The 992,328-nt window shown below is 43.7% G+C and overlaps 3 protein-coding genes, 1 long non-coding RNA gene and 1 pseudogene across 4 annotated transcripts in view; 4 read left to right on the forward strand and 1 right to left on the reverse strand.

The window, feature by feature from the left end:
* Positions 1-117,423: 117,423 nt before the first annotated feature.
* Positions 117,424-185,827, forward strand: LOC150000978 (teneurin-2-like). The gene is made up of 2 exons (XM_090288550.1): positions 117,424-117,701; positions 185,495-185,827. Exons 1-2 carry the CDS (start codon positions 117,476-117,478, stop codon positions 185,785-185,787), a joined length of 519 nt encoding a protein of 172 aa, XP_090144676.1. The 5' UTR covers positions 117,424-117,475; the 3' UTR covers positions 185,788-185,827.
* Positions 167,304-168,050, reverse strand: LOC150000979 (TATA box-binding protein-associated factor RNA polymerase I subunit D pseudogene; annotated as a pseudogene).
* Positions 185,828-354,658: 168,831 nt separating the features above from the next.
* LOC150000980 (teneurin-2) lies at positions 354,659-967,041 on the forward strand. Its single transcript, XM_090288551.1, has 27 exons — positions 354,659-354,735; positions 632,539-632,748; positions 704,255-704,486; positions 734,966-735,204; positions 785,644-785,766; positions 799,157-799,362; positions 819,118-819,313; positions 824,401-824,502; positions 841,103-841,297; positions 847,505-847,705; positions 849,373-849,558; positions 879,113-879,259; positions 901,554-901,764; positions 904,190-904,309; positions 907,278-907,539; positions 908,282-908,549; positions 915,450-915,593; positions 916,222-916,471; positions 926,662-926,894; positions 928,290-928,444; positions 929,663-930,537; positions 936,787-936,962; positions 938,557-938,792; positions 952,672-952,968; positions 954,383-955,997; positions 963,115-963,245; positions 964,879-967,041. Exons 1-27 carry the CDS (start codon positions 354,690-354,692, stop codon positions 965,638-965,640), a joined length of 7,818 nt encoding a protein of 2,605 aa, XP_090144677.1. The 5' UTR covers positions 354,659-354,689; the 3' UTR covers positions 965,641-967,041.
* LOC150000981 (uncharacterized) lies at positions 582,571-601,678 on the forward strand. Its single transcript, XR_016513337.1, has 3 exons — positions 582,571-582,771; positions 583,309-583,389; positions 601,336-601,678. It is a non-coding gene; the product is annotated as an uncharacterized LOC150000981 (long non-coding RNA).
* A 21,056-nt stretch (positions 967,042-988,097) lies between the features above and the next one.
* Positions 988,098-992,328, forward strand: part of WWC1 (WW and C2 domain containing 1) — a 117,712-nt gene continuing 113,481 nt past the window's right edge. The window contains exon 1 of the mRNA XM_090288555.1: positions 988,098-988,701. Coding sequence (XP_090144681.1) covers positions 988,583-988,701 — 119 coding nt within the window. The 5' untranslated portion in view covers positions 988,098-988,582. The remainder of the gene's footprint in view (positions 988,702-992,328) is intronic.

Below are 992,328 nucleotides of genomic sequence, written 5' to 3' on the forward strand. Positions count from 1 at the left end.
GACAGGTAACAAAGTAGCTTCCAAGTTCAGACCCACCCTACTCATTAATATAGTATACAAATGTGTACAACCTTGAAGCTCCCCATTTATGAGAGAGGGTGATTCACCTTTACATGCATTTACTACTTACATTTTATGCTTAAAAAGCTTGCCATTAAATCAATATTTTCTAAGTTCAGTCCTTGTGTATCTCTTAAATATTTTTCTTGTCTTCATATCAACCCAATGGGGCTATTATTTTTTGGCTTGTGCTGCTAGCTCAGCCCTCCTGCTGGGGGTCTGAACCTTACTGGCTGAATCAATCAGCCCATTGCTGCCACTACTCTGGTCCTCCGGACAGCGAGTCCCACCACTTCCCAGCCAGGGGTCACTTCCCAACACTGATACTAACAGAATGGATTAGAAGTAATGGAAGTATTACGAGGTTGGTTGATTGGTACTAGTTGTGAATGAACCCTGTGGAAAAAGTAACAAGGGAAGACAATGTTCAGAAACTCTCAGGACTGTCGCCTTGTTAAATCCTTTCATTCATTCTTGCTTATTATTTCCAAATTTCTCTCCAGACCTGCCCTTGGGATGGAGCTACTTAGATCACATGTTGTTCCACCTCGATTTCTTCATTTTCATGTTGCTTGTTTCCCCCTGGAATGATACTATGATAATGCCACCAGGTTGGCTCCGGAAGGGCCCGTGCTCCGTGCAGCCACCACGGGTTCTTCCGTTGGATCACATTCCAGTTGAATCCTCCGCTCAACCTGATCTCATGGTGGACAGAAGTTCTCTTCTTCCTTTTGTGTCTTTCATCCCAGGGTGTTGAATATTTTGTGTTTCTCTAAATTCTCTGACTGTGTGAGTCTTCTCAGGTGCTGTAACAAAATATCAGAGACTAAGCTAACACACGTTTTTTTTTTTTTTTCCTCACAGTTTTAGAGGCAGGGAAATCCAGGTGCTAGCTGATTGGGTTCTTGGTGAGGGCTCTCTCCCTGGCTTGCAGAAGGCTGCCTTCTGTGTCCTTACGTGGCAGACAAAACCCAACCTCTCATCCTTGTCTTATAAAGCTACCAATCCCATCATGAGGACCTCATCCTCATGATCTCATATTCTCCTCATTACCTCCCAAAGGTCTGTCTTCAAATACTATCACATTGAGGGGCAGGACTTTCACGTGTGAATTCAGGGAGGGGGAGGAGCACAGTGTTTCTCTATCTTGTGTGTGTGTGTGTGTGTGTGTGTGTATTAACAAAATTTGATCTCTCCTCCCCCGCTTTTTCAAAATTTCTTAGTATTTTTACTAAAACTAGAGGCACCTTTAAATTTTTTTATTTACTTAAAATACTTCTCAATGGCAGTTTTATATTAGCACTGTAAGTAGAAGACTAATATCATTTGCTATAAATATAAATTTATAAATATATAAATTTATAAATATAAAAATGTAAATATAAATATAAAAATATGGTGAAAGAAAGATGTGAGCCCTTTTTTGGGCTCTCGCATACCACACTTGGGGATCACTAGGGAAGAAATAAAACATGGGACCCTTCTAAATTCAGGAATCTCCCCAGATTTTCCAGATGTTCCATCACTGACAGAGCTAGAGAGTTGATTCAAACCAGCAGTTTTCTGTATAACTATACTAATGACCTTAATCTGTTTTAGAACGTATCTAGAGTAGGGGAAATGAGGAAAAAAATGTGGCTTATATTAATTCCATTACTTCTCCTTTCTGAGCCTGGATTTAGAATTGTGAATAATATATATTTGTTTCTTGATGTGAGCTGTACTGGCTTATTGGCTTGTTAACTTTAATTGGTGGAACTGTGATCATTTAGACTATTAACAGAAACTAGTGATGTGTTTTCAAAGAAACTGGTATAAATTAGAATCTTTCATTAAAGACCAATCAGCCATTTTCACATTTCAAAATTTGACACCATTGCTTTCCTGATGGGGTAGCAAACTGACCAGAAAATTCATCTAATCCATTTTCTAAGGCTAAGAGTCAAGAAAATAAAAATCTATATTAGTGGCTTAAAGTATTTATACAATCAATTCTGGCATAACTAGTTCCAGAGTCAGATTATAAAGTGATTTAGCCAATGCTGCTTGAAAGTTAGGCGCAGAGAAGGAGCCTTAGAGTCAGCCTCATTACTGGCTGTTCGGGTCTCTAATGTTTGCTTTCAGAGATTTAGAAAAGAATCAAAGATGTGTTTAGCTAAAAAGGAATCAAAGAGGCATCTAGCTGTAGGTAAAATGGAATATCTCACTTTTCTAAGAGAAATTCATGAATTTCTTAAAAGTCCACTCAAAACAAGTTTCTTAAGGAAGCCCAGGAGTGACCCAGGACTGGAGTGATTGACAGGGAATTCAATGGCCTCCTGAAATGACTCGATGCATAAGTGTGCAAAACAATGTGGTGGCTTGCCAGAACCTTGAAGCAGTAGTAGACCAATGTCACGAATTGGTCTGCCACTCAGAACCTCTGATCTTGACCAAGGCATTGACCTTGACTGGGCCTCAGTTTTTCCATCTGTATAATGGGTACAATAGTAACACTTGTTTCACCGATCTTACGTGAGTACTGGGAAGGTGAAATGAGATACTCGGTGTGATTGTGTTTTGAATACTGAAAGCTGCTCATTTACATACTAACATAAAGCCTGGTTACTTTTACTCCTTTCTTGTTCTTGTCCCTGAGGGAGATCTGAGTAGGTGCTGGCAAGATCCAGCCAATGAAAAAGAGCTGGGTACTGTTCTCTTGGCCACTGTAACTGTAGCAAAAAGTGTTATCAGGGAAGCAGGAGTCCATGAACAGGTTCAGTCCAAGAATTGTAGGTGTGTGGCCAAATTTCAGTGATGCATTCACATTATTTTATTACTTCTCCTTTAGGCAGTCTGCCTTTGTCAGCATTTTCTCAACTGATACACAGGGAAAGTCAATGAGCATTAAAATGGATAATTTTTCTATATCATAGTTATTCTGAAAGAAGAGTTTTTGGACTCTGTTATATATCTGTGAAAATACCTTGTTTTATGACATATATACTCTCAAATTGTGTGATATGTAGATTCATATGTTGAGCATATAATCAAATGTCAAAAGGAATTTAGGGCATAAAACTCTGAACTTTAAACAAATTCATGAACTTTTGGACGTAGACATCTTCCTTATTTATTTGTAATAATCTTGATATAATAAATTCTAGGAGGGTTTTATATATTTTTTTCTATGAGAAACACTTTTCCCTGAGTAAAGTCAGTCAATAACTAATTGTTGTGTATTATTTTGTCATACAGAAAATTTTATTGCTATGCTCTATGTAATTCATATATGTGTATGGCATATGTATCTCATATAGTTTTTCTATCCACTTCATATCCACAAAAGATTTAATGTAACTGACAAAATGAACATGCAAAACAGAAGATATAAATAGGAAAAGAAAAGTTTCAGGACAAGGGAAATGTAAATAAAACCAAAAGTCAAAACCAGGGATTATAAAGACTTCAAATATGCCATTTCTTGGTTTTATAACAGTTGGTTCTATATTCCTATTATTGGTTGAGAAAGATGCTAGTCATTTTCACATATATTTTTATATTTTATTCTAACAGTAGCATAATGAAAAGGATTTCACTCTTTTCCACAGTCGATGAGACTTATTTTTATAGAGGTCAAGAGACTTGTCTCAAATTTCTCAGCTAAAAAGTGGCAAGATTCTAAATTGAATATAATGCTAACTTTGATGCTGATTTGACACACCCAACACTACACAATATCTGATGGCTATTTCCTTAAAGAGAAAGCATATTTTTGAAATATTTTATTTAGTTTTAGAGAGTGGGAAAGGGAGGGAGAAGGGGAGAGAAACATTGAGAGGATGGGTTGCCTCTCACATGCTCCCAACCAGGGACCTGGCCCATGACCCAGGCATGTGTCCTGACCAGATACTGAGCTGGTGACCTTCCCGTTTGCAGGACAATGCCCAACCCACTGAACCACACCTGTCAGGGCATCTGATTACTATGAACTGATTCTTGATTTGCCTTCTTCACTCCTCAGCTAATACTTGCCCTGGAAACACAGGTAACTGCATGTTTTCAGAAGCTGGGACTAAACAGTTCATATTAATAAATTCTTAGATTTTGCCAGAGACATATAATGCTGAATAGTATTATTGGGTTGGCCAAAAAGTCTTTTTGGTTTCTTCTGTAAAATAAGATGTATTTTTCATTTTCACCAATAACTTTTTTGATTTGGATATTTTAAGTATGTCGGCTCTCTCCCATGTGGCATCACATTGATTGTTCTCAATTCACGTCTCGATTTGATCACTCTCAACTTCAGCTGGTCTAGATGACTGTGCAGCGTCCTCCACCAAGAAATCTCCAGCACGAAACTTCGCAAACCACTTTTGTCATGTTTGATCAGTGACAGCACCTTCTCTATACACTTCACAGATCTTTCTTTGTATTTCAGTTGTGTTTTTACCTTTCTTTAAATAATAGGGCATAATATGCCAAAAATGTTGCATATTTTCTTCCATCTTCAATATTTAAATAGCTACACAAACATTTACCAATTGTGATGTTTTATTTTAAATGCACGATGATCTGACAGCTGTCACAATACCATCTTAACAAAATTATTTCAAATGAAATTAAAGGCAACTAAGTGCTACTAGAGCCATGTTAAAGAAAAACATCAACAAATGAACTTTCGGGCCAACCCAATAGTTGGACGGTGATTTATGAGTCTTCCAATTAAAAAAAACAAAACAAACTTTGTATAGATAGGGTGGGGGACGCTGCTTGCATGGTGGCAGAATGGCATTAAGGCTGTTGTGATTCATCATAGGAGTCCCAGGCACTGTCTGCTGGTACTTCAGGAAACAAGGGGCTGAAGGGCAGAGTGACACCAGCAGAAAGAAAGCCATAGGACTGTGGAGGGCATTGGGGCAGGCGTAGGGTACAGAACTCGGCAGCAGTATCCTTTTGTGCCTCTACAGCAGCATGCATTTTGTCTGTTTTTCTCCTCCTTCCGTTTCTCTGCAGAGCCATTTGTAGATTTTTTCATTCAGTGGATTCAGACTGCCTTTGGAATTCGTATCAACCAGATTTCACCCACGTGGATATGTGTTCGGGAAGGAAGGGAGACCGCACGCTGAGATTTGCTTCATGCACATGCAGCTCTATTTTTATTGTTTATCAGTCAGTGGAAATTAATTGCTAATGATCCAAACATTTCTATGATAATATTTCAAGCTCTCTTGTAGCAGATGTGGCCAAAACTATATTTGGGAGAGAGTAAATGGTATTATCTTTCTTGATGGGAGTGATTGCCTAGGGCTTTAAGTTTTTTTGTTTGCCGTTTTTTATTTTAGAAAAACAAAAAATGGACCTCACTCGTTTGCAACATTGGTTAAATATCCGTGCTAACCAAAGTAATTATGCACTGACTGTATTATCAAACATATAACTCTGCCAACTTTAAGAATTTGAAAAGTGAAATTAAAAAGGTTGTGGATAATATATTTGGTGATATGTTCAGACAGACAAATAGACTGTTTGAATAACCATCACACACCGCATTTGTTGTCATTGGCAGTAACAGATTTCTCTTATTTTCGAGTCTCTTGTGCTAAATTATTCTTTTTTATTGTACTAGATGTCTGTCCTTCAGTGTCTCAACGTTGCGTTTTCATTTCCTCTTTACGAATGCTAATAATATATTGTATAGAGCACTGGCTATTTTTAGTAATTCAGCATTTTTTTATATTTATACTATGAACAAACTTGAGAGATGTTAGCTTTGATTAAAACAGATAATTTCCTCTTTTTAAAAAAGAATAATGTGAGACTGACGCATTGCGAGGACAAAAGGAATTTGATGGGCACGGTGTCAAAGCTAATTGTGTCAATAATTATTTGCGTAGTGGTGCCAAGTTTTTAATGAGGAGCAGTCATGATCAATGACAAGCAGTGAAAATATCTTCATGGAGTGCAAACTGGAGGGGAAAAAATGAAGCAGGATAACATTGCCTACAGTTCCTTACCTGCTAGTGCATCCAAGATCCATGAGTAGAGCGTGTATGGAAAAATTGAAAACACTTTAAGGATGTTGGGGGGGTGTGTGTGGAGGTACATGTGTTTATATAAGACTTTCCCGTGCATTCTGAGCTTGCCAGGACCTTTATGGGGACAGGACTCTTGTGCCTTGCTGACACGTCCTCACTCCTGCGAGAGACTTGTCCGCGTCTACCCTCGTTGCTACATTAGGAGAATGCTCTTCTCCCCTTTCCACATCTGCCCTTGCCAGGTCATTACAACTTGTTACCCACCACCCTGAGGACTGTTGCTCTACTGTATTTAATATCCTGCCACCTTCTAAATGGCTGGCTCTTAACGTTGACCCATATTTTTAAGCTGGCCAAGCTGCGTGAAGCCCCGTAGAGAAGTACTGAAATGAAGTGTCGGGAGCCTTGACCGCCAGGAGGGCTGGTTCCCACGGTGGCTCGGATGCCTGCTGTAGGCCCTGCAGTGTGGGACGTCAAGGGGGAGCATTGGCAGTCATGTGGCAGAGGCCCAGAAACTACCTTCCTTAAGTACCGTCCCCGCTGTTGGTTTGCTCGCTGTCATTGTCAACTGTGGTTATTTGCATCAGCTACCCTCGAATGTGACCAGGGTGATCCAAATCCGTGCCGTTCTCTGGTGCTTCCGGGCATGGGAGACGAACATTTATTTACTGATGAGCGTGGTGAGGCTCAGCTAGGACTGTGGATATGTGTAACCGAGGCAAGAGTTACAGAAACCCATCTGCTTGGCAACCACGTGCGAACAGCAGCCCCGTTTCTGGGTTCTCTTACCTGTGTTTGCTTTACCTGGCATTCAAAGTCAGCAGTAGTGGGGCATCCTGAATAGGTTTTCTGCGCTTTATGGCTGTTTGTTAAAATGCTCGTATTTTACCTCCTTTATCATAATTTCATTCAGTCTGATTTTTCCTTTGTGAATGATGTTTTCTGGAACTGGAAATCAGTGTCTCAAATATGGCGGGGTTAGAGGGAAGAAAAACCCTTTTTTCTACTTCTTTTGGTGTCTGAACAGTGAAGCCTTTCTTGTATGAATATTCACTGCGTGGCTGCTGGTAGCAGATTTTGAGGAGGCCTTATCCACTGAGCTGAAGTCTGGAGACTTGCTGACATTTGGAAAATAGTTTTTAGAACAAAATGTCAGATGATGAGAGCTTCACATCATGCTAGAGTAACTTGTGCAGCTGATGCTAAGAAGCCTATTCTCACAGAGCCATGCGACAATGGGTGACCACTGTGCTTTAAAAAGAGCTAAATATACCCACATGTATATGCAGCACTTCACATTTCGCACATGCTGTACTCCGCCCGCCTTACATAGCAGCCCCAGCTGACCGATACCTTTGCGGAACAGGGCAGAGCTGGCAGACCGGTGTTATTTCTGTAAAAGAGCCATCGATGGCGAGGACGTCATTCCAGCTTCCAACTTGGGACCCATGGCCCCGCCACCCTTCTGTGATGGCTCATCAAGGCAGCTGTGCCGCATTCACATTGAAATGAAGAGATTTAAAAAAAAAAACCCGAGCAGCTGTATTATTCATACTGAAAATAAAAAGCTTAGTTCCCCCAAATGGGGGTGACGTACACATCTCATTAAATATTTTTAATTTTGAAAAAAACGTTTAAATGGCGGTGACTACGGTGGAGGTGGCAGGAGGCTGCCTCTTTACGCTTTCGCTGCGTTGGAGAGTACGTTTCCCAGGAGCGCGCGTCAATCTCGGCGGTAAAGCCCCACGCTCCGGGTGGCAAGGGATTTGGGAACACGGTGTGCCCATTCCAGCTGTTTGATACCTTTTGATGAGGTGAGCTGTTGTTCTGGCCCCTCTCCATTTTCTAGAGTTACAATTTCCAATCAGCTAAACCCGAAAAGGGTAGAAAGTTCGTTTTCTGTAATATCTACTTTTTGGCCTTTCTCCTCAGTTTACTTTATGCGCTGACCGTCTGTTTCTACACAGTTAACTTTCCCAGGATGGGTGGCTCACATTCCGTACACAAATTGTTGATGAGGATCCATGGGGACCTTAATGTCTTTCCCTCTATCTTTGTGATGAAATTGGCTTATTAGTCCCCAACCAGCCAGCTCACTGCTGTTAATTAAATAAAGATGGCAGAGATGACCTTTGCCTCACTAGTCAGTCATTAGTTAGGGAAGCATTGCCACTCAGGGTACGAGTAGTTTCCTAGCGCTGCTGTAACAAATGATCCCAAGCTGAGTGGATTTCAGCAACACAGATCTGTTCTCTTACAGTTGTGGAGGTCAGGCGTCCAAAGTGGAGATACGGGGCCAAATCAAGTGCAAGCAGGGCTGTTTTCTTCTGGAGGCTCCAGGGGAGGATCTGTTCCTCGCTTCTTTGATTTCTAGGTGCCGTACGGCTTGGCTACCTCTCCCCCGTCTCTGTTTCGGCCACACGAACATCGTCTCTCCTCTAAAACCTCCCTCTGCCTTTCTCTTACAAAGACCCTTGTGATACTGAGCACACCTCGGTCATCTACGATAATCTTTCCATCTCGAGATCCTTAATCACATCCATGAAGTCCCTCTCCTCATGGAAGGTAGCAAATACAGAGTCCAGGTGGGCATTCTTGGAAGGCCATTATGCAGCCCACCTCAGGTTATGAACTTAGGAGGGAGCTGGATCCTGGCAGGAATTCTAACTTTGTTGATTGCTAAGCACGCACCTTTGAGAAAGTTATTAACTCTCTCAGTCTCTCACCCATAAATGGGGGTAATACTGACAACTCTACAGAGAATGTATGAAAAACAGCAGGTATTACATGGTAGGTGTTCCACAAATTCTTACTCAAACTCTAAGAAGTAAATGTAGAAGGAGTGGGCATTTCAAAGGTCCAATCCAGGCAAGTTATTGGTCAATAGAAATGGCTCATCTTTTATTTTTTTTTTTCATTCCAACAGTGGAGTTTCTAGTTACAGAAATGTTAAGCATGGAAGGCGGGGTTTAACACATTCTCATTTTATTAGTATTATTACAAAGCAAGGCATTTTCTTACTGCGACTCCCAATATTGGGTCAAGTACACTAATGATTTTTGACAGATTCTTTCTGTCACCCAGCTGCCGTGGGTCACAGGATGCCAGTAGGACTGGAAATCTTGACTGATTCTGCCCCTGTTGAGAACAATAGCCATTTGAATTTGATTTGCTCATCTTCTGGGAAGACAAAGTTCTTGTTCAGTGCAGCTGAGTTGACAATGAACACCCCCTGTACTCTTTACAGCACATTCACATATTATGATGATGATGTTATTATTCACATTATTGCTCTCATTATTATTATTATCAGGTGACCTCTGTCCTGGGGTGGAACTCCCTGTGACAGATGGAAGCTTCATTTATTGGACTGTTTTATGCTGCACAATCCCCCTGCCATTCTGAGTTTTTATTGAGACGGTCTGCTTTTTGAACAAAGGCAGCCTGATCACAATTTGTCCGAGTACTTGGTAGCTGCATATGACCAAAGCTCTCTGCCAGTCCTTCTGGGACCCAATTATTTATGGAGCTGACTATTTGGGCTATCTTGTCTTGTTATGAAGGATGCTATTACAATAAAAGCTTGGCTATCTTGGATGGTAAGGTCACAGAAGTTCTGGTTGGTCAGAAATGTCATGAACTATGAGTTAATTTGTGTCACCCCAGGTGATCTCTTGATACTCTTAAGAGAGTTGATGAAATCCATGGAGAAAGTTCTATTTCAATATGACTTAACTGTCCTGATGTGGAGAACCATTGATAACTTTAGTTCTGTGGCTTCTGCATAATACAGGTTTGGTTTTTGACAGTTGGGGCACAGCCTTCATCCTGAGTCCATGTGGATATAGTTTACCAAGTACTATGGGGAATAGAAAGGAAATGAAAGATTTGGGCTCTCTGTGTAAAGTGTTTATAATTGGATGAGGGGAACAATCCAGTTAAAATCTATATTTACCAAGGCAGATGATGGAGAAATAAATATCAGCCAAGTCCAGCTTGACCGCCTTGAGCCTGAAAATGAACCGGAATGCTATTCTAGTGAAGTGACTTCTTCCTTCCCCGATATCCTTCACTAACTCTTGAGTCACACAAATTTTAAGTCCAATCCCTCATCACTGCTTTTAACATATCTCAGAAGGGCACTGAAAAAAAAAGGAAAACAAATTAAACCTGAGAGAAATTAAACTTTTCTAAAATATAAAGAAATGAGACCAACACAAGGAACAGATGAACAGAAAAAATGGAATAGTCACGATCTGACATAAAGTATAGGGTATTATTTTTAGGAAAGAAGATGGTACATTTGTGGCAACCTAAGGACTGGAGGAACCAACACATTTTCAGTGACAGATGATTTGACATTGAATTTTTTGACTTAGTATTGGCTTGAAAGGTTCTAAGTCTAACATCTGCATTCCAAATATAAAAGTGTAATTTACAACTCCCCTTTTCCTAAGACGTGTGCTTACCCAGCTTTAGTTATACACCAAATTCTTTTTATCCCTTTCTCCTTTATTAAAATAGTCTTTGAACTGGGCATTCGGCTCAAAAGATTAGATCTTATAGGGAAGCATAACCTATTGTATTTAAGTATGCTAATCTCTTAGAGGAAATTAAGGATCTGAGCCTGCTCATTAAGAAATAAATTAATTCATCATCAACGCATTCACCATCAATCATCATCCTGTTGTGTCCAGTTTCCAATTAAGGTTTTCCAAACTGCTTTGTGTCTTTACCAAAAGGACTGATTATCTCTGATGATGATTTTTTGTGGGTATTCGGATGTTGATGGTGACTGAATTGGCATAAACATGCTGAATGGCTTTTTTATTCAAGTAGTTAAGCCGTAGTTTTCAGTGCATACAAATACATTATGATGACAAGTAAAAATTCGTATTTGTTTAAGATGTAACATTTTAGTGGCAAAATATCCAGATTGACAGGAAATATTGTAGATGAGCAAAGCTAACTCAACTCGCATTTGATTGTTTATAACATATACGTCGTTCGTTCATTCTTTGCTGCATCATTCATTGAAACAGTATTTATTAATCACTGTAAATTTCTAACACTGTGCCAGGCACTGTACATATAAATCAGTCAAAGCAAATTGACATTATTCCTGCCCTAGTGGCGCTTCCAGTTCGTGGTATTGAAGCTCCTCATTCTGTCTTTTTACTAGATAACACACTCTCAATTATAGTGGCTAGCCACAGCCTCCCTTTGGTGGTTCTATAAAGTGAACACCAAAAGCCATCTATTGCTTCACCGATGACCCTCCAGGTACGTACCAGCCTCCTTACTCTTGGAGTTAATGAGCATCCCATGCCAGAGGAGAACAATTTCGGACTATCTCTTTAAGGCTTCGGTGCAGAACGCGGCCGTATGAAAATGACTCACCATGCCTGCCACTTATCTCTAGATTCCTATAACATGAAGATGATCGCAATCTGCCAGCATGCTGTTAAAATGATGCATATCCCTACCAGTCCTCTGAAATGATCGAGTATTATTGCCGCCTCTTACAAGTTGGGCACTGAGATAATTTGGCGAGTGTTGGAGAAAGGATGCTCCACAACCCCTGTGGCTCACCCTTCATTGAATAAATATGGCGTGCTGCTGCTTTTGTTCTCCTTGTGTGGAGAAGAGCAATTAAATGTGTCAAAAAAAGAAAAATCACGAAAATGTGCAGACTTTTCCGTTCCTCATGAAAATTGCAAGGCTCCATTCAATCTGCCTTCAGATTATTGTTCAACATTACCGGATGTTGTTATCTCTGAAATATTAGATAAGTTGTGTTTGGCGTTACATTTCTTATTGTGGTTTCAGGTGTCTGTGAAGGATCCCACTGTGGGTTTATATCGTTCTTTAAAAATGCCATCAGGCTACCAAGGTTTGCATAGACACATTGATGTATTTTTTTTATTATTATTTAGATCACTTTAAAACTGCAAGATGGAATTGTGAATATGCCCAGGCTGCTGAAAATTTTGTTTTTTAGTCAATTATTGTCCTGATATTCAAATAAATCCTTAGAGAGATTCATAAAAATTTTGATATGAGAAAGAAACCAAGGATTTTTTTTTTTCTACTGTGAGCTGTCAGAAGAATGAGAGGGTAAAAAAGGAAATCAAAGGTTTTCTTTGTCCATTTTGTTTCTGGTTGTATTTATTCCAAGCAGCTCCCTTAATTCAGTATTCTATACCATAGTAAGTGCTCAATAAATGTGTGAATTGAATGAATAAATGAACTAAATCTCTTAACAGTAAAACTTATTACTAAGCCTAGGAAGGAACTTAGTCCCTGAAAAATATTGTTAGTTCACTAATTTTCCAGTATGATTTCAATTAGAACTAGTTTATTACTTTAATACAAAAAATGAATATTTTTATTTTAGGCAGTAGCATTGCATCTATTTATTTTTCCTATCCACTGACAGATTATAAGCATTATGAGGCCTGTCTTCTTACTCCTGTGTGTAATGTCCAGAAGAGCCCGGCACAAATTAGATCTTCAATTATTATTTATTTAGTGACTTTTCCAACCAGAAAAATGATCTTGTGCATTTCTGAAAAAATGTACACATTCTAAAGCAAGATATCGATTCTGCTTTTACATTGTATTATGTGAAATATTTTCCAGAAGAATGAATGTTGCCTAAAATCTTAAATACATACGCAGAGCGTAGATAGCGCTGTTGAACAAGCGACTTCCCAGCTGAAAGCTTTTCTGGAAGACGGGGTTGATTGAGCCGCACACTAGACAGGAAAAGGAGCAGGTCCCGGGGTGTGGGGTCTAGACCGCCAGCACAGGGCTGGCTGGGGAAGACAGCCAGGTGCTCCTTCATAAATTAAATTTAGGGAAGACAGAAGGAACCTGTTTTGAAAGATATTACGTTAGCTGTAGATTGGGGAGGTAGGAAAAGGTAAAGAGGGGCTGGTTCTGGGACCATTGTGTTGTAGGTAAGGAAGAAGTGTTCGCCCCTTTGGATTGTAAGGTTCTGCGCAACAACCCGGAAAGATCATGCATAAGCAAGATGCAGCGGAACCCGACGGTTGGTTCTTCGGCCCTTCTCTCTAGAAAAATCCCTGAAAATAGTCATCTGGACGTTAATTCAAAGTTTCAACACACATTCAAGAATGCTATCAGTCTTTGGTTGCTTTAGACCTGCAGCTGTTAACCAAGTAACCTCCCTCTCCCTTCCTCCTACCCTCCAGCTTGCTGTAATTTAACTTAGGACACCTCAGAATTTTCTCCTTGCTAGTCCACGAACACAGACCTGATCCTCAGGCCCCTACACAGACCCCATGGCTTCTCAACGTGCTGCCGTGGCCCGGCTTCCCCTGTGCGGTTAGCCTGCGCTGCTCACTCTGTTCCTTTCCTCCTGTTCCCACAAGCTAATTTCTAACAATTCCTGAAGACTCAGCCCAGTCAAACCCTCTTTCAACAACCTTCCTTACCCCTTCTTCCACCCCTCCTCAGGCTGCCCATCCATGCTCTTGTTTCCGTCACTGTGTGGACGATGATGATCGGCTGTGTGTCTCTTCCCCGAGGCTTGTGAAGCTCTTGAAGGCCACAGTAATGTTTTGTTCCCTGCAATGGCGCCGGGGCCTAATGGAGTGTTTGGCACAAGGGCTATTCTTGTCAGTGCTGGCTGGGGCGGAGGAAAGAAGGGAGCGAGGGAAGAGAGGGGGATGGAAGGGAAAAGGAAAACACTCCAAGAAAACTTTAGGGACAGCTAAAGAGAAGTCACCTTCAAGGCAGAACAGCCATGAGTTAGAAAAGCAAGGGGGGAAATAAAGGATTTAAAGGGATTACTATAGGTATTAGGAATGTTTCTCCATTTACAAGACACTGTCCATTTTCTTCTAGCATCCCTGCTCCTTTGAGGGTGTCCAGTTTGCCTCTGTCCTTCACATCGCAATGCATTGTATCGGTCACCTCTGTTGATGAACTTGTAGTGAAACGCTAGTTTCTGTTGGTCGTTAAGATGGTTATAATCTTGCTTCTGAGAGTTCAGGGAAAAAAATCATCATCATAGGATAAGAAAAGGATTCTTGCTGTGTAGCAAGCTTAAAAACTTTTAGCTTGGGGTCAGTGACATTTAATTAACTTATCATCTTGTTTCTACAACACTTCGTAGGGACCAGAACAGTGTTCTGGTACCAGAACTGAAAGTCTTTTTGAACTGACTTCTTCAAACTCTCGTAATAATAGCTAACACTTCCCCAGTGCTTTCCCTGCCAGCAACTCTTCCAAGTACTTTCCGTGATCAACTCCTTTCATTCTCGCAGCAACCCGATTATCTATGGTTTCTCTCTTTTGTAGATGAGGAAACTGAGATATAGGGAAGTGAAATCATCAGCCTCGGGTCCTTCATCTGATAGGAAGTTTAGCTGATGTTCTAAGGCAGGCAGTTTGGATTCCAGGCTGATCTGGGGAAATCTCAGAGGGTTATAGAAATTCTCCACCCCCTGCTGTTTAGGGTTTTTATGGAGATTCTGTTATGATGATTAAATCACTAGCCACCGGTGCTTGAACTCAGTCCCCAGCCCCTCTCCTGACCTGAGGTCTGGGAGGAGGCCTGAAAGTTCAAAGACTTTAATCCCATGGTTGATACTACTGCCAGCCAGCCCAGCCCCCGCCCCGCCCCCATCGCAGTCCCCATCCCCATCCCTGAGGACTTTCCACAACTCACCTCATTAACATAAACCGAAAGGTAAATGAAAGGGGCTTGTTCCAGCACCGGAAGCTAATCCTCTTGCCCCGCTCTTGTCATTTGGGAAATTCCAAGGAATTGAAACTCTGTGCCAGGAACCAAAGAATAAAACCAAATATAGACTTCTTACATCACAATAGCGCCCCTACGTTTAGCGTTCAGGACTTCTGAGGATGATTTGGACGCATGTGGAGGAGGACTCCTTCTGCCACCTCAGGACTCTTTCCCAGGGCAGTAGCACCGGTTCGGAACCCTACTTGTCTACAGCTAAAAATAACAACAATGATACCAGCTCCTTTCTTCTTTAAAAATGCCCCTAAAACCCTTTGGCACTATGGGGTTTTCCACTCTGTGGGAGATCAGTAAATCTCTGCTGGCTCTCTTTACATTCAGAGGCTCCAAGTGGAAGGGAAAGCCACCACGTCCTCCCGGGCATTGCATCGCCAGGGTTTTCCTCGTGCTCCATTTAGTTAAGCCAGTGCAGTGCGCAGGGCTCAGTTCTGAGCGCCTGGCAGACACCCTTGTGTTCAGCACTTGCTGCTTTTTGTCAGGGAAATAATCACACTGGAGAAGCAAGGCACTATACTACATGCTTTCAAGCGGTTGTGGTTCCTTCTAGTTATTTATGTACCAGGCCCCCTATTTTCTTTTTCCCCACCAGGAAACTTACATGGAATGAGGCAGGAATAGTATTATAAACTTTATTCACTTTTAGAAACAGAAGAGTATAAACTTGGCCGACCCATAACTGGACTTTTATACCATCATCATCATCATTTTCTGTGCACGAACACACACAGTTCAGATCTGCTTGCGAATTTGTCCTGAGGTTTGTTGCGTGGAAGCTTTTATGTAACACAATGTGAAGGCTAGCAGGAGGGAGGCTTTTTTGCCTGTCAGATTGGGAATTACATTAACAGTCTGATGGGTCCAAAACAGGGGCACAGTTTTAATGTAGACCAACAGTTTTGCAGCTCTTCTATAGTGTTTAACTGAAGGGAAACCTCCCAGACATAGTCCATGGCAAGGATATGTGTGTTAGGCATTTCTGAAAAAGTACTGACACAGATAATGTGTCCTAGTTACTTGAGATTAGTTTGCCTTCTCTTGGGAATGTTTAGTGACTTGCATACATTCAGATTGTAATTATTTTGAATGATCAGCATATCACTATATATATATATATATATATATATCACTTTTAGTTGTGATAGTTTTTTTTTTAATTTATCAAAGCTTGTATTCATTTGACTTTAAGAATAAAGATGAAAGGGTTTTTATTTTTGCTGCTTGTTAGATGTTTATTAGATAATTAAACAAAAGTTTAATCCTCTTACCCAGCCTGTAAAAATTCCAAAAAAAAAAAAAAAAAAATGTCTGTAACAATTAATGCAATTATCAGACATGCCCAGAGTTCATAGCATTTTCTAGTATTTATGTTTCTCTGTTTTTAAATCTATGTTTTCAACTTGAAGGTACTAACAGTGTTTAGACCTCTGTTGTAGAAACTGTAACAAATTCAGTTCAACATGAGATTAATAAAAGCTGCTTTCAGCTTGGCGACACACAAGGGCAAGGTCTCTGTGCACAGTATGAGACCGAACGCTGATTTTCTTCTGGAGATTAATATTTCTGTTGATATTGTCCACACCAGACATAGCCTGCCAGTAATCCATTGATCTAAAGCTAAATGATAAAGATGGCAAATGGGTCCGCTCTTGTGTATAGATGTTGAAGAACAAGGGCCTTTGTTTTGTATATGAAAATTATACCTATTGAAGTGATTGAACCAATGACAAATCCAGTTTGGAATGTGTATATAAAATCTTGTGAGCGTTTTCCAAAAATATTCATGTTTTTGCAGTGTACAGGCAGGTCATGAAGCACACAGGTGATTATAAAATTGACAGTACCTCTCCACTGCCTTGTTAAGGTATGCGGATTTGACACGAACCTGACAGGAGAATGAAAAAAATATCAAATAGAAAGAATCGCCATATTTCTTTAATCAAAACCATATTTTTAAAAAATTAAAATAAAACACAGGCAGGTTAGAACGTGATTATAGACTTGAATCTGCAGGGTTTTAATGTTAAGGGAAATTTCATATTTTAGTTTAAGAGTATCTTATTCTTTATGGAAGACATCTGATTCTGTCATCACGGTATCAGAATGCAGTGTTCTAAATCACTGTCATTTGCTCTATAATCATTTTCGAACTAGTCCACTATTTTTTCATTGTGTCATTTAATAGATGTGTGATCTTTTGCAAGTCACCTAACTTCTCAGTTCCTCAATTGCTTTATTTGGAAAATGGGGAAAACGTAGAACTTAATCTGTGTATTTTCCCTAAGATACTAATATATTACTACATCTAAAGTAATTAGAACAGTGTTGGCCATGTTGAAAGTACTGGATAGATATGTTACTTTTATTAAGAATTCCAATCCCTTTTGCCTTAGAAAAGCATAAAAATCATGGATATTCCCTTGTAATCTTGCATGGTTTCTTATTAGATGAACCTAGTTATATCATAACCATCTCGATAGTAAGCTCTTGCCCTACTCTTATTTGATACTGCTTGTGAGGTGGTAAAAACATAATGGGTGTCATGGTGTCCATTTTGTGAGTCTAGGATTAAGAATTCACGAAAATGTACCTAGATATTGCTTTGTCAAGAGGACCAAGGTGAGAGATGATGGAGTGTTCGCTAACTCAGGACCATGCCCTGTTGTGACAAGTTAAAAGATCATTATGCATTCAGGAGCAAAACTTTCCGAACTATGTCCTGTGGGCTACTGGGTCCACAATGATGCTAATAAGTCCTCCCGCCAGTTGCATGGTCAAATAATATTGAGGAAGTTGATGAAACCATCAGCCCCTGTAATTGGAGATTTCTCAGAACCTTGGAGGCCTTGAAGTGCACCGGGTAAGCCAAGAAGGGGTGCCAGCAGTTTTTAAACATGCCCTCACCCCTTTTATGAAGTGGAACCTGGACATCTTGGTCTCCATATAGTGAACAGCAGGATTCGGAAAGTGTCGCTCTAAATCCCGGACCACGGCCAGAAAGACGATAGTGTGCCTCTCTGGGGACTGCACAGCGCCCTGACAGTACAAGCTTCCTTTCCCCAATGAAGTACTGAAATCTGAGAACAATTTACAAAAACCCAAATCAAGCCAACCCAAGGAGATCCCTGTAACCGTGACCCTGTCATTCACTTGTATTTTGCTGCATGCATTCCTCAATGACAAGCAGGAAGCCCTGGGCCTTGCGGCACATGTGTGGTCACCCAGCAGGCGTGGAAAAGGACAGGGTGTCTGAGCGGCCCTGGACGTCTCAGGCTCTTTCCTTTCCTCTAAGTGATTCCATGGGCCCTGCCTTCGACTCCCTGCTCCCCTTGTCGCCCCTGAGTTGTCTGGGGGTGGCTATAACAAAGCACTTTAATTTTGTGACTTTCAGATGTCTCGTTAGTGGGCAAATGAAGTGATGGGACAAGTGGGTTTTGTCTAGTTGCTAAGGAATAAAAGTAACAAGTGCCTTTATTAGTTTGCTGACAATCTATTTATAAATATCCGAAGGTGGTGGCTGCAGAGGAGAAATGCATGTTTTGGACACACCTGATATTTTTCCAGTCAAGTTTATCGGTGGCCCTTGCTGTCACGTCTCTGGTCGTGGGGACAATATTGTTCCCACACCCAAGGGAAGCTTCAGGCTCGGTTCTTCGATGGCTATTGGAGAAATGACATCTGGCAAAGGCTGGCCCCCTCACCAATCTTTTCCCCTTTGGCCCTTACAAATGCTGACCTGCAAATCTGGATTTTAAAGTATTGCACTGTTATCACCTTCACCACACAGGATGGAAAAGAAAACAAAAGGAAAGGAGCAAACCTTTTGTTTTCTTTCTTCAATATTTGCTCACAAGTGGTTAAAGTAACCCATGACGTCTTCCTGTGAAAGCTGTGAACATTTTTTCTTTTTTTTTGGTTTTCATTTGTCACTGCTCTTCGTAACATCAAACTTTCCTTGATCTTCAAACCAGAGCGCATCTCTTCAGGGACCTTGCACTGCGTTGCCACAGGTGGGGACCCTGCACTATTGGAAAGTTGGGGAGACCTAGTAGAGCATTGTGGGTACTGGCATACAAATGAGCGGTTCCAGCCAGGTGGCCCTCACAGGCTGAGAAAGTCAAAGAGAGCAAAATATGCTTTTTTTTTTTTTTTCGTTACACACTTGGTCCCTTCAAGCCTTTATCCAGAATAAAAATTGCCTGGACTATGAAAATTTTAAGTCCAAATGTATATACTTGGCACCTCTTGGTGTCTTTGAAGTATTTAAGTTGTATATTTATGGTTATATTTTAAGGGGGGGGGTTGAAAGCTGAAGAGAAGGAAGAGGAAATTGTAAACTATGGTCACCTGTTGTTTAGAGATGAATACCGTGGCATTTTCCATTTCTGAAAACGCACATATTTTTTTATGATCTAAGCATTTGTTTTCATGCAGGTGTGATTCATAATATCCCAGCCTTCTGAGCTAATAAAGAAGTTTTGTAGGCTCAAACGTTGTTGATGCTGTGATAATTTGGCAATCTGTTACAGTAGGAAAAGCATCTCATACAGTGGCCCCAGTGGTCCCATCTGCGTTGTGCAAAGAATGCCTCCCATCCTACTACTGTTCTCCAGTGTTTAGACTTCAAAAGGCCTTTCCTTGATGAATACAAAAAGATACCCCATGGTACCAGACAGAGTAAAGCAGAGTGAAATGAGGGTGGTCTGTTTATTGATAAGCCCCTCCTTTAGAGTGAGCTCATCTCCTGCATACCAGGTAATGGTTAACATTTTTCATGATCAAAGACCATGGAAGTTTTCCACAGGTGGTGGGTCTTTTACAGTCACTAAGGACTTTCTGACTTGCCTATTATTCCCTCTGGATGTCTGGGACGGAAAAACGCAGCTTAGGATGGAATATATTATAGGCATGTCAAGGTGAATGCCTATAGCTGTAATAGTTTATTGTCATAGCAAAGGCCATTAACTATATTGTAAAATTACTACTTAGGAATTAAAATAAAGAATTATAAAATTAATTGCCCAGTTTATTTTGGAGATAAGAGTTTTTATAATCTATCTGAAAAGTGTTATCACTAGGACTGTCTTCTCGTTGCTCATTTAATTTATACCTTTGTCCTACGGTATCAAGATGTGGGGGCAGCTAAGTGACATAAATTAATTGAATTCTGTAATGAAATAACAATTTAATTAGTCATTTATGATGTACCACCAGAAAGGCAGAAAAAATTAGCAGAAAAGGTGACACTATCATGGCTCCTCTTTTGTGATGTTTTTCCTGCAGCAGCACAGAACGAGCTGTCTTTGTGAACTCCAAGCCATGCCTTTGACTGACGTACCTGACATGTAAAATGTATTCTGTTTCCTCTTCAGTTCTTCTCCACTTGTTGATCATTTTATTTGGGAAACACGGATAACCGAAAACTGAGTAAAACAAATATATAGCTTTAATCAGTTCCTATAAAAGCAGCACCCTGTGAGGGTCGCTCAGGTCAAGAAAACGACTGCGGGCAGCCCGCACCCCTCCTACCCAGGGGTCCTCTACCTGTCATGTCCCGCAGCAAACGCTTCAAAAGTCATCACTAATCTGATTTTCCATGACTACTTTCTGGCTTTTCTTTATTGTGCAGGGATGCATTTCTAGATAGCATTTGTCTAGAACGATAATTTGTCCGTTTGGGATTTGTCTGTTTGGGGGCTATTTTTGAGTCTCTTTGCAATGCACAATTTCCCCCTGTGTCTTTTATTTTCCATACCATTTATTTCTCGAAGAAGTTAGGTGGGTTTTTTTTTTTTTTTTTTTTCTATTTGTTTCTAAAGCAATGATTTTTACCTTAAAAAAAGGCACCGCGTCCCAATAGCTAGGTATTTTTTTTCCGGGAGGAGCTTAGTCATTGTTCAGCTGGTTTCTCTTGTCCCGCCCACCCCCACTGCCCACCCCGTGCCTTTCAGATCTGCCTGGATAGGCGGGCACATCTGAACTCACACTTTGGCACAGCGACACCCCAGGATGGGATCCTGAATTCATAAGCACAAGCGGGCGATGCCCTCTTCCACCTGCCCCCGGAGCGGGAAGGTGGAGCGGGAGAGGCATCCTCTCTTAGGTTACTCACTGTGGCCCGCTTGAAATGCAAAGTCTCCAGAGAGCTAATTCAGAAAGCAGGGTGGAGTGGGCCAGGTTGGGGGTGGGGAGGTCAGTGCAGGGGAAGGAAGTTTCTACGTGTGTTGAGTTGCATCCCTGTCTCAGGAGAGACCTGGGGGCCGTAAGTTCTATTTTAGCATCTTTTCTGTGCCAAGATCTTAAACAGGTTTTAATACTTTCCTACAATGATGCGAGTTAAGAGCTAATACCCTAGGGTTGCAGATGAATAAAGTGAAGTTCTTTCTTACCAACAGATCACCTGCTAACTAGTCTTCTTGTTTCCATGTACTTATATGAGGCAATACGATTCTAGTATTTTTTTTTTTTTTTTTTTTTTTTTTTTTTTGCGCTTAGAGTAAAACCCGATTCTTTCACCTGAGCATGGGTCAACACGATCGAGGTCTGACCTCTGCGTGTTTAGTTCATCGATCTCTCCTGTCCCCACGGCGCACTCCAGGGCTGCCGTGCTCCAGGCTCACTGGCCTCCTTGCTGCTCCTCAGATACAAGCTCATTTAACAAGACAGGGAGGCTGTAGCTTCATAGTTTTTAAGTTTCCTGTTTTTCTCTCTTAAGGAAAGTCAGCATGCAAGACTGCACTTGGGACCTTTTCATTAGTTCTTTTCTCTCTCCAGATTGTTCCCTGTCACTGCCACAGTTGGCTTAGCTGGATCTTCCATCTCTCTCAAGATGGAGCTGCATTGTCACGTCCTTCGAGAAGTTCCCTGCCCACCCAATCCGTGTTATCTTTGCCCTGTAATTACACCACCCCACTTACTCTTTTTCCTTTCTGGTTCTTATCAGTGCTCAAAAGATACCTGGAATTGTTTAATGTTTGTATCGTCTACCTGGCCCTGAATCACCTAAGGGTGGGCTCTGTCTGCTTTGTTTACAGCAGTTCTCTGAGCCTACTTAGCCCGGGGTCTGGAACACCAGTGGCTCAGTGAATATTGGTTGGAATGCAAAATTGAAATGAGGCTCAGAGAGGTTAAGTAACTTGCCCAAAGCCACACAGCTAGTAAGTATCAAAACTATAGATTTGAAAACACACCCTAAAGCCCATGTGTTTCCAACTACAACTGGATTTTTAAAGCTCTGTTCCTTGAACACGGGTGTCCAATAAAATTGTAATAGGTGTTCCAAGCATAAAAAAGGATATATGTGCAAATAAATGTGGATATGATACACTTCCTTAAAGAAAATTCAATGTATTTCATTTCCACAGGACATCCAAGAGGCTTTAACATGCAAATATGCATGTGGCTCTCCAAGAAACTGATACGGTAGGCAGCGTTTGCCACCAGTGTTTGGCCATGATTTACTTCTTTCAATTAAACTAATAACTTATGGGACACTAGTGTTCAGCAGAGCCAGGGTGGAACTCATTCCCTGATATAATTAGGCCCTGCTCTTTCTTAGAAAGTGGGTAAATAGAAGTTTCTATCAGCAAATTAAGACTAAATATTCCAGGTTTGTTTGTTTTTTAAGCATTGTGCTTTCTTCCCTCCCCCTCACTATAAATGTTGGGGAGACTTAAGAAAACAAGATTAGAAAGTAGAATTTAAAGACATTAAAATGGCTATTAACTTGAGTTATTGTGAAGAAACCACGGGGCAGGTATAGTTTAAGAAATGACTGAGAAGAAAATACAAGCTAAAGAAAGTTAAGTGGCCGGAAACTTGAAGTGGTAAGCATTGTTTTTCCACCTCAGCATGCTATTAAAAATGACTGAGAGTGGTCCTAAATATTGACCTCCTTTAACGGAGAAAGTATGAAATTACAAAATAACCAATGTAATGGCACCTTAATCTTGTTAAATTGAAACACTGTGATCTACATTCAAATTTCACATATGGTCAGTCTTGCAAGAGCGGGGTGAGGGAGCCAAAGCACAATTTGGAATTTTAAATAGAGAGTTTTTTGTAACTCTCCAAAGCACATTGGCTTCTTCATCAGAAATGTCTCCCTAGGACTGAGGGAGGGAACCCCAAGCCAAATAACAAAGCAAGCATTTTTTTTTTTTGTAACTGAAAGAAAAAAGTTTATTTCCAGAAGCCTGACACTCATGACCAATTCCGTCATAAAGAAAGCAGAATGCCTTTCAGAGAAAAGGTGGAACACTGCGAGGAGAAAATAGGTTTCAGCTATATTTTGCCAAGGCAGGATCACAATCTGTTGACAAACATGGTTTTTAAAAATAATAGCTAAGGTGAAGCATTTTCGGCTAATTCTGGCTGAATGGGCTTCTCAAAATAAACGGGTATGATGTGCAATGAATGAAGCTCTCGTCTAGCTATGAACACACATGTGGGGCGAGTTTCAAGAGAAGAGGTGCTCACATCTGATTTGGAAAAAAAGTAGCCCATTAGTCGATGGAACCACCTGGGAAAGGCATGTTGACTTTAGGGTGGCCCTTCTAAAACTGAATATGCACACCCCTCAGATACAATGAAACCATATGGAAAATACACATGAATTTTAAAAAATTCCTCTGGAAAAGAGAACGCTGGTGAATCATAATTGAAGAAGAAATGGTAATTCGTTTGTGAATTATCTGGACTTTTCTGTTCCATCTGTTATATTTCAGTGTACTGGGTTTCAACACTTACACCAGTGACTGGGTGAGTGTCACGGCGCATGTTCATGATATAGTCTTTCCGATAAGGTGAGCTGCTCAGTTCGCTGCCTGCTGAGCAGCTCAGCACCAAGGAATAGACAGGAGTCACAGTAACTGTGCTGTTCACTCAGCTTTTATTGATGCAGGTCCACTCAGAGTGAACATGCATTAATGTCCTACTCACACTGTAACAGTCTAAGAGAATTATCACACACACACACACACACACACACACACACACCACTGCCGCCGCCACCCCCCCCCCCCCCCATCAAAGAGGAACAAACCCGTGTCCCAGAGTCTCAGCCAGCAGGTCTGGGAGGCAGCACAGTGGGCAAGGGAGTTGTCAGCATCTTGCAAGGAAGAACCTCTGGAGCCAGGTGGGCATCAGGGCAGAGGAAGTCCTCAGTCCAGCAGGGCAGAGCCTCCGACAGCCGATGCCAAGGAAGGTCAGCAGGGCGTGGAGCAGCACTCCGGTGTGCGGAGCTTGGCTGTCTCAAAGATGGTCTGAAGCCTGCCTCAGTTATACCTGAGAAGTGGTGAACTCCACCCTTCTGGGTCTTTTGTTAAGTGTCTTGACACCACCGCTGGCAAGAGTGGAATTTCTCCAGGAACCTATCTATGGGTGGTCCCACTCTGCAGACATGGCCATTCTGATCACATGGGCACACACAGATAGCTGTGTCTCCTTGCCAGATGTGTCTATTCTGACCACATGAGTAGATATCGTATGTCCCTTTGCCACATGTGTCTTAGGGTAACTTAAGCAGTTTTCCTCTTGAACCAATGTGCCATGGCTGACTGAAAGGCATTTTACTTGACATGAGTGACTCCACTTTGTTTTATATACTTGATGCTGTCTTGATCAGACCAATGCCATTTTATTGGTCCCGCTCTCCACAGTGACTTACCTTCAATCTGCTCTTCCGTGGGGACTTCTGATTATGGTAACCACAGGGTATGCTACTGATGCTCCTGACTCCATCACAGGGAAGATTGGGCCATTTCATTTGTTCCAGCCAGCTGCTGCTTCTCAGCAAGTCACTTGTTTCTGGAGTAATTTACTGTATCTATAATAAGACAAAACAAAGCTATTTTGAAGTTTTCACTAGACACTGCCTCCAAGGCCAAGTCCTTCCTTCCTTCCTTCCCTCTTGTTTCTAAATCAGGAAACTGTGTGTCCCAGTGTGGTGAAATTCCAGGTCACCGTAAGAAGCCCTCTCACCTCAGTTGTGAATGGGCCAGGGTGGGACTAGAAAGGCATCAGGACAAGCCACCACCAACATGAGATTCGGAAGATCTCCTCATCGGTCCAGGAGGAGGTTCTTGTGTGGCTTTTGGTGAGCAGCTTTGCCTCTCAGACCCTTAGTTTTCTCTTCTATCAGATGGAATTATTGGGTGCCAAATTTTAGTATAAAAGGGCATTAGAGATTATCTGTGTTCCTGTGATATACCTGCACGAGAGATGTCACTGTGGAAGGCATGTCGCCAAGTCCGGAACATTAGACTTAGTGTTTGAATTGAATGAATATGCTCTAATATTCTGGCCCTTGTGCTCTGAGGCTAAAACACCCTATTGCTTTTGAGCTTACATAAGCTGACCTCATTTACTATTGGAACATTTTAAGTATTGTGGACCATGAAAGTAAGCACCATAGAAAGAATAATTCAATCTAGATGTAAGAGACTCTTTTTTGAAAAGCTTCATTAACTGATAATTATTTGAGTGCAAAACAATGCCCTCACTGTTTGATAAATGACTGTTAGCCACATGTCATGCTGATAAAAGTCACAAGCAGAACTAAACCTGCCTGCATTTGGGGAACTTTGTTATTTTGATGCTAATGGTTATGTTCTTTTGGGGCAGATAGATATCTCGAATGACTCAGCAGGACCAACTTAAATTAGATTTGTCCATCCACGCTTTGATTATTAGTATGTCTGCATATCTGATACCAGTCTTATCTTACAGTGTGTGCTTCATAGAATTTATCTCTCATGACCTAAATAATTCTATAATAGGAAAATTTGATTGATCATAAAAATCATGATTATGTTTTTATTTGAAAGGGTAGCATTGTGATTCCACCAAAGATGTATTCTCAGAATCAACAGTATGAAATAGCTTATTAAAATCTCTTTATAATGTATGCTCTTTTGGAGTCTGTTATTGGATATTAGTTCTTTGTAGATATTAGCTTCGTATAATGAAGAGTTGTATTATTCTGGGTTGACTAACAGCTCTAATAAATTACCTTCAAGTCTCAGCGCTTTGCCATCCCAAGGGTTTGTGTGTTGCCCGTATCACACGGCCCAACACGAGTCAGTAGGAGTGGAGAATGAAGGGGGGGATGCAAGGCCGATGGGCTCTACCCCTCACAGTTATTCGGGGACCCACAGCCCTCCTGTTTGTGGCTTCAACCCACTCTAGCTTCTTGAGGTCTGTATTCTGTGGGTGGCTGAGAAAAAGGAGGGGGGATTATAAGTGGAAAGTTTTCCTTAATTTGTTCAGCTTGGAAATGGTGGGCCTCATTTCCAAGGTTCTGCTGGGCAGATCGCTGACATGAACGTCAAGGGAGGCAGGGCCTGTGGTCTGGCTGAGTGACCACAAAGAAGGGAGAGCTCAGACACTAAGGGGCATTAACTGTCCCTTCCTCAGGACCTGGATACCCAGTTGAAGTCAATGAAAGATAGGTTTGGTGAACCCAAAGCGTGAAAGTCTTAGACTGGGCATAACAGTGGTTACTTTTCCTGTGGTGTTAGTGAAGATGAGAAAATGTGCAAATAACCATATTGTTAATAAAAAAATGGAACATGGTCATGTAGTGGTTAGACCTGTGTGAATACTGTTGGAGGGAGGGATACATCCTAACAATTTCAGAGAATTGGGACATTTTCTTGATGTGATGGTATCGACCTTGGGCTACAAAGTCACCCACCAAAATCCCAGAATGTCTCTGCCATTTGCTTACTACAAAATTAGGAATAAAATGTCTGAACCTCCCTTTTCTCATCTGTAAGGTGAATAGCATAGTGACTGCCTATTTTGTGATACGAAAGTGAAGTCCAAATTAGGTAGTGATGGGGAAACATTTTCTAATCAGTCGTTCAAATATCAGATTAAAGCTGTTGCTCTTATTGTTATTCTTTTTTCCACAAATAAAGGTTATGTTTATGAAGTATTGTCCTACCCATGCATACACACATGTGCACACACCAGAAACACATACCAAACATACATACCCACACAACTTCCAGGTAAAAGGAAAGAATCTGATACTCTGATTTTTGGTCTTCAGAATACAGCTTCTAGGAAATACTGAGCTACTTGATTTCCTGGCCACTGATATGTTTTACGCACATATCAGCTTTCTAAGCTGTCCTTGGAAAGTACCATCGGTTATCTGTGTCTGTTAAGTTAGGCTGAACCTGAAAGTCCTTTTCCTTCCTGTCTGATGATAGTATTAAGAGCTTTGGGCAAGATTACTTCTTTGTGCTTGTATTCTTTAAGCTGTAAAGAAATGTATTTATAGAAGTGAGGTTTATTGTTGTTTTAACTGTTTTAAGTTCCAAATATTAATCTAGTTGATTTGGATCATCTGTAAGAAAAGTTATTCAAATCACACCTTCATATAAATAGTTTGCCAAAATCTAATGTGCTTTAAATAACACAGTAAAGGAGCAAGTATACAGGAGGCATTCATATTCGATGTATGATATTTTTGTTAGCTTTCTTAATAACAATTATTTTAAAAGTTGCTTGTTTTTAATATTACAACATTCCTCTCTGATAATTTCACATTCTTCTGGAGGTACAGGGATTTGGCATCAGTGAGTAGATGTTTCTCAGAATCTGAAACCTATCTTGGCTAGTCCTCAAAGCCTAGGATCAGTATAGACAATCTTTAAGAATGTGTCCCAGGGTCTAGATTAATCAAAGCCAGGCCATGGATTTGGCCTAAAATTCCTATAATTGGCAAGACCAAACCTTCCTCATCATTTCCTTAATGTCAAGCGTTGGCCTCCTGGGTGAGTGTCTCAGAAACACGCTTGGCCAACAAGTTTGTCAGAGTGAACATCTAGGGACGTTAACTCGTTAGGTGATATAATTGACTTAGAGCTGGAAACATACAAAGACAGTTTTTGTTTGTTTGTTTGTTTGTTTGTTTGTTTTTGATTGGCAAGTTCCACCTCCAAAGTCTGACAAACCATGGTGTCATCAATTACTTAGGACTGTAGAGAAATTCATGAGATAACATTAGATTGCCTTTTTAATGCTCACTTTAAGATGGACTTGGATTTTATTCTGGTCAGTTCTTATCCATTCACTCCTTAGGTCTTCCTCTGTGGTTATTTCTAAAGTATAAATGAAGTAGCTGAGTCAAGTTAAAACACTGTGCTGTGGCTCCTTTTGGTCCCTCCCCAATCGTAAATTCAGCTCTGGGTCACTCTTTCTAATAGTGACACACATTCCCAAGCATTTGGACATCCTTTACTTCTGTTAGGAGTGTCTTTTTGCTCCTCACCCACCTGGAGAGTGGCTACTTATTCTTCCCACCTCAGCTGAAATGTTTCCCTGTAAGGCGTGCGTGTTTGCGCCAGGCAGAATTAAGGCCTTCTGATGTGTGATCGCCAAGCGCCCCGTCCGTAGGAGAGTTACAGCACTTCAGCCAACAGATTATGATGACTCACACCTTTGTCTTCCTCAGGCAGAGTATCTCCAAAAGCCTATCCCCTGGCCTGGCACTCTGTGGGTATTCACTCAGCAGGTACTGACTGAATGAGTGAATGTCCCTCTTACAAGGAGAATTACAAGATCAAGTGACTGACCTGTGTACCCACTCTGAAAAATTAAGAATAACAAATTCAGAGCCACACCCTGAGTAGAGTGGGAAAAAAGAATAGGTCACCATTGCAGAGGGAGGGCAGCTCAGCTGGTGGCTGCCTTGGGCATTTATCATGGGCGCAGACTGATGCAGCCTTGATCAGGGCTGTTTTTCAGTGTAAGCCTACACGCGCTGGCAGGGAGTGCCGTCTAGGTGTTCCGGAAAATCTACGTCAGCCCTCAAGTTAGTTGTAGCTTCATTTGCTTTCCGGGCATAAGTTGAGTTTGTTTATATTTACCTACCACAGAAATTTATCTTCTCCGAGCAGTGTTTTTTATCATATCATGCCTGACGTCAAACATCTCTTCACGTACAGAATACTGTAGGTCTCCACTTTTCACTAACTATTCTCCGAAATCACCAGCCACCTTTGCGAAAATTGTCCACATGTCTTTCCCGTCTTCTGCTCACATCATTTTTCTTTTTTTGAAATTTCACCTCTTTTCTTTAAGACCAATTGAAGCTTCATTCCTGAAACTGGTGGAGTTCAGCAAGTCCCCAGTGGTGTCTTGAACCGGTGAACTGTCCTCTCCATTCAAATAATCACATGCTTGGCTCTGACATGCACAAAATATTTTTTCAAAGTACGTTTAACAGAATCAACCTGAAATGGTTCATGAGCTTTTGAGCTGTTTCCCCAGCTTTATTTTAAGATTACTGATAGAAGGAACATCATGTCCTTGCATGCCGTAGGAGCAGCTGGCCCAAGGCCGTGACCTTAGTAAGTGTGCTCTGCACATTTGTTCATTTTTGAAAATGATGGCTGTGTTTGATAATAACATTAAAGTCAGACTTTGGACTGGAAGGGTGTGCAGAGTGGCACAGAGAATGGGGTCTAAGTGCAGTTCTGTCCCCTTGTTGGCAGTGTGAGCCAGGGAGGTCTACGTCAGCCCTTCACGCTTTGGCGCTCTCATCTATAAAACAGGATAATGGTAGTTTGGGGACAGAAAACATGAAAATAAATCCACCTCAAGGTTATGCTTCGTCATAAGTATCATTCAACGTGAGCTAGTATTATCGTGATATTATATTTTGTAGACACCAGGGCCAGGCTTCCTGAGTTCATATCCCAGCCCTGCCACTTGTCTGTGGTCTCTTACCCCGGGAAAGTCACCGTCACTCCTTGATTCTCCGCTTCTCTCCCCGCAAAGCAAAAAGGGTAGCCATCCTCTCCCACCAGTGCCATTTAGAGACATGAATGAGACCGCCTGTGACACTCTGAGCACAGTGCAGAGGCCGGATTAAGCACTCCATCGGTATCAGCTGCTGTTCACAGGAGCAGCTATGCTGATGGAACATTTCGCTCGCCTGTGCTGACAGTGTCACGGAGGAAATGTTATCCTTCTCCAACACAGAACGTTATCTTCCCACACCCCTCCCCTCTTTGGCCCTTCCTCTTGGTTCTGTGGAGTGAAAGGCGATTGAGCCGGGGTTAAAGTTAATATGAAAAGTGTTTGAAGCTTCGTGTGTCTGTCTGGAGCGTGTGTGCTTTGGTAGGAATGCACTCTCATGAAAGAGGAGCCTTGCCTGTGTGATTTGTGGACAGATCTGAGGCTTAGCACAGCTCTCGGTGGAGAAGGGCATCTATCCCCATGGAAAGTATGTGTACACGCAGCAGGACGCCACTGTTCCACCCTCATTAGGGACAGTCAATCCCAATGCTTCCTCCAGCACCCGTGCCACCTACTTGCCCAGGGCTCACACACCCTGGCTCCCATCAAGAGAGGAAGGACACCTATTGGATGGAGCACTGACGTGGAGTCTGATTTCCTCTACCTAGAGAATGGCCCATGTATGCTGTTTTTAAGAAGGGATAAAGACACCATAGAAGTCCTGGGAGGAGGGTTCGCAAATAGGATTCTTTTCAGTTCCTTCTCAGGGGAAACATGTACAATCAAGTTATTGCTACTGTTCCAACCTGCTGAAGCCTCATTGGTTTGCAAGTCAGTCTCAGAACAGGGTTTGGTTTGAATCTCATGTGCAGTGTGGCAGCCTATTGCATAGATGCTGTCTGGTGATGCGTATGTGTGCATGTGTGTGTGTGTGAAGTTTTCTTATAAGACGGCAAGTTGTTTAGGCCTAATTGAATGTATAAACTTTCTGGGATAATGACATGCCTCTTATAATGTTTAAGTTCTCTACTAAAGTCACTGTTTGTACCTAACAGTTGTTCATGGCACACCCCTCACCAGCTCAGTTGTTGGAGGCGCACAGTGTTTAAGGTTTTATATGATCCTCTCACAGGAGATTTTATACCAAGACACAAAAATCCATGGAGATAATATTAGGTCAGCTTTTTGCGTTTTGTTCTTATTTAATTTGTTCTCAAATGCATCGACCTATAATCTCTCCTTAATTTTCTGTTGAACCCACTTCAGTTAGGCTTTGCTTCTAACCCCTTTACCACAGCTGCCTTTCTCAAGGTCAACCATGAACCGAATGGCTAGATCCAATGGTATATTTTTTTTTCTTTTTTCTTTTTTTTTTTTTCACTGTGTGGTTGCCTCTCACTCGCGCCCCCAACTGGGGACCTGACGTGCAACCTAATCATGTGCCCTGACTGGGAATCGAACCGGCGACACTTGGCTCGCAGGCCGACGCTCAATCCATTGAGCCACAGCAGCCAGGGCTCCCAATGGTATATTTTTATTTTACTGACCTACCTTATGTTCCTGAAGACTTTTTTTTCAATTGACTTTTCAGGAATAATTGTTCCTTGTTCTGTACCACCCCGGCTTCTCCTTTGCCACGCCCTGTGCTGGTTGCAGGTCCATCCTCTGGCCCCGTAGACCTCTTTCCCGGGTGCTCCGACCTTCACTCCGGAGCGTGCACTACCTGGGGGGCTGGCCCTGGCTCACGGCTTCATGCCATCTCAGGGCCGAGGGCTTTCGCCCCTTTGTTCCAGCAACACTAGCCTCTTTTCCCGCCCCGTACATTTCAGATAGGCCTCTACTTTTGAACTTGCTAGTCAATGTAACGATGAACTCGTCCTCCCTGGTAGCTGCGTGGCTCACTCTATCCGTTTCTACAAGCCTTGACTGTTCTTGTCTCAGCAAAACCGTCTCTGACCTGCCTCTGCGTGTGATCTGCCCAACACAACCGCTCCCTCTGACGCTTGTGAAAGTAGTTCTGGCAGGCTGGGGTCCAGCGGGAGCCGATGGCGCCCTCCAAAGGCTTTCACTGGAGAGGTTAATAAAGGAACTATGCGTGAAGGTTTAGGCCGTGTTAAGGGATTCAGTAAGGAATGCGGCTGGGGCACCGTCATTGCCACCCCTGGCCTGAAGGGACCGTGTCTGTTTGTAAACTGGGGCTGTGAGGGGGCAGTTGCTCAGGAGACTGTGGCAGAAGGACAGGTACTTCAAGGCCACAAGCACTCCAAGGGAGCACAGGACGCAGGGGAGGATAAATGGGAAGAAGAGCCTTCTCTCACCCTCTGAACTCTTGCCACGTCTCCCATTGGCTGAATCTACCAGGACTCCCCAGGGAAGGTGAGGCAGCTCTGGGGGTCAGTGGGTTAGCAGCCAGGCCCCGCAGCGAAGGGGAGAGAATGGATCCAGGGGAGTGAGCAAAGGCAGACTAGCAGAGGAGCCTTAAAACGACTTTTTTTCACTGGGTACTTGGAACTGTGATGTCACGACCACAGGGATCACTACAAAACCAGCGTTAAATGCCGCTGCCTCCTTTTTGGTCAGTTAACTTCTACGGCAGCCAAACTAGCGTTGACTGAAGTCGCACCAAGCCCACGTGTCTTCTCCAAACAGCAGGGGTGGTACTCACAGTCCTTAACAATAGTGTAAAACAGGCGCTCAAAAAATGAGAATAGCCCAGCACATGGGAATCACATACCCTACTCGGAGATACAGTGCAGCGTTCAACACGGAGCATTACCAATAGATACTAGAATTTAAATATTGAAAGGGAAGATCTTTTCTAAGGGCAACGCTCGCCTTGTATCCGGGAATTCTCGGGGCATGGTCCTAAGCTTCATGGAAAGAGTATCTCATTTAAACCACGAGCAACCATACTCAGCGGGGTCTTGTCATTTTCTCCGTTTATTGGTTTAGATCTTGAGGCTCAGTGAAGGATGATTGTGCCTGAGACCACTCATCTATCTAGCTGTGGCGGTGCTGGTATTCACTCAATTCCGATGGGGACTTTTGATCCAAAGCTCTAGCACTTGACTGGTCTTAATATGAGGACCGCCTCCCAGATGCAGAAGTGGTATTTTCAGAGCAGAACTATTCATATTTTGAGCTTTCATTTTTAATCTTTGATATTTTAAAGAGAAATCCCTAGGAAAAACTCTCTTTATTTCCTGCATGATTTTATCTCTCAAAAAGTAATTTGGATTCTTTCCTGGATTTGACAAAAATCTAGAGCAGGATCAAAGGATACTTATTTCTCCCCCTGACCACATCCTTACCCCAATCTCTGTATACAAAAGGCACTTAAATACACACGTTGAATATTGAGATAGATTACCTTCTGGCTTATTGCCTACAATGCGGGCCCCAGAATTCTGAAGTGTGAATATTTATAGCAGGTGCCACGTAACACTGCTTTGACAGAGGAGCCTGTGAAGTGTAATTGTTAGAGTTTACCCTGGAAAGTCCTCTCTAGAATCTGTGTACCTCTCACATAAACCAATCAACAAACCTGAATTTTATTACTCACTGAGGTACTGATACCTTTTTAAACGCCAAATGCGTTCCCTTTCTCTTGCTTTCCCACATCAGTGAATAGAATATCAAAGAGAAATTACTTGTTCAAGCACTTTCTTTGCAATAATCATTTTGCGTCCTTAAATCCTGACCCATGCCTGGTGGTGGTCCCAGATGAGCAAGGCTACCTGTGTGGAGAATTGGACGGGCCTCAAGATACTGGTTTTTCTATCACAGCTTATAATGTCCTCCTAAAAAATGAACAAACTGTGTGGAATGCAGGAAGCAAAGATGATTATTATAACCAGGTGCACGTTGGAACGGTGATTTTGGGGTGCGTGTACATCACACTTGTCTGCCTCAGTTAATGAAGGAAGAGGGAAGATTTCCTACTTATCATTTTAATACAGTTTTGAGTTTCCCAAGAGAGAACTTCTCGTTTCAAGGTGATGATTTGTGTGTATGTGTGTACATGTGTATGTGTGTGTGGTGTACTTAACTTGTCCAAATGATAAATAGAGCCCGAAGTAAGTCGCAGGCTGTATATGTAAGAAAAAGTAATATTGCGTTGACAGTTTTTAGGTGAGGTAGAATTGTGTTTTATTTTGCAAGGCTCGGATGAATGTTAACCACTCTCTTGCTGAAATTCTTTCCAGACCTATCTTAATCATCTTTAATGATGCACAGGTGATTTTTTAAAAACAGAAAATGTATAATAAGGTAGAAAAATGTCATTAATAACATTTGAGGGAATAGCTTGTTCTTTCTTTCCTTTGCCCACCAGCTTGAAATACAGAGAGGCCTGAGCATGCGTGCTGGGGTTTTTTTTCTCTGCTACTAGAGTTCTACAACTGAGAAAATTGTTTCCCTGGTTTCCTTACAGTGAAATGCTGTGTGTTTCATTCAGAACAACAATAATGGAAACATACCCTGCATGTAATAGGCCTACACACCCACCAGTGAACGGTGATTGAGCTCGGTGCTGACTTCACTTTGAGCTTGTCCTCATGTACTTATGGAGGCAGGAAGAGTTAATTTTCCCCGTCACGTGGAGTGAATGCCCCCTCCGGATGGGCCACGTTGTCTGGGACTCTCCCCAGTGTCCTCACTTCCCACACTGCTGTTTTGACATATTATGAGTCCTGTTAATGACAGACCCCGTTTCATGAAATACTGCACGACAATGGTTAGTGAGTAGAATTACCGCATGACAAAGTTTCGGTTGTTACAAGTGTAAATATGTATTATAGATGCCATGGTACTGAGTTTTAAGACGTTGTACTAAAATATTTTTGTCCTTTAAAAATTATTTTAAAAACTTCTGTTCGGGTTTGGAGAAATGAAAGCCCGTTGTCCTAGATTCTGAATATGCTCTGGCACGTGTTAAGCGTCAGGGATTTCCTTTTCAGATGATCAGCAGTGGGAAAGTTTGCGCGTCAAGTTGTAAATAGTATAACAAATTTAACTAGAACCAGGAACGCTTACGTGATTCAAAAGCTAATATCATCTCCAACACCGGTTACTCTTTTCTGTTTAACATTTTGTCACATTTTTAGACATCTAGACTTGAAATGTGTCTTTTTATTGTTTTCCTTTCCTCTCTTCCACCCCACAGCCTTTTCTTTGCATTCTGGGGGTTATTATTCTGATAAAAAGGCCCTTGCTTCCTGAACCCCAACCCCTTTTTATGCACTGAAACTCCCCCCCCCACCCCCCCATTCTGTGTACCCAGTTCACTCTGTGTGGCTCAACACAGCTGCTTGATGACTTGCCGGGTCATCCTCGAGCCACCAGCCCCGTGGGGTCACCCCTTCTCCCTCCTCCAAACTCACTGAGCTTTCTCTGTCATTTTATTTTTCCACCCGACGGGGCTGTGCATTACAGCGACTTTAACTGTTGAAAGTGATGCCATTTGTTGGATGTGGAATATTTGGGACCTCTGGACCGGAGGGCTCACACTTGCAATCTCATTTACTCCTCTCTCGGTTTGAAAAGGTAGCTACAAATACATCTACCAGGATCCAAATTAGCCCTCTGCTTCCCAAGTGACCGGAGCGCCTGCTGGAGGCCCAGCTTATCTGACTTCAGAACCCAAGTGCTTTGAAGTGACCTCGCTGACAACCATTTCTACATGTGACTTCTCTTCCCTGTCAGATTTTATGTCCCCTGAGGCCAGACCTTACTCTCGCAAGTGTATCTTCTCTAAAAGGTGCCTTACACATAGTTTTATATTTTCTGAAAACTATAAAAAATATGTCAATTTAATAAATTGGGGAAACAGAACTCTACCAGCGCACTCTGTGTGATTCCTGTGGGTTGATCTGGACGGGGAACCTCGATAGAGGGTATATTTTTAATACGGTCCCCTCCCACTTTTACAGGCTGTAGGTCACCCTATGTAAGGATTTTATCTGGGACATGGTAAAGAGAAATTGCAATGTCAAAGCTTTTTCAAGTTCTTAGTGTTGCTGAGGGTGTTGAACCAGGGCAGCTGGCTCTTCAGTTAATCACATTAATGATGCTTTTAGTTATAAAAGTAACAACTAGATGTACTCCCGCCAGGGGAAGTGGAGACAAAAAGGAAAATCTTCCCCATCACAGAGTGAGAGGGCTCCTTTCTTAGGTTTTTTACCCAGCCACCTATAAGATTTAATGGATGGTATTAGTGTTGAGTGGATAGTAATTCTGTGTTATAGTAGCGTTTGAGAGATGAGTAAATGTAAGTCCCAAAATATTAGGATATAGGAGAGTCACTACTAGTAAGGAAAAGAGCTAATTATACCAAAACCCCAAACCTGCCTCTTTTAGCCTCTCCTTCTCCAATGGAGAAGGGGTTCCCCCAGTTGTGTGAATCCAAAAATGTCGTATCCCACCTGGATTTCTCTCCAGGTAGTTGACTTCTTTAGAGGCAGGAAATACAGTTCTTTGCAGAACTGCCCTTGTTTGTCTGTGTGTATTCCACTGTAGCTCCTCTGTCAATGTTTGTCAGCTCATGACAGGTGTTGGAACAGGTCTGAGAAGGGACAATAGATTCCAGAGCAGTGAGTTGGTCTTACCCTAGGGACTAGGAGGGTGTCAGGACTCCGAGGAAAGTTGAGGTGTGCTGAGGGGACTATTGGATGTGAGAGAGGAGGAGGGACAGGCGGCTCCCAGTATTGCATCGAGAGACGTCGCCGAAATGTGCCCTGAAAGAGAATAGGGACAGAGAAAAGGACTGAAGTCAGTGTCATAAGGCCCTACTAATGCATTTGTGTTACTTTGCAATTCAGTTTGCGTGACCTGCGAAGTGAGGTCTATTTCATTAAACGGAAGTCTCAGTGTGCTTATTGGAAAAAAACGGTCGCAGCAGATACACGTTGTCCCCATTGTAGAGCGTGCGAAGCCCAGTCTGAGGCCCGCATCGCATCAGCTCCTGCCAGTGAACACGGCTGGGGAACGGGAACAGCAGTCGTATCCTTACACCCAAGAGCATTCATACCCCAGAGTTGTAATTTTGCCCTTACAGCGACCAATGGAAAATGACACACATTTAATTTGGAGGCAAAATGAACGTATGATTCCCGAAGTCCACTAGGCAAGTGAAGGAGGCAGTTAATGCAAGTTCATCGCCCTGCAGCGTCGCTTCCCTGGAACCACCGTCGGTGGCTTTTTAAAATCACAGGTGACAGGTTGCGGCTGAGGCATCGTTGGCGTTTGCAGGCTTCCTGCCAGAGTGAAACTCCCTGAATGACGCATACACCTGTCTGAATGTCGAGGCCTGTGCCCTCGGACTTCAGGCTGGGCGCACATTTGTCTTTCAAATCTAAACTCTAGACTTTATCCAGCTTTATGAAGGCAGCTCCAGAGCGGGGGGGGGGGGGGGGGGGGGGGGATGTCTCATCCTCACCGGGGCGCTCGGTCCGTCTCTGCGCTGTAGTGCACTTCCCCGGGGGGCCAGCAGAGGGCGCGAGCACAGACAGCGGAGTGGAGCCTGAAGGTCCTGCGGAGACTCCTCATCAAAGAGTGTAATACTGCGCTATCGATCCCTTCCAAACTGCCTCCCACCCCTGTGTTAAGCCTGTGGCGAGTACAACCTTTACAAAACGCGATCTGGAGATATGACTTACTTTCTAACTTGAATGTGGACTTGAAAAAAAATGGATAAAAGCGTGTTTTGTAGGAATGGTGTGGTGTTGGCATTTCGGAGCGTAAATGATAAAAATAAAATCAAAGTCAAGAATCTCAACAGAGGGAAAAAGTCACATTGAGACTTGTACACAAGCGTATAAAATGGGTGCCCAGTCTTCTATTTAGAACAGAAATAACTTAGCTTGACCATGTTTTATTGAATAATCCAACTGTTTCTTGTTACTTAAAAAAAAAAAAAAAAAAGCGTTCTTAGCATCCCCTTTTAGAGCTTAGATGTTCATTTTAGTCTCAGACTTTATGAACATGGAGTGTTATTTAGGAGAGTTTCCATACATTTACATTGAGACCAGTACATTGACTTTCCCTAGAAATATTGACGATTCATAAGCCATTGTACTTTGTGATTCTTTTCCGCTGAACAAGGAGTTAAAGAAAAAAAGCATTTGCTGAGAGCTGCCCGGAATATGTTTTTAATTGGCACCTCGCCCTTCTAAGGATAATGGGGAAAAGCTTATACTTCGCTTGCATGATTTTTGATTTTACCTTTGTTTGTTACAATGTAGAATTAAGGGGGAGAAGAATTGACCATGAGGTACCTTTTAAAAAGGCTTTCCCTTTTTATTGTGCATACTAATGGAATGAGAGAAAAGTAAAAGACAGATTTATTTTTATGTTTAATCAAGTCCAATAATTATTGCATTGTGGTTACTGCTTTGAGCATTACATTTTCAGTAAGTAATTTATCAGCTGCATTCTTTTTATTTTATTTTTTTTTTTCTGGAGGGGATTAACAGTGACTATAGGATTTATACACTGCGGGCATTTCTTTTTTTTTTTTTTTTTCTTCTTTAGTAAATAAGGCTCCTTGACTGCAGAGGCTTCCGAGGCCTCCCGGCACTTCCGGTTTCATGCTTTGAACTTTAGTTTTGACTTCTTCTGTTTCTTGCCCTGACTTAGTTAAGAATGTCTGTGTGACCACTGTGACAAGTGGACAAGACAAGACATTCATGGTTACACTTACCCCGGTTTGTTCATGACATTTCCAGCTTGAGCATTGAACGCCTCCAGGGCAGACCAGGACAGCTGGTCCTGGGGACAGTGTTCGAGCTGGAATACCCTGGGAGCCGCTTTGAAAGTTTTAAAATAATAAAGATGAAGTTGTTGTTGTTGTTTTCCCCAGATGGGAAAACAGGAGTGAAGAACGGGACAGTGGAGCAGGCAGGAAGGGCACTCACTTAAGACAGGACCTGGGGACAGCTGGGCAGGGGGCTGACTCAGGCCCAGGCTCAGTGGCCTTGGGACTACTGACTGAGGTTCTTTCCCTGTCTCCTCCTCAGATGTCCCTCTGCCCCAGCCCTTTTCAGATTAAGCGCTTATATACAAACCCTTCTCCTTCCTCTCTTTGGCTATTCTTCATTCTCTCTGGAGACATAAATCGCCTAAGCCTGACATGCCCACTTAGCTGCAGGCTGTTTGAGGTTTGCTGTCTGCAGGGTTTTTTGATTCCTCAGCCCTCATGTTTCCTAGATGCATATATGGAGAGTGTTTAAGCAGATTGGCACAGGCGCCCCTACACATAACCATGGCCTGTATGGGAGCAAGGGGTTTCCTAAAGGCTTTGGCAGGAAGTTTGAGTACAGTGGCCATGGTATTTTAGAACCATGATAGCAAACATGCTGAACTGGCTGGCTTGATTTTCTCTGAAACAAGACCGTTAATGTTGTTACAGAAACTACTCTAGTGGCAGCCCTTTGCTCCTTTCTTCCTTATCATAACTGATTTTCCTTCCTTCTTCCCAGCTTCTCTTTCTCCCTAATTTCTTCCTTTGCTTTGTTCATTTTTTTAAACAATAGAAGCATTTGCTTTTGTAAACGTTTCTTATTGGTTCTCTTTTATTTCGTAGGAAGCAGCTGGTGTGTGTGTGTGTATGTGTGTGTGTGTGTGTGTGTGTGTGGGTACACACGCACGGTGTCCACATAGCCTACCTTTAGGTCAACATGGGGAACAGAAAGATTGTGCAAAGCAGAGAAGATCTAAATGAGCCTTCAGCTCAACATGGATAAAATAAATATTATTGCAGAAAGTGAGAAGCAGTGAAGATACCTCAAAAAATTAAAAATGGATCTGCCTTTGGACCCAGCAGCCCCACGTCTGGAAGTATATCTGAAGGCACCCAAAACTCTAATTTGAAAGAACATGAGCACCCCTCTGTTCATTGCAGCATTATTAAAAATTTCCAGGATATGGAAGCAGCCCAAGTGCCCATCAGTAGATGAGTGGATAAAGTAACCATGGGGCATTTGCACAATGGAATACTACTCGGCCGTAAAAAAGAAGAAAATTTTACCCTCTGCAGCAGCATGGGTGGACCGGGAGAGCATTATGTTAAATGAAATAAGCCTGTCAGAGAAAAACAAACACTATACAATTTCACTCGTATGTGGAATCTAATGAACAAACTGGACTAACAAGAAAAACAGACAGACTCCTAGATGGAGAGCAGATGACAGGTAGCAGGGGGAGGGTGTTTGGGGGAGGAGGAGTGGAGCAAAAAGGAAAAAGGACCCATGGACCTGGACGACAGTGTGGTGACTGCTGGGAGGAGGGGGGACAAGGGGACAAAATGGTATGGAAAAATGGGCAATAAAGATTTAAAAAATTCTTCCCAAACTTAAAAAATAAGAAAGTACAGTATTTAAATGAATTCTTACCCTTGCATATAATTATAGTAAAGGAAGTATTTAAATTCTATGTAATTTTCTTTACATAATATAATGGTGAGGTATGTTGATTTCAATGGAGTGATGGTCCAACATGTTAACACATTGCATACGGGTGGCGAGAATTCTCGTCGTTTCTAAAAGGCATTTAACTACCCCGGTACACAACGTGTTAAAGTAATTTTTATTTTTAAAAAGTATACACAACAATATGCAGCTCTTACGTTTTTGTTTTGCTATGGACTTAAGAAATCAACATACTGCATTTTATCTTAAATTTTAGATTTCTTTAGAAGGAATTTAGAATTAAACACTTTACTCCTCATGTCCAGGTACTATGTGTGTGTAGTCCCTGTTTATTTCTATTAAAAAAAAACAAAAACCCACAAAGTCATTTGTAAGTAGCAGATCTTTTCTGAGATTTCATCCAAATGCAAGTTAAATTAAAGAAGATTTTGCAGTTTTCCTTAACTAATAATTCATATCAAATTCAGTACGCAGATACAATTTGATTTCCCATCAAAATTTAGGTACAGTTCCAAAGCATTTCAGTAAACACTATTTTAGCATTTGTTATTTGGATGCTTGGATCGAAAACAATATTGCTAATAATATTTAAATTTTTTAAGAATCTGCATGTGGGGAAGTTCTGCTAATATTTACATATTTATAATGATTTTTTCTAAATTTAATTATTTTTCAAATAGGTTGATACAGAAGTTTCATTCATCTACTAAATAGTACACAAATATTTCTTGTTTTTTGAAAGATTTTTATTGCTTTATAAAATACTCTTTGAATTCTGTTGGATTTTAATTTGGAGCTTCACTCTGATATTTTTTTTCATTTCCTAATATTGATACATAGTTTGTATTTTATTCACTAACAGTAAATAGAAAAAATATATTTTTAAATGACTTGAGAAATACTTCTAAAATATTTCCTGAACTTTTTATGTCTTTTATTGTTTTTACAACTTCAGAAAATTTGTAAATTAAGATGAATCCATAACGCCTAATTTTTCATTTGCCTTTTTACTCTATCCCTAAATAAATTGTCAGAGAAGTAACTTCTTATTTTTTAAGGGGAGGTGTGGAAATAGAGGAAGTTTTCGTACAAGTCTACGAAGTTCCTATATCTATAACATCTAGACATATAGTAATCCATGATTCCACTCCTCCTCTGTTGCTTTTACAAGAAAATCTTCTCCAAATTAAAAATAATAATAACCTTATGCTATTTTGATATCAAGATTATTTGGGGAGAGCTTATGAAATGTGTGCATTTCCCATTCACAAGAATACACTGAAAAATATTTACACCTTATATAAAATTTTTAACATTGTGTTTAAATTCAAGATTCTGATAGTAAAGTGTCCCCATGTTTAAAAAAAAAAATTTACCTCCCATCAGGTCTTCGTTTCTGTCCTTCAGCTTCTACCATAAATTAAAGCAAAGAGAACCAACATTATTCATACAGTTTAGGCCAGGTCACATTTAAAGGCCCGTTATGTTATTCTTTACTGCAGTTTGCTATAAATCATTCCTTATTGTTGTCTGTTTTATACGTCACATTCACACACACGACTGGAAGTGATAGTAGGGAGGTCAAGCAGGAAAATGATGCTGTTTTGATGATGCATTCAACTTGGTGAACCGATATTGCATTGGTCCTGACTCCATCACTTACTTGATATAGATAGAGTTTTTAGGAAATCACCTCTTCTCAGTTTCCTGATATGAAAATCTGATAAGTATAATACTTAAGAGTAAAACAGGTGTTTAAATTAATGTTTCCATCAGAGAAGGAAAACTCTGACTCCAAAAAACCTCCGCTGCCTTGCGGCATACCTCTTCAGGGGAAAGGCTAAGGGAGTAAACCCCGACAGAAAATCCGGAGCCGGAGTCCCTAAGGCGGTTTGACGTTGTAGTCAACACCGGCAACTCCTGCGGCGCACCTGAAGCCAAGCTGTATCGACTCCGTCTTTCCCTTGGACCCTTCAGCTGCGAAGAGAGGGGGGGTCTGCTGCATGGGCAACAGCAGACCCTCCATATCACCCTGCCCAGGCTCTGTAGCTTCAGCTTCACTGGAGAGGACACTCCAGCGTCATCGCAAGATGTCGATTCAACACGGGAGGAGACAGATACCGTGTCACTCCCAAGTCGGACTGCACAGCCATTCTCGGCGGTACAGATAGACTCTTAAGAAGCTACACCATCGTCTCTCGAGACGGACGGCTGCCGACGACGACGACGACGACGACGACGACAACCCTATTAGTAACAAGTTTACTTACTAACATCTTAAACATCTTCCTTGTCAGCTAAATGACACATCCAGTGTCTTCCTCAATGTTGATCATTTGCGTGGCTCTGTCATAGTCTTTGAATACTGCAATGATGTACCCATAGTCAGGCCAGTGCTCCACACTCAGCACCTATTTGTGTGTTTCTTGTTATTCACAGACACAGCTGTCTGTTTTTCCATTTTGGAAACACTCTTTCTTCCTCTCAAAAACAGGGTATCAACTACCTTATTCTAAAGATTTTTGCCAGCCCTCAGAGTCTGTGATTCCATAACATATGTATTTTATATGTATGTGGTTCATATCCGAACAAGCCAACTTGCGAAATCAGTAATATGAGCCACTGGAACCAGAAAGAAAGAAAAATAGCCGTTTACTGAATTTTTAAGATATGTACCAGATATGGATTTTAGAAATGAACATGTACTAATACTATTAATTTACTACAACTCGTCTAGTACACTAATTGTGAAACACCCATCTCATTTTCCATATTAAAGGTAATTTTACAATTTTCTTTTTGACTTATAAGAGGACAAAGCTTTCTCATATTTATTTATTTTTGCCCAGAAGCACACATGCCTTTGAAATCTCTGTCTTCAGGAAAATAGGTTATTTTTAGAGCCATCTCTGGCCACTCAACCTGTGTATACAAAATTCACTCAAATTACTTGGTGTTTTCAAGAATTATACTAATCCCCGTTGTTAAAAACCTGTCCTTTGAAGATATCTGAGAAAATGCATTTTGGCTCTGAACATAGTTTTGTGTCTGGTTCTGCCAGATAAGATGAGGCAGAAATCACTTTTCCCAGGCTTGGTTTCTTTAACTCTATAATGGGAATAATGTGGTAATACAGCTAGGAGGATCCAATAATGCCGTACATATAAAGGGACCTATATATTTTAATTTTTTTGAGCATGCATACGTACCTGGAAAACATTTAAACACACTCTAGAACAGACATATTTATATATAAATTAAATGTGTGTAACTGTACTAATATGTCATGCCTATTGTTAAGGAAATATCACTTTTCTCAAAAACAAGATAAAGAAATAAAAATGAATAATTCTCATAGTTTCTTTTCTCCACTCCTGTGAAATTCTGGCCCCTGAACCAGAGGCATACAACCCATTTGAAATCATTTGGAAGATACAAGGTATCATTTACATAGTCATTACTAGTTTAGCATGGCTGCAGAGTGAACTCCAGATTTCGGGTGCTTTACTAAATCTGTTGGGGTAACACTGTATGTGTAACACGTCAGTACCCTAAACAGAGCTCAGAGCACATACATATTCTGCTGAGGGATCAGTAGGCTAATGTAGGAGCAAGCAAAAGGAACTGCAGCACCTTCTGAGATTTTTATCCAATCTGAATATTATTGAAACTCAGCAGCCCTTTGTAAAAATAACAGCTGACATTTGTATGGTACTCAACAGTCTGCGAATCTTTATCAGACATAATTACCTCATGTACTGCTCTCGTCTGCCTCTAAGTTAGGTATATTCAACACGCTGATCTTATGCGTAAGGACCTGAACCTTCCTCATTCTATGAAAGCGCATCTGACTCCAGTGCCCACAAGAAAAGTACTCACTATGGCATCCTGTGGTCTTAACTTTTTCCCTTCATTGATTGTTGAAACTTCAAGATCATTATCAGAAATTATTCCTTTGATTTTCATTCTACGGTAGCAAATTTTGTAAAGCAATAAGCTACCCTTGATTCCTCCGTTTCCCTCCCTCTGCTCCTTTGTGTTACATGAATGAAGCTTTAGGGAGAAAGGCAGTTTCCCCCCTACATCTTGACCCTGAGAACCTAGTTAGCTCGGGGATTTTAGTGTGCTGGTGTGATATTGTAATGACCAAAATAAATTATATTTATATCTTCCTCGGTGATTCTCATCCTTACCTAAAACCCTGAAATGAGGCGCACATCGTTATGTGTATGTGAATACTTGCACTAAAGTTCTGTGACCTACAGGGTCACTGTCTTTGGCTTTGAGCTCTTCCACGAGATCCCTGTCTCCTCAGTGTAACATCCACTCTGTGATGTGGTGGGGGGACCCCGTGGAGGGCCTGGGGTCCACTTCAATATCATTTGGTTCCATTTCTGGGAGACCGTTGGTTGGCTGCTGTTGCTTAGAAGATGACATGTTTTCAGATTAACCATTGACCTCTGTGCTGCTTCCACGCCCCCCAGAAACCTTCAGAGTGTCTTTGAGGGGCAGGAGGCAAGGCCCGTCTCACTCCGATTGAAAGGTTTGTTATGGGAACACGTATGTTCTCAGCTGCGCTTCGTGGACACAGAACTGCTCCCCTCTGTTCCCACTGAAGCTGCATGGGCCACAGTGAATCCCCGCAGGTCCCTTTGGAGGTGGCAGGGGTAGTTTCTCAGCCCAGATGATGTCTGGCTCTTTTGTCCTTTACAGTTTAGGGACATTTATAATTTGGGGTAAAAAGATAAAACATTTAACAGAGTGGAATGCAGCAAATGTCCTAGAGTGTGGCTTTTATGATTACAAGTTCAATCAACCCTTTTAAAGACTGACTTTTTTCCCCCTGACTTTCCCTTTGAAAGTTTATTTCAAGAGGAATCTTTACTTCATTTGACAATAGCTACTGAAATATTTCAAGGGGGTGGAAAACAAAACAATAAAAAGAGAATATTGGCTCTGAATTTATGTAGGATTTATGTAGGTTTATTGTCTGTCATCCACTGCATTTGAAAGAGGTCTCTCATCTCTGACATTAGGCTTAAATTTGGGTTTGGGGGTCAAAGGCTGGAAAAAGGGTGAAGGAAGCGATTTCTAGTGTAACACAGATAACAGCGGCTCTTCAGGCTGCCGTCCTCCCTTCCTTCCGTGAGGTTTGCCGAGGCAAAGGAGGAGTCAGGTGTTAGAACGAACGAAGCTGTGAAAACGTGAAAATGGGTTGGAATGAAAGCGGGCCTGCAGGAGTGGGGCGAGCTCCCTCTGGGAGACCAAATTTGGAAACAGCCCTTGGGACACTGTGTAGCTGGCTTCTCTGTCAGTCACCGCAGAGAGCGTGGGTCTTCACAGGCTGACACGCCGAATGTGGGGCAGAGAGACGTGTCCTGTGTGGGGAAGTCACCGGAATAAAAAAAGAAATGGGAAATCAAAATCGATGCTCTGACCACCGGCTAGAGAGGAAGTCACATGATTCAGCAGATTGTGAGTGGGAAGTGCAGTTGTGTGAACAGACATTAGAGTCGTAAACAGAAGCTCCAGAGACGGGCCAACCTGCCTTACCGAAAAGGTGTTGTTCCTTCGGAAGGTTGAGTTTTCGGTCTCCTTCTCATGTACCAAGTCCTGTTTGAAAAATCACAGGAGACTTAGCCACGTGTCTTCTGCCAAACAAACCCTTTTTATTTTCTGAAATGTGAATAACCCCTCACCACCGCCTGTGGCTTCAAACACTCAGTTGTCATGAAGTTGGGTTTTCTTAGTTTCTTAGATTTGTCAGCGAGGTTAGCACAGCGATGCACTTAAAAAGAAAAGAAATTAGGCAACCATGAGAAGATCATTCCAACGCTTTAATACCTCCGTTCTGCTAGATGTCGGGATGCTGTTCCCACACCCACCTCCGAGGTTCTGTGCGGATTAACTGTTCTCAGTCAAGGGCTTTCTGATTTAATAAAACATGTCATGATTAGTGACGTGCCTTTCAAAAAGTGAACGGCAAAGGTACAGAGACGGTGGATCATTCTGGTCTTCGGGCTGATAAACGACACCGGCCCGGAAGGCTGGCCTGCCCTCACTGGCCCAGTGAGAGGCGGAAACATTAGGTATACTTGGGGATCTCAGCTTGTTTTGGGGTGAACCATTCGGTTGTGTCTGGACTCTCAGCTTTCCGTGACAGATGTTAGCAGCCTGGCATTTTCCCCAGATTAACCAAAGTCGTTTGCCGAGGACTTTTGCGTGTGGGCAGCCTGCACCTAAAGGCAAGAGGCCAGACCTGAGAATGTATTACCTGGGGTCTGTCTCTCTCCACCTCGGGATGGGACTCCTCCCCCACCTTCTCCCACCGCCTCTCCGCTTTAGCTGGTGAAGAGGCACTGAGGTCAGCAGCAGCAAGTTTCCCATCGAGTCTGCCCTCCCAGGAACACAGTTGTTTGGAATTCACCGTCACCCCGCTCTCCCTGCTGTGATAGAGGGCCGCGGGGTGGGCGCTGTGTTCACCTTCCTTTCCCATGAACAGGGCCATGCATTCTGCTTTGAATAAAACACCCCAAGCCCTAACTTCGGAGGCTCCGTTACATCCCCCCACCCCTGGCAGAGGCTGTTGTGTTTTGTTAGAGCAGCGCACGGAGTTGTTATTAGAATGTTATGGAAACCAGGTGTTAGAGCTGATTAGTCACTAATCTTCCATCTCTGGGAGCTTGGCTCCAATCTTCTGTTCATCAGAATCATTCTGTCGCGTTAATTTATTCATGCCAGCTCTAAGAACCTTGCCGAATCAACACGGTGGTCTCTGCTGGGTCCCCAGTGCCCTATAGCCCCGATCACACACCTACTCTGTGACACCTAATTCAGCGTAATTGGCAGGCAGGGCTCCGACAGCCCGTGATTACATGCGGATGCAGATGGAAAGAGCCTCTCACCTGTGCGAAGGTGGTCTTGCCAGGCCCGCGGTGTTCTTCCGCGGAGGCTGGAGACGCTGCGCCACTTCCCCGGCTTTTATGTGGTTGTGGCTGGCGGGGTAGTGCTGCTTTTTTCCCCTGAATATTTTACCTCTCAAAACCCGAAATGAGCCACTTAACTTTGTATTTCTTCCTTTAAACGCCATTTCAAGTCTCCATTAGTAAATCTTAATGACTTCTGAAATTATAGGAAACCCTTCCCTGAGTATAAAAGGGAAATAGACCATTTTTCCCCTTGTTATGCTGATTTGCAAATAGCTCACTTTTGACAGCGAACTGTAAAGCCACAAAGGGGAAGACTTTGACAAGGTTTGTAATTTTTGACAAGGAATGTGACCAATGCTATGTGCCTTGAAGCAATTGTTTCTAAAGAAAATAATTTAGCACAGCCAGAAGGCATCTTTAGGTTCAGAAAGGCAAGTTTGTACTCACCATGAACACGTTTATGTCTCTGAGGTTTTAAAAATCTTAGAAATAATATATTTTTGGAAATTTGGAATCTAGTGGCAGATGATAAAAATTCATGTATCTCCCTGGGCAGGGAGAAATTATTTGGCACGTCTTCTTCTGGTCCTTTTGTACATGAAGTAAACACTTAGGATTTGTGGGTTGGATCAATTGCAAATAACCTAGAGACCCATGATGTCTTGGTTCTGCTGAGGTTTATGCATTTGCTTTTTAATGGCAACACTTATTTGTGTTACTCTCTACTAATCTCCATCCGTGAAGTAATTCACATGTATAATAACTTTGGGTGAGTCATCCTTTGCCTCTGGGAAAATGACCACAAGAAGAAAGCGTAGCTCGCCAGCCTCCCAGGGAACTTTCAGGGAGTGACGTGAAACCAGACGCACCCGGAGAAGGGCAGGCAGGCTCCAGAGAAAAGGGCAGCCATTCCTGATCCCTCAGTTTGTGGGTGACAGGTTGACTAAGCCAAGGAACACACTTACAAGGCTTGTCTTGGGCAGCTGCAAGACAGCTAATTTTTCACACCCACTCACCAAATATTAAAAGTTTTCCATCAGTCACGACATACATAGCCCAGAGGGTCTCATTACGCATCCCTGTCCCAAGGCTGTGCCTTCAGGCAGCTTCTGTTGCAGGGAAGGCAAACGCAGAGGAAGCAGCAGCCTCCAGGTGCCCAGGTGCAGCTGGTCAGACCAGCAGTCAAGTCTTCCTGGTGACCTTCCTCACCAGAAAGCCACTTGTACAGCTTGAGACGGAAGTGGCGATCCAATCCACTGGTTTATAAATACTAAACAAACAAACAAATAAGCAAGCAAGCAAGCAAGCAATGGTCTTTTGCCAGAAGACTACTTTATAAATTACTGTAGGTTATACAACTGCTCACGTTCTGAAGGAGACTTTAGGGTTACCCATTTATATTTACTGCAAAGTGAGGAAGGAAAGTTTCTGCACTTGTAATTGTGCGAATTTAGTTTCCTAAAGCCACAGGATGCAATTAAGGGCTCAATCTGTGCGTCTAGTGTTTGTAGAATTTCTTTTTAACTCCATGCTCTAATGTTCACACTCCCAAATCACAGCAACATTAGATAGTAGGGTTCTTAATGGGTATATAGTTATCTACCACATGTAAATACCAAAATTTAAATACCCAGCTCCCCTATTTGGAGATATAAGTATATTTCTTTTTCTTTCACTGTTAAAAATAATACCTTGCTAGGTACCCTGGGATATAACTTTTCATTCATGCTTTAGGTTATTTGCTTAGCACACATTTTTAAAATTAGAAGCAGGTGAGACATAATAGCCCACAAAAGTCTGAAATTATAAGAAGGTTATTGGAAATGAACCAAAAAAACTTCCCAAAAAGCACCCTTAAATCAAACTTTATCCCAACGCTTCAGGGCAGGCCGGCTTTGCATAGCTTGCATTTGCATAATTGTAACAATTTTACATTGGCCTGTCTTCCTTTTGTTCTTTTTTGAACTGGAATGTCTTTTCTAACCATGCCCCAGGTCTTGGGGTCAGGAGATTACATACAGCCTTGGGGTGAGGGGTGACCTTGGATGCTCACATCCCTCCATCAACAAAAGCATACATGGCAAATGAGGATAAGGATGGTCTCCCCAATGTGATGTGCCAATGGCCTAATTTAGGACTTTTAAGGTGTGGCACCCAGGTATCAACGGTGAGAAAATACTTCTCAGCATAGGACCAGGGTTGTTCCTGAAAGCTGTCACTCTGGCTGCTTCACGCTCTCTCTACCTTTCAACAAAAGTCCCCATGCCCTCTGTACCCATTCAGCTGTGGGTGGGGGCACAGGTGCCGCAAGAGAGGTAGGAGATTTCTAGAGGGGAAATCTTTTAAGTCATTGTACATTTGGAGCTGTTTTATTTTTCTTTTGAAAGTCTGTATCGTTGAGCCACGATGGAGTCTCTATTTTGCTTGATTCTCAAGGTGTGATGATAAGCCGTGTGACCAATAAAATCTCTAGGGACTTATCCAGGTAATTTGCTTCCCTTTAGTGCTTTGTCCCAGGTTTCTAAGAATCATGGCATCCGGGGAAAAAGAAGCTAGTAACTCAAGTCAAACTATATAAGTATTTTTAAGGTGCATTGGCTTCCTCTTTTCCACACTCAGCATCAGGCTGAAGAGCGCCCATTCACACTCATGCCACCCTGGGTATGTTTCTTGTCTGAACATTGCTGCTTAGGCAGGTGGGCACCACCGTCCCTTTTGTATTGCTGTTTGAAGTTGAATAGTTTTGTGTGAACTGACTAACTTCTGTTTTACTTCAGTTTTTTAAACCTACTTATCTTTTATTGTGTTGCTGGCACGTATTTTTCTGTTTTTCTTTATTTCCTATTTTGACTGTAGTTGTACATTAATAAATGGTGCTGGGAACACACACACACACACACACGTGCATATATATAATTTTGTGAATAAGATTGATTCATTGATTAAAAACTTTGTTTCTGGTTTTTCCTGGGATGCTTTGTTTGGTTTTCCATCCCTTCCTGTGGGCAGCCGTCCATGTACCTCCACGTATACCTGGAGTAGGTCGATTTCTAAGAGTCTCCAAGAATCCCACCTCCTTGTATGCATCCTACATAATCCCCTCCCCTTGGGTTTGGGTGGGGTCTGTAAATATGATAGGATTTCATTCCCATGTTACAGTTACCTCCTCTGACAAATGTGAGAGATGTGTCATATGTTACTCAAGTCCCTAGTGTATTGACTTTAACGTAAGAGAGGCTATCCTGGGGGTGGGGGTGACCTACTCATGTGCAATGTTTAGGAAAAGATCTGGAGAGCAGAGCGATTCTCCTGTGGCCTTGAAGGAACGGAGTGCCATGTGTCAGAGCCACAGAGCAGGAAACTGGGTTTTAGCTTCCAGGAGCCAACGACCTCAGTTCTTAACTGCAAGGAACTGAATTCTACCAAGAATTGGCAAAGGTGGAGAGGACCCCGAGCCTCAGATGGGATTTCAGGTCCAACCATCACCACTCTAACCCTGTGAGAGATCCTGAGCAGAGAACCCAGCTGAGCAGTGTCCAGATGCTTGACCCGTAAAAACTGTAATCGTGAAGGTTTTGTTTTAAGCTGCTAGGTTTGTGGTGACTTGTTACCTAGTCATAGAAAACTAACACATGTCATCTGCAATTGTCCCTTAGGCAATCCCTTAGTAAAAAATTAAATTCCAATACCTGAAACTAACTCATAGTAGTTCCTCATTAATTTTTTGTCTCTTTTTTACCTCTCCTCACCCCCCTTTCCCTCTGGTAATCACCATACTGTTGTCTGTGTCTATGAGTTGCTTATTTTTATTGTTTAGAGTTCCTTGCTAAATGTAAGGGTAGCGGCGGTCCCGTGTGGGTGTGTGCCTGAACTCAGAAACAGAAGGCTCAAAGAACAACCACCGGAAGGTGGAAGTTCCGTGAAAGAAAAGCCTTTTTACTCAAATAGCGCTCTTGTGTCAGTATTTTTTTTTAATCAGCTACTATGTTAAGATACGTTTCGGTAAGCTTTAGGAGCACCCTCATGTTAACTTGACTGTCGTCTTTCCTTAAAACGAAAGCATGCGTATTAGTAGCAGAAGAAAATGATCGTTTTGATCGGGGGGCAACAGTTCAGCTGAAGTCAACACAGGGCAGGCAAGGGGGCAGAGAACACGCTACGGCGCGTTTGTACGTGACTGCTGGCCACTGAGAAAGAAAGGCCGCAGCAGCACTGAGCTGTGTATGTCAAGGACTTGGAAGCGCGCTCCCGATGGAACGGAAAGGCAGCTGGTTTAGGTGTGCTTATAAAGAGAAGTGAGTGAGACTCGACACACATGGGGAATTCTTCTACCCCTTATTACTTGAATTCTTACTTTCTCATACAGCTGTAACCGGACAGGGTAGCAGGGACAGGGAAAGCGATCTCTTGCTGGCACCCTGAATGTCACCAGATTCGTTAGCAGCATCCCTACATGGCTTCCCGGGAATAATTTTAGTCTCAAGACGAATTCCTGAGTAACTCACAACGTTAAAGCTGGATACTGCGTTTGGGTGTACATCATCCAGGTCCAGCCTACGTATAGCAAAGCTGGTCCTCACTGCTCCTGCTCCCTCCTCTCATCTCGGTGTGCCCCGCACCCACCAGCCATGATGGCTTTTCTGCTGAGACCAGACTGACACACAGGAGCCCATTCAACACAGCGATCCACACATCTATGACCTGGGGACTGGCGTTGGCAAAGGACACGGAAACCTTTCTTGCCTCATGTCTCTGCTTCTTCTGTGTGAAGAAACTGAGGTCTAGATAGGATAAGGAGATGCCCCATGTACTTGCCACTAACCAAGAGTGGAGCAAGGGGTGAAAACTGATTCTTCAAACTTCCGATACAGTATACATTTAGCAGAACCAACAACATGGAAGTCATGGTTGTCCATCATGGCACTGAGATAGGGTAGTGGCAGTTTCCACAGTGACAGGGAAATCTCCATGTATTAAGCCCTTGCTGAAATGTAACGAAGACAGATTACTGGTGACTGTCTAGGTTATATGAATATGGAATTTTTTTAATGAAGATGATGGATGATGATGCTCTTTGTACCAGCATTTTGGGAGGTTGAAGAAAAAATATATAGGAGCCCTAGCCTGTGTGGCTATGTTGGTTGGAGTGTCTTGTCATAAACCAAAAGGTTGAGTTTGATTCTTGGTCCTGGTACATGCCTGGGCTGCAGGTTCAGTCCCTGGTCAGGGTGCATACGAGAGGGAACCGATCAACATTTCTCTCTTTCATCAATGTTTCTCTCCTTCCCTTTTTCCCTCCCTTCCCCTTTCTCTAAAGTCAATAAGTATGTCCTTGGGTGAGGATAAAAAAGTATACATTACAGGACATAAACACCTGCAAAGGATGTAAAGGGGAAGGTGGCTAAAGAGTTTCATGGTGTACATAGGATCTAGTTCCCCTCTTGGGCAATGTGCCTGCATTTGAACCTGTACGGCCACCACAGTATAGCAGCAGAGCCTGAGCACTTTGCTCTCAAAGGGGACCATCCTGTTGATGATGGCAGGAGTGTGGGACACATCTAATACATCTTGTTCCCCAAAACTGTCACCTGAGGGTCGGTGACTATTGCTTTCAAATCCATTAAGACTTATACATACATGCAGCTGTAGTCAGGAAAGACAGACATCATTATACACTTTGCTCCTGACACCTTGGGGTACATTTCCAGTGTGGTGCCCCTGGGAAATCATTGTAGGTGTGCAATTCCTGTGGCTGTTAAGTGGAGGTGTGAAACTGATTCCCCATGTCCACGTGGAAAACCCAGGCAGAAGTTACCTTTGTTTTCTCAAGCATTTCAACTCAGCTGAAGCAGAGCCTGTGAATTCTTTCTTTTGTACACAGCCTAGATGGAAACCAAAAACATTTCTTTTCAAGATGTAAGTACAGCTCTGTGTTTTCATATACAAATTCCTCTAACATTAGTCAGACTCAGGCCAGGAGATGTATAGCTATCGGTAGGGGTGGGTTTAACATTTGAAGTTTATACCGACGTTTGAATGTACTGCTGTTTCTATTTGAGGTGTTATAGACTACAAGGACTATAATGATAATTTTGATCTTCCTGGTCAGCTTTTGATGACCGTGGTGACAATAAAGATGGCGACAATAATGATAGTAACTCTAGTTTGCTGAGTGCTTACTGTATGAAAATGCTCTTTTAGGAGCTTCACAAATAATATGTTTACTTAGAACTTATGTAATGGTAGTTGGTGTAATGTGCTTAGCAGTTATTGTTTCTTCTTTTTTCCCTGGGTTGGGGAGTGAGGAAACAGAGCCTCTTAGAGTTAAGGCACTTTTCCCAATTTTACTGGCGAAGCCAGGAGCCAGCCACGGTTCTGTCTCATTTTAAGCCCAACTTCTTTGCATGACATCTCCAGGCAGGAGCAAATCCCTGCTGAGGCTGCCTGGCCACTATTGTGCCAAGAGAGAAGGTTATCCCAGGTGCCACCTCAGTGGCGATGAAGCCATCACAGCCTCCAACACTCTTTGCTGAAGGTGGGCACAGGATGCCAACATCATGGAACAAGTCTTTTCCCTGGTGATTTCTCAAACCATCGTGGACCGGAGACGCATTAGAAAACACATCAGGCTCGTTTGATTCGCAACCATTCCACTCGTCATAAATAATAAATGCCACATGAAGCAAAATATCTCTTTCTTCCCAAAGTCTCTGAATTTCCTCTAGTTCGACATGACCCACTTTAGGCAAGACTTCCACTAATGAACACATAAGCTACTTTCTGATTTCTAAATGTACGTTAAAGCTCATCTAATGCAAAATTAACCTGTCTTTATTACTAGAACTGTCAGCTATTAAGGCGGCATGCAGAGTTACCAAATTATGAATTTGGAAGAGATTTCCATGTGAGGCACCTGTGACTTTAATGAAGGCTGTTCTCCTTCTTCTGAAATTGGGTTTCGAGTCAAGGATTAGTGAAGGTGAGAAGGAAGAGGGGGATGGGACAGGAAGCAGCTCTTGAAGGTCACACACTCTAACTTTGGGTCCCTGGACAAGCCCAGTTGAGCAGGGATGGTCTTCCCTGGGAGACAGTGACATTTGCAATACAAGGTGTAAAAATAGTATTGTTCCATAAATGTTAGCTGCGATAAGCACTTCCTTTGCAATTTCTCATGAATCCACACAAAACCCCGGAAGATGGATGTTGTTCGTACCTCCGTTGTACGAAAGAGGACACTGAGCTTAAGTCTTTGGTTTTAGAGTATGCAAATGTTTACTAATAGAGCAAGGAATGGGGCCTCTTGGCTGCTGAATGCCAGGATCTTCACTACTATTACTCTATTCCCATTGCTTAGTTCCCAGAAGGGGTTAACTATTGTAGAGAATGCCAGCTCGCTTGTGTGAGCTTATGATATATTTATGCTGATCCTGAAATTACAAAAATAGAATAAATGCCAAGAGCAGCTGGTGGGATGGATGGAGGACGTCAGTCCAATGATCTCAGGGGGAAAATGACTCCCCACCGCAAGAGAGCTCCGGAGTCTCAGGTCCTGGAGTTGATTTATGAGCTGAGTCCTTGTGGTAACATTTGCATTTTAAGGGGGCTCTTAGTGTCTTATCTGGGAGTGGTGACATATTAAGCCATTATCAGCTGTTAATAGCTTAAATTAATGTGTCCAATTAGTTCTCAGTCACCTACAAGAGACCTGAGGGAACTGGTCCTTGCAGACACACAAGGTGGAAGCATTTATTGAGCATATATTAAGAGGCAGGAGTAAGGTAGGTCAGGAGTCTGCAAGTAATTTCTGTGAAGACTCAAATATCTTAGGATTTGTGGGCAAGATGACGACTATCACAACTATCTGTCTCAGCATTTGGAGTATGAAAGTAGCTATAAACAATATGTAAAAGAATAATGTGTTCTCGTAAACCTTCAGTTACAAAATTAGGCTGTTTTTGATCAGTCTTAGTTGTTACTAGCAATATGTTATTATTCTTTTATGAAAGAATGGGTATTTTAATATAAAAAAATAAGATTACTTGAGACAGGAAAAATGATCTTTTAAATTGTGTAAAGAATAAAAGTACTTCATAAAGTACTCTATATTTTCTTATTTTTCTTTGGTTTCTACAGTTTAATCAGCACACCTGTAGTTGCATACTGAATTCTTTTAATCATTGACAGTTTTTATTATAAAAACTTTAAATATAAAATGATAATCTAGTGAACCCCCACAATATGCATTGCCCACCTTCAACAATTATTAACATTCTACCATATCATCTGCACCTCTACTCCTCATTCTTCCCCCACAATTATTATTTATGTGTTTAATATTTTATGTGTATATAATATGTAAATGTACAAATGTCACTGTGAAACTCTGAATAATGTATTAATATGTCACGGACTGTGTGACTCACACCCCTCCCAGGTCTGTAGCATACTTTACTATGTCCTTCATCAAATTGTGAGTAGTTCATGGTTCTGGATGCCAAATGCCAAGATCACCAGTCAGTTCAGTGAGATCCCACCTGGAGTCACTGAGGAGTAGGGCGGTAGCTTCTTTGTCTACTGTTCTACTAGACATGGATGTTAACATGACTGTTTTATGTAAACTCAGAGAGGGTAAGTAACTGACAGGGGCATGCAGTTAATCGTCGTCGGCAGCCGTCCGTCTCGAGAGACGATGGTGTAGCTTCTTAAGAGTCTATCTGCACCGCCGAGAATGGTTGTGCAGTCCGACTCGGGAGTGACACGGTATCTGTCTCCTCCCGTGTTGAATCAACATCATGCGATGACGCTGAAGCTACAGAGCCTGGGCAGGGTGATATGGAGGGTCTGCTGTTGCCCATGCAGCAGACCCCCCCTCTCTTCGCAGCTGAAGGGTCCAAGGGAAAGACGGAGTCAATACAGCTTGGCTTCAGGTGCGCCGCAGGAGTTGCCGGTGTTGACTACAACGTCAAACCGCCTTAGGGACTCCGGCTCCGGATTTTCTGTCGGGGTTTACTCCCTTAGCCTTTCCCCTGAAGAGGTATGCCGCAAGGCAGCGGAGGTTTTTTGGAGTCAGAGTTTTCCTTCTCTGATGTGCCCTGACTGGAAGATCGAACCAGCAACACTTAGCTCGCAGGCCGACGCTCAATCCACTGAGCTAAACCAGCCAGGGCCAAATGCAGTTAATAATAGGTGGCAAAACCAGGTCTCAAACCCGCTCGTGTCTCATTCTGAACTGTGGGCTGCTTCTGTGGTGTGGTTTGCTAGAAGTCACAAGGCAGCAGCTCTGATGGAGGTAGGCCAGGTGAGGGAACTCTAATCCATATGACTTGTTTCTGGAACAGAACCTAACATGTAATATTTGTTCAGTTAACATTTGTTCAAAGAATGGGGGAAGGAACCAGTCTTTGGAGGAGACAGAAATTGAATTACAAGGGTCGCTGACCTTCTTAAAATTTCACTTGGTGCTGCAGAACTCAGTATATTGTTGATTTGTAAGCAAAACATGCTCGCCGTTGTAAAATTTACTTCAGCTCTCTCATAAGGCGGTACAGAACATCAGAAAATCGAGGCGAATATGGAATAGACTAGTTCAATACTATGCACATATAGGAACAGAAGAACATCTGTTCATTTAGTCATGAACCAGGCAACCTTACCCCCATCTTCTGGACACCTTTACAACAGAGACGTTAGCTTGGACATACTCTTTCTATACCTTCTGTTATACAGTGGACTTTTGTTAAGCACTTCTCTCTCCCTCGAGTAAGAGAGAGAGGGGTAGAGATTGAGATGATAAATAGAGAAGCAAGAAGGGGGAGAGGAGAGAGGGGGAGGGGGAGGAAAGACTGAGGGAAGATGGAGACTTGAATTAGTCTGAGGAGAGAGTTACTTGTATTGGGATAGTCTCGGGTGCTTTAAATTTATTACTGTGGAAATGATCACCGCCGGCGATGGTAGACTGACCTGAGCAGAGGCCGCGCAGGTGACAGTAGCCCGTGGTGTGAGCTCAGTGTGGATGTGGGAAACCATGAAGCGCGTGCATCCTCCAAAAGACACACTCACCTCTGAGCGCCAGTCCAGTGCACGATGTGCCGCAGAGGTCCGGGGTGGCGCGTGCCTCTCGTGGGGTCACTGAGAAAATAGATAGCCCCGTGTTTATGTGGAATAGCCTGCTTTCTGAAAGTCGCCCCCCCCCCCCAAAAAAAAAAGTCTTCAAAAAGTGCATAACTGTGTATGCAGTTTACAGGATCCACAGCGCGCTCCCTGGCCAGAGGCGATGCCTTTGGAAAGGCGAGGATAGCCCGGGAGCAGCCTGCTGAAACTTCCCATCTAGTTCAGCCGAGGGATGCAGGGCAGAGAGGACAAGAACCTCGAGGACTTCTCTCTCCGCATATTTCCTTTAAAAAAACATACGAACCAACAAGCAAATATTTGGTAGCCAGAGTTCGCTAAAGGAGTGCAGAAAGGAGCTCAGAAACCCTGTCTCATTCGTTTTGCAAGGAAGAGCACCCCACATTTCCAGTAGGCGGGGCCGAGGTGGGAGTCCCTGTCCCGTGTCCCAGCTGTGTCATCGATCACCCGCCACCAGCCTTGTAGCACGCACAGTTGAATTGCTTTTCCCCGAGGGAGGCAATGCCTCCAGGTGTGCTAATAATAAAATTAATAGCTTAGAGAAACTGCTTGCTCCAGCATCCGCGGCAGGGGAAAGGGAGGATCGATTTCCGTGTTTAACTGCCCTAATTCCATAGCGTATACCCCACCTCAACCCCTGGTGAGCTGCGCTGGGTCTCACGGTTAATCAATAGATGCCTGATTTAAAACAAAGAACCAGTTTCAAGATCAGAAGTCTTTGTGAATAAAAAAGGCATATGGTAAAGCTGTCAAACTCCTTTCAATTCCCGTCTTAGCGCTGCGACTTGAAGGGCAGTCACTGGCTGATAATGAAAGAAAAATCAAGCGCATTGTCTCCTCTTCTGCCTACAAACAAAAGAAGGAGACTCTCCAGGCGCTGCTGCTGGGGATGGCATCACATAAATAAGAATTTATTGAGTCGCTCTGTGTTTAAAGAACTGTGAACATAAAGAGGTGTGAATTCTTTCCGTTGCACGGAGAGTAACATGTTTCTGCTCTAACCAGCCTGCTATCTGGTGGTTCAATTGATACCTCCTTGTAGCCGGCTTTGTCATCTTTTCCCTGGAGGAAGGATCAAATTCACCATCCACTTCTTGTTGGAGTTACCCCTGTCCGCTGAGTTTTCCAGACCCAGCACCTGCATAGGTGTTTAATTCCATATTCCTCAGTCTCCTCGCCTGCACCCAGCCTGCCTTCCACTTATGTGACAATGACCAGGGGGACCCTGCCTTCCTCTCTGAGGAGAGCAGTGAGCTTCCTCCTCCACGGGCTCTTTCTCTGCACCTGCTGCTGTTTGCATTGGCTCATAGACTCTTCCAAGCTGTGCCTTTCCCTTTACTTCACATTTTCTCTCTCTTTTGAAATAAGCTCATTGAAGGTGGTGAGGAGCTCCTTACTTCCTTTTACACATTTTCCAACTGGCCTTCAGTAAGTCCTGAAATTAGAATATGAGTTCCTAGACAACTGAGACTGCATTTTTTTTCTTGACTATGAATTGCTTTAAATGCCAGGTGTTTTATTATTATTATTATTATTATTATTATTATTATTATTATTATTATTATTATTAGGCAGCCCTAAAATTAGCCCCATCTCAGCTTTGATATGCTGCGCAGGTTGCCCTTGGGTTGATGTATACATTTCTCTCCCGCGCACCGTCACCAAGTAGAAAGTGGGAGAGACTCCTGGCTGCTTGGGGCTGGAGCTTTGAGGCGCTTCTTTGCAGGGCTGGTTTATATCAAGTTCCATTTTCCTTACCTCTCACTGCCTCCTGTGATGATGAGCCAACCAAAGGAAAGGGTAGAATCTTTTTCACTCACTCAAAGAGTAAAGCAGACCCTGGCTGGGTCGCTCAGTTGGTCAGAACATGGTCCCTATAAGCTAGAGTTTGCAGTGGATCCCAGGTCAGGGCACATAAAGAATTAACCAATGAAAGCATAAAGAAGTGGTACAGCAAACCGATGGTCTCTCTCTCTCTCTCTCTCTCTCTCTCTCTCTCTCTCTCTCTCTGTCTGTCTCTCTCTCTCCAATTAAAAAAATAAAATAGAGTAAAGCAGAAATGCATTCTCACTCTCTTCCCTTTTATTCTTTCGTGTGACATCTCTAAAGGCAAATTATTTAATTTGAAACTAAAACTAACATTAAGTTTAGTTGTGTTTTTTCATATTTATTTCTTACAGTGATGGTGGGAGTTGATTCCTATTATGAGCTTTTTTTCCCCAACTCATTTTCTCAGCAGGAAAGACCATTCTAAATTATTTCAACCTGAATAAAGCCTTTCACTTCTCAGATAGACCTTATTTCTGCCACCACTTTATTGCATTAAGTTCCACTTCTCTGTCTGTGTGTGCGTGTGTTTCTCTCTCTCTCTCCCTCTCTCTCTCCCCCTCTCTACCCCCTTTCTCTTTCTCCTTCTGTAGGCACAAGATGTCCAAAGCCGATAGTGGGGTAACTTGCCTGAAAGTATTTCCCAAGTTTGAATAAGGAGTAAGAGAGGGGAAGCATTACGCAAATCCTAGTTCTGAGAATAAGTGTGCCATCAAAATATAGGATATTGTGGAGATATAAATCTCCATTTTTGTTTCATGTATTTAATTAAAATTTGTATCTCCAGTAATGCCAAGCAATGGGAAGCAGCGTGCAAATGAACACGTGGGGGCAATTGAAGTGTAGCAGCCCCTATTGAACGTAGACTAAAATTTAGAGATTTTCCATGAAGGCAATTCTGTCCTAGGGCATACCACTCCTCTTCAGAATACAGAGAGTTATAAAATTAAAGAATATTTCATCTGTTGGGTTATAGAACCCATTGGCATCCACACCACTTTATTCTCACACTCTTTCATCCCCAGAAAATGTGGGACAACACTCGGTTTCAAGATCTATGAACATTATATCCCAAAGGGTTCCTGAGACAGAAGAGAAATTTAGAGAAAGAAGAAAGAATGAGGAAGGAGAACACAGGACATTGTACCCAGCATGCCATAAGCCTGCCTGCTAACTTCCATTTCTTTTTTGCCAGTGGTTTTCAATTTCTTTTGAGTTTTTTTTTTTTTTTTTTTTTTTTGCCCATTGTATGATAGAAGTCAGAGTGAAATCGGGATTTCCCTAACAAAAGTACTCCCTTTCTAGCCAGATTTGTTGGAATGTAAGTATTGCTTAAAGTGAGAAATGCTTGTATAGAGCAGGTCAAGTTAATGAGACCTGAATTTTTGTTTCCAATAGTATAATGTTCAAGTGAAGGTAACACTGTTACTGTATGCCAAGCATTTGATTGGAATCATATTGCCCTTTAAAGATGTAATGCTAGGTAAATGAAAAAGAAAAGGAAAAGTCCAACTTTAAATAACCTTCATTTTACATCCTGAAAACGAATGGTAATGGCCAGAAAATAGAGACGTCCCAGTGAGTTAAGATTCATAACTATTAAATGTCGTAGAGGAAAATCACAGATTTTTAAGACATTAACGTGAACAAATGGTGATTTTCGTTTCGATGCCATTTTGAGGAATGGTCATTAGCACAATGGATGGTGATGGGCGCGGGCTTACTGTATAGAGAGAATGCCTTCTGATTAACTTGGGATTTTTCCTGATGCTTCAGCCCGTTCACAACTGTACTGTTCAAGTCTTCACTTTCAGCTCGAAATTGGCTCTAAGGGCTCTTTGTTTAGATGCGTGTGCTCTATTTTCATGATTAGGCTTTTTTATGATTAGTCCCCATTTTCTTGTTTGTTTTAACTTTTACTCTGAATAATGCGCGGTGCCTTGGAGAACTGATTGGCTGGATGCCGTAATTGAGTTCAGATGCGGTTTTCTCCCCTCCCCACCGCTGCCGGTCCCTGCGCAGTTCTGCCTTGTTTCTAGCCGCTTGGAGACCAGGCTTCCAGAGTTGCTGTTTAGCATTTCCTTACAGTGAACTGTTTCTTGACTTGGTGTTTTTGTTTTTGTTTTTATACAACCCGAAGATCATGAACTTCAAGGCAGGCAGGCAATCGGAAGCACAGAGAGGAGCCCTCTGGTCTTCCTCCACTACACACTGATGCATGCTCCTGAAGAAAGCAGTTAGGGACTTTTCGTGGGAAGAAATATCACATAACAAAGCTCCCTGAGCAATACTGGTAGAGAGATCTTGGGTTCCCCAATTTCTCTCCCTTTTACAGCAGCCAAACCCCCTTAAACTCTCTCAGATCCTTTTGAGTTCTCCCCCTCTTTCTACAGCATCACCTGCTGCATCTCATAGTCTTATTCCCTACATTCCCCCCCGGATCTGCCCTTCCTTACCTCTTCCTCTGACCTCTCCCTTCTGACCTCTTTCCAGGCATACCCAGTTTGCATCCTCACCCCGTCATCTTGCCCACAATTCATTCTCCTTTGCTAGGGAAGTGAAGGGGTGTAAGACTAACAATGGCCAATTGTATTTTTCATTACCCTAAAACTACTTGGCATCTGTGTTTAGGTATCCTATGGAAGAAAGCAGTGCCCCTTATTAATTGCTGGTTTGGATAATCATCTTCACAATGGAGTCAATCCTCCAGCTCCCCTGCTCAAAAGCCTACCCTTTGTCAAGCGTTTTCCAATGAATGACTCCATTATCCTCCCAGCCACCCACACACGGTCCTAGGAGCACAGACTCCCCAGCTCCCGGGCTTGGGACCCGGATATGGGTGGGGTGTAACTTGGACTTCAGAATCACCTGGGAGGATGAGGTTGACGCTACTCTCTGTGGCCCTCGTGCCCTTACTGGACTAGCCCCCTTTCCCTCTCCCCTGGGTTGGGACAGGACAGCTCTCTTCCTTCATCGCTTGTCCATGAATTCTCCCCCCAGCCTCTGCTTCCAGGTTATGTTTGTATCTCCTGGAGGAAGAATCTGACATACAGGGATGATAGGTAATGTGCTAATTAACACACACATCTTGGAAAGGGAGAATTTGGAATGCGAATCAGCACCATTCCAGTTGAACACTCATATTCTTTTCATCCCACATGATCCAGTGCTGCCGGAGTAACTTTCCCAAGTGTGGTCATGACGTGCCAGTTCTCTGCTTAAAATCTTGAGGGACCCCCTGTTCCCTGCATTTCTAGTCTTGCCATTCAACACCCTCTCCATCCACAAGACTAACATAATTCCCATTGCATCACTCCTGTTACCCTTTCCACCCAGGTCCGTGGGACTACTCAGTGTTCTTCAGATGCGGCTACTGCTGATCGAAACCTGGGCCTCTTTTTCTCACAACACAGATTCTCTCTGAAATACCCTTCTCTCTCCCTCCCTGCCTTGGAACTTCAAGAAGAGACTTCAGCCCTGGTTGGTGTAGCTCCGTGGGTTGGGCATCATCCCACAAACTAAAAGATTGCTGATTTGATTTCCAGTCTGGGCACACACTTGCGTTGCAGGTTCGGTCCCCAGTTGGGGCACATTTCTGCACAGATGAAAAGGCACCTGATCGATATTGCTCTCTCACGTCAATGTTTCTCTCCCTTTCTTTCTCCCTCCTTTGTCCTCTCTAAGTCCTCTCTCCTTTCTCTTCTCTCTGAAAAGCAATGAAAAAACAAAAATTTCCTCAGGTGAGGATAAAAAAAAGGAGACTCCACACTGTCCCTTGACAGAGGAGCTTAGCTGTCACCGCTCTCACGAATCAGGTTCTCATCTCTGCAGAATGAAGCCATCCATTTCTTCCCTTGAACTTTTGTAGAATTTCATAACTTTTGTATCAGCTAGGACAGGAAGGAGGCAAAGTCCTCTGCATTTGAAAGAAGAGGACAGTAGAGGTGTGCCTGAAGGAAAAAAGCCCATTGATTGTGACAGAGCCCTCAGTGGATTAGACTGTTGTGTTAGGATAATAGGACGGCAACAAAATTATGGGTAGTTTGGTGATTTTTATGATTATAGATTTTTTTCAAATTTCCTTTTTATACTTTCTCATATTTTCTAAAATACATGAAAGAAAAAATGTTGCTTCTGTATACCAATGAAAACAGTAAATCGTATATAAAGAGGGAAAGAAAAAAAGAAAGACAAAAAGTAATAAAGGCAAAGAGAGAAAGAAGAAAAAGAATAAAGGAAAGTTGAAAAGGAGGGAAGAAGTATGGACAAAAAAAGAGAGAAATACAACTGAATTACAAAAATGTGAAGAGTTATCAAATCCAGGGAAAGAGAAATTGTCATTCTTGGATACTAACGGGGAGAGGTTCATATCCGCAAAGGAAGGAGTGAGTGGATGTCAAGTTTTTGCATCTCACTGTCTTTGCTGTGGGCGCTGGTACTCTGTAAATACTTGCTTCTGTTAGGGATTATTATAAGGCCTGAGAAAGAAAAAAAGTGGTGATTGACTGGAACAGAATGACATAAGAAGCAATGGCCTGAAACTGGGAAGGGAAAAAAAGAGGAGGGTGTAGTAAATTAGATATTAGAAAATGAAGTTAAGAGTCGGGTCCATTAGACACAGAATAATTTCCTGAGGAACGTACAGTAATTCAAGCAACAGCATTCAAGCTGTTGGGAATGAGAGGCGATAAATCAGAGAGAAGATTTCATGTGGGGCAACCACCGTGAAACGAGATGAACCAGAGGTGAGAAGTTTTGGTAGGCTCTCCAGAGGAAGTGCAGGAGTCCGTTTCCTGGAGAAGATCCAGAAGGTTCTCGCCCCTCCCTGCAGACGCTAGAAATGCACAGACATCCCCAGTGGGACTCTGTGCAGGGTTGCCAGCCTTAATTCTGGGACTCAGAGAGGCTGCGTGTCCAGCGTGGGCTGCTGTGGGCTGTGATGGTACGATTTGCTCTGTAGCCAGGGCTGGGGAGGCTGGTGTCCTGGTCTGAGGACAGCAGTTCAGGGACGATACGCTAGAACTCTGGGAGAACTCCGTCTGCTGCAGATGAGAGTCCTGGTAGACCATGGGTGGGACCTCTCCGTGGAGGGGGCTCTTCGCTGTCTTACACACGAGTGGAGCAGAGTTGAAGTTCAGATGCCTCCGGGAGGCAGCACAGGCAAATAGGGCAAAGCCAAAGCAGCACAGACCACACATGCGCACAGCCACCGAGCTCCCGCCAGTTGTTCCCTTGAGATACACAGGCCGGTACTATCAGACCTTCGACATTAATGTGAGCTGGAGATCTAGATTTCATCCGTGTTCCAAAGAGTTGTGTTTAAATGTTGACAAGGGGTTCCATTTTTGTAAATCCTTCTGTAGACCGTGTAAAACTCACCTGCAAGCCAAAATGAGGCCCACGGGCTGCTGGTTTGCAGCCAGACGCGGGGGAGGCCAATTGGGGGCACATAGGGGCTGGGCTCGCAGTTATTTGGAGTTTTCTCTGTACCCAGGTATTCTTTTCCAGCACCGGCCACACAACTTCCGCATGCTTTCGTGTCCTGACAGTGAAATGGGTGCATGCGTGAGGGTGCTTTATGGCAGGTGGAGGGCTACATAAGGAGCCATGGATGGATATTCTTGGTCTTCCTTTGTATTTAAGAAGAAAGTCATGTCACTTTTAAATTTGAAATCAACTTATGAGACAGATGTGCATTCTAAAAAGAAGGTGTGTGTGTGTGTGTGTGTGTGTGTGTGTGTGTGTGTGTGTGTGTAGGGGGACACAGAAACAGAGGAGGAGGAAAGATCTGATATACAAATTCTTGGTTAATTTTTGCTGGCCATTTTCTATCGCCTTCGATAGTCATGACAAGGAGATGTTTATTCTTTGCAATGATACGATTATCTAAGATAAACTGGCATAGCTTAATGTCTGCTTTAGTCGTTCTCCCTTAAGAGTCGGTGGCGGAGTCCTTAGAAGCTGAGAGTAAAACACTCTGAGATACCACATCCTGGGGAGAAAGCAGTTGAATGGTCTCGTAAATCTGAACTGCTACCTTAGAGGTGAGAAGCGCTGTACCATAAATAAGGCACGCACCAAAGAACACTAGAACCGCATGGACATAATTAATGTTTTCTTAAGGCATCGAGAATGCAGATATCACCTTAGGGTTTAAGTTACAAGTCAGCTTATTTTGTTATACATTGGCATGAATTAGAGCTCTTTTAACGGTTTTCATTTACGCAGATGTAAAGTTACAGGGTTTTTCTTAGCCTCACTTCACGGCTCTTCTTCTTAACAATACGAGTGTCGTTTAAGCTAAGTTAATGAGGATTTTTATCTTTGGCTGTGTCTGGTTTGTCTACATTCCTGAGAGCTCTCTCAGCCCCTAAGAGTGGCTCCTGATAGCCAAGGGTACTGTCACATCATGACAACAGTCACTGGAATGTGTTGCCTCTTCCTTAAGCCATTTCACTTTCCTTGTTCACGCTCCTCAAGGTGTGGTCAAAAGGAGAACAAAGTTGTTCTGTGGAGATTTCCTTCACCCTTGGGTGGGAGGGAACCGTGACCATAGTGGTGGGCCAAAGTAGGTTAATAGTAATAAAGAATGTAATAAATAACAAATAATAACACAAGAATGGACTCCGTTTGGCGTCCTCCCAGCCGTAAACCTACTCCTGCCCACCTCTGTAGAGTAGCTTCTGATTTCCTAGGTGAGTCAGCTCGAAGAATCAGGCAGCTGCACCCCTTCCCTGCAACTTTCTCCAGTACTTTTCAGGTTTCTTCTGGCTCTGTTCTTAGGAGCCAGTAACACTGCCCTGGCGACTTGGGCAAATTGCTTTAGTTCTTCAAGTTTCCTTTTCCTTATGCATAAAATAAGAACAATAATAGTACCTACTTCATCGCACTGCTGTGAGGAATAAATGAGGGATCACACGTGGGAAGTTCTTAGCTCTCCTGGCACATGGGAAGCCCTCAAACGTCGGCTCGTCTCAGTAATATTGTTGTTCCTCCACTTACATTGACAGAGTGATTAAAGTTGCTAATTTAAGGCAGCTAATGATGTATTTTTATGCTATTTCTTGCTCTTTGTAAAACTGCTTTTTTCCACCTCACATAATTTACGCAGTTCTGTTGAAGTGCCAGAATTCGAAATCTCATATTCCTTCTCAGTCCGGGGGTAAAGTCATCCCAGGTGTGAGAGAGACAGAAACAGAGAGGAGGAGAGAGCTGGAAAGGGACACAAAGGGGAAAAGTCTGGTTTTCTGGGTGGTGCCTTGTACTGCTATGCTAAGGTTCACTAAAAATATTCTTCTCTTATTCTACTGTGTGGACTCTCAGTGGACACTGAATTAATAGGACACTTAGTGATAAGCATTTAAATGTTGTCTTTCTGTCTTGCTTACCAGGTATATTGTAGACTTCTAGGAGTAGGAAACCATGCCTCAATGTCTTAAACTCCAGGCAGTGAGTAACAACACAGTACTACAAATATTGACTCAAAGAAAATTGGTAGCTGAATTTATGTAGCACACTGCATGGATGATTTCGTTTCTCTTACATGACAACTCCACACAGTAGGTATTGTAGTTACCGTTATTCCTCTCGTGTGCCTTTGGGAAACCGAGGTTTAAAGATGTAACTTGGTAAGAGGTCACTTGGCCAACAGTGAAACAGTTGGGACCAGAGTCCATTTCTAACCCCACCTCTGTGCTTCTTCGTGATGGTTGAGATGAACGAACACATGCATGAAAGAATGCAGTCGTGTCCTACGACGCGGTTCTAGGTATTAGGGTATTTGAACTATCTAAAAAGAAATACATTCCTCTTTCTTAAATTAATATCCATCCTTGAATTGACAAATCTATTTACACTTTTGTTACCTTTTTAAATGCCTGTCTCTGCGCACCTTTTCTATGACATTTAAGCAATGTTATTCACACTTCAATTAAATTTTCCAACAGCATATTGAGATAATAAATACCGTGAATAAAATTATATGCTAGGCACAATGGCAGAAAAAAATATAAATGAGAATGCATTGCCTTCCCTTCAGGAGATTGCCATTTAATATACCCACGGAGTAACTAACGGTAAGGCAGAGAGGACCGTGGTGAGTAATGGGCATACAAACACCTCTGATGACTTTGCGGACACCCAGGGGAGGGCCCTGGGATGCCTGTTGCTCTTGCAAGTACTTTCAGATTCTATTTCTGATTTCTCATTTGAAATCATCTCTTGTCACCTGATTTATTTCTTCTTGGAAAAAGTATAATTTCTCCCAATTCTGCTTTTGTTAAACCAGTTTCATAGGCCTTTCTGGGGAAAAATGAAAACAGTGACTGTTGAGTCTAACTTGAAACTACAATCAACCTACTAAGGTTTTATGAACATTACAAAATTACACCATTTCAACCAATGGGATATAATATGTGATGGTAAACTCTACATTGAATTAACTCTGAGGATAAGATTCTATAAAATATTATAAACATTTTTATAAGAGTTGATAAAATTAGATAGTTTGATCATCATCTATCATTGAGATATCCATGTGGATTCAGAAAAATTATTTATAATGCATTTGGGCATCACAGATGCCATAGCCCATAATAGAATATGAGTTTCCTTAGAAATATATTTATCATTCACAGTGCTGTGCTGATGTGTACGCACCTCAGGAATGTGTTTTCCTCGCTCTTGCACCAGGAAGATAACATAACAAGCACTATTTTTTTGCACCGAGTGCTATGTTAATATGTTACTCATATCACAAAGATTATAATCCCAGGGGACAAGGTGTGTTTCTCTATATTTCATACCTTACAAGAAAATGATTTGTTATTAGAAGCCCTGTGGATGGACTAACTGGTCAGGATGATTATAAGACTATAGGGTTTTTTCCTTTGTCTTAGTAATACTAATGAGAACTGACATTAGATTGATTATGTGTTATGTTATAAATAATATGTCATATGTGTTATATTGACTGATTATATGGTTATCATTTGCCATCTCTTTGTTCAGAACTTTATCTGCTTTATTTCATGTTCCCCTGCTGCTATGCTCAGGACAATTTTATTATTAATTCAATTTTACAGATGATAAAACAGAGTTATGGACGTGATGTCTCCAAAGCCCAAGTTCTTAATCTCTAAACTTTTAGGGCCTCCACACTGGAGCCGTTCTTTCTATTAGTTCCAGATATTTATGTCTCATTGGAACCCCTTTTTCTGAGACTTCAACACGGGAAAGAAGATTGCTTTTAGCTTTTTGGCTTTATAGCCCAGAAGAACATAGAAATTGCTCTTCAAGTGGAGTGTGTGAGAGAGAAGAGAAACAGCTCAACTCTAAGGCTGTCATTGAAAAACTTCCACAGATCAATAAATCTGTAGCTGTGGCCTCAGGTGAAAAGACTCTTCTCTCACTAAGAGCAGCCTCAGCCATCGCCACACCCACACCCTCACCCATACCCGCAGCCTCGCCTTTCTCTGGTCCCTTTTCGTTAGTAGTCAAGGTTTCATTGTGCTCAGCAAAACAGTCTCAGGAAATAAATGTGCCTCACAGATGGGCCTATAGAAAATCTCCTTGATGTATTCTAGAAAATTCACAGCTAAACGACTTTGAAGAGATGAGGGTTATCAAGTCCATGATTAAAATGAGGTGTGGCATGCGTTTTTCAGACATGACGCTTCCCCTGTAGAGCTTTTCTCAGATGGATATGGTCGCTGGCCTGTGGCTCATGGATGCACCGTGACTCCGGGATGTAGCCCGGCTCACGGATGAGCCGTGGCTCACTGAACCGTTCCCCAGTGAAGTACAATCCAAGTGTGTTTGCTAATTTATACTGAGTCAAACTTGAAGAGCTGTATAAAAAAATCTGCTTCCTTGTATAGAAGCAGAAGCCTTTCATTTAAGGATTTTTCAGCTTGGATGTTCAAATAATAGAGAAATTAGATCAGTATTTCATCAGACCACCTACACTACCCACACCAGAATTTTTTGATGTGATTTGGGTTGGTTGTCAGAAATGCCCTCTACCTCATATACACACAGGAGAAGAAACCAGGAATCTTCACTTTTAACAAGTATCCCAGATTATTATTGTGACTACTACATCACATTTTATCTGAAATAGTACAATTTAACTATGATGAAACAAAATGTATAGCATATACAAAATTAGAACCAGTATAATTTCTTCAACTTACAAACATTACAGTTGAGATTTGCAGTTTTAAAGCTGGCAGACCAGATGAATTATAAATTTTACTTTCAGCAATGCTAATTTAGTCGATAATTTCAACTATCTGTTTTTTTGGTATCATTGAACCATATTATTTTTTACTTACAAATAATGTATTATTATTTTTTACTTACAAATAATGTTGGCAATTATTGTTATTCATTTCTATGCTCACTCTTGCTATGCACTTTGTAGATTATAACCATGACATACAAGTATTCATAAAGTAGTAACAATGTCACTCGTGTTGAAAAATACTTCTTAAAATCGATAATATTGAAAAGGAAGTTCCATATGATGATAATTTTTTGAAGATGTAGCAATCACCAATGTACCCGATATTGTTCATTTGGGATAGTAGCCTCTATAAAATATTAGAAATGGTATCAAGAAAACTAAAAGTGGTAATAAAACAAACATGCTACTAATGGGGACAGATCTATATTGCTAAGGGAAACCTGACCTGGAATTGTATGAGTTTTGAATTACGTGAGGTCTTCAAGAATTGCAGTGTGCCTAAAAATGACCTATTAGTGGATTCGATTCAAGCCTCAAAACCACTGCAAATGCAGTGACCACTGAAGGCCATTATCAACAAGGATTATTTGGACAGAAGTGGAATAATAGTCTTACTGTTCTAGAAAATCAACATGAGAAAAACGGGATGCAGGCCGTAATGGCGACGAAGAGGCGGGAGGAAAGGTCACGTGGTATCTCAGGGGGAGCCATTCACCCTGTAGTCTGTGTGGAAGGCATGTCTTAGAGTTAGGCAAACCTGTGGCCCTGAAGCAGTCGAGTGCCAAGGCTGGAATTGAGGGAGTCTTGATTTGTAGCATTTGCCAGTTTTTATGGAGCAAATACTCCCACCACGACCAACTTCAAACTACCAAGCTGATGTCAATCAGATAACCCCATCCCTAAAAAAGTAACAGCAGATCTGTGCTGGGGCTGGCTGGCTGCCTGCAATGTACCACTGCCGAAGAGATACAGAGGCATGAGAAAACTCTACAGTCCGTCCTCAATTACCCAGACGGAGTTCCATTTTGTGTTCTATTAAATATTATATTTTGAAATTAAAATGTATAATCCAATTAAATTAAAATTATCATCAGGTCATAACTACAATCAAAATTATAAAATGAAAATCAAAATGATAATTTGAGTTAAAATCTGAGTTCTAATTCAGAACCTTTCCCCATTTCATATATTTAAGGGCGCAAAATACACGACTCTCCTTTTTCTTTTTCATTTTCATTCCTTGTCTATAGGTCAGTGTAATTGTCAGTGTGTTCTATTTGGATATGTAACTGTTATTCTCCAACCCTCTTTATTCCTCTTAAGAGCAGAAGAAAAATGTGCACAGAGCTTCCAATTAAGTAGACTTGGCATACTGATTTGATTAGCAGTGATGAACCCTGAGGTTGGATTGGAGGTCGGCATTAGGTGCAGCCGCAGAAGGAAGACTCACAGGCCCGTTGATTGCATAAGACAGGTGCACTCGAGTTGACTTAGCAGCCCACACTTTCACCTTATCTGCAGACATGGGTCTTAGCCAGGGGGCTTTCTCCATGTCGCCCTGTCCTGTAACCACAGCGCTGCACTTCCTTGTTCTCCTTTCGTTCCTCATCCCTTCCCTGGCCAGTCTCCTGGCCTCGCTTTTGACTGCCTACCATCCCTTCAGAATATATATTTCTTTCTGCTTATTTCTTGGATTATTTATACACTTCTCTCCAGGAACGCTTCATCTTCTGGAGTAAGATGGAGCAGAGAAAGGTGCCGCTGTGCTCAGAAATTCCTCTTTTTAATTTCATTCAATCTCCTCATGCCGTCAATACACCGTTGCAATAGGACCTCCTCCTTCCTAATCACTCTGGGTTCAAATGGTTTTCCCTCGCTCAAAAATTAGCAGCAGCTCCGACCCTCGTTTTGCAGGGAAATCGCTGGAAAGGCTTCTGAACAACAATGAGTTTCTAAGGAAGAGCCATGAGTTCCTAATGTGTTTTACTCATAATTATACCTCCTGATTGTGTTTAGAAAAGTAGGTGACCTGAAGTCACAAATTCTAGCAGAATCCTTTGGAGTTTTAATTACACAGTACTGCCACCTAGCATCGGCAGCACGGGTTTTTTTTTTTTTTTTTTTTTTAATTAAAAAAAGAATTGAGGTTTCTCTGTATTTAAAATATTATTAAGGGGACCCGTCTGCAATTTTTTAAAGAAGCATGGACCGAGGTTCCTTCATGAAGTCTTTGCAGCGGCGTCCGGCCGATGTTGTTTACTCGAAAACCCTTGTGATTGGGAGGGAATGGGTGTCAGGGAGGAAAGGGGCTGTGAAAATCTGCTGAGGAGTTTCAAATGTCAGAGCTGCATATTCATGAGCTGCGGGCACCTGTGGCTGAGCTGTCTTCCCACAGCTTCCTCCTGCTGCCGCCTTCCGAGGGCACTGGAGGTGCCTTCCAAGCTGCGGGGTGGGTACCTGCATAGAAATAAATATAGGAAGGAAGAGTGGGGGGTGGGCATGAAGGCATGCGGGATTATTTAAGGGAGAAAACAACTGCATCGTCCCTTAGGGAAAGGCAGGCTCCAGCCCTCACTGCCCTGGGGCTTTGGATGCCCACTAATAAGCTGAGTCCCTGCGGTTGATGGTGGGGCAAGCAGGTTTCTGCTGCCAGCCTGGGAAGTCACAGGAGCCGGCTTCGGAGAGCAATAGGCATGAGTCCTCTCTGCCATTTGTACCGAGTGGACCACGCTGCGACAGACACTGTGATTGCAGGACCCTGTCCCCAATCCTCTCTGTTCCCAAACTGTGCTTAAAAAACACATCAAAACAAATCAATAGTATTTAAAAGGGTGGAGGGGTCACACTTAGATTGATGCTTTACATAATGGGCCCTTTATGAGCTGTAATGCCAACTGTTCATCAATAGACGTGCCAGAACTGTCTCTAATACAACCTTGTAGAGCTCTTTTTTTTTAAATTAATCATTATTAAAAATATTGACTTGTTGTGACTTGCTGGGGCTGCTCCTGACTCTGTTTTTTATCCTAATTAGGAGGTTGTGCTACACTGCTTAGGTTGCAGATAATAATGTAATGATGATTGTCTTAAAACCTGAGAATCAATGTAGGATACTATCCAACAGTGCTCAGTGTCACGGTTATGAAAAGTACTGGCAATTTTAAAAGGCTTACGAGAGCAAGATTTTTTTTCTGTCTCAGACATTTTTTCCCCATTTGCTTATTTCTATAGTTTTCTCAGGATTGGGTAGGTTCAAAAGTTTAGTTTCCAAATGGGTTTTCTCATATGGTGGTTTTTTAACATGCCATGTTCCAAGGGAGCTTTCGTTTAAAAGGAATTCCTCTCCTCCAAGCCTGACACCCCCATAAGGCATCTATCTGTGCCTTAAACTTGGCAAAAGTTCTAAAGTAAAAGGAAGCATAAAGCATCTGAAGGTTTCACCAAAGTGTGTCACTCGTTGAATGACACACAAGAAGAACAATAAATGAATAAAAGCAAGAGAACAGGTTGTTGCTTTTCCAAAAGGCTTGAAATGTGAGTTGGGAAGAATGCAATCCTAAGAACAGTAGCACTTAAGATGCGTTCCGCACCTTCTTGCACAAACTGGACATTATTCTAAGTCTTGATGTGCATGAACTCATTCATTACTCACTGGAGCCCTAGGAGGCTCATCCTGTGATTGTCCATGGTTTGCAGGTGAGGCAGGTGAGGCAGGGAAAGTTCCCTTTGCTTGTCTGAAGTCACACGGGAAATGGCCAAGCAAGGATTACGAGGCCCAGCCTCTGGCCTTCCTGTCTGCAGGTGCCGTTAGGCAGCCCCCTGTGGCCCCTGAGCCATCTGTCAAGCCCGGCCTCCTCCTTTTGCCATTGAGAGAGTTGGGTGGAGCTCGGCAACTTGAAATGTCTCAGTACCAGGCATCACCCAAGAGTGAACAGGTGGATACCCCACGCTGATACAGATTACAAATCTGAACCCCTTCAAGCCTCCAGTTTGAAGTCTTGATTCCTGAGGGTGTTCCTCCCAGGGGTGGCAGGCATCACCAAGGCACCTGTGTTTCCAGTCTCCTCATGGCCGGCTCTTTGTGGCGCCATTGTACCTACAAAAATTAGGGGAGGGTGGTAATGGCAGGGAGCCCCACTGTTTAGCTCTGTGTTTGTGAATAAGGAAAACATTTTCCTTCTATAGCCTCTTTAGAGACAATTAAGCATTAGCTTTTGTTGGATTCTAAATTATGAGTGAATTTAGTTTAAAGCATGTGAACCATGCACTCTTTAAAATTTGCCTGAAAAGGCTCATTATAAAACTAATGCTGTGAAAAAGCAGTCCCTTTCAGATTAGGGAAAGTGCCTGAATGGTGCTCATAAGTGGCTGTGCATAGTTTGAAAGCATTCTGGTGTTGCCTGAAACGCTTTCAGCACACCTTTTACCTAGGAAATTTCACATTCAGCATATCTGTAGTTCTACAAGACTTTCAATAATATTTAAATTAGTTAACTGTATTTCTTTTATATCTGTTTTAATGCTTTTATTGATTTGGGGTAGATAAACTTGATTGTGCATGAAATCTTTATTTTTCCACACAAACGAGATATGATTTGAGTGTATACTAGGAGAACTATATCTCGAAATCAGGCCAGAACTTGGAAGTGCAAGGGTTTGGGTCAAAGAGATGTTTGCTGAGGTCTCTAACCTGTACTGGCACTAATTCCATTGTGTGAATCCCAAATAATCAGTGCTGCAGAAGAGGACCTGGATGACTTTTTTTTACTAAAGCTCATGGAGGAAAGAAAAAACTCTCAATATGAGGAAAATAAATGCTTCTCTTAAAAACCCAGGACACACTTTCTCTCTCTCTCTCTCTCTCTCTCTCTCTCTCTCTCTCTGCTCATTTATACACACAATGATTCTTACAGCCAATAGTGTTAGGCTCTTTCTTTTAATCACAAGGCAGCTAAGAGCCAAATTTGTAGACATTTCAGCTTCTGTGGACAAGAATTTAATAGGAAGTATAAAATATAAAATTTTTTTTAAATGTACATTTTTAAAGTCAAACCAAGGACAAAGCTCATTTTACTTAATTGACACATACTTAAAGCCAAGTAGAGTATTGCATCACAAGTAAGAACCCACGTGAGGCACATGGAGTCCTGAGCCGCACGGAGGGCTCCTGAGTTCTCAGAGCGTCTGTCTCAGCTGTGGAGCAGGTAATACACAGCAGGGTCCAGAGAGCACCACAGAACTGGTTCAGACCTGTCACCTAGGTGACTTGTTAGCCTTGTCCCCTAGCCTCAATTTCTTCCCCCCAAAAATGGGGATGTGAATGAGAAACCTGCCACAGCTCTTTATTAAACACCTGCTCCCCGGGACACGCTTTACAAGGGCTTGGGGGTACAGCCATTGTCCAGATGGCACAATTCCTGAGCTTACAGTCTCATTGTGGGAAAGAACTGGAAGGGCACGTGAAGGCTAGTAGCACCTGCGACAAATACCGTGTTAAATAATGAACACACGTCAGTGACCGGGGTCAGCCACTGAAAAGAAAAGCAATAAGAAGGATGTTTGGAGTTAGGATACTGAAGGGATGTATACTGTACTTGTGCCGAAGGCTGAGCGAGTCAGGTGAGGACTGTGAAAATAGAGCCGCCATTGTATCCGTTCGTAGGCAGAAGCAGAGAGAGAAGAGGGGATGACAGGGTCCCCAGTGTAAGTAAGTGTGAGCCCGTGGGTGGCTGCCATCTATTGATTTATAAAAGATCAAGTTTTCCTCTTCCATCTCTGGGCTAGTGCTCCTAAAGAATCCAAGGAAAAACAAATACCTGCAATTAGCAAGTGTTTTAAACATTATAAAAAAATGTTCACTGACATTCACACATTTAATTGTAGCAACAATACTAAGCAACACGGGGAAACAGTAAAACGGTAATTTTGTGTGGGAGGCGGGAGGGGTTTGGTCAAGGCCAGGCCCCCAGAGCATGATGGGACGCGGAAAGGCAGGTCTCCAGGAGACCTGTGCTCTCCGGCTTATTTCTCCTCTCCATCTAAGTTCTGCGCTTTGGGCTTCCTCTCTCACATTAATTGTACTCATTAAAGAAAGACACGCGTAATGTGGCCAGGTATTGTAGGTAAGTTCAGGGGAGCATCGCCTCTAGACGTCCATCTGGAAGCCTGAAGTAAGGGCCATGAACACGGTGGCACAGTGACTGAGGTTCGTATTTAAGGAAAATGAGGTGCATGGCTCAATGCTAGAGTGTTTCGGGTTACACCGTAAACACAATGTATTTCAACATAAAGTCTAAGAACCCTTTTCTGAGGAAAAGTTTGGCCCAGTGTAAAGAAACCTTCTTTTCCCAATTGCCATCAGAGATGGGGTTTGACCACCTCAAGCACATATCTTAATATTGATTTTTATTTTGAATAAAAAGGCCAGAGCTATCTCTCTACACAGATGATGATCAAACAAATGATTCTGCCCTAAATTGGCAATGGCGCCTATCGACGCAGCAGGCTCTCCTGTGCGCAGGAGGTCTTCTGCTTCTGCAAATTGTTATCAGAAACACAATCACAGGAAAAACATGCTTAAGGAAGACTATCTGAAGGGCACTTATGCTCTAAAATTTGCTTTCTGAATAATTGTACAATTTAGGCTCTTTGAAGAATCACTTTTGCAAATTCGTGTTGTGTCGTGACGCTAGCAGACTACACGGGTGGAAACTAAGAAACAGTGGGAGAAGATGCATTGTTGCACGTAACAATGGCTCAGTGGGAGATGTCGGTCACAGCTGAAAGGGTTCCTCTTTATGAGGATCCATCGCGGTGCGGAGAAATGAACTGCTTTATTCCTCACGAAGACCATGGATCTGTCCTCGCATTGGCTGCTGGTGAATGTAGTCTTACATAAACCCATGGTCTGCCTCAAACCCTTACACAGGACCCTGTACATCCCCTTTGCAAACGTTACCCTCATGCTTCTCTTCTGCTCTTTATTTTCTACCCTTCAGTGTGTTTAGTTTTAATCCCCTCAACATTTATTTTATTCTGAAGTTATTTTGAAAGCTGCCTCAAGTGTTCTGTAAAAGAATGCGGGAGATGAGCCGTGTGGATACATGTACACACGCAAGTTGTAGACATTTGATTTCTCCTTCGTTTGCATGTTCTGTTGTTTCACGTGTACTTTACACAATATATAAAGCCTGAGGAAAGTTTGGAAAAGGGAAAAGGAAGGCTGGGCATTAGCAAGAAAATAATCTTTGAGTAGGATTTTCAGTGGTTGCACAACAGAATCATCTGTATCGTAAAACTGCAAATTATCGGGTGCTATCTCCAAATATTCTGATATTTTAGATTTGGGGTGTTCATTTTATAAAGCTCTTCAGCTAATTTCCAAAAGAAAAAAAAAAAAGGTCAGAATGGCAAACCACTGACAAAAGTGTTTAATGAGTAAGAACCCTGTTCGAAGAACAAAGTGTATACAGAAGTGCAATGTCAGTGACTTCAACAGCTGAATACCACCAGTTTACTTGGACTGGAAAAAACTGCTCAAATTTTACAGAACATGCTAAGTTTCTACAACGTACAAAGCTCCGCAGTAAGCGACAGCAGAAAATGTTGACGGTGCCTTGTGTCCCAGGGCAAAGAGCATAATACCTCTCCCTTATTGCACTACTGCCTTGCTCATCCGAAAACATGCGTTGAAAACCTACTCTAGCAAAGAGCAGTGTGCAGGGGATGCGGAGATGCCAAGTACTCCAAGACATTGTCCTTACGGTCAAGGAGAATCCACTACTGGGACAGACAGGACGTGCACGGAAGAAGGAAAATGAACATGCTGAGTGCCAGGTCAGTGGCGGCCACACACATGCTCTGTGAGTTTGAGGAGGGAGTGTGGTCCATGAGGTTGTACGCCTGGTAGAGAAGGTGGACCGTAAAAGTCTGACTTCCTGATTGCGTGGCAATTAGAGGGGTATTTTTCTAAAAGTCAGTCTAACTACAGTTATCAGCCTGCTCGCGCAGGTTTACTCAAACGTTATTTTAAAATCGAAGGCCATATAATTGCCTGTGTAACTATGGGTGTTAGCGAAATACTGTTCCCCTGTCTCTTTTTTTTTTACATTTATTTACAGCAGTGTATGAAACTATCAAGCGGGAAGCCAATTAGATATATGTACATATTTCAGGAAGGACGTAAAGTTGGGACCTGTCTATAAAATTACATCCATTTTTGAAGAGGGTCAGCATTTTTGCTGGGATTGCTACCCCACCTTGGGTAGACTGCTGTTTCTCAGAATTTATTATAGTTTGATCTGAAAGCAAATCTGCTTTATTACAATTAGTTGAGACTGAAACTGTGCTTAACAGTTTTTTCCGTAATAAGAATTTTAAAATGCTTGTTAACATATGAGGGAGTCACTTACTATGAGTAGAAAGCTCTTGATTTCATTTTTCTCCTAAGTATAAAAAGCATTTAGAAGGAGCTGGTTTTAGGGTGGCCCAACAGAAAATATCTCAGCCAAAACTGAAAGCTGGCATCAGTGAATTTAAAGCATGATTTCAAAAAAGAAAAATAAAGAAAAAAATTTCACCGCAGGACCCTCAGTGTCTGTATACAGCAGTCTGATATGGAAGACATGCTTTAGAGAGTGATCTGGAAATTAATAAACAACTATATCAGAAAGTGAAACAGTGTTTTTTTTTTTTAAAAAAAGGACCTTATAGTTTTTTACGAGCATGGGTAGAAGATCCATGCAAACATCAAGAATTCCCAGATGCTTTCTATCAAGCGAGTAAAGGACACCTTAAAATGTCCCTGAGAGAACCCAGGACAGAGACAAGAGCACGGGTCTAACTTTCCTCCGTGGATAGATAGGAATTACACAAGAGATGGGTTCCCATGAGTTACAGTCTCGAGCTCTGTCTCTGGTTACCCACGTGAAACCTGAAGAATTTAGTTCCTTATGCATCTTCACGCCCAGGTTATAGGCAAACAAATCCAATTTTTAAAATCATTTTTAAATAGAAGTTTCTTCTTTCTTTTCCTCTGGCTTCTGAATCGTCCTTCATTTTTCTTCTTCTTCAGCTCCCAGAGCTAAGGGACTTCATTATGATGACAGTGAGGGACATGTCCTTGAGGTTGGGAGGTTTTGAGGGGTTCCACACCTGAGGTTTTGTCTCATCATTGCTGAAAGGCCAGGCTATACTTTGTTCATCAAGACTCCGCTGTGTACAGACACAATAGAGCCACATGCCATTTTGAAGCAGAAATTAATAATAACCCATTTCTTGGAAGCCAGTCAACTTGATGAGACCAATTTGAAAATGCCAGACTTTTAAAAATTAAATTTATTGGTGGGACAGTGGTTAATAAAACTACATAGGTTTCAAGTGTACAGTGGTGTAACATCTGTATGTTGCATTGTGTATTTACCACCCAGCGTCAAGTCTCCTTCTGTCACCACGTACTCGACCTTCTTTATTCTTTATTGCCTCACCTCAGCCCCTCGCTGGTAACCATCATATTGTCATTTTGTCTACAAGCTTGTTTCTTTTTCTTGTTTGTTCATTTGTTGCTTTCCATTTTGTACCTCACATAAGAGTGAAATTTATGGTTCTTGATTTTTTCTGTCTGACTTATTTCACTTAGCATGATAGTCTCAAGATTTGTCCATGCCGTCGCAAATGGTAACATTTCATCTTTTTTATGGCTCGGTTATATGCCATTGTATACATGTACCAGCCTTTTATCCAATACGGCACAGCACAATCATGGGCCTCTTGTGAAAAGGTTTATTTCAGAAACTTAGCAGGAAAGATTGATTATATTTGGCAGAATTAGGTCCCTGATGTATTTCAAAACAAATAGGTATTTGAAGATTTGAGTCACAATGTCTAAAATCTAAGAGCTAGGGCTTTCCCTTCAAAAAAAAAAAAAAAAAAAAAAAAGAAAGAAAGAGAGAGAGAGAGAGAGATTACATATTAAGGCAGAGAGAATGACATATAATTAAATTGTGATGAAAGTGACATATGCCCCTTCTACCTTTTTTGATCATACTACCCACTATTCCCTGTCTCCCTCTTAGTACCTGCAATATGTTATCACTTCTAATTGTACACATTATGACAACTTTATCCATGACCATCTTTCTTCCTAGAAGCCACCCCTATTGGTTTGCTAGGGCTGCTGTGACAAAATGCCAAACGCTAACAGCAGAAAATTATTTCCTCAGAGTTCCGGAGGCTGGAAGTCTAAGATCAAGGAATCAGCAGGGCTGGTTTCTTCCAAGGGTCTCTTTATTTGCCTTGTAGATGTCATTGTCTCTCTGTATCTTCACGTGGTTCTTCTCTGTGTGTGTGACTATGTCCCTATCGCCTCTGTTATAAGGAATTGGATTAGGACCCTCTCCAATGACCTTATGTAACCTGCATTACCTCTTTATAGATCATGTCTCCAAATAGAGTCACATTCTAAAGTATTGGAGGCTAAGACTTCAACATAATGGATTTTTAGGCAACACAGTTCAGCCCATAACACTCCACTTGCTGACTGCCCCCCACCAATTCATCTCTTTTTCCCATGCACTCCACACACACTTACACCATTAGGAGTTTTTTAAATGTGGAAAAGAGAATACACCTCAATCTGTCTTTAGTAAAAACAGAAAATTCTTGACTCACACTGCTGGGATGTTTACGGTAGATGTATCACAGCTGCAGGCATAGTTGGATCCAGATATTCTAATGGTTTTATCAGATTTTGATCACACTCCCTATTGGTCAGTTCTGCTTCTCCCTCCTGGGTACAGGGTAGCTGCAAAGTACTCCAGATCACAATCTGGCAGCTCCAGCAGAAATTGTAATGGAAGTCCCAGATGCAAGGCGCACTAGTCTGACTATAGTCTTTTACACATCACTAAACCAGTCTGTGGTCAGGTCAGTGGGATGCTCAGATCAGTTAAGTCCTGGATCACATAGGGGGCCCTTAGTCCAGGGGAGGGAAAAACATGGAATCAAAGGGCAGGAGAGGTGAGGCTCCTCGGGAAACTGAAGTTTCCGTTATCAGAGACAGGAGGGAGGGCGCTAAAAGGTGGCCCCTCCTCCAACCCCACCTCACAGACTTCCAATTATCTCTCATATCTCTACTCAGCCATTTCCTCCTCCTCCCTGAGTTTCTTTGAATCTCTTTAACAAAGGAGTCACCACGTGCTCCTTGCCCGCCTCTTAATTATTACATGAACCTCTGTCATGCCTTCTTTTCTCTCTGGGCCATGGGATCTCTCAGGGGAAGAGAATCGCCATTGCATTTTTCACACACCTAATGCTGAGGCAATGCTTGATGTACAGGAATCATGTATGTGTCTACGCCTGTATGCGTGTGTACATGTGTGTATTTTAAGTTTCTCAACTCAGTGAACCACACGCTGCGCAAGGTATTTCTTCCATGGGAAGCTACCGTCATTTCTAGTATCAACAACAAAAACCTGTGCGGGAGGATCCGCGAGGGAAATACCTGTTATTGAATAAGCAGCTGGAAGACACAGGAGGTATAATAATCAAATGGCTCCATTGCCAGAGAGGAATATTTGACAGGACGGAGGCCGAGTGTTCTTGGGCAATTTACATTCTGTCTGTAGGCAGGCACTTGTTTCTCTATTTCTAAAACAATCTGAGATTTGGAATGGATTTTCGAAGGCTCCCAAGATCCTTTGAAGAGTTCTGTTTGATGATTCTGAGTGGAAAGTTGTGATGCAGCAGAAAGCAGGCAGGAGGGCAGAGTCCAGGGATGTGTGTGGAGTAGGAATTAAGGCATCTAGATCCTGCATTTAGGCAACTAAGTTCTAGAATTCAGGAAGCTTGCGGGAGTTATAAAAACATCTCCTCGGTGGATCCACAGGTGTCAAAGGGAAGTCAAGATTCATTAAAAGCAGCCCCTTTCCTGTCAGTGCTGGCTGGGATCATGTCTCCCCTGCTCACCTGCCTCTCCTGTGCACTCTGTTTCTCAATCCTATGCCTTGGTCCACTCAGTGTGGTTCTGCTCTGTTCTTTCTCTGCCATTATCTAAGTAAACTTTATCTAAGGTCAACATCCGAGTAGTGGATTGGAAAATAAAACAAATGTTTTATTTACGCCTTGAATGCTAAGTCAAGTTTGGACTCAGCAGAGCGTGAAAGGGAAAGTAAGGTTTCTTTCTTTCCACTCTCTTGGAAGGATGTTCTTCCTTCTCCTGCTCATCGGTCACCTGTGTTCTCACGTGAGCTTCTTATTTCTTCTCCTTATACACTTTTCCTGGATGATTATACCAATTCCCAGGAGTTCATGGACAGTGTTGCCTGGACTCAGTACTAGCACAGTGCCTGGAATAAGACAGGTCTCAGTAAATAGTGGAACAATTTTGAAATGCATGTGAAGTTTTATCATATTTATTTGTGAACAAACTAATGGACTTGTCCTTGATATTCTTTAGTAGAACTTTATTGAAATGTCTCCCTAGAAGTACTATTTCACATGTTCTTTCCTTACATACTGTTGTAGTGTCATGATTGAATAATATCGCTCCTCTAAACGATAGGGTAGATAACTAAGAGACTTTGGTGGGTCTGTTTGCCCTGTTTTTCCATATTCATATTTATGTTTGCTGTTAACTATTCATTCAGATATAATACTTGGCCACCTGTTGCTGTAGCTTGCTTCCTCCCATTGCTTTGGGAATCATGTTACTCCTTCAATGAGCTTGTCTGTTTTCTTGGTTTTACTTGTAGTCATTCTATTAAGGCCTTGGTCATGTGTATCAGTTGAGAAAGCTAAAAAAAAAGAAAAAAAAAAAAAGAAAAGAAAAGGAAGAAAAAGAAAATAGACGACCCAACTCTAAATATTCCATTATTAAGTAATGGCAAGGAAAGCAGCTACTTGGCTTCAGGCATTGTTGACTTGGCCATTCATGACATGCTCTTTCTGTCTTTCGGTTTTGCTAGCCACACGTTGGCTTCTTCCCAAGCATGGCTCTGCTTTGGCTGTGCATGGGAAAAATCAACAAGGGCGATTAGGATGATGCTCTCCTTCCTTCATGGTTAGCAGAAAAGAGGATACATCTTCTTTTATTGTTCTTACAACAGAAAACATTTACCATATGTCTTAAGAAATCTCCTCATGTCTCCTATCATTGGGTTGGGCCTCATGCTCATCCTGAGACAATCCCTGTTTTTACTGAGTGTTGTGTACCAATTGACTTAGACCTCAGGTCACAAACAAATCCCTGACATGGGGGAATGAGAGTAACTTAGTAGGTGACAACTTGAGGGGAGGTCAAGCCATTAAGTAATATGGCTTCCCCACAATGGGAAATAAGCAAGTGGATAATAATAATAAGAAGAAGCCTAAAACATGTCTGCATCAGTGTGCTATATCTTTCCTTTAAATTTCCTGGTGACACATCAAATCATACCATGTCCCCAGATGGATCACACAGTCTTTTCTCCTAGAGCAAGTCCACTTCCACATTTTCTTATGCTGTGAATTTAATTGAAGTTTTTCTTATTCTCCACTCCAAAAGACAGGGAATTACTTTTCAGTCTGTCTCATCAACCTCAAAGAAGGAGAGAAAAATACCTACTTCATTCGTTCAACTACTATTTACTGTATAGCAGCTACTAGGTATATAAGTGAATATAGTGTCACTACTAGCCAGATTAGTAATATAAAAGTGGTATGTAATGGTAGGAAGAAGTCTTGTTTCTTACAAACATTATGCAAATTTGCATACACACACACACACACACACAAATTTGCAACAGAGGCTTTGGAGGCAATGAATAGGGTGGGTACCATGAAAGAAAAATTGGAATTCACATTGCATCAAGTAGACAAGTAGACAGGAAAGAATTCTTGGGTCTCAAAGAGCAGAAGGAAGTGGGAAGGCAGGCAGACAAAAAGAAAGCAGGAGCACTGCACACAGAGAAAATCACAGATATTACGTATATAAGGAAGAGAAAGAATTCCAGCAAGAGTGTCCTATGAAAGTCAAGAGAAGCGTGCTTCGAGAAGAAAGGGTTGATGGCACTTGTTATATGCTGCTGAAGGGCCAGCTGGGCAGGGGGCTGAAGAGCCATTGTTGGATTTGGCAACAGGGATATCCTTTGAGACCTGATCCGGAGCCATTTCAGTAGAGTGATGGGAACAGGAGCAAGGTGGGAGTGGTTTTGAAAAATGATTTCAGGGTGACAAAGCAGTGGCATTATCCATACACAGCTCATTGAAGAAGTTCTTCTGTGAAGTAGGACAGAGTAAGGGTTGATAACTGAAGAAGAGTATTTAGGAATGGAAGTGGAGGGTTTTACTTTATTTTTTGCTTGTTTTCAGAATAGACGGGATTTCCTATCAGCAGAGTCATGTTATTTTTTGTATTGTCTGTTTTGTGTGTGTGTGATGTATCCCTAAGCCATAGAACACCTGATACAAAGTACATACTCATTAAACCTTTGATGATGAAATGAGTGAGATTCTAAATCATGTTTTCTGTGTGGATGGGAAATAACAGTTATCGAACATGAGGCAAAACAAAAACTGCAAAAGAGAACATTTTAAGAAGGGGCACGTATAAAAGTTTTGGCATTTAATGGAAGGAAGAAAATTTTTTCTAATAAGAGAGCAGGAAAAAAATAGATGCAGATATAGTGGGTTGCTAGGTTGGGGCAAAGTTCTCATATCACAGTTTCTAGAGATTCTTAAAGAGAGTGAAGCAGGATTATCAGATGAGAGGACGGAGGGGCATATGAAAATGTTTGTCATAGTTGCTGAAAGGGAACTTGAGGCCGTGTCTTAGGGATTTATGCCTTCTGTCTGGTTGGCTAACCCCTGTCGTTATTGATCTGCCTGGACCCAGTAGGGGTGAGCAAAACCTGATGGACGGTTGAGGTTCATCCAGGGTTTTGCCAAATAAATTGAGGGGAAGGGACTGGCCGCTATTTCTAAGGATATTTTTCTGGTGGAGCAGGAAAAGGGATGAAGACTGTAGGGGACTCCAGAAGAAGAAAAATGAGTCCTTGGCGATCAGCTCAGAGTTATTGTAGAGAGCCGAAAGGATCGGAGATTGTGTTCAGATGCCAGGATAGCGGAAGCTGTGAGTTTGAAGGCTGAATTGCGAGTTTCACTTCGTCACCTGCTCCGGACAGTCCATATTTCTCCCAGGATCGCTCTAACCTGCAGATTTTTCTCCATTTCCCCTCGCATCTGAGCCAGTGTTACATTCATCAGCTGCAGTGGCCTCCTAACACATCCCATGCCTTCCGTCTCCTCTCTGCCTCTAACTTTGTCCCTGACCAATCTCTCTGCACTGATACCCGAGCATCTCAAACCAGGGTCACCATCACACAGCAGCCCTGTCTAAGGCCTCCATTCTGTGTCTGGGGCCCCCCCGAAAACGTCGGCAGCTGGGCACTCAATGCTTTCTATAATTTTGTCACACTATACATGTTGAATTATCTTCTGGCAATTCACGTTATAACCATGGGGTCTTCTTATCATCCACCCCCATTCCTTTGCCTGGGGATGCCTTCCTCTTTCTTTCCATCAGTGAAAATCATTGTGATTTCAATCTAATTTTTTTTTTACTATTATTAATTGGTTCTTTTGGTTTGTTCTTTTATTTTTATTTTTTTAAGTATATTTTATTGATTATGTTGTTACAGTAGTTCCAATTTTTCCCCTTTTGCTCCCCTTTGCCCAGCACCCCCTTTCCTCCATATCAATTGTTTACTAAAGATTTATCGATAGTTAAGCGCCCATTGTCTGCTGAAGACATACATCATCCTTTATATCTTCTTTTAATGTTTTTATGGTGGCATCAGTGGTCGTAACATTTAAAGCTTAAAGCCCTGGCCAGTGGGACTCCATTGGTTGGAGCAATGTCCCAAAGATCAAGGTATCACAGGTATGATACCCGGTCAGGACACATGCCCGGGTTGTGGAATTGATCCTCGGTCGGGGTGCCTATGAGAGGGCAGCCAATGGATGTTTCTCTCTCTCTCTCTCTCTCTCTCTCTCTCTCTCTCTCTCTCTCTCTCTCTCTCTCTCTCTCTCTCTCTCTCTCTCTCTCTCTCTCTCTCTCTCTCTCCCCCCGAACTCCCTCACCCCCTGCCCTCCCCTTCCTCTCTAAAAGCAATGAGAAAAAAAATGTCCTCGGTTCAGGGTGAAATAAATAAGCGAATAAATAAAGCTTAAAGATGCTTTTCTTTTTACACTACATTTTAAAGAGTAACAATAATAATGACAATAACTGTAATAAAAAAGACAACTTCAGTTGTCCAAATAATGGAAAAATGTTTCCACATGGGTTACCCGCAACTGCTTTAGTACATAACCTCATTCCCACACAGTGAAATCTTAATTATATTTAAAGGAAGACAACACTGCTATTTTGGGCACTTGACACTATTCAGGATAGAGAAGTGCGTTTTCACTCTGTGACCCACAAGCAGTTACGTGTTTACATTTCCCGGTGGGTTCGGCTCAGGAACAGATCTGCTCTCCACGGTGTAACCTTCATGGAAGTGAGAAGAAGGCGGAGGGGAGGTCAGGTGTTCTAGGGAGTCACACGTCAGCACTTGGCCTTGAAGACAAAGACCCGAGAGAAGCTCCAGGTATTCTGAATGGAGAAAGCATCATCCCCTTGTCCCTTACTATAAACTGCTCCAGTGGGTCGGTGCTGGCCTTTCAGTGGGACTCTGAGTTGGAGCGGTGAGTGGTGCCTCTCAGAGCCTCCGGGGGACAGAGAGCCTTTTCCAGGGGGCGTGCGTTGCTCCTTCACTTGTGTGCACCCAGAGTGCCATCCTGTGGCCTAAACTGAGCTGTGCTTGCATGACATCGGCATGGCCAGTGGTGATTGTAAGGAGTTTTGTGAGAAGAAACATAGAGTAGGGTAAACTTTTTCTAGGGTCCCTAAAAGTGTGACCCCAAAGGGAAAAAACTGAAAGCTGCACTGGAACACCTTCTATATTCTTGTCAAACTGGTTCCACTTACAACCCTCATCTGTCCCATTGCTGCTGCTTTTCTGGTGACGAATTCGTAGTTGCCATTTTCATTCCTTTGCTGGTTTCCCCAGTTTCCTGATTTCTGCCCCTCATCCTCCCTCAAAGGTACATTAGCAACGGTGTTTTCCTTTTTCTTAATTTCAGAACAGGTGTTTAAATGCTAATATTTGTAATGGCAAGAGATTAGGTAACTTGATTTACGGAAATATGGCATTTCACACTCAGGCAAACCACAGAGAAACAGCACCTTCCAGATCAAGGATGCACCCTGGCTCTTTGCCAAAACCTGGAGCCAGTCAGACAGCAGGAAGCGAACCAGGGCATATCATTTTAACCCCATTCTCTAATTCTAGTTCAGGGGCAAGGAAACAGGCATTCATTTACTCCTGGGGAAGCGGAGAGTGACCCAGTCTCTTCTGGATGCCAGCTTTGCATTGCGTGTGTGTGTGAATGTATCCGTATACAAAACCAATTAAAAACAGGCATTTCGAATGTTGATATATGTTGAACCGGGCCAGCCTTCTCTTAGGAATTCATCTTTAGGAAGTGAACAGCATGGTGTCAGAAGAATACTGTATGTTTATGTTATTTATATTAACTTATTTAAAAAAAAACAAGTATTTATTAATAGGAGACTGGTTCAATAGGGATGGGGCATCGTACAAGGGAAATGCCGACCAGCCATTAAAGATAATGTTTTTGGAGAAGGAATATTTAACGACAAAGAAAAATATCCTCACTATGTTGAGGGTCCACAAGCAAGTTACAGAACAGTACTTTGGGTCTCTTGCCAAGGACGTACGAAGGACCAAAGAATAACCCAGCTTATCCCCAACCTGAGGTAGAAACCAGCAGAAGGAGGTCAGATAATGGAGCTCAAAGCAGCAGCTTCCTAATTCACTTTGCCACTTCCCGAGATGACCGTCGCCCTGCAGTGAAACTGGGGCTCTCAGTCCCAGGGAGGACCCCCAGAAGGCCCAGGCTTCCTAGCATGGCCCAGGAGAGGCCTCTCTGTGTTCGGGTCCTTTTCCCATTTTCACTACGCAGGTGAGTTACTTCTCTGGGGACAAGGGAGCAAGGCATTGAAAGAGGTTGGGAGTCGATGCCTTTCCGTCTAAGACATGCAAGTTTCTTTTTCCGGCAGGAGAGGAATAGCCACCTTGGCCTTCCCATTTAATGCTCAGCAGCTCTGACTGCTTCTGAGTTAGTTTAGGGCTGCAGAGGAGAAGAGCAGATTGCTACTACTGCTATCTCTATAAACCCTAATAAATATGTGTCGTGGGTTATGGATCCCCGGTTTTCGTATTAGTGTATCACTATAAATGTAATGTTCAAGTGTCCATATATCCATGCAAAATATTTTCTACAATGAACATCCACCGCTTTTATGAATCTTATACATATATATATGTAAAATATAAAGAAATATTTAAATATACATTTATGATATAAATATAAAGGAATATAGTATAAAAGTATATATAAATATTTCTAATATAAATTTATATTTTTATATTATGCTATTAAACATATCTGAATATCTATACATTTACAAAGAAAAAGAAAATGTGTAATGACTAAGTTAACCTGATGTATAGCATGTCCTAAAATTCTTCCTGGGTTCTTTAAAGCAAGAAAAGGCAAGCATTTCCCATGGGGTCATAAGGCGCCCTCCCTCCACGAGGTGGGAAAAGTGGTCAGGTGGGAACCGTGTGCTGCCCACATACGCATGAACAGCGGGGGCCCTCCTGCTCACTCTCATGCAGGCAAGTGGGGAGGGGCCTTCCCGTGGTGTCGGCATGGGGTGTGGCAGGAGGTGGAGGCACCTGTGGGTAGGAATGGCTGAGTGCCAGGAATGTGGCGATTCCTATTTCCAGCGTCTCAAGTAAGCTTCCCGCTCGCACCTTATTGGACCCACCCACTCTTTGTCCAGTCATGCGTCCATCATTTATTTTGACAAGTTTATGGAACTCGTTCACTGAAAGAAATTCTTATCAAGGCATCATTTCAGAGATGAACAAATTATTGAAATATTATGAGTAAATAATATCAGTAACTATTTCATATTATATATTAGGAATCACACCCTGACCATCTAAGGGATAAATAAATTATGCACATTTTATAGATGCAAAAGCCCCGACACAGAGATTAAGGAATTGCTCAAGATCACTCAGTAAGTGACCGAGCTAAATGCATTCCTTTGTCATCTGACTTCCAGGTTCATGCCCTTTGCTAGCATCCCAGACTGCCTTCACAGCCTGATCCTCCCCAGTGTGACCTTAACCTTCTCAAGTCAGTTTGAGGATGAAAGGATACTTCGGTTTAATACATTGAACCTTTTGGGGGAAACACTATCAAAGTGTAAGGGTGCCTAATGATTTTTATTAAAAGTCATTAAAATGATATCCGAGCCATCTAGAACACATTTGGTAGTGGAGAAAAAGAATAAATGACTAGCACTTGAAATCGAAGCCCCAAAGCAATGTGTAATCACATCAGAAAATAAGACGAGAAGGCCAGCCTGACTCAGGTGATCCCTGCCCCCCGCCCCTTGTGATTCTCAGTTTATCTTGTGGTTAAAAGGAACAAACCCCTAGGATAAATCACTTCATTTCATAGCATTCCTTTCTACTTTCTTGAATTTAAATTTGAAAATGTGAAGCCTGAGAAATCCTAGAATATAATCTTTTTAATAGGAAATTTAATTTAGGAGATGGCATGGAAGAAGAGCTGTTGAACCTCTAATGGATTTTTTTTTCTGAAGGAACATGAAATTAAATATTGATAATTATTTGCTATGCTTTTAAATGCAAATTCCAAATCCATTCTATCATAAGAACTTCCAGATGTAGCAAGCAATAATGTGACAATTGAAATGGTGACATGCTTAAAAAATGATGAGAAACCTCATTTTCAAAACCAGACGACAGATACAAAAAGTTGGCAGTGTGTCTGGAAGAAAACATAGCATGCAGAAGGACATCTAAAAATACTGTAAACAAAAACTGAAAGACAACTTGGAATTTCATTCCAGAAATGGTGTCGATTTCAAAATAACACCCCTGACTTCTTTTCCCCTTTACAGTGAAATTGGATGGATTTTCACTTTAAGAGTTTTTCATTTTTTTAATGCTATGTAAATTTTATTTGTTTTATAGTGTTTTTTTTTTCTTTAATCATACTAAGATGTAAATGTGCCGTGTAAATAAGTTTCTCTGTCATGGTATCACATTGGGCTTTCAAAAGTAAGCACACACTGGGCTAATTTACTTTTGTCTCTTTGATAATATCCCACACAAACACAGGGTAAGGGGTGGGCTGAGAGGCGTGGATTTCAACCTGTGCGTCCACCTGTGCGTCAGCATCCCCTGGAAGGCTCCACAAAACACAGATTCCTGGGTCCCATCCCCATGGTCTCCCCTTTAGCAGGTGTGGGGAGACACCTGAGGATTTGCCTTTCTAACGAGTTCCCTGGTGATATCCCTGCTGCCGGAAACTGGACCACCCTTGGAAAACGCATGCCCTTCCTGGAGGGAGACGAAGCCACCATCTGCCTGTCACTTCCATGCCTGGTCATGAGCTTGAGCGTCAGCCAAATCTGAGCGGACGCCGTGTGTGCGTTGGTGGCGGGGTGGGAACAGAGGGCTGCAGACAGTTTCAGCATGACTTCTTCGACAGACTGAGCTGGATCATCTATAGGTTGATGAAACAAATGAAACAAAATATGGATTTGGAGGAAAGAGATTCAAAAGCCCAATGTATATCATGAAACATTACAAAGCTCTGGGCGGAAAGATAAATTTAAAAATGCCTGATATGCCTATGTATGTACGAGCAGAAATAAAACAACAGAAACAAAAGGGTTGACTCAAAAAAAGATATTCTGGGGATCCACTACTTAAATCAGTAAAGAGTGCATAGGGGCCTAGAATGGAAATACTTGCGTACCTCTGTAATTATAGCCCCTCTCTTAATCCTTGGCTAATGAGGGAGGTGAAGCCCAGCCATTTTCTTACGAATGCATACAATATAAACTGGGTAGAACAGTTTTCAAAATGTGCTGGAGTGACTGTAAAATATATAGTCCCTTCATCCATAGCTTTAGGTCATATCCAGAATTGAAACATTATTGAAATAAATCCAGTGAAAGAGCAAGTCAAATTCAATATATGAAGGCCCAGTTCTATGGAGCTTGGAAGAAATCAGAGAGCGCTGCATATAAATAAAGAAGAGGGTGGTAAGTTATGGCAGCTGGCTCTGCCACTTAGCTAATGAACATTGCTGATATTTAGAGAGCATTGTCTCATTTACCAATACATATCTCCTCCCTCCCTCCTTCCTTATGCTCAACAGGTATTTCTATCCATCTACTCTGTACCAGGCACTAACTCTGCCTGGGTAGCAGTGAATAAGACAGATGTTGTCTACTTTCATGGATCTTTGCAATCTATTAAAGAAAAGAGATACTGAGGAAATAATGCAAACTAGAAAACATACTAGGAAGTAGGATTGTACTCTGTGAAAGCCTATGACGGTGGGGCAGGTTCTATCAAGGAGTCAGGACAGGTTTCTCTGGGTAACTGATGCTTGGATTGACTGTGCTTTGAAAGGCAGAGGCTTTGCCTTGTCTGTTTTTTCTCCCCTGCTCTCAGAACGCTGCCTGGAGCAAGGTGTGTGCTCAGTAAGCATGTGTTGAATAAATAGTTCCAAGCTCTGAATGTGAACAGGACTAGCTAAGTGAAGGCTTAAGTGGTAATGGAGAGCATTTCGTAAACGTCACTTAGTGTATGGAGCCCAGCTGTACAATATGGTCGCCACTGACCACTTGTGGCTATTAAGCACTTGAAATATGGCTTGTCCAAATTGAGATGCACTGGAACCATAAAGTACATAGCAGGTTTGGAGGACTTTGTATAAACAAGAATGTAAAATTCCTCAATAGTAAATTTTTAAATATTGATTACATGTTGAAATCATTTTATTTTGGAGATGTTGGGTTAAATCAAATATACTATTAATTTGACCTGTTGCTTTAAAATGTTTCATGTGGCTACCAGAAAATATAACATCACAGAGGTGCTTTGTGTATGTGGCTCCCATTATGTTTCTGTTGCATGGCACTGATATGTACATAAAATACCACACATGTGGTTTTATTTGATGGAGGTCTCATGCAAGGCAGGTAGACATGAATTGCAAACTTTTTCTCTGATCTGAAATACAAACCATTCCAGCACTTGTTCCTACATGGTGATGTGTCCCTATATAGAGAGAGACCTGCTTCTCACTGAAACACTTCTGTGTTGTAAAAGCTTACTGTTCTGACCCATGATTTGATTGTTATATTGTGCATGTCAGCACAAACTTTAGTATCTAAGAATGCTGCTGAAGTGAATAGATGTAGTGAGCAGCTTCTAAGAAGTGTGTGTGGTGATGGATGTAAATGCCAACCATATTTTTTTCATGAGTCCCATTCCTCGTCTGTTTGCTTGAGGGATTATGTTGATTGGATGGTTTGGTTTTATTTGGCCAAGTGGTGATATTATAGAGGCAAACTGGTTCTCTCTTTTGAGAAAATAAACTATAAGAAATGGAAGTAGAGTCGCACCATTCTCTGTAGATAAAACTTCAGCTTTGTGGGTGTTTAAAATTCCTGAATAGGAAACAGCGCTAATGATTAGAGTCTTTATATTATGAATACATTCAGGGGGATTGTGGTGTCTGGAAAGAATAGGGACGTGCTGTCAGAGTTGATTCTGAGGTTCAGCTTTGTGTGCATATTAAGCAATAGAAGCAGGAGACTGACTGTCTACTAGCAATTGGTTTCAGCTGAGGGCAGAGGGGCTCTTGGGTTCAAATAAATAACTAAATTGATGTGAAGTGATAGCACACAAAGCTGTGAAGACACACAACAAAACTACACTCCCCCACCAGGAAATCTATAAACCTAAACATTAAGAGTGATTACGTAGGGTCAAAACAGTTAAAACACATGCTGATGTCTAATGCTATATATCCATTCTAGTATTGGATGACATTTTTATTGTCTCATTCTGTCCTTTACTTACTTGGAATTAGAAGGGACCAAGAAGTAATGTTTCATTTAATTTTCTTGATGAAGAGTGGACAAGCTAAGATAAATGGTTTTCAGATAAACCAGTTTGGGCAAGTTTATGATATTCAGCCTGTCTCCCGCACAGATGTCAAAAATCGCCAAGTATCTGGGCCCATGTCATCTTAATAAAAGGTGAAGGACAGCTCACTGACTCTATGAATTTCACCTTCGCTGACCCTATGAATTTCACCTATGGGACTTTTTTAGTCTAAGAGAATCACAATGACTTCGGACTACATTTGAGTAAGGCAGTGATATTTCTTTGCCCTCTGTGTACATTTTTGAGATTTTGTGTTAGCTTTACGTTGACTATGATGTTGTTTTGATACATAAAGTTATAGCTTTAGAATTTAACTCTGTTCTTATAAAGGACAAACAGTATTTGAAAAACATTTATTGAATGCCTGCTATGTGCCAAGGCAAGTCTCTGTTTAGCATCTTTAAAAGAGGAAGCATCATCCACACTTGAAACATAGAAAAACCCTTAGCAAAGATTGCTCAGGAAGACTAAGCAAAGTAGAGAACCATACTCAGGGCCAAGGTCAGGCCTTCGTGGGGCACCTAGTGTGATGGAGTTCCCCTGGCATCTGCTCAAGAAAGAGTTCACAAGGTTAATTTGCTCTCTGCTTCTGAAACCCAAAAGAGAACCTTTCAGAGGACTATGAAATATCCTCTCTGAGGTTAAGGAAAACTTTTCAGCAAAACTCAGAAAGCTGCACAATGAAAATGCCAAAGGTGGTAAAGAAAGGTATTGAGGAGGAGGAGATGCTGGACCCAGAGCTTGGGGAAGTATTAGCCTTCCATAGAGTTCAACAGGTACAGGTACGATGGAATCTAGCTGAATTTGTTAATGCAGGCCAACCGCTGTTGTAAAAGAGCTAAAGAAAGTATTTACTCCTCGGGAACAGTGGTAGGCAGGTGAAAAGCAATGGATAGTTCCCTTGCACACTGTCCTGGGGGGGCGGAGGGGCCCCAGGCTGATAGAGACTCTGCTATCGTCAACATAGATTTTCCAAGGTCGGCGTCATTTTGGCCAGCTGTGTAGGGAAAGGACCATGGAGAAACATCTAAGAGATTTTTACGGGTTGTGCCTGGAAATGGTTTGCACAACTTCTCTTCTTCTCCTGGTAGATAGATCGGTTACACAGCCACAGCAAACTACAGCAGAGGCTGTGAGTGATAAAGCCGATGTCCACCGGGAGTTAGGTCAGCAGCTAGTGATCACCGCTAGGTAGGGTCAGTGGAGCACTGACCCCGGGCACTCTAAACGCAGTGATTTTTCTCTTCGGGTAGCTTTTGAGTAGAGTTTACACAATACCCCATGCCAAGTCAATACTTGAAACATTTCAATTTGTTTAGTGTATCTTACATATGTTCAGCTGGATGTTGGACTCTGACCTCACATGCTGTAGCTCTCTGGGTAGAAGTTTAATTAAATATAGTATTATATTGTCTTGTTCATATTGTGACCGGCAGGCAATATAATGAGTCAAAAGACTATGCTTCTGGAGTCACATAGACCTGGGTTTGGGTTTTTGTTCTTGACTTCATAGCTTTGTATATTTGGGTAAGTGTCTTAAGTCTCTGAGTCTTAGATTTAACATTTTAATGAGAAAAAAAAAGCCAAAATTGTCCAAGGAGTTAAACAATTTTTAAAATGTACAAATAATTTAAAAAATTAAAATCTTAGCACCAAGTATTTTTTTTTTTTCCATGTTAAAATAGCTGTCAGTACCTATTTCTCAAGTAAGTTAGTTTCAAAAACCAAGAGTGGAGGCTGAATTTTCTTAAATAGTGTGTTAGCATCACTGAAGACTATGATATTTTCTCCTTTATTCATTAAAATTATTAAGATATCAATAATTAGGTATACCCCCAAATTCTGCTTATTAGGCAGTATCTAGGGTCATGTTTAGTGCATAGTTGATGCTCTATGAATACTTATTAGATGCCCGACTGTCCTCCAGTTGATACCCTAGAATTGATGACAAACTGAATTTGTCACAAGCTAAAACTCTGAAGGTGCTGCTATGACAGTGACATCCACTTTTTGTACCTCAGATGGGATTACATACAAGGGAAAAGAACTTGGAAAGGCACGTTGAAAGCTTGCCTGACGAATCATTCAAAATAAAATTGGTAGATTCTTTCATGTCTGGGTTTCGCTTCCTCTGAGACATTTAGTAAAAATTGCTTGAGTTCCATGAGGAAGAGACATTTTCCACAAAAGCAGTGATGGCTTCCACTTCTAAAGATCAGCTGACGCGGTGACCGTGGACTTCTGAGCTTCCAAGGATCACAGCAGAAAGGTGCAGAAACAAGGAGAGAAAGGGCGAAAAGAGAGAAGGGCGGTTTCAGGAAGAGCTGCCTTCTTCAGACCTTCCCCACCTAAGGTTTGCCTCATTCCAAGTCTTCAAACAACGCTCGGGAAGAAAGCCTTTGGTGTCAGACCTGTGTTTAGTGCCGAATGCTCAGAGAGCGTCTCTTGCCCGCTGTGCTCGGCGTGGAGATGAAATGGAAACTCTCTCTGGTCCCTTTGTGCCACCTTCATCTGGCCAGCCTAATTCCCAGGTAGAGTAGATGGTATGTGGGTCAGCCAATTAGCCAGCCCTTGTGTGAGATTTCTCCATTTTTCTCTTATGCAGTCCGCAAGGATTTACTGGACTGGGAAAATATAAGTCTCTTCCTCTAATGAAGGTTAAGTTACAAGAACAAAACAAAACAAAAACAACTAAAATAAGAAGGGAAAGCCCAACCATGAGTAGGAAAAAGTTAACTAGATTATTAGGGAGCATAATAACTGTCGATGGGGAAGTAATAAAAATAGGAAACCTGACAGGAAGTAAGGAGCGTGTGTTGAATTTAGGTAAGGTGATCCTGGGAGGTCCTTCTGTGTAGGGGGCATGTGAGCTAAGATCTGAATGGTGGGAAGGAGTCAAGGAGGCAGCCATCCATGGCTTTGAGGACAGACCTTTCTGAGAAGAGGAGACAGGAAATGCTAAGGTGCTATGTAGGCATGTTCTTGACTAGTTGAAGGACCAAAAGAAGATCCCTGTGTGGAGCGTGGAATGAATACGGCTGAAGTTGTGAGAACAGAAGCTGCCAGATCGATTAGTTCCCCATAGGTCATGGGGACTAGTGGAAGTGTGTTGAGAAACTCTTTGTACCTACTAAGAATTCATTTATTTTTGTTCCATGTGGTTAAATATTCTGTACTACTGGAGGTTCTTTTTCTAGTGTCTCGAGCTCTGCAGTCAAACCCTTGAGTCAAATTGCAAGAGAAATGGAGAATCAAAAAGAATTTTAATAAGATTTATTGACACTTGCAAATTGTAAGCTCCTGAATGGCAAACTTTATTTCTTCGTAATGTTCTCTACATTTAGGATAGAGTAAAGAGTAAAATCTTTTTATTTTCCTAGATGACTGTAATGAGGACTTTTATTTAATGTATCAGAAATTACACCATTATGAAGTTCCTATTTCCAAAGGGTGATTGCTAAAAGCCATGTTCTTTCTTCAAGGCATGTTTCTCATTTAAAAGCACTTATCTTTGCAAGAAGGAATGAAATGGTTAAGGGAATTTGTGCTAATTAGGAAAGACAAGCTAATTATATACTCCGGTTTCCTTTTACTTCTTGGTATGTTTTCTATGGGTTTTACGCACACTAATGGTACTTATTATACATTCTTTCTTGTTTTTTAAAACATAGATTTCAATTATATGTTGCTTTGATTTTTACAGCTACATTTGTTTGATGTTTGTCTGTTGAGTAGAAGGAAAAGTTTTGAAGGAACAAGAGACATTCAGCTATTTCAGTTAAGGCGTAAAGTCTCCAACTAGAAAATCTTTTAAAAAGAAAGGACGTCAGTGTTGATTTAAGTGAAACAGTAGCTCTGAGGTGCATGTGTTTGAAAGTTGAGATTTGGTGTGATATCAGTTTTATTTTTACTTCGTATCATGTCTTCTTCATTAGCTATACAGCGATGCCATTGGGATACGCACGCTACCTCCATTTCTTTTCTCCCCAGAACTGTTTGGAACTCAGGATTATTAAAGAGATGTTTGGAAACAATGAGTTTTTGATGGTGTTTCCTAAAGTGTCTTGGGGAACTCGACAAGGCTGTGATTGCTGTTTTGTGCAATGTGCTCCATTCCCATCCATTATGCATTCTTTGGGCTTGAGCTCTGGCGTGGGTTTTCGGCTTTTGGGTGTGATCGTACATTAAGTGGTGCCCACCCTGTAAGTGACCATGTGCCTTTGGTGATGGTCTCTGGGCCAGCCCCCTTGCCTTGCACGAGATGCAGGTGGATGAGGCAGATACTGTCTGTCTGGTTTTGTTATTCCCATAATCCCTGGCTACAAACAAAAACAGGTGTGCAAGGTTTGAAACTCTTGATGAAGGGAGACATTGAAAGTTTGAGGAATAATGGAAACTCTCCAGTTGTTACCCCCATGAGAAATAAAGTTTATTAGTCAAGCCATGTTTCATCATGAATAAGTTGATTGGAAACAAAGAAACAAAGGTAGAAGTGATAGGCACCCCTCCTAATTGTGCCTTGGAAATAGTGGAAACTGTAGGGGAATTTCTGCTGGCATACACCTTTTGGCTTTTACTGATTATAAAGGTAATAGATGCTTATAGAAGACGTAATTGGTACTAAAATTAAAGTATTGTATTAACCTCAAAATATAATGTCATGCAATGACCATTACTGAAATAAATGGTGAAGAATTAATACAATTTATCCTTATTCCTCCTGCCACCTTCCTGCCACACTATTAAGGAGTGTCATTTGTCTGCTTCTCCATCATCCAAATCTCTGGAGATATAAGTGAACAGAAAGAGGGTAATATACTTAGATTGATTTATTTAGTGAAAACGTAACTAGGAAGGGAAGAAGATATCAGGAAAAGAGAAGAACTAGAAATAGAGATGTTTTGAGGACTTTGAGAGAAAGCAGAAAGAACATGGAGTAATTGCTATGCATTGCGAGGTTTGGGGGAGGTCAGGTTGCATTCTTAGCCTTTTATCTCTTAGCTTTTAATAAGTTAAAACGTGTTACGGTCTGGTCACCTACAGCTTCAGGAATAAACCAAACGACACCAAGAAATCTTTTAAATACTTTATATAAGAGAATAAAGTGAAGTTTTGGTCAGTTTAATCATATTCATTAATGATTCCTACGATAGTTCTCTCTCTCTCTCTCTCTCTTTTTTTTTTTTTTTGCTATGACTAACAAGTATCATCTAGTTATGAGAAGCCATTATACAAAATCATTAAAACATGCTTAACTGTACTGTGTTAATTATGCAATGATAAATTATTCTTTTTTTAAAAGTTCTTCATTAACAGTATTATAGCAGTAGAATTAGCATTGTTTGTTCCTTTTTGAAGAAAAAATTATTAATATTAAAAAATGAAAATTCTGGAAGCTTAATGTTGTGGAATGACAGTTTTAATTTGATTTTTAAAATCCTATTTGCTGCTCCCCTCAGCTATAAAAGTTTAACCATTATGTCTCTGTAATTACCTCGGCTGTTTATCTCTCTCTCCACGGCCGTAGCTAGCTCTGCGCAGCACACTGAGGGCTGGCGTCAGACTCTGAATCGGGACACCTAAGGGATCTTACTAAATCTTCTGCTAAATTGAATCTAATAATATAATTTAAATTTCTTCTCGTTTCACCCTCTGCTTTTGAATCATTCCATTATGAAGCCACAAACAAGTCAGTAAATGTTTACGGAGCCCTGCGGAAGAAGGCGCCGCGGAAGACAGGGAGGCGATCCAAAGTCCCGTACGTGGACTGCCTTGTAGAGCTGGCAGTTTATCCTGAAAGTCAGGCACCCATATAATCCATGGAGCGTAAAATGCAGTCATGGATGTGGGGTCCTGCACAGGCGTGTTAGAATGTGGAAAGGAAAAGGATTCTGGCTAGGCGGGTTAGTGGAATCTGAGCCTGGCCTCAGGCAATAAAGACAATAATGACTGAGGTCGCTGTCATGTGCTGAACACTTCCTCTGCCTGGGATGCTGGCGGTCAGCTTTCCAACCATGAGGCTTTTGGGTCCTCGCAAGAGCTCTCTGCCTGCGGTCCTGGTGTTGGCCCACTTCACAGGTGCGAAAACAAGGAAGATTCGATGAGGCCAGGGCTTCTTAAGGGATGGTCCCAGCACCAGAAATACCAGAGTCACTTGGGAACTTCCTGTACCCTCCCCACCCCAGACTTACTAAGTAAAACATTCTCAGTGTGGGACAGCAGGCTGTGCTTTGATGACTACCCAGGTGATGCTGTGGTTAGTGGAAGTTCAGGAACCACAGCCTGAGTGAAGAGAATAAAGGAGGTGGGAAACATGACATATGAGTGGAGCCTGTGATTCTTGGCCATTGGTCCCTTCTTTGCTGCTTCATTCATGTGTGACCTTGAATAGGTTACTAACTTCTTTAAAGCTGTAAACACAATTATGCGGCTTCATTATTTTATCTGCTGATGGAGTATCCTCTGCTGTGACTCCGAATGATCCAGAACATGGTTATAATATGGAGGTCTTCAATATATGTTTGTTAAATTCAGGTGTCTGACTCTACGTATGTTTCTTTAAGAGTAGCTGAAAGCTGATAATCAGGAATGTGTTTCTGGAGGAAATTAATAAATAAAAACCTACTCTGGCTACCTGAAAGAAAAACGTGTTGACCTCTCTATCATCTGTAAAATGGGGAGGACATTTGTAGTCATCCCTTATCACTGTTTTGAGCACTCAGGTCCTGATACAATGTAAGCTTTCAATAAATGTAAATCACGGTCGCCGTCATCATCATCATCATCATCATGGGCCTTGTCATCCCCATCCAGGTGAAGAGAGGAGCATGGATTAAGGCAGCGAGGAGGGTGGCATAAGCAAGTCACAAATAATGAGTTGAGATATTAAGGCCTCAGTGTTTATATCCCTCAAAACACTACTTTGATTAATATTCCCCTGCAGGGATGTGTGTATGTGTGTGTGTGTGTGCACCTGTTTACGCACTCCTGGAACATGCACAGATATAGTCTATCCTGTATCAGTTCTCTCTCCTTTTCTGTGTTGTTACCCCTCAGTTTCTCTCATTTGAAAGGCACACTGTCTCTCCCTGGAACAGACAGCCAGGTCCTCAGGGAGAGTCAGGCACTTTGTCTACTGAGGTCACACGTAAGCTTCTGACTTTGGGTCCATGACCCAAGGTTTCTCATATTTAAAATGGGGGTGATATTTAATTTTTTTTAAATAGGCTTTTTGAGATATTTCACTTAATTTTAAAATTTAAGATAGTGTTACCTTTGGGTGGGAAGTAGAATTAATGCAAGGAAAGTTATTTCACTGCCTGAAGGATAAGAAGCGCTCACTAACAATCACCTTTTTCTTTTTCTTTTTTTCTTTTACTTTTTGTTCTTTCTCTTTCTTGTTGCTCTCTCCCCCTCTCCTCTTTTTTCCCTCATTCTTTTGGTGCCTAATGAGTTGAAGAAGGCCCCCACTCGTGGTTTTGTGAAATCCCAGCATGGTGTGACGTGGCAGCACCAGGCAAGAAGGCACCAGTGTGTAATTGTCTGTTCTTTCTATTGTTTTTCCTAGATACTACAGTTTGCGTGAACTGATGTTGGTTGGTTGTAGGCATGGGTAGTATGAGAGAGATAATAGGGGGGTGGGGAGGGGCAGGGGACAGGATTGCATCAGACCCAACAACCATTTGGCGAACTTTGGGGAACTAACAGGATTAAAGAAGATGCATTTTCTGGTCTCAAATACCCACCGTGGAAGATAATACCAAGAGCTTTTCAAGTACAATGCAAGGCTGTAGGTTCTCTTGAGTATTAAGATGTCTAAACACACTTCTGTTCTAGTCCAATTATATTAATTTGGGCAAGTCATGCTCACTTCCCTCTTGCATTTAGTTAAGTAAATGAATGACTGAGTGGCTGTGGACTGGCTAGCACGTGTGAGTGCTGCCTCCGTGTTAGGCACTGTCTTAATATTGTATATCGTAGAAATAGTCATTCTAATTCCTTCCAATACTAGTCTAGTCAAGTGACGATTATTATTCTCATTTTGCAGAGGAGTAAAGAAAGACTAAGGGTAAGAATTTTGCTCAAAGGTAAATGAATAGCAAAAAGAGTGCAAGCTGGAATTCAAAACCATGTGTGTGGACTCAGAGACTGAACACTTGAGTATTACCCAAGGAGGAAAAAAGGTAGATTGAAGCAAAGAATTAAAAGTGTCTTCACCTCAGACTAGAATCTATGGATTTGACCCACCCCGTGGATTTTTACACTTCCTATTTGGACTTTAACCTACTTTCCAACAATTCCCCATATGCTAAAATAATGATTTTTTTCACAATCCTATCTTTCTAATTTGAAAATATTTCTATAATGCCCTTTTATGTGTCGGCCTCTGCCATTTCGGTGTCTGCTGTCTTCATTTAGAAAACATTTAGGAATGCTAGGCAATTCTGCTCATCCTAACAAAGGGTAAAAATGTATTTGCCTAGTGTGTGCTGCATCTCCAGCGGCCGGGACTACATCAAACACAGAATTCCTAGTAGCCAGGGAGCTTATTTTAGATGCAAAATTGAAAGTCCCATGTTCTCCCAAGGGTTGATTTTGATGAAGGATTGGTTTGAAAAAGAAGAGGCTGTGTTTTTATATGCTGCCTGGTGTTTATTTTGCAGAAGGAATAGAGAGATTGGTATTTGGCTATAGGACCAGCGTGGAAATGTTAACCTTGTGAGCGCATGCTACTGGCCCAGGGGCCGGCCCGTTCCCTCCCACCTGTACTGACCCACTCAGCTTCTCTGGTTTTATAAATCCTGATGCGGTCAACAAGACAAGACACACTTGGAATAATGTGTCTGTTTCTGCATATGGAAATATATCCATGAGTGATTTAGGAAGCGTGACAGTTGAGTAGTGTATGTTTTGTTCCCTAACTCCGTGGAGTGTGTGTCACCTCCTCCTGTCCCCGCTGGCAGCTGCAGAGGAACACACGCCCTCACTGGGGTCCTGGATGGAACCAGTGCTCTGCAGCACCTTCCCCCTAATTGACCCAAGGAAGCACTGAGTCAGGACGTTTCTATCTGGATACCTTCCCCGCTCCGAGTGAGATCCACACTTCCGTCTCCAGACCATGCCTCTTTTTCCCTCTGAACAGTATTATTCCTTCAGCAGTTTACACATCGTGGGCATTTCGTGTTGCCGACATTTGCTTACCAAGTCAAACTGGCAAACTTGTTAGCATCATCAAATTGTACCTAAGCATCTGGATGCTCAGGATATGGGCAAGGTCAGACGGAAAATGCATTAAATAGCTTTTGCAGCCTAAGATTTTATTATCTGAAATAGTTAACTCTTATGTGAGCCAAGTACAAAGGGAAATAATGAGAAGTCGAAGCCACCATGTGGAGAAACAAAAGGGAGGGGGGAGAGGATCCCATTTTGACAGGGTTTGCTGGCAGGTGCTTGACTGTCAAGGCTGTAGTGTGGGTTATGGTATTATGAAATAATTTTACTCTATATAAGTTGAGGTGATAGCTTCTTCAGCTGAGCTCTCTGGGTTCCAAATATGTACAACGAACTCAAGTTGATTTAAACTGAAATGGCAAATTTATTCTAAGGGTATAGGACCGACTCTGTGAATCCAGCTGCAGAATTGCACCCAGGCCTGGAAGGTACTAGAACGAGGAATTGGAAAATTGCACAGACTCTCTACCTATCATCTCCGCTCCGCTGCTTTCTTCTTCTCTCACTCTGCAAACTGGCTCCTGCCCCTGCTTATCTGTTCATGAGCAGGGTTTCCGACCTCGCATTTTGTCACTATGTACAATATGTTACAGATACACCCACTGGAGGACAATGCATTTCAATTCGTCTCTTCTTCCTCTCCAAGTATTCCCGTATTCCCCGAGAAGATTGTTTTTTAACCAAAATGATGATTTAGAATGGAAACCAGAGATAGGGTTACAGTTACGTAGTCCGACACAAAAACTCACTGGGTGATCCACAGCTGGAAGGTTACAAAATAATGAGGGTAACACTGGGTACAGAAGAAAAGCTGTTCTAAAACCTCGGGAGGCAGGCTAATATGGCCTCTCCCTGTGGTCATGTCTGTGGTCAGCCCTGGAGTCCACCTGGCCAGGGCCAAAGCCATCTCTGCCCCCACCTCCCTGGCTCCCGCGGAAGCCCCCGTGGTCCCCACCTTGGCTTCGGTAGCTGCCCCGACAACAATCATCCCCATAGCTACCCCCCACATAAGAGCCTCCTGGCCCCGCCTCCTGTGCCTTCTGGCTTAGGGGCCATACACTGGTGGCATTCACTCCTCTGGGGAAAGTTCATGTTCCTCCATGTAGGATTTTACCTTTACAGTGTGGTCACTATGTGATCTCAGTCATGGTACTGACATTGCAGTGAACGTAATCTGTGCTTGGGGCTGGCTCCTGAGGAGTGGCAAGATCCTTGGGGCAGAGGTCATGGCAGTTCCTGCCTCTCTGGAGATGCACAGTCAGTGCTTGCTACGTGACTGAACGAAGTCAAGTCCCATTAAGGGACTGCTCTCTTCCTACCCCAACCAATGGAGCCTCTCCTTTCAGCACCTCATTACAATCATCATTATCATGATTGTGAAATTGCAAATTGTCACTAATCATCTCAAGGAGACGTGCAAAATTCCCCTGGAATTAATTTTAATTCACAGTTATTTATTTATTTATTTATTTATTTATAACAAATAACATAAAAACACTTGGGTACAAGGGCAAATGGGTTAACACAGAAAGAGAGGTCATGGAATTTACCTTGATTAAGAGTTGGAAAATTATTCATTTGTTTTTGAAGGGACTTCTTACTGGAGATAAAACTTAACTTTCCAAGATTTAGATAATAATGAGAGGTAGTTGAACGTAGAGTACTTTGTACGTTCTTGGAATTTGAGGTCATCTTGTACGTGTGGTTGGAGAATAGCATACGTGGAAGGGGAATAAAAGAACATGGCTTTTCTTGATGAAGTCTGGATTTAAAACCAGATATCTGCATTCACAACCAACTTCTGCTGCTTTTATGTAATTTTAAGCCATGTTTCTTTATTTTATTACTCATTTGTAAAATGGAGGTACAGGTACCTGAATTAAATGGTGGTGGTTTTGTTTACAAAGATAATAAGTATGAAGTCTGTGAAGTCATTAACATGCTACAGGAATTGGCTAATTTTCATTCATTTAAGTAAAAGGTTTCAGATGCCCAGGTTCATAGATAATTCATGTTTTGGGATAAAACTCATGCCAGATCAGAAAATGGGAAAGTCTAGTGGTGCGTGAATCACCTTTTCTCTGTGGGGACCATCTAACTCCATCTGCAATCTCTCCAATTGTGGTTTATAAGAAACATGTTCCTTTATTTGTTTATCTCTCAATATATTTTGAGTGTCGCCTCTGCTCTGTATCATCAGCCAGTCCTCCTGGTCAAATTAACCTGTACTATCAAAATCCTGCTTTTTCCTTCAAATGTTATAAAGTTGTATTGGCGTCTCCCATGGAACATTGCCTGTTATCATCCTGGTGAACCTGGCAAGATACTTGATGGATTTTGAGTGACATTGGGGTTTTTTGGGTGCCCTTCTTTGGTTGGCAAGTCCATTTACGCTTTGGTTATTGGCCATCATTCCCAGCAATCCTGACTCTTTAACATTTCTAGCAACTTCTTTTGAGGGCCAATATGAATGTATCATGCCCGGATTTATTTTTCCATTTCTGGGACTTAAAGAATGCATGTCTTTTGAAAGCAAGGTTTTGATGACTTCTTGGAGCCTTTATTCTTTCTCCCACATGAATGACCCTCCATTTCTATAATCAAAGGCAAGGAAGAAGCCGGATTCACTTTCCAGGCAGTGGTACCAGTACGCAAACATTTCATAGCATGAGGGATGTTGGTGATTGCTTTGGGAGGGAACATTCCCCTCTCAAAACTCAGAAGCCACTCCTATGTTCTAGGCAGTTCGTCATAAGCTGTCTCCTGCAGAGGCTGTTCTCCGCGTGTATGGAAGAGTTTACACTGTGGTAACATTGGACACTATATTGGACAACAGAGGGTAGTAGGCCAACGTGAGAGACTTGCATTTCCTCGAACCTCTGCGTGATTACAGCATTATGTTTCTGGTGAATGGCAGTGCTAATGGCTGTAAAAATATAATGATATACCTGAGGGATCATTAGGAAATGTAGGAATGCAAGTGCATAATTTTGAGATTGATGTTATTGAGTTACTTTTAAATTCACATGAAAATGTTGTGTGAGCTTCTTGCATTTTTTAATCTTCTCCTTCATATCACCGATTGATTTACCCCAAAAACAGATTAGTAGTAAGCACAGGCTACAAAGGATCCTTTTAATAAAGGTTCATATAAATGAACTCTTAAGGTGTTACCCAAGTTCTTGCTCCTTTGTTGTTTTTCTTGTTAATTTTTAAGAAACTTTTCTATTTAGACTTATTGAGGTGTAATTGACCAATGGAATTGTAACCTATTTAAGGTATACATCCTGATGAATTAGATATATGTATACATTGTGAAAGGATTCCTTCCCTTCATTAATGAATGCGTCCATCTAAATACCATCTTTAGCCAGAATTAATAGGAGGTGCTCTCTGTAGGTTTGTGTTCTTCTGGATATTGAAACTTGAACTATCAGCATTTTGGTCATTTGGTCCATGAATTATTGTCTTCTCTCTCATCCATGCAAAATAAGATAGAAATAGCGAAACAAGAAGTGATATTAAAAAAGTAAATAATTTGATGTCATAATTGGTGCTTCTCATATTTACAGACAAACCTTCATGCCAGAAAGTAATAAGCAACCTTTTGGTGCACAGAACAACACTCCAACCAATGGAGCTGCCCAGCCAGGGCTACTGCCTAGATCTTTACAGACATGTTTGTTGACCCTTTTTTAAAAACTTATTTTTATATTATTTATTTACCTTACAATTTTTTATTTTCAGTTACAGTTGACATACATTATTCTATTAATTTCAGATGTACACCCCAGTGATTAGACATTATATAACTTAATAAGTGATCAGCCCGACAAATCTTGCACCCATCTAACACCAAACATGACGACTAGACTATTACAGACTATTACAGCCGTGTTTGTAGACTCCTGACATACCACCATGCTGGGTCTCAGCACACACTTCCCCAAACAGAAAGGTGTTTGAAAAGTAGGCCATTGATTCTAACTTCATGCCCTATCAGTGGCCTGCTCCTGTTCTTTGAGTATTCCTTTAAAATAATTTTCTAAGCAGTAAGCAATATTTTATTTCTGCGTTAAGGAAGCAGAGGCTGTCTTGAAACAGAACACTTACATTGTATTTATTTGACAAATTGGGAGCAAATTTGTATGAAAATTCTCATGTAAACCCTGGAAATTAACAACAGACATGAAAAATATGTTCAGGACAGTTAAACACTAAGAAAGACAAAAATGACCTAAGGGGCTTTTAAAACAGTGCTTTCTCTCGCTCTCTCTCTCTCTCTCCCTCCTCCTTTCTCCCTCCCTCCCTCCTTCCCTCCCCTTCAAACACATCTGTGTAAATACATAGCTATTTTTAACAAAGCTTTATTGGGTGCTCTTTAAGGCAGATTCTCTGCCAGCTGCTGAAATAGATTTCTGGCAGGAGAAAAGGTCCCTGCCTTCAAGGAGCATCTCAGATACCGAGCAAAATGCTCTTTTCTTCTTTTATCACCCCTTTCTGAAGTTTGCACCTCGGTTCTTGCACCATTTCATCATTGAATTAAATCTTCAATGAGTGTTACTTGCTTTCTCATAAGAGTAAAATAATAGATAGGAAACACTGAGTCCATCCGCCCATACACACTCAAGAAAATTCCTAACTGGAGTGATGAGTCTAGCTTGCGCTGTAAGTGTTTTTAGGTGAGTGCAGGGAGCATGTGCTGTTGACTTCACCCAGTTAGCATTCTACTCAGAAAGTCTCCAGTTGACCCCCCATTCATTCTCTCTCTCTCCCTCTCTGAATATGCCTCTTACACCCTTCCCACACGTGTCCCAGTTTCACCGGTTCCAGCCCACCACGTACCTACTCTCTTAAGACCTTTCTAGGTCTCTCTCTATTGTGTGGAGTAATTTAAATCCGTCCCAGTTCCTCAAATACTATATTGTCTCTCCCAACATTTAGTTCTTGCAAACAACAGAGTTTCCCATTACCAGCATCCACCTTTCTGGACAGATAGTGAGTTAATTAGAGACAACTATTCCTCTTCATGGCATTTTTTCCTTATCACATATGTTGTTTCTCTGATGCACTTATTATTTTCTATTTAAAACACAGAGAAAAATGCATCTGATTTGCAAAAGGATGGGTGATATTGGAGCATCTCACGTTCAGATTTTCAGCACCCGTGAAACGGTGTCCTGCAGCAAAGATGGAACGCAGAATGGGGATATTGGTATCTGTGTGTCCGTCCCAAGAAAGCGCTTCCATACTAACCCTTTAGAGCTCAGAAATGTAGCACCCTAGCAGATATTATTTGGAATAGTGGCACTTAACCTGTACTTTGGGAATCACTTAATTCACAGCTACCGTGATTTTTCATGGCTAGATGCTATTCACGATTGACGGTAGTGGTGTGGTTGATGACCGTGGTGCTGAAGTCTGTCACAGTTTGAGATGATCTATTATTAGGAGACTCACATACCCCGTTTTGACATTCTCACATCAGCCCTTCAAAATAAGCATCTTATCCTCCTTTTCCAGATGTGGCGACTGAGGCCTATCCCTCTCGACCTTCGTGGGGTGTCTCATAATGACTCTCGCCTCTGTTTCCATTGCCCATGATATATAAGAGGCCCTTGCATATGCTGGTCAGTGGACTGGAAGTTTTCCCTTACTGACTCTATTGGGAGTGTGATGTGGTTAGTGACTCAGGAGGCAACTGCCTTGGACTGGTGGACCCAGTTCTTAGAAAATTACAAATTCAGTGACCCAAAGGGACATGATGAAACATTCTAAGACTTTTTCCTCTGAGTTACTATTTTTGTCACAGAAGCAGGCCTCGGAGTCAGACCCCTCAGTCCCAATCTTGACATAAACACTTATGAATTGTGTGGGGTTAGCAAGTCTCCTAGTCTCCTGGAGTCTCCATTTCCCCATCGCTAGAACACACACACAGATACTCGTGTTGCAGGATTGTGCAGTGAGCGATATCACACACAAAGAGCCTAACTCAAGGCCTGCCACGCTGTAGGCATTCATACTTGGGAGCTTGCCTTGACAGGGATTCTGACTTTGATGTTTTCCCTAGAAGCCTGTGGTCCAACACCTTCTGCTCCTTCTGATGACCTGGTGTACTTTCTGTGTCATGTACGAGAAGGCCACACTCAAGGGGATGGGAAGAAGGTGTTCAGTTCTCTCCTTCTCTGGGCTCAAAGGCTGCAGGCTCACGCGTCTGCTCTGCTGCCTCTCTGAGCTCTGCGTGGTGGGGAGGAAGCGAGGGGAGGGACTGTCTTTCCGGTTGTGGTAACTTAGCCAGTGCCTAAGGTACATCCATCTGTTCGGCTCCTGGTCTCAGGAGGCACCTAGGAAAAGGGGAGCTGAGCCGAGGGGCCTGCGTGTGGGGAGGGTGGAGCAGAGACGCCAAGGCTTCAGGAAACTTCCACGTGTCATACGGAAATTTTAGCAGGAGGTGTAACCGCGCTGGCTTCCTTGAATGTTAAACAGTTTAGACTGGAAAGGCGGGGAAAGAAAAGGCATGGAAGTAGACTAAATACCAAGCCAATACAGACATTGGACTTTTCATCGCTATTGAAATAATAATATACACAAGCACACAAGCTCACACCATGGTGACCTGTGGGGAGCATTGTGTCCCTTCGTGGCTTTTGTTCATCGGAGCTGCTACTACATAGACATGTCCTCACATTTCACAATTCATAAACTCTCCGCCAGCCTATCCTGGCTCCACTCTCATCATTTCCTGTGCAGATGGCTCCGGGGACCCTCACAGATGCGAAAGGGCTTTGAAGCTGGAGAACAGAATACAGTTGTGAATTTGCTTATTCTTTTTTGCTCTGGACATTAACCAGAGTTGGCTTTTTATCCCCAGACATATCAATGTAACCTCACAGGGAAACAGAAAGCAAATTGCCTTTGACCTCTTATTACTAGTGCATGAAATGACAAGGGCACTGCCTTCCACTTTCGGGGATTTTAAACCTGATTTTCCTCGCTCCACCCAGAGGCCACAGGGATAGTCTGTCAGTAGATATTTTGGAGTGTACCGTGTTCAGACTTATTCTTAAACGTTTCTGAGAGAAGAAACTGGAAATCTTTGAGGACACCCTCTGGTTGTCATCCCATGTCCATCCAAGCCTGACTTGAGGTGGGGGAAGCCAAGTGACTGAGATTCCAACTCCCCCGTCCCCTTCTCCGCTTCTCTCTTTTATGTGTGGAGTTCTGTAGTATGTTTTATTTGGTGCTCCAAGATTTTAAAGTGAGCCACGTTTATACAAGAGTTCTAATACACGGGACAGAAATCTGAATGTGCTGATTTTAGGTTGACTCAGCATTTCTGCTTTTGGTTACAGGCAGAATTAGCAGAGGAGTGGCCGATTAAGGGGCCATGTATTATTCACTACATCTTTTTCAACATGGAAATATGACACCTGCAATATTGAAGAAACAAGTAGGCAATCCAATCAACATGTTGTCAGAAGGAAGAAAGATATATTCTACAGGAGCTTTCTGATTGATCTTTTCAAAAATATATTTGCTAACTATAAACATGCTCATATAATGATACTCTTTATTGGATTTCTAAAATATGTGACATCAGCTCAAATTAGGAAACCAGGACATTTGATTCACATGACTGACTCCCTCCCAACTCCTTTCTAGACAAACTTCTTCAGTGATTTCTCATAATTTGAAATGGGGAAAAGAGGTGGTCACATTGATCTGTATCCAGAACTGACAGAGTCCCAGTCCATGTGGGTATCTGGAAATGGCTGGCTTTCCTGGTACCAACCCTCCCAAAGGCTACAGCCCCTTTATACGACACATATTCATGCCCAATGAAACAGTGCCTAGGGAGGTGATCAAAGATCAAGCCTAAGAGTGAGGCAAGTTTAAACAACTAACTGGCGGCAGTATCAGTGGTAACGGAAATAGCCGTCCATTTGGATTGCTCGCAGTTTATCTCTGTGTCATTCATGCGCATATTTACACACACAAACAGGTCCACTCACATATACAGTAACACACACACACACACACACACACACTCTCTCTCTCCCTCCATCCCTCCCTCCCTCCCTCCCTCAAATGGGCTGTCAGTGATTAACAAGTCAACCCCCTTAAGTAGTAGGATAATCTGAAAAGTTAATAGTGAACAGTGTTACAGCTCATAGGATTAGTTAATTAGACAAAGGCTTGCAGGCAAGATCTCTGTAACTGTTCTGCTGAAGTGATGCAACCCACTAAGGCAACTGATGAAGAAAGCAGTGGGAACCCTCTTCAAGAGGGGAGATGTGGAACGTAACAGAATAAAGCCAAGAATGTAACAGAATAGAGCCACCGCGTCGCAGTAACGGGCTGGCAGGGGCTTTGCCATCCAGTTGCCGCTTGTCGGTGCTACAAAAGGCAGAGGCTTGGGGAGCAGATTTATCATTTTGGTTACCATCTTTCCTACTGCTTCCAGGCAATTTTAATTACTTTGTAAAATCAGTCTCTAAACTAGCATTTCCCCACATGCATTGTTGACCTTCACTTTCAAGGACAACTGTGCAGAGGGCTTTGTCCGTAGTAGGTAATACATGCATTTTATTAGCTGAATTATGAATATTTAACCATGATAGGATTAAGACCAACATCTTATTATTTGGGAATTGTCAAGAAAAAAATGTTGGCAAGTGCGGCTTCTTATATTGTGACTGGCCTGCTGTGATCTTTTCCAGGGCCTTATTTTTTTTTTCTTCACACCAAAAGTGACAAATACAATGACCTATAGTGGCCAAGCAGGGGGTTCAAATAAGTGAAGCTGACTGGCTATAAAATCAAATGGAGTAGTAAAATAATAATAATAATGATGATAATAACAGCAATAATAAAAGTAGAGCACATGGGCCCTACTTAAAATTGCAAATGACCCCCCAGGTCAGGCATTTGTCCCACAGCGCCCTTCAGGCGGCTTCTACCGACGACAGCACCTTGCAGAACTGGATGGAGTACAACATCACAACCAGGGTTTGACATCGGTGCAGCCAAGATACCGGAAGTTCCCATCCCTGCAGGGTCCCTGGTGTTGTCCATTTATAGCCACACTCGCTTCCCTTACACCCGCGCACCCTGGCAACCATTGACCGGCGGTCATTTCTACACCAGTCTCATTTCCCAAATGTGACAGGAAAGGCGCCAACAATATGTAACCCCCGGGTTTGGCTTTTCCCTGAGCATTCTTCTCTGGATAGTCATCCTGATTGTTATGTGTATCAATAGTTCATCCTTTAGACTGCAGGGCGGTATTTCATGTCATGGGTGTACCAGAGTATTGTTAACCAGTCTCCCATTGAAGGATATCTGGGTCATTTCCAGTTGGGGGCTGTTACGAATAAACATTCCGCTACAAACATTTGTGAGCGGATTTTTGTTTTTATTTCTCTGGGATAAATGCCCAGGAGGGCAATTATTGAATTGTAAGGCAGTTGCACTTTTAGCATTTTTTTTTTTTTTTTTTTTAATCTGCTAAACTGTTTTCCAAAGTGGCCATGCCATTTTACATCTGGGCCAGCCATGTATGAGTGATCTACTTTTATCCCGTTCTTGCCAGTACTTAGTGTTGTTTTTATTATTGATTATTATTATTAGCATTATCATTTTAGCCATTCTGACAAGGCCAAAGTAATATCTCATTGTGGTTTTAATTTGCATTTACCTAATGGCTAATAGTGTTGAATATCTTTTTATGTGTTATTTGACATTTGTGTGTTCTATTTGGTGACAGGTCATTTCATGACTTTTGCCTATTTTTAAATTATGTTACGTGCTTTTGTACAGTTGAGTTTTGAAAATATTTACATATTCTCAATGTTTGTCCTTTACCCAATAAATAGGTTCTCACCATCTGTAGATTGTCTTTTTATCCTCTTAACGGGATCTTCTGCAGAGCAGTTCCTCACACATTTTTCTGTTATATTTTCACTTTCCTTCACTTCAATGTATATTTTGATTTTGCTTAGACCTACTTCTTTTACTAATGAATTATTTAGAGAAGTATTGTTTGGTTTTCAAGTTTTAGGGATTTTCTTCTCTTTCTGCCATTGATTCAGACTTGATTCCATTTTGTTAAAAGAACATAACTCCATATGGTTTCAGTTCTTTCAAAATTATTCATGTTTGTTTTATGTTCCAGACTATAGTATGTCTTGATATATACTCTCCAGCCAGTCTGCTGTGGTTGGGAGGAATAGTCTATACATGTTGAATAGGCCCTGTTGGTTGATGGCATTTGGGGACTCTACTATATCTTTCTTGATTCCCTGTCTAGTTATTTATTAATTTGGGGGAATTTTATGTTGAAATCACCAAATATTGAATATAATTGTGGATTTGTTTATTTTTCATCTCAGTCTATTCTATTATTTTTTGCTTCACACATGCTACAGTTCTGTTTTTTGTTACATAAATATTTAAAATTGCTATTTCTTCTTGGTGGAGGGATCCTTTCATTATTGTATAATGCCCCTCTGTTTCTGATAGTTTTCCTTCCCTTGAAATCCACTTAATCTAATGTTACTATAGTCACTCCTGCTTTCTTTTGATTAATATTTGCATTATATAACCTTTTCATCTGTTTTACTCCCAACATGCCTACCTTATCCTATTTAAAGTCACTTTCTTGTTGACAGCGTGAAGTTGGACCATGGTTTTAAATCAACTCCACAGATCTCTTTTTTAGTTTTTATACAACTTAGACTCTTACACTTAATCTCATTATTGCTATTTTAGGGCTTAAATCTGATATTTTACTTTTTGTTTTCTGTTCGTTCTCTTGTTCTTTCTGTTTTTCATTCCATTATTTTCATCTTTCTACTTTCCTGTCAGGAACATTTTTTGGACTCCATTTTGATTTATTCTGTAGTGTTTCTGAGCACATCTCTTAGGGTAGCCTTTTTAGTTATTACATTGTACATACCCATCTTATCTTGGCTCACTGGTTTCATCATTTTACCACTTCAAAGGACACGAGGAAGCTTTCTCCTCTATGACCCTTGACCTTTCCTCATTTTATAGTACAATTTCTTAAATATGTCGTCTTCGTGCATTTAGAACCTCATGGGACAGTGTGATAATTTTTACCTTCAACTATCAAAAATAATTTGGAAAATGCATAAGGAGAAAGTGTCTTATATAAACTTATTTTTTTGCTTGCTATCCTATTTTTTTTTTCCTTCCTGATGTTTCAAGATTTCTTCTTTGTTTCCTTTCAGTTTCAGACAGCTCCTTTTGGACCCATTCTTTTAGACAGCTAATTTTTGAGCTACTCTTCTTTCATCAGAGAATTTCTTGTTTTTTCCTTCATTCCAGAAGGACATTTTTGCTGAATATAGCATTCTGGGTTGAAAGATCTTTTCTTTCAGCAATTGAAAAATATTTTGCCATTTCTTTCTGGTCTCCATGCTTTCTGATGAGATATCTCCTTTCATAATATACTGCCTTCTCCTATAGATAAAGGGTTGGTGCTCTCACTCTTGTCAAGATTTCTTGTAAGCGTTCAGGAGTTAGACTGATATATCTTGAAATGGAGGTATGAGGTTTACTTAGCCTCTTGAATGTGTTGCTTTCTATCTGTGGCAAATTTGGATGCATTTAGTAGGTCATTTAGCTCTTTCTCAGCCCCCTCTCTTTCTACTTTCCTTCTGGAACTCTGATGATATAAGCATTAGGTCTTTTGTTATCATCCCATGGGGTCCCAAGGCTCTGTTCATTTTTTCTCTTTGGTCTGTTTATAAATGTCTTGTGTAGATTGGGTAATGTCCATTGTTCGGTTTTGTAAGTCCCCTGCTTCTTCTGTCCCTCCGTTCTGTTCTTTAGCCCATTATTAAGCTTCTTATTTATTTATTTGTTATTTTGTCTTTTAGTTCTAAAATTTCCATTGGCGTCTTCTTTATGTCTTTTATTTGTTCGCTGAAACTTTCCCTTTTTGGTATTGTCTATTGTTTCATTTGTTTCAATTTCATCCATAATTGCTCATTGAAGTATTTTACAGCTGCTTTTAAATCTGTTTCAAATAAGTCCAACATCTTTATCATCTCAGCACTGGCATCTATTAATTGTATTTTTTCACTCAGTTTGAGGGCTTCCTAGTTGTTGGTATGCCAGGTGACTTTTTTTATTATTATTATTGAAAACTCGATGTTTGAGTATTATGAGATTCTGAATCTTTTTAAAAATCCTTCATTCTAGCTGGCTTCTTCTGCCACTGCTCTGTCAGGAGAAGAGACATTCATTTCATTATTCCTGGGTTAGGAAAGAAGTCCAGGTTCCCCACTCAGTCTTTGTCAACACCCAAGTGCAGCATGCTCTTTGTTAGAAGCTAGGAGGGCAGGGAGTGGGAGTTGCTCCCCTTACTAGGCCCCCACAGGTACCTCTCTGGGTGGAAGAGATAGGTGCACCTCAATATTCCTCCCTACCTACAACCTGTACCAACAACCACAAACAACGAGCAAAAGGACTCATTACCAGAGTGGGAGAGTGAAAGTCTTGACTCTTCCCTAGGTGTCCTCCTGTGCTACCCCCCGCAGAGAAACAGAGTGGTACCTTGTTCTTAGCCAGCAGGGCGGAAGGCCACCTTCCCTATGGGAGAGGGGATGGTCTCCTCACTTCCCGGAAGCGATGAAAGTCCTGGCTCCCTTCTTAGCCTTCCCCAAAATCACTGTGGTGGGGGTGGGGGGTAGGAGTGCCTTCCTGCTTCCTGGGCAGCATGGACATTTAGGGTCCCCGCCTGGCTTTTACTGTTGAAGATGGAAGTGGGGCTACAGTTTTTTCCACGTTGTTTGGCTAGAGTGAGGTGAGTGCTATCTAGGTGTTTCTTTCTTGTTAGGCTGCCCCTTGCATGGCTTTTCGTAGAGGGAACCAGCTTTTGTGGGAGCTTTTCTTGCCTATGTTAGTTGGCATTTCTGGGTTGCCAGTGTCCTTAGGGATGAATCTGGGAGATACAGGGCAAAAATAAATCCCAGGCACTCACCACAGTACTGTTCCTTGGGTCCCCAGGGCCCTGGTTTATCTGCCTCTTCTTTCCATCTCTCAGATACTTCTTACGTTTGTTTTACATATAATGTCCAGGGTTTTCAGCTGAACTTACTGGGAGGAATAAGTAAAAGTATATTTATTCCATCTTTCTGGGAGCAGAAATGTCTACACAGCCCAATTTTTAATGATTAGCTATAGATCCAAATTTTAATATTTCCTGGCTTATCTTCTTTTAAACATTGAAAAGTTGAAACAACAAGCAGGCTAAATACAAAATGTCTGTAGGCTAACAGTTTTTGTATGCTGTTCGGTTTCCTAGGAAATTAGCTTTTCTTGATTAAGATTTGTCATTTTTACCTCATTATATAAACATTTCTATCATTGGTCTGGCAGTGACATTGCTGACAAACTTAACTGTCAAGGGCATAGCCAAGAAAGAGGAATTTAGCAGGAAAAGATCACTAGGCAAACAAAGTAGACATCAAAACGTCCAAACACAAATATCTTACTTTACAACTAGGTAATAAGCCTTCAGGCTTTTTAAATAAGCTTATAAATCAGAGCATGATTTTTAAAATAAAATAAAATCATATACCCACATATAGAAAATCAGCCCGCTGCCCAAGGCATGATGCAAATTAGAGGAGTTAGAATCGCATGAGTCAGAAACACTGAGAACATTAAAACGTAAAACCCTACAGTGCAACAGGAGAGAGGAAATTTATTGAATCAACTTAAAACACCCAGTTTCCCCCAAAACTACTTGGGGCTCTTACTGTTGGTGCCCAGTCTTATTACCTTCAGTAGTGCTGAAGGTCTCCCTGTATTGGTGTGAGGTTCAAGTATGGAGGTTTGTATTAGAACTGTTACCATCTTCACCCTGTGTCTAATGCAAGTGTGTAAACTAGCTAAGAGAAAAAAATTTTTTTTTTCATCTCTCAGAGAAGAAAGCAAAAAACTACTTCCCATAGGCCACTACCATGTGCTAGCTTATTGGGAGCTTTATCACTGTATGTTTTAATATTGACTAAAACTCTATGAAATAGATGCTGTTATTTCCTATTTTCACTGATTAGAAAACTGAGTTGGAAGGGGCAGGAGCAATTTTACAAGGACTCTGGCTGGTCAGTGGCCATGATAAGATTGGCGTCCAGTCAAGACTTCAGTGATCATGGTCTTAGCCAGCCTATAATATGGCTTCCAGAATGTTGAGACCACATGTTGGAAGTTTGGGGAGATGATCTTTGGCACTAAGAAATTGCATTACTCTTAAGACCCTTGAACTGACTACGCAGAAGAAACAACCATGCCAACATTCACTATTTGTGTCCTCTAAGCGGATACTGAGATCTTGACTGGGGACCCTCAGAGATGCTTCCAACATGCTGAGTCAGGAACTGCATCCTCCAGGACACTGTTAGCTATTTTATATAAGTGATTGTGGCAGCGGCATGATGTTCTTGGTGGTGCTTCCATTGTCAAACAAAACTGCCCATGATCACAGGCAGGATTTGGTCAAGCGTGCAAACGTGCAGGACCTCTCGGTGTGAAAAGACAGGCGCATTAACTTGGCTTCTGCTGCCTTGAGTCAGATGCCATCCACAGTGTGTTCACACAGGCTAGTCTTTGGGTAGACGGAGGCATACCACTGTGGTGTGGTAACTAACCAAAGAAGGGCAGGGGCCTCAAAACCACAGATCTGCTCCCCAATAGTTCCTGACACGTGTAAGAGTGAGAGGACAATAGTAGCCTAGAGAAAAAGCAGCGCCCAGGCTCTGGGTTGTATTTTCCGTTTTAATTAACATCTTTACTTGTCCATTCTGTCCAGTCCTTGGCCCTGTAGCCAATGCTATTTTGCATGGCCCATGAAATCAGTATGAGCCTATCACTTGGAACTTGGAGGCATCTAAGCATTTCTGTTGTGTTTGCTCGGCAGATGTTGGGCATGCACAGCCAGGCCCAGGGTATCAATCAACAGACTGTGGGGTCCCCAGATGTCCAGTAATGTGTCAGAGAGGCTTCTTTCCATCAGCTTTCCTATTTTAGAAAGTGCGCATCCCTGTTCTTCTTTTCTGCAGTGGGTACCCGGCAATGACCAGGACACGCTGGTGACAAGGCCGATGTGCCAGTTAGACCCCTTGTCAGCAAGCTCTCCAGGTAGTAGATTACTAGGAAGAAGAAGTGGCCAGGTGTGTCTAAGACCCCTGTTTGGAAAGGAGAGAACACTGACTAGGAGTTGCTGAAGGCTCATTAAAGAAATTGGAGGAAGATTGTTTGCATGTCAAGAATGCCTTATATTATCATTCGCCAGACCCAGCTAGGCAATTTTATGTTAGTCAAACTGACTTGGTATCATTACAAAACATCCACAGCATATATTTCTGCCTCATATACTTTTACTTTTATTTATTCTTTGTATTTGTTTTCCCCAACTCTTCTGTAGCAAAAAGAGAATACAATTTAAGGAGGATAAAATCAGTTTTGCTTTCAACTGCTTCATAGTAAGGTCTTGCATTCACGTGACAGACTTATCATGTACTCTGTGCACATATAGAAAATCAAAAGATGGCTTATTTTGCTATTACTTTTTCCCCTAAATCTATTAAATTAAACAGCAAGAAAATTAATTTACTGCATCGAGTCCTTCTACTTAGGCTGATTGTTTAAGTATACATTGAGCATTTGCAAAACAGATTATGTGGCACTGACCAAATTTGCCTTTTTATGCTGTTATCTGAGTCAGAGAGTGAGTCAGACCTGAAGGCAGCATTTTCTTAAAGTGTTGGTTGTTTCCCTCTGACGTGTTTAGGTGGCAACGTGACGCACGCCGACCCTGAGGCCTGTCTTCTCTGAAATCATCCGCGTTCTGCCCGGTCGACAATCATGGATGTAAAGGACCGGCGACACCGGTCTCTGACCCGGGGGCGGTGTGGCAAAGAATGCCGCTACACCAGCTCCTCCCTGGACAGCGAAGACTGCCGTGTGCCCACGCAGAAGTCCTACAGCTCCAGCGAGACCCTGAAGGCCTATGACCACGACAGCAGGATGCACTACGGAAACCGGGTCACAGACCTCGTTCACCGGGAGTCCGATGAGTTTCCGAGACAAGGTAGGTGGAGCGGCCCCGCTGACTTGCCATCTTGACATTCTCGACTTTCGTTGTTCCATGTGGTTGATGACCAAGGTTGGCGGAAACGGGGGGAGCAAAGCATGGCGCCGTCCAGGGTCCCGTCACAGTTTAGTTGAAGAGAACAGTCCCTTTATACACCCACACCCAACACCCGTGGGTCACAGAACTGCTTCTTTGGTCTTGTACACCACAATCTTTGACAATTTGGTGGTTGCTTTTGGAGACACGCCGTGGTCGGTTTGGACAGATGTAGCATCACAGCAGACCCTTGGCTCCATAGAAGGTAGACAGCTCTTGAATCATAGTATTTTGATTTCTTTGGGGAAGAAACTGTTTTTCTCCCACGTACCAACAGTTGACATTCTCTTCATGTTCAATATCCACAAGGAATTTGTTATCACCTGTCGAGGGTGGCTGTCAATGTATGCACATGGAGGCAAAGGCGGTACAGCTAGGTTGATTCCCTAGCTCGACATCTTGCATTTTGTATTCCTGCCTTGCTGTGTGTTTGATTTACATGAGTGGCTCAGCAAAGTTACAGGTAAATGCACGAAAATACAGTCGATGCACTGGGAAGGGTCGCTGTGGCAGTGCCAAGGGTCAGGGTTCTGCCTGCCCGGTTATTACATTACTGATGCTCTGTTTCTTGTTCCAGCAAGTATTGCAACTAATATGATTCCTCATGAGATACTTTAGCTTTTGTCCTCGTCTGTTTGGACTGTTATAACAAAATACCATATACTGGTGGCTTATAAACAACAGAAATCTATTTTGCACATTCCTGGAGGTTGGGAAGTCCAAGATGAAGGCGTGGGCAGACCTGGCATCTGACGAAGGTCCTCTTTCTGGCTCATGGACAGCTGTCTTTTCCTGGGTCCTCACATAGCTGAAACAGGTGAGGGAGCTCTCTGGGGCCTTTTTTATTAGGTCACTAAACCCATTTGTGAGGGCTCCACCTTCATGGCCTCATCACCTCCCAAAGACCCTGTCTCTAAATACTAAAGGGATTCGGTTTTAATCTAAGAATCTGGAGGGTCACCAACATTCAGTCTATAGCAGCTTGGAATTCCAGTCCTGATTTCTTAGCCTACTTAAATTATTTTATTTTTCTTTATTTCTTAGAAAACACCACCTCTACATATATTACATATAAAATCTATAGTCCAACAGTTTTTCTAAAAAATGTATTTTCATATGCTCCCAGTTTAGCCTAGCCCCATCTTTTATAGTTAACAAACTATTCCAAAAATTCAGCCAAGAAACTATTAAAATTGTGTTTCCATTGCAATTGTAGACCCTTGCAAGATATAGCTTTTATTTAATTTACACTCTTATATTCAGAGTTATTTTCACGTAAATGAAACACATTTCAAACACGGGGAGGGTTGCTTGAAAATGTCTTTGATTCCATGCGTGACTTCGACATGTGTTTTCTTTCAAGTTCTCACCCAATGCCAAAGTGCATGCAGTGGGAATTGGAAATAAACACACAGCGAATTACAGCTTAATTAATTAAGGGAGTGCTGAAGTTCCCACTATGAAAAATTAGGACATGTTTCTCTTTATTTCCAAGAGCATCACTAGTACAAGACTCAGATACTTTGAAGGGTGACACACATTCACCGTGGTTGAAAGCCTTTCGCTCTCTGCTGTATTTTTGGTTTCATTGATGGTGTTGCTGCATACATTTTGTTTCTCAAGGTCTGTGCTGAAATGCACACTCTTCTTCCTAAGTCTCATTAAAGGTGCATGCTGGCTTCGGGATCATTGTGCACTGAACTGTAGACCGCAGATTATTGTCAAGTTGTGAATTGGCCTGTCACCTTTTTCCTTATTAATATGTACATAAAATGAAACCAAGTGCTTGGGATTTTATTTTCAAATATACTTGTATTCCTCCTGTTTCATCTTGTTCCTCTCCACTGATACTAATGGAAGTTGCTTGGCCGTATCAAACTCTTAGCTTTGCAATTAACAATTCACACATGCCGTGTGTTGTTATTGGGCCCATATTTGTTTGTGTAATGTGTTTGCATGAATTAAAAACTGTGCAGGCCAGAAGTAAAAATGAAAAGGCATTGGAAAGTATTTGCATATGCAAGTACAACTCCTTCTGAAGACATCTATGAATTTATGCATGAAAATGTAGTCAGAGTCTGAGTGGATCTACTTTGATGGGTTCTAAAATTGAACTCTGCAGGAAGTAAATAATCACATATTTAAGGAGAGGGGGAACAGGAGATACAATCTGGCAAGGAGCACATTCAACATGAAGCTTAGCCACTACAGAGAGGGTTAAAATAAATTTTACACTCAGTAATAACAATAATTTTTTAAATGTCATGCATTTCCCATTTTATTTCCTTATTCATGAAATCAAAGAGCAAGATCATCTCAGTACTTATTAGCCTAGGGGTACATTAGCGAGGGTCATAGTGTGATCATCTCCTGTGGCATTCTTATTTAAAACCCAAGACACTGATTATAAAACAAATACACTTCCCACATACCAGCAAGTTTGGCAAACACAGTTGGATGGCTCTCCAGATGCTCAGAGTGGAAAAGAATTGCCGACCAGTGAAGTGATGTGGGGCCAGGGTCAGACCTTGTCCAGCTTCCCCAGCTGGCCAGCTGCAAGTTATCAAATGTGAGAGGCTGCCAGGGCCCAGCAGGAGAGATGAGAAGCTTCTAGAAGCTCCTGTCAAATTAGGCCTCCTTTGCTTGCTTTCCACACAGAATCCTCCACTGCCTTCTTCTTTTGTAGGCCTCTTAAGCAGAGACGATGCAAATTGCCTGTCTAACCTCTATTATGCCGCGTCCTCCTGGTGTGAAGGGAGAAAATGGCTGACCTTACGTCTGTGGCCATTGGAGTAATTAGTAATTAGTTAATGACTAATCCTGCAATAAATGGCATGCCAGTGGTCGGAGTGTTAATGCACCTGACAAAAGGGACCAGCGGTCTGAGTTATGATCAGACCCAGACCCAATCCAACCTGTGAAATAGATGCCACTTTAAGTAATGTAGGTCGGCCAAGTTCCCAGGCAAGTTATGTAAGCTTGTTCTTTTGGACTCGGAAGTTAGGGTGTAGAGCAGTGGAATATACAAATGTGCTGCTGTGATTTGGGGGCCTAAAGTTAGACTTGAACTCTGTGTATATTTGGGTGCATTATGTGCATCACCAAGATTACTACACAGTGTTCAGGTCTGTTGAACAGCAGTAATAGGAGCAAAAGAAAGATAGCTGATACTGGTATGTACTTTGTACACGTCATGGCCAGTCCATAAATAAAGAAACGAAAACAAGTCATTAAAGCTCAAAGGCTAGGGAGGGTCTATGCAGTTCAATTTATAAACTAATTAGGGGTCAACCCCTTTAAACCTTTCTTAATAACATAGGAATGATAGTCAGTAATACTGACTGAACAGATAATGAGAACTACCACCAGTCCCACTGATCACATTCCTGTTCTCACCCCGTTTCCTCCATTCCCATAACTACCCAGACTTCCTGGAATTGCTTCTAGCCACAATCCCTCCACACTAACCACCACAGTAGGAGCAAATTCCCACTGTCCAGTTGTGTGCCAGGCTATCAGCACAGATTCTCTGCCCTCCCCGACAGTCATTGCCTTTCTGCACAACCTCTCACCCTGGAACGCTCACCAAGAAAGGTGTCGCTATCTAAATGATATTGCTCAGGTAAGCAGAACTGACTGGTTTCTGTGCCAGCCGGGGCCCACTGGGCCAGAGAGTTCAGCCAGGCTTCTCATTCCTCAAAAAGCCCTTCTTCCCAGTTAGCAGTGCAAGTCTCTTGAGAGGGGGCCAAGATTGAATTCTTTCTCCAGCCCTCAGGCTGGCTGTTTGGGTCAAGGTTAAAGAAAGAACTGGGGGAAGATTGGATTTTTGAACGGATACCTCCATCAGTTCTCTCAATCGGTTCTTGCAGAGAAATAACTTCCACCAGCCCTCTCATGTGCTTTAAAAATACATAAACACATGCACACATGTACATATTAGGCCAGGTTTGATTTTGGTATTTCATAAACTATTTCTCATTCGTGAGATCTGTAAAATAATTTGAGCAGTATTTTTTGCTCTGTGTAATTTGCCAAAGCATTAAATTTAACCTGTGAAAATGAGCTGAAAACTCATGAACGACTAGTAAGCTACAGTGTTACTTGTTTTGATTTAATTAATGTACATAATAATTGTTGACATGCTCTGAAAACTTGTGAGCATTTCTGTCTACACTGTTGTTGTAAAATAGTTTAGGGTTTTTTTTTTTTTTTTTTGGTTTTGGCTTTGTTTTTTGTTTTTTTGTTTCTTTTTTTTGTTTTTTGTTTTGTTTTGTTTTTACGGCACCCAAAGCAACAGTTAGAAAGGTTTTATGTTGAAAAATGCCAGTCCTTTAATTTAGCTACAAAGAACAACTTTTAGATTTTAATAAAGTTCAAGAGTTTGTTTGGTCAATACTTGGAAGGCTGAAAAGTACCTTGAGAAGATTGCTTTCAACTTATTCTCCTGCCTCTAGGCAGGACGTCTGTTCATAACTCAACTGAGAATACATGGCATTTCTTAGCCTTTGGGTGTGTTGTTGCTTTAAAAAAAAATCTTTGGATAAAAAAAAAAAAAAAAAGACTGCAATCTTTCAGTGTAGTACGGTTTGTGGTCTTCTTGCTGGCTAACTTAAATCTGTGTTGCTTCATATGAATGGCATCTTGGGGAGCAGTTAAGAAGCAGCCCCGGAGTTAAATTGTGCCGGGACCTTGATCAAATTCTAGAGCATGTTCTTCATCTGTAAAAGTTACCGCCGCCATAGTTCTTGGAATGATTTCTAAATATTGCGTCTTTGTCACTCTCTGGACATCGTCTTTCTTTTAACAAGTACTAAGTAAAGGCTGATGGGTATAATTATTGCCATTTTAATCCCATGGCCAGCAAAACCGGGGCTCGTCAGTTCTCCTTCCCTCCTAGTATTGTATGCACGGAGTTGTTTTCTCCTTTGGATTTGTTTCCTATGACTTGCAAAATTCTGACATCTTCAAGCCCTGAATTTCTCCTCCAGCTGTTGATGGAGCGTGTCAGCTCCCCACACACCGTACCTTTTGCTCCCAAGACGAACAGAACTCACACAGCATTTCCCTATTTTTAGAAAGGAATGAAAGGTGCCGTCTCACGGCTGTCAGCAGGCGCCGACCCGCTGTAACGGAGCTGCTAGTCAGACAATTTTACAAGTTAAAAAGATTGGAAAAATGCTCTAAGATAGTGCCACTGGATGCAGTTTTTTAAGAGATGTGCCCTTAATAGCATATAATTGAATGTAAGTTTTTAGGAGTGGGTTTAAATAAGAGAAGTCTAGCCATATAATCTCTGAATGAAAATTAATCCATTCTTATCACTTTATACATAATAAGTGTTACTTAGTCAGTTTTACCTGGATTTTCCTTGTTGATATTCAGCGCCCTTCTAGGATTATATCTGTGGTTTTCAGTAACTGTGGCCATTGGGTAACAGTCTTGCTCTTTGCCCAGTCATTGTCCTTCACGTGCTGGGAATTCTGCATGCGGCTTTGGGTCTAACTTTCTTTGAATCGTCTTCCTTTTTCCTGCTCTTCTCTGGTAGTAATTCTCCAATTTTACCCATGAGCCTCTACTCTTTCTTCTCCATGGCATTGTCTTTGAAACCATCTTGTCCCCATAACTTCAGCACTCACTCTTTCTACTTCTCAAGATTGTTTCAGTGACAAGTGAGAGGAAGATACTAATATCCCAAGTGAGCTTAGCTAATGTGAAAATAGGAGGCTTTGTCATGCCACTGGGAAACCTAGCAGTACATCTGGCCTCACACTCAACGTCTCTTATTTCTCATTCTCTTTATTGGCTTTACTCTTTAAAAAGATCTGTCTGAAGATGTCTTTTGATAGCATCACTCTCATATTTTCTTCCCTTAGTCACATCATTGCGAAGAGTTTTGTGTCTTTCTTTGTTGTCCCAATCTTGAGCAGAACCTTCCCAAGGAATATTCAAATAGGCCTGGCATGGATGTATGACAATGTCTCTGGCACTCTGACTTAAGTTAGCCATGTCTTAGACTTAGTTAGGCTTATCCTGTGCCTGGAGATAGCTTTTGGTGAGCACCTGCTACATCCAGTAGAATGAATTCCATGCAGGAAAGAAAGGTTCTTTTATCAGAAGTAGGGAAGGAATACTGACTGATTTGATAACAGATGCTCCAATCTCAAGTGATGCTGAAGTCTAAGACAAGTGTGGTCCTTCCAAGCTCCATTTCTACTTTCCTAACTGCCCTGGGAATATTTCTTCTTAGATAACCAAGTAGCCAACGTAATTTTCTTTTCCTCAAAATATATTTCCATGTATTATTTCCCAGCTTCTAGGATTGGTATGCCCACTCTTGCTTTTTAAGGACAGTTTGCCAGACTCTCTTTTTTCTTGATTCTTGATATTGCTATTCACCAAAGCACAACCATTATTCTTTCTTAATTTATCTTATTTCCAATTTTCATATTCCATGAGAAGCTGCCAACATTTTTCAGCATTTAATTTGCCTCCTTTCCTTAGTCTTCCTCAGCATATTTTGCATATAATGAAGTCTTGGGTTTTTAAAGAATTGCCTTGTTCTTGCATCTTTACTCAAATTAATTTAAAAATATTTGGGGAGTATTCGTGGGAAAACTGTGTTATGGGACATAGCAGAAAATAAGGCAAAGGTGGTCTCTGGCCTCACAAAGCTTGGCAATCCTAGACAAGACAGATATAGTAGACATGTGACATGTGACTAGGTATAGTGTGAGAAATACCAAGAAAGGGAAAATATTGGGTAGTTATTGAGAGACATCTAACTTAGAATTGCACATTAAAGAAGTCAGAATTGTGACATCTTTTCATACATGTGCAGAATGAGGAGGAGTTGGGAGATCAAACAGGCAAGGAAGAGTGTTCAAGCCAAAGATATAGTATGCAGGGTGAGCAAAGTAGCTTTGCATCTGTGAATACAAAAGAAACAGCTTATTCTTGTATTATTATTTATTAATTATTGTATTATTTTCCGTTTGAACAACTGTTTGCCTACTTTTGCCCACACCTGTATGCAAAGGTCCAGAGGTTACACAGCTCAGTTGTTTCAAGGATCTCCAAGAAGTTCAGAGTAGTCGAAGGTGGAGTGGGGACAGATGAGCTAGAGTGGTAGGGGGAGGACCTGGGTCATGAAAGAATTTCTGGGAGATACGGTTGCCTTTGGTCTCTGGACTGTGTTCCAGGCAGATAAGATGGTCACTGAGATAAGTTAGAAGGTTGAACTTCATCCAGGCAAGGGTGCATGCTAACCTGAGCTGGGATCATGGAGGTGGTTGGAGACAGGTCAGACACCAAAGATTGTTGACTTTTTAGGACCCTGGAAAAGGGAAGGTAGACAGATTGTTCAGGGATTTGTCTGCATTGACGTCTTTCCTTTCCTGCAAGAAGATCATTGCCTTTCTAATGCTGAATTTTCTTAGAGAGCCAGGGGAGGTCAGTGCTTGTAAATAACCCTGTGAGTGGGATTGCATAGGTTATCAGGTCACGTCCTCCTGGAAGGGTGACGTAAACCTGAGTATAAAAATGTGTTGTGACAAGAATTTGTGTTTTTTGTTTTTTTTTCCTTAATCTCACTAGGTTCTGGCCTTGCCAGGGCAAGGAAAATATAGGAAAAAACTGTGTCTCATCCACCATTTCTCTATGTGACCATAATACCTAGTTCATTTTCTATCCATGGATAAATAAATTAGGGACTCATAGCAGGTTTGAAAGTGTGTGTGTGTGTGTGAGAGAGAGAGAGAGAGAGAGAGAGAGAGAACACAAGTGAGTAGGTACTGTATTCCTGCCAATTGATGTGATGACTTCTAAAGCTGAGGTTGTTTAGAAGGTGGAATTCGTACTTTTTGGCAACTGATGGAACAAGGAAAGTGAGGGAGAGAAGAGGTGTCCAGGGTACTGCCGAAATGTGTGGTTAGGAAAACTTATTAAATGTTAGCGATAATCATAAGGCTTGGAAATGAAGGTTGAGCTGCTTTGCGAGGCAAGATAGTATGTGTGACTATAGACCTCCTGAATTTGAGGTGCCTTTATGCCACGCAAGTCTCGATCTCTAATAGACACCTGGGTGTTCAATTCTGAAACTCTGAAGAGAGGCCTGAGCTGAATAGAGATATAGGAATTGACAGCTAATAAGTTCATAGGAATTAGTGTGATCATCCAGGAAAAATGGATAAGGAAAAGAAATAAGGCGCTCACGTGAGAATGCAGGTAATCAATAACCAGGAAAAGGAAGAAGGTATTTCCATGAGTGGATAGAAGGAACCCTTACTTTCTATCCATGATCTACTCAATCAGCCCAGACTTGACTTGGCATTCAAAGCATAAATAAATAAAATGCTAGTTTTATTTTCAAATTCACTACTCAATTGGCTTCCGTTTTATTCCTAAATCAGTGGTCACAGAGTTAATGCACACAGATGATGCTTGGCTCCGAAGTATGTTTTGTTTGGCTTACAGATTGCTATAGAAAATGTGAATAGTGTGCCCGTAGCCAGTCTGTTCACATTTCAGTTTGCCTCAGACGCCATGTCTGGCTTTGGTCTGATACCAGTCCTCCTGTTCAGTCGTTTATTGTATATGTCAGGCCCCTGCAGGCTATTGCAACTGCAGAAATAGCGCAGACCTTCCTGTGTGCAATCCTTCCTTGTAAAATACCTATCTACCTATTCCAAATCCATTTCTCCCACAAGGCTTAACCCGTAGGCCACGTCTTGGGTGAAATCTCTGTCCCCTGAATTCCGCTGGCCCTTAATGCGTTGTTATTGTCATGAATACCTTCTTTGGGAGTGACTCGGCATACATAGTACACGATGACATGGCTCCTGCGAACAGGGAGATGAACAAAGTGCTCAGCAGTTTTGTGCTCTGACTCCCGGCTGCTGCTACAAGTGTTTTCTTATTACTGGTTTGTATCCAGTTCTAATGAGAATCATTTGAACAGCACAGCACAGCACCTAGAATGTGTGGGTGATGTGCCCAGCCTGACAGTATCAAATCCCACATTGTGAAATGCCAACTTGTAAGAGGTTTTTTTGTCTTTTGGGTTTTTTGTTTGTTGTTTGGTTTTTGCAATAGACTCTGACACTCACATATTGGCTTGCACTAACATTTGTTTTTTCTGAGGATTGGCGATGCCAGGCTGGTGCTACATATTGTAATGGTGCCTCTGTAGGGACCCACTATGTCTTGTCATATGGGTGCAATGCGATAGATCATGGGCTCCAATTTGGACTGGAAACTTTAAAAAACTGTACTGTTAGCAATGAAAAAATTTGCCAATTTCTGTCACCCCGTGGCTTTGGGTGTGAGTCTGGGAGGGTTGTTGCCCCACTTACTGAAGGGTCATCACGCTGATCTTATCAAAGGAGACGTTACATTTTCCGTGCCACGTTTTCAGTTTATAATTTAATTTTCAGCTCTGGCAATTCCAGAAGCCTCCCTAGGGACACATGCAGAAGAGCGGGCTGGTGTGCACCCTAAATGAATTCACGTGGATTCCTTGCGCCCCTTAATTGGCATGCATATCCCAGGAGCCCTCTCTCTGCTGCAGCCCAACTCCATTGCACCACCGAGTTACTCAGTATTCCTCCTGCACTGACTGCCTTCCTTCCCACTCAACCTCAAGTCAGATCTGCTCTGGTAATAAATCTCCGCTGGGAGCTATCGGAACAAATACTGAGTGTGCGCAAAGGTATTAAAAATAAGCGCAACATAGACTTATTTAATAACGTCCAACAGCCTTTCGTAATATTTGGGATATTTTCCCGAAGTTACCTTGAACATTACGTGTAATGCATTTTCTCCGAGATAGAAAGATCTTTCCGGGAGTGCAGAAACAAAACAGAAATGTCAGAGGGGCTTCCTTGTCTTCTCCGCTGAGCCTGTCATTCCTCTTCCTTTGCCAGGGCTTTTTCTTCGGCCAGCGCCACAAAACGTGAAGCTTCTCTGTGTTCACCTTGATTTATGAAGAGCAGGCATTGGGCAGTTGCTCTCCCAGTGGGACACACGTTATTTTAAAAATAGTTCAAAGCACTACCTTTGAAATTCCCTCGTGCCCACTGCCACCTTGGCCACATAATACAGGCTTCTCAGGCCGTCCTCGGAGAGTGACGCTTCACCTCATGTGTGGGGAATGGAAATCCTGAATTTATTTGTAGCAGTTGGAACCAAAATGTTGAAATTATTCAGAGAGTAATTTCAGGAGATTAAATTTGTTTCTGTGGAACTGTTTGCTGCAGCTGGAACAGTGATAGAAGGGAGGAATATTACTTTAATGTCCTCAAAAAAAAAAAATCAGTTAACTGCAGGATTCATATCCATAGCCCAAACAAGTTCCCCTGAAAATGCCTGCAAATTCAGGGGGCCCCCATCAACTTTGTAAAGACCCCTGTCTGCCTGGCAGCCTTGGGTTCAAATGCTCCTTAGTTCACAGTGACAATTCATTGAATGCATGTGCTCTGAGCCCCGTGTACGTATGTTGCAAAAGCCCTGCCTGGAGAGGACCCACTTAACACTTCCTGTTTCACAAAACAGGGACTGCACAGCAGGGGGGCTCAGCCAGGTGCTGACCTGTCCTCGCTGAGCAATGCGGGGACAGCGAGCGTGGCCACACCCCACATCTGTCTCCAGACCAGTGATCACACATTAGCCTCTTCTGTGGAGTGTTGAAAAGTCCCCATGCCCAGGCCTCACCTGAGACTGATTAAATAAGAATTTCTGGGGAGTGAGATTTTAAACGTAGCTGAAATGACCACAACAGATACAGGATTTTTATAACTGTGCTTTCATAGAAATAAAACACCTCACAGGACTGGGTGTAATAGTATACACTCTACAGAATATAACCGTCTCTTTGGTAACTGGTAGTATTTCAAGCTTATAGTCTTGTGTTTAGCTTAGTGACTTCGAATCTCGCTTGTGATTCACTCGGAAGCCCATAATTCTAGTTTTAATAGAGCTTCCTAATTCTTAGAGGGTTTTGTTTAATAAATGCCATGTAGCCAAGAGCTCATTACAGTGTTTCCAAACCAATAACAAGCAGCCGTTTGCCTGTGTATATGGCGCCGCGGGTCCTCGGTGGCCAGCGCCCACCCTTTGTTGTTCTGAGTCAGAAGAAAAAAGAGCACTGATTCTTGGAGCCCTGCTGCGTCTCGTCTTACATTTTGTTAGACATCAGGAGTGAGGATTTCATGTGAGCACCTGACTTGATGTCGCACGTTGTCAATTAATTACATCAGTTGATCCAACATCTTCAACGCGAAGCCTAGCGTCGGGAGAAACACCATCACGTTTGTTTATGTTGAAAAGTGAACCCAGTGAGAATAGTGGAGTAGGCCCCTACCTGCTTTTCAGTGTGAATATTTATTCAGCATAGAAATGGTCTAAGTCAGCGTGCCAAGTCCAGCACACGCAGCGGAGGGAAGGGAAAAGAAAGGAATGAAGCAGGCTGGGTTTCCAGTGTGTGTCATGGTGGCAACTGTTTTGATTTGGATCATGTACGTCCAGGCAGTGTCTCTGACCTCTGGTGATTTGGTGTCCTTGGGGAATTCAGATCTAGTGTCGCTAACTCTCCCAGCTTCTCGAGAAAATTTTAAGAACCTGACTTCTTTTTCACAAATGCTCAGATTTTAAACGTAGCTGAAATGACCACAACAGAGCAGAGCAAGAAGGCTGTGCACGGGATCCTGGCCTCGTTTCATGCCCCAGAATTTGCTGCTGATGAGGTGCTTGAGGAGGACCTCGGTCAGGCATGAGCAAGCCCAGGGTCAGCAGCCAAGGGGCTCTTTTGACCAAGGGGTTCAGAAGCCAAAGGGTAGGAAGCTGATCATAAATGCCCTTCCCCTTGTCCTGAGAAGCACCGCCTAAGGCTCCTTGGAAGGGTCTAGCACCACCCTGACTAGCCGCTACCCACAGCGGTGTTCACCTCGTGGCTCATCCTAATTGGCATTGCCCCCCTCCTGTTTTTGCCCTGTCCTTCCCTATGTGCCTAGTGACCTTAGAAGCTATCCTGCCAGGTCTTGGAAAGGACAGACTAGCTAGCTGCAAGTATTCCCTGTGAGTTTCTTGAGGACGAAGACAATGCCTCCATTCATCGTTCCATCCCCTTTAGTCCCTGCCCTGTGCAGGGACATTTAATAAATGTTTGCTGAACTTGGGGATTCCCATCACACATGAGAATCTGAAGGGGGCACATCCAGTCCCAGATCCCTCCCACCAGCCTGCCTTCCTGAAGGGCAGCTTTTCACACCATATTATGTCGGTCTGGCCACACTGGATTGGGAAGGATCACAGTGTTTTTCCCAGGGCTGGCTTTACCAGAATCCCCTTACTCTCATGCATGATCCATGATCTTTGTTGCCAAACAAAACCAGACCTGTGGCTTGACCATGCCTGGTACCATGAGAGCTTTCTAGGACATGCATGTCACGATGAATTTCTAGCCAAACCCTAAGCAAAAGCCTACATACATTTTATTTCTTTTCTAGATCCTCTAATTATAACATCTTGCTTGTTTACTGGACAGCTAACAAAATCAGGAATAATAACACATGCTGTAATTTCAGCCTCAGATCTCTGATCACCTTTACAAGGTATTTTTATTAATCCTTTTCAGGAAACTCACATGGCTTTATCATAAAGCTATAAAAGATGGGATTAATATCTGAGTGAATGATTTACTTTTCTTCAACCTCAGTTTACCTCCCAGAACTGTTAGTATGTACTGTTCAGTTATGTCCCAGTTCAATACTGTAAGCTACTTGCTTTCAGTCTTGAACAGAATGAGAAGAACTCAGCACATTTGTACAGGGACTGGGTCAGTGATGAAATGAACAGAAGGTGTCCTCTTTGACAGTTTTGTTTTTCAATTATAACTAATAATTTTTAATGAGTGCTTATGAAGTATCAGGTATCCTGCAATGCACTTTAAATGTATGCATTTTTAAAATTCACCCCATTTTAAAAATGGAAAAACTGAGGTCCCAAGACCATAGATCATCAGAGCCAAGGGAATAGTGGAAGTTCACCAGAGGATTTTCAGCTGGAGAGCTGGAGATCATTGGGATTATAAAGAAGCTCCTGGCTTCTCAGAGGGAAACAAATCCCAAGGTAGTCAGAGTGTCAGCAGGGAGAACTCTGTCTTTTTGTAGCTTTCTGTCCCCATTATCGGTCTCCCCAGTTCTGCGGCCCCTTCGTACTCTCCTTGTCTTGTCTAACAGAGAGACAAAAGAGTTGGAGCACTAATGTTAATAGCCTACATTTGCGGAACAATGACCATGTGCCTCATTATGCCTCTGAGGTTAATACATGACAATCATCGCTGCGCTTTAAAGTCAACCAAGGTTTCGAGGATTTAGTTACCCTACCAAGGGCAGGCGACTCATGTGTAAGAATGGAAAGAGAATCAAAAATACGTAATCTGACTTTGGGGGCCATTGTTAGTGTGAGGAAATGTTTGTCGATCGACTGCGTAACAACCGTACTTCCCTCAACGTTCGCTGGGGGGAAGCAGTCAAGTTCCCGTGTTGGGATGGATGGTCTGGACAGGCCGGGTGCTGGGAAGCCGGGTATCGTTATAGCTATTGAGACAATGCAGGGGGTTATTTTGGTGCTCGGATCTGTGCAGCCGGATGGAAAGCATAGTTCAGGCTTAGTGTTGTCAGCCAGCAGAGGCTGTGGGCAAAGGGGAGGGCACGGATGAGTGCTTTTTGACTGTTTCTCTCTAATGTGTGTGGCCAGTGTGACTCGCCTCTCTGATGGCTGTGATTTATTCTATTAGACTGTCGGGATTCAAACACCTTAGCAGGGAAGAAATAAAGGGAGGGACACAAATACTGTGTCATCGATGTGACAGATGCTCCTTCTCTGGAAACCATAGACACCAGGGCCATAGAATGTCAGAACCAGACATTCTTCAGGGGCCCATCTGTTTCAAACCGTTCATTTGACAGGTAAGGGAACTTAGACTTCAACTCCGAGAGCTGCTGTGGTGGTCAAGGTCACACCGCTCCTGACATTAGAGCTAGAACCGTGGTTCCCACTGCCCAGTTCAGTATTCATCCAGCTACAGCACCTGGTGCTCCAGTTCATTGCTCCTCCCCCTAAATTCAGAGTTGAGTTTCACATTAAGTAAAGACTCTGCCTATATTTTTAAAAAGAGCAAAGCAAAGTAGGAAGCATGAGCTGGAAATGATTCCTTTTACCCTTCAGTATCCATGCAAGTACGATTTTAATCCGAGAACTGTGGCCCTGAGCTCTCCTTGCTGTTGTTACATTCTTTGGTGAGCTCCCTTCCCTGTCGGAGCCAAAGGAGACCCTTCCAACCTCCTCACCCTTGTTAAGTGATGGGCTGGGCCATCCTCTGCCTGCTTCTTGCTGCGTCTTCACCCATCCTTACCTCAGCTTCTTCATCTTCTGTCTCCCTCCCGCCGTTGCCTTTGTGAAAAGAGAGGGTGGATCAGAGCAAGTGAGAGTTCCAACCTGCTGAGAATCCCAGACTCCCAGAGCCTCCCTCCTCGCTCGTTCCCCTGTGGGGGTTTTCTTGCAACTCAGATATTCCAGACTCCTTGAAATCAGTAAGAGGACGCAGAATTTGTAGTAGGGAGACGTGGCTGTAAGGCATAGCCAGACCACAGTGAGTCATGTGATGTTGGGTGAGCCTTAGACACGTCTCTCTGGGGCTAACTGTGTCCCTCTGGACAACACGTGGCCAGTGCCTACTCCTCAGTGTTATTTGGGGACTGACGTTTATTGATGATGAAATACTTTGTAAGCAGCGTTTAATGAAATGCCCATGACAAATGACTGTAAACGTCACAACTCCATTTGGAAATCCCCATGTGCTCAAACGTGTTCACATGTGGACACAGACCTCCTGTGGGTCGGTCTGTCCCAGCCAAGAAGACTGAGCCCAGGAGCCCTTGAAGCCACCGGAGTTCTCAGGTGGCTTCTTTTTCCCTAGCCTCCCTGCCCACCAGAGCCGCTCTGAGTCCACCCACGAGGAGAACCAATGATCTCCCACCCCTGAGCTTCACCTGTCACTTGGCGGTGAAGTACCATTTCTTAGGGTACAAATCTCACCGAGGTTCTTGGGTAAGTGTGCCAGCAGGCTCTGCCTATAGTATTCACTCTCTGCCATGGGGTAGCCTTGAAGTCGAGGCAAGAGTGTTCACTTTCCACTTCTCTAGGCAGGAAAACGGATGCGCACACTCAGAGGTACCATCTGAAAGACACACCGAGGGAGACCACTGTGGAGAGGAGGGTGGGGGTGGGCAGGTGGGGTGTTCCTGCTTGATCAGGGCTCAGGCTCATTTAAAACCAGCCTCACCACTGAATAAATCTATCTTTAGAATTTCCTAGGGTTCTAAGTGATCGAGTTTGGTAGGGCCTTAAAATTGTACCTGTCTGGGGGGTGATTTCAAATGTAAAAAATCACTTTTCTAAGAGAATGTTCCCGTCTCCCCTAATAAGTCTCGTACCTCGTGTGCCTGGGCCGAGGCAGGTGAGCTGGCTATGGATGCAGTGCCACAGAGAATCACGGGAAGAACCAAGAGCTCTGTTCTCTGATCCCGGTGGGTCGGTACCAGGATAGATGCAATCTCTTCCAAAGCTCAAACCAGGATGGACCCCTCAGAAAAGCCAGTGTCTGTAAACAGCTTGAAAGCCTCATTCGCTGTTTGCTTTATCCTCACCGCCATTCAGACCTGAGGGCTGTGGAGAGGATTCAGAACCCCAAATCCAGACAAGTGACTTTAAACCACAGGAGATCAACAAGCCCTTACCCACGGCTGGCTTTGTCCCTGGTTTCGTTGTAGAGCTGCGGATACAGACATGAAAAAAGGTAGAGCACTTGTTCTCAGGAAACGTACTAGTGCAGACAAGATGAAAGGGCTGCGTAGGGCTGACGCTGTCTAGAAACTACCATGGCAGACAGAAGCCCAGTGTATTGTGGGAGCAGAAGGAGAGACCTCCCAGAGGCCATTGTAGGTCAACGTTCTGTGTTGGGAGTCTGGGCTGCGTTCACTGAAGGTTTCCTAAGATGCATTTAGGTTTGCTGTAGTGTGAACGAGGTTACTAAAGTAGACAGAGAAAATAGCATCTCGATATTTAAATATATGATCACCCGTTCTTTAGAAGTACTTAGCTGGAAGTGTCTTAGGATGCACGCGAAAGCGCAGATCTGTGAATGTACACCATATTGGAAACAGATTTACTGTCCCGAAGTGTAATGCTTACTCAGCCATCTGATGGGATCTGAGCGCCGAACAGTTTGAGAGGGATGCATAGAGCTGTTTTATTACAAGATGCTGTTATGAGTTATAGCAGCTTTCCTTATGCTAGATGGCTGTCGCCAAACAAGTTGCATGAATATAAGCGGTTTTATTTGCAATTTTTTGCTTACATTTCCTTAGCATATTCAGATTATGGCTTCTCACAGCCCTGCTCCTGCTCCTCTGCCCCCCCCGCCCCCCGCTACACTGCTTTATTCTGGGCTGACAGGAGCCTTTAAAAATATCTGTAGAAAGCCCTCCTTAGAGGATGCAGAGGTGGTGGTTATGGTTGCTATCACCTGGCACTTGTTTAAAAAAAAAAGAAAAAGAAAAAGAAGCATCTCCACTCTTGCATATATGCATGTATTTCAGAGGAAACTTAATAAAACATACTCATTAGCCTCTCATTTTAAGCAGCGGCAGTGATTCCTAAGTAGGAAGTGTTGTGTTTTAGGGGAAAAAAATAAATAGCATTTTAAATTTCATTTGATCAGGACTGAACCCAAAACAACTAAAATAAGAAAATTAATTTTACATGAGAGATGTACATCAGGCTTGGTTGTTACATACAAATTCTAGGCTGTAAAATTAGTGTTGCTGACTCCCCTTGAACGTGGGACAGCGAATCAGAGAAATTGATGACGTTAATACAAATAATAATAACAGTAAATTAGTTTATTCTAAGTGTAAATAATTGTTAAGCTGGGACCTGAATGAACCTTAGACAACTGGGGACTTAATTTAAAGCCTACTTATTCTTATATTATGAAGAGTCCTTGTAATCGAATCAATTGTGTTATTAATAATTACAATAAATATTTAACTTACAGTGCTCAGTACTCAGAGTCTCTCTTTGTTTTGCTATTTATTTGGGGGGAATGGTGTGTTCATTAGTGCTTGGCCTGGCCCAGAGTTTGGGGGATCCTGGACATTTGACCTGACCACCACGTACCAAGCTTCATTGTCCAGGAGACTAAAAGGCAGGCTACTGTGTGGGGTTTCAGATAATTGAAGAGATCAGTCTTTAGAGATTTTTAAAATTACTTGCATTAACGTTTTTTCTGGCTATAAAACAATATATATCCACTGTAATCTATTTGAAAATAACAAATACATAAAGAAGAAAATTATAGCAACCTATTATTTTACCTCCCAACAGCGGTGGTTATTATCATTTTGGTGTATTTATTTTACAGCCTTTTAGCTGTTTGTGTATATGTGTAACGCATTTTTAAAATTGGAATTATTCTGTTTTTTTAATACTTTTTGGTCATGAATATTTTCTTCTTCTTAAAATATTCTTCTGAAATAAGATTTCTTAGACAGCTTTGTGGTATTATCATATGGATCTACCCACAATATCCCTTCCATTTAGTCTGTTTTGCCAATCAAGTGTTAGTTTTGTACATTTTTTGTTCTAATAATCCAGTGAACATAATTCTACATAAATCTCTGTGCATGTCGCTACTTCCTTCAGAATACATGTTTTAGTATTTTAAATTATCCTAATGCAGAGGGGGCAAAAGGAACAAGGAGGCTAACCAGGCTTTAATGTAGATCTAAATGTTTAGGACACTCATCTAAACTGAAAATACCATCAAGAACAAAATTAAAACTCTACTCACAAAGTATATCCCAGCATCATATTCTATCATTATATTTTATTTGTATCACTTACCATTTTGTCATTTTATTGTGATGCTAGGTTGTTGACTCAATTTTAAGTTCTGTGAATGCAGGGATTCTGTGCCATATTTCTCTAGAGCCCAGTTAAGAGGGTGGCGGTGATGTACACACAGGTGACAACCCCTCAAACCTCGGGTTTTTGGCAATGACATTTTAATGGTTAAATGCTATGAAATTTTGGATTGGAGCATGAATATAGTTTTAATTTTTCACATGACCATAGATATATATAGTTATATTTATATATATGTGTGTGTGTGTGTGTATAAATATACACATTTTAAATATGTATGTTAGATAAACCACATAGAACATATTACATATATTAAACATGAAAAATATATTTATAGTCATACATGAAAATCATATGTATTAAATATATGTTATGTTATTTAAGGAATTTGTGCATAGAGATGGTTTGGTTGTGATGTGTTTTAATCAGATGACCATCAGAAAAATGAATAATAAATCCTGTAAGCCCTATAGGAATCTGGTCTACTATTAATCTCCATTTGCCCTCACTGTAAAGTATTGCTTAGAGTTTATCTCAAAAGAACTCCTGTATCGTGGTCTGAAACACACAGAAAAGATGGAGTCAAGAGACAAAGGCAGGGCTTGCTGGATTTTTCTGTCTTGTTTTGTATCTGTCTGTGGGAAGCTTTCCACCTACACAACAAATCATCCCCAGGGAGCGCAGCATCATGATATGAGAAAGGAACAAAAAATGGAGCAATGTCTGACTCCCATGGGAAAAATAGGTCTTATGTGAAAATTAATCTCAGTGTGTTATAACATTTGCTACATAAACCTGAACAAAAGAAGAAGAAGAAAAAAAAAAAACACCCTTGTGAAAAGATGCTTTTCCCTCTGAAGCTCTCTCTCGTGACCCTCTCTTGAGTTCTGTAGGATGCTGGTGAGGCCGTGTGGCATCAAACATGAGGTTATCAGGGGCTTCAGCAGGTGACCAGCCAGCACGTGCCACCAGGTGGGACTCTGGCAAGAGAGGGGCACTGTCCTTATAAAGCCTCGGCCCTTTCCTGGATCTGACCCCGATGTACTTCATTACCTCGGCAAGTCACTTCTTCTTCACGCCCAAGTTCCCTTTCCTAAGATGAGGCCAAGGAACGCAGGAGTGATCGCTAAGACCCCACTGTCTCTGCTTCCATGTAGACTCAACCCACCTCTTCAGCTGACTTGCTAGATCTTGGAATATACCTAATTTCCCATTACTGATACCATGGTAGGTGGAGCCTGGTGAGCGGCAAGAACTGCCGCTAATTTAAATGTGCAGATGCAGGTGAATGCCCCTTGAAGTAAGGAAGCTCCAGATGCCCCTCAAAAGGAGTGTCTCTTCTACTCCCCCAAGTTCCTGCCCTGAGCATCCTTCCGCTCTCACCGGGTTCTGTACCCGATTACATCCCCCTCTCCTTGCTCAAGTGGGTCATGTTTATAAACACAAAGCAGCTGGAAGCCTCACCGCATCGCCTTATGGTGGCAAATGGTGTTGTGAAGAGGTTGGCCTTTTTGGAAAAATTCCTATGGATATTAATTGTGCCTCTACAGACTCAAACATCTCTTTAGATTTTTACTTCTTGCACTGCTGAGAAATTGAATGTTTGTTCTCCTATTATGCTTATCTGTAAATTCTTGATTTTGCTTAAAAAAAAAAAAATCCAGGGCAAGTGCTTACATTATCACCATCATCTGCTCCAAGCCTGGATTTCATTAAGTAGATTGTTAATAAAATGAGGAATGATATATCACAACTGCAATGCTGTGTCTCCCAAAGTTAATGAAGAGTTATAATTTTCTAGACGGCAAATTAAAAGGCTGTTAAAATGGTTGGTAAGACTGTCAACGGATTTAGCAACATTCCAATTAAAATAGGGCATTAAGGAGAATTAAAATCTTGGATTTGGAGAAATGAGAAAATATGTTTAATATGTGATTTAATAAAGTGAGGAGCCCTGGAATCTTTGCATAAGATGAGACAGATATCATCTTAAAGATGACAGTACACACTTAACAAAAATGGGGACATCACCATCTAATACAGTTTCACAGACTTGGTCAATAATTTGCTTGCCTCAAACATTAAAATTATATTTTTAATTGTAGAAATAACATTGAGGCAGTATTAGTATTTTAATAAAGAAGGTGTATGCTTATCATATGTATAATATTAATATACACTAATAATATATACATTTATATGTTCCCATTTCTAACAAAACAACAGTTTTACTTTTTCTGTTTTCATTTTACATACATTTTTACATAGACTGGTTATGCTTTTGTATGCTTTTTGTCCAGTTGTACTACAGACTTAAATATCATCAATGATTTCCTTTTAGATCACTGAATGCCACATACTGGACTGATGCACTACATTTTACTTAGCCACTCCCTGGATATTCAGTAATTAGGTCCCTTCAGTTTTTTACTGTAATAAATGAAATTCAATAAACAATTATATAATGATATATACATTTATAGTAAGTCGCTAGAAAAAGGATTAGAGGGTGGAAAACAATGGACTTCTTCATCACGTGACTTTTATCATTTATACTACCACCAGTAATTTGACTTCGTTTTTAATTCTACTGCAAGCTGGGCAGCATTAGCTCACATTATTATTTTATAATTTTTGCAAAATTAATAGGTAAGATGATACCATGTGGTTACCTTATTTTTTAAAACTAATCTACCCCCAAAATTTCACAGGTAATTAGGTAAAATGACCACTTTTCTCTGTTAATTTGGCTTTCTGTGTCTTATTCTTTGACAAGTAGCAATATATACAGGAGCCAAATAGGATTTCATAATTTTCTTCTAGCAGACTTTTGAGATGTTCATAGAACTTCAATTAAGCTTAGCGCAGACAAAGGTACCCGTGGAATGAATAGGCTTCTTTGCCAAGAGGCATCCTGGAGGAAGAGAGGAAGGGCTGAGAGGAGTGTTGTGAAGTCAATAACAGGCGTAGTGAGGATAATTTTTTCACGTGGTACTAAACCTAAAAGTTGGCTTTTCCTATTAGTATTTCAGAAGCTGTAAAAGCCCCTCCCGTTTCCAAGCAGAAAGGAGGGAGAAGCAGGACGGGGAGCGCTGACAAAGTGCGTGGCGAGAGCGCACAGACCACGCCCAGCACATTCCTGTCCACGCTACAAAATCTAAAAACTACACACACCCCTCGCCACTTACCCCCTGTTCCCTTTTATCTGGTTTCATGCTGCAGAATCGGACACTCGCTTTTTAACGTGGCTTCATACCATAAGAGCATATGCTCCGTAACGATACAGTTTTTGTTTCGTTTGTGTGTTTTTTGTTTGTTTGTTTTTGGCCTCTTTGATCACTACTGTATCCTTGGGGCCTGATAGAACAATGCCTGGCACATAATGGGTGCTTCGTAAATATCAGCTGGGTGAAGGAATGAATGCACGAACTGGAGAAAATCACAGTTGGAAAAAGTGCCCAAACTCTGGTTGGTAGGTCAAACCTTATGCAAATAAATGACCGTTTGGGTATAGAGCTATATATGAGGAGATGTCGTATTGGAACCAAGAAATCAGGCAGCAAAACGAAGACAACCATTGAAATGGAAGATTAAGATTGGGTTTGGGATAAAACCTTTCCTGTAGCCACATCGGTCTGGGTGTTTCATTTCTTACTATGGAGGGGTTGGAGGCAGTCTCCTGAAGCTCACTGTGTGTTATTTTCAGTTAGGTCTGGATATACATGCATAGTCACATATACGTGTGTATATCTATGAACATACGTAGCTATAACTCATATATCCACATTTATACCCCCACACGTATGTTTATATGAGTGTAGTGTTTAAGGTAGTTTTAGCATACTCTATAGGGGGTATCCCATTTAGTCTCAATAAATATTTTCCTATCTCTTAAATGTCTTTTAGGAGTTTCTTGAGGCTGGTGTGGCTCAGTGGATTGAGCACTGGCCTGCGAACCAAAGGGTCGCTGGTTCGATTCCCAGTCAGGGCACATGCCTGGGTTGCAGGTCAGGTCCCCAGTTGGGGGCACAAGAGTGGCAACCACACATTGATGTTTCTCTCCCTCTCTTTCTCCCTCCCTTCCCCTCTCTCTAAAAATAAATAAATAAAATCTCTTTAAGAAAAAGAATTTCTTGAGATACTGCAATAAAGTGAAGCCTGGAACAAATGAATTTCAATTGATAATTGCAGTTCAAGTTCAGGTGCTCATACTGTATAGATCAGAGGTAAAGCATCCTGTCATGTCTGGTGATATTTTCTGGTGATCATGTTCGAAAACATTAGAAGGATGGGTGCAGTCTGGTGATGCGACAGCCTTCCTCTGCCCCCCCCCCCATCACCAGTGTCTCCTCAGGCCTCAGTCTTCTCGTCACCCATCGGTCCCTTTTTAGTCTAGTTTTTTCATCGCACTGATGACTTACAATGTCATGAAACCCTGACTGTCCTCTCATCTGTAATTCCTCCAACCCAGTAGATTTCTCTGACTTAGAATGGCCATGTCGTCAAAGTCAGAAAATCCCATTCTCTGCAGCCAGTTACGCAGCTGGGAAGGACCCTTGCAGTAGGCTTATGATTCCTTTTAGTCGGAGAATGGCCCTGGGTATCTTGTCTTGGAAACCAACTGACTTTATGTTTGTATTTGGTTTTTATTTATTTTTTAAAATTTTCTTTTCTTCATACTGAGTCAGGTCATCACTGGGTCTCTCTGGTGGTTCTATATCTGGGCTCTTCTTTTACCCCAGAATTGAGCAGAATACCAGAAGGGTCCAGTCAAAAGCCCACCCAAAAGCCCACCCACCAACCCTACAGCTAATCACGGTGACTTCCACTTGCTCTCCATCTACTCTTCCACCAGGAACTGGAGCCTTGAGCATCTCTCTCTGTTCTTCCTTTTGGGTGTTACCGTCCATGAAAAATTTTCATATTTCCAATTCTGTGACTCCGCTGTCAAGGTTAATCTCTTAGGTGCTGCCTGTCATTGTGATTACTGCCAATATCACTGAATTAAGGAAATCAGGCTGCATTCATTCCATGCACTTGGAGCAGAAGCCGAAACCACAGGTAAAAGTGAAATGCCCCATAATGGCCATTCCGGTGTCAGTTTCCTGTTCTCTTTCTGAAGTGCATTTGCTTTTGCTTTTTCTCCTTGCCTGCTGAGATCATTGTGTGGGTGTGAGTGTCTAAGGGCTCCGGTTGGTAAGTTGCAAAGGGAAAGGGCGGGGAGGGAAGGCCATACAGCTTGAATAAACAAATAACATAAAAATATGCAGTGCTCTAGCAGGCCCTACTGCCACGTCTCCATCACTACACAAAGATGTCCTCCTGTATTAACTTCAGCACCAGGATTCTAAAGACAGGGAAGCCAAAGCAGCAGCTGTGGGAGCTCCCTGAAGGGGAGCTGGGCATGACATTCTGAATTCGGAAATTGCAAGCCCACAGTTCAGTAGGTTGCAGCAACACAGAACGCAGATGGCGTGTTCCTTTGGATTGTCAGTGTAGTTCTACAGTATATATAACTGGCTTCGGTTCACTCCTGCTGGCTCTGTCACCGCCTTTTAACACCAATGTGTCAGTAAAGCCATGTTTCAGTGACAATCATGTGTTGGTAACGGGACTCAGAGAAGAGAGTACCTAGGGATGTTTTGAAATTAACCATTTCAGAAGTGAGGAGTCTTTTAAGTAGGTTATATGTTAAGAGGCATGACAAATGCTCTCCTACATAAGAATATATTAGGTGCCTATGATACCTTGGATTCACTTAATGCCTGTTAGGGTATTGAAGAATAGAGGAAACCAGTCATTCTTTTTGCTGTTTTAAAATCACAAATATTGGGGGATTTTTCAGCAGTATGAATAAGATAAGGGTACATTTAAACCACCTCAGTGATTAAACCATCTTCTTTTCTTCTGTAAATATCAGATAATAGAGGAAATGCAAAGCTGAATTCTTGTGAAGGCCTCTGCCACTGCCATGGAAGAATAGGACCTAACTACTTTTCTAATGGCAGCTGACTCAAGAAATAATCATTTCCACTTAGAAGCCATGTGTGGAGACTCCTTGTTTCCAGGAATACCCACCTTCATTCCCCACTCAGCCTCATTGACTGTTTGAGAGAATTAGGTCCCCGACACTCTGAGAAGCCCATGTTCTCCTGGGTTTCCCCAACTTACCTGCTTCATGACAGAGCCAACAAGCTGGCTCTGTATGTGTGAGACTTATTTAGCAGGTAAATTATTTTTTAATTTTTCATATTACATTTTTGAGACTGTCAGCTTAGGGTTGTCCATCATTGAATTTAGGGAGAGAAGAGCAATGATAGAAGGGATAAATGATATTTTCTCAGTAGAATGGTTAGCTATGCCTTGCAAAGTCATTTCTCATTTGAGGTATTCTTGTATGGGCAACTGGAAGGTCAGTGCGTCCACATGTGTGGCAACCACATGAATACTCACATACAAATGTGCCATGCCTGGACTCATTTAGAGATCTAAAATCATCTGTCTCTCCAGATACAGTGGAGTTATCTACAGAGAATGAGAACTCTACTTCTCTAAGGACGAATCAGGGAAAATACTTAAGAACAAATGTGTTTTTGTGGGGACAGGCAGAATTCTCTTTGTTTCACTGTTGTAGACAACCTTGTCCTTAAGGATTTACCATGAGGCCAGATGTCCTAATTCTACTGCTTTTGTTATATGACCACAGGCTAGTTAGTACATTTCTCTAAATCTGAGTTCGCTTTTGTTTTTATAGCTGTATAGAGATACTTCATTTTGGCTTCTTGTGAGTGTTAAATGAGAACATCCATGTAAAGGCGCTTAACATGTTGCCTGGCATGTAGAAGTCCTCATACAGTGTTGGCAATGATCATTATTCTGTGAATTCCATTTAGCGTACAACCTTAGAAAGTCGTGGAGGAAAAACCAGAGGCAAACTTACCCACCTGCTTTATTTAAAGAAAAGGCCTTTCCGAATCTCACTGTGAGAATGTCTTAGAACCACAGACAGTTAATGCCAGAAGGAAATATCAAGATTTAGTCTAACCCTCCTCATTTTGTAGTTGAAACATGGATCTCATAGATATCAACTTAAAAATTATCTGGACTTTTTAAGTCTTTGAAAATAAAAGAAGTTCAGTGTCAACCTCATTTTCTATGAAAGCCTATCTAAAACCTATTAAATAGCTGGAACTAAGGAACCAGTTAGTACCAATGACAAAACTAATTGTATTTAATAAGTAAGGTCACTACCATTTTAAACACTATATGCAACCAATCTTTGACCATTCATCCTGCAAATGCTTATTAAATCCCTGGTGTGTGCCAGGCGCTCTGCTAGGAATAATGATAGTTAATATGTGTTGAAGACTTTTGACACTTCCGGCCATAGACTAAGAACTTTGCTTGTATAATAATTTTGACACAGAAGCCCTAAGAAACGAATACTACTATTATTCCCATTTTACAATTCAAAGAAAAATCAAAATCAAGTATGATGCAAGTCCCCAGTCTATCTTACAGTGTTTGTTCTTCTGGCACATAGTTGATGCTCAATAAAATAGTTGTTGAATGAATAGGCTTATAGTCTAATGGGGATGAGATAGGTATGAAAAAGGATGCACTGAAACTGCTGTGGGCAGTACAATCACCGACACACCATGTGTAGCTGGGTCTGAAAAGCAGAAATAGACTTCATTCAGGAAACACCTGAGTAGATCAGTTCTCAAATATGCAGATGAATCCTGTCTTAAAGCTCATCTTAGATTCTTGTCTTCCTTTCTGGTGGGTGATTAAACAGATCATTCAGGGCCTAGCCATGTAGAAACAATATCCATTACAGGGATGTTCAGAGCTTCATTTTTGAGTATACATTTTAGTGTTAGAGGGGACCTCTTCCTATAATGATCAAAACACACCTGTAATACACCTGCAATGCTGATACCCTGTTTTGTGTTTTAACTCACTTCCTTAGGAGAGAGAGCATTTACTCTCTTTAATATTTAGGGGCCCTGAAATAATACACTTTCCTATGAACTCTCTTGTAAACAAGAACAGACTACAAAAATTGTCAGGTCAGTCAAAAAGATTTTTAGTTTAAACAATTGACCGTCCTCGCTGGACATTATATTAAAGTTCTACATATGATCCATATTCACAAAATGAAGAACTTTTAATCCAGGAGTCAGATGCAAACGGATTTATTTGGCCGATGAATCAAAATAGACAAAAAAGGAAGAGGACATTTGGGGGCATTCAGGCCACGATGGGGAAGGGAATGGGTATCATTCTTGAGGTTTCTCTCTCTGGAGTCTGCTTTTCCCATTTCCTATCTGAAGGCTGATAGGTAGAGAGTCCCCAGAAGTGATATTGAAGCTAATCTTGTGTTTAGCAGAGACCCTTTTCCCCCACCTACAGAATTTGTCACCAGCTCCTGGGGTGAGCAACTTCTCTGCAGGGAATTGGTCTGCTCTAACTTTCCTTGACTTAGGTTCATGGGCCAACTTGTTTCTAGGCCAGTGATTAGGTCATTTGCTGTGGTGGAAGGGAATAAAGGCAGCTAAAACTAGGCTGGCCAAGTGACTCTTCTTCACACCAACTTTGTGTTATTCTGTCCTGTATTTCAGCTGTAAGTAGCTTCCCCTGCTCAAATTTTTCTTTCTTTGTTTCTCCTTAATGTCTGCCTGCACCTTGAATTTCTTGCATTAGTTTTTTACATTTTCTTGACTCCCTTTGATTTGCATGGCGATCATTTATGTAAGTGCCAAAACGTAGTTGTGAAAAACAAAACCCAAATATCATCTCCGAAGGGACCACTGTGTGTCCTGTCTCAGCCTCAGTGGACCTAGGGTCTCGTCTTGACCTTTGAACCACCTTTGTCATGGAGACATAATCTCAGAATTTCTCCCCCTGGGAAACATCATGGAAGCAGCCGCTAGATTCAGATAGATCACATTCAGGTCACGCTGTGTGACTCGTGGGCTCTGTGACCTCAGTTACACAACTTCTGTGGGCTCTTTCCTCATTTGCAAAATGGGGATAATAGTTCCTTCCTCTGTAGTGCTGTGAAGATCAAACACGATGGTTAATATCAAATGTTGAGCCCAGTGCTCAAAATGTTTTAATTCCCATATCCTTCCCTTTTTTTTACTCGCCCCGTTCCTCCTTGACGGCTGAAATTAAACACCATTGTCTGAAAGAAGCACAAGAGCAAATGAAGGATTAAATGGTTAAAGCTGGGATTTTCCTTTTATGTACTTAACCAGTGGGTCATTCAAGGTACTTCACAATGTGTTGAGAGAACCATTAAACACCATTAGTAGGTCATCTTCCATTGACTTCAGAACTATAGTCTGTAAAACTCAGCTAAACAGGGAAATCATCTTAATAGCTCCGATCACTTTGATTTGGGCCAGAGGCCATGGTGACAGATGCACTAAGCATTTCATAAATTCTAGGGTGTTTCCTTGCACCGGCATAATTTTCAGAACACAGACGGCCATGCGCTATCATTATGTAACATGATATCACTTAAAAATGCAGAAGTGCAGCAGAGGGATCCCGGTCAGGTGGCCCTGCACCTTTCACCTCCTGGCTGAGCACCCTTCTGTCATTCTGGTCTCATCTCAAAAGACCCTCAGATCACAAGGCGCCTGATGTTTGCTCTTCTTCTCCTTCAAATCCTGCAAGGGCAATTTCTATTAGTGAAGTGTACACCCCTGGTTTGAGCATTCGAGACCATCTAGCCTTTTAAAAGTCTTTTAACTGTGAGATGTGATGGTCCCAGCCCCGTGCTCTGAATGCACAGCCAGAGCCACTGAGAGGGGAAACAGTGGATTGACAGGACATGGCTGAGTCACGTAAGCCACTGGTGCAGAATTGGGACTTGAATCTTTCCAACTTAGGGTTAGCTAAAAAAAAAAAAAAAAAAAAAATGAAGCTTTTATTTTTTATATTTTTTAAGATTTTATTTATTGTTAGAAAGAGGGAAGGGAGAAAGAGAGGGAGAGATACACTGATGTGTGAGAGAAACATTGATTAGCATGCCCCCAACAAGGGCCTGGCCAGCAACCCAGACAAGTGCCCTGATGAGGAATTGAACCGGTGACCCTTCTGTTTGTAGGACAATACCCAACTCACTCAGCACACCAATTAGGGCAAGCTTTTACTTTTGTATCGTACTTAAGGATATGTTTGTGTGGTGATTATGTATGTATATAATATTTGAGTCTTCTCCTTAGAAAAAGTGTTGAGATGCTGCGACCTCTGAAATGTCATATTTCTGAGAAATATCTGTGGTTTTATTTTTTTCTGAAGTGCAATCAGCCTTTGATTCACTAAAAATAAAAATTATGTGTTCATCTTTTAAAAGTCAAACAATTCAGAAGAGCCTAAAGAAAATTTTAATTGCCTGATATCCAGAAATAACATCTATAAATATTTTGATAAATGTTATGTTGATTTATTTTAAATTTCATAAAAAGTATACATAAACCTTCTGGAATAAGACTAATATTCAGTTGGCTTTACTAGCAGGGTTTACATTCTAACAGAGAGCAGGATGCTAGACAGTAGATCTCAGCATGTGGTCTGGGACCGGCAAGGTTATCACCTGTGAACTTAAGAGAAATGTACATTAGGCCCCACCCAAGACCTGCTGAATCAGAAACTCAGTGATCTGGCTCTTGACAAGCCCACGTGACTATTCTGATGTAAGATGGACTTAGAGAACCTTGGGTGGAGGAAGGGTATGAGATCAGAGCTTGGACTCCTCTTCACTGTGACCTTCGTGGCATTGTGACCTTGAACAAGTCAGTCACCCAACAGTGAACCCTGGGTTCCTCATTGTGAAGAGAATGTGTACCCTGAAGTGTTGTGGTGGAGATTAGAGAGAGAGCATGTGAAGTCCTGAATACAGTGACTAGCCCATTGTAGGAGCTCAATCAGTGATTGTCATTATACGAGGCCCTCATAGCTTTCATCAGCAATTCAGTCACACAACTCATTTTGAAGAGAGACAGTATTATGCACTCTAGGAGGGAAATACCCTGTCGTTAATATTTAAAATTTGCAAATAGCATTGCAGCCAGAGAAATATGATCACAGTCTACTTTAGAATTTGTGCTCCTCAGAAACATGTGATCCTTCTTCAACAATTAAGTCTCCTTTTAAAGGAGGGTGGTTAATTTTTTTTCCAAAATGGTCTGTTCTACATATTTTGAGCTAATAATTCTTGTCATGAGATTTCCCCAAGGAAAGGCCCATTTGATCATAAAATTTTGAACTGCAAATGTGGGAGTATATACGATTCCATCTTTCTCTTGCCCCATATAGAAACACTAAATAGTCCCAGGTGGTTAAACCCCTCTTTCTAGAAAGATTGTTCCTTGGGCTACAATGCATTTGGGTACAACCAAAGAAAAGGCTACAGAAATAGAAATAAATATGACTGTAAGTGTTTTTAGTTTTATGTGTGATGCCTTAAGATATTCATCATACAGGTATTCTCTGACCCTGTAAGTTGATCTTAAGAAAGATGACTGAATTAAAGAAAACAGGGTGAACTTAGTAAGATGCCAAATGACTTCCCTCGAACTCTATGGAAAGGTCCAGATGGACTGAATTTGGCCTAACCTGGCTGCAAGTGGCAAATGCCACAAACTGTGCCTTTTGGTCTCGTTCAAGTGTAAGCTTGGGTCCAGTAGACTCTACTGGCAACGAGGTGACTTTTCAGTAAGTCTGCAGAGCATTTTCTTTCCCGCTTCTGCCTCGGGTATTTTAATCACCTGAAACTGAGAACAAATTGCTAAAAACTTTCAATGATTTCAGAAAGATTTTTTTTTTAAATAAACCAATAAAATGAAATAACGCAATGACAATATTTAAGTAGGAATATTATGGCAGATAAATTCTTGAAGGTTTACTGCTAATGGCCACTTGACATTTTTAAATACAGCATTTCAGTAAATCACTGGAAATTAGCCGACAAGAATTTATATTCATCTATTTAAATGATACTTATAAATAAGTAAATATGGTTTAAAAATAGTTTGAGTGATGCTGAGTTTATGGCAGTAAATGTCCTAGTGTCAGTTTTTGTTCTAATTTCAATCAATTCAACAGGCATCTATTGTAGATTTTTCCATGAGCCAGGAAGTATATTAGCTCCTGGAGACCCAGAGAGAATGAAAGTCCAATTCTGGAAAATGAGTAAGTAATTGCTCAGATTAGAGTCCAGCACCCTTAACCCCAGAAAATTTCCTTTCTTCCTTGAATGAAATCTGATACATGGAGGCTGACATGGCTTCCAGGTTCGAACAGGGAGCTGTTCCACTTTTGATCTTAATTACATCTGGTAGATTTTAGCTTACACGTCATTCAAGAGCTATGCACTGGGCAACTGTTCCTAATAAATGCCAGGGGAGTATTTTAATTGTGTAAACATTAGTTCATTCATTCTACAGGTATTTATTAGGCACCTTCAATGATGTACCAGTGTTCTGGGCATAGAAGGTAGCAGTTACAAACCGAAATTTGTGCTATACTGGACTTGTATTTTATAGTGCGGAGATCAGCCGTGGACTTGTAAATAAATAAATGCGATAATTTCTGTGAGTGGCAAGTGTAAAATAAGAAAGTTATAAGGATCACTTACAGAACGCCTGAGAGGCGCGTGGGGAGAGGACTCTTCACGCAGAGCTTTTTGCAAAAGCGTCTCTGAAAAGGTGACATTGAACTGGAAGCTGAAGGAGGAACAGAAGCCTGTGGGGTTCAGGTGACAGGAGGGATAGTTAGTGCACAGGCCTGAGAGGGAACGCGGCCCGTGAAGCTCCGAGTTAGAGGAAGGCCAGCGTGGCTGGACCTTTATGGGTAGAGAAGGGACTTGTTCTAGCAGTCTGGTGACGGAGGCCGCACAGAGCTTGTTGGCTTCGCGGCATGAGTTTGTTGGCATTTTGGGTGTTCTAATGAAGCCATTTGGTTTGAGTATGAACAGTGCCCCCACTTGGCTGTTAAACTGACCGAGAATCTTAGTAACTTTCTACATCCCCTTTTAAAATGAAGTCAAGTCTCCTAAGATACATTCATGTGAGATGCTGGGGAAAACTCCAAATTTCTACCCAGTCATCAACTCAAAACTAATTACAGTCACAGAACTCCTAGCTAGGCCTTCTGAAAGGTACAATGGTAAAGAAATAATTTCTGTCTCAAGTAAGCTGTGTGCTATCGAGAAAAGAACTATTTATAATCGCCTATGCTATAAAATGTTAATAACATAACTTCTATAGTGGAAGCCTAAAGGGAAAACCAGCAAGTTCTGAATAACATTATTTATTTATTCTGCAAATATTTTTGGTCACCTGCCACATATCAGAAAGAATATAGTGTTGAACAGAACACGTATGGCTCTTGCTCATCTGCAGTTTGGAATCTAGTTGGGAGGGCAGGGGTTAAATATGAAATACAGTCACAAATTGGAACAAATGCAGTGGGGACCAAAAATGGCCCTTGAGACAGTATCTAGTACAAAGGCACTTAATAAATATCATTTGAATGAATGAATGAGTGAGTGAATGATTGAATGAATGAACACTGAATAATAGAAGAACAGGGAGCGACGCACGTTACACAGAACTGTCAGAAAAAGCCTCCCCGAGACACTTCCATTAAAGCTGAGATCAGAAGGAAGCGAAGGCATTATCATTTCCAAAGAACAAGGAAAGGGCTGGCTTCTTGGTCAAGGGAAGTGTGTATGAAGGTCCAGAGATGAGGAGAGTTCTAGAATATGTTAGAAGACCAGAGAAATGATATTGGAGAGAAAGCGGCAAGACAGAGTAAGAGATGGCAGGTCATAAGGACTCAAGTAAGGCATTGTAGGGCTTCCTATGATTAAACAATCATCTTAATTTCTGCAAAACAGATGGATTGAATGGAGACCAGAGTCGATGCTGGAATACCAGTTATGATGGTATTGTGTTAAATGAGGTTTTGAAATGATGGTGGTTTGGGCTAAGACAGTGAGAGTACAGAAGGCAAAAAAGGGGATGGATTTTAAAAGCTTTCCACATACAGTCACTGGAGGCAGTGGGGTGATGTATTTCCCTTCTTCCAACTGGTCATGCCAAAACCTTGGACTTATCCTGATGCAGCATCAAGTGTGAACCTCTTAGGGAAATCGGCTTCATTCCTCTGCTCAAGACCCTTCCATGCCCCCTTCCACCCCATATCATTGAAAGAAAAAGGAGAAATCCTCCATATGACCTATACGCCCTTGACTGCCATGATGCCACATTAAATCTGACTCATTTTCCTGCTAGCATCCTCCTTACTTACTCTGATTAGACTCCGCCACCCGACTTCCTTACAGAATTCATGCAGGACAATCACACTCTACCTCCTGCTCTTTGTCTTTGTTGGTCCTTCTAGATGGAATTTCCTATGTATGAAGCAGTCCTTCGCTTTATGTAATTATTGGCTCAAATGTCTTCTTCACGGTGAGGTCTTCTCTGGTCACCTGTCTAAATGTCCAAGCAGTCCTTTGCAATGCACGTTATCCTCTCTCTCTGCTTTACTTTTCTTCTTATAACTTATCAATATGTAATAAAATACGTGTTTTATTTTGTTTTACTTTTTCTCATCTCCCCACTAAAATGTAAACTACATGAGAAATGTTGTTTTTTTGCCATCATACCCCTGTGCCTAGAATAATGATCTAATACATACTGGTTGAATGAATAATCAAATGACAATAGCTGCCGAAGGAGGCAGGGCCTTCCAGGATAAATGCTGCTATATGATGGCTCAAGTGTCTTAACCACTTGGAATATATCAGGCGTTGAGTTTATTGTTGCCTTGCGAAAACAGCCCTCTCAGTATGCACTGAGGCTGGGTAGGGGTCGGTAGATTTGGGGCTAATCAGAAGAACCTTGAAGCTTACCACCATGTTTGGACATGGTTCTATAGATATTTGGGGTTCATTAGAAAGTCCTTATGTTAAAAATTTTGGGAAAGGTGGGAAGAAGGCAGTATGAGTCGGTAGATGGTGAAACTAGGAAAAATATGTCAGGAAATTACGGAGTCACTCCAGCTCTAAGGTGTGTGTCACATGTCCAAACTTCAGTTTTGAAAATGGAAATGGAAGAAAGAGAAGAAGATATGGGGGATGGAAATCATGGGCTCTTGTAGCAGTGACCACTATTGGCTTCAGTAAGCTTCTTTCTCCTAAAGATTATTTATTTAGTTTTTCATATCCTTAATTTCTCACAAAGCATTGGAGTCCATTGATTGTTTGGAATATCAATCTATGATATTTATTCAGTGCTATTTATTCTAAAAGAAACCCTATCATTGTCCTGGCTAAAACTTTTGAAACTTTTTCAGACTATTTACGCTAATCTGTTTTTATGTTACTATCAGTTACCTACCAGACATGTGACCTTGATCACGTCGCTTAATCTTTCTCAACATGGTTACCTTACAGTACAAAAGAGCACCATGGGAAGAGGACACCAGAGAGTTGTCCATATTTGGACCCCGACTGATGCCAGATTCCATGCTCTTAACCACATAATCATGAACTGCATTATCTCCGAGGAGGAGACAGGATATACACATGATTCCAATTCAATACAGGGAACAGCTTTCAAAGTGTGGTAGGGATGAATTTTAACAGGAAGTGATCTCCCTGTCATAGGAGAGCTTCAAGCAGCGTCTGGGTGCCCATGGACGTCTAGGGCTGCCACTCACCAGGTGGTTCCCAAGAAGACCCACAACTAAAAGAGTGGCTGAGTTAGATGGCTTTGAATCTGAGAGCCTGGGAGTTTGCAGCAGAGTGCAGTTTCTACCACCCACCATCATTTCTAGTTGCTCTTAATTCTGTAGCACTTGGGATCCACAGCAGCTTTGAAATTTAACGTTTATGTATTTATATCTTATGTCTCCCCCTTAATTGTGAGGGCAGGGATTATGTATGTCATTCTTCTTTAAGTCTTTTGTAATGTGTAGACACTTAAGCCATACATTATATTTATTATCTATTAACTTATCTATTTTGCAAAAATAACTTGTTTAATTCTACTTCAATGCCATTTAAAATAAGAAATTATTATTTTTTAAATCTGTGTCCTACAGCTGAAAAGTCCGATAAATTAGCGACCCTTTGCAGATCTAAATGTAGGCAGATGGTGCCTTGGGAAATAAGACCAAGCCCTTGGCCTTTTCTCAAAGGATACACATGCCTACGGAAGTCACGACGTGAGCGCTCAACCTCCTTAGTCATGCCCGAGAAAGGTTTCTTTTCAAAGCAGGAAGCTCTGTCATCTTAAAGTAATCAAAAGCTATCTTTTTCTTTTGGGGGAGCAAAAGAGAAAATATTTTATTGAGAGTTGATGAGGAGAACCTCTTCCATTTAAAAAATAAGGCATATCTATGAAAACGTATATATAAATATAAAAGACATATTTTAAAATAAAACAGTGATGGCCAACGTGTCTATATAAGGGAACCGCAATTGAAATAAATGTGATGAAAGTGAGGCCCGTTAAGTGGGAGCCCCTGAGTCAAGCTGCAGATAATTATCGCAGAAGACAATGCCCAGGCAGAGAATGTTGTGAATGATTTGTCAGAGCCTGAGTAGCGAGGAAAACAGCTCCCAGTGCATTTACTCCTCCTTTTATGTAGCCCATTACAATGTAAAATTGAGGGGGCACCTGGCATTAAATACAGTATTTGCAGAAATGCAGTAAAAAAAAAAATCAAGATAGCATTTAGTGTATTGTTCTTCTACAAAGGAAAAAGAAGGAAAAAAATTGCGTTTATCGACCAACATATTACAATTATGATGTTTTATTTAAATAATCACAAATGGGCAATTTGTTCAAACTTACTTCTCTAGTCCCAGCATGAAGCCATGAAACCACCCCCCATCCAGTCAAGCTTTCTGTGCATCGGAGATGGATAAGTAGAATCATAATTACAGGAAAAGATCGGGGTGTTGCAATTGTCATTGTCCCCGGAGCTGGGGCCTTCGCTTTCATGGCCTCGGCATTTCCCTGTCTTTGTTGAGACTCTTATTTCCCCCCTCAATTTAGCAACGGTCTCCTTACGGCATTTTCAATTAATTATCAATACCTTTTATGCTTTTTTATGTTTTTGTTCTATATTTGTATGGGTAGCTCCTGCTATTCTTGGTCACAATTGCTTCCTTTGCCATACGTGTGTCTGAGCTGGGGTTGAATCCTGGTGAGTGTTTCTAAACTGGTAGCTGCTCCCGCCTGGGCAGAAACAGGCTTTGTTCCCTGGAGAGCAGCTTTGTGACAGCCGAGCCAGAGGCTTCCGTGTCACGGGGGACGGGGCAGGAGACGGGAGTTCATTTTATCTGGCCCCAGACACTTGGCTTTGCCCTGTTTTGTTCCCACGAGGAGCATGCATTCATTCCCTGGGATTCTTAACGTGACCGATCACTTCAGGAATATCCTGGGCAGTATTTTATTTGCTTGCACTGGATTGAGTTCATAAACTCTAATCACAAGGAAAAAAAAAAAAACTAATTAACTCAGCAATGAAAATAGAAACACTGAACATTTGAGTACTTAGGAATAGTCTTTGAGGATCGTTGGTTCAGTCTGTTATCTTGTATATTTTATGTCCTACATACTATAGTAAAATAATAGTATTCTATAGAGATACTCCACGTGGAATGGAAGACACTGCATTGTAGGCGTTATGGCTGAGTTCCAAAATGAGGAGGCTAAGCGATCTTCTGAATTATATTCATATACAAGGGCAAAACCAGGTAAGGAGCAGGAGATGAGGAAGAAATGGTTGTGAATTTAAGCCCCAGAGACAACGGGACTTGTAATAGAAATTCCAACAGGTTTCCATAAGTCATTAATGAAGATCAGAGAAATATTGTATCAGCGATACGGGCTGTAACTAAAATAGACGAAGAGAGGAAAAATAATTGGAGGAAGCCTTTCCTGAGGAAGAGGAGAACTAGACTGAACTCCAATTATTAGGAATCCCAAGAACTACTTATGCTCTTCTTCGCATCAACTTGCTCATGTATGAAGTGGGAATGATGGTCTTATCACCTGGTAATATTGTTTGTTGAGATAGCAGTTACATAAACTTCTTAAAGCAATACCTAGTATATATTAAGTAGTAGCTGCTATTATCACTGCAAATATTTTTGTCATTATTATTAAATAGTAGCTGTTATTATTACTGTAAATATTTTATCCTTTTTATTATTAGAAACTATTTTCGACAACTTGATCAGAAAGCCTCCCTCCTAACTTTTTTAAGTCTTACAACTCAAAAATAATTTCAAAGAATATTGTAATTTTTGCTGTTTCCTGTGGCCTTGGGTAACATAATATGGGGCATATTCTTTTGGGACTGGGGAAAATGGTAGCACTGGAACTGGGCTCAGGACTTCCAGTGGGAAAGAAGAGATTAGAGTCGCTGTTTCCTAGTTTGTGGTTGGTGTGAATATGGTCGGTGTTCTTGCCCCCTTTACTCTAAAGTGAGCGATGTGAATCCACCTTCAGGGAGAGAGAAGCATATCTTTAAAAGTAGGTCTCTAAACAGCACATCTGGAATAAATTGGGCCTCTTAGGAAATCAAGAAGATTTAGAAAATCTGTGTCAACCTCTCAAGATATACCTTCTAGGCTCATAAATCCAGTGGTTAGCTTGGCTTCACTCTGTACAGCCACAGTGTTAGAGAAATTACTTCAATGCAGTTATAACGAAGTCATTAAGTCAGTGATATATTGACTAGGTTACCTTGTCTATGTCTGATTGTGAGTTGATATGTGTGCCTATTTTATAACCAAATAATAGCATATAAAAATACTAAAATATGATTCCTACTGATATTTATAGCTTATATTGAGTGTTTACTCTCTACCAGATACTGTGTTAATGGTTTCTATAAATTGTTTCATTGATTACCTCATCAAAACTGTATGTTGTAGAATACTTTTATTATCCCCATTTTGGCAATGGGAAAACTGAGTTGAAGAAATGGTAGGGAGCTTGCTGAAGTCCACAGGCAATAGTGCAGTTGGGTTCTAGCCCAGGAAGTCCGATCCTGGCCCCCACCTCATAACCAAACTTAGAACAAAACTGACCTTGAATAGATCGGTGGTTGCCATCTGGATACCACAGGGCAATGAAACTTGCTTAAAATTCCTTAACAGTACCGGAGGAATTTTAAAATATGCCTTCCATGTTAATATTAAAATAGTTCCTCTTTTTAAAAAAAAGAAATTCATTTTTGGACTTAATGGTATTGAATTATTAAGTAATATCTGCATGAGCCCACCTCTTTCTTTGAAAAGCAGAGTTAAGTGGTACCTTTTAGACTTGGCCCAGCAGACAGTGTGCATTTGCTATTCTAGGAATTCCCCGTTAGTAACTCGCTCTTCTTTCTTTTGCTTCCCTCCTTTCCCTTTTCTTCCTCCCTTCCTTTTTTCTTCCTTTCTTTTACTGTTCTTGTCATTTCACTCAAAGCTGTCAACGTGGTGTCAGCATGCTATAAGTACATCATCGCATTTTGGCAGTAACCGCCCCCTTATGACACATTCCTGGTTTTGCCGGTCTTGTTTTTTGAAGCAGCAAATTCTCCTGGTATAGTAAAGGGCTACTGAATTCAGGTTCTGATATGCAAGCATTTTACAATCGTCGCCAAAGCCATATTCATCTTTTGAAACCAGAATTTTTGGATGGTTCGGAGGTTTAAAGTCTAACAGGAGGGGAAAGTGACAAAGCCATTGTTGAATCGAAATTCAATTCAAGTTTCATTGCAAAAAAAAAACTCATGCGTGTTGCCAAACTGGAGCCTCTGAGGTTATTGTGCAGCAGGCCTGACTGTGTTAACGGGACTGGCTAGCAACCTGCTGCTGTGATTTGCTTAGGACAGTTGTGTGCGAACACACCTTCTCACTTCCACGCCCATCGCCGTCCTCACGGCATTTTGTGTACAGCATGATGAAGTCTGGTTCATCCTAGAGATTCAAATATTATTGCTACAGAGGAGAGCAGTTGTTTTAGCCCCTTTGTTTTATTTGAGTTTTTAAATATCTATTTTTTAAAGATTTTATTAATTTTTAGAGAGAGGGGAAGGAAGGGAAAAAGTGAGAGGAACATCAACGTATGGTTGCTTCTCATGCGGCCCCAACTGGGGACCTGGCCTGCAACCCGGGCATGTGCCCTGACTGGGAATCGAACTGGTGACCATCTGGTTCACATGCCAAATCTCAATCCACTGAGCCACACTAGCCAGGGCTAGCCTCTCCATTTTAAAAATGTAGAAACTAAAGCTGAAAGTTTGACTTGTGAAAGGTAATTCAACTACTGAGAGGTTTAACCAAGCCTCGAGTTTTACTCTCTAAATCCGATCCCCTAATAGCACAACAAATCAAACTATTATAAGAAGCTAGCTTATTGCCAATGATTATTATTAATAAAAAAGACTTTGATCCCGTGTATTACTCTGAGGAGCCTAATAACATGTGAGCTCTGATGGGAGTGAGAGATGAATTATGGGCCACTAGCTATGTTCAACATTTCTCACTAAATCCCCTCAGCAACCCTGTCGGGGATCTAATGAGAGTCCCCCCGACACTTAGAAATGAAGAAACGAAGGCTTGTCAGATTAAGTAACTTACTGAAATGCACAGCCAGTAAGGGACAGAGTCTAGTTCAAAGCCCCTGTCTTCCCAAGGCTAGCCTCTGTATAGTGCTGCCTCCTGAAGTGTCTCGGGTCCTCCCTCCCCTCTCCCCAACTCAGACGTGTAAATACCTACTCACGCCCACAACAATCTCTCCCCAGTCTTATCTGATGTTGGTCTTTCTGGTGTCTGCTCTCTTTGTCAGAGTGGGGGGTCCCGAATAGGGGGTGTGTGCAGTAATCTGTAGTTTCTCTGTGTCTGCTGGCCTCACGCTGTCGCCAGCAGATCTGGCCCATCCCTGCTATAGGAGAGCTGCATGCAGTGTGCACCACGCTCAGGCAGCCACGGCCTTTGATGCAAGGCTTGAAAAGGCCATCTGGGCCCTGGCTTTTGCTTTTGTTCCTGCTCACAGGGGTAGTGGTGATGGAGACCGGAGAAGATGTCTGGTAGCCTGGCTGTGAAGAAAGTTGAAGGAAGCTCCTTTATTACCTAAGGAATATAAATCAGATGTCAGAGTTTGCAAAGAGAAATTGAGACAGAACTATAAAGACTTCCAAGGCTCCTTATAGTCTTTCTAATCAGCTGTTACCAAGCATAGTCCAGCAAACTTAAATGCCGGTGTACCTACACTTCCTGTAATGGTAGCCTTTATAACCATGAAGCAGAAACAGGAAAATCGAAGGCAAAAATGTTTATAATCTGTTTCCCTTTGATGACTGAGAAAAATAGTCAAGCATTATAAACATAATTGTTCACCTTTTTAAAGCATTGAACATTTTTAGGCAGAAATAGTTTCTAATTTGACACTTCTGCCCAATCATTCAGCAGGTATATTATAGTTACATAATACAATACGTGAGGTATTTTAGCCCACTTAGAATTCATAATACAATGAACAGACACATTAACAGTTAAATTGTAATTAAGGGGAATAAGGGCTACAATAAAGATCTCCATAAAGCGATTTGGGACTCTGAAAGAAGTAATAATTGTTCCTGGAGATTTTGACCAAGATTTTGCACAGAAATTGACATTTGAGGTGATTGTCATGGAGCAAGCAGTGATCACCCAGATGGTGATGGAGGGAGTGAGAGCCCCACAGCAGAGGAGGCCCGCTGGGTGAACACTCGATGTCATTTGTTGTGGTCAAGAGAAAGTTGGATTGTTCACAGTGCTGGGGTGACATCAGGGAGTGGCGGTGAAGAATGAGACCAATGCCAGCCTTAGGAATAGAGCTCACCTTATGAAGGGTTCACCACCAAAATATGACCAGTCGCAAGTGCCAATCTCAATATGTGTTGGGATGTTTTAACACAAATCAAGTACAGACTTTGCACATTATGTTAAACAATGTTCGATGAAACCTAAATGTTGTTCCAAAATCATCTTGGATCTGAACAGATGTTTTTAATAAAATGTTAAAGCATCTAATTAAATTTTGTGCTTTCTCAGCAGACTGCCAAATCAGTGGGACAATCTTGTAATCACATTGGTATAAAAGTTAACACGTTTTTCCTTATTATTGTACCTGTAACACTTGCCCACCATGGTTGCTCAGTGGGCGTTAGCAGAGCGTTACAACGATTGTTCTTATTACTGTTTTCTGCTTCTCCTTTTTCCCCCGCATTAGAACTGAAGGTTTTTTAATTTGTTTGCTCGCTTGCTTTACTTTTTCTCCTGCTGCAGCACTAAGGTGGCTGTATCAACTTGAACAATGGAAAGTCCCAACGACTTAACTCATGTTTATTTCTCACTCACACTACAAGCGCGTTGTGGGCTGATAGGGACTTTGCTCCCCACTCAGACACTCAGATGATGAAGACTTGACCACCTAAAACGCTACAGGTTACAGAGAAAGGGAAAAAAGATATGGAGCGTCAAGCCCTCTCTCTTACTAAAAACTCAATGAAATTGACAGATGTCACCCTTGCTGACATTTTATTGACTAAGATATACCATGTGGCTTTCCCACTTCTAAAGGAGGTTAAGAAAGCACCTTGTAGGAAGAGAGCCCAATTATTTGGGGGCCACACTAAGTTGCCTGCGTTATGTATTAGCTTGGGCTGCCACAGCCCAACACCATACACTGGGTGGCTTAAACAATAGAAATTTATTTTCTCGCTATCTGGAAGCTAGGAGCCTGAGATCATCATGTCAGCATGGCTGGGGTCCGGTTAAGACATTTTTCCTGGTTTTCAGACATCCACCTTCTCTCTGTGTCTTCACATGGCAGAGTGAGAGTTCCGGTGTCCCATCCCCGTTAAAAAGTACCAGCCAGGTCGTCAACACCTTAACACCCTCATTCTGTCCTAATCATCTCCTTAAAGGCCTGCTTCCAATATAATCACACAGAGGGTTAAGGCTTCAACATGTGCATTTGAGGAGGACACAATTCAGTCCATAGCACATAATATCCATTTTTAAAAACTTGTTGAATATAAACATTGGGGATGGCGCTCAAAATTATTTGGTGCCTAGAAAAGTTTGGATTGATGCCACAATAGCATAAACCATATTATTTATATTAACAAATCATTAAACTTAATGCTCTAAAAATTGTTAGTAATTGTCATCAAGATTAATACCCTAAAGTTTTCTTGCATAGGCTTTAAATTTTTTTTTTTACTTAAGGTTCTAAAAGAGACAAGTCAGAAGGGAGTAAAAATGGGAGCTTGCTCAGCTGTCACTTCCCATCTCTGCTCCTTCCCACTCCCTCTGCTGACGCGCCACTGATTCTTATTCGATGTGAGCCCATCCCTGAAGATACTGTCAGCGTGCTTCCCAGGGCCCTGCTGCTGCTGTGTGGGTCTAGCTTTAGATAAAGAATCGGTGTGCAGCTGTTTCTCCGCGAACAAGCCATGGCAGGCGCACCTGTGACTTGTTCTAGTTTCACTGTGGAGTTTAGGTTTTCTTTCCACGTTATGTTATAAAGTCAGAGAAGGGGAGTGTAAAATGTTATTTCAACTCAGTGTCTGTTAGTCATTGGTTTTTCCTAAGGATACATGATCTTTCTCTTCCTTCTGCTGCTGAATGCTCTTTTAGGGTGTTTTGTGGGGATTTTTGTTTGTTTTTTTCCTCCAAAATGCCAGGATATTTGGTGAGATAGTATATTAAAGTTAACTACTAGATTTATTTATTTGTCACGTTTAAACTGAATCATCTACCTGTTTTAACAAGGAACAAATTTGACTGCTTCCTTAAAAAAAAAAAGAAAAAAAACACTTTTATGTTTGTTCCTTGATTTTCTGAGGGCATTTCATTCATCTGGTTTCTACTTTGCCATTAAGTGATTAATGCGGAGACAGGGCACCATCTTTTATGAAGTACTTCCCATTAGAGATGATTGAAGAAACCTTTTGCCTTAAATTCCATAGAAGACTAATTGTGTGTCTGAGGGTTATTGTTGAAATTGAGGCTGTAGATTTTTTTTTTTTAATCTCAATCCAAGAATGGTTTTTGTGCTTGGGGCAAAGTAACAGTTGGGACATTATTTGGTTAATTTAACTGTGGTTTAAAAAAAAAAAAAAACAATAAAATTCACATTTTGCCATATAGTTTCCCCAGATCATTGCCCTAAATTCTGATAATTTCCCCCTTTCTATCACTTTTTTCTCTTTTATTTCTGGATGGAATTAGGTTATAGAACACATCTGGACAAAATTTTTAAAATAAACACTTTATTTTAGAACAATTTTAAATTTTAAAAAGTGTTAGATTTACAGAATTATTGCAAAGATAATACAGAGTTCCTGTATACCCACATAGCCATTCTTACCTATTATTAACATCTTCCAATAGTACGTGACATTTGTCATAGCTAATGAACCAATATTGATACGTTATCATTAACTGAAGTTCATACTTTATTTTATTTCCCTCCATTTTTTCCACATGTTCTTTTCGGTCCCAGGACTCCAGCCAGAATAGCACATTACACTTAGTAGACATGTCTCTTTCGATGTTTCTTGGTTGTGACAGTTACTCAGAGTTCTTTTTGCTTTGGATGACCTTGGCAGTGCTGGAGAGTTCTGGTCAGGTCCTTTGTAGATTGTGCCTCTGTTGGGATTTGTCTGATATTTTTTCTCCTGATTAGGGTGGGGAGATGTTTTTAGGGGGAGGGCGATAGAGGTAAAAGTACTTTTCTCATGGTATCATATTATACCAAAGGTGTGTTCTGTCAACATGACTTACCCCTGTTGATATTAACCCTAATCTTCACCTAACTGAGGGAGTGTTTCTCCAGTTTCTCCACTGTGAAGTTAATTCTTTTTTGTCTCCTTTCCATCATGTATTTCTTAAAAGAAAATAATTATGCACAAATTTCTTTCAAAACTTTTAAAAGAAAGCCACTCACACTTAGAGAGTGAGGAGTTAGGTTTCACGTCATTGAGTTTAGATTTGCAGAAATGATTGGGAATTCTTCTGCATGTGAGATTTACCATTCTTCACGTTTATTTATTAATTATTAATTTCTACTAGCGGGGACTCGTGGATATTTATTTTATACTTTGGGTTATATGCCAGTACAACTTTATTTATTTTGTTGCTCAAATTTATACAAATTGGCCACTGGGAATTCTTTCAGTTGGCTCTTGGGTTCCTTGGGTGTACACCCATTGCGGTGGCCTATTGTTTTTTGCTTTGAGTACTGTTTTACTTTCTGACATGCACATGTCCCAGGCTCTCGTATACAATCACCTCTCAGTAGCCATAGGCAGGCTGGTTCTAGGAGCCTCTAGGCCATTTTTGCATGTAGGCTTCAGCAGAGCCTGCCCACACATCAGTTCATTCTCATGGATTCAGCATAGTGCTGGGTGTGTGGCAAAATCTAGCTTTGCTTTTTGGAACTTTCTCTGATTTTTTTTTTTCAAATCTTTTCAGTCTCTGGTGTGTTGAATCTGTGGGTGTGTGACACCCGTGGCTACAGAGGACTGACGATAATATTTTCTGCCCCAGCCTCTGCCCTAAAATCAGTCATTTCTCCATGGGACCTGTTTTGTTTTGTTTTTTCCCTCCTTTTCTTTTCTTTTCTTTTCTTTTTCCCCTCTGTCTTTCCTTTATTTATTGGTTTGTTTGTTTGTGTTTGGAGAATAGTATATAGCAATGAAAATTGGGTGTGATTCACCATCGCCCCTTCTCTGTCTTGGTTTGGCTGTCACACCTGTTGGCCCCAGAGAGCTTGCTGTCTGCGCCACACAGTGTGGAGGCAGTATGTGACCTGTCATAAAGGGCTTCCCTTCATCTTTTGTTCCCTTCCCATTTATGTAGTATATGAACTTTACATTCGGCTTCCAGCTGGTTCGCTTTATCTCCTAGGACCTCTAGAATCAGACTGATCTGACTGCCTAAAAAAGGCTGTTCTTTTATAATTCAAGAGAACATAGCTTTTCTCAGTCTACTCAGGTGTGAGGAAAATATCAGAAAACCAACGAGAACTGGGAGCTCAATGCATCTCCAGAATCTTTAAAAATAAATTAATGAAAGGAGTTTGTATCTTGACATAAAATGCTCACTAATTAGTCATTTGAGACTATATTTTGGTTTCATTTTTCTTAAGCTCCATGATACAATGTTACATCTTTGACTGATGTCTCAGAAATGTCCTGTTGCAGTGGAAGTCACGGGGCATGGGGTGACAATTCCACTGAAGCAAACAATACTTATTGTACTGTGACATTACTTTCATCATAAAATATATTCATTTTAGACCTGGAAGGAATCTTAAAAAAACTATCCTTGAACTGAATCATCTTCATATTGAGTAAAATGACTTATCTAAGCTGATTTATTTATGCAGCTGCCTAATTACAACTGGAATTAAAATGTGGGATGCAGATTCCATCCAGAAAAAAAAAGTTTAACTACTTCAAGAACTTATAAATATGTACGTATATTATGCATATAATTGCGGAGAGATGAAACCTTGATGCAGCAGAGCATTTTGGTGGTTGAGGGCATGACCATCTAAATTTCATTTTCTATTTTTACCTAAAACTCATTGTACAGAACTGAAAAGAACGTCATCTCTGCTTGGAACCCAAATGCACAAGAAGACATTAACTTAGGTAAAGGAAAATAGAATGCACGGCTAAGTAGGCTTCTTTGGATGGTTCACTAAGAACGTATCCCTTGGAGCGATCTTAAAAACGAAAGCAAAGTTTCCCAAAGAAAGCCACTAATGTGAGTGCATCGCCTTTCTAGCCATCGGCCAGGAGCTTCCTAGCTCGTAACTCCATTTCTCATTCCTCCCTCTCCCCTCTTTCTGATTCTCGGGGTTGGTGACAACGTGGGACATCATGGAAGACGGGACACACCAGACGTGAAGGGAATAGAGATGTCACGTCTGCTTTTTAATTTTGGGGAGCAGGCTTTCTCAACCCCTAGGCTACCAGAAAGAGAAGGAGCATTGCGGCCATGACATAAAGATGAATAGCAGGCCCATGTGCCCATATTGAGCTTCCAAAATCAGCCCATCGCAAGTCTCCTGTGTCTTCCTGGTGTCCCAGCCCCTGACAGACAGGACAGGAAATGCAGCCTCACTTGAGTGTAAAGAGAGAAGTTCAGCTGTCTTAGGCATCTTCCTGCTGTATTGTGGATCAGCATTTTACCGAAGACATAAGAACCGGTTCCTACGAGCTGTTTCTCTTGGCTTTGGCGTCAGTGACTCAAAAGCAGGAATCACTGAGAGCTCCAGGAGGTGAGCAAAGGGTTGGCCTGCAGGGGACCGAGGGCCGCCATCCCTGCTGTGTGACAACCTGTGTTCACAAGCCTGCCCTCCATCGGTGGTGGCCGTGGTGGCATCAGCCCATGTATGAGTGCTGGGGAGCCCATAGCTTCATTTTTAGGGGACAAAAGTGTCATCAGAAATATCAAAAACTCACATTCAATCATTTGTCATTTATGCATCCATTGTGTTTTGAGACCATGAGCACATGCAGCTAATAGAAAAGAAATTGGCATTAAAGAAAGAGGATGTATTTATATTTTCTTTCCATTGTTTCTTTTTATTTGCTGAGTATTTGAAGCTGCTTCTTTAGTAGGAGAATAATAGTTGCCATTGGTAGAAATGAGGATATAAAGAAAAAACATTGTTAATCATTTTTGACCAATAGACATTATAGTGCACTACATAGAGCTTTAGAATATACTCTGTTTTTCAATGTACCATTCAACATATACTATAGTCTAAAGTACAAAGTAAGTGTCAAAAATTTCAAGAAGAAATCCTGAAAGAGTTTTTCAATGGCCTTTAAATTTTTTATTAATATTATTTTAAGTAATTGGCCTAAACCCCAGTACTGGAAAGGAGCTAATATTCCTGAATTTCTTTAAAAACTATATTTGGACAAATCAAAAAAGGATGAATCATAGATTCTCAACGTAGGAGCGAGTGTTATTTGGCAACCTGATGGCCCTATAGTGTTGTTTTTTGTTTTTAGTTTAGTTTTTTTTTTTTTTTTTTTGAGAAGAAACTTATTTTCTCATCTCTGAATATAATCTGATTAGCTCTAATCATTTAATTCAGCTGAAGAACGCAGAGCAAAAAACAAATAATCAGTAAAAGAAAAGCGTAACATGAGTTTTAGCAAATATCTGATTCTTAAGTAAATTATTCCAAAATAATGCAACAGTAAATGTAGCCCCAGGACACGTTTTATGAAATTTTGGCAGAAGAGGAACTGAAGGACTTGGCCTAGTTCTCAAGGACTTCTATCCAAGCCTGCATTCCTTCCTTCCCTTCCTCCCTCCCTTCCTTCCTTCCTTCCACCCTTCTTCCCTCCCTCCCTTTCTTCCTTCCTCCCTTCCTCCCTCCCTCCCTCTCTTCCTTCCTTCCATTCAGCCATTCGCATTTATTTATGCCAAACCTTCTATTTATATACCCAGCATGGCCATGGGTGCTGAAGAGACCCAGTTCATAGACAAAATACCCCCTCGTGGAGCATAAATTGCGGTACCTAGCTCTCATGCCTGCGATGCTGCGGGGAGGGCCGGCTGAACCACAGAACCCTACCCAGCAGACTCCATCCCAGCACCATTCAGCACTCCTTAATGTCCTCCGCTCACTCTGAGAAGAGGGGAAAGGGTCTTCCATTGCAAACTCTGAGAGCAGGCCCAGAGATTTTCCCATCTGCCTGTTAAACTGGACCAGGGTCGCCTCGTTATTCAGGAATAACTCCATTACCTTGTCCTGCTTAGAATCTGGAAAAAAAACTGTTCAACTCATATGGAAGGCTGTTCTTTGAAAGCCCCAGCTAACATGTAAAGAAAAAAAAAAAAAAGAGAGATTTACAATCCGAAGCCAGACTTAATAATACATAACAAATTGCAGCGCTGTTTGGGAATCTCCCTAGGTACCGTTCCTGAGGATTCCAAGTGTTTAATTGAAATATCTTTGGGGACAGCAGTCCTCATTTACTTAAGCGTTATATTTATATTTCAGTGCAAAGGGAGGAAGTCAAAGGGCTAATAGACCGAGTGAGTGAAATGACTGCCACCGAGCCGCAGGCCGGGAAGAGCCGGCGATTCTCAGGGGAGTGCTTGTCCTGGAGACAGCTTGCTTCCCCCGTCCTCCCGGGACTGTGGGCGGAGGGCAGAGATGTGACAGACAGCTGTCCCTCCCTAGACTGAGGCGGAAGGAATGCACAATTCTGTGCTGCCTGTTTAATCAAACTGTTCTCAGTCTAGAGGATTAAAACACCTCGAGACAGACAAGTATTGTGATACAGAATTATTCTTAGAAAGGCTATTCGTTTCACCCTGGTGGGTAGCGTAGAATGTGTTAATCCCAGGGTGCTTGTGCCTTCATGATGTTCAGACAAAGGTTAATGAATACCTATTATTCTAGGCATACTTTAGCCATTAAATTTGTGATGGAATCAAAATAGAAGTCACAATGTTACCATAATTCTCCTTGCAACTTACAATACAATAATTGTAGATTAGCTTTAAATAGTCTATTCCATGTTCTGTAACTCTTAAGAGTTAATGCTGGTTTTTGTTGTTTTTTTTTTCCAGTGTAGATGCAGAGAAATGCTTGCATATAACCAGCTTAATTTTTTAAACAGCTTTATTGAGTTATATTTTACAAATTATAAAATTCTCATTCAAAGTGTAAAGGTGCATTAATTTTAGTAAATTATCAGAGTGGTACACTTACAGCCACAGTACAATTTTAGAACATTTCTATCATCCCCAAAGAATTTCTCAAGTGCATTTGCTCTCCGCTGCTGTCCCAGACAACAACTGGTTAATGGTTATAATTAATATTATGATGGTTTATGCTCATCTCTTAAAGAGCATAGATTTAGTTTCCTTGGATGTGGAGTTTAGTCTATATTTTGAATATGGTAGATATTATTTTCCTTATTTTTTAAGTGAGGAAATTGAAATTTAGAGAAGCCAGGCAATTTACACAAGATCCTAAAGTTAAGAAGCTGGAGAATTTGAACTTTGTTTTGTCTGATTCCAAAGCCCCTTTGCCGTGTGTTACACAGTTACCCCCAGTTTGAATCTGAGCCGAATCTTAACAGAAGTTGGAAACTGATCAAAGATTCATCTTGCTATTCTTGTGTGTGTATATAGCATTTCACTTCTCTAATTTCTCAAATCTCTGGTTATTATCATGTACATAATATGTGCACATATACATGATGGGCAAAAGTAGGTCTATACTTCTGAGTATGCAAAACAGTTCATTATCCGATTATCCATTTATCAATTATTATAACTCATATAATTATTCTATTGTATTAACTGTAAACCTACTTTTGTCCACCCCTGTATATTTATATATACATATATGCATAGCATGTCTCTCTTTATTTAGGGTTGTACTAGTGTTTGATGCCTTACTGTTTACTGATGCTAACTTATGTAATAGTTATTTTCTTTCATAGTAAACAATTTATGTTATCCTCTCTTTTCTCATATGTATGAAAACATCTCAAAAATACTCTATTATTAAATGATAAGATTGTTGGTATTGAAATACAAATTATAATATTACACATTGACCAGTTGCTTCTTTATGTTAAAATTTTTATTTGGAGTTATTTGTGTCACTCAATTTTTTAAAAAATTCATTGTGCCAATAATTAGAGATTAACAGCTGACATATCAGAATGGTGCTAAATTTTATCAATTTGGAGAGGTAAGGGTTTTATTAAAATCTCAGACTCCACCTTGTGACATTGCAAGAGAAATTAGTGCATGATGGTGAGAACTTCTTTGGAGCTGCCAAATTCTGAGTTTGAGTTTCTGCTTTTTTTCTTTTTTGTTTCTGACTTTCCACAAAAAAATGTAAAGAATTTTTTATTGTGTGTGGCAGACATAATTACTTAAAGTTAATAAATTTTTATTTAAGGAATTTTGCATGTTCTGATCCTTCCTCCTTCAACATGGGAGGAGACAGATACCGTGTCACTCCCGAGTCGGACTGCATAGCCATTCTCGGCGGTGCAGATAGACTCTTAAGAAGCTACACCATCGTCTCTCGAGACGGACGGCTGCCGACGACGACGACGACGACGATCCTTCCACTGCCTTGGTTCCTCCTCAATTTTTGAGTTGTCATCCCTATTTAAAATAATTTTCACTCAATCCAGTTGTCACGTCAGTCAGTTCTGTAATCATTGGACCCAGTGTCTTCAAGCAATTTACTTTTGGGCCACTGTTAGGATCAGAACAGATGGACCTGCCTGGTTTCTCAGGGTCAGATACCCTCTAAACATGGGTAAGTTCAAATCATATTCACTCCGAAACTGTCAGTCCCTAGACTAGTATAGATCTTCAGGATATGCAAATACCTTTAAGTCCAGACATTCTGTTCTCAAGAAGAAAACCCTTGGCTTTCATATTCCTATCTCCTTTTCAGGCCCTTCTATCTTCTGGCCAATGTTTTTGGACTTTGATACTCTCTTTCTAGATAAAACAGCTTCTTCAGTATATTCTTGTTCTAAGTATACATGCATCCTCTTTGATAATTCAGAACTTAGTATAACATACTTGTTCTCCACCAATTCGATATCACATTCATCAGGTTCAAGATCTGTTGCAACCTCTTCCTCTACCATTGACTCTTCGGTTGGAAAGATAGATCCATCATCAAGTATTTGTATCTACAACTATCAAGGTTGTCTCTTTCTGAATCTTCACTAGCATTCACCTGTTTCAAAGATTCCTTGAGGTGGTATTCATACTTCAGTTTTTTTAAGGTAGTTGAACATTTCTCTTGCCACTGCTTGCTCAAAGATTAAACTTTTTCCCAAGGTAATGGTTTCCTTCCATTCCCCAATTCTAAAAATGGGAACTGAGGTCTTTAATCTTTAAATTATTTTCTATTTATTTGTGACCTAGTGTTTTTCCTCCCTTCTGGTCTTTTCCTTGGTCTTCCTATTGGCTTATATTTCCTCTTTGTACGTTTCTTTTCCTTGAATCTTTCACAAATAGCCTTTAAGGTCATTGATTTTGGTTCTAAAGATGGGTCACTGGATGACTGTTGCTTGAACAATTTCAAGTGAATGAATAAATTTTCTGATAGGCCGACCAATCTGAGCCTTCCAACAGGTGACACCACCCACTTCTGCACCTGTGCGCATGAGAAGTCCAAGTTCAGGCTTCCCTTGTGAACACTTTGATGTCTTTCAGTGGGTCCTGTAATTTCCTCTTCCTCTCGGTCACTTAATACACAATAGGTCCGACTAAATGGCAGTTACTGGCTTATACAAGTTCTCAACAGGAAGTCAGTTTTGTCTTTTGGATCCCGTAGTTTTGTAGGTTTCCTATAAAACACAGTTGCCAAAAATTCAATATCAGCTGTGTTATCTTGGGTAAATCTAACTGGTAGGACAAGGAAATCCAAATACACATAAAAGATGAACCACAGCCAAAATTAACCTCTCATTCCTGTGAAGTCAGAAACCAGTAATGCTGATGACCAGGTCCATAACCTCCAGGTGGGGACTCTGACATTCAGGTTTCTTTCACCTGCTGGTGCCGCCTCTTGAATTTGTCATTGTCACTCTCTCCCGTGTCGCCAGGGAAAGAGAACATGGAGTAGCATCATTTGTGGGCTCTCTGGTGCTTTAATGACACACTTCACTGTTGCTGCACTCGGTGGAGAAGAACTAGACACACAAGCTGATCTAGATGCACTGGGGAGGGGGAATGGTAGGCAGCCACTTTCTAGGCGCGCTTCCATACCATGGAAAGAGGAACACTAATTTTGGTGGACAGGAAATTCTCAAGCTGAATCTCTAGATAGAAGTTAGACAACAATGTGACGCTGAAACTTGGCGACATCTTGAGCCTTGGGTCAGTCGCTGTTGGGAGAATTGGTGGTGAACAGCTTGCTTTCTCCACTTTGAAATGTGGTCCTCTGTACCTGTTTTCAGAAGTTTTCTGGCCCACAATCATTATTTAAATAAAAAGCAGAACAGCTTTGGGAAGGGACAGCTCTAGGCAGGTGCTTTTCACTCCCTGCAGGCTCTCAACAGAATCCCCAGGGATTAATGATGGAGGCTGGAGGAGATTAATTTGGGATTCCTTCCTCAGTCAGCATGTTCTGATTTAAGCTTTTTATGCTCTCCATTCTTTTATTAATGAATGCTTATTTAAATGATCACTATAGAAAGTCTAGAGCAGAGACTAAAGACTCACCGCCCAGAGACCTTTTCTTATTTGGACTGCACTTTTTTTTGAATTACATTTTTTTGGCCATGATTTATATATTGGCTTTAAAAAAAATCTAGATTTCAGGTTTTTCTAGAAAAATTGCAAGATCTGGCACTGTGAGTTTCACCTCCTTGAGGCAGAAATCTACTGGCTCTGAATACTAGCTGCCTTAGCAGACTCTCGTCCCTTTTTCTGCAGGCCCCACTACTCCTTAATGCCCTCTACGCTGGCTGGCATAGCTCATTTGTGTTGACTGCTTAGCCTATGTAAGTCATTTAAATTTACAAAATATGATCTCGTGGAAAACTATGTGACCTTTTTTGAAATTTTTATCTTTTTCAGGAAAGCAGATAATTATTAAAAACTTATATGCAAGAATAAATTGAATCTTCATCTTCATTTGTTCTTCAACCTATTTTTGTTTTATTTTGATAGAAAGTTCTGCTGCATGGTCCTCTTTTTTTGGAAGACATTTATTTATTAAATGCATTTTCCATAATAATCATTCCCCATTGCCTGTGTTACTCCCTATAGCCTTTTGGCTTATAGGATTTTAGGCTTCTGTTCTGAATTAATTTAAGGAGTGATTTTCTCTTGCCAGACAAAGGGTCTGCATAGCAACAATATATATGACAAAAGATATAATGGCGCTTTTTAAAAAATTGCAATCTTTTTCTTAGACTTGTAGCTAATAATGGATTTCTGAGGATGTGTAGTGAAACTCTGACATATGTCATGGTTGTCAAAGTCAGCATTAACACAAAACAATAAGTTATTTAATATAGGATTCAGCTTTATTATTTTTTCAAGTAAGCTGTCTATCACCAGGCTCTGAAGTGGATTTCTTTAAAGTCTCCCTGTCTCCAGAGAAAAGGGGGGAGAGGCGGCTTGTCCCTGGACAGGATCTATGACTCATTACGTCAATCAAACCCCACTTCAGAAGGGAATAAAGAGATTTGTATCTCAAAGCTGTGCATAACAACTCCTCGGCTTTTCATTTCATATTTATGAGGTGGTTTACTTTGAAGTGTTTATCAGCCAAGGCGCAGAAACGTGAGGGAGCCTTGCCTGAAACCATACGCACGGGTCTAATCTGAAATGCTTGCGGAGGAGCCCAGCTCATTGGCACATGCCACGCAAAAGTAAACACATAAATAAACCTTTTGTTAGTTGAGGTCTTGGAGCCATGTCTTTATATGAACTGTAAAAAAAAGAATAAATGGTGCTGAACATTTTGAAATCAATGTAACACAGGAAACCCGGCTCTGTGATGTGCAAAAGTAAGGGAGGGGCAGAAAATTTCTTACTTGAAATAAAACCACGTAAAATGCAGAGAAATAAAAACACAAGTATTTACATTTGCTTCTCATATGGTCTAAGTCTTTGGGTCTGAGTGTCCATACACGATGGCAGTGAGTAGTACTAGGTGTGTTTTGTTTTATTTTATTTTATTGTACTGTATTGTATTTTTTGAATATGTCATTCCCAGAATGACTTGGGAGATGTTGAAACCATTAAATAAAGAGCTGTTTTGCATTTTCTTTATCAGGATTTTTAGAAATATTAAAGCAGGTAGAAGGAAAAGTCAGGGAAGGTGAGGAAGGGGAATATATAAAGTAAAATAAAATATACATTCTTTATGAATGCAGTGGGTATATTTTTTTCATTTTTAGCCTACCTGTGTATCTTTGTTTAATTAAACAAATGTTTATTGAGCAGCTACTACACTAGATCCTGGCTTTACAAGGGTAAAGATCAGCCAGAGTTGTTGAGGAGGATCTAGTTTGTCAGTGTCAAGTTTGCATATTGTTATTTGCTTGACCAGGGGATGCTGAATTCTCCACTTCTTTATGTTGGAGCCCATTGTTTGTGCTCATTTATTTATTTATAGCAGAAGGGTGTTTAAAGAAATAAGCCTAATTCACACCCCTTTATTACAGATTATTTCAAAGAGCGCCCCACCACCCAGCCCACGTTCCAGCCTGCTAGTTGGGAAAAGTGGCTCTGATGCCCTGCCTCTCACGAGAAATACTGTATAATCAGAGGAGTTTAAAACTGAAAGTCTTTCCACTCAACTAGAAAGCATGGCATGTGGGAGACCACACAGACATGAATCGAGGCTCTTCCACCCACTCTTCTTGTGACCTTAGGGATGTCATTTCTTCCTTTTGAGCCTAATGCCCTCTCCCTAGTTTTGTTCTTTCTGAGGATTATGAGTTTCATATGTAAAGTGTTTGTAACCTAGTCTTGACACATACTATACAAACAATAAATATTAGGCCATAAATGTTTGGTCAGTGAGTGAATGATGGAGGCCAACTCTTCTTGACCCCGTGTTTTAATTTTAAAAAGAACCTGAGGACTCAGGGAACTGAGGGGCTTACCCAACATCATGTTTACCGCCCATTATTGTGTTTTCTAGGGAACAAAGAAATATATTACCTTCCCCCTGTATCTGCCTTCTCATCCCCACCAATGTAAGTGCAGTGGAAAATAAATTTTTAAGAAATAAGATATGATATCGTAATTGTATACTTATATATTAATTTCACTCGCATTCCCCAATAGCAGAGACGTAGCTTTTCCATCTTTGGTTCTTAGCACACCTTTGTGTCTTTTTGTAGAACTGAATTGAATTAAACAGTTTGAGACATGGCGGGTGAGTGTCTTGGCTCTGTGTGAGCCATATAATGGCAATGATTCTTGGGGAGACTTAGGTACAAAGCATAAAACCTGCCAGACATGCAGGAACGTCACCCAAAGCCTCTTGGGCATGTGTTGCTGATAATGCTGATGGATAGGTGTTCTGAAAGGACTCTTTGGATTTTCTTATCCGAACGGAGATTGAGCACGCAGCACACAAGAGAAAGTGATTTGGAGCCAATTCTAAGAGAGAGGAAATTGAAGCGTGAAATAAATGTTTGAAATAATAATCTGTTGCTGATCTCTAAACAACTCGAATTCATGAGGCTCCCAACCCCTTGTGATAGGGGCCCACTGAACTTAAGGCAGAGAAGCTGCCGTTTCCCTGGTGGTCCTTTCGCAGGCTCAGAGGGATCGAACCAAATCAGTGTCCCTCTCGAAAGCAAAGCTTCCCGAGTAAGGGCAAGGTGGTCTCAGATGAAGGCTCAGCAAGTGCCAGCTAGTGCATCGGCTTTTCATACAGCCCCTGGAAAAACCTCAGCAAGAGGTGTCTCAACCAAGGACAACGAAGGGTCACATTGGATCCCATTGCCCTGTCATTCCAGACAAGTAGCAGTTTTACTAGGGAAAGTTGGCTTTTTAAGAAGGAGGAAATCTAGTAGGAGTGACGCCTGATTTAAAAAAACAAAATCAAAAACAATGGACCTCACTTGTCAGCTCTGTCAGGGGCATACTTGGTGACTTTGGAAAGCCCAGTAACCGCACTATTTCTGTTATTTGGGGAAGTAATTCTTGGAATCTGTAAGGACCATGTTGACTCCTAAGGCAGTTTGCTTTGGAAATCTTCTATAAGTGTGCTCTCTGAACACCAGATAGGAGAGATTGATAACAGAGTCGCTCGATTCCAAGAGATATTTTGGGAAAATGAGGAAGGGCCAAGGAATTTGTCTGTGATGACTAAACAGTTGTTCTGCTAATTAGATGAGGCAGGATGACATTAGCACGGGGCAGCCCTTGCCAGAACACCTGAAAACAGAAGCCAGGTGCCTTTCCTGAGCCTCTAAAACAACCAGGTGGCCAGAGCATTTGGGGATGTCCTTTCTGCATTCCAGGTGATCACACTATCAGAACACAATACAAATTTCTCGTTCAAATTGCTGGCGGGGGCTGGGGGGTTGATTCCTTGTGACTGCGGCCTTCCGTCCAGGGAAGGATTTCATGGAGGAAGTGGAGCTGCACCATGACCTTCATGGGCCCCAAGCACTTTTGCCTTTGCCTGCCCCCTCCTCCCTAAAAACTATTTCAAATTATATTTTACAACTGTCTTGTACAAAGACGAATATATTACTATTAATAGAGTAAGCATTTTCTACAGACTAAAGGTCTACTTTTTTCTGATTTTAAGAGGAAATTAAACCCATTTTTGTGGATCCCTAACAGTCTTATGGGCCCTACTGTCTCTAAGCACACGTATCTCTATTATGATGACTGGATAAGGTGGCCCTGGTCCCGCTGAAACTGACAGAGTTCTTTGTTGCATTTACTCATGAATCTGAAAATGTGAATTTCAGTGGTTTGAGATAAAGACCTCCTGTCTTAAAGATGATACCGCCCTCTGATGAAAAGTAGAAGCCTGTGCCATGCTACTTCCGTGGATTCAGAATTCATAGTTACAAATTACACTTAAGGAATCCTTGGGTCCACATAGATAGCCCATAGCCCTAATTGCCCTATTCCGCCCCTGACATCAGAACTATTCGTTTTAAGAACAGTGTTTTTCCATTGCATTTAATATTGCCTCATTTTTGAAAACCGAATCTAGTCACCATAATTTAATTTTTTTCCCACGTGAATCAAGGCAGCCCTGGTGAATGATGAATGAGTTCAGTGTTAATGTGTACATTGTAATAAATTTGTTCCCAGAAGTTTTTGAAGTTTATTAAATTTCAAGTGGTTCCTTAATTCTTCCTGTTGTACTCGCCCGCCTGATCTCTGCGTTTTCTCCCTCTTCTAATTGCCAGCTTCATTTCCTCTCCTCTCCCCTCAACCTGCACAGCACCTCCGCCCCCTCCTCAATTGGAGGCAAAACCGCAAATCAACTCCCACCATCTGCACCCACATGCTCTGCCTTCCTGCCTATCACGGGAGTGGACAGCTCCATCCCTACAGCCCTACGGACAAATGTGCCATTATTTTATAGATGAGGAGACTGAAGTTTGGGGGCAGGGGACGGAGTCAATTAACTTGCATGAGATCAAACCGTCAGTGACAGAGTAGGACTGCAAACTCTGGGGTACCTGCTTCCAAAGTATCCCTCACCACAGGGACAGAGTCTTTCTCCCCTCAAGAAAAGTGCATGGGCTTCCTGGCAGTATATTCATCATGCAGTGATTGGGTTGCATTTACCTTTTTAAAAAAGTCAGATTGGTTTTTTGGAGCAGTTTTAAGTTCATGGCAACAGTGAGTGGAAGGTACAGAGATTTCCTGTACAGCTCCTTCCTCCCATCTGCACAGCCTCAGCACTGCCCACTCCCAGTGATAAGTTCTTTGTTACAACTGATGAGCTTCCATTGATGCATTATAATCATCCAAAGTACATAATGGGCACTAGGACTCATTCTTGGTGCTGTACATTCTGCAGGTCTGGAGAAGTGTATATGTAATGACATATATACATCATTGTAATTTCAGACAAAGTATCTTTACTGCCCTAAAAATTCTCTGTCCTCCACCTGATCTTCTCCCCTGCCCACCCCTGTCAACCACTGACCATTTTTTGTGTCTCCATAGTTTTGTCTTTTCCAGAACGTCATATGGTTGGAATCGTACAGTATGTAGCCTTGTCAGGTTGGCGTCTTTCACTTAGTCACATGCATTTAAGGTTCCTACAGATCTTTTTATGGTTTCATAGCTCATTTCTTTTTAATGCTAAATAATATTCCATTGTCTAGACGAGCCACAGTTCACTTATTCATTGGTTGCAATTACTTTTGCTTACTAACGTTATTCCTGATTGACTAGAACTTAAAGAGACATGCAATTAAAGGCATTTATCTGTGGTCTAACTGTAGAAACATGAAACTTTTGAATATTATGACTTAATCAAAAAGTTATGATATTGTAACTGTTTTAAGGTATGAAATAGAGATAGCCTGGTCCAAGGCTTCAATTTTAAGTTATTTTAAATTTAAGAAAAAAATTAAGTCACAGAAAATACACAAAATAAAGTACATAATACTCATCACTTGTAATTAACATGTTAATATTTTGTTACATTTATTTCAGATCTCCCCAATAGCATTTCTTTCCCATGTATCTCAGAATGAATTGCTATTAGAATTTGGTGTATATCTTTCCAGTTCAAATTTATCCCATTAATATGTGTCTTTATAAACAACATACAGCACTCATTATATTTTTCTTATTGTGTTTTTTGTAACTTGGCATTTGGATTTTGAGATCTATGTTAGGACTAAGATTTATTTTTGATAATTCTCTACTCATAAAATTGTCATTCTGTGGCAAAATGTCGTCAGTGTGAAAGGTTTATAGATCTTGATGGTTTCTCAGGAGACTTCTTTCAAAATAAGCAGTGTATGAACTAAATTACTTAACACACATGTATAACGTTGGTGACAGTTTTGAGAGGATAGCATGAAGATCTTGGTTTTAAAAAGTCATCAGTTAATGCCCCTAGATAGGCTGAAATCCTCGTAAAGCTGTTATCTCCATTACAGGTGAACACATCCATCAGGTGTTGGAAGTAACGCTTGTGAGGCGCTTGGTTGATGGCTGTAACTACATTGGGGGTGATGTATTTTAGTGACAAGCTAGTCTCTGGTGTTGCTGAAACTGATCAGTTAGAGCATCGCTCACACCGTGAACATAATACTGCTGATGGTGGCGTATTATTTCAGCTGTGATGAGAGAGGATTCTTTTACCCCACTGAGCAAGCGTCTGTATTCTATTCCTGAATTTCTTTTTGACATTGAGTTTATGTGACTCAACAACTCTCTGTAAGTCAACAGCTGCCAGATGCTAAATGTAATTAAGGCTTTACAAGCATTTGTAACCTACGACACGTGTTTAGAACCCAGGAAGCAAGGTGGGAGAGGAAGGAAAGGCAAACTTTCCACTCATTTTCAATGATTCTCTCCCTGTTTAACAGATACAGGCACTAGGAGACTATGGTCTTGTCATTTTCTGCAAACTCAATAGCTGGGTGTTTAACATGGTTTTAGACAAGTATCGGAACCCTAATAGGAACTGGTGATAAAGCAGCTGATTTAAGGAATTGATTTACAAACAAAAGTATATCATTAATATTTTTGGTTGCAGTGTAGACTCTGATTAGTTACTGAAACAAAATATCTGCTATACATACATTTACCTAGTGATGGACTGTGATTTATCCATCTCACTGGTTGTCAGACTGTAGATGAGCTTTAATTAACTGCTGAGATCTAGAATAATCCTTCAGTGATGGCAAAGGCAAAATATTTTCAAAATATCAAGGGCATCATGGAGACAGGGACCTTGATGAGTGCTGAGAATACCAATGGCATGTGCCTTTGTCACAATTTCAGGTAATGTTGGTAGCTTCTCTAGTGACATATCAAATATTCACTGTATTACTTTAAGAAAGTAGGATATTACATCGCTTAGTGGAATAAACATGAATATATCTAAATATATGCAGCTTAACTGAAAAAAGAATTTCATTTGCATAGTGATAGAAAAAAATTGGAAATGTAATCATGCCCATCATTTTGTAGTTTTGCACCTACTGGTAACATGATAATAGTACTAATAGCTGATATTTGCTGTCATTCTACTTTACTCTGGAATGTTCCAAATATATAAACAATTACCATATGAGGCAAGTAGTTCTCACAGTAAGTCTCCAAGCAGCTAAGACAGAACAAAATAAGAACTAAAAATGAGCTAAAGACAAAATCTAAGGACTGACCTGCAAGACCACAGAGGGTCTTCATTGGGAGTAAAGGCTGCTATCAGAGATGCAGCTGGGCAATTGGACCTTAGGCTTTGAGCAAGAAAGAGGACATAATACTTTTATTCCTACATTAAGCAAGAGACATGAAAAGTGGTAAGTGGTTAATAGCAGCCTGGGGCTGATCCAGAAGCAAATACAGAACTTCTAGGAGACCAGGATCCTATTTAGGGTCCTGTGATTTTTGAAAATTAAAATAAACCAATCTCAATTAAATTCAACATAATTAAGTGCATAAGAAAACACACGAGAATTAAGCATAAGCAAATCAACAAACAACTGATTTTCATCTTTAAAGTCCTAAAACATTAGATTTTGTCAGATACATACTTTCAACTATGAATAATACACAAATTAGCAAGCAATACTATAATGGAAACACTGAACAGAAATATTTAAAAGGCTCTAATAGTTTTATAAAGGGACTACATAATTGTTAATTTTTTTTTAAGTTTAGAACATAGAGTAAATATAAGATCAGGCACAATTAAAGAGAGAACTAGTCAACTGAAAAAGTAACTAAAAGAAATGAGCAAGAGAAATATAGAGAAAAAAGAGATTTAAAATATAATAGGGACATTTAGAAAAAAAGGACAGTATTTGTTTTAATTCGAAAATAAAGACTACAGAAATATTTAAGAAGCAATAGCTGAGAAATATTTAGAATAAAGATATTATGAATTCACAGAAATTGGAGGCAAATATATATCAAGCATGACATCAAGAGACATATTTTAAATACAAATAAACAGAAAAGTGTAAAGGAAAGGAAAGGGAGAGATGTATTATGTGTTTAATGTTTACAGTAAACTCAAGGAAACTGACTTGATAGTTTTATATGAGCAAAGTAGACTTCAAGACCAGGAGTATTGCCAGAGAAAAAAGATGGATATTTGCAGTTGCTAAAAGGTCGATTTGCCCCGGAGATATAAAAGCCTTTGTGTCAGATAACATAGTTTCAAAAAGGAGATGGAGAAAGAAGAGGGGAAAAAACTGATGAAAGTAAAGAGAGATAGAAAAATACTAGTTACAAATTTAACTGTTCTTCAGTAACTTCAAGAACTAGACCCGAGATACCAGTAAGGATAAAAAGAAAAAACATTGTTAATCGTCTTGACTAATAGACATTATAGAGCACTACATACGACTTTAGAATATACTCTGTTTTTTAATGTAACATTCATCAACATATACTATGTTCTAAAGTGTCAAAAATTTTAAGAGGAAATCCTGGAAGAGTTTCTTCTTTGTCCTCTGGTACTTGAGTAAAAAAATCAGTAACAATAACAATAAGACATGGAAATAAAATTACACCTTTCTGAGTAACTCATGCATCAGAGGAGTAAGAGAGAAATTAGAAAATGTGTGGAATTGAATAGTAATCAGTGTACAACACACCCAAATGCCTGCCACACTAGGAAGTCCTCAGTAATCTAACCTAGTAGCTGTTCTCAAATATAGGACAGACAGCTGGACTCTTGTCCTTTTTCTTTTTCTGATTAAAAATACTGTTTGGAGAGGCCGAGTCTCACATGATCAGGTGTATACTACTGTAATACTCTAATATCGGATAAGTGATTAGTATAGTTTTTAATACTGGAATTGGGTTTAAATATTGCTGGAACTCTTATCAGCAGAAAAGAGTCTCCAGCGAGCCAGGGGACTGGGCACCTCCTTTCTTTTTATGATCGGGCAGCTGTTCAGCAGAACCTTTCGTTCGTTGTTCCTGCTTGCGGTTTCCCAAACCGGGCTTTGTTAGGCCTGGGACGTGAAAATGCCACCGCCTCCTGGAAAAGGGCCACATTCACCTTTCTCTCTGAAGTTATAAAGCTTGCAGAGAGACCTAGGGCATTGGAAATGCTCCCATCTTCACTAGCGGGATTTGGGTGTTTCCTTGACTTGGAAATGTGTTTATTTGCATTAGAATGATGTTGGTTACAAAGTGTAAAAAGTTGTGACATATCTGACATTCAGATCGAGATTAATATAATTACTCTAAAAGTTTAGAAGTACCAGAATATTAACATTTTAGGTGCTACATAGAAAAGAACATTGCAATTCTTAAAGTGCATTTTTGAAATATAAATATTTGACTTAAATTTTTATTAATGATAATGAATGTACACCTACTCTGTAGTTTTAAGCCACAGGATTTTTTCTTTGTGAACAGTTTGTCAACATTTGGAAAAATATCTGAATATGTAAAATCAAATGAACTTTAAAAGAGCATTAAGAGAGAATTTATGTGAATAATTTTAGTATACTCAGCATAAAACATTAGAATTCATAAGTAGTTCCTTCTGGCTTTCAAAATTGTTATCATTGCATATACAAATACAAATATGTCAATTTTAGACTTTATGAAAATAATGTTTTAGATAATATTGATCATTGTTTTGGACTGATTATTTTGTGTAGCTCATATATATATATGCATATATATATATATAAATGCTCAAAATTTAAATATAAGTATTGATATTAAATATAAGGAAATAATTTGGTGAATGCTTTGATTAATCAAACAAAAATAAAAATTATATTTATTATAATTACCACATTTTTCTTGATAACTTTCAATTTTGAAAAACTTTAAGGCATGTGGTCAAATTACTCACTGGGATGAAAAGAACTATAACATTATAGTTTATATCCTTTTCTTAAATGCCTGTTAGAAAAATTTGGGTATTTGATATTCATTGCTGACTTTAAAATGTAGACTGTAACATTTGCTAAAGAAAAGTGACCCGTGTTTATTTACAAGAGATTATTTTTCTTAGGGCAAATGATCCTGGAAAAAGGCCACTTAAAAAAAAGGATCGGTGTTCAAAAAGAACCAACATTTCATATCAAATAGTAAAAATAATTCATTGCAATTTTATTTTGAAAAAATAAAATTTATTATCAAGAGTGTAATTTCTTTTATGTTCAGTACAGTTTATTCTAACCTATATTATTTAAAAGAAAAGAATATCAATTTAGGGAGGGCATAATATACATTTTATAGCAAAATTGTATGACTTCATTATTCCATCCTTTAGATTTACATTTTGGAGAAAAATAGGTAATGAATTCATTAATTTTCCTAAGGACCTTTCACTAACCTTTTATTTTAAAAATTATCATCGCTCATTCACATTGAGAATTTTCTGGTTCTTGGTATGAGTGGTTTTTTATTGTATTCTGGCTATTTGAAGTATTGGATCTTACTTAAAACTGTTTCGGCAGGCCTCCTCTGACACCAAGCCAGTAAGACAAGTGGGACCCTGAGGCTTGACTGCAGGGTGGAGGTGAAGTTCAGGTCCCTCACTTGGCCGGCTGACAAGGCAGGGGATGGGGGAGGGGTGCTTTCTGGCTGCTGGGCGGACTTGTCTTTTCAGACTCCCCAGCAAGACTCCGCAGATACCAACCCGGTTGCTCCTCCTTATTGTGCCCCAGTCGCCTTTCTTTTGTGGCAAATTAGATGCGACAGGCAGCCTCCTCAGACACCTACAGAATGGGGCTGGGCAGGTGCTGCACCACCATGTGGGGATGGAGTCCAGGGTCCTCCCAGGGCCTCCAGTGAGGAGTCAGGGGAGGCTCATTCCCGCTGGAGGAGGATGAGACTCTGGCTCACCACGTGGTCTTCTTCGATTCCACCCAGGTGTGTCTGTGGAGTGAGGAGGATGGAGCTGTTATTACAGAAGACTTGACTTTGGGCTTATTTTGTCTGCTCCCGCTGGCATTTCCAATTTGCATATTTCTCCAGCACCAGGTCTGGGATTTAAAAGGGAAAAAGAAAATCCAAGGAACTCACCACTAGGTCCTTCTTCAGGTCCCGGGACCCTGATAGGTCCCAACTCCTTTTAGACTGTTTTTAGGTGGTTTTTATATGTACTGTCAAGGGTTTTTGGCTATAAGTAAAGGAGGGGCAGACAGAAGGGGAAAATTCCATCCTGGCCTAGAGCCAGAAATCCATCAAATTATCTTTTGAAGGATTTGTCATTGTGCCAACATCCATTTCTATTTTCTCTTAATAGCTTAATTCTGTTAGGTTTTGGTTATGCTGTGGCCTTGCTTATGATCCTTGCATATTTTAGCAGCACTTGTACTGATATCCTAGAAACCCAAATCTTCACAAGCTTTATATTTTAATCTCACATTAACACCATATTACTTTCTATTAGCAACAAGTAACTGATGACATGCACATTGATATGCGGTTGATAGGAAAACAGATTAGTAGTAATTGGGTGAGGATGGGTGGAGAAGAATTTTATAAGTGACTGTTAGCAACTATTTTCATGTTAAGGCAACTTTCACTTCCCTGTGTAAAATTTCTTTCCTTAAATTCAGAGGGCTTACATTGTGAGCATTTAGATAATACAAGTATTGTATATTGTACTCCACCATTACTACAGAAAACTATCTTCCCGGCCTCGTAGTACAGACTCTGTTCAAATGCTGACATTTTCAGTGCTATTTGTATTCCCTGGTATTACCATGACATGATAATTCTGACTTAGCAACATATGTGCTTCTCCTAGTTAAAGGTTATTTGAAAGTGTGAGAAGTTGGTAAAAACTTAGAAAATAAAGCCATGATCACAATGTGCTGACAAATCCTTCCTTAGAACTGCATCCCCAGATATTACAATAAGTTGGCTAATGAATGACACTTGATAGCTATTGCAAAATCTCTCCCTAAAAATTTTTTGGATTACATACAGGTAATGGTTAAAAAAAAAAAAAAAGAAAGACAACTTAAAGCAAAAGTGACTTATCAAGAGTTATTTTTCAAGGTTGTATTTCACTCTCCTGACAACCTAATACATTTTAGGTGTTAACATTGGATCCCATCACCTGAAATTATACTAGAATTCCATGATGTAAATATCATGGATTTTGTGTAATCACTCATCTGTAAAAATATGGACTCGCCTTGATAACATAATATGGGATCCTACTGGGCAATGTATTGGCAATAGCCATAAAACACATACCTGAGGTGAAATGAGTCTGCCACACCGTCCAAATCTACTTTACATGTGATATCAAGGACATGGGAGGCAGATAGAGGGTGAACTTGTGTTTCGTGAACGCTAAAATATTGTGCCTCTTTTTACTGTTCTGCAAGATGGCAAACAAGGAATGCAGTGTTGACTACTTTCCACTAGAAACCTTAGCTTGGAGAATTATACAATGACTAGGATCTTTCTTTCATTCAAGGCTGCCCTGGAGCTTAATAAAGACATAATTATAGGAGATGAGTCAAAGCAAAATCAGTCTTCCATCACTGAGCAAAGTAAGGGCAAACAGTAAGCTGACACAGTATTACAATCCCCCCACACTATTTACATGCTGAGCATGGAGCTTCATGCGTAAGACAGACTATATGAAAAATATTTGTCTGAAATAAACTCACATAGAGGAACGTTTGGGAAACTGGGTATGGTAAGGGCCAGCTGAAGGGAACGTGATCACTTCTCCATGCAGTAGATGTCCAGTCCCTGAAGGCAGTGAGCCGCTGCTGGATGGATATCGGCTGGACCACGAGTGACCTTCCGTGGCTCCCGGCCCTTTCCTGTATAGTATCTATGACTGCATAGACTGTACTTTGCTTATGTGATTCTGTGATGAATGTCTCTTTCCTGATTACACTGTAAATATCATGGATTGTATTTTTATAATGCTCACCGCTATATCTCCAATGCCTAGCAGAGCGCCAGGAACAATAAATACTTGTTGAATGATTTAATAAATAATAGACTAGTTTTTTCTTTTCACTGTGTATACGGCTCACCTGTTTCATGTGTTAAGCCAGCAAACTTGGGAAAGGCTTGGTCCAGAATCTGCCCCAGGTATTTAGAATGAGATTTCTATTCTTGCAGTTAAGGACAAAAAGGTAGCAAACTAGGAATTGTGGGGAATGGGTGGCATTGGGGAAGTGTGGTCCTATTGGAAGATAAAGATGAGCAGTTTAGAAGATAAAATTTTTGAGGAAACGTGCCTTTCTATAAGCCGATGTGAACTTACTTACCTTTTCCTGGCGGATTCAGTGCAGTGCCTCCGATTTTCTTTACCATGTTGCTTGTTTGTGACTTCAGGGCTCTAAGCTTCAAGGTAAAACTCATGACGTACAACTTTTTCTTTTGTAACATTTGTGGTTACTTGTAAATTTTATGTAAATTTCAACTGATTCATGACGATCTCAAGTTTGTTTCAACAGAAAAACTACTATTCTAATTCCTGATTAAGTGGATTGGATCAGCAGAGAAAGGACACTAGATTTATGCCAGGCTTCCCCAGCCCCGGGCTTGCTGCCTGTTATTTCTTGTCCCCAGATTGAAAAGCACATGGAATGCTCTGAAAAGAGGATGCGGCCTTTCCTCGCACAGATGTTTCTCTTTTCCTGAGGAGGTCTTTCAAGCCAGTTCCAAATAATGAGATGGGAGAAAACCATCAGGAAAGTCACCTTAACGTATATACGCCCCATTTCAAATGGAATCCTGTAGCTAAAAATTCCCGCGTGTGAAATAAAACCATATACATTTAATTGGGCTTGTTTTCATTTATTGTAGGAAAAGGAAGCAATACATTTCATGACTGTGCCAAAAACACATGAGCTCCAAAGACAAGATGGGAAAATGTTAGTCTTCAACCACTTTTTTTCATTTAGTTAAGAATGAGAGAAGCCACAATAAAGAGAAAAGTATTGTCGTATTAGCCACACATTAACTCAATAACTTCAGTTTTATAGACAACTGAAACTGAAATATACATGTTAGTGTACAATTATGAGGCAATACCTCATCACCAAAAAAGTAAACTGGAACAACGTACACGGGAAGAGAGTTTCAGGCAGGATGATCAAAGGGGCCCAGGGAAGAACCCAGATATCAGATCAGAGCTGCGGGCGGGCGGTGAGGACTGCCCTCCTCTCTGCGCAGGTGGTTGGAAACCATCCCATGCCCACAGGGATGTTTGCCTGGGTGAGCTTCCCAATGAGTAGGTTCACCCTGCAAGGACAATTATGTATTTAGCTTTGGGTTTGATTCCATTTACACAGCCAAGTAAGGCTGTGGACGATCAGGGTACAGTGAATAAAGAAAAATAAAACCTCAGAATAAAAATGTGTGTCTGTTACAGTTTGGTGCTTTTTAAAACTAAAAGCTGAGCACTGATATCCTGTATGTGGACTGTCACAGGGTGTGAAGTTTATCCTGAGTTTGTGGACGTGAGTGGTAGGGAATGACTCTCCTGAACGCAGCACACAGAGAGCAAGGAGACCCATTGCTGCCGTGTGTCTTCTTACAAGCTCTTCTTCATTCGTGGCATACAAGCGCATTTCTTCACTGTATTTATTTTCATTGACCATGCACTGGTTACAGATTTTTAAAAATCAGCTTTATATGTCAATAAATGGAGTGTACCACATGATTCCATGTAATTCGCACTGAAAGCTTTAAACGTCTTGGAAGAAGCTGAATATTAAAACACACCAACAGAGCACTCACTATGCAAAAGAATGTTGCCAAGTTGGTTTTCGATTGAGACCGTTTGACATTGTAGAAGGAGCACAGGGTGGGGTCTGCAGCTTAGTGGTGAATCCCGGACCTGCCGCTCGCCCACCTGTGACCTTGGACTCAGTATTTAACATCTCTGTAAGGGGTCCAACCCCTAAACTGCTGGCTTATGATGAGATTTAACTGAGATAAAGCTGTAAGTTGCCTGGCCCCATGCCTGGCACATGGGAACATATAAGTGTTCAATAAATGCCTCTTCCTTTGTGTTTCCCAGATACTCCCCCCTGCACACCCCACGGGGGTACAGATTCACTTTCCATAGGCAAAGCCTGCTTGTGGTTTGAACTTGTGTTAGCAAAGAGAAATTGTGTGCTATTATTTAAAAGCAAAAGGCCTGACCCTTTATCCCTAGGCTGCTGATTTAATGAACAAATTATATAACAATAAAAAAAGAACAGTTTGGTATAGATTATCCCATAAAGAACACAGTTACCCTGAGAGGAATTTAAGAGATTAATACCCAGATTTTACAGATAAGAACATTGAGGCTCAAGGAGTCAGAGGCTTGCCACAGTGGGACCTCCCAGTGGGAAGCTGGGACTCTGTTACCCAGGCCCCTGGCCACCACTAACATTTATTGGAAGATTAAGGTTCTTTGACACGAAGACAGACTGCTCAAGATCAGATCCAGGTTTTGCTACAATCTAGATGTTTGACTTTGGGTAAGTCACTTAAATTCTCTGTTCCTCTGTTCCTCAGTTTTCTTATTCACAGAATGACTACAATATGATCATCAATATAAGTTTTGATAAAATTTTAAAATGTAAAAAAAAAAAAAAGAAGTTGCCAAATAAAAGATACCCGGAGCAAAGTCAGCGCTCGGTATATATTAGCTATTAATATAAATGTAGTGTTTTTATCAGCTACATGGCGCTCCCTAGACAACAGTAAATGCTTAGATGTTTCTGAAATAAAACCCGAGCATTCTATCCTAGGGTTAAAATTAATCTTAGATGTTTACATTTTTTGTTCTGCAATTTACCCCACTATCCTAAATACTCTTGCCCAAGACCTAGTCCTGTGTACCGTGGCAAATCTTGTCTGCTTGTTGGGCGGGGAAAGCGTCTGCCTGCTTTTTTCGGAAGAGCGCGTGTTGACTTTGTCAGGCATGTCACCCACCTGAACGGTCTCTCTGTTGCTGTCACCGCAGGCACCAACTTCACGCTGGCGGAACTGGGCATCTGTGAGCCCTCCCCGCACCGAAGCGGCTACTGCTCCGACATGGGCATCCTGCACCAGGGCTACTCTGTGAGCACCGGCTCCGACGCCGACTCGGACACCGAGGGCGGGCTGTCCCCCGAGCACGCCGTCCGCCTGTGGGGGAGAGGGATAAAATCCAGGCGCAGCTCCGGTCTGTCCAGTCGCGAGAACTCGGCCCTGACCTTGACTGATTCTGACAACGAAAATCAGTCGGGCGATGAGAACGGTAGGCCCGCTTCTTAAATACCTTTTCCCGTTCTGGGCGCTCGCTGCGCATTGTGGGGCTGGGGGTGTTTTTATGTTTTAATAAAGAGGCATCTGAAACCGTTCATTTTCTTTTAAATGGACTTTGTCTACCCACTCTGAGCTGGGGGGAAATAAACCAGCCAACCTCGAACACACAAGAAATGAAGAGAGAATTGTAAAATCGCCTTTTGATGATAACAGAGTCTCCAGGTAGAGTCAGTTGGTCTTATTAGCAAGTAAATTATATTGCAAAAGAGGAAAGGTGATAAACTGTGATCTGTACCTAGAAAACGTCCTCTCTCTACAAGGTACTAGGTCTTTGTCTTGGTTTCCCCTTCCCAGTAAATGGCGACCTGGCTTACTTCATTTTATTTTATTTTATTTTATTTTTTCCTGAAGATCTCTTAAGAATCCTACCTTATCTTAGACTTTTCATTTCCAGGCGGCAATGCCTCATATCTGTATGAAAGAACAAACTTGGAACAGATGTTCTTGAGTTTAATCATGGTAAATAGGAAGGGGCTTGTCTTCAAGAAAGTATTCTTTTGTTGGTTTGCTGTTCTGCTTGGTTCCTATGTAGGTTAACGGCTTCCCACCTCCTCTATCACAAATCATTACTGCTTATCCATCAGCTTGGTAGATGGGTTTTAATGAAACTTTGAAAATTAAATGCTTCCGATCATTAAGCAGTAAATACAGAGAAGCCTTAAAAAGTCATTAAAGAGATAAGGTGCTTATTTGTGGATTTCTCAGCGACTCACAACTGTGTTTAGTCAAAAACATTTTTTTTTAAAAGAGGCATTGCATTAGGTACAGTTGATTTATGAAGAAAACATCACATGCTGCGTGGGTTGTTATGGATATATTGTGTGTTTGCGAAAAGAATTGCCATTAAAATGTTTACAAGTAGATCAGTTAAGGGTGTTTATATAAAATATTATAAATTTCTAGTAGAGCAGCTTTAAGTATTTTCTTGCATTTAAAAAAAAAAAGAAAGAAATTTGCAGGCAGACAGCTTGTTGTGAATGCAAAAGCATAGCGAAATTTCACTTAATCTCAAAACTGTTGAAAATATATCATTTCCTGGGTAAATTGCATATATTCTGAAAGATGTCACTTTGTTGCATTTAAATTTATGTTTAATTCTGAAATAATTTATTCTTTGGTGGGGGCAAGGGGATGTGCCTTAATTATGCCTTCTTTCGTGTAGCTAATCAAGGTGTCCTCTCAAGGAAAAATCTACACTTGACTCCTTTTGAATTTTAACAAAATTCTGACACTTGGCACATTCAACACTCCAAGGTGCTTAGTTGATAGGAAATTACTTTTGGAAGTTTTCAGAAAGGCATACATTGAATTCATTTACTGATACACTTTTCCAACTGTGTGTCAAATACAATTTAAATAGAGGCAGTTTGATTGCCTAATAAATAAAATCACTTGTAATCCCAGAACTTAAGGAACATTTTAAACAAGGAATTTTAGCGAATCTTCCATGGTGAGTATTCTCGCTGCTCTCATGGAAACCATCTACACAGAATTATGTATATATATTTGTAGAGTCTTCATCCTCTCTTGGTAAGCTATCTATATCCTTAAAAACTGAACTAATAAAGGGAGGCTTCTATGAAGCAAAGGGAGCAAAAAAATGCTTGCCTTGAATTTACCCAGAACTGTTACGGGTGGAAGAACTTTACAATTAATGATGTAGTTGGTAGACTAATAGTAGTGTCTTTTTCTCAGCGTTATTTGAAACATCATAGTTGAGCCATCTTCACCTTAGGAGAGTCTTTATAAATCCCTGTGTACACAGCAGTGTCTCTCTCTCTCTCTCTCTCTCTCTCTCTCTCTCTCTCTCTCTCTCTCTCTCTCTCTCTCTTATGTTTTTTTCCTGTAATGCTGGTTATAATGCAGTCAGAATTGCATAAAGAAAAATGTACTTAGGAGTACTAAGTGATGCTTTTGTGCCTGCATCCGGCAGAGTTCAAGCTTGGGTGATAGATAGGTGTTTTAAGATGTACAGATAGAATGTGTTTTCTCTTTAATTCTTCAGTGTTTCACATATTCAAAGGATGTACATAATACATGTTCTGTTCTCATTCGAGGCCAGAAATAAAAATAAGAAATTGTGCACGTCATCTCATAAACTCTTTAAGCAAATAAAAAATGAGATAGAAGAAACTCTGCAGGCTGAGGTGTTAACTTCAGTAAACTTCTTGCTCTTTCTCTTTGACAAATTCTGGTGAGCTCCCAGAGAAATCAATGCTTTTTCACATCACTGATTTTATGAAGTTTGGGAATGTATTATCATATAGATTGACAGTTGCCCCACTGGTTCCACACCGCCGCTTGGACACTTACAAAGCCATCATTAATTTCCTCACACTTGTACCTGCAATGGCTTCCTCCATAATAAACACACTGTCCTTCAGAACCAAATCAATAACCTTTTAGGTATGCCTGTCTTGAACAGGAAGTAACAGAATCTATACTTTGAAAAAGAAGCTCTCCAATTCCATTTTAGATTTTAAGAATATGTGGTCATGACAAGAATCTGTTCTTTGGATCCCATACAGTTTTATTTCATGTTTAAGGTGGAATCTTGGGGTGCATAGACTTGCACAGGGCTTGCTTAAAATCACCCTTAAAAAATTCCTTCTGTAGTTTTATTAAGCATAGGTAGAAAGTGAAGACAGATCTCAAAAACCAGCTTCTCTTTCTATAATATAAAATACGTATCCAGCCTTCAAACTCATGTAATAAAATTCCCGACGGCCAACAGTTCTTCCTGAATGCTGCCGGGACAGAAATGACCTACGAGTAACTTGAAAGTCCTGTTGCGGTGAACAGATAGATGAATCTGTCTTTCTTTTTTCCCAGAGTAGAGATTTCAAAATAATCACCACTCTCAGCCCTCTGTCGTACGCTCACTGTATGATCACCAAGTCAACACTGTGCTGGCTTGGGTTTCTTTAAATAGATTAAACTCTCAGGTTCAGGCTATTTTATCTGGCCCTTTAACTCTGTAAGTTAACGACAGCTTGCTTAGAAATGGCAATGAGAGTTGAGACCAGCTCAGCCCAGTTCCTGCGGCGGTGAAATTTGTCTGCATCTATAGAAAGGGCTTGCCCAGTGACTTTAAATTAGAAATGCTCCTTTTTGAGTAATAAATTTCTCACTTAAAATATATCCCCTCTGAGGTCCTTTGTATCACTCGAGTTATGGAGAAAATGCTGCCGTGTCTAATATACGAGAATAACTAATTGCCTTCTAAAAATTGTGGAAAAGCACACAGTGTAAAAAACCTGGTCTATGCACTCTTGACTCCCTTAGGCAGTTTCTTCACCTTGGAGACTTAAAAATATTCTTGAGTTTTTTGTGTTTTTTTTTTAACATAATTCTAGTTTCAATTATTTTATTGGAAATCCAGAAAGAAAAAAAAAGACAAAGAAAATAAGCTTGACCATGGAATAGGGAGCTAGACATTACAGAAAACTAAATCTGGCCTTGGTTAAAGCTCTAAAAAATTATCCTTCCTCCCTCCGCTCCATTTTGACCCAAAGTAAATAAGGACAATGTTCATTTTCATCTGCTGTCGATTGGGAAGTTGATAATTCTCATAATGTACTTGGAGGTTGAAACTATAAATGTTGGGTTAATTCCATTGCATTTCACAAAATGCATTTCTAAAACAAGCTGGCTCTAGGCGCATCACGGATTTGTGTAAGTGTGTTTGTGGAACACGGATTCTATCAGATTGTGAGTTCTCCCGGAGGGTCTGCACTGATCCTGTCTCCTCCAAGGTTTTGAGTGCAACCTGGTCCTGCCTGCATGTTCATTAAGACCCGAGGCGTGAACTCTGAGGGGAAGAAGGATTTTCTTTAGTAGCGGGGACAATGTCTGTAGGTTGTTCCCGCTAACCACGCTGCGTTCATTTTGTCATATGAGGTGAGTTTCTGCCTCTCTTCATAATGTGGCTTCTCAATACATTTCACATCCGAGTGCCCTGTGAGTAAACATGTCTAAGACCCGCTGTGGGTTTCTGTTCCTGCCGATGTTGCTCTGCCATACTCTTCAGCTTCCGTTGTATTTTATGAGCCACGTTACTCCTTTCTCCTCCCCGGTTCCACATGTATCAGCTACAGGAAATGCCTAGAACAGATATAAAGACTCATTCTAAGCACCAGATAATGACAGCCTAGGGCTCATCATTTTGCCCTTACATTTGAGGAGTAAGAAGAGTAAACGAGGTGGCTACAAAAATCACACAGCGATATTTGACTGTACTCATGATGTTGATATGCAGGTGATTTCTTTCTTTTTTATGGAAAAACCTTACATGGAATGTAAAGAAAATACTGTCTTAATTTGTTAAATACAGAAGAAAGAAAAGAAAAAGAAAGAAAGAAAGAAAGAAAGAAAGAAAGAAAGAAAGAAAGAAAGAAAGAAAACAAAATGAACTTTAAATCCATTTTAATGACAGTCATTTCACATTTCGTTTGGAAGCTTTATTTTTTATACCTGAACATTTGAGAGGGTAACATTTATAAAGCAGAATGTAAAATGAGCCATTGTGGAATGAAAACAGGGCAGGAAAACAAAATGCCCACAGGTCCTCAGGCTTGTCTGTTCCTAAACAAAAGGATAGTTTGATTTTGATAACTCTGATGTGATTCCTTAAATGTGTAGATATTAGAGGCTATAGATGTACCTTTTTTACAAAAAGTTTATTACCACTTATTTATAAAATCAATAGGAGTCTTAAATATAGAATTATCGCGGTGTTCAAATACAGCTGATAGTAATAGCGAACCAGAGACAAAATTTAGGAATGCCACATGGCTTCCTGCATGAGCAGAAATGAAGGGCTGGATGTGTTGCAAGTGAACTTGAATGAGACTTCAGCAATTGAGGTTTTGGGCTAATTAAGCAGGGCTTACATGACTTTAAAGTAGGGAGCTCCAAGGAGTGTGAGAACGGGTACCTGAGTCCATTGCTCCACGTTCCGGGTTGTAAACTTCAGTTGCGCAGTTCTTAGCTATTTATATATTTCTTTCTTTCCTTTGGTGGTTTCTTTCCTGTTGGTTAATGCTCCCAGGGGCTATCAAGCAAAGGCTCCTTGCAATAAATGCCATAAATAAAATGAAGCGCTCAGCCTTCCTTTTGGCAGGACCAGGTTGATCATTACATGTGTAATCTCCAGGCCTTTGGGGAGACGTTGGGTTTCCTGGATAATCGTTTGGTTTTAAGCTGCTGATTCCCCACTCTATCGGTGCCTGCACTGCAGTCGCATGGCAAAGGCAGTAAGTGGAGGAGAGGCCGCCTGTTTTCGTCAGTCCATAATTGGAAGCCTCTTCACTCGGAAAGCTCTGCACTTTTTTTGCTCCTCGTTCAGTCGGTTTTTAGTTGGGTTGCTGTTTGTGAAGGATCAAATTAAACTTTAACTTTGGGGAGAGGTGGAATCAGTTATTAAGGCCATGAATAAATGAGTTGAAGCTAAGGTGGTTGATAGTATACATTTTCTAAAGGCAACTGAATCAGGATGAATTTGTGCAGAAACTAATAGCAAACTAAAAAGGGTTTGAGGTGCCTCTGAGAAGCAATGAGACATTTCAGTGACCCATTCGGGAACTGGTACATGGTGAGTGGAAGGGGAAAATTTTAAGTGACAGATTTGTAAATAGGATAGAAATTGCATTTATGTAGGTGTTATGTATACACGCTTATACATAAGGGCAAAAACATTACTTGTTATTTAATGTGGAGTATTGTTTGGTGCTAGCTGAAAGAACTGCTTAGAAAATTATCCTTCCCACTCTCCCTAAACTCAGTTTTAGGACTGTTAAAGGGATCAAAGGTGGAAATAAAAGATTCATGGAATAGTCATTAACAACAGAGGTTGTGAACTGTAGTCCATGGTTTGTGTTATATGCTTAGTTGTTTGGCAGTGTCTAAAAATTTCACATTGCTGAGCAACATTTTATTTATTTATTTATTTCAAGAACAGGATTGTATTTGGTTTCTTATGTATTTCAAGCACCTAGCATGGTGTCCAGTACATAGCAGGCATTTATTTAATTATTTATTGCCTTTATTTTTCACCCCCCCTACATAAATATGTGATTTAATATGGGTTTATTGTTTTGTTTTGTAAGGAATTTGTTTTATTTCTTATTTGATTATATTTTCAGTTTGCTTTTCTTTTTTAATTAATCTGTTTTGGGGGGGAGACCCCCACTCTGTAACAATTCCTCCCTATCAGACTTAAGACCCTTTATAATCTTATAAAGGACAATGGATGAAGGTCTTGTGCTCCTCTAGCTGCTTTAAGCCAGACATGGTCGTCATCCTACCTACCCTTGGGTCCAGAGATCCCTAATCAGAGTTGGGGTGTGGAGGAGGATCTTGGAGACTCCAGGTCAGTTGGCTGTCCCCAGACAATGGCATGCTTGGTTTAACAGGCTGGCATCCTTGTTGTATTCAGTCTCGTTGTGATGAAGCGGCCTTTTCTGTCTCTCCGTGGTTATAAGACTTCTCTCCAGCTAGTGTTTAGTTGGTTGTTCCAAATGATTTCTCCTCAATTAAGTTGTAAATCCAGATTGGTCCTGGGAGGAGGTTAATGTAGCTTCCACTTACTCCTCCACCATCTTGGATCCCCCCTCGCTTTTTTTTCTTTTCTTTTTTTATTCTTCTACATCCCCGTTCCCTACCCCATTGCTCTTCCTTGTCCTGCCCACACCCCCATCCCAGAGTCAATCCCCACCCTATTGTCTGTGTCCATGGGTCATTCATAGGTGTTCCCTGGCTAAGCAACATTTTTAAAAAGTGGGATCTTTTATATTAGAAATTTGTATCTTTGGCTTATCTGGAAACACACATGACCCAGTAATACTTGTTGAGGTTTCACTCAGAAACAAAGTGGGATAGAAGCAGTAACCATGGCCGTTGTATGGCCAGGTCCCCTGGCCCACCTGAGCTCCCTGAGAGCTACTCCTCTCATTTAAGGTTTGCTGTGGCCTTTGCAGGCACTTGCGACACCAACATCAACCTACATACAAACTTTGGGAGAATCAGAGATACTAGAGATGGTAGAGAGAAAGCTACCGATCAGCAATTTTAGCTTAATTTAGCGTGCTTGGAAGAGTTATATGACACCTTTTTTTTTTTTTGTAAATTTGACTCATCTATAAAATGAGTTTAATTTTTCTATACCAAATATCTTCAACAGTTTTAAAGATACACTAAAATTTAAGGGTAAACAAAAGTGAAATCATATGAAAGTCAATTTAATTTAGAAATGAAGTAATTGTGTGTGTGTCAGAGGGGATGGTAAGTGGGTGATACACCATCCCCAACTTCTAAGTGGAGGCCCTGAAGTTCCAAAAAAGTGAAGTGAGAACCTTTTATTGTTAACACATGCACTTAGAGCTGTTTTAAATGTTATAGTATCTAAGTGGACTTTCAGAAAATAGGTGGAGGAAAAACATACTTTAAAAACTTGAGCTCTTTGAACCGACTGAGGACAACCCTAGGGCTTTTCAGGAGGAATCCATTTAAAGGAGAGGAAAATGACTTTGTACTCATTATGTTCAGTTTTGATCGGGCAAGAGACTTGCGGAGTCTGTCACAGAGAAGTAGAAGACAGTAAAGCAAAAGGCAGAGCTACTGGAAGAGCTCCAGCACCCCCGGAGGAAAGACGAGGAGCAGTGTAGGGTAGCGCTGAGTTGGAAACAGTGTTTCACACACTAAGAAATGTCCCTCTATGAGTGGATAAACAGGGTACCCACGTATTACTCAGGAATGACTCTTATGCACTGTGCAGAATATTCCCAGTTCTCTGAGCATCCCAAGGATGCTTGTGAAGGAGAAAAGGTAATTGAAATACAAGTCTGTTTCCTAATGGAAGGAACCGAAATATTTGAGTTAGCATTCATTGGAACCTCTCCATCCATGGAGAGTTGTACTGGCCTGCGGGGAATAGAAAAGCTCAGCACTACACTAGTAGTTCTGCTTGTGTTAAACATAGAGTGAGACATGGATTTACATGGAGAGAGCTGGGCACATGAGGAGGTGTGGGAGGTATTTCTCTGTAGTGTACCTTATGCAAGAAATACACTAGTTTACATTTGCTGGTTGAAAAGGATCTTTGAAATGAATTAAAACCAGAAAATTACTATTCAGAAACTAATGCACATTGGTTAAATATGCATATTTTAATACATACATATGTGATGCTGATAAAACTATGTTCTGTTTTATTTAGCTTTGAGAAAAAGTAGCTAAGTCATCTCCGATGAGGAGGTGCTCTAATTTGGAGGATTCTTATTTAACTTCTGGAAAGGTTTAGAAAGTGACTACTGGACGTTCAGCATTGTATAAAACCATTGTGTGTTTCTTTGTATGTATGTGTCTGTTATATGTATATGGGGGGGCTGTGTTATCTGTATATGTATATGAGCTGTTGGCAGGTTGTTGAGAGGGATAGACCTCAAGTCTAAGCAATGAGTCTGTTCAGAATGCTTGGATAATCCATTACCTGATGTCAGCCTGTTAGTTTGTCTCATTGGTTGTTCGTGGCTATCTTTATTGATAATACCTGACTACTTTTTCTGATACAATTCCTTTTTTTTTCTCTCAATTCCCTGTGCCAGCTTTTACTTCTTATGTGAATAGATGGAAGTATTTACTTTGGCGTTTATTGAAGAAAGCAAGCGCCCCTATACATTCCCAGAAAATTTCCTGTCTATTCTCAAAAGAGAAATAAGGAAATAACATTGTATATGTCAGCATACTGGCATAGTAAGGGCCGCTTTGAAGAGATAGAGTTTTAATTAGGTTGTAAATGAGGGTTCAAGTTTATATGAGCGGGACTGAGAAGACGGATATTCCAAATGAAGAAAAACCATTGAATATGATGGTTGGTGTGTGAGGAGGGAGTGCAAAGATTATGATGATTTTTTAGGAACCTACTCTTCCAAAAATTCCTACTGTAGTCAGACCAGTGGGGACATAGTGACTTCCCTGAACAGCAGTAGATGAATAACGATAGCGGTGTAGGAACCAGATGACCAAGAGCTTTGGGTTTTCTGCTAAGAAATTATGGTCTAAGCAAGAAGAATTGGGGAACTCCTGAAGGTTAATTTAAACAGGAACTGTTTTATTTTTTTAGGAAGCTTCTGATTAAAGCCTGTGCATGCACACACACTTCTGTAGACAGGAAAGTAAGGAAATTAGGAGCAGTGATATCAAGGAGGGAAGCAATAACCCAGATCAGAGAACCCAAGAAATCTCTGGGCTCCAGAGAGTTCTGTTTCTTGAATTTTCAGTGGGAGAAATAGCCACTGACTGGCATATGAATGCTGTATACGTGTAATTAAGAGGATAGCATTTGAAACGCAACTCCTTTGAAGCTCATGGAGTACAAGGGCTGTTCCTGACAGGGCACTTTATTATGTCTACACATGCAACACAGTATTCCAACAGCTGGGCTCAGTGTTTATACTAATCAATGATTAGGTAATAAAATAGCATCAAACATTGCTATGTATAATGAAACATGGGTCATAACGTTATTTTTTACAAAAACAGTGTGTTATAGGTGAACACACATTGGCTAGAACTATTTCAGGTTGATCAACAGTTTCTTGAAGACCGTTCCTCTTCTTATATCCATCTTGCTCTCTCAGAGACCTATTCTCATGCCATTCGTTTAAGTTCCCCTATAAAGGTAGTATCTCTCTCTCTCCTCATTGCTACTCTTTTCTATCTTTACCCCTTGTGGCTTTTTTCAATCGGACTTCAAAGGAGGATATTTATTTCTCTTTCAAGCTTTCTATTGGTTTTTGTTATTTGCTCTCTTTTTCAATCTTCTTCTGTTCATCTTTTATAAATCTCTCATTTTAATTTCCACAGTGTATTTTGTTATAGATTTTCTAACATTTTAAGATCAGTATTAGGTTTTGGAACCTCCTGTCTTCCTTATTTAATGAGAGTCAATATATTTGTAGCTTCCGTAGGATTCCATTTCTTTCTAAAGAGTCGTAGCTATGTGGGCTCTCAAAGGAGAAGAGAACTTCAATGCTATCAGGTCTTCGCCTCAGTACTAGTTATTGTTAATTCCTTATGGTATCAAAACTAAGAGATATATGTGATATTAACATATAGCAATATGTATATGTAAATATACATAGGTGTAAACTATATAAATATAGAAAGTATGTCTAAAATATATGAAAATATGAATGTGTGTGTACTACACACAAATGCGCAGAGAAGAGATTACAGAAGAATAGGTCACCTGTAATTTGTCATCGGAAACAACCACGGTTAATATCTTGGTGTACCCTTTTTTTCGGTCTGTGTGTTTGTGTATATGTGTGCATGATATAAATGTTTTTATAGAGTTGCATCATGGTGTACAATTCTTACGTAGCTTTGTTTTTCAGTAAATATATTACGAACATGCCACATGGCATTAAATGTTTTCTGCAATAGTTAAGGGGTTTATAGCATTCCTTTAGTGTGCCACTTCCTCAATTTCCTTTCATTAGACATTTAAAACTTATTTTAGAAGCAGTAAAGAACAGTGTGATGAATGGAATCTTTGTAACTAAGTTGCTATGCATAGCTCTATTCTTAAACTAAATCCCAAGAAGATTCAGAACATAAATGGGTAGGCAAAATTGTGGTTCTTTTCAATCGCATTTCTGAGGGCAGGTTCACCTTTGCCCCGCCCTGTGTGGGAAGGAACGGGCTTCCACACCCCTGCGCGCTCGGGAGGAGCTGGAGCTGTCAGCATCGTCCTGTCCATTGATGAAAACGCTCACTTATCTGAATGGGGGTGAGGCTGGCGACTCTCCACGAGTTTGCTGCCCGTTTGCCTTTCTTATTTTAAAAGATACTGGAACGATTCTATTCAGTTTTGAGTTTGTATTTAGCTTTTACAATGCCTGCATGATCCCGGAGTAAGTCCTGTTATACTTTATCTGTACAGATGGCTTAAATGTCCATTTACAGGTGTGAAAAATCACTCCACTACATTCTCAAACTCATGTGACTTATGTTTGTGGAACAGAATACCATATGTAAGTACATGTGTGTGTACATATGTGTATGGTGTACATATGTACATTAATATCTAGATAGATAGATAGATAGATATATGAAGAGAGAGAGTATGGATTGACCCGGATTGACCTGAAGATCTCATAAATACATTTAACCCATCAGGCTCAAAAGCTGGAAAAGCATTTAAAATGATTGTATCACCCAAAGAATAACGGAGTAGGGTAGGGACTATTTTCCGTATTAAATATTTCAGCTGTTGTTCAGAATGCAGTACTTGACTTCAGGTTCTTAATTTATAACAAACCAAGGATAGAACTGCGTTCCACATGATGAAAGAAAACACACATCTGCTGAGGAAATCTGCAAGGCACCTTGAGGAGATAAAATCACATAAATGATGTATTAAATATTCTTAAAACTCCCTCCACCTATGGTGCCTTTGATTCAATGAGGATAGTAATAATAAACACAGTGGTGTCCCAGCCATTGATACGCTTACAAAATAAGTAGTACTGCCTGCGCAATAAATGTCTCCGTACATAAAGAAATGCTCTGAAAATAATTATGGGGAGGCAGTTTCTATTATAATAAGCATATGGTTCTGTTAACATAGACTGTCGCTTAATAACTGACGTTACAGAAAAAAAAGGGAAGAAAAAGTTCCGTATTCTGGGCACCCCCTTTTACGTTCAGAATGGAAAAGACCCTAGTGAAATGCAGAACAATTAAGAGAACACAGGCTGTCTTCCGCTTCCGCGGAGGCACATTTATGGCTACAGACAGCAAGGCGCGTTGGGAAGGCAGGAAGTGCACAAATCGTCTTAATCTGTCCCTCTGTGGTATTTCAGGCCCTCCACAATATAGTCCAATTGTATGTTCTTAGCCCTTGCTCCCGCTTCTCCTCTAAATATATTTTCATCTCCGACCCAACTAAGCTAGTTACTTTTTCCAGAGCACGCCCTTCCCGCTCGATGCCTTTGTCCACGCTGTTCCCTGTGGTTGTATTGCTGTCCTCCAAACTACACATCCATCACATTCCCATCATCATCAAGGAAGTACCTAAGATGCCAAGGCCTCTATGACACCATTCCATAGACCTAAGTTTTTTGTCCCTAGCTCTACCACTAACGAGCTATATGGCTGGGGACAGTAGAACTAATCTTACTGGATGTCAATACCATTATTTGTGACTGGAATGCATTGGAGGCAAGATAGCATAGCTATTACGTACAGAAACCTTAGATTCAGATAGAAAAGAATTTGAGTCCCAGCTCGGCCCTTTACCAACACCATGACCTTACCGAGTGACCACTAAGTTCTTAAAACCCTTGTTTCTTCTGTAAAATGGGGTAATAGTTGTACCTCTCCCTTATTCTTGGGATTATGAAATGAGGTGAGGTCTATCAGGCGGTTAGCAATGTGCCTGGCCCAGAGTAAACACTTCAGACATAGTACTGATTCTTTTTGTATTGCTGTTTGCAAAATAATTTTCTTTGTTGCCATATTTTATCAGTTTAGACTGCTTTTAGAGTGCAGAGATTTTTTCACATGCAAGTGATTCAGCGTAATTTCTGGTGTCGCCTTCATAGCCCTTGGCTATCAGGTTCTTGGCAAAAATGTAAATCCCTGTTCTTGCATTGATCCTGCAGTAACAGCAATGGGGATTATATCATTTTTAACTTATATTGGTCATCCTCTTTTTCTGGGAACCTGTCAAAAGTAGAAGTGCTGCCTTGTATATCAAAAAGGGATTTGAAAAGGTGATTTCATTTGTGCTTTCAATTTGTTCTTCAAGGAAAGGGGGTTAAATATTAAATAAGAAGTCTAATCCAGGAAATAGGGTGACGCAACCATCCCAGACTCACAGAGTTTGTGATAAAAGGAGCAGCAAGAGGGATCAAAGCCAACAATGAGCCAGGATGAGCAGAGCGAGGCATTGAGCGAGAAATGGGGGGTGAGATCAAAACCTACAGGCAGCCCGATCCACAGCAGAGACCCGCAGGGTCACACGTTTGGGATGCAGGTCATCACAATGACTGAGTATATACCACGTGCTAGAACATGTCACAGAATCCCCACCCTCAAATAACTCACACCCGAGCAGGAAGGAAAAAACCTACCTGGGGACAGAAGGTAGACTAGCAAGGAGGAAGAGCAAGGCCAGCAGTGCCCTAAACGGCAAAGTGTTTCATTAGGATCAAGAGTTAGGAGAGACCTTTGGATCTGACATTGGTGATATTGACAGGCCATCCTGGAGTGAGGCAGTTGCACGTGCCTGGTTAGATTGGTGACGGAGGACAGGGTGTGAAGAAATGCAAGCAGAGAGCAGGCACTACGGCCTGTGTGTGTGTGAAGACCTCGCATTTTCTGTACTAAAGCTTCATATCAGTGGGTGATATTTTTGTGTATATTTTTCAGTTTTCAACTTAAAGGAGTGATGCTAAATCACAATTTCATTATATTCTTTCCAGGAGGACCTTGATCTAGAGCAAGGATCCTTAAGGAAAAGGGCAGGTGCTTAGAATTACTCCAATTAGAACTCTTAAGATTGGATTTTTTGAGAATCATGGGCAGTCAGTAAGAGTCTCATAATTTATACAGCGTTTGGGGCATTATTGTAAAACAGGAAGCCTCTACTTTTTTTTAAAGGAAAGGCTATGAAATGTTCTGAATAAAAAGCTACAGTGCTTGGCTTAGAAATGTAGCTCCTCTGCTGGTTTAAACCGTGAATTTTAATCAAACCTCTGCCCTCCATTATGGAGTTATGGAGTTACTCAGAAGCTGCACCAGATTTTGGGTGATAGCTAGGCTTTTGGGGTCCCCTTAGATATAAATCACATTTATTAGAAGACCCTGACTCTCCAGGTTTAGGTGTAGGAGTAAATTTTCCTTTCAGAACACTGGTATTTCAAATCTTGATAAATGGCATAAAGCTCACTAACAAATTGGTTTTTATTATAGTTAGTTAGTACTGTTGACTGTTTTCGGTGCTAACTTCAGCTTGTCTTCGTCATTTCCCTAGAAGTAGAAGAGAAACAGAGGCTAACAGAACTCTGGAAAGGCTACATTTTCATTCCTCACGCCAGCAAATGCAGAAGCAATGGCCTCCCTCCTTCCTTTTTCCTCTCATAGAACATGTCATATATTTCTATAGCTTTTTAGTAATCCCTTTAAAATATGACAAGATTGGCAGTACTACTTTTTTGTTTTAAATAAGAGAAGCAGTTAAAGCTTAGGTTTTGGATTCAGGTAGACCTGGATTTGAATTCCACCCCTTCCATTTGAAAGCTGACAGTGAGCCAATTTCTCAAAGTTTCTGACATTTTCTTCTGCCATTTGTAAAATAACAAAAGAGAATATAAATACCCATCCTAAAAGGTCATTCCGGGGATTATATGAACTAGTGCCTTATTAGAGCATTGGCTTTTCCTTAGTTCTATATTCAAACTAGAGGTAAAATAATCATCTATAGAAACACACCCCTGAAAAACCTCTCAAACTGGCTCTAAAGTAGAGAATGCAGGGTTGTGGGCATGCCACCCCATACAGGGGCAAGTACGTATAAAAGTTTAATGCATACAGTAATGCACAGACCATAATGTGAACATGTATAAGCATGAATACCTTTAGTGTATTGAGATGCATTATGAGCATAGGGGGAAATGACCTGCCTGGCATATGAGCAGGTCCATGTGTCCCATCTATGCGCTCGCTGAAGCATAGACACACTCTCTCCTCCCTCCATCCCCCACCCTAGGGACATTCTCTGATATGCAGAATGGTATACAGTAGTCCCTCGCTATATCACGGTTCACTTATCACGGCCTCGCTGTATTGCGGGATTTTTAAAAATATTATATTTAATAATTTATCGCGGATGTTTCACTATATCGCGGGATTTTGCAGTACTGTATACGTATGTTGTTAAAGTGACGTAGGTTTAAGAGTGCAGAATACATGTAAGGTTCCTACTTCGCGGGAGGGGGGTCTGGAACATAATACCCGCGATAAGTGAGGGACTACTGTACCACCATGAGCCTAAGGCACACCGCAGTCCCTCGTATATCATAAACACGCAGTAAGGCGCCATTACTATTTTTGATGCCTTTTGTTCTCCTAATAAAAGAGATTTTCGAACAGATCTTGTCTCTGTCTTAGCAAGGCTCTACACAGACTTCTTCAGAACCGCCAGTACTGGAGCTCTGAGACACGCAGCCTTGTTCCCTAATCCACCCTTGCGTGACCCCGCTCAGATGAGGCAATGAGGCAGTGTGAACAGATGTAGGTGTTTCTCTTAACTTTGGACTCTCTGTAGTCTTCTCAGAGCCTCATAAAAGGAGCACTGCCTTAAAGCTACTACATCGGAAGGCCTAAACGCTCCAAATTGTGCAGCTTCCCGTGGATTTGTGTTAAACCCTTTACAAGGATGCAGGGAGAATGGATTTGGTTATAGTTCTGGTTCCTTTCTTCAAAGAAGCTTCATCTAGTCCCCGTGTGTGTGTGTGTGTGTGTGTGTGTGTGTGTGTGTGTGTGTGTGTGTGTGCACATGATGGTTTGTAGTTTTGGCTAATTAACGAAATTGCCTGAGAACAACGCATTCCTGAGATTGGCAGGCTAATGCTCCAATGTGTGTGTGGTTTGCGTGCTTGCGCAAAGATGCTTTTGGTGTGCTGGACCACGCCGAAATGTCTGCCACCCTTGATTTTTGGTTGTAAAAAAAGAAGTTTGAAGTCACCTGAACAGAGGTACGCAAATCATTGTGGTCCGCGGCTTACCTATGCTGTGCTAAGGTATTTGCCGTAGTCAAGAAGCACTTCTGAATGTTAAACTAATTTAAACCCTTCATTTCAATGCCTGGATATTTTTTTCAAAGAAGTCCAACCCCGGTTTCATCTTAACGTTTCCCAGGACTTCACAGTTTGCACCTGCAAGTATGTGCCATGGTCGACAGACACAGAAGAGAAAAAAAACTCATACATTTTTTATACATGGATTTGGAAGACCCCAAAACCTTGCTTGGTGCTCTGCTCTTGATTTCTCCAAGAGGTAAAACCTGTGTAGCAACCTCTTCAGAAAGGACATGTTAAAGCTGACGTGTAAGGATTTTTAGATCAAAGAATAATGATTTTTTTAAATCTTCACGATGTGATAAATTATTCTGAAGGCATTATAACAATGTACAAACTCGCACTAGGGCATAACACAGAAAGCTGGTGATGCCTTGGAAATTATCAGACATGGCACTAACCTCCCTCCGTCCTTGGCTGTGGTTGTTTAGAGAATAACACCGCTACTGTCTCTCTCTTTTTTTTTTTTAAGGTCATTTTCTTACCATCAAATGGTTCCCCTTTTTATTTTGAAGGGAAGTGCATGAGAAGAGCTGCATGTTTTAAAACACGATGCCCTCACCCGGAGCTTCCCTCTACTTAAAAATAATGGTCTCATGGAAAACTGTGAAGTGTTTCCATCCTTTGCTCACCTTTGATGAGGAAAATGACACCTAAATTCTAAAGCAATTTAACTCTCAAAATGTACCATCTGTGCCTCTCTTCTCGTCTCTAGGCCAAGAGAAAGTCATTAAACCTGAAGATGGGTGAAGAGAGGAATCCCAGAGAGAGGCACTGTAGTGTCTGAGAGGCGTGAGGGGAGATGAAAGGCCTGGGAAATTGGAGAATTGCCTGGTCCATTTCCCTCAGAAAGAACTAATAATGGTGATTTGGGGTTAGAAAAAATGACTGACTGTCTATCCATCAGCAGAGGGGAAGATCAGAAAGATCCTGTCATTACCGTGAATGCAGGATTCCTGCAGGCAAATATTATGATTGACTATCACTTGGGCCTCAAGTGAGGTGAGTTCAAGCTAGCGAAAAGGATAGCGCTCTGGTGTAGCCCCTTCAAGAGAGAGAAACCTTTGAAGGCAGCCCTTTTAACCACATTTGTCTGCAAGGCCACTAGAGAGTCCCTCAGAAGTTTGTCCCAACCGCTCTTGCATGACACTGTATTCTTCCCCACACTCTCCAGCAACGGTAAGCCCCGGGCCGCTGACCGTTGACCTTTATGATGACTGGGGGTGGGGGGCTGGCTGTCTCCATATGCTCCTTCGTGCCCCCCCAGGGATTGTTCACGCATTAATTTCGATAGCATACAATTCACCTCCCTTCAAGTATAAAATCCCAGTGGTTTCAAGGCGATTCACAGAGTTGTACAATAGTCAGTACAATCAGGCTGAGACTGTGTTTAATCTCTCCCCGAAGAAACCCAGTAGCCTGTGGCAGTCACTCCCCACTCTTCTCTCCACTGAACACGGGTCCCCAGCACCAGGCAACCATCCAGCTACTAAATGCCGGGAGACTTTCTATTCTGGACATTGCATGGGACTGAAATCATGCAATTGGTGGTCTTTGTGACCAGCTTCTTTCACTTAGCAAAATGTTGTCAAGTTTCATGTTACAGTATGCGTAAGCATTTCATTCCTTGCTGTTGAAACATAATAGTCTATTGCATGGATATACCACAAGTATTTACTTATCCGTTTGTCAACATTTGGGGTGTTCCCCGCTTTTGTCTGCACCTGTGTTTGATCCCTGGCATCGTGCATGATATTTGGATGGTGTGGCATAGAGACTACAGGCTTCGGGGTCACCTGCCTTTGGCCCCAAACCCCAGCTTTGCTGCTGATTAGCTACGGGATAAATTTACAGTCTTTATAATCCTTTATTTCCTTGTTTTGTACAAATAAACATCCTACACCGCCGCTTCGGCTTGATGTGTGGATTAAGTAAGATAACCATTGAGCATTTTTCCATTTCCTGAATAGGCAGTCTTCCTCTTCAAGACTCATAAGATGAGTGTTCCCGTGGAGACCTTGTGTATTTTATATAAAAGTAATCTGGATAATGCCAGGCTATTACACTCTATTTTAAATCAAGCAAATGAAGACTTCAAAGACATATCCTGGTATTGACAGTGTGCTCTGCAAGAGACTTGGCAAATCTCAATGAGAATTGTTTCTGTTCGTCTTTTCCTAACGCAGCTTTACCCTGTAATACCAGGAAGTAAACCCCATGAACCCTGCCTTAGATATAGTGCAGTTCAATGGACAGATAGGTAGGTAGACAGATAGATAAATAAATAAATGCCAACAACCATCCCAAAAGGGAACTAGTATGGGTCTTCCCATTTTAGAGCAATACCTACAGAGGCAAAGATAAAGTAATGGATTCACCAGCTAATCCAGGATTTCTAAAAACCAGGAACAAAGCCTTTTCACATCTTTGGCCTAAAGTGACGTTCTTCATGTGCTATTGAAACGTTCTCATTTTAATTTCAACCAGAGAATACACAGGCTACAGATGGGACCCTTTAAACAAGTCTGGGCACATGCTGAGAGTTTCTTTAGTTATTGAGTGACAGAGAGTAGCTCGCCAAGTCTCTAGGTAGACGTGCACCTAAATAAATGCTTCTAAATCAGCTTCCAGAAAACGAATAGACTTTTGTTTAATTAAACTTACTGGTAAAGTTTGCTTAGAGTGTGTAGTAATTCACCTTGTCAGTTCTCATCCAGGCTGTTTAATGATGGGTTTGCAATAGTTTCCAAATCAAAATCAGCTCCTCCCTCTCCACAGGCTGACATTAAACAGCCTGTGGAAATTGCAATATTCTCTACATGAATATTCATAGAATTCCGTATTATCGATGGACTTAAAGAGCTCAATTATTGTCTGCAATCGCACGCTTAGTTGCATACGCTGAAGTAGAGCAGATTGAATATTTCAGGGTTTGGTTAAATTCTTGAGAAATAACCTGTGAATGAGTCTATTATCAGGAAATCACCACCCTCGCTTGCTCAGTTGGGTTTTTAGAACAATTACTATCAATATTATCTTTCGAGTTGTAGTTCATATAATGTCTTAGATTATAATGAACACAGTATTTTTCTTCACAAAACTCTGTGAGCCAAATGTATCTTACAGATGTGGAAACTCACTGTCACACAAGGAAAATGTCCTAAGATCACACAGGTAGTAAGTACTGAAACAAGATTAGACTCTAGACACTGCTGACTTCGTATTTATTACATTTACTGCACACTGTTGCCTTCCTAGAGAATGTCTTGTTCTTGTTGGTTTCAACTACATACCTACTTCTGGTTTTTATTTTAGCTTGTGTGTAAGTCATAGTATTCTCAGTTTAATTCCTGGGCCACTGAGCCACATGGACACTTGGGAATAGACAGTGTACAGCACTTCTTGATGCCAGGATAAATGTAATTCTTGATTAATAATTTAATAAAAAATAAGGCGTGTGTTTACAATATTAATTAAACATTCAAGGAAAACACATACCAGCAATTCATTTGAGAAAACATTGAATGCAGATAAGCAAACAAAAGAAACAAGGATAGGTTAATTCTATAGGCATTTGAAAAATACCACCTGCCTTCTTCCCTTGTTTCCAGGACATTCGAGTTCATCTTCTTTCCTAGGATTATTGTCATTGTGTTGAAGGATTACCATTGTAGTGAGCGTTGTTGGTGACTGGTTTGTAGAGATACAGGGCACTGGAAAACTGTGCTCCCAAATCCAAATGTCTGTCGGAGCCAGATAGGTCAAACAAAGACTGGGTAGATGGTGCTCGTAGATACACTTGCAGGTGTTCCGCCAGTGGTGGGGACTGCAAAGGACTGGAGCTCGGGACCTAGTTAAAGGAGATGCACCTTATTCTGGTTGGTTGCTGCCACCTTCACATTAGCATCTGATTTCTCTAGATCTTCCGGTTTTCAAATTAGGACAAAAATCAATACATATTTTAAAAGTTATTAAGTCTCTTAATATTTGACTTTAATTAAAAATAATGAAAGCATATGTTTCATAGGACAAACATAAAGCACAAGCTGGCAGGAATTGGCTCAAAGGCTATTTATTTTCAACTTTCAGTTAAAGGAACCTCCCTCTTGGAAGGAAAATTTATCCCTATTTAATATTGCGATCTCCCATGTGAAAACAGTTGTGTTTCCATTCTGGTCACTTCAGAATTTGGAAAGTCATACACAGAAACAGAGTTTATCAATCCCTCCCCATTTTTTCTGGGGAAACACCAAAACTGCATTGCATCCCCTCCATTTCATTGCGGCCCCTTGTGATTTCCTGTTACACTTAAAGACATCGAATCAAACACGTTTCCTAGGGAATCCACACATACAGAAGAATAACTGGGGAACCATGATAGAGAAAATAAATTAGTCTTCACCAAAGTGTAGCCTCTCAAATCATTTCATCTCCAAATCACCTGGCATCTTGAAACTGGAAGTATTAAGGAGTTCTCTTGGAAAAAGAAATGCAATAAATATTGCTCTTTCTCAAGAATGTATCTCTGTGTGTGTGACATACTCCAGTGTGTGAGTCTGAGAACTGAGTGAACTCGGGGTCTTTTGGCAAGAAGCTTCAGTAGGTGCATAATCCTTACTTTCATTGTATTTCTCAAGGAATGCCCCCACTTCCGGGTAAAATGTCTCAGGTGCTAAAAATTCAGGTGACAAACGACATTTTTATTCCTGAAATGCTACGTTTTATTATATCATTGAGAATAAAGTTCAATAAGTGACTTCTGATAATACTTTATTGCAGTCTTTATGAAAGATCGATTCCATTAAGTAGGTACATTTCAGCTGCTATTACTTCAAGTAATGCCATAATGTACTTGAAATGTAGTCTTCAGTTCATAATAGCACACTCACCGAGTGTCTTAGAGAGGTGCCACAGTACTTAGTTTTGGGCCAGGGATCGGCCAAGAAATAGTATTTTAGATCTATATCCTTTTGGTGTATTTTCCCAAAATTCTAATATAGACATAATTTTTAAACAATGAACATGTATTGTGTATATATGTTTATATTAAGTGTTATCACTTAATATAATAAAATAATGGGATAGAATGGAATATTCCAGTTCATTGAATAGAACTTGAAAGACAGCTTTACTCAGTGTCGTTGGGTCATGCTATTCGCAAAAATGAACTCAGGTCTGCCCACCTAGGAAGCACTTGTGGGCTGTCATTTGGAAAGAAATGGGTAGTAAGAATAAGTAACTAAACCAATTCTATTTTTAATTATTTATTCTTATTACAAGGAGTAACCAGCAATTGTGTGTGGTGAAGAGATGTATATTGCCTCAAGGCAGGAATTTGTTTTCTCTCAGCTTTCCGTGTCAAGGAAATGAGATGAGAATATTTAGGCAGAACAAAGTGGACAAACTTATAGGAAAGTTGCAAAAACAGTACAGAAAATTTCCATATCCTGAAGGGGTAATTTTAAAGGTAATTGTGAAATTTTAATAACATAGGGAAGTGCTCACCCATCTATTGTGAAGTTAATAAGCAGTCTAAAAATTGGCATGCACATTCTAGACCCAATTAAGCTACTCACATAGAAAGCAGCCCAGATGCATGTGCTCAAAATATTAACAGTGGCATGCTTACATTATGGGATTAGGCATGATTCTGTATGTGTTGTTCTAGTTTTCTGATTTGTTACATAATGAACATGGAATTCCTTTATACAGAGAAAACATGTTTAAGTAAAATTGTATGTATAGCAGTGATATTAAATATACTTATGTCATTTTCATTCAAGATTTTTTTTAAAGCACTTGGATAATTAGGGAAATACCAATTGTTTGAGTGATCCCTCATGAAATCTCTGACACTGATGATGATATTTTAGAGTTGGATTTTTTTGTACTTTTGAAATTCCTCTTCTTTTTTGCAGTCATAGGAAAATATCGAAATATCATTTAAAGAGGTAGAACTTTATAATTAATACAAATTTCATATACCAGCTAAACAAAGTATAAATTTTATAATTTCATTATGATGTAACTATGTTGCTCTAACATGATTTCTCTCTACCAACCAAAAATCAAAGTCCTACATTTTCAGCCTGGAGTGTATTAGAAATATTTGTGGGCAGCATGAAATTATTTCAGTTATGATACCAGCAAGTATCTCTAAGACATCATGTTAGATCTGGTTAATCAGTACTGTAAAATATATTAGAATTAGTCTTGATTAGGAAAATAGCAATCAAAGCCTTCAACTCTGTTCACTTGTTGGGACAGATGGTCCATCTTTATGACGGCAAATATCCCAAAACAACAACCCACTACCTTATCTTTCAAAATATGGCACTCCGAGTCATCTTGGAAAAGGGCTATTGAAGCCTAATCTGCCATATGCTCAATGAATTGATTTATTCCATTCTGCGGTATAGACATAAATCTCTCCTTTGCAACGTCTTTATGGTATATACATTCCCTGCAACTCAATTATGAAAATTAGCATAGCTTCCCAATAAGAAGAAGTAAATTGTCATCAGGCTGCAGCTTTTGCATTGAAAAGGGCAGGGCGGGGGGAATTAAGCAATCAGCCTTGGACTTGCCAGACACGCTCCCCGTGGAGTTCACAGTATGTTTGAAGATCAGATAAACTGACAGCTGCCTTGATACACACAAGGCAGGTTTAAAACTTCCAGAAGGAGCCCCGAGAGGAAAGCAACTCCCCTGTCATTCTTATTTGTTTAAGTTAGAGGTTGACCATGGACTCAGAAGGAATTTACATTGTTTCTGGGTCCTCAAACAAGAAAGTTCATTTAATGCTAAATTTTATGTATTTTAAGGTACACTTCAGGGCATCGTATTTGATATTGTACAGAACGTTCTATCACAACAGGCAGCTCCATGTGTGTATGACTGAATTGAGACCGGAATCCTTTCTAACTATGTTTGTCCCTGGAATCAGAAATCGAAGAAATGCTATACCAGGCAATTTGCACTGCCCGGTGGTTTGAAAAAGCCAGCGCCTGTTACATATCTACTAAATGCTGGTAAATCAAAATTGATCAAGCTTTTGGCCCAGCCTAGTATAATTCCCTTTGAAATGTTCTAGCACATCTGTCATTTAGTTAGTCATGGTTTAAGATGTTGCATGTTTAACTTAGATGAGTGCAGAGTCTGAAAATATGTCATTGAAAGAAAAAGTGACTTCAATTTATGACAAAAATATAGTAAAGGGACTAAATAGGCATGTTCAAGGATATGAGTATTTGAGCCACTGCCAAGTGTTTGCCATTTGTAATAGATCTAAGGAAGAAACCTACCCTGGACTGCTTTCTGTACTTTAACTGAGGAATACCACTTATACCAAAGAAGTTTTTATGATTGTCCTCTAATTTTATGTTATTTTGGCATCGTCTTTTCAAAAAATGCTTTACACTGGCTTTTTAAAAATTGTCCTGCCTTTGATGACCATTAGTAATCCTTTGCTGTCAGTTTTCTACATAAATGAGAAGTTGTTCTAGTAGCGCATTAATCTATCCCAGTGTTACAACCCAGTCTATTGTTTCAAGGAAGTGAGGCTGGCACCTATTCTTATTATTTTTAATCTCTGCAATAATGTATCGGTCTCAGATTAACGGTGCCATACAGCTCTCTCTGTCTCTCTTCCTGAAGTCACTCCTTTTACCGTTGGCCCAGATGGAGCCATGTTTGCCCACGTCGCTCTCCACAGAGGGAGCCTGTGAACGGGTAGAGGTCAAGACCCAGGCCAGCGACAGTACTAATATAAAAGATTGCCAGTGTGTGACCCCTTGCTGTTGCATTATTATCCGTGCCCACGTGTCTGGTTGCAATGAGTTGTCTAATTTGAATTTTCTGAACCGTGCCTCTCATGCCCACATACCTCAGGTATTTATCCAAACACGTTGTAGGTTTACCTCCCACAAATACTCAGCCAGCCATCCGTTACCTTCTGAGAAAAAAAAAAAAAAAAAATCAAGCCAGGCCCTATGCCTTACATATGGAACCAGTATGATTTACAGCCAGGCTGAGTATAAAATCATAAAACTTTCAGTATGTGGTTAATATATAACCATCAAAATAACAGAGTGCAATTCTAAATTTATGAGGCTGAACTTAACACTGAATATCAAATAAGAATCACATTGATCTCTGTAGCGGATGACTTAAAAACACATTAGGTGGCATAACTGCAAGACAGTACATTGATTTAAGCATAAAATGCATAGCACTCAATACTCTACCACCTAACATTTCTCAATAATGAACAAAGCTGTTGTATATTGATGAGAGGAAAATTATTTGTTTTGTTATATTACAGTGCTCATGGAGATATCTTGCATTTGGGTAAGGCAAACATGATTGGAATCATATTTAGCAAAGGATGACATTGGATGGACATTTTACTGAATTTACACTTGTTTCTCAAAATAGGTATACAGAAGCATTATCCCGATAATAGTCTTCTCACTTTTTTTCTTTTTATTTAACAAAGAGGAAAGATTCACAGAAAGCAGATGCCGACTTTTAGTAGAAATGCGTTTTGCTGTAAATTTTCAGATACTGATAAAAGTAATTCCACATGGACTTTTAAGGTCGCTATCTCTAAATGCATGAGTCTATCTTATAAAAATATCATCACATTTAGAAAATCTAAAAGCATCTTTTAAAAGAAAAATAATTATGATAAGCACAGGATTTACAAAAATCTTTGCATTTGAAGGATCTTGAAGCTTAAACATCTTTTGATTGGCTTGAGGAGAATTTAGAAATTCTAATAGCTGCAGATGTCCAGGGAGTGTAGGTAACAGGAATGGATAAAGCTTGTTCTGTATGAGATGAGAAAGGGAAGCTAACCCTCAGCCTGTGATTCAGGGAACTATTCAGAAGTGCTAGGGACCCTGGCCAACTGGGAAGTGAGCTCTGTACTTCTCAGCTCCATCCAGCTGTTGCCTCTACATGGATGACAATACCAGATGCCATGGTATGTCATAACAGGCAGAAAGACAGATTTTATATGCATCCTCTAGATTTTAAATTATTAAAAATAACTTTAAATACAAAGTAAAGGGTACAGACAGCTTTGAAACTACCCTAGATGAGTTCACACATGTCCTCTGCTGGATCGTGATGGCTCATCTCAGGGAACACAGCTCCATTAGAGGAGCAGGCGCTCTTTTCCTCCGGTAGAAAAATCAGTGTAAGGAGCAGATATATCCCAGGGTTCGTACCTGACACAGATAACCTCCCCTTGATACAGCATCAGTTAATATTTTACTAAAGGGACCTGTGGTAAGTTTCCACCAGATGGGCGGTGGCTTGCAGGCTGGTGAGCGCAGCTCCTTTGCAAGCTGGTTCTTTTCCCACATGAGTCAGGACAGGTAAAGAACGTCACCAAGACAACTGAGGAGCATTTTATTAATCTACGTGTTAATTGCACAGTCAATGAACATGCAGAGTTGGCTGACACTTCCGCCACACTTGAACTTTTCTATTACTGCTCCACTGATAGGATAGAGACAACTCCTCTTCATAGAAAGGTATTAATAGTAAATTATATGATTGTATAATGTAAATGACTCCTACAAAAATAGTACAGCTTTGACTATGTACATTTGGATAAATTACATGTACATATTTGCGATATGTTTTTACCTGTGTATATTTTCTAACATTTTTCAGGCTATATTTTTTTCATAATAAATTAGCTTATTACTCTTCATGGCATGCAAGATGGACTGTGATGTTCAAGAATAATGTTTTCTAATTATCATGGACATTTTTAGAGAAGATTAAAATTTAATAAAATTAATTGTCCATCCTTGAATGGCTCACTTTGCAGTTAATCATGGAACTCTGGTTTTTCCTACTTGTATGAAAACTTCTGAGTTTCACATATCTTATTAATATTCAGAATGAACCCTCTGCTTAGAAAGAGTTCGTTTTTGTCCTTTTGACATAGTCGATATATTTTAAGGATGTATTGATTTCAAAATAAAATTCTGTGGTTGTAATTTTTCAACTAAAACTTGCAAAGGTAACTTCACCTACCTTATTAGGCCAAACTAACTTCTAGAGGTTAGGTTGAATGGCAAGGAATTCACCCTCCTCACAGAGATACCTCTCGAGTAATAGAATTTGAAGTGCTGGGGCCCCTTGCATCCATTTCTGAATCTATTATTAGTTGATTAAATTAACGGGCTGGATCAGTACAGTGAGAAGAGACGCTGTAATGACATTATAGAATTAGCATGCTATGATGAATCGTCAGGAAAAGTAACTGTGACAGCCTGTGGCCATATGCACTTAGCCAGGCAATTTATAGCCATTTGGAGAACCAAGGACTTTTTAGTCTGGGTTACGAAATTTGTTCCTGCTTTTATTTGGTTGGCCAAAAAGTCCGTTGTGTTTTTTTGTTTGTTTGTTTTGATCCATAAAATAAAAGACACATTTTTCATTTTCACCAATCATTTTATCGATTTGGACATTTTGAGTATGCCGGCTATCTCCCGCTATTGGCTTCTAGTGGGCAGGGGCCAGGGGTGCTGCTAAATATCTCCCAATGCATAAGACAGCCCCACAGCAAAGGATTAGTTGGCCAAAATGTCAGTAGTACAAGAAACTTTGCAAACCACTTTTGACACATTTGATCAGCCACAGCACCTTCTCCATACACTGCACAAATCTTTTTTTGTGTGTTTCAGTTGCCTCTTTACCTTTCTTGAAATAATAATGCATAATACATCAGAAGTGTTGCATATCTTCTTCCATCTTCAATCTTAAAATGGTTGCACAGAAACTTACCAAATTAGATGTGGTATTTTTTTAATGCCCACTGATATGACAGCTGTCACAATACAATCTAACAAAATTGTTTTAAATGAAGTTTAAGACAACTCAGCACGACAAGAGCCATCGTCCGGGAAAAACGTAATGGACTTTTTGGACAACCCAATACATAGTTTGAGGGGTATGTGTGTAAGAGTGGGGACGGGGTGGGTGGGGATACTTAGTGGCGATTCAGGCAGAAATCAAAGTCTCTGTTCTTAGACATTGACATTTGGGTGCTTTTCAGAGAATAAACCACAGCGTACGGATGTCTTTGTTATAACGGTGCCAATTCCTTTCAAGACATTTTTATGATAGTGCCGTTTCTTTTTGGTTGCAGCAGATAGTGTGACTTCGGGTAAGATGAAAGTAAATGCAATGTGCTCCCGCAGTTGCCCTGCTTATGGCACACTGTAAATTCTCATCGATGGATCGCATTGACAACAATCTTGAAAACATTTTCGGGGGTTGTTTTGATTTAGATACATTTGAGGCTCCTAATTGCACGTAGTTTTAAAGCTACTTAAAAATAACTTTTTTTTGTAAGCTAAACAGACTGTCAGATGCCTCTACCAGGCTTGTGACAGTGGTGGGCAGTACCAATGCTGACATCACCCCACATTAAGCCAAGTTTAGCGCACGATGACATGCGTGACTGTGAAGTCACCTTGATACTGCTGTTGTATGAGAGCTGTTTCCTTGCTGTGTTTGTTTTGGCTTTATTTGTGTTTGTGTTTTAAGGATTATGGAGATCCTATTTAGTAGTACAATAAAAATGGGTGCTGACATCCTTATTCTAACCCACATGCATGCAGAAAACTCTTTTCCTTTTAGCGTGTCATAGAAAGTTGACTTGTATAATTGATCCTTTTCATTTCTCAAGCAGGGTTGTCATTTGATGACAAAGCAAACTATAGAGGGTTTTTATTTGCTTCTTATTATCATCACTGTTTTCATCCATTGCTACATTGATTTCAAAATTTCAAAGCAAATCTGTAAGAATATGTTGTCCTCCTATCTTATTTTAGGCCTTAGCCCCTTCACCTTGCCCCTGATTTTAATTACCTGGAAATATAATTTCGAAGAACTTGGAAACTCTCATCAGCTGGGTCTCTCACCCTGGAGGAAATAGGAGCACATCTGTCAGTTCTTCCCTGGGTGTCTTTGGTGTTTGTCACATGTGTTCACCTCGTTCCCCAAAGTGCTCATCTAGGAGTATTTTCAAGTCTTCTTCACCTGCCATGTCCAGTCTGTCGCCAGCACCTGCGGACTCCCATCACCCCTCCTTTTCCATTTCTATAACCACCATCCTTGCTTCCTTTCATCCTTCGGTGCCTGGGGTACGGTGCCCTTCCCCAGGTCCCCTTCCTGCTACCTCTTTCCCCATTCCAGTAGAAGCTGTATATACCATGCAACCAGATGGCTTTCTTATGTCTTGGTTCTCTCCATTCATACAGCCTTCCTGTGGCACTGGGCCTTTTGCTTCTTATTTCAGCCTATGGAACTAACACATTTTTTTCTTTCCTTTCTCTTCCCCTTTTCTTAGTGCACATAACTGGCTAATTATATTTGCCACTTATAATTTTTGAGCCAGGCACTATTCTAAGTGCATTTCATACACTATCTAGTGTAAGCCTCATGGTGTCCCTACAGGAGAAGTGGAACGGATTCCCCTTTTATATAGTCAGGGAAGCAGAGGCTCAGAGACATGAACCACTTGGCCATCAGTAGGCCGCTTTGAGAGAGAAAGCCAGGGCCCAACGTAGGCCTGTCTGATTTTGCAATGATGCAATCTGCCAGCCTGCCACCAGGCACCCTTGCTGGTGTGGCTGTTCTGCCATGAACTTCCTTTTACATTGGATACCCAATTTGCATTGGATAATATCTCATGTAACATGTGTGCTTGTCTGTATGATCCTAACCCCCGCCCCGACCAAATTAAACTGCTTTGTAGAAACGTGGGATCAAAACAGTTTTATTCTTTAATGCAACACTTTGTATTCATCGTGGTTAATGAAGGTGAACATCCAACTCACTGTTTGTGTCCCTTTGTAAGGGTAGCTTTGTTACTATATTTTATTTTAATGTTTCCATTCGGTAAACCGCAGACTAATTCTGTTTTCTTCCATTGTGAAAGTTGGAAAGGGCAAAGTTTTACAAACAAAGCCCTGACCATCTAGCAATATCCAGAAAGAATGTAACATACATATGTACATATATACATATGTATTCATAAAGATGTTAAGAATGTGTTTACTGGAAGGAGAAAAAAAGTTATTTATTCTATGGTTTGTTTTGTTTTGAAAGGTCAAGAATGGGAAAATCAAAACTGGTAAAAGCAATTGGTGATGAGGGTGAGGAATAAATCATATACTGTTGAATACAAATCATTATCATATATATATGAATAAATGCATGTCATTGAAAGTTATAACTACTTCAGGGTAGTTTAAATTTTATCATTTAATAAAACAAAACATTTTGAGGAACCTAACTAACTTGAGTAATATAGATAACCATGTTCAGCAATTCAAACTTAAAATTACATATATATTATAAAATATAAAATAGTTCATCTGTAGTGTGAAAGATTGTATACATTAGAAATATATGTATATATACGATTATATATACATAAATGTAAAATAATCTTTTAAATATGTTGATGGCTATGTATCTGCAATGAAAAGATTTCATCGGCAACATTTTCTATTTCATTTAGTGGAAACCCCTGCCTATTCAGAATGCCTAAAACGAAAAGACTGCTTTTCTTGTTACGTTATGTATTTTCAACACATCCCCTGCCTAACATTATGGAAAGCGAATCCATTCAAAAGCTAGACAGGTCTAAGTTATAATCCTGAATTTTCACATCATTTTCTGTTTTGCTTGGTTTGTTTTGTTTATGAGTTGTGCAACTTATCTTCAATAAACTATGAATAAAAGTCCCCATGTTATAAGGCTAAGAAACTCCACACAGGGAAAAGCCAGCTCTCATTGGAAGTAAACTCGGGTTCAAAGACATGTTTCAAATAACAAGAGGAAACTCAGCCTAAGTTCTACCAACACTAAACATTCCAGGACTTTGCAGCAAATTTTCTTTTTTATAGAGGAGAGTTGGCATTAAGTTGTGATTTGAAGGCGAAATAGTAGTTAAGATGATAAAGGAAAAGAAAATAAAAGTTAAGGGTGTAAGCAGGTACAGAGTATTACACTCTGCAAAGGGTGGCCAGCTGCCTAACAAATAAGGACGTCAGAAGCAAAAGTATTTTCCAACCTGAAAAGCATATGTCCGCGAAAAGCGGACCACTGATTGCTGCCCTGTGCAAATAAAATTATGGCATGTCAGCAGACGCCACTGATTCTCCTAGACAGTCCTAAAATCCAGTTTTTGAAAAGCCCTCTGAGTTTTTTTATACTGTTAATTAAATTATTAGAGTATTTGAGGACCAAGTCAATCATATGGATTACTGGATGCTTACCTGTGCTATAGCGTGCTACACTGTGGGGACCCTGTCTACCTTTCATAAGTGGGATGCAAGTGTAGGGTAGCTGCCTTTCCATTCTTTTCATCACGGGAAACTTACCAGTTCCATAACCTCACCTCCTACTCCCTGCCTCCCTCCTTTCCAGGCACATTATCTTTGAACAAGCCAGACCCACTCCAACTTAAGAAATTTTGCCCTAGCTCTTCTCCCAGCCTGGAAAGGTCTTCCCCCAGATATCTTCATGTCTAAGACTGTCTCCTTCAGGTTCAAGCGACACCTTCTCTGTAAGGCTATTATGTACCATTATAACTGCCTTTCCACCTCAGCTTTACCATGATATAGGACTATTTCCCTCTAATTTATATAATTTACACATTTATTACTACTTTTGCTTATTACATATCTCCCCACTGACATGTTCTGCAATGGCAGGAATCTTTGTTTTGTTTGTTAATATATCTAGAGCTAAACGTGATAGATTATACACACTCAAAATATTTGTTGCATAAAGAAATGAGTGACTAAATGAATGATTTCACTATAGTTTAAAGACCATCATGGAAAAAGATAAACATGTGTATGTGAAGTTCAAGACTATAGTAAATTAACCAGAGCAGAGAGGACCTTGGAATTTAGAATTAATGGGGTCAGAGTAGTAATAATTGGAATAGGCTTATAAAATTGTAAAAGTATTTTGAGGTCATAGTTAAACCATAATAATAGCGATGCTAAGACTTAGAATATTCCCTAATTAACTGAACTCATATTAAAAATAAAAGCAAAACATGGCTGACATCTTAGAAGAAACAGGCTGATTTAGGCCAGCGTTGTTTTTCTGGCAACAGCAATGAAGATAATTATATTTGACTGCTAATGGTTGTTCTGCAAAACATTGTTCTGACAGAGTAGACACATATGCCAAAATTAACATTTCACTGTACACACATTAACCTTGCTCTTGGCCAATCGGCTAACTTAAGTGCCTAAGATAGCCCTATTTAACTAGCAAACAGGCAGGTCTTCTAGTGGCCTCTTACAGGGTGCCACCCTTCAGGTGTTTAAAGGGAGTCAGTCAAGTCCACCCAACAGGTAGCACCTACCTGACCCTCTAGAGAGAGCTTCAGTGAGTATAGAGAGAGAGTTGGTTTAATGTGCTGATCTGGAGCACAGCCTTTGGAGATCAACAGTCTGGGTCCAAGTGGTTCCTCTTTCACTTTCACTAGCTCTGCAAACACTCAGGCAGCTCATTGTGAGATCTTCCTAGAGATCCTCAGAAAATCTACCCCATAAGACTAATGCATATGCAATTTTTATCACACTGTTCTAAAGTGCCACTCTGTACTTTGGGGAGGGCCTCTACGAATGTTATGGTTGTCCTCTTCATGGGTAGAGCATACTCGTGGCTTTAACGCATAATCGTCATATTTGTTTGGATAGTTTATGATTACAGCAGTTAGTATTCTGTTCCAGTTGGAGGGAACCTAATCTCCTAGTCAAAAAAAAAAAAAAACTATCTGTTTCACAATATCGAAAACACTTTAGAAGCCACAACATGTAGTTCAACACAATAATTTCTCATCAGCATCCCAGGACATGCATCTATTCAAACAAATCGACATATCCATAACTCGAGTTGTGCATTTTTAGGAACTTCAGAAAGTCCCAGAGCTAATAGGTGGAAAGGTACGTCCCTACTCTTTCAGGGATTTTCAGCTTTCTCCTGATATCTTAGGTTGCAAAAGGGCTTAGAAGCTGTAATTGGTCAGGCTGCCTCTGTTTATACTGGGTGTTCTCTAGGATGACTCAGTTTCTTTCACATTTTCCCGTCCTGTGAGAAGACAGCTTGGGATGAGGAGAACAGGGAGTTACGAGGATGCATGCTGCTGATCACAGTAGTCCGTGGATGTCCATTTTCAGAAGACAGATGTAAAGGGGAGAGGCTGAAAGCCTTAGTGTGAGATGCCCCCGTGATTTTTAATGCATCTGAGTGAATCCTGGTACCAGCGCTGCCAGGAGAGACCTCTGGGCTTTAAAGTTTAAATGCCCTGCTCAGCAGGGAGTCCGGAGAGATCCGTTTAACTGAAACGAGCTTGTAATCAGGCTTTCATCCAAAGATGAGGAATAACACCAACAGTTTTATGAAGCACTCTTACTAGGAAAATACAAATAGGTTTCTCAGGGTAGCGCAGCGCTCAGTCCTGGACAGCATACTGCAAACAGCAATCATGAAAATTTCCATTTTAGACCATGAAGAAGAAAAAGCGCACATGAAACTAGATTTTTTTTTTTTTTTTTTTTTTTTTAGCCACCAAGAAGAAATAAAAAGTGTCCGTGCCTGCCTTTCACTTTTATATTTTTTAAATTTCTTATGATTTGGGTGATATTCCTAACCCTTACGCTTATTTAAATAAAATAATTTTATCATTTTTAGGGGCCATGGATATATTTATTCCGCAAAGGTAACTAGCATGAAAGGCATACATCAACTTTTTTTTTTAATAATTTATTTATTGATTTGTTTGTTTACTTATTTATTTTTAGAGAGAGGGGAAAGGAGGAAGAGAGGGAGAGAAACATCACTGTGTGGTTGCCTCTCACATGCGCCCCCAACTGGGGACCTGATGTGCAACCTAGTCATGTGCCCTGACTGGGAATCGAACCAGCGACACTTGGCTCGCAGGCTGACTCTCAATCCACTGAGCCACAGCAGCCAGGGCTGGTATTCATCAGCTTCTAATGACAACTTAATGAGAGCTTGATGGCCTGATGTTTGAGTGCTTGTATGTATGAACATATTGATTAGCCAAGCCACCTTTTGGACTTTCTGCTGGTAAAGTGGGTTGATTCCTGAGGTGGGTAAAATGCATGGCTAGGTACTCTTCCCTCCATGCCATTGGCAGGCTGTTGTTTATCACAAGGTTTTAGTGTTCTTAATGAACTGTTAACAAGCTGTCAATTATGGTATTTATGCAAATTAGGGAAAAAGACATTGAAAGATTGATGTGCCTGGAGTTAAAAATGCCTCCTTGAAATATTACGAAGTTAATCATTTCTCTTAATAGCTGATCTGAAACGCATCCTCTCCTTTACTGCTGACCATTCCTATGATCTTTGCAGTGGAAATGGACCACCACCCCTTCTTGAGCCACGTGCAGGGAGAATGTGACCCACCTGTCTCCAGGGAGGGTGTTGCTGTAGGTTAGCCCTTCTGGAATCATTTTCACTCAGCCTTGGCCACAAGTGAAGTTCAATTTAAATGTTCTGAAATTACGGGTAACTAGGATTTTCATGTGGGACGCGCATTTTCCCCCTTCTTCCCATTGGAGACCATCTCCTGTGGTGAAAACATCGCTTTCCCCTCTCCCAGTCCTTAAATGTCCAGAACTGACATTAGCAGTCCCAAATCCCACGTCTCTCCATAGTACTCCAGATGATCTCTTTAGTACACATCCCTTTTGTGGTTAGAAATTGTCAAACTGGAAATGTGTCTTTCAAAAGTCTGCTTCTATGCCTAGTGCAGAAAAAAGACCCTGTTCGGGGCCAGTGGCCAGCACATCCGCTAATTTTCTATCTTGCTTGATTTTTTTTTTTTTTTTTCATTTTTATGTTCTTGAATTTGTTGACCTCATAGACTCCCCGGCATCCTCCAAGGGCCTATCCAACTGTTTGCTCTGCAGTTCTTCCTGCCCACTTCCCCAGGCGTAATAAATCCCTCTCTTCAGCGTCTCCAGAGGACATGAAACAACTGGAGTGTCTACCACTGTCCCTTCCTCGTGCCCCCCACCCGTGAACTCCCCGAATCCACTGTGCCTCCTAGCCATCTTCATGAGTCACGTGTCTCAGGGTTCGAAGATAGCCGCCTCATGACACCTCTGTGGAAATTCTGCTCACACTTATGTTTTATAATAAAACTAAGGTTATTAAATGGTTCCCAGTATTTATAAGTATAATAATTTTCTGTCAGTCTCATCAATTTTATTTTTAATTGTTGCGATCAGAATTCTATCCGCATCGTAACAAGGAGAGAGCAATCCTTGAAGAATGCCTCTCCTCATAGTACAATTAAAGTAGACATCTTTGAAAGGCTCTTAATATTCCCCCCAGAAATGTGAAATTACATCTTGTTTTGTTTTGTGAAAGTCATGTTTTCATGATATGAAATTGGTATTTTATGCAAAAAAAAATTTTCCTGTTCAGCTTTGAGCATGGAGACTTGTGTGCTTGTTAGCATATTACTGATTCCAAAATTATTGAAAATATTATTCTTGCAGGGTTTTTTTTTTTAACCTCATACTCTCAGCTCTGGGAGTTATAATGTTTCATAAAGGAGGTACCATAATCTACAGAAAAATCATACATTCATATCTAGTTGAAGTGATGGATTAAGCTGTGTTATTATAAGTATATCAAAAATGCAATAAATATTTGCCAATAAAATATAGTTATCATAAGGTTTTGCACAGTGCAATTTCGTGTTAATGTCCAAGAGAAATATAGATAGCTTTATATGTTTGGTTACAGTACCTGCTCTGCGGTGTGAAAAATTTATTTGTAAGTGTTGAAAATGTAAATTTGAGAGTTCCCAGTATCAGTGAGTTATTCCTAAATACCACTTAACTCCTCCCAGGGCAGAGGAGGGCAGCATAAAACTATAATTCTGGTGACTGATAACGCAAGCTGGGCCATCAAAGGAAATAATCCAATAAACTAAAAGAAAAAGGGAATTGGTCTTTTGAGAAGCAGGACGGCTTGAAGAAATAAGCTGGGCTCTGGGGTCACCAAGTGTCTTGAGCTCTCGCGGTTTTCACCCCTTCGTCTGTAAATGGCGGTGACGATGCCCAGCCCTGAGAATGTCCCTGCGAATTAAATTGGTCAATGACACTAAACAGGTAACACACTTGAGTGCTCACCGTGTACCAGACAGGAGCCTAATGCCTATTTCAACTTCCGTATTTTAATCTCCACATAGCATATAGCTTGCGGTGCTTGACACGTGGTCTTGGTTTTTATTTTCCTTTTAGATCCTTTTTAGATGACCTGCCCAAGCATTTGTGCATTTTAGGAAGGAATAAGTAAAGTACCAGATATTATATCCTTTTAGCTTTTAATTCTACAAATTGTATGAACCTGGGAACATGATTTCATCTACGTCCTGGTCTTCTCAGCTGTCTAATGCAGTGCTGCTGCTAGTGGTGGCACCTACTTCAAAGGACTGAGTGGAGATCTGGGGACATTGTCCTTGTGGGGGACTCGGCACCACGCCTTGCATGGGGCAAGTGTTCAGTCTTGCATTGTCATGGTTAGTTTCCTGATCCGTAGCATTATTATTACCATCCTTAAGGAAAGTGTGATCTTTAGAAACGCTGCTGTGTCTCAGAGGTCAGTAGACGGAACTGGGAATATTTTGTGACGAATCATATATGCAAGTATCACATTTCTCTTCTCTTCCTTATTATGAGACTTCTAATATTAGCTCTCTTACTTCTATAACGTGAAAAACACAAAAGGCCTGAGGAACAGAGCTGAGCCATCCTGTCTCCCCCTGCCCCGCTATTGAAAAACCTTGAAAAGGCTACTTTATCTGGGGAACAGTAGCTTTGTCTTGGCTTCCTCCGCCCTCACCAGCGCTCTTAGGAAGAGAAGGGACTTCCAAATAAAACCTTTGCTCTGACCCTAATCACTAAGTTACAGAGGAGTACGGTGCTGCCGACTGCTCTTTGAAACCCTAATTCACCTATACTTTTAAAAGTGTTATGTCATCCACATCCCTCAGACTTTCATGATGTCATATTGCCAACCACGTGCTGGTCACGGCTCTGGACTGTGGCCCAGATTCCCAAATCCCCCGGAATCTCATGGGCCCCAAATGTATCCTTTCCTTCTTCCAGAAGCACCATATTCTCTCTTCTGTGAGCGGTCCCCACACGTCATACAAGGGAGTCGTTTTTTTCTTTTCCGCTTTCCTCTCTGACTTGTAAACACACGTGTAATGGACAACATATTGTTCTCATGGTGGTTTTATGTGGCTGCAGGATTGTAAGTCTTTCTCTGTGATGGGGAGAGGAGCCCAAAGCCAACACTGTTCTAGGAGTTTCTTTTAAACATTATTAAAGGTTTAGAAGTTTACAGAATGACCAGGATGCAAAGGCCGTAACCGTCTTGTGGGGGAAGTAATCCAAATGCCCACATTGGGAAAATGTTTACAAAACAAAGTGACCCACCATTCTGCACCTCCTGAGAGCCCCAGTTATCACCCACTTTCTTCTCTGCTTGGTCGAGCGTGTGTTTGACTACTCAGTCCACCCAGGTTTGAGGTCTTCTTGTTACTAACGTAATTCAGTGCCGTTCTCTGCTGCTTCTGCATCATCTCCCACGCCCGTGTTCTCTGTCTTCACAGATGGGAGTGAGCCTCTCTGTCCTCCCACTGAGAGAAGAGGGTATTGCTTACAACTCTATTGCGCTTTATCTGCTCCTCGTCTCTCTGGCTGGCATAGCTTTTTGGCCATGCAGTACTTTTGTCTGAAGACGAATATATTGCATAAAAAATAGAACATCATCCATGAGGCTTTTGATTTATGTTCTAGCCAAAGTGTGCCTATCTCTAGAATCAGGATAACTTGGTTGCAAATTCACACTGGTCACTATCTTACTTTATGTTCTTGGGGAAGTTATTTAAACTTCATTTGAATTGCTCATTTTTCATAAGTACTATAGTATTTTACTTCTTTATACACTACCTGATTTGTAGTAAATGCTTGATAAATGTACTTATTACTGCTATCGTTAATGTTTAACATGATATTTTCCAAGAATTATAAAGCTCTTTGGGTACTTCAGAGACGTATGTGGGTAGTCGCTGTAAGTATTAAGTGCTCAAGTCTCTCAGGAAAATATATTTTTCTAGAATCTTAATATTAGCCATGCCATAAATAAAATGGTACTGTGACATCACTTCAAATGTGTGCCTTTCTATTCAAAATAATATGTTAAAATAATCTTGCTGATGTTTCATTATATATGTAGATTTAAGACTATTGCTAGTGTTTTCATTTCATAGCTACTGTTTTAGCTCCTTTGGCGTGATTGAGATCATGTTGTATTTTATTAACTTAGTATTTAACGGAACTGATTTGTGAACTAGATTAAAGCAGAGGCAGTTGTCTGCACACCCGAAACTGTCTGTTTGCTCCTCATACCAACAAGTGTTTACTTTTAGAGTTTGTCAGCAAATGTTCCTTGAGAATTTGGAGACCTAACAGCGAGCTGAATTCTAGAAAAAAAATAGACTGTGGATCTATTTTGATCCATAAATAATTATCTCAAAGATAATTTCCACTACAAAAAGCTTCCCAGTTACATAAATAGCTTGTCCTTTCAAGCTCCTAGAATAAAACCACAAGGACAGATGTGTGGTGGTTGTAGGTCCCCAGCCTGAGCCCATGGGACACATGAGAGTGGTGAGAGGACCTCATTCAGGTGGGACGGGTTCGTGTGCTCAATTTTAACTTCAAAAAAGAAAATCAAAAGAAGGGAAGAGTGAGGGAAGGAGGGAGGCAAGAGGGTGAGGGAGTTAACAATCACCATTTCTGGTTTTAGAATCTAGTGTTCCACTGTGTTTTTCTATCCACACTCATGAATTCAGAATTTTCTCTGTGGTCTTTGGTTTTGTCTGTTGTTATTAATTTTTGGAAGTATGTTAATGGTTCAATTTTGAGTAAATCCTCTCTTCTTGCAGAAGACAAAATGCTATAGAAAGAGAGACAATGCTGTCTCCCCGAAGATTATGGGCTTTTCAGAAAAGCAATCACTCTTGCTATTATGGCCACATTGAAGTGATTAGTAGGAAATGGATCTCAACTGCCTCTAAAGCAACAAGACCCAAGTGCTTCAGCCAGGTGCTTTGGACAGGTGCTTTGGGCAGGTGTAACCAAATCTCAGCTCAATAAATGTTTTTATTTACAGATTACTGAAGTGCCTATAAAAATCTTATCACCTCTATGTAAATAAATAACATTTTGTTCTTTAAATACATTCATTCTCAGTAGCAGCCATTTGTTGGGTACCTAAAATGTGCTAGGAGGACTATGAGCCAGCGTAGCAGTTAAGCTTCCTGTTTTTATCTTATACAGGTTCATCCACATTCATTCCTTAAAGAAGTTTTGAAATTGAGAAGAAAATTAAAATTTTGCATGTGCCTTTGCAAAAATAAAAAATGATTAATTTGCCTGGGATGCTTTACAGTGCCATCATATTGCAGGCTTGGATGATCTATTTGATTTTACCTGAAAATGGTGTAGCCTTGTTTTAGTATAAAACCCTGAACAGTGAAACATACACACACACACAAACACACATCTTCTTTATCCCCGGCTGCCCTTATAAATGATATTCTCCTTGAATAATTGTGCAAGCAAAGATATGCTCAGTATATAGACAAGAATCTCCTTCCTCCCTTTCTTCCTAGTGGCCGGGGCCCCAAACAGGGCTGTTTCATGTTTTATTCCTGGGGACTCCCTAATGTCCATGATAGTTCACTGATAGCATGTTCCATTGCTAGTAAAAAAAAAAAAAAAAAAAAGAATACTATGCGCCAGTAAGAAGGAACTCCTCCCTTCTGTGACATCATGGATGGAACTGGAGAGGATTATGCTGAGTGAAATAAGCCAGTCAGTGAAAGCCAAATACCATATGATCTCACCTGTAAGAGGACTCTAGTGAACAAAATAAATTAGTGAACAAAATAGAACCACAGGCATGGAAACATGGAACAGACTGATAGTAGCCAGATGGGAGAGGGAGAGGGATAATCGTGGAAAGAAGGGGAAGGGACCAGACAAGGAACACGTATGAATGACCCAAGGACATGGACAACTGGGTGGGAAGTGACTGTGGGAGGGAAGGATGGGAGGGGCAGAAGAGGGCGAAGGGGGAAAAAAACTGGGACAACTGCAATAGAATAACAATACAAAAAAATGAAAAAAAAAAAAGAGTCAGTAAAGAATAGAAGACTTGAACAGTGAAAAAAATAATGAAATAAAGCCCTTCTTTGTCCGTCGTGTCCTCTGGGCGTCACACCTATCACTTTGCACATTTCCACAAAGTATTTATAGACACATACATATTTTTCTCTCTCCTGGCAAATCTATAAATGGAATTTTGAATGGAAATCCTATGATATAAATATCTTTGAAAGCTTTCTCATAGTTTTACCTGCTTTGCAATCAGCCATTTTCTCCTTCAGAAAATCAATGCCTCTCATTAAGACTACTTCTGGCAGGGATGAGTGGCTAGCATCAGTTTGTAGAAAAGTGGTCCTGATTTTGCCTCCGGGTTTGTTTTAATTGTTCCTTCTCCATGCAGCAAGCTTTGTGGTTTGAATAGAAGAGAATTCATTTGTAAGCTTGCCTCCTGTGTTAATCAAAAGATGGTCGTGAGGACTAAATTAACCCATCCCAAATTACTGCACGCTGACCTGGTGCCCGGCCCCCTTCCAGGTGCTGCAGACGCAGCTGTAAACAAGACAGTCCCCGTGTTCCCGGAATTTAATTCTAGTGAGGGAAGTCTGAAAGCGAGCCAGGCTGAAGTCACAAGTGAGCCCCACAGATCAGAAACTACAGTACAGCTACGAGTGAGCGGCGCAGAGGGGCCATTCTTCGGGAGGGGCAGAGAAGGCCTCTCTGAAGATGCATCCTTTGAGCCAACGGGACAGGCAAACATGGGAGAAAACCCCAGGCCCAAATGTCCTGAGAAGAATGGGTGTGGAGTATGGGAGGCAGGAAAGGAAAACTCTATAAACCCTCAGATGCCCAAGCTGGAGGCCATAAGAGAAGAGGCTAATGAGTGGATGGGGCAAAAATCACATACGGCCACGAAGTGTAAGGACATTATATTTGATTTTACATTAAATCGAAACCATTGGAAGGCTTTTGGGGTGGGAGTGGCATGGTATAATTTACATTTAAAATGATAATACTGGATGTAAATATCTACCAAGATTGTATCCTGACTCTGCCCCTTACCGCCGTCACAAGGCTGTTCTCTGTAAAATGGGCATCGTCATGGTCATCGTAACACCACGGCAAAGGGGATGTAAGACAATCAAGCTAATCCACTCTGTCCACAGGGTGCATTCTACAGACAGGAGTATTCGAGGAAAACGCGTGGGTCTCTCTAAGGGTCCTTTGGTTCTCTAGCCTGGGCCAGCCATGAATTTACTTCGTTCTCTCTTCCCCTCCTTTACTATTGGAAAATTGGGACAGTTTTCCCTCAGACTCTTGGCATTGGGGCCTCGGGAGATGGCAGGGGCTCTGATGGACTGGTAATTTTAGCTGTTCTCCGTGGGAAGTGCCATCACGCAGAGATAACCGCAGAGAACAGGGGAGTGGGCGGTGTAGCCCGGAACGTGGACCTGTGGGGCAGCCCTAGCACCAAAATCAAACAGCGTCCAAACAGGTTTGAGCTTTAGGGGGCTTAAAACTGAACATTTTTCCCTATTGATAGTGCATCAGTTAAACTCTAATGTGGCAGCTCTCAAAAAGTTTCTTCTAACAAAGCCATTTCGAGTCAAAATGGTTCTTTCAGAGCCAAACGACATCAAGCAGATAAATCTGTTCCACGGTTTTCAAGGGTCCAGGTAGGAGCAGAAAGAAGTGAGTGATCTGCTGTTCTTTCATATTTCCAGTGTTTCCGGAACCAGAGCAAGTCAAGATTTTTTAACGATGTAAATGTTCAAGTTGAGTGTCTTCTATAGAAACAGTATTCAAATACTTAAGAGATGCATTTTGCTTTCTGTTTTATTTGAGGAATCCCAAACCTAAAGCCTTCCCTAAAGAAAGGAACTGAACATCGAAGCATACATAAAACAAATGAACTACAAATCTGTATTGTTAGACTAGACTTAATATTGCTATGAAATTTTTATAGAGTGGGCATAGTATTTAGATTGCAGGTCATTAAGACAATTACCGATTTCTTTTTATCTGAACCATTACATACAGAGGCAAGTGATATACTTATTTCATTTCTTGGTTAATAGTAGCAGGTGGAAAAAGAAGACTATTTTAAAGAGAATTATAAAGCAGGTAACATTGGTTTCCCCTGTATTTAACTTGAGATCAAAGAAGGCAGGGAAATCTCTGTGGAATGTTAGGCCTGGGACAAAATTGTGTTCTAGCTATTAGAAAAAAATGGGTAAAACCATTAAGCATCTTAGAGATAAAGTGAAGAAAGCTACTCGAAAAAAATGGATTATAGCTACACAAATCCAAGACTTGGAAAAAGTTTAAAAGAAAGGAAATACATGGTTTGCATTACATTATATTTCTTCTCCTTTCCTGCCTAGCTACTGTTTTCTATAAAAGAGATTGTATTTGATCTTGAAGTATGTATGCATACTTACCTATACACTTTTATTCTCGTACACAGCTGCACATCAATTTATATATTTATGTAAATATTTATCATAACTTAGAAAGTATAAGATAAACTTGTTTTTCCTTTCACCTACTCTCTCTCAAAGGCTATTCTCATTTAGAATGCCTACAAGTAATATTTTAACTACTACATTACAAAAATAAAATGTTTAATAATTTGTGTGTTTATAGTGAGAATCATCACCATTTTACAGTTATGTTTTAATTCTGAGATATTTTTTTCTTTATGTTTCAATGATTTCTGTACAATGAAACTAACTAAGTCTATGTCTATACTTGAGGAAAATAAAGGCCAAGATAAAAGAAAATATATACACATGAAATGCTAATGCAATAAAACCCCTCCTGAAAATAAACTTTTACCCCTGTTCACTTGCCACCATAAATTGCTTGTAAGACAGTCCCAATTTGGAAAAGCTCAGTGAATAATTATATCCAAAAAACAGCTTACCATGCACGCAAGTTCCCCATATTTAAATCTGAATTACAAACATTTGAGTTCTGCGGCGTGAAAGAGCAAAAGATTGAAAAGCAACAGTTTCTAATATCACTGTAAATAATCATTTCCGTAGGATAGCCTTTATCGTGTCTTTGCTCTGCTTAAAAAATAAAAAGCGGTTAATGTAACACCACTGCATATTTTTCTTCTGCTTGTTGTACACTTCACAGTCCCTGAATCAGCTTTGCTAAATGTACTCATTAGTGCCCGATTTGTTTCTCCTCGTCCCTTTGAAGAAACCGTGCAAGCAATTGGAACACTTCTTTTATTTTGATTCCATGAAGGAAAATTGTATTCACATAAGTAAGCATATACCAAGCAGCAATAAATCATTATTTCTCAGATGACCAGTAGCAGCAGGAATCTCGTACACTTCTCTGTTGGAGATGATTTCCAGATTCATTGAATAATTATTGGTGTTGCTTTTCATAAGTGAAAAACATTTTTCCTTTCTATTCCAGTTAATTTTTAAATGCTACCTTTCCCCCTCATTTCCTCAACACTTCTGAAAATTACTTGGAATGGAAGGGAAAAAAATAAAACTATATCCACCAAATGTCGAAGTGGTTAAATAGAGCATAATCTCAGACAACAATTACCCTGCCCCGAAATTTAAACTTTTATATCACGAACCTTGGGACAAGGATTTAATCTTGTGTTAGATTGTTAGTAAATGAAATCAATACAAAATTTTGCCTTGGTGTTTTTAGGGAAATCTGAGAATTTATTAGACAGTTTTAAAATACAACAGTTGGACTATTTCTCTTCCTTTTCTGCTACCAAGAGAAAAAAATAGATTGTTTTGTCATTTCCAAAGGAATAATTGAATTTTGATAATAAGTTGAATTTTGAATAATAGGCATATACATTTCTCTATTCTCTCCCCTCTTCAGCAAAATTTACTAACAGCAGGTCACTCATATTCTCTGCCTCTAATGAATGTATAAGACATTGTTCAGTTTCAAGTCAGTTTTTCTACAGAGTAGATGTTATGGCCACATTCCAGGGCCCGTGACAGTTCTCTGTTTGGTTTAGAACTTCAATATTTCTAAGTGGCTGCCGTGCAATGTATTCTGTTGGGCACTACTGTAGGGAAAACAACCAAATAAGGCTTTAAAATTAGTTTCAGAACTTACTTAGGAAGGAGAGCTGTGGCAGGTTGAGATTCTGATTAATATTTAGATGCTTTCTGTGTATGCTATTGGCTCCTTTGAGGAATTTTTCTCCTTTAATGTAAGTTGAAGCAATTTAGGGAATGCTTTTTACTAAATTATTTTTTTTCTTGAGTTAAAGCCTGAACATTTTAACTACCTGAACATAGAACAATGTGACATTTGTACCTTTCCAGAAAATATATAGTCTTTATATTTATTTCCACATTTATCTTTAGCTTCCAAAGTGAAAATATAATGTGAATATTAAACTAATTCAAAATAGATTAAGATAAAGTCTAAGAAACATTTTGGTATAAAACATCATAATACACATTATGATAGTGCATTTTTTATTGAAAGAATTACTAATTTTAAATCAATATATTAAAACAATCCAAAAGAAACTCACATATTTCTTCTTTAAAATTAACAATAAACCTATGTAACTACAGATAATATCAATGTGATACAATGCCTTTGAATTACTTTGCCTTGGAATCCCTTTATGTCTTTATCAAGAAAAAAATTTAATATGCATATGAGTTTTAATTAACATGATGAACAAGGTACCTTTCAGATATTCTAAAATATCTTAATGTAGACTATTATTAAATAAAAACATCTGAAATTATAATAATGCATAAGATAATCAAATAATATAGTAATACATGAAAAATTTAAATACAAGATATAATTTTTCAATAATATTTTATTCTTAAAATACCCAAGCCAAATGGCTTCTTAATAAGTAATTACTTAGTATTTCAGATGAAATCTCAAAATAATTTTTTATTCAATTATTGAACATCTGAGTCTTATACAACAATTATAAAAGTCATTAATAATTAAGAAATCTGCAACACGAAATGTTTTACCCCTGAATTTTTACAAGGTTTAGTATAATGAAGTCTCTGGAAGTACTGCAAGACGTTGAATTTATAACCCCATATTAATAAAGTAGCTAAAATTTAGACTACATTATTTATTGGAAATGTCTGCTCACACATATAGAGGATGTTATGAGGTCAAGTTCTCTGAGCCTCTTTGACCTTATGGGACAAAACGATAGAAAATCATAGACATGATTTAGATTAATTTGAAGGTTGAATTTGAATCTGCTACATGACCCAACTACCAAAAATATCCCAATTTGTCTAAAAATGAGCAAAAAAGCAGAGAGAACTGACTAAAGAGAACTGACCTAGTAGTTGCATGCCAGCACAGTGGCTCTATACACACGCACTCCCGTCTAGATGCATCTCACTTACTGCATCGCCTATTATTTCAGACAGTTTTCCATTAGGTAGGGCAGTATGTCAATGCGTGAGTTGTTTTATGGGGAGAAGAAAAAGGACAGTATGATCAGAGAGATTTGGGGAATGCTGCATGTGTGATACCTTCAATACACCGAAATCCTCATTGTTCTAACACAAGACATCTCCTTAAAACAGTGTCTCCCAAAATACGTACCCTCTACCAATCCCTACTTAGTCATATTCTACAGGAGAATTTAGTGGGTGAAATTCCTCCATGTAAAATATACTCTACTAATAACAAGCTGATAATCCAGGCTTTTTTATAATCTCTCTTCCCAACTTTAATTTTATCAGGAAATCTATACTTTTGCCTCCGTGAATCCCCAAAATTTTCCCCTGATGTGCCTTGGCTCATGTTCTTTTCTCTGTATGGAATGCCCATTGCTTCTCCCTCCCTCTCAGCATGTTCTAAACTAAGTGCATAGTATGTGCCTCACATGTAGGCACACATAAACGATTTGCTGTATGAGGGTCTAGATGTGCATCTATGAGATTGGTGTGTCAAATGCATGGAGGCTTGGACAAGTATATTTTAATGGTTTCCAAGCAAAGTATGTTACGTCAGGCATTATCGTGACGAGAACAGCTAAGGTTTTATCTATGTCCCACAGGAAAGGGGCAGCCCTGAGTTTTTCACAGGATACAAAGATGATCGAGCTAGCTGTCCTGGGGAGGATAGGGCATAAGCTACATCCTGACAAAACAAAATAAATGTAATGAGAAGCTCTAAAACCATACGATACCTGTCTGCAGCATGGGGGAGACTAGAAGAGGAGATAGATGATAGCTTTGCAGAGATGCTCTAATTGCTTTTGTGACTAAGAAATATAAACGTCTGTGGGTTGCTTTCTGAGCTGTGATTGGATGATTCAACAGTTGTTTCAGGAGCACTCAATCCCAGATGAAAATACTTTGAATTGAATCTGTCTCTGCTTATTATGATACAGGAAACTTACTTAACCTTTCTAGGCCTCTGAAAACAGGAATAATAATGCCAATTTCCTAGAGTCCATGAATGAATGAATAATAAAGCATATATAAATACACAAAAGATTGGCATGTAGTAAGTTCTATGTGGAAATATAAATAATATTATCCCTCTTCATTCTTTCACTACTCTTTCCCTTAGACGAAGTCTCAAAGAATAGCATTTCATGAATACTCACCGCTTTGAGAATCATGAAGCATTCTTAACTACCTATGTTTTTTTGGAAAAGAGTAAAATTCTAAATCATTACCAAGGCTACATTTTAGAAGATAGAGCATTTTATGTATAATGCGTTATTGCCAATTCAAATTCAGTTACAGTATGCAGGCATTGTCTCATTTAATTTATACCTTTGACCATCTCTTGTGGAGAGAAAAACGTCCTATTTTACAAAGCAACTTTAACCCATTCCCAATTACTGTTGTCTGGTGTTTTCAGACATAATTTATTTTCAGCAAATAAATTTAATTCTTTTAAATGTCTACCCAGCTCTTTCTATGTTATAACCAGATCCTGTTTTAATGAGATAACACTACATAACATGGTCATATTTTCCTGTTTCTTAAATAATATAGTGAGATCATTTTACTTATAACAGTTTAATGAAAATAAATGTGTTCTTCTTGTTATTGAATAGAATTTCTATAACCCAATGAGTTTCCTGAGATAAAAGCTTGCACGCTACATGAATTGCAGAACTAGGACACTGATCCTAATGGAGACATCTAAACAGTGTTCATCCGGTGTGCCAACCACAGCTCATTGGAAATGCTTTCCGGGATCCCTGCCTTGGATAGGATTATGCAGCTGCAGTCAGGCTTAGGAACAGAGTACGGAGCTGGTTCTGAGTTTAGGAGCAGGATATGGTGGGTCTCAAACACATATTCCTTTTTCTTGTCCATGTGAGACATGTAATATCTATAATTACTAGAGAAATGTGACAAAAGGAAATACCTACAATCTTTTCTCTTCAATGTTGTCGTGGCTTTTCAACTCTTTGAGAAGGAAAAGGCACAGGTTTTAATTAAGAGCAGACGTTTATCCTTCTTCTAACTTGTCTTCTTAGAGCTCCTATCCTGATTTCTGACATTCCTCCCCTTTCCTCATCTCCTACTCTGCTTCCAGATTCCCTTAACTCTCTTTTCTTTATGATGTTCCTTCCTTTTTCAAGCGTTTTGAGCATCTGCCGTGTACTTACCTATTAAGCCAGGTGTCCGGGTAAGTCAACAGTCTGTGCAGAATTCGAATGGTAGCACTGTTAGGGGGTATCTAATTGGTCTTTTGTAATTACTCCTGATCACACAGAGGATCCCAGCTGGCTTTCCCTGACCAGCATATGGATGTTTCCAATGGCTATTTGCTAACCCCCTCCTCAACTGCCCAGCAAGCTAATGACCCCGGGGGGCATGCGTTTCCCGCCCCACTCCTAACGGTAATGGAGAGCTGGCTGCTCTGGAAATGCCCGCATGCTCACCCATGCGTGCAGTCTGCCCACGACTGCGCTCCTTGGTGGGGAACTAATTGCTCTTTGCGTTTCCTAGGTATTCATCTAACAGGTACCTAAATATTAACTCTTTTGCAAGCCCAGCCAAAAGGTAATTTTTGCCATTATGCTGACCATATGCTAAGAACTAATGTTTCTAGCAGAGGTTATTTGTTTGTTTAGGGGGGAGAGGGGGTAAAAGTAATAGAAGGAAATGTAGCATTCGCCAGTGGACGGCAGCTTGTCTCCACGTTAGACGAAGCTAATAATAATTGAACAGCCTTTGCATTCTTTTAACTCTTCTGTTTCAAGTAAAATTGCTGTAACACTCTCTCTGTGGATGTTTTTGGAACTCATCAAAATAAGCATAAAATATTTTATTGCACATTTTTGTACACAATATCAGTACAAGCTTCCTTACATGTAATTTGGATGTATTCAGCTCTTTTTCTACTTCCCTGTCAATGGAATCCCATAAATCCCCCTTTTCCTCTATTCTTATGAGGGAAATCCATTGCACGGTCATTTTGTTCCCTATTTCGTCAGCAGCTAAGTTGCTTCTGTTGGTAAAGAGTCCTATGATATGGTCTCAACTGTCCCTGTTAGGTAGGAAGGGGGGGAGGGGAACTCTCTGGACCCTGCGTATGCTCTGTTGGTAAAAGGTATGGGGAGAATTTTGCTAATAACCAGTTTATTTTGCTCTATGTTATAACTTTATTTGCCCCTTTCTGCAAATGAGTTTCAGTGCTTCTCTTGCAAATGAGTGAGGCCGTGGCGGGGAGGCAGGGGGTTAGTCTGTTTTCTCTTGGAAAGATGTAGCGATTGCAGAGAAGAGCTGCAGCGGGAGCACCACGTGGTGAGTTTGCCTAGAAGCTGTGCCTTCTCTGCCACTGGCTTGGCACATGTCCTTGGGTCAATTTCTTAAGCTTTCTGGGCCTCATGATTTTGTTTAAAAAATCAGTTGTAACAAAGAAGAAAAATCATTTTTCTTTAAAAAATAGTTGACTGAACAGTTTCTTCCATTCTGAAAACTGGACATAAATGAACCCAAACCCTTTCTTCATTTACCTACAAGTAAACATTTTTATAAATCCCTATCATTCTTTGACTTTTTTTTTTTTTTTTTTTTTTCTTCTAATAATGTTTTCTGAGATGAGGACATGCTGACGCATCACTATGTTTATATTCTTTTTATTGTTTATAGCATTGCATTAGATAAATGAATCGTGTTTTGTTTAACCATTTGCTAATGATGACTATTTATATAATTTGCATTTTTTTTATTACACAAAATGTGATGAACATCTTTGCACACACATGCGAGTGATGCTCTAAGACTGATAACTAGAAATGGATTAGCTAAATTATAGGAATGACAAGCTTCTAATTGTAATAAATATTGCCTTGTTGCCCTTGAAGTGGCTATATTGCTAAAGCTTCCACCAATGGTATGAGATGTCCTTCTTCCTAAAATCTTACCAACACTTGTATTATTGATCTTAGGAAAATCTGAACTTTTTTGCTGAATTTATAAAAAAGTATATTTTATTAGCATTTTTGCTTCTATTTTTATTTGTCTATAAAATGATCATGTTAACCTTCCTAACAGAAATAATACAAATGAATTTTTAAAAAATTGAAATGTATTTGAGGTTTAAGAGAGCTCTGAAGCATTTTTTTCAAAAACAGCTTTATTCCCCTGTACCTTGGAATTACTAGGTGAGTACAAAGGTAAACTGCATAATGTGATCAGATTTTCAATGGACACTCTCACCTCCAACCCTCTTAGTACAAAAGGCCTGTTATCTATGCGATCACCCCTGTAGAACTTATCATAGGTCAGTTATGGAGACATAGGAATCTTGCTTCAGTTTTCACGTAGCTTGACTTGGAGTTGTTCACATTGCTTATGTGTACAGGCACAGGGCATTAAACATCCTTTATGGAATAAAAATGAAGTTGTTGTATATACAGAAGTTTGCGCAGGCACAAAAAAAATCACACTGCTTGATAAGCTTTGAAAATTGGCTGTGTAGGTCAAGGAGGAGATGATGATAAAGTGTGTTATTCTGCAAACGTCTTCCAAGTGATCAGGAGATTCCAACAGCACATTTTCTCTGTCTGTCTACACTCCGACATGATGGGTCATGAAGCCTAGGCTAGTAGGTGTCTGTGCAGTGATCGCTGGCTTCCCTTGAGTTTGACGGTGCTGGTCTAGCAGAGGTCAGGACATTCCTGCCTGGGTGTCCAATCCAGTCTGAAGCTTGTTTGGTAAATAAGTTTTATTAGAACAACTAAGGAAAGCCCGCTTAATTTATGTTTTGTGGGTGGCTGCTTGCCCTACAGAGGCAGAGTTGCGAAGTCATAACTGTGAAGCCGGGTGTTGCAAAGCTTAAAATATTTGCTGCCTGACCCTTTATAGAAAAGGTTTCCTGACCCCTGGTCCACTGTATACATAACCTGAAGTGTATTTGTTCTATATTTCCACACATCCAGTGTCTGGTAGGATGTCAGAAAGTCATATACATGCACACACACACACACACACACACACACATTCTGAAAGTTTGATAACTGGTTTGTGAATAGATACATGGATCTTTGGTTTTTATTATTATGAAACATCTAAGGAAACCTTAATGATTCTCTTGTAAGATGAATTATAATAGTTGAAAACTTATAATGAATTTTGTTTAGAAAATATATTTGTCCTGAGAGAAGTGAGGATTATAGTGCAAGTATATCTGAAAAAAACCTTAATTGGTAGAAAATACAATGTCTTTTGTTTGCTATATTTTCTAGTATTTTACCTCAAAACACAAGCTTATTATACATAGTAACTCTTCAACTTTTAAAAGTAAAAAAAAAAAAAAAAGACTTAAGTTATGGGTTTTTGTAGTGTTTAATTTAATGGTTAAAAATCTGTCTTGCTATTACTCAAAACATCTGTCTTCTTATCCCAGTAAGTTAATTTATTAAGTTCAAAAAGACTTACTTAAAATATCATTAAAATATTAGCATATTCATTGGCAAATAAATGTTTAATAATTATATTTTATATTTCCTCAATTCATAGTGACTGGTATCATGGTGGTGGATAAGTAAAATAGTCTCAAGAGATTTTACTAATTCAGGAAGATACTGTCAGCCTCATTATTTTAGCAGGATATCTTAGTCATAAAAAGGAACCATAATCAAATCTCAAGAAACATATTACAATATTCATTTTGTTCTATATTTCCACACATCCAGTGTCCAGTAGACATGTCAGAAAGTTGTACACATGCACACATGCACACACACACATACTTTCCTTAACTCTGTAATGCTATGTGGAAAAAAAGTATTTTGGTGACTTTCATATAAAACAAATGAATAAGTTCTCAATCAAGAAAAGTCAGGCATTTGGGGACAATCAAGTTTTAATATAAAACTAATGAAACATCTGGAGACAAATCAGAGAATACTATTAGCAAATAACTAAAATATCATAAAACCAGAAGTAATCACACCTGAAATAAATGCAAGTTAAAGGAAGCCTCCCAGCTTATACCTCATGTACAAAAGGAACTTGTCCAGAAGAAGGTTACTGGCCCTAAATAAAGAAAACTAGATTTCTCTTCCAAAAGTAGTCATTCTCCCACTTTTTACCAGTCCCTCTCATACAGTTGGCAGTGATTCTATTTAGAGAACATACTGGTAAGAGTTTATGCTGACCAGTATATAAGAGGGGAAGCCTGTCTTTTCTAATCTATATAGCCAAATACCTGACATTAAGTAAAAGTTCAGTAAAGTTTTGCAATTAATGAGCATGTAGGCAAATATTAAAACAACTCATTGTACTGAAAATGTGTTCCTAGAAAAATGCCACAAAAATTATTATGATCACACTCAATGTGAACGTTGAATGGTACACATTCTTCCTTTTGATTTTTGTGATTAGAGGCTCAACCTGTTTGTGCCTCATTTTCCCCAACTGGAAAAAAATGTGTATAATAATGACAGCTACCTTATAGGGTAAGGTTGAAAGTTAAGAGTCGTTCTATGAAAGATGCTTAGTAAGTCCTGATGTATTGTGTTCCATCAATACCACCTGCTCATAGTACTAACAGTGGTTAAAGGAGTAATAGTGATGGTAGTACTGGTAGTAATAAACAAGTAATGGTAGCCAAAAGCGTCTTGAGAAGACTCCACATATCCTAACTTAGAGTGTAAATAAATAATGCTAACAATAACAAATGCATTGTCTAGAATTTTCATCGTACGAGAAATGTAAGCCACTCACTTTTTCATTCAGGAAACACAAGGCAGGTTTTGTCCTACTTCTGCGCAGATATATTGGCGATGAGTAAAGTTGTCTCTGCTCTTGATGAGTGTACATCCCCAAAGGGAAACACATTATAAGCAAGTAATTTCAAAGCAATTCTATTTAAGGCAGATATAAGAACTATGAATCACTCGGTAGCAAATAACTAAGAACTGTGGTAAAGGAGACTTCACACATACATCTTCTCCTCCCAGAAGCCCCGCGAGGTCAGCCTTACTACCCCCAGTTTCCACGTGAAAATATCTGAGGGGCAGAATCACTAACCTGTAACTGTACAAAGGTAGAATTGAACCTCACTCTTCAGAGATCCGAGTCCAGGGTGTTCCAACCAACCATTCAGCCAACATTCCCTCGCCTGGGCACCACAAATGGAGCATAAAGAAGCATGGAGAGGAGCCATTTCATTTTAGGGCTCTTGACTGCAGTCTGTTCTGTCTGGCCTGGTTTCTTCTCTGGGCTCATGTACATGCTCATCGCTGTGGCTAAATGGCGTCATTGTAAATAATAATGCCGTGCTGAAACGTTCCATGTTCCCTGAGGCCTGGTGGACATCTTCCGCTGCTGGTCTAGCAATGAGCTGAGCAAGGGGAGTATTGCTACTGCTGCTGTGGCTTCCAATAGGACCGCTTGTTGACAATATTAATTAATGACTGATATTTAAATAGAAATGATGTGAGTTGGAATGAAAAGAAGATGTGCGCATTCTCATCTACTGGCTGGATCCACGCAGACCAGATTGAGCAAATGGAGGGCAGTTTCTGCCACGCAGCCTGGAAGAGAGCTACAAAGATATGAAACAGGGGTGCTTTGCCCCATTTTCCCTGTTTGTTTGGTGTCAGCCAAACCACTCCCCCTTTCATTTGGGAAAGTGTATAATTTAGGACGCTGTGCACACATCTCCTGGGCCAATGGGCGTGAATTTCTGATGCTATTCTCAAGACATGACTTGAAACTGACACACCACTGTCCACTGACAGCCTTTCCTGAAGTCCAGAAACCCCCTTCCCTTCCTGTAATCACATGTTGCCTGAACTGTGGCCCCTGACCATTTCTCAGCTTTCCTTATGACTGTTTTCAAACATACAGTAGCGTTGTAAAAACTATGCAGTGAACACCTGAACTGTTTAGAGAGTTGATCCCATTTAATGCGTAAATTCGGTAACACAGGTATTATCCTAATTTTTCTTACCTCGCCTCGGTCTGTAAAGCACCCATACACACATAGAAAGGCAAAAGGATTAACAAACAGACAAGAGAACGGGTTTTAAAACCCAGTAGGCCTGGTTGTCAAGCCTGCGTGGTGTAGCCCGAGGGACGCTCCGGAACGTCTCTGATTTCCAACCCTATGAAATAAGGAGAGCAAATCCCACTCCAAAGATTGTTCTGCAGATTAAGGTGACATGTGTTAAGACTTCGGCACATCCCTAGCCCACATAAGTACTTAATAAATGGTAGCTTCTTTAAATTATTACTACATGACATGTACTTACGTATATAAGTAAGATAAAATTGCACTTAAATTATTCTGCACTGAAATGTGTTGAAATAGGTTGGACCTGCGTCATTTTTGGTAGGTTTTGTTTTGTTTTGCTTGACATTTTCTTCTTTTTCTAGTTGATTTAACAAGCATTTCCCTTGGTCCTCACTGAGCTACTGAGGTGTTACAACCCAGAGTCGAGTGAGCATCTCTGACCGGAGGCTCGGCCAATCGAGTTTTATTTCCAGTACAGAGGACCAGGAATGCTTTGCAAACGTGAGCAGTAGCACCTGACCCCACTGGGATCGCACAGAACTGCTTCCCCTGGAAATTCTGGGCTTCCTCCCAAATGCTTTATCTGAAGGTGAATACCTTGTGCAAAATGCCACATATGTGACTCTCTCTACTAAGCAGTTAATGTAGGACACGGAAAAGATCCCCTGCCCATGCTGCCTCTCTTAATGAAATGTGACAATGCACTAATTTCAGCACAACTGGCCCAGCGTCTCTCCTTGTGACAGAGGCGTCTCCACCAAGGAAAGAGGCAAGGGTGCCCTGAGACTGTGCTTGTCCAGGGCTGAGTTTGATTTATGAAATGAGACCTTGGAGCCTGGATGGAACAGATTGGCTTGCAAGAGACAGCTGTACTGAAGGAGTCTCTGCCAGGTATGGGTAGTGGAAATAGAGAAAAATGAACAGTGGGATGAAAATTTCTTTCCCAGGCCCTACTTATCAACATGAAACATCTGTTTCAGCCACGGTGGTTCCCAGTGGCAGTCGGAATTATTGATCTGGTGAAATCGCTGCTTATACGGAGGACAATGGCAGGCCCACCCCACCCCCCACCGGCTGCATTGTGAGAATTCATTACGGGACTAGTGCTACCAACACCACCGTGCATGTGAGAAAGGACGAGCTGGTTCCAGGGCCATTGTGCAAATGGGGAGGGTGGGGAAGAACATTTTCCCCAGAAGCAATAAATTTCCGCCTGCTGTTTTAGTTTATTGTGGATGAACACAGTGATTATACGGGTTGGAAAGTAAGCAATACGCTTCTGTCTGTCTCCAATTGTTTTTAATATTCTTGTTTAATGGGAGAACATAGCTTTTATTTAAACTAAACATAATGGATGCATTTTAAGATCTGGATCAGTTTTTTAAAAAATATCTTGCTATCTCATATGTTATGTAAGCACATGCTGCTATAAATAGGAAAACAAATATGCTTAGTTCAGCTTTTTGTTAGACAAAATTTGATTAGGGATGTGCAAAAGCTGATGCTGTCAGCCAGCACATCGCACCAGGGAGCAATACATACCATGTTAGAATGAAAATTAAATGCATTTATTATCAAAGACACTGCTTTTGCAGAAACATACCAAGAAAGTTTGCAGGCTCAAATAAATAGGAGCTACAATTCCTTAATTTCCGTAATATGACTTGATAATGGGAAGTGGTAAACTTGCGTGTGAGTTCCCATGGCAGCTGAAGGATGATTGGGAGATTTACTAGCCAAGGTCTTGTGGCCCTGAGCTTATCCTAAGCAGCAGCAGAACAATGCAAAAAGGAAATAGAAAAAACAAGAGTCCACCACTTATAAAGATGCTTTACTTTTAAAGGTATCCTAATTGTCTTTAACTCGTAAAGGAATTGGCACTTTCTTAACTGATAAGGCATTTTATGTTCTTTTAAAGATGTACTGTAAAAAATTTGGCATGGGAAGATAAAAAAATTTTAAGTTAATTTCTCAACTAAAATTGCGGTAGGGCCAATTTAGATGTAAAAGCGAAGGGATGTGGGCAATGTGATAGTGTTTGCTCCCTGCTTTTCCTGGGGTGCTTAGCCCCGGTCCTTGGGATGAGAAAACAAAAAGAGTTTGGTGTTTCAGGTAACAGTGAGATGAAGCATTGGCAAATTAATCAGCAGATCCTGCCTGTCCGCTGGGCAGGGAAGAGGTTAACAGACTCTGGTGCTGACAACATGGTAATGAGGATTGATGGTGAGCAGCAGGTGGAGGTGGGTGGGCTGCTCCCTTGGGTGGTGGCTGCAGGCCCTCTGCAGACACAACACCTCCAGGGGCGTGAAGGTTACCTTCTGAATCGTAACAGCAGCTGAGGTTGACTAGTTTGTGGCTGAGAGCGCACTCACTGAAGATTTGGGAGTGTGTGTGTGTGTGTGTGTGTGTGTGTGTGTGGTTATGTATACATAACTGTATTTTCATATTTTGGTACTTTATAATTTCAGATGTGCACTGGATTGTACCACATTTTCATTAAGAAAAGAAACAAAACAATCCTTAGAGTAATATAGTTGAATGGGTGGGTGAGTGGATGGATAGGAAAAGCTGTTCACATAGCTTTCTAATAGCTTCATGTTATGGCCCCTACCTATTCCCCTCATTTTAAATACTATATCTCTTCCTTTTGCTCATTCTCTAATATATTATATATATATATATATATATATATATATATATATATATGTGTGTGTGTGTGTGTGTGTGTGTGTGTCTGTGTGTGTCTGTGTGTGTCTGTGTGTGTATATCTGTGTGTATACACACATATATATACATAGCTCATTTTTAGCTTGGGTCCTTTGTCCTGGCTTTGCACAAGGCATACTTTTTAAAAAAGATTTTATGAGTTTATTTTTAGAGAGAAGGGAAGGGAGCGAGAAAGAGAGGGAGAGAAACATCAATGCAAGAGATGAACATCAATCGTTTGCCTCCTGGACCCGCCCCGACCGGGGACCAAACAGGCAACGCAGGTGTGTGCCCTGACCGGAATCGAACCGGTGACCTTTAGCTTTGCGGAATGGTGCCCAGCCCACTGAGCCACACCCGTCGGGGCATTCACAGGGCTTGTTCTGATGGCCATTGAGCAAACAACCCAAATGCCTCTCGCATTCCTCATCCCTAACACGTGCAGCTGTACAGTCCTGCTTTACTTTCCTTAGCGTCCATTATTTTCAAAATGTGTCCTGTTTGTTTTCCTGTTAGTGCCCTCTCTCCGGCTAAAACATAATTCCCACGAGCACAAGGACCGTGTTCAATTTCTCGTATTTCCCTTGCTCCGCAAAAGTGTGTCTTTTCTTTGGTGTGCATTGTGTATTTCTTGAAATTAAGAGGGATGAGTGTAGAAAGGAAGGCTTTCAGAGCCATGAACTGTTCTCTGACTTTTTCTCAAGCGTGTGTTTACACTCTGAGGTCTGTGGATTCTCCGAAATTGGTGATTCTTAAGAAAGAGAGAAGGGTGGGAGTGGGAGGAGAGAGAGGAGGTAGGCCCGTGCCGTCGATGATCTCAGCTCACGAGGGGCTTCAGGTTCAAAGGAGAATGTGGGTCCCCCACGTTCCCCTCACTCTCAGCTGGCATGAGCTCGGATTAGCTCTCACGACTTTCACTCAGGGCTAAATTAGGTACCTTACTGGGTGGTATGACTTATTAGTCAAAAACTGAGGATGCTTCTCTGTGGGATATTACTATTAATACCCCATCGTATATCACTATTCTGACTCTTTAATGTGTTTATATCCGTTGTTAACGTAGCCTTCTGCAAGAATATATGGCTTCCTGTTTTTTATCTTGAAGATCACTATTTTTAAAATTATTATAACGGCTGCCTTTTATATTAAAAAATGAATCACTGAACTATTTCATAAAACATGTTTCCTCTTCTGTGGAGGATGTCAATAAAATTATAAACATGTCCTTGAGGACACATGTATTTATCTGCACACACTAAATTCAGACAAGGAGGCCAATGCACGTGTTATGTGTCAGATTTGAGCAACACTACCTTGACTCCAAGATTGTCAGACTGGGCCCTCAGATTACCCTGGAGGAAGCTGTACTGACCGCTGCACTTGGCGCCGCATGGGTTCACCTACAGCTTCGCACGACAAGAAAATGAGGTGCCAGAAAGGAGCACCTAAAAATCCCACAAAGGGTCTTTGTCTTCCCGGCTCAGATACCCTGGACCTCCACTTTCAGGGTCGTCTTGTGCTCATGATGATTCATATTTGTTTTCTCAGTGTGAACTTCAGGATTCTGGATTGAAATGAAAGAAAGTAAAAAGAACAGCCCAGGCCACGACCCCTTTGGTGGTCCCACTGACCTGAGGCCCCCAGGAGGACTCTGCCTTTCTCAGGGGGGGCTTTGGGAGCAGGCAGCCTAGGGCAAGTATTTCTCCCGCAGGCTGCAGTCAGTGAAGGGCTCCCCCAAACTCCGGGAGGGGAGGTGATGGCTTTTTCTCTGCTTTAAAAAGAATTAAATCAGAGCATAAAACATTACCTGCATAGTGCTTTAGCAGGGGTCTAATAGCGACTTATGGAAAAAAAAAAAAGCTTGGATTTAATAAACTATCTAATAGAATTGAAAACATTAGCTCGAGTCAGTTAAGTGCTTGCTCTGGCTCCCAAGTAGGGTAATGGACAACTTTTGTTCAAAATTTTCTGAAAAGTTGATTCTTTGTAAATACACATGCATGGAAAGTGAATGATGTTCCTGGTCCTAGACTGGAAGATTCCATGATGTGTGGGTGCGCTCTATGGCCCTCTCTTCTTTTGCTGGTGAATTACACATGTCCAGGACGTAGTAGGAATTCACTAAGTACTTTGCAGATTTGTGAGTAAATAAATGCCCAACTAAACCACTTCTCTTATGCTTGGGAACAAAAACCCAGAGGAAAAACATGAATAGTTCAGAGTGACAGAGCCAGTTTGGGGCAAAAACAAGAGTAGAACCCAGTTAACCATGTTAGTATCCAGGAAAACTGGGGTTTTCCACTGTATCAGTAACAAATGATGTGGGGTGAATGTGCCGTGTTTGGGGAATTGGAAAAGAGAGTTCGTTAGGCACACACCTTATCTGAAATGGCCTCCCCATGTCACTTGGAACCCTGATTTGTAGATCAGTTTAGCTTAAAACATCTGAACTGCTATTAAATCAGATTCACAGAGAATGAGGTCAGAGACCAGTATGGCAGCTGTGCAAATGTAAATGAATTTCTGCAGGTGGATGGGGCAGAATGAGAGGATGAGCTTTCTGAGAGCGTGTCAGATTTCCATGGATGGAGGAAGAGACAGAGCTCAGGAACAGTCAGGTGAGGCTTTGAAACAACTCAGAGAGAATTTGACAGCCGCTCTTAGAAACTTCCGTTCCTTATATAGCTGAGTAGAATAGAAGCTGGGGGCACCAAGTTAAATGATTGTTTAAGTAGAGTTTTAAAAGCTTTTCAGTTCATAATGAGGCCCCAAATTCCTCTTTCTAATAATGCACTTGTTTTCCTGGTCTCAGAAAACCCATCTTGCACCTCTCTGTCATCTTCTCTAAGTGATGAAAAAAGAAAAAGGAAAGGTTAATCAGGCCCAGTCACTATTGTTGGAGTAAAAAAAAAAAAAAAAATGAAATATCTATCATTTTCTCTTGATAATGAAACATAGCATTCTGCACATCTCTGAATCTCATTATAAAAATAAAAGGAAACTTCTGGATGATCCTCTCATTAACTGCTTGTGTGACTTTGGACAAATCACATTGAACTGTCTGTACCTCAGTTTCTTCACTTCTAAGGGAAGTCATTAAATTATAGGCTCGCCAAGGTTCCTTTCATCTCTTTTATCTCATGCAGTTCATAGGCCAGGGAGAGAACGGACCCTACAGTCCAAATTTGCCCTTAATTCAGGATCAAAAGCCTGGATATTTAGGGACTAGAGTCGTGAACTATAAATTAAGCCAATGCAAAAACATCAAACTCAGTTCAGCCAAGAAATCATCTAAGCATTCCATTTTCTTCTGTGTGAATTTCAAAGGGGAAATGGATCTTTCAGGAGGTAGGATCTCTGATCCATGTCACATATGCACTAAGTGAATCGTGCTCCCACCAATTACTAACATGTATTAAAGTCTTTCTCCGTCCCTGTCTGTAATGGTTTTCAGCTTCATAATTTTCCATCTGCTTAGGGACATAGGTAATCGATGAAAATGTGTATGTCAAGAGTACGCATGTTCCCCCAGATTGTAGTTTATCACAGTCACTTTGAATCATTCCAATTGAATTTTCACTTCTTGTAAATCATCAAATGTCTATAATCGCATTATGGGAACACAGGGGGTCACCGAGAAAGGTATATTAAAGGAATGGCCGAGGAGCAGGTGCAATGCCCTAGAGACATTCCTTAGCAGTACAAGAGCAGAATTTGTTCTTGGAAAGCTGGTCGGGGAGGGGAACTCTTTTTCTTTTCCAATGGGCATACTACTCACTCTGCAGCCTGAAGAGCTATACTAGTCAAAATGTTTACTTTTTCAAAGGAGAGGAACTGCAGTCCCAACCAACATAAACATGAAAGGGAATTTGCCAGCTCATGTAATTACGAAGATCAAGGAGTGAGCATCAGTGACCCCAGGCATGGCTGAGCACCAGGGTTCAAAGAGCGTCGCTAAGAATTTCTCTCTCTTTTCCCCCCTTTCTTCTCTCCTCTTTCCTCTGTGTTACCTCTGCTCTTAGAATGGTTTACCAGGAAAATTTGGCTAACAGTCACATCAGACCCATACTCTGCCATAGTTTCAGCAAAAGCCCTATCCCTCTGATTGGCCTGGTTTTAAGCACTGATCAGCCCTGAATCTCTGTGATTATTACCATCCAGGTCTGGGTTACATGGCCATGATGGGAGCCAGAGATGGGGTCATCTCTTCCCTGAAGATGTTGGCTGAAGTTGGAGAAGGGACACCTCTTCACCGAGAATTGGAAGGCTGTTGCCAGAGATAAGGGAAGGGGTAGGAGATGTATGCGTATGTCAGATGTCCTAGCTTCCTTCCGTAAAAGAGAATTTGGCCCACAGGAGTGTGAGGTAGCACTATGCATGATCATAAACTTGCCCATAGGGTACCTTCTGATCTTTCTAACTCTCAAATTTATCAATTCTTCCTATATCCATGCCATCCTCCTAAGTGTTACATGGACCCGTTAATGTTGAATTTTTCTTTTGAGGAGCCAAAGAAATTCCCTATTATATAGAGTTTCCTGTTCACTGAGTAAATATTGGAACAAAGATATTTCTAAGTAGTGAACCTCATAATATATGGTTCATCATTTGGGTTCTCTTCTGACCTTTGAAATGAAAATTTAGCCCTTCTTTGAAATAGGCATCTTGTCTCAAGCCTACCAAAATACCAAATTGCTTGATAAAGACTGTATGTTGAAATAATTCATTTCTAAGTATCATAGGCATGGCTTGTCCCCTTATTGCTGATTTATGTGTATATTTTTTAAATGTATGTCCTGGGAACAGTAAAATAAAACATTTCATTATCTATCTTTTTTTTTTTTTTCCAAGTGATGTCTCTGCCAGATATGGAATGCATGTAATTCACTGTTGCTTTTAATTTGTCAGTACATTAATTTTAGTTGATAAAGAAGTTAACTGAATCTTCTGTCCCAGTTATCTTTGATAATTCAAGTTCATTTGGCTTGTGCTTTTAAAGGCTGTCTGTGTCTCCCAAATCTCCTTGGGTTTACATAGCTTTTAAGTTGTCATTGACCCAAGAGATCGTTCAAGGGTGATTATAGTTTTCAAGCTTGTTTGTATGCAGCAGCCATGACCTTTTTTCTGAAGACACCCAGCTGCTGTGAGTTGCTCCTTGACCTCCAACAGACATTTATTACAAATCAATTTCATAGATTCACTATAAAATAATGTAGAGTGTCTCTGGTAGCAAAATGATGGGAGGGTACCAATTTATTGTCCTTAAGAGGTTAGAAAGAACAACCGGATCATGAATTTAGAGTATATTTTGAGTAGTCTTATTAATTTTTTTCCTCATTGGTTATCCTTAAGCGGAACCACTGTGCCCTAACTTTTGAAGACAACATCTCTAGTATCTACCACCCCGATCCCCTTGGCAGACTGGGGAGGTGATGTTTATCTTTGGTTGACAACCCCGAAATCTCAGAGTCCCCGGTATGGAGCAGGACGTGTCCTTGGAAGACAGGCTCCACGGTGTCTGGTTGTTTATTTATGCTTGAGTCACCTGGGGCCACAGCACCCTGGGGAAAAAAAAGAGAAAGGCTTAATTCTTTCAATTCCCTAACCTGATCCCACAAGGTAGATAATGCTTTTTATGGTTTATTCTATGGCAGGAATGTACACATACTAGACACCTAATAAGTACAGATGAATCAAGCTGAACTAAATCCAGCCTGTTACTTCTTTCTAACTGTATTCTTTTTACTAAGTACATTTTTATCTCTTATGAAAACAAACACGCACAAACACACACACACACACACAAACACACACACACATCTGTGTTTCTCTAATGTGTTATGCCTTTGTTTCAGAGGTTTTACTGTGTGGTTTTAGTAAAACATTGTTTTTCAGACAAAATTTAGATGTGATTGAGATAACCGGGCTTGGAAGTGTTTGAGCACTAAGATATTAATTCCCATTTCGGAGTATTTCTTTTTACACAAGGTGAATGTTCTGCTTTCAGTTTATTAGTTGCATAAATGAGCTTACCCATTTCTAATTTTGACTTAATATAAAAAGCATCACATTTTAGGTTTCATCCATCTAATTTTCATTTGGTGTAATTATTTGTGGTAAGCTGGCTTTAGTTGGTACCATCTGTTCCTAAGGTTCAGGCAGATCATATTAAAGGTATGTATTTTCCAATATCTGGATATCCACATTCCTAAGTCATGCTGCCTCTCAGGGAAAGGCTGCAGTTCGCTCCTACGCGGCTCCCCGGGAGAACATTGTTACCAGAGCTAAATGTAAGGGTGGGCTTTCCTTTGTCCCCTCTGCTGTTTTTAAGCCTATGAATTCCTCTCATGGGCCTTTCTTACCTTTGGTCAGCAATTTTCATCCTTTGTACCGCAAGACTTTTAAAACATATGACACCTGACTTCATTTAGTCAGGGGCACTTTTAGATTGTCAATTTTTTTTTTAATGACAAGAACGAACAGAACAAGAGCCGCCTGGTATAAATGAATCAAAATTATTCCGATTTTTCGTTGTTGTTGTCAGATGGGCAAAAAATATATTTTTTTGGTGAGTCACAGAATTTTAGTAAATAGTTTAAGTGTGCCATGAAATGAAAAGGATTAAAAATAGCTGCCTTCGGCAAAAATGTAGAAATTATTCTGATAGCTTTTTTTCCTCCTCAACCTCCGAGTTGGCTTGGAAGCTGTCTTCTCTCTTCTTTGAAACCTCTATTGGGTAGAGAAGCAGAAAGTCTCAGTTACATTAACATGTGAGTCAGGAGCATAATAATCACTTTTTTTAAAAGTATGGAATCATATTGCAGAAGTGAAAGCTTACAAGATAATTCAAGTTTATTTGCCTTCTGCTTTTCAAAGCTGTTCTCTGCCTCCCTGAACATTATGCAAAATGGTTAGTTTCTTGTGGAAAGAACTTTCTCTTCAGCTAGTTTGAAAGCAGCCTAGTTTATACTGAAAAAAAAAAATGAAGATCTGTTTAGAGACTTTTCCTTGAGTTAGTCTAACACCCCTCCTTAACTCATAGCAAAATTTCCTATTTTCCAAGCAACTTTCAGGTAAAATATTTGTTAAACATACATAAGCCAACAATAGCAAGATTTTCAAGTGCCATCATTAAAAAAAAAAAAAAAGACAAAAAGCTAAGGCAATGTAAATATTTTGTTTTTATGATGTCATTTTGCTGATTGTCTAAGACGCTGATAATGCTAATGCTTCAGTTCTTTGGGCCACGGAGGTCAAAGTATAAGTCATCTACAAAGACCCTTTACTTCCCAACCTTTTTAGGTCATTTCTCATATTTTTAAAATTACATTTAATTAAAATATGTAAAATAATTTTAAAGTAGTTTATTACAATAATAAAGGAAGTGAGAGAGTATTTTATTTTTTATTAATTTAAGAGCCATAACCATTTTGATTATAATTGTGAACAATTTCAAGATGTCAGACAAGTTAAAAGGATTTCATTGCTGTCTCTAGAAGATAAAGCTGACATCACATATAAAGGAAGGCATCACAGAAGAATTTTATTAGTAAAAACAGTGATAAGAATAGCAAGAGGCAACACTTAACATCATACTTAATATTTACCAGATATCTTTCTAAATACTATGCTGTATGAACACATGTTAATGTTACAACAGTTCTATGAAGAGAGTACCATAACTACGCACCATTTACAGAAGAGAAAAAGGAGTCACGAAGAGTTTACAAAACTGGCCCAGGGTTGCACACTGTCAGGGGGAGGGGAGAGGGGTGAAATCAAACTTCAGAGTCAGGCAATCTAGTTCCAGAATCTTCCCTCTTCCCAAGCACTAAAACAATGAATGCATTTAGATTTATTTTTAACTGTGGTAAGATATCTGTAACAACATTTACCATCTTAACTGCTTCTAAGTGAGCAGTTCAGTAGCATCCCCACATTCATTCTTTGTGCACCTGTCCCTCTTCCGAAATTCCTCATCTGTACCCGCTGGGAAACTGTACCCATTAAACAATAACTCCTAATCCCAGTCTCCCCACAGCCCCTGGCAACTATTGCTCGACTTCCTGTCTCTCTGGCTTTGACTGTTCTAGGCTCCTCCTACAAATGGGATCATATAATATCTGTCCTTTGTGGCTGGCTTATTTCACTTGGCATAATGACCTCAAGGTTCATTATGTTGTAGCATGTGTCAGATTTTCCTTCTTTTTAAGTCTGAATAATATTCTGCTGTAGGCATACACCACATCCTGTTCACCTGTGCATCCTTCGTAGACACTTGGATTGCTTCTACCTTTTGACTATTGGCAATCATACTTCTATGAACATGCATGTACAAATATGTCTGGAATTGCTGGATCATATGAAAAATCTATTTTTAATTTTGGGAGGAACCATCATACCATTTTCCATAGGGGGGTTGCACTGTTTTTACATTCCCACCAACAGTGCATAACTGTTTTAATTTGTTCACATCGTTGTCAACAATTGTTTTTTTCTGTTGTTGCTTTATACACTCATTCTAATGGGTATGAGGTGGCAGACCTTTTTATTATCAGTCACATAAACTAGTACACACACATTAAGAACATAGCTAATGTTATTCAAAAGTAAATTTCTTAAATATTTCCTTCCTGTCTGCAGTTGCAAACCAGGTAGGTCCCCAAATCGCTCTGCATATTCCCATCTGTATGTAGCAACAAACATGTCTCTGTAAAAACATTTTAGACATATGTATCATTTCTAAATATAAATATATATTATATTAATTTATATTAATATAATAATATATATTATATTAGTATAAAGCATATACTAATATTAGGCTTTGGTGTGTCTTGTGAAAAAAAAAGGACAGATTTATTTAACCATATAAGTTCTCTCCCATTTCTGAAGTATGGAATTTTGGATTGGGAAAGAGCCATAGAGAAACACCCTTTTCTGTTAAAGATGAGGACACTGATGTCCAGCCAGGTTAAGTGATTGATCCCAACTTGCAAATTGTTAGAGCCTGATCCAGCCTGGAATTCCTACCTTGCAGCTCTCTGAACCCAGCACCCAGCCAACCTCTCCAAGATATTACCCAGTATCTGTAAGAATAGTCTACAGATCATCTTAGAATATAATCTATAATATATAGAATTATGTAGTATATTACAAACATTAACAAGACATCAGTTTACAATCATTTCCACCCCCCTATACGGACCCCATACAGAATCCACCTCCCCATGTGAGCCATCCCCCACCACGTTTCCAGCTATCCCATGTCTTATAGGTACGCTTGCTTTTAGAGTCTGAAGTGAAATGCATAATTTTGCTTGAAAACTGTGAGAGGTTCTTTTAAAATTTCATTTGCACTGAAGATGCTGAGTGTGAAAGACGTAAGTTCATCTCTATCTAATCCACTGTAGTTCTTAGCATAGAGATGATGACCCTGGCATGTCATCGATATTTTTAGAACTGATGGCAGAATGTCTATTTTTTTTTCCTTCTGCTGAATACACCACACACAGCCACAGCTCACTGGGCTGGAGAGTTTCAGCTGTATAACTAAAAATAAACGCCTCTGTAAAACACCAACAGAGATAATGTCAGTTTTCTTAAAACACCAAAAAGAAGTGCTAGGCTTTCAATACCTTGTATTTATTAATATCTTTTTTTTTATTTATCACTTCAGGATTGTGTGTTATATGCATCTCACACTATTGAAATACACCTTTGTTGCTTATCCACATGCAAACAAATGAAATTGTAAATTCCACTGTAGTTTCAACCCACAAATAAGCAATAAGTTAGCACAACGCACCTGTTGGTGGGAGGAAGCCTAGACTAGGTGTAATGTTTTGTTACTATAACCTGTAAATCCCCACAGACCCAAGGTGCTGTCTTAAACACCCTGGGTCACTACTCGCTTTTTGTTGTTTTATTTTTGGTGGGGAGGGTATGCATTTTTTTAGTTCATATTTAGATATGTCGTTGTGCTTTAAAAGAACTTACAGAAGTCCAGAAAGACTTCTTTCTTTTTAAGTTTCTTCTTTGGAATACCGTTGTTCTTTTCACGTGTTTGGAAAAGAAGAGAAAGTCACAGACTATTTTCTTTATAGAAGTCGCGTTGTAATTTTTTTCCTTGACGTCCATGTTCTAGAGGTCCTCAAGAAACAGCTTCCTTCTAGAAGGTTCTTCAGATACTTAACTGTGCACTTTTAGCACACTCTGAAGACTCACAGAAATACCTAATCTAGTGCACTATCATTAGAATACAGTGTGCTGTGGTAATGCCAATATGTTGGGGTTTTTTTATAGCAAACTCAGTTTTTACTAGATACTTTATTTAATGTTTACAAGAGACAGCATACTGCCTTAAACTCTAGTTATTCAAATAGCACTATATCTATATAGATTTGCACTTGATAAATATTTTATTTTAAAAACAGCACATGTATTGCATGGACCTTACATACACACACACACACACACACATATATACATATATTTATATATATATCAACTCCAGTATACCAAAATACCAAAATCCAAGCAGCCAAGGTTTTATGAGAGAGAAATATACAATAAAAAGCACAAGCAAACACATTAGTTTTGTAAGGTATAAATTAAGTTCTTTTTAGTAGTCTGTTTCTAATTTATGAGGTTTTGTTTGTTTCAGCTATAAGTTAATATTCTTGCTAATTTCAGATACTTATTGCCTGTTGATCTTATAGTGTTTTACAGTAGACTTGAGATGAATTTAAGTTTAACAGATTTGAGTGATTAATGGCCCAAGGAAAGCATAATAGTTACAAGTTAGAGAGAGAAATAAGCTACAAGCCCAAGAGTGGTGGACCCTCAAGAGAAAGCTATGACAATCAAGTTTCAAATCCAATTGGTTGATCAATTTCGCACACACAGAGACACACACATGCAACCCTTCCTTGGATTTCTTCATGTTAATACAGTCCGTAGGATATTAAAGTAAATAATAAAGGCACTGACCCCCATAGCCCTCATAGAGCCTGAAGTATAAACAATAAGGTACTACTCTTTCATGGAAATCCAAAATGGAAAAAGAGCGAAGGTATATAAGCAAACCATATTTTTTAGTTCAGTACCTGTGACTCATGGATATTGCAGCTCAAAACAATGAATGATAATTCTCTCTTCCTCAGTAGTATCATCACCTATTGCAGATATAACCATGCATGCATGCCTGCTGGTAATAACGGTAGCTAACGTAGATTGATCATGCACTGCATATGAGGCACCTTGCTAAGCCCTTCACGTGGATAATCTTATTTAAGCATCTCATCAGTCATGTAAGATGCCTCTGTTGCTTTTATTCTCATTTCATGCATAAGAAGACACCAACCCAATGTGATAAAGATGGCAAATGGCAGAATGAGAATTTCAACCCAACATCATTATTTCAATCTGGACCACCATCGCCCATCATTAACTAGCTAGTCATCACCCAGAGGACAGTGTTTACTCTATGGTCATTATCTTCAACTCAAATGAATATCTTTTCAATAATAGAAGTGTATATGAGTATTTTTGAATCTTAAAAGACATTTAATTTTATGCATAGTATGTTAATTTCATTTTAACTTCTGAAAATGTATGTTGTTTGGCTTCTTAATGATTATAAGGTCAGAGAGCTTGTATTTCATAGGTGAAAACCATTTAAGGTGTGAATCTAGAATCCTGAGTGCAGATATAAGGAAGTAGGCAGGCGCATGGGAGCTCTGGGTTGGGGTCTCATTGAAATTACAAGGAGGAAAGATGAAGATGGCTGTGTATAGAGTCCCAGGGAGATGGCCCAACTCACTGTCGGATAAATTGGACTGGAACTGCTCCAGGGGACTTAATGACCATTTTCATCTTCATTGTCTGTGATTTCATTACTGACTTAGAGTAGAATTTTTGCCCCTTGGGAGTCACACTGCTTATCAGGAATAAGTGGTGAGTTCAAGACGTGAGGAAAAAGTATAATCATCTGAAGAACTGACTTAGAGAACATGCATTCTGTTTTCTCTGTTTTTTTTTCTTTTCTTTTCTTTCCTCTTCTTTTCTTTCAATTCCTTTCCTTTCCTTTCTTCCCTCCCAAGAAGGAAACAGTTGAGCAGGTTAACCTTAATGCCACCTACAGCCTCAGATTACTGAAGAGCAGATCTTTGACAAGTATGTATCCTCTTTGTATAAATGAGTAACAAAAAAAAGTTAACATCTGTTGCAATTTAGTCATCTCTCTGGCTGTACTGTTTTTATAGCAGTTAGAGGGAGATATAAAGTAAAAATTTTAAATTATGAGTTGCTGATGGGAGCCTGTATTATGAATACCATATTAGGTATTTTTTTTTATTTTATGTTTCCTGTTATCTGGTATTACTGATATAAGACTTTGAATGGAATCCATTTTTATTATAACATGAGGGTACAGAGCCATAAATGTGCTCACCTTACTGTAGGAGAGCAAATCATTGGTAAACCTGTTTTGTGCAAATGGAAGACAGACCTGGCCCTTCAGAACATGACTGACTATATTAACTCGCAGGAGATTATGGTCAATCACCCTTGTAGAAAAAGATTGGATACTGTTTCAGCTTTCAAATCCCTTTTATTAGTATTAGCAAGAGACACATTTCACTCCAAGGAAATTCTCCTAAGGGGGAAAAAAAAAAGCACATAACTATGCATTTACTGGAACTATAATGAACTATTCAAATTTATTTTAGATAATTAGCATCTGTCATACAGTTGAATCTAACTTATAATCCACACCTTTCCCAATAAAGTGTCTCATAGTTGCCATGTGACAGTGATGTGGTTATCATGGGAAGTATTTTAAAACCCAGATTCCCCCCAATATTCCCACATCTCTCCAGTTAGAATAATCACACATTATTAGATGTGCTTCAGTGGCAGGTGATGTTGAGGACCATTTCACTCCGATATCAGTTGTAAGCAGAGATTTTTCCATACATTCCATGTTAGGTGCTAACACATAGCCAGCCAGCGCTCTGGGTTGCTTAATGTTTACATGTAGACTTACTTAAACATTATAACATGACTTTTTTCCTGTAGTGGAGTTGTGGAAATAGCATGAGAAGTTATTGAAGGTGAAGGTATCTAGTTTTGTTCAATTAAAAAAAAAAAAAAAAAAAAAAAAAAAAAACAGCTCGAGTGTTCTCTTCAAGCTGAGGAGAAGGGGTGGGGGAAGCGAGAAGCGTGAGCTGAGCTCCTGCTTTGCACCAAGCTCTTGTTTTGTGATCTGCACGATCTCACTGAGACTTCACAACCACCCTGTGAAAGTATTACTATTCTGATTGACACATGAGGGTCAAAAAGGATACGGAACATGCCCAAGGTCACTGAGCTACTGAACGACAAAACTGGAGTTTATCAGTAGGTGCCTTAATCAAAAGTCACCGAATGCCCTTCACGCATGACTAAATAAAGATTCTGGTTCTTAATGACATTGATCTAAATGTGATCTAACTTAACGAAGAAAAAATCTAATGGTGACTTTTCACATCTAGACCCTCAAGTTTGGATATATTGTCTACTCTTTAAGTAAGAGTGCAGTTGACCCTTGAACAGTGGAGGGGTTATGGGTGCCTGACCCCATTCAGTCAAAAATTCATATATAACTTTTCACTCCAAAAGCTTAAGTGCTAATAGCCATACCCATAGCATAAACAGTCAATTAACACATATTATATATGTTATAGTTATTGTATACTGTATTCTTACAATATGTGGGGTATTAAGCTAGAGAATAGAAAATGTTAAGAAACTCATAAGGGAGAAAAAATGGATTTACAGAATGTATTGAAAAATATCTACATAAGTGGACCTGCACAGTTTAAACTCGTGTTAAAGGCAAACTGTACTAAATATTCACGAAGATAGTTAATGATCATAAATATCCTTGAGGAGGCGGTAAAGCTGGAGCTTACCAATATGGATCCCTTTTCATGGTGCACTGAACCCTAAAATGTCTCTAAGGATAGTGTGATATTCCAACATTTAGAGACAGCTGTGCAACTCCTTCTTCACCTCTTCTTCCTCCGCTCCTGTCTCCCCTACAGGAGGCCTCTCCTGGGGGGCTGGGAACCCTCCTCTCTACCTCTGCCCTCGTAGTGAAGCCCCACTGCTTTTGAAGGGACAGGAAAACTTCATCATGCTCACATCCTGTCTTAGAGCTCTATGGTGTCTGGCATCTGTAACAGGAAAGAGTATGTTGAATGAATGGCGTAGAGAAACCTACATGTGTCTCAACACATGCAAGGTGACGAACTTTTCACGTGCTATTGTTTCCAAGGTTTCTTATTTGTTGTAATTATCATAGTCATTGACAGTTGGCCTGGCAATAACGGCTTCATGGGATTGTATTTACAAGCGATAACAAAAGATGCTTTTACTCTTCCTGCTCAGTAAAAATAAAGAAACATAAATGAAAGCTTTCATTTAGGAGTGTGTAGAGTTTCAGTTTTCAAAAAAATACTGTTCTTAACCAAAAAGGATTTTGAGAAAGCGTATCTTTAACTTTCCTCTTGCAGGATCATGAAAACTACATATTTATGTTTCGGCAAAATTCTGAATTGGTTTGTAAATTGTTACGGGTGCTTTTATCATTGAGTGGAGTCTCTCCCAGCCCCCTGAACTGTGCAGAGGAGGCCTCAGCTGCCTGGATTCACGTCAAGTGTGTGAGACTAAGGCATGGCTGATTTTATCCATGTGATTTATACTGTGATCAGCACGCATTGACACAGAGGCTGCCCAGCCAGTATTGAGGAAATGTATCCTAATTTCCGATGCAACAGTACGTTCAATAACCAGATCTGTAAAACTTAAGCTTTGACCAGAGATAAAGAGAAATTTATGAAAAGAAACAAAGGTAAAATAGGTCATTCTGAATCTCATTATGGGGAAATAAAAGTGACCCTGTGCCTTTTCAGAGAAGTTTTCAAAGATGCCCTTTAAAATAGTCCCCTATAGAACCCTTCCAAACATCATGAACCTGGAGAAGCTAGTTGCTTCCATTTATATTTGTAACAGCAAAAGTAAGGCCAGAATTGTGATGAAGATAAGAACATTTTATAGAGAGCCCTGCTCCTGAATCAGCTGATATAAAATTTTATGTGCTGGCTCCTCTGCTGGCCCTGCTTGATTTATCTATATGGTGGGAGTTTTCATACAAGATAGCATCCAGGTGTCTGCTTTACAGTTGGTCACATATTTGGTTAAGTCTTATATTTATGGGTATTTCTTGGGTAATGCAATTCACTCGAACTTTGATCAGAAATATAAACCCATAAACTGGCATCTATTCCTTTCATGTTTCATTACAGGAATTTTTTGGGAAGGAATGTGCACCCTGAGTGAAAACAGGGCTTCTAGGAGTCCTTGAATTTTCAGAAATAATAATATTCAGCCTTGTAACACTAGGAGGATGTCTGTGCATGCTATTCTCAGAGGTTAGGCATAAGATGAACTTTCAACATTAGAAATGGGAGCAAGGGAGCAAAAGAAAATTCCATGTGTTCAGAAACTGTCTGCTTTGCATGGAAAATCATAATGAAATAACGAGGCTCTCCATAATATATTTATACATTTGTTTGATAGCTAGAGTAGTTTGCTTACGAGGGTATTATCACTTTTTCATAATCTTTTTCATAAATCTACAACATAAATCTATCAGGCAAAGTGATAATTAACCTTATTCTTCTAACATGCGTAGCAATTCTCTCTCTGTGAGGAACCAACCATCAAATACAGGTGTGTGCTGCTCTGACAGTACTGTCTCACTTAGGCAACTTATAGGATCCTCCATATTCAGTCATTACTCCTTCAATAAAATGCGTCCCATATGCATTTCTATTTCTCTTTGTAGTACCAAATAAGTCAGCAGTTTTCACATGTGATATACACAGGAGGAACAAGCAAATAGCCTTTAAGAACTGTGACATGTCCGTGGTAGAAAACAGTTCTATCATCCTCAGTTGAATGGTCTACCTTTGCCATGTTCCAGTGATGCCACTTGTGAACCTCTCCGTCCTTCTATATGATGCATAATTAATTATACTTTAATTCTGACTTCCTGTTTTTCTGTATTAAAAATGAGAAGCACCCTTAAGACCTGCATAGAAACTTTAAACACTTACCTAATCAAATTATTTTGTCAGACACTCTATCAGGGGTGTTTAATCAAGACACAGATAAAAAAGTAAATGTTTGTTGTATGTGTGTGTTCAATCTAAAGGTAGGATGATAGGAAAATCATCAAACTAGGGATTAGCACTAGTACTGCATCAAAATGCACATTTTATGTCTGTGTAATTAGGTTTTAATAAATATGTTTGATGGTTACTTAAAAAAACATATTTTTAATACAGAAATGACATCTTGTAAACTACAATACAAAGAGACTCTTGTAAGACTATTTGTTTTTTAATTACAGTCTGATTATGATAAGCATTTGTTATTTTCCTAAGTAAAGCTTATTATAAAAAGAGTTTCAAAAATTTAAGGCTTCAATGAAACATGTTACAAACAACTGTGATTGTCTGTTATAGTAAAGTATGGCTTTTCTGACATTTTTTAGAATATTGATTATTGTGTTTTAACCTTATATTGGGGCCACCATTTTTTACAGTGCTAACAGGTCTTATGATGCGTGTGTTAGGTTTAATGAGTCATTAGCCATTAACGAATTATTAGTTACAATTCGTTTTTATTGGCAATTGAAAATCTAAACTATTTTAGCAAAAATATGACATCAGGATTATTTTGTTGTATGTGTTTATTATCAAAAGAAACTGCGCTGAATAGTTTGGTATGGGAGCCGTCCCAACTGGAGCTTCATGGTTATTCTCCTGAACAAGGAAGTCCTTACTTCTATTTCAGAAAAACTGCAAATGTGTTTTGATTTATCATCATCTTATAGATTTACTTATGGTGATTGTTATTTTCCATTACACTTCCCTCCACGCACAGGCAATATTTTTCAAAAATGACTCAGTTTAAATAAATGATCTTTACAAGCTTAATAGTTCAAGTCCTGTTTACCCACAATAAACTGTTGCAATGATCAGTGAGCCCCCAGTCTACTGCGAAAGAGTATTTGTGTCAATTATTTGCAAATACAAAACTTTTTGCATGAACTGGAACCAAATAGGCATTCAAATTTACTACCAGAATGAGCTTTAATAAGCCAGGGAGAGAAAGTTTTGCAGGAACAGATGATGACCAATACATAAATCAAGTTAGCAGATCTTAAGCACAGAAATTATATTTATCTGTATTGACAAATATAATCGCTTCTTTTATGTGGCAGTGAGGCAATTATAGATCAACACTGTCTTTCCAAATATGTCAGTTAGAGACTTTGAAATCCCTATATGGTTCTGAAATACCACGTTATGGTGCCTTCACAACTTAGGAGCAATATCCACAGTACTTGTCTTTGTTGTTACTGTTGCTTTTTTTAAAATCTTTTTTATTTTTTATTTATTTATTTATTTATTTATTTATTTATTTATTTATTTATTTTGGTAGCAAGGAGGGCTTCTTTCCTCAAAGTCTATTTGCGATTAATTTGGTTTGGTTTTATTTTTGTCTTTCAGTTTAGAGGAAAAGGTTCTCTACTCCCAAATCGTAGGATAAAAGCACCTACTGCGGTCTTACCTAGCGAATCTGAGCAAGATACATCCCTAAGAATGGTGGTGTGTCCCGTGACTTAGAGGAGTTACCTTTACTCAGTGTTTGAAAGGAACCCGATTGGTGCCGTGGTGGACTATCATTAAATATTATATGGCCCGTAACAGAGGTGCATGGGAGCAACGCCAGGTGGTTAGCCATTTTCAATGAAGAAGAAAGCGATCCTGTGATAAAATTCAGAAACGATTAATTCTTTTAAAATTATTCATAGCGATCCGCTGAAGGAGGTCTATCTTCTGGAAAGGGTTTGGCGATTTAGCTGTGGATATTGGATGAGAAGAGCAACTGACTGACGGTCAAGGAAACCTTGATCTTTTTCTGTTCCATCATTAGGAGTCATTCGTAGTTGTCTGAATCGATGCGGCCCTGGCTTCTTGGCGGGAGTTTCCCAACTCAGAACGCACACAGTCTGTGTGACGAAGCCACTGCTACTTAACAGCATGGCTTTTTTCTAACTCTGTACATTGGTGATTTGTTCTTCCCTGCTGTGTTGTACAGATTAAGGGAGACTTGGGGTATCTGTGAGCTAGACTTACAAGTACAATCATAGTTGTCCCTTTGGGAATAAGAGTGCATCCTTTCCCATTAGGTCGGGTTTTCTGAATGCTCGTGAAAAAGGAATTGACCTTTTAGCACTTCTCTAAAGAGGAAAATAAACAAACAAGTAAGTAAATAAATAAAACCATGTTCACAGGAAAGAAGGAGTTAATCCAGTAACAAAACTCTAAAAATGAGAGTAACAAAATGTACATTACTATAAGGAAATTAGTTCAATCAGCTACACTGAGGTAGCAATTTCTGATTTTAAAAAAATCAGTTCTGAGGTACACAGCATATTAAATTTGATACAATAATTGCAATTTCATAATTTCAGGATGATTGTCACCTCTTAGAAGTGTCAAAGCATTACCCTACACATTCAACAGAAACACGTGGCGCAGCGTATAGCACGAAGACATCCTGTGACATCTCCATAGTCTTTGTTAGACAGGTAGGTGCGTGGTGATAGACACACGACTACGGTGCCCGTGACAGTGAGAATGTCAAGGGAGGTTTTATGTTGAGAATCTAGAGGAGGAAAAGCAGTCATCTGCGATTCACAGCGTTGCGACAGAGTGGGAAAGGAGCTGGATTGAGTGTCAAGAGGCCGTGGATGGGGTCCTCGCAATGTGATACCAGGAAAACCCTTTTCTTTCCCTGAGCCTCCGTCTCCGAGAATCTCTTTCTCAATCTGCAGCTCCATTCCTTCAGGAAAGCAGGCTGGAGCCTCCAGTTGCTCACCCATCTTTTGCTCTTTATAGACAGTTTATGGTTTCTAGAAGCTGATGGTAACTCAGACAAATTGAGAGCTGAGGTTTCCTTTTTCCCTCTTCCCCCTTTCACTGGCAGAGGAGATGCTTCATGCATTTTCCTGTCCGCTGAAGACATCCAACATGGAGATTCCAGCTCCAGCTCTCTGTGGTCCTCATTGGACATGTTGCTCTTTAATGGAAGGGTTGTCAAAGAAAGGCTTAAAGAAGATATCTCAAAAGTAGTAGACCGTTGTAGGGTTTTCAGCAAGTCTTCCTTTTATACCTCTGGTTGGAAGGAAAATACTGTTCTGGGGCCTCCTTTACAAGCCTGCCATTTTTCTTGCTGCAATTAATCTTGTTTTGACATTGGGAAAACAATAAAATTTGTTGGGCTTTTATTTCAAATTAACAACTGTCTTGAATAAAAAATTCTCACTACTCTCCATCATGCCCAAAGTGACCTGGTTTGCCCGACCGATGACGTTACACTATCAGTTCAGGAAGAGAAAGATCTCTCCTGGAATGTCTTATCATGATGGTGAAAGGAGGCGGTCCGTGATGGGAACAGGGAAGTGAGGACCTGCGCTTCCCCCTCATGTCTGTAACGTTCCATTTAGCTTTCTATCAAGGCTTTATCTGAAGAAAAATTAAAAGTTAAAAAAAAAACAACTTAGTGCTAAACAGACAGTTTAATTGGTTCTATTTTTGGAAACTGGAAGATAAATGCTACATGCGAAGTTAATAAACCATAATTGGAATTTGCTTAAGAGCCTTCTTTCATTCCACATGGACCCGTTCACCACAGGAAGCTGTAGGATCTAGCCGGGATTCAGGAACACAAAGCCCCTTTCCCAAGGACAGCCATGACTTCTGTGTGACCTTGAGGAATTTCAAACTTCTCTGTGTCCTATCTGGATAATAAAAAAAAAAAAAAAAATTGAGGTGGGAAATGAAAGACTAAAAACAAACACACTAACAAAAAACTCATTCAGTTCTTGGATGATGACACCATCATATGTACATTTACAATTGCTATTTTTCAACTCTGCATAGCATTCGCTCCAAAAAAAGTCCTTAATATGTTTCTGATTAATGTTGAGCCACATTCCTACATAGACTTATCACAGTGAGCAAAAAATGCCTTATTTATGTTTTACATATTATGAAGATATGGCTGTCTACCCTTCCCAAATTATCTTTCAAATATGTATAATCATTCTCACTATTTTATTGTTCTTAATGAGAAAGAGAGAGAGAAAAGAAAGAAAGAAAGAAAGAAAGAAAGAAAGAAAGAAAGAAAGAAAGAAAGAAAGAAAGAAAGAAAGAGAAAACACATAACATGTATAGAATTTCTGGGATTAAGAGTCTCTTCACATATATAACTAAGTAAAAAATAAAAAAGAATATGTGTGTCTATAGATGTTTACTAGTTATGTATGTGAAAAGGAGTGCATGTCCTGTAGTTCACATAATCTTTGGACCATAGGAAATACTTCATGAACATCAGTATATGGAAATGCTGTGGGCTTTCCGATGGACCTGGGTTCCAATCCCAACTCTCATGTGTACTAACTATGAAATGTCAGCAGATTCTCATACTCTCTGATCCTCAGATTCCTGGCACTAAAATTATTTTCTTAAAGCAGGATTTGTAAGGGATTAGAAATCTTATCTATACTAAATAGAAGGCGATGTCAAGAAAAGGCTAAAACATTTGCCAAATGATGAAAAATTAAAAAAGAAAAAACCTTTTGGCCCAGTCAATTATGAAAATTTTAGAGATGTAGATGAAATAATCATGTTCACTTAGAGTCTCTAATTTCTTAATTTAGAGACACAAAATTTTAACTGTATCTCTGTTGTAACTTAACACACTATTCTTGAGATACTTCTATTTAATTTTGCATTCATATTCAAAATCCACATATTTGATAACTAATGCAGGTTTTTGGAGCTAAAGCTTTCATCTCTACTTCAGTACAGTGGGTTCTGGGTTACAGCAGTTCCTTAAGTTGTGCGTGGGGTCAGTTTTTTTCCACATCATAAAAACCCATTACAACTCTTAGTTATTTCATTCATTCAATAGGCAAATACTTATCTCCACAGTAAGTGGTTATCATATTGTATTTTAAAGGTGATATTTAAAAGATTAATTCACATGCTTATATGTAACCTATATAAGTTCTGGAAAATTATAAAATCTACATTATTTTAAATCTTTCCTTTTTTTTTTTTTTTTTACTGATTTCAGTGTAATCACTGAAACTCCAGAAGTTTGCACACCTAGCATTGTTTGAGGTATTTCAGGCTAATGTATCTTCCCCACGCATAATATGTTGTGAAAATAATGTAATTGAGCATACCGTAAAAATGGTGAACACCTGTTTTTTGAAGGATATTTCTTTTGAAGGGACTTACCCTATACTTAGGGGTGAGTGTGTGTGTGTGTATAATGCAGGTAATATAACTTACACTTAAAATTATTAGATAATATGTAGACTGCTAAAGAATTATATACATAAGAGAATATTGCTTATAATTAGAATAGCATTTCTCAAAATTTTAGCTGCAATATCCCCATATACTCTTAAAATTTTTTGACCCAAAGAGATTTTGTTTATGCATATTATACCCACTAATATTTACTTATAAAAATTAAAACTAAGAAATATTTTAAATGTATTTATTTGTTCATTTATTAGTTTTAAAATAGCAATAATAAACTCATTACATGTTCACATAAAGAACATACTCTGTGAAAAACAAGTACATTTCCAAAATTTTAGTAAGAATAATGACATTATTTTATGTCCCCTAAATATCTTAAGTAAGTTTTATCCAATGCTAACTTTTTCTTGAAAGCTTGAATTTTATCATTGACAACAAATACTATTATAATTGATCCCTTAAAGTGACTTAGTCACTTTATTTGTTTTCCAGAAAATATCCGTTAAATACAGGATGGAGCAAAAGTAGATTTGCAGTTGTGAGTACACAAAACACAACGTTTATTCTTGTATTGCTTTTTATTAATTACTATATTACTTTTCATACAGACAGCTGTAAACCTACTTTTGCTCCTACCTCGTATTTAAGTCTGAATAATCAAAGGTTGTCTCTCAGTAGTTATTTTAAGTAAAAACAATGTCCTATAACGAAGTGAATAGTCAGCTCGTTACTCAAATCATCACACAAATACTTTTTCTCACGACAAGCTATTATGTATGGGTTGGCAGCAGAAAATCCCTCATGTGTACTTGCTATTTCGTCATCTGAATTATTTTAAAATGGACTCAAGAGTCAAGATTTAATAAAATTAACAAGTTTTAGAATGACATCAAGGCGTGTTTGAGCTACACTCGCCCCTTTTTCTTTTCTACGAGTGAATGGTAATGAAAACCCAGGGACGGGCTGCGCACAGTTTGGGGCCACTGTCTTGACTGATGTGGAGTCACCAGCAGCTTCACCCTCCATTGCTCTTGCACCATCAGTGAAAAGGACAAATGACAACATTGACTAGGAAAACAGTTTGGACCTCAGGGAGCCCCAGGGGTCTCAGACCACATTTGGAAAATCACTGACAGAGGGGACTGAAGAGATGGCATATCTATGTAATAATATTAATAGCTGCCATGTTATGTTACATTATTGCATGTTGACAGCCACAAAATAAGTGTAGTCGCCTAGGCGTCTCATTATTATCATTCTTTTTTTGCCCTGCGCCCTCACATCCAAAGTTTTCATCTGCGAGGTTTTATTAGGCCTGTTTGTGAATTAATCTTTAATACCACCTTGGATAGAAAGAAAGAAGGGAGATTAAGAAAGTCGGAAGAAAGAGGCAGTAAGGCAGCAACCGAGGGAGGGAGGAAAGAACCAGGGCATGAAGTCTTTCATGAAGAAATGAAAAAAGGAAGCTGTGGATGAGGTAGGGAATTCAGATGAGCCCTAGAATTTTTTTTTTTCAGGTTGAAACGGACGTTTGGTTAGGACGGTCTTTAATATCATTGTTTGTTTAATTCGGTAGCTACTCTGGATCCTTTTTGCTAAATGAAATCTTCATATCATGTGTGTGCACACCCAAAACTGCAAAACCAAAAGTTCAGGAAGGGACGAAGTTGCAATACGAGGTGCCTGTATGGCGTTAGAAAACCAAAACAAACAAGCATCAGTGGTCATTTTTTTTAAAGGACAGGCTCATACTTTGGGGAAAAGGAAAACAACCCAAGTGGGAACATGGCTTGCAAAAGCTGCTTCTGCCTCTGCGTCTCCTTTTTTGTTTGTTTTCACGAAGAAGAAGAATACGAGTATAGCTGTGGTGCAGCTGATTGTACTAACAACGGCCGACGTGTGCCTGTAACGGCGCGAGCAGAAGGCTCTGCCAGGGAAGGGTCTCCTAATGATACGATCTGCATATTTTAATGAGGCTGGCAATGCAGGAAACGGCGTAGACTCTGCACTCTGCTCATTTGGGGTTTTCCCAGCCCTTGTGGATTGCCCTTGTTTCCCTTTATTAAGATATGATAACTGGAAATGGGTTTCCTATCACCACCCAACGGCCCTGCGTGACTTGACATTTTCAGAGTTCAGATGAAATACTAATAACCTTTCTGTGGCCACTCTATTTTGTGCTTATTCTAATGATGGCCATTCAATCAAGAAGATGATGATGTGGCTACCACATTAAATAGCACAGAAGCAAGCTTGGATCTAATTACAAACAAAGCAAAACTATTCAAGATATTAAGAGTAAACCCCCATTTTTTTTTTTACATTTTTAACTTCCTCTCATTTATGACAGGAGTTCTCATATTTATTTCTTGTTTCTCTCTCACCTCAGCTCCGTCACTCTCTTGCTCTGTTCTCTTTCTCTTCTACCATGAGTGTTTGTTGAACCCCTGCCATGAGTCCAGCTAATCTTACAAACATCATTTTGTTTACTCTTTACAATAGAAGCATGATCATGTATGACTACTTTTATGTGTTATATATTTATGCATCAATTATGCATGCTATTGACATTACCTATATGTTATTAAATCTAGTGTAGTAGATGTAAGCAGAGACAAACCTGATGAAGCTAAATCAGTTTTCCAAGGGCAAACAGCTAGTAAGTTAGACCTTGGGCCAAAACCAGGTTTATATAAACCTCTGAGATATTATGGCTTCCCTCTTGCAACAGAACATTTGGAAATAAGAACTTTTGCTGGGTTTCCTTTACTCAACTCCCCAATCACTTAATTAAGTTGTATACAAAATACAGGAAATGTCTTCCCGTGTTATTGTTCTAAACATAATTAAATATAAAAGTAAAAAATTTAGGGTTCCCCTAACACAAACTAACAATAAAATTTCATGAGGAACAGTCTAGAATAGATTAAGCCCTCGAACTAAGTCATAGGACAGACCCATTTGCATCCAGATAATTTTTATGTATGTAATTTACAGATCACTTTATAGAAATAGCATCAAAAATATGGTGTGACACACATGTCACCTCGCTATGTAAAAAGCCACTTTCAAAGACAAAATACATAAAAACTCATTATAGATCTGCATTAACTGGTGAACAACTGTAATACATTTAGATGACAGGGAACACTAACTTTGAAGCCCAATTAAGCACAATGTTAGCACACACAAAAAGAATTTCAGCCTTTTCATTAGACATTTGTTACCAGAAAATTATGCTTGATCATTAGTATTGTATTTTTAATTTTGTTTGTTTTCTTGTTGTATATCAGCATGATATCCTCAGTGTTGCTGTTTGGTCTCCAGGTCTAAGACATTTACTGTCCTGCTTTACAGAAGTTTGCTGACCCATTAGTGCTGAGTGCACATAAATGATGAGACAGGTCAGTTATGGAAAATGTTTCATTGTGAGAGAATTATCTTTCAAAAATATAATTTTCCATTACCGTATAATCAAGATGTGCTACTGATAACAGTATCGGAAAAGGCTGTAAGGTGTAAGCGAAACCCCCCCTTAATTTTTACCACTTGAATATGAATAAATGTGGCTAATACATATTTTCCTGTAGACCTTTTTCCTTTTTTCTTTTTTTAATTAATTAATTATTTATTTATTTATTTTTATTTTTTGAGAGAGGTGAAAGGAGGAAGAGAGGGAGAGAAACATCACTGTGTGGTTTCCTCTCACTCGCGCCCCCAACTGGGGACCTGACGGGCAACCTAGTCATGTGCCCTGACTGGGAATCGAACTAGCGACGCTTGGCTCGCAGGCCGACACTCAATCCACTGAGCCACAGCAGTCAGGGCTTCCTTTTTTTTCAAATACTTTTATATATTTGAAAACTTGCTATAAAACGATTCTGTGTCGCTTAAAATTTTATAAGGAGTAGTTTCCCATGCTATTTGCAAATCTTTGTGAATGTTAATTTTATGAGTTAATATTATACATTCATATGGATGCCATCTTAGTAGGATCATTAAGATTTTTTGATTTTTTTACATCTTTTGTCCTTTTTTAATACTATGGTAACCTCGTGATGAATAATTTAGTTGTTTAAACTTCAGAATTTCTCAGAATTCTTTAAATAATATACTGCTTTTATTTTTTTAACATATAATTTAATTCATGTGTTTGGATTAAAGACCCTGATTTTTATTAGCACACCCTCCGTGGACGTCAATTTAACCATCCGTTGCTGATAAAACAAAGTTTGCTTTATCCCATTGTAGCCTAATCATAAAACGGTAGTTAAGACACAGGATCTACAGCAAGCGAGTGGCCTTTAAATCCCAATGGTGTGACCGAAGTACAGTTATTAAGCTCTGGAAATTGAAAATAGCAGTAGAATCTATCACATAGGTAACTGTCTTCACAGTTCACTCTGAAGTAATATACATAAAGTGCTTAGATCAGAGTCTGGCAATCAGTAGGAGCTCAATAAACGTTAGCTACAATATAATAAAATAGAAATATGCAGCCCTTTCTCTCCCTTAAATTTAGGAATACACATTCATTAGGAAATATCTATCTGACTTTGAAAAGGAAGTCTTTCTTCTACTACATTAAATTCAGTTTCTTTCTTTTTCACTGTCAAATTTCCAAACACTGCAGCAGTGCCACTTAGCGATATTTGTGGCCGTGACCCCGTCTCTTAATTTCTACTGAATTCTCCTTGGCCTCACCTTTATTGAGTTGCCGTGAGGATTAAATTAGCTGATACATGTCAAATGCTTAGCCCAGCCCCCACAGGGAGGCAGCCCAGCAGCACCTCCTCGCATACGCCAATAATAACACACATTTTTAAAGTCTATGGTTAAACAAAAGATGCATCCTTGCCCCTGGTGGTCTTCTGGAAACTTCTCTCTTATCTCTCCTGGTAGATAGAAGCCTTAGCTGCATAGTCAGAGGGGTGGGCTTTGAAGACAAGCTGATTAAATTAGGGTGTGTGTGTGTGTGTGTGTGTGTGTGTGTGTGTGTGTGTGTGTGTGTGTGTGTGTGTGTGTGTGTGTGTAAGAAAGTGAAAAAGAAATATAAATGGGTCAAATGAAAGACATTTAAATCTGAGGCCTACAGCTGTTCTGTGGCACCTCTCGGCTTCTGACATCAGTTCTTCCTAATTAAATATTAAACGCTAATAAAAGAAATGTTAAACACAGCCACTATTAGTTTTTAGTCAACTTCCTTTTATCCTCTTATTTAATTCCAACAAGCTAGTGGGCACATTCTTTTTCTCCTGCTCCACTTGAAATGGTTTGCAAACAAATAACCTCTCTCAAATCTTTAATCTTACAATAACTTATTCTTCAGGAATATTAGCTCACCTTATTTTTTAAACAGAGAAAAAGTTCATTATAATTTGTTAATCTAGCTTGGCTTCCAAATTGGCTGTTTTATTTAACAATAAATTGAATACAAGAGCTCCCCAAGGCAGGAAGATCGAGTAGCAAACTCCAAAAGTTTGTCAGTTTAATTGACATTTCAGAGTAGCCTCAGGCAGAAGCTAATTTGAATGCTGGTTATATATACACGCTTTGGCTGCCGTATAGGTTGGCGCACATGTATACACACACACACATATATCTGTCTCGAGGGTTACAAGTAAACTAGGAGTGATTTTCTTTGTTTGCTTTATATATACTCCTGCCCGTATCATATAAAAATTCATTTGAGAATTGTAAAAGAAGTTCATCTTACGTGGCGTGCAGAATGCTAGTCTCCGGAAGGCTGTTTTTCACCTGAATGAACATCACTCCAAAACAGAAAAGAAGGTTTATGTAGTGCGATGGTGGGGACTGGGTGCCCCCCAAACTCCTCTGTTGGACGTCTTGCCCTCATCCTCTCAAAAATGTGACCTTATGTGGAGATGGGGTTCTTAAGCAGTAATCAACTTACAATGAGTTCACTCTAATGGGCCTCAATCCAAATATGCCCGGTGTCCTTATAAAAAGGGGAATCTTGGGCACAGACGTATGTCAGAGGGGGGACGAAGTGAAGAGTTAGAGAGAGAAGATGACAAGCTGCAGCCAGAAAGAGAGGCTTGGAACAGACCCTTCCCTCCCCTCACCTCCCCAACCACCCAACCCCCACCCCAGTCCTGGAGCCCTCAAAACAAACAATCCTATCACACCTTAATCTCGCCCGCCTGCCCGTCTAACCTATTTATAAAACAATGAATTTCTGTGGTTAGTCTCCAGTACTTCGCTACAACAGCCCTAGCAAAGGAGCACACATTCCCTCCAAGGAAGCAGATGCCTTACAGCAATAATTTACATTAAAATACATTTTTAAGAAAAGTAAAACAAAAGAGAGACTTTGATTGTTTATATGTGTGGAGGGATGTTTGAAAAAAAATGTAACAAGTATGAAATTAGTTTTGAATCAACTCATAACACAGAGCTCCACTCAAGGGTTCCCATCCATCATTGACGTCCATTTAAGTCTCAACACTCGCGCGGTGTTTAAAATGGGAGATAGGAAAGATATGTTGTGTTTTCATGGACCAACTTTTCCTTAAAGAAAAACATCTCTCCAACATGCTGAATTGTGCTTCATATATTCCACTGCCTGTATTCGAGTAAAAAATAAAAGGAGTATATCTATCACCAGTATTCTGCGTGAGGACAGTGATTTTCTATAGCGTACGATCCTAAGTCTTACTTCAGGTAGTGTGGGTCTCTTTAAAATTTCTCCCCCGGGGCTGAGACCTTCATCCAGCTGGTGGCTGTATTGGGTCGTAGACTAAAGGCTTTTGAGACTTGATAAGTCCTAATGTTGTAGGGGCCGGTAATTCACGAGGAGGAGAGGCAGAAACCACAGGGAAAAGCTCGGAGCTCTGGGAGAGCTCAAGACAGGAAGGCGAGAGTCTCTCTGAGCCTCCAGATTAATCTTCCCAGGAAGGAGCAGAGACACTAATGCTCGGGGAACATAAAAACAGACTACAAAAAGCAGCAAGGAGAAAACCACATTACAGCTTTTACTTATTTTGTTGGACTTTTATTTCCAAATCACACAATTGTCTGAGATGATTTAATGCACAATTACCTAAAAAAATGAAATTAACATGTTTTTAAAAGCATAAAAAGCAACTGCTAAATAAAGCCATAACATTTTTCTCTGCACTACCAAGATAATGAAGCGTATTTTTCATCTCTAACTGTGCTTCTGTGCCATGAGTGTGGCACGTGGGGCAGGAGGGGGACATGGAAAGGGACCTCGGGTACTGAGAGGCTGTCTCGCAGTTCCCTGGGAAGTGGCTTTTGTCACCTCCAAAGTGCAGTGGGTTGAAGAACAAAACAGCAGTGCCTGTGAAGAAGGTGTCACCATGACACCTAACACCTAAGTACTCTAACCAGCCACCTGGGGAAGAGAAGAGCAAATTGAGGGGGGCACAGGGTACACATTTTGCGTCTTGGTGCCAATTGGCTATACAATGCTGTTCAGTCAAGATCCTGCTTTGCTTCTGACATAGGAGATACCCACCTGAGGAATGATATATCCCTATATATTCAATACGTATGTACACACCTATGAGAAGCTCGACAGAATTCCGTGCCTTTGTGGATAGACACTCACAAGTTTTATACACAATGCACATTTGCGACCCACACTCGTTAACACTTTTCCCAACGTCTCCTTGAAATGCCTCTCACTCTCATTGGTATCTGTAAAGTCTCCTTCAAGTTTCTGAGACAGGGAAGTCACGTCTTTCTTTCAAAATGACTTTTATAGAGAGCCTGATAGAGTGGGGCGTTAAGTGAAAAGCAATGATTCTACTCAAAGGTTGAAGAAACATGAACATGCAATAATTTTTTTTTCTTAAAGAAAAGTTGGTCCATTCAATACAATGTATCCGTTCTGTCTCCTTTTTTTAAGCATTGTACTAGCATTCTTTAAAGTGAGAAAGACATACTTTCTAACTCATATTTCTTCAGCAGTTTAAGAAAACCTGCCGTGCCTGGTGAATCATATTATATGTAGACAATCTGATAATATGTAGAAATAGATAAAAACGTATGCCACAGTTCACTAGCTTTGAAACGTAAATTGGATCATGGGTTCGACTGTTCTCAGAGTAAACCCCACGCCCTTCCCGCGGCTCACGAGCTCTGCCCTTCCTATGCAGCCACATCTGCGCTGCCCTCACCCCAGCTCACTGAGCTTTGGCTGCCCTGAGCCTGGCGGTTTCCTCAGGCCGGAACACTCTTCCTCCAGCGCTTTACGGATCTGACTGTATTAAGGGAAAGCCCCCCCTGAGAATGACACCAGCCCAGAGGGAAGCAAGCAGAGGCAACAGGTCAGGAGAGGTGGTCCCTGCTGATGTCATAGAGCACCCAGGCTGTCAGCTGCCTGACAGCAGAGACCTCTGCCTGCTTCAGCCCCTGCTGTGCCCTGGTGTCTGGACCTGCCCAGCACGCCCAGCCCCCCCGGCCCATGCTGACCCACGGGCCTTTCCCCTGTAAAACCACATTCCTAACCTTGGGGAGTTCCCCTAGTTAAGCCCAAGTATGTGCTACATCAGTACACGCTTCTCAAACTACAGTGTGCTCAGCCCCAGTTCTGGGCAGCGAGGATGAGAAACGAAGTATCCAAAACCTTTTTCTGGATCAAATCATCAAGTTTATTAGAAAATTTGGAAAAACCAAGTACTTTATTAAGAAGTCCCACAAATGTGGGAGCAAAGGAGAGCAAGGGAGGGAGAAGGGCCCCAGGAGAAGAGTCCATGGAGATGCGGGATCCCCTCCGGGTGGGAACCCCGCGCGGAGAAACGCTGCGGCAGCGCGCACACGCCCGTCGTCCACCGGACCGGGTCCTGCCACCTGCACGCGCGGCGTGTACTTTCGGCCCCGCTGGCACCCGCGGCCGTCTGTGTCCACCTCTGGTGCCGTAGGCCGTCCACAACTTCAAAAGTTACGTTGGCGCGACTCTGGTCCTTTTGTGACGCCGCTTGCTAGTGGACGGCCCACAGCACATGCATTTTAAGAAGAAACTCAGGGTTCGGCGAGCCACACCCCGCCAGCCCCGGCTGGGGCCAGAGGGAGAGCCTGGCGTCCCACCTTCAGGCTCTGCAGCCTGGACGCGGTTGTCCTCGGGGGGTCCTTCTGGGGCTCTTCCAGCGTTGGCGGTGCTGTCGTGGCTGGGGGTGGTGGGGGAGCCACCGGGGTCACACTGGAAGGCGGGGCTGGGTGTGGCCGTCCTGGCCTGGGGGCCGGGTACGGAAGTGCTGGTCCTGGACGCCAAGCTGGATTCCGGTGGGGGAGCGGTCGTGCACGACCCCCGACTGCTGGAGGGAGGGGCAGGCTCTTCTGGACTCTCCTCGATGTTGGAGACAGCGGTGGGGCAGGGTCTCACCCGGATGATGCGATACTTCATCTTGCTTGTTTCGGATTTGAGGATAAGGTACGTTCCCATGACCCTATCATATTTCTTCTGTATCAACGACTTTTGAATCTCCTCCTTTGTAAACCCCAAGTCATTCATTGTGTCAGCCACCTGGGGGTCAAGGTCGCCCCAGGGTGGCTCGCTGTAGGGCCTCAGTTCCTCCCCCTGGCCCATGGTGACCCATGGGTCTTGTAGTATCTCTTCCAAGGTTGGCCTTCTCCAGGGGTTGAGGGTAAGTAACTTTCGTAAAAGATCTTGACCTTCTTTGGATAGGGAGCACGGCACCTGGAACTTCCCACTTAGGATCTTCTTCTTCACCTTCACAAATAGGTTCCCCTTAAATGGCAAATCCCCCACCAGAATCCTATACAGAACTACCCCCAGGCTCCAGACATCAACCTTCCGGCTGTCATAGATGCGCTCCTGCATGACCTCTGGGGCCATATAGCCTGGGGTGCCACACTCAGTTGTCAGCGAATAGTTTGAATAGTACCTGGCGATGCCAAAATCTGCTATTTTGAGGTTTCTCTCACCGTCTAGCAGTATGTTTTTTGGCTTCAGGTCGCGGTGGACGATCTTCTTCTGGTGGCAGTACTGGACCGCCGATAGGAGCTGCCGGAACATGGGTCGGGCTGCTGCCTCGGTCCTGGGGCCGCAATTTTCTAGGTAGTCTTGTAAGCTCCCGCCGCTCACGTGCTCCATGAACAGATAACATTTCTTTTTGGTGGCAATCACCTCAAATAGCTGCGTGATGTTTGAGTGATTTAACTGCTTATGACAAAAAACTTCTTGAAAATATTCAGTTACCTTGCACTGACTAACAACTTTGACAGCCACCTCTGTCCCCGTTGGCATGTGCAGGGCCAACCACACCTTGGCATAGGAGCCCTTGCCAATGGTGCGGAGGAGCCTGTAATCACCAATCAAGTGCTCCCGAAGGCCAGCGGCGGCTGCAAGGTAATTAGCCATGCTAACTTCAATATAAGAACAAAAACTAAAAAGAAACAAATGAAAAAGATGAAATAAGTAAATAAAAAAATGAAACAAAAAGAAAAAAATAAGAACAATTAAAAAAAAGGAAAATAATAAAGGGAAAGAAACAAAATGGAAAAAATGGGGAAATAAATACAGTAAGAAAGAGAAAACACTCTCAAAGTAACGGCAAGAACAAAGCTCGCAAGTCCAAGTCCAACAGGTCACCACAATAGCTTCCTGGGCTCTAACGGACAAAATCTCAGCACCACCAGGGCCGTGTATATGTAGTGTGGGCTGCAGTTGCATCACAATGGCTGGCGCCTATGAGGTCAGAGCAGGGCGTGGACCAGGCGTGGATGGGGATAAATTACAGTGGTTTTCTCCCTCTTTGTTCTCACAGACCTTAGGCTGTGGAATTTTAAAAAGGGATCCCCTCCTACCCAATGAGCTTCCTGTTTATGTGGGATATTAAAGATTGACATTGACTTTATTAAAAATAAAAATCTGTATGTTGCAAAAAGAAAAAAAAAGTAAAGAAAAGAAAATGAAAAGTCTCAGCCTCATGCTCCAGGTCACAGTTCAAATATCAACTGCTAAGAGAAAAACTTGCCTGACCCACCCATTCCTACCCGCCTCACCCAGCCCACCACGTTTGTCATCCTCACAGCACTGACTACAGGCAGCTGAGTCTCGTTCACTGTCTGTGAAGGCAGGAGCATGCCTGTAGTCTTCCCTGTGTCTAGCACAGTGAGTGGCAACAAGATAAGTGTTCAATAAATAGAAGAGTTCGGGGTAACAAAAGACTATATGGCCAACTACTTATTTAATTAAAGTGATTCATTAAAAAAAAAAATGTTTTCAAAAGTCATGCTCTGTCTTCACTCAGCTTTAGGAACAGATAGGATAGGAAAGAGGAGAGCTGAAGTCTGGGTTTCAGGTATGTGCGTGCCTGGTGAGCCTGAGGAGAGGCCACCTGGAAGGAGCCTTGCTCTAAAGATTCAAGAGAATGATCCATTCCTCCCTCCAGTGCTACTTGCTAAGGGTGCACTGAGTTTGAATCTGCAGTGAGGCTGCAACATAGCTTTACACTTGGAACATCCGTTTCCGGATTACACAAAGGACACCTCAGGTGACCCTGAGTAGGCCATTGAGGTAAATTTCTACGTTACTGAAATGAACCATCTCTGTGGAGAGATGTGATGATGAGGCTGGTTCATTGACCTTTGTCAACACACTCAGAAACCTCTGGATGGGAGGACTTCTCCAGAGGTACAGAGGGTGAGGTGGCACGTTGGCTCCAATTCTACCCTTTTATGGTGGCACGGAGGGAGCAGGGAGGCTTGGGGACACATAGGGGGAGCCTTTGGGTTGTTACATTCAGACTGATCCTGAAAGAACCTCCCTACTTTCAGTATAGGGAGTGTTTTAATCACATATATAACTTATTCAAGGAATTATTTTCCTTTAATACTTCTCTGTGAAAGTCTCAGCTTTGTGGGAAAGGGACTCTTTAGAGGGATTTGCCTGTGAGCTTTTCCCTCCCCAGCACTTCAGTTTGTGACTTCTTACCTTATATCAGTGCTACTTGGCTCCTAATCTCCCTGGCTGGTTTGGCTCAGTGGATTGAGCGTCGGCCTGCGAGCTAAGTGTCACTGGTTCGATCTTCCAGTCAGGGCACATCAGAGAAGGAAAACTCTGACTCCAAAAAACCTCCGCTGCCTTGCGGCATACCTCTTCAGGGGAAAGGCTAAGGGAGGAAACCCCGACAGAAAATCCGGAGCCGGAGTCCCTAAGGCGGTTTGACGTTGTAGTCAACACCGGCAACTCCTGCGGCGCACCTGAAGCCAAGCTGTATTGACTCCGTCTTTCCCTTGGACCCTTCAGCTGCGAAGAGAGGGGGGGTCTGCTGCATGGGCAACAGCAGACCCTCCATATCACCCTGCCCAGGCTCTGTAGCTTCAGCTTCACTGGAGAGGACACTCCAGCGTCATCGCAAGATGTCGATTCAACACGGGAGGAGACAGATACCGTGTCACTCCCGAGTCGGACTGCACAGCCATTCTCGGCGGTGCAGATAGACTCTTAAGAAGCTACACCATCGTCTCTGGAGACGGACGGCTGCCGACGACTAGCATTAAGGTTTTCTAATGGATGTCACTGATGGGTTGGGGCCCTTGAGTGGGGCCTCTGTGTTATGAGTTGATCCAAAACCAGTATCCTACATGTTAGAGTATCTACTGTACTTCAGTGCTATTCTTGAGTTTGGGGCAGAAATAAATGCATAGGACTTTGCTCTTGCCCTCACAAAGCTCACAGTTTGACATTTTTGTTTTTGTAACATTCCTTAAATAGTATCTAATACAGTTTCCCGGTGTGTGGATATATACCAAGAGAATACATCATTAGAAGAAATAATATAATTTAATTCATCTTTTCCCCATCCCTTAACTACTGGATTGCATTTGGTTGAGGTGTCTGTACAAATTGGAGGGGACGACCCCATCACATATCTGTTTTGCCCAAGCAAGGTGAGCATCAGTTGAAGGACCAAATTAGCACTGATGGGCACTTTTTACATATTTTCCATGATTTAAATGGATAGAGCTGAAAACATCAAAAGAGCAATTATACTTCACATCTATGAATACATTAATGAAAAGTTTTATGTAAAAATTCAAATTAATATACATACATACATGCATAAATAGCAAGAGATTGTTGCATTATCTCAGTGGGGGCAAAATCAGGGTGGACTTCCGACAGAGTAATCTGAAGCCATTTCCTTTTAAACACAGTGTTCGGAAGATATTGTCTTTGAGGAGAGGATTCAGGCCGTAATTTAGTCTAATTCCAGTTATGTTTGGGTAGAGACCTGGGTATTTGTATTGCTTTAAGAAGTTCTCTAAGAATGTTAGGTATTCAGGGGGGTAGCAGTGAGGGGAAAAGTGGGACAATTATAATTTTTAAAAAGCCATAAAAATGAAATTTAGAACAAAGAAGAATGTTAGGTATTCAGGATAATATTAGAATGTGCACAAACATGTGGGAAATGATCTGGGAGGGGAAACCAAAGGCACTCAACCTAAACCAGAACTGAGCAGACTTTTATGTGTCTGTGTGTATCAGCGGGTATGTACATATATGTTTCTGTGCTCCTAGGTATGGGGTGCATGTGTTGGCATATATTATTTGTATGTGTTTGTATGTATGCACGTGGCTGTGTGTTTATGCATTTATTTTTTATGTGTGGTATGTATATGTGATTATGTTCATGAGCTCTGCGTGTATGAGTCTAGTTTGATGCCTTTTCAACTCTCCTAAAGTTTTCTTGGTTGTTTGTTTGCTTTTCTTTTAATTAATTTAGTCTTTTTGCACTGCCATAAAAAAATTACCAAAGGCTGGTTTATAAACAGCAGAAATTTATTGCTCACAGTTCTGGATCCTGGAAGATGAGACCAGGTACCAGCATAATGAGGTCAGGGCCCTCTTCTAGGTTGCAGGCTTCCCCTTGAACCTCAGGTGGCCAGAGAGGCTAGTGGACCTCTCCGGAGCCACTTGCATAGGCGCTAATCCCATTCCTGAGAGTCCCACCCTCGGGATTTCAGCACTGTCAGAGGCCTCAGAGGCAACTCCCATCACCTTCATCACCTTCAAGGGCGAGGATTTTAACATATGAATTTGGGGAAGAGGGGGTATAAACATTCAGACCATAGCATTACCTGGATGGGATTTCTACTTTCAAAACTCAAATCTGTTCAATCTTTTGGCCACCTGAATACTAAATGAAGAATTATATTATATCTAAAAGGGTAGACAGAAGTGTAGGATGGCTCCTTAGTTGTGTTACTCTTGAAAACAGTGTAGTGACAGCCAGAGGAAAAGGGGGGGGGGGCGGGTAGGTGGAGGTGGGCAAAGGGGGAACATGGGGACAGAAAGAGACTTTGCTTGGGGTGATGGGTGCACAACGCAGTGTGCAGATGATGCTTTATTGAGTTGTACACTTGAAACCTCTATGGTTTTGTGAACCAGTGACACCCCAATACATTCAATTAAAAAAGTATTTGATCCTATATTTAAAAAGAAAATTTTTGGTGGAATACAATACCCAAGTCTTCGTTGTCTGTTGAGTATTCAGCCATTTTCTTCTGTCTATTGCAAGAGTATATAATGCAACATTTAAAGAAACATTCAATGCTTCCTTACAAATTATTGGCATAACATTTACCGGTCATAAATGTATAATTTATAAAATCTTTGTGAAAATATTTTGAAAAGTAGAGAAAATGGATAAGACCTCATTTCAGAAGTTTTCCTCTTGCTCTCTTTTATCATGTTCTATAAGCATAAAATATGCTGTTATATTGCATGTTATCTTCAAAACGTCTATTCTTGATCCCTCTTCCCTGCTAGCAATAGCCCTAAATATCTCTTTCTCTTGATAGGAGAATGTGTTGAAATCACTCTCTACACTCCCTGTCCCCTCTCTTACGCTCTTAAAATACATTCTATGAAAGTCGTTAATGATCTCCACATGTCTAAGTCCAATTGTCTATTCTCTGCCTCATCTTATTGGACCTATACATAGCATTTGACCCCAGAGATCACTCGGTCCCCCATGAAATACTCCATTCTTGGCTTCCAGGATGGCTTTGCTTCTAACTCATTAGCTGCTTCTACCTCATTAGCTGCTCTTTCTGAGCCTCCTTTGCTATTTCCTTGTCTTCTTCCTGACCTCTTAGTGTTAGAGACTACTAGGACTCACTCCCTGGTGCCTTCTCTTCACTATTTAATATCTCCCTGCTTTGGTGACTTTACCTATCTTGTGTGCCTATTTTTAAGACGTCCAACTTGACCTGAGATTTCCCCTCAACCTCATACTTTAATACTCAACTGCTTACTTAATATTTGCACTTAGAAGTCTAACAAATATCCCAAGCTTGGCATGTTCAAAGCTGAATTCCTGGTCTTATTTCCCAACTAACCCTAGCGATAGCCTTCCTCATCTTAGTTAATGGTAACTCCATCCTATTTTCTCCAGTCAAAATCTTTAAAGTAAACTTTGATTTATTCCACCTCTCATTGCATATCCAATTCTGTCAGTTATCATAATAATTTAGAAATATTTCAAAACCCTGAGCACTGCCAACCACTCCCATGGCCATTGCTCCGGTCTAAGCCCCCATCCTTGCTCCCTGGGTCACTGGATTGGCCTTAACAGGTCCTCCTGCTTTCATGCTTTCCTTCTTCAATCTCTGTTCTCAAAAATGGCAGCCAGGATGATACTTTTAAGAGATAAATCAAACCACATCCCCTTCACTTCAATTCCTTCCATGGCTCTTTGTTTCACTCAAAGGAAAGGCCAAGTTCTCACAATGACTTCTGCAGTCTGCCCTCGGCTCAACTTGCGTTACTCTTCCCTCTCCCTCTACACTCCGGTACACTGGCCTTTGTGCAGGTCCTAGAAATCTTCAGGCATGCCCTCACCTCCAGGCCTGGGCACTTTCCGGTCTATCTTTTGGATCACCCTTCCCCTAGAAATCCACACGGTTTATACCCTCGCTAACAGCAGGCCTTGGCTCAAATATCACTTCCTCAGAGCAATTAGTTTAAAATTGCCACTCTTCCCTCCAGCATCCCCACACTCCTTAACTCCCACCCGGCTTTGTTTCTCTATAAAATGTACCACCTTCTAGCATACTGGGTAGCATTCTTGTTTAGTGCTCTGTCATACTCTTAAGGCAGGGATGTTGTCCATTTTGTTCACTGCTGTCTACATTCCTAGTGCCAAATGAAGTAGGTGCTCAATATACATCCTTTTCAGAAATGAATAATAATATGATTGGGATTTGCTCGGCATTTTTACCAACTGCAGTATGATTATTTTCTGGTAGAATAGAATTCCATTTATTAACATTCCTTTATTAGATCCCCATTCCTAGATATATACATAGCTTAATTTTTTAACTAGTATAAAGAATACTACCTACATAACTTACTCATCTACATAAATACACATATATCCTTCTCATTTCCTGGGAATTATTTTTCTGAAGGAGGTAATTTTGGACCAAAAGTGTATGCTGAATTTATGGATTTAGTTATAAGTATTACAAATTAACTTCCAGAAAGTTGGCATTAATTTACTCTATCATTGCAAGTTATAAAGATACATTTCCCAGCACTCTGAGTCACATTTTATATAGCTGTTTAAAAAATCTTGCCAACTTGATACACAAAATATATATAAAATAAAATCTTAGTTAACTTTTTTATTTTGAAATAACTATTTTTATAAAGGTTGTAAAGCTAGTAGAAAGAGTCTTTATTTTTTCAACTTTTATCACATTTCTTGGGGTGTCATTGGTTAATAAAATTACATAGAATTCAAGTGTACAATTCTATGATACAGCGTCTGTATATTGCATTGCGTGCTCACCGCCCAAAGTCACATTCCCTTTGGTCACCTGTATTTGACCCCCTTTCCTCTTCACTAACCCCCCACCCCACCCCTTTTCGCCCTAGTAAGCACCATACTGTTGTCTGTGTCTATGGGTTTTTGTTTGCTGTGTATCTTCATTTGTTGCTTTCAGTTTTGTACCCCACATAGGAGTGACATCATTCGGTCTTGACTTAGCATGATTTTATCGAGATCCATTCATGTCACAAATGGCAGTATTTCATCAGTTCTTATGGCTCAGTAGTAGTAGTCCATTCTATGCTTGTCCCACAACCTCTATACATTTGTCAAAACCAAGAAATTAGCATCAGTGTAACATGCTTGACTAGCTCCATCTACAAATGTTCTGATTTACTTTTTTTCCAGATTTGATCCCATGTTCCCCATGTCATTTTTGTTTTTTATTCATAAAGTATAATTGTATGTCATTTGCCAGTTTTTAATTGTATAATGTATTTTTGATGAACAAATATTGTCTGTTTTAATAACAGTAGGCTAAGCTCTATCTTAAGCAGTGATAACTTATACCCACATGTCTCAAAGTATCTATAATATTATCACATTCCTCCAAAATCGGTAGAGGTTTTGGGACAACGAATGGGTTGCATCATCATAAATATTTGGGAAACATTAATATATAATATAGTATAAACATGACTTTTTCAGTGAAAACTAGTTAGATTCAAGTTATTTCTTGATGTATTGGGTAATAATTTATTAGTTAAATCTCTCTGTGACAAGCGGCAGAAAGTCTGACTCAACTTGCTTCAACACAGAAGGTGACGAATGAATGGCATGACGTAATGAAGAGACTGACAGACAGTACCTGGCCTCAGGAATCCAGGGGTGTCATGAGGAGCTGGCATCTCTGTATTTCTCCAGCCTTCACACTGGCCTCATCCATCACAATATGCAGGATGAAAGAGGACTTCCAGCAGAAATCTCATGTATCACTCCTTTGTTTCCGAACTTATCACAGTGACATGAGAAACAGCTATGCTGAATGGCATTTTCCGGGGCAAGTGTCTACTCCTAGATATAATTGGAAGCTCATGTACTGAATATCCCTAAATTAAAATTGTGAACTGACTGCTGGAGTGAGTAGGAATGCCATGGATTTAAACAATAAATGCCCACTATTGTTAGATTTCACACACGAACGATCATTAAGAAACCCACTTTAATTCAGATGAGATCTTACAAGACCCCACAACTGTCATGAGTATTGTTTTCAATTACCTGTGAGATAATTTAGACACATATTTTTTTATCCCATTTTAACGACAGGGGAACTCAGCTCCATGGTACACAGTTAACTGGCGATAAAAGCCAGTTCTTATTCCTATTTGCTGATCATTCTCTCCATTCATCACTGCATTAGGTATAACCATTCTTGTGACCACACAGAAAATTTAACACTCAACATCAGTTTTTGCAGTGATCCATCAGCCACTGTGCCAATTATTAATGCTGTCTGATCAAATGTTCTAATGACCCACTATCCAAGGTGCATTTCACGCATGCATCTGACATTTTTTGAGCTTTTACCAGAAGGCTGTCAGCTGTACCCCACTGATCTACTGCTCAGATCTCCTACTGTGAATCCCCTGGTCTTTCTCTCTGTTTGTTTTTTTATACACCTACTTGTCGTCAAGGATACCCAGCTCTCTACTCTCTTGTCTGAACAGTCCACAAGGCATTCTATTAAAAGCCCCAATTAAATGTGTATAACCACTCACCTGTGCATTCATGCCTTTCGGCTCTTTCCCACCCACACTCAACTAGCTACCTGATCTGAAAAATACCAAGAGGTCAGAAGTCATCAAGAGAATGAACAAAGTACGGGAGATCTTTGGGTATCTCATAATAGCTATGGCAATGTTACCTCAAGTAATTGCTGCCCTAACAAAGCAGAATAAAACCAGATTGAAACGATGTAAATAAAAAGAATGAGAGAGCAAGGGGGTGATGGAAAGTTTCTTCAGTTTTATGGCTATTGCATTATTGGTATTTTAAAGGCGAAAAGGGTACTTTCAAAGTAAAACATATTGCTTTAGTTAGGGCAAGAGAGAAGTTGACATAGCAGAGAAGCCTTTATATAATTATAAATTATAGAAATCCATGAAATTAAAGTTGTATTACATACTTAGTAACTGTCTATTTTTACATAATTTTCAGTTTATGAGGCAATATAGTGTAGTCGTTAAGCACACAGTTTCTGGAATCAGAGAGAGATATTATCTTTCTAATCACTTTGTTTTGTATTGAAGTAACATTAGTTAATATTATATAAATTTAAGGTTATTACATTATCAGTCAATATCTGTATACTCTATTTCATGCTCAATACCAGAAGTCTATTATTATTATTGTTATTATTATTATTATTCCTGCTTAATACTGGAATGTCCTTGAATAGTGCATAGCCCTATGTAGGACTGAGTTTCATGATATAAAAAATTAAATTACTAAAATTAATAATAGCACCTACATCGTGGCATCTTGTAAGAAGACAATAAGATAATGCCTATAATGGGCTGAGTAATGGCCTTTGCGTGAAGAAAGAATCAACATACATTAGCTCCCATTAATTATTTGTAAGCAAATAATTTATTTTATTTTATATTTAGGCTTTTGTAATTTTATAAAATTTATGTAGCTATTTTAAATAACTTGTACAGCATACTTTCCAATAAGCTATCTCTGATGTTATCCAAAGGTAAAAAGCAGTAAAAAAGAACAAACCAAAAGCCTAGGTACACTTAGCCTCTGGGTGAGAAGGCTCAGCAGGCACACGGTGCTGGCCATCTGAGCAGGAGGTCACACTCGTCCTAGCTGGTCCCAGGGAATAGAGAGAGATGCGCGCATGGAATGTTCAGGAAAGCATATTTTGGTTCATTGTAAAATGAATTTGGTGCAGTGTAAAATTCAAAACTCGCCTACGGTAGAGCTCGGGGTCTACTGCTGGAGAAGTCAGCTCCTTTCCTCCAGAGGTTTCCAAGCAGAGGCTGAGCAAAACCTTTGCTCCAAAATCAGAAGAGACGGATATTCAGGGTGGGGATTGAGCGTGGGCCATGTAAGGTTGCCCTTTCAGTCCTTGTGTGTGCCCTTCTGTGTGATGTCCCGCTCTCCCAGTCGCCCATTCATGCATGCATGCATTCATTCAGTAAGTGCTGACCACCTGTGTCCGGTCCAGAGCAAGAGGGTTAGCAGGGAATTCTCCACCGAAAGAGAGAGAGAGTTACAAATACGAACAGGGATAAAACAGATGTATTTGAAGCTACTATATGAAGAGGACTCTGATTTCAAAGGAAGCGAAGGTTGAAAGAAATAACTATAAATGTGTTTTCTCTATTCTTTGTTAGAAAAATAGGAGATTTTTTAAAAAATCCAATTATGCCATTTTACTGTCGACCATAGTCTGTTATGAGCAAGGCTTAAAGTGGGAATAAACAGATGACCCTAGATAAAAACACGAGGATAAGAAAAACCTAATATATTCAACCAAATGCAATAATTCATATTTTTAAGATTTCATTTAGACTATTATGAATAATTTTAATATACAGGGTCTAAAATTTATGAACAATAGTTAGATGACATTTTCAGTCCACAAAGCCAACTGAATTTATTTAGATGATATATAATCTTTATAATGGTGGGGCTTTTTAATATAAAGCTTTTATTTTAATAATTTAAAATGAACACTGCACACATTTGTTGAGAAGCCCTCAAGGTCAATATTTTCAAATACCACTGTCAGCGTTGTCGGCTAATGCAAAGTCAGAGTTAAAAAAGACTAGAAAGTCATCCTGCTGCTTTCGTTGTTAAGACCGCAGAGTAACGTAAAGCTCCCTCTATAAAGTTAAATGTTTGCATAATCGAGAGTGTAAACAACCAGAGTTGACAACAAATATGGAGACAGAGCCGGCAATAACAAAAGAAGACCGTGTCTGAAAATCGAGGGGGCGGTGGGGGGGGGGGGGGACGTTCCCTCAGCCTCCAACAGCAGCACCCTCTTTTAAGTTTCCTCTCCCAGGATCACAAGGGTGGGACAGGAGTGGCCACGGATGTTTTGTGCCCCAATGGACTTCTGCATATATTTTGTCCATTTGGATAATGGGAGCTGGGAAGTAATGCGTGGTAAGGAAGCTTCCAGAATAACTCTGACGAAACTCTGCGGAGGTGCCTTGGTTTCTGCCCGTTCCGAGGTCTGGAGTGTTCCTCATTTATGTGAATCCTTTCAGGTGTCCAGATTCCTTGCAATAAAAGTCTTCTCTGATTTAGGGGAACCTAAATCAGTTTCTTCGTTTGCAACCTAAAAACCAAACCAAACCAAAGGAACTTGATTTTTAAAGTTCTTTTACAAATGCAGTCCATAACAATTTGAATTTTTAAAATTAGCCTAACATTCAGTAGTCAGGATAAAGTGTTGTTCATCTCAGGAAATAATAAGTCATTGACTGGCTGAAAATTAATTCTGGTGCCCTGAAAGCCAAGTTTCATTTTTCAGCAATTTTAAGATTTTGCAGAATATTATATAGGTTCTCTCATACCTCGCTCCACCGTGTACTAACCCAGGGTCAAGGGAATGCCTAGTGCAAACCAAGGAATTACAGCCACGCCACAAATATAGCTGCTCTTGAACTCTGCATCAATTGGAATGGATTTTAAAACAGAACTATAGGGCAAGTCCTTTTGGAAATGAAGTGAGGGCAGAAAATGGTACTTCCAGGGTCACTTTGTGATCCTGATGTTGTTCATTGAGGCCTATTGCCCCAAGTATTCATGAAATTCTCCTTCCTCGTTTATTGCTTTGAACTGTCCAAGGATATGTTTATCAGCAGTGAGAAGAGATGCCTGGCAGCTTTAGAAGATTGCCCTGTCTCTTCCTATTACTTCTCTCGACTCTGATGTTTACTTCGATTTTTAAAAATGACGTTGAAGGGATGTGTAGGTTCAGATGGATTTTGGTAAGCTGAAACTTAATGTCAGAGAGCACAACTCTTCCCAAACAACAACTATCAGTTTTTAATTACTTGCTCTTTATCCATTGTACGTCTTCCTTTTTGTTGTTGATATTATTTTCCTTTAGTGCTACATATTAAAAATTAATGGCTGTGACTTGATTTTATAGGAGTATCCACTTTCCTTTTGTTAGCAGGTGTAATTCAAGAACAGTACACACCAGAAATGTGCACTGCAATGCCTCTTCCTGATGGAATTCAATTGAGAGATGCTATTACTATTATTAATTGCTTGGGCTGCACTCTCACGGTTTATGATGTTAGTACAGACCCGCAATTGAGTTACATTCTTGTATTCAATTAGACACTGTGTGTTATTGTACATGTTAACACTGCAGAACCACAGATGCTAGCCATCTGTAGATTTGATTCTTTTTCCCCCTCATAGTCCTCAGAAATGGAGCAATTTAAATCAGTACTCCTAGAGAGTTGTACAAAATAAGACAAGCCCATAAGTGCAGCAGTTGCAGATTTAAAAACAAGGGCAGTGTAAAATTTAAATCTGAAAGGCTCTATCAAAAGTATTTGCATAATTAGAATCACAGGCATTTTAATCATTCTAGGTGGTCACTTAACAGCCAAAGAGGAGTTAGTGCTGGTTTCTCACGTCAAACATTATTCTCTGGTGAAATGGGGAACTCTCTGACACAAACGAGACCAGAGTGACAATGGAGGGTGAGGATTTCAAAGAGGATATGACTTCTCTGGAGGAAGAGAGACTGAGAGACCCATGAGTGGCAAACTAGTCCTCCTAGGACACGGAGGAGAGAAAGAACCTCCTCTCACTTCCTTCTCTCCTGGCACCTGATGAAGGATTGATACTGGCCAACTTAGGCAACTTGTACTGAAGGACAGAACAGGAAAGATACCTGGCTTGCACCAGCGTCTAATTCCTCAGACTCTTTCACGAATCATCCCAAATAGATGTTCTACAGAATAGATGTTTGCTCTGGTACTTCAATAATGCATTGTCTTGGCAGAGCCATCACTTATTTTTTGACAACCGCACATTCACCATGGCCAGTCTGGGCACTTCCTGTCAATTTGGATTGAAGGTCTCCAGCTTTTGCACAATCGTGACCGCCTCTTAGAAAACATGAGGCATACACCCCATTGTCCTGGCCAATTCCGGGTTAGGTAATTACATTCTCTTACCTAAAGATCCCCTGTAGTTTCAATTAGAAAAATCATTTTACCTCTCTCTTCTACCTGTGGAGTAGTATCTGGGTAGGTGCTACATTGCTGAACAGCAAATTTGTCTCACCCCAGAATGAGCTGCTCTCTTCCTCATCATCTGTAATTAATATTTATCAGGTACCCACCAGATGAGTGTTTTGGGATAGGATGACTGGGTAATTAAGTGCTCCAGAGTACCAGTTGTCTTCTTGGAGAATGAATGAGGAGGACTCCATACCATATAGTGACTACGCTTGTGATGTGGCTCTCCTTTGCTCTTTTCTGATACCTGTCCATCTGATCCAACTTTTGTCAAACGTATTTTTTTTTTTCAGATCATTGGCTCTTAATAGCCACAGAATTAGGTCAAGAAGCTCTTGATGGGGGGCTGACCAGAGAGTGTGAGTTGGCCTGTCAGTTAGGACCAATTACAGATTACAAATCTCTGATCTTATAAGGTGGGAAGGGGATGGGTTTGTGTCCTGATGAGCAGCATGCTTTTAACCTTGAAATGTGCCCTCTGCAGTTCTAGGATTTTGTTGGTGACTGTACCATCTGCTCTTCTTCTCTTTTGCTATCTAGCTCTGTTCACAGGATGCAGAGGCACTTGGAATGCTTAGAAAGAATCGGGTTTGGTGCCGCTTGTCCCTTTTTCCAGACACTGTCTTGATGTGTAGCCTGACTTTCGGTCTGTCTATTAATGATGTACTTTAGTGACCATACTTCCTTTTCGCCGTGTCCTAGCACAGGGCTCCCATTTTCAAGACTTCAAGTTTTTTGGCATAACTTCTATGGGGTGGAACATTGCTGTCAAAAGAATTTCAGTGATTATCGTTTTCAACCAGAAGGGGTTTATTTCTCTACTGGAGACACTAACCCTCTGGTCTAAATGTTTCATCCGGCACAGCTGCCCACGGGTGCCTTCTGACCCAGGTGCTGAGCAGTGCTGGGAGTCAGCCCAGCAGGTGGTCTCTGCATGCTCACCCTCCGGCACTCAGCAGACCACGCTCCACAGAGGGCACCGCGGAGAGCCACTGGGCTTTCTCAAGGATGACAGCAGAATATGAATTAAGAAACACAACACTTTGGTGTTATGTTTTCAAGTTTTATTCCATATTTTAAAGGGTCTCACCAAATTCTCTCTCTGCTTTTAAGAGATGATGACCCACATGGTCATCATCTGTATCAGGGAGTTGTAAAAAATGTATAACTGTTTGTGTTGTGTTACAGAGTGGAGTTTCATGTCCCACGGGTTAACACGGTTTTAGCTTTTAAGAGGTAAAACTGGGTCTAATGCAGAAACAATTCCTGAAGTAACCAACATGTACCATAGCTGCCCAGATTCAGTGACTTCCCTCTAGGGGCTTCCTCCCCGAGTCCAGGCTGTCCCCTTGCCTTCCTATCATCATCCCGACACCACTCTCTCAGTCCCTTCCTTTGTGTCTCCTAGAACCTCTGTCTATAGCTAAGACATGTCCCTGTATCATTAACATTTTCCTAGAAGGCGCCCTTCAGTGCCCCTCCATGAGATGATGTCTACCACAGGTACTGCATCAGGTATAATACAGACAACTTGGAGAAACTGAGCCCCACAGGACTCTAGTGGAAGGAATGTGGGAGCTTAGAGAATTACTCAGCAGACTGCAGAACCAGTGGGCACAGGCAACATGTCCCCCAAATTTCTGTTTTACAGACACATGCCAAAATAGTTATGTGGAACATGATGCTCTTTCTAGAAATCACTTCCAAATTTTCCATCCAGGGATGAGGGTAGATGGAGAGATAAAGGAAACAAGAATCATCATGAATTGATGAATTTTATAGCTGGATGATGGATGTATGAAAGTTCATTTACTGCTCTCTCGACTTTGGGGCATGTTTGAAATTTCCATTAAAAAGAAAAAATCAGAATGAGAAGATGTATTCAAGGCTGTTGCTTCTGGGAGCTTCCCAAATACTTTGAATTAGAGATGAGTGTGTGACTATTCACTAGATCTCAGATGCACTAGAAGGAGGGCATACTAGCTCATAGGTATTTGCTCTATCTTGATGGAGCCAAGGAGTATGTGTTTGAGGGTGTATGTGTGTGCATGTACATGAGTGTGTGCTGTGAAATGGGTGTGTGTGTAGGTATATGAGTGTGTGTTTGTAGATACATACGTGTCTGTATTCTACCAAATGTGTGGAGTGGGAAGCAGGACATATGAGTGTGTGTGTTCTATGAGATGTGTGCATGTATGTGTGTGTGTTTGTGTAAGTGGGTGTGTTAGATCTGGTGATGTGTGAGGCCTGAAAACTGAGAAGACAAAGTGGAAGTGCCTTTGTCCTTCACGGCAGGCCTGTCCCTTATTTAGTTGGCAGCTGTCCTGTTTGATAATTACTTCAGCCTTTGAGGTTTGCATCCCGTGAATATTAAACCCAAAATATGAATGTCCTTTACCCCCAATTAAATATGTTTTATTATTGTGAAGGTATGATTTGTATGCTCTCAATCAATATAGTATAATATTTAAAAAAAAACCTCATGTGCGATGTTGCCTGTTGTCAATAAATTTTCCATAGTCTGTCTCAAAAAATTTTTAAAGCAAAAAAAATGGACAGGCACCAAGGTGACCTAGATGGCTAAGTGGGAAATAGAGAAAATGGTGTGCAGCTGAAGAATTTCCTGGTAAGGGAACTGCAGGTAAAACAAGCGCTTACCTTATTTACTGGGCGCTGAAGGCCAAATCCCAGGCAGGTGGGATCTAGTGGAACTGGCTTGGTTTTCATGCCTCGTCTTTAGCTGTAGGTAGAAGACGAGTGGAAGATTCTGGGAGAAAATGGGCTCTCCAGGGCTGTGGTAAGATGCAGTGAGTATTTGAATAACCAGCACCAACCAACAACACCCGGTCCAGGGGAAACTGGGAGTTCTTTAAAAGGAAGAGAGCAGGCTGGGTAGCCCCAAACACTAAATGCCCCCTCACTTTTTCTCCCTAACTCACGACTGCGCGTTTGATCCTTCACCTTTATCTCTAGTCATTTCCTGTTCCTCTCTACCCTCTCCCTGTTTTCACATGACCTACTCATCAGCCGGGACCGATAGTGGGAGCTCTTTGGTTTCCTTGACCTGGGTTGAGATGAAGTATTAACTCAATAGCTTCCTTCTTCCTTACTTAGTAACATTTGAGTGTGGGAGTAGCTGGACTTTGCCACACCTTACCCCTTATTTTGGTTTCGGATGGCAGATTTTATAAACATTGATCCAATCAATTGGTTAATTATTTTAGCAGAAGTGCTGGGGAAAGAAAAAACGGCGAAATAGAAATCTGTGAAAGAGAAAGCTTGGTGTTTGCTATGACTTGTGTAGCTGTCACACCCCTGAAAAGGAACTATTTTTCAAACTTGACATTTGACAAAGATAGTAAAGAACTTAGAGGCAAAAATGAAAAATAAAAAATAAAAACGTACTAGGTCATGTAGCTTGCTCTAGATATTTTTGGCATGGCTAATATGTGCTAGGAATATTTCATATTTGACATGAACTCTGACCACTCTTCACTTGTAAATGGTCAGGATGCATATATTTACCCAAGACAGGGTAGGGTTTATGATAAAAATATTGTGATGCACTGTGGCCATATTAAGGATTCGACTGACTCATTTGAGCCGAGTGCTTATGCAAGCTGCTGGTAAAGGAATCTGAATGACCTATTTCTTCTTTTTGGTTTAAGAATCGGGACCATAAGCAGTCAAATATGAATCAGGAGTTAATAGGATAAATAGATGCAAGAAAAGAGCATGCAAAAATTTAATGAAAGAAAAATGTATTATATGCTCAAGACCCAAATAAAAGGCCACTTTCACATTACAGCTTTTACAATCTATTTATTTGCTTCATTTTCTTTAACTGCTATTTCACTCAACTACAACTTTTAATATTCATTGGACAAACAATAGAGAAAAGCTTGGTTATTTTAAGATCTTTATTGAGCTCCTTTCATCATATTTTTATATTCACTGTCTGTAATGGAGTATTTAGCTATAATAGGACATTACATTTTGCATGGTTAAGTTATTTCCTTTCTTTTTAAGATGTTTAAGAATATCAGCTTAGAACAACATGCTGGTTAAATGGTTGATTTTAGTCAAAAAGTCATGGAATCCTGGTTGGGATCTACTGTTTTACAAAGTATTGGTTTCAGGTGGGGATTCATGCTAAAAAGGCATATTTCTGAGTCAATTCTAAGACCAAATGCATCAAAATATCTACTAGAGAACTGAAATCTGGATTGTAAACAATATATCATCGAGGACTCTATTCATATCATATGTTGAAGACTGCTGGTTTAAGCATTGAAGTTAATATTAGCATATAATATACGTAACCCTGGCTGGTTTGGCTCAGTGGATTGAGCGTCGGCCTGTGAGCTAAGTGTCGCCGGTTTGATCTTCCAGTCAGGGCACATCAGAGAAGGAAAACTCTGACTCCAAAAAACCTCCGCTGCCTTGCGGCATACCTCTTCAGGGGAAAGGCTAAGGGAGTAAACCCCGACAGAAAATCCGGAGCCGGAGTCCCTAAGGCGGTTCGACGTTGTAGTCAACACCGGCAACTCCTGCGGCGCACCTGAAGCCAAGCTGTATTGACTCCGTCTTTCCCTTGGACCCTTCAGCTGCGAAGAGAGGGGGGGGGTCTGCTGCATGGGCAACAGCAGACCCTCCATATCACCCTGCCCAGGCTCTGTAGCTTCAGCTTCACTGGAGAGGACACTCCAGCGTCATCGCAAGATGTCGATTCAACACGGGAGGAGACAGATACCGTGTCACTCCCGAGTTGGACTGCACAGCCATTCTCGGCGGTGCAGATAGACTCTTAAGAAGCTACACCATCGTCTCTCGAGACGGACGACTGCCGATGACGGAATATACGTAAATTAGAAGTGGGTTTTAAAAATCACCAGTATAACTTCAAACTCCTAATATTTCTAAATAACTTACATCATACATATTCAGTTAATTGTACTGCTTTGCAAGTTAAACTTTATCTTTTTTAATTATAATAAAATGATGCAACCTTTCTTCAGTTTTGGAGGCTCTCTTCAGACTCATAGTCAAGCTCAGCTCTACGGAGCTGGTACCTCAACCTGTTACTCTCCTTCTGTGCTGCACTATTTTGCTCTTCTAAGCCATCCTGTGTCTTCTCTTTCCCTTTCTGATCAAATGTCCACTGTCTGACTAGGACTGAGCAGTGACCAGCCCACCCACTCAACATTTATCCTTTCCAATCCCCAAACCAATACACGTTACTCTGTTACATACATTTTTACATAAGCCATTTAAGACTCTGATCTTCATCAATTTTCCCAGACAGAAACCGCAGCTCATTTAAACTTAAAAATAACATTTGGGGGATTATATATTATTATTACTTCCCAATGAGAACATTTTCCTGTGGAAAAGTTGGAACTTCAGTAACAAATGTAAGAATTTAACTCAATACCACACTAGGAAGAATCTGTAGCACTATTATAATTTTAAAAACTTGAAAGCACTTCATTGAAAACCCATGAAGAACATACTGTCTCTGTAGTTTTATACCCACCTGTTTGTCTCTCAGCCAATCAAATGCTTAACCTAGACAGAGCCGTTGTGGCCATGCGTAAGGAGAAATATGAGCACAGAAGGAAGGGAGGGAAGAGGAAAAGTTGAGTAGGAGGACGGCAATTGAAAGTCAATCCAAATGCGTTTGTCTGTATAGCAATAGACTATAACACTGACCTTTCTCTTTTTATTTTTTAGTTTTTGGTGTTCAGAAATAACACCATAAACTCTCCACAAAATTATCTGAGGCACCAGAATCTCACTGTCAAAAGCCAGGTATCTCTGAGTTCTGACAACTGCTTCCCCTTAGAGTTCAGAACAGATCGTTGGAAAAGTAAGGCAGGGGAAGTCGGGCACTTAGTGTTTAGTGTTTGGGTTTATTTTGCTTTTTCTTTGCAAAGTTAATCTGGGAACTTCTTCCCAGAACTTATCTTTTGCATGCCCAGTATGGAACAGATGCGGTTTCTGTCAAATGGAAACAATACTTGAGCTCTTCTAATAAAAATTGTTAAAAGAGAAGAGTATCACTATTCTGTTATTAGGGTTAAATCAGGCAACTAGCATTATTCATTATTTCTAAATAAAGTGAAGTGTGGACCCCCATGCATGAAGATATTTATTACTTATTGATATTTAAAGGTTGTTAAATTAATCTTATTTAAATTACTCCTACTGCCAACCACTGTTACAATAATTTATTATATAATATTACTTGAGGGTTTTTGTTTTACTTTATTATAAAACTTGCAAAAGCAATATATTGCCTGTAGATTTTTCCTACAGTTCATTGTAACTGTGACTAATTCATCACAGCTGTTTAGACATGCAAAATCTATAATACTTCACAATGTTGATTTTCTGTTTCTATTTTCTAAGGCTGGAGCTTGATTTGAAACCATATAATGAAAAATTACATGCATATCCCTAGAAGTAATATTGCTTTAACCACTGGGAGGTAGGAGACCAAGAAGAGCCAGGAGACTGTAGACAAAGCTATTCATGAAAGTCTGATAACTTCACTGAGCTCGGTTACACCTCTCCGTTGTGCTACCGAGCAAAAGGGGGCTCATTCACAGGCACCCCGGTGTAAGACCCAACAATTAGTGTTGAGGAAAATGGATTTTTAATTACAATATTCCAACCTGGGCAGTGTGTTGGGGGGAAGGGGCGCTGGGAACACTTTAGCTCAGAGCCCTGTTCTCCCACGAGACCCAGCACCTCCCTTGTTCCTCAGAAGGCTGTAAGCCAGAAACATGCCTAGAAGTTCCCCATTTCTTATCTGTCAGCTCTCTTCTTCGGGATCTGGGATACGATGTCATCAGCCTCCGTATAATAGTCCAGGAAAGCATGTGCCATATTGCACTGGGTCGTGGTGAAGTCCAGTAGAGGCACAAGTTCCAAGAGAGTGTCCTCTCCACATGAAGAGTCCAGAAAGACCAGGTCTACAAAGTGGATGGAGTCCTTGGCCGCTTTGGGGTCAGCCAAAATCAGTACAATGATAACAGCAGCATGCCTGCTTTTTACTAGCCCAGACCACTTGGCCGAGTTATCCCTATGAACTACATAGCTGCTCCTTCCTTCTCTCAGACCACATGGCTCTCTTCCTGCAAATGGCTGCCACCTTATTTATAAATCCCTGGCCATGGCCTATGACATAGTGGGTGTGGTAACCGGTTCTGGCCATCAGCAGAACTTGCAGATCCCGTAAGCTCTTTCATCACCACTCTATGCTCAAAACCCCTCCCAGCTCCTTGGCACTGAAACTAGCTACGCGCCGTAGATATGCAGAGGCATATCTCAGGAAAAATGACTGTGCTCCACTGAGTCCCATCCGCCACTTCCCAAACCACAGGCTGTGGGGAACTAGGGGATGGCCTTTGTCCACCCTGTAACAATAGTATTGAGATTAGACTTGCCTTTCGTTGTTTAGTTTTGATCCAAAATTAATGCCTAACCTCATTGTGTTATCTTTCCTCTTACTGAAAAGCCTCTGATACATGGCTCAAAATTTCTTCCAAAATAAAATTCTTAAATATCTAGGGACCTATTATTCTCTTTGTGAGTTACCACGCTGCTTCTCTCTTCTTCATTCATTCTCTCCCCACCTTTTCTTATTTCCTGAAGGACAATATGTGACTTGTAGTTAAAGAACTATGCTACTTACCAAGAAGTGTGGTTCCCTTCTTTCCACCTCTTTGCAGATCTTATAATGTGTTAAAGAGGAAAACAAATCAAGGATAAAGTGAGGCTTTGCATTTATTGGTGGAAATGGATCGTATCTATTCTATTAACATGGATGATTGAACACTGCTTCGGTATCATTGCGTTTGAGATTCAAACTGATGCTATTATTTTCTTAGTGATGATTGAAAGCTGCCTCAGTATCATTATGTTTGATATTCAAACTGATGTTATCATTTTCTTGGTTTGCATGGCAAAAAGACTGATGAATTATTAGTTACATCAAATCTTTAACATATGCAAATTAGTCAAATGCAAAATATGTTTATAAGATTCATGGTTATTATTCTACCATTACTGTTGCTTTTGAGGCTTCACACAGAGCAGAATATATGATAGTCTTAACTGATAATTAGTTAGATAGATAGAAGATAGATAGATGGAGAGAGAACCTAGAAAAACAAGGGATGTATATAGATTCAAGGAAAAAGATTTGTCAACCAAACAGTTGTTATTACACAAATACTAATGGAAATAAGAAGGGAGTTGAAAAACGCCGGTAAACATATCCTTTGCCAAAGGTCAATGAGAATGGAGTCTAGATATTTTATAAAGTGTTTAGGAAATAGAAGTGGTACAAACTGGGTATCCATTCATTCATTTCTTCAAACAATGCTTATTTTCTAAGAGAATATAGCAGAGCACGAAACAGAAACAGACTCTGTCTTCACGGCGTCAGGAGAGGCACGCATGAATTAAAGAATCACTACTTGTGATAGAGTCCACGAATGGAAATTAAGAGGGTAATAAGAAGGTATGAAAGGGGGAAGGCTACTTTTAACCCCGGACAAGGAAACTCTGTTTTGAGGAATTGATATTTAAGCTCAGAGTTAAAGCATGGTTATGAATTGACCAAAGGACCAGTGAAAAGAGCATTCCAGACACAAGTATCAGCATGGCAGTGATTTGCTATGATATGAGTACCTTAAGAGCTTGTTCACTTTTTATTTATTACATGCTTCATTATGTTTTGAGAGACGCATATACTATTCCATGGGGACTGTCTAAAGTGTTTTAGAATCAACCTTATATGGAACTGACTACTATATAGTAAGAACAATGCTATACGTGCAAATAGTTTCATCCGATTGTATTACTCTTTCTACCTATATGAACACCTTCATGATTCTTCTAAGAAGGGTCTGCTTTGAATTACGCAGAGACAACCACTTTAACTACAGCTAACTTTGGGAAAGTTGGTTTTCAGTCCAGATTGGAGTAAAGAATCAGAAACCGCATGTCAACACTTCTCAGAAAAGGAAAATAATTTGTATCTTACGGTTACAAATATGCTGACGTCTGATGTTACATTTAAAGCTATTTTTAGTAAATGAGATTTGGCAATCCAATCAGATGCGCTGGCATGGAGTTCATTTTGTCTAATGACACTTAAGGTTTGCTTGACTCCTAGTCTATTTTTTGAAGCTCAATCCCATTAGTAAGGTAAAGGAGTGTGAAAATAAAAAGGGTAACTGTTTAAAACTGTCAGCTTAACAGTTTCACTTCATTGGCTCCTTGCTTAATTTCCTGTCCCAAAACATGAGTGGCTGCTTTTCGGATCACTCATAAATGGCACACGGCAGTATTTGCTGTCTATTATTTGAAGACATTTCTAGACATAAGTTTCTGGGCTTGAAAATTATCTATCATCTTGAGTCTACGCTTTAAAGGTATCTAAATCCAAATTAATTTGTTTGTAAATGTTGTGTCTTCACTTACATAATTAGCCATCAGACTTAACTTTCCGAGTGTAAAATGTCAGTTAATTATTAATACATATTTTTAAAGCAAAACAAGTTGTTGGAAGCATTTTTTAAATTTGTAATTGGATTTCTGTATGTTGTTCTTAACTATAAGAAGTCAACTATCAACTTTCTTAATGGTAGACTAATTCTAATTTTGTTAAATATGCCATGCTTTCAGATAAATAGGATAGTATCTACCTCTCAAGAAATCAAAAGAAGAAAATTAATTCAGCTGTCTTTTTAAATTATATTACTCCTAAGTGATTTTAATTATTTACTTCTTAAAAAGTAAGCATCTCGTTGGCCATAGTATATAGTATTAACTCACCCTGTCGCTCCTCATTAAAAACAGGATTGCTCATTTTTTGATAGTACTTTGTCAGTATGAAGTTATAGTGTGTTAAATAAAATATTAAAAATGTGGTATAATCCAGGAAAGATATCTAAGAGATATATGGCAGAGTACACCTCTTTTATATAAAGTTCCCCATCTCTATAAAAATTACGACATAGATTACTGCAGTTCCTCAGAAATGCCTGTCACCTCCACATACTTTCAATTCAGGATGAATGTAAACATCCCATGCCTGGCCTGGGCCAAGTGACATCATGCAAACGGTGGCATTAGTGTCATGAGTAATAACGGCTTTGCCTTCAACTCTGTCCAACAGTATTAGGTTGCTAAGTTCTAATTTCTGCTGCAGAGCTCAATGAAAACTAAAAGAAAAAATAAAACAGGGACCAAGTTGCTGCGATGGATTAGTACAGAGATTCAGCAATAAATAGCAACCACTCTAGGATTACAGAATGGGAAACTTACAAAGGTTCTTTCTCTGCAGGTTTTATTCTTCTTTCTACTGTAAAATGAGGACTTGTCGCTCCGCTGTAGGTACCTGACGGTTAAATAACAGTTTGCAAACAATGAGTGGAATGAGAGAATCACTGCCCGTAGAAAGAGCTCTGTGACTCAGCAGATAACGATTTGCATCTCAAGTTTACCGAGGAAACACCACTGAAAATTCCAGAAAGGAAACCGGAAGCAATGCTTCCTGTTGATGCGCTCATGCCAGTTTATTAAACGTCCCTTAATTATCAGAATAATTTTCCCTTCGAACTTAAAACCAATTGGCCCAAACATATATCACTTGAAGTACTTCAGCTCTGAAAGGGGTGGGGGAATTACATTAAAATAGCTCTCTCCACACCCCTGTCCTCTCCTCTGGCTCCCCTCAATGGGTCAGGGCTGCTGGTAATACCCAGCCATCTTGCTAGTACAGCTCCAAGTACAAAGAAAGGACAGTAGGGCTGGTGATTTTAATTATCTATGTAAATTAAACTTTGTGCTTCAGTCCTGTGATTGAAACTCATTAACTTTATTGTTTAGTTATGAGTGTAAACCTCAAACTCAATTATATTATAAACCGGAGCTCCTGATGGTTCTACATATTTACGGAATTTGAAGGGAAAAACAATACAGTAAGGACAAAAGAGGACTTCAGCTGCCTTTTACGTTTATCCCACAAAAAAACCCCACCGTGACGCACAAACAGGACGGACAGTTTATAGTCCCTGTTTTGTAACCTGTCACTATACGATAGAAATATGCTAGTGGCAGGAGCTGTTTATTACAAATTAAAAAACAAAATTATGGTAGACACTCCCTTTTATGTTGTCAATTTTACTAACCAAATGGTGGTCACATAACGCTTTCTCTCAAAATTATGTATAAATTAGAACCTTACGCTCATTTTCCCCCTTAATATCTGACATACCTTTTAACGTTTTAGGGTATAATCTTTCTCGGTGTCACAAATAAAGGTCATTCTTCTTGTCTATATTTTTGCTACCCCAGGGTATTATTCATAACTGTCAGACTGTGTAAGCTCCTTTGACTGGAGACTAATTGTCCTCAAATTAAATATATTAAAATTTCTAATTGCGTTGAGAAGCAACCTGCTACTTCCCCTTAAGTCATTGTTGAATCGGTTTCCTCACATGGAAGATTTGTTTAGAGATAGTTTTACTTCTCTTAAAATAATTGAGGACATCCGAAATGCCAAAGCTATTGGAGTAACTTAAAAAGTAGGATCTACTCTGCCGATTTATTTCAAGTACAATCTTTAAGGTAGATGTCTATAACTGACCATTAACACATTTACTTTTGGTCGATTCTTTCTTGACATTTTATTTCTTATCCCTGTCGTGATATTTTGATTTACAACCATTACTCTAAAATCTGATAACTTGGAATTTAATGGATAATTAAAGCTATTCTATTTTTTCTAGCAGAGGTCATTACTATTAGTGATAATAGCAATAAGAGTGAATGTTTATTAAGCACTTATTATGGGCCAGAAACCATGCCAAGCACTTCACAGGCATCGTCTGACATAATTTTAAAACGACACTATTGAATAAAGTTATTTTTGTTATTTATTATCCCAGTCTAGGCCTAAGGATGATGAGTAAGCTAATGCAGTTTAAAAGCTATTAAGTGGCAGAACCAGGACTCGAACCATATCTGGCTCCCATGCCATATAATGGGGATAAATAGAATCATGGGTCTGCTGCATGGGCAACAGCAGACCCTCCATATTACCCTGCCCAGGCTCTGTAGCTTCAGCGTCATCATAAGATGTCAATTCAACACGGGAGGAGACAGATACCGTGTCACTCCCGAGTCGGACTGCACAGCCATTCTCGGCGGTGCAGATAGACCCTTAAGAAGCTACACCATCGTCTCTCGAGACGGACGGCTGCCGACGAAATAGAATCATAGAATAATAAATCACATTTAGGCCTAAAATGCAGTCGAGGGTAACTAAAGAATGTTTATCATCTTATCTGACTGCCTTTCTACTATTAACATATTTTTTGCTAAATTCTTTGAAGTTCTTTTTTTTTTTTGCTTCATTGAGATACAATTGACATATAATAATGTGCAAGTTTAAGGCATGCACCGTGTTTATTTAATATGCTTCTATATTGCAAAATGATTACCACCGTAGCATTAGCTAACACCTGCATCACATCACCTAGTTACTATTTCTTTTTGTGTTGAGAACATTTAATATCTGCTCCCGTAGCAACTTTCAAGTATATAGTACAGCATTGTTAACTATAATACCATGGTGTGCATTATATCCCCTGGCTCCATTGTCTCCACCACCAACCCCTGGTAACCATCATTCCATCCTCTCTTTCTATGAATTCAGCTTTTTTAAAAATTTCACATATGAGTAGTATCATATAGTAGTTTTCTTTCTCTGACTGACTTCATTTAGCTTAATGATCTCGAGTTCCATCCATGCTGTAGCAGATAGTAAGATATCCTCCCTGATGGTCAAATACTATTGTGTTGTGTATATGTATTTATCTATACCACGTCTTCTTTATCCACTCGAAAGCAGGTCGGTGTATGATGTGAATTTGCGTCCAGAACCTAGCACAGCACTTGGCACAAACAGTCTCTCCATAGGTATTTGTTCCGTTTAATTTAGTTGATGTTTATTTTTTAAATGTCGTGAAACATGAAATGTATTTGCTCAGTTTGAAATGTCGCTGTATTAATACCTGAGCAATTTGGCCTACAAAGCTTTCAAGGTAATGATGACTTTCTTTTTCCTTTGTCTTCTAAATGCAACACTGTGTTTGCTAACATCTTTCCTAGGTCAATTTGCCATGTGCCCATTGATAGAAATGCCCATGAAATAACGCCCATGACCTGGCCTGTGGCACCTGATAGTGCAACTGTTGAATTTCCAACTGACATTGAAACAAGCTCTCCTTATTCTCTTTGAAAACGCCATTGCTCCTGCAAGGATACTTCAAAGGAAAAGGGAAATAGATGTAGAGGATCGACATTTTATGTCTCACATTGTAAATATTTCTCAATAATTTTTTTCCCAAACTGTTATTATATTTAAAAAGTCAATGCTCACCAGAAGAAAAGAAAAGATGTTGACAATTTTATATAGTTTAGTTTTTGTTGTTGGTGGTGGTGATGTTTTGCTCTTGGACTGAGGAACTCCACCTGTAATTATATCTACATCTCTTAAGCTAATTGCAATACATTTGATATATTGTCATATATGTGTACATATATATGTATATGTGTGTGCATGTGTGTGTGCGTGTGTGTGTGTGTGTGTGCTCTTCAGTCCCATTATGTTTCCAGATATAAATAATAAGTCACGGCCTTCCTTAATGTCTCATTTTAAGATAAAATGGATGCAGATTATTCTGTAGCATGGGGGGAAAGAAAGAGAGAGAGAAGTGGCATTGAGGAAGCAGGTCCCGTTAGAACATGGCATCACCTCATTCCTGCTGTCCTCCCTGCTTTCTTCTGCACTTGGTCTGGGCTATCCATTTCCAGAATGCATTCTTTGAATAAGGCGCTGTGATAAGAGATTAGCATAAATTCCACGATAAATAAGAATAGCCCCATATCCTTAACTGATCCACAATCTAGTAGGGAAGAGATAAAACATACCCAAAGGTGATGCTAATTGTCTTCCGGGGAGCAGAGATCAAAGAAAGTGGAAAGTTGAAACTAAAAAGATCATCTTTGATTTCAGAGAGACCCATAGGGTAAGAAGGACTCCACTGAGAAAATACACTGTGAGCTGGGCCCTTGAGGAGACGGTGGGCTTCGGCTGCTCCCAGCCTCATCTAGACAAAGATGCCGGGAGAAGTTGCGCTCCGTCTCTTTCCCGCTTCTCTGCTGGGGAATGGACCCAGCTTCTTTCTAACCGCCACCAAGCTCTGATCAACCTTAATGCTTCTTTGCAACCTGTGCCTACAGTAGGTATGCAATTTGTATGACTTTGTGACAAAGGCCTTGCCATGAAAACAATCTTAAGGATGCTGCCATTAACTAGCTTTGTGGCAGAGGATTCATTCTTCTTGGTGAATCTCACTTTTCTCCTCTATGGATAAGGGAAATGGACAGGAAATGGGATTTCCAGTCCCACCTCCAATCCATTTGTTGTGACTGCTTTTTATGCCTAGTAGGCTGTGGTATTAATTTAACATTAAGAAAGCCAAACCTAAACAAAGTAGAAAGAGATTAATGAGCTATTAATTATGTCTGTCAGTGGTACATATTTCCAACCCCACATTTAATTGGTTCAGCTAAGGTGAGATTCCACATTCTGGGTCATGAAATACCAAGGAAAACTTTTATTACCAACTTTTTCCATGAGGAATGGGCTTTGAGGTAGAATTTCTTAGTTTAAGCCATTTGTAGAAGCAACCTGAGAAAGTCATTATCAGCCTTTATAGGCAACACACCTAGATTTTGACGCAAAGCTGAAATACTGAGCATATGAGTCTAGTGATATTTTATTTCAGAGAGAGTTTAAGCAGACAGGCAACCTCAAAATCGGATTGGAAAGCTCTAGACCGGAAAGCCCTTGAATATTAATTGGATTTGGTTATAAATAAATGCAAAAGGTATCTTGAATTGATCGTTGGCTTACCTAAACATCACAAGGAATGTGACTTCAGGATCCATGGAAAGCACTGCCAAGCGCACATACTAGTGTGTTTGGATGGTTGGGTGTCCCTAATGGGTCTCTGATAGAAACTGAGGTATGTGTGGTGGTCGCTAATAGAATTTGGAATGGCAACTCTAAATCTGGCTTAAATGATGAGTGTCATCGGCACTATTTCAAAATAGTCCCTTTAAAGTGAATACCCTCACACTGGATGTGAAGGTGTATGGTAGTGCTCCATAAGCATAAACTTTATTTTCTTTTGTACAGATTACAATCCTTACACTTCCAGGGACACATTTGAGTCAAAGCAGGAACACTTGCCATTGCTCCAAGTAACCAGAAAGGAATAGCATCTTTTGTATACGTGTGTTTTCCTTTTACTGATGTTTCTTTGGCAGTATATCCGGTCTCCTAACTATACCTCTTAGGTGTAGACCAGGGCTGAGGTTTACTACAAAATTATTTTTAAAATATAGTTTATCCATTGCCCTCTTGTGACACAAATGTCAGAATTACCCATGGAACTCCAGAAAAAAGCAATTTAATTCTTCCTGGGTCTGAGCCTTTGTGGTGTCTACTTTTATGAGAGCGCTTTCTTGTGTTTTCTCCCCTTTTATAATTTTTAAGTGGATCAGTTGCAATGTTGTACCTTACGGTGAAGCAAGAATGATACACACAGTCACAGAGCACTTCTAGTTGCCAGTACCCTTAAATTATAATTGATTAGGACATGAATAAAGAAGTGATGGGGGACTGGATCGAGAAAGAAAATGGGACTGGGTTAACGGGTTTGAAAATACGTTTTTTGTGTGGAAGAGTTGAAATACAAAGGTCTCACCAAAGTCTCATTTTTCATAGCCATGAGATAAAATCTGTAACTCTCATTCCACTGGGGTTGAGGCCATTTGCTGGCCTTAATTTAATTGGCCAGAAAGCAAGGAATAATGGTTCACTTTGAGCTCTCCTTTGTCTTCCTTAGTAATATGTCAGCTACATGACCCACGGACGGTGTGAGGGTTTTCAAAACTATGTCTTTTAAGTACACCTGCACGTATTGGGATGCTTGAATATGTTTTACTGTGAGATGTTCAGGGGCAATAATATGCAGAGTATCATTTTAATGATAGAACAAAATTCAGTGAAGGGAAAGTAAACAGAAAATATCAGCTGAAAACCGGGGTAATGAAAGTGAAGCCTGCTTCCCAGAGTGAAGGAGCCTCTTTGGTAGGAAACACTTCACTGGGTCGATCCTCCGTGAGACCTCGTGATTTGCATGTCGAAATTTTTGTTTAGGCACGTTGCACTCTCTCTGGCCCCATGTCCTTCGTGGGACCCGCCAGGATGGCCGCTGAAGAGCAGGTGTGACCGGTGAGCTGCACACATGTTTGTTTCTCTGCTCTGAGGAAGGGCAGGCCTTCTTAGCCCGGGGTACTCAGTGATGCTCTGTGATTCTCCCGTAACCATTCAGCACGGGCTTTCCTGCTTCTCAAAATATCCCACCCTAGACATTCAGGAGCCATTTCTATGGGAGGTAAAGCCACTCAGCCTTCACTGACATCCTGTTGTTAGCTTTGCTGTGGACTTGGCCACGGTCCTCGACCTGCCGGCTAAGGCTCTGTTCTCCCGGGTCTCATCACGGCCACATCAATGCCGTAGTTCTCAGGGAAGGAAGAATGATAAGGTGTCTATGTACTGTCTCCTCCTCGGTCCCCTGTCCTTTTAGCTGTGTCTTCAAATGCCTGGATTACCTGTTCTTTAGGCTGCAATGTCCTTCTTGCTCTTCCCAATGCCCTGGCCCCAGGCCCTTGCCTAGGACATTGCAGCTTATGGAATCTTAATATCTCCTTTTATTCATTCTAAAAAGCTATCATTCAATATCAACCCACGTTTAGTTGGTATTATTCAAAGTACTGGAGATACAAACACACCATCCCTCTCATAGAGAAGACTTGAGAGTAAACAGTCAGTTAGCACCAGTTAGGACCTTCCTGAAGGAATTGTCAGGCAAATCAAACCATACGTGAGTCAGTAGCTCTTTTTCATTCTTCTAGTTTTATTGAGAAATAACTGGCACGCATCGTCGGCAGCCGTCCGTCTCGAGAGACGATGGTGTAACTTCTTAAGAGTCTATCTGCACCGCCGAGAATGGCTGTGCAGTCCGACTCGGGAGTGACACGGTATCTGTCTCCTCCCGTGTTGAATCGACATCTTGCGATGACGCTGGAGTGTCCTCTCCAGTGAAGCTGAAGCTACAGAGCCTGGGCAGGGTGATATGGAGGGTCTGCTGTTGCCCATGCAGCAGACCCCCCCTCTCTTCGCAGCTGAAGGGTCCAAGGGAAAGACGGAGTCGATACTGCTTGGCTTCAGGTGCGCCGCAGGAGTTGCCGGTGTTGACTACAACGTCAAACCGCCTTAGGGACTCCGGCTCCGGATTTTCTGTCGGGGTTTACTCCCTTAGCCTTTCCCCTGAAGAGGTATGCCGCAAGGCAGCGGAGGTTTTTTGGAGTCAGAGTTATACAGCATGATGGTTTGATTTGTGTATATCGTGGAGTGATTGCCACAGTGGGTTTAGTTAGTATTCATCACCTTGTATAGATACAATAAAAAGAAAACAAAAGTCATTTCTGGTGATGAAATCTCTTAGCATCTACTCCCTTCACAACTTTCCTCTGGACCAGACAGCAGTGCTCACTACAGTCGGTGTGTGTTAAGTTCTCTACTGTTGTGAATTTCAGGAAGTAGCTCTTCTCAGGAATGACTGTCATCACAGAGGAACACGAAAATGTCTTACAGGTTTAAAATTTAGTTAGACATGCCAGAGTTCCAATGGCAATAGTCACTAAATAAGAAGTGACAAGCGATGATTAGAAAAGAAGTGCTCTTAAAAGTATCAAGAGGAATTTGAGATCCCGCAGGGAGTGACTTAAGGGACAGCTTCTTAGAGGAACCACAGGGCCTGTGTGACTGACAGGTGGAACTTACCTAGGGAACAGGCCAGGGGAGGGGCACTCCCTCCAAAAGGGGCAAGATGCACGGAGGTGGGAAGGCATACACCTTGTATGGGTGGTAAGAAAACCGGGGCCAGCCAGTTCTTGACAGTGAATATTGAAAATGAAAACTATAAAGTTATTTTGCTCCTTTTCACGTAGGATGTGGTTCCCTTTTAATCTGATACATAACATGTCAATTGGCAGAGTGCATTTAAGCGTGAAATTTGAATGCTTAAACAACAGCCCTATTCAGTCCAGACTACATGCGCATAAACACAGTTGGCAAAGTTACAATTTTTTCTCTACAAAATGTAGCTAGAAGTAAAGTACATGTGTATGCATCTCTAGAACATAAATAATAGGAACGTAGCATTATTTATATCACAGCAAATCTTATAGCTTAAATATAGTGTTGTTTTATCCAGATTTTATATGGTTTTTAAATCAAGACATACAGTTTAGAAAACATTTTGTGGATTGCCTCATCATGCATAGATATTTAGCTCTTTTATTCATGCAAACAAATCTTGATGGTGTATTTTTGAAAGCACTATGCTAAGTGTTGGTTATACCAAGGTAGAAGTCCTCAGAGCCTTGCCCTCAAAGAGCCCGAAGTCAATTGAAGAAGATAGGTAAGCAAATCAGGGGATAATATTTACTTTACCCTCTAAATATGTGGGGCAAGTTCATTCCCAATTTTCCTGTTAATTATGTTTATTTGGCCAAAGGAAATTTCATTCATGTGAATATTCTGCCCTTGTGATGAACTCTGTAGTAATCTGTGCTCTGAAGTAACTGAAATATTAGCCTAAGAGCATAGACTTTTTTTTCTAGAAATTTATTTTGGGAGTGATTGTATGTAAGTACCAGAAAACATATCAAAATGCTAGTAGTTGTATATAAACTGTTGATATGATATATATAATCATCTCAAAAAGCAATGGAAAATAAATGTAGAGGGAATAATTTCAAGAAAGCATATGTTCTAGATTTCTGTAAAGGAAACTAAATTCATAGTTGTTAGTGAAAGATATTACCTCACTTAATGCATAGTCTTTACTTCCCTACCTTTTAAGAGCCTGTGGATTTGTAGCCCAGATCTTCTTTTGAAATTTTATCACACACCTAAAACTCCATTTTCATTTACATTAGACATTTTAATGAAAAAACAAAATGTAGGAACATGAGGTTTTACAGAGCTCTAAATAGAAACCTAATTAAAGAAATTGATAATTGTTCCTGACGCCATGTTCGCGAGCCTTTTCTAGTCTCTGATGGCTTCTCTGCATCTAGAAGAATCTTGGCTTTTGCTTGTGATCTTGACTAGTAACTTCATGTGGTGATTAAGACACATTCTTCATATATTTGCATATATACAAAGACATGGAAGTCCTTTCAAATTATATCCACCTTCTCCTTAGGCTAATGCTATATTAAATTGCCTTGAAATGCTAAGGCACCTCAGAATAATGATTTTCCACATCTCATTTATTTGTTGATTATTAATGAGTGTTTCCTAAGTTGCGTTCCTGCTATTTTGTCTTTAAAACTGCTTTCAGGGTTTCAGCATCATATTCAAGAGGCCAGTCAGAGTTCTGTGCTGGCAGCTTCATTAAAATTCTGTCCTGCACATCATCTGACTCACACTTTATAATCTATCAGAACACCTGTTTTCTTTACAATGGCCACGAGGCAGCTCAAAACACTGTGGTATTTAACATTTAATAATGAGCACAAGATATGTATTTTTGACACTTTAAATTTTCTTTAGAAAAGTGCATGGAAAAAAGCCAAGTTTGAATGAATTATCTAAACTTTTGCAATTTCATAACATGAATTTTAACTAACTTTCCAAAAAAATGTGCATCAGAAAGCGCCTTCTCTCTTTGTCAGTGGGCATCACGCCGGCTAACTAGGAAAGGCTGGAGAGGGAAATAAGTTTAAAATGTCTCTGCATAAACTAATAGTGATATAGAAAGTATTTTAAAGAGAGTCTGTGCATTATTGCTTTTGCTATTTACATACCCGTCTTACAGACATGTCATTGTAATTCTTGCTCTGAGAGGAAGCTGAGAAGCTTAATGGCACTGTTAATAGCTAGATACGTTAATAATTTGGTGACTTAAGTAAGTGATGGAATATATACATCACATATATATCACTGTTGTATATATACACATACACAAAAGAAAAAATCATATATATATATATATATATATATATATATATATATATATATATATATATATTTAAGTTCAGGCTTTTAGAAAGTGATTATTAAATGGTCCTCACTATAATTGTATCTATTTGAAATACGTCAAGGGACGGAGAGGGAGATAATGGATGGTCTCAGAAGGCTGGAATTCTGTCACTATATTATGTAAATGAAGAAACGTCTAGTGCTTATGAACTGCTGTAGTTCTAAACACTAATGGAGGACATATTGCAAGTTGATTATTGTAATCCTACAGCGTTATCTCATCAGTGAGCGGATTAAGGGAGCTCTCTCTGCTGAGGGGTCTGAAAAAGCGTTTTCATTTACTCCCTGCTGGGTCATTGACAAATGGAGGTTTTTATCTGGGAACATTTAAAAGCATATACAGTAAACAAACCTATGGTTTCTTGCGTAGCTTAGGCCCCTTACTGGATTTGTGCTGTTTTGGGAAGGCTGATGCCATCTGATTTTGTAGTCCACTGATTTCTGTTGTGCCCTCCCAAGAGAGTATTTTGTACAGGTTGCGTAGAGGAAAGGTTGAGAGGTGAGTGTGCAAAAATATTTCCTAATCTAAACTCATTCCCCCTCTCTATCTCTTGTTCAAATCTACACTCAGAAATGACATTCTTTTTCTGTCTAATAATCCCATTATAGGTGCTAATAAAGCTAACTCCCAAACTTGGATTTTTGTCTACCTCAGTCCAAATCAAAACTTGCCTCTTATGTCTTTCCCTCAGGGTCCCAAGAGATCACAGGCTCTATTCAATTTGATTATAATATTAGAGGAAAAACGTTAATAATGGAAAATAGATTCATGTGCTGACATTAGTAGGTTGAATCATATGCAATTATCATTTTTGTAGGACAAAATAGTTGCATGTTTATAGTTTCAAGAAACTTCATCTGAAATTTCTAGATACTTATATAGGTTAATGAGGTTTTAATGAGAAGGATGAGGTAAAGAACATGTGATGATCGTGCGAGTGTTGGTGCATGCTCCACAATGCTGCATCTGTGTGACAGGTACGTGTCATATACGCTATCATTCAATCCTCTGGCAATCTAATTTACCAACATGGAAAGTGAGACTGAGTAATCATCCCAGGGTCACATAGCGACCGCAGAGAAGCCAGGTCAGAATTAGGCTAAAATTTTTGTGACTTGAAAGACCACATTCATTTTATGTTGCTTCCAACATGGTCCAAGTGATTCAATGGTGAGCCCAATGTTGATGGAGCCAGCAGTGGGAACCATGGAGATGGTGAAGGGAGAGGGGCCTTGGGGCCTTGGGGATCATGCATGTCGGCAGCGCTCAGGCCACTAGGGTTTAGAGTCAGCCTTAGGGAAGAAAAGTCATATGACATACTATGGTGGCTTTTTCTTGCAAATTGTGTGCAGCGGTGGGTGTTCCAATCCAGGACACCTTTTTTCCACTGTTGGACCCCGCCATTTCCTTGCTTTGACATCTAGCTGTTTGTACAAAACAATTATGCATTTAATTGTATTTTGTCTTATGTGGTTTTCTCATGGATTCTTGGGCTTAAGTATATCTCATCCAAGTTAGAACCTCTGTCCATTCAGAAACAATGTCTTATCTTTATTTTACATTCTCTACAGGGTTTGTCCCATTATTGGGCATATAACAAATCACTAAATACTTGTAGACTGATTGATCAATTAAGGTCTTTGATTCTAAATTTTCCTGCCAATTCTACCATTATTCCTTTTATATAGTTAGGAATGTCAGGGGCACTAAATATTACTTCAGACATTCTTTCTAAGACATCAAATTAGTCAACCAGAAATATCTTCATCTATGCCAAGATAATACATTTTCTTGAAGTAGGAGTCTGCATTTGTAATACACATTTATAACATGTTGGAGCCAATAGCTCAACAACTAAAATTATTATATTAGTTGCAAAAGAAGGAAAAAATTCAAGCTGTTCAAAAATCACTTCTCATAAACCTCAAAGTAAACATGGAATTATAGTTCACTAAGACAATGCAGATTCTAAAGAATACAACCAATTCAGTTAAATGTCAAAATTGTTTGAATTAGTTATTTCTTAGGAATTGTTTTCATCTATAATTCTTAATCAAATGGTGATTGTTTTTTGAAACACACACACATCTATACAAACATAATCAGTTTGAATTTAGATAGGCACTCCGAGAAACATATCTTATTAAATTTTAAATTAATGTTAGTTTTAAGTTTAATATGCTATTTACAAAATGGATTATTTAAGATATAGTAAATGAGTACTTTTAGATGTCTAAAACCACATAGAAAACATTCTAAAACTGAAGAATCATGTTACAAAATGTTGGAAATTAGAACCTTGATTCACCATTTTCGTAAGCGTAGACTAAATGGAGCCTAAACATTTAATTGAAGTTAAAATTAGAGTTAATGGTACCAAATATTTAATCAACCAATGCCTGAAAAAGACCCAGCAAGAGGCAGTTGGGGAAACGCACATTTGAGCTGTAAAGTATTTTGGCTTTCTCTGTAGCCATTGTATGTCTGTGTTAGATTAGATCTTACGGAGCAATGCATATCAAGATGCCTACACTTTAGCTGCCCGTATAACATCAAACAAAGTGGTTATGAAACAGCAGGATCTCTGCAGGAAGCAAAGAGATATCTCAAATAGTGCATAATCAAACCTGGAAATGATGTAACATCATCAGATGAATGGTTACGTTTATGTAACATTCTCAGTTAATCTCTCTCTTGCTTTGCCGGAAACAGACTCACTGATGTTCCTTCGGTGAGGAGTGGGCAAGTGGGGTTTTGTGAAAGCATAATAGTAGGGAACGTCATCCCATGATGTCTAACAAAGATAAAGAAAGAGAGCCTGTTCTGGACAGAGGGAGACTCTGCCAGAGACAGAGTGTTCCAAGTCCAAAATGGTCCAGTGACATCTGCAGAGTCGAGTTTATGGTTCATCACTCTAGCGCTCTGACTGTGATGTAGGTCGCTTGGCTTCTCTACATGGGTGTCTTTCTCTCTATTCTTTCCATGACCTACTATCTATTGTTTCATTACTTTATAGCCTTTCTTACTCATTGTCTCTGCTTCCTCATAACTCGGCTTCCACGTGGCCTATTACGGCCCATCTGCCTTGTCTCTCATGTTGGCCTCTCATCTTCAGCATTACTCCTTAGCTACTTAATTCTTCCCTGGTATTAATTCAAATACCTGAAATAATAGCTTCGAATTTTACTTTACTTGATTTCTGTGGCTGTGCTGTGTTTGCTGCCAACATTCTGTAGGTCGGAGCTCACCTCTCCAAGATTTGGAGAGATGGAGGTGACATAAGGGTCAAATGACCGATGACATGGTCCTGTCGACGTCAACATTCTGGCAGAGGTATGGATGTGGCTTTTTCTGCAGAGGATGATACAGGCAATCACATGCCAGGATAGACAGGTCTCAAAACTGAACAACATCCAGGCTCTCCACAGCCAGAGACAAGGTTTCAAAATTAACTTTCAGCAAGTGAATTAAATCAGATTCATTGCTTGGGCCAGTAAAAAGTGAATCACTACGGAAATATTTGAATTTTTAAATTTGAGACGGTCAGTTGGTTTTATTTCTAGCACCACCACTTACTTAAAGAAAGATTCATAAATGAGACGACAAATTTGAACAAATGGGCTATGCCTGACATGACTAGAGCTAGATGTGGTGGAACCACTAAGTTTATTCCAGGAACCTAAAGAAACAGTTATCATGTATATGTTTGTATTGGGCATTAGTGTGCCAAGCTTATCGCTGTGTATGGTGAGTTCTTGGCACAGCCTAATATTGACATGGCATTTTGATATGCCTTCTGAATGGTTGTAGGCATTCTATTTTTTAAATTTAATCTCCATTGTATTTTTTCCCATTACCATTTAGTCCCCTTCTACCCCCCTAGCCCCAGCAATCACCACACTGTTGTCCAGGTCCATGGGTCCTTTTTCCGTTTTGCTCCATCCTTCCACCCCCTAACCTTCCCCAGCTGTCATCCTGCTCTCCATCTACGTGTCTGTCCCCATTTTCTTTGTTAGTTCAGTTTGTTCAGTAGATTCCACATATGAGTGAATCTATATAGTATTTGTCTTTCTCTGACAGGCTTATTTCACTCAGCATAATGTTCTCCAGGTCCATCCGTGCTGTCGCAAAGGGTAAAATTTTCTTCTTTTTTTATGGCTGAGTAGTATGTATTCCATTGTGTAAATGTCCCAGAGTTGTTTTATCCGCTCATCTACCAATGGACACTTGGGCTGCTTCCATATCTTGCAGAAATTATTTCATGAATTAGTTCAGGAATGCAGACTCCATGTGTTTTTTAGGGAGTTCTGGGATCAGCACTAAAGAAGAAATTGCTGTTTTATTGGGGTGTGAAATTTATGCAGAAGAGAGTCCAAATGTGACTTGGCCACCTGAGGCTTAGGAAGATGCATGAGTTAGTTAATGCAACACTGCATCAGTCAGCTCCTGCCTTATTGAAGCATCTATGATTGCTCAAAAAAATTATCTTTAGGAAAAAATTAATTAGAAGTTTCTGAGATATATATGTATACACACACACACACACATATATATATATTCCCAAAGAACATCAATGAGCAATATTAATTTATAGCATACTTTTTGTTCACCCTCCATTTGTATAGCACAATCATGTTTTCTTAAGACCTCTCAAATATCTGTACTAAGTGGGTTAGGATATATTCTCTTGCATTTCTCCCTTCCTTCTGGAAAGCTACCTGTTGAGTTGGTCCTGTCCAATTTCTTTTTTAATATCCCTACTCTTTAGTTGTCAGGGTCCCCCTGGGAAAGTATTGAGACTTGGAGCTCTGCTCAGGCCAGATGAAGGAAACAAAGCCTGTAAGACCTGACTGGAAAACCGGGAAAGCCAGGTGCATACATGCCTCGATGCTATAGCCAGTGGACTCTGCTGGGAATTGGGCCATGAGAAAATGCTTTATGTCCTTTGAAGCTTGCCCTGTTCTTTTACTTCACTTGATCGCTTTATTGTACCAGCAGCAGAGGTTTTAACTTTTAACTCAAAATGAACTCACCCTCCCTATTTTATGGCCATCTGAAGTCTTTGTGTCCAACACACCCTGACCTGAGGGAGATCTCAACTGTTTCTTCAATTGTTATTCATGAACAATATCTGTTTTCTGTAATCAGCACTGTTTAACATTGATTGATGAGCTTTACCTGCATGCTCTATGCCCTGAAGCTGACTGCACTCAATAAAAGACCTTGGAGGAAGGCAATCGGGGCATTTGTCTCTTAGACATTTGCCAGTGATCTCTCCCCTAGTGCAAGCTCCCTGGGAAGTCTTCATTTCATCCACAACACCAGGAGATCTCTGCGGGTTGGGGGTCCCCAATATTTAGCGTATTAAACACTATTTATATCATAATAAGACCTTTTTATAGTTAAACATGAAGTGACTTAAATGTTTTGGATAAATTAATTTGCTTAGGAAAAACATCTCATTTGAAGCTAGACTTGAAGCCTTTCCTTTGGTAGACTTGAGGGCATGGCTTCACTTATTTTTGAACAAAATTAGCATTTATTAAATTAAATAATTTCATAGTCAACCTTATTTCAGTGATCAAAAGGTAAAAGTTATGACTCAGATAATTATGAAAGGGGGCTGGGCAATGAACCAAGAGTGAAAAGGTATATGCTGACCTCTTCCCTAATTATCTGTATGACCTTGGACCCCTCATTTTCTCTCGGGGTCTAGTTTTCCCATTCGTAAAATGAGGGCTATGAAATAATTCTCTAGTGATCATTTTCTTACATTATTTATTTCCTACCTGATGGGAAATACATTCCTCCTGGCATTTTATAGTTAGAATATAAAGATATAAATCTCTCTAAAAGCTATAACTTTTATATTAAAATAACAAGGGTCCTGGCAGAGAACAAAAATTAGTGAATCTCCACTAGATTAATAAGTGATAATGCCTGGATTTGGACAGTACTAAGTGCGGACATCTCTGTGCAAGTTGAAATATATTTGTTTTCTGAGGCTACCATAGCAAAATACTGCAAATTGGGTGGTACTTTAAACTTTAAAATGCAGAAATGTATTCTCTCACAGTTCTGAAGGCCAGAAGTGCCAAGTCAAGGTGCCTACAAGGCTGCACTTCCTCTAGAGCAGCGGTTCTCAACCTGTGGGTTGCAACCCTTTTGGGGGTCAAACAGCCCTTTCACAGGGGTCGCCTAAGACCATCAGAAAACACATATATAATTACATATTGTTTTTGTGATTAATCACTATGCTTTAATTATGTTCAATTCGTAACAATGAAAATACATCCTGCATATCAGATATTTACATTACGATTCATAACAGCAGCAAAATTATAGTTATGAAGTAGCAACGAAAATAATTTTATGGTTGGGGTTCACCAAAACATGAGGGACTGTATTAAAGGGTCGCAGCGTTAGGGAGGTTGAGAACCACTGTTCTAGAGGCTCGAGAGGAGAACATGCTCCTTGCCTCTTCCAGGTTCTGGATGCTGTTGGCATTCCTTGGCTTGCTGCCTCTTCTCCCTCTGCTTCATCTCACACCATCTTCTCTGTGTGTCTCTCTCTCTGCTTATCTCACATATGGGCACACATGAGAGGACCGGGGGCTCATCCAAATAACCCAGGGTAAGTTCCTCCTCGCAAGACTGCACAAAACTCTCACTATATAAGGTAATATTTACAGGTTCTGGGAACTAGGACGCATCTATGTCTGGGGGCCACCATTCAACCCGCTACAGAAGCGACAGCAGGTAACTAGTGAGCATGACTCACTCTACGATGGGTACACCCATGTGGCAGTGGTGGCCAACTGTTGCACACAGGAACAGAGGTTAAGTGTTGCCTGAGTTTCCAATTAAAAAAGAAAAAGCTATGGGTCTGTGTGTTGGTGAGTGAAATTTCCTGATATTTGATGTTGGCTCAATGAAAAAAAAGTCTGCATGTATGAACTAAAACCCATGTATGGGCTACAGTCGCTGCAAGGGCTACCAATAAGCAGTGTCAGAAAAGCAGAATAGTATTTCCTTCATAAGAGCACTTGGTATACATACTCATTAATCCAACAAATATTTCTTTAGCACCTCAGAGAATAATATTTATTTTAGATTGACCAGGGGAGACCTTGCTGCTTTGAGAACATAACTCCCAAAATACAACTCTCATAAGTTCTTCTTAAGAATTAAAAAAAAGAAAGAAAAAAAAAACGCATTAGCCCTGCATTTTCTTTCTGGAGGCGTTACTTGTGACTCTGTGTCCTTCACTGAGATCCATCAGGTTTCTTGATCCTGGAAGGAAGCTGAGATTCGAATTCAAAATCTTAAGTCTGGTGTGATCCTTGAGTACCTCGGAGGTAATGGCACCCCTACATTGCCTAATATCTTACATTTTTTTCTTGGCTGTCTTGAGTATAATTTATTATAGGTGACGGTGGCAAAGCCATTCACACTTCATATAGCCCTTCATCCATACTGAGGCAGCCTCTCTGAATTAAGCCGGCATGGTAGAATGCCACACCCTTCAATTCATTCATCATTGGCTATTTATCTGTGTATTTCTTTAATACAAAGCACAAAATTCTTGCAGGTGCCCAATCTGTCCTCAGTAGTTGGGAGACCTTGCCTAAGTTCATTTACCTCTGTTTTCTCATTTAGAAAGTAGAGATAGAGCAAATCTTTAAAGTTCTTACAAGGTAACAACTATGTTAGGTGAGAGATGTTAACTAAATTTACTGTGGTAATCATTTCGCAAGATATGCATATATCAAATAACATTGTACACCTTAAACTTACATGATGTTTTATATCAGCTATCTCTCAATAAAACTAGGGGGTGGGGGAAGAATAACGATAATAAAAATATCTTCCTCCCTAGAATGTTTTGAGAATTAAAGAGGTCAATGCATGTGAAATGTTTAGAGGATTGTCTGGCCCAGGAACACCTAATAAACATTAGCTATGATGATTATTTTAATCAGCATTATCTTAATAATTACCAAATATTAGTCAATATATTTATTAATGATCTGTTTTCTCTATGGCGGTACTTCTCTAAATATGTGTGTTTGCTTAGCACGGTGATCATTTTAAAGTGCAGAGTCTGATTCAGTGGGTCTGGGTGGGTCTTAGTTCTTGTAACAAGTTTCCGGGCGAGTCTGGTGCTGCCTCTGAAGGCTGCACCGTGAGGACTCTGTGAAACTGGCTGCACCTTATAATCATCTGGAAAGTGTTCCAAAAAATACCAATGCATAGTGCCCTCCCCACCCACTGGCCAATGAAATCAAAATCACTGGTGGTGGGAACCCAGACCATTGACATTTTGGTAACAGCTCCCCAAAGTGTAAAATACAGGGTGGCTTATAAACACCTGAAATTTGTTTCTTCAGTTCCGGAGGCCTGAAGTCCACAAACAGGTTTCCAGCATGTTGGGTTCTGGTGGGGACCTCCTACTAGGTTGCTGACTGCTGACTTCTTATATCCAGATGGGGAATAAGAGTGAACTGGCTCTCTGGCTTTGTCTTATAAGGCTACTAATCTCATTTATAAAGGTTCCACCCTCATTGCCTAGTTACCTCCCAAATTCTCCACCTCTCAATATCATCCTGTTAGGATGAGGGATTTGACATATGAATCTGGGAAGGGAAATGAACATTTAGTTTATAACGCCAAGGGAATCTGAAATGCAACCAGAGTTAAAAACTATGTTCTTACTATATGAAAATTTTACATCCTTCCAAATAATGGGGTAAAAAGAAATGCCAGGCATCTCAATTATAAATTAATCCTCACCCCACCTGGAAGAAGCTAGCCACACAAACAGTAACACACCTGAAATAGTACCCATGGCTAGACTTGCAAGTATCTTACTGGAAACTCGATATTTTAGTATTTCCCAACCTGGTGCTGTTAACAAGAATCATCCCTTGTTTGTGTTTGTAATCAGCTTGATGAGCAGTTTCTGTGCTGACGATCTTCCCAAACTGTGTTGGCCAGTTTCCAAATGAAGTGCATAAATTACACACTGCCCTCTCTTCAAGCTGCTCACCACGCTTTAGAACATCAGACAGGATTTCCTTTGAATGTGCAAATCTGTGGAAGTAGATTGCGGACACTGGTACTGTGTGGGGGTTGCTCTGATGTGGCACCATAATGTGTCACAATATTATGAGACTGTGATGACATACTTTAGCATCAAGGGTAATATTTTGACCAATATCCAAATGTCAGTCTTTTTCAGATTAGAGTCTCCTTATTTAAGGGAGTTTCCTTGAGGAGTTATTTATAGGTCTTGAGCCTCCAAAGTACCAACCTAAGCACTCTATTCCGAGAACCAAGGGGTAACATATGGCTTAGCTCTACTGGGGTTTATTATTGAAAAGAATGCATGAGTGTGCTGGCAATTCCTTAGCAAAAGATCAAGTAAAATAAGATTTCAAGAACATGGAAATTTCCATAGGGTCAACTCCTCTTTGTAAAAGAGACCCAGGGTGTTTGTTACTAAAGTTCCATCGACCTGGGACCCAGAGGACCAATTCGAACCTTCCTTCCATTTCTGGATGCACCCATGGCCATTTTTCAATGGGTGTCTCTTTTTAGACTGAGATTCTTCTATATTCTTGGATCAGGAACACTTTTATAGAAATGACCCTAGCTATGAGATCTGTAGTAGGTTGTAGTCCTCTTTGAAATGTGGGAGGGGAAAATAGAGAAATAAAAGTGACATGTGCTTAAGTTCCTTGTGACTGTTTGCAGTAGTGATGTGATTTGGTTGACACTATTAGAAGAGTATAACTTGTATTATTTTTATTACTAGTCTTATTATTATTACATATTTCCCGGGGTGCCTATGTATTATCTCCCGGTTACAAGGGAATGGAATTGGGGAGTGAATGCATCTTTCGGCACATTCAGAAATTGATTTACTTGTAAATGACCAACCCACCTAACAAAGGAAGAAAGACCTGCCCTAGGAAGGAAGAAACGTATTCATGACCTCAAAAACAAGAAGAAAACCTTAATAGTATTCAGTAGTTGCATAGCAGCTTCTTGGGCCTCCATGGACAACAAGAAGAGATGTGCAGATCTGCAGACACGCGAGTAAATGTAGAAGAGTGGAATAGCAGAGAGTCATCTCTGAAGAATTATGCAAGATGTGAATGCATACAGTCAGCTACCACTGTAAAAACTATGTATTGTCTCCTGTCTATGCAAGAAAAAAACCTCACACACACACGACAAGTTGCTCTGTCACAGTTCGCTAACAGTGGGGGAGTGGAAATCCATGCTTCTGTATTTTTAAAGTGTTCTATAACAAGTCCATATTGCTACTTATATAACCAGAAATGACAACTATTGAATGCTTTGGAAGTGCAGTTTACATTTTTCTTCTTCTGGCTTGTTGGCACTTTGGGATTACTTCTGTGGTGATATGAGAACACACAGTGACAGAGGTGACGGCATCCACGGGACAGCATTGGCGGGTCCTCTGGAGACTGCACTCCACCGCGTTTGGAGCGGATGAGTAGCCTAAAGCAGAAATGAATGGCTGCTCTTCCAAAAGGAGATTAATTGGGGTGCAATATTCTAATCAACTTGTTATCTAGTTTATCACCCAAAAAATGTATGTTCCTTGACCTTATTTGGGAAACTAGTTCTTTGTATTAAGCAATACAGCATGTACGCCAAAGCAGCGTTACTTGGTATGTGATCTGCCGAGCAAACGGCCACCAGGTCACCGTGAGAGTCAGAGGACAACTCAGACGATTAGAAGACACTCCTGGAACACTCTGCCGTTCCCAGGATAGTCATTTTCCTAGCAATTCTTTTTTTTTCTATTTTATGTCCGTGACCGACTGCAAATCTTTTTGAAAATCAGTTTTTTCACTCGGCTAATTTGAGCAACACTGTTCTGCAAGGAATCAAATTAAAAACATAAGGACGAAGAGGCTCAGGAGTGAAACCGAGACCAGGCCGCTGCGGGTCTGCACGCGGAGGAAGCGCTGCGGATGTGCGGGTCTGTGTGCGGGTCTGTGTGCCCGCAGCCCAGGCGCCCTGTGTGAAATGGCGACGCTGTGCCAGACCCTACACTTCACACGTGACTTCCGTTCTAGTGCTTAATCCTCGAGGAGCTCCGTGGGGTGGGTGCTTTTTAGGCCCACGTTTCTTGGTCCAAGGTGCATTTTCTCCCAAAATGGCAGTTACCTGAAACCCTGATATAAGTTTTCACCCTCATTGCATGGATTCCCTGGCGTCTCCATGGGCTCGCCATCCCTGAACAACGTTGCCTCTGCATCCCGAGAGCGTGAAGCCGGCCTGCGCCTTGCTCCCGAGTCCCCTGCAGATGGAGGCCAGGACGCCGCTGAGGAAACTGACAAATCCACAGCCCTGTCGCTGCCTGCTCTTCCGTGGGGACGTGTGGCTTGTCTCCCGGCGAGCAGACCTAGATGTCTGTCTGCTGTTTCCCTCCAATGCAAGCGCTGCTGGCGATGCACGTCGCAAATGGAAGTAATATCATTTGAAGTCGTCCCGCTAGAAGCCCAGGAGCAATCTCACCACATTAACTCCTCCGTCGGAGGGAGGGAGGCCGGGGAGGATGCCTGGCGCGGCTGAGCTCCAGAGCAGAGAACAGAGCAGCGACCCACATGTCCGTGACCCCAAGGAGCACGGAGCCGGAAGAGGTTTCACTTAACTGCCTTCAAATAAATGACGCCGGAGGTCACAGGGCATCTAATATTCTGTTTACAGACCTTGTTAAACATTGGAAGGAGCTGCAACAGCGGCTTCCCTTGTGTGGGAGGGATTTCTGATGTTTGGTTCCCCACGCCCACCGCTGAGACCGGCGGATGGCCGCTGCTTTGTGTGCCTGGGGGCCCCGCGTGTGTTTCCAAAGCGCTGACTGGGCAGGAACTACCTATAGGCTTCCTTTACGCTGTTTTCAAAGTCTGCAGTCTGTTTTTTGGTTTTTTCTTAGAAAATAAACAGAGGGTTAAAGCCACCGGGCTTTATTTACTTTATTATAATAAATAATGGCCCAACAAGTTATCGTGAGATGGGCATTAGAACTTACGCACGTCTGTCCTTATACTTGAACTCCAGCGAGCCTCGTTTCCCAGCGCTCGGTCTTCTCCCGGCCACCTCTCCGCCGTTAGTTAGGCGGCGTTTCCTAGGTGCGGTGGGGAAGCCAGTACCCCTCTCCCGACATCGCTCGTTTCTTCAGCACGTCTCTCCTTAGAATGTTCTTTAAACACAGCTGATAAGCTGAGAGCTCCGTGGGGCCTCATTCAATCTCGTGGCCATGCCATGAGGGGGAACCTAATATTTTCCCCATTTGCAGGTGAGGAAAATGAATATTTTAAAAAGCAAGTGACTTGCCCAAGATCTTACAGCCATGAAAGTTGTGCTTTGCCTTATAAGACATTTAAGTTTTGCTAGTTTGATAAGACATATAAAAAGTTTAATTACAATTAAGTGCAATTGAAGTGTGTGTATATGGATATGTGTATACATACAACATACATATAACATGCATACATCCTATTAGATATGGTAGATAATCTAGTCTAAATATGCCATGAATGTAAGACATGGGGACCACAATCCCCAACTTTCACAAAATACATATCCAGTAGGAAGATAAAATATGTATCTAATAAATGAATATGCAAACTAGAATATATGGGAGGAACTCAGAGGTCTTCCTTCTAAACCTACAGTTCTATAACTTCTGATTATGGATAATCAAGGAAAGCTTCCTGAAGGAGGTGGGACATGAGTAGAAATTTGAAGGACCTTGATTGTTGGACATGGGAATGTAGAAGCTTCTAGGAGACAGAACAGGGAAGCAGAAAAATGGAAATATTCAGAGAAGATATTGGGTTTAAAATGTCCATGAAAGGGATCAGTATAAGTAAAACAAAACAGGAGATGAGGGTCAGGAAATGAACAACCTGGAGAAAGAAGCCAATACGCTTGATGGGAACAAAGGTCCCTGAATTTGCAAGGATCATGTTTGTAGTGGTTTTCGGAAGAATTTTGACAGGTTTGAGTACGGTGCATCATGGTGGAAGCTTGGGAGAGATCCCACAGGCAGAGAAGCTAGGTAGGTACCCCTCACTCTTGCACAGCATGTAGCTGAAACTACATGGGGTGGGAAGCACAGGAGTGGAAAGGAAGACCCAGATGTGTGATACCCACAGGCTGACATCAACAGACATTGACAGTGGTTTAGGAGTCGCACACCCTGGTTCTTAACTAGGTTCAAAACCTGCCCTGTCACTTGCCAGACTTGTGGTCGAATACAGGCTACTGAATCTGTCAGAGATTCTAAGGAGCTACTGGTGTGAGGTTTAAGCCGTGTCGAGTCCCTGGGTATGTCCAGAAGGAAGGACATATCTGGAGCATGACAGGATAGTCAGACTATGATACCAATTCAGCGCTTCAATAACCAATGATGCCATCCTGCTAACAGTGTCAAAACGTTGAGAAAAGTAATGCATTTATTTGTCAAGTGTCAAATGAGGGCTGCGTGGTTACCACATAGATGTAATTTCTCAGGCGCTCTGTAAGGATTCTCACGGGGGACCAAGATGTAGCGCTTTGCTGGGTGGAGAGAAAGTGAAATAGACATTCCAGGTGAGGGTGCTGCTGTGAGCAAAGCTTGGGACAAAAATATTCCTTGTGCCTTTCCAAGAGCAAGACAAGAACTGTAAGGAGATAGAAGAAGATAGAGCTCCAAAGGTAGGCTGGGTCCAGATTAGAAATGCCTTTGAATCGGCAGATCTAGCAAATAAAAATACACATAATAAATTTGAATTTCACATAAACAAGTAATTTTTTAGCATAGTGTGATCCAAATAAAAGTACTGTTTATGTGAAATTCCAATTTAATTGGGTATTCCCTAGTTTATCTGGCAGCCCTATGTCAAATGCTCTTGGAAGGCGATTGGACTTAATTTTCAGTGAGAAGCATTTAAGGGGCACTTGAGCAATGGAGCAACACAATGAAGCCGTTTTTAGGATGGTGATCGTGGTGCGCAGGATAGAAGAGGAAGGTCTGAGAATGAGGATGGTCTAGGATTAATACAGGTAAGAGCTGATGAGATTACCCCTTCCTCCCACCTTCTCTCAAACCACGTTTTTACACTCCCCCTCAGTCCCATTGCTCCTTGTTCCCGATGTCATATATACCCTGCAGAACACCTGATGCCCTGAACAGTGATTACTTGACAGTGTCATACCAGTCACGTCATGATGACAGTCGCATCATCATTATGTTCCCGTGTCACCTTTGTGAATGTGTGCTTTGCTCTCATTTCAAATTAGTGTATCAGTAGTCAGGTTTGATATGAAATTTAAAAATTAAAAGCTCTAAGGATGAACTGACAATAAGCAGAGAAACTCTAGCCTCATCTGTCAGGATGAGTATGATTTTCTCAGAATGATGATCATTTCTTCTCTTTGAAAAACAAACCAAGGCCTGTGGGAAGGACAGTGCTTTCTACCCTGACACTGCATGTGGACACGTGTAAGTCTTTCCTGGCTCTCATGACCTTTGTCCTCTTTCATCCTTCTAGGCATGTTGCAAAGATCAAAATCATAGGTCATCTTTGGGTAAGGTGCTGTTACAACCCAGGTGGGTATCATTAGCATGGAATGTACAAGGATGAAGCTCACAAATGACATAGAGATTTAATGGGATACATTTGGACGTCAGGGAATTCAGGCTATAGCAACCTCTTCGTTGTACTTGCAGAAGAATTGGCGGTGGTAACCAAGCCATGGCATCTGAGCTATAAAACAAGCAGTCAGCTGACCCTTTAGGAGGAAGGAGACTTTTCAAGTGCTGCAGAATGTAGGATACTGTAGGGTAATGGACAGTTTCCCCTTAGGAGGTTGTACGTATAGTCTAGACCTATCAGTCTACTTCCCAGATGCTTCATCAGCAAAATGGGACAATTAGACCTAATCTAGCTAGCTGGTGGCAGAGTTGTTTTTTTTTTTTTTTTGTTTGTTTGTTTGTTTGTTTGTTTTGTTTTGTTTGCAAATTGCTTTCAGGTGAATATCCATGACTCTATGATGATCCTTTAAGACACCAAATACCATAGGTAAATGAAAACCAAATTTGAGAACACATGTATAGTTGGGAAGGTGATTTTAAATAATTGAGACACATTTATCCTCTATTTTTTGAAATGAGGTTCAGAATTCAGCTGGAACTATAAGTCACATCAAATACTTTGAACTTGAAACAACTTAAATAGGCTCATTTGAGCAAGTACAGAATGTCATTCATTCCCCAGGATCAGCCAGTCTGCCTGCTGGATTGACTGGTGATGTCTTGATTGGTTATGATTCCCCTTGACTCATTTCTCTGTTTTTGATAATCAAAAGCTGTCTGGTTTTATTCTCACTTAATGATAAGTGAAAGGGTAATGTCTGCCAGACTCTTCTCATTTGCTTGGCATTTGCAACAGGGCAGAGTCTTGAGATCACCATGAATTTTACACTGAAGATCCTAGTAACTGAGTATCAGTACAGATGCTGTGTTGGTGGTTTGTATCTGTGAGCGAATCATCTCAAAGCCAGTTGGAAAACAATCCTCAGGGTAGATGGATAAATTGGCATAGATGACCTTATCCTCTCATTCCAGCTTTTAAAAGCAGAAACTTTCGTAAGTAGGTAGAAAACACCATCTATCAGTTGCAGTCCCCACAGGTTTGAGGTACACCTGGTGCAGGTTCCTAAGTTTTGACTTAGGAAGAAATCGTATTGAAGAAACAGGAGTCAAAATGATAGTTAGCTTCTCTCTGGCCACGGTATGTTTTGGGCTGGTGCTCAGAGCTTTCCCTTCATTATGGTTTTAATCATCCCAATCAGCATTATTATAATCAGAAAATGTCAGCCTGAGAAAACGAGAATCTCACTGTCATTATTTTCCAATGTCACCTTTGTTAACTTGTACTTAACTATCATTTCACATTACTGTATACTGTATCAATGCAGTAATTAGATAGAATTTGTGATATGACCAGCATTCATAGGTGAGTGATTTAAAAAAAAAGAATCCCACACCAACTGAAATAGTTTACTATTATAGGGCTTTTCTTTTCAGAACCAAATATGTTTAATGTGAGCTTTCGCTTGAGAAGTAGTTCAGATCAAAATGTTGCATTTAGTGCATACCACATGACTTGATATTTATGACTTGAATATTACAGCCTGTGTGTGAGTCTGAATCCCCACAACAAACGCATATCCCATCCTTTAGAGCTTTTTGCTTTTTACCAAGATGGCATATGGGGGATTTTAGGATTGTCCTCATGCATGTAATTAATGAAACTCACATATGTCTCTTTTATTAGTCAGCTTCCTTATTGAAATTGACTGTTCTAGCATGATTTATATTATTTCCTTGCACAGAATCATAGGTTTCAGGTATTTGTCATTCTAATAAGTTTTCTTTTAAACCAAAAATAAAGATTAAGGTGTACGAGAGGGAGAAAAGCGATGCTTTAGAAAGAGGTTTTCTACCTTCCCTATGAAAAGAAGTCAAGGTGAAAAAGTGGGAGTGGTTGATGGGGCATAAAAGTGATTCGTGAAATACAGCATCTCTCTAACATTGAGGTAAAGAGGCCTCTCTTTCATGGAGTGCTTTCTCCCATGTGCAAAATATTGACACATCGCTATTATATCAAACAAAAGCCTTCTTTCAGAGAGATAATTTTATAGAACCGCTGGTATCATGTGATCTTATTAATATTTATGGGATATGATAATAATATGGAAAAGGGGAAACTGGAATACAGCCCTATCTTTCTAGACCCCATTCATTTCAGCTTCAAAATGTTTTTTCATTTCACACATCAGACGCTAATTAGCAAATATCTAATTAGTGTTAGAAGATTAATCGCTCATGGGAGTTGTTGAGGCTTTGAGCTTTCATGCATGCAAAAACAGTGCCACTTAGGTGCATTTGTTAAGGTACAGTAACTTTAAATGATACAACTTTTTTGGAAAAAGATTTTGAGTTGCAGCAATAGAGTAAATTTAGGCTCAACTAAAAAGAGAGCAAGAAGTACAGACTTGAAAAGATAATAATGACAGCATTGAGAGCCACACATCCAATCCATCACAAATGTTAGCGAGGAGCCTGCTCAGTTCCAGGCAACGTGGGAGGCCCTCAGAAAAAGCAGAGAATCATTAAGGGCAGCCCCTGATCCCCAGATGCTTAGCGAAAAGGCAGGGAGAGGTCAGTAAACAAGGGTGCCCAGACCAAACTCGGCTAGCCTTGTATTTTGGGGGGGCTGTAAGGATGGCTGTTTTATTTTTAAATGTTGAAGGGGAAAAAAAAAGCAAAACATTTTTTATGACACATAAAAATTAAATTTAAATTAAACTTTCAAATTTTAGTGTTCATTTTTTAAAAAGGTTTTATTGAAACACAGGCATCCTTACTCCTTTCTGCACTATGGACGCTTCTGCCTACAACAGCAAAGTTTAGTAGTTCCAACCAAGATCATCTCTCTCAAGGCCTACAGTATTTGTTTTAGGCGCCTTGACAGAAAGGAATTGCCCACCCCTAGATTAAAAGCTGAATATTTTTATATAGTAGATCAATTTGAGGCATCCAGTAGACCAATATCAGCTTTCTAATTTGTTAGCAGCGTGACTTTGGGTGAGCAATTGAACATCTCTTAGCCTCGGTGTATAACATAAGGAGTTATGTTTCTTCGTAGGTATATGACAGGTGAGGCTTTGAGAAGTTAAATAGGATTAAAGAACAAACCTCAACTGGTACCTGACTCATGGTAGACTCTGTGACAGTTACCCCCAACCCCTGCTAGATACAAAATAAAGTGAGGTTTGTTCATTAGTTCTCTCTCTCACCCTCCTTAAAGATTTCTAAAAAGGGTGAATGGATCAGAAGTAGAAGCGGTGCTATCTTACTCACTCCATAAAAAAGACGGAAAAAGAAATAGATACTAAACTAAATAATCTCGTTGGAGACTTTCTGCTTCTAGTATTACGGTACTTTGTTCCCATGTTGTCCCCAAATGCCCTTAAGCATCCATTCCTTCTTCTAATTAAACCTTTAAGTAGTCAGGAAAAATTTATTGTTGATATAAGTTCCAATAATATTGTTCTTATTTTTTACACATAAAAATCTGTCTATATCAAATTCCTATTTACAACTCATACCTGTCACAGCTTTTGTTTAAGCACACACATATTAAATTTATTTACTATATCCTGCAGAGTTAATGATGAATAACTCATTAACTGCCACAGAGAAACTCTCTTTTCTAAGTTACGTGTATTCTTTTCAGAGGGTGAGGTGCTTTTTGGGACAGGGGTTTGGGGTAAACTGAAAATTCTTAAAATTATCCTCTAAGGTGAAAATCCTCCATTTCACAGCAGCAAGATTTTAATCAACACACACACAAACATACAAAGGCACCAAAGTTCATCGATATAAAATGTAAGATTGGCTTCTAAAATCAATAGACCTACATTGAAATCTGGCCATAATTCATATCATTTTATATGTTCTTGAGAAATAAAATGGCAAACCAATAAAGGTGTTTAAAGTAAAATTTGAGGATAGAATGGACTCAGTTTCTTCTCTCTGTAGGTTTTCAGCAGCATGAATGCATTTCGTCTAAAACAATATGCATTAGGGAAGTCATTTGACATTATATTCATTTTAGTTGACTGACACAGAAGTCAATGATTTGAGGAATGGGATCACAGTCACATACAGCATGCAGTCACATGCCGTGAAATGTAAATAGGAATCACTTCCGATGGTTGCCACAACTGGGGAAGAACAGGAAAAGCTGGTGTCCTGGAATTGGCCATTTTGCTCACTGGTCACTCTGTGTATCAGTGTGTCCACTGCATCTGGAAGTGCTCTGGACCATGGACAGGTTGTATTTAGGGGGAGTGGCAGGGAGGGTTATCAGCTGGGGTAGCCCAGCAGCAGACACAAGGGTAGGCGGCCAATGCGTGAGGTGAGCCAGAAGCCCCTGAACTCTCTCACCAGGAGATACTTTTTCTACCATGTTTTAAAAGCTACATAGAGAAGATAGAAGGAAAGTGTTTATAACTGCAAACAGAGAAGACTCATCCCGAAGAATGTTCTACATATTTAAGAGATGCCCCCAGTCAGGCAGATGGTTTAACACATCTTTCAAGAGCCCCCTCTGTATTTGAACTCTGTGGAGATGTATAAACCTTGTCCAGTGCCCAGGAGCTTAGAAGTCCAAAGTGAAGTTGTCAATAGGACCAAGCTCCATCTGGACCCTGTAGGCATGACTCTTTCCTTGCCTCTTCCTAGGCTGTGGTTTGCTGACAATTTTTGGAGCTGGTTGGCTTGCTCTTGCCCTACCCCAGCCTCTGCCTCTGGGTTCTTGCTGCTTCATGTCATTTCATTTGGACACCCATCATAGGAAGTTAAGGGTCCACCCTACTAATCTAGTATGCCTTATCTTAAACAAATTACATCTGCAATGACCCTATTTTCAAAAACAATCATATTCTGAGGTATTGGGGTCAGGACTTCAACACGTATTTTGGGGGAACACAATTCAATCTGTAACACCCACCTGGGTTTCAATCTGATGGTTAATTACATTTACAATATTTAGAATCAAGGAGTAACTCTATACTGGGGGGGAAGGGTGGCTTCCAGAGAACTTAATTGACTTCCTAATTCACCTCATGGTTGTGTGCACTTGACCTTCTAGTGTGAGTAGATACATAAATGTTTTATGGTTTAGCGATCTTCTGGACGTGGAGCTCAGGACACAATGTCAGCAGAGAATGTGATACTTAAATATGTTATGATGGAAAAGCCACAGAAGATGGTATCTTCCTGAGCTGTGTATTTTAAAGTATCCTATTACATAGCGTGGAAATCGATGATACCATTTAGCATAACAATACCAGAGGCACATTTAAAATATCATGTTAAAGGTTGAAAATATTGATGTCTGCAATAGGATATGTGCAGTTTCGGTGGCGTAAAGGGACGATTTTACATCATGTGCTCTGGAACTCATCAGGCGTTCTTGTATTCTGTTAAATTTTCTATGCAGCAATGCTCTGGGTTTTAGACTACGTAGACCTGTCAACGTTTGTGTGTGTTTATGTCTAGCTGCATCTACATAGTCACTCATCCATTCTTTCTTTCATTTAACAAGTGTGGACTGAGTGCCTACTGAGAGAGTAAGGAATTAGAAATAATGAAAAAATAATGAAATAATTTGCTGACCTCACAAAGATGATCTAGTGGGCTGGCCAAAAAATGCACTTGGTTTTTTTCCATAAGATGGCTCTAGTAATGCTTAACTGTCTTTAGCTTCATTCAAAACAATTTTGTTAAATTGTATGGTGACAGCTGTCATATCAGCGTATATTTTTTGAAAAATCTTATCAAAACTGGTAAATTTTAGTATAGCCATTACAATATTGAAGATGGAAGAAAATATGCAACATTTTCAGCATTTTACGCTTTCTTATTTCAGGAAAGGTAAAAATTCAACTGAAACGCAAAAAAATAATAATAATAAAGATTAGTGCCGTGTATGGAGAAGGTGCTGTGACCGATCAAACATGTCAAAAGTGGTTTGCGAAGTTTCATGGTGGAAATTTCTTGTTGGACGGTGCTCCATGGTCAGGTAGACCAGTTGAAGTTGATAGCAATCAAATTGAGGCATTAATTGAGAACAATCAATGTTATACCACATGGGAGGTAACCACCATACTCAAAATATCCAAATCAATGAAGTTATTGGTGAAAATGAAAACTGTGTTTTTCCTTTTATGGAAGAAAAAAAACACTCAAAATTTTTGGCCAACCCTATACAAGAGGGAAACATAACATTTTTTTAAAGTAATAAATGTACTGCAAAAAATGCAATGTCAGACAGTAAAACGTTCTAAGGTGGCATAAACATGTAAGTGGGGGGATAGAATTTGTATTTGTTCAAGTAACTCTGGACATCACGTGGAAGCATATTTTATAAAGTTTGTTCTTTTCTTATGGTAATATCGAAATATCTATTCTACCACCACCAATAATAATATAGTCATTGTTCAGTGCCCATTTTCAAATTATTGGGAGTATTTTCTAATTGGCACTGATCGATTTCAGTAGGGCGTGTTGTGATTGTCGTTGAGCTATGTAAAGATCATGGATTTTGGATTCTGAAAAAGCCAGGATTGAACTGAGGCTCGGCAGTATAATTATTTGCTCTCTCAGAGTTTAGTAAATGTCCTCATTAAGTTGAGATAAGATTGCTTCATTCTCAGGAAGCTTACATGAAATGACACACATGACGTTGTCAACCATGACCTTTGGCAAGTAAGCACTTAATACATATTTTTACATATTTTTTTCTATAATTTGGTTGAGGCAATTTGGTCTTTCTGGTTGGTTTTCAAAATGGCCACTTAAAAAAAGTCTTATGGGGACAGATCAGTCAAAGACCCTCTTCTCTAAAATGATGTCACTCAAGCACCTGTACACAATGGAAGTCCACCTTTGAGAACACAGTCTAACTGAATAAACACATCCTCACACAGATTTCATCGTTATTCTTCCCAGATAAAGAAAACAGCCATAGTTGATTTTCCATCCTCAAAAATGTGTGACTTTTCCATGGTGCTTTATGTATCAAATACGATAAAAGGGCATTAATAAAAACCACTTACACTAAACTCTGATTCATGTTTTCACATAACATTTATAGTTTTCTATTTTTATAGGTCCATCCAAAGTTTGTGAATCTCTAAAAAGCCCTCTTTGAATATCCTGCTTTCAGGCTATATTTCATCATCCTAATTCAGGCATAATAATCTTAATTATATCTGCTGCACAGACTGCTGGACAAAGCTCCTGTTTGCACCCTCCATGAGTAAATTTTGACCATGCTTAGGGACTTGACAGGTCATGCATACTAATGATAACAATGATATTGGTAAGGAACAAGCTTGCTACTCTCATATAGGATGCATCTCCAAGGGTAATAATAATTATTTACAAATAGTGACATTACTATTAAAAAGTTATTGGATACTTTCCATATATGAAACAGCTCATTCAGTGTTCAAAACAATCCTATGAATTAGGAAATACTATCAGCATTTTGAAGATGAGGGATATGAGACCCAAAGAAATTAAATAACATGTAAATACACAGGCTAGAAAGTGGGGAAGCAGAGACATGAACCCCATTATTCTTCCTCCGATGCTTCTATGCAACATCACCATGCTGTGTAGTTCACCGGATAGAGAACACATCACAAAGTGATGTGTGTCACTTGCTGTAGAGCTGGACATGGAATATTCTCTGGGTTTTTTGTTTTTTGTTTGTTTTTTTTAATACCAGAAATTAGTGCATGCCTTTAAAAATATTTCTGTATTAAGTGAGTCATTGTCTTCTGGAGTTATCATCTCTAAATGGCATGATCTGCCCAGGAACCTTGTAATGTGAACTCTTTACTGCTGAGGTTTCAATCTCTGACCTAAAAGGAAATTTTAATTCCGGAAATGGTGCCTCGTGCTTCTCTGAGCTCAGACCACCCCAGATGACTAACGCTAAATCTTTGCTAACTGCTGAACTGAACATTTCAGTGACAGAAGGTTGCACAGAAGGTAAACATTCTTTGAGATGGAAGTCTAAATTAGGAAGGAATGGGTGGGATCGATCGTGAATGAGTGCCTACGTTTGACAGTCTCCCGATTTCCTTGTCCTACAGAGAGATGTTGGCAGGGACTCCAGTTACAAAAAGGTGGGGAACACTCTTAAAGACAGAAATCATGACAGCTAAGCACCAGATACTCCATGACCCCTTGGCTTTCTTCCACACTCAAAGAATGAATGAGTCCCTCTGTCAACTTCAACATGCTAATGGCGACTTATTTCTCCCCCACGTCCCCATACGTGACACCTCAGTCACTACACCAGCCTCTGCTCCCGGGTAATCTGGGTACGGTCTCCTATATCTCACAGTCAAAGGGGCCATCAGATTGACCGCGCTATAATTTATAGAACCCTGACATGTCAGTCCAAAGCAGAGAGTCATTCTAATGGGCTTAAACTTGGGGTCACTTATTTCGGTAGACTTGAGTCTACTTGGCCAAGGACTCTACTCTTCAGGATCCTTTAGGAACAGTGGCATACAAAGAACAAAGAAGGGTTTTGACATTATAAATGTTTCTCAATCACATTTGGTTTTTGTAAATATTTACCTTAGGTTTTTATCCCCTTGTTCTCATACTAAAATACAGAGGTTATGTTGGTTATAAATGGGGAACTATACAATAAATAGTAGAGCTGTCAGGGACTTCAGTTTACATATTTTAATCTTCTCTTTACAGATGTGCAAACTGGGGCTTGGAGAGGTCATATGCCTAGTCCAAGGTCACCTGTCTAACTTATTGTAGTCTCTTAAAATATTTTCTAAGACCTAAAATGTGGAAATATTCACTAAGTTCATTTTTTCTCTGCATTTTTAATTACTTCAGTATCTCTATATGAAAAATATTATTCAGTCCTTCCAATTAAATGAATGAAGAAAAAGGTGGGAACAAGGATAGGACCAAGAATACATTGAAATATATGAAGATAATTCATATCAAATAAGAAACATACGTTCAGTTCATCAGGGCACTTTCCCAGAGCAAATCACAGAATTTTTCCCTAAGTAATTATAAAACAAGTTAAAGAAATAAGGACTCTGGTCATTCATCGATTCCTAATTTTTTATTCCCAGACTTATCACTCCCCAGGATGAAAGGTTTGAGAGAATAGATTCATTTGTGAAATGCCTGGAATAATTTGACCCACCTCAGGGAATCAGTGAGTGTTTAATGCCTTAGAGAACCCAGAGAGTCGGATGAAAGGTGCTTTAGAAGACAGACATGACGACTGAATTAGAATTTCAGAGAGTGAGAAAGGAATCTTTTGTGTTGACAGGTATTTTTTTTCTTATCCTTTTTTGCAGTCCTATAGTGGGTTTTAATATTTTTTTCTTACCAGTGTCTTCCATTTCAGATCATGTCCTTGACTTGGTTCCGCTCTCATGAGAAGGAGCGTGTGTTGGTGTAAACTGTCTAGCTTCATTTTGGATTTTTTTTTTTTTTCAAATATGCATTTTAGCCTCTTTGAATTCACAGGGCTAATTTTACTCATTCCCTGTGGTTGTAATGCTTATAGTAAAATGAAACCACCTGGGACAGTGTTCTGTAACTTGGTATTTATTACATGTCACAGAAGCGGGCACACACACACACACACACACACTCACATTCCCATATCCCTGTATTGAATTGTTTGGAAACCCGACCAATTTTGTTTCATTCCCCAAAGGTTGCCATCATATCATTAATCTTTCTCAGTCCTTAAATACGGCCTTTTGCCATATTCTGTCAGAAAACAAGATATAGACCATCTACTTTAAACACCTAAAAATAAAAATGCTGAATCAAGTGGCTACACACATACACACACACTCACATACATACACACAAGCTGTCTATTGTATTTTGCAGTTCTTGGAAATCTCTGTGCATTGGGGGGTGGGGAGCAATAGAATCTGCAGTTTCTTGAGTGTGAAATGTTTTACTACATTAGTTGTAAAATGTTTTTGCTATTAAAATAAATAGTGCTAATTAATAATTCTGCAGAATTAGGGAGCAGCCTTTGAACTACAAGAGTGGGTTTTTAATCCTTTGTAGTGGAATTGTCCTTTTTAATTCTCTCTCCCTCCCTCCTTGCCTGCCTGCCTTTCTCCTCCTCCCCCTTCTCCTCCTCCTCTTCTTCTTCTTCTTCTTTTTTTCTTAGAGACAGAGAGAAAAACATTGGTGTAAGAGAGAAACATCTATCAATTGCATCCCATATGTACCCCCATCAGGGATCAAATCTGCCACCTAGGTATGTGCCCTGACTGGGAATTGAACCAGCAACCTTCTGGTGTATGGGGCCATGTTCTAACCAATTGAGCCCCCGGTCAGGGCCCTTCCTTTCTTATTTCCAGAAAATATATATCACATTAGGAACTGTGCTAGGGCTCGCATTAGTAGTGATACTTCATTTCAGCCAATCATAATCTTATGGGCGCCACCCAGAAATGAGTGACAACATATCTTTGAGGATAACTTTAATCCAAATCTACAAACTTTGCTTTAACTTGATGTAGGACATTTTCCATAGGTGTCCTATAAGCATCATCTCTAGTACACTTGAACTTCATAAGGCTTATGTAAATACGTGTGGTCTAAAAAGAAAGTGTATTGTCTCCAAAATGAGCATAAAATTACAAAAGCCCTATTAATTAGTTTAATTAAATGTCCTCCAAAGACCAAACCTAACATTGTGTCAAGTGGTGAAATGCTACCCACGTCAGCTTTTCTCAGTTGTATATAAATTAGATATTTATAGAACTGTATTAGATTTATAGGTAGGCCTACTATGGGATCTTTTTGCAAAGAAGCTGTCTAGGAGCAATGAGGTCCTAAAGTGTCCCTTTCCAAATGACATTCATTTTCAGACATCTTCACAGTCATGCCATTTTAGGTTTGATGTATTTGTATGCTATAGTTACAAAAAGAACTCGCGTATTGTGGTAAGGGTTCTTTTATCAAACGGCGGCTTTGCGATATGTTAGCGATTTCTGCCATGTGAATACATTTCCTCCTGCTTTCTCCCTCGACAAAAAAACTGGCTGTGAGCTGACTTTGTTCCATTATACCTGGGTGCGTTCAGGGACTCCTCCTTCCACACCACGGCCAGGTGTTAGCACCTTCCCTGAGTAATTTCAGGCATTCTCCTTTGAATGAAAATGGCTCACTTGGAAGGTTGTGAAAGGCACATCCATGTGGAATGGAGAGGATCTTGGGCTGCGATGTGGTCGAAAGGTTTGCCAGATATTACATTGCATTTCAGGCTGGTGATGCAGAGCTAGACATCTGTTAAATTAACATCTACTTAACATCTTGCCTTCAGTCAAATGCATTTTTTTTCAATTAAATCTCCCTCACTCTCTCCCATTTTCTTTTTTCTTTTTTTTCACTGTCAAAACAATCTGTCACAAGATATTTAATTTCTGTGTAATGGGTTGCTTAAAGAAAACAGCCTTCGGGGCAGTGAAAGCCCCTAGCTACAAGCCCAGGCAACAGTATAGGCTGCTGGTTTGCATTTTCCCTGAAGCATCTTGCTCCCAGTAGAGATTTCAGTGTGGTGTGGGATTCCCTCAGTTTTGATTTACTTCATGCCAGGGTCTCTCACAACCCTTGCCTTTTAGGATCAAAATACTCGTATAAATATTCTTGTTCCACCAAGGAGTCAGAGACCACCTTCTATTTCAGTTAAGTGGCAGTCAATTTATGGTTCTCACAGTTTCCGTGCGGGAGAAAGAGTAACCTCATTATGCACAAAGCTTTGCACATCCCTGCTTGTGACTAAGTACTTGTTAATAGCACTGAGCTGATCTGTGGCCCAGCGGTTGGCTCTAGACAGGCTGAGCTTTGACACAGTGTCAACACTTGGGACACCATCCCAAACTGGCGCATCCCTGGCAGTCTGAGTTTTTTCTACATGATAAATAACCTCCTGATACAGTGGAGCTGACCTCTTGTTGGGGGAGAAGAGTCCAAAGTCCATGTCCCCATTGAGGTCAAAGATTAAACATGATCAGAATGGCCTGTGAAAAATCCCTTGAGCCAGCCATGAAGCACAGTGGAACATTGTGTGGGCACCTCCTTCTAAAGTAATGTGTGGGTCTTTATGGTAAAATGGGAAGTGCTTATTAAGTCAGCAAATAGTGTTTGCTATGTGCCAGGCACTTTTCAGGGTCCTGGGAATGAGGTAGTGAGCAAGAAATACGTGAGTTTTGCTCCCAGTGTGCTCACATGGCCATGAGAAAATCCTAGTCAATGCGTAAGCAAAAAGCAACGTATAAGCAAAACATAATTATGGATTATTTTATCTACCTATCAGGAAAAAACAAATATCTGTATAAATATATATCATTACAGTAAACTAATGAATCAGTAACCAGAATATAAGTGTGCAGATGGTTTTACTAGCTGTGGCCATTAAATATCTCTGTGTGGAGGTATAGATATAAATGATATCTAAGTAAACACATAAAAAAAAGTAAGTTCTGGCCCTGGCTGCTGTGGCTCAGTGGATTGAGCGTCGGCCTGTGAGCCGAGTGTCGCTGGTTCGATTCCCAGTCAGGGCACATGACCAGGTTGCACGTCAGGTCCCCAGTTGGAGGCACGAGTGAGAGGCAACCACACAGTGATGTTTCTCTCCCTCTCTTTCTCCTTTCCCCTCTCTCTAAAAATAAACAAACAAACAAATAAATAAAAATTATTTTTTAAAAAAATGTAAGTTCTGAGATTATTTTATTTATCTAAATGGTTGTACAAACCAAACCCACTCTATTGTGTACCTGCTATGAGGAGTGAGATTTCATTTCTATGAAATTTGAAAGGTCCCTAGCTTATTTCTTATTGGGACTGCAATTAGCAACCTCTGGGGCGGTGGGGGGCTGGTGTGAAAATCAGAGCTCCCAAGTAGGGGCTGATCTCTAGGCCAATGGTGAGGGAACAGGAGGATAGGGGGTTCCTTCTAGCAAGGCACAGAAGGCACCAGCTCCCTGGTGACTGCTTTCTAATTGCTCATTCACTGAGCAGCTATGTTGGGCGTTTTCTGGGGAGAAAAAGCATGATATAATACCTACAATAAATCACTTTAGTCTATTACTTATTAAGCAAGTTCTCAAGTGCCCTAGAAAGTATCTCTAGGCCACTGTCAGTGCAAAGCTATCATAAAGGAATGTGCTAGGCAAAATCCTTGGTCCACTTCTACCAAATAGGTTGGGAGAGCTATGCTATTAATCAGAACACAATGCAGTTTTAACAGTCAAACAGAAGGTATATATGCTGATGTATAATTTAGGCAGAGTTGAGAGGCTTCAGTATTTCTTTTCCATCCATCAGGAATTTTCATTTGTCACATTTAGCATTATTTCTGAGAATTATAATCCTTTCACATGATTTTTATTTGGATTCTATAGAGCCTCCAATAATTGGTCTCCAATTTTCAAAGCACTGGTGAGGGAGCTGTCATATTTAGCTAAAGTCCAATGCCACTGAGATTAAGAACCAAAGATGGACTCTTGTCCTTTCTCCCCCATAAGGGAAGGTGCCACGTTATCCTTCTGTGCTGTGCATGGGGCAGAGCTCGTTGTAGCCTTGGGGTGCCCGTTATCAATGGAGGTGACTGCTGCTTTGGACATACCAGGTGTCTGGCACATTCCACATATTTGTAGCACGTAAGCCTGAGAGTCCTTTGCTTGCTGTCTTTAGGGAGATCAAAAGAAATAGATAGATAGGAGAATTACATTCTTAAACATCCTAACAACTTAGCCCCTTCTGGTGTCATAATATTCATTCATTTGACAAATACTGAGTAGTCACCTACAAAGCACCAAGCATTGTGATGGGTACACTGGTGCACACTGGTGAGTTAGTAAGGATGGGTGGATGAGATATGGTTCCTGTTCCATGGAACAGATTTACTGTCTAGTAGAGAAACAAGGCGTTAATCAAATAAGCAACAGATAAAAAATGATCAGGAGCTGAGGAACAGTACTTTGGAAGACAGAACCATGCTTTCAGAGAGCATGTATCCGAGGAAGCTGCCCAACGTTGATGGGAGCAGAGATTTCTCTGAGGAAGTGAGTCATGAGCTAAAAACTGAAGGACAGAGAATGATCTATGGAAAGAGCAGGGAAGGCTGTTTCAGACTCACAAAACAGCATGAGCACTGGCCAAGGGGTGGCAGGGAGCAAAGGGGCCCCAGGAGCTGACAGCAGGCTGCTGTGGCCGGAAAGCAGGGGTGGGGAGCGAGTGGTATGAACCAGGCTGGAGGGATACGCAGGAACCCAAAGATCGGAGCTGGGCAACGAGAGAGGGAGACAGGAACTGGGAGCTCCGTGTTCATGAGACGTGGCGTGGTGGATAATAAAACCTCTAAGAAATGTTAAAGGAGTCGCGGACATCGTGTGTGATTAAGGAAAGATTGGGGGCAGGGGCAGAATAGGCTTTCAGGATCGGCATGCCTTCTGCACAGCTGAACAGGGCCTGGCTAATTTCCCTTTCTAATGAGACCAGCACAAAACCCAGCCATTTAGGCTATTCAGCTTTTAGGTAAATGTACCAAGCTGTTGGGGTAGCGGGGAAAGAGGGGCTGACATTGATGGATGGAGTTAAATACCACAGTTCTCCCCTTCACACAGATTTTTCTAAAGCAGTATTGTGACAGAAAGGCCTGGAAGATTCCAGGTGGGCAGGGCAGGCGGGACAGGGTCCAAGTGTCTCCCTCAGAGGGGGAAGGGAGGGCTAGATGGATCTCCTGTCAGAATGGGGGTCCCTCTTTAGGTCTGGCAGCAGCGTGGCCCACGGGGGGATGAGTTCCTCAAACAGGGCTTAATTCCCCTCAGATGGTTCCTGGGGACCCTTTTGTGGGACACACGGGCCTTCCCTGACACCATTTAATTTTTGCCCAGAATTACCCCAGAGCGGCAGCTGTTCCCTCACTTACCTCTGCGGCAATGCCCTCCAACTTTTTAGACAATAAATTGTTATTCTTCTTGCTTCTAAGGAATGACATTGCTCCAAACGTGCCTTGGAAATGGTAACATTTAAGTACGAAATGTTACCATTCCTTGACTCAAAAGATGGACGTATCATACACTAAATATCAAAGGGGTTAACCAAGCCAAACTCCTGGGAAAGACTAGAGCATGTGTGTTTTTCAAGGAAGTGATAATGACCTTCCATTCGTTGTCTGAAAGTCGTTTGGATCCAGTGTTTGGACTCAATGAGCTCACGTTACAGTTTTCATTATTTAAACGAATGCAATGACGAGGAGATTTGGGGGTGCAGTACTGTCACCAGGGTGGTTGTAGCAGTGACAGGTATCGCCAGAGCTGTAAATACTTAGCTGTGGATAAACAGGACTTAGAACGGTCACCATTCTAAGAGCCTTTTATACTTAACTAACTCTCATCACAACCCTAGGCAATGTATACTGTTATTTTTTTTTTTTTTTCACTTTCGTTGTCGTCGGCAGCCGTCCGTCTCGAGAGACGATGGTGTAGCCTCTTAAGAGTCTATCTGCACCGCCGAGAATGGCTGTGCAGTCCGACTCGGGAGTGACACGGTATCTGTCTCCTCCCGTGTTGAATCGACATCTTGCGATGACGCTGGAGTGTCCTCTCCTGTGAAGCTGAAGCTACAGAGCCTGGGCGGGGTGATATGGAGGGTCTGCTGTTGCCCATGCAGCAGACCCCCCCTCTCTTCGCAGCTGAAGGGTCCAAGGGAAAGACGGAGTCAATACAGCTTGGCTTCAGGTGCGCCGCAGGAGTTGCCGGTGTTGACTACAACGTCAAACCGCCTTAGGGACTCCGGCTCCGGATTTTCTGTCGGGGTTTACTCCCTTAGCCTTTCCTCTGAAGAGGTATGCCGCAAGGCAGCGGAGGTTTTTTGGAGTCAGAGTTTTCCTTCTCTGATGTGCCCTGACTGGAAGATCGAACCAGCGACACTTAGCTCGCAGGCCGACGCTCAATCCACTGAGCCAAACCAGCCAGGGTAGATAATGTGTCCAAGGTCACTAAGCTGGTAAGCCGGGGAGCCGGGGTTCAGACCCAGGCAGTCTAGTTCCGGGGCCTGCACCCCTGCCCACTGTCTGTATCACCAGGCAATGGATGTGGCTGAGTGAGTGGCAGGGAGAAGGATTCCAGGAGCAGTTGTTTATTTTCAAAGGAACTTTTATCTTTCTTTGTTCCTTGGCCGCCTCCTCCTCCGACCTGTTCCCACTGTTCAGAGAAGACAGATGCTTCAGGGGGAGTGTGAGTAGCAAAGCAAAGAAAATTCTTATAAATTAATTCTTTTTAATGTAAGGATTAAAAACCCCAATTTCCCGTTACTCATCTTTCTGGAAACTGACAGGCAGCCATTGCCCTGCACGCCTCCCCTCCTCCCTCGGCACGTGGACTTTTCCAGTGGCGCCTGGCGAAGGCTCGATGGCTGTCTGTCTCCGCTCTGAGACTCACGTAATTTGGGGCTGCCTAGGCCAGTCAGGTCGCCGAACAGCTCTGTTCAAGACTCCCAGCCATTCAGGCCTTAAAAATAGCTTTGACAATTACGTTTTTGAAAAGCCATCTCAGAACTACTGACCAACAGCAGCTTTGCGTCTAAAATTCGCAGCCTGCGATAGTCCCTGAGTGTTATCTTTCTCTTGTCTTTTTGCCTATTTACATATTATATTTTAAAAATGAAGTCCATTTAAATCCGGTCTCAGTTGGGCATCCTAGCACTTGTCAACCCTTGGAAAAGCATCTTACTGAGACATTATTGTCTTCTTTTCACTGACTTGCTTTTTGGGGTAACATGTGGAGTTATTTTCCACTTCATTCTCGGAGACGCAGCCTTGCTTCCACAGGGGATAGATGGGATGGGAGAAGCTAGCTCCTGTCGCCTCTAGGGGGGAGAGGGGAAGAGAACATGTAGGTCAGCTGGCATGTTCTTCCCCAACATCTGCAGGAGGCAACTCCTCTGTTTTGCTTCCAAGAGGAATACATCCCTCCTTGACATGTTGGGTCTTAGGAACTCCTCACATCAGCAGACACAGCCAGTCCCAATCTGACTGGCGGCGGTAGCAACTAAATTTCAGGCCTGCTGAGTACACACAGACACACACAGCACCTTCTGACTACGCGTGTGGACCAGCCTTTTCAAATCCCTGAAGGGGAAAAAGAAATTTCAAGGGCATGTTTGAAAAAAAGAAGACAGAGGAGAAAGGAATCTTGCTATTCACATTTCAATCTGCTGAGTGAGTTCTGAAATCCTATGTTTGGGGAACCCCTAATGGCTAAACTTACACAAGCAGAAGGAAAATAAGACGCTCTTATTCAATTTTCTGTGAACATGTCTGAAATCTTCCCTTTCTCCTGTCTCCATGGCTCAGACGTCAAGTCCTTTTTGCCTCTCCCATTTGTTTCTAACTCAGTTGAGTTACAGCCAATCAGATACGAGGAAAATTAGATTTTAATGAAATATTTGATTTTCATTCCTTAATTGATTTAATTGCAAGTTTCTATAGAAATGAAAAGATTTTTCAGTCCAATGTAGACAAGCTCCCATTTTTCTCTGTTCAACAGTGACAAAATTAATAATTCAGTGTTAGCCTGGACTCTAAAACTTTAGAGCAAGGAAATACTGGCATCTTTCTGAATTGTTATTATTATTATTTTTATTTTTGTCTATATTGCAGGTTCTCTCATGTATACATATTTTATAGCACAGTCCTGTGTTTATATTTGCTTCTTCTGTTTGTATTGATTTCGAGCTTTGTGTATGAGTTTTTGCTTGTCAGGGGGAACAGTATATGTGTGCCTGTATACACCTGCTCATTGTTTCACGGACATTTAGTGCCACAAACTATTTCTTTGTGTGACTGGTGAGCAGGACAGTCAAGAGTGTGAACTGGTTTCCAAGTTGCCACAGTAGGTCAATGGGCCCTTCTGAGTTCTCTTAGACCCACCTTGACAAATGGATTCTAGTCTGCGTCAGTGCCTGTAACGTATCCTGGCTGCCTAGGACGCTGGGTGGGACGCTGTGTGCTAAAGCACCCAGGTTCAGTGCCAATAGGAGGTGTCTCATGTGCCCCCATGTCTTGGTTACCATCCCTATTTTCGGCCACCATATTAACCACAGCCTGATCATCCAGGTGCTTGTACATCATACTCCTGGAATGATGCTACATCTTTTGACAAGTCCTGGTTTCCCTTAGACCTCTAATGGTACCAATCCCAGCAGAAGGCACATTTCTTTATTAGACATAGTGAGTTGTTGGTTTTTTTTTTTTTAACTCTCCATCATTTTGGGAAAAGTTAATTAATGTGAACATTCAATTGATGATGCTTGAGTTTCCTATCAGGTACCTATACATCTGTCAGCTTCTTTATTCAGAATGTAATTTTTCATATGACAATCTTAGCCTGTCATGTGCTGTATAGTTTTTTCATCTCCATCATTACCATGATTGTCATCAACCGAGGTTGATGCTGCTCTTGTCATCACGGTACCCATTTTGGAGAAGACTTCCTCCTCTCCATAGGTGGGAAAGGATACGGACCAAGGGCGTGGACTTCAGAGAGAGATAACTGTGTCAGAATCCGGGCTTTGCTGCTCACTGATTTAGGAACTTCAGGCAAGATACTTTTCCTCTCTGACATTTCTTCTCTCTGTCTGTGAAATGGGGATAATAATAGAGCCTAACTCACAAGGTGATGTGTAGGTTCAATGAGGCAACAGATTTAAAGTGCTTAGAAATGTGCCAAGCACATAGTAAGTGCTTCATTAAGTGCTATGAATTCTCCTGAAGTCATGCTATGTGCCAGGTACTAGGCCAGTAAGTTTACATGGTACATGTACTTACTCCAGTCACACTCAGCTGGGGGTGGCTTTGTCCCCCAGAAGACGTAAGGCAATGTCAAGAGACATTCTTGGTTGCCAAGACTTGGTGAGGAGATGCTACTGGCATCTAGTGGGTAGAGGCCAGGGATGCTGCTCAACATCCTATGATACAGAAGACAGTAGCCCGCAACAAAGATGCTAATAGAGCTGAGGTTGAAAACCACTGATTTAGTCCATGGAGTGAGGATGCTTTATGTTATGCTCATTTCACGGAAGAGAGACTCTGAATTTTGGAGAAAATGTTATTTCTCATACCACCGACTCAGTATGCCTGACCACTGTGCAACCATGACAGCAGCCTTTTGGAGCAGAAGGGTTTATTCTGTTTTCAAAAGGAATTTCTACAGGCCCTCTGTGAACCCCTGAATCAGGAATTCTGGAGCACTTGGTGGCAGTGGAACAGCTAAGGAATGAGCTCAGGACGCTCAGAGCAGACAAACACTGTCCAGAGGGCAGTTTGAGTTCTAGAAACTTCCTCCTGAGCCAGGCCTGGCCCCGATGATGTTGCTGACTATGAGGAAGTCCCGGGGGCTATGCCAGGGGGGCTGGGTGGTAGTGGCCACCCCCAAAGCTTGGGTATGCTTTGACTGCCAAAAGTCCCAGAAGTATATTTTCATATTTTAACAACTGATCTGGTCAGCTCCTAGAAGCTCGTCGAACATACCATTTCACAGCTATCGTTGCTTACAACATGACCAAATTAAAACTGTGCCAAGTGAGATTTTCTCAAGAAAAAATATTGAGTAAATATCACTACAGTCAATGGTAGATATGACAGAAAGCATAAAGGTTTGACACAGATGACTCACGAATGGGAAACGCTTTGTCCCAGGTGACCCTTGAAGACAGGGGTGACAGAGGGTTCCTTTATCTGCCCTGGGGTCTGGCTGATGGCCAGGGCTGAGGAAATCCATGCTTAATGAATAAAGCTAAGCTCTCAATCTCGTGCATCAGGGCAGTGCAGTTTGGTACCCGGGCAGTGGTACCCGTAACCCCAAAATACACAGTCCCTTCCCATTTACATCTGAGTAGCATATTAGCAGTAATTGGGTGGTTCCAGTTCTCAGCCTCTCAGCCTTTCCTTGAAATGGTCCTTCACACCAGTGAGTCATTTACCCACTGTGTCCCCCTACAGGAAAACTAACTGAATGTGTTCAGAGTGAAGAAACCCAAGAATCATCCCCTTAATCATGACCCGTGGTTAAACTCAGATGTCACCAGCCTGGGACTGGCAACTGTCATGGAGTTCTGCATGAAAGAGCCACAACACTAGTGCAGATGGGCATCCCAAACCATCTCCTTGTAATGTTTCTTACGGGATCCCATTCCGACTCTCTGAATGGTTAAATGAATGGCAATCTAGTTCATAGTCCTCATGCCATAATGCTAACTGTGCCCTTTACTAGATTAAGAGATATTTTTGATTTTGACCTCCAGCATATATTTTTTTTCACTTGTTATGTAAATTCTTGGCCACTTGTGGTTCACTCGTCATTCAAGTCACAATGCCTGGAAGGTGGGTGGTGAAAACATTTTTTATGTAGCCAACAGCATAATATGTTGAAGAGAGAGAAGTATTATCTTCCAAAAGTACAAAATCAGGCACGAGAATGTAATCTGTTTGCAGAAGCAAGTTATGTTCAATAGGTAGGTGTTTTTGTGCTTCAAATTAATATTTGTCCTTTACAACAGCAGATGTTTAGCTGCATACGTGGGCAGCCAATGTGAGTAGGCATACGGTTGCCGTTCCAAGTGAGGGGCTGGGAGACAAGTGTGGCTTTCACGGCCAAGGCCTCGCCTACCCCTTCCACTCTGCGTTGATGATTTCTTGGCATCTCAGATACACACTGATGGGTCTCACTTCTCAAAGGCATCGAAGCTACATTTCCTAGCACAATGGAGCCTCCCTGCTCATAGGCCGCCCCTCAGACCAGCAGCATCATCACCCGGGAGCTGGTTAGCTGCAGAATCCGGTGCCCCAATCCACACCTCCTGGATGTGAACCCTAGGGGATCCTTGTGCGCATTGAGGTCTGCGGACCTCTCATCCGGAGACTCTGAGATATGATCTCTTCAGGGCACTTCTGACGTCGTTCTTAGTTATTTCTGTATCATACTTTTGCATGTGATTTTTAAGGGCAAGAATTGTCTTTTCTTTAGACCTATCTAGCTTGTAGGTGAATTTTCTAAACATAGTAGTGCTTAGTCAACTTCTGAATTGAATCTAGGTACTCAGATCATAACCACCAGGAGAGAAAGCAAGCCAGAAAGAGTGGAGGGGCTAATTCAGCGACGTTCTGGGTTTTGGCATACTTACTTGTCCCACAAACTATATAACTCCTGTAAGCCTCGGTGTTCTTTACAGTAAAATGCAGATCATACTAACTACCTCATAGGTTCATTTTAAGGATCAAATGAGATCAAACATATAAAGCACACAGCATAGTGGTAATTGGTTCATAATGAGTTCTCAGTGCATGTTACATCCTATTATATTACCATTTAGGCCAGGAAATTCTATACATATCAGAATCCCCAAAAGAATCTCCCCACCACCACTTGGTCATTTAACCTTGTGGTTCCCAACCGAGGTTGATGCTGCTCTTGGTGAAGGGGGGAGGGGTGCTATGGCAACATCTGGAGACATTTGATCGTCATGTATTGGGGAGAGCATGCCATTGGCATCGAGCCCAGAGAGGATGATGCTACATGTATCTCCCACAGTGCATAGGGCAGCCCCCGCCGACAAAGCATGATCCGGCCCCAAGTGTCAATAGTGCCAAGATTGAGAAACCCTCTGTTAACACGCAGAGGGACTGAAGTCCTCAAAGTAACCCATTTTTCTTGAGGGCTTAGCAACCTCAGTGTGTTTACCCTTTCAGACATTAATGCGGATGCCCCCCCGTCAGAACTCATCAACTAGGAGCCATTTTGTTTGGGACAGAACCACACTCTGTAAAACCTGACACTGACTGATAAACCTATCGGAGGTCATAAAACAACAGCCATTACAGCGTGTATGTCATTCTTTAATATCAAGGAGAGCTAGGTTCTTTGAAATGTAAAACATCCTAAGTGGGAGAAGAGAGGCCCGCAATTCCGCCAGGAGCACAAGGTCATTGTACAAATCACGCTGGCGCCCCGGTTCGTTTTACCCCATCGTGGGACACGCAGGAGGCCACGCCTCGGAGGGGAGAGAGGGACATGCAGGAGGCCACGCCTCGGAGGGGAGAGAAGAGGCACGCAAGGCTGGACTGCGCTGCCTAAGTCTGAGGTCTGCCTGGGACACTGGTCCACAATTCAAATAAATGCTGGGAATGGGGCAAAGGAAGTGTCATTCCAGCTGGTAGAAGGATCAGGCATGAAATTCCTGTCTCTCGTTTCCTTGAGAAAAGCGAGACGCTTCAAGAGCATGCATTAATTTCCCAGGTACAGCTGCAAACCCACAGGTGGGAAGGCAAGTGGCAGACTTTATTCCTACTGCGAACAGATAACGAAAACACCAATACAGCTCATGGGTAAGAGTAAGTTTTTTTCCAAGAGTGAGACCACATTTGTAGCTCCTGTAATTAAGTTAAAGGAACTTTAAAAATGGCATTCCCCCACCGCAACTTATGAAATCAATATTTTATGTTAAGGGGGTTCTAATACTGAAATACATATAATGCACGAGAACCAAGGAAAGATATTGCCCAGTCCCAAGACCGCTGGGATCCACTGGGCTGCAGTCATAGCTCTGTCTGCTGGTGTGTTGGTTTGAGAAAAGACCAGGAATGACTAACAGGAGCCGTTAAAGAGAAGGTAGGTGGGGGGCTTGCTTTGACCAGGGCTGCAGGTTGCCAGCAGCTCTGAAAGTGGGAGCCACAGCAGTGAGCTAGCGAGGGCTTCCAGGCATTCGGGGACACAGCTCAGTGGGGACGCCCCACTGTGCCACCATGTCCAGCCATCTCTCTCCTGCTTACTTTGCTTTTCTGGCCATTTTCATTTTTAGGAAAATTGAACATGGAGAGCTTTATATTAAGAGCTCTAAGAAATCAACAGCTTTTATTCCCCAGTCAGGAGAACCTAGTTTGGCAAAGAGGCATTATTCCCTTTCACAAGAGAGTTTGCATGGCCGCTATAAACAATGCAGTCACCGAGCCGGATAATAAATAATTGCAGAACAACAGGGAAAAGGACTGTGGGCAAGGAGGAAAATGGGTGGTTTTGGATGAGATTTGCCCAGTGGTTGAGTTAGCGAGGTGGAGTTGTTATCCCAGGTCACATCTGCTTGGCCCTAAGGTCACTTACTGGCCACACACCTGTGCTGCACGCTGGGGGCAGTGCCTTTGTGAGACAGACTTTGTCACGAAGGGAAGTATTCACATAGAAACCTGTGACTGGTGCTTGGCCAACTTTGTCATAAGTCTAGTCAGGTGCTGGCCTTTTAAAAAATGGTGGCAAGCCTTGGAAAATACGTATTTATGGCACATGCATGCAGATGCATCACGTCCCTGGGTGCCCGCCTGGGTCCCTGAACAGTGTTCTTCCGTGTGTATCCTCAACCCTGATACTGAAGTAGAAAGACAAAGCCGCAGATCTTGTCCTCTTTATTCTTAGGCTTTTCTTGCAAAAGGCACAACCACATCACAAACTTTCTCTTCCAAAAAAAGACCAGTTATACTCTTTGTCTGCATCTACCTCCTTGTACCACTTGCCTTTCCAATGCAAGCAGGCTTGGAGAGTCTCCTTCTCCTCCCTTGGGCTCCTCCTTAGCCTTTTCAGGGTGGCAGTTCTGACTCAGTCACCTGTCTTTGCCTTTGATGACACTTCTCACTGCCTGCTGAAGAGACTCCCTGGTGAAATACTTTCCAAAGAACCTTCTTGACCTTCTCTTTTCTTTGACCACAAGGCAACTTCTGTGCTCTGTCAAGTGACGTCCCATAACTCTTTGTAAGTTGCATTGACAGTGTGCCCTTATAGACTCTCCTCACACTCAGTGTTGTCACTAAATGTGGAAAACAATCTATAGCTCCGTCCCCTTAACCCAGCAGAATTCATTTTGTAACTTAGCAAATGCTTATTAAGTCTGCCCTGTGTGCCAGGCATTATTCTACGTGCCGGAAATCGAACGGTAAACCACCTTGGAGCTTACTTTCCAGTAAAAGGATCGCAGGGTGTCACAATTGGCAAACTATATAGCGATTTATTAGTATTATGTGCCCTGGAGAAAGAACAGAAAGAGGGATGGGGAGTTTCCAGTGAGGGGCTGATGTGGTTTTAAAGAGGGTGATCAGAGTTGGTATCACTAAAAAAAAATGATGTTGAGAGAGTAACCCATGTTCACAAGAAGGACCATTTTAGGCAGAGGCATGTGTAGCTGAAGGCAAGGGAATCAAGGAGAAATTAGTGGGATTTGAGATCTGATAAACTAGGGAGAGGACAAAGCATGTGAAATCCTTAGAACATTAGAAAGAATTTAGCTTTAACTCTGGGTTAGAGAAGGAGCTCTTGGAGAGTTTTGAGCCAAGGAAGGAGATTGTCTGGCTTATATTACAAAAAGAATCGAGAATAATCAGTATGTGTGTGTGTGTGTGGGGGGGGGGGTAACAGTTATCAATTGCTCAATAATAAACTACACCAAAATGTAATGTCTTGAAATAAGAGTAGTGTACTATTTCTCAGATTTCAGAATGTACGCTGGGCAGTTCTGCTGGGCTTGCCTGTACTTGCTTGTACAGTTACATTCAGCTCCTGGGTCAGTGGGGGCTGGAAACCAGAAACAGTTGGGACACTCTGTCTGTGTGTGTGGTCTTTCATCCTCCAGGAGGCCAAACAAGGCTTCCTTTTGTGGAGGAGGGACCCTTCCAACAGGGCAAGACCCAGTTCCCAAATGCTTATGATGCCTTCACTTGTATAATGTTTGCTTATGCCCCAAAGACCCAAGCGCATCCCAAGAGCAATCCCAGAGTCATTGTGGGAAAGGGCTCCATGGGAATATGGGACCCATGAAGGGGGGTTGCTCTGGGAGTCCTCAGTGTAGCAACCAGCCACGGGGGCCAAAAGTGGAAATCATGGAGAGCAATTAGGAGGTTCTCCAATAGTCCGGAAAAGAAATGATGATGGATTGAACCAGCGTGATGACAATACAAATGTTCAGAAGTGCCTATATTATGAATATAGTTTGAAGGATGGCCTGATGTTTATTCTCCTAAGTCACTAGGACCAGGCTCTTCAGTTTCCAGGAACCGGTGATATTCATATTATGCATGAGATGATATCACCAGAGAAGTAAATGAGGTCAGGGATATGTTTCCTTTATTGCCAATAATTACTCAATGAGTTTTCTGAACAATTGGAAACTTAGTAAGTCACTTAGCGATGTGACTGTACACAGCACCCTGTCAATATCATCATCAGCTAATATTTATTGAGCATCCTCTGAGTACCTGGCATCGCACTCACAGCAACAGAGGTGAGCTGCATTAATTCTTCCAACCAATGCAGGATTATTGAGTGGTTTATTGGCTCACTCTATTAACTGGTGCCCCAACAACCTCAGGAAAAGCATTCGGCTTCCAGAATACAATCCCTTATTTCCCTGGAGTAGAGCTCGGTTTGGTAGACTCTGCGTAGGGCAAGGATACGGTGCTCTGTGTTTATGAGTATGCTAATTACCCATAATTCTTATTAGCGTTAACTCCCAATTCTTATTACACTTGGTATCAGAGCCTGGAAGATACTAGTCCCATTCAGTGGACGGAGAAGTGAAGGCAGATAGTGGGTCAGTGGTGTGACGGATGGCCCACCTTGAGGTGGTGGCCGATGAGGAACTGAAATACAGTAACGTTTTCTACTGCACCACACTGCCTGTCGGTGGTGTGTGTTATTCCCATCTCTCCCTCATATTAATACACAGTCATGAAAACTCCACCAGCAAAAAATAACCGACATCTATGCTCTTGAAGGAAGTCCATGACACACTCTTCTTCAATATCCGCACGGCCTAATCATTGGAGAAGTGGTTTGTTTGTGTTGGGTTGCTTCTGAAGTCCCTTATGACAGGGGATTTGTCAGCTGTTAAAATCACCACTTTTTGTGTGTTAAATTCTCATCAGAAAGATGTTGCTGCTTTTTGAGCGCATCTTAAGATTTGGAAGCCAACACCCTTGAACTAGAATTCCTATGTTCATTTCGTGCTGGAAACAGCTATTCTATGGGGATTGTTTTGACTGATCATTCTTTTTGAGAGAGTTCTCCCCCCACCCCTCTTTTTTTCCCCTTCTAATGAAAGAGTTAAATTAGGAGCTAAGAAAGACTGTGAGCGGCGGGCGCAGTTTAAATGCAGAATTTACTTGCAAATCTTGAAAGCAGCACTGTTAAATGTCCTGCACGCTGAGTTGCACCTGAGTGTACACCCTCCAGAATGTCTGTTTGTTGTATGTAATTTCATCACATTATATGTGTTAGTGCCTATCCCTTCCTAGCAGCTTCCAGAGCTCCTCAGATACTCCGCATCAGAAATTGCACTGTTTTATCCTGGATTTTACAAATAGCAACCAGATTATTGCAAAGCAGAACTATCTGATGGGTAAGGCGGTGAATTGCTTTGGGGATGGTCATGGCTAAGAGTATTGAAGAAACTGGCAAACAGCGCGGTACGCGGGTTACTGTAAAAATAAGACCTGTAGCCATGAATGTGTTTTTCTGATGACTACGTTCAAGGCTGTGATCATTGTGCAGCTTCTGGCTGGATGGTTTCAAATGTTCCGTTTTGAAAAACATCAGTAACGAGACCCGAACGCTCCACCAAAGCCTGTACTCAACTCAGTGGAGAGAAATTTAAATTCTTAAGAGTTTCGCAGAGCCCAACCCTATTTGGACCACCATGGAAAGCAGAGATGGAAGGCTCTTTTCTTCATTTGCTTTCAATTTCTACCTCATGGTTAGGGGGCTGTTACTTTGGTTTTCACTTAAGGGGGTGTTCAAATTACAATGCAAAAACAGAAACACAAAACAGACCAGACCAACTTCTGTTCAGCAGGCAAAAACCAAAATGCCAGAACGTGGTGATCAATGTAAGTAATTTTATATGCAAAATAATCTGTTTTAATTGGCTAAATAAGATCTGATGTAATTAAAATATTCAATAAACTAATTACACAAAACTATTTATGTCCCCAGCCTTTAATCATATTATATGTTCATTGCAATTTTGGAAACCGATAGGAACATGGACCTGAATTATCTCATCTTTACAAGTAAGAAGGATACATTAAGAGTTTTATTGCAACTTCAGAGGCTATGTCCTTTTTCTTTAATTTTAGAGAATTTTTCTTTCTTTTTGAAAACCAGCAATTTATAGACAATTCGAACAGCTTGACTCTGCAGTGAATCCAGACAGAACCACTGTGAGTGAGAAAAATCTTCCCTAGGAAAGCTCCTTTTGTCCACGGAGTAAGACATATGCAGAGTGAGGCATCTTCCCCAACGTTCTCTCCCATCAGATGCCCTAAGGAAAAACAAACCTCCCAGAATAGCTGAGTGTATAATTGGGCCTGAAATGACCCCACAGACAAGACCCCAAAGACTAGAGAAACCCTCTCTCTGAGGATTAGTTGCCCACAGGTCAGCATAAGCAGACTTCCAGCCGATGTGTAAATAATTAGGGGGAAATGGTATTCTTCCAGAGGACAGTTGTTAATTCTTCCCACTGTGAGAATCTCAGTTTGTTGGAATGAGTTAATTTTGACACTAACTTGAACAGTGGTTGACTCTGAGTTTGTGTTCAAACATATCTATATACTGCAGTAAATAAATGAATGGCCTATCATGCTACCTACGGCCTTATTCTAAAGGCTAGGGACTGTATTATCACATAGTTTCTGAATGATAGAATTTTATATTTGTTAGTACTTTAAGACTAAACACCAAGTATGTATATATATAGTGTATATATATTATATATATATATATATATATTTCATATATATATGAAATACACACAAAAAAGTAAAGATACTTAGTTCCTACCAACTTCAGAAAACTTAAAATCTATGTGATAAAGTTAAGAGTGATCTAGAGATACTGCAAGAATAACAGGCCATGAACAGTATGAGATATCCAAAGGCAAGATAAGATTAATTTGAAAAATTATATGTAATAAAACATTTCAGGTGATGGGTGCTTTGAAATTGGAGAACTAGCATTTACCATGAGCTCATATAACCTAGAAAGAATTCCTCAAGGATGAGAAAATTTTATATCAAACAAGGGTAGCATACATTTAACAAACATGGGAAATAACATTCAGAGGTAGCAGAGTACAAAATGTTTGTGGATATTATATATAAACCAATTGGATGGGAATTTTAAATATCGCTAGAAATAGATGGGTTTAGGCAAAATTGGGAGTGACTTCATTCATTCATTCTTTTACCAAACACACAAATTGCACATCTACTGTATGTTAGGCCCTGCACCACATACAAGGAATGTAGCAGTGAAAACAACATATCCTGACTTCATGATGTTTATGCAAATATCAGAAGACTGGTTAAGTGTTTGATACCATCGGTCACCCTGCATTGGGTGCACAGGGCATGTCTCTTGTTAGTTGTATCGCTTTCACCTGTGCACAGACAGGCAGATAGACAGAGAGAGAGAGAGAGAGAAAGAGAGAGATCAATATAAGGCAAATCGATTTGTTGAAAATCCAATAGCATTATTACCACATACACAAAAATAAAAAAACCCAACATGATACTGGCTGACTGAATATTTTATGGTATTTCAGGTTGTTTTAGTATTGCACAGACTTGGCCAAAAAGAAAATAAATGAGAATATAATTATTTCATTTATTTTAGAAGAAAAATGTAAAGGTGATTGGCCATGGTGGGTATTTACATGGTTATTTCTACCTTTCTCTGCAACCTCAGATGGGTGACTTTCAGCTAATTACCTTCACTGCCCCATGCCTGCTGTGGGTAGCCAAAGGGGCCCACCTTTAAGCAGAATAAAAATGCCAAGTGTGAGGAGCCTAAGCAAATTGATGAGTATCACTTTTGTACAGCTTTGTTCTTTTTGCAGAGAATGCCATTCATTTATATCCACATGCTTCATTCATGTGTTTGTCTTTTATATTATTTTGTATCATAATGGCAGTTTTTATAGATAGGATGGTGAAAGAATTTCCTTAAAGAATAGTATAGCTAAATTTAAATATGATTAAAAACTTTAATCCCCATGAGCATAGATAGGCAGGGAGTCAACAAATATTTACTGAGTTGGCAAGCTACTTTGTTTAAAGATTTATAGAAAATACTAAAGGTGCAGAGATGTTTAAACATGAATATTGCTCTCATTTAGTCTACAAGGTAACTGGAAGAATAGGGTACCAACCTGAAAACCCAAATAATAGTCAACCAATATGATATAGGCTAAGTTAGAAATGATCGGTGTGGATAAAAATAACTGGAAGGTAGAAAGAAAAGAGTTCATATCCTGGCATTGACATTTGCCCCTGTGACATTGGGTGACTCAATTTTGCTAAACATCAGTTTCATCTTCTGTAAAACGGTTCTAATAACAGCCATTTAGTGGGTTGTTGCAAGGTTTAGAAATCAGGGGCAATGGTGAGACCCTGTCATATAGTAAACATTTATATTATGACTGACTCTTCTATATCGTGTAGACGCTAGATGTAGCCTAGCTATTGTGCTAATCACTTTACATCTATTAGCTAATTAAATTGTCATGACAATATTTGACAGATGAGGGGCGTGAGTTTGAAAGAGGAATGGGATTTGACCAATGTCCCACAATTAGGAAGCAATTATCAGGGTCAGAAGTTGGATCCAGGAAGAATTCCAAAGCTAAGTACTTGAGTAGACACTATGATTAAAATAATTTTATCACTGTAAAGGTAGGAAGGTCAAGAAAGTCTTTGTGGAGGACATGCAACTTGTCCTGGTCTTAGATAATGGGAAACAAGTCAACTTTTTTGTGATGAAGGAGAAGAGAACATTCTAGAGAGAATAAGGAATGTGCGTAAGGCTTTGGAATGGATGTGTAGGAGCCATGCTAGGGGAGGTAACAGAATAAGTATTTACATGAGGAGGCTGGTGTCAAAGCACAGAGGTGATTCAATATGTGGCAAAGAAATCTGCATTTTGTTCTCTAAAGAACTGTGAACCTTTGAGGATTTTTTCTCATAAAAACTAATATTTATTTAGAATAAGAAATCACTAATTACAGATTTTAAAAGGCTGACAATAACCATAAATATAATTGCCAGAAAAGTAACATGATCTTTTTATTATCAGCCTGACATACCTTTATAAATTTTTTCCTGTATTTTTTCTACAGGCTCTTTGTTTCTTCAGATGATGATAATTTTTACTATCACTTTTGAACCTTTGAGGATTTTTAAGCTTATTTATAAGACAAGGAAATAGAATAGACTTTCAATTGACCAATCAATAACTATTGGGAATAGATGCCATTCAGAGTGGCATTTTAAGAAGGCTATTCTGGCTTGTGAAAGATGAATTGCAGAAGAAAAGAAGACCTCTTAAAATGGCTATTTTCAATCGCTGTGTCGTGACAGTTGGGAGAAGGGTCACAGCTAACAAGGTACTAATAGTAAAGTATTGGTTTGCCAAAGACTAGCTGCTTTATCCATTAGAACAGACTCAAAGCCATTCCTAAAATAATGTCACTCTCCTGCACTTAAATTCCAAGTGCTGTCTCGTGGGTGGGAAGGCAGTGGTGTTACGCTCCGGTTCAGTCTTTGGCAGGACCCGAGGGACATCCCCAGAGGAGTGGGCACCTCATTTCATTACTCTTCATGTATTTGGGGACAGAAAAGAAAAGCATGGAGAAGTGCTACATTAAAGGATTATTGCAATAGTCCAGGCAAACGTGCCCCCAATTGAGAAGGTATTGGGAGTCTAGAAATGAAACAATAGCTTTAAGAGTCTTGGGGGAGTGGTATTTGATAGTTATTGATAATTGAATGAGAGCAAAAGGAAAGAAGGCAGCCCTGAATGACTCAATGTTTGTATACTTAACATAGGTGAGGGAACTGGGAGAAACGGCTTGCTTTGAAGGTGACAAAATATTGTCTATCTGGGCTGAAATCAAAATCTGGTGGGAAGATTTCATAATAATGGAAGTTGACATTTATAAAACACTTGCTGTGTGCTAAGAAAGGAATTCCCAATAGCACAGGCATTATTTTTACCTACTGGCAGCTCCCACCGCGCCCCATGAGAAAGGTAATGTTGTTACATCCATTTTAAGATGAAACAGCCACAGAGAGGCAAAGTAACTAGGCCAAGGTCACACAGCAAGCTAGCGGTGGAGCTAGGATTCAATCCCAGGCAGCGTGGTTCCCAAAACAGAGTGCTTGACCCCTACGTGCGCCACAGTATTGGCCTACAAACGTAAAGCTCTCCCCCAGAGAAATGAGTCTTGGAAAAGTCGTATTCTAGTAAGAAATATTAATGTCATTTGGGCCACTATTGGCATTCCCGTAGAACCAGATAGCTCCCCTATTGGATATCTTAAAAATAAATCATATATATCAACCTGTAAATGATGCCCACCCAGGATGCTTACCTCCTCACGAAGGAAGTGATAAAAATAAGCAACAACTCTGATAGCCATTTATAGCTTCTTTAACATCTTCTTGTCGACGTGGTCGCCTTTTATCTTGCCCTGATGATGTTTTGCTGACCTTGGTCAATGAGCCCCAGGCCCCTCCCCCACTTCCATCGCACTGCCATAGTTGTATTCTTGAAACAGAGCCTCTGTTTTTATTGGCAGAACATTTTCAATCTACTGACTCCCTTGTATAGAGTTCATTTTAACTATAGAACCTGTATCACTAACGTCGTTTAGAGGAGGCTGTTTCCAATAGAAGCTGAGAAATGTTGTCGAGAATTCCAGATTTCCCAGGGGCACCTCTTCCCTAGCTCCTCTGGAGCGTCTGCAGCCTCTTTCCCTCGGCCTCTGAGCACTCTCTGTTCCATTCCGGTTTCTTTTCAGTCCTTGTGTGTTCTCCATTCTCTGCTCTGCCTTCATGATAAGCAGGGTTTCATCTTGATCGCACTGCGGGGAGGGAGGGGAGATGCTACCTCTTTATTTGGGTCCAAGCTAAAAACATACCCTCCTTTTGCCAAATCACACAAATTATGACACATTGAGTTGAACAAGAATAAGCAAGCTCTCTTTGGATACAGCAGTGTGACCAGGGTGGAGGGGGAAATTCTTATTCCCGGACCGCTTCTCATCCTGTATCTGGCGGCTCACATAGGAACTCCAGAATACCAGATGCCCAGGGTCCACGGTATATTGTTGAGACATGCCATGTCTGAAATGAAATAAGTGGGTGGTATGTTTTGTTTTTTGTTTATTTTCAAAATAATGTCTATTATCAGTAGGACACGTGGATTTACCTTCAGTTATCAAAATCGCTTCATTCTGGAAAAAGTGGTCAATGAAAAGCCGGGGTGTCTCCCCTTCCCACTTGCTTACTCCTGCGTTGGCTCAGGTTACCAGGGAAAGCCCACAGTTATTGTCACCAGTCTCTTAACTTATACCAGACACTTAACCTTGAGATCAGCAATTTACATCCTTATAAAAGACGTCACCGAGGAAATTTAACGGTCACACCCTAGCCCCCACGAGGCAGGAGGCGAGCAGAAACGGAACAGAGCTGGTGAAACACCATTGGAAACCATCTGAATTAAGAACTCATTTCTTTTCGACTCTGTTTTAAATATGGAACCGACTATAAAATGGGAAGGCAGAAGGATGCAGAAAAGTCTGCAGAAATAGAGACTCAAAAACTCCGTTCCCGGGCTCCAGAAAGCAAGCCTGTGGTCCCATTTGGAGGGAAACCAGGGAGAATGTAGGTCTGCGCGTCCCTAGCAGCCTCTGCTCCAGCATCGTCCCTGCAAACACCTTGCCCTCCCTTTTATTTTGCCTTTGTTAGTAAAACTAATGGAGAGAACGCAGCACTCAAACTTTAACCGGGAAACACGGGGTTTGCAAGTGCTAATATTTTGGCGTAGGCTCTTTCTTTTTAAGTCCCTTCTTGAGGCAAAGCACTTGTTTCTTCTTTTGTTTACCCATGGCAGTTTGTCAGCAGTTATGATAAGTAGAGTTCCATCTGCCAGTTAAACGACGTCACAAATTGCTGTCGAAATTAGCAGCTTTCATTTTTGCCTACATAAATAAATACGCAGAATAAATTGCCCTTAAACACATCCCCGAAAAAAAAAAAAAAATCACAGGTACACCGCACAGTTCGATGCCAATCAGACAAAACCGGGGACACGCTGTGATTATCTCCGTTTTCAAACCTGGAAGATGCACGAACGTGTCTCTAAATGAGCGAGGCAGGGAGGGGACCAGGCTGGCCGAATGAAAACAGACGCTGCCAGACACTCGCTGCTCGGTGGCTTTATTCTGAGAAGCCTTTGCCTGAAACCCGCTCTGTCTTTTGCCTTTTGCCAGTGTTCATTCTCTCTCTCTCTCTCTCTCTCTCTCTCTCTCTCTCTCTCTCTCTCTCTCTCTCTCTCTCTCTCTCTCTCTCTCTCTGTCTCTGTTTCTCTCTCGTCTCTCTCTCGTCTCTGTCTCTGTCTCTGTCTCTCTCTGTCTCTCTCTCTCTCTCTCTCTCTCGTCTCTGTCTCTCTCCCCCCCCCTCCCTCTTTCCCTCTCTCCCTGTCGTTCCCTCGCTCATTGTTCTCTCTCTCCTCCTGCTTTTTAATGCACACACATTGTGACATTCCATTGACTCTCCCCTCTTCTCTGTTCTTACACTCAAGCCTGGCGGTGCTTTCGCCAGGCAGCGGCAGCCTCTCCTGCGAGTTTGAGTCATGTGTGCAGCTCAGTTTGATCGAGCGTTCCTTTTCTGCCTTTTCACTCTTACAAAAGATTAAAAGGTGGCGTCACATTGCTCCCCTGTTCCTTCCAGCAGGAGGGACTTAAAAGGGACAACAAAAACTAATCACTTTCAGTAAGCATTTTCTTGCAGGGGAAAAGAGAGAGAGGAAAAAAAAAAAAGGAATAAGGGAAGAAAAAAAAAAAAAAAAGCGGGGGGTGGGGGTGGATTTAGTGGTGTAATTTGAGACCGGTGGTGAGGATTGGGGCGAGCTAGAGATGCTGCACGCTGCTAACAAGGGAAGGAAGCCTTCAGCTGAGACAGGTAAGAGCGCCCATCGAAGGGTTTGACCGAGTGGCTTAGTTAAATCTCTGTTTTCGCCCGTTTTGTAATTGAGAAAGGCATCCGCAGCAGAAGCCGATTTTTCAGTCGGCTTCCTTTTGTTTAACATAGGAAAGTACCTGTATTAATTTTGACGAATTAGAGCATGCAGCAAATTCAATTGAGAATAGATTTGTATAGTAAATGCATTTATACTGAATGATTTCACCTCCGTTTTATTTAAGGAGAGGGAAGAGAAAGATGCTTTTGATCAGACGAGCACTTTGCATTACATTAAATTCTAAACAGCTAACGGGGAAAATAAAATAATCCAATTGATCCTGTTTTTTGAACTCTGGGACTTTAAACCCTGGGAGAGAGCTGGCATTTGAAATTTTTCTTCCAACCCAACTTTGATGCATTGTAATAATTTTTCACTGGAGGTTTAAGCAAGGGTAGAGTTTATTTAAGTCTAGCTGCTGGGGTGTGTTTGGTTTGGATCTTCTGGGTGAAGTACTGCTTCTATCTCCTTAACCTGTGTCGAGTTGATGTTGTAGAGATGGGGATTTAAGTGTTGACCCAAATGAAAGATCAAGTTAAAACCTCAGGTGAGGGCATGTTTCAGAAAAGGACCCAGGAAATAATTAGAAATAGCTAAATGATGACCGTTTGAAATGGGAGTTAACTCTGGAGGTGCTGTTTTATGAGCTTTTTTTGGATTTTAAGTGGTTCAGGGATGAAGGGGAATAATTATCAATCTCAGGTCGGAACTTTGCATTAGGACCCTAAATACAGAATACGAATACCGGTGGACTTGCACTGTAGGTGGCTTTTAGGAAGCTGTCCCTTTTATGCGCTATGAATGAGAGTCGTGGGTTATATTTGATGGCATTTCTCCTTTAAAGAGCATTGGGATGAAGCTTAAAAGGCTCACATCTATTTTAACGTTGAACAAACACCACATGCAATATACTGTCGTCTCCCGGCATCCTTTTGTGGCTGCTGCTGTTCTTTAAAGTTTTGATAGATTTGTTTTTAGCCTGAGTCTTTGCTGATTTTGTGTTCATTTCCTCTGCTGCTAAAATTTATTGCTGGCATGAATGAACTGAGATTTGAGAATTCAAAAAAAATAAAAATCTAATTAGCCAGAGGTTTTATTTAAGGGTAACAGAAATCCAAATTTTATCCATATTTTTATCAAGGATGCCCCCTGAAATGTTTGAGTTCATTTTTAGATGATTATTTTGGAGATGTGGAAAGCTGAACACTAAAAGTACACAATTCCGTGAAAAGATTGCTTCTCCGGAATGAGATACAAAAAGGTATCTTTAATGCCTCCACAAGGTTAGGTCCCAGGAAGAATTGCTGTCCTTTGGATTGTTGAGCTCAGCAACCATAAAGAAGAGGATGCTTTATATATGTATCTGGAGATAAGATTTGTCTTTCCCCGAGTTTCCAAACAGGACTTGCTCCTTCATACCATCCTCCGGCACGCCTCGTGTTAACTAGCCAGACCATTCCTCTAAGGGCATGTTGTAGGTGCAGCCCATGAATCCAATTTTATAATGCCATTTAGGAGCTGCTGAATTTGGGGGGAGTGGAGACCAAACAGAATATGGGTCTCATCATGTATCATCGAGAGAGACTCTCCAGTGGAAGTTCTGTGGGGACACTTAATTTTTCCATCCTGGGTAAAAAAGCAGAGGAAGATGTGGACAGGGACAGGGAACTGCTGTAGACTGTGGTGACCATGCTGCTGATCGCCTAGTGAGTCTTAAAAATCCCAGCACACAGTTTTCTTTTTATCAACTTATGAAACTTGGCAGAATCTTGAAGTAGCAATTCTCCAATTCAACCCGTGTTTTCACACAGCTTTCTTGCATAAAATCTTTTATTTGACTCTCGTCATGCAAAACCACTGAGTGTTCTTATGTTGCCGCCGATAATGATAATGATTTCTTAAATCAGTGGCCAGTGTTGAGAAGATGGGCCAGGAGAAATAGGTTAACTGCATCCTGGATGCGTTTTGCTTATGAAAGCGACTTCTTCAAGGTGAGGAGATGATAAATTTGAAATTGTAGTTTGGCTATTTGTTTCACTGAATCACTGGCCTCCTACAGATGTCACTAGAACTAAAGTAGGCAGAAATCATTCAGCTGACAGCTGGATGGTCGTTCCACATGCACTTTTTAAGCTGATGGTATCCCAAACTATCCACACTCAAACTATCAGATTCAGATAAATAGCATTTTTCTGACTTTTCCAGTAGATGTTGCTGGAGAGCAAAGAAAAGATTATTTTTACAGGAAATAAAGAAAGACAGTAGACTTATACAAGCCAATGAGAAAGATCCTTCTCCCTAAACTATGCTGGTAACATTGTGCATAATTTGCTAATTAATGAATTGTATTGAATCATTACCTTTTATGATGTTCTATACAAGAAAGCTATAAACTTGAGGGAGATTTCTTAAATTACGAAATTGTTCTCTTTAGTCCCTATATAAAATGTCTGTTTGCTGTTTTCCATTTACAAAAAAAAAAAAAAAAAAAAAATTCAAGTTAACTGCACATTGCTATTGAGAACATTTCATCCCTGAATGCTAAAACCCTTTAACATGCAAATATGATGTCAGAGGAAGAATTGAAATAGAATACCCTGAGAAGAGTAATGATCAAACGCATTATAAAAATATGCACCAGTTGCCAACACGTAATGAAATATTAAGAAATTAAAAGCATGCAACCTCTAAAGTAATAGAATTTCATTGCTCTGAGACTGTTTTCCCACTGAATATTAAGTGCTTAATAGGTCTATCCGTAAAAAAACAATCAAAACCCTACATGGTTTGTCAGTAAAGTTCTTTCATTATATGATTTTGAAAAATTAGCCCAATAGGATTTTCCTCAGACTAGAAATGTAATTAACATTGGGTATTAAGAGCCAGGTTTCCAAAGCAAAAGCCACCAAGCTTGATGGAGAAAAGAGGAATTCAGAGCTAGAAGCCGAGGGGACCACGCTGAAACTACCCTGCTGGTAATCACTCTGATAAAATGACAAAGACGTCCCAGAGGAGCCCAGGATTCTGGTACCCGGGCACAAACTGATGCAATTTCAGGCAACCAATGACCTCTATCTATGGGAGTATTTATTTTTGGAAATGATCCGTTAACCAGCTTCAGTTATGAAAGAGAAGGGTATATATATATTTTTCCAATGCAAAGAGGCCCTGGGTGTGACAGAGGCACCTACAGACGGCATAAGGGTACAACCTAGAGCCTTCAGGTTTTGCCATGAACGGTCCAAGCTCTTTCTGATGGATTTTTCTTTTGCACGGAAGCTCTTCTTTGTCACTTTTTGTTCGTGAGGTGTGAAGTGCTCCATGGGATGTTTTGATTTAACACCCATTCATTTTTCTGGCCAAAGGGGAAAAAAAAAAACACTTATATTTAGAAAGCATGAGCGCTAGCTACTCCTGTTTTGTAATTAGCACTAGAAATCCACGGGGCAGGGGGAGGGGTTGTTTTGTTTGTTTTTTTTGCTTTGATTCAAATATATTTTTTATGCTTGACCCATAGTGGCGATTTTTTTTTTTTTTCTTTTCGCCTTGAAGTTAGAAAAGCTTTATAATTTGGGGAGAGATTCTGGGTCCTTTTTCTGGTTTGTTTGCTGGGGCTCTCTTTTTCATTGTAACTGTCAAGCACTCACTATACCCAAAAGACTCTGAGTTAAGGGGTACAAACACCACCCCTAACAGCGACAACGACAAAGAAGTCTGCCTCTCACTGAGACCCTTAGGAAGACTGAAGATATGACCCCAGCCCAGAAAATTGCCTAGGAGGTTAAAATATGCCAGGCCCCAAACCCATTCCTAGGAGAGCTTAAGAGGGAAGGTCACTGCAGGTCAAGGGGATCCCGAGGGTGGCAGCCTTTGAATTGGGAGTTAAATGTGAAAACATGATTTAATCCTGATGAGCAAAATCAGAGGAATCCTGGGGAGGTTATACACCAAGGATGATGGGAGGCCTTGAATGTCAGGTCAAGATATTTAACAGTCAGTGGAAGGCTGCGCTCTTGCAGCTTCTAGAGGGGTTCCCTTGGTATGGGAATGGGGAAGGAGTAGAGTAGCGGATCTTTATTATGCCCAAGAGATGCTGAAATGCCTGTGTAGGGGCTATCTGCTCTCTTATTAAATTGTGGCCTTAAGGAGCTAGTGTTGTTAATGGAACATTGCGTTTCCTTTTAGGGATGTTGTTAAAAACGAACAGGGAGAACCCCTAGCGTAGAGGCTGGGAGCCAGTGGATAATCCATTGCACTAGCCTACACATTCACGGGTGGAAAGGTTGAGAAACACTGTAGAGGGAAGGGAGCGCGACTGCAAGAAACACCTTCCTATTATAATTATTGCCATTTCTTGTATGTGCTGTAGATGTCATGGCCTCATTAGGCAAGGATTTTGTGTATATGCATTTGTTTTCATGAGAAACACCTTCACCATTCATCAGAGGCAAGACTTGTAGTTCAGAAGATGTGGTAATCCTTTCCACTATTTGGGTATAATCACTGAGGGTTACAGTCATCTCCCGTTTTCTGACGTTGATTGGGGTAGATTTGTATGATCTTTAAGGGTTTTCATGTCTCTGAAAAGGTATGTACTTTATTTATTAGAATTAGTTGCCTCCCTGAACTGCCTGTGTGTTCGTTACTTTCAAAAACCTTGACTAACTTACCTTGAACTCGCAGGCGCCTGGTGTATTTGATGGATGAGCTCAGCTGCGGAGACTTCCCTAACTATATAATGGGAGTTTATGTTAACATATACAGTATTTTCTTGCATCCAGTAGGCTTCATAGAGAGAAGGAGCAAACATATTAGCACAATTAAGGAAGCGGAGTGACACTCTCTTCCTCAGAATCTGACTTAACCAGCCTATTCATGCGGAGGGCTACCAAGAGCACCTGGAAGCCAGGCTATAAATGAGTGTCTTGCCTTCTCCTCCAACCACTTTAATCTAATTTTCCATTTACCTTTTCCAAGCTTTTCATCTTCCCACCACTTTAATACCATCAGAGATGGGGGGCTGCCCATGACATTCACACTTGACATTATCAAACACAAAAGGCATCACTCACACACTTGACTGCATCACAATGCAAGGGAAAAAAATAGATCCCAAAGGCATAGAAATTATTGTTTCATACCTTGAATGTAGGTGGATATTTTTTTTTTCCTGTTTCCCCCCGCCTGCCTTATTTGACTGATTCGCATCTGTGTGTCTGCAGCAGGTTCTGAAAACCCTGGAAAAATCAGCACTCGCAAATCCATAATGTACACGTCCTTATGTTCACTGGAGGTATGTGTATAAATACAATGGAAATTTACAACTCTATTCTTATTGGTTATTTGCTAAGTGCCAACCGCATATTGGTGCAGCACCCATGTTGAGCCTTGCCCTGGAGCTGTCTTTGCACCCCTGACTCCAGTTCTTATGTCTTATGTCTTATGTCAGACAGCTATGGCCAAACCTTTTCCTGATTCATACTTCTGTGGTCATTGCAGGGACTCCATTGGTGCCGGGTAGACCAGAAGTCTATTCAATTCATAGCAGTCCTACCAGTCCTGTGTTTGTTTACCCATAAAGTGTGTGTGTGTGCGTGTTATTGTTGTTGTTGAGATGCAAGATTCTTAAAGTTAGTAAAAATCTATGTGTACCTTTCTTTGCTTACTATTCGGAACAATTGTCTTCTGTTCAAAGACAATTTACCTGCCATATGTAAGACAACATTTGTGAGCTGAACAAATAGTGTTATCAGGTTGCGGTGAATTGCTTCAGTAGTATTACATCATGCATCAAGGCCACGTGTGCTGTAAAGCTCGGTAAAACAGCCAGCTACAGGCTATCCTACAGGTTTAATATACTTCTACAGCATTGTACTTGGGAAGGATTTCAGTAATTGGAGACAATCTAGCAAGAAGAACTTCTTAAGCCATTGGAGGCTGAAATACAAGTTTTTGAGAAATGTGACTTTACAGGCTCGAAACTGAATGGATTACAAATTTCTCTTAAGTGGGCAGAGTCATAATTGCATATATAGTACAGTCCTGATTATGTAGGGTTTGAAATTCCAGCATGGGGATTATCCAGATTTCTTCTCTGATGCCCTGTCTTCTGTCTAACTACCTGACATGATTCGTTTCCCTAATCACTGGCACCTCTGCTAATGGTAGGGAAGGATGTATTTGAACAGTGAACTATCCAAACCAGTGAACTATCATCCTTTAGAAGAGCTAATTATGTGAAAAGTCTGTGTGACTAGTTTGTTGAAATTGTTCACTAAAATTAACTGACTGAATTTCATTTTGGGGTATGGGGGTGTCTTTCTACTTACAAATGATGTTTTATTGTAGCTGTTTTTATGCCAAAATTTTACCCATATATTTAAGAGGCAAAAAGTAAATCAACCAGTGTGAATAATGCTGATTAATTGGTTTCATTGTTCTACATCATATTGTCTCTCTCTTCTACACCCAGACCAACTACCCTTTTGAATTAACCGGTTGGAGAGTGAGCCTAATTGGAATTTTATAAGGCCACTTGGGTCAAGCCATTGTACCTTGTGCAGGTAGTCAGGTTTCTGATTGGCATATTTCCCTAGCATTGAGTACAAAAGTGGATTCTTGGTGCCCAAACCCCACTTAGTTAATCTCCGATGCCAGTACTAACCCATTCTCATCACCAACCAACTCCTGTCAAACCTTGAAAAATTATTTGTATGTAGAACTTGACCCCCTAGAGGTCTTCAGAGTCCCAGAGGACTTTAAAGACTTTAAAGCCTCTTAGATACCAGAATTTGGGTGAGATGGTGGAAGGATTTTGTACACGATATTTCTGTTTCATGTACTATGTTACTGTTTAAGTTCTCATTTAAAACATGGATTGAAAGCTGTTGGTCATCATACGACATCATCAGCTCATGTCAACGCTAAAAAACCTCAACACATTTCTTTCTAATAAGCTCTGTTTTACTCTAGTGAGTAAGTGTGGGATCATGTGGCTGGCTTTGCAGGGAGGCAGTGATCACAGAATAGGCCGAGGCATTCCCAGTCACCTTTGAATTTTGCAGAACAGGGAAGGCACTGAATTCCATCTAATAGACATCGGGTCAGAAGCATGACTTGATTTCCTCTCTTTTTCCTATACATCAGTTGTGGCTTGGACACTTTCCAGATCTTGTGGTTACATCTGCCACTTTGTAACAATGTCTTATCAAACAATGCACTGTCCCCTTATACTGTCCTGTGTGACAAACATGTCTATAAACAACCGGTTGTGCTTTGAGGTGCCTAATCGGACTTTACAAAATGTGCCTGTTTCTAAATCTATTATGTAATATAAGTGATAAAATACATACTATGTAATATAGTTGACAAAAATATACTAAAAGACAGAAAAACATTATCACTCTTTTGATACCAAAATATTCGTTCATCACTGGATTAAAATGGAGTTCATTAGAAAGACATTTACTTGAAGGTTTTAAGTATTGAGATGTAGTTGAGGACATAGTAATGACCAATAGTTTTAAATCTATATTTTAAATGAGAATATAAACAGTAAGATAGAACACAAAACTAAAAATAGAACACCTTGGCAACTATTAGAAAAATCACTGACAAATCTAGTCATGAGTTCTGTGTATGTAGAAAGCACCTCTTTGCAGTTATATGTGTGTGGACGTTTATATGCACATATGCATACACACACACATACACATATGTGGTTACTATAAATATTTATGTATATTTCTGCCTATACCTCTGTATATAAATTAATATCTGTACCCATGTCTACATCTAGAGGGGGGAAAGAGAGAGAATGGTAGAGTCTTAGTAAGATACAGTGTGGCTATGTTCCTGGGAAATCATCGGCAGCCGTCCGTCTCGAGAGACGATGGTGTAGCTTCTTAAGAGTCTATCTGCACCGCCGAGAATGGCTGTGCAGTCCGACTCGGGAGTGACATGGTAGTATCTGTCTCCTCCCGTGTTGAATCGACATCTTGCGATGACGCTGAAGCTACAGAGCCTGGGCAGGGTAATATGGAGGGTCTGCTGTTGCCCATGCAGCAGACCCCCCCTCTCTTCGCAGCTGAAGGATCCAAGGGAAAGACGGAGTCAATACAGCTTGGGTTCAGGTGCGCCGCAGGAGTTGCCGGTGTTGACTACAACGTCAAACCGCCTTAGGGACTCCGGCTCCGGATTTTCTGTCGGGGTTTACTCCCTTAGCCTTTCCCCTGAAGAGGTATGCCGCAAGGCAGCGGAGGTTTTTTGGAGTCAGAGTTTTCCTTCTCTGATGTACCCTGACTGGAAGATCGAACCAGCGACACTTAGCTCGCAGGCTGACGCTCAATCCACTGAGCTAAACCAGCCAGGGCAGTCCTGGGAAATACTGTGTTTTTTTCCTGATGACATTGCTTTCCCACAACCTGACATTCAGTGTCCTAGGTACTAGGCATGCAAAGATACACTATACATAATTCTTAATGAGTTCATGAGCTAATCCTGCATTAGAAATTATTTTAATGTTGAATATGTTATTCATGGATATATTTAACAATCGAAATCACTGAGAGAAATAATGGTGAGGAGTAGAAAGCCATCTGAGCCCTTACTAGGTACCTCTACACTGGGCATGCTTTACTTGTTTGGGAGGAGGATTGAAAAAGAAATAGATCAACTACGGTTTGGGGAGGAAAGATCATCCTATAAAGTGATGTAGTCTCAACCAAAGCTAAATCTGGCTTTATGGGAAAGCCAGGCCAGTGTGTCTGAATTCTCTGTTACCCCTGATGGCTGGTAAGTCAGAAGCCAGAGACAGAATCAGTTTGATATTTTCTAGAGTTTTATACACATGAGAACACAGGGTGGATGCTATCTGCATGATGAATATTAGAAGTGTGCACATAAGGTATTCTTTGAAAATGTATATAAACAATTTGTTCTTATTTTTCTAAAATGAAATGGGCTTATATAGTTAAGATTTTTTTCTCAATCTGTATGTTTCATGTGCTTACAAGCACACATTGTCGGTGATTTATATACATGCACATATAGTCTCTAGAGGTCAGTAGAATATAAGAAATGGGCATTCACATTGAGATGGGACTTAAGGATTCTGGAGACCATTTTTCAAGTGGCAACATGAAGATAGTCAACTTGCGACATTAGGAACTAAAATTATTCATCAGTGTTAACAACAAAAGTCATGTCATTCTTGTTCCTGGAATGAATCTAATCTATTTGTCTTAAGCAAATTTCAGATGAATGAACATTTGCGTGGCAAGAACCTTGACAGAAACCCAAGCTGTAATTACTTTATTATGGTTTATTATAAGACTGTGATTTCCAGAACCTTTGCTGAAGATATTTCTAATGTTACTAGAGCAAAACAATAAATTGTTATTAAACACCTGACTATTACATCCAAAACACTGTTTCTATTTTAGCTGCCAATTTGGTCTTCCCAACTCTTAGAAATAAATAATCTCATGAGTTATATGTTGCAGTTCTATCTGTTCTTATGAACTAAGTGTCTGATGTTGGGAACTACATTAGGAAATTGTGATTTATTTTATATATAAAGCTAGAATTGTTGACAGTTTAGCAAATTGCCTTACGGTTGAGCATGTTTATCAAGTTTTTCTCTAGAAAAGTCAGGTACAAAAAGTGCAGAAAGTGATAGCATGTGTTTATGAACTATTTGATCACAGAATGGTTGGTGCCTTTTGCACACCACCCCTTGGAGGAGAAAGCAGGGGAGCAGGACTTCAGGTTCCATCTGAGGCTGAGAAGGAATGATTGTCACTTCATGTGAGGTTGCGTGCCGTGGCTTGGAAGTTAAAATGTCTTGCACATGTTAATGTCACTCACACTTGGAACCAATCTATCCGTAACCTGTTCCCATATTTGTCTTATCAGACCATAGTGGGTTGCATTTTAGCTCAGTTTCCTCCATGATAAATCCTAATCCAGGGGTTGCAAACACAAATGCCTAGGGGATTAGTCATGAATAAGACACTAGGAGGTGAGGTGGGTAATGAAGAAGGCAGTCGTCGTCGGCAGCCGTCCGTCTCGAGAGACGATGGTGTAGCTTCTTAAGAGTCCATCTGCACCGCCGAGAATGGCTGTGCAGTCCGACTCGGGAGTGACACGGTATCTGTCTCCTCCCGTGTTGAATCGACATCTTGTGATGACGCTGGAGTGTCCTCTCCAGTGAAGCTGAAGCTACAGAGCCTGGGCAGGGTGATATGGAGGGTCTGCTGTTGCCCATGCAGCAGACCCCCCCTCTCTTCGCAGCTGAGGGATCCAAGGGAAAGACGGAGTCAATACAGCTTGGCTTCAGGTGCGCCGCAGGAGTTGCCGGTGTTGACTACAACGTCAAACCGCCTTAGGGACTCCGGCTCCGGATTTTCTGTCGGGGTTTACTCCCTTAGCCTTTCCCCTGAAGAGGTATGCCGCAAGGCAGCGGAGGTTTTTTGGAGTCAGAGTTTTCCTTCTCTGATGTGCCCTGACTGGAAGATCGAACCAGCGACACTTAGCTCGCAGGCCGACGCTCAATCCACTGAGCCAAACCAGCCAGGGTTGAAGAAGGCAGTACCATTTTAAAAACACACACACACACACACACACACACACACACACAATCTTTGTACCAACCAACCCACAAAACACCTCCTAAGCATGTTTAGAGATTGAGAACATGGAATATTTAAAAAAAAAAAAAAAAAAAACACTTTAGGCTTAAAGTGGCTTCAGTCATCACCAAGAGATACCCAATAGATATTTAATAAATATTGATGGAGCACTTCTGATGAACAATCTACTTACTTTGCTGCCAAATGATTAAATGAGGAAGATCCAATATATTTCCTGTCCTCAGAGAGTTTATGGTGTGAGTGGAGACCTGTGTATTATCTCCCTGCATCCATGCCCCCCACCACTGTCTCAAGTTTCTTCATTCTGCGTTCCACCCCTACATAATCCCTTCCAGTTCTTGCAACTTTGATAACTGTGTCTTTGAAAATGCTCATTCCTTTTTTTTTTTTTAATCCTCACCTGATGATATGCTTATTGAATTTTGAGAGAGAGGGTGAGAGAGAGAAACATCCATGTGAGAGAAATGTGGATCAGTTGCCTCCCGTACATGCCTTGATCAAGAATTGAACCCGCAACATTTTAGTGTACAGGACACCACTCCAACCAACTGAACCACCCAGCCACCATGTGGTCTAGCTTGTTCATTGCTGTATCATGATGCCTACTAACATATCTGGCAGCATAAAATGTATTTAACCAGTTCGGTAACTCTTGAAAGAACGTTGAAATACATAAATAATCCCAGTGTGTTGATAAATTTAAAAGGATATATCACATCTCCAAGAAACTGGGAAGGGTTAAAATCTTGTGTGGAATCAAGTCTTACTTAAGACGGTTCAAAGTAGCTGAGGGGTTACCTTTCTCTACTCCTTCTTATCCTTTATCAACCTTGAAATAGACCCAGGTCCCTAAGCAGCAGAACAGAACCAACCTCTTAGTTAAAAGGGATTGTACAATTTTGGGTTGTGGCTTTCTCCTCTGTCTCTGATCATGTTATTCATTATGGATGGTAGACTTGTTTTCTTAGTGGAGGCCTGAAAGGGGCATCTCCTTGTCTTCTCGGTAGTGGTTGGCCTCCAGATGAGCAGCCTTGGCTCTGAGGACTGCTTACCAAGACCATGGGTTCTGAACATTGCTACCATGAATGTAAATTGAGTGGTTACACAATAAGGGGCATTTTGCTAGGAGCTGGAGATCCAGAAATGATGATGCAGAAAAATATATATTGACTTACTTTTAGTTGGGTCAAGGGGACCAAGACCATTTTACATGAGAATCTTCTCCCCCAGCCCCCCAAATCATTCTTTTCTGCCATCTTTTCTAGCTTTTCTCCTTAAATGTTTCAATAAAGGTCTTTGAGGTCTCTGATCTGATACGATGGAGCTAGCCCCAGTTGCTTGTAGTTGAAAGACCCTAATGGGTGCCAGTCTTTGTTGTAACACGCTGAGACTTACGTTTGCATTTCTAACACCAGATTGCTGAGATTGCTGCCCCGTCCTTCTCTACAGATGAACACGTTAGATGACTGAGTAGCTTCCGGGACAGACAGTGGGCAGAGCACCATTCCCTTCTGTTTCTTTTCAGTTGGCTCTTTTGGTGCAGCCATACTCTCAAAGCAGAGAATTATTCTCAGAGTACCCTGAGATATGGTGCAGAAGGGGTTTGCAATTAAGGAGGGGACAACTTTAATCTTTTATGATTTTGATTCAGCGGCATTGCAGGTCTTACTACCTTTCAATTTGCCAAAGTGTGATGAGTTTGGTGAGACATATCAGGAATACAGCAGAGAGAACATTTGGATATGGTATCTTCCTCTTATGATGGCTTTAAATGACCTTCTTCATTTATCATTTAATCCTGCGCTACTGTCATTTATTTCTGTGGCTGTCAAATGGAGGGAATAAATATTTTAGGGGGGGCTAAAAAATTGAATTTATTTATTAAAAAATCTGTATTTATTCTTATATGTTTAAACTTCAGTCACCTTCAAAGTACTCTCCATGTGATGCAATACACCTATCGAGATTTTTTCCACTGCTCAACACAGTTTTTGAACTTATCACACAAAAACATAAACAACCTTATAGCCGTTCCAGAAGTTCTTTAGGTCGCAGTTTAATACATGTGTTAATCAAATTCACAGCAGAAAGAAAGAAGGAACTCCTCCCTTTAGTGACAGTGGGGTGGAACTGGAGAACATTATGCTAAGTGAAACAAGCCAGTCAGTGAGAGACAGATAACATTTGATCTCACCTACGACAGGAATCTAATGAACACAATAAACTAACAAACAAGAGGAAACATGGATCAGACTGAAAGTGACCAGAGGGGAGGGAGGAGGGGGATAATGGGGGACAGAAGGGAAAGGGACTAGACCAAGACCATGTATGAATGACCCACGGACATGGTCAACAGTGTGGGGATTGACCGTGGGGCTGGGGCATGGGATCGATGGAGGAGGGCAATGGGGGGGGGGGGGTAACTGTAATAGCATAACAGTAGAAAAATGATTAAAAATAATAAAATTAGTTCAAGTTATACTAATAAACATTAAAAGGCTGGTCAGTTTGCTCTTCTCCTGACAATATGCATATTAAATGATTTGAGTTCACAACCGTCATTTCTACCTGTTCTGATTTTTTTACGTGTGTCCTTTGCCCCATTTTATGATTCCGTGAGGCTGCTGTGAGGGTGTCCACTTCTGCCTCCCTCCACTATGCTCCTCCAAAGGGCGCCCCATCTCATCCCCTATACGCCTTTTATAGGAACTCTGAATACCTCAGTTCATATTTCTTCTTGACTAAGAAGATACTTCTATAAAAAAGGAATTCTTTGAAGAAATGGGATGTACTTGCCGTGAGAGACTAGATTCCATCTGCAAAAAAATTATAACCCCCTCCTAAGCAGCACAGTATCCCTCATTTCCAGAGTGTTCTGAACTGAGAAAAGAGAATCAATATCAGAGTAAAAAAATGTATTCCAATCTGGTGAGATGATTTTACTTCAAAAAATATACACAGTTATAAAAAAAATAGACCTTTGACTTTCAAGTTGGGTTTATTTTGCTATTTGGAAAGTGCTTGTGGATTTGTTAATGTGGAATTGGTAACTGTTGATCTCTGCCGGGACGGGGGGGGCAGGGTGTAGCATCTTCAGTCTGAGCTTATTACAGCGTAAAATATGGATTGCTTTTACCCTAATGGCCTCTGAATCCTATTACCATCCCATTAGAGAGTGTGGGATTTTGGTAATTCTGTTGTTGTTTCCAGTGGGCAGCGAATATAATGGGGAAGGGCAGGGGTTAATGCAATTCATCTCTTTTAATACTTGTAACGCTGAGCCCCTTATCACTCTCTCTGGTTTCGCTGAGGTCCCCCCCTTCTTTCTGTTATCTTTATGACCCAATATATGTGTCTATGCCTTTCCTAACCCGAACAGTTTGGAGAGGGCAGTCATTTGGTGCTTCTTAGGTTTAAATAGAATTTTAGCGACGAGCTTTTCATAAAATGAAGATAAACAAATAAGGTGGTGTGTCCGCTTGTTGTGAAACGGGCTGCAACTCAGAGAGATTTTCTGTGATGGTCATCGTGCCAAGAATGGTATTGAAATAGCTCTTCAATCAACATCATTTATAAGGCCTTTGGACGGAGCAGCATGAGAAAAGCGGGCCAGATCAATGCCCGCTAGTGTTCTGGGTATAATGTTTCCATGTGCTCATGGAGACAGCTGGGTCCTGGGCCTGGTAGTGCTAGAGAGAGGCGCTGGGAAAGATTTCCAAGTGATAGGAATTAGCTTTCTTTACAGAGAAGTTTCTGAGCAATAGTTAATTCCCTACATATCAGGCATCCTCGGTAGATGTTACATGTCTGATTATGTAGCCCTGGTTTTCTTCATGAAATTTGTTTTTAGCTAATACAGCTTTTCTTCAGGATAAATACGAACATCAGATGACTTCTCAGTATGTCAAAACAAATTAGTTTCCCACAGCGCCACAGTGGAAGGTGTAACTATTTTCCCTTTTTCTATGTCAGAAAGCATTACCGGGACTGGGAAATTCCCACTTTTGCCCCTTAGCCCAAGAGCCTGGCAGTGTGCAGAAGCCTGGTTTAGCATGCAGACATGGTCACCCGGAGCCACGGCTCTGCTCCATTAATGAGAGGCACACGCCGAGATCCAAAGAAGCACATACGCTCAGAAAAAGGCAGAGGATGGCAGGAGGTGGTCAATCTGTTGAAAGTGAGTGATATTCCCAAGGCTTATTGTTCACCTTCTCTGAGAATTAAGTTTCCATATGTTTCATCATAAATGGGATAACCGCGCAACATAATTGCAACATGAAAATGCATGCTGGATGACATAGTGGAAAACTGGTGTTTAGGGGGACATTTCTTCTTGTCTTTATGTTCTATCTCGATTGTCCACCTGCTATCAGCTAATAGTCTTAAGCCTGGTGGTAGTGTTTAGTTAGATACGGTGTCTTGGTATAAAACGGTTTGCCTATTTGCCTGGAATGTTCATGCATTGAGTTTCTCCTTAATTTGAGATATCACTTATCTTATTTCTAAACAGATTGTGATCATGTTCTTTCTTTCCATCAGTTGGGTGTGTTTGAGTGAAATTCATTTTTAGGAGATCATTGTGTAGCTACAGATACAATTAGTTTTCATCCCAGTGAATTGATATGAATAAGCATTGTTGTGGGTTGCCTTTTTAAACTACTTTTTCTCCACAATCACTCAGGGAGCTCAAACAAACAGAAGAATTAAATACGATTAAATAAACATTTAATGAAAAATTAATTCAAAAATTAAACAGGCACCTACTGATATCATAGTTGCTCTTTTATATATATATGCGTGTGTGCGTGTGTGTGTGTGTATATATATATATTATATATATGTTTTGCTGAGAATTACTGAACTTACAGAGTAGACATAGAACTGATGTAGAATTTCTTTCTGTTTTGTAAAGGGCACTGCAGGTTATGGTGCCTGGGTATTCAACAGGTAGAGGGTGGACTTCTGATTTTCATTTGTGTTTCAGTCCCGTTTAATTCATCTTGTCTCTTTGTTCCTGAAACTCGCTTTCAGTTCTGCCAAGAAACATAAAAATCAGACGACACTAATGCTTCTCCCAATGAGACAATGATGTATCACCTTTACTTTCATTATAAAGCCACAAGTTTGTCATTTGTATCTCTCTTTGTGTTCCTTTAATGCACAATATATACATTATTTAATGTTTGTTGAATATCAGCAAATCAGCAATGAAATTCAACTCTTTATTTTTTATTTTTATTTTTTAATTTTATTTTTGGTTATTCAGTTACAGTTGTCCCACTTTTCCCCCATTGCTCCCCCCTCCCAGCCCATCACTTCTCCCACAATCATATCCCTCCCCGTGGTCCATGTCCATGAGTCATTCATACATGTTCCTTGACTAGACCCTTCCCTTACTTATCGAAATTTGACTCTTTAAAGACATAGGTAAATGAAAACACAGAATCAGAATTCAAAAATAAATGTGCAGTGCTGCATGGAAGGCACAGGAACCTGAATGCCATATTTTATACCATTTTCCATTCTTCTCTTGCTTTCTTGAAAGTGTAATCTCTGGTTAAGCTTAGGGTAGCAATAGAAATCAACAGACTTTATTTAAACATACATTTTCTAATTATAAAAGTAGTATGATCTTTACAGGAAATCTGGAAAAATTCAGAAAACAATTAAACATATCACCCATGAGTTCACCCAGATCTGCTTGTTTATCTCTTTTACACAAATAAATATTTCAAAAATTAGGATGTTCTTATATTCATTTATCATTTCGCTGTTGAAATTCTCTCATGCATTAAATAACACTCAAATATGTCATATTAATGTTCTACCAAAGTCTGTGCCTTAAAATATGTATCATGACTTTTAAAAAGTAACTATTCTTAATTGTATAATTATAAAACTCTAACTATATCTTATTACAAAATAATTTGGAAAAATATACAAGTAAAAGTAAAACCATTTTGAAATGCCACTTTATAAAAAGAGAAATACTGCTAATAGTTTAGTGTCATTTTTAGCACTTTACCTATATAATAACAAATAACAGTGTTTTTTAACTTATATTTTATTTCTTTTGAAGTTAAACACTTGACCTCTTGATCTGTTTACTTTCCACTAAATGTTCTGCTTTATTATATTTTTTTCTGAAACAATATAAGAGTTTTTTCTTTATAAGTATCCTTAATGTTTTTAAGATATTGCACACCAATGGTGGTCATATTCATTGTTAATATTTTACCCCAGTATTTTTATTTTGTTGTCTTCACATGAAGATATTTAAAAGTTTTATGTCATAGAATCTTCTAAAATTTTAAATATTTTGAATTGGTTCTCAACTTTAAAAGATATATATGTACTATTTTCTCCTAGTAATTAGAAAAATGTTACAATAACAATAAACTGTTTAATTCGTTTAAAAATACATGTGTCAGATGAGGATCTATTTTCCCTAAAAGTTAACCTATTATTAGAACTTCTGCCTGATTTTATATTAAATCTCTTGTGCAGTAGAGTCTATTTTAGGGAATTCTGCTCCATATGATATGTTCGTGTGTGTGTGTGTGTATATTCATTGTTAACTCTACTGTTTTGGCATACTAAATCCATAGTGAGTTTAATGTAAGAGAGGAAGGCTCTCCTCCTTGTTTTCTTTCTCTTTAGAACTTCCTTAATTTTACTTGTTTATTTTTCCAAATAATAAATCATAGAATCATATTAAATTTTTTAACATTCATTTATAAACATTAAATTCAATTTTATTAAATTTTCATTTTGATTATTCAACGGTGTATGTTTATAGAAAGTGAAGAAATATTACCATCTCTAGCAACATTTTTCTCTTTAACTTGAGGATCCGTAATTGGATAGTTTTTTTCCTCTAATAAAACATTTCTTCCTTTTTGAATATGTTGATTTTGTGTTTTGGCCCATTTCTCTTAATCAGGCAATTTCTCCTACAATTTTATAAAAATCCCTTATGCATTTGCATAGCATAATGCAGGAAATTTCTCCTACATTACTCTCTTTTCTTCTTGAGAAATAATGTATGTCTGTTAAAACATGCTCATATATTAGTCTTCCAAGGGCCAAATTACATTTCCTGAATCATAGCTGCACACAAGCAAAGTGCTGATCTCACAGAGCTGGTCCTCCCGCATTTGCGTGTCAGCAATAAACGCGCTAAGCAGCCTGAAGAGTCCGGGTGCTTCTCGGTTCCCCAGGGTAGAATGTTCTAAGATATAATCCACGTAGAATCAGTCCAGAGTGAAACTCTGCAAACAAAATGTTCCTTGGCGGAATAACTTTGAGAAGCAATTCACAAAAGAATCCCTTTATTGGAGGAGGGGGGAGATTATTTGGTTTGATGGTTCGTGTTTTCTTGTGGGGGTAAATGTAATACCTACCACTCAACCAACGAGCTTATATTGAGTGTTCAAATGATCTAGGCATTATGACAATTAACGTTCGTTCCCAGTGAGTATTTTTTTTTAATATATGGAATGAAAGATAGTTCTGCTCGTATCTTTAGAGGCAGGTCTCAAAGCATGTCACTCATTCATCATTTATTTAATGATTTATGGTAGTTGTGGCTGCAATAGGCAGTATTATACAATCATCATATGTAACAGCTCTGTGACACTTCGCAGAAAAAATTTTGAGGATCTATTTTTGTCTGTAAAATGGGGGCTGGACCTTGCAAAAAATGATGAGCAGTGGCCAGGATGAGTACAATGCCCTTAACACAATCTTTATGTAGAGTAGCCGCTAACAGAAATACCGTTGGCATTACACTTATTAATCATTTACAAGAAAAATGAAGAACACATATTCCCTGCTCTCAAACACCCTAACAGTGGTGCAATAAGGAGTAACAATTTCATAATGTTTTGCAATTTATACATATCTTAATGTACACTGTGGAGAAGGTAAGCCTTCAGATAAGCACACCGGAAGAACAGGAAAATTGAAGTAAGGGAGCTAAAATGAACTAGACAGGGGTTCTCAGGGAGGGGTTACTCCAACCTATAGTAGATGCCAGCCCTGAATGAGGAGAGGCACCCACCCCTTCTCCATGAGGATTTTGCCCAGGTTGTACATTGAAGGCTGTCACACAGTTTAGTGGCACTGAATCAAAATGTCATCGAAGTTCAGTTCCTCAGCTCCACGCGCTTGCTGAGTTTGGCTTCTTCTCCAGTAACCCTTCGATGGGCTGAGATGTTAAAAACCTCCCGAAGCTGGAAGTGCCTTTGTGTCCTGTTGACATCAATGAGTAACCGTCCTGCCACTGTTACGGGGGCATCGTTTTATCCTCCTGGAAGGGAAGGCCTGGCTCAGCAAGAGCAATGTGGAAATGTTGGTAAACTTGCTTATTCCATTAAGTCTAGACTACTGTGATTCTCCACCTGCGGGTCTTCTAAGCTATGTTATTTACAGGATGCAACTTAAGGGGATAAGATGGCCCCGATCCTTCCTGGCATTTAGTCAGTTCAGCATGTTTAAAACCATCAATTTAATCCTCGTATAGGTTACACATAAAATTTTGCATTGATTGTATTGTTTTACTCATACAAATTGTGCCTCCGGGATGTGGTCTCATTCTGCCTGTCTTATGGATCCTTTCTTCCTCTGAACCCTGCTCACTTCTAAAGACTTGAATTTGAAAGCTTTTGATACGTCCCATGAGCTTGGGGTAAGTATATTAAAAGTTACATTGGCAAGTTTTAGCTTTTATTATATTTTTAAAGATAAATTCTTTATTACTTCACCAAAACATATGTTGTTTATAGATGGGAAAAACATGAATTCTCTTTTTTTCCTGTCTCAATCATAATGTTTCGATATTTTGAAGAAAATATGGGCTCAAATATTTTTCTATGCGTATACTATAGATTGTTTAATAAAATGAGATTTACATCACATTATTAATTAGTAATCTACTTTTTAAATTGGTTATTGTGGCCTTTTTCTACACTTTAAAAACTTTTTTTTAATAATTACATAATTTTTAATCTTATGAAATGGATAATGCATTTCATCTAGCAATTATTCCTTAACAAAATATTGATCAAGTGCTCACTGTTTACATGGTTCTACCCTAGTTTCTGAAGATACAATGACAGATGAAGCAGGCAAAATGTCCCTGTGTCCTTGTGGCATTAGCCTCCTACTGTTAGAGACTGAACATCCTTTCATTTGGAACAATTACTAAAAAGATATTTTTTTTTGTCTTAATTGAATCATTCAGGAATATTTGAACTGGCCCGCTCTGTCATGCTAAGAATACAAGCTTTCTGCCAATTTTGGGGGCAGAAATTATGTGTCATGCGCCCTTGACTTGATCATCTTCTTATGGACATACATTCTGCCTTTCTGTTTAGACCCTGTGAAATAAGACTATATTTGAACTGTGTTTAGGGGTTCTAAACCCTATGCTCTTTGCTAAAACCCATTTAGCCATGAGCCTAGCCCAAGCCCGTGGGACTCTGAACAGTGTCCACTGCTCTATCTGGGAAGAGGAGTTGATGATTAGGAGTTAAATCAAAGCTATAAGTGTTCATTCTTTATCTTCATGCAAAGATTTATGGATTTGCCTTTAGCTGATAGCATATACACTACATTCTCTGGGTCTGTCCACTCTGTTCATAGAAACACTGCTGAAATTGGAAAGAATGCCCTGGTCACAGCTATTTCTTTTAGGGGTTTAAGATAAACCACCATTGTAGGTCTTTGCGTTACATTTCACAAGCATTTCAGGAATGGATGCTTGCAACTTTCTTCTCTCTCGCTTTAAAAAACACTCATATTTTTGACACACGGTGTTAATCACAACATGCAGATGTCATGGACAACAGCCACATGTAAATTTAGAGAAGACTGGGATAACTTTCTGTGCTGAAATGTGACTTTCCTCATGCATATGTGAACTTCATTACATTCTTTCAGTCACATATTCCCTGATGAATAAAAAGGCATATTGTATAAAATTGAAACAATTTAAAAATATGCAATATTTAAAAAGAGCTTAAATTCGTTAACCATGCTAGTAGATTAAAAATCTGGCTTGATGTGCTCACCGCTAAAATTAAACTGTATTAAGATCTTATCACACCAGGTGCCAGTCTTCTGTTTCTTTCTTTGGCCAGGCAATGCAGAAGTTGTATTTCTCATTGATAGATAACATAAGACTCTCCACCCAAATGCAATATGTGACATGCAAATTTGAGGAAGCACATGGTATTTTATTTTAATGTTTAAAATATATACTCTATAAAAATATAATGCTTAGTCTGACCCACATGGAGCGTATTCAGTAGTAACTGAATATGGTTCTAGAAACTTGTCAGGACAAGTGTCCCTCTTTTAGATGTCAGAAATCAGGTTCTATTGAGATAATAATCAATTTAGAAATAGGGTTTGCATCCAGCTCTCCTTTGATACAGATATGTAATTCCCACGTGTTTTGTTTCATATAAAAGATGACATTTCCACTAACTAAAAAGAATATTTTAAAGCCTAGCATCAGAATTGAGTGCTCTTAAGCTAATTATGATTTTGTGGCAAGTGTCAGCATTCTTTCTGATAGAGTCAAAGATGCAGATGATGCAGGGAGGGAACTGTGTGCTTCAGCCTCTTTTCATGTGGAAAACCTAATACCAAGGAGTGACTAGCTCAGAAGAAGATCTCGCCAGTTCACCTATGCACACAATTTCTGATACACCAAAGTTCTTGCGTTTTGCTTACCCACACAGAATAGGGGGAGAAAGACGGACCAGCTCTGGCAGTGTGAAATGCATTATGCTTGTTCTGACCCCAGATGAAGTAAAAAGAAAATACTTCCCCACCTTGCCGTGGTCCCGGGGCTGAAATTACTCATTTGAAATTGCCGGGACCCATCAGTGCAAAATCAAGGGGCTCTTTTTGAGTCCTTCATTTGCAGAACATTAATTTCAAGGAGTTAAGATCATCATCTTACCTTATTATCAGATAAATCTTCCTTAACATGGCAGCTCCTCTCAAGACAGGCTCCTCACTTATTAAAAAAGGGAAAGAAAAGACAAGTTACCAGGAGACTAAGTGAGCAGCAGAGAAATTAGTAAAACTGAATCAAAAGCCTATACACAATAAAGTTATGTTTTTAGTAATCACTTAGAATCGCAGAAACTCCAAGGTACCCATAGATATCTAGCCAAAGCTGACTTTTGAAATATGAGGAAACTGAGACCCAGAGAATGGAAATTACTTACGCAGCACGCATGTTAGGACTAGGGCGTTGATGAGATCTGACTCTGATTTCTGTCTCTGATCAAGATTTATGGCGTGAAACCTAACATCACCAACATTCACAGTAAATAGACTCATTCTGAAATGAAAGGTTAATTTTCAAGCCAATTACTGTCTCAAAAAAAGACTAGCCCCCAAGCATTCTTGGAATATTTCTTATATTGCTGCTCTCATTAAGGAGAATAAATAGAGAGCCATTTGGATTTCAATCATGGCTCAATATTCCTCTAGCAATTTTAGAGGAAAGAAGCCTCTTATACGGAAACATAACATATCAACTAACCACTGGTTTTGACATTACACTTCAGATCGTGGGTTGGTAGGAGTGTTTGCACTTAATGTTTAATGTACAAATGGATCCTCGTTTAAATCCTTAGCAAGAACGCAGCCTTGTGTAAATCCTTATCCGCCGTCTCTCCCCTCACCACCTTCTCCCCCAAAAGAAAAAAAAAGATAAACTTCATTGCAATCACAAAGCATTAAAATTCTTGGAAAATCAGAATGACTGGCTGAAATGAAGACACACCTCCCTACCCTTCTTCAGGTTTCCCCTTTTGATTTGAATTGTTCCTTCCATGCTACCTTACCCAGTGTCCTCTAAGTCTCTTCTAGTGATGGCAAGTTTTATACTAGATGACTCAGCGACTATTGGGAGTGACAGAGGAGTAGCAACCACTGATTTAGTGCTAATTATGTGCCTGACAGCTTACTGTCACTATCCCAGGTAAACCCAGACAACAAAGGTAAACGTCATTCCTGTTTTCTGGATAAGGAAACTGAGGCCCAAAGCCTCAGTGGTTTCCATGGTGCCCCATAGCCAGGAAGCAGGAGGCCTGCCTGTGAGGCTGCCACATCCCTGTCTTCCCCACTCTGCTACGGGACCACCTCTTCCCGGGAAACCCCTATGGTTGTTCTGTTCCAAGACTCTCTCGGGCCCATTCCCATTGATTTCAATAATCCACTTCCTTGCTTTTCCAAATGCAGCTTTTTAAGGGAAAACTCCCTGGACTTAGCCTTCCATTATTCAGCCTCTAACCTCTTGGAGTTGTTAGGGTTTCTTCTGGCTGAAGTGGTGAGACTGGGGCCCACCTAAGAGGGGTGGGGGGAGTACAAGGTAAAGAGGGTCAAATATATGGAGACCACGTTGGGTGGTGGACACACAAAGCAATATAGAGACCGTGTATCATAGAAGTTACACTTGAGACCTATATAATCTTATTAACTAATGTCACCCCAATACATTTAATTAAAAGAAAAAAGTAAAATAAAATGTCTTCTAAGATGTCCCACGATTGATTCACTTAGAGCAGATAAAATAGCCATTTGACACTATCGGTAAGCAAACAGTGGAAATAGTGAGAAATAAGAGTATTATATTACTATTAATATCTATGTACTAGTATTTATTATAGTATAATTTATTTTGTTACATTTACATTAATATTATAATACTTCAGTATTATTTTTAAGGTTATCCATGGTACTAGGTTTCAGCATCTTTGTAATAGTCTGCACAAATCCCTCCCAGCATATGCACCAGACCCTTTCATAATTACACACACGTGCATGCACACGTCCATACTGTTCCCACTCTGCTCTGCACTTCCTGCTCTGTGCTATTCACTTCTGGTTCTCCACTGCCTGACAGAGTCTAAAGAGGTAGGAAGTGTTGACTGAAAGAATGAATGAACCAACAGGGTGTAACAAAATGGCACCCGCGTTCCGCAAGTTCAAGTGCATTAGCCCCCTTGCGGTCAGAGAGCTTGTTTCATGTGAGATCAGTGCAGCAAGGGGAGGGAATTAAAACTGGCACATGGGCATGGTACGTGGGCTCTTGTCCGTTAACTTCTATTCGTCCTTTATGTACCAGGAGAGCACGCTGATGTTGCATTTTAATTGTGTATATTAGAGGAAGGCATCTGGTTACAACATTTTCTTATTTACCTTCTGGAACATAAAATTGGTCATTTTCCTCCCAAAATAAAAGACTGAGGGACGAGTGCCTGCTTTGTACACAAGTCCAATTTTCTCCCATGGGAAAGTCTCCTGAGATGTGTAATGAGTACGTGCCAAGATGATGCTGGCACCGTTTTCTTATTGCCATGGTAATCGCCAGCTCTCCTGAAACCTCAAGGGAGATTAGACTATTTTAAAAGCAACTTGAATTTTGGTAATTAAAAGGGCTGGAAGGAATAATCTTTCTACTTTTTGCCAGCTTGGGTAAATGTGGATAGCAAATGATGTCTAGAGAGGAAGGATATTATTGCCCTTCATTAGGTGGCAATCCCAAGGTAGAAGATGGAAAGCATCGTGAAAATTATGTATGGGGTATTTATGGCAAATCAGAACCCTGCTGTGAATCTCAAAGTAAGTCACAACCTTCCTACAAACCCTTCTCTCTTGCCTGAATTACTAGCATTTATGTAACCTAGAGCTGAGGGTATGATTGTTAGAATATTTTTAATGATGGAAGCACTGTGTACTATATGTGAGTGTTGGCAGTTATCAAAGCGAAGGGGAGAACACGTGACTCTCTTACACTGGAAATTAGTTAGACAAGCATAATTCAGGCTCTAGGTTAGTCACACCCTCTCCCCATCAGGAAAAGTTCTTACATTAAGAGTTCTTTTGCACTTCATTCCAGTTAACTGTACTCTCCCAGAAAAGCCTCAGTGATTAAATGGTAGTGTTTCACTCCAGAAGACAGTTGACATTTTTTAGGCTTTTTTTTTTTTTTTTTTTTTTTTTGAGCTATAGTATAACGCTTGGAATAAATGAACTCGGAGAGAAACCGGGGCTAGCGAAAGGGGGTAACTTCCGGTATCTTTGTGCATGACTTTGTGTTTAGCATTTCGAGTTGGAAGAGATCACGCAGCTAAAGGTTGGACTTGAGCTGTTTTGCGTGAGTGCGTGTCCTATTAGGGCAGCGAGTTGTCAAGAGAAAGAAAAAGTGGAACAATACTCTTTCATTAGGAACTTCATACAAATGCAGGTTCTGCATTGGCAGATGGGCAATTTCCGTCGATTCTTACAAAATCACCTACATCTAATGTTTCACAATTAAAAATAAACCATATAATGCTCAAATGCTACCTCCACCAGCAGGAATAGTTTGGTGGCCCCATTGCAAAACTTAGAGACGTGTTTTCTTGTTTTAAACCCCAATGGGTAAGAGCAACTACCATGTTGCTCCTAATCTTCTTTAATGCCATTTTTAGCTGTTATGGCCCAAAATAGAAACAGACAGATGGTTTTATTGGAATTTATTTTATTTGTTTGATTGATTCTTGTTCTCTGTTTAGCATAGTGACTTTAAAAAGTTGTTCGCTTTTTGGATTAGTGAAATGTCCTTATGATAGCTGATAGACGACCTGCTGAGTAGAAAAGCTCTGTTCCATCGATCCTTGGTTTCAGTTACCCACGGTCAACTTTGTTCTGACAATATTAAATAGAAATTTCCAGAAATAAACAGTCCGTAAGTTTTAAGTTGTATGGCATCCTGAGTAGTGTAATGGAATTTCACACGAACAGCCTGTCCCGCCCAAGATGTGAATCATTCCTTTGTCGAGCATATCAATGCTGTATGTATGGTATGATAAGGTAGAGAGAGAGAACATTCACATAAATTTTATTACAGTGCATTGTTATGGTTGTTTGGTTTTATTATTAGTTACTGGTGTTGATCTTTTACTGTACCTAATTTATAAATTTAACTTTGTCATGGGTTGTATGTATAGGAAAATCACGTATACGTAGAGGGTCCACTACTATCTGTGGTTTTAGGCACCCACTGGGGGCCTCGGAATGTATCCCTTGCACATAAGGGGGGACTACTGTACATGAAATCCAGAAAAAAGTCTTTCCAATATTATTTTAATGCACAAGTATGTTAATGTTCAGTCTATGCTAATAACTTTTATATGTTCTCACTAATGGTAGCTTCCTATATTTAGTGTTTTAATCTATACATTTAACCAGATAATTGGATTTTTACTTTCTTCTATTAATATGTTTTTGAAATTAAAGAAGAAGATTGATTTGGGCAGAGAAGTAGAAAGTTTGTTGTTAATATAAACAAGTGTCTAGTGTTCTGTGTTTACTGTTTTTGGTATAGGGACTATTTCCTTTTTAAAAATTTTAAGCACAGTTCTTAAATAAATCTACACCATTTTAAAGTAAATGTTAATATTCCCCACTGTGTAGTTTTTCTTTTCCTGAAAATAGATCTGCAAATGTCATAAATTAGTCTGCAGATTTTATCTTATTATGCTCCCTCCTTCACAAATACGCAGGCGAGTGATTATGTGTGGTGTCCCACTCAAGGCTGATGAGTTGGTTAGAATTACCAAGGCAGTCGTAATGAGATGAAAACAACTCTTTCTCAAGGGCCTCCAGAGGAGTTTTCTGTCACTATCATCACCCTGTCACACTGGGTTAACTGTTTGCTGCCCATGTAGATGTCAACACAGTTAATCTCACAGTTTCTTCAGCTGCTCTGGTTAGGGTTCATCTGCTCGTTTAGGCAAGAAGATGTTAAGAGTGGAATTGATTCCTGGGTTCTGTATAGGCAGATAAGACAATGAGGAAAATAGATGGTTGTTTATATTTTATATGTGACTAAGTGGCATTTCCTCTCTTTTTTCTGTGTCTGTGGATAGACATGTGCTGTGAGCATTTGGCCTTGCCATTTGACATTCATTCCGTCATTCAGTCACTCAGCAAAGATCTTTCGAGTGCCAGCTGTGTGCAGTGCCTTTGCTGGGCTCCGAGGTGACAGGGAGAGCAAAGCAGAAATGCCCTTGTGAAGTTAGCAATCTGGTGAGAAAGGCGTTGTTAAATAATTGTACCGATACAGCTAATTAACAAGGAAAATGTGAAGAACGACTAGATGATTTGCATGGTGCTTCTAACTCGTTCTTACCCTCTTACATCATAAGTGTTTGCCATGGAAGAGTGCTAAGTAGAACTTTCCATAACCACAGAAATATTTTATATTTGCAGTTTTCCATATGTAGGCAATAGCCACATGGAACTCTTGAAAACTTGCAATATGGTTAGTGTGACTGAGGAATTGTACTTTTCTAATTTTCTTAAGTTTTAATGAATTTATACATGCCTACTGACTTCTGTATTGGGCAATGCTGGTCTAAATATATTATGTTATTATTTCTATCTATTTTAAGACTTGAAAATGGCATAAAAACAGGACAAGGTATATGAAAGTTTAATTTGTCATTTACTCCATGAGCTACGGGAATCATTTTCAAAGGCCAAGAGAATCCGTAAGAGAATAACTTTTTGCATTTTTGACCAGAAATGATGAACCAATGCCCTTGACCTTAGCGTCTGAGTAGATTACAAATTAATCTTTATTTATGGCTTGAAACCCACATCTGGTGAAAGATATTTTCCTAAGTCTAATGTTTTATTTGTTATCATTGCTCTGTGAATCACTGAGATTGTATATTAATTTTGTTGATTAACATGATTTATTACCATAAATCTTTTTCTTTAGTTTATGGTGCTGCTTAGTAAGACTTGAAAGCATGTTTTCATCCAAGGATGTGTTCAATAACACTCCACCGTAATTGATTTCTCATTCTCATTTCCTACTGTGTGTGTATGTATGTATGTATGTGTGTATATATGTATTAATCATGGGAACTGAAAGGGAGCAAGGGAGCTGTGGGTTGGAGAACGATACAAAGAGGAAGAAGAAGGGTAAGGCAAGGAAAGGGAGAGAGGGGGGAGGGAAGAGAAAGGGGACACTTACAGAATTAAACCAACCCAGAGAAGGAAGCCTTTGTTTCCAGGGAACATGGGAATCCTGTGGCCATGAATACAGCTATAGCATTAAAGTTGCCATCGGCTCTATTTCCTTTGGTGACTTTATTAGTCTCCAGATTCCTGCCCCTGCAGATTTGTGGTATGAAGAATAATCAAGTGTTTGGGGGAAGTCTACATTCCTCGGCAGCTTCTTGTTTGTCTCTCATTTTATTTTTCACTAAAGGAGGAACAATGAGCCAGATAGTTGTCTGCTCCTTCTCCTTTCCAATTGACATCCAGGACCTTTGAACTCACTGCCTCAGACGAAACCCAGCGCCGCCATATGTAAGACGCATGGGCGCCCCCTCTCCACTTGAGGTGGGTGCCTTCATGTGGTCTCACCATCTGTAGTTGCTCATGATCAATGAGAGCAGAGTGAAGAAAAATATTTCTCTATCAATTTCTGCTGAAAATGAAGTGATCTGGGTCATGGTTGGGGTCACATACGCTTGGGGGAGGGGTGGGGAGAGTATATGTCGTAGAGACTATTTGCTTGAGTCAATTGAAGAAGAAACCGCCTCTTCATGAATGCATTTAAATTCATATGAACTCATATATTCTTTCAGCTGATGCAAATAGCGTGCGCACTTTCCTAGATTCTGAGGATGCCAAAAGAGAGAGCTAGAGAATGTGACGGACAAAGGCACTCCCATAAATGGACCTTACATTCTGTCAGGAGGCGGGGCCTGAAAGGAGCCAGAAAATAAATACACAAACAAGGAATGAAAGAAACTTCGCAGCGATGAAGGCTATAAAATAAATAAATATGGAGTGATATGATAGTAACTGGTCATGAGGAAAGCCCCCTTAGAAGTGATAGTCATGGAAGGAAGGCCTCTTAAAAACAGGGACATTAGCCCTGAAACTCCGGTGACAGAGGGAGGCTGTCCTGGGAATAACTATGGTAGGATTTTCCAAGGGACATTAAGGTCAAGGATCCTAAGAAGGATACATATCTGATGTTTCAGACTCTCAGATGTAGAAGACCACAACAAGGTCCATGAGACTAAATTGACATGAAGAAGAGGAAGCATGGAATGAGAGAAGGTTGTAGAAACTTCAATATCACTAGAAGCTCAAAGCCCTAGAATGTCATTTTCCCCATGTTATGGATTAGTAATGAATTAATAGACCATCTGGCTTCTTAAATTCCTTTAGATACTGTGAGGCGATAATGTAATTTCAGGTTTTATCTGTGAAACAGACCAGCAGTGTTCCCTTGAATTGTTTAATATCACCTGTATCGGGAAGGAAGTCCATGTTGGCTTTCAGATGTAACAGCTCATTTCTGGGCAATAAAAAACAAAAAGTTTAGGTTAGGTAATACTTGCAGGATACTTAAAGTATTCTCTAAGCCCATAGAATCAGTTTTATAAATAACAATGAGGAAGTTGAACTTATACTGTTGTCTCTTCCACATCAGTGAGGACCAGGAAGCAGGAAAGATCTGAACGCCAAGCCTTGCTAAAGACAGAGCCCTTGCAAGTAGGAGCTAGCAGAGGGGTTGGGAACATCACAGTGTGAAATGAAAGATAAGTTATATAGACCTACTTCATTCTTCATTAAGTAGCTCCTTTAATTAATCCGGAGTTTCCTATAACATATGACATGTGTTTTGTTGTTGTTGATTTGTTTTTTAAAGATTTTATTTATTTATTTTTAGAGAGAGGGGAAGGGAGGGAGAAAGGAAGAGAAGCATCAACGTGTGGTTGCCTCTCAGGCACCCCTACCTGAGAACCTGGCGGGCAACCCAAGCATGTGCCCTGACTAGGAATCGAACCCATGACCCTTTGGTTCGCAGGCTGATGCTCAATCCATTGATCCACACCAGCCAGGGCTGAAATGTATTTTTGAAGTGTGTCTCTGGGTGGAGATATGAATTCCCCCATTTTCATAACTCAGAGGCCAGATTAGGGTGAAATGAAATAATACTAGGCTGTTTTGAAATTTTCCTAAAGCACAGAATTTAAAAAGACTAAAACTGGTAAGGTGATAGTAAAAGAAAAAGACAAACATAAAACATGACAGGTGGACCTGTCAATCCTGGTTGCTACTAAAATATTTCTGGCACATAGTAGGAGCTCGAGAAATATTTGTCAAAAATGATGGAAGGTGGAATGAGTTCCCTCTACAGTTAAAACTACAGCAGGTAAAATAAGTCAATAATTAAGCCTTAACTTTGAACCTTGAAGCTCGAATTTAATAAGTAGTGAATTACCATTTCATTGATGAAATGGGGCAGCTGGGCATTTTTTTTTTTTTTTTGCAGTCTTGTCCTTTGTATTATAAATGATGCTGAAGATCAATATTATTTTGGGTTGTCATCAGGGGGTTTTGTTTCAAGAGGTTTAGTCACTGTTATTCTTTGGGGGGTAGCTTTCTTGTGATCTATGTATCTATCTAGTAGGCCTGCATGTCTATAAATAAACTGTTGTGTTAGATTTGAACTTCTATAAGGCTTCTTCTAAAATTCCCTACTATTTGCTCTATCTGTGAAGAATAAATCCTCTTGAGTATGTTCCTAATACGTGGGGCACCAGGACGGAAATAAAATGTATCAGTGTATTTAATCCAACTGTTTTTGGTGGGTGCTTGCAGTGACCCAGGTCTTTTGGCCAATACCAGAGTTATAAGCAAACCTAAGACCAAGCTTCTAGTGGTTTTTTTTCTATTGGGGAAGCAAGAAGCGCAACTATTAAGTGTCATAAAGTAATGAAGGCACCATGAGTGAACCTTGTGGCTGATGCAGAGAAAGGGGATGATTCAATCTACTTGTACAGATAGAGGAAGATTTCATGGAGCCGATTTCATGGGGAAGTGAACAGGAAGATAATATGCCAGGCAGAGGGAGGCGCTTGGCTCAAAGACTTGGAGGCATGCAATAAGGTGTGTTCTTTGAACTGCCGTTAATGACAAGGTCATCCCTTGTCAGTGCAGTGAGGATGAAATCAAAGATGTGGTCCAGGCCAGATCATACATATGCTCCTCAAGTGCACTGAGTGCTTTCCACTTTATGCTGCAAGTCATGGAGAATCTAAGGGATCTCCAAAAGGAGAGTGTAATGAATGATTTTATGTTCATTTCTATTTTTCAAAGACCACTTTGGTAAACTGAAGTGTGAAAACAGCGGTAGTCAAATTTTCAATTCTTTGTTTAAATTTTTAAAAGATTTTACTTATTTATTTCTAGCGAGAAGGGAAAGGAGGGAGAAAGAAAGAGATAAACATCAATCCATTGACTCTTGCACACCCCCAACTGTGGACCTGGCCCACCACCCGGGCATGATGTGCCCTGGCTGGGAACCAAACCGGCGACCTTTCATTCTACAGGCTGGCGCTCAATCCACTGAGCCACACCAGCCAGGGCTTTTTGTTTTTTTACTATTCATTTATTACTCCCTATTAAGAACCTACTATGAATCAGCTTTTGTCTATACACTGGATATAAGGATATGAACACCAAATACATAGTCAATGCAAAGCACCCTGTGGCTTCGGAGACCATAGTTAAAATAAGTCCCATTACCCAAAAAGGGCCAGTGAATAACTATTCATCCCAAAGTACTCCCTTTAAATATAGCCTTATGTCCCCACTGCCCAGGGTTCCCCTGGGGTTACTGCCACTGAGCATAATTAGGCCACCTGCAGGTGCACTTGAGGATTGTGTGCTGAGTAACTCCTTTTCTTCTATGAGTAGAATAGATATCACATGGTGATCAATTTGTACATCAAATCCAATGTAACTCTAATGAGAACTCATTTTGAACTACAGATGTATATATAGTTGGTATACCCACACCCTCTTATTGTAATTGGCATGTGTTCATGCATGGGGTACATGGGGCTTTTTTTTTTCCTCATTGTTTCTAACAGATTGTGAGTGCTGGAGGGTCTTTGTCTTCTCATACAGTTGGTTCTCAGCTGGAAGAGTATATCAGAATCGTGGGAGGGGACTTCCGGCCAAGATGGAGGCTTAGACGGACACGCTAGGTCTTCCTCTACAACTATAGAGGAATACAACTACTTCAAAACAAAGGATAACTAGAAATTCCAGAAAATAAAACTACACGGAAGCCCAACATATGAAGTTATAAACCAGCGGTGCCATTTGGGCAGGTAAGAGTTAAAGAAGGCAAAGCTGTTTGCGGAGCGGCGGCGGGGCGGCGAAAAATCCCGGAGGCAATCAAGCCCCTGGCGTGCGCGACTCCAATCAAGCCCCTGGCGTGGGCGACTCCGGCGCTGGGGAAAGCAGCCGCAGCATCACCTTGAACAGTGAGGCCCAGGGGGGCGGGAGGACGGATCCCGGTCTCCTAGCCGAATAACTGTGTGAATCCATCTTGGAACCCCGCCCCCACAGAAAGCACCACAGGGCTGCGAAATAGGTCGCGGACAGGCAGGCGCCGGCCGGTCGCTGATTTGTGACGCGTACACAGGCACTGCCCCCGACAGCCAGCCCAGGAAAACAAAACGCATCTGTCAAAATGTGGCAGACAAATATAGAGATCCCGGTGGCACAACTCACCAGACAGCAGATAGAGAACCTGACAGATGAACAGATAAGAAACCTGTCAGAGGCTCAGTTCTGGGCCATTGTTATCAGGTGGCTTACAGAATTCACAAAAGAGCAGGAAAAAGATATGAAAGAAGCGAAAAACTTTCATAACGAAAGGAACAAAACCACATACGAGACAGATGGTGAGGAATCCAGAGTTTATTTCAACAAACTGGAATATGGAGAAGGAACAAGCAGTCAACCAATGCAGTGAGAGGAAATAGGAAGCAACAATGAGAGGATCAGAAACCTCTGGGACAGCTATAAAAGGCCCAACATAAGAATCATTGGTTTGCCAGAGAATGAGGAAGACGAACTAGAACTTGAAAAATTGAGTGAAAATATAATAAAGGAGAACTTCCCAGACTTGGGGAAGGGAATAGACATGCAGGTCCAGGAAGCAAGGAGAGTTCCCAAGAGACTGGACCCAGGGAGAACCACTCCAAGACACATTATAATCAAAATGTCAAAAATTAAGGATAAAGAGAGAATCTTAAAAGCAGCAAGAGAGAAGAAAAGAATCATGTACAAAGGGGTCCCAATTAGACTATCAGCTGACTTCTCAAGGGAAACACTACAGGCAAGAAGGGACTGGCAAGAAATATTCAAAGTAATGAAAATCCAAAACCTACAACCACGAATACTCTATCCAGCGAAATTGTCATTCAGAATAGAAGGACAGAGAAAGTGTTTCCAGGACAAAATAAAACTGAAAGAGTTCATTAGATCCAAACCACTGTTATATGAGATGTTAAAGGGACTGGTTTAAAAAACAGAAGCTAGGGAGATGAAACAAAGGCAAACGAAACAGGCAACGAGAGTGGAAAAGGAACTGTGGGTAAGGGAAGCATAGTGGGGGGAGGTCAACAGGGAGGGGGAGTGGGGAGAGGGAGGGAGATGATATAGGAATTGGGGATCATGGTAGGAGGGAATGGAATAGACGGAGAGAGATTGGGAGGAACTGTATGCACAACTAATGGACATAATCTAAAAGGGGGGGACAAATGGAGGGAGGGGGGCCACCGGGTGGAGGGGAGCAGAGGGAAGGGAAATTGGCACAAATGTAATATTTTAATCAATAAAACACATTAAATCTGAAAAAAAAAAAAAAAAAAAGAATCGTGGGAGGAACTTTTTCAAAATGTGTATGTTTGGTTGCCACCCAAGAGATCAGAATCTGTAATCCCAAATTAGGGGTAACACCAAGGGAAATGTGTAGTGTTAAAAGCTCCCCCTGGGGATTTTCATATGTTGACCCACTTAGAATACCACTCATTCTAATCAGATATCCCGTATAACAACCCGAGACCTAGATTGCTAGATCCAGGACCAGAAGTCCAACCCCCTGAGGCCTAGCCCAGGGCAATTCCTGGGTCTATTCAGCCTGCCCTGGACCTTGAGTCAACACATCTGTGTTTGCATGGCTTTCATCTGGAAGGTGGTGGCAGCAAGAATTTTCAATCTAAGTGTATGGGTCAGCTAGTGCTGCTATAACAAAATACCACAGAGTGGGTGGTTTAAACAAGAGGCATTTATTTCTCATAGTTCCAGAGGCTGGAAGTCTGAGACCAGAGGGTCATCATGGTGGGTTCTTGGTGAGGGCCTTCTTCCTTGGCTTGCAGACTGCTACCACCTTGCTTTGTCCTCACATGGTGATGAGAGGGCAAAGGGAGACAGAAAGGGAGAGGAAGCACTTGGCTTTCTTGGTATGAGGGCACCAATCCCATGAGGAGGACCATACTTGCATGACCTCATCTAACCCTGTTACCTCTCCAAAGCTGCACCTCCTCCTGAGTTAGGGCTTTAGCATATGAATTTTGGATGAGCACAAACACTGAGTCCACAAGACTGAAAGGCTGGATCTCAGCCCTGGCTGCATGTTAGAATCATGTAAGGACCTTTAAGAAAGGTCTCAGCCTGTGAGATTCAGATTTAATATGTTGGTCAGGCCTATTGGTGACGCAGCTTGAAGCCTTGGTGTCGTCATCTGAAAAATGGGAATGGTATTACTAGCTACGCTGAAGATTACCTGAGATGATAGTGATCAGAGGATTGGGTATTTCTAAAATGTTATAAAAATAGAACTTGCAGTCTTAATTAACTGTCATTCTTTGATGAGCTGCTTCAGATAAAACTGGTATCTTGAATTGTTGACCTGCAATTTCATACAAAAGCTACCTCATATCCACTGGCTGTCTTTTCGTAATTGAATATGAAAATGAAACAATCTTAACAAACTTCAATATACTTTATATGACTCTCAGTTTTAAGAATTATATAAGCTAATGCAAGTGCAAACGTGAGTTAACTCATTACCGGTCACCAATGTTTAGGCTTGAAGACACGAGTGTTTTCGTGACCAGTCAACAGTGCGTCAAGGGTTGTAGATCAAATCTTTCAACGAGCAGTGATCTGGTTGCCCCGGATTGGAGCCACTGGTGCTGAGTCTGTCAGGAAGGCAAACCCACCAGAAGGCATAGCTCTGGTGCCACCAGTTCCTGTACCCACTGGGAGGACACATCGTGTTAATGAGGGAAGAGGGAGCGAGCGGCTGTGAGAAAAATCCCTCAGGGTTCTGAGCCACTTTGGGTGGAGACATCGTAGCGAGAAATGCCTTCCTACTTACTATTAGAAAAGCAGTAGGGCCAACATGGTGACAAATGGCAGGTGGCATTAGACCCTCGGGACTTGCAGAGCTAGAGGGTGAATGTCATCTAAAGGGGCCAGCTGTTTGTACTCAGCTCAGGGTTGTCAGATCATCCACAGGGAGTCCAAAGTGCAAGCTTTTAACGAAAAGCTCCCAGTATTTAAATGTTAGTAACTAATTTAAACACACACACACACACACAGATGAAGCAATTCACAGGCTAACATTGCCTGGTGTAAACAACATATTTGTAGTCCGAATTTCACCTGAGTGCCCCATTTGGCCCGCACGTTGCCCGGTGCTGACCATCCCTTTGGGTCTCATACTTCGTCTCCTCCACCCACAAAGCCATTGCTTTTTGTTCATCCACAAACAAAAGGCATTGCTGTGCTGGCACCCGGTTGGCAATCCCTGGCACAGATCCTTGGTTCCTTTCACTCAGGATTTCTGGCATTTGTTTCTATGGCTTATAGTCATTCATGCTCTCAATATTTACTGAGCAGATACTGCACTAGATGCTAGTGATGCAAAATTCAATAAGTCATAGTCCCTGTTCTATGTTGCTTCTAGTCTAGACTAGGGGATGTGTGCCCAGTTCAGTGATGGAGGCCAGAGGAATAGGACTGGACAGGCAACAAAGACATGTAGCCCAACCTCCTCTAGAAAGTCTGTTGCTTCTGGGTTTTTTTTTTTTTTATTAATAACAGAAAATGCCCTCCCTTTTCTTTGCCTACCTTCTCCCCCCTCCTCTATTTTTATAGCGATTGGGGAAGGCATTGTGTGACCACCACATCTAACCTGGTTCTTTTGTTGCTTAGGAGCTCTTTGGTGCTCAGAAGGTCATGGTATAAAACTGGAAGTCATACCACCCAATGCAGTGCTAATAACAAATACCCTAATACTGCCCACATTTTAGATGACAGGAAATTGTGAAAGTTGTATTCAGCAAGGAACAAAGACACCTGGATCAATTTGGTTCACATGGGCTCCCGGCTTTTGTGTTCGTCACCCGCATTTTGGCACTCGGTGTTGCCAAGTGGCTTGGCCTGGGGACTGGGCCTTGTAACAGGCGTCTCTCCAGGGGAGTGTCTCCCAACGCTGAGATGGTTATCTGTTCATAGAAGGAAAAACAAGTTGTGAAAGTAGGCCATGTGCATCACCGATAAACATGAAAATTTCATTGGCGAGAGCCCTCCTCTCCCTGCCAAAGTGACCTTGGTTGGCGCAACGATGACAGAGTGCTTCCCTTCCCGGGTCTGACAGCATTGCTATCACAGCACGTTTGACAAATCGTTCACATTAAATCGGGGGGCACTTTCGGCAGCGCCGATGTCCCCTCTCCATCACTCCTGATTACCACACAAACGTCAACCGTGGCACCAAGCACATTTGTCAGAGGGAGTAAAAAGCAGTTGTTAGTAAGAACGCTACCTGTCATACTAATGGACTGGCGCTTGTTGCTTTGTGTCTCTCAGGAGCCTACAGATTTGCAAAAAAGCAAAACACAATGTTTTTTGGAGGGTTGTCCTGTGTTTTTTGAAAATACTTTTGTGCTTTGGTAAAGAGCAGTATTGAAAGCTGGTCAGATGGGACACCCAAATGACTTCTCTTGGAAGGAGGAACAGATTCAAATTTGTTGAGTGGCTTTGCTGGTTAGTGACTGCTGTCATGTATTTGTGGTCAAAGAGGCAATTGCAAGGTTTTCGGATGAGCTAATCCATACCCTATAAACTTTAAATTTGTAAAAAGAAAAAAATAAGTAAGTGGACAAGTCTTTGTTACTCATGAGGGGACATCCTACCCTTGACTTTACTTACTTCTTCCTTTCTTTTCTTCTTTTATTGAATTTATTGGGATGACATTGATTGATACAATTGTGTAGGTTTCAGGTGTACAGTTCTATAATCCCTCATCTGTTTATTGTATTGTGTGTTCACCATCCCAAGTCAAGTCTCCTTCCATCACCATTTATGCCCCCATTTCCCTCTTCTATCTGCCCTCTGGTAGTCATACCGTTTTCCATGCTTATGAGGTTTTCTTTCCCTTAATTCCTTCATCTTTTTTCTCCCAGCCCCCATCCCTCCTTCCCTATCGGTCTGTTCACTGTGTCTATGAGTCCATCTCTATTTTGTGTTTTAGTTTATGTTGTTCATTAGGTTCCACATATAAGTGACATCATATGGTATTTGTCTTTCTCTGATGGGCTTTTTGCACTTAGCGTAATGTTCTCCAGGTCCATCCATGCTGTTGCAAAAGGTAAGATCCCCTTCTCTTTTAGAGCCGACTAGTATTTCATTGTGTAGATGTACGCCAGCTTTTTTATCTGCTCATCTACTGATTGGTACTTGGGCTGCTTTCAAATCCTGGCTACTTTAAATAATGTTGCGATGAACCTAAGGGTGCATAAGGAAACCGTGTGAAGGAAGTGGACTAGGAATGTTTCTTTCCATCATCTCATCCTTCACGGGTGCCATGCTTTGCATATAGTCTCATGTGTTATTCATATACTTTGCTTTCTAGCCCAACCAGAATGACCCTTTGAGGCAGGCTGGCCTTGCACTATTACTTCCATTTTAGAGATGACAACACTGAGAAGCAGAAAGGTCATTGCCCGGGATGATACAGTAGAGTCACATTTCTAGTCCACGCCTATGGATCAGGTCCTCAGTGTCATCACTACTTAGATGCTCCGATACAGTATATGCTGCTTGCTCAGCAACTCTCTGTTGGCTGCACACGGCAGCCTCATAACTTTATTTCCAAGTCATTTTCCCCTTCTCCCAGTTTGACTTCACCCTTTCTTCTTTGTTCACAGATGAAAAAAAAAAAAACCTTTATTTATATATATTATTTAGATAATTGGCGAAACAAAAGAAAAGGAACAGACTGGGTAGGAAACTTTGACCTGACTGTACTTACACAATAGCATGAACTACTGAAATAATGGTTTGAGAGAGCGAACTTCCGGCACTACAGAGCAGTGGGTTTGCAATGGGGACGCTGAGAACCTTGCTGTGCTCTGCTCTTCTCTCTGTGATAGGCCCCTGAGAGGCCCCCCTGGGCTTCTAGTGAATTCACTCCTCCCCGTGATGGAACAGGCAGGTGTGATGAGGTTGAGACGGGTGAAGTGAAACAAAGCAGCACTCGTTATGAGTTTGATTTCTTTCTTATTTTATTCCGAAAGTCTTAGATTAATGTTTCTGGGTTTTTGGTGTCGGTTCATTTCTTTTGACTGTTTTAGTTACTATTGGCATCCTTTTTCATAGGAAAATAGGTGATCTATAATTAGCTCTTCTTTGCAACCTACTCAGATCCCTGAACCAGTAAACTTCAGCGTATTAATCCCTCTCAAATTCATAAAAAGACAATCCCGCATAAATTCATGCATTCGTCAGATTTTATCATATTATATACACCTGCTATGGGCCCAGACCAGGACTAATCCTTAAGAATACCAAGGGGAATCTGGGCCTCCCACAAGTTTAATATAGATTATTTTATAAGGAAATAAAAAGGTCTTCTGCACTGCACATGCCCACCAATAACTGTAGGCCTTCCCAAAACATCGACCTTCACAGTAACTATTCCCCAGAGCTTTGCATTTGCTGGATCCCATTCACTCTCTCAGTCTTATTCTCTGTAACTACTATTTATCCTGTAACTCTTTCTAGACCTCCGAGGCATTGAACATATCAATATCAGTCTTTCTAATCTTTGATTTCTTTAGTAGCAGATTCTTTTCACACTGGAATATATAAAGCCAGTCAAAGAGGAGCATTCATGGTTGAAATAAGGGTGTGGGGTCCCTACTTGGTCTGTCCCCTGGGATACATTCCTAGAGTGGACAGTCCTGCTGGGAGAAGATGGGGAAAGAAAGCCCTGGGCTAGGGTTGCATGCAGGGGGTGCCAGAGAAGAAGGCTGCCTCTGCGTCAGAGACCCTCCCCCTCACTGCAGCACTGTCGCCGTGGGACGCCCATGCTGGGAGCAAGGAGGAGCTGTGTTGAGAAAGTCTAGATGAGTGGGTCATTGGAGGCTATTTGCCATGTCGATTGAATAATAACAATGTACATTTTGTACCATGTTCCAGATACTCTGAAGTCATTTCATACACGGTTGACTCACTTGAGCAATATTTACCCCCATGAGTGTGTCCCAGAGTTTAATTTATTTTACGAGTGAAAAATGAAGTCATGATGCCCTGTCCAGAGGCATAATGAGGGAGTTGTTACCGGGACCAGGACTGAAACCCAGGTTCTCCGAGTCCAGCTCTGCTCCCTTCTCTTGCGTTGCTCACTCATGATGCCTTCCTAGCCAGAGCCTCCTCCGTCCCACTGGCTCCCAGCTCCTGCTTCCTCCACCATGAAGCTGACGCAGGCCCCTGTCTGCCTGGATCAGTTTCCGCTGAGACACACATTTCCATGGAAATGAACACCTGCCTCCAAAAAGAGATAGGTAGAAGGTGGCGTGTATTTCATTTTCATAAGACACCTTGCCTTATTTCCTTTACGTGCAGACATACGGCACGATTTTCTTTTAAAGCTAGAGAATGTGGCCCTGTGTTAATTTCCATCGCGGCACATCCAATCATCCATCAGGGCCTCGGTGGCATATGATATATTCAATACATTTTAAACACTGCTACTTTTAAAAATAACTTTAAAAGGTTGTAAATGTCAAATTGAGATTTGAAATATGTCAGATAACTGTCATTTTTACACCCTTCATTAATTTCAATTGGACTCGGTGAATTGTATTTGACAAACTGTTATCCTACAATGACGACAAGCATGCTACATTTGGGTAGCACAGCCCTGACGTGCGGAATGTTTTGAGGGGAACTTTAATATATGACTTGTCTTTGACCTCGTAGATGACATGAGACCATCAAATGACAAATGTGGCAGCATTCAACTCTAAGGTTTTCCAAATGGTGGCATTTGGAAAATCTTCAAGAGGCTTATTCAGAAATGGAAATATCTACTGGATCTATTTGTACTTGTTGTAAAATTCCAAAATTTGGACTCCAGTTAAGGCAACAAGGTCATGAATAAAGATTTCCCTTTGGCAGATAGGAGCAGGAAGAGTCGGGTCTGGTTATAAAAATGATTTCATTGTTAAAATTAATAGCAACTATCAAATTTTAAGTGCTCTACAGAGATCATGATCCAAAGATCATAATGTTTAAAACCCCAGGCTCTCATGTCAGGCTGTGCAAGTTCAAATGCTGGCTCCACCCCTTGCTCTGTGGCTTTGGGCAAGTCACCTGACATCAAGGTACCTCAATTTTGTAGCTTATAAAGTCAGACTAATGATATCACTGACTTCCTAGAGTTACTATGAGTACAGTGAATGTTAGCTATTATTATTGTAAAGCAGGACTCTGCAAGGTCCTCTGCACATACGGTAGTACCTCTCTATATCGCGGTTCAATTATCGTGGCCTCATTGTATCATAAGATTTTTAAAAATATTATATTTAATTACTTATCGCGGATTTTTCACTATATCGCAGGATTTTGTGGTACTGTGTATGTATGTTGTTAAAGTTGCGTAGGTTTAAGAGTATAGAATATGTTTAAGAACATAAGTAGTGTTTATAAAAGTGTGGAAAAGGTTAATAATGGAGTGGGAAATGTTAATAAGGGACTGGGAACAGTTTATAAGTGTGTGGGAAGTGTTTATAAAGCCTTAAAATATATATAAATACTAAAATAAATGTAAGGTTCCTATTTCGCAGATTCTCACCTATCGCGGCAGGAGGGGGGATGGTCTAGAACGCAATACCCAGGATAAGTGAGGGAATCCCATATTCATTTAATTCCCCAACTGCCTGTGAGTTGGATGTTACTAACATTGCTAATTTACAAATTTTGAAAATGGAAACTTTAAGGGATGCTTACTTTGTCCAGAGTTGCCTACAGAGGCGGGGCAGGGAGAGGGAGTCAGGTAACAGACACTAACCTTTTAAGCCAGCTTGTTCCTCTGTAGAAGGTGGTAATTGAACTTCAAGGTCCCACCTCTATCAGCCATTATTGCATACAGCGATACCAGAGCCAGCCCACCGACAAAAATGAGCTTCATGAACCCAAGCCCCAGGACACAGAAGCCAGGTTTACGCCGTGCCAGGACCATGCCAGCTGGTTTAAAAACATATACATCCTCATTTTTGCTCCCTTTTCCCTTGTAAGAAGAAAATTAGCCAAACTTCGTGTGTGTATATAAGAGTTAGTGTCATCTTTTTAACACAGCTTTAAAGCAGTATCAATAAGTAAATAGCCTAAGTATATTTTTAGGACACAGCTGTGGAAAGAATTTTATTTAGAAATTATTGCTCTGAATAAAGAAAATTGTTAATTTTTTTAAAAAATAATTTATTTGTTTGCTTATTTATTTTTGGAGAGAGGGCAAAGGAGAAAGAGAGGGAGAGAAACATCACTATGTGGTTGCCTCTCACTCGCGCCCCCAACTGGGGACCTGACGTGCAACCTAGTCATGTGCCCTGACTGGGAATCGAACCAGCGACACTTGGCTAGAAGGCTGATGCTCAATCCACTGAGCCACAGCAGCCAGGGTAGAAAATTATTAATTTTTATTGTTTGTTTTCTTCTTCTTCACCTTGGCTTCAGCATAAAAAAATTGAAAAATCAATCAATAATAAATTAGATTTTTACAATTTTTGGAATCCTTAGAGACTGTTGAGTTCAGTATTTTCAGAGGCCCAGTTTATCCGGATGTACTTGATCGTGTCTGAATATAAATGACATGACCAAAGTGAACAGGGGAACATGTAGATGCTACATGTCGATGCTGCTCAGGTCTGACTGATATGACGAAGGATATCCCAGCTTTAAAAAAAAGAAAAAGAAAAAAGGAAAACAAAAGCCCTGACTGGTGTAGCTCAGCTGGTTGGGCATTGTACCTGCAAAGTGAAAGGTCACCAGTTCGCTGATTCGATTCTCAGTCAGGGCACATGTGTGGGTTGCAGGTTTCGTCCCAGATCGATGCTCTTCTCTCACATAGATGTTTCTCTTCCTCTCCTTCTCCCTCCTTTCCCCTCTCTCTCGCAAACAAAAATAGACACCACCACCAAGAACATAATATCTGACTTTTATGAGAAAGTTCATAGTGATTAAATATCACTAATCAATTTTTAAAAGTGTATAAACACTGTTATGAGATGTACGATACTTGTCTGCAGGCCATTTTTTGGCCTGCAGTGGGTCGTTTTGTTATTTGCTATTTAATCTGATCCCTACATTTTGCATACGTGCAAACCTTCACGCAGAGAGAAGGTCAGGGTCCCCTTTTGAGTTCCTCAAGATCAGGCAGTGAGGTGGTAGTGATACAAGGGAGTCATTGCTCTGTGCCTTGGTGAGTTTCTCTACATTATTCTGTCACTTGTACTTGTTATAAGACGACGGTAAAGTTGTGGACCTGATTACGCACGTATTTAGTGTTTATATTTGGAAAACCGAGAACACTTTTCAGGTTGGAGCCATAGGATGGGGTTTAAGGGTAGTGGCGGAAAGAAATTCCCAGCCTATCGTTTTCCAATGGCATGAGAAAGAAACACATCCAAATCAACAAGGCTATGATGTCCACCCTAAGGGCTGAGATCTGTGTGAATGAACAAGGAGCATGGGCATTCTGGGCGAACTGAGCAAGTCACGTCCAGGTTCATACATACCCGACCCATAGAGCTCAGTTCTTTAAAGCTTAATGGCCCCTCATCCCCTTTTCTCCTTCATTTTCCCACAGAAAAAGCACACAGACCTCATCGAGCATGGGAGAGGGTGATCCCTCCCATGTATCTGTGCACTTTATAGTCATCGATGACTCCTGCTGGAAGCAAATGCTGCCTTACCTCTCTGTGGGGATTTAGCATCCTTCATATTAGTTATTTTATGTAAATGAGGGATCTAAGAGTGAAATTATAATTTATGAGCGATGCATGGAGCCTCTGACAATGCTCATAAACATTCTGAACGACTTTATCTTGTTTCAGAACAAAACATACATTTTGCCTCCTAATAAGGATTTTTATTATAGCAATATTTCTGTCCTGGACTGCTCTGTTACTGTGAATAATGTGGGGTGGGGTGATTTTTTTCTGTTCTATACGTTTAGATATCTGTCATTCTTTCTTAAGGATTAGTGGCCGTAACTATTATCACACCCTCATGGTCTCATCAATTGGAAAATTGACTTCTGGTGTCTTTTGGAATCCAGATGTTACTCTTGGTTGGTTGTTTTGCTTGTTGGTTTTTAACAAAGTAATTAACAAGTTGTAGGTCCTTGGTCTTAAGACGGAGGCATCATGGCTCATGTGGTCTCTATGGTCACCCATTGTAATTTTCCCTCTGCAAAAGCAGACACCAGGTGACAGTGCTTTAGTTGCCTCATGATTTCAGAAGATGACAGATCTCCCAGTTGGCATTCCCTGGATTCAGGCAGCGGAGGGAGGGGGACGTCATACTTATGACATGGCAGGTTGTTTTTAATGTTTCATGTCACCGTTGGATAAACAATCACCATCTTAATTATAATGAGGAAAACAGCAAAGAGTCCATTTTCCCCCAAAGTTGCTCATCACTTTAGATCAAAAACAAAGGCAAGCAAAACACTCCAATTAGACTGACCCTTCATCCCTTTAATATTTCTTATTCCGGTGGTAAGAATAGAGACCAAAACCATTCTTTGCTTTTTCTCCAGTACTCCATTTCTACTTTGATTTTTTTTAATACACCTTTTTTTTTTTTTTCACTAGGAAATAATTGAACAAATGATCATTAGCTAGAATCTTAGCTTCCAGATTTAAATGTTCATCTAAGGATAGCCAATGTAATCAGCTGAGCTTGCAAAGAATACACAATCATAAAAATCATTTAATTAAATTACATCAATGCTGTTTGTTTTGGTGCCTGTTTGGGTATTAATAACACTGTTACTATTTGCACTGCCAAAGGTTTACTACTTAATTATTATATTTGCCTATTGGAGATGTTAGCATCAATTTGTAGGGTTCCATAATCACACCCTGGGTGTTGCTTCACCAGACATGACACGCTTCCCAGAACTAGAAGTCCCACAGCCTGTGCTTGATCTGAAGAAGAAGCTGTGGAAATCAAATGAAAACATTTGTTAACTTGTAAAAATGAAACAAAATAAGAACAGTTATTCAGGCTGTGCATAAATTTGATGGGGTGTGAACTGATCACTCTATTAGACTCTGTTTATGGCATCCTTGCCATTTTCTGAGATGGCATCCCTATGCTTTTCAATGTCTTAATTAGATTAAGAATGGGTTTAGAGGAGCGAAATCTATTATTAAAAAAGAAATTCTGCTGTGTTCCTGAAAACCCCCTTTTGGTTTTTAATTTAAATTCCACTGATGCACATAGCAAATGCCTTACTTGTAATTATAAGCATGTATACTTTCATTTAAAAGACTATACAAGTATAGGAAAATCAGATCTTTAACATTTTTTCAATATTATTCCTGAAGAAATAAGGAAAGGAAAGAAGGAGGAAACAGAGGGAGAGCAGGCACGGAGGGCTGCCTTTCTTTTTGCTATTGTTTAAAAAAAATATGTAGCCACCGTTTAATTGTCTCCTGTTTCTTTTGGGTTACTCGGACGTAAAAAGGCCAGTGCATGCGCATATGACCTGATAAGCGCTCCAAGCCCATTGGATTTTTGTTTTTTCGTTTACTTCCACACCTGCAGTATTTGAGCATGTAGGTTTCTCATCCCTCTTACTTGGGTTGAGCGTTCATTCCGTGGGAAGCCGTGCAGAATGGTTATCTGATTTTCTGCTTTGCATATCTATCTACCTCTCCTGGGCCTGTACAAATGCAACTTCCAGTTTAAAACTTTGTTATATAATCAGCTATAAATATTACGCAAGTATGGCTTTGAATTTCAGTTGGAGCCAAGCTGCTGTATCGGAAATGATAGAGTTTTGTTTTTTCCCAATAGGTGCCCTGTTGGGTTCCCTACCCTCTTCAACTGTGTGGCCTTGAGAGGCTATTTCTTACACATTTTCTCTGCATTTTAAAATTCCCGTATAGTCATAATGAAATTTCATAATAACACGCATGCACACGCACACACGCGTGCATGTAAAAACTAATGAAAGTTGAATAAGGTCTGTGGTTTACTTAATCATATTAGACTCCTGACTTTGATAATGCACTATGGTTATGTAAGATATCATTGGAGGAAGCTGGGGAAGGCTACATAAGAACCCTCTGTTCTATTTTTGCAACTCTGTGGGTCTTAAATTATTTCAAATTAATATGCGTTAAAAATGTATGTCTAATTTTAGTCCATTAACTCCTAGACGGCTACTGGCAGATATCGATCCCTCCTTGATCTGTATCAAGTTAATTTTGTTTTCATAACCAACACTCAGCCATCACCAGCCTTTTGAGCGCTCATAATGCTCTCCTACCTCTGAGCACATTGCATCCGTTGTCTGTTCATTCAGTTCTGGTATCTCAGCAAAAGGCTCATCACTGAGTGGCCTTTTCAGTCCCGAAGCCTACCACTGCTCTGGATAGCGTGTATCTTGGGTGTTTGATTATTGGCTATTCCAGTGAGAATTGAGATCAGATGGGATGGGTAAGTGGATAAAGAACTGGTAAGCTACCACAGCGCCGGCCACACCATGCGCACTCTGCGTGATTCCGAATGAGGGAGTTAGTTAATTCATTAATTTTGCTCACATGTGAATCTTGTAGCTTAGCAAGACAGGGCCCGAGTTCCTGCTGAGCCATCTGTTCTTCTGGGTACTTGGTGACGGACTTGGAATCGGAGATCGCTCATTAACTGTCATTGCTTCACTGAGGCGCTGTGTTTGGGATTGGAGGTCTTGAAGTGATACCTAATTTAGGGAGACGGTGACAAAATTTATTACTAATCACCTGTCTCTCAAATGGGAATCAATGCCATCAGCAGCATACGATGGTGATAATGTTGTCATTTATCAAATGATTAGTATTCTAAGCACTTTATATGTATTCTCTCACTTTAATTTTACTCTATTACTAGCTTAGAGTTTAGTGAAATAATGGGTCCAGGGTCACACATAATTGGCTCGTGAGTGGCAGAGCTGGGACTTGAACCCAGGAAGCCTGAGTGCCAGGGACCTTATATGGTCTCCCTTTCATACTATGCCCTGTGCCCTTATATAGTGAGTGTTTATCAACCCTTGAGATTCATTAGAATCCCCTGAGGACCTCTCCCTGGACCCGGTCCCAGATACACTTATTTCATTTATCTGAGTAGGCATTTTGTTGAACTTTCAAAAGGGTTCCCACCCATTTGCCATAGTGAGCATCTTAGCTGCACATGAGAACTCGCTCTCTGTGAAAAGTGGAAGCTACTTATTCTACTTATAAGTTCATTAAGTCTAGGCATAACTGTAGCACAACAGAGCAGCTATCCCCACCACCTACCTTAGGAGAAATGAAGGTGGGAGTCTATCTTTACTGCAATGAATTCCCCACCTTTTCGTATTCTCAACTAGAGGCTTTCCACCTCCACCCTCACCGTCTGTCACTGATGTTCATTTTAATAGCATTTTAGCCCTGGCTGGTGTGACTCAGTGGACTGAGTGCCAGCCTCCAAACCAAAAGGTCGCCAGTTCGATTCCCAGTCAGGGCACATGCCTGGGCTGTGGGCCAGATCCCTGGTTGGGGGAGTACAAGAGGCAATGATTGATGTCTCTCTCATACATTGATGTTTCTCTCCCTTTCTCCCTCCCTTTTCCTTTCTCTAAGAATAAATAAATAATTTTTTTTTAAATAGCACTTTACCTGTATAAAGGTGTCTATTGGCCAAAGGGAAAAAAAAAAAAAAAAAGAAAGAAAGTTCAATAGCACAAAACCTGAAAATGCACCTGTTCAAAGGAGTCAGGTGCATCAGGTAAATGTATAAAGAAGACAGGTCTTTGAGTGGTGAGTGGTTATCCGTGGGGAAAACTGAGACGATGTGTTTCATTTCTAGGGATACCCCCTCCTTGAATTTCACAAGTAGCCACACAGAAATCCTGCCCACTCCTTCTGCATCTTCCACATTTTCAGGAGACTCCAGAAATCTAATTTTTTATTTATTTTGTTTTTCTGTTGCAAAATCACGTGACAGCAAGGTCTATTTTTTTCCCCAACCCTGCACACATCAATATTGTGTCACCAGGGACCAAAGGACTTGTGTGCGCTCAAAGCAAGTACATACCTGCTTTATCCGGCTACCTCTTTGCATTTTAAAAATAAATAATTTATCTTCCTTCACTCACCACCAAGGGCACGGAGCTCTCAACTTTTCCAGAAATGGACGTTCTGTCTTTAGACAAGGTGCCAAGTTTTGTGGACCCTGTTTCCTCATCTGTGACATTAAACCCAGACAAGGGAATTAGGGAAATGAAGCAAGGCCGCTGTAGGTGGGATTCTCTCGCTTTTACTTAGCAGCTCCATGATCGTAACTGAGTTGTTCGGCGTTCAGAGCCTATGATTTTCATCAGGAAAATGGATATATAAGATATTGACTTGCACGGTGATCCTGAGGATTAGATTAAGTTATATGTATAATGCGCTTAGCAGGAAAACACTGGCCATGGTGGTAATAAAAGATATGCTTAATGAGTGTCATGTTTTTAATAGACTAAAATCAGCCAAACCATTGCCAGGGCTTGGTCTCATTGTGTCATTGGCCTCAAAGCGTTGGGCAAAGCTGCTTGCTCCTCCTTCCATTGGCACGTCAAAGTTCTCCCCTATTCTTCTTATTGTTCAGAAATTAGTGGGACTCCAGCTTCATGATGATGGACAGAAATCCCAGTCACATAGCTCTTTCCTTTCCCTCTAATGTGGACCCTACTGGGGTTACGCCTGGAGAACCGGGGGAAATCTGTTGGGGATGATTAGGAGCAAAGGGTGATTAATAATGAATATATGTCTGTATTTTAAGAGGAGGGTTACGTTCAATGTGAAGAACCAATAAATGCCTGTTAACCTTCTCGGAGGTCACCAGTAGGCCGGACGGCAGGTTGTGCAAGGCGGCCTGGGCAGTGCAGCCTATTTCAGGCCTGCTCTCAGATCTGATGGTATCACGAGCAATTAAGGAAGCGAATCTGTAAAAACCATCATCAGTTTAGACCAGGGAGACAGGGCGCAGCGCGGTGAGGAGCACTTGGCGCGAGAAATCAGGATCATGAGTAAATTCCTAAGAAGAAAGCCTCAAGTCTCTGGTAGCTTGCAATTCCCTCTCGGTCGTAATTCACTGAAAAATATTTTTAAAATAAGTGCACTCCTTTTGGGCCAAAGATAGTTCACAGACCTTCGTTTTCAACTTTTTGTGAACAGGTCGGGATTATGCATCTTTTTTATTAATAATGCTATGGTGGATTTACCACCGTATTTGGCATAGAGTTTGTGTTTTGGCTTTTTTACGTTTTTTTCTCAAGAACTGAGCTCAAACAGCGCTATCACAACGCTATGCCTTTTGAGGACATACATCAGTTCAGTTTTGCCACATTTGAAAGGCTCCTGTTTGTAAATGAGAGAGCTGCCACTCTAGACTTCAGTCCTCTCTTTTCATTTCTTAAACAATCTTGAGAGAAGAAATGTTTTGACTCCTCATTGACATGGAAAGAAATTTGGAGCTCTAGTCTACCTCAATGCCCCACGCGATTTTTTGTCTTCCCCGCCTCCACTTTCCCTGACCCTTAAGATAACAGAAAAGAGTTTCTTGGCTTTTTTCCATTAAAAAAAAAATGTCTCAATTCACAACTGGCTATGAGTAATTAATAATAATAATGGTGTGAGAATATTTTGCATTTATGACTGCTTTCAAATTTTTTCTCTGATTCTCATATCAATATTAAAAAGTAAGATGAGGAAGAAAAAGACTGGGAGCATTCATTCAGTCTTTCATTTGCTCATCCTTTTGGAAAATATTTAATAAGTCAAATGGAAGATATGGTGTGCTAGATACTGTTCTAGGAGCAGTCAACAGTGTAAAAAAGAAAGACAAGTTCTCAATGCATTTTATTGGGAGGGCCAGGCAATAATTACCTAAATAAATGAATGAGATCATTTCTGATAGTGAAACGGGATGATGCTTTTGATCGGGCTGTCAGAGAAAGTTATGCAGGGGTGGTGACCTTTAAGCTCAGACCTCAATGACAAAGATAGCAGGGTGAGGTCTGGGGAAGACCCGTGAAGGGGAGAGAATGGCAGGAGATGTGGGGAAAGGTCAGCGGAGGCCAGGGCATTGTGGGCCTTCTATGCCATGAGAAGCATATTAATTCAGAACCATTGCTTCACTGTCTGTGGTATGTCTAAGGGGATAAGAGCCTCCCCAGTGCCCTTTCTCCCGACTGGGAGTAGAATTGAAACAAGCTCATACAAGCGCAAAGAGACTCATGCCATTGGCACCACTGCACTGGGAACCTGTCGGGGTGAAGGCTCTGCCTCATTCATTTCCTGCCTCCCTGGATGCCCAGCCCAGGACCTGGCATGTCATGAGCAAGTACGTTTAATAAACTGAGCTGCAGTGTTGTCCAAGGGTGGTCATGTCCCACCAGCATCCAGGTCATGGGGGGGGGGGGGTCTTATTTCAAATGAGGATTCCAGGACCTTCCTCCAGGCTAATGAATTCAGACTTTCTGGGAGTGGAACTTTTGTTCTGCTTTTCCAACCAGCTCCTCGAGCAATTCTTATGCATAGGAAATTGGAGAACTGACCTCCTTTCCATTTCTCCCAAGAAGTTGCTACTGTATTATAAAAATCTCAAAGGCAAAAACAGTTAGGATAATACGTTGTATATTCATGAGAGAGTCCTGCTGGCAGCTGCGTGTGTGTACGCTGTTTTCTGTACTGGATTTTTTTTAATAAGATGACAACGGGTATCCATTTTTAATGGATTTACAATGTAGCTGTATTAATTCAAGCAAAATGAGTGGAATTGGAAAGTTCATTCTATTTCTACGTTCGTTCTATTACATTTACTCGATATTATTGTCAAAAAGTAAGCTGGAGCTTGGCTGAGGAAGATGTGACAGGGACCAGTGTCTTTGTGCAGCCCGTGACCATAAACCCTTGTCATCCAAGAGCTCAGGACTGAAAACCGCACAGAAGCAGAAGGATGCAAAGTCGCCACGCATTAACAGGATGGATTCCTTAATGAACGATGTTTAAAGGGAAAAGAATTGGCTAAGACAGTGAGGTGAGGTTCAGGATAAACTTCCACCTTTGGCAAGTGCTATCCAAATATTGGTGAAGGCTTAGGTTTTTCTTTACTCTCCCCGTTTCAGTTATTAGAAAGATATGGGAGGGAAAGCTTGAGCGTTAAGATGAAGCCATACCACAGAGTTCATGTGCGAGCATTGTTCCTGCTCCACGCACAATGTGTTTTTGGAAATCCCTCCAACACTGTAGATGTGGCAGCCACTTAAGGGAGAGTTGCCAAGGATGAAAATGACAGCCCCTCAGTCCAGGGAGGGACGTGGCTTCCGGCTATTTTTGCTGCCTGTATCTTTCAATCCAAAAGCCAGAGAGGAGGTCAGGGGCATGGAAATCCCTTCGTTTCACCTTTAGGGGTTTTGTTTTGTTGGCTCTTTTGCGACATCCCGCTCCTTCGCTGGCTTGTCAAAGCTGCCTGGGTTCTCCTCCACTTCGCCCTGCAGCTCTGTGTTTCCTAACAAAATACAGCATTGCGTGTCTCCGTGGCAGGGAAAACCAAACAGGCAGGCCTTTGCAAAACAAAGTTCTCTTCCCATATTGTCCAATAAACAATGATATTAAATAAAAGGACACTCTAAGATGCTGCGTGAGGTGACAGAGGGTGAGATTTGATTTGGGGATCCCTGCCCGAGAAATAGGCCTGCCATCACTTGTTCAGAGCCGACTGTTTTGAACGTGGATCATTTAATCAGGTCCCCAAACCCTCCCCTGATAAAAAAAAAAAAAAAAAGGACTGTATTTGCTTCACTTGTTCACACCGAGTTCTACCTCTTATTATTTCTGTTGTCCTGTTTTATTCAATGACATGATTTCTCTAGAAAGCTACCAGGCATAACGGAATCCCCTTTTCCCAACTTATCTGGTTTCTCTGTGTCATTTCAAACAACACATGAGAATTTCACTTTCTGACCTTTCTTCGGCTTCATTTCCAGCACCTCTAGTCAGCTTAGCCAGCGCAGGTTTCATTTCCTCCTCACCCCTGCGTTCGCCAGCAAACGTGACTGGGTTACTGTCGGGCAGTCTGCAGGTGACTCACGGCCAGCAGGACTTGGTTAGCCAGCATGGTGACGTTTTAAACTTGAGTTTGAATGTCTTTATATGAGTCTGCTCCCCACTAGCCAACATTACCTCACACCTGCCTGTTTTACCCACTGGCCTCTGGAGGAATCCTGGCAATACCAACGCTGCTTTTTTCTGCTTGTGCAGCTGATAAGTTTTGGGGCGTGAGTTTCGGGGTGTTTGTGTGTGCATGAGTTAGGTAGGGGAGTTGTAAGTCAGTTGTGCATACTTTAGTTGTATGTGTTAGCTGTGTGTGTGTGTGTGTGTGTGTGTGTGTGTGTGTGGTGGTGGTTTCCTGGTGGTGGAGTTGGGGATGTTAGAGAAACAGCTAATTGAGTTTTTTTCCTTTCTTTTTTCCCCCCAATTATAGCCAGATAAAGTCTGTCTCCTTTTGGAGATTTCAACAATTATTTAAACTTTTAGGTGTTTTTGATGTTTCATTTTGCCAATATTTACCACATTATTTACCTGTTACTTCTTATCCTCCCCAAAGACAAAAGCCCTGATAGAGCAAGTTACTTGTCCAGTTAAAAAGAGTGTTCTGGGCTTCATCTGTTCAACTCTGTCCATTAAGACTTAAGTGTTCAAGAACTCCCCTTTAACAGATGATGGTATTTTTTTTTTTAACTTAGGACTTCATAAGCAGAAAATACGTTGGGAATGACCGAATATATTTTACAACCTCGTTACCAAGCACTTAGCGGAAGTGTTTATCTGCAGATACATAACATAGTTCTAGCAAGCTATAGACAAGGTGCTTCTTGCATTAACACCCGTCCTGTTTTACTAAGGAACGGCAGACCCTCTTCACTATTGGCTGATTTGCAGTGGTCCATTCCTTGCGGCATCACGGAGCCCATCGCTCCCTGAATCATGGCTGTTTACCCACAAACGGAGAGCTCTCACGTCACCTTTTGCCCAGTGCGGGGTCAGATGGCCAGCTCCCATTCTCGCCACCTGCGTGCTGGTCGTAGTCACTGTCCTTCCTATCTGCTCTTTGAAAACAGTTTGCAAAGCTAGGACTCCAAATGGCTTTTCACCCTGTCTGCTGCAGCTGCCTATTACAACCAGTAATACTAATTCCTTTGCTGTGATGTGGTGTTGTAACATGCGGGAACCATTTCCTGATTAACGTCTCCTGCACTATTCAGGTTTATCTTTTAGTCCACATCTACCTTAGCTGATCTATCATCATGTAGCACCTCACTGAAGCCACCCAACGTTTTATCAGTTAACCATTACTTATTTAGTTTTTTAGGGGCTACATTTACAACAATGTTTATGAATTTTGAAACATTCACTGATGTGTGGGCGGGTAATAATTTTTGTGTCTCTATGTATCTCAGATAAGAAAGTAAATAAAAGTAGCGGTAAGACAAAGATGAGTTAGATAAAGCAAGTTTTCTTGGATGTATCAGTTACTTATCGCCATGCCCATGGCCCCCAAATTTAGGGATGTAAAGCAATAATAAACATTTGATAATGCTCCCAGATTTTGTGGGTCATAAATCTGAGAATGGATTGGCTGGGCGCTTCTGGCTCAAGACTTCCTGTGAGGCTGCAGGCAAGACGTGTGCCTTACCTGTGGCATCTGAAGGCTTCCTGGGGACACAGGGTCAGTTTCTCAGGGAGCTGACTCACGTCGCTGTCAAGGGGTGCTGGCTGTCCGTGGTAGGCTCAAATCTCCTCCCCCTTCCCCCAGTGGTGTTCTTACATGAGTTACTTGAATGTCCTCATGGCGGTTTGCTTCCCCTAAAGCAGGAGATTCAAAAGAGAGGAAGGAGGAATCTCTCTTCTGACCCAGCCTTGGAATCCCCTGTTATTTCTGCCACGTACTGTTCATTGGATGGGAGTCATTGAGTTCAGCAGAGATTCAAGGGATGAGGGATTAGGCTCTGCCTTTGGAAGCATCAGAGAATTTGTAAACATTTTAAAACTACCACATCACATTCCTATAACTTTTGACCTGTATAATATCCCTATCGGCCACAGATTGTCAGGATTTTTCTTTTCTTCATCAGTCTAGAAATGGGATCAGAAAACCACTGTTGTGGGCAGCATTCTCCCAGGCACACAGAATGGCCTCGGGCTGGGTAGCGTTATGTGGTTTTCATGCTGTGTGTTTCGGTCCTGGCTCCCCAGCTTGGCTGATCTGTTTAATAAAATTGAAACCATTCGTTGGTGCTGTATGTAGAACAACTCCAGTCTTCCCTACTCATCTGGCTAAGTGGCTGTTTTTTAATGGAAAACAGAAGCATGACTAGGCCAGTGGTTTATAAACCACAGGTTTGACATATGACTCACCTGAAGTTTTTTAAAAATAAAGATCTCTGGCCGGCATCCCAGATCTACTCCATTGTAAGTTCTAGGGAACAGAGCTCTGAGAATTGTTATAGTTTTTAAATCTCTAGGTGGTGCTGACAGTAGGACAGTGTTTGGGAACCATGGCCCTACTTAACCAAATCTATTCACCCACTCAAATCACTTGCAAAGAAACAAGGAAATCATTGCCACTCTTGTGAAATCAACCTCATTTTGCTTTCAGAGAAGTCTCGAACTGGGTTTCCAGGCACTTTCCCCAAACCCGGCCCTGACTGACAGTGACTACAGGTTCTGTCACTGCATCCCCTGAGGCAGTAACAGAGGGGCCACCACTGTGGTAAGGGCACCAGCCCAGAAACGCACTCATTGTTCCTGCTTCCTGAAGACAATGACTCTCTTTCCGATTAGAGTTGTCCTCCTTTTACCCAGAGGCTTTCCATGCAACCAAGGGAGCATAACAATGACATGAGGTTCTGGGAGGGAAATGTCTTCATTGACTTTTATTTCGTGGATTGAAGCCTCCATACAAATGGCACAGGCTTGGTGAACAGTGCCGATTCGTGGAACTAAGGGGAGGGTGGGGAATACCGTCCAATTTTCCCAAAGTTTTAACCACTCTAATGAATTAATCCATAGATAATGGATTGAATTCAGGGCAATTACGCTAGTAAAGAGGGCTTGTTAGAAAGAGATAAGGCAACACACTAAAGAAAACAGTGATTTCAGCTATTAACTGAATTTCATCTGGGCTCTGATAATTTAGTGTATGTTTTCTTTGATTGTGGGGTCTCATTGTTAATGTAGAGAACAGAGGCTGGAGCTCACCTGTTGACATTACACTGGGGAAAACTCTGACAGCCGTTTTCCCAGCCCCCTCAGGATTCCCAGGATGTATATTTGATATACCCCAGTAAGTCTCTATAAATATAAGGCTTGATTCCTCAGGACAGGAAGTTCATCCTTGCTTCACCACTCCCAGCTTACCAATTATTACCTTAAATTACCCTAGTCCCATTGAGACATCTGTACTGTTTTTAATAAACTGATAAAGAGAAAGTATCTATGGATATTACACAAAATGAGGGTGGTCACAAGAATGCCTTATTTTTCTAAAGAACTTTGCAGTCATAAAACAGTGTTATAGAGACCCCTCTCTCCATGTCAGATTTTCATGCTCAGGCATGAGACGTTTAATACACAACACAAGCCTTCATAAGGCTGCCCCGTACGATTTGGAACCTGATTTTTAGTAGCTCATCTGCATTTATCTTTCAATTCTTACTCGTACCACTGTGTTCAGGTCTTCATTTCTCATTTTTCTTTCCTTCAGAAAGCTCCTGAGTGATTTCTCCTTCTCAATCTTGTATGTTCCTGCCATAGGGATTGTTTCCAAAAACATTGTTATCATCTTCTTACTGCCCTACTCAAAAATCTCTGCAGTTTCCGTGACTCACGGTGTGATCCAAAAGAGGCAGTTTAACATGTCAGGCCTGGTCTGGTTTCATTTTCCTTAGATCTCTAATAGCGGATTCCATTCTCTTTCCTCCTGGTGCTATGCTTTGTATGTTCTTTTTTCTTTTCTCATGATCTGGAATTTCTCCTACTACAATGGTGTTCTACCTCCTGAAAATATGCTATAGGTCCCAGTCAACAGCTTCTCCTTTCTAAAACATTCTTCGCCTCCTCGTACATGTGGATTCTGCTCTACCTTTTAATTTTTAATGGCAGTGGGAGGCAGTCTGACAGAGTGTGAAGTGTTATAGAGAACGCAGATTTCTTTTAAGTGAGCTGACCTGGACTTAAATTCTAATTATACGACCTTAAGCAAATAACCTCTCTGGCCTGAGTTTCACTGGTAAGCGAAATGTAATAATACCTACCTTTTAGGAACATGGTGGGAGTTAAGAAAGGATAGTGTTATTGTTGCTAATATTCTTCAGTTGACGATCTATTCTCTTGCTCTTGACTTACTGACTTTTTAGCTATGAATTGCTTGTGCTGTGTTTCCGATACACTGGCAACCATCTAAAAGAAGCTTGTGCCATTGAATCTTTCCAGTTGAATCTGGCATAGAACTTTCCATAAATGGATAATTATCATAATTTATTAAGCACTTACTATAAGTCAAGTCTCTGCTATAGTAACACTCAAAACAATGAAGGAAGTAAACCCTATATTCATTAGAATCATAAGTCCTATCTTCTGCATTGGAAAAGGTGGTCTACGAGTTCCCAAGTCACAGAGCATAAAAATGATAGAACAAGAGGTTGAAAATTTCACTTCTAGGAAAATGAAAAGAAGAGAGAAGGAAAGAGAGACCTAGGTATAAATCCTGATGACCACTTTCTAGATGAATACCCTTGGGTGAATTTCCTAATATCTATAAGCTTCGGTCTCTTCATCTATAAGTGAGGATATTAATAATATTTACCTTGTAGGGTTCTTGTGAGAATTAAGTGAGATAACCCATATTAAGTACCTGGCAAGTACTAAAAGCTCTATAAATGTTAACTATTAATATTTAATCATTTTGCCCATACAATCTGTGCACTTAAATCTTATACTCATTTTTCGATTAGTTGGTATCACATCACATTCTCTGTGGACCAAAATAGATGAAATAAATCATAGAAAATCCATGACTGAGCAGGTGCATGAATTGGCTTTATATTAGAATATAAACCAGGATGGTGTTTTCCAGACTCTAAATACTTTCAAGGCCTACTAATGGGGTGATAATATCACTCCATGCTCACCTTTGTAGTGTCCAATGAATACACATGTCTAGTTTTCTCATTGTCATATAGAAAGTCAACTACATTAAGACAATAAAACTCTCTGGGATTTGGGGAAATTATTGCACTTCTTGTGCCTTATGATACCACCCAGAGTGTGTTATAATTACCCGGAAATGCACTGCTTGTTATATCTTGTTGTGATTCAGTCTCTATGTAAAAATAAAAAAGAAGAAGAAATGGGACAGTAATGTGGGAAATTCAAGTTTTCTCCTTTGGGTGACTTAGAAAGTCCAGGCAGTATTTGGTGATTTCAGTGATCATTCAATCTCAAAAAAAAGAAAAAAAAACAATCTCAGATTTAAACCCTCACCCTTCCCAAAATGTCAAATATTTAACATATAATCACCATTTCTAGCATATCTAAAGGCAAATTGGAACAGTATTCTAGGAATGTACTAAGAGCATCACTACTCAGCAGGGAAGTTAGCAAGCCAGAAGAAATACCCAGACCTCTGTCCCTGAGTAGATGTTCTTTACTGGGGAAACTCCAGAGTGGGAAATCATCTCCTCGGGCAAAATGATAAAAGAAGACGGATTTTTTTTGCAATCCACCTGGGAAAGAGCTCCCTGGTGTCCTCATATAACCCCAACAGGGTTTTGGATCACTGGCAGAGGTAGCTCCTCTTTCACTGTTCTACTTGGGGTTGTTATTCATTCAGTTACTCACTCAACAGCTGCTCACTGAGTGCCTGCCACTACTACTGTAGCGATCTAGGATACAAAATCAATGAGACCTCTACCCTCTTGATGCCTGCATTGTAGTTGCGAAAGACCGTATGTTTGGAAGGAAATAAACATAATAACTTCAGCTAGTCATCTGGACTGTGAAGAAAATACAGTGAAACAGTGGAATGAAGGATGACAAGAAACGGGACTGTTTTGTAGAGGATGGTCAGGTCAGGCTTCATTCAGAGTGTGACATCTGAGCTGAGGCCTGAACAGGTATCACCTATGGAAATACCTGGAGGCTTGCAGGCAGAGGAAACAGCAATAGCAAAGGACCTAAAATAGGACCCAGCCGGGTATGGGCAGACATTGAAAGGAGCTGGACATAGCTGAAGTGTAGGGAGAGAAGAGGAAGGGACATAGCAGATGATGTAGTGACCTGCAATTCCCTATGGTTTTCTAAGCCCTCACAGGGAGCGTGACAGCATTTGTTATGGGCCCTCCAGGGGGCAGTCTTTGAAGGCAGAAATGAGCTAACTTTTATTGAGCATTTACTATATTTGTCCTACTATTCCAGACACTTTACACCATTTATTTTACTCTAACCACTAACCTGGGAAGCATGGATTATAATACCCATTTTACAGATGGGACCCGTACAATTCAGAGGTGAAATGATTGTCTGTGGCTAGTAATTAAGACCTAGAAATTGAACCCGAGTCTGTCTAACTCTTTAGCCCATATATTTTCACCATGTAGACTTAGCTGACTACAAAATCAATGCTACGTATATTCATTCCAAAGAAGTGGAGACCAACGAGGTTACAAACTCATGAGTATTTGCGTTTTAAAACAGGAAAAAAGCCAGTGTTGAGGGCAAAGAGATAAATGACTCATAGCAAAGTGTAAAATAAAGATGAGGAGAACTTTTTTCTTCTTATTCGACAAGCAGCCAAGTGGCTTCTCTCTCATTCCCATGCCCCAACCCCCCATCCAGTTCTGATCAGTTGACCTTCTGAATACCTGTCCCCTCTACTCTCTCTGTTCACAGCCGCTACACCATCCAAGGTTCCATCAGCGGTCATCTCCCCATAGCCCTGCCAATCACTTCTGTGCCCTGCAGCCAGACCCATCATTCTAAAGGAGAAGTGGGATCACCGTACCTGTGCTGTGCCTTTCTAAATCACTCAGGAGGGGCTTGCATTGTCATCAGAATAGAGACCGAATTGCTTAATGCGGTCTAGAAGGTCTGGCCCCTCACTTCCCAAAAGACTCACCTTGGTCTCTGAGTACCTACCCAGGGACCTTCTTTCTCGTCTCCAGGGTGTCTTTGCTGCTTCCCACTTTAGGCTCATGTCACCTTCCTAAGAACTCTCTCCCTGCCTCCACCCCTCTCTGCCTTTGCCCATTGGCTTCTACTCCTCCCTTAGATTTGGCTTCAAACTCTGCTTCCTCAGAAAGGCCATCCCTGACCCCTCCATTCTCCACCACCCCAGACTAGGTCAGAATTCCTATCACACATGCTCATAAACACTTTGGCCTTCTTTTTCATAACCCAGATTTTGTATTGCTATTATGATGTATTTTTTTTTATCTGGTTGGTTACCTGCTCCTTTTTCTTGATTATGAGTCAGGAAATAGGTCAGTTTGGCTCACATTGGACGCTCAGCACCTACCATGAGTCCTGCTATATAGAACATGTTCAGCAAATACTTCCTCGTCCTGGTACTACGTTCACTGTGAGAGAAATGACTATGAATGCATCCAATTCTGCCATGTCTCATGCGCAGTGATGAAGTGAGGATTTTAAACAGCACTTAGGAGGTCGGTTTCCCCAGCCTTTCAGCCCCCTCAAAAGAGCTCTAGAAACTCCCTGTTCAGGAGTGTGAAGCGGAGAGTTTTGCCCAACACCCAATACTAGTCCTACTGATCCTGACAGCATCTGAGGGGCAGAGCATCCTGACCCCAATATACCAGGTAACCCCACAGGGAAGGGGAAGCTCTTAGAGAAATCGTTCCATGATCTTGCCGAATAAATCGGCCCGTTACGAAATACGTGAACACATATCAACGTAATAAAATGCCAGAGTGACGCTGGAGGAGAGAATCAATAAATCTACTCAGCACTACATGTTGAATCGGCTTTGTAACGCATATTTGTCAGGCAGCCACCCACCAGAGCCATATTTAAATCTACTCAGTGGAGAGAAATAAATCAATGATGGGCCCTGAAGTGATTAAACTTTCCCCTTTGACTTTGTTTGGACCCAGTACAAGTGACTGGTATGTGCTGGCACACATACACACACATACACCCACACAGGTATGTGTGGAAAGTATAGTACCCAGCACAAAAGAGGCACTATACAAATCTGGCTGCTTTTATTCAACAAATATTTTTTAAAATACTCCCTGAAGGGAAATGCTCTACTCTTGATCATATTGACAAAAGAACAAACAGAAGTTGATACGGCTCGACAAACATTTCATTGCTTTGAAGTGTGATTTCTCAGCCATTATCCTGTAGCATTTTCTGAGGTAAAATTGACAGAGTTTAAACATTACAAATAGGGAGCTAGTAGAGGGAGAAATTGAGGATCCTTCAAAGGCTTCTAGGTTGTATAATAAAGAAGTCAGTGAAAGAGCAAGTCTAGGAGGAAGTAGAAGTTTCACTTTGGATTATTGAGTTTGTGGCGTTGGTGATAAACATGTGAAGACATCTGAAAGGCAATAGTTCAAGTTAGAAGTTCGGGCAGGAGTGAAATATTTGGAGTCCAGCAGCATTTAGTAAATACTCAGAAATAGAAATAGAAAGAGAAAATATGAGAATGTGGAACCTGAGTAGGCTCTCTAAGTAATCTGGGTGCATAGATTCATCAGACATGGCCTCTCCACTCAAAGCGTTTACATTGCTGTCAGGTTGACAAGACATACTTGGCAACACTTACAACAAAAAGTTTTGAGAAGAAATACTTAGGGTTAGAATTCTTAGGAAAAGGTTTCATTTTTTAAAAAGTTAAGACTTGAATTGGCGCTTGAAATATGAGTGGAATTTGGAGAGGAAACCTTTAGAAGACATTCATGGATCACTGGAACAAATCAGTCAAAATATTCTTGAAAACACATAGCAAATGCTGGATTTTATCCAAGCAGATTTTCTTCATAACATCAGGTAGAGTTTCGGTTGAAGCTCTCCAGGTATAAGCTTACAGGATCATTTCTACAAAAATGAATTGGTGGTGCCAATTAACCTAACCATTAGGGTGGTTTAGCTTGTGTGGAGAGCAGGACCAATAGAATGGCACAGGTCCAGTTAAGATAGCATAAAGGATATAAAACAAAATGGAGTTACTCATGTCAACCAAGATGGCTGTCAGACAGCCATGACACTTTGGCTCAAGAAGAAAGCTACCTAAGTCACACTAGACATATCTGATGAGGAGACACACCCAAGATATCTGCACACGTGGTCAAAACAGCCATGTCTGCAGAGTGGGACAACCCACAGATAGGCTCCTGAGAAAATTCCCCACTTGGCATCAGGGGTGCCAAGACATTTATCAAAAGATCCCTTCTTTCAAGGTATAACTGAGGTAAGTTCCAGACCACTGCCGAGACAGCCAAGCTCCACACACCAGAGTGCTGCTCCATGCCATGTTAATCTCCCTTGGCATTGACCACTGAAAGCTCTGCCCTTTTAGACAGAAGACCTCACCTGCCCTGTTGCCCACCTGACTCTGGAGATCCTTCCTTACAAGATGCTAGCAACTCCCTTGCCCATCATGCTATCTCCCAGACCTGCAGACTGAGACTTTGTGACTCAGGTTCATTATCCTCCATTGATTGCTGTGTGTGTATGTATGTGTATGTTATAATTCTCTTAGATTGTTAAAGTGTGAGTAGGATATTAATGCATGTTGACGTTCTACTCTGAGTGAACCTACATGCAATAAAAGCTGAGCGAATAGCGTAGTTACTGTGTGTGATTCTTGTCTATTCCTTGGTGACGGGCTGCTCAGCAGGCAGCTTGAGCAATTGCCCAGCTGACTTATAGGAAAGACTATATCATAAACATACGCTCATGACAGCTTGGCTCCTGGAAATGTTATTTTAGCAAATTAATTATACCCTTCTGTCCATTCCTCCTCTATTCTTTCTTTTCTTCCATCCTTACACAAATATTAATTAATAACCTTGTATGGTTTAGGTACTATACCTTCCCTTAGGTTCAGTCCTTCAAAAGAGACTTCATGTGTCAATAGAAAGTCCTGCCTGGAAAGATATCTCAGGGGACATAATAGATCATTTTGTAGTCCTGATGTGAAAGGCATTATGTTTTATTACCAACAGCGGTTTTGCTTTGGTTCATTGGTCCAGTCCTGAGAAATTTCCTCCGTGTTGTGTAAGGAAGAGCTGGGCTTTTTCTCACTAACTGGTCCGTTTCCGTATTGTGGACACCATGGGTGTTGTAACTGCATGCACTTCCTCTTCAAGTTGTTTGCTAGAAAACTCGGGCCTCGGAAACAGCATTGTGGCTCCGATGTATGGGTCGTAAGTACCAAGGCTGTGCCATGGGGTTCAGAAGGGCTCAACAAAGTGAGTGTGATGATCCAAAAACTCTGAAAACCTGGGCTTTTGTTTCTGTTTGTAAGACACTTACAGCTTATAATAACTGTTTGGCCGATGATTGCATGCCCATCCAGCCCAAGAAAGCATATCCAGGTTACTGCTACAAGCAAGGATACAGCAAGACTTTCCAAATAACTTAAATGTTAAAATCCTGCCAAGTTGGAGAAACTCTAGAAAGTTAGAAATTCTCTTTTTGGAGTCCTATCGGTGCTTAAAAGTATTAGAGTTCATGTGATCGGTTCTTATTATACCAACCACCTAGAAGGGGCCCTATAAATATATGGGAGTTTGGTTAAAGTTTTTTTTTTTTTTTTTTTTTTTTTTTTTTTAAGAGCGGCACAGACAATTGAAATGACTTGATCAAGGTCATCCAACGATTTGGTTGTAGAATCACCTCTCACGCTAGCACCCACATCTTTTGATTAATTGTCCCATGTTCTCTCTGTAGTCCCAGCTTCATAAAGAAAATTGATGGCTCTGTAAATAAAGTTCTTTTAACATGTACTTAAGTTTAAGCAATCCCACCTGAATCCCCTAAATTCTCCAACTTACTCAGCCAGGGAGGAGCTATTAAACTAATCTTCAGTGCATCAAAAGCCTCCCCAAAGCATTCATTTGTCCTTGAAAAAAAAAATTTCTTTTTACTACAAAGAGGGGAGCACCAAAAGGGATTTTTTTAATGAAATAAACTAAAATATGTAAGCCTTGATTTTAGTTGATGGGTCCAATTTTTTTTTTTTTTGAGAAATCAGTATGTTACAGGATACTGACATGTTGAAGTTCCAACTGGAAAACCCCATATTTTAGAGTATTGCCATTGCCATTGTCTAGAGCAATGTTTCTCCAGTGTGATGTAGGAATGGGCTACTGAAATTCCTTTCACTGACTTTGTCAAATGGTTGTTAATGTGTACCTTTAGTAACGTGTAATATAGCAGATGTAGTACAACAGTATATGATCTACAAATAGGTCTCATCTACTGTGGATCTGTGCCTTTAAAAAAAAAACTGATAAAAACACCTGAGTAAGAATAGATTTCAGACCCCTGACAAGAGTTCAGAAAATTAGTTCTTTCATTGTTTCTACCCAAGGACACTGAGAAAAACAAGCCACCATGTCTTCTTTCCCCTCTCTCCCTCCTTCTTTTTTCCTTTGTTTCTTCCTTCCTGCCTTTTCTATTTTTTTTTTTCTGAGAATGCTCTCTAAATGCTTCTCTGTGTTCTCAGTAGACCAGATTTAAAGAAGCAGCCTTTTGGAAGCTGAACCAACCACCAGTATGCGGATGATAAAAGAATTTTAGCCATTCTCCAAACGCAATAGTTCTATCGGCAGCTTATCTCCAAATATTCTGTAAAACATCAGAGAACTATTCTAACATAAGAATTCTGACTGTTATTGACTTGTTGATACAACCTTTTTTTTTTTGAATCATACACTCAACCTTAAATATTTGGCAAGAAATATATGTGGAAGGGTTTATCTTTTTAAATAATTAACCAGTTATTTTAATGTATGTCTCAGCCTACTATTTTAAAAAAAGAAAGCCTAATTAATTATTTTAAATGTTTAATTCATCTTCTCACAAGAGAATTTCCTCATATTTTAAAGATTTTTTTTCTTTAAATAAATAAATAAATCTTTGAGCTGACTATGGAAAATTCTAAGTATACAATAATTAGATTTGAGAGGATTCTCTTGGAGATGCAATTTAAAAATTCTAAATGCATGATACACACTTCTGTGAAAAGCATAATAATCACCTATACAATTAGCTAAATGATTCTCTTGAGTTCAAGAATATAAATTGGTGAGTGGCTATCTGCATTAATCAGATAATTTCCATGTTTTACTTCAGGATGTAGACTTTTAAAAATATTGCTCTGTGGGTTTTATTTTAACTCAAAACTCATTGAAATGGAAGGGGAAAGTTGACTTAATCCATGCTTCAGTTGCTTAATATTTGTCTGATTTTTGAGGGGTTTAGCACCATGCCTCAGGGAAGCATGGAGGAGAGGGAAGAGCCCATCCAGAAGTTTCTTGGATTAGTTTGTTCATTCATTTCATTCACTCATTCTCTTCCTCAGTGTTTATTGAATGCCTTCCTGCACCCCAGCTGCACATGAGTTGTGGGCTCATGCATAGAGTTCTAATTGCTGATGTATAAATCATCATCCTAAAATGATAGGTTGATATTGGTCATAAAAAAGAACAATAAACGTATCAGATTTATTCATTATGAAAACTTACTTTCATAATTATTTTATTTTATATAACTCTAAGATAACCATCAATTATGTTAAATTATATTTGAGATGCTATGGCAGGCATTTTAGATGTCTTTCAATGCTTACAACTCCCCTGCAAGGTTGGTATTGTCACACAGCATAGGAGTAAGAGGCTGGACTTGGAAGCCACATTGGCTGCGTCCAAAATCTGGCCCATGCTTCTTAATTCCTGAGTGCTCTGGAAGGGCTTGTTTGCTCTCTCATTGCCTCTGTTGCTCATGTGCAAAAGGAGAAAAATGAAATCACCTATGCCATAAAGCAATTGTAGGGATTCAATGAGATAATAATAAACCAAGAACTTTAAATGGTGAACTTAGAAAAAAGGATTTACAACAATGTGTGTTCGCTATCATCACTCCAGTTGTTGCTGTTGCTCTTTAATCGATGAGAAATAAAATGTTAGTGTTAAAAGCAATGTTAATTTACATATTGGTTTTGCTGGGGATAGAGTGAGGTGAGCCTTTGTATCAGGAGAGATGTTGATTTGGTCCTTGAAGGTTGGTGGGGTTTCAACGCAAGTAAGGAAGGGAATTCCAGGAAGAAGGAATGAAAAGGATGTAGGCATGGATGTATGATACTCCAACATAAGCTGAAAAAGTTAGTAATTTGGTATTCTGAAATGCAAGGTATATGGCAACAGGAATAAAAAGGCCAGATCATAAAATATCTTTAATGCCATGATTTGGTATAGATCAGCAGTGTGTGTGTGTGTGTGTGTGCGCGCGCGCACACGCACTGAAATATTCATTGACTGTGATAATACTTGGCTCTTAAGTTATTATTTTCTTTTTTAAATTGTCCTCATTAGATAATCTTAGCATTCATCCAAAGGTGATCTGAAAGGGAGCCTTAGAAACAAAGGAAATCACTTAGGTACAAATGATCACTTCATTTACTCTCAATAGCACTATAAGTCAGGGTAGCAGCCATCAGTAAAATAGACCAAAAATTAGACCGAGATAAAAATTGCTAGCTCGGGCACAGTATTAATTTTCTGATTGATGATGAGGAAGAAGAAGCTATAGGGCATAACCTCAGCTGTATTTCAGGGACCCTGTATGTTTCATCTAATTTATAAAACATAATAAATGAATTGCCAAGAAAGAAGAATTAGTTGTCAGCTGTTAAGACAGAATGTGAAGGATAAAGCACTCCTGTCTTCTCCTGATGTCAGTTGATCTATTAAATTAACAAGCGTATAGATAGATTATTTAAAGATCAATTTAACCAAGAATTGCTTTCAAATGAGTACATCAGGCATCAAGCCTGTTTTCTCAGATGGTTTTGTAATTGGAATACATATTACATGCAACTTCTCATCACAAGGCTCAAGCAGTTTCAATCAGAAGGCTTTGCTCTTTCTGCAAAGTGTGTGAAAACCAAAAATGAGCAAGTCCACTTCATTATGTATAATGAGGAGATCTCTAGTTACTCTGGAAGTAATCGCTGAAAAGGATTACTAGAAAAATTCACCCTGCGTACATTACTGGCACTGGACGAACGCTCCTCTCTTTAGAAATCTTTTCAGCATGAAAGTTTTGGAATTAAGTTTCTAATAAACTTTGAAAGTCCAACAGCTGTGAGTAATTATGATACAAGCATATCAATCCATGTGCAAACAGATTTTTCCCGAAAGCTCCAATCCTCTTGCTAACCCTTCGCTGCAATAATTAAACACACTCTAATGAGTTTGTTAGCAATTTCCATATGATATCTTCCTAATTATTATTTGAGTTGCCCATGTTTATAATACTTAGTAATATCCTTAAAGTATCAATGGTGAAGGCACAATTTTGACTGGTGAATTAATTTGTATGTCCTCATTCATATGTTAAATAAACTAGGGGAAAACATGTATTTAATAGTCAATATTTTTGAAATTGGCTTTTACATGTGTATATGCTCACTTTTATATACTTATAAAATGCCCATAGAACCAGTGAGTGATCTTAGCCTGCATCGGGTTATGCCTTTCTCTGCTTAAAGACCTCTAGCTCTCTTTCTTTCTTTTTTTCTTTCTTTCTTTCTTAAGATTTTATTTATTTCTTTTTAGAGAGAGGGGAAGGGAGGGAGAAAGAGAAGGAGAGAAACACCAATTGGTTGCCACCCGTTTACATGACCAGGGACTGAGGCCACAACTGCCTGGGAATCAAACCGGCGACCTTTCGCTTTGTGGGACAGCACCCATCCAACTGAACCACATGGGTCAGGGCAAGGCCTTGAGTTTATTTATTTTTAGACAGAGGGGAAAGGAGAAAGGGAGGGAGAGAAACGTCACTGTGTGGTTGCCTCTTACTCGCACCCCCAACTGGGGACCTGACGTGCAACCTAGTCATGTGCCCTGACTGGGAATCGAACCAGCGACACTTGGCTTGCAGGCCGACACTTAATCCACTGAGCCACAGCAGCCAGGGCAAGACTTTGAGTTCTTAACATGCCCTTTAAGACTAAGGATCTGGCTCTGCCTACTGTTCTGAACTTTGTGTCATCATTTGCTGACTCACCCAGCTCCAAAATACTGACGTCCTTCCGATTTCTCACAAAAGTTCAGCTGCTTTTCACCTCAGAATCTGTGCATTTAGTACCGCTGGCCTTGTGTATGCTTTCCCCGTCACTGAGACGGCTGCTCCCTTTTGTGATCCAAGGGACCAGGAGGTTATCGCTTCTTCAGGGAGAGCCTTAACGCTGCTGCAGTAGGGCTTTAGCCAGTCATCCTCTGTCATCTTACCCTATTTTATTCTATTTTTAAATATCATCACTATCATAAATGCACTAGTTTGTTAATTTAATCATCTATCTTGCACTTAAATGTAAGCTTCATGACATATGTGAATGTCATGTCAGGTATCTCGCTATCTCTTTGCCTTCATAGGGCCTCCAACAGAGCCTAGTAAGTCCTTAATGAACACTCTGTCAGAGAACAATTAGGTGAACGAATACAACGGAGCATGAAGACATATCACCGATGGGGTCTGCACCTCATTTTATAGATGACTGAACTGAAGTCTATTTACATCCAGTATTTGTCACCAAAGGATAGAGCCTATTAGAGCAGACTGTGGAAATGAGGCCCCGAGCTGCCTAATTTCTGGCCCAGTGCCCTGTCATTATGGTATTTGCTTTCATTTGCATCTGCCTGGTTGTTCCCATAGAAACCTGTATTTACACAAATGGTGTGCATACTGGTAAAACGTAAAGTTTGAGATACGGCATGAGAGTCACACCAGCTTCAGTCCTTTCTAGCTTTATGGACAAGTCACTTAACTGCCCTGAGCTTTGGCGATCTCACCTGTAATATAGGAATAGTAGTGATATACTAGCCATGGCTAATCATTCAAGCGGCTGTGAAAATCGGTAACATTTGCAAAAATACTTGCTAATCAGGAGAAATATAGTTTGAAATTATAATCATGAAGATCTAGATGCCCCTTAGTAATGGTAGTTTAAAGCAAAATTGAATCCTTGGTATGTCTACTTTTCAATGGGTTCAGATAATGAAGTTTCATGGAAATGGTAAAATATATTCTTACCTATAGAAGAAATATATACATACATGCACATATATCTATTCTAGTTATATGGAATATCTAGACATATGTTTCTTCTTTCAAGTTACTAGTTCTCAAAAACTGGACCTCTAAATCAGCATGTCAGCATCATTTGAAAACTTATTTGAAAGACAAAGTCTTTGGTAGACAGACCTCAGACCTTCTGCAGGGGATACCAGGGAAGTCAGCCAACAATGTCTTGTCAAGCCCCCCTGGAAATTCCGATGCACACTCAAGTTTGAGAACTTTTGCTTTAAATGACTTAATAAGGTAAACGTGATGATAACCCTCAGAATTACGAGGCCTCACTGTGTTAGGACATCCGCTCATTGAACCTCATTGTAAAACCTACAAGCCACATTTGCATTAAAGGTTGTCACTTATTTCCATAAGAGCAAGCTCACAGAATGACCCCAACCTTGGAGAGTAGTTACCCACAATGACATAGGAGACTGGTAATTTATCACCTACGTATCATGGCTGATTGCAGAAGGAGGTCATTATACTTGGCAAGACACCCCTTCCAATTATGCAGTTCATTGAAGAAGTAAGAGATTTGTCAGAGTGGTTCAGACAACAAACAAACAGTCAAGCATCTGGTTTCCTTAGGAAGATGGTTACTCTCTTTTCCTTGTAGCATTCCCACTGTTTCAGTTCTCAGACAATCCTTTTGGAGTTGACAAGGCTGCAGAGCGCACAGCTGTAACGGCTGGCTAACCTTACATTACTGGGCGTCAGTCTCAGCTTTAGTCAGGAAGCAAATAGGTTGCAGAGTCAAATCTGTCTGCTTCACTTACTAGCTTGGTGCACCTGGACTAGTTAGTTAACTTTCTCGAAGCTTCCTCAACCGTGAAAAGGGGATGACAAAATCTGCTTCAGAGCATTGTCGCAAGGATTCAACACTATAGGGCGAGAACCCACCGGCGTCTTGCCTGGCATCAAAATGACGCTACTTCCCTGGTGGCATCCTCTGGCCCTGGACCCTTAGGTGAAAAGCCGTCCATCAGTCTTCCCAGGATCCACACCTTTCCCTCTCTGGCCACACCTCCAGATTTGTAAAATACCAGGTATTGAGGAAATGAGACAATGAACAGGAGAAGAGAAACATAATCTCAAAATACTGCAGCTTGTCACATAGATGATATTTATAAAGGGAGCTCTTTCAGTTGAGATGAGTGCACACAGTTTACAGAAGGACTCAAGGAGCTATCCCAGAGAAGGAGTAGACACGCAAGCAGGTTCTCCTCTCACTTCCGCTCCCCCTGTTGTCTACACAACACTGTTTCAATATATGTTTCTGTGCGCACACTCATTCTTACACACTGAACTGTGTCTATCGTAAGCTTGTATTACCTCTGTGATATAAAGATACTGTCTATTATCATTGCCATGAACTACACGGTATGAGTGTCCCAGTAGGGTTTAAAATCAAAAGATGTAAGACACAAAGGAAAAAGGATGCTGGAACCATGAAAAGGTGGACACACAGCATTGTTGGGTGGAGGAAAGGCTGTGATTTGGCTCGATGTCATTTGTTTGCACGTGGAGTTGGTAGGTGCTAAGCCCTCCACAGGATGTACCATTGGGGTGTATATAGTGGGAGGGACAGTCTCCTGTGCAGAGGCTTGGAAACTGCTCTAAAAGGAAATCACGTGGCCTTGCATGTGCCTGGGAGAGGCCATGGTTCCCAAAGGGCACGCATAGGCCATCAGGTGATATTCCCATGCACCACTCCACAGTGGGATGTGGCTTTGGGATGACACCAGGGCACAAAATTCCTCTTTCAAACAGCCTGCCCCGCAATTAGTTTTAAGCCCTCTATGTGTTAATAACAGCTTCCAGGGTGGTTTCTTCAATAGCTTTATTGAGGTCTGTGTTATGTATCCTAAAATTGTTTCGTATGAGTATATAATTCGATGATTTTTAGCTTTATTGAGCTATCAACACCATAAATAAGCTTTAGAACACCACTGTCCCCCAAATAAGATCCTTTGCATTCATTTACAGTGACTCCCCACCCCCAAGTGACCTGGATCTGCTTTCTGTCTTTACAAATCTGTCTTTTCTGGACATTTCCTGTCATGCAATCATACAACACATGGTCTGTTGTGTCTGACTGGCTTCACTTGGCATAATCTTTCTGAAGTTCATCCATGATGTATCCTGTGTCAGTCGCATATTCCTTTTTATTGCTGAACACTATCCCAACAGGTTCTATTAAACATTTTTGAGAACCTTTATTTATTTACTCATATGTATACAAAAACCCATTTCCAAGGAAGAGCAAGACAGATCCATTTCAGAAGTTTTATTTTCTATATCTCGGGTAACACAACTAATTATACCCTCTTATTTGTTCCTCTTGTAAAGGAAACACCATGTCAACTGTTGGCTGTCCTGGTGCTCTTTTAAAAAATAGTTGTACAATAGACTATTCAAACCCAGAGTGGTGAAAATGTAAAAGCAATTTCTGGCAAACTGTGCTTGAGAAAAAGTGCTAGGCATTCGTTTAGAGAGTGCGGTGAGGCAAATATGTGTTAAGAAATATAATGGAGTTAAAAATTATCACAGTATTAACATGAGTCATAGGAATCTGAAAATAAGTAGAAGATTCATTGCTTTTAATATTTGAAAGTAAATTAATTCAGTGTCTCATAGTTTTGTTGATTTCATTTTCTTTCATATTCTAATACCATGTCAGAGAGATTGCTGCAATATTTACATATTGCCTTTGCTGCCTGCAATATACTTACCCTCTCAAATTACCCACCTGGATCCATTTAATTTCATAATGGGTTTCTTTGGAAGTTGATTGTAGAACATCATCAATGTTGAGGGAGAGCTTGCCACCTCGGACTCAGAAATTACATGAAAGAGCTTCCAGGACATGTGCTAAATAAAATCGGGTCATATAAAGTTTATTAACTAAACAAATTAAACCAGCTTACTAATAGGGGTTTCACACAAAATTCCTGGAGCCGTGTAAATGTCCCTTGCAGCAACCCAAGGCTCCAGCTCATGTTTTTCACATAACAGTTGCCTTTTTCTGTTTTCCCGGTTTGTCTTCTAAGCAGGGCACACACTGTCTTGCTTTCCTTGAGGTAGAAGAGGTTCTTCCAAGTAGAGGGTGGGTTTCAAGCCTCCGGCAATTGCAGGGGCCTGTGAAAAAAGAGTCAGCAGGTGGCCATGTGGTGAACCATGACAGGAAGGGCAGAATGATGCGCTCAACAAGTGGAAGCTGCTGTTACGTATCAGACCCCGTGTTGTCGCTGTCGGGAGTGTCTGGGGAGATAAATGTCTTGCGATGTAGTTTCTATTACTGTTTCATTAGGCATACGAAGAGACTAGACTCAAAAGAGTCCAGTGACTTCTCCAAAATCACTGAGCGAGTACCCATCAGAGCCAGAACTTGACTCTAAACTCTGTCCAATCTTAAAGCCCGTGTTCTTAACAATTATGCTAACCTGTCTCTCCAAAGAGGGAGCCGGAGACCTGCCCCCACTCCCCACCCCACCCCACGCCCCGCTGGCTGCAGGACTAACTGCATCAACAAATCACCTCTTAGGTCTCAGTTTATTAACCTATAGGATGAAAAGTTGGTTGTCCACCCGGCGCCTTTTCTTGAACGGAGTCTATTTTTCACTTTCCTAACCTCTTAGAACAACTGATTCACGGCTGGGAGGAGGGAAGAATCGGTGGAAATTGGTTGTCGGGATGGAGGGAGATGCTAGCGGTGAGGACCAAGCAGTGTGTAAGCATGGCCATGGCGGAGATGCGCGGGGAGAAGGAAGGCGGTCTGAACGCCGACACCCAGGCTGGACGGGCGCAGTGGCCACAGGAATCATAACAAGCACCGAACAAGTCAAGCCTGACAATCAGCCACACAGTCCCGCTCCGTCTCTGAGGCTTTTCTGATGCTCTACAAGAAAAAAAAAAAAAAAAACTTATGTGTTCTTTTCATTTTGTCAGGGACATGTAATTGAGAGAGCAAAGTAGTTGTTTTTATGCAAACGTGCAGGATGAAAAGGAACTAGATACTGGAGCTTTTGAAGAATGCTTTCATAACCCGTTCAATGGTTGTTCTCCAGTAAATAAGGTCTCACAGTATGTTATCAATGTTAGTTTAGAGAAAGAAAGGTCAAAAAGTTAAACTTGGATATCTTTATCTTCCCACAAAGGTTATCCCTGAAGGAGCTATATGTAAAAAGAAAGACAAAGACCTAGAAGAATATGGATTACAGCAACAATAGAAAATCTTTTCCTGTATCCATTCCAAGTAATGGGTTTCACCTTGTCCTCGTTCTTTTCTGCAGAAGGGTATTATTTTCTGATGCTATCAGCGTGGCGGGTCATTATTGAAGAGCTGGCTTATTTCTGGAAGGTATTAGTAAATGTTGTGGAGGTATGGTTATTTCCATGAAAATGCCAAAAAAAAAAAAAATTAAAAAGTAGCAATGTAAAAACGAAAGAGGCGGACCCGAGGAAGCCATGCTGAACTGTGGAAAATGAAACAATTTGGTGCTAAGACTGAGTTGTGGCGAACCTTTTAGAAGCTAGCCTCTTCCGCTTCAGTGGAGGTAGCTGTCCCACTACACAAAGGCTACAGGGCAAGAGACACGCTCAGCTGTGTCCTGAAGCCAAGCAAGTGATATAAATGAGTGAACGGGGCCAACTGGTCATAGAGACACGGGAGCAGAAAGTACATTCCACGTTCCCCCTCACCCTGTGGTATGAAAAATAATAGCACGAGAGCAAAGTGAAAAAGTAATGGGCATCCAACTCCAGTGTCAGATGTATCATCGGGAGTACAAAGGCTCTGGCGAGCCAGATGGCTCATGCAAAGGACGCAGCTGTAATGCAACTCAAGCCAACTGCTCCTCCATCTTTCTGAAGTCTCAGTCACAATCCAGAGGCAGGTAAAGGTTGCATGTCGCTGAAGGGAGTGAACGCAGCCGTTGGGAAACCTGTTAATACCTGGAGAGGATTTGAGGCTACTGGCTAATGTCCATATTGATCTCCTGTAGGCCATGTAGAACTGTTCAGGAGTTCCAAGGCTTCGGGTTGGTGGTAGGAAAATCCGATGTTTGCAAATTAATCTGTCAGTGCTATGTTCGGCGGTTTCAAATAAGAAAAGCAGTCCTGAGGCACTACAGTCTAGAGAAGAGTCATGAAGACAAGAATTAGCCAAGGAGCATAGGAAACTCCCACACAGATGAGAAGTTAGTGGAGTTCATGGGCTCAGGATGGGAGTAAAGACCCAAGAAGGTTCACTGTTGACAGAGACGCTCAAGAAAGATGTTAGTTAGCTCCACCGACAACATTGGGCCATAAGAAAGGGAGCAGGTTTCCAAGGGAAGATGCTGAGTTTATTCAGTATATAATGAATTATTTCACATGGCCAGACATTCCCAAGGTCAGGACCAGGGAAATGAGGAATGAACACCTGCCCAGGAGACGCCCAATGGTCTGAGCCCCTCCTGTAGAAGGTACTTGTAGGTTCGATTTTAGATCTCTTTAGCTCAACATGCTGGCAGAACCTTCCCCACTTTCGAAACTTGAGCTCTATTCTGACTTTTCTTCCCATTTGCCTCCTGTATTCAAGCCTTAGGTACATTGTGACAAGTCACCCTGAAGTTTTGTTTCAAGGAATTCTGTAAAGGCTTTGGCTAGCGATTTTCTCTCACTGAAAGGCAATCCCCAGGCTCTGCTTGGGTGCATCTCTATGTGCATATACCTTTGTGAAAAACCACAGAAACTAACCAGTGCTGTGAGGAAAATCAAAGGAACCAGACCAATCAAGTACATTTCAGAATGGCCTTATAAAAATGCCTCAATAAGTGTATTATTAGTGAAAACAGCCGTTTCTGCAGAGACTTGTACCCAGGATTAGCCAGCAATACTCTTTCCTTTTATGTTAGCAAAATACACACACATATACACAAACATCAAATAATTAAACAATACAATAATGAGCTCTTCTACTATTTGGTGATATGCAAAAGAAAGGAATTAACATTTGCTTATTGTATATTGTGTGCTCGGATCCGCCCAGTGCTTCTTTGCCATGGTGACCCTGTTTGGGGGATTTGCCCCAGTGATGGGGACAACAGAACTGAATATTATAAACCTAGACCATCCTAGGAAATCCGGACCATATGGTAACGTATCTCTACCTTCCTCATTTTCTTGTAACAGAGCTTGAAAACTCCAGCAAGTTATTTGGAAGTCTGTTTGATGCTGGTCTCTGGTGAGAAGAGATGTGATGGTTCACTAGCTGCAATCTGATGGATGTCTGTCTGGGAAGGAGGGCGGGGGAGTCAGGGGGTGCATGGGGACCCCTCACCACATTCTTTGATCTGCCTTGACTCCTCTTGGAATATCTCACCTTTTGATGTTGGGAATCAGTTAATTATTAGTCAAAATTGGTTTGAGGGACTCGGAAACATTTGAAGGCTCTGTTCTCAAACTGCCTGTGCTTTGATCTGAGGGACTTCAGGGCAATTTTCCAGGGCATCTTGGGTGTGTGAGAAAGGCTTAGGCTATGACCCCTCCCTAGAAGTAGCCCTGATTTTGATCCTCTCGTTCTAATCATGATATCACACCAATTTAGCACGCTTCTCCTCCTTCAAAGCCTTTGTGGTTTCATCAATAGTAAATGACAACTTTTCGAATCAGATTGTTCAGTAGCTTTCCCACTGCAGAGAGCCAACAACTTGATCATTTCCCTCCTCGGATCCTAATTTGAAACTCCCATCCCTCTTTTGTGTGTAGCCCCTAGTGAAACCTACCTGAGTATATCCTGTAACACAATCTCGATTTGTAAGGCTGTATATTACATTCAGGGCTTCAGAATCAAATCTCCTGCGCTTTGCTTTGTTGATGCAAGTTAACATCCTCAAGTTGACCTGAAAGGCTGAGGAATGCTGAGTGGTTTCATGGGCGGGTGGTGCAGGAGAACTCAGCTCTCCTCCCTCTTCCAAGCCAGGCAACACAACCTGGCATCTTCCCTAGTTATCAAATTCTCCTAATGAACACGTTTCCCAAGTCTGAGGCCCTTGCATTGTGACCGTGCCACACGGCTGACAAAGAGATAATTTTCAATGCTCAGAAAAACACACACACACACAGAAATCTTCTGAGAGTGTGTTTTGTTCTCATGTCCTGATCCATTACAGCATTTTCATTTTAATTGTATGTGAAACCCATTTAAAGAGGTGGTTTAAAATGACTGTTCCCTTTAAAAAACACAGACAGGAACGCTGTGGATGTGGTTCAGAGGGGCCATTACTTACCCTGGCTGTCATCATAGTGCCTTAAGTATGCTAACACCGAATTAAGTATCTAAGCAAATGGACTATATTTGATCCTCTTGTCTATGGATCCCTTGTCTTCATAGAAGTGGTAGATTCATATCAAAGTATCTCAGGCAACAGAGTGCTGTTAGTATTGCAAAAATAAAATATGCATTCCTACTCATGGGCTTTTTCTAGGTTTTCCGATGGAAATTAAGCCATGGAGATAAAGCATGCATACATTGAGACTCTGGAATTACTCTTTTAAAAGATGGTTTATAAGGATTTTTGTTTGTTTGTTTCTTTATTCTCACCTCCACCATGAGAGGTAGCATTGTTTTCAAAGTGTTTTAAGACTTTCTGACCTTCTCTAAGTAATAGTGAAAATCCCCCAGGCCGGTTAGGGAAGCCATGGGGCCTTTCTCCATAAAACAGTGTCTCCTGGGTCTCAATATCTTTACCTGCCTTAGGAAGCAGGTTTCCCAACTGAAAGAATTTCCACTTTGCTTTGACTTTCCCCTGCTGTGGTCCCTTCCCATTTAGCAGACTTCATTCTATATGCATAATTGGAAATTAATTTTCTAATTAGGTTCTTCACATTTATGAAGTTGTTTGATGGGGTGTCTGTTCTTATAACATGCCCTCCAGGCTAAAGTAGAGGTAATAATTCCTTTTTCTGGCTTTGCCCCTGATTTGGCTAAGGATCCTAGGAAATATATTTAACTTTCATGTGGTCCCGGTAATACATCTTTAATGCTGATCTATCTTTGAAAGGTTGTTAGGGCCGTGCTAACTAAGGCTGTAAGGCTTATTACAGTACACTTGGTTTTATTTATAATAGTTGCTCAAACAAAATAAAACCATTTCTTTTGCAGCGTGAAGGGTACTTAGAAAAACAAGAGCAGCAACAATTGCAGAAAGTAAAACTAGACGGTGCTAGGAGGCAAAATAACATCGAATTGACACTTAAGAAACGGAGGTGACACGGAAGATTAATGACTGATATTTGTACTGTGAATGTATAAGTAGGGCTTGGAACTTGGTCAGGTAAGGGTCTGTCAACTGGGTTCTCTGTGACTGCCCACAGTGAAGCCACGGGTAGCGAAATGGACTGTCTAATCCATGAAGGCAAGCGAGAATCAACAAAGCCACCTAAATTGTCTTTTTTTTGCTAATCGTTAGACTTGGAAGTAAAGACGAAATCTTAGTGTCACAGTTATTTTCATATAGTGAGGGTCATGTTAATTATTATCATGGGTACAAAATTGTATTTGAGGCCAAGGGCTCTCGACATTGTACATTGACAAAAGAATGTCCTTAGCCCATAGGAAATCAATGTCATTAATCCTATTCGAAATTTGGCTTTAAAAAATACATTTCAGCAGACTTTAAATAAGAGCCGCCGCTCACAGTAATTTCCTTTGCACCTCAATATCTTCATTTGAGTTTGCACATTCACATATGTGAGAATCAGGCAAAAACTACAAAAACAAAGTATATGGCTGGATACATGACGCTTAATGATAAGTCATAGTCAGCCTCGAAAACCTATTTTTCTTCCCCCTGACTTGTTTTACTCTTTTATGATGAACTTACCTTCTCGGTTACTGCAGCTTCTGAATCCGTGACCTCCTACTATAAAAAGAGGCCCCAATTGATAGCCACAACCTGTAACTCTCAAGATCTAGTTACCGTATTAGCAGAGAAAGAAGCCACGTGACAGAAAGGGAACATCAGTCTACCCCGTGGGACTCAGCAAGAAAGCTGGGTCACGGCCTATGTGATATTGGACAAATTATGTGAGCTCTTTGTTCCAACATAGGTCGAAGAAGCCCTTCTGTTTTCAATGCACGTAGCTTCCAAATTTTTACCCGCTACATGCATTACCCAAAGAAATGCTGGTCGTTCATATCTTGAAAAATGAGCCCGAGTCTACTAGAAGCGTGCATAGCGCAGTGGTCCAGAGCACAGCGTGTGGGCATGGCCTTTGATGCCCTCCCCACTCTCTCCCTGGCTACTTAATTATCCCAGCCTCTATTCGGCCCCTGTAATGGGGACTCAAGAGCCTATTCCACTAATCCTTTTCTCTGTCCCTGCTGTCTCCTCCTCCTGTCAGTTCTTAATGGCGGAGTTTTGTTCCGTTTTGTTTAAAGGTTTAGAAAGAGGACTTTGATCGACTAGCCTAGGTTTAGAGTGAGAAATCAAGGATTATGGCTCTATCTCTGGGACTGGCAATTACACTTTAATTTCACTATATCCATAGTTACCTTTTTAAAATGTAAATAAAATCCTATCGTTCCTTTAGAAACTACCTATGGCTTCTCATTGTTACTGTATTTAAAATAAAATTCAAACTCTTCAGCGTACTTAACATCGATTTTTAACTTAGATCTCCTTCTGTCTATGTTCTCCCTCCTCTTCCACAAATTCAGCCTCCTTCTTCTCCTCATCCTCCTCCTTCGGGAGGAGAGGTCTCTAGCCCCAAAGTAGTTCTCAGTCCCTACTTGCATTTCTAACAGCTAGTGGAACGTTTTCCCCTTGAATTCCAGCCAGCACGTCCAAGTCATAATATATCATATTCTTCCTTAAATCACTGATACTGGACTAAAGAGGTCCGTTTGCGTACATGCATCAAAGCACAAGGAAACGTGAACAGGAGTTTGCAGCTAAGAAAGTAAGAGTTTATTCATTGAGGAAATGGTGCCAAGCCCAGTCACGGGTAAGCAAGCACTCGAAGACTTGGCCCCCCAGGGGCTTCCAGGGGAAGGGTTATGTAGAGGAAAATATCATCAATCATGGAGGCTAAAGGAGTTGGGGTCGTGGGCTCTACTGATTGGTTAGGACCAGAGCAGGGAGTAGGTGGTCATTGTATCAGGTCTTGATGTCAGCCATGGCATCGTTCTGTCTGGTTTTGTGGGAATACAGTGCATAGGATCATTCCGCTTTCATGGGCCTGGGGCTGAAACACAACTGAAGTCAAGATGCTATCTTTGGCTTGACTGAAACTCTGTTTCTGGGGACAACAGATCTGAGGTTTTGTTCTTAAGACAGTCTGATGCTGACCAGAATATGATGTTCTAAGGGCTGACTGATTAAAGAAGGGAGTGGACAGAGAGAAGGGCTGTGTGAAAGAAATGGAGTTTCTGCAAATGGAATTTCAGCAAGCATCGTGGCTTCTGACCTCTGTTAATGTCACCTCTGTCATCACAGGCGACCTGATTCACACTCGTTCCTTTTGACTCCTCCCCTTTCCTTTCTCCCTTTAAATGCCTACCCAAACTTCTGTTTAGACCTTTATATGTACTTTCCCTGTCACTCAAATCAGGTCCTCAAATGACCTCTCAGTGGCCACCCAACTTCTCCCTCATTTCTCTCTCTTTCGTTGTAAGATCTATTTATTTCTGGAGTTCTAATCATTTAATGTTCATGTATGAACTACATAATAAAGTCTGAATTCTTTAGCCCATCTTTCAAAGGCCTTTAGAATATGACCCTTACTACTTGTTTAGGCTAGTTTTCTACTTTTCATTTATTCGTCTATTCAGTAGCCATCCTTTTTTTTTTTTTTTTTTTTTAACAAGTTCGGATTGAGAACCAGCAACATGCAAGACCCCAAAGTCATAAATGGACAATACAAATGTGGAACTTTCAGTCTAATGGAGAGAAAGGACACACACACAGAATAATAGAAACAAATAATATGATGGGAAATAGAATAACAGAGAAGCAACTCTATGTATTTAAATAACATGTAAATACATCTTCCATTTAACCTAAGTTGGATAACTTACTAATTCAGAATGCTGCCTAATACTTTCTGCCTTTTCTTTTTTTCTTTTTCTTTTTTTGCTTTGTATTTCCTCTTCTCAGAATGTCTTTGTCTCTATTAGTCAATATCTAATCCATATTTAAAGGCACACTTATTGAACCTTTATTTTTTGCCTTCTCAGTGTCTACGCCTCCTCTTTCAAGATCTCAAACCTGTCCTTGTGCCTGGGTGGGTCATATGACCTAGGGCTGAGCCAATCAGCGCTCCACATTTCCCTGCTCTAAGAGATTGGTTCTAGGATGTCATGCGACAAGCCAAACCAGCTATTGTGAGGAATTTAGGAAAAAAACCACTGGAAAGCAGTCTTTCTTTATTCCTATGGAGTTTGAACTTGAGATGATGGAAAGTCTGGAGTTACCATAATCACCTTATCTGTTGGAGAATAGAGCCTACCCAGAAGAAGATAGGGGAAAAGAAACCAATTCTTGGTAAAAATTATGTGAGATCCCCAAATCAAGTCACACTGTACCCCTAGAATTTTTAATTCTATAAACCAATAATTTTTCTTTTTGCTTAAGTCCGTTGAAGTTGGATTTTCTAAAAGAGAAAAAACAATACTCACCTAATTTCAGATGTTACTGCTTTCACTAAAGCTTTATTAATGTTAGCAAGTTCAATGCAGTTTCATTCTACCATCAACCGTTTTGCATGTTATGACACATGTGTTCCTCGGCCTTATTTTAGAGTTCTTTGTGACATGTCTTGTCCCCTGCCAAATAAGATTGGATGAGTATTCCTCTTCCGAGCTCTTGATTGGCCTGGCAAATAGACCTGGACTAAGGTATGGCCTGTGACGTGGGGGGTCTAGGATGCAACATTTAAGGAAGCCCTCATTCTCAGGTGCCAACTCTGGACTCGCATGACTTGAGGAGTTAGGGCCTCCTTAAACCTTGCTCTCCATGAAGCTCACTCATCTCTCATTCTGCTGGCAAATAAATGTTTGGTACATTCAAGAGAATGCCACACTTTCTAGGAGAGAGGGGATGACCCAGCACTGCATTTTCTTTAGCATTATATTCATCCTACATGCATCGTCTACTTTTATTTTTTAACATTTACCTCTTCATCTTGAAGGGATCCATCAATATATAATGTTTACAGGGAGGGTTTGCTGATGATATGACTGCAAAAACCCTGCTAAGCAATGCGTTCAGAAATAACATAGAATAGGGAGTAGAGGACTGAATGTTCCCTCATTTACTTATATTTTCATGGTTCAGTATCTGTTGTGGAGCCAGAATTATACATCTCATTATCTAGGTCAGCCTGGTGAGCCGTCTTTTCAGCACAGATGTGCTACTTGTGCACGAGAATTCTCAGTGGTAACGTCGCTTCCAAACTGGCACCTATTATTAATAAAAGTTTTAAGTAAATAAACTAGAGAAACAATTAAATCATCAAAACCTACACAATAAGCACAATGGGCTATATACACGGTATCTTCATTTTATATGAAATTTTGTTGGTTATTTAAAATTATGGGAGATCAGACGCCACTTTGTGTTTATGATGGTGTTGGTCCATCGATGGTAAGCAATACATAAGAAACTGAATCCAAATAAAATGTTTTAGAAAGAAACAGCAGAGCAAATGGATAGTTTCAAAAGGAAAACACTGGAACAGGCTGGAAGCGAGACAGCTCTGAAGAACTGGATAATGAGAACATGATTCTGCACATATAAAATGAACCTCTACCAGCATTTTCCTCACAGCGTTCCGTCCAAGTTTTTTGCTTTATTCTACTCAAAACTAATTCCTAGGACAGTAGGTTCATTTCCCTGTTGTGATCATCTATCTTGACCAAGAGAAAGCAAGACATTCTCTTAAGAAGTCCTACCAACTGCACGCAAACAACAGATGTCCATTACTCTGGTGCGGTTAGAATCGGAAAGCCTTCCCTGTCCTACTTTACCCGTGTTCTGGGCCGATTGCCAGCTGGGATTGAACAGGAGCAAAATCACTCTATCATGATGCTTTGCTGTAGCAGTCACATCCCATTTCCTCAAATTTTGGAAGCACAAATCTGGGTCTCTTGGCATGTGGATGAATTTGGGAGGAAAAAATAAAAAGATTTGATATTGCTGTATTTTAGTTTTAACTATTTGGCTACTTGAAGCATATGGTGCCATCTATTAGGAATCAGACTAATCTATCTGAGAGTTGTGCTGAAGTGGTTTCACCAATAGATGTGGGAAGTGAGAATGACTTAAGATACACATTTTGAACCCCAACTTCTATCGTAGACTAGTCCTCTTCCCCCTGGAGGACCCTTGGAAAACATGTGCACAACCTAGACAAGCTGGGCACAGGGACATTTTAATATTAACTTGGGCATTGACCCCAGTTACTGATGTAGACTCCCAACTAAGTGGGCTGGGGCATATAGAAGATGATTTTGTTTGGTTTTGTTAGGGCTACATAGTCTGGAATGAATGCATGCTCCAAGTGCTATTTTTCTACTTTTCTGCAGTTATAATCCTGATCTTACTCTCAAACTCCAGGTAAGTCAAATGCAGGCTCTCTCCTTCACCTTCAGAGGAAGGCAAAGCAAAAAGAGTGTGAAATTTGGCCTCGTTGCCTAGAGGTTAGCTGCCTGATGTAGGCCTTTGCAGTGATTCAGAACTGCTCCCAAGAGAGCTGCACCTCAGCCCCTCTTAAAGACCCACCTGTAAAGAGAGGCACCAGAGCCAGCTTCATAGCTCAGTTACCCTGTGCTCAGAAGGGCCTCACACTTAGTTTAACATACCACTGCCCTTTCTAGAAGTTGTTAATAACTTCGACAAAAGGCCCCTGTTTTTATTTTGGACCGAGTGTTGCATATTACGTAGCCAATCCTGAGGAAGTAAGAAACAAAGGAAACCAGGACAGTTTGCAAGTGGGGCCACCTAGACCACAAGGTGCTGGTGCCAGCTGTACTCAATGCCCTTTCTTCTTAGGGAGGGCAGCAAAGGTAGGGGACAGGCAAAAATGATGGAGAAACACCACAAAATCCCACCAGCAGAATTCAGTGCTCAGCTCACAGTTTTTATGACTAGAACTCAGACATGTCGGCTTATCCAAGGCAAATCATTTTTCTGAAACATATGATATATTTGAAATTGGTGAGTATTAATTAACTCCTTGGAGCATTTGGCTTTCTTACTTGTATTAAATAAGTTTCGTTCTTAATTTATTCAATCATTGGTGGCAGGAGGCCTGCACAGCACTTTACTAGGCTCGAGAAAAAAATATCAGTCATTGAAGATTGTATTGGAATATGGATAAGAACAGAATGCTGAACCTTATAGTAAACCAGTGCCCTGTCGATGCCAGATTATTAGAACTATTCATCTGTTAAAATCCTTCAATAGATTGCCACTTGAGAAAGTTGAATAAAAATAAAATAAAATTTCTGCATAGCTCCTACTTATATTCAGATGTTGGTATAAATGTCACTTGCTAAGGGCAGCCTTCCTTGTCTTTCCAAACCAAATCTTCTGTCTAACATTATAACATTTTTGTGACTTTTATAATAGATTTTTCTGTATTTATATTTGATGTTTCTCTCCTGTGTTAGATGGTAAGTGTCTCAAGGGAAGAAACCAAATTTCTCTTACTCTCCAGTGTATTCCAAGTACTTACTGTTGTTCCCAAGCATATAGTAAATGCGCCATAATTATACACTGAATTAAAAAATAAGGAAGCATGAGCATGTATATTTTCAAAGTGGCAACAAATATGGAATATTTGAGGATTTGTATGCCTGTGACAGAGTGAGCAAAGGTTCAGAAGAAAGAAGAAAGAAATGAGATTTGTGAGGGATCCAGGAGCCACGTCAAGGAGAGACCTTGTATGCCAGGATAAGAAATTAAGTCTTAGAAAACCACCGGGAGGTTTTAAGTTCCTGAGGGATATATTGAGAATGATATCCATATTATAACACTGTAATATTTTGCTACATTATTTGGTCTGAAGTGTATAAAACTTAATACAATTGCATTTAGAGCAGAAAGGGGGGCAATCATTTTTGGAAAGCGCCAGGTAGTAAATATTATCAGATTTGTAGACTATATGGCCTCTATCACAACTACTCACCTCTCTCCTTGTAGTACAAAAGTAGCATAAGAACAATTCTTAAATAGATGTCACTGTGTTCCAACAAACCTTTGTATAGAATAACAGGCAGCCGGCAAGACTTGGCCCATCAGCCTTCGTCTGCCAGTCCCTGATCCAGTGGAACATGGGGCCATGTGAACCACAGGGGACACAGATTGAAAGTGCAGATTCCTTTGCCTCCTCCAGGAACACTGAACAGAAATCTCTGGGTTTAGTGTCTGTCAGTCTCTGTTTAACTTGCCCTGGAGAAGTTTGTATGCAAGAAGGCCAAGAACCACTGGTCTAGAAACCCAGTCCATTCCCCTTGGGTCATTTCTAAAATACTGAAAAATATAGCTGATTGGTGTAGGGTAGCCCACGGAGTAGAAGGCCTTTGGGATGGTCTGTATAGAGTTAAGGGCACGAGACAAGTCGTAAGAGCTGGCCAATAAATTGGAATTGATTACGGTAGCAAGGGAGAAAGCTCAGCTCAGATAAGGCTGAGATCGGCCCTCCCTTTGAGTTCCCTGGTTTTAATTATTGAATGCTAAAAATGCGCTTCTCTTAATTGTTTGGTGAAAATACATTAAATAAAGAATAAAACTGTTTCATACATGCCCAGGCAAACATTACACTCTTTTCACATAAACACTGGGATGATTCCTCAGAGTGTTCCTTTTCAAATGTGGTTGCAAAAAACACCCACCGAATGTATTTCCAGCCACAAAATACTGTGACAGCAAGCAGACAGCACGAGGGAGCCTGTTATGCTTTATAGATTGCAGTGATTATATTGCGGGAGCCGTTGATGCATTTGTTGGTGTTCGTTCTAGTTCACATTTGCATTTCAATTCCTGGGGAACAGAGATAAGATAAAGAGGGAAACAGATGATGCTTTTTGTTTTTGTATTGAACTCCTATTATAAGTATCTCTTTAAAAGAGGTGAAGCTTTGCAAGGAAGCATTCCACGTGTTCTTTAGAAAAACATCAAATACACATTCAATCACCAACTAGAAACATAGAAAAACGTATCCCTAGGGCTTTAATAAAATCATAAATCAATAAGGAATAACCCAAAATGTGATAGACTACAAGGGCGCAAATGGAATACTCAGTACACTCTTTGACACGTTTATCCCAGTTTTGTTGATACCTAAGAAATGTAGAACTGCTTCTGAGTTTTGAAACACTATCTTTTATATTTTAGGCATTTTTCAAAGCTAGTCCCCATTCTTCTTTCAAATAATCTGTGCATCCACAGCATGATCCTTTGATGAATTTATGCAGATCGGTTCTACATCCTAGGTAATTCTTTCTGCTCCTCTAAACCCTCTATTCTTGTTGGGATCCAAGGAAACATTATTTTGGTAAAATTCAGTTGTCTATCCCAGAAAGTGGACGTTGGATTCTTCTGTCTACACAAGAAACACACCCATCTCCCCATGTGATGTGTTTGCTGCCATGAAACCCAGAAGGAAGAGACAACACCTCCTCTCTCTTCCAAGTTACTGAGCGGCCCCTCAGTGCGCTGATTATTTAAACCATTATCGTAAACATCACACTCATTTCTGTACGCCTGAAAGATTAAACATCAATAATCCAATAATAGCGGTTAATTATATGATGTATCTGAACTCATAAAATTTTCTTTGACTTTGCTTTGCTTTACAGTGCGTTTTTCAAAGGAAACAAAATTAGTTGAGCCTTTTTCTGAATGTTGGCTGTGAGAGTCAGCGAGTGGTCCTCAACAGTGGGGTCTGAAGATGGCTCTTAAGAATAGTCCTCAAAAATTAAATGTGGTTTTCACATTAGAACAATTATGTCTAAGAGATTCACTTTTCTTCCTTCTTGGATATTTAAAGGTGTACTAGCATAGTAAGTGTCTGAGAAGTCCTTCAGGAGAGATATGTATGAAGCTTTGTTTTTCTAAATGTTTGCTCAAAGCGATGTTTTTTTTAATTTAAATCTAATACCTGGTGTTCCAAAACCCTGGTCTAAGGTAGTAATCAGTAACTACCTTACATTCTCCTGTCTTTGTTATACTTTTTATATCTCCTAATACTTGTTTTAATATATTTTTAGACCTATTGATTCATATGTCGATCATTTAGGAAATATTTGAGGGTCTTCTCTGTCCCAGGGACTGTGGGGTGCTGGGCCACATTACCTCAATCATATATTTCAATTTTGTTTTCAAAATATATAACTTAGTTGCTAATGTAAGTAACCCATCATATTTCAAAGTCTAAGTATTGAAATACATCAATTGCAGACTATTTTATAATCTGATGTAAGGTGTTTAGAAAAAATGCAAAATAATGGATATTTTTCACTATATGTTATCTGGGTACTTTGAACTGAGCAGGTACCTTATTTATTGCTGTGACTTTCCCAGGAATACTGACAATGATGCATTTAAGTAACTACAGTTATGAGTTTTTCAATCAGAAACAAAGAAATTCAAAACATTAATTCTACCCACTTGCTTTGGCCAAATATCCATGATCTAAACCAGTTCCTTCAATTGTTCTGAAAAGCAGTCATGAACAAAATTGTATAAGCTGAGTGTAAATTTAGAATTGCACACACCTGGCCCATTTTTCCAATTCTAAAGTGTGTTGGTTTAGGAAAATCTATTTTTTGAAGCAGTAGGCATTTAAAAAGTTCACAGCAGATTTTGAGCCATAGGTTTGAATAAGAGCATATGGCGGTGGGGGAGGGGAGGAAGCAGTCATTCTAATTCTCATTCTTATGTAGTTGGTGCACTATGGTGTTGCCGCTAACGCTGGAAGAGTCTGCCATGTTAATCTGGTCAGTGGGTTTTCACAAACCATACATTTTATTAATTATTTCTGCTGGTCGGGACACCCAGTTCATAGCGACTTAAGTAAATAAGAGTAACAACAGTAATAAAATTAAAAAGTGAGTCACGAAAAAATGGTTTAAGAGATATTGCCTCGCTTCATGTGTATGATTTGCCTTCGACTAGTACTAAAACCATGTCATTAGGACCCCGCGTGTGTCTTTCTCTCTCTCTCTGGGTTGGCATGGGTCTCAGGCACACCCCTCCACCTGTTGGTTCCCAGCACCTGCAGGCTCACAACCAGGAAATCCAACTGGAGGAGTGCTCTCTTTCCCAATGAGTCTCTAGCTTGATTCTCATTGAATATCTTGGTTCATATACATATGCTGCAGCCAATCACAGTGGCCAAGAGAATAGAATGGCTTTATTAGCCAGGCTTGGGAGATGTTTCTGCTCCTGGAGTTGGCATAGACTGATGGTGAATGATAGGGCGTGTGGGAGGTGTAGTTTCCCCAAAAGGAAATTGAGGCACGGCTACCAAAGGAAGGGGGCAGGCAAAATCAACAGGTGCCCATTATAGTTTTTCAAGTGAATATTTTCATGGAACTGTGATGTATTACATAAACAAAAAGAGCAAGTTTCTCATTAGATGGGTCTAGCGATGGTAGGAGGGGAAGGGCCCAGAGATCAGCTCATTCAATGACCCATCAGTTCTGGAGGGAAGCTGACCAACTCTCCTGATTTTCCTGCGATGATTCTGGTAAGCATCCATGGTCCAGGATAATCATTAATAGCAATGCTTTTACTCTCAAAAGTATTCTGGTTTGCTTCATAAAGCTTTTGGGAAATCTCTGAGATCTATTATTATGCTTCAAAAATGATTGTAAAACCTTTGGCCTACACCAAGGGTTTTCATTTTAATATGTAACTCTGTTTCACCTAAATAATAAAGATCTTAGAACAGTGTAACTAATCATTTTCTCTCATTTTTACTTGTTTCCCATACAATATGAAGCTTTATTATTATTTTATACAATTAATATTTGTGTAGAGTTATCCACATTTAACAAATTTTGTATTCCTCATTGCTTCTTCATTTCCCTGAGATGTTTTCATATTTTTGAACTTTTCCTTGGAACTTTGCTGCTTGGAGTGTGCTCATTCCATGACCAACATTATCAGCATTACCTGAGAGATTATTAGAAATGCAGAATCTGGGGTCCACTAAGAATATATTTTAATATAAATCTATATATCTATTATATATATATATATATATATATATATACATACATACATACACACACACACACACACACACACACACACAGATATCTAAATATGGAAATACATAAACACCAGGGTCCTTCCTCAGACCAACTAAATTAGAACCTCTGGGCATGGAAACACTACTCTAGGAGTTCCTTTAATCAGGATCAATTGGTGACAAATTCTTACATTTTTGTTTGTTTTAAAAATATTTACTATTGAATAATAGTTTAGCCAGTTATAAAATTCTAGCTTGACATTTATTTTCCCCTCAGTCACTTAAAGATTTAAAATATTTTTAGTCTTTTCTGTCTTTGGTTGTGGTAGCCTGGAAATCTGTTGAGAATAATTTTTTTCTTTTGTAGATAATCTGAGTTTTCAGTTGCTGGTTTCTATTAGGATCTTTTCATTGTCTTTGAATTGGGAAGTTTCACTCCATTGTGGCTAGATATATATTTCTTACTTATTATTACATTTAGGATTTGTTATATTTTCTTAATTTGAAGATTTGGATTCTTCATCACCTTTGAAAACTTCTTAACTATATTATTTCCCACATTCTATTCATTCTTTATTTTTTCTTGGAAAGTAACTTAGACTTACATGGGGCATTTTTATCTTATCTTATCTGTTTCTCTTATTCTCTCATATTTTAATTTTCTTTTCTGTCTTTTCAGCATTCAGGATAAATTCTATCTTCTAATTCTAATATGCTACTGAATATGTACATTGAATTTTTATCTCAGGGATTTTATTTTTCACTTCTTGAATTTCTATTTAGAATAATTCATTTCTATAAGTTCTTTTTATAAATCTGACCAGTATTTCTTCAATAGCATATTACTCCTTGCTCATTATTTCAACTTTTTAAAACCATATACTTAAACATAGTTATGTTACCATCTAAATCTTGTATTTTTATTATCTAAAGCTTTTCCCTGTTGTTTCTGCTGATGACTGCTCATGGATACTTGCTTTCTTGGTTTTTTTGTTTGTTTGTTTGTTTGTTTGCAATTTTGGAGACCCAGGTTGTGTTATGTGAAATTAATCTGTGAATATTTTGTGAAGCCTTAATTGAGGGTGCATTCCAGCCTTGTAAAGGAATTTGGGTTGGCTTCTGCCAGGTTCTATAAAACATAACCAAGTCAGTACCACTTTGATTTCTTGTCTTGGAGTTTCCTGATGTATGCTGGTTATGTGGATTTTGAGTCCCGAATTTGCTGGAGGGCAGGCCGACGGTGATAAATTTTTAAGAAGTTCCTTTTTTTCTATCTAGAATTCAGCATTAGATAAACAAATTGCCTTGGCTGTCTCTTTGCTGACTGGTGAATTTGTGTGTGTGTGTGCTTTAATTCCACCATTTCCCTCAGGGGAAGTGCCCCAGCTCCAAGTTGTTCATGCTGTTAATGAGTAAAATGGGGCTCCAAGTTTGACTTGCTCAGGGTCTCACAGCACCTGGGAGGCAGAGATGACAAAAGGATCCAGATCTTCTCATAGACCAATTATTTCCTCTTCAACAAAACAAGCTGCAAAAATAGTAATGCTTTCTTCTAAGAAGAATGGCTTCACCTTTGCCTTCGGTTGGACAAGTAACAGCAAGATTCAGTTATTCCTTATGGTTAAGTTCGATGAATTGTAGAAATAGGTTACTTAGCTATATTTTAAGAATCATAAGAGCATAAAAAAGAAATGCGGGGTAAGACTTATAGCTCACACTATTCAGTATTTTGTCTTTTATAGTAGCATCAAGGGACAATGCTGTGACATGATGATAGCTGCCCTTCGTGATATTGTCCTCAAAGGGGCATCCCTAACTGGGAAAGATCTATCATCCAAGAATTTCTCTAAACCCTTCTTGAACTCTCATTATATTTTTGGTCTGTACACCTTAGGGCATGGCTTTATGTGAAACTGAGCTTATACTAGTCAGGACGGGGGCTAAATAACCCTGAGGTCCTTTTAAAATATGATTTTAAGTATCATAAATCTTATTGCATCAGTAGTCTCTGCAAGCAGAAGGCATATGTTAGAGTAAGGTAAAGCGTGGACTCTGAACTAAAACAGGATGTGTTCAAATACACCTGTGACCTTGGGCAAAGTCTTTTACTCTTCTGACCTCTGTTGTCTCTCCTAGAAATGGGCTATGATTTTCAAGGTTATCATGAATAAAATAATGCATATAAAATCACATAGCACAAGGCTTAAACAATCAAACTATGTATTCAACTATTCTGTATAGTACCATTATTGATGTTTTTATTACTGTTATTGGGTGAGTATCTTCATCATCACAAAAAAGTGCACATACTTCATGTCATAGTTTTTTTTTATCCCCACCCCAAGACATACCCATTGATTTTTAGACAGAGGGGAAGGGATGAAGAGAGAGAGAGAGAGAGATGATGTGAGGGAGAAACATCGATTGGTTGCCTTCTCTTACATGCTCCAGCCTGGACTGAACCCATGACCCAGGCATGTGCCCTGACCAGAAATCGAACCCACGACCCTTTGGTTTATAGAACAATGCTCCAACCAACCAAGCCACACCTGCCAGGGCCATGTCATGGTTTTTAAAACATCTGGATGGAGAGGGGCCGAACAGGATATGAAAGGGATGAAGTTAACACTTAAGATCTTTAAACTATTTAGATTTTTATGGTACCAGAGTGACCAAATCAATAACCAATGCTTCAGGAAACAACCACTAAAATATCTTCGGCTATGCCGTCGTGGGAGTCCTGCATTTTGAAAAAGAGATATAAATTGACTGAGCAAATGAAGTCACTTGGGGTTCCATCCTGGATTTTACCCTTATATAAATTGACTCTGATATTTGGTCATTGGGTTTTTTCAATTATTTTATTTTTGCAAAAAGAAAAAAATAATAAAAGCATGTGCCGTGGAATAGCTCTAATGTTAATAAAATTGAATGTTTTTCCCTGGAAAATGGCCTCTCTACTCTCTCTTAAATGTCTCAGTCTGCCCCGACATTTACTTTGCACTGGTAACAACACTCAATTTTCATTGACATTATCTTCCAAATACAATCAGATCCAAAATCGTCAACCTCATTCTTATTCCTCCCCTGCATGCAGATAATACGGGACAGGGCCTCGCTGATACCTTCTGCCTCAGTAACCTCTGACTCCACTGCTTGAAACGCTCCATGTGGTTTCCTATTGGACCAGGGTCAGAGGGCTTTTCATGTAAACTAGGTGATTCCCATCAGCAAAGGTACAAGAGGTGGCATCTGCCTTTAACTGGACTGCCCTCCCGATGTGTGTGGAGACTGTGAATTGGTGGGTCCCTGAGGGTGACATGTACCAACTGGAGCCTGCATCATCGTCCCAAGTACATGGTTTTCATTTGCCACAGGAGCTTGTGCTGAAATCTGTAGATCGGAAGGAATGAACGTGAAACTTCTAAGAAATGGTAGTGAGCATTTAGGATGTTCTAACTCACTTCCACGTAAGTTTTGTGACGCTTTCAACTCCAGACTAAATCTACGTAGATTTGCTGACAACTATCAGGATTTGTTCTTCAAACACTTACCATATGAATGACCATCAGCAAATATAGCTCAAGTTCTCTAAGCCTCAGTTGTCTTGTCTGCAAAATGGGAATACATGTGAAACTTGTTTTAGGATTACCTGTACGAGGTGTTTTTCACAAGTGGTCTGAGATCTCCGTTCCTTAACTTATATCTGGAAAGCAAAGTGGGCAAGTGAAGACATTACTTTAAATGCAGTCCAGATTTTACTTGTGCTTGAGATATCCAGATACTTACGGGGAAAAAGAACATGCAATTTCTGGATAATTTCTCCATATGGGGGCAGAATAAAATCCACATGTTGGATGGTCTTTGGCACATTTAGGGTGCCCAACCACGCAGGTTTGCCTGAGACCGAAGGAGTTTCTGGTATGTACATTTTTACTGCAAAAACGAGGAGAGTCCCAGCAAACTGGATGAGTTAGTCACCTCCCATGGGCAGCTGCAAATAAATACTGTAAGGCACCCAGACCTGATGCACTTCTGAGCTATACATAGGTCTTGTGTAAACTTTAAAAATCCCCCAGTGAAGAAAGTGTTGAGGGAGGGGAAGAGGAAGGAGAAATCTGTCCTAACTGCCTTCAGCTTCAAAAATAACTCATTACCACCCTATACCCGGATTAAAGTGAAAGGCCTTTCAGTCTGGAGGGAGCTGGTGTCTGGGCTGGTTCAGCAGCTCAGCAGTGTGTTTGAGGACTGGGGGTCTCTGTGTGTTCGTGTTGGCCATGGTTCCCCTTGGACCACAAGCATCTTCTCCTGAAGCATCTCCCTCTCTCAGGACCGCATCCAAACCAGTAAGGGCGCGCATGGGCACCTCAAGCATCTCTTTTTTCATCAGGGCGTAAAATCATTTCCAGACTCTAACCCACCTGTTTGCCCTTATGTGTCCTTGGATGCCTCTGCCCACCTATCAATCAATCAATCAATCAATCAATCAAACAAGTGCAAGGAATCACTAGGTAATCAGGCAAAACATAGGTCCATCCTCTGGGCTAAGGGAGGGGCCCGCCTTCTAGCATGAACAAAAATGGGATTTGGTCAGAAAGGAGGGATATTGGAAAAATAACTGATGGCTATTGAGTAGGGCAACAACATTATCTGCCCTGGGCAAGGAAGAGGGGCCAGTCCTTCTCTGATGCCCACTTTTGTCAGACATTTACCTCACTGATGTGAGTACCTCTTGCCCTTGGTTTCCCAGATACCTGAGTATATAGAACTATGACAGACGCACTGCCATAAGGCCCAGGGAATTCATATGAAACTTTCCATGTCTCTGTTTCTCTGTCACTTAAGATATGGCCAGCAGCCTTCTATAGGGAAAGCGAATCGTCAGGAAAACACAATAAACAATTCTCCATTCTGAAGTTTATTTTTTACCTTCAAATCAAATTAGGTATTGATCTTTCAACTCAGGAGAAAGTCTTTTATTGGAACCTCAATGTCCCAATAATTATAACAAAGTCCCCAACAAAGAAATTATGATCTGACTGTCTCACCTTTGAAAATCTTCTTCATCTTCCCGAGCCACTGCCTGAATGTTTGCACTCCTTTCTCCTTCCTGGGCTGCTTTGTTTATTTAAGGATGAGAGTTCAAGGTCACGGAGGCACATCTTTCTCAGCTCCACAAAGACCGTCTGGTGAAAAATACAGCTCTTGTGTAAAGGATCAGATTCTTGTTTATCAGAGACTTGCCTTGTGCTGTCAGGCTTATTGTCTCATTTTTTATCCCTTATGTCTCTTATGAGGGTGTTAGGAGGTTTCATTAACTAATGATTATGCTGTTTAATACCCTTAGGAATGTTCCACACATGTTAAGTGCTGTTCCTCGTTGGGTCACTCCTCATTTGCATTAACACAACTTCTAGAATGCTCCCTGCACTCTAATGGGGGTTGGGGGGCGGGGGGGAGGTCCCTGGAGCCTTTCCTGCCTTCTTAGAAAGAAAAAGATGCCTCTGCAGTGTCCAGTGTCATTTTTCTTTCTGCTTTTAGATGATTGTGAAAACCTTTTTGAGAGACCTTGAGCGAGAATGATCTGGAAAACAGTGACTTCTGATAATAAAGGCCTAATGTATTAAAATATTTGATCAGGAGTTAAAGAATAAATTAGCCCTCATATGGTCCTGCATTTTCAACAAGCATGCATTTAACATAGCTGTAGGCTGTTCTCTCCGATTGGAAGTTCCAAACAGAACTTAAAAAATAAATGAAGGAATAGTGGGAGTATTTCCAAGGAAACCAGATGATTTGGGTGAGAGTCTACCTGCCGTGGTTCTCAATGTTTTCCTGAATAGTATGGTATATTTCTCTCTGTATTTCTATGGCTCTTTGTGGCTTCTATCTGTGTTCAAATACACAGTGAATGATTTGTTTAGATACGGGAAAACAAGTTCTCTGGTTTAGAAGTATACTGTCTGTAGGTTGTGGAGAAAGGTCTTTAATAAGAAGCTAGAAAATCTTCAGTTTAATTGGTTTGGTGAATATAGCTTTCAGTCAAAAGAAATATGGGAACATCTCTTGCCCAAGAAGAACACATAAAGCAGCAATGCATCAGACTCATTTGTTCCATCCCATGCAGACAGCGACAGGGAGGAAGCATTCAGGAAGTAAAAGACAAATTCACAGTAGATGGCTCGAAGGATTGCTTTAGACCAGCAGTTCTCAACCTGTAGGTCATGACCCCTTTGGGGGTCGAACGACCCTTTCATTGGGGTCGCCTAAGACCATCGGAAAACACATATATAATTACATACTGTTTTTGTGATTAATCACTATGCTTTAATTATGTTCAATTTGTAACAACGAAAATACATCCTGCATATCAGGTATTTACATTACGATTCATAACAGTAGCAAAATTACAGTTATGAAGTAGCAACGAAAATAATGTTATGGTTGGGGGTCACCACAACACGAGGAACTATATTAAAGGGTCGTGGCATGAGGAAGGTTGAGAACCACTGGTCTAGACAAAGCTTGGAGCGTCCTACTCACAGATAGTCTAGGGTGTGCTGGTTCTTTTTTTCTGACATGCCATCCTCTGCTGCTGCATGTCACTTCTTGAAACTGCAATCACGCATCACACCTGCTGCGTCTTTCACCCCGAGTCCAAATTGGAGGGAAGGCATCTTCCTACTGGAGGTACTTTGCTGGGGGTAGAAGGCAGGGGGCCCGACGGGGGAGTGAGTGCCTGTAATTAAGCACAATGATTTAAAATGTAACTTTCAAGAGAGGCACATTCGTCGTCAAACCCGTGGTTGTAGGTCATAGGCCCCGCTTTCCTTGCTAATAATTGCAAAATCCATTGCTGTCCCCTTTGAGTTTTTTTTTTAATAAAAGACTATTAAAACTGAATAAAAGCTTAATAAGTAGATTAGTTAGAACAATAGTCCTCATGAGAATGTTTTGATTCTGAGTATAGCTGCTAAAGATAACCCTAAATGCAATCAGGTTTAGCTCCCTGCCTCTGTGAAAGGGAGGTAATACCCTCAGAGATTTTGCCAACAGATGACATTATTTTTTTAAGTGTCTCTTTCTACATTTAAATTAGTCTTTCCTCTGGGTGCCAGCAACAAAACCTTTGTGAAGAGTCACCAGAGGATCAGAGCTATGAATAAATGCTCGGTGGAAAATTATTTTTGAGAATCTGGTTTTAGATGTTTCACATCAAAAAGATGGATAGCAGTGCATCCAAGAGGGAGTGCTTTGTGATCCTCCCCTGTCCTCTTTGTAATTTTAAAGATCAAAACTCCCAAGGTGGCCAGAGATAAGGACAAAGGGAGCGGCGCAATTTTACTAAACATATAGACGTTATAAAGGCAATGTGATCCAATGTCAAGGATGCCAGGTGCACAGTCTCGCTTGGTTTTATTTTACTAATTTCGTTCCCTTTGGCCAGATATACTCTACACTCATTCATATTCTCTCTCTCTCTCTGTTTCCTTCTATTTCTCTACTTCTTCATACCCCAACCTTTCCTGTATATTAAAAGACCTGTATGACACTCAGGAAAAACTCATTTGTAGACTTGATCATTGATATTACATGGCTGTTACTGCTCAGGCAAGTTCTTCAGACGAGATAATACAGTCAGCACTGACCCTCTTTATTCCCTCCTATGATGTGCTGCCTTCCAGTTTCCATCCCCACCCTCCCATGTCTTCCTGAAAGATATCTCATTTCATGGCATCCTTTGTCAGTCACCTCTAGGGTATACATGCTGTTCTCAGCAGCCTGTTGGACAACTCTACCAAGTTCCACAGGAGCCCTTGGGTGGTCCATTTTGCCATCCTTCTTTGGCGAGTTTCCTTTTCTATTCATCACTGCTCACTTTTGGTTCCCAGACCATTTCCTTCACTCGGAAACGTCATCTCTGTTTGGTAGGAGAGACGGTAAAAGCTAGCACCGTCTGAGCATGTAAGCTATAAAGCCCTCTGACAACAAATTAAGTAACGGGACTCTTTCATTGTCTGTCTACACGCAACCAAATTTGACAATAAATGTGAAATCGCGTATCAGTCTCGTTCATCGACTTTTTGAACTAAGTCCTCATAGTTATTAAAGGGTAAAGAGTGTAGACACAAGACATCACTGATATGATTTGGTCTCACACACGTAAATCCTGCCCCGCAACTCTGCCGAGGTGCCTGGTAGACATTTGCTTTGTAAAGATAATGTGAATTAAAATGAAATTTATAGTAAAACTATTGTATTATTTCATAATAGCTTTGAAATAATTGGAAAAACATTTGAGAGTCCATCATATATATTTAACACACTCATGAAACTGGTTAGGAATCAGTCACTCACTATTATTTTACAATCATGTCTGTTTGGACATATAGCAGTGTTATCAATCTGTACATACCATTTGTCATCTATACTTCTAGATAGGATGCAATAAAAGAATTTAAATTATACTTTATCACTTAATATCTTACATACTTTGGGTGATGGGAAATGTCTGCTTTTTATTTTTCAGTATTGTTTCAGTTTTTGTAGTGTGTGTGTGTACTACTTTAAAAATGAGAAAAGAAATGAAGTCACTCTAAATTTACAATAAAATATGGTTCCCATTAACACTTTTATTCAGCCCCCATGCCAAAACAAGTTTGCTCGTTACTGACTGAGGGGGATGTTGGTCCTCATGGTTGCCCACTGGGGAAGCTCCATGAAACAGGGATTGTCTCTACCAAGCCTTGACATCTGTTCCTTCACCTAAGGTGAATTGAGCATCTACTATGTACACTGAATTTCAAGTACTTGAAATGTCTGGCAAGATTGTGACTGGCCAGATTCAGTGTTTAGCATAAAGAATGTTTGTGAGGCATTAGAAGATATTACCCAATCACTGAAAAGAAAAAATCAAATCATCATTCCAATACTGACTTCCAGGTTGGTGGTCTCAGAAAAAGGAGTAAGATTGAGAAACCCCAATTGAATCGCAGCTTCTATTAAATTTGAACCCTAGAGACACATTCCTACAAACACCTTTTTTTTTTTTTTTTTGAGTGTAGAACAATTCATATTATACACGCCCTTCTACTGACCTATCTCTTTGAACCCTGCAGGCACTTGACAACTGATGAATAAAATAATATTGTGTGCTCTTGGGGCTATTGCAAACCCTTTTGTGTCTATAAAAGCTCTCATTTTTTCCAACATATGGGGAAGGATACAACATGGGGCGAGGCTGTGTAGAATAACTGAGATAGCATGGTCTAAACCCCAGGGGCACTAATGACATTGTATCACAGAGCAAAGTTAGAGTGTTCTGTAATGATGTCATTAGACTCCTGAGAAGGCTAACTTATTGCGGGCTAGAATCTCTCTATTACATTATCTAAAAGAGGAATAAACTCCAGGGTGTCTGGCTGTGTGTGGGTATTGACAATGAATATCTGTGCCTCCAGTCACTCTGCTGAAGCCACCTGACCTTCCCGCGTGCAGTTTAGTCAACTCAGGTGCCCTTTCGAGGGAGACAAATGCATCGCCAGGATTATGCAGGTCAGGTCACCTGGGGTCAAACACTGATTATTCAGGCAGGCCATCACCTTTGTCCTCCTTTGGCATCTTCAAACATTTACTCTGTAGGTCCTCACCTTTGATTTGGTGTCCCAAAACGCTTTTTCCTCTGGAACAACATATGCAACTCAAATACAGAGACCCACAACTGATGCCCTTAACGCATTCAAAACCTCTCCTGAGAAGGCAGATACCCAAACCGACAGTCTAAAACATGTATTCGAAAGGCATAATTAATCGTAGTAGGGAAAACGTCATAAGAAAAGAAAAAAGGCATTAAAATTTTGAGACCAAGGCCCTGCGGCTCATTAGCCGTGTGACTAACGGCAAGTTATGTCACCCCCGTAGGTCTCCATTGCCTCCTTGCCTATAAGGGGGGGGGGGGGGGCAATAATAGGGCCTCAGTCTTGGGGTGGATCAGTGGGATAAATATGTAAAGCATTTAGTCAGTGCTCAGGAATGGTAGAGGCTTCGGTGAATGCCATGGCAGGAGTAACTGAAGCTGGGCTTTTATCAGAGGAGCGTCAGTTACCAGATATGTAATCCTCCTCACCCAGAATTGAGATTGTATTGACGTACTAGCCAGTCACGTTGTCAACACTGAAGCTTTTGTGCCTATCAAAGCGCAGCCAAGCTCTAGCTCCCGACAGCTCCAGATTTGCATTCCCCGCATCTGCATTCTTCTGTCTCACAAAACAAATGCGAGGAAGTACATCTTCAACTCAAAACACCCGAGCTGTCGAAGAATGTGCTGTCCAGTGACCAGTCGGGGAAAAAGAAACCCACTAATATGTAAGCACCCTGAAAGTATCAAGTAAGCCCGTGGCCAATATGATATGATGAGATTTTTTTAAAGTGATGCTGTAGTCTAACGAGATGAGGATGGCTTATGAATGGCCTGTGTTTCTTTCGAATTGGGATGATAGAGTAACTTGTTTCTAGTTGCTTGGTGTGACACAAAAAGGCTTTGCATACCTGCTGATACTTAAACTAACCTAAGGATGTGGAATTCGACAGTGAATCGCCACATGAGCTTGCAATAAGAGAAAAAGGAATCTGTGTTCAGACAGCAGTGGTCCTGCCTTCTCATTAACAATATGTGCCTTTCTAAAATCATATATAGTCCACAGCACATCTTTGTACCATGTGGTTGAACTGCACCTCGGAAGGTCAGGCCTAAATGTTCAACTACATGCCATTGCTGTGTCTAAGTGTCACCAGCACTGGCCACCTTGCTTGTGGTATCCCTGGGGCTCATTTGAAGGTGACTCATGTTTACAGAATCTTAGGATGTTTCCTTGAGCACACAGTTTAAGGTATTTATGTGAGAGACCTGTCTAGCCTCCCATGTACACTTGTTAAGGGAATAAAAATCCCACCTCTGCTGCTTAGAATTTGGTGATTTTGTTTCAGAGACTGTATACTTCTGTCCGTATAATGGGAACAATATGGTAGTACCTAGCTAAAAGGGAATGATTGAGATCTAGCACATGTTCAATAGTCAATAAATAGCAAACATTGCTGTAAGTCAGAGAGTCACATTCTCTTATAAAGAGGACAGGACAAATATTATTATATCCAGATAAATACTTGAACTGAAAATTTTTCTTCCCTCTGTGTTTTCCCATCATTCCAGTCACTGAACATGTCTTGGGTAACCTGGATAATAAAACAAATGTCAGAGATCAGTCTGACTTTCAAAACCTTTGGAGTGTTTACTGACCCCATGATATTTGACAATAACCTAGAATAGGCAATGTGATGTCTCAAGCATATATAAGGAGCCAGTTTTGAAAGAAAGGGGAAAAGAAAGATAAGTCCCATATCACTGCAACAACTCACTATATCTATTACATGGCACTTTTATTGTATACATGGTCAATTTTTCCAGAATGTGGATGTTACAAGTATTACCATTTTAGCAACACATCCATGCTATGAATCTTTGAGTATATTTTTCTACTTCTGCTATGTTCAGTGCAAACTTCAGCTGTTTTCTTTTTAATTCAGATATTTTTTGAAATTAAACATCTTTATCTTACTAACACCCTTCTTTTTTTTTCTTCTCTGCCTAGTCCTAAACAATTACCCCATAAATCAACACTCAAAACAAATAAACAAACAAACAAACAAAAATAGCAGACATGATTCCTGGTTTATTTAAGAATATGAAGTCTAGGTGAAAAAAAAAAAGAAAGAAAAAAGAAAACTCAGCACTCCAGCACTTTATACTTATTTCTAACGCCTGGTTCTCCAGATTACCTGGTCAGATTAGTAAGTGAACTTGAGAATGTGTACAAAGCAATATGGCAAGTATAACCCTATTCTGTTACACATAGAGTATGCAATTTCATTTCTGCCCAGGGGGAGAGTGATTTTAGTTTCGGGGTAGGGAAGGCTTCTAGACAAATAGCAAATGATTCCATTTCAGAAGCTAAAAAGGGAGTTTGAGATGTCAACTTTTATGCAAAGTAACTACTACCTGCAGCTTTATTCTGCACTCAAAAGCCATAAATAACATGTTTCCAATAATCCATTGTGTCCTTTGCTGGAACAATGCTTTATGGAATTAAACATACATTTTCTTCATGCCTAAAATGCCCTTGAAAAGTTGAGATTATACTCGGCCTTTTTTGTAAATCAAATGCTTTTTGTCATGAAGAAAAAGTCAAACTAATTAAACTATGTAAGAACAGCACACCTGAAAGTGACCTCTTAGAGTTAGCTGATGTCTGTAGTTAATTCTCTCAACTAAATATATGCATGTTGTACAATCAGGGCACTGGGAGGTCGGTGGCCTCTCCCTCTATGCCCTATGCACACTCTTCCACCTGCCTTTCAGCACATGGAGGACAAAGGAATGTCATCAAATCTCTTACTCAGCTCCTAGTACAAGAATGTTCAATGCTTATTTAACAATATGTACCAGGGTATTTCCAGTTATCTCAAGAGTACAACATAACCTGAAATGATTCCCTAAACATCATTTATTTTAATTGTTCTTGATGATAAGTAAAATTTTATAAAATAATTAAATAAAAGGAATAATTGTATTTACTTTGACTGTTATTTGAGGATATCGCTCATTACATCACTCAAGTCTTTATAAAGATTTGCAAGCAAACATGTCTTAGGACTTAGTACGCAGATAGAGGATTAAAGACCAACTGCTTTTTGTTTTTTCTTTTTCAGATATTATTGTGTACTGATAGTATTTCTCTGTTTCTATTGGTTGACAAGCAAATCAGAGCTAATCTTTTACTCCCCTCTACCAAAATCTATATATGTTATATATTTTGTGTATTAACCTTATCTCATGTTTTTCTAACTCTTACCACCCCAAAAGGATGATTATTTTTTAAATTTTATCTTCTAACCTAAAGCTCTATCAGAAGGTTCAAATGTTACTTTTACCATATACAATAGTAACAAAAATGGTTTAAAATACAATAATTAAAGAAAATACTATAAACTTACTTGTTGATGATTTCAGAGATAGATTTTAAGATAAGTTTGAATAGAGTATAATAAATTATTGATCTCTCCTCAAATTAAAAGATCAAAATTATACATTATTTATGATGTAAAAGAATTGAAAATAATCTAAACATTTATCAATAAGCAATTGGTTAAATAAATTGATGCATTAATGCAATAAAATAATATGTGATATTAAAATCATGATGTACGTAAAACAATATTTTTAAATATGGCATAGTACTTACAATATATTATAAAATTTGCAATGACAGGTTCACAGTAGCCTAACGCTGTTCTTGTTATCTACAAGAATAGATTTTAATTCATACACACTGAAGATTAGAAATATCTGAAATAAAATTATGACTCTCTCCAAAAGTGACATACAGATGAGTCATCTATTTCTTTCATTTTTATAATTTTTTCTGAATTTTTGAAATTGTCTACAATGAACATACACTCTATTTCTAATCATAGGAAACTATTTATTTTAAAAAGCCAGACATTGAACATTTATTTTTACCACATCTGGTCGATTAAGTCCAGCCTCTCAAAATAAGCCATAAAAAGGGGTCCCTATATACCTAAGGCAGGACCTTTTCCACCTCGATTGCAGTAGTAATAGTGTCTGGAGGCTGGTAAAATAGCTAGTAGGCAAATTCTATATGCAGAGTGATTCCCTTTCTCTTCTGTCATCCATGTTTGTTATTGCATTCATAGCCTTGAAATCCACTTATTTGTTTGTTAGTCGTGGTTCCAACCCCGATAACCCATTAGCCTGGACCCCATTTGAGGGGAGAGGTGCATCACGTTTTTAGGCACTCAGTGACTGTTTGCAGAGTGAGTGTGTGAGTGACTGAGTATAAGTTAAAAAGAAGATAGCCGGGCTGCCAGTCAGACCAAAAGAAGAACAGACAAGACACCATCTCGTATAGTGAATTTCCATGGCTGACTTTGTCTGTATAATTGCTTCAAATCTGTATTTCCTTTGCCTATCTAGCTTCAGCCTAAATGTTGAATTTTGTATTCTCCCTCAAAGAATGTCAATAAAGATTTTTTTTTTTCAATTACCAACTCAGGGAATGTTGCCCTTTAGAAAAACTAAAATTTAATAACTTTTTTTTGGCAAAGTTGACGATCTCTTTATTGTCACTGTGATGACTGCAGTCAATCGGTAGTCAGTTGGAAGTCGAGCTGAACAGAAAGTGATTAAAAGAAAACCAAAACACGAACGCAGCCTCTTGGAAACCTAATCACATTATGAAGCTCTAAGCGTGAGTTATGCGGTAGCCGGGGCTGTCTGGGTTTTGATGAAGTGCCTATAATTTCATATCAGCTGCCACAGGACTATTTCCTGTAGCTCTTCTGATTTCTCTCTAACTTTCAAATGTGATTTACCCTGTTATCATCTACCTATACAGTCTTCAAAATCTACCTAGGGGAAAAAAAATAGTATTAATAACGTGTTAAACTGTATTTCTATAAGATATTTATTTCTCCACATTCACATGTGATAAGAATAAAATAGATAATTTATTAGATTCCAAAGCTCTGGCTGTTAAAATAAAAGCATTTTCTCAATTCAAGAACACTGGCACGAATTCATGTGTTATCAGCAAGTACTATAGATATACTTCTTTTATTCATTTTAGATTAGGAATAATTAGACTTTTTTAAGGTTAAGGGGGTCTGTGATCATGATGAATTTCAATGTTTTATATTCATAATTCAACATTTAACCCATTTTCTTTGTTGGTGCTGCATGCAGGTTTTTATTTTAGAAAGGATATTTTGACAGGGAAATCTTAAAAACTAATTTCTTAGGCTGTTTTCCTGAAATGTGTTATTAGACATTGCTACTCTCTGACTTCAGAAGCAGTTTAGATTTGTATTCCAGATCGACATTCTGCAGAAGAGTTTTCTCATGCTGATGAAGTCTCTGTCTCCACAGTAGAAAGAAAAGAAAGCTGTGCCTTTTTGCAGTGGTCACCTGGGATAGGGTGGCATCTTTTCTAGAATGCAGAGCAATTATGGCCCAGGCTTCACTGTGGGAGCCGCTCTTTTGCCTTGGCCAAGATATTCTTTATTGTTAAGTGAGCACAGATTTTATTGAATATAATCACCTGGTCAAATAGCAGAGTCTGTCTCTGCATCGCCTTTGTCTTTTCCTTGTTCTTCAGGATATAGGCTTTGGAGGACGTATCCTCAGGCTGTGACAGACTTTCTTTTTCATGCTCCCCATAGGCTTTACAGCCTAATTATTTAATTAATCACTCCTTTTCTTTCAAACAATGTTGAACCTATTTAATGCTGGGTACAGTACTTTGGCACTGGGGATGATGATAAAGAAAGAAATGATCCCTACCTTTATGCTACTTATAGATTTATAGAGAAAACACAGATGAATAGAGGCTGTAAGAATAAAATACATGGGGGAATCCTGCAAGTTTAAAAAACTCAGTGAGAAAATAATAATAAGGGTAAAGCTGAAAGATAAGCAAGAATTCATCAAAAGATTGAGGCAGGGGAGAGTTTTTCAGACAGAGGTGAATTATAATCAGATTTGGGGCAAATGAGGAAGTGGTGGATTAAAGAACCAAGGAAAGTCACGGGCCAGAGGGAGACGGACAGACATGACGTTCAGGGACCAAGTGCGAGAGACATCAGAATGGTCTGTCAGTTTCAGTTAGGATGTTATGTTAAAGACAGAGAAATATATTAGCATGTATTTATACATAGTGACCCGGGAAGAATCCACAGGTTAGAAAGCCCCAGGTATGGAAAACAAGAGGACAGACAGGTAGGAAGTGGTTAAGAAGCTGTAGGTGCCTGTAATGCCATGAGGATGGTGGCCCAGACTAGCAGGAGCACATGGGGACACAGAGCACTGGACAGATGCCAATCATGCTTAAAAGACAGAAATGGCAAGACACTGAGACCAAAGCAGCTGTCTAACATACACCTGTGTCGCTGTGAATTATAATGACTTATTTTGCTTTAATCCCCATAAAACGATGAGCCATTTACAGGCTTTTGTTTTCTTCAATAAATGTGGAACCTGACTCACTGCTTGATACATGTTAAGTGTTTAGTACATGTTAAGAAATAAACCTTAATTGATTCTATGATATAAACTGTCTTTAAATAATGTTGTGATTTCATTTGTGCCTCTAGAAACAGTTAAAGTAACAAAAGAAGTTGTAATTTAAGTTGCTAGCTAAGTAATGGTTTATTTTCAAATTTATTTATATTTTTGCATTTTGAAGCAGTAATGAAGTTAAACTTCAGAACAAGAGTTTTTACTCTATAATCAGAAATACTTACAAATTGTTGGGTAAACTCCCTAAACACATGGTCCAAATCACATTTTCAATTCTATTGTTGAATTATTTTATAACTTTTCTAGCATTCACATGCACACACACAGCTTCTTATTCTTCTTTTTAAATAAAAAGTGATTATGCCCTACATATAGTTCTGCAACTTTCTTTTTTCTAATAGCATGTCATGGGTCGCTTCCTATTTAGGAAATATATCCTAGCTCATTTTCTTTCACAGCTGCAGCTCTTGCCAGAGATAAGAGCCCAATATTATTATCATTCTACCACTAAAGAACATTAAAGTTATTTTTATCTTATTCATTGTTATAAATTATGCTGAAATGGACGTCTTTGTGCATACACTTAATTTCTATAGGACATATGTGTAAAATTAGACTTACTATATGAAGGGTATATATTTATAGTCTAAATATGTATTACATACATATATTCATATTCATTTGTGAGTGTACATATATACACATATATGTGTGTATATGCATGCACCCATATATAATACATATAAACATACATAAACATATATATTTTCCCTCCAAAAAGGTTCTGCCAAATGTTTTAAGATTTTGTTCAGTTTATTTACTTATTTATCTTTATTGTGTTTTTTATATTACCTTTTAGTTTTCCTCTCCCCCCTCCCCCCAGTAATCACCACACTGTTGTCCACGTCTATGAGTCCTTTTTCCTTTTTGCTCAATCCCTCCACCCCCAATTTCACCCTGCTAGCTGTCATTCTATTCTCCATCTTTTAGTCTGTCCCCATTTTCCTTATTAATTCAGTTTGTTCATTAGAGACTATATATGAGTGAAGTCATATGGTATTTGTGTTTCTCTGACGGGCTTAGTTCACTTAGCATAATGTTCTCCAGGTCTATGCATACTGTCCAAAGGATAAAATTTTCTTCTTTTTTATGGCTGAGTAGTATTCCATTGTGTAAATGTCCCATAGTTGTTTTATCCACTCACCTACTGACGGGCACCTGGGCTGCTTCCATATCTTGGTGATTGTAAATAACGCTGTAATGAACACAGGGGTGACTAGGTCCTTTTGAATTAATGTTTTAGGTTCCTTTGGATATGTTCCCAGAAGTGGGATCACTGGGCCAAAAGACAAATCCATTTCTAATTTTTAAGGTATCTCCATACTGCTTTCCACAGCGGCTGCACCAGTCTGCATTCCCACCAACAGTGCAAAAAGGTTCCCCTTTCTCCACATCCTCACCAGCACTTGTTGTTTATTGATTTATTGATGATAGCCATTTTCAGAGAGAGAAACGTTGATAGGTTGCCTTTTGCATGCCTCCAACCAAAGACCTGGCCCAGGCATGTGCCCTAACCAGGAATCAAACCAGCAACCTTTCACTTTGCAGGACAACACCCAACCCACTGGGTCACACCAGTCAAGGCAAGGTTGTGCCAATTTATTCTACTATCAGAAGTATGGGAGAACCCAGTGGCCTATATCCTTGTCAAAAATGGTCAAGATAAAAGAGAAGCATTTTCGACTTTTTCAGTTTTGTCCTATATCTAGGTGACTGATTTCCTAGATATTAATTTCAAATCACTTATTCACTGTTTAACTAACTCCTTTCTGCCATTCTGGAATTCACACCTTCTCTTAGGGCTGTTTGTGTGTGTGTGTGTGTGTGTGTGTGTGTGCGCGCGCGCGCGCACATGCTGATTGTGCTGAGAGGCCAAGAGCACACACACAAGGAGAGAACGCGCTTCCATAGAAATGTGTTGTTACTGATACAATATTCCCTTCCACTGCTCTGTGCTTAACAACTGTAGACAACTTTGAAAAATTGTTCTTGTTGGATTCTTGTGTATCTATCAAGACTCTGCTGCTATTGAAACACATGACATCTTTTTAATGCATTGATGCTTGTTAGCATAGTTCCCTGTATTAACGAAAAATAACGGCAACTACACTTATTTTTTTTTCAAGGCAGTTGTCATAATCTCTATTAATGATATGTATTTGTTTGGCTGAATATTTATCACCGGTCTCCTCTAAGAGCTTTGTGACAGGCAGGACCATGTCTCTCTTACTCACTGAACATCCGAGGTAGGAAAGTCAAGAAAATTGAAGTGACCTCAGCTCTTCATGTTAATTTGTTCTAGTTGCTCAAAAAAAAAAAAAAAAAAAAAGGTGGTCCCATAATGTCATCTACCTTTCTGATTGCACAAATATCATTAACCTCTTAGGAGAGGATCATTGTTCATGTGAAATAGAATAACGGCCATTATGTCCCTCATTAAAAGCTAGAGTGTGCTGTTGTTATGTAAACATCTGGCTGACTATAATGGAGTCCCCAAAGCTGCTGATAATTTGGTTTATGGGAAGGAATAAACACAGCAGCATTAGAAAAAACATTGTCATTGTCTCCGTGCACCAAATAGAATGGCTTCCTGAGACAGTGAAAACCATATTTGTCAGACATGAAATTAATGTTCCCGTGAAAGGGACACCTGACATTATAATGAAACTCACAAAAGCATGTGAAGAGGTTTGGAAGAAAAAAGAATGTTCCCGAGTATAGCAATAATTGATGGAATCATAGTAATGTTAATTTCAATAACAATCAATCTGTGGATGGCCTGCCAGCTTCACTTTCTACCATGTCGCACTCTTATTTGTGATGATCCTAATGTATTTGAAAGTATTTTAAAATTAGAAATGCATGTAGTACTTGGATAAAAGAAATGGCTCTTGGGTGGCCCAGTGGCCATCCTGCTTGCCTGTGGCTTCTGGAGCTTAGGCAAATGACAAATCACACATTCTGTGTGGCCGTGGCCATGGAACGAGCCAGAGGGTCTGGCCCTGCAGCTGGCAAAAGGACCACCTGCTCCCGCTCCTCTTCCAGAGTCAGAATTCAGTAATAGGACCCTGACCAACACTTGGATTTATTTTGATGAGGAGAAGCATAACGTGCACACCCAAGCCCCTCTGATGAGGTCTTCAACATCCACTGGATTGTCCTCCGTGAGACAGATGGCCTTCGTCTTGGCTACCTGTCCCAACTGGTTGATGGTCTTTCCAAACGATGCTGCCTGGCTCTCGGTTGTCTTGTGGGTGAGCATCGGAATGGCCTTTCTCGAGGCGCTGACGCAGAGCAGAAGGCTTTTGCATTCTGGAAGCTCCCAGTTCATTCGCGGTGCCTTCAGCCTCAAAAATGTGCTATTCGGTGTCTGCTTGATCGGGAACGAGGTCACACACTGAAATTTTATTTGTGATGCAAATGACTAAATAAGCCGGAGACTGCATCTGGGGCAAATGAAGAAATCATGTACCCTCAGAGAGAGCTTGGGAGGTACTTCAGGAAAGGTTCCTCAGTACATCACTCGTTGTGCATTTGCAAAATGAGAAACAATGAAATAATTTAGTAAAATATTTCATTGTAAGAATAAAGCATGTTCGACACCAGCGATTTTCGACCTTTTTCATCTCTTGGCTCACAAACTAATTACTAAAATTCTGCAGCACACCAAAAAATATATTTTTACCCATCTGACAAAAGATATAGGTATTATTTTGATTGATTTACAAAAAATTAATACTAATAGTAATTACTTACCCTTTTTTGCTCCAAAGTGACTTTTTAAAAAATCAAGTGCCTATACTTGTATATAAGGGTTTCTGGTACCAAGAATTAACCAATCAGTTTCAACCTTATTATGAGACAGACATGATCAATAAGATGCAACTTTACTATATGACTTATATATTTATGGTTCAAGACAGAACATTCACATGGAATGGCTATTGTTATATTGGCTGTTGCCATTTTTTAACTCGATACTTTAAGGGAGAGGAGGTCTATTCCCCTGACTAAATAATCAGGTATTGCATGTTTTAAACATTCTTGCAGCACACCAGTGGAAAATTGCTGCTGTGCACTATTGTAAGGACATTAAATTATTTTCTTCCATCACCAAAAGTCCTTTCCCTTCCAATAATAAAATTCAGAGTAGTTGTTGTAACTGTCACAACAAGATTACCCACCTTTATTGAGCATCTACTGTACTGAACCATCCTCTTCTACATTATCTCAGTTAATTCCTGAAAGGCCCCTTAATGAATATACAGGTTCTGTTAGTATCACCATAGTATAAAGGAGAAAAACTGTGACATGCAGACCTAAAGCCATTAGCCTAAGGATAACGTGGCTTTTAAGTAGAGAGGGCATACTGAAACCCAAATGAGATCTTAGGAAGTCTAGCTCATCAGCTCTCGGCTTATACCCAGTGCTGTCTTGGTGGTTGCCTTCGTAGGTTCACATTTTAGAAACAGACTCTCTCACCTCGTGTGGAATTGCTAGTCATCAATAGTTAAGCCTTCCTCCTCATTACTGTCAAAATTTGCAGCTTCAGAAACCAACTTGAAAAGAGGATCGTGGAATGTTTGTACTGTTGAGTATAAATTATATTTTTGAAAAGTGAACTCAAATGTACTTTCATGAAAAAAGACATGAAGCCATCTTTGAAGATTAAAAGTTATCTCTTCTTTTTATTTCCACATGCCCCATATCCTCCATGCCAGAATAAACCCTATCCTCCTATTTTTGTACCCCAAGTACCTGTCATTCTGGGGTGTTATATTCCAACTTGAATCAATCAAGCGATGTTCTCTCTCCCTCCCTCTCGCTCCTTTGCCCCTCTCTCTTTAATTTACTTTCTCCTGGGGAATGCCTGAGATGATCTTTTAAATACTGTTGGGAAGAAATGCATTTTCAATATCTCACTGGTTGGTATGGCTGGCCCATTACTCGAGCAGTCATTCTTTTTCAGAGAATTTTCACTTCTACTCCACACTTAGAAGCTTCTCCCTGGTCTCAGAATATGCAAAAGTACTCTGAAGACATGAAAACACGTTTGAGTCAAAAATCTTCTCAATAGTTTAATTCTAAGCATCATTAAGTGAACTTTGTAGTTGAGGCAATTCGTGAGAGAGAGGTAATCCATAATGAGACACCCTGCTCTGTGGTTTTTAAAACTCAGCTTGTCCCTATGGCTAACTACAGGATACACTTACCTTTCCACAAATGATTCAAGGCCAGAGAGGTGATGGACCACAAAGGCCGGATCACAGCGCCCGTGAGGTTTTTCAGTAAGTGCAGCAGTTGGTTACCAGCTGGTAGATGTCAGTTTGTGGGATGAGGTAACGTGAATTCAAGTCTAGCATGGCCACCCAGAGTAGCTGTCACCTTGAGCAAAGTCATCCCATCGTTCAGCTTCCATTTCCTCACCTGGAACATGGGAATCATAAGTGCACGTTTCTTGTACGGTTGATGTAAAAATTAAATAAAGCAGTGCGTTACGACTCTGAGGACAGTGCCTGGCACGTAAGATGACTGAAGTTTGTTGATCACGTACTATCGTTTGCTGAGATCACTTCCCCATCCGGTGGCAAAGGACAGCTTTGTAAGGATGCATTGAATACCTGCATGTGAGGAGTGTAGGCCAGCTCCTTTTTAATGCTTAACTAATGCAAATTCATGCTTTCATGACCGAAAAGACAGTTTTATGTAGAGTCTATGACTTTTCTTAGCCTGAATGTTTTAGATTACAGATGGGAAAGTCGCTGTCCTGGGTGAATGATGATGCGTGTCTTTATGACTTCAGAGTGGAAAGGAGCTGTGGCACATTTGTTAAGATTTATTTCCTCTCCAGCAGCTATTCCACATCTTCCACAGCCCAAAGGTTGCCGAGTATCATGCAGGGGGCCTGTTTTCTCCAGGTATTGGCTGCACAGCGTCACTTTGATTGAGCGAGGGCTTTAAAAATGGAAACATGTTTACAGAGCAGAAAAGCAGGTAGGTCTCCGCATAAGTGGGGCCTGATGAGTTTCTATGGCAACCTCGTTCAGCACCACAAGGGCCATTCTCATGGAAAGGGATGACGGTCAGAGATGTGTTCTGGAATTTTCTTGATGGTCAGCCTAACTATGGGGATTACGAAAAAGAAATAAGTCTAGTATCCCGCTGTGCCACAGTGGCTTGGCTGGGATAGGGGAGCCATTAACGGCACTGGTTTCTCAGATATTAAAGAATATAGAACCTCAAGACGTGGAGGTTGTGACTTCTTGGTACATGGGAGATCCCTCGACTTAAGAGTCCCACTTCTCATTTGCCAAGTTCTTGCTGAAATTCTGGGGTGAGAGAAACTGCCAGTCTCTTCAAGCTGTTTCCTTCTTCTTGAAAAATCTGTCAAATTTCTTGAAACAATTTCTGGACATGTATAGTTAACAAAATGGATATTCAGAATATGGAGAGGTTAGAGCTCTAATTTAATTTTATCATTTGACATTTGACCTCTGAGCTTTAGGGATATATTCCCTGGTAACCTCAGAAAATTGATGCAGGCTGTTCCTCAAGGTTAAAAGAAATGAAGTTTGAATAAAATGAAATTCATGTAACATTTGACTCATTTACATACTTAGAATATATATACACATATAACCTGTATTTTTATCCAATAGAATTGTCTGCACTTTTTTTAAAAAGTATGAATCTGCTAGAACATGAAAGAGAACACTATTTCCTAAAGAAAAGCAAAAAAAAGGTTTAATTTTTATTGCCTACTTATTTATCATGGAAAAACTCTCTCCCCATGGACCTAGAGTTTTCACTTTGTTCCGTCATCACAGTGATTGGTACGTGATTTTGTTCGCTTACCTTGCTAACATTTAGGTGGAGAGTTCACAGACGTTTTAGTTAAGATATTTTTTTAAAATTTCTAAATGATCAAGGTTCTTTGAGTGTAAGACCAAAAAAAAAAAAGAAAAAAGAAAAAAAATTAAGCGACTTTATCCGCCCAGCTATACACTATTTCTAATAGCAGGATTTGGTACACAAAAACATGCAAAAATTATCCTTCTTCCCCTTCCTTTCCCTCCCCTTCTTCTTTCCAAATGGTACTTTTTGCATCTGTGAGAAAACATTGGAATAAGCAAATAAGCCAAGGGAAAAAAAAAAAAAAAAAACCTTGGAAATATTTTGCATTCTTTTCATTTAGCAAGAACCACTATCAACAGTGTGAAAAATATGCTTCCGGGCTTTCTCTACAATTATATGAAATAAAAAAAATTAAAACAGTAATAACAATATTTATGTAACACTTGCTCTTTGCCAGGCACTCTTTAAAATGTTTTGCATTTAACCCTTCCGAGAGCCCCATGAATGAGGTTCACGGGTACAGTCACCCCCGGTGTTCGGTGGGGCCCAGCCGGCAAGGCTGGGAGGCCGAGTTATCGGAGCCAGGCTTTGCCCTCGGACAGCCGGGCCGATCCCCTCTGCTCCTAAGCACGCTGCCCTACAGCCTCTCAGTGTGTCCGTTTTGCAAGAAAAATGGCATCGTCTCTCACTTACAGTTTTATAATTCTTTTACGTAATGTATTGTGAACTTTTCCCAAGATTGCTATGTCGTATTCTTCAGTGGAGTCATTTTTTCAGGATTCTCCTTGTGACTCCATTGCAAAGGGTACGCGATATGGTATTGACATGAGTCCCTGGGGCTGGGCGAGTCCCCTGTTATCACATTGCAGAAGGCTGTTTAATTGGGGAATTTCCATCTTGGCCCTCAAAACACTAGCAACTCCGGCTAATTCATGTACCAACTTTGTTTGGAAAAAAAAAAAAAACATATTGCATGTTGCAAGGCAGAGCTGCTGGCAAAATACTCCATCGTGTCAGATTTATACAAATCCATCTCCCGTGTATTGCAGCGTGTCCTAGAAAACCGAAAGCCATGAAAACAAGTGCTCATATTTTAAGGAACTCAACGATAGCTGATAAACTATTGCATTTTCTCTGTAGCAGTTTTTACATAAAGCTCCCACCTAAAAGGAGTGGGTTTGATGGTACTAGGTGGTAATTTTTTAACACAAGAGGTGACAAAATAAACACCAGCTGTTGGTACTGACTTATTCTGCAGCCTCCTAATGCTGGGTGGTTTTATTTCACTTCTTCCAGAAATGGTTAATGACGCATCTGGTAGCCAGCGGAGGTGCACTTTGGGCGATTAAGTGTGGTCGTAAGTTTCCGCAAAATGCTAACAGAACGTTCTTTTTTTCCCTTTCTACAATAACCGGGGGACATGTCTGAGTCCTAGCTAGTTACTCATCTTAAACCTTGTGCCAACCTGCGTTTGGTAGTAGCTGAACTTTGGGAACCGTGTTGTGTTGTTTGGGGTCCTCTGAGAAGCAGATTCCAAGACAGGATTAAAAGTGCAAGAGATTTCTGGGGAGGGGGCACACCTGGGAACAAAAAGCAGACGTGCAGGAGGTGGGGAGAGCCTTCAGATGACGATGTGACCAGCGTGACAGGAGAGTGGGAAGGAAGGAGGACTGGGTAAAATGGTCCCAGACTGGGCCATATTCTTTAAAAAATGTCAGCCAGCGCAATGGCGGGGAGCCAAGGCTGCCCATCGGAGTTTTCCGGCATGAATTAGTTAATCCACCGCACTGACAGCAGCTGGGAAGCCCAGCCTCACCACAGATCCATCCAGTGGGAGATCCATAGGAGACATAGCCATGGGGTCTCCTCGGTCCTCACTGCGGGAGAGCTCAGGGGTGCGTGTGCCAATGGATGCAGCCAATGACAGAGAGAGAGATGTGCTGACCTCTGCATGTATTTATCTCTGGGTGTCGCTTTAAAAAAGAAAATGCAGTATTTTAAATGCTCTCTCCTCCCCCGGTTTCTCCATTGGGCTTTAGCAGAGGGTCGCATAGTTGGAGAGGTGGGTCTTGTTTTGAGTAAATTCTACTAGCCTAGGGAAAGGGAAGAGTGCTTACCTCAGTCCTGACCTCTTCATCTGCTCTTTAAAAAATTCTCTCTAGGCATCTCTCTCTCTCTCTCTCTCTCTCTCTCTCTCTCTCTCTCTCTCTCTCTCTCTCTCTCTCTCTTTCAGCACACCCACACCTTTCCCGACCCCATTCCCCAGGTGTGTTTTCCTGGTCTCCCTCTTTCCCCCAAGTTCCAAGGGCCCTTCTTCCTCTATGGCTTGTCTCTCCTAAGCCCATTTCTTCCACAGCTCACTTCTTCCAACCTCTGTGACTTTCTAAATAAACTTTCTCTAAAAAAAAAAAAAAAAAATCTCAGTGGCCCTCCTGTGGCTACAAAGTTTGCTCTCCATGCCAAGTGCTGCGTAGGTGTGCCATCATTCCTGGCTCATGGGCCAGAGAGCCCCGCCTCCTGTTTGAATAGAACAATCATCTGGGAGTGGGAGAGGTGGCAGTTAGGGAAGAACACGGGCTTTCCAGGCTTTCAAAACCCAAAACATATTTTGAGGGGCGGAAGGGAAAGAAATGAATGTTGTGTTATGTAATTCCGTCCTCCATGCCAGGCCTTTCTGTGGGCACGTGCCTTAATTTTTCCAACCTTCTGAGATGAGTAGGGTTATGATTTTATTTGGGTTGTTGGCTTGTTTGTTTGTTTACAATAGAAGAGGGAGGTGAAGTCCAGGAAGATTGGTGACTTTTCACTGACACGCTGCTAGAACGAACAGAGTAGGGGTTAGAACCTATTCTTTCTCTGTTCTTCCATTTTTTTCTTTTTCTGAATTTGTATGCAGACATTTGCCATAGGGTTTCTCAATTCCACTGGTTATTTTGCTTTACTTATTTGGGGACAATTTCTAATATTTGTACAGATATCTTTCTTTATATCCTGAAAAGGACACTGGATGGAGAGACCTCCATACTAAGTAGTTTTGCTACTAAATAGTTCCGTGGCTGTGAATTAGTTAACTTCTCTGAGCCTCAGTATTTTTTGTCTATAGAGAGAGTGGGTAATATAGTATTTACCAGACTTGAGTCACTTCCCATCACTGATTTTTGCCACATCTATAACACCACCTATAATTCATTTGCTTTATATTTTATGAAAAACAATTATTCCCTTTTAACTTGGTCATATTTTAAATGAAAACATTATACTGCTGTTTAGAATGAAATGACAGTATAACAGTACAATTTTATATATATATTATATATAATTTATATATATGTTATTTAGGTATTTTTTCATATATTTATCATATACATATCATATATACAAATATCTTTGCTATGTATATGTATGTAATGTAAGGTGTATGAAAGGAATGCAAGGAACACACAGCATTTTAAAAATGCAAGCAACAAAATGAGACTTTCTCCTTCATTAATGTAACCGGGGAGTTGGATGGAAAATTGAAAACAAGGTATTTCTGGTGAAAACGTTCTGGATACCTGATGCTGTTTGACTCTTTGCCCCACTTCTCGTCATTTTGTGGGTGGCCGACACCTCAGGATACACTGGACTATGACGTGTCATCTCCACTGGGTCTCGTGCCCTGGTGATCCCCCTTCGCCCGCACCTTCAGCACTCTGGGCCTCGTCTCCCGCTCATCTTCTCAGCCCCCACGTTTATAAGAACTGTTAGTCCTCTGACTGCATAAATCCTCTCCGTGCACCTGGGCTCACGTGCAGAAGACTGAGCGCTAAAACAAGCGATATAAGAACAGTCCCCTCTCGTTCTCCTGAGAGAGTTCAGGAGACGGGAATAGACAGAAGCACATAGGCAGATTCAGGCCTAAGGCGGGCCCCACGTGCCTTCCACCGGCAGGGTTTCACCCAGTGAAGGTCAGGTTCAAGGGAAGAGTGCATGCAGGACCATGCAGCCGAATGTATGGCCGGGGAGTTTCCCGCGATACCTCATATCACCAATCCCATGGTGCTGCCCCAGTCCCCAGCCACCCCCACCAAAAATTAGTCCTTTGCCACATTGTCTCCTGTGGTATTTTCGAGAGAGCATGGGCATTCAAGTGAGCAGAACTTGGTTCACATCCCACCTGCCCCCCACGTCAGGGCAGAGATGCAGAAGCTCCTGGTCTGGGTGTGGGAAAGATCTTAGAGCTGGCCAGGGGGATCCCTGGGGAGGGACTTGGGGGTAGGACATCCACAGGCCGAGGAAAGAGAGTTCAGGGGAAGAGAGGCGGAGGACATCCCCGCCCTGGTGTGTCAGCAGCTGTCTCTGAGGGTGTCCTGCAGCAGCTATGTGTGTCCTCGCTTCTGATTACTATGGATCTGAAATCTGCAACCACGTGGTTGATGTCTCAGCTGTTTTTCTAGCACCTTTTGAAAGCATGGGGTTAGCTCGTTGGCCACCCTCTGCTCCCCGGTTCAGCGCTAAGTGGTGCTCCCCATCTTCCTTCCCCCTTCATTCCTCTGATGCCTTGACCTCAAATTCTTTCATGCGTGCATAGGTCTACTTGGCACGGCTGTCCTACCCTCACGGGGTTGTAAACTCCATCTGCCAGACCCTATGTGTCCTGTCCACGGCTCGTTCTCAGAGTCTACCACAGTGCTTGGCACATAGTATTAGGTCAATAAATATTTATTGAAGAGTCGAATGAACTGGCCCGAGGCGATTGCCCCCATTCACTCTAACTTACTGAATTAGTTCCTAATTCTGGCTGTCACCTGGGGCTGTTGTAAACACAGTTTCCAGATCATCACCCCTGCATAGGCTGATTCAGTTGGTCTTGGATGAAGCGTGGGAACCTGTGTTTTTCATTAGCAGCTCAGGTGACTGACAGAGCCAGTGCCCAGACTGATGCATGGGAATGACTCCCATGGGGGATATTACTGAAGACAGAATGTCGTCGTCAGCGTCACCTCAACCACGTTTCATATATTGCTCGCAATTAATTAATTCTGTATTCGTGATTTTTAAAATATATACCTTAAAGGTCTCTCCAGTTTGGGTATGTGCTTCCAGCAGAAACAGGCATATTTATCTATACCCTGTTTGCAATTAGGTAGCGACATCAGCTGTCTGGGCAGGTGCCTCCTCTCCAAGAGAAAGACAGATTGATTAGATTAACAAATGAAATGGTGAACTGCTGACAGGCTGCCCAAATGGCCTTCGGGCTTTCTTCTGGAATGTCATCAATACACTGGAGCATTGTGGCAGATGGACAGCAGTGCGGGAAATGAGTCCATTGTGAGTTCTTGCGCTGGTCCTCTGAAGGGCTGCCTGCTTGGCTTGCACACACCCGGCTGGCAGAATGAAGTTGAAATTGAGAGCCCCAGCTTTGGAGTCAGAGAACCCTGGGCCTGAGCTACAGAATGACCACTGATTAAACTGTGATATGCGGCTTTTTACACAGCCTCTCTGAGCCTTGGATCTTTCATCTGCAATTAGGGGTATTGTCTAACTCCTGGGTGTGTGGTGAGCTATCAGTACAGTGTATCTGGCATTTGTAGATATGGTGCTCAATAAATGCAAATATCATGACCTCTAGGAAGATTAATTCGTAGCATTTCATTGCCAGAAATTGCCCAACGAAGTCTTCAAAATCTAGTAACTCTTGCTCCTATTGGCCAGAAGAGAGACCAAACAAAGATGTTTGGTTGGGTGTGGGAAAAGTGAGAATACTGGAAATTTGTTTTAAAAAAAAAATTCACCCTGATCAGTGTAGCTCACTTAGTTGGGGTGTCATCCGGTAGAGTGAAAGATCACTGGTTCAATTCCCCATCAGGGTACATGCCTGGGTTTGGTTCCAGGTTGGATCACATACAGAAGACAGTCAGTGAATGTTTCTCCCTCTCAATAAACGTGTCCTAAGGTGAGGATAAAAAAATATTCCTCCTCCAAATTTCATTTGACTTTCCACTTTATGAAGTTAGGATTTTAGTAAATGAATTTTTAAATAGTTACATAATTTTCCTGAAAGGTGAACAGGGCTGCCAGAAAGAAGTTGGGCTTGATTCAAACAATGCAGAAATTAATCTCCTAAGGTACAGTCTCCTTGAGTGAACTGAGGACTGCTACTGGAGGTCTGGGTAACTGCCACATGCCAATGACCTATGCCCCTCCCCCTCACTGTCATCGACTTTTTAAGAAATGTATCGGGAAAAACTGTTGACTAATGGAGGGGTGAGGAAGCACAAGTCAGAGTGAAGGGACCTGGGATTGATGCTGGAAAAAAGAAAGCTCTGCTGATTTTACAGCCAGCAGCAGAACTAATAGACAGATAGATTTAATGCTGAGTTTGAATTGTGTCCCGAAGTGTATCAGCCAAGATTCTGTAGTGTCGCTGCCACCACCATGTATGAAGGCTGGCTACCTGCAGGACTGTCCCTTCGTGGGCACCGCAGTTCCTCACAGATTTAGCTTCAGGATGGAACTCCTGCAACACAGCACAATCCTTCCTTTTACCTTTTAAAAATAACTTAATTCGTGGGAGTGGAAAAGACTCATTGGTTGAATGAACTTTTTACAATTTCATTGATTGATTTAAGGTATTTTGACAGGCAACAAAAATCTCGGGTGGAGGTGTAGTATTATCAGAGATTTTCAAAAATCATCAGCCTTCTAAAGGGGCGTCTGCCTAGACTTCCCGCTATTCACGCCGCCTCCCCTGCGCTAGCCCAGCTCAAGCTCCCGTGGCCAATGAGCCCATCAGCATCTTCTGGTCCGTGGGGCACGGGGTAGCTGGAGAGCACTAGTTAGAGCTCAGCTGTGGCTACACTTGGAATCACCAAGGCTTCTTGACCGAGCTCGGGCTGGGTAATGGGCTAGGGGCGTGGCCTGGGACTCGGGCTGGTGAAGTTCACCCGCTGATTTCCTGCGCAGCCCAGTATGAAACCAGCGCCGGAGAGAGGAGCGTCCCTTTCCGCAGGACTAGAGAGGTACAGCGCTCTATTTTTGTGCCTACCTTTGACAAATCAGTAGCAACTCATGCCCGTTCCTGCTTTTACCTAACGACACAGTGCTGTTTTCATGGAAGATGCCTTTGGGATGAGCCTACTCCTGCCGTTGTTTTCCTTTCTTCATGTGTTGTTTTACATGAGCCTAGCGGTCCGAGTCTTGTTGGTGCTGACGGAGCTCGCGACTTCTTTCTTTCCTTCCCTCTGCTTTTGAGAATTGGGTCCCTTCTTAATCTCTGGGTGTGCATGAGTAGCTCTCATTAGTCATGATACGTGAGTTAAGTGAAACTAAATAGAGAAGCTCGCTGAAACTGGACCATGTAATCTCATTGTTCATCAGAATGGATTTTAATGTTTACATGGAGGGAAAAAAACATCATCCTCTTAGGTAACTAGCCTATTCTTACCCAAGGAGTAGCACACAGCCTACCAAACTGACTTCTGTTAATTGGCCCGTTAGGCTACATCGCAGAGCCAGATATTTGGCAATATCCTATAAATTACAGCACAGTATTCGTCTACTCTTGCTTCTGGTGTTGTCAGGTCCAAAGAGGGTGCCCACTTCTTTGAGGTTTTATTGTGTTTCTGAGGAACCCAAACCCCAGTCTTCAGCAATGCTCATTCACAGAGCAGAACTTTCCAGTGTGGGAGTCAGATTCCACAGGAGGCGCACAGGTGATTGCAGGTACAGCACCTGATGTGGTATTAAATAGTTTTGGATCGCTTAGGAGAGGGGGACAAACTTTTTCTATTAAAACTTAAAAAAAAAAAATCAGATAGTAAATATCTTCGGCTTTCCAGGCCATCTGCCTCTGTTGCTAGTACTCAGCTCAGCCAGTTTTTAGCAAGAAACCAGCTGTAGATAATACATAAGTGATAGGCGTGGCTCCAAATAAACCTTTTTGTATGAACTACAAGATTTGAGTTTCATATAATTTTTACTCATCACGAAATGTTATTTTTCTTATTTTTTCCAGCCATTTAAAAAATGTAAAGTTATTTTTAGCCCGCCATTTGTACAGAACTAATTCCTGGGCCTGACTGCTGACTCCTGCTGTGAGCGAGGCCTCTGTGTGATAAAAGATGTTAATGCTTCTCTAAAACCTATGAATTTCATTTGCTAAAGGCGTTAGAGGTTTCCAGCTTGTCTCTCTATTAGACAGCAGTATTTGGCTAGAATTGAACCCAACTGTGTTGAATCTCTTAAATTTTATTTTTAATACTACCTTCTGTTTATTGTAGTTAAATGGAATTTCTCCTTAGAACAATGATTAAAAATGAGTTGATTTGCAGAAAAATATTAAAAACATGCCAGGTGACACATGCATCGGTAATGATCATGGGATCTGTCTTTGGGAAATTGCTTTCTAGGTTTGATAACCTGTGACTGTTCTTGGGAGGAATATGGAGTTTTTTATGGTAGGGGGCAGGGGGAGCTTACAGTTTCACACAGCTCGTGATATTTTTTTTTTAATCCTGCCCGGGCTGGTGTGGCCCAGTGGATTGAGCGCTGGCCTGTGAACTGAAGGGTCTCTGGTTTGATTCCCAGTCAGGGCACACACCTGGGTTGCGGGCCAGGTCCCCAGTTTGGGGCGCGTGAGAGGCAACCACCTATTGATGTTTCTCTCCCTGACTTTCTCTCTCCCTTCCCCTCTCTCCAAAAATAAACAAATTATTTTTTTTTAAATCCTGCTCCAATTAACCACACAAATACCCCCCACCCACTTGTTCACGTTAGAACAAGCCGAGATATTAAAAAGAAACTAAAATATAGTAAAAACTTGAGATGTCTCGTGAAATACAAGCACACCTCAGAGATATTACAGGTTTGATTCCAGACCACGGCAATAAAGCGAGTATCTCCAGCCTATAATATTTTGCTGGTGGAGGGTCTTGCCTTCAATCTGTAAAAATACACAGCATCTGTGAAGCGCAGTATAGCCTGGGGCAATGAAAGGAGGCGTGCCTGTAAACCAGCCCCTGCTGTCCTGCTTAAAAACCTGGAGGCTCCTCTCTGCTGTTAGGGGAAACCACCATCCCACTCTGAGGCAGCCAGCCCAGCTGCCCCCACCCATGCAGTTTGGTCCATGCCTTTCCTGGGTCCCACTCATGCTCCCTCCATCCAGCCTCTGACCTTGACTCTCCCACCCTTGCCTGTCCTGCCTGCCTTGGGGCCTCAGGCAGAGTTGCTGTTCCTTCTAGCTGGATTTCTCAACCTCAGCACTAGTGTCATTGGGACCACATGATTCTCAGGTTTGGGAGGCTGGGGTCTGCCTACTTAGATGCCAGGAACACCCCCCCCCCCCGCCACCCCTTCAAATGACAGCAAACAGCAGTGCTTCCAGTTGCTGCCACGTGTCCCGCCACCTGAAAGACACTGCCCTACTGGGGACACTGTCCCCTTATGTTATCACTTCATCTTTTAGGGCTCAGGAAGCATTTCACTTCTGCAGCCTCCTCCCCCCACTTTTAGACGTGGTTCCTCTGGTTTGAACCTGCCATTGTGCCCTCTTCTTACAGGTGCTATCTTGATTCGTAACCGTGCCTTTCTCTGCGTATTACTTCAATGTCTGTCTGTTCACTAGACTACAGACTCCCTTCCCGCATCTATCAGAGGCCCTGGCAGGCAGCAGTGTGTCAGCAAATGTATTTTGATGAGCAAAGTCGAGATTTTCATCCCATCACCCTCTGTGCCTTGTGTTGTGTGTGCATAAGCACCGTCCCTGGCTGCTACGGTTTGGGTTACGTAACAGAAAAATCAATCTCCAGAAGTTCTAAATACAAGAGCCCAGCAAATTAGCCCTCTGAGTGATTAAATTGCTGTCATATTTAGGATACAAAGAAGTGCTCTGGTATTTGCCTTTATTGTTGACAAAATAAACCTAACTCTAAATGTCATAGAGGGAAATTTCTCCTCCTCTCTTTTCTCATTAGAAGAGCTGATTGTGTGTCCAGATCTGATTAAGTTGTACAGGCAGCCGCTGTGGGCAGTAATTTCAGCAACATAGAAGGGCCCTCTTCTCCTTAATATTCTGTTTACTATTATCCCCCTCCCAGTCTGGGGAGCAGGGTTGGTGCTTCTTTGTTTGTTTGTCTTTATTGTACCTCCCACGCGCCCCGCCTACCATACATGGTGCTTTACTGTTCTGAGTGACTTGAGATTTTCCAACCAGGCCATCATACGTGTCTCTCCAACAGGCTTTGGCCACATTATTCCCTGGGTTAGAACATTTTCACTCATGGCCTTTTCCTAGAAATGATCCCTTCATTTCCAAGGTTAATTGACGTCCCTCCTACCCACCCACCCAGGCCCTGGTCTTCCCCACGACATTGCACTTAATAAATTAGACTGCGGCTGCCTGTTCACTTGCCTGCCTCCCCCAACCCCCGCCATTGCTTGAAAATACAGAGCGGGAGGAGCAGAGCAAAGCTTCTGTAAATATATTTTAAAGGGATGAAGTCCCTTTAAAATGTAAACTCGATGACACTGAATCAGTTCTATTGTTAGCTGGTTATGAAAGTCCATCTTTGGGGAGGGGTGGGAAAAGAACACATATGGGCCATTATAGAGGATAGTCCTAAGTGCTTAAAAAAGGTGTTTCAAAGCAGAGAGGTCAAATAGGCCAAGTCCTTCCAATCAAAACAGAACGATGGATGTCGGCTCAACACATTTGAACACTGTGTTAGGTAGGATTCTGTGGTCATGTCCAAGCTCAGTGCACAGAACGATTTGATCCATCAGCAAAATGTGCCATGAACATTGAGCGGGGATGGCCCCACGTGTGTAACATCCAAAGTTAAGGAGGTAGCTCTCAGGCCTGAGGAAAATCCAAGCAGCAATTCTGCTTATGTGACATCGTGTTTAAATCCAAAGAGCCTGGGCTTCAAGAGATCTCTTTCGACATCCCCGAATCTAATCACCTTAATTTACGGATGAAGCAGCTCCAGTCTATGGAATCAGTATGCTGAGCAAGTCTCCACAACAGCAGAGATGAAACCCGAACGGTGCCCCGCTGATTAGCTTTCTAGGAATTCTGCACCCTGCTGAGTTCATGGGGCAACATTGCCGGGGCATGACTTGCAATCTAAGAGGCCTCGGGATCTCATCTCCCTCGGCCTGTGGCTGAGCAGTGCGCACAGGCAGCCGGTGCTAGGGCAGCGGGGATTCGTTTGGTACCAGGTACGAGCCAGGCTTCTGCTGAACGCATTGCTGGGCTGTCTCCAACTGTGCTGTGTGGTACAAATCATCACCCCCGATACGCAAATGAGGAGACAGAGGCCTGAAAGATGAACTCACTTGGGAAAACCACACAGCTGAATGGAGGGGGCTGAAATTTGGCCCGTCTGGTGCCAAACTCACTCCTGTAGATATGGTAACACATTTTAGAGTTCAGGGGGAGATTTTTATGTAGCCCCTGTGGAGAAATCTTGAGTTCTTCAGACCTCTTCGCAGGCATGATCGATCATAGAAACAGAATGAAATATGCAAAGGCAGTTTCTCTGAAAAGATAGTACTGGAGTCAGAAAACTTACAAAGTCCCATTGCTCCCATGATAGGGAAATCAGGAGTCCCCTACGTTCATAAGTCATAGAAAATGGGAATGTGAAACTAGAAGCCACCGATGAGACATGTTTGGATAAAAAGCATGCAAACAGGTGGCATTCCCTGGGACTTCATCCATGCTGGGGGCTGGGCAGCGTGGAGTAGCCTCCGCATGTTCCGGTGGCACACTGCGCAGCCCCAAGACCACCATTCATATAAACTGTGATGCACGTGGGGGCTTCAGGGCTAGGTCCTGCCTATGGAATCATTCATAACACCCCACGTGTTGAGTATGCAGAGGCTCATTGGTTAGTTCAGGCTTCATGTAGCCAGGAAGGGGCTGAGCTGGGATTTGAACCCAGAGCACCCTGCATCAGGGCCTTTGCTCCTCACCGCTCTTGGTGCACCAGTCCACCATAAGAATCCTCTCTCAGGGCCGAGAAGCAGCCTGATTAAATCAGCAAGGCCACGCTTGCCCGGGTTATAGGAAATCAGTCTTCATAGGAAGCTCAAAGCCAGCCATTAAGGACGTGATGCTATTAGCAGTCGATGGTAGATATCACAGTTCAGCCCATCTTGAGGGGATATGTTTTAAAAGCAAAATGAACAGATTCCATTTGAATATGTATTGATTCCACATTCAGCACCATTATCCTGCTTCTTCATACAGCGTGTGCTGGAAAAACAAAATCAGTGTTAGAAGTAATACTTGGTTCAGCCCCGGTACACACAATTGCCCCTACCTTAAAAAAAAAAAAAAAAAAGAAAAAGAAAAAGAAAAGAAAAAATTAAGTTTTCTGGAAACTTCAGGGAAAACAATATGGGGATTAATTTCAGTTTCAAATGAGCATCAGGAATTGTTCAGGTAAAAACATTTATGTTAATACAGTGGAACTGCCACATTTTATCAGCGTGACCAGTAGCATGTTCTAAACAACAGCTGCTAGAAAAATGTACACAACACAAAAATGAGGCAGTTCTAAGGGAAATGGAATTTTTGTATTCTAGCTGTTATGTTTTCCCCCGATCCTTATGGCTTTCTCCCACTCTTGCATGACACCGGCATTTTTTTTTTGCATAAGTTGTAAATTCAGGTTTAAATGAGGCACCTTTTTTTTTTTTACCTTGGCTAACGCTGTCTAAACATGATGTGATGAATACTCCAAACTGACTCGAAAGGTAGAACCGTGAAATATCAACATTTTCATGGTGATTTTTTTTTATCAGTTTTCAATTAGTCTGCATGCAATTAGCATATGGTAGCAATCACTCGTTCTTTCGGTAGCTTCTGAAGTTTCAATGAGAAGGAAAAATAACATAGATTCCTGACGTGGACCATTTGAGCCCATTGGCTTTGGAATCCGGCCACTTGGGGCTTGGCTCCTCGCCAACTGCCTGTGAGACCTTAGGCAAGTCACTTAGCCCTGCCTGGTTCTGTGTCCTCCTTTGGAGAAGAGGAATGAACAGTGTCTCCGCCTCATCGCTTGTTCTAAGCGTTCACTGAATCGATACATATATCAAGTGTTTGGCACAGTGAATGATTCCTGGTCAGTAAGGGCACTAAATTGTAGCTTTCATTGTACTATACTATGTTATTCTCTGCTTGGCACTGGGAAAGAATCTGCCTTCATCACTGTATATTTTCTTCTTTTAATAATAGTTGCTTACTTTTCATGGGACCTTCCTTTACTCTTATGAATAGGTGCTTTGTCATCAACTTGAACTTTACGAAAAAGTAAATATGTCTCTTTAAATGTTACTGTCTACCAGTTTCTTTAGAGAGCATTTGCTTTGGTAAGGTAGAGGTATATCCTGCTTTCATCAAACCACTGGGCTTATTCAGTTTAAGGGGTTTTCGCACCATTTTGAACATAGCACTAGTCACAGAAAACAAAAAGTGTGTTCCCTGCCTTTGAAAAGATCTGCGGGACGATCAATGGCATCTTTTTAGGTAGAAGGGAAATCACCGGGGAAGACCAAAGGACGGCTTCATACGCATATAAGAACTGATATGGCATGCAGATTTAACCGTTTAATGAGCAAATTCTGCAAACTCTGCCCATCCATCATTCAGTTACACCAATAAAATAACATCTGGACATCCATGCCTGCATGACCGAATCCCTGCCACAAGGTGGGCAAGGGGAGCCCGCGCAGGTTCCAATCCCTGTCTTCCCTTGGGAATGTCCTGCCTCTCCGTTCCCTTCATGTCATCTCCCGGGTGTCTAAGCCCATCTCCACGTTGCCGGCATCTGTTTGTACACTGATGTCCTGGCGTGGGTCTCATTTCTCTCCATGGGGCCACGTCCCTCACTGAATTCACTCTGTTTTCACGAAAAAGGGCTGGCTTTACCACAATGTGAATCCTTTTCATTGTAAATGTTTCTCCAAGAACTCCTCCTTGTATTTTCTCCAGAAGCCTTTATTTGGGCTCACTCTCTCCTCTCAGGCTCTTACTCTGTCCTGGTCTTGCTCACTCTCTTGCGCATATGCACACACGTACACACACACACACGCACACACACACACACACACACACACATTTACACAGACCTTTTAGCCTTTCCCTCACATCCTGTGCCCCAGAATCACCTATACCACAGTGAATCCAGACACTTCCAGTCCAAAGCCATGTGTAATATATGCTGGGTGGTACCTACAGAAAGTCAAACACAGCCAAAATAGGGACACCTTAAATCCTAATTCAAGCAACAAATCAATTGAGTGTGATTCTGGTTTGTTTAGCAAAGAAGAGTCAGCATACGATTACTTTATATCTCCTAGAAAAAAGTAGTTTTCTTTTTACCCCCAGGAACATACAGTAGAATCCAACAAGGATGACACCGAGCTGGTACCTGCCCTCAAGGTCAGTGTCATTGATGTATTCATTTTAGGAAAGTCGTGCCAACAACTTAGGCCTCTGCGTGGGACGCAGTCAGTAGTTCTCTCCTGGACTAATCTGAGAGAGTAATAACAGGTAAGGACTGGCTCCTCACCAGGAAAGTCTTGTATTTTGGGTTTCATTACTTTTGTTACTGTTCATGCCCTCTCAGCAGCCCCTTCCTCTGGGCCAGAGCCCCAGATGAAAGGCATGGAGGGAGAAAAGGCAGGAATAACCTGTTTGGCTGAGTAAAAGAAGGAATTCCTGGCCGGTGGAAAATTTACCTCCAGGCAATTCTGCACTTGGTGCCGTCGGAGAACTGTGTGGTGCGATGGGGCTGTGGACCAGCCTCTCTTGGTTACTTCGCTTGACGCTTTCCTCCCTCGGTTGAATATAGCCAGGGTGCCGCCCATTGGGAGCTGGGCAGCGGGAGGGAGGGCACACCTTCCCCGCCCGCCTACAGGGGTCCCTCTCTCAGTCTCTTCTGCACTCCGGGCCCCTTTCTTGACAAATACTATTTATTCCTGCAGATAATTTCTCTGGGTACCATCTGAGCCTCAACTTCTACTAAAACGATTTTATTTTTCTTTGTGCTACGACCCAAGCACCCTTTACCCCACAGGAGCCATCCTTGCTAACAAATTCATGTCAGACAGAGCCCATAATCCAAAAATTAGCACTTTAGGCAAAGTCATTCCTGGGAAGAGGGGAGGGGGGAAATCAGTGCTTCTGATAAAAGAATGTTCCACCCTCACCCCTCCCTGCAATTAGGAAGATAAAATATATTCAAGCAGAAGCGTTAGATTCCAGTATGATAGGACGGGTGACTGAGAACAGGAACAGCAGCGATAGGAAGACAGGGTAGAATAGGCCAGAAAAATCAAGTTAAAAGAAGGAGGCTTTGAACAAAAATGGCATCGAGTGACTTTGAAGTGCAGTAACTCTGTGAGCTGACTGATTTTGCTTCTTGCCGTTGTGTGGTTAGCGTTGAGAGAATCAGCCCTTTTCGCTGGAGTGGTTTATATTTTCGTGCGTTGTCTCCGGGCTATATTTCTTGATGCTGAAAACTATATGATGTCCTCTACGCTCTTCCTAGGATGCCAAGAAGTGGCACCTCAGGAGTAAGGCAGGGCACGTGTTAGGCCTGACAGAGTACAATGAAGGCGGGTGGAACTGGGGGGTATTCATACTTCCCTTCGAGTCAGTTCTGTGGCGTGAGTTATGGCCAGTAGCGTTTGAATAGTTTGACGTTGTAAAAGTCATGTTCAGAAACCATGTGTCACTTTGAATTGGCAGCAACCTCTGAGGAGGACCACCGCCTGCTGTGCTGATGGTCCCTATGCTTCTTGTGCCTTTGAATGTGAAAAGTGATAGAAGATTCGAACTTAATTTCTGAAGAGTAAATATTTGGAGAGGAAGAGTAGCCCTTGTACCAACTCTCCCTCCACGGGGACGGTGCCGGTGTTCCTGCCGCACAAGAGTGGAGCCCTGCTGAGCTCACACTAGGTGGTCGTCTAATGCCACAGAAAGCAAACAGACGCGCAAAGGTTTCAATGCAACAGAATAATTAATAAGATCTGGACTTCTTGTAACTGTAATTATCAAAAATGTAGAATAATTGGTGAAAATCTGGGTGTTCCTATTTTATCCCCCACCCCCGCCCGTGGCTATTCTGGATGGGACTTGGAACTCCCAGTCCAGTCCACTCCAGTCCTCCCTGAGGATTACACTGTCAACCCCAGAGCTGCACCAGGGTTCTGGGGGAATCCCAGGGCTGAGCAGAAAAGGGACACCTTCGCTCCCACCTCCAGGGCACGTGCATCCCTGACTGACTCAGTTTCCCGCTGTGTGATTCGGTCTCTTCCAACTTGGGTTCACCACGTGGCCTTCTCTAGTTCCCAGGTCATGTGATCTTCTCCTCGCATTTTTTCACCAGCACCTTCCTCGTTAGGTTTTGCAGAATTTACGTTTCCCTTCCTAAGTGGGTTTTTGGGTGTGTTTTTTTTTTTTTTTTTTGCATTTATTTTATTTGAATTTAATGTCGCGTCATCCTTCCTGTGCATCTGGGCCATTTTGGAGCCTAAACATGTTGTCCCTTCCCTGGCGGCAGGGCATTCGCTGCAGAGCACAAATACACCCTTAACTCCAGGATCCACACACTTGTCAGCAGAACAGTAAGGCTAGAGGACATGCAAGCCAGAAGGCATGGTCACTGTCCCTGAGGTTAGTCCAACTGATGCCAACTCGTCCTTGCCACAGGGCGGTAAGAGCAAATGGAAAACCTACGTCTATAATAACTCAGTCTCTGCCTGTCTTCCCTATTCTCTGCTCTCTACAGACACACTTTCCTTGCTCCGTGCTTCACAAGGCAGACCATGACTGCTGACACCCCAAACCTTCATGTCTCTCTGTTTGAGAGATTGGCTCCTTTAGAAATAGTTGTAAATAGTAGAGCGGAAACAAGAGTGAGAGAGAGACTCCTCTCGGTCCAGCTGGTGAAATGTCCACATCTGGTCCAATAAGGCTGAGCAAGGAGAACAATACATGGACTGAAAATGAGGCTGTCGGGTCCCGAACTCGTGAGTAAGTTAGGGGAATCACTGCGAATCAGGCACACCCCCAAAATGTCAGGTACGCTGGAAGCGGAGGGTAAAAGTCAGTGGTGGAGGGAGGCAAAGACGTAGACGAGAGAAGGAAGAGAAGGAAGTTAGAGAAACTCATTGTTAATTAACTTTCTTTGAACCTGAGAGTCAAAAGAACTTGGGTATGTATGTACGTCTGTGTGTATGTGTGTGCACGCGCGCGCGCACACACAAACACGCTTAGTGAATACCTACTATTTACTGTGCCAGGTTCAGGAGTTGCCCTTGTTTTCGGGTATCTGTCAGTCTCATGGGAAACACAGACACATAAACAGAGAAAAATTACGTTACTGGGCACGGTGGCCATGGAGCCAAGGGTACATGTGCCAGCCCGGGAACGAAGTGTGACAGAAGTCTTCCCAGGGGAACAAACGCCTGAGATGACTCTGAAATGCAGAGCCAGAGGAAGGACAGTGGGCAGCCCACTCACAGCTGAAGGGATAACACATGTGAAGTCCTGACAATGAGAAGCAGTGCTGTGTGTTCCAGGCAGGTTCCCCCAGACGTGCTAAAGCATCCAGAGGTAAGGAGAGGAACGCAGTAGGAAGGGATCAGAGGGCAGATCTCTGGGTTTTGTTTGTTTTTATCCTCATCCAAGCATATGTCTCCATTGATTTTGTGGGGGTGGTGAGTGAGAGAGAGAGAGACACATCCATGCAAGAGAGAAACGTCAGTCGGTTGCCTTCCATACGCACCCAGACCAGGGATCGAACCTGCAACCCTTTAGTTCATGGAATGATGCACCAATCAATTGAGCCACACAGTTGGGGCTAAAGGACCGCCTTTAAAAAGTGTTACTGGCCAGGTTAATAAATCCAGGCATTAACCTAAGGACACTTAGAAACCATTGAAAGGTTTTAAGCAGAGGAGTGACACCATCAAACTTGTGTTGTATATAGATCACCTGGCAGACACACTAACCATGGATTTGAGAGGGAAACTAGGTTAGTAGCCACTGCAGTAATCTAGAAGAAAGATTACAAAGATCTAAACTTAATGCAGAAATAATAACAACATAGCTACCAATCGTGAATTCAACAAATAGCTATTAACATTTCTTTTTTTTTTTTTTTTTTTTTTTGGGTTTTTCAATTACAGTTGTCCCCTTTTCCCCTAATTTCTCTCCCCCACCCAACCCACCCCCTCTCCCGCAATCATATCCCTCCCCGTGGTCCATGTCCATGAGTCTTTTATACACGTTCCTTGACTAAACCCTTCCCTTACTTATCCCCCTTCTCTCCCTCCCCTCCCCCCTATTGACTGCTATTCTGCTCTTTGTTCTATTTAGTTCCTTTGTTTGTGTTGTTCTTTAGTTTCCTGTATTAGGTGATATCATATGGTATTTTTCTTTCTTTGCCTGGCTTATTTCACTAAGCATAATTGTCTCTGGTTCCATCCATGTTGTGGCAAATGGCAGGAGTTCCTTCTTTCTTTCTGCTGCATAGTATTCCATTGTGTAAATGTACCACAGTTTTTTGATCCACTCACCTACAGATGGGCACTTAGGCTGTTTCCAGCACTTAGCTATTGTAAACAGTGCTGCAATGAACATAGGGGTGCATAAGTTCTTTTGAATTGGTGTTTCAAGATTCTTCGGGTATAATCCTAGTAGTGGAGTCGCTGGTTCAAAAGGCAGTTCCATTTTGAATCTTTTGAGGTAATTCCATAGTGTTCTCCGTAGTGGCTGCACCAGTCTGCATTCCCACCAACAGTGCAGTAGGGTTCCCGTTTCTCCACACCCTCGCCAGCTATTAACATTTCTTATGTGCCCGGTACTGTGCCAAGTATTGTACATGGACCGTCTTATTCAGTCCCCAGAAGACGGCTGTGATGCAGGTTGCTGTTATTACAGATGAGGAAGCTGAGGTTTAGAGAGATAAATGACCTGGTCAGGGATCTCTTGGCCAATAAGTGGTAAACTCGATATTTAAACCTAAGTCACCCTGACAACTAACTTCAGTAATGAACCCCCATCCCAGTGAAGAGGAGGGAAGCAGGTTAGAAGTATTTCAGAGGCAGGACCATCCAGACTAGGTGACTGGCTGGGTACAGGGAATAAGGAGGAAGAATGCAGCAAGGATAATGACCATGAGGTAAGCCTGGGTGCCCGGGATAGTGGATGCAGAAGGACTGAGCTTTATCCACACTTGAAAAGGGTCTTTGACCTTCGTTCCAATATGAATACAACACCTGGAGACCAATCTTCTGGTGGCAGCTGTCTCTCGAGACTTCAGTCCTTTCACAGTCTATGGCTAGACAGTGTCTGCATCCCTGTTGCCCTGGGTCCCTTGGCCAGTATTGCCAGCTATCTACTTTACAGTTCCTCAGTGCCTTTGTCCCCTGACTTCACTATACCTACCTTGCCGATGTCATTCCTTGGATCCACCCGTCCATTTACTCTGTGCCGACTCCCAGGAAGCCAGGTACTGATACCTATAAAAACTGGCTGGGCTTGGTGCTTTCACTCGCCCTTGACCTTTGTCTCCCTTCAGCCTCCCCATCCCGTTCTGTACTGAACCCACCTCCTTAGACCGTAGCCGGCCACCTGCTGTTTGCAGGGTGACTTTGCCATTGGCTTTGGATATCAAGGTCATTCACGTTGAGGTCTCTGTAACTTAGTGACCTCCACTTCCACATGCCTGTCTACCCTTACCTCCCTCCACTCTTACGTCAGAAACGGAGGTGGTTTCTCTTCTTGCCACCAACTGAGTCTTCCTCTATCCACTGCATGCAAATAATTTTTCATATAGTGTTTAAAAATTGTGCTTGGGTGCAAATTCAGTTGAAGTTATTTTCAAATTCTTATCCTCTCTCTCTAATAAATAAATAAATAAATAGCACTTCCTTTGTTAGTGAGGCTTTCCCCCTCACCTCAGGTCAAGAGGAAGCAGGTTAAGCTCCAACCCACTAAATTTTAATCAGCCCCCAAATGCTACTTCACTGCTGTTTTGAAGCCTCATTTGGTGAATGACTGGGTTAAGAAAACACGTTTAAAGAGAAAAGAAATCTGAAAGTCATTAATATTTCAGAAACTCGGTCTTTGACTGCATATTATGTTAACATGTTTTAAGATGCCACAATTGTCAGAGATTTTCTCAATTAAAAAAACTGGGGGGAAATCAAATACATAAATGCAAATCGAATCCCAAATTCAGAGATATGAATAGGAAAACGTGAAGAAAACAAATTGAATCGTATAAATCTGACAACGCAGTTAGGTCTTCTTCCTAGAATTAGGCTTCTCTGTATCTAGAACCTGTACCTGAGTCTAACCTGGCCAGTTTATTAAATTCCTACTCAGGCCACAGTGCCCTCAGTTAAAAGTTTTGCTTTATTTTTTGTTTTAGGAAAGAACTCTCTTAGCCCCACGATGCTGGTTTCTCTCTTAGGCCAGGAACTGGTTTTTGGATGCCTTTGCTGAATGGTCTTATTCAGAAATATAAACATAGCTTCAGTCCATGGAAACCCCACACGGAAACCCCACCGTGAAGAGGCTTTTCTGAATATGGAATAAAACATGAGCCTGCACACAAGCAAATTCAGACACATTTTTCAGTGTTCTACCCAGTAGGAGTTTAGTGGAGAAAACAATTTACTGGCTTTAAAATGACAGGAGAGTTCTTTCGGCAACCCCCCGTGTGTGTTGCGTGTTCGTGTGTGCACGTTTTCCTTATTAAATGATAAAATCGCCCCGGCCCTGGGTTTCCGGGTCTGGTGGCAGGAATCAGACCCAACACAGTCTGGACAAAAGTCTCCTCCTGCCACACAGGCTCGCGTTTTGCGTTGTCATTGGGATGCGTGTACATGAATGTGTATCTATTTGATGGCATTTTGAAAAGAATACAACAGCGTGGGTATCTTTCGGTGAATGTGCCAGCTCCTAATCTATGTTTATTAGCATGTACTGAATTCTCTGATCCTCTGCCGTGTTTTCTCGCCTCCCGTGAAGGTTCTGTTTTTTCTCTTTTAAAATATAACACTGGTGAGAGGTGCCAAATCAACAGCCTAGAAGTCAGGAAAAGACTTTTTGCTCTTGTTCGTGGTGTATTCCCTTGGGTTTGTGTGCCAAAGCTGGCTGAGAGCGCCACAGTTTGTTTCCTGTTTAATTTTGTTTGTACTGTCTCCCTGGTGACTCCTTTTACTTGTCTGAACGTAGGTACTGATCTCATGTTCTAAAACACATGCGTGCGCACCTGCAACATACCCACATGGAAATATGCATGCATAGGCACACATGCACATGCATGTACACACCTGCATGCACACCCACATGCAAACCCATGCGTGTTTGTGCACATATGACTATGTATGTGCCCGTACGCATACAAGCAGACATTACCTGTGCATATGCGCACACACGGGTGCACACAGAGATCTAATGCTCTTTTCCTCTTTTCTACCTCAACCTCTTTCTTCGCTCCATTTTTCCACTTCCCATCACACATGCATGCATACCTGCAACATACCCGCATGCAAATATTCATGCATAGGCACACACATACACATGCATGTACACACCTGCATGCAAACCCACACATTTGTGCACGTATGACTATGCGTGTGCCCGTACGCATACAGGCAGACATTACCTGTGCATATGCACACACACGGGTGCACACAGAGATCTAATGCTCTTTTCCTCTTTTCTACCTCAACCTCTTTCTTCGCTCCATTTTTCCACTTCCCATCACACATGCATGCATACCTGCAACATACCCGCATGCAAATATTCATGCATAGGCACACACATACACATGCACGTACACACCTGCATGCAAACCCACACATTTGTGCACGTATGACTATGCGTGTGCCCATATGCATACAAGCAGACATTACCTGTGCATATGCGCACACACGGGTGCACACAGAGATCTAATGCTCTTTTCCTCTTTTCCACCTCAACCTCTTCCTTCGCTCCATTTTTCCATTTCCCATCTTCCCCTCCATATTTCCCATATTGAGACTCCTTTGAGGTTATTATACCATTGGTCATTGTTCCGTCGGCAGCCGTCCGTCTCGAGAGACGATGGTGTAGCTTCTTAAGAGTCTATCTGCACTGCCGAGAATGGCTGTGCAGTCCGACTCGGGAGTGACACGGTATCTGTCTCCTCCCGTGTTGAATCGACATCTTGCGATGACGCTGGAGTGTCCTCTCCAGTGAAGCTGAAGCTACAGAGCCTGGGCGGGGTGATATGGAGGGTCTGCTGTTGCCCATGCAGCAGACCCCCCCTCTCTTCGCAGCTGAAGGGTCCAAGGGAAAGACGGAGTCAATACAGCTTGGCTTCAGGTGCGCCGCAGGAGTTGCCGGTGTTGACTACAACGTCAAACCACCTTAGGGACTCCGGCTCCGGATTTTCTGTCGGGGTTTACTCCCTTAGCCTTTCCCCTGAAGAGGTATGCCGCAAGGCAGCGGAGGTTTTTTGGAGTCAGAGTTTTCCTTGTTAAGACTATGATATTTCTACTGACAAGCCCCGAGTTTATCTTTTACAAGCTCATTGAGCAGCCCTATGCACTGGGTATGGGAGTTTTCATAACCTGAAGCTTACCCCTAAGTCAGGGAGGGTCACTTTGGCCTTGCCTTCTCCCTTGGGCTGTAATAAGTGAGAAACATGGAACTGAGAACCTCACGCCACCTTCTTCCCAATCACCAGGGCGCTATCACCTGTCAGGACTTTCATGTGTCCTAATCCTCTCCTATTACTACTTTGGGAGGGATCTTGGTTCTCTTAGTCCAGCACACCCCCAGAGCTCTAGTTTTATTTGCATGGAACAGAGGAAAGAGAATTTTGAGGTTGTGTCTCCTGCCGGGGCCAGAAGTCACACAAGTCGGGGACTGGCCCTGTCACTCTCTGTAGGTCTCATCTCGTGTGTGTTCTTCTGCGTTTGTCTCACGCGTTGAGGAAGCTCATTGCTGGGCCTGATCTCTGCTGAGTCTCTGCAGAAAAAATCAGACACCAGAATGACGAGTGTCTTATGTCTCCCAGTTGAATTACCCATGTCTGTTGAAGCCTAGGTTTCTTGCTCTGGGTAGACACAGCCTCTGTAGACCTCTGAGCTGAGCATTCTATGACTTGACAGCATGTAGCCCAAGCAACCACTCTCGGGGAGGCCTCCGAACAGCAGTAGACAAGTGAGAGGAACTGGCTTTCATAACAAAATCAGACCAAGTGAATAAACTTATTAGGAGGGTTTACTAGCCAAATGAGGGAAACATCTCTCAGTTCAAATCCCAGTTTCTTTCCTACCACCCTCAACCCAGACTCTGTCCCAAAATTCATGTCACTGGGGCTGGGTCCACAGCCCGACACTGTGACTTTGGCCCCCAAAAGGCCTGGAAACAGAGCATAGGCCAGGCTTCCAAATATTAGCTCAAGAACGTATGAAGTGCTGATGCATTTACTGATGTAATGGCTTAAAACCTCCTCCTCTGCTTGATGATCTCTAAACATCATACTCACCCTTTATTGCTAACAGAACTCGGAGTACCCACTTCATACTAATTGTAGTGATCAGCTCTAAACCTGACAAGGAGAACAGGACGTATCCTTGACCGTAAAGATCTCATGACCCAGGAAGTAAGAAACAGGAAAGAAATGGTGGAGGCTAGAGGAAGGATGCTGGCTTGACAGGATAAGCCCAAGGAGATACATTTTAAACTGTATCTTAGGAGAAAAGTGTAGTGATTGCTGAGGAGGAGAGGGTGTAGGGGGGGCTAAATGTTCATGGAAAAAAATACAATAAAGATAACATGAAAATAAATAAATGAAAGACTAGGGTTAGTCATAGTCATTTAGCTGGGATGACAGCCCCAAGCACAGGGGATAAAACAAAAAATAACAGATAGGGTCACCCGTTTCACTGGAGGCTTTTCAAGAAGTCTGCATCTGGGGGTAGATCGCATGCAGCAGCCCAGATGGAGAAGGGCAGGGAGGCCATGCTAACCCGTCTGATTCAAATGAGCCATCGCAAGATGTAAAGCAGCCGAGTTAAAATATCATTGCCACGTTCTGACCTGGGGATGTTCCGGCTATGGTCTTGAACCCAGATATTTCCAAAAGATTTGTACCGAGACTGATGAATTTTTACCGAGAACATTTTTGCTAGAAACAATAAGATAAAGCCAATTTGATTTCTCAATCAATTTCATAGACCTTCCCACACAAAACCCATTTATCCAGAGTCGGTGATGGGATTCCATCTTCTTTAGAATCACAATGACTGCGGGGAAAACTTGAAGTAGCAGAAGAACAACGGCAGCGGGTTCAAATCTTCCTTCTCCGCGTTCTTGTTTGATACAGGACGTGCCAGCCGCTGAATACAAAATACGTTCCGCGACGTTTCATTTAGCGTTTGTGTCACGTGAGAGGTTCGCTTCCGTTTGGGGCTTCAGTTATTTTAGAATACTTCTGTTCTTGGGGGGGTTTAAATTGTCTAATTCTCTCTAAAGCAACTATTTCAAATGGGACTCTTCAGAAGCGGGCATTACAGCTCGCTTTGTTTGCTGCTGCAATGCCCAAAGATGTGGAGCTTGAAGGGAAGGGAACATCTTCCCAGCACTGCACACACGCCCAGTGGCTGCCGTCATGTGCTCTGGAGCCCCAGGGCTTCCAGGCCACCGAGGAACATGGTCCCCTATTCATCCCAAATCAGCCCAGAACACAGGGGCACGGAGGGGTCCCAGGCAGCAAGAAGCAGGGACTCCTGTCATGAAGGCTTGGAAACAAGTCACCGGAGGGTTGGTGATGGCTGGGAAAGTGTGTTTTGAAGGATCCCAAGGTGTCTCTTTAGCATTCATGCCTTCTCGAGCAATCTGCTAGTCTGTCAACCTCAGCTTTCATCTCCTGGAATGCCACCCGGTTCCGCTGCTGTGGCCTGTCTGTGGACTGCGTCTCACTCCCGGTGCCTTTCATCTGAGAGTTTATTACCAAGATTCAAGTGATCGTGGGCAATGGGCTCATGTCAGCTGGAATTAAGAGCGGGTTCACTCATTGGCTTTCCGTGTTAATATTTACATAACTTCCAGATTGTGGCCTTTGGGTAGAGAGACCGACGGAATGCGGAATGAGCCACCGTCTAGATGCTCAAAAGTTGCTGCTCCTTCTAAAAAAAAAAAAGAGAAGAAAAAGAAAAAAGACTGCATTGTATTGTATTTATGTTTTTAATACGTGAAATGAGTTGAATGGCCTCCAATAAAACTTCCAAAATAAAATATAAGGCTTTCTTTCTGCACATCCTAGACTTCTAAATGCTTCCTAAACAAGCAATATTTGGAGCTGGGTGTAAGCTCGATTTTCTGAGCAAGCGATCCAGTGTCTATAATAGGAAAATCGGGAGGAAAAAAAAATCAATTTTAAATGGTATTGTTTTGTTGTTGTTACCTTTATTTTCAAGTATGTAAAAATTTACATAAAGCCCTCTTTAGTCAGCTTCTGTATACTTTCTAGCACTACCCAAACCACACCAATCAGCTTTCTTTAACTTGACCTTCAACTCAGTATTTTAAGTGCTTGCTTCACCCTTAGCTATGAACTGACCCCTCTTAGCTTCTCAGTGTTAAAGTCTCAAAGCTAGAAGGCTTTAAAAGAGAGTTTGAACATGTTCTCAGATATCCCAAAGGAACCCAAGAGTTGCATTTAAATGGTTTTGCTGGCGCACACTTCATCCTCTGAATTATCGCCTCTTTGGACGCTTATTAATTGTTGCTATAATGCTATAAACAGTTTTAGATCACCCATCCCTTTGGAGATTTTATTAACGCTTAAAATATAAAGTTCTTTTTTTCTAGCTTCTCAAAGAAGAAGTAATTATTTTTTTTCAGTTGTGGGAACTTGGAGCAAAGGATGAAATCAGCTCCGTTATGATCAAAACAGTATCATTGATGGATTTGTGACCTTGGCTTCACCTCTCTGAGCCTCAGTTTTTAAATCTGTAAAATGGGGATTAAAATAAACAAGGACTGTAAACTCTGTGGGGTAGAAACTGGATCTGTGTGCCCACAGGTCCTGCCCCAAAGCAGAACTTGGCTTTGAGAGCCTAGTGCTCCTTCCGGGTTGGGGCACGTACGGGAGGCAACCGATCAATGTTTCTCCCTCACATTGATGTTTCTCTCTCTCTGTCCCTCCCTTCCTATCTCTCTAAAATCAGTAAACACACCCTGAGGCTGGGGATTACAAAAATAAAATAAAAGACCAGTGTCCTTTGAGTTGGAGTTTTCTAGGTTGGTCAAATACCCTGACTTCTCCTCTTCTGAGACATTTTAGCCCTGCTAGTTTGCAAAGAAGTTTTAAGATTATATAGGTGACTTCCAAAGGGTTTGTTATTCTGAAGCTCTGAATATCTATCATCCGTATATGAAAATAGGTTTGAGAAGTAATGACCGTCACGGTCATTTTCTGAATCAAAGGGACACAGCTTCCGGCCATGTAACCTGGGTGACCTCAGCGCTCTCTGCGGCGTCAAGCCCAGGGAAGGCCCCCTGCGGTTAGTTGGTTCGGTAGACACAGCTTTATGTGTCCTCATCACTGCTTCCATCCCTGTCTCTGCTGCTGTGCAACCAGCCCTTCTCCCAGGACCTCCGCTGAAGCTCTGTGCTGTGGACAGAAGGTGGCTGGGCTTATTGTCCGGCAAACTGGGTCCTGTCCCCAGGCCACTCACAGAAGAGCTGATGACCAGGACAAGTCACAGCTGCTCTGTGGCTCAGCGGATGCATGTCCTTAGCAACATAATCACCCCTGTCCTCTCTGCCTTTCCAGACCCCATTATGTTAAAGTGCTTTGAAAAATCTCCTGGGATGAGCCATTGGTCATATTGAAAAGCACAGAGCCTGTATAACCCTCTGGGACTAAAAGGGGATAGAATCGAATATATAACTCAAAGATAGGTTGAGTGAGGTTTGATATGTGAATCATTTTATTCATTTTATGGTGGAAAGAAAATGGGTTTTGAGGTCATATCATAGTTCAGGATTCATACAAATGGGAGGAAAAAAATAATAATTTCTAAGTACAGCAAAGAGGGCTCTAGTTAAGAAAGCCTAGTTTGAATCAATAGTTTGATTTTTCTTCTTCTTTCCTTCAACATATACCAATTTTGTGACTTAACCTTTCTGAGCTTCAGTCTCTTCCTCTGGTGCTGCTAATGGTGGAACTAATACCAGCTTTTGGGCTTTTTTGTGTGAATTAGAGACAGATTACGTAAAGCATCGAGCACAGTCCTAGAGACATAGATGCCACAGAGAAGTATTGGTTATTATTTCTAGCTTTTGAAAGCATCAAGTATACAGCTCAGCCAGAGAGTGAACACATTTATGTGTTGTTATAAATGCTGTTTTAGATATTTAAGGATATATAAATCAAACAAGGGTGAAAAGAATTCTGGCCCCAAAAGCAAGGACAGGTTGGGCATTTCGTTTAAACAGAAGACACAAAAATTGTGTGTGAGCTGGGAGGTGCCATTCCTAATACAACATGCATCACCTGTCAAGGTAAATTTTAGAATGGAAATACGTCTTGAAATGGATTGCCCTCCATGCTTGTAAGTTTCCACTAGACCAAGTTCTCTTTGGGTGGGGCTCAATACCCTCTTGGTCTCAATGTCTTACCACGGAGCTAGCTAGAGAAGACAAGCTCCTTGGTGACAAGTACTGAGACTTTTAGATAATACTGGGCTGTAAGAAGGTCCTAAGGTGTTGAGCTCAGAGGGTCCTTTGGAGCAGATGGATGCCTTGAACAGCTAAAACCAGGTTTCCATGGAGAAAGTGTTTCTGAGCAGGTCAAAGGTAAAGTGCATGTCTGAGGAATGAGAAAGAGTGCGGAATGGCAGATAATAAATAGCCAAAGTGTGGATGATGTTTGGGCAAAAAGAAGCAAAACCTAAATACCAGAATATTTGCAATAAAGTACGCAAGTGATAGTCTTTCTGGTCACCTAGCAGACCCTCCGGAACAGCGATTCCCCACCGGGGGAAATTTTGCTCCCACAAAGAACTTTGCAATGTCTGCAGACATTTTTGTTTCATAGAACTGGGAAGGGCTATACCATCGAGGGGATAGAAATCCAGGGATGATGCACAGGACTGCCGCTGCCCCAACAAAGAATTACCTGGCCCATGACATCAGGAGTGCCTAGTCTGTGAAGTCCTCCTCCAGAACAGTGTTCTTCACACTGCGTTTCACGAGCCAGCCACACCATACTAACGCATTTGGAGGAGGATATACAATACTTGGAAATGGGAGGTTTTGTGTCCTGATAAATCTGCAGAGTTGTGCAGGTTTCTTTACAATGTTTTCAGGTATTTGATATAAAAAAAGAAAGCACTGCCAAAGCCAATTTTCTAAGAAATAATTTTGTAAATTACAAATGTTCCGCAGAGCGCAGTATGGGAAACAGTAATCTAGTGTTTCATATTAATGACTTTTTGGTGGACTGTGCTATGGTATCTACTTGAAAAAAAAGTAGACTTAGTCAACATTAAATTGTTTGTTTATGTTTTTAAAAAATCACAGAATCAAACAAAGCCTAACTAGGCTTTTTTTTTTTTTTTTTTAATGGGGAGGCACATAAGGTTGCAGGCTGATAGCATTTCACCTCGAGGGTTGGGGCCCAGTGAAACTGAAGGATGGTCCCTTCCTAGCACCTCTAGCAGCAGGGATGACAAAAGCCTAATGTTTCATCAATATGTCAGGATGCTAATGCAGCCTCGTCCCTGGTACACACTCAAGATGTTTGTTGAACTGAATTTATTGTGGATTCTTAAGTGATTCTGCCCACCCCCACTTATCAGTGAGTAGTGATCGCAAATGCTCACGTCTGATTGCTTTGTGTGTGAAAGGATTCTCTTCCCTTGCATTTATTCCTGTGAAATTCTGCATTTATTTATTTCGGGGCTTCTTAGAAGATGTATTCCACAGAGAGAGAGAATAATGTATACTCCGGTTGGAATGCGAGCCATCATTTAAACAGAGGTGCTGGGCTGACATCGGAGCTTTTGAGTGTAAATGGAAGCCCAGAGGAAGGAAGGAGACAATTTATTATTGTTTACATATTCTACTGAAGCTTTAAGTTCCCTGATTCCCTTGCATGTAATATGCCTCATGCAGAAAAGGACCCAGAAGGAGTTCTGTGCAGGAGAGGAAGCTGGGTGTGTGCTGGGCTGGAATACCCAGCAATCTGTGACAAATGGTGATTTATTAGGAAATAGGCCTGTGTACTTAGTGTAATAAATCCCTGCATTCCAGTAGCCCAATTATTTAATTTTCTAGGAGAAAATGTACATCTCGTCTCTTTTTTGATCCAACTTACTATAGTATTAAGGGATTAAAAGCCTTGGGACCTTTTGCCCTTCAGTCACTCATTAGCTTGATATTATACCAAATCCCCACTTCCATTTGCAGAGAAGTCAGTTAATATAATCAGCTAGCATTATTTAGTGGGTTTTAAAAATTGTAGTACGTCACTTGAAAAGAAGGATGAAAAATAATTTGAGTGGTTTAATTTTGCGTTAAAGCCAACTAAAAGCCTTATGTATAGTTTTGCTGTTGCTGCCATAACAGATTACCACAAATAGTGACTTCAAACAACACAAATTTATTCTCGTACAGTTCTGTAGGTCAGAAGTCCGACCTGAGTTTCCCTGGGCTAAGATTTAAAGTGTCGGCAAAAGTTCCCTTCTGGAGGCTCTAGGGGAGAATCTGTTTCTTGTCTTTGCAGCTTCTAGAGGAACCCACACCCCTTACTTCACGGGCCCATCCTCCATCCTCCAAGCCAGCAATGCAGCTTTTCTCTGACCCTATTCTCATTTCCCTCTTACCATAGCCAGGAAAGCTTATTTATAAGGATTCATGGATTAGAGGGAGACCACCTAGCTAATCCAGGATCATCTCCCATCTCAAGGTCCCTTAGTCTTAGCCACATCTGCAAAATGTCCTTTGCCATGTAAGGTCCCACGTTCACAAATTCTAGGGATTAAGACGGACATCTTTGGGAGTTTGTTATTCTGCCCATCATGCTTTATTTCCCCATTTCCAGTGTGATTGGAGAGAAATGCCAAATGATTCCCCAAAATCAGAGAAGTGTATTTTAAAGTGTTTTGAAACCATGCGCTGGTACTTCTTCAGTTTTCAAGTTAAATTAACCCAGACTCCCTGTTTTCCCCTCTGCACTGTAGAAATACAACTCCCAAAGACACTGAGTGGGATTTGTCCCGGGACTAGCAATAAGTGTGGACGTTGGTGGGGTGTCTCCCCCAGCAGCTTCCAGCTGTGAACACCCCAGTGTCCCCCACAGCCTGCGTGTCTCACTCAGGGAAGCTCAGCTGTGTCGCTTCTGCATTCCCTCCGGCTCTGATTCCTACAGGCAGACAATTACTGGTGTCAGCAAGCATGTAGCTCTTGCTGGCTGCATGATTAGCTGCTAATATCTGGTAAAAGGAACCATTTGAACTCCCTCGGTACACCCATCAGAAATAAACTGCTCTCTGAGCAAATCAAACCAGGCTTTCCAACGTGAAGGGGGCCGTGGTCAGAATAAAGAGTTGCTCATTTTTCCAGGTAATGTATGGAAAATAGACCCTTGTTCCTTCGTGGGTCCTTGTAGATTTAAAAGGAGGGGAAAGGAGAATGTTTGGAAGAGTTGAAAAATCCTCAACTTTTTATCTTAATTTTAAGTAACGTTTCTACTTTGGCCTTATATCTCTTTGTCCTGAGTTTTGGAAAAATGTACATTTCCAAAATGGCTGGTGGCAGGTAAATGAGGAGTTATGGTAGTGAGAGTGTGATGAGCATGTATCAGGTTTCTTTGTCCCCAACTGGCTTGGACACTGATCACTGTATCTGTCATTAAATACACACGCGGTTGTGTTCAGTAATTACAACTCTACTGGCACGCTTTTAAAAAATTACGGCATGTTTTTTGTTACCGCTTAGAGATTGCACTCTTCTGTGCACCTGTTGGCTGAAGCCAACTAAGCAGAGCAAAGCTTCTGAAGCTGGACCTCTGCCTAAGGTTCTCTCATCTGTGGCTTTCCTTAGCTGCCAGGTGAGATCCAGGTGCCGCGCCTGATGTGGTCCCCGCGTTGTCATCTCATGCCTTTGTCCTTTGATCACCGTTGGATGGTCACGCTGGGCTTCTTTCTGTTTCTGAGACGTGCCAAACTCTCCTGTCTCTAAACACTGGCGCCGGCTACTCCTACTCCCTGCCTGTGGTTTTCCTTCAGCTTCGCCTTGGTTCATTTTTGTGTTCTCAGCACAGCCGCCAGAGGGCGGGTGTTTACAGTCTGATCCGCAATGGCTCTGCTGCCACCGGGCCTTCCAGTGGCCTCCCGATCTACCGGGGGGGGGGGGGGGGGGGGGGGGGGGGGGACAAGCCAGGACCCTTAAAGTGACCTGCACGGCCCTGCACAATCTGGCCTCAGTTACTTCTCTTAGGTCTCCTTCTGCCCACTCTCCCTCAGTCACACTCACATTGCTCATGTCCCTCAAATGTTCAGGACATCCTCTCACCTCTAGACCTCTGTCTTTGCCATCCCCCTTCTTAATGGTCTCCCCCTAGATGCAAGCAAGGCTCCCTCCCTCCCTTTATTGCTACTGTATTTGCGGGTCCTAGAACAAGCATTTCATAGATGCTCAATAAACACCCCTTGAAAGAATGAATGAACAAAGCAAACGTTGCTTGTTCATGATGCCCTTTGCTGACAGCTTTCTTTATAGGAAGAACTCCCTGAATTCTGCCAGTCACACACTGTTCATTTCTTCTTTGCACATATTGTACATATGTTTTTTGGTTTTTTTGTTTTTGTTTTGTTTTTTTGTTTTGTTTTGTTTTCTGTCACCCTTACTAAGACGTTGCCTCCTAAGAGCAGGGACTGTGACTAAGTGCTTCATTGCAGTGTCCCTAGCACTTGGAGCAATACTGCCACGCAACTGGGGCTCAGCAAATTTCTGATAAATAAGTCTAAGGGAAGACAAGCCTTCATTTGCTAAAATTGGATATACTGCCCACTAGGCCAGGACTTGAATATAATGTCAAAGGTGGTGTCCAGGCAGGCTGTAAATTTCAGTGTTCACACTCGCTGAAGTATAAATAAAATATATGAATTCCACTGCCCTCCTGACTCTTGAGTGGCGGGCAGCACCAGCTGGATCAGAACCAAGTTTTCTGAACACTTTGTAATTTACCCAAGACAGTCACAGTGAGATGAGAGATGGATTCCTTTACTTTTGCCCTTTCTTGCTTTATATATCTCACTGTATTCTCTATCAGCAAATATCAATACAAACATCAAGTTTTTTACGTAGCACACTTATTAAACTTAAGCGTGGCTTGCCTTCCTCTTCGCCAGCGGCCTTGTCAATGGCTTTGGGAAGGACACTCTGTGGGCAAAATACTAGCTTTCCCATGTACCTGCTGTGTGACTTTGGGCAAGCTACTTAACCTCTCTGAATCTCCTCCTGTATAAAGCAGGATTTAAACAAAAAGCAGAAAACTTACTATGATCCAGGCATATCTAGGTGCTAAGGCGGGAGCAATATACAAGATACTGTGCCTGTCTTCATGTAGCTTTCAGACTATTACGGGGTAATATAAAGTAGGAAGGAGATACATTTAATAAGATACTTTCCGTGAGCAATATGTGCTTCCAGTGAAATAAATTCAGGGTGATGGCATAGATAGAAGGTACATTTGGTAGAAAAAAAGGACACCCCTGAAGGTGCAGTTGTCAGGAAAAACTCGTCTTTGTGCTAAGATCTAAATGCTGAGAAAAATCAAACACACAAAATTCTAGGGAGTAATGTTGCAGGCAGGGCTGGCTGCAAGTTCAAAGCCCCCAAGATGGCCAGGATTGATGGTTCAGGGAAGAGAGAGACGACAGCTGTGGCTCACGTAACAGTGAGCATGGTACTGAATGAACTCAGAAACTGTAAGCCAAGGTCATACAAGATACTCATGGTAAAAAGCTCCTGGACCACCCTCTTACCGTTGTTCCTGCCGCCTAGTAATTGTCCAGTAAATTTACATTTCCTCTTTCAAATTTAAATTTTCCAAGTTGAAGGACTATATTTATTCTCCAGGAAGAAAAAAGGCGTGAACAATGGTACATTCACGGAGTTTGTTGTGTCCATGCTAACTTACATTTCTCATCAATCACTTTTAACTAAAGGCACAGAAAATTTGTTTTTACGAAAATTCAATAATTTTTTTTCTAATCCAAAACGTGGTTAAGTGTTTTCCCTTGAATTAACACACACATGGCTCCTATGATGTGATATAAAATGAAGCATGCTATTTTAAGAGAGATGTTTTGGTTTGGTCTCGAAGAAAAACATGCATATTTCCTGAAAGCCTATGTGAATTAAAAGAGCATCCGAAGGTCTTCCTTGGAAATCCTTAATAAGTCTGTCTGCATTTATCCGGCATATTTGTTTGTTCTCCCAGTGAGTCCTTACTGAATGCTGGTGGCCATGTGTTATACCTCATGCCAAATGCTGATTAATTAGGCACCAAGTTTTGTGTATTTTACGGGCTAAATACCTCTAATGTACATACATTTGTTTTTACCCCCACAAATACTGTTGTCTGTCAGAATCCCTTCCTCCCTCGGTGTATTTCTGCAGCAGCCTCTCGGTGAGGTCTTCTCAGATGCAAATCTGAATCACTGCTTTCTGCCTTCAAGTCTCTGCTGGGCTTCCCAGTGCCCTGAGAGGTCCAGGGGCTTCTTTACTTATCACCTAAGTACATCTCTCGCGACTCCTTACAGTCACCCTGAAAACCTTCCCTTTCCTCAGAGAAGCCTTGCTTGCTTTCTCTCGTGATTGCTTTTGCCAGAAATGTCCTTCCTCTACCCAGCTTCATTCTCTCTGCTTTTATCAGACTGACTTTAAGTCATTTTTTAAGTCCCAGCTCCTGTCCTCTCCCAGGGGCTGCATTCTATGTCCACCCCAGCGCCGTGTCTAGTCATGTGCCCTCTCCGGTGCCCGGCCACCTCTGTTTGTCCAAAGTGGTCACACTGTCTTGTCACGGTTGCCTGCCTAGCCGCCCAGCCTGGTTCGTTCGCTGACGGGGCAGCATCATGATGGCTATGAGGTTCCTAAGATCCCCAAGGCCAGGCGCCCTGCATGGCATGGAGCGAGCCCTCAGAAAGCATTTCTGGAATTTCAAAGCTTCCTTCCAATCAAATGCTTCCGACAAAGTAGTACAGGCCTTACTACCTGAACTTTATAGTTTTATGATCTACAATCAAAAAAGTCTGGTTTGATCATCTCAGGAATCATAAATAAGAGCAAAGGAATTTTTTTTTCTTCCTCTTCCTTTCTTTCCTTTTTACTTCCTTTTCTTAAATAGAACCATCCCAAACTCTGGAATTCTGTGTCCATGTTCTGCCTTTCATTCTGTGGGCTTGCTAACCACCACAGATGCCACTACCCATCCTGAGCTCCCCGGGCTTTCATGTTTATCCTGCAGAATTGATTGCTTTGAATTTCTGTTGTTAGTACTTAATTGAAAGAATTAAGTTTCTGTGCTAGGTTAGTAAATACATTTTTAATAAATAAATTTATTTTAAAATAAATAAAAATAAATTTTTATTGAAAAAAAAAAAATCCCAGCCGTGCAGATGCAAAACTGGTATGTTTTAAATTTTAATTAGTTACCAGAATGAAGCCGCCCAATCTACCCAAAGTCAAGTTTGCAGACTCAGTAACGAATGCATTCATTTCTTGATATCACGTTTTATATATCATGTTGGGGCTCCCACAAGTGTTGGTGAGTCCCTCCTAAAACAGATTACTGCATAGATCTGAGATTTATTACCTGGGGTGGAGAAATGGGGAGGTCACAGCTGATAGTATGGATATCAATGCATGCTTGTTTACACCCAGCCAACATCTCAGACTTCCAGGGATGCTGGACTAGGTTTAAATTTAGATTCGGCTCACATCGCATGAAAACATTTTGTGCTAAGAATGATGCCGAATACTCAGGTCTCACTGGGAACTTGCTGTCAGACCCTGGGCATGGCACTTAGTTTACGTGGGCTTGACTCAGAGGTTATGTCGACATTCTGGCCCCAGGTAGCATATCAGGTAGCAGTTTCAAACCTGGATGACTTGAAAAGGAAGCTGAGGAGCTAGGGTCCATGCTGGGATGGAGGCCCTTTGCACGTGCTGTTCCTATTGCTAAACTTCTTTCCCCCCACCTCACTTCATCTCCCGCTCCTTATTTACGGTAACATTTATCTTACGGAGGCCAAGGAAGATTAAGTGGAGCTTCCTCCCCTTCCCCAGAAGCCTGGAACCCCACCGAACCGTACACCACCCAGTGCCCCCACCTCCCAGCAAACGGGAGCCGCAGCTCAGCCCCTGGGACAATGAAGGCGGAACCACAAGGGCTCCTGGGGACAGCCAGCCCAGGCACCAAGGAAGAGAACCACACAAAATCTAGGCAGCCGAGTCCAGATCGGCCATGTGAGACGGCCGGACAGGTGTCAGGGAGAGACACTTGCCATGTTCGCATGTGGACATGCTCATCAACAAGGCATGTCAACAAATACCCAAATGTGGCGGCATCTTTTCGGCGATGACCCCTCTTGGTTTTGTTGACTTTTGTTACTTTTCCGTTAGGCTCTAACTGAACATCCTTCTCGATGCCCTGCATTCACCAAACTATTCAATACAAAAGCACCATTAAAAACATAGGAACCTCTTGGGAGTCCTAAGAGGGGCCTCCCTCCTTCCCTTCCTCTCCCACGTTGGCTCCTTGTCTGGACATTAATGTTGAAGTGTAGTGAATGCCGACCTCCACACCTTTACTCTCGCAGTTCACTTATTTCTAAACTATAATAACTACCATTATTAACTCCTCATCGGGGAGCTAAAGTTTAGCTTTTGCATGAGAATAGGTGACTCTTCTCCTTCCTTCATTAGAAACTGCTGTTTAAAGCTCTCGTGTTCTATTAAAATAACAATATCAAATTATGTAAATGTGCTAATTGCTTTATTGAAATTAATACCCTTACTTAGCAAGTTAAATCTTGCAAAATGGCCATTTTTATTAAAAATCATGGAAGTGTGCTGGCTGTTGAAAGGCTAATGTAATTGGGTGAACCCAACAACTGGGAAATGTCAATTAATGGGAGATCATTAAATAACATTGTTTAAACAATCAATTTCCCCCTGTAGTTTGGGAAGTAGTCCTGGTCACCAAGGCTGTGTCAGGCCTGAGGCCAGGGTTAGGTGTATTTTGGTTCTTCCCTGTTTTTCAATCCGTTGGATTTTTTTTTTTTTGGTCAAAACTGGGTTTTGTTTAGTAGTAGAAAATTAAATGTAACAACTTATAGAAAATTATCCTCAGGATATTTCTCCTCTATGAAGGTCATTTCTGGGCTGGCAATAAATGGCCACAGGGCACATCTGCCACCATGCTGTAGTTACTTGTTCGAAGAGTTGGAGATAGTCTATTCCTTTCTTTCTGAGATACCTTTTTTTTTTTTTTTTTTAAGAAAATGATTCTAAGATTGTAAAGATATCTCCATGCTCCTGAAGCAAAAAGCATTGCATTCCACTTGTAGGATACTGAGTATTCTTCTTACAGGTCTTCATTTCTTAGCTTCTCTACCGTCGGAAATAACACTCGCCACACGCCACCTCAGCATCCATCGTCTTCTGGATAGCCTTCACGGCGTTTGCTGGTAACTGTGTTGCTTGCTGAGCCAATGTTCTCATTGGTGCATCGTGCAGAAACCTATTTATGAAAATATCTTGTGGTTTCCAAATAGTTGTAGGGAAGGGAATTTTTGGTCACTTATGCAATTTGCAGAATTGAGGTCAGCTGAGGGTGCTGGGATAGTTCCGACTCGGGCTGTGGAGGCAAAGACATGAGTAATACTCTAGATCTCCAAGCTCATTTCTTGTCATTTATTATTTGTGAGTCATTGGCTTCGAAAACCGGAGCAGAACCCTCACATTTCAGAGTTTCTCTGTAAACACCTGTTCTCAGTATCATCCGACGTTTGAAAGTAATCATTGTGGGTGGTGGATCACGTATAATTCCTAGGGCTTTTGGTGATGACTAGATAATAAAGTGTTCCTTTATGATATGATACAATACAGCTCTCCACTTCCCTTCCCACCCCAACATCCTGGAACCAAACCATCAGCGAGTGTAACCTAGTTAAATTGTCTTTGTTCACATGGAAGGTGTTTTGGAGTTGTTCCATAGACTTCTATGACTAATACTATCAATTGTATTAATCCAAACGCCGTGTGAACCAAAACTGACTTTTGTTTTGTTTTGTTTTCTTAATAGCTAGAACTAAAAATTAGTAAAATGAACTCTCTCTTAACATACTGAACTCATATTTTCCCACAAAGGAATTTACCAAACTGGCCGTTACCTTTGTCTCCTTCCCTACTAAATTTCTGCAGCATGGACTGTAGAATAGTAAGCAAACCAAGATACTTACATTTCTAATGGTTCCAACATGGAACGTATCACAGCACAATGGTCTGCTTACTTAGGGGACACTCCATGCGCTGTGGAAATACAGGCCAGTAGCCCTTTACCTGTACTCTTGACTTCTGTATGGATGCTGGGATGCTTTTGATAGCCACATTCTTAGTTCCAAGGCACAAGGCTGGTGCGCAGAGGACTGTTTTATCACTGCAAGATGCAAATCCCCTTTCACTTTTGATATCAGCACACCCGATAAAAACCCCATTCCAGTTGACTAAAATGAGTTTATCCTCTAGACAATTTTTTTCGCCAGTGCCAAGGGGAAGAGTTCAATTTTTAGCCATATCAATAGAGTTTGTGCAAGATGGAAGATGTTTGCCTCTGTTAAGAGTTTTATGCACTCCATGGAGCTGAAATTTATGTGCATCCACTGCGTGAGATTTTTTTCTGGTCTGTGCTCTGAGAACATCTTTTATCAAGTGCATGATCATTTATCCAGCTTTCTGATATCTAAAGCAGGGTAGTCTTTGATCTTTATCTTACTCTGGACTTCTTAATGGTCAAACCAGGTCAAAATAGGGTCAATCTCTGCCCTCCAAGCCTTCAGGAAGAATGTCATACTGCTCATTGCTTAGTTTTCTTCCTAACAAAAACATTCTTTTTATTTAACCTATTTTATCATTTGAAAGCATATTATTTTCCTTTTGCCTTCCTAGAACGTGTTCAGCATAATTGAGTTTCTCTTCATGGACTATCGATAGTTTCCGAAGCATTGATTTCTGAGAGCTTTCTTGGGATAGTTCAAGCAACTTGCTTGTCTTATAAATGGTCCCAGACTACAGCATGTGATGGCTTTCATGTCTTTTTTGTATATGGTTGTTTTGTCATTTGTTGGTTTTAAGGTGTTACCTTGTCTCAATATCTGGCAAATAGTAGGTGCTCATTAAATATTTGTTAGGTGAGTAAATCATCATCACTTTTCACTTCTATGGGTGCATATCTGGTTACAGGATTTCCTCGTCTTTTCTAATCTACTTCTAATTTGTTCGGGTGTTGGAAATGATAAGACTATGTGGAAATCAAGGTTAAAGAGTATGTGAATGAGGAACAAAACACCCCAGCAAGGGCTTGGATTTCATAACGTTTATTTCGATTGCTAAGAGGTGGCTTTGAAAACTTGTTTTCTGCTTTGAAACAGAGCTCTGAATCCACAAAACTGAGAGCTCGTTGAGGTCCAGACAGGTGAGGGATTTTTGTAGTCAGTTTTCCTTCACATGGTCCTTTCCAGCACCTAGGAGGAATGCCAGAAGTAGGACCTATAAAAGCCACAGGGCCATTAATGTGTGCTTATTTTAATTAGATTTCTTTTAGATTTTTTTTTTTTTTTTTTTTAGCTATCCAGGGATAAATGTGTCCTTTGTGAATGTAACATCCATTATGTAAAACTTAAGTGCATCCAAGACTTTGTAAAGTGTAAAATTTACACTCAGGGCTCTGTTTAGTCAACGTGATGAGATTTAAGATCTATTGGGGGAGAGGAAAAAAAGAACTGAATACATTATTCTTTTCAAGAAAAGTTAAAAGATGGTAAGGAAGTACTGTTTTTCTCATTGCCAAATGGCTGAAAGTTCGCTTTCCTGAATTTCAGTTGAGCCTTTAGAGTGGCCTGGTCGGATCCCTGTCTGCCTCTCTTGTGGTATCCTGGCTGGAAGTGTGAGGAGGAAGAGAAAATTTCTCATTAGTGACATGTAGTGACACTCCACTTCATTGTACACGGACGATTTTCTGACAGAGATGGATGGCATGGTTCGAGTTTCCAAGAAACTGTTATTCCATCGTTGAATGGGGAAGCTCTGAACCAATCTTTCCGATTTACAAACAGTCTGTAGATCTGCCAAATGTGACAAACCCATACTGAAACGCGACGCCTTGAAATTGAAGATGCTTCCTTGTTCGTTTCTGGGTGGATAAGGTTACAGATAACAAAACACGTTGACAATGTCATGTTTTCACTTTTCATTAAGGGGTAACGTGGAGGGTGCTTGGTCCGGAGTGAAAACTCTCCATTAGTTTGAGTTTTTTTGACACTGGATTCTTATTTTCCCATCGGAAAATAGATGTCTGGAGTGGAAAGGTCACAATCATTTTCTCCACTTTCTTTAACCCCAAGCACTCCTCAATTTATTTCTTCAAACTGGCTTGCTGGTGTCAAAAAGAAAATCATACCCCTGTGCCATGGTGGCAGTCATATCTCACCGCTGCCTTGCCAAGAGTGCCCAGTTTCTGCTCAGGGAGACAGGAGGGGAAACCAGGATTCAGCCTAAGTCTATCTGATTATTCTAGCCTTCAAGCCACATGGTCATGTGACCTAAGCTGGACCAACCAGAAAGCCCCTCAGGACTCTGATGTAGGACTCTGAGAGAAAGCAGCTCAGAATGTGAGCCAATGGGGCACAAAGATGTAAGGCCAGAAATCGCCAGTGTTCGCTGCCACGAGAAGCCAGCCTAGAGATAAAATGGGTCCTCCAAGAAGGGCAGAGCTGAAAGACTCTCCAAGAAATGGAAGCAGGGTTCTGAACCTTTGAATTAAACCATCCCGGGAGCGTGCCCTATTTCTAGGTTTTCCAGTATTATCACCCAATACTTTTCCTTTATTATTCCAGATCACTGAGTTGAGGTTTCCATGCGTTGCAGGCAGAAGACACTAACTGGTGAAGCTACTCAGTCCGCCATTTTTCTCATCACCTGGTACTACAGTACTCCCTCACTTACCGTGGGTATTATGTTCTAGACACCCCACCCCACCCCACAAAGTAGGAACCTTACATTTATTCTACAGTCTTAAACCTACATAACTTTAACAACATACGTATACAGTACCACAAAATCCCGCGATATAGCAAAAAATCCATGATAAATAATTAAATATAATATTTTTTTAAAATCCCACGATACCGTGAGGCTGCGATAAGTGAACCGCAATATAGTGAGGGACTCCTGTACTATGAAACTGTAAGCCATACAGATGTAGTATCAGATCAAGGAACTAACTACTTGCGTTAGAATCTATGATCAATGCTGTGCTGGTAAAGTGGTTAGCAACAAGTTCTGAGGGCCTGAGTAGGGACTGTTAGGAGCATTTGACAGTTTGATTTCCATTGTGTAAACAGCCTCTCTATGGTCAATTTCAAGCTACCAATGTGCTACTGAATGTGGAATAAGAAGAAATGCTAACAGCTGGATCTCAGAAGCCCATAATAGTCATCACCATCATAGCACAGCCTGTATTCCAAAGCTGCTATTGTACGTATGAGAAAATGATTCAAAAAAGTCAAGAGCCTTTCCTGAAATCACACAAATAGAGGAAAGGCTTGAGTTGGAATGCCCATCCCAGCTTCTGAAGTCTGGTTTTTAATAGGCTGATGGTCTGGTTTATAAGTGTTTACACATGTAGCTGCTCATGCAAGCACATTTGTTTCTTTTCAACAGAAGGGTCTATGATTCTCTATTTAAGACCAAAAAACTATCCAGCTTTTCACAAAGTTAATATTTCAGATTTTGCAGCCCAGCTGACGAACAGAAGTAGCTACCATGTGTTGACTCTGTGTATATCAGCCACTCCATGTGCATGATCTCTACAGAACCTGCAGGGAAGGACTCACCTTTTCATTTTATATGCGAGGAAGCTCGGCTTCAGGGAGGTAGAGACTTGCCCAAGGTCGCATCTCATATGCAGTGGAGGGAGGAGTGAGAACTTGCCTCTGGCTTTGTCTGATTTCCAACCACACTGAGACCGCCTCACACATGTGTGTTATTCTGGAGAGAGCCTGTTTCCATGATGTGCTAATGGGCTTTGGGGATTTTCTTTAACTTCGGAAACATTTGTGAGAACAAATTACAATACCTACCCAACAAAAAAACGCAGACGGAAGCAAGCTTTGCTGAACAGGACATGAACGGTGTTTGTGCTCCCTTGGGGTTCTGGTTCTACTTCTTATTTTCCCTATTCCCAAATCCATCATAGCATCTTTGAGATTTGGTAGAGCTAACCTGTGATGATGTACACGAGAGACCCAAGTCCGACCTTGAAGGCCCTTGTATGAAATGGCATGAGGAATAACCCCCTTCTAGTAATGAATGTGAGCCATCAGTAGTTAAAATCTAAAAAGCAAGCAAAAGAATCACACATTTTAAATAAATATCAATAACTATAGTTAATTAAAGCGAGGGGAAAATGTTCTATTTTTATCATTTCATCTTTCTTGTGCCAAACAGATACCAATCATAAGCTTGCCACAGTTTCTCGGTGCATTATTTGGGGTCACCCTGCAGCATTCAGTAATGTGATCTGAGCTATTTCAGTGGGATGATTAGCATAACCTGTACTGCACCCTTAAGAATACGGGGGCAATTAAACACTGAGCTTGACCTACTGCCCTCTTTTGTGGGGCAGAGAGGATCCCGTCAGCACAAGCGATTGCAAAATTCAAGTCTGTTCCTTTGCCTTCCCTCTCCCTCACTCCCTTCACCTTCTTTTCTCCACACCTCACATGCCCAGTTTTTATCCTTCAAAGCTGGTTTCCGTCTAAGTGGCTATGGCTATTCTGATGAGAATCAAAAATGCCCATCAAAGAGCCTCTCCAAGTACCCAAGTATCCGGATGTTTACTGTGGTGTAGACAAATTACGCGGGTACCTTCGTTGTGCGCCTGGCCCTTTTTGGAGTGATGTAGAGACACAAATGTCCATCTATAAAGAAAACGACAAGCCGACAATTGCTTCGAAGTTCCATTGCAATCATGCCGTAGGATGTCAGCAGCCGCATCTGACGTGTCTGAAAATTGCTGTCCAAATTGCTACAATATTTATCATAATAAATGTTACCCACGGATTCCCATGTCACATTCTCCAATTTGCAGATGAACAAAATGACGGGGGTCGGGAGTGCGGGACTCAAGGTCATTTCAGCATCTCAAAGAGCCAAGTGGAAGTGGTACAGGCTAACTAAAATGTCAGGTTTCTTTTGGTTAGGAAACTGATACTAAATAAATACAACTTGGTAAACAAAACTTTTTATAACTAGAAATACTTAGATTCTTTAGCAGGAGGATGAGGCTTGATGAGACCGACTAATCAAGGAAGTTCCATGTGCAGGCCCTGTCGGTTGGTTCATCAGCTATTCGCTGAGTAGCTAATTATTTAGGTGTCATGCAGGGTTAAGGCCTAGACTGCACCCCCACAGTGCTTCTAATCTCGTGAGGAAGGAGAGGAAAAATAATGATTTTACAAATTTGATGAATGTTACCAAGGGAATCTAGAAATATCCATTTCTACTTCTAACCAAAAGGCATTTGAACATGGAAGAGCCACCTGCCTCTACAGTCCTGGATTTTGTAGGAGCCAAAAAGGCAACATACTCAAAAATATCTATTTTACAAGTTCTATCATACTCATTTCTTTGAATTAAGATATTTAAAGTGCTATCTGCTCAGAGAAAATGTAAAGCCATTATGAACCCTTAAGAATTCTGTTCTAATAAGGGCATTGGAATGGCAGCCAGTCACCCAGGTTGTCTGCAGAAGCAGGACCCAGAACAGAACCTCCAGAGGTGAGGGAGGAGGGTGCTGGGAGGAAGGAAGGTATCGTTGAAATGCACACCTCCAGCGAGGCTGCCCCAGAGGACACTTGAGGAGTCTTGCTGACATCTGAAGGCTTTGAGGTGGCTGCGGCCCAGCGCAGAATTCCAATGAGGAAGCCCGCCCTCCCCAGCCCCAGTGAACTCGGCTGGTTGGACCCCCTCCCTCCTCGGACCTTGCTGCGGAGAAGCACCGGTCTCCAGACGGTGTGCTCGGAAATGCAGCCACGATCGCAAGATTCGCCCAAGGCCACAGAAGCAGCCCGTATCACACCTGGGATTAAAATTCAGACCTTTCTGTCCTCCGGAAAGGTAATGGCTGTCACTCCCCATCATGTCCTATTTTTAAGTTCATTAGTTAACCTCTGGGTGCTTAGCGAGTTTCCAGAGCCAGCACATCAAAGCGTTTTAAATGAACCAGTGGAAGGGGATTGTTCTCTGGTTGCCTGGCTGAGCCCCTGAAACATTTCTGTGGTTCCCACAGAGGCAGGCTGCTCACCAACAAGTCTTCCTGGGAGGGGGGAAGCATCTCTCCTCTGATCAGGGCACACCTGTCACAGAGCGCCAGAGGCGACTGAGTGGTGCCCACTTGAACAAGCCGCTTCCCCAGCCCAGGAGTCCCAGATGCATCTTCGGGCACAGGCTTAACGGTTCGGCTGCTGTTGCGGAAGGTCCATGCTGGTACCTACCCAGCTGGGCACCGGCCAAGTGCCGGCAACCTTCTCCTTCATTTCAACTCAACCGGTATTTCATGCGCTCCTTCTGGGGGTCCAGTCCCGCAGGGTGTGCAGCCCTAGGGGGGTCTGACGTCATGCCAGGGAGCCCAGACCCGCCAGCAGGAGGCAGCCGGAGTAAGGGAGCCGCCTCACAATTAAGCTGGGAGGTCAGGGCTGCAGAATCCAGGGAGCGTTAGGGCTCTCGGGGTAGCTCCACACCTGCAAAAGGGCCATGCCAGCTTTGCATAGAGACCCAAAGAAATCGTCCCCACTCTGCGACGGCTCTTTCTATTCCTTTAGGAGTAAAAAATAAGACCAAATGAAACCTCCATGTATGAGACCCCTGTAGGAATGAAGGGGGCCGCTTGGGGGCCATGAGATTCTTTTCCGCGCAGCCCCCCGGCGGTACCACGCAGCCCCGTATGCTTGGGGGGCTGAAGGGGAGCCAAGCTCCTCCCCGGCAGTCTTGGCCACTGTTGTTCTTCAAGCCTTTCCTCTCAATGCCTGCCTCCTCGTTTTTATTCTGTTACGTGCATGGTTCTGTTCTCGTTTTTCAGAATTTGCTCCCAGGGGTTCAGGTTTTCCAGCAGGTTCTCCAGGGGTGGCCGTGAAGTCAGAACTTAGAGACAGGTTGCTGTGCGTAACCACTTAAGACTGAAGGAGGGAAACAGCAGGGTGGAAGCCTCTGGCTGTGTGAAATTCCAGTCATTCATATTGGTTGGGGCAAAAGTAGAGTTTACGGTTCTTCGTATGGAAAATAATACAATAACTAATAAATAATCATACAAAAATAAACTCTGTTTCACGTACTCACAACTGTAAATCTACTTCTGCCCAACCCTGTATAATTAGAGTAGCCTTGCGGGCTGGTAGGACGCAGTGATATGTGGGGTTCAAGTTTACATTGTTCACACTTTTGATACCCTCTCACCTCCTAGAAGAGTGACTTCTGGAGCTAGGGTGATTTGTGTGTAGAAGACTTATCACAGCCCTAATGAAATAATTATTAGTAAAATAATTTATCAGCTGTCTTTGCGCCTTGCAAGACTGTCATTCCCATGAAGGCAATGACAAAATGTGAATTCTTCATGTCTGAAATCAGTGTCTTGAACAGATTTGGCATGAAATCAATGTTCAATAAGTATCTGTTAAAGGCATTGCATTAGTTTGGTAGGTTTGCTATAACAAAGAACATAGGCTCAGTGGCTTAATCAACAGAAATTTAATGTTTTTTTTTCCCCCCTCACAGTTCTAGAGGCTAGAAGTCCAAGATCAAGGTAGCAGCAGGTTGGGTTTCTCCAGAGGCCTCTCTCTTTGGCTTGCAGACAACCACCTTCTCTCTGTGTGCTCATGTGGCCTTTTCCTCTGTGTGTGCACCCCTAGTGTCTTTCTGTGAGTGAAAATGCCCTCTTCTTATAAGGACACCCCTAAGGTTGGATTAGGGCCCACAGGAATGGCTTCAATTGAGTCCCCCCTTTAAGGACCCTATTCCCAGTTACAGTCACATTCTGTCCAAGCTTCAACATGTGGATCTGGGGAGAACACAATTCAGAGAACAGAGATGAGAGCCTTAGACAGGATGAGGTATCTCATAGGAAATCGGTTCATGTTCAAGAAGAGAGATTGGAGAATAGTGTATATAAATATTCCGTTAAGAGTTATTCTTACTCCTTGTGTCAATACCACTCACCCCACCCCCTTACGTTCCCTTGAGTAACAAAGAAATGGCCACAGCCAGCAGGCCAGGAATAGTGCTCCAGCCAGGGTGAGGTCATAGGTTAGCTCTGTCATTTGGGGCTAGTCTACCTATTTCTGCACCTCAGTTTTTTAACCTATAAAATGAAGGAGTTGGAGTCACTGAGTCACTCTGTGATTCTGTGCAAAGCAGCCCAGAATGGAAATATCCCTTCTGGCTGTTTTGCTTGACTAAAAGCAATAACCTTCAGTAATTCTCCTTCTCAGAGGCTTGGGGAGAGAGCACAGGGACCCGAGTCTACCCTCTTTTCCTTAGTGGGGTTCCTGTCACAGGCAAGTCAGCATCCTGAGGAAGCAAGTCTCTACCCCCAGATGCTTCCTAAATACCAACTTTTATGCGATTTCCTAAATAAGAAACAACTGACAAACTCTTTGAGTTTCCATCCTGTTGAAAGGGAGCAACTCTTCACTGCCTTCTCCACCTTAGAGATGATTGGTTTGGGGCCATACAGTGGCTGAGGGGACAGGAAAGCCCACACTTCCACAAGCATAGTTGTCAACCCTTAGGTCGCCTTCCCAACGCTTCCCCAAGAGCTCAGTAAAGAAAACTGGTGACTTGCCACAAAGGACCAGTCTCCACCTTCTCCCACTGATGTTTCCTGTTCTTTCCTCTTCCCTGTGCTTATGGAGACGTTATGTTGGGCAGTGGAATGACATTAGAAATGAGAGATTTTCTCCTTCCTCCTCTGTAGTCCTCCAGGAAAGTGCAGTAAGTACTGTCTAGCAGGTCTCTCCTGCCCTTGTTTTCTCCTGGAAACAGTCATTCCTCTGGGTAGGAACTTGCTGCTGCTAGAAGGAAACCCCTAGGGTGATCCCCGGTGCAGGGTTTTCTGAAATGTTTCGTTAGTGAGCTGCACTGGTCTAGGGGAGCACCCACTTGCTCACTGGACTCCACGAGTGGGCTCGTCGCTGCCTCCGTTGCGATGTGCTTATGTTCTTCCCATTCTCATTTGCCAGGCCGTTTCCCAAGAAGTCGCCTTTCTGAATCCACAGTGCCTTGGCACATCTCTGTCTCTGCCTTTCCAGTTCGTGCCTTCCTTCTCTTCATTTGCTCGGTCCTGGGGGTGCACAGCAACGTGAATGCAGCGGCGTGGCCAAATCATCGTGGTCTCGGAAACTCAGGGCTGTTTGCGTTTCAGCCTACAGCAGCTTCTGAAATACACCAAATGGAAGCTGGGGAGCCTTGCACGCCCACACCTGAGAGAACGCTTCTCCAGTCTGCTCCTGGCTGGTGCTTTCTTTCAGCTGATGTTTTGTTGACTCTCCTTCCCGCCAATCTCTTTTTGTGTATAAGCATTCCATTCTCCTCCTGCTGCGATTTCCTACTTCTGCTCCCCGTGGCTTTACGCCTCAGCTCAGCCGGTCTTTGAGAAACAATGCTGTCCATCTCTCTTATTTCTTCTCTATCCCTCGTCCTACTTAATCCCTAGCTTACCTGTAGCAACACAGCTGGGATGCTGCCAAGATAACAGTCACCCTTTGACCTCTGTCACTGGGCCATGGGACTCATGAAAGGTACCTGACAGAGGTTAACCAGAACTTGGCTCACTGTGCTTTATTCCACAAGATTCAGGATCGGGACAGTCTTTGATTTTCTCTTAGTGAGAAAAAGCATCCTTAACCTGTCCCTTAATGCCCTGGCAGTGATCTCTCCATCCGCCCCCACTCTCGAACCTCATCAGCCTCCACGGCCTGCTCACCGGTGGGGCTGCAGCCACACAGGCCTTCTTTAGACCCTGCATGTATGCCACACATGTCCCCATCTCAGTACCGGGCCCGTGTTTTCTCTCGTTGGCTCCTTCCTACACACAGCCCCATCTCCTCCTTCTCATCGGCCTGAGAAGCTCAGGATGAGCGTCATGTTCCCTCCTTACAGGGACCTGCTCTGACCGCCCTAGTAAAGTTGCTTCACCATCTCCACCCAGTCCCTGGGATGTTACACCTTCTTCTGAACCTCATTGCTGTTGCTACAGAGCAAACGGGGGCCCATTCTCGTGGCTCCTCGGTGTGTGACCCAGCAATTCATGTTGAAAAAAACAGGCTTTTATTTACAGTATTCCATCCCCGGGTGCGGTGGGCAGCTGGGAGCACTTCAGCTCCGGCCCTGTTCACCCCTGACATGCAGCACTTCCCTTGCTCCCCCAAAGGCTATAAAACCAAGCCCAAGCCCAGGATTCCCCCATCCCTTATCTGTCAGCTCTCTCCTTCAGAGTCTGGGGTACGTTGTCCTCAGCCTCCGTATAATGGTCCGGGAAAGCATGTGCCGTGTTACACCAGGTCATGTGAAGTCCTCTCCACGTGTCCGGAGTTCCGAGAGTCCAGATAGAGTTTGAGTCTGCAAGGCAGAGTCCTTGGTGGCTTCAGAGTCAGCTGGGGTGGGCAAGATCAAAGTAGCAACATGCCTGCTTTGTTACCAGCCCAGGCCGCAGGGCCGGATCCTGACTGCAGACTACACGGCTGCTTGCTCCTCCTCACGTGGCCGCTGCAACCTGCTCCTCCATGGTGGCACACTTCATCATGTTCCATCTGTCATGGCTACACATTCTTCCTTTTAAATCCTGAGAGTCACCTTTTGCCCAGGGGCAGTAGCACAGCTGTTCTGTAGCTATCAGCTTGCCATAGACATGCAAAGTGCCTTAAAAGCTGTATTATCTCCTTCCCCCACCCCCCAGACCAGGGGCTGTAGGGAGTATCTGTACCCTGTTTCACTATTGAAGCTTCAGGAGGGCTGGGACTTGGTGTCATGACCCCTGTCCCTCCAGCATCTTTGACTGTGTTGGTCACAGATTACATACTCAACTTGTTGAATGAATGGGTTGAGAAGACTGGGAGTAAGAAAGGATGAATTAGAGAGGAGAGCATAATTTACGACCTCCACGAGGCAACTGGTGGAGGAGTCGCCTCGTTGGTTCAGGTTTTAGCGTTTAGGTTTTGTGGTTCTTCAGGAGTTTCCAGTCACAGGCCGTCTCTGAACTGTGGCAGTGGGGAAGCCGACCTGCATCAGCGGTCACCTCCACAAAAATTGCTTGCAGGGCGCTGGCCGGTGTGGCTCATTTGGAGCATCATCCTGTACACCGAAAAGTTGCAGGTTTGATTCTTGGTCAGGGTGCACGCCTGGGTTGCAGGTTCGGTCCCCAGTTGGGGCAGCCTATTGCTGTTTCTCTCTCACATTGACATTGCTCTTCCTCCTTTCCCCTCTCTCTAAAATCAATAAGCATGTCCACGGGTGAGGATAACAACAATAAAATTGCTCTCCGGGATGTATACTCCCTGATCGTAACTTCTTCTCTCGTCTCTAGTTGATCCTATCACCTCAGATTTAATGTACTGAAGATATGATTATAGGTCCTGGCTCAGCCACTCTGTCTTCTCACCGACGCAGTCAGTGTCGCCGCCTGTCTTCTCTCGTCTTAAGAAAAACAACAAAAAACAAAACAAACAAACACAAAACAGCCCTCACTGACTCATCACTGTCTTTGTAGACCCTTATTCTCAATAGATCCAAAAAGAGTTTTGTTACTTCCTATAACATTAAATAATCATGCATCCATTCATCACCTGTTGTTTATTCCTAGAAACTGAGTTAAATCTATAAACAAACAGGTCCCTGACCCCCTTTTTTGTTTTCATTGGATGGAAGGACAATGAATGGGCACCACTCCCAGGGGCCTGAGCCCCGTCTCATCAAGCCCTCCAGCACCCCATTCTTCAACAACAGCCTCCTAACCCTAGTGTTCCCCAGCTAGTCATCCTAAGCAGCAAGCGTCATTCTATGGCTTTTTCAGGAACGACACTAACTCCATGTGGGGACGCGAGTTTTCTTAGGCTGAGCTTTTGAAATCTTTATGATCAGCCCATCACTCTAATTTATCCCCTCGTTTCTCCAATAATTCTCTTCTTCTGGGCTAAGTCCTTTGCTTCGCTGTCCCTTTAACCTTCATTTTTATTCCTATAGCACCTAGCATAGAATTTAGATTGAATGGAACCTTAAGAGTTATTCAGGTCAACCCCGTCATGGTATCATAAAGAAAACTGAAGTTCATAGGCTCAAAGTCAGAAAGCTAGTTCTAAAACTTTCACTCCCTGACTTTGAAGGCTCTTTACCTGAGACGTTTTCACTTGTCCCTGCTAGGTCTGTCTCCACCTGTCTAGTGTGTTAGCAGCTACTATCGGAGCCCAGCGAAAGTTCTCAAATCAAGTGGAGAATTAGGAGTGGAGTTTTTTTGTATGAACTGGGGAAGAAGAACCAGGTAAGAAAAGGAGGAGGAGAAATGGTCCAAAGGGAACCATGTTGGCACATTTGCATGTCTGTGTCTGCTGCTCCTCAGATTCGTCATCTAAGTCGTTAGAATACAAGACACCGGTTCTGAGCCACCATGTTTTTATCAATCCAGATCTTTGAACTGCTCTCAACACCAAAGGAAAAATCCTGTCCATGTATACATGTTGCTTTTTCTCTTTTAGTGTAAGATCTGCAGGTATACTAGAGTGTTACTGAGGCGAGAGTTTAAGTCCGATAATTGTTGACTGACGGAGCCTTGGTGGTCTTTCCAATAGTCCAGTCAATGCAGAATGTCACCCTGCATGAAATTTGATCGAAAAGCTTGAAAGCTGCCAGGTCCCTATGGTTTGTAGAGGAAAACATGGGGGCCCAGAGCTTCAGAAGGTGGGGTGGTGCGGGCACACTGACCGGCTGAGCAAGACCACGTTTGTACAAAGAGAAAAAAAAAGAGGCACCCTCCTCAAAATGCGCTGCTCTGCAAAGAGCCCCTGATCCTCAAACGATGTATCCGAAAACTATTTAGACTGACAAAAGGGTAGCAAAAATAAATAAGTCAGTGAAAGAAAGCAGGCTTTTCTTTTTCTTCTTTCTATTTGAAAACCTTCCCATTAAGAGAATACAATAATGGATCAGCCTCATTAGGAAGACAGAAAATTGTTTGAAATCAACCTCAAAGAGGAAGAGAAAAAGCTGTCATTCTCTTTAAGGACACTATTGGGTTCTTATCGACAAGACAAAAAAGAAATAAACTTAAATTAGAGCAACTGTAAGTTGATAGTTTGGTTCGCGGGAAACAGAACAACCTTTGCAATTTAAAAAAAAAGAGAGAAAGAGGAAAGAGTTGCTCTTTTAATCAACCTCCCCTGAAGCAGTGTTGACCTACCTTACGCCTTGTTGAAAGCATTCTTGAGTCCGTTCCAGTGGCGAAATTCTTTCTTCATTGGTACAATCCAAGAATTTTAAAACTGCAGAGGAGCTTGAATAACCATTACGATGGAATAGCTGCTTTTATCATTGGAAGAACTGATGTCTAAAGTGGTTAAGTGACTTGCCCATGCTTCCCCAGCTTTTGAATGTCAAGGTCAAATTCTGCCAATCAGCAGGAACTGAAGCTTCTTTTCTCCAGGTAGAGAACCCGTCGGTCCGGTCCGATGAGGAAAGCATCACACTAAAAAGAAATTCATGGAGCTGATTCTGAAATCAATGCAGAGGCTTATTTGGGAATGCTGAGTTTATCCGATAAGTTCTCACAAGTCAACGGTCCCCAGCGTCCCTTCCCTAAGTGGACTGGGCTTCCCGCAGTAGAAGAAGAAGTGTCAGGAGATCCCCATCTTTCCGCGCCGCTGCACTGTGGTGACAGTCAGCACCATTTACCTTCAAACTCCCCTCGTCAGGACACAAGTGATACCCCTTTGCCGCCTACTATAATAAGACTGAAGCAAGAAGGCCCCGCTAGCCAGGAGTGAGTTATGAGACTCTCCAGTGAGAGAGGCCAGACACCTTGGAAGTGACAAGCTCTCCCGTGGAATATATAGTCAGAGTTCAGAAAGAGGAAAACTGCAGTAATTTCTTAAGTACTTTGGGCCATTTTCCTCTGTTGCTCCCTTCTCACAGAAGTCTGGCTGCGTTTTTATTTGGAAAGGTGCATTGTGACATTTCATGTCATCCCCTCTACCTGTTAACAGCTCTGGCTGCCCCAGGTGCTCATTTTCAAGACCCCCGGAGAGCAGGGGAGCTGTGGCAGCCACAGAGGCTGACGGCGTCGAGAGACGCAGGGCTTTAATTGATGTCTTGTGGACACTGAGCTTTCTCTATCTCTCTCTCAAAAATGCGGTGAGTTTAGTATCCTCCTAGGAGCTATAGATTTTGATATGGCAGTTAGCCCCCCCCCCGTTTACTGGAACTTGCATGTTTGTGACAGACAGACAGTCTTCCAGGTGCCTTTTTGTCTCCGTGTGTCACTGTGCTACCCTGTCGGCCTCACCCGTCTTCCTTTGAATAATCCTCCCGACAGGAAGCAGCCCACGGATGCTGTATAGATTCTCAGCAGAAAAGCGAGTCAGACACACACTTCTTTCCAATTGGCTGCTTATTACAAGATGAAAAGTGAGGCTAGAAAGGGGGAACGTGGGGTACCAACGTTTCTTATTTCAGAATCATCCCGGGGCAGCTGTCTGGCCACCTGTGAGGGAGGCAGCACTCCCCGGGGGCCAGGGGTTTCGTAGGCACTGGGAGCCACCCCATAGGGCTGGGGCGTATTGCCAGCACTGTGCAGGTGGCAGGGTATTTCCCAAGTCTCTGAGCGTGCCAGCTCTGCCATCGCGGTGCCTGGCAGAGCCCCTGCCTCCATGTCAGAGAGCCATCTGTCACCCTTCTCCTAATGTGAAGTACAGGGAGATTTCTCACTGCCTCAATTTCCCCAGGCCTTGGTTTCCTAATTTTTGAGTTATCATTCATATACCGTAAAACCACCCATGACAAGGGTATGATTCTATGATTTTTAAAATCGAACTCATGGAGTGTTGGACAACAGCATCCCCTTCTTTTTAAAAATTTCCATCGTTCCAAAATTCCCTGCAGTCCATTTGCTCTTAATCTCCACTTACACTCCTGAGCCACCCCTAATGTACTCGTCGCCTCTCTGAGGGTGGCTTTTCTGAGAATCTCTTAGCAACGACACTGTGAAATACATACTGTGATGTTTTTGAGGATCGTCCACATATCAAGAGTCCAGTCTTTTTCACTGCTAAACGGTATTTCATTGATACACTCTACCACATTTACCTCATCCGTCCAGTTGACAGACGGTTGGGTTGTTTCCGGTTTGCGGCCCCTTTAGGCAGAATGATGGAAAGATAAGACATGCCCACGTCTCAAGTGCATAGAACCAAGTACAAATGTGCAAGAACTTGGATGATTTAAAAACTTGGGCTAATACCCTGGCCACCTCCAACTCCTATGACACTTGTCTCTTTTCTTTCCGAGTTATGTGGACACTGTGGGGCTAAGTTACCAACAAAGAAAGCTGGATGCGACCCAATTAGCTACTCAGAAGATATTCTTTGGGAACATGAACATGTGAACATCATTTACGGCAGTTTATTTTTGCATGTCTCCCAAGTAGTAGTAATTGGGTAATCTACAGCTTCTTCTAGAGAAGAAAAAATTATTTTAGAATATATATATATATATTCTCTAGAAGATATATATGACGAGAGAGGATTATGCATATTTTTTATTTACATATCATAAATCTTTATAAAATGCCTACAGCATTCCAGGTACTGTGCAAGGCAAAATAGAGTCCCCTGTCCGCCCGAGCTTGTAATCTTATAGGAAAGATGGGTGCTGTGGGCTGAAAGTTTGTGCCCCACCCCCAACACCCATCTGTTGAATCCCTAATCCCCAATTGGATGGTAATTGGAGGTGGGGCCTTTGGGAGGTCATTAGGTTTGGCTGAGGTTATCAGAGTGGAGGATGAAGCCCCCATGATGGCATGTATGCCCTTACCAGGGGACGAAGAGGCCAGAGCTAGCTCTCTCTCCACCTCGTGAGGGCGCGATGAAAAGCTGACCCCCCACAGAGCAGGGAGAGGAACTTAACCGGCACCCGGCCATGCTAGGGTGCAGATCTCAGACTTCCGTCCCTCCAGAACTGTGAGAAATAAATATTTGTCGTGCAAGCCACCCAGTCTCCGGTATTTGTTTAAGCAGTCCGAGCCGGCGAAGATAAGTATAGATAAGTCATTGAAATGGTGAAAAGAGCGATGAAGGAGTCTGTCAATAGGACATTTACGTGTCTGTCAGGGGCCGAAAGCCGTGGGCTTATGCTCAGATGCATTGAAACAAAGCAAAAATAACCAAGCGAAACAAACAAACAAACAAACTGAAGCCAAATGTGTGGAGGAAGAAGTAGGGAGGGACAAGCAACATACCCCAGAGGCTTAGAATACAGGGCCTGCCAGGAAATGGAGAGGAATAGTCACCTTTAAAATAATAAAGCCCTTCCTTCTGTGTCTTTTAAAAATATTCTGCAAATCTTTCATAAAGATGGACAATTTCTGTATCGAGCCTGGGTAACCTAATGTATCAATTCTCCCTTTCCCCTGCCCACATTAGTGATAACAGATCTTCCATTAACCTATGCTGAAAGGGCCATTTCTATGCTAAGAATCTATTTATGTTCCCCTATAACTTTCTTAAAGATATGCCTCTGGGCTATAATACCTCAAGCTTTTGCCAAATTTCAGTAACATTGATGGGGCCTTTTCTGAGTCATTTGATTGGGGGTGGGGGGGTGGGATGCCCTTTCATTTGAAGAGACTAAAAATTGAATTTGCTTTTTGGTTTCCTACCACAGATTTGGTCTTCATTGTCAACACTACCCTCTGACTTTTATTTTCAAGTGTTTCATGAATTAGCAAAACAGCAGCTAATCCTCATTCTGAAATTTCCTTTAATGAATAAGTGGATGTTCCTGTTCTTGTCTCTTTTTTGTGATCTTAAATGACACTCTGTGTCTTAGCACATCTCCTTCTCTCTACATAATCTCAGTTTCTGCGCAGTTCCTTATAAAACTTCTTTGGCTCATCCTTGTTACTTTCCAGTTGTCAGAAACCTTTAGTTCTGTGATCATTTTTCCTTAATGATATCTAGGGTAAAAGTCTAGTCTTACCTTTTGTAATCTCCATCCACACCCCATCAAATTTGCTCTTGGAAAATGTACTATCCTGTAACTACTTCCTCCTGAAGAATTTGTTGTCCATTTTCTTTCCATTGCTTGTCACCATTAACAAGTTTTCCCAGTGGTTTTTGTCTCACTTTTTTTTTTTTTTTTTTTTTTAATTCTCTTCACTGGTTAGAAGAGTATATAAAATTACCCTCACCCTGACTGGCTTCATTGGTTGGAGCGTCATCTCGTAAATGAAAAAGTTGCGAGTTCGATCCCAGGTCAGGACATGTAGGGGGGATAGCCAATTGATATTTCAGTCTTCCTCTCTCTCTCTCTCCCTCCATCCCCTCCCTCTCTCCCTCCATCCCCTCCCTCTCTCTCCCTCCCTTCCTCTAAGCAGATCCTTGGGTGAAGATAAAATAAATTAATTAAATTAAATCCCCCTAATTTCACACTGAGGTTAAACTATTTTATGGTATGAATTGAAAAGCTTTTATAATTCCACTAAGTTTTACTGGCCCATATTAAAGGTGTTAAAATGTAAAGAAATTTCACTCTGTAAAAGCTTCTGGTTTTTCATGCAAGTAAGAATAATTCAGTTGTTTGCAGGCGCATCTTAATTTTTTAAGGACTAAAATTTGTTGATTTCATTACATAGCTCTTAGAATAATTGAATAAAAAAAAAAGTTCAAGGGTAAGGTTCAGTAGTTCTATAAATTCAGTATAGACACCTTTGACCTACATCTTCCAGGTCAGTATGAGTATCTTTGGTTTTTTTTACCCCACATATTTTAGTCTGTGTATATTATATCAATAAGGGGAGCATAATCACTAAGGGGAGCCCTTCTTTTTGAGGGGGTAATTTGGGAAGGAATTTTGGATCTGTAACTGCCTTGATCTCTGGCTATGTTGCCCTTTGTGATAAAAACAGCATCAACATAATAATCTGCGTTTTTTCTTTTGATCGAGTGTATTCGATTTTGTCAAAAGTAATGGAGATCAGTTCTTAAGGTGAAAAGGCATAAGGGGGTTAATTGCAGGATTGGATCATTACTGAGAGAGGAGAAGTTATCAGCCTCCCTGGAGAACCCTAACCGAGGGGAAAATGAGCAAAGCCACAAGTAGAATTAAACAATGATCTTGTTGTAAAGCCCCTACCAGAATGGGTGCTCAGTGAACAGAGTTTCTCCATCCCTCTTCTTTTGCCCCAACTCCAGGATGATTTAGTCCGATGCCCTCATGTGGTTCAGTTGATGTTCATGTGAATGTTTAGAGAGAGCTCCAGCAGCCCATAGGTTAGGGGGGGACTGACTCTCAGAGTTGACATCTTTCTCCCCAGCTTCCGATATACTTGAGGAATTCCTGATGAGACCGTTGCCCTTGTCATCTGGCAATGGTCCTCCTCTTTGGACGCCAGCATTTTCTGGAGCTGTGAGCCTGAGGACACAGGGGATGAGTCCAGGCACAGTACATCTGTGGTGACTTAACATTTTCTGCTGAGATGATGGATATACCATAGAGTCAGTTATCGGAGGGTAGCCAGCTGGGACTTTGAAAACACTCTTATTGCAATAATACACCTACACTTTGATCCTCTCTTTAGACTCCTGGGAACCTTGTTGAATATTAAGCTCATTAACCAGCCTGGGGCTTTTTTTTTTTTTTTAAGTAAAAATGATGTGGGTGGCTGATTCAGCATTATGGTATATTTTAGCTGTCTCCTCCCTGAAATATGTCTGGATTGGTAGTTCAGTCCCAGGAGGCGGATAGAATTCCTCTTTAGAAGGTTTCTGAGAACTTAGGACTGAACACTTTCTGATGTGATTATATCATACGCTACAGTGTACATATCAGGAAATGTGGTTTGGGGAGGTCTTAGAGAAAATTCATAAGATAGGACGGCAGTATCAACCTCAGGACCACCTGACTTGAATGTGATTTCAGGAAAGACTTCGCTAAAGAAATGAACCGATTCGTAGGAGGTAACCAGAGGAAGGGGTTAGAGGAGAGAGAGAGAAGGATTATGTGTGGCTGGGAAGGGAAAGTAGTGTGTTCCAGGGACTGAGCGGGTTCCCAGGGCAGAGGGAGGGAGCAGGGGGCAGGAATGAAGCTGATGGTAAGCAGTCAGCAAGGACCAGCTCCTATGGGGTTCCCGGACCTTCTTAAAAGGGGTATGGACTCTTATTTTCAGAAAAATGGGAAGGCACCAAAGGATGTTTAAGGAAGGGAGGTAATGGCCAGATTTGTTCTTAAAAGATTATTTTGTCTGCCTTATGGATAAAGGATTAGAAAGAGGATTCAAAAGTGATATTGAGAGAACCAATAGGAGGTTGTCACACTGTGCAAGGTGCCATGATGGCAGACAACAGCATGACAATTTGTCCTTGTCCCTAGGACATTTACAGTCCAGTGAGGAAGTGAACACATGTATGCAGCGTTATTAGTGGCCTATGTGGTATGCCGGAGGAATCAAGCAAGACCAAGTGTGAAAAGGGAAAGATCACTTTTAGCAGAGAAAATTGGGGAAATAGCTTCTTACATGCTGAGCAGGACCCAAGGATTTCAGTGCCCTGAGGTTTGTTTGGTTGTTTTTTCTTTGCTTCTTTGTTGTTATTTCGGTTTTAGTTACAACTGCTTCCAGGATAAGAAATCACTTCAGAAGTAGCATTTCCACTATATATATATATATATATATATATATATATATATATATATTTTTTTTTTTTTTTTTTTTTTAAGTAACAAGTACACACATACTTTTTATATTCACTTTCTCATTATCTTTGCCAGGCGAGTAGAAAGCAGGTTTGTGATCATTTTCTTTCAGAGCGGAGTGAGTGAAATCCCCATTCCTGGCCTCCAGGTCATGCGTCAGTAGAGTCAGGAAGCGGGTAGAGATAAATATCGTCTTAGACAGCAGACTGCTGTTGGGTCAACAGCACAGACACACAAGCACACACATGACTACACACAAAGGGAGCTAGAAAGACCTTCCCAAACCATTTTTCTTGACCCTGAGAAATCTGGCATGGGTTGCAATTAGAAAGGCTTCTGGAAAGTTCTCTGCAGGTCTTGGGGCCCCTTCTGGAAAACAGCCTTCTGAAGCCCCACCTTACTGGCCATTTCAAGCTCCCACACCTACATGCAGCTGTTGCAGTGGGTGTAGCCAATCAAGCGCACAGGTAGGCTGTCATGGAAAAGCTACCATGCGCCACTGAAAAGAAATAGGCTGGATTATACTGAGATCATGAGAAAGAAAAATTTTAATTGGTCATGGAGAAGGGTGTTGGGAAAGTTCATGACTTCATGTTGGCTCCGCTGCTGGCACCATCCATACGGGGGCCTTGGGTAAGTCGTTAAAGCTCCCTGGGTTTCCTGGGAAAAATAAGGTGACTTAGGCTCACTGATCACCCAGATGTTTTGCAAACTTCATTCCAGTTATAGATGTTTATCCAAGAGAGCTGTGAACTGATTTTTTTTTTCAGGAGCTCCTTTAGCCACAGACTAATTGCAAGGATGGGTGGCTATTGGAATATGAATTTTGACGGTACTGGGTGGTGTCTGAGACAGAAGTAGTGGCATGTCTGAGCTAAGCAAGATCATAGTCTCCCCTAGTTTGCATTCTTAGGCCACACCCAGAAAATTCTGTCATATTTGATGTGATGAAATTTAAGGATGCTGACACATCTGAATCAAAGAAAGGAGATAAAGGGGAGGAAAAATCTGGGAAAACTGCCATATAAGGAAAAGTTGTTAAGAACGGGGAAGGCTCCATCTTAAGAAGACTGTGGGATACATTAGAGCTGTATCAAATACTCGTATTGTGAAGAATTGTCAGGGGAAGAGAAATGAGACTCACCCTGGCTCTGCCTTTCCTAATAGACCTGGAGTAAAATCGATTGAAATTGCAGGGAGCTTAATTTGTGCTCAGTGTGGAGAAGAAATTTCTGACAACAGTATCTAACCAAGAATGGAATAGGACCTAGTTTTGCTGGTGTGGGGAGTAATAAGGAAGAGACTGAGTATTAATAATACAGATTATAAAAGGCAACGATGCAAGTGTTTTGCATGTATTAGCTCTATTCTCATAACCACTCTTGGGGGTAGCTACTGTGTTCATTCCCATAGTAAAGGTAGGGAAACTGAGGCACAGTATGGTTAAGCCACCTGCCGGAGATCACACAATTAGTGGGTGACAAAGCTGGGATTTGAACCTGCGTGGTCTGATGGTGGCATCCACAGGCTTAACTCTTGCCTCTAGATGGGCATCACGTAGAGAATCTGTGGATGGGATTTCTTCCCTGTGTTTCTAAGGCGGTCCACCAGTGTTCACACGTTCTGTGGTGCCTAACGTGTGCAGACACTGTCCCGGTGCGGAACACCCACTGTGGCACTTTCCTGCACATAAGACCCATCAGTCATCCTGCTGCGGCTCTGCACAGCCATCTGCAGTCGGAATCATTGTTTCTTGGTAGACTTGTCTTTGCCTGCTCTACTGATGTCTTTCATGTCATCCGCTTCCGCCTTGCCATGACATTCCTTTAACAAAAACTCACAAAAATACCCAAAAACATTGCAAGAAGGAAAACACCAGCCCCGCTTTCTGGGGCATGGGCTACAATTAGACCTTTCTTCCAGACGTGATGGATAACTGTTTGCCCTGTTCTCCATCAGAGACTGCGCCTTTGCCTCTTAGGAAACACAAGTGCTTTCTGGTCCAGGGAGACAGAGAGAAGCGCTTTCAGACTTGCCAAGATCTATCTAAAAGTAACTGACCAAGAAGGGGAACTGACCCCATTCCATAGACAGGTGCTTTAAAATAATTTGACAACAGGTCATTAAAATGTAAGTATGCCGGGCCATCAATCACACTTCTGGGTTTTACCACTTATTTTACTAGGAGGGAAGATGATAGGGAACGTTTTATGGCACCCATCAACAGAAATGTGCATATGGTTTGCAATAAGGGTTTCAGCTTTCTGAAGCCAATTACTTCTGCCTAAGTGGAAATGCCAAGCAGAGATAGGTCAGCAACTAAGAGAATAATTTTTAAAAATAATAATAAATACACCCAATGATGCCATGACACTACAGAAATGGTGCGCACACACACACACACATACACACACACACACACACACACACACACACCTTTTTAAGAGATATTTCTAAAAGTCTGTGTCAAACAGCGTTAACCCAGAGAGATGCAGAAATGTCAGACGCATTACATGGGCCGGGCGCGCGGCTGGCATTTGGCTGCCAGTGGGGAAGGCATCCTCCCGCAACCAATTCCTCAGGAACCTCACGCTGAGTCTGTCTACAGGGAAGAGAGAAAAGAGGGAGGAGGGGGGAGCAGATACTGCCTGTTAAGTTTTTCCTTCGCTGCTGGAGGAGGCCTCAGCTGCACAGGGCTGAGGCTGCTGCTGGTGGTCAGTGGTTAGGGGCGCACGGAAAGAAGAGCATTTCTTCCCAGCTTGTGCCAATGTTGAGCCAGCTTCTCCTGAGCATCCGTGTGGCTGGCATGATTGAACGCAAGCCACGCCGCCTTGTAGGGAGGCTCGGCTCTGCCTCCCTGCAGCCCGTGAGTTTTCCCCATGGGGAGGTGATGGGGTCTCTGGGCGAGGGCTTTGAAAGGACCCTCACTAATGGGCTGAGTCGCTGGAGCATTTGCTTTTACCCATCGGTGGGCATCTAGGGGAATATGGCGACTGGGCAGTGTAGTCGTGAGTTCTTGTCCCTTGGTGTAATTTCTGATTCCTGTCAGGCGGCAGATCAGCCATTTTTTTCTGCTCCCTACATGACGTCTGCCAGGTACATCACCAGAAAAAGATTCCATGAAAGTAGATCTAAAATGGGATTTATGAACTGTGAACATCTGTTACGTCAAGTGTCTTGCATTACGCTTGCCACCTGTCACATTTTTTCACCCTCCAGAGACCTGTCAGGGGTTGCTCTCTGTGCACTGATGGCTTTAACCTGGGTTGTAGCTTCGGTGTTGAGACTTTTTTTTAATAGGCAAAAAGGAAGAGAAGGGAAATGATTCATTCCATTAACAGAAATTTTTTTCAAAGTGTGCATTATTCTTGCAATTTGTACCTGGTATTTACTACACTGAGACTTTTAAGGAGCTCCCGGAGTCTCCTGCTGCAGGTGACTGCGTTTGTGGACAAGCCTTCAGGTGTGTCGTGTACCTCCAAAGGGCACACTGCTGTCACATTAATTTACATGGAGCTATAATGATCCCTTGCATTTTAGGGCCACTTATATTTTCAACATCGTTTTACTGATAGAACAAGTTGATCTCATTTTATTATTGCATCATCCCTATGTAATGCTTATTACTATTTTTATTAGCTCTGTTTTGTAAGTGAGGAAACTAAAGGCAGAGACTCATCCAGGGTCATGTAGCCGGCAAGTGGACATGCTGGTATTCCAACCCACCTCCTGTTTCAAGCTTTCTTTTCCTTATGTATCACCTGTACTTGAGACGGACACAACCACACAAGCATAGTTCCTGCTTCCATATTGTCTATGAAACATGTATGTGTGCATATACATGTATGCGTATATGTGCATGTTGTTTTTCCTTTTATATCTAAATTTTTGCTCTTCAGACAACAGTAGATACAGTTGTGAAGCAGAACAAGTTCAACATGAGCATGCGCTCTTCTCTCTTCTACACCCCCTTATAGAGGTGCACATAACTCTCACATGCATACACATACACATGATCTCACACTGCACATGCACACATATATACGCATGCTCTCAGGCATGCATGGATGTGTGTGTGCTCTCACATATGTATACCCCATGTGTGTACGCAATGTTCTCATGTGTGTACATGTTCACTGTGTGTGCATGCTTGCATGCACACATGCTCTTGTGTGTGTGTGCGTTCTCACACATACACATATGTACTTGTGCTCTCACATATGCATGCACATACACATCTCACCATCCCTTCTGGTTTCCCTATCTTCTGACCAAAGGTTGTCACGTGCACATACTCTCACACATGCATGTGTACATGCAATACATATGCTCTCAAATGCGCGGACATGTATACATGCTCTTGCACGTGTGCATACTCCCACACATGCATGCATGCTCTCATGTATGTACATGTTCACAAGTACGCATATGTGTGCATGCTATCGTGCATGCGCGCCTTTTCTCATAGACATACATGCCTGCTCTCACACATGTGCAGTGCTCTCACAGTGCGCACACATGTGTTCTCACACATGCACACACATGTATACACACTTTGTTCCCTAGGTTTAGGAGCCCTGACATGCTATGAGCTTCCTCTTGTTTAAGAAAGAAACCACCAATAAATCTAACAAAGTGTTAATATTACCTCTCATGAGTGTAGAAAAAACAAAAGGATGCTTCTCTAATGGCACAATTTCATTTCTGTTTATTTGAGCAGAAGGGATGGGGACAGCGAGAGGAAAAATTCCAGCATCCTTTGATTCATCACACTCCAGTTGCCTCAGCCATTGAGAATGAGCACATGTGTCCCCAGAAGCGAGGGAGAGCAGTGCCCTCATCAAGAGCCTGTCCTGTGTTTTCTTCTGTCTATTCAGACAAGCTTAGTGTCTCTCAGTAATTGTTGAGAACTAAAAACAGTTCATCAGGGACCTAGAAGCACACGTAAAGGCTATTTAGATATACCACACACAGCTTTAGGGGGATATGGTTGCCTTCTCCCAATCCCAGCCCCTCCTTTTCTCCAACCAAGGCCCTTCCTCCAGGAGCAGGTGACCACTGATTCTTTGTGAGCACAGGAAAGGACTTGAACTGTCACAACACAGATTCCCATAGAAGCATGTGACACTGCTCTTAGCAGGTTTACCAGCTGTGCTTGACAGTACGTTCTCTTATAGCTTTCCTTCTGCTTCACAGAGAGAGCAAGGGATTTTGTGTTACATTAATTTCTTTTTGGGGACAATTTTTATATTTTCAAGTAGTCTTCTTAGATCCTTCCACAATGCCCTGGTTACTTTCAAGAGCACCAGATGCCCTCCCACCTCAGCCAGGTCTACTGTGTGCTTTCGTCCACACACTGTGCAGAAGAGATGCAGAACAGTACTACAGTTTGCACTGTGAGGGCGGGCTTTTATACTTAATTTTTTGAAGTTATTCTAAAAACCTCTTGAGAAAAAGGTGGAGGGTAAATCCATAAAACCTTAAAATGTCAGAGCTGGGAGGTGGTATAGATTACACATGGTCCAATTCTCTTGTTATAAATGATGAAGAAACTGAGTGCCAGGGAGACTGAGGTTTGTCCGAGTTTGTCATGAGCATGAGAATGCTTTCTGTTTGTCACTCGCCTGCCCCTCCACCTTTCGTGACCTTGCTGTCTGTCCTGCAAGCTGCCCATATAGGCTGTAGCAATGGGTGCCCTTATCCTCTAGCTGCCTACTGGGTGTAGTCAATAGAAGGAGATCAGAAGGTGAGAACGGGACACAGGGTACTTATTGCCAGCTTCCTCTTTGTCATGGTGTCCTGGCTGGCTATTTCCCTGTACTTGAGGCAGAGCCCCTTTCAGGTGGCCCTCAACATACAGTTATTTTTTTCTTCCTGCTTTCCTCTGATCACTCCCTGCCCTTGCCCCTTGGTGGCTTGCCATGGTAACAAGGTCCCTATTTTGCTTACCCTAAAACATCTCACCATCCCTTCTGGTTTCCCTAACCTCTGATCACAAGTTTCTAGATAGTTCCCTTAGTAAACTCTGCTCACATGACCCAGGTGCGTACCATCTGCTTTCATGCTATGACCTTGACTGATACAGGAACAGCTGGAGCTAACACTACAGCCCAGCTAGTTCTCTATCTTCTCTATTATACTTTACATAAATACATAGTATGTTATAAATACATAATACTTTCATGATGAGAGCAAAAGCATGTAGTGGTTAAAATAAGGGTTCAAAGTCTTGAGTCCAAATTCTGGTTCTGCTTCTTACTAGCTGGTACTTAACTAACAAATTGCTTAACCTCTCTATGCCAGTTTTCTCTTCCATAACTAAAAGGCTATGGTGAAGATTAAATGATATCAGTGCATTCAGAGATGTCGGTACATTGAAGTGTTCAATATTAAATGTTCATAAGTACCTAGTGCACACTAAGTTCCCATTACTAAGTGTTAGCTCCCGTCAGTGTTTGCTCTCTGTTAGCACTCGCATATTGGACAGGGCAACACTTCTCTGGACTCTGATTCTGTAAGTGGGAAAGTTAGCACGTTTTCCTGAGCCCCGAGGAACACTAAAGCGGGATGGGGCCGTGGGGCAGTGATGCGCCATGGGGATGTGAGCACAGAAGGAACGGGAAAGCAGACGGGCTAGCCAGGCCTTGCCTGGAAGCTGTGCTCCACTTGGGAAGGACATGGGTCGGCTCCCTGTAGGCAGAGGGGTGGCCGGGTCCTGACTGGCTGATCTGAAAGGAGACCATGGGATCTGTTGCTTAGAGAAACAGCCATGAACCCGGATGTTCCTGTGACAGTAATGACACAGGGCTAGTTTCCAACGGTATGGATGAGCCCCGAGCTGGAGACAAGACTTCTTTAGTGCAAAATGAAGCGCTGTGCTTTTTGTTTTCTTTTTAAACAAGTTTTGTTTTTCAGGTATTTATTTCACCTTTTTACTGTTGGGTGGCTATTTAGAAAGGTGAAATCTGTCGGGCTGGGGCATGCTTGTTGTAGAGATTAGCTGTGGGTATTTGGAGAGAGAAGCTGGACCATCCTCAACCACTTTTCCGGGTACAGGAGAATGTGATGCCCCACTCGTGGCTGGTTAAAACCGTGCAGGGAGCACTTTATCCTCAGTGGCTTTACTCCTTGCTCCCCAAGGCCGTGGTCAGTTACGGCTCTCCTTCCCGGGTTCAGTGGCCTCTCTGCTACCATGAAACAGGAGAGTGTGGCATTCCTCTGAAGAAAAATAAATAAAGTCATCCCATCTTTTGTTGTTCAGGACAGCGACAACTCTCTGTTATTGCTTTATGTCAGACAAGGAATGAAGTGAATACACAGTCAGAAGCCATGGAAACCTAGGAGGAAGTCCACGGTGCTGCGAAGTCTCTGTGAGTTAGACGCGGCTCCTAACACCCAATCGCAGGCAGCTGTGGCTTCTCCCAAGTGTTCTCTCTCTCCCTGTTTTCTCTCTTACTTTTACTGGAGTTTTGATTTCTGGACTGGAAGCTAATTACCCTCCAGCTGACGATCAGTTTGAGTTTAGGTTGCCCTAAATGTCATCGATGGAAGACACTTGTGAATGCATGAGGGGCAGTACCAGAGTGCACCGCACCTGCAGCTGGCTGCTTGTCGCTGCCCAGCCAGGGACCCAACGAACGCCCTTGGCTCCTAAGTCCAGGACTCTCTGTGACTAAGGCAGTGGGGGAATCCATTCTTGCCCCTAAACTCACTGCTTTACCTCTTCTGGTCATGCTTAAAATGAACCTTCTTAATGCGTCCTACCCTGAACATGCTGCTCAAAAGATTTGAATGTTATGTGTCATTATCTGCTTGGTCAAAAAGATATCCCATGGACCCAGAACAGGGCCTGGTACATGGTCGGCTCTCGGCCAGTATTCTGCAGAAAGAATGAACAAGTGTCTCAAGGGGCCACTCCAAGAAACAGCCCAATGCTGTGTTTCTCTAGCTTGAGAGTCATGGGCTGCTATTAAGAAAAAAAAAAAATTCATAAAATCATATTCTATGAAAATATCAGCATCAATGCAAAAGAAAAGTTTGTCTACATAACTGATAAGTGTTTTAACTTTAGATTATTAACAAATTGAAAACGGAAGATTAAAATTAAGTAGCACAAATTCCTCTGCAGATGGTAGAGGACCAGAGAGCTAATGTGAAGAATCAGAACCCATCGCGGGGCTCTTCACGGAAACTGGAGGTCCCTATTTAGCTTCCCCACAGCTGTTCAGAACTTGTGACCTTGGCATCCCCCTTTCCCCATCAGAGGCATCCAACCAGTCTCATCCGTCTGCTGGGCCAGAGCTAGAAGCACAGAGAGAGTGCCAGAAGGGTCACATTCAGCAACACGGCTGATTGGGAAAGTTTCATCAACTTCGAATCATCAGTATCTTTGCACCAGTGAGCTGCCAGTTACATCGGAACCGCTCCTCAGCTGCAAAGGCCGAAGCAATGCAGAATGACTCGGGGTTAGCCTGAGGAAGGTGTTCTTCTTGAGTCTCAGATGGCTTTTGGGAAGGGAAACAAAGTGACTCGTTCCCAGTCTCTCTCACACACACATGCACTTGCATGCATGTATCAATTGAAGGTACATATTCTACAAATGAGCTAAGAATCTGACCAGCTCTTCAGGAGGAAAAACACTTTATTCTACTGTTAGGTGAGAGAAAACTTAGCTCCATCTGTAGTATTCCCCCACTTACTGCAGGGATTACGTCCCAGACCCCCCAACGAAGTAGGAACCTTACATTTATTCTACACTCTTAAACCTACGTAAATTTAACAACATACATATATAGTACCACAAAATCCCACGATATAGCAAAAAATCCGAGATAAATAATTAAATATAATATTTTTTAAGATCCCACGATACAGTGAGGCCGTGATAAGTGAGCTGCGATATAGCGAGGGACTACTGTATTCATCTGCCTAAAGCATTAGAGCTTCTCTGTCAGGCAGAATGTACATGAAAGACCAAAATTTGCGACGGACAATCGTTTTCCCAGAGAGTTGCTTGCCTCCCTTCTCTCTCATCTTCATCCGTTTATTTGGCCTGGGTGGGACCGTGTGGGACTTCAGTGGATGGGATGCCCTGATACGCGGAGTCATGCTGGTCAGCAGGCCGGGGGGAGGTTAGGGGTGAACAGCCTGTTTTAGATACTCTCCTGGTACTGATCTCTGTTTCTCAGAGAGGCTTGGCTGGTTCACTTGAGTGCTGAGGTATTTACAGATTCATTGCCACAATGTCTTCCGTCCGTTCTCAAGGAGCATCAGCATCCTCCCCGTTCTTTCCCTTTCTTTGACCCAGTTCTAAACACATCCAACAGAAGATGTTTCATGAAGCTTACACAGAGGCTGCAAAGCAATCAGAATTCCTCGTGCCCTGTTACCTGAAGAATTACCCTCAGGCCTCTGCAGCTTACCCCGACAGACTGCTGTCTTTATGTCTAAAGAATGTCAGCCATGCATGAAGCACTTGACCAAAATCCAGTTGATCAGAGTTTTTGGTTATTTTTTTCTTCCTCCCTGTATTCTTCTTCCACGATCACTGACTATCTAGTTTATAAATCACGTATTCACACTTTTCAGCCTGCCTTCTCGCTGCCAAGCAATTCCAGAAACCAGGACTGTAGCCTCTTAAACATTGGCACTCCAAGTCACAGAAGAGTGTAATCCAAGTCTCTCATGAAGGCAGCCCATGCAAGGCTCATTGCTTAGAGAAAAACATGCTCCCAGCCAGTGAATGCTTCAAAAGATCTTTTAGAAAGTCCTTCTTGAGGTAGATTGGTTTGTACTCTACCCTGTCTGGTGTAGTCTTTTTCTGACCTGCATGGCTCATAAAAAGCACAGATTTTACCAGCAAGCTTCCCCAGCTCTCCAGTCTGCGTCACTTTGTTCTTCACATCGGTTTCTTTATGCTGAGAGTTTGAAATTGCAGCCTCTGGCTCCCTAGTGGTCAGCAAATGTCAAGTGTCCCCAAGCACAACAACCAGCTGAGATACTGAGTCACTGCATGCTGAATGGGGACTGTATTATTATTATTATTATTATTATTATTATTATTATTATTATTATTATTATTGTGGGATGGGGAATAGAAGAAATGAGAAAGTAGAAAGATGCCAGGCACAGACACAAACACATTATCTTCAATTGCTCAGTGTTTTTTAGTGAACAAAGTCATGCTAATGGCAAATTTGGGGACAGTATGCTAACTCCATTACTAACCGCCATGCCTTGAATAAGCATTAAATGGCAGTGGGTACTTCTAACTCTTCATGAACTTGTTTTAATACCTAGAATGTTTCTCCCATGTAGGCTGAACTTCCCCTCACTTTAAATTGTCTGTTTAATCAAGCCTTCCCCACAGTGCTTCAACTTGAACTTGATAAGCGTTAATATACAGAGAGCATTTTTTTCCTTTTTTCTTTCTTCCTTTCTTTCGGTTTATTTTTTTTTTTTTCATTTTTATTTTTTGTTATATGTAGCCCTCTTATCCTTGCCTGGCACAGAAGCCAGTGAACAATGGACAAGGTCCTCCGGGCTTTCCCAGGGAAAGATGTCTTAAGCAACGAACGTCAGAATTCCCACGTTCCTCCTGCTTATGGCCTATGTTGTGTCTGTTTATTTTGGCTTCTTACCATAGGCATCTTCAGATAGGGTCTGGTCGACAGGGAGCTGCCGGAAAATTCTCAACTTAACAGTGCTGCTATGGCAAAAAGAAAAATGTATTCTGGGGAATGAAATTGAGAGGCTGCCAAGTTTTCCTTCCACTTCTTATATCCTGATTTTAAGCCACAAGCTGATGTCTGTGTGTGTGTGTGTGTGTGTGTGTGTGTGTGTGTGTTTTGTGTCTCCATCCAGATTTTACTTCCCCTGGGAAATTTTAAGTGACCTCCCTCTTCCCACGCCACCCACAGTCAAGTAAGGTTCCTCTCCCCTGCCCTCCCAGGACCATCTGTCCTTCCCATCATAGTGCTTCTTGTACCCTATTTAAATTAATTTAGCGATTTAATTTCCATGGTCTAGGTTGTCAGCTCTCCAAGGAGTGAGCTGCCGGCTTACTCCTTGTTGGACCCCACCTGGCAAATAGTCGCTCCGCTGAATGTGGTTGGTGCGCTTCGTGGTCTGGAAGCTGGAGAGAGCGTTCTCACTTGCCTTTGCGCTTCCGACGGTCCGTTGAGTCACATGTGTGGCAAGTTCGCCTGCCTTTTTAGATCTAAATAGAGCACTCCATTAGGCGGAACAGAGGCATTTGGAGACTGGGCCATGAGGATTTCCTCTTCGCCGGCTCCAGTCTATCGCCCTCATGCAGAGAAGGCAGATCAGGGCCAAGATGCTTATTTATGATTTCTGGATGCCTGCGCCTTCCCCACCTGCCCACGGGGAGCTCTCCCTCGAGTCTCCTCTGCGCCAGCCACAGGGCTCTGCTCTGATGGATGGAGCTGACCAGGCAAATTGCTATGCTGATGAACGGCTCAGCTACCTGAGCACACGTTCCAGAGAGACCTCCAGGGATAAGCCACATTTCAGAGCAGGACTCATCCGCAGCCTGGGGTGAGCCTTTTAGCCCTTAGCCAGTCGAGGGTGACAGGTAAGGAAGATGAAAGGACTGCGGTCTCTGTGTTCGCTTTTCAGCAGCCTGAGGGCCTGTCCTTGGGCTGGTGAGAAGCCTGCCTGCATTTTTCACTCCTCCCAGAAAGTTATTCAAATGCGAACCCAGAGGTCTGGGTGTCACTGAGCTCATTGAAAGAGAGAAACCAAGAAGCTGAACCAAAAGCACTTAAAGGAAGGATGCATTACCTTAAAATATGCAGATGGGAAACTGACATTATTGTCAATGTCAGAAGTCACCTTTCTGAGTAAACAGTCACCTCTGGGCAAACGAGAGGCTGTGTTTCTTCCCGTTTACAAATGACTGAGTATGCAAATGCAGGGGGGTCAGAGTTGTGCCTCGGAATGTGGAGTTGTCTCCTTTCATCTATTCGTAACGAGGAACATGCAGCAAGCTGTCAGGAAAGGCACCACGGCCCGTTTCGTGTCTGCTGAATAAAGGGGATTTCAGTGTTAATCTGCCAGCTGGTTTTGTGCCTAAGTATTACATCAGTCTCTTGTATGATCTTGCATCCTGTGTGAAATGTAATGTTTTGGCCTAATGGGCAGGATTAGCAAGAGCTGGGAAGCCATAAAGGAAAGTTTCTCGTTTCTAGAGAGCAGGTTAGAGCTTTTATATTATCTGCCGTGGAGCTTGGTGAATTTCAATGTATCTCTTGGGCTTTGGTAATATTCGTGTTAATATCAAAATTGATCCCATTGTTATTGAGATGTGTGGTTTTTTTTTCAGGCCCGAGTCACACGGTGCCGTTGCCAGGGTTGATGAATATCTGCATGGGATATGGTCCTTCCATCCTATTTTCAGAACTGAGGGAGGTTATCCTTGGTGCCTGCTGCCAAGTTCTGGGTGTAGGTCCACATTTTGCCATAATTCCCTCATAGACTTAATCAACATATCCTGAGTACCTACTATGTGCCAGGTACTTTGCTGGCTCTGGGGGTGTGAACAGCAAGATCTGGGCTCCTCTTCCATAAGACTCCTACCTAGACATGAAGAGAAGCAAAAAACACATAAGCAAAGGGATTATAATTGCACATTGATATTTGTGCTGTGTGGGAAGAGGGCTGGAAGAGAAGAGAAGGCATGGTGGAGAGGGCAGCCTTACATCTCCTGGTGATGAAACAATATTTAGGCAGAGACAGAAAGGATAATGCCAACCTCACTTGAAAATAGAGGGAGAAGGAGCTTTCAAGGCAAGGAATTAGTATGTGCAAAGATCCTACTCTGGGGAAGAATCATATTTGGAGAATTAAATGGAGATGAGCATGTCTTACACAAAGCAAGGAGGTAGAGTGGGATGAGTTGGAATTAAAGAGGCAGCTACAGAGAACAGACCACAGGGGACCCTTCAGCCATGAGAAGGAGCTTTTCATTTCCTCCTGTTTGGTTAGAAGACATGGAAGGATGATTCTGAGTTCAGGCTCTATCTTTCAAAACTATATTTTTATATCTATTTAGGTGGCTATTATAGATTTTAAAAAACAATTAATGACATGTGTTGACAAGGATGTGGAGGAACCGGAACCATTGTGCATTGCTGATGAGAATGTGAAATGGTGTAGCTGATATGGAAGACAGTATGGCAGTTCCTCAAAAAATTAAACATAGAATTAACACATGATCCAGTGATTCACTTCTGAGCTTATTTCCAAAATAATTGAAAGCAGGGACTCCAACACCTCTTTGAAGACCCATGTTCATGGCAGCATTATCCACAGTAGCATAAAGGTAGACGTCAATCAATCATCCATCAACAGATGACTGGATAAGTAAAATGTGATAGATACAAAGGAATATTATTCAGTCTCAAAAAGAAAGGATTCTGGTCCATGTCTCAACATGACAAACCTTGAAGACATTACGCTAAGTGAAATAAGCCAGTCACAAGAAATAAATATTGTGTGGTTCTATTTAATAAGGTACCTAGAACATTCAAAATCATAGAGACAGACAGTGGAATGGTGGTTGCCAGGGGCTGGAAGGAAGGGGCAATGGGGAGTTATTATTTAACAAGTATGGAGTTTTCCATTTGGAAAGATGAGAAAGTTCTGGAAATGGTAGTGGTGATGGTTGCACAACAGTGGGAATGTGCTTAAGGCCACCGAACAGTACAGTTAAAATGATTAAGATGGTACATTTTATGTTTTATATATTTCACCACAATTTAAAAAAGCTAAAAGAAGAAACACACCGTATTTTACACTACATAGAAAGGAGGAGAGAAAATAGTTGGAAAGACAGACAGCAGGAGATCATTGCTCCAAGGCCAGTATTATAAGACAGTGGTGGTCCAGGCCAATAGAGACACTGAGAATCTGTGGGTTGGAGACATATATTCAAGGACCAAAACTACAGGACTTACTGCAGATGGATAAAATCACTGTTCTTAATAGGTTGTACTCTGATACCCTTGAAGCCTTCAGAGAGGAGTGGTAAGGACTGGCAAGGTGCCTTTGACTGGCAGATATGTTTCAGCTTGCCACCGTGGTGCATGACAAGGCGGGCTTTATTTTTACTCTTCAGTCATCTTGGGTGGAGTATGGGAGCGATAGCTGCTGACATGTGAATATTTGCCTGCACTGGCATGCAGCAGTCACATGCTCTGTGTGAATGTGGCTTGTCTCGTGATTTGCAGTGGTAAGTAGCAAGTGGCTGGAGTTGCTCATTCTCTTCCTTATTAGCAATGCATGTCTTCCATTAGCATATGCAACTAACGACTCCCTTTCCCCTGTGCGGTGTTGACATTCATCGTAATGATTTATTATCCCAGCTAAATAACCCTCAATATGAAACAACAAACATGCCTATGTTTGTGTTTTTCATTTGTTTTGTTTTCTCTTTCTTGCTTCTGTATAAGTAGATAGTTCTTTATGTGATAATTACATGGCACGGAAACAAGCAACTGGAAAACCCACTGGAAAGGTTAGGGATGTCAGTAAGGTGTACTTCTTCGAAAAAATGAAAAAGCCACCCAGTGTTACTGGCATCTTGCATTCGTGCTTTGGAATTTTTTAAAAAATAATTGGATTATGAAGAACATGTTTGTTATGAGCAATCACTCCATATAAGATTTAATGAGCCATGGAAGGGCCACATCTGGGCTTCCCTCAAGCCTCTGATGTCCCTAGGAGTCCTGTTTTATTTGTTTGAGATGTTTCCAGAATGGTCTGAACCACAAGGTTACAAAGTGGTAGAGTCGTGGCTGGATCTGGAGCTCTCCAGTTAGACTGCCTGAGGTATAGCCCAACGAAGCCACTGACTGGGTGTGTGACTTTAGATGATTTACTTACACTCTCTGAACCTCAGTGTCCTCGTTCATAAAATGGGAACAATGGTCACACATATTTCATGAGGTCCCTGTGACGATTAAGATAATAAATGTGAATCCCTTAGAATAAGTGCTTAATAAATGTTAGCTGTTACTGTTATCAGTAAGCTGCAAAAAAATATTTTCATGAAGATGTTATATATGAAAATAAATATATGTAAAGACATAATATATAAGGATAAAGAGAAATATATATATAGCAAAGTCATTATTTGTGTGACCATGTATGTATAACAGTGATTTAATGTGGAGAGTGCCTTACAGTTTGCGAAGTTCTTGGTGTCCATGACAAAGATCTGGCAGTATTTTACCCTGTGCAACAGAGATTAGAAATCTTGAGTCATTAACTGGTTTGATGTTGTTTCGAAGGTACATCCTTGCCCACTCTGGTCATTCTGCTTCTTATTAATTTTGTTTCCCATCTTCATCACTATGACCCCTTGCTCTTAACATCATTTAGACGTTGGAGCCTTTCCGTTGGCTAATGATAATTTCCAGATCTTCACGTCATAGAAAATTAATTGAATTGTATTTCATCTAGTTAAAGCTACCTTATCTGGCTTACTGTGGCAGTTTTGTTTCCCAAGGAAAAAGAAACACTAATTTTTTTGTTGAGCTTCAGCTTAAAAACCTAAGCAGGTTATTCTTGCCACAGGCTTTCCCCCAGTAGAAAATGGTTATTGATGCTTTGTATCATATTCCATTCAAAGGTAAAAGGCTGCTTCCACTTGCCATTTTTCTAGTGATTTTTTTTCTACACTGTGTCTGCAAGTCAACACTCCTGGGCTCAATTAAAATATGTATTTAGCCAGTGGATTTGCAGGGAGAAGACCAAACTTGAATACTAAAACCTAAGCAATTGTCTATGAATACAAGGATGGTACATGTTGAGGGGTGATTTTCAAGACAATGGCCAGTGAACCCAGGAAGCCTGGCAAGGAGTACACCTCACTGCACATGTACAGCTGGATGGTGTTGAGTTTTCCAGCATGCACCGGTATAGCTCATGAAAATCACAATTTGACTGAGACCATGTCCAGAGAGAGAATTCAAAGCCACCCAAACGGTGTCATGTCCCGTCTTTCCTGTGTCTAGCAATCCCATGGGACAGAGGCTAGTTTTTCCCCACCTCTGCTCCGAAGACCTAACACAGATCATCATGGATGCAGCTAATACTCGGGGAGTTTTCACTGTGCCAAGCCCTCCGCCCCGAGCTGCTGCGGAGGGAACGATGCCTGAAGGCAGGCACGGCCTCTGCCCGTTGGGGCTTCCCTCCTAGCGGTTTGGGAGGAGGTGATGAAGTCATGAAAATCAGAGAAGGTTTCCCTGAGGAGGTGCCAGCTGAGCAGAGCAATGAAGGCTTAGTGCTAGGAATGAGTATCATGGACAAGAAGGGCAAGGTATGGCTTTGCAGCAAGTGGGGGCGTGGCCAGGTAAGGTGCTCAGTGGCTACAGCCAGAGACTGCAAAGTCCAAAATAATTCTGGGGAAGTTATAAAGACCAATCCACCTAGGTCTTATTAGAAACGTTGTCCTGTCTTTTTAGACCAACTTAAGTCAGTAACAAATTGAAGCTTCAAGGAGGAGGCAGGGGTAGAATTTAAACCACGCCTAAGTCTATAACCATCACATTGTACATCCTCTGTATGTCCTCTGTAGTGGATTTTTGAGTCACAATTTCATCATCCAGTGTCACTGTGGTCTTCCTCTAGAGTCTGTTACTTACATCAGTCCTTGGTTTGAGTTTCCGGCAAAAGGAAACCAAGTTAACTGCTGGCAGACTAACCAAGGCACACAGATAAACTTGCACACGGCCATTGCTGTCTTCACGCCAAATCTTAGGTCTCTGAGCCTCCAAGGGTGACTTGGAAATTAGGACTTGAATGCTGTTGGTCCCCACTGGGCAACGCCATGGCTGAGACTCATCCGGCTGTCTTAGCGGCTACCAAGTGGTGAAGTCCAGAAATGAGTTTAAAGCGAAGAAAAAACTAGTATTATATTTTCACATGAGGACAGTGTGTTTAAGGAATGCAGGTAATCCTCTGAGGTTCAATACAACTAGAAGGAAGGGAAGGGGGAGGGGGAGGGGAGGAGAGGGAAGAAGGGAAGCATTGCCCCAGCATCAGCCCACGTCGGTCATTCTTCCTTCTCAGTCTCTTCCCTTTCCCTTCTTCCCTCTCGACTTCTTTTGCTTTGAAGCTAAGCCATTGAAAGATTAGCCCAGCACTAAAGAAAATGCCCTCTTTTATGTACAGAAAGCTTGGTAATTGCTGCAGAAAGATACTTAGTCGCTCATAATATTCGTATAATCAGATTAGTCTCGAAGCCTGCCTCAGCGGAGGAGGCTGGAGTAATCCAATTCGTGCCTGTTTACCTTATGGATGTGAGCGCTTCTTCCCCATCACTTCATCCTTCCTGTTGACCCCCCATGGGTGCCAGCAGCAAAGCTACCCCGGCATCGCTGAGGACAAGTCGATTCCTGTGTGAGAAAGAAAGAACACGGGAGTAGAGTTAGGTGTTGAAAGAGGGGTGGGTTTCGTGTTTGCTTTTGCTTGGTGCTTTATTGGTAACAGTTGAAATTATCTCGTGGCTCCCAACCTCTGCTCCTAAAATGTTGTGGGACAGTTAACATCTCAATTCATAGACAACTGTCTCATGACCAACCCATCCGCTCTGAGCTTTGAACATATGGCGGTGTCTGATGGCTTCACTGATTTCGCGGGGGAGAGTTTTATAAAAATCCCTGTGTGCGGGAGCAGCTACCACGCAGATGAGTGATACACTCCTGGAATTAATTATTGCTCGCCAAGTTGGAGGATTGATTCATTTTAAGCCCAGAGCCAACAACTTCATGCGGAAATGTTTTTCATTATCTGGGTGCAGCAACCCTTTACAGACCTTCTAACCCAATGCCGTTTGCACTTTGCTCCTAATGGTGTACTTTGTATTTGCACGCCTTCGTTTGAAATTCACTTTGCAGTCGTAAACATATAACTCCAGTGAGGGCCATACATTCCCTGGGACTGATTATTAAGAACAATCTTATCTTGCAACTCCAGGCTTCCTCTCCTCCGTGAAGGCTTCCTTTCTCTCTGAAATGAAAGCTGGCATTTCCACCACCTGGCGTAGACCCCTGTCAATACATGAGTCCAATCACGTGTGACCCACGATTTTCTGCATGAATAATGAGCCCTTGATAAATATGTGCTCCCTGGAATATCGGAGTAGTCTGCAATGTTTCTGATCTTTCCTGAAATGAATGCTGCTTGCACAAATAATATTTTTAAAATCCTAATCATTGCTGGCATCTAATGGGAGAAACTAACATGATCATTGTGATAGCTGCCCAATCTCGGAAATCTACCTAAAGGCATGTCGGCTGTGTGAGGGCCTCTGTTGACCAATGTCACATCTCACTTATGGCTTGATTGGCTTTTTTTGTTTGTTTTTGTTTTTGTTTTTGTAAAGCATCACAGCTCAGCTGTCCAGTCTTTTGGAATTTATCCCAGTGGGTGTTCTTTTGGTTTCCCTGGGGAAAGGGAATGGGCCAACTTCTGTCATTTTGTGTTGGAACTGTGAAGTGTGACATTTTCAGTTACCTGTCAGTCCCACCATTATTATTATTTTTTTTAATAAAACACTAAGTATCAGACCTACTTTTCTGCAAAAGTGCCCTATTAATAATTTTTCTTCATAGAGAGCACCACCACCCCAAATGTAAGCACCTCCAACAACCAGGCTTGCATGTTAAATAGAATCAGTATCCTATTAACCAGAACAATGAATAAAACTCTTCTCCATTCTCTATATGTTTAACCTCTTTGAAACTAGTAACAGATCTTTTCTTTGGGAAGTATATTTTACAGGGAAGAAGACTTCCTAAGTATAATTTAATTCTTTTTTTTTCCCTCCTCCAGAGAAATAGGATTTAAAACTTTGTGCTTATCCCCTCCAGAAATGGCCCAACCAAACAGAGTCCAAATATCATATCACAGCAGTGAAAAGAGATGCTGCGTTGTTTCAGAGTCCAGATCTGTCCGTGATAAAAGAGATTTAAATCCTCACTATTCACTGAGTGTGAGCTAATCTGAGCCATGGGATATACTGAAATGATGGAAAGCTTTCAAGTTGAGCATTTTTTGTGTGCTCCATGGTTGGAAACTCTATTGGAAAAATATGGTTAGACTACTTTGACAATGTTTAACCTGCTTAAATTGGATTTTTTAAAGTGCACAAATTGATGTTCTGCCTACTTGGAGAATGTTTTAAAGATACCAAGACTTCAAAGAGAAACAGTACGAATAAATCAGATGCAAACATCCCTGTATCCATCCTAGCAAAATTAGTTTAGGATTTCCTAAGGCAAAGCTAAATTAGAATGATGCTCAGGCATCAGGACAAGTACCAGTGGTAATCATCTTTTTTGGGGGGGGGGGGGGGGGTGCGGATGGCCGAGAAAAGATATTCTCACATCTTATGGTAATCACTAAATGACATCAACACCATAGACACATTTTAAGGATACCGTTGAGAATTCTTAGTGTCCTTGCTACTGTCCTGGAGAATTGTGTCAAGCCTCTGGTCCATTGGAATTTGGGGTGTCAGGTGAACTTTCCGGTCTTCACTGTCCTTCCCTGCCCACTCACCTGATCATTTGATTTCTTTCTCTTTCTTACTGCAGGCTAAATTAGGTCTCAAAAAACAGCAACATGTATTAGCCATGATAACAGCTCCAGAAGCTAAGAGCTTTTTTTTTTTAAATGAAGCCAGAGAGATGGAGTGATCTGCTTGATAATAAAGCTTAGCTTTAATGCCAGCTCCATGCTGTTACAGCATATTACTAAACAGCAAGAAATGTGGCACAGATGTTGTGGCACCCATATTTTACACCATCCAAAAGGTCATGTCGCGTGTTATTACATTCAGAATCAATATTAAGTGAGCGTTCCAAATTTCAGCTGTCAGTTGAATTTATTGCTGCAAACCAAAGCTGAAGGGTTCTCGACTGTGATTCAAGCAAGCTAACAAATTAACTCATATGAGGGCATGCCTAGAAGACGCAGGTGACCCCCCAGGCCAGCAGCAAAGGCTGAGGTGTTATATAGCTGTGAGAAAGGGCTGCCCAGTTGCCAGTCAGAAACAATCGTCATCTCTATTCAGGAAGGGAGGGAGGGAGGAAGGGAGGGTGAGAGGGAGGGAGAGAGGGAGGGAGGAAGGCTCACTCTCAGGTGGCTAAAACATGCAGAAGGCAGCTTCTTTAGAAAAAGTGTGATGTATACATACCTGTCTGACAATGCTCAGAATAATTAGCACACCTTGAAGATAACTTGCATTGCCAAATTCGCCCAAAGGTCTGGTCACCTAACCTTACTTGAAAATCTTTTTCAGATCTCGACAGGAAACACCAAACTGGCTGCTAATTGAGCTATATTATCCATCTTGCCATTTATCATCTCAACAGCTATGTTAGGGAGAGTCTTCCTGAGCTGTAGGCGGTTCTAGAAAAAATGCAAAAATATCTGATAGTTGGACACTCATTTAGTTAGCACATGGACACACTTGCAGTTGCCTTATATGGTTTATTAAAATGAATTGGGGGGTTCCTAGTTAAAGAGAAGAGACTATAGGTCATATCCAATCATCAGATCACAAAGTTTCAGGAATGTCATACCAATGTATTCTGCACAGACTGGCTGGTAAGAAAATAATGTAGAGGGGTGTTGGCCACAGTCAACAAGCCTGTGAATCCATATACCCATGACTTTCTTTGAAATTATTTTTAAAACCTATCCTTAGCACTCTCTTTGGCTGCGATAGTCTCTCCAGCACACCTGTTGAGAGAATGAATGTTCCGCAATTAGTTAGTGGTCCAGAGGATGTCCTGGGGCTTCTGCAGGATCTAAGGTCTCACAAGACCACCTCATCAGGAGAAGGGAGCAGGAGGAAACCAGGTCATGTGGTCCCTTGGCACACACAACTCCTCTCCTGAGAATTTCCAGCTCTTGTTGAAAGATCTCCCGAGATTTTGGATGCATTAGTAAATCTCCAAACTGCTGGTAGCTCAAAACTAAGTTTAACTGAGGTTCTCAGATGCTCCTTTAACAGAAGTCATACTCCCTTTTGGATATTTTCTCTTATTCTGTTACAAATGCAAGCAGTGGTTTTTAATTGACTTTACTAGAAGTGTTTAGGGGGAAAAAAATCTGTAATTCTAGTAAATAAATACTTCAGTCAAGGACTATTCATTATTCAAGATTCAATAAACATTTTTTGAGTATGTACTCTGGGCACATCCTACCTTCAGTACTCTGGGATAAAAAGATAAGACAGGGTCTGTGTTCTCAGGGATGGATAGAGGGAAAAACCAGTGTATTCAAGTAAGTATAACAGTGTAGCAATGAGTAGTTTAAAATTCTCTTACCTTTTGACCCAGCGTGTTTATTTCTATAAATTTATCCAAGGTGCAAAATTATGTTTAAGTGGATATTAGTTGTATCATGGTGACTGACAGCTAAGTTGATGCTCAGGGAATATTTCTTGAATAAATAAATATTATTAGGAGCTATTTATAAAAGTAGAAGTGGGAAATTCTAAATATGCATAAAAGACAACTAGTTAAATATAACATCTACACATTAAAAGATTTTAGAGGAGTTTAAATGTTGTGAGAATATTTAGTGTGATAGGAAAAATTATCTAAATATTTAAATGAAAGCAGCTTACAAAGAAATATGTGTAGTATAATTTTGACTTGGTGAAAAGAAAAATATATACCAGGTCTGTCCAGAAATTATTCACCCATGTAGCATGAAAAATAGAGACATTTACTGAAGAAGACACAAGATACAAGAAACATTGTACCCAGGACAATGACACCTCAGTCCGCTTCAAAGTAGGCACCTTGGGACTTCACACAGTTCTCCCAATCGCCATCAGCGGCCCCGTTGTATTTTCCCGAATCTCATCAATGGTCTGAAATCTCTTCCCTTTCAAAGGTTTTGGGAAAAGCCAGATGTCACAGGGCGCCAAATCTGGGCTTTAATAGGGACTGAGACACCTGGGTGATTTGATGTTTTGCCAAAAAACTCTGCACAAGATGTTATATATTAGCATGCACACTGTCATGATAAAGCTACCAATCACCAGTTGCCTGTAGCTGCAGCCTTCTGAATCATCTGAATAGTTTCCATGAAGGAATGTTCAAGCTTCATGCAAAATTTGACGCAGATTCATTGCTCAGCTCACTCAGTCATTTTGAATGCAATGGCCACACAGTACACATGCTGACTCAATAGCATCTACCGCCCCCAGTGAGTAGTACAGGGAAGTTGTCATTGTTCATACAGGTGCATTCCGGTCCATTCCCTTTGGTTGTCAGATTATATCAATGTGGTGTGAACCATTTTCATTATAGTAACAATGGCTGGACTTATTTTGAGCAGACCTAATATGTACACACAGAGAAGCATTCATATTCTATATGACCAAACCAAGGATTGATGGGTTAGCCAAACAGTGTTGCAAAGAGTCGTAAAAATCCATCCAAATGTATCTAAATACTTTGTTTCTACTTAAAACATAAAAAACTATTACTTTTTCCACTGATCTTAAACTGCATTGATCTTAAGAGGCAAGACCAAGCTTTCTCTTTGTGCGTGAAATTGTTTCTTGCAGAAACTACTCCCATTACACAGCCTGTATGATTTCTTCTTTCTATTCTTCACAATAAGGCAAGAAATTTAAAGGCTTGCCAAGAAGTCTGAAGCTTGAATCCTGCTAGATGTTTACATGTTCCCCATCCATTTTTTCCGGTTGTATCCATACCTAATTTGACAGTATGTTTGTAGCAATTTGCATGCATTGAGTTTTTTCAAAGCACTGAACTTAAGGAGATGCTTTGTGTTTATACTATTTTATTGCTTTGTGTTATATTTAACTGAATTGTGAAATTAGATTAAAATACAAGTGGCCTAAATAGGTTTGGGAACGAACGCAATTTGCCGGAGCAGAAGGGAGAAGGTTATTAAAGAGGCCCCTCCAAGCTGTATGCCGTGGCTATGTGTGCGTCTTTTACAAAGAGGACAAGGCGTAGCAGCTAATACAGCCCATCAGTCAAGTGAAGGACAATTAGAGGAGCGTTGGGTGTGTACCTGACCCAGGACCGATGAGGCAGTGACTGAAAGAATGGATACCACGTGCTTGTCTCTGGAAAGGGAAATGATTAGAGATGGGCATTCTTTTTCTCCTTTTCGGCATTCTTCAAACTCCTTACCGTGAATAAGTATAATTTTATAAGCAGACAAATTATTCATTGAATCAATTTTTAAATGTGTTTTCAACATAAAAGATGCAGCGCAGCTAGCAGTGCGCTGTATGATGGGATCAGTGTTTGAGAGGTGGTGTGACAAATTCATTAGCAGCACTGTCTTTGCACTGGGGCGCTCTGGCTTTCAACCTCAGGTCCGTCACTGTTTGCGTGTGAAACTTCGGGAAAGTTTACTCTAAACCCTCTGTAGCGCCCCCAAGGTCATGGTATTAGCATCCAACAACCGAGTGCTTTTCAAGGCAGGATCAGGCATAGAGAGACCTTAGAAGACTTCCCCAGGCAGGGTAAGTGCTTCAATATTAACTAGGCTCCTGTTTTACTCTTATTTCTCTTAGGACATCAATGAGCTTAATTTCTAAATCGTGAGCCAAAGCTGAGCTTTCCATGTCATTCACAGGAAAATGCAAAGAAATAAAGGGTTAAGTAGGAGCACATGTGTATTTGTCTTGCGGTTGTAGGGTAGGGGTTGGCAAGCTATGGTCTACGGGCCAAATCTAAGCCAGTGCCTAATTCTGTAAGGCAAGTGTTCTTAGAACACAGCCAGGCCATTTGTTTCTTTACCGTGTGGCTGGTTCCAGGCTGCAACAGACAAGAGTTGAGTATTTGCAGCAGAGACTGCATGGACTGAGAGAGCTAAGATATTTACTCTCTGGCTTTTTATGAAAGTTTGCCCAGTCCTGCTGTAGGGAATCCATCGAGGGATGACCCTTGTAGCCTGGAGTCAAAGGGAGGGTTTGTGAGCTAGAAAGAGGTCGCTGCAGTAGAATACTCTTATGTGCAAGGAATCCACCGAAATCAATAAGAAGTGCTCAGGTGCAAGAATAGTGTTCAAAAAAAAAAAAAAAGGTAGGGTAAGACCAATGTGAAATTCTTTGTCCACAGCAACAAAGGTGCTTCGGTCTCGTGTGCCGGGCAATAGGGAGTCATTACAGGCTGTTGGGCAGGACAATCACAAGCCTGGCACAGCTTACAGGAGATTATCTGCCAGTGGGGTGTGTGCAGGACTGTGGACAATAAACCTACAATCCAGCACACGCTGGCGAGGACATAGGTGCCTGTTAGAGAAGTGTGGTGATGAGGAAAGAGCGTCTCAGCAAGAATAGTGGCTGGGAGGGAATAGAAAATAAAGTCTCACATAGTCCTTTAATCTTTATAAGAACTATTTCCCATGTTCTGACAAAGAGAATGCCATGGGTGTTTTCCCTTGGAAACAAGCTGAGTGGTACATCATCAACAGCAGACTTCATCAACGTTAGCAGAAAGCACAGACTTTTCGGCAAAAGAAATGAAAATAATTTAAAAATGGGATACTTAATCTGGATAAGACCCCAATGAGGCTCCCAATGCCTTTCTTTGACAGTCACTTGTACACATATGTGTAGGCTGACACATAGAGGAAACAACATTAAAAGCATTTATTTTATCCGAATTCCTTTCACAATGGCAAGACCTAGGTGGGTACTTACCTGACAGTTATCAACCTCTAATCTGCCTGGCGCTCAACATGGACCTTGGCTAATGGTGTCAAAAGCCTTACCACATATCAGACTGTCACCCAGAGCCCAGGGTATCTTCAGAACCCTTTATAAGGTACAGAACAGATAGCAGTGATGAGGTGGAAGGAAGAGAGTTTCCAACCTCAATGTAAAGTGACAAGAAAAGGATGCCACATGCAACCACCTACACACCTTGTAGACCAGCAGCAGTGGTCACCAATACCACCTGCTGGCTGGAGGGGTTTTTGTACTGAATCTTCCAGGTCCTCTGTTGATTATTATTAAAGCCTCCATTGACAAGAGGTCTTTAGTGGCTCAAAATCAAGAATCAGCCCAGCAACGGACCTGCTATTAGAGGAAATAGTCACTGTTGTAACAACCAAGAATCTCTCTAGAATCCAATGGCAGGACAAGGTGGGAAGTGGACATGATTCACAGTAGCCTCCACCCTAGATTGTGAGATCCCAACATGCACTTCCACTGTGCCCCAAATTAACAAGATTGGGTGAGCACTGACATTTTGGACTCTTTTGAAAAAAAATAAAACCTGTAACTTCCTTTTGTCCTGTACACAGTGACTTTACTAAGTCCCGCTCTTCCTTTGTAATCCTGTCACCAGTAGACTTAGACCATCATAAACTACAGCAGAGTTATCTAAATAACTGATTTTTAAGAGATGCTCTAGTCAATAGCCTTTCCTTTGATGTTGGAATCAGGGAACACAGTAGAATAAAGGTGGCTGAGAAAGCCAGGTATTCAGAAATGGTTGATAAGCCTTGGAATTACTGAGATATCCTACAAATTTTGTTTCCAGAACAACCCTGTAGAAGACCTCTTCCAGAAGGAGCTAGGCGACAGGGGAGAAAGAAGGAAAACATAGTCACACTTATACATTGCCATGAAGGGTTGCGAGCCATCCTTCAATGTTCCAGAGAGGTCAGAGCCAAGCTCCAGGAAGCTCCATGACAGATCTCGACTATCCCACATTTATAGAGATAAGGGAGAATTCCCCAAAGCATTGCATGGGCCGCGCTGCAGGGGAGTGTAGCTGGTTCCCGCACCCGGTATTAAGTACACTGAATCACACAGCACAAACAGTGTTTGCTCTTTTTACTCTTTCGGTCCTTTTTATTATGTCAAGGGGAAAGTCTCTATTTGACACGAGCATGTCTTACTTCATAGCATAGCCAGTCCTCATTATATGTGAGTCCTGTATTTGTCAACTTGCATACCCACTAACATTTCTTTCTATCCCACAACATCAATGCTGTGGCACTTGGACAGTCATCTGTAGATACGAGCAGAGCAGTGAAAAATGTGAGTCATTCGTCCAATGTGCCCGGTCCCAGATGAGGCCAAACAAGGAGATGCTGTGCCTTCTTGTCTCAGCTCTCATAATGTTAAAAAGTGTCCTTTCCCAGTCTATTTAGTTTTCACATTTTTCACATTCCTGTGCTTTTCGTTGGTAATTCTGCTGCGTAAGGTGGCCCCTGAGCATGGTGCTGTCTGGTAATTCTAAGCTCAGCAAGGTTGTGATAGGCCTTAAGGAGAAAACATGTAAATGCGTGTGTTAGAAAAGTTTTGTACAGACGTGTTATAGTGCTGTTGGCCATGCCATGAGTTCAATGTTAAGGAATCAACAGTGTCGATAAATTAAGGTGTCTTTAAACAGAAACACACCTAAAACGTAGCTGTATATTGACCAGCTGATGAAAATGTTTGACCTGAGACTCATAGGAATCTAACCTTTTATTTCCCCTGGGAGCAAAGGCTCAGCATTGCCTAATTCAGCATTCATGACAATTTTATAGAGCGTAACTACTACAAATAATGAGAACTGTACTTAGAATGAGCTGGCAATAGCATTTTGTAAGAATTTGTAAATACTTTGTTTCCGTGTACTTATTTTACATGCTTTATAGTCATATTAATATTTTTGTTGTTACACGCTATTTATGGCATAAATAGTATTGTAAAGTTTCCTTGTGTTATAAAGCGGTGACACAAAGGTTTTTTTCTCTGATATATTGATTGAAGTAAAATAACTGACTTAAAGGAAAATAATAAATAAGAGATATTTATAGGGAATATGGTAGTCAATATACACACACAATAATAAGTGAAGGAGGTAGACAAAAAGTAAGTTGATGGAACCCTACAATTGAAGAAAGGATTTATTCGTCACCTTTCTTACTGACTGCTTTCTTAGAGACTAATTCTGTCGCTGACAGGAAATGTAACAGAGGCACTGTGGCTTAGTTCACTGGGAATGCAAAGATTAAATGAAAGTGATTGGGTCAGCGCACGGCCATTCTACAGTCAAGTGTAGGCCTTGACAATCCAGACACAATTTAAGAAGAGCATCCATTCAAACTTTTCTATAGTGGAGATAAGTTTCCTTATTAACAGCAGGCTTCTGAATTACTGTTAATCCTGTCGTAATAGCTCACCAGACTTGGCTTTTAAAACACGAACTAGCCAATGGCCCGAGCAAGCTGGTTCTGCCTCCTCTGATCAAGACGGGCCACCTACGTGCCACCCTGAGAACCAAAGGTGCTCACCCCAGGAGTTGAGATTGTGTCCAAGGTCAGCTCTCTGCAACACACCTTTCTTTAACCTGCTTCATCGCAAAGAGAAAGAGAAAGAAGGGAGGTGTTTGGCACTTGGGGCAAAAGATGTTAAAAACAAAAAAGTACAAGGGAACAGCCAAATTGAAACGAAAGCAATTAAAGAGACAAAAAAAAGTCCCCTTAGCTGCCTTTTGGGTACTTTTTTGATCTTTTCACCAAGGAATTAGTAGCTTAAAATACTGCTGGCAGAAAAGAAACGAACATTATGGGAAGGCTGCTTTGGATTAAAAAGCAAGTGTTAGGTGAATCAATCAAGCAGCTGTCGGATCCCATGCACACGAGGTCTGCTCGTTTAGCGTCGTGGCCAGGGTTACTCTGGACAACAAAGGCCCCAGTATATATGCCGTGGCTTGTATTTGCCATATTTCTAATCATCAGACTCCTGTCTCCGCTGGGCTTGACATTTTTTTAGAGTCATCTAACCAGCTGGCAGCTTGGGCCACTTATAAAGGGGAGGGTGGTCGCTTAAATATAAACCCCAGAGAGAGGACGGTGCTTTTGAAATTGGGTGTAAGCTCAGGCTCTGTTCCCACCACGGAAGATGAGACATTGATGAGCTCCAACTAAAAATGGGAATTTTGTTTGTGTTTTCCTCGTTCCGCCAGGATGGTGTTGTTCTTCAGCACCAACCTGGTAGAGCTCACCCAGGCAGTCCAAGAGGAAGGGTCACGCTGGTGTGGGAGGCGGTGAGCACCAGGCCTGGGGCTGTGCAGGGCAAGAGAGCAGCGTGTTTGTCGCTGATCAGTGGACGCCGCGGGGCAGACCCACGCAGCCCCTGGCAGTACCTTTCACCGCTGGGAACCGGAGCGCAGCGTTTCAGAAGGCAGGGTTCCTGAACCCCAGTTTAACAAGCGCTCCGCCGCTGCCGCTCCGATCCCCAGGAAACTCATTAATGCAGTTAGATGCCAGGGCAGTGCACTCTTTAAGACAGATGGGAAGTGAAGCCACTCTTCAGTCCCGCTGATGCCAGGCAGCATCCCCAGTCATTAGCCCAGCCTCTTCTTCCAGCCTGACCTCGCGGAGATGCTCCTGACCTTCTCGAGAACTAGCCCAGGCACGATGCCACATCATCGCATTGTTTGTAGTGTTACAATCATGTCAGGCCGGGTTCGTCGCTGACCAACAAATCACCTGGTCCTGGTGGGAAATCACACAAACTAAGCACGGCCATCGTCAAGCTTCCGGGGTGGCACACAGGGTGACGCAAGGGTGCGTTTGCAGTTGCTCGTATGGAAAATAATACAATAATTAATAAGCGAGAATATGAGAATAAGCTCGGTGCTTCGCAGGCTCACAACCGTAAGCCTACTTTCCCCCCAGCCTGTAAAGTGAGTATCAATGTTTGTGACTGAATGAGAGGAGGAGGGAGGGATTCTGGAAGTAACCGAGTAAACTACACGGCAAAGCTAACCGTCCCAGGGATTCCTAACATGATGGAGGTTTTGTTCGTTTGTTTGTTTTTGCAACCAAATCCAGAGCTAATTCCAATAGAAAGCAGTGGACCAGGAGCCCCCAACAACATCACAGCCAAGATAGCAGTTATAAGATGGGGTGCTGGAGTCATGGTCGGACTCAAATTCTATCTCCAGCCCTTCCGAGGCTTTTAGACTTTGGACAAAACTGCTTAATCTCTAAAGCTTCAGCTTCCTATTCTGTAAAATGGGGGGAAATAGTGATGACCCTGAAAGGTCTGATTCGGGGTTTTCGGGCTTTTGTTAAGAAATAAGGAAAACATTGTGTGTGACCACGGCGCGCCCAGCCCGGCCAGCCACTGACCTGCCCTGAGAGCTCAGCGTTTGCCGCTTCCTCTCCTCCGCCACCTCCCCCACATCCCCCTCCCCCACATCCCCCTCCCCCTCCCCCACATCCCCCTCCCCCTCCCCCTCCTCCTTCTCTCGTGCACTTAGATCCCTGGAAGCAGAGAGAGTGATTTTTACAGAACTTCTTTATCCTTCCATTTCGGGCTAAGTCGTGTACGAAAGTAACGTGAACCTCCATTGTGACCACATGTAGAATCCTCGGCCGACAGGTAGGCTGGTTCCTGCCTTCCGGGGGTTTCGGCCGCGTCCAGCTCCAGGAGCTGCCTGACTTGTGGGCGCCAGAGAAAGGGGAAGCCACGTCTTCCTCTCAGCCAGCCCCCGAATCTAAGATTTCACACGTTTGCATTTGTCGTGGTAATCCTTTTGTTCCAAAACGGGGTGAAAAGAAGATTAACAGGGATGTCATGCATTGGAAGGAAACATCGAAGTGTGTACCAGTCTGTCTTCCAAACATCATACAACAGTGAGAGTGTGTGTTATTTGGGTTTTAATTCAAGGTAGAGGATCTGAAATACCGGCGACAAATGATTTGTGACTCCTGCTCAATTTATTCAACTCCAAACTATTTCAATAAATCTTGGAATTCATCTATATCCTGTTAAATTAAGGTTTCTCCATTTTGAAGGAAATCATGCCAAATTGATAAAGTCTTTTGAATTATTCTCTCTAAATATACTTAATCTTCATTAATGCAGCCCTGCATGGTATTTTGAGCCAATCTGAACTAACAGGAAATTTTTTTCACATATCTAATTCTTAAAATAGACAGGATTTCTTTTTTTTTCTTCTTCTTCTTTTTTTTCTTTTTTCATATGGTCTGCCAAGGCATGTGTGCCTAGAGATTTTATGTACATATAGAGTTTTTTCTCTCCTGGTCTCTTATCGCAGACCTCCCTCATTTCTAGATACCATATGATTTGATTTAATGTGGTCTTTGAATTTCCTTTTTTTTTTTTTCCTGTTTTTTTTCCTCAATGCAATAGGAAGATAAATCAACTCTGTATTAATATACACTTCGTTTGGGGAAGTCGTTTAGGGGAGTTTTTCCTTTTTTCCCCCTTTTTTTCCTTTTTTCCCCCTTTTTTTCCTTTTTTCCCCCTTTTTTTCCTTTTTTCCATAATGAAACCATGTGCACTTCAATTTTCAGGCTCCCTGGGTTCAGACCTAGAGAGTAGCTAACACACAATTGATTTCCAGCCCTGCAGGAAAAGGGGAAGCGGCAGAGAGGTCAGATGCATCGATCGCTGCAGTGCCGACCCTGTGGGATGCTTCGATATCATCCACATCTTGAATGTGTGAACAATCCTCCCGTCAATAGGAAAATCCTCAGGATAGAAACTTCATAGGGTCCAGACGGGAGTGTAAGTAGGCAGGTGTGCTAGCCCAGCTTCATCCCCTTTCAGGCCTGTCCTACCCTAGTAAGCTGCCGAATTTACAAATTCAGACTTTAAAAACCGGCAAACCTGAGGTAGAAACACCGAGGGATAGTGCCGATGCATCCTAAGGAATTTCAAACTCAAACATCTGCAGGTACCGGGTATCAGGCAGTAAGTAGTAAATTACTTTTCTACATACCTGAGCATCATACCTGCCTAATTACCTTGTGTTATAAAGCGTGCTAGGGGTTAGTGAAATAAAGTGGCCATGGGTCATCTGTCCTACAGCATGCCTCTTGTGGCCCCTGAATTAGTCTCCCTCATTGTTTACAGAAAACTGATAACGTGAGATGTGAAACCCCTTACCCAATAACGTTCCATACTCAGAATCTCCCAAGCTTCTTACCGTTTTTTTTTGTTTTTTTTTTGTTTTTTTTTTTTTTTGGCCCCCTGATGTCATTACCCAATGTCATGCTTGAAGTTCAATTTCTAGTTTGGAACACCAAGCACTAACACCTCAGGTACCATGCTCTGCGGGATGCTATTGCTTATAGTACTAGACAGGATTCTCTCCTTGAAAAATGACTGAACTTCAACCTGCTTCAAAAAATGAAAAGGGATTCACTGCCATGCACAAGAACAAAGAAATTCTAGCTAAAGGCGTGGCTGGTTCTGGATGTTCAAATCATCTCTATCTCTTCGCTTTTTTTTTTCTGTTGGCCTCATTTTCAGGAAGACTCCCCTTTCTCATGACAAGATAAATGTCAGTAGGTCTAAGCTTCCATATCTATCTGTCTAGCAACCCAGCCAAATTCTACTCAAGCCTCTCCTTCTTAATAGACATAAACAACAAAATCCTAACACTGAGTTTCCTTGGGATCGTTTGGGTGCTGTACCCTTCCCTGGACCAGCCGCGATGGCCACAAGAAAGTGATAGCCATGAGATTGGCCAGGAGGTGCTGTCTCCCTGGTGAACTTCCTGGCCTGGGAATAAGGAGAAAAGGTTCAGACACCGTCCCCAAAGAAGGTGCTGGGAACTAAGCAGGCAAAGACAATAGATAGCGATCATGTTCCCCCCTTCTTTCTCCTTTAAGAGCTGTCTCTCCCACCCAGGAGCTTTAGCATGGGACTTAGGGACTAGGAATGTGTAGGACGGTGTCTTCAGAGTCCCCTGAACCTATCACAAGGCATATACTAGGGAGCAGTGAACTTCCAGTAACCTCAGCACTAAAGCTTAACCCCTTCCTATTCTCTGCTTTGTCCGCTCTTTTCTTTAATATACACTATGAAGCCCTTACTAAATATCGGGCACTTTGTTGGGTGTTTTCTCTCATGTTGCTTTATTTTATGCATCCAGCAATCTTACGGAGCAGAGGGGACATCTGCAGTGCAAGGTTCAAATTGCGTTCTAGGGAGGGGTGAGGTTCCACGCACAGGAGTAGGGCCTGGGGGATCGAAGTGGGGGCTCACCAGGCCAAGGTCTGGCTCGGCCAGACTAGTTCTTCTGTCGGTCTTACATTTTTAACTTTTACATACTAATTTTTTTAAAGACGTTGGTTCTTAACTTTTTCTTTTCCTGAAAATCACTTAGCAAGTAATTAAGTGATTTCACTGCTCAGTAGTCATACAATTACAAATGGCAGAACTCAAATTCAACCTCAAAAAAAAAAGGAAGTATATTGACTGAAAAGGCCAGGAATTGCTGATTCCAGGGGTTCACACCCTGAACTCCCTTCTGTTCTCCATCATTCCATCCTTTGACTCCACAGAGAAGCTGGAAGGGTATCTATTATTCCCCATTTCTCCCTTTGTTTAGAGCCTGCCTCTCCCCCGAGACAGCTCCAGGCTTTCATCTTTATCTTTTCTTACCCATCTCAACCGAGAACAGCTTTCCTTTTCCAATAATTCCAAGAAACGCCCTGTTACTTAGTCATAGTAGCTGGGATAGGTACAGATTACATTGCATGCCCGTCCCTGACCTCTGGCCAGAGGAACGCATTGCTTGCTTTGGTTATGAGGGAGTCAGGTGCATAGCTGTGCACCTGGGGATAGAGAAGACCCTTGCAAATGGTAGGGGTTGGGAATGTGGGAGTGGGGGGCCCCTGAAAGGCAACCGGACGTGGATGGTAGAAGGCGAAAGGTGGCAGATGAGACGGTTCACCAGCACTGTGATTGAGCCAGAATCACAGCGTAGACCTTTCACTGTAATCGAATACCCTTTTCAATAGAGCATGTTGCCTTTGATATACGTTTAAAAATAGTAGCTTATGTAGTAACTTTCTGATAAATTCTTATGTTCCCCTGGCAGTTCCCTGGCTCCCTTTGTTTAGAACCTGCCTCTCCCCCAAGCAGCTCCAGACATTCATTCTTATCTTCTACCCATCTCAGCAGAGAACAGCTTTCCTTTTGCAGTGGTTCCAAGAAACGCCCTGTTGTTCAGTCCCATTGCACTGCATGGGAATATAAATAACTGGGGTGGATGATGGTCCATGGAGACTTCTGTTTGGCCAAAAGTGGGTGGCAATGTTCTTCTGTACCTCACTGGTTGAGAAGACACAGATATGGTAGACATCAGGTAATGGATTCGGATCCTGGCCAGTATTAATATCTTCATGTGACCTTGAGCCAGTGCTTTGCTGCAGGTTTGTCCTCCTCAGGATTTTCGTGAGGTTGCATTGAAATGATATGATATGTGAAAAGGTCTTAGCATAGTGCTTAGTCATGAGAAGTATCCCTTTTCTTTTTTTCAAGTGATTTACCCCCAAGGATCTTTTAAATTAGAAATTCCTTACTACACGTGAACCATAGATTAATTGACAGTAAAGGAATCTGCAAAGATATTTTCTAAATTAAATCTCTTTCATCAAGAGAAAGACACCTGACTTGCAACTCATTAATATGATGGGAGCGTTACTAGCAACTGTGGGCAGCATCTCTAAGCAACAGTGAAGTGCTGAACAAGATCTTGAAAATAAGGGAAAATTCCAGTCTTTGAAAGTCAAAAAGGTTCATCACAGAATGGATCTTCCACACTTTGCTTATAGATCATGTATTAAGGTGATGCTAGCTGGGGTCATAGAAAAAGCCTGGAGATTCCCTCCTAGCCTCTTAACTTAGAAGAACATGTGTAACTCACCCCCATGACCGTCCAGTGGCCGAAGGTCCAGCCTCCGCCATGATTATTCAGAAACGAGAACCTTCCCCTGTGCGTTGCTCAGCCTTCCCTTTGCTCAGCAGCATCTTCTTTATCTACCCAACTCGGAAAGCACTGTGGTTTCTTCCTCACTGGCCCGTCACTTCCTTTCCCTTCCCATTAATGGTTACCTGGGCCTCCCTAAAGGCAGGCCAAGCTGGGAAATGGAGTGCTGACAGCAACTATCACAGTGAAAAAAGGAGGCAAAGTGGCTCTCCCACCCTGCGCCCTGCGGCACCTCCTGTGGCCCAAGCTCCTTTGGGTGCCTCGGGGGGGGGGGGGGGGGGACAGCTGTGTCTCCCGTAGCCTTGAATCCTCTTTGCCCGGCACCACCTGGTTCATAAATGTTTCCTGACTGAATTCAGGAATTAATAAGACAAACTGGCAAATTATCAAGACAGACTTCAAAAATAATTCCTAGGCAAATATTTGCCACCCTTTGAAATCTGTATTTTCCTTTTCCTAGTCTCTGGTGTACTTGAATGTTGGATGGAAAAGGAGGGTACCGATAACCTCAGTCGCATCTGGCTGGAGGATCCCTGAGCAAAAGCTACCGGTGCAGGATGCAGGGATGAGTTGTAGGTCAAAGGCTGTTTCACGTTCTCCCCGAGTCCTGGCCCCCACAGAGCTAAGCCGTCCTCGCTCCTTGGTCTGTAAGGGGGGGCCAGAGGTAGCCTGAAGAGCACCAAAGGAGTACCCATGGGCTGTGGGTCCGCCATCCTCCAGGTCGCTTGGACATTTCGAATGTCCTGTTATTAATGATGATTTTTGCATCCACATAAACTAATTCGGGTTGCCTTTGGTCCGTCTCAGTTATGTTGTTTCGCTTCCAACCAGTTACCTTTAATAACCTAGCTCAGGGTGTGCTTTCATTTGCTTGGGTCCAGGGCCAGTGATATTCTTGGTTACTTCTTCCTCCAGGGCAGTTTAGAGCCGTGGTTAGGAATATGCTATATCTGCCGCCATACTGTCTCCGTTCAAATCTTGGCTCAGCTACTACCAACAGGGTAAAACGGGACTTTAATAATACTTCCTACCCCGGAAAGCTATTATATTTTTTAATCTTTTATTTAATCCTCATTTGAGGATATGTTTATTGATTTGAGAGAGAGAGGAGGTGGGGAAAGAGAGAGTGAGAGATGTGAGAGAGAAACATCAACCAGTTGTCTTCTGTATAAGCCCCCAGCAGCCCCACCAGAGGTCAAACCTGCAACCTAGGTATGTGCCCTGACTGGGGATCGAACCCACAACATCGTGTTGTACAGGATGACACTCCAACCCACTGAGCCACCCAGCGGGCACTATTTTTTTTTTTTAATGTACTTAGCACAGTGCCTGAGACATAATACATAGTTAATAAATGTTAATCAGCATTATTTCTATTAGGATTATCTAGGTATTGAGGGTTGAAAAAATTTTAAAGGGACTAGATCCTATTATAGTTTACAGATAAAAGAAATGGCTTCATGAAAGTTGAGTTTCTCATTGCCTGGTTTCTGGACTTCACCTCTGTCTCAGCCCTCTGAGTGTGTTTTTTGTTATTAACAGACAAAATAAAAAGCAGACTTTTTTTTTTAAGATATGACGAAGCCATGCCCTGGCTTTCATTCCTGCACAGAGCCTCCATTCACGTCGGGGCAATTTCTCGCCTGGGTTGATAGCAGCATACGGTCTGCTTCTAAGACTGTTTACAGCAGGGCAGAAAAGAAAACTCACTGGCAGGGCCCACAGCTGGCAAAATGGGAGACAGAAAGCCAGTGAAAGAAGCTGTTGATACGGACCAGAAAATTTTTCAGCTAAAAAAAGGAACTTGCCCACTGCGTGTTGGAGAGCCAACAGTTTTATTCGGGTAAAGCAGTGTTCGCCTCTGCATGATTCCTAGTTAGAAAATGCACACGCTTGCCGCCTTCAAGTGCCAGAGCATCATTTTTTAACAGAGCGACACCAAAATAGAGATAATGGGCTGGCAGAGAGTCCATGCCCAAAGCAAACCTGGAAACATCAATGCTGAAGTGCCTGGGACCCATCAGAGTAGAAAACAGGGGTTTCCTGGAGCCCCGCTGTCACAGAAATGCCTCTCTGCCCTCGTCACCGTCCCTGTGGGAATCAGTGTTAACGGGACCTATTCCAATGGAGAGAAGATGATTGTGAAGAGGCAGGACTTGGTTTCCATGTCACTTCTCAGCACGTCTTCCTCTCTCTGTGTCCTTATCAGATCCCTGCAAGGACCTTTGCCCATGGCTCCCAGGTGGCAATCCATTCATCAGGCAAAACTGTCTGAAAACACAGCTTCTCCGTCAAATGCTTTCCTTACAGAACATGTTTTTCTGTCACGGGCAGGGCTCACATTCAGTGACCACACGGATTCACCTTTTTTTGAAATCCAGTGAAAATTAGAAAATCACACTTTTGCTTTTTGCATTTTTCACACCAACCCCTAGAATAAGACTCCAAATTTCACGACCAGTCGCATGTCTGTTAAAGGATTTTATTTCCCTGTGTCTATATCTTATCAATGACTGCCCACAAGGATGCATTTGACTTGGATTGTAAACCCAAAGTGTGTAAGCATAGCATCTCGGTAATATTCTGAGATTTTATCTAGCACAGCACACGTTCATAAAATCTCTCCAGTGATGTTTTCAAAATCATATTTCAGTTTCTGCATACTTTTTATTTCTTTAGTAAACTGTATATTCCTAAAAACTTGGACTGTATCTGTATATGTGAGCATGCATGTATTTGTATATTGCTGAATTTACATATAATGTAATACATATACATTCCACATGTAAAAATATGTAAATATTCCACAGAATACAGTGCAATGCTTTACATAAAGTAAGTTCTCCGTAAACATGTAGTGAATGAATGGAGGAGGGTAGTGCTTGTATAGCACACAAGGACAACAATTAAAACCCTGAGCATCATGGGCAATTCCCAAATTCTGCAGTTAGAATCAGGAAGTGAGTTCTAGTCTTGATTTCATCCCTCGCTCATTGTTCAATGGGGCAAACCTGTTTTATGGGACCTACAGTGCACTTAAGGAAATTTGGAATTAGTGGGCTAGGATTAACCATAAAACAAACGTCTAGGTTTTCAGTTGCTTTTTGAAGTATCAGACACTCTGACCTCTGAGCTGCATCCCCAGGTGACATCAGTCATGTGGCGTGCGAGGGCAGTTGACCCTTCAGAAGGAACAAATACTTTTCAGGGAGCCGTAGTTCTCAGTTCTCCATATTGTCTCCCCAACAGCGGGGATGACTATCATGGGCCCTTATCATCAAGCATGAAATATTGTGTTTTTTTCATGGTAAAGAGGAGGTTGTCTTTATCAAATGGCAGATTCATGAATAACGGGACAGGAGGCTGCAATTCTCATACTAGCCTCTCTCATTTGTGGGCTCTTCCAAGATCCTCCAGGCACACAGACATTTGCAGACACTCTCTTAAGCAAATCATAGCAGCCCTGAGCCTTTATGGAAGTCCTAGTGCTCACACACAACTTTCCTTTGAGGCTAAAACAGGGGAACTGCCAATAACAATGTCATTAGAACCCATACAAACCATTCCTAGGAATCAAAGGTCAGCCGTTGACCTGCGGCTTAGGAGTCATTAGGTGTATCTGGGGCCAACTTGGGGATGAAGGCAGAACACGGGACACAGGTTGGGAGGATATTCTCTCTGCTCCACCAATTTCCCCGGCGTTGTTTGTGACAGAGGGATGTTTGGAACGCATCCCAACCAGGAGCACACGTCAGAAGATGAGTTGGTCCCTGTGTGGCTCCAGAGGGTTGCTGGCTACTTGAAGACATCCTGTTCTGTCTACCTCACTGACCATAATAGTTCCTCAGGAGCCACAAAGAGCAGTTGACTATATCCAGAGTTTAGGGGCTTCCTCCAGAGCTAGCGTTTCACTCAGTAGAACACAGTGACTTCCTGGGAACACTTGCCGGAGGCCACACACATCTATCTGCATGGAGGTCTGCGCTGCTTTTTCTCCCTTTAAGGTGACACACTTTTATCCCCACGAGGTATTGTTTTGTTAACAAGCATTTACATGGTAATATCACTGTCAGTATGTGCGGTGTTATGAAAAGACTTTAGCTCTACGTCAAATTAACATGTTCACGGTCTCTGCAGGGGCCTTCTCCTCGGAGGTTTCTGTCCCTAACTGTGTTTTCCGATTTGTCTCATTCTTCCTTCTGCACAGAAAGGATGCAGGGGAAAGAAATCTTTAATTTTTGAACAGCCACACTTCCTGGGTTCTCCAGGATGGGCAGCAAATATATGCTCCCACAGGCTTTGGGGAATAGTCTGGGTGCAAGTGTATCTCCTTGCCGATGAAGCTTCCATGCGGCTTGGCTCTTCGTAGGCAGAGTTCAGCTGTGGTTGAAATTAAAAAGCCTCGCCTTCCCTTCTAAATTGGGGTGGCCAACCTGGGCTTTGAGATCAAGAGAAGGCCAGGTTCTGCTGCTTCCTACTGTGTAATCTTGGGTAAATGACTTAAAGTCTCTGAGAGAGACACTGTTTTCATCTGTAAAATGAGGGTCATAATCGTAACAGCTTCGTGGAATGGTTTTGAGGATTAAAGGACCAAGGGACTACAAACCGTAGTAATAGATTTTGTTAAGTGCTTAATAAACAGTAATATTTTTCAACTTCTACCTCTTCTTAGCCGTTCTTTTTCTTTCTTTTTTTTCTCTTCGGTAAAAGCATGTGTAAATAATCTTTTATCTCTCAAATTGCAGTTTATTTTTAAGAAACATCAAGAAATGAGCAAAGTATTATAACACTACAGTGTTATACAGTGTTACTCTTCGGTTTCACTTCTATATCTGCCTTTCTGCTTGCTTGGAGAGAAATATTAGAAAAATGTTAATAAGCCCTAAATTTGAGGAGTAAGAATAGAAAATGATCGACAGTGAGGAATATTGCTTAGGGCTCCTCTCCCCAATAATTATCACTCCTGAATATTTAAATTCTATTTCTATCCACCTATTTAATTGAAGAATATATTCTAGTAGATGGCACCCATCAGTCCACTCAGGACCCAGATAAACTCTAAAGCTACTTCTACAAACACCCATCATAAGATGCTACACGTGGCACGTGTTTGCCAAATAAAACACTTGTTTGAGAAAAGCAAACATTTTCTTTGGGCATGCCAACTTGCATGTGTTACTTTCAAAGCTGCTGCTTCTGCTGGTGACTCTCAAAGGGAAATCGGTTGTTTTTGTTCTGGCCACTTAGTGGGGAAAGGTTGGCTCAGAACGTGGGAAACAATTGCATTTGAAATGGGTCCTGTACAGCATGAACTGGCTACGTTCTTGCTTAGAAAGGAATCCGCCGGTATTTGTTCATCCCTTCCATGTTCTGGGTACTGAGGTTGATGCGGGTGCACACAACAAGGGTCGGATCAGTGGGATGAAGGGTATGCTCTGGAAGAGTTGGAATAAAGGAGAGAAAAAAGGTAGGCAAATATCCTGCAGAGAGAGTTCACATGAAAGATGAGTTCGGGGTTAGATCCGTGGTAGAAAGCTGGGAACAGCACGGGAAAGCAAAAAGCTAGAAGGTACACAGGGAGAAAATTGAAGGGGAGAGGAGACTGATGTTAAGGCAAAGCCACGGTAGTGGGAACGTCAGGAGCAAAGGTGGTGTCCTGGGCCAGGAAAACAGACGGAGTAATGTACCAATGGTAATGACTTTGTTCCGAGAAATGCACCGTGGTGATGGAAGATTTTGACATTGGGGGGGGGTGGGGGATTGGGTGAAGATATATGAGAACTCTCCCTGGATTATCTTTACTACTTTTCTGTAAATCTAGAATTATCCCCAAATAAAAGTTTATTGTGAAAGAGAAGAGAAAGGAGTCGGAGAGGCTGCTGGAGAAGGGAATGGAAAGGAATCAGTGTCCATTAGGAGCGAGAAGAAAAATAGAAACAGTGGCATCTGTAGAGGGCTCGGCTCTGTCTCAACCAAGACCACCACCATCGTCATTCACACCATTCCAGACTCTCATGTACTCCCCACCGTTCAACTAGAATCTTATCCTGTGGTACCCACCCACCTCTGCTTGCTCTTTCTCGCCCTTTTCTTCTTACTTATCCTGCAGCTCTTAGCTCTGTTGCCAATACTTAAATGAGGCCTTCTGCAATTTCCCTAAGTTAATTCTCCCATATATACACTCTCACAGCACCCCCTTTTCATGAAAAGCATTTATCCTAGTTCATTTGGCCTCTGTGTGTGCACATGCTTGTGGGATTATTTGATACACGTTTGTCTCCCCATAGAGCTGGAAGGAACTCAAGGCTACGGGAATGCCATACCTTTTCTATACATATTCCACAGCCCAGAAACAGCAACCAAAACATAGAAGTTGCCCATCTATTGGAAGTTGCTACGAAGATGGGCAGCCCACGTTCAAGTGTTTCTGTGGCATCTCGGAAATTCCCCTTTCTAGCCACCTTCCAAGGTCCCCGTGCAGCTTGAGTCAGGCATGTCCTCCCCAAGAGTAAACTTTTTCTCTCATTCGTACCCTCAACTACAGTATTTGCCAACAGGAGACATACACTCTATTCCCTACAGGAGCCAAACGGGAGACCACTCTCCAGTTTGTCACAACCCCTATTAAATGCCACACAGAGAAGTTCTCAGCGGTAATAAGGAATGTCTACTTGTTAATCTTAGTCTGACGTTGACAGTGGTGGGGACTTGGCTGACTTTGGCCCAAGTGTCAGTAGATCTGAAAACACTGAATACACATTTCTGCATGTCAACAATTGCTAAGTCCGCACCGCTGTCAAGGCAGTCTGACACTTGGGTATGTGGGAGGTGTCACTTTGATCCCTGGAATCTTGACCTCCTTTTCTTACCGCATCCTAGTTAAAGCATCCTTGCATTCGCTGGGGCCCATTCTCAATGGCATCCCCTTTCATGAGCAGAAAATATCTGTCCCTTTCAACTGAAGAGCTCTTAGAAACAATTAGCATTTAGGGAATGTCTTGTTCAGAAATAATGTCTGCATCAAAGTACCCATTCTGGACTAATTTGAAACGAGAAGATAGATGCTCACGTGTCCCTGGGATAGCACCTGCAAGCGTTTGTGGCAGTGCGGCTGGTGGCGGTGTTGTGGCGAGTTGTTCTGTGTGAGGGAATGGTGAGTCAGTAGAAACCACTGCACCACCTAAGTGTTTTGCGAGGAAGGGGACGCCGTTGCTTTCAAATTGTGCTGTGTACCTGTCATTTCAGACATGAAGGTGGAGTGCGTTTCCCACACTAAAATTAATTCTCTCATTGCCTTGGAGATCACTGCCTTTTGGCCGCTGTCTGGGAAATGAGAAGTGATCCTATGGGTCAGAAATGAGTTCCGTGTCAGAAGAGGGATGGAGAGGAAACTTACTGCTGACTGACAGCTGCCGGGGGAAGAAATCTTCTTTATTAGTTTAAGAGGGAAAATGAATCTGACGCGATATCTTTCTGACCCGACCGAAGTCCCATGTGTCTGAATGGAGTTGTTCTGACCAATGGATGATTCTGACACCATTTTGGTAACATGGGTAATATTTGATAATATTATAATAATGACAATAAATGTTAGTGAGTGATTATTAAATTCCACAGGCTCTACAATGTGTTTTCCATATTGTATTCCATTTATTCATCCTGACAGCCCTATTTACTAATGAGCAAATTGATGTTTAGGAAGATTCAGTTACATGCTTACATTTATTCAGCAAAGAAATTGGGAGAGCTAGGATTTGGACCCAGGCTAGGCTAACTCCAAGTGCCGTCGAGTGACAATGGGGACCGGACCTGTGAGGAATTGGCGGGGGCCAGGGGGAGGGGTATAGTAGTATTTTGGTAGATCACAGATTCTGCATTTTTGCCTAGGGTCAGCCCTGCTTCAAAGTGAAACCCCCACAGCAAAACTAAATAAAGGAAAGAAAAGCCAAACAGAACAAATTTCCATTTAGTCAGCTTTTACTGTCCTCGGAGGCTCTGTGTTTATGCTAGATCTTAATTATGCTGCTTGTCAAAGATACTCCAAACTCCTCTGTGGCTGAGGGAGCTATTTTATCTTTTCATCTTTACAGTCAGAAAAGGACTTAGTATGCTGAACCCTACCGTTGATGAGCCTCAACCCAGGAATGAAAAGACATGTCTCTCTCTCCTTCCCAGCGTCCCCATCCCTGCGCTGCCAGCCATGAACGGCTAACGAGGACGCCCTGGGCGTGTTAGGAGTAGGCAGAGCCTGGGTGGCCTTGGATAAGGCTGTGAACCCACAAGGGCTGTGTAGGCCTCTCACGTCCAACCCCTGTGCATGACTCCCAGACCCCCAGCCTCATGCGTCTGTCCTCTAGACTCCCTCTTCGGTGCTCACAGCCCAGGCTGACAGCACCCTCCCAGCGGGGTAAGCGTGGGGAGACTCCCTCTGGGCATACTTGGCTACCATTGGGGGCTTACTTGAGATTTTCGATGCACAGCAATGTGTGGATTCACACAATAAGGACGTTGGTCCCTGTTCAATGCTTTTTCAGTCCTTCAGATCAAGTCCAGGAGAACATCTTTGGTTTTGGTGTTTTTATAAATCTGCTTTCTTTTCATTGCACCTATTTTTACCTTTATCTTCCATTCATGGCAGGTAATGCGTGTTTTACATGTCTTGTGGTGATAGAAAGTTTTCTTTTTCATTGAATGCATGTAGGTAGGAAAAAATGTAGAGTCACTTAAAGAAAATTTGTTAGGTAAATAACAGTGCACCCTGGAGCAAAGGCTGGGAGGGGAACAAGCAGGACTTGAGCTTCTTTGACAAAAGTTTCCATCAGGAGGCCCTGCATTGTGTTCACCTGACTCAGCCTGAGATCCGGTATCTGCTGTTCACGGGAATCACTCCTCAGGCCTCTTTTCAGAGAGTCATAAAAATTGGGGCAGATTCTCAACACTGAGTGATGAGTGAGTCTAACAGTCATTTCAGGCTCCTGAAGGCAGGGTCACAAGGAAGATATTTGGGGGGCGGGGGAACGTCTCCATCCCCAGTCCATGACTTACCGTGATCTGCGGTAACAGTGGATATGACGGGTATCAGACTAATGGGAGATTTTGGCTTTGTTTTTTGTTTGTTTGGTTTTTTTTACCAAAATTCACATACCAGGGCCCCACTCTCAGGGATTCTGTTCTAGTGGGTTAGTATGGGGCCGAGTTATGTGCATTTTAATAACATCCCAGTCAAAAGAACACTCCCAAGTGTGAATCGTCACTGATAGAATTCGGTCAGTGTTGTGTGCGGACCGAAATGAGGACAGGAATGCGACTGCTCTGTGCGGACAGAAAGCCTGCCAGTGCAGAGAGCCCGTACTAACGCAAGAGAAATGCCAGTGCTGTTGCCTGTAATAATGAACTTTAAAAATCAGTTTTCATTTCCTGCAGCCCCCTGTTCACCCTAAAGCTGGGTGGCTTGTCGAACCCTTTGGCCTCTCTTGATCTCAGGAAACTCTTCTGGAAAATTGGGATGATAATCTTCCCCTGCATAAGGTAACCCTGTCTGGCAGGACAATCCATGAAGGTCCCTTTTATCTTCATAATGTGTGTGTGTGTTTCTGTGCCCCAAGTAATCCCTTCAAAACTTGCTCATAGGGAGTGCCACCGATGCCACTGATGTCATATAAAAATTTTCTCCATGCAAGGCAGATCTTGGGTCGGGTTTTATTTCATAGATCAGAAGAACACCTTGCTTTCCTCTGGTTGGATCTTGACAGCTATTCCCTGGGCTGAGCCTGGCAACGCTGTTTACCTTCTGGCTTCTGGGAAACCCAACGGGCTATGTCATGGAACACCCAAGTCCAGAATGTGCTATGATTCATTTCTAATCACTGACGTTATCCAGGGGACTTGCTCAAGCCTGGCTGACACAGAGTCCCCTTTCAGCACGGGCGTTTCATAACCAGCGTTATGCTGCCATGCCCAAAGCCTTGTGAAAATATTTTCAACCGTTAACAAGCAGAGCCTGCAGTTATAATATGCTCATGAGGACGCATGTTAGATTTCAAGTCTTGCAGTACGCATAAGCTGCTCCTTGATTCCCACTGAATTTCAGTTCTGTGGGGCATCCATAGAGGAACACGGGCAGCCCCAGGGGCTTCACCAAGGGCGGCTGTCTTTCTGTGCGTTTGCCGGGAGGCAGTGCTCATGTAAAATAACACACCTACCCTATCTGCATCTCCCGTCTCTCTCTGGATGGAGTGGGGGGCTGGGGAGGGGGGTGACAGGGTCCTTTCCATCATTTGCAGAGTCTTTCTTGATTCCCTGGTGAACAAATTCCTTCAGGAACCAAATTAATTTTAAAAGACAGTGAAAGTTATACCCAGTAGTCCCATGGGGTGAATAGGCTGATTTCTTGAGTTTATTAGATCTTCCTTTGTTCTAGACCTTACTTCTGTGTGTCTCAAAGTCACTGTCTTGAAAAACAGTGCTCTAATTCCAAATGATAAGTTTTCACGTATTTTTGAATATAGGCCTTTCACCAATTAAATATAGCACTCCAGGGGATTTTATTCTTTTCCCACATTTTGGAAGCCCTGCAATGGGGAGAAAATACTTTCTGTCCCCAAGGTCAAAGGCCCGAGAATATTTTGGCAATTTCATTCTTTTTAAAGAAATGATTGTGGCTGCTGAAGGAATAATTTATTTTTATTATTATTTTTTAAATTCCTGGTGGCTGGTTATGAAAGAAAGTGTTTATTCATTTCTTAGTCAATAAGTCAGTGCCTGGAATGTGCCTGGTAGGGTGTTAGGCCTTGAAAGTACAGCAATAAATAATACCTATTTCATTTTCTAATTGAACGAATAGTCGGTGAACAATGCCAATCTTCTAAGCAGGTAGATACAATGGAGCAAGACAAGTAGCATTCACAGCGCTATGAACAGAAGTCAACAGGATGCAGAGAAGGGAACTAAGACAGATAAATGAGATCCTGTGTTGGGAGACACCCAAGAAGAGTCAGGACTAAAATTGAGGAACAGAGAACCAGAGATCTAGGGAAGCAATCATGAAGTGAGACAGGGTGGAATCAAAGGTTGGCAGGGTCGGCTCTTGAGAGGTGATGATGGATCTGGGTCATGGATGGATAAGGGCATGAGGCTGGGGCTCATGGACCTAGCTTAGAGAGCTGGGCGGGGCTGGCAGGTAGGGAAAGGGTGGGGATAATTAAGTTGGAGAGGAAAAAACCACAGTAAGTGTGGGGCTGTTCACTGTTGACAACCTTTGAGACATCAATGAGGAGTGCTGGGTGATACCTTCACACTTAACATTTCTTCCACTACGTTTATTGAGCTTTCCATGACTCATCCACGCTAAGACCTTTCTCTGTGGACTACTATGAGGACAACATGAGGTGATGATGTTGAATAACCACCTGAGAGCTTAGGATGGGAAAGAATTTACTTTTACTACATTCGCTGAGCCTGCCCCCCAAGTTTCTTAAAATGTATAGTCTTATTAGATAGGAATGAGTTGAGCTTTAGACTGGAGGGGTATATTTTCCTTCTTTAGACATCTCAGGCTATTTGTTGAGGGGTATCCAAGATGCTCCTTACACCCTGAGGTCGTTGAACCAATAACATACCAAGTACTGTACCCATTGTTTGAAGCATCTAATGGGGACTTTCGGTATTGCATCTTCTGGTTATGTAAGTGGGGTCCTCCTGATCTCCATCAGAGCAATCGAGCACTCATGCTGGTTTGAATTAGCACAGATGCCTTGTAGTGCAACTAACGATGTCCGAGCAAGGTCCATACCTGTCAACCTTCATCCTTTCCCTGTGAGACTAACAGTTCTTTCCAAGGATGCAAATATTCACTTGCGTGAGTCCTAGAAATAATGGCATGTTGACCCTGTATATTTAAAGAAAATCAAACGAGTGCTTACAGAAACAGTTGCCAACTGCAGGCGTGTACCGGCGGAGACTTGAGTGCAGGCAAAGCTAAATACCTGATGTGAGAGACGTTAGGGAGAGCCTCAGGCATGGACAAGAAAAGTGGCAAATCAATAATTGCTTTAAAAAATCACTACATTGATTTTATCAGCTTCTTAGATCTGCCTGCCTGGGACAGATTTCTCTTACGTGGTGGTCATCTGCATAGGAAGAAAGGACCAGAGAATGCCCCATTGCTCCCAGCCCCTGTGGCCTAGCATCTAAAACCCCACCAAGCAAGGGTCCTCCAAGGAGGAATGGCATCTTAGCACATCCAGCTCTGTCGACCTTTGCTCTTCTTGCTTTCTCCGCTCCTTTGAACGCACAAAGATTCGAAAGTATAGACTGGGATCAATGGACATTTTAAAGAGGACGTGAGGGCACCTTAGAGACAGAAATGAACCAGGGGCAGGTTTCCCACTCTCCCCTTTTACCTCAGGGCACAGCTCTGCTTTCTGGGTTGATTATCACATCATAAGTCAGGAGGCCCTAAACCTAGAGAGGGCTTCTGTGGATCGCCAGACTTTCCATGACCGGGACACGCATCTGATGGTTTAGGGTTGGTGGACGTAATCTTCCTTCTTGCCTTCCTTCCTCTCTTTCTCTGTTTATTTTTCTCTTATTTTCAGCTGCATCTCTTTACGGAGATGTAATTTACATACCCCCAAATTCGCCCCTTGCGAGTATACAGTTTAATAACTTCTAGTTAATGTGCGCAGCTGTGCGGTCATCTCCCAGGCCCGGTTTTAAAGAACCGCCACCACATCCGAAAGTTCCTTCATGCCTGCCCCATTTATTTTCAATTAGCCAAGTAAACCCCCTCCAAACTGGGCTGATAATTTTGTTTTTATTTGAAAAAGCCAAGGAAGCATGTTTCATAATATTGTATTGCAACGATGTATTTAAATTTCTGTCTCTAGCTTCTGTTATACTCTTGTAATATAACTTCTATGGCATAAGAAGAAGCCGAGAGAGGGGAAAAGAGGGTCTGTTGTAGCTTTGAAGGCCAGCATGATGTTCCACTCTGAGATCTGAAGATATAGAAGTTGTGGGTGGCAGGAGGGAAAAGAACCCACTTCTTGGGTAATATGTCCTCTACCGAAGTTATTAAGCCTTTAGTTACCAGTAAATTGGAAAACATGTCATAATCTCTGCTACTTGTTGACTGTATGTTTTGTTTTATTCTCTTCGCATGCATTACCTCATTAAAGCCTCATCCGGGGCTCCCTTTATAAAGATCAGGGAACTGAGGTTCAGAGACATGAACTACATTTTTCAGAGTCATGCCGTGGTTGATGGCAAAGCCAGGAATCAAACCCAGGTGTGTCTCACTGCCCCGCCCCCCACCTTAAAGATTGCATTTCATCCCGTCTCTGAACAAACGAATCAAGGCACAGCAATGGAGCGCCGCTGTCATTGTCAGAGGTTTGCTTCAATGCCTAGGAAAGGAAAACTGAAAACATGGGGCCCCAGGGAAAAAGGTAAGCCAGCATTACACTTCACCGCCACCCAAAACATGTTAGGAATAAAGTAATAATTTAAGGGGAGAAGGCTCATGGTTGCGGACGTTCCGAGACTTTGTCCTTTGAACTGAGAGTGCTTGAGGATGAGTGACAGGGTGAGACCATGTATGGACAGGCTTCTGCTTGATTCATCTTGGGTGACTCTCTTCCTAGGAATGAACTTCACAGACCAGTGGTACTGCTTGGGGATGCATCGTGATTTGGTGGCTAGAATAACCTCGGGATAAGTCATTATACAGCAACGCTGAGTGCATAAGAGGGGCTTTGTCTGAAGTGGTCGCTCCCTCAGCTAACTCCCCCCTAGACTTCTCATTTGCCACTTGGCACGTAAACGCTGCCTTGTATTAGATTGTCTTCCTGTTTGTTCTATCATCTATCCCCCTGGTTCTCAAATTTGGTTAAGCACAACAGTCGTGGGAGCCACTTATTTAAAGAGTATGTTTATGGTCCCCTGAGAAATTCTGGGGACAGTTGTCTTGAGTAAAGGCTTACATACCTGTATTTTTATAAAGATTTTCTGTGATTCTTGGAATAAACCCTATCTGGGACCTGCTGTTCTTTAAAACCGTAAGTCCATAAGGGAGTTTTGTTTCCTAGAATCTAGCAGAGGGCTTGGCACAGAGGAAAGTTCAGTAGATATTCATAAACTAAAGGAGGGAATCAATGAATATTGATATTCCTTGGGGACAGTGATGATATAACAAACCTCCCACCATGTTAGTAAATAGTGATCAATAATCATTTACTGATTAATTAGTTTTAAATCTAGATCTTATTTCTACCCATACCTTTGCCCAGCTCTGGGCAGATGACCGTGAATTTGTGTCCAGTCTTGTGTTCTGAAACACCCTATGATCCCTCTTTAGTGAGGTGAGGGGGTGGGCCCAGCATCCGGAGCTGATTTGAATTAGTTACAGGAGCTCACTTTATCCTAAAAACCCCACAAGAAAACCCAGTCCCACATTTTGCAAATTTACTTTGCTGTAGCACGGTGAATAATTGTCCTGGGGGGAACTGGATGGCATCAGAGAATATTAATCTTAGATTTTCATTTCCTGTAAAATAACTTTCCACTTATTACATTCAGTGAGAATACTATGGGTTTCAGGAAATATGCATATTTTATCACCGACAGTCCTAAGTGTCCTCCCGAATGTACCTGAAACTCAGGCGTTAAGGGGGGCAGGGGCAGGCAATATGAGTAAGCCAGGGGATGCCACACTGGCTGAGAGAGGACAGGAGAAGGGGGACCGAGTCAGCACAGCCGGCACCTCATTGTCTTAATTTTAGGCTCATTGAGCTTTAATTTTTTTTTTTCAATAGGAAAATATTAAAAATCAAAGTGACAGTGATAATAATAATGGGCTAGCATTTATCAAGCCCCTGTGTTCCAAGCATTTTGCTAAGCTCTTTCGTGGATCATGGTATATAATTGATCCTTTACAGGAACCCGATGAAGTACTATAGTATATTACAAACGAGAGCATCGCAGCTAAGATTTGGCTTCAGAGACGGTGTTTGCTCGTAACACTGAACAGAAGTCCCGGGGAACTTCCAGGCAGGTTAGATTTCAGGGACTCACCAGTATCATCGGCCCCTTCTCTTCCCTCTTCGCCTTTTCTATAGTGAAAAAGATGGCCACCAGCAACTCCAGCTTCCATCCTATAAAGATCAGTTCCCATGGAAAGGAAGACTCTTTTAATGCAGAGTCAGGGAAGTCCAAAGGATCATCCTCACTTCTGACATTGGCTGCAAAGTTTAGGAGTCCGCAAGGTCGACTTCAGTTTTGATAATTTGCTAGAAGAACTCACATAATTCACTATACTCATAGTTACGGTTTTTACAAGGAAAGGACCCAGATTAAATCAAGTCAAGGCAGAAGGCTCAGGGAATAGCATCCAGAAAAGTTCCACAAGCAAAGCTTCCAATCGTGTTCCTCAGGCACACTCAGGGACAGTGGTAACTTCTCCCAGTAACAGTGCACTATTGCCAACCAGGGAAGTTCTCTTGAGCCCCAGAGTCCAGTGTTTTTACTGGGGCTCAGTCACAGAGACATGGTTCACCACCCACATGGCTCTGACCTTCGGTCTCTGGTTCCTCCCAAGGTCCAGTTGATACAATGTGGTCCAAAACCCCAACATAAATCACATTGTTCGACTATGCAGTGTGGCCCCAAGGCCTTCAGGTAAACAAAGACTTACCCATCAGACATTCCAAGGGCTTTGAGAAGTTAAGGGCAAAGGCCAGACCTCTCCTCGGGGAAGGTTAATTCTTTACTATGCAATTCCATACCATTCCAATAAGAGCCCTCACCTCCTCTGGGTCCTGGCATGGACATGGAATTTGCTAGCTGATGAGGCCTAGGGATGAAGCTGTTCAGTTTGCCTCCCACCTAAACCAAGAGCAAGGAGGGCTAGTGCTCCAAGGAAACTGGACATTGATCAAGCCAGCTCTTTTCAGTAGTAAATAAAATAGGAGGACAAGTCTCTGTTAACTCATAAAAAGACTACACAGAGTAAATCAAACACCAAACCCCTTTTATTTGGATTCCTTGGGATTTCATTAGCAAGTCCATGGGAACGTGATCTATAGGTGATTTCATAAATATACCTTCTTAAAAAAGAGACGGAGCCTCTTAAAATAGGACACGTGTGACTTAAGAAGCAGAATTACAGAAAGTTGGTAAAGAGGTACTCCGTGGGATGGCTGCTCATGCCAGTTTCCCACCAGGAATGAGCTGCTGTCTCATTTTGCTGGAGCAACATGAAAACCGCCTAGAGCAGGGGTCCCCAAACTTGCGGCGCATTAGAATCACGGGTGGAGCTTTCCCAACTGAATACCCAGGTCATACCCCAAACCAGTGAATCAGGGTGGCTAGGGAAGGGCTCCAGGCATCCGTGTTTTTTAAAGATCCCTAGGAGACGCTCCTATGCACCAGTTTGGGATTTTAAAACAACACAGATACCACTGCCCTGAACACTGGTTCCCAGCATGGCCAAGTTCACCTGACTACACGAACACTGCCAGTCATTAGTCAGCACCACTCTTGAGGACCATCAGGATGGAGTGTGAAACCCGGGTCGGAGATATCTGGGTTTACACTCAGCTTCGTCATTTACTTGGTGATGGACCCTGAGCTACTTAAGTGTCTCAGCTTCCGTAAGGTTCAGGTCCCTCGTCTATAGAACCACTAGGAGTTTCTGAAAGAAGATGTGGAGTAAGTGCCTGGCAGTGCAGACGTCAGTGCCCTTCCTTATATTATTACATGAATTGTACGAGAGATGGAAACCCCTAGTCTTTTTTCCCCTGCCTTTCAGATCATGTTATGTTGTTTCATTTGTCACATGTCTGTGTAGGATGAAAAAAAAATGTATCTCAGTCAAGGATGCAAAAGTGTGAACTCTTCTTTGTCATTAAATATATTTGTTCCCTTACATGTCGGAAGTCCCCCGTGAAGAGGTGGCTCATTCAGTCAGTCATGTGTCCATGCAAAAGTATTAGGTATCCCTGACAATAGCTCATCAATGCTAAAATGCACTGACTTACAAAATAACTCACTGTTATTTTATGTATGAATAAAGAGGGAAAACCTTTGCCAATTAACACGTGGCACGCCATCAGTAGAAAGAGGAATTCTGTCTCATAAATGTTAAAATGAATGACGGAATACACGTCACAGAGCCAGTGGAGCGTGGCCTCATCCAGGACATGAGGCGTTAGAATACAAAACTACACAAGTCACTGACTCAGTCACTGGAGGCTGAGAAAGAAAACCCACGCCGGGCCTGAAGCCTCTGCCTCCTGAGACGAGAGTTGACTCCAGTTTTGTTGGGAGAAAACTCTTTTCATGTCTCTCTTAGATTATTCAATGTGATCCACTCACCGTGGTTTCACCTTTGAGGAACACAGTGAACTGTTTAAATGGTCCTTGTTTTTAAATCACTGTCCTTCCAACAGGGCCCGTTTTAAACGGTTGAATGTCATTCCACCCAAAGAGGGGAGAGCTGACATGGCTCATGATACATAACTCAGCACAGCGATACAGAAACCACGATATAGACACAGGTGCGAAGGTAGAAGGAATCCAATTTGGTGATGGCCTGATCTTCTTTTTCCAAACCCTCCCATTCAACCGACAGTTTTGTGTTGTGATCCCAAACGGATCACAATATACACTTGGAAAACGTTTTCTGAATAGAGCCCTTTGCATTATTCTGTATATATATTAATAGAGATATGTCCTCATTTCTCTCTTCTTATATTAAAGCCTGCTTGCCCAGAAATGTGCCTACATTTACTAATTTATTTTTATGTAATTGGCAAAATAGGTCCTCAGGTGGCAGCAAGGAGTTTGGAGAGGTTTTTGGAACAGGGGAAACCTACGTGATTCAGACCCATCCCCTTAAAATGAAACCTTTGCCTTTCGTTTGGGAAATTGCTGTTTTGGTGACTGAAAACAAATCCCAAAAGAAAGAGAGAGAGACAAAAATAAGAGCCACCTCAAATCCAAACGAGAACCTTACTAATAGCTCTTAGGTGCGCCACGCTGGAGCCCAGCTCCAGGAACGGCTCTCCCTTGGGTGGTAAGCGATTTAGAGAACGAATCTGCTCTGCTGTTTGGTCAGAGGACAGGTGCCCAAGTTAGATCGTTAAGGAGATCACCCCATTGGTCCCTCTCATTAAGGAAGCTTCTGCAGTATATAGACTTGGAACCTGTCTGATTAAAGGTAGATCTTGTCAAATAGCTCCCAGCACCTCGTGAAAAGTTGGACTTTGTTGGTTTAGATCATCCAATCCAAATGCAAACACGGTTCTAAGCTTCTGTTTGCACACTCTAGAAGAAGAAAAAAAGACTTTCTCATTCTCCCTGACTCCTGACACAAATAGCATTCCAAGGGGCAGGCAGCTCCCGTGGAAATGTCTAAGTCACTGTGTTGATGACGCACGCAGAAAGGCAAAAGTTTCCCGCGTCACCTGAAATTGAAAGCTTCTCATTGTCATCGTGTGGATCCTTTGACTTATTTAGCTCCCCATCTTTTTTCTCTTAACGGATCCCGGTCTTTCAGTTTCTCTGCCACACCATGTCTGAGCTGACCCCGTCTGGAAGTTGTAAGGCTGAAATTTTGACAGCTTTGTCATTTCCAGAGCCGTGAGGGGTGATGTCGAGCCTACGGGATTACCGCTTTCCAGGAATACTTCACAGCATAATCAAGCAGAAGGTCAAGAGAGATAAAGAGAGGAAAAAGACTCTAATTAAGTCAGAAAAGGCTGCCTTGGACCATAAAACACATGCGTGACTTCAGAGAGGGCCTCCTGCTGGTGTCCATGTGCAACAACTGGCCCCAGCCAGGGGCCACGCTTGTCGCAAATGGACAACAAAAAATTGCCATGAAAGGGAGCAGCTCCTTAAGATCTGGCTTCATTCTTTGTTTCGACACTGGTATTAAGTTCCCTCTTGAACCCACAAAGAGCAGGGGGCTCTGACACATAGCTTGATGAGAGCAATGGAAAGCGAGTGAGCTCTAGTTTTCACGGGATGCCTTGGCTCCCAAGATGTGTGACCTCTGGGTGCCAGCCTGGTGTGTAAGGTCACCAGACAGTGGTGCCCGAATTGAATTAAAGAGAAATGTGGGACATTCTACTGGGAATGGAACTAAGAAGAGCTTGATTCCAGATTTGTATGGTGGGTCCCCACTCTTAGGAACCAGGCACCACGTACAAGTCCCAGATACTCAAACTGCTTTAGTCCATTTTGGTTCGGCAAGTCCTATCTGAGACCTACTATGTGCCAAACACTGGGCAAGACCTTCGTGGTTCAGTGAAGTCACAGGCGGGAGGAGCTTCGTGTCTAATGAGGCTTGAGGCAGGTAAGCAAATACTGTCAATATAAGGTGATAAATGCAATGACAGGGAAATAATAACCTTTTAAAATTGTTGAGTACCTACTCGGTGCTACACTCTGTTCTAAATGCTTTACAGGGAATAAGTCTCTTAATGTAAATGTTAGACTGTCATGCCAGCAACATGAAGAATATGGAAAGTACCCTGAAAGGAGGTGCTTGAATGGGTATTGAAGAATATAAGGAATTATTTTCTACGTCTAAGAAATAGCAGAAAGGAAGTAAAACCTTGCTAAATAGAGAAAAACTATATATAACGGCTCAAAGTGTGGCATAAGATGAGCTCATCTAAGAGCTGTGGCATTCCTACAGCATGAAGCAAGAGTCAGATGGTGGCGAGGAAGCTGACGACAATGGGATGGAAGGAAAGCTTTATCCTATAGGTGATGAAGCCCTTGGAGAATGTTTCTGTGAGCGTGGCAGTCAAACCCTCTTTCTAAGCAGTGTCTATCTTTGATGGCCCAGTGACAGGACTAAGGGACAAGGCAAATGAGAAAGGCAGTGTCAAGAGACAGGGACAGAGAGAAGCAGTAATGTGTTTGAGAGCCATAATGAGATGCCCAGGACGGTGCTCAGACTGGGGACAGTGTCCCCAAGACTTACCATTGCAGAACAGGCCGGACGCAGGGGATGAGGTTATGAGATAAGCTGTCAGGCCAGGAAGTCTTTTCTTCCGTAACCATCTTGCTGCAGATGGCACTCTCTGTGCTTCTGTGAGGCAGCTCCTGGAAACGCAAAGGTTTGCAAAGGTTTGCATCCAGCCCTGGAAAGTGCCCGAGTTTCCTGGGGACCCTCGCTGTGGTTAGTGGCTCCCTTTTCCTTGTGCGCAGGGTCTGACACCTGCATTCCGAGGAAAGCTACACGCATCCCAGTAACTGGGACAGGGCATGGTGTTGTTGTAAGATTTTAAAAGTTTCTGAAATGAGTCTAATAGTGAAAGAAAAAGAGTCCAGCCAACCCAGACCGATGACTTGGAAGGCCTTCAGGTGGAGGAAAATATAACATGACAGGCCAGGTTTTTAAGAGGGTCTCTTTGCTGGAAAGCGTACCGATTCTATATACGTACACACACGTGCACACATCCATGCGCACACACATGGAACTGAGCTAAGGTCTGCTTCTGCAAAACCCCAGTGCTCATTTCCATCGTGCTAGCGTGGAAAGAACATTGGAGTTTTGGAGGAGCATGGAGAATCCGCACCTGTTGAAAACTTGAAATCTGCCTCCTGAGCTTATAGCTGGGGCGGCACGCTCTCTCTTCCCATGATCAGCGCCATGATACAAAGCGAACCTTTCATTAACAGTCGGCTGGACAACGGAGGCCGGCACCCACCGGCTGAGCTGCAGCCCGAGCAGCCCCATTCCGACCACCCCCTCCTCTGCCCGCCTCCCTCACGCACAGAATTCTCGGGAGCCTCCTTGGTCGCTGCAGGTTTGTAGAGCCTTCGCAAGCCCTGACCACGTATCAGCTTTCTAAATTGAGAAGGTGATGAATTTTTAACTTCTTGAACCAGTTTTGTAATAATCTTTCCGCCGCCCTCCACATTATGATGCAGGAAGGCAACAGATGTGTTTTCTTAGGACTCTGAGAATATGAAATATTGATGGGGGAAGGGAGCGTGGACGGACCTGGCATTGAGGTTCTCCTAAACGTGAAGGTAGCGGCTCTCATCCCAGCCCCTCATTTTCCATCTTTTGCTTCTGTCACTGAGGACGTGAAGAAAGCCCCAAACCCGTGACCCCCCAAGGCTAGTTCAAGGGAAGCTCTCAAAAAGCAGTGCAATAAAATCTGTCTAAAAATGTCTTTATCAGTCTCCAGGGACCCATTGCTGCTGCAGCTAATATATATTTGATCTATACGGATGATTTTTCCTTTGTCCCCAAGGGAACCTCTGCAAACACTTTGGATTTACATGGTGCCAGGCCCAAGTAGCGTGTGGAAAATAAATAGCATTTTAACACATTCAGGTTTCAGTCCCCGGGATGAAAAGTAGTGTGTGGGCTCTTCTCTTGAGTTTTCTATCTGGGCCATAGGACATAATCAAAACTTCATTTTTAAAGCATTTCTTTTCTTGGTGACATTTCACTCTGAGGCACTGCATTCTGAAAAGGCACAAAGCAGAGATTCTGCCAGTTCAAAGAAAAAGAAAAAGAAAGAATACATTTCATCTAGGACAGTATTTCCAAACACATGTTTGAGGGCTAGGTGGGTGCCAACATGTATGGGAAAAATAGGCGAGGTTTCCTTAAGAGGCACAGAGTTGAACTTTTAAATTATAATATTTATTTCATTCGAATGCATATCAGAAACATGTGTATATGTATATGTATATAGATATGTATAGATGGAGTGGGTAAAAGTTTTACAGTTGTGAGTACACAAAATAGTTTATTCTTATTATTATTTATGATACACATAACAGAGTCTATTCTTGTTTTATTTATGAATGATTGTATTTTCCATACGAACAACTGTAAACCTACTTGTGTATCATCTAGCACTTCTAAACTGTGATTTCATGGATGTTATTGGCTAGGATGAAACGAAAGATGGAAACAAGTCAATTTGAAAAGTATCCTAAGTGCCAGCACCAAGGACTGGGTGGAATAGCAGGTGTGGGGAAGGACTGGGGAGAGCAAACACCCAGAGGGTGGCGGGAAATGACTACCATTTGGAAAATGCTGGTCCAGGGAGGGCCCCCTCCTATCTAGGCCGGGGAGCCAGGGCCGGCTCCGCTCTTTCCTGGCCAGCGGCAGGAAGGGCGACTCCCTGAGCCTCCTCCCCCCGAGAACCACAGGCCACGAGTGATTTCCCGTGGCTCAGCGGGCACGGAGCCATAGTCCCCTGTCGTCTCAAATCCTGTTTTCTTTGTGTAGAGACAGGCACGTTCACGGTGGCTCGATCCCACATGTCCTGTCAATCCTCCTCACAATGAAATGCTGTAAGACAGGTTATGGCCAGCCTCTTCCGCAGACACGCCTTTCGAAGAGGGTGTCCTCCAGACGCATGGGCTCTGCACTGAATTCTCAAGTGCAAGGGGAAAATTCACACGCCCCTCGGATAGAGCTGAGTCGGGATGAAAAGATGATGATAACAGTGCCTCGCTGCGGAGGCTTTAGGACATGCCTGACGTGGAGCATTAAGTGTGTGTGTGTGTACAGATACACAGATACAGGAAAAACCATAGTATATGTAGGGGTCAGTACTATCGTGGTTTCAGACATCTCCTGAGGAGCCTGGGAACATGTCCTCCTGGATAAGAGGGGACTGTTTTATACCGTGCATGCATCTCTGCCGCTTTAACATCTTATGCTACCAATGTAAAGATAGCCTTAAACATCATTCGCCTCAATGGAAACAGGAAGCCGGTGCTGCAGGCGGTCTCTTGTGTTGTTCTGGAAGCAATGGTGCTTTTTCAATTCTGCTGCCAAGGAGACACACCTATGCCTTGTGAGTAGTCTCGGCAGGGTATATTTAAGGATATTCATCATTAGGAATTGAGTCTGAGCTTCCTCGTGGTTGGGGCGGGGGATGGGGAATCCTAAAATTTAAAGGCCACCAGGAGTGCCTCCGTATTATTTACAGATGCAAAGAAACAGGAGCAGATTGACAGTGACCAGAGGAGAGGGGGAAGGGGGAGAAGGGAAGAGAGAAGGGGAAGGGTCTAGTCAAGGAACATGTATAAATGACCCGTGGACGTGGACAACTGGATGGGGATTGACTGTGAGACATGGTGGGGGGCCGGGGGAGGAGGGGCAATGGAGAGCAACCAGGGAAAAATTGGGACAACTGTAACAGAACAACAATAAAAAATTTAAGTATTAAACAAAGGCATAAGAAACAAAAACTAGGAAAGACTCACTTTCTAACCCCCCCACGTTGTAAAAGTACAAATAGCCCCACAAAGCCAGAGTTACCCTCAGATCCGGTGTACCTGGTAGCAGAAGAAATTTTCACACGTGCTGGCTAGTTTCGTGTGTACCAAGGAGGGAAACAGGGGAAATGGGAACGGCATGAAGCACCGGCATGACCTGCATTAGACGGCGATTAGCTAGGATCTGGGCAGGGAGCATCGCGGGGCCGTGTTCCAACTTGATTCGGCTGCTGTGTTTCAGAAGCCCTCGTAATTCATGTTCCGACTGGAGAAACAGCTCTCGCGCGGGGTGCATCGGACGGCGTTGCTGTTCAGGGGGTTCGACAAGAGGCCGAAAAGGAAGGTGTTCGAAACTCTGAAGTGAGCAAATGGTCTCCGGGATCTCCACAGAGTCCAGCGAGTCACAGGGCTGTGGTCACAGTGTGGGGGGGCATTTCTGGGCAGTGAAATGTGGTAGGACCTACTAGTTTGGGAAATTTATGATTTTGATAGTCCTTGTTTATGGAAGCCAGAAGTGCGGCTGGGACTTCAAAAGGAGAAGTGCACATTCAAGACCTCTTGTGTTTATACAGAGGACGTAATTCTCTACAAACTGTATCATTAGGGAAGACATATATGGTCAGGCTTGCGTATTTTTCAAAGGTCTTAGTGATAACGAATGTATACTATCATTCGGTGACAATACAGCCTTTAGAATATATGAAGAGTCTGAATGATTGCTGTTCTCATTCAAAAGGTTTAGGAACTTCTAGATAATAAAATGGCTTAACAAAATCAGTGGCATCTCATTGACAGGGAATATTAAAATCAAACTTTAAAGCAATCACTCTGTGAAGACAACGTTTGCGTTCTTCATGAAATACTGCTGCCGTTCTCAGTATTAACAGGCAGGGACGGGATGGAGTCAAAACCAATGGTCAGACAGTGAAGTGAAAGGCCGGGTGTGAGTTCTGCTGGTCTTGCATTTTTCCTTGGAGGGCGGGGGGAGGAGCATTGGAAAGGAAGTCAGAGTTGTAGGTCCCCGCCTCTTTGTGTGGGGCAACATAAAATCGAGTGAGTCCTTTAGTCTTTCTAACCGTGTCCTTTTTCATAAAATACTGGTTTTCTATTAGATTCGAGTTTCTCAGCCTGCGTTCCTTATAGCTCAGGGCAGGGAGGGCATAATTAAGAGGGTGGAGAGTTCTAGAGGATAGGCCTTCGGGCCATTTTTTTCTTTCTCTCCAGCACAGCAGCCCTGCTTTAAATATCGAGGTTCTGAAATAGTTTTAGTTTATAGTTCAATCGCCAGAAAGGCGTTCAGTTGATTTTTAAAATGTTGGGATCCCCTTTTCAAAAAATGTTTCATGATCTTCCCTTTAATACTCTTCGTTTTTGTGCTCTTTTTAATTTCTGCTGACATCTCTGGCATGAGGCAACTCATCTGAACACGTTTGTTGAAGGCAAAGGATCGTGATGAGCACAGCACTTGGCACACAGATTGTCAATAACAATCTGATCGTTCGGGAAGCACTTAGAGAGGGGCTTGGTCTCTGCAAACCAATCAGTGTACGTTTTGTGGCATTTAACTAAAAACCTTTTGGAAATTCACAATAGCCCAGGTTTATCACGACTCACAAAGTACTGTGTTAAATACTTTTATATTTCTCACTGGATCCTCGAAATCTTTAAAGTGGATCTCATTCTGCATAGTTTACAGACGAGAAAACCAGGACTCCCGGAGGCTGAACAGCACATACAATGCCACAAGCTGGCAAATGACTGGCAGTCAGTCCCCTGGGCCTTTTCCACACTGCAGCTCTGGAGAACAGCAAGAGGGTCCCTGGGGATCCTGGCCAAGACTTTTAGCCCGAGGACAACCTCTAAGCTGATTATTGCTTAGTTATTAGAGGAATAAATTATTTTCTTGAGTAAGCTTCCTCCCAAAGCTTCCTCTGTTCTCTTCGCTCTCATTTGTTGCTTCTAAGTTCTTTCAAAGAGGAATTACATGTGGGTTAGATTCTTTAGTGGAGAGGATGGGAAATACTGCTTCTAGCTGGGAGCACAGTTGTGCCCACATGCAGTCACGGTCTCCTTCAAGTTCAGTGGACTAGACGACCCAGTGTTCTGGACGACCCAGTGTCCTGGGTCTAGGAAGCCAATAGTCAAATCATCCCAAAGGTCAACTTCTATCTGCTTTTCCATTCTTCAGATCTTTGGGTGCCTGGTTGTTATATGGTAGTGTGGCGTGTATTTGTGTGTGTGTGTGTGTGTGTGTGTGTGTGTGTGTTCATTCTATCATACCTTTCATCCGTGTATTGTTAGAGAAATCTTTGCTGCTAATCCCCCACCGCTTTGCTGTTGTGTGTATTACAGAGAAGGTTTGCCTGCTCTGGGCTCTCTGCTCCACTGAGCTACGTACGCTGTGTTCTCTACCATTGTTCCCACGTCAGACTCCACTTTTCCATCCAAGGCGTCTTAGTTGAGATGGGCTAAGTCATTAGAAGTGACAGTCACTCAAAGAAAAAATAAAGCTGGCAAAACACAGGTATGCACATTCAAAGGAAGCTCAGAGAGCTCCTTCTCATGTCCTTGGATGAGACAACTGTCCCCAAGCCAACTCCATGCCTAGCTGAACTGACTTCACCGTCAGGTCCTGCCAATGGCTGTCGCACTGTGCGGTACCTGCGGCTTTCACGGAATGAAGTCACCTCCGCCTGGGGGAGTTCATGGCCTCACTACTCCTACAGAGGAGGAAGTGTCTGTCATTGTTCTCCCTCCATCATGCAGGTTTGCAGTTCCCTCTGCCTGAGGCTAACCTGCCCAGCTCATCCTGTGCTGTTGAGCTGTCAATGGGAAGGGAAATGGTGGACCACAACTTGGTGACCTGTTCGTTTTGCTAAAGAGACCTAAGGACTGAATCATGGCTCTCCTTGGCGAAATCAGTGGTCTTTCCACCTAGGGCTGTGACTTGGTTGGGGCACCGAGGAGCATCTGATGGGCAAGCGTGAATGCTCTTCGTCCAGCTTGGAAGGTCAGCCCTGTTGCCAAAAGCTTCCTCCTTCCCTGAGCAGCCCATTCTAAATCAATCTCCCATGAAGTCATGAAAGTGGGTTTTGTCACGCCTCAACTTTGCTGCCTCTGCGTGAATGCCCCCAACCCAAGGAGGCCGCCGACAGGGCATTTTCCAAACCATCGTCTGAATTTCCCTCCCTGGCACGTCTTCTGCCCGCTCCAGGGAACTTGTCCTCCCTCCGCTTCCTTTGCCGTGGGGGCCACATTGCAACGCTCTCTTGGCTCTTAGTGGATGCGTTAGGACATGCCTCGAAGTGCCTTTGTTGCCTCTGAAAGACGTTGAATTTGGAAAGAGCAGGAGGGGGGAAGGGGTGTATGTGGGAACAGTTTAATTGTCTCCATGAGGATTCTTAGTAATCAGGATGCCAATGTGTTTTCCAGGACCTAGAGCGGACATAAATAATGTAGCGTAGCCCGCTTTGTGCGGGCTTGCTGAGGAATGCTGATGGAGAGAGCCAAACTGGGATCTGAAGCTCCCGGCTCCCGGCACAGCCTTTAAAATCTTTTTATTGAGGAGTAAGTAGTGTTGAAACGGCAGCAGCACAGTGGCCGGCTGTGAGCGCCAGGAGAAGCCGACAGAGGCGGGACTTAGGGGGAAGCTGCCTCGCTGGGTGTTTGGAGGATGAGAACGTGGTGCAGCCCGGATGGCTCTGGCTAACGATTGGGTCATTTCAGTTTGTGTCCCTGATCCCAGAAGGAACAGGGCAGTTCTGTCAAGGCCCTGAGAGCCCGGTAAGTGTGCAGCTGTTGCTAACAAGCTAGGACCGGCCCCTCCAACATAGTTAAAAGCATCTTGCTAGCCTTTTAGAGCCTCTTGCCTTAATGGTAAGATCCAAATGAGCTTTGCGGGACAGCTAACCCCAAATGAAGTCCTGCCGTTTAAGCTCATTTCAAGGCGAAGTGTGCACCAGGGAGAGCGGGAGGGACCGCACCGCCACAGTTCATTTGCAGGAAGGACACTAATGGGTCGCTACATGGGACTTATACAGGAGGTCTGCCAAGCCCAATAATCCCCTGGAAGCGCCTTCCAGGTTTTGCTTTAAAGTGTAACTTAAACCTTATCTCGGCCACAAACCGTCTAAGTGAAGGAAAAGATGGGGAGGGGAGGGGGACAGAGAAGAGGCTATCAGAAATCATTGTCATTGTTAATGTGACGGGACAGGTTCTGGGCATTCCTTTACAAAGACAGCTATTCCTTGCTTGTACGCTGGTGGTTTAGAGAAGGACCTCAGGAAATATTCGTGTGTTTGTTTCCCCCTTTTGATTAAGGCATTTGGGGTCTAGAAAAGAAGATTAAAGCAGGATCCGTTTAATGTATTTAGTTTGCCTCCGACATGAATCTTCAGAATGGTAAGTATCAATTATATTCTTACTGTTTGGGATAACTAGCTGGGAAATGGGTTCTCGAGCAGAAGTTCTGAGCAAGAATGTGGTGCAAGATCCAGGCTGTTTTTACAGTTTTTGGCCAGTGATAGGAGCTGGTGGGTCAGCACAGAAAAAGAGTAGAGACGAGATTTGGTTGGACTGGAAGGGCCTGTGCAATTCGCCCCTTTAAGCCAGGGTTCTTCTGCGGTTGCCGGTTTGATAGTTAATTACGGGACCTCGTTTGGAAGCCGGCTGTCATTCCCTGCAAATCACAAGAAAAATGTCAAGCTACTTCAGGTTTTACTTTTACTGTAGGACACGTGTACTTTTTCCTCTCTTTAGTTGCTATGTAGATACTTTGGGGATTTTTTATTTCTTCGTTTAAAAAGTATCATGTTTTCTTAAATAGTGTTTAGGAATTTTGTTCGTGGGCCATTAAGAACTCTAGAAGTTGCTTTTAACCATCTGATCGAACTGATTGAGAAGGGGAGCTTTTATTTTATTTTATTATTATTATTATTTTTTTTTTTTTTTTTTTTTTTTTGGTCTCGGCCTCATTTTCTCCTCTCCTCATAGCGCTATTCCCTGTTTTTCTGCTACTTTAAATGGCTCCATCACAACTTTTCTTCAGCGGTCATAAGCGTCTGCATACCCCTCTCTGCTTATGCAAATGCTTTCCCAGCTCAGAGTTGTTTTGTCTTGTTTGGTTTTTTCTGTCATCAGGGATAAGGACCCACAGGGGGCTTTATTGAGGTCGCTTTAATCTAGGACCTGTTTCAACAGTTCGCTGGCAAACCGCCCATTCTTTAGGCAAGGGCATTCCCCTCTGTGAAATGGGCTGGAGATCTAATTAGCAATGTACAGCTTCCACCCTTTGGAAGCTTTTGGGTCATGTCTATGAATGTTCGAAAGAAAAAATAAAATTGTAATAGAGAATTAGCTAACGGGTTGTCTGTAAGCTGTTCTCCGTAGGCCTGAGTTCGGAAATGTTTTCAACACCCCAAAACTGTGCTGCTTGTTGGTTTTTATTTATAAGAGCGTTAACAGAAGGTGCATTTTAACTGCCGAGAGAACTATAATAGTTCTAACAAACAGAACTCCATTTTTATAACCTAAGAAGTGACCTGAAGGAATGTGAAGAATTGATAGAAGGCTGTGGCACTCGGGTGCAAAGTCACAGCTTCATGTTTAATTTAACAAAACATTAAACATTTCATGTTTAATTTAATGAAACATTAGAGCACTAAGATTTGTCACCTTCATGACAGAATGTCAGAACTAAGGGGTAGTCTCAGAATATATGTCCTTTCTGCAGAATTCACATATGACGCTGGATATGACTCACATGCAAAGACCTGTACTTTTTCCTAAGGGTCTTTTTGCTGTTGTTGTTCTGATAAAAAGAAGCAGCAAAAAAAAAAAAAGTAAAACAGTGCCACCACATTAGGCATGCGCTACTAGTCTGGCAAATTTTAGGGGGGCTATTAGCAGGCATTTAGGCAAATCTATTAACATTTAGCATCAGCACAAAAGCAATTGCTTGTCTACTTTTGGTGCTTCTGAGAACCTAAGCACAGGGATCTTCAGGAGGAGACAAGAACAAAGGTCGGCACCACGTGTTAGGCGGTAAACTTTTATTCAACCGTTCCAGATTTTTTAATGAACTCTTTCAGAAGGTGGGGTGCGATATTTGGAAAAAAGGTAGTAAACGTATCCGTTTGACAAAGATGATCACCAATGAGAGCGGAAACCCTTTGTCCTGCGTGGTGTGCCAGATTTTTTTTTTTTTTTCTTAGTCTAGAATATGTGGTCAGGGCTTGAGAGCGCTACTCTGCCTTCTGCTTGCGGTAGAAAATTTCCCTTTTTGTATTTCAAAACACCGAACTGTGGTTCTACCCTACCTCTGTGTCTGTATTGCTGATGGGTAAGGCTATTCTCACCTGATGCTTCAAACCTTTAGCTTCTTTCAATGGAAAACAACTTATGTTTGAGCCATGAAGGCAATTACCAATTCATAAAATGTGCGTGTGTGTGTGTGTACATGTATGCATCTATACACACATAATATATGGGCATACAACCACACACACACACAAATTCTGCTTCCACTTACTTGAATTATCTCCTGCCCCATTTCGGGATGCCACGTAACACACGGCGCAGAATTATGCAAGTGTCGGTTTCCGTGAAGGCAGGAGCGTGAAAGCCTCTCCGTGCTACTGTATACTCAGCCCGGGTGCGCAGCTTCCTTGTGTGCCTTGAAGTGGCTGAAGCCAGGTGCTTCAGAGAAAGAGATGTCACATTAATGCAATTCAGAGGAGCACATGGCAAGAGAAAATCGTTATGACAGTTACCTGAAGAGGAAGTAGCTTTTTCAACCTTTTAAGAAAAATTGTTTGAACCCCATTCTGAGGAGCAGCGGATACTTTGTTTATTTGGATAACTTTTTTAACTCTTCTGTAGGTTGCATTCTGGAATGGGGGTGCAAAAGAGTGGTCTGGACTGCTAGGGAGCCCCGTTTTCCTTTGGTGGGGGAGAGGAGTGGGGAGCCGCATCCCCCAGCCCCACTGTGGCGGGAAGGATGGCTGGATGCATGGTCTCCTGCTCCCTCCCCGGACCTGATCTCTTGGCCTCTGGGTCTGAGTCAAACCCAGCAGGGTGGGATGTGGCTTACCTTCAACAGGCTTCTCCCCCTCCCGCAAGGAGGCCCCAGCAAAGCTCCCCCCAGCGTGCTCCCCCCGCCCTCAGAGGTGACCCCAGCTGTACTGTCCCATGGCCTCTAGCCTTCGTGACCCCTCTAGGACCTCTGTCCTGAGCCGCAGGTGGCTCAGAGGTGGCAGAAGCTGATGGCAGTTCTCATCACTTCAGAAGTCCTCTCTTGCGTCCCGCCTCTGTGCCTGGCACTCAGACTGGCACTGGAAGGGCACGCCAACGAGGCGTGGTCCCCACCTCGAAGGGGCTCCTGCCTGACGAGAAAGACCTGCTAACAAAAATGCATAAAGCACAGGCTTCGGCGCCAGGGCTCAGGGGCTACGGGAGGACATCCTCGCATGGCCGCAGGTACCGGGTGGGTGCAGAGGAGGGGTCAGCCCGTCCTCAAAGAAGGGAGGGGGTCAGGATAGGCTTCTGTATAGAGGTCAGTGGTCAAAAGAAGTAGCCCGGAGGGCTCCCTGGAGGCCACGGGCAGGCCTTGTGGGCCCAGGAAACGGCAAACGCTGGCAGATCAGGGACCTTCAGGTGCTGAGTCCAATGAGGCCAGCCCACGGGGCACGAGGAAGGCAAGGGACTGTGCTGGAAAGATGAGCAAGGTCCCCTAGTGAGCGGCTTTCCATACTGTCCCATCCGCACTACCAGGCAGCTCATGCAGGAAGCAAGGCGAGGCCGGGCATATTGAAAACGCAGCGCGGGGTTCTGGGAGAGCTTCTGAGCTTTACAATGTGCACGGTTAATTCGACTTAAAAAAATGAACAGTGCCTGGCTGCCCTTGTGGGGCCCAAACAATGAAATGCGGATGCAAGGTCCCAGATGAGCCTGGGGGGTGCTACCTCACATCCTCTGGGAGCGGCAGCGGGGCTCCTCTGAGGTCATTTCACCTGCTGGTTCAATTGCTTTTCGTCTGAGGGGGTTTGCGAGAGGAGCCTCTCTGGGTGTGTCAACAGTGTGGTTGGAGACAAACTTTCTCCAAAATTCTGCGGTTTTCAAGGGTCCCCACTTGAAAATCCATTTGGAGAGGGAGACAAATAAGTATGTTTACGTTGACACCTTGGAGTATAGCTGTGTGTGTGCATACGTCGGAGAGGGGGGGGTGTGTAACAGAGGAGGCGCTGGGGTCCTTCATCTAGTCGAAGCTTCTGGAGGTGGGGTCAGAAATGCGGGTTCCGGGGCCAGCGCTGAAGGGAAAGACCCAGACCGTCGCCGGTCATGGTTAATGAGTGTCTTTTTGCTTAGTGCATGTAGTACGTGATTTGCAGGGGGGTGGGGGGGGTTGTTACTTTGTTTTCAAAAGTTTCATTCTCTCACCAGTAATTTAACTTTTTGCCCCACGGCAACGGCAGAAATGCTTCCACTTCTGCTGGAAAGCCCTAGCTGTTCCCCCAGCCTGTGTCTACTTGGGATGGTGGGGGGCGGGGGAGGTGCAGGCAGGGCAGTCTGTGGGCAGCACCTCCCTGGAGAGATGGATGGGAAGGATCCCACGCATCTTCCCACGGACTCTGTCCTGGGAGTTATGTCCCAGGCTGGCGACGGGAAACCTAGGATGGGGCCCTGGCTGCTTTCTGTGCCATAATTTATAATATCTGCCTGGAGAGTAGATGGTAGTACTTATCAACTCTGTGGGGATAATGTTAAGGATGATAAATATATATCGTGGCCACTATAGGAGTTCAGACCTCAGGTCCACAGACATTCCAGGATGCCTGTAATCTGCGGGGCTCCTGGCTCACGCTCCCATTTACTTCCCAGTGCCAGCTCCCGCCGGCCCGGGGCTAATGGTCTAACTGTTGAGCCCTATGCCTGTTCTTTCTTGCCGCACTGATCCTCCTGTGTGTGTCGGCCCTTTTCCTTGGTGTGTGCAATAAACAAATCACACAGGCAAACAAAGTCATCCACCAAGACCTCTATGGGGAGCATGCTTTGCTGAAAGTTTGGGGAAAGGAAAAGTTTTATATGCCAGCGATAAAGAATTGTAGATAGAGTATTGACATCTATCTTCTTCAACAGTTCCTATGACTCAAGGAAGTAAAGTCATTAAAGGTCTGTCCACTTAGGGCTCTCGCTCTCTCTCTCCCTCCCTCTCTCTCTCCTTCTCTCTCTCTTTCTCTCTCTGTGTCTACGTCTGTGTCTACCAGAAATTCAGATGTTTCTCCCATTGTATTTACACACAGCAGCTCAGCACTCTCTGCTTCTGACCCCAAAGCCTCATCAGTACCCTGAGGGGCAGAAGCTAGACTATGTAGGGCTTAGCCTTTCTCTCTTTCCAGACAGACTCCACAAGAAAAAGATAATAGTTTACAGCTTTATTTCCTCCGCAGATCTGAGTCATAACATTTCCCATCACCAAATTCCAACTGCCCCCCAAAAAAGGGAAAAGTTATGATTTTGTTTTAAAAGGTTTTCTGACATGTAATAGTATATTGTGTACCTCATTGTGCTTTTCAATGTCCTTCCCACATGGATGATTGATTGATTGATTGATTGATTATAGAGTATTGTCAAAGAGCACAGTTGCTGGTGCTTTGCCAGTTACTAGCTGTGTCACTTTAAGTTACAACAGACCCTCCTTATCTGTGGGGTACATGTTCCAAGACCCCCAGTGGATGCCTGAAACCATGTATAATACTGAACCCAACATAAACTATTTCTTACTGTGATAAAGTTGAACTTACAAATCAGGCACAGTAAGAGGTTAACAACAGTAGCAATAATGAGATAGAAGAGTTATAACAATATATTGCGATGAGTCCTGTGCGTGTGGTCTCTCTCGCTCTCCATGCCTTGATGTACTGCACTCACCTTCCTCATGCTGACGTGCGACGATGGGCTGGTGCGAGGTGAATGACGTCCACATCATGACGTAGTATTGGGCCATATAAGGGGGACCTGAACACTGGCACAGTTCATCTGGTAACCAAGATGGCAGCTAAGTGACCTGCGGGCAGGGAGCATAGGCAAAGTGTGGCTCCGATGGACAGACCAAGGGAGGATTCACGTTCCAGGCAGGATGGTGCTAGAGCTCATCACAGTGCTTGGAACAGCACACAATTTACAGCTCAGGAATTGTTTACTTCTGGGATTTTCCGTTTACTGTTGAGGACTGCCTTGACTGTGGGTAACCAGCGGTGGAAAGCGAAAATGCAGATACGTGACTCCTGCCCTGGAGTCCTCTGTGCTCCCAGTAAACGAGGGATCCTCACAGCACCTGCCGCGTCAGCTCACTGTGTGACTGAGTGACATGAGGCATGTGAAGGAAGGAAGGCACTGGTCTTGGAACTTGGCTCATGCAGTTGATTTTTTTGTCTAGACTCAGTTTCATCGTTTCATTGTGATCCGGCTTTCATGATAGCCTGTTTTCTTCTTCTTCCAAAACAATTTCAACAGAAGCTGGTAGGGTGCTGGGATCCTGGCATAGACGGGGTCACACCTCGCACCCCTGCATGGAAATTGGCACAGGGGTGGCTGACTCTCCTCCACCTTCAAGATAGAAGGGGATAGACTCGCCACCTTCCTCCAAGCAGGCATGGGGGTCAGCGTGCATGTCTGTCTCCAGTGACCTTCCTCCCTGTGGCCATTTTTGCCAGGCGGCTGGCCAGCCAGCAGTGGCTCCAAATACCTGGCGTTCACGTAACTCTTCTTCCATGCAGAGTGTTACTGGTAACACACACACAGAGAATCATCCCGTTCATCTTCAGTGGCAGAGAACCCAGTTGTTCGCTCTTGGTTTGAATTCTCTGGGAGCGGGGCTGGTGGGGGCACAAGGGACGATTATTACAACTAAATTTTAATCAACAGTCTCGGCAACTATATTGAATTACAAAGTTACTAGCTACTAGTTAGATCATGGCTTAGCTCATAACGGGCAAATCAGTCATTCTGTGCTGATTAACATCTATTCAGAACAGAGCATGTATTATGGGTACTAAATTATCCCAGGAATTAATGCAGTCTTTTTAAAGGGCTTAAAACATGTTAATAAATGCAGCATTTCAGCACCTGAAGAATAAGGAACTAAAGTCATTAAAGATAGATATAATTATATTTATTATTGCAGAGATCTGGGTGGAGGGAAAAACAGTTTAATGAGCATGAATGAAACAGTGGTTCTTTATTTAAAACTTCTTACCTAAAGAAACTCTTCCCTTTGAGGGGTTACTTCATAGAATCGTGGAATGAGAGAACTACACAAGAATTAATGCAGAGACAATAGTTTTCTAACCTCTGGGCAATGAACTTCAGTGGCCCTTATGAAACTGTCCACTCTCCTTCCATGGAACTCAGCATGGGATTCAGCTCTGCCCCCATTCCTTTGCCCTTCTCCCCACTCTACCTGCCACTTCGGGAGCTTCCGTTCCCTCCACCTTTCTGCTCATGCCTCCCCCTAGTGCCATCCTCTCCTTCCAGTCTCTCAAACACAGCCAGTTCTTTCCCACCCCAGGGCCTTAGCACATGCTTTTCCGCTGCGTGACACTGATTTTGCAACAATTCAGTAGTCTATTGCCAGGCTTTGTCCTAACCACATTTTGATTATTAGCTCATTGAATCTTAAGTCCATCATCATTCCCATTTTACAGGCAGAGAAATCAGTCAGAGAGAGGTTAAGTGCTTTTCCCTCGGTCCAGCTGGCTTAAGGTCTTCTGTTCACCAGAGCTCTGATGCCCCTTTGTAGGTTCAGGAGCTACCACCTCCCAGACCTCAGCTGAGATGCTGTCCCTGCCCCCTTTATCTGAAGTCGTCCACCCCCCCCCTCCACCCGACCACCATTTCTCTCTCAGGATCCAGCTTATCCTTTGCAGCGCACATTAGCACAATTTAAAACGACTGTATGTATTCATACGTGTGTTTTTAGTTGATATTTCCCTTCCCTACTGCTATCATGTCTGCAAAGGCAGCAACTATTTTTATGGGATGCTGTATCCCGAGCCCTATTAAAATAACTGACATTTCATAAATGCTGAATGAATATTTGTTTAATGGATCCTTGAACTCATGTTCACCGTTTGCTGTCTGTAGCCAGAATCAAATGATATTGTTCATCTATCCGTCTTCAGTAGATGAAAAAAAAAAAAGTATGTCCATACACTATATCTTTTTCCAAATTTTCATAAAGAGAGAGTAACTTCCTTTTTGTGATTAAATACTTTCTTAGTCGATTGATGTAAAAATGACAGCCTAGTATAACCACTTCTATATTAAATCAGGGTCCTTATACGTAGCAGGTTGGGGATCACGTAGGGTAGAACTGACAAGGAATCAGAGAAACTGTGAGAGGAAGAGGACAAGCCACTTGCTCAGGGCAGGGAGCCCAAGAGGACAGAGTTCAAGAGCAAACCCTGTGCTCTTGGCCGGTGGCCTAGTGCCATTGCAGAGCTTTCCCAGGAGTGTTACCACTCCTAAGAATGTTGTGCTGGGCGCGGCAGATGGAAGCGCTCTAGTGTTCTGAAATCTTGGGGATGTTCGAGGTGAAAATTAACTGTCTGCCTATCTTCCTGGTGGCATGCATTTGAAATGCTATTTCCTGTTACGAGGTGGAAGAAAAATAAACACACATGGTGTGTTATAACATGGTGGGGTTAAAACAAAGATCCCAGAGGTCCACATCAGGCCTCGAGGGAGACACCAGCCTTAGAGGAGCCACCCGGCTTGCTGGTTGGCTTCTGCTTTGTGAAGACACAGTCTGGCTACTCAAAGCTCAATGCCATGATTATCTACAATTTAGGGGCCAGGGCCCACATTAAAGGTTGGGGCTGTGCACCAGAGGAAAAGAATATGTTCTCATGTGAAACATATTCCAGATTACTCAGGGGCTTTATGGATACTCTTTTGACCATTTTGGGATTTCTAGGGGGCCATGGAGTCCAGTTTAAGAAACCCTGGTAGCACATAGTCCATAGCAATAGTAATTATAATAGCTAATATTTATTAAGCTCGTATTATGTGTTAGACACCTGGCTGATTTTATATATATAACACACACACATATACAGTGGACCCTTGAACAACATGGGTTTGAACTGCTTGGGTTCACTTATATGTGGGTTTTTAAAAATAAGTATGATAAATGTATTTTCCTTATGATTTTCTTTCTCCAGCTTATTTTTTTTTGTAGGAATACAGTATTTAATATAGATAACATAGAAAATGTGTGTTACTCAACTGTGTTATTGGTGAGGGTTCTGGCCAACAGTAGGTTAATAGCAATTAAGTGTTTGGGGAGTCAAAAGTTATATGCCCATTTTCAGTTGCATGAGGGTCGGCACCCCTAACCCTAATGTTGTTCAAAGGTCCACTGTGTGGGTGTTGATATATATTTTGACTTAATCCTCAAGTGTCAGAGTTGTTTCCATTCTACAGATGAGGAAACCAAGGCTCAGAAAGCTAAAGAAGCCAGAAAGTAGTGGAGGCTGGATCAGAACCCAGGGGATCTGATGCCACAGCCGCAGAGAGACAAACATAAAGTGTTTGCATAAAGTAGGTCTTCCCCAGCTTAGGTAATGCCTTGGTAAACCCCAGAAAGGAAGTCTCAGCAGGACACCTTCCGCAGGTCTGAGAGGACTACAAAGGGCTAGGGACGCCACACTCCAGGCCTTTTCCGTCCTCATGGAGAGACAACAGGATTGTTTTCAGGATATGTCCTCTCTCCAAGAACTGCCGCCCTCTGACAAAGGCACGGTAGGGGACTGAAGCTGTCCATTCTTGTAGTTTTATTATAGCCCCTATTCAGATGACCTTCCGTTGGAGGAGGTCTGTGGTCAAATGGGCAGATGGGTCCTGTCCAAATGTGAACCCGTCTTGGACTATTCAGAACCAAGTGGATTGTCAGCACACTTTATAAAAGGCTATTAATGTGAGGTGTGTTCAATTTTTTTTTTTTTTTGCTTTCCTCAAGAAAATAAATAGTGTATCTATTCAAAGTTGTTTGAGAACGATCCCTTGGCCATTTTTTCTTCTTTCGTTTTTAAAGGAAGCCAAAGTTATTTTTACTTTTGCATAGATTATATGTATCAACTTAGAACTAACAACTTAAATGGCTCTGTATACTTCTATATGTTTCTGTTTTATTCATTGGTCTTCATTTAGCCATTTTATCTTGTAACTAATTTCCTAAGCACCTGCTTTGGTCTAGGCCCCTGGCTGGGCACTGAGGATGCAAAAGGGAATCAGATGCAGCCTCTGGCTTCCAGAAGCTTCCAGTCTAGAAGGAGAGCAGGGCGTGTCTTGGTGTGTGGTGTAGTGAGCAAAGGAGCAAGTGGTCAGCTCACATTCAAACATTGGAGATTGGCTCGAGGATGGACTTAGAAAAGCAGTTTCAAAAACTCTACTCCCAGAACCAGGATTCCTAAACTTGAGTGGACATCGGAATCCCTCCAAAGGATTTGTTAAGATGGGTGGATAGGCCCCAGCCCAAGTTCTAATTCACTGTATTTGGAGTGGGTCCCCAAATTTTCATGTCCCACAAGTTCTCAGACAGTGGTGGTACTGCTGGTTCAGGAAACACATGGTGAGACCCACTGCTGAAGCCTCTCCAGAGGCAAAATAACACCGAAAACACTCATTTGGGGGGTTTCATCACCTTCCCTTTAAATTACTTCATATTACCCTCTCTCCATCTTGCCCCAGGTTGCGAGTTTCCTTACAAATGCACATGCTTCTGTTCTCGCCTTTGAAAGTGTGGCTCTGTAGTGTTCTGTAAGCTTACTTTATTATTTTTTAACTACCCTGACTTTGAGCTTTCATAGGAAGAACGGCAGGACACTCATAAGAATGACAGGCTGCAAATGTGAATTATGGGTTGTGTAAATTCTTCTGAATGTGAGTCGGTGGGTATGAGTTTACTCTGGCGTTACTGAGGTTAGCGGTTTTCTCCCACAAACGCTCTGCGCCTGCCGGTAGACAGTGACACGAACAAGGCCATCAGATTTCAGCTCCACCCCTCCGTGTGCTCAGGTCATCCCAGGTCCTGTGGGGCCGACAGCACCCTCCTAGAGGGACTGAAGCGAGGGTCAGGAGAGAACAGGGCACACAAGACAGCTGGGAATGACAGCGCTGCTGCCTTTTCATAAACAGTCACGCTTTTGACTAAAGGCAACAGAAAATGGGACCTCAGGTCACAAAACAAGACCAAGTTCGTTCGTTGACAATTCTCTTTACATTTGGTCCATTTTGCATGGGAAATCAGATCCTTGTGGACAGAAAGATCATCATTTTGCAATCCTTTTGCAGCCATTTTCCTAACAGTCCTTTCAGCTCCAAATGCTTTTATGCATCTGCTGGTGTCACAGAACAGCCTTAATGGGCAGCAAGAACAACAGGAGCAACTGTTCGCTGCATAATAATGAACGGAGAGGCTCCCCCCTTCCTGGACGAGCGTGAGAACGACGGCGTGGTCCCTGTGCGGATCGCCACGTGCAGCTGTGGCGCTACCGCTGCCACGTAGACCTTCAGTTGCCCACAATTTTTATGTGTGTAGGAATGATGCCGATTGAGGGAGAGAATGGACCCAAAATATATATGTATTTAGCATCACAGAGATAAGACAAGTCAATGAGGAACCAAACTAATGGCTTCCGAAACCGAAACGACCAACTCCGATAACTAACTGTTCGTCAGGGCAGTAATAATGGTGTTTGTATCGCTTTTAATTGGCTTTAACCTTTCCCTTTATGTGTGCGGTATTAAAAAATTAAAGAGGAAAGTCTTTAGAGGCATAGATTTACAGCACGGTGTGGATTACAGGCCTTTAATGAGGTCAGGGCAATAAACCACCTGAGCAGAGCTCGCTGCCCGGTGATGGATTGCTCCCCTCGACAGCGGCGCGACGGCGGCCAGGGTGTGGGTCCAGGCATGTCTCTGAGGACCATGTGATTCTCAGTGTTGCTGCTGAGCGGCCACAGGGTGTTTCCAGTTACAAGGAGCGTCGAGAAATCTTCAGAAGACAGCGCTGCAATATACCGTGTGAAAAACAGAAAGCTGCAGACCCAAATGCTGAGTGTCTGTGTGAGAGTCTGGCTTGTGTATGGCCGTTTACGTGTGAGTGGCTACGCAAGGCTGGAAGGAGGGAAGGGAGGAGAGGAGGGAAGGGGGAAAGCCGGGAGGGAAGGAAGCAAAAGGAAATACAGGTAACTTGGACGGAGCACGCATGGCAGGCTAGAGCCGTTTGCTCCGTGCCGTAAGCTGATCGGGCAATACCCTTCCCAATCCCCTCCTGTCCTTAGCTTAAAATTGCTTACGATTATGGAAGGTGAGGGTGTATACTCCACAGACATCAGAAAATGCTACAAATCTGAGTTTTTCGTTTCCCCAGAGAGCCAAAGGGCAAGCTTTTCTCCCCATACTACTGAACACACGGCAGATCATTCCGAGGGGTTATATCTGGAAAGGGGGTTTGCCAGCAGAAGAAGGGTAGATGCAGCAGTGGGTTCATAATGAGAAGTGCAGGCTTTTTCCTGTCTGCGTTACCTATCTCTTTATTACTTGAATTTTTCACTAGGCACTTTTACTTTTGTAATATCATTACCAGTGTTACTGCTGTTAATAACTATTAATGTTAAACATTTGATTTTTAAATTAGTCCACAAATATTATTAAAACGTTTTTAAAATATAACAACAGAATGAATCACATTTACCTTGTAAGTCAGGTGCAAAGCAGTTATACAAGGAGAGGAGAAACAGTTCCAATAATGATAGCATCACATGATCAGAGGGCTTAAGACCAGCCAGAAGGAGTGTCGTTTGGTGTTGAGAACTTGCCCAAGTCTTCCAAAGCAGAAGGAAAACACACACATGCCTCAAGTATTCACGTAGCTCAGTCTAGAGCGTGGAGTGTTTGCGGTCAGACCCCATCCCACAGTACATGCTAGTGGTGAATGTCACGTGGTACCTCCAAAGCTCATCCCATGGTGATTGATTGACCCAAACCTTATCACAGTCTTTACCTAATCAGCAGCCTTGAACTGGCAGTGTGAAAGAAATATTGCTAATGAAAAGAAGAACACTCCACTCCAGGCAATAGAGCTGCAGTCCCACAGAAACTGTATTGTCCACGTGGGCCAGCCTTTCTGTCACCAACGGAAGAAATGCTGACCCTTCTCTTTTGCCACTTGGAGATTCTGAGATCTCTAGTCAGCCTAGAATAAGGGGCAGCATAAAGAAGGCTCATTGTTCCCCGCTCCCGTCCAGATCCTTGTCATTTGTTGCAGCTGTTCTGTCTCCATGACAACCACCTCCAGGTGCTACCCTACTTATGACCTAACTGGTATTATTTTCTGGGACTCGTCCAAATGACAGTGCTCTTCCTAGAAGTTCTTACCTGATTGTGAAAAAAGATGCTTCAGTTTATAAACATGTATTCATTCATCAACAAATATTTCTATGGGGGCAGGCACTGGGTTAAGTAAGGACATACGGGGGTAAACACATCAGAGAGGACCTGGTTTTCATGGAGTTGAAGTTCCGATATGCAGAGACAGGCAGAAATAGGTAAACCAATTTGAGAGAGAGAGACAGAGACAGAGTGTAACATTTGGAAAATGTGAAATGATGTTGGGTTGATAAAAAGTAAGAGGTATTGATCCTTTATATCCTCTCCTTAGAGGGGCTGGAAATGATATTACTGAGAAGGTAAACTTTGAACTGAGATGTGAATGGCAAGAAGAAGCCAGTAATGTGTCGATCTTAATACAAAATGTATGTTCTAAATGCTCTCTTTCAATGGAAATTTTCCTGCCCCTCCCCCAGAGGTGCACCCACTTTTAACACAAGAGTCCGGTAAAGGGCAGACGGTAGGTGCTTTCTTTCTTTCCTGGTAAGCTTTTCAAGTCAAGCTCAAGCGATCTTCACTGCTCCAAGTACTTCGGGAAAATGTTCCAAATCGGAATCATTTGTGTATGCGGAGCTCATTTCGTGTCCTTAAATATCCCTAAGATGGCTTGCTGGTCAGTGGAGCAGATAGCCTTGTTTCCATGAAAGAAAATAAAAAACAGGCGGCCAAAAGTTGGGGTGTCAGAACTGTGACCTCTCACATTTGTGAGAGTCTGTACAATTGTAACAAAGAGACCCTGCCTCAGAGGAGAATGTGTGTAGACTTTGGAGGGGAAAATATCTGGGTTCCGTTAGCTGAAACTTGGGGATACAATGATGCCCACTCCTAGGCAGATGGTGAACATTGAAGGTCATATGTTGTCTATAAAGTGCCTGGCTCTGAGTAGCCTAGAGATTCCTTTTAGAGAAGTTCCCCAAAATACTGCTGACCTGTCACTCCCCGGAATGAGGCTACTGTTGCCCAGGGTCGGGGAGCAAGCCTTCTTGTTCCTCCCTCGGTCTCTCTGTTGGATGCAGAGGCGCAGTTTGGATCTTCAGATTTGTAGCCAAGTTTTCCCTGATTGAATAAGCAAGTTGAGAACACAGCTGTCATTCTTCTAGCAGGATCTGTAACAGGAGACAAAAGGCTTTGTCACTTGGGGGCTCAGCAAGAGAAAAACCCATTTCTCCATCTTTTACTTACTTAACAGTTACCCTCTGTCCTTCCCCTGCTCCCTTCTCCTCCTTTCTGGCTTCTTTTAGTCCTTTGTGGGTCTCCCTAAAGCACCAGAAATAAAGCTGGGAACCAAGTGGTCAGAGTTCTCGAATCACTTCCCATTTGCCAGGCAATTGATACAGCAAACTGCATTGCCTGAGAATAGAATTGCAAGAACACGCCTGAATGCTGCCTATTTTCCTAGGGGTAATGGTAGCTGCATATGAACATAAACAAATCAAAACCTTGGGAGAAAAATAAACATGACAGAAACCACAAGATAATATTTCCATGTTTTCACCTTTAATTGACTAAAGTTATCAACACAACATATTCCTTGTACCGTCTCCCCAAGCCCCTCCCCTCTTTTGCCTGGGAGCAGGGAGGTGGTTGGGATACTTACTGAATTGATCAAGCAGGGGTTACCCCTGGGAAGTTCAAGGTAGAGGGCTGGAAATAGCTTTATTTTTTTATTTTAAGCACTTTCACGTTGTTTGATTTTGTTTGGAAACAGCGTGCGTGCACTACATATAAAAATTAAGAACATAGCGTTTAAAAAACTGATAAGGGAGAGAGGAGAGTGACTTTCTACACAAGATAGTTACTTTGCTTCGAAGTAACTTTTATTAACAAGTGACAATTACTTTTTTATGATACATTTAAGATAGTGAATTATGAATGACTGAAAATCCCCTCCAGCCTAATTGAGAACCATTATGTCTGGTAATTGCCACTGATTTCTGCAAACAGTCATTTTTCTCTGGCCTATTAACATAATTTGAATTTTTAATTGCCCATCATAATTGTCTATTGGAGTTAACAAACAGTCCTATTCACAGAAGGGTTTCAGGCCAGGACCCCTCCCCAGAGAAGTCCCACTGGAAACCTGGTCCTTGAGGACACTAACAGGACTCTGTGGAGGGCCACAGTGAGGCAGCAGCCACGGTAACAAGTGCGGCCTCTTTTCAAGGACCCACTCAGCCGTGGGATGTTACACCCTCAGACTTGTGCATCACGGGGTTGCCCTCTTGGTTTTGAAGCCACCTCACCAGAAATAAATAGGAAGAGTGTCACACTTGTCACAATTTTAACCGGGACTTTCATCACAGTGCCTTTTCCCTGATGAGGGTGAATATTCTGAAAGAAAGGAAGAGCATGTCTTCCTGTGTCCCCTTCCTGTGGGGTTTGTGATATCGGTAACTTGGTGACATCAGAAAATGACATGATTCTCAGTAAAGATACACATATATCTTAATATATGTATAATAACATATATCGTTTACAAAGGCATTTTATGCTTATTTTTTTAAGTTCAATTTAGGAAAGTACAAAGGGAAAAATACAAAGGAAGTTAACTATAATCCGACTGATAGTGAGTAGTATATTTTTAGGTACATGCACACAGTGTTTATATTTTCTCACATGATTTAATATTGTTCTAAATATCATTTTTAAAGACCACAAATGGTTCAAAGTATTGGTCATTTAAGTATTTCACACCTGTTGGACGTTTAGTTTCTCAGTGTTCACTGTAATAAGAGTGAGCTTTGTTGCGTATTTTGTGTGCATTGGTGGTAATTATCTCAAGAAAATGTCCTAGAAGATGCGTTATTCAGGGGTGTGAACATACCATTGAATCACCCCCAAAAAGGTTGTATTTCAATATACACTCTCTCACCAGTGTATGAGAGTGATGAATTTTTCATACTTTCCCAGCATTCAATATTAACATTTATTAAAATATTGGTCCAGTAGCTAACTTCAAAAAATAGCATCTGTCATTCTGTGAAGTTGAACTTCTTCAATCAATAGTGAAGTGTTTTCTTTTTTTTTTTCATCTAATTATTAATGGGTGTGTGGATGTGTATTTGTAAATTCCATGTTTACGCTGACCCTGGCCATTTTTCTTACTGACACAAGACAAGATTTTTAATTCCTTATGCTTTTTTTTTTTTTAAATCTCTGGAGATAACTCTGCCTCAAAGCCACAAGCTAGTTGGTGCCAAAAACCACAGGCTATAGAGAGGAACCCACACCTAGTCATGGTGCTGCCTGAGGGGAGGCTTGGGGTTTTCGGCCAGCACCCTGTCATGCTCTCACACACGTGCTGTGGGTGGGAGGGGACACCTCATCTATCAGAGCAACATGTGAAGCCATAAACATATCTGCCCCGGGGACCCCTATGACTGTCTTCTGCCTTCCAGGGCCCTTGATCCCTTGGTTCCCCCCAAAAAGTCCCTGTGGGAGCCTTTGGGGACCCGGACCTGGTTTTGTATGGAGGTCAATTGGAAATGCCCATAAGAAATACACACTTGAGCTACTAGTCTGAAATACTAAATCACAAGCAAGTCTCTTAGTACAAGCTTGTAGCATCTGACAGAAAGCAATGGCTGATCAATATGTTGATGAGCGATCTGAAGCTTAATGATACAAGAGGAACCACGGCAATGGCCCGCAATTCCAATGTGAACATCTGATTATTGGGCTTTAAATCTGTTTTCAGAGTTGGGAGCTCCAGGGTTCGTTTAAGTACCCTCAGACAAAGCTTCCAGCTGAGATATTTATGGGATTCACCACAGGCAGCCAATTTGCTGGTGTGGGAGGCAGTCCAAGGCTGAGACGTTCGTCCTAACTTGAAAATGATTGGTACGATTTGTATGGATATGCTCAAAGTGGCCATGATTCTTCGTAACATTTCGGACAAGTTCAACAGGGCCATCAAGGAAGGGCACTAATCTAACTCCTACATGGAAGCTTCTAGCACTCAGCCTGCAACTCGGAGGGAGACATTTATTACAAATATAACAGCCGTTAGTTACCATTCCTGACACATTCCATGCTTTCAAGATGAAACTAACAATCTTATTTCTCACTTCTCCCAAGAAACTCCAGTGATAGCACCTTTTTCTGTGATTCCTATCTCAGCCTGTTCTTGGCATACTTTGTTTTAAAGTTGGTTTTCTCAGGGGATGACACTGGAAAGTCTGCTTTCTTTTTTTTTTTTTTCTCTTTCTTTCTTTTTTTTTATTTTTTATCCTCACCCGAGGTCACGCTTATTGATTTTAGAGAAAGGGGAAGAAAGGGAGAGAGAAAGGGACAGAAACATCAATGAGAGAGAGAAACATCGATCAGTTGCCTCTCATATGCCCGCCAACTGGGGACTGAACCCACTCCTAGGCGTGTGTCCTGACCAGGAATCGAACCTGCAACCTTTGGGTTTGCAGGATGACCCTCAACACACTGAGCCACATTGGCCAGGGCGAACGTCTGCTTTCTTCATCACCTAGGCAGAGAGAAAGAGCACTATACAGATTTAAGGCGACATTCTGAACCAGGTTTATAGCCACTGTCTTGGGCTCTTTCTTTTCAAAGCTTCAATAATGCATGAGAACTTCTTTGAGAAATCATGGTTTCCTTGGAGGAGATGTACAGAGACCTGATGGCTGAGACCTCAAGATCTGGGATCAGAAACTGGTTTGAATTCTGGGTTTGCCACTTGCTAGCATACAGATACTTTTGTTCGTGTTGTGGGTGTAGGAAAAGGGGGTTGCTGTTAGAATTAAATAAAATGAGGTACAGTACATACTCAATAAACATTTCTGAGTATTGTCATTATTATTTACAACATAATGATAATATGTAGTATTGATATTTTAATGTCTCTTAGCAAAGCTGACAGACATTATTTTATTCTACACTCAGGACATCTGTGGGTCAGGTGCTTCTCGGTTCCCCCACTTCTCAGCCACATCTGCAGTCCCAGCTGATTCTCCCAGGCCCAGACCTGCTTTTGTGTGGAAATAGAAAGAAAAAATATGGGACGACTTAAAACATGCCAGATGAATCTTTGCCCTGAAGCCAACTGTTTATTCAGCTCATTCAACTAACAAATAATTTCACTGGTGATTTATTGTTTTCCTCAGTGAAATTTTCCTTCATACATCCATAATTAAAAAGGGTGCAGAACAGTAAATCGGTGAACCTGTCATATACCATTTGTTAGCGTCGGAAACCAAGGTGTCGTAACTTTTAGGAAAGAAAAATGATGCGGTTAAATAGAACCTGAGGTATGGATTTCTTTTTTTTTTTACCAGACTTTTATGTTAGAAATGAAAGACAGCAGCATGGGTATATGCATGTGAGCACATGTGTGTTTAAATAGTTGAGACCAAAATATAAAGAAAACGCTGTGTCCTGATAATGGCCTAATTTCCATTGATATTGAAAATATTCTCTGTATTAGCGATGAGCACAGGCAAGGTTTGCAGTTCGTTTGTTTGTTTTTTTATAGAAAGAATGCTTTAAAAGAATGACAGGGAAGTTTTCCAAGGTTGGAAAAAATTGAATTACTTAGCTCACAAGATGTCCTTATTGAAGGCAAGTCCAACAGATATCTTGCCCACAAGGAAGTGCTCAAAGGAACAGTCATAGGTAAGCACTTGAATCTCAGAGGCTGATGGCAGAGAAAGAAGAGTGGAACTGCCACAGAGAGCTCAGAGAAGAAAAGGCACAGTTTGGACTCTGACTTCTATGCCAAGCTAACCAACAGCTTTGGAGTCCCATGCATAACATGACGTGTGGACCTAATAATGCCACTCTTTAAAAGATTACAAGAAGTCTGGGTATGGACTTGGGGGGGAATTGCTGGGGGAGGGAGATGCTGGGTGGAGGGGAGTAAAGGGGAGAAAATTGGAACTATTGTAACAATATAATCAATAAAGAAAAGCTGGGAGAAAAATAAAATAAAATAAAATAAATTAAAAAAAAGATTACAAGAAGTGATGGGAGGAATTGGAGCAGGAGGTGTATCTTTTCTTCTAGAGCTGAGCGTTGCTCTTTGACAAGTTCTGCACGGGCAAAGATGGACTGGATACAAAACTATGTTCAGTTCGTCCTAGGGCACCCTCTCCCCTCCTCCTTCCTCTCCCCTCCGCATGTTAACCTGATAAATCGGGAAACAATCTCACAGCCTCATTAAGCCTCCAAGCAGCGCCTGGTCTCATAAGAGAACAGCATTTGGAAGGAGACCGAGAGTGACCACAGATATAATCATGAGGAAGAAAGACACCAGAGTAAAAGAAACAGCAATAAAATATACCATGCACCATCAAGGACCACCTTGAGATAAGACGCTCAGTGTCGCAGTAAAGATCACAAATGAGTTACTGTTAAAAAATTTTTTAAAAAGACGTTTGTTCTGTCACACTGTGTCAGACTGGGGTGAAAATCACATCTGCCCAGGGAACTGTCAAGCTTCCCCGATGTCCGTCTGTGGAGCGATTGTGCCAGGGACTCTGAACACCGGGGGAGACCTTGCAACGTCACTTTTCTTTGTGGAAAACACCCAGTCTGTTGACGTGACCACATGCCACCTAGTAAGGCCTGTCGTTCATTTGAAGAACAGTTAACTTTTATAACTGTGATCTTCATTTTTATAACTTTTATATTTTGCTGCAATTTGAAAATTACAGAAATAGTGGACCCATCACCCGTTACCAGATGTATCAGTTGTGCATATTTGCCCCATTTGTCATTTGCTAGGTAGCTCTCCCCTACCCCCCCCCCCCACACACCCATTGTTCATTCTAAGAGGCCCCCACATCAAGCCTTCCTATGCCTGAGCACTTCAGTGTATATTTCCGAAGAACAAAGACATCCCTTTTGCATAGCCATGTACAGTTACCAAATATATATATATATTTAGCAGTGATAGTATATATTCTCTAGTCCTCAGACCGTCTTTAAATATCAGTTGCCCCCATAATGCCCTTTCTAATCCAGGGTTTATTTCACGCATTGCATTTGGTTTTCCTATCTTCTCAGCCTCCTTTCATCTGAAGGGTTCTTTGCCTTTGTCTTTTTTGATTATGACATTTCTAAGAACATTTTTGTGGAAGTGTCTTTATATCCAGCCTACATATATCAAGCTGTCCATATCGTAAGCGTACAGTCCAGTGAATTTTCCACAGACGGAACACACCCATGGTACCAGTTCCAGAACAAGAAACGGACCATAAATACAGACCTCAGGAGCCTTCCTTGGCAGTTAATGCTTATTGTACATATGCTGTGTGACCAAAGAGACGTGAATTCATTTTGACCGAATTCCACTTTTCATCCTAGAGTTTCTCATGAGTATGGCTTGAAGTCATACGGCTCTAATGGCAGCCGGGACATCTCAGACCGAGAAAAGGAGGGCATTGTCACCTGCTGTGGCCAAAATGAAGCCAAGGGCTTGGCGTAGTGACCCTTAGCTGGGAGATAGGGGAAATATTGTGCACATCCTCAGGTCAGAACTTTGTTCAAACTATAAGTGGGTGAAAGACTTGAATCCTCCAATCCTTGGAATTCTTCAGGGACCCTTTAAACACGGTCCTTCTGCATATGACCTCTGTGTGTGTGTTTTGTACCACATGGGAATCACCATGAAATGTTGACGTCACCCAAATCAGTCTGTGACCCAGATGACCCATTCCGCCTGATCGAGAGCTTCCTCGTAGCCATGTGAGGTTGCTCTGAAGGTCCCACCCATTGGCTCTCCACCTGTGTATTTCTATCACTGGGCGCTGCCTGGGTGGGGCTCACGGACCACACATGTGGAGCAGCCCTGGCCTCGGGCATCTAGCGCTGATCGGTCAGCATGCAGCTGGTTCACATCCTTGTGGAGCAGTTCTAGGTCCCCAGCCTGGGTGAGGCCGCCCGTACCTGCCTTCTGTGCAACATGAATCTCGGGTTGTAATAACACCTTTACCTCTGAGATGATTTCGTTAGTGCCTAGTGCTGTGACGACTCCAGGCTCCATGACACAGAGACTCCTTCGGTTTTGCCCACTGTTGTGTCCCTGGGGGGCGCTTGGTGCATAAAAGACACTCAGTAAATAACCATGAGACAGACAAGCGACTACATCCGTAGTGACTTCTGACAAATGACGAAACCACAGGAGACCGTGGTCTCACCCGAGATGCGGTTAAGCCCAATGACGTTGCGTTTGGCGTCAGGGGTAAGGATCATTCTTGCTCTGAGAATTTGAGGATGTTTTGATTGTGTGTTTGGTTTAGGTTTAAATGAGGAAAATCACACTTTTAAAAACACCCAACTCTGCCTGAATTATCCACAGTAGGTATTTAAAAGCATTCATTCCTCACTAATCGTTCTGAGAACATGGTCCTTCTTTAGTCATGAAGCTGCATGTTGCTATTTTGGGGAAATGCTATATTTGTCCAATTATATTTCTTTATTTCTTTGGGAGTCACACTTAGCGTGGCCTCATTTCAATGCATATTCTTAACATTGGCAGAGGTGGGGGGGGCAGCATTATAAACAACAAGAGCCGCATTTATTCAGAAAAATAAAAATTATAGATGGTTTGCAGGGGAAAAAAAAAAAGAGGTTTTGAAAACAAACCTGTGAGTGGACTGTTTTCAAGAATTTCAATAGGCTTGGCTGCTTCCTCTCCCGAACTTTTTTCTTCCATGTGTATGATAATGATAATAGATGTTGATGCTTGAGTCAGTAACAATAGGACCTAGCACCAAAATGTCCTAAAACTCAACTAGAGGAGCTGATCTCTAGGGTTAAAATTGCTTACTTTGAGTAATTAAATCCTGATGATTTGGCGAATATTTTTTGTGCTGGGTGGTCCTGCCTCAAATGAGGGAAGACATTCAGGAGTATTTTTTCCAGGAAAGACATCAATCTCTGTTGTCTGAGTGAGTCTTTAATAATAAAAAAATGTACCTGAAATACACATTTCCTGATCACTTCTCAGCTTAGCCTTCTCTGTCTCTAGGTGGCTTTAGTTATGACTTATCACTCAAGGTTGGCATTTTAGGAGAACTGGTGGTGGGGAGGGGGAGGTAGTATAAATGGAAATGGAAGAGATACAGCTCATTCTCTCTTTGAAATTGTTGGTGTGAAAGGAGCTCAGCGACATTTTATTTAAACAAGGTCGGCTTTGACCTTGATTGACTTGCACGAAATTGCCTGGTACAAGAGGCAAAAGGGAGTGGAGAGGAAAATGGCAATCAGCACCAAATGTTTCCCATATTGATTGACAAGCACCAGAGATGTGCTAGAGTAAGATAAATTGGCCAACGGGGCCCATCTTGACAGCTCCTGAGATGGGAAAATTGTTCTTGTTAATTTGCTGCGGGAACCTTGTCATTTATGGGATGTGCACGTGAGTGGCTCCTAATTGTGTAAACAACGTTCAGATTCCTGTTCCGCTTCCTTCTGTTATCGGGTTGGCCATTTTTTTTTGGTCTGAATCACCAGGATGCATTTGTAAATGGCTTTCGAATTAGGGGAGGAAAGGGGAAACTGTGCACCTGCTTTAAGCTGGCATTTTCCACTGAAACACAGGAAGTTACTTGGCAGACTTTCTTCCATTTAACAAGAGGTTTCCGACGAACTCATGAAGGTAAAGCTTGCCTTCCGTCCATGTTCCCAGCTTCTCTGCTGGTGTGATGGAGCACACGGGCTTTCTCTCACGTCAGGGTTGCATATGCAGTTTTCAGATATGTAAAGTTTACTGTGGACGTTTGGGAGTGGCCAAACAATCATGTGTGGACTTTCCCTGTCGTCCCTCCTTTGGAATTTCTGCCTTTTGCTTTGTCACCTATAATTTCTCTAGCATCGTATTCCTCCTGCGTCTCTCCTTCACTGATTTAGTGAATATCTGTCATTTCTCGGTCACCTTCTTATAACTCTTCCTATAAAATGAACTATACTTTGCCCACACAGTGGGCAGACTCCCAGAGATCCATCTGGAAGTCAAGTTTCACTCTTGTTTGCCATTTTTACCAAATCAGGTAAAAATTCATTTTTACTTTAAGGATTTAATTTAAATGAAACCCTTGTTGCCCATGTTTTTGGGGTTTGTTTTCTTTTTTTCCCCAAGGAGAAAGGCTCCCCATCATTATTCTCTCCCTCTCTCTCTCTCTCTGAATTTTTCAGACCATTAGTCTGTTCTTGATTAAGCAGAAATGATACTTATTTTCATTTAAAAGGGCTTTGAGAAAAATAATTCAAACTTCAAAGACCTGTTCTTAATCACCCTCATTAATGTTGCGGCTCAGAAGCATGCGTCACTTTTGCACTGCCTCAGAGAAAGATCCAGGCTCAGAACTGTTCGTGGTTCCCATGTTACTTTAGGCAGACCCCTTGAATGCTGGTCCTTCTGGTTTTAGGCAGGTCACAGAGCGGTGTGAAGCAGCCTCCCACGTGAAGTGCCATAAGGGAGTGGTGAGGCCTGAAGTGACCTGGAGAAGACTGTGTGCCGCTGGACGCTTTCCAGTTGGTACTACAGACGGGCAGGCAGGCAGGCAGAACATTCCAAAGCCCGTAAGGCCACAGTGTTTGGGATTTCCTACCTAAACTTACCACCCTGAACTGTTCCCAAAGCACTCTTCCCTGATACTCATTTTTTTTAAATAATTTATTTATTTGTTGCTTTGTTTATTTTTAGAGAGAGGGGAAAGGAGAAAGGGAGAGAAACATCACTGTGTGGTTGCCTCTCACTTGTGCCTCCAACTGGGGACCTGGTGTGCAACCGAGTCACGTGCCCTGACTGGGTATCGAACCAGCAACCCTTGGTTCACAGGCCGACGCTCAATCCACTGAGCCACAGCAGCCAGGGCTCCTGATACTCATTTTTATCTACAGAACTGCCCTACAACACAGGTCCTTGGGATTCCGTTTTCCCCACTTCCTATTGGAAATAGAAGCCACAGAACGTCAGCCTCGCTTGTTGGACGGAGGCCAGGAGAGGGAGGGCCCAGGACGGTTAGACCCGGCTGCGCCTGCCATGGCCACGTCCCTTGCTGGTTTGCCCCCCACCCCTCGGTGTCATGTCCCACGAGATCGCCTTCCAACCTCGCGCTCTCGTCCCCTGCACTTCGCAGTGTCTAATTCTAAAATCATCTTCCCCCTCCAGCTGTCCTCCACCCTGCCCTCCCCAGGAGGAGTTCCTGGTCCTATTCCGGGTTCCCCTCGGAGAGCAGTTACCAAGTGGAGGCCTGAGCTGTCTATTGGCGTATCCGTGTGAGGTCAAGGGCAAGGCCACATCTGGTCCCATGTTCTGTTCCTCCTGTCTCGGGCAACCCCGGCCCGAGGTCGGCCCTCAGTGAACACCCGCTGAATGAGTGCGGAGACGTTAGCGCAGGCTCACGGCAGCTCAGCAGCTTAGAAAAGTGTCAGGTTGAGAATCCCCACCCTCAACTCCCCCCTGCCACCCCATCTGCAGGTATCTGCGGTGCGGGCTGGCCGATCGTTTGCTTTAGAAGTTATCCTGAGTCAGAAAAGGGAGGGAGAGGGAAAGGCTGTCCTGTCGCAGCGTTTAGATGGCTAGGAAATGTTGGCCCCCACGAAATCGAAAAGTGCTGGGGCATCCTGCTTAGAATGCTCAGATATTGTTCACGTGACGCTAGGAATCTTTTACAAAGTTGAGCACAGAAGCCGCAGAGAAAAATACTGCCAATAGCATGGAAAACTTCAGTGCTGAAATATTTGGGGCCTCTTTGATTAACAAATTAATAGCCCAGGACATGCTTATGAGCCACATTCCCAAGACTGAAGTTCACCAGGGACCAATTTATTGGAAGCAAAAGCCTCTTCGGATTGTCCCTAAGTGGCATCTATTGCTCCATGGAAATAAACGTGATTCCTCCTCTCCTCCCTTTACAGGATCCCGTTCCAAATTGTGCATATCTTGAGGACAGTAGGGGTCTGGTATCAAAGGATCTTGCTTCTGGGCTGGGCCACATAAACCATCTTATCCCATGTTACCCACACATGGATTTCCTCTCTAGCATCCCCTCTAAAGGCCATCGAACATTTGCTTGATTGCCTCCACTCAAGCGGAACTCACTCCCACACAAGAAAGCCTATTCCATGTGTGCGTCAGCCAGGTCATTGAAACATCTATTTAGGCAGACTCTTTTTCTTGTCTCCTCTATTTCTTGGCCTCTTTTCTGCCTTCTGCAAACAAGCAAAATAAATGCCAACCTCCTCCTACAGAACTGGGCTGGAGGGACTGGATTGAATCTGCACATGAGCACGCCAGACCTTGCCTGCTAGTTCTCCCAGCTGAGCATCTCATTGACTTCCGACCTTCACCTGTCTCAGATACATTCCCAACACCGTCCCTCCCCTTTTCTTATGAGCACCTCCAACTTACAGATGTCCATCATGAAATGTTACTGCACCTATGAGTATGTTCTTTCTTAGGAAGAAGTACAGTGTTTCTTGATGAGAGCCTTGACTTCTCTTTAGTGGTTTGTTTGAGTCAAACATATCAATCAGTGTCTGATACCAGAGCTTCTGTGATATAAAACTTCAAAGCCTTTTTTATATGGGCTTTTGTGGAATCATATTTTCCCATCTAGTACTTATACAGGTTTCTTTTTTCTTTTTTTTTTTTTTTCTTTTCTTTTACTCTAAATGCAGAACTTTATATTTACTCTCTTAGCTTTCACTTGGGTGACTTGGATCTTTTTGAATCTTCATTCTCTTGTCCAAATATAAGCTTTTAATTCTAGCCTTGTGTTCTCTGCAAATAACACCACTGCTTGTATCCTCGTTCAATTTCTCAGTGAACATTCTGAGCATGCTCAACATCAGGGCCCTGTGGCATATCACTAGGAGCATGCAGAGCAATAGACTTTGCTGAGTTCCAACAGACAGCGAATAGGTCTGCACAGGTTTTGAGAGTTGCTACAAAGTGTCAAATAATAAATGCATAGTAATAGAGTCACCATAGATCTTAACCTTGCATGGAAAACTCCAGTCCTAGAAGGACTACTTAAGCAATATGAATGAATGAAATAACCAGGGGTAGGTAAGAGGGAGTGGTGAGGCCTGTGGTAAAGTGGAGAGTGTGTATATGGAGAGTGTGTATATCAGTCAAAGGTGTTGCAATTTAATTAAAAGGGAAAAAACACTGTTTTAGTAAAAAAAAAAAAAAAAGAAAAAAAAATGTGTGTATGCCAAGTGAGGCGAGCAGGCTGCCGCTGGGCAGACTGCTCTAGAGAGCAGCTTTGGAACCAGGGTGCGGGCTTGTGTACTTCACCCACGCAGACAGCGATCCCAAGCTAATGAATGCTCTTAGCATTTTTCCTCCTTGGACAGTGGTTAAGATATTTGTTGATTCAGTAACTGGTGACTTTTGCCAGCACTGACAGTGTCAGCATTATTTCTGTTTACTGTTGATTTGATGGCTCTCAGAGAGCTGGCTTCCTGGCTGAAGAATTTGGGGGCAACTAGAAACCTTTCCCACTTCTACCCCACTCCCAGCACCCTGCTGGGGACAGGACAGCCCCGAGAGCAGGTCTTCCTTAAAGCCATGTTGTGCATTGTGTCAGTTTCTTGTTACTAATCTCACAAATTAGTACACATTCGGTGGCTTAAAACAACACAAAGTTATCCTCTCAGTTCTGGAGGTGAGAAGTCCTAAAGCCATCTAGGTGGATTAAAATCACACTCAGCGGGGCAGCATTCTCCTTGGGGGCTCTGGGGTGGGGTGGGGGGATTCTATGTCCTGCCTTATCCTGGTCTACAGGCCGCCTGCATTCCTGGGCTCATGGCCCCTTCCTCACTCCAACCTTTGCTGCTGTGGTCACACCTCCTCCTCGACCTCTGACCCTCCTGCCTTCCTCTTATCTCCCCCCGTCACCCCAACACAAGATTCTTAAATTGATCCAACCTGGTTCTCTTTCACCACACAAGCTAACATATTCCCAGTTTCCGGGACTAGCACACAGATGACTTGGGGGCGCATTACTGTGCCCACGAGGCCGGCTGGAGGGAGGAAGCCCTCGGCTCTGTCACCTTCATTCTAATCAGTTCTGTGAGGCTGTGGGGGGAGGGGTCCATCAGGACTTAAGTGACAGTCTCAGTCGGTCTCTGGGCTGTGCTAGAAGGTAAGGTGGAGGGAGAAGATGGAGCCTCTCTCCTGAGCTCAAAATTTAAAAAAAGAAAGTTGTTTTCTCTTCCCACCTTTAACCCGGACATGACGTAGCTTAGCGTCTGCAAGGAAGCAAGGTCAACAATCCAGCCCAGGAAAAGCCTGGTTAGTACCTCAGTGAGGGCAACACCAGTGGATGGGAGCTGCAAAGGTGAAACTCGACAGTGCTGGAACGGAAACTCCTCTCAAAGCATCTGGGCTCTAAAGCATCCACCACCCCCCAACCCTGTTCCCAATTAGACCGCAAGGAGTTAACAGCAGCTCTGTGGTGCTGGGTTCAGGGATTTGTGTGATGAGGTTTAGCATTAAAAATGCTAAATAATTACAGCTCCGAATTTTCTCATGGTCATTCACGAAGGTGTGATCTTTCTTGCCTAGTACTCTCACTCTTAGAGCAAATGAATCACTCATTGTTACCCTAATCCCAGGAGGTCAGTTTCCCCATGGACCCCAGGAGCAAAGAACAGAGCCTTGAAACCTTCTTATGAAGAAATGTGTCAGGTTTCCTGCAGAGTATCATTTTCCAACTTGGAAATTACGTTGATTAGAGTAAGTGGAAGCTTAACTGGAGGGGGGTTGTTGGTCTGTGGGACTGTCTGTTGTGGGGGGAAGGGGGATAAAGTCTGAGGAAGAGCCAAGTTATCAAGATTCGAGACTCTCAGCCGTAGTGTGAAGGTCTCCATCTTAGATGGAAGATATTCGCTTCATTCTTGTATGCCTAGTCATTGATTTTTTTTAATTATAAAGATTTATGTATGTATCATGTATGTATGTATATGTTTATAAATACATATATGTACGTTTTATTGTAGTCATCAAAGATTTTAAACAAGGATTTTTATAGCGCCAAACACTACAGAAATACTTGCTAAGCTGAGAAAACCTATTATTTATTTTCCTTCTAGGTGTTATTCATCTTCTTGTTCTAGGGCATAAAAAGCTTGCCTGGCCCTGGCTGGCGTGGCTCAGTGGATTGAGCACCAGTCTGTGAACCAAAAGGTCACTGGTTCAATTCCCAGTCAGTGCACATGCCCGGGCTGCGGGCCAGGTCCCCAGTTGGGGGTGCCAAGAGGCAACCACACATTGATGTTTCCCTCTCTTTCTCTCTCCCTTCACCTCCCTCTAAAAAGAAATAAATAAAATATAATAAAATAATTTTTTTAATTTTTAAAAATGTTTGCCTGAAAGGCCTTCAATTTTGGCCTTGGATATAACCATACCAGAGCTTGAGTGTAAACCTTTTTTAAGTTTACTTTTAAGTGCAGCTGATATACAATATTATATTAGTTTCAGATGTACCGCAGAGCGATGAGACAGTCATACACCTTACAAAGTGATCGCTCTCGTAAGCCCAGGACCCTCTACATAGTTACTACAATATTATTGACTGTATTTCCTGTATCCTGCCCTGGCTGGTTTAGCTCAGTGGATTGAGCGTCGGCCTGCGAGCTAAGTGTCGCTGGTTCGATCTTCCAGTCAGGGTACATCAGAGAAGGAAAACTCTGACTCCAAAAAACCTCCGCTGCCTTGCGGCATACCTCTTCTGGGGAAAGGCTAAGGGAGTAAACCCCGACAGAAAATCCGGAGCCGGAGTCCCTAAGGTGGTTTGACGTTGTAGTCAACACCGGCAACTCCTGCGGCGCACCTGAAGCCAAGCTGTATTGACTCCGTCTTTCCCTTGGACCCTTCAGCTGCTAAGAGAGGGGGGGTCTGCTGCATGGGCAACAGCAGACCCTCCATATCACCCTGCCCAGGCTCTGTAGCTTCAGCTCCACTGGAGAGGACACTCCAGCGTCATCGCAAGATGTCGATTCAACACGGGAGGAGACAGATGCCGTGTCACTCCCGAGTCGGACTGCACAGCCATTCTCGGCGGTGCAGATAGACACTTGAGAAGCTACACCATCGTCTCTCGAGACGGACGGCTGCCGACGATTTCCTGTATCGTGTTCTATTGTCTCCATGACTGTTTTTATAACTGGCAGTTCGTACTTCTTAATCCACCTGAGTGTAGACTTTTGACTAAAGAATGAAAAAGTTCTAGGACTTAAACTTTGTTTGAGGGCCCCTCTGTCTTTGCGGGAGGCCGCATCAGGGCAAAGGCGTCTTCCGGTCAGGACTTTCTCCGGTCTTTCCCGCAGCCCTTGTCTGGGAGCAGGTGGAGCTACAAGAGAAGGAAACAGCAATGCCTGCTCCTTCCCCCCTCACTTCATTTCTCCCATGAAAGAAATAGAAGCCCAGAAATTTGCCTCTTTTAGAAATGTCTCTGACTGTTCGAGTTACATCAGTTGATGCTTTCTTAATTAACCCTATAATTAAAAAAAAAATAAGGAGGATAGTAATGTAAGCTGTTTATTGCCTAATGCTAATTATGAATACTACACACAGAATTTTCCCCAGCCCCATAATTCTCATCCCATTAACCACATCTTTGATACCCTCAATGGAGAACCAGCAACCAGGTATGCTTTAAATGATATTTAAATTATTTGAGAAAAATCCCCAGCCAAGCTATTGGGAAATATATACATATATCTGTGTTAAAATATAGGTAGTTAACTTGCTTTTCAACTTTTGTAGGGCTTTCCAAGTTTATACCACTCAAGCCAAAGGTAGAGCTAATAAAAGCACAGTTGAAATTAATACATGATGTCAAGATTTACAGTAACAAATAATGATGTTTAGCTTTGGAACCACGCCAGGCAACTCGCACATGACTGGAATGAGTTCATGAAAAAAAGGCTTTTTCTAATTGTATTCAGTGGTGTTTCCCCAAGACAGCAACGGTTCTTATAAAATGATGGTTATATCATCTCGTTATAGAAACTAATCTCCCCCAAAGACATGCAGCAGCTGCAAAACACTAGCATCTTTTCATTGTAAATTTTTTTTTATTATTTATCCCTTTTTAACTAAAGAAGAAATGGCCATCAGACGATTTAACAAGATGAGAATTTAGTGAGTTTACCACGGGACAGCACCCGGTTGTTAGCCTGTGTGTCGATCTCTCTGTATCTGGACTTAACAGGAGTTGGTGTTTTTGGCTTTCACGCCTCCCCTGTACAAGCCGGGTATCGTCTTAGGGAAAGCCAGTCGGCCTGATCTGCTCTTGTCCATTTCTCCTGGCATGGAACTGGAAAGGGTCTGTAGTCCTCTGAGAACAGCAGAAACTCCAGGATGAGACCTGAAGAAGCACGTGTCTGGCTGTATGTCAAACCCTGATAGCAGATGTCATTATGAACTGGACTCCTTCCCCACATGTGATGCGGGGAGTCAGGGGTGGGGAGCCTTGGTCTGTGTGGTGGGCTTTCTGATGTACGGGATCACATCTGTCGCAAATGATGCTCCACAGTGGGAGCCCTTGAGAGAGCGATCATGCTCTGTTTGAGGCTGTTCTGGGGGATTTGAAGACAAAATGGCACTAATGAGTTTTCGCGCCACTCCGCTGGTAGACCTCTCGGGGACAACCAACCAATTTAAATAAATATGGTTCCATAACCCCACGGGAGATTACAGGGGTGACACACTCCTTCTCACTGAGGCCCTGTCCAAGAAGAAGACATTTCACTCATAGCAAACTCTTACGTAGATGGCTCCAGTGTCATTTTATGGCAGTGATTCCTTCGTTGCTATTTGAAGGAAAATGTTTGCCTTTCTTGACAGGACTTGGCATATTTTTCTGGAATGGCTTAAGCAGTCTCTCCACCCTTAATACTGCATGTCTTTCCGGAATGACGGGTCACTCAGAACCAATCACGCAACTGTTTTATCCCACACAGTATCACATTTGCTTTTCACTTGTTCTGTGCAGACTGAAGTCATATGTCTGTGGCACATTTATAACCAAATTTTAGATTTATAACTTATTATAGAGAGAAATTTATCTTCCATTTTTGTGATAAAATAATTCAACTACAGCAAAATTCAAATAAGACTTAAAAAAAAAAAGAAAACTTATGGAACGTTACATAAATAGTCGCTTCCCTATCATGATAACAACTGGGAACTTTGTACTGTTGTAAGTCTACATTTCTGCTTATTCAGTAATTGTACCCTTATGCTGTTTACCATTTCATTTGTATTATTTATATATCAACCAAAGGGTATGAACACTAGAATATAATTTCACCTCACCTATCTTCCATTTCTTCTTATTTTAAAAGCCCCGAAGATATAGTTCTCCTATAAATAATAATAAAAAGGCACTATATTAATATTTCAGCAAAGATTCCCATCTACTGGCACAGATGCACAAATACATATTCGCTAATATATACACGCACCCCTCCCTACAAATTAACCGTGCCTGAGGCTTGCAGGAAAATCAGGTCACGCTAAAGGAGAAATCAGGGAACAGGACCAAAATTAATTTACTACTCTGTACCACAGGCGAATACACACTTGCAGGGGGGAAATGGTTCATTTTCGGGACCATTCCTAGCCCTGAATCTGTAGAGAAATTTGAACTCTCAGACACGTACTGTTCATGTGACCTGGACAGAAATAAAAGTTCAGCCGTCTCAGCTTAGATTTTATTAGGTTTCCTTAAGACGGATAACAGATGGGTGGGTGTCTGCCTCGTCGCTTTGCTCTTGTGCCGCGACGTCTAAAAGCCCTCTTGGTAACTTTTTCTTTCTGGGAGACCTCTTTTTGGTGAAATTGTGAATAAAATCGTGATTGACCTCTCTGTCTTAGAAGGGTTTTATAGGCGACAATTGGCATCATCTGCAAACATCTAGAATGGTTTTTGAGTCAGGTATGGCTCCCACCTTGTGCCAGAGCAGCACCTAACATAAGTATGTCAATGTGGTAGGACGCACGCCTCTGTCACTGTGTTTATTTAGGCCAAAAACTGAATTGTTATTCACTCCCTTCTTTTTCTCACACCCATGTGAACCCATCAGCAAAGCATGTTAGCTGTGCCATGTACATGTATCCAGGTCCTGATCTTTGTCTCTCCAGTCCAAGTCCCAGCAATCTATGACCTGGATCATTGCAGCCCCCTTCTGATGGATCTGGCTGCTTCTGCCCCTGCCTGCCTCAGGTCTCTGCTCAGCACAGCAGCCAGTGTGACCTTGCTCAGCTGTGCACCAGACACGTCGCTCCTTTTGCAGAGCTTTCCACTCACAAAGGCCTCACAGCGGCTGTGTGGTCCCATCGCCCCCATCTCTCACTTCGTTCCAGGCTCAGTGACCTGCTTGCTATTTCTGAAATATTCCAAGAATGCTGCCAGCTCAGAGCTTGTGTTCCTGGAAGTCCTTGTGTTCACAATGTACTCCCCCCCCCCCCCACACACACACACAGATATCAGCAAAGCTCCTTCTCACTTCCTTCGGGTTCCCATTCAAATGTCATCTTAACTGGGGGCGTCTTTCCTGATGACCTTCTCTCGTGTAGCATCCACCTCTTAAGCCCAACCTGCCACTCCCTACCCCCTTTCCTTTTATCTATATTCCCCTATAGCCCATTTATACATGCAGACATATATGTACGTGCTTCCATCTGTGGGCCGATAAACATGTTTTGGTTGGTACTTTTTATTTGTTATTGTTATTATTTATTTGTTGGGTTTTTTCTCTCTCTCCTCACTGGAACATAAACTCAAAGAAAGGAAGATTTTGGTTTTTCACTTCATAACCCACCCACTAGAGCAGCTGACAGCATTAGGTCCTCAAAGAATGTATGTTGAATAAACAGCAGGAAGGAAGAAGAAAGAAAGAAGGGAAGGAGGATGAGAGAAAGGGAAGAGGAAGAGTTCAAGAATTTCTTTTCATAATGGCTAGTCTAGGAATTCTGATGGAAATTCCCGACCAGTCCTTTTATCTTCCACATCATCGCTTCTTTCAACTTCTCTCACGCTGGATAGAAACTAGTTTAGTTTAAGTACACATATGCCAACCCTTGGCTTAAACAAACAATGGGACCGGTTTCCTGGGATCATTAAAAAAAAATTGGTGGGAAGAGGGAGCCCACCATTCCAGTTTCTGCCTGGACATTGACCAGTCACTGCCCCCTCAACACACACCCCCACTTTGCTAAATAAACCAAGCAAAGGCACCCTTACCTCCCAGATGAGCACTAATTACTGTTTGCGCCATGCTTTGAGATCCACAGATGAAAGCAGTCATAAAAGCAAAAAGTGTTATTACGTCGCAAATGGTTATGGGCTCTCATTTAGCTCTGGAAACTGATCAAGCAGGCCTGTGGAATCATGAGACTGAGGTTGGCCAAATATTACACTTGTTATAATTAATTTGAGCTTAAGCTTCAACACAGTGACATGCTTCCTTTAAATAAGGTTAAGTCCTCTAAGAATGCATGGATCTGTGTGGGTCTCAGTTTCCAGCTGGGAACTAAAAATTTTCAGATATGGGAGAGGCAGGGAAATAATAGTGTCTCTGATTTCTGATGGGGCCAGGGGGCTCTCTAGGCAGATCGCTCACTGAAGAGACATCAGAATGATTCTCTGTCCCCTTTACCCCATGGGACAGTGACAAGAACACTCACAAAATTAGGAGATTTCTATCTGGAGCTGAATTTGCAGGACCTATAGTCCTATCTCTTACTGAAAGCCCAAACTGTCTCTATGGCCTTGCTGACTGGGGCCCTATCTCTGAGATGGGGAGCTTATTACCTACAAGGAGGTCAATTCTGATGTTACTCTTCAACTGTTGTTAGAAAGCTCTTGGCACATTTACCCATTTTGTCAAATATTTATTAAACAGTTTCTACGCCTCTGTTAGGTGCTCCAGGAGATGGAGAGATTAAAAACAGCACCTGTCGTACAAATTCAGCAGCCACCTAGAGCAGGGCCCTGGCCTTGAAGAGAGCCTGAAATGTAGTGATTATTCAATAAATACATGTCGGATAAATGAAAGAGGAGATAATCCTCTAGGAAGAATGATAAAGCACATGCCTAAGAAACCATAATAGTAGCTAGAACTTATATAAAGGAGAGACATAAATAAATGCAGTAGATTTCAAGCTGAATCTGCCTCCTTTAACTTTGATCATTCCTAGAACTGACATCTGAACTGATTCATAAAAATCCGTTTTTTCTTCCATGGGTCATGGCTCAATAATTTGAAGATTGCTACATCTTTCCTTACCTCTCTTCCAGGCTCAAGAGCTTCAGAGCCTGTAACCTACTAAATGATTTCTAATGCACCCATCAGTCTGAATTTCCTCCTCTGGGCAAATCCAGTTTCTCAACTAGGCTCTTAAGAGGATGTCAGCCTAGAATGGACTAGACCGACTGATCCAGATGTGATTACAGCAGCATAGAGTACAGCGGGATTCTTTTTCCTGTACTTCTCATACTTTGTCATTATTTGGTCATGGAACCCTTCTTTCCTGGGACATGTGTTGACATCCTGAGAAAACCTAGTGTTCCAAAGAACAAAGTGTGGAAGAGTGTTACTTATAGGTTGGGCTTTGGGAGGGGGGAGGAGGTACCTTTATACATCTTGCATGAGAACTGTAGCCCATTAATATGATTTGGTGTGAAACCATATTTTCTTCAAATTTAAATGTTGGTTTTTCTATTTGTCCTGCAACTTGAATATTAAAGAGTAGTGGAGTTTCTTGGAGAGAGCCTGGGACTCAGGTCATTAATTCATTGTGTGAGGTCATTAATTCATTGTGTGATCTGGGAAAAACTAATCTTTCTCTCTCTCTCTCTCTCTCTCTCCCCCCTCCCCCTCCCATAACTTTTTCATCATCAAAGTGAAATAGTTGGTGCAAATACTATCCAAGTTTTCTTCTAGAACTAGCATTTAATGGCCTTTAGCTACAGTTTTCTTTATCCAGACCATTCTGTGAATTTTACTAGTCTCAGAAAAAGAGCAATAGCCAGACAGAACCATAGCAAGAAGAGGAGCAGCCTCGAAGATTTACCAAAGAACTATATAAATTGTGACCCAACCATGAACTCTGACCCCCAATTGTCTTTGTACTTCTTCTGCATGATGTGGCAAATTTTCGTAAGAGAAGAGAAAGCCTGAGAATTGTTGCCTGTGTGAACTTCAGTCTCATCCCTTCCACCACGAGGGGGTCTGCTGGTTGCACACACAACCTGTTCGTCGTTCATGCCCCAAATTGCACGTCATGGCGTCAGCTGGCACACATGCTTCTCACGCAGCCCGAGGTCTTCCAGCATTTCAGCCCAGGCCGGCAGTGACCTCTTCCTTAGCAACTGTGATTATTTGAAAATAATGTCAAAACAAATCATTTCCTTTTTTCACCCTCTGACAATTATGTACTGGCTACGCCTCTTGCAGAGTCTCTGCCCTCGTCTCTTTTAATTTACCCCTCCCTCCTTTTTCTCTTTCTACCATCCACCACTGATTCTTTCACCTAATTCAAGATCCCCCAAGATGACGGGCAGATGTGTCTTAGGGTTGGAGGCGGGAAGAAACAAGCGTTTCCTAGCGCGTGGTGATGTTTCAGAACCACTGAGAGTGACACAGAGTGGAGATGGGGGCGACAGGGGGAAAGATCCATTTTACTGAGCCCTTGCCTGTGGTTCAGAGGCCCCAGTTGGAACCCCGCAGGTGGCAGAGATGACAAAACTCTACAAAGAAGCTTTGCAGTCAGAACAGTCCTGCCCAGAGTTGAGGGGCCAGGCCCCACGCCATCCCGTACAAAGAACAGATTGCATCTGGGCCCGCCTGGCGTTGACCTTCCCTCCCCGGGCTGACCTCTGGGGCGGGGGACAGGCTCTCGGGAGCATTGTTCTCACCCGGCCAACGCTGCAGCCATTGTGTGGGCGCAGGGGAGCTGCCGGTCTCCTTCCAGCCCCACACTGTAATTTTACCAACTCTGGCTCAGAGCAACCTATATTTATAATGCTAATGAGGAGGGCACACATTTAATTGGAGTGGAGGACTGTTTGTATCTCGCTGAGCCCGATAGCACGAGGCTCAGGCCAGGGCAGTCAGAAGCACAGCAGGCCGCTCTCCCTTCTCCAAGCATCCGAACCGGGGCCAAACAATTCCGCGGTCGGATTAAAAAAAGCCAGAGGCAGGGAGAGCGCCGAGCGCGCTGGATCGGAGGAAACTTCGCGTGTATCTCCTGCCTGCATAATATATTCCTCTGTGCACGGAGAAAACATGCCTCTTATGTTATCTAATTGTTTCCTGACACATTTAGCAACACTTCACACTCTTTAAAGTGACGCTGACAGCGGAGGTGCTTGCGTTTGCATTGTAGCCAGGCTGCTCTGCAGGTCCTGCAGCCAGCTTGTAGAAGGCGAGAAAGGCATTGCTGATGAAATGAGAGACCTGGCCAGCGGTCCCCGGTGGGGGGTGGGGGGACGGGGGCGTCTTCCTTTTGCTGACTCCAGTGGACGTGGGAGAATGCGTGCGCGTGTGCTCACGCATGCACGCAAGGCGGCTTCTCGTGCGCTGGGCTAAGAGACCGTCATCACTCGGAGGCCACTAGGCGACCTGGGTATCATGGAAACTCTTCCAAGCGTTCTCCTTCCACGTCTTTTCAACCACAACATCGCGCTGTGCGATTTCAGACACAAATCTGTCATTCTGCGCTGTCCTGAGGCTCAAGAGCCGGGTGGCTGGTGTACTTTGTCAGCATGACGGTCACGCCGTGGAGTGAATTCCCCTCCTCTTCCCCCTCAATGCTTCCTCTTGCCCCTCTCAGGCCGGTGACCTGCTTGGATGAACAGGGTTCCCGGAGGCTGGTCTCTGGGGGCCTTCAGAGGACGCTCCCCTATGCCCCTGCCTCTGCAGGGCCTGAGAGAGAACCTGCAATTCATTCTGATCTTCCTGAAAGATGTCAGCCAGGCTTGAGGGACTTGGGGCATGTACTCGTCCGGCTGTGAATTTCTGCAAGGATACAACCTCACCTGTAATCTTGACCCAGTTATTGATCGCCAGAGTTGGTACGTGAGCAGGATGATGCTTCGAAATTGTAGACTATTAGAGCTGAAGGAGAGCTCCCCACAGATTGTATCGTCACCCCCGCCCCGCTACCCCTTCTAATCAGCCTTCCTGGCTCATCCTAGCTGGAATGGGTCTCCTCTGTTTCCATCTCTAACATACCAATAATTGTATGTAGCCATATGGTCCTAAATCATAAAAATCGGAATTAGCATCTTGACCTTGCCCGTTACTGACTGTGTAACCCTAGTCAAGTCCCCTGATTGCTACAAGCCTCAGTTTCCTCACCTGTGAAATGGGGATGATACCAGTCACTTCCAGGTCGTATTGTTGGAAGGATCACGTAAATTACAAACCACAGCATGTGCTAAGCTTATGGCCTAGACCATGTTGAAGCTCGTGAGTATTAGCCTCTCCCACTGCATCTGGGTTCCACTGTGGCTGAGACCATGTCATTGCGTGTCCTTGAAGCACTAGGTGCTGTTCTGTTCTGTGCAGTGACATCGCATGCGTCATGTGAGGGAAAGCAGTATACTCTAAGTCACACAGCAGGCCAGCCTCTAGGCAGCCCCAGGAAGGAGCCTTGGTATCTATCTCCAGGACTCTTTCTGGCTGTACTGCAGGTGGGCATTCGTTAGGTGTAAAACAATGACCTTCAAATGGCTGTTCAGGGCAGAAATGAGCTCATGCATATGACGGTCATGGCTTCCCAATGAACGAGACCCAGTACTCCTCTAGTTCACATTTTATATTCTTGTCTCAACAGAATATTCTAGTTTCAACAGAAACTCCACTCGTCTTGAGTGGAGTTTTTCAGCCTTTCCATTGGTTGTTGGTGGTTAGATTCCCAAGATATCTAATTTTTAGCACCTTATTTAAAACAATATGGTGATGAACAGGCAGGTACTGTGAGTGTGGGCAGTAGGGCGATGAAGGAGTTCAGGCACCTGCCACCCAGAGCCCCTGTTCCGTCTTTGCTGTGCCTGAAGCACGGAGCAAAACACATTTACAATTGAGGAAGGTTTGCTACCCGCAGACAAGGATTTTGAAAGAGAAAGCTTCCAATAATGAGAATGAAAACAATTACTATTCATAGAGCACTGTATCCTTTGCAATGTACTTGAATTTGTTATTATTTAACTCACAAAACATCCTTTAAGGGCACCATCTCATACCCTTCTTATGCTTGACAATAAGACTTACCACTTACTCTAGAGCATTTATAGGAACACCTCACTGAATACTTACAAGTCTGTGAGGTGTGTTTATACACATTTTGTGTATCAAACAGTTGAGCATGAAGCAGGTAGGTGACTTGCCAAAAGCCACCCAGCGAATCAGTGGCAGAGCCAAGATTTGAACTTCAGTCTGGTTCCAATACCAATCATATCCCATCAGGGATGGGCTCTTTGTCAATATAAAGGTTGATTAAACTCCATTGTAATTCCCCGTGCAGTGCGGTATGAGCTCTAGAGCCAGAACGCCTGCGCTCAAATTCCTTCCCCAACCAACTTATTCCATCTCACTTCAGTCTTATCATCTTTGAAATGGGGATAGTATTACCTACCCCAAAGGGCTGCTATAAGATTAAGTAAACTAACACATGTAAAGGGATTGGAAATAATGCCTGCGACAACAGAAGAGGTGGACAAATCTTTATGATTGGCGATATTGTTACTTCTATGCCTCATAAACCCCAAAAAGTGAAGATAAAAGTAAGAAAGATAAGAGTCCTACGTATCATGGAAGATGGATTCCAAGGAAACCCATGGAAAATTCAGCTTTGGCATGGCCATACATTTCTTTAAATCTTTCTTTAGCTGTTTTGGCCCTTCTGCGTTCTTTTGAGCATGTGATGTAACTTCCAGGAGAACAGGAAGCAGCCCAATCTGTTTTCTCTGTGTCATTCAGCTCAGAGAGGCAGCTCCGTCGGGGGCTGGACTGCCCGCACCAGCTCACGTTCCCACCTTGTGTTCCTGGCCAGTGTTGGGTCACATCTCCTCAGCAGCTCCCTAGGGCTGGAAGCTCTCCTAGGTAGATTGGAAGCACATCGTACATGAGGGTTATGTTCTCAGGTCAGCAGCTCAGGCCAAAAAGGGGGTCACGCTGCCACCCTGGAGAGTCCTTAGAAACAGGCCCCCTCGGAAACAGAAAAAGTGTCTCTCAGTAAATCTAACCATTTGGTTTTTCCTCCAAGATTGTCACTGACTGCTGTGTTCTTTAGTTGAGCACCAGATCAAGTCGTCGGCAGCCGTCCGTCTCGAGAGACGATGGTGTAGCTTCTTAAGAGTCTGTCTGCACCGCCGAGAATGGCTGTGCAGTCCGACTCGGGAGTGACACGGTATCTGTCTCCTCCCGTGTTGAATCGACATCTTGCGATGACGCTGGAGTGTCCTCTCCAGTGAAGCTGAAGCTACAGAGCCTGGGCAGGGTGATATGGAGGGTCTGCTGTTGCCCATGCAGCAGACCCCCCCTCTCTTCGCAGCTGAAGGGTCCAAGGGAAAGACGGAGTCAATACAGCTTGGCTTCAGGTGCGCCGCAGGAGTTGCCGGTGTTGACTACAACGTCGAACCGCCTTAGGGACTCCGGCTCTGGATTTTCTGTCGGGGTTTACTCCCTTAGCCTTTCCCCTGAAGAGGTATGCCGCAAGGCAGCAGAGGTTTTTTGGAGTCAGAGTTTTCCTTCTCTGATGTGCCCTGACTGGAAGATCGAACCAGCGACACTTAGCTCGCAGGCCGACGCTCAATCCACTGAGCTAAACCAGCCAGGGCAAGTAGAAGCTTCATATTCCAGTCATTTGCTTAAAAGAAAAATAAACATTTAAAATCAGAATCACTTCTTCTCAGCAAGATACTTACCCACGGAGAGGTACCTAAAACCTGAGACCAGCAGCCACGGCACCCAGCAGTGAGGTTGATGCTGTGTGCATTTGATATATAGCTGATAAATGTTTGTGGGGTAAATGTTAGAATCCACCAATCATACTGCTGTTTATCGGGCACAGGCTCTGGCGGGGGGCTGGGATCCAAAGGTGTATAATCCACAGTCTCTACCTAGTCACTCACAATCTCACGAATGAGCCAGACGTTTAGACAAATAAATATCCTAGTATATTACCAGGACTTAGCTCGCAGGCCGACGCTCAATCCACTGAGCTAAACCAGGCCTGCGAGCTAAGTGTCGCTGGTTCGATCTTCCAGTCAGGGCACATCAGAGAAGGAAAACTCTTGACTCCAAAAAACCTCCGCTGCCTTGCGGCATACCTCTTCAGGGGAAAGGCTAAGGGAGTAAACCCCAACAGAAAATCCGGAGCCGGAGTCCCTAAGGCGGTTTGACGTTGTAGTCAACACCGGCAACTCCTGCGGCGCACCTGAAGCCAAGCTGTATTGACTCCGTCTTTCCCTTGGATCCTTCAGCTGCGAAGAGAGGGGGCGTCTGCTGCATGGGCAACAGCAGACCCTCCATATTACCCTGCCCAGGCTCTGTAGCTTCAGCGTCATCGCAAGATGTCGATTCAACACGGGAGGAGACAGATACCGTGTCACTCCCGAGTCGGACTGCACAACCATTCTCGGCGGTGCAGATAGACTCTTAAGAAGCTACACCATCGTCTCTCGAGACGGACGGCTGCCGACGACGACGGGATTACCAGGACTGTGAGTACCAGGGGCTGGGCCATCAGGAAAGAATTACAAAGAAGACAGTGCATGACCTGAGTCTTTAAGACGGTATTTAGGAAGAGGTGAGGCTCCCCGTGAGATAGGAATGCTTTCCATGCCCAGGAGGAATGTGAGGAGGGAAAGACAGATCTGTAGTAGCGAACTCGCTTTGACGGCTTAGAGTATAGGGAGCAAGGGGTGGCCTGGCAGAAGCTAATTGCCACGCAAGCGATTATGCTGTATTATGTAGACCGTGGGGAGTCTTGGAAGATTTGAGAGAAGAAGGAGACATGAGCAAATCTGTGTGTTCGGAAATCTATTTGCTCCTTTAAGGAGGAGGGAAAACACAAGAGTGTGCAGTATCAGTAACTAGGAAGCTAGAATCGTGGTCTAGGCTGTATTGCCCAATATGGGAGCCACGCGCCACCTGTAGCTACAGAAGCGTAAGTTAATGGAGAATTCAGTCCCTTGGTGGCAGTCGCCACATCGCCATGATAATAATGCCATCTCACCTTCAAGGAGCTGGGAGATGGGATTAAGGTATGAAGCCAAGCAGCTGGGAATTTCTATTCCGAGGGCATTTGAGGGCCCATCCCCTTTTGGTAAACTGTTGTGTGACTGACTGTAGGTGACGTGAAAGTGTGTTCTCAAAAACAGAGGCTGCAAAGGTCTCCTGCATTTTTCCTCATGACCACGAAAGGTCTGGCCCTAGACAAGTACAGAAATCATATTATTTCAGAAATAAGCTCTACCCTCCGTCACAGCCAGGTCTGTATTTGACACCTTCCAAAGTGCAGTGCTGCCGGGAAGAAGTGATATACAAACATGCACGTTGTTAGATCTCAGAAGGACACGCACACGCACAGTGTCCCAAACTGGGGATGGTTCGTGCTTGAGCTCCCGCAAGAGGCCCTTTAGCTGGGGCAAGGCCAACAGTCTGCCGTTCTTCCAATAAATTATGGATAACAGCTCGTGTGAAATTGGGATAGTTTTGCCAGGGCCATCTGAAAACGATTTGTTTTCAAGAAAATGCTTCACTGGGCTTTGGTGAGTTCAGTGGAGTGTGAGTGAAGAGGGCAATTAGGTCTTCTGCTGTGGAAATAGAAACTCAGGATGGCGTGATGTGGAAGGGAGCAAACCCGGTTGGGTTGGCAGAGCCTCACGGAGAAGACGTGAGAGACCGTGGTGACAAGTCCCCAGGGAAGGCTCCATCCCCTGCAACTGAGGCAGGGCGTTCTCCCCTGAATCTCTTGCCTCTATAAAGGCAGGCCAACTCTCTCTCGACAAACAGGTCTTTCCTGGCTCCAGAGAAAAGCACGCTGTACCTTCCCTCGTTGATGAATTCGAATGGTTTCAGGAGGTTTTCCTACGCTAAGTTCTCTGGTGGCGATTTAATCTCATCGGCTTGACGTTTTCTTGGGTCAGGGGACAGAGCTGATGGAATCAAATTTCTCTCTTCTAGTAGCAGCCCAGTTCTTAGCAATCGGGACAAAAAGAGTGACTTAAATCTTGACCATGCAACATTAAGGATGCTGATCTAAAACCATCATACATCCTGACCCAGTGCTTCTCAGCCTCTGCACAGTTGACATTGGGGCTGGAGAGTCTTCATTGTGGGAGGCTGTTCGGTGCATTGTAGGACGTTTAGCAGCGTCTCTGGTCTCTACACACCAGGGGCCAGTAGCATCCACTCCCCCCACACACAGACAAATGTGACAGCCAAGGCGTCTCCAGACATCGCCAATGAGCCCTCACAAGCGACATTGCCTCTTGTTAGGAATGACTGATCCAACCTAACATCGGCACTAAATATAAGCAGCTTGCTACAGGGAATACAGATATGTATATAATATGACGTCAGTATAAATTCTAAGTATATCTAACATAGGTCTGAATTTTAATTTAAGATGCTCTGTTCATTGAGATCATTTTGCATTGTACAATTATAGTTGAAACTACTGTCTTAATGCTTTTTCTTTTTTTAATTTAAGATGTAGATAAGAAATGGAGTCCCTCTCACCCTTCCCCAAGGTCAGTGTGGTACAGGTAAGGCCCAATGCCAGCCAGGAGGTGATCTGAGTCCCTCTCCAGGCAGAAGACCTGGAATCTATTTCCATTTTTTCTACTCAGTAACTATATGGCACTGGCCAAGTCATTTCTCACTTGAGCTTGGTGACCAGTTTTAGGCAGGGATGCTTTTGGTTCTAAGTGACAAAAACCCATTCAAGCTGGCTGAAAGAAAGGAAGAATGAGGATAGGGTGGAGGATAAATTGGTTCCTATATTAAAAAGTTGGTCCTTGTGAACCCACTGGAGCCTATAAGCTACAAACCCCATTAGCTCCCTCTGGGTCTCTTGTACCTCCTGTGTGTCACACACAGTACTGGGGACCGTGCATGTATGATTTCATCTTCACCACAGCAGTGAAGTCAGAGTTGTTATCATCAGAGAGGCCCAGCGAGGGGACGAGAGTTGCTCAGACCCACACAGGAAGTGGCAGAGCTCAGTCAGCTGACTCCAAAGCCTGTGGCCTGGTCACTCCCTACTGGGGCTTTGGAGAGCAGAGTCCATGGGGCGGGCCAGGAAGCTGGGAATGGATTGCACAGAACAGAGAAGTACTGCAGGCAGGAATGCGGACATAAACATTTACAAAAGACCATCCGATGATCACATCCATTGGAGTCCAGGGTTTTATTTGGGGCAGAGCAGCAGTTGAGACTGGGTTGCACTGGAGGAGGAAGCCGATGAATGCGTGAGTGTGAGAGCGAGGCAGGTCCAGGTTTAGAAATCGCCCGTCGCAGTTTGGGCAATACACAAGCCTGAGTCCAGCTTTCAGCTCTTGGCTCCGCCCCTTGGGTGTGCTACTAACATCCCAGAGTCCCTACACAGGGCTGTTGTGACCATGGTGGAAGGAACAAAGTCAAGTCCCTGAGCCTGACACTTAGCACAGAAAATAGGCCGAACCGACATGTAGTAGCTTCATCCAGGTTCTCTTCAGCTGAAAGCAGGGAGTTCCGCAGGGGTTGGCATCAGGGCACCTGTGTCTTCCGTGACAGCAGCCATGAGCCATGCCCAGTGCCTCCCGGGAACCTGTCATGCAACTTGATGAAGGATGCACCCCACCCCCCCAGCCCTCCACAGGCTCCGTGGGCACCACTGGAAAGAGCTTGAAAAATGTGATGCACTTTCCTGAAGAACGTTCTCATGGAGTGTGAGAGCAAGTAACTCCTATTCCTAAAAAATATTTATTGATTACAAACAAAAAGGGGGCAATTATCTGGGGTATTGAAATTATTTCTATTTCCTCACTTACTCACATACCACACTTTTTAACTCTTTCGAAAGGAATGACCTCACAAGCCCTCCAGCATGTGGCAGAACATGGATCACTTAGTCAGACACCTGAATAAACAGCGAGCATTGGAATAATCCTTTAGGAAGACTTTAAATCCTCTAACCAACCGTTTTGCCTATGTTAATAGAGTTCCTTTTCACAATACTGAATTTTAATACAAAAGCCATATTTTTATGAAGTCTCTGAACTTAGAAAGCCACAAAGGATTTCTGTTTTTGACTCAAGAATTGCTTTCTCTCTTTACAAATTACTTATTCCGTGGGAACAGCCACTGTGGCTATTTCCAGGAGGAGCCTTGCTTCTGGCCGTGGTTAATTACCTCCCCTGGGATGATCTCTGTGGCATGTTCCCGAAGAGGACCAAGGAGTTTGGGGTTCACCTCTCATTCATGTGTTAGCAGTCACTCTCATCCCATGCAGGAAATAGCAGAATGAACTCTTCAAGGCCTGGATTTTGAGGTCAGACTGCCTGGATTCAAACCCCAGCCAGTTCTGCTTGCAAGTAGCACAAAGTCTACCTGCACCTCAGTTTCCTCCCATCTAAATGGGGTCAGTAATAACATTTGATTCAAAGAAAAGCTGTGAACGTTAGAAGAAAAAAATACATGTACAATCTCAGCAGAGTTCTCAACACAAAGCAAGATCACTTATGTAAATGATAATGAGGTAACTGAACTTATTAGTTTGGATTTAATTATTCCTCGTACTGTTTTGTTGTTGTTTTAGTAACTTTGTTTTGTTTTGTTTTTTAACCAATTCTTGATCATATCTCTAAACCGTCATTAATCTTTGGAATGAAAACCAGTACTTTTAAGTGAATTCGGGGATGTGATTTGAAACATGGCCTCCTAGGCAGAGCAGCAATTTCATGGATAATATCTACTGCTCTGGGGGTGGAGAGGAGTTTGTAGCCCTTTCGTCTTGGGTGGAAGAAGTAAACCGAGATCCCCATCAGTTTAAGGAGAAAATGGTGCTGTAATCAAGACAATGGGGGTTAGGGCGCCGTGCCGTCAACCACAGATGGTGTAGGATAAATGCCCAGGGAGAGCGGCTGAGGAGCGGAGGCTGGCGGAGAAGCTGCGCGCGCCTGCCGCCTTTCACGCACTCCTGGCCCCTGACTGTCCTCACCGGGCACCTTCAGGATCGTTCTCAACCCAGGATTCCACACAGCCCCTACTGAGTCACCAGGTAGCACGGAACTGCTTCCTGTGGCTCTAGGTGTTTGAATCAGAAGATTTTCATGAGTTGAAACTGTCACAAAATCATACACATTTGGAAACAGATACACTAAGGGAAAACATTGAATTAGCCTTCATTTCTAAGGTCACAGGGAATCCAGTCATACAGATAATTAGACTGTGATTTACAAAGGGATCTTGGAAAACACACACACACACACATACACACAGCCACAAGACCATATGAGTTTAATGAATGACATATTGCTGCCTTTGCGTGCTTTCTCTGGCTTTGTGTATAGGTCAGTTAAGCTCTGTTTTCTATATATTTGCAAGGGACTCTATATCCATTTAAAATGGAGCTTCAAAAATAGTTGGGGGTCAGGGGGTAACTGTGGTGCATCAAGTAGGAGCCAGGTAAATACATAATCCGCGGTTACATGCTCGTCGCACACTAGGTATTTAAGTAAGGAATCACGGTCCTTAAAGTGAGCCTACGTTCCAACTTCCTCCCCTGCACTTTGGAACCTATTTGTATCTGTACAGATGGTCTCTGTCAGTTGGAATAGTCAGGAGGAAAAATGTAACCTAAGTGAACAAAATTAGCACATGACATAGCAAAGAGAGAACAGCATACACTTTGATTGGGGACAGATCTAGGGGCTGAGACATTTCCCAAGTAATGGTAGGGAACAGCAGGCAGAGTTTAAGGAGCTACCAACGTGTGAATTTAAAGTAACAGGACTCAGACAGGCCTGTGATATGTATTTCACTACACCCAAGCAACCCCAGTACTTTCATTGTGTTTTGACTGCTCTTCCACTATCTCTATTTGTATAAATTAAAAAGCGGTTCTGTCTGTAGTATATGAAATGAATTCATGCTCAACGAAATTTGAAAAAGTTCCCGTAAAGAATGATTTCATAGCAACTATCATATCAGGCTTCTGGCAAATTGCACTTGAACTTCAGTTCCACCTCAGTCACTCAAAGGAATTTAAAAATTGGCTTTCAGCCATCCTTGTTCTTCAACATGTGGTCTCCAACTGGCCTCAATACAAACTTTAACACCTATTGATTGTGAGTTAAAATCTGTTCCTACCAGAGCCTCGCCACTAAGTGGACCTTAGCACCAACTTCACAGCGTCCTGGTCAGGTCACAGCTGCGTTCAGGAGCCTTGATGGAGGGGACAGTAACATTGCTATGAAGGAGCCACTTTGAACTTCATAACAAAATTACGAAGAAGGCTTTGAACTCAGCCAGCTGACAGCCGCTATAAATGGCTTATTCAAAGAAATGTTTCTTCTCTGAAGTCCTGAAAGTGCCTTGGGATTGGGAGATGGAGACCGGGACCAGGATTTCCCATAAGTCACCCCTCTCCTTGTATGTCACCTTCCTTTCCTGTCACCATGCTCTTAAGGACAAACACTCCGCAGAGGGGTGAGAAAGTCCATTTGGGAACAGACAAAACAGCATTGGATTCCTGGCCCCTGTCTTACTAGCTCTGCAGGCTTACCTCTCTGTGCCTCAGTTTCCTCATCAATACAACGGGGATTATAATCACTCCAACCTCACAGGATTGCTTTGAGAATTCGATGAGACAGCCTATGGAAAGTGGCTAGCCCTGGGAGTGGCAGACAGTCTGTACAAAAACATTAGGAGTTAAAATAGTCATAATTATGGTAGTAGTGGGAAGCTTATGGGAGAATCTATTGATTAAATGTCGATACTGATGCTGATGAAACTCTGATGTCTTCAGTCTCCCTTGGCCAGAGCATCGGGCAAGAATAGCGTGCCTCACAAGGCTCCCAAACAATTATGAATAAATCAGTTTTCCCAATGAAACACCATTTATCCATCGATTCTTCTGCAGGCATGCCCCTAACATTTAGCTTTAGGAGCGTCTTATCTCCTTTCTGTCTCTTCCACTCCCACCTTCAAAGGGGTGATAGGCCGGTAGTTTGAGGCCTCTGCACTATTGGTCATTTCTTTCCTGTCACTGGAAGTCCCTTTTATCTTCTACTGAAGATATCTCAAGCCTCAGCGCGTCCAGGAATCCTTATTGGACTCTCCTCACCCTCCCCTACCTATACCTGGCCGGGCTGGACCAGCTGTCTCTTTTCCTGCCCCCACCCCACACCACCGTACCCTTACATCCTGCTCTTTACCATGTCCTGAAATGACACAGGGACCTGTCTGCCTCCCCCACTAGACTGGGAACTCTCCGGAGGCGGGGGTGGTACTTTTGTATCCTCAGTATCTCAGCACCTAAGGGGCGCTCATGCATTTCATTAAAATGCACGGATTTATCGATAACATTTAATGCCCTCGGGAATAGATCGGGAAATACAGTTACAAAGGCAGCGGCAAATGTGTTAGCATCCGTGTCAGGTGCCTGAAAATGTCCCCACGTACGGAGTACATCTAAAAAGCTGGAGAAACTATTCCTTCTGACTCAGACACCTGTCACCAAGTTGAAACTCAGACCTGATTCTTGAGTTTGCTATCTCAGCACCTGATCCTTCCCCCTGCACCCCCAGCTTTAGGGCATGTTCCATGGGCTGCTATTCCTGGCTCCATTGTTCTGAGCTTTTCCCAAAGGAACAAACCGGCAGGCGAGCACAAGAACCCCAAGATGTAAGGGTGACTCAGGTGAAAGTACACATGGCAATTATCCTCACTCAGCGTCTGGCTGCTGGGAGCTCCTTTCCAGGTGGCAAGAGGGGTTCTTGACCCCAGGGCAGCTCCAAGTCACTGCCCACTCCCTTGCTGGGCTGGCTGCTCCTCCTCATGGCCTGGAGTGGCTGTGCTTCTCTTTGTAGCAATTCCACATGCTGTCAAAAAAAATAAAAAATAAACCAACCTCGTGGTGGAGAGAGTGGGTCCTTGGCCAGTCCTTTGGGACTCACATGTGTTCCCCTTTCCACCTCTCCTCCACTTCTACCCCAGCCTAATTTATCTGGTTTCACTCTACCTTATTTATTTGTTCCTTCAAGAGGTGCCATCCATTGGGAAGACACTGCAAATGCAGGAGTACATAAAATACACAGGTCCACCTTCAAATAGTAGTAAGGGCTGTGAAGATATTTAAACAGGCTAATAGGCTGGGGCTGATAGTTGGGCAGTTTTCAAGAAGACAAACAGGGAAGGATTGTGAACAGGAGGAGGCGAGTCAGGAAAAATGTTCCCCATAGTGGGGGCAGGAGGTGTAAAGATAAAGACTGTGAGGATGGACTCGTGTGGCATGTCCAAGCGGCAGAAAGACAGCCACGTGGAGAGCGGGAAGGCCACTATTAGGGGTGAGTCAGAGGCAGCTAGTACTGGAGTAGGCAAGACACGGAGGTTGGCATCAAGGGCTTGGACTTCTCTCTACACGCAATGAGAAGCCACTGGAGAGCGCCAAGCAGGGAGCGATATGACCTGATTTCTATCTTTAAACTGTTCTGGCTTTTGTGGAGGTGGGATGAGGACCACGGGGAGTAGATCAGTGTGCGGCAGGAGTGGAAGCAGGCTGGCCAGCAAGGATGCAGGTCGGTAGAGGTGATGTGGTCTTAGGTCAGGACCGCAGCCAGGGAGATGGGAGAACTGGGTGTTTCGCAGACTGATTCCATGTCGGCTGTGTGGGTGGGTATTGCTGCTCACACCGGCTTCCTACAACATGCAACTATTTGTAGTATGGATTGTAGACATTTGAAGAAACAGTAAACCACTTGGGGAAAAAAAAAAATACACCTGGAGCACTTTTTTTCTTTTTTCTTTGTTTAGATATTTTTATGGTGATGTGGTTTCAATGTAACTTTCTCTGGACGCTCTCATGGCACTCATTGCTGACCTTTGACCCCTTGTCCTTTTTCCCAGGTCGTCCCATTCCACCTACATCTTCGTCTAGCCTCCTCCCATCTGCTCAGCTGCCTAGCTCCCATAATCCTCCACCCGTTAGCTGCCAGATGCCATTGCTAGACAGCAACACCTCCCATCAAATCATGGACACCAACCCTGATGAGGAATTCTCCCCCAATTCATACCTGCTCAGAGCGTGCTCAGGGCCCCAGCAAGCCTCCAGCAGTGGTAAGGAAACGGCGGGGGTCTGAATGTGCGGGCTTGTGTGTGTGACAGTGTTGCGTCTCCAAAAAAAATGGCAATTTTGAAACAAGGGCTGGGGAGACGGTGGTGTGGGAAGCACCGAGGTGAAATACATTTGTCATTTTGTGGCACTGCAGTTCCGGGGTGCATTTGTTGAAGTTCCGATCAGGCTTTGTGTATCTCAACAGGGTTTGGGCCTCCTTCGGTGAAAGGACTGTGCCCCCACTGCACGTAGGAGCAGGCAGGTCTCAAAGGGGACATGCAGAGAGGCGACGGAATGTCGGATTTTGTGTTACATGATTCTGATCCCAGCCAAGTGACCCTGGCCACCCTCGTGTGTGCCCAATTTGTGTGCATCTCAGATCTCTTGTTTTTGATGGTTAGCTTCTGACTTTTCTCTCTTGCTCGTTTAGGGAATTTTGCTACTAAAATGTGTTTTCTTGAGGTAAATACTGAATATGTTTTCAAGTCTGATGTGTTTGGGGGTGGAGGATGGCCTCTCCTATAACCCTGTACTGTGCCGTTTGACTTGAATTTAGCGAGCTGATCACGTGGTACCATGATAGACCCTGCTTCTGAATCCCTAGTTCTTACCGTGGTTTTCATATCACAGAGCAAAGGGACCGGTCCCAGGCTTCTGTCCCTCTTTTGATGATTTTGTGGCTACTGCCTCAGCTCCCAACCTCTAAATCTTAGGTGTAATTGCTCCCGGCCCAACAATAACGATGCCTTATTTTGATTCTGCTGGTGGCGATGTTGTTCACAAAACATAAACACAGGAGTGGGCAATATCTAGGGTTAAGTCCCCATGGTCCAAGGAAAGATATTTGCAGAAATTAATTGCTGCTGACTCAAAGGCTTTGGAGTTATCTTCTGAATTGGCCACTCGTGGCGTTCATTAATGTGTCCTGTCAAAAGCAGGACAGAGCTTTCCATGCCAAGAATGTTCATTGATGAAATTATGTTTTGGCTCCATCCCTGATTGTATGCTACGGCTGGCCTCAACCTCTACAATTAGAGAGGACCTCCTCAATGCATTTAAGATGATTCATTCTGGAGATGGAATGATGGACTGCTACTTCTGATGGCCCATGCCCTTCTGCAAAGCCAGGCCTGATATGTTTAGCAAACTCGTATTATTTTTCCCCAAAAATTACCTAATCAAATCTCTCATCAAATGCGCAATCCATTGTTGATATTATGAAGGCCTTTAATCTACCATAAATCTTTATTAGAACTTATCAGAGCTTCTAGTTTGAGAGAAATGTGATTATGGCACTCTTAAAATGACATTACATCATTGGGGTGATTGGTTTATCATTTGCAGAAGAGACATCAATCATAACTAGCATAACCACACAGTAAATGAATTCAACCTTTCTACCACAGAACAATGACACTGTAATTGCTCAAAATCAGGCTTAAAATGAAATCGGAAAATGCTCTTTCTTCAAATATGATGTTAACTTAATGGAATATATTATGAAAAATCATGTTCAAGGAAATTCTATGTAATTAAAAATATGCGGAAATATATTCCCTTTTTTCTTTCATCAGAAACTGATTTTAGCTACAGAACAATTTCTTTTTTTGCTGCAGAGATTATGTTGCATTTAATTGAACTATCCTCACTTATGTTTTGCTGCTTTTTATTTCATACTATGTGATCGTGATGAATATTGTATTATGAAGGACAAGAGGCTTTTGAAATGAGGTGCACCTGCTGATAGCTTTTTAAAAACAGACAATTATTAGGGAGAAAATGAGCTTTTAAAAACTATACACTTTTATGCATATATGCATACGCAAGCAAAGATGATTTCCGTGAGAGAGGTCAGTTTATATCTTAGAGCTGTCTAGAATGTTTTCTTAGTGATAATGCAGTGAGTGATTTCTTTTCTCTTGGATGTTGTACCAGAATGTGAGTTGTTGATGGGGTATTTTTGTTGGCTTCATGCCTAATCAAAAGCCTCATTTGGGTGAAAACAAGAAATCTGTGTGTTCAGAGTCAAGTTTATCATACATTTTTCATTACTCACACTCATTGGTTCAGCTCACTTAAGTTTGACAGTGATAAGGGAAAAGAAAATGTGAGTGTCCATCTGCACCCCAAACAAGGATTTCTTCCTAAGAGGTGAAGACCCAATTGTGCAATACTGTCATTTTCCATTGGAGACTTATCTGAGAACATGTTAACTCTCTAGCCAAGAGGCAGTCAGTCGGTCATTCAAAACTCCAGACTCTGGCTTTTAGCTAAAGCGAGTGCTGATCAAGTTAACTATGTGTGTGCTCACAATTCTGTGTGTGAGGGTGTGTGTGTGCACACGTGTGTGCATGTGTATGTCTTAATGGAATGGATTTGGGGTGCAGGGCAAATTGAGGATTCTAGCAAGATCTGAATGGTCTCCATGAATTTAAACTTGACATAAAGGATTGAAAACAGAGTTTGACACAGGCAATGCAAAGTGCAGAGCTGTGTCTGGTTGTTCCGCACGAGTTTGATGAAAGCAGCTGGATTTTTGGGTGGATGTCATGGCAAACAGCCATGCAGTTCCTTGCGTTATGTTTAGCTGGTTAATTACACAGAATTTTTTAAGTTGGTCTCTTGGCAATGACCTTGTGTTCTGAAGACCTGGTATCAGTTCGGTCTTTACCTCTTTCTTTGGTGACATAAAACTCCTTCCAACCCATTCAGCCCATACATGACGGTAAAGAATTATTTCCTGCTATCCTGTTATTGTTGCTGCTATTACTTGCCATTAGTGAAACCCATCAGTAGGGGAGTTGGTGCACACATTTCCTGCCCAAAGAGGCTTTGCTCTAAAGAGACAAGCCAGAGATAAACCACACAACTACATTGTTTTTGACAACATGAAAAGCTCCTCGAAGCAACAACAAAGCTTTACCTTTATGGCTTTACTGTCATTATTTTCTACGAGGGTAGCACATTCTTTAGTGGATAGCACTAAAACCTTGGCACCTCTGGAGCCAAATTGCTCCAACCTTCACTCTATGCCAATCGAGCAGATACCGAGGGACCCTAGTGAGAGGCTAAGAAGGGGGGTGTTTTCCTACCCCTCCAGCATTTTTTTTTTCCAGATAGCTGAGCTCTGGCAAGTAGCTCAGCCTGTGTGCCGCCTTCTGCCAGACCAGGTTAGCTCCCAAGATGTTTCTCGTGTACAGCAGCGTCATGTCAAACCCTATGAAATAACTCATCTGGAAAAAACATCATCTGAATCTGAGTGGCAACGTAATGAAGGCTCCCGCCGATGCAGGGATCATAAGACCACTTCTCAAACAGGAACAGGGTTTGCACTTTGCTATCAGTGTGCAAGGCAGAAAATATACAGGCAGCCACATTGTAATCAAAAGCATTGGCTTACCTCCCCACGCATAAAAGGTTGAGTTTTAGTTTTCTTAAAAGTCTAAATAAAGGGGTTTGGAACATTCATTAGAGACATCAAACATACTTATAACTAGGATATCTGTCAGTCAGGACCCTCTCAGTCACTCCTAGGCGGCTGGGGAGCTATCCCAGCTGGAGAGCCTCCGTCTGTCAGTGAGTGCATTAAAGGTGCCCTGGCCCTTTTTTTGAAAAGCAATATCTTGGTTAAATCTAAATGAAAACAGTATACCAAAACCAGCTCATTCTGGATTGCCTAGAGTGGCCCAAGAATTTAGTGATGGTCTTATTCATCTGGTATCATAAAGCAAAAGAGCTTAATTTATTCATTCATTCATCCATACAACCACCCATCTATCCATTCACCCATCTATCCGTCCGTTCATCCATCTGTCCATTCATCCATCTATCCATCCATTTATCTATCCATCCATCCATGCATCCATCTGTCCCTTTTCTTACATCTCCTCCAGAATTTGTGAACACCTATGACAGCTTTTTTAATTGGAAAATATAATTAGATGACACAATTAGGGTAAAGGAAAAGCCCAGAATGGGAAGCATGCCTATGAGCTCATGTATGTAAAGTCCTGGTTCCTTATTTAAGACCAACAAATATACTTGATTCTAAGCTTCCTAGAAGCCAAAGCAAAAAGGGAAACAGAGAAAAAACAAAATGCACATCATCTATGAGATAAAAACAAATCGACTGCTTCAGGGAAATGCTGTAAGTCCTCATAGTGAGGCCAGAGAGAAATTTCTCTAAAAGGAGGTAATGCAGGCATTCTAGGCACCCAAGTTCCCCATAACATGCTGAAGTGCACGGGCTAAAGAAATTCCTGTCAACGTCCTTACAACCTTTCTCTGCATGAGCCCTAGAAAGCATTACAGTTTTTAGATAATTCCGCAAATATCCAAAAATTGCACAGCCCAAGAACAAAAGTTGATCCAATAAACCTTACTCTATAAAGGACCATGTAAACTGCATGTCCCTTGGATAATAGGCCTTAAATATCATTGCTCGTAACTACATTTTTATGGGAATTGGCCAACTTTGAGGCTATAGTCACCACCCAGAACCTGAAAAAGCAGATGTTCTATATTACACACTTGCTTTGACAGCCATGCAGAAGTTAGAGTTGATATCCTATCATGGGGACTGAAGCATGTCTCCTGAACAGCCCCACCCAGTGGGCTCCACCCCAGCCCCCGCCACCGCCACCCTCCATGGTCTGTATGTGAATGAGAAAGAGGGTCCACACAATTGTTTTGCTAATGAAACTTCCTCCCCTTACATTTTTGAGGTTTGGGGAAAAATTGGGAATTGATGGTTCTCAGGACTCAGACCTTTTCTTCTTTTCATTTATACCTTTTTGAATCCCCGCCCTCCCTGACATACACACAAGTGGTTTGGGGTCTAGCAATTTCCAGCCCTGGGGGTGGGGTGGGGTGAGGGGCACTGCTCCTCCATACCACAGAGCATGTGAGCACACAGGCAAGACGGACAGGTAATTCCTTTGGAGATGCACAGCATGGGAATGACATGCAGCACAGAACCGCTCCTGCTCAGCAAACATCTTGCTGTTGACAAAATCCCCAAGGTCGATAAGCATTGTGTACATTCCGGCTCTCCATCTCTGTCCTTGGCTTCTTGGTACATACAGAAAGATGCCAAGATGTCCCGGAAGCCATGTGGGACATCTTAACAGTTTCCTGCCCTAACAACTTTTACCCAGAACTTGAGCTTTTCCAGAATTCCTTTAAAGACTATAATTAATTCAGCTAAATGCTGCATAATATTCAATAGCTATTGCCTTATTAGAGACATCTCAATTCTCTGCCAAATGAAAAGATAGATTTATTTTACCGGTGGTTAGTTTCAACAAATGTTATAGACTCAGTCCTGGTAAACCTCTTAGATCCCTCCCCAAAATAATAATTATATATAATTATGTTCTTAAAAGTGTGGACTGTAAAGTCCGTACTACTTGAATTTGAATGGCAGCTCAGTCACTTTCTAACACTATGATTTTGAACAAGTTAATCTGTGTCTCAGTTTTCTTATCCGTAAAACAAGACTGATCTTCTATAAGTCCTCAAGTAGTTGGGAATATTAAGTGGCCTTCTGATGCATCTAACAATCTTGAAAGGAGATTTAGATAGTAGGAACAGAAATCAGGTTTGATATTATTTACTTTTTTAATTTAACACTTAACATGGCAAAATATAGGTAAAGAGAAATTTATCATTTTTAGTATATTTAAGTGTTTTATAAGTCTTATGGCATTACATACAATATATTTATATTGTTGTGCAACCGTGACCACCGTCGGTTCCAGAACATTTTCATCTTCCAACAGAAACTCTGTATACATTAAAAACTAACTCCCTGTCCCCATTCTCTCCGTCCCTGGAAGCTATCATTTTCTGTTCCTATGCATTTGACTATTCTATGCACCTCCTGTAAGTGGGATCATGCAATCTGTGTTCTTTTGTGACCGTCAATTCACTTAGTATAATGTCTTCAAGATTTGTCCATGTAATCGTGTATGTCAGAAGTCCCATTCTTTTAAGACTGAACAATATTCTTTTGTGTCTTACGCCATTTTTGGTGTTGTCTTTGTTTGCTTATTCATTCATCAGTGGACACCTGGGTTGTTCCCACCTTCTGGCTATTGTGACTAATGCTGCTATAAACAGTGGTATTCAAATATCTGCTCAAGTGCCTGCTTCAACTTCTTTTGGGTATAACCTAGAGGTGGAATCACTGAATCACATAGAAATTTTATGTTTAAATTTTGAGAGATTTGCCATATCGTTTCTCACAGCAGTTGCATCATTTTACATTCCTACCAGCAACACACCGGGATTCCAATTTCTCTACATCCTTTCTAACGTGTTTTTTCTTTTGATTTTTTAAATATATAGTAGCCATCCTATAGCATATAAAGTAGTATCTCACTACAGTTTTGATTTGTGTTTCCCAAATGATTAGCGATGTTGAGCATCTTTTCATGAATTTATTGGTCATTTGTACATCTTCTTTATAGAATTGTCTATTTAGGTCCTTTGACCACTTTTCAATTAGGTTGGCTGGTGTTGAGTTGTAGGAGTTCTTATACCTGCTTTCTGTCAATGATGTATTAGAAATATCATTTGCAAGTACTTTCTTCCAATCTGGCAATTGCCTTTTGACTCTGTGAGTGTCCTTTAATGGGCAAAAGCTTTAATTTTGATATTGTCCAACCTATTTCTATTTTTGTTTCATATGCTCTCAATGTCATAGGCAAACATTTTCATGGGCTTGTTCGATGGAGGCCATTGTTCTAATGGTTTTTACATATGGTAACTTGTTTAACCCTGAACGCTAGGAAAGACAAAAGCAGCCCTCGAGGCTGGGAACTGGCCTGACCCTGACCTCTTGGCGCAGGCGCTGCTAGAAGCTGGCCTGGCATTCGCAGATAGGCAATGCTGTTCTGCTCTTGAACAGAAACAGTTTTGCAGAACGCCAACGCTCTGCAGGGCCACTCCGTGACTAGGGGAGGTGACATGAAAACGAAACCGTTTCATCGTCTTGCCTAAACACAGACGGAAGCAAGTTCACTGTCCCAAACACAAAAATACAGAACATCCCCCGTCTCCAGGCTAAAATGTATAACTAGTCTTTCCTTACCAACCGCAGAGTAAGCCCTTCCTAGAGAGACAGCATACTGAAGCATCCAATTGCAGTATTAGCTCCGCGCTCTGACCTTGAGGCCTCCCTAAAGACGTCTGACACAGCCCCTTCTAATACCTCCCCCTGAAGCCCCCGTGGCTCTCCACTTTGTGTCTTCTCCCTCCTTTCCGTGAGCTAATACACCCGACTCCGTTGGACCACAGTGTGCCGTTGGCACTGGGGGACATTGACAGCATTGCACTGTACGTTGGGATTAGTATCATCCCTGCTTCACAAATGGGAACACGGTGGCACAGAGAGGGAAAGTAGGTTGCCCAAGGATATATAGTGATTGACAGAATAACAGGAAGTCGACCCAAAGAAATCAGTCTCCAGAGTGATAAGTAGATAGACATTTAAGTAAAATTTGAAAGACAATTCTATACATATATATACATATATATACACATATATATTCAAGAAATAAAATACAATCATCATGTACTACATTGTTCAGCCCTGAATGGCATTTCCATTTCCATAATAATATATAAACCTGGAATAATGGTCTAATAAGCACTATATTAGGAGGGTGGGAAAGTGGGACAGGTACAAACATGGACCTGGCGGGTACATGAAAAAGCCTAGGTGTGCATCTTCTATAAGTGAGAAGTTCCTGGATAATGCCTAAAATTGAAAATGCAAGAAATAGCAGCAAAGCATATTATTTATAGACCTAGAAATAAAAACCAAGATAATCAGCTAAAAAAATAAAGGTAAACGTGCTTGCTTGCCTCTGGGAAGGAAGAAATTGGTGGTGTTAGAAAAGGGTTGCTATTTTTGAACTGAACATTATATAGCTATTTAATTCTTTAAACTATGCATGTTTTTCTTTTGATGAAAGGAATCAGCAAAAATAAAAGAGATCGGGCCTAGAGAACACTTGATACAATGTTAGAACCCCAAAATAGTAGATGTGTAATATTCTCAGACATGGTTCTTTCAACAAATACGTAGTGATTAGGGACTGTGTTTGAGATGACACCAGGTGCTATGAACTTGAATGGTTAGAGCATTTTCATTGAACCTGTAGATTGGTCTCTATCTGCTTTTGTTGCTTTAGGAGCCCTGTGGAACTGTTAGGGCTTTAGCTCTTGTTCCCAACCCAGCCACCAGCCTTGCTGAAAAGTCCGGGGCTTAGGAGGGCACATGATGGAGAAGATACTGTCACTCCCGTTCCTCCTCATTACTAACCCAGTATCCACCTAAACACAGGTCCCATCTTCTCCTCAAAGCGTTCCCAGCAACTCCGCCCAAACAGAAGCAGAGCCAGAAGGGCACAACCATCTTAACTCCTTCCTTATTCAATTTAGCACGTCATGACATTCTGAATTGTAATATTCTCTTGGTATTTCACTCATATAACTCACTTTTGTCAACATTAAATTGTCACCACTTGAAGACAAAGGTCATTTCTCTGATCTTTTTGTATCATTTAGCACTTGGTGCAGGTTGAAATGTGTTCAAGACATTTTTATTGATCTAGCCTTTGAAAGGGCAGTAAGGGACCGGGGAAACAAACAGGTGGATGGATTCCGGCTTGGCCATGTCATGGTCATGTTCTCAGATCTCAGGTCATCTATGATGGGGGAGCTGTGAGCTTGGTCGCTGTTAGAACAGGAAAGACACCAAAGGGAGTGATACGAAAAGATGCGAGTTTATCTAATCTATTGTCTTCCTTGGATCTAAGGACTATATTTCTCTTCCTTTCTTTTAGGAGCTGCTCTTCTAAGTTGGTGGTACCTTTGAGATATTTCCTCTGATGATAAGTTTTTGGTGGTGCAGCCATAATCGAGGGGACCAGCCTAGGGAATGCATGCCTTAGCTTCCATATTTGTTCCCTGGGGCTCCCACTACAAGGCATCACAAACTGGGTGGCTTAAAATAACAGAAACCTGTTATCGATCAGTTTTAGAAGCTAGAAGTCAAAAATTAAGCTGAATTTAGTAAATATGTCTCATCACATCTCACACTTCCCTTTTTCATGGCTCCTTGCTCCTTAAAATGACCTTTTCTTTGGCATCTGGGCTTCTGCTTTCTTCTCCTTCTCATTCCTGTGTTTCTGGCCCCTTCTGCCCTCCTGTGGATGCCTCCTTCTGTTTATCCTTTAAATGCCAGGGTGTCTGTAAGTTAAAACCCAGCCCCCTTTCCCTTACTTTTTTACACATTTTCCCATGGGCAATCACCTATACTCATACAAAAATTACAGCTGATGAGTTGATGACCTCAATGTCTGTTTCTACAGGTCAAATATTTTACCCAGTGCTCACTGCATATTTCAACTAGGATGTCCTAGTAGACAATTCAAAAACCACAGTTCTGAAATGAAACTGAATACAATCTAGTTATGGTTACCCGCCATCATTAGCTAAAAATGCCAAGTCATCATTACACAAAAACGCCATGTCGTGGTTAGGTAAAATACTGAGTCTCGCTTACCTAAGAATGCCCAGTCATGATTAGGTAAAAATGGTGAGTCATGCTTAACTAAAAACACAGAGTCATCGTTATGTAAAAATGCAAAGTCATACTTAGCGAAAGATGCCGCATCATGCTTGCGTAAAATGTGAGTCACGATTTGGTAAAAATGCTGAGCTGTTACAAATAAATGGTGAGTCACCGTTACATAAAATGCTGAGTCCTTTTTAGTGAATTGCTGAGTCATGACTTGGTAGACATGTTAAAACTGCTGAGTCATCATTACATAAACCAGAGTTGTGATTTGTGAAAATGCTGAGTTGTTGTTAAAAATGCCAAGTCATGATTTTTTGTAAATCATGACTCGATGTTTTTTTGTAAATCCTGACTTGGCATTTTACATAATGATGCCTCAGCATGTTTACATGAAGACAACTCAGCACTTTCAGCATATCATGGCTTGGGGCTTTTTGGTGAATCGTGACTCAGCATTTTCACAAATCATGACTCAGCGTTTTTAGCAGACCGTGATTCAGCATTTTATGTAACAACGAGTTGGCATTTTAGGAAATCGTGGCTCAGTGTGTTCGGCAAACTATGACTCAGCATTTATAGCAAACCATGACTCAACGTTTATAGCAAGCCAACACTCGGGCGTTTTTAGCAAATCATGACTCAGCATTTTTGCATAGTGGTTTACCGTTTTTACCAAATCATCTACTCAGAATTGTTACAAATTACAACTGGGAGTTTTTACATGGAGATGACTCCGTATTTTGCACAGCAATGACTCAGCATTTTTACAGAATGATGACTCGTTGTTTCACACAGCAATGGCTCGATGTTTTTAACAAAATCATGGCCCCACATTTTTACCATGTCACAACTCAGCATTTTTAGGTAGCAGTGACTAGGCATTATTCGGCAAGCATGACTCAGCGTTTTACCAAATCATGGCTTGGCATTTTAGGTAAGTGCAACTCAGCATTTTTGGCTAAGCATGCTTCAGCATTTTACATAACAGTGACAATGTTTTACCAAATCATGGCTTGGCATTTTAGGGAAGAATGACTCAGCATCTATGGCTAAGCATGTCCCAGCATTTTTACATAACAGCGACTCAGCATTTTTAGGTGAACATGACTTATCATTTTACCTAATCATGATATGACATTTTTACATAGCAATGACTCTACATTTTTAACTATTAGTGACTGGGCATCTTACCTAACCATGAGAGGTTAAGTGTATTCAGTTTCATTTCAGAACTGTGGTTTTTTAATTGTCTAATAGGCATCCTAGTTGAAATATGCAGCAATTAGGAAACTTTTGTGATCTCCCTATCCTGGGTTATTTTTCCTTCCACAACTCCCATGTGTCCTCTCTTATTGAACTCACCATTGGACTGAATTCAACATTAGGTTTAAGAAATTTGGAAACAATAACAATTTCTCCCTCCTATCCCGTTTTACTCTATGCATTTAGCTAGCATGGTGCCTGGCACAGAGCAGATGCTAAATATTAGGCAAATGAACAAATAAAGAGTAGATGAAGCCAAACGAGGGAGGGAAGATGTGCAGAAGGCATTTTTAATGTCTAAAGAATGGTCCAAGAACGTAGCAGAGCAGACCCTGGTTCACAAGCTGTTATTTCTCATTCTGTAATAGAAGAGGTAATAAATGTGCAAAGTATAGAAAACTCTTTTGTGTGACACTTGAAAGTTCTAGTACAGTAGGTCCCCTTTATCCACGATCTCGTTTCAGTTTCCCATGGTCAACCATGGTCCAAATAGATTAAATGGAAAATTCCAGAAATAAACAATTCCTAAGTCTTAAATCGTGTGCTGTTCTGAGCAGCATGATGAAACTTTGTGCCTTCCTGCCTCAGGAGGTGAATCATCCCTTTGTCCATTGTATTCACACTGTGTATGCTCCTGCCCTTAGTCGCTTGTAGACATTTCTGTTCCCAGATGGACTGTCACAGTATCACAGCGCTTGTGTCCAAGGGCCCCTTAGGTAGAGCCTCACGTGATGTGACCATTCCTGCGTCAGTCACTGCCCTCCATCTCAGCATGTGGGCATTTTATCATCTCACATGATCACAAAAGGACAAGTACAGTACAAGGTATTCTGAGAGACAGCTCATGCACATAACCGTTATTGCAGTATATTGTTATAATTGTTCTCTTTTATTATAGTTATTGTTCATCTCTTACTGTGCCCAATTGACAAATTAAACTTTATGATAGGTATGTGTAAGAAAAAATGTAGTATACATAGGGTTTGATACTATCTGAGGTTTCAGGCATCCATGGGGGTCTTGGAGCATATTTGTCCCTGATATGAGGGGACAACTATACCAGCCTTTCCCCCTCAAGCTAATCCCAGCCTTCTCTTTTGTCACTTTCTGTCAAATCTTGTACGGTTTCTGTCCTCTTATTATCCTTATTCCTTTCTGGTGCTTGTAAATTGAAAGATGAGGGAGCACACACATTCTTGATACTGAAGCATTTAGGCAATTATCTCTTAAATTAATGTTTTCTGCAAGAGCTGTATTTTAGTGGAAAACAATAATTGTTTCTAAGACAGCATCTTGGAGTTGAACCAATTCTATCAGTGAACACTCAGCCATGGAAAGCTAGCAATAAAAGCAATGATCAATCGTTCTTTTTCTTTTTCTCCCTCTTCTTCCACTCCAAGTCAGACTTTGCCTCCCTTTGCTTTAAAAAGCACGAAGCTGATGGTGTAGCACCTTTTTAACACCTCGGCAGCACCGTCAGTGGCCCTGTGCAGAAAGACCCCTGGTTTATGCTTACCTTCCCCGCTCCCAGCCCTCACTTAGGATTTACAAAGATGTACTTATGTCAGTGACGACCTTACAAATCCCTGCTTTTGAATTGTGTTGATGTCCAACCGTGGACTCAGGGGTGGGGACAGGACTCACATTCCCTCATGCCAGCTCCCCCCATAGTTCCAGTGCATGCGGTGGCATTCACACCCGACTGGAGTCGCATTCAATCTGTTCCATCTGATTGGCTACTGTGCTTTCTTCCCGTCTGTGGTAATGAAGGCCTCTTTCCAAGTTCCCAAGGTTAGTTTCATCTCAGTGACCTTTTCCATCTCCCTGGGGCACCTCACCATTACTCACCCCTCTTTCACTCTCCTGCATAAGAAATTGCCTTCCATGTTATTCTTTCTGCAGTAACTGTTATCTCTGATACGTTTCTATCAGCAATTCCGTGGCTGCCATAAAGAAGCGGTGATCTTTACCAGCTTATGACCCCGCCCTATTTCCACTGGCTGTTTCTCGAGTTCTTCTCACTCAGGTCAAGCAATTTGCTTTTAACAATAGGAAGAGAAAAGAATAGATACCACCTATTTAAATATTAGGATGCTGGTTTTATGATTTCTTTTGCTAACCTATGCACCTCCTTCTCTTGAAGACAGAAAACTGGTTGGAATATAAGACACTGAGGATTGGTTATGAAAATAATTCGCAGAGTGGGAAAAAGTCACATTACTCTGGGCAGACGTGGCCTTTTCTGCCTCTCTTTATTGATCTCAAATTGCTGAAAGGGTTCACGAGATAAAAAGAATCTGTGAAGCCAAGAAAGGAAGAGCCCTGGAGAGAGTAGGGGCCAGAGAATCAGACTCTGAGCCCTAATTCTACTGGGAGCTCGCTCTGTTACCTGGGTGCCAGTTCTCCGCCTGGACTCTCCAATTTTCTCTTCTATAGCGTGGAGAGAATTTGGGCCAGATGTTTAGAAAGATCTCTTCCAACTTTCAAACGTCAAAACTCCAGGAAAAGACCATGCATCAGGCATAACACATTATTCCACTCCAAGAAAGTCGTGGGTCTGCCACCTCTTTTTAGAAGCATAGAAACAACTTTTTCCATCTGAAAATAAGAAACTAAGATGGTTGCCCCCTCTTGGATTGGTGGTGGTGGTGACGGCGTAATGATGATATTATCGCTTATTTTTGCATAACATTTTTTTCTTTCAAGGAACAAGCTCATGTACAGTATCTCAGAGGTTGCAACATCTGGCCCTTGGTTGGACAAGTGAGTTTGCTAGCCTGTTGGATATGTTCCTGCTTATATTTCTAAAATGTCTTCATTTAAGTGACAACATTTTAAAAATCAGATTTTTACCTAAACATTCATTATTGCGTCTTTCTTGAAATAGCAAACCTAGCATTACCTGCCTATATTGCATCATGGCAAGCAGAGGCTGCCCATTTTACATGGGGCAGGTCTTTTCCATCCTTACCCTTTTCTGAGAGTTTCCTGGACTCCGGAGGTAATTGAACTTACTGTCCCAGTCATGTAGCTTATATGGCATCACTGATGACCGTGATGATGGTCATAGCCTCCATTGTCATTAATAATAATTTCCCTGTTGAAATACCATCTTTGCCTTCAGAAAAAAACTATAATGTGCTTTCTTTATTTAAAACTCCTGTTACTACCATGTGGTGAGGAGAATGTAAAGAGTATTATTGCCCCCACTTAACAGGTAAGACATTTGAGGGTGGGAAAACTCAAGTGACTTATCCATGGGAAGTATTTACGTTCTAACGGTCTCAACATTTCCACCACCAAGGTCTCCCTTTATCATTTTCTCCCATGTGCCCAACATGCTGTAGGACTTTGTCTATGAGTTCCCATGTACTGAGTCATTGGGTTTTTTTTTTTTTTTTTTTTTTCATTTTATGTTACATAAAAATACATTTACGTGTTTCAAACCCTTGCTTTATTTTAACATACTGAATTAATAGAATTCTTACCCCTTAGGATTACACTACCCCAAAATATGCTTTTACCTTCTTGACTGATTTCCTTTGATTTCCCTAAGCTTCCAATTGCTTTTTCAATGACATTTCAATTATTATCTAACCCCTACTCTTAGTGATGACTTACATTTTTTTACCGAGTAAGATTAGAACTGCTAATGGACAAATTCTTCGGTTCCTTGGCACAATTACTCTGGATTGCCATGCTTTTCTCGGTGAATTTGTCAACAAGTCTATATAGTTAAGAGGAAGGAGAGCTTGTATGGGTCATGAAAAGGTCTAATGAGTGTTCAGGAGCCTGGACCAAACATCCTTATAACATCCTGGTCTCCTAAGATCCATTCCAAGGAGAAGAATTCAAACTCAAGTACTTTGTTGTTGCTCTTCAGTACGGGAGCATACAGCATGGATGATCGCCTCAGGTCTGCTTCTGATATCAGTACTCAGAAGGCATGTGCTGTTGGCACATTCTGACTCAGTGCCCACCCTGCATCCATCATGTCACGGGTGCTGGGCATTGCCTGGGTTTAAAGGGCCATTGTCCCACCAGATCGCCTCCCTTGGCTTCCTGTCGGCATTCTGCCAAGGTGAGTTCTGCCCCTCAGAGACTCTGTTGGCCCTCGCGGGTCCTCGTAACGGCGCAAGATCAGCATGAGATTCCCTTTTCAAAACAACCCACAGGCTTTTAGTGTTTGATTTCACTCCAGCCTACTTTGGAAAAGATTCAAACTTTGACAAAGTCAAACATCCTACGCTGAGTAAATTCTGTTTACATTTCATTCCATCTTGCCGTGAGCTGTCTCGCGTCCCTTCTGATGGGAATATAGGTGACTTTGATGTATTGACTGTAAAATGATGTTGATAGTAAGCACACTGTGGACATAATTACAACAGTTCACAGGAGAAAAAAAGGAATGCTATATTCAATATGTTCATTAATCATAAAGCCCTAATTTCAGAAACATTAAATGTCAAAAACTATTTCCCAAAATAGGGGGGACACAGCACACACCTTATGGGCCCCACTCACATCCATGCCCAGAGTTCACGGTTTCAATAACCTGGATCGAATTAGGTTAATCTCCTAAGAAACATTCCCATGCTTGCAATGCAATCAAGCGTTGAAGGGGGGCCTCTATGCATCCTTGGGTCTTGCGTCCTGCGGTGAAGCGTGGTGTGTTGTCAGGGGCAGAGCCGGAGCAGAGATCATAGGCAGAGCACTCACAGGGGACAGACAACCTGTGAGATCCGGCCCCCACTGTGCCGATACTTGGGGAAGGGGGGCGTTTCCATTTTCACAGCCTGTTATGCGTCAGAGGTCAAGCTTAGAAAAAGAGCTTGGAAAATATTTCCGCAGCAGGAGGAAAGGGGCCCCTGCCCTTGTTTCTTTCGCCTCTCTCTCGCAGTTGTGAAAAAACCCTCCCTTAAGAGCTCCAAAGTCCCTTTTCCATTTGGACTATTGTTTCCTTGGGCAAGTTCTTTAATTAACTTCCCTGTGTTTTAGTTTCGCCATTTATAACACAGGGATAATTATACTTCACGAGAATGTGTGTGAAGGAGGGGGAATACCTCTCCTCTGCACAGTCGGAAGTGGGCATGCAAGTTACCACTGTTTGTTTATTGGTAGTAATGATGCTCCAAGTGGCACGGGCACTGAGCACTTCCCCCACCCCCACCCCTACAGAACTCAGAATCTTCATCCCGGTTCCCTCATTGAACAGAGCAGTAACTCAGACATTTCCGAGATTTCGCTCCAGGCTCTGCAGAAGTAGAGCACTACCTCTTACCTGCGTTACATCTCCTGCTGCCTTTTTACTCTTCATCATCACCTACCGTAAACAGTTAGGGTTAGGCTACTCAGAACTCTCTCTGGCTTTGATAAACACAAGAGAAATTCATCATGGGACCTTTAACTCAGTAGCTATGCAGGCCAAAGAGTTGGCAGGTTGTAAAAACCGTTTAAATACCTCGGGTTCAGGGTTGGTACCTGGATTTCCGTCACCCCACTGTCTCCAAAATTGCTCCTGCCAGTTCAAGGTTAGATGACAGATGTGGGAAAAGCAATTGCAGAGAAGCGGAACACGCCCTTGAACTTCCCACACTGGAGGAGAAAATTCCGCTCATCAAACAACCAGGCGCACTGATCAAGACCCCTGCCGGGTCCAATTAGGCTTCTTTAAAAAGGAACGAGCTCTTTAACTTGGGAGGTTTCTGGGGGCTGTTTATCTTCTCCTTTTGGCTGATCACAACTCTTAAATTACCTTGGCATATGCTTCGCTGCTAGTATTTTACTCCCTTTCCTTTGCCACAGGAAACAGAACAAGTTTTTTTTATAAGAAGCTTTTCAAGAAAGCATTAGAGGAGAAAAAACATTGGTTAATGAAATGACAAAACATAATTTCCAAGGGCTTTTAAAACTATGTAGGAGAATGATCATTCAAGGACAGGACCAAACCCTGAGCAACATGAGGAACTGAGTTTGATTTGTCAGCTTTGAATTCTTATTACTCTAGTTTCTGTGCTCCGCACAAATTCAGGATCCAAACCAGTACACTTGACACGCTTCTAAGTCTGGTAAAATAATACGTTTTATGTAAGTAATCCAAGTTCTCAAGTATTTCTTTTCATCCAAAGATTCAGTCCCAAAATGCACCCTGACTGCCTGAGAACTCTGACAAGGTAGCTCAAGAACACCAGCCTATCATTTATACTTCTACCAGGTTTCTTGTGCACTACAAGTACTTTATTATATGATAAACTTCTGGAAAGTAGAAGCTTTGTTTTATTGATCTTTCTATCTTTGTTACCTGTTACGTACAGCGCCTGGCATGTCAGAGCTGACTATTGGATGGATGGATGGATGGATGGATGGATTGATGGATGGATGGATGGATGAAGGATGGATGAAGGATAGATGAGTGAGTGAATGGGTGGATGAATAGGTGGAGAATAAACACTTGGTTTTCTTGATCTTCAAAGTTTTTGTGTTCACCAATGAAGATATGAAATACAAGGCAAGATTCTCATGCCTAAACATCAGGCCAAAGCGACATGTTCAGTAAAATAAATTTTCACTGTACTTAGACTAAAATCCAGAGCATTTATTGTGGCTAACATGGTGTGGTTTGGCCCGGACCTAACACTCATAATTTTATCTTTCATTCCCATTTCCTCTCCTCACTCTGCAGCAACTCTAGACATTTTTTTTTTTTTGCATTCTTCAGAAACACCAAGCTCTCTTCATTGACAGTCTTGCTCCTTCTATTGCAGTGGTTCTCAACCTTCCTAATGCCGCGACCCTTTAATACAGTTCCTCATGCTGTGGTGACCCCCAACCATAAAATTATTTTTGTTGCTACTTCATAACTGTAATTTTGCTACTGTTATGAATCGTAATATAACTATCTGATATGCAGGATGTATTTTCATTGTTACAAATTGAACTTAATTAAAGCATAGTGACTGATCACAAAAACAATATGTAATTATATATGTGTTTTCTGATGGTCTTAGGCGACCCCTGTGAAAGGGTCATTCGACCCCCAAAGGGGTCACGACCCACAGGTTGAGAACCGCTGCTCTATTGTATCTTCCCCGCTCTTTCCCCAGTATCATTCACTTGGCCAAATATCATTTCCTCAGGCAGGCCTCCCCAATTTTGATTCTCTTTTTTTCTTTCCATATCCTCAGTGCCTAAGAGATCATTTAATATTTAGTAGGTGCTCAAAATAGCTGTTGGGTGATTACCAAATAGTTATTCATATTTTCCAAATATTCATTGTTACTATAAGAAAATTATTTTTTTAAAGATTTTATTTATTTTTAGAGAGGGGGGAAGGGAGAGAGAAAGAGAAAGAAACATAAGTGTGTGGTTGCCTCTTACACGCCCCCAACTAGGGACCTGGCCCACAACCCAGGCATGTGTCCTGACTGGGAATCAAACCAGCGACCCTTTGGTTCACAGGCTGGCACTCAGTCTGCTGAGCCACACCAGCCAGGGTTATAAGAAAATTCTTGAGGTCATTCTGCTTCCCAAACCCCAATTAAAAGAAAAATCTAAACTTCGAATCTAAGATGAAAGATGTTCATTTGGTTTCCCACCTAAATAACCAAAAGCTGAGAGGTTGCCTCCTTTTCCTACTTCCCTACCCCAACCCCAGAAGGAAGGGAGAGTGGGAGGAAGAAGGAAGGGAGGAAGAAGGAAGGGAGGAAGGGAGGAAGGAAGGGAACCTTGGAAAAGACTGGATCTAGCAAAATTTGGAATGAAAAGTTGTTAGCCTTAGCAGAGCTTTTAATACGCTTAAGTGAATGGATCTTCTCCAAGGGAAGAATAGATGCTTTCTCAAAGTGATTGACCAGGCAGTGTTGTTCCTTTTCCTCATCATCCTCTCTCTCCTGAATATTTCTGGGACTAATAATCTTCATTGGCATACATTTGAGGAAACCAACATCTGCTGAGCACTTCCTGTGCCCCAGGCACTGTACTAAGTATTTTAAGTTTGTCACTTGCTTTGGTCCCTCTGTCTTTTATTGGTGAAAATAATGAGCCTCGTAGCATTTAGGTCACTTGACCAAATCCACATGCCCATCAATTCTAGTGTAGCAGTTAGGATTTGAGCCTTTGCTACTTGAATCTGGTGTCTTGGATCCTCCCACTGCTAGGTACTGCTTCCCAAAATATTGCTTTTAATTACTCAAAGCAGAGGTTCTTGGAAGGGAGCACTAGAATCACCTCAAGAGCTTGTAAGATACAGATTTGGGGGCCCTAAATCAGAATTTTTGATTCAGTAGATCTAGAATGAGAGCTGAAAATTTGCATTTCTACCATCTTCCCTGGCTCTGTCTGATACTGCTGGTGTGGGGCCCACATTTTGAGAGCACTGGCTTAAAGCTTGACTATCACTGTTTAATATTTTTGATAATAATGTTATTAGAGGCTTGAGAAGCTGAAGACTTGGGCTGTGTTTACTGCCTTCAAATGATACAGCTCATTCCTCTCATTTACATGTGTATTTATTGGGCATCTACTGAAACGTAGCATAGACAGAGAGTCAGAGGTGACTGAGACCAGGAACATGGCCTTAGGGAGACCCTAATCTATTCCACGGCAGCACAGGGTGGGGAGAGACCTTAAGGAGAACAGCGTAAGCAGGCAGCTGCGAGACAGCAGGCCGGATGCTCCGACAGATGTGGACACGGTGCTGGAATGGCGTAACCAGGCCCTCCCCACCTGGGCTCTTCCAACAAAGATGGCCCCTCCCCGATATCTTAAATCAGGACTAGTCATAGCAGGTGGGGAGTCAGGACGAGCCCACAGCCAAGTGCAAAGGCATGGAGATGGCAAGGAACACGATGCTTGGGAGAAAGCTTGAAATGCTGATACAGTGACAAGTGTGCAGATGTGGTTGGATCAGGCGCGGCGGGGAGGTGACTGGGCGTGAGCGTGGGATCAGGTTGTGAGGGCCTTGTCGGCACCTCTTGGATTATGAGGCAAGTCCAGGAATGAAGAGAGCTCACGGTTGAGGTACGTGGCTCCAATCAAAACACATGCTCTCTGCCATTGGGTGAGACATGCGTTCTTGTCCAGTAAATATTTTTGAGCCTGTGCTAGGCAACGGGGACCTGGCAAAAAAGAGTCAACTCTGGCTCTGTCCTCTAGGAAAAGCACAAGAACACTTACAATCTAAAACCCAACCCTGGGGTGACAATGGGCCCTGCTTCAAAGGCAGCAAGACTTAGAATGAAGGTTCTGGAGGCCGCTCCCCAGGAGAATCCCACCCAGACGCCGCACTGTTGAGAACTCTCGTAGGGGAGTCAGAGCTGCCAGGCAGAGTGGGTCCCCATTATCAACCTCTCAAGGCATTTAGGGATATTTCTATAGCTGCTTCTCTGGTTCACCTCAAAGAGCGTCGCAAGACACACTGACGTGCCCCTACCCCAAAGGCTGTGGGGTGAGACTTGTCTTTAGAACCATGCCTGCTTCTTCCTCCTTGCTGAACACCAGCGAAGAGCCAGCGTGTGCATGTCCTCAGCCTGATGGAAGGGCGCATGTGCAGGCCTCTAAATAATTGCTGTGCGAATCTTTCTAACTACACGAAATGAGCTTAACTCAGTTGGTCTGCGGCGGCAGAAAGGCTTCTAATGTTCGGCTCATCATTCTATCACGCTTCAAAGAATGGGAGGCAGAGGCGCCGCTTCGTTCTTCCCTGGCTTCCTGATTAATCCACACTTAGAATACAAGGAAGGACTGACTGATGAGCTGGTCGCGTTTAGCTTTGTGGGATTTTTTTCCCCCAATTTAGCAAGCAATGAGGACCCGCGCTATTTCTGCCTTTTCCTTTGGCTCGGAAGTCTCATTTGTGCCATTAGCTGAACTGCTACAGCTTGTAGTTCTTCTTCTTCTCCTTTTTTTTTCCTATTCAGAATTCAGAGACTTCCTTCGCCTATAATTATAAAAGGGCTCACAGTCAAGACAGCGCTGGTAAACTTTGTTCTTCGGCACAAGAACAATATTAGCTAAAGAACCGGTTGTAATACCGATGCTTAGAAAACTAGGGGGAAAAAAACCAGGTCTTAAAAATTTTATAAACCCCATTCCACATTATGTTCATCATTTTCCTGCCTTATGATAAACTCTCAAGAATTCAGATAGGAATGCTGTTTACGCTGATTCCTGTCAGGGGTGTTGAATACAGATTTATCTTCCTGCCAGGTCAGAATTGCCTTTAAAGCCTAAATGAAATGAAAAAGGAGAAACCGCATTCTTCCCGGTAATGAGATATAGCCTTGTTGGCATCCATGTGTTTTGCTGCATTTGTGAGAGCTGCCTAGGGCTGGTCCATGGGTCCTTACTTTAGAAGATAGACAGACAGATCAATACTGATAGGTGAGCAGGGAGAGAGCTATAGGTAGAATGATAAGAAGAGAGAGAAAAAGAGATAGAACGTGAACTCAGGAGTCTGAGAAATTCCTTAGGAATTTGAATTAGAAAATCACACAGGAGCAAGCCATAGTGAGTTTTGTGTTTTGTTTGTTCGTTTGTTTGTTTCATATGCCAGTCACCTGGCAATACCGTAAGCGTTGGAAGGTTGGCAATAAGGTCAGGATAGGAATTTGGGTCCCGTCCCAGTGGGCACAGAGGTTGGAGAGACAGGAGTATAAACAAAAGACATGGCTTCCCCACCTCCAGCTAATCTGAGTCATCTTCCACGAGCCCTTTGTGGTAGCTTCCCCTCACTCCTTAGTGCACCCAGCCTTGAGTAAGTGTGGACTTTCTCGCGAAGAACCCACTTTCAGGTGCCTCCCATAAAGAGAATGATTGAGTGCTGTGGTTCTCAAAGTTTGGTACCCCCTTCCCCAACCAGCAGAACCAGCAGCTCCTGGGGACCTGCTAGCCATGCAAGTCCTCAATGGCCCTTCCCCACGTCCCCAAAGCTACAGAATCAGAAACTCCAGGGGTGCAGTCCAGAGGTCTGTGGTTTGCCAAGCTCTCTAGGGATCCTGTGAGAAACATTCACAATAAAAACCAGGACACAGGACTTCAGCAGCAAAGTGAGGCATTTATTCACGAGTCTGCAGAGTCAGGAGCACAGCCAGCCAGGAGCATGCACGCCCGAAGTAGACAAAGAAAACTGGTTTTATACTAATGCGATTATCTCCCCTTCCCTAACTCGAGTAGCTCCCTCTCCCTTCTCCTTCTCCCCCATTTCTCCATTACTGGTTAATCCAGGTTCACAATCTAACTGATTAACTGCTTAACTCAGGGTGTGATTAAATAAGGGTAATCTAGTTATAGATCTAATCGTATCAGCAGCTGTCCGTCTCGAGAGATGATGGTGTAGCTTCTTAAGAGTCTACCTACACCGCCGAGAATGGCTGTGCAGTCCGACTCAGGAGTGACACGATATCTGTCTCCTCCCGTGTTGAATCGACATCTTATGATGATGCTGGAGTGTCCTCTCCAGTGAAGCTGAAGCTACAGAGCCTGGGCAGGGTGATATGGAGGGTCTGCTGTTGCCCATGCAGCAGACCCCCCCTCTCTTCACAGCTGAAGGGTCCAAGGGAAAGACGGAGTCAATACAGCTTGGCTTCAGGTGCGCCGCAGGAGTTGGCCGGTGTTGACTACAACGTCAAACCGCCTTAGGGACTCCGGCTCCGGATTTTCTGTCGGGGTTTACTCCCTTAGCCTTTCCCCTGAAGAGGTATGCCGCAAGGCAGTGGAGGTTTTTTGGAATCAGAGTTTTCCTTCTCTGATGTGCCCTGACTGGAAGATCGAACCAGCGACACTTAGCTCGCAGGCCGACGCTTAATCCACTGAGCCAAACCAGCCAGAGTTATAGATCTATCTCCAACTTATTTGCAAAGTTATCTAGTTACATCTCCCATTTCTCTGTGTTTGATGACAACAATCTTCCTCCTTTTGATCCCAGAGATATGTGTGAGGAGCTGCGGAATGTCATTTCCTCGACCCCTTTCCATGATTGATCTGATTATCTCCTACGGGTTTGAGAGTCACTGGCTTCTTTGTCCCTTACAATCCTGACATGCTAACATTTGAGAATCACCGATCTAGTAGCTTGGTCTTGCTCAGCCACCTCCTTAGGTTGTAGCTGGCAGCCTGGGTCACACATGATGGGACTCACCTTGGGAGTTTGTAACATTGTGGATGCCCGGCACCAACTCAGAGCTTCTGATGTAATAGGACCAGGGAGCAGCCTGAGCAGCAGGATGTTTGAAAGCTCCCAGACACTCTCGAGGAAGGTTCACATGGAAGCAGGTTTAAGACAAGCTGACGGGGAGAGACCAGAGATGGGCAGAGTGTTAACTGCTTATTGTAAGACATAGACCAGGTTTTCAGAAGGAAGGAGAGCCTTGCCTTAGGCTGTGCCATGGGGGAATGGGAGGTGCTACAGAGTTCGTCAAGAAAGAGGTGACAGAACCTGCATATTGGGTGAATGTGGAGGAATAAAAGAAAGGGGAAAATCAAAAGTAGCTCTGTGATCTTGAGCATGACTAGAAAAATCTTGAGGCCCTTTTTAGGACAACAAAGATTGGGATTTGGAAGAAAAAAGAGATCTTTGTTGGGAGGTAGAAAGTCAATTTGACTCTTAAGTTGTGAATTGGCCAGATGACAATGCCCAGCACACAGCTGGGCATTTGAGTGTAGAGTTCAGGGAGGAGACACAGGCTGGAAGGGAAGACTGGGAAGGAGGAGAAGAGAGGAATGAAGGGGAGAGAAGCAATGAGAACTAGAGATCCTGGGCCACTGAGAAAGAGGAACTTTGCAGTTCCCAGCACAGAGATGATGTCTGAAGCCAGTGGGGAAAAATGTCATTACTGAGATAGAGGCTGCGCTGATAGAAAAAGGCCTGAGCACAGAGCCTCCAGCAATTCCTGCATGCAAAGAGAAAGAGGTAGAAGAAAGGAGGAGGAAGAGGAGGAAGAGAAAGTAGAGGAAGTAGAAAAAGAAGAAGACAATAAGGAGGAAGTGGAAGAGGAGGAAAGAAGGAAGGGAGGGAGGAAAGAGAGAGAGAAAAAGAAAGGAAAAAAAGCACGCAAAGAAAGGAAAGGAGAGGAGAGGAAAGAAGGAGGCAAGAGTTGGGACAAGTCATGGTACTGTAGCATCACCAAAGCTCCAGAAAGAGAGGGGCGGGGGCGGGGCAGGAAATTATTATTGCCAACGGGATCAGATGATAGAGACAGGCATGGAGGATGAAGTATCTCGGGTACGAAGTCATAAAGACCATAACAACAGCTAGTGTTTAAACCCCATCATCGTGAGCCAGGCTCTCGGCCAAGGGCTTTATGTGAACGTGAAGCACAGTCCTTGAAGTAGCAGGTATCCGTATTTTGCAGCTGGAGGAACTGAGGCACAGCTGTTAAGTACCTTGCAAAGGTCACATAGAGAAAACGTGGGGGCCTGTATGGGAAGCCCAGGCAGTCTGAACCCCAGACACCTGGCCTCTCTGTGGAAACCAGCATGACCCACGTAGAGGGCAGTCCCTCATGCTGGTGGGAAAGCCAGCAGGGGCCAAAAATCCCCGTCCAGGTAGATGATCAGAGGTCCCAGGTTGCTCCAGACAGAGTCCTTCCTCCAAGGAAAGCGGATTGTCTCTACTGAGAGAATGTCACCAGGCAAAAGTACAAGTCGTTGTCAGGATGGACAGAAGAGCCCTGCCCTCAGTTCTGACCAAAAGTTGACATTTGGACAAAGGGAATTAAATACAAGGGAGTGTGTTAAATCGATGGGAAAGGTCTTGTTTCAATCCCCTCCCGCAAAGGCGTCCTCAGGCCGGGCCTGTCCCCCGCCCTTGGCCGGTCTGTCTGGGTTTAGTTAGCGCTGCAGCTCCGGGCACGTGCGGCTGGTGCCAAGGAAAGTGCATTTCACACCTGACACGGTTTGACCTCACACGTGTCTTGCAGTATCTTTCGGTCTGTTCTCTCAACCCACTAAAAAAGGAAGGGGGGAAGAAAAGGAATGGTGTCTTCCTGTGGGAGCTTCCCTCGGAGGCTTCCCTTTGGTGCTTTGGGAAACCATCAGAGGTGAGGAGCCAGAGAGCGTCGGTACTTCCTTTGCCGTTTTTACAAAATCATCAAAACGCTTCACACACACGAAAGCAGCGATGCTGACACAGGCGAGGACTTACTATCTGTTGTGTCAGGAAAGTGGAAGCCGAGGGACTGAGAGGGTAAGCGGTGTCCCCAGCAGGTGGGAGAAGAAGTGTCCCCAGGCCAACACGAGGACCTCAGTATTTGTCTTTGTTTTCTAACGAGGGCGGCTCCGAGCATCCAAAGTCATATCTGGGAATCAGGGTGATGATTCATAAACACGAGGTTTTTAAAAATTATCCCGCATGTTAGGAAGGGCGGTGCGGCTGGACGAATTAATTGAAAATGAGCCCAGGTAGCAGAGGCTGACACGGATTCATGTTGGAAGTGAGAGGATTGGACTAGTGGCCCTGTTTTCTAAGGGTTGAATTTCTTGTCCATCGCAGCATTGTTACTAACTACCTGGTTGTGAGACAGCCTGAGCAGGCCGTGCCTGTCACCAGCCTGGCATGTCCTGTCTCGATGGAAAGGAAGCACAAATACTGGAGCCCTGGGAAGGGGAGGTGACGTAGAATTGGTAGCACCTACCAGGGAGGGGAGGACAACTTTCCTGTTGGAGACTATCCAGGACATACTCACAGGGACGGGAGGGTCAGAACAGCCTGAGATGTCTCTTTTGAAATGTGTGTGCCTTTTCATTCCTTGAAATTGTTTTCATTATTGAGATGAATTTAAGGTGCTCTGTTTTCTATGTTCTATGAACATAGGAGAACCATTGGAATGAATAGACAAGATTTAGGAAGAGAGTAAAAACAGCTCAGAATTGCACAGCCAGAGTTAATCTTTTGATATATAGCTTTCTTCTCTCCCCCTCTCTCTTTCTATCTCTCTCTCTCTCACCACCCCCATCTCTCTATCCACGTATAAGAAACACTGAAATATAAAATCCATAATAGCAGGGACTTGATCTTAATTGTTTATAACTTAATTGCTCACACCTGGAACTCTCACAGGGCCCACAGTAGTAGATGCTCAATAAATATTTGAAGCCGGGATGGGAAGACAAATATATATATTCTATATAATTATACATTATACACATAATACTATGGAAGTGCATATTTATATAATTCTCCAATACCACTCTGAGATACTACTCTACACACACCCTATCTCACATGGCAGTATGCAGTACGATGAACCAGCACACAAGAATGCTATGGTTTGGAATTCGGGTTCTGCAGTCAGACCACCTGAGTTGGAATCTGCAGTCCAAAACCTGCTAACAGTGTGACCTTAGGTGGTTACTGAATCTCTCTCAGCCTCAGTTTCTTCATCTGAAGAGAGGGGCTGTAAAGTGCCCATTTCATGGCACCCCCGTGAGAGCAGATACATTAGTACCACTCACAACGTGCCTAGCACCATGACTGGCATGCTCACGATTGCTTGTAAATACTAGTTGTTTATATTATTGTATGCTATTAATTAGTTCTCCAGAACACCATATTAATATTACTTCATCATGTTGATGTATCACAACTTATTTAAACCTGCTCCCTTTTTCAGGCATTATTGCTCTTTCGAGTTTTTCTTAAAAAACTATCACTGCAAATATCATCCTTATGGAGTAGAAATTGCTTTGCCTAGCTACGCTTATTTACTTAGAATAAAATTATAGAAGTATAAATACAAGATCATAGGCAATGGATCTTTTTAGAACTTTACGTAATATGTTGCCCAGAAGATGTTGTAACCACGTAGACACCAGCAACAGTGTGAGTCTGCTTCCTTTTCTGCAGGTGTGTTTTGAAGACACATCCCCTTTTGTCTCTTCCGGTCACCTGGAATTAGGCCAAGGAGTGGCTCTGCCAACCAGCAGGAGGTCTTTAGGAGCAGGTTCTGGGTGTTGGTGCGTGTCGGGAGCAGTGGCAAGTGGGTGGGGATGCGTGGGTGTGGACTCCACGGCCCAAGAAGCTGTGTGAGCATCAGGGACAAACCAGATCGTCGCCTTCAATAAACCTAAGTGTTCCAAGTCAAGTGTAGAGAGTGCTCTGCGCAGGGTGCGGCCTGGGTCTGAGATCTTTACAGCTGGAGGGGAGAACGCTGCTTCTGTCTCTGGGGCCCTCGGTTGCCTTGTTATTTTCATCACCTTGCCCTTCTCAAGACATCAGATTCAAGGCCACTTCAGCCTCCCCCGCCACACAGGCTTCTGCCTCTGGGACACAGATAACATAACTCACTTCCTGGGCGGCCACAGCCTAAAAGGATTAATCCCTCCTGTGGAGGTACCTCCTCAGGAGGAAAACGGATAAGATGGTTGTAGAGCTCCTCGGAGAAATGGAATGAGTTGTATAAATAAAGTGTTGTGGCAGCCGACTCATCGTCGATGAGACCTGGTGTCACTTAAATGTTTAAAGCTCTCTGTATCTTATGAAGGGGAACCTGTTTTCATATTGCAGCGCTTCCACTCCGCCTGGAAAGCGATCGCGTGTGACAGTTTGCTTTTGTACTCTCCCAGTTTATATGAAAGGAGCGAGGCACTGAGGTTCGCTGCATTTGTTCCAAACAGGAAAACAAATCTGGCGTTTTTACATATTACTCTGCACTCCTGGGAAAAAGCGCTCTGGCAGCCTCAGGGAAGTGCGGTCCAAACGGCAGAGATTCCCACGGATGTTTCAACGTGAAGTAAACGCCCGTTTAATGGGTGCACACCTACCCCAAGCTACTCCTTTTCTAAATACTATGGGCCTCAAGGTACCCAAGAGGGAGGTGTCCCCTGACTTCATGAAGCTCATATTCTAAAGGGAATTGGAACTCTTACGATAATAAAAATAGAATGACTACCGATGTGGGGGCTATGAGAGAAACCTACCAGATGCTGAGACAGAAAAGAATACATCAAGACACATACTTCAGTAAAACACATAAAGAAGGCTCTTGAGGAAGTGACGTTTTAGCCAAAACCTGAAAAGTAAAGTTGAGGTCATCGTCCAACAAGGTTTGAGGGGCCGGCGCTGGAGCGGCGGGAGGCCTTTTGCCAGGTAAAGGGCACAGCAAGGAAAAGGCTTCAGGAAAGGGAAGTTCTTTCCCTGGTTGGTGTGGCTCAGTGGATTGAGCACCAGCCTGCGAACCAAAGGGTCACCGGTTCGATTCCCAGTCAGAGCACATGCCTGGGTTGCAGGCCGGGTCCCCAGTTGGGGGCGTGCAGGAAGCAACCATATGCTGATGATTCTCTCCCTCTCCTTCTGCCTCCCTTACCCTCTCTAAAAATAAATAAATAAAATCTTTAATAAAAGATCTGGTTTATGTTGAGGAACTAGAAGAAAGTGCACGTGGCTAGAATGTAACCAGCCCACGGGAAAGACACCTGAGATGAGACAGAGAAGGAGGTGGAGGTCAGACCAGCAGCCTCTGGGAGCTTATGAAAAATGCAGAATCCAGGTCGCAGCCCAGAACAGGTATTTCACTAGACTAGATCCTTAGGAGTTTGGGGGATCTGCTTGTTTAAGGGTGAGAAGCACTGAGATGGGCAACGGGAAGAGGTTCAGGTTTTGTTTTAACTGCATTGGAGAGTGATGGGTAGATTTCAAGCTGGGTGGGGCAGCCTCTGAGGAAATCTTTAAAGATGCCTCTGGATGAATGGAGGATTGAAAGGTGGCAAGAAGACAAGCAGGGGGATTAGTTAGGAGGCCACCGTCATAGTACCTCATCTGAGAGGTGAACGTAACCAAGACTTGAGCACAGAGCAATTCCAAGCATTGCTATAAAGGTGGGAAGCTTTTATGCTGTTCCATGAGTATGGGCAAGCAGAGAAAAGCATGTCCATCTATGTCCCCCAGACAAGAAAATAGTACATATTATTTCCTTTAAATCGGATGCTTTGTCTTAGGATTATTGGCAAGTCAACACCACCAAGGGGTGGGCTAAACTACAGTGGTCCTTCTTTCCAAAGGGTCCCCCTGGAGTATGGACTGTGGAATTATCAGCCCTGTGTCCCCATCTGCCTCCCCTATACCTACCTGGGCAACACCCTACCGGGACCACATCACCTACTCTCTCTGTCTCGGTTTCCTCATCAGTAGAGAAGGGATAAAAGCAGTGCGACACTTTCCTTAGTACGTTGGTGTGTGTATGAACTGAGAAAATGCATTTAAGTTACTTAGCAAAGTAATTTAATGAGGGCTATGTAATCATGGGCTATTAATATTAGTAATGATAGAAATATGTTTTGAAATATATTTTGCGCACTCACCACAGCTGGATACAGAGCAAAGCACTGGAGCCTAAGTGGGGGAAATGCTCAGCCCCACCCCTACGCAGAGATCTCAGGCTAATTGGGAAAATAGATAAAGGTGATTAAATCCATGTTGGGGGCCATTTTTATTTACTTTTCCCCATTTTCCATTTGTATTTCTTTCTCCTATGCTGAAAACTCAGAACTTACAGGGAGCCCAGTGTAGAAAGCATCTCACCTGGGTGTTTGCCAGTTCACAGACAAGTTAATTTTATTTGTAAGTAGAGTGAACAACTGTCCCAGTTTGCAAGGGACTGTCCTGGTGTTAGCAGCGGTGTCCCAAAAGCCCCTCGGCTCTAGAAAACCGGGCAGTTGGTCACCCTCGTGGGTAGCAATGGCGGGTAAGACTCAGGAGAGCTTTTCTCAGTTGGATACTCACGAGTAGATAGACGGTCTTAAGCAACATTTTAAGCTTTCGTTTCTTTACCTGGGAAACTGGGTATCAACGTGTGGCCTGTACTTCTCGGGACACAGTTGTAAGGAGGAAATCGGACGTCATTTCATACCGTATACAGTCAAGCACACTGCGTCCAGAATGATCTTCTGGTCACAAGCATGAGAGTAGGGTGGCCGTCTATAAGACTCGTAGAGATAACAGACAAAAAAACAAACTCCCAAATCCGAACATAATTGGTTTCTAGGCACCCTCTGTCGGTTTCTCTTGCTCTTGGCCAGTTAGAAACACATGGGTAAAGAATTCAGCCTTCCAACCTCCTGGTTTTGTGGTGGGTCAGGGGGAAGAGGCGCCGCTTAACACATATGGGACACAGCAAGGTACCGCCAGCAAGTCTTCGTTGGGATGAGAGGTTAGACCTGTTGAATGAATGAAAGTGAGCCATCATAAGTGATGATTACAAGGAGCTAAATTCACACCGGCTTGTCGCGGTGGTGTGCTGTCTGACTGGGCCAAGGCTGAGATTTTTCAATGAGAGCGAGCATCTGGCTCAAAAACTCCGCAGGCAGGAGGTGCGGGTGGAGGAAGAAAACTCAAGGAATCCCTGGGAGACCTTTTTAAATTTAGCACTCAAGGTACTAACGTAAGAAAACACCAGTGTGCGGATGGGAAAACGAGGTAGTCTTTCCAAACAGAAGAATTCAGGATATCCGTGTTTTGAGGAATTCTTTTGGACAAAAGGGGAGAAAATGACATTATCTGTAATTAGAAATAATAACGTGTCATTGGTTCATTTGCCGTATTTCTACAGTTCTGATTTAGTTGAACAATGTGATCATTATGCCACCAGATTTCAATAGAGGTATCACAATGAAAAATAATTGCAATATTCCACAATATTAACTGCACCCTAATTGCAAAAGTTTTGAAATATAATTACCATGAAAGCTAATGTGACAGGGAACATTAAGCATAATTAGTGTGTTTTGTGTGTGTGTGTGTTTTTTAAGGAAAAACTGTTAGGAGCTTGTTATTGTCTAGTAAGTGAGCTTCACATTAGCCGGCTATGGAGCACTTTCATCCAGCTTTTCTATAATTTTCATTATTAGCACCAACCGTAATAAATTTATTTGACAGAGCTCACACCTGCCAACCCTGCAGGAGATAACTTATAATGTGTGCCAGCCTCAAGATGTCCCACGGAACCTGTCAGCGCTTCATACAAGGAGGCAGCCAGGAGTGAGGTTAATAAATAAAGAAAAGAACACCCCTCAATGGCACGTGACACCGTTCCGATTTACCACTTAAGCTGTGTTTTAAGTAATTTCTGCTGAAAGCCCAGGCTCTAGGAAGACAATGAAGAGCCCCTTGCCGGTGGTACTTCACAATCAAAAGCCGTGGACATTTTAAGGAGGGCGCAGGCCCCCTCTCCGGCGACACGCAGCCTTGGCCAGGGAGCCGACGATGAGCTGCTGCACCTGTTTGCCCAGGCGCGGCGCCTGGTTTTCTGAGAAGGGCACTGCTGCCCACCAACCCAGAGCTCAGGTTGTGAGCCCCAACCAACCCCCCGCGTTGTCTCCGTTGACAGAGCTGCTCAAGGTCAGCACGCTGAGGTCGTCAGCTGTACCTCCCGCACACTCTGGCCTCAGTGTGTTGCAATGGGGCTGCAGAGGCAAGACCTTGACTCCACGCAGACCATCTGCTCCAGCCAAGAGTACACCCAGCAGGTGGGGCACACGGCGTCGGGGAGCGCCAGCCACATCATTTCCTATGGAAAGTTGTGCGTTGGGGGGTAAGCAGTGTGAGTGATGCCCCCTGTTGCTTCTGCGTTCTCTTCTTAGGCTCTCTGCTGCTTGGCTACATTGCGCTTCTTTAATTAAGAAAGAGAGAACAGGAAGCCAGATCAAGGAAGGAGAGAGATTGGGAGTCCATGTTTTTGCGAGCGGACTTAGAATGCACTTAAATGGGCCCTTCTCTCTTCCATGGCCCAGCAGATGAGATAAAAAACAAAGGAGCCTTATCAACGTAAGAGAGCAGAAATCTGGGCTTTTATACTCCCTCTCCTTGTATCTTTATTTTAAGTGCTCACAGACCCTTGTTTGCCAAATACTGCATCAAAAGTTGAACATCGTCGCTTCAGATGGTGTCGCTAATGACACTAACTCAGTTATAAAAAGGGGTGTAAATGAAATAAAAGTAGGTGAAAAAATTTCTTCCTGGTCAAGGTGGGCCTGCAACCTTTGGTTTGTTTAAATCACCATGGAAATGGAAATATTTGGTTTTGTAAATTGCTGTAGCCTATGTATAGGCCTGACAATTCAGGAAGAGGTGTTCTTCCATGTCTTCTTCCTTACAGCCCTGCCCTGGGGGAACAAAAGCATCACAATGTTGTATTAATATCCATATGACTAATTTTTAAGTATGATGAAGCCCTAACCTAAATAAATCTGATAGACCTTAATGATACTGAAGTTCTTGGGAAACCATGACGTTCTCTGTTGCATACAGACACCATGTTCACCTGAAAGACCACAAGACAGCAGCCATGTATCTATATGCCTCGGTTTCCTTATTTGTAAAAGGAGAACATCCAACTCGATGATCCCCTAGGATTCCTTCTAGAGCTGAAATTCTCTTTCTCTAAGTGAACGTAAGGTTTAAGTTGGGAGCATTTCCTCTCGTTGCGTGGTTCATATTTCCAGTCAATTCTTGGTTTTCAGAATCGTTCTGTTCTAGGCTTTCTGTTGTTCAAACCACACAGTCTGGTAGCAACCGATGAGCGTAAAAGTGTTGTCTAGAGACTACTGGTAGGGCCTCAGCAGGCCGTAAATCCTTAGAGAGCAAGTTTGTCTTCACTCTCCTCCTCTTCCTCCTCCTCCTCTTCCTCTTCTTCTCTTTTTCTCCCTCCTTTTTTCTCCCTCCCTCTCTCTCCAACACAGTCCTCAGTATATAGGTCCTCAGCAAATATCCCCTGACAAAAGGGAAAAGAACAATCTTGGCAGGCCTGCAGGCCGACTGTATTGCTTGCTTGGAAAGAAAGCTACAGTGGGTCTGGGTTCGTCTCTGGGTCTGCAGAGCAGGGCCATCTCAGGAGCTTCCCTTAGTTCAGCATTTGAGGCCCATAATCTGCTGAATGCAGTGCCTTTCAATGTATGGAAAGGGGTCATACACTTCAGTGGTTATGCGTGGCTTAAATAATGTGTAATGCTTATTATGAGTCCTCAGTGTGACATTTCTGCTGAGTTTTAAGTTTTTGTCTTCTTTTCTCTTTTCTTGAAGCAAAAATTGAGTCAGTTTTATTCTCTTCCAAGGGAGAGAGTTCCCTTTTCTAAAGGGAGAAGAGAAAATAAACGAGAAACCCATAGCATAATTTTTCAAATCTGTGATGCCACACAGAACGTTTTCCTTTTTCCTTTATCCTGTGTCAGAGTTCACAGGGAGGCTTTTGAAAGAATGTCTGACCATTGCCTTATATTCAAAATATTATCTACATTGCCTTTGTCCTACTGCATAATGTGATCACCGGTGTTTAATCTCTCTGCTTTAGAGAATGAAGGATTATCAAAAGTATTGTTGCAATGTCGCCATAAAACTCCTCTTAAAGAGATCTACTTTGTCAATACTCAGCTATCCCCCTTCATTTAAAACTGTGTGGTCATTAATTCTTACCTGTGCTCTTGGGGATAAAAGTTCTCTTAGAGCCTGAAGGATTAACCTTCATTTAACAATCAACCATCAAATATGTGTGTGCAAAGATATATTTTTCTTCATATAAATAGTTGGGATTTGAACACAAAGATTAGGGTGTTGCATTATTACCCAAATGTCTAGCGTTTATCGTGCAAGTTAGAAACAGAATTTTGAACAATTTCTTTTTTCTGTTACAGTTGCCCCACTTTTTTCCCTATTGCTCCCCTGCACCCTGCCCACCCCTTCTCCCCACAGTCAGTCCCCACCCCATTGTTCATGTTCTTGGGTCATTTATACATGGAACAAAAATTTTATAGAGAAAAATAAGCTTAGGATAGTGCTAACATCATGGGTGAAACAAAACACAAACTTGAACTCAGGATGTTAGGAAAAGTTAGGCCTTCTGAAGTTTGCACCTGGCCTTGTCATTATTAGCCCTTTCTTCTAGCATTAACTACATTTGTACAAAATGTACAGAATTATGTCAGTATGCGAGGTCTGTCCAGAAGGTATCCAGCCTTGTAATAAGAAAATCAGAGACATTTATTGAAGGAGATACAAGGTACAAGAAACCCTGTACACAGGACAGTGATGCCTCAGCCCCCTTCAAAGTAGGCCCCTGGGACCTCCCATGGTTCTCCCAATCACCATCAGCTGCCCCGTTGTATTTTTCTGAATCTCATCAACAGTCTGAAATCTCTTCCCTTTCAAAGGTAAATTTTGTTTTGGGAAAAGCCGGAAGTCTCAAGTCACCAAATCTGGGCTGTACGGGGGCTGAGTCACCTGGGTGATTCGATGTTTCGCCAAAAAACTCTGCACGAGATGTGATACATGAGTGGGCATGTTGTTGTGATGAAGCTGCCGATCACCAGCTGCCCACAGCTGCGGCCTCTGAATCATCCAAATGGTTTCCTCAGAGGAAAGTTCAAGCTTAACACAGAATCTGATGCAGATTCATTGCTCTACGCGCTCAGTCATTTTGAATGCAATGGCCACACAGCACACATGCTCCCTCAATGGCATCTACTACCCCCACTGACTGGTACAGTGAAGCTGTCATTGTTCACGCATGTGCATTCCATCCACTCTCCTTGGCTGCCAGGTTATAATAATGTCATACAAACCATTCTCACTATATTAACAATGGCTGGACTTTTTCTGGACAGGCCTCGTTTTATATATATTTTTTTAATTTTGAAAAATAACTTGGGCTCATAACTATACAATTACTGACCACGGATATACTCTAGGACTTCCACAGGACTCAATTTTGACTTTTATAAGAGTCTGGCTCATTAATACATAGCTTCATTTATCTGTATGAAATACCAACACTACGTAAATTTTCTCTTCTAGTTTTGAAATTATATCCATCTTGGCAGTACCATTTCTCATTCTTGTACCCAAGGCAGACATCACGAATCGATCACAGCCCTCTTTCCTGCTGGGAACAGATGCAGCCTGCCAATACTTCTCAACAGTTCTCTTAAGCAGCCACTACTAATCAATCAGATTGGCATGCATGATAAAATGCACTTGACATTCAGGGAAAAAATCACATAAAATAGCAATCTCACAGATGTGACTCTCTGGGGTAGATGGGATGCCAAAACCTATTATAACTGCCTCTTCAAAATGTATATTTAATATTCTTTTTCCCCCATTACAAATAAGAGTAAAGGCACACTGAGTAGGTTTTGTTTGGGAGAAAAACTTATAACATCTTTGCATTTCTTGTGGCTTCAAGATCCAAACTGTTCTTGCACACACACACACACACACACACACAAAATCATTGAAATCCACTAACTTATAGCTCCATTAATATTCACTTCCTCCAAAACAGGAAAAAGCAATCTTTATAGCACAATTTTACTATTTTTAAATCACTCTTCTGTGGGCAGATAGTTCTGAATGCTGTATCTTTTGTATTGAATACTGATACTAAATCGTGTCCTTCCACAGAACAAAATATTCTGAATCTTGAAGGAGTTATATTTATGGTGGAATAATTTATCCTAAGTTACATTAGAATAAGTAAATCCATGGCAGCACAGTTAAATTCGTAAGAGCAAGAACCTATCATTACTCTCAGAATCTCTTTGGATCTCTGCTAAATTGAAGACTATGCAATCTATGAATACATATTATTTTTTGTTAAACAAGCCCCAGGAAAAAAGCATGTTTATGCATCAAAAACCTGTTATTAAGAGCTAGGAAATATAAACTTCTTATTAGAAGATTTGAATTTTTTCCCAACTGCAACAATCTCTAGAATTAAGAGTAACATTGTATCTCCTTTTCTGATAACGGACCATCGTACCATGTTTTCTTGATGAATATAACTGCCTGTGGTTTTCATCGTTGCTGGAGGATGGACTTGGTTCACAGAAAGGGCGACGTGTGCTAGAAAGTGGGTCATGAGGGGAGGAACCCTAACAAGATCAAGAAATGTCTGTTGATCGCCTCCTCTGGGTGAGGCATCAGGACTGCAGCAGAGGTGGCCGTGGCCCGTCCTGGGAGCTGTAACAGGATGAGGCATGGTGGGATGCAGGAAGCAGAGTATAGCTGACTCCAACACCCATCCGTGCAGTGAATAGTTATTAATGTTTTCTTTGTGCCAGGTAGTTTCCCTACCCTCCAGGGGCACCATCAGATTATTGAAATATGTACAACCAGGGATGGTGGCTTACAACCCATGAACGATTCATTTTAAGTTTCTCCTGGACAAAGTTCTTTGGGGGCACCGATCATGCCTGTCCAGTGCATTGTTGGGTCCCCAGCAACGAGCATAGTGCTGGCACATAGTAGGAACTGAGTAATCACGCATTGACTGAATAAATTATACAAAAGGAGGGGAAGAGGCAGTGAAGGAGTAAGTGCGATTTTGTACTCCTTTTGCTGACAGTGAGCTCCCGAAGGGCACGCACACACACACAAAAATGATGTAGAATGATTTCAGAGGTATCCAAGAAATGACATAGGTGTTGAGATGTGAAGCAAAGGGAAGGACTAGAGCATAAGATCATTTTAGACCACTTTGAGTTTAAAAATAGGAGTCCAAGATACCTTTTCCTTCTCCCAAGAGCAAGTTTAGAGTGAAGGTGGTCTGCTCGGTGTACACGTTCTGTTCATCTTCCTTGTACCAGCTGCTGGTACTCCTTGGGCAAAGGCAGGGAGAGGAGAGGGCAGGCCCAGGTGAAACAGAACTGGTCAAGAAGCACAGACTGTTCAGGCAGGCATGAAGTGATGGATGAGGGGAAAGAGGTGTCTCTTAGAAGGCCCAGAGGCGTTCATTCCTTAGCATTCTTAGATTCCAGCAAAAGCATGCGGCAACCTCAGCAGGATGGAGCGGCCTGGCCATGATGAGCTCGCTGGCTGGCTGGCCGTTCAGCCAGCCGAGTACTTTAACTCTGCCTCCTCCTGTCTCATTTCTTTGCACCACCTGGAGCCTCGGCTGTGTTCTTGTGGTGGAAACCATCCTCTTTGCCTGGGACTTCAGTGTGTTGACTCCGTGCCAAAGATCGGGGGCTTTGATAAACTTTCATAAAGCAGTGGAAGCAGCAATCGCTTACTATCACCCACTGAATTTTCAGAGCAAGCAGGAAGAATAAGTGTAGGTGGTGTTACGAAGCATACGTGTTTATGCAGATGCCCGTTGATCCTTTTCTCGACAGGATATTGGCACCACTGTGAAATAAGGAAAGAAAGCAACATGTCCCCTTATTGCCAGCGTTGAATTGAGACCAACTTGAAGATGTTGAGTATTTTCAGCGTTGATCTATTGCTAGTCTGTGGTGGAGAGATGACAATAAAAGAGGTCTGAAAGTGAGACAGATAGCAAATTGCAACGTGCATGTCCTCTCTGGATGTATTCACAGGCAGAACAGAGAGGGGTTACGTCCTCTTCTCCATCTTGGTCTGGCCATTCCATCTCCAGGAGGCCCGTTCACTCCAGGAAATTCTGATGCCCACCAGCTGCCACTTCTGTCCATTGCAATCAAGGCTCCACCACCGATCAGCTATGGAACTTAGGTCAAGGTCATCATTTCTATTGCCTCTATTTCTTCATCAGTAAAATAGAAATATGAGCAGAACCTAACGCCTAAGGTTGTTGCAAGAATGAAAAGAGATCATGTGTGCTAAGTGCTCAGGCTGGTGCCTTGCATCTGGTGAGCAATCAACAAATGTTAGAAGCTATTATTTCTCTTATTGTTACGTCTACATAGAAGAAACCATCATCATTGTGCCTTAAATTGAAGGGCCAGAAGGTGGGAAGGGAAAGAAGGGGAGCTCAACCAAAATAGAATTAATCCCTTTTCCTCCTATGTTGAACCTGGTCTGGGGGACACTGATTCTCTGTGTTTCATTTGTGCGGGTTCAGTGTTACCCTCTGTATTAGTTTTTCTATGGCAGCTGTAATAAATGACCACCATTCAGTGGCTTAACACAACACAAATGTATTGTATTATAACTCTGTAAGTCAGAAGTCCAAAACAGATTGATTTAGGCTGAAATCAAGGTGTCAGTGGAGCTACCTCCGTTTTGGAAGTTCTAGGGGAGAATCTCTTTCTTTGCTATTTCCAGCTTCTAGAGGCTGCTTGTATTATTTGGCTCATGGCCCCTTCCTCTGTCTTCAAAATCAGCAACATGGGACTGAGTCTTTTTCAGTTTTGCCTGCTCTCTGGTTCTCTCTCCCCCGTGTCTCTCTTCTACTTACAGGGACCCTTATAATCACATCAAGCCCACCTGGATAATCCAGGGTAATCTCCTCATTTCAAAGTCACTTCATTAGCAACCTTATTTTCATCTACAGCCTTCATTCCTCCTTGCCATCTGTAGTATCTTGGCCTTTGATCGGCCATGACAACATACCACAAACTATGTGGCTTAAAACAACAGAAATGTATTGTTTCATAGTTCAGGAGGCTAGAAGTTCAAGAGCAAGAGGTTGGTAGGACCCTGCTCTCTTTCTGAAACCTGTAGCGGGTTCTTTCCTTGACCCTTCCTAGCTTCTGGTGATTTGTCGTCAATCTTCAGAGCTCCTTGGTTTGCAACTGCATGCCTCCTACTCCTGACTTCATTGTCACATGCCGTTCTCCCTCCGTGTCTCTGTGTGTCTTCACATGGCTGTTTTCCTTTAATGACACCAGTCATTGGATTAGGAACCCACCCTGCTCCAGTACGACATCATCTTAACTAGTTGCATGTGCAGTGACCCTATTATTCCAACATCATCACATCTGAGATGCTGGGGGTGAGGAATGTAACATATTTTTTTGAGGGAGAGCCCAATTCAAGCCATAACGCCGTGTAAATGAGCACAGTCACAGATTCTGGGGATGAGAATGTGGACATCTTGCGGGGGCTATTATTCCGCTTGATACCCCTGCCCTTCAAGTCACTCTTATTCCTGATTGGGATAAGAAGATAACAACACAGAGTGAAGGAAAAGAGAAACTGGTGTTTACCTGGCCTCAAGGTGCTGCCTTCTTGATGTCCTCTCATGCATGCCGAGGCAGACCCCCAAATTACACCTGAAGGACAGCCAGACACAGTGTGGTCAAGAGGGGTTTCAGTCCACAGCAGTAGAGAAGGGAGTCCGAGAGACAGGACTTAGAGGAAATTATGTCTCTGTCAACATATGGTCAAATCTCATCACAACAGAGCTTTCATTTCAAGTGTCTGTATCCATTCTTGGAAGTGGCTTTTCCCCTTCTGTTCGGTGACATCTGCCCCACGTCGAATTCCTTTTCTCCCCGCCACCGCACTCGCCACCAGGGCTCTCCTGCTGGCATGGCCTCGGCCGCTCACGGATAAGAGGAGTGCAAGGCCAGGTTGAGCTTTCCCAGCAAACTCTTTCATTTCCCCGGATCGATTCGCCAATTATCCAGCTAATCCCCATTCTCCAGCCCCTCCCCTTACAGCAGCAACAACAGAAATTAAAGGCATAAACCAAAAGAACAGAACCCCTTCTGCTCTCCAGGCACCCCTGGGAGAGGCAACCCAGGCACTTAACAAGAAAGACTAGCTGTTCTGTATTCCTTTCTCCATAGCGAAACCCACTCAGGACCTTGTTGTATGAAAAGATGGTGTTTCTTTGATTTGGCAGCCATTCATTGTTCCAAAGTGGATTTCCCTGTTAACTCTTCTGATCCTGGATGGGAGTCATTCTGTACATATGTGAGAAAGGCGGGCTCCGATTCTGATAGACGTGTGTCTCTCTGTGCTGTCATTTTATCTGACTGACCTTCGGTCTCCTTTTTTTATCTGTCAAATGAGGATTCAAAAGTGCCCGATTTACTGGCTTGTGATGAGGATTCAGGAAGCAAGTAACATACATGAAGCCCTTGCTGTGGGCCAGGCACTGCACTCGGCACCCTGCACGGACTGCCACGCGATGCGTGTCACCTGAGCGTCTGACGGGTAACCACGCAGCTGCCTTTGTCCCTACGTGGCTCTTCCCATCTGCCACAGAAAGCAGAACATCCTGCTCTTTTCTGTCCGGCCCTGGAGCCCGCTCAGAATCCCGTGAAAGAGTTCCTCTCGGGGTTTGCCGCAGACTTTATTACCCGACATTGCTGTTCAGTGAGTCAAGGCCAGAGGACCCGGCTGGTGAAAAATTGAAAGCAGATCCGTGCGACTCGGCAGCCGCAGTATCCCCCACCGACGGGCTCCGCACCTTTGCCACGGGGTCGGGGGAAGCGGCGGTCCCGGGGAGCCGCTACAAAGCTGTTTCCAGAGCCAATTTCCTGCTGAACTCCGTGTGTTATACTCTTAGCAACATTCCTAAAATTATACTCACTTCAAAGGCGCCTTTGATCTGGACCCCTTGCCTCCCTTCTCCCCCAGCCGCTGCCGGAAGCCCGGCTCCAGGAGCAGAGGGTTCACCTTGAAAGGCTGAGATGCCGGCGTGCAGAGCTGGCGCTTCCTGGGAGAGAAGGAGGCCTGGAACCTCAAAGAGAGAAAGAAAAGAGAGGCAAAATCAGTGGGAGGCCTCCCTTGCGCGCGGCGGTCCGTGGCCTTGCCTCGCAGCTCAGCTCCGTCTCAGGGCGCGCAGAGCGCACGGCCAAGCATCCCCGGCCCCAGCGCAGCGAGGCTGTGGCTCTGATGTCAGCGCCGGGGGCCTCGCCTGCCGCTGTGACCTCAGGGCCCCTCCAGGGAGGTGCCTAGGGAAGCAGTGAAGGGGTGTGGGGAGGAAAGGCTTTTCCTAAGAGGCGAGGATTGCGCGGGGGCCGTTCACACCCAAGCAGGCCTGTCTTCAGTGCCGCTGGCATCAGACACCCCTGACAGTTCTTAGAAAGGACGCGTTCTCTCGAAGGAGATTTCTTTTCCTCTCGCTTCCCTCAATCCTAAATTATAACGTGGAAACTGAGAACGACGGAGACACATGCCTGTGGAACGAGTCGCCTCTGGGACCCGGGATGACTTGCAAATCCCAGCTACAGCCCAGGACAGCCTTCCCTGAGAAGCCAAGCAGAGGGAAAGGAACGAACTTCTCGCACGGATGAGGTTTTGGAGTCTCTCAGGTTCGTGGGATCTAATGCTGTAGCATTGCGGTCGTTTGTCCATTGGGAAGGTCAGGGTGTCCCGAGGAAGGGAGTTTTCTCATAATTGTCACCGTGTTTGATGAGTTCATGGGGAACGGGATGAGTCCTGTGGCTCTGCCTCACTGACTGCGGGGCAGAGCCCTGCCCCCTGCTTGCTGGTGACCTTAAAGACTCACCTCACCTGTCTGAATAGGTGCCTCACCTGTACAGTGGGGAATTGGTGGTGAGGATGAATGGTAAAAATCCAGGTAAAGTGCTTCGACCAGCGCCTGACACACTGGGCACTCCCAAGTTCATCGCCCAGGAGGGTGGCAGGGACCAAGAGGCGCTTCCCTGCCTAGCGGCTCACGTTTGTCTGTCTCCCTGCACCTCGTACATTGCCTTGCATTTCATGGAGACTCGATATGTATTGATTACATTGAGTTGACTTTAAACATAAACAATATTTTTCAACATGTTGTGGAAACTACATATAAGGGAAACGCTGTGACAGAGTATTTTGTAAAGTGAAGAAATCTTTGTAACCACCCCAATGCTATTCTAATTGTTATAACCACTGTGATTAATGTTATTAGTGTTATTGGCTGTAGAAGACAGCAATGACAGCTACTGTCTACTGATCTATAACATTTAGTACGGTATCTCTCACAAAGGTAGCACTCTATGAAGTTTAAATAATAGTTTCAAAATGTTGGTTTCCATATGCATTTTTGGCATTGTACCCATGAGATAAAGAAGGCTTTGTTGCTATTTATTTCTTTTTTGATTAAAACATAATCGTTAGATTGAGGGAATAAAGCAATCACCACGAGTCCTTACAAGGAAGTGCCGGGATGTGTGTTGAACAGGCTCAGAACATTTCCAAGATGTGACTGATTCCTCGGTCCCCACTGCACCATGCTGGCCATTCTGGTAATTAATGACCACCCTGACACCGGCAGCCCATCAGGAGTGAGCTGCCGCCCTCGTCTGGGAGGACGGTGGGGCCCATTCCCACCTGCACACCTCCCCATAAGCTCCGTCTGCCACGTTAGCACACTGCAGCAATTATGAGACAGAGCCACAGCTGAGCCCGCAGTTTGATTTTTGTCACCATAAAGGCAAGACGCGAAATGACACTAGAGTAATTAGGAATGAATTCTCAGATCTTGACTTATCCAGCATGCTTGCCAGAGAGGAAGAGGGGAGCTGGGTGGCAGTGTTTTGGAAGCCGAGATGGTGGCCTTGCAGCTTGACCTCACTCTTAATCTTTCTATCAAAGAGACCAGTGAGCATTTGGCCAGAACCCACTGTGAGACAGACAACCAGAGCAATTTTTTTTTTCTTTTTTTCGTCTTTTTTTTTTTTTTTTGGCGTGTGTGTAGCCTGTAGGCACTTAGAAGAAAAAGGAGCAGAAGAATAAAGCCAATGTGAGAAGTTACCACAGGGACAAAACGTTCTTCCAAGCAGCTTGAAATGAGCATAATTTTGGAGGATGTTTGCCATCGCAGGTTAATTCATAATTGAGTTTGCTGAGCGATCAGCAATGCGCTGCTTGTATTTTCATATGCTGGGAGCATATGACTCCGTGTGCACGCGTGTTATAACGCTCCAGCTCTCTGGTACTTCACTAATGCGCAATCTCTATTTCCTGCTTTTGTCTGGGGGCCTCTCATATTACATTTAGATTGTACCCTTTATCATCCCAAATTGACATTTATGCTTTTACTTCTATTGTTTCCCTGGCTTCTCCCTGGTATGGATCAACAATTTGTTTTAATCTGTGTCACTTCCCAGATCTCCCTCGACACAGGGGAGCAGTCATTTCGCACCCCCATCCGCCTACAGAGGTTGTGTTGTCAAGAGTATGGTGAGGTCCCTCACCCTCACCCCACTTTCTAAAGTGCTGGCGAATGTTAATTGCTTTTCCAGTTACTTTGTAAGAATGCAGAAACCGATGAGTGCCGCTGACTGGTTTTGATGAAAGTAATGAAATGCTAGTGCCTATGAATAAATAAATCTGATTTACCTAGAGGACTATTGTGGTGGTGGATAGGAAGCCGCCGAATGCAAGCAAATTATAGTTTAAGGACACGTTATTCCTGGGCTTGTCTTCTAAGAGAGGAACAAGAGCTCCAGTTTCCCTGAATTCCCGGAGCAGGAGGTGGCAGGTGATCCCTTGGTCTGGGAGGAGAAGGCTTTCTGAGAGCAGCCTTGGCCTGAAACTTAGGGAGACGCATTTGGTTTAGAAAGAAGCCGTTATTTTCTGTCTGACCTTCTGAAATCCCCTCGCAGAAAGCACACAGAAAAGCAAGCGGCGATGAGCTTGGGAGAAGTAAACTGGAAATGTCGGGGTGCCTGTCGGAGGGCCTTGGCAATGGGTCCAGCCGAGGCTCTCAGGCAGATGCAGCCTGACAACCGTTTCTATTTTGAGTTTATTTGCATTTCCAAAATTCCTCCAAGATCATGGCAACCCAAAATGGAACGAATGAAGGCGTTCTTTTTGTCCGAAGGGACGAGGCAAAGAGGATGTAGTGCTCTCCCGCCCGCACACGGGGCTCGGCTTACTGTTGCGTTGAAAGGAGGGGGCACTTTCTCCGTCTGCAGTGTGGTGGGAGTACGAAGAATAACGTCGGGACATCTGCATCTCAGAGGGTCCAAGGGTTGTCCTGTGATGGGTCCATCTGTCGGGAAAGGGGCTGGGACGAGGGTATTAGCAACGCAGGTTCTCACCTAGACTAAACAAAAGACAAAAATGCTGTTTTCAGAGAGACCCTATTGGTGGCTCCCAATAAATGAATAAGGATTAGCCACCAAAATTCAATCATTCAGAAATATTATTCTTGGAGCTGAGGGGACAGTAGTGAATAAAGCAAAGTAACAGGATTTAGGGCATGTGTATTCTCACCCCCTGCTCTTGGCACATTCTAACCTCTGAGGAAGGTAAATAGCTGAGGGGAATCTTGAAAATCGGAAATCAGGCTTTAAGTAAATAACATTCCCAGAAAGGGGACAGTTGTCTTTGCATTTAGCACTGTTGACGTGACTGCATCCATGATGCCTAAGAAACACCCCAAAGGAGCCCAACTTGCAAGTTAGGAGTTAAATAAAAATAGTCAGCAGTATAAGGGAACACACCACATGACTTAGTTTGCACATTCCAGGGTCCTCTGTCTATAAATATATTTGAAATTAGGTTATTATCCATTGTCACCCATGCTTATCTTCCCAGTCCTTCTTAATCATTTCTAAGGTGCTGATGATATATCGACAGGCTATAGATTAAATATGAAATTAGTACAAATCTCAAGCATCCAAAGATTTATGAACCAGGGCTTGGGTCTTGTATCAAATCAACCATCTAGGAAAATATATGATTTTGCCATAACATTAAAAATTACTGACAGCGTCTTCATCTTATCTGTTGGGTGTTATCCGGACGATAAGCCATAGTAAGTAGAGAGGGAAATTGTATGATAAATTATGGCACATACATTGAGAACTATATTTATTATATTTGGATGTGCAAGGATTTTGCTCTCTGTGCACAGAATAAAGAATTTATTTTTTGATGCCCACTTCCGTTTCATCTATTTTAGAGTCTCAGAAGACTAGGTGATCTTGAGCTGGCCCCATTCACAGGAGTAAAACGCATAGATGGGGCAACAAAGGGTGTGAATACAATGAAACTCTTTGCTCAGAAAGGTGTTTTCTGGACATGCATGAAAAGACCAAGATTCGTTACAATCTGCATTTCCTTCTCCCCTCCAGAACTGTCTAGAGAGTCTAGATCCTTGCTCCTGAAAGTGTTTTCTGTGGACCAGCACATTGGCAGCCGCTGGGAGCTTATGACAAATACAGCCTCTCGGGCCACTCCCCGTACTCCCTAAATTAGACGTGATTTCCGGTGGGTCCTCTATGTGTTACAGAGTGAGAAGGACACGTCTAGAGCCAGATCTTGCTCTCATAGACAGGAAGCCTGAGAGGAGGAGGGAAGCTCTTAATGCATCTCAGAAAGTGTGCTGAATAACCGTAAGACGTGAACAAAATAATAATAATAAATCATAAGGAAAAATAGCAAAATACTAAAAACAGTAGTTAACTTTAATCAAAGATATTATGAACAAGACATCATGCAAAGGCTGTAGCACACTTGGCCCCATATAATCTTCAGGAAGACAACCACGTGAGAAAAGTAGTCATGTCCCTACTTTACAAGTTAGGAAATGAAGACTGAGAGCATCAGTGAACTGCCCCCTGACCCCCATGCTCGTGAGTCCCAGTGCCCGGATGGATACCCACATCGGTCCGACTTTGCAATACTACAGAAAAGTCCCGGTAGCTGGAATTGCTAGTAGACAGGCCGCCGTGTTGGAGGGAGAGATTGGAATATTGCGAAGGAAGAAAGTCAGACTGAGGACTGTCTTTACAGGGACGGAGAAAAGGAAGATCAGCAAATGGTCTTTTAGCTTTTATTAAAATATGCAGCTAGAGACCCGCCACCAACCTTGATTCTTCTTTTCCCTGAGGACGCATGCCCAGCTGACCTCCCATTTCTGGCATTTCCCTTCCTCAGTATCTCCTAACTGCTCCTCTGGCTCTTGAAATCCACTCTGCTGTCCTGGTTCAGACCTCATCATTTGTAACAGGTCTAGATGAACACTCTCCAAGTTTGCCCCCCCGACTCCAGCCTCCCCTTCTCCAGTCCATCTACCCTATGTTGTTAGTCACTGCTATGGTCCCCACATCAGCCCAACCATAGTCCTCTGCCTGGCTCAATGCCCGATGCTGAAACACATGGACAAAGTAAACATCTGTTCTGCCCTCAAGAGAGTGACAAGTCTTACCCATGCAGAAGTGCGCGCCCTTCACGTCATTCAGAGCAGCGAGCAGGCCGCTTACTTGTGTGTGGCCCCTTCCAGATCGGGCTTTGTTTTCCCGCCACGTCCCTGGAACAAATGAAGAACAAGGATGCAATCGAATGTCTCACAAGTCCAAAAAACTGGAGATTAAAACATGTTGTTGGGTTTGAGACATTTTAGGTGTATTCCCCCCAATGGCCGCTCTGACACGCTAACCAAAACTGTGTGGAGAGGGTGGGGAATGTTTTCCAGCTTTTTAATCCCTGCTGTGAGGACACTGCCTGGCGCACCAGCCAGGGTCCTCCCAACAGCCTTGTTTGCATCTGAATAGAAATCAGATTAATTGATGCATAAAGAATTTAAATTACCTGCATAATCTCCAAACCCCTGCCAGTGAGGTAGAAAGACAGTTTGGGTGAATTCGAACCAGAATTATGTCCCCACAGAGTCTGTTGTTAAGAGTCAGTCTACTTTTGAGTCCTAGTCATGTTTCAGGCTGCATAATAAATAACTTCCACTGGTATTAGCTTGTTTATATCTCTGGAAGTCGTATAAAATTAGTGTTAGCACTTCCACTTTACAAATAAGGAAGTCGGGGCCCTGGATGTGGTAAATATTTTCCCACATGGCTGCCACCTACGGCTTGTAAGTGGGAGATGTGGAGTTAGCTCTCAGGCGGGAAACCCCGTGTTTCCTCCTGTACCCCATGGTCTCACGCACAGCTCTCTCTTTGCTGGTCATTATCTTTCTAGGAGACGTTCTCAGGGTATATGCGCACATCGGGAGCCATGAGGGGTGGCTGAGAAAGTCTATCTGAAAGCTCTGTGTCCGTGCCTATTGTGTGAAGATACCCGTGTTTGCACACACGACCGATTGAGTGTGCTCACAGCTCGTCCAAGTCCTTGGTCTCCGTCTTTCTGTTTCCCAGTCCCCTGCACGCCCCCCACAGAGGAAGGGCTGCTTCATTTTAGCTCAGCGGCCTGAAGGCAGCGTCTCTCCACATCAAAGCTTCAGTCACATATTTGTCTTGATACGTATTCTTTACAGGAGAGCAGAATCAGGTGCAGTTCTTGGCTCGTAGGCCCAGCCCGCGGAACACAGATGACAGGTGAGGTGCTCTTGCTGACCCCCCTGCCGGTGTCGCGGGGACCAGCTCTGATCCATTTCTGTCCGTGGGCACGTGCCAGGAACCATGCAGACGAGTCAGGAGGGTGCCCATTGATGGGCCAAACATTGTTTTTCTCGACAGCAGCACACAGAGGAGGTGAGACTGTCCAGCTGGCTGGTCTCACCTGTCAGCCAGTTTTTCTCTCTCCTGGCAGGAGCATGAAAATGGTAAAATATTTTTTGTTCGTGACATAGGTTAACACTTCTGTCAACAGAAGGTAGCCAAAGCACAGATCCAGTGTTCGTTAAAACCTAAAAGGGGTGGCACTGAGTGCCTACGTCAGAGACAGCGGGAACCGATTCCGAGCACCATTTGTCAAAGTGAAGTTGGGGGGCCACCCGCCTTAGAAGCCCCTGGGGAGCTTGAGGTTGCCTGTCTAATCTGATGTTGCCAGCTAGATGCTAAACCTGGCGTTTTCACTGAGTGGGCCTAGAAGTCTAATGCACGCACTGGATCCCAAATGTCTCTCCAGGCCCTCTTTCTGCCTTGTCTTTCTTCAGGGAGAAAGGAATAAAATCTAGGTATCATTTTATACCCACCAGAATGGGTAACATTTAAAAGACTCACAGCACCGAACTGGCATGATGTAGAGTACCTCATATACAATGGGGCAGAGGCAGGGAATTGGCATAATCCCTTTGGGAAGCAGTTTGGCATTTTCTTCTATAGTTAAAAATACACCCAGAGTTCCCAATCCCAAGTGTTAACCCAAAAGAAAGAAAGATGGATGTCCAAAGGTAGGCTTGTGCGTGCATGTTAGTAGCAGCCTTGGTTCTCAGTGAGGACCAACTGGAAACAAAGCAGACGTCCACCCACTAGGGAACGGAAGAGCAAACGCTGAAGGCATCACACGCAGAACAACACAGCGTCGAGGAGTCTCAAAAATATCATGCAGCGTAAAGGAAGTCAGATACAAGACAGTGCGTCCTCATCACTCCTTTTACATAAGTTCTAAACAGGTAAAATTGATCGATGGTGAGGGAAATCATAAGTATGACAACAGGGGTGGGGGAGTGCCTGGAAAAGGGCATGAGGGAACTTTCTGGGGTGATGGATAGTCTCTGTCCGCAGAAAGCTTCTGGTTACTTGGGTGGAGATATTTTTCAGAACGTTCCATGTTGTAGGATGAAGAGTTGTGTGTGTCAAGTTCACCTTGGTTTTTAAAAAGGAGGTTGGGAGGGTGTGGCTGTAAAACAACCTGAAAGACGCTCCTGGGGGTGGAAATGTTCTGTATCTTGACCACGTCGGGGTCAGGCTCTCACCTGTGACGCTGGGCTAATTGTCTTACAAGACGTGAGTTCCCACTGGGGGACCCTAGGTGAAGGATACCTGGCACCTGTCTGCACCATTCTCACAACTGCACGCAAATCTGCAACGATCTTAAACTTAAACATTTCAGTGAAAACCACGAACATTTGGAAGTAAACGCTTGGGGTTTGAATTCTGTCTTCTTGGTAGTAACCCTTCGTGTCTGTGCATATATGTCTGTGAGCATGATTCATGGGCAAGAGCTAGAGAAAAGGGGGTTTTAAGTGTTTAGAAATGTATTTGGATCTCTTCTCTTTTGTTTTTGTTTTGTGTGCTCATCATTTAACATCCACTTCTTCAATGGGGCTGACTTCATCGGTCGAAGGACAACAGTCTCCACGTCACTTCCTACTTCTCCCCAGTGCCTTGTAATTCCACAGTTGCCACGCAATACAGGGAGCCCATTTCTTGAACCTTCCATTGCTCCAGTGACATTGCAGAACAAACCGTGCCTGTGGGTATCTACGCTGCTGAGTGGGGGGAGATGTTAGCCGCATGTGATTTTGCACATCTCCCGGGTGATGCCGTGATGCTAATGCAGTCTCCTGGTTGCAGGGACACCAGCTGGGTTTATGTCACTCCCTGGGGGAGCCTGAAGTACATGAATCGATTCTTTCTTTTTTTTTTTCCCTACCCATACAGAGGACTTCCTCATGTGTGCTGCAATAGGGAGGACAGAGTGCCTCCTTAGGAAATAAATGTAAGGTTCCTACTTCGCGGGGGAGTGGAGGGGTCTGGAACGTAATACCCGCGATAAGTGAGGGGATACTGTAGTTTGCATTTGAGAAAAGCAAGTGATGCATGCAGCATCAGGACCTAGTTTTCGAGTGCGCAATTTCTTTATCTAAATCCCCTGGGAAGGCTGCTCTGGCTTGGACAGAATGAGCGTGCTGTTGAGGGTCTTGGCTTGCCTGGACTGCAGGACACCCTATTGACTCCATGCTGCTGACCCGTCTCCTGGCGCCTACCCATACCTAGCCTCCTGGATTCTGCCTTAGCCAACTCTCTGCTGCAGTAATGCTGATGTTCTCAATTACAAATGCCAGGGATTATCAAGGCGTACTTTAGGAAAGCTAACTGCTTCTTTTGGCAAGGGTATCAGCGACATTCTCCCAACACATCCAGCGATGTCCAGGAGGTGGGCTGATTTGGTTTATTCAATTTCGAAGAAAGGAAAGTCAATTAATCACAACTAAACAACCTCCTCCTCCTCCTTCTCCTCCTCCTCTTTCTTTTTCTCTATCCTCTTCTTCCTCTTTTTCTTTTTCATCCTTCTCACCTTCTTGCCTTCCCCTTCCTCCACCTGTCCCTCCTCCTCCTCTTCCTAGGGGAAGAGGCACAGTAAGAATCTAAGACAAGTATGGAAAATTATCTTTGTCTTTTATTGTGTGTTCTCTGAGCACTTCCTTACTTTCTGTAACATCCCCCTGCCCCCCAGATGCCCGTGGCTTCCATCTCATTCTGCCCCCAGCATCAGAAGTCACCAGTTCTATTTGTCAGCCCTCAGGACCCTGAGCCTTTATAAGACACTGGGTGATAACCAGATTAATGAGATAACGGGGAGCTTTAACCTGTTATGAAGGCATTTATCTCCTCTAAGTCCATAAAACAGATTCCTAATGTGATCCCAGGAACCACAGCAGAGTTCGGGGAGAGATTTTTAGACAGATAGCTAGAGCTTCATGAAATTTAATCGTGGGAAGAGCAGCCTGTATAATTATGCGGTGATCCCTGAAGATGGGGGCGATCTGCCTGTGTCTTCCCAGGGCACAGAAGAGACGCCAATGTCTGTTGGAGGAATATGTGAAGAAGAGCATGGTAATGCCTGGACTCTTCTAAGAGCATTTGAGAAATGCCGCCAAGAGGATGTTCGAGCCTGCCTTCATTGCTCATGAAATTGCTCTACTCTAGAAAATTCTGAGTCCATGCAAAAGCTTATACATTTGTATCCTGGGATCACATCTTCAGAACAGACTGCACATTTTCCTTCAAACCGCTTCTCCGGGTCTATTCAAGGGTCTGTCCCACCAACTGGGCCACAGGTAGAGACTTAAGTCTTAGATATCACTGTGTTCTTAGCGTCAAGCTCAGGCCCGGGTACAAATAGCTGATCAGTAAATGCCTGTTGAACTTCTGCAGCATGACTTCTGGTTCATTGTCAGGAAAGATTGTCCATAGAATGGGGTGTCACGGAAACTGGGGTCTGGGCCTGTAGGGGTCTGAGGGACGTTCTTTCGTGATCTTATTTCAGATCCCTTAGAATCCTTACACGGGAGAGTGGATTCCAGTCAAGGTCAGCCTTGGGCCACCAGCTAGAAGAGAGACTGACCAAACTGGCGTGGCGGGGGGGAGATTTATGAAACTTTGCTCTGTGGCTCAGGGCTCTGCTTTCCTGCAAGATAAGAGTGTTGTCCCTTAGACAGGCTCACCCGTGAGCAGTTCGGCTCTGGCTCTCTGCCTTCCGTCATCTTCATGCACCAGTTCTCAAGACAACACTGTTCTCGTGCCAGAAAATACAGCCCACAGCATTTCAGATGTCTGGGACAAGCGGAACCCATATTAATGGTTATTGCTTAAAGAAGAGATGTGCTCAGCTCTCTTTACTGTGCTCTGGGGAGATAACAATTTTTACTTTCTTCCAGAGCAGACCAGAGACATAAAAAGATCAATTGGGCTTGGCCTATCTCGGATAAAGGGGGCTTTTTCAGAGGTAACTAAATGACAGGACTGCCAGGATCTGAGACCCACAAATACAGATTTCTTAACAATTAATTTTCATCAGGACGCTGATAAATGTTTAAACACTCAATTTTCTATTTGTTGGAGGAATGAATACATTAGTGACACTATCTAAAGAATTAATGAGAAGACTGTTTGTTTTTAAAGAAAATTTTTTTGTTTTTTTGGCACAGACTCTAGGCTTGCTCCAAAAATCCTAATTTTTGATATTTGTTGACAATTGATTTATGGTTTAATTTGAATTATTTTAGCTTTCTTTTCTTTAGAAAAAAAAAAAGCTTAGTTTTTGACCATGAGTAGGTCATTCCTAGGGCACAAAAAATTCTTTTGGAAAGAAAATATGGATTCTTTTTAAGGTGCCATTAATTGGACGAATTGGAAATTCATTAAATGACATTTAGAATGGACAGAAAAAGAAAAGTTACACTTTTCTCTGGTAGAAAACGGTAAGTTTAAAACATACTGAGAAATATGGGCATCCTATCTCTTCTTTCCATAACACATACAACTTGGCCAAAGCTGGGAGGCATTAGTCCCCTTTGTTTTCCACAAAAAGCAAAAGATCCCAAAGTCATACAACACCGTTCTGACGATGCCTTACACTACCTGCTCTGGAAATAAAATAGCCCCTTTTGTCTCTTGAAAATCATTGGCATCAGTAATAAGCCCAGGTCCCCTGCTAACCAGACCATCTCAGGTGAAACTTTTAAATCACCTGCCTTTGATGAAAATGAACATGTTCTCCATGAAGCCTCTCTAAGAAAGTAAAGTCCGGCCTAATTCCTACTATGCAGATGGGTATGTACAGTATCTCCCTGAATCAGCTTTTCCCCATCTGCAATGGAGCTACTGTAGTTTATGATGGTGTGAGAGACTGAACGTGGGCCAGAACGCACTTCTGATCATTAAGATCGTATCAGCTTTGGAAAGCTTAATTCCTACCAGGAGATGAAAGTTTCCCAATGGTGTAGATGCAGAATGCTTATGACTTGGGCCACCTGATGGTCATAGAAGTGCAGGGATGAGTTGGAAATTACTTCCTGCAGAAATGTGCCCATAATACCAGAAGGGAGAGCACCCCAATCCCATAAAAAATCCCATTTAGAAAAAAATAAAACAAAGCACGAAGCATCTTTTGGAACAGGCAGGCGGTGGATCATATGTTCCTGGGGTGGAGAATGAGCTTCTTGCTTTTAAAAGTAATTGATTTTATAGTGAATCGTGTCAAGAGCCCTAATTCTCGAAATGATTCCATTTGTGAGTTTAGGAAATAATACATACTGCTAATTGCTTCAGAAATAGCTGGATTATTTAACTCGGGGTTCGACTGTGGTTGGAAGGAATCTCGTGGGCCTTTCTGCCTTTTCCCCATCACAGATGAAGAACTGTTTGAGGACAGAATCTATTGTTCCAGAGATGAAATCTGCAGCCCCTCCCTTTTTGTCTAGGGCATCAGCTATAGTGTTTTTTTTCTGTTCCAACTCAAGGAGTGTTCTAAAATAGCAGCATGACATTTCTGTTTCAATGAAGCCAAACTAGTAGGTGAGATATAAAACACCCAAGAAGAAAAATGTTTGCTGATTTTACCGTCAGTCTGTGCTGAGCCGCCCAAAGTGAACAGTTACAGGTAAGGACGGCTGATTGCAGGTGGGCAGAGGAAAGGGAGCGTTAACTTCTGTGAGGTGTAATTTCTTGGAGGATTCACAGAGCGTCCCTTGCTCTAATTTCATATTTGAAGATCTCAGTCGCATGCAGATTGATTGGACGTAATGTAGAACTTGAGAAAGGAAATTTGATTGTTTCTTTGCTTTATTTATTTATTTTTTTTCTCTCAGTTATTTCTCTAAGGTGCTGATGTGAATGTGTCTCATTTGGAGAGCCCGTGTTTGCTTGAGGTATCAGCTCAGTGGAATGAACCAGAACTATAGTCTGTGATCATAACTTATTGAACTTACCAATTATGTTGGCTTATTTCATCATTCATTCACTCAAACAAAAAGCATATACACACAATAAACAAATACACTTATGCATGTAAGTCAGAAGTAGACCCTAATGAGTTGAAAATGAGGCAGCTCATGTACTTCTTTCTCCAGGAAGCCTTCCATCATCCACTCAGCCAGAAGTTAGCAAATTTTTTCTGTAAAGGTCCAGATAGTAATTATTTCTGGCTTTACTTTGTGGGCCATGTATGGTCTCTATTACCTATTCTATTTTTGCTTTTATGACCCTTCAAAATGTGCAAAACGTTCTTAGCTCAGAGGCTGAATATGGTTTGTGGGCCATAGTTCGCCAATGTCAAGTCCAAGGCACATGGCCGTCATTTCCTCACCCATAGCAGCCTCCACATTGTACTGAAAAGAGCTAAACTGTGAATTCTTGGAGAGGAGGTTCTTACCTTTGCAGGCCTGGCCTAAGCACCGGAGAGGGTACATTTTCCAAATATACAGCACTCTCCACCCTCCAGTGTTATATTCCAGCTAGGAAAACAAGATCCCGCATGGAAACCTGTTAAGTAACAATTCAGAACACAATGCATGTTCTTGACAGACACCTGGCCGCTTTGGCTTTCTGGACTAGAATGCCAAGTCGAGAAATCAGTGTTTACAAAGCCTTCTTAAATTCTCCAACAGCTTTAAGGAAGACCTTGCTCTGTAGTTTAGTGGCCCTTTATCTGAGGTTTTATCTGGTCTTCCTTAACGTTCAAATTTTAATAAAGAGAATAACTTTTTAAAACTCAGAACTTAAGAGATGGACAGCCACAAAGAAATGGGGGTGTCATGGTGCAGAGCAGAAGTGTCCCCAAGATTGACACCTGACAGCCTGACCTCAGGGAGGGGGACGGTAAATGAACAGGAGATGCCAGCTATATGATGGCAGAATACAGTTATGTTTGCTCTTAATAGGTTTCCAGTCATCAATTAAGTGTTGAATTATGCTCATTATGCTCTCTTTAAAAATGCAGCCAAATTTAACTTCCAATTGCAAATTATTAGATCCACACATCATGGTTAAAATTAAAATATCCAAGCACTTGCAGACAGTAAGTTTTTGCTTATCTGGAAAGTTCACTCATTGGGGCCTCCTCCTGCATGAATAATGTTGGATGAGAGATGCCTTTGTGACCCACCTAGCATGAGGAGCAGGGGCTGGAGCCGCAGCTGGCCTGGGCTGGTTCTCCACTTCCAGCTGTGTGAGCCAAGGCAAGTCATTTAACATCTCTAGACCTCAGTGTCCCGATCTGCACAATGGGCCCCTTCCCTTAGGGTCATTGGGACGGCTAAGCTTATCTTACTCAGATAGTCATATTCTTCTGTGTTAAGTAAGTAAACCTCTTAGGGTTACATATCATTCTGTGTTAATGACTGCTCAAATAAGTTAGGTCCTGGTGTTATAATTCTTCCTAGTATTGCTGATGATTAAGTATGAAAATGAATTCAGCACACACTGAGCACTAGAGGATAAGACATGCAGTATAAATATGGTGAACACACCTGAGCCCACACTTCATAGAGGGTGCTACTGGACCTGGGATTATCAAACCAGTTCTAGAAACCAGGCTAAATTGGGGCGTATTACCCCTGGACTACTTTCTTTGGTTCGATTGGCAAAGGCTGTTTTCTAGTAAAAATCTGCCCACGTATTATTACATTAGAATGCACTATAAACTCCCAGATGCTTTGCATTTCCATTGTGCTATCCCATGGTTTATTCTTAAGCAGTGGGAGGGAGGGAGCTTGGGAGCGGAGGACAACCACCATGTTTTACTGAGCTCAGGAAACCAGATGCCCTCCTTGAGGAAGGAGAAAGATCCCAATTTTCTCTCCCGAAATCTTCTTTCAAACTGCTCGGCTTCCAGCAACACTCCATTTTCTTACCAAAAATGTAAACTGGGGAGGTTGCAGACAGGCCGCATTGGTTGTGACTTTAAAAGCAAGGACAGAGCTGCTTCCTTGTGAAAAACAAGTCTTGCCACTGATGAAACATAGAGAAATGCCTCCTTTAGAGGGAGACGTTGGGACGAGGGAATTTGGCTGGAGTGAGGAGAAATGCTGAGAGCCTTTGGGGACTCAGCAGACTGGCAGCGCGATCCCTTTGAGGGAAGACAGGGACGGCTGCCGCCCGTCTGACTCCGGTCTCGCCCACCTTGCTGCCCCGTCCCGCGTCTCCCACAAGGCTGTCCTGTTTCAGGACGCAGAACCCATCACGGCTCTGGCCTGTGCAACAGAGGGTCCCCAGGGCCCAATATTTGTGTTCTTAGCTCTAGAGTCAGCTGTTGCACGAGCTGACCTTGGAGCCTTAGCTTACGCCGCGCTCAACCGCACGCCTGTGCAGACAGCACCGCCCTTGAATCATCCAGAATCCAGGCAGGCAGAAGGATGGCTTTTTATTGGCTTTCCCTGAGACTAGACGCAAAGAGAAGGGGTGGAAAATATCAAAGCAGTAGATGGCATTTTGGCAGGGTCCTCACGAGTGATGGCGGGGAAGGTCAGAGCACCTCAGGGACAGAGACAGAGTCAGGGACAGAGGGCGCCCAGAAAGGGAAGGGGAAATAAGACGCGTACGGCTCTATGCACTGAGGGGGCCGCCGAGGAGCCAGGAGGAGCAGCGGGCGCAATGGGACGCCCTGAGTCACCCGTCCGTGCCCGCCGTCCCCTGGCAGACTCCTCACTCCCACACGTCGCCCTCCACACTTCCTGGGGCCCGCCCTTGTCCGCCAGAACCGGTGTTGCGAGCCCAGAGAGTGTTCCTTTCCTGTACCTCCCTCTTGTTTCTGCTTGTTCCCAGCCCCCTCAATTGGGAGCCTACTGGGCTCTGAAGGACAGGACTGGGGAGGGTCCCAGGTGCCAGGGCAGCACAGACAGCCCTGCTCATGTTGCCACCCCTGTTTCCCCCAGGTTAGGCCGTTGCTGTTGGCACTCTTGATATTCCTTTTCATTCATCCGCTTACCAGCAAGCAGTTATTGCTGCTGCCCCGACTCTTCCTGTAGCAGACCCTGGACCTGGGGCTCAGTCCTTCATGCCAGGAGACAAGGGCAGGAAGGAGCAGTGAACGGGAAAATAACATGTCTGTGGTCCCTGGAAGTTGTGCAGGAGAGAAAAGTCAGTGCCACCTGCAAGGGGCGGAGGGGGGCCCAGGCAGGTGTTTCAGGAGGATGTGAGTGAGGTGTGAACGCTGAGAAGGCAAAAACCATCGTCAATAAATAAATAATAAACGGGAGTTTCCCTAATCTAAAAAAAAAAAAAATTTTTTTAAACATAAACGATGAGAAGGTGTTCGCTCGTTGCTGGCATTCACAGCACGGGGACCCGAAAAAGCCAAGTCATTTTGGACGGGCCCCATAAATTGTCAGGCCCCTACTCAGCACTGCTGGCCTTCCCTACCCGCCTCGAAGTGCTTTTTCAGTAAACCCACGGCCTCTCGTGCAGAGCTGCGCTGTCCCATTACACAAAGCAGGGCGATTTCCTCCATTTCTCCAGCTCGTGGCCTCTCTCTCCCCCTGACGGGCCGAACCGTGAGCGCCCGTCCCCGTTCTCTCGAAACCCTCTTTAAGCTTTGTTTCTCCTCGCACGACATCGCACGTGTGTCCCCCTCCCCAAAGCGACCCCTTCTGCCGTTGGAAACCTCACGAGACCAACAGAAGTTTCTCTTCCCGGGTAGCAATTTCCATTCATGAAAAATTGCCTCGTGTGCCGTCAGGAAGTACAGCAGGTTGTGAGGCTCTGTAATTTGTTTCCCATCAACTAATAATCTTATTGTGATGAATAATGTCGCGCTGTTAATGTTTCTACAAGGTTATGGATTGCGCTGAGTGTCGGGAGAGAAGCAGACAGCATTGTGCGGCAAAGCCATTCTTCTTTTCACACGGCGAGGTTTCTTAAGCAGCTTGCAACAGACACATGAGCTTTAGCAAACGATATGCAAATGAACTGATATACAGAAACTGTTAGCAATGTGTGGATGGGATTTTTACACAGATGTTGATTCCAGTTTTTTTTTTTTTCCCAGTGGTTTTTTGTTTGTTTCTTTGTTTGTTTTTATTTTTAAGGTTACAGTATATCTATTGAGAACAGATTTTCAAGTTTGGGGGTTAGTTTGCGCCTTGTTTTTGAGAGAATGGCCTCATCTCTCTACCTGAAGTAGCTCCTGCCCCTTCCCCTATCAATACCAAATAATTCTGACCTGTTCTTCACATCCTTCGAGGTGTTTAGGTTTTGTTCTGTTATATATTGTTTAACATATAGTAAAATTGCCTTTGTTGTGTACAGTTCTGTGAATCTTAACACATGTATGGATTGTGTAGCTCCCGTCGTTGGTGTGACACAGAACTGCTCACTCTGTGACCTCCAAAACCTCCCTCGTGCTCTCCTTACATAGTCACACCCTCTCCCAGTCCCACTGCCCGGCAGTCACTGATCAGTTCTCAGCCACTATAGCTTTGTCTTTTTGAGAATGTCTTATGAGTGGAATCATACAGTATGTAAACTTTTGAACCTGACTTTTCCATGCAGTGCAGTGTCTTTGAGATATGTTCACATTGTCACAGGCATCTGGAGCGGGCCTTTTCATGGCTATGTAGTATTCCATCATACGTTACCCCACTTTGTTGATCCATTTACTTGCTATAGGGCATCTGGGTTGTCTCTGGTTTTTGGTGATTATGAATCAAATTGCTGTACATTTTCACATGTAGTTTTTGGGTGAACATAAGTTTTTGTTTAGGGTGACTAGCTACGATTGGGGTATCAGGTGGTAGGGTGAATGTAACATCATGGGAAACTGGCGAACTGTTTTCCAGCGTGGTTGTACCATTTTGTAGTCCCACCCCATGTAGGAGCGTTACTATCATGATATTTTGATTAGGGTTCATGTCTCTCAGAAGTATGTTCTACACTTCCGTCACACACTGCTTCTGGTTAATTTCACTGCTCTTGTTCTTTTATCATCCAATGAGAGAGTCCTTTCTGTTAGTTACCTTTTCTTTTTTTTTAAAAGAAGCATAAAGTTTGTGTGCCTGCTTTTCTCAGTTCTATCTATGGTTTCTTCTTTGGTACAGACTAGATGTTTTCAATAGAAAACCATGATGATGGACCTTTCTGTTGTTCATGGAGCAGGGGAATGATGCTCGGGGGGCTTGGAGGTGTGCAGGTCGATTGTCCAATCTTCCACTTCCATTGTCATGTTGGGAATCCACTCCCTCGTCCACTCTGTGTATCCAAAGAGCGCCCCAAAGCTACGTGGGGCCTGCTGATGCTTCAGAACCCAGAGCAGGGGTTCCAGGCCTAAACCTTCCGAGGAAAGCTACATGGCATGTGCACTCCACGTGCATAACTGGGGACCCCAATTTGTCATTCTCTACTGCCTAGAATGAAGCTTAACAGGCAGTTGATAAAAAGCACATTGAGTTGAAACCACAAATAAACCAAAGTGTTACAGTTTCTCTCCACGGGTAACAATGAACGTTTGCATGCATTTCCCTGTGCGCCATGGAGTGTCCTTTACATGGTATGCTAGCCAAAGGCCTTGTACATTGGGACACGCATGGATGAGGGCCCCACGTGGGAGATTAGGCCGAGGTAGAGAGAGTGGGAGAAACAGGTCCACTTAGCTTAATAATTTGCATCTATGAAATCTTTTCAGAATTGGATGTCATGATGGCCCTTACAACATTTTTATCCATGAGATGATATTCAAATGAAAGCATACATGGAAAAGTCAAGCATTTTTCTATCCTCATCCGAGGATATGTTTATTGATTTTATAGAGAGTGGAAAGGAGAGAGAGAGAAACACCAATCAGCTATCTCCCATACACACCCCGACTGGGGATCAAACCCACAACCCAGGCATCTGCCCTGACCAGGAATTGAACCCACAACATCTTGGTGTACGGAACAATGCTCCACACAAGTGAGCCACCTGGCCAGGAGGACGTGTCAAGCATTTGGATAGTTAACAATGACAAGGGAAAGAAAGAATGGAATCTTTGTCACTCAACAAAAAGGTTGACATAAGATATGATTCTTTCTTTACCTTCCTAGATACCAGAGACTCTGACCTCAAAAATCCACACGACCCAGCAAAGACGCTCAGTAATTAATTGTCAAATGAATGAGCACGTGAACAAGTGAAAATGGGTGAAGAAATGAACCAACAAATGCTTGAAAGTCGTTGGCCATGGCGACTGAGTTTGTGTGGCAGGACTCCTGTGTAAGAAGTTTAACTGGAGAGAAGGCAGAAGGAATTTTCTGGAAAGAGGTGCCAGTGCTTGGATGGCTCCCTCAAAATATGAAAGGCTTTATCGGGTGGCTACTTGCCTATGATATTGCTAGGTTTTGTACAGAGAGGACCCCATTAACAGAAACGCTTTCCAGTTGCACGCCATGTATAATGTAGAGAGGCGTATGAAGATTTAATGGGCTAAATGTGGCCAAATGGAGTTCTTCAATATATAAAGGGGCAGTGTTAACTCAAGTGTTAGTTCTAGAACAGAGCCACCATAAAATGTCTCATACTTGTCAGCATAGAGTTAGGAAGCCCTTAAATTTTATCTGATCCGATCTAGAAAGTCTCCTGGAGGAGGAGGGACTCCATCTATCTCGCTTTGGATCTGCAAACCCTCTGCAGAGCTATCTGATCCTTTGCCACATCCAGTTGCTCTTCGTATCACCAACTGTACGTGGATGAACCAGGGTTCACCCTGCTCGAGGAAGTCAGTGGCCTGTAGCAAAGATTCTCCAATTGGATAGATTTGTGATGGAAAGCAAACACTTTCAAGTGGCACTAAGAGCCACCAGAGATCCTGTTAGTCAGAGTTTGGAAATAAAATGTGTCTGTTCCCACGTGGGGCATGTCAGAGGCCGCTGCCATCATTAGTTCTGTGGGGATTTCTGCTGGGAAAGCATTTGTTGTCGTTTTTCCATTGCTGCAGGAAGAGAAACAATTGCTACAGTTTGCATGAGACAGAGCTGTGTTTGGCAAGGAAGTCCACAATTATTTGTCTTGAACATTGGTCAAGTTCATGCTTTTGAGATTTGTCTCAAATAATACCGTGTGACAGTCCCTTTGAAAGATGTTCACTTCTCTTAGAATTTGAACTTTGTTCAACTCCTTCCTACTTGCCATACTTCTCAATATGTAATTGATTAATTAACTTGGTAACCCTTCATGGTGTTTGCTCAGTGTTCCGGGAGCCCAGGATTCAGCAGAGAATAAAACAGTATCCTTGCCTTCCAGGTGCCTACTTTCTAGAGCAAAACGACAGTTATTAACAATGTGATGACATCTGTTTTAGAGAAAAAGAAAGCATAGCAAGGAGGATGAGACTGCTGAGGTTGTCTGGGCAGAGATGTCTTGAAAGGTAACATTTGAAAGAAGACCTGCACATGTTGAGAGAGTGAGTCACTCACTTATCTGTATCCCCAGGCCGAGGGTGTGACAAGTGCAAAGGCCCTGGGACAGAAGCCTGCTTGGTTCAGTGTCAGATGTGGCAAAGGCAAGTGAGGATCTGGGCCTTTCCTGTGTATTTCCATGTTTTCGCTGAGAACTAGGCTTGAAACAATAGAAGAGAGGAACTCAGGCTGATAGTCTGGCCAATCCCTCTGCACCGCCCAGACTTAAAATGCTTTTGTTCTTCCTTTTCCCTGAGACCTTGTTCCCCCAGACATTGGAATGGCTCTGTATTTCCTTCAGGTCTCTGATCAAATATCATCTTATTGAGAAGCCTTCCCAGACCACACTATTAAAGTGTCAGATAAACAGTGTTAGAGATAGAAATTATTTTCTCCGCCAAATCTGATTATTTCATGAGAGCAATGACTCACTTTCTCTGTGATGGGATTAAGAATGATCCCATTTGAGATGATAAATACGAGGAAATTTCGGTAAACCAAGAAGCCCTGAGAAACAAATTGCTAATTCATGACTTAAACCATGGAACTGTGATGAATGGCTCAGGACCTCAGTGAGTTGCTGAATGGTGACTTGCAGGGACAGATCAACCGGCCTGTCTCGTTGACGGGGTAGAGGGCCGTGGGCAAACGAAACTTACCGGTCTTGATTTGACCGTAGAATTTTCACGCAAAATGAGGGCTTATGTTAAACAGGAACACCAGGATTCAGGAAAACCCGGGTCTTCTGCATGCTGATTTTCATAGGGAAAAAGAAAACATATAAAAGGTAAAAAAAAAAAAAAAAAAAAAAAAGCTACTGTAATGCCCTTTAAATTGCCCACAATCAATGGTTTTATTTCAATGCATTTAAGTTGCAAAAGGTGAAAATAAAGAACACTGGTTATTTTGATAATCTGCAGGACTTAGAGCTCCTTTAACTCATTAGTAGAACAAAGGGACCCTTATTCTTAATGGTGCTATTTATTACCTTTAACGTATCTGGCAACAGGAAGTTTTCCAAGTCATTAAATTAATAATCTTTAAATCACAGGGTCTTTTTATTCCTCTCTCTACCACTGCAAGAAAGAATTAGCTTATTTAGGCAAAAATAAATGACATTTCCCAAGTACTCCCTATTTGTAATGCATTTCCTAAGCAATGTCGCTTTAAGTATACTATCTCATTTAACACTCTTTACCAAGTAGGAATGGTTATTAATTTGCTGTGGATGGGGGAGTGTGTAGATTTTTCTCATCTTTCCCTGCTTAGCAGGGGGTACCCGGGTCCATGCTGTATGATAACAAGGGCCAGGAGCAATGTCTGATCCGCTTTATTTGGGAGATGCAAAGCAACCAGAACACAAGTTTGAAAGAAACCACTAAGCAATTAGGAATAAGTCCAACAGGCATGCTCTGACAGTACATGCGCCGTGAAATCCTGGGTGGGCAATGCTTCCTTGGAAAGCTCTCAGGTATTTGTTTTCATAGGTAATTACCTGGCTGCATGCATGTGCTTGTGCATGCATGAGAGTGAGTGAGTGCATGTGTTTTGAAGGCAGAAACGGTATCCTGAAAATATCTCCCTCAGGACCACCTACATCCCATTATAGCAGCGGTCACATGACATGAAACCAGATGCAGTTTAAGGTCTGACATTGAGCTGATTCCGGTCTCTACAGTATGGAGAAACTTTTGTTCCCTTGCTCTATCAGGCATGGACCATGAGAGATTTGGGGAAAAGGTCACCCAGACAGTGAATAATTCTGCGGAGCTTTGAAGTGAACACTTATTCTGCACTTGTCATTCCACTGGTGCACTGGGTACCAATGAAGGGTGGGCATCGGAGCTGCCCATCACCCTGTTGAGCACAGGCTCGATCTGAAACCAAAATCCTATTTTACCTTTGTTTGAATTATCTTCCTGTGCTCAGGGAAAAGCATTGTGACCATCTCAAAGAAAGAAGGAAAAAGTATGAAATACATCCCACAGAAAACCTTAAAAGCTGAAGAATGACATCTGATGGAAGAAAATCCCTCTTTGAGTTTTATTTTTTTTAAAAATTATATATATAGTCTGGTCTTTGAAAAACATATTACTTTTCACGGGTAGGGAAATATCCAAATTTTGCCCAGCCTATTTTACAATAAGACCTTGAAAAGCTATGCAATGAGCTGGAATGAGAAGAGTTTAAATTTTTGCTGCAATTCTCTGCTTGGGAAAGTGATAATGCAGCTCAAATAACAGAGTATTTTCTGCCACAGTGTAACAATCAACATAATGTCTGGGCGTATTAATAATTTCACTCCTAAACTTCTCGATAGGGAGAGCATGGGTCTTAATAGCATTGTCAAGATCCTTAGGGCAATTGAAAAACCTGAAATCATTACTTTCTACTGATAGGCTTTCCTCTCCCAGAGGATGCCAAAATACCAAGGGTAATGTAGATTTATTGAAATGCACAGATAGGCTCTGCTCAGATGTAACTCTGCAATAAAATCTTCTCTTTAGCAGGCCTCCTCTCAAGTATTTCAAGTGGTCTTTTATTTTATTTTATTTTATTTTATTTTTTTGGTTTTGTCATTTGGAGAAAGTAGTTAAATGGAGTTCACATTGATCTCAAGTAATATAATACTTTCCCGATGATTTCAGAAAGCGAGAGTATATAGGAAGACAGGCAAATGATGAGGAACCTATGATTAAAATCCCTTTCTGACCCATCTGATGGGAGAACTTGTCCTGTGTCGGGGAGATATTCCCAGACCTACAATCAATCGATCAATCCCTGGTCCTACATCCCATTCAAGAGTTCCCGCCTCCTTTCCCCTCCCCGTATGAGGGGCTGGGCTTTAGCAGAGCAGGAATGGCCCTCTGCTGGGATTCCAGCCAGCCTGAAGCCCCAGCACACGTTCCAGGATGCCCCTCGGACCCTCCGGTCCACCATAGGCTCTCAAATGGTCATCCGTCACCTGACAGTCTAGGTCTGAAGAATATCAACAGCAGCAGGGTCCCAGCGGAAACCTCCTGTGAAGGACTGGCGTCAGATACCTGTAAGTGGTATGAAGGCTTCCCCATCTGAGACCTAACTTTGGCTCCATTGGGCTCTCCAACAGACATCTCGGTTATAAAAGTCACAGGGAATTGCTTTGTCTGTGTAATGTCAAGAATAGGCAAATCCAGTGAAACCAAAGGTAGATAAACGTTTGCCCGGAGTTAAGAAAAGGAGGGACTGGAGAGAGGCTGTTAGTGGGTATGGGGTTTCCTTGAGGGGTGATGAAATGTTCTAAAGTTAGGGCATGGTGATAGGTGCACATCTTGGTGAACATGGTAAGAGAAAAATAAACACTGAAATGTACACTTTAAAAAGCTGAACTTTACTACATCTCAATAAAGCTGTTATAAAAAGAAATAGACTAGGTGGTCAGGCAGAACCAGGAAAAACAAATAAGCAAACAAAAACAGAAAGAATCCCTTTCCCAGTGTCCAGCTGCCTCCCTGTTAAAGAGCCCTGTAAGGGCAATAAGAATTTATGGGATTAAATTAAAGGAAGAGCCATCAGATTTCAGCCAACAACTGGAATGCTCCAAGAACAGGCAGACATCTGCTCTGGCCCTTCTCCATTGAGGCTCTCCAAACATAGCCACCAAGAACGTGAGTCATTCCCTCATTTGTTCAATCCTTCGTTCGTTCGTTCGTTCATTCATTCATTCATTCATTCATTCATTCAGTACTAGCTCTGTGCCAGGCACTACAGCCTTGCACTGGGCATATAAAAATGAAAGAGATGCCTGGTGCTGGAGGAGCCCACAACGTAGCAAGAAAACAGGAGAGTCCAAAAATAATATAAAACCATGTGTCAGGGCTTCCAAAAGAGATGTTCCCAGTGTGCTCTCGAGAAAGGCACAGATGCATTACAGTTAAATACAAAATTGAAGGAGGAAAATATATCATTTAACCTTGCTGTACCTCCGTTTCCTCGTCTTTAAAAGGGAGAACAGTATTTACTTGGAAGATTATTACAAGTTTTAAATAAGGTGAGATGCGTCAGGGCCTTCACACACCGCTGGTGCTTGTGAAGTAAGAGCTGTCATTCTCAGGCGACCTCAGATGTGCCCCTAAACCCTAGTTTTTTAGGAATGCAGGTAGCGCTTGGTTTCTACGCCTGCCGATGATGGCTCCTCCCACCCGTAAACCCCACGCCTGCCTCCACCGTGCAGCGCTGATCTATGTGTCCTTGTGACCACATTGGAAAGGTTTTCCTCGGAGGTCACGTGTGAGCAGGAGAACGACCAATGACTGCTTACGAGGGTGCGCAGCTATTTCCCTCTCCGGCGCTCTGTTCAGGCTGAAAGGGGCCTTTCCATCCAGGGCAGCTCCCTGACCCAGGACTGTGCGCACCAGGCGAGGGGCGCTGGCCAGGACTGTAGCCTCGGGCCCGGAGACGACAAAGGAGACACAGCCTGGCCCCGATCTTCATCCTTCCTCCCTTTCTCTCCTCTCTTCTGAAGCATGGAGAAAGGCGCAGCCTGTGACAATAGCAGCCAGGTCCAAGTGATACTGCGGACGGGTGAACTGCCCTGCAAAGCCAGCACTACCATACGTCGGGCAGTAATCAAAAATGAAAGTCCGTTCCTTAGGGCAGCGGTCCCCAACCTTTTTGACGCCAGGGACCCGTGGAGCTCAGGCGGTGATGCAAGCGATGGGGAGTGGCTGGAAATACAGATGCAGCGCGGAGCTTGCTGCCCGCCCAACGCTCACCTCCTGCTGTGTGGCCCAATCCCTAACAGGCCACGGACCAGACTGGTGCCCCTGACTTCGGGACCAATCATTCAGTAGATATCAAGACCGGGAAGGAGGGAGCAAGCGGAATGTCCCAGGTGCCCAGGACGAATAAAGAAGTCTCTCTGCACACACAGGAGGAGGATGGATCTGGATGCACCCCTCCACCCCTGGGTTTCTGGCAAAGGGCCTCCAGCCGGAGCAGGCGGGAGGCGCTGGGAATGAGCAGCGTACTCCTCTGCGAGCCAGGGCTGCAGCTTGGGGGGGGGGGGGGGGTGCTTCTGGGAAGGCACAGAAAGGGACCGTGCTGCAGGGCGGTGGTTCTGCACCATTTCTCTTGACTCAGGCAGCATTTCCGGCGCAGAGCTGGGAGGCAGGCCGTTCCCTCCCATTTCTCCCAAGGTTTGGTTCTGTCATTTATGCAGGTGGGAAAAGAAATGAATCAAGCCAGGTTTCCTGTGTTTGCTAGGGCGTGTGTGAACCAGAGAGGGTCCTCGTTCCTTGCCTCAGTGAGTATACGCTGCAGCCTCGGGTTCCTTTGCACGTGGCAGAGCTGGGGAGAGACCCTGGCATCCGACAGCAGCTCTCGCACTTACTAAGCTACATGACCGTTGGGGCCTTCCCTGATCTCCAGGAACCTTACCTGCTGGATCTGTAAAAGGGAGGTGATCGCTGAACCTGCCCCACAGGAGTGCCGGGAAAAACATCGAAATAATTGACGCGCGGCACTTAGCACAGGAACAGACACACAGGGAGAACGTAACTCAGCCACTGTTGCCCATGGGATTGCTTTGTTGGGATGGACCGCAATTGCTTTGTTTATGGAAAAGAGAGGGTTCTGAATCCCAAGTTTCATTTCTACAGGCCCTGAGAGAGGCACTCATGAGACTGGCCTGGGCCGTGTCACTTAGTCCCTGTGCCCTTCTGCAGACAAGTTGAAGGTGGGCGTGGGTTCTGAGGTCGCCAATTTTGCCTCCATATGTTGATTTGATCTTGACCTTCAAAAGCTGCCAAAGAGCTAGAAAAGCGAAGGTGCCCCAGGAGCCAGAGCTGTTGCTACTGTAATTACTATTATTAGTATTATTAATTATAACACAATAACATATAATGATAATATTTATTAATAGCTTGCTGCATGCCAAGAATTGTGCAAGGCCTCTAATACATAGTCTCGTTTGATTCTCCTAACAGCCATAGGAGAGATGGAAAATTACTAAACCCCTTTTTGAGAGGAAGAAACTGGCTCAGAAATAAAAATGTATGTAGCTTTTCAGGGGCCACACAGCTGGTAAGCAGCCAAGCTGGGGTTCAGAGCCAACCACCAGCCTGGATGTCTGCAACAGACTCTTCTTAGTTCTAACCAGGGGCTGTTATTCTTGAAAATCCTCACCTCCGATTTCCTCTGGCTTCCCTACCAGGTCAAATTTGAACAGGGCATCCTGGTGCCAATTTTCACCCACCAGAGACTGCTGAGTCTCTGCCAGCAGCATCCCTGATGCTAGCATCTTCAGATTGCCGTCAAGATACAACTTGCCCCATAGACATGATGTGGTAGAAGGCAGGGAGTTTGTGGTGAACTCATCATCCCGAGGTCTGAGGGGCTGGAGACGTTAAAGACCAACAATTGGCATGCCTTCTTCAAGAATGAGTGAATTATTAGCCATCGGGCAGGCCTCTGCTTTTATTTCTTTCATGCCTTTTAGGATCATTTTTAATCCCCAGGAAAAATTGGTGTGGACGACAGAGGAAGATGAGGATATCGAAGTTTATCCCTGCCCTTCGGCTCTCTCCCACACCCACCCCGCACGTCAAGGGCAGACTGCCTAAATACCCCCCTCAGCTGTTTATTTACAAAGAGGCAACAGCAAGGGCCCGTTATTATGACTGGACTCCCTTCGCGCCAAAGAAAATTCTTTCTTTGTATGTTATTTACAGTGTGGGTGTTGGTTGTTTCTACAGGCTGTCGGAGAACCACTAGTCTAGTTGCTACTCCAGGATTTTACAGTCCCCACGTCTAACTTTGTTGGAATTCATATTGTTACCCCGCAAAGAAACCCTGCTTCATCTTTCTTAAGGCTCCACTGTCAACCAGTCGACATTGAGGAAAGACAATATGTGAGTGGCATCTCTGTCAAGATCATAATTTCTGGCAACTCTCCCCCAATGGATGTCTAAAAACGCAGAAGCAGAAACCTTTCAAGCCAACAAAACCAAACAAGCAAATAGGACAAATTAAGTGCATATGCAAATGCTTAAATTTTAAATATACAGGAAGCACCTTGTCTGTACATTCCGTTACCTTTGCCAGGGGTCTCACCTGTCTAAACAAAGAACCAATCTAGAGCTCCTTCGTTCTAGTGCTAAAAGCCACACAGTACCTAAAAATAAATTCCGGCATCTCAGCTTAAGGTGTATCAGGTACAATGTAATGGGTTAGCACCACGATTTTTATGACAGCTGCCTTTTGCCCGCTAATAGCATATCTATTAGGTTGATACTGTGTAAGCAAGCATTTATGTTACATAGTTATTCGTGGCTCAATTGCATTATTATGTGACTTTGTATTTATGTGATAGAAGAACCATTAATAATAAGCACATTAATTAAACCCAGTAAGTGTGTGAAACACAAAGTGGACTGAGTTATTTGTTTCGGTTTTACCGTATTTTAAAGACCTCGGTTGCCTTGGAGAAGGGCTTTTTCATGTCATCTGGTTTCTCGGAAAGCAGTTAGCATGTTGCCGCCACTGTTTGCATTTCTGAAATGGAAAACCGTCCCATCCGGCAAGCACACGGGACGACTGTAATGAAAACTGATAAACAGAGAAAGTGCTTGAGATCAGCAGTTGCAGCAGAAGTGTTGGCATGTTAGGGATACGTTACCCACACAGAATACTAAGGCACCGCAGGCTAAGCCAGCATTCAAACACGTAAATGCCTCGCAGTGGGTAGCGTAACCACATACATCTGGCCAGATTAAAATGCCAGGGGTTGATCCGGTCGGTGGCAAACCAGAAAAAGCACCCAAGGGCGTTCCGCTCTATCCAGTTGCTGCCCTGAGGGAATACAAATTCAGTGCTTCTGTTACGTTTTTGTTTTCAAAGGAAGTCAGAAATCTGGAACACTGTACAAAATCTTGACTTTGAGTTTTTGACACCACTCACCCTGGGAGCAGTCAGTGTGTGAATTCTGCCCTAGACAGACGAAGTTTACTTCCCCTTCTCAAACCTGGGCCCCTTGAGAGTTGCAGTCACATCTTATCCACCTTTTTAGTCTCACAAGTACCCAGCAGTGTCCCATGGACATGGTCTGGGGAAACTTACCAGCCTTCAGGTAGCATGTTCCCCAGCTTCCATTCCCCTTCCCCTCTTTTTTATTTTAGGAAAGGGAGGGAGCGGAGAAAGAGAGAGAGAGAAACATCGATTTATTGTTCTCTTATTTATGCCTTCATTCGTTGCTTCTTGTATGTGCCCTGATTGGAGGTGGAACTCACAACCTTGGTGTATCGGGATCACGCTCTATCCAACTGAGCTACCCAGCCAGGGTCCCCTCTAACTTTTAGAGCAATATTATGAGTAGTTACTGCTGTTTTCGCCATTTGGTAGATGAGTATACGGAGAATTAAAGAAATGAGGTCACAGGCCCTGGGTCACACATCTTGAAAGTGGCAAGCCCAATCTTTGAACCCAGTTCTCCAGGTTTCATCTCTGAACCACTGGCTGAATGCCCCCCCGCATCCTGCAAGATGCTCCCACATCACTTCCCATAGGCCCCAACGGTAGCAGTTAGCACTCTGTATGATAATGTCTTTTCCTTCTGTCTCCTGTACTTAATTGAAAAATATGACTTTTGGATAGGTAGATAAATGAGCAGATATAATCAATGTCACAGTGGAAATGAACAGCGGTAATGAGGAGAAAATCTTCCAATACCAAGGATGCAGGATAATTTTTGTTACTGCTATCAATAATTTGATTTACTTGCAGTGAAATAGCCTGTTGCTTCAGAGGAGGGCAGGGTGAACGGAGAATTATGTATTTGTTCATCTTTCTCCCATATTTGCTTTCTCCAACTCCCCCATGAAGCTCTTGGCCTTCTCTTTAGGAGAAATGGAAAGAGAGCTCGATGTCTCTTCTCGTTAACTGGACAACGCACCGTCCGTGAGGCTCCCTGGGAACACACCACGTAGCCCCCATGCTGGTGCCCACTTCGCCCTCAGCATCACCCCTGGATGTAGCATCAGCACACAGACAGACTGAGAAGGGCCCCAAGGGCTGGCGTAGGCAGAGACACCTTAGCGCGGGGTGAACAGACAGGAAGAAGGAGGGTTCCGGTGTCTTGTTCAGTGAATTAAATCCTTCACACGGCCTCTTTGTACTTTGGGAGAGTGTGTGGTCTGGAGAGCTGAAGAGTGGGAGCCAGGGGCAGGAGGAGATGGAAAGTTAGGGCTTGGGGCCAGGGAGGGGGGTTCTTACTTGTACACTGATTCATCTCTTCTTCCCGAGGCAAGTCCCATAATTATCTACCTAATGGAGAATAATGATGCCACTTGGATGGGAATCGAGAGAGGGGGAAGGAGAGGCATGAGAATTCATTAACCATGCGTGAGGGGCCTGGACAGCATCTCTGAAGGATCATTATTACATCATTTCACCCCCTTTTCTCACCTCTTTCCACTAACACGAGACAAATGCTAAATAACTACATAATAATACATTACTAGACGGACAACAATGCCAGGAAATATAATAGCCTGCTCCAGCTATGAGACTCCCTCAAAGATATACTTTAAATGTCACTGGTACATAATGTAAAATACAAATTACAGGTTCATTTGGAGGACGCGATTTAAAATCTATACAACCCTACGGTGGCATTTCCCATTGGGTTTTAGCTTCAGTTGTCTTTTTCTGAACACACACACAGACAAAAAATTCCCCCAGTAATTTCAGCCCAGAGATGCAAACTTCGAGGGTCCACTTTCCTCCATATTTTTCTTTCTCATTGTCATGGGTCATGCTGTTCTCCAAACCCTGAATCTTCTTGACATGTTGTCTTTTCCTCGGAATGTGTCTGCAGGTGTCATGGGGGGCCACAGAATGTCGATTACACCTTTTGGAGATGTAGCTCGGCCACATAAGGATCCAAGGAGTTGAAATTTGTGTCAAATTGCTAGCTTAAATGACTTGAGCCAACTTCTTAAAGCCAGGACAGCAGGAGCTGAGGATTTTAAAAGCTGGCAGGGGCCAAAAATGACAAGGCTCAGCAGTCCCCTGGTGAGCGGCCAACCCTGCCTGGAGGCTTCAAAAAATAAACTTTCTCAAAGGATACAAATCAGAAGTCATGTTTCAGCAGCCATTAAGACCAAATTATAGGCTTCCATTGCATCATGAACTACTTTGATTTTCATTATGCTTAAAATATTTCGTTGTGTGAATGGAGAAGGGGTTGCTGGGAAAGCCGCGTGGACGGTTGATGTCTGTGGTCACATTTACAAGGGAACCCGTACAGAGGTAGGGTTCTGTGTTTTTCTTGCAAGGATGAGGATTTTGAGATTGGAAGTCTGGATGCAGTGTGGAGTCAGGGTCATGGCTTGAAAACATCGACCCTGACCTTCTCCAGAGACAGAGTCCTCAGGGTTCCTCTCTGAGAGGAAAGATGTTAGCAACCTGCTGATCTGAGCTGGTTCACAGGTGTGTTTATGTTCACTCGTTAAACATAAAAAATATATATACATGCCTATGTGTATGTATATATTACACACACAGAAATACATACACATATTTTTTACTGACTTGTCAACAGTTGTTAAAATGAGGTGTTTTATCTACAAGTCCAGATCTTTGGCTTTCTTAGAAAAGCTAGGTCTGTTACCTGGAGCCACACGGGCATGTGGGCCTGCACCTGAGTGAGGGCTGCCCTTTCACCTTAGTCCACCAACTGCCCATCTCCTTTCCCACCTGACCCCCACCCCCAGGTACTTAAGGTGGCGTCTCTGTGACTTACAGTGTACCCTGTCCTTATTATCTTTAGAAAAAGGGAAGAGTTTTATAGAATGTGTGCAGTATACCGTTTTACCATGAGATGGAACAGGGACTTGCTATAGGAATGATCAGTCTTGAATGTCATGTGACTTTCACTTTGGGATGAATATGTCTCAAATAATTCCGCTGGTCCGCCTCGACCAGCCTGCTTTGGTTAGCCTGGTTTCCCATCCTTCATCCAATGCCTATGGATAAAAGCAAATTATTATTATTATTATTATTATTATTATTATTATTATTATTAATAACTAACACTGGGGGGCTTTATGCGGTCTTATGTCTCTCTAGTTGGCAATTTTCTGCAGTTGTCAGCCTAGAGACATCGGCGCTAAGCTCTCCTCCTCCCCAGGTTGGCAGAGCGCCCGCGGCTGTCCTGTGCCGTCACTGACCGGTGGTCGTTTCTCGTTCCTCGTTTCCCAGGCCCTCAGAACCACAGCCAGTCGACGCTGAGGCCGCCTCTGCCACCCCCTCACAACCACACGCTGTCCCATCACCACTCGTCCGCCAACTCCCTCAACAGGAACTCGCTGACCAACCGGCGGAGTCAGATCCACGCCCCCGCGCCCGCACCCAACGACCTGGCCACCACGCCGGAGTCCGTGCAGCTTCAGGACAGCTGGGTGCTCAACAGCAACGTGCCGCTGGAGACCCGGTAAGTCCCCGTCGCCGGTCGTGCCCGGATCCCTCGCCGGGTCACCCACACGGAGCCCCTGGGTGGCTGCGAGTTGCCGCGGGGGAGAGGATCTCGGCATAAATAATGGGACAGAGTCGGCCACCTTCTTGTCAGTCCCTGGGTAATGTGACCCCGGGTGACGGGTTGATGGGTATTTCTTTGTTCACACGTGTCGCCTTTTAATGCTTGTTTACTCTCGTAGACAGCTCTGTGTACCCAACTAATAGAATTAGCATAACATATTTTTACTCCAGGGCTCATGGGAAACATGCTTATAAGGGTATATTGACTGAAAGCTGCTGATAAATTATGCATTTGGCCTTTCTTGAAGTAATAAATGAAGACTCATTTGAAATTAAGTGTTTGGGGAGACCTTGAGAGACAATCCCCGATTCCAGACTGACGGAAGTATCGTTTTAATTTATATTTCATCCAAGGAGCCGCCTCGCCGTAATCCCTCCAGTACGCACAGCCTGATGCCCGAGGGCCAAACAGTAAAGTATAAAAACAAACAAGAGGAGGAGGGGCAGCGTCTCCGTGGGGAGGGAAGCGTTTCAAAGTGATCTTCAGGCCTGGCTTTGTTGGGTTCTGCCCTTGTTTCCCTCCTTTCCCCACCGTCGCCTCTGGTCTCCCAAGACCAAGCGCACCTGCATGGCCGGGAAGGGGGCGCGTGGTCAGAGCGCAGCGGCGGGGATGCACTTGGCCGTGTGTGCGTGGTGCGTGCGTGCGTGGGGGATGGGGCCAGGGCCTTGGGGCTTCGTCCCCAGACACTTTCTTGGTTTCTGTGAGACAATTAAGGTTTCCTTGTCCGGACGTAGAACAACATGGAGACTGACCAGGGGAAAGGAATAATTCCTGTGGGAACTTCCAAAGGCTCCCCACACAGTGTTTAAACTTGTTTTTTTGTTGGTTTGTTTTGTTGTGTTTGTTTGGTTTAACGTTAGGTTTAAGGAGGGCACGTGTATCATTAGTCTTGTTTTAACTGCAAAAAGACGTTAGCCACAGTTAGAAAAAAATAAACTCACTGAGAATAGAACTATTTCTGAAGGCCAGATGAAAGAATGTTAATTCTTTTCCTTGCACGTACTGAGGTTTGAGGAAAGACAGACGTAATCTGTAATTTTGGGGGTAACGGCTAGTGAATTGTCTGCACTGAGCTGAAAACAGTTTTCAAGCCATAGATTTCCTTGTTGTTTCTCTTGTCTTTTTCTTTTTTAGACCAGCGTTATTGTCTTTAATGGGAGAGATCCTATTTGTAGTTGAGGTATATAATTAACAGATAACGTTATGTTAGTTTCAGGTGTAAAACATAATGATTTGATACTGATATATTGGGAAATTATCACCACACTAAATCTAGTTAAGATCCACCACCATAGCATAGTTATAAAAAGTTTTTCTTACAATGAGAGCTTTGAAGTTCTACTTTCTTAGCAGCTTTCCAATATATGCGGTAATGGAAGTCGGTACCTTTGACGTCCTTCACCCATTTCTCCCACCCCGCACGCCCCGCCTCTGGTGACCGCCAGTCTGTTCTCTGTATCCAGGAGTTCATTTGTTTGTTTATTTTTGTTGTTTTTGTTTTTTTAAGATTCCACATGTAAGTGAGATTATACAGTGTTTATCTTTCTCTGTCTGACTTATTAGCATAACAACCTCAAGATCCATCCACATTGTCACAAATGGCAATGTTTTATTCTTTTTTATGGCTGAATACTATATTGTTTCTTACCTATAATATTTTTTGTTTTAATAAGATCATCAACATTTTATATGTTCTACACCATTGTGACTATAAGTCACTCTAATATATTTTATTTTCTGACAACCATAGGTTATTTTTAACCATGCCTATATCTTAATTTCTAAGGCTTAAACTATGTAAAGTCAATAGAAACTATATGCATATATTATATATAATAGGTGTAGTTAAACATCTGCACAGATTTAGCAACCCACTAATAAACAGCTTTGTTGGAAGATTTCCAGTCTGAAAGCTACCAGGCTTGACTCAGGATATTTCCATGGTCCATGGTGGTCTTAAAGGCTGGATGAGACTTTCTGTCTTTTCCTCTTCATGTTTAGGAACTGCTGTAGAACTTATTTTGCACTAGTCAGCCTATTTTTACATTAACAGATTATCGTTTGAAAAGTAGGTCTTGAACATAAAGGCTACATCGAGTGGATTAGATGAAGAAGGGGAGGGAGGAAGAGGGAGGCAAGGGGAAATGTAGTAGCTGTTGTAGAAAAAGAAGGCGGAGAGCAGGGGACACCGTGACTGTGAACAACCAGGGTTTATCACGCACTTGGCACGTGTGCGCACTCAGCCTGCGCCCACCCTAAGCGCTTTCCACACCTGTCTCACTCAGGCCTGACGGCCATAAGTGAGGGCAGAAAGAACCATTATTACCACCACTTTAAATATGCAGAACCAAGATGTTACCAGGCAGAGTGACTGGTAAGAGGTCTTGGGCTTCAGGGAGATGATAAACAATGAGTCACATGGGATGGGCCTCTGGTGGTTACATACAACATACAAGGGTGAGATGTCTGCTGGATGAATGACCACAAACCTCCGTGTATCACCCTAACTGTTACATGTCCAGGGCAAGCTCCATCCAAGTGGGTGCTCCTCACAAAGGGTTTCCCCTTGGCTATAATAATGCAATGCTGCATAATATCTCCCATGGCCCAGCTTTGGATGGAATCCATTGGTTTTCCGGGTGATTTATCGTGAGCCATTTGTAATAAAGTGTTGTCCTGGCAAGGATCTCATAGAAAGAACCGGCAAAGCCAAGCATGTTATCGTTCTGTGTTCCTGAAGTAAGCTCCCCTGGGACTCGTGATCTGGTCTGCAGAGTCCTTCTGTGGATTGTTGAGGATGTGGCATTTCTCCAAGGAGGAGGGCTTCTCAGTGATGCTTTTTGAGGAGGCACGTTAGAGACAAAGCTTGGGGAGTAGATAGGATGGCCAAAATCTTGAAGCCCATGAGAAAGGAAAAACAAGTGAGGACAACATCTGGATGTTCCGTGATCAGGACATTCAAGGTCCTAGGATTGGAGAAAGCAAGGCCCTCGGGGTGGAGTTATTACCAGAAATCAAACAGGCTACAGAATTCAGCAGATACTTGAAACTCTATTCACAAAACTGAATACCTATAACTTGGTCTCGTGTATGAAAAGTCTGGCAATAATTTATAGAACTGTTGAGCTTTATGTTTCTCTTTTAGGTATTATTCATTCAGTCTCATATTAGCAGCTATGTACTGAGTCCCTTGCGTCTACCAAGGGCTAGGTTAGGTACTGGGGACAAAACAATTAAACTTGTATCCTGCCCTTCAAGGTCACACAAGTTGCAGGAAGAGAAAGGTGCATAAACAAAGAATAGTGTGAGATGTAAAATCATGGGAGGATAAGAAGTGATTGGCTCTCCCAGGACAGTCAGGAAATGTTTCACAGCTGGGGGGCTATTTGAGCTGGGTTTTGAAGGATGAATAAGAGTTTCCCTTGCAAGTAAGTAGGAAAAAACCCTCAAACTTGGAGCATGTTATTTTTTCCCATTCCCCACAGGCTTTTCATGGAGTCTTGGAAACCATAGAACTAAACAAATTCACTCATTCAAAGGCTGAAACATTGGGAGTTGAATAGTGTCATTTTCTTATCCATGAAAGGAAGTGTAGGTTCAAAAGCTCCTTTTTCAGGGGCACAGTGCCAGACTGGGATTCCCATTCAAATAAGGACTGAGTAACCACATCCAGGAGAGAAAGCCATTGAAGGCAAGACATCTTGGAGGCTGGCCATGACGTCATCATCCGTATTGAAAATGTAGCGGAAATTTACAGACAGTCTCCCCCACTTCTGCGCCCCTTCATACAACTTCTGGGTGTGACAGGAGGATTTCATAACTGGGACGTGATGACAGACATTCTGCCTCCCCCAGAGACTCAGAGCCAAGTTCAGTATGTGTCTTTAGGCTGAGGAGGAGCAAGCCCCTGCCTCTCCGCATAGTTTTTCATGTTCACATCGTCTTAATGAAGCATGTTAGATCTTCTGCGGACTGTGCTTTTTCCATTCTTTTTTCTATGATGAGTAGCATTAGAGGTGCTGATTGAGGAAGCATGGCCAGAAAACGAGGAGTGTACCAATTAGGAATTTTACACAAGACAAAGCATATAAGGAAAAACTCTGCATCCCTGTTAATCAAATAAATAATGCGTATAAATTTCTACTACCAGAAGCAGTCAGTTCATCTATTCAACCGTAATGTAATCCAAGAAAAACCAAACACAGGGCAAAGGAACTCCTTGCAAGTCTGTTCTGTCCTTTGTAAGGTGGTATGTAACAGAATCACTCTGCCCCTCATCTTCCCCTTAGTGAACTCACAGCTGCTTGTTGGGGAGTTTCTGAAGCAAGCATCTCTTGTCTAAAACAGTAAAAAGTAGCTCAGTGGCAGAACCTTCCTTTTCTTCTTTTAGGCATTTTGCTGAAGCAGCTTCTCTCTCAGAACCTGCTTCAGCCGCAGGTCAGTAAAGAGAATTCCTAAGCAGGACAAAACTTGCCTGGGTTTGCCTCTGCCAAGGTCCTCCAGCTACAAATAAGTTTGCAAGTTGCTTTTTAAAAATGGTCATCCATTTGCTTAATTATTTTTTAACTGGGCAAGGATATGTTTATTGGTTTTAGAGAAAGCAACAGAGGTTGGGGGGGGGGGACATCTATGTGAGAGAGAAACATGAACTAGCTGCCTCATATATGCGCCCTGACTGGGGATCAAACCTGCAACCTTCTGGTATGGAACAAGACTCCTACCAACTGAGCCACCCAGCCAGGGCATTCAAGAGACATCTATGAGAACCTTCCATGTGCCAGGCAAGGAGGGTTCAGCAATAAAAATAAAATAAAATAAAAGCAGAGCTCTAGCCTTGACGAAGCTTTGAAGCTGGCTGGAGACAGAACGTGAAGAAATGACTAGACAAGTGTCCCTTAGTGACAGATGTAGTAAGTGCTCTCGGAAGTCCAGAGAAACCAGACCCATAAAAAATTGGCATTTAAATGGAGCCCTTAGGATGAGTAGGCCTTCATTAGACTTAAAGAATGTTCTAGGTGGCGAAAAGAAAAAAGAGGGAAAAAGGTGACCTACTGGGAAAGCAAGCTAAAAAGGTGGGCTCGGGCAGGCCAGGGGGGAGGCTTGGGTTCAAGATCTTGGACTCTGCCCCAAGAGGAGTGAAAAGTCACTGAAGCATTTGAAACAGGAGAATAAAAGAATAACGTTGTTTTCTCTCATTTTTTAATTATGGTAGTGATGGATGGTAAGGTGGGAGGGATAGCAAGACTTTAAAGCAGTCGTTCTCAACCTGTGGGTTGTGACCCCTTTGGGGGTCGAATTACCCTTTCACAGGGGTCGCCTAAGACCATCGGAAAACACATATATAATTACATACTGTTTTTGTGATTAATCACTATGCTTTAATTATGTTCAATTTGTAACAATGAAAATACATCCTGCATATCAGATATTTACATTACGATTCATAACAATAGCAAAATGACAGTTATGAATTAGCAACAGAAATAATTTTATGGTTGGGGGTCACCACAACAGGAGGAACTGTATGAAAGGGTCGCGGCATCAGGAAGGTTGAGAACCACTGCTTTAAAGGGTCAGTTTGGAGAACAGGGAATGGCTGAGGTGAGAGATGGTAGGTGAGGTGTGGTTTCCACTGGGAGCCCCAGCGCTTTTGGCTTTCTCCTCCCCATGTGGCAAGAAGACAGAGCTGCAGGTTAGGCAGGCGTGAGTATGAAGACCAATTTTTTTTGACTTAGCAGGCTGGCGAGATAGTAGGAAAAACTTCAGTGTTAGACGTGGGAAATCTACGAAGCGACAAGAGAAATAAGGACAGCTATTATTGACCAGGCACGTCTTGTTTCAAAAATCATACTGTAGCACAGAACTTCCTGAATGTACCAGTAATAGCATATGTACTGCGTCTGAAGCTCTCCGTAACTGAATTTTCTCTTTAAAAACAAAATCTCTCCAGAAAATTTGGTTCCATTGAACAGTTATTCTACATGATCCTACGGGTCTGTGAATCACAACTTTTCTTATCAAGTGCTTTTTGTTTGACACTTTGTTTTGCATACGTGACCCCATTTAACCCCTCTCACCCTTCTCCTAGGTGACTGTGCCTATCCCTATGTTTAAAAATATAAACTGAAGCTCAGGAAAGTTGTTACCTACACGACTCCAAGTAAGCGGCAGAGCTGGGATTTAAACCTGGGTCTACCAGATGCCAAATGCCAGATTCTTAACTACCACGTGCTCATGCCTTTGGGACTAGGAAAGAAAAAGACTATGCTTATCCTAATGGCAAACAAATTAATTTCCAGGTCATGGAATTGGTGATATTCATGCATTTTGGCATAGGCAGAAAATTGCCTATGGGATGGATTCCAGCCTATTGCTAGACATAGACTCAGTTATTGACAAAATCACAAGCCAGTCAAGAGGGAAGGAACTCTTCTATGCAGTGGTGTGGAGAAGGGGAAGAAGAGGTCCCACTGCTCCATGGCCGGGGTGGCGCTGGATTCGCGTGAGCTGATTTAGGGGGCTTTCATGCGCAGCGGATTATAAAATACGAGAGCGAATGGATAGTCCAGAAATAAGACGCACTGCTCCCTTTTTCGCTCCATGATTGATAGAATTTTCAGCTTGCAAACAGAGTCTTGCCAGATGGGTAGGAGGAAGCCAAGTAGCCACATGTGTGGTGCTTGACTATTGGGTCGTGTTTAGAGTGTCATCATTATTCCTATTAGCGGGAGGTCGCAAAAAGTGCTCTGATACAAAATCGACAGTCATGTGCTTTATAAAGTGTACACCTGAAACTGATACACAATAATACTGAATGGAAACTGTAATTGAAAAGAAAAGAGCACATTGGACTTCCCGACTGGCACCCGAGGAATCTGATTTTGGGGTCAGGAGTCCAGAAAAGACACTTTTTGTCTTCAAGAGGAAGTAACATTAGCCTAACCCAGGTGCCTTGTGGGTAGTGCATACTTGGGGATCCTGCCGCAGACCTTCAGTAAACAAAGTTTTCATAGGAAAGCAATGAGATTGTTGAAACATTATCACTAAGCTGAACCTGAAGACTATTCCAAACCTGTTCTCAGATTTGTTTTTCTACCTAAGGATTCATTTTCAACAGAATCAGTGACAAACCGGTCTTGAAAATATTAAACCAAGGTAACCGGTTTACATTTTTTATTTTATGTTTTCGAGTGAGGTTTGACACTAGAATTCATGCTGAGCGAACCAAATGCATTCCAGGACTTTTCAAATCGATAGGCAGCTTGATTTTTCCATATTGCAAACCATTATGCCCCCTCTAAATTCTCATCAGAGGCAACATGGAAATTAATGAGACCTTTAGGTTAGCCTTTCAAGCTCAGCCTTATTTTATAGCTTTACCTTGCTTTTCTGACACCGTGATCCCGCCTGGCAACCCGCAGCATTTCACGTTGCCGTGCACTTTAATTTTGTAGTTTTCTTAGTCTTCCTTGGAAACTGGCAGCTTATTAATCTCAATAACTGAGCTGCTCAATAGGCAAGGCCTCCGATGAGAAACAGGCTGTGTCTTTTTTTATTTTTTTTTTTTTACCCCTTGGCAGATGGAGACAAGGTTTTTTTTTTCAGGGGGACACGAGGGGTGGGGTGGTAGAGAAAAAGCCAGTTAGTGGGGGTTCCCTGGAAGCCACATCGCTTTCTGACAATTGGCAGGAACATAAAGAGAACCTAGTCTAATCCTTGGCTCTGCCATTGATGGCTGGCGGTGGTAAACACACTCAAACCCATTAATAATAAAAAATAAGATGTTGGGACATGTGTGCAAATTACAAGGTGCATTAAGAAAGAAATAAGCATTGCCTCTCGTTCAACACCATTCCAGCCTGTGCCCTTGGCCAGGTTTGCAAACCTGGAGGCATCCTTAATGGTCGAGGTATCCAAGGAGAGGACGTCCTTTTTAAAGTCGTCTCCCGCTGTGAAATTAAAGCCCGGTTAAATTTATGAAAGCTTTGGGGACTTGAACTTCTTACTTGCACAGCTCAGTCTCTAGGTTGAAAGAAGTTTTGTTTTGTTTTTTTTTTACAAAAGTTATCCCTCCACAGCCTAGAATGTGGGGACCCGATTGTGGATTGAGGCCACCTCGTGGTCATGCCTTGTAAGTGCAGGACTGCCCCTGCGGATCAGTGTCAAAAACGCTTGGGTTAGATTCACAGTTGAACAAAAAGCCAAATATTCCCATCTCTGTGGAGCTCTTTCACCCGCTCAGCTAATACCAACTGTCATTCCCTTGGAGCATGTCCTGAAGCCTTCCCAGAGGACATTTTATCTGGCGCAGACAGGGAGAGACTTGATGGAACGCAAGGCCTTTTCTAATTCTGGCTCTTCAGTGATTCTTTTCTTCTCACAGAAGCCCAATAATGCAACCAGGGCTCTCCCAGGCAGGGGAAGCAGGCTCTGAAACTTTTCTGAAGTTTCCTTTGATGTATAGTCTCGGCCTCGCCTGCCTCTGTGAGTTAGGATCACGTGTCCCCAGAATTACAATCTGTCACAAGGCACTGGGCAGTTCCCTCAGCTGGGGCTGCGTCTTGCAGGTAATAGGGGAGTGTTAAAGAAACTTTTTGTTGGGTAGTTTATTGCCCTCCCAAATCCACCAGACAATTTTAGGCTGTTCCGTGAGTCTTGTTTGCAAATATCCACCTTTCACGATCATGACAATGCTAACCACAAAGGATTCCTCTCGAAATCATGTGCTTCTAAATCCTTATCGAAACATTTCTTGCTCAGACTAAATGTTTGAGGAATCAGCCAGTGCCTCCAAGTTGTCATTGGTGTTTTAACTACTCATGCCTTATATTTCAAAAGAGAATGAATACCACGTCTCTTTTATTTGTTAGCTTATAGTGAAATTGTATTTCAGTTTGTTCCAGCTTCAGTAGCGTAGGCCCATCACACGTCCATTTTTCAACAACTGGTCTGTAAAGAGGTCGCGCACCAACCATGTGATGATAAAAAGCTTTTTTTTTTTTCTGAGTTATGGTTCTCTATTTTAGTTGTAATTTTGATGTGGGAAAAGCTTATTTTTAAAACATTATTTGAACAAACAGATTTAAAAACCTGCACTAAGGGAGGAGAAAATGTTGCTTTTCGTGCATCGGTGTGCTTAGATCAGAATTTGAAATAGAAAGCTTCATCTTAGTGACTTTTTAATCTCTTGTCAATCGGTTCCTCTTGGTATCCTTGAGAACTTGGCATAAGAAGGTATAAGGTGATGTTAAGACCATTTAAGCCATGGGTGGGACCCTGGGGGAATCTCACTCACCCCAACCCCACCCTGGTCAATCCCATAAAATGAGAGAATAAATGGAAAAAAAAATAAAAACCCTCTTGCAATGAGAGTGCCATGTACATGTGGGCTTTAGGGCATCATGTGTCTGACCTCTTAGTGAGTTAGTGTCCTGCCCCCCAATACTGAAGCCTTCTAAACCCCCGAATCCACATGAGAACGTAGGGTGTATAGAGCTCTTCACTTCCTGCAAACAACCTAGCACTTTCGGTTCTGTTTTCAGACGTCATCAACTCCTTGGTGCCTGCTTTGTGCCAAGTGCTGTATTAGGTGCTTGGCACTTACGTCACCCATCTGCAGCCGTGTGGGGCAGACACCACTGTCCCCTGTGGGCAGGTCAGCAAGATGAACCTTGGAAAGAGGAAGGGTCCGGTACAGAATCGAGATGCTGGGAGAATTAGATTCAAGGGTGTAAACTTGGGCGTTAGGAGTCTCTCTCGGCCTTGCTTTGCTGTCTGTCTTTATTCTCAAGCAGGCCTGCTCATGTGAGATCTTTGTGGGGTCTACAGGCTGTGTTCTCAAAGCTTAGAAACCTAACAGCAAAAGGATTTCTTCCTCCTGATACTTCAGCCGAACTCCCTTGATTGAATTACATTGAGCCCAGCTAGGGTCACATGCCCACAAGAGACCCAGTCCCCCAGGCCTGGAGGACAAACCGTGCTGATCGGCTGGAGCTGATCACATTCCCACTCAGAGCCTGAGGGCGCAAAGAGGGGGCGGCCATCACCAAACAGCATGCTATTAGAGCACCATTCATTTTTAAAAAGTCAAGTTCAATGCTAGTTTGGTCCCAGCTTGGCTGCCTTCTCTTACTGCCCGACGATAGTGATTTTTCTCCTCTGGATGCACACGGTCTGGGGGGGAAGGGGTGGAGGAATTTCAGGCCATTGGGTTATCTCACTCGCCTGGGCACAGAAGGGAGTTTACAGCTGATGCCAATATAAAGTAGAAAAATAACTTCCACAGACTGATTCCCATTCCCTCCGAATTCATCACCCTCTCTCTGGTTCACTTTTCAAATGTCCCACGCCTTCCCCTTTGAGTTCACTGTGGCCACTTAAGGCAGTTTCACTTTTATTAGTCTCCTGGTGTCTCTCTCAAGCTATCATCTTCTTTCCTGCAAAAGTGCTTGGACTCCACATTTTCTAATTAAAGCCTGTTTATTGTCTTACTAACCAGTGCTCTTTACGAGGGCTCATGATGAGAAAGTTAACTCAAAACAAAAGCAACACGTTTCCCGTCTCCTGAAAACGGCTGGGAAAGCAGATTCACCTTCACGAAGTGGAAGTGCTTTGGAGAATTTTTGGTTTCGCTTTTCTTTTTTTTTTTTTTCTTTTACTAAAACCATGAAAAGGACCCACTGAACTCCATGCTCCAAGCTCCTGTCCTCAGCCATGCATTTTGTGCTCTGTGTGGTGAAAATCTTAGGTGGGGCATCTTGCAGGGGCCGGTCAGCTCTATATTGGACCACAATACAGATAGCATCAGAATAAGTCTACATTTACTTAGACAAATTAATAGCCTCACGTCAATAATTTTGCCTATTGTATTTACATTCTTGTGATTTAATTGGATATTTAGCAGTAGGAAGGGGCCATGTAATAGGGGGGAAAGGAGCCACACATGCATTTAAACCCACCTAAAATTTCAGTCTCCCGGTGTGTGTGGCATCAGCATGGGCGTAAGAACCAGGTAGGAAGCGCATCTTCAGTGTCTGTCTGGGTGTGCCCTGTTTTCTAAGTCTCGCCGCTCTTGGCCTTGTCTGGAATGAGGAAAGCAGTGTGAAGGTGGGACCTCCTCCTGTCCCGCCTGTTACATACATTTTCAAACGCACAATACCATTCACTTGGGAGAAGAGCGAGAAGTGTAGAATTCTCTACAGAACTAGAGCCCGAGCTAGAATAATTTCACAGAAGGCGGCGGAGAGAGAGGCAGAGAAAGAGAGAGGAAGAAGGAGAGAAAGCTCCCTTGTGGTGAGGACACAGCAACAGGACGTACTATCTCTCGGCAAGTTAGTCCTTGATTCTGGCCAACGACATCCGCGGGCGGATCATGAGAAGGTCAGCGTACAGTCAGCGTGATTTAGGTTGAGGAGAGTGAAGGCCACAAGACTCATTCAGGCCCAAGCTCTGAATGCCCCAAAGAAGGTGGGGGTGGGGGGTGGAGCAGGCCAGCTTCTAGCCCCAGCTTTCCTCGCCATGCCTCGCCCTTTCCTGCCTGGTCAGGGGACTGCGGTGCTCATCTATCCAGCACAGAATCTTCCTCTCCATTTCCTTCTGCAAAGGAATGGTCAAGAATTTAAGACAAAGAATTGCAATACACATTGCAACAGATGCGACCTTTCCAGTTATTTTTTTTACAAGTGTATACATGGTCTTGGTAAAAAATATGGAACAATTAATGAGACAAGTGCAAAGCAATAGTCCCTGTCCCTCCATTCCTGCGTTCAGGGAATCTCCCTTGAAGGCTCATTATTTTAGGTTTCCAGAAATGCTTATGAATGTCAGCATATTTTTTAGGTTTAATATAAGTGGAATCACGTTATACATAGCATTTGGCAGCTTCCTTTTTAAATTTCATTAGGTATTGTGGAAATCCTTTCAGATAAATTTCATGTAGACCTACCTCATTCTTTTTCAAAGTCTGTGTACTATTCCATAATGCCATCATTTATTTAGGCAATTTCTTCTTTTTTATTTTTATTTTTTTTTAAAGGTAGAGCGCTAATACAATTTTTGTATTAGCTGGATACAGCATTTCTAATTTTTTTTTAAATAATTGATTTATTTGTTTGTTTATTTATTTATTTTTAGAGGGGAAAGGAGAAAGAGACAGAGAGAAACCTCACTGTCTGGTTGCCTCTCACTCGCGCCCCCAACTGGGGACCTGACGTGCAACCTAGTCATGTGCCCTGACTGGGAATCGAACCAGCGACACTTGGCTCGCAGGCCGATGCTCAATCCACTGAGCCACAGCAGCCAGGGCCGGCAATCTCTTCTTGATGGACATGTAGATTGCTTTCAAGTTTTTGCTATTACAAAACAAAACTGTAATGAAGAGTCTTATGTATGTATCATTCTTTACATACTTCCAATTTAACTTTAAAAGTTAAATTCTTGGAAGCGAAATTGCTAGATCAAAGGGGATGTGTGATATGCATTTTGAATTTTGATGGATTGTGCCAAATTAAGTCCATCTCAATTCAGATGTGACAATCTCTTTTTATTCCTCCTTTAATGGCCTAAATGTCTTTAATTTTTTTTTTTCTTTTTTAAAGAGTCCTGAAGTTTATGGTATTGGATTTTAATAGAATTGAAAGAATTTTTTTTCAAGGATTAATGTAATAAGTAATACTTAAATACTCTAGAAACGCACCTCCTTCTTCCATGCGAGGCATGACGTGAGAAAGAGGTAGAGCTGTCGGGGAAACATGACTCGCTCAATTCCTTTGGCTTTTCTGTAGTTCCCTTTCCCTTTGTTCCCAAACCACGCCACGGCGGGGCCTGCGTGACTCAAGACACTGGACCGTTGCTGCCTTTCGTTTTCTCTCTTCTAATTCGGCAGTGTTTAAATTTGCCTCTTCTCCCCGTCTACCTTGCCGCTATGTACCTAACGGGGATGTTTTAAGAATGTCAAAGATGACTTCGTCAAGTCTCTGAGGCCGCGAGAGAAATGCCGAGTACAGCGGTACTACTGTTCCGACTCTTACAGAAGAGAGCGTGAAATGAGTGTGTGAGCGCTCTGTCAATAAATCAGAGGCCCTCAGGCCAAGCTCACAGAGTTTCCGTATCCGAACCTCCGATCTTATGCTAAATAAGGATTTTTGTATTTCCCACCTCCCGTTGGTAATCAATCCCGTTACCAGCTGTGTTCACAGGACTTTCGCTTGATTCAGCCAATATTTGTGGAGGTCCTATTAGGGGCTGAGGGTGAAGGTTGTCCTCTGGGACTTACAGCCTAGTGGGAGGGAGACAGCCGGACAGATAAGGTCTATAGTATATCGTAAGATGAAGGTAAGCTCAGGGCACCACATGAAGGGGAACACACGTGGTGGTGGCGAGATATTCACACTTACCTGGTCAGGGAAGCCTGGCTAGTAGGAACGGTGTCTGAGTCCCGTTTTGCGAAGAAGTGAAAGTTACCCCATTTCAGAGGCACTTCTGGCGGGAGGCAAGAGAATAAGAAAAAGCCAGAAATGTAATGGCGTACAAGCAAGCTAAGTCAAGGGAGCTGGGGACTCAGGGGACAGTGCCACAGAGGTCTCATGGCTCGTGTTAGTGACACCTCCTGGGCCCCGTCCGGCATGCTGCGGTTTGTGCCGTGTGGGACGGGGAGCCTTGGAAGGAATTTATGCAAAGGTGTGCCAGGGTCACATCTGCAGGCAGGAGGAGGAAAGGCCTTGGTGGACACGCCAGAAAGGCAGGAACTGAACGTCCAGTGCAGTTCACCGAAGGATCCCCTATTGAAGAAAGGAGAGGTGGGGAGGAAGGACTGGGGAGAAGGAGGAGACAGAGAATTTAAAAGGAAAGAGGTATGTGCTTAAAGTAGGCAGCCTAGGGGATTCAGTGACAACTACGTCCATAGCAGTAAAAGCCGGCGCTTATTGAAGGCTTGCTCAGCCTCAACGATGTACTGAATCCCTCACTGAATCCACAAAATATCCCTGCGCAATATTCTCAGTCATTGTCACCTCTTTGCATCTGAGGAAACAGATCCAACAACATCACATTCTTTGCCCGAGGCAGCACAGGGTACCCGTGGGCAACCGGGCTCTGCATCCCACACACAGCTAACAGCTGACCCAGCAACCATTGCCCTGCCCAGACTCCTAGGACAAGCAGGTGCTATCCCAGCCCGACCCTGACCTCCCTCCTTGTTCCTGGCCCCCGCCCTTTTTGTCCACTACTCTGTCCCTTCTCTCCCCTGCCCTCACAGAAATGCAGGCTTTGCCATGATTTTCACGTAACCACTTAACTTCTTGTCAAGCAAAACCGGGGAGCCAGGGCGTGGTGCCGCCGCCACTCCAAGTCCACGCCTCTGAGAGATCTGCACAGGCAGCCTCGCCTGCCCACCCTCCCCTTTGGGTTTTGTTTAATTCTGCCGCTTACAAAGAAAATGCCCGAAGGCGGGCCCCCACCTTTTCGTCTAAGATGCCACCGCCCTGTTGGACAGCTTTCAATTCGCCATGCCTCGGCTTGTCCAACTGCATCTTCATCAAGACCTGCAAGACAGCAGTGACAAGCTTTCCGGGTACTTAAGGCAAGCGTGTATGACAGTTGTCCTTGACACCTACATTTTTTTTTAAAAAAACCTTGCCCGGGGCCCTAGGAAACCCAGCATTTAAGAAACCTAGCACCTTTCAAGGAAGCCCCACTTTGAGTCCGCTTCCCTGGGACTTGTTTTGTGACAAAGAAGCTGCTCCTGCAGGATCCGCTTGAGAGTCTGTGAAGAGCCAGGGCAATATTTACGGGGTAATGCTAAATGACGGTTGCCTGTTTTAATGGCATCTGCTGATGACTGAAATGTATGAATCTGTTCTGTGCATCGTCAGTGGTATGTGGCTGGCCTACAAACACACTTAAATGGCATACTTCTGTGAAGCATTAATTTCTGAGTGTCCAACAGATATATGTAGGCAGGCAGACATGTCACCGGGGTTGCTATAAAGCTTAATTAATATCCCTGAAGAGCTCTTCTATCATTTCATGAAGAGCGCTAAATAAGAAAATATTGTGCCTTATGAATATTATGCACATACAGAAATGTGGGTAAATACAGTGAGAGGTCGTCTTCTATTTGGTTATGCCTCAAAGGGTCTGATGTGAATTCCAGTGGGACAATTAATTGAATTGAAGATAACCATCTTTTATTTGAGGTTTCAAAAGGAAAGAACAGAGCCCCGGACTTCAGCGCTAGAAATCTCCACACACTGTTGACTGGAAAGCAGCCACGCTAATAGGCAAAAAAGAAGTGCCATTTTCTTTTCTTTTCTTTTCTTTTTCCTTTCTTTTTCCCCCTCTTCCTCCTCTGCTAGTCCCTACATCCAGGGTTGCTTTGATGACTTAAAAATTGTTGTTAGCTATGCATCAATTCATATAAACTGGTTTTGTTTTCCTCTTGTATACCTTAAAGAAACCCCATGAAATACTTAATCTGTCCCCCTTTTAATTCTTATGAACAGATATGCCTTCTTTCTTCTCTTTTCCATGTCTTTCCTTTTTTTCTTCCTTCCTCCCATCCTCTACCCAGTGACCAGGTTCTGAAAACCTTTGAAAATCTAGGAAATAACTATTGTTGGTTTTGTTTTGTTTTTCTTTCTTTCTGGATCTTCGTGGACTCACTCAGAAATAGTGGGAACTTAGAACTTCTTAAAGGTGCACCCCGTGGAATACCAGTTTTAAGACTGGGAAGGTGGGTGGGTTAAAATGCGTGTGGTCATATGAGTTAGCAGAATAACATTTAGGATATTTAGGATATTAAAGGCTTATGAAGATATGTAGGAATCTCCTTGATTTCCTTTACTCCCGTTTTTCCCAAATATCATGGAACACTTTCTTTACCGAAAACCAGTGATATGCAAGTACTTTGGCGATCCAAAGAATATACTTTGAGATCTTATATTTCAGATCCTCCCTGGTCTCATGACGGAAGTAGGAAGCTCGGTATTTCAAGAAACACTTGCTAAGAAAGGACTTCGTGATTTTGCTTTCTAAGATAAAAACCTCATTTCTCCCTCGGCCTAAAATGTTGAAATACACCCACACCCAGACTCATTTATCAGCTTCTGCAATATTTGGGCCTGGTGCGTTAGTGCTTCAAATATGCATGAACTGTAAACCTTTTTATTAAAATGTCATGATAGATAGGTTTCCCAGAATATAGGCCCTAGTAGGCTCTCGCTAAAACTCCTCTCCGGAGTCAGAGCCTGTTGACTTGGGTGTATGAAAATATTTTGTAAGAAAGGAAATATTAGTACTCTTTCTGTGACTGCCACCACCTGGCTTCTTGGGGATGGTCCTTGTTCTTGTAATTCAGTAACAGTTTTCAAAAGCAAGCTCATGACATGGGCAGGACCCAAGGAAACTGACGAAATGTTTGGGGCCAACTAGAATTTGACCTTGCTGAGGTCAAGTTCAATGTTGATCATCATTTTCTACATACAGAGAACAGCTATAGGTTCCTCAAAAAGTTTAACACAGAATTACCATATAACCAAGAAATTCTTCTCCTTGGTATATCCGCAAAAGAATAAAAAATAGGTGCTCAAACAAAGACTTGTACCCAGATGTCCGGAGCAGCACTAGCACAACAGCTAAAGGAGAAAAACCACCCAAATGCCCATCAATGGATGGATGGATATGTATAACGTGTATATGTGTGCAATGGAATAGTATTCAGCCATAAAAAGGAACGAAGTACTAATGAAGCCACAACAGAGATAAAGTTGAGAGCATGATGCTAAGTGAAAGAAGCCAAACCACAAAACATCACATGTTGTATGTTTCCATTTATATGAAATACTCAGAATAGAGAAACCCATAGAGAGAGAAATTAGACTTGCAGTTATCAGGCGCTGGGGGGCGGGGGGGGGGACGGGGGACAGGGAAATGAGAGTCCCTGCTTCATGGATACAGGGTTTTTCTTCTGGAGAGATAAAAACATTTGGGGACAAAATAGAAGTGTTGCTTGTACAACATCATGAGGGCATGAGATGTCACAAAAGTGTACACTTTAAACTTGTTCATTTTATGTTACGTGAATCACACCTAAATAACCTTTTTTTAACTTGTTAATTAACAGAAAATTGCTAGACAATCAGTAAGTACCCGTCAGTATGAAAGGTCTCCTCAAGGGGAGAGACAAGATTTGGGGGGGTATTGACCTCTGACTGCATCCAGCCTTTGCCAGGAAAGATGCTGGGGGGCAGGGGGTAGGTAATGTCTCTTCCCAAAACAGGTTGAAATGGTTAACTTTGAAGGCACTACACACACACACAAAAAAAAAAAAAAAATTATATACCAGTACATGGCATTTGATTAATACTGATAAATGCATCCAAGTATGTAATAGGTTAACATCTGGAAGACCGTCAGCATGATCCCCATCCTACATCATGGGAAATGTAACTCCTCAGACTTTGCTGAAGCCGCAGAAGTAACAATGGTAAGGAAATAAAGAAAGACGTGTCAGGTGGGACTCCTTTGTGACAGAGGTGAGGGGACACGGAGGAAGAGAAAAGGGCTCTTCCCTGGCTGGAGGGGAGGGTAAGCAAGACTGCTCAGAGCTGAAAGCTGTTCTCATCCTATCCTTTGGAATGGGATTTGGGACAGAACATGCACCATGAATGCTCACGTTCACAAACGTTCGAAGCCCAGGAAGACAAACCGCTCTGAAGGTGGGCAGAGAGATGACGGACACAGAGCAAGTACATTTACCCAAAACTCTTCCGGACTTACAGAGAGATGATCTCGGAGCTCCTGGTGAAACACCAGGAAGTGGCCCCAAATGAGTGTCAGCTCATGTCTGGAAACACACGTCCAGGGGGCTGCTGAGGGAAGAGGGCGAGGGAGGACCACAAAATGTACAGCATCTTCGAAACTAATCAAAACCGCGTTGTCCTACTTCTTTCCTAAGCCGTTTGTGCTCTCGGTGGAAATAATCAGCGTGATTATAGTTAACCTACCTCAAGAATGATAGCGATTCCACTTTGGGGATATATGTGAAGACACCTGAAACACTGATTGAAAAGAATATATTCACCCCTATGTTCATTGCAGCATTATTTACAATTGCCGAGGTCTGGAAGCAACCCAGGTGCCCATCAGCAGATAAGTGGATAAAAAGGCTGCGGTGTGTTTGCTCAGTGGAATACTACTCGGCCATAAAACAAAAAAGAAGGAACTCTTACCTTTTGCAACAGTATGCTGGAGAGCATTACGCTAAGTGAAACAAGCCAGTCAGAGAAAGACACACACCATGTGTTCTCACTTCTATGTGGAGCCTCATAAACAAAATGAACCGATGAACAAAATAGAAACAATTCATAAACCATAGAACAGGCTGGCAGTTGTCAGAGGAGAGGGGGGCTGGGTGCAAAAAGATGAAGGGATTAAGCAACTATCTATATAAAAGAGACACAGACAACAGTGTGGTGAAGGCCAGGGGGCAAAGGGGGTGGGGGAGGGGGAGGGGTGGGGGAGGGGGCGGGGGCACAGGAGGCATTAATGGTGACGGAAAGACACTTGACGTTGGGTGGTGAGCGCACAGTGCAGCGTGCGGATGATGTTTTGTTGAGTTGGACACTTGGAACCTGTATGGTTTTGTTAACAAATGTCACCCCAATACACTCAATTAAAAAAACAGAATGGCAGAGAAGTTGAGGAGACCTCCCTAGTACAAGACCGAGCACGTGGAAAGGCTCTCGGGAAACACGCTAACCGCCTCGGAATAGAGAGACAAAGGTTTCTCCAAGGATTTGAAATAACTATGTGTAGGCATCGTGAGTCCATGGTCTTTATTTCCCCAAACTTTGAAAACCCTGTGACAGGGCACCCCTCGAAGAGGACGCTACAAGGGAACTAAATCGAAGTGCTACCTCTGAGCGCTGACAGAGGACGCTAAATTCATCAGTTTCTAAAGGCTGTATAAAATGAACTTTCCACACATGCATTGGTTCCTGCTTTATTCATCTCCGAAAAACTGATGGAACACCACGCATGCACGCTTTCAGGGGCCGGGGGTATGGCGGGGAGGAGGGTTAAATGCAGGCCTTCCAGGAGAGCATGCGCCATGTGGGGAAGCAGACAAAAAGCAAGGAAATGAATGAGCCAGCTAGTCCAGGGGTTCGTGGTGAATGAATGAGGGGGCGGGTCTTTATCCCCCCACCACCACCCCACCACCATGCAGTCACCAGACAAGGGGGGGGTAATAAAATGATGGGGTCAGAAGAGCTGAGCAAGGACGCCTTTCTGAGAAAGTGAATTGAAAGGGAGGCTGGCAAGACCCGAGAAGGAGGAGCCATGCAAAAATCTGAGTTCAGAACTTTCCAGACGAAGGGAAACACAACGTGAACACCATGAGATGGGCAGAGGTTTGGTCTTGTTGAGGGACAGAGAGGAGCCTCGCAGAGACTAGGAAGAGATGAGATACCCCGTACCACGGAGCTGGATGACTTCCAGGGAGAGAGGACTTGGAAGACTTTAAGCAAAAGAGAAATATGATTTGATTTGTGTCTATAGGCAATGATGGGCTCCTGTGTAGAAAATGGAGCTAAAGGGCCGAGGTAGAAGCCCGTTTAGAGGCTGCTGGATGCAGTAGGCCAGGTGCAAGCAGATGTCAAGCGATCAGGGATAAGAAGAGGATGGATATGTGTCAGAGGCAGAGAGGGGTCATCTGATGATGGGTCAGGTGTGCGGGAGAGACAGGAGCCATAGTGAAGCCCAGCAGTGTTGATGGCATGGTACACACCCAGGTGCCACCCTCCAGGACAGAAGGGTACATTTTGCCCCCATTGCTGGGAATACCAGCAGCCATCAGATCTCAGCCAGGTTCTTCTCTGAGACTGAACTTCAGCTGAAGAGAGCCACCTCTCCTAAGGTTACACGCTTAGGGACAGCCCATATCCAATGGCGGGTCCAGGAGACGTTATGAAAGTCCCACCCCATCAACCCAAATTAGAGCAATTCCGCAAAGCCATCCCAGCTCCAGAGCTGCCACAAGATTGGCCAAGGGCCCGCTGCCCAGCCTGCTGTCTTCACTACCTCACAGGTGGTTTTTCCAAGACCGCTTTCTAATACACATCCTGCATGAAGATTTCTTATCCCTAGAGTCCGCTGCCTGGGGATGGCTTCTCTTACCAGCACAGGTGAAGCCTAAAGGAGAAGTGTCGTTTGGAGTGAAAATCAAGAGCTGTTTTTGATTATGTTGAACTTGAGATGTCTAACAATATTGAAACATAAAGACTAATAGGTGCCATATTGAGGGGTGGCTAGAATATTCTGAAAAAAACAAACAAACAAAAAAAAAAAACCCTCAAGGCAGAGGGCAAGGAAGAGAGCCAAGTCTTTCCAGAGGACTGGACTGAATTCTCCTGAGTCTATTCTACCATAATCATTTTTGAGATTGAATGCTTCTAAATCTGCTTTCACTGTTCAAGGAGAAGATATCATTTAAAACCCTTGTACCTGGACTAAAATCCAGACACCATGACCTCAAAAGTATAGATAATATAGTCTTCCATCATGCTTACCTCTTATTCCTACCACTCCCCCTGCCCCCTGCATCACTGTGTTCCAGCCACACTGTTCTTTCACAGCCTCAAAAATTAAACCTTTCCTACCTCAGGGCCTTTGCACATGCTGTTTTCGCCATGTTCTCATCGGGACTTCTTGCATGATTAGCTGCTTCTTATCCTCAGACCTCCCCCCACCTCTTTTTTTTATCATGTCCTCAGAGAGAAATGACAAAAGTAACATAGGCCCACTTTTCTGTCTCAGTTTCTGGATTCGTGCCAGGCATTTCTCACAGTTGATCATTATTTCATGTGTTTGTTGGTTTGCCTGGACTTGAGTCTTGTTTTTTTAGTCTGTTTCTCCAACTATAAATTGCAGAGGAAGATAAGGACTTCTTCGCCATTATATCCATGTGCTCAGTAGATATGGGTTGACTCATAACTTCACACTTTAAATGTTGTGTTCTTTGCAAGGTCATGGGGGAATATGCTACAGACATGTATTAAACCCCTCCTGCGGGCCAGCTTCTGTGCTCACAAATCATAGTCATGATCTTTCAGCCCTTCCTTCCAACAGCTCTGTAATGTAGACATGGTGATTCCCCCGGTTCTGAGCGGCGGCATCGGAGGTTCAGGGAGATTGCCTTTCACAGCACCGCACAGTTCCCAGTGGAGCTGAGATTTGAACCCACCCCAAAGCCTGTCTGTTTTCCACTGTGCCATCATGTGTGTGTTCCTTCAGCAGACATTTGTGAGTACCTACTAAGACCAGAGAAAAATACTAGGAAACAAAAAATATATAGGAGCTGCCTTTGAGATGCCTGTAATTTGGAGAAACAAGGCAAACACACAGGACAAGTGTACTGGCATGAAGCAGAGTATGACAAAGGGTCATACCCTAAGGTTCTTTGCAGCTCAAAAATTCTTTGCCTCTCTGAATGATACAGGCAGTGAACACAACGGGAGACATCATCCTGCTCGTTGATCGTATCTGATGGTGTGCATTCCCTCCTCATCTATCTCTGGCTGCTGGGGTGCGCACCAATGCGAGTCCATTTGAGATGGCTGTCTCTACACTCCCCTGTTAGAGTTTACGGTAAAGTCAAGGTCAAGTTTGAAGTCAAAGTCGGAAGTCTTTGTGGTTTTTTTCCCCTCTACTACATCAAGACTCTCTCCAATTAACTTGAAAAAAAGTCAACAAGTTAACAACACTGGGGGGCGGGGCTGAGAAAAGACTCCTCATTTCATTCCAAAGACTCTGAAATGGATTTGCTGACAACCCCAGGTTTCTTTAGTGACCTCCAGAGACCTTGCCTGTCACACTGAGCACTATATCATTTCTTGGGATGGCAGGGGGTGGGGTGTTACCATGAAAAATGCTATGTTATATCACAGGGTGGCACTATTTAAATATCAAGATTTGAAGCTTCTATTTAGAAAAACGGAAGGCAATAAATTGAGTCGCTAATTATTCCAGCTGTGAGTATTTTTGGTATGACTGCAAATTTTGAAGAGGGCAAAGTAGAGGATTTTCCTGTTGTTCACGACATATGCAAATGTAGCGTTGTCCCTTGTCATCTGGAAGGTTCAGGGATCAGAAACCTTGAAAGCCTATTTTTCCCTGAATCAAAATTAGTTTGGGTAAGCTTAGGGACTCATGATATGAAATGGGCTTTTAATTATACTAATTGGGTTATTGGCTTTTTCAAAGTTGGGAAGAAGCAATTTAAAAAAAAAAACATTTTTAAAAGTTTTATTTTAAAAGCAACAGTTCACTTCTCAACCCAAGCATCAATTCCCAGCTGGGAGAAGAGAACAAGCACATTAGTAATATCCTCAATCCCTTCCCTTCCTAATAAAATTACTTTTGAGGGGTGGGGGTACCTGCAAGGCTCTAGTCGCTGTGCTAATTAGAACAGCTCATTCCCTCCATAAAGAGTTTAAATGAGCTGGGCACCGTGCTGGGTCAAGGAGACCTAGTGAGGAGCAAAACGTACGTGGTTCCTGCCTTCAGCTGATTAACAGCCGCATGTATTGACCGTTCGCGGGCCGTCAAGCTGAATGTGAAGCATTTCATGGAAATAGACTCATCCGTCCCCCTCACAAACCCAGGGAGTAGATGCTAGCGTTTTCTGACTTTGCAGATGAAGCCACCAGGACCCAGAGAGGTTAAGTCACTTACCTAACACAACCCAGTAATAAGTATAAGGAACCAAGATCCAAACCCTGGTCGTCCATGTCCGGGAACAGTAGGCTTCATACCGCCTCTTTGGTAGGATGTCACTGGTTTCAAACGTAATTAAATTAATAAGAAGAACAATAATCAAAGCATGCTTCAAGGTGGGGCAAAGTCTGACCCTAAACAGCAGATGTTTACCAGTCTGTGTCTCAAAAGTATAGGAGACTTTTGCTTTCTGGTTTTTGGTGGTTGTTTTTTGTTGTTGTTGTTTGTTTTTTTGTTTTTTAAATACTTCATTTTTAAAAAAAGTGATGTGTGCATTTCACACTTGCAAACAGGAACGTAAAGGCAGAACCCTTAACCGATTACTTAGTTGGCTATTCCAGGGGTGGCTGAGCAGCACAGCGTCCAAGGCCACCGCCCTCATGTCCTCTCAGGCTTTCCTGACCTCATGCTGTGCGCTTCCCTCCCCACTTTCTCTCCACGTCCCATGTCTCTCTCTGCGCGTGCCTGTCTCTCAGGATCCCGCCCCTCAACTTTCCCCTCTGTCAGTACCCACCCTTCTCATGCGGGAGAGTGTAATAAAGATGCCAGAAAGGGTGCTGGTTCTTTAACCTGTCTCCAGCTACATGTTTCGTTATAACTCCTGAAAACCTAATTAACAGTAACTTTACACGCCACAGTACCTTTGATAGGCTGCCTCTGTGTTAAACTTATTCCTTTAGAGACAGTAAACCTGATGCTTCAAAGGGCACGACCAGCACCAGTAAAATGGGATGAAATCGCGCATTTTCGAGCGCACACCTGATCTCCCTCCCTGGTCACCACGCCCCCACTCCTGGTGGGTCTTGATCTCTACCCCTTCTGTTTGTTTGTTTTTTTAATCAGATTTCAGCAACAGCATGTATGATATTAAAAATCTTTTAAGGATGAATGAGCTGCCGATCAATATTTTCATCTGCTGCTCTGAGTTTCTTTGCTGTGAGTTTTTTTACAGGGGAGGTCACATTTCTCAGTAGAACAACCGTCAACACCCACCAGAGCAGCTTTCTTGCACACGGCACCACGTTGGGATGGTTCAGGACTTCTGTGTAGTTTCAAGGAGAACGTTTGCTGCAGCTGACTTCCTGAGCAAAAGAGAACTCTCTGGACGCTGCCAGTCTCTAGTTGTCCTGGTTAGCTGAGCGGCGAACTGGGATGAGATAGTGGGGTGCAGGTTTAGAGGGAGAGAGGAAGAAAGAGAAGAAAAAACAAAACAGAACAGAACTTGACCTTTGGAGCTGAGGCAGTACAATTATTTGTGTAGCACATTTGTGTTTCGAGGGCTTGCTAGGATTTCCCCTCTTTGGTTCCCACTGGTTGGAAGCTGAAAACTATAGTTGGTGTTTAGGGATTGGATGCATTTGTTTCTTTCTTTGGTAGGTTTTGAGGTTAATGAGTGAGTTTCCTTATGATTGATTCTTTTAAAAGCAGCAGAAAAATCTTTTGTTGGGATGTCAAGTCGTTTAACCAACCACCACTTCTGAAAGCTTGCACTCAACGTTAGCTGGACTCCTCTTATACGCAGAATGAAATAAAAATCCACAACACTTGGCATTGATGGGGTCCTGCTTGCATGGACGCTGTGCATGAGTTTCTTGTTCGTTGGACTTCTTTTTCAAATCTCTCATGGTTGTTTAATCAGAGAACATGTATGCCCTTAATTTTCCAAGCCAATTGAAAGCCAAAGCCTGGTTTGCCAAGATTCTGCCTCAGCTGCACATCTTTGCTGTCTTGTAAAATGCCCGAGAGAATGGCTGCTAAGAATGCTCTCTCTCGGTTCTTATTAAATGATTCGTTTTCATATGAGAAAAGGGGTGACATTTACCCAAAAGACTGACAGTTTAAGGTGAAGTGATGGTCTCTGTGTTCTTAAGAATGCCCTGGGATCTCAGGTACAGAGCTGAGCACAAAGAGGGACCGTCCTTCCTTAGTCTTACCACTCAGTCTGATGGCCATCCTCAGACCCTGATCTGTACCAGGAAGGATGCTGCGTGCCAGGATCGGAGCATGATAACCCCCGTGGCTAGGAAAGAAGTGTGCAAGCTCTTCTGTTGTTTTTTGTAAGCCATCAAGGGCTGGTTTTCTCTATCCCTCTGAGTGTTAGCAAACTCCAAGGACAGCACTTTGGGGGCCCCTCATTTGCCTTTCCTTTCCGAGACACAAGTGACCAATTCTGAGAGCAATTGAGTTGTGCTTGAAAAATGTCAAGTGCATTTGGAAGCTACACATTTCTGCTGACGCCTGGAGTCCCGAGCTGGGCTCCTTCCATGACCAGCCATCGGGGAGAAGTTCAGATTGGGCATCACAAACGCTTCATCAGAGCGCCTGGAAGTCCCCCTAACCCCCCGAAAGGGGAAAGGCTGCCTTCATAGCCAGGTCAGGGCAAAACCCAAGTCCTCCATGCCTCTCAGTCCTCCCCGTGACCATGTGGCCAGAACGTTACCTGCGGGTCTCGCTTCATCATATTTATCATTTTCCCTGCAGCATATGAGAGCAATCCTGAGCTGAATCAGAACCTGCAGTTTTTCCCACTTGTAAAATTATGAAATTTCCAAACATACAGAAAAGTTGGGAGGATGGTACAAACTGAGACTAACCACCTTGTCTCAGCAAGTGCTGTCATTTTGCCACATTTGCCTTACCTACCTATACATAGATACAAAGAGAGATCTCTTCGCTGGATCATTGGAAAGTAAGTTGTCTACCTGATGACACCTACAAACTTTGCAAACTTGCATTTTAAGAAATATATCCACTGACCATCTAGTGTGTTTTCTCTATAGTAGACACATTTGAAAGGTGCAAAAATGGTTAGGATAGATTTTTATCAACTTCAACATACATTCAGCTCACCTAGGGAGCTTCTTAATAGATACACTCCCAGCCCCCATGCCTGGATCTGGATGGGCCAGGAATTTGTACTTTTCTTTTTCTTTTTTCAATATTTTTTTTTCTTTCTTTCTTTTTTAAAATTGATTCTAGAGAGAGAGGGAGGAAGTAGTGAGAAAGAGAGGGACAGAAACATCAATTGGTTGCCTCTTGCATGCACCCCAACTGGGGACCAAACCTACAACCCAGGCACGTGCCCTGCCCAAGAATCAAACCTGCGACCATGCGGTTTACGGGCCGACGCCCAGACAACTGAGCCACCCTGGCTAGGGTGGAATTCGTACTCTTCTAACAGAACACTCAGGTTATCTGAAAGCAGTATTTAGGGGCCACACTCTGAAGATAGTTTCTGTAGAACCTTTCTTATTCTTTTTTTTTTTTTAATTTGTTTGCTGAATTTAATCTTCTTGAGATTTAGAACACCAGGGTGTAACTAGCTTGTGGCAGAAACAGGAGCCTACATATCTGTGGTGCTTTGGTTTAATAATTACAAGCACTGGAAACTCGAAAGAAGGGATGTGATAACTAAATGAGTTTCATTTAGCTGTGGTTACCACAGGTACTGTGAGACCAGGGATCAGCCTAGGAGATGGAGCCGGCAAGGGTCAATGCCATGGCAAAGAGTATGTGGCTTGTTTTCATGTGGAGGGATCTGGTCTCGTATGGGTAAATATAGACCCTTGCCTGTGTGCACATATGCCAACTTGTCAATCTGTTCGGAAAGCAAGAGTCAGTGTGGCAGAGGGAATCCTAACTTTAAAATAAAAAAAATGTTCACTGTCTTGTCCTTTTCATATTTATTACTTTGGCCTTGGAAAGGTTATACGTCGCTCACTTAACAAAGGTTTGTTGAATGTCCACTACATACCAGGCTGTATTCTAGATGTTAAGATACAGGCATTGAACAAATGAGACAAAATGCCTCATTATTTTTAACTTCATAGACAATCCGTTCTAAGTGACAGATGCCGACAATATATAATACACAACTACATATGGGATGAAGAAAAAAAGCAGTTATAACGAGATGGAAAATAACACGGAAAGGAGTGAGGGGGACCAGGGAAAGTCTCTCTGGAAAAGTATCACTGGAGCAGTAGTGAAAGGAGGTGGAGAAATCAGTCATGCAGGTACTTCCAGGCAGAGGGAATAGCAAGTGCAAAGGCCCTGAGGCAGGAATGTGTTGGCTGTCCTAGGGTGAAGAATGGGCAAAGGACAATGTGACCGATAGGAGGATAAGTAGTAGAAGATGCAGTTGGAGAGGGGGCCAGAGAGCAGGTCACGCAAGGCCTTGTAGACCATGGGAAGGATTTCTGAATGTATTCTGAGAGTTATTGGAAGGCTTTATGTATTTCTTTGAGGAAGGGGGAGGGTGGTGGCTTATGATAATCTGACTTTTTTTTAGAAGGAATGATGGAAAATAGACTGTATTATCATGGGAACAATTCTAGGACCTCATGAAGCAACCCATGCAAAAGAAATAATAGCCATTTCCTCCTGTTCTTATAGATGACTGCATTAAAAATAAAAGTAAGGCCAATGTACATTTCTTAATCTTCCTCTTGTGATTTCTCTCATGTTGCTAAAAATTTACAGATTCTGTCTACAAATATGGCTGATGTTCAGACACTGATGGTTAAGCTCTGGAGATGCTAAGAGTTAATAGCTACCAGTATCAAGTGTCAAGGATTTCACAATTTGATTTGGGGCAGATATCTTCATTATTAATATATTTATATATACATATATATGTGTATATACATTATACTAAGTGTATAAATAGATTCTTGAGTACACGGTGGTGGGGTGCAGGGATGTGGGAATAGATTTCCCAGGCAGGTGTTTGGAAGGTGAGTAGGAGTCGGCCGAGGTGGGAAAGATGCACCGTTTAATGCAGCTGAAGTGCAGAGCTCACGGGAGCTGGGAGCGCAGGGTGAACGAGGCGGATGTAAAAGTTGGGTGGTGCTGGTAAGGAGTCCGGTCCCCTGTTGAGAGTGGGGTTTCCTCTTTCAGGCACTGGAGGGTCAGCAGGGACTCCTAAGCCAGGGCACGCTGGCACGTGTGTCTTGGGCAGGAATGCAGCAAGGGGGCTGAAAGGGAGGATTGATGGGAGAGGTTTTCAGAAATAAAATGGATTGAATTATTTAGCCCATTGGAGGGAAGAAAGTAAAGGAAATGGGGACGCGAAAATAACTGCAATTTAGCAGACAGCGGGGACTAATGTACGTTCAGGAGGCGGGTGTATGAGGACGGGAAGGAAGAGTCTGTTTAGCAGTGACGTGTTCGATGCAGCCATGGAATGCCATCAGAGGTGCCCACATGCGCCAGAGGAGTGTGGTCCGGACCTCAGGGAAGAGGTTGGACGAGAGATGGCGAGGTGGAGACTTAGGTCATCGGGGCGATGGCTAAAGCCATGGGGCTGGCTGAGATCTCCGTGGGAGTGACAGGGAGTGTTTATATGTTTTTAAACACTCATTAACAACGACTCACGATGCCCTTATATTCCTTCAATTTGGTCCGATTTCCTACTTTCACTACCCACTCTTGGCAAGTTGTCCAAGAAGTAAATTGGAAGTAGTTCTGAACCACATCCCAGAGCTGCCCCATCACCCGGCTTTCAGGTATGCATACGCTCTGACCTAATTACAAGGCAGTGGGCTATTAGCGACTTGGAGAATTCTTCAGATGTGTGTTTGACATCTCTCAAGCTTTAAATTAAAACTCATGTCTCAGGCTCCTTCTGTTGCTCTGAGGAGTTAATAATAAACGTTACTCAGAACGCAGGGAGCATTTACCCCCGAGGCCACCCTCGTTAAGTGCTTTTCCTAAGTGATCTTAGGGAATCCTCTCCAGGACCTGGGCTAGGATAGGAGGCACCTGTGCTGTTCTTGTCGCCATTTCAGAGACGAGGAGCTGGAGATTCACAAGGACACTTCCATGGGCTTCCTTGTCCAGGAATGGCGCTCCCAGGACTCCAGCCCAGGTGTCTCTTGCTCCAGAATTCTCCCTTTAAATACCATGTCTACTGCTTCTCCCAAAAGACTTTTTTTTTTTAACCTGGAGCATTCAAAGAGAGCTATTAGATAAGGAATACAAAGCCTTACTTATGAAATCAAAACTTCTGGCTTTCTTCAGGTCATCAAACATATAGTACAAATAAAGTTTAAATATCAGTTGTTTATTTTAATGTTAGCTATATTAAACAACTCCCTAATCAGATACGCATTTTCTGACATGATTGTGAGTTGTATCAGGCTTGTTTGATCTTTGTCAGGGATTAAAATACTTTCAAGGTTCTGTCTAGAAGCAGCCAAGATACTGATATTTGTAATGATAGCGAACTTGTCTCAGAATCCTGGTGGGAAGCCTTGCTAACCCCAATGGGCAGCAGCAGGGGCAGTGTGAGGCAGTAGGTCCAATTAGAGCTTCGAGAGTCAGGCGTATTGGAGTTTGAACCTTAATGCCCTGGCTGGCTAACTCCAAGCTTCCATTTTCTCACCCGTAAAGCTGTGGGAATAACAGCACTTACCTTACAGCGTTGGCGTGAGGTTCCGTTGCAAGTAAAACATTTAGCGTTGTAACTGACACGCAGTATGTGGCCCATAAATACAGTTGCACCTACTGAAGACTTGGAGAGAACGGGAATACCTGTAAAACATTTTGGAATCTTAGAATTGAAACCAAGTCAAATTCACAAAACATTCGTTCATTATTCATTCATTCATTCCCTCATTCACTCATCCACTCTCGGCTCCCCTGCGTGCTGAACTTGGAGTTGGGTACATAGAGATGAACAAGTCACTGAATAAAACACAGCCCCTGGCTTCCCGCTGCTAAAACTCTAGACTCTACTTAATCCATGCTTTCCAGTCCACTGGTATATGTTTTCTGGTAGACAAAACATCATTTTAAAAAGGGGTGGCAAGTCCTAAATGGCACACGGAAGAGAGAATATGTATGACCGGAGACTTGATGGTCCTTGAAGTGTCCTTGGAGAAACAGGAGATGTCCTTGGAGAAACAGTCTCCTGACTCTGAGGAAGAGTTATAGTAACAGTAGGTGTCCCCAGTAGACCCCATTCCCATGTTGTCACACCATAGCTCCAGCCACGAAGGGCAAAGATGTTTGCAAAAAACAACCCTGACCCCATGGCCTAGAGAGGCGGTCTCAGAGCAGGAAGCAGGATGGAGGGAGAAAGAGCCCAGGAAAGAAGACTCAAGAGACTGCAGGAAGGGTAACACTTCAGAGCACAGACTTTAGCAGAAGACCGAGCACGGGGTTGAAATCCTCGGACAGTTGCTTAACTTCTCCAAGCCTGATTTCTCCCATCATACGTGGGGATATTATAATATTTATTTGTAAGAAATGGTGACAATATATCTCAAGTGCCTTCAAATAGCAGCTCCCGGTCCATCATCGTAGTCGTAATCTCTGAATAACAAGCAGTAACTCAATTTTCGTATTTGCTTTGAATACTTTGCAGGACTGTTGTGGAAGATAAAATCTAGGTGCGTCCATGAGAGTCTGTAATGATGTGCGTTCATGGGATTACTGTATGTCACCACCAAGTGTCACGTTTCGCCCCTTCATCCATGACAGGCAGGGTAGGGCCGTGAGCCAGGACTGTCCTAGAACATACGCAGCAGGAAACGCGGCTGGCTGGTCCCTCCTTGGCCACCCACGGGGATCCTGACACTCTCCCCTTCTCCCGGCAGGCACTTCCTCTTTAAGACCTCCTCTGGAAGCACGCCCCTGTTTAGCAGCTCTTCTCCAGGATACCCTCTGACCTCAGGGACCGTTTACACGCCCCCACCCCGCCTGCTGCCCCGGAATACCTTCTCCAGGAAGGCCTTCAAGCTGAAGAAGCCCTCCAAATACTGCAGCTGGAAATGCGCCGCCCTGTCCGCCATCACCGCCGCCCTCCTCTTGGCCATTCTGCTGGCGTATTTCATAGGTGAGTCCGGGCTGCCAGCCCGCCGCCCTGGCTGGGACAAGGTCGGGGAGACAAGGTCGGGGAGAGGCCCTCCGCTGTCTGCACAATTGGCTTGTCCGCTCCCGAAAGACGTGAGAATGAGTGATGGACGGGAATGATCTCCTTCCCCTCCTGAAATCCATTTCGGTTTGATGCGTTTCACCTTCGTGATTCTAAATGACAGTTCTCAGTTGTGAAATTAAGCACCCTGGCTGTGTTCTTTCCTGGAAATACGCTGAGACTGGTCATTCCTGCAAACCCACCTCTCGCTCCCACAGTAGCCTTCTAGTCTTTTCCATCACTGGATTTTGATTTAACCCAGGTCTCTGCTCTGAAACTCATGAGCATTCATTAACTTACCAAAAACCAGATAGAAGAAGAATGGTGATCAGCATGCCTGGAAACATCTTAATGTTCCGGCAAGCTAGAGTAGCTGGCTTATTTTCTGAGCTGTGGAACAGAAACAGAAGTAAGAGGCCTGCGCCTCCAGCCAGGTCTTTGTGCAGAATCACGTCACCCGGACACGGTGGCGCTTGCCCATGTCCCCTCCTTTGCTTCTGTCCCTTTAGCCTTAACTCGACTCTCCCCACGTGCTGCTGAATGGGAATCAGGTCCCCCTCCCATGCCAGCTGTGCTTTTGGGAACTCAGGATAAGGCTTAGGGTAGCAGATTGGCAAAGTGGCTGGATTATCTTTCTTCCCACGCCAAGGATGTTGGTTTGCGTCCTTGGGGTATAGGCTGTGTAACTATGAAAATCGGCACACGCCAAGAGCTTAGGGGCAGGGTGCCATATGCCTGCGAGCATCCTGGGCAGGACACAAAGCCTGCGCGCTGCTCCTGGCCCCAACCAAGAGCCGCTGCTGCTGCTCTGTCAGCTGAGCCTGCCAATGGCAGATCTCCTGGCCCAGGCCAAGGCCACAGTGACGTTTGTTGAAGTTTATTTGAAACGCTTGGCGGTCCTGGCTTGGTTTCAGGGCAGCGATGATAGGCCTCCTCAATTTGTCTGTGCCATGTTGCGAAGCAAACCTAGAAAACTCCGGCAAAAAGAGGCCAACTCCAAAGAGCTCTTCAACATTTGTGTAGAGGGGAAAAGAGTAACCCTGATCATCAGGCTTTGCCGCTTCTCCCCTGGGAGTGAGGAGGGTGACCATGCACCCCCAGGGACCTCGGGCCCTGACCATTACTAGCTGAAAACTGATGTGAAGCTGTCACTCTCTCCCACAATATCCCGGTGCTCATCTTCATGTGGAAAAATAAATAAATTTTACATTCCTCACTGGTGGCATCTCTCAGGAGTGCCCTCCAAAAGTGAGAAAATTGACGTTGTGGGAAAAGGTACTGTGCTTCTCTGGGGCTTTGCAAAAACCTTTCTGCTCCATACCCCAGCTCTCTGTGGGGACTGAGGTCTGACACCCATGCACCCCTAGTTTAAAGTCGTATCTGCTTCTCACCTACCTCTCGAAGGATGGAGTAATGGGTTGACTGGCGGGAGGGGGAAGGGCACCTATTGCATCCTCAATGACTCGTGCAGAAGTTTTTGTGCTGTTAGTGGTGTTTTTATGGGCGTCCCCGGATAACTGCTCAGGGAGGCTCAGTGGAGGCAAACTGAGTTGCCTTCGGTTGCCTTTGGGGTCTTGGCGTGATTCAGCTGTGTGTCAGAAAATGTCCAAAGGGGTCTCTGAGCTCACTTCTCAGGCCTCATGGTCTCCTGGGCTGGAGGGCACTGCCGGCCTCTGCCAATACCATCTGTGATGTGCAGGGGGGGAGGTAGGTGGCTCCTGCCTGAGCTATTGTGCTTTATTGGGCTTGATAGTTAAAATAGAACAGCTTTCTGTAGGGCGATCCCAGAAATGTGACCCCGTAGAGTGAGCATTTAATGTTTTAATCGGGGTGTAACTTGTGACTGATGGATCAGAGAACGTATTTATCCTCGGTCTTGGGGCTACTGAAAGCTGGACCTGAGCATAGTAGGATGGTTCATTGGGTTATAATCCATCATTTCCCAATATCTATGCTTTTAGGTAAGATTGTTCGACCCTGGAGTATTGAAAAATAGTTGATGAGTCAAAGTGAGTGATGTAACAGGCCAGTTTACCCAGCAGTCATGGCGCTGGGCATGGAGCTGTCGGGTTCCTCTTGGCTACTCTCTAAAAGTGACAACAGGTCTACAAGTGTGATGGAGGTCACAACCTTGAGTTCTGATCCGGACCCCAGAGAGCCCATTCTCTTTGGCCTTGACAAAGTTGCTTTCTTTCTGGGTCTTGGTTTCCTAAATAAAACGTGGGAACATCATGGTTATTTACGTGCAGGGACTCTGAAGCGTGGTGAGGATTAATTAATGTGTATAAATCACTTTGAAGATGAAAAGCGGTGTATTATTAATTATAGAGCTTCAGGGGCGTAAACAGTGCCTTGCGAACACAGAGAAAAGTGATGTCGGGAACAGCGAGAAGTTGTGCCTGCCTAGAACCATAGGGGAAGGACAGAAAGGCAGCCTGAAAGCCGAAGCCTTCCTGTTAAGGAGACCAGAGCGTTGAGACCTGAGCCCATGCGGGTTTGTAGGTGATGCCGTGGTCCACTGGGACATGACAGGTCCTGACATTAAAGCATTAGCCCGAGGATGTTTATGGACGGGTGCTGAGTTCAGGCCCGTCAGGAAGGGCGACCGGTAGGTCAAATTATCTTCCTTGCATGTTCAAACCCATCAAGAGATGACTTTCCAGAAATGAGTAACCTGGAAGGGTCCATCCCCATGACGAGTTCTTCCATAGATCCAGCACGTGGGTGGGAGTCAGAGCAGAATAATGTCAACTCTCCCGTAAATGGGAAGAGGTGGGACGAGGTGGGGCCTTTATCAACCCAGAGAAGATCCCCCAGTTCCTGACCTCACAGCTGGGGTCAACCAAGTTGTATAATATGCTCTTCCATTCAATTCTTCCATGCCAAGATTTCCCAGTGTACAAACACCTGGGGCAAATTACCCTAAGGAGCTGCATGGACCACTCAGGGACCATGTGAAGGCGTCACTCAGCCCCTGGCCCTGACGGCTCTCAGGTACACTGGTTTAGGAGACTCTGGAGTGCGGGAGAGCTCAAGGACTTGCATTGCCTGCAACCCCAAAAACCCCCCTAGATCCCTAAGTTTCTGAGTCGTGGAAGCAACATAAAGCTTCTCGCCGGTGGTACGCCCACTATGTGCATGACAAGAACTGTTCAGAAACTTTTCCATTTAAAGCACGTTTATGTAGTTATGAAATTTGAACCCTACCCCCAACATACACTCTAGCAAAAAATAAAATGGGCGTATGATAGTCACTGGGCAGGAGCTGACGCTGGGTGAGCCCCAGAGCATCCAAAGCCACATGGCTAGTTAGCTGCAGGGCTGAGACGAGGCCCTTGGTTTCCTGATGTCCAGTCTAGCACCTTTGCCCTGATTGCTCTCTCCTAAAGTTTATGGTTGGCCAGTGTCTCCAAAAACTGCGTGACACCTGCAGGCCTTTTTTGTAGCACCAGGTCAGGTTTTCTAATTCCACCCTCGTTAGCAAAGAAGAGTCATGGGTTTCTCTCCCGGAATCATCTTCTAGCACAGTGGAGAGAAACCATATCTCCTCCTCAGCGTCCTCATCTGCTTCCCCAAATAACTTCTGTCATAGAGGGCCGCTGGCTTTTTCTGCAAAGAGCCACATAATCAACATTTTCGGGTTTGCAGGCCACGCGATCTCTGTCACAACTCGTCACTGCAATGGAAAAGCAAACAAATTCGTAAACATATGGGGATGACTGTGTTCCCAGAGATTTTAGTTATGGACCCTGAGATTTGAATTTTACATCCTTTTCATGTGTCATTCACTACTATTGTTTTGCTTTTGATCTTTCTGTCGTTTCAAGTGTAAAACTATACCTTCTTCGCCCAGGTGCTGTTAGAAACATACAAACCAAAAAACAGGTGGCAGACAGGGTTTGGCCCACGGGCCACTGTGTGCCAACCCCCGTCTGATGATATTACTGTTCTTTTCCGAAGATGTGTCTTTATCTTCATTTTTTTTTTTTTAATAGTTGTTTTCTAACTCGCTAAGAGTCCAACCACATGTCCACTGGAGGTGGGACAGCTGGTTGACCTTTGCTGGTATTGCAAGCCCATTTCACAGTGAATTATTACATCTGCCTTTCTGACCCCCCCCCACCCCAAATTAGAACAAAGCAAGCCACTTTTCCGTTTAGTTTAAAACAGTGTGTAGGGTAAGAGTTTCCATCCTTAACAGACTACTTGAAATGGTGCTCCAACTCAGCTGGAGGGAAATTGTCTTAACAATTTCTCCAGGTGATCCTTTTCCTTGATCTTCAGTTACCCCAGCTTCCGGTTCAAAACCCCAGCCTGTTTAAGATCACGCAGGGCCTGCTGCCTTCTTGTTGAGGGTTTCCAACAGGCTGTAACAGTGCTGGGTCATTGAATGACACCCTCTCTTTCTCGTCCCAGGTTACCGCTGAAGAGGTCTAGTTTTCTTAAAAAGCACCAAAGTGTTTGCACAGCTAGCCCACAGCAAGGAAGAAAGACGCGTGTGATGTGGGACTTTGCTGTGTAAATCCAGATAATCCTAGAAATTCTATGATGAGAGTCAACACAACGGTTCAACAAGACACAGGCTTCAGCCTATCAACCCTGAGTTTAAAACAATGCGTAACATGCGCAGAGTTTCCGTCAAAAACTCCTCGTGTGGTTGGGGAGGGGGGAGGGGGTGGAGAGAAAGATAAGAGCGTGTCACCCTAAATTAGTTTTTAGCTCTTCAGATCGCTGCCAAACTAAAATACATATATATTAGAAAGTCACCTTGTCTGTTTGCACCACGGTAATTCCTGCCAAATATGAAATACTATGTTTTAAGTCAGCGGCTCAGCCCCATCTTCTGCCACTCTCGCTTTGATCTGGGAAGAACGCAGGCCATCAACATGTCAGGATGTTAAAAGTGTGGTAATTTGGGGTGCTTTCAGTATTTTTGCAAACAATGAGAGATTATTTTCTATGGAAGCTAAAAGCTTGCCGTGTGTTTAAAGTCACTACCCTTGAAAATTGATATGTTGAAACTCATACTGATGAATTCTGCCTTCTCGGCGGCTGTTTTGTGTGTACTCCCGTCTCACAGGACAGAGCAGGTTTGGGGACAACAAAGAAATGACAGGAAATGATGAGATGAGCGCGCGTACCTGGCAGCCTTTGTGAGCACCCAGACTAGGAAAAATATCGCTCCTCTCCTTCAAGCTCACTGCTGTTGACTATCCCGAGAGACGCGAAACCCCTCCCTCCTTTGTGAATTGCAAATCATAGGCACCTACCCCCTATTATCGAAAGGGCAAAATTCTAATGATTACATCTGAACAATCCGGCCGATAACATTTCTACCAAGCCCCCGGCCCTAAATGGTCAAGCCTGGCAGTTAGCCACAGGAAGGAAAAGAGAATTACCCCCAAGCAGGTCAAGGGGCCAGTCCTGTTATTTGTTTGTGTGTTAGTAGCAGGCTTTTTTCTAATGAATATGCTAATGTGCTCTTAACCAGATAATAGAGTCCTGTCAGTACACACACGCTGGTGAGTCTTAGGCGATGGGACTGTCATTTCATAACTGTCCACCTGATTTCAAAGGGTTTGTCCATGTACGGAAAGTAAATGAAGTCCTTAGGTGGGTCTCCGTCCCCTAGCGGCCATGTGGCAACATTTGTTATCTCGTGTGTGACATTCAGAAAAGGTGAGGGCCTCTACTGAGGGGAGGGGCCTTTGTTTTTTCCCCACTAAGACACCTGGCAGAAATCTAGGTAGTCATTCAGCCAAACGGGGCAGTCCCAGCTTCACGGGCACGCTCCGCGGAGGAGAACGAGGAAGCAACTTTTTGTCCTGACATCACAGAGCATCTTAATGCAAAACCAGGCAGGAAGGAGGAAGTCATTGCCACAACCCCTAGGCCCTCAAGGACCATGACAAGGACATGGGGACTGGTATCGTCCGCCAACCCAGGACTTTGTGTCCCCACAAAGTACACATTAGGTGAATGAGTGCAGAGCGTTCACCACCTGTCTACCTGTCTGTCCCCTGAGTCGTCCTTCGGGCCTCTGTCCTGGACTTTCTCTGTAGCAGTTACCTCTCTAGCAGCCTCTCGGTCCAACAGCAGTCACGGGCGCTCTGACCCTCGTCTTCGCCCACCCTCTTGCTCCAACTGGATGCTCACCAGGCCCCCGGACCCCCATTAACCGAGTCTGTCATTTGCCCGTTTCTTTCTACTTGTTTCATGAATTAGGATTCTGGGCCCAACTTTGAATGTGCCGTAAATAGGTAGTATTTCATTCTGGGTTTTACCTATGACAAACCTGCAGAGGTTCTTGCCTCGCCATGGTAACTAGAAGAAGAAGCGGCTTGATGTAATTAATGGAAAGCACACTTGTGGCTTTGGTGTCACCAAGACCTGGGTTTAAATTCTGATACATAAACTTAAAAACCGTGTAACTATGGGCTTGCTAATTAATCTCCCTGCACCTTAGTTTCCCATCCAAAAAAAAAAATGGAGCTAATTCCTACCTTGTAAAGATGTTTCAAGTATTCATTGAAATGATTAAAAAATACATATAATAACAAAAGTGATACATGCATACTTTCTTCAAATCCACTGTCATCATATATGGGAAGTATCATTATTATATATAGTCTCAAGGGGAGAATAGGTCATTAATTGAAATATGACATGATTTCTTAGCGTGTATTATTTTATTTTATGTTTTGGGGAAGAGGTAGCCACAGACCACCTGGGTGGATGTACAGCCATGTGACTAGATGGGTCCACAGTCACCTGACAGACCGTGGGCTGCTGGGCTGACTGTAAAAAGCACCAGGTAAGAGGTTATTCTGATTTCAGAGACGTGAAAAAAATTAGAGTCTTAGAATCAGTGAGATACACGAGGAAGTACGTGGCTCACAGAAACCTAAAAATAGAAGACCAAGGGAAAGACAGCAAACATTTATTTGAGATCAAAAAAGATTGCTATTCAGAAAGCAGTGATTCAGGCAGAAACCCAAATTGTGCTCTGATTAGGAGACAAGAGCGAGGGGCATTGACGAGGAAGGAAAGGGTAATGGTTACATCAATGGAAGAAGACGTTTTCATTGGCGCAGAGAAGCCAGTGTAGGGACAGTAGCTCTGAACAGTGTTTTTAATACTCAGCCTAGTTGTCATCAGACCAACGGTCATAATATCCGCTTTCTTGTTATCCTTACACGTAGCTCTTTGGGGCACAATGTGGCTTTAGGCCCAGTCCCAAGGTTATTTTGTCCTCTTCTAACACTCCGAAGCTTTGAGGCATAAGACGTACAAGGCAGCTCCTCTCGGATGGCAGCCCCAGCTCCGTTTTCAAGTGGCTTTGTTTATATTATTTTTCACACACAATGGAAGCCCAATTGAATGGAGTCATTGTTACTATTGTATTGGCTGCCATCTAGGCCATGTGCAGTGAGAAGTATAAACCAGGTTCTTCGGTCTTCGGATCCTCCAAAACAGCACCCGGCACCTTGTAGGCAATCAATAAATACTTGTTGAATTAATGAATGCTGTTTGGGGTTAGGGCTGAGTTGGACCGTTTGTGAAAGGCATTATGAAATACCCAGAATCCCTGATCCCTAATTTCACTTGTCCGCTCACATCAAGGGAAGTTTCTGGTTCCCTGATGTTCGAATACCTCTGTTCCCAAATTGTATTTCCAAGTTAGAAAGCATTCAGGCAAAGGAGCCGTTAGGGGGGCTGTGGAAGCATCCCCATCAAGCCCTCTAGCAGGAATCTGTGACTCCCTGAAACGGAGAGAACTAGCTGAGCGAATCTGGGGAGTGTTGGCGTCTGGCATACGGCCACCGTTTGGCACTCACTTTACAAAAGTGTGGCAGGATTTAGTTGGAGTTCAAGGTGAAGAAGCAAATAATGGCATAAATCTGAAAGTCTGTTGGCTGCCTCTCTGTCAATGAGGATGTGCTGGGGAATGAAAGCAATTGCTACAAAGCACCAAGTAGAGAAAGGAGCTGTTCTATGGTGAATTAAGTCTGCGTACACAAGCCACACAGACGCTTTTGTGCGCTGCAATGGCCTGCTTAGCTCTGCGGCCTCATACAACAGAAACCTGACCCAAATACGAACTTTCATAACATTTGGATTTCTCTTAAGGTCACCCGAAACCATACTTCCTGTGTCCTTTAGTACAAATTCCTTTATAGAAAATTCATATTTTCGGTTGTTACGAATAGACACCCAGGACTTTTGCCTGAACCCTTTTCTCATCAAATAGATCATTTATGAATTGATGTCTCATAAGATCTTCAACATCAGGAGAGCAAATGATCCATCAACTGTATTAACATATCTAATATTACTGTAAAAAAAAAAGAGGACAATGCATTGCATGTTCCACTTATTATATTTTTTATACTATCAACTTCTAGCCTTAAATAAATACATAAATATTGGAATGCTTCAGAGAATATAGCAGTACTAAGCTCCATGTTGATAAGGAAAACATTTCGCTGAAGAAAATACAGTCTTCCGTTCTTGGGAAGAGAAAGAAATTGATAAGATGTATAATATGTATCATCTTTCAAAGACTTTTTTTCCCTAAAAACCAAACTGCAGGTGGGAAGGGCGGATGAGTCCTGCGTCCAGTCTTTGCACTTCTTTCACCAAGACTTTCTTCACAGCTTTTAGCAAAGGCCCTTCCCTTGGAGCGGGTTTTCAGTGGTGTTCGGTCACTTGTGGGACGATTTGTGCCAATGTGTGTGGCATTCCCATAGGGACACTGATCTTCCTAAAGGACAGGCACCTTAGCTGGCATGATGCCATTCTGTCCGTTTGCCTACTTGTGTTACACCATGAACGTCTTAGAGGCACGTTAGTGAAGTTTAGGTTAGACTTGCTTCTCCTCCATGGGGAAAGGTGAGTGGCAGTGGGTCAAATGCTTTCTGTGTGTCAGGCCACCATCAACAAGGTGACATCTTTCTGGGAAGTTCTATGTGCCTTTGAATTAGATGCCTTTTGGAAACTGGTTTGAAGGCTGCCTTATGCCCCAGATTTTACAAACATAAGACTTCGGGGCATTAGCTAAGGTACAGTACATGTGTTTAAACTTTCTTTTAATAAGATCTGTAGACTTCCTGAATCTTGAGAGAATTGTGGGTTAAAGAGATTTTTCCCCATGAAAAAAAATCCTTATGACTTTGTGTGTTAATTTTACATGTTAATTATTTTATATTAATTTAATATTTATTAAATTTATTATAGTAAGTTTATGTTTTTCCATTGGGCAAGGTATTTTATTTAGGCAGGTGATTAGCAGGTCACATTGTGTGCTGGAATCCGCTGACTCGTCTCAGAATCTAGGACATTTTTACTTGAAATGTTTTCCTAGACCGAGAGTCTAATAATCCACCCCACAAAATAGTACAGTTAATAAGAAAGCTTAGAGGACCTGCATAAGTTATGTGTTGCACAAACAACCCACGCCGTGATGCTAATCAGGCACACACAACACTGACAGAAGGCATCTGAGTTTCATTTTCCTCAGATCCATCAGGGAACAGAACTGTTACTGTTAAAAAGCTTTTTATTAACTCATTGGTGTGAATCAAAGGTCAGCCATCCATTTTTCCCCCTAGAAATGTAGAGTGGTCTAACCCTTATACAATAAAAAATTGAGGAGATTTGGGCCTATTTTTCTACAATCTGTATTTTGTGAAATGAAGGCATTATCTCCTCCTGAATTTATTTTTAAAACAATAAAGCTTCTAAAAATTTTGTTTTAAAAAAGAAGTTGGCCTACAATGAGCTTATACTTCTTGTGACCACAGTCATGAAGAGTGAAGAATCAAATAAAGAAGTATAAATACTAAGAGTGGAATAAAGTTAAGACGAGAAGGGCATAAGAAGCTGTGAATAGAATAATTAGAAACATTAGCTAACAACACAAACTCTGAAATGCCATATGTCAAGCAGGATAAAACATGCAACAATTAGAAGACATGAGTATGGTGGGAAAATGGACCCCCGCTTACCGAAGCACATGAACTCTTCCACACAATTTCCTGAACCAATAAGTCCAGCCAAAGTAATGAAATGAAAAGCAATCCTTGCGAATTGCTTGGAGGTGCTGTTTCTCCACCTCATCCTACATCATTAAACTTTTGGTTCCCTCATGAGCTACTTAGATAAATAACAGTGGACAGCTCAACATTTATCCAAATAAACCAGAAAGCCACCATGATAAAGGAAATTGAATTTATAGGCATGGCCGACTCTTGCCTAATAGATGAGAGTAATGCATCTAATGTTGAACATCAATCTATATTTCAAATAATGTGTATGAAGGCGGGGGGGACTCTAAAACTATCTCCTACAAAATCATTTCTCCCTAAGCTTGGTTTATCTTCTGTGGTGCCTAATTGAAGTCCATGTCATTCTACAATGATCTCGACTCCTGAAAAATGATGTAAGAGGTGGAAAGAAGGGGTGTACTCGTTGGTTCCCAGGAAAGCGCAGAACGTTGGCCATTAGAGATCGCTTTTTGTCTTCAGAAGTGTTGTCTCTGGCATGACCCTGGAAGCCAGGGAGCAAGTGTATTTGTCTTCTTCGTCAAGCGAGGGAGTTCTCCGACGCCTTTTCAATCTTCATAGAAACTTGATGTGAGGAAGGAGAACTATTTTGTACCAGATTCTCCTTTGCCTTCTTTTTGCCTAGCTTCATGGTGTAAAGGAAGGTCGAGTGGGGGTATGTGAGATTACCCTACAGTTTTAGCTCCCAATCAAATTCAATGGATTTATGAACTCGCATCTTTTCCAGACGTTTCTTAATTCCTAATCGGGCAAGTGTGGGTCTAAGACAACGTGGATATTCTCAGGCTGATAGGAGGTCTTCTTACCTAGGTCCTGGCTGGTGACAAGGCTGAGGAGTGGGCTGGGCAGAAAAGGGAAGGGCGCCTACACACAGCACTTCCCTGTCCCGAATAGTCTGGTCATGAACATTTCTTAATATGTGCACATTTTAATGACATGTTTTGACAGGTAAATTTGGTCTGACTTTAAGGAAACAGTGTTTGTTTGCATTTGCACAGATACAGATGTTTTTCCCCCTCGTCTCCTCTGTACATTCTACCTTTAAGTGTCCTGGGACCAAGTCCAAGTTTATCTTGCTCTGTCAAGTTTAATTTTTTTTTAAAGGAAAATATACCTCACCTCAGGCTTTTAAAAAATTTACTAGTCTGCCCAGCTGCGTCTTTCCCCAGCTCTGCTTGCTGCATCCCCCACTCCCACCTTGGTACTTTAGGTGAAGGTCGTTGGGGTCAAAGTACTGCCTAAGGTCTCGTGGTTGGTCCTGTCTGGGAGGCAGTCTCTCTATTTTTTCTCGAAGTATGTGAATGCTAATTGCCTGGTATTTTATTCTCCTCAAAACTGACAGGAATTAAGCCTTCTGGAAAGGTCGGCTGACCCAGCAGTTCTCTGTGTATCGCACTGAAATACTGATGGCTTGTTTTAATGTCAGAGGCAAATTGGAGAGTGGACCCGACTGAAATATCCGTGAGGAAATTCATCTTAAAGGAGGAAAAAGAATTGTCTGTCATGTTCGTATGACTAAGGAATTTATTAACCAAGCTGTGTACCCCACCCAGGGAGAATGTTGTCGGAACATGAAGAAGGAGAGGGGCAAAAAAAAAAAAAAACCCAGAGATCACGCCCCAGCCAAGCCTGAACTCCTCTCCTAACTGCCACGTACCCGGCTGATTCTGCCCACGCCCTTTGCACTCCTTCCTTGCTCCCCCGCTTCTGCCCAAACACTCTACTGAGCCCTTGTCTCCCACAGTCTCACAACACAAAGCAACACCCCCAGAACCTGGCTAATGGAGAAAAGGCCCAGGGTGGACTCAGCTAGGGGGCTTCTCGTCTCACTGTTCAAAACTCGCTTCGCGGGACGGATATGTGGCGGGCGGTGGCCTGGAGGGGCTGATCTGGAATCTCTCTTGGCGGAAACATAGCGAGAAAGACTCCAGACCCGAATGTGACTGGGTGTGAATTGCAGAAAAACAGGAAGGAGTCTTCCTATGGCACAAATGCTGCGTAAATGTGGCCGATTTGCCTGCACAGCATAGGGCCAAGTAGCGTGCAGACCCCAACGGCAAAGAATACTTTTATACAGAGAGGGGGAAAGTACCGCAAGAAAAAGCAAGCATGTCTAAGAGAGAAAAAAAAACTATGGGAAGGCATTCCTCTGGGTAACTGTAATAGATGTGGCATCTTTTTTTTCCTGGGAATGTGAAGGGGCAAGGAGACCAGATGAGTAGCTAAAGAGAATTAGAGCTTCCGCTGGCTTCCATACAAAAAAGACCCGCCTGCTTACCCCCGGCCTTGAGAATAAAGTGAAGATCATGCTTTCTGGTCAGCTCAGATAATCCTCTGACTTAGCTTAAGCTACTTCTTATTTTTCCACTGGATGGTGAGGCCAAAGTTTTAGCCCATCTGCCCATAGCCCTGTTCCTGGCATCCTAAGAGACGATCCATTTATCGTCGAAAGCCAAAGAAAAGAGCGTGGTGTGAGGGGGAACGTGAAGCCCGGGGCCCAGAGAAGACTTAACGTCTCTGCCTCAAACCAGGACCAGCACCGTGGGAGAGGCCAGAGGCTTCAGCGCACGTGGGTTACCACGCGTCACAACTGAAGGTTTTCCACATGTGCATGACGGCTCTCGGCATAGAAAAGAATTTCGATTGGGGGCTTTTAGGCCTTTACAAAGGCATCGAGAGTAACACCGACATGCTCTCGCCGTGGCCTTGGAATCCTAAAATAAATAATAGAAAAATTGCGATTTAAAACATAATTCCAAATACTAACTGGGCCCAGCTGCCTAGATGAGTAATAAGCTTCAATAAGTGTGTGACAGGCACAAGGCTCTTCAGTATGAAGAGTAGTGAGGCCTCAGAAATAGAAATAGGTTTTTCATTATATGAGGGATTATGTTCAGCCTGATGGTGGAGCCGGTTCCCCGGGGCCACAGCTGCGTTTTCTCCGGCGGTGGAATTAGCCGGTAATAGTAAAACGGGTCGCTCAGCCCGAAACAGAGATTTGGTTCAGGGAGGGGAGAAAGGTCCCTTTTCTCCCGCTTTACTCGGGATTATCATTGTTTACTACACACTTGCCCTTAAACTTCTCTTCGTCTGTGCTAATGAGCGGCAATTTGGGTTGGGTTCCGCCTGGGTGCCTGCTGAAATCTGAGGAGCCAGGGATAAAGAAATGGGTGTGGTTTGGGGGTGCCGGTTGCTGTTTTATTTCTACCCACGTACGCTCATCAACACATCTACATATATGTCCTTTTAAGCATCATACCAAGTTTTATCCTTTAATTTCAAGCAAACCCAACTCTTCACTTGAGACTGCCCTAATAAGGGAGCCCCAAACTTAGCACACTGTCACTCCAGGCCTCTCTTCCTCTCAAGATGTGTCATGGAGAGACCCTTTGAGTCTACCCTGCCTCTAGGTCGCCGAGGACACTGTGAGGTCTTCAGAGATGAGTTTCAGTAGGGGACGCAGATATAGCAGGGCACCCATGGTGAGGAAAGTTGGTTATCAATTTTGCGATAGGTTTTCTTTTCCATACATTGTCAACACAGAATTTCCTGCCTCTGTTCCTTCTTTTTTTTTTTTTAAGTATATTTTATTGATTATATTGTTACAATAGTTACAACTTTTTCCCCATTTGCTCCCCTTTGCCCAGCACCACCCCTCCCCCAGCACTCCCACTCCCACCCCCACCCCTTGTCCATGCCCATGGGCCATACGCGCAAGTTCTCTGGCTTCACCCTTTCATAGATTATTCTTTTTTTATTTATACAGTTAATTAATTTTTTAACAATAAAAAATAACAATCCCTCCCTCTCAGACTTAAGACCCTTTCGAATCTGTTCCTTCTTGGCCCACACAATGACCACTGAAACTTGATCCTTCTAAGGCTTAGTGTTCACCTGGATGAGGAAACCTCATCTGTAGCTGTAATGGGCCCTTGTTTTCGGGGTCACCTGGGCGTTGGAGGAGTCCAGCGAAGAAAGCCTTGGATTTGGTTTAGAAAGCAAGGCTCAAATCTCAGCCCTGGCGAACGGAGGGTTTTAGGGAAAGCTGGTTCAGTGCCCTGAGCCTCGCTCTTCTCAACTCTAAGTGGCGAATGATGCCAGTCATAATCATGGTGATGCCTATTCATCGCCTTTCTATGGAGACTTTAAAGTAGGTATTGCTAGTCCTCATTATTGTCGCTCCTTGTGCCTTCATGCAGGAGCGCACACCCACACAGGCTACGTTGCAGTGTAGGAGCCGGGCTGTTGAAGTTCAGAGAACGTAGAAACTCCCAAGAGCTGGAGGAGTGGAAGATGACTGGGCACAGGAAGCGCCAGGCTGACCCAGTCCTGGGAGGACGGATAGGAATTGAACTGGAAAGGGCCTGAGAAGCATTCCAGGCAGAGGAACCCTCAGCAGGAAAGGCGAGAGGCTAGAGTGAATCGGCAGCCTGGAGGAGGAAATGAGGGGCTTATCTGGTGGGGAGGGGAAGAGCACCTGCTGAAGGGCGGGAGAAAATCCTAGGTGAGGAGGAGCAGGGGCGGGAAACAGATGGCCGAGCAATGCGGCAGGAGGTTCAGTTTGATTAATCTGCTAACAGGGAGTTGCTTGAAGTTCATAAGCAGGAGTGTCATATGACAAAATCGTGACATGATATCATGTCAATTACCCAGTAGATGCAATATACATATATATTCGCTCATTGGTAAATGGGGCAGGAGGCAGGGACTTTTCGGAAGGCTCTGGCCAGTTGGTGAGGACTCGGTTAAGAAAAGCAGAGTGAATCTGTGAGCGCTTTCTTCCAAAGAAGAAAAGACAGATCAGTGATAGACTCTGTCTTGTGCTGCCTGAAGATGCAGAAGACAGAAATCGCTAATATGCCCTTCAGGTTTCTAACCTGGGTCACTAGAGGGCTGTTGTCAAGAATGGGGAAAGTGAAAAATTAAGAATTAGCCCACCATCTTTAAATCAGAACGCACTTTTCTAAAAGCATCGTTGGCTAAAACACTTTTATTGGTGTGTAATTCCATCAGGGTTGGCAAGAAGCCATTCTTTCCTAGTGCACTCAGTAAACCTCTGTGTGCGGTTTCTTCATTATGAGCGAGCCCTTTGATTCAATAAAACCCACCAAGACCCCTTCTGAGGCATTCACTTTGGAGTTTGTAAAGAAGTCTGGAGAAAAAGAAGAGCAGAATTGGGTTAAAACCAAACTCTGAAAGGCTAACAAAGCTCCTGCATCCCATAATGCTGATTGGTAGTGCAAATTTTGTTAACCAAAAAGAGGGATCAATCAGGATATAAGTTGAAACTCCAAGTACCCATTTATAAACAGAGAAACACGCTCCCGGATCTGAAGGCTCTTGCCTTACACATGCAGACTGTGGTCTTGGAAGTTGGGACCACCGCCCTTTTTGATTGGGGGCAGTGAAGCTTACAAATGAACATCTTCAAAGAAGAAACTTGCCTTTTGATCAGCTGGTTCGAGGCAGGTTGGAAATTATGATAAATCTACTACATATTCACTGTGCGAGCAAGTTGAAGCTCTGTTGCAGCTGCCTGCATCTCTGCAAATGAGGCTGACTCACTGAACGCAGGCTGACGGGTGAGATGGATAAAGTTGGTCATGGGTTTATGGATCTGGGCAGAGAGGACCAGATGTCAGGGAGGAGGCCTTTGCCTTCATCCGCCCCCACTACCCCTCCCCCATGCCCTCTCTCTGCACCACACTGAAGTCTCCATTTATTTGCTATGCTTTAACATTTGAACAAAGTGCATGAAATACGCTCTCCGGTGCTAGGTGCCCAAAATAAAGCAAAAAACGGCATGCTTACCTGGGGAATTTTAGAATTAGTTTCCAAACTAACCAAGATAATTTAGACCCCAAAGGCACTTTAGTTTGCATTATATGGATTGTCTGTGCAGATGATCCTAAATTTAGTAGATAATTATGTCTCTGCATTCTCTTTTTAAATCTTGATCATTCTTCTAGTCTCTTTTCTGCTGGAGGGGACCTTGGCCATGAAGCCAGACATCCCATTTATGTCCGGTTTTTTACCCTATGCTGTGATGCTGGTCTTTAGGGAATCCAAAATCAGTAACCCTTTCCATGCTTGGTTCCGTTAAGACCGATGGCAGACCCTCACCTTCTCCCTTCACCCCATAATAGGGGCAGTACTATGATACCATGATAACCCACCCCTGAAGTGTGTGAAGCCCACCTGCAGCCTCCCCAAACTGCCGTGAGAGAGAAGTTCCAGGGACTGGCAGGACTGTACAGTGTTATTGTCTAGCAGCATTTCCATAGCTGATGTCAAAGTGTCTTTAAAATATAAAGGAATCTGCTCTTGGAGCTCAAAGATTGGCTGAGAGTTGTGTGACATCCAGAAGAAGTTTAGAGTGGAGTTTGGAAGAGAGTGAACAGGCTCTTCACCATGGGCAAACTCGTAGAACATCTCACACTGTTCTTGCAAACCAACTTATCACTTCTCAAGTGCATAATGAATTAATGTGTATGAATATTTTCAGGCAGAGCAGCCAATTCCTCGAGTTTTACGCTCTCCAGTGCTTTGTGGTGTATACCACGGAGTCGTTTAGAACAGTGTTTTATGATCTCAAGACCAAGGGCTCCCAAGAAGATCCTGAGGGGAAACATACATGAGTAACAACTCTAAGGCTGCGTTTCGGGGAACAAATGATCCCAATGAAGGATAAGGAGGGGGCGTGCGTGGGCAAGAACGCTTTAGAGATTATTGGGAGCGGCAGAGAACACAGGTGGAATGCTGAGGCTCCAAGTCCACAGCCGCACTGATCAGCAGTTGTTTTAGTCCCTGGGTGAGGTGAGCTCGGGGTTTGGCAAGGAGTTCCCTCCCATATTCAGATACGGGGAAGACAGCTAAGGCTCCTTCTCGGGCTCCCCTTCCTTCTTATAACTGCTCTTCCATCGAGACATTTGGCACTCTGAGTGATTTGTGTGAAAAGGATGGATGGGAACCCGCTGGGTCCTTTTGCAGAATATCAAATATTTTACCCATTAAGCTGACTTGATGTGAAGGGTCCTTGGCACAGACTGATGGAACGGTCCAAATATTATCCCTTCTTGTTCTGTAGTCTGGATGGAGTCCAGTCACCTCAACCTCTGCTCACGCAGGAGGTGGTCAGAGTCCAAAGAGGTGGAAAATTGTTTTGTTTTTATTTTGCACATCATTCAGGGTTAGCATGGTGGGGACCGCTTGCAGGTCGGCCCCAGTGCACAATCCAGTGAAACTTTTTGAACATCTGGGGGATGCCGCTAGGAGATAGTAACCAGAGATGCTGCTAAACATCCTTCAGTGCACAGGACAGTGCCTACACCAAAGACTGTTCCAACCCAAGACATCTAACTGGTTTATAATCATGTCGTCAGGTATATTTTTTTCACCTTCTGCACAATAATTAAATTAAGTGTTCAGACCTATGTATTGTCTTGTGTGGGTCTGCTTTGGGACTCCATTGCTTATTCCTCTTGGTGTTAATGTTTTCACACTCCAAGTCCTCAATCCCCTTCATGACAGCAAGCGATGCTGCTAAGTTCTGCGAAGTTATCTGACTGAACTGGTCAACTTTAGGCTGTGAAAGGTGGGTTCGACTAATGAGGTGTAGTAACAAGCACCCCTGAATGCCCGTCTTTCCCAAAGTATCACCGCCATTTTTTTCCTCCATAAAAAAAGACAGTGAAGTCAGCCATTTATTAAGGACCTTTTCCATATCTGATCTCACCTTCCCAATGACTCAGCTTTCCTACTTATAATTAAAGAACAAGATTCAGAGAGATTAAGTAACTTGCCCATGGTCACACACTAGGCAGTGGTTGGGATCTGAATTTCAAAACACAGGTCTGTTTAACTCCAAAGTCCACTTCTCACCAATATATGTACTGCCATCAACTAATAAACATGCGCTTGGTGACTTTGATGTCATGTGTTCCCAGAAGTCCTTGCAACCACCCTAATGCCAGCACTTCCAAGAAGAAAAGAACATAGAAAACTTCTGACCGTGCAAACACCTTAGCCTTGTCCTGAAAGCTGAAAAATGACACCTTCCTTAGCGAGGTCTCTACCTCGGGGCATGTGGGAAGACTGTAAACAGGCCAAAGGAATTGGGAGATTAAATGAAATATGCTTGAAAACTGAAAGTAGGGAGGGGAGCCCCAAGTCCTGGTCAGGGTGGCCAGTTAGACAGCATTTCAATTAAAAATGCATACATCTTAAGTTATCGAAAACAACCCCTGTAGCATGGCTAACAGTGACTTTAAAAATACAAGACTCTGGTTTTCTCACATACTAGCTAGGTATCCAAGGTTGGCAGGGGTTGACATTGTTCATACTGCTCAGGGATGCCATCCAGGACCTGAGCGCTTCCTCTCTCTCTGCTTTGCCATTCCCAGTACTTTTGTTTTTATCCCTTGGTTTTGCAACCTCATTATCACAAGATGGCCGATGCAGCTCCAGACATCATAACCACCTTCAAGAGGGAAGAAAGAGGGAGGGAAGGATTCATGGGTCTTTGTCCCTTCTGTTAGGAAAAGCCGACACCCCCACACGCGCGCACACACTCGCTGTTTTACTTATATTTCATTAATTAGAATTGTGTCCCATGGCCGTCCCCTGCCTCACAGGAGGCTAGGAAAGTTCTTCTAGGCCCTTTGATTGGAGGAAACAAGGGAGAAAAGGGCCGAAAACATCTGATAAATCCAAAAACGAGCAGGGTCTCTTAGAGTGATTTTTACACTCAAAAGCTAAGTTTCTGCTTCTTCTGGAGGTGGATACAACAGCTCTTTCTAAGAAATCGCTTTCCTGTACTTGTCCAGTGTGGCCCTCTCAAAGAGGGTGTGCTAGTTTGCTAGGGCTGTCATAACAAAGTGCCACAAAATAATGGCTTATGGGGGCATTTATTGTATCACAGTTCTGGGGGCTAGAAGCTAAAATAAGAGTTGACTGCACCAGGCTCCTTCTGCAGGCTCTTGGAAAGGTTCTATTCCAGGCCTACCTCAGCTTCTGGTAGTTTCTTGGCTTGTGGCATGACAACTCCAGTCTTCACATGGCCTTCCCCCTATGTGCATATCTGTCTCTGTGGCAAGTGTGCCCCATTTATGAGGACACCAACTATATTGGATAAGGAGTCACCCTACTGAGCTCATTTTCCCTTCATCATCTGCAAAGAAGCCTTTATGAATAAGGTCACATTCACAGAGGCTGAATTTTAGGACCTCAGCATCTTAGGGGAGAGGGGCCACACAACTTAGCCTGTAACATGGGATTTTTCTGATCCTTCATAGTATCTTAGTAGTAATGATGATAGTTAATAGTGTTGAGCTTTGACTATATGCTGAACAGCTCATATGGAATTTGTAATTTAATTCATACCGACATCACCAGAGTTCAGGGCTGTAATTTCTCTCTTAGAGTAGAGGAAACTGGGGCACAATCATATTAGATGACTTTCAGAAGATCACAGAATTAGTCAATAATAAGGCCAGGTCTCAACTCCTGAGTCCTTCCATTTAATAAGCCTCACCTTGACTGTCTTCACCACAGCCATCTTCATCTCTGGTATTCTAAGTTTCCTGCTCATACATGCCAAAGAAGGGAAGACAAGTTGATTTTCTTAAAGCTTAAAAATGTCTTTTTTTCACAATCTTTCTTTGCTGCCTTAGAAACATATAAAACACTTCATTCCGCACTGGGCGTGATGGTGTCCTCGCATTCAGAGGCTGAGCCATCTGGGAAAGGTATTTCATCTTTTGTTGAAGTTCACTTAAAAGATGAAATCAGGAAACTAAAGAACAACACAAACAAATGAACTAAATAGGACAAAGAGTAGAATAGCAGTCAAAAGGGGGGAGGGATAGAAGGAGGATAAGTAAGGGGAGGATCTAGTCAAGGAACGTGTATAAATGACTCATGGACATGGGCAACGGGGAGGGATATGATTGCAGGAGAAGGGGTGGGTTTGGGGGGGGAGCAATAGGGGAAAAATGGGACAACTGTAATTGAAAAACCAAAAAATAAAAGAAAGAAAAAAAAAAAAAAGATGAAATCACCCTTAATGGGACAATGAAACGGAAGGATTCCCCAATGTCAGGCAAATGATTTGTGTAGAAACTCAAACATGACACCTTTGAGGCAAAGGCAGGAGCATGGGGGTTAGGGAGACGTCTCCGGTCCCGCCCACCACTCCATCCCAGTCTTATGGGTGATGGTGGCTTTGCTCTGGTGACCCCGGGGCAGAAGAGGGGCTCTTGGGGAGCATGAGGAAATGGTGCTGTGGATGGCCAAGCAATCCATGCCCACACTGTCTTCCGGCCTTATGAGCTGCCAGGAGCCCGGCAGTGACCTGTGCGTAACCGATACGGCTTCCCCTCCCGGCCCCACATTGCTCTGGCTAAACAACCCCGTAACGAACCCCTCTGCCCACAAAAAGGCCTTTATCGCCACTGACGCTGTCCAGCGCTTTGCTGCAGTCCTCCTCCTGCAGCAGGACCCCACGTGGAAAAGAAGGCCGCTTCCTCTTAAATAAAGGACTGGAGACGGAGAGGGAAATTTGGCGTTTTGAAAGGCAATTGCCCAGGCTTCTCATCTCCTCCTAATGGGGGGCCGACAATGAGGGAACGATAGTGGAAGCCAGCGGGGCTTTATGTCTCGGTGACGCCGCGTGACTCTGCATGGAGACAGCAGGCGTGTGATTCACATTTTCCAACCACAGAGACAGGCTCAGGTAGAGAGAGGCCGGGTCCAAGGCACACCGCTGGTAAATAGCAGGTCTAGGGCTGGTGCCCAGGTAGCCAGACTCCAAACACTGCTCTAGCCACCATGGCATCCAGCACTGCCGTGGAGAATGAGAATGAAGTGCCTCTGATGTGAGCCGAGAGAAGCTTCTAGAATCAGAAAGGGAAAGAATTCCACCCAGAGGACTAAGGCACTTACTCCGGGGTCCACGCCTCATGGAGAAGTCTGTGTAGTCTGGAGGACGACAGTACTCCAAGTGACTTCTCCCGGGTGGCTTGCTTGAGTTCAGAGTCTGTTCTCTTCTGTGCTAAGTGCCCATCTTCTCTGACTCAGCCAACAGCCGAACAGCCGGGAAGAAAAGGTCCCTCCCATTTTTCTCCTTATTCTCGAGGATAAAATCTGTTCTCTTTCAAATGGGAAGGGAAGGAGTTATTTTAGCAGCTCATGATTAGTGAGCACTCACGAAGCTTCGGGTGGAGGACATCACTTGAATCACGTCGTTAATCCTCTTTACATCCGTGATAGTGGAAGTAAGAGTTCTCCCCATTGAACAGATGGGGACGCCAAGTCTCAGAAATTCTGTGTGACCTGTCCAAGTTTGCATGGCTGAGGAGAAGCAGTGTGGCGTGGACACCAGGTGGCCTGTATTCTACCCCTTTCTCAACTGTTAACTAGCAGGGCCCCTGTGGACAAGGGTCTACCTTCCTAGGGCCTCAGTTTCCCCCTTGTAACAGAGCCCTTCCTGCAGCATTTACTCCGCTCAGGTCACGGGCCTTTGCCCAGTGTGTAATCCTCATAACCACTCTATGGGGTCGTACTGACATTATCTCCATTTCATAGATGAAGAAACGGACGCTTAGACATGTTAAGTAACTTATCCAGGGTCACAGAGACAGGAGCTGCCAAAGCAAAGCATTCATGCCCTGAATCATAACGCTCTCTGCCTCCCAGAAGTACTCCCTGAGGCCCTTCAGCTCTCTCTAGCATTCCGTTATTTTATCTAATTAAACTTAGTATATGTTTTTCTTCCCAGCTCTATAAGTGAGTTCCTGCAACATTTCAAGGAACACACATTATCTTCATTTTCATTCCCCTTCACAGATACAGAAACTTGCTTAAAGTAACAGCATTACTGGAGGGCAGGAGTGTCTTGCAAGTCAGGCCTGCAAAATTGCAATGCCCATGTTAAATGAGATTCCGTGGAACTGACACTCAGAAACCATGTTTATTTCATCTTGACCTTGACCTCATGGAGCAATGAAGTGGTGGTCCCTGAGCATCTGATCAATGGGTGTTGGAGAAGGCAGTTTGCTTGGTGACTAACAGCAGAGTCTCTGGAATCAGACAGGGCAGGGCTGGAATCCCCACCCTTCCCCCCACCCTTCCCCTTACCAGCTGTGCGACTTGGTGTAAGTTACTTAACCTCGGTGAGATGGTTTTGGCGTCTATAAAGTGGTGATAATAAATGCACCCACCTCCAAGAATTGCTGCAACAATTAAGTTACATGTTGCATGCACTGCTTTTGACACTGTGGTCGGTAGAAAGTGACCAATGATTGTTAGGAGGGGATGGAGTGGAACTCATAGTGTCACCAGGCTGAGTCAGCCCAGGACAATACCTAACTTTGCACAGTACTTCTTCTCCTGGCAAGCATCCTACTTACACTGATTCTACCTGCATTCAGCACTTAGCACCTTCTTCTTCTTCTGCCCCTTGGGATTTCTTCACCGTTTGTCCTGACCCAGCTAGAGGGTTCTCTTGTCCTTTCCCTAAAGGAAAAGGAAGTAGACACGATTCATCATGAATTTTAGAAGCAGGGGACTAAGATGGAAAGAATGTAGGTTTAGATCTTCTTAGACCTGGGTTCAAAGTTGGATATCATTTAAACCTCCCTGAGCTTCTATTATCATTCTAAAATGAAGATAGTAGTGCCCATTCTCACAGAATTATCATGAAGACTAAGAAGAGAGAAGTTATGAAGCGCCTTGGCATGTAACAGGAAAATGGCTGTTGTTTTTAGATTGGCTAACTCCTTTGCCTTGTGCAGTTCCGTTTGTGCTGGGCCATTGAGAAGTTCTACACATGTTCTCTGCTTGTTTTATTTGGCATTGTTTGTATTCTGAATATTTTCCGCTCCAGCTGTGGTTGGTGGGCCTCTTAGAGCGTGCGACTAGCAAATCTCTTTTGAATAGCATATGTGGCTATTTAATTTTTATTGAGTAGAGAAAGACATATCCCAGGAAAGCGGGATGCCCCATCAACATGTTTAGAAGTCTGTCTACTAGCGTTCCGCCCAGAGGTGGAGCCTCTGACGCAATAGTGGGTTCACCCTTTAAGAAGCAAGGGGCTTCCTTGGCTGGGGAATTATTCTAATTGTTTTGTCAGTTGCGGATATTTGAGAAAGGAGCTTTGTGTGTCAGGAGCACAAAGCAGAGGATGGCTTCAAAGTTCTTCAGGTCATTTTTGCTGCTCATGGTTGATGTTGAGGGAATCTCCTGTCACTTCCTGCTTGACATATTTGCTTTCTTCCATTCCTTGTCTGCCTTCTCATCTTGCCACTCTTCTCCCACGCTTCTTACTTGCCAGCCCCAACTCTCCTACAATTGGGTGATGGAAGACATGTCTTTGTTTAGCCTGAACCTTCTTTTCTGCCATACGGAGAAATGAACTACCTCCCAGCGTCTTGGAGTTGGTTCTGGTATTCATAGGGGTAATACATGTTCAATTGTTTAAAAATTCTACTTACTATAGAATTTAGAATTACTCGTCTTTCTCTTTTCCTTTCTTTCTGTTCCTCTCTGCTTCTAGCATTAAATCTAATTTTTTCTCTCTCTTAATTTACCCAGCTCACATAATTTGCCTTTTCATTTTTAGTGAAAGAAGATAATTTGTGAATAGAAATTACTTCCAAATGTTTCAAAACTATTTTCTAAGCATTTGCTTCAATGTGGTCTTGTGAGTTTTTTCCTCTTTCCTTTTTTTCATAAGGAAATAAGTGTTTCCAGGAAAATAGAGCCTGGAGGAAGAAAGGATAAGATTGCCCCCTATTCCTGGGTCTTTTATTGATGACAATGTGGATCCCTGAATGCTGAAGTAACTGAAAACAGGACTTGCTGACCCCCTGAAGCAGTTGGAGGGCAATTCTATTCAGACCTCTGTATCAGAAGTCCCAGAAAAGGAGAGGAGAGGAGAGGGGAGGAAGTAACTGAGCTCTGAAAATAGAGCCGGTCTGGCAGCTGAAGACTTTTAGGTGAGAGAATCCCCACATTGGTATTTTAATTTTAAGGCTTATTCTCAAGTTGGAGTTGATTCTAGAGCACCTACCTTCTAAGGACTGACTTTGTCCTTTATCTATTCATGCAGCAAACAGTTACTGAATCCTTCCTTCTCTCTAAGTGCTGAGAACTTGGTGATAGAGAGATGGGTGACCAAGGTCCCCACCCTCCCACAAACCCCCATCACACACGGAGGGAAACACAAGACTAAGGAGGCCATACTGTGCTCCACAGGAAGTGATCAGCGAGTGAAAAAGGAGTACTTTATCTGAAGGTATCAGGGAGTACTTCAGAGAGGAGGTGACATTTGAATCCTAGCTGGAAGAGGGCATAGAAATTTGCCAGAAGGATATGGTAGGAGAAGTCCATTTCAGGAATAAAGAACACCAAGTATAGGGATTGAAGCCTGGGAGAGTGCAGCGGCACTGAGGGGACCACAGATTGCTAACAGTGAAGCCGAACAGATACAGGGAGCGGAAGTGCTCAGGGAGATGAGACTGGAGAGAAGGGCCGGATCACGGGAACCTTTCATGCCATCCAAAGAAACGCGTGTTGCGTCTGATTCTCAGGTGATGCGAAACCCGCTGACAATTCTGAGTTGAGGAGGGCATGCAGCCGTCGGGCAGCCCGGAACGGAGCGCAATGCATAGGTCAAGGCTAGAGGTAATAAGAACCGAGGGGCTTCTCTCAAAGCCCAGACAGCAGAGGTTGTGAACCAAACGAGGACAGAAGCGGGGCAGGCAGGAGAGACACTGCGGAGGTTGAAGGCTCAGATTTGGTCATTGATTGTGCCTGGTGGGGACGAGGGGCACCAGGCAGGACTCCATCGCATCGATGAGATGTTTGCTCTACCCTGGACCGAGTGGGCCTGGGGCCGGCCTCTGGAAATTGGGGGAGCCGAGAGAAACTGTCCTGTTCCTATAATTCAGCTACGTCCCTTACGTCGGTGCGTGCCAGCTGGGCCGGATCGTGCTAGGGTTTCCGGCACAAATAATGTACTTCCTAAGTGATTTTCACACATGCAACGAAAAAGGTAGAAGACAGTAGAACTGGAGTTAATAAACTCCTAATGTTGTCACTGAATGATGTTTTAAGGACAACAGATGCTAGAGGAGACAAAAAGCTTTAAAAGCACCCGCTTCTTCACTTCCCTTAAAATGACGTGTTTCACAGACCTGGTGATTTAACTGCCGGAGAGTAAGGAATAATCAAGGTGCAGATAACCTGGGCTAGGCTTTAGAGCAGGCGTGGATTTCTCCTCACGTGACCGCTGTGTCCTGGGTTCTCCAAAGGTTACGATCCGTATCAGGCTTCAGGGCCAAGTTCCGTGTGGTCAGGGATTAGACGGTTAGGATTCTCAATCAGCATCAGATTGGGGGGCTCATGTTCAGGATATAGGTGGGCTTACTAGTCAAGTTCATAGAGGCCTTACCCCGCCAAATGCACATTCTGCACTTAACTACAGAAGACGGGGCTAGGGGCTGTAAGATGATCCCCAACACATCTTGAATGGGTGCTTGGAGTCTCCCCTTCTCCCGAGATAAGCAAGAAAGAAGGGTTCCCGAAAAGCCTTCTCTCCACGAGGCAGCGGCACAAACCCCAATTCTTAGAGAGACAGTCTCGGAATCGATCGTGGCTGATTCCTGCCTTTCTTCCTATGGGGGTTCATTTTATGCTTTCTATGGGGGGGGAGCGGGAGACGAATGTGCTTCTACAAGCCATTTTTCAATCTTGTTATGTTTGACTCTACCTGGTTATCTCCGTTTTAGATGCGTTTGGGGGGCGGGGGAGGCATCGTCATTGTCGTGTTTTCTCGAGCAGAACATTACCTGCCCTCTGCCCTCCGACAGCCACCTGATTTTTGGCTGCTTGGGTAGCAGGCCCTCAAAATGACTGCCACTTCCACCATGGGGCGTGTCGTTCAGCGATTCGTGGTTGGGGAGGTTGGGACTTCCATCCAGCCAGCTTCCCAAAGTGAAAATGTTGGCTCTTCTGAACTTCAAAAGTTGCTAAGATACCATGTGTCTTTGGAGCCCATCCAGGCTGTTCCTTCCACGCTCACAGCTTTGATGGAATATTTCCTCTCCCCGGTATCGTTAGATAGGTGACATGCCAAACCAAAGTTAGAACTGTTACAAGACTTTTCTTTGAGTGCGGTTTCCTTGGTTTGCCCATTCATCTGCTGTGCTGGGAGAAAAAAGTAAAATCAAAAAAAAAAAAAAAGCTCTCTATTAAATAGATGTGCCAAGTAACAAAGGGGGAAAAGTTTCTTCAACTTTTATGGGCTCAAAATTGTCTCACCAGCATATTTTTGTTCCTTTTCTCTGTGTAATAATTGGTAACCTAGAAATAAAGTGGAGAGAGAGCCAGGATGGTTTTTGGCACAAAGGTGGCCCCTACTGGTGGTCCTAGGCAGCCATTGGAAGTGTAGATTTGTGCCTGACCTTGACCAAAGTTATATCCTCCTGAGACGGCTTCCTAATGATTTCCTGGGTCTGGAAGGGCAAACCCTCTTTAGATGTATAAATATTAAAAAGCACTTCTTGGGCACAAGGGCACTGGTTTCAGGGCTACTGAGTGGCTTTTTCAGCTTGTAATTAAAAAACATCTCCTGGATAACTAACCAGCGGCACTGTTTGCTCAGAGGAGCAAATGATTTAAAACTGACGGGGTTGCACACTAAAGGGGAGTGAACTGTGAGTCATTGTTCTTACCTCTGGTTTCTAGAAACAGCTCCCCAGCTTCCCAGGCTCCTCCAGCCTTTGGGTTCTCAACATCTGCAGCCTCCCTTTACTTCTCTCTTTGGTATTTTTGCTTTATGCTGCTGCTGTTGATTTTATGTTTTGGTTTCTCTGTCTTTACACTGTATCTGAAATCCAGAGAACTAGACCTTAAAGGAACATCAAGGCTCCCTCGTGTATGGCATACATTTGAGGTTCACGAAAGACACCCCAACGACGACTGCCTGGAGCAAGCAAAACAATCTGTTTTGAAGAATTATAAGATTTTCCAAAAACCAAAGGCTCTCCTCTGTATTTGAACTACAGTTTTTCTTTTTGAAGGCAGACTCCGTAGAACGATGTAAGGGCGGGTAAATGATCAGGCACAAAGAGCGGGGACTTGTCCAATTGCTAAATGGAAGAGAAGGAGTTGAGATCTACCCCTTGTAAAGGGTAGCCATCCAATCCTCAGAGCTACCCTATAGAGTGGGCACCATGACCAGACACATTTTCCAGGTGAGAAAACCGAGGCCTAGAGATGATTTACCCCATGCTACGTAACACTTAAACGGCCATATTAGGAGTGTTTTCTGACCCTCTAAAATCCAATTGCAACCCAGGTGACATCAAGACCACCTCTATTCATTTATTCATTTACTCCACAAATACCTGTTAAGTACCTACTAATGACCCAGATGCCTGGGAGGTTAGCGCCTTCCCAGCACGCTGACTATCCTGTGTCAAGCTGAGAGCGACCACTCCCAGTTTGCTCTTCCCTGAGGTTTTTTGGTTTTGTTTCTGTTTTGAATACCCGAGGGAAAGAGTTGACAGATTGTGAACATCAATAGTTATTGAATCAGTTTTGTCCCAAGGCTTCTTAAAAACAGTTTTCATGCGTGCCCAGCCTTAAATGTGTCCCACGTCCTACTGAAAGCAGTCCAAGCAGGCTTTGTTGTGATGGTCTCGCCACTCTGGGCCATGAGCAGTTGCGTTCCCCTTTTCCTCCGGAGGCCCCTTTTCTCTCCGCAGCTCTTCAGCCATCTACCACTTGGGTTAAGTGTTGCTTTGTGCATTTGAAAGACATGCCTCCCGGGCACGGGTGGAGCAGGGTGAGAATAAAATGGCAGGGGCGGGAGAAGACAGCTTCCTGGAGCTGGTAGAAAGACTCCCTGCGATGAAGGGTTCCCGTCATCAGTTCAGTCGGACCGAAGCGCGGATAGTGTTTCTTTGTGTTCGTTTTCCATTTTGACGGGGGTGGGGGGGGGGGGGGGACACAGTTGATCCAGAACAAGTTAAGAATTGTTCCTGATTTTCTGAATGGTTGTTTTCTCCCTCCAAGGTCAGGGGCCTGGGGCCGCCCCTGCCTACTCTGTCCACTCAGTGCCCCACTTCCGCACATCTTGTCTGGAAGCAGCGCTGCAGGCGCCCACCTCCGTGTCCTGGGTTGTCCCGCATCCTGTAGAACAGCCTCCACTTCCCTCTCTGCCTGTAATCAGTGGGAGAAGTTTGCTTGCCCACCCCAGCCTGGAGAGTGGGGAACAGGGATTAGGGCCACAGCTTCCATTGCTGTCAGCATGCGACCTAATAGAGTTGGTAGAGAGGTTTCTTTCGAGGCGCCAGTCTTGACAAGGAAAGCGTCTGTAATCTCGCCTTTGTTTAGAAATATGAACTTCGAAACCCTACTGCCGAGAGTGTCGGCAGTCACGCTGATCCGCGGCCTTGGGCAAATTCATTTGAATTGCTCTGAAATTGGATATTCAAAATTCAATAAAAGTAAGCCCGCCTGATGGGACAGCTGCAGCGCTCCCCCATCCAGCTGGGTAAGTCACCGTGGGTTCCAGGCCTCGGACTAGCGGAGCCACGTGTGGTGGGAAGACGCGGAGCGGAGCTGCCAGAGAGCCCTGTCTGGCAGCCCAACCCGGCCACGCTGCCTGCCAGCAACTCCCGGAGCCGGGCCGGCCTTGGCAGCAGTAGCCTCCCTAGCTGGCCTGCCCGGGCGGGGCCGAGGGCCTGCTTCAGTCATGGCCCGGGTCCAGCCGGAGGGAATGCCTCAAGGGCAAATGGATGGGGTGTTGGAAAAACCATAAAATCACAACACCCCAGTTGTTTGCAGAGCGGCTGGACTTCCCAAATACTCTGCCACGGATCCAGAGCCGTCAGACACATAGGCTGGTTTAATTAAATTGTACACAGATGGAGAGAAACACCGTAATTTGCCCTTGAGCAAATGCCTCTTCTTTTTCCTGTAAAAGGGGACCGTGGCATCCTGGGTGGGAGTCCATTTCCACCTACGCTGCAAGGTCTGTCTTCCTTGTCGTTCCCTTGCGAAGGTTATTTATTTGCCCGGGAATTTTAAGAGAGGACCGTTCCCACTTCCCTGTAAAACCCAAGCTGTTTGACCCCCAGCTTCACGATGGGTTATCACAATGATGAATAAGAACTGCAACATATCAAAAGACATATACATGTACAAATATAGATACATACACATGCACATCAGAGAAGGAAAACTCTGACTCCAAAAAACCTCCGCTGCCTTGTGGCATACCTCTTCAGGGGAAAGGCTAGGGGAGTAAACCCCGACAGAAAATCCGGAGCCGGAGTCCCTAAGGCGGTTTGACGTTGTAGTCAACACCGGCAACTCCTGCGGCGCACCTGAAGCCAAGCTGTATTGACTCCGTCTTTCCCTTGGACCCTTCAGCTGCGAAGAGAGGGGGGGTCTGCTGCATGGGCAACAGCAGACCCTCCATATCACCCTGCCCAGGCTCTGTAGCTTCAGCTTCACTGGAGAGGACACTCCAGCGTCATCGCAAGATGTCGATTCAACACGGGAGGAGACAGATACCGTGTCACTCCCGAGTCGGACTGCACAGCCATTCTCGGCGGTGCAGATAGACTCTTAAGAAGCTACACCATCGTCTCTCGAGACGGACGGCTGCCGACGACGACGACACATGCACATGTATGCATTTATGTTTATATACATTTATGCACATAAAAACATGTATTTATAGATGGAGAAAGAGAGAGGGAACCATAAAAAGGATCCATATGTAAGAAGTGTGTCTGGCTACCCCTAAGGAACTGTGTTTGGCTTCAACACCCCTCAGGCATGAGCCTAGGCTCTTTGTTGGAATGGGTTTGCGTGAACCGCCTTGAGTCAGATTCCGAGGAAATACATGTGTTAACTTCCCTGACTGTCACACGCAGGCCAGCCACAGCACTGTGCCTAAAGAGGGGTAATTGGGGCCCCTGCTGGCAGGGACAATGTTAACAGCCCACTCCATTGGCCTGCATTGCGTATCGCCAACCACTCACGGGCCAGCCGTGAAATTTAATTTGGAGTTTTACAGACACATCCTGAATCCGAAATCTCAATAATAACTTTCCCTTTGCTCAGCCTTTTAACTGTGAAATTCAGTTGGGGAGTTTCAAAGCAGCAGGTAATGTCACAGCACTCCAGAGGGATTTTGCCAGAATTCTACTAAAGTGCTTGCAAGTGTCATTTCCATATTTAACTAATTTCAGTTTTTAATTAGCTCCATGTGAAAAATGAGAGTTCACGCTGCGCTCCTCTGTCAGTGCAGACGCTTGTTTCCTTTCTAGGATCTCAGGACAATTAAGGAGAAAAAAAAAGAGTTGATGCTACAGTAAGCGTGATCATGCATGGCTCTTTCAGGCCGTACCACGGCTCACCAACAGCGAGAAGGTGGTACTGGGGGCCCCTCGCCCCACTAGGGGACAGCAGCCTGGGGAAGAGGTTCAGATGCGGACGGTGGGTCCCAAGCCCCAAATGATTGATTTCTCAGCGGCAGATAGAGTATTCTTGTCCCTGAATTCTTCACGATGACCTGAGAGCAGCTTGTGAAATACACTGTGTGAAACAGCTAACTTCAACAATGGTATCTTTTCTGGGAACACGGGTTTCCTCACTGCCATCTGTATCCTAAGCTCCTGAATCCAGGTGTTTCTATAAGGTCGTCCAATTTTGGACGCGTAAGGCCCTTGACATGTGAAAGTAACTTATGATTAAGTTTCCAAATGCCATCCACACATGGAAATCTGTTGATCCTTCATTCAAAGTATAAAGGTACCACTTGGGACTCACATGCAAATGAAAAGCTACGTACTCTTCCAAAAAAATTGTATTGAGAGATTCTGCTTTGCATAAACTGAAAAATATTTGATGTGATCAGGTTTCTGAAACAATTTCGAGGAAGCCAGGCAAATGCAGGTCTGCATATCATTTGCATAGCATCCATGCTAATGGCATTATTTGTTTAAAAGAAGGTCCATTAAAAGTTTTTACAATGGTTAACGTGGAGAAGTGTTTGACACTTCCCTTTAGTAGCAATTCTTGGAAATTGTTTTGTTTGGAAAGTAGAATCCTTCCCCCCGACCCCGTGTGTTTTAGTGGTGGGCGACCATTCCCCATTGACAATGAACATCAACACATGACCCAATCTTAAAAAATAATAATAACAAATAAAAACCCAGAGGACATGGTCTTGAAAACACTTGGAATTCGAGTAGCAAAAGAAGCCTCAAGTATTGGGTCTGTGCAGTGTGGTTAGGGAGCAGAGTAGAAAAGGGTCGAGTTTGCTTCTGTGTTCTCCTGTCTGCTGACCAGGCGTGAGTTCCAAAGAGCAGGCAGACCACCTTTTTGGTGTGGAATTGGAGAAGCATGTGTCCTATGGGTTGGCAGAAATCCCACCATTTGAGATTTGCCTGTATAAACCACATGTGAAAAGCTAAACGCATGAAGAAGACCACCCAGAAGTTGTTTAAGCTAAAGTAGCTGCCACGTGGACCAGCAAGGAAAGCTTAGTCAGCCACAGAGGGTTGAGGTTGGGCTTGGCTCCCCCTGTTGGGGACAGCTCCCGTCTGAGCTCCGCGGGTGTGATACTCCTTTCTAGGGCTGTGACCAGGGCCCTCCTGTGACGGGGAGTGGATTTGTGAATTGAGAAAAACATAAATTCCAAGGCGGAGTGGTCCGTTCCACTTGTCTGGGGAGGACTGCAGTTTGGAGCTTTTATGGTTCTTTGTTCTTCTCAAGGTGTGATCTCAGGTGAGCTCCATCGGCGTCTCCAGCACAGGCAGCTGCAGTCACTAGAAGCATGTCTTTATGTGAGGATGTTTGACCCACAGTCCCTTGGAGTGTTCAGGACCCCTCTCGGAAGGCAAAGAGCAGGCAGAAGCGGTGTCCACCAAAACATGTGTCTACTGGCATGGGATTAACAGGGAGCAGCCCCATGACAGGAAGTTCGCGCAGTAGAACTGAGAAACGCACACCCTTAAGGGTGAAGTCAGAAGGAGTGATAGAGGGTGTAGAAGATCAGGACATGAGTCACACAGAGAAATGCTGAAAAGGCAGTACTTTTAGGGGATTTTATGTGAATTCTGGGCCCAGTCACTAAGGTTCGAAACCATAGTTTTGTCACAAAGCACTTTAATCTTACTCTTAGCAGTCACCCCTTTATTAACTGATGAAACAAATATTTTCTAGTGCAAGGTAAGAGAACAGACTCCAACATCCAGACGGTCCAGGATCCAATTCCAGTTTTTCCTACTTACTAGCTGCATGAGCACAGGTAAATTGCTTAACCTCCCAGTGACTCCATTTCCTCCCTGTAAAAGGACAAAATAATAGTACCTGTCTCACAGGGGTTTTGTGAAGATTAAATGAGATGGTTTTCAAATAGCCCTTAGCACAGTGCTCGGTGAAAGAAGGCAGTAAGTACAGTTCTTTGGTTTTTTCACTGTGCTAGGTTTGGGGTGTACGATAGCGAACCAGACGTACTTAGTCATTGCCCTTCCCGAATACACAGCAGCCTCCCCGTGTAGAACCAGTGCAAACCCATCACTCAGAACCATTCAAGAACCAATCAGCTTTCCAATTTCTATATGAAATCAAGGTATGGAATTAGGAGTGTGGAATGGGACCACCTCAGCAAAATAAACTAATTAGCTAAGGCCACTTATCAAAATAATCCCTCCCATGGACACAGTGGTCACATGTGTACCTGCCAGGAAATGAACTACACACACACACATAAACACACACACACACACAAGATGACCCTGAATCCTATTTCCCAGAAAAACTGTAGAGCCCTAAATCACCTTCATTCAATGAGAGTTGGCTCCTGACCGTGGTACAAAGCATAGGGCTTTGTGGAAAGGACATTGAAGGTCAACTCTGAGATCATTGCCACTTCATGAAGGAGTCCATTCTAAGTGCATGGGGCTTTCCCAAAGGAAGAAATACTCTTCTGCTCAAATCCAGACATGCTGCCCAGATGCCCCTAGACTGGCTTTGTGTCCCACGAAAGCTATCAGATCATTTACCCAAAGTTTTTCAGGCACCATAGCCTCTGTTACCAGATTGGAGAACACAAAGGGCAAGTTGTTCTGCTCAAAGTATAGCCTAGTGCTGACCTTGACCCTGGACTGGCTTTATGTGTCCTAAATCCAAGCTCCGTGCTTCACCCCATAGCTCAGGGTTCTTTCTGGGATACTGGGTGCTGAAACGCCCAGTCCTCCTCACCAGAATAAGAAAGTGTTGTGTAAAGAAAAATGCTTTCAAACTGGTTGGTTTTCCTACTTTAGGAAATATCATTGAACTTCAGCTTTGGGAGGCTCTATCATGTTGTTCAATATTCTAACAGAGAATAAATCTTGTGTAAGTTTGGCTTGTTGGTTTGCTTTTGTGTCTAGTTTTACTGGTTTCCTCTGTGTGGAATGTGTCGGTAACAACTGTTTGTTCTTGCTAAGAAATTCAGTGCACAGGTGCTACAGCAGATGTATGGCGTAGTAAGAAGACCTCACCTATTACTTTGTGTAATAAACCTCCTTTCAGATGGAAGAGGGAAAAAAAGCCTGTGCCTCGATGGCAGAGCAAGTTTAGTAAATATTTATAGGGGTCAACCTTGTTGGCGCAGTTGGAGCTTGCAGAGAGCTCGGGTTCCAAACTTTCAGCCGAGAGTAGAAAGGAGTCCCCCAGGAGCAGGGAATTGACCCCCAGCCTAGGAGATGGGGCCTCGTGCAGACTCACTCAGCATCACATGTCTCCGGAGAGTTGGCCACGAGTGGGATCAGCATTTCATCCCAGCTGAATTTCCTGATAAATTCCTCAGGTCCCAGCCAGGACGCCACGTGGTTGGTAAAAAGAGTCCCCCATATGGCTTTGCACACCAGACAGGCAGGCAGTCTTGACGCTTTGTGGGAAGTGTGGATGCCTGATACGGATTCTCATCCGGGCAGAGAGCCACCCAGTGCAGCGCAGAGAAGGGGCCTGGGTGCTGGGCATGGACGGTGCTCTCCTCCGCGGAGAACTCTGCACCTCGTGGAGATTCTCAGCGAGCTGTGGTAGACACAACAGGGGTGGGGGAGGGGGGCTGATGGACCCACACCAGTGCCCTTGGTGCCAGCAGTGCCAGGTTCAATGTTAGGACACCCTGCTGAATGTGAGTTTCAGATAAAGAATAAATAATGCTTTTAGTATAAGTACATCCCAAACGTTGCATGGGAAATGCAAATATAACTGACATCCCGATTTTTATTTCTTAATCTGGAAGTTTTACTTGGTGGCCAGGTCTGCCTTCAGCACCCTCTTGGTCATGTCTTGTAGGTCAGAGCCCAAACCCAGAGGGGGGTCAGTAGCGATCTCTTCTCTTCCTGGCCACAGCGGTTGACACCAGGGAGGCCAGTGACCCTAGCTGAGACACCCAGACGTCCTAGGCAAGGATGTCTCAAAGTGAAACTGGAAGAATGAAGCACTCTCTTTTCTCAGTGGCCCCCAGGGGTGGGAACGTGAGTGTGACATTCTTCGTGGCCATGGTCCACCCCTCATGGAGACAGCCCGTTGACAGAGAATAAAGATGGCTGATGGGCAAGCTGTTACTTCCATGAGCTGTCTAACAGCCTTCCAGATATTCCTCTTTCCGCTTGAGCTGGGTGGAGCTGAGCGCTCACGGTCCTAAGCTCACACAGAGATGCTCATTGGCTCAGCCCAAAGCCCCGTGTTCAGCCTCAGGGACAAGAGAAGCAAAGGAATTTGCCCTGGGAGGGCTTACAGACAGCTGTTTACCATCAGATGCCCCCCACAACTAGCAGAGCCGTGCACCGCCTGGCTCTGGGCAGCTCTGTGCCTGGTAGCCTGACTGGGGGTGCAGTCACCCCGCCAAACAGAGCAGAGGAACCCCAAGGCCTACCTGCCTCCAGTCAGTGCTTCCCAGACAGGGGAGGCGGGAGCCTTCCCTTCATGCCATCTGGGAGCCTCCTCCCAACCCACACTGACTGACACAATAGTTTATATATTTAGATGTTTGGCTTCAATCACGGATCTCCATCACTGCACATCTATGAATGGTAGAAAATGTGACGTTGTACGGAGGGCTGTGGATGAATTCATATATAAGTTCTGGTAGATTTTTTAAATTCTATTGAAGCGGTTGGCAGTTTGGCCGGGAGTCCGGGAAGCACCCCTCGTGGCAGGGAAGCATTCATACACGTGGCACTACTGAGGTTGGAGGTGGCGGTGAGCCTCTGTGGCAACTGGTCATCTAGGCAGGCAGAAGGGACAGAATGCAGGGACTGGAAGGAAAAGAACCTGCTGAAAGGAAGGTCAGCTGCTTCCCCATTTCACTGTGGCCCCAGGCTGGGTCTGGCCTTTTCTCCATCTTTCCAGCCTGGCGGAAACATCCCGTTGCCACAGTGCATCCTCGCAGCTGCTCTGGTGTCCTCCCTGCGTGGGCAGAGACCTCGTGCGCCTGGAGGGGGGTGATGGGAAATCTCTCACCTCCTCTGCCTTCTTGAAAATGGAACAGTGGAGCCTCTCCTTTCCTTCAGGTTCTCTTCCACGCATTGCTGTCAGTCCGGCTACGTTCAGCAGCAGTAGTTAGTTTTCAAACCTCAGCACTCATCAGAATGGCCTAGAGGGCCTGTTAATCCCCAGCCGCCTGGGCCCCACCCCGGCCTAAATTTCTGATTTGCAGGTCTGGAATGAGGCCCAGTAATTTGCATTTCTAACGAGTCGGGGTGCTGATGCTGCTGGTCTGGGAACCACAGCCTGAAAGCCCTGGTCTAGACTGTGAGCCTCACAGGGCCAACGGGTCTTAGTCATCATCGCACCCCAGAGCCTGACTCAGCACCAGGCGCCAGGCAGAGGTCGGGGACTGCCAGTACCTGAGCCCGCCAGCGCCACACAAGCCTCTGCCCTGTCGCCGTGTCAACGCCAGCCCTGTGAGCGCCCTGCATCTGCAGGTACCAGGTTCACAGCAGACTCTACTGCTCTGTAACGTGCTTCATACACAATGGCGTTCTCCCGAATATTAACGTAGGTGATTATAAAGTGGCAATCTGGGTGGAGGGGGAGGCAGGGGGAGGGCTTGTCTCGAAGCTACATTTGCACAGGAAACTCGCTGTTTTACTTAGACTATCGGCGGTAGCTTTGGAGAAGGTTGATGGAAATCATTTAGAGTAACACACACACATACACACACGCGCGCACACACACACGCGCGCGCCTTCTTCTCCCTCCCCCACTGCATCTCCCAACCACGGCTTAGTGTTGCCACCGATACCATGCGTGCCTGAAACGTGTGAGTCAGGTCGGCAGGTCTGGCGTGGCTCTTCAACACATCACACCAAGGGGCAGCTTGGGGAGTCAGCGCTGGGAGGCAGGAGCGCATCGGAGGGGGGCCATGCTTCTCAGCCCTGGTGCGGGGCCCCTCGGCCAAAGTGTGCCGCCCTTCCAGCCCTCTGCAGCCTCCTCTGCAGAATGGCTCTGGAGGAGATGATCCCTAAGGTTTTCCCTGCGAGGATTCTGTGGTTTTCACTCAATGGTAGGCTCTCTCCATGTTAGGAATGGGCTCTCTGTGTGTAACCTCGCTGTCTGGAATCTGAATGAGATTCTTCTCCAGACAGACAATGTTATTTCTGGCCAGTCCACATGCTCATTGTTGTTGGTGGAGCTCTGAGATCTGTACCAAGCTGAGATTTGCATACTTTATTTTATGTAATATGACAACCCCACTTTGAGCTAAAGAGATTAATATCCCCATTTTACAGATGAGGAAACTGAGGGTCTGAGAGGTCAAAAACAAAAGGCAAAACTTTCTCAGAGCCTCACAGATGCTAAGGGCCAGGGCCACGTCCTCGCCCTGAATTTAAAGCCAGGTCTGCCTGGGTCCAAAGCTACTCTAACTACCATTACTTCCACAAAAGTGTGTTATTTACCCACAGTGCACCTGAAATGTAGTCTAGCCTTTAGACAGAAGGTGGCGTTCTTTTTTCTGTGACACTCTTACTGTAAGAGCCAGAATGTAGTGCAATTAAGAACTCTGAGCCAGGGTCCCCAAGTTCAAAGCCCAGCTCTACCCCTGCTGGCACATGACCTCAGGGAAGTTGGTTCATTTCTCTTTCTCGTAGTTTCTTCAGCTAAAAATTGGTGTAATAGAAGTATCTGTTCCAGAGGTAGTGTATTAAGTGATGAATATATTTAAGTTGGATCAGTTAAAATTATTGATATTCTACCATATTTGATCTACAAAAAAAAATAACTTTTGTCAAAATATTTAAAATGCTTAGAACCGCATCTAGCACACAGTAAGCACTTACATTGGTATTCGCCATTATTCTTATTGAAAATTGCATTGAGGGTTTGCAGTGTCAAGGTATAGTAGGTGCTCTGGTGAATTTAGGAACTAAGTAAAAACTGGGATGTCCAGGAGCATGCTTGTGGTGGCCTGGGCTATACAGACCCTGCTCCCTGCAGAGCTGGCTAGAGGACAGGCAGGAAGCATAAGGGATCTTGATTTCCAACAGATTCCAGCCCCTCTGGGCATCACCCTGGCATAATGCAGGAAAGCTCTTAGCATGCCGGACAGACCCCCATGGAGGTAGCCCTTCTGCGGTCATCTTTGTCCTCTGGCCTTGAAGCTGTGAAGAAAACCCTCAAGGTGGAGGGGGTGGGAGACCGGGTCTTGTGGTTTGCTCACATGTGACTTTTACACAGTTAAAAATAATGAGAAAAGACCAGCACAGGGAGCCATTCACTCAGCCTGTTCCCCTGTTGCTGGTGTTTTCGTTTCTTGGACCACGACAGAGGGCCAGGAAAACACAGGTATGGTGGAGGGTCTTTGGGGACAGAAAGACAAGTGTTGGTTAGGTGTGGTCCAGCCGGGGGCAGTGTTCCCCAAGTGTGGCAGGCACTCCAGTAGTGCTCCACACCATGACTTTGTGTGTGTGGGGGCCAACTTGATTTCAGTCCTGACACGTTTATTTCAGTGTATCACAAAACCTTATCACTAATACATCAAGCTTTTCATTTCACGGACATTATTTTGGGAGGAGGCTAAATGGATTAAAGTTTCTTGAAGGGGGGGGGTTGATTTTTTTTAAATGGGGTAAGAAAAGAGCACCAGTAGATGCATTAGATTTAGTGAAAATCATGGACAAGGTCAATGATTGCTGAGGTTAAGGAAACAGTGGCGGGAGGTTTGAAATACTGCATAATCCTGGCCCTGGCACTTAGTAACGGTGGGAGAGTAGGCAAGTTGCTTAATCACTCTAAGCCTCAGTTTTCTCATCTGTAAAGTAGGAATAAGTAATTCCTGCCTCGAAGGTGAATGGGCCGGGAGTGGTTGAATGAGAAATGCCTTCAAAGCAGGTAATAGTTGAGAGCCTGGCACAATGCCAGGATTCAATAGATATTGTTTATTGCTATTATCATTAGTATTCCTAGCCTCATACCCTGAAGACCTCAATTGATTGCATTTTTCAAAATACAAGTTGTCAAGCCATTCTTTCATTCAATAGATAATCCTTGAACATGAGGAAGTTCTAAACCTGATACTGGTTACTGGGACAAATTCAAAAAGGGGAGGATGAAGACCCAGTCTCACCCTTCACGGTGTTCATGGCTCAAAGTTTGGGAGAGGGAGAGCTAGGATGATCAGTAAATAATTACCAGGCAAAGCCGTGAATGCTATAAGAGGTGTGGGTACAAGATATCCCCCAAGCGTTGCCAAGGAAATCGGCCTAGAGGAGCCGCGTGGTCTAGAAACGGCTTCGTCCAACTGCCACGTTTGACTCCTGAGCACGTGAGACATGATCGCTGTGACTAAAGAACTTAATTTTCCACTTTATTTCATTGTAATTAATGTAAATGTTAAAACTCAAGCAATACAGTCGTCCCTCTCTATATCGCGGTTCACTTATCACGGCCTCACTATATCGCGGGATTTTTTTAAATATTATATTTAATTACTTATCGCGGATTTTTTGCTATGGCATGGGATTTTGCGGTACTGTACAGTAAATACTAAAATAAATGTAAGGTTCCTACTTCGCGGATTGTCACCTATCGCGGGGGGTCTAGAACGTAATACCCGCGATAAGTGAGGGATCACTGTATAAGATATTTCCTGTGTAACACATTTATTGTTCTGGCAAGACCACGTTGCACGTCAACCACCGAACATTTAGCATCTGAACGGAGAGATACTTTAAACATCAGATACGAACCAGATTTGGAAGACTTCATGCAAAAAAAAAAAAAAGGAAAAATGATTTTTATGTTGATTACATATTGAACTAATAATACTTTGGACATACTGAGTTCAAAACATGCTTTTAAATTCATTTTTACTTATTTAATGTGGTTACCAGAAAATTTCAAGTCACCTCTGAGGCTCGCGTTACAGTTTCTGTTGGAACAGAAGCAGAATGCCAGTGACATTGTGCACTGAAAGGTACAGAGTACAGAGGAGAGACCCAAGTCTGGTCACCTGGGACGGTTCTTTTTGACAGATCTGGAGCAAAGCGTAGAGGGTCTGAGGGCACCGCTTACTCAGGAGGCTGTCCCCAGGGCTGTGGAGGACAGAGCTGTCTCTGAGATTTAGTCCTCACTACGGGAACTCGACAGATTTGACAAATGAAGAAAAAATACATCTGGCCACCCTTGACGTTCGGCAGGTTGTGGAAAGGCAGTAAGCCTCACTCTCGTCCTTCGTAAGATCAGGATAAGAAAATACCTACCTCAGGAGTGCCTTCTATTACATAAAAGATTAAATGAAATCAGAGAAGACCAGGAGGGAGGATATTCAGAAATTGAAGCCTAAAAGAGTTAAGCAATGAAAATAAGTTGGGGAACTTGACAAATGTGTTCATCTTTCTGGAGCTCCGAACACGCAGGTGAGGGGCAATGTCTCTCCCGGGCAGGTATTAGAGGAGACGCTGACCCCCAGCTGCAGGTGAATTGGTGTGCACCTAGATTGCACAGAATTATGGGGGGGTTGGGGAGCATGAGGTGAAGGGAGCGGGGAGGTTAATTATGAACCATGTCACATATCTTTCTGCTGTCATGGAATGTGTTGTATAAGCCAAAAATGCCACCGCAGTTACAATGTTGCCGCCTGTTGAGAAAAACCTGTACCTTCAGCATGTATGGGACTTGGGTATCACATAAAACCCCTGAAATTAGCTCTATTAAGTAAATTGTCACAACATCAAAATAAGTGTAATTGTGTCATTTCTCTAATTGCAGATGAAAATGTGGTTCTTTTTAAATGGGTACAGGTAGCCTGCATTTCAAAAAGAAAATATCCTTTTCTTTTTCCAGGGTCTCTTCCTCTCAGTAAAAGTTGACCGTGTTCATATTAGCATATCAGAGGACCCGGACTATTGTATTTCTGGGAATTTCATTTCCTACTACCAGATAAGGCCCTGAGAGATAGAACTAATTTTTTTGTAACACACTGTTTCTTTCCATCAGAATCAAGTTTAAAGTGTTTCAGGTTAGGCATGTGCAATCCACTTACCTAAAAACCATTTAAGAGAAAGATCAAGCTCAATTTGCTAATACAAGATTTTTGACTTGTGAATTAAAAAAAGAAATCCTTGAGCGAACCATGTCAAAAATTAAAAATTGAAAAGAACATTGGCAGAGTCTCCCTCCCTATGTGCCTAATTTGGCTCCACTGAACAAATGACCAAATTGAAATGAGAATTATATACAGGACTTGCTCAACATCCTTATTTCTTCAACTCATTTCTCACTCCTAAAAAAATTCCCGAGTTCACATGCAGGAGAGAACACGTCTGTATCGTCCACAGCCTCATTGGTCCAGGTAGAAATAGAGAAACAGCGATTTTAGAAACTAGTTGTGAATGAACGAACGTCTGCAGTAGAAGTAATTTGTCATAAAAACCTAACCTAATGAATTTGGGATCAGAAAGGATCATAATGCCTCTTCTATTGACTAATTTATTAACAGGTTATTCCTGCTCATACCCTGCCTTGCAAATAGGAGTAATAAAAATCTTAAGTAGGTGAGAGAAGAAGCCTTCTCTGAGGTCCCTCATTTTCTCTTGAATAAGACATCACATTGCCCATAGGCTTCAGAATTCTCTGTCTTTAAGGAAGTGGAAGAGAGCAATAGAGAGAAAACCACCGAGTCATAAGACCAACGTTCAGTCCTGGCTCAGCCAACCTTCGGTGGTCAAGACCTTGGGCAAGTCATTTCACCTATAAGTAGGGCTCAAGGTCGTCCTCTGTCCAGCGAAGGCCTGGACTACATGACCTTTGAGCCCATCCTGTCTGTGGTTCTGGCATTCCGACGCGAGGCAGGAAAGAAGAAGCCACAGAGATTTCTCTGATAGAGGATTTACACCAATGCGCCAAGAATACATCCTCGGTCTTCACGGGTGTTGGAGTTGACCTGACAGTTGTCCTGCTATGAACTGGGAAGGTGCAGTTCTCAGGTGTCAGGTGTCACATGGCTCAGGTTCAAATCTCGCCTCTACTGCTCCCCCAGCTGTGTTCGTTCAGCTTTCCAAGCCACAATTTCCTCACCTGTAAAATGCAAAAGTAATATACACATATTGTAACATGGGTGCCTGGCACACACTAAGGGCTCAGTGAAAGTTAGCCACGATGGCCATCATTGTAAGGACACAGGGACCCGAGACCCAGCAGGAAGTGAGACCCATTTCTTCAGTGTCTCCTATGTGTCTGATCCTCCCAGATCCCTGCCTCCTCTATACAGACAATGCTCCATAAGGTTGGTCTGAGCACCCTTCCCCCCGCAGAGCTATAATTATAGAGCAAGGATACATGACTAAGAGCACGTGCTGGGTTCTGTAACCAGCCACCCCCCTCCCCGCCCTGTCAATATGAGCCAATTCCCCAGCACCGTTCCACCTCCATTCTCCCGCCTAAGAAATGGGAATAGTAACAGTAGCTACCTCTTGGATTATCATCTCAGGTAACTAAGGCAACGCTTATAAAGGGCTGGGCGCCCTGCATGGCGCTGAGGCAGTACTTTGCACATGTTAGCATCTTTCTAGCTAAGGAACATCGCGGTCAGAAAGGTAAATAAGCTTGCCCAGGGTTATCTGCATGGTTGTATGGGGATTCCAACCCTGATGGGAATGAACCTGGTACAGGTCAGGCACCCCAGATGGGGAGATAGCGCCTCTTTTGCCCTATTCTGAAGGCCTCCCTGCCTCAGGCTGCTGGTCTCAGGTTGCCTGCCCATGGCTCCAGGGTTCAGTCAGAAGGCTCGCTGGGGGCAGTTTGTCTGGGGCTGCTGAGGGCTCGTGGAGGGGAAGGAGTCCAGACCCTCTTCTTGTTGGCTGTAGCCTCGGGAAGGAAGAAAGTGCCCTGGGAACGGAGTGTGGCCGGTGCCCTGATTGCCTCCCCCACCCCACCCCCCCACCCCCCCGCTTTTGAAGACTGTTTTCTATGGGAGAGTTCTCCCTCTTTGTTCCAGCGCACGTGGCCCCTCTACGGATCGATACAACATCTTCTCCTCAAAAACATTCACAATGGCTGCTTCCTAGGATTGCGGGGCCACCTGCTGCATGGAGCCTGTGTTGTCCTTCCTCTGTAGCTGGGGGTCTTGTGGAGGGGCCCCCTCTTTCACAGAGGCTGCGGACTGCAGTTCTTAAAGAAAAACATCCTTTGGGTCCTCAACGCTGAATGACAAGCTTCAGGGGCGGGGCGGCGGGGGGGAGAAAGGTGTGTTTAGGTATCTGCGTACCCGATTGTGGGGATGTGTTTTGCTATCACAATAGCTCTTAAAATACCAGACCATGATTTATTTGCCGAATAAAGCCTACCGATATTATCGTTCTCTAAAGGTGTTTTGGTCACGTGGGTCCTTTCTTGGAGAAAGAAAGGCTTTTTATTTCTTTCCTGGGAAAGGAAGCAACAGGAACAGGGTCGTTTTGGTGGTGAATGATGCCCGGTGTGGTGACTGGTTCCAGGCAGGTGTCTCTGTGCCCGAGGATGGGCTGGCTCTGCGGACAACGGGACAGGGGACCAGCATGGCCAGTCCTCCAGGCTGCCATCCAGGAGGCTCAGCACAGGAACAGAAAGTGGCTGTGAGCGCATGTCTGTCTTGTGTATTGATCTGCCTGGTGATGCTGAGAGCAAGGGGGTCTTGTCAGAGGTCACCTGCGCTCACCAGACACCACGCATCCAGTGTCAGCAGTTCCCCCTGCAGTGCGTCCGTCCGTGGGGACGACAGGGGCAGGGATGACACCAGCTTGGGGCTCCCTACAGCCTGAAGCTGCTAGGAGCCCCATTTTTTTCCCTCCAAACACAGAAACTGATTAATTTCGTACCACTTCCCACTCGCTGCGCCGTCCTGAGCCTGTCATGACAATAGATTAATGCACTGGTCGCTCCGTGTGGACTCTTCTTGTCTTGAGAACATGCTACTCCCTGATCCCAGGGCTGCCTCATACAACTGTCACCTTGTCCCCATAGCACCCACGCAGGAGGGGACAGAAAGCCTCCCTGCATTTGCAAGGAACTAGATGTGGGTGGCATAGACGAAATCCCCACAGATGGCCATTTTAACCCCGTGGCTGGAGAATAGGGGAGCGCAGGTGGAGGTGTGAGTGCAGGCACGTTTCTCCGGAGCCCCCTCTCTTCTGCTGGGAGCCTGCCGGGATTCTGGTCTCATCTGTAACTCCTCCTTCCTCTTCTGTGTCATTCCTGCGCCACAAGCTTTACAGCCATGTCGGGAGAGGCGAGCTGGACGGTGGACGCAGGGCAGGCAAGTCAGTTTCACAGCATTCTTGGGAGAGAGGCCCACATATCCCAGTGGGTGTGACTTCCCTGCAGAGCTTGGGACAATCACTCCGTTTAGTGTGTGGCAATACAGTGGGAGGGAAATAAGAGAAATCACGTCACCAAGGCAGTCTGAAGGGGATTTTTTTTTTTTTAAACTCCTTTAAGATTTTAATTTTTTTTAAACACCTTTGAGACAGCATTTCCAACAATGTCATCCCTCACGGTTTTATTTGTGTCTCTTCTTCGGAGCAGGTCACTTAGGTGCTGACAGCGTCCCTCAAAAGGATCCTATTAACCTGTTGCAGTGGTCCCTCCTCTCTGAGCAAGGAGAACCCCCAAACAATGTTAGTCAGCCTGATTGTGAACCGAAGTCACCAAACAGATGTCTTTCCTATGGACAAGGGCGATTCCTTTCTGTTGAACCGCAGACTGGGTGTATTTACAGACGACCAGCAAATGCGCACAGAGAGGGGTGTCTGTCGCTGAGTGAGCCTTGACAGCGTTTAGGAAGTGAGTCCCTCGCCCTCCCCCTGCCCAGGGCAGGGTTGTTCGGTAGGTCATGGTGGACAGTGAGGATCCCAAACGAGTCGCCGCAGGGGAGTGTGGGGTTGGCCGCTCTGAGGCTGCAGTCACCGGTCTCAGTCTGGGCCCCAGATTTCCCGCTTATGGGCTGTGGTTTCAGACAAGTCACTTCAGCTGCCTCAGCCCCGATGTCCTTACCTGCAAGACAGAGGTTACATTTCTCCCTCCCGGGGGGAGGAGGGAGGAAATACATGAGCTTTCATGCTCCTTAGGACCCTCCAGGGCCATCCCATCTGAATCACGGAGAAGCCGCTACCTCTGCTCCGACACCCGCTGTTCTTCCCCAGGTGTCCGCGTGGATTGCCCTCGCACTTCCACCCTGACCAGCCCTCACTCAAACAGAAGAACTTCTCATTCCATCCCCCACACCCTGGCGCACCCCACCCTTATCCTCTCTCTCCTTTGCACTTACCTGTTTCGTTTCTAGGCCTCCCACTAGAATGTGAGTTCCCCCAAAGCAAGGAACTTGTTAACTTTATCCTGGGCGCCTGGGACACACCTAACACACAGTAGGTGCTCAATAAATAATCATGAAATGATTTTGAAAAAAAAATACATTAACCTAATTAGCCCAATAAATGGCACATTGCCAAAATAAATGTTAATTGTCCCCTTGTTGCTGGGTAGGCTCACTGGCAGGTGTTCATGTTTACCCCTGTTTGCAGAACTGCCTGTGCAGGTGGTCTGTGCACTGGGCCCCTGATTATCCCACGGGGGTTCTCTTCTCTACGTCGCTGCACTTTCAGGACTGGCGACGTTTCCCAGGGGACCCTGCCATGGTTGGCTAAGTCGGCTGATGCGGGAGCCAGGAGACCCAGCCCCGACCTTTCCCATTGCCCTCCCTGGTCTCCGAAGGGGCTCTGGCACCACCTCTAAGGCCCCAATGCGTCTGACCACGTTGAGTCAGGAGACCCGGCAGCCATGGCTCGCCTGCTGCCACCCCCTAAACTCCGCTTGCCCAAAGGCGCCCATTTTCAAATGGAAAGCCCAGTGTCTTCCTCGGGTTATGTGCCAATGAGCCTGGTCTTTGAAGATACCCCCTGCTCCTGGAGGCCTTCTCAGCAAACCCAGAGCCTCTGTGACCCCCACTTTGCTGTCTTCAGTCAACGGGGGGCTGAGCGGCTCTCTGGGAAACATGTCAGGGTGACCCTCTGCCAGCCAATGAAGGTGGGAGGCGCTCAGTGGCTCTCAGCAGGGCTCATGCACTCCCAGATCGCTGTATCAGGCAGCTCTGTGCCAGGCTGCCACTCTGCAAGGCTCGTAATTTCCTGTCCTTGCGCTTGGTGGAGAATTTCGTTATCTGCACTCACAGCATCTTCCTTTCTTCTGCTTGGGCTCCTCCTGAGTATTTCTTTTAGAGTCCAGCCAGCACCAAAAGAACCGGGCAACTTCAATGAGAAACTATCGCCCTGACTCGCAGTCGGTCTATGCTCACAGCAGGCTGGGTTCTGTGTGCGGTCTGTCCATCCTGCCCCAGTTCCCCTTCAGCACTGCAGGACGTTTTCTCCAAGTAGCCAGAGGGAAACTTTTGGAGTCTGGCTGCCTACCGTGTTTTCAGTGACTGATTTCCCAGCTGCCACCCAGATCACGCGAGCTTCCACTTGGAGCCTGTCTCTGTTCCGTCCGCGCTGAGCCCTGGAGCGCCGCTGTTCTGTCCGAGGGTCCCTCTGGAGCGGAGCCTGTCAAATCATGATAAACTGTGCGTTCTGGCTGCCGGCAGGGGTGAGAAGTGTCCAGGAGAGGGCCTCCCAAACTCATTTCACTCCTGACCCTAAGACAGTCTGAACAGCACCTTTTGGGACAAGCTGTGGGAGCAATTGTGGGTGTGGGAGCGGGAGCTGGGACCACCCGCTGCATCCAGGATGTCTTATTACGTAACCTGTACATGGACGAGGCCAGTGTTCACCCCAGATCTTGAGATAAAGAAGCAATAACTCTGGCCCCACTGAGGCTCCTCAGCTTTCTAAATCTGCTTCTGAGAGTGGATGCCAACTGGAAATAACATGAGATAATGTTTAAAGAGCTATTTTTTGTTGTTGTTGTTCATAGAACCAAATGTGGTGACCCTTATAGGTCCTAACTCTTCCTGACTTGGTTTTGGAAAGGAGTCTCACCCTATGAACACGTAAATAGCTTCAAGGACTGTGCGGTGACCTGTGTAGAAAAAATGAACTTTCTCACTTTCCCTAGAAGTGCTTCTATCAGTCTAGATAGTCTCAGGCATGCTGCTGTAACAAACAACCCCAAATTCTCAGTGGCCTGCAACGGTACCAGTTTATTTCTTTACTCATTCTGTTACTGTATCACTGGTCAGCCATGGCATCCTCACTCAAGACCCCCTTCAAGAAGGGGTGCTGAATATGGAAAACGGTCATTCACCAACCACACTGAGATTGTCAGAAGTTGCAAGAAAGAGACCGGGTTTGCTGAAATCCTATTGCAGATCAGAACTTGTAATGCAATCCCTACAGCACGTGAGGCAGTCGGCCACCTCCGACTGTAATAAGCCTCCTTCGATTCCAAAATCCACCTGTGATCACACTTCCCAGTCACCCATTTCCTCACCAGTGAAAGGGGGATTATGACAATTCCCACCTCAAATGAAGCCACCAGTCTAGGTTAAGATAATGTCTATAGAAAGTCCCCCAGTGCTGGCCATAGAAGGGCTTCCGGGACTGGCCACGTGCAGTGATATCCAATAATCAAAACAGTATCTCTTTGCAGGCTCATCCATATTGCTGCCAGCACTGTATCCTTCATCCTTTACACTTCTCTGTTATGTATTTTTTATTTATAGGAACATAACGTCCTATAATCCAACCCCTCCATCTTCCCCCATGCGGCATCGCCTATTCTAATAAATACTGATGGGGTGCCTTCTCTATGCAAGGCACTCTGCAAGATCTGCTGGGGGACAGACAGATGCTTAACCTGCCTCTGTCCCTAAGCGGTCATTATTCTCCCTGTAAAGGGGAGTTCGACTGACTGATGGATTTCTCAGCCACAGCCATAGGACAGATCAGTAGCAGAATAAGCAACAGAGTTCTCATTAGTCAAGAAACTCATTCACTTCACAGCCCCCGCCCCCCAGGGCCTTTATCCTGAGGACCCTTCAGTCCATCCCCACAGTCCAGAAAGAGACTCTCATTTTCTTACTCAAGAAAAAGAGAAGGAATCGCTGATCAGGTGGAGGAAGTGTAAACAAAAGCCTATTTCAGTCTCTGCCCTCCCCCCACCCCCCAAAAAAATCCAAGGCAAGGTGGTTATTCCCCTGCTGTGATTCTCACTTATTTACTTTCAGTTGCACAACAGAAAATATGCCCAAACTTGAGTTCCATTTTTGTTGCGGTGCTTCTGCTGGGAGGCCAGACCTGGCGCTCAGCAGATGTGGCTTCTCCGCTTCTCCCAGCTGCATCTCCCTTTCTCGTCTTTTCTTTTCACTTCTGGGGGTTGTCTGAGAAGTTAACGTGCATCCTCTGTCCCGAACCCCTCTCATGCCATCTATAGTTTTCTTGTTCTCACAATATTTCTTAAGTATATTTTATTGATTATGCTATTACAGTTGTCCTGATTTTTCCCCTTTGTCCCCCTCCGCCCAGTACCACGCTTCCCTCCAATAATCCGCCCCCCAGTTCATGTCCATGGGTCGTGCATGTAAGTTCTTTGGCTTCTCCATTTCTTTTATGGTTCTCAACATCCCCCTGTCTATTTTGTTCCTACAAATTATGCTTCTTATTCCCTGCACCTCCCCCACCACCACCATCATTCTCTCCCTTCCTCTTCCCTGCAATGGAGTCCAAAACAAAAAGGGAGGGAGGGCAGGCACCTTTGAGAGCAGAGAGAACACAGTTTCATGAATGCCCTGTTTACATGCGGGAGAGTTAGGGTGTTGTTTGCTTGCTGCGCTCCCAGAGCCGAGGGTGGCCATGTGTTCTGCCTTGGATGTCAAGACTGAGACGCATAAGCGGGGAGCGGTTTTGACCATGGTTCTCATACCAATGGGACACTAGGGAAGTTGTTCTCGCTGCTTGGTGAACCCACCACTTCCTTCTACAGATAGGAAAAGCCAAGCTTTGTTAGGTCCCGGCCGGGCTGCACCTGCAATATATGTCCAAGTCTGTCTTAAACCACAGAAACCAGATCCCCGAAGAGCCACATCTCAGCGCAAGCCCTGATAACCCAATCATAACATTTGTTTTTAAAAATCATTTTAAAATAGCTAATTCTTTGGCTCCCTTCACCTTGTAAGCACGAATCAAAAGCTATCATTACCTTGAAGCCACCATGATTAGTTCTCATTCCCTGACCCCTGTACAGGGAGAATATGTCATTATTTGAGGCAGTAGTATGTAGTCTCTTCAAGTAAATGACCTACATAGGACGGATAAACTGCAGAAGAAAATTAGGTGTTGCCTTGACAGAAAGTGTACAGTGAATGTCACTCATTCTTATCAGTATTTATCATCTCAAAGGGTTGCAGCCGTGGGCCTGCACTTCAGAATACTGTCTAGAAACAACACATGGTTCCGAGCTAGGAGCGTCTGGAAGAAAAAAGGCGATGAGCAGGGGGGGACACCTTGCCACCTTCATCTGCACCCATCCATCTGAGCTGTCTTGCTGGAGAAGAGGTTTTTAACCTTAATGGGATGCGGAGACTTGAGGTGGTGGCCGGCATGCAGAATTAATTGCTGTGCGAACAGCTTCCTAAGCATTGTTAACTCTGTTTCCCGTGGTTAATTGTGTCTCCCATCCCCGCATTCTCCCTGTCTCCGGCCCTCTCTCCGTCCCGCAGAGACGCTGGACACAGAGCAGCCGTCAGCCTGTATCTGGTGGAAATGCGCGACAGGCTTGGCGCGATTATTGTTTGAATGGAAAATATGTAGGGAGATGGACTTCTTATTGATTTGCAAATGAAACTTTGGTTACATGGGGGCTTGGGAAGAATGCAGGTGGCTTGGGTGTTGCCTTCTGTTGCAGGTGGTCAGACAAGGCACCAAGAAGCCACAGGGACAGGAGTGTATTGAGTTTGCTAATCTAACTGGGAAGCGGGGAGTTGGGGCAGACAGAGGGACAAGGAAGACCAGACAGAAGTTTGCATTTGGGGGTTTGGGGTGCACAGAGTAACGAAGCTGCAGCGTGCAGGTGGGCTTGTCTCCTGAGCAAAGAGAAGAAGAGGCTGTGTGTCTCGCAACTGCCTCCTTCTGCACTGTGGTCAAGTGTATTTTGGGGGATGGAGGGGGTGGTAAAGAGAGAAGAGGAATTGGAATGTTTACAGAAAAGGACCCCATTCCACCACTACGCCCAAGCTGTTTCCATAATGTGCTGTAAAGTGTACGCTTACCAAGAATAGGGGCGGAAAGGAAAAATATGTTTAAAGTTTGAAACAGTTGGGGAGAGGGGTGGGCCAGCTGCGTGGTGTTTCCGGGCGGGTCTCGGCAGACCAGCGAGCTGGTCCCATGTCCGAAGCCTCATCTTAACATTGGTTGACATACTGAGTAGTTTGGGGGAGCTCCTCGTCAAGGCCCTTGGGCTACCAATCTAAGAACAACTGCACCCCAGTGCAGGGAGGCCTGGCACGATGTCCAGCGCCCTGTCCGGTGGTCCCAAAGGGGCACCTTCCCCTCCATGGTGGCACCACTTGGAAGGCCTGGGCTGTTGCGGCCTCCCTCCTCTGCCCACCACGGGACCCTCGCCCCCGGAGGCTGCGTCCAGCAGGAGAGGAGCTACCCAGAGCTACCTGTTTTAGGTATTTAGCTCTCGTTCCCCGCGGCCTGGGGCAGGCCCCTTTTGGACGACAGCTTCCTTAACAGGCAATGGCTAGAAAAGACACCTGGACATTTGCATTGCTGAGTTATCTATTCATGTTTCCCTGACTTTGTCTGTCCCACAGCCATGCATCTGCTCGGACTCAACTGGCAACTCCAGCCGGCAGATGGACACACCTTCAACAATGGCATCAGGACGGGCTTACCAGGAAACGATGACGTGGCGACAATGCCATCTGGAGGCAAAGGTGAGGGTACAGCTGCTGCTTCTGCCCGCTGGAGGGCCCTGGACATTTCAGAGCTCCCGCCAGCGGGTTCAGGTTTTCTAATCCAAATCTTGAAAGGTATGCAAGAAAGGAAAAGAAAGGGGGGGGGGGGCGTCCCCGTGCCGAAGCGGCGCACCCCTCCCCCGTTTGAAGCTGTTGGCCGTTCCTGTCTGGGAGCCGCGTTTGGCTGCCGCAGGGAGCTGGCGGGGCGCCTGCCCGGAGCGGTGCGCGTACCTGCGCTCTCTGCTGCTGGAAAGCATCCCGAGGCCTGGGCAGAAGCCACAGCCCCGGCAGCAGCTGGAGAAAGTCCTTCCTGACGGAGGAAGCCTGGAGCGGAGAGAGCCCCTCTCCTGGGGGGAGAGGCGCCCTCCCCAGGGAGGAAGCCCCTGCCAGGCGCCCCTGGGAGGATAAGGACTCAGAGCCGTTGGGCTTGAGGGGAGAATTAGAAAGGAGTTTTGACAACTGGGGAACAAAGCTTTCTCTTCTAACAACAGTGACGGGGACAATAGGAATATTTATGGAAGCGATCAGGCAACTGTATTCTTGCAGGGAAAAGAGGGTGCTAACAACGTGCTAAGAAGGAGAGCAAACAGAGCCGCGGGGCGGTGGGAACCTCCGGGACAAACTGAAATCAGGATTCTTGCTTCGTCTGTTTGTTTGTTTGTTTGTTTGTTTGTTTCAGTCGGGAAGCCCTTCATTAGCAACTAGCAGAGAAGGTATTTGCTGTGCCCCACAGGTAGAAATGGACGATAACGAGAGATTTATTATATTCGAATCTAGGTCGCTTATAAATGCAATTTATTAAAATACTTCCACCTCTAAAAAGAAAAAAAGAAAGAAAAGAAAAAAAAAAAAAAAAAAGACAACAGCAGCCAGTGGGACAGTAAGGCTTTGCTGAATTCGGGAGAAAGTCACAGACGCCAGGGTTTCTCCAAACACAGGGTGTTTCACTCCTATGTTTCTTAAAACACCCCTCAAGGATATTTCAAAGATAGGTAAGGAACTAGCATTTCCTGCACACCTACTGTGTGCCAGGCTCAGCGTTGTATAATAACTCGAGAGAGAGGAAAATTATCTCGGAGACGCTGAGACCTGGGATGATTTAGAAACTTACCCCAAATCAAGTAAGTAGCCAGGGGCAAAGTGACCTGCGTCTGTGCCCTGTGCACCTTGGAGCCCTCCTGTCGGTGTTTCCTTAGATCGGTCATTTTCCACAGGGAAGATTCCAGAATTCAGCTTCCCCTACAGGTGTCCATTCGCCACCCTGAGATGTTACTGTCGCTGGGAAGTGCTCCCCAATGCTGTCCTCATGCTTGGCTATGACCTTTTGTCTTCTCATCCAGACTTTTCTAATTGTTCTACTCACCTATCCTCATCATAACACTAAATTACCCTTAAGTTAGCACGAAAAAGTCTTATCTGAGGATGACATTATATGCCTTCCATGATCAGGTCACTAACACTACACCTAAACATGAAAAGTAGACTTTGTCTTACCTGATCATATCCTGCCTTAAGTGATCGAAGAGCCCCAAGGGAAATGTGTTGGCCTCGGGTTTTAATCTCTTCACCCCCAAGACTAGGTATTATCTGCAGCGTGGTTTCCTTTGCGACAGTCGTTTTCAGCCAAGCATCTTTGCCCACCAGGGAACATTGGCAACGTCTGAGACATTTTTTGATCGTCACAACTGGTATCTAATGAGTAGAGGCCAGGGTGCAGTGGAACATCCTACAAGACAGCCCCCTACAGTGAAGAACTAGACCGTCCAAAAGGTCACAGTGATGTTCTTTGAGAACCCCTGCTTCAGGGGTCTCTCTTATACTTTACCCACGAATGTCCTTGAATCTCTTATGTTCGCACCCTCTCCTTTGAGATGAATGCAGAATACATATTTGAAAGTGAATATGCGTATTTTATCCTCCGGCACAGAAATGTCTGTTAAGTGTGTATACATTCTGAAATTATAGACAAACTCTTTTTACATATCATCCTTCACAAAAGAGGTCCACTGATAGGCATTCACTTCTGTAGGTTAGGGTCAGCCACTCCTCCCATTCGGGGTTAAGCCTGAGCATCCCACACCAGCATGGACAGAGCTCGGGAGGAAGAGCTCCCGCCGAGAATAAGTCCTAACAGAGACTATGGCGCCTCCAAATTACCAATGCAGAAATACCTTCCACGTGCCTCTGGAAAGACCAGAACTTTTCCTCTCGGGGGCAAGACACTTTTGAAAGTGTTGTGTAAGCCAGTTCAGCTGTTGTCCAAATGAGGCATGAGACAGACAAAAGAGGTGGCTGAATCGCTGTCCAATGAATTTTGTCAGTAGAACTCTTATGGAAAAGGGTGAGAATTTAAAATTGCTTGCAGTTGAAGTAAAACTCTGAACATCTCGCTTCTGAACACAGAGACAGAACTCTTCTGAAGACTGAAGATATCAGATCTTTTCTTTAACTTGCTGTCAAGTTTGGTTTTAAAAAACAACTAGAAAGGTTTTTGTTTTCTGTGGCTAACTCTTTTAGAGAAAGTGACCTTAGGTTTGAATTTCTTTCCTCAGTGACCTCCCTACCTCCCACTCACTCCCCAATTCTGTACATTTGGATAACCTGAATCAATTCCAATTGACTACTTTGCCAGTGTTTCAAAGAGACAATTAAGAAATATTGGCAATAAGTTAATTAAATAACACCCCCTCCATTTTGGGGTGGTGTACAATAATCCTTCGCTCTGATAATGTTTTAATCAAGATACACAGCACATGGCCACGAGGTTAATCTCATTAAGCAATTACTGGGGGAGAATCCAGCAGAAGCGAATTAAAATGTAAGCAAAACACGGACGTGTGAGTCCCATCTAAGATGGCACATCGACAGAGATTTTATTACCTGGTCTTTAGGCGTGTTTACATTTCTCAGATTTGGAAAGAAATCTAATAGACAGGGCAGCCCACGCATTCTGATGTGTTAGTGGAAACAAAGCGCTTGATTAATTAGTTAGGAGGGTATGTTCTCTGGCCTTTATCTTTCCTTTTCCATTTGGTGTTGTTCATGGCTTATTTTTTCCTTGGTTCTCTCTTTCAATTAAACCTTGACGTGGTTGGTTGTTGGGCTGCAGATCAAGAACAGGGAGTCCACAGACCGCCGGAATCACTCACCATGTCTGTGTATTTCTATGTTAAAAGGAATGAACTCATACATCTTCATTATGAGAGCACGAAGCACTTTTTTTTATAGATCTGGGATTAGATAAGCCTTGAGAACAAAGATTCAATACAGTGTTCTGACCTGGTCCGATAACATAAGGGAGTCCAGTTTGATTGGCTAGGCCCAGGGGCAAAGTCTACGAGAGCTTTTAAAGGGCACATCATATGTAGCCAATTTTCTCACTGATCTTAAGAAAGGACAAGCTCCCAAGCAGAGTTTCATGGATCATTCTCAAAGTCTACCATTCATTTTAAATTGCAGGTGTCCTATATATCAGAGGTCAACAAACTACATCTCATGGACCATATCTTGCCCTCTGCCTGGTTTTGCAAATAAAGCTTTATTGGAGCACAGTCACGTACATTCAATGTCTGTGGCTGCGTCTGTACCACAACAATGCCATTAAGTAGTTGCAACAGAGACTGGATTTAGGCCCCCAAAGCCTAAAATACTGTTACTACCTGGCCTTTTCCAGAAGAAGTTTGCTGGCTGCTCTGTCATTCACAAACCCATTCCTACTTTCCTTGGTCTTTCCTGGTAAGTACACAAATTATAGGAGTCTCGTGAGAAGTAGCCCAAACTACCAACATATCATTTTGTTTTTCTTCTTGACTGCGAGCTGGATACCATATAATCACAGTCACTGTGCATTAACAGATTCTCTATAATGTAGGACTCGGACTCGGTCCAGCTGGATACAAACACCAGCTTCATCACTTAGCAGCTGCATGAACTTAAGTAGGTCAGGCATCCTCCCTCTGCCTCCAATTCCTCATCCGTAAACCGGTCCCCCCTCCGTCAGCACCCCGTCCAACCTACGTGAGACAAGTCTCGTAAAACACAGTGTGCGGGATCCGGCACTTAATAAGAGACCCGTGAATATTAGTTGTTGTCACTGACATCCTCGTGACATCTTTCAACGGGTGCACCGAACAGACCTCTCTACCGGCTGCCACTTCTTACGAGGTGCTGTAATTTCCAAAAGCAAGGGCTGCCTCAGAACATCGAGATAGACAATCACGCCACTTCGTCTTTCTTTTTAATTCTCAGCATTAGAACAAACCCAAATGAAGACTTCTTCCCAAACACGTGTTGGATGAGGTTGGACGGCACAGTCAGAAGGGCTGGTCCGCTGGCCTGGCCGGTCCGCCACGGTGTCATTTGTGGCAACGCTGCTCGACTTCTGTCCCTGCCAGCCTGTTGGAAGCCCCGCCGTTCTCAGTTTATAACTCAGCTGTAAACATTTATTTGTGCCTGGAGCACATTTCTTTCCTACCCTTTGGAAGAAAAAAAAAAAATCAGAATTTCCAGATGGCATGCAAGTTGGAAGAAAAATGGCAAAGACTGTTATTCTGTTTAGAAACATGTTTTTCTACACTTGCCCTTTCAGCGAAAACTTCATAATGATTTTTACTAGTTGGCTTAATGCATGATACGAGGAGCCAGATTAGCAGGAAGGTTGGTAATGCCTCCTCCGGCTCTTGTCAGCCTCTCAATGAACAGAACCCAGGGTTTCAGAACGATCGCTTTCCTGCACGAGGCTTTTTGAAAGTCAGTGAAGTCCCCAGAAGGGCGAGGGGTCATTACATTGAAGCCAGTCATTACAATGGCTCATGTCTAGCAGAAAATAGACCGATGGTCTATGTGCCAACACAACAACCTCCCTCACTTTGGAGGTCACCTTCTACCATTGTTACGGATGGGGACCACCTAAGTGCCCGACATTGCTAGGTTTTAGCTTCTGATTGTCACCCGCAACCCCATTGTAAGTTGCATGGTTTTTGATGTACCCAGCGCCATCATGGCTTGACATGGGTATTAGCAAATCCAGCTCCCTCCCCACTGCCTTTGCCCTTGTTCACCTTGGCACTCCTCTTTCAGGGTTGCCTTGCCCACCCAGAGACTGGTCTCCTCTGTCTGCATGGATGCATGCTGTTTTGAATGTCCTGTACCTAACCCAGCATCTGGAATGCAGTCAGCATAGGGGTTAGATGGGTAAGATTCAGCATTGGCCAGACATGGCTTTCAGTCCCCAGCTCTACCACTTAAAAGCTGTGTAACCTTAAGCAAGTTCACTTTACTTTTGTGGTCCTCTCATCTGAAAAATGGGGGACAAAATTCACAGAGCTGTCAGGTAAATAGTAACCGCTCAATAAATTTTACCTGCTATATATAATGCTAATAAACTGAACTATAGAGTAATGCAGAAGCAAAACCACCTGAACAGTCAGATGTATAAATATCTGGTAACATAATTCATGACAAAGAGTTCACCATTTTTATTTAAGGTGACAAACTGAGTTTTCAAAAGATCTAAACAAAAGCTTACGTGGTTTCATAACATCCTTCCGTATTTGGCATCCCAAGCATGGAAGGATTTTATAAAAATTATTATTGTTGTGTGATACTGTGAATGCCTTCCCAGGAACAGCGACGCTCAGGGTAGAAGGCTGTCTGAAGAATAGCCAGCCAATGGCAGGGTGAAGGCCGGTGGGCTGCTGAGGACTCAGAGGAGCATATAATCTGAGGCAGTGGATCTAATGTCCTTAGGAGAATCTTTTCACACATCTCTTGGTTAAACAGAACCCTCAGATGGTTTTCTTGATTCCCCAATAAATGGAAATGAGGTGTAATGACCGAAACAATCTTCTGAGTTCAACTTTATTTGCAGTAGATAAAAATATGTGAGGCAGAATAATCTGCAAGGCAGATTTACACCAAGGTGCCTCCAGAGTTCAGTTAAGTTTAGGAAGTATGACTATGAGGTTTCATTTTCCCGGTATGACTGTGAGTTCATTCCCTTTATCTCTTGTTTGGGGAATCATCTCACTGTTCCCATAAATGAATTATGGCAACGTTTTCTGAAATGATTAGCTCCTAATGTCAGCTACGGAAGGCTGTCGATTTGCTCAACATCAGTCTTACTTAACGGGTTGGAATTTTAGGTACATGTTTCTGAAATCGGCAATAGCTTCCCATTTACACCGGCAATCTTGCGTGGAGCTGCAGAGGTGGGCCATCCTGTAAAATTGATCATTAAGAGTGTTGCTTCTAAAAACCCAGAATTCTCATTTTCCAGCTGGGGATGAAGCAGCCAGAACGATGGTGTGTTAAGCATCTGCTTCTTAGGGCAAAATGATCATCTCCACTTTTCACTTTGAGCTCATAGATAGAGAGGGAAGTTTGACATGGAAGCCATAGCTCTGGGAGGGGTGGGCTGGACAGGATCACGGCCTAGACTGAGGATGGTGGCCAGACATTCACAAAGATGCTTAGCTCCTCTTCTCCTGAGGTTGCCAATTCAAGCCCAACCCGAATCCATGGGACCCTGGGCTGCAGGCTGCATGGATAAGGGCTGATGGGAATCTGACACACACCCCAATTTTGGTGTCAGCCAAAGATTACCTAGCACTATAGTAGATGCTCAATAAATATTTGTTGCATGAAAGTATGAATGAATGACCCTCCCAACATTGCTTTGGACATTCACAAACCATTGTCACGTAATCAAAATCTGGCTACTTTTCACTAACACCGGCTGCATAGAGGTGGTACCTACAAGAAGCAGCTAGAATACAATTTAAAATTTGGAGCAAATGAACTTGTGACTTTGTTTCCTCTAGCACCTTAACTCATATGACAAGTCTCTCCCTGTCTGCAGACATAGTGAACACTCATTCCATGTTGATTGTAGCTGCTCTGAACATTGACAGCCCGTTTCATTCCGGGCCCCCCTCCCGTTGCCAGCCCTCGGCCCTCTGTAGTGAATTCTGCCTGCACTAGGCAGCTTGTATTTTAAATTAGCTCATCACAAATTGGTCCTCCAAATCTGGGATAGTACAGCTGTTTTTCGGTAGCACGACAACAGAACAGAAAGATGTAGAAGCACCTGTAAGTCAGGTACTGCATGTTTACCCTAGTTAATCCTCGGAAGGAGCCCCACTATACAGATGAGGAAGTCAACGCAGAGAGGGGGAGTGATTCGCCTGGAGACACACAGCTCATCGTTGTCAGAGCTGGGATTCAAACCCAGGGCTCCCCAGGGCTGTGCTGCATTGCCTGCTGAGGTCTCAGACATTTTCAGTATGAGGATGCCCTCCCTGGAGGTAAGGACTGAAACCTCAGTTGCTTTGTTCCTTGTCACGTGTCTCTCAGTGGCAGCTTGTTAGGGACGAGCTGTGTTTGTGGTCCTAGCACAGCTGGCCTATCTCAGGGTCAGGTCAGTTTGTGGGCTAGGAGGTCTGGCCTGTGCCGCTGCCCTTGACCTTAGAGAGCAGCCCAGACCTTCACTGCTGACTCCTAGCCCAGGGACTTGACCTCCAGGGACAGCGTCACCGAGAGGGTTCCCCACACTGGCTGCTGCAACTGGCAAAACCATCTTTTCTAATGTCTTTTGAGGCAGCGTTTACAACACAGTGTTTTTAAAGTTACAGAAGTTATACACACTCATTTTAAAGATTTTTAAGAAGTATATAGAAAGGCCTTTCTTTTCTTTTGCTATAAAGAATATTAGTGTAACAACTGGGAAATTTGAATGAGGTCTGTAAGTTAGATGTAGTGTTGCATCAATGTTAACTTTCTGTTTTTGATCACTATACAGTGGTTCTGAAACAAGAATGCCCTTGCTTTTAGAAAAAAACACGTAGAATTATTTAGAGGTAAAGGAACATCTTGTCCATAACTTACTCTCAATGTCTCAGAAAAATATATACATGTAGTATATATTAATATATGTGGAATCTGAGTGATGGATGTGCAGTAATTCTTTGTACCATTCTTTCTGAAATTTTTCCTATAAATCATAAGTTATTTCAAAATGAAAATTTTATCTATAAAAGCAGGCCTAGTCTATCCAGAAAGTACCCAGCCGTGTAATATGAAAAAAGAAGACATTTATTAAAGGAGATACGAGGTACAAGAAACATTGTACACAGGACAGTGATTCCTCAGTCCCCTTCAAAGTGGGACCTCACACGGTTCTCCCTGTCACCATCAGCTGCCCTGTTGCATTTTCTTGAATCTCATCAGCATCTGAAATCTCTTCCCTTTCAAAGGTGATTTCAGTTTTAGGAAAAGCCAGGAGTCACGGGGCACCAAATCTTGGCTGTAGGGGGGCCGAGTCACCTGGGTGATTTTATATTTCGCCAAAAAAAAAAAACTGCATGAGATGTGATGCATGAGTGGGCGCATTACCATGATGAAGCTGCCAGTCATCAGCTGCCCACAGCTGTGGCCTCCTGAATCATCCTCATACTTTCTGTGGAGCAATATTTAAGCTTAACATAAAATTTGATGTAGATTCATTGCTCTACTCACTCAGCCATTTTGACTATGAGGCCACAGACTACACACGCTCACTCCACAGCATGTACCGCCCCCACTAGTACAGTGAAGTCACCATTGTTCACACATGCGCATTCCAATCCACTCTCCTTGGTTATCAGGTTTTATCAATTTTGCACAAACTGTTCTCGTTATATTAACTGTGGCTGGACTTTTTCTGGACAGACCTCCTGTGTCTGCGTGAAAAGTGAAACCTCCTCTTGGCAAAAACATCATTCAGTTGCACATCTGGAGAATGGTTTGAAAGCAATCACTAGCATTTTTTAAAATTTTTCTTTATTTTTAGAGAGAGGGGAAGGGAGGGAGAAAAATAGGGGGGGGAAACATCAATCAGTTGCCACTTGTATGTGCCCTGACCAGGGACTGGGCCTGCTGGGAATTGCTCCGGCCACCTCTCACTTTGCGGGATGGTGCCCAACCCACTGAGCCATGCTGGTCAGGGCAGGTTTAACAGTAATTATAACATGTTAAATGAATTGAGTTTTTTAAAAGTGACATCACCTCCCTCCTTCCTGCCAACATCACATACACACGCCCATCCTTTGTAGCATGTCCCTAGAGGTGACCTTCCTGGCTCACTCTGTTGACAGATGTAGACTAGACTGAAATGCCACTTAAGCTACCTTTGGGTCCAAACCACTCCTATGTAGAGAAGGACTCTGGGACTTTGAAAGCTAAACCTTCCTAAATTAGCCAGCTGTGTGGTGGCGAGGAGTTCCACCCCATGGTTTATTTACACCCCTGTTCCTTCCACAGAAAGTTCAAAGTCTTTACACATCCAGATTAGGGCCTTTGACTTTCAGTTCTTAATTAATCTAAATACCTTTTCACCTTTGTCCTCCAGCTCTCCTGGTCTGCTTGTTGCTTTATAAGATTTTACACAAAAGATAAACTAAGAGTTTCCTCGTGATTTTTTCAAAAGGATCCACCAGGATGTTTCCTTTTCATGGGAAATATCCTCTTAGGACTTTCAAAAGGTAGTTTTAATTTTTTTTTAACTTAGTTTTCCTGCAACTTTGCAAAGTAAGTCTTCCTTAAGGCTCTGGTTTCACCCAGTAATCACAGGGGTGGGGTTAAAATATCCACCAGATGGGCAGGAAAACGTGGTTCAGTTCAACAGGTGTTTACAGAGCACCCATGGGTGACAACGGGCAAACCACAGAGAACCCAGAGATGAAGTCGCAGCTCTGCGACTCAGGGAGCACAGTGTCTAATAGAGGCTTAGGAAGGTGAGCAGGGTCAATGCTGATACCTCCCAGCAGGTGCTGCTGTGGTGTTAATGCTATGGAAGCTCAGAGAAGGAACCTAGCTTTCTGGTGGGGGTGGGGTGAAGGGAAAAGAGAACTTCAGTGGGAAGGCGACCTGGACCTTAACTTCAGTGTTACTCAGTAAAGCAGGTTTGTCCATGCAGTAAGCTAATCAATCAAGTAATCATTCTAAAAAGTCCCACCAAAAACCAGTAATGCAAACAGATCCCAAGTCCCAGTTTTAAGCTTGTTCTATAATTACATTTACTCTGGAAGAATTATACTCTCCTCTCTCTCTCTCTCAGTAAACAGAGAGCTATGGTAGACAGACAGAATGTATATCACACATACACCAAATCCTTTACTCTGGAGAGAGCCAAACGCTTTCCCATATAGCTTTTCATTCTTTTATTTCATTCCGTGTAACTAGCATTCATTTTACTATTTTGTGTGCTGGGAACTGTACTAACCCCCAATTTGTGTACTTCCATTTGTTACCCCCATCCTGTGAAGTAGCTACTCTCATCATGCCCATTTTACAAAACAAAAAGAACAGTGTCCCAGAGAGGTTAAGCAAATTGCTGGAGGTCATCCAGCAAGGAAGAGCTGGAGTCGGGATTCGAACCCAGTTCTGTCTGGCTGCAAAGCCTATACTGCATCACTCAGGTGCCCTGCCTCCTTTTGTGGGTGGGACATGAAGAAGGGGAGCATCTGAAACCCTGGGGGGACATGTGACAGCTGGGAAGGCGGCCTGAAGTCACTGATGGTACCTGCTCATTCTCTGAAGTCAGGGTCCTGAGGTTGGGATCTCGCGAAAGAAGGGGGTCGCTCTGATGGAAGAACCGGCCCCCTGCGGCTCCTTGTCTGACTTCTCCGGAGCCCGCGCTGTGTGGAGGCAGGCTCCCTGCGCACCTCCGCATCCTCATTTGACTTGACATTATCAAAACCCATTTAGGTTTCAGCAGCAGATTAGTGGCTCATGGGGGCTGATTTCCTGCTTCTGCTTCGTGTCCTGTCATTAACCCAGCAACCCTAGAAGCCTAACAGATGGGAAGGAAAGCCCATCCTATTAAACTTAAAGTTCACTAATTTCTTTAAAATTTGTTGTTGTTTTTTTAAATTTTTATTGAACTTATTGGGGTGACATGGGTCAATAACTCATAATAGAGTTCGGGTATATGACTCTGTAGCACATCATCTGTACATTCTATCATGTGTTCACCACCCCAAGTCAAGTCTCCTTCCGTCACCATTTATTCTGTCTTTTACCCATTTCTTTAACTTATTGCCACATCATTATTGCTGGGGTTACTTTCGGTCACCCTCCAAGGCCCCTAAAGTATTCTTCCCCAGGGGTCCTTTTTACGACATTATTTCCTTACTGGGTATTTTTACTACATCCTTTCCCCCAATGGCTCTAATTTGAGGGGAGAGGGGGGTTGGTCTAAAGCAGCATTTTTAACTACAAATTAGTTTCCAATTTAAAATAACCAGAGCTTCTGATCCACTGGGGATAATAAGTGTTTCTCCCTGGACTTGTCATTATTTTAACAAAACAACGAACACAATTTAGGCTTAGAGCCTTTACCGATAACGATAATGCTGGTAGCTAATTTTTACTTAGTATTTATTTTGTGCCAAAAGTTATTCTAAAAGCTTTCCATGGATTAACTCACTAAATCCTCAAAGCCATCCTGTGACGTCAGTAATAACAGCGCTCCAACTCTACAGATGAGGACGCTGAGGTGGGAGAATTGCTACGTTTAGCGAGGAGGAGAGCTGGGATTTGACATAAGGAAGTGTTTGTTTCTCCTCCTCTTCTTCTCCTTCTTCTCTTCCTCTCCTTCTTTTATCCCCACCCAAGGACATTCTTTTTCATTGTTTTCAGGGAGAGGGGGAGGAAGGGAGGGAGAGACAGAGAAAAAGAAGCAATAATCAGTCATCCTCTCATTCACACCCCGACCAGGTATTGAACTGGCACCCCAGGAATGTGCCCTGACCGGGAATCAAACTCATGACCTTTCGGTCTACAGGACGATGCTCCAACCAACTTAGCCACATGGGCCAAGGTTCTTTTCTTCTTAACGATGTTATATAATGGAAGCTTCCAAACATCTCATAGGAGCCCAGTTTCTATCTTTCTTATTCTAGAGGTCAGAGGCTTCTTCTTAAGGCCCAAACCAGTGTTCTTCCTACTTTATTTTAAGCCCTTGTTGATTTTTTTTTTTCATTTCATCCACTATTAAACTATGTATAAATGAATCATCACCTCTCTTACTAAAGAAAAGAAAGGGAAAAAATAACTTCAGACCTTCAGGTCACTCTGTGGTTTTCTCTTATAATATAGATATGGAAGACTTCGGAGATCCAAAAACTGTTACCTCTTCCTTTTACAGATGGAGGAACTAACCCCAAGGTCACTGATGAGTCTTGTCTTGATGGAGTGGTTAGGTTAGAAACAGAGCCAGGTCTCTTAAGTGAGACAGCTTCACTAAACTTCCCCGCTGGTCCTCAGTAATCTTATAGCCTCTCCTAACCATCCAGACCTTTTGTAATGTGTAGTGGCCACATACAGATAAATGTTTTCAGGGGAGTCCATCCACTACAGAATGCAGAAGGGAGGTTATTTCCAGTCCTTTGCCCACTGGGCTGAAGAAATTTTCAGATCAACAAGGCTATCAAATGGGCCGTTGAAAAGTGAAAAGACCCTCAAAACAAAAATATCTTTCTTTTCATATTTGGTTTCCATTCCTTTAGAAGTTCTCAAGAAGGTAGGCGATAGATCCTTTTTTTTTTTTTTTTTCAAGTTCGGAATACATTTGAAGGAATCATCACAATGACCTTTATAAAATGAGGCTCCTCAGAAGTGTAGAAACACTGGCTTATTGTTATTTTAAAATCCTCTGTCAAAATAGGTATTGAAACTCCTGTTACTAAAGTGATAAAGGATGCCTAGTGTGGGCACCTGATATTTTTCCTATAGACAACTTCAAATCATGCAACAGACAAGCGTCACTGTCACCATCAGACTGGTGTGGCTCCTGCATGACTCTCAGATCCCTCTGTCTCGTCCAAGGAAGGGGTCACTCCCAGCGTCAGGTCTGCCTGAGATCAAGTCCCCATTTTCTATTGAGTCATTTTATTTCCTTTGGACTGATATTTGTTTAGTGTTACTCCTTTTCTAAAATATATTAAGTGTCCGAGTATATTGGACTTGTTTGGGCCTGGGAAGCATAACTAAAGACTGCAAGAATTCAACATGGTACCAAATTAATATCACCACCCCCTCACCTGCTGACAACTTTTATTGTTGGAAGCTTTGCGTGTACTTAGCAGACTTCAGCTCTTACTCTATTTGAGTGGCACAGGGCAGCCTTGAAAGTTTGGGAAAGCATTACATCAATATTTGAGATGCTTTGTTATTTAATACCTAAATGTTTGGAGCTGTGACTTAAAGAGGAGCTGGCTATGAGTATAATCTTAGTATGTTTTTTCTTAGTCCCGGCATATAATTAAACAGAGATGTAGAACCTGCTTATGTATACAGATGTCACTGACTTGATGTTGGTCCCATTTTCCAGTGTCCTGGTCACTGAAGAACAGCAGCATAGACAGCGGGGAAGCAGAGGTTGGTCGCCGTGTGACCCAAGAAGTCCCACCGGGCGTGTTTTGGAGGTCACAGATTCACATCAGTCAACCCCAGTTCCTGAAGTTCAACATCTCCCTCGGAAAGGACGCTCTCTTTGGTGTTTACATAAGACGGGGACTTCCACCATCTCATGCCCAGGTATGACCATGACTTAAAAGAAAAAAACAAGAAAACACTGTACACCAAGTAGGATAGCTATAATTAAAGAACAGACAATAATAAGTGTTGACAGGAGTATGGAGAAGTTGGAACATTGGTGCCTTGGTAAATTGGTGCATTGCTGGTGAGAACTGAAAATGGTACAGCCACTGCAGAAAAGAGTTTGACAGGCCTTCAAAAAGTTAAACACAGAATTACCATATGACCCAGCTATTCCTCTTCTAGGTATACACACACACAGAGAACTGAAAACATCATTTAGCATGAAAACTTACGCACGAAGGTTAGAGCAACATTATTCATCATCACCAAAAAGTGGAAACAACCCACATGTCCAGGAACTGATGAATGGATAAACAAAATGCAGAATAGCCGTACAGCGAACTATTATTGAAATGTAAAAAGGAATGAGGTGCTGTGACATGCGACAGTGTGGCTTAACCTTGAAACCATTATGTTCAGTGAAAGGAGCCACATACGCAAGGTCACGTGTTATATGATTCCATTTATAATGTCCGAAATAGGTAAATCCACAGACACAGAAAGGAGATTAGTAATTGCCAGGGGCAGGAGAGGATGGAATTGGGACTCAGTACTAATAGGTATGGGGTCTCTTTTGGGAGTGATGTAAATGCTCTGAAATTAGATTGTGATGATTGCTCAACATGGCAAATATACTGAAAACTACTGAATTGTAATATGGCGGAATGAATGTTCTATGAATTATATCTCAAAAATAATAATAATGTCCCTACCTGATGAAGTCAGCTTTGCTCAACCTAGAGGTGAATCCTTGGGTGCTTTATGTTCAGGCTTTCTGGTTATTGGATTAAATTGTTAAAGTGCCCCTAGGAAACATCCCACTGCCTAAGAAAAGAGCGATGTCACCTTAGACAAAATTCAGCCGCTGCCTCTCTGTGACTTCCTTGTTCTTCCCCGAACTGAGTTCCGTGGGCTCTTGCGCAATGTGAAAGGGAGATTATTCCCAGGGTCAGGAATGAAGAGAGCGGAGTACAGGCTGGCTTTTATTGTTTTTTCTCTCATCCCTCCCTTAATTTGTCCCAGTAGAGATTTTTATTATACACCCCACTTGGGATAAATTAACATGAAACTAGCTTGGGTTTCTTTTTCATTAAGAATTGTATATCCAGAGAAAACCCAAGTCGGGTTTTCCCGCCTCATTTGCTTTCAAATCCAGCAAGTACATGAAGAAGTATGTCAGGAAAGTACTCCAGTGGTGGGAAAACATCCTTAACCACCCATTATATCCAGTCAAAGCTGACTTTAAAACGTGCTGGAAACGTATTCATCTGGAAAATTCAATGGGGGAGAATTTAAAGCTTTGAATCCATCAGCAAAAAGAAAGCGAAACGGTCACTATTTCTTTGCCTCGCGTTCCTGGCAGACATTGCTAATCGGTGGCTGCGCTTTGCCCTCCTGAACTCAGGGCATAGATGCCTCCAACAGAACTCTTCAGGCAGCCACTAACGTGTTGGCTCCCAAGGTGAAACTCCTTTGTAGTCCCATCTCTACAGTCTGAAGTGATCGATCTAAGGAACTTAAAAGGAGTCTCCTTTTTGGAGCAGAGAGGGGTGTGAAGGTTTTTATTACCATACGAAGCCATGCTATAGGGATCAATATGGAAAGTGGTAATCAATATGACTGACCTCCATCCATTCATCCGGGAAAGCATTTATTGGTCTGGGCGCCAATTATCAAGAGATGAGTTAGCGTAGCCCTGACCGAGCAGAAATCCTCATACCAAAAGCACAGGTGTTCTTCAGAGACTCTCATCAACAGAGAGGACTTCAGCTGAGAGGGGTCCCATTTCTGTAACATCTGGCCAGACGGCTCTGAGAACTTAGTGCAAGCTGGGAGGTGGTCTCCTTGATATTCAGGTGGTGTTGATTCTATGGTAGCATAATTAAGGATTTGCAGTGGTAAAATCTTCTTTTTTTGGCATTATTCAAGTAAGCATGAACATGCGTCAGGGTACAGCTGAACCTAACTTTCTTCTCAGCCAGTTGGATGCAAGGATCTTGCTGCATGGGAGTGGAGGCGACAGGGATGGGGGGGGGGGCGCTTCTTTCCAACATTATTTCCAAGAACTACTATTCCTCTTCCCTTGCGAACTCTGAGCAGCAAATATGGAAAAGCCAATGATCACAGCAAGTCAAGTAGGTAACTCTCTGTGACTGTGTGATAGTGGACAGCAGGCAAACATACTCTACCTGGGTTCCCTGCTGTTCTGACACACAAGGCTCAAACCCTCGATGACAGCATCTTTTCTGCTTTTTGTGGCTTCACCACACTGTCCATCTCCTGCCAAGCCAGTGATTGTTCTAGTGATCCTCCTCTCAAAATAGCTCCACACCAGGGACAGTCCCATCACATGTCAAGGGAAGAGAAATGAACAGGCGTGGGCTGATGTGCTTGAAGGGTTTCAGTCCAGCTGCCAATCTGGAAGTTGAGTGTGCACTGGAGGGTCAAGCCAGGCACGGTGCGGGTGCTTAGAAATGAACAAGACAGGTACATAGAGGGGCGCTTCTTAACTAGGGAAAGAAAGGGGGGGAAGTGACTCCCAACATTCTCACATCCCTTTACTGTCCTTACACACACTCATGTGCATTTGATGAGCTCTATTTCCTCAAGGAGACGGTGCTTAACCCCTTGCAGGTACAAGTGCTAGCTCATTACAGAATCTCTCACTTCTATCAGCATACCCTACCAAGGAACATAAGTTCTATGGGGATTGGCCATCTGGCCAAGGTGACTCATGTGAGCTGGCAAGAGAGAAAGAGGAAGAGGTGAGGCGGGGAGAGAATATGAAATTCTATTCGCTGTGTTGCATATCATGACTATTGAGTAGCGTGCTCTGACCAAGAGCCTGCAAGGTTTAGTACCCATGTTCAAGGATATTAAGTACAGAGAGAATCCTTTTTTTACATGCTTAAATTTCCCCAGAATCAAGAGTTTGTCCTGGTTGACTTTTTTGAAAGTAGCAGAAAGCAGTGATAGGCAATGTGGCATAGAGGAGAAAGTCCTAGAGTAAAGGGGGAACAGAGAATAGAGGCCCAGCTTCATATTAACCCATGGCCTTGATCTCTTTAGCCTCAGATTTCTCGTCTACCTGTATTAGGGGCCTCACACTGTTGTAATTACTCAACACAATAAAGGCAGGATTGGAAAACATTTTGTAAACTAAAGCACCATGTGAGGATACCACATCAAGACGTCCTTGTGCCAGGAAATTCTGCATGACCTTGACAGATACTATATAGATATAGACAGTTATGTAAATGTAACTATTTAAAATAAAATTAATTTTCTAGTTTTTCTCTTTTTATTAAAGAACAGATTTTTCACTGAAGGGAAAAAATTTAAAACACAGAGAAACAAAAAGAATAAAGAAAAAACACCCACAAGTTGAAGCAGTTCCCTTTTGCTAAATGTTTAGATAATATCTTTGATATAGTAAAATATATCAGTTGCAAAGAAAAACAAAAACCTCAGAATTTGAGTGGCTTAAAATGACAGAGGTTATTTCTTGCCTATTCAGAATATCGGTTCTCAACCAAGGGGCCATTTCGCCCCACCCTGGAGACATTTGTCTGGGAGTAGGTTTGACTGTCACCCTGGGGAGAGGTTGCTATGGAAGCTGGGTGGGTAGAGACTAGGGTGCTGCTAATCACACACCGGACAGCTCTTCACCACAAAGAATCATCCACCCCCAGGTATCCTAAGTGCTAAGATTAAGAAACCCTGCTTCACATGTTCATCTTGGGGGGCTTTGGATTTTGCTCCATGTCAGCCTCATTCAAGGACACTAACCTATAGAAAATCCACTACCAGGACCAGTTTCCTGCAGCAAAGGAAGGTGAAGGTAGTGAATGATGCACCGATCTCTAAGAATTCTGCCTGGGAGTGGCAAATGTCATTTAAGGCCCTCTCGTATGGACCAACGCAAGTCATATCCCAACTTCAGTGGGGCAGGAAGTACAATCCCATGATGTCCTCAGTTGGAGGAGCACCAGATATATCAATGAAGAGCCCTGATAGCTTACAGTAAAAGGTCGGGATACCTTTTTCTCATGGCTAGTCTTTATGTACACCTTTAATTCCTTTCCCAAAAGTAACCCTTAAGGATCTTAGACAAATTGCCCAAATTGTCCTTCTAAAAGACCCTACCAACAGCAGTGTGTAAGGTCTCATTATACTTACGTGATCCCTTGCATAAACCAGATGTCACTGTTTAATCTCTGTCAATTTGAAAGGGAGATATTATATTGTCTTTTCACTGTAGCCTTTTGATACCTTGCACTGCATTTTCTAAGAACTAGACCCCCCCCCCAAAAAAGAAAAATAGTTGATCTAAGCCAGTCATAACCTACCAGCTTGAATTCTTATGGGAACAGTGTATGTAAGGAGGCTTAGTGCATCTTGCCAAGTATTTGAGATCCTAGGGACAGTGTCAGATTTGCTCAACCCCAGGTCTAGAGAGGAAACAGATCAGACTTTAAAAAGAAATAATAACCTGACCCGGCTACAGGGCGAGACACCAAAGGGAACCTCGGAGGCTATGGCTGCAGGTCAGGACCTTGGGTGCTGACGGCAGTGAGCAGGTTGGTTTGACAGTTGGTTCGTCACTGATTGCCACTGATGGGTCAGGCCAAATGAAATCCTTTGTGATGACAAGTCAACAGTTGGCAAATGAGGTACACGAGGAACCCGAGACACCCAGATGTTGTGACCGCTTGGGAACCCTGCCGAGACGTCACCTTCTCCACAGTCCTGTTTAGCAAATATTAAAAATGCCTATTTCAACCCTGGCTGCTGTGGCTCAGTGGATTGAGCGTCGGCCTGTGAGCCAAGTGTCACTGGTTCGATTCCCAGTCAGGGCACGTGACCAGGTTGCATGTCAGGTCCCCAGTTGGGGGCACGAGTGAGAGGCAACCACACAGTGATGTTTCTCTCCCTCTCTTTCTCCTTCCCCCTCTCTCTAAAAATAAATAAGTAAATAAACAAACAAATAAAAATGCCTATTTCATCTCTCAGACTGAGGCAGCCAGGAGCCTGGTGGCTTCCGGGGGCAACTGGGAAGCGTGGGATGGGCTTACCGCTCCAGGGGGTTGATTAGAGAGAGGTACTAGGGATTGAACGGCACTAACACTTGGAAACCCGCGCCGTCAACCCCAGCGCTTGACGCCAGCTGTTTCCACTCACAGATGCATCTGTAGGATGGGAAGCAGAACTAGCCGCACGGTTAACGACAGAAGGAACTATTTTAAGGGACTGCCAATTGCCCCAAGATCATCCCAGATAGATGCAAATATGGCAGGTCAGCCACGTGTGGACCAAGATAAAATGGGCTGAGCACACCTTCCCGTGGGTCCTCCTCCGAAGAATTCCCCGCAATGACCTTTCTGAGAAGTAAATTGATGGGTGGGGACTCGTGGCGTTAGCCTTGGCCAGCTGGCGCATCCCTTTCCAGTTCAGAGCCTTATTTGAAAATGACGTCTCTTTTTCACCTTTTCCCTGCCTGGCTTGCCCGCGTGCGTTACCTGCACACCGTTTCGATTGGAGGCGGCACTGATCGGGTCCCCGGGACACTGAGTCACCTGAATGTTCTGAGCATCCTGGTTCCATCTCTCTGCTACTGTCTCTGCATCCTCCCAGGGCCCGTTAACCAGTCAGATGGGCAGTCCCTGAACCACACCCTTCCCATGGAGCTGGGGCCTGTGAGCTCACGGGGGAGGGAACGCCAGGGCTTGACTGTCAGCTCGCCCAGAGCATTGCAGAGTGAGTTCATTTCCCTCTGAAGACAGGCGTATCTTACAGGCATGTTCTTCAGGCCCTTCCTTTCCGAAAGACCTTGAGGTGTGGAGGAGGGTGTCGTGAAACCAAGAGAGTCCTGGTTTTTTCTGTGTTGGATGAAAAGTGCTTTGGGAAACGTCTTTCTTAAGAGGCCCCTCATGATTGTCCGAGGGCACCCTAACAGGAACCGAAACTGCCACTCCGAGGGAGGGGTGCCCTCCTGGGCAGCCACTGAGCAGAGCTACGGAGAAATCTCATGGAGGCTGGGGTGTTACCCGAGAACCGATCTTGACCGGGTGTGTGGAGGACACTGTGCATGTTTTCCCGGGAGGGTAACGCTGGAGTACATGGAACTTGGGGAGGAAGACAGAAACTGAGAAAACGGGAATAATTAGAGGGGGCAGCACCCAATCACGTTTCGGACTGAGTAGTCTCAGAGGTGCTATATAGTTTGGCGGTTGGCCAGATTTCTGGGCAAAGACCTTTATCTTCCAATGAAATCTTATGCAGAACCCCATCCACATATAAGTGGATAAAGTGATAGTTGTATTAGCATAAACATAGTTTATGGTCCAAATCCATACTTATTATTACACTTCTAATCTCTGCGTATGTGTATTTATTATGTGTGTGTATAGTATATATGAAGAGAGACAGAGAGACCCTAAACTCCTAGGGCGGTCACTTCTAGGAACAGGTGAGGAGAACAGGACTGAGAATTAGGTTTAAAAAGTACTTGTTTTATCCATAACAAAGCAATCAAGGGAAGGCAAGCTCCCTTCCCATCTCCCACAGCATGCACCCACAAAGACTGGAACTAAATGTGGCAAGTTGTTAAGGTTTATTCATTTGGGTGGTTGAAATATGGGTATTTGCTACCGTATTCTTTGTACTTTTCTTCATTTTCGTAATCGCTGTCTCTTTAAGGAAAGCAAATCTGTGACAAGCTTGAGTCTGCACTGAGTAAAACGAGTATTGAGAGACTAGATGATGATGTGATCTTTATTTTCATTTCATTTATGTTCTTTGTTTTGTTTGCCCAGTTTTGAGGAAAATCACAATGAATGTATACGAGTAGTTGCGAATAGCAACAGGATTTTCTTTAATCATTTTTCTCCCGGGCTCTGGCTATTCTTCAATTAAATTGATCCACAGGCTTGAAAGAAGGGGATGGGAAATAATTTAAGGTTAGATCACTTGAAATACCTAACAGCTACCCATATCCCTTGCCTTCAATACACAGGTAGAAAAGTTTTACCCAAAACTTAAGCTTTGAGACTGTCTTTATTTTTACAAACACTATCGTGGGACATGTTACATATTCATGTGAAATTGCTTTCCTGGCTTAACACCCTGGCCCAAACGTGTAGCCCTGCTCTTGCTCTGCCTGGTGCTTGGTTGGAGAGATTCACCAGGGCCGGGGCTTATACAGCTTGATCTGAGCAGAGACACACCAGCATGCATTCAGAGAAACCCCCAGTGCAGACGCCCACGCTTCCTAATAAACAGAGCTAAGGAAGTTCAAATCTACATTTAGAGATGTTAGGAAAACGTTTATTCCAAGATCTTCCCTTAAAAAGGGATGGCTTTTAAATGTTAATTAAAGCCCATCTTCGTAAGGATGTTTTGTAGGAACCAAAAGTTGTTATAAGCCAAATGTTAATCATCTGATCGGTAATAATAAATGTTCTCCACTCAAAGAGCCCTCCCCCTTTAATGCTGATCAGATAATAATAGTCACAACTTTGGGGCTACCATGGGCCGAGGACTATTTCACATGAATACTGTTATTTTAACCTCCCCACAAGCCTAGGAGTAGGTAGCCCCATTTTACACCTACAAGAACTGGGACAGAGTTTAGGGTCACAAAGCTGGTATGTCCTGGACGTAGCAGCGGGACACGTCCTCTCTCTCCACTCTGTGGGCGGTATTGCCAGGAGCATCCTGCAGTACAGCGTGAACACGATCAGTGACAAAGTGACAAAGGAGCACAGACACTCATGCCCCAGACAGGAATTGCGTTAAGTCAGGGAAAGTGACACCGGAGGTCTGCATGAAGGGGGCCAGGGGAAACCTGGGGACCCCTGGAGGTCTGGCTGAGGAAGCCCCGTTAAATACCGCAGCACAGAGAAGGGACCCAGGGGGCAGGGGGCATTTCCAAAGGGGAGTCGTGATTCTGTAAAGAGGGGTCCTGGAGGGCCTAAGGAAGATGTGCACTGTGATTACAGATACGGCCCTTCTGGTTGCATTGCACCAGCCAAATGAGAGCAGGGCTCTGTTCTTCTCTAAGACACACGTAGGGCTGGTCTCCTGACATGTCTGAAGGCAGGGTGTGTTGTGGCGCTCGATGAAGCTGAGAGGCAGTGAAGGGCTGGGTGTCACATGTTTGCCTATGTATGAAAGCTCCGTGTTAGCTCTAACTGTGAGAGCGGAGCTGCAGATACAGCCTGAATTTTCCTAAATGTGAGACTTTTTGAAAAAACCTTTTTCATAATTAGTTTTATTTTTCAAGATAAAGTCCCCATCAGTTATTTTCTCATTTGTTAAAAACATTCATTTTAAGTGGCCTCTTATTAATTGCAAATATCACCAGCTCACTGGATCTTATTGTATATACCAAGTCAGGCTGGAGACTGAAATATATTTTTAAAACATATTAATATACAAGTAAAGATAGGGTTTAAATAAACATTCTGAGGAATGCCCATACTGCTGTTCCGGACACATACAAGCTTGGGCATGAGCATGTGGAATAGTCCAGACTGGGCTTGAATTTCTACCTCCAGTAGCTCCAAACTGTGTGACCTTGGACCAGTCACTTGGTCTGTCTGTGCCTCACTTACCTCAGCTGTAGAATGGGGATAATACTATTATACATTCATAGCCTTGTCATGAGAAGCAGATGAGGTCATCTTTACAAAGCACTCAGAAGCATGCCGGCATGTAGAAATGATATAAGCGATTATTAGCTTGTTTTTTCAACGCATCCATAATGCAAGCCTCGCCAGCCCCAAACAAACAAAACAAACAAATTTCAATTGTTTTTTTAAAGGTAACTTTTATTTGTGTTTTTCTCATTATAAAAGCAACATATAATGATGATAGAAAAAATGGAAAACATTAACCTTTCCATTCACATATATTAACCATTTTTACAAATACAGAATCATACCAAGCATGCTGTTTTTACCCAGATTCTTTGCTTAATAATAGGTAGGAACATCTATCTAAATCTGAGTATTCTTTCATGAACTCAGTTTAAATGCCTCAAAAAAACTTTACTGTATAGATTAAGACTAACCAAGAGGGCCCTGGCTGGTGTGGCTCAGTAGATTGAGCGCCGGCCTGCGAACCAAAGGGTCACCAGTTCAATTCCCAGTCAGGGCACGTGCCTGGGGACCATGGCAGGCCAGGTCCCCAGCTGGGGACGCTAGAGAGGCAACCACATATTGATGTTTCTCTCCCTCCTTCTCCCTCCCTTCCCCTCTCTCTAAAAATAAATTAATAAAATCTTTTGAAAAGAAAAAAAGAATAGCCAACAGGGATTGAGTACTTACTCTGAGTGAAGCCAGACTTACAGTGACCCTCAAAAGTGGGTGCTTTCATTATCCTCATCTCAGGGCTAAGAGAGCAGACTCAAGGAGTAGAAGTAACTTGCCTGAGGTCACACTGGTGTCTGGTGAAAGGCTCAGGCCGGGCTTTTGAGAGAAGCCAACCAGCGCCTGGGATTTGTTCCTCTGCAGTACTCGGGAAATCATTCATTGACTGGATACATTGCCAGTGTGCTCCCTCTCCTTGGCGATATATTTGATTTATGTTCACAACCAGCCCACATTGAGACCCGCCTATTGATCTTGGGAGGGCAAGGAGCCAAGTGTGACCTTTTTGATAAACCGTTGGCTAAAGACAGTTCGGTGGGAATATGCAGTAAATACGAAACCCCATCAGCAAGGCACTGAGAGATCAAAACCTCCGTTCTCCTGGCCTCGTGTTAGAGCTTTGGGGCATCTTGGAATAGCCTTGAGATGTTCATCGGTGTCATTGAATGTAACCCCTACACGGTGACTCACTTGGTCTTCAGAGCAATACCTTCCACCCTTCTCCTGGGTGGGATCAAAAGACAGCATGATGAGGGCATGGCCTTGTGGGAAGACAAAATATAAAATCAGTCCATTCGTGCACTCAACCAATATTCACTGAATGTCTGGGATGCAGAGATGGAAGGCATCGGCTCTGCCTTTGAGGAGACAGGGGCCTGAGGAGTTAAGTAGCAATGGCAGCCGCATCGTTGGGCCATGAGGTGCAGTCCTGGGAGGCAGATAAGAACTAACTGTAGATTAAGCCTGGTCTGAGTTTGAATCTTATCTCTGCTATGGAGTAGCAGACGTTTGTGATGAGTCTCTCCACGTTCCGTTTTGCCATCCGTAAAATGAGGACTACAGCTCCTCAGGTGGTTGGGAGAACACATGAGATAATGCCTAGCGAATAGAAAGCACCCTATGGAGATCAGTCCATCAATCTGACTGGTTCACAGCCCTTACAGCTCACTCACAGGTAACCTAGCAACCCACAGTCTCCGCAGGGAGAATGGCAAGGCCTCTGACTGAAGCCGGTGCTGATAGGAAGACTGAATTTTAGCTGGTCTTCCTGAGGACTTTAGTCCAGATTGCAAAGATCAGGCACTTCCAATTCAGTCGGGTGATTCCTGTCTCCTCTCAATCCTTTTGTAAGTATGTGAGGTGGCAGAGGATTGGGGTGCCTCTCCCGGGGTGCAGGGCACCATGCATCCAGCCGTGTCCAGCCCAAGCACAGGTCTCTGTGGGACAGGAGATGGGTGGACGGCATGCGTCCTACTACCGCTACGCTGTTGTACAGGTCTTGGAGCTTCAGCCAGGTGACATTTATGGAGATTGTTCCTGTCCCGTGCACAATTAACTCATCGAGTGTTAGCTCTACTGTTACTCCAGAGGTGAGTGCAGGAGGTTTAAGGGCACAAAAATAGGTCACCAGCTCTAACAGGTGCGGGATTTTAGGACAGCATCCTGAGGCAGGTGTGTCACAAGCTAACTTTTGGAAGGAACGTTAAGCAGACAAAGGACAGAGAGGGACAGATCTTCCCAAGCGGAGGGCGGTGACGATCCCCCTCTCTCTGTGAGCTGTGCCAATGCTTCACAGAACAACTGTCCTCTTTCTGAAAACCAGGCTTCTCTATAGCCAGCACTCATCAGCGCGGACACAGCTTTGGCATTCAGAACCGGCTCTGACAAGGCCAGCAGTGACCAAGGAGGGCGGCCCCTCCGAGCTTTAGCGGCTGTGACCCTGCGTTCAGTTGTTGCAGATGTACAGCCGTGTGCAGAGCCCCAGCTAGGAACACATGTTAAATAAAAGCAAAAAAGTGGCCAAACCCTACAAAGCTGTGAGTTCCCCTTGTAGCTGGGAACACATGCTTTTATGGACTGAGGGAACGTCTTGGAAACTAGAGACCAGTATTTATGGTTTTCAACTGCTTCTCCCTGTTCTCAAAAATGTTCCATGGGGGGGTTTGATATCCCCTCCACCCCCACCGAGGAGACCCTGTCCTCAGACAGATACATCATTCTGTAAAGGCGGTTCATAACATTGGATGCGGCCAACCTTTATTGAACACCTACTATGTGCTATTTGCCAAGGAACTGCAGCAGTGGACGAGGCAGATCTGGCCCTGCCCTTGCTTGACTGGGTCCCTGGCACTGATGCCACTTCAGGAATTCCCAGGAAGCGTCACCTACCAGGGAGTGCATTGTCCCTGCCTGGCCCTGGCCTGGCCTCACCCTTAATGTTTAGCCCCATTTCTCTTGGGCATCCCACTCTGAACAGCTCAGAGAAGGAAGGGCACCGGGATGGGTACCCTAGTTATAACAACAGTGCCAACTTATCCTCTGGGAGTGATAATTTATCCTTTTCTATTCCTTTTCTACTCTCCCTCCATCACTCCCCTCCCACACCAGGGACATTCAAAACATACTCCTTTGAAATTTGAAAACCACAATCTTGGCCTTGATATATTGGGGCAGCAGGAGGGAGACTTGGCAGAATCTATAATCTGCTTCTTTTCCATCAGAAAACCAACAAAGCCATTGCCAAGCCCACGGGGCCCCCGCAGGAACCAGGCACGGTGCATACACAAGTCAGCGGCCCTCTTAGTTGCAGAACAGGCTCCAGCCTCATCTTTGATAACCCTCCATGGGAGCACTCCGTCTCTGCAAGCCCTGCAGGGGCCTCCCATCCCACTCAAGGGGAATCTGAAGTTGATCCGCAAGGTCCGCTCCGTGAGAGCAAAGGCCGTGGGGTTCCCTGCGGCCTCTTCGGTGCTCCCGTGGTGCTTGTCCGTAGTCAGCGCTCAGCACACAGGGGAGGGACCCTCACTCACAGCAGCCTCCAAAGGCTGGCCAACCAGCCGTAACCCTGTCCCTCCCTCGATGCTCCCTCACTGGCCCGCTGGCTGTCCCCCAGTCATGCCAAGCTCCTCCTGTCTCGGGGCTTTGCACGCGCTATTTTCACTTTCCAGAATGTCCCTTCCCCTGCTGTCTGCATGTCTCCTCCCTTACTTTGTCAGGCCTCTACCCAAACACCGTGCCCGTGGCGAGCCCTTTCCCGGTCCGGAAATCTAGAACTAGACACTCCGTCGTGACACTGTATCTACTTACTCTACTTCATTTCTCTTAAACTTAATTTAACTCAGATGTAATGTACAAACCACCCAATGCACACACTTGAAGCGTACAGTTTTGATTCCTAAGATTTGGAAACTATCCATCTGAGCAAGCACCCCAAGTCATAATGTAAAATATTGCCACCCCCAAAAGTTCTGCGGTGCCCGATGCCAGCCTCACCCATGCCCCCGACAATCCCCAGTCTGCTCTCTGTCGCCAGAGTAGATGTGTCCTCCCTAGAGTTTCATGAACAGGGAACCCTGTGCTCCTCCGTACCTGCCCTCTTTACCCAGCACAGTGCCAGTGACGTTCACGGTGCAGTCATGTGTGCCAGGGCCTCATTCCTGTCACCCTCGAGATTTCCACTTGTCTGCGTGTCCTGTACTGTCTGCCCATTCCCGTCCCGAGGGCCGTTTGGGATGTCTCCGGGTTAGCTTTCCACCTTATTCACTCCCTGACATTCTACCTCCCCACGGTGGTGTCAGCGCTTGGAGGACAGCAGCCTCCGCTTATAGACCAGGCGCAGCCGACGCCCAGCCAAGCCGTCCGGACCTTTCCTAGCGCCCTTTTTCCCTGCTTCTCTGGGACGTCCCCCTGCCCTCCAGCGCCCCACTTGCTTCTGCTCAAGTCTGACGCCAGCACCTCTGGGCTCTGCCTCCCTCCCCCTTCTCTGCTCGGAGGCATCTGAGGACATGTACAAACCAGGCCACCCTCCAGATATGCTGGCGGCGACAGCCACGTCCTTGAAAAACTTGATGAAACCTCCCACAGTTGTTAAGACTCGTGAAAATCCAAGTTCAAGTGCCTGCTTGGCCGCCTATCGTTGGTCACCGGCACTCGCTACACCACCTAACGTCTCTAGCCACCATTGTTCTCTCCAGAAAAAACAGGGATAAGAATAGGGTTCCTGGGAGGAGAAAGTGAGCAACATATGTCAGCATTTGCCACTATGCCTGGCACAGAGCAAGTGCCCAGGAAAAAAATAATAAGGTTTTCTTATTTGGGGGGATTACTTTTTCTACTTTTACAAGAAGGACATGTGATGAAATAAGAATTCCACCATGTAGATGTCTTTCCCTTTGCTCCTTGTTTCAAGGAACCGTGTTTGGGTCCTCTCTATCTTCTGTCTGATCCTTATCTATGGAGCCTGACACAGTGAGCTGTTACAATCTATAAATGCAGGTCCTGTCGCCTGTCCCTGTCCCTGTCCCAAAGCTGAGGGGATCATCCTCATAGCTGGTAGACAAGTGGCCCCAGTGGTGCCGGAAGCTGGACCAATCAACACCTACTCAAGTGACTCCATAGTAGAAGGAATCCAGAAAGAAAAACAGGTGGGGCCCTGCTAAGGGAAGCCACCGCCCTGCCCCGCTCCAGCACGTATGTCCCTGCCGGTGTCATCCTTCCTCACTCCCTTGACACTCAAGCCTCTTTGAAGGAAAAGCTACCAGAGTACTGAGCTGTACTGAGGAATCAGTCGGATGCACTCGGCCACGGGCCTGGCTAGAGGCAGAAAGAGATGCATGCACAGCCCGCTCCCTGAGTGACCGCCCCTCGCTGCCCATCATCACCGGATACCACGGACACCCTGTAGCGATGTGGCTTCCTGCAGCCCTGGCTCATACCCGCTGCTTTTCTGCACACCTACCACAGCTGAGTGTGCTGTGCCCTGCGAGGTAGGACCCACATCCCACGTCCATGGGAAATGTTAGCATTTATTGCTTTTCCCGTCCACGTCGACCCTCAACCAGCAGATGCTGCAAACAACAGTAAAGTTATTTTTTCCCCTCTCCCAGGGTCCAGGATGCAGGAATAACATCTACCTGAAGGGCAATGAGTCTGTCTTTAACCTTGCCTTCTTTGGCAGGTGTGTATCACAGCAGCTTCCAGAAGCATCTCTCTGCTGTACCCTCCCTGCCCGTGGGCACTTTTCCTTCTGGGAAGATGACAGGCCCCACTCAATGGTCCAGCCTCTTCTGATCTCTCTTCCAGCTTCTCTGGAAGCTCACTAAGTTATCTTAATTACCATCCCTCCTCAGTCTCAGCCAAGAAGTGGGGCAGATTTATAATTGGATCAAATATTTGCTGTGGTTTGTTTCTTTGCCTCTTGAGCGCTCATAAAAGTTGTATTTTCATGCCACTTTGGGGTATGACTGATGATTCAGAGGCACAGCCCTCAGACTGCACGCCAACATGGGTTCTTTTTCAGAGGCCAAGGAAAAAGAGAAAACTGTGGGGAGGGGGTGTGTATTTTGGGTTATTGTGCTATTACCCTCAGGGTCTCCATTGCCAGGTCAAGAAAGACAAGCTGCCTTGGGAGACAGACTTCTTCCCGCAGCCAATGCATGAACACATACATCCCCATCCTGGGATTTGATCACGTGCCTCCTAATTTCTTCCAGAGCTTCTGCACACCTGTTAGAATGTGCTGTGGAGCAATCTTCTTAGTCAACCAAGCACAGCACGGTCCCCTGAGCATCCCCCTATCCAGGATTGAGCACTGATGGGGTTCTGGAACAGAGGAGACAGATGGCCCCGGTACTAAGCCTGAGTTGTCAATCCCTAGTGCTGGGGCAGAAAGAAGAAACTCTGGCCAGGGCCTGAGCCTTTGGAAAATGGCCTCCTTTGAGTGTCAGCCAGACTGCAAGGCAAGCTGGCCAGGAGTCCTAGTGAGCTGAGGGCCTCCTAGACCAGATGGTCTCCATGCAAACCAGCTTCTTCCTGAGCTCCTGCTCCTCACCCTTCCCCAAGTTCCAGCAGCATGAGCAATGCTATGTGTTGCTACTTGGTGCGTGTTAACCTATGAGCAGAGTAACTGTATATTTCAAATGAGGGCGCTTCAGGAGTGAGAGGAGAAACAAAAGGTGTACTCTAGGACACTCCTGGGCAAATAGCTAAGTCGTCTATTTGGAACTTGACCAACAGAAGACGCTGCCATTCTTTCCTAGAGGATTCTCTTCTACCACCTCGTAAGACATGGAAAAGATGCTGGGATTTCCTGCGATCTTGGGGAGTGGACTGGGAGGGAAGAGCAGCGGGAGGTCAATATCTGGGAAGGCGATGCTGAAATACCAAATAAGCCTCCACCTCTCAGGGGCTTAATTCAATCAGTGTTCATTGCTTGCTTGTGTTGCAATTTCAGGCTCTCCTTGAAGTGCTAATTCTAGGGTCCAGGCCACTCCCATCTTGTGGCTCCAACCTCTTGGGCTTTAAGAGTGGCCCGTGGGAGACTGCACAGGACGCTTAATGGCTCGCTCTGGAAATGAAGGAGTCCCACAGCTTATGTTCTGTTAAGCTGAGCACCATCCCATGCTCCCTTCTGGTGGCAAGGAGGCTGGAAAGGGGCAAGACCTGATATGGACAATGAGCAGCCATCACCACCACAGAGGTCACTGAGAAACAGTGTCAAAGAAGGGAGGGAAGGAAGACAAGAGAAAAGGCCAAGAAAGGCCAAAGGAAGAAAGTCCATCATCCCACTGAGAACTGGAAAAGTGAAGTCCCAATGGCCTTATAAAGTCGGCTCTCAAATCTTAATGACATGTACGAATGAACAAAAACCTTGGGCCACGCTGTCCCGCCATAGGCATGTTCTGCCCTGGGTGGCGCATGATCCCGGCTTACTGACTGTAACTCTACCCTTTCCTCTCCTATTCAAGAAAGTCCACGGTACATGAGAAAATTAGAAAACAAGTCCTTATTTTGAGAGACAGAACCTTGAATACATTCCAACTTAGTTTCTTTTCAGCAGAATTCGTTTACAAATTCAGTCTTTTATTTGATTGATCTTTAACCAATATTTATGGATCAGATGCTGCTTGAGATCAATTAGATACTGCAGTGAAATATAATCAGGATGGCCAAAATGTTTAAGTCACGCTTATTTACCATTCACAGAGCACTTACTGTTAGGGGCACTTTATATGATTTCACTTCATTAATCCTTATAGCAGTGGTTTGATGTAGACACTATTATTACCCCCATTTTAAAAGTAAGGAGACTGAGGTGCAGAGAATTTAAAGGTCTCGTGCAAGTATCACAGAAGTCACTGGCAGAGCTCAGATTCGAACCCAGGCAGCCTAGGTCCAAAACATAGCCCCTCCCCCACCCCGTCTTCACCATGGTACTGCACAGACCCAATCCCTGTCCTCCTGGAGTTTCCATTCTTCTGAGTACACTGATTATGGACATAAAAACAAATGGCATCATTTCCAAGGATGATGAGTGCTTCAAAAAAAAAAAAAAAAAATTAAAGCACCACCCAAGGATACAGGCTAGAGATGCATCCGGCACCGTATCATCCCACCCACCCCCATCCCAGGGCTCCCTGGGAGATCCCCTGGCTCACAGATTCTTTCTTCAGTGAAAACCGCCCTCCATGCTTCTGTGGCGGGACTCGGAGGTGCCAGCCAAAATGCATGTCCTCTCTGTCCTGTGACAAATGCCTCTTCCCAGAGTAATTGGATTGGTTGGGCAGCTAGCACTGCCATGAGCCCTCCCATTTCTGTGCCCCGCGCCGGTCAGCCAGTCCAGCCAGAGATGACTGATGCCCAAATTAATAGTGAGCAATGACCCACACAAGTAACCACCTTCCCCGGACATTTCCTCTTGGGGGTGATACCCTGGACCCCAAATGAAGTATATTCTTCTCACCTCGGCACCAAGAAAGCTACACTCATTTTTCTGACTGACAGCAATTTGTCGACATGGGTCTTGGTCACTGGACATTGACAAGGTTGCTAAGGAACAAATGTTTTGGTTACAAAGGCCTCCAAAAGCAGCATCGCTTTGTCTTATCGCTTCAAATCATTTATTTTGTCCCCTACAGACAGCTATGACCCATGGGGTATGGGCTGGAGGGAAGCTAAATACAGCCACTCATTTCCTGAGAAATGGGGGAAATTTCCACTTTCTCGGCAGGGACTGTCTCCAGCCCCCCAGATGTAAAAACTAGAATCATGTGCGTCTCGTCTGCTATTATGATGATTTGCAAGTAAGTGACTCATCATCGTGAGGTACTTAATTACATGGTTACTACCTTTTGGGCAACCCTGGCTGGTTTGGCTCAGTGGATTGAGCGTCGGCCTGCGAGCTAAGTGTCGCTGGTTCAATCTTCCAGTCAGGGCACATCAGAGAAGGAAAACTCTGACTCCAAAAAACCTCCACTGCCTTGCGGCATACCTCTTCAGGGGAAAGGCTAAGGGAGTAAACCCCGACAGAAAATCCGGAGCCGGAGTCCCTAAGGCGGTTTGACGTTGTAGTCAACACCGGCAACTCCTGCGGCGCACCTGAAGCCAAGCTGTATTGACTCCGTCTTTCCCTTGGACCCTTCAGCTGCGAAGAGAGGGGGGCTCTGCTGCATGGGCAACAGCAGACCCTTCATATCACCCTGCCCAGGCTCTGTAGCTTCAGCTTCACTGGAGAGGACACTCCAGCGTCATCGCAAGATGTCGATCCAAGATGTCGATTCAACACGGGAGGAGACAGATACCGTGTCACTCCCGAGTCGGACTGCACAGCCATTCTCGGCGGTGCAGATAGACTCTTAAGAAGCTACACCATCGTCTCTCGAGACGGACGGCTGCCGACAACGACGACCTTTTGGGCACGGCCTTAAGCATTATCTCCCGTCACCCTTGTAACAGCCCAGAGAGGTGAGTGTCACGTTTGTTCCCTCGTAAGCAACCCAGGAAGAAGGTAAAAGAAACAAGATCTGCCCGACTTCACACGGTCGCAGATGGCAGAGTCAAAATTGAAACCCAGGTTTGTCTGATGGCAAAGCCTTTGTACTGAAGATTACAGACTCTTTTATTTTCAATTATCACATTTCAGATGGGAAAAACTGGCTGTTCTGATGATGGGGAAGTCACATTAGCAGATTCCTGGAGTTTCATTCTGTGAAGCTTGTGAAAGGGGTGAGAGTTGATGTCTGGAACCTACAAAAACCTTTTTAAGGAGAGGAAGTGGTGAGACAGAGCTTAATCCCACAGTGGTGGTTTTTATCTGCTGACGATCTACACTTTGAATGTCTGCTGAAAGTCACGGTGCAAATGACTTTTCTCTGTTGCAGTGATTTCGAAAGAGTTCACAACGTTAGTCCATTTCTACCCAGATCTTATCGATCTTCCTGTCAACAGGAAAGAAACATTGGTGTTCTCTTTGCATTTTCCTTCATTCTCTCTGTCCAGCCCATGGTCAAGTACTGTCCTCTCTTCCTTAGAAATGTCCCTCCAGAGTCGTCCCCTCCCCCCATTCACTGTCCTAATCAAGACTCATGTCACCTCCCAGTGGGGCTTCTGCCATTCCTTCCTCGTTGGTCTTCCTGCTTCCTGCTTCATCCCTCTAGAACATCTCATATCCTGACTCCAAACACGTGCCTCAAAACATCCCTTTTCTCGTATCAGCCGCACTGTTCAGGGACCTTCTGAGGCTCCCCCTTGCCCACCACAGGATTTCACTGTTCTCTACGACAGGACTCTCTTGAGTCACACTTGCCCTCCCTGTCCTTCCATCCTTGTGGCCTTTGCTGACCACTCCATCTCTCACCGATAGCTTCCAGTTCTGAACCTGGTTTCCACTGGTTGCTGGTGTTTCTGAAGCCAGGCACTCGGAGGGCATGAACATCGCAGCTGGACAGACCTAGGTGCCAATTTTTGCTTAGCCACTGAGTTGCTGTGTGACTTTTAATAAGTTGCGTGACTTCTCTGAATCTGAGTTTTATCGTCTATAAAATTAAATACAAATAACATCTATCTTATAGGGTATTTTCAACAATTAAATGAGGATGATGATGGTGGTGCAATCTAACATGTATTTTGTATTTGTTCTATGCCAGGCACTTTTCTAAGTATTATCCTATTCTATAATATTGGTACTATTTTTTTTTTTTCAGAGTTTTACAGATGGATACAGAGGTGGGGGACAGGAAGGGGGTGGAGGAAAAAGATGACAGTGAAGAAGAAATGAAAGCCTTAGGTTTTGAAGCTTTTTGGATTTCATAACTGTAGAAAAATTGTGACCGCTAGTTATGACACTATTAGCAATCATTAGAAGCATAGTAAATGGCAACTGTTCTTAGTATTAATATAACATTTGTGACTCTTGTTTTGCTGGACGGCCTCATAGTAAAATGTACTGAAAAGCATTTCTTAGGTAACTCGTGGGGGGTGGGGGGGGCGATCATGGGACCAGGCCCGCCGTGAGGTTCACCGTGACACTCTCTTCCTTTCCTAGTACGACTTCATGGAGCGCCTGGACGGGAAGGAGAAGTGGAGTGTGGTTGAGTCGCCCAGGGAGCGCCGGAGCATTCAGACGCTGGTTCAGAACGAGGCCGTGTTCGTGCAGTACCTGGACGCGGGCCTATGGCACCTGGCCTTCTACAATGATGGCAAAGACAAAGAAATGGTTTCCTTCAACACTGTCGTCTTAGGTAAGTAGGGGGTCTCTGAGGCAACAGGTCACCAAGGAAGGGAGGGAAACATTCTGGGCGTCTCTCTAGAAGGCACATCTTCTTCCCAGGTGGCCCCTACTATGTGGAAGACCAAAGAAGACTCCCTGACTCAGGCCTCACATAATGTCACCCACCTAAAATGAGCCCTGATTTAAAATATGAATGCTGCTTAAGTCATGAAAGATTCAGCCGGAGTCCCAAGGACTCAGGTGCGGTGAAGACCTTGGGTCAGACCGCCTGGCTCAGGGTCCGGCCGCACAACTTGGCAGATCACTGGGCTTTTGGAAGCCTCGGTGTCCTCAAAGCAAAGCAGAACTACCTAGGGCCCCCCTCCTGAGGCTATTGTAAGGATTAAATAAGATAAAACATACACATCTCAAAACATGTAATGGAGATCATGAATATTGACTATTCACATCAGCTCAATTTCTCTTAAAAATCAAGAAAAGCTCAAAATAAAAAGCTTTTTAAACGCTTAAAAATAAATCAGGAAAAAGATATAGACATCAGAAAAAAATAATAACTTTGTTCCCAAGTAGGTAAGTATCAAAATGCTTTAATTAAGCAGTTGTCATTTGGGGCATGGTTTAGTCCTGTTTTTTACTAGCTATCAAAGGAAAAGCTAAGGTTTTATCCAAATTTTCTTCTTATATGTGCATACTACAAGGGCCATGAGTTTGAGAAGATTTCATGAAGCTTTCTAAAGCAAACCCTAAAAGTTTTAATAATCAAATAAGCTATAGATATTTTCATTAAATTTATGTTGTCATTAGGTTTTGATCTTCTTACTAATAGTAATAATTGGTCCTGGGTAGAAGCTCACTGAAGCAGAGCAGATTGTAGACCCCTTTCACAGAGGAATAAACTGAGGTTCATACAACTAAGTCCCTCAAGGTGCCTGGGCATGAGAAGGGTGAAAACGGCGTGGGCTTCTGGGCTTTGCCCATTGCCTTTCTACGACACCTTGTTGTTCCAATCGTACCTGGTTGTGGGTCTCGGGTCCCTGGAGAAGTCTAGATGAAGTGGTTTCATGAGGAGAGATCTGCTCAATCCCAGGTGAAATCCCAGCTCGTCTTTCCCACGTCCTCCCTAGAAAAGTCACTTGCCTCCTGAGCCTCAGGTTCATTTGTGGAAAGGTAGTAAGCAAGCCCCTGAAGCGCGGATGATATGACGTCATGTATGGAACATGCCTGGGATGGAGCTGGCCGTCCCTAAATGAGAGCTGTTGGTAGTTGAGGGGAACGTCTTATACAGCTGTCTTTCTATTGACTGCGTTTGAAGAGTATCTCTCTTGGCCTCATGATTTCTCTGAGGGCGTCCTTGATTCCTGAAAGATCTATATAAGCCCATCTGAAATGCAGGCGGCTTCTTCATCAGTGGCCACAACCTCAGAATGACACAAAATCAGAGGGGATTGAAATTCATTCTTATCCCCCCTGCTGAGGACACATTGGCCCTATCAGGGTAGCCAAATGCTCTGAAGCAGAAGTTGTTGGCACACCAGAGCCCAGAGGCAATGTCTGGCCCACTGCCTGTCTTTATAAATAAAGTTTTATTGGAGCACATCTGCTTATATACTGTCTATGGGAGCTAAAACGATGGAGTAGTTGCAACAGAGACAGTTTGGCCCACAAAGCGCAAATATTTATTATCTGTCTCTTTACAGAAAAACTATGCCAACCCCTGCCCTAAAGGAACATCATAAACTTTGTATAACCAAAGTCACTGGAAAAGTCGTCCACAGTCAGGGAAGATATCCAGGGTTTGGTTTGGTACCCATGGGGAAAAATGCAAAAAGATGCACACCAGCTCCAAAAGCAATATGTTGGACTAGCTTGAGGTGTTGAGATTTAAAGAAAATAATAATAATAATAATCTTTAGCTGACGAACAGGAGAAATGATGTCCTTTTTGTCACCCTGTTTGCACTCATACCTAACAGCACAGACCACACACAGCAGCTGGCTTGTTGACGTCTACAAAGGACTCAGTGACTTGGTTAATAACAAAAACAAAAACAACTACACATTTATAGACCCTGACTGTGCACCAGCCCTGGGTGGCGCCCCCTGTGGGGACCAGCCCCGCCAACCTGTGGAGTGGCCATATGACAGCTACTGCCCACATTGCCTTTTCCAGCTGGCAAAGCCAAGACCAAGGGAAGTGAAACAGCTTTTGCTGCTGGAGGTCTCACACAGTTGGTAAGCTGTGGAGTCAGGATTCAAACTCCCCAGAGCCTGGGCTGTGAACCGCTGGATTGCTTTGACTTCCAGCCCAATAAACCCCTGCCTGCCTGAGCAGCAAGTTTCCGGGGACCAGATCATCTAATAACGGCTTTTGCCCCCAACTCCTCTAGCCACATAGACGCAGACATTGCAGGATGGAGGGGCCCTTCCCCCAGGCCATTACCCACGTTCGCCTGCCTGTTAGAGCTGGAATGGCAATTCTCTCCAAAGGAGTTCTCTCATCTGGACTGTAGCTCAGAGAGGAAGTCAAAGGTAATCGGCCTAATAATTGAGCAGACATCTTGATAGAGCAATGATAGTGATTGGCCCGAAGTACAGGGTTTTATGTGGTTCAGAGGGTCTCCCGTGCGTATCTATTATGAGAACGTTCTCCAGCAAGAGCAGCAAGCGCCAAAGGCCCCTGTGATGGGAAACACGGAAAAATGTTAGACGGGTGTCAACCAGTGATCACACTAAGTATACCTTTGACTCAGGGAAGTTCTGGGATGTGTTTTGGAGGGAAGCAGCCTGTTTTCACAAATGAGTCTCATCTCAAGGGACAACAGAGAGGCACCCTGGGAACACGGTGCAAAATTAGAGGAGGCCAACCTCCCTGTGTGCAAATATCGCTCTTCCTGGGCTTCCGTCCACCGCCTGCCACCGCTTCCTCAGACAACATGCACCAAGTCCACAAAAAGGAGAGTTGATAGTATCTCGACAGTCATAGCTGAGTATTGGGAATAGAGGACCGAAGAGGGTGTGCTGCCTCTATATGTGAGCAGTACCACATAATTATATTTTCCCTCAAAAATAGTAGAAATGTTTCAAAAGACCTTGGGAAAATTAAATGAAAAATCCTCTTTATAACAGTTTTTGCTTGTTTTGGATTCTTCTACTTGCCTATGCATACATGCATATACATGCACACACACGCACCCATTTTGACAGATGTTTACCAAGGACCTACTGTGTACCAAGCAAAGACCTACTGTGTACCAAGCAAGGATCTACTGTGTACCCAGGAAGAACCCACTGTATACCAAGCAAAGACCTACTGTGTACTAAGCAAGGACTCACTGTGTACCAAGCAAGGACCCACTGTGTACCAAGCAAGGTCCCACTGTGTACCAAACAAGGACCTACTGTGTACTAAGCAAGGTCCTACTGTGTACCAAGCAAGGACCTACTATGTACCAAGGACGGACCCACTGTGTACCAAGCAAGGACCTACTGTGTATCGAGCAAGGAGAATACCTGAATGAGCAATCTCGACCTGGTATCTGCCTTGGGGAGTTTGATGGAGAAGACAGGCACATAAAAAGGCAATTACAGGAATTACAGGACCCCTGAGGATGGGAACAAAACCCAGATTCTGGGAAGGTGAGAAGGGAAGACACTCAGGAGCTCAGGGCTTTCTCAGCTGAGACTAGAGGACTAACACCTCAGTTAAAGGGCAAGGCAGGCCTTGCCGCCCGGCGAGAGCCTGTCTGAGTACCTCGATCCTTTTGCTGGGACTGTCATGGCAAAGAGCTCCCCGGACCTTCCCTGCTTTATCTCTGACGGTGTTTGGTTTCAAAAAAGGGCCCTTTGGCTGCAGAGATGTCAGTTTCCTCCACATCCCCCCGAGACCCAGACACTCCATGAGAACCAGTATTGACCCCACGGTACGAATGACTTCTTAAAATACAAGCTGGAGAATGTCATTCCTCCATTTAAAATGTTGCATTTGTTCCTGCTGGTGTCAGAATAAAACCAAAATACCAGTGTGTCCTCCAAGAGCTGAGAAATGAAACTCTGTAAAAAGCCATACTGAGTGGTTTGGTTTTTCGGGCCAGAGTAGTGGGAATAAAGGGGAACTTCAGTTTAAAGGAAAAACCTCCTTTGCCTTTCTAGGTGACTCCATTAGGGACAATTAGACTTTAGAACCTTTCCTGCAACATCACCAGATCAATGTCCCCAACTCCCCAAAGGCCGTGTCATGTCAAATTTTGGGCGCTGTGGCCTTTATGTTTCATGCCATCATCTTAGTAATGCGGGACCTAAAAGTCTAAATGTGTTCATTGTAATTTAAGGTAAAATGAGGATAATGATAGTTTTAAAAGAAATATGTATGTTTCTGTACAGATCCAAATCAACAGGAAAAAGTTCCCAAATGACTCCTTTGAAGATATCAGTTGAGAGGACAGACAGAAATATAAATCATGAAATCAGACAGCCATGCAGGTTAGAACAAATGTGAACGAGTTGCTTTTCATGAAAAATAAGGTCCCCCAAAGCTAGGCACTAAAGGACTTAGGGGCAAGTTTTATACTACTGAACGGACCCCAAAATCATGCCTGAATTGATCGACCTCACCTATGTGGGTTCTTCTCCTGTGAAAAGTCCTTGCGGCAGGGAATTTTTTTACTGTACAAACCCAAGATCAGGGGCAACTGCTGTCCCGGGGAGCCTTACCCTCTATACCGGAGGCTACCAGCCGAGGCCCCGCTGTCAATCCAGCTCCCTGATTGGCAGGATGGCATCGCTGGGGCGGGCTCACAAGCCTGTAAAACCTGTCAGCATTCCAACATGGGAAATGTCAGGGTTTATCGCCCGCTAAGTAGTTTCTTTTGAAAAAGCAAAAGCCTCAGCAAAACGAGCCCTGCGTTCCTGCCTGGGTTACGCGGGTGGGCAGCCGTGGTTACTCCCACACAAGTTTCCCTCGTCCCCCCTGCCCCGTTGTCCCTTCCTTCACTCACGCCCCTCCCTGCCACTGGTCTTTGAAACGGTAGACCGCTGATTCTTACACGGCTTCGCCGGCAGGCAGAGAAGGAGGTAACAGTGAACTGTCCCTCTTTTTCAGATTCGGTGCAGGACTGTCCACGGAACTGCCACGGGAACGGCGAGTGTGTGTCCGGGCTGTGTCACTGCTTTCCGGGATTTCTAGGCGCGGACTGTGCCAAAGGTATGTGCCTCTGCGTCCCTGCCGTGGCTGGGAAACCGAACGTAGGCTTCTCGGGGGCGAGAGAAGGGGCACCCAAGTGGCCTCCCCAGCAAATCTCCCTGGGACGTCTTGTAAGCCCACGCATGCTACAAGCCTAAGCCTTTGGCGAAGAGTAGACTTTGATATATGACCATTGGCCAAGATGCCTGCAGGAGCAGGGCAGTTATCCTTGGCACTCAGGTGTGCCGAGAAGAAAGATTTGCTAAAAATGAGATGGTTGCATTTCCTGTAAAAGCAAAAGTGAATTACCATCACTCCATTCTTAGAATCATTAACTTCTACGTAATGGAAGATTAAGCATCTCAGGGTTAGTAAATTTCCTTCATTCTGGCCAGCTACGCTCTTAATCCAGGAAGCGCTATGTATCTTGGTGAAATCAGTTTTAAATTGTATTATTAATTTATCTGCACTGCTTTGCACAGAATGGCTGGGGCCCTGGAATTCTCAGGGAAAAGGTAATACAAGAAATAAAATGGCTGTCGTAAGGACAGGGAACTCAGAGGCTGCATACCTAGCTTGCAAGAGACCTTGAACGTGGCCTTCAAGTGGCGCCATCAGCCACACGTGTAGCAGAGGGCAGAGCTTCTCACACTTTTTAGACGCAGTGTGTGCACGCGTGTGTATGCCAGATAAAAACACTCAAATGACTGAAAGAAACTTTCACCAAGCCACACTTATCTTTCCTCTGTGTTTCTTTTCTATCCTACCTTCTTTCATTAAAAAAAAAAAAAAAAAATACTGCTTAAAACTAACTACTGATTCCCTACCCACCCATAGGTCATATCCCAGTCTGAAAAATAGTGGTAGAGAGATTCTGAGGCCTTGCTCATTCAGGCATTCCCGGGTCCTGGTCCCAGCTCTGCCATTGCGTATCTCTTTGACCTGGAGCAAGTGATAAACATTTCTGAATCTTGATTTCCTCCTCTGGAAATGCGGGGAGCTCTTTCCTGCGTTTGTTGTGAGCGGCGGATAACACGCCCAAAGCCCTTAGCAGAACACATTGTGAGCCCTCAAAGGATTTATTCTTTATCATTTTTTATTTATGTATTGTATAGTTATTTGTATATTTACATAACCTTTTCATTGTTTTACGTGCTTGTCATTTAAAAACCGTCCTTCCTTGAGGTTCTGAGAGAGAGGCCATTATTAATACCGCTGCTTTGGACATACTACATGGTTCTACCCCTTTTTCCCACGCTCCCCGCCATTGCTGGGGAAAATCGCATTTCATATAGCCACTATATTTCAACTACTTGCAATGCCCCTCCTCCTGAATGCGGACTGATACGTGAACGGGACTTGTCTGTAACCGGAAGTTCGGGATTTGCTTGCACGTGCAGAAGACTCATTCCTAAATGACACACACTCATGTGAAAGGTTGGGTCAGCTCATCAGTTACAAAAAGAAAAGAGCGCATGAAGCCACCAGACAATCCCCTTGTCTGATTTTCACCTTAGCGCCCTCTGCCTGATGGCAGGGGGACCCATCACCAAGCAGACGTGTTCGAGGGACCCTGATGGGGGACAGCAGATGGCACAACCCGTGGCCACGCTGAGTGCTTTTCCTGGCGAAGGCTGTGAAGGAGAGAAAACCTCAGTATCATTTGAATGGCTGTTCTTGCATAATCTAATTTTCCTGGGAGTGAAGGCATTGATGGAGGAAGGGCAAACCGGTCCTTCTACGTGTGCCTGCAATGGGCTGAGCTCCCAGCTGCACTGGCTGGGAGCTGTAAATGTGTATTAACACTGACACACAACGATGCATTATTAATCCTAAAAACCGTGTGTGTTCCGGCTGCACATCCAGTTACTGGCCTTTCAGCCCTAAGTACCCCGGCCATTTAAGAACTCTTTGCTCTAAATCCATTTGCAGACGAGCGTCCACTCTGCATTATGGATCCGTAATGGGGTGTGCATTTAGCTGCTTAAAAGGGCTCTCGGTGTGTTTTGCATTCCCCACCTGTCCTGTGGCTGGGCGCGCACTCCGAGTGTGCATTAGCCATGGTGTCTAATTGATCCTTGCGAAACAAATATTGAGTGGCTGTTAAGAGTAGTTACTCCTGCATAGCCAGGAGCTGTTCCTGAAATCGGCCTTTGAACTCATACATTTTAATTTAACTGTTGATGCCTACGGTTGACAATATTGAAGCATTTGAAGAATAACATTGCTTTCTCCTTGTTTCCCCCTTTATTCTTTGGCAATTTTGGCGTGATGGCGTCAGGAGGAAGCTTCTGCCTCTTTGCCCCAAAGCTGTTTCTTCCCTTGTGTGTCTGAAACAGACTCAGTTTAATTTAAGCTACTTTATCAACAGTTTCTTCTCTTTCTAAGCCCTTCTTTCCCAAACTGTGCTCCTCCGTGTACGGCCTTCATTGCTTTTGCCCAATTCATGGGCCGTGAGTATCATTATTTACTCAACATATTTCTTCAAGCAGCTCATCGTGTTGACATAAATAAGTTTATCTTAAAAGGAACCATGTCAAAATCAGAAATTAAAGAAGGAAAACTGGAATGATGCAAGAAATAGAAAATGTTAACGCCACCTCTACCCCTATCGAGAGAGTCGTGTTTTCACTATGATGAGAATTCAAGCCAAGTCAGCTTCGCACACATGTTTTCCACCCAGGATCCCCCAAATGGACCGGCGCACGGGGGCACTAGCCTGGCTCCGGCAGAGACACAAGCCTTAAGCCTCTCATCTCCGAAGTACTGGCTCTTGAAAAGAAACAAAGTTCGCTAACTGCACCTGTATCATAGTGTGAGAACCCAGTAAAAAGAGACCCCCAGATTTAACGGTGGCAGCTGCAAGTGGGGAAATCTAACGGTTAGTGCCAGGCTTCCTGGTAGTATGTTAATAAGCCTCTACTTGACATTATTTCTAAATAACAATGAATAGTTCTTAAGTACTGAATATGTACCAGGCACTGTGTAGAGTACTTAATACTTACTCTTAGCTGTCTTCATGTCACCGTAAAGTAAATCCTATTTTAACCAACCTTCCCAATGTTTCCAGCTTTTTATACTAAAGTCACCTTAGACTTGCAGACAGATTGCAAAAATAGTACATAGAGTTCCCATATAAGGTTCACCTCTCACGTCAGCATTTAAAATTATCGTTCACATATTGAAAGCACAAAATTAACTCGATGCAGTGCCATTGACTAATTTACAGACTTTCCTCCCCCCTAATTTTGTTCTTTTATTCTGATCCAGACACTGCACTGCATTTAGTCCTCTTGTCTCCTGAGTCCCCTCAAATCTGTGAGGGTTCCTCAGCCTATCCTTGCCTTTTATGTCTTCCATGACCTTGACCATTTTTGAAGGGGGCTGTCAGGTATTCTGTAGTGTGTCCCTCGGTGTGGGTTTATCTGATGGTTTCTTGTGACTTGATTGAGGTCATGAGTGTTTAGCAAGGTACCGCGCCCTCCTCAGTGAAACATATCGAAGATGCATGTATGATTTTTAATAAGAAAAAAGGTAAAGTGTGGTTGTGTCTGAGAGAGTGTGTGTGTGTCTGTGTGTGTGTGTGCGCATGAATGCACCTTCCCTGTGTCCACCCACTCCCCTCCACCTTACACGTAAGGCAGAGACACTGGGAGACCCTATCCCATTGGTCCTGTCTAGCTATCAATAGTTATCACAAATCTCCATGCTCAAGCAACTTTTGAGCCCAAGAAGCTCCTAAATGTTAGCAGGAAGTAACCTGGAGCAGACAGGATGAGGTCATCATGCTAGCAAGTGCAGGGAGAAAAGACAGCTAGTCCCTGGTCTCCCAGGGCTCAGGAGGGTGCATGCCATCTCCTGACTGTGGCCCATGATCATTTCCCTTCTTACTTGATAAAAGCCCTTAGGAGGGTCAAGCCCAAGGTCCTCCCTCATCACAAATTTGCCTTCCCCTTTGTTTCTTCGCTGACAGCTGTTCCCAGGATGCCCTGAGCCCTGCCAGTTTCTGCTACAGGCAGCAGCAGACTCAGGCCCTCCTGCCAGGGGAAGAATTTGCCGTGTTAGCAAGTGAGACTCCCATCACATCCGAGCGACACAGTCTGTGTCCTAGTGACAGAAACACGGGTTTTCTCCCTTGGCCGCAGGCTGCGCCTCCATGCCCTTTAACGTGCGGTGCGGGCCGCAGCTCACGGTCTCCTCCTAAATCTGCTGGTCTGCATCAGGCGTCTGCAGACATCCTTGCAGGGACTGGAGGAATCAGACAGCATGCATTTGCAAAGCCTTTCTTCCGCAGCCCCCGCTGAGCTGAGCCGGGCCAGGGCTCCTACGGGGCTCAGAAGTCAAACTGGACCTGACCCTCACAGCAAAAGAATGCCTAAGGGTTCTGACGCATTGCTCCAAGTCAGGGATGGGACAGACGCTATTCATGCACCCAACAACCAATGCTTAGTATGTGCCTGCTGTGAGCCATGCTACTGCACTGAGAGCCAGAGATACCCTCGTGAGCAGGAGGGCCATGCCCCCGCCTCTGAGAGCCTCCAGCCCGGTGGATGCCCGTGATAAGCATGCGGGAAATTCAAGTTCAACCCAGATGCTGTGATGTGGACTTGCGATGCTGTAGACATTGTAAAGGAGACGAGGATGTTTGTGGAGCAACGAAGTAGGGATCTATGAAACTCTTCAGAAAACTCCACGGAGAAAGCATCTGGTAGGGGAACTACACTGACTAGTCCGTGTCTCGCAGCGTAGACTTCCCTTCGTCGTGCGGCGCAGTAAGCAATCTGTTCAGATTCCGAGCTGAAGGGAAAATGGCGTTTCTTTCCTGGTAATCTGTACCGTTCTCCATCAGGTGCCTCTCCTGTGCTGCTATAATTGTGCTTATTATTCAAGTTATTGTTGCGACTACAGCTCCTGATTATTTCCATTCCCCTTGCATGGCTTCCTCATTACTGTAATGCTAGTGGTTGTGGGCTAGATGCTTTTTAATGAGGGTTCCTTTGTCTTTTATTTACTTGTATTTGAAGGGCTCGCATCGACTTCAGCTGCTTCCTTGGGTTGTGTGGAAAGCAGCCTTGCGTTTCCCAGGAGATCCGGGGCTTCTGATGACTCTGTTTAAACACCAGCTCCTCAGATGGCTTCTTTGGTTCTGAGCTGGAGCGCCACCCGGCAGCGGGAACCTAACCCTCCCGAGCCATGCATGTTAGGTACTGCGTATTTAATAGCTGTTAGAAATGACAACTCCTGCCGCTGAACAGCTGTCGAGGGAGGCCTGGAAATGCTACAACCACAGGAACATAAAGTCTCCTCTCTTCCTCTCTAGGGGCTGGTCTCAGCTCCTACCCAGCTTCTGCGGAGCTGGGCGTCTTGCCATTTTTCTCCTTTAAACTGGCAGATGTACCCACTACCCAGGCTCTCTTAGGGTCCCAACTCTGAAGTCCAAGTATAATCACCGCCATCATGGCTGACCTCTATCGAGGTCTTCCTGTTGTGCTGAGCACTGAACTAAGCAACTGCAAACTTATCTTATTTAATCATCCATAGCCCTATCTTATGAATGACGATTATACCCTTTCGTAGACGAGGAAAGTGAAGCACAGAGAGGTTAATGAACTTGCTCAAGATCCCTCAGCTAGTAAGCGGTCTTGCTAGGGCTCCAACCAGGCGGTCTGGCCAGGACTCTTCAATGCCAGGCCACACACCAGTAACCTCAGAAGACGTGAGGCTTAAGGAAGATAGGCTTTGCAGGCCGTTTTTGTAGAGGTTGCACGCTAGGGTCTAGGTTTGAGCCCCAGACAACTTCCTCAGAAGCAGAAACTAGGGCTTACTAGGTACAGAGTGGCACAGCCGGCATTTGAAACAAAGTCTGTCTGACATCAGAGCCCACTGCTCTGAACCACACTCCTCCCAGCCACCAGAGATCCTCCGTCACTTCTGCCCCCGCGTCATCTCCTCCTATCGCGCGGGCTCCGACATGCTCTGCTTCACTCCTGCTGTCTTCCCAGCCTGTCCCCTTGGCCGCCACCATCCTCCTTCTCCCACCTCCGGCGTCCTCTCTGGGCTCTCAGGAACATGCTGCTCTTCTCCTCCAGCACCTTCGAGGGCTCCCAGGTGCTTCCCACGGTGGTTGCCAAACTTTGGTTTAATGACATTTATCTGGGGAAGTTGTTACAAACGCATATTCCCGGGCTCTTCCCGCATGCCCGCCAATTCCAAACCCATAGAACTAGTGTGTGGTTCGGGCATGTGCATTTGTAATACAGCGATCCCTCTTTTATCGCGGGTATTACGTTCTAGACCCCCTGCAATAGGTGAAAATCCGCGAAGTAGGAACCTTACATTTATTTTAGTATTTACTGTCCAGTACCGCAAAATCCCATGACATAGCGAAAAATCCACGATAAATAATTAAATATAACATTTTTTAAAATCCTGCAATATAGTGAGGCCACAATAAGTGAACCGCGATATAGAGTGGGACTACTGTAAGCCCCTCCGGGGACTCTGATGCAGGTGGTCAGGGGCCATGTTCTGAGAATAACAAACACATTTCTCAGGATGAGGTTCAAGGTCTTCCTTGACCTGAGCTATTTTTGCACCATCATCTCCCTAAAAGCCCATCCACCGTAAGTTCCAGATACGTGTCCCCCGTACGGCACCATGACTCGGCTTCCTGCTCTTTGCCCACACTGTCTTCTTGGCTGGAATGTTCTCATCAATCCCAAGCTTTCCTACCAAACAGCTGCTCGTCCTTGCAGGTCAGGCTCACAGGTCACACCTCCCTGAAGCAGCCCCAGATAGGACCCTGCAGTCATACGGGGCTTGGCACTGTCTTGGGTGTGCCATCTTCTAGCTGGGCAGTTACGTCGGATTCTCCTGCTGCCTCACACACAGCTGGCTTCCTCTTTATACCTCCCTGCATCTAATCGGGTGCCCGGGATGCTCTCTGAGGGTCTGCTGACTTGAATTTAGGGGAAGGAATGACTAGAAATGGAAACATCGTCGTAAAATATTCAAAAACAAAGGAGAATGCTGGAAAACAAGATTCCCATTTGTCGGACGAATCAGTGATAAGTCAGCCAGTTTTGAGGCACAGGTTTAAGCAAAGGGAGGAAATGAGAGACGGAGGGGGAAAAAGAGAAATGAAAAAGGGTTTACAGAACAGCAACACCGTTTATTCTGCAGTTCACCTGCATTGCCTCAGCAGAACGGAGTGACTGAGCGTGAAAGCTGTAGCGATGGAATTCATGCTCCTCTGGTTAGCTGTGCGCACTTTGGAAAATTACTTAACCTCTCTGAGCCTCCGTTTCCTCATCCATCAGACAGGGACTTTAGCACTACCACCGGTTGCATTGCTGTGAGGACTAAAATGTAAATACATGTGAAGTGTATAGAACCGTGCCTGGCGTGTATTAACTACTCTGTAAATATTAGCTAGCAGTTAGCTCAGTGGATTGAGCGTCGGCCTGCGAGCTAAGTGTCGCTGGTTCGATCTTCCAGTCAGGGTACATCAGAGAAGGAAAACTCTGACTCCAAAAAACCTCCGCTGCCTTGCGGCATACCTCTTCAGGGGAAAGGCTAAGGGAGTAAACCCCGACAGAAAATCCGGAGCCGGAGTCCCTAAGGCGGTTTGATGTTGTAGTCAACACCGGCAACTCCTGCGGCGCACCTGAAGCCAAGCTGTATTGACTCCGTCTTTCCCTTGGGCCCTTCAGCTGCGAAGAGAGGGGGGGTCTGCTGCATGGGCAACAGCAGAGCCTCCATATCACCCTGCCCAGGCTCTGTAGCTTCAGCGTCATCGCAAGATGTCGATTCAACACGGGAGGAGACAGATACCATGTCACTCCCGAGTCGGACTGCACAGCCATTTTCGGCAGTGCAGATGGACTCTTAAGAAGCTACACCATCGTCTCTCGAGACGGACGGCTGCCGACGAATCTTCCCAACAAAATCTTATTATCCCTATTTTATAGGAGAAAGAGAACCTCAGAGAAAGTAAGCTACTTGCCTGTGGTCACATTGCAGGGCTAGATTTTGAGGCTGTGTCTGGCTGACTTTGAGGATTGTGGCCCTAAAGGCCACCCAGGGGAGAGGCTTGGCTGGGTGACCCCTGAGTGGAGGGCAGGGACCACTCTGAAAGTCCCCACTGACAGCTCAGTGTCTGACTCTTGTGGCTAATTCCGCCTAGAACCTGCTTTTCCATCTCATCAGTCAGTCCCCTAGGAGACCTGTGCACTCAGGAGAGGAATAATAGGCCCCTGTGTCCCCTCCCTGATGGGGAAGGGGTCCTCCCAGCACAGAAGCCATGCCCCCTTCCAGCTGGCCTTGCCTCTCTCAGGGAAAGATGCTCAGGCCCACTGTCCTTCCTGGGACAACCAGGGATGCACCTTCCTTGTTCCTTCAGACCCTCTAGCTGTCAACCTGTCTTCCTCTGCCAGCCAGCCTCCCCCACAGTCCTCATCCATGCAGACAGGCGTGGCACTGTGGCCGCTACCCACAGAAGCTGCTCCACAGTCCACTGCAGTGTGAGGCCACATCCGCCTCCCCTTCCTCCCACCCCTGACTGAGAAAGCCTGCAGGAAGCTCTTGGCAGCAGAGCCCAGGACGAGAGGCTTGAAGCAGCGGCACTTGGTACATGCTTTGCAGGAAGTGACTGAGCAGCCGCACTTGGCAAAGCCACCTGCCACATACTGCGGCCAAAGTCCATGCCAAGCGCGGTGCGGAGAGTTTTTCATGAATGATCCTGTTTCACCTTCACAGCATGCTCGTACATCGTGATCATCCCATTTCACAGCCGGGGAGACCAGGGCTCACAGGAGTCAGGGCGCATGACCAGTTATGGTTTAGGACAATTCTTATCAGAATGATGCGGCTTGCCGGGTTCCCCCCAGAGCTACTTATTCGGTGGGTATGGGGCCCCAGCATCAGCCTGGGAAGCCTCTTAAATATCCAAACCCTAAGGGCCCACGCCAGACCTCCCGGAGCCAAATCCACACTCTAACCCGGTCCCAGAGGACTCATGTGCACATTCAAGTCTGAGTGTCGATGACATTGCCCTTGAACTCTTCTAAAACAACCCAAAGAGAACAGACCCGAGAGCAGCAGCATCTCTTTTACCTTCCATTCCCCTCCGCCCCTGACTTGTGGAGCAGAGGGAGGAGACTTGCCCCCCCTTCCCCTCCTCCCCATACCCCAATGTCACAGTGCCTTTATTTGCTGCCCTCACGAGAGTCCAGACCTGCCACCTCTAGCAGCCGGCCGCTCACAGTGTTCCTCGTGTTTCTTGCATTACCGAACAAAAATCACTTCTCGGGGCATAAATCAGCCAGCCTGCCCCCAAGTGAAATTGCCTCTGAGAGTAGAAACTCTCTTCCTTTTTAAGCTACTAGACAGCGGAGCGCCTCACCTGGGGCACACTTGCCAGAGACGGAGGGCGCAGAGCTGGGTGCCTTAGAGAAGCCTCCGTGTTAGGAAGTGACCCAGTCTGCAGAGAGGTGGCTGGCTGGAATGGTTGACACAGAAGAAGGTGCGCTACCATCTCTGGACTCTATAAATGTGATGAGTTGAAACAATTTTCTCCTAGTAACGATGCTGATTTAAAAGAAAACTTACCTATAGATTTCTTCCATGGGAAGGAACCATATAGACATTACCTCATTTCATCCTCATAAAAACACTGTGGGGTTGGTGCCCCAGGATCCTCATCCCATGTGAGAGAGAGAGAAATCAAGGCTGAGCATAAAGTATGTACAGTCGCACAGCTGGGAAGAAGCGAAGGGAAATTTGGTCTAACAGCCGTGAATAATTAGGCCCTCCATGTCGTCAGGAAGCTTCCACGCTTGTGGACACCCATGATTTGCAAACTCAACCCGATGCTTGAAACGCAATAAGAATGAAAAGTTACTTCAGTCTGGTCTTGAGCTGCAAAAATGCTTACTGTATACTCTGAAGAATTTAAATATTCATTATGTAATTAATGCTATTCAGTCACACGCACCGAAGAACTGAAGACTTTTTTAAAAACAGCTTAAGCACTTATCGATTGCGAACTTTTATAACTCTCAAAATGGAGACATCCCCGTATCTCTACAGGTATTTTAAATGACTTGAATTAATCATAGGCTTAAAAGTCTCTGGCGGTCTTCGTTAACTTCCCTGGGTTTAATTAAAACATCTGTGCACTTTTAATTTATCGATTCATCCAGCTCATATGTCATGTTTTTAACACACCCCAGCATGCTCTGCATCATTTTTAACCCGATTTCCACTTAACGAAAGCAATTAAATTCACCCCGGATTAATTAAAGCATCTATACTTGCGTGCCTAAGTCAGCATGGGCTTCTCTTCCCCACACGGCTCCTGAACCTCAGAGATCTGCCACACCTGGTGGGGGTTTCGTCCTGCTGGAAATTCATCCCGGAATCACTTTCTTGTTTATTCAAGAACGGGAGGGAGGCGGCAGGCACACCCGAACTCTTTGCCCTGCCTATCAGAAGTGCCCCTTGGCTTCCTCGCTTCCCCGGGGTCCTGCTGGAGTGCGTGAGTGATCTAGGGAGGACGTGGGGGACTGTTCTGGTTGGAGGTGACCATCGTGATCAGAATGGCGGGGATCTTTGCATTTGTATTTTTATCATCATTCCTCGCTTCTGCTTTCGAACTTCTTCACTCTGCCTACACGAGAAGTCCTTTATTGCTCTGTCTATTTAACGGGAGATGGGGGGAGACTGAGGCACTGAGGTCAACAGGCTCCTTGGTTGGGCACAGTGAACCGGGGACATCCCCAGATAGTGACCCATTATGCGCCCACCAGCTGTGTTTGACAGACTGCCTTTCCTTCGGCCACAGCAGGCTTCTTGGTCTTTTAGATGTTTTTTTATTCCAACCAGGTAAGCCAGGGATCCTCTTTCATTATTAGTTTTATCTCTGCCTAATTCCTAATGATACTGAGTATCTTTTCCTACTTTAATTGGCTTTTTAAAAAAGGTTTTCTTTCTTTATCTTTTAGAGAGAGCGGAAAGGAGGGAAAAAGACAGGGAGGGAAACATTGACTGGTTGTCTCTCTCATGCCCCCAACCAGAGACCAGGCATGTGTCCTGACCAGGCATCAAACCAGTGACCTTCCGGTTTGCAGGACGGTGCCCAACCCACTGAGCCACACCAGTCAAGGCTGGCTTTTTATATTCATATGTGTAGGTCCCCTGCCCAGGTTTTCATTCATTTGTCTCTCTTTATTGGTTAGCAAGTACTCTGTGTACTTCACATATCAAGCTTTATTCTGTAAAATGCATTCAAAAGTATTTCTTCCCAGTGTTGTGCATCCCTTAATTTTGTGTAGAGTCTTCTTCATCGTATGGAAGATCTAAATTTCATGTAATCAGATCTGACCTTCTTTTCCCTCTTGATTTCTTGAGTACAGTGTACAGGAGAGCTCAGACTTTATTGTCTACCAAATGTGTTGCCAGTTGCAGGGACCTACCAAGAAGTGAGACTCACTTCACTAACACTGTTTTGCTTAGCACCGAGCGAAGTCCAGTCTGGAAAGAGAGTGAGACACCAATTTTGGTCTCGAAGACACTGAATTTAATTTGCATCACCTCCATGGCCCAAACATTATATTCTCAATTGTGTCAGGAGAATCAAGGCATCTTCATTTCTCCATCATGTTTTCCTGCCACATAACCCAGCTATTGCATTGGCCAAAAAGTCCGTTAACGATTTTTCAATTCAATGGCTCTAGTGGTGCTTAGCTGTCTTTAACTTCATTCGAGACAAACTTGTCAGATTGTATTGTGACAGCTGTCCCACAGCTTGCATTTTAAAAAACGTATCAAAATTGGTGAACTAATATTGAAGGTGGAAGAAGATACACAACATTTTCAGTGTATAATGCTTTATTATTTCAGGAAAGGTAAAAACGCAACTGAAATGCAAAAATAAAGATTAGTGCAGTGTATGGAGAACATGCTGTGACTGATCGAACGTGTCAAAAGTGACTTGCAAAGTTTCTCAATACTGTTGACATTGTGGCCAAACAATTCTTTGCTGTGAGGCTAGCTTACGCATTGGAAGGTGTTTAGCAGCTCCCCTGGCCTCTACCCACTAGAAGCCAATAGCGGGAGACAGCCAACATACTCAAAATATCCAGATCAATCAAGTTATTGTTGAAAATGAAAAATGTGTCTTTTATTTTACAGAAAAAAATGTAACGGACTTTTGGGCCAAACCAATACTAACACCTATTAGGTTATTTATTCACTAAGTGGGGTGCAGAGCAGCAGATTTTGAGTGCTATTTTGACAATCTACCCGGAGTGCTAGGTTCAGGTAGTCTCCAGTCTGTTTCCCAAAGGGCTTTTCCTCAGATTTCAAGTCATTTTTAAAAGATGTATTATTTGAAATTCCCTCTGCTCATTTAGCCCAGCCCACAAGTGACTTGTCGAGATGTGGGCATCCCCCTCTGCCTGCAGGATTAAGCCCGTTCAACCATCACTACCATTCCTTCAGGTATTCTTTCCACTCTAAGCTCCAGGGAGATAGGACTCGTCTTGCTTCAAACAGTGGACTTGTGTGGCTTGGCCTGTTACTTCCTACCAAGTAAATAACACCAATAACTCACCTCATCCCTTACCAAGAACTTTGGTGGAATTAAAAAAAAAAAAAAAATCTCTGGCTTGATCATTAAAATGAGCTTTACATCATTTAGTTGAATCTAAATTGTGTCATTTTTTTTGTCATCAGCCTGTTCGCTTGTCAGCCGTTAGTGACAATGGTAATTTATTTTTCTTCTGCAGGAGGCTTAGAGCTTCCATTTACTAGATTTAGTAAAACAGGAGTAGTCATTTTGTGCAAACATTTTAATTAATTTTAAATAGAAGCTTGACTGCACCATGTTCTGCTCCTGGGAGCCTTAGAAGAGGAGAGCAGGTGATGGAGGATGCTGTGCACCTGACTCCAGACCCACCTCCTGCCCACAGTCAGAGCAGATGGGGGCGGGGATCGGGTCTCCCCGGTGATATCACCCAATGCTCTTCTGTGGTGGCATGTGTGTACATGTGTGTGTTGTATACATATGTGGGTGTGCACATGCACGTTTGAGAACCAGGACACTTCTAGTGTTATTAACCCCCGGAGTCGGTTTGGAAATTGAGTTTGAAATTCACGAGAGAACATCCGTTCCTTGCAAATCAGGTGTCAGTTCCCGTTTTGAGTCCTCAAACGCGTGGCCTCACTTAACACGTCACCGACTCTGAGAGACGACTTTTTGCAGGGGAGATGGGGTCTCAGAACAGAGCAGCGGTCTTGCCTAAATCCCACAGCTGGTGAGGGTGCGCTAGACTTTCTGGCTCCCAAACCCTTGCTCTTTCCACTTCTGTTTCATACTATTACTGAGTAAGGTGTGAAGTCAGAATTGTTTGTCCTAGAGCCTGATATTTTTAAAAACCATACAGACCTAATGATAGCGAAACTAGGAGAAGAGTTATTAATTAATGCAGGAGGTCCCGGGTTCACACCCAGCCTCTTCGGCGAGGCCTGGGCTGAGCCTTCCATCCTGTCATGCTCTGGGCTGTCTGAGAATGAGTCCATGCAGGTCAGCTGAGCAACCACTGGAGGGCGCTCATTGGGCATTTGCACTCTGCCCTGAAGGCAAATGGATCGATCACTAGAGAGCTTCACTCCTCTTTAACCCGCCGTCTGCTTTTTTATTTTTTTTTAAGATTTTATTTATTTACTTTTAGAGAGAGGGAAAAGGAGGGAGAAAAAAAGGGAGAGGAAAATGATATGTGAGAGGAACAGCAATCAGTTGCCTCTCTCACGCCCTCAGCCGGGGACCTGGCCCACAACCCAGGCAAGTGCCCTGACTGGGAATTGAACCTGTGACCTTTTGGTCCCCAGGCCGGCGCTCAATCCACTGAGCCACACCAACCAGGGCCGCCTTCTGCTTTTTCATGTGACATCAGCAGAGCCATCGAGTGTCCCACTTTCCAGAGGACATCACCGTGTTTTGCATTTTTACTGCACTCCCTGTGAGCAGGCAGCAAACATAGGGAAGGAAGACTGCATTTAGGATGTGGAGAACTTTCTGACCTGACTGTTCTCCCTTTTGTTTTTCCCTGAGTAATTTAAATAGGTCACATTTTAAATTTGATTTCCCAGACACCTGATTTTAAATAAAATCCATTCTTACCTTCTCGACATTCCTTTTTTTTTTTTTTTTCACCACTTGGAGTATATGCAGAAGAGAAACCATTTCGATGTGAAGGAAGAAAACAATCCTAACTGTATTATATCAATGAACAAAGACAATAATAATTTGTTCTTACTTTCTGTCCTCTTCCACCTCCCTGGGAGGGAGGGAGGTGCAGTGCAAGCCCCATGGTGGTGATTTGAGGTGACCCTCTCTGCCACTCGTGACAGCCTGTCTAATATATTACCCTCAGAAAACAGACCTCAGAATTGCATCTCACGAGACATGTGTAGCCACTCTGTGCGCTGCTTTCGTGTTTGGGTGTGTGAGGGTGAAAGTGGGTAAGAAAGGATACTTATCCTAGCCTTCCCACCAGGAGAGATCTTCAGCATCACCTAGATCAGAAATAGCAAGTGAGTTTTCTCTTGAACACCAAGTCCGCCTGCTAGCAAGTCTCTCAGTCAGGGCATGGCATTGGAGGTTTTCAGCCCCTCTCTCAATCAGGGGGACAGGTGCCATGGTCAATGGATGGTCTCTGCAGAGATGCAGGAAGGAAGACATGGGCCACCCTGTCCTAGAGCTTCACAATGGGTAGCCACTCTCCAGACGTCTGCTTCAGAGCCCTCGAAACAAAAAGCACACTCCCTGCATTTAGACAGCGTGCATCTAAATTCAACACGAGGCTTTGATGTTCTCACCTTAAAGTCATTCTCCCCTGGTAGAGTCATAAGGATAAGAATTCTACTGGGAACTATGTGCACCCCCAAGAGTTTTCACAACTATCCTTAGATAAAACATTTGGGGGAGGAATGGCCCCTCAGTTATATGTCACCTGTTAAGAGATTTTTGATTTAGGTCAGTTGACCATTAGACAAAACATGCACTTCTCCAGAAAAAGGAAAGGGGTCCACCCCAGACATTGGTCTTCCCACATCTTTTGCTAATGGCCATTCAGGGCTTGCCCATAAGCTTGCCCCTTGGGGATCTCTGATTATCAGAACATAGGAGCAATATTTCCTTAATCAAGCCAGCATTGATGAAGCAGCACCAGAAGGAAATCAACAATGATAAACCTGCTCCTGTCCTCAGGTGGTTTATGATATTGTTGAGAAATTAGACACTCACAGAAGGAAAGTTAATTACTATAAAACCTAAATAGAAACGTGACAATAAGAGGGGGTGGATACGGTGGGGTGGAGCCGTTGACTAGGGAGTGATCTAATTAGATGTATAATCACTTCATGGGATGAGGAGATTGGTCAGGTTGTACCCACACGTGCACATGTAGAATTCTTGGAACCTGTACCTTCCAAACCCCGGGTAAACCAGGACTCAGTGAAACATCTCTGCTGGTCATTTCTGAAGGTCTCTGAATGCCAGTTTCATAGTCTGGAGCCATGTCCCCATTTTAGGTTCACACTAGAAGCCAGGTTGAAAATTTAGGCCCTTTAAAAAATGATCCAGGCCTTTGCTGGTTAGCTCAGTTGGTTAGAGCATCATCCCAATACGCCAAGGTTGTGGGCTCAATCCCCAGTTAGGGCACCTACAAGACTTAACCAATGAATGCATGAATTAGTGGAATAACACAAAAATCGATGTTTTTCTCGTTCTCTCTCTCAAATCAATAATTTTTTTTTAAAAAAAGCTGATCTGGAGGTGAGAAGCCCAAAGCCTGAAGGCGACCACTATAATCCCACTTCTGATGATCTCTAAAAGGGCAGAATTGGCACCACAGTGGCCAAACTGGTGAAAACCATTGGTAATCTCATACCAGACAGTCCCTGCTGATTTTCAGCCTTCTCCCTATGGACAGGTGCAAGAGGGTCCCGGCTGAGACATGAGCTGCTCAAGACGTCATGTCCCCAGCCTGCCCTCCCTTCCTGCCGTTCTAATAGGCCAGGCGCATTTCATCCTTACACTTGACTACACCTGTGACACTTGGCGCTAGAAGCAGTTATTTCTTCACGGTCTGGATAAGGAAGCTGGGGGGTAGAGAGAGTGTATCACAACTGTGGCCCCAAACCAGCAATAACAGCAGCATGCGAGTCCACGTAGCTTAGTTAAGGGCGCAGCTTAAAGCCGGGCCGACCCGGCTCCCCCTACTTGTGAGCTCGGTGACTTTGGCCGCCTGGCTCACCAGCCTGAGCTTCAGCTGTCAGATAGGACCATGATTCCAGCCTCCACCCCGTCGAATGATTGTGGTGATTAAGTAATAAATTTGCACATAAGGCATGCTGTGCCCAGCCTGGCACATAATAAGCATTTACGGGGTGGCGACTGCTGCTGTCAGCAGCATCTTTGTCATGCTGGTGATGATGGTTATCGATTATCTGAAGACGCCTCTGCACCTCCATGGCCAGCGTCCTGGCCAGGAGCACGGCCGCCTCGGCCGTTCGGGCGCGGGTCTCACGACCTGGTGCTCTGTCTCTGCTTTTGCAGCGGCCTGCCCTGTCCTGTGCAGCGGGAATGGACAGTACTCTAAAGGGACATGTCAGTGCTACAGCGGCTGGAAAGGCGCCGAGTGCGACGTGCCCATGAACCAGTGCATCGATCCTTCCTGCGGGGGCCATGGCTCCTGCATTGATGGGAACTGTGTCTGCTCTGCGGGCTACAAAGGCGAGCACTGTGAAGAAGGTAAGCCCCTCGGGCGGGCTGGGCAAGGCGGGGGGCCGGGGGGAACATGTGTGCGGGTCCAGACCTCAGCTCCCGAGCGCAGTCCCGGGCTCTGTGCGCTGCAAAGGAAACTGTCAACATTTTGCACAGGAAACTGCAAACCCCTTGGCTTCATGGACTTCCTTTTATTTTTTTTAAAGAACTTCAAATTTTATTTTTCAAATACAGTTTACATTCAATAGGATCTTGTACTAGTTCCAGGTGTACAGCGTAGTTTGGTGGACCTTGTAAGTTATAGAAAACAGACGGCTTCTGGGATGGTCCTGGAAGGAATGTTTCGTTTCTCTTGATGGCAGTTAGTTCCTTTTCTCTCTCTCCTTTTTTTCCTTCTCAACTGCTTCCTTGCCTTTGTCTTTCTGTCTTCTCTTTTCCTCTGTTCTTCCTTCTCCCCTTCCTGCTGCTTTTCCTTCTTTTGTTCCTTCCCCTTCCCCCGTCTTCCTTCTTCTTCTCTCTCTCTTTTTTTTTTTTTAATTTATTTTTAGAGAGAGGGGAAGGGAGGGAGAAAGAGAGGGAGAGAAACATCACTGTGTGGTTGCCTCTCATTCACGTCCCCAACTGGGAACCCGGCCCACAACCTAGGCATGTGCCCTGACTGGGAATCGAACCGGGAACCCTTTGGTTCATAGGCTGGTGCTCAATCCACTGAGCCACACCAGCCAGGGCTCCTCTTTTCTTTTGCTTTATTTAAAGTCCTCTGAATAGGAACTTACTAAAACTCCCCAGAACAGAAGAAACAAGAATCCTTCGTTCTCCCTCCCACTCCTCCCCAGAGCTGGGATTTGGGGGGGTTTGTTTAATTGCTGCTGTTGTTATCATTTTACTCTCCCTCGTAACTGAAGACCCATTTATGTCTGCGTAAATATTTCTGCAGAAATCAATACCACTAGAAAGCTGTCAGGCTTGAAAGGCCATAGGTGTCTGAGTCACTTAGAGACACCCCGGAGGGGACATCACCCTGGTTGCCTGCGATCGCAGAGTTCTGGAGAGGGGCGGGTGGATCTGCTGCAGGGCGGCTGTGAGTTACCCACCCTGAGGTGCTTGCTCCAGTTGGCATTGAAGGGACCCGTAGCACACGTGGGTAAGAATCAGGGCTGTCTACACTGAGTGCAGTCTGACAAAATGCGACCGGAGGCCAGGCCCAGACAGAGATCTGGAAAAAGAGCCTATCTCGGGAAGTGTTCAGAAGCCAGCTCTAACTAGCCCTGGTGACTCCAGTTAGTTCTTTCAGAAGAGTTATTTGGCACCAAGGTGTTGGGAACACCTGTGGTGCCCAGAAGCCAAGGGAACTCAGACACGCCGCCTTCAGCCCCCTTCCCTGTGTGTGCCCTTCCAGAAGATGGAAGATGGGCTCTGCTTGTCCACCTGTGGCTTCTCCCTTAGAAAAAAACAACTGCAGCTTCTCAGAAGGTAAGAGCTGAGGTCCTCCCGGCCCCTCACCTGCGCCCCCACCTTTAAATTGGTTCCGTGGTGGTCTTCCAGCTGAGCGCATGGTCTCTAAGTCCGTCTCCCAATAAAAATGTCCCCACGTACCTGAAAGAGCCTTTTCCCTCCCGTGTCCCCAGTGCAAAAAGAAGTGTCAGCACCCCCCACAGTGAACCCCACTGCCTACGCCATTTGAAACAGCTTGAGATGACCACCCAGGATATGTGCACAGAAAAGGTCCTGTCGGACACCCTGTGCCTGGGTCCTCGCTCCGCTCCTGACTGCCCAGGCGATAAGGAGGGACCGCAGGTGCTATGAAGTTCTCAGATGCAAGTGACTCTATTGTCCCATCCCACTAACTTATGGATCCCCAGGGTTTCATACAAAATAACCAGTCATGACAAAGTAATGATGGCGACTTATCCTCAGAGACGCACACAAGTGCTTCCTTTGTGTGAGATCTCCTCTTTCATCGTTTTTAGATCTATCACTACAAAGAGTCAGGTTCCATGACATTGTTCTTCTAAGAGTTTCTAATATATCAGTGATAATGCCCTTGATGGGGCCCAGAAGTCTGACCCCACCCCACCCCCAAATCTTCACTTGCTCAACACTACAGATATTTTTTCCTCTATTATAGAAGGTAGCCTCCCTCTGTCTGCATCATAAAACCAAATTAGGAATTGGGATAGAGGAAGTACTGATTTAATAACACCGCTTAAAAGGTTAAAGTTCTTAAAGCTCAGTGGATTGCAGGAGGCAAAGTTGCACTCACCGAAAACAGGCCAGTAACATGACGAGAAAGGTTAAAACAACCTTTGGGTCCATCATTTGGCGAGAGGAAAGAGCCAGAGCAATGGCATTGCCCGTGTTAGGAAGTTTTTGCCCTCCAGGGAAGACTGTGCGTATCTGGATGCGTGGAGTTCAAGTGATTTCTCAACGCTCCTACCCTCTCGACAAGTCTTACTTAAACATTCAGAATGAATTAACCACCCAACAGAACAAGGAAGCCACGCAGATCGTTATGAAAGGATGAAATCACGTCTATTGATTTCTGCTCCCCAAAAAGAATGAACCGAGTGATTCATAGGCTGTTTTCAAAATAGGAAATGGAATCAGAAAGTCTGGATCAGCATTTTTTTCTTCCATTTTGCTTTTTTATTTCTGATATTCATCATCGTCATAACGTTCAAGCAATTTACCTGCAAATGGCCATGGCAATGAAATCAATAGTTGCCATCCTCCATTTTTGCTGCATAAACATTGTTTTGCTATTAACAAATTTGCTCAAGAAAATGAAAGGACGCCTTTGTGAGGCTCCATTTCGGGCTGCCTCGGGGAGGGGAAGGGGACGAGCGAGGAATTGACATGTCAGCTTAAGTCAGCCATGTTTTCATGTGAGCTTCACGGCTGAGTCATTTTTCAGTGACATTTAACTTCATAAATGTAATTCATGGTTCTTCGGGGGTTTATAGTACCTGTTGTTTGTAAAACTCCTTGACCTCCTTTTTTATCCTTAGGGATGGAAATTGCATTCACAGCCCTTTTTTGTCAAACCTTCCGAGGGCCCGAGACTAAATGAGTTCTAATGATCTCAGCTGCCCGGGGGCTGGTCTGGTAAGGCACATGGTACTTACCTGGTAAAGGCCACTGTCCCCCTTTTAAGTATAACCCTGTTTCTATTTATAATGCCTCTTCAAATGCCATCATCCCTCTGCCTGCTAAGGATTCTAAGGACTGGTCACAAGACCATCTTACGAAATTGGAACCAAATTTCAAATTCATGGTGAAACTGCTCCCCTTGACGTCCTCACTTCTTTATTCCCTCAGCCGCAGTCACTGAATCACACAAAGGGCGTGCTGACGTATCACTGACCAGGGAGCGGGGTCGCTCCTATTGCTAGATAAAAATAAATGGTTCTTTCAGTGACATTCCAGTCCTGGGCTAATAAATCACGGTGGATTCTCCTCCTTCCTTCACACTGTAATTCAGGAGAAAGAAGAGCGAGCTCATTTATCTGGAAGAAAAATGCCACTCTATTTATTTATTTTTGCATACTACTTTTGATTTCATCCTTTTAAGAAAAAGATTAGAATATAGTTTCTGAGTGTTTTGAAAGCTCTTAGCTGTTGACACCTCACCAAACCTTTTAAATGGGTAATTATAAATGAAGGGTAATTCCGGAGGCACGTGAGATATTTTTGTGTATATTTCGATTCTGCTGTGTTAGAAATGGGGACAGAATAAAAATGAGAAGTCAGGGGTTTTCTTTTATTAGAAGAATATGGAAAAGATTGATTCTGAATGAATTAGTTCATATTTTGCAGATCCCAAATTGCACGGCATTCTTCCCCAAAGCAAGAAGTCATTAACACCATTTTCCTAGTCAGCCCTTCACGCTGGAAATTGGTCCCATTAATGACAAATGCTTATAGCAACATTTGTCATTCATTCTTACAGAAATGGCGTACTGAACACCTACTATATTCCCTTAACATGTGGTAGGCAGGAGTCACCAAAGACATTACGCAACTTCTCTGTGTATGTGGTTGGCTCTTCCATTCATTTACATCCAGATGTGAGAGATGTGCTCTGCCATCCTGAATGAAGCAAATTCATAGGTATCAGAAAGGTTTCATATCATCAGGAGTTAAAATCCCCCAGACAGTGAATTCAACATTAAAGTGACTATAACCAGAGCGAGTAATATTATCGTAACAACTTCAACTAATAATAAATCACTCAAATTCATCTTTCTGAGAATATATAGCTGAGTTTTTTTTTTAAGGGTGGCTTCTATTTCCCCATGGCTCAAATAGTTTTGAACTGACTTCCATAAATAGTATCTTCCCGAGAATATCCAAGTAGAATCCTAAGGAACATCTCTTAACACTGAAAATTCTTATCTTTGCCTCAAACGAGGGGTACTCTTTGGAAACTTCATGGAATATTGTGATTTCTAACAAATCCAAATTCCTCAAGTCTGATGTCCCCCAGAATGAAGTCATCTGTAACATGGATAATCTACATAATGTCATATTTATAGCCAATGTAGCAATCTTAAAATATACCGTCACAGTGTATACCATAAGAAAGAGAAAAAAGACATTAGCCTACAAGAAGCTGAGACCCCGGAGTATTAACCATCTTAATGTCATGATGAACTATTTACGGCCAAAAATCTTGCATGTTTTAATCTTGCCATTGGGCAAGGAGAAAAATGAAAACCTGCTCTGAGAATCTGAACCACAAGATGGCACGCACACACAGGAGGGAGTGGATTACAATACCGTGTGGTCCAAAACACTTCAAGAGAAAAGTTGGAAGAGGTCTCAAGCCGGCTGTGCCCCCAGGAGACGGCAGAAGCAAATGCTTTCATCTAGGCCAACAGGCCTGATTTCCAAGCTGTTGAAGTGAAGGAGATGTATGTCTTAGTCCAATAAGGTGATCCACAGGGTCACACCGGACCCCTGCAGGACCTCCCACATCCTCCATCTAAACTCCATGGTGTGCAAAGCCCTGGCTGCTGTGGCTCAGTGGATTGAGCGTCGGCCTGCAAGCCAAGCGTCACTGTTTCGATCCCCAGTCAGGGCACATGCCTAGGTTGCACGTCAGGTCCCCAGTTGGGGGCGCAAGTAAGAGGCAACCACACAGTGATGTTTCTCTCCCTCTCTTTCTCCTTTCCCCTCTCTCTAAAAATAAATAAATAGATAAACAAACAGATCAATAAATAAACTCCACGGTGTGCAGAGCTCTCTTCTCCAGACTCCTAGGAATATAAGGAAGCTGGTCTTCTAAAAAGTCCTGTTAACCCACCCTTGGCTAGAAGGATGTCTCAAGGTTGGGGTCACGTTCTCATGTAAAATGTCCTATCCTCAAGAACTGGTCTTCGCAGCTCACTTTTCTCTCGTCGAGTTGATTTCAGAATCACCTTAATGTTGTCCACTGACTATAGAACTACTCTGATCATTGAGATGGGCAAATAGCAGGCCATGAAATTGGCAAGATCAACAGCAACCAGAATCTGACCAGTAAGTAATCTGATTGACTATGTGGTAGAGAGTCAGTGCCACGGGCGAAGAGATTCACCCCTTCAGTCTACTCACGATCCTCTGTAGGAAGGCTGCCCCCATTGGATGATTTCCACACCCAACCCTCCCATCTTCTGGTCTACACATTTATAGTACTAACTCCTTCGGGAGAGACAGGGTCGGGCAATGAAACCTCATTTTAGGCTCAGCCTAAGTGAAACAATTAGGAAAGTCAATCGTTTACGAATTTTCTTGGTTTTCTTTTCAGTCTTTTGTTACCTCCTGAAAGCCAGTATGAATGGAGTCAGAATGAGCCTCTCTATTTTCCTCTCCCGGTTGGGCCTGCCAATACCGCATACGCAGATATCACCCGTATTCACATTTCTTGCTTAGAAGCTCTGAAGTGTTCAATTTAGGCACCGATGTTTATAAATGCAAGGTTCTGAAGGTTGAATGGGATACCTCTATATCAGATGCCTCCTATTTCTGCATGAGAAATGCCCTTTTTCCTCTTCAAGTTTGAGATTTGGTGTTTTGACAAATAACAAGCCTTGAATTCTTTCAGGGGACCACACCAGTATTATCCGGCTCCTGCATTTGCTTATGAGGGGGGGGGGGAGGATTTGGTGACCCGCTGGTCCATTCAGCTCTCCTCTGGAGTCTCATGGCCCGTCCCCAGTGCGTGACCATGTTTTCCTCTTCATCTTTTTTCAGTTGATTGCTTGGATCCCACCTGCTCCAGCCACGGGGTCTGTGTCAATGGAGAGTGCCTTTGCAGTCCTGGCTGGGGTGGTCTGAACTGTGAGCTGGCGAGAGTCCAGTGCCCGGACCAGTGCAGCGGGCATGGCACCTACCTCCCCGACACGGGCCTCTGCAGCTGCGATCCCAACTGGATGGGTCCCGACTGCTCCGTCGGTAAGCCGAGAGGTTTTCTCCTCACTTTCCCCAGCACTCATGCCCTGTGTCCTCCGTGAGCCCAAAGCATGGGCATCCACTCTTCACACTCAGCTGAGGACGTAGGGCCTTGGGTCCATTGGACTCTGGGCTCTTCACTCTCTTCTGCATCGGGAAGTCTGGGATCCTTGAGAAACAAAAAACCACTGCGCAGTGCTTGTGCCTCGTTGGGGTCATCACTGCAAATGGATGAGGGGCCCAGGAGGGACACCGCCATTTGCCTTATAGATTTCCCCTTGTGCGCGCCCTAAAGGTACCAGAAAACCAAACAGAACAGTTCCGTCCCAGGCAAGCTGAATGGAACGTCCTATAAAACAGAAAAGAGGCTCCCTCTGTTATAAAGCTCCGCAGTCCTCCAATGACAGGCAAATAAGGAAGTTGTGCTGTGCACTTTATTTCCCTAAAATTAGAAGTGTGTGTCTTACCCCCCAAGTGACCCCCAAAGGGAACGGTTCAACAGTTCCAGCCGGCTCCAACCTTCCCGAGGATGGCTCCCCTCACGCTTGACAGGTGTCTGTCCAAGCAAGGGACCGTCATTCCGCCCCCTTACTCCGGGTAGTGAGTCAGCTGTCAGATTGCCACAGTCCTCCAGAAGGGAATATATGTGAGGCTTTGCCTACAATGGGAAAGAAATGAGTGTGTCGGTGCAAAAAGAAAAAAAGAAAAAAGAGTCGGTTAAAATGGGCTATTTCGGAAGCCACTTGACTCCGGCTTCAACTCCAGGGCTGGTGGTCCAGGCTGAACTCTGCAGGGAATAGGGGGAGGGGAGCCCTGGAAGCAAGGCCCCACTGTGCTAATGAGGTGCTATGTGACTTTGACTGAGTCACTGGCCCTCCCTCCTGCTCTGGGAACCCCCCGCCACCCTGCCCGGGGCCTGAAGGACCCCATCTCCCTCAGCAGTCTGTCGCAAGGATGAATGTCTGGCACATGGTTGTCCTCGCATGAAAGATCTGGAACGCCAGAGAGTGCGTATCTGTCTGTCTGTCTCCTCCCCAACCACAAAAGACTTTGAGCTCCTTTGAGAAAGTAACCGTGTCCACGCAGCGGTCACCATTGCCACCAAGGTGCGGGTCTGTGTCATCGTGGGGAAGGAGCTGTGAGTTCCCCCCGCTGGCCTTTGGTCAGTGCAGGCTCTCAAGGTGGGGAAATACCCCAGCTGGCTGGGGAGTTAGGATTCACAGGTATCTTCTCCCAGGGGGCACCTCCCGGGTGACTTTGCCAAACCAGGTGGCCCCTGTCAGAGCTGCTACTGCGGTGGCCTCGAGCTCTAAAACAGTCTCTCACACTCAAGCACGCACACATCAGAGCCAACTGGACAACTTCTTAACACACATCCCCAAGCCCCGCTCCCAGAGCTTCTAGCTCTGGAGGTCCAACGGAGGCACAAGAATTGGCGTTTCTGACAGGTTCCCAGGTGACAGCAATGCTCCTGGTCCAGAGAACCCCTGCTCCAGATAAGACGTAACAATGAATTAGTCCCCAGCCAGTGGAGAGAAAGGCCTCCCAAGATGACAGAGCGCCGGGCCGTGGGGCCCGCTCCAGGGACCCGGGCCACGCACGGGCTCTGGCCCCCCGTGGGGGGTTTCGCCGGCTGCGCTGTTGAGCGGTAATCGTTGTTTTTCTTCCAGAAGTGTGCCCAGTAGACTGTGGCACTCACGGCGTCTGCATCGGGGGAGCCTGCCGCTGTGAAGAGGGCTGGACAGGCGCCGCTTGTGACCAGCGCGTGTGCCACCCCCGCTGCACTGAGCACGGGACCTGTAAAGATGGCAAATGTGAATGCCGAGAGGGCTGGAATGGTGAACACTGCACCATTGGTAGGCAAACGGCAGGCACCGAAACAGGCACATATTGCTTTATTTTCATAAATCGTAGATCGATAGTGATGGTCGTGCGTTGCCACCGGCTGCTCCTTCAGGGGCATGAGTGCTCCCCACCATTCTTGCTGCCCCTCCAAACCGCCAAGGGCACGGCAAAGGGAAAAAGCGAGATTCCCCCACTGGAAAAGGCTTTTCCTTTCCAGAATTCCAGATTGGGAGGGTGGGGGCCGAATAAGAAAATCCATCCAAATCCCTGATCTTGCGGAGGGAGAAATGTACACGCATGGGAAATTGCCAGGGACCGGAGGACTCAAGCTCCCAACGGGCTGCGGTCTGCAGGTTGCCCCTTTTTCAATGTTCTCCCAGCTGGCTGGGTCACGGGACCGCTGCTCGCTGGCAACAGTTAAACTCACTTATTTTAGGCAAGGCTGGATGCAGGCAGGACTCCCAGGTGTCGCGGGGAGTCAAGTGCCACTGTAGTAGGTTTGAGCATCCTCTTACTGTCCCGAGACTAGGCTTCCTCCTTGGGCTCCAGACCGTCCCTGTCACTGCCACCATCATCGATGTCTCCTCCTCTGGTCCCATGTCATTCTCACTCAGCCACCTCTTTGTGAGCTTCTTGAGTGAAAATGTTTTTTAAAGGGCCCTTTCTTTGTTGAGAAGTGACAGTTCTCCAGTGTCTTCAGGTTTTTAGTTTGTTTGTATTTAGTCATTATTGTGGTTTGCAGTGGGACGAGACTGGACTGAACGTAGCCAATTTTCCCTTTAATTGAGGAGGTGGAAGCCACATCTCTCAGACAGTCGGGATTACCTCCACTTTACCTCCAGTTCTCAGATTTGCTGTCTAATCAGGTCAGGTCTGGGATTCATTTCATGCCAAGCTGGCTAATTCACTTGCTTGCATGAAACATTCAGAGATGTCTGCAAACTACTGACTTGCCCGCAGCTGGCCATCAAATTGGGGGCCCACCCCTCTGTCCTAGCCCTGAAACACTACTCATAGATCGTCTACCTGGAATGAGAGACGGGGGTACGGAGCTTCTCCAGCGCTGACTCGTGAGATCAGCCTCAGTTTCCCATGCTGTTCATTTGAGGGCTGACGCAGAGATAAAGTGCACTCTGCATTAGACTTCCCCAGGTTCCATCTAATTGGACATCCAAGGGGCAGCATGCCAATCTGGGCCACAACCGTGGCACTGGGACCCTGCCGGGACAGCCGGTTGGCAGTGAATTGTTTTTGCAATCTCTCAATGATGCGCCAGACCCTGCTCCCCACTGCAGCTGCTTTCATCTCCAGTTCCCTGCAGAGCCCGGGGGAGAATTCAGAAGGCTTTCAAGGGAGGGATGCACGCAGCCCACTACCAAGACAGTTTAAAACTCTCGCTAATAGCTTCCACTGGCGGGGATGTTTCTCTTGATGTGTTTTTGCATGCCCACTGTGATTTAAGTACTTTCGCCTTTCCCACACCTCCATTGCCCCCAGTCTCACCCCACAAAAGAGCTCTTGCCCGCCAATAACCCTTAAGTAGAACACCCTCCTTTCTCTCTCTCCAGCTTCACCTCCCCTTGGCTCTCCCCTTCCCACATCTGCCGAGGGCTCAGAGCCCCGCAGCGCTGCCTGCTGGCTCTCTCCTCCCTCCCACCCATCTGTAGCCTGGGAATAGCTCACAGGAGGGCAGCCCAGATGGATCAGAGCAGAGTTTGGAAAACCTCAGCCTGCGGGGCCAAGTCTGGCCTGCTGCCTGTTGTTCTGTGGCTTATGAGCTAAGAATAGTTTTTATATTGGGTAAGGGTTGAAAAAAAATTTTTAAATTATTTCCTTGCAAGTGATAATTGTATGAAATTCAAATTCCGTGTCGATAAACAATTGTTATTAGCAGAAGAGCCACACCCAACTGCCCATGTGCTTTCAGCTTCTACATTGGGTCTTGGCGTTGAATAATCAGGAGACCTTGTGGTCCACAAAGCCTCTTGTTATCTGGCCCTTCAGAGGAAAAAAAAAAAATGGCCAACCCTGAGCTAGAGAGGTGCACAATTCTCAATGGAGAGGAAGGAGAAAATGGGTCAGCATTTGCATCAGGAGAAGGACCCCAGTTGGGTGGGAAGGAAGTCAGAGGCCAAGAGGAAGGGAGAAGGTTCGCCCATCGCCACGTGGAGTGGAGAGAAAACTACAGTTGAGCTGAAGTGTCTCTGCAGCCTTTGGGGATGAGATGGGCGGATGAGAACGTGAGTCTCAGTAGAAAAGGGCCACAGTATAGCCACCAGGAGAACACGGGACATGTTTCCCTCCAGCTCGCCCTCTGGGTGAGATGAATGGGAGAAGGCTGTTTCTGCTGCTGGAAGTGTTTGGCTCAGTTTCACATCTCTGTGCGCTAGGATACGAGGCCTTGAGAGACACACAGAAAATGCCCATTCGTATGCCGAGCCCCGCTCCCAAAATGAGGAGAGTCTCCTGTACAGAACAACAATCGCTCGTGACTTGCTGAGTTTCGTGCTATGTAACTTACAAAGATCGTTATCGCCGAAGTCTTCTCGTGTGAGAAATTAGAGCTCTCTGGTCTCATTGGTAGGATGGATGCTGTCTCCTCATTGTTGTTTCCTGGGGTTTGCTAAGAAAACAAAAAAAGAAAAAATGGCTGGACATCCCTTGGTCAGTGAGACTTGCTATTCAGAATCTAGAGATGCTTGTACGTGCATAAGCTTGCTTCTCCGCCTCTGGCTCCAGAGCTGTTCATGGAGCTTTCATCTTCTGTTTTGAGCAGACTCTCCTGTCGGTTCATTTTAAGGAAATGCCACAATTTACAAGCCCAGAATCAGTCCTCCACCTCGGGAATACTGACAGTCAGAAAGGAAAGAGAGGCTCTTTGATCCTTTCCAAGCAGAGCTTCAAATGCTGTATTTTCAAAATACAGAGTAAATAAGAATAAAGGGACAGTGAGTCTGACAACAGCATATTGGGGGATTTGGGCTAAGGCCGAACACTGGGGTACGTGGGTTGTCTGCAGCCTGTTTTCAGAAGGTCAGGGGAGACAGTTTGCATAGGGTCGTTCATTGCATATAGCCAACTGAATAATTCCCATCAGCACGTGTGGATCACATTTATTTTGCTGAAGGAAGCAAGATGCTAGTTGGGTAGACGAGTGGGGACAAAACACAGGCTTCTAACACAATCAGGGAGAGTCACCAGGATCTACCCTAATGCACTTCCAGAATTTTTCCAGCAAAATTATATGTTTTATATTTGGAAATTTAGTATCTGTAGCTAACGATTTATCTTTTAGGTTTTTTTAAAAGATTTTATTTATTTTTAGAGAGAGGGGAAGGGAAGGAGAAAAAGAGGGAGAGAAACATCAGCGTGTGGCTGCCTCTGACGCACCCCCAACTGAGGACCTGGCCCACAACCCCGGCATGTGCTCTGACTGGGAATCAAACCAGTGACCCTTTGGTTCACAGGCTGGTGCTCAATCCACAGAGCCACACCAGCCAGGGCAAAAAGATTTAAATATAAGCTAGACCATTTCAATGTTAACCATTACAGTTTACTTACTGGTAGCCTGGATTCTACCAAGCCATGATTCTTATAGTACCTCTTTCTAACAAGTTAAGTGCAAGGTATGACTAAAATTTATAGAATTACATTGATAAGAAATGTGCTTTGAATCCAGATCAAACACAATGCATGTATAGCTTTGCAATATATTGTGTTAACATTATTTGGATGGGCTGCATTTTCTCATGAATAAATCAGAGGGCACCTGGTGTGGTTAGAGTAGTTTTATTCTTTAGAAATGATTCTCAATTGGGTTTGTTTTTTTTCTTCTATAATCTGCCACTACCACCAGCAGCCCGTGTTAACTTCAGAAGGCCACCCAAGGTTATAGCACCAGGGCATAAAGGAACCATAGAACAGGCAAAAGATCACTATCAACTACAGTAAACTCAGATGAACGTCTCATATTATAAAGAAATAGTGTAGACATTAGCGTGTTTTGTGAGCAGAATAGTTGGGTAATAATAGGCAGAAGCCAACATTCGTGTTGCTGGTGAACGCAAGGAAAGAAGCTAAATGCTAATTGAGGATTGTTGCTACCTCCAGACATCCATTCTGAATAATACAACCTAACACACCCATAGAATAAATCCACCAAAACCAGGCACCGAGCGTGGGTGAACTGTTGGGTATCTGGGTAGTGAGCAATGTCTGTCATGGCTAGTCCAGCTTATTTTGTCTATGTGGTCATGACCTCCAGGTGCTTCTCAGAATCATGAGGACACTATTCCTAGAATCAAGTGGGGCTGAGTGACTTGTCCATGTGCCACAAGTCAGGACAGTTTTCTTTATCCCCTGTCACCCTGGGGCCCTTCTATTTTTCCCCTTTCACTGGTTGGGGAAAAGAAATAGGTTCTTGTGATGTTCATAAGGAAAATCAAACTTTCCCCAAGGTAAAACCAGCCGTGCGATAACCGGATGTGCTGATTAAGTACTTGTCATCACAAGTAGACAGGTCACCGTCCGAGAGGGAGAGAGCTGCCCAACCACAGGGAACAGGCTGGGGAGAACGCGGCTGTCAAAATTAACCGACTTCAGACTGGATGCAGCTGCTTCTGCATCTCATTCCAGCTTCAGTCCATGTTACGGAAACTCTTTTCTTGTAGCGATGCTCCTTGAACATATTTGAGCTTTCACGACTCTACAATGACATTAAGTTGAGATGAAATTGGCCACTGTGGACCCGTCCTACCACCAGGGCTGTGGACGCCGCCAACTCTCTCATTGGTTAACTAAACCCCTTCCTCTGGGGGTTCTTACTCGGAGCCTGTCCTGGGAGCTTCATTATTGTTTTTAACATGAAAACCTAAAATGATGGCCTTTCATGTTAAAAATTATGGACAACCTCTTAGCAAAGCACAAAGGATATTCCACTGCTGCTTCCCCCACCGCCTACAGTTTGGCCAAAATGTGAGCCTTCTTGTCGAAAGTCAGCCATTGTCACGTGCCTAGAAGTTCTCTTTGAGTCTGGGTCAGGCAGTCTGTACAGGTCCCCTACCCAAACCCAGAACAAGGACCCGGAAGTAGAAGTTACAGGAATACATAGTCACCTCACTGCAAACAAGTGAAAAGGAAAAACCAGCTCACAAGGAGTGAGATTCTCTTCGCGGAAAGTGTTTGCTTTCTTGGTCTAGATGTTGAAGAGGGGCGTTCAGCGTCAGCTGGGGCACAGACTAGGTAGACACAGAGCTGGGTCTAACTTTCCAGCTCTGCCATTCTGGAGTCTAAATGGAAACATTTTTGTAATGCGTCCTGTGTGACTTTGTAGTATCTACCCATGTAATGAGCTCCCATAAAAAAACACAGGGAACGAAGGCTCTGTGTCTTAGTCTTGTGGGATGGAAATAACTTGGAGCATTTGTCATACCGTCCCCTTAATGTGCCAGAGGACCCTGTCGATATACTAACTTGTAGCCCTCAGTGACAGACCCAAAGAGTAAAAAGCTTGATATGAGGTGTTACTGGCTTTGCCAAGACAAAGAACTAAAAACAGAAAACCCATGGGAGAGAGTTAGCATGAGGAAGATTCCAGACCCCAAAGAAAGGAAAACCTGTAAGAGAAGAGCTGTTGAAAATATGGGATGCGCTGTCCTCATATGTGCAGTGAGCTGTCACGTCCAAGCCTATGATTCTAGATCGCACAACATCCCCTCAAGACATGACGTGTCAAGGAAAGGAAAGCCCAGTGGGCCCTAGGGATCTGGGCTCCCTTAGATACTCTCGATGGGCATTTTCTGGTCGCTGGCTATCTGGTCATCACGGCGTCATGAAGAACAGGTTGATGGAGGATGGAGATACCTGTGTTCTAGGCTTGACTCTGCTGCAAATATTCTGGCTGCCCTTGGAGGGGTCTCCCGAACTTACTGGCCTCTGGGGCAAAGGAGGGGGTTGCGCCACATAATTGCTTTCCAAAGTTTGGGCCACAAACATGAGTTGTTTTTTGTGAATGGACGAGTATAAGTTATTGGATAACTTATGTAGGGCTTTTAAAAATAAGTATGAAGAAAATCTGTAACCAGTTCATCACACTCGTGATTATACCGGTATTATTGCTGAGGGACATGGCACAAGAAGGCAGCAATGTTAGGCCTGAGTAAATGTAAAGAAAAATATTAAGTAAATAAAAGTGCAGATATTGCAAATATTATGGATGCAATATGTAATTGAATTTAAAACACACATGGATGAGATGATCTCTAACGACCTGTCCATGTCCAGGATTTTATAGCAAAATCATGACTGGGCTGTTCTAGCACAATCCAACCTTTCTTCTGTAAGGGGCAGGGAGTGTTTCCAGCTGGGCTCCATGATATGCACTGTACCTTAAAGGGGTAGATTCGGCAGCACGCTGGCTCAGCCGGTGACATGTTGTTGACTCACTGAGAATAGTCAGTGGTGCTTTGTTATTAGTCTGTCTGTTCATCTCAGCTCCAGCTTACATCCAGTGTACCGAGGGAATCATTTTGTGCCTTGAAAACCATTTTTACATAGTCTGGATAATCAGACTCCACTTTCTCCACTTGTATTTGTTTGTATTAATAGAAGGAGGTGGTGTTAAAGCAGGAGTCTATCTGTCTGTAGCCACTTTTCTGGGACTCAGGACAATGTTGGCGTGATTATGACGTACCTAAGACAGAGGCTTCTGTGTCAGTCTACCTGAGATCACATCCTAGCGGGTTCCCTGATGTTTGTGTGCCTCAGTTTCTTTGTCTGTAAAATGAGAGTACTAAAGCTACCTACCTTGAGTTAATATCATCATCATCGTCATCATCATCCCCAATCATGACCATCATTATCTTGTACCAATGGAAGAAATTAAAGGGCAAGGAAGGATTATCAAAATATACTTCTCATTATGACAGTTCTATTACCTTCAACCTCCCTTTCTCATACCTGCCTCCGATCCATCCAGCAGTTAGTTGCATGTCAAGAATAACACCTGCCCATGATTCATTCCCTAAGCAAGTTCTTACAGAGAAACAGAAACTGCCTCTCTTAGCTATAATTAAACCTGCTTATTTTACCAAACATCCCAATTATACATGGAATCAAATAGCTTAATATCCTTATGTTAATAGAGGCTTATTGTGAAATCAGGGTTTGCTACTTTCAACTAGAATTTCTCAAACTAGACCTCTTGGACATATTCTGGGGAAGCCAATAGGTCTCTGAAGACTTGTTTTTAATTCCGAGGTTCATTTTTATGATAAGTACAGCTTTTAAAACTTTTGGGGGGATGCAGTCGTTTGGGAATTCTGTTATTATTGAATAGGATAAAATTTCAGTTTTTTCATGCCAGTGTTTCTCAAAGTAAGGACCATGGACATGTTCTTGAGAAGTAAAAAGGATACTGATCTCCTTTAAGAGAGAAGCTGATATTTCTCACTTTTGAGGATGCTACCAGGTCAGCGTCTCTTAAAACACCTGGTCCTGGTCTCTCCTTTTCTCACTCCATCCCATTGCTCAGGACGCTGGGTGCCAAAATTACATCTGCAGTGGTGCTGTGCACAAGGACTCACCCAGGAGCTTCTGCTGAGCAGCACACCTGCCCTTTGGAGACCAAACTCACTGATCGTCTGTCCCTATTCAGCCCAATAAACTTCGCAATTATCCTCCTTCCTCCCAAGCTGCAGTTGCTTGACTCCTTGGAGCAAGACCCGTGGGCAACCTCTGGGGAGTCTTGGCAATTCCCTGACTCACCGCCTGGGTTATCAGGAACCACACAGAGAACCCCAGATGTTCATGTTAAGGAAGAGATTTTGCACTTCCTCCCAAGTCGCCTGCCTAATGGGGTTCAATCTCAGACCAAACCACTGCCTTGACAGCATCCTATTTCAAGGCTCTTTTGAAAAGGCTGGCCTTGATGACTTTTTGAAAATAGGGTGTCGTCGTTGTGAAAACCCGCCAGTCCAAGTCGAAGTTTCTTGTTCTCCTCGGCATCCTTCCTCTGCGCATTTCTGCACATCATCATAATCAGACCCCCGGAAGTTCACCATCTCATCGATCATCTCTAAGCCTTGCCTTCCATAGGTAATAAAGAAAGCGCCCCAAACAGCGGCGAGGAGAAAGCGGAGTATTTCATCATCAACATTCTCAGGATCATTAGAATGGATTAAATTACAAGAGAAAATGCATTTAGTTAATCTTTCTTCTAATTAAAAAATATCCCTAGTTTTAAGTCAAGTGTTTTTCTAAGGTTTTGTTAAATTTTATTTATTTATTTTCAGAGATAGGGGAAGGGAGGGAGAAAGAGAGGGAGCGAGACATCCCCCACTCCCCCAAACGGGGACCCGGATTGCAACCCAGGCACATGCCCTGACAGGGAATTGAACCTGTGACCTGTAGGCCGGCACGCAATCCACTGAGCCACACCAGCCAGGGCCAAGTGTTTGTTTTTCAAAACATATTTTTATCATAATCACTAAGGGGGAGCCCTTTTTGGTCCTCAATGGTAGAAGCAACATCTGCAAAGTAATGGAAAGCCACCAGCCCGTGGGTTGTATTACTGTTATGAAGATCCTTAAGGAGCCTGCTCAGTCTTTTGTGGCAGCTCTCACCACAGAGTTCTCCACAGAGGACCTCATTCCGTGGTTCATGGTGGTACCCTCTTTCTAGGCCCCGATCATTGCCGAGGTGCTTGAGTCCTCTTGGTCAACACGTGTCGAGGGAGGAGGTTCATTCAGCAGAGAGAGAGAGATACTCTTCCACGTGGCCTGGGAAATTAGTCAGAATGAGACCGGCGGGGGACCTGAGCCGTGGCTCAACTCAACTGCAAAGCCCGCTCCCGACTCTCACCCCCATGGTCCTAAGTTCCCAGCGGTATCTCACGTGCTCATGTTTAGCCTATTCAGATTCTTCAAGCTTGGTGTCCTCATTGAAGCTTGCTGCCTACAAAATTCACTTCAGGGGGGCCCTACATACCTCCCAGGGTCCATGCCAGGGGTGTGGAGCCAGCACCCTTAGCACCCACTCTGCTGAAGTCCTGCTGAATTTGCACAGCGAAGGAGAGAATGCCACGGTCCCCCTGCTGGGCCGCTTTCTCAGCTGGTCCATGCGTCTGTGAGAAAACTGCCTTCCACTTTCTATCTCTAGCTCCTCTCACACACGTGCAGGGTTTGTCCCAGGTCTGGGCCCCAGGACAGACCCCACAGGGTCCTTCACGTCTCCTTACCTCCCCTGCCCTCAGACACTCTCCATACACCCGGGGCTCGTGGAGGGTGCTCACAGTTCTTCCCACACAGCCTGGCTCCGAACCCCAATTTGGACTCAGGTAGGATCCCTATTATCTTCACAACCAGCTCTTTATGAAAACCTCCTTATTCCTCCTCATTTACGTTAAGGGTTAGTTCCATTTGTAGCCAGCTCAACTGCAAATAAGGACCCCGGCGATCTCCCACCCTTCTAATAATTGTGTCACAGGAGGAATGGAGAGTGAACTGCTCCCACATCCTCCAGACACCCAGTCTCCAGCAGTTTCTGGCTCGGCTCTTTGAGGCTGATTGCTCTAATCACCCAGCACCATGCAGACCCAACCACATATTCCAGAAACGACAGCCTGCCAGCCCCAGAGAAAGGAAGGGTTAACCCGCGTGCCAGAGACAGAAAGCCCCACATCACTGCTGTTCCTAAAAAAATTAAAATTGATGAGACTCCTGGGCCACACATTTCAAGTGTAGCCACAGCAGCACCTGGTCAAATTAGCAATGAAGTTGGTTAGAACTTGGCCCAGAAGGGTCATCTGTCTAAAGCTGTAAGCGGAGCTGTGGACTCTGATTAAGTGTGAATTGCATTTCTTCTTTGGTTTTTAGATTGTGATTTAACTTCAAAAGGAATTGCCAGACAGCCCTGTCTAGTTGTCTAGAAATAAAGCCAGGGGGTGGGGGGTCCCCAACAATTATAAAATAACCCCCTCCCAAGCTGAGAGGAAGCGTTTGTACCTGATTTTATCCCAACAAGTTAGCAAGCTGTCAGTCAGAGGTGACATGGCTGAGTCCCAAACACACTCTCTCTAAAGACAGGAAACACAACGCCCCCGGTGGCCTGGGCTTTGCAGAGAGCATGGTGGCAGCAGGCAGCAAGCTTGTTTCTTTGTGTTAGATGCAGGGGAGCTCAGGAAGCCCAATGTCACTGATGATTGCAATTCCCATGAAGAGGGAGAGCAATTGGAGATACTGAGGCAGTAAGAGAAACTAGCTCTGGCCTCTTAATGCAGGGAATGCTGGCAAGTCCGGTTGGGTCCCTTAAGCATGTTGCTATCAATTTCTCACCGTACTTTGAATGTGAACTGATTTAACTTCTTATTTCTATTGAATGAGGCCAAGAAAGATCTGTAGCCATTCACTTGCAGACCTTCTCTCTGGGGGTCTGATACAGGAAATGTTATCATATCATAGAGTTGCCTAACACAGAAAACAATCCACCCAGAATTAAACAGCTTGAAACACACTGCACATCAACACCCACTCCGGCTCTCAAAATCTCCCACATGGTGTTTGTAGAATGTAACATCTTCCTCTCTGCTAACTATTAACACTCATTGGTGATACTTTACTCTTGTCGTTTTTGTGCGGCGGGAGGGCGGGGCTGGTGTGGGGAAAGGTGCAGCGAAGGAATTAAATGCATGAGCTCCAGAGTCTGACAAGCCTGGGTTCAAATCCAGCCTCTGTCCATTGCAAGCTGGGTGACCTCTGGCAAGTTAGGTATCTTCAGTGTCTGGTTCTTTCCCTCGGTAAATTGGGAACGGGGATACCTATGTGCGTCTGTTGTGAGGACTTCACTTAACATGGCGTTGATACTCCATAAACATTCACTTAAAAATCATTAATGCCACACCTTCATGCCTTTACCGTGGTTTCTCCAATGTGCCTTCTTGGAGGGAGTCGCTAAGAGGGTATGAGAGGTGGCAACCAACCAGATAGGGAAGGGGGCCCAAGACCCCAGAAGGGGAGGCAGGGTGCTAACCCTCACGAGTTACCCCAGCCGTCTGGGCCCCCCCCTCTTTCATTCACCCTCGCAGGAGGAGCATGTTGGCCCACATGGATGATGCGCCCCACAGAAGGAGAGCCCAGGGAGCGAGAGAAAAGCAGGGAGTGGGGGAGGAATGTCCCGGTGAGGATCCGCCTGCCTGTGGCAACAACATGGATGTTAGAAACAAAAAAACCAGAGAGCCACGCGTGTGTCACCGCTTGCATGTTAGGGCTGACACCTCTCTGCCTGCTTCCCCTGCGCCACGGCAGCCATGCTCCTTCATTCATGAAGTCCTGGGGGAGCACCTAATGGGTGCCCAGCGCAGCATGTGCGGGTCAGGGAGAAGCAGGTGACATTCTGAGGAACCTGAGGGCCCCCGCTGCTTAGCCCTCAGGAGACTTGGCTGTTTTCCCACTCGAGACACCCTTCCTGGTGTTTCTGCCAATAATTTTTGGTTGATTTCTCCACATTCTCCCTCGCTCACCGCGTCCCAAGGCAATCCGTGTAATGAAGGAAGCCTTAAACTCCAAATGATGGTTTAGGTTCATTTGGAACACAATGTAATTAAATAAAAGAAAGCAGTCAGGTATCAAACTGTGTGGCTACACACAAGTGACTCCCTCCTAACTGTTAATATTTTCAACAACAGAAGAAATTTCGTTAAATCAAATGAAGATGGCAACTCATTAAATTTTTATTTCCCTTCCTATCCTTATTTCTCTTTTAATCCTCCATATATGGCGCAATTCGCTCTTGTTAAATAACACCCATTAATTAAGTCTCGTCTTCTCTTAGCAAGAGCTGTATTTTTATTTATTCTGAAACCTGGCTTCAGATGCTTATAATTTAATTTAGTTGGATTACCGCTTGGGCATCTCTAAGGGAGAACGCCTTCAGGTTTAGAGGTGGAATTACTGGCAAGGGGGAGGAGTGGCGGAAACTGAGTTTTCCTCTTGTCCCCATGGCGGGAGGGGGTAGGGCAGGCCTCTCCTCTGTTAGGGGAGTTGGCCTATATTCAGATAATGAGCACACTATCAATTCAGTATCTTTATCTACCGCAAGATGAGGTGGGAGCGTAGAAAGACTCATCAACTCAAATAGCCCTGGGCTGATAAGACAACGCAAGTGCACTACACAGGGTGGGAGAGAGTGGGGAGGGTCAAACACTGGAAGGTGAAGCCCCTCTGCGGAGGGCAGCCCCGCCCTGCCTTCCACTGAGTGTTGTTATGCAGCCTAGTTTTGCGAACTCTTCTATTTCTCCATGGCAGCCGGAAATCGGGGTTGGTTCACACCGTCTCCCAATCTTCCAACGTTGGCAAGCAATTCAGACTTTGTGAGCACACTGCACAGGACAGGGCAACAGGACAGGGAGCCAAGGGAAGCTCCTGTCCGTGGCCACTGACCCCCGCCCCCAGCCCCACCTCAGGGTTAGTGCCGAATGAGGGGACATCATGTGCCTGGATGGAGATGGGGGCAGCTTTGGCTTCTTTTCTTTGATGGCCCAACTCTCCTGGTGATTGGTTTAAGCCGGTGGGCGTCTCATGACCATGGTATGATGGTGATACTTGGCACTTACACAGTGAATTTTCTCCAAGGAGCTCAAAAGACTTTGTGTTCCCTCAGCGCACCTCGCAACCAGCTGGTGAAGCACGCTGGTAGCTGTTGCCCCCAGACACACAACGCATAGCAACAGGAAGTGCTTTACCCAAGGCAGTTAGGGTGACTCATGGGTCTACATCCATGGTCTATGTAACCAGCAAAGAGAGCCTTCAAGAAGCGTGCGCAGGGGTTCCCATTACTACCCGCTCTGCAGCCCCTTTTGGCTTCTCCTCCTTCCCTTTGCTCCAGTGGACAGCTAAGCCCCAGATCTCAACAATACATACAGGCCAGCTGAGCCAGTGGCTAATTCTGGTCATGCGTGTGAATGTGTACATGTCTGTGTGTGCATGCGTGTGCATGTGTGTGTGTGGGCCCATCTGACTTCTCGGCAGGCCCAGCATGGTGCATCCACACCCATTACAGCGCGCCTCTGCATTGCACATTGGTCTAGTGCCATGCTCTGAAATGCTACTTTTGCAAATGTTCAACACCTAGACATTCCAAATAGGCGTCTTTGGGATTCTGGATGCGTGCCTAATGATTCATGCTGCTAGGGGCCCCATTGCCCCTCCTCTTCCTTAGACTGGTAGAATGTCAGTTTCCCTGACACAGCAGGCATACATGCCCGCTCTTTGGCCACAATGATTAACAGGAAGGACCAGGGAGAGCAAGGATAAGGGCTGGAGCGGTGCAGAGAAGGGCCAGCAACAGGATCTTCCAGGATCTTCTCTGAGCTGCCTTGGGTAGAACAGCCAAGGAAGTCACGCTGACCCCCAGTGACGGGTTCTGCCTCCATCGTCATCTTCCCTCTTTGACTGGGTCCGAGGGCTTTGCTGCAACATCCCGCTGCCTAGCGCCTTCTCCTCGCTTCAGGGGTGAATCTGTCCTGCCCCCCTCGGGGGGAATTCCTTGGGCTTTCAGGCTTGACCTAGAGAGAAGCCTTCAGTACAGCAGGGTAACCTGTTGATCTTCTTCCCGGGGAAAGCAGAACTCGTGTGTCTTGCATTTTCTCCATTGCCTTACTGCTCCTCCCAGATCCTCTCAGCTCAGGCTCTGATCCCTGGGGCAGTGCCCAGCATGATGGTGCTCCGCAGTTGCTCACTTCCTCTGCCTTCGAGCATGCCCTAAGCCCCCTTCAGAGGCAGATGCAGACCAGAGGAACTCCTGGCCATTTCAAACGCGGTGTTGGGGAGGTAACTGGACATGCTGACCTCAGACCTGCAGAGGCTGCCCTACCCACCAGCTGCCCATCCGATTCCACAAATCAGGGTACTCTGAAGTCAAAGGAAACTGCCTTTTCTAGGGATGAAAACTTGAAAGATCCCATAGAAAAGCATCAGAAATCTCTCGATCTAGTCAGCACTGCAGTGGATTGAGTGGCCAGGATCAATCATGCTGTTTTATCTATCCCGGTAGGATAAAATCAATATTGAATATTTTTAAAGTATGGAGATTTCAGAAGCCATGTCTTTATACTCAGGTATATAAAGAGATGGCTTTTTGCTGCCTTGGGAGAAGCTGACTTTGCTTTCCGCTTGGTTGTTCAGAATGGAAGCTTTCAAAGGGCAGCCGAGGCTTCTCTGCATCACGCCTCACACGGTATCACACCAACAAACCACATTTGTATTTTTTATCCACATACAGAAACATACATTCTTGGGAGTTCAAGGGTCGCCGCGGTGAGGACACCTTGGCTATGACATCCTCAGGGTGATATTCTAGAAATTCAAAGAAGTCGGGGAAGCCACTGGTATCCTTAGTGCTGCCGAGTCCGGTGAGGCCCCAAGTGTCCTGTTGACCCATGAATGGAATGGCACCCAGGTTATCCCACACAGTAGGTCTGCAAGCAGATTTAGGCCCAACTGGTTGAACTGGCTATTGGGCAAAATTGACTCCTACAGGCAAAGAGTGAAACGCAGGGAGGTTCCCCTGGGAAGACGCACTGGTCAGCAGGCAGTTCGGCCAGCGGACTTTCCACCCTTCCGCCCTGCTTAGGTTTCTGAAGAAACCGAAGCGCAATTCCAGGCCGAGCTCAGCATCTGGCTAGACCGGCAGGCCCCTCTGAAGTTTTGTCTCACTGATCTCAGCACGCTGAGCCCGCTTTACCTCGACATTTAAATTTCTGCCTCCATCACCAGTGAGATTGGCTTACACTAAGTAATGCAGCTTTAAAATCTTCTCTGAGCAGTGAAAGCGAGTGAGTGCACTGTTATAAAATCATGTCTTTCAGAAGACATTAAAATGTTACTGATACCGATCACAGCGAAATAAAAAAGCCGCAAGCCAAGACTCGGGGGGGGGAGGAGGTGGAGGCCGGGGAACAGCATGAGGCAGATGCATAAAGACAGCCCATCTGGAAATGGCTTTAGACGCTAGAGATGCGAGTTGCTGGGGCGTTTCCTGTTTATTTGTTTTCCTCCCAGGCTGTTATTTCACCCCTTTCTCTTGACACCCTGACAGTGCCTCCCAAGGAAGATGGTCTCTTAGAGGAGTCCATTGCTTTGGCACCCAGTGGCGAAACATGCTCTCCAGAAAGCCTAAGTTACGCCCTGCCCTGGAGCCTGGAGTAGAGCAGGTGCTCACCAAGGGCTGGCTGCCTGGAGATTCCCGAGGCGTGACCCTCTCGGGTTATTTAGGCGACAGAGAAGAAGAGGCCACTGTAGCTAGGAGGAGCACGTAGAGTGAGAAGCCAGGAACACAGCTAGCGTCACAAATACTGTGTTTCTTAGCTGCCAGAATGGTCCATTTTTGAGAAGTCAAGAGCTGGATTCAAAGAAGGAAAAGGGGATGATAAAGGAACTGAAGGGTTTCTTCTGAGTTTTGGAGGTTGGGGGCTTAAACAAGGGGTGTGTTGGCTTAATGCCTACATTTGAAATGAGGACAGTGTCGCCACCGAGGAAGTGAAAAATGGCTCTTTGGGACGGTGAGAAAAATCTTCTAACGTATAAAAAAAAATGCAATAAATAACCACATAAAAAGTATATTTGTGATGTTGAAATTTCATGATTGGGAGAGGAGTTAGGAGGAAAAGATCTAAAAGATCCATGGGGAAGAAGATAGTGACCCAAAGAAAGTTGAAAAATATTCATTGGTTAGAAGAGATGAGGGATTGGTGCATTCCTATAACTTCAATAGAAGTGACCTCAGGTATCGCTGTGAAAGATACACTACAGTGATCCCTCACTTATCGCGGGCATTACGTTCTAGACACCCCGTGACAGGTGAAAATCTGCGAAGTAGGAACCTTACATTTATTTTAGTATTTACTATACAGTACTGCAAAATCCCAAGATATAGCAAAAAATCCACGATAAATAATTATAATATTTTTTAAAATCCTACGATACAATGAGGCTGTGATAAGTGAATCGCAATATAGAGAGGGACTATTGCTTCGGAAATGTTTGTCAACTCATATTTCTGTCTTCTTCACCCCCGGCCTGCTGGCTCAAACTTATACCACATCAGTTTGGACTGAAATAACAAGAAAGACCAAATAATTGATTTTTTATGTGTTTTCAATTTACTGACTGACTGAATCCCCTTTCCAGATAAAAACAGCTAACAGTTATCGAGTACTGACCACGAAATTTGCCAGCCCCGATGCTAAATGCTTAACATACCTTCTCTCATCTAATCCTCTATCAGTCCTGTGAGGTAAAAACTATTGTCACTGTCATTGCACAGGTGAGAAACCTGGCGCAGAGACGTTAAGCAATTGGTGTAAGTCTCAACAGTCAGTGACAGGGGGAGCTGGGTTCCAAACCCAGGTTTACGTGACAAAGACCAGGTGTAACCATTACGCTGTTCTGTTCGCCTGCTTTGACCCCAGGGAGCTGCAGCGAGAGGATTACTTGGGAGACGGGCAATGCAACCGAGATGTACGCACACCAGGAAGGCAGCCTCAGCTGTTAGGCAAGTCCCTACCTGCAGGAGTGTGTTTTCGGAGATGGGGTTCTCTGCTCTTCAGGCAAAAAAAAAAAAAAATGCACTCAGTGATCCCAGATTCTGAAAGCGACTCCCTGCTCCTCAGTAGAGAGACATCGCTGGCCAGCTTCCCTAAATTTAAGCTGACTTTCTCTCAAGAGTTCACATTTCTACCAACTTTTCATTAAATTAATTATTCAAAACAATTCAGAGTTAGCATTCTCACAGCAACTGTGGCTCTGCCATGACTATATTAAGGCGTAAATTGGACAGCGTGTTTTGCAATGGAGTTAATTTTATATTCACCAGAGAACTGAGTTATAGTTGCTGTGGGAACCATCGTTTTGAATCTCTTGACTTTGGTGCATTTAAATTTTCCACCTCAGGATCGCACGTCCTGGTATATTTTGCATGGATGCTTAATTTGCTTCTCACCACGGCCTGGCTACCCTGAACTTGGGAGACCTGTCAGAGTCTAGCCTAACAGCCTTCTTTCTTACCCTCATACCTATGATACTTTACAGAGAAATAGCCAAGGACATGAAATGGTTCCCACTTTATCTTGAAAATGTCTGTTTGGGGCGGCTGACTTTCCTTAGCAGCACAGTTGGTGAGAAGCACCAATCCTCAGGCAATGTCAAGTACAGCAGACGATGCCATTGCATATGTGTAGAGCCAGGATTCTGATCCGAGGGTATTTTTTGGGTTCGTGTTGTGTTATTCCGTACACACGGGGTGACCTCGGAAATCTCCGAGTCCTTTTTGCCTGTGCCATGAATCAGCAGGCATGCACAGCCATACCTCACAATATACTGGAGCTCCAGAAAAGCGAAACAGCATTTTCCAGAGCCACATAAAACCCAGTCACCTCTAAATCAAGATGCATTGTGGGGCCTGTCTAAGAGGTACAATCAGCAGAGCTGGGATAGAGCTTGGGCTGGATCCTGGTGGTATGGAATCCGTAACAGGCGCCCAGGTGGAGATGGAGGCTTGTTTGGGAGGAATAGCAGAGGGAGATGAAACGCAGAGATGGTTAGGGAGGCGAGCGTTCCATCTACAAGGATTATCGATTTTTGTAGCTTTATTGGAAAAATCAGTCATGCTTTCTGCCTCCCGGGGATGGCTCTGCTGTGGGTCATGAGTGTGTGTGGGAACCCGGCAGGTTAGCAGCTGAGGAGCAGCCCCCAATCAGCATTTAATTATCCATTTAGCGAAAATGTGACTTAACAGAAACATACTGCTGTTTTGCATGTTTAAAACGTATTTGAAAGGAGTGGTTTTTGTTTCTCTGTAAATGAGAGGATTTTGAAGAGAAAGCTCTCTCCTTGCTAAGGGCACACTTATTATGCAAAACTGTAGAATAGCACCTAACAATAGCCTAGGCCAGCTTGTTGGGATTCTGATTCCCATTCCGTCCTCTTTCAGAAAACAGGTCTCCTTATTCCTCTGCTGTGCCACATATAAATGCACCTGCTGATGGAGGCTGTTGCTAAATTTGTAGATAAAGACCCTGTAATGACCAGTGGCCTCCCCCAAGTCCTTGATCCGCTAAAGACTTGTTAAGAAAAGGATTAGAACACAACATGCAAATAGTTTCAAAGAGCAGGATCAGTTCTTGATGACTCAGGGTGACCGAGGTCACAAGGATGGGAAGGGGTGAATGATAGAAGGTGCTGGATTCACATGTAAAGGTGGGGGTGGGAGATGTCATACCAGCCAAAGGAAAGAAAAGAGGGTGAAGAAGCAGAAGACAGACTGAAATGTTTTTATTGTTTCTGTACCAGGCAGTAAGTAATATAAAACAAGATAAAATATAGTTACTGTATGGGGTCATTGAACACAATGGTGTTTTGAGAACAAAGCTTCAGAGATTTGCCCTGATTGGTGTGGCTCAGTGGATTGGACGTTGTCCTGCAAACCGAAAGGTCACCACCGGTTCGATTCCTAGTCAGGGCACATGCCTGGGTTGTAGGCCATGTCCCCAGCTGGGGTGTTTGTGAGGGGCAACCAATCAATGTTTCTCTCCTTCTCCCTCCCTTCCCCTCTCTTGAAAAATAGATAAATACAATCTCTTTAAAAAAGAAATCTTCAGAGAATTTGGAGATATTTGTTGGTAAGGAAGGCTTGATAGATTAATAAATATAGATAAGGTAGGTAGGTGGATAAATAGATGGATAGCTAGAGAGATCATGGATAGATGATAGATAAAGATGGATGGATGGATGGATGGATGGATGGATAGATAGATGGATGGATGAATGGATGGGTGGATGGGTGAATGGAAGGAATAAAGGAAGGTTGGGTGTATGGATGGAGAAAGATTGCTTTTTAAGTATTTGAGTGCCACCAGTATGGTATTTTGAGGCCACCCCACCCTGTAGAATTCTACCTGGCTGGAGGGGAGCAGAGTGCATGGACTTAAAGTTGACCGGGCCTGGGTTCAAACCCTTGGGCTACCACTTTCAGTGATTATGACCCTGGGCAAGTTAATTAACTTCTCTGAGCTTCAGACTTTTCAACCACAGTTGATGATGATAATTCATACTCCATATGGTCCTTGAAAGGGCTCAATGAAATAATAAGGATGTGAAGTGCCAAGCCCTTGGCACCTACTCATCAGAGGCAGGTGGTATTGATTTTCCTCAGTCGAACAGAACCCACTCACTTCAGAATTGCCCTTGACATGCTCTTGCTCTGCGGGCCCCCTTTCCACACTCCAGACAGATGGCCGCTTTCCATTAACATACCTCTCTGAGCCTGGCTGAGATTTCTAAGGCCTGGGATCCCTCACAGTCTCACCTCACATACCTCCTGTATTTTAAGGGAAATTCTGTAGATAACGTGTCCCCTCCATTATGTGCTGATCTTACTCATGTAACTCTCAGGAAATTACCTCATCATTCTCATTGCCATTTTAGTCTTTGGAGGGCACCTTCCTGGGGTCTTTACTACACTGATTGGACTGATCCTGTTTTAAATAATAGCATACAATCATTCCTTATGGTCACTGCACATGCAAGTCAGCCCAAGCCACACAGACCTTCTGCTACCATTTCAGGTGACCTGAACCAACAACAACAATAATAACAGCTGTCCATTCTGGAACATGTGCTACGTGCATTTTACACATATTCTACACATCATGTGTAGTATGTACATTTACACATATGTATACTCGTGCTTAGCATGTAATATGTATTCTCTCTTTGCAACCCCAACAAACAGGTACTTGTATTGCCTTGGTTTTAGAGATGAAGGAACCTAAGGAATAAGCACTAATAAACAAAACAATATTTTGCCCAAGATCACACAGCCAAGGGTGGAGCTGAGATTTAATCCCAGGCAGCTTCCTAAAGACTGCCACGTGGTTACCAGACTGACCTGGTCCTGTGGCCTGAGGAGGCAGCCGAATCTGTTGGAGGCCCCAGCATACTCAACCCGACCCCCAGTGAAAAGATCTGCGTCCTCTCACTTGCCCTTGGGTGTGTTAGCCTCCGTCCCCACCTTGCCCTGCCACAGCCACCAATGAAAAAAGCCCAGTCCTCACTCATGGTGAGAGTTTCCAGTCCCCCAGATCCCTTGGCACGGATGAAAGAACTGACCCAGAGATGAGCTGCCTGGGGAGAGAAAAGGGGGAATGTCTCTCGGAAGAGATCACTGACGAATCTTCCCTCAGTCAGAGCCTTTATTGAGTTAGCTACGTGCAGAAGTGCATGGGGTACGCAAGCAGCCCTTCGCCCAATTGTTGGGAGTAACAACAAAGGGAAATATAAATCCATATAGGGTGATAGGTGACCAGACTGTTTGGCACCATGGTGCATTGCAAAAGTCCAGAGTGTTCTTTCTACTTAAACATCTTGTTGTAACATTCTACCGATACAAATCAGGAGTTACACAAAGCAGAGCAGGCCTCACGAGCTTCAAAGAATATATTGCATACTTATCTTTTTCCTAAGACCCTCCGGAGCATGGGACCGGCAGTGTGGTATGTGGATCATGCCTACCAGCTGTCTTTAAGACTCATGGACCCATGTTCCAGTCCCGGCCTATGCAGTGGTTACAATTTCCCATACCATACAAAGCAGGCTCCCACAACTCCTGGCCTCCGTGATGCCTGGGATTCAGGGGCTTTCTGGTCCTCGGGACTTTCAGTGCGAGGCAAATGAGGACGGTTGGTCACCCTGGTTGAGAGCAGAGACTGTGGAGCCCATCTGCCTGGTGTCAAATCCTGGCTCCACCACTAACCAACTCTGCAACTTTGGCCAAGTTACTTAACTTCTCTGTGTTTCTGTTTCTTTGCCTGTGAAATGAGAGTAATACTAGTAGTGACAGCATAGGGTTGTGGTGACAATTAAATGAGCAAATGCATGACAGGCTCGTCAAAGAGTGGCAGGCACAGAGAAATGTCTATAGGAGGCTTTGCTATTACTGTTGTCATTATAGTAAAAGCTTCCTAAAATCCGTAATTATAGTCCTGGGGCAGAGTCGTTACCCTTTTTTAAAACAACATCTATAAGAAACAAACATTTTAGTGATTTCCTTACATTTCCTAAAGTTGTGCTTCAAACAGCAACAACAAAAAAATATATGGCAATTTATCATCGGCCTGATTTCACGCTAGGTAAAAGGGAGCCCTCAGCCCTGCGGTAAGTAACAAGTCCGTGCCCACAGGCCTCCTAGGTGTTATTTGTAATTTTATGACCCTCCAGTGGCTATAAGGATGCTCAATGGGTGTAGAAATTGGATGGTTAAAAATAACAAATAAGAAATCAAAGTCGTGCCTTTGTCCCTATTTCCATACCCAGTAGGTACCACATTCATTATTTGCTAGACAGCTGTGGGAATAGCAGCACCAGGTACAACTTGATTATCCGCCAAAATTAAACCATTTGGCTTTCTTATTATAGCCATCATGCCTTTGTATAACATTTGTCACCCTCTTCATCCGCCAGCACGCGGCTTACCTGTCTTGCTAGGCCCTCTATTCTGTCTCTTTCAGTCAGAAGGTGTCAGCTTCTCACAAGTGGAAAGGCACAGACGTCCTCGGCTCTCACCCACGGTGGCATCATCAGCTTGGTTTTAGACCCTGGGCCACAGCCCCGCTGTTCCTTTGCTTGGGGACATGTCATCCAGCCAGAGACTTGGGGTGTGGTCAACGGGAAACATTTTCTTTCCCCTGGCAGCCAAATCAAGGGCACAATGAAGCAGCAGAAACACCACCTTGGTTTATTTATACATTCATTCCACAAACGTCTCTAACGCCAGGCCCAGGGTGGGCACTGGGAAAGCAGCCACTGACTGCAGAGTCAGAGTTTCTGCCCTGGGAAGGCAGACACTAAACCGCTGGTTCTCAACCTCAGCATCCCATAGGAATCCTCTGGGGAGCTCAAAAAATAAATATTCATGCTTGGATCTCATCCTCAGAGATTTCAATTTAATTGGGGTGCAGCCTAGCACCAGCATTATTAAGGCTCCCAGGTGAGTCTACCGTGCAGCCAAGTTGAGACCAGTGGCTTTGAAGGAAGAATGAGTTAGAATTTTGGCAAGAGCTGTGGCAGGTGTTGGGGGTGCCATAGAATCACGTTGTTGGGGCAGGAAGCCTAAGCTGGAGGTCAGGGAGCCTTCCCTGAGCAAATGCTGGCTGAGCCCAGGAGCCCTGGCTTCAGCCAAAGAGAGTGCAAACAAAAAACAAACAAACAAAAAAAAAAACAGATCCTTGCTATGTTCTAGAACACAGCAGGGCAGGGAGGTGGGCATCCAGAGAGCAGAGCGTGAAAGGGACATGAGGTCAGAAGGGGAGAACTGGACAGGGCTGGATATTGCAGGGCCTTTGGGGCCCCTTTAAAAATTTAGGACTTAATCTTTGAAGCTGTGGTTCTCACAGCGAGCAGACATCCAAATTCCTTCCCAGCTGTGGCTTGTTAAAATGCAGATCTCCAGGCCCCGCCCTGGAGGTGCTGATTCAGTACATCTGCAGTGCAGCCCAAGGACGTGCATTTGTGACAAGTTCCCGGGTGACGTCGCTGCAGTGAGACCCAGGCCCACACTTTTGAGAAGCACTGCTCTGATCTATAGAAGTCGGGGGAACCCTGACCAGTGCGGCTCAATGTTGGGCGTTGTCCTGCAAAGCGAAAGGTCACTGGTTCGATTCCTAGTCAGGGCACACGCCTGGGTTGCGGGCTGGTTCCCGGTTGGGGCACGTGCAAGAGGCAACCGATCGATGTTTCTCTCTCACCTAGATGTTTATCCCCCTGTCTTTCTCCTTCCCACCATTCTTCCTAAAAATAAATAAAAATCTTTTTTTTTAATGAAATAAATAAATAATAAAGAAGTGGGACGGACCCCCGGTGCGTTCTCAGCCAGGGTCAGCGTAGGCCCCAGGTGTGTGTGTGCTTTAGCCGCGTGGTGACAATCTCCCATCAGTAGCTTACTATGTGGAGTAAAGAGAGGGGATGTTCTTGGGCCGGGTGGAGGGTGGAGGCAGGCTCCCCCAAAAGAAAGCCCAGGCTCGTGTTGGACCCCAGTGCTAAAGCGTGATCGTGATTTAGTCTGAGTTCTCAGGGGAATTGATACGGGCTCTCCCTCCCAGACAAGTTACCCGCCATTACTATTCCCTAAACTCTCAGTTTCCTCCCCCATGGTCTTCTATTTAAAAAAAAAAAAAAAAAAAAAAGTATTAATAAGAACTTGAAGCATCAAAACAAAATATAAGGCATGACTTTCTTTCCTCTTTTTCTTCAAATGCGGAAGGATTGCTTTTATTTATTTTTATGTTTTAGTTCATTTTTTTCTGAGGCCAAGGCTAAGCCATCCCCTTGCCTTCTCCCAGGCAGACAGAAATGATGCTGATCAGTGAGAATCCAGGTGCATGCAGGAAACGTGCAGAGTAGACAGCTGGATCCAAATTTATATCGCCTGCGGAGGCTCTGCCGTGTCGCTGCTGGCTGGTGGGGCGGATTTCTGCTTGCTGAGCAGAAGACCAAGCAGCAGACCACAGAAAGGCTGACTGGCCTCCCCAGCCCTTCTGCCCCAGGATCCTCACTGGCTTCTGTGCAAACCCTGAAAGACATCAGATGCTGTTGCAACAAACGGATACATCTGCCTCTGGATTTTCGGGGTCTTTTCTACCAAAGCAGGGGCAGCTGTTCAAGCTCAGGTTCATGGCTGAGCGTCCGTGCGAACGTGTGCCTGGGAACAGAGGCCCTCCCGTTTTCTGGAGGCCAGAATGCCTCTTTGGCAGCCAGTGTTCTAAAATTAGCTGGAGTGTTCCCCAGAGTATCTTGAAGCACCAGATTAATTTTCTGAGCATTTGTCACTGCTGCTTAGCATAAATGGCCGCTGAACCCCTGATGATCCCTGGTCCCCAACACCTCCGCTGTTTTCAACTCTAAAGGGCTCTGAATGCAGCGGCAGATTCTATTCTAATACATATTTCCAGTGTGTGGCTGCTCCTCATTTCCAATAATGCACAGCTCTCGGAAAAACAGTTGGGGGAGAGAGGGTTCCCTAATTAAGTTAACATGCAAAAAAAGTACAGTTCCGCCCAAGAGAAAAAGCCACCGTTTATTCTACCTTGGTGGTGGGAGCGAGGAGTTCCCAGGGTGTGATGCCATCACACACTGAGAACCCCCCAAAAAAACCTCCTTTTTTAAAAAAAATCTGAAAAAGGATAGGCTCCTGTTCTTTTTTGAATCTGGAGGTGCAGCAAAGAGAAATGGCCTGCATTTCAAACTATGCATGGAAGAAAAGGCCTACCACTAATTATAACATTTGCAATAGCAACAATCATATCCACACAAACGAGTGCTACTACCTATAGAGCATGTGCAAGGTGGCAAGCCCCGTGCTAAAACCTTTGCCTTTGTCATTTCATTTAACCCTCTGGCATCTGACATAGTAGCACCATCCCTGTTAAGTTACTTATTCAATAAACATCTATTGTCTGTTATGTGACAAGTATTTTTCCAGTCACTGAGGATGTCTCAATGAACAAAAGAAACAAAAACCCCAGCCTTAGTACAGGGCACATTCTGTCGGGAGGGACAATAAATAAGACGAATTGGCAAGATGTATAATTTTACGAACGGGAGTAAGGGGTGAATCGACCAGCTCAAGATCACACAGAAAGCAAGAAACAGATCTAGGTGTTAAGCCCAGAATTCTCTAACTCCACACAAGGTTCAAGTTTTCCCTTGATCCAGAAATGTCTCTCGGCAGGGGATTGAATCCAGGACGCAGTGGCTGTCCTCGTGGTTTGTGGCACCAAGCAGGAGCAGCTCGCTTCCCTAGCTTTTCCTCATCATCGACCTGCATCTACACAGCCGGGCTGGTGTTTCCACTTGCGTTTCCCCCATGGTAGGGTGCTGGTCTCTCTGCTTTTCCAAGATGGGCTTGATGTTGAATGTTAAAACACTACTTCTCTTTTCATACCCCTCATCCAACATTAGCCACTATGTCTACCTCTAAATTGTGGAACATTTCTTGATGCTTTTTTAGCAAAGCCTTTTATGGTAATTATAGCTTTCTTCAAGTGCATTTATGCTCCCCTTTTTACTGCGCTGTAGACATTATTTTGCTCATGCCTCATTTTTGCTAGGGCAAAAGCCTGCCTACCTAGTAACTATGTCAATGGAGTAGGGGGAGGTGGGGAGGTTAGTGTTTGAAATTTTACATGTAGGAAAAATCTTGGAAATGATTCCATTTCCACCCTGCCAAAGCCACTGGAGATGCCAATTTCAGTCAGAAGTCATTCATTCATGCATCCATTCCGCCAACTATGCATTGAGTACTGTCAGTCCTAGAGTAAACGGGCCCTGCCCTGACAGTGTACATCATGACAGGAGTGCCCAGGGCAGCTGCTCGGTAGGGTTTCTTACAGCTAAGAAGAAAATGATGCAGGACATGGTGTGGACCGTATGCCTGAGATGAGAGGGCAAGTGAGAGAGGAGACGGTCATCAAGCATGACTCCCCGGTTTCAGTCTTGGATGGGGGGGGGGGGTGGCAATAGAAGTGCCATTCATTGATCAAGGGATCAGCGTGTTGGGGCAAGGGCGGCAAAGAGGTTAAATTCTGTTGAGTTTGAGATGCTTGTGAGGGAACAGATGGAGACGTTGAGGGGCAAGTTGGAGGCCAGGTCTGGAGTTGAACATTCAGGAGCCATCTGAATATAAGGGTGTGTTTGGATGTGTTTGTCATCCCAAATTTCTGCAGCAACTCTAATTTTTGTTCAGCAAACAGCCTGCCTCCCTGGTGACTGTGCTGATGGATTTTCTTTCCTAATGGTTGGAATCGTGTGTGTAGAAAGTCTTGGAAACCGCTCCATTTCCACTGTGCCAAAGGCATGGCAACTGTGACAGAATCAGCCCAAGATATCACCAATGCCCTTGAAAGTTCTCCCTGGGAGGAGGACTTTGACTTTGAAAAGGAGGCCAGCTGAAATAATCTAGCACTTCTGATCGTTTTCCATTCATTCAAGCACCTACTCAGTGCTTAGCCCGAGGCCAGGCCCTGGATCCAACAGCAAACAAGCCAGTCTTCGGTCAGGGCAGGATTTCCCCACCTTCAGCACTAGTGACCTTTGGGACTGGGTCACTCTTTGTTATGGAAACTCTCCTGTGCTTTGTAGAACGTTAAGCATTAGCATCCTCCCCGAATTGTGATAATCCGAAATATCTCCAGGCTTTGCCAAGTGCCCCCTGGGGGGAATGTTGGGGTAGAGGAGGACAAAGTTGACTCCATTGAGAATTACTGGTCTGGGGTCATGATAGAACCTGAAATCTCCAGACAGACCGCCAGCTCTCTAGCTGCACAAAGAACCCCATACCTGTGCCTTAAGGCATTCTGTATCCTAGTCTCAGAGACAGGCACTTCAAGGAGGTCTGCAGTGCTGGCCCAAAATCCACAACTTGGATCCCCAAGTGTGAGCCCATAAGCCCAGTCGAACTCCATTTATAGGATCCTCTCCAGGGAAAAGCCACCATCTGATACCCATTTGCCCTCCAGACTAATTACTTCCTTCGTTTGGTTTTTCCTTAAGCAGAAGCTGGCTTTGCACTTTAAAAACACAGCGCATCACCTACTCCTCCTCCTCCTTCTCCTCTTCCTCCTCCTCCTCCTCCAAAGGCCACCAGCAGAATGAACTTGTGCTGGGGGTAGCTTGGGGTTGCCTAGCAACACCACGCACCTACCAAGGCTGCTTTCTTCCTCTTCGACTAAAAGCAAAGTCCTGTCCATTAATTCCCAGCTGCCCCAGAACTTCTCAGAGATTTGCCAGCTTCCTACTGTTCATGTTTTCATCTTCCTCATATGATGTGGAGAAAACCCGCTCCTGTGGTCTGTTTATCTCACTTCAGTTGGTCGGGAAGGAAAAAAAAATCATGAGAGGAAGAGAAAGGGGAAAAAAGCCTCATTCACTCTAGGAGACTACATATTTTGAGTGCGTATCTCTGACTGGCATGCCAGTGTTCTTTGCCAATTTAAATTTTATGTACTGGACGTGAGTTTCCTACACAATAAGGCTTCTCTTGAGACTTTGGGGATGAGACCTCAAAGTAGCTAAATAACAAGGCACATATTATAGATGGCACGCTGAGCAAATGGAGGTGGGTCTGTCATTTAGTGTATTCTTTGTGATCCTTTCCCCAGAATTCAACGGGTAGACGTTGTAAAGCTGGAGGTGGCTGGAGGTTGGGAATATTCTCTTTTCCTTGAGACCCTGTGAAACGTCCCCTGGTCTTTTCCTATGGAGTTCCATTTTGCTCCTGCAGATACATTTGTCTGTCGTTCCTCTGCACCCGAGGGTGGCTTCCCCTCCCAGCGCCGCCCCAGTATGAACAGAAATATGTCACTGGTTTTCCAGGCAGGGCCACTGTCACGTCCCTGGTATAGTAAGAAATAGCAGTGTGACTCAGGGCTTTGTGAGGGTCGTACAAACACAGGTACTTCATCGGCAGGTAGTGCTGCAAAAGAACAGACTCCCTGGGAACTTGACTTCCCCATGCGGAGCTTCCCTCTGTCTCTTACCCTGCTTTTTCCGGTGCTAACCCAGGCTACAGTGGGAAAGGACAGGAAGGAAGAAGCATTGAGGAGGGAACCTTCTTAAAAGAAGTAAATTTCAATTTAATTTCAGACCCTTCCTTCAGACCTTTCTTCTTAGGAGGAGTCCTTTAAATTCCCACCACCGCCCCACGTCCACTTTGGGTTCATTGTCATTCTCACGTAGGATGCCTGAGAGGAGAGCGAACAAAACGCCAGGTGAAGGCCCCTGGAATGCTTCAGGTTCCAAAGGTTTGGGCTGGAAAGGCTTCAAATCAATTGTGCCCATCATTACAGAGCTCTTCACCGCTCTGCCATGGCCCGTTGCACCCTGAACTTGTGGTTTAAAAAGAGATTTTTTTTTTTTTAAAGAGGGAAAGAGATGGAGGTAGAGATGGCAGCAGATGGAGAGCTAGAAGTAGAAAGATGGAGCTCGATGCTCAGGAACGTTATTTTCTGGGAACAACAGAATTAATGGTCATGTCGGGTAGATAAATGAACTAAGAAAACATACCTAGGTTACATGACTTGGTCAATTTACTAGACGTTATTGCCTTGTCCACTTAAAGCAGGGAAATATTATGGTATGTAAATTATGCCTCAATCAAGCTGCTCAAAGAAAGAAAATTAAAAAAAAAATGTATCTAGGAATTCTTGCCAGCAAGTAGGTTTTGTGAGGGTGGCCACATTTTACCAATTCTGTGGGTCTCTCTACATCTTTAAAGAGGTGATGGAGGCTCTGCTAGGGAGACTTCCTTTCTTTCTCTTGTGTTCTGCCCCCCACCCCCCCTTTCTTCTTCTTTTCTCATTCAGGTGTGTCTGAGGAGGCTCAGGTCGGGAGAGGGGTAGGAGCACTTGTTCTGGGTGCCGGAGCGATCAGGGAAGTAGGTAGGTAGGCCAGCGATTTTCAGCCCGTGTGTCGCAGGCATTTTAAGACATGCCATATCTGATGATTTCATCAGAGGCACGGACCTCCTTTCCCTCAAACTGGCAAATTTAAAAAAAAAGACCACAGCCAATACAACCATAGCCATCCAGTGGGAATGAATCAAAATGATACCTATGGTGGTTTTTCTTTTTTTTTTTTTGTCAGATAAGCAAAAAATATATTTTTTGGTGTGCCGCAGAATTTTAGTAATTAGTTTGTGTGTGCCAGGAGATGAAAAAGGTTGTACAGCACTGGGGTAGGCTGCTGAATGCACACACACACCCCAAAAGAAAAGAAAACCACCGAGGAAGAAGGGATTGACCCCCACTGCCTTGCCCTAGGCACAAGCGCGTCCCTCCCTCTTGTCCCAGCTCACAGCCCTCAGCTGCTCCTCCTCCTCCTCCTCCAGAGCCTTCCAATCCTGCAGTATTTTTACATCGTGACATAAATAGGTTAAGTGATAAGCAGGCAACATTTTAGAGTGCCCCTGAAACTAAATATTACCAAAATATGAAAAGAGCCCAGCAGAGGCATCCAGTTCTTGGCCCTAAGAACCCAGGGATAATCATATATAAATTTTATCTTTAAAATTCTAAAAGACGGAGGGCACTTTGGCTCCAGCCTGGGCTGATAGGGAATTTTCTCTCTTCTGCAGCAGACATTTCTTTAAAAAAGAAAAGAAAAAGATACATATTGTTTTGAGGTAGCATCAGCCCTGACCCAGTGGCTAGAAATAACAGCCTCGCTAGTCCTGCTGTAAGCTCAGAGCTAGTTTAGTGTTCTGGAATGTTCCCTGCATTGGGAAGGTTGCCTGAGACCCCTACCACACAGGTCAGTGTCACTGCGGAGCCCCTGCACCTGGGACCCCTCTTCGTCTTGCAAATGCATGCATCGCCTGCCTCCCCGACTCTCCACGGCAAGCACAGGCCCCACTCTGAGGCTGGCCCAGCGGCTGCCCGTGGCCTCGCTCCCCGTGCATGGCTCCCCCGCTGCTCCAGCGCGGCCTCGCATCCCTCTTTCTCATCCTCTCCATTTCTCCAACCAGATGGCTGCCCCGATCTGTGCAACGGCAATGGGAGATGCACACTGGGTCAGAACAGCTGGCAGTGTGTCTGCCAGACCGGCTGGAGAGGGCCCGGATGCAACGTTGCCATGGAAACCTCCTGCGCTGACAACAAGGATAATGAGGGAGGTGAGCAAGCGTCTTCTAATTCCCAGCCCCTTAAGAGCAGAGCATGGCATATATACTGTCGTCACGGGTCATTTTTTCCTGAAAGCTCTCCCCTATACTATTGTCAAATGTTGTCATAGCATTTCCTCAGAGGCAGATGCAGCGTCCTTGGGCCCACAGGAGCTCCTGGAGGCATGGGCTGGAGGCATTGGGGTTTGAGGGAGCTTTGGATTCTCAAGTACATGTTGTACAAAAAGGTGGCGGGGACCCGGCTCTGCCTCAGGGGGACCCTTCCTGCCAGACCCTTCAGGGCTGGGATAACACTGCGTGCCTCCCACTGTGCTGAGATGTCATTAAGCCAGGCACACTTTATCCAGTACTTGGGGATGTTGCTTTGCAGATGAGGAAACCGAGGTCTGGAGAGAGGTCAAGTATCTTTTTGATGATAACTCAGTAACCAATAGTAAAATGGGGACCAAACCCAGCTCTGACTCCAGAGTCAATGTTCTAACCAGCGGTCGGCAAACTACAGCCTGCAGGTCAAAGCCAGCCCACAGCCTGCTTTTGTGGGGCCTGTGAGCTAAAGAGGGTTTTTACATGTTTAATGGTTGGGAGGAGAACTCTAAAGAAGAAGAAGGTTTCATAATACATGAAGGCTATGTGGAAATTAAATTTCAGTGTCCATACACAAAATTTTGTTGGAACAAAGCCATGCCTCTTCACATACGTGTTGATCATGGCTCCTTGCACCCTGGAAGACAGTGTTTAGTAGCTGGGCCGAGACTACATGGCCCACAAAGCCTGAGATACCTTTCTCTCTGACCATTTACAGGGAACGTTTGCCGACCCCTATTTTAACCTCTGGGCTGAATTTTCCTGTTATTCCCTGATGGAGCGTGAAGATTCTGGCAGGAAATGGGATTGTGGTAGCATTTGGGCAGCCTGATTTCCTAAGAATACCATACCACCTCCCGCAAACATTAGTACAAGGGTGGGATCCACCCCTACCCAAACTGTTTCAGGGTGTAAGAGGACCCGTGCGTCGATTATTCGATTTAACGAAAGTGTGTCTACTCCCGCTCTGTGCTGACCCTGTACACCGGGGGGGTCAGCCCTGCCCGCAGGGTCCTGAGGGGTCAGCTTCAGTGCCTTCCAGAGCAGGGCTCTGTCCATCGCATGATGGCTGAAAGTGTGGGACATTCTGCTTTGATGTTTCCTCATCCTGTGAATAGACATTGTGCAGTTGTACGCGTGTATAATTTGTAACTAAACAAATGGACCCACGGATAGGAGTGTACCAATCGGAAAAGATTAAGAGACCTGATGTAGCTCACGGAGCTCCCATTCATTCATTCATTTACCTTCCTGCCACAGAGCCAACAGAGAAGACACTTAAATTCTTTTTTTCTTCCCGAGGGTGGGAGTCCCAGTAAGGTTGGCTGTTTTCCCTCTGGCCCCTGGTGATTTCACTGCGCACAACAGTTGCTAACAGATCAGCTCCTTCTTCATCCGGAAAGAAACGCTGTCCTGGCTTTCTTCCCCGTTGTAGGGAGTCAGCAGCTCGACGCCCAGCAAACAGCAGGAATGCTGCACTTGGGCTTGAGGGGTGGGGGAGGGCAGCGCCCAGCCTCCCCAAGAAGCCTTGTGCAGCCTGCATCGCTCTACCAGCCCTGCCCTTGATCCAGGCTCCCAGCGGGAGACAACTGAATTCCCACGGCCCTAGGACAGGAGGCGCAGTGTGTGCTTCCAGACCACCCAGCGGGCTCAGGTCAGGGTCCCTCCGGGGTGCGGGCAGAGGCAGAACATCAGAAAGGCAGGGCACAAAAGCCAATGAGGCGGTGATTATGCTTAAAGACAATAATGGCCTTGTTATGGGAACTATTAAAGGGAACCTCCCAAGGAAGTAATTAACTACCAGGAAAAAAAAAAAAAAAGGCTCTGCACCATGTTTATAAAAAGAAACTCCCAGTTAATTCAGAGTTGCTTATGTCAGGTGAGATGTAGACGCGGATTCTGTCTCACCTGGCATAAGCAATTCACAATTAACTGAGTTCTTTTGGGGGGGAGGAGATTCCTCTGTGCAGAGTATCCTTTTTATGGCTAATTACTTCCCTAGGAGGTGTGCTAAGCACTTTGCTGCTTATTGATAAATATTAAAGTTACTCCTCATCTACTCCAGATCCAATCCTGCAGCCCACTAATTGTATCGCTTGTTTTATTTGTTTGTTTGGGGTGGGGGGGTGGGAGCTCTGCCCCAGGCTCTGTCCTGCTTTGGGAGTTCTCAGGAAGGGCTCTGCCAATGTTTCAACCTGGCGGTGGGTCAGAGCAGCACCAGGCAGCGGCAGCGGCAGGGAGCGCGGGCCGTATAAACCTCACGAATAGGCAAAATAATAGAGCTCTCTTCCAAAGCGAACTGGGAGAGACAAATCATTTTTCAATCTAGAAACATTCTACGTTTAAAAAAATAAAAAGGTCCCAATTTAAAGGGATAGATAGAGATACAAATACAAATGTAGATATTGAGGCCCTGAACAGGCTTTTCCCACCTGGGTTCCTCTGGGAGAGAATTGAGCCCTGGTAGTTCTGAAACTTCCGCTTCTAGCAGAACCACCTAGATGGCTCGGTTAAACACAGATTGCTAAGCCCCTTCCCCAGAGTTTCTTATTCCACAGATCTGCAGTAGGATGCAAGAATTTGAATGACTAGTAAATTTCCAGGCAATGCCCATGCAAGTTCTTTCTGAGACCCCCTTCCTAAGATGAGTACTATATGGAATGAATTAATACCCCTACCCCCCGTACCCCTGCCCCCCATGTATCTAGAAGGATACTAACTATGTACCTTCCTCGGACGACTTGGGAAAAGTTTTGCTCGAACCTTTTCTGTCGTCCATGGTGCTAAGATGAGAAACGCTGTTGGAAAAAGCTGCCTTGGAATTTCCCACAGAACCAGTTTATGCCGCTTCCCTACCTTCTCACTCCAGTCACTTCCGAAGTCTCAGCACCGCCCCCCACCCCCCAGCCACGTGACCACGACCTTAACCTTGGGAAGCTGCTTCGGAAGGGACAGGTTTACCTGCCATGGCCCCTAAAAAAAAAGGAGAAACAGTTCAGACAGACCTGCCAGCGAGCAGACTGTCACTTTAACAGTGAGAGATCTTCCCGTGAACTGCTCACCCCAATTTGAAAAAGAGGAGACTCAAAGAAATATTTTTGCTTCCAGAAGACAAATACCAGCTCATTAAAGTCTGAGAATGCACACAACATGTGCATCAAGTGACAGGCGAATAATATTTAATTATCACCACCAAGACAGAGGTGTGAGATTTAGTTCATCACGGCCGCGGGCAGGAGGAAGGGTGTAGATTTCCTCTAAAAGTGGGAGCTGCGAGGGGGGAGGTGTTGGTAGACCGTCTGGCCTGGAGAGACAGTCCTTACTCCTTCCCTGTACCCCTTTACCACCCTGAACTTAGAGTCAGGAGCCCCAGCCCTCTTTCTCTAAGAAACCCGATTGCTATCATTTCAAGGAAGTCTGGGAATCCTATCAGCACCCATGGAATCCTATCAGATGCCCCTGCCAGTCTGTGGGTGGAGGCCTGGAGGTCAAGGGGGACAGGAGAGAGCCCTTCCTAAACGGAGCTTGTCCACAAGTCCCCATGGCTTCTCGTCCCTTCTTACCACACCAGGATCTGCCTGCGTCCTCTGTTCCGCTCCATCGCGGCCCTGAAATTAGACCTTCCCTCCCTTGTCCCGTCACTTCCTTGGTTTCCGAATCGCTGACACTGTGATTCATGTGGCGAAGAGCCTGTGATCAGGAGTCAGTGTTTGGGTCCCACTTCTGCAAATCCCTTTGCGCCTCTAAGTCTCAGCGTTCTTGTCTGTAAAATAGGCTTGATGACGCCACCTCCGCTGGGTGGGTGTGACGTCGCAGCGAGAAAATGCACACAGTGCGTTGTGCAAGGTGCCTGGCTCCTAGGATGCCCCCGCACGTGGGCCGCTGCTAGCTTTAATGGTATTCGTGTTAATGTTATTTTCTAGAACAGATGCAGACTCCACATAGATGGAGCCCAGCCCACAGTTTTCCCACAGGACATACGCACTGAGGTGGTTTCTCACCGGTGCTCATCCAACGTCAGTGCTGCAAAACCTCACCGCACAGCTTGTTTCAAATTTAGGTTTCCAGGCCCTTCCCTTTCAGGTTCTAATTTGTTAAGTCAGACATGGGATCCAGGAATCTGCATTTTGACCAGGTGCCTCGGAGAATTAGAAGGCAAGTGGTCTGCAGACCACATTGTGAGGAAACCTTGTTTAGATAATGGTTTCTGCCCTGGCTGCTGTGGCTCACTTGGTTGAGGCATCGTCCTGTAAACTGAAAGGGTGTGGGTTCGATTCCCAGTCTGGGCACATGCCTGGGTTGTGGGCCAGGTCCCTGGTTGAGAGGCAACTGATCAATGTTTCTCTACCACATCAATGTTTCTCTTCCTTTCTTTCTCCCTCTCTTCCCCTCTCTAAAAATAAATTTTTAAAGTATTTTTTTTAATCAATAAACATGTCCTCAGGTGAGAACGAAAAATAAAAATAAAAACTATGATTTCCCCTGAATGGGCTGACCCCCCCCCCCCCAATATCATAGTATCTACCCTCAACTGCCTAGCCCTCAAGTTCCCAGAACTCAGAGCGAAGAGAGAAGAAAGGAATTTTATTTCAAGTGGCAGTAGAATAATTGAAAAAACTAGGAACCTGTTTTCATGTTTACTTCCTAAGTGAATAACTTCAGTATATTTTAAAAGTGCTCTGTATTCCTACTGGGAGAGGTGACTGATGTTTGTTTCCAAATGTAAAAAGCCTTTCACTCTATGTCATTAGGTGGGAATCCATCTACCCATCCATCCATCCATCCATCCATTCATCCATCAATGCATTAGCTCTTCATTCATGGTTTAGCGAACATGTGTTGAGAGTTTACGAAGTGTTAGATCTTGGAAATAGGCCTTTGGAAATACTAAGACACATAGGACATGTGTCTGCAAAGAGCTCACATGATCTAAAAAGATGAGACATATAAAAATAATATTATTATTACTAGAACCCTGGGTGTGAGGCATGATGGGAGTGAAGCCTTAGTTCAGAAACGAGCGTCATGAGTTGGGGGATGTTGGCCGCAGGACAGGAGAGAAAGCCCATCATGATGTCGAACCCAGACTCTTAGGTCTGTCTCCCTGGAGGGCCCTCCAAACCACAGATCTGTGTCATCAGTAACCCCTGGTGAGGACGCTTCTGTCCACCAGCAGCTTCTACGTTTCTCTCCCTAAATTAAGGACTCCTCGCAGGCTGCCCTCCAGAACAGCATTTCCCAGCCCGCTTCCATCTGCGAGGCTTGGTTCCCTGTTTTGCTCCAAAGGCAGCTGCCTTCGGTTCAACGATGCGGATGCTGGCCTGAGCTCTGGGCACACCAGCCAGGTCTAAATGAGGAGAAATAACACTGGAGCCTGTCCAGAGCATTTGGAACAGACGCAACCCCCCCCTCGCCCACTGGCTCCTTCCTCCTCACCCCCACCTCCATTCCAAAACCATCCAAATCAGTTTGACATGATTCAGGGATGCTATTCTGGCATTTATTTCCATTGTTAATTAATAACTCACCTTGTCTGTGCATTGCGCAGAACCAAGTTTGGGACTTCAGAGACTCTGGAAGAGTTATGGTTCTCAAGTCCAAATAGTCTCGTTTCTTCCTCCAATGAGAGATGAAGCTTGGTGGACCCATTGTAAATGCCTTGATTAATGTGTGCTAATCATGTTGATGAATTGGTTGGGTGGGGGACAGCTTGAAAGAACAACATTGGTCTATTAATTGAGTTGGATTGAGGATTCCCCCTACAGTCCAAAGACCTTGTGGCAAATGTAGCTGGAGTCATAAACAGAGTCCCCGATTAGCTCCCAAAGAGGAAAGCAATTTACCTCACGCTTCGGAAAGAACTTGGCCTTGAGGCCAGTACCAGCTGGCCAGGTGCTGGTCTCTCTTCTTTGAGAGGGAAGCAGAACGAGCCTAGTAGACCACACGGTAACAGGCACAGAAAGTTTTCTGGGTCCTTCCGTTGAAAGCAGATCTTTGACTTTCTGGCATATTTAAGTAGAGAACCTTCTGTTTAGAAAACTAAGGGCTGAAGTTCAGTTTTCTTTTATTCTATTGAGGCTTAAGAAGATAAAATCCATTTTTCTTTGCATATAAAAACTATAACCAGTAATATTTTTGAGGGCATACATGCACTGAGCACTGTACTGAGCTAGTACACACCTGGGTAATGGGACCAGGCAGCCAATGGGATTCTCTGTTGTGCTCTCTACCAGGGCCAATGCTGCTCTCCAGGGGACATTGGCAATGACTTGAGATATTTTATGAGTCACTATAGAAAGGTTGGGAGGAGGTACTACTGGCATCTAGTAGGCAGAGGTCCAGGAGGCTGCTAAATATCTTACATGTACGGGGCAGCTCCCACAACAAAGAATGATCCAGCCCAAAATGTCAGTCATGCCAAGGTTGAGAAATCTGGGGCAGACATTAACATCCTCCGGGAACACAGGGGAGGGGTCCAGATGGTCCCAGAACAGAGTATGTCCTCTGACTTGATGTCAAAGGGCATGAGGTCAAAGGCCTGATGCACATGGAGCACTTAGGAGAGGCCAAGCCTGTGCCAAGAAGCTATCCACGTTACTCAAGTAAATCATGACAGCAGCCCACAAGAGCCCTAAGAGCCTCTTTTATCCTTTACACAGAAGCAGGAACTAAGGTCTGGAGGGGTGAAGTGGCTTACTCAGGTCCCACGGCTAAAACATAGCCATGGCAGGGGTCAAAACCCAGGTCAAGAGCCCCGTTGGTGGGCATTTCACAGGACCTGAGTGTCAAGTCCTGGAATCGGAGCAAGGCAGGCCAGAGCGCTCAACACCCTCTCAGCCCCTCAGAAGCGCGGAGTCGGCAGCATTTGGAAAAATAGCAGTGGCGTTAGCTTTTTTCCCCAGTTCTGGGGAGTGCGTTTTTGCCACAAAGTGCTTATGCACTGGAATGCCTGGCGGGGCTGCAGGAGCAGTGGGACCTGAAATTGCCAGGCGTTGTCCGAAGTTCAGCGGGAGCAGCTGCCCCAGGCCCGCGCTCAAAATTTCCTATGATTTTCCATCTTCTCAGCCCACAGCTCCGGGGGATTGGAGAGGGGCCAGCACTGTGTGGCCAAACGCAAATCCAAAGAAAACCGCCAGGTGTCCCCCAAAGCTCTGTGCCCTGTGCTTGCCTCTCCCCCTCAACTCCCAACGAAGACCAAACTTTTCCAAGGGAACTCCCTCCCTTTTCCAATCCTCAAGATCTGTCAGCATTGATCTGCCCCTCCCACCCCGTTACCATTTTCAGGAGCTCAGCCACCACACGCCCTGAGGGACACGAGCCCTTCCTCTTGTGGGATCATGAAGTCCAGGGTGTCAGATGAAGAAAGGCCAAAATAGAGTCCCCAGCAGCTACAAAGCCCAGAGAGGGAAAGTGACTTCTTCAAGGCCAAAGAGCGGATCAGGATCAGGACAGATATGGGCTGGAGGCCTGGTTTGCTGGCTCTAAATCCCATACATTTTCCTCAAGGCCATGATGTCCCCATGGGACCCGGTCACCTCCCAGTGAATGGGTGCCTGGCATCTCTGGTTTGACCTAAGGTCTGTCTCAGACCCAGAACCCAGACAAGGATGTGTTGAAGTACCTGTACCCCTGAGAGGAAGTGCCTTCTTTAAGTGGGCACCCCAGGTGGCCCTCCCTCGCCTCACCCTAGTCCCCGCCCTGCTCAGACCTCTTGTCAGCGACGGTGAGGATGTCCAGCACCTCCGAAACCAGCCACACCCCTGGACAGAACCCTTCCAAGATCATTTATGCCCCCAGCAGATACATGCCAAGCCTCTAGTCTGGTGAATGAACGAGATTCAAACTGTGCCCACAAAGACTCCCTGCTGGGGTGGCGCATGAAACATACATGAAACATACGTGAAACCAGCTGCTGCCTGGCCCTGTTCTAAGGGTCTATGGGAGAAGTAAGGCAAAGGACTGCAGCAGCCCAGAGGAGGGGCTCCAGGCTTCCCGGCAGCTCAAGCTAGAGTTTCTTTGAAAGCTACAGAGGAATTAGATAAGGAAGAAGCGAAGGGCACTGTGGGCTAAGAAAAGGGCAGAGGCGCAGAGGCAAGAGGCAGCGGTGTGTATTTGGGGACCCTCACGAGGTTGACGCCGCTACACCGTGCAGAATGTGGAGCGGGGTGAGGCTGGGGAAGTGGATCTAGACAGACAGGGTTTGGGCACCGTGCTGGGCAGGATGCAGCTCACCCCGAGGATTTGCTTTGCCTGCCTCCGTTAGCACGGTGGGCTCTAAAATTGCAGCCACCCCTCTTCCCTCCGACAGAAGGCTGCTTTCTCCGCTTCAGTTATTCCTAAACACACATGCCCATAGCAGGAAAGAGAGCGTAGCTTTCCTTTGTGCTTCCTCCAAGGCACAGGGCATTCTCTCACTGAGCGGGGAGAAGGGACAGCCTGGCAGTGTGGGAAAGAGGCTTTGGAGCCGGGGAGCTCCAGTTCATGTCCAGGCTCCTCCACTGATAAGCAGATCGCTCGCTCTCAGAGCCTCAGTTTCATCTTCCGTAAAGCGGGGCTCATGATAGGGTGATGCCACACACCTGGTTCTCATGGTCAGTGGGTACCAGAGCCGCCGGCAAGGCGCTCCCAGAGTTTTGGATTCAGTCAGTCTGGTGTGGGGCCCGAGAACATGTATTTCTGACAAGTGCCCAGATGATGCTGACACTGTGAGGACCCCTGACTTGGCACAATCCGTGCCATTTCGAGGGGAGCGCAAGTGATTTCTGCCACGATGACAGCTCTGCGCTGCCTGACGGGGTCAGACAGGCCAAAAGCTCCGTATCCTGAGGCAGCGACAGCTAGATTGGCGTGTGGCCCTGGGGGACATCACTGGGCTCACTGAAGTCCCCACTACAGAGCCGCGGCAATGGAAAGGGGTTCAGAGCTCCAACTCCCTGTGCTCCCCCCTTCACTCTCAAGAGTGGCAAGGACAAAGGGCAGGTGTGGAAGAGCCTGCGGGGAGAGGCCACGGGCTCTTGTCCGTGGTGACACTCTGCTTCTCCGTTCCTCCTCAGGACAGTGCTCCCCTCTGCCAGCCACGCTTCCTGCTGGGCTCTCCGGACTTTGGGCTCAGGTTGACTTCCAGAAATCCTGGCCCTGGTTCTTACTAGCTCTGCTTCCTTGAACAAAGAACCTAACGTACCCAGCCTCTGTTCCCTCATCTGTCAGCTGGGAACAGCAGCACCAGCCTCCTGTTGGGAGGTGTGTCTAGAACATCCATAGCAAGAGCCTCAATGCCCCTTGATTTTGATGATAGCTCTAAGTGTTGGGATCTCCCTCTATAATGGGACTCAGAGACTCTAAAACCACACACTGCGCCCAATCAGAAGCTCATCATAGGCAATTGACATCACCTCAGGCAAATATTCCAAAACGAGAAATCCACCCTCTATTCCTGTTCTCAGCTGCCCCCTTGATCCCACACCCACTGGCTTGGGCATGAGTGCAGTTCTCTTGTTTTTTATAATAAACCAACAATAGCATATCATTTCCACCTATTGGCCAAAGTTTAGTTTGTTTGTTTTTTTAAGATTTTATTTGTTTATTTTGAGAGAAAAAGGAAGGGAGAGAGACAGAGAGGGAGAGAAACATCAGTGTGAGAGAGAAACATCAATCGGTTGCCTCTCATAGGCCCCCAGCTGGGCACCTGGCCCGCCACCCAGGCGTGTAGTACAATGCCCAACCCACTGAGCCACACAGTCAGGGTTGGGAGCAGTTTTCTCTCGGGTCACAAACCAGGGGCCCCCCAGCTGGGTGGATCAGTGACACATTCTGTGTGACCTGCAAAAAGTTATAAATATCTTTGAATTCATTGCTGACCTTTAACAATAGAGGATTCCAGTTAAGCCACAAAGAAGCAGAGGAGCCACCGAGGAGCGTGCCCCTAGTCAGCAGCGACGTCCTGGGTTGGCAGCTCGGTCCTCCTGATTCCATAGAAATGTCCTGCCCCTCCTCCTCTCAGACCAGTTTTCTGAAAGTAGTCGTATGTCAGGTTCACCAGAGATTCCAAAAGGCGGTCCAGAGGGGCAGGAAGGAAAAGGGGACTCCACGGAGAAGGCGGATGATGGAAAGGGATACCGCAGTCACGGGAGCAAACGTCCCCTGCTCTTTCCTCTGCGATGCTCACTCACAGAGCACCCAGCACAGGGCGGGGCAGCTCCAGGGAGAGTATTCCAGCCCACCTAGGACGCATCTCCCACCGTTTGGCACTCTTATGTGCCACACCAATGCCATCCCTTTCCAGCTATCACCTGAGCGGTCATTCCTGGGGTCTTCCACGTGAGGCCTTTGTCCATGCGTGTTGCTGCCAAGAACTACGGGGGCATCCTTGTCTGGCTCCTCCATTCTCTATGCCTAACTGTTAAGGTCATGGTTTCTTAACGTCTCTCCATCTCCACTGACTCTGCTGGGCTGGGCTGGACTAGGAGCCCCCAGCTTCTATTCCACACAGAGCAGTCAGGAGAATCCTTTTGAAAGTTCGATCCTTTCATGCCCCTGTTCAAACCTTCCCAGAGCATCTCACCTCCCACAGCATGGCATCCAGGTTGCCAGATGACCTCCTTTGCCCTGCAGAAGAGGGTCCCTGCTTCCGCTCTGATCCTGTTTCTTCCCTGTATCCCTCTCTCTCACCTGGCCCAACATCCACCACCTTATCGTTCCGGTAACTCACATAGTGCGTTCTCCCTCTGGGTGTCTGCACCTGCTGTTCCCTCTGCCCAAGATGCTCTTCCTCCAGATGTTCCCATGACTTCTTCCCTCATTTCATTTAGGTTTCTACCCAAACATCATGTCTTCAGAGACACTGTCCCTGGCTCCCCCATCTAATGCAGCAAATCTCCTCCATCCCTCTGCCCTGGTTTACTTTCTTTCAAAATACTATCCCTCTCTCAAAGTCTTCTATACATTTATTTTTTAAATTGTCTATTTTCCCTCTACAGTCTGGGTCTATAGCCGCAGGGCCCCTCTCTGTCTTGGTCAACTCATTATTAGGTTAATTGAATGAATGAAAGCTTTAATGAGAAGTATCTGGAATAGGAACCAGTTGTCTTTTATTCAACAGATTACTTTAGGATGAATAAATTTTATTTTGAAACATTTTTAAAACGCGTGCATACAGACCTGGACACCCACATCACTATATATCATTAAGCCCACACATCAGATACGTTCTTTGTTTTCAGTAAGATGTGAGCACCTGGGGACGCTGCCTTCACCTCCATCGTCACCTTCACTTACCCTGTCTGTCTGCTTCCTGGGGGCTGGTGGCCACACGTATGCACGGTTCATGATCATCCTCCAAGACATGAGGCCAGGCAGGGGCCACGAAGGGTCATGGCTGAGTGAACCCAGGCCTCCCAAACTGTGGCTTGCTCGGTGAGGCATGGAGTAGTGGGGAAGTTCAGCAAGTCCAAGGCTGACGTCCGCCTCTCACTTGTAGCTGCCTGACCTTGTCACCTAACTTAGCCTCTCTAAGACTTAGTGTCTCCATCCGTAACGCCAGAGTAAACAGATGCTTGCCGTATGCTACATGCTTTTGCCTAAGGTTTAGTTCATCTTTCATAACAACCCTATGAAGCTCGTCTGATTATTTCCATTTTGCTGGTGAGGAAACAGAGGCTCAGAGAGGTAAAACAACTAGCCCAAGGCCACACAGCTAGTGTGTTGCAGACTTCCAGGTCCTGGGATCCTAATGGGCTGTACAATACTGGCGCCTACTACCTACGTGTGAAGATTAAATGAGCAAATCTCTGAGGAGCGCTCAGCACAGTGGCTGCCGCATGGGCAGGAGGCTCGTGTGAAAGCTGAGTCTTGTCCAGCAGGTGTCGGGTATTTCTTTATGCAGCAGGAGGAGAGGTAGCATGTCCCCTGCTGATCCTCTCAGTGCTCCCACGTCCCCCGCAAGAGACAGGGTCTCTCCTCAGGCAGAACATAACTGTTCTGGCTTGTTGCTCAAGATCGTGACAGTCCCTTTTCTTTCTGAGGGGCCCAGCAGGTCACTGTCTGGCACCCCACCAGGCTGCCACCTCCCGCCAGGCAGGACTTCACTGGCCACGCTTCCTTCTGTCTGACCTGTCAGTGGGCTCTCTGAAACGGAGGTTGATGGGGGCAGGGGGAGCAGACCGAGGCTGCGGGGGGCCAGCAACTGCGGGCAGAGGGCGCGCACTTGGGGACATCAGTGGCTGAGGTCAGAGGCCCCTGCTCTCTGTTGTCACTGGTTTGTGTAATGGAAAAGGGGGAGAGAGCAGCAGAAATCCCCCGGGTACAGAAAGCACGGCCCCAGGCTAACAAGGGTGAGAGTCTGCCAAAGAGGCCTGTCAGGGAATGCCCAGGGTGGGCGAGTCAGGTCGCGTGAGATCGTTACTCCCAGGGGCTCTGTCTGTGGGGAGAAGTTGAGAGGTACAGGCAACGGGTGAGAACAATAACCTGAAAATGAAGCTGCTTTCTGGAGCCTCCACGTTTCTGACTCAATGTCGTCCAACAGTGACAGGACACCTTTATCAATCACATGGTTCTGATGACGCGCACCTCCCATGAAGCACTGAGGCTGGAAGCCAGGAGTGGAGGCTTCGGAGGTGGGCAGCCTCGGCACGAAGCACTCCTCCTCCACCATTTACTAGCTGTGCAGTTGTAGGGAAGGCCCTTAACCTCTCTGGGCCTCGGTTTCTTCATCTACAAAATGGAAACCATGGAATCCACTTCAAAGGGTTCTCACGCACCCTACCGGGTGATGGCTGGGTGAGGGTAGAGGCACGGGGTGCAGAAGCACAGAGGGGTGGCCCACCTTAGTTGAAAGTGTAAGCTGGGTGCAGTTAGGACCTGGGGCAGAGGGCTGGCTAGAATTGCCCTTCAACGTGTATTGAAACTGTTCCTCTCCTGTTTGACACAGGGCTGCCTTGGATAAAAGAGCTTGGTTCAGGTACTAAACGTGTCATGGTTTTAGGCACAATGACCATTCCGAATGCTTACCAGGGACAGACGTGGCAGCTTCGTGTAGGACTTGGCTTCCGAGTGCAAGACCCGCCCTCACCGTGTGGAAGCTGTGCGGCCTTAGGCGAGTTATTTACCCGCTTTCTGAAGGTCCCATTTCTCACCTGTAAACAAAGGTGCTCACTCACGATGCCCGGAGTTCTGGTGGCGACTTAATGAGCAGAGGCGTGCAACGCGCTTGGCCTGGTGCCTGGCGCCGAGGGAGCTTTGCGCAAGTGCCAACCTTTCGCTCTAGTTAGACAGGGCTGCCGCCAATGCTTCGTCATCCCACTGACCCCCAGGATGCAGTCGCCTAGTGCAGGGTCCCTCTGCTGAAGCGCATTGGCTTGGGGAAGCACCGGGAGCCCAAGGACGGGGTCTCTGAGCTGCTGTGCTGTGGCGATGGTGTGGTTTATGTCAGTCCTGGTCACCCAAAAACCTGCATTTTATGGAAAGGTCACTCACTTGAGCATGGGGCTGCTGCTTGTGACTGTTGTCGATAAGATTTGGCGGGTCCCTTCAAGGACAGAGCCTCCAAACCCAGGGCCTTATGTCTCATGAAGTGCTTTCCAACCTGTATTGCACTAGACTGTTAGAGGGAGAACCCCAAAGCTGAAAGGGGTCCATGGTCAAGAAACGCTGCCTGCTCCCATGGCAATGTTCGATTCATAAATACGTATTCACACATCAGAAGCTCTGAGAAGTCCTGCTGTGAAGGAACCAGTTCCACTTTGCCTCACCAGCGTCTCCCAAATTGTATTCGACCGCAGGTCCTCCTGTGTCACCTCCACGTCTGTGTTTCGGGGAGCCCCTCTTAAGATCCTCCCGGGAGGCATAGTTTGGAAAAGCTGCCTTAGCCCCTGCCTTGGATAAGAGTGCCTGGGTTTGCTAAGCAGCCTTTGCTTTGTTTCCCACATCCATCCTGAGAAGCAGGCAAGCCAGCAGAGTGGCTCTCACTGGGGACGCCACGCTGCCAGATCTCTGGTAGGACATGATTGATCTTCCATTGCTAAGTCATCAGAAAAGCCCGAAGGTGCTTTGGGGCAAGGATTTCTGGCCTTGGAATTCAGAACCTGACAAAAAGAGTTGGCAAGAAGCAATAGGAAAACTTCCAACAGGCCTTCCTGAAGGAACAGAAATACAATTTTACTGCTTGTGATATTGAAGAAAGGTGGTTGCTCCGTAGGCTGCGGGGGCGGGGAGGGTATTCCTGCAGAACGACAGTCCGTCAGGCAGCCAGGGTATTAATAGCAGGTGAAACCTTCCAAATGAGCACCCTGTCAGCCCATCTATTGCTTTAAAAAGTTGGCAATGCGGGAGCCCTAACAGAGGCAATGAAGAACTAATCTCATATTGCCAAGTTAAATCAAGTCAGCCTTGGCCATTCCTTTCACTTCTTAGTTACATCAAGCCAGAATTCTTTCAATTATTCCTCACTTCCAACTTGTCAGCAGGCGCTGGGTGAAATGCAAATGAAACAGTGCCCTTCCCTGGCGGCGAGCAGGAAATATCATTAAGAATAGCCTCCGTTTATTGAGCTCTTCCTCTGTATGAGTGTGGTACCTTCATCCTCTCATTTCACATGCACCATCTTTAGCATCCCCATGGTCGGTGGTGAAGTAGGTCCAATTAAGTCCCTTCTGTAGCTGGGGAAACTACAGGAGTCGCAGGAGGTCAGTCACTTGCCAAGGTTGCATAGCTAATGAATGATAGAGCAGATTTTAAAACCAGACCATTCTGACTCATATGCTTCTGTTATTTGTCGAACGGGGCCAAGAGCCTAGTGCTGCTGTGAACCAGTGGGCCTGAGCTTTGCTGTGCCCTCCTTGAAATGTCCTAAGTGCTTCTCCAATGTCAGAGGCTGGCCAGGGTCAGGAGTGCTGCCTGAGAGGAGCGCCCCCAGCCCAGACTAGGACTCGTGTTGAGTGCTGGTCCCCTTTCAGGGTGTTCTCTGACCCTCTACCATCCCTCAACCTCACCCCATGCCTGTGGGGTTGGCCAAGTGCCCTGACATGTTTAGGGATTTCTATCTATGAGATAATGTGAAGGCTCAAGGCCTAACCTCAATTCCAGAAGGCAGATTGGCGAGTAGATTGCTCCTGCCGGCTGGAGGAGTATTCCTTCTGCAAGATCATGTGGGATCAGATGGCCAGAATGATCCTGATATGCTGATTCAGGCACCTCAAATTGTTTCTAAAGAGAGGGGCCTGGCAAAGCGATATTGGCGAGGGGCCCCACACATATTAGGCATGGTCTTTCAAGAGCTCACCTTGAAATAAAATAATTCCCAAGGCAAAGTGAATCCTACAATTGCTACATTTCTTTTCACCCAAAAGCCCCCGATGTCCCCGGCTAAAATTCAGGAGCCTTTGGCCTTTGCCAGCCAGCAGAGTGAAGAGTGCCCTCCAGCCCCTGCTGCTCCTGCTTCATTTCCATCACAAAGAGCAAAGAGCACCAGGTTTCTTCCTTTTGGCCCCAGTTTATTGTCTCCTCCCTTCTCTCCACCACCTCATGACTCATCCAGCGCCCTCGCCCCATCATTAATTGATCTCAAACATGGCCGGCCCCAGGACTCACTGGGTACGTCACCTAGATTCCCTGCATCTTTCTTGACGAAATGAGAACTTAGCAAGTACTTCTGTGTGCTGAACAAACCTGTATGATATCAAAAAGACTCAAAAAGAAGAAGAGACAGAAACCACTCAGAGGCACATCACATGGATTATTTTAGTGAATCTTCCCAGGGCTCCTATGAGGGATTGCCATCATCATCACCATCATCACCATCACCATCATCATCATCAGCATCATCACCATCACAATTATCATCATCATGACCACCATCACCATCATCATCAGGATCACTTTGTAAATGAGGAAGATACAGCACAGAGAGGTTGAAATCTTACCTGAAGTCAGTCTTTTGGCAAATACCTAAAGTGCATAATCTTCAATACACACCTTGATAAATTTTTATATGTGAGGAGGGACCCAAAACACCCAACATTTATTTATAAAAAATTGTGTATTTATTCTCACATGTTTAAACTTCAGTCACCTTCAAAGTACTCTCCCTTTGATGTAATACACCTATCGAGACATTGTTTTACTGCCCCAGTTTTTGAACTCATCGATTTTGATGCCTTTTAGTGGTTCTGCCATTTTTGTTATTGTTTGTTTGTTTCACCTCTTCTACGTCAGCAAAACATTTCCCTGTGAGGAATTCTTTTCATCTGGGGAAACAAAAACATGGCACTCAAGGCGATATTGGGTGAACAGGGAGGATAGGGCACAAGAGTCATGCCGTTTTTGGTCAAAAACTGCTGGATGCTCAGTGTGGTGTGGGCAGGTGTGCTTGTAAATCCCCCATCATGCAATGGGCAAACCCATTGAAAGAGTCTTCAAAAAAAATTCCGAACACAGCCTCTCACAACAACACCAGCTGGCACACTGCCACAGATAGTTTCCTAGAACACTCACCTCGCAGGGGGAAGCCTATGCTATGAGAGGTCTGTCCTCTAGAAGATAATTCTGGGGTTTTTATCCCGCCTGTAAAGATTCACCTGTATAGTCAGGTTAATAAGATGAAGATTTAGAACATTCCTACCATCCACAAGGTTGCCCTATATGGTTTCCCATCTGACACCTCCCCATAAAGGTAGCTACAGTGTATAACTTTCTACCATTATTGATTAAGTTTGCCTGGTCTTGAACATCCTATAAATGGAGCAGTATGTACTCTTCAAAGGCCACATTTTAACCCATCCACTTTACAACCTCCTTGCCCAGTGAGTAAGGAGGTAGATTTGATTTTTGGCAGTGCCTCTCATCAAACCATGATCTGGAAATAGCAGAATTTATTTCTAAACCTAGGTTGCAGGCCAGTACCCAGCCTGGTGCTGTGTGCAGACCCTAGCAGAGCTATCGATGGCACCTGAAGTGAATTCTTGGCATGGATTTGTGCCACCTTGTCACACAGCGAAACCAAGAAAAGTACATTTAGATGTTTCTCTGAAGCCTTTAATACCCAAGAAAGCCAGAGAGTTCATGCCGGTTGAAGAAGGAGTCACTTGCATACCAAACGACAGGGAACGAAAGGCAGGAAAAATTGAACAAAATCCTTCCATCAAGATGCTCCGTAAGCTGCACAGTTTACAAAGATCAAAGCGAGAAATAAATGACATAAACATCCTCTCCTTCCCAGTGCCCTTCCTTCCCTGCGAGAACGATGGAAGGACTCAGGCAGCCTTCCCAGACAGAAAACAAGGTGCATGTTTCTGCCAACTCCGAAACAGCCAGATAGTGACTATGGCTTCTCTGTGGCCTCTCCATTTACCGGTGGCCTCTCCCCTGAGCGTAACTTTCACTAGTAAGTGTTCAGTTTAAGTTTTGAGCTTAAATCTTGTGATTCCTTAGGAGCCCCTTTCAAAATCTAGCAGAGCAAACTAGGCAGGGGCTGGAAATAAACAGCTGATGCAAACCTGTAGCCATCCCAGGTGGGTGCCAGCCTGTGCCCGTGGGAAGCCACTGAAGCTCCCAGGTAAATAGACAGCGTGGTCCTCAGCAGCCTGCGTTGCAGGAGATGTGTTCCCAGCCGTCTCGGTGCTCATGTTGATTCCTTTTCCGATGCTCATTTCAATGAGCCACATTCCTTCCCAGCTGTAGGCATGTAGATAGGCCTTCAAAAGTGATTAAAGCTCATGGCCGCCCACCACAAATGCTTGATGGGTGTCCACTGTCTCGTCTTCTGACTCTTTTGGGGAAGCAAACATCTCCTGCTCCTACTTTTTATCCAAAGCTGCTTCTTAGCCATTCGGATGACTTATTCAGTTCGAGACTCAGTCTTTTACTCTGTAGGTCAGTTAATATTGTGAAAATGGAAATAATACAAAACTTGCTGAGTACTCACATAATGGGTACCATTCCTTGTACTATATATGAAATAACTGCTTTCATCCTCCCAACAGCACTTTATGACATCATCATCTTCTTCTTTGTGTTGTACTGGGTTGGCCAAAAAGCCTGTATGGTTTTTTTTCCATAAAGTATAAGACACATTTTTTATTTTCACCAATAACTTGATCGGTTTGGATGTTTTAAGTATGTTGGCTATCTCTCACTAGCGGCTTCCAGTGGGTAGAGGCCAGGGGTGCTGCTAAACACCTTCCAATGCATAAGATAGTTCCACAGCAAAGAATTATTTGGCCAACATGTCAATAGTATCAGGAAACTTCGCAAACCACTTTGGACACATTCAATCAGTCACAGCACCTGCTCCATACACTGCACTAATTTTTCTTTTGCATTTTTTTACCCTTCTTGAAATAATAAAACACGATACACCAGAAATGTTGCACATTTTCTTCAATATTAATATGGCTGCACAAAAATTCACCAATTTTAATGTTTGGTTGTTTTTTTTAATGCACACTGATATGACAGCTATTACAATACAGGCTAACAAAATTGTTTCAAATGAAGTTAAAGACAACTAAGAGCTACTAGAGCCATCATATGGAAAAAACGTAATAGAGTTTTTGGCCAACCGAATACGTAAGGAACCTGGGGCCCAGAATAGTTTATTGTCCACAGTCAGCTTCTCTGAGATTCAAACCCAGACATTCTGATCCACAGTCTGCGGCTTAAGTGCGACCATGTTCTGCTTTGTAAGGTTGCCATGAGGATTTAAATCAAGAATATAAATCCCATTCAATGTATAGCACTGATTATTACTGTCAATTAGTATTAACTTATCACTACCTGGAAACAGCATTCTGGCCATGGTTCAACCTACCAGGCACATACCAGTAAATGACTCTAATAGGGGAATATTAATTTTACTTATTTTCATGTCTGCTTTTTAAAAATTGGAAAGTTAAAAATATCAGGGAGTTTCTGATTATAGTAATAGCTACAGTTCATTGAATATATCCTGTCTGCCAGACGGATATTATATATATATGTGTGTATCAATTTGTTTATTCCCCCATCATGTAACCCTATGATACATGCGCTATTATAACTCAGTTTTAAAGGCAAAGAAATGGAGGTTCAGCAAGGTTGATTATCTTTCTGAGCTCACACAGCCAGGGACCAGAGAGAGATGAGCCTCAGACCCAAATCCATCTGATTCCATAGGTCAGACTCTTACCTCAGATGCTACTGTGTCGACTTTTTTTTTTTTTTTTTTTTTTTTGGCTTTTTACCTTGGGAATTCTGCCTCATGTGCCAGAACGCTTATGGACGATTCTGATTATTTTTATCAAAAGCCATAAAAAGAATGCCTTCTCCGCTGTTCCCAGAAAGTTCCTGCACGCCCGCATTTCTCTGAAATGGCCATTACAATTAGCACGCAGCGTCTGCGCGTGGCGTGCAGCCAGAGCTGTGATTTAGCACGCTTTCTGCCCGAAAGCGCCGAGATCATTTCCCGTGGCCGCATCACACAGGGCGAAGGAAATGAGGACGCGTTCTGCAGACCCAGCACTCCGCGGGGGGCCGGCCAGGGAGGCCTGGGTCCCTTCCCCGTAACTGCTGAGTCAGAATCAGGCCCTTTTCGAGGGCTCTGCAGACCTCCGTCACCGCCCTCACCGTGGGGGAAGCCAACCAGACACACACCTAAGTAGCTATATAAATAGAGAAAGAACCCGTCCGATGTCACAGGAGGGCGGTGCCGCTTGCGCGTCCGTGTTGAATGGGGACTTTGGCAGCCTCGCGGGTCCTGAACTGGCAATTCAGAGCAGTTTGATTGCCTGCTTGATTGTTTGCAAGATAACTGCGCGATTGTCAGTGACAGGGTAATTTACTGAAGACTGCTGTGTCAGACGCCATGCGAGGGGCTTGCTGGCAGAAAGATGCGATTCTCGTGACTGACAGGCCACAGGGAGATTGGAGTGCCAATTTAAAGTTCACAGTGTCTTCTGAAAACGTTCGGCAGCGGCAGCCCATAATCACAACAGGATGAGGTCATTTCAGCATCACATATGCACACACCTAATGACAGACAGAACCCGGAACACGCCATCCCTGGACCAGGTAGACGTAAACACATAGGAGAAAATCATTCCTAGGTTTCGGGGGAGGGGGAGGTTTCCGCTCTCTTTTTTATTTTTATTTTTTAGCATTTGCCATTTGCTATTGCTGATGTGTTTATAGGACATCTCCTGCCAGACAAGCCCTTGAATAAAAAGCTCAGAATACAAATGAACAGAGCAGGGGCGGGATTTGAGGTCCACACTTCTGAAGTACTCACAAGCCCAGAACGAGTGGCAGACTAGACGGGGCTGGAGGGGGGTGGGGGGGTATTCAGTGCTAAGTAGGAAAACTGTCTTAAGTTATAATCTGAGCCCGCTGAGGTCCTCAAGCTGGCTGTACAGAGGAGGTGAGTCAGTGGGTTGGGGCTGGGAGGGCGTACGTTCCCCACTTCAGGACGGAAAGGCCACCAGAGATGGATGGAACTCCTAATGGGAAGAGGCTAGGAACCTTCAAGAAATCTGTGGCGCTCATACTCGTGGGTTTCCTCTCACCTGAGATGTCCCTGCAGCTGCTGAATGACGTGCTGCCAACATACCTCCGTGGGGTATTTTTAAATCCAAAGCAGCCATTCCGTGGGAGATTCCTTCCATCTAGGGAAGGGAGTCCATGGAGGGTGATGTTAAAAGCAAAAACACTCTGCTTTCTTTTCTTTCTCTCAGTCGCTGCCGAGGGCTCTGGGATCCACTGACCCTGTGTCAGTGGCCCTGCGTCCTCCATCGCTGCTGATCAAACCCTGCAGTCCGTTTTGTGGGCGGGAGATCTGCGGGACTCTGGGGGGCACCCGATGGAACCAGCTCATCCAGCTGAGGCGTGCAGAGCCTCCGCTTCAAAAGTCTCTAAATGTAAAGCGTGTGTGCGTGCTCACCCTCCTGCGTCTACGTTTCTAGAAAGTTTTGTAAATCTTGTTTGTGTCGTGAGGCAGACGCGCAACATTTGCCCACGTGGCAAATGAGAGGCTAGTTTTCGTTCCCTAAAGCCGAGCAAGGCACGCAACCTCCTAATCTGTTTGTTTGCTCAAAAGAAAGTAACGCATTAAAATAACTGTGCGTTCATTGCTAAATAACCAGGGAACTTGGGTGAAATTACATATTTTGATTTTGTGAGCAGAACCAACAAACGAGAAGGGTAGTACCAAAAAAATCACACTGTCGTAAAATGTAAAGCACACAGGCAGGCCTCTGATTCGGTGTTCCCTGCAAATGGCTGTCCCGTCAGAGCCCAGGGTCTGCGTTAGTGGGTCTGTGATTCTACCTATGGCCCAAAAATGCCTGTCTGTCAAATCCAGGAGGTGCAACCAAGCTCTTCTCCACACTCCTCCCCTGTGTTCAGTCAATTCCCAGGAGAGTGAGTAAGCACTGGCCAACTAATGCATCGACAGGGAATTCCAAGGAGCATACACGGCCCTAAACATCCCCCATTCTCAGCATTACCACGCGAGTGAAGAATGGGAAACAGTCATATACTCATTCAACAAACATTGCTTGAGTGCCCAGTTCGGTGGTTGGCACGAAGCAAGGCATGAATAGAGAAATAAGACATTGTTCTTCTCTTCAAAGAGTTCATTTTCCAGGCAGGGAGACAAGCATACAGAGAGAATTAATTCTACTAGAAGGAAGTTGCCTCCAACAACTATTTCTAATTTATTGTGTGTTATCGAGTCACCTGAATTCTGTTTAAAAGGCAGATTAAACAGGACCTGCTCCTGGAGGCTGTCACTGGGGAGGCCTGGGGCAGTCCCTTGACTCTCACAGGGGCTTCTTGATAACCCACACCTAGCTTGGGTCTTAAAGGCTGAGTCCTATCTGTTTCCCCCATTATATTGTCAGCCCTTTAAGGACAAAACACCATTATTCTTTGTTCCCTGTTTTTATTTCCAGGACACGGATGGCCCTCAAACATTTGTTAAATGGTAGATGAGCAAATAGGAGTGAGCCCAGGAAAGGGATGGAGGGGTGGGAATCTAAGCAAGACAGTCCCTCGTGTACGTGGTAAGGTGGCACCAGAAGCAACTGGGGAAACTCGTGGCTTCCTTTTGGAGTGTGTGGGACCTGCGGAGTCAAGCCTCTGGGAAGGGTTGCTGGTGCTCCGGACACAGGGGTCAGCACCTCGGAGGGGCTTTGCACCATGAACTCCACTGACCCCCGCTCTCCCTCTGCCCTTCCAGATGGCCTGGTGGATTGCCTGGACCCTGACTGCTGCCTGCAGTCGGCCTGTCAGAACAGCCTGCTCTGCCGGGGGTCCCGGGACCCCCTGGACATCATTCAGCAGGGCCAGACCGACTCGCCCGCCGTGAAGTCCTTCTACGACCGCATCAAGCTCCTGGCAGGCAAAGACAGCACCCATATCATCCCTGGGGAAAACCCCTTCAACAGCAGGTGGGCACACTCCATCCTTGCAGGCTGCTGAGGTCACTGGTTCCTCTGCCGTCAGAGCAAGACAAAGGGCTCCTGGTTTTCCCGTCGGCAGTGTGCAGAGAGTTCGCTTCTGTTGTAAATGCACCTCACAGAGGCCCGTGCTCTGTTTCACTCAGCTTCCTGTTAATACTGCATTATTTCTACCCTAAATCTAATCCTGCCCACACTCTTTCTTCACCTGTTCTGTACCGTTTTACCTTTTCTTCACCGATACTCACCCCTTGTAGAAGACACCTGAGCCAAGATGCATGGGAGCAGACAGGGCCTCCAGAATATTTGGTGGACCAGCCCCAGAATCTGGGCAAAAGAAACCTGCTTTGGCGCAAGCTCACCACCCAGATGAGCCCACGCTCTGACACGTCAGCGTGGATGCGTAATTCAGAAACACAAAACGTTACTTCAAGACGCAGGTTCAAGTTCACCAAGCATGTGAATTTCTCCACATTATTGCCTGACAAATAATAAAGAACAAAGCTAGACTGGAACAAAATCAATCCAAGACTTCTAAGAAGGCATTTCCCCTAGATAATGGCATACAAAAATAACTAAACTACCCTGACACCGCCACTATAATTTGTAGAGCAGATCTCACTATCTAGATAATGTGATAATTGTTACACATCAGTAATCATCAATAGAAATGTATTGATAGCATGTCTTAACTGAATCTTTTCTGCAAATCAACTGCCTAGAAATGATAGGAATCCAGGAGCAATGAAGAATTAGAAAAAGAGGGGGTAGAGAGCAGAGACAACCCAGCTACTTTTATTCCTATTGCTCTCTGCAAAGTCTCCTGCTGTAAGAAGGATTTAAAAGAACTAACAGTTACATTTTTTAAAAAGGAGGGGCAGACTCCTAATTTTGTTTTCTCATCACAAGCACTTTGTTACCTTGTGGTCATCAACGCACATCATTGATTTTAAAATTGTGTCTGAGAAAACCTGAGAGAAATCTTAGGCTGAGCCAAGATAAGGAAAGGAAATTGAACAAAAGAATTATTTGCATAAATTAGTTTTCCACTTTCAAAAGACTCGAGCATTGTGGTTGGAACCAGCTAAAAATGGGATTCGTTTGTTAGGCAGCCAGGAGCAGACAATTAGAGCTGTCAGTGGAGCAGTCTCAACTCTCCTGAGATCACCCAGGAGTTGGAGTTGAACAGTTGGGGGGATTGCTAATAAAAAGAGAGGTGCTTGGAGAAAGCATCCTTCCAACTGTGGTGTCACCTGGGATAGTAGAATTAAGTGCATTCCAGAGATTGAGCAGGTTTGGACAAGAGTCTGGCAAAGAACGGGTCAGCTTGATTACCTAGACCAGAAACTGGGAGCGTGTCCAGGAAGCTGGAAAACTTCTGCCTTGGCCCGGTTGACCAGTGGCTGGAAGGCCAACGAAACAGCTGCAGACCTACCCGGTAGGCCAGCGGCCCAGTGCAGAGATGAAGCTTCCCATTAGCCCACTTCCCCATGCAGTCAAAAGACTTCATATGGATTCTCAATATGATATTGTGGCATCTCTATGGCTTTAGGGGGTTTCCCAGAAGTAGCCGGTCGGATACGGGCCTTCTTGGGAAAGTTCCAGTTACCGTCATCTAGAGAGAGGGCCACTCTCTCTGACAGTGGGAGAAAGTTGAGTGGGATTTCAGCCACCTCCTCTGCTGTCAGGATTGCAGGAATTTGATATAAGGGAAATATATAGCTACATGGAATCCAGAATCCAAGATAGTGAGTTCTACCAGAAAAGCATCCCCAAGATTCTCTTTTCCTCAGGCAGTTATGGATTGTGAGAAATTTTGCTCTTAAAGGGCAGTGAAAAACAATGTATGTAAATATCCCCGTCTCAGAATAAACCTCTGTGTGCTCCCCACCCCCGCTCCACCCGCCCCCCACCCCGCCATCAGACATCGCAGCCTGGACGAGAAGGGAACCCCGCCTTCCTCCAAAGAGAAGAAAGGAAGGGAGTAGCCGGCTGGGGAAATCCTCACCCCCTTATAATATTCTCCGTGCCAGACTAAGGTGCAGGCATGCATGAGGATGGCAGCCTGAAGCTCAGGCCAAGCAAAAGTCCCATGAGGAGAGAGACCCTTTGTGCAGGGGACCCCATTGCCCAGCCCAATGAGTGGAGATGCTGTCACCCAAGATGTCACCCGTTCTGCTTGTCAGGGAAAGCAAGCGTTGAAACATCCTCTTGCCCACTCCTGTCTGTGAGGTGTGATCGCGTGAGCCTGAAGTTAATGCTGAAAGTCTCCTCCTTGCCTTAGGGACCAGGCGAGGGCTGGGCACATGGGGCGGGGAGGGGCAGGGAGCAGGGCAATGGGGGAGGGGGGGCACTTGACCCCCTGTCTCCTTGGTCTCCTGTGTGGGGCTCACAGACATGTTTCTTTTTCTCTCAGCTTGGTTTCTCTGATCCGAGGCCAAGTGGTAACTACAGATGGGACTCCCCTGGTTGGTGTGAACGTGTCTTTTGTAAAGTACCCAAAATACGGCTACACCATCACCCGCCAGGATGGCACGTAAGTAGCTTGTGGGGCTCCACCTACTTGGGTCTTGGGGTGCAAAGAGACAGGCAATGCTATTGGAATGGAATGCCCACCAGGCCAGACCTCCAGTGAAGATCCCCTCAGAGCTGTTTTTTGGCTTTTTTGTGTGGTATCAAAACTAAAAATAAGTGGAATAGTCAAGCTATTCAGGGCTGCCAGCAGGCATCCTCCTTGTCCCACGTCAGGTGAGTGTGTGTGTGTGTGTGTGTGTGTGTGTGTGTGTGTGTGTGTGTGTGTGTGTGTTGGGGGTCAGGTGGGGGGTGGATTCTAGGAAGAAGGGAAGGAAAGCAGCTCTTCTTGGACGCTCACTCCTACTTTAAATCAAAGGCAGCACAGGGTGACAAGGATCCGCATGACACAGTGTCCTGTGGTGAACGCCTTCTGCTCTCATCTGTGGCTTTAGGAGGTGCGTTGTTTTCGCTCCTGTTTTGAGGAGGTGGGATGTACTCAGAGAAATCTAATTAAATACATTTAGCCGCCACCCTGCTGCGTGCAGCCGACAACCTTTCCCTATTATCTTCTGATTAGAAACACGCACCCCGTGCAACCCCCACCAAGATGAAAGCCCTGTCGTTTTCTTGACCCGTTGGGCATGGAGTTGCAATTTAAAGAGAAAGATGAGAATAGAAGAAATCTGTGGGAGGGGAAAACATACCTATCCTGGGATAGGAAACATACATACACACACACACACGCTTACGTCCTATTCCAAATGGAAGAGGAGGCCATCCCTATAAACTGGATGCAACGCTTCTTCTATAAAACTAGAGTCTGGAAAATCATAGATGTGTCCTGGAGATGAGAACTGCAATTCTGGCCTTTCTCTGGTGACGAGTCTGGCCTTATCCTTTAATGGGCTAAGGTAGCTTTGCAGGCAGCCCTGTCCTCCCATGGCCACCTGTGAAACCCAGAGAAGACATCTGATGATGCTGTCACATTCTCAGCAGTCACTGCGTTTCTGATCTCTCGCTCACACATCCCTGCAGCCACATCCAATTATTTGAAAGCACAAGGACTTTTCTCCGCTGAGTTCCTTGGGCCTTCGTTCATGTGTAGAATCCAGTGCCTTTGCCTTGCCAAGTCCTGTGATTATGGAAGAGGACATTTCTGAGTCCTTGGCCTGCTGTCTGTGCCTCCATCCCTCTCAGCCGGTTTCTGACTAATTAGGGCCCAAACCCACTTCCCAGGCCACCTATTCAAGCTCCTGCCTGGATCAGTGGCTCTGCGGCTTATTCAGGTTGCAAAGCCAGGGAAGGAACAGGGTGTGTTTGGGAACGAATGCCCCGAGGAGATTCACAGTCTGCTGTCCAGTAGTGGGTGTGTGCCGCTGACCCAGGATTGGAGTCCAGCATACCAACTAGAACAACTTCCTTCAAACCCTTTGGGCCTCTGTGTGTCCTCCACAAAACCATCCCCAGCAGCGGGCACTCCCCCAGATAAATCCCTGGGTGGGCAAAGGTAGGTTTACAGTTGTGAGTTCGCGAAACACAGAGTTTATTCTTGTATTATTACTTACTTATTAATTGTTGTATTATTTGTCATAATTATTAACCTGCTCTGGCCCTCCCTTGTATATACTCAAGTTAACATAATAAATAAATTTTTGTGCTGCGCATGCTCTGTTCTTTAGTCTCGATAGTCACGTGCACCAAAGGTGTCGGCAAGGTTGGGTGGAGCCGGTGGGTCCGTATATTTTCACTGAGTTTTTCCTGTGATTCAGGCACTCTGCTAGCTGCTGCGGATTCTGAAGCGGACATAGTGCACTGCTCTCAAAATGCCGAGACCCTGGTGGAGCACTAAACCTTTAAAACTGAGACGTCTCTCCTTAACCTCCTTCCTGTCTGTTAATTGGGGAAGAACCACCTTTATTTTACTTTACTAGTAACACACCTCTGTCCAGCTCTTGAGGAACAAGCCAGACTATAGTTTAAGAATAACTGGCAAAAATATCAGAAACAGGGCAAAATAGGTGAAGGGGGTCAAAAGGTACAAACCTTCATTTATTAAAATAAAAATATCCTGGGGATAGAATGTATAGAACGGTGACTGTAATAGTTACTAATACTGTATTGTACCTTTGAAAGTTGCTAAGAGAAGAGTTGCTAAAAAAAAAAAAAAGTTGCTAAGAGATCTTAAAAGTTTTCATCACAGGAAGAAAAGCTTTTGCAACTCTGTGGGGAGGCTAACTAGACTTACTGCGGTGACTATTTCCCAAAATGTACAAATATCTAATCATGTTCTACGTCTAAAACCAATATCATGTTATAGGTTGACTGTATGTCAGAGAAATTAAGGTGCTAGGAAACAAGCAAACAAAAAACAGAAACAGCACAGGTGGGCGAGAAGAAAGCTTTCATGAGCCCCTCTCTGTGTCCTACATCGTATCATAATAACTCCTCTATTTTTTAGCCTAGCACGATAATAAGCACTTTCCACCAGGCTCCAGGAAACATTTTCTGCAAAGAACCAGATAGTAAATATTTGAGGCTTTGGAGGCTATATGATTTCTGTTACAACTATTCAGCTCTGCCCTTGTAACCCAAAAACATCTGGAGAAGAGAAGTAAATGAGTGGGCAGGGCTGCGTGCCAGTTGAACCTGTTATACCAAAACAGAGGATGGGCCAGATTTAGCTCGTGGGCCTAGTTTGCTCACCCTGCCCTGCTCTTGTAATATTTCATTCTCTCAGCCACTCTGTGAAGTCACTATCGCTATTCCCATTTCATAGATGAAGAAACTCGGGCTTGGAGAGGGTCAGCAACTTGCCCTCAGACACACAAAGTGTAAGTGGAGAAGTTGGGATGACAGCTAGCCTGGCTGTCTCCAAAGCCCACGCTCTTCTCCTGAGTACTCTGCCCCACCCTCAGGTTCAAAAGTCAGAGTACCTGCCTTGTCTGAAGGTGAGTTCACCCACTCAGCGAGCCCACTAATCTCCTCTCCAGGTTCGACCTGATTGCTAATGGGGGTGCCTCCTTGACCCTGCACTTCGAGCGAGCCCCGTTCATGAGCCAGGAGCGCACAGTGTGGCTTCCGTGGAACAGCTTTTACGCCATGGACACCCTGGTGATGAAGACAGAGGAGAACTCCATCCCTAGCTGTGACCTCAGTGGCTTTGTCCGGCCAGATCCGATCATCATCTCCTCCCCACTGTCCACCTTCTTCAGCGCTGCCCCTGGGCAGAATCCCATCGTGCCCGAGACCCAGGTAGGGATGGCAGGACCCAGGCTAGGACTCTCAATACTGCCTTCACCGATCCTGGCTAGCCTCCCACCTCCTACCACATCTCTCCCTGGATGGCCCAGAAACCAATGTTATGGGGAGAGACAAAACATAGGAACACAATACAATTGGTAGTCGCTAAAGAGGAAACCGAATCTCTCCTGGACATGGTAGATGTTTCCAGCTAGTTGTTCAAGACTTTGGCAGTCACCAGAGCTTTTAATAAAATAAAAACAACATACATAGGTGCAACCCACCTGCAAATTGCTTTTCACTCCTCTTAGTCACAGAGATACATGAAAAGAGGGGCTTTAATGATCTATATCAGTGCTGCTACAAAGGGCATATTGCATTATTGCCTCCCTGTTGCTTTATACCAATTGCCACTGGAAGTTGCAGGTTCATATAATTACAGCCTCTCGTGGCCTCCTTGCGTGCAGCTAACAATAAAGCCTGCTGTTCTTATTTACATCTTTTGCCAACCGTGTGGTTTTTAAAAAGAAACACAACAGTGACCAAGAATAATTATTAATCCAAAAAGGATAACCTCAGCCCCTTCACGCCATGGTGAGAGATAAAGGTTTTTTGTTTTTGTTTTTGTTTTTGTTTGGCATCAGCTTTGGGAAGTGGCCTTACACCCCACATAGGGCATGATGCTTCAGTGAGGGTGTCCACAGACAGGCAGTGACAGGGTGTTCATGACAATGTGAGTACCATGTCTTTCCAGGTTCTTCACGAAGAAATTGAGCTCCCTGGCTCCAATGTGAAGCTTCGCTACCTGAGCTCCAGGACCGCAGGCTACAAATCACTGTTGAAGATCACCATGACCCAGTCCACAGTGCCCCTGAACCTCATCAAGGTTCACCTGATGGTAGCTGTGGAGGGACACCTCTTCCAGAAGTCCTTCCAGGCCTCTTCCAACCTGGCCTACACCTTCATCTGGGACAAGACAGACGCATACGGACAAAGAGTGTATGGACTCTCTGACGCTGTTGGTATGTTTTGGCTCCAGACCCCTATTGATTCTTGCCCTTAATCATGCATTAATTCAACCAACATTTATGGAGTTCTAAAATGTGGCAAGTACTCTTCTAGGATTGGGTTGGCCAAAAAGTTCGTTTAGTTTTTTTCCGTACAATGGCTCTAGTAGTGCTTAGTTGTCTTAAACTTCATTCCAAACAACTTTTTTAGATGGTATTGTGACAGCTGTCATATCAACTTACATTTAAAAAAAACACTTATCAAAGTTGGTGAATTTTGTGCAGCCATTGAGGATGGAAGAAGATATGTAACAACTTGGTGTATTATGCTTTATTATTCAAGAAAGGTAAAAAACACAATTGAAACACAAAAAAAAGATGTGTGCAGTGTATGGAGAAGATGCTGTGACTGATTGAACATGTCGAAAGTGGTTTGCGAATTTTCTTGGTACTACTGACATGTTGGCCAAATAATTCTTTGCTGTGGGGTTGTCTTATGCATTGGAACGTGTTTAGCAGCACCCCTGGCCTCTACCCACTAGAAGCCAATAGTGGGAGACAGCCGGCATACTCAATATGTCCGAATCAATCAAGTTATTGGTGAAAATGAAAAATGTGTCTTATTTTATGGAAAAAACTAAACCGACTTTTTGACCAACCCGATAGATAGAAAGGCGGTGGTCAGTAAGGCAGACGAAAGTCCTCTTCCATGGACCTTCTGTTCTGGTGGGGGTTCAAGATAATAAACACAGACTGAACAAGAAAATATCAAGCGTATCAAGGGTTAAGTTCTAACACAAAAATAAAAGTAAGTGATATACACTGGGGAGGAGTGATAGATCCTGGGAATGCCTTTTACTGAAAGCATTCAGGGAAGGCTCCTCAGGGGGGTGATATGTAAACAGACTTGAATGACAAGAAGGAACCGTGTGAAGATGAGGAAAAGAACATTCTTTTCCTGGCAGGAAAAGAGAGGAGAGTGAGGTGTGTGTTTTGAGGACAAAGAGAAGACCAGGGAGGCTGGAAGGCAGTGGGTGAGAATATTTGAGATGGGGAGAGAGGCGGTCATGCTCCAGAGCAAGTCCTTGCATATGGCACAGAACGCACCAGAGAATCCGAAACTGGGGCAGGGGCAACCGAAAACCACACACTGTGGTTCAGACTTTGCCTTTAAGAGAATCACATGGCCCTCCCTCCCCCCACTTAGGAAAGACCACCCTAAGAGAAGTGTCCTGTGGTAATCAGTCTTTGAAGCATTCTGAGCTGTGGATTAACATCACCTTCCCAGTACAGTTTCCTACTTATAGAACGTTGTCTGGGTTCATTAAAACCCAGATTCCTCTGTTGTTGTTTTTCGTTTTGTTTCGCTTTTTACCAATAGGCTTATGATGTTTAAGAACTATAGTAAGTTACCAGAATAAGAAACCAGCAAACTCGAAACTTTTCCCCGTACGTGGCAGCCAGTGTTTGTCAGACAGGCCCTTTGCGCAGAGCATTGTGATAAATCCTGCCTTGGGTAACCTCTCACTAACCCAATCAAGTAAGCACTCACATAATCCCCATGGTGCGGATGGGACAAGAGGGAGAGGTCACGTAATGTGCCTCAGGTCAGGACCTAGCAGGTTAGACATCTTCAGGGGATGGCCCTAGTGGTCTGCTTTCTCAGCAAGTGGAGTTAATAACGTAATAAAAATAGGAATACGTTGTTGGAGTAACTAGTACCTTTAATACAAACAGTGACTAATCAAAAAATGTTGTCTCAGGCTTTAGCCATTAGCAAAAATGAGAGCCAGCATCACAAAGTAGACCGATTATAATGCACCCCATGGACTCTAGTTCCTACCATTATCCCCTCATGATGAATCCTGTTGATTCCACACATTTATCACTCCTCTGCCTCCCATACTTTTCTGAAGTGAGTCCCAGATAGTGCAGCACCTCATCCATGATGCGTATTCTATAAGCATAGGAGCAATACCATTGTTTTAAGAAAAAAACAGTCGTTTTTTAATGTAATTGAATTGTCTGTCATTGCTCAATAATTCCATTGTCTTAGGCATATCATAAAACATTAGTACTTTGTTTGAATCAGAAGTCTAATAACACCTTTTGCAATGGGTTGATTTCCGTTCCATCTAGAGCTCTCCTTTTTGTTTTATGATGTATTTGTTGACGAAACTGTGTTGTTTGCCCATAGAATTTCACAGAGCCTGCTTTGTTTCTGGTCGAATACCTGTAGCCGTTTAGCATAGTCCTCTGCGTTGCGTCTCCTGGACGCTGCTAGCTGGCCCTTGGGGGTTTCTTTCTCAGGTTCAGGTTTGATTTGGATTTGGATTCTTTAACCTGCTCAAACCTTTTTAAATTGATGTAAGACTGACGTGCAACATTATCTTAGTCTCAGTTGTATAGCCTAATATTTGATATTTGTATATATTGTGAAATGATCAACATAGTCTGTCAAGTTAATATCCATCACCACACATCGTTACAAAATGTTTTTGTGTGATGAGAATTTTTAAGATTTACTTTCTTAGTGGCTTAAGTGTGCAATACAGTCTTGTTAACTGTAGTCACCAGGCTGTACATTACACCCCCAGCACTCTCTTATTTTGTAACTGGAAGTTTACAGCTTTGACTCCCTTCACCCATTTTGTCCACCCCCACTCCCACCTCTGGCAATCACCACTGTTTCTGCCAGCTTCTGTTTTGTCTTGTTTTTTAAGATTCCCCATATAAGTGAGATCACATGGTATTTGTTTTTCTCTGTCTAACGTTTCAATTCACACAATGCCCTCGAGGACCATCCATGTTTTTGCAAATGGCAATATTGTATGCTTTTATGGCTGAGTACTATTCCAGTGGATGCAATGTACCATGTCTTCTTCATTCATTCATTCACCCACCCATGTATACTTCAGCTGTTTCCAGACCTTGGCTCTCATAAAGCTGCAATGAATATGGGAATGTATATATCTTTTTCAGTTAGTGTTTTTGCTTTCTTTGGGAAGATACCCAGAAGTGCAATTGCTGGGTCATATGGTAGTGCTATTTTCAATTTTTCATAGTGGCTGTACCAGTTTACATTCCCAGCAACAGTACAAGGGTTCCCTTTTCTCCACATCTTCCCCAACACTTGTTATTTCTTTTTTAATTATTATTAAATAATTAATTGACATTGATTAATGAGATTATATAGGTTTCAAGTGTAGATATCTATGCTACATGATCTGTCTATTGCCTTGTGTGTCCACCACCTGAAGTCATATCATCTTCCGTCACCATATATGTGGCCCCCTTTACCCCCCCCGCCCCCTTCCCTCTGGTGACCAGCACGCTGTTGTCTGTGTCTATGAGTTACCATTTTATACCCCACAGATGCATAAAGTCATGTGGTTCTTAGCTTTTTCTGACTGACTTGTATCACTTAGCATGATATTCTCAAGGTCCGTCCCTGTCACAAAGGGTCGTACAAAACTTATTTCTTATACCCATTCTAACAGGTGGGAAGTTATACTTCATTATGGCTTTGATTTGCATTTCCCTAATGATTAGTGATGTTGAGCACCTTTTCATGTTCCTGTTGACCTTTTATATATTTCCTTTGGGAAAATGTCTATTCAGATCCTTAGCTCGTTTTTAATTGGATTTTTGGAGGGTTTTGGTGGGGGGGGGTGTTTTGTTTTTGTTTTTGGCTACTGAGTTGTATAAGTTCTTTCTATATTTTTGGCTATTAACCCTTTATCATGTATAATTACGAATATTTTCTCCCATTCAGTAGGTTGCCTGTTTATTTTGTTAATGGTTTTCTTTGCTGGGCAGCAGCTTTTTGGTTAGATGTAGCTCTATTTGTTGATTTTTTTCTTCTGTCAACTTTGCTTTTGGTCAAAACACACACACAAAAAATCATTGCTGAGGTCCATGTCAAGGAGCTTACCACCTATGGTTTGTTCTAGGAGTTTTATGATTTCGGGTTTACACTGACGTCTTTAATCCACCTTGAGTTAATTTTTGTATATGATGTAAGACAGTTGTCCAGTTTCTTTCTTTTGCATGTGGCTGTTCAGTTTTCCCAACACGAGTTATTGAAGAGATTGTCCTATCCCATTATATAATCTAGGCTGCTTTGTCATTAATTAATTGACCGTATATGCATGAGTTTATTTCTGAGCTCTCTATTTTGTCCCATTGATCTACGTGTCTGGTTTTATGCCAATACTCTATAGGTTTGATTACTATAACTTTGTAATAGAGCTTGAAATCAGGGAGCATGAGGTCTCTAGCATTGTTCTTCTTCCTCAAGATTCCTTTGGCTATTCAGAGTCTTTTGGGGTTCCATACAAATATTAGGACTGTTTGTTCTCTTTCTGTGGGAAAAAAAAAAAACGAAACACCTTTGGTATTTTGGTAGGAATTGCATTGAACCTGTTGATTGCTTTTGGGTAGTATGGACATTTTAACAATATTACTTCTTTCAATCCATGAACATGGAATATCTTTCCATTTATTTGTGTCTTCTTCAATTTCTTTCATCAGTGTCTTGTAGTTTTCAGTGTATAGGTCTTTCACCTCCTTGTTTAAATTTATTCCGAGGCATTTTATCCTTTGATTATTTTAAGCAGGACAACTTGCTAGGCGGCTGTGTCTCCTCCACCAGGAGACACCTAATGTCAGCTAGTCTGTCCTTCTGTGATTTTAGCAGCCATTGATGCTGATTGCCTAGATTCGTTAGGTCACTAGGAATTGCAAAATGATATTTTAGTTCCATCATTGCTTCTTTATTAGCTAGGATACTTTTATATAGGGAAACTTTCTCTTTAACTGCTTGGTTATTTGAGATCAGTTCAAGTAAGAAAGAAAGGATATATGCTTGATTATTTCCTTTTATTTACTAGTTTTCAGTATACTAAGTCAAGTGTTTTTTTTTTTTTAACATCTTCTAAGGGTGGCAAATTGATGCCTTTTAAAATGCCATTATAAACTTAAAGAGTGAAATGTTTCTAATATGTTTCAACCCACTGAAGTTGTTATCTGTCCTAACAGTCAAATTGTGCCGTCTTTGGTCAGTGGAAGCCTCTTCAAGCTAACTCCCAGATTCTTTCAATATGCGCCCGATAGATTTTTATTCCTTCCTTTCTATCTGGTATGATACAATGACCTGGCCTTGTAGCGTTCATTTCTTGCTCTGGCCATTTCTTCAAGGAGCCTTGATTCCTTTTAATGAGAAATAATATTTCAAGGCCACAACCCAGGCATGAACAATCCTCTTCACTACTGGGTCAGTCACTGTTTCTTGGCATTTTCAGAGGACAAGCTAGGAAATATATGGTTTTTCTGAAAAAGATAAAAATGTATCTTCTGTTCCTATCGACACTTCCATATCTCAGGATTTAAAAGAAGCTGCGGAGAATCCCCCAATGTGACACACATAGTTAAGAGTTTAATGTAGTAGGCACAGCAATAATAACAACACCTCATATTTCTAAAGCAGCGTTCCAATTAAAAATGTATGGCCTCTCGGTGTCCTGTCTCATCTGTCCTTAGCTCATCTGTCCAGGAAAGTCAGGCTTCGCTCACTCTGTTTTACACACGGGAAGACGAAGCCACGAGCAGGTGTGAGCCGGAGCAGGGTTGGGACCAAGTGCTCCATCTCCGGCTTCTCTCTCCCGTTTGTCCCTGGACACACGCCAGGTTTTTACCATTTCTGGATTCTGTTCCCCGCTGCCTTGCCATGGAATGGCAGGCTGTGTCCCATGCCTGTGCACCCCTCCCCCCCCAGCACTCTCTGGAAGCCAGGGTGAACATTCAAAGGGCCTTCACTTACACAAGCTGTTGCCTCCAGAGCCTCCTTACAAAGGAGCCACTAAGCTTCCACAGGCCTTGCTCCTGGGGAGTGAAAAGAAGTAACGCAAACCATAAGAAAGGCCAGCCTGCGAACAGCAGGCTCAGAGATGAGTCTCCTGTCCATTCAGAAGGAGCGTTGCATTGAGTTTTAAACGATGCCTCTCCTCCCTCCACGTCACTCGGGTCATTTCTGAAAGCCAGCTGTTCTTCAGAAAGGTCTTTCCATCCCCACAGAGTACCACTGTGTAAAGTTTCAAGGTTGAGTTCAGCTTGAAATTTGAATTTAATATCGTGCGGGATCACAAGGAGGAAAGCAATCAGCCCACCTCCTTGCGGGAGACGCGGGAACAGAATCGGTGTTCCAGCGAACACGTTTCCCGGTCCCGAGGAGCGCTCTGGAGTAATCGAGTCACCTCTCTGCTCCCCTGTGTTGCGTGAATATTTGTAGAAAGAGACACTGAGATTAAGTCCAGCACGCAGGATGAGTGGCCAGCTACGCACGGAGGGCTATGGCTCGCTCAGACTATCAGCGATTATTCACAGCCCTCCGTTTCTTTTATTGGGTTGCAGAAAAAAAAAAAATTTTAATAAAACTAAATAGAAACTAAAAAGGCTTACATGGTAACAAACATTCTTTCCACTAAAAGCAATAAACATTAACCTACAGAGCTACAGAGCAAAGCGGTAAATTACAAAGGTCCAAGGATCTGTCCCACATCCAATACAGTTGCTAGGAGAGAGGAGACACTAATTTTCAAGCTTCTTTGTTCTCAGAGTCTTGTAAACCGGCCCCCAAGAATCATGTGTGAGTAAGGGTCCCAGGGTCTGCACCATCCGACGTTATCACTATGGGAAGGAGGCTTAGGGCTTCAGCCGTCTTTGTTCCCTGGATTCTGTGACTCAGCCACCAGGAGCCACGTGCAGCTGCTGATGCGGGCAAGACTCGTTTGCAAGTTCCTGCAAGCTGAGGTCACAGGACACCTGGGCAGCAGGGCCCACTTACAGGCCCCCTGGCAGAGGCCTTGTGACTTTCGCCTACACCTCTGCCCTGCCCCACCCCCTCTTATCTTCCAGTGTCTGTCGGGTTTGAATATGAGACCTGTCCCAGTCTCATCCTATGGGAGAAAAGGACGGCCCTCCTGCAGGGATTCGAGCTGGACCCGTCCAACCTCGGAGGCTGGTCCCTGGACAAACACCACATCCTCAATGTTAAAAGTGGTACGTGAGCTCATTTCCCTTCTCAGATACAGCCTCATCTCTACTCTAGAACCTCCTCTCCAGCCTTGACATTTTATGGATAGCCTCTCCCCTTCCCTGGGCCATTTTTCATCAAATGCCTCAATATTCAGAGGTTTTCCCGCCTTACCTTGTTAAATGTCAAAGAATGTTGGGCTGGTTTTCCCAGACTGTCCACCTTTGCGTACCTCATGATCCTTCTTCAATTAGTTCTACAGACGTTACCCTACCCAGTATCAACGGCATAGGGCTTACCCACCCCATTCCAGCTCTCTCAGCATAGGGAGGAAAGTGGGGAGCTCCCCAGCGGCAGCTCCTCTGCTCCTTGTCACTTCCCCTCACCCTAAGTGTCTCCCACCCTGGCAGGGTGCTCAATTGGTTAGAACATCATCCAGATACACCAAGGTTGTGGGTTCGATCCCCAGTCAGGGTACATACAAGACTCAGGCAATAAATGCATGAATGGGTGGAACAACAAACCTCTCTCTCTTTCTCTCTCTCTCTCTCTCTCTCTCTCTTTCAAAATCAATAAATAATTTTCTAAATTTTGGAAAAGAAGAAGTGTCCCCCTAAAGGGCTGTGGTAACCACCCTCATTTGCTACCCCACAGGCATCCTGCACAAGGGCACCGGGGAGAACCAGTTCCTGACCCAGCAGCCCGCCATCATCACCAGCATCATGGGCAACGGCCGCCGCCGCAGCATCTCCTGCCCCAGCTGCAATGGCCTCGCCGAAGGCAACAAGCTGCTGGCCCCCGTGGCTCTGGCTGTCGGCGTCGATGGGAGCCTCTTCGTTGGCGACTTCAATTACATTCGGCGCATCTATCCCTCTCGAAACGTGACCAGCATCTTGGAGTTACGGTAAGCGACCACCCAGAAAACCTCCTGTGGCGATACCGCTCCCATTCCTGCATGGCCTCCGTGGGTGAATGGCGGTCATGGTCGGGCGTCTGCAGAGAATACAGGTTCCCTGGGGTGGGCTGAGGTTTGAAACCCAGGACCAGAGTTGAATTAGGATTGGGGGAAATGCTTTGTGTCTCTATAAAACACCACACACGTATTTGATACCATTGTCAACACTGACCCACAAACAAGGGAGGGGCTTGGGGACGGACCCTGGGTAGCCGTGTGTCATAAAGCCTCCCGACGTGAGTGCAGCACATACCCAACGTGAAAGAACTACGACCTGAAGCTGTTGGTCCGTGATCTGTGGTTTCTCAAACGGCACTTCTTTAAAAACACAGGTTCCTGGAGACTCTCCCCAGACACTGACTCAGTACCTCTAGAGAAGGTTCAGGTGTCTTTTATCTTTGGCAAGCTCTGTAAAAGATTCTGAAGCATATCAAAGTTTGAGACCCACTCCTATTTCTTTACGAATTCACACGTTTGTATTGAGTACCTCTATGTGCTAGCTCTCTATAAATCCTCTGGCTCTGCGCACTTTCACGAGGATGTGACTTATAATCACTGAGAATAGGCCACGGTGGGTCCCTTCTGCCCACCATTGCGAGCTTCATCACTGGCTACTAAGTCTGAAGTTCAGTTTCCTCTGTGCTGGACAAAGTTTCTTGGAAACTCTTCGCAGGAAAGCTGATTCCAGGCCGTCAGACCTAGAGAGGGATCTGTAAGGAGAGAGAGAAGAATGAAGTCTGTAAATAAGGGAGAAAATTTATTCTACAAATACTTGGTTAAACACAAGTAACAAATACTTGTGTTACTGCACCAGGGACTGACTGGCTTGGGGGTGGGGGAGAGTTTGTGTCTCCGGTCTCATAAGGAACTTCAAATCATGTGGACGAGTAAAAAGATCATTTCAAGTAGCATTAAATACTTCCAGGAAAACCTAACAGGACAAGAGATATGGATTATGTGGGGGCAGAGGAGGGATGAGGAAGCTACAAGAGATAAAGGAGTCAGAAAAGCCTCTCATATTAGGTAACATTGCAGATGCGACCTGAAGGATGGGGTCAACCATGGGAAGATCTGGGGGAAATTATTCCAGGCAGAGAGAAGTTGTGCAAAGCCCTGATATCAGCAGATAACCTGGTTCATTTAAGGGGCTGATAGAAGTTCAGGGTGGCGGGAGGGTGGTGAGTTCAGGGGAGAGTGTCTCAGAGGAGGTCAGAGATGTAGGTAGGGTCTTATTGGCCATGCTGACAGGTGTGAATCATGTTCTCATTGCAAAGGACAGCCTTGGGGATTGAAGTAGAAAGTGGGATGGAGCTGACATCCAATTTGCATTTTTTAAAGATGATTCTGGCTACTGAGTGCAGAACGGACTTTTGGGGTGCAAGACTAGAGGCGGTAGTGGTTGTCTAGGAGTTGGGTGATGGGGACGTGGACTAGCGTGGTCACAAGGGAGACGGGGAAGTGTTCCGATGGAGATATATTTTGAGGTAAATCTGCTAGCAAGTGTTGATCAATTAGGTTAGGGAGTGGGGGACAAAGAGAAAGAGAGAGCGGGAAGAATCGAGGGTGGTGCCTAGGATTTTGACCTGAGCAGGCGGCGGTCCCTTCGGGAGCAGCCTCAGCTACCCGGTGCAGGACTGGGACAAGGCCCTTTCTGGGGGACAGGTCTGTAATCTGGCCGCCAGCGAGTGCTGCTGACTGTTCTCGGAAGCTGAGGCTGTGCCGGGCCCCGGGAGAGGTGAAAAGAAAGGAGAAAACCGCAGCTCCGCCCCAAGGAGGGTGCAGCCTCCGGGACCCAGTGGGCACTTACTGAGCATGAGGTGAGCCACCCCCGTGCTGGGCTCCGAGGGTCCCGACGGGGATGAAACCCAGGCTCCAAGGCAGTCCAAGCTGCGTTCTAGGAGACCCAACAACCATCACCACAGAAAGACAAAGGCGAGTCACATGGGTAGGAGGGGTAATAGCCAAAAAGTGAACAAGAGGAAGAAAGAGGCAAAATGGCAGAGGCTGGATAATTCTCAAGCTGCCAAACTATCAGAAAAAAACCCTTTTGCTAGAGCCGCCGCCCCCCCCCCCCAATAGGTCCCCTTCCCAAGGTGTTTATTTCTGTTTCTGTCCCAGAAGAGTCATCTTCTCAGGCATCCTGCAGGCAATAGGGAGGCAGGGAGGAGACAGGGAGGGGGTGACGGCAGCACTGTGCTGTTCCATGAGGGTCACACTTTAATCCGGCCCTGTGTCTCATACACCCCGTTTGCCCCTGCTCTTCCTGCCCAGAGCTTGGACAGCCCTTGCCAGCTTCACTCCCCGCTCCAGACCTTGACTCCTGCTGTTCCGTCTGCTTGGAATACCCTCTCTCCCTAACCTCCCTCATCATGACCACCTATAAGGCTCCGTGGGAAGGCCCCTTCTTCTCCGAAGCCCGATCGCCTTAGCAAGAGTAACACTCCTCGTCTGGGCTGCTTAACCCTAATTTCCCACAAAAGCTGATAGTCATCGCTGCCTTCTTTTTTGGTTCTTTCTCTATAAGTCTTCGAGGCCCCGGGGTCTGATCCACACCAGCAGCTCAAGACCCATTGCTGGAGCTAAAGGAGACATGGACCAGTATCCTCCCTCTTGCTGGAACTTGCCCTTGGTTCCGTTTCTCTCGAGCTGTAGAGGCCACAGTATCAATGGTCGCAGCGAAGGGCCCACTCAGAGAGCCACGCCACGCCCACGAGGGGGCACCGACTCAGCCGGAGGGCGTGGAACTGCCAATTCCCCTCCACAGCTGTGTGTGTGAGGCGGGGGGGTGGGGGGGGGGCGGTTCTCTTTTCCTTTGTAACTGCCTTTGGACTTGTTCTTGCTTTCATCAGCCCGGTATCCAGAGACTATTAGAAGTTAAGCTTTTACAAGAACACTGGTTTGATTCTTCTTTTCCTCCCACTACATACCTGAAAACAAAGGGCTGTCAATCCCTGCTCTTCAAAGCAGTAACCAGCCAAGGGAGGAAGGAGGAGGGAGGAAGAGGTCTGTCTTGCTTATGTCTTCCCTCCATTGTGAGTTGGCAGCTGAGTGATTCCATTTCGGGACGCGGGGCCCATCCCTATCTCGCTTCCCCACCCCAGAGCTGAGCCTCTGAGTCAGAGTTTTATTGGGACGCTCCCAGCACCCTCTCACTGTTCTCCTCCCCTCCTTTGGCCTCCCCTAAATGTGCAGGGGCCCAGTTCTACACACTTGAAAAACTTTTAATGCTAGGAAAAGCCTTCTCCTTAGGCAAAATGGCTGTCACCTGTATGCCACAATGCCACCCGCCTTCCAGAGCTTTTGAACACTCACGTCCCCCAAAAGCCTGACATCTCCTTTCAAAGCCCAGTTCTCCCCTTATAGCCATCAGCCTCCCCAAGGGATCCTTGGAAAACGTTAGCCCTGCAGCGCAGAATGTACGGGGCGGTCACCAACATCGGAGGGTGAATTTCTAACATAGGAAAACCGTTCCTCCTTCCCCAGTTTGACATTCTCTTAGGAACTGGACCCCAACATAAGGACAGCAACTGGTAAGGGAGGGGACAGTGTCTCTCTGCCTTTTCTTAACGTGGCCCCTTTGGTCAACATAAGAATCCCAGACTTTATATGATGGTTGCGATGCTAACTTTTCCTAAAAGACTTTCTCCTTTAATTTGTTTAACAGTTTTATTTATTTATTTTCAGAGAGAGGGGCAGGGAGGGAGAAAGAGAGGGAGAGAAATATCCATGTGTGGTTGCCTCTCACAAGCCCCCTAGTGAGAACCTGGTGGGCAACCCAGGCATCTGCCCTGACTTGGAATCGAACCCGTGACCCTTTGGTTCGCAGGCCAGCACTCAATCCACTGAGCCACACCAGTGGCTGCAATGCTAACTTTTTATTTTCCAAATAGAAAATTATAACATTTAATTTTTTTTTTCCAACTAAAACACTTCTCCATGCTGAGATTCTGCTGGTGCTATTGGGGCAGGTCTGTGGGTGGCATCGTTGCCTCCGGGAAGCTCTTCAGGGGAGGGAGCTGTCCAGCCCAGATGTGTTACTGCTGGAGCGGACGAGGCATAAGAAATCGGGAGTCTCAGAAGGAGGGCACAGACAGCAGACATGGGAATTAAGCTTCACCCGGCAAGGATAAGCTTTGCCTGAGAGTTTCAACCAGGACAGGCCCTGCTGAGTGCCAACACAGAATGCTAAGGAAGATTATGGTTCTAGGAAAGACAGCGAACACCTTCTCTGTGTAGCCGGGGTATAGACGTGGAGGCCAGGAAACCAAAAATAACACAGCACCCAGAATAACAACAATAGCCCTATAAAATTTTGGACAGTTCTTAGCACTCTTTTCAAGGCTCTTTTACCAAAGACAGAGCTAGGTTTCCAGTGGCCCGAATCTTAACACAATTTCAGAATGAAACTGAAATTCTTTAGGATGAGAAATGAAACCAAAACCATGGCAAATTTTGAAAAGCTGACCATTACTGACAACATCACAAAATCCAGACAAATGACCTAATTTTTTTATTCACTACTATTACTCTTTCATGATACCTGTCTTCCTACACTTTTTGGGTGCATCCTTTTGATCGTCTCTTACTATGACAATGATGTTGCAATGTCACTCTCTATACAAAGACTAGAGAGAGGTTCAGTCTTTTCTTCAGCATAGCTGGTCAACATTTGCTTCAGATTACTGATAAACTAGAAAATTTTCTTTCTTATGTTCACAACTGACTATTGGTGATGTTGCTAGAATTGTAAACGTTGGGAAGACTTCATCAAGCTTCTTTCATGGTATTTCTGGGCGTTTCAGGTTTTCTCGTGCAGGGAATAATCTACCTGCTTTTTGAGCCAACACTCATTAACCAGTTTTTCACTGATGTCCTGGTAATATTGACGTATGACTTCTACACAGGGCATTGCAGTTCCTGTAACAAAGCAGGGGGAAATCAGCACAATAGGGCAGGACCATTCCTGAAAGCCATTCCTACCCAGAATGTCCAGCAATAATGTAACAAGACGTTGCAAGGAATATGTAGGAGTCACATAAGCATGCCCCCCCCCAAAAAATAAACTAAGTGTATCCCAACTGACTTTTGTTTAGTTGAAACTAAAACAAATAAACAACAATAAAAAATGTGACCATTCCAACTCCACCCTTTTCCATGGCACAAAAGGAGTTGGAACAGAAAGAGACAACAGCCGACTGCAGCTTTGTGAGTCTGAGTAGAACATGAGGGATCGGAACCAGATCAAGGCGAGGTCTGCCCAGCCTTGTTCCTGCCTTCCATCAGTCAAGAACCCATCTGCCCAGTCTTACTCTCTCCAGGGCTCTCTACTAAAAATCAGCGGCATGGAAGTGAAGTCCCATCCACATTTACTTACTTGCATGTGTAACAAAGACAAGCACGCACACGTAGATCACAAGACAGCCTGATGAGGGCCCTGCAAGGCAAGCTGACTGCTGGGAGAGACCCCAAAGGCTTCGTGGAGGAGTCCTTGAGGCTCCACAGTGTGAAGAGCTGATCCATCTCAATTCTTGAGCCTGAAACACCATTTTCTTCTCACACGTATGCCTGAAGGATTGGTGTTATTGAGGCCAAGGACGCAAAACCTAGGCCTGTCCCTTGTAAGTAGGGCACCTTAGCTCATCTACAAAGATGGACTCAGCGATGCTGTTATTTCGGTTTGTTGCCTGCTAAGCACCTACCCTGCTCATGGCCCCTGGCTGGAATAGCAGTGACCTCAGCCTCCCTCCAAAGCTCATGTCCCTATGATCCCTGAGAGTCTGCACTCTTAGGGCCTTGGTCCCCCACCCCTGCCCTTCTTCTTCTCCCAACATAGCTATTATATTAATCAACTTAAAGCAGATGTTCTTAGGCAAGAACTAGGTCAGGTCTGCAGACCCAAATTCCATCCAGTCTTTTTACAAAATCTTGACTTAAAAAAAGTGGGATAGATATTGCAATAATTAAGAGCCACAGATGACTACCAATGGTAGCAGATAACATTTCACTTTCATTAAGCAATATAAAATAGACACGCGAATTCCCAGGTGCCACCCTGACACACCAGGCTTTGCAGAATGAATCTTAAATTGCACCATGTCAGTCAGAGCTCAGGAGTTATCAGCATCATTTAATTAACTTTTTTTTTTTTTTGGCAAAAACTAACACGTTGGAATAAAATATAAAAATGTAATCCCTGTGCAAACCCACCACTAATGATGGCCCAGCAGAGGCCTGCGCTGCACCTGAGCAGGAATCAGGGCACTAAACCTTCTTTGTTCTTTCCCTGAATTCTCCTTCCTCAGCCAGAAGCAAAAGAGGGGTCAGGGCTCCTTCCACCTGGGCCTAGAAGCCTCAGGAATGGGGGGAGGAATTCTTTTTACTTTGGGGCCTAGCATGTCTCTTCTTTTCTCCCCAATGTGGTTCACTTTCTGCCACTTTCCTGTAGACACGGCCGTGTATTTTTCTTCTTCAGAGAAAAAGAAAATAAAAGAGCAAAACTTTTACTAGTTCTTTTCCAAAAGGAGTGGTCTTTGGCTCCCATGACGATAGGACATTATTACCTATGCATTTCATCGGAAAAGAATGCATCTTTGGGGTCCCGCACACGCCCATGGGTGGGGAGAGGGAAGGTGTCATGGGACAGGCATAGGAAATGGTTCTGACTCTAGGATCTAACAGAGTGTTTGCCAAACTACCATTGGGTTCAGGCAGGGGCTCTCTCCTGGTTGGTACTGACTCTGCTCTGTAATACACTGATGGCAAGTAAGTGGCACAGGTGGCACCAGGATGCCCCCCCCCCAAAACCCAGGGCAGTTGTTACGGATGAGTCACAGTACCCTTTACAGCTGAGCTTGAATTCGGCTTCAGAATCTTTCTCCTCCAACTTTCCAGCAGCCATGACCATCAATAGGCGTCGACATTCAAGGGGTAGCCTACCTGCCATCCCTTCCTTAGCCAGGAGGCCTGTTTCACCTGTTGCCACCTGTGTGACAGCCACGTTGCTGGTCCAAGAATTCAGGCATTCTTGTTCAGATTTTCCAATGGCCAGGAGGCATCCCAAAGCAGGGCTGCTTCCCAGGCCATTGAGCTGGGCGCTGTCAGCTAGAAGGGGGGACAGGGAGCCCCTTCATACAGAAACGAAAATGCGATGTTTGCCGGATCACCAGTTCTTCAGCTAACTGTTTGTTCTTTTTCCTTCTGTTTTCTTTCTATAAAGAAATAAAGAGTTTAAACATAGGTAAGACGAACACTCTTTCCCGTATAATTTGATATGGTTCGTTTGCTTCCTTGTGTTTGCTTTTCGTTGTGTGCTTCTTGTGTAATGTTGTGTATTTTTATGTACCAAATATAGTAACTTTTTTTATGTGCTGATTGTGTGTTGTGGATATGATAAGCTTTAGCAATTATGAAATGCAGTCAAAAAGCAACCAAATAAGCTGACAGTAATTAGAATTTCCGGGAGATGCAAAAGCAAGATAATGAACCCTCAGCGAACTTTTATCCTGACTGCTCAGTGCGGTCCGTAATTGGGCTAAACAGTTGAGGCAAACTTCTGGCTTTTGTAAATTCTGGACTAGGTTCATAAAAGCTTTAATGAACTGGAAACGGGTCAAAAACTCATTTTCAACTCATTAATAATTTTTCCCCTGGATATATGGTCATTTAAAAAAAAAAAAAAAAACAAGTTAATTGCCAATCTGCTGGTCAGAATGAATCCAACAGTCGGTCGCATTGGGGATTTTCATGGCGTTCTATCGCTCTTTAGTACGAAGGGTGTAGAGCAAATACTATTTGTCTAAATAGCCTTTGTCATTCAGTTGCTCCAAGGTTATCATTTAAAACTTTGCTGATACCATTCCCATAGACCGTGTACAACACACATATATGTGCCTCTGATTCTGGGGAGCTCTCCCTTACAACTCCAGGTTGCCCCAGGGTGCACTGAAATGGATGTCACATGAGCTTTCTGGAAGAAAAATGACCTTACTTTTACCTGGAAGAAGAGAAAAAAACAAAGCAATATATTTTAATACTCTGGGGACTGCCTTGCCTCGTGCCATGAAATGAAACAGGGAAGGGGCTTCAGGATGTTAGGTCAAATCGGGGCAAAGGATGGAGTCATCCGGTACCAGGCCATCCAAGTCAGTGGGAAAGTCATGCATAGGAGGAGTCCTTTGCCTCCTCCTTCTCAGGTACCCCACCTGGGTCAAATAGAAAAAGAAGCATCAATGCACTGGCGGGACACCCTCCTTTGAACTCACCCCATTGCCCTTCGCCATGGCCACCGAAGTGGAGGCATGGCTGTCCATCTCTCTGAGCGTCTCTACAAGAACCTTGGTTGGAATGAGGAAGAGGCCATAGGGAAGGATGGGGACCCCAGCAAGGATTCACTCCACATGCGCAGCTGCCTGCTCTCTGCCAGAGGTACTGAAAAGTCGCCTTGAATCAGGCTACCTAGAAAGTTCAGAATTAATTATCTTGCCCATAGGTAGGCGCAGATGGGCAATGCCCTGATTCTTCTGCTGATCACGCCAGCTACTGTTCATTCAGTAACAAAGTACAGTGTCTAATTAAAAATGGCATGACTTTTTCCCTTTCTGCCCTAATTTGCTTTGTATATATGGATATTCGCTAAAGGCTTAGTAGCCAAAATAAGAAGAAAGAAGGAAAGGAAAGGAAAAAGGGAAGGAAAGGAACCCAGGTATGTTGTTCTTTCCAACTAGCTTATCTAGGCTGGAATTTTAGAAAGACCTTGACTTCAAGTTCAATTACGTGGCTTAATAGCAACCTGAGGAGAAAGTGGAATTAAAGATGGTCTCGATTCACAAGTTGTTCCTAAAATTAGCTTCCTAGTTTTTTCCTTCCTTAAATCAGGGAAGAACCTAAATGGTGGTGTTTTAATTAGTAATCCACCAGCTCACATCTACAGGACAAATGTATCCAGCGCAATCATCGCCCTCACCTACCCTTCACCTCTCCCAGCTCCTCTCTTCCCATAATTCCAAACTACAATTGAAAAGTAACTTTTTTAAAAAGCCTGTGTTCATCTGAGACATAAGAAACCAAAACCTACTTACCACACTAGGGCAGAGAAGCATTCATTTGCTTGCACCCTAGAGGCAGTGATTTTAATAACCAGTATGGGAAGGGCATGAGCACCCACTCTGGTCTCAACCTCCAAGCAGAGACAGGCAATGCACAGGGAAGAAACTATAGGGTTTGAGCCAAAAGGGACAGGAGTCAATGGTCTGCTTTGATTTCTTCATCACAAGGAATCTAGGACCCAGCAGAGCCCAAAGACTTACCTAAGGTCACCAGCTGGGTCAGAGTTGAGTTTTGAATTTTCTGTGTCGTCCTCCTGAGCCAAGTCTACAAATCTCACTGCGTCAGCAACATATAGGACACCTGGACACATGGCAGAGAAAGAGGCCCAGGTCTCTGAGGCTTCACGTCTTCCTGCTGTGGCGTAGGGCCCTGTCCCATCTTGGTCCCCGCCTGTGACCTCACTATTATCCAAGACTTACAAACTGTATCTCCAATGCCAGTAATTCAGATTCTGGACCTGGTATCAGCAAGACATTGCATTTCTTTACATGAAGTGCCCCCCCACCCCTTGATTCACATCTACACTGGGGATCAGAAGAGAAGCGCTGAGGCTGAGCACCGGGGCTGGCCCTGGGGAACCTCCCCTTACTAAGTCAGGAAAATTCCAGGGGGCCCCAGGGTTAATGACCTAGTAGCCTGGAAGCACCAAGGAAACAGATTAAAAAGAGAACATTGTCACATGGCAGCGTCCCTCCATCCCCTTTAGAACATGGGGGATAAGGGAGGCTGACACACGGAACAGAAGCACAGAAGCAGGACCAGGGCGGGACCTTTCACCCCGGCTGAGTGAAGCAATGGTCTGTTAGCGATGAATTCTCTGATTGCGTAAAGAATTTAAGTCCAATTAAAAGTCGCTTTAAAAAAACCATGATATGTGAGAATACTGAGTTATTCTGTTAGGTTCTTTCCAGTTCACTAAAGTGGAAAGGCATTAGAGATGTTAGCATCTTGCGAGGATTTTTGTCAGCTCTTTGATCCAGTCGGCCCGCCACCTAACCGCCTTCCCATGTCTCCTTGTGCTTCTTCTACTAAAGCAACAACCCGGCACACAAGTACTACTTGGCCGTAGACCCCGTGTCTGGCTCTCTCTACGTGTCAGACACCAACAGTCGGCGAATCTACCGAGTCAAGTCTCTGAGCGGAGCTAAAGACCTGGCGGGGAACTCAGAAGTCATGGCAGGGACCGGGGAGCAGTGCCTGCCCTTTGATGAAGCCCGCTGTGGGGATGGAGGGAAGGCTGTGGATGCCACGCTCATGAGCCCTCGAGGTAAAACCTGCAAAGGGAGAAAGCCCAGCCCTGGAGAGAGCCGGCCACGAGCTGGGCTTTCTTCTTCTTATTGGAACGTGACTGAGCCCAGGCACTCTTAAACACAGCTTACCCTAGAATGAGTCAACTGATAAATGGCTTTGGTGTGGGGGTGTTTTTTTTAAAAAACGTATTTATTTGAAGTCAACCTTCATCACCCACATATGCTCTACACAGAAAGTGGAGCTTTCTGGTCACAGCCAGTGACAGAGTCGAAAGGAAATGTAGGCTCCAGGAGCCAGAGGGCCAGCTCTGTGGGCTGGAGACAGAACAGAGCCAGAGGGTGGCCTCCAGCCACGCCCGGTGTTCATGTTAGACAGTAGTGCGCATGAAGTCTAAAGCACAGTGCCTGACATTTAATAAATGCCCAGTAAGAGTGGGTTTAATTTCCAAGGGCCTGGGATTGGTGGGAGGGGTTCTTGGAACTAATGGGTCTCTGTTTGAAAAGGCCTAAAGATAGTTAAGGTAAAGGACCAATCAATCTTTCGAAGGTCCAATCCTTGTTAGAAGTTTTAGTTACCGGGAAAGCAGCTGGTAAGGAGTCTTGGGCTTGGACATTGGAATGAAGATGGAAAAGAAATAGAAGCTTCTGTCTGCGCTTTACCAGGGGAGTGCTAGGACCTGCGTTCCCCCCAGGCCCTGATGTGCTAAGTGGAGACAAGGCTTAATTAGGAATGCTTCCTGGAGGGCATATTCTGAACTGGGAGTGTGTGTGACTGCAAGAATCATTATTTCACAGACTCATCATTGCAATCAGCTGTGAAGGGTAGTCGAGTAATCACCACCCATAATTTCTCAGACATTGAACTTGGAAAATAACTTGTTCCCTAAAAAGAGCAAACACCAGCCCTGGCTGGTGTGGCTCAGTGGGCTGGGCACTGGCCTGTGAACTGGAAGTTCACCGTTTCGATTCCTGGTCAGGGCACATGCCTGGGTTGCAGGCCAACTCCCCAGTTGAGGGCATGTGAGAGGCAACTGTTTGATGTCTCTCTCACACATCAATAGTTTCTCTTCCTCTCTTTCTCCCTCCCTTCTCTTCTCTCTAAAGATAAATAAATAAAATCTTTTTGTTTTTTAAAGAGCAGATGCAAAGTTATTTCCCCATGCATTCATTTGCAACCCAAGGTCCGTGTTTCAGTTGGGCAGTGATGTAGCTAGCACCCAGGAATCAGGCAGATCTCAGCACGGTGCTCATTGGAAAGGGTGTCACCTTAGAAGGTTGAGAACCACTGTGCTGAGGGTGATAAGCCACTCAGTAAGGTCCAAGAAGATAATGCCCAGTAAGGCATCCCCACTGCCACCCCACCAGCCCTGCTTCTTGTCAAAAGACACACTCCCACTGTTTGTCTGGCTCAGGTATTGCCGTAGACAAGAATGGCCTCATGTACTTTGTCGATGCCACCATGATCCGGAAGGTCGACCAGAATGGAATCATCTCCACCCTACTGGGCTCCAATGACCTCACCGCTGTCCGGCCACTGAGCTGTGACTCCAGCATGGATGTGGCCCAGGTAGGACTCTCTTTCTTATTTCCATCACTAAAGCCACACCTGGGTCTTGCCCTGAAGTTCTCACCAGCAACCTGTTCGAGTGGAGTGGGAACAGGGAGGCAGAGCTAGAGATCACAGGTGGGTTTGCTGAAGGCTTGAGATGAACTAACTAGATGGCAAGACAGTCTGGGAAATGCCAGGTAGGAATGAGAGAGAGAGGGAGAAATTCTGCTCAGAACAGTGGGGCTGGTGGCATTCTCCAGCCGTGGCAGATTACAGGGTAGGAGTTACTGCGTAATTACCTCTCTTCGCCGTCATTATTGCAGGGTTGAGAAGATACGGTACAGCGCTATATGTCGATCGGAACTTCCCTGTTAATCTGAAATGATTGTGTCCTCACTATAGAAACCGTTATTTTGTGCAGTAATAACTGGAGCAGAGCCCTCTGCAATATTCCCCCAAGTGACAGGCCTTTAATCCGGCCCTTACAGTGGCAGCGAGCACAGGCTCAATCAAGTGTACAGCATGAGAAACTGGACTTGACCCTGTGGATCCCAAACAACCTGGAATATAAGTTTACCCTTCCTGTAAGGACCCTTTCAACCCTCAGGCAAACCTCATTACGTTCAGCTTAAATTCTACAACAAACTGACAACTCTCAACTGAGAATTTTCATTTCAAATTCCGCAGAGAAGGAATATGTTCTGTCCAGTCCTTTTTTTCAAGCCAACACTGGAGTTGTCATTTGCTGGCCAGCCTGGGTATGCACGGCCCTTGCTTGAGTCAGGGCTGCATTCCAAAGTGCATGGCTTCTTTTTGTGAGTTAAATAAAGGGGTCTTCTTAAAATGAGCGGGGCCTCCTCGGACCCATGCCTGGGTGAGCAGAATACGGCACCCTTGCCCCTTGTGCAGTGGACTACCTGAACAGCTGTATGTGACAGTTCTGACCCTGGCCCACTAACCTGAGGCTGAGGAGAGCATCCTGGGAGAGCTGGGGACCTACTGTAGCCACAGCCCATGAGACAGCAGGAGATGTTTGTTACGTAGCCTCTTCTTGTCCATCGTGCACAGTCAGCACGGGCAGTGGGCAGGCGGTTTACGACAAGCATGTCTCCATGCGGTGTGTTCGTAAAACAGGCCTCTCCCCCCAGCGGCATGAAACCAACATAAGTGTCCTACACAGGAAAACCCTGGGCACGTTCGAAGCTGTTTTTTAATCAGATGCCTTGTCACCCACAGGTACGCCTGGAGTGGCCAACGGACCTCGCAGTCAACCCCATGGACAACTCCCTATACGTCCTGGAAAACAACGTCATCCTCCGCATCACGGAGAACCACCAGGTCAGCATCATCGCGGGCCGCCCCATGCACTGCCAGGTCCCAGGGATCGACTACTCGCTCAGCAAACTGGCCATTCACTCCGCCCTGGAGTCGGCCAGCGCCATCGCCATCTCCCACACCGGCGTCCTCTACATCACCGAGACGGACGAGAAGAAGATCAACCGTCTGCGCCAGGTCACCACCAACGGGGAGATCTGCCTCTTAGCGGGCGCGGCCTCAGACTGTGACTGCAAAAACGACGTCAACTGCAACTGCTACTCGGGGGACGAGGCCTACGCGACAGACGCCATCTTGAACGCGCCGTCCTCCTTGGCCGTGGCTCCCGATGGCACCATCTACATCGCGGACCTCGGGAACATTCGCATCAGGGCAGTCAGCAAGAACAAGCCTGTTCTTAACGCGTTCAACCAGTACGAGGCGGCCTCCCCCGGGGAACAGGAGCTGTATGTCTTTAATGCCGACGGCATCCACCAGTACACGGTGAGCCTGGTCACGGGGGAGTACCTGTACAATTTCACCTACAGCACTGACAACGACGTCACCGAGTTAATTGACAACAATGGGAATTCGCTGAAGATCCGTCGGGACAGCGGCGGCATAGCCCGCCACCTGCTCATGCCCGACAACCAGATCATCACCCTCACGGTGGGCACCCACGGGGGTCTCAAAGTCGTGGCCACGCAGAGCCTGGAGCTTGGCCTCATGACCTACGATGGCAACACTGGCCTCCTTGCCACCAAGAGTGATGAAACCGGATGGACGACCTTCTACGAGTAAGTGGGTGCATAACGTATTTTCCAGAGAGCGCTGGTCCTACCCTGACATCAGAATTGACCATGATGCAGCTTTTAGATGGCTTAGTCACATTGTCTTTCTAACTTTAATGTCTCCATGTGGCCCCTAGACATTCGTGTCCATTCTCCCTGACTCCTAAACAGTTGGCACCGTTGGGTCTCTGCTAGTGAACATTCTCCCTTGAAGAGCTGGGAATTCCTACTGGCTGCTTGCTGGGCCGGTGTCGGATATTGGAGACGCACGGCACCCGGGAGATCAAGTGTTGATTAACCTCGCTGATTATTCACGTTTGCCGTGTGAACGGAAATTAGAACCTAAGAGGCAAGATCCTGGTGGGGCTCCTATAATTTGCCAACAAGTCCAACAACACACTTGAGTGCACAGACAGGCAGATAAACTCTGAATTTCCTCTTCAGCAGAAGCAGATCAATACAGATAAAGTGCTAGGGATATTAAAAGATGCGGGAGCTGGTCATATTTCCCCTAACAATTATCTCATACTTAAGAGTCCCCCCATTTGTTTTGCCAGAAAGCTGTTTTCCCTCCTTGCCGCAGGCAGCTCTTGGTCAAACTGCCGGCTGCTGCAGGTATTAACCAGTGGGATGCTGGCTGGAGGAAATTGCTAAGGCATCGTTCTGCCAGTTGCTGGCTGAGACGGGGCTGGAATTTTCAAGTATCTGGGTCTCCTTGATGGTGAAGGATCTAGTTAACCCTGTGTATTTGGAGTCCTTGCTTGCTCTCTGTGTAGGTGTTGCTGCTAGCCGGGAATTTCGTGAGTTAGGAAGGGATTGTCACAGAGGGCAAGGGGAACAAGAGAGAAACATTGTTGATCACTCCTAAATCCAGGGGTGTTCACTTCCTGATTGTGTTATAGGTTTGGGAGAATGTGTAGGAAGCTGTTGCCACCTGCTGGAAATTTAATGTATTGCACAATTGCTCTCCCTGGCTCTGTCTTCTCTGGGCAAAGCTCTCTTTCTCAGACTTCGGAAGCATCTAACATCCTTCAAGGCACAGAAACTTGACCTTACTTTACAGTCCTGTCACTCTGTCCCTGAAGGCACCCTCCAAGTGCCATCTTTAGCTCTCACACCAAGTTAGATTAAAGCTGTAGCGTGACCCAAGCACCTCTGAGGACTTCATCTTGTAAAGACCCAGCACATTTCAGGGATGACTGATGTGTGGGTTCACCAGATTGGGGAAGAAACCATGCCGCCCCCAGAAGGCCAGTCTGAATGAGGCCTGACTTACAGATTGGAGCCGGCCTGGGACGTCCCGTGGCATCTGCTACATTCTCAGACTTGGGGAGAACAGTGTGTCTCTGAACTTAAAATCACAAGCAACCTCTCTCCCCCTGCCTCTCTCTGTCCCCACTCCCTCTCCCTCCCTCCCTCCTTTATTTTAAAACTTATCACCTAACATACCCTGTATCTTAACATTTCGTTTATTTTCACCCTCTATCCAGCACATACATTCACGAGGGCAGGGATTTTCATCCATTTTGTTCTTAGCAATGTCCCGAGTGCCTTGAACGGTGCCAAGCACATAGTAGGCCTGCAGGGAACACGTGTTGAATAAGTGAGTCAAAGGCAGCGTCCAGCGCCACACAGACCAAGGCTGGGCTGGTTGCATCAGGTGGCCTTGAGGTCCCATTGCCAGAACTCGCAGCAACGTGCAGTTATGCGTGGGCTTATTAGCAAAGAGACCTGAGTGTGAAGCTACTCGGTGTGTGCGGGGGCTTCAGCAGAGCTGTAGGCAACTGACTCTGCTTTGAAAGTGAAAGAGAACATGGTTTCACCCTGTTACCCCTGAGGTTCTGGTCTCAACCCCAGTCCTCTGTACCCGAAAGCAGAATCTCCAATTCCTGCGCCTCCTGTCATAAGGAGTAAGGCCACCTGCATATTGTAAGTGTCCAGGTAACACAGGGGATTGGAATTCCGTCCTGGCCTGGTCTCCCCAGAAGAAGGACCTCACAGAGCCCCTACTGTGCGAGAGCTAGGGACAGTGTCTGTTACTGGGTACGTCACTAGGCACCCCATTCCCAAACACTTAGAACTGTTATTTTTTATTGAGGAAAACTTGACATATAAGATTATATTGGTTGTAGGTATACAATCTAATGATCTGGTATTTATAAATGTTGAAGAACAATAGCTACAATAAGTCTAGTTCACATCTATCACCATACAATTATAAAAAATTTTTTTTCTTGTGGAGAGAACTTTCAAGATCTACCCTCCTGGCAACTTTCAAGTATGTAATACGGTCTTATTAACCAGCGTCACCATGCTGCACATTCCATCCCATGACTTATTTATTTTATAACTGGAAGTTCTCACCTTTTGACCTCCTTCACCCATTACAGCCATGCACTCACCCCCACCCTCGCCTCTGGCAAACACCAGTCTGTTCTCTGGTATCTACGAGCTTGTTTGGGGGACTTTTATGTCTCTCTGTCTGACTTCTGTCACTTAGCATAATACCCTCAAAGGCCATCCATGTTCTCACGATATGTTAGTTTTTTTATGGCGTTATACGCACCACATTTTCTATATCCACTCATACATCAGTGGACACTTTGGTTGGTTCCATAACTTGGCAATTGTAAATAATGCTGCAGTGAGCATGTGGTACATATATCTTCTCAAGTCAAGTCAGTGTCCTTTTTTTTTTACTTTCCCCCAAATAAATCCCCAGAAGTAGACTCCATACAGTTTTCCACAGTGGCTGCACCAATGTACATTTCCAGCAACAGTGCACGAGGGTTCCCCTTTTTCCCGTCCTCACCACAAACATTCCCTTTTGAGAATGGCCATTCTCACAGGTGTGGGGTGACAGCGCACTGTCTTGATTTGCATTTCCCTGATGATTAGTGATATTGAGCACCTTTTCATGTACCTGTTGGCTATCTATCTGTATGTTGTCTTTGGAAAAATATATATTCAGATACACTGCCCATTTTTTCATCAGCTACTTTGGGTTTCATTTGTTTGTTTGCTATTGAGTTGTATGAGTCCCATATATTGTATATATTTTAGGTATGAACACCTTATCAGATATATGACTTGCAAATATTTTCTTCCATTCATTGTGTTGATAGTTTCCTTTGCTGTGCAGATTTTTAATTTGATATAGTCCCACTTGTTGATTTTTTTTTTTTTCCTTTTTTACCTTAGAGTTTGGTGTCAAATCCAAAAAAGTATCAAAAAGACCAACTCCAAGGAACTTACTGCTTATCTTTTCTTCTAGGTATTTTATGGTTTCAAATCTTACTTTCAAGCTTTTAATCTTTTAATTTTTGTGAGTAGTGTATAATAGAAGACAAGTTTCTTTCTTCTCTTCCTTTTTTTTTTTTCTTTTTTTGCATGTGGCTATTCAGTTAACACCATTTATTGACAAGACTCTCTTTACCCCATTGTATAGTCTTGACTGTTTTGCCGTTAATTAATTGACCATATAGGTGCGGGTTAATTTCTGAGCTCTCTATTTTGTTCCATTGATCTATGGGTCTGCTTTTATGCCAATATCATACCGTTTGATTACTTTGGGTTTGTAGTATAGTTTGAAGTCAGGAAACATGATGCTTCTAACTTTGTTCTTCTTTCTCAATATTCCTTTGACTATTTAGGGTCTCTTGTGGTTCCATACCAATTTTATAGTTGTTTGTTTTATTTCTATGAAAAATGCCTATTTGTTTTTTCATCACATAGTTTGTTTGTTATTTTGCTATTGATTTGTGTGAGTTCTTTATATGTTTTGGATATCAATACCTTATCAGGTATATGATTTGCAAGTATTTTCTCCCATTCAGTGGGTGTCTTTTTATTTTATTGATAGTTTTTTGCTCTGTGGAAGTTCTTTAGTTTGATGTAGTGCCTCTTGTTGATTGATAGAAAAAAAAATGGAATTTTTCCCTGGCTAGTGTGGCTCAGTTGGTTGGAGCATCATCCTATAAACTGAAAGGTCACAGATTTGATTCCTGGTAAAGGCCCAGGCTGAGGTTGAGGGTTCAGGCCCCGGCTGGGGTATGTACAAGAGGCAACCGATCAACATTTCTCTCCCTCTCTCTCTCCCTCCCTTCCCCTTTCTAAAATCAATGAGCATGTCCTTGGGTGAGGATAAAAAAAAAAATTGGAATTTTGATAGGGATTGCATTAAATAGTATGAGTTGATTGAGTGGTAATTGAGTCAGTTGCTTTGAGTGGTATGGACATTTTTTAAATACTAGTTCTTTTACTCCACAAGCACAGAACATCTTTCCATTTATTTGTATCTTCAATTTCTTTCATCAATGTCTTATAGTTTTCAGTGACGCATCTTTTACCTCCTCAGTTAAATTTTTTTCTAGGTATTTTATTCTTCTTGATGCAATTGAAAATGGGATTGTTTTTTAATTTTTTTCTTTCTGCTGGTTTGTTATTGCTGTATAGAAATGCGACAGATTTTTATATGTTGATTGTATATCCTGCAACTTTGCTGAATTTGTTTATTGGTTTTATCAGTGTTTTGGTGACATCTTTAGAGTTTTCTATTCCTATCATGGCATAGGCAAATAGTTTTACAGCTTTCTTTCAATTGGGATGCCTTTTCATGCCTAATTTCTCTGCCTCGGACTTCCAATATTATGTTACAAAGTGTCATCTTTGTCTTGTTCCCTGATCTTAGCAGAAAAGCTTTCAGCTTTATACTAGCTGTGGGCTGTAATAGATGGCCTTGATTATGTTGAGGCACGTTGCCTCTGTGCCTACTTTGCTGAGTTTTTATCATAAATGGATGTTGAATTCTGTCCAGTGCTTTTCTGAGTCTGTTGAGATGATCATGATATGTATCCTGCCTTTTGTTAACGTGGTATATCACGTTGATTGATTTGTGGACATTGAACTCTCTTTTCGTTCCCTGGAACAAATCCCACTCGGTCTCAGCCTTCAAGCGCCCACAGAGCTTGACTCTTCCTAGTTGACTCAGAAGCAACATTTCTCACGTCGCTGAGAGTCGGGATCCAGATCTGCATTTCTTTATTTCAGAAATATTGACCAAGCGCGCTCCATATCTGCTTTTGTAGTCGTAGGGCCAGAGTGATAGAGTCTAACAGGCCGCAGTGGTTCGGTGCAAAGAGTCCTCCCCCAAGGTCCTCCTACCCCACCATCTCCATCACTGCCATCTGCTAACTTCGTCCCAGTCTCCGGTCCAGTGGGAGTCACACCCAGAGGTTGGTAGTTTTTCCTTCTTTTTAACCCTCCAAGCAAAATTATCTTCTGTGTCCCACCTTCGTCCCCGTCCCTTCTCCAGTGGCAAATCTGATCTGAGTGACATCAAAGGTGTCTACATGTAGACCTTGAAAAGAGTCTGTTTCTCTTTCCTGGGGCTTAAGGAGGGCCCAGGCTTTCTGACTATAGGGGATCTTCCGGCATAGGGAAGTGCCGCCCTGCCCCCCAGTGGAACGGCAAGGCTCCTGCTAACGGAGGTAGAAAAAGCATTCTACCCTTAAAGATGACACAGACGGAATTTCAGGCAACTTGCTGGTAGCAGAGCTTGATCGCTGGTGTACCTAGACGTGGGTGCTGAGGACAACTGAGGTCAAGTGCGTCTTTGGAAAAACTGTCTGAAAAGGCTGCTTGGGGAGCTGAGCCATGGTTGGTTTGGGGCTACAGGATGAGGGAAACGGTGACAGGCAGCCAGACTCGCTATGCTTGAGCCAAGGCATGGAAGTGGCATTTGTCCCAGGCTGACAGCCCAGAGGACTATGAGGTGACAAGTGGCATGAGGCTGTATGAGTGTGGAAGACCAAGGGCATGGTCGGTCTCAAATGCTAGGCTTTGATTTGGTTGAGAAACCAATGGGGAAAGAGAAGCGACTTGAGGAAACTGTTCATGTTTAGGAAGGCTAACTTGGTGGCTTTGTGGGAAACGTGAAGAGCAGAAGATGCTCAGAAGCAGGTGTTCCCGCTAACCTGGGAAAGCACAATGAAGTACACCCTGCTGGAGGTGAGATGCTTTTACTGTGTTGAGTCAGGTTTATCAGTGGATTGTAGAAAGTGTCACCACCGTATCTCAGAGCAGGTAGGTATTTTGAGGACTGTGACAAGGGGCCTCCAACTGATGTCCCACCCGGTCACTCCACCTTCCAATCTCTTCCTCTGGCCCCATGACCCTGTCCATTGCACAGTTCTGAGTGTTGGGCAAGACTTCAGCCCCAATAACTGTGTTTCAACCAGTGTGTCTGTCCTCCAGCTATGACCATGAGGGCCGCCTGACCAATGTGACACGCCCCACAGGGGTGGTAACCAGTCTGCACCGGGAAATGGAGAAATCCATCACCATCGACATTGAGAACTCCAACCGTGATGATGACGTCACTGTTATTACCAACCTGTCTTCAGTGGAAGCCTCCTACACAGTGGTGCAAGGTGAGCCCCCCACTCCCCACCACTCCACCCTTGAACTCACCCCCAGAGGTGTGATACCAAGCCTCTGTGGACGCCCACAGACCTACAGCACCCCTCAGCTTGCTGTTTTAGTGAGAGTCACAGCGAACAAATTCCACAAGAGCTCAGCCTTGTAGAAAATGACTTAATGAGATTCAGGAGAATGTCATCTTTACCGAACCATCTAGACATTTGGAAATGGTTCCAGGCTTCTCTGAAAACATCAGTCAGTGTCATCCCCACCTCCTAGCTCTACATCACTCCCCCGACCCCAGGGCACACGGTTACCTTCACAAAGGCCCTTTATTCTTGGTGGCCCACCTTTTTTTTTTTTTTTTTTTTTTTTTGGCCCATTCTAATTCTCTCTTCCAGGCATTTGTCTGGTGAGTTGATTGTCCTGCAATCAGAGCTCTTTAGCATGCTCTTACCAAGACAGGGATCGCAAAGGTTTCTGACCCCACCCCCACCCCCGCGTGGTTACTGTTGCTATTCGACATGACATAGAGTCCAAGGCAAGCACAGGGGCTGGCGAGAAAAGGGATCGTGCAGATTAATTTTTCTTTTAATTAAGATATAATGTCAGTGGGTTAGCCCATTGTCGGAGGATAAAAGTGTCCTCCCAGTAGATAAATGGTGACATTTCTGGACTATTATCCCACAGTAGAGTCTGTTTCAATGACTCTTTTTCTGCTCTGTCAAATGATTAATGATGTAGAATCCGTCTTCCGCATGATGGCTCTAGTCACAGGAGTGACAGGTCCGTACTTTTCTCTACCCCCAAAGCCAGCGTTCCAGGGGCCAGCCCAGCTGGACGCCTTCCACCAAATAATCAGGAAGCAACATGTCTGTAAAACGAGTCTCCGATTCACATTTCCTTCCGGGAACTTTTTGATAAAGGAAAAGGTCAAAGGCCTGGTTGACGAGTACAGATCCCATTTGTGCAGATTAGCACATATTATTGGCACCCACGGGCTGTCTACCCCCTGCTAGCTGAATCCCTTTAGAGTTTTCCTGAGCAGTGGTGGCATCGTGGTGAGGTCAACAGCCAGGTCATGAGAGCCAAGACGGTTGCTTGGTCACTTGATTTTTTTTTTTTTTTTGAAGAATCCTAGATGTGATTTGCAGTCACTCTGATCTGTGGCTAAACCAGCAACCTCAGGTTAGACGGTAAGCAAAAGGGAAATATACACATGTATATATACACACATTTAAGTCGTTATTTTGTTTATTTTTGTCCGTCTAAGCTAAAGTATATGTTAAAGATCAGGGACTGGATTGACACAAATTGTGTAGGCAATAGACATCTTTAAAGGTACTACTAATAGTCCTCAGTGAGTAAAAGAAGAATATCACAGCATAATTATTTCTGGAGCACCACGCACTCATAATGATCTTCTCTCCACGGCTCAGTCGCATCTCCCCTACTCACCTTCTCATCGTGTGTATGTTCCTTGAAGGCAGCCTTAGGGTGACAGCTGCAAATCCCGTGGAAACCTATAAAGACAGGGGCTCTGTTCTCTGGTGACAGAGGGAATCATTCCTTTCCCTCTCCCCTCCCCCGCTTGCATTTCTCCAGATCAAGTGCGAAACAGCTACCAGCTCTGTAATAACGGGACCCTGAGGGTGATGTACGCCAATGGGATGGGTGTCAGCTTCCACAGCGAGCCCCATGTCTTAGCCGGCACCATCACCCCCACCATTGGGCGCTGCAACGTCTCCCTGCCCATGGAGAACGGCCTCAACTCCATTGAGTGGCGCCTGAGAAAGGAACAGATTAAAGGCAAAGTCACCATCTTTGGCAGGAAGCTCCGGGTAAGTGGTTCCGCCCAACCTGTCACCACAAAGCAGCAGGGGGACGCTTTTTCCCTCAGGAGCTGAGGAAATTTCCCAGTGTCCCAGCCTCCATTCTTCTTTTCCTTTCTGGAAAAGACTAGTCTTTCCCTCGGAAGGCAGGAGCCATATATCCCTCTGGGACTGATACCTTGGGCAAAACATTCTCCATGTCCTAGGATGGAAAAAGGCGGGGTTGCCCACGCGCTACAGCTGGAGATAGCTTCAGCCTTCTTTCCACACTTGCTGTCTTCTCCCTCCACTCCCACTGTGTGGCCAGTGCAGCGGATGAGTTGGTGCCAGGGTCATGTGTGGTCTGGGTAATTTGCTAAACCCTGGAGGAAAAACCATTGCTAATGCACCCCTTACACCCCACGAGGGGACAGACTGGTAGACTATCCAGATGCAGGATCCTTTGATGGGTTGAGTGAGAAGAGAGAGGAGCGGTGACCCAGCCTGCAGGATCCGGGCAGGCTTCCCCAGAGGAAGGAACCGCCAACTCTAGCCTCCCCCGACGAGGCAGCTTACAAGTTATAGCTTCAAAATAAATACATAACATTTGTGGAGAACTTTCGTGATATATGAACTACATTAAATGCTTTATTTGTATTCATATTGTTTTCAGCAGACCCGTGGGGGTAGTTATGATCACCTCCATTTTTCAGATGAGGAAACACAGACTCTGGGAAGTTAAATAACCCGTTCAGGGGCACAGAGGATAGAACATGGCAAAGCCAGGACTCAGCCCCAGTTCTGTGTTTCTGTGTGGTTCCCTGACCAGCATTCTTAACCACCAGGCCACACAGCTATTGTTCAGATCCACCAACAGCCAGATCATCTGGGTCCTGCTCTGGTCATTTATCTGACACTCAGGACTCTTTCTTACCCCCAGGAGCAATCCTGCGACCCCAGGCTCCATCTAATCTGGCACATGTTTATTGAAAACCTTCTATGAGCCAGGTACCATGCTATGCCCAGGAAACACATGGCACACCAGCCCTCCCACAGCTCGTTTGCAGCCGTGGGAGGAGAGGGGCAAGAGGGGCAAGCAATAAGTGAACTAATAACTGAAATAGCTGCAGATTGAGATGAGCACTAGGAAGACAGTGGACAGTGGGACATGGCGGGGTTAACACATGCTTCGGAAGCCCTGAGAGTGGAAGGCTTACTTACCATCGAGAGAACCAGGGTCATCACTTCTACCAGGTTATTAGATTGAAGTGCAGCCAGCCCAGGTGACCTCCCTGCAGAACCGTGTCGTTCCACGTTCAGATTCTGCCTCTGTCTGGTTGGAGTTTAATTCTCCACATCGGGTTATCGGCTGGCTCCCATGTTTCTCTTCCTCTGCTGGTATCTGCAGAGTTGCCAGCTGCATGCCATATCTTCCTAAAGACAAAAATGAAATGGGATTAGCAGTTAAACCCTTAATAACTGGATTTCCAGGCTGTACGATTGATTTTTGATATGCTGCGCTGTCGAAGTTGATTGCAAGTAGCAATCACGCCTTTTCTCTGATAAATGAGTTATGCATTTTGACTAAGTTTTCGAAGTAAAGATAAAATGGGGCCCTAAAATAAAATGCCTATCATCCCAACTCTGAATATTAAAAATCTTAATAATGGGACTTGTGGTAATGAGCAGAAGTCAGACGCTCAAGTCTTATGACTGCATCTCTGCCAGGGTTAGATCTGCTGGCATCATGTTTATGCAAATCAGAACACAGCTTTATCTATCAACACCTCAACACTTAATTGTCTAGTGTTCGTTCCCGTAACAATAATCACCTATCCATTTAACTCTCTTAAATGAAAATCACTATGAGATTATAACGGGTCGAGTGGACTAAAAATGTAATTTGAAAATGAGGGAGAAAGCCTGGAATTTATTTGCATCTCATTTATTGTAATGCAATTCATAAATTGTTTAGTGAATGAAATGAAAAGCAACGCCCAGAAATTGCAGGAGAGCAGGTGGAAAGGTACCATGGAGTGGGGTGTGGGTTAAGAGTGTCCCTTTCCTTGGATGCTTCGTGAGCCCAGGGCAGGGAAGTTTGCAGCTGCTCAGCCGCAGGGATCTGCAGGCTCTTCTCCCCTTCCCTTATCTTGGGTCCTGACCTTGCTTTTTACTCCACTTTGACGGCATTGTCACATGGGGCCCTGGAATCTTTCGCTTCCTCAAAAGATATTTACAGAATGGACTCTTAGGAGAACATTATAGTTTATAATTATAACTGTTTTCCTGAGTGTGTCTAGTTTTATTTTCTTCTCGGTTTAAGTCTCTTCGGCATTGGGGCTGAAAAAGAAACTCATGTTTCAAATGTTTAAAAAGGGTGTTTACTAGGTGCCAGCTCTATGTCAAGGATGATGGAGTGAGTAGGCCCTTGAGAAGAGAAAGAAAACGCAATCCTTGCCACCAAGAAGCTGACAGTCTAGTGGAGGAGAACATGTAAAGAAAGTGATGTAAGCTCTAACAGAGGCTACTGTCACAAGGTCAGGGACACTGCCTGTGTCCTTCAGGAGAGGATAGGCTATGGCCAGGTAACAAGCCCCTGAATCGTGGGCTCAACACATCGCAGGCGAGATGAGCCAGGCAGCCCTCCACAGTGATGGCTCACTGTAGTTTCTCTGCCTTGTGATCCTGCCCTTTTAAGCACATGGCCTCTAGGCCGCGGTGGCAGGGGAGGAGGGCTTGGGTGATTGAAGGGAGCTTAATGAGCAGGGCTCAGCCACCCGAGTCAGGTCTGAAGTTTGACGGGAGATCGGGACGAGCATCCCAGAAAAGCTGGAATCAGCTCGGAAGAGCAGTAGGAATTAGCCGGGCAAAGAGCTAGGGAAGCCGTGACCAGACCTCAGAGGGTTGCCTGTGAAACAGCAAAGAGGTCAGGAAAGCGAATGGCATTTCAGAAAACTGTAACTCAGTGTTGCCAGAGAGAAGGGGATGTGTTATTCTGGGTGCGTATTTTTTAAAAAGAGCGAGGTGGCTGGGGCGACACGTGGGACTATTTTGCTGGGCTGGCATTTATCCTGAGGACGGCGGGGAGCTGGTTCAGGGCTTAATTAGCGGAGGGATGTGTTGGGATGTGTGGTGTTAGAAAGACCTCTCAGAGCCCAAAAATAAATCTTTGCTTAGATGGTCAATTAATATAAGACAAAGGAGGTAAGAATATACAGCGGGATAAGGACAGTCTCTTCAGTAAGTGGTGTCGGCAAAACAGGACAGGCACATGCAAAACAATGAAATTGGACCGCTTTCTTACACCAGATACGAAAATAAACTCAAAATGGGTTAAAGGCTTAAATGTGAGGCCTGAAACCATAAAACTCCTAGAAGAAAACATAGGCAGTAAACCCTTTGACATCAGTCTTAGCAATATCTTTTTGGATATATCTCCTCGAGCAAGAGAAATGAAAGAAAGAAAGAAAGAGAGAGAGAGAGAGAGAGAGAGAGAGGGAGGGAGGGAGGGAGGGAGGGAGAGAGAGAGAGAGAGAGAGAAGAGAGAAGAGAGAGAAGAGAGAGAGAGAGAGAAAGAAAGAAAGAAAGAAAGAAAGAAAGAAAGAAAGAAAGAAAGAAAGAAAGAAAGAAATGGGACATTAAACTAAAAAGCTTTGCACCGTGAAGGAAACCACCAACAAAACAAAAAGACAACCCATTGAATGGGAGATTTTTGCAAATGATATATCTGATAAAGGGGTAATTTCTATTCAAGCTATATAAACAACTCATACAACTTAACACAAAACAAAACGAAACAAAAAAATAATCCCAATTAAATAATGGGCAGAGAACCTGAATAGACTATTTCTCCCCAGAGGACATACAGATGGCCCACAGACACATGTAAAGATCAGGGAAATGCAGATTAACACCACAATGAGCTATCACCTCACACCTGTCCGGACAGCCACCATCAATAGGTCCACCACCAACAAGTGCTGGCGAGGATGTGGAGGAGAGGGAGCCCTGATGCACTATCCGTGGGACCGTAAATTAGTGCAGCCACTGTGGAGAACATGGTGGAGATTGCTCAGAAAATTAAAAATAAGAGCTGCCATGGGAAAAAGCAATTTCACTCTGGGTATTTATCTGAAGAAAACAAAAACACTAATTTGAAAAGACACACGCGCCCCTGCGATTTATTGTGGCAGTACTAGTAATAGCCAAGCTATGGGAAATAGCCAAGCTATGGGAGCCGCCTCAACGTCCATCAACAGATGAATGGGTGAAGAGGAGGCACATATATACCATGGAACATTAATCAGCAATAAAAAAAATAATAATAATGAACTCTAGCCATTGGTGACAACACGAATGGACCTGGAGGATATCGTGCTAAGTGAAAAGGGTCAGAGCAAAAAAATACCATATGATCTCATTTCCATGTGGGCACTAAAAAAATAAAGAAAGAATGAATGAACAAAAGGCACATAGATGCACAGAATAAGCTGATAGTTACTAAAGGGGAGGAGGGTGGGATGAAGGGGGGGAGAGATAAATAAATGATTTTTTAATAAATAAGACAATAAAAAGCAAAACTATCATTACTTGAGGAATCTGTAAGCACGTACAGTTCACCTTTCGGGGGTTTCTCTCCACCATGACCCCATAGACTGGGAAGCTCAGTGGCTGTCCCAACTTTGGGGACTGGCCTGCCAGGCTATGTGAAGGAGAGAGGCTGGGAACTGAACCCCGAAACAGAGGTGTGAGATTCTGACCACTCTGGTCCTACCTCTGGGGAGGGGGAAGTTCAATAATTGCCACCAATGCGGCCAGCACCCAGTAAATGTCGCTCCCCCATGGGCAGCAGGGAACTTGCAGGGATTCTGGGGTGCAGTACCTGAGGGCGTCATGTCTTGAAGCAGGTGGCCTGACCCTCGCCAGGACTCCTGGGAGTCGGGCCCATGGAGCGTGTGAGGGCCCAGGCTCTGAGCTTCTCTGGAATTCAGAGAAGACCAAAGGTCCCAGAGGAGCTATCAGGCTAGAGCAGGGCGCAGTGAAATGCCGACCCACCTCGGTGCCCCTCCTAATAGCAGCCCCATGAGGGACATCCGTTAGCTGAGGAACAGGACTGCAGCTCTTCCTTGTGCGCTGGTGGGACGTAAGATGGCAGATGGACCACAGCCTCCAACCACAAGCTTCGTGAGGCTTTGGCAACGTTTCGCGTGTTCGTCCCTTCTTCCCTGCCCAGATTCGGTGTGGGGAAGACTTTCTGTATCCTTCCACGGACTTCTCAAGCAATCTCAGAGGAAAGCATCCTCCTCTCCCCGCTTCCCACACACCACTCTTGTTTGTCTTCTCTCTGGCCTTTCAAAAACGCTTGGAAGAGTTGTAATGGGGCGCCCGTAAGCTCTGTGAACACAGGGATCATCTCCCTGGTGACAGGTGCTCTGTGGCAGGCACTAGGACAGCAGGCGCCAAGGAAGGCGGGGCGACCACCCGCCTCGAGCTTCTCCTTGGAAGGGGTTCACGCATGACTTCCACCACGTCCCCCACCAACAGCAGGCGTGTGTTCACACACGCTGCCCCATGCCTGTCAGGAGTCTTTCCTCTGCAAAGGGCAGGAAGTGCACTCAAACTAGCTCCATAAAAAAGGGCATGGGTTCCCCCACAAGAGAGGGGCTAGCTCAGTGAGTGCACAAGCCCACAAGATGTCATTAGGCTCGTGTGTGTGTGTGTGTGTGTGTGTGTGTGTGTGTGTCTGTCTGTCTGTTCCTATGTGTCTGTCCCTGTCTCTTTCTCCCTCCCTCCCTTTCTCATAGCCCCCTTCTCTCTCTCAGCAGTGTTTCTCCTACATCAGAATGGTGACCTCTTCCCACTGCGCAGAAGCGGGGGTGGGGGGGCATCAGGCAAGACTTGGTCCAGGTTGACTCCAAGCCGACCTCAGCTCAGCTTAGTGAACCCAGAGAAAAGAGGAAAGCATCTCCCCCGGCATCTATGTAAAAACAAACAAACAAACAAAAAACTAAAAAACAAAACAACAAAAACCATGGAGGGACTGTGATTGGCCGAGCACAGATGGCGTTCCCGTCCCTGGGCCAATCACTGGTCAGCAAAATGGGGATCTGTGATTCACCAGGCCTGGATCACATGGATCTTATGATGGACATCTCAGGAAGACTGCCTGAGAAGGGGAAACCTTAGAGAAAGGAGGTGCCGTAACCACAGAGCATAGGTTACATCATGCGTGTGTGCACGCGAAGACACAGCAGATACATTCCGTATCTTCCAAAGCCGGTCATCGAGCGAAATGCTGGCCCTGAGGCTCTGTAAGTGCATCCTGCCTCCCCCTCACCCCAGCGGGCTTTTTTTCTAGACTTTCGGGAGACAGAACTGAAACTGACCCCCTCTATTAAGATTTAAAACTTCTGCTCTTTGACTTCGTGCGTGATTCTCTCCGACAAGGAAAGCACATCACCGCCTCCGGGATAGCTCCTCCTGTGTATGATTTACATAAAGGTTGCAAAAGCAAGAAGCAGCTACATGTGTGGGCGGCAGAACAAAAGAAAAATCGCTTCCAAGGTGATCTTCCATGTGATATTGGTATTAGTGTTCCTAGTATTCCAAGAAGAAGTGGGAGTCAGTAATTTTGTTTTGGTTTCCATGTAATTCATATGACACTGCAATTACATGTTGGCTGGTGTTACTTTTACTCTTGTGGCAAATGACACAGACATAAGAGACTGTTGCCTGTAACCCGAGCAGAAGGCAAGGCCGTGTGGCTGGAGCAAACTAGCCGGGGGTGGGACCAAGTGGCTGGGGCCTTATTGGCCCTGGTAAGGATCTTGGAAACACAGAAGTCCTCCCCGTATTTACCCTCCAGGGAATGCAAAGGAGCATTGGTCTTAGACACTAAGAGACATGCGACATACTTGGCGTCTGAAAATTCAAGTTGAAGGGTGACAAGTACAAGCTCGTTCTGGGCGTCTGGGCGGAGCCTCCATGGTAGATGCCATTCTTCTCTGCCGTATCCCTGCCAGGGCCCCCCCCACCCCCCACTAGAATATTCCCACAGCATCTGAAACAGCTCTCTGCCTGTCAACGACCCTTGCTTACTACTCAAACTTTCACTGGCTCCCCCCACCCCCACCCTTGGAGTGCCTGACTCTTCTCCCAGCCTCACCTGGGAAGTCTTACTCCTACACATTCCAAGCCCCCGCGGAGGCAACACTGCCTTTGGTAAACGGTCCTTGTCAGCCCAGTTCTGGCTAAGTGTCCCTCCTCCGGTCCCATTATTTCTTCCCTGTGTGTATTCTCATTACCACACCCATGTTTTTCATTGTTGGTTCACGTGTCTTTATCCTCCTTAACCTGGAAGCGCTGCGAGGGCAGGGGCCATAACTTTCTTGCTCTATCTTAAGTGCTGATCACAGTAACAAGCACATAGTAGGTGCTCAGTAAATATTGCAATGAATGAATGGATGGGATTTTAAGGTGACATCGTGAAAATCTGCTCCTTCGGACCTCTGTTAATTCTAGGTCCTGACAGGGGGCTTTGGGGGAAGCCTCCCAGAGTGACACTAATTGCTTTTGGAAAGAAGCCCTTCAGATATTTGAAGAACACAGATGTCCTGATTGCGTTTTCTGTGCTCGGTTGTCCGTGTTAGCACCTTAGCTCATCAAAGCTGCCAGGAGTCTTAAACTCACCTAATTCAAGCCCTTTATTGTCAAATGTGGGTTAAGCCCCAAGCACTGTCCAAAATAAGAGGGACATTAAGAAAATGAAGATCAAGTTCTTCCCCACCAGACGCTCACCGGCTGCTACAGGTAAAGCAAACAGAGGCGTGCGCGGTCAAGGTGCTGCGTTGCAATGACAAAGCTCATCCCTGTCAGAACTGCACCTCAGGTTCAGGTCTTTTCACTGTTCCACCTCACCACCATCCAAAGCAGCAAGCCCCCCAAACAGCGTTTGCTTGGGGAACACACTGCCGAGTGCGTGCGCGGAGGCTTGCCCTTCTAATGATGCATTATTTATGCTTAGCACGTTGTTCTGTCTGCAGAAGCCCGGATTCCAGTGGAGTACTGAGACTCGGGATATGGTGGCAAGGGGCAGCCGATTTCTAAATCCCAGGGGACTGACCCAGAAAGGGAATGGAGTTGCCATCTAAGCCAGGCTTTTCGTCTCAGCAGGTGAATCCCCAAGCTCCCCAAGGCAGGAATTCTGCTTTTAAACATCACCAGGCATGGAGAATCCCATGCCCTTCCTCACCGATCTTTTCTGGATTTGCTCCAAGTACGATGGGCAGGTGGTTCTTCCCGAAGTCTAACTGAAAGCTCTCCTGCTGTACTACAATGCCCCTCCCTGGAGGGGACCCCACCCAGTGTTAATTTCCTCCTTCTCCTCACCAGCTCCCATCACTGACCCCAAGTTCAGTTACAGTGGCTGGTTATGGCCTCAGCAGGGCCATTGTCACGGCAGTGGTTCCTTTTCTCAGGGTTTTTTATGAGCCTCCTTGTGACAGGCGGGTGCTTGGTGAGATCAAAACATTCTAGGGGCAGATTCCACAGGGGAAGCTCCTTCCCAGAGTCTGCCCTCGACAAAAATAAAAACTATGCTAAATAGCTGACTTTTATTAACTGGGGAAGCCAGGCTGAGGAAAAATGCTCGATAATTAAAAATAATGGTTTCCTTACGAACACAAAATTGTATTAATTTAAAAATTGGTTTCTCAATTGCTGAATACCTACCGAGCCAGCTGGGAAGGGAATTGTGCTGATCCTGACAGTGAAAATAATTCAAAATAACTTTTATGTTCTCCAGGAAGCCTCAAGGTTAATTTAAATATTGTTAGATGGGTAATTTAATTCAGAATAAGAGAACAGTATGGCTAAATTAAAGCTTCTGCACACTCTAAACTGGGGGTGGGTGGGAGGGAAGCAGGTGCCCATGAAGGGTTGAACATGCCATCAAAACCCCAGCATCTCACACCCCACAGCTGAGTACCCCCTCTTCACAAACGGTACCCTCAAAAGTAAAGATACTCATTTCTAATCAAATTACACAACTGATCCGAACTGCCTGGCTCTGTTTCCGGTGAATTTATCATATTTAATTGTTCGAAGGATTGGACATTTTTATAGAAATTGCCCATTTTAAAAGCTAACTTAAAGCGACATCTCCCCGATGAGTACATAGGTGGGTCCTGACATCGCTCCCCCTTGTATGAGGATCAATTAACAACTGTCCAGAGAGAAGACGCCCCTGAGAGAATCCTAGGACACAGTGAGGCAGAAGCAGCTACCTGCACCCCAGAGACCAGGACAGCCGGCATTAGAAGGACAAGCGGAGCCGCTCCAGGCTGACCGCAGGCCCCGCCTCCCCTGAGCAGCTCAGCACCATGCTGACAGGTCGCCCGGGAGCTCGTGGTTCCTCCGTGGGAAAAGAGAGCTCAGAGGGGACCTCCAGGGCCCCAACATTGGGGATCGCTTTGGGAGAGCCCTAGTCTGGTGCTGCCCCACAGAGATTGCAGGGGAACCGGATGGTGACGAAGAAGGAAGGAGGGCTGTCTGACAACCAGCACTTGGATCTTGGCAGTCACAGCTCCTGTCAGCAGAGCCCAGGTCGAAGTCCCAGCCGGCGGCTTTGCTCATTTGCAGCACCAAGCTGGTGGCACAGTCTAACGGTGGAAGTCAGCAGGGTGATGGTCTGCCCTCGCCAGGCGGGAGAGCCGAGGCATGGCCCCGGCGGACTGGACGGGCTGGCTTGAGCACCTGAAGGCTGCAGAGCCCAGCAAGCCTCAAGCCCCCAGGTGGACCGGCAGAGCTGATCGCACCAGAATGGAGCCAGGACAGGGCGTGGAGGGTCCCTCTGCCTTGCCCAGACAGGAGGAGGTTGTTCACAGCCCACCCTCTGCGGAGTATAGCTCCCTGGCCCTGTGGACCAGAAAGCCTATTTGGGAAATTTGAAAGGTGCCTCCTACCCTCCAGGCAAGGGAGCTGGGTCTTAGTCCCGCCCACTCTGAGTGTGGCTCCCCACCCTGACTGGCCAGAGGACAGCCACAGATAATACAATTTAAAAATGGGCAAAGGACTTGAACAGACATTTTCCAGAGAAGATACATGAACCCCCAACAGGTACATGAAAAGATGCTCAACATCGCTAATCACTAGGGAAATGCACATCAAAACCACAATGAGATGCCACCTCGTGCCTGTTGGAATGGCCATCATTAAAAAGATAAAGAGACAAATGCTGGTGAAGATGTAGAGAAAAGGGGCTTCTGTGCGCTGTTGGTGGGAACATAAATTGTTGCGGCCACTGTGGACAACAGTATGGAGGATCCTCAAACAATTAAAAATAGAAATACCATCTGATCCAGCAATTCCATTCTGAGAATATAGTCAAAGAAAATGAAAACACTATGTCAGAGAGATATCTACACTCCCATATTCAGAGCAGAATTATTATTCACAATAGCCAAGACATGGAAACAACCTAAGTGTCCATCAATGGGTGAATGTCTGAAGAAGATGTAGGGTACATACGTACATACATGCATACATACACACACATACCCAATGGAATGTTACTCAGCTATACAAAGTGAGGAAATTCTGCCATTTGCAACAATATGGATGGACTTGGAGGGGATTATGCTAAGTAAAGTAAGTCAGATGAAGACAAATGTATGATTTCACTTATATGCGGAATCTTAAATAAAAAAAAACTAAAACAAAAAAGAGATCTGATTATTTGCAGTTGCTAGACACAGGGGTAGCGGAAGGGGAAATTGGAGGAAGGTTTTCAAAAAGTACAAACTTCCAGTCATAAAATAACGGAGTACTAGAAACATAACGTACAAGTTAATGACTATAGTGAGCACCACTGACTGTGATATATAAGAAGGGTGTTGAGAGAGTGAATCCTAAGAGTTCTCATTACAAGGAGAAAACTCTTCTTTCTTTTTTTCTGTATGAGATGATGGATGTTAACTAAATGTACCACAGTAATCATTTCATGACATATGTAAGTCAAATCATTATGCAGTATACCTTAAACTTGTACATTAATGTATGTCAGTTATATCTTAATCAAACAAAAGAATAAAAGTTAATTCCAACCAGGGCTATAGCAAAACCCAATTCCCAGGGACATGGTGAATTTGGGGAAAAAAATCCTACTGTGAATTATCAATGGCTAATGGTTGACCCCTATTACTTCTTTATGGATGGTGGACCCAGACAAGGGGTCAGAGGCCTCATCAGCTCTGTGTAGCAGCAACACACCCAAACGGTGGCCGTCAGGTGTTGGGGACTTCTGTGCTTGTCCAGTATTCAGTTCTGCGAGTTTAGCACCCTCATATACTGATATGGTGATAGGCATGCTTATGTGTGTGATTTACATGTTGGTCTCTGTCATGACCACATGTTATAGGGTACTCACATACATGATTATATTATGGTTCCATATACGATTTGCTTGTTGGTCTCCCAGGTAACTGAAGATAGGGCCTTCTGTCACACTGAGTATATTTTAAGCAAGACCACACGTCCGAATCGCCCGCCCCTCCTCCCTGGGAGCTGACTCGGCACTGTGGGTTCAGTCCGGCAGCAGTGATTTGGGACATCAGCCCTCATGGTTTAGAAACACATGCCCGCTAGAGAGCCGCGAATCAGAAAGGCAGGACTGAGTTGGGGGAAGACCGTGAACTCTTGGCTGGGACCCTGGCCCCGCCACTTACTACTTGTATAAGCCTGAGCAGGGCACTTAAACCTCTCTGTGCCCTGCGTGTGACATGGATAATAATGGGGCTTACCTAGGAGAGTTACTGGGGAGATTAAGTAAGATAAAACAGGCTAAGCCCGGTGCTCATTCTCGTACTGCCTTGCTTTGCCGGTGCTGCTCATCCTGCGTTCCATTGCAGGCACTGACCTGGCGTTAGCACAGAGTTGATGTCCAAGGAATAATAAATGCACTGGGGGCTGTGTGGTGTTATCAAAGAAAAGCAAGGGGGCGGGGGAGAAGGAGAGGGAATGAGGACAGAAGGAGATCGGAGAGGAGGGGCAGTCACCAGCACTTGGCTGAGGGAACACTGCAAATCCTCCCTCCTTCTTGCCACCTTATTCATTCTGCCGAATCAAACATCAGCGAAGGCTTGAGTAGAAATTCTTAAACATGAAAGTTTAAGACAAGTTGTACTTGTCTAGCTGTGGGATCCCTCTGAACTAATTGGGCATATATAAAATAATTTCTATCTCTGTTTGGAGAATTTAACTGAAATCGTGTATGTAATGTACCTAGCACAGTACCTGTCAAAGCATCAGGGGCTTGTATCAGTTTAGATTCGATGCCACAGCTAAGTAACAGATGTAGGAATAACAAGAGCTGAAGCAAGATATAGGCTTACTATTTTTTAGGCCCTCAAAGGAGTCCTCCAGGTAAGCAATCCGTGGCTAGTATGGATGACCATGACGACCCCTGGATCAACAGAGATCTAGACCCTATTTTGCCTCTAGGTGAGCCATCATCTTTGGGGGTTCCATCCCCAAAGTCACCCCATATTCACAAGGTGAATGCTGGAGTTCCAGCAATCACATCCACATTTCCCCTACGAAGAGGAGGAAAGCAGGAAAAACAAAAGGGCACCTACTTCTTTTTTTTTTTTAAGATTTTATTTTATAGAGTGAGGGGAAGGGAGGGAGAAAAGGAAGGAGAGACACATCAATCTGTTGCCTCTTGTATGCATCCTGTCCAGGATGGAACCCGCAACCCATCCATGTGTCCAGAACAGGAATCAAACCGGCGACCTTTCACTTTGCAGGATGACACCTAACCAACTGAGCCACACCAGTCAGGGCAGGGGGCCTACTTCTTAGCTGAGTCAGCTTCCTTCAAGTTCCCAGAAGACCCAGCTAACAACAATCACTCGCGTCGTGTTAACCACCCCCATCTCTAAAGGAAGCTTTGAAATGTGGTTCTTTACCTGGGTACAATGCTGCTCCACTGAACACAGGTGTCTATGGTATTAGAAGTAGTCCTCGTTTCTGCATAAAGCTGCAATAGGGGGCCCTCAAAGGCTGTGGCATTGCTTTTCCCGTCTCTGCCTCATTTGATACATTTCAGGGCACTCAATGCCTGTGTAATACAGGAAGCAGTAAACCTGCTTAAATGTCTAAGTGTTAACTGGTCAAAGTCTTTAGATCTAAGTCCTAGACCAACCCTACCACTTCACTGCTGTGTGACCTTGAACAAGTATGTAACCTCTCTGTTTCTGGTTCAGTTTCCTCATTTGTCAAGTGATCTTTGTGAGCATCAACTCAGACAATAGATGCAAGTTGCCTGACACAATGCCTGTATATACTAGCCCTCAGCACATGTTAATGTTATTGTTACCCATCCTCATCACCGTTATCATAGTATCCTTTAGGGCTATTGAGTCATTAGGATAAGGTGAGGAGAGACCAGACATCTCTCAATGTCTTCCTTCTGCCTGTTTATATCTTCCATGGCCTTCAACAGTCACCCCAGGGATGTCTGTTGAAAGAGCCCGAGCTGAGTTGGCCTTTTATTCACTCCTAGGCACCCACTCAGGGCTAGCTAATTCTCAAGGGTCATCTCTTTTACCCCTAACCAGAGTCTAGTCTCCCCCACTCTGCCTTCAGGGATAGGCTTTCTTCTCTGTCAGATCAGATCACCCTCTAAATAAGGATTAACTCATGCCTGGGTGTGTTCCACTACTCCTTTCACATCTAAGTAAACCAGTCCTTCCCTTTCTTGGAATCTCCCCGCACTGCTCTAAATAACTTCAGGGTTATTCCTTCCTTTGACGCACACTGCGCCCTGGCCCCGCCAGCCGTTCCTCCGTAGAAACCTGAGCTCATGTGCCTAGGCGACACCTTTCAAACCAGGCCCTTTGTGTTCTCCTAGGTCCACGGAAGGAACCTCTTGTCCATTGACTATGACCGGAATATTCGAACAGAAAAGATCTACGATGATCACCGGAAGTTCACTCTGAGGATCATTTACGACCAGGTGGGGCGCCCCTTCCTCTGGCTCCCCAGCAGTGGGCTGGCGGCCGTCAACGTCTCCTACTTCTTCAACGGGCGCTTGGCCGGCCTGCAGCGCGGGGCCATGAGCGAGAGGACGGACATCGACAAGCAGGGCCGCATCGTGTCACGCATGTTTGCCGACGGGAAAGTGTGGAGCTACTCCTATCTTGACAAGGTGAGTGCACGTGCCGCCCTTGGCTGGCCGGGCTTTCTCCTGCTAACGCTGCTCTTTGTAAGCTGACCTGACGTGCTTTGCCATAAGACGCTTGAACATCTTTACTTTGACCCCACAAGGGCTCCCCTCCTTCTACTCCTCTCACTGGGGAAGAGGTGAGCTGAATAAAATGGTATTCATAGCTCAACACTATTACCACTGAAAGCAAAAAAAAAAAAAAAAAAAAAAAAAATCTAGACATCCAGGAATGGCAAAAGGACAGCCTATCTGATTTTTATCCCCAAAATAGTAAGTGTTGTTGACGCTGACAGAATCATCCCATCGGCGGCATGGCTAAGCATTACGTATAAATTAGAAATGTAGTGATCCATTTCTGCCTTGCCCAAAAGTAAGCCATCAGGGGAGGGAATTGTGCCTAAGATTTAAGCATACAGAGCAACGCCCTCCCACTTAGCCTGTTGCTGAACCAGCCAATGATCCTCTTTGTGTAATTCCATGTCTGGAAGGGCCAGGTTCAGGTCTCCATGTAGGAAAAGGTCAGGTTGGATCAGTGGTAAAAACAGGTCTCTTCAGGGCACAAGTCACGATCTTTGAAGGCAGCCCGGGTCATCTAGTCATTAGACAGCGGCTTGCTCTGCCCGGGCCTCTCACCTGGACTCACCTTGATACAGGTCCATTTCCATTCCTTCCCTCCTCGCCTCCTGATCAGTGTTCACTGCAAGAGAAGGGCTGCTGCCCCTTTGGTCCCTCCTGAATAATGCTCTCATAATGCCATAAAATATTGGAATGGTTGACCAGAGAAGGCAAGAATCTCCCAATTGCCTCAAGTTTGAGGCCATTTTTCTCCCAAGGAATCAATGTTTCTGGGCTCTTTAATCTTTTCAGTAGCTTCTAAACGGAGCATGTGCTTTCTCTTTAGATTTAATCCATGGTGGCAGAAACATAGTATGTGCATCACACCTGTCCCCTGCTGGGTCAGTGGCAGTCATTTCTAAACAATGTCAGATTCCTTATTATTGAGTCTGTAGGAAAACTCAACCCATGCCTCTCACCTCAGCCCTCCAAGCCCTCACTACTCCAAGTATGGTCCAAGCAACATCAGCGTCACCTGGGAGCTTGTTACAAACGCAGAGCCTCAGGGCCTGTCCCCCACCCCAGAACTAACGAATCAGAATCTGCCTTTTAACAAGATCCCTGGGTGTTTCACATGCACATTAAAGTTTGACAAGCCCTGCTCCGGGGAGCCACCCTGATCCATCAGAGTTGGCGTGCCCGGTGAGATCTCTGATCTAAACCTCCCCATCCTTCATGCCTCTTGGATGGACTTTGAGGGAAATGGAATAAATTCTGTCAATTTGAGTGATTGGTCCTAAAAAGCCAACTTATGGGTTCCCTTCCCCTTTCCTTCCTCCAGTCCATGGTCCTCCTGCTGCAGAGTCAGCGTCAGTACATATTTGAGTACGACTCCTCTGACCGTCTGCACGCCGTCACCATGCCCAGCGTCGCCCGGCACAGCATGTCCACGCACACCTCCGTTGGCTACATCCGCAACATTTACAACCCGCCGGAAAGCAACGCTTCGGTCATCTTTGACTACAGTGATGATGGCCGCATCCTGAAGACATCGTTTTTGGGCACCGGGCGCCAGGTATTCTACAAGTATGGGAAACTCTCCAAGTTATCAGAGATTGTCTATGACAGTACTGCTGTCACTTTCGGGTATGACGAGACCACCGGTGTTTTGAAGATGGTCAACCTCCAAAGTGGGGGCTTCTCCTGCACCATCCGGTACCGGAAGATCGGCCCACTCGTGGACAAGCAGATCTACAGGTTTTCTGAGGAAGGCATGGTCAATGCCAGGTTTGACTACACCTATCACGACAACAGCTTCCGGATCGCAAGCATTAAGCCCGTCATAAGTGAAACCCCCCTTCCTGTTGACCTCTATCGCTATGATGAGATTTCTGGCAAGGTGGAGCACTTTGGCAAGTTTGGAGTGATCTATTATGACATCAACCAGATCATTACCACTGCCGTGATGACCCTCAGCAAACACTTTGACACCCACGGGCGGATCAAGGAGGTCCAGTATGAGATGTTCAGGTCCCTCATGTACTGGATGACCGTGCAGTATGACAGCATGGGAAGAGTGATTAAGAGGGAGCTAAAGCTGGGGCCCTATGCCAACACCACTAAGTACACGTATGACTATGATGGGGATGGGCAGCTCCAGAGTGTGGCTGTCAATGACCGCCCGACCTGGCGCTACAGCTATGACCTCAACGGGAACCTTCACTTGCTCAACCCGGGCAATAGTGTACGTCTTATGCCCTTGCGCTATGACCTCCGGGATCGGATAACCAGGCTTGGTGATGTGCAGTACAAAATTGACGATGATGGCTATCTGTGCCAGCGAGGGGCTGACATCTTTGAGTACAACTCCAAGGGCCTCCTAACGAGAGCCTACAACAAGGCCAGTGGGTGGAGCGTCCAGTACCGCTATGATGGTGTGGGACGGCGGGCTTCCTACAAGACCAACCTGGGCCACCATCTGCAGTATTTCTACTCTGACCTCCACAACCCGACTCGTATCACCCATGTCTACAATCACTCCAACTCAGAGATAACCTCCCTCTACTATGACCTCCAAGGTCACCTCTTTGCCATGGAGAGCAGCAGTGGGGAGGAATACTATGTCGCCTCAGATAACACAGGGACTCCCCTGGCTGTATTCAGCATCAACGGTCTCATGATCAAACAGTTGCAGTACACAGCCTATGGGGAGATTTATTACGACTCCAACCCTGACTTCCAGATGGTCATTGGCTTCCACGGGGGGCTCTACGACCCCCTGACCAAGCTGGTCCACTTCACTCAACGTGACTATGATGTGCTGGCAGGACGATGGACCTCTCCCGACTACACCATGTGGAAAAACGTGGGCAAGGAACCAGCCCCCTTTAACCTGTACATGTTCAAGAGCAACAACCCTCTCAGCAATGAGCTAGATCTGAAGAACTACGTGACAGGTGAGGACCCAGCTGCCTCAGGTGGGCAGTGGCCGCCTGTGGGGTGGGTGTCCTAGTAGACTGTTGGGGACTTCAGAAGAAGGCCTCACGTCATACACTAGGAAAACCTTGGCGAGCTGTAAGCCCTGGGCAGTACAGTGTCTAGAACAGTCAAGTGACAGAGTGCAGAGCAGTCACCAAGCCTGTGCGGAGATGTCCTGACCATTTTCAAGTCCGTTCAGTTTATATGCGACCTTCCTACCCGCACAGAGGAAAATAGCCTTATGAAGGGGGGAAAGAATGGGGCTCTACTGTCAGAAATACCTGGTGCAAATTCTCTTTTTCAATTTATAAGCCAATGGACCATGCGCTAGTGGTTCAGTCTCTCTGAGCTGTAGTTTCCTCCTCTGTGAAAGGACACAAATAAAACCATTCCGTAGAGTGATCTTGAAAAGTAAGTGAACTGAGATAGGTAAAGTCTAGTGCCCGGATGTTTACAAAAAGGTATCTGCTTGTGTTATTAACATCATCATTACTAGTGAGGCAATCAGTTAGCATAAGTACTGAGAAGACTAAGACCCAATTCCCCATCTCACTCCTAGATTGGCAGGATACACATACAAATAACCAATGATAACACAAAGCAAAATTAAGTCTGTGCCACCTTACAGGTGTCTGTTCTATGACTTATTCAACAAGTATTTATAGAGTGGCACCAGGCTAGAGTCTCAGGATATAGTGGTGAACAAGACAAGCACCCTTCTCTTAAGCCTGCACATGTGTATATATATACATATGTGTGTGTGTGTGTGTGTGTGTGATACTTAAGATTTGAAAATTTTGATATACTACCGAAGAATCCCAGAGGAGATGGAGTTGATATTGGTTGGCAGAAATGGGTTTAAGGCTGAAGAAAAACTAGGAGCAAGAGTCAGAATGTCATAGGAAGCTTTGAGAGGGTATGGGTAGAGAGCTCAAAGAGGGAAAATGGTCTACTTCCCCATGATAAGTGAGAAATTGGGGACCCCTATCCATCCACTTATATCAATCCATCCTAACATATACTTAAAACTAGAGATGCAGTGGAGAGCAAGATCAAGTCCCTGTCCTCAGGGAAATAAGCAAGGAAATCAGGATGAATGCATGCACGCACGAATGAATGAATGGAGGGAGGGAGGGAGGGACAGAGGGAGCTCCAAAGGGACCAACTTCCAGCAAAGAAGCCAGGGCCATCGCACCGGCCCATGCATTGTAGAGGGAAAATGTGGGGATCCCAAGTCCAACCCCCCCTGCCAGGTTCCAGAAAACTCACAACTCCTGGCCATGGGTCAGAGAGGCATCAAGCCCAAGGGACCCCTACCCTCAAGTGAAAGGAGTCACTTCTCCATCCCCAAGACAGGAAAGGAAGCAGCAGCTACCTGGAGTTCTGTGCTAACCTTAATGTCATGTGCTACAGAGAGAAACAGGCAGCCTTAAAGATCAACATGTGGCCATGCTATGCTGCAGTGACAAGTTCCAGACCCCTTACCGTTGAGCTTAGCATCCTCCCACTGAGGCAGCTAGGACCCTGTGCACCTAGGAGCCGTGGTCCGGTGGGTTCCCTCCCATCCTCCCCGCTCCACCAAGTAGGGAGGCTTCCTCGCTTCCCTGTGGCTTAGCCTGACTTTTGCAGTTCCAAATTAAAGTATCTCTCAGGAAAACACACACCTGGCTATGTAGTTTCAGACACTAAGACATGCTATAATGGTTAAATAGGGTTAGGGGTTAGGCAGAGAGTGGCAGGTAGCATCTATTTAGGGCACTCACAGAGGCCTTCTGAAAAGGTAGTATTTGAAGAGAAAGTTTTATGGGGGGGCTGGGGGGGGGAGCAGGCAGCATTCCAAACAGAGGAAACAGAGTGAAGAGGAAGGCAGACCAGGCCTATCTCGGCCAGAGGAGAAGAATCTTCTACCACCCCAAATGTGCTTCCCAAAGCCCTGCTGGGCCCTGGAAACCTTGGGGATGAATCAGCCAGAGACAACTTTGTATAAATGCTCACAATAAGCTGAACAGGTGCCTACAGCTGCAGAGGCCCAAACAAAATCATTCATGGGATACCATCAACCTCACTGACCCCACAGCCATTTTCCTGGTTCTCCTAAAAAGGCAAAAAAAAAAAAAAAAAAAAAAAAGAAATTATAGTTTTTTTTTTGTTTGTTTGTTTTTTTTTTGCCTGTTTTTGTTTTTATGGGAGTCTCAGGTGACACCTGACAATTCTTAAAATGACTTCAGAGGGAGGGGGTAGAAAGGAAACAAAAAATAAACCGGGCAGGAAAGGAGAACCACCAGGAGGAGGTACGAGCTGGCTGGTTCCTTCTCAGCCTGATGTAGGGGAGGGAGTGGGTGCCTCTGGACACGAACCCTTGGGGAGAGAGCCGGTGAAAAAGCAAAAGGCTCTTGCTTTGGCCCTCCTGAGTCTCAAGGAAAAAGCGTGCAAAGCCAGACTTGTGATGTCATGACTGATGAAGAAGGAGGTTGGGAGGTGCTGGGTAGGGTCCTGGTCGGTTGGAGACCCTGACGGGTACCAGATGGTAGCTCTGGGTGTCCTTTGCGTTAATATCACTGCAGTATGGTTGTGGGGGACAGGGACGGTCCCCACTGTTGAGGGGAGCTGAGGTCTCCCAAGACCGTGGGCTGCCTGGGTCCCGGGGGCTATTGCCGTTGCGCGGGGAGCAGGGGCCGTACCATGGGCTCTGGGACTCAGTCCGGGAACCATCACTGGGGCCCTGGCTGGGCTTGGTCTCACCGGCGCCCTCCCGTTCTGTCGCAGGCTGGCTGCCGGGTGGCCTGGGGCGGAAGGACCTCCGGTATCTGGGCCGGAATCTGCGTAGAGGGACCCACCGGTCTCCTTGCTGTTGGTCCCCTCCAGGGGGGCTGTCGCTCTAGGTTCTACCCCATCAGTGCGCTCTGTGGGCTGCTGAGGGGCGGAAAGAGGGGGCGCGACTCGGGCCTCGTACAAAGCGACATCCACCTGCAGAGGGCGTCGCAGTCTGGCGCTCTGTCCAGGGTCTTCAGCTCGTTCCCCTTCCTGCTGGAGCCTCCCTGGGTGGTGGCGCCGCTGGGCGAGGCTGGTGGGTGAATCATGGCGCAGAGGGGTAGTCAGTAACCTAGTCGTCTACTGGGGACGTAGCGGCTGCCCCTCGCTGGCAACCCGCCGCCCCGCCGGGGTGGGGGGCGCATTACATTAGCAGTTTCTGCACCCTTCTTCCTCGCCATCAGCCCGCACAGCCTCCCCGTCTCCAACGCTGCGCGGACAATTCTGGGGTTCTTGTCACAGCCGTCTGGCCACCAAAGACCCCTCCTTGGGCTCATTCCTGTGGACGAATCCGTAGCCATTCCGGACGTTGAACCGGTTGACAGTGCCCAGGACTCGGGTTGCCAGCACCGGCTTGTGCACATAACTCCGGACTGAGGGCGCGGGGGTCCCCCAAGGCCGCCGTTGCCGGGTTGCAGGGCGCCAGCAGCCAGGGTCCCAAGCCGCCTGCCCCGCGGGGCCCAGTACCCGCTGCCACGACTGCCTCGGCCCCCACCCACCCCGCTCAGGAACCCGCAGTTCCACATCCTCGCGCCCAGAGCCTCGCCTGCCCGTAGGCAGCGGCCCCAGAGTTTTCTGAATAGCACAATGGCTTTCCTCATCCGGTGCTTCCCAGAGACTCAATAAATGGGAATTAAATCAAGTTGAACTAAGTCCCACAAAATGGAATCCAGAAACCATTAGAAAGAATCTGACCTAACAGGTTGTGTTAGAGAAGCCACGTGGCTGGGGCTGATGTCTACAGCCCAGGCTGGAGTCAGGGGGCCTGGGGAGAGGCAGAGCCAGGCAGGGCCCAAGCCCACACCTGCTGCTGGGCCAGGGTGCGATGACCCCTGGAGAGGAGACCCCAACAGAGCACCCCACTTGGGAGAGGAGCAGAGTGACCGAACTTGCCCTTCCCGATTTAAGCAGAAGTAATTAAGATGCAGTGGGGAGGACCATGAAGAACAGAACCTTCTCTCTGGTGCTCCGGAAAATCTCTGGTGTTTGGAAACAGCTCTCTGAATGCAAGCGGCAGTTCCTGAGGCCAGAGGAGGTTCTAGTTCTTCCCAGGGGCGCTGCTGGCTCCTGTGAGGAGCTCCCAGACACCTGGGCCAGAGCGAAGGGGTAGCCACCAGGAAGGGGTGATGGGGGGCGAGAATGATTTCTTTTCTACTCACAGGCTCCACAGCGGCAGCCTTTTGAACAGTTTTTTTTTTTTTTAAGTATATTTTATTGATTATGTTGTTACAGTAGCTCCAATTTTTTCCCCTTTGCTCCCCTCTGCCCAGTACCCCACTTCCCTCCAACAATCCCACCCCCAATAGTTATTTTTTAAGGTAATATCTTGATGATTGATACACCTGTGATAAAAAGGTATTAGTGAAAAAACAGACTGGGAGACAAACCCCCCTCCCAATGTTAGCATCCAGGGAGACTCTCTCCATCCTTAGGAGTCCAACCCAGACCAGCGCCCGGCCCGGCACCTCGGCTGTCCTCAGGCCATGTCCTTCAGATTGTAGCCCCTTGGCACATCGCCAGTTCTGGCCTTGCCCATCATTTGCTGTGTGCCTTGAACAAACGTCTTAACCTTTCTGAGCCTTAGTTTCTTCATCAGCAAAATGGTGATTATAATAGTACTCACCCGTGGGACCATGAAAAGTAACTAAATCGTGACTCATAGCGCCTGGCACAGCACAAAGTCTAACAAATGGAACACATTTGTTGTGCATACACAGCAATGGACTTGGACTCAGGAATTTTGTAGATGAAAAGCGGGGACACCTCCTTTGTGTAAGTTTCTGGGGGACGTAGGAAGGGGTCTCCAGCTCCACCCTGAAACAGATCCAAACTCTGCCCTGAGTGGCATGCCTTTGGCAAACCTGAAATCCCAAATTTCAGATCAAGTGAACCTCCTCAATGTTGCCCACAGCGACTTGTATTTTTCTGCCCACTCCTTATCCTGGGCGGGCACATGGGAGCATAAAGTCAGATTTTGTGGGGTTCCTTTTTTGTGCGTGAGCGGGAAGGCACAGCCTCCTTGTCCCCTCCCCCTTCTCCTGTCTACACTTAACACCCAAGCTGCTGGGCTGACAGTGTTAGGAGAGAGAACATTCCGGATGGCAAGTCACATGTCTCTATAGAACCTGAGAAGGGAGGAATGAGCCCTTAAGAGGACCCACATCCCCAGCCCCTGCCTCAAGGACTCCCTCTCAACAGATTACTAGGCCCTGATAAGACCAATGACTGCCCCAATGAGGAGGGGCACTCTGGGGCCGGACGTGCCTTCAGCAGAAGGGAGAAGAAGACTGGCAATCTGGACAAACATTTCCCAATAGGTTTAGACTCAGAAATGAAGCCATGTTAGAAACTAAAAAGGCAGATGACATGCACGATACTTGTCCATGGGAGTGGCCATTAAGATTCCTGGTGTCCAAGGCACCTCGTGAGTGCTAGGGAGGGACCCCTACAGGGAAAAGATCAGGGTGCAGAGAGTCTCCTGAGGCCAAAGACCTCTCCGGCCTTTCTGGGAACTCCCTGCATAGCCCGCGTCTGTGGCAATTTTACGTGGCGTGCAGATGAGGGATTAGAGAGCATGGACACACAGGTGCGGACAGACGGACAGACCTTAGCCTCTCTTCCAGTCCTCTTCTGATTCTTCCAAATCAGTTGAGGAGGACAAAGTCTCCACTGAATACTGGTATGTATTTACCACCTCATTAGCCCCTCTCATCTCCCTTTCCAACGGAGAGAGCAGATCTAAGACTCCCTCCATAGCTGGCAACAAAATCACGCTCAGTTTCAGTGCATTGCTTTGGTTTCCTTGTTTTAATTTTACAGTTAGTTTCTGTTTGCATCAGGTGAGTCTGCTTTCCCACTTACGGTAGGGACAAGGTTTCTTTTTAAGAATGGACGGACTTAAGTGGAAAAGGCAAATTTATTTTTCAGAAACCAGGAAGTACAATCAGCAGCCACACAGGTGCTGCCTGGAAACGGCACAGCAATGGTCCCGGGTGAACGTGACTCTCCAAAGTTGGGAAAGCCATGCTCTGCAGCCCCTGGCGCCTACCTTGCACAAAACAGCTGCTTTGTCAGTGTGTGATTGTTGCAGGGTTAACACCAGGCTTCTCTCTGCTGGATGCCAACACGCTCTTTAACACAATTTCCAACCTGTGTTGTTAAATAGCTCTTAAATGGGTGAGCGCTAATGTGTGTAGTTGTCAAGTTGTTCCAAGGACCAGTCTCTGCCCAAGGCCGATGAGAGCACCGTGGATCCCAGGCTCCTGCCCCATTAGAGGGCTCTTACATGCATGCACGTGTAGTAGCAAAATCCACATGAACTCCCTCACAACAGTCCCAGGGCAGGAGGTAGGTAGTTATACACCTTAGTTAGTCCCTCCAGAAGCGCATTCTCGGGCAGGTGTCGATCATTCTTCTGTCACCCCTCCCAGTCAGGGAAGCCTTTACTGCATGTGTTCAGTGTTTGTCCATTCATTCATTCATTCATTACAGGGACCCTTACTGAGCACCTGTTTTGTGCCAGACATTGTTGTAGGGCCTGAGGAGGTGAGGAGACATCACTAGTGAGAATAGAGTTGTTAACTCCTTGCCGTTATAGAGCTTACACTCTGACACTAACCAATAGGCATCACCCACGTCTAAGTGCTACAGCCCATCAGAGTATGATTATGAGATGGAGAGAGAGGGAGTGAGCAGAGTAAGGAGACTTGGGATTGCTGGGGGCGGGGGAAGTGTTAGCCATGGTGGTTGGGGTTGGCCCTACGGGAGAGACAACATCTGAGAAGACTTGAAAGGCATGAGAGAGCTGGAAGATGCTTTTCAGGACGTGCACGGCAGGCCCCGAGGTGAGCATGCACCTCCAGGGGTTGGGAACTAACCCGGGTCTGGAAGGACATCTATTTCCTGGGACCCACGTCAAGCAGTGCTGGGTCTGGACCAGGAGGCTTCCCTCTCCTGTTGGACTCACACCCAACCACCCATTTTATCTTGTTCTCTCTCCAGAATCCTCTATTGCTTTCCACTCATGATCACTTCAGAAATCTTTGTTTTTGTGTCCAACCATAGATGTGAAAAGCTGGCTTGTGATGTTTGGATTTCAGCTGAGCAACATAATTCCTGGCTTCCCCAGAGCCAAAATGTATTTCGTGTCTCCTCCCTATGAGCTGTCAGAGAGTCAAGCAAGTGAGAGTGGACAGGTAAGCAGGGGTTCCTGCCAAGAGCACAATGATTGCCATCGTCCCCTTTTGCAAACAGAACCGCATGGGAGCCAAGGGCATGTCAGCAGAGGAGGGGGAAGCTAGAGCTGGGTATAAAAGGCGCGTGAACCACTGCGCCTTCCCAGGAAAGCCAATGCTGTCACCTGTCTGGCGCAGCACATATATCTTCCGAACTTCGATCTGACCCTAATTGTGACATCAATATCTGTTCAGTATATACATTTGAGTCACTCCTTGATTAGCAACAGCACAGGGAAACCTAGCAGCAGCCTACCATCTGCACTGCCTATAATAAATATCAGAACCCTTTCGGCTTTTATGGGATGTCATAAAACGATGGTTCGCCGTTTCTGTCCCATGAAAGAACATTTTTATGCCCCACATAAAACATCCGGGTTTTATGGCCCAAGTGTACACTGTACAGATTGAGTTTTCAGAACATGATCTGTGCTGGGGTCTCTCTCTATGACGACTGAAGGGTGGCCCTTTTCCATTTGGGTGCAGCTCTGGAGCTCTGTCACAACAGGTAGGAGGGGTGGGCATTGTGGCTCAGACAACCCCTGCCATAGGACCGCCAGCACCAGAAACATCCGCAGGGTCTCAGCTGTTCCAGATAATTGTCCAAAACTGTGTAACTCAAGAGACGACGAGGAGCTGCCGGGTGACTGAGAGCGGCGTCCTCTCAGTTCCGCCCCACAGGGACCACTCAGTGGATGAATGGCCATCATTTCTCTCATTTATCTAAGTGCCATTACCTCCCAAACACAGCCTCCTCCGTTATCCCAGCCTGTCCCCCAACCACCAATTGAGACAAGTTGTCATTTGTGAGCAGAGGTCTCAAGGCCAAGGTGATGATGGTGATTCCCTCCCCCTGCAGAAAGAGGGCTAAAATCCAAAGCAAATGGCTCCCAGCCCAGAGATGATGCCTCTGGCCCCCGAGGCCAGCCTGTCCTAGCCCGGAGCTCCTCCCACATGAGCGTGCCCACAAACCAGCCATGGGGGTCTCCTTAGAATGCGGCTTCTGACTCCATAGGTCCCACGTGAGGGGCGAGATTCTGCAGTTCTTCCAGGGCGGGTCCTGGGCCCTCCTCTGCTCCAGGCCCTGCTTTGTGTAGCAAGGTCTTCACCCAAGGAAGTTCATCAACACCCAGGGTACTGGCCTCAGAGAAATCTAGGTCCCAGCAGCAGGGTTCACTGGTCCTCAAACATCCACCTTGCCCTTCAGGTCAGGGTGTTCCTGGGTCTGAAGTGTGCAAGACGCTCCCAACCCCTCAGAGGGCAGAGCGCCTCTTTCTCCGGGAAGGGAGAAGCATGGTAGGTGGGTAGGCCCGGGCGCAGGCGCCGGCAAGGTGGTGAACCCCCACCCCGTCTTTTTAGCGAGTGGCACAGTTTCCAGCAGACAGGCCACATGATCAGAGCTCTGGAAAGTGCCAGCCTGTCCTCGTTTCAAAGGAGAGGCCTATGTTAGCTCATGTCCCTGCAGACACCAGCCTCGTTCTCCCCAGGGCACCCAAGCTTTTGCCTTTCTGACGCTTTTGTGATGAGCTCCCAGCCGCTGCCCGCAGCTGCCCTGCCAATGGTCTCAGCTATCTGTGTGTTCTTATGCCCACAGCTCATTACAGGCGTCCAGCAGACGACAGAGAGGCACAATCAGGCCTTCATGGCTCTTGAAGGGCAGGTCATTGTGAAAAAGCTCCACGCCAGCATCCGAGAGAAGGCGGGCCACTGGTTTGCCACCACCACGCCCATCATCGGCAAAGGCATCATGTTCGCCATCAAAGAAGGGCGGGTGACCACCGGCGTGTCCAGCATCGCCAGCGAGGACAGCCGCAAGGTGGCTTCTGTGCTGAACAACGCCTACTACCTGGACAAGATGCACTACAGCATTGAGGGCAAAGACACCCACTACTTTGTGAAGATCGGCTCGGCCGACGGCGACCTGGTCACGCTGGGCACCACCATCGGCCGCAAGGTGCTGGAGAGCGGGGTGAACGTGACCGTGTCGCAGCCCACGCTGCTGGTCAACGGCAGGACTCGAAGGTTCACCAACATTGAATTCCAGTACAACACTCTGCTGCTCAGCATCCGCTACGGCCTCGCCCCCGACACCCTGGACGAAGAGAAGGCCCGCGTCCTCGACCAGGCCCGACAGAGGGCCCTGGGCACTGCGTGGGCCAAGGAGCAGCAGAGAGCCAGGGACGGGAGAGAGGGGAGCCGCCAGTGGACTGAGGGCGAGAAGCAGCAGCTCCTGAGCACGGGGCGTGTGCAGGGGTACGAGGGCTATTACGTGCTTCCCGTGGAGCAATACCCAGAGCTTGCAGACTGTAGCAGCAACATCCAGTTTTTAAGACAGAACGAGATGGGAAAGAGGTAACAAAATCATCGGCTGCCATTCCTCGTCCGGATGGCTCGGCGGGAGTAACTGTTCTCTCCTCTCCTAAGGAGATGAAGACCTAACGGGGCACTGAGGCCGGGCTGCTTCGGGGACCAGTGGCGGGCAAGCTCACATTTTTTGAGTTCCGATGCTACTGTCCAAGAGAGACGTCCCACATCCCGAAGCAGACTAACGCCTGGCCGAAACTTCTGAGGGAAATACAACAAACCGATGAACGAACAAACGAACAAACACAAAATGCTCCAAGTTCCCCTACAATATGGCCCACTTGTTCTGGGTCTACACAGAAAGGAGACGCGAAGTGTCCAAAAGGAACAAAAGAGAAAACACACACCCACACACGCACACACGAGTAATAATAAAACGGAAAGCAAGACAGACACACGACCGGAAAACAAAGACGTGCAGGCGAGCCGGCCTCATGTTCTATTACCTCACTAATTCACACGTGAGCGGCGCGGGCATCCCCGGGGCTGGCACCAGCGGACCGGCTGAGACACCCACTCATGAATGACTGCTTTTTGGACAAATACTCCAGACGTTTTTGTTTCACTACAGGTGCATTTAAAATACGACTTTGGGGGTGATTTGTGTGTAGCGACTGGGGTGGGGGGGCGCATACAAGTGAAAGAGTGAGCACTGGAAATCCTTTTTAAAGAAAAATAAAAACACGAAGGGGGAAAAATAAAAAAGGAAATTCCTATCAGACGTCAAAGCGAAACAATACCGTTCAGCACTTAACGCTCTGGCCCCGACTTCGTGTGGCCTGAGCTACTTTCTTTGAGCTCAGAGTGTAAAACTTAATTCAAAATGGTGGCTATACTCACTACAGATCAATTTCATACTCTTTTGTCTTTGAAGATTCCATTGTGGACAGTAATACGCAGTTACAGGGTGTAGTCTGTTTAGATTCCGTAGTTCGTGGGTATCAGTGGCAGTAGAGATGTGGCATTGTGACTCTCTTTTGCTAACGGGCACCACTTCAGATCACCCTGTACATACATGAGCCTCAAGGCACAATCACTGTTTCAGATTTAAAATTATTAGTGTGTTTGTTTGGTCCAGAAACTGAGACAATCACATGACAGTCACCACGAGGAAAGAAAATTTACAAAAAAAAAAAAAAATTAAAAAAAGAAAACCCACAAAAAACTACAAAAAAAAAAAAAAAAGTTTAAAAAACAAAAAACAAAAAAAAAAATGTCTAATAAGAACTTTGGTACAGGAACTTTTTTGTAATATACATGTATGAATTGTTCATCGAGTTTTTATATTAATTTTAATTTGCTGCTAAGCAAAGACTAGGGACAGGCAAAGATAATTTATGGCAAAGTGTTTAAATGGTTTATACATAAATAAAGTCTCTAAAACTCCTGTGGACACTGGTCTTCTGTGGAAATGCTTTGAGGCAAGAACATGGGAAAAGTTGCCGGAGAAAAGGGGGATGAGCTGGTATTTTGAGGTTTGGGAAGAGCTATTGCTACAAGTATCTCAGTGCCTGCAAACTGCTCGAAATCTTAGACTGATCTCCACGTGCACCTGTGGCCCCCTCTCTGCGTCAAACAGGTGAAGAGAGTCTGGGCCTGGGGCCTATGGGCAGCGAGGACCCTCGGGCTCACCCCTGCGTGAGTAGATCCCTGCAGCCCTCTGGGGACAGTCAGGTTTCTCCCTGCTGTCTCCTCCTCGTGCTGGCAGAAACTGATGGCAAATCCTCTTACCCCACTGGGAGACATGCTTGAATTTGTGTGGTTCTGTGTGTGAGTGTGTGTTTGTATTTTCTTCCAGGCTAGATCAATGCACCCCAAAACGTGCACCCTTAGGACAACCCACGTAAGAAGAGCACTTAGGATTTAGATGAATTTTTTTGCACCAATCCCACAGGTAAAATAAGAATGTTATCATTAATAGCTAATATTGATAGATGTTCGCTACATGCCAAGAACAGGGCTAAGTGCCCCAAATCCAACACTCACTGAATCCTCACCTTTTATTTGGCCGACAACATTCTACTGGGAGCTTGCCGTGTGCTGGGTTCTGTGCTACATTCTGGGCATAAAAGAGGTGAGTGGCCGTAGACATGGATCCTCGCCTCATGCCACCACTCACAATCAGGGCTGCAGAGAGACAGCAGGCCAATAACTACACTAAGCAGTGAAAACGGCAGGGTTGTTAGTGCCGAAAAGGAGAGCTTTATACACCTGTGGCTGCACATAATTGGGCACAGGACCTAGACTGAGAATGTCACAGGAATGGTTGAGGTCTAAAAGGTAAGCAGGAGGTAAAGCTAAGGGGGGCACATGTACTGCAGACCAGGGAGTCGCATATGCAAAGGTCCTATGGTGAGACGGTCGGTCAGGCCGGAACACAGAAGAGGTGGACAGGGTTCAGGCGATGCAAGGATTCAAGACTGTATTTCTAAAACTAAACACAAGAGGGAGTCCATTCTAATCTCATAAACCAGTGCTCTGGTTGCAGTGAGGACAGGCAGGGAGCTGACGAGGTCGTCTGTGTGAGATGAAGGAAGAGGCTGCCGGCCGTTGCCCTGGGAGGAAGGTACGTACTCCAGACTACAGAGGAAGCAATGGAGGTAAACTGCGTGGATAGATTGCAAGGGCAAGCTCCGAGGGGCATTCACTTTGCAGGTGAGGGAACGGAAGCCAGTCACCCCCGTCCCCCCGCCCTGGTAAGTGGTGGAATCAGATTCAAGCCCAGCTTTGGAGATTTCAACACCTCTCCAGGAAGTCTGAGTGGTACCTCACCCTGAGACTCTTCAAGTCTCTAAGTCATTGCTGCCTCCCAGTCATTGAGCCAGGCCAGTGTTTCCCCCCGTGGACGGGGAAGGGGGAGAGGCTAGTCTGCTCTGCCCCAGGTGTGAGGCTCCTGTTAGCATCACCAGCAGATCAATCTATGATTTAGTAAAGCAAACCGCAGACTGAACGTGTCCAGAGAGCTTCCTGCTCAGAAGCACACACAGACACAGTTCCCGCAGGTGCAGTGAGGAGTTTGGGCCGTTTCCCTTCAGGAAAAGAACAGGAGGCAGGAGACAGCCCCTTCTGCAGGCCAGGGTCCAGCTGCTACCGCCTCGTTTGATCCGACTGGTGTCTGGGCCACTTGGACGGACACCCGCAGGACAGCCTCCAGCTCGAATCCTGCTTCGGTGGAAGCTGCAAGAGGGACGGACCACTGTGTCGTGTCTCCCTGGGGTAGATGTAACCAGTGGGGCTGAGCAAGATAGGAACGTGGCTTCAAGCAAGAAGCCAGCGGGGAGCCCACTGAGTCCAGAGCCCAGGCAGGAAGACCCAGAGGGCTGGACACATAGTGAGGCGCACAGAATCGCGTCACCAGAATTTTACCAGAACCTGACACTCTGTTAGGCCGACCATCTGTGAACTACCCATGAGTGTTCCATCATGCCTAGGCCAGCCTGGCCCCTCACAATACACACACACCCCAAACCCATAACACGGGAGGAGGAGGCAGCCGTGGGTCAACAACCATCCCCTGCCTTTTCTCAGGCCAGTGCTAGAATGGCCGGGACAAAAATGTTCGACCGTTTCCAGAAGTAGTTGCCCAGTGACACAGAACTCTGCGGGACAGCACAGGGGACAAGACTGTGCCCTCTGAAGTCAGCCCACCTGGGAACACTCATTGAACAGGAAGCTGAGAAGGTTACAATGTCTTCATTAGGGTAAGTATTGGGTTGACCAAAAAGTCCATTATGTTTTTTTCTGTACGATGGCTCTAGTAGTGCTGAGTTGTCTTTAACTTTATTCGAAACCATTTTGTTAGATTGTGTTGTGACAGCTGTCATATCAGCCGGCACTAAAAAAAAAAAAACAAATCAGAATTGGTGAATTTTTGTGCAGCCATTTCAATATTGAAGATGTAAGAAGATACACAACTTTTTTTGGTGTATTATGCTTTATTACTTCAAGAAAGGTAAAAATGCAACTGAAATGCAAAAGAAAGATTTGTGCAGTGTATGGAGAAGGTGCTGGGACTGATCAAATGTGTCAAAAGTGGTTTGCGAAGTTTCTTGTACTATTGACATTTTGGCCACATAATTCTTTGCCGTGGGGCTGTCTGATGCGTTGGAAGATATGTAGCAGCACCCCTGGCCTCTACCCACTAGAATCCAATAGCAGGAGACAGCCGATATACTCAAAGTATCCACATCAATAATGTTCTGGTGAAGATGGAGAATGTGCTTTTTCTTTTACGGAAAAACTGTGACGGACTTTTTAGCCAACCCGATAGCATTAACCACTTGGTGAAATAAACCAAACATAAGTTAACAAATGAAAGAAAACTGAATTCTCACTCACAGGTAGTTCGCTATGGGTCAGCGAGGGACAGGCTTTACTGCGCCTGGTCACTCAAGGTCCCAGCTCCTGCGTTTGTGACTGCCTTCTTCTTCTCGGGCCTCAGAGGCCTAGGCCTTTGTCTAGGTCCTCGGGACCTTTGAACTCCTCTCCGGTCAGCTGGTGGACGGATAAAGAGACCCAAGATCACGAGTGTGATTATTTGTCATGGGCCACACCTGGAAATGGGATGCATCACCCCCAGTCCCATCCCATAGAGGTTATGGGGACCCCACCACCACCACCACCACAAGGAGACTAGAGAATGTACTCTAATGATGAGTCTAGGCCGAGGAGGAGACTGGGTATCAGTGAGCCTATGAGGTCTTACTGATAAGAACAGGGCTGCTGGGACGATGAAGAAGAAATGGGATATTACCTACATCACTGATACATGGTACGTCCTCAGTAAATGCTAGTTTCTAGTCTTGTTAAATCTTTGCTCCAAACACAGAGTTTCTAAAAGTAGAAACTGAGGCATGACCCATGCATCCCGGGGGGAGACATTTTCATGCAGGTGGGGAGGGTGGAGGAGGACCTGTCCTGAAATCTCATCCCACTCTGCCACCAACCATTCCCCCGGCCCCGGCTCAGGGAGTATGAACAGGTACCCGCAGTGTGAGACCATCACTCACGGCCTCACGGGCTTCCCAGAAGGGGTGACTTTGGAGGGTTGAAGGTCTCAGCACCATAAAGACTGACTGTCTGTGCATGACCCCCCCCCTTTGGGGCATTCATCAGCCTGCCCAGTCACCAAGCACAATTTTGTCTCAGGCACTGTTCAATTTGGGGTATACACAGGTAAATAAAACATGGTCCAAAATGTCGCGGTCTAAAGTATGAGACAAACTCACAGGCCCATCAGTGGGGGACTAGGCAGGCTCTACGTGGGCACAGGAATGCCAAGTCCAGAAAAGAGGACCACATGGTCTCTTCATGAGCACAGCAGCCAGGGACTCCCAGGTACGAGGGTGCCAGGTGGCAAAGTGCACAGGGCGCTCTGGGCTGAGTGAGAAGCAGGTGCAGCAGGGGGAGAAGAAATACGCAGGTCACTGGGGGAGAAGTTCAGAGCAATGGCTGTGTGTTAGGTCCCTGGTTACAGATGAGAATCACCTGGGGTGTTTATTAAACACACCACGACCTCCAGGTCCTGGGCCAATTAAATCAGAATGTCCACAGGAGTGGTCTGGGCACCAGCAAGTTCAAAGCTTCCCAGGTGTTCTGAATGTGCAGCCAGGCCTGAGGTGCACCAGACTGGAGCGCACCTAAAGGTAAGTGGCCTGAGATGGCCCGTCAGGGAGGAAGATCAGGCCCAGACACTGGCCAGTCTCCTGCAGGCCACGAGGAGCCCAAAATGGGGTTCTTATAACCGGGAAGAAATCCGACTAGCAAATACTTGGATCAGCAAAGTGGAGAGAGAAGACGTCAGGAAGACTAGAGCCTAGGGGACTGCAAAGGCCCGAATGTGACAGCCCAGAGCCCACAGGGAGGCTCTCGCACAAGGTCAAGTTCGGTAAGTGAGATGGGGCTCCTGGGACTCCCTTGGAGTTGGAGACAGTGTCTATACAGCGTGGGATACAGAAGGCAGGGTCTGGGGGCCTCCCTCCAGGAGAAGCATCAGAGCCCCAACATTGCTTCTCCCTCACCCTGCCCCGGGGGAAAGACCAGCACCTCGGGCAAAGGGCTTAAGGAGAAAGCTGGCTGAGGCTTACCTTCCGGGGTCCACAATGGGCCCGGTGAGGACTGGCCAGGAAACTTCTGATCCACCATGACCACACTCAAGCCCTACCTTCTGTTCTGAGGCACGTGAGGGGCCCGAACCCTCCCTCTGACGCTCAGAACTGGCACTCTGGCTGAAAGGCGGCCCTTAAAAAGCGAGCTCCTGGTGGGGGTCTCCTCCCAGACACTGACCTCACCTGTTCCCAAAGCTTCCCCCTTCCCAAGCCATCGCATCCTCCTGGTAGATGGTAGGTTTGCAACTTGGCCACGAGGTGGCAGCCTTTCCCATAAAATCTGCCTGATAGATGGCTTGAGAAGCAAGAGCCCACCAGGAGAGCTCCTGAAAAAGGCCCCTGGAACTGTTTTGGGGAGCAAGAATCAAAAAAATAAATAAATAAGAGTCACCTTGAGACAGCCAGACTGGATTCTGAACGCAGCTGCACCATCCATTCCTGGGTAGATTTCCACACCCCCTTTCACCTTCCTGAGCCCCCACATTTTTCCCTTGCCAAAGGGGAATACAAGTATCTACTTCATAGGATTGAACTAGAAAAGACTAACGAGTAAGTATATGAAAAATGCGTGGCAGCGCCCGGCACTTCATAAATGCATGGTAAGTGGTAAGCTGCTCTTAAACAATAGTGGAACTTCTTTTTTAATTTAAATATTTTATTGTTTATGCTATTACTGTTGTCTGAATTCTTCTCCTTTTTCTCCCTCCCCACCCCCACCCACCCCTCACTCCCACAGTCAATCCCCACATGGTTGTCCATGCCCCAGGGTCCTTTATCCATGTTCTTTGATCCTCTTTCAGCTGGTTGTCACCTCCCCACCTTTGCAGCTTCCATGTGTCTGGTTCTATTTTGCCCATTCGTTTATTTTGTTTGTCAGATTCCACTTATAAGTGAGATCATATGGTATTTGTCTTTCATCAATTGGCTTATTTCACTCAGCATAATAGTCTCCAGTTCCATCCATGCTGTGGCCAAAGGTAAGAGTTCCTTCCTTTTTTCCTGCTGCGTAGTATTCCATTTTGTAAATGTACCACAGTTTTGGGATCCACTCATCTACTGATGGGCACTTGGGCTGTTTCCAGCACTTGGCTATTGTAAATAGCGCTGCTATGAACATAGGGGTGCATAGGTTCTTCTGAATTGGTGTTTCAGGATTCTTAGGGTATATTCCCAGGAGTAGAATCACTGGGTCAAAAGGCAGTTTCGTTTTTAATTTTTTAAGGAAATTTCATACTCTTTTCCAGAGTGCTTCAGAGGTCTGCATTCCCACCAACAGTGCACTAGGGTTCCCTTTTCTCCACATCCTCACCAGCACTTGTTGTTTGTTGATTTGTTAATGATGGCCATTCTGACAGGTGTGAGGTGGTATCTAACTGTGGTTTTCATTTGCATCTCTCTGATGGCTAGTGATGTTGCGCATCCTTCATATATCTATGGGTCCTCCTTGGAGAAGTGTCTCTCCAGGTCCTTTGCCCATTTTTTAATTGAATTGTTTGTCTTCCTAGTGCTGAGTTATCTAAGTTCTTTATATATTTTGGAGATTAAACCCTTGTCCAGTGTATTGTTGGCCAGTAAGTTCTCCATTCAGTGGGGTCCCTTTTCATCTTGCAGCTATGCAGCTTTTTAATTTGATGTAGTCCAAATTGTTTATTTTTTCCTTTTTTTCCCTTGCCCTAGGATATATATTGGCAAAAATATTACTACATGAGATATATGACATTTTACTGCCTCTGTTTTCCTCTAGTATTTTTATGGTATTGGGACTTAAATTTAAGTCTTTTATCCATTTGAGTTTATTCTGGTATATGGTGTAAGTTGGTGGTCCAGTTTCATTTTGTGTGTGTGTACCAGTTCAGTTTTCCCAATACCAGTTATTGAAAAGACTGTCTTTGTTACATTTTATGCTCTTGCCTCAAATACAATATTAATTGGGTTTATTTCTGGGCTCTCTGTTTTGTTCCATTGATCTGTGTGTCTGCTCTTATGCCAGTACCAGACTGTTTTGATCACAGTCGCTTTGTAGTATAGTTTGATATCCGGTATTGTGACCCCTCCTACTTTGTTCTTCTTTCTCAAGATTGCTGAGGCTATTCAGGATTGTTTTTGGTTCCATAGAAATTTTTGAAATATTTGTTCTAGATCTGTGAAATATGCCATTGGTATTTTAATAGTAATTGCATTGACTCTATAGATTGCTCTGTGTAGTATACACATCTTAATGATGTTAACTCTTCCCATCCATGAACATGGTATACGCTTCCATGTAGTTATCTTCCTCAATCTCTTTCTTCAGGGTTATGTAGTTTTCTGAGTACAGCTCCTTTACCTTCTTGGTTAAATCTATCCCTAGGTACTTAATTTGTTGTTGCTGCTATTGTTGCAATAGTAAACAGGATTGTTTTCTTAGTTTCTTTTTCTGATAGTTCATTATTGGTGTGTAAAAAATGCCATCGGCCCTGGCTGCTGTGGCTCAGTGGATTGAGTGCCGGCCTGTGAACTAAAGTGTCACCGGTTCAATTCCCGGATAGGGCACATGCCTGGGTTGTGGGCCAGGTCCCTGGTTGGGGGTGCATGAGAGGCAACCACACATTGACGTTTCCCTCCTTCTCTTTCTCCCTCCTTGCCCTTTCTAAAAATAAATAAATAAAATCATTTTTTTAAATGCCATTAATTTCTGAGTCTTGACTTTGTATCCTGCTACTTGGCTAAATTCATTTATTAGGTCTAGTAGTTTTTTGGTGGAGCCTATAGGATTTTCTATGTACAATATCATGTCATCTGCGAATAATGACAGTTTTACTTCTTCCTTTCCAATTTACATGCCTTTTATTTCTTCTTGTTTGATTGCTGTGGCTAGGACTTCCAGTACTATGTTGAATAAGAGAGGTGAACACAGACACCCTTGTCTTGTGTCTGACCTTGAGGGAAACGCTTTTAGTTTTTGCCCATTGAATATGATGTTGGCCGTAGGTTTCTCATATATGGCTTTTATTATGTTGAGGTGTGATCCTTCTAGTCCCACTTTGCTGAGAGTTTTTATCATAAGTGGGTGCTGGATTTTTGTCAGACGCTTCTTCTGCATCTATGGATATGATCATGTGGTTTTTATCTTTTATGTTATTTATATGGTCTGTCACACTTATTGATTTTGTGAATATTACACCAACCATGCATCCCTGGGATGAATCCCACTGGATTATAGTGTGAGATCTTTTTAATGTACTGCTGGATCCGGTCTGCTACTATTAGCAGTGGAACATTTTTGAGTTACTGTCTTTGGAGTAAAAAAAAAAATCCTCAGCTTTAAATCCCAACTGCTCCCCTTTCTAAGCCTGGGCCTTTCCTTATGCTCTTTCCTTAGCCCCAGTTCCCTCGCCTGTGAGATGCGTATAATCATACCACCTTACAGGCTGCCATAGCAAATGCCCAGTCTAGTGCAGCCAGCCCCAGGGGCCAGACACCAGCAGAAGCAATGCCTGTTACCCCGTTCTGCCAGATTGAAATAGGAGTCCCTTGTGGGCGTCCTTACCTGGGTTCTCAGTTATGAGGGTCATGGAAGCAGGAGGTGTCCACCTGGCATCTTAGCCAGACCCACAGCCCTCAGCAGGGCTCCAGGGTCCCCAGGGCTGAGCAGAACAGTGCTCCCTGGGGGTGGCCACTTTCACCAAGAATTTGTCTCCACCCCATTGTGTCCCCTGTCCACTGCTTCTCTATCCCTTCCAATGGCTCTCCACTCCAGCCCCCTCCACGCCAACCCCCTCCACCCTCTGCACCTGATTCCAGTGGCAGTGAATGTGGTCTCCTATACTTTTGCCTTCATACAAGCCTTCACCTGAAATTAATTGGTCTTATTTGAACTTCACAGTCGGCCTGGTAAGACAGTCAGGAGCAGAGCAGAGGCCGAGGCGCAGAGAGGGCTAAGTGGTGGAATGCAGCCACAGAACAGAACAGGCCGGTCCTGGGTGGCTCGGAGTCCCTCCTGTCACCTCAGTCTGCTATCCCCTGGCTTCCATTCCCCAGCCACGCCCTCCAGGACCCCTTATCTTACCAAACACATGCAGATTTTACTCTAAATAGGGCAAGAGTCTGGCCAGAAGGTCAGCCCCACTGTAAACCAGACCACCTATCTTGTAGGAGGCGGTGGGGTGGGGGGGAGATAAAGATGAACACAGGCTGGCTTTGCCCCCAGGGGCAGGACCATATTCATCAGGAGAGGGTAAGTGACAGAACCCAACTCCAAGCAAACACAGGAAGTCCGGAGGCAGACTGACTTCCAACATGGTGGGATGCAGGGCCTTCACGGATGCCTTTGCTTCCTCTCCGGGTCTGCTCCTCTTGGATGAGATTGACTCCCAGGCAGGCTTTCTCCAGGGACAGGTGATTGTTAGTGGCCCCAAACCTACTTCCTTATGGCACCCATGGCAACAGCAGTGAGAGACCCTCCCTTCAACGCACAAAAGACCTAGAATGGGCCCAAACCCCATCAGGCCTTCCAGGGCCATAAGGAGAGGGGAGGGGTGATTCCCCCAAGAAACAAAAAACTGATCAAAGTGTGTTAGCTGCTGACATGAATTCCAAACAGTGCAGGGAGACCAAACGTTTGCAGACGAAGCCCGGTGCTGGGGATACAGGGTGAGCGGAACACAGCCCCCTGCCCGGAGCCTTCCCATGGGGGACACGGGGAGCAAATACACACTAACAATACAACGGGGGAGAGAGCTGGGCAGGGTGTAGGCAGAGCACGGGGAGGGGAGGGCGGGGAAGGAACCAATTCAGCTTCCGTGGGGGGTTGGCAGAAAGAACGCAGACGTCCACAGCTGGGCAGTGGGAAGATCTAGGCTGAACCTTAATACCCAAAATGGTACCCAGACCCTCAGGGCTTGCCACCAAGGCTCTTGCCCACCCCCCAGAGGGCACCGTGGGCCTTTCTTTCCCTTCCTCTGGGAAGGAGGAAGCCTTGGTCCAGCACCCGCCCAGAGAACCTATCCCTGGGCAGAGCTGTGTTGGGGGGCTGGGGGGAGTCCCCTCCTCCTGTCCTCTGGGTCCTCACCGCCTCCGTCTAGACATGGCGGCAGGACTTCCTTTCACTGTCATCAGAAGTGTCTCTGCCCAACGGACCAGCCTAGGTGCCAGGCTTGGGTTTCTCGTTCTGGGAGATATGAAGACTTGGGGTCCGGTGGCTCTGTTGTGGGGACTGTCCTGTGCATTGTAGGACGTGTGGCAGCATTCCTGGCCTCTCCCCCCCGCCCCAGGTACCCGCCTAGCTGTGACCACCTAAAATGTCTCCGGATGTTGTCCAATGTCCTCTGGGGAGGGCAAATGGCCCTCAGCTGAGAACCCTTGTTCCTCCCTCGTTCTCCCAGACCCCAGCCCTTGGAAGGTTAGGCAGGCCAGTTCTCCCTAAGGAGACATTTACCAGCACTGGCCTATATTCATCCAAGGGACGCCCCCGTGCAGGGCAGGAGGAGGAAATTGACTGCTCTCCCCAACTCCTCCCAGGCCCTCCATCTGCCCCCCAGACCTCCCAGGGGCAGGGACCCCTAGGACAAAGCAGCTGCAGGCTCTGTCCAGCGAGGGGCAGCCCACAGTGTGTGATGGTGACGACTGTCAGAGCCGTCCACAAGAGGAAGTGACAAGTGGTGAGGCCTCTGGGGACCTTGCAGGGCCATCCCCATGGGCTTGGGGGGACGATGCTAGGAGCTGAAATAACAGGGTGATGTTTTATTTCCCCCCTCCTATCCTGCCATTATGCTAGAGGTCACAGAGGCCCACTGTTGCCAATGGTTACCACTGAGGCAGGCTCATTCCCGACCCCTCCCTGATGTTCCCTGGGATTGGGGGGCGGGGGGGGGGGGAGCGTGCTGGCACACTGGAAGGAACTAGAACCTGCTCTCAAGACTTCCCAAACCCATGTTCAGTGACATCACCCAGGTAGCTCTCGGTCAGCCACGATGGGCTATCACACCATGGAAATGGGCAAATGTCCACGAGCCTGGGGTGGGTCTGGGGCGGGCAACCCAAAAGAGAGTAAGAACACCAGGGAGCCATCAGGAGGAGCAGAGGAGATCCGTGGCTTCAAAGCTTCCTCTGTTGACTTCAAGGATATGGGCAGTTTGACATCCAAGAGTCAAAAACTCAGGCTTGGCCCCATTAATAATATTTTTTAAACTGTAGTAGAAGCAGCAAGATAGTATTTTCTAAATTCTTCCCGATTCCAAGGGAGCGGCTGCCCAGTGAGTGGACGGCCCCCTGCCGTGCACGCAGATGGACCCTGGGGTCCCCACCCCACACCCAGCATGCAACCTGTGGACACCTCACACGCTGCCAGGTCACACCGCCCCCCAGGGGAAGCCCACACCCAGTCCCTGGTCCACAGACACCTAAGCACAGGTCACAGGGGCCTGGCTGCCTGCCTTGGTGACCAACACGAAGTTGTCCCAGCTCCAGCGCTGGTGGTGGGGTCCCCTGAGGCTGTGGCAGCCAACTTCCCCCTCCTGCCTCCCTTCTTCCCTTCCTCCCTCCCTACCCCCAGGCGCTGTCCCTGACGGACTCTCCGGGGAACGCCCAGAGTCTTGTTACCGGGAAATTCAGCGGGCGACACTCCCTACCTACCCCGCTGAAAAGAGGGAAAGCGCACAGGGCAAGGAGGCCAGAGAGGGAGCCTAACCCCCCCCCCCCACGTGGTTCTCTAGGATGGGGCCCGGGAGGGAGCCATGGGGACCTGCAGAGAGCCAGCTCAAGTGCGTCCTGGGGGGAGGGGCAGCCCAGCCTGTTCGCAGGAGCCTGGGGGTGGGGGGGTTGAAGCAAGGTGTGTGGGCAGTGTGGGGAGATGAGGGAGAGAAGCGGGGGGGGGGGGGGGTGCGCGCGCGCGTGCCCGTGTTTGCATGCCAGGCCTGTTGAAGGGCAGAGCAAGGGGAGGGAGACAAAAGAATGTCACCTGCCTGTTGGATTTAGCAACACAGAGGACTTGTGGGGCAAGAGCCACCTGCCCTGTTGGCTACACACAGGTCTGAGTGTGCAGATACACACACCCTCCCTACCTCGGGGCGCAAAATACATGCCATTCCAAACAGGCCGCATTCCAGGTCCCGAGCAGGGAGCCGGGGGCTCCAGTGGAGGCAGCGAGGGTTGGCCCAGCCCCTGCCGCTGCCCAGGGCATAACCCTTCCGAGTTCACAAAGCACATTCATTCATCCCTGCGGGCCTCGCGGGGCTTTAACTGTGGGACTCGCGGGGCTTTAACTGTGTGTCATTTTTCTGGCTCGGACGCCTCATTTGCGACAGGAGCGCCACTCGCGCTTCCCCAGGGGAAGCCTCCCAGATGGAGGGCGGCCCACCACCTGGCTCTCTGGAACAAACCCAGGTGGCGGGCTGTGGACTCTGTCCACGCAGTGGTTCCCAGTGGAGGCAGTAGCGGCCTTGCCCCGCCCCCAGAATTCCCCTGCCCAGTCTAACACTCACAGCGGGGCCCCTGTGAACCTTGCCCCTGGAGGGGTGTGGGGGGCCACCATGTTACTTGTAACTTGCTGATTCGATATTAGTTTCTCTTCGGAGAAACTAATCCACTCCTCTTAGCTCTGGAGCTAAGTGTGAGGACCCGTGGAGAGGAGGTTCCAGGAGAAGGGGTGCCTGGTGTTCATACCCTCAGAATACTGGTAATACCAATCTCCGTTTAGATGAATCTAGAACTTTGCCAAGCGCTCAGATGCAAAAAGATCTCATGTGCATGAGGAATCTTCTCTATTTCCAGGGATAGTGATGTTGTACCAGCCACTCTGGGGCCTGGATTTGAATGTCAGACAAGCCTGGGTCTGAATCCACAGGCTTACTTACATTTCTGAGTCCAGAGTGAGTTCTGGATGCAGGAAGCACCGCCTCAGACTCCAGGGAACTGAGGCTAAGGAAGGGATTCCACTTGCCCACAAGTCCTCCTTAATTCCACGCAGGTGCGAGTCTGCAGCCTCCCAGGCAACTTTGGTCCTTAAGATGGGCAAACATCAGAGGGACAGTATGCACACCCCACCCCCCAACCGCCACCGCAGCTCAGCTCCTTCAGGGACATCCAGGGAGCAGTCCAGAAAGATGAACCGGAAAGCGTCTCCATCCTGGGTCAGGCCAGAAAGCGTGACCCAGGGTCACGTCCAAGGCCATAGGCAAGTTTCTCCCCTTTTTACTGTCTCTCTTTTCACTATACAAATGTTAAGCTATATGAAATATATTTGGAACTCAGGCCGTGTAGCTCACCCAGAGAGAGATGACTGTTTGCTGGGCTTCTTGGTTATAAAGCTCCTCCAAGCCCAATATCCGTTCAGAGACAGGAAGTCAATAGATCTAGATCGTCATAAGCAATTCAGTTCTCAGCTTTAGGGAACCTAGTAGTCGCTGAAGTCAGCTACCATTTATTGAGGTGTGACAGACACCATGCTAAGTGAGATGATGAGTGTTGAATGAAATATAAAATACAGTCCCCCACTTTTTTTAAAAAATTATTTACAGCTGTTCGCATTTGTGCCACATTTGTGTTCTCTCCCGCCCTGCCTCTGACATGCTCCAGTGGTCACTGAACCGTCTGAAAGTGAGTTGTAGACATCAGGACACTTCACTCCTAAACGCTCTGTCCTGTATGTCCTGAGCCCAGGATTAATGTCCTGCATGACCACAACGTCACTATCCCTCGCCAGATGCTTCCCGCTGACATAGTAACGCTGCCTGCAATGCAGGCCTTCTTCAGGCTTCCCCAGGGGTCCCAGGAAGGCTCTTTGTAGCTTTCCTTTTGTAACCCAGGATATACTCATGCACCACACACTGCATTTGGCTCTGTAGAGAAAGAGGTAGAGTTCTCAGATAAAGACTTGGAGAGGAAAGCACTGGCCGAGGGGCTCAGGTGGTTAGAGCATCATCCTGAGGTGCCCAGGTTGTAGGTTCGATCCCCAGTTGGGCACATACAAGAATCATCCAATGAATACATAAACAAGGGGAACAACAAGTTGATGTTTCTCTCCCTCTCTCTCTCCCTTTTTCCCCCACCCCTGCCACGACTTCTCTCTAAAATCAATTTAAAAGAAATTTTTTTTTTAAAAAGGACTTTGAGAAAGACACTTTTTACTCAAACTAAAAAGAAAAATCCTCCCATCCAGGACCCTTGGATGGTGCATAATTCTCATTCCTCACCACAGATGCACAAATTATGGTATTTCTTAGAGGGGCATGTGGGCTCCTAATTGTTCCAACAGATTACTGCCATCTGCTCCCTACAGGGAGGGAAGCGGTTAAGTGGTGGTGTCAGGCAGCCTCGGGCCCTGTCCTCCAACAGAGGCCCACGTCAGCCCTGGCCAGGCCGGACCTAGGCACAAGCATTGGCACTGGCCATGTGGGAAAAAGAAATCAGCCTTGCACTCACGGTGTGTACAGTCAAGTTGGAAGAGAAACCAAAACAAAACAAAACAGAGTGAGAAAAATTAAATAAAATGATGAGGCTAGGTTGTAAGAGCATCAAGTGGATGGAGGGACGGGCAACCAGACCTTGGGCAGTGAGGGAAGAAGTCACACCTAAGCTGCAAGCTGAAGGAGGAGAAGTCACAAGCTGAAGGCAGAGGGGGAGGGCTCATCACAGGAGAGCCAGCCTGTGGGAAGGTCCCGGGTGGGGACACTGGAGCGCGTGCAAGCCGTGTGCACAGGCTTAAGCAGGAGGCAGAAAACCGAGCGGCACTGGCAGGTGGTCCAGGTGCGCGGACTGGTCAGGTGTGCGGACTGATCCCAACAGCAGGAAACATCTCTGAGGGGTGTGACAGGATCAGTGTCAGGGGGTGGTGTCAGAGAAGGCCAACGAGGACCGCTCCGGGTGTCCATAAGGCCAGTGGGAACTTGAACCTCTCCCTCCACCTAGCATAATGAGGTGCTGTCCTCGTGCCCCCTCCGTCTTCCCCTGCTGAAATGTGGCGTCAGAGGAAGCCCCTCTGCTACCCTGTCTCCAAACATAAAAATGAGTTTCAGTCACATATCATCCGTCATACCACGAACCAGGAGGATTTCAAACAGAATGCAAAAAAGACAATAGAAGCCAACACAGAAACGACAGAGATGTTCAAAATATTTGACACAATAAAAATGCTTCCATAAGCCATCATCGACACACCGATGCAAATGAAGAAACGGAAAACCTCAGCAGAGAAAGAAATGACCCAGTGGAAATGTTAGGGCTGAAAAATACAACCACGGGTGTGAAAAGCTCAGTGGGTGGATGAGTTCAAGGGCAGAATGGAGGGCAGGCAGAGGAAGGAATCCGTGAGCCGGGGAAGAGAACAGCAGAAATGACCTACTCTGGACAACAGAGAAAATAGACTGGAAGAAAGAGAAAGAAAGAAAGAAAGAGAGAGGAGAGAGAGAGAGAGAGAGAGAGAGAGAGAGAGAGAGAGAGAGAGAGAGAGAGAGAGAGAGAGAGAGAGAGAGAGAGAGAGAAACAGAGCCCCAGGGACCAGAGGGACTATGATAAAAGGAGGGATTCCCGGAAGTGGAGGAGAAAGAGGGTGAGGCTGGAAAAGGACTCAGAAGTAATGGCTGAAAACTTCCCAACTTGGATGAGAACCGTCCAAGGACAGAGTTGAGACACTGAGCCCCTCAAATAGGATACATCCAAGAAACCCACAAAAACATGCAGAATTGAACTTCTGACACCGGAAGACAGAGCAAGCAAAGCAGCCCACCTTCACTCTGCTGCGTGGGACTTCTGGAGGCTGAGGAAGCAGGGCTGGGAGCAAGGTGTCAAGGACAAGGCAGGAAGCCATGGGTTGGGGGTCGGGGAACCTTACGCGGTTTTTGGGTGCCCACCTCCCAGCTCGGATTCCCGGGGTTTTCAGCGGGGTGGAAACGGGGTTCTCAGGTGTGTCACACACACCAGATCCTCAGGGCCTGCCCGCCTCCTGCTCCCTTCGCCGCCGGGCTTGTTCTGGGCCTCTTCACCTGGCTGACTGCGTCAGGTTTCTGCTGAAAGGTCACTTCCTGAGAAAGGCCTTCTTCTCGGGCCCTAAGGGAGATTTCCCACCAATCCCCACCCTGCCAGATTTTGCCATAGCCCCCTGTTTGTTTCCTTTTTGTGATGGACCACACGTGCCATTCTTTACTCATTTGTTGACTGGTATATAGTGCATCTTCCCTGCTAGCCTGTAAGCCCCATGGGACCAGAAACCACCCCATTGGGTGGCACTTGCCCCATTGTCTGGTACGTAGTTGACAGACAAGTCTCTCTCTCTCTCTCTTAGATTTTATTTATTTACTTTTAGAGAGAGGCGGAGGGAGGGAGAAAGAGGGAGACAAACATCGATGTGACAGAGAAGCACTGAAAGGCGGTCTCTTGCGGGTGCCCTGACCAGGGACGGAACCCACAACCTAGGCACGTGCCCTGACCCGAAATCAAACCCACAGCCTCTCACCCTGCGGGACAATGCCCAACCAGCTGAGCCACACCAGTCAGGGCAGCAGGCAAGAGTCTTGTTTAATTAGTACGTTAAACGCTGAGGAGGGAAGCAACCCTCCTTTGAAAGAACTCCTGTGTTTCGGAAGCTGAGCTAGCCCTTTATTTACAACCCCTCGTGTAGTTGTTGATCCATTTGACAGCTGAGCAAACTGAGGCTCAGAGAGGTGCAGCCTCACACCCGAAGTCACACAGCAACCAAGATGCAGAGCCAAGCTTCACACGTGGAGCTTTCCTTCTGTCCACGTACTGCCCACTCCTCCACCCAGCCCCCTTCTGTTGAGGCACATTCTCTGGACTCAAGCCCTGACCTTTCCTGCAGCGTCTTGTAAAATTCCCTCAGGAAATTCTTAGAAGGAGACGTCAAACCAGGGACAGTGGACAGGTAAAGAGCATTTCATTCCACCCGTCTCTAAGCAGCTGGGCGGGAGTTGAACTGAAATGCCGGGTACCATGGCGATGCAAGCTTGGAAAGCTCTATAAATACCCCCAGAGAGGCTTCTTGCAGCCAGCCTGCTGGTAACTGCACCCCCCACCCTCCGGCTCCCACCAGGGCTCCTCTTCTGCTGCTGGGCTGGAGTGGAGGAAGCTTTGCCGGAACCCCCTCCCCCTGCTCACATGGTCTTTCTCCTCTCCACACCCCCGCCCTGGAAACTGAGACTTCATCTCCTCCTCGTTCATTTCCTCGTTGGTGAAAGACACAACCGCTGCCAGCCCTCAGGACCCAGAGAGAGGACTCTTGGACGGGAGAGTTGCAACTGTCCCTGCCAGCCCCAGGATAGTCACGTGCGGGAGAAACCCAGTCCATTTAATGAATGAACCAGCAAAGAAAAGGGGGGAGGCGGGGAGGAACGCAGCCCAGGGAGAAAAATGCCGCCGCCCCCCCCACCATGGAGAGGGCTCAGCCTTTTGAATTCCCTGATGGCAAACCCCCAGGAGAGTCTTGTTGCTGCAATGGGGGAGGTCAAAATCCAGGCTGATCCATCGTCAGCTTAGAATTCAGAAACCCTCACTTCCAACTCTTGCCTCTCCTTGTAAGCACAGCTATGACCTCAACCTGCGCCTTCCCACCTGCAACCACTCCAGATAGGTATGCAATCCGAGTGAAAGGCGTTCCAGACGAGTCTCCCGACTGCGCCCCCACCCCCTACCCACCAGACTTAGTGCCCCCAAGTTCCTTCTTTGTTGGCATGGTGGAGCCCACACGGCTGGGAATTCACAAGGAGAACCCACTGGGGGCTGAGTGGGAGCTGAGTGGGAATCTTGGTTCTATTATTTATGAGGTGACCACGGGGAAGTCGCTTCTCTGAGGCTCAGGTTACGCATCTGTAAAATGGGATGAATGAGAACCAGGGCAATGCCTCGTGAATCACAGACACTCCATCTCCGCCTCTGTAAATAAGTAGGTGATGCTAGACTGGACTTCGATTTATTTTCAAGCACTTGGTTAAGCACCGAGGGCCCAGAGGTAATAAGAAACCATCTTTATTGCCACCGTTTCTTCCACCCTAATTTTCCCTGGCTTAGGACGTTTCCCCATCGTTGAAAAAAAAGGGGGGGGGGGCTCAATTATGAATTTCCACTAATGCGTGGCCAAAGGAAGGAGATGTTATGGACTCGGTTACAGAAATGTAACTGTGTGTGTCCTCCAGGGTGTGTGAGAGAGACCGTCATGGAGTCAAGAAAATTCTCAGTGGAAGTTTCCAGAGGCTCCACTTTCTGGAAGAAAACAGAAGCGAACAGGAAACTATTGCTGATATATCTGTCTGCTTTAAAACAAACCAACAAACAAACAAAAACCACCTTCATTTCTCCTCCTTAGCACCTTTGTGAAGTGCTACCTTGATTCTCCAAAATTCCCTGAAACATGTGTGGAAACTGGCCTTTCTTCTTTGCTGTTGCCGTGGGGGGAAGGATTTCAGTGGGCGTCTCTTTAAAAAACAAGACGACCTGTCCCAGGCACACTTGTCTCCCGTGGGCCACCTGGATGTAAAAGCCAATGAAGAAAGGCTTGGCCTGGGGTCACTTCTGCTGTGTCACGGCAGCCAGACACAGACACAGCCCTGGGACGAAGGCGGGAGAGGCGAGGCTTCCTGCCCTCCCTTCAGATTCCTGTAGCTCGGTCACCTGTAGAGTAACGTCCAGTTCACTCCATCATGCGGTTCAGCCGGTTTTACCTTTAATCCCTTTCACATTTGTCCTTAGTTTGAAGAAAGCCTGGGGATGATTCACCACTATCTCATGGGACAGACAGTCATCTGTTTTATTACCTCACCCTGCCTGCAGCTCCTGGAAGATAACCTGGCATTCTTTTGTTGGGGGGTGGGGCGAGGGATCAAGGTAAGAAGAATAGCCGACAGACCAAAGCTTTCAGAAGTCAATTCCTGCTCTGGTCTCGCTTTCCTGCTCCCCAGCCCAGGTCTAAAAGTCCAAAGGAACACGCCATTTGGAAAATGCCAGGGCTGGGGCACCTGGGCTGAAGACAAAGGTGGATCTGGCAGTCTAGAAGGAGTTTTCCCTTCACCAGCGGGCCAGCCAGCAAGAAGGCTTGATTACAAAACAAGACAAAAACAAAATCAGTAATTAGGAGGACTGTCACAAACAACCAAGCACAATTAAAAAAAAAAGATTTTATTTCTTTATTTTTAGAGGGAGGAAACGGGATGGGAGAAAGAAATATCAATGTGAGAAACATCGATCAGTTGTCTCTTGTATGTACCCCAACTAGGGACCAAACCTGCAACCCAAGCATGTGCCTGGCCCAGGAATCGAACCAGGGAACTTTCACTATGTGGGACACTGACCAACCAACTGAGCCACACTGGTCAGGGCAACCATGCACAATTTTCAGGAAGGGGAAGGGCATGGCTTTGTGTTTGGAACAGAAAATACTTCATTGGGTCACATTTTATTGGGGTATGCTTGTTGCTAGGCACTGCCACACCCAGTGCACCACATGGGGGCCCTGGCATGATGGCTTTTGTTGAGTGCCAAGCCCTGCATATTTCTCTTTTCCTTTAGCCCTTAACAACAGGCCTCCTGAGTCTGTATTATTACATTTCCTAGACCTAAGCCTGAGACTTCAGCTGAGCCCAAGGCCAAAGGACTAGAAAATAGGGTAGATTTGGGAGCCAAACACACTAGTTCCAGAGCTTTTGCGTCTCAGCCAAAAAATGACCAAGCAAGCATCAACCGAGACAAGCATCTATCAGCAGATCCAGGAGTCACAGAATATAGTCAGTTCTAGGACTTGAAGTGAAACAATGTATAAAGAAACCAATTTTACCAGAGGCGGATGGATATAAACAACGGTAAAGTTGCTACAGTATCACTATAACAAAACAACTTTAAACAACAGGGCACTATTTGAGGACCTGCTATAATTTAAAGAGAGAAGAAGAGAGAGAGGGAGAAAGAGGAAGTATGGGTTAATGTTAGAGCCCAAGGACTCTCATCAGACAGACCTGGGTCTAGTTCTTAGGTCTGTGTCCCTGGCCCACAGCACAGCAGCTCGGAACCTCGGTTTTCTCATCTGTGAAATGGGAATAATAAGTAGTATTCCCAACTCCAGAGGGTGTTTGTGAGGATGCAGTGGGATCACGTGTGTGAAGCACCCAGCACCATGTTGGCTTTACTTTTGAGTTACTGCCCTAATCAATCATGGGAGGTTTTTTGACTCGATGAGGGCTCGGCCCAAGCAGAGGCACTGTGGGGGGCTATGGGAATCCTCCGAGAGACGATGGGGAACTCCCGCTTCTGGGTGTCAGTGGCCAGTGTGAGGCCCACATGTCTGGACTCCTGTGCACAACATCAGTGGAATGGAGGAGGGGAGGGAGGGCCAAACGTTGAGCCCATGGGTCTGTCCTCTGGTAAGTAATTGATTTTACAAAGGCATCTGGAGGGGAGAAACTACCATGGTGGGTCTTCTCTGTTGAGGAGAGACCACCAATGTTGGATTCCCTCCCTTGCTCAGCACGCCCGGGCCCATGCAGCACCCGACGCCGGCTACTTGGGGAGACCGGGGCTCAAGAGGATACACCAGAGCGCTGGGTTTCATTGCTCCAGTCCCACTTTCAGTTTTCTTTTTTAAAATTTATTAATGTTTTTCTCTATTACAGTTGTCCCACTTTTTTTTTTTTTTTTTTTTTTTTGCTTTGTTTTCTTTATTGCTTTAAAAAAACCTCTTTCCCCAAATCCGAAACATATCTCAAGGTATCAAAGAAGCCGCTGGCCCACAGCCTGGGGCGGCTCCGTCCTCAGCCGAGCTAACAACAGCAAAGTCATTACTGTTACTTTTACAAAGTGCTCACCCTAACACCCTCTGGGAGTCCTCCCGTGGGACGGGATTCATAGCACCCCTAATTTTACAGACCCAGAGGGGAGCCAGCTACATTTGCAAGTACGGGAGGTGGGGGGATGGGTGAAGAACGGAATAAGAGGGAGACAGATGGTGCGGGTGTTGGGGGAAGGGAATACAGATCCTGCAAAACTTATGTTCCCCGATTTACACGAAGGTTTCTCTTTAACCACTTCTTGCCTACTCCGGGTTCCACATAAGAGAGAAGCGGGGAGCTGTAAGATGTGGGGCCACCCGTGCCGAGAGCCAGGGCCGTCGGGACGCAGAGGCAGAGCGGCTCTTGCTCAGCCTCCGGGGGCTCCGGTCTGGGCCTGGGACCCAGGTAAAGGGAGGTCTCCCTTAGCCCCGGCCGGGGCAGCGTAGGGGCGGGCGACCCGCGGTTCGGACAGTCCCGCGAGGGGGCGCGTCTCCGGCCCTAGGACCCGCCCTCGCGGCGCTGGGCGAGGGGAGGGGATCTGGAACCCAGGCGCCCGGCGCTCCGCCTCCCGTTTCCGGGGCAGCGCGGTTACCTGCACCGCCTGAGCCGCACCTGGCGGAGGCAGAAGTCGCAAACGGAGCGAGCGCAGAACGGCGGGGCGGAGAGGCGGGACGGCACCCGGCTCCGGGGAGGAAGAGGCGGCGGCGGGCGGCGTGGAGGGCGCAGCGCGCCGCGCGGCGGAGGAAGGCAGGCGGCAGCTGCGCTCGGCTAGCTCTTCCCCGCCGGCCGGGCGCGCACCCGAGCCCGCACCGCGCCGCTGCGGGCGCACATGGCAGCTTGAGAGGCCCGCGGCGGGAGGAGCGGGCGGCGCGGGGCTGGGGCTGCGGGGCCGCATGGACAGCCGCGCCACGCCGGCCGGCCCTCACTAGGGCCCCCCAATCCGCGGCCGCCACCCCCACCCCCCACCCCGATTATGGTGCCTCGGCTGCCACCCGGGCCGGGTACAGCCGGCCGGAGCCGCTGAGCCGGGGGCCCCAGCGGCTCTCGGGAGCTGCATGGGGGAGCGCGGGCCGCACTTGGGAAGATGCCCCGGCCGGAGCTACCCCTGCCGGAGGGCTGGGAGGAGGCGCGCGACTTCGACGGCAAGGTCTACTACATAGACCACACGAGCCGCACCACCAGCTGGATCGACCCGCGGGACAGGTAGGACCCCGGGAGGCCCCCACACTCCCACCTGCGCCCCCTACTGCCCTAGGGGCCACCGGCCGGGACTAGCTCGCAGGGCTGGGGAGGGAGCGGCTCTGCCAGCCTCTTGCGCTTTCTTTGCCCCCCCCCCCACTCCCATTCCCCTTCAGGAGCGCTGCTCCTACCCCTGTCGGCTGCTGGGAGGAAGGGACAGCCGGTGAGTTGGCCCAGGCTGCCCCCTCCGCCGTCCCTAGATGGAGGACTTAGGCCCCTGCCCGCACCTGCCCGGAGTTTTGACCCCAAGCTCTAGCCCCGCCCCCGCCCCCTTTAGGAAGAGAAGCCAGGCGGGGGCGGGGGGAACGACCTAGCTGGGTGATGCTGGGGCTTCCCGAGGAGGCTTTCCCCGCCGTGGGAAGGGGAGCGGGCGGGGGTGGGGGATGGGGAAGCATCTGGTTTGGAGGGGGTGGTAGAGCCTCAGGATTCCGTGGAAGACACTATGCGCAGGAGGAGGCAGCCTGGAGTGGGATTTTTGACAGGTGCCTCCGACGTTCCGAGAAGCGCGCGGAGCATCTGGGTGGGGGCGGGCGGGGAGCTGGAGGCCGGGAGTGGGAAGGAGTGGAAGGCGCAGGGGAGGGCCGATCGGCGAGGCTGGTTCTCCAGGAGCCCACAGCAACTTGGGAGCGGCGAGGATGTGGATGGAGGTGAGAGGCCTCCGGCAAAGCCCTGCCCACCGCCTCTTCCTCCTCCCCTTCTTCCTCTGGGGACCGGGCTCCTCAGCCCTGCACCAGCGCGTCCTGACCTTGGTGGCCACCACGCCGGCTGTAGCACGGGATTTTTTTATTTTTTATTTTTTTGCTGAGGCAGGTGGAGTCTAAGATGTCTGGGGTGGTGCTTAGCTTCCAGACTTTCTCTTGGTTCCCGCTGCTTGGCACTTCTTTGCACACATGCACCTCCTCCCCATATATGTCCTGGGGGAAGGGTAGGACCCCCCTCTGGGAAGCCTTTGTTGTCCTCTGCTAATGCAGTCGGTGGCCCAAGTGTCTTAGGAATGTGGAATTTTCACCTGGTCACTGTGACCTTGGGCATCCGGTGCCTGTAAAGCAATGGAGGTGAATTTGGGGGGGGGGGGGCGACATCTTTCTGGGATGGGATGGAGGTCCCAGAAGGCCAGGATGGGTGTGTAACAAGGTGAAGGTTAACAGAAACAAAAATGCAGAAAGAAGGTGAGAGCTGGGATTCTCAGTAGCTCCAGTGAACACCTAAGTCCCTTCACTTCAACAGTTGCTGGGTTGCTGCGTGCTCAGTGCCATGCCGGATGTCTCATCACGGTTCTCTGGCAGAGGAAGATCTAATGCTAGAGAGGGTTCCCTGGCCAAGCTCCTTTGACCTCATAGCCTCGGTTTCCCTATTTGTCAGACTGATGCTTTGCTCCAAAGGGAAGCAGTACTAGTTGGACTCTTAAAAGCTGGAAAGGACGTGGAAGATCAGAGTCCGACTCCCATTTTCAAACACTGGAGAAAATTTGAAGCCCAGGGGTGGGATTCGCTCGTTTTGATGTTTTCACTAATGTCATAGGCCGAGTTCTGTACCAGCTCCGAACTTCCGACCTCCAGGCATGCTCTGACTCACTTTCCTTCCCGTACCCCTCAGTGTGAGTTGTGTTGGTGAACACACGTTCCAGCTTCTGGGGCCGGCAGCTTACGTCATCGGGTGGGCCGTTGACTGGGTGTCGGAGGTAGACATCCCACGCCCAGCCCTGCTCACGCACTGCAGGTCCCACACCTGTGGACTTCTCTGGGGCCGAGAGGACACTCACTACCACTGCAGAAAGCTTCTCAAACGGCCGTAATTCTTTACCCTTGGAAGAGGGCAAGCTGTGTTACTTCCGTGAAAACCTGACCTCGCTAGAGCATAATTTCCCAGATTTTGGTATTATGTCAACCACTTTCACCATGCTTTGCTGTGTCTACCTGTGCTGTTCTTATGTAATACTTGACTTTAAATCAACTCAATTGGGAACATTTTAATCCACTTTCACAAGTAGGAAACTAGTAACAGCTATTGCCATAAATAGAAAGGGTCCTTAAAAATACAGGGGAGGAAAAACAACAACCCACTGCCATTACAGGGCCTCGCTCTGTCCTGTGGTCTGCCATGGCCCCCTGCCACGGCCCCCCTGCCACAGGCCTGTGTAGCCTTTGTTTTCAGGCAGATTGGCAAGCGCCGGAGGGGAATTAAAATCGTACTGGTGTTTCATGGAGCCACTCAGTTCTTCGCCTTGCAAAGTCATTGGTTTTGTATCTCCTGATCATGTACCTGCATAGGCTGGTGTGGGGCCCCTGAGCTTAGGGGCTGTGGGGGTTCTTAGTGCAGCGTTGGGGTCCCTGTTGTGGCCAACTTTGGAAGTTGGGGCCAAGAGCTGGGCCTGCATTCTGACCTCTCTGGAATTTCCTTCTTGCGCAGCCACGCAGGCATTTCTGCCTCTGGCCCTGCCGGTGCGTCCTCAGGTGAATGGCTTGAGCTCGCAGGTGCAGCTGCCTCACTGGTGAGAGGACTGCGTTGATGAGATGGTTTCTGAGGACCCTGCCAGCTCTCAGATCCGATTTCAGACTCCTCGGCCTCTCCTTACTCCTCCTGACTCCAAGGCAGAATTTGGGGGTGGGAAAAGGACTCAGGGTGAGGGGACTGTGAAGAGGAGGAACAAAGTTTAACAACGCTAGAACAGAGCCAGACTGCTTTGGGGTGGAGGGGTTGGGGAGATTAATTCTGCAGCCGTTAGTGCTGTGACACCAGGTGATCCCACACAAACATTCTGTTCCTTAGGTGTGTGTGTGCCTTTGTGCGGGCTTTTCCCTTACCTGAATCGAGGAGATGCCCGCCCATTCCCCTGAATTTAAAAGGAGTCAGTCAAATGGTCCTTGAGTCAGAAAAATGATTTCTTAGCCACCAAGAACAAAATAGCGTCTCAGGTTACCAACCCCGAAGAATGTCCTGGCACATTCCTCCCTCTGGGGCCGAGCTGTTTTGTGTGCCCTCGCCTGGAGGCTGCGGGGGGTAGGGAATCCAGTTTTCAGCTTTCCCTTTCACCAGGGGGTTGGAAGGGCAGCCAGGCAGCTGGCCCTGCCAACTCTGTCCCCTTCTCACCCAGGGAAAGACTGGGGGGCCCAAATTCCTGAGGACGGTTGTCCCAACAACCGGAGAGGGGCCAACGGGCAGCTTGGGCCCTGCCTACTGGGCCAAAGGCTGCAGCAGCAGCACCCTGGCTGGGGAGGTGGTGGGTCCCTGGGGAGTGAGGTGCCACCCCGTGGAGTTGGTCTTCCTTGAGCAGAATAAGTCCCTGTGCTTCTGGAAGCGCCCAGCAAAGGGCCAGCGTGGCACAGGTGTATAACTGAGTGGTATGCCAAAACAAATACCCTGGTTTTTCTCTGAGGAAGAGTCGATTGTTCAGACCAGCCCTGCAGAGAAGGTTCCTGAAGCCTGATCCTGCACTCTCTCTGCGTGGTGGTCAGACCTTCCAGGATCCACCTGCACACTCTGGGCACAGTTTTGGGGACCCACAAGGCGGAGAGACCATGTTGAGGGGACTCAGCAACTTCTGTCGGGATTTGGGGAAGAACTTGAGCTAACCCTGCTGTTACAGAAGTC

This window comes from Furipterus horrens, unplaced genomic scaffold (genome assembly GCF_987537825.1).
Source record: "Furipterus horrens unplaced genomic scaffold, mFurHor1.1.pri manual_scaffold_10, whole genome shotgun sequence".
In the NCBI taxonomy this organism is placed as follows: domain Eukaryota; kingdom Metazoa; phylum Chordata; class Mammalia; order Chiroptera; family Furipteridae; genus Furipterus; species Furipterus horrens.

Coding starts and splice junctions, on each gene's coding strand:
- LOC150000980 (XM_090288551.1), top strand. CDS start 354,690: ATGCTGCACGCTGCTAACAAGGGAAGGAAGCCTTCAGCTGAGACAG. Junction 908,550..915,449: donor TGGACTCTCTGACGCTGTTG/GTATGTTTTGGC, acceptor CTTATCTTCCAG/TGTCTGTCGGGTTTGAATAT. Junction 926,895..928,289: donor CACGCTCATGAGCCCTCGAG/GTAAAACCTGCA, acceptor TGTCTGGCTCAG/GTATTGCCGTAGACAAGAAT.
- LOC150000978 (XM_090288550.1), top strand. CDS start 117,476: ATGGATGTAAAGGACCGGCGACACCGGTCTCTGACCCGGGGGCGGTGT. Junction 117,702..185,494: donor CGATGAGTTTCCGAGACAAG/GTAGGTGGAGCG, acceptor CTGTCACCGCAG/GCACCAACTTCACGCTGGCG.